This window comes from Anolis sagrei, chromosome 2, assembly GCF_037176765.1.
Source record: "Anolis sagrei isolate rAnoSag1 chromosome 2, rAnoSag1.mat, whole genome shotgun sequence".
In the NCBI taxonomy this organism is placed as follows: Eukaryota; Metazoa; Chordata; class Lepidosauria; order Squamata; family Dactyloidae; genus Anolis; species Anolis sagrei.
The window spans coordinates 161,100,998-162,183,704 of record NC_090022.1 but is presented as its reverse complement, the minus strand read 5'-3'; the positions used below and the strand labels follow the sequence as shown (position 1 = coordinate 162,183,704).

The window sequence follows — 1,082,707 nt, the reverse complement described above, 5'->3', positions numbered from 1 at the left end:
TTTTAACTGGAAAATTGGGGGTTGTCTTATACTCCCAGTCGTCTTATATGCCGGTAAATATGGTGTGTGTGTATGTGTGTGTGTGTGTGTGTGTCTATATATATATATAATATTATTATTAGTATTATATTGCATTATATTATAATATTATAAATATTATATGTATATACAATATATTGTATTACATTACATTACATTATTGGCATAGTACAGGTGACAAGGTGGAACTGTCCCCTGGCCCCCCACTCTCTTCACTATGGCCCAGAGCAGCAGTTGGTGCTGGGGGGAGGAGGGGTCTTTTTGTTATTGAAATCCAGAACCCCCAAAGTCCCCAGAACTCATGGCCAATAACAACTCTCATTCAAACAACCAATTTTAGGAAAGAAATATTAATATTTTAAGATTAAAAAAAAAAAAACCAGAAATGCCATGCCAAATAGTCCTGCATGTAAGCAACAACTCTGGCAGAGAATTGGTGTCCCTCTCAGACACAAATTCTGAGACACAACATCTCAGACACAACATCCAGATTGCCACTAGATGTTGCATTGGCAGTGAAAACAGCAGCAAAAACAGAATATCACAGGCCCCTTCTACACTACCATATAATCCAGATGATGCTCATTATCTACTTTGAACTGGATTATCTGAGTCTACATTGCCATATAATCCAATTCAAAGCAGATAATCTGGGCATTATATGTCAATGTAAAAAGGTCCACATGGTAAAAGTTCCCTCCCCCCTCCCCCTCCCCTCCCTCCTCCCTCCCTACCCCTCCTTCCCTTCCCTTCCCCTCCCATTCAACCCCTCCCCACTTCTGACACACCACACACATCACACAGAACATTTTCAGAACACACACCTCAGATCACACATAATACACAAACCTCATACACCAGACATACCAGACACATCACACACCAAACACATCTCACATCTTGCCCATTTCATATCTCCCATTTCATATCACACACATCACACAGAACACATCCATTGCCCAGAACACATACCACATACACAGTACACGCACCTCACACACTAGACAAATCACACACATTCCAGACCACACACATCACATACACCATGCACATCTCACACACATTGCCCATCTCATATCACCCTTAACATATCACTTTTCTCTTTTCTCTCTTTTTCTTTTTTATACCTTTTTGTCTTTCTATTTTTTCCTATATTTTATCTCTTTGTCATCACACACTATACACATCTCACATACCTCACACATCTCACTCATCTTTCTCCTTTCTCTTATCTCTTTCTCCTTCTTTCTGTCTCTTCTCTCACCTCTCCAATTTCCCTCTTCTCTTTGCCCTTCTCTATTCAGTTTTTCTTTTCTCCTTCTCTTTTGGCCTTCTCATTTATTTTCTCTTACTCTTTCTGTTTCTCTTTTTTTCTCCTCCTCTTTTTCAATATTCTTTGCTTTCTATTTTTCTTTTCAACTTTTCTTTATTCCTTCCTTCCTTCCTTCCTTCCTTCCTTCCTTTCTGTTTCTGCTATCCCTCCTTCCCCCACCCGTCCCTTTCTCCTTCCCTAACCCCTTCCCCTTCCCTTCCCTTTCCCTCCCTTCCCTTCCCCTTCCCCTTCTGGTTCCCCCTCCTTCTTCCTTCTCTCCTCTTCCTTCCCTTTCCCTTTGCCTTTTCCACAGCATCATCCTTCCATTCTTTAGCTGCCGACTTGCAGAGTTCAAGTTATTTATTCTTCTTCAAAAAGACTGAGATGATGAGCAAGCATGCCTTATACAGGAAGTCACCACCTTTAATTTTCAACTATTGCAAAAGAAATTTACAAGCCTCTGAAAAGGAAGAGGCTGAAAACAAAAGAAAATCAGAGTATTTTGCTATTAAGGACTGATGTGGTGTATCCTTAAGTCAAAAGGGAAGCAACCCATGCACAGAAACAGACCTTCCTTCTGAAATGGGGGTTGGTGGTTGAAGTGTGGAGGGATGGGGATGTTGTTTTTGTGATGTGTGTTGGGGAAAGCATTTCCCTTCGTTGTACAGTGTACAGCAGGGGTCCTCAAACTTTTTAAATGGGGGGCCGGATTACTGTCCCCCAGACCGTTGGAGGGCCGGACGATAGTTTTTTTAAAAAAATGATGACCAAATTGCACATGTCCTATTTTGCTACTGTTATGAATTGTAATGTAAATATCTGATATGCATGATGTATTTTTATTGTTACGATCTGAACATAAAGCATGGTTTTAGCATTTCTGGAGATAAAATAGTTCCAATTAAAATGAGGAAAGCATTCTATTTTCTGTCTTTTTGAAAGTGGTTTTTGAAATATGTAAGCATGAGTCCCCTTTCAGGGGGAGAAGGGCAGGGTATAAATATAGGAAATAAATTTATATAAATAAAAATGTAATGTTCGTTTGTGGGATTAACAGAACTCAAAAACCACTGGATACCTAACAACCCAATGTATGTCCTTCACTCAAAAAAAATTGATTTTGTCATTTGGGAGTTGTAGTTGCTGGGATTTATAGTTTACCTATAATCAAAGAACATTCTGAACCCCATCAACGATGGAATTGAACCAAACTTAGCACACAGTTCTCCCATGACCAACAGAAAATACTGGAAGGGTTTGGTGGGCAGTGTCCTTTGGTTTTAGAGTTGTAGTTCACCTATATCCAGAGATCACTGTGGACTCAAACAAGGATGGATCAGGACCAAACTTGGCACTGATACTCAATATGCCCAAATGTGAACACTGGTGGCATTTGGGGGTTGTATTTGCTGGGATTTATAGTTCACCTGCAATCAAAGAGCATTCTAAACTCCACCAATGATGGAACTGAACCAGTCTTGGTACATAGAACTCCCATGAACAACAGAAAATACTGGAAGAGTTTGGTGGGCATTGACCTTGAGTTTTGGAGTTGTAGTTCACCTGCCTCCATAAATCACTGTGGATTCAATGAAAGATCTGGCCCAAACTTGGCACGAATATTCCATATGCCCAAATGTGAACACTAGTGGAGTATGGGAGAAATAGAATATTGACATTTGCGAGTTGTAGTTGCTGGGATTTGTAGTTCACCTACAATCACAGAGCATTCTGAACCTCATCAACAATAGAATTGGGCCAAACCTTTCCAGAGCAGGATGGAGAAGCCTGTGGAGGGAGAAGCACTCTCTGCTCTCCCACGGAGAACAGAGAGCGCAGCAGAGTGGACGCCATTCATTCCTCTGTAACAGACTATCCCTGGTGGCAAGGAAGGCGTGCGCGAATGGTGGAGGCGGTGCCGGGTGGGTGTGGCCAGGCTTCCAGGCCGGGAAGCCAGCATCGCTTGGCCACGCCCACCCGGCGCCGCCTCCACCATTTGCGCACGCCTTCCTTGCCACCAGGGATCGTCTGTTACAGAAGAATGGCGTCCGCTCTGCTGCGCTTCTCCCTCCACAGGCTTCTCCTTCCACATGGGATGGAGAAGCCTGTGGAGGGAGAAGCACAGCAGAGCGGATGCCATTGCTCTACCACAGAAAATCCCTGGTGGCGCGAATGGTGGAGGTGGCGCCGGGTGGGCATGGCCAAGCGATGCTGGCTTCCCTGGCCACGCCCACCCGGCGCCGCCTCCACCATTCGCGCCACCAGGGATTTTCTGTTACAGAGGAATGGCGCCCGCTCTGCTGTGCTCTCTGTTCTCCGCGGGAGAGCAGAGAGCGCTTCTCCCTCCACAGGCTTCTCCATCCCGTGTGGAAGGAGAAGCCTGTGGAGGGAGAAGCGCAGCAGAGCAGACACCATTGGCGGCGGCGGCGGCGAGGGGCTTTGGACAGGCTGCGCGGCGAGGGGCTTTGGACAGGACAGGACAGGCCGCACGGGCTGGATAAAGACCCTTGGCGGGCCGCATACGGCCCGTGGGCCGTAGTTTGGGGACCCCTGGTGTACAGTGACAATAAAGTTATTCTATCTTTCTAAATTCTTTCAGCTATCTATGGTCATTGCACAATTAAGTGAGAGGTAGCTAATAGGTTTCGTTCGTTAATTTCGTAATTCGTTATTAATTCGTATTTAAATTAGCTTACGATCCAATATTGAGCCATGAAGGAATAGTGTGAGGAGTAAATTAGATTTGAAACAATTTTTTCAATTTATTTCGTAATTATTTTGTAATTATTTCATAATTATTTGGTAATTATTTGGTAATTATTTCGTAATTATTTCGTAATTATTTCGTAATTATTTTCGCATGTCTGGTGCAAGTTTTATAGTTGTTGTTTGTTTTATCACACCAACAGTCAACAACAGAGGGAGAGGGAAGCTTCAGAAGTTCCCCCTGTCCCATTTGGAGGTTTTTTTAGCATATTGCGCAATCGTGTCCGCCATTAACAAATCAATTCATAATTATACGAAATTTCGTAAATTTTGAAATTTTTAAAAGGAACATTTCGGAATTCTTTAAAAAAACGAAACGCGATGGACCCCTAAAAACGAAACGAGTTTAGAAACAAATTTTTCCGTTGTTACCCAAGCCTAGTAGCTAATGTTCTTCTGATACCCTGGTGTACATATGTGGGTGAAATGGTCTGAAATGACCCTGTGTCTGGAATGACCGAGGAATTTGTGTCTATGGGTTTGCCTTAACTAATTTTCTGCATATCTATAGTGGTGGAGGGGATAGTAGGGACTGCACATTCCTTTATTTACTTTTACCGTGTGTTCTTATGTCTTCTGTCTTTTCAGTCTAACCGTGTGTTCTTATGGGATATATGTCTGTAATTAGTAATTACTAAAGAAGAGAATATACTCATGAGTACTAGTTATTTCAACATAAAGCATTAACCACATCTTTACTGTGGTACAAAAATGGATGTCTTTGGAAACCAGAGCCACTAATCAATGGAATCATCCTTCCAGGAACATTGAAGTTAAAGCACAAACATTTTCTGCTATGGAAAGAACAGTAGGACACCCATATTTACACATATAAGCAGTAAGGCCACCTAGCCCAACCCCTTTCAGCCAGGAAGGAAGACCAGGGGAAGCCTTCCAAGAAGACAGCCATCCAGTCTGTTTAAATAGCTCCAGGGGATGAGATGCCAGAGTCCTCCAAAGGCCATCTGGCCCAGCCCCCTCCAGCCAGCGGAGAAGCTTAATCACTACAGAAGTGGAGAGGTGGTGTTCTTCAAGTAGAGAAACTGGTTATACATTTTACAACTTGCACAATGTGTTGATTGAGTTGCAATAAGTACCACTAAAATGGATAACTTTCTTATTAAAAAAGGAAATGCGTTTCATCTATATTTTCTAAATCTAAGCATATCAAAATGTGTACACTATTTTGAAAGACTACATTTTTATGTCTAATTTATTTATTTATTTATTTATTTATTTATTTATACGCTTGTATACCGCTAATATCTCAGCCTAAGTCGGCGACTCATTGCGGTTTACAACAATTAAAAACAGTATTCAATGTAAAACATAAAACACATATACAATACAAATTATTGGGCCACCAATAATAATCCCATGCATCTCGTAACTAAAATCAAAATCCAAAATTCGTCGTCCATGATTACCAGTCCTTTAGTCATCAAAATTCGTTGCAACGGATTAACTGAATGCTTGTTTAAACATCCATGTCTTCAATCTCTTCCGAAACACCATCAGCGAGGAGGCTGATCGTACCTCTATAGGGAGGGTGTTCCAAAGCCGAGGGGCCACCACAGAAAAGGCCCTGTCTCTCGTTCCCGCCAGCTGCACTTGTGAAGCCGGCGGGATAGAGAGCAGGGACTCTCCAGAAGATCTTAGGGTCCTGGTGGGCTGATAGGCTGAGATACGTTCGGATAGATAAGTTGGGCCAGAACTGTAATGACATCACATTTTCCTGCATTTACGGAATTTGCAGATTGGATTGCAAAATTCAGAAAACTACAAATATGGTCATGTAATTGTGTTCCTGGGGAACAATTATGCTGGGAAAAATGGAAGGAAAAAGGAAGAGGGGCCGACCAAGGGCAAGATGGATGGATGGTATCCTTGAAATAATCTGCTTGACCTTGAAGGAGCTGGGGGAGGCGACTGCTGACAGGGAGCTCTGGCGTGGGCTGGTCCATGAGGTCACGAAGAGTTGGAAGCGACTCAATGAATGAACAACAATTGTGTTTGTTCTGTCGCGCGCTGGGCCTGTAAAGAATTGTCTTTAATACAGGACGTGCAACCTTTGCCCAGCGGGAAGCCAGGGGGCCCAAAGAGAAGCTCTTAGGAATTTTCCATCACAAACAGTCTTTAGAGGACTTGTGAAATATAACAAAGTCTTTTATTGAGAAACGATCAAACAGAAACTTCTCTTGTCTTCAAAAGGTTAAACAAATGCTTCCAGGCTTTATGCAACTGGTGACTTCCTAATCTTGCCCACGAAGGATAGGCAACTGTCTTCAATAACTTCTTCTTTACTTTAAAGGAAAATCCCCTTTTTACTTCTCCCAGGTTGACTGTAAACTTAAGCCTAACTGATGTGGGCACCACTACCAGATTGAACTGTGTCTCAAAGCACCAAGTGGACCTACCAGCAAGGCCTGTAGTCTCTTCAGCTGGAGTTCTTTAATCTTTAGGGCTGTTCTCCCCCGGAAAGTCTTCAAAGCTTTGGGGATGCTTCCCTGGAAATTCTTAAAAGTTGAAGCTTTTGTACAGGGGAAGCTTGCACATGTCCTGTACATAGCTTTCCTTGCTGAGACTAACTAAAAATGGCTCCCTTCTCTTCCCGATTGCCCTGAGCAAGGGGCGGAACCAAAACTTAACGATGATGGACAGGTGACTTGCCCTATCACTGCAACCAAAGGAAGCCACCTATCTGCAGAATCCCTGACTGCAAGCAAACATTTGATACAAAGCAAATAAAGTGGGAGCTTCTGGTACAGCCATACCAGCACAGTGCTCCATTCTGTGTGCAAGTGGGGCAGTATGAGTTTAATAAGTTTCCATTAAGATGGGGAAAACAAATGATTTTCTCAACCATCCTTATTTAGTAACAAACCAGTTATTTAGTAAGCTTAGCGTCTTGTAGAGCTTATATTTTTGTTTTATGGTTTCTGGGGTTTTGATTGATGTTATTCAATAAGCGGAGGCATTCTTTCACTCTACAGGCCTGCCAATTCTTCTCACACACCTCTCTTTTCCTCTGTTTTTCCTGCCTGCTCTTTCTATGTCAAATTTTACATTGTGCATCCATTGGGGGCCGGCACCTGTCCTCCCTGCAAAGCATTATGCACACTGATGACACCACACCAATCAGTCAAAAAACAGCAGACACGGTAGTAACAATCAATACAGTAGTACAGTAAGTAATTCTGCCTTTATTTTATGCATAAACAATTTGAAAAGGAAAAGGAGAGCAATAAAGGGGGAACGTTAAAACTTCAGGAGAGAATTGACTTCTGAGCACTAACTCAAAAACTAGCCTTCCATGAATAACATACAGCAGGCAACTCCAGCTAGGCCTGGCAGCCCATAACTGTTAATGAAAATGACAACTGGTCAAAGTCATTGCAGAGTGTCTGAAATTCTTCATCTTGGCATTCATCCTCACTTGGCCACCTCTCAATCCAGGTATCTTTGGTTATGAGGTAGTAGATACTGGGGAAAAAGCAAAAGAGTAGAGTTCTGAATCTTTGCACAAAGGTAAATTCATTGACAGGAAATCTGTGGAAGAAGAAAGAGGACTACCAAGACTGGACTGAAGTGAATAAGGACCATTCCTCAGCCACTTCACACACCTTGAAGTGGCCAGTTTTTATTAGAGGTGTATTTTGGGGTGACAAATTTGTTGAGAGGGCTGCTCTTTTTTTGTCCATTTCGGAGGCATTTGTAATTTTAGAAAATTTAAAATGGCTACTGACAAGAAGAGCACATTAAGGTTTTTGTAGGTCCAAGCACTCTGGTATTCGACTACTTCTCTTATGTCACTAGGGATAGACAGACACCATTCCAAAAACTGTTCATGTGAACTCTATAAGATTCAAAACACACATATCCTTTAAAAAACGGAAGTCAAAAAATCTTTCTTTTGATTTTTTTTGTTTTTCTTCTCAATTTCTTTTTAAATTAATTCTGTTTTTGTAGGTCTGACATTTTTTTAGACCTTAGGCACTATATCTGAAGCAGTGGTTCCCAACCAGCGGTCCACAAGAATGAAAATACAGTCCGCGGCCTCACCATTAATACACCGTTGCTTTGAAACCATGCAGCAACGAGAGTGATTGGTTTTGCAAAACTCTCTTATAGTGCTGAGGCAACAGGGATGTCAGGAGGGGAAACTACCCACGAAAGATTACTACTACCACATCTGCTCTAGATTTTCAATACTGTTTTCTGTGGGCGAGCAGATGGCATATGTTCAGTATCAGAAACTAGAGCTGATTTGGTCTATCCAATGAAATGTTCTGAATCAGCACCCCAAATAACTAAATCAAATCTAAAGTTGATCAAAAACTGATCCGTAACTCTTTTGGCACTAATGTTGGAGAGTGGCCCCTGATCAACATGGTCCCTGGTCCCAATAAAAAGAACCTATGCTTCAAAGTCATTCAAAAGTCATTCATGACACATGTCTCCCTCTTAGGGAGACACACACTACTGGAGGAAAGTTCCCATGAAAGCATTTTTTCTAGAGTTCAAGATGGGAGAGATTCACCTAACTGGGAGTAGGTAATTGCCTTCCTAACTGAGAAAATAAATGTTATTTTTGCTCACTGGCTAGAGACAATAATAAATAAATAGAAGCAAAGTATACATCTATAAACCAATGAAATGAAATGCATACTTATTCGTTGTGGGCCACAGATCACTGCCGACACCCCAGATCAGATAGTCATTGTTGACCTTCAGATTCAAAGTTTCCCTGCATTTCATCTTGCTGATAAATCTGCGAGGACTGGCTTCTGGATTTGGATCACTTCCTGGAGGAATCACACAAAACAATACAAATATTTGCATCAAGGCAGTGAGTCAATTAACTGGTTTAACTGACAGATATGTTGAATAGTAGACAACACAGGAGCAGGGAAGGAATAATTGCCCTTCTTGCCCTGATGTCATTGTGTCCATAATTTTTAGTTGGCATGCAAATTTATTGAATAAATGTCACAGTAGATGCTCACTTCACAATGGAGTCAGATATCCCATCTTCCCTCTTCTACTAATTTGTACACATAGTATATATACTATGATACTTCACCTAGTTGATGGGAAGCTTCCCACCGGAGTGGAAATCAGCTATCGGACAGATGGCAAGCTATTCGACCTCAGCAGACTGAAAGCCAAAACCAAGGTTACAACATCTGTTATAGAACTCCAGTATGCTGATGACAATGTCGTCTGTGCGCATTCAGAAGAAGATCTACAAGCCACTCTAAACACCTTTGCAGAAGCATACGAGAAGCTCGGCCTGTCATTGAACATTGAAAAAATGAAGGTGCTGTTCCAGCAGACACCAGCCAACCCCTCTCCAATGCCAGAGATACAGCTTAATGGTGTAGCATTAGAAAATGTTGATCATTTCCGCTACCTTGGCCGCCACCTCTCCACCAAAGTCAACATCGACACCGAAATACAACACCGCCTGAGTTCTGCGAGCGCAGCATTTTTCCGAACGAAGCAGAGAGTGTTTGAGGACTGGGACATCCGTAGGGATACCAAGGTGCTTGTTTATAGAGCTATTGTCCTCCCAACCCTGCTATATGCCTGTGAGACGTGGACTGTCTACAGACGTCACATGCAACTCCTGGAACGATTCCATCAGCGCTGCCTCCGGAAAATCCTACAAATCTCTTGGGAAGACAGGTGGACAAACGTCAGCGTGCTGGAAGAAGCAAAGACCATCAGCATTGAAGCGATGGTCCTCCACCACCAACTCCGCTGGACCGGCCACATTGTCTGTATGCCTGACCACTGTCTCCCAAAGCAGTTGCTCTACTCCGAACTCAAGAATAGAAAACTGAATGTTGGTGGGCAGGAAAAAAGATTTAAAGATGGGCTCAAAGCCAACCTTAAAAACTCTGGCATAGACACTGAGAACTGGGAAGCCCTGGAAGTCAGCTGTGACCAGCAGTGCTGCAGAATTTGAAGAGGCACAAATGGAGGGCGAAAGGGAGAAGCGTGCCAAGAGGAAGGCGCATCAAGCCAACCCCGACCGGGACCGCCTTCCACCTGAAAACCAATGCCCTCACTGCGGAAGAAGATGCAGAGCAAGAATAGGGCTCCACAGCCACATACGGACCCACAAGAATACTGGAAGACAATCCTCCTCGGAAAACGAGGGATCACCTAACATAACACACATAGTATAGATTTGTATAGATTGTATAGATAGCAAGAATTGGTAGTTTGAGAGGAAGTCTCAGATTTCTATTGCATTCTGTACTTAAGATTCCTAAAAATGGAAGAAAAAGGGAGCTCCTGTAGTAAATTGCAACAGCTGCGGAATGTTTGTGTCATTGCTTGAGAATATGGGTAACTATACTTGTAGTAAGTGAAATATAGTGGTTCTTATTGCAAGTATAACTATTTTAAAGTCTTAAAACTCCTAACTCTGATATGCTTGTACAGGACTATGTCCCTCTTCTCTCAAACTGGTCACTGACCATAATAAAGTGAACTTGAACTTGAACTTGAATATAGTGGTTCACTTGTAAAAGAAGGTCCAGCAGCTTAAGGCCCCTCTGTCCACACTACAACATATTAAGGGAGAGGGGAGGTTGTCCTGGATCCAGCAGAACAGACTGTCTTGCATGAGAAACATGCAGAAGTTGTCTCAGAGATGGAGCCCTCTCCCCAGACATAGGAGTTAAGATTAGTCCCCAGGAAGCATCCAGGTGTGTTAAAATATATCACACGTAAACTGCGCCTCAATGGGATTGTACAAGGGTTGAATGAAAAGTAATGCCTCCACCTTCATTACTCCTCAACAGATGGCAGTACTGGTAACTGTAGAGGAGAGTCTACTGAACAAGGTACTGGCTTGTTCAGTAGACTCTCCTCTACAGTTCCATTTTGGTGGGAAACCTTAGTATTGAGCAGTTGTGTTGTTAAAGTGCGAAGTATGGAACCCTGCGCAGATGGTTGGTCAATGCAACTTAAGCAACATGCAGTCGTTGAATTCTTGACAGCTGAAGGTGTCACCCCAAAGGAGATTCATCAGAGAATTCAAGCTGTTTGTGGTGATTGTGTTGATATGAGTACTGTGCATCCTTGGGCAAGTGAAGACCTGCATCTTCGAACAAGCGTTTGGCTAATCAGTGCAATGGAATATAGGAACACGGTGCAATCGAATTTGGAACAAAGGATTACGAGAAAGGATTCTGATTTGTTGTTGAGGCGATATGATTATAATAATGATTGCCTTTTTATATTGATTGTTATGTAGAAGGTATAATGTGTTTTAACCTGCTTTTGATATAGTCTTGTGATTTTGTATTATGTAAACCGCTTTGAGTCGCCTAAGGGCTGAGAAAAGCGGTATAGAAGTAAAGTAAAGTAAAGTAAATAAATAAATAAATAAGTTTAAAGATGTTGAGGTGACACCTTCTGCTGTCAAGAATTCCATGACTGCATGTTGCTTAAGTCATATTGACCAACCGTCTGTGCAGGGTTCCATACTTCGCACTTTAACAACACAACCATTCAATGCTAAAGCTTCCTGCCAAAATGTAACTGTAGAGGAGAGTCTACTGAACAAGCCAGTACCTGCCGCATACCAGTACTGCCATCTGTTGAGGAGTTACGAATGTGAAGGCATTACTTTTCATTCAACCCTTGTATCACTCTGTATATTTCCCATTCAGTTGCCTGCATTTACATAGCCTTCTCATTGTGTCAAAGTCTTTTGTGGACTCTCACAATCTCTTTGCATTGTCTTAGGCCCCTTCCACACAGCTGAATAAAATCCCACGCTATATGCTTTGAACTGGAATATATGGCAGTGTGGACTCAGATAACCCAGTTCAAAACAGATATTGTGGAATTTTCTGACTTGATATTCTGGGTTATATGGCTGTGTGGAAGGGTCCTTAGTCTCAGAGAAAGGCAAAGGCAACCCCCTTTTAAAAAATTGAAAAAAAATCTTCATAGGGTTGCCAAAGTCAAAGTTGACTTGACACCATATAACACCAATGAATATGAGATTACAAAGCTGTAGCTGTTTACAGAAAACATTCCTGCTTCTATATCCAGTAAGCCAATTCCAACAAGATGGGCCGGAGCCCCTGGTGGCGCAGTGGGTTAAACCCCTCTACTGGCAGGACTGAAGACCAACAGGCCGCAGGTTCGAATCCAAGGAGAGGCGGATGAGCTTCCTCTATCAGCTCCAGCTCCTCATGCGGGGACATGAGAGAAGCCTCCCACAAGGATGATAAAAACATCAAATCATCCAGGCATCCTCTGGGCAACGTCCTTGCAGACAGCCAATTCTCTCATACCAGAAGCAACTTGCAGTCACACCTGACACGACAAAAAAAACCCAAAAAAAACAACAGATGGGCCTTTTTACCTTCTTTAATCTTTTCCAGAACTTGCATGAAGTAGTTGTCATAACCACTTTCGTCTTCTATTCGAATCAGCTTGGCTTTGTATACTTCAAAACAGAGAAATGTAAGATGTTTAGTTGTTTTACTTCACAAAAGCCTTAATTTTTTTGACATGATTGCTGGTGCTGATGAAGATACTGGTAAACCCAAAGCCAGATTTAACTCTCCAATACATGATTTGCTTTGTTTCTCATCACAGGAGGCCCAAAATACACCATGCAACTGCAATGGACAAGGCCAACCAGTCTTATCTATATAAATTAAAATGTAATGTTCGTTTGTGCTATTCACAGAACTCGAAAACCACTGGGGGAATTGACACCAAATTTGGACACAAGACACCTAACAACCCGATGTATGTCCTTCACAAAAAAAAATGTTTTTGTCATTTGGGAGTTGTAGTTGCTGGGATTTATAGTTCACCTACAATCAAAGAGCATTCTGAACCCCACCAACGATGGAATTGAACCAAACTTGGCACACAGTTCTCCCATGACCAACAGAAAATACTACAAGGGTTTGGTGGGCAGTGTCCTTTGGTTTTGGAGTTGTAGTTCACCTATACCCAGAGATCACTGTGCATTCAAACAATGATGGATCTGGACCAAACTCTACATGAATACTCAATACGCCCAAATGTGAATACTGGTGGAGTTTAGGGGAAATAGACATTGACATTTGGGAGTTGTAGTTGCTGGGATTTATAGTTCACCTACAATCACAGAGCATTCTGAACCCCACCAACGATAGAATTGGGCCAAACCTCCCACACAGAACCCCCATGTGGGCCACAGCAATGCGTGGCAGGGGACGGCTAGTCAAAAATAAATATGAATCAGCTGTCCCAGTTTGTGAATTTGGGCTGGTGTGTGTTGACTATTTGCATTCTCACTGAGTCACTGCCACATTAATGGGGTTCAGCCATGTAGGATGTGCTCACCGTAATCCACGCCTGGTTGGCATGCCAGTTGACCTCGTCGCAGCAGATTGATATCTGTTTCTATATTGTTGAGCAAAGAGCAGCTTTCTTTGGGAGAAGAACATAAAGAAAGAGAGCAGAAAATAAAACACATGAACAAAGATCCCTAAAGCCTGTCTTTGTGTCTGAGTGTATCTCTAGGTAGCAGGCCTGGTCTAGGTTGTCTCAGAGGGTAGGATTAGGTCTGAAGAGTAAGTATCAATTGAACAGTAGAAGCAATGGAATGAATTGCCTAGAGCCCTGATGGCGAACCTATGACACGCGTGTCAGCACTGACACACGTAGCCATTTTCTACGACACGCGGCCACATGCGGCTGCATACAGAGAAGTATAGGGCAGGCATCCTCAGAGGTTTGTTGGAAACTAGGCAAGTGAGGTTTATATCCCTGTGGAATAACGTCCAGGGTGGGAGAAAGAACTCTTGTCTGTTGGAGGCAAGTGTGAATGTTGCAATTGGCCAGCTTGATTAGCATTGAATGGCCTTGCAGCTTCAAAGTCTGGCTCCTTCCTGCTCAAAGGAATCCTTTGTTGGGAGGTGTTAGCTGGGCCTGACTGATTCTTGTCTGGAATTCCCCTGTTTTTTAGGGTTTATATATCTGTGAAATAACGTCCAGAGTGTGAGAAAGAACTCTTCTTGAGGCAAGTGTGAATGTTGCAGTTGGCCACTTCGATTAGCCTTGAATGGCCTGGCAGCTTCAAAGATTGACAGATGATGTTAGTAGCACTTGCTTGGGCTTGAAGTGTACAAAATACCAACCTTCAATTGAACATTTAGTCAATGAAATTCAGCAACAAAAAAGTCATTCATAGGCAGATTAATTAAAGAATTTCTCCTCCCACTCAGTTATCTTAGCTTACGGCAACCCACACAAGTTAAATAATATCAATACCAACAAAAGAAACTGACTGAAGGATGAACAAAGAAGTCACTAAGCAGGTAAGTATTAGTTTTTGGGTTATTGACTAGTTATATATTGCAATTATGCATTTTTGTTATTTAAACTATAAATATCGCAAAATTGTGGTTTATTTCTCAAAGTGGCACCCCACCTGAATTATGCTCGGGTTTTTTGGCGAATTCTGACACACCAAGCTGAAAAGGTTGCCCATCACTGGCCTAGAGAGATGTGGGATCTCCTTCTCTAGACATCTTCAGAAAGAGGTTGGACAATCACCTTCTGGGGATAATCTATCTAGAGATCCTGTACTGAATGAGGGATTTCACCAGATGGCCCATGAAATCCCTTCCAGCTCCAAGAGGCTATGACATTATTCCCAGAGTGTGTGTAAGTGCCTTTGGAGAGTGACCATATATCCTATTTCTGTCTGTTCCATCTACAGAGTCGTCCTCATGATGCGCTTTCCCCTCGTCCATAATGAAGCCCTAACCCCACTGTTCGTCCCTTTGAGCTCCTCCCTCACAAATACACTTTTCCACTCCTATTTCATCCAAGGTTTTATCTTGTGCATTTGGCCCGCCCATTATGTTCTATTTTTCACTATGTTATTTTGCACTGCTTATTTTATTCTGATACTTTATATATTTTATGGTGATGTAAAATTTTTGTTGCTTTGTATTTTATATTGCTGTATTGTATTTTTGGGCTTGGCCTCATGTTAGCCGCGCCAAGTCCCCTCTGGAGAGATGGTGGTGAGGTATAAATAAAGATTATTATTATTATTATTATTATTATTATTATTATTATTATTATTTGAACAATATGACATAATGGAAGTGTCAGCCCACAAGAACATTTCATTCTTCCTCAACCTTCATCTCTCTATACATTTCCAGCTGAGTACAGTCAAAAGTGCAGGATAACTGCAATGTACTTTAAACCATCTGAAATTGTCAGGTTTGAGAATGCTGACATAGATATGAGGGTTGAATGAAAAGTAATGTCCCCACCTTCATAACTCCTCAACAGATGGCAGTACTGGTATGCGGCAGATACTGGCTTATTCAGTAGACTCTCCTCTACAGTTCCATTTTGGCGGGAAGCCTTAGCATTGAATGGTTGGGTTGCTAAAGTGCGAAGTATGGAACCCTGCGCAGATGGTTGGTCAATGCAACTTAAGAGACATTCAGTCATTGAATTCTTGACAGCAGAAGGTGTCACGCCAAAGGAGATTCATCAGAGAATGCAAGCTGTTTATGGGGATTGTGTTGATGTGAGTACTGTGTGTCGTTGGGCGAGTACGTTTAAACATGTCGAGGTGGGAGCATCTGACTTGCGTGACAAAGAGTTGGACGTCCTGTGACAAGCAAAAGGTTGACAGATTGATTCAGGATGATTGTCGTACCACTCAGAGAGAAATTTCAAGCATAGCCATTTCACAAGAATGTGTGGGTCACATTATTGCTTTGCTTGGCTCTTGGAAGATCTATGAACTATGGGTTGCGGAAACAGAATGTCGACTCCTTCTGTGACAGCTTCAGAAAACCTGTTCATCGTTGACAGAAATGTATCCAATCATCTGGTGATTATGTGGAAAAGTGAATTGTGGTAGTTAAAGAGCATATTGTAAGGATTATTTCTGTGTTTGATTTATTAAAATATTCCCATCCAAATCCAGGTAATGAAGGTGGAGGCATTACTTTTCATTCAACCCTTGTATATCCGGAAAGCACAAACACTACAATTTTACAGTGTTCGTATATTCACTGGTCAAAAACAAATCTTTCTTCTGGGACAGCAGAAGTATCATCTTCCCACCTCATCTTACCTTCTGCACATCGGCAAATATCACCATGGCATATCTTACTAAAGAGACCACTTTCTTTGGGAAGATGGTAGAACTTGATGCACTGCTCATCTGAGAAAGAGAAATGAAACAAGATGCCATTTACTCCATATGGGGACTCCTGCACACTTCAGTTCCCTGAATGAGCAACTTAGGGAATGCACAGAACATGAGTGGGAGGACCTATTGCTCAAAATGGAAATCTTAGTAACACATCACTGTGCTTTATGTAATGGGGATCCAATTTTCAGATTGTGCGTTTTGCATGGTAGTAGGTTGGATTGGTTGGACCTTGTAGTTCCTTCCAACTCTATAATTCAATAAGGGAGCAGGCAGGTTGAACAAGATTCGTTGAGCACATTCTTCAGTGGAGAGATCCATCCCCTTTTCCCTGTTCTCCATACTTTGGTTTGTGGCCCAGAAGTGTATTTTGTAATGGCAACTGGTTAGCTCAATGTTACTGGGTGAACTGGCATCAATGTTTTACTATGAAATTTTGAACAAAACTGAAAGCAAGGTTTTCACCATGCCTTGAATGGTGATATGGCCGGGTGATATGATTTTGAAGACCATACCAAACCCCTCAGAGACCATCAGCTGGCCCTGGTTTTATTTCCTCCCCTCCGATTCACGTTTCCTTATGTTGTGTTTGGGCAACACAGTTTGTGTTATGAAAGCTGTTTGAAGAGTTGAGCTCTTAACCAGAATGGGTCATGGTTTTCTTCACCTTGGCTTTCTTGATTCATATATCAAGGATGAGAGTGGGAGAAGGGACTGTCAGAAACATCTAAAGTAACTGTTTGTGAAATCCCAATTGGCCTTCAAGCTGTCCAGCTGGCCTCCTTGTGCTGAGTCCCCTAGAAGAATTGTGATAGCCATTACCTAGATTATAATAGCTGTACACCTTCACGGATGCTGGCTGAATGAGACCGACTTCAAAAAACTGATGAGCTTTAAACTGCACACATTCATCAGTTAAGTGAGAGACCTGGGAATGTGGGGAAAAAAAGGGAAAACAAGTCTTTGGGTATCAGCCTGCCAATGGAGGCATTTCCCACAATTACAGATTTCCTAAACTAGCTTGAGGAAACCATTCCATCCTATTGTTGTAATTAGTAGGTTAACCCAAGGATTATTGTATTGTCAAAGGCTTTCATGGCCGGAATCACTGGGTTGTTGTAGGTTTTTCCAGGCTATATGGCCATGTTCTAGAGGCATTTTCTCCTGACGTTTCGCCTGCATCTATGGCAAGCATCCTCAGAGGTAGTGAGGTCTGTTGGAAGTAGGAAAATGGGTTTATATATCTGTGGAATGACCAGGGTGGGACAAAGGACCACCAAATGCAGCGCCCAAACATGAATCAAGGAACATGAAAGGCACTGCAGACTACTTCAACCAGAGAAGTCAGCCATAGCAGAGCACCTGATGAACCAACCTGGACACAGCATTTTATTCAAGAACACAGAAATGCTGGGCCACACCAACAACCACCATGTCAGACTACAAAGAGAAGCCATTTAAATCCACAAGCATGTGGACAATTTCAACAGAAAGGAGGAAACCATGAAAATGAACAAAATCTGGCTACCAGTATTAAAAAAAACTCTAAAATTACAACAGCAAAACAACAGAGAGTAAACAATCAGGCACATCAAATCACTCTCAACAAAAGATTCCCCCCAGGCACTTCCAAGCCATTAAATGCTAATCAAGGTGGTCAGTTGAAACATTCACACCTAGCTCCAGCAGACAAGAGTCCTTTGTCCCATCCTGGTCATTCCACAGATATATAAACCCATTTTCCTAGTTCTAACAGACCTCACTACCTCTGAGGATGCTTGCCATAGATGCAGGCGAAACATCAGGAGAAAATGCCTCTAAAACATGGCCATATAGCCCGGAAAAACCTACAACAACCCAAGGATTATTTTTAAAAAATGGAATCCAAGGTTCATGGGATTCAAGCACATAATAAGAACAGCCCACGTGTGAGAAAGACTAGTAGATTAGAATGATCTGCCCATTCAACCTCACCAACAGGAACCTGTCAATCATGGGGAACAGCACTGAACCTGGCACTTTGGCCATATATTGTGTCCCACTTAATGTTTTTGGATAAATATTAGAAAGTTTCCCCAACTCCAAGCAGGCCTCGCCATGAAAGTAGAAGGGTGAATATCACTTTGAGAGAATAATAGGATATAAATTCAAAACATTCAGTACATAAATACATTTACTTAGCACTTGGTGATCCACAATGTCTTGATTGGCATTGCCAAACTTCTTAAAATTCCTTAATGGCAAAGTTAACATGATGAGATAAGTTCAGACATCAGTCTAGGCCAGTGGTTCTCAACCAGGGGTCCCCAGATGTTTTTGGCCTACAACTCCCAGAAATCCTAACAGCTGATAAACTGACTGAGATTTCTGGGAGTTGTAGGCCAAAAACATCTGGGGACCCCAGGTTGAGAACCACTGATCTAGGTGGCCACTAATTACTGATTATGGTAGCACTAGATCCCATCCGATTGTGTAGCTAAGTAAGGTCAGTTCTGGTCATATGGGAGGTCATTAACAAATACCTAGTCCTGTAGGCTCTATTTCAGATGAAGGAAATGAGTATTTCTTGTATAAGAAATCTCTTCCTCACCCTCTGAGGAAGCTTGCCATAGATGCAGGCGAAACGTCAGGAGAAATGCCTCTAGAACATGGCCATATAGCCCGAAAAAACCCACAAGAACTGAGTGATTCCGGCCATGAAAGCCTTCGACAATACATTAATCTCTGTAAAATTAGAGTGATTGTAGTAAGCTAAGAGGCAACTTGAAGGCACAGAACCTTCTCCTACAGAGTTTGATGCAATTAGAGATGCCTTGTGAAGACAAAATCCTTCTCTGAACACCTTGAGAAGAGAAAAATATATTTTAAAATGTAGATATCCACACCAGTGTTTGAAAAAGTAATTTCTTTACACACACACACTCAAATCTTAACAGCTGGAAAGGATAGTGGTGTTGCTGTTCAAAAATGTCACTTTTTCCAGCTCTGACTCATTTCATTGAAATGCCTTCATTCATAATCTTTGCCATAACACACAGCAGCTCCTGCATATTTATATATTAACTATTGAGTGTTACCTTGTCCAAGTAAATGATAAGATTCCCCCTGTCAGAGTAGCCTTTGTCAATTTCAAAATTGGCGATAAATCTGTCAACTCCTCTAGAAAGCTAAATGTTGGGAAAAGTAAAAGAGACATTATTGATACATGGTACATGCCATCCTGTAAGAACAGATTTGACTTTTCTTTCCATTAGAGGCAAACATTCAAAGTAGACTTGTCATTACACAAGCTAATTATCTTGCTTTACTGCTTTGCTTCCACAAAGTTTTGATGGGTGATGCAAAGGTTGAGGTGAAGCTCTCCTAATTTCAGACTGAGGACATTACCACATGCTTGCTGCTATCATGCAGTGTTCCTCTGACTTCAGATAGTAACAACATCACAATGACAGGCAGCATCATTCAAGCGATAGGTTCCTGGACCGTGGTGTGATAGGTGCTTAGGGTAAATTCAAGAACCCTGATGGCTTCTTTGGGGGAAGTTGCAGACCAGCTATCAGTATTACATTTATTGCTTTGGTGCTACTATGCCAGTTTGCCGTTTCCATGTGATAAAGGTTCATTGCTACTTTTAAAAAATTCTCCAAATATATTGGGCTGCAACTTTTTATACATATGTATGGGAAATAAATTTGCCTCTTTGCAAAGCTTAGGTTGTAGTACTAACAGATACCTGACATGTCTATAAGGCAGCTGACTAAGTTTGCTGAATAGCACACTGGATCAATTCTTTAAAGCAGAGATTCCCGTATAGACTACTGCAACGCTCTCTACGTGGGGTTGCCTTTGAAGACTGCTAGGAAGCTTCAAATGGTCCAGCATTCGGCAGCCAGGTTACTAACAGGGGCAGCACTCAGGGAGCAGACGACTCCTCTGTTGCGCCAGCTCCACTGGCTGCCAGTTTGCTACCGGGCACAATTCAAAGTGCTGGCGTTAGCCTATAAAGCCCTAAACGGTTCTGGCCCTACTTACCTCTCCGAACGCATCTCCTCCTATGAACCAACTAGGACACTAAGATCATCTGGGGAGGCCCTGCTCTCTGTCCCGCCTGCATCACAGGCGCGCTTGGCGGGGACGAGAGACAGGGCCTTCTCAGTGGTGGCCCCTCGGCTGTGGAACTCCCTGCCTACAGATATCAGATCGGCCCCCTCCCTGCTGGCGTTTTGGAGGAAAGTGAAGACCTGGCTGTTCGAACAAGCATTTGATTAAACAGTGTAATTGAACATAGGAATACAGAATAATGGATGATGAGACTGGATTCTGATTTTACTGTTGAGGCGCTAATGATTGTTATACTGATGTTTAATTGTTTATGTTACAATTGTTTTTAATTGCCCTATACTTGTCTCGTGATGTTTTGTATTGATGTTGTTAACTGCTTTGAGTCGCCTGAGGGCTGAGAAAAGCGGTATATAAATAAAGTAAATAAATTCCCAAAGTTGGTGTTACCACCCCCTGGTGGGCACTGCAGTAAACGGGGGGGGGGGGGGGTGGCGGTAATGGCCACAAGTGCATTTGGGGGTGATGAATAACTGTAAGGGGGCGGTAAAAGCATAAAAGAAAGAAGAGAAGATTTAGAAAAATTGATTTCCAGGGGTAGGCCAAATAAGTTTGGGAACCACTGCTTTAAAGCATAGACTCAAACCTGGAAAAGATTCACCACCCCACTGGCAAGGAAACCACCAGCTACTACTGTACATGAATTCTCTTACTAACAGGGAGGAAAGGAATGTTTGAAAATGTTACAAAATGAAACCTTGAGAAGAAGAATTCTAGAAGATTAAGACCCTTTGCACTTTAGGACTTATTACATGTTTGTGTGTTTCCTGTACAAAAATCCCCCCCCCACCACCACCACCACCACCACCACTACCGCTAAAAATAGTATTTTGGTGCTGAAAACAAGCATCTTACACATAAAACAGCATTTTGTGTAGTAATGTTGGCTAGCATCCTCTTCAGCAATTATGAAAGTATAGGGGAGACCTATGATACTTCACGTTTCCAGTCTTGAATAACTGAACATCACCCCAAAACTTTATTTTTCCAGCCTTGAAATGCCCTATTTCAGAGGCACTCGAGGGATCTGCAATGCTCCCTTGGTTGTAGACTGGATTTAGACCAGTGGTTCTCAACCTGGGGTCCCCAGATGTTTTTGGCCTACAACTCCCAGAAATCTCAGCCAGTTTACCAGCCAAAAAACATCTGGGCCAAAAACATCTGGGGACCCCAGGTTGAGAACCACTGATTTAGACAAACTGTTCTGGAGGAGGCCAAGTGAGAGCGCTTCAGTCACCCAGTTTTGACATGCTCCGTGACCAGAAGAGCTCTGTAGGCATCATGCCTCAGTGTCCCACTCCCCAATGCTTTGGAAATGCTTAAGTTGGGGTGCTGCTGCACTGGAAGAAGTATTTTGGTGTGAAGAGCAGTCTGGGCAGATGTAACTCCCATATTGGTGACAATTGTAGCTAAAAATCTTATTTTCTGCACAAAAAATACTATATTGTAAGTGCTGCTTTTTGTGTGAAAACTTGTTTTCTGTACAGAAAATACTACATTGTAAAATTTGCACAGAAAATGCCATCTTCTACATAAAACAGATTGAAAAGAATAGTTGCGGCAGTGTGAGTAATCTCTGAGAATTATATCAGTTTTGATTACTTTCTCACAATAATTAGGAGAGTGGTATCATTATTTATTTTTGCCTTGAATAATACAATTTCTGAAAACATACAGGCCAACTACCCATATCAGTTCCCTCTTAAAATGTCATATTTTCCCAACAGTTTCAATCATATTTAATTTCATTTATCCCCATTCAGCCAACCAATTATGCCATTTCTTTACTCCTTCCTCTTTGCCCTCCTCTGATTCAGGATTAGCCTTCCCACTGTATGTTTCCTGTTGGCTGGAAGCCATCTACATTACAATAAAATCAAAATTATATAATAAAGATTATTTTAAAATAAAATCTGTGGGGAAAATTCAACCTGGAGAAATGTTGGTTTTTATATTCTAACTATATCTCTTTGTGCAGATCCAAATTTCATGTTTGAAAGTTTTGATTGACTGCAAAGAAATTCTAGCCCAACAGAATCAAAGGATAAGTTAAGCAGCCATTTCCTGCATATGGCACGTCTTACTTACCCTGTTAAGGTCGTTAATGTCAGGTGCAAAACCAGTGAGCATGGAAACATCAATGATGGACATGGCGGCATCAACTTTACCAAGATATCTAGAATCAGGAGGAGAGAAAATGCCCCAGAAAGATTTTAGCAATGGATTTGCTTTCAGGCTGGTAAGATCAGTTCTTCATATTTTCAAAGTGATTCTGTCTGAGAGGTAAAAAGTGAGATCTAGCACATGCTTATTGACTAATGGAATCACCAAGACCCTTGGTTACCAAAATAATTTTGATATAGATTTATGAGTTGTCTAAATCTATGCACACGTGTTGAGAATCATCATTTCTAGATAGTGAACATGTTGCCTAAATGGACAAGTGGATGAGAAAAAGGGAATGTAACATTTGGCTGTTGTCTATTGCTCATTGCCAATTGGGAATCAAATCTGCAGCACTTTACAATCAATTGTCTGTCTTCTCTTTACCCCTCCACTGTAGGTCAAGGTGAAGAACCCATGCCCTTCCAGATACAGCAAACAGCAGTTTCTCTCAGCCTTAGGCATATAGCCCAATGACAAAAGATGATGACTTCAGTTTGCCAACACCCGGAGGGATAGATACACATTTTTTCTCTATTCAAGGCAAAATGGTGTAATTCTGTGCATAGAAGGCTAAAGTGACAGTTTATCAATGTCAGTGGGAGGAAAAACCAGAGTTCTCCAAATGCAGTCTTTTATTTTCCAAGCTGTTCCTCTCCAATCAGTGCCGTCTGGCAGTAAGATATATTCAATTGCTTTGCAAAGCAGACGCAACAAATCTCAAACATGTAAAAACAGAAAACATTTGGGGAAAAGTTCGCTAAGAGAGTTCCTTGTCAAGCAATAATTTCGGCTTCTTCAATATGAATCTCTCATTATGATTTGGCCCAGCACTCTCACCTGGTACAGATTCTCATCTCGACAACTTGTAGGGATCCCTTTAGCTCCTTCTTACCTAGAAATTGTTAAGACAAAAGGGGAATGGATCACTACTTTAAACTCCAGGCAACATGAATCAACTGATGTGTTATGGTAAATATTCATTTTAAACTTCCACTCTATTTCTAACTTTTTAAAGTGTATTTTAATATGTAATTGATGGAAATATGTTTTAATGTGTATATTCTACAGAGCGTTTTAAAATAATTATGCATTTGATTATGTGTTTTAGCAATGTTGTAACCCACCTCGAGCCAGAAGGGGAGGAGGATAAGAAATAATAATAATAATAATAATAATAATAATAACAACAACATGTCAAACTATTCTGGGACATCCAAATTCAGACTGACAGAGTTTTGGAGCACAATACTCCTGACCTCACGATCGTGTTGATAACGGCTGAGTTTTTCCTGTTGTTTTTCCTCAATACGACTGTCACCCAGTATGGCAACATCAATAATTCAGACTTTTTCCTTTTCCACAATAGTGAAGTCTGGTGTATTGCGTGCAGATCCAAGTAAGGTGGTCTTTTGCAGTTGACAGATCATAATTTTGTCAATGTTTATTGTTTCCAAATGCCAGCTGAGATCTTTTGGCACGGCACCCAGTGCGCCAATGACCACTGGGACCACCTGTACTGGTTTATGTCAGAGCCTTTCCAGTTTGATTTTGAGATCTTGATAACGGCTGAGTTTTTCCTGTTGTTTTTCCTCAATACGACTGTCACCCAGTATGGCATCATCAATAATTCAGACATTTTTCTTTTCCACAATAGTGATGTCTGGTGTATTGTGTTCCAAAACATTGTCAGTCTGGTTTCAGAAGTCCCACAGTATTTTTGCGTGTTCATTTTCCATAACCTTTGCGGGTTTATGATCCCACCAATTCTTTACTGCTGGCAGGTGGTACTTGTGACATGTTCCAGTGAATCATCTGGGCCACAGAGTTGTGTCTTTGTTTGTAGTCCATCTGTGTGATTTCCTTGCAACAGCTGAGGAGATGATCCATGGTTTTATCAGCTTCTTTGCACAGTCTGCATTTTGGGTCATCCGTCCCAAACCATTTAGGACTTTGCAGGTAAGCACCTGCACCTTGAATTGGGACTGGTAAATGAACAGCAGCCAGTGGATTAGTAATGATTAGTAATGGGCGGGACAAGAGGCAACCATTGTCAATCAGTTACTAGGCCTAGGTATATTACTTCCGTTTCTTCATTTTGCAAGTAGGCTGTTGGACTTTCTAACTTAGTTTTTGTGTTTTCATTTTAATCCCTTATTTTTTGGTGTTTTCCGCTATTACCAATAGTATTTTTGCATACCCAACCAGTTCACCACATGCACCCAGTGGTAAGTGTACCCTAGGTTGGGAACTGCTGAACTAGAGGGGGAAAGGTAGACTCCATTATGATCTACAGTTGCTATAAAAATTGAGTTGCCACTCAAACTTACTCAGCCTGAGGGTTTTAACCGTGACATCAAGAGTGAAATTCTTGCATTGAGCTGGGTCGGCTTTCATTTGTGCATTATACAGTGTCACAACAGTCATTGTTGCTTTTCCTTGCCCTGAGGCACGAACAGTGAAGTCTTCATTCAGTTTGGTCTGAAAAACAACCAGAGTTAGCATGCCATTGCGATGGATTTTCTTGATTTGTTTGATTTTATTAAATATTGTTATCATTACTGAGATATTATTTTAGTAACCTTTCTTGAAACAAATCCATTCATTAAAGCTAGGAAATAAATATGCAACTAAATATTTTAGAATATGTGCATTGAATAGCATTATGTTAGAAGGGGATTCATAAGATAACATGAAAGGATGACAAAATCCCTCTTTCTCCTTTTTTTTCTGAAGTTGCGCCAATCAAATGCTTCTCTGTGCAAATTCTGTCAAAATAAACAGAAACACCATTTTCAAAATAATTCCTACTGCAGAAAGACATTTGGTTGAATTATTATCTCTCCCTGGCAGAAATGAATAATTTACAGAAGTACGTCTCCAGCCAAAATAACCTTTTTGTTCATCAAAGATGAGGAAATCTGTCAGGAATCCTTACTTTTTTTGTCAAACACACTTTCTACATCATTGCAGCAAATTCATATCTAAAGGCTGGGATCTACCACTGTCCATCTAGTTCAGCGTTTCTCAACCTGGGGGTCAGGACCACTGGGTGGGTCGCGAGGGGGTGTCAAAGGGGTCGCCAAAGACCATCAGAAAACACAGTATTTTCTGTTGGATATAGGTGTTCTGTTTGGGAAATTTGGCCCAATTCAATTGTTGGCGGGGTTCAGAATCCTCTGTGATTGTAGGTGAACTATAAATTCCAGCAACGATAACTCCCCAATGTCAAGGTCTATTTTCCCCAAACTCTGCCAGTGTTCACATTTGAGCATATTGAGTGTTCATACCAAGTTTGGTCCACATCCATCATTGTTTGATTCCACAGTGCTCTTTGGATCTAGGTGAACTACAACTCCAAAATTCAAGGTCCATGCCCACCAAAACTTTCCAGTATTTTCTGTTGGTCATGGGAGTTCTGTGTGCCAAGTTTGGTTCAATTCCCTCGTTGATGGAATTCAGAATGCTCTTTATTCATAGAATAACTATAAATCCCAGCAACTACAACTCCCAAATAACAAAATCAATCCCCCCAATACCCCACCAGTATTCAAATTTGGGCATATTGGGTATTTGTGCCAAATTTCATGCAGTGAATGAAAACATATCCTGCATATCAGATATTTATATTACGATTCATAACAGTAGCAAAATGACAATTGTAAAGTAGCAACAAAAATAATTTTATGGTTGGGGAGTCACCAAAACATGAGGGACTGTATTAAGGGGTTGTGGCATTAGGAAGGTTGAGAAACACTAATCTAGTTGACCCTGATTTCCAAATCCCATGCATTAGCTAACAAGTAGCTACAAGACTGCCTTTTGAGCATACCTTTTATGTGTCCTGAAAACACACAGCAATATCAGAACGATGCCCCTCTAATATTGTGGGCTATTTACAGCTATGTTGTAAACTCCTTCAAGATAATTTTCCAAAGGCAGAATGTTTCTTGGAAATAAAAGAACTGCATTTTTCATGGGGTGTATAACTCTTTCCAGAACAGAACTAATGTGGAAAACTTGCTCAAATAAATAATAAGTACAATAATAAATTAAACTTGCTCAAGAAGTGCTATACCTCTGCTGTCCTGGCCAGAAGGGCACCATCATAGTCAATTCTGTAACGAATAGGATCTTGACGTTGTGGCAATTGGATAGCAACATCCAGGTTCAAGACCTCTTGGGCTGGTATGTCCATTTTGTACTGGGCAAGAGCTTGGAACACCATAATGGTTGCCTGAAATATTAGGAGAAAAGTGCAGTCAGTTCACCTGGAAGTGAATGGGCAGCCAAAATCTGGTGCTAAGGGTTACCAAGGAATGGGAGAATAAGCAAAACAGTCACACGCTTTTAGACGACATACTTTATTTAATGTATTTAATGTATTTTTGGCCGCAGGATCAAGTGTACAAAGAAGTTAACAGCAGTTATAGAAGGTCATGGTTTGGACTCAGGCTTTAGCATTAAAGAAGGGTTTGAACCCTTGCTATTTTCAGCAAACATTTTTTTTTGTATTTATTATGTGCTTTATATTATGTTTGGCATCAAATTGTTGCCTGTTTGGATCGAGGAGGACTTTAGTCTGCACACCAGGCTCAAATGCCTGTGCTTTTGGGGGAGGATGTCTAGATGTCCTCCCAGAGAATACCCAGACACCCAAACCACCCCCCAATAAACCGTTTTTAAAAAGTAACTTACCTGTCCACCAATTATGTGCTGCCAGAGTGGATTGACTTCCCATAGTCTTCAAAGGTAAGAGTCTTTTGGTATTGTTTTCTTGTGAAGAAATAATACGGCGTGACTTAAGAAAGTTTAGTGTTTCTCTCAGATGCTGGCTAGGTCAATTGACAGCGTTAGTTTCTTGTTCGTTTCGATGTATTCCTTAAAGCCCGTCCAGTTTGTCTTCTTAGATGAGTTGTTTAAACGTTGTGATAGACAGTCCATTTGGATTATTTCAAAGGATTTTAAGATCCAATCTTCCGTTGCGGGTATTTCTTTTTTCTTCCATAGCTTGGCTAGCGTTATTCTGGCTGCCGTGCTTAGTAGAAAAAATACTTTGTCCTGGTTGGTATTGAATTTGGCATAGGGGATACCTAAAAGATACAATTCTGGGAGTTGTGGGAAATTAATGTTTAGTATTTTTTGTATAGCTAGGTGTATTCCTCTCCAGTATTTCCTGACTTTTTTGCACGCCCACCATTGGTGGAAGTACGTTCCTGTCTCTTTTTGGCACTTCCAACATTTATTAGATAAGTTTTTACTGAATTTAGAGATTTTCACTGGTGAGTAATGCCATCTAAAAAACATCTTATGCCAGTTTTCTTTGAGATCGCTTGCTACTGTGTACTTTAATTTGGTGTTCCATATTTCCTCCCATTGTCTTGTTAAAATGTTATGGCCGATATCTTTGGCCCATTTTACTTGGCAATCCTTAATTTGTTCGTCTTCCGTTTCCCAGCCTAGCAGTTGTTTATATACTATTTTAATTAGTTTTTTTCCTTTTTGTAGTATTGTTTCCCAAATTCCTTGTTTCCGGCAGAACCCTATCTTTTCATCTTTTTTAAAATGTTGGAATAATTGGTGGTGCTGTAACCATGTAAATTTGGGATTCAGGTGTTTTATTTCCTCTATGGATTTTAAGTGTAGTTTTTGATCCTCGCCAACTTTCAGGATTTGGTTATAGGTTAACCATTTTTCACCGCCTATCTCTCTCTTATGTAATGCTTCTATTGGTGAGATCCACATGGGGGTTTTATTGTAGAGTCGTGGTTTGTATTTCTCCCATGTTTTAATTAGGGCAGCCCTTATGTAGTGGTTGTTGAAGGATTTTTCTATTTTTCTTTTGTCGTACCAAATATATCCATGCCATCCTAATCTGAGGTCTGAGCCTTCTAATGCTAGTAATTTGGGGTTTTGGAGGGTGCACCATTCTTTGATGGCTACTAAATTGCATGCCTCGTAGTATAGTTTTAAATTTGGTAGTCCTAATCCGCCTCTTTTTTTTTTCATCTGTGAGGATTTTATGACTAATTCTTGCTTTTTTGTTTTTCCAAATGAATTTGATAATATCTGACTTCCATTTTTTGAAGAGGAAGTCATTCCTAATAATTGGTAGCGATTGAAAAAGAAATAGAATTTTGGGAAGAATATTCATTTTTATGGTGGCAATTCTGCCTAGCATGGAGATATTTTGGTGTTTCCATTTTTCCAAATCTGCTTTAATATTTTTCCATAAGGCTTCATAGTTATTCTTTATTAAGTTGATGTTACTTGGCGTTATGGTGACGCCTAAGTATTTTATTTTATTTTCGATTTTTATTCCAGATTTGTCTTGCAATATGTCTTTAGTTTTTTTGTCCATGTTTTTGACTAGCATTTTGGTTTTGTGCATGTTCAATTTGAATCCGGCCAGATTTCCAAAGGTTTCAATTTTCCTTATCCAATCGTTTATACTTACCAGCGGGTCCTCTACGATGCAAACCACGTCGTCAGCATATACTCTGAGTTTGAATTGGTGTTTCTTGATTCTTATTCCCTGTAACTTTGGATCTTCGTTTATATTTTTAATTAAAGTATCCATGATTAATATGAACAACAGTGGCGAGAGTGGGCACCCTTGGCGTGTGCCTTGGCAAATTTGGATGGGAGTATTTGATTCTTGCCCGTTTATAATTAGAGTTGCTTCTTGCTTTGTATATATTGCCTCTATTGCGTTGTAAAAGTTGTAGCCAATGTCAATTTCTTTTAGTAGAAGTTTTAAATAATCCCAATTAATTTTATCGAACGCCTTTTCGGCGTCGATAAATAAAAGGGCGAGCTGTTTCTCATTATGTTTTTCATAGTACTCTATGGTGTCTATAATTATGCAGGTGTTGTCCTTTATTTGTCTATTGGGCAAGAATCCTGTTTGGTCTTCGGAAATCCAGTTTTTAAGTAATTTTTTAAGTCTGTCTGCCATAATACTGGAGAAGATTTTATAGTCAGTATTTAGGAGGGAGATGGGTCGGAAATTTTTTATCTCCGTTGGATCTGTGCCCTCTTTATGAATCAACGTTATGTTGGCTTTTTCCCAGGATCTAGGGATTGTTTTATCTTCTAAGACATTGTTTAATATTTCTTGCAGCAGGGGCCCCAATTCATCCTTGTATTTTTTGTAAAAGATGGCGGTAAAGCCATCAGGGCCAGGAGCCTTATTTTTTTTTTAATTTTTGGATTGCTGTATCGATTTCTGCCATTGTTACGGGTCCATTAATTATTTCTCTTTGTTGTTCAGAGAGCTTTGGCAGATTCGATCGGCTTAAATATTCTGTGATTTGTTCTTTGGGTACATTGGATCTTTTATATAATTCTCTATAGAATTTGGTGAATTTGTCTAAGATATCATTGCCTTCTGTGTAGATTTTCCCTTCTAACTGGATTTTTGTGATCAGTTGTTTTTGTTTTTGTTCTTTGAGTTTCTTAGAGAGCCATTTTCCAATTTTGTTGGCATTTTGGAAGTAGTTTAATTTTAAATATTTCATTTGGCTGTCTAGTTTGTCGGTTTCTAATAGGTCTAATTGTTTCTTAAGTATCTCTATATTTAGTTTTGCTTTCTTATTTTGGGGGTTCTTTTTAAGTTTTTGCTCCTCTTTTTCAAGTCCCTTTGAGATTTTATTAAAATCTTTATTTTTATTTGCCCTTTGGATAGAGTCTTGTTGAATGAGATAACCTCTCATCACTGCTTTCATTGCTTCCCATTGTGTAATCTTAGATGTTTCCTCTCCTTTATTCAGTTGCAAATATTCTTGTAACAGTTTCCTGTTTCTCTCAATATCTTTTTCCTTTCTTAGGAGGTGTTCTTTTAGCCTCCATCTGAAGGAGGGTTCTTTTCCCTTTATGATTAGTTCAAGTGCGCAATGATCTGAGAATAATCTAGCCATAATTTTTATGCTTTTTAATTTTAAATTTAAGGTGTTTGAGGCCCAGGCCATGTCTATACGGGACCAGGATTTATGTCTTCCTGAATAATATGTGTAATCTTTCTCTGGCCCTTTAGTGCATCTCCACATGTCTACTAGATTCAAATTTTCTAAGTGGGATATAACCTTTTTTGGTAGTGTGCCTGATTTGTTTTTGCCTGACTTCTTCCCTATTTCTTCGCGAGTTTTATCTAATTTTGTGTCTACAACCCCATTGAAGTCCCCTATTAATAATAGCTCATCATATTCTTGCTGTTCTATTAGTCTTAAAAGGTCTTTCAGAAATTTGAGTTTCGGACCATTTGGGAAATAAGTATTGCAGAGCAGTATTTTTTGGTTGTATATTTCAATTTTTATTCCCACAAATCTCCCATCATTGTCTTTAAAAAGTAATTTTGGGTTCAGCCATTCTTTGGCATAAGTTACTACTCCTCTTTTCTTTTCGCTCCCGGAGGAGATGAATTCTTGGCCCAGTTTCCTATTTGTTAGGTGTTTCGTGTGTCTGTCCGCGATATGCGTTTCTTGGAGAGCTATGATGTCCAGGTTTCTTTGCTTTAGATAATTAAAGACTTTCTTTCTCTTACTTTGGGAGTTCAGTCCATTGGAGTTATTTGAGTAGATCTTTATTGTCTTATTCATTAGAGTTGTCCTGCATCTCCCATTGTGCCACCTCTTGGGGTAGAAGTAGCTGATAATTCTCAGGTGAGAATTCCCTTAATCTCTTTTGTTCTCTCTCTCTATGTTCCTTGCCTGCGTTGTAGTGTTTGTTGTATTCAATTTCTCCTTCTTCTTCCGTCCCAAATCCTTTCCTTGTCTCTGTTACGTTCTCGTCATTGAGTGACTTTTTCCCAGTGTCTTGGTGTTTCCTTTGGGATGAGTCTTCTGTTTGTCTTTTTATGTGGTTTAGGTAAAAGGCCCTTGCCTTTTCTTCCGTGTTGAGCCAGTATCTGTTGTCGTTATAGATCACAGTTAGTCCCTCAGTTTTCTCCCATCTGAACTTGATTTTCTTTTTGACAAGTTCTTCTGTTAAGAAGGTATATTTCCTGCGTTTCGCTAATGTGTGTTGGGAAACTTCTTTCATAATTATCACTCTTTTGTCCTTGTAGTGAATGGGTTTCTTGGCATTTTCTTTTATTATTTCATCTCGAGTACTTTTCCTACAGAAACTCACTACGATGTCTCTGGGTGTGTTGTTTCGTTTGGCATAACCTGAGGGTACTCGGTATGTTCTGTCTACGTCTTGCCCAATTATTTCTGCGTCTACATTCATTAGTTCTGCTAATAGTTCAATTATTGTCGTTTTCAAGTTTTCCCCTTTTGTTTCTTCTAGATTCCTCAGTCTTAATTGATACTCTAGTTCCCTGTTCTCAAGTGATTCCATTCGTTGTTGAATCTTTAGATTTGAGTCTTCTAGTTTGTTCATTTTGTAGTCCCATTTTCCTTGTGTTTTGATTATTTTTTGGTTTTCTTTTTTCAGGTTGTCCATATCTATTTGCAGCTTGCTTATGTCTTCTTTCAGATCTGTCTTAATCTTCTGGATTTCCTGTTGTAGTTCCTTATGTTGTGTGTCCTGTTTAGTGGACAAGTTTTTAATTTCCGCCAGGATGACTTGGAGAATGGATTCTTCAGACACTGAGTCTTTTTTTGTTTGAGCAGTGGTTTGGGAGAGTAGTTGGTTCTGAGACTTGGCAGATTGAGTTGCCTTCACTTTCACATTAGGGGTCGCCATTTCTGGCTTTTCTCTTCTTTGTGATGCGCTGTCTACTCCCTCCTCCTCTTCTCTCTCCCCTGCACGTGTTTGCTCCCTGCCTCTGGTCAAGGACACCTCTCCTCCGCTCTGTTCCCTGTAAGGGCCTGGCGTGTTCAAGGTCAGTAAGATTTCTTATCTAGTAATTTTAAAGTTTGGGCAGGGCAGCAGACGGCTTTTGTTATCTTTTAGAGAGAATGGAGGGCGAGGAGAGGGGGGAAGTAGTTTTATCCAAACTTTGTCCTTTGGGTCAAGCTTGATCCTTTCTATTAGCCTAATATTAAAGAGAGAGTTCATACATCTATAAGTCTCCTTTCACTTCCTTGATTGAGTCTCCTTCTGGGAGTCTCTGTCCTAGTCGTCACTAGAGGTAATTGGATCCGTTGCTTCTCTCACTTACCGCAGCCCGCTTTACCTATGGGGAGTTAGGGTCCTTCCGGCGCCTCTCTTCAGAGACGTCTTTGGGAGCCCTTAATTGCCCCTATTGGTTATGCTGTCCCTCAAGGAGGGAGGGAGCGTGTGATCTCTGCTCTACCCGACTGCGGCAGTGTAAACACAAATAATCCGGGATATCGTAGGTATCGGACTTTCAGACTAAAAAGTTGCCGAGGTTGAATCGGTCTATAATTACCTTTGTAATAGCTGTTTCCTCGTTGTTTTTATTTCTTTGTTGTCTGTGATCCTTGCTGTCTGTATATTCTGCGGTCCGGCAGCTGCGTGGTGTTCCAAAAGCACTGCAGAAGCGTTTATTGTTTTATTGCTGTTTTATTGCTGTTGTCAGCGTCCGTGGATCCCTTTGAAGATTAATGTCTTTAGTGCCTGAAGGCAATTACCTTCTTCTCTTACCGTCCTCTTGTTTCTGCTCTGAAGCTGAAGCTGGAGGCTGTGGAGGAAAAGTAGGCACCGTAGGTGCCCTGCCTTGGAGATGAGCCGCTCCCTGGGGGTATTGCGTTGCCGGGTGTTTTTGGGATCCTCCTTGAGGGGGGAACCTCTTAAACACCGTCGGCCGTCTCCCCAATGGATCTTTGCCTCTACGGCCTTCGACCACCAGTTAGAGGAGGGCGAATTCCCCTCAAGCTCATCAAACCAGGCGATCTCCCACTGAGAGCTAGAGAGATCTGTCCTCCATCTTTCAGTCCCCAACCGGAAGTCCCCGGGTATTTCATTTTTAAAGGTTATTAAAGGGGTCTGGGGGAGGGCATTAGATTCCTCTCGGTTTTGCGGGCTGATTTAGCCCAGAAAACCCAAGAGGACTGTGTGGACTGCCCCCTCAGTAGTCCCAGGGTTAGACTACTTAGGAAGACCCAAGTCTAATCCAGTACCTAATTAATTTGGGACAAAACAGGGTTTTCCTGCTTTGTCCTTTCCCTCCCTGATATGTAACACCCATTTCCTCTTTCTTTCTTTTCTCAGCATGTCCTTCTCTCCATTTTGTCATCTTGTTGTATAAAAATAACCTCACTCATAAAGACTTTGCTATAATCCCAGACCATCCTAATATTGGCTCCCCTCCCATTTTGACTAATTGTCCTCAAAAATAATTTGAACTGTTTCTTTGTATCCAAAGTTATTATCTCATCATGCAACACTGATTTACCAAGTCTCCAACTGAATGTCCTCTTTTTGTTGAGTAACACCAAAGCAACAGGACTATGGTCCGAAATAATTCTAAGTAGAGCTGTCATGCCCACAATTCTATGACCCAAAGACTTAGACATCAGAAACATGTCAGTCCTGGAAAATAATTCATGTCACACCCAGGAAAAATGTATTCCTTTGGTTGGCCACATACATATCTGCAAGCATAAAGAACTGAAAGGTCATATGTCAATTTAAAAAAGGATCCTGGGAGTCTATCTCATCTCTTTCAATTTTTCCTTTCTGATATTTCAGCCAGTCCAGACAACACCACTCCATTCCAATCTCCTACCACCATCACACCCTTCAAAAATTTCAACTCTGCTCCCAGTGGTCTAGATACATGCCATTGAGGGCTTTACCTCACAACATTGCATTTCAACGCCTACTCACTGTCCACCATTACCCTGGAACATCTCCCTGTCACATATTTCCCATTCACACAAACCACAACTCCTCCTTTCCTCTCACTCATCAAGGCAGAGAAATGTTGCTCCAAATTTACATTAATAACCAAATTGCTCATAGCATATCAGCTCCATATCTTTATGGAAGATGCTTCTGCAGATTGAAATGGAAGGGCCAAAACACAGCTGATTCGTTTTCAAGCACCCTGAAAAGAAATAGAGTTTTTAATAGGACAAGGCCAGTCTCAGAAAAGCAGAAATAAAATGTTTACTTGGGTTTGTCCATATGTTCCCCCGTAAAATCTCTGCTCTGTCAGCCATTTAACAATATTGCCAGTACTCTCAAATTTCTTCATTTTCAGCAAGGCCAGCAAGGCATAGGAGGTGCTTTCGATGTTGTAGGTGTGAGCATTATGTTCTTCCCAGCGGTTCCCATCTAAATATAGAGGAAGAGATATTGGCTAAACAGCTATTGAGGGCATATGAGCTCATTGTCATAAATACCTAATTTTCCCCAGTTTTCCTTAAAATATCATCAGTCTCCATAAGAAAGACTGTCATTTACCTCTGGTTTTAAAGTCCCTTCTTATCACTTACCCAGTCACATCTACAATGCCAATGAAGTTAGAGACATACATCAAAAATACGCATGCACATCTCAGAAGAATTGACAGTGTCTGGGTAGTCCTCATATTACATATAATGGTAATTAAGGGGGAAATCCTTCAATAAACTGTTTCTTGCCTAAGAAAACCATTCATTAATTGAACATGAGTAGATGTTTGTTCTTATTTTCAATTCATCTGACCAGGAGTTTAGCAGGAATAAAATTAATTTTAGTAAAGAATTGAAAACAGAAAAATCCTCTGAAGCAAGGGTGCCAAATGCAACTTTGAATACAGCATTAGAGCAAAAATTAAAACAAGCAAATAAGCTGCACTCTTTCTTCCAGCCCAGCGAGATAGCCAAACGACTAAGAATGTACTCTAGAGCCCACATTATTTGAAGAAGTCTGAAATGGAAATTTCTTGCTTCACGTGGGCAGACTTTGCCTTGGCTGCTGCCTACATAATAGCAAAGACTAGGGTTACTAGCCTTTTATTCTTAACAGAACTGCCTGTTATTTTGATTCTGTTCAATGCCTTGTTCCAAAGGTACCTGTAGATGCTGCCATGAGGACTCTGTCATCATTCAGACTCCCTGCCAGGGTCAAAGCGTAGGCTGTGAGTGCTGTGGTATAAGGCCTTTTCAATGTGTCATATTTCCTCAGTAAATAGTTAGAAGCTTTGTTGATGCTGCTGTGTAGAACCTAAATTGGAAAATTGAGGTGGGGAGAAAAGAAACCATGTATGTGTTTTCAAACATGAAGCATTTGCTGTCAATCAACTGGCCCAGATCATATTGGGGTCAAGCCTGTAATTCCTTCTTGCATGAGCAGTCATACATTCTACTCAATTACACAATGAAGCCGTCTGGACCTACTGGCACAAGATGCTCCTTACTGGTTCGGAAAGGCCAGAGCACCATGGGGGTCAAATGATGTGCTGGCTGGACACTCAGGGTGCTTCAAGACAGCATGAAAATCTGGGTTTTAAATGGGGGTGAAAAAATCCTGGGACCTGACAGCAGGTCCACACACAAACCTGTCAGTCCTGGGATTTGGCCTCCCCCCCCCCCCCCCCCCATCCTCACAGGCTTCCTCTGTAGTGGAACAAGATTTTTTTCAAAAAAAAATTTACACTGTTATCCGTTTAGCCTCATATGAGCACATGCAAATATTTAAATACAAATATAAACAGACTCACATATGCACATATGAGATTTAGCGCATAAAGGAGGGAATTTTAATAAAAAATTCTGCTGGATTTCTCTCTCCCCCCAGTTATTTATTCTCTGGAAGTTCCTGATGTATTCTGTCTCACTGAAAACAGAATATTTTAAGGGTCAAAAAGTATTTTAGAACCATAAAAATGAACATCATGAACATTCTTCCTAATGTTCAGGTGGATTCTTCTTTCCTGTAATCTGAGTCCATTGCTCCGAGACTTAGTCTCCAAAGCAGCAGAAAACAAGCCTGCTCCCCTTTCTTTATGGCATCCTTTCAAATATTTAAACATGGCTATCACATTTCTCCTCAACCTTCTCTTCTGTAGGCGAAACATCCCCAGCTCTTTAAGCCACTTCTCAAAGGCATGGACTTCAGACCTTTGATCACTTTAGTTGTCCTCAATATCCTTCTTGAACTGTAGTGCCCAGAATTGGACACAGTATTTCCAAAGCAGAACAGAGGAGAACCACGATTTCCCTTCATCTTTTAGACACTATCCTCCTTTTGATAAAGTCCAAAATACCATTAACTTTTCATCATACTGTTGGCTCACGTTCATTGTTCACTAAGATTCTGAGATCTTTTTCATATGTACTTTTATCAAGCCAGCCTGTATCTCTGCATTTTCATTTCATCTGTGCATTTCATTTTTTTTTTACCTAATTGTAGTATTCTGCATTTCTCCTCTTTGAAATTCATTTTGTTAATTTTGGCCCAGCTCTCTAATCTGTTCAGGTTGTTTTGAATTCTGATCCTGTTTTCTGGAGCATTAGCTATCCCTCCCAATTTGGTGTCATTTGCTGGAGCACAGCTTCTTTTCCACCTTTCCTTCTCATTGTCCTTTCTCTCTCACACAAGTGATTCATCACCAGGAGCCAACAGTATCTGATGCACTATCCAGATGTTGACCTTTTCCTTATCTGATCAGTTCTTAGCAACATTTAAAACTGGTCACAATCCTCAAAAGGGTGCCAAAATCATTTCCCAACCTCCATGCTCTATGGTTGGGAAATTACATTTTTTTTTTTTGCACTGGGATTATGGCACAGCTGGGTGGGAGTCAGCTGCATTACGATCTCTACTGACCAAAAGGTCATGTGTTTGAAGCCAGCCCAGGTTGGAGTGAGCTTCCGGCCAATTTGTGTAGCTTGTTGTCGACCTTTGCAGCCTGAAAGACAGTTGCATCTTTCAAGTTGGAAAATAAGCTAACACTTATATGGGGAGGCTAAATTAACTAATTTACGAGGCCATAAAAAATCTCCAGCAAGCATACAGGAATGAGGAAGTACTTTATTAGTGTCGCAGATTGATGGTGAAGCGACAGCTCCCCTGGTGGCCAGAAAATGTTGGAATGTTAAATAGCCTCTGTCTGTCTGTCTATATGTGTTGTGTGTCTATGGCATTGAATGTTTGCCTGAATATGTACATTGTAATCCACCCTGAGTCCCCTGCGGGGTGAATAAATAAATAAATTTGACCCACCTCAAATTGCAGATAAATAATACATGGAGAATATGAGTAACACAACAAAAAGCAACAATACACACTAAACTGCAAGATGGGAATCATGTGACCTTCCAGATGTGTTTGGGCTACAAGTTCCAGCGCTTTTCCCATTATAGTAAATGGTGAGGAATACTGGGTGTTATGGTCCAATGATATCTGGAAGGCGACATGAGGTCTGCACGATTCCCTTCCTTCCTTTGAATTGAGAGTGCAATTAGTTAAGTTGTTCATGGTGCTTGAAAAATGATGGTACTCATGTATAGGTTAAAAGGGAACAAACTGAAAGATAATGCTGAATCTAATTATATTATAAGATATTGCTAACTTTTGTAATCTTTCTTGCTACAGATGTACTTACACTGACATGTCTCTCACAGAGGCTTCTGGATTCCAGCAATGCAACCAGGACGAAAGCCGTTAATGACACCTCTGGTTCAGCACCCACATAGCCTCCCTAAAAGGAAGCAGAGGAGGAGGAAAAAGGGGAATCAAATGCAGGAGAAAGACTTTAAAAGATCCTGAATCTTTTCCCTTATATAGATTCAGTTATTTTTTATAGTTTCTTTAGAGTTTAGGTTAGAACCCAGATCAGAATATTTCAAAGACGCAGGAGCCACCAATAGTCACTGCACACAATTGATGGCATTTGAAATTGCAAACTTGGGTATATATCAGACAACTCAAAACCTTAATTTAGAAACCATCATTAGACTCCATTGAAATTGACAATTATCTCCCAATCTCTGATCTCCCCTTTTTGTGCAAGGTTCTGGAGTGGGTGGTGGCCTCACAACACCAGGGCTTTCTGGATGAAATGGATTATCTGGATCCATTACAGTCTTGTTTCCGGCCCAGCCATAGAACGGAGACATCTTTGGTCACCTTGGTAGATGATCTACATAGAGAACTTGACAGGGGGAGTGTATCCATGTTGATTCTCTTGTACCTCTCAGTAGCCTTTGATACCATTGACTATAGTATCCTTCTGGGATAGGTCTTGGAGACACCAATCCTTCCTGGAAAGTCATACCCAGGTGGTGACGTTGGGGGATGCCTGCTCAACCATTGTCTTGTGGGGTCTCACAGGGTTCCATTCTATCCCCCATGTTGTTTAACATCTACATGAAGCCACTGTTTTTGGAGTTTTGGAGTTTGCTGCCATCTGTATGCAGATGATACCCTACTCACTACTCATTTCCACCAAAAGACAAGGAAGCAGCCCAGACCTTGAACCAATGCTTGTCAACTGTTGTGGACTGGATGGGAATAAACAATGGAAATTGAATCCAGACAAGGCAGAGGTCCTTCCTCTTGGTCAGTTGAAAGGCAGATCAGGGTATAGGGTGGCAATTTGTGCTGGATGGGGTCACACTCCCCCTGAAGACACAGGTCTCAAGTCTAGGGGTCCTCTTGGACTGAAGAGTGTCCAGAAACCTGCTCTGGCTGCCAATTCTTTTCCGGGCCTGATTCAAGATGCTGATTTTGACCTTTAAAGCCCTAAATAGTTCAGGTCCTACTTACCTATCTGACCGCATCTCCTCATACCAACCTGCCCGAACATTAAGATCTTCTAGTGAGGCCCTCCTCTCATTGCCACCACCATCGCAAATGCTGTTGGCAGCAATGAGAGAGAGGACCATCTAGGTGACTGCTCCAACTTTTTAGAACTCCCTCTCCAAGGAGGTGAAAACAGCCCCTTCTCTGACATCTTTTTAAAAGCAGCTAAAGTATTTCCTGTTCACACAAGCTTTTGAGGAAGACACTTAGCTGTAATGATAGGAAGGCTAACTTGTATTGAGTTGTGCTAATGTAACAATCTGTCTTGTTGAGTGCCCGCAATAACTGTATTAGACAAATATTTTAAATATGTTTATTTATTTCTTATTGTAAATTTGTTTTATAGGTTATTGTTTTACATATATATATTGTTTTGTATTGTCTTTTATATAATATTGTGAGCCACTTTTGGGTCCCGTTTAGGGAGAAAGAGGAGGTATAAATAAAGAATTATTATTATTATTATTATTATTATTATTATTATTTTAACTAAAAACAAAAAAATAAATATCTTGAAATAATTCAACAATATTTGTAATTGTTGCAGTTCCTCCAGTGGTCCCTCGTAACAATGCCCATTGAAGTTCCATCAGAAAACGAAACTATGGTTTTTCTAATAGAATGGCTTCTAGACCAGTCATTCAAAACTAACATGCATCTATTTTGCTCTTAACTAATTTTTCATGAGAAAAAAGAATGTGGGAGGATCAGTATAAAAACACAGTAAGATTACAAATGGACTATTTTGCCTATCTCACTTGCAAATCCCTTGAATGAAGCCTTGAATGAAACCTGTTTGCACCAGGTTAAACGTTTCCCACTGCTAAAGTTCCCCACTTTTCCACCATTTCATCTCTTCCTACATATTGATATGCTTCCATATCTTCTATAGAACCTCCTCCATGTTATGTTTAATTCCCCTCGGCTTCTCCCCTGCTCTTCTCTTCTTTACACCTGAAGTATCTTACTCTCTAGTGATTGCATTCTTTTTCAAATCCTTTAAAACCTACCTCAGGTTGACTTTGCTTGAATAACTTTTTTTTGCTTCCCTTAACAATGAGATTCTGCTACTATAGCAATCTTCTTGTATCAATTTAAATTTTTTAGTCAACCCAACCCCTCACCTCAAAAAAAAACCTGGGTGCCAAGAGGAAGGCATGTCAAGTCAACCCCGACCGGGACCGCCTTCCACCTGGAAACCAATGGCCTTACTGCAGGAGAAGATGCAGATCAAGAATAGGGCTCCACAGTCGCCTACGGACCCACCAGTACACTGATCTTGGAAGACTATCCTACTCGGACAACGGGGGATCACCTAAGTACTCATAAGCCAAACTCATGTATTGTCAAGGTTAGTTTTTGGTGCCAAATTTATGGAGAGGAAAGCAACAATGTGACCTCAGAGGGCAAGCTACCCCTGGCATTCAAAAAGACCAGAAACAGCACCGTGGAGGAAAGAGTGGTGGTGGTGCCAGTTTTAGTTTCCCCTGGGATGGGTTAAGCTCTTCTCTTTTGCTAATCTACTCAGATAACAGGATGATTCATTTTAAATAAGAGTTAAAGCACAATACTTATATTGAATCAAGGTTGGTTTTGAGCCCATCTTTAAATCTCTTTTCCTGCCCACCAACATTCTGTTTTTCGTTCTTGAGTTCGGTGTAGAGCAACTGCTTTGGGAGACGGTGGTCAGGCATCCAGACAACGTGGCCGGTCCAGCAGAGTTGATGGTGGAGGACCATTGCTTCAATGCTGGTGGTCTTCGCTTCTTCCAGCATGCTGACATTTGTCTGCTTGTCTTCCCAAGAGATTTGCAGTATTTTCCGGAGGCAGCGCTGATGGAATTGTTCCAGGAGTTGCATGTGATGTCTGTAGACAGTCCATGTCTCGCAGGCATATAGCAGGGTTGGGAGGACAATAGCTTTATAATCAAGCACCTTGGTATCCCTACAGATGTCCCAGTCCTCAAACACTCTGCTTCATTCAGAAAAATGCTGTACTCGCAGAGCTCAGACGGTGTTGTATTGCAGTGTCAATGTTGACTTTTGTGGAGAGGTGGCTGCCAAGGTAGCGTAAATGATAAACATTTTCTAATATTACACTATTAAACTGTTACAACAACATGTTATAGAACTCCAGTATGCTGGTGACAATGTCATCTTTGCGCATTCAGAAGAAGACTTACAAGCCACTCTAAACACTTTCACAGAAGCATATGAGAAGCTCAGCCTGTCATTAAACATCAAGAATCCCAAAGTGCTCTTCCAGCAGTCACCAGCCACTCCCTCACCAATGCTTATGAGTATGCAACCGGTAATCAGTTTGCCATTACATTAATCTGGTACAATACAATCAGTCACTTAATTCTGTTTTATTTCCCTCTGAGATTAAAAACTTCTGGACTGCAGCAATAATGCATACCGACATCGATCCAGATATTGTATGAGCCTCATCATGGAAAATCCCATCTGGTTTTTGCCTTTCCAGAATCAGCCATTTCACACCTCCACAGACAATCTGATCACTAATGGTAAATACAAGTTTGGAAGCCATGGCAAAGACCTTCACTATATATGCCGTTAGCCTGCAAGAAATACAGAATGCACCATTTAAAGCTTATCCAAGGGTGGCAATGAGAAATAGAACAGAGACTAGAAAGTATATATTGTTAATTTGCAGAAAAAATGAGAATAGTGTTTGTTCAACTATAGATGACTTGAATTTATTATTTTAAAATCAAAATGCATTTCAACTAATGCATTTGTGTAGAGGCTGAACTATATTGGGCTTTTCAAAGAATAAATTCAGTTCACCAGTTAAAGAAAACTGGACACCTCCTCTTGATTAAACACAAATGAACAGAGATGAATTAAACTCAAATTTATTTTATTTTATTATTTTTACCAATTTCGTAAATCTGAAATGCCACTCAACTCTGAAAAAGCCCAGCCAGCTATATCTCCTCTTGTGTATAAAATCCACTTTTATGAAATTGTATAACTTATATCATAATCAGTCAGGCTTTTAAACAGTGACTGGAACTGCAAATATATAGCATTGTCTTGCTTAATCTCATGCCTTGGGACAGGAAGCAAGCTAAGCTGGGAAACGTATGCAAGCCTGAAGGTACCCAATGTCAATGTCAGGACTGTAACCCCAGTGCAGAGAGCTGGAAGCTACTCTACTCAGCCTCTAAGCACATTCTAAGCACACTTGTGTGAGTGATACTTGCAGGGACAATAGACAGCAGGCACAAAGGGTTTTATATTTGGTTGTAGCAGGCCAGATTTCATAGAATTGCCATTAAAGTGGAATCAAAACACATTATTCGTGCCATGTGGAAGAGCCCAAGAATTCAATTTCTGTATTTGAAAATAATTTTTAATTTGAAAAATAAATAAATAAAACAGACCAAAGGGCTTTCAAGCTATGCAAAAGTGCTACACACAACCCTAGGGAAAATAAAAGAAAACTGGAAATAATTTAGCCAAATCTTTCACTGAGGAATTAATGCGCCCGTACCTTGGGAAGTCTGACTTGGCCATTGTAGTCCACGCTCTGGTTACATCCCATATAGACTACTGCAATGCTCTCTACATGGGGTTGCCTTTGAAGACTGCACAGAAGCTTCAAATGGTCCCGCGTTCGGCAGCCAGGTTGCTAACAGGAGCGGCACTCAGGGAGCATACTACTCCTCTGTTGCGCCAGCTCCACTGGCTGCCAGTTTGCTACCTGGCACAATTCAAAGTGCTGGTGTTAGCCTATAAAGCCCTATACGGTTCTGGCCCTACTTACCTCTCCGAACGCATCTCCTCCTATGAACCGACAAGGACACTAAGATCATCTGGGGAGGCACTACTCTCGGTCCCGCCTGCATCACAGGCGTGCTTGGCAGGGACGAGAGACAGGGCCTTCTCAGTGGTGGCCCCTCGGCTGTGGAACGCCTGCAGATATCAGATCGGCCCCCTCCCTGCTGGCGTTTTGGAGGAAAGTGAAGACCTGGCTGTTCGAACAAGCATTTGATTAAACAGTGTAATTGAACATAGAAATACGGAATAATGGATGATGAGACTGTTTTCTGATTTTACTGTTGAGGCGCCAATGATTTATATACAGATGTTTAATGATTTATGTTACAATTGTTTTTAATTGCCCTATACTTGTCTCGTGATGTTTTGTATTGATGTTGTTCACCGCTTTGAGTCACCTGAGGGCCGAGAAAAGCGGTATATAAATAAAATAAATAAAAAGTAAGTAAATAAATAAATAAATAAATAAAACATTTCATTCAATTTTCCCCTTTTTCTTGAAGTCTGAAATACAGTGCTGGAGAAGTGTTCTACGGATTCCATGGACTGCTATTAAAAAGCAAATGAATTATTCCCAGAGAAAACCAAGCTTGAACTCTCCCTGGAAAGCCAAGATGACCAATATGAAACTGTCAATGTGAAAGGATGCTGCCAAACCCATTCCAGAATTAAATGTATTCCTATAGCAATATTGCTAATACCAAGTGCTAGATTTTCCGCCACTGAAGGAAGCATAGGAGTGATCTGATCTCTTATATGCCAGTTCCTGAGTATATCCTGAGAAAAGAGGGAGATGAGAAAGAGAGGTAAGTTCAGCATGTGTATCTGGAAAGATAGAATAATCAGAGGCATAAATCCAACTCAAACAAGCCCTGCACTTCCCCTCTTTTTTTACACTGCAGTGCCTTTCCTGTACTCCTTTTCTTTTACTCATTCTGGCTTCAGTTTCTTTCCCCCCTTTTCTCTGTCATGCATCTTCCATTCCAGCTAAAGGCTGAAATCTTCACCAGCCCATCCAGAAGACTTTGTTAAGAAGATGTAGAGAGAGGAAAACTTTCCACCACCTGGAGGTTTGATATTTTTTTCCATTAAAAAAAGTGGAGAGTAAGTTTATAACTCAGTATCGCAAAATTGCCTAAAATGCAGTGCTTCAAAAACAGAGCTAACAATTCCCTTCCACATGAAATAGGAGGCATATAATTATTCGTTAATTTCATTCGCAAGGAAAGCAATATCTACAAAGGAAAACGTTTTTGTACAAAAAAATATTTTCAGTATAGAAAATGCTGTTTTCTGGATTGGAAATGTTATTGTTCTGTGTGGGAGGGGGAATCAAATTCTGCACAGTGTAAGGTCTGAGCAGAGCAGGCTCTTGACAATCCAGAATTCTCCTCACTAAGGTTTCCTGAGACATGAGAAACACATTTTAAAATCATTTTTGAAAAAAATTAAATAATTGTGAATAATGTCAAAATTTCTGAAACATTTAAGTTGTCAGTGAGTGAAGTGTTACTGTGGATTACAAGCCCCCCCCCCCCCAAAAAAAGCTTTCCTTTTGCAGACTCCTCAAATTCCTGAATTACCCTCAAACACCAGAAGGTAATCGACCTACATCAGCAATGGTTTTCTATATAAATAGCCTTCAGTACCCTCCAAACCTTGTGGGCCTCAATCCAAAACAAAATCAGAATTAACTTTCCAGAACTTTCCAGTCTGGATTTTTTAAAAAGACATTTATTTCCAGACTGGACATGCTCTCTAGGTAGTCCTGGGTATGTAGGTTGGTGCCAAAATAATCTGATTTAAGTACCAAATGCACAGCGAATCCTCTTACTTAGGTACATCCACCTACCCCCCAAGAAAATAAAACCTGAATGGTCTGAAATTCAGGGCCTGTCCAGATAGTAGCTTTATTGCAGTAACTCCCGCAATAAAGGAGGGGCTATCCAAACAACGTTCTGGACAGTTCTGAATTAATTTGCTACAAACCAGCAAAACCCTGGTTTGTAGCAAATTAATTTGATAGTAGATTTATTCCATGCCTTCTTGGAAGGCACAGGATAAATCCAGTATTTCCACTCCAGACAATAAGCATGGTAAACTGTGAGAATACCCACCCCCTCACTCCTCTGAAGCCCCCAAACCCCTTAGAAAAAGTAAAATAAATTTAACCAGCCTCCAGTGCATTCTCATAGCAGCTCTCCTGGCACGTAGGAATAATGCACCAGGAGAGCGGGGGTTGGGGGAGGAGGAAAATCCCCCCCTCCCGCTCTCCTGGCGCATCATTTCTATGCACTGGGAGAGCTGCTACGAGGGTGCACTGGAGTCCGAGTAAGTTTATTTTACTTTTCTAAGGGGCCTGGGGGCTTTGGAGGAGGGGGTAGGGCCTCCAAATATTCTCACAGGCCAGTTTACTAACTATTAGGATTTCTGGGAGTTGAAAGCCAAAACATCTGGGAATCCACAGGTTGAGAACCACTGCTTTAGATAAATCAATTCACTGTGTTAGATGGAGGAAGGACAAGTCCAGAGATGCTTGCTTGCTTTACCTTTCTGGATCAGTTTGATGGCCTCAGGCCTGCGATTCAGTCCAACCTTCTCCCATTGGTTTGTGGCATCAAGGTAGTGGGTGGCAATAACTGTCGGTGTCAAGCGCATCATGTTCTGTTCCGCACAGCCAGAAGGTATTACGATGAGATGTTTCAGGTTGCTTCCATCAATGGAGTCTTCAACAATATTAGCCACAGGGTCCCCTAACCACAAATACAAAACTCATGTTAATTCCCAAGTACAGAAAAACTTTTGGAAACTGTGTGGAATGTGCCTTGCAGGTCTTTTCCTACCCCAGTACAAAATTACTCCTAGGGCATCAAAAGCTGGTATAATTTTAGCTTGCAGGCCTAATTTAAAAGAATTTTCCCTTGTCATACAGAATACATTCATTGTGTCCATGGGAATCAGTGGGAACCTGTGATTTTTGTGTCAGCAAAATAGTGAAACTGCTCTGGGTTTCAGTCTGAACTTTAAAGAAGCTGTTCAAAATGCTGCGCATAGGTTTAGCACCTTGAATCACTCCAAGTAGAATTATTAACTCGCTTCCCTGGAAACCTGGTAGGAATAGTTTTGCCCATGCTTATGCTTGCTTGCACCCCAGTGGTGCAGCGGGTTAAACTGCTGAGCTGCTGAACTTGCTGACTGAAAGGTTGGTGGTTCAAATCCGGGGAGTGGGGTTAGCCCCAGCTTCTGCCAACCTAGCAGTTCAAAACCATACAAATGTGAATAGATCAATAGGTACTGCTCCAGCAGGAAGGTAACGGTGCTCTATGCAGTCATGTCAGCCACATGACCTTGGAGGCATCTATGGACAATGCCGGCTCTTCAGCTTAGAAATGGAGATGAGCATCAACCCCCAGAATCGGACACAACTAGACTTAATGTCAGGGGAAAACCTTTCCCTTTTTCCTTTATGCTTGTTTACTGCGATCAGCAGACTATGCCCTGCTATATGGATAAAACTACATGGGGTGTATTCTTTGTGCTCGAAGGGATTTGGACTCTGTTCACGCCTAAAGCCTTAGAGTTTTGTATTAAATCAAGCTCTTGCCTTGGACACTAATTTTGGTATCAGTTTCGGTTCCAGGAACAATATCGTCTAAACTTTTAGCTTTCACCAGCACTTCCTGGACTCCACCTAGAGGAAGAAAAAGGCAAGAAAACGGGGAAATTTACAAAAATTACTTCCACAATCTAACTCTTCAATGCTTCTGGCATTGCTTTTCTACAATCAGTTGCAAGTGGAATTAAATATAAGTTACCCACAAATCTGATTTACAAAACACCTCACATTCCATGTACATAACTGTAGCCTGAATCATGTCAGTCATTGAAGCAAAATATAAATTTAAATATAAACCCATTGAAGCAAAATATAAATTTCATTGATTTAATAGGTGGAGCTTAGTTTCCCAGTAATATTGAGCTCTATGTGTACCAAGCACCGGGATTGTGGCACAGTTGGCTGGGAGTGGGCTGCATTAAGATCACTACTGACCGAAAGATCATGAGTTCGAAGCCAGCCCGGGTTGGAGTGAGCTTCCGACCAAAATTGTGTAGCTTGTTGTTGACCTTTGCAGCCCGAAAGAGAGTTGCATCAAGTAGGAAATTTAGGTACTACTTATGTGGCGAGGCTAATTTAACTTATTTATAAGGTCATAAAAATCTCCAGGAAGTATGCAAAGAATTAGGAAGTACTTCATCAGTGTCACAAATGGACAGTGAAGTGACAGCTCCCCTGGTGGCCTGGAGTTGGAATGTTAAATAGCCTCTGCGTGTCTGTCTATATATGTTGTGTTTCTATGGCATTGAATGTTTGCCATGTATATGTACATTGTAATCCGCCCTGAGTTCCCTGTGAGGTGAGAAGGACGGAATATAAATACTGTAAATAAATCTATATAAATAAAAATGTAATGTTAGTTTGTGGGTGTGGTGAAGTGTAAATTTTTAACTTGCAGTTATGTGTAATTATAGATGTTATGTATACTTATAGACAGATGTTTAAAGGGTTAGTAATGGTAAGTATATAGTGTTGCATAACCAAGGGAGATGGCAGCCAGCTCAGCTTATGTTGAGCTGGGTTACCATGGAAACAGGGGTGGTGCAGAAGTTATTAATACTTTGCATTTTTTAAACTGTATATATATATATATATATATATATATATATATATATATATATGTTTGGGTTAGCTACAGTAACACTGGAGCAGCCTATTTCAGAGATCCTCAGTCAGTGTTACCATGGAGACCAAGGCAAGCTGGCAGAAGGAGGAGTGGGAGGATCCAAGTGGAGAGAGTTTTGAAAACAGACGGTTTGAGAGTCAGTTAGGAGTTGATTTTGTATCTGAGAGGAGTAAAAGAGTGGAAGTGAAGAGTAGAGTGGGAGAGTGAAGTGTGAAGCAAAGAATTGTGGCTTTGGGAAGCCTGAATAGCTACTGGAGGTTTCTCAGTCTAAGGAGGCTGAAAGGAGAAACATAGCCAGTTTTCTTTAGTCAAGGGAAAGGCTAAAGGATAAGCTTGTTAATTTATTTGATCAAGGAAAGATCAAATAGGAAAGATATTCCTGTACTAAAATGTTGTTTAGTAATAAGAGCTTCACCTCAGTGAGATACTGTGTAACCTGGAAGAGTGAAATGTTTAACTAACCAAGTATTATTCAAAGTTCTATAAATTAAGTTACAACTTGTAACCACATGCTTTGTACTCAATAAACCAGTTATCTTTTGTTGGAGACAGTCTCATCTCCATCCATTCTGCGTCTATATTGCCATATCTCACAGTAATACCTCATATCTCACGTTGGTGGCAGTTACCATAGATTACATATAACAATTGGCCTCCAACTATACCAGTTGGTGGCAGAATTCAGAGAAATAAACAATAAATCTCCCTCTACTCTCCTGTCACACGACAGCAGCGTGTGCTTTCTCTCCACTCTGATCACCTGATCACCAACTGCCACTTGGCAGGGCAGCCATTTTAAACACTTAGTCTGTAGTTGGAGAGCTACAGGAGAGGACTGATTCTCTAGGAGGAGAATCAGGGAAATAGTCTACAGTCTGTGAACTGTAGGGAGGTTTGGGCTTTTAGCCTGACTAGTTTTAATAAGTCAAGTTGGCTTATTTATATTAATAGTTAGTGTTGAGAGAAAGAGTGAGAGAAACCCAGTGTAACTGAAGTAATCTATTAAATAAAGAAACACAGTTTGAAGAAAAATAAGTTTGAAACCTGTTTAGTGGAAGGAAGAGTCCTTTCCAGAGTTGTTTAAGAAAAGTTATAAATGTAAAAACACAGTGGAAGGGACTTAAAAAGCCAAAAATATTTACAATGCATGCGCAAAATCACATATATACACAAACACACATATATACACAAACACACACACACATATATATATACACACATGTACAGAAATATACACACACACATATACACACACAAAAAATACATATACACAAACTGGGCCACAGCAACGCACCACAGGGGGCATCTAGTAAATAAATAAACAAGAACATTGATATTTAATTTCACATGGAGTAGTGAGTGTGGTGCAGTGGTTTGAAAGTTGGACTATGACTCTGGAGACAATGTCTGAATCCCTGCTCAGCCAAGGAGCCCATTGGGTGACCTTAGGCATGCCACCCTCTCCCAATTGTCAGGGAGAGGCAATCACAAAACCTCTTCTGAACAAATCTTGTGGGTAGTCTTAGGGTTGTCATTGGTTAGAAATGTCTTGAGGACACACAGCAACTATCTTGTAAGTTCAAGTGTGCATACAGTACATGTGCTCTGCAGAGCACATGTGAACACAATACCCTGAATAATAACCAGTATCTTTTTAACCATCAAAGATAGAATCATAGAATCATAGAATCAAAGAGTTGGAAGAGACCTCATGGGCAATCCAGTCCAACCCCCTGCCAAGAAGCAGGAATATTGTATTCAAATCACCCCTGACAGATGGCCATCCAGCCTCTGTTTAAAAGCTTCCAAAGAAGGAGCCTCCACCACACTCCAGGGCAGAGAGTTCCACTGCTGAACGGCTATCACAGTCAGGAAGTTCTTCCTCATGTTCAGATGGAATCTCCTCTCTTGTAGTTTGAAGCCATTGTTCCGCGCCCTAGTCTCTAAGGAAGCAGAAAAAAGCTTGCTCCCTCCTCCCTGTGGCTTCCTCTCACATATTTATACATGGCTATCATATCTCCTCTCAGCCTTCTCTTCTTCAGGCTAAACATGCCCAGCTCCTTAAGCCGCTCCTCATAAGGCTTGTTCTCCAGATCCAAGATCATTTTAGTCGCCCTCCTCTGGACACATTCCAGCTTGTCAATATATCTCTTGAATTGTGGTGCTGAGAATTGGACACAATATTCCAGGTGTGGTCTAACCAAAGTGGAATAGAGGGGTAGAATGACTTCCCTAGATCTAGACACTATGCTCCTATTGATGCAGGCCAAAATCCCATTGGCTTTTTTTGCCGCCACATCACATTGTTGGCTCATGTTTAACTTGTTGTCCACGAGGACTCCAAGATCTTTTTCACACGTACTGCTCTCAAGCCAGGCATTGTCCCCCATTCTGTATCTTTGCATTTCGTTCATTATGTCTCCTAACAAAACTTGTAACCACACACTAATATTTTCACACTTTAAGAAATAATGCTACAATAAATCCACTCCAACACTAGTCCAAGTTTTAAAAGACTATCTGCTCGGTTAGGAAACAAAGACAGATGAACAACTGAAGCAATAAAGAATTTTTTGCAGGACTCAAGAAAGAGTTTCAAAAGAAGACACTGGGGAAGAATGGCTTTCACTCACCTTTCCCATTTTTAGAGGGTTCCAACTCAACGACAGTGACATGCGATCTCCGTATTCCTTCAGGCTGGCAAGAAAGAAGGTGCAAAATCACTGTGAAAGGCTCACCAGAAAGAGAATTAGTCAATCATGGCAGCAAAGAGGAACTCAACATGGAAACAATAACAGACATCTACATCCTGGTTAAAATATAGTTTTGCTTTTCATGGACCTGCCCCCAAATCCTTGAAAACAATTATGAAAATCAGGTCTTTTTAAAAAGGTAAGGTATTTTGTTGTTGATTTTATGACCCACTGGGGATGTGTGAAAAGGACAAATAGGTCAAGCTGTACCCAAAACTGGTGTGTGTTCTGTGCTGTTTTAGACACAGTCTCAACAACCTAAATTCTTCCAATACCAGGTTAAGGCTGCCTGGCTGAGGGAGGCAGAGTGGATGGGCAGAGTTACAAAACCACCCTGGCTGCAACCTTTTTTTTCTGCCAACTTCTTGGGAGGGTCTGGTGTGATGCCTACCACAACTCGGAGCTTCTTGATCACTCCATCAGACACCATCAAGTTCCAGACAGCCCCTTTGACCTCGATGTCATGTAATCCCAGCTCAAGTGGGACCAAGACAAATGGGATTGCCGCAGAGGACTGAGCCCCGATAGTGACATCATGTCTGTAGCGTTGCTTGGCGGTGGCAGCGCTGCAGAAGACAGGATTGTGAATCAGCTCCACTCGCACCTGGGGAGAAAAGACAGAAGGAAGGGCCTTTAAAAGCAATGTAAACAACAAATGACCAAAGGAGAAGAAACTTTCTTTCCTTGGATCCATGCTACATCTTCCGTGCTTTTCCACCTCAAGCAATTACTGAATTTCTATTCTTTTCCAGTCTCCACTTTTAGCTCTGACTATATCCAGTCACCGTCAACCATTGAAGTAAATGAAAACTGAACTTTTTGGTGGAATTCATAAACAGGAACTTTAATAATGAAGTAAAATAATTATAACATGAGTGGCAAGATGAGGTATAAAAGATATGTTGACAAGACCTTTCAGACAGAAGGAAAGTAAATGGAGAAGACTTACAAAGTGTTAAACTGCACTAGTTCAAAACAGATCTGTAAAATCACTTGTAATGTTGAGGCAATATTTTAGGATAAACATTAAAAACAAACCATAATGGAAATTCCTATGAGGCAGAACACATTCAGCTTCACACACACACACACACACACACACACACACACACACACCCCAGTGGCTAGAAGGCTTTCCATTCACATAATTTTATAATTGATGGTAAAGACATTTGTTGTTATTCTTAGGCTGGATCTTTTGTTGTTTATTTGTTCAGTCGCTTCTCATTCTTCGTGACCTCATGGACCAGCCCATGCCAGAGCTCCCTGTCAGCCGTCACCACCCCCAGCTCCTTCAAAGTCAAGCCAGTCTCTTCAAGGATGCCATCCATCCATCTTGCCCTTGGTCGGCCCCTCTTCCTTTTTCCTTCCATTTTCCCCAGCATCACTGTCTTCCTCAAACTTCCCTGTCTTCCCATTTTGTGGTCAAAGTACTTCATCTTTGCCTCTAATATCCTTCCCTCCAGTGAGCCGCTGGGCATTTTTCCTGAAGTATGGACTGCTCCAAGGCAAACTCAGAATTTTCCTCCAACACCATAGTTCAAAAGCCACTATCTTCCTTCGCTCAGCCTTCCTTATGGCCCAGCTCTCACATCCATAGGTTACTATGGGAGTACCATTGCTTTAACTCTGCACTGCCCTATATCCGATGATCTGATCCAAGATCTGTTTAGAACTGGATTATATGAGTCTAACTGCCAGATAATCTGGGATAAGAAGATAATTTGGGATCAGATCCTGGCATATAGGGGAGTGTAGATCCAGTCTTAAATTACTTTAAAGATAGATCTACACTGCCATGTAATCCAGTATTTGATCCCAGATTATCTGCTTTGAACTGGATTATACACTGCTATATTATCTATCTGAAAGTGGATAATCTGAGATCACATACTGGATTAAATGGCAGTATAGAAGAGGCCTTAGTCAACTCAGATTCATGGTGAGCTTCTCAAAGGATTTTTTCCCCTTCTTTAATCAGAAGAGGATTGGTTTTTCCCCCTCCTATTAGCTGAGAGAGAGATAGTTTGTCCACCCAATATCCACCCTGCAGAATTATACCAGTTTGATACTATGTCAAGTGTATTAACTCAATGCTATGGAGTACTGGGATTTGCAGTTTTGTGAGATAATTGCCCCTCTCTGTCAAAGAGTGCTGGTGGCACAACACATTACATCATGTCTGTAGCACTGCGACAGAGAGGGGAGGAACTCATCAGTATGACAAGGTTCCTAGACAAGGGGGCAAGCTTGATTTCTGTTGCTCTAGGACTAGGACATGGAGCAATGGGTTCAAATGATGGGAAAAGATATTCCACTTAAATATTTGGAAGAGCTTCCAGACACTAAGAGCTGTACAACTGTGAAATATTCTGCCTGGGAGTAGGGTGGAGTCTCCTTCTCTGGAGGTTTTTAAATAGATGCTGGGTGATCATCTGCTAGGAGCACTGATTGGGCTTTCCTACAATGATACCTGGGCTGGTTATTGCTGCAGTGACATTTGGAAGGATAACTGGCACATTTCATTACCCGCCTCTGTGTGGTGCATAAGGATTTATGCAATTACAGGATGTGGGTTGACTTTTAAGAAAATGAGGATGACACTAGACACTGCCCATGGTTGGAGGACTCTATAAACCATCCACACACTACAGAGGGGATTATTATCTGCCATTCCCATAGTTTGCCCAGTTGGTATATTGGGCAGGGCCCTGTTTGGACAATGGATGAATCCATTTGTGGATTCCAATCCCTTGCTCCGCACTGTTGGAGACTACAGAGCCCTGACCAAAGCCTACCTTGATAGGTTGTCTTCCAGAGTTGTAGAGAATAGCTCGAATCTCCACCTGCTCATTCCTGACTACCGAGTAAGGCAGCCTTAGGTCAAGGAAGAAATCCTTCATGACGGTTATTTCATAAGGGTCAGCCACACAGATGCCTGTAAGCAAGATTGAGGGAAAAGGAAGCAGATGGAAAATCAAAAGCAGTCATGCATCAAATCTTCCTTCAAAGCAATCTACCATCATCTCCATAGTAGTTTCCTCTCAGGACCATCAAGGATGCTTTACCTTTTGTTTCTGAAATGCTCACAGCCAACACCTCCCAGGTTGTGATGGAATCCTTCAGGTAAAAAGGCACTATCTTGGATGAGATCCTAAGTACAAGAAGGAAGATGTCATGTCATATTTGAAGGCAGAGATTATAATATGCAGACTGAGGTGGGAAATAGATAGGCTTTGTCGAAGGCTTTCATGGCCGGAATCACTGGGTTGTTGTAAGTTTTTCTGGGCTATATGGCCATGTTCTGGAGGCAATTTTTCTTCTGACGTTTCACCTGCATCTATGGCAAGCATCCTCACTACCTCTGAGGATACTTGCCATAGATGCAGGCGAAGCGTCAGGAGAAAAATTGCCTCCAGAACATGGCCATATAGCACGGAAAAACCTACAACAACCCAATAGATAGGCTATTTATTATTTATTTATTATTTATTTATTTACAACTTTCATATCCTGTTCTTCTCTACCTCCACGGAGGGAATGGCTAACAAAAATTCAATGCCACACAATAAATAACATTTTAAAAACAACGTACATAATAAATAAGTTATATAATACATAAAAAAGACAGTTCACTGAGTTAAAAACATCATCCAACTAAATCCAAACATTGTGGTCCAATAACTCTTAGTCTTTACCGATTCAATCCATCAATCTCCGAATGCCTGATTCCAAAGCCAGGATTTCAGTTTCTTCCTGAAGGTCAGGAGGGAGGGGGCAGACCTAACCTCATTGGGGAGAGAGTTCCATAGCCAGGGGGCCACCACAGAGAAGGCCCTGTCTCTCATCCCCACTAAGCGCGACTGCAAAGGTGGTAGGGCTGAGAGCAGGGCCTCTCTGGAAGATCTTAAAGTCCTTGATGGTTTATAGGGGAAGATACATTTGGACAGGTAAACTGGGTTGGAACCTGTAGGGTTTTATAGGTTAAAACCATCACTTTGAATTGCTAATTTATATGTGGTTGCTGCTAGCCACATAATTCCTCACCACTTCTTAAATTCTAGAGCAACTTTTCCATGTCCTTATGTCACAATATTCTTCCCCCCACTTTCTCCAGCTCCTTGTGAAGAAGTCCTTACTTATCTCCTGTAAGTTTGAAATTTCACTGAGTTTTCTGTTTCCAAAATAGGACAAGTGAAAGATCTTAGACTTGGTCCTCCCTATTTCCTGCTATTTCCCTCCCTCCACCCTGGAGATCCATGCATTACTTGGTACCCTTATCCTGCAAATGTGGATTTATTCATACATATTAATGTGTTAATGTTTTAATATATGTTTTTATTTTATGCGAAAATACTGTTTGCCTCCAGACTGCAAAGTAGGCTGCTATTGAGGGAGGAATATAGAAGACATATACCCTCGATCATTAGGAGCATCTGTTAGCACTTTCGTTTCCCACAACCAGCTTTCTGGAAATTGAGTCCTGGATGTAATTCCATCTTCATCCATGATAAAGTCCTCATTTTCACCTAGGAAAACATGACAGAGAAGTGGTTGTGATTATCTTATTTGTCTTGTTTATCTGTATTTCTCGATAATGACTCAAACATTGACTTTTGAGGAGAGGGTTCTTGTTCAAGAAGAATAAATCTTTGGCCTAGTTAAAAATGATGGATCTCATCTTACTGTGCTTTGGTACTTATTGTTTATGTTTTTTTGTGGTGTCCACGTTATCTGCCACCACAAGTCTGTTATAGAGAGACTGTAACAGAAGAACTAAGGCTCATAATGCATTAATTCACTGATGAGTAAGGCCGACCGAACTCTGTACCCAATAATTTTCATCAATGCCTTGAGGCCATTACTGGATGGCTGTGTGCCAGCAGGTTGAGGGTGAACCCAGCAAAAACGGAGATCCTGTGGCTGGGTTGACTGGGCAGTGGGGATATCCAGCTGCCTACCCTGGATGGTGAGGCGTTACGCCCATCATAGTTGGGAAAGAGTCTGGGAGTCCTTTTGGACCCTCTACTGATGATGGAGGCCCAGGTCTCCGCCATTAGCAGAACCGCTTTCTTTCATCTGCGGCAGGCTAGACAGCTGGCCTCTTATCTATCCAGGGACAACCTAGCTACAGTGATTCAGGTCACTGTCATCTCAAGACTGGACTATTGTAACACCCTCTACATTGGCCTTCCTCTACTGGTGATCCGGAAGCTCAAGTTGGTACAAAATGCAGCTGCTCGGCTTCTTGCGAGAGCTCCGATGAGATGCCATATAACACCAATTTTATTGCAACTGCATTGGTTACCAATTGAGCACCGGATCACTTTTAAAGTGATGGTACTTACCTTTAAGAACTTATATGGTCTGGGGTTGATGTACCTGAGGGACCGCCTCACCCCCTACCAACCCCAGAGATCCCTCCACTCTGAGAACCAAGATTTATTGGAAGTCCCCAGTTTTAAAACCTTGCATCTAACAGCAACCAGACACAGAGCCTTCACATTAGTGGCACCATCGCTCTGGAACACTCTGCCACCAGAAGTCCGTGCCTTGCGGGATTTATCGGCTTTCCGCAGGGCTTGTAAGACATATTTGTTTCGACAGGCTTTTGATCTTTGATATGTTGTTTAATTTGTGTTAGATTTTAGTTTGTTCTTGTAAGCCACTCCGAGCCCTAGGGGAGTGGCGGCATATAAATTGAAATATAAATAAAAAATAAAAAAATAAAAAATAAACAGACTTTGCCACCAAAAAGAGGTTTTACTTTTTCACAAGGGCAGATCCATCCTTAGACAACTACTGTTCATGGAGCATAGATAAATCTGTCGAAGGCTTTCATGGCCGGAATCACTGGGTTGTTGTAGGTTTTTCCGGGCTATATGGCCATGTTCTGGAGGCAATTTTTCTCCTGACGTTTCGCCTGCATCTATGGCAAGCATCCTCAGAGGTAGTGACCGTTCTGGAGGCAATTTTTCTCCTGACATTTCGCCTGCATCTATGGCAAGCATCCTCAGAGGTAGTGACCTCACTACCTCTGAGGATGCTTGCCATAGATGCAGGCGAAACGTCAGGAGAAAAATTGCCTCCAGAACATGGCCATATAGCCCGGAAAAACCTACAACAACCCATAGATAAATCATTTCTTATTTTAACTGCATCAGAATGACTACAAACTCATTCTTCTACATGTCTAGATAAGGCCTTAATAAAGATTATATTAAATTCAAATCCCTCTCTGTCACAAATGGAGGATTCCACATATACATAACGGAAAATATATCACCCTTTTCACACATTAAAAACAGTTCACCCTTTAAGTCATTCACATTTTACACACACACATGATATTGCAAGAGAGTTTTGCAAAGAGAAAAGGGAAGTTCTACTTGCTTCTTGCCAGTTGCAGTTCATCCTCCCGTCGATTCTGATCTCGTATGTCTTTGATATAAAGGCAGCATTCAAGGAATACAGTCTTGCACTCATTTTGATCGTCTATGTATTCAGAACGCTTTTCACAGCTGTATCCCATGGGGTTTTCATACATGCCATCTTCACAACACTTCCTTAGCTCCTTGTCAGCATACTGGGTTGCTGAAATATGTAACTTGAATGAAACATCAGAAAATGTCTTCCCTAAACTACTCTTGCTAATGTGTTCAACAGGAAAGGAAACACAGATCAATTCAATACCTGTCCAGGACTTGCTTATCCAAAATATCTGAACATCGTTTGACTTTTTGACTAAATTCTATACACTGCCAATTGCTTCGCTTTCAAATGTCACCATCCTGACTAATGTCAGATTTTACAATGTATTGCAGTGTAATATAGCTGAGTCATGCACTGCTAATAGGCTTCGATTGAAAATGCTGAGTCATGCATTAACTGTATATAGGGAATCATTTGGGGAATGTGTTCTGGTGATTTTGAATGATGTAATCCTGGGTCTGAGTTAAGTTAATGAGTTGGGAACCAATCAGAGATTGCTATGTGTAATTGTATAGAATTGTATATAAGGAAGTTATGTAGAGTGTATACTCTCTCCTTGTGATGTGAAGCTGTTTGCTGAAGGCTCTGTGTAATTTATTAAAGGAACTTGTCTGCTAAGACAAGATATAACCGTGTGCTGTGGTAAGTTTGTAGTGTCATCTAGATTGGAGGGGAAAACAATAGTAAAACTGACAATGGCCGGGCATGTGCTCAAGTGTCTGTAAAAGAGTTCCAGAGTGACTGCAGTTTGTGGGAGCAGTTGACTGAAAATACTGTGTAGGAAGAAGCTACTGGAAAGCGCTGAAGTTGTGCAACTGATCTGCTGCTGAATTGTGAAATTAATCTCAACAGACCTAAACTGTCTCTCAAAAACCAGTCTTGCTATTTACATTTACAAGAGGGATCGTACTATTATATGTGGTAGTCATGTAAAAAAAATCTGAATATTGGAAAATGGTGCACAATGAATGTAGAAAGATATTGAAAATTGACTTTCCAATGAGACCGGAATACTATTTTTAGGCATATATGACTTGGATTTATTTAAAGATTTAAATGCTGATAAATTGTTCATTTTTTTTTTGCGACTGTGGCAAGAATGACTTTTGCCAAGTTTTGGAAAATTCCCTCAAAGACTCAATGGTTGGACAAAATAATGGAAATTAAGGACATGGACAAATTGACATTTTTACTAAAATCAAGCAATGGAAAGGGAATAAAAATGACGGACTGGACGGCTTTTGAAGACTATATTAATAAGGATGGGAAATAAGATTTTTGACAAAGACTGAGGAAAACTATATTTGGGGTAGGCAATAGAAGAAACTTTTCCTTCATTATGGGGTGAAAGGAGGAAGAATGGAAGTCAGCCTTTTTTTTTGTCTTGTTTTGTCCTATTTTCTTTTTAGTATGTGTATTGTGTTGTATTGTGATGTTATGTTACTTTTGTAAAATGAATAAAAATTACTTATAAAAAAACCAGTCTTGCTTTCTAATAAAAGCATAAGTTTATTGAAAAGTCAGTATAGTAAACTGAACGACTGCATTGTCTAGACTAAAGTTGGTCATCAATGACCTGACATCCTTTGGAAACCCCCAGAAGTTTTACTGAACAATGTCCTCATATGCTACCACATACGATAACTGGTCCAACTAGTCCAGTATCACCAGAAGTATTGAGCAATAGCTCTTCAGAGACTCTCCTGCAGCCTTGAGGCCTGAAGGTTTTTTCAACCTGGTGCATAGTTTTCAACATTATTAATTCAAACCCAGACTGGGGTCTTGGTCACTCCTCACATACCTTTGCTTGTTTTAGACTCGATAAGCTGTAAGGAGTTACGACGGCGCCTCCGTTTTGCAACCTGGGGGCATTTCCGATCTGGAAGGTTGTGGGGAAGGTAAAAATTATTGCCCCGTCATGAAATAAAAAGAAAATGCTCAATTCTATGATCACATGCATGCTGCTTGTCATCACATTTATTGGAAGGTGAAGAGGGCTTTCTCCCATGTCAGATCAACAATTCTGACAGACATCCAATTTTTAAGATCATTAGATGCTAATCTTGAATGTCAGATCAACATTTCTGACATTCTTTCAGATATTTCATGATCTGAAAAATATCTAACATTTTTCAGATCATGAAATACTAATCTTGAATGTTATAGACTACCGGCATGGCCTAGACATAAAATGTGTTGTTTCTAAAACTGGAATTTCTTTGCCACATCACACATTTGGAACTTGGAAACAACTGGTTAGTTTTTGAAGGAAGTAATATTTTAAATAATATTTTAAATGGAAATTAATATTTTAAATCAGGAGTGGGGATTTATGTGGCCCCACAATAATGTTTTGTGGCCCTCAGCACCTCTATAATTTTCAGACCAACCAAAAAAGGAGAGGATGAATTGCTGCTTATGGGAGCCTCTATTTACATTAACTATTGGGTTTGTTTCTTTTTTTCAATAGTCCAGAGACTCCCAGGGCAAAAAAGTGGCCCCTCTCACCTCTATGAATCTATGATTACTTAATGTATTCATTTATTCTTTAAATAAATACATTTAAAAAAACCATAGATTCATACAAAGGGACCTTGTGTGTCATCAAGTCCAATCACCTGCTTTTTTTTTTTTTTTTTTGTCGTGTCAGGAGCGACTTGAAACTGCAAGTCGCTTCTGGTGTAAGAGAATTGGCTGTCTGTAAGGATGTTGCCAGGGGACGCCCGGATAATTTGATATTTTTATCATCCTTGTGGGAGGCTTCTCTCATGTCCCTGCATGAGGAACTGGAGTTGATAGAGGGAGCTCATCCGCCTCTCCCTGGATTCGAACCTGCAACCTGTTGGTCTTCAGTCCTGCCGGCACAGGGATTTAACCCACTGTGCCACTGGGGGCTCCATGCTGAATAATCAGGTAAAACATACCCAAGAGAGCAATACAATCTATTTCTGAAGCCATCCAAAAATGATATCTCTAAGCAATTGGTTCCTTTGCTGAACCACTCTTTATGTCAATACTCTCCCTGTAATATTCAACTGAAATATTCTAAAACCATTAGAACTGGTTCTCTCCTCTGCAACAGTAAAGTATAGAGCAGCCACCTCCTCTCTTGACAGAGATATATGAAGTATATGACCATGTCAGCCATCAGTCTTCTCTTCACCAAGCTCAAGATTCTCAGCTACTTAGACTTTTCCTCATATGGGTTGTTCTCCATATCTTTTATAATCTTTGCGGCCTTTCTCTGAACCCATTCCAACTAGTCTATGCTCTTCTATGCACCAGGCCCGATTTCAATCATGAATATGAGTGGCGATGTATTAATTTTCCTGATATCTAACATTTAATATTATCACATTCATTTTCAAAGCTAACATTTCATGCTGTGGACAGGCCCCATTCCTACCTGATCTCTGTTTTGTGGAAAGCTTGTTGCTGGTCTCCAGGGCCAATCCAGCATCTTCAAACACACCCACATTGTCCCTACCACTGCCAGCAGTACAGCCGATGTCACTCTTTTCTACCATATCCCAGATCTGGAACAGAATAGACCCAAATGAAGCAAAGCACAGACTCGGAAAATTCCAAGTCAGGAAAATCCTCAACAACTCGGGTGTCAAACCCCATGGACTTCCGTGCCTTACCTTAGTCTGACTTATCTTATTCTTTTTGTTCAGGACGTAGACACCTTTGTCCACAGCCACAAGGCCAACCCGAGCATTTGCATCCCCCTCTACTTTGATTGCCATTGCAGCTCCTGGCTGATGAATTTGATTGTCAGCCTCAGTTGCTCCTTTCACAGTCAGCTGTTTGGGAGAGGCAACAAAAATTATTTGTTATTATTTATTTAGAACTTTTATATACCGGTCTTCTCACCTCCGATGAAGGACTCAGGCCAGTTTACAACAGAGGAGTCCATACACAATAGTTAAAACATAATATCCTATAAAACTAATATAAAACACATTAAAATACAATCATATAATTACATAAGGTCAGAATAAAATCACAATTCATCACCATCCATCCGTGTGGTCAAGGGTTATTGACTCACTCATCAAATGCCAGGTTCCAGAGCCAGGTTTTCACCAACTTTCTAAAGGTCAGGAGGGAAGGGGCAGTTCTAATCTCCAATAGGAGAGAGTTCCAGAGCTGAGGGGCCACCACCGAGAAGGCCCTGTCCCTCGTCCCCACCAGACGCGATAGCGAGGGTGGTGGGACCGAGAGCAGGGCCCCTCCAGAAGATCTTAACAACCTTGATGGTTCATAGGGGAGAATCTGTTCAGAAAGGTAAACTGGGCAGGAGTCATTTAGGGATTTATAGGTCAACACCAGCACCAGAATTGTGCTCGGAAGCTAATTGGCAGCCAGTGGAGCTGGCGCAACAGAGGAGTAGTATGCTCCCTGTACCTCGCTCCTGTTAGTAATCTGGCTGCGCTCGTTGGACTAATTGTAGCTTCCAGGCAGTCTTCTGAGGCAACCCCATGTAGAGAGCGTTGCAGTAGTCTATATGGGATGTAACCAGAGCGTGGACCACCATGGCCAAGTCAGACTGCACCCAAGGTATGGGTGCAGCTGACGTACAAGTTTTAATTGTGCAAAAGCTCCCCTGACCACCGCCAAGACCTGGGGTTCCAGGCTCCAAATTTCCATGTGGAATTAATTGCAGAGATGGTTTAGAGGTCCCCCGCCCACTTTCTTCTCTCAATACTTAAAAAGGCTACAAAACAGTCTCCTCAGTAAAGACTGTTTAATCTACAACCCACAATGGGGCACAAGGAACCTTCTTAGAAAAGATCAGAGTTTGCAGACTTTTGCTTGAATACCTCTAAGAGAAGACCTTGTGTTCACATTGAGAAATAATATCAGGAGAAAGGGTGACCTACCGTTCCCATGCAGGTATCCTCCACATCCACCCAGACAGAGTCGGCCACAATCTCCCTGTTTCGCACTTGGTAGTAAGCCACAATTCGGAAGGAAGGTATGAGATTGGGGGTGATGGGCAGAGACATAGTCACTAGATTCTGCCCAGCAGATCTGGGTTGCCTCCCAGCCTTGAGTATCCTCCCTTTACTAAAGATCTGATGATGAACAAGACACATGGATTAATCAAGAGGGTTGGGGGATGGTTTAACCAATGGAAGCCTAACATGGATAAGATAATGACATCAGCATCACACATATACCAGAAATGAAATAAAAATATTTCTACTTTCTCATAAAGTCCTGTGACATTCGTGACTTTGCTTATTTCTGTTGGCTTCACAAAAAGGACCATATTGAGAAGCTGTTCTCAAAGAAGATTGGGATGTAGGAAAGACTACCAGAGCCAGCTTTCCCTTGAGAACTAGACACATGACGTTTCCCCTTCCATTGAAAACAAATGCAAAGTCAACAAACAAATAAAAACAAGAGCCCTGGATTTCCATTGTGCCCAGCCATATTTCACTTACTATGTAGGTGAAATATCTTATTTCGTTCATTGTGTTTAGATTATTGCTTTTTATGTTGAAATTGACAGGTAGGGTGTTCCCAGCCTTGAGGTCTGCAGCTGAAACTGCTAAATGAAGATAGTTTCCAGACCCTCCCTGGGTCTGATAAGCTGTAGCCACCATGGTCTTGGTTGCCTGGCGTTCATCTGAGAGTCTCTCCTGGTTGGTTTTTACCTAGAAGGAGTAAAAAGGATTTAAAATATATTTTAAAAATTATAGTAACTTTTAACTTAATCACTCACCAATCCATAATGAGCCAATGAGGGAAACGTATTATTATTATTATTACTACTACTACTACTACTACTACTATTATTATTATTATTATTATTTGTACCCTGCCACCATCTCGCCAACAGGGACTCGGCGTGGCTTACATGGCCAGCCCAACAACACAGCAACAAAATAAAATCGGAACATAAACAACAACATAATCAATTACATAAAACATACACTATAAAAATATTACAAGCAATAAACAATAGAATAAAACCATTCAAGACATAATACAATGAGTGGGCCACATGTACAAATTAAAATACTGGGGATAAAAACAAAAGTGAGATAGCAGTGGAGCAACTTATTTGTGAGGGAGGAACTCTTCCGAAATGGAGTAAAGGCATAGTGGTCAAGGGAGACAAAATTAGCAAATATCTTGTACCTATCGCGATCTGTGGAGTATCTCTATGATGGGACCTGTTATGAGAACAGCAGAGTAAGATGTGACAGTTAATTGGAAGTTCAGGAAATAACTACAGGTTTCCTCTGAATATAGAAATGTTAGTGAGTGAATTTGGAATATTCTCTGCATCAGTAATGGCAACATTTTCTCATCAAAGGTATTCTTTCATTAGTTGTCATCTATTATGGCTGAGGCCTTATAAGGACAAAGCTTCCCTTTTCTCTTTTTCTTCTAATTGCCTCTTTCTACCACTGAGCCATAGATCTTACTATGAAAGTGTGCCAAGAGAGAATGCTTCTAGAACATGGCCATATAGCCTGAAATACCTACAACAGCCCATTGTGCCAACAGTTTCGCCTCTGTGTCTAGATGATGAGGCAACCTGCAACCACAGTGTTATGGAAATAAATAAAAGATAATCTCATGAAGCATAGGTTCAAATATAGTAATATAGTAATATCATGTTAGGCCGGACCCTGATTTCCTGCAGCCTGCCAATGCATATTTCCAAAACTTCCATAATGCCAAAACTTCAAAACGCCAAAATGCCAAAACTTCTTTCCCTAAGAACAATGCCAAGGACCAGATCTCTGTTTTCCATACAGCAAAACCTGACTCCCTGCACAAAATTTAAGACTCCAAAAGCTCACTTCTTCCTCTTCCCTTGAGAAAGAAACCTCAAAGTGACCAGACTGCTCCCATGTAAATCTGCCACTCTCTGAATACACCATCTCTCTCCTTCCCATGGAGCAGAGTATGGCAGATGGACAGCGTCTCTGTCTGTCACACTTTGAGCATTATTAGACTGAGTCTTTTATAGGAATATTCTGTTGATGTAATCCCAAAGTTGTAAATTAATGATAGACAACTTCCAACCTGGCTCCATCTCAGTTTTCTGGCCAGATGTTGATCTTCTTGATTGGTGTTGATCTTATGTTGACTTCCTTCTTAACATAAGGAATGTTGCAAGCATTTCCTTAACTTGAAAGAACCATTATCACTGTTCTGATCAATTCTCATTAGCAGGTTTTGATCAGAGTTCCAGCAAGCAGGTAGTTAGTCATTGCTGGCCTTAATATTATACTGGTGTTTCCAAAATACATCCATCCATCCATTCATTCCACACATCATTATATCAAATCTGCACATTGGATTTTTTATTACAGTTGTCTCTCACAATCTCTCATTGTGAGGGGAAAAAATTCACAGATGAAAAGCCTGCTTGGGAGGTGTGTGTCCAAAATTGGCAGGAATGTGTTTTAAGCATAAAAGACTACACAGGATAATTCACCTGAGATAGGTATGGATAAGACAGAGGCAACAAGAAGTGAGAGGACATCTACTCCTAGGAAGGGAAATTCACTCCTGAAAGAGTTATCATGGGTAAAAAGTGTCCCTACGGAAACATTATAACCAATTCTTCTTTCGATGATGAGCCAATTTTTTCAAAATCCAATTATCAAAGGGACAGAAAGTGAGGTGAAATCTTTTTAATAGGGATACAGACAGCAAAACAAACAACACATGCTGCCAAAAGCGAATATGTATACATTTTTGGCTGAAGTCATACATAAAAACTGTACCTGTTCCAACTTACAAACAAATTCAGAGCCTAGTATATTGTTTGTAACTTGGGGGCTGCCAGTAGATGCAACAGAGAATAATTTATGACATATACTGCCAGAAAAAAATTCTACTATGCAGGAATAAGCTATTTCAACAGCAATTAATTTACTTTTGCTATTAGCTGGAAAGGCTTTAATTAACCCCTTCCTTGCTCAAGATAACACAGATGAAAATTCTGCAAAAAATGGTGAAGTTTAAAGAATAGCGTTTTGAAACAAAATCAAGACTTAAACAGAATCTCAAAGACATAATATCAAAGCTAAACAAATTTTATCAGTTGCAAAATAAATCCCGGGGGTGGGGGGAGTAACAGACCAGACCAGAGATGAGATCATCAGACCAAGTCAATCAAAGATTTCCAGTTCATAAAAAAGCCACCATTTGAACAACCAGATTTCTATAAACAGATTGGCTATATAAATGAGATGGAAGCAGACAAGCGGAGACAAATTCATCTTCAAAATGAGGTTCAAACAATCCCACATAACATTACAGGGAAGAAGCTGCTGAAGTTTTTAAGTTTTGCTGAAAGAGATGAAAGAGACAGAAGAAAAAATCTGGTTTAAGAGGAATAATCTACAAGAAAGCCCATATAGGCCTTTTGAGAGCCTTTTCTGATGGAGTAAATATGTTAAATTTAAATGAACATATTGTTACTTTATGGATGGCTTGACCTACAAGAAAAACATCGAAACAAAAGGAGAACTTCAGGAGGATTAAAGTAACCTAACATCTTCCTTTTTAATGGAATGGAGTGGATTGATGAAATAAATAAATAGAAAAGGATATATAAAGATGAAGAATTGAACTTTTGATAAAATGTTTAAAGCAGTAATATCATCTCTGGGCAGATGGAACATGGAAGATGAAGGAGGGAATATAATAATAAGATATATTGATATTATATTGAAAAAATGTTGAAATACATTACAATTATTTGATGGGGGAAATACAGGGGGGGGAGATAATATAGCATGATATAATTAATCTAAATGTATCTAAATTTTAAGGGAGTAAAAGTGGGTGAAATATTAAGGTCATAATCCAAATATGAAGTTATTACAAGTCAAAAGAATGGGAAATCTAGTCAAAAGTGATAAATTGTTTATATATCAATTTTTAATTTTTTGTCTTACATATATTTAGCAGAAGTTGAAAAGTGGTGAGAAAAGCGGTCTATAAATACTGTAAATAAAATAAATAAATAAACAAGAGGTATATATAATAGTTTGATAGTTGCCTTTGCTTGAGAAGGGAAAAGTAAGTCGTGTTTTTAATATGTGTGTGTGTGTGCTTGTAATTTTTTGCGTGTGTAGTTTTACTATTTTTTGGTTTTAGTTTAGTTTATTGTATATTCAACAAACTAAACTAAACTATCCTAATAAGTAAGGTGGTATTTGGATATTGATTCTTGTTGAGAAGGATAGACTGTGAGAATGGGATACTGTGGCGGTTTTGTTTTGGCATTTGTATTTGTATTTTGTTGTGGTTTTTTGCTTATAAATTACAAGGGGGGACGAAAGATACTCTCACAGTGACTCACAGTGATTCTTAGCTCTTGTGCGTCTGCTGGTGTGTTCAGGATCAGCTTGGCTGTCCCATCGTTCTGGGTAGTTGCCTCAGCCCGAATGGGCTCTGATACCACAGGGATACGGGCAGCTGGGGAACCATCAGGGTTGGTGATGAACACCTGTGAAGCAATTTCAAGAAGGAGAAGGAGAAGGGAAAGGGGAAGGGGAAGGGGAAGAGGAAGAGGAAGAGGAAGAAGAGGAAGGAGAAGGAGAAGAAGTAGTTACCCACCTCTATCCCAGCTTGAGGCAGGGTACAACAAAAGAAAAACATATCAATATAAAACACATACTATAAAATACATATATTAAAATACATGGTACCAAATTAAAATACAGTAGTAATAGGAAGTAAATTTAAATGCATAGTTGAAAGTTGAGTGGATAGGGTTTCCAGAAGAGATGGGTCTCTACTTGTCTTTTGAATCCTGATACTTTATTTAGCTGTTGGAGCTCCTCTGGCAGGTCATTCCACAGTCTAGGGGCAACCAGGTGACCACTGACAGTCAGATTCTGGTTGATTTGAGTAAACGTCCCCTAGAGAACCTAAGTGCCGTAAGGGGTGGATTATACAGGTAACTTCAGATCTTGTAGGTAACCTGGATACATACCATGTAGGGCTATGAAGGTTAGATCCAACACTTTGTAGATTTCCCAGAAACTAATTAGCAATCAGTGGAGTGACTTTAGGATGGGTGTGATACATTCACTACTAGATGTTTCCATAACCAATCTGGCTGCCATATTTTGAAATAATTGACAATTCATAACTTGGAACACAGGTAGCCCAAAGTACAGCACATTGCAAAAGTACAATCTTGAGGTTACCAGCACGTGAAACCACCATCTTTATGTCTTTTGATTCTAGGAAAGGTTGCAGCTGGCATATCAGTAAAATCTGGTAGTAAGCACTCCTGATGGTCACAAATATCTGGGCTGATCTTAGAAAAGACAGATTCAGGAGCACTCCCAAGCTGCAAACACAGACTTTTGTGTGTGTGCATGCATAACCCCAACCAGGAATGGTTGGCATGCTTCTGACCCCAGGTTAAGACTTTTCATGGCAAGCACCTGTCTTATCGGGATTCAGTTTCATTTTTTGTTTTTTTTTTCAAGCAGCAAATTACCTCCTCCAGGCATTCATTCAGAGGAGACATGCTGTCCTTAGCTGTTTCTGAAGGCATATATCTTCTGAGAAATATATTTGGGTGTTATCAGCTACTGATAGTACCTTCCTCCATGCCTCTCTTCCTGTGGTTTCATGTTAATGTTAAAAAGCACTGGTGACAAAATGGCACCTTGTGAGATGCCATACAATAGCTTTTTTGTTTGTTTTTTGAAGAGCAGATATCCACAAGCATCACCACTTGGACAGGGAATTGGAGACAACACAGTGCCTCTGATTCCCAAACTCCCCAGGTGAATGATGATATCAAGAGCTTCTGAAATATCTAAAAGCACCAACAGGGCCACACTGTACCTATCAGAGTTGAGATGGAGATCATTCACCATGGTGACCATAGCAGTCTCAACTCCATATCCTGCTCTTCAGAGTTTGCCAGTTTGATATGGGTCAAGGAAGGGCATGTCATCAAGTACTGCCTTCCCTATTATTATTATAATATTATTATTATTATAACTTTATTTGTATCCCGCTAGCATCTCCCGAAGGACTTGATGTGGCTTACACAGGCCGAAGCCTCAAAACACAATACAACAAAACAATACCTAAAGCAAATTAAAAACAGTTAAGCAAAATAAACAACAACAATAACAATACATCGAGACATTTTAAAACTGGGCCGGCCAGAGTAGTGGGTACAGGATTAAAAGTGCTGAAGTGGCGGGTGAATGTAGGATTATAAAGTAAGTGCAGTGTGCAGTGTGCAGTGATCTTAGTTCTGCTAAAGTGCTTCTAGGACTTGGTATTGGGGTTCCTAATCTGAGAAGGCACATCGGAACAGCCAGGTTTTCAAATTCTTTCTGAAGACTGCCAATGTAGGGGCCTGTCTAAGATCTTTTGGGAGGGCGTTCCAAAGTCGCGGGGCGACCACAGAAAAGGCCCTGTCTCGCGTCCCCACCAAGCGCGTTTGCGACGCAGGCGGGATCACGAGCAGGGCCTCTCCAGATGACCGAAGTGAACATGTGGGTTCGTAGACGGAGATGCGGTCACGCAGGTAGGGTGGTCCCAAACCGTTCAGGGCTTTGTAGGTAAGCACCTGCACCTTAAATTGGGCTCAGAAAATAAACAGCAGCCAGTGGAGCTCCTTAAACAGGAGGGTTGACCTCTCTCTGTAATGAGCCCCGGTTAGCATCCTGGCTGCTGCCCGTTGGACCAGTTGGAATTTCCAAGCCGTTTTCAAGGGCAGCCCTACATAGAGCGCATTGCAATAAACCAATCTAGAGGTGACCAAGGCGTGGACCACCCCGGCCAGATCAGCCTAAGGGATGCATTGATAATTTATTGTATTTGGATTGAATTGAATTTCACTCCAGATGAGCAGCCAAGGAGAGCACGGATCGAGAAAATAGGTTGTCCTTCCTACTTGTCCACATCAGAAGTACTCACTAATTGAAACTGATCAAGTGTAATTCCACTCAAGACTTGCTGGGCACTTCATTATCAACTTTTGCTCCAAGGACAGTATCTAAGTCAGATTTTAGGCAGAAGATTTCAAACTAGATTATAATGTCTGTCTAGAACTGGCCCAAAATCACTTTCCCCAGGATATCAGTAACATCAGAGATTTCCAAGGGCTCCTTGAGTGTCCAGCACCTCTGGAACTGGACCATGAGACGAAAGAGGAATTCGCTTAATATTACCATTAGTTCATAGGGCATTCCTGGCTTGAAGAACTTTGGGGTTTTTGTGAAGAGGATCTGATAGGGAGACGTCACTATATTAATGCCACCCCTCTCAGCCACCACCATGTCACTTCCTGAAGAAAAATGGGTGAGGGGGCGGGATGACAACAAAAAATTAAAATTGTTAGAAGGGAAGAAAATGTTGAGAGAATACACACAGTGCATACAACTGCAGTACATGCCACTTTCAAACCTCTTCTCCTCAGAGAACATTTCCACATAAGCTTATATGTCAAAGGAGGCCTGTGGATTGAACCACGTATAGAAACGTACATATTGTGGAAAAAGATCACAGAAAACTGACATATTAGCCCACAAAAATAAAGGGGTTATACAGAAAAATCAATGTAGCAAATAATTTCATAATATAACAACGGAACGGTTACCAGATAGCCAGTTCACTCAGAGTGCATTGAATTAATTTGAATTAACACGGTAGAATTAATGCATTGAATTAAAGTCCATTGGCAGTTTAAATGCCAATGGATTTTAAATGGAGCCCCTGGTGGCGCAGTGGGTTAAACCGCTGAGCTGCTGAACTTGCTGACTGAAAGGCCAGTGGTTCGAATCCGGGGAGAGGGATGAGCTCCTGCTGTTAACCCCAACTTCTGCCAACCTAGCTGTTCAAAAACATTTAAATGTGAGTAGGTCAATAGGTACCTTGACTGTGCTCCATACAGTCATGCCTGTCACATGACCTTGGTGGTGTCTTCAGACGCCAGCTCTTAGTCTTAAAAATGGAGATGAGCACCACCCCCCAGAGTCAGACACGACTAGACTTAATGTCAACGGGAAACCTTTACCTTTACTTTAAATGCCATGGCTCAATGCTTAGAATTTGTCATTTTCAACATCTTTATCAATGACTTGAACGACGGAATAGAGGGCATGCTTCAAATTGTGGACAACACCAAATTGTAAGTGATAACTAATAACTCAGACCCAGAAGATAGGATCAGAATCCAAAATGACCTTGACAGATTAGAGAGCTGATCCAGAAATAACAAAATGAATTTCAACAGAGAGAAATGTCAAGTACTACACTTTGGCAATAAAAATGAAATGTACAGATACACGATGGGTGACACCTGGCTTGAAAACAGTCCATGTGAAAGGGATCTAGAAATCTTAGTAGACCACAAGCGGAACATGAGTCAATAGTGTCAGTGCTATTCTAGGCTGCATGAATAAGAGTATAGTATCAAAAACTGAGTGAAGCGATAGTCCAACTTTATTCTGTTCAGTCAGAATTCACCTGGAATACTGTACCATTTCTGGCCACCACAATTCAAGAAGGATATTTGCAAGCTGGAACATGTCCAGAGAAGGCTGACTAAAATGATCAAAGGTGGCTGAGTGAGATGGGTATGTTTAGCTTGGAGAAAATAAGTCTGAGAGGGACACGATAGCCATGTTTAAATATTTGAAAGGATGTCACATTGAGGAGGGGGCAAGCTTTTTTTAATCTGTTTTACTGTTATTGATGTTTACTATTGTTTATTATTGTTACTTCTATACACCCCGCCACTTGCTGTCTCTCATTTCCATTATCTGCTTGCTTCTCAAATTGGCAAAACTCAAGACATTCCTTACAATTCAGGTGTTCCATATAGGAATTCCATTTGTTAACACAAAAATGTTTCAGATAAATTCCTAATTTTTATTCTGAAAAAACGATTAAAAATATTTCATTAGTGATAATTTTATACCAAATCAAGTTCCTAAAATAACAAAAATATTTTAAACCATACAATATTGCATTTTTATTTTTTTTCCAAAAATAAAACATTTAATTTGAAAAAATATAACTAAATTTGTTCTAATTTTTTTAGAAATTTCACATGTCTGATCATGTCTGCATTTTATAGGTGAGCACTGGAAAACATTGTGTTTTGTAAGAGCTGAAAATGGTCTTGTCAGTTAACTAAAGATTAGCATTTGAGTCCTCTGGATTGAAGGATGTGTTCTTATCAGTGTGTTTTTTCTCATGGGAGGACTTATGAGAAAAAAAATACATGGTAAGAATACATCCTTCAATCCAGTGGACTCAAATACTAATCTTTATGATTTATACAGGTGGGTTCTGGTGTTCTGTGAAAGTGCCTTTGGCAATTTTAAAGGTGCCACCTTCCCCATTTTTCCTTAAACTCTTGGTTGTGAGCTTTCAGCAAAGACAGAATTTCCCACAAGGCAAAATTTTGCACAAGTGTCTCCATTTTCCCTCCGTTTTGCTGGATTGACTTTTGTAAATTTGACTGTTTGAAGATTTGATCAAAATGTTCTCTCTAGGAATTTCTAAGTCTTCCAGCATGACTCTATGGCCTATTTCTGCTAGAAGCTGACTATAGAGTCGTGATGAAGGACATAGAGATTCCTAGAGAAAGGTTCTCTCAGATTAGTTTTTTAAAGTATTTTTATTTACTTTTAAAAACTTTTACAGGGGTTCTGTACTTTAACAAATGTGGAGATCTCACTATACCTGATCCAGAAATACAGATCAGATACTGATTGATAATAATAATAATAAACCTTTATTTGTACCCCGCTACCATCTCCCGAAGGACTCGGTGCGGCTTACAAGAGGCCGAGCCCACATACAACAATAAAACAACAACAACAACAACACAATAACTCAAAAAACAAAGCAATAGCAAAAAATAACAATACATGAACAACATCCAATAATGCAATTAAAATAATGATCGGACCAGATGTAATAATTAAAATTAAAAATGCTGGGCATGACAAGATGGGGTGTTTGGAGGGGGATGGGCATGCAGATATCCTGGATCTCTAATAAAGTGCGTTGGGACATAATGCTAGAAGTTTCCTTATTCTGGAAAGGCACACTGGAACAACCATGTTTTCAAGCTCCTCCTAAAGATAGCTAGCGATGGGGCCTGCCTGATGTCCTTAGGGAGAGAGTTCCAGAGTCGAGGGGCCACCACCAAGAAGGCCCTATCCCTCATCCCCACCAGTCACGCTTGCGATGCTGGTGGGATCGTCAGCAGGGCCTCTCCAGATGAACGAAGAGATTGTGTGGTTTTGTACACAGAGATGCGATCACGCAGGTAGGCGGGTCACAAACCGTTTAGGGCTTTGTAGGTAAGCACCTGCACCTTGAATTGGGACCGGAAAATGAAAGGCAGCCAGTGGAGCTCCTTAAACAGGAGGGTTGACCTCTCTCTGTAAGGAGCACCAGTTAACAACCTGGCCACCGATCGTTGGACCAATTGAAATTTCCGGGCCATTTTCAAGGGCAGCCCCACATAGAGTGCATTACAGTAGTCCAACCTGGAAGTGACTAAGGCATGGACCACCCTGGCCAGATCCGCCTTCACGAGGTACGGTCGCAGTTGGCACACAAGTCTTAATTGTGTGAAGGCCCTCTCAGCCACCACCGACGCCTGAGCTTCAAGTGACAGTGATGAGTCCAGGAGGACACCCAAACTGCGGACCTGTGACTTCAGGGGGAGTGTAACCCCGTCCAGCACAGGTTGCCACCCTATACCCCAATCCTCTCATGATATGAAAAACACCTACTATGGCAAAGTGCCAAGTTCCCTTTATGAGACTTCTGCCAATACGTGTGACTTCGGAAGCCACGACTCACCTGATTCTGTCATCACTGTTACAGAGATGTAAAGAGAGTGCCCAACAAGCTCATTAAGGTTGCGAAATCGGGTCTGGAACATGTCTCTTGATAGCACTGCATCGGCTCTCCCATTTTGAATCTATAAACAAGATTTTAAAAACATAAAAAGAAAATCAAAGCCATATTTCTAAACTTCTTTCCCTCTCCTCATGCCGAAATATAGGGAGGGATCTTCTTACTGGAATTCTCCTCAGTGAATCTGGAATGCTTTTTTTCTCATCATCAATTTTCACTCCAAAGAGGACAAAGGCGACACCTTCTACATTCTGCTTGTAAAGGTACCTGAAAGAACACCATGAAACAAAGACATTTTTGCTCACATTGATTTTGTTAGCATGGCACATAGAGGCAAGACATTTGCATTTGCTTTCAAATGAGGTTGCATAGAGCAGTGGTTCTCAATCTGTGGGTCCCCAGATTGAGAACCCAGAAGAAGAAGACAATCCCACCCTGATATCACTGGCATAGAAGACCTAGGATCCTTGCACTAGGTAAGCTGCAGCACCATGGTGTCATCACAGACTTCCAATATATTTGGCTGTCAATAACAAGGAAGTGGCAGAACTGCAATGGATATCACACAGTGATTATCCTGTGTCTATGCTGGTTTTCTACTGGTGTAAAATAAAGAAAGACCTCAGCCCCTCTTGCCATAATGCTTTCTTTGGGCCCTTCCACACTGCCATATAACCCAGAATATCAAGGCAGAAAATTCCACGATACCTGCTTTGAACTGGGTTATCTGTGACCGTACCTCGCGAAGGCGGATCTGGCCGGAGTGGTCCATGCCTTGGTCACCTCCAGATTGGACTACTGCAATGCGCTCTACATGGGGCTGCCCTTGAAGACGGCTCGGAAGCTCCAACTGGTCCAACGATCAGCAGCCAGGATGCTAACTGGGGCCCCTTACAGAGAGAGGTCCACCCTCCTGTTCAAGGAGCTCCGCTGGCTGCCATTTATTTTCTGAGCCCAATTCAAGGTGCAGGTGCTTACCTACAAAGCCCTGAACGATTTGGGACCAGCCTACCTGCGTGACCGCATTTCCATCTACGAACCCACACGTTCGCTTCGGTCATCTGGAGAGGCCCTGCTCGTGATCCCACCGGCGTCGCAAGCGTGCTTGGTGGGGACGCGGGACAGGGCCTTTTCCGTGGTGGCCCCCCGACTCTGGAACACCCTCCCCAAAGACCTTAGACAGGCCCCTACATTGGCTGTCTTCAGAAAGAAATTGAAGACCTGGCTTTTCCAATGCGCCTTCCCAGATTAGGAAATCTCCACCACCAAGTCCCACAAGCACTTTATCAGAACCAATGATTGCTGCACATCGCACATCGCACTTGCCCTGGAAGCCCTATATACACCTCCTGTCACATCAACACTTTTAATCTTGTACCCATTGCTCTGGCCCGGCCCAGTTTTATTGTGTTTAGTGTATTGTGCCTGTTGTTTATTTTGCTTTATTCTGTTTTTAATTGTTTGATTTGCTTAGATTGTATTGTTGTGTTGTGTGTTGAGGCCTCGGCCTGTGTAAGCCGCATCGAATCCTTCGGGAGATGCTAGCGGGGTACAAATAAAGTTTAATAATAATAATAATAATAATAATAATAATAATAATAATCTGAGTCCACACTGCCATACATTCCAGTTCAAAGCAGAACATGTGGGATTACTAACACTAACAATACATATATTATATTGAACTAAACATTTGAATTCCAGCTTTCACCTTATTGGCACCTATTAACTATTCAAATTCTTTCCCCTAAATATAAATATAGCACAACCTACTTCAACATGTAACTTTTAAAAGTATTTTGGATAACTAATTGTTTTTGTATGCCTTTAGGCAATTTTGTCTTATTGCAATCCTAAGGCAGTCCTATCAGAAGGTTGCTCTGAAGGAGGCCTGCTTTTGCCATCCTCTGAGGCTGAAAGAGTGTGACCTGTCACAGGTCTTTTAGTAGGTTTCCATGGCTGAGCAAGCATTTAAACCAGAGGTCTTCAAACTTTTTAAACAGAGGGCCAAGTCACAGTCCCTCAAACTGTTGGAGAGCTGGATTATAATTTGAAGGAAAAAAACCATGAATTCCTATGCACACTGCACATATCTTATTTGTGGTGCCAAAACAAAACACCACTTGAAAACAATACAATAATTAAAATGAAGAATAATTTTAACAAATATAAGCTTATTAGTATTTCAATGGGAAGTGTGGACCAGCTTTTGGCTGAGGAGATAGGATTGTTGTGTGCTTTCAAGTCGCTTCAAACTTAGGTTGACCCTGAGCGAGGGCTGAGTAAGTGACCTTGGAGGGCCGTATCCGGTCCCCGGGCCTTAGTTTGAGGAGCCCTGATTTATACTATGGTCTACTGACTCGAATGGTCAACCATTCAAGTCGCTGCATCACATTGAAAATCTCCTATTAACTGTGTTTCACACAAGAGAGCTGTGCATCGAGGATGTGGTTTATCCCTGACCTACGTATCTGCTGAAAAAAATGTGTGAGTGAGGTAGGACTATTGTATGATAACAACTTTCCCTGGAAACATACTTAGTGTAGATCAGTATGCAAATTATATCTTTCCGCAAAGTATTGTGTAATTGGCTTCTTCTCATTTTTTTCTCATTTTTTCCCCACAGCTGCACATACACCCACCTCGCCGTGATGGCCACATTGAAATTTCTGTCAGTGTCAACATAGTAAAACTTCTCTTGTGGTTCAACATTAACTTCAAAGCTTGGCAATACTGGAGAAAACAGGGAGAATAGGAAGAGTCAAACATTTACGAAAGTAAAGAAGATGTATGAGATTTTGGACTTTATTACACAAAGCTGTATAATCAATAATAGCAATTAAATCCCTGCATGAGCACCATCATTATCTCACATCTCAGCATTCACGCAGAGATGTGGACCTGTACTTCTCTTTCATCATTTATTTATTTACCGTATTTTTTTTTTGTCGTGTCAGGGGCGACCTGAGAAACTGCAAGTTGCTTCTGGTGTGAGAGAATTGGCCGTTTGCAAGGACGTTGCCCATGGGACACCCGGATGATTTGATGTTTTATCATCCTTGTGGGAGCTGGAGCTGATAGCTGATAGAGGCAGCTATCAGAGGGAGCTGGAGCTGGAGCTGATAGAGGCAGCTCATCCGCGCTCTCCCCGGATTCAATCCTGCGACCTGTCGGTCTTCAGTCCTGCCAGCACAGGGGTTTAACCCACTGCGCCACCAGGGGTTCCTTATTTATATACCGCCTTTCTCAGCCCAAAGGCGACTCAAGGCGGTTTTCAGTCGGCACAATTCATAACTTCATAGCCCCACCAAGCCACATTTCCACTGCTCTGCCATTCTTTTACAGCAATTTCTTGATGGAGGTAAAATGAATTAAAAAATCAAATACAAGTGAACACTTTAGAAAAACTACTGATTCTGAAATAGTGAGAGAGATGTGTGAAAGCACCGGGATTGTGGCGCAGCTGGCTGAGTGTCAGCTGCATTAAGATCACTCTGACCAAAAGGTCACGAGTTCGAAGCCAGCCCGGGTTGGAGTGGGTTTCCAACCAATTGTGTGTAGCCTGTTGTCAACCTTTGCAACCCAAAAGACAGTTGCATCTATCAAGTAGGAAAATAAGGTACCACCTTAAAGTGTGGGGAGGCTAAATTAACTGATTTATGAGGCCATAAAGAAGACTCCAGCAAAGCATTCCAGCAGGGAAGCATGCGGGGAATGTGGAAGTGCTTCATCAGCGTCGCAGATGGACGATGAAAACAACAGCTCCCCTGGCGGCCAGAAAAAAAGTTAAATAGCCTCTGTGTATGTCTCTATATGTTTGTATGTCAAAAAGTGGCATTGAATGTTTGCCATATATGTGTACACTGTTATCTGCCCTGAGTCTCCTGCAGGGTGAGAAGGGCGGAATATAAAAGCTGTAAATAAATAAATAAATAAATAAAGAGGAAATTGTAGTGGAGTAGAACCGCAATCTGTGACATCACTTCAGAAGTGTAACAGCTCCATCACACTTGGTAGGTGATAGTAAAATAGTGTATCATATAAGCCGACCCAAATATAAGCCAAGGTGCCTATTTTTATCACAAAAAAACAAGGAAAATGTATTGACTTAAGTATAAGCCGAGGGTGGGAAATGCAGCAGCATTTTCAAAAATAAAAAAATAGATACCAATAAAATTACATTAATTGAGATATCAGTAGGTTAAATGTTTTTGAATATTTACACAAAACTGTAATTTAAAATAAGACTGTCCAACTCTGATTAAATCATTATTTTAATTTTCTTCAATGTAAATGTGCTTACGTATCCTTCCAATAATAATAAATAGAGTAAAATAACAAATGTAATAATAACAATAATGAGTAAAATAATAAATGTAATAATGACAGTAATACATAGAACAAAATAATAAATGTAATAATAATAATAAATAGAGTAAAATAATAAATGTAGTAATAACAGAGTAAACTAATCAACGTAATAATAACAATAATAGAGTAAAATAATAAATGTAATAATAACAAAAATAAAGAGTACAATAATAAATGTAATAATAATGATTCAGCTAGTCCAGCGCGCGGCAGCCATGTTACTAACAGGAGCGGGACGCAGGGAGCACACAACGCCCTTGTTGTTCCAGCTCCACTGGCTGCCGATCTGCTACCGGGCCCAATTTAAGGTGCTGGTGTTATCCTACAAAGCCCTAAATGGTTCCGGTCCAAAATACCTTTCAGACCACATCTCGGCCTATGAGCCCACAAGGGCCTTGAGATCGTCTGGGGAGGCCCTTCTCTCGATCCCGCCTGCTTCACAGGCACGTCTGGTGGGGACGAGAGAGAGGGCCTTCTCGGTGGTGGCCCCCCGGCTGTGGAACACCCTCCCTGTTGACATCAGACAGGTGCCCTCCCTTATGTCTTTCCGTAAGAGCCTAAAGACATGGCTATTTGAGAAGGCATTTAACTGAGTGCTACATTAACTGGTAATGACAACTGGAACGGAAGATGGATTACGAGATTGGTTATGATTCTACGATAAGACGGAGCGGATTATTTTAGTGTAATTATATGATTGTGTATTAGTGATATGTTGGTTTTTTCGTATGGCTTTATTGTAAATTGTCTTTTATATGTTGTACACCGCCGTGAGTCGCCCTAGGGCTGAGAACGGCGGTCAACAAATGCAGCAAATAAATAAATAAATAAATAAATAAATAAATAAATTCCCATCTCAAATTTCATCACATTGTGTACTGCAGGCACGTTGTTGAAACCTGACACTGAAAGCCTATATTTTTTCACCATCCTCACAATGTTTCTACACATTTTCTAGCTAGAAAGAACTCCTTTGAAAGACTTCATTAACTGACATATGCGTGTATATGGATCTTAACTTTTATTATATCATTAAAACATCTCTCTGTTTACTAGAAATAGAAGAAACAAATCACACATTATATGCTGAGCCAAATCTAGGTTTGATTCAGAACATGTGAACTGTGACTCCTTATAGCTCCACAACACATCTTTATGATATACACAGTTTGCATATTAAAACAGATGCTCAAATAGTCTCTAATGTGTTCCTTTACACACCAGAAATGAACATGACCTTTCATAGCTTATGGAAAAGAGAAGCAGAGTGTTCAGCTAGAGATGCAGGCTGAGTCTGGGTCACTCTGTCAAAAGAGAAGCAGAGAAAGGTACATGGGGAGCGAGGGAGGAACAGAGAAAGGGGAGCTGGGTTGCTGTGCGGAGAGGTAAGGGTCCTGGCAGGAAGGGGTGGAGCTGAAAAACTCACCTGATATATTGTCGAAGGCTTTCATGGCCGGAATCACTGGGTTGTTGTAGGTTTTTTTCGGGCTGTATGGCCATGGTCTAGAGGCATGCCTCTAGACCCATGATGGCGAACCTATGACATGCATGTCAGCACTGGCATGCATAACCATTTTTGATGACCTTATTCTCAGTGTTAAATAAATAATATCAAAACCATCAAAAGAAACAGATTGACAGATAATGTTAGTAGCACTTGCTTGGGCTTGAAGTGTACAAAATACCAACCTTCAATTGAAGATTTAGTCAATGAAATTCAGCAACAAAAAAGTCACTGATAAGCAGCTTAGTTAAAGAATTTCCCCTCTCCCTCACTTATCTTAGTTTACGGCAACCCACACAAGTTAAATAATATCAAGACCAGCAAAAGAAACTGACTGAAGGATGAACAAAGAAGTCACTAAGCAGGTAAGTTAAATAATTAGTTTTTGGGTTATTAAATACGGTTATATATTACAATTATGCACAGGCCTGTGGCGAGGGGGGGGAGGTTAGGGATTCAACCCCCCTCCCCCTGAAATGTTTCAGATTTTTTAAAAAACCTGGTTTACTCATGAATTTTAACTGGTTAACCAAATTCCCATGCTAAATCTATGAGATGCAAAAAATTAAGAGTCCCTCCAGAACTGGAAGCACTATCTCAGGCAAATATTGACAATTTATTCACACTGTCATTATTCACACTATTGCAGCAATAGCCCATGTAGCGAAGCAACCAAGTTTGGGGGGGGGGGTGTTGAATGCTCTCATTAAGGAGGCCAGACTTGGTGGAGGTGGTTGACAAGGGCGGAGCTGCAGGCTACTGAAGGCTGCTCTGCCCTCTGCTGTGCTCTTTGCTTCAGCGTCAGCAAAATTTTCAACCCCCCCCCCCCCCCCGAAAATTTCAACTCCTCCCAAAAAATTTTTCTGGCTACAGCCCTGATTATGCATTTTTGTTATTTAAACTATACATATCTCAAAATTATGTTTTTTTCTCAAAGTGGCACCCCCACCTGAATTATGCTTGCTTTTTTTGGTCAATTTTGACACACCAAGCTCAAAAGGTTGCCCATCACTGCTCTAGACCATAGCCATACAGTCCAAAAACAACCTACAACAACCCACTCACCTGATACTTTAGTATATATGGTAATCTGCAGCTACTGAAGGGTTTTCCTTTCAGTAGCAGGGAACGCATTTATAAAAGAAAGTCCCATGCAGTCCAAGAGGCACACTGCCATTAAATTTTGTTTCTTGGATTGTATGGGACTTTGTTATATAAGCCACCTTAAGAGGATTGTTGCTGTGAAACATTTTAAATATGACATGTTGAAATAGGAAAAGCAATGACAAAGGACAAAATAACTCAGAAGGCTGAAGAGAAGATGAAGCCATGGCTCAGGCAAGAAGGCTCTGAATAGAGAAGGCTGCTCTTCCTACCGTATTCCTTAACATCAAATGGTGTTCTGAAGGTCTCCTGCGGGGAATCTTGATATCTAGTCACAACATTCCAGGTTCCCAAACTAGAAAAGGGAAATGGAAGGATTTGTCACTGCTCCTGCTTTATCAATCCATGGCAACAAGTGTGAATGACAACCATGCATCCCCTTACCCGTACATACATGGTCACAATGAACATGTATATATTTTATTTTCTTTGATCCCCATTTATGGGGGCAGGAAGAATAAACTCAGTCTTGGAACAGATTGCCTGACAAGGTTTTATGATAAAAATATATGAAGAATCTGAAATTTGCAGGATTAAATGCAATGGACAAGTACAACAATAAAATATATGTGAAACAGCTCAGAGTATTCATAGCTCAATTTGAAAACAAAAAACTTTACCCAGAAATATAAGGTAAAGTTAAAGTTAACTGTTTTCCCCTGACATGAAGTCCAGTCGTGTCTGACTCTGGTGTGTGGTGCTCATCTCCTACGCCAAAGAGCCAGCGTTGTCCGTAGACACCTCCAAGGTCATGTGGCTGGCATGACTGCATGGAGTGCTGTTACCTTCCCACCTGAGCGATGCCTATTGATCTGCTCACATTTGCATGTTTTCGAACTGCTAGGTTGGCAGAAGCTGAGGCTGACAGCAGAAGCTCATGCCGCTCCCAAGATTCGAACCTGTGACCTTTCGGTCAACAAGCTCAGCAGATCAGTGCTTTAACCCACTGCGCCACCAGGGGCTACCCAGCAATATAGGATACCATAAATATTAATACGTTTTTTCACTAACTTCAGCTCACTTTCTGTACATGTTTGGTGCAGGGCAATTTTACCTGACAATTTCCGGTAGATTGAATGACTGGGTCACTGGTGATCCGGGATCTAAAGTATTCTGGCTGACAATAATGCCTTCTGGTGTCTAGGAAGAGGAAACATGTTTATGAGAGTGTTCAAAGGATACAAAATCCCAGAATGTATTAGATATATAGGTTGCATCGCTCTTTTTTGAAAATCTGAAAGATTCCAAAAAGATTCCACTTTTTTCTTTGAAGAAATATATACGTCTATTGGCCACTGAGTTTATCCTCAAGGAGTGCTTTCTTCATATCTGTCAAAATTTTGGTGGACTTGCTCTCTTTCTGTTTAGTCAATGGAGACATGTTACTGGAGGGGTGAGGGGTGCTGTAAATGGGATGTATCAATTGACCAAAGCTTTCTAACATTCCTTAAGCCTGTGGCAGCTGGATGCATTTGGATTTTCCCTTTCCTGAAGGTATTCTTTTTACAGGGGTTAAGTTTAAATCAAGCAGCAAAATCAAATTTTCTCCCACCCTTTTCTCTTTGTAGAGCGTGTTGCAGTAGTCTATACGGGATGTAACCAGAGCGTGGACTACTGTGGTCAAGTCAGACTTCCCAAGGTACGGGTGGAGCTGGAGCACAAGCTTTAACTGTGCAAATGCTCCCCTGGTCACTGCCGAAACCTGGGGTTCCAGGCTCAGCAATGAGTCCAGGATCACACCCAAGAGCTAACAACAACTCCCCCTTAGAAAATGAAATTACGCTTTGATTTTTGTGTGCGTATGTGGGGGAAGGGAGGAGAGAGAAACTTGTTATTTAAAAGACGACTTTATTAATTGCACAACATTTTCTCAACAACTCCAAAGCTAAAATGGAAATGAAATATTCAGAATTATGAAGATTGTAATTCAACAATAATTAAAATGAAGGAAACAAAGAAAAAACCGCCCAATTTCCAAACATAGATAAGAGATAAGCAAGTGGAAAGTAAAACTATATTACCCTTTCAGAGTATTTTGCGGTTTATGAAAAACACTGAAAGATATCACAACTTCGGATATTATGAATATTAGTGCAATTTAAGAAAGAGCTGACTCAAACAGAAATCGGAATTAAGCAAGATCTTAAACATAGAATCCAGGCAAATCTCAAGCATCACAAAACAGGTTGCACGGATTGAAGAACTGATTAAGGAAAAGCAGTCACAGTACATCAGGCTGAGCAAGGAAAACAACTGAAGAAATAAAATAATAATAATAAAATCAGGGCAAAATGCAACAACAAGTAAGTCCCCCCAGTTTGACACACTATAAGTTTTACAAACTGTGCATTCAGACATCCTGAATAAGGAGAATGGATAGAAACATGTATGCCACGAAAATATTATTGCGGATTTGAGAAATGTGGATTTGATATAAAGATGCGTGGGAATGAATGGAAGAATGAAAGCTGTATGGATGGAGTTAATAATTTTGGAAACATCAGGATAATATTAAGGCCTGCAATGACTAACTACCTGCTTGCTGGAATGTGGATAAAACCTGCTAATGAGATCTGAAAAATAATCTCTGATAAGAGCGGGACAGTGTTAAAGGAAATGTTTGCAACCTTCCTTATGTTCAGAAGGAAGTCAACACAAGCCTTGGGTTTGTCAACACCAATCAAGAAGAGTCAACATCTGGCCAGGAAACTGAGATGGAGCCAGGATGGAAGATGTCTATCATTAATTTACAACTTTGAGACTACATCAGCAGAATGTTCCCATAAAAGACTCAGTCTAATAATGCTCAAATTGTGACCGACCTGAGGAGTCTGGTTCACCCGCTATGCTCTGCTCCATGGAAGGAGAGAGATAGTGTACCTATGGATAGTGGTAGATCTTCACGGGAGCAGTCTGGTCACTTTGGGGCTTCTTTCTCAAGGGAAGAGGAAGAAGTGCGCTTTTGGAGTCTTAGATTTTGTGCAGGGAGTCAGGTTCTGCAGTATGGGAAACAGAGATCTGGTTCTTGGCATTGTTCTTAGGGAAGACGTTTTGGCATTTCAGCATTTTGAAGTTATGGCATCATGTAAGTTATGGAACTATACGCTGGCAGGCTGCAGGAAATCAGGGTCTGGCCTAACAGATGCTTCTCCAAGGAGGAAGAAAATGATATGGTAATATTTGGATGCATGTCGATGAATGTGTGTACATGTGTGTGAATGTTGAGTGAAAATGTAATTCCCCTTTGTTTGTTTGTTAACCAATGTAATTGTAAATCCAGTGTAGTTGTATAGAATCTGCATGTCTGTATGTCCAATGTCATTCTTTATCTAAATGTTTTTTCTGTAATCTGATAGGCCTTCTCACACTGGAAATTGCAATAAAAAGAACCTATGCTTCAAAGTCATTGAAAAGTCATTCATGACATATGTTTGGATGGGGGAAAAAACTCCAAAAAGTTGCACATGGAAAAGATGTTTATGCCCTCGGATTCTGTTCAAAGAGACAGACAAAACCTAAGTGAACTGAATGAGAGTCAGTTTCAAAGGGAGGATCATGCTAAAAGCAAATAAACAAAGTGACAACTCCATGTCTAAGAATAATATTGTAAATGGACTGTGATAAATAAATTTAGAACTCTGGAAGAGTAGAAAATAGAAACAAAAACTTTTTGATTTTATGTAGTGGGTTTGATCAATGAAAGGGGAATATCTATATAAATAAAAATGTAATGTTCATTTGTGGGATTAACATAACTCAAAAACCACTTGACGAATTGACACAAAATTTGGACACAAGACACCTCTCAGGCCAACGAGTGACCATCACTCATAAAAACACTGAAAAGCACAGCAGAAGGGACTTAAAAAGCTAAAAAGTAAAAAATACATTACAACCACATATATGCACATATACACATAGTTACACACACAAAACACATATACACAGACTGGACCACAGCAACGCATGGCAGGGGACAGCTAGTTAAGAATAAAGGGGAAATAAGATTATACAGGAAAACTTGCTGAAATGCAGCAAGATTAATTTAAATTAACAGGGAAAATGGGGGTGGTATTGAGGTAATGAATAAAAGTTGAAATTACAGGAATTGAATTGTCAGTTATTTGTGTTAATATTACTCATGATTAAGTCTTAATTCTAAATATATTTGTTTATATTTAGAAGAAGTTGATGAAACTAAATGAAAGTATATTAAAATAGTTTGATAAATGCCTTGGCTTTAGGAGAGAAGACATTGGTTGTGTTTTTAATGCATTTTATTTGCTTATTTTAAAAAATTAATTCATTTTTACTGGATTCGTTGTTTGGACGCCTCTGTTAAAAACTTAGACAGGTCCCAGGATATGGGCCTATCTGGATGGGCCCTTAGGCTGAATTGTTTTAAGGGGAAAATAAGATATGTCACTCTAATCTCCTTGAAGGAAGAGGATCTGTCCTTCTAAATTCATGATATTATGCAAACTTCTAAAGAAGAAGAATGGGCTGCCTACATCCATATCACACACTTGTGCATAAAATTCTCACCTCAAATTCAACAATCACATTTTTGTCCAAACGTCCCAGGCCATGACCCATAGAGAAGATACGATATCGCACTAAGGGAAAAAAGTGTTGAAGGGAGTATTATTTATTTGTGACCACATGTCAGCATCCTACAGAATAGCTGAATAATCCTTGTTCTCTTGTCAACGTTGCTGTTTTGGACTACAGTTCAAAGTTCTCACACTAACATGCACCAATGGAAAAGTGTGACATGTGCAGCACTATAGCTTTCTGTTTGCAAACGTTTGGTTCCTCATACCACAAGGTCTCCACAAACAAGAAATAAGAAGAGATATCAAAAATAATAATAATTTTAAGCTCAAATAAGCCACAAACTCAATAAAAACATTAAATTAGAAATTGATTTTAGCCTTACCTGGGAGTTATTTTTATTGATTTTTTTTGTCCAGTGACCTGTTGTGGCTCATAAAAAATCCCAAGGCAGCAAAATGTATCATTAGGCATTCCAGAGTCATTCATTCCAATTTACAGGAAAGTTCTGAGAGTGCCTTGGACTGCGAGAAGATCCAACCAGTCCATCCTCCAGGAAATAAAGCCCGACTGCTCATTGGAGGGAAGGATACTAGAGACAAAGTTGAAGTACTTTGGCCACATCATGAGGAGACAGCGAAGCCTAGAGAAGACAATGATGCTGGGAAAAGTGGAAGGCAAAAGGAAGAGGGGCCGACCAAGGGCAAGATGGATGGATGGCATCCTTGAAGTGACTGGACTGACCTTGAAGGAGCTGGGGGTGGTGACGGCCGAAAGGGAGCTCTGGTGTGGGCTGGTCCATGAGGTCACGAAAAGTCGGAGATGACTGAACGAATGAACAACAACAACATAAATGGAAATTAACTCTATAACCTGCTCTGAGTAAGGACAGAGCAGATAAGCATCAATATTTCTCCATTCTGTGTAAAAAGCAGCACAGAAAGAATTCAACAGACATTACACATAAGTGGAACCAGCAGAAGGCTTTACCTGAAGATCCAGGTGTGTAGATAGTTTTGTCTGTCTGGGTGAAGATATAGCCACTTTGGAAGGAGACCAGAACCACCTTCTCAAGTGTGAAGTGAGGACAAGAAGCCTGGACAATAACATACTGGTTTTTCTTAGGATCCTTCTTTAGGTCTTTTGCAGGAACCTGTTTGGAAAAATCAGGAGCTAGGGAAAAATATTCTTCTGAACCATTTCTAGCAGAGTAAACGGACAGAGAAGTTATGTTCTGGTAAGTTTACCCTAGTCTACAGTTAGGAAATGCAAGATGTCCCTCTTTTTAAAAAATAATAATAATGTAAGGCTCAATTTGGTAATTTGGATCCTGCCTTGGTTCTCTCTGTATCAATCCAAATGCAGTGTATTTGTGGAAGAATAATGAGAAGTGTAGCAATCAAGCTTCTCATTTCTCACACACAATTATTATTAAGGCAGAAAGGTACAGCTACAGAAAAGGTAAAAGGGTTTGCATGTAGGAAAGAGAACGGATGGACTTGACCATATATGGGAGACAAAGACAGACTAAAGATGAGTTTCTTTTTTTTTGTGAAAGGGTGAAAAATCGGTCATGAGACTTGCCAACTTTGCAAAAGGAAATAGCCAAGGCCGAAGTTAGATTTGCCAAGATCAGCAGATGTTTTCAGCTGTCAGCATCTTGAGATGTTTCCAAGAAGGGGCTTGCTTATTGCGAAGCGAAACTTAAAAATATATGAGTTAATTGCTTAATATTAATTATAATATTGACAGCTTTTTTAACCAATGATTTAATCTTCGGGGCGGCTCTTAAAGCCGAACCCCTTTTTGATGTATAAAAGAACACTACCTTTGATGCTCGGGGGCTTTTCCAGAGACGCCATGTTGTGTCGAAAAAGCCACTAGCAGCTGCTATAAATAAACTATGATATTCTTGTTGAATCCTGTTGGCCGTCTTTCCTGACTCATCTGCGTCCGCAATTTGAACTGATACGGAGCATGTTGGCTGAGCCTTTGAGCAATTGCTCAGGGAAAGAAAAAGCCTGCTTCATTTTTGGAGGTTCCACCGAGATTTGATTCAGACGGGCCAGAGTCGGGGGAGACGGATCTTGTTGGCAAGACGATTTTTGATCAGCATCAGGGGCGCGAGAGGCGATTGCCGTTAGCCGAGACAAAGGGGGCCCCCGACTAATAGCCGGCTGCGACACTCCCCTCTTCTGTCGGTGGTGCTTGATCAAGGTAAATCGCAACTCTTCGGGTTCTCAAGAAATCAACTGGGAGTGGAGGAGTGATAAGAAGGATCCAAAAGGAGGAAAGTCCGGGGGACGAAGGTTGTTCCAACGTCTACAGAGACCCGGCAAGTATAAGTGGTCAAGTAAGACACTAGGTAACACACACCAGCGCTGGGGGAAGGGGGACCACTAAGTATCCCGTGGGGTAGTGGGAGGACGGGGCGAACCTTGCAGTTCCTAAAACGTGCCGTCGAGTGTCCGGGCGTCTAGGTCAAGGTTTGCTCCCCACTAGAGGCCATGGGTGGGAGGAACTCAAAGACAGTGTCTCCGCTTCAGTGTATGCTAGACAACTTTGACAAGTTTGTAGCTGCATCGAGTCAGGGAGATCCAGGAGATTTTAAGGACTACAGATTAAGGAATCTGTGCACAGGAGAATGGCCCACCTTTCCTTTTGGGTGGCCTGCAGAGGGGTCGTGGGACCTAAAGAAGATTAGGCAGGTAGAAAAATTTTGTGCTAACCATCATCCGGATCAATATATTTATATTGATGCCTGGGACAACGTGGTGACCCAAAATCCTGATTGGGTCCGAAAGTGTAAAGAAGTACAGTGTATGATGATAAGAAAAGAGGAAAAGAAAGTCAAGGTTAAAGTCCTTGCCCAGGAAGAAGAGCCGGCGGAGGGATGTAGTTACCGGGGGCCGCGATATGCAACTCCCAACGGGCCCCCGCTAGCAGCGGCTCAAGGCGCCCAGGGGCCCATGGATCAGGGACGGACATTACCATTGCCAGTAATTCCCAATGCGCCCCCACTAGCAGCAGTTCAAGGCGCCCAGAGACCAGTTGACCAGGAACGGGCGATAACACCGCCTCCATCATATGACAGCCCAGTGTCCATAGTTCTACAGCCTCCATACAGTGAAACCAATCCCTTCCGAAACCTCCGGGATGAATTAAGGGTTGCGGACACCACCACACAAACGGTGCGACGTCCCGCCCGAGAACCTAGTGATGCAAGCCCAGCCGTTACTAGAAGCAGGCAAGCTGAGCTCTCCCCTGTGGAAGGTCCGGCAGATAGCACAACGGCGAGGGAATTTCCAATAAGGGAAGTTAGTGTATTGGATCAAAATGACCAGCCTTATCAATTATATCAGGTGGTCCCATTTACCAGCAGTGACTTGCTAAATTGGAAGAGTTCTACACCTCCCTACTCCGAGCAACCCCAAGCAATGGCGACTTTACTAGAAACTATTATAGCTACCCATAATCCAACGTGGCGAGATTGCCAACAGCTCCTCCAGGTCCTGTTTACCACAGAGGAGAGAAGGCAAGTGATCAATCAAGCTACGTTATTGGCCCAAAATCAGCCGCCAGCGGGTCAGGATGCGGTTGCTTGGGGGGCAGAGCGCTTCCCCGTTGGAAAGGATCCGGGTTGGAAGGCCAACGTTGCCAACGATAGGACGACCCTAACGACCTATCAGGGGATCCTGATAGATGCTGTTAAAAGGGGACCACAAAGGCCAGCTAACATCCAAAAGATCCAAGGGGTGAGACAGGAGAAGAGTGAATCTCCCTCAGCATTTTTGGAGAGACTAGAAGAGGCATATAGGAAATACAGCCCATATAATTTAGAAGATGAGAATGGGAGAAGGGCACTGCAGCAGTCTTTCATCAGCCAGGCAGCAGATGACATCCGAAGAAAAATTCAAAAACAACCGGGATTCATAGGGAAAAGTATGAATGAACTCCTAGCCATAGCAGAACAAGTGTATATGGCCAGAGATCAGAAAGAGGAAGAGAAGAAGAAGAGAGATCGTAAAGAAGGATATAAAGTATTGTTGACCATGATGGATGGAGAGACAGAAGGATCGAGAGGGAAAGGAAGGGGAAAAGGAGGAGAGCGAAAGAAGCTAGGATGGAATCAATGTGCCCGATGCAAGAAGTATGGGCACTGGAAGGGGGAATGTACAGAGAAGGTGTCTGGAGAGGAAGGAGGCGAAGGACGAGGCAGAGGAAGAGGTAGAGGACGTGGAAGAGGCCGTGGAGGTTATACTCCACACCAGAAGAGGGAAGCAGTAGTGGCTGCAATAGCAGAGGAAGAATGGGAGGATGCGGAGGAAGAGGAATGAACCGACCAGGCTCTCGTTTTGCTGGACCCCGGGGAGCCGATGGTCACTATGGAAGTAGGGGACCAGCAAGTTGACTTTTTAGTGGACACTGGGGCAGAACGATCAGTGGTGAACAAACTTATTGGTCCTACCAGCACAGAAGTCACCAAAGTGGTGGGGCTGTCAGGAAAAATTCAGAAATGCCCTTTTCTACAGGAACGGACATGTAATCTGGCAGGCCATAGTGTGAGTCATAAATTACTATATCACCCTGATTGCCCAGTGTCATTATTAGGAAGAGACATTTTGTCAAAATTAAGAGCACAAATCCAATTTTTAGACGATGGCCAAATGGAATTGACAATACCCATGGAAGAGGAATGGAGGATATACTTAGTACAACAGGAGAAGTCTACCCCGCGGCCAAAAGTTGAATGGCCCTGGGAGCGAACTCCTTTGGTGTGGGCAGAAGACAATCCTCCAGGACTGGCTAAATATGTGCCCCCAGTGGTAGTAGAGGTGAAGAAAGGAGCAGTCCCAGTCAAAAGACCACAGTACCCAGTGAGTCGGGAAGCTTCTGCAGGGATACAAGTTCACATTGACAGGTTGTTAGAACACGGAATTATTGTGCCCTGTAGTTCACCATGGAACACACCTCTGTTACCGATAAAGAAGCCAGGAACTAAGAATGAGTACCGCCCGGTGCAGGATCTTAGGGCAGTCAACCAAGCCACGGTGCTCCTCACCCCAGTAGTACCAAATCCCTACATCATGATGAGCCTAATCCCTTCGTGGACGGCATGGTTTACAGTTTTGGACTTGAAGGATGCGTTCTTTTGCATCAGGTTAGCTCCAGTCTCTCAACCCATCTTTGCTTTCCAATGGAACACCCAGCAAGCGGGCCAAAAGACTCAGTTTATGTGGAGGCGCCTTCCTCAGGGCTGGCAAAATAGCCCGACCATTTTCGGCCAGGCGCTTGCTAAGGACTTAGAGGAGTTCAAGATCCCTGAATCTGAAGGAATCTGGCTCCAATATGTAGATGATTTACTGATAGCTTGCAAGACGCAAGAGGGATGCAGACATTACACCTTGCAGATGTTAGGAACATTGGAGGAAAAAGGCTACAAGGTATCAAAGAAAAAGGCCCAGCTGTGTCAAAAGACTGTAAAATACCTGGGATTTGAAATAACTGAAGGACATAGGTCTTTGGGAACAGAAAGAAAGGAAGTAATTTGTGCAATTCCTACACCGTCCACTAGGAGACAGGTGAGGGAGTTTTTGGGTGCAACAGGATACTGTAGACATTGGATTCCTGGGTACGCTACGTTGGCTAAACCTCTGTACCGAGCTACCCGAGGAAATAGAGAAGACCCTTTTGAATGGACAAAAGAGTGCCAGGAGGCTTTTGAGGCCCTAAAAGAAGCCTTGATGTCATCTCCGGCGCTCGGGCTCCCAGACTTGGAAAAACCGTTCGACTTGTTCGTGTCTGAAAAAGAAGGAGTGGCTATAGGGGTGCTTACCCAGACATTAGGATCATGGCAGAGACCAGTGGCTTATCTGTCAAAACAGTTAGACACGGTAGCACAGGGAATGCCGCCCTGCCTTCGTGCAGTGGCAGCAGCAGTAGATTTGATAAAAGAAGCAAGTAAATTGACTATAGGACAGCCACTGGCCGTCAAAGTACCACACCATGTAAAGGCGCTGTTAGACACCAAGGGACCGCGCTGGCTCACAAATGAGAGACTGACAAAATATGAGGGGGTGTTGTGTGATAACCCGATGGTGACCCTAGAAACTTGTGCCACCTTAAATCCGGCCACCTTGTTGCCTGCCCCAGGAGAGGAAACAGTCCACCAGTGCATTCAAGTGATGGAACAGGTATATTCCAGCCGACCTGACTTAAAGGACGTACCAATGTCCAAGGCAGACATGACCCTGTTCACGGATGGCAGTAGCTTCATGGAAAACGGTGAGAGGCGTGCAGGATATGCGGTGGTACAGGGGGGGGGAGAGATTCTGGAAGCAGAGTCGCTCCCCCCGGGAACCTCCGCTCAACGGGCTGAATTGATAGCCCTCACCAGAGCACTGCAGTTGGCAAAGGGAAAACGGGTCAATGTCTACACGGACTCAAAGTACGCCTTTACTACGCTCCATGCCCATGGAGCTTTGTACAAGGAGCGGGGACTCCTTACGTCGGCTGGAAAGGGCGTTAAAAATGCAGCTGAGATTGTGGCCCTCCTGGAGGCGGTATGGGACCCGGACAAAGTGGCTGTAATGCATTGCAAAGGACACCAAAGGGGAGAAGACCCAGTGACACAGGGTAATAGACTAGCTGATTTGGCCGCAAGAGAGGCAGCTAAGCACCCCCACAATAAGCAGCACCTGTTGGCTGTGACGGTAATAAGAGATCCCCCGTTAGAAAAGTTTACATACACAAAAGAAGAGGAGAATTGGGCTTTGGGGGAAAAAGGAGAATGGAAGGGAGAGGTCATTGTGATGCCAGATAACCGCGTTTATGTCCCTAAGGATATGGCGTGGCACATAGTCCGACATATGCACTCCAACACACACCTGGGTAAGACAGCCTTAGCTAAGCTGCTAGAACGGCAAATGTACATTGATGGACTCCATAGCCTGACAGCAGCAGCAGCACACCGATGCTGGACATGCGCCAAAAATAATCCTCGAGAAGGACCCTTAAAGCCACCAGGAATTCAACACATAGGCAACGTCCCATTCGAGGCAATTTTGACTGATTTTACTGAGATGCCCCCGCAAAAGGGCTACAAATATTTGCTTGTTTTTGTGGACACCTACACCGGGTGGGTAGAGGCATACCCAACCCGAACTGAAAAGGCAGTAGAAGTTTCAAGAGCACTTTTAAAGGACATAATCCCCAGATTTGGAATACCATTAGAAATAGGGTCTGACAACGGTCCAGCTTATGTACACAAGGTGATTCAAGGACTGTGTCAAATATTGGGCACAAAATGGAAATTGCATTGCGCTTATAGGCCCCAGTCCTCAGCTAAAGTTGAGAGAATGAATCGGACTCTAAAGACTGCTATGTCAAAAATCTGTCAAGAGACAGGGCTGGGTTGGACTGTAATACTGCCCATGGTACTATTGAGAGTAAGGTGTACCCCTCACAAAAGAACAGGTCTGACCCCCTATGAGAGACTATATGGCAGACCACCATTAAATTTGAGGTCGATACTGGACAAAGGGGGAGACCAACATGTGATTGGAGATAAACAAACCATTCAACAAGTGCAAGCCCTGGCTGGACAGATAAAACAAATTGCACAATATACTTCAGAGTTAAATCCACCCTATCCTACCACACCTTTGCATTGTTTCTCGCCAGGTGACGAGGTGCTTGTGAAAGAGTGGAAGATTGACCCACTAGGACCTAAGTGGAGAGGGCCCTATACTGTGCTGATATCAACCCCTACTGCCATTAAAGTGAAGGAAGTTAAACCTTGGATACATTACACCCGTGCCAAGCTGGCACCCCCCATGTGGGAGATAAAAAAGGCAGATCAGAGTGACCTGAGACTCAGGATCGTCCGGCAACTCCCTGAGGGGTCAACAAGGCCATGAAGCTGACCTCTTCGGGAACAACAGATCGTCGCAGGTCAAGTATGACGCAGTGTGGCCCAACGAAAGCCCTATCTTGGAAGTGGTGGATAGAGATTATAATGGGGAGGAGGGAAAGATGCCCTAGAAAACCAATAGGAGTTCGAACGGTTTTTGGATATGTGATGCTTATAAACATGATCACTATGATACAGGGAAATTGGCTAAAAGAGCATGCTAGATTCATGTTTGATCAGCATGGAAAAGATGTGGCACTCCTATATGAACATCCAGAAAAAGTAGGTGACTTCTCTTTCCTCCCTGCCCTAATAGCTGACCCCCAGGTGGTGCTCGGGGGGTTACAAGGAACTATTCAAAATCCCACCATATTTTCTCAGGTCCCCGATGGATTAAAACACATTAAATTTAGACGAATAAGATATACTGCCACCACGAGAGGAATGTGTTTTTGTTGTGCAAACAAGGGTACATGGAATCAAAAATGGAAAGGCTGGGAGCACAGAAAAGCCTTCCTAACAAGGTTGACAAATTATACTCACTGTCAGGACAAGTTTTATTTGTATGGAACCTATAACTCTACATATGTTAACAAACAAAATCTGGCCGACACGGACTGGAAGGAACTGTACCCTGAGTACCCACTGTTTGAGTCAAATTACACATCCCTGAGAAATGGAGGCAGTATTTGTTCAGGATGGCATATTAGAGATCCCAATATGTGGTTTTTCTTTGATAAATGGGCAACCAATTTTCATCCAGGAGGAAACCAGTGTGTTGGGGTAGGATACCTGACATTCCCTGTACGAGTCCTTAAACACCCTAGGAGGCTTCAGAGATCTTTGAAAGCCATAGCACCCTTAGGACCTGAGTGCTCAGACGAAGTGATTATAGACTCACAACTGTCCGAAACTGGAGGCTCAAGGATAGGAGGAGGATTAATAACAGGGCTCCTAACCCTCGGGTCCTATCCTGGAATAATGGCCCAAGAAAACAGAAAGAGTATCATGGGACTCACATGTAGATTAGAAAAAAGCATAAATGCCACAGGAAAAATAGTTAGACAATTACAATCAGAAATTGAAGAACTAAGCCAAATGGCAATGCAACACAAGCTAGCCCTAGATTATTTGTTGGCAACAAAGGGAGGATTCTGTTCTATAATAAGGGGCCGGTGCGTGGTCCAATTTCATAATCTGAACCAAACAATTGAAGATGATTTGGAAAAATTGCAAGACTTAATAAATCATAACGTAAAGGAAGATGGATGGCAACCTTTCTCATGGTTAACGTCTTTGCTTCCTTCAGCATCATGGCTTAGAGAAGTAATACTTGTGATTATGCTATGCGGTTTTGTCCTTTTGTTGCTAATGTGCTGTTTTCCAATTTTGCTTCAAGTTTGCCAGAGATATATGCATCAGGCAGCTTCGGTAGAAAAGATAGCTCTCATTAAAAGGCATAATTGGAGAGATCCATAATATCTAACCCTTGCTGATTTGCTCTCGCTTTTGTAAACCGCTTCGCAAAACAAAAACATGTGGGAATAAGGCAGAAAGGTACAGCTACAGAAAAGGTAAAAGGGTTTGCATGTAGGAAAGAGAACGGATGGACTTGACCATATATGGGAGACAAAGACAGACTAAAGATGAGTTTCTTTTTTTTTGTGAAAGGGTGAAAAATCGGTCATGAGACTTGCCAACTTTGCAAAAGGAAATAGCCAAGGCCGAAGTTAGATTTGCCAAGATCAGCAGATGTTTTCAGCTGTCAGCATCTTGAGATGTTTCCAAGAAGGGGCTTGCTTATTGCGAAGCGAAACTTAAAAATATATGAGTTAATTGCTTAATATTAATTATAATATTGACAGCTTTTTTAACCAATGATTTAATCTTCGGGGCGGCTCTTAAAGCCGAACCCCTTTTTGATGTATAAAAGAACACTACCTTTGATGCTCGGGGGCTTTTCCAGAGACGCCATGTTGTGTCGAAAAAGCCACTAGCAGCTGCTATAAATAAACTATGATATTCTTGTTGAATCCTGTTGGCCGTCTTTCCTGACTCATCTGCGTCCGCAATTTGAACTGATACGGAGCATGTTGGCTGAGCCTTTGAGCAATTGCTCAGGGAAAGAAAAAGCCTGCTTCATTATAATACACCTATATGTATATATATACCATATTTCTTTAAAGGCTACAGTAAACTGTTTTGCATACTGCTGAAGAGCTCTTCTTAAGCCTCTTCCTCTCCTAGGAGCAATTTCTTTTGTCCTGTCTCAGTAAGGGAAAATACTACCACTTTGCCCAAAAATTCAAAGACCCATCAATAACTAAGTCATTAATATAACATTTCCAGGGAGGAATATTTTATAGAGTGTGGATAGGAGAAACTGTAGGTATCTAATCTGTGGATAAATATATTTTCCTTTCCTATAACTAAGCTTGGCAGCACAGGTGATTTCTTCTTTCCTTCCCCATCCAGCTATATCCCAAGAACCATCAACAAACAATTGTTATTGTTATGGTCTTTTTACAGCTAATTGTATTGTTTTAATCTGTTTCTGTAAACCGCTCTGAGTCAAATTGGGAGTAGCAGTATACAAGTTGAATAAATAGATAGATAGATAGATAGATAGATAGATAGATAGATAACTGATATGCATGTCCTACTATTCAATATAATTAAGGAATGAATTTTCAGGAAGAGTCTATACTTGTCAGTCAGGAACCAATTCAGGGGCTATGGGTACTAACCATTTAATGCAATTTCAAACCATTATTGGAAAAAGGGATTTTGATGTGCAGATAATTACTAGGCCTGATGAATGCATGGTTCTAAATGGTTCTAAAGTACTTACAAAAAGTTCTGGTGGTGAAAATATCAGAACTCTAACAAAACTCTCAAAACTTCACTATAAATGACAGTTCCTAATTGGTTTTGTCATAAAAATCGCCAATAATGAAATAATAATTAAATTTTGAAAGAGTTCTGAAATTTTCACAACCAGAACTTTAGTTTTGTAAGTACTTTAGAACTATTTTTTTTTGTCGTGTCAGGAGTGACTTGAGAAATTGCAAGTCGCTTCTGGTGTGAGAGAATTGGCCGTTTGCAAGGACGTTGCCCATGGGACACCCGGATGATTTGATGTTTTTATCATCCCTGTGGGAGGCTTCTCTCATGTTCCCGCATGAGGAGCTGGAGTTGATAGAGGGAGCTCATCCGCCTCTCCCCGGATTCGAACCTGTGACCTGTCGGTCTTCAGTCCTGCCAGCACAGGGGTTTAACCCACTGCACCACCGGGGGCTCCATTTAGCACTATTTAGAATCATACATTGAACAGGCCTAGTAATTACATAGGAAATTCTAGAACCAGTTTGACGTCTGAATGGGAATGACACAAATCACAGAGTACTGATATGCATGAAGGGCGTTCTTTCGCGTTCTTTTGTAGGAGTTTGTTGTCTGGCAGCCAGTTTGAAACTAGTTTTGAACTGCATGAAGTGGTCAGTGTAGATAGTGCCATAGAGTGAGTCCAGGTTTGCATGTTAATTCAGACTTGCCACCAGATAAATTACTGTATATTGGAGTGCACCCTAACTTTTTGAATGCACAGAGTGGCATCTTCTATAAGTAACCCTTTTGGAGGCGGTGCAGGGCTACTTCTTAAGGAGAATAATTAGAATAGATTAAGAAACCCTGGTCTAAGCAGTGGGAACAGAACTTGGAGCCCATTCTATGCAGTGGCAGGTTTTGATAAAAGTTTTTAATTAGTGGCTAAGGATTCATCAAATGGACTCAAGGAGACTCCTAAACTCTGTCTAGAAGAACAGTTAGATCCACAGCGACCTAACCTCTAGGTATTCCAGCTTTACCAACTGACATACCAGCTAGACTTTTGACTTTCCCATCTTTTTTACATTTGGCCCAGGAAACATTCAAACAAAGAGTTCTGGATATCAGGCCAGCTTCAAATCTCTAAACTGGTTAGCCAAAAAGATAACAACATTTGGCACAGAAAAGTACCTTAGGATGAACCTCACACAGGGACAGAAAATAGCTTTTACCAGAACTAGATTTGCGCAACTTAATTCTATGGTAGGAACAGGACAATACCAACAAATACCTTATCACGAAAGAACATGCAACTGTGGTGTACCAGCCATAGAGGACATTGTGCATATTTTGTTTGATTGTGGTTCATATGCCAAGGTGAGAGCCCAGTATTTACAACTGCTTTTGGTTAGAACAACCAACTGGGATCCAACTGTCAAATGGTCTTATTTTCTTTCTGGGGAGAATCTACACTTAGTCCATTGCACAGCCAAATTCATCATAAAAACTGTACCCCTGAGAGATCTCTTTATCTCACATAATGGGGTCTCTTGCCATGGTGATGAACTTATCTAAATTCTCCGACTGATTCTTTACACTCATCACTTTACTTCCCTGGCTTTCATTTTGCAATTTAATCCCAATTTAATCCCATTTTCCCAAATTTATTACTTAATCAAGTTTTGATGTATTTAATTTATTTCAGTTAGCTAACTGACATCCGCCCGGAAGTAGCAGCCAATAGTGAAAGGACCAAGATATCTCCAGCTCATCTCCTGTTTGGGTATCAGCCAGGACGCCAACGACTTAAATCACTAAATAGTTTCCTAAGATCTACAGAGACACTCGCTGGAACACCTCAGCAAGCAAGAGTCCAAAAGTGGCAGGCTCAAACCCAGAACCTCAACCAATGGCTGATACCAAATGAGACACTCCCCCCTGGGCACACAGAAAACTGGGTGATTTGGAAGGTGCTGAACAGACTGCGCTCTGGCACCACGAGAGGCAGAACCAACCTTAAGAAATGGGGTACAAAGTGGAATACACGACATGCGAGTGTGGAGAAGAGCAAACTACAGACCACCTGCTGCAATGCAACCTGAGCCCTGCCACATGCACAATGGAGGACCTTCTTATAGTAACACCAGAGGCACTCCAAGTGGCCAGCTACTGGTCAAAGGACATTTAATCAACTACCAAGCTTGCAAACTTTGTGTTTTGTTTGTTTGTTTGTTAAAAATGCAATACAACTGTTTGGCTTGCTCCTAACACAATAAATAAATAGTTAACTGTATTGTTGAAGGCTTTCATGGCCGGAATCACTGGGTTGTTGTAGGTTTTTTGGGGGGCTATAGAGGCATTCTCTCCTGACGTTTCGCCTGCATCTATGGCAAGCATCCGCAGAGGTAGTTTCGCCTGCATCTACCTCTCAGGATGCTTGCCATAGATGCAGGCGAAACGTCAGGAGAGCGTGCCTCTAGACCATGGCCATATAGCCCGAAAAAACCTACAACAACCCAAATAGTTAACTATTACAGGAAATAGTTTTCTAAGGGTTACTGTCTATTTATCTGTGCATCTTTGTTTTTTATTTTCTTTGCTTATATGGTCAGTGGACTAATCAATAAAAATATCAATAACCTATAATAATGATCTATAAGTATCACTGCATACCTACCTTTATGAGAGGAGTCACCATCATGCCATTGGCTGCGTTCATTGTAGCTTTGATTTGATACAAGACGTTTGACTTATGTGGGAAATCATGGACAGAGATAGTCACTTCTGTAGCAGCATTGAGCCCATGAGCTTCCACCACAATTTGCTCTTCACTCTCCACCCACAGGACACTAGGGACAACCATGGAGGAGCTGCAAAGAAATAAAACATTATCCATTGAATTGTTTGCAGTAGCTCAGTAGCTCATTGATAGAGTACATCACCACACTGCATCTTTAACTTCTGATTTCAATGTAGTCCTAAAGCTACATAAAGAGATTGATCTGCTGGTTACTTCCAACTAATTTCCAGAGTTATCTCCCAAGTTGGCAGGATCACAGGGAATGAACTAGACAAAACACAATCTATAGACTTCAACGGCAGAGCAGGCAGATGACAATATGGTGCATGTTACAACAGCTGTGGTGGCGGACTTGAGGATGAAGGCTGAAGCAGATGAGAGGCCACCATTCATCTGGCTAACCATGCCACAGTGTCTGTGAAGACTGTGTTGATAGGGTGTGTGTGCACTGACTTCCACACATAAAACATGGACCTTGAGTTTGACATATGTGGCTAATCTTAGAAGACAGGATAAAAGTTATAGATGGATCAGGTACTAAGGAGTTCACATATCTATATAAATAAAAATGTAATGTTCGTTTGTGGGATTAACAGAACTCAAAAACCACTGGATGGATTGACACCAAATTTGGACACTATACCTCAACAGACCAACGAGTGACCATTGCTCATACCCTCCCCCCCCCCCCCAAAAAAACCAGCAGAAAGGACTCAAAAATCCAAAAAAGATAAATGACAAAAAAAACTAAATGACGATACAGAAAAAAGGAAGCAAGAGGGAGGGAAGGAAGGAAAGAAAGAAAGAAAGAAAGAAAGAAAGAAAGAAAGAAAGAAAGAAGGAAAGAAGGAAAGAAGGTAAGAGAGAAGGAAGCATGGAAGTAAAGACCAAAGGATGGAAGGAAAGAGGTAGAGAAGGAAGAAAGGAGAGAAAGAGGAAGGAAATGAAAAAGGGAGGAGGAAGGAAAGAGGTAAAGAAGGAAGGAAGGAGAGAAGGAAAGAAAAAAGGGGAGGAAAGAGGGAGAAAAGGAAGAAGAGAAAGAAAGAAAGAAAGAAAGAAAGAAAGAAAGAAAAGAAAAGAAAGAGGGAGGGAGGGAAAGAAAGAAGGAAAGGGAGAAGGAAGGAAGGAGCGAGGTAGAGAAGGAAGAAAGGAGAGAAAGAGGGAGGGAAAGAAAAAGGGAGAAGGAAAGTTAGAGAAGGAAGGAAGGAGAGAAGGAAAGAAAAAAGGAAAGAAGGAAGGAAAGAGGGAATTAAGAAAGGAATGAAAGGAGAGAAAGAGGGAGGGAAGGCTGGCCACAGCAACGCATGGCGGGTACAGCTAGTATCTATATAAATAAAAATGTAATGTTCGTTTGAGGGAATAACAGAACTCAAAAACCACTGGACGAATTGACACCAAATTTGGACACAAGACACCTAACAACCCAATGTATGTCCTTCACTCAAAAAATTGATTTTGTCATTTGGGAGTTGTAGTTTCTGGGATTTATAGTTCACCTACAATCAAAGAACATTCTAAACCCCACCACCGATGGAATTGAACCAAACTTGGCACACAGTTCTCCCATGACCAACAGAAAATACTGGAAGGGTTTGGTGGGCAGTGCCCTTTGGTTTTGGAGTTGTAGGTCACCTACATCCAGAGAGCACTGTGGACTCAAACAATGATGGATCTGGACCAAACTCTACACAAATACTCAATATGCTCAAATGTGAACACTGGTGGAGTTTGGGGAAAATAGAATCTTGACATTGGGGAGTTGTAGTTGCTGGGATTTATAGTTCACCTACAATCAAAAAAGCATTCTGAACCCCACCAACTATAGAATTGGGTCAGACCTCCCACACAGAACCCCCATGTGGGCCACAGCAACGCATGACAGGGGATGGCTAGTTCTCACATATTTTTTGCATACTTCTGTTGTATTGTAAAAATAACACTCCCTGTGTCAGGATGCTGTAGAATTAATGCAGTTTGTCATCACTTTAACTGTCATTGCTCTATGCTATGTAACACTGATATCTGGAGTTTGCTGAGACACCAGAACATTAAGTAAACAAGACTAAAAACTTTCTAAAACTCCAGTGCCCATAATTCCATGGCAACTGAAGTGGTATCAAACTGCATTAATTCTACGGAGTAGATGCACCCTCGGAAATTCCGAGCCCTACCATTGGGCAGTGTAATCACCCACTTCGAGCAACAGATAGTGTGAAAAACAGAAATGTTACATTCAAATGATTTCAGCTTTTTGTTATATTTTAATCACCATAATGGTGTAGCAGTGGGAGAAGTAATGTGATGTGGATTTAAACCCATTATGTCTTAAAGCTGGCCCAAATCACCCCTAAGGTGTAACTTTAGGGAGGAAACAACAAAGGAGAATGCTATCTTGAGCAATGACATTACTTAGCACACAAACTGGAAATGTTGGGAGATGGGAATGCTGAATTGTATCATGTACTTACAGTTGGCTGTGGGAAGAAGTCGGGAAACACACCAGGAGGACGACCACCGTATACAGAATGGACCTCTCCATCATGAACTGGAGGGCCATTTGCAGGGGTAGCTGCAACCCAGTATTTATTATAGGATACAATTATCAAGCCAAACCCTTTGGCAAGAGCTTGATGTTTTATCAGCACATGGGGAGGGGTTTGCACTTCATGGGAATTTCAAAAGTAAACATCAAGCCTATCAAAACACATAAATAATACTATGTCCTTTTAAAAAAATCTCTCCTAATCAGTATTTTGTGCAATCCTTTCTTCAGAAATAGAGATGGAGTAATCAGCAAACATCCCATGAACTGGATCTACTTTAGACTGATGAAACCTATAAAAGTACAAACTGAAAACTGAAAACTTTCTTTCTATCTTTTTGTCACACACAAACACACAATACTTGCCACAGTATTGTGGAAAGAGCGGCAAACATGTGAACCTTCCCTTCCCGCTCTCAAACCCATTTTCTGACTGCTTTATCCCTCCAAGACCACCAAGAAAAAGGCATGGCCCGACTTACCGGCCCAGGGAAGTTGGGGTGCAGGGCGTCCCCCACAATCATTCTGGCCTCAGGGGGGTCTTCTTCCTCCCAGAAGCTCCCTCAGATGGCGGGAAAGTTTCCCGCCAGCAGGTCAAGTGGCCAATGGCCATCTGACCACGCCTCACTGCAGGAGAGGCCTGAGCTGGCCTCTCCCTCTTATTGGGCAGCCTATTTAAGGTTGCCCCAAGCTCCCCAGCAGGCACTGTGATTGCAACACCTGAACCATCCCACCCACCCTGCATGCGGTTTATGTTTTCATCGGTGGTCAACTTTCGTTGCTGTTTTTACCTTGTCCTGGTTACTTGTTAACAGTTAATTGTTTCATGCTTCTTGTCACAACTCCTTGTTGGCGTGGGGCATGGGCCCTGGATCTGGTTTGGTATCCCCCCCTAGCGGAAAGGGGGAACATCTGGTGGTCCCAGGGATGCCGAGTTACATTTGCCCAGTATTGTGCCGGTGGCACCCTGGCTTTTGCGGTATCGGACAGCAGTGGGCTGCCCGATCGTGATCCAGGACCCATGCTTGGCTGCCAGCCCTTGTTCCTGTTGGCAATAAATGAGTTGTAGCCATTGTTCATCGCAACATCATGTGTGAGCGTACTTCTTGGGTTGGCTGTGGGAGGTGTATCACACTTGCACACAAAAATAGTTTTAGATTTCCCTCTTTTTCTGTCAAATATTTGTCTTTATGATGTTGTAAAATACCTCCCCCGCTTGTTTTAGTGGTACCTAATTTCTCTACTTGTATGCTTGTCCACTGTGCCCTGCCTCGTGTACGGAGGAAGAGCTGTTGGAGGCTACGGACAATGCCATTGCTGTTGCCCATTTTGGGTCAAATGATGTTTAGCAGCCTGCACTCTTTCTATTTTTATCAGTTTTATACTAATTTATACAATGCTTTTGATATGAAATAAATAAGTAAATGCCTTTTTTAGAATAGAAGGATACTAATCTGTCAAATTAACAAATGTAGCCGGGGGGGGGGGGGGGGGCATGTAATGGGGGGGGGGGGCTTGACGGGCTTCACCCCCCCCCCTCGAAATTCCCAGGGTGGTCCGCGAGAAGGCCTTACTGGTACATTATTTAAACAGTTATGTTTATTCATATCATGATCTGATCACCATGCCCAATATATCCCATTTTCAGGGGGTATTGGGATAATGATACAAAAGGTTTACTAGTGTAGATCCTCAGCCCCCCCCCCCCCCGAATCAAACTCACCCCCCCCCCCCCGGAATCAAACTCAGCACCCCCTGAATCCAAATCCTACCCCCGTAAAGTGTCATGTAAACAGAGGGCACTGTGGTAATATTACTGGCGGTGACAATAATGATTATGGTGGATGTTTGAGTGAGTCTAAACATTGTCCCTGAATCTGTGCAACCAAACAGGGTGTTGGGACACAGGGTCAAGCCACCCCAGCACTTTTTTTGAAAGCCGCGGAAGAGGGGGAGGGAAGCAAGACTATTCCATGGATTTTGTCTCTTCCATATCACATGTTCAAACCTGAAGGCAGTATTCTGTTGGTTACAGATAAGATACTCAGGGGTGGATTTTTGTCTGGGGGAAAGGCATGGAAAGCAGAGAAAGCAACAATAGCATGAAGATGTATTAAATAAAACACCCCCGGAGAAAAGAAAGCTCTGCAGAGAGTGCACAACCCCCACCCCCCACCCCCACAGCCAAATTGTTATACAGCAGGGGTCCACAAACTTTTTAAACAGAGGGCCAGGTCACAGTCCCTCAAACTGTTGGAGGGCCGGATTATAATTTGAAAAAAGCATGAATGAATTCCTATGCACACTACACATTTCTTATTTGTAGTGCAAAAAACATTAAAAAAAACAATAAAAAATTAAAATGAAGAACAATTTTAACAAATACAAACTTATTAGTCTTTCAAAGGGAAGTGTGGGCCTGCTTTTGGCTGATGAGATAGGATTGTTGTTGTTATTATTGTGTGCTTTCAAGCCGTTTCAGACTTAGGTTGACCCTGAGCGAGGGCCGGGTAAATGACCTTGGAGGGCCGTATTCAGCCCCCGGGCCTTAGTTTGAAGACCCCTGTTATACAGTGAACCCATAGCAGTAACGTGTAAAAGAATACAATAAAAAGGATGTCCTGTGTCTCATCTCCATTTCTAAGCTGAAGAGCCGGTGTTGTCTGTAGACACTTCCAAGGTCATGTGGCCAGCATGACTGCATGGAGCGCCGTTACCTTCCCGCAGAAGCAGTACCTATTGGTCTATTCACATTTGCATGTTTTCGAACTGCTAGGTTGGCAGAAGCTGGGGCTAACAGTGGGAGCTCACGCTGCTCCCCGGATTCGAAAATGTGACCTTTTGATCAGCAAGTTCAGCAGCTCAGTGCTTTAACCCACTAAAAACGGACCTTATTTTTGATGAATCACAAAAAAAACACACACACACACACCATCTTCTGGTATGTTTAAATGCTTCTTTATTTTTATGTGAAGAATAGCTGGCAAGTATAAGTACAATCAGCTCTCCAGGTCCATAGATTCAAACTTAACAATTTTCTAGAAAATAAAATTTCTAAAAGCAAACATTTTATATAAGGGACACCATATTACTATGCCATTTTCTATATCTGGACTTGAGCATCCACAGATTTTGGTATCCACAGGCGATACTGGAACTCTCTGCCCCAGAGTGTGGTGGAGGCTCCTTCTTTGGAAGCTTTTAAACAGAGGCTGGATGGCCATCTGTCAGGGGTGATTTGAATGCAATATTCCTGCTTCTTGGCAGGGGGTTGGACTGGACGGCCCATGAGGTCTCTTCCAACTCTTTGATTCTATGATTCTATGATTCAAACCAAGGGCTCTTGGTAGTATGTATTATGGTTATTCTTGTCAAATACATTGCACAAAGAAGTTTACTAGTTTCATCTACTCCTGAACATATTTAAAGAGTTAATCAGGGAATGCTCATTATCAGATGGTTTTCCGGTAACAGATTTTTTTTCCGGACAACAACTTGGATAGAAAAGGAGCTTGAACCATAACCAAAGATAATAAATTGCAACATATCTAAATATTTACTTGAGGGAAATTACACCACAGAAATGGTGTAATAATATGAGAGTAAGTGGTAAACTATGGCTACCAAGAGGGGCAAAATGTAGGAGACGAGGACAGCGTTGCAAGATAGAGGTCTCCTCCAGGCAGATTACGATTTAGCATCTAGACCCTGGGTGCTCTTTCATTATCTTACACTCTGCATGCCACCATCCATTGCTTGTTTGTACATCTCCCTGCCTAAACCAGCGCTGTATCTGGATTTAAGCGGTGAATCTTTGTCCTGTACAAGAGGTTCTTGTACAGTCTTTCGGACAGAGTCCTCGTATATCTGTAAAAATTATGCATTCTGAGGTCACAACATTAATTAACCAAAAAACATGGGCAAACTTTTTTCCTCCAGGTGTTTTGGACTTACTCCCACAATTCCTAACAGTGTACCGACTGTTAGGAATTGTGGGAGTTGAAGTCCAAGACACCTGGAGGGCCAAAGTTTGCCCATGTCTGGTGTAAACTATGGGAAGAGACCTGTCCTCCCTATAAAGCATTAAGCACTCTGATGACATCACATCAATCAATTAAAAAACAGCAGACACAGTATGCACGATGAACACAACACTACAATAAGAAATCAAACTTTTATTGTATTCATAAACAATTTGAAGGGGGAAAGGGGAGCAAAAATAAGATAAAAGATAAATTTCTATGAATAATACACAGCAAGCAACTTCAGTTAAACCTGACAGCCCAAAAGTGTCAATGAATATGTCAATCAGTCTAAGTCATTGCATAGGTTTCTGAAATTCTTCATCTTGGCATTCATCCTCACTTGGCCACCTCTCAATCCAGGTATCTTTGCTTATAAGGTAGTAGAAACTGGAAAAGAGCAAAAGAGCAGAGTTCTGAATCCTTTCACTCATCGACAATATATAGTCGTATTGATGCAGCCTAGAATCACATTCGCCTTGTTTGCTGCAGCATCACACTCTTGGCTCATCCTCACTTTAACTCCTAAATCCCTTCCCCATTGGTCAAGCCAGGCCTCACTCATCTATAATATATATTTGTATTGATGCCTTCCTAGAATGGCCTTGGCCCTTTTCGCTGCAGCATCTCACTCCTGGTTCAAATCCAGCTTGACTCCTAGATCCCTTTCCCATTGATCAAGCCAGAGCTCGCTTGTCTATCCCAATGTGACTTACTTTATATACCGGGTCCTAGAGAAGTGCACTTGGAAAGGACCAGGCGCCTGCCTTGTGGAATTCCTTGTCGCTCTATATGAGAGCCATGCGTGAGTTGGGGCCTTTTACTCTAGCACTTAAGACCTGGCTTTTTACTAGAGCTTTTGATCTTTGTTAATTTTATCAATATCTGTATGTATGTATTTTTATCCTTTACAATTTTAGCTTGTAAATCGCCTAGAGCATCTTGGATGGGGGGCAATTAATAAGTAATTAGATGATGATGATGATGATGATGATGATGATTAAAGGTAAAGGTAAAGGTTATCCCCTGGCATTAAGTCCAGTCATGTCTGACTCTGGGGTGTGGTGCTCATCTCCATTTCTAAGCCGAAGAGCCAGCGTTGTCCGTAGACACCTCCAAGGTCATGTGGCCGGCATGACTGCATGGAGCGCCGTTACCTTCCCGCCGGAGCGGTACCTATTGATCTACTCACATTTGCATGTTTTCGAACTGCTAGGTTGGCAGAAGCTAGGGCTGACAGCGGAAGCTCACGGAATTGAACCTGCGACCTTTCGATCAACAAGCTCAGCACATCAGCGCTTTAACCCACTGCGCCATCGGGGGCTCCCATGATGATGATATTATTATTCTAAAACCACTGGACGAATTGACACCAAATTTGGACACAATGCACCTATCAGGCCAGCAAGTGACCATCACCCATAAAAACACTGAAAAACACAGTGGAAGAGACTTTAAAAGCCAAAAAACAAAAAATACATTAAAATGCATGTGCAAAATCACATATATACACAAACACACAAATATATACACACACATATACACATTTATATACACACAGAGAACAAATATACACAGACTGGGCCACAGCAACGCGTGGCAGGGGACGGCTAGTCTATATAAATAAAAATGTAACGTTCGTTTGTGGGATTAACAGAACTCAATAAAACAGAAAGAAACTTCTGCCCGTAGTGGAAACTATTGTCCTTTGTGGCCGACAAAAACGGGCTTTAATCGGAAGTAAAATTTCAGGACCTATGACCTGTGAAAAATCTTTGAAGAATGATGGTAATTTCAGGGCCTTGTTGAGATCTCCTGCCAGATCTGGAGACACTGGCCTCCTTTTTCCCCCCAAGTCATCTTGAGAGGAAAAACTTTCAACCCCTCCTGATTTATTTTTTTCTGGCTACAGGCCTGCAACCAGGTGTACAAAAGATGACAACACACAACCATCTTCAGGGCTGCCAGGAAAATGAAGGCCCCAAGTCAGTGCTGGGAGGTCCTCACTCAAGTCCCAAGTAGGCTCCACCCACTCCTCACCAGTGCCTCACTGATTGGATGAGAGGAGTGCTGCTAATCCGCTGATTGGCTGTTCTAAATGTAGGTTTTCTACTCTGCCCCTCCCCCCTTGGGCTGCTGTGAGGGAAGGAAATTCCCCTCAGTGAGAAGCCATTGAATTTGGAAGAGAAAAGTGTGAGAAGAAGAAGAAGAAAGAGGTCAAAGATACTTCCTCTTTTACGCCACTGTTCTTGGCTGTTCTTATTTAATATCACATTTATATTAATTTTTACTATGTATAGCATATTTAAGTTTTTACTGTCTGTTATTAAGTTTAGAGTTAGGTTGCTTTTATGTTGTTTAATATGAATTTGTCCTGAAGTAATTTGCCTGAATGTTTCCCCCCCCCCTTTTTGGCATTGAAAGTTTGCCAGACATGTTGGGAAATGCCCAGAGTCACTCTGGGGAGATAGGGTGGTCTATAAATAATTATAATTATTATAATATAATAATATTATATAATAATATAATATATGGCTAGTAATAATATAATATAATGGCTAGTAATCTCTCTCTATATATAAATGCTCTGTTCATAATGAATACCTTAAAAACAAAAGAACCAATGAATGAAATCACACCAAATATGGCAACAAAATGTCTCACAACACAAGGAGCGACCATCACTCAAAAAAGTATGATTTTGTCATTTGGGAGTTGTAGTTGCTGGGATTTATAGTACACCTACAATCAAAGAGTATTATTAACTCCACCAATGATGGAATTGAATCAAATGTGGCACACAGAACTCCCATGACGAACAGAAAACACTAGAAGCAGGCATGTAGCATGGGGGTATTGGGGTAATGATACAAAAGGTTTGCAAGGGTAGACCCTCTTTCACTCAGACTCAGCCCCCCCCCCCGAAACTCACCCCCCCGAAACCCCCCCTGAAAAAAATTCAGCCCCCCCCCCCCCCGGAACAAAATCCTGCCTACGGGCCTGACTAGAAGGGTTTGGTGGGCAGTGACCTTGAGTTTGGGAGTTGTAGTTCACCTACATCCAGAGACTACCATGGACTCAAACAATGATGATCTGGGCCAAACTTGGCACGAATACACGATATGCCCAAATATGAACACAGATGGAGTTTGGGGGAAATAGACCTTGACATTTGGGAGTTGTAGTTATTGGGATTTATAGTTCACCTACAATCAAAGAGCATTTTGAACCAGACCGACAGAATTGGGCCAAACTTCCCACACAGAACCCCCATGACCAACAGAAAATACTCAAGGCCACCTGGTCCAATTCCCTTCACTAGGGCAAGAACATGTAATCAAAGCCCTCCTGACAAAGAGCCATCCAGCCATAGATATAGATAGATATGATTCACACACACATAGATATAGTATCATTGATTTGAAAGGGGCCCCTGAAGAAGGAAAATTATATGTTGCATGTTCCAGAGTAGGCAAACCAGACAATTCCCACATCAACACTGACAAAGAAACAGCAAGAAATACTGTTTACCCACAAGCATAAATAAATTACATATATTAGAAACCAACACTTTCTCATTAATTTTCCAGATCATCAGACTGGGCGACAGTAACGCGTGGCAGGGGACAGCTAGTATTATATAATAATATAATATATGGCTAGTAATAATATAATATAATGGCTAGTAATAAAATAATAATAATTATTATTATTATTACTAGCCATCCCCTGCCACGCGTTGCTGTGACACAGTCTGTGTTTTGTATGTGTATATATGTGTGTATATATTTTATTTATGTTTATATGTGTACATGTATATTGTGTATATGTGTGTGCTTGTCTATATGCATATTTGTGTGTATATATGTATGTATATGGATATATATATGTGTGCATGTGTATATGTATATATGTATGTATGCATGTATATGTGCATGTGTATATATGTGTGTATGTATATGTATGATGTGTATATTTGTGTGTGTTTGTGCATATATATACGTGTGTGTATAAATGTCTGCATATGTATATGAGTGTATGTGTATATGTATATATGGTGTATTTTGGGGGGGTTTTAAGTCTGTTCCGCTGGGGTTTTGTGTGTGTGTGTTTATGGGTGATGGACACTCGTTGGACTGTTAGATGTATTGTGTCCAAATTTCTTGTCAATTCATCCAGTGGTTTTTGAGTTATGTTAATCCACAAACGAACATTATATTTTCTATATATATAAATTTGTTAGGGGCATCCAACGAGGAAACAAAACTCAAAAAACCCCCAACGAAACTTAACCAAAATTCCCATGCCCATAACACAACCCACAAGGTACAAACATATCTACTCAAAATGAAAAACAACACAACAACACACTCACAAAACGGCAAAACAACAAAACTCAAAAAAACCCAACGAAACTTAACCAAAATTGCCATGCCCATAACACAACCCACAAGGTACAAACATATCTACTCAAAATGAAAAACAACACAACAACACACTCACAAAACGGCAAAAGAACAAAACTCAAAAATCCCCCAACGAAACTTAACCAAAATCCCCGTGCCCATAACACAACCCACAAGGTACAAACATACCTACTCAAAATGAAAAACAACACAACAACACACTCACAAAACGGCAAAACAACAAAACTCAAAAATCCCCCAACGAAACTTAACCAAAATCCCCGTGCCCATAACACAACCCACAAGGTACAAACATATCTACTCAAAATGAAAAACAACACAACAACACACTCACAAAACGGCAAAACAACAAAACTCAAAAATCCCCCAACGAAACTTAACTAAAATCCCCGTGCCCATAACACAACCCACAAGGTACAAACATATCTACTCAACATGAAAAACAACACAGCAACACACTCACAAAACGGCAAAAGAACAAAACTCAAAAAAACCCCAACGAAACTTAACCAAAATTCCCATGCCCATAACACAACCCACAAGGTACAAACATATCTACTCAAAATGAAAAACAACACAACAACACACTCACAAAACAGCAAAACAACTGAGCATGTACATTGGCGCCCAGCCGCAAGTTCCCTGGCGCGCGCACATGGCTTTCCGGCCAACGTTCCCTCTGTGGAAACCATGCCCACTCCAAGCCCCGCCGCGCTGCTTCCCGCACACACACCCCCCCTGCCGCACACACACACGCAACCCCACGCTCCATCACTCCCCCCGCCGCCGCATACACACACGCAACCCCACTCCCCCCACCGCCACACACACACACACAACCCCACGCTCCATCACTCCCCCCACCGCCGCACTCACGCAACCCCACTCCCCCCGCCGCCGCACACACACACGCAACCCCACTCCCTCCGCCGCTGCACACACACACGCAACCCCACGCTCCATCACTCCCCCCGCTGCCGCACACACACATGCAACCCCACGCTCCATCACTCCCCTGCCCCAATCTTACCTCCTTTTACTTCACGCCACCTCCAAACCCCACCCCGCCCCTTCCCGCCCTGTCAAAATCTAGGAAAGACAGGAAGGAAGGAAAGAAGGAAGAAAGAGAAAGGGAGGTAAAGAAAAAGGGGGAAGGAAGGAAAGTTACAGGAAGAAGAAAAGGAAAGAAAAGGAAAGATGGAAGGAAAGAAAAGAGAGACAGCAGAAGAGAAAGAAAAAGGGGGAAGGAAGGAAAGAGATAGAGAAAGAAGATGGGAAGGAAGGAAGGAAGGAAGGAAGGAAGGAAGGAAGGAAGGAGGGAGGGAGGGAGGGAGGGAGGGAGGGAAGGAGGGAGGAAGGGAAAGAAGGAGAGAAAGAGGGAAGATTGGCCACAGCAACACGTGGCGGGTAAAGGTTGTTATTTCTATTATTATTATTATGCTATTGTTCCTCTGAGACCCTTTTAGGGGGAATGGGAGAGGTGTCAGGTCCCGGAGGCAATGCATTGCATTATTGTTATTGTTATGATGGTGGTGAAATAAAAGGAAATAAAAAGTGAAAGAAGGAAGCAAACAGGGAGGGAAGAAAGGCAAAGGAAGAAAGGGGGAGGGAATGAGGGAAAGAGAGAAGGATGAAACCAAGTAGTGAAAGAAGGAAAGAAAGAAAGAGGTAGAGAAGGAAGAAAGGAGAGAAAGGGGGAGGAAAAGGGGGAAGGAATAGGTAGGAACCTCTCTTTCATAATAGTCCAGATATCTACCTCAACTTTAATAAGTTTTACTATAGGCCACAGCAACGCGTGGCAGGGCACAGCTAGTTATTTATATAGATTACAGGCATCTCTCCTCATAGAATCTTAGAGTTGGAAGAGACCTCATGGGCCATCCAGTCCAACCCCCTGCCAAGAAGTAGGAATATTGCATTCAAATCACCCCTGACAGATGGCCATCCAGCCTCTGTTTAAAAGCTTTCAAAGAAGGAGCCTCCACCACACTCCGGGGCAGAGAGTTCCACTGCTGAACGGCTCTCAGTCAGGAAGTTCTTCCTCATGTTCAGGGCCTTCTTCTTCATACAATTTTGTAGGGAGGAGGTTGTGAGCAAGTGGAATTATTAAATTTATCCAGCATTTTTCCCCCTACGATTTAGTATCATTTGCATAGAATATGTCCCAAGTCCCTCAGTGTTGTTCACTCCTAAAAATTAGAAGATGACGCCTCGGTAATAAACCCAGAGTAAGAGTAAGGCGTACCTATGGAGTCCAGCGTTCGAATTCCTGCTTGGGCCCGGAAACCTTGGAGGTCACACTCTCTCAGCCCCAGAGGACCCTTAGGGCTGAATTGAAGGCACACAACAAATCCCGGCCATCCCCCTTCCTATCATTCATAGTCACTGTGTTTTTAAGAAGTATATCCCACCCTTGTTTGATAAATTATTTATTCTGTTGTATCAAATTCATTTTTATTCTTCAAAGCAAACAATAATTCTGAATAAATAATATCTAAAACTACACAAATTGAGTATTTTTATTTTTACCTTTTTATCAACTATAAATTATTGAAGATTTATTCCTCTGCTAGCTGTCCCCTGCCACGCATTGCTGTGGCCTAGTATGTGTATATGTGTTTTGTGTGTATATATATTTGTGTATATATGTGTGTTTGCATGTGTGTGTGTGTGTGTGTGTGGTTTTCCAGTGTTTTTAGGAGTGATGGTCACTTGCTGGCCTGATAGGTGTCTTGTGTCCAAATCTGGTGTCAATTCGTCCAGGTGTTTTTGAGTTATGTCAGTCCCACAAACTAACATTACATTTTTATTTATATAGATTGAAGATATTTCCACCCTGCCTTTCTCCACAGCCAGATCCAAAGCATATGAAACACACAATATCAACAATAAAATCTAAAAGGCAAAAGTTAAAACAGGCTAAAAACACATCTACGATTAAAAAAAAAAACAAATTCCCCCTCCCCCATATCAGCCCTTCAATAAATAGTCATAAACCTTGAAACTCAACTTAAATTATATGTTTAATTTTATTCAAATTCATTTATTTCCTTTGAATAAGCATCTTTGTATTCTATGTGTTGTTGGAGGCTTTCATGGCCAGAATCACCAGGTTGCTGTGAGTTTTCCAGGCTGTTTGGCCATGTTCCAGAAGCATTCTCTCCTGATGTTTCACCCACATCTATGGCAGGCATCCTCAGAGGTAATGAGGTCTGAGGGAAACTAGGCAAGTGGGATTTATATATTGTGGAATTGTGGAATGTCCAGGGTGGCAGCCAGGCTTTGAAGCTGCTGGGCTATTCAATGCTAATCAAGCTGGCCAACTGCAACATTCACACTTGCCTCAAACAGACAAGAGTTCTTTCTCTTGTCAGATATATAAGCCCCACTTGCCTAGTTTCCAACAGACCTCACAACCTCTGAGGATATCTGCCATAGATGTGGGTGAAAGGTAAGGAGAGAATGCTTCCAGAACATGGCTATACAGCCCAGAAAACTCACAACAACCCAGCCTTGTATTCTTTTTCAGTATACATACTAGAACATAATTTGGCATAATTCATTTTATTGAACTTTAATTAGAGTTTACAGAAGGCCTAATATTTATGGTTTTAATTTGGTTTTAAGTTTTAAATTGTATGTTTTATTGGCTGTCAGTCGCCTTGGCCCCTTGAGAGGGGAAAGGTGGGATATAAAGTGCTTAAATAAATAAATAACAGAGCTTTACAACTGGGGCCATTGTGTTTTAAGACCAAGCTATATAACCTGTTTTAATTTGTCCACAACTGGTGCATGTTTCACTGGGATTATTCCTGGATTTTGCATAAACCAGTTACTCAAACAAAAAAATAACAAAGATAAAAAAAGAACTGGATTGTGTTGCCATGCCCTGAAAGTTCTCTCTTTCTCCTTTTAGAGGCTGCAATGTCATCTAATCAGGAATTTCTGTTTGAAGAGGCTGAACAAAAGAAATCAAATAGCCCATTTTTCTCTAATGTACAAAGAAGTGCATTAAGTGATGATCTGTTAAGGTAAGATTTTTTAAATGATCAGAAAATTAATGGACATTTTAATTTTGAATAATTAACAAATGTGGCAATTTGAATGTATTAGTGGTACATCCATTCATAAATGTAAGAGAACCTGTAAGTGAGATTATGGCCCCTACTACACTGCTATATAATCCAGATTGTCAAAGCATATAATCTACATTATTTGCTTTGAACTGGATTATACTAGTCTACACTACCATATAATCCAGTTCAAAGCAGATCATCTGGATTTTATATGGCAGTGTAGATGGTGCCTGTGTGGGAGGTAAATTCTCTGGAAAAGTAGCTAAGAGTGATAGTTGGCTGTTATTTATTTATTTATTTATTTATTTGCTTTACTTCTATACCGCCTTTCTCAGCCGAAATGGCGACTCAAGGCGGTTTACATAGTAAAGGTTAACACAACAACATCAAAAAAGCAGTTAAAAACACATTATACAAAACATATCAAGTCAAAAACAATCATTATCATAGACATGCGCCTCAGCAAACAAATCAGAATCCGTAATCCTAATCCTTTATACCAATTCCTATGTTCAGTTGTACCATCTTACTGTATTTCATTGCAGTATTTAGCCAAACGCTTGTTCGTAAAGCCAAGTCTTGACCTTCCTCCGGAATGCCAGCAGTGAGGGGGCCTGTCTGATGTCCACAGGTAGGGCGTTCCACAGCCGGAGGGCCACCACCGAGAAGGCCCTGTCTCTCGTCCCCGCCAACCGCGCCTGCGATGCGGGCGGGACCGAGAGCAGGGCCTCCCCAGACGATCTTAATGTCCTAGTCGGTTCATAGGAGGAGATGCGTTCGGAGAGGTAAGTAGGGCCAGAACCGTTTAGGGCTTTATAGGCTAAAGCCAGCACCTTGAATTGTGCCCGGTAGCAGATTGGCAGCCAGTGGAGCTGGCGCAACAGAGGAGTAGTATGCTCCCTGAGTGCCGTTCCTGTTAGCAACCTGGCTGCCGAACGTTGGACCATTTGAAGCTTCCGAGCAGTCTTCAAGGGCAACCCCACGTAGAGAGCGTTGCAGTAGTCTAAGCGGGATGTAACCAGAGCGTGGACTACTGTGGCCAAGCCAGACTTCCCAAGGTATTTATTTATTTCACAGTTTTCTATACCGAGCTTCTCAACCTCATTGAGGGACTCAGCCCGGTTTCCAGCCATAAAAAACATATACACTCATTAAAATATCATATATCACAATTCACTTAATACATCTATTTTCCTAGAATCACAGAATCTTAGAGTTGTAAGAGACCACAAAGTCATCCAGTCCAACCCCCTGCTGTGCAGTAAAACACAATCAAAGCACCCCCAACAGATGGTCATCCAGTCTCTGCTTAGAATCCTCCAGAGAAAAGGACTCCACCACACTCCAAGACAGCAGCTTATTCCTCTGCCAGACAGCTCTTACCTCTCTTAGTTCTTCCTAATGTTTAGGTGACATCTCTTTTCCTAAAGTTTTAATCTGTTGCTCCATGTCCTAGTCTCTAGAAGACAAACTTGACCCCTCCTCAAGGGGATACCTTTCAAATATTTAAACACAACTGCCAAGTTCCCTCTCAGTCGTCTTTCCTACAAGCTAAACATACCCAGTTTCCCAAGCTGCTTTGCTTCTAAACGATTCCTTTTAAAATCATTCCTTTGGTTGCAAGTTTTTTCTCATGACAGCATAGAAATGGTTGCAGGGAAATTACATCCTGGATTCTTAATGAAGTATATATAGACCATATTCACATATTTCATTACACTTACAACATACTAGGAAATGACTTTATTTGTTGAGACAGAAATATTTGTTGTTTATTCGTTCAGTCATTTCCGTGACCTCATGGACCAGTCCACATCAGAGCTCCCTGCCGGCTGTCACCACTCCCAGCTCTTTCAAGGTTAAGCCAGTCACTTCAAGGATACCATCCATCCATCTTGCCCTTGGGCGGCCCCTCTTCCTTTTTCCTTTCATTTTCCCCAGCACCATTATCTTTCTCCAAGCTTTCCGGTCTTCTTATTATGTGGCCGAAGTGTTTCATCTTTGCCTTCAGTATCCTTCCCTCCAGTGAGTAGCTGGCCTTTATGTCCTGGAGTTTGGACTAGTTTGATCTTCTTGCGGTCTAAGGCACTCTCAATTTTCCTCCAACACCACAGTTCAAAAGCATCTATCTTCCTTTGCTCAGCCTTCCTTATGGTGAAGCTCTCGCATCTATAGGTTACTACGGGGAATACCATTGCTTTAACTATGCGGATTTTTGTTCCCAGTGTGATGTCTCTGCTCTTCACTATTTTATCGAGATTGGTCATTGCTCTTCTCTCAAGAAGTAAACGTCTTCTGATTTTCTGGCTGCAGTCTGCGAAATCTTAGAATGTTAAAATCTGTCTCTGTTGGGAAATAATGTAATAGGTGTGTTACTTTTGAATGTGCTGTTGCTACAAGAAACAGTTCAAATGCTATTTTTACTTTTTTCCAGCCATAGGAAAGAATCTTCCAACACTCCTCTTTCTAGTCCACTCACAAGCGGAGGGTCAGACAGCAGGTCTACAAGTTTTTTCATGGCCCTGAATTCAGCTATTGAAAATATGGAGCAAAGAACTCAGAAACTGGTTGACAAAATTAATGAGGATCGGAAGAAAGACCACGAGTTCATGAATACGTTCAGAGAAAATCTTTTGCTAAAGGTAAATTTATCTAGTTATAATGCACAAGTTGCATTCTGATTAATCGAGAATAACTACAAGTCCCCTAAATTATTGTATTTTCTTCCCATTTCTTAGTGTTTTGAGTTCGCTTCTTGTACTTAATCAATACTCAAAAATCAATAAAACCAAGTATTGTCGAAGGCTTTCATGGCCGGAATCACTGGGTGTTGTAGGTCTTTTCGGGCTATATGGCCATGTTCCTGAGGCATTTTCTCCTGACGTTTTGCCTGCATCTATGGCAAGCATCCTCAGAGGTAGTGAGGTCTATTGGAACTAGGCAAATGGGTTTATATATCTGTGGAATGACCAGGGTGGGACAAAGAACTCTTGTCTGCTGGAGCTAGGTGTGAATGTTTCAACTGACCACCTTGATTAGCATTTGATGGCCTGGCAGTACCTGGGGCAATCTTTTGTTGAGAGGTGATTAGATGTGCCTAATTGTTTCCCCTCTGTTGTTTTGCTGTTGTAATTTTAGAGTTTTTTAATACTGGTAGCCAGATTTTGTTCATTTTCATGGTTTCCTACTTTCTGTTGAAATTGTCCACATGCTTGTGGATTTCAATGGCTTCTCTGTGTAGCCTGACGTAGTGGTTGTGAGAGTCATCTAGCATTTCTGTGTTCTCAAATAATATGCTGTGTCCAGACTGGTTCATCAGGTGCTCTGCTATGGCTGACTTCTCTGGTTGAAGTAGTCTGCAATGCCTTTCATGTTCCTTGATTCGTGTTTAGGCAATGCTGAGTTTGATGGTCCCTATGTAGACTTGTCCACAGCTGCATGGCATACGGTAGACTCCTGCAGAAGTAAGAGGATCCCTCTTGTCCTTTGCTGAACGTAGCATTTCTTGGATTTTCTTGGTGGGTCTGTAGATAGTTTGTATGTTGTGTTTCTTCATCGAATTTCCTAGAGGGATCCTCTCACCTCTGCAGGACTCTACCGTGTACCATGCAGCTGTGGAAAAGTCTACATAGGGACCACCAAATGCAGCATTGCCCAAACACGAATCAAGGAATATGAAAGGATGCTTGCCATAGATGCAGGCGAAACGTCAGGAGAAAATGCTTCTAGAACATGGCCATATAGCCTGAAAAAAACCTACAACAACCCAATAACACCAAGTATTTTAGAAGAAATTAGTCACTAGAATCTTTTACTTGCTCATAACCTCTTTCTCCCAAAAATTCAGATATGGTTGCATCTTTCCCATTTTCCACACTGAAAATCTTTTCAGCATCCATCCTATTTCCTATTTTCAGTATGTTCTTTAATATAATGTGACTCTTTTCATGTAAAGAAATGTTCAAATGATCTTTCTGGCATTTGTATTACACTATGTAACATGATTTTTGTTCCTGGGTTATAAATGTAATTTCCTAATTGGTTCTAACATTAAAAATATGGAAAAGTTTATTAAACTGCACAAACTTTGTTTTTGCGGGACATCCTGCAACACATTTTGCTATAGTTTTCCAGTGACTATCTTGTAGAGTCCCAACCAATTCAACATTGTGTGTGGCAGCCACAAAAATGAAGTTTCTGGAGTATAACAACTCATTTCAAAGTAAGCATCACACGATTAAAAAGGAAAGAATACTTTCAAACCAGGAATTGAATTTTTCAAATTTAGTTTCATAGTATTACTGCTCCCCCTGCTCTCTGCTCAATTTCCCTTTTATTTCCCTGGTGACTTGAAAATTACACCACAGGAGCTGCTAAGTCTATTAATATCAACCTTTGCGCTGTTTCAAAGGACATTGATTGGTGGTTGGATTCTAACTGCATAGCTGCTCCTTAAATTTCCGATCATTCTACTGATGTATGGTCGTAACTATTCATTGTTGTTATTTGTCCAAAAGTGGATCTCAAGTTATGTATGGGACATCTCCAAGAACCATAGTTCATGACGATGAAAAATCATGGCTGTAAATTACTTGTGTCAAACACTCTGTAATGCAGTCTCCCTCATTTCCTAATATTGCACCATCATCTTTTCTAACAACTCACACTGTTTCGTGTCATTTTATGATATTTACTCAAATTAGCCATTACTAAATTCTCATATGGTTATACATGGATATGTTTGCAAGTGTTGAGAAGTAAAATTTGTCCAAGTCTTTTAACTTAGGACAAGCCCTTCATAAAGGATTAAAAAAAAATCTTTAGCTCTCATTAATTCTTCTCTTTCTTCTGAAAGGTTTCAAGCTTGGCAGAAAAGTTGGAAGAAAGGGCGTTTTATGTTTATGACCATAATAGCAAGCTAATTCAGGACAAACTCCAAGAGTTTTCTGAAATTATGGAGAGGATCAGGCAGATTGAGACCGAGCTTAGACAAGTCTGTAACACTGTTGAAATATTGTATAAAGACCTGTGCGGTCAACCTGAACTGTGATAACATACAGGAAAAAAAAGAAGAAAGATACAAAAAAAAAACATTTGAACCCATGTGTTATTTGGGTTCATGCAATTTGTAATGTATGTTTATTTAGAATGGAAATAAATATTCAGAACTATTTGAAATTAAATAAATATTTCTAATGTTGACTATAAGCTTTCAATTACTTTGTTACTTCAACATCTCAAACGTGTAAATTTGTTGGCGTTCATTGATTCTGGGAAACAACAAATATGAAATAGTTTATCTGTAAACGAACAGGTGCAAGCTCTCATTGCCGAATATTAAAATCATGCAATCACATATTGTATAAAATGCTATAAAACAGTGATCTCACAAACATCAAGTATTCAGAGAACTTCCAAACTTCATTAAGTTAAATTCAGGGAACTTTGATTCAACTTTTAAAAGCTTGTGATAGAATGAGGATGCTATTGGTGTTACAGGAGCCCCCGGTGGCACAGTGGGTTAAACCCCTGTGCCGGCAGGACTGAAGACAGACAGGTCGCAGTTTCGGATCTGGGGAGAGGCGGATGAGCTCCCTCTATCAGCTCCAGCTCCTCATACGGGGACATGAGAGAAGCCTCCCACAAGGATGATAAAAACATCAAAAATCATCTGGGCGTCCCCTGGGCAACATCCTTGCAGTCAGCCAATTCTCTCACACCAGAAGTGACTTGCAGTTTCTCAAGTCGCTCCTGACACGACAAAAAAAATGGTGTTACATTCACAATAGAGTCCTTAGTTATAGATCATCAAGGTCTTGGAAATGTGGTTGCCAACTGATTTTATCAATAATCACAGGTTTGTCCAAAACAACTTCTTCCACATGCATACCAGACAACAGTTTAGTCTTTATTTAGGCTGGCCAACAAGATGACTAGAGCTTAGATAGTATTTTACCATCTAATGCAGCTGAACTGTGGATAAACCATTGTTCTGTAGCTTTGCCATAAAAACGCTGTAACCGTGGGTTGTTGTATGTTTTTTGGGCTGTATGGCCATGTTCTAGAGGTATATATTGTAACAACTCTTCTATAATAGCAGCGATCACTACTAGTGAATGGTCTTATAAATTATCCTGTTTGTTATCTTCAGCTTGCCCTGTCCGTCCTGAAACCTGCTTTATAAAATGTTATTTTAAAAATATGGTCTATCCAAAGGTGCTGATGATACAAATAATCCAATTAAAACAGTAAAACAATGTAAAATCAAACCATACAGCTAAAGAATGCATCTGCTTTAGCAGCCTGTAAACTTTTCATCAAATTCAGATGACCTACATGTCAGCCTATTACATTGTACTACTTCCTTTGCCGTCTCTCTTTTTTCAGATCAGTCTTTCAGATATTTGCTTCCAGTTATAGACTGGTAAAAGGTCTCTTTCTACCATTAATTTGCAACTTTGTTGCTACTCCTGTATCTTTAGCTACTTCTTGCTTAGAGCTGCAGCAGCATAACTGATGAACTCACCTTTTAACTTCTCTTCATTCAGTTCCTTTTCTCATGGTTGGGGGGGTGGATTAATTACTGTCTCCTTCAGTGTTAAGAAACAATTGAAAACCATAGCCTTTAGGACACAGATTTATCTAAGGAGTAATGGGGGATCACTTCTGCAGCAATTTATTTGTCGTGTCAGGGCAACCAGTCAATTGTATTACATTTCTAACAGAACAAAACAAACAAACACAAAATACAAAATTTGTGAGTTTGGTAGTTGATTAAATGTCCTTTGACCAGTATCTGGCCACTTGGAGTGCTTCTGGTGTTGCTGCAAGAAGGTCCTCCATTGTGCATGTGGCGGGCCTCAGGGTGCATTGCAGCAGGTGGTCAGTGGTTTGCTCTTCTCCACACTCGCATGTCGTGGATTCCACTTTGTAGCCCCATTTCTTGAGGTTGGCTCTGCTTCTCATGGTGCCAGAGCGCAGTCTGTTCAGCACCTTCCAAGTCGCCCAGTCTTCTGTGTGCCCAGGGGGGAGTCTCTCATTTGGTTGATGTTCTGGGTTTGAGCCTGCCACTTTTGGACTATCGCTTGCTAAGGTGTTCCAGCGAGTGTCTCTGTAGATCTTAGAAAACTATTTCTAGATTTAAGTCGTTGACGTGCTGGCTGATACCCAAAACAGGGGATGAGCTAGAGATGTCACTGCCTTGGTCCTTTCACTATTGGCTGCTACGTCCCGGCGGATGTCAGGTGGTGCAATACCGGCTAAGCAGTGTAATTTCTCCAGTGGTGTAGGGCGCAGACTCCTCGTGATAATGCAGCATGTCTCATTAAGAGCCACATCTACTGTTTTAGTGTGGTGAGATGTGTTCCACACTGGGCATGCGTACTCAGCAGCAGAGTAGCATAGTGCAAGGGCATATGTCTTCACTGTATCTGGTTGTGATCCCCAGGTTGTGCCAGTCAGCTTTTGTATGATATTGTTTCTAGCACCCACTTTTTGCTTGATGTTCAGGCAGTGCTTCTTGTAGGTAAGAGCAATGCTACTGTACCAAACAGGAAGTACACACAAAAAGTGAGCTTATAGGAGACATTTGCTGAACAGTACATTCTTCTTAGTACAAGGCTTTTAGTTGTGGGGACAGGCACTGTTGGATTATATGCATACAACAAAAATACCACTTATATAAGATAAACAATAATATAATTCAACAAATAGTTATATAAACATGTTGTACTGTTCAATTTCACATTGATGTCATCAATATTGTGTAAATTTTGGTACAGTCGTATCTTCTTATGTTGGGTAGCTTATAGATCAGCCATCCATGACCAGTTTTGGCCTACTTTGGGCCTTCTTCTGGTGGAAACGTTATAACTTGAGAATTTGTTCTCCTCAGGAGATACAGATTTTTGGCTCAGTGGGATAAAGTTATACACTTGAGAATTTGTTCTCAGGAGATACAGATTTTTGGCTTCAAGAACTCAACATAGAGCAGAGTATCATATACCACTGAGCCAAAAATCTGTATCTCCTGAGGAGAACAAACCAGTCAGCACATCTACAAGACCTATTTAAAGTGTCTGTTATCCTATAAGGGAAAGTATGCATTTCCTCATGCCTTGTGAATTAATTTGAGAACACCTTTAAACTACTACTCTTCAGCAATAATTATAGGATCTGTCGAGAGTGAAGGAAAAAGACAAAGAGATCATAAATGTAATGGAAATGGTTTTTCTAGAACAAAACCTTTGGTATGTAAGTTACAGTATTTCCTCTTCTGATCATAGTATGATCGGATCGTATTCTGAACCAATCATGTTGCTAGGTTTGGCCTTTACCTCGTCACATAAATAACTATCAGCTGTGGAAAATTTGTTATGTTCTGTTTATTCTTTCAGAAACAAAAAAAAACATACAGTACATTCAAAAAAGCTTAGATAGGACAGTAACCCCTCAAACATTTTTCCAAAAGGTTCAAATAAGTTGCACAGTCGTTTTTTTTAACAAACAGGGGCAGAAAGGACACTAAAGTGCAGTAGATTGCTCAAGGCTGCATTGGAAGGCTGAAGGCAGAATGGACAGTACATTCTGGTTTCCAACCACAACATTTTAATGTGTTGTAGGTCCCCAGTGAAACAATTCAACCAGTAGTTGAGCCCTGGAATTGTAATCTCATTTAATTTTAATTGTAAAACAACGAACAAATGGTAATTATGTACACAGGTAAGAATCCAACAAAAGCCAAGGCTCTTATTCTGGTTGCATCTTGTAATAACAAGACTTTTCCGTAAGTGTAATCAATTATATATTCTACCAGACTGCCCCATAGCCTATTTGGCAATTTCTGAGCTTTGCATTGCCCTACACCATTGTTTGCTTTGCTTACCATCCCTGCCTCCCCAACCCCATCTTGCCTGCCACCCAAGACAAGGACAGTCCACAGCCATAACAGTGTGCTCTTTTCACATATTGCAGCATTCAGAAAGTTTTTTTTTCCTTTTCTCCATTTCATATGGAAACATCTCATTTTGGTATTGTTTCAAATTAATTACGAACAAGTAAGCTGAGGTGAATTTGATCAGAGCCTGATCAAGAGCAGTCACGCTCCACTTATAAATCAACAGTGACATGTCAAACCATTTCCACTGATCTTCCTACACTGGAGCACCAAAGCTGAATCCCGGAGAAACGTGTTCAGTTGCCAACAGTGAAAGCCTGAAGCCCAGTGATAGCTCTGCCTAAGATGAGCGCATGGATGTCGTGGGTTCCTGAGGGCAAAAGACAACGGAGAGATGGTCAGAGTTTGACATCTTTTATTTATTTAAAACATAGCTAAATACATCTGAAATCACCCACTCAACAGGTACACAATGAGATACACACATAAATTGATAAATCAGGTATTATTTTTGTTAATGCTAAATAATAATAATGCAAGTATAACTAAAATAATGTACCAGATACCAATTACCATATATTCCAGGGTATTAGATGACTTTTAGGCATGTAAAACCTTATAAAATTTGGGGGTCATCTAGTACGCCGGGTATAAAATTAAAATAATAATGAAATTACAAAAATTACTCCACTGCCTCCTCTGCTGCCTTGGCTCATGGCGGCCTTCCGGGCAGGCTCCCCGTCCTTCCTCTCCTCCTGGCTGCCTTCCTTGCTCAGGCCCAGGCCTCTCCCTTGTTGGCACCCGAGCCCCTGGGCTGCTTCCCGCGCTGCTCAGGCCGCTCTCCTTCTTCCCAGCCAGGCCTCGTGAGAAGTACCTCTTCTCCCGTGAGACAATGTCTCGATAGAGAAGAGGTTCTTCTCGCGAGGCCTGGCCAGGAAGAAGGAGAGCGGCCTGAGCAGAAGGGCCTCCTGCACTGGTCAGGCCGCTCTCCTTCTTCCTGGCCAGGCCTCGCGAGAAGTGTCTCTTCCTCGCGAGACAATGTCGTCTTGCTAGAGAAGAGGTTCTTCTCGCGAGGCCTGGCCAGGAAGAAGGAGAGCGGCCTGAGCAGAAGGGCCTCCTGCGCTGGTCAGGCCACTCTCCTTCTTCCTGGCCAGGCCTCGTGAGAAGCACCTCTTCACCCGTGAGACAACTTTGTCTCGCGGGAGAAGAGGTGCTTCTTGCGAGGCTTGGCGGGGCTGGGAGGCAGAGACACCATGGCGGCGGAGTGGGGGCAGGAAGAAAGGGAGCGGCCTGAGCAGCGGAGTCATCTTAAATGGCAAGTATATCCCCAACTCCCTATTTTATGTCTTAAAGTTGGGGGGTCGTCTTATAGCCCTAGTCATGTATGGAAAATCTGGTGGCAAACTGTCAGTTCAGAAGTCCCTGTCCTCATCAACTGGAATCAAAATGGTCAAAAATTAAGACTCATATCTACAAAGACCTCTTAGGGTTATCATTGCCCATTCAAATGCTATTTTCCCCACTGTCCCATCTCACTTTCACCCAAACAACATTTTTTTTTTACAAAACTGAATGTAACCATCATAAAGGGGAACAAAAATGGAGAAGACACTAAGGCTGCAATGGAGACCCACCCCTGCACTGTATCATTGTCAGGCCTCCCGTTAATGTCATTAATGGTTCTGGACCAAACCCAGATAACTACTAATTAAGTATTTCAATAGCATTTTGCCACCAAATGCCATTCAAGGCCTAGACATTAGCATGCTAAGAGAAAGCCGCATGCGAACATTTGTGCCTGTCTATGTTCTCAATCCTCAATCCTATTCTGAGATTTGGAGACAGTTGCTGTTTCTTTTCCATGGTGTTACGAGTATAAGAGATCATGGAAACAGAAATCCACAATATGTCTCCTTCCCACACTGGCAATATCCATCTCCAAATAGGATAACAAACACAAAGAAGAGTCAATGACAGAAGAGCTTTGTCATTGACTCCTACTGTGTGGTCTGCTGAATATATTACCCCAGTGGTAATGGTAAAGGGTCATGTCCCTCCTCCCATACATAATAGTAATAATAATAATAATAATAATAATAATAATAATAATAATAAACTTTATTTATACCCCGCTCCATCTCCCCCAGGGGGACTCGGTGTGGCTTACATCATACACCAATATCACTTCCAGTTTTGGTTCCAGCCAATTTTTGGGCATTTTGGATTGGATTTGTTTTTAGAGGGAGGGTATGGGATTTTTTTTAGAGGGTATGGGATCCATACTTCAGGAAATAAAGCCTGACTACTCATTGGAGGAAAGAATAGTAGAGGCCAAGATGAAGTACTTTGGCCACATCATGAGAAGAAAGGAAAGCTTAGAGAAGACAATGATGTTGAGGAAAATGGAAGGAAAAAGGAAGAGGGGCTGACTAAGGGCAAGATGGATGGATGGTATCCTTGAAGTGACTGGATTGACCTTGAAGGAGCTGGGGGTGGTGACAACTGACAGGGAACTCTGGCGTGGACTGGTCCATGAAGTCACGAAGAGTCAGAAATGACTGAACGAATGAACAACAACATGGGATTTTGGAAGAGTTTGGGAAATGTCGAAACAAGTCCATTATGGTGTATGTTTTGAATCATTTAGACTATTTTGGCTAAATAATTTAATCAAATTGGGGTTTGGGGGAGGGCTGCACTCCACAAGCCAGATGTTATCATATCCAAAAGTCTCCAGTAGAAGCTCCCAGCCACGGAATAATGTTAGAATGATCACATAGCCAACAACCTGTGGCCTCCAGATGTTTTGGGACTTCAGCTCCCAGGATTCCCGACCATTGGACAGACTAGCTAGAGGTTCTGGAAGTTGGAGGCCCAAACACCTGGAAAGCCACATGTTGCGCCGCCCTGCTTTAGATCTACAATGCATATGGATCAGATGATGCTGAAGTATGGACTAAGTATCTTCTGATGCACTGAACAAAGAATGAGTATTTTAGTACTTCAAAGCATATATCCAGAAGAGTAAATGGATGAGTTTGGGTTATAAATCTGTAGCATTTTCTTTCACGCCCACCTCATACTATTTCCTTCCAGGATCCTCACTCGAAGTTACCCAAAAATGAGACTTGCATTTCCCAGGAGCAACTGAGACACCATCTTACCTTCATAGGTGTTGACAGCCTCCAGGTTCATGACATGCCTGATAACATGGTACTCGTCTGCAATTCCATTGCCTCCCAGCATATCACGTGCTTGCCGGGCAATCTCCAGCGCTTTCCCACAGGAATTCCGTTTCAACATGGAGATCATTTCGGGGGTTGCTCTGGGAACACAAAACAGAGGACTTTTTTGTTTATATCTAAACGCAAGGAGAGACAGGCCAATGTTATAGGGTGCAAAATACATTAGTTATCCTATCTAAGCATTCAAAACAAAACAAAGCAGATAGCCAGGGAGGTAGTCAAACTGAGCCATAACACTATGATTTGAGCACCAATCCTTTGATTGCCTGCTGCAGGTTACACACAAAAAATCTGGCCCCAACCTTGTTATTAGCTTTGGGAATGAAGTGTTCATGGGGAATAATGGGCCAATAGCTGTTGCAGTAAAGAGTCAACGCAATAAGATGAGTAAGGGACTCATTGGTAGCATTTCAAAGGTTGAAGATTTGTGATGAAGATTAAAAATATGCAATGTGCAGTTAAGAAACTAGTACACCAAAGAAAAACTTCTAAGACCGTTCTCTCCCAGTTGTGTTTGTACACCAACATTGGATTTTCAAAGTAATTTGAAATTTGCTCTTAGCTCCTTCTCCCTCAGATTGCTAAACTTGATTTCCTGCCCTCACATAATTTTCAGTCCTAGACTGAGGCTTTCACTGATGTTTGGGAAGTGAAAAGTCATTTGCCTTCATTGCAGTTCAAGCCCAATGGACTCTCACTATTGAAGCGACACTGATGTGCAATTATCCTCATGTACAGACACATACTTACTTGTCTTCGTCTTTCAAGCGGCCCAGTTGTAGACAAGCCTGTAATCCAATGGTGATCTCAGTGAGCATGTCAGCCAACTTCTTTTGGATTAGCTGGTTTCTTGCCAGTGGGACTTTAAATTGCATCCTAGAAGATACTATTGGTTGGTGAGATATGCCAGTATACAGCTAAAATGATGGGAAAGCGCAGCCAACTGAATGATATTGTGCAGCTCCTCTGAGTCCACTTCATTATTTATTATTTAATTATTTATGTCCAACCTTTCTACCCCATCCTTCTCAACCCTCAAAGGGGGACTCAGAGTGGCTTACAACAGCAGCAATTCGATAATAATAAAATAAAATAAAATTTTATTTATATACCGCTCCATCTCCCCGAGGGGACTCAGAGCGGTTCCCAGGTAACATCACAAAATATACAAAGTAAAAAACAATTCAATGCCAACAACATACAAACAAATTACATACAACATTACATACATCATCATCTTATCCCCGAATTATAACTGGAGTATTATTTATTTATTTACAGCTTTTGTATTCTGCCCTTCTCACCCCGCAGGGGACTCAGGGAGGATTACAGTGTACACATATATGGCAAACATTCAATGCCAATTTTTGACATACAAACATATACAGACATACACAGAGGCTATTTAACATTTCTGGCCACCGGGGAGCTGTCGCTTTCATCGTCCATCTGCAACGCTGATGAAGCACTTCCGCATTCCCCACATGCTTCCCCACTGGAATGCTTTGCTGGAGTCTTCTTTATGGCCTCATAAATCAGTTAATTTAGCCTCCTCACACTTTAAGGTGGTACCTTATTTTCCTACTTGACAGATGCAACTGTCTTTCGGGTTGCAAAGGTCGACAAAAGGCTACACACAATTGGTTGGAAACCCACTCTAACCTGGGCTGGCTTCGCACTCATGACCTTTTGGTCAGAGTGATCTTAATGCAGCTGACACTCAGCCAGCTGTGCCACAATCCCAGAGTAATGCCTTTCATAGTCATTGTGAGGTTGCATGAATAGGGAATGGCTGGCCCTCCAAATGTTGATGGGCTACTATTCCCACAATTCCATACCACTGACTTGGTAGGCTAGGACTGATGTGGGGTTCAGCAACATCTGGAGGGTGATGTATCCCCTACCTCTGATCAAGAAAGCAATATAAGGAAGAGAGATATCAAAACTCAATACATGAGAGGTGGTGGACCTTGCTAGCTATCTTCATTGGTTATGAGATTCAACAGTACAGTTACAAGAGAAAGAGGGAGTATACTGAGAAACTGGAATCTAGGTTCTTGTGGGGTTTTTCGGGCTATAGGGCCGTGTTCTAGAGGCATTTCTCCTGACATTTCACCTGCATCTATGGCAAGCATCCTCAGAGGTAGTGAGGTCTGTTGGAATTAGGACAATGGGTTTATATATCTGCTGCATCCCCCACCAAGGCCATTCCATAGCTGATGGAGAGCATGTGTGGAGAGGATCAGAAAAGCATCTCACTGGGTCATCATACCCAAATGTGAAATAATTACATCATTTTTGAGACCTTCTATTGGAACAAATTTGTGTAATCATTTTCCACTAGTTACAAGGACACCTACAGACACTTCTTCAATACCCCTACCCATGGCTCCCCATAAAGGAGGGTGGAGCTACAGTAACTCAATAAGCTTGGAGCATAGCAAATGGCCAGTTTTGGTATATTCTTTTTGTGGAACTGCAATGCTATACTGGGCCATACAAGATTTCAGCCAGTGTGTCTATTCCAAGGAGGGTAAATTTTCATACCAGATTACTGCTCTTCATATCCTCAAATAAAAATGTCTAGCATGCCATTCAAGCCTGTCTGTTGGAAGACCCCATTTCAAATCATTATTCAGTCATGAACACTGAGGCTTGACTGATAGATGCTTTAAACCAAAGCACCTGTCTTCAAGAACTTTTTTGATCTACCTGCAAGACAGGAATAGCCATAGTGGCTTAAGTGACAAGGCTGAAGTCAAAATCACCATGACAATACAAGTAAAAGGACGACATCTCAAGAAGTAGAAGAGAGCCAGTGTAGTACTTTTGAGAATTAGACTACGCCTTGGGCAGCCAAAGTTGAAATCCTCAACTTCAGAGAGAAGCAAAGGTAGCTCCTCTTTTAACAAATCTTGCCTCACAAAAAGTGTGATAAGTTAGGTTTGTTTATTTATTTACTATTATTTCAAATACTAGCCATCCTCCGCCACAAGTTGCTGTGGCCCAGTCTGTGTATATGTGTTTTATGTGTATATATATGTGTATATGTGTGTGTATATATTTGTATATATGTGTGTTTGCATGTGTGTGTATATATGTGTGTGTGTGGTTTTGTGCATGCGTTGTAATGTATTTTTTTATTTTTTGGCTTTTTAAGTCCCTTCTGTTGTGTTTTTTGCAATGTTTTTATGAGTGATGGTCACTCGTTGGCTCGACAGGTGTCTTATGTCCAAATTTGGTGTCAATTCGTCCAGTGTTTTGAGTTATATTAATCCCACAAACGAACATTACATTTTTATTTATATAGATTTTTACCCCACTCTTCTCAACCCGGGGGGGGGGGGGGGGGACAGGACTCGGGGAGGCTTCCAGTCAGCACAATTCGATACCTCCATGTGTACATAATAAAATACATAATAAAACCAATAGTTGCATACAATTAAAACATTGACTCAATTTAATTAAAATATACTTAAATATAACAGCCTTATGGCCTAAGTTCCACTTAGGTTCACCATGGGTCAGAAATGACTTAAAGGCATACAACAACAACAACAACAACAACAACAATAGCAGCAGCAGCAGCATATACATGTTTCTTTTTTGTTGTGTATTCACCTCCAAATCCACTCTCATCCCATCCTGTCTGAGACCTTACCTGTCCAGGGTGTACTGCCGGGCCGTCTGCATACAGAATTCAGCAGCTCCCAGGGCTCCCCATGCGATGCCATAGCGAGCATTGTTCAGACAGCCAAAGGGACCCTGGAGGGAAAGGAAAGTACTGAGAATTCAACTAAAATTGTCTGGGACACCCCCGTTGTTCTACAAAATTGGAGCTCTGAAAGTACAATTTCAAGCGGTATCACTTAGAACAGGGGTCCTCAAACTAAGGCCCGGGGGCCGGATGTGGCCCTCCAGAGTCATTTACCCGGCCCTCGCTCAGGATCAACCTAAGTCTATAATGACTCAAAAGCACACACAACAACAACCCTATCTCATCAGCCAAAAGCAGGCCCACACTTCCCATTGAAATACTAATAAATTTATATTTGTTAAGATTGTTCTTTGTTTTAATTATTGTATTGTTTTTAATTTTTTTGCACTACAAATAAGATATGTGCAATGTGTATAGGAATTCATTCATGTCTTTTTCAAATTATAATCCGGTCCTCCAACAGTTTGAAGGACTATGACCTGGCCCTCTGTTTAAAAAGTTTGAGGACCCCTGACTTAGAGTATTGCCCACATGAGAAGAAAGCTATTTTTAAAATATGTGACCAAACAGCTACCATAAATTATACAGATCTCTAACAACAAGGCAGAAGCAAGAATTTATGGATGACTTGCAGAGACAGAGCACCCATACTGAGGTGTGTCTAATTCCAATAGTTTCCATTCCTGTTTAGCTGGAACAATATAGGAAGCCTGATCAGAGCTCATATCCAACAGTTTTGAGATTAGCCAAAGAGAGGAAAAGTTCCCAGTACAAAGGAACACTTGTGGCTGAATAGTGACCCCAGCACATTTTATAGCAGGACAAATAACATCCCAAATAACAAGCCTGCCAACATGAGTTTTACAGGTTGTGGTGAGGCTACCTGTGTTTCCCTAGGCATACTGTTCTTTGGCCAGGTAGACAAAGTTTATAGTCCTGACAATTTTTCTGTGTTAAATTTGTCACATCTACAACAACATGTCCCTTTGCTAAAATGCATAAAAGTAATCCTACTAATTCTTGGAAAGGTTTGCCCAAGTTATTTCAGATCTTTAACCAACAGCAATTTTTATTGATTAGCCAGTTTGCCTTATCGAAAACAGACAGTGCAGACACAACATACAACATACGACATACATCTAGTCCTCTTAAAATAAAATACAAATATACAGGAAGCCATAGATATATGCATCAACTATCCTCGTCTCCCCTACAGTGCACCCCAATCTGACAGATCTTCAACCCTTGAGTATAATGCTATTTTATATCATTCCGTTTCAGATATGTCTTTATCTGCTTTGCTAGAAACACTGTCATTCATACTAGCAAGGCATTTTCCAAGTAACAGTTTTCTGCTAGCTGAATTGTTGCGTGGGCTTTTCGTCATTTTTATTAGAGATCAAATAAACATAAACTTCACTTTTCCAATTTTATTCTCATTGGCCACCTTTGCTCAAATTTTCTGCACTGGACTATCTGGGACCCCTTCTACACTAGCCCTATATTCCAGGATCTGATCCCAGAATATCTGCTTATCCCAGATTATCTGGCAGTGGAGACTCATATAATCCAGATCAGAGCAGATAACCTCGGATCAAATCTTGGGATATAAGGCAGTGCAAAAGGCACCTAAGGTAGTTTGTGGGTTTAGTACAGAATCAGCACTGCTGTTGTGTGCCTTCAAATACTTATAATAATAATTTTTATTTATTACCCAGCTCTCATTTTGGCTTGATATGGGGCTGTAATGTGCCCTTCTTTTTATTTTACAATGTAACCGTGTCATGAGAAGACAGGAAAGCTTAGAGAAGACAATGATGCTGGGGAAAATGGAAGGAAAAAGGAAGAGGGGCCGACCAAGGGCAAGATGGATGGATGGTATTGACCTTGAAGGAGCTGGGGGTGGTGACGGCCGGCAGGGAGCTCTGGTGTGGGCTGGTCCATGAGGTCACGAAGAGTCGGAAACGACTGAACGAATGAACAACAACAAAAGCCATAACAAATATAGGCCATGAAGATTTAGAATTTAGGAAGCCATACTTCTTATTTGAATTTGTTTTCCTGTCCTTTCCAACCACATTGTGTTCTAGCAGTGATTTCAAAATAATTCCTTGTTAACTTAATAAACATATGAGCTACTCATGATAATCTGTATTGAAAGAACTACCAATCAAATAATTTACTACTAAATTGTAAGTTTCATCCCTCCAAACCGATTGAGAGGCAGATGATAGAGCTAGGCATGAGAAAAGTTTAGATTCAGATAACACCACCCTGCTTTCATGATGATGCCCCTTAGTGACCAGACAGTGTCCACCTTCTGACTGCGTGCAGTTGATACAGAACTTACAGCAAGTCCAGACACTTTGGGCAGGAGATTTTCTTCAGGGATTTCCACATCCTCCATAACAATCATCCCAGTGATAGAAGCTCGCAGTGAAAACTTGCCCTCAATCTTGGGAGTGGAGAGACCCTTGGTTCCACGCTCCACAAGGAAACCCCGCACTTTGCCATCTTCACACACAGCCCACACCACACACAGATCAGCCATTGGCGAATTAGTGATCCTGATAGAACAATAAGGAGAAGTCAGATGTTTGACACGCTCAAAATGGTCAAGACGCTGTCCAACTACTAAACATGAGCATGGGAGTGCAAAAGGAGCTGGTCGGTATTATTTTATAAGGGTTGAATGAAAAGTAATGCCTCCACCTTCGTTACTTGGGTTTAGAAGGGAATATTTCAATAAATCAAACAGAAATAATCCTTAGAATGTGCTCTTTAACTACCACTATTCACTTTTCCACATAATCACCAGATAATTGGATACATTTCTGCCAACAATGAACAAGTTTTCTGAGGCCACCACGGAAGAAGTTGACACTCAACAGTTCTCTCAACGTCTTCATCAGAAGCATAATGATGTTCCCACAGATCTTCTTTCATTATTGGGAACAGATGGAAGTCAGATGGTGCTAAATCTGGACTGTATGGAAGATGCCATATGGTGGCAAGATCAAGTCTCTGAAGTTCTGCTGTGGTGGCATGTGAAGTCTGGCATTGTCATGCTGCAGGACATTTCCCTTTTCCTTTTGGATCCTTGTTAGCATCATTACAAAGTTCGCAGTGTTGTAATGCTCTGAATTTATTGTTGTTCTATGTTCAAGAAAATCAACATGGATAACACCTTCTGCATCCAGAACACTGTTGTCATGATTTCTCCAGCTGAGGGCTGTGTCTTGAATTTCTTTTTCTGGGGCGAGTCTTTGTGTCGACATTCCATAGACCAACGCTTTGTCGTAATGGTGTAACCACGTTTCGTCTTCTGTCACAATTCAATGGAGAAAGGAGTCACCTTCATTCTCATAACGTGAGAGGAGTTCCTGGTAAATTTCAAGTCTGTGCACTTTCATTTCAGGCATCATCATCCTAGGTACCCATCATGCACAGATCTTCCGATAGCCAAGCAAAGCAATAATGTGACCCACACGTTCTTGTGAAATGCCAATTATGCTTGAAATTTCTCTCTGAGTAATACGACGATCGTTCTGATTCAATCTGTCAACCTTTTGCTTGTGAAACTCAGGGGTTGCTGTCACAGGACATCCAACTCTTTGTTTGTCATGCAAGATAGATGTTCCCACCTCAACATCTTAAACTTACTTGCCCAATGACGCACAGTACTCACATCAACACAATCCCCATAAACAGCTTGCATTCTCTGATGAATCTCCTTTGGGGTGACACCTTCTGCTGTCAAGATTTCAATGACTGCACGTTGCTTAAGTCGCATTGACCGACTGTCTGTGCAGGGTTCCATACTTCCCACTTTAACAACACAACCATTCAATGCTAAGGCTCCCAGCCAAAATGGAACTGTAGAGGAGAATCTACTGAACAAGCCAGTACCTGCCGCATACCAGTACCGTCATCTGTTGAGGCGTTACGAAGGTGGAGGCATTACTTTTCATTCAACCCTCATATGTGAAGTACTTTTGATGGACAGCTGAGCTAACCCAGGACTGATACTAAGACCGTTCATAAAAGAACCTTAGTAGGGAGACATTTAGTGCTACCAAAAGTAATATCCCCTCAAATCTGTCTTTTCCCATGCCATAAGCACCAGTGTCGTGCTGTTGTATGCAATCTAGTATGTGCCCCTGCCCTTATTCTTGGGCACCAAGAGGGTTCTGCAGATCTCACCAGGTCTTAGTGCCGTTGAGTGTGTAGGTCTTTCTGGAAGGGTTGTACTTGGCTCGGGTCTCCATACCGCCAGGATCACTCCCATGGTTAGGCTCTGTAAGCCCAAAACAGCCCAGCAACTCTCCCTTAGCTATAGGGAGAAAGAATACAGGCTATGAGCTACTGCTGCACCAAAACAACCTTTCTCCCTCTGTGCAATCAATCCTCATCATGTCACTGAAATACTTTTATGATAGCTTTAACTGACCAGAAGCCCCGCAGATTTTATCTTAAAGGCAGCATTTCTGCCTTCTGGGGGTTTTTTTATAGTGTTTCATTTACTGATTCAGAACTGGGAAGTAATTATTTTATTAGGGAAAGAGTTTAACATTTCCAAATGATCAGAAAATTATCCTGGAAAGGGGGCGGGGGGAGATCAAGGCAGAAAGACACCGGAGCTAATTGGAAAGAAAGGTATAAAAACTACCAAACTATAGTACAAGAAGTGGAAAATAACATGAGAATAAGCAATAAAGCGTGTTTGGAAAGGACAAGAAACCAAAAAATTCTCCCAAAAGATATTGGGAGAAACAATAAATAATAGGCTTGGGCAATCCTTTGTTCTAAATGGTTCTAAAGTACTTACAAAACTAAAGTTCTGGTGATGAAAATTTCAAAACTCTAACAAAACTCTCAAAATTTCATTATAAATGGCAGTTCCTAATTGGTTCTGTCATAAAAATCGCCAATAATGAAATAATAATTACATTTTGAAAGTTTTGTTAGAGTTCTGAAATTTTCACCACCAGAACTTTAGTTTTGTAAGTACTTTAGAACCATTTAGAACCATGGATTGCCCAAGCCTAATAAATAAGGGTGCAATTGAACTATAGAACTACTGCACTTTCACACCACTTTAAGTGCTATGGCTCAATGGCATGGAATCATGGGTGCTGTCATTATCCAGGGTACTATCTGCCAAAGAGTGCTGGTATCTCACCAAATTACAAATCCCAAGATCCTATAAGACTGAGCCATGGAAATTAAAGTGATGTCCAACTGTATTAATTCTACAGTATAGATCCACCTTGAGTTCAGACACTGTAGGTTTAAACTAAGAGAGATATAGGAAATTCAAGAAAGGGATTGTTTCACTTGTTTTCAGAACTGTTAGTGAGAGAATGTCCAGCAAATACTCAAAACTGCAAAATGTGCAAATCGCAAATAAGAACTATATTGTATCATTTCAATCTTAGGAGCCCCCGGTGGCGCAGTGGGTTAAACCCCTGTGCCGGCAGGACTGAAGACCAACAGGTCGCAGGTTCGAATCCGGGGAGAGGCGGATGAACTCCCTCTATCAGCTCCAGCTCCTCATGCGGGGACATGAGAGAAGCCTCCCACAAGGATGATAAAAACATCAAAATCATCTGGGCATCCCCTGGGCAACGTCCTTGCAGACAGCCAATTCTCTCACACCAGAAGCAACTTGCAGTTTCTCAAGTCGCTCCTGGCATGACAAAAAAAAATCAATTTTTATTTTCTCCATTACACACTATATGGTTTGAGGGTACATGCTGACAAAATGAAGCAATCTGGATCAACTCAAAGAACAGGTGGCTATTTGGGAACCCCAACTAAAATCCAGGAAATCATAACGTTTTGCCCACAGAGTTCCATATTCTCCCTACTTCCAAGCAGTTATCAAATCCCAGGAATGACTAACAGAAATCCCAGTATAGAGCAGAGGTTCCCAAACTAAGGCCCACAGACTGGATGCAGCCCTCCAAGGTCCTTTCCCCGGCTCCCGCCCGAAATCTTAGAATTAGGGTCACGTTACTTCTGAAATGCCCTTGAAGGCACACAACAAGAAGAGTCCCAATTAACTTGACTCTCTCACCAGCCAAGAGCAGGCCCACACTTCCCACTGAAATATAAGCAAGTTTTAAGGTTTTAAATTCTATGTGTTATTGTTTATATGTAAGTTATATTAATCATACTGTTTTATTTGCTTGCTGTTTTGTTTTTACTGATGTGTTGTTGGGCTTGACCTCATGTAAGCCGCCCCAAGTATTATTATTATTATTATTATTATTATTATTATTATTATGTTGGTTAAAAGTTTTCTTCATTTTAAATATTGTATTGTTCTTTCATTGATTTTTTTTGCATTACAAATAAGATAAGTGCATTGTGCAAAGGGATTTATTCATGTTCTTTTCAAACTATAGCCCAGCCCCCCAACAGTCTCAGAGACAATGAACTAGCCCTTGAATTAAAAAGTTTGAGGACTCTTGAATTTCAGGATAGGCAAAAAATGAGAATATAGATAGAATGTAAGACATTTTATTTTAAAGGAAAAATACATAGCAGTAAAATGAATCTATTCCTGGATCTGATATGACTTAGTTCCACGTGATAAAAGACACACATTAAATACCCTAAACCTATTCACTCACCCAGGCGTGGCAAATATTTCTGCTTTTGCTCCTCTGTCCCATAGGCATATATAGGATGCATGACCAAAGATGACTGGACGCTCATAACTGAGCGGTAACTGCTGTCCACCCTCTCAGTCTCTCTTGCCAGGAGTCCATAAGCCACGTAAGTGGTTCCTGCACAACCATAACCTAAGAGAAATTGAAGCAAAAAATGAGGCATGAGTTCCTCTGGGCTACAAGTACCCACTGAAAAGTAGTGACAAAAGGGAAGAGGACTGCTTATAAATTGATTTCGAGGCTTAATGCCCCAAATTATAAAGCAATTAACATATATTTTAATGCACTTTAAAAATCTGTACATGAACTATGCAGCCATGCAAACAATGTAAAGCAATTGTTATATCGACAGCCAGCTTTAGGGGGGGAAAGTATAGTGCTCTAAATCTATATACCGTATTATACTCGAATATAAGCCGACCCGAATATAAGCCGAAACACCTAATTTTACCATAAAAATACTGGGAAAACGTATTGACTCGAGTATAAGCCGAAGGTGGGAAATGTAGCAGCTACTGATCACTTTCAAAATAAACATAGATACCAATACAATTACATTAATTGAGGCATCAGTAGATTAAATGTTTTTGAATATTTACATAGAATTGTAATATAAGACTGTCAAACTCTGATTAAACCATTATTCTCACCTGCTTCCAATAATAGAGTAAAATAATAAATGCAATAATAACAATAATAGAGTAAAACAATAAATGTAATAATAATAACAACAATAAAGTAAAATAATGTAATAATAATAAAGTAAAATGATAAATATAGTAATAATGAATAGAGTAAAATAATAAATATAATAATAATAATAACAAAAAAAATAATAAATAACCTTGACTCGAGTATAAGCCGAGGGGGACTTTTTCAGCCTAAAAAAAGGGCTGAAAAACTAGGCTTATACTAGAGTATCTATATATATAAATCTGTTAGGTTGGTTCAACCGGACAGCAAAACTCCACAACCCCCCAACGAAACTGTACCAAAACTGCCATGCCCATAACACAACCCACAAGGTACAAACATATCTACTCAAAATGAAAAACAACACAACAACACACTCACAAAACGGCAAAACAACAAAACTCAAAAAACCCCAACGAAACTTAACCAAAATTGCCATGCCCATAACACAACCCACAAGGTACAAACATATCTACTCAAAATGGAAAACAACACAACAACACACTCACAAAACGGCAAAACAACAAAACTCAAAAAACCCCAACGAAACTTAACCAAAATTGCCATGCCCATAACACAACCCACAAGGTACAAACATATCTACTCAAAATGAAAAACAACACAACAACACACTCACAAAACGGCAAAACAACAAAACTCAAAAAACCCAACGAAACTTAACCAAAATTGCCATGCCCATAACACAACCCACAAGGTACAAACATATCTACTCAAAATGAAAAACAACACAACAACACACTCACAAAACGGCAAAACAACAAAACTCACAAACCCCCAATGAAACTTAACCAAAATTCCCATGCCCGTAACACAACCCATAAGGTACAAACATATCTACTCAAAATGAAAAACAACACAACAACACACAAAACGGCAAAACAACTGAGCTTGCGCATTGGTGCCCAGCTGCAAGTTCCCTGGCGCGCGCACACAGTCTTCCGGCCAATGTTCCCTCTGCAGAAGCCATGCCCACTCCAAGCCCTGCCGCGCCGCTTCCCGCACACACACCCCCGCCGCACGCACACACACAACCCCACGCTCCATCACTCCCCCCGCCGCACACACACACACAACCCCACGCTCCATCACTCCCCCCGCCGCACACACACACACAACCCCACACTGCATCACTCCCCTGCCCCAATCTTACCTCCTTTTACTTCACGCCACCTCCAAACCCCACCCCGCCCCTTCCCGCCCTGTCAAAATCCAGGAAAGACAGGAAGGAAGGAAAGAAGGAAGAAAGAGAAAGGGAGATAAAGAAAAGGGGGAAGGAAGGAAAGTTAGAGAAAGAAGGAAGAAGAAAAGGAAAGAAAAGGAAAGATGGAAGGAAAGAAAAGAGAGACAGCAGAAGAGAAAGAAAAAGGGGGAAGGAAGGAAAGAGGTAGAGAAGGAAGAAATGAGAGACAGAGGGAGGGAAAGAAAAAGGGGGAAGGAAGGAAGGAGAGAAGGAAAGGGAAAAGGGAATAAAGGAAGGAAAGAGGGAGTGAAGGAAGGGGGAAGATGTAGAGAAAGAGGGAGGAAAGGAAAGAAGGAAAGAGAGAAGGAAGAAAAGAGACCAGAAGAGAAAGAAAAAGGGGGAAGAAAGGAAAGAGATAGAGAAGGAAAAGGAGAAGGAAAGATGGGAGGGAAGGAAGGAAGGAGGGAAAGAAGGAGAGAAAGAGGGAAGGTTGGCCATAGCAACGCGTGGCGGGTAAAGGTTGTTATTTCTATTATTATTATTATTATTATTATTATTATTATTATTATGCTATTATTCCTATTAGACCCTTTTAGGGGGAATGGGAGAGGTGTCAGGTCCCGGAGGCAATGCATTGCATTATTGTTATTGTTATGATGGTGGTGAAATAAAAGGAAATAAAAAGAAAAAGAAGGAAGCAAACAGGGAGGGAAGAAAGGCAAAGGAAGAAAGGGGGAGGGAATGAAGGAAAGAGAGAAGGATGAAACCAAGTAGTGAAAGAAGGAAAGAAAGAAAGAGGTAGAGAAGGAAGAAAGGAGAGAAAGGGGGAGGAAAAGGGGGAAGGAAGAGGTAGGTACCTCTCTTTCATAATAGTCCAGATATCTACCTCAACTTTGATAAGTTTTACTATAGGCCACAGCAACGCGTGGCATGGCACAGCTAGTATACAATATATATATAAATGCTCTGTTGGTTTTGAGTGACATCATAACTCAAAATCCGCTGGACAAATTGCTGCCAAATTTGGCTACAATACACCTACTAACCCAAGGAGTGACCATCACTCCAAAAAAATTGATGTTGTCATTTGGGTGTTGTAGTAACTGGGATTTATAGTTCATCCACAATCAAAGAGCACTCTGAACTTCATCAGCGATGGAATCAAACCAAACTTAGCACATAGAACTCCCATTACCAACAGAAAATATTGTGTTTTCTGATGGTCTTTGGCAATCCTTCTGACACCCCCTTGCACACCCCCAGGGCCCCGACCCCCAGGTTGGGAAATGCTGCCTTAAGGCCATCCAGTCCAACTTCCTTCAACAGGGCAAGAAAACATAATCAAAGCCCTCCTGACAAAGAGCCATCCAGCCAGAGGTACAGACAGATAGATAGACAGACAGACAGAAATGATTCACACACACATACACATATGTATATGACAGATATAGTATCATAGATTTGAAAGAGACCCCTAAAGAAGGACAATGATATGTTACATGTTCCAGAGCAGGCAAACCAGACAATCTCTACATCAACATTGACAAAGAAACAACAAGAAATAATGTTTACCACAAGCATAAAGACATTACATATATTAGAAACCAACACTTTATTTTCCAGATCACCAGACTAGGCCACAGCAAGGCATGGCAGTGGGTGGCTAGTATATATGAAATAGCTCTGCTCCATAATTCCATAACTGCAAATCCCTTCAAGTAAATCAATCATCTTGTAAAGAGCAAAGTGCTCATCTTGTTCCATGCATTTCCAATTAATGAATCAGTAAACTCACTGTCGATAAAATAGTGAAGAGTAGAGACATCACACTGGCAACCAAGATCCACATAGTTAAAGCAATGGTATTGCCCGCAGTAAGCTACGGATGTGAGAGCTGGACCATAGCGAAGACTGAGCAAAGGAAGATAGATGCTTTTGAACTGTGGTGTTGGAGGAAAGTTCTGAGAGTGCCTTGGACTGCGAGAAGATCCAACCAGTCCATCCTCCAGGAAATAAAGCCCGACTGCTCATTGGAGGGAAGGATACTAGAGACAAAGATGAAGTACTTTGGCCACATCATGAGAAGACAGGAAAGCTCAGAGAAGACAATAATGCTGGGGAAAATGGAAGGAAAAAGGAAGAGGGGCCGACCAAGGGCAAGATGGATGGATGGCATCCTTGAAGTGACTGGAATGACCTTGAAGGAGCTGGGGGTGGTGACGGCCGACAGGAAGCTCTGATGTGGGCTGGTCCATGAGGTCACGAAGAGTCGGAAGTGAGTGAACGAATAAACAACAACAAGCAAACTCACTACTATGGCAATAACAAATAAATACTCTGTTACCTTTGATGGTAGGGCCTAGGACACCCAGTTCCCCCATTTCTGACACAATTTCCCGATGAAAGACTACAATACAGAGAAAAAAGGAAGTGCAATCATGTTAATAACATCATAGACAAAACATGACGTGATTTATGTGTTTAAGCTTCCCTTCTGTTCCATAGCAACATGCAGTTTTTGTTGTTATTTTTAATTTAATTGTATTCAAATGGGCTTTGACGTATGACAGCCCGATAAATGAGGGACCTCTAAGGCCTCTTCTACACTGCCATATAAACCAGATTATCAAATCAGATAATCTGGATGATCTGCTTTGAATTGATTATATGAGTCTGCACTGCCAGATAATCCAGTTCAAAGCAGATAACCTGGATTTTATATGGCAGTGTAGAAGGAGCCTAAGTCACCCCATCAGATCTTGCAGACTCAGGTCATGGATTCCCTAGAATCATAGAGTTGGTAGATAACTCATGGGCCATCCAGTCCAACCCCCTGCCAAGAAGCAGGAATACTGCATTCAAATCACCCCTGACAGATGGCCATCCAGCCTCTCTTTAAAAGCTTCCAAAGAAGGAGCCTCCAAAGAAGGAAAAGCTTTCTTCCTTTTCTCCTACTGCCTTCTACCTTATTATCGTCTTTTCCAGTGCGTCATATCTTCTCATTATATGGCCAAAATGCAATAGGCTCAATTTAGTCATCTTGGCTTCCCAATTTTTTTTGCCAACACTTGAAGGACAGCCAGTGATCCCATAAGTGGGGTCAGTCTCATGTCTATGAAGCAGGGGTCCTCAAACTTTTTAAGCTTATAGTGTATAGTGTCATGGTCCCTCAGACTGTTGGGGGGCCAGGCTGTAGTTTGAACAAACATGGGTCATCATAAGCCAGAAACAACTAGAAGGCACACCACAAAACTGTGAAATAACTATTAATTTAGTTTGGTAGTGGAAATAGAAGGCAACTTTCTTCCTTAACTGTCAGCACAGACAGATCCTTTGCTTTTGATGAGCAGACTCCAAAACAGCAATCAATTAATACAAATTGTGCAAAACTGAATAAACATTCAACTTCTAGGGTCCTTCAGGATGAACTCAGATGGTCAGATTCCTAAACAGTTTGGGACCGGTCTATCTTATATATGTGTGTTATGACGACAATTTTTATGCATATTTTGTTTTGTTAATCTTATGGTTATGTTGTTTTTACTTTGTATGTTCTGTGTTTTTCACCTGGGAGTCCCCTCGGGGAGATAGAGCGGTATATAAATAAAGTTATTATTATTATTATATATTATCTTCGTGATCGCATCCCCTATGAACCAGCATGTACTTTAAGATCATACGGGGAGGCTCTTCTCTCGCTTCCACCGCCCTCACAAGCTCAGTTGGTGGGGACAAGGGAAAGGGTCTTCTCTGTGGTGGCTCCTCGGCTCTGGAACTCCCTCCACAGGGAGATCAGACAGACCCGAACTCTCTCCATTAAAAACTTGGCTGTTCTGGTGTGCCTTTGATTGGGCAGTTCACCACAGAATTTCCCAACCTATCCATCTCCTGCACTTTAATACGGTCCCTTTCTGGCATTTATAACACTTTAATAGCCTAAGGATATTTGCCTCTTAGCCCAGCCTCCCGATAGTCGCACTTTCCCTGGCTCTTCTTAGGACTCACTGCACTTAGTAATTATGAACCGAACCCAGCACTTTATTTGCTCAGCCATAAGCCTTAAGCCGCTCCCTATGAGGAGCGGCTTAAGGAGCTGGGCATGTTTAGCCTGAAGGTTGAGAGGAGAAATGATAGCCATGTATAAATATGTGAGAGGAAGCCACAGGGAGGAGGGAGCAAGCTTGTTTTCTGCTTCCCTGGAGACTAGGACGCGAAACAATGGCTTCAAACTACAAGAAAGGAGATTCCATCTGAACATGAGGAAGAACTTCCTGACTGTGAGAGCCGTTCAGCAGTGGAACTCTCTGCCCCAGAGTGTGGTGGAGGCTCCTTCTTTGGAAGCTTTTAAACAGAGGCTGAATGGCCATCTGTCAGGGGTGATTTGAATGCAACATTCCTGCTTCTTGGCAGGGGGTTGGACTGGATGGCCCATGAGGTCTCTTCCAATTCTTTGATTCTATGATTCTATGATAGCTTTTAATCATTTTATAATTTTGTCTGATTTTATGTTTATTAATGTTTGATATTGCTTGTTTTTCGAGGCTTATTTTAATCAGTTTTGTTAGGCGTGTCCCTCTGTAAGCCGTCCCGAGAGATGGAGGCGAGGGTATACCGATACAGTAGTTATTATTATTATTATTATTATTATTATTGATCCAATAGGCAGAGGGAAAAATTACATATTTGTTCCAATGCTCATAGAATCAGACCAAATAATTATACCACAGAGGAAAGAACGCATCACTCAGGGACTGGCCAACACTTATCACCATACACAGGGCACAAGACAGAATAGTTAGAAAAACTGGTACCTTCATTTCGATTGGCCATAAGGATCCTGGGCATCAGCTTTCCTTGGCAATAGGTACGAAATGAATCCCGAATCATTATTTCCTCCTGCGTAAGGAGACTCTCCAGCTGTAAGGCATCTTGCCAGTCAAACTGGGCTCTGGGGACTGAAAGAACGACAGAACTGGCATGATGAATTTGGTCCAGAGCATCCTCAGAAGCACTTTAACTACCCGTTGGGTTGACCAACCTATATTATCCTTTAAAACCCTCCTGCTGAGATACATCCTACCTCTGTTTGTGCCCAGTGTTTTAATCTATTACATCTGGCCCGGCCATAAGGTTTTACATTTTTGTGTGTTACTGCTTATATGTGAGTTATATTAATTGTACTGTTTTATTTGCTTGCTGCTTTGTTGTTTTACTGATGTGTTATTGGGCTTGGCCTCATGTAAGCCGCCCCGAGTCCCCTTGGGGAGATGGTGGCGGGGTATAAATAAAGTATTATTATTATTATTATTATTATTATTATTATATCTATATCCTGCCCTTCTCCCCGCAAGGGGGACTCAGCGCAGCCTCACATGAGCATCAGAGGATGCTAACAGTATAAATACCATAAAAACTGCAATTCACAATACAATCATTTTAAAACATTGTACATCATCATCACTGAAATGTAACAATAAATTAATACATTAACGTAAAATAAAACCAAGCCAAGCTGGGAGAATCCAAATTTCCTTTTCCTATTGCCGCTGGCCTCTAATTGAACGCCTCCTATATTATTATTATTATTATTATTATTATTATTATTATTATTATGTCTAACCACTGTGCAGGGCACTTCATCATACTGTTTTCAATATTTCGCCTATTTCCAACTCCCTTCAAATTCACAACAAATAAACATTATGATACAGCAATGTTTAACTACACACTAGGAGTCCCCGGTGGCACAGTGGGTTAAACCCCTGTGCCGGCAGGACTGAAGACCAACAGGTCACAAGGTCAAATCTGAGGAGAGCACGGATGAGCTCCCTCTGTCAGCTCCAGCTCCTAATGCGGGGACATGAGAGAAGCCTCCCACATGATGGCAAAACGTCAGAACATCCTGGTGTCTCCTGGGCAACGTTCTTGCAGACAGCCAATTCTCTCACACCAGAAGCGACTTGCAGTTTCTCAAGTCACTCCTGACACACACACACAAAAATCTGCACACTCTCCAACTGCCTTAAACTTTGTTGTGTTGGGCTTGGTGACACTTGTAAGCTGCCATGAGTCCCTTCAAGGAGACGGTGGCAGGATATAAAAATAAAGTTGTTGTTGTTGCTGTTAAATCTAACCTGCAGGTAGGGAGATGCACCACCACAAGTCTGGACTAACTGGCAAAGTATGCCTTCCCATTATATAGAAATCATCTCTCACCATACTGAAAAGTAATAGCCAGTTGGGAATTATATGGAGAGTGGAATCATATTAGGAATATCTTTAAAATAGGAGAGCTAGCCCAATGGCTTGAATGTTTAGTGCTGAACCAAAGCAAAAGGGGAGAATCTTCAGGAGCACCTGGAGCTCCTCTTTGCAGGACATCATCTCTAATTTAATGGCCATGGTTCAATGCTATGAAATCCTGGGATGTGTAGTTTGGTAAGGCTTCAGCATTCTTTGGCAGAGAAGGCTCAAGGCCTTGTCAAACTACAGTCCCCAGGACTCCATAGCATTGAACCAAGGGCAATAAAGTAAAATAAAATAATAAAATTAACAAAAATAATAACATTGAACCAAGGGCAATAAATAAATAAATAAAATAATAAAATAAAATAAAATAAAATAAAAGATAGATAAATAAAATAAAATAATAAAATAAAGTGAATTTATTCTACAGCATTGATGCAATCCATTGCTGGAAAATTTGGTGACTTAACACTTTTATTTTGAAAGAAGGAGTTCTAAGCAGGCAGCCACTATAATGGCCAAACTACAAAGAGTGCACATTTTGCGCATTACGTTCGGCAGTAAATACTTTTTTTTGGTTCCAGGGTTTTGAAAATTGAGGTGCATGTTCAATGGCACCTCAACTAAATACAGTATATTCTAATATTATTTTTGATATAACATTGCTGAGATGATTTGGGTGTTATATACATACACAAATGGGACAGTGAAATTAGTATGCAGATGCTGCAATGCAAGCAGGGAGGATCCAGCACCTCAAATCTTTTATAAAGAAACAGGTCTGTGAAAACAGAGCTCCCTGCAAGTAGCGTGATGGCTGCGAGCCCAAACACAAAGCTCAACAAATCAAAGGTCATATTCCATAAGCAAGAGAAGCCAACCTACCTTTCGCTTCCTTCCTTGAGGGCGATGCTTCTTTTTCTGCAACACAAGTAGAAAACATTATGCCACTTTCCTGTTCAATCACCTCTTCTCCATCTATCCCAGAAATCTCAAACTAAGGCCCACAGGCCAGATGCACCCATCCCCCAATGTCTTTTACTTGGTCCTCACCTTAAACTTTAAGCTTAGGGTTGTCCTAAATCTGAAACAACTTGAAGGCACACAACAACAACAACTATTCTAATTAACTTTACTATCTCATCAGCCCACACTTAGTTTATGTTGGCTAACATTGTTTCTCGTTCTAAATATTGTATTGTTCTTTCATGTGGTTTTTTGCACTACAAATATGTACAGTGTGCATCAGAATTCGCTTTTTCAAACTCTAGTCGAACGGTCTGAGGCCCGTGAACCAGCCCTCTGCTTAAAAAGTTTGAGGACCCCGGTCTATACCATTCCCATGTAAGTTCAGAGCTGGCAAATGCACAAAAACATAGAGCGGCTTAAAGAGCTGAAGAAGAGAAGGCTGAGAGGACACACAATAGCCTATAAATATAAATATGTGAGAGGAAGTCATAGAGAGGAGGGAGCAAGCTTGTTTTCTGCTTCCCTGGAGACTAGGACATGGAACAATGGTTTCAAACTACAAGAAAGGAGATTTCACCAGAACATTAAGAAGAACTTCCTGACTCTGAGGGCCGTTCAGCAGTGGAACTCTCTGCCCTGGAGTGTGGTGGAGGCTCCTTCTTTGGAGGCTTTTAAACAGAGGCTGGATGGCCATCTCAGGGGTGCTTTGAATGCAATTTTCCGGTTTCTTGGCAGGGGGTTGGACTGGATGGCCCATGAGGTCTCTTCCAACTCTATGAGCTGCTGTCAACTAGTGTACTTATTCTCCAAATAGCCCAACCTGGAAAATGCCTAATGTGGTATAAAGCAGGTTTCTACATTCTCCTGATTCAGTAAACCAGTGGCATGGGACACCATTTCATTAACTCCCTATGCTACACAACCAATGCAAATGATACTGTCTTCATAATATGACCATGGGTCCCCCACCACAGCTTCCTTGTCTTGCCAGTTCACCTTTGGAGCAAAACCTTAGGCAGGAAAAGGGCGCTAATATCTTATTTGTGCACAAGGTGAAGCCAAGCAAGAGACTGGACAACATCTTGTATGTCTCCCAAATACAATCTCTTGGCAAAATGCAGGACCTAACACCATCTCTCCCAAAACAGGGGCTCTGTTGGCTACCTCATTAATTTCAACAGGCCTACTCACCCTTTTGTGCTGCGGCGCTCGTCCCCTGGGTTCGGATCTCACAGGGGCCCAATACACAGCGGCTTAACTGCAGGAGCCTCCTGGCAGGTAATCTCAGCGCCATTGGGACAATCCCTGTGGGTCTGGAAGAGGCAAATCAATCAGAAAGCGTTAACAACACACTGTAGAATTAAGGCAACTTGTCAACACTTTCATGGTCATGGCTCCATGCGAGTTGTAGACTGAATCTACGCTACCGTATAATCCAGTTTCAGATCCCAGGTGATCTGCTTTGAACTGGATTATGTGGAGAGTAGAGTCATATAATCCAGTTCAAAACAGATTAACACTTAGGGCCCTTCCACACAGCCCTATATCCCAGAATATCACGGCAGAAAATCCCACATTATCTGATATCCAGCTCAAAGCAGATATTGTGGGATTTTTTGCCTTGATATTCTGGGATATAAGACTGTGTGGAAGGGCCCTAAGTAACATGGTTTTTTGTTCTTGGGTTATAAATGGCATTTCCCAATTGGATCTATCATAAAAACATGGGAAAAGGTTTTTGCAGGACATCCTGTAGCACATTTTACTACGGTTTTTCAACGATGAGAGTCTCAACCAATTCAACACAGGGGAGCTTGAGGAGCAGGCCACGAGGCTTGTCTCAGGCAAAGTTTGGGGCCGGCTCACTCCAAGCAGAAGGAAAACAACCAGAAACCGGAAGTGGATCTCGCACAGCCCACCGCACGCCCTGGATCTCTTCCCCCGGCAACACTCTGCCTGGGAATGCGGCAGGAACAGGGGCCGCACTCACTGCACCCACCGGGACGAGAGCGGGCTTTCCAGCTGGGCTTGCCTTGGAGCTACTGCTGCTGCTGCTTCCGAAAGCCCTTCCGCTGAAGTTGCATAAGCGCCTCCTGGAGGGGGGGGGGAGGAGGAGGAGGCGGTGGCAGAGGCCCTTCTCTCCCATTGGCGGAGCCCAGGTGGGCGGGGCTCCACGGCCCCGCCTCCCACAGCCTTTGCCCGATTGGACAAGAGCAAAGCGGAGGAAGAAAGGGAGGAAGGAAGGAAGGAAGGCAGTGGAGGGAGGAGAGAGGCGGGAAGGGGAAAAGGAAGGGTGAGGACAGGAGGGGAAGAAGGAAAGAAAGGAAAGCAGAAGCAGGGACGGACGGAGGAAGGGAGGAAAGAAAGAAGGAAGGGAAGGGGGGGAGAAGGAAGAAGGGAGGGCAGTGGGGAGGAAGAATTGGGAGGAAGGAAAGAAGAAGAGGGACGGGGAAGAAGTGGGAGGGAGGAAAGAAGGGAGGGAGGGAAGAAGTGGAAGGAAAAGGTAAAGAAGAAGGGAGAGAAGGGGAAAGGAAGAAGTGGGCGGTAGGGAAGGGGGAAGAAGAAGTGGAAGGGAAGAAGGAAAAAGAGGGAGGGGGAAAGGAAGACGGAAGAAGAGAGGGCAGTGGAAGAAGTGGAAGTAAGGAAAGAAGAAGAGGGAAGGGGAAAGGAAGAAGAGGGAAGTAGGAGAGGGGGAAGAAGAAATGGAAGAGAAGAAGGAAAAAGAAGCATGAGGAAAGTAAGGAAGAAGAGAGGGCAGTGGGAGGAAGGAAAAAGGAAAGCAAGAAGAAGGGAGAGAAGAAAAAAGAGGGGAAGGGGAAAAGAAGAAGTGGGAGGGAGGAAAGAAGGGAGGGCAGTGGGGAGGAAGAATTGGGAGGAAGGAAAGAAGAAGAGGGACGGGGAAGAAGTGGGAGGGAGGAAAGAAGGGAGGGAGGGAAGAAGTGGAAAGAAAAGGTAAAGAAGAAGGGAGAGAAGGGGAAAGGAAGAAGTGGGCGGTAGGGAAGGGGGAAGAAGAAGTGGAAGGGAAGAAGGAAAAAGAGGGAGGGGGAAAGGAAGACGGAAGAAGAGAGGGCAGTGGAAGAAGTGGAAGTAAGGAAAGAAGAAGAGGGAAGGGGAAAGGAAGAAGAGGGAAGTAGGAGAGGGGGAAGAAGAAATGGAAGAGAAGAAGGAAAAAGAAGCATGATGAAAGTAAGGAAGAAGAGAGGGCAGTGGGAGGAAGGAAAAAGGAAAGCAAGAAGAAGGGAGAGAAGAAAAAAGAGGGGAAGGGGAAAAGAAGAAGTGGGAGGGAGGAAAGAAGGGAGGGCAGTGGGGAGGAAGAATTGGGAGGAAGGAAAGAAGAAGAGGGACGGGGAAGAAGTGGGAGGGAGGAAAGAAGGGAGGGAGGGAAGAAGTGGAAAGAAAAGGTAAAGAAGAAGGGAGAGAAGGGGAAAGGAAGAAGTGGGCGGTAGGGAAGGGGGAAGAAGAAGTGGAAGGGAAGAAGGAAAAAGAGGGAGGGGGAAAGGAAGACGGAAGAAGAGAGGGCAGTGGAAGAAGTGGAAGTAAGGAAAGAAGAAGAGGGAAGGGGAAAGGAAGAAGAGGGAAGTAGGAGAGGGGGAAGAAGAAATGGAAGAGAAGAAGGAAAAAGAAGCATGATGAAAGTAAGGAAGAAGAGAGGGCAGTGGGAGGAAGGAAAAAGGAAAGCAAGAAGAAGGGAGAGAAGAAAAAAGAGGGGAAGGGGAAAAGAAGAAGTGGGAGGGAGGAAAGAAGGGAGGGCAGTGGGGAGGAAGAACTGGAAGGGAAAAGGAAGGAAAGAAGAGAGAAGGGGAAAGGAAGAAGTGGAAGGGAAGAAGGAAAAAGAGGAAGGGGAAAGAAAGAAGGAAGAAGAGAGGGCAGTGGGGAGGAAGAAGTGGGAGGAAAAAGGAAGGAAAGAAGGGAGAGAAGAAGGAAGGGAAGGGGAAAGGAAGAAGTGGGAGGAAGGAAGAAGAGGGAGCGGGGAAAGAAGAAGAAGGGAGGGAAGAAGGGGGTGTAAGAATGGAAGGAAGGAAGAAGAAGGGAGAGAAGAATGAAGAGGGAAGGAAAGAAGGGCAGAGAGAAAGGAGGGAGGAAAAAATACAGAAGGGAAGAAAAAAAGGAGCGGGAGAGAGCTGGAGGAAATGAAAGATGTGCCCCGACTTCAGGAAACTTCAAAACACTTACCCTCTCAGACTGGAAAGTTTACTTGGTTGAATTACAGCTCCCAGAATCCTGCAGTCAATACTGCTTCTGCCTGCAAATTCATGGCAGCTGGTGTCTAAGTATAATGTCCAACTTCTGTTTCTAAGCATGCCTAACCACGTTCAGTATACTATATTTCAGAGGAGTGTTTTCTGGACTTCTGCTCCCAGAATCCCAAGACAGATGAAGTGTCTGGGTGTTGGAGTCTTGAACAAATCTGGAGGATTGCAATATGGGAATCCTTGGAAACCACCTCTTGAGTGTTCCTTGCCCCCCAAAAGCCCTAGGAAATTGATGGGGCCCTCATAAAGTGACAGGTGACTTGTTTAAAAACAAACTATAACAATATAACAGTAGATAATAGATAAAGAAAATCAAGTAACGTGAACTCTTTAATAGGTGAGCTGTTACTATGGGGCTTCATAAAGACATTAAAATTGGCATATAGGATAACGAGATTCTGTAATTAAAAAACAAAATCCAATATTTTAAATGCAGTGCCTCCTGACAACTGCCCCCTCCCCCAGGCTTAAGAAAGAAATGCCCTTGAGTCTTTGAGCATGTGCAGATATCTTTGGTGAGAGATCTAGATCATTGTTAGATATCCACTTAAAACAGTGTCTCTAATATGCCTGTTTAAATTGTGTCTTCCTTCAACTAAGGCCCATCTACACTTCCATATACAATCCAGATTGTCTGTTTTGAACTAGATTGTGTGGCAGTGTAGACTCATATAATCCAGTTCAGTTCAGTGCAGATAATCTGGATTATGTGGCAAGGTAAATCCAACCCAAGACCTAGTTTTGAATTATTATTTTTTTGTCATGTCAGGAGCGACTTGAAAAACTGCAAGTCACTTCTGGTGTGAGAGAATTGGCCATCTGCAAGGACGTTGCCCAGGGGACACCCAGATGTTTTGATGTTTTATCATCCTTGTGGGAGGCTTCTCTCATGTCCCCGCATGAGGAGCTGGAGCTGATAGAGGGAGCTCATCCGCCTCTCCCTGGATTCGAACCTGCGACCTGTTGGTCTTCAGTCCTGCCGGCACAGGGGTTTAACCCACTGCGCCACCAGGTTTTGAAATGTGACTGTATGAATATTCCTTACTTAAGAAAACCCCATTAAATTAATAGCCATAAATCAATAGGCAATGCAAAGGAACAAAAACACGCACAGTGATACAATTGCATTTGTCTTGGTTAGAGTGCCCTCCTCTGGAAAGTAACATGATTTATGTTTTTTCTAAGAAATAGAGCTTATAGAAAAACAGAAATAAACATTATAAACCCACATTCTTTGCTTTATTTCAAATATATAATTATTATGCATTGGAGAGTGATTCGTCCTTCTCAATGCTGCTATTTCTGTAAACTTCACTATATAGCTGATGGGAATAACAATCTAGCATATGTACTATTGGCCCATATCTGTAGTAATGTGTTTCTATCAAAAATATGAGTGCTGTGTTTTAAATACTGCATACATTGAGACTGCACACATGGCGCAGTGGGTTAAACTGCTGAGCTGCTAAACTTGTTGACCGAAAGGTCGCAGGTTCGAATCCGAGGAGTGGTGTGAGCTTCCACTGTCAGACCCAGCTTCTGCCAACCTAGCAGTTCAAAAACATGGAAATGTGAGTAGATCAATAGGTTCTGCTTTGGTGGGACGGTAACAGCGCTCCATGCAGTCATGAGGGCCACATGACCTTGGAGGTGTTTATGGACAACGCCGGCTCTTCGGCTAAGAAATGGAGATGAGCACCAACCCCAAGAGTTGGGCACGACTGGACTTAATGTCAGGGGGAAACCTTTACCTTACTATTGGCCCATGTCTGTAATTATTATTATTATTATTATTATTATACTTTATTTATACCCCACTACCATCTCCCCAAGGGACTCGGTGCGGCTTACATGAGGCCAAGCCCACAGTACATCAGTAAACAAAAGCAATAACCAAAACCATCAAAACAAACAATTAATATAAATCACATAAACAGAAAATAAACAATAACAGTAACACACAAGCATTAAAAAACCTATGGTTGGGCCAATGTAATACTTTAAAATTTAAAAAATAATGTTTCTAATATGTTTCTATAAAAAAATATGAGTGCTGTGTTTTAAATACTGCATACAATGAGACTGTCCTATCATTCTAGAAGAAATCAATATAAGTGGGGATGGGGGAGACCAGCCAAAGTTTCTGAACACTCTTCAAAGGCAGCCTCACGTTGAGCATGTTATGGTAATCCAGATGGGATCTAACTAAAGCATGTACCACTGTGATCAGAACTAGCTTCTCAAGGAATGGCACAGTTAGTGCACAAGTTTTAAATGTGCAAAGGCACTCCTGACCACCACAGAAACAGGCCCTACAGGTTCAACACTGAGTCCAGGAGGACCACCAAACTGCGAGCCTATATCTTCAGGAGGAGTGTAACCCCTGTACCCTGATCTGCCTCCGAATGAATAGGAGCAACTCTGTCTTGTCTGGATTATTTTTCAATTTCTTTGCTCTCATCCAATCCATTATTAATGATAGACACTGGTTTGGGGTCAGGACACCAAATTTGGAGACAAGACACCTAACAACCCAATGTATGGGTTGTTGTAGGTTTTTCCGGGTTATGTGGCCATGTTCTAGAGGCATTTTCTTCTGACATTTCGCCTGCATCTATGGCAAGCTCACTACCTCTGAGGATGCTTGCCATAGATGCAGGCGAAACGTCAGGAGAAAATGCCTCTAGAACATAGAGGCCATATAACCCGGAAAAACCTACAACAACCCAGTGATTCCGGCCATGAAAGCCTTCGACAATACAAACCCAATGTATGTCCTTCACTCAAAAAAAAAAAGATTTTGTCATTTGGGAGTTGTAGTTGCTGGGATTTATAGTTCACCTACAATCAAAGAGCATTCTGAACCCCACCAATGATGTAGTTGAACCAAACCTGGCACACAGTGGGTTGTTGTAGGTTTTTTCGGGCTATATGGTCATGTTCTAAACCTTTAGAACATGGTCATATAGCCCGAAAAAACCTACAACAACCCAGTGATTCCGGCCATGAAAGCTTTCAACAATACATTGGCACACAGTTCTCCCATGATCAACAGAAAATACTGGAAGGGTTTGGTGGCCAGTGTCCTTTGGTTTTGGAGTTGTAGTTCACCTACATCCGGAGATCACAGTGGACTCAAAAAATGATGGATCTGGACCAAACTCCACACGAATACTCAATATGCCCAAATGTGAACACTGGTGGAGTTTGGGGGAAATGGAATCTTGACATTTGGGAGTTGTAGTTGCTGGGATTTATAGTTCACCTACAATCACAGAGCATTCTGAACCCCACCAACGATAGAATTGGGTCAAACCTCCCACACAGAACCCCCGTGTGGGTCACAGCAGCACATGACCCACATGGCTAGTAAATAATAAATACTCAAATGGGACTTTAAGCTTTGTGTGTTTATGCAAATACACACACCTGCAAGTTGCCTGCCGAACTTATAGCAATCCCAGTTTGGGCTGAATAGGTTCAAGATGAGGTTCAGCTAGGAGGGAACTATTAATGTTAAGCAAATCTTTTATAGAATTCATAGTGAAACGGATTGGCACCTATGTTGGTTACCTTTTCTACTTATGACCTTTGGATGTTGCTCTCCTAAAGCCGAAAGAAGGAAAATCTTCTGTTGTTTCTTCTGGGGCTTTGAATCCTCACATTATAGAAACAATTGCCGCATGCCATAGTGGCATTGGTTTAAAAAGGTCAGATGCAGAGCACTTCTGGCCAACACTGCAGAACCAGAAAGTTCTGCTTTGGTTCCTTGGCTGGGCGTAGTCCATTGTAAAGAGGGCACACACCCATTTCAGTGGAAAACTCCCAACCAATGTGTGATCAGGGCACTTTTCTGCAATGCTTGCTACAACCATTAATGCTACCCTGATCTTTTGCAATGTCCAGCAAAGGGAAAGGCACAAAATTGAACCTTGCTGTGGTCAGAGCAGGAAGGGTGTGGAGCAAGAAAGAAGAAGGCAATATGAAGCCATCGAGATGATTATGTGGAAGGTGAAGCATTCGCTAAGCATTTAAGGGCCCTGAACCAAACTTCGCATTCCTATCCAACTTAAAAGAATTAAGGGGTTTAAATTAAGGGGGGAGGAATGAAGCAGATTGGTTTCCAGCTAGGTGAAGGATTGGCTATTGCTAGGCGAAGTGGCTTCTGTGATGTCACTGTGAAAGAAGGGGAGGGAAGTGGCTTATCTGCTGCAATATGTATGAAGAAAAGGGAGGAAAGAAAAAAAAAGAAAGAGGAGGGGGAAGAGAAAACGAAAGAGAAGAGAAAGGAAGGGAAAGGGGAAAAACATGAGGAGAGGAAAAGATAGATAGATAGATTTATATATTTGGCTAGATAGATAGATAGATAGATAGATAGATAGATAGATAGATGATAGAGAGAGAGAGAGAGAGATAGGGAAGGAAGGAAGGAAGGAAGGAAGGAAGGAAGGAAGGAAGGAAGGAAGGGAAAAGAGAAAGAGAAGGAAAAGGAAAGGAAGGGAAAGAAAAGGAAAAAGGGAAATATGAGGAGAGGAAAAGATAGACAGACAGATATATCTGTATATATTTGTCTGGATAGATAGATAGATAGATAGATAGATAGATAGATAGATAGAGCTCAGCCCCATTCTTAACTATGTTTGTAACTTGGAGGCTGCCTGTATTATATGCCACCAAAATGAAGGAATTTTAAACAAGTACAGTTTTTGTCATCACTTAAATATGGAATGTCACTTGTTGATGTAACAGTCAAAGGGACAGACCTTCCGTCAAGCAGAGGAAAAATGACAACCAAACCATTCTACATCTGTATGTTTCCAGCACCAAAAATCCCTGTCTCGTTATATTAACGAACAAGGGCTCCTAGACAAGATTGTCTTCTTCTCTGAAGGTGTTTCTCTTCAGGATCTCAACAAACCACACATATTTTTGACAGAAGCAACATTATAAAATGACTAGCTGTACCCGCCACACATTGCTGTAGCCAACCTTTGTTCCCTCCCTCTTTCTCTCCTTTCTTTCTCTCCTTCCTTCCCTTTTTTCCTTCTCTCCTTCCTTCCTTCCCTTCCTTCCCTCCTTTTCCTTCCCTTCCTCTTTTCTCCCCCTTCTTCCTTCTCTACCTATTCTTGGATTGCAACTCCCAGCAGTCCTCCTGATCGATCTACCTACCTACCTACCTACCTACCTACCTATCTCTACCTAATCTATTACTTACTTAGGCGATCCTTCCTAGTCCGAGGATGATGGTCCTCCAAAGTCGGTGTTCTGGCGGTGGATACGTAGGTGACTGTGGAGCCCTATTCTTGATCTGCATCTTCTTCCGCAGTGAGGGCATTGGTTTCCAGGTGGGAGGCGGTCCCAGTCGGGGTTGGCTTGACGTGCCTTCCTCTTGGCACATTTCTCTCTTTTGCCCTCCATTTGTGCCTCTTCAAATTGTACAGCACTGCTGGTCACAGCTAACCTCTAGCTGGAGCACTCAAGGGCCAGGGCTTCCCAGTTCTCAGTGTCTATGCCAGAGTTTTTAAGGTTGGCTTTGAGTCCGTCTTTAAATCTCTTTTCCTGTCCTCCAACATTCCGTTTTCTGTTCTTGACTTCAGAGTAGAGCAACTGCTTTGGGAGATGGTGGTCGGGCATCTGGACAACATAGCTGGTCCAGCCGAGTTGATGGTGGAGGACCATTGCTTCAATGCTGGTGGTCTTTGCTTCTTGCAGCACACTGACATTTGTCAGCTTGTCTTCCCAAGAGATTTGCAGGATTTTCCGGAGGCAGCGCTGATGGAATTGTTCCAGGAGTTGCATGTGACGTCTGTAGACTGTCCATGTCTCGCAAGCACATAGCAGGGTTGGGAGGACAATAGGTTTATAAACAAGCACCTTGGTTTCCCTATGGATGTCCCTCAAACACTCTCTGCTTCATTCGGAAAAATGCTGCAATCGCAGAGCTCAGGCGGTGTTGAATTTCAGTGTCAATAATGACTTTGGTGGACAGGTGACTGCCAAGGTAGCGGAAACGGTCTATCTATCTGGATGATTGCTGGGAGTTGCAGTCCAGGAATAGGAAATGGGAAGTATGCCGGGATTGGGATGCTCTCAAATAAATCCAAGGAGAAGAAAGCTTGCAGCTTGAAAGAAGTGCATTTGGATCATCCGCCTCTCCTAAAAGGCCTGGTCTAGGGGATGCTGGGAGCTGTAGTCCAGAAGAGAGAGTGGGTTGTTTTGGTTTATTTTATTTTATTTATTTATTTGCTAGGGGAGTCATTTTTGTGTATGCGCTGTAGCATCATTTTGCTTTTTTTGGCTTTTAAGTCCTTTCAGCAGTGTTTTTCAATGTTTTAATGAGTGATGGTCACTCATTGGCCTGATAGGTGTGTTGTGTCCAAATTTGGTGTCAATTCATCCAGTGGTTTTTGAGTTCTGTTAATCCCATAAACAAACATTACATTGGGTTGTTGTAGGTTTTTCCGGGCTATATGGCCATGTTCTGGAGGCAATTTTTCTCCTGACGTTTCACCAGCATCTATGGCAAGCATCCTCAGAGGTAGTGAGGTCTGTTGGAAGTACCTACTTCCAACAGATCTCACTACCTCTGAGGATGCTTGCCATAGATGCAGGCGAAACGTCAGGAGAAAAATTGCCTCCAGAACATGGCCATATAGCCCAGAAAAACCTACAACAACCCAGTGATCCCGGCCATGAAAGCCTTCGACAATACATTGAACATTACATTTTTATTTATATAGATTCTTATTCTTGGACTGAAAGTCTGGGACAAACAGGAGAAACAAGAGCCATCTTGCTATCCTTCCCAACCCTAATTTTTTAGCTTTAAAAATATTCTTAGTTTTTGAAACTCACACTGCTGAAGCCAGCAGTACTCTGTTTTTAAGGTTTCTCTAAGCATTTCTCAGTCTTGGCAGGAGTATATCACGACAGGCACATTTTACTCAGCTCCTCTGAGGCATCCAGATATAAACTTTAAGCAAGCTGGTAATCTCCATTCTTATCCTCCCCTCTCTCACTTGCCCCCCTCAACTGATCTTAAGATCTCTTTGCAAAATTCAATTCCAACACAAGGCAACCACAAAATGTCAGCTGGAGGTAAATCTCTGACGAAGGGGAAAGGAACAGGGGAAATTTGCGCTGTTACAGCAGAATCCAGGAGTCCAAACAAACAAATCCCTCCTTTGGTTTCTAGAACCAATGTGATCCAGCGAACAGTGTGCTGGAGCTTTTTCAACACCACGAACACTATCTCACTCACCACCACCCATCTGGAAAGCAAGGATTACAACCAACAACCTTATCTTGGCAATTGCTCCTAAAGTCTGAATGAAGTGAAGACAAAAATTAACTTTACATGTTACAAATGATAAACAGGCTTTGTAAATAACTTTGCTCTAAGAAATTGTAATAAAAATGTTGGTAGATGGACCTGATGGCATATTATGTTTTGTCTAGAACAGTGGTTCTTAATCTTCCTAATGCTGCGACTCCTTAATACAGATCCCCATGTTGTGGTGACCCCCCAGCCATAAAATTATTTTATTCCTACATCATAACTGTAATTTTAATCAAGAAATAGTTTTCTAAGATCTACAGAGACACTAGCTGGAACACCCCAGCAAGTGAGAGTCCAAAAGTGGCAAGCTCAAACCCAGAACCTTAATCAATGGCTGATACCAAATGAGAGACTCCCCCCTGGGCACACAGAAAACTGGGTGACTTGGGAGGCGCTGAACAGACTGTGCTCTGGCAGAGCCAACTTTCAGAAATGGGGCTACAAAGTGGAATCCACACCATGCGAGTGGTGAGAGGAGCAAACCACTGACCACCTGCTGCAATGCAACCTGAGCCCTGCCACATGCACAATGGAGGACCTCCTTGCGGCAACACCAGAGGCACTCCAAGTGGCCAGCTACTGGTCAAAGGACATTTAATCAACTACTAAGCTTGCCAACTTTGTGTTTTGTTTGTTTGTTTGTTTAAAAAATGCAACACAACTGTCTGGTTGCTCCTGACATGATAAATAAATAACTGTAATTTTGCTACTGTTATGAATTGTAATGTAAGTATCTAATATGCAGGATAACCAAATTTGGCACAAATACCCAATATGCCCAAATTTGAATACTGGTGGGGTTGGGTGGGGGATTGATTTTGCAATTTGGTAGTTGTAGTTTGCTGAGATTTATAGTTCACCTACACCTACAATCAAAGAGCATTCTGAACTCCACTAATGATGGAATTGAACCAAACTTGGCACACAGAACTCCCATGACCAACAGAAAATACTGGAAGGGTTTGATGGGCATTGACCTTGAATTTTGGAGTTGTAGTTCACCTACATCCAGAGAGCACTATGGACTCAAACAATGATGGATCTGGACCAAACATAGCACAAATACTCACATGTGAACATTGGTGGAGTTTGGGGGAAAATAGACCTTGACATATGGGAATTGTAGTTGCTGGATTTATAGTTCACCTACAATCACAGAGCATTCTCAACCCCACCAATGATAGAATTTGGCCAGACTTACCACACAGAACCCCCATGACCAACAGAAAATACTGTGTTTTCTGATGGTCTTTGGTGACCCCTCTGACACCCACTTGTAACCCCCCCCCCCCCCGGGGTTTCAATCTCCAAGTTGAGAAATGCTGGTCAAGAAACTACCCCATGAGCTGCTTATCCACAGTTTCAATTATCCACACTGCATTTTCCCCCGAATGTATGTAAGATCTTTGGATCTTACAAAGCAATTCAGTGACAGAAGCTGTGATTCTATTAATGCAGGCTGAAATAGTATTTGCCTTGTTTGCTGTAGCATCACAGTGCCTGCTCCTGCTGAACTTATGATCAACAATAAACCCAACACCCTTTTCACATGTATACTACTGAGGCCCCTTCCACACAGGTGAATAAAATCCCACATTATCTGCTTTGAACTGGAATATATGGGAGTGTGGACTCAGATAACCCAGTTAAAAGCAGATATTGTGGATTGTCCTGCCTTGATAATCCGAGTTATATGGCTGTGTGGAAGGGCCTGAGACAGGTTTCCCCTATTCTATGCCTGTGTGTTTTGTTATTGGGACCCAACTGTAGAATTCTGCATTTGTATCTGTTTAATTTAACCCTCCACATTTGCTGAGATTAGAGGAATAGAAACTCTATGAAAGTGTTTTTAAAAAGCAAGTAAAAATATTGCCTTTTTAAAAAAAAATCGAAGAAACCCTCTGTAGGAATTTCAATTTCGCTGGAAGCTGACCACAGAACTGCATTGGAGCATATAGAGATTCCTAAAGAAAAGATTTTAATGAGACACTGAGGATCCATGTTTTTTTTTAATTGATTGCGTGGTTTTGATATGTATGCTAAATGTTTCAATTGTGATTTATGTTGTTGGGGGCATCAAATTGTGCCACTGTGAAAACAGCCTTCGGGCTGAGAAAGGCGGTATATAAATATGATAAATAAATAAATAAATAACAAATTGTAATCAAATCCATAATCAAATCTACAGAAGTCAAAACTGCAAAGAGTTGAAGCTGCAGCTGTATATCAATTTACCTGGGAGTAAACCTCATTTAAATTAATGCATTTTGCTTCTAAGTAGACATGTACAAACTTGCAGCATTAGTCCCTGGGTTTTTTGGATTAGGGCAGTGGTTCTCAACCTGGGGTCCCCAGATGTTTTTGGACTTCAACTCCCAGAAATCCTAACAGCTGGTAAACTGGCTGGGATTTCTGGGAGTTGTAGGCCAAAAGCATCTGGGGACCCACAGGTTGAGAACCACTGGATTAGGGTTTTCCATTCAGAAACACTGAGGCCCCAGATTATCTGGCAGTGGAGACTCATATAATCCAGTTTAAATCACATAATTTGGGATCAGATCCTGGGATATAGGGGCAGTATGGAAGGGGGCTGGGTCACCTTGGGCAAGTAACACTGTCTCAGCTTCTGCGGAAGGCAATTTATTTATTTATCGTGTCAGGAGCAAGTCAAACAGTTGTATTGCATTTTTAACAAATAAAAAAAACACAAAGTTTGTAAGCTTGGTAGTTGATTAAATGTCCTTTGACCAGTAGCTGGCCACTTGGAGTGCTTCTGGTGTTGCTGCAAGAAGGTCCTCCATTGTGAATGTAGCAGGGCTCAGGTTGCATCGCAGCAGGTGGTCTGTGGTTTGCTCTTCTCCACACTCGCATGTCGTGGATTCCACTTTGTGGCCCCATTTCTTAAGGTTGGCTCTGCATCTCGTGGTCTGTTCCGCGCCTTCCAAGTCGCCCAGTTTTCTGTGTGTCCAGTGGGGTGTCTCTCATTTGGTATCAGCCATTGATTGAGGTTCTGGGTTTGAGCCTGCCTCTTTTGGACTCTCGCTTGCTGAGGTGTTCCAGCGAGTGTCTCTGTAGATCTTAGAAAACTATTTCTTGATTTAAGTCATTGACGTGCTGGCTGATACCCAAACGGGATGAGCTGGAGACGTCACTCCCTTGGTCCTTTCACTGTTGGCTGCTACTTCCCAGCGGATGTCAGGTGGTGCAATACCAGTGTAATTTCTCCAGTGGTGTAGGGCACAGACACCACGTGATAATGCGGCATCAGGGGCGGCTCAACCTATTACGCAAAGTAAGCATTTGCAGTATAGTTGATTATGCCCAGGGGCGCTCTTGAGGCGCTCTTGGGGGGAAATAAACTTTGACATATGTGAGTTGTAGTTACTGGGATGTATAGTTCACCTACAATCAAAGAGCATTCTGAACTCCACCAATGATAGAATTAAACCAAATATGGCACACAGAACTCCCACGACGAACAGAAAATATATATCAGTGATTGGTTGAGGGGGGGGGGGCAAAATACTGTTTGCTTACCATTGAAAATTACCTAGGGCCGCCTCTGTGTGGCATGTCTCATTAAGAGCCACATCTACCTGGAACGATTCCATCAGCGCTGCCTCCGGAAAATCCTGCAAATCTCTTGGGAAGATAAGCGGACAAATGTCAGCGTGCTGGAAGAAGCAAAGACCACCAGCATTGAAGCGATGGTCCTCTGCCATCAACTCCGCTGGGCTGGCCACATTGTCCAGATGCCTGACCACCGCCTCCCAAAGCAGTTGCTCTACTCTGAACTTAAGAACGGAAAACAGAACGTTGATGAACAGGAAAAGAGATTTAAAGATGGCCTCAAAGCCAACCTTAAAATCTCTGGCATAGACACTGAGAACTGGGAAGCCCTGGCCCTTGAGCGCTCCAGCTGGAGGTCAGTTGTGACCAGCAGTGCTGCAGAATTCAAGGAGGCACGAGTGAAGGGGGAAAGAGAGAAACGTGCCAGGAGGAAGGCGCGTCAAGCCAACCCCGACCAGGACCGCCTTCCACCTGGACACCAATGCCCTCACTGCGGGAGAAGATGCGGGTCAAGAATAGGGCTCCACAGCCACCTACGGACCCACAAGGAAACACATAATGGAAGACCATCTTACTTGTCCAACGAGGGATTGCCTAAGTAAAAGTAAGTAAGTAAGTACTGTTTTAGTGCGGTGAGATGTGATCCACACTGGGCAATGACAAACCCCTTCTGAACAAATCTTGCCAAGAAAACCCAATGGCAGAATCGCTATAACTTCGAAACAACCTAAAGGCACACAGCAACAACAAAACATTGCATCCAAACATTCTTACTTTGAAGGCTTTCCATTGGGAATTATATGATTCGGAGCATAATCCTCAAGAAAGAAACCCACTTGGAAAGAATCCTATTGACTTCTGAGTGAAAGTGGTTAGGGCTGGGTGCTGATTTTCACCTTTTTCACTTGGATCTTTACCCCAAAAAAAAAAGGCACCAATAAAAGTGTTGCTAAATTGCTCTAAAGTAATTAATCCTAATCCAATTCCACCAAGTGGTTTGGGCAGCCACTCCCTCCCTCCTTCTGATTGGTGCAGTTGGCTCCATTAAGTCTTCTCCACCCCTCCAAACTGGCAAATGAGTGCAAGAGCCAAAAAAGGAAAGTTGTGAACGGTAAGACTTAAAGTACAAAGTTTTGCTTTTTAAGTAGGAGTGGAAAGCATAGGTGAGAGTGAAGAAGCCATTTGTGCCTGTGAACCAAAAAAGGAGAAAAAGTTTGCTCACATTTCAATTAGTTCTGCTGTTATCCTATCACTATCCAATACATGCTTTATTCTCTTTTTTCGTAGTGTGTTTGGTATCTATAGACCATGGCATTTGTGGAAACTGTGTTGCCCTCAGTTGGTATACTGGCGGGGTTTAACCACTTCCAAGAAGTCCAGTCTGAAATCACAGAGGTGAGAAGTGTATGTGTATATGTGATGTTTGCTAAATATGTATGTCATGTGTTTGCTTGGATACAGCCAAGACTTCCCTTTGGGTAGAAGTGTCAATGGGTCTTTTAAGAAATTACACTATGTTATTTCTTGTTTAATTGTTTGGTACTTACTTTGAAAGTAGTTGTTATACTTCAGAAACTTTGTTTTTGTGGCAGTCACAAACTATGTTGAATGGGTTGAGACTCTGTGAGATATTTATTGAAAAACTATAGCAAAATATACGCAGAAAAACAAAGTTTTTGCAATTAAATCAATTTTTTCCATGTTTTTTTATGATAGAACCAATTAGGAAATGACATTTATAACCCAGGAACAAAAAAATCGTGTTACATAGTGTTATTATCTACCTGAGGATAGTACTTAGCACAACAGGGTGTCTTTTCTCAGCAGGTGAAACCTTGCCTAAACTAGTAAACATTGCTGAAAGGAAGGAGACAGCAGATGGGAGGAAGAAAGGCTGATTATTGGGTCTGTTAAGAGGTTTTTTTTTTAAAAAAAAGAATGCATAATATTCTTGCATTTTCTGAAATCATTCTGGCAAAATGAGGCACATGAATTTAAGATCTTTATTCCTGTAACTATACTTGCATCTACACTGTAGAACAGACATGGGCAAACTTTCTAACTTGGGGCTGCATGCTAGCACTCCCTGCTAGGAGGATTGGCTGCTTGGTGATGGAAGGGAGGAAGAGATGAAGGAAGGAAGGATGAAAGGGAGGAAGAGAAGGATAGAAGGAGAAAGGGAGGGAGGAAAGAGGAAAGGAAGGAAAGACAAAGTGAAGGAAGAAGGATGAAACAGTGGAAGGGAGGAAAGAAGGGAGGAAAAAAGATGGGTGGAAGGAAGGGATGACAGGAAGGATAAAGGAAAGAGAAAAAAGAAAGACAAAAGGAAAGGGGGGAAGGAGAAAGAGGGAGAGAGGGAGGAAAGAGAGAAGGATGGAAGGAGAAAGAGGGAAGGAAGGAAGGAGAGAAGGAAGGAAAGGCAAAAGTGAGGGAAGGATGAAAGGGTGGAAGAGAAAAATGGAAGGAAGAAATGAAGGAGGAAGGAAAGAGAGAATGAAAGATGAAAGGGAGGAAGAGATAGAAGGAGAAAGAGGGACAGAGGGAAGGAGGGAGGAAAGAGGAAAGGAAGGAAAGACAAAAGGCAAGGAAGGATGAAACAGTGGAATGAAGGGAGGGAAGGAGGAAGGAAAAAGAGATTGAAGGAAGAAAGGAATGAATGGAAGGATAAAGGAAAGAGAAAAAAGAAAGACAAAAGGGGAGGAAGGAAGGAGAAAGAGGGAGGGAAGGAAGGAAGGAAAGGCAAGGAAGGAAGGAGAAAGAGGGAGGAAAGAGACAAGGAAGGAAAGCAAAAAGTGAGGAAAGGATGGAAGGGTGAAAGAGAAAAATGGAAGGAAGGAATGAAGGAGGGAGGAAAGAGGAAAGGAAGGAAAGACAAATGGCAAGGAAGGATGAAACTGTGGAATGAAGGGAGGGAAGGAGGAAGGAAAAAGAAACAACAAACAATAAAAATGATCTCAAAAGGGTAAAAACATATTAAATGAATTAACAAACTAAACTGATTAAATTAGTTTAAAATAGTTTAAAATTATTTAGACCATGTGTATGGGAAGGTTTGTAGAAAAGAAAGTAACCCCAGAAAACATTAGGGAATTAACATGTTTTCACCCGGTTCCAGAATGATGGCAAAATTGAATTCAGTCAGACTTCAAGACTTGAGTCTCCATCTATGTTTCACTTCCATTTCTGTTCTGTTCACTACCCTGCCTTCCCTGATACATATCAGCAAATTCCAGGAGAGACGTATATTGGTTGTTTAATTAATTTGGTTGTTGTAGGTTTTTTCGGGCTATATGGCCATGTTCTAGAGGCATTTCTTCTGACGTTTCGCCTGCATCTATGGCAAGCATCCTCAGAGGTAGTGAGGTCTGTTGGAACTAGGAAAAAGGGTTTATATATCTGTGGAATGACCAGGGTGGGATGATTGTTTAATTAATTTTTATAGTTTTACTGCCAGGGAATGAAAAAAACATTTGTGGGATTTCTGCCCCAGATACTAAAATTTGCTTTCAGACTTAACAGCTGGAGAAAAGGCATCAACAAAGTGCAGATTTGCTTTGATGATTAAATGTCTTGCCTGTGCTCTCCACACATCCTAAACAACATGAATGCCTATTATAGACTTAGCCTGGAATAGTGATTACATCTGTATCCAGGAATGCAAAAGTCCATGTACACCAGAAAGCAGGAAGGAGCAAAGATGTATTCGAAACAGCACGTGGACAAATTTATTTTGAACTGCAACTCCCAGAATCCCTCAACCAGCACAGTCAGCTATAGCCTGGTTGTCCTAGAGTTGTAGTTTTTGTTCAGGAGATTTGGCATTGTGGTCCAAAATTATAACTTCTCCAAGACTGCTTCAGGAAATACAAATGTCATCAATGAATGGTGTTTCTCCTGCCTCGAAAGACTTTCACACTGTCTGGTGCGATAATAAGGTCCTGCCTATCTCAGATGCAGAATAGAAGCTTATGTAAGGTGCTGATAAGGGGCTCCTTATCTGCACCTTAATGGCAGGCTCTAGGCTAAGTCTTTGGAGCCTCTGGAGTGTGTTTGTGTACAAGTTAGGTGTAACTTTCCTCTGTTTCTTAAGTTCACTGAGAATTTTCAGAAGCAGTGCCGAAGCCAGTTTTGGCTTTTCAGTTTCTAATTGTGATGCACCACATTGGTGCCAACTTTAATACACTCTACTATTTTCATTTATATTCTAGTGGTGGGAAATGAAGGATTCTCCAGACGCTTCACCTCTGGGGGTGACCCAACCTGAAGGAGTTCAGCAAATCAAGCAAGAGTGTGATGACAGCTGTTGGGACCTTGATGTCCTCTTGAGAAGCTTCTGTCCCTCCGAGCAAGATGCCAGTTCTGATCATGGGGATCAAGAAGAACAACCTTCAGTGTCAGAACAATCTTCAATGTCTGCTCTCTGCCCAAAAGCACTTACTCAGGAGAAGAAGGAGGAAATTAAACAGTGGTTCCCAGAGGGCAGCCGGACTCTGGATGCTCCCAGAGCCCCAAACTTGGATAGCAAACATTTACCAGGAGAGAACTCTGTGGACTATATTCCTAACACACATAACTCTGCTCTGGAAATGGTGTATCCGAGTAAATGCTGTAGTCAGATGCAGCAGTTCCTTGCCCAGACTGATTATTGGGCTACTGCTCCCGTGGAACATCAGTATCATGGGGAGCCAAAGTACAGAGCCCATGGGCAATATTACCAGATGACCTACGAAGCTTATGTACATCCTGCTCAGATGGGCAAACAAGCTTCTTACAGTCACCTACCACCTATAGTATCCCAACCACAGAACTATGGCCTATTGAATGGCTACCATCCTTTCTACTATAGCCAGTGCCAAGCCCGAGTCCAACTATACCAAGCTCAGCAGGCACTGCCTCCTTTGCCTGTTTTGGGCCTCTTGACACCTCCCTTGCCTGCCAAGGAATCGGCATCAAAGACTAAGAAGGGGCCCAAGTCTTGGCCACGCAAACGGCTTGTGAGCCACACCTGTAGTTATCCCAGCTGTGGCAAGACATACACCAAGAGCTCCCATCTAAAGGCTCATCTGCGCACTCACACAGGTAAAGAAAAAAACAATAACTCCAACAGAGGTTGGAGAAATTGCTTTTGACCCACAGTTTCCAGAACCCCCGTGCTAATAGCGGGAATGAAAGTTGATATGCAAAATAAATTGACTATCTTGCCATCCCTTTACTACTCCTTAAAGAACATTGTATTCAAGGGGTTGTGCTAGAGTTTATTACCTTTGGTAATGCTTTCCACCAGTGCTTTGGTACATGTCATCAGTCTGCCATGCCCAGTACTAAAATGTGAGATGTTGCATTGTGCAGTGAAAACTTGTAAAAGTTTATTGTCAAAGGCTTTCATGGCCGGAATCACTGGGTTGTTGTAGGGGTTTTTTTTTGGCTATATGGCCATGTTCTAGAGGCATTCTCTCCTGACGTTTAGCCTGCATCTATTGCAAGCATCCTCAGAGGTAGTGAGGTCTGTTTAGAGTATTAAAAAACTCTAAAATTACAACAGCAAAACAACAGAGAGGAAACAAACAAGGACATCTAATCAGCTCTCAACAAAAGATTGCCCCAGGCACTGCCAGGCCATCAAATGCTAATCAAGGTGGTCAGTTGAAATATTCACACCTAGCTCCAGCAGACAAGAGTTCTTTGTCCCACCCTGGTCATTCCACAGATATATAAGCCCTTTTTCCTAGTTCCAACAGACCTCACTACCTCTGAAGATGCTTACCATAGATCCAGGTGAAATGTCAGGAGAGAATGCCTCTAGAACATGGCCATATAGCCCGAAAAAACCTACAACAACCTTGTAAAAGTTTCTTTTTGGGACCAATGATTCTAAGAGCCCACTTAATGTAGTTCCAAGCTACCTTCAAGATAGACTACAAACACAGTGAAACACAAAAGAAAACTCTTAATGCCCATATGTGGTCTGTTGTTTGTGTAATCATCCGGGTTTCAAACTAGTTCCAGGATTTACTGTATAATCATCTACACAGCGAAACCACTTTCTTCAACGCTGATTTGAAACTGACTTAAGTGGTCAGTGTAGATGTGCCTTGGGTTGCCCCAGCCAGCATGATCCTGTCTGAAAGATTCTGGAAATTATAATCCCTCTTAAAAGATAACATATTTTCTCAAGTTGTGATCTGGGCTCATTGGCAAGGCTGGGATTGGAAGAATCCTATATATTGAGTTCTTATTTTGTGGTTCCTTTCAAAGAATCACAACCACGAGCATGGTTCCCTAGGAGACTCCCCACCCTGGTAATTACATGATACAATTATACTTGCTAGGTTTTTGTCTGCTTGTTTTTGCAGGTGAGAAGCCCTATCAGTGCACATGGGAAGGATGTACTTGGAAATTTGCCCGCTCAGATGAGTTGACCCGCCATTATCGCAAACACACTGGGCAGCGCCCATTCAAGTGTCACCTCTGCCAGCGTGCTTTCTCTCGCTCAGACCACCTTTCCTTGCATTTGAAGAGACACACATAAGTGACCTGGAAACTATGAACTGACTATTCTAAGTAAAGAGCAAGCTCCAGAGAGTAGGAAATGGAGGGTGGAGGTGAAAGTAGTGGGAATACAAAGATTCCTTTTCTTGTGGCCTCTTGTATATGGATGAAGGGTGAGTGAAATGGCAGAAATCCGTTCTGTTTTCATTTTGAAGTCTGGGAGGTTAGGTGGGGAGTTGTTTGGATTAGTATTTCAGGAGTTCCGTTTCCATTTTGGGAAGAATCTTCCTGATAACAGAAGGGGGGCAGACAACTGACATTTGAAACAAAAACAAAATGGATTTCTGCCATTTTGCTTCCTCCTAACTTATGAACCAATTTCCCAGACATAAGGCATGGTTTCCACGTCAGCACTGGTATCTGAATTGATATTAGACATGAGATTCCCTTCCTGAAGGATGTTAGCATCCTAAATGTGCATCCATATTCTTTATTGTACCCTTATTTTTTAAAAAAAATCAAAATGCATTATGATGCTTCAAACAAAAAATTGAACATCAGGTCCTTATCTCCTTTATGACTTATTTCTGGTTGATTCGTCGTTCTTAGAGTTCTTTATATTTTTATTTTTCTGTTGATGTCATCTAGGCAGTCCACTTACTTCGGTACCTTCAACACTTTGCTGTAGGTGTAACCTATTAAGACTTTTTTTTTTGTTAGAGTCCAAGGGAAGTGGAGTTTAAAGCAACACTTAAGCCACTAAATCTTTGTTATGGCTATATGTAGATATGGATATTGATGTGACTTTCTATTACAGCTTCCTGTTTTAAACTAAGTTGTCCAACAGAATTTTTGTGTGTATTTCACTATAAAAATACTACAACTGTTCTAAAAATTACCTGTACAGATTGCTGTACTCCGAACTAAAGAACGGAAACCGGAATTTCGTGGACAGGAAAAGAGATTTAAAGATGGGCTCAAAGCCAAGCTTAAAAACTCTGGCATAGACACTGAGAACTGGGAAGCCCTGGCCCTTGAGGGCTCCAGTTGGAGGTCAGCTGTGACCAGAAGTGCTGTAGAATTTGAAGAGGCATGAATGGAGGGCGAAAGAGAGAAATGTGCCAAGAGGAAGGCGCGTCAAGCCAACCCCAACCGAGATTGCCTTCCACCTGGAAACCGATGCCCTCACTGCGGGAGAAGATGCAGATCACGAATAGGGCTCCACAGTCACCTAAGGACCCACCGCCAGTACACCGATCTTGGAAGACAATCCTACTCGGACAATGAGGGATCGCCTAAGGAAGGAGTTAAAGTAGTGTCAGACTTGGTCGATTCTACAGTAGGTACATCCTAACTGTCCTGAAAAATAAACATATGAAAGAAAGTCTATTTGCCAATACAGTATTGGGGGTTAGAACAACAATAAGGTGTTACACGTGTGCCCTGTTGCCTTCGTCAAAACAATGGAGTGTACAGTATTCCACATTTCTCCTCGGTCCTATTGGTTTACTTCTCAAAAACCCATAAGAGATGTTTTGTTCTTTATTTGTTTTTAGGGTAAAAATATAATGGGAAATAATTTCCAACAAATAATTCAAGAAGAACCTTACTTGATGTTCCCAGCCTCAACTTCCACATTCTACTACATTGCCATACATGTAATATATATACTGATGTATCAATCAAAGGCAGGTTTTGGGACCAAATTGATGGACTTTGATCTTGCCCATGAAAGGGTAATTCTGCAGAGAGGAAAAAGCAGCTGCCCCACTCCAGCATGCTAGCCATTTTCCTACTGGTAATGCATAAGGAGCAAGATGCATTTGGAAGAATGCTATCTTGGCTGAACCTATACTATAGTATTAAAGCAGGGCAACACCATTTTAATTGCCATTGCTACATGCTATGGAATTGTGGAAGTTGTACTTTCACAAGGTCTTTAGGCTTTCTCTGCCAAATAGTTCTGGTGCCGCACCAAACTACAACTGCCATGATTCCATAACAATGCATTATAGCAGTTAAAGTGGTGTCCAACTGTATTAACTCTACAGTATGAATACATTTCTTAATGATGTACAGCTTCTGATTCAACGGTAAACTTGACTGCAAGTAGCGGATGGATGGATGGATGGATGGATAGTCAGATAGATAGTCAGTCAGTCAGTCAGTCAGTCAGTCTTCTCATGTGAGGACTCACATACACATGTCCAAACCAAATATGTGCACATTAGGTAGGTACATAAAACCCATGCACACAGAAAGACATTATGTATGTTAGGGAGAATGATAGGCCAGGATGCTTTCTTCTGGCATCGTAGGTTTTTATGCAGAGGGAATATTTTTGTATGGAGAAGCAGTTTGTGTACCATTTGAAGTAGCACACTCTAGGTGTATCATTTTAGTGAACATTAGATTTCTGGAACAACAGTTTTGTCTACACTAGTTCTAAGTTAGGTTAATGTGATGCCCCTCATCTGGGAGTAGAAACTGCCTTAAATCCCCCTCTGGCATTTAAACAAAATTTTAATAATCCTGCAACACACTTTGCTATTGTTTTGCAATGAATATCTCAAGAGTCTCAACCAATTCAACCTAGCTTGTGGCAGCCACAAAAATCAAGTTTCTGAAGGTTAACTTGTTTTCTTGTGGATTTAGCCAATTCAGTACTACTACAGAGACAAATAATATTGGATATAAAAATGCATCAACCCTACCCAACTTCAGCAGGAAGCTCATTTTGTTGTTTGTTTTTTTAAAAAAAACAACCAATAGGACAGTAATAAAGCCACTTTGCACATGATTAAAATAATGTCTAGCCCTGTCTATATTCTCCTTTGTTTAGCACATTGTTTTGTAACAGACCTCAAAATCAAGATTCTAAAATGCCCTATTTCCATCTACATAAAGGATAGAAACTGAAGCCTATTGTACTATGTAACAAAATTTGATTTTTTTTCTATTTCTGGTTTGAAAGGGTTATTTCCTGTTTAATTGTAAAGTACTTATTTTGAAAGTAATTGATATTAATGGTCATGTAGAGAAGAAGACATCATTGTGTAACAAGGTGCATTTGCTGAAATTATATTTTCTCAACTAATATTGGAGGTTTTTTTGTTTTTGTTTTTTGTCATGTCAGGAGCGACTTGAGAAACTGCAAGTCACTTCTGGTGTGAGAGAATTGGCCGTCTGCAAGGACGTTGCCCAGGGGATGCCTGGATGATTTGATTTTTTTTATCATCCTTGTGGGAGGCTTCTCTCATGTCCCTGCATGAGGAGCTGGAGCTGATAGAGGGAGCTCATCCGCCTCTCCCCAGATTTGAACCTGCGACCTGTCGATCTTCAGTCCTGCTGGCACAGGGGTGAAGTGTCCCTTTTTTGCCTCTGGCTCCAATGAATAGCACTTAGCCTACAAAATACTTATTAGCTTTGATGTTGCAAAATTCCTTATTAAGATACAATGGAATAGAAAACCTATCCATCTTCTATACACATAATGAAAATATATGTGTTTGTGTGGCTGGGGTATCCACTTAAAAAGACGAGTTCCTGCCTCCACAAACAGCTATAGCTCCCACTACTCAGGAGACACCAAAGGCCCTCCTTCCAATGACATTGCAGGTTATTGTAAGTGCTGTGAACAGGTACAAGACACCTGCCAATGTCTTCCACAAACACCGTACTGTCCACCACCCAAATGAAGGCTTTCATACAGGGACAAGTTCGTCCTAGATTTTATGTGTTTCCTCCACCACAGTCATCCCAGTGTTTCTTACTCTCTCCATTGGTGTAGAATTTGCATGACCCACCCACTGTCTCTCCCTTAACACTTTTCTGATCTCTTCTATGGCACACAGCAAACAAAGGAATTGATCAGCAACTGAACATACTAGAGAAGTTTGGGGAGAATTCACCATGATTTATAGGAGTTGTAGGTACTGGGATGTATCATTTAACTGCAATCTAGGAGCACTCTGAACTTCATCAATGATGGATCTGGAACTAACTTGGCACACAGAACCCCCATGACGAGCCAAAAATACTGGAGGTCTTTGGAGGGATTTGTGGGAGTTGCAGTTCACCTACATCCAGAGCGCACTATGAACCCAAACAATGATGGATCTGGACCAAACTTGGCATGCATACCCAATATGCTCAAATTTGAATACTGGTGGATTTTGAGGGGAATTCACCTGGACATTTTGGAGTTGTAGGTACTGGGATTTATAGTTCACCTGCAATCAATGAGCACTCTAAACTCCACCAAAGATGGAATTGGACCAAACTTGGCACACAGAGCCCCCATGACCAGCAAAAAATACTGGAGGTATTTGGGGAAAATTCACCTTGATTTGGGGGAGTTGTAGTTCACCTACATCCAGAGAGCACTGTGAACCCAAACACCAATGGATCTGGACCAAACTAGACACATATACCTGATATGCCAAAATTTGATTACTAGAGGGGTTTGGGGGGAACTAATCTTCCTTTCTGGGAGTTGTAGTTCACCCACAACCAGACAAAGAGTGACCTCCAGCGATGATGGACCTGGAGCAAACTTGGCACACAGAACTCCCATGACCAACTGAACCTACTGGAGGGGTTTCAGGGAACTGACTCACCACAGTGTAGTTTACCCTACAGCCAGAGAGCACACTGAACCCCACCAATGATACATCTAGAGCAAACTTGCCCAATACAACAAACTTTAAGTACTGATGGAATTTTTCAGGGTTAACCTGGCATGATGTGAGTTGTAGTTCACCCACAACCTTATGCATTTTATACAATATATAAAATAAAAATGCATTTTATACAATATATAAGAGCCCCCAGTGGCGCAGTGGGTTAAACCCCTGTGCCAGCAGGACTGAAGACCAACAGGTCACAGGTTCGAATCCGGAGAGAGGCGGATGAGCTCCCTCTATCAGCTCCAGCTCCTCATGTGGGGACATGAGAGAAGCCTCCCACAAGGATGATAAAAAAAAACATCAAAAATCATCTAGGCATCCCCTGGGCAATGTCCTTGCAGACGGCCAATTCTCTCACACCAGAAAGGACTTGCAGTTTCTCGAGTCGCTCCTGACACGACAAAAAAAACAAACCAATATATATATAATTGACTTTTTTCAAATAACCTGGGCAATGGGGTACCCAAGCTAGTTAGTTTATAAGAGCAAGCCAACTAAGAGAAATAGATACCTAATAAATTAATATCTCTACAAATTCAGCAATTTTTTTTTTAAAAAATGGGCTACATTCTGGTAAAGCAATACCCTGACCTCTTTCTGTAAAAGCAGAACATGTGGAAATGTTACACAGCTTCCAAACGTTAATTTCCAAGGAGTTCCAGAATTCTGGGATAATTACCAATAATGTATCTGTGTTATTATCTCATTCACATTTGGTCCATAGACAAGAGAAGCAAGATGGAACATTGAGTTCAATTTTCATAAAAGGAAGAGTGATAAGGAGCAAATGTGTGCAAGTTAAACTGGTTGCTAAGTGACTTTTGATTCCGTTGGCAACTAGGCTTAGGTCACAGAAGATCTTGAAGATAGGCTACGTGATGGTCATATATTCCTGCATTACTGGTCTCCAATGGGCTGAAATTGGGTAACTATCTTGTTTTTCTTTCTTTAGCCCTAACCACAAAATAAGCCCTGGCATTTACAAAGTATACCTTTTTTTTGTTCACCTGGACCTATACTCTTCCCCGACATAGTTCTTGACATATACATATGCTACAATTTAATCTTGACTCTCTTCCTTCCCTCAGCTCGTCCTTCTCCTCTGTGCCCAGAACAGGTTAATCTTCAGACTCTTTTGAAGGGTTGCCATAGTCCAGATGGGCAAATATCTTGATTCTGCTCCAGAAGCAGAAGATTTGGCCAATGGAGGAATAGACAAGGAAGTGTCACAACACACCCAACTGAAGCAAGGGAGCCCAGGGTGCGTTTTCCCCTTTAAAAATAGTAGTTTAAAGAAACTAATGTTACTATTGAACAAGCATCTAATCCAGTATGATGAGCTGCACTTTGTCTTTTCTGACTATCCAGCAAAAAATGTCCAGGTGACTCAAAGGCAGGGATTATAATAGAGCGTCTTTCCAAAAATCAGCATGTGAAGAAAGATTTAAAGGGTTTTTATTTGTGTAGTTTATAGGTTTGTACCATAGAATTTCGAGTGACCTTGGTTTTCTCTAGAAGCCCTTATTATTTCATTTACACCTTTGTAAATGAAGGGTTAATATCTCTTGTTTTAATAATGTTGCATCCCAACTCAAGTCACAGGGAGAGACGGGTAATACATTTATTATTCTTGTTGTTATATCTTAATGTGCTTCCAAATACAATCAAATGAGAAAGAGACTCATTTGCATTATAAAAAAAAGAGATAGCCAAGACTCTTGTGATAGAAATTATTTGTGATATAATTTTACAGGACTATTTCTCAAATCTTTATGTTTTCTTTCTTTTTATTATTATTTTTATTGAGAATAAAATATTCCGTAAAAGATTCCAGAAAAAAACACAGGTATATGGTATTTGTTTACATGAAAAGTGGGTGAACAATGTAATTAGGGGAGTAGGAAAATGAAAGAAGTAGGAAAGAAAAAAAGAATAAAAAAGAAGAATACAAATCTTTGTTTTCTGAGAGATGGCTATGAGCAAAGGGTTTTTTCACAATGGGGGAACTGTACTCTAGAAACCAGGTAGTCATTACATTATTGACTAAAGAGTTGTGGGGGTGTTAAACTAAATACGACATTATTTATGCCTTGCTTGGTTTTGTTTTTTTTAAAGTAATAGATGGCAGGGCAAAGAACCAAGTTGGAGCTAGTGCATGTAAATGGCCCTTTTCCACAGCCCAGTTTAAATGGTTTCCTTCCATTTCAAGTCATGAAAAGGGTTTATTTATTTGTCGTGTCAGAGCAACCAGTCCATTATATATTACATTTCTAACAGAACAAAGCAAACAGACAGAAAAATACAGAACTTGTGAGTTTGGTAGTTGGTTAAATGTCCTTTGACCAGTATCTGGCCACTTGGAGTGCTTCCGGTGTTGCTGCAAGAAGGTCCTCCATTGTGCATGTGGCACGGCTCAGGTTGCATTGCAGCAGGTGGTCAGTAGTTTGCTCTTCTCCACACTCGCATGCCGAGGATTCCGCTTTGTAGCCCCATTTCTGAAGGTTGGCTCTGCATCTCGTGGTGCCAGAGCACAGTCTGTTCAGCGCCTTCCAAGTAGCCCAGTCTTCTGTGTGCCCAGGAGGGAGTCTCTCATTTGGTATCAGCCATTGGTTGAGGTGCTGGGTTTGGGCCTGCCACTTTTGGACTCTCGCTTGCTGAGGTGTTCCAGTGAGTGTCTCTGTAGATCTTAGAAAACTATGTCTAGATTTAAGTCGTTGGCGTGCTGGCTGATATCCAAACAGGGGATGAGCTGGAGATGTCTCTGCCTTGGTCCTTTCACTATTGGCTGCTACTTCCTGGTGGATGTCAGGTGGTGCAATGCCGGCTAAGCAGTGTAATTTCTCCAGTGGTGTGGGGCGCAGACACCCTGTGATAATGCGGCATGTCTCATTAAGAGCTACATCCACTGTTTTACTATGGTGAGATGTGTTCCACACTGGGCATGCATACTCAGCAGCAGAGTAGTACAGCGCAAGGGCAGATGTCTTCACTGTATCTGGTTGTGATCCCCAGGTTGTGTCAGTCAGCTTTCGTATGATATTGTTTCTAGCACCCACTTTTTGAAAAGGGTTAATTATCAATAATTACCTAAAAGGAGGCATTAAAGCAACATCAACCCTACTCTTTTCCTCCATGTTCATAGCCTTCCTCCAAGTTATTAATGCCACATTTAGTTTTGCCCAAGGATAAGTCAGGTCTAACATTTTGGAAGAGCCAGGCCCGTAGTCAGGATTTTGATTCGGGGGGGGGGGGGGGGGGGGGAGGGGGAGGCGCTGAGTCTGAGCGAAAGAGGATCTACCCTAGCGAACCTTTTGTATCATTACCCCAATACCCCCATGCTTATGGGATATATTGAGTATGGTGATCAGATCATGATATGAATAAACATAACAGTTTAAATAATGCACCAATAAGGCCTGCTCACAGGCCATCATGAGAATTTCGGGGGGGGGGGGGCTGAAGCCCCCAAGCCCCCCCCCCCCCCGGGCTACATGCCCGGGAAGAGCTATCCATCAAAGCTTTAATTCCCCAATGATCCTTAAAATATTTACATCTAGGAACTTTGAAGAAGAAAATGTCTGGCTGCAGGAGTGGGTCCATGAAGAGCTTGCCCATGGTGAAGTCTGGCAGAAGCAATATGAGGCTCTATTAGGGCATCAGTCCCAGCTCTGCTCCTTGCTTCAGGCCAAGAGGTGAGCCTTTCAGAATTGCTTCAGAGCTGATCCTCCCTTGGAGCTGGAGAGGAATCAGGTATCTAAAGTTGAAAACAGGGCATGGGAAACTAGGCAAGGGCCATCCAGTTGCCACTCTGGATTTGCAGAAGAAAGTGTATACACATTGAGCTTCATTTGTCTGAAATGCTTGGGACGAGAAGTGTTTTGGACTTTTATTTTTATTTTTTTGGATTTTGGAAGACCTGTATTTATATATAAATACATAACGAGGTATCTAGGAGATGCGATCCAAGCCTGAACACAAAATGTATCTATATATAATATATGCTCAATACACATGGACTACACACATATTTATACAATGTTTTAAAAATTATACAATATTTTAAAATAATGTTGTACACGAAACAAAGTTTGTGTACATCGATCCACCAGAAAGCAAAGGTATAACTATCTCAGCTGCCAATGAAGATAGTTTTGGAGGATTTCAGATTTTGGAATTCTGATAAGGGATGCTCAACCTATATATACTTCCAAAAAAGATTTGAGTGGAGTCTGTATATTAGATGGAAGACAGCAGCAGCTACATTTCTAGTTGTTGTATATTGGTTGTTAGATAATCTTAGGCTATTTTCCTATTGTAATTTAAATGTTTTAAAACAAAATGTGTAATACTACAAAGGTTTTGGGATGTATGTCTGAAGGGTTTAGATATATGCCTGGCAAACATGAAATAGAAGGGACCCATCTGTAGTAAGAAGGTCAGGGTCCTTTTAGTAAAGGAATAACTAAGTTGTCGAAGGCTTTCATGGCTGGAATTACTGGGTTGTTGTAGGTTTTTTGGGCTATATGGCCATGTTCTAGAAGCATTCTCTCCTGATGTTTTGCCTGCATCTATGGCAAGTATCCTCAGAGGCTGTGAAGTCAGACCTCACAACCTCTGAGGATGCTTGCCATAGATGCAGGCAAAACAACAGGAGAAAATGCTTCTAGAACATGGCCATATAGCCCGAAAAACCCAATAACGAAGTTGTTGGCAAAGTACGAGATGGGCCATGGCTAACTCTCACCCTCTGTAGTTTGAAGCCTCTGGAGAAGAAGATCCAAGCATTGCAAGAGGAGCTGGAAGAAGTCCAGGAGCTCTTGCGGAAGGGTCAGAATCGAAGCCGTCATCGGCAACAACAAATCCACAAGCAAGTGAGCCCCTTTGGAGATTTCTGAGAATCCTCCATTCTCCACGCACACCATGACTTAACACATTCCAGCTATTTCTTCACACAATGTTCACAAAATCTATAAGACATAAAAGAATGGGGAATCTGGGTCTCTTTGACTAATTTAGTGTGCTGCTTGACTGAATGTAAACAATCCCAGGAGGGACTCATTTCAGGTCTTTGCAGGAGCAAGTGAGAAAAACACTCTGGATGAAGAGAAAGAGGGGGAATCAGAACAGGAAGAAAGCAGTGAGCGGCAGAGAACAAGAGGATGGTGGCAAAAAGAGAGAGAGGAAGAGTGGCAGTTTTGCCTACTTTCGGCTCTGGCCATTTATTTCAGCTCCCTCCTAGCTGTGACATGACCCCAGACAAAAAGATTGTGGCTCTCAACAGGAAAGAAAAGCTTGCAACCCCATGTATAAACACATATCCTTACCCACCTCATTTTGGTAGTATCACTATTAAAATTGTGACTCATCAACATCAAACCCAAAATGTTAGAAACTCACTGACTCATCATTATGGATTTGGGATCAGTGCTGCAGAAAGAACTACCCTGGCACAGCGACCATTAAAATATTAGATATTTACATATTTGTTGTTGCAGTCTGCTATGCTCCAGCTCTATCTTTAAACTATTAGGGTCGGTGTGATTAGCTTTCTGTTGGTTAAAAAGGTAAAGGTTTTCCCCTGACATTAAGTCCAGTCATGTTTGACTCTGGGGTGTGGTGCTCATCTCCAGTGTTGTCCGTAGACATCTCCAAGGTCATGTGGCCAGCATGATTGCATGGAGCCCAGTTACCTTCCCGCCAGAGCGGTACTATTGATCTACTCACATTTGCATGTTTTCAAACTGCTAGGTTGGCAGAAGCTGGGGCTGACAGCGGAAGCTCAGCGGAAGCTCAGATTCAAACCTATGGCCTTTCGACCAACAAGCTCAGCAGCTCAGCGCTTTAACCCAATGCGCCACCGGGGGCTGTTGATTAGCTTTAACCAAAGTAGATCTATTGAATCAACACATAGGTGAACCCAATTGATTCAGTGACCCTACTTTTGTTATGAACAACAAGATTTAGGTCCATGTATCCTATATTTAAGAGACTGCCAGATGATAGTCAATTTTTTAAAAAAGGTGTCATCTGTTTGTAATTATAAGCATTTAAAAAAGGGGGTGGCATAGTGGCCCTGATGTTACCCACCAACCATTTGAATCTGGTTAGTAACATCTGGAAAGCAAGCCTTAGATTTCTTCTTGTCCTTATTCAATTACAGGAAAAGGAAAATCAGAGAATGGCAGAGACAGCTAAGGAACTGGAAAAAAAGGTGAGTGTTACTGACCAAACAAAGTTGCAGCTGATCAACTGAAGGGAAAAACAGATGGGTGAACTGTTTCATTTCAAGAGGGTATTCATTTTAGTGTCCCTGTGCTTTCTAATGTAGAGTTCATGTAACACAAACCTTGTCCTGATCAATCCAGACTATCCCTTCAAATTTATCTGATTTATATTCATTCCAGAATTATATTCATCAACTGGAGCCCTTGGTGGCACAATGGGTTAAATCCTTATGCCAGCAGAACTGAAGACTGACAGGTCGGAGGTCCGAATCCGGGGAGAGCATGGATGAGCTCCCTCTGTCAGTTCCAGCTCCCCATGTAGGGACATGACAGAAGCCTCCCAAAAAGATTGTAAAACATCAAACCATCCAGGGTCCCCTGGGCAACATTCTTGCAGACGGCCAATTCTCTCACACCAGAAGCAACTTGCAGTTTCTCAAGTTGCTCCCAACATAAAAAAAAACCCTCACAATCAACCTGTAAATTAACATATTAATGGTGGGTGTCGTACCCTTTTCTCAGTGTGCTTTCTCAATTGCCAAAGAGTTATTTCACCATGTTGTTCCTGGTGTTGTGTCAATAACGGTCCAAATACAGGGTCTCCTGCTCCTTTTCCTCATATACCCATATGGTTTCTGATCATCTGTAGTGACACTCCTAGTAATGTTTTATACTTTTCCTGCAGTTTTCTCTGTAGTTGTTTGAGCACAGGGTGTTATACTTTTTCTTCAGAAATGTAACATGCTCTCAACTGTGCCTAATTTTAGATTCTTGTTATAAAAGTGTCTATTTTTGCAAGTGTTTCCTGTTTAGTTCAACAAAGCATCTATTTTTATGGACAATGTAAACATTGTATTTTATGTTGGGTAAGGTAAAGGTTTTTCCCTGACATCAAGTCAAGTGTCCGACTCTGGGGGTTGGTGCTCATCTCCATTTCTAAGCCGAAGAACTGCTGTTGTCCATAGAGACCTCCAAGGTCATGTGGCCGGCATGACTGCATGGAGCACCGTTACCTTCTCGCTGGAGCGGTACCTATTGATCTACTCACATTTGCATGTTTTTGAACTGCTAGGTTGGCAGAAGCTGGGGCTAACAGCGGGAGCTCGCACCACTCCTCGGATTTGAACCTGCAACCTTTCGGTCAACAAGTTCAGTAGCTCAGCAGTTTAACTCACTGTGCCATTGAGTTACTGTGTACATTTATTGAACATTTATTATTATTTATTATTAACTTTATTTGTACCCTGCTAACATCTCCCAAAGGACTTGGTGCGGCTTACAAAGGCCAAGGCCCTCAGTAAAACAACAGCATAACAAATACAATAATAAAACTCATAAAGCAAACCAATAAACATTAAAGCAATAACAGTAAAACATCAAAACAATACATCATGACACATTTAAAACTAGGGCCGACGTCTTCTCATTTCTCATTTTGGTGGTGTGCAAACATTGGTAAATAGGTATATAAAAAGTTTCCACTTATTATTGCACACAGGTCTTCAAACAACAGTTGGAAGAGAAGACAAGCAAGGACATTCTGAAGGAGCTAAGATCAGAAGCCAATGAACAGAAGGTGAAAGGAGATCCATACTTTTTCCACATTTGAGTATAAGGAGCCCCATGGGTTTTAGCTGCCAGAGAAACCAAACTATGGTAATCTACAAATAATAATGGAGGCCATTGCAAACATTTTCTTCCCCACTCCACAGAGGCACTTAGCTGAATGGGAGGCCAAGTGGCAAGCAAAGAATGACAGGATCAAACAGGTAAATTCAAATGTATTTATGGTGGCATATTGATGGCAATATAGGCAGTTTTTTGTCCATGGATCACTAGAAAATACAATAATCCTTGTAAGGTAGAAGGCAGTAAGAAAAGAAGGAGATTATATCCCAGATTAGGGAAGTCACTGCAAGGCTGTGAAGGATAGGGTGATTTCGAGGCCTTTCATTCATAGGGTTGCCATAAGTCAACATCAACTTGATAGCAGTTAACAACAGTTTGTCAATATAATTACAGGCTCTGAATGTATAAGCACAAGAAAAACCTTGTAGAAAAAGACCATTAGTCTCTCAAATCCAATATTTTGACACCACACTGACCAATCAGATCCCCATGACAAACCCACAAATCGTACATGCGGATAGTAGGCCTTTCAATCTTACATTCTCCAACAACAAATCTTAACAACCAGATTGCTTCTGATTCTAAATATAACTATTATGTCTAACAGAAAGCATTAATTAAGAGCTGGATGGTTTACCTACTGGTTTACCTACTGGTTGCAACCGACAATGATGATGATGTTGTACACAAAGAAGACTCAAAGTAGCTATAGGAAACATAGACGAAAAGAGCTATTGTTTATTAGTGCTACTAAGCGCTAGACATCTGAACGCTTTCCAGGTTGGAGGGAATCAGCAATGTGACTGATTTATCTCTTAACTGAGAGATTTTGTTCTGTATTGTTTCCAGAAACAGCAGCAAATTGAGAAACTGAACACTACCATCCAAGATTTGTCTCTGATGAGCCAGGTATGTCCTGCCCAACCAGGCAACTTCTCTTCCATGAGTCTCAGTAACCACATGTATCAGACTGATACTATAAGCTACTCATGAGCACAAGGAAGTCACTAATGTGTCCTCTACTAAGACTAACTTTAGCAGCCGCAGGTGCATCTACAATGTAGAATTAATGCAGTTTGACATCACTCCAACTACTATGGTCAAGTTCTATAGAATCCTGGGAGTTGTAGTTTTACAAGGCCTTTAACATTCTCCACCAGTCCCATCAAACTTCAAATTCATAAAATAGAGCCACTGCAGTTAAAATGGTGTCAAACTGCATTAATTCTACACTTAAGGAGCCCCCAGTGGCGCAGTGGGTTAAACCCCTGTGCCGGCAGGACCGAAGAGCGACAGGTCACAGGTTCAAATCTGGGGAGAGGTGGATGAGCTCCCTCTATCATCTCCAGCTTCTCATGCGGGGACATGAGAAAAGCCTCCCACAAGGATGATAAAAACATCAATTCGTCAGGGCGTCCCCTGGGCAACGTCCTTGCAGATGGCCAATTCTCTCACACCAGAAGCAGCTTGCAGTTTCTCAAGTCGCTCCTGACACGACAAAAAAAAAATCCTACACTTGTAGATGCACCCTGAGTTTGAGTGCCAGGCATACCAGCATCTACTGTAATGCAGGGCTATATCACTGAGCAAAATTTAATGGGTATTTTCCCCCAGTCTCCTCCTCAGCTGGTATAGGAGGTCTTGTGGCTACTTTGTCTTCATAAGAAAAATAGTAAACTTAAGGGGAAAAGAAAGGGAAATGACCAAGAGCACTTAGTAGCTCAAGACTTCAAATGGTAATGCAGTTATCTCTAATAAACAATATTTATCATTTTAAGATTAATCAATTTGAAGACTTTTAAAAATACAAATAATGTAATCCGATTTTGAAACTAATCAATTTCAATAAACTTTTTTTTAAGTGTAATAATGTAACTCCCAACATAGGTAATACTCACATATTCATATATGATCCTCTTCTTCATGACAATATTAGGACGGTGTGGGGAGTACATTCTGTTAGTCCTGGGCCTGTGGGATTGCTCCATTCAAGAGACAGCAGAATGTGATGCTTCCAAATAGCAAATTGTGCCTCCCAGCCCAGATTTGAAAGGACAAGGCATACATCTCCTATGAATGTTTTTCAAAGAACTTGCAGCCTGGATGAACTGCTTGTGTGGTATGGGTAGTGGAACATTTCTAAGTCCAGAGTATTCTTCTTCTTCCTCTTCTTTTTCTTCTATGTTTTCAAACATTCATGATGGAGGAGCTGCACAAAAGCATCACTCTCCTGGAAAACCGCGTGGTGGAAGCTCAGCAGGAAGAAGCACTGTACGGGTGACCCAATAAATTCTCCTGGTTGGTTGTGACAAACAAAAGGGACCTCAGAAATGAACAATTTAGTAGTTAGCATGTTAGTCGGAAGTCTGGATTCAAACACTAATTCAGGGCTGGACTGGATAACCCACAGATGACACTTAGAAACTTTGGAATTCAGTTCCTTATTTGTAAAGTGTGTAAAATAGTACACCTGTGCTACAGTGTCTGGGAATTTGTAGTGGTTGCGGTGTACCTTCAAGAGATTTCTGACTTATAATAGCAAAACTATCATGAGTTTCTGTGATGATATTTGTTCAGAAAGGGTCTGCCAAAGCCTTCCTCTAAGGATGGGCAAGTGTGACTTCAAACTGCCCACATGGTTAGTAATATTTGCTACACCTAGCAATATTTTTCAGTAACAAATATATATCTAGTAGCAATATTTTTCCAGTAACAAACAGTGGCTATAATTCTCTGAGTTGGTGGGTGGGTGAGAGGGTATTTTTAAAAGCAAGTCAAGCTTGGGTAAGCCTACAGCTTTGATGACCTGAATGTACCATTTCCTCAAAGTCAACTGAGAAAAGTATTATTAAAATATGCCCCACAATGCATTCTGGTATTGGAGATGGGTCCTTTCTAGTCTCCTTCAGGAAAGATAAAGCGGGGTATTATTATTATTATTATTATTATTATTATTATTATTATTATTATTATTATTTGCTTGTGGCAAAGAAGACAGACTCCCCTTTAGATATTTAATGCTGTGCTCTCTTTCAGTTTCCAAAAAGATGTGCTTTCTGGAGATGCAGGAGCTCCTGACAGTATCCTATGGGAGGAACGAGCATGTGACCAGATGGTATGAAGGGTCTGAAAAACATGGGCAGGGATAGCTGGCTGAGGCCTGGAAAGGTCATGAAATTCATATAAAATGTCTCAGGAAAGGAAACAAAGATCCTTTGGGAGTAAACATAGTGAATATAATGAGAGAGAGCTCTCTGGCATTCCAAACAGCGTGTTTTCAAGATTTAAACAGCTGCATCTGGACTTGAACCCTTTCTTTTGAAATTAAAGAAAGCTAAATCATTTCCATCAGTTGAATATATCACAGTGCACTTTTTCTGTTCTCCCCAGAAAAGACTTTCATACATGGGACAAAAGAGAATCAATTTCAAAAACAAGCTCATCTCTTCAATGTAAGTTACCTAATGCCTAAGGATATTGAAAAGGACAAGATTTCACCTCTCCTCTCCTCTCCCTTCTACTTATTTAACACAAACGATTTTTGCCTTTTGAACTCTGTTTGCTGCCACTGAAATAAGCTGAAAGAGGTAAACCTCACCTAAGAAAGAAAATGTGTAAATTGCTGAGTATTGTTCTAACCCATGCAGCAATCTTTTTACTTGATTATTCCCCCATTCTCATTGTAACTGAGCCTGTGTTTTTCTTCTTGTAGGTGACTTTTTTCTTCTGTTTTGCAGGTGCCTTCCACGTCCAACTCTCTGGGCAGCTTGGAGCCTGCTGTGGGCATTAGCCAAGGCCCTGCTTTTGACCATACTTTTGGCTATGGTCTCCGATTTCATGTATGGCTGGTTCTTCGGCCATCCATGCACACAGATCACTTCAGCTCCATTACTCTATATCCAGCCCATAAAGCGGTTGCCCCCTGTAGTTTCATAATGGTTGTTAAACCCGTCATTCAGCTCCTTTAAATAAAGTTTAATGATAAGCAAGGGGAACGTGTATCCCTGCCTGACAAGGTAATTTGCAAGTAAGCGGTACTGACCATTGCAGTCCATATGGTGTAGGACAACTCTGAAAGGCAAGAGGGCCATTGCCGCAGATCCCCTAAAGCTGCTGGATCTATATAAACCCATCAATCATTGGTTCATGTGTTGTGTTGGCAACAATTGTGCTCACTGTATTTGACCTGACAGCAGCTCCTGTTCCCAGTGTCACTAGAAGATTCAAGCTGGACCCCTAGATTAGCCTGTGACCACCCCAAACACCCCAAGACCAACCTTGGGATTGGACATCACCACCATGTGTAGGAATGTCATCTGAGTGACTGTACGACTCCACAGCTTCATCCTGAGATGACTAGATAGACTATCATCAGAACCACATCATTAGCCCCATGATTTCATCTGTATGCATCTGTCCAGGGCCTCTCCAGTCAACAAAAAACTTTTTATTATAGGATTTCATACCCCCCCCTTGTTGACAAATTTACCTTTATCTTTGGAAACCAAGTGTTTATGCCTCTCAAATCCCTTGTTTTTAGTTAGGAGAGCATTCCTGTCACTACCTCAGATCTATCATCATTTGATGCACTGGTTAAAGGTGACATATGGTACTTTGCAATCATTTATATGGCCCAAGTTCTGTATGTGTATGTAGTTGTGAGGGGGAAGGAGAGTCAGAGAGTGTTGGCCCCCACATCCCATTCTTCCTTCCATAGTTTTACAAGGTCCATGCAGTCATGCTGGCCACATGACCTTGGAGGTGTCTACGGACAACGCCAACTCTTTGGCTTAGAAATGGAGAAGAGCACCACACTGAGTCGGACACGACAGGACTTCATATCAGGGGAAAACCTTTACCTTTTTATCTTAGCCTTCTCTGACGAAGTATTTGTACCTCACATAATTTCATAGCATTGAGCTACAGCAATTAAATTAGTATCAAACTGTATTCATTCTATAGTGTAGGTTCTGCCCCCATGCTATCTTAGCGACTTGGAAGGTGAACTGGCTGTGCAGGGAACAGATTGTAGTAGACTATATATTTGAATCAAACAAGATTTTTAACTGACAAGAATTTTAGACTTTCTCTCCTCCTGGGTCTCACGACAAAGTCTTTTTGGGGAGAAGTAAAGTCTTTAAGAGATAGACACAGTTCTGGCTGAATTGAGGCTCTTGAATCTTTATTTCTTATTGTCTCTTTCTTGTATAGCTTCTTGGCCATCTCTAAGATTGTCTCAATGTTTAACTATGACTGGACTTGAATACAGATCCAAATAAACTTGAATACAACTCACACACCGGGATTGTGGTGCAGCTGGCTGTCAGCTGCATTAAAATCTCTCTGACCAAAAGATCATGAGTTCAAAGCCAGCCCGGGTTGGCTTTCAACCAATTGTGTGTAGCCTGTTGTCGACCTTTGCAACCCAAAAGATAGTTGCATCTGTCAAGCAGGAAAATTAGGTACCACCTTAAAGTGTGGGGAGGCTAAATTAACTGATTTATGAGGCCATAAAGAAGACTCCAGCAAAGCATTCCAGCGGGGAAGTATGCGGGGAATGCGGAAGTGCTTCATCAGCGTCGCAGATGGAAGATGAAAGCGACAGTTCCCCTGGCGGCCAGAAAAGGTTAAATAGCCTCTGTGTATGTCTGTATATGTTTGTATGTCAAAAAATGGCATTGAATGTTTACCATATATGTGTACACTGTAATCCGCCCTGAGTCCCCTGTGGGGTGAGAAGGGCAGAATATAAAAGCTATAAATAAATAAATAAATAAATAAATAAATAAATAAATAAATAAATACAGGTCCGACTGGATGTGCTATTTGTAGACCTTCCAGCCTTCCTCTCCCTTCACCTTCAAATCACACAAAGGCTGACTCTTTCCAGAATCAGAAGTGCTTTGCCAGAGGCTCTGCCCCTGAGGAGATTCTTGAAAAGGGCAGGGCGAAGGAGGCTTCAAATGCAAAGAGACTGGCTCCCCAGAAACTCTACATAAAATATTATTCCCTCTAACTAAAAAGGGCGTAACTAGGGATAAACAGTGAGGGTCTTCATGGGGCACAACAGGGCAGATGCATCCTAAGTGTGACTTCTTTCTGAGTAACCATACAAAATATTAGGCCGGTTTTGCAGTTTGCCTTTCACTGTTAAGACCATATGATCAAAAGAAAGCACTCTGATTTCATCCATAAACGGAGAGGCAATATTTCCTTTCTCTCTTGGCAAGTCACATTACAAGTTGGAAGAAAATAACTACAGAAGTTTGTCCATGGTTTAATTACAAAATAACTGTCAAAAAGCACTCACTTTTACTGAAATCTTGAATTATCCTATTAACTTAAAAAAGTTATAGAAAAAAACAACAAATTGGTTTTTTTAAATTTTAGAACACAGCAGGTATGTTTTTCATTTAATTTATTTTTGGTTATGCTGTGTTAGGGGAGAAAACAGCAACAAAACACATGGAAATATTATTTACAAAAAACCCCACAAAAATAACATTTCAAAAAAAAACTCACAGAGTTTCATATTTCACAATCCCAACTAGAAAGTAGTACCCTTCCAAAATATATTATAGACTTATGGAAATATTTACATTCACGCAATCATATATTTTTGTCCTAGAAAGGGAGGTTTATCAGTATTTTTAAAAAACTTGTCACCAAGTATAAAAAGTCTGTATTTTAAACAATATACTTGGTAAATGAGAAAAGAAATAGATAAATATCACCAGGAGTTTACAAAAGTACTGAGTTGAGGGTGACTAGTTTTGTTCTTTCACTCCTTTTTAAAAGTTTTGTACAGTGAAGGCATAATTTGTTCAAGGCAACCTCCTTTCAGAGATTTTGCTTCAGGAAATAAACTGCATTGCCTTTTTCTCTAGGAAATATTAAGCACATTGCCATCAGTAGGGCAGTGCCACAGAGTTCTCCATACCAGAAGGTGCAAATATTAATTCCAGTGTGCACTAAAGGGCTTTCTATGTGGCTAAAAGGAACAATCCCTTGATAGAGATTGATTCCCTCCATTAAACAACAAGTCTGTTTTCTATCCATCTTAGATGATCAACTGAAGCATCTCTCCTCTTGCAACAACTTCAGGTTGTTGTTTCTCATTCATACACAGACACTACGAACAAACATGCATCATGTGGTGGAGCTACAACCTCAAAACAGAGCAGCATCCAGCATAGAACAAAATAATCAGCCAAAAAAAAAAAACTATGTCCACTGAGTCTTGGTCAGTGTATCCAATGGCTCTCCACCTATCAGTCCATCCAAAACCTTCAGTCAAGCTGGCAAGATTTGTTAGGAGCCATTTTAGTAATCGATTAACAGCAAAGCTTTAGAACACTCCACATCTAGAAAAAATAGGAAAAAGGAAATGGCATAAGTTGTTTTTCATAAGCTGATAAGGGGGGGGGGGGGTCAATATATTTTAGGATGATATTACTCAAATCAGCTTTTGCGGAATAATGTCTGAGACCGGCAATTGACCAAAGTTACTGACCTCAATATATGGACTGAATATACAGTTTTTTTTGTTGTGTCAGGAGCGACCTGAGAAACTGCAAGTCGCTTCTGGTGTGAGAGAATTGAATATACGGATTATGGTGTGAGAGAATTGAATATACGGATTGAGTTGACATGATTTTATCTTGGCAAACGGCTGTTACGTAATTTATCCTATATGTATTGGTTAATTTTAATGTTGATGTATGATATTTTAGATTTTAGTGTTAGCATTGAATTTTTGCTGTCAGCTGGTCTGAGTCCTTCTACGGAGGTAGAGAAGATCAGAATATAAAAGTTTTAAATAAATAAATAAATAAATAACAGTGGTGTCTTTACCAATGCTGGTGTGTGAGCCATTGCATGCCAGTCCTCAACTATCATCTAGGCAAGAAATAGTTGTAGCCAATAACCAAAACTATGGTGCTCCAGAAACACTGATTCAGCTATACAGTCTTTAAATCAATTTCTTTCTTTTTTTCTCATTCCCTGAGGAAACTGGAAATAAAGCTTCCGTGAAGAAAGCTGGGCATTTCCGTAGAAAATTCTCAGCATCATCACCCAACCACTGCAAAGAAGCACTGCAATGTGAGCAGAGGCTCAATGTGGAAGGTGTGTTGACATGAAACATATTGCAAATATAGGATCTCAGCCAAAGTGTCCTGAAACAAATCATTTACCTCTTTCCAGATTTTGATTGTGCAGCAACTACATGCAATCTTCCTCCACAACTGGAACAATGTGAATTAGGTTTCCCACCATGCTTTGGAATATTCCAACACTTAAGACACCGAATTCTGTACTTTTTGTATCTATGGGGAAAATAGCTCCATCTTAGTTGATTGGTCACTTCCATTCTTTAATTCAAGTCTGTTTTGATACTTGTGTGCTACTTCACCTTCCTTCCTCAACTCTAAACTCCAAAAAGATTCCAAATGACATGAAAGGGAAGGCACTTTCTTTGGTATCCTGTGACAGCCAGATATATATGTAAGTCACCCTTTCACTTACTCAATCCTTGTCTGAAGATTACAGAAGTTGATATTTCTTTTTTCCAACTACAACTCTCAAAAGTCCCCTCTCCATTTACTGAATAGTCTGGGGATCTCAGAAGTGTTGTCGAAGACTTTCATGGCCAGAATCATTGGGTTGTTGTGAGTTTTCTGGTTTGTATGACCATGCTCCAATAGCATTATCTCCTGATATTTTGCCCACATCTATGGCAAGCATCATCAGAGGTTGTGAGATTTGTTGAAAAGCTTTTCTAATCAGATGAACCTCTGCCCAGGTGAAATGCCTTTTGAAATTCTAGCTTTTCTCTCTGGGGCGCTATATGTGAAAAATCGAAGAAATAAAATTCCTACACCCACTGAGAACCCGGGGATCAAAAAGTGAGGCTGTTATACAGTGACCTAAACCTATTTAGTTTAAAGTTACAGTACAGAAGAGTCTGTGAATATTTCAAGAAATTTATTGACAGTGAGAGAAGTTCAGAAATAAAATCAATTGCCTAGAGAGGTGATGAAGTCTTTAAAATGAGGCTAGATAGATACCTGCTGAAGATGTCATATTTGGAGATCCTGTACTGAGCAGGAAGTTGGACTCAAAGGCCCATGGGATCTTTTCCAACTGCATGATAATGGGGAAGCTTCAGTGAGCAAAGGGGCAAGGGCTGTAATGACCGGCTTCGTAGTTATTGTGGGGTAGCATACCACAGTTAAACAGCTTACCAAACCCTCCAAAGCAGTCTATGCCAGTGTGAAACAGCTTTTAATGTTGTGGAGTGTGTCTTTGCCACTTGAAAAAATGCTGTGTGGGTATGTATATCCTTAATATTACAAAACATGGATCATGAGTTTTAAAGATTTTAAATTAATTTTGAAATTGTCTATGTATAGTCTATGTAATTAAAAATAACACTTTTGTATCATTTTGGTATGGAGCATGATTCTATGATCCTCCATTAATACCAAAAATCCATTCATAATAGAGTCTATTATATGCAACGGTGTAGTAAATGGCTGCCTTTTATATAAAATGGCAAAATCAAGCCATGGATGAAGGATCTGTGGATGCAGAATCCATGGATAGGGAGGACCAACTGTATATATTGTTTTAGTTGCATTGTTTACTTCGAACAACTTTGAGTCCTGTACTGAAATAATAAATAAACAAAATATATTTCTAGAGTACTAAATATTCCACCCTCTACTTTACACAAAATCTGCAACAGCAGTTAAAATAAATAGGTACCTAATGCCACAGGCATTGCAGAGAGGAGTCCCATCTTCAGCATCTCTCCATAGAGGTGTTTTCCTGGTCTTGCAAGATGCACAACGTTTATTCCCTTGAAGGCAAAAAACACCTTGATCACACAATACTTCTAAACATTTCAAGATAATTAAACTTGCTGAAGCCAATAATGCTCTCCATTACTAGTTTATCCCAGAGTCACACTTGCATCACTAGAAAATTACATAAGGTCTTACTTCTCTCACTGTCTATATAGAGACAGTATCTTAAGTTGTTGAGGTGTGTGTGGGGGGGGGGTGGTGGTGGTGGTGTTAGAAGTCAGTAAGAACCTAGGACGAATATTATCAGGAATATTTAAATTTTGCCATCATTATACAACATTATAGATTTTGATTTCAAAAATAAATTTAAGAATGAGAGTGTCATGGAGGGAGAAACAAACCCCCAAATAAGAGCATAAAACGAATTCTATAATATATCCAGACACAGATAACGAGATATTTACCATTATTTTTCTTCTTTCCAGGAAATTGAAACTTCAGAGAGGTTTAGGTCTGTGTATGGGCTTCCACCAACATCAGTTGATTCAGGTTGAGTATCCCTTAACCAAAATGCTTAGTATCATAAATGTTTTGGATTTCAGACTGTTTTGGATTTGTATATGCTTGCATAATGAGATATTTTGGAGGAGGGATTAGTGTCTAAACAAGAAGTTCATTTATGTTTCATACACACCTTATACCCATAGCCTGAAAGCAACTTCACAGAAAATATTTTAGTAATTTTGTGCATGCCACCCCCTGCTACGTCAGCTCCACTGGCTGCCAGTCCATTTCCGAACACAATTCAAAGTGCTGGTTTTGACCTATAAAGCCCTATATCAGTGGTTCTCAACCTGTGGGTCGCCAGGTGTTTTGGCCTACAACTCCCAGAAATCCCAACCAGTTTACCAGCTGTTAGCATTTCTGGGAGTTGAAGGCCAAAACATCTGGAGACCCACAGGTTGAGAACCACTGCCCTATACGGTTCCGGCCCCGCTTACCTGTCCGAACGTATCACCCTCTATGATCCACTTTGGAGTTTGCAATTGTCAGAGGAGGCCCTGCTCTCAATCCCACCACCCTCGCAGGGCCTTCTCTGTGGTGTCCCCCCAATCTATGCAATACACTCCCCAGTGAGATCAAGGTGACTCCCTCTCTCCTCTCCTTGAGAAAAAAGGTTAAATCCTGACTTTGAGACCAAGCATTCAGGCAGCTGACCGAGCAGCAATTGTAACGACTTATGAGAATTATCAATGAATAGACCTGGACTGGAATTCTGGATTATGATTTGGATTTGAGGATTTAGGCTTGGTTAGTCGTGTCAGGACTGACTTGAGAAACTGCAAGTCATTTCTGGTGTGAGAATTGACCATCTGCAAGGACGTTGCCCAGGGGACACCCGGTTGTTCTGATGTTTTACCATCCTTGTGGGAGGCTTCTCTCATGTCCCCGTATGAGGAGCTGGAGCTCACAGAGGAAGCTCATAAGTGCTCTCTCCAGATTCGAACTGCGACCTGTCGGTCTTCGATCATATTTTAATGGCTAATATTTTAATGTATTTATAATTTCTTGTTGTTTTACTTAAAGTTATACTGTTTTCACTGATTGTATGTTGGCATCTAATAGCTGCCAGTTGTGAGCCGCCCTGAGTCCCCCCTTCAGGAGTTGAGAAGGATGGGATACAAATGTTCAAAATAAATAAATATATGAAACAAAGTCTATTTATATTGAACTAGCTGAAAGCAATGGTTTCCCTATCTCAGCCACCCACATGGACACATTTTGGTTTTGGAGTATTTTGGAATTCCAAGTAAGAGATACTCAACTTGTATTACACTGATCCTTCATACAGCACATCTTTAACACCCAAAAATATCTCCTTTCCTTATTTTTATTTCAACAATCCTTACAAATAGCCTAATAAAGCATACTGCAAATAAGGGAGCTAAGACCGAAAGAACCATGGCTGTTCCTAGAATTGCTTAGCAATGGGTTTATGGCTAAGATTAAACTTGAACTGGGGGTATTTGACTCCGAGCTCACACCATGCAAGTATACTGAAAAGAGGCTGGAATTTCAGCAAACTGAAAGAATAGGATGATTTACTCAATCTATTGTCTGAAGACTCACATTTTGTGTCATCCTACAAAATCAACCCATGCCCACTTCTGGTATCCTTGACATGAACCAGGATTTTACATGGTTCAGCACTGGTTGAATACTGGGGTCAATTAATAAAAATATAACATAATTAGAAAGAAATTCACTAAACCCCTGTGGACCAATTTTGCCCTCAACTGAATCAGGAAACATACATAACTTCCGATCAGCAGGTTCTGCAGCTTAGCAGTTTAAGCCGCTGCACTACCACAGCCCCTTCCCCACTCTTAAAGCAATCAGTAAAGTTCTTTGTTTTGATTGTTATTTTACTTAAGTCAATATCCACCAAAAATATACTGGAAGTTGAACTCTGCTGAAATGGTTTGCTTCCTATCACATTCAGCCTTCATTTTTTCCCCAAAAAGGACTAACACCCTGCAATATGTTAGGATTTAAAAAGAGACGCCATTATGTAATGGGTTAGCTGGAAAGGGATGTGTCAGAAACTGATTGGCTGGACATGCCAGGAGTCAGGGTTCTGATTGGTTGCTGCCTCTGGCTAGCTGCTGAGACCAACGGTTCTAACTGTCATTCTGCCATTTTTCTCACTTTGGACAGTGAAGAGAAAATGCTGGCTGCCAACTATCTTGAAGACTGATCATTTTATGGCATGAGGCATATTTCAAAGACTATTTAAAAGGACTATTTTATTCCTCTGTTATCTACTTATATTCAAAGAGACTGATGTATACATTGTTACCCTGTTTGAACTTTTGAACTGAAGTAAAGATACTGTTACTTGTTCCACATGACTAAGTAACATTTTATTATACTACAAGGTATATCGCGGTTTAAATACTGTGGTAAAGCTTCTGCTTATTTACATTTACCAACCTTCACACGATATACTGCTACACATACCACACGAGTCCCTAAACCAAGGCAGTCACAGGAATCTATTTGTTCCCCAAATATCAGGGAAATATCTCTCTTCACACTTGTTACATCCAATACTAGTGAACTTTGTCCTACAAAGTGGTTTAGGATTATTGAAAAAGGGAAGAACCTACTTCCCTTCTACCCCACCAAGCACATTGTGTTGGCGAATGGGTGTGACCAGAACAATCTGCAAGTGCTTGCTTAAAAAGAAAGGGCAAAAAAATAGGTCAAATGAAACATTTCAACTCCACCAATTCTGAACTGTGGTCAAGTTGCAGGTCACTTTGAGTCCCTGTAAAATGGTAAGATATTAAATAAACAACTAAATTGATCAATATCTAATTATCGCGCATTGCAGCTCTCTAGACATGAAGATGCCTTCAATATACTGTGTGAATAAGCCACCCAAGTCTTACGCCATCCACTTTTGTGCCACAAATGTTTTGCCCAGTGTTGCACCCAGTGATGATTAATTACTGAAGCTATAATCAGATTGATACCTAGCTTCTTCTGTCAAACTCTGCTTATTAAATCAGGCTATGAGATCTTGATTAATATGCAAGTGGTTGATAGCATGGTAAATACTTATTTGCTCAGTCAGATGACTTACAGTGAGATGATGGTCAGGATCCTTTGCCCTGCCAAATATTTTTAGTCCACAAGGCCCACCAGCTCCTAGACAGCAAAGTCTATTGTAAGGACTGATGGAAGCTGTAATCTCAAACACTGAGTGAAGTTTCCCTAACCGTGCACAAGAGGGTCAGATCCTTAGCCTGGGAGTTTCCATACTCTCATCTGGCTTTTGGATGCCTTCTTCCTCTGAAGAGAATGATCTTGGCACCATCCCTCAGAACCACAGCCATTCCCAAGTGACATAAGCATTCAGTGCTTCAAATAAAAAGTGGAACATACTGTGGGTAGAGAGACATCCTTCTTCCTCTTCTGAACTGCCCGCTTGGCCTTCTTCTTTTACTAGAGGGACTCTTCTTTTCCTCAGTTTTTCACTGAACACAAATTAGATGTGTAATATTTTAGTCTTCCTTTTTGTTTTATTTAGCTCTATATTTACTTAGATATAGCATTTTGAACCAGGCTTTCCACATGGTTAAACTGATGAAATGACATTTAGAATTGGGTTGTTGTAGGTTTTTTCGGTCACCTCACTACCTCTGAGGGTGCTTGCCATAGATGCAGGCGAACTGTCAGGAGAGAATGCCTCTAGACCATGGCCATACAGCCCGAAAAAACCTACAAGAACCCAGTGATTCCAGCCATGAAAGCCTTCGACAATACATTGACATTTAGAATTGCTGTCCCAGGAGGGTGGGGGGAATGGGGGGGAGGATATAGGTGATAGGTGATACATATCTTAGGAAAGCATGAAGTGTCATTTAAGGAATATTTACTTTTGGAATAATGTATACTGAAATAAGTCTTGTATGGCAAAAGTTTGTTAATTGTTGGGATGGATCAAATAATATTCCCCCCACCAAAAAAAAAAGCTCTATAGTGTTAACTATTAAACAGGAATAATGCCCCTGCCTTTCTATCAGGTAAAATGAGGCAGTTTGTTATGACAGAAATGCTGTTGAGAGGAAAAGGTTGTGATAGAAAACAGCAAGGGCAGCCCAGTGGCTGCAAATGGAACGCCAGCACAACACCATGAAAAATCAATGGGTGCTGGTGGAAAGACAATACAGCTCAAGATCAAAGAGGCGCTGACACAATTGTATTGACTTCCCTGAAGGATTATCCTCATCAAAATTGGCTCACACCATGTCACCAAGAGCAACAGGGTTAAAAAGTGAACGCTGGCTATTAAGGACTGACTATGCTTTCTGTTGTTTAACGTATTTTTGTAAAAGCTGAACCAAGAAAATAACACAGCATCTCAATCTGCCTAAAAGCCAGAAACATATTCCTTTAACCATCAGGATTCTCTGTTTCTAAACTCTTAGTAGCCCTTAGACAGCTGCTGCAGATCTTTACATACAGAAGCCCACATTGTCCATCATCACTGGCTGTATTGGTGAAAACATCCGACGGTTGCAACCCAACAACAGCTAGTGCTAGACAAAAATGAAGAGAAATCCAGGCTGGCACTTTCAACAGAGCTGTAGCCAGGTTGCTAACTGGGGCTGGCTACAGGGAGAAGACAGTTTCCCTGTTGCAATAGCTCCACTGGCTGCCAGTATGTTTCTGGGCACAACTCAAAGTGCTGGTTATGACCTTTAAAGACCAAGATGGCTCAGGTCCAGGCTCTTTGTCTGACCGCATCCCCTTGTATGAATTGTTATTTTCCAGGTGTGATAAGTTGGGGCCCCATCCAAAGGGGGGCGGGTTGAGTTTCCCAAAGTGCCCCCAGACAGAGGATCCCCTCAACTCCATACTATGGTACCTGCTGTATCGGGGACAAATGTGGAGTCTGCAGCCTTCCTTGCTGCTCAGAGAATGCTGGAGCTGCATCTGAAAAGTAACGCCTTGAAAAGTCGGATCCAGGGGCTCACAGCTCCGCTGGGGCCTGGGCTGCTTGCGGGAAACCCTCCGCGTGCTACTCCTTGGAGGCTCGGGCCTGGAGGGGACATCACACCCTGCCTGGGGCTCTTCCACGTGCACTGACACCCCCCACAATGGGTTATTGTCTTCTGTGGAGTCAATTTCAAGGCTGGAGCAATGGAGGCTGATGAGGCTAAGGGCATCTAAAGGGCCAAAAGAGGAGAGGGTAGCCTCTGGGAAGCAGCACTCCATGTGGGAGGTAGTGGCACAGTGGCTGTTGTGCCAAGGATGCCCCACATGCCGTGAAAACAGCCTCCTGCTGCTATTGCTGGGCTCAGACTGGGAGAGGCCCTGGCCAGCCTCTTGCAGGAAGTCCAGGGCTTTGATCTCCGGGATCTGGAGGCAGCAAGCCATGCCCACGAAGGGGTCAAACCTGAAGAGGGGAGAAAGCAGACAAGGGGATCATGACTTCAGGGACAGGGCAGGATCCATGGGTTGGGGGGGGGGGGGACCTGAACTATAGAATGAATGCAGTTCTACACCGCTTTTACTGTCCTAGCTCAAGGCAATGGGATCCTGGGTGTTATAGTTTGGGGAGGCTTCAGCAGTCTTTGGCAGAGAAGACTGAAGACCTTGTAAAACTATAACTCACATGATTCCATTGCATCGAGTCAAAGCAGTTAAAGCGGAGTTAAACTGCATCCATTCTACAGCATAGAGCACATGTGTTAAACTCAGGGCCCACCATGTCATTTTTGTGGCCCTCCAGATGTTCGACATCAACTCCTGTATTCCTCATCATTAGACATCATGACTTGAGCTGATGGGAATTATGATACATTAACCTCTGGAAGACTGTAGTTTGTTCTGTTTAATAATAACACATTTTATTTATTACCCACCTCTCTTGATGCCTTGAAGCGGGGTACAACAAATTCAAAAACAAATGAACATAAAATACAATAAATTGCTAAATAAATAAGTCAGGATAATGGGATTTAGAATTAGATGCAAAGCTTGTGGGTATGATGTCTGACTTTAAAATGTCCCTTGACCTTTCCCCAACCTCAGAGCTTTTCATTTTCCCAGGTACGTATGGCAGACAGTCAAAGTGATGGGAGTTGTCATCTGGGGGCCTGAACTGGGTTAAAATTAAAGATTAAAGAGCACTAAACACGATGTAAAAACATTACAGCTGGTTCTTACTATCTACAGATTATCCATCCGTGGATTCAGAGGCCCTTTGAATTTATTTATTTATTTACTGTATTTGTATACCACCTTTCTCAGCCTGTCAGCAACTGAAGGCAACCATTAGGCTGATGTGGCCCTTGATGAAAATGAGATTGACATCATAGAATCATAGAATCAAAGAGTTGGAAGAGACCTCATGCCATCCAGTCCAATCCCTGCCAAGAAGCAGGAATATTGCATTCAAATCACCCCTGACAGATGGCCATCCAGCCCCTGTTTAAAAGCTTCCAAAGAAGGAGCCTCCACCACACTCCGGGGCAGAGAGTTCCACTGCTGAACGGCTCTCACAGTCACAATTTTCATCAGAAAGAGATCCCTACTTTGAATCCCTTAGGATCTGTGCAAAACAACTTTTTCCAAATAGCTTTGCAATTTAAAAAAAAACCAATTGAATGCCTTGTTGACAGGGAAAAGTATTCTAAAGAGCCGGGGTGCTTTTCAAGTCAAAATGAATCCCCAAATTCGAAAATGCTCAGTAGGTCTGCAGCAAAGGATTTGTGCCTCTGGTTCAGATCCAAGGACTTTGTCATTAAAAAAAACAACCAAAAGCAATGATTTTGTGGTTCCGTGTCATCTGAAAAGATTACCTATTCGACTCCACTTTAACTGCCATGGCTCAGTGCTATGGAATCCTGGGAGTTGTAGTTAGTGAGGCAAAGGAGGCTCAAGGCCTTGTAATAATACAACTCCCAAGATTCCACAGAACTGAGCCACAGCAGTTAATGTGGCGCCAAACTGCATTCATTGTATAATGCAGATGAACCCATGGCGGCATAATATGGGATATAGGGGGGCAGTGTAGATCCAGCCCAAGTTGTATGGTCACCTTAGGGAGACAAAATGCCACCAAAAACTTCTCTCCAAGCCTGCCGACAAAACTAAACCATCCCAGCATTCTTCATACTTTGGGGCCACTCTCAGGCCATATCTACACTAGTCATTGAAGAAAATGGTTTCGCTGAACAGAGAAAATCCTGGAACCAGTTTGCAGCCTGGATTGCGATTCCATAAACCATAAAAGTGGCTTTCTTTTACACACTTCTATGGGAGTTTGTTGTCTGGCAGTCGCAACTTGAGACTCACTTTGAACCAAATTAAACGGTCCATGTAGACCAATGGTTCCTAACCTTTTTTTGACCAGGAGCCAGTCTCCAACGTTAGTATCAAAAGGGTTACAAATCAGTGTTTGGTCAACTTTAGGTTTGGTTTGGGGTGCCAATTCAGAAAATTGCATTGGATAGACCACATCAGCTCTAGTTTCTGATACAGAACATATGCCATCCAGGAGTTGCCATCTGCTTGCCCACAGAAAACAATCCAGACCTGATGTGGTAGTAGTAATCCTTCGTGGGAAGTCAGCCTCTCTATCCTCTCTACTAATATGGTTGTCTTTTAAGGCTTTTTTTGGGTATGTTTACAAGTACATAGTAATTATTTTAGTTTGGGGGAAAGGATAGGAAAAACTTGGTTTCTGTGTATTGTTGAAGGCTCATGCTGTGGTCAGTGACAGGGAAGGAGTGCCAAGCGGCACAAAAGGTGAGGAAATAAAATAAAATAATGAGGAAGGAGGCTTGTGGAGATTAAGGCCCCCTCTACACGGCTGTATAAAATCCCACATTATTTGCTTTGAACTGGACTATATGGCAGGGTGGACTCAGATAACCCAGGGTCCTTCCACACAGCCCTATATCCCGGAATATCAAGGCAGAAAATCCCACATTATCTTGAGCGTGGACTCACAATAACCCAGTTCAAAGCAGATATTGTGGATTTTCTGCCTTGATCTTCCGGTTGTGTGGAAGGGCCTCAGAGGTGGTGGCCAAAACTGTATATAATTTTCTACCCAATATATGAATGCTAGATAGTAATAGTCAATGCTATTAAATTGTTTTTTAAGCAAGCTTTTTTTACTATCTTCCGCAGATTGTTCCTAAGGTCATAGTTGCTAGGAAACATGACATTTGTTGCACTAAACTGTAAACAGCAGCTGCAATTGGGGGCAAAATAAAGCTTTAAAGCCCTCTGAGGGGAAAACTCATCATCTCACCAACAGTTCTGCACTTTATGACAAGGCAGAACAGTTGGTGACTCTTGGAAAAGTGCACTGGGCGGTCTTCTTCGCCCATTTGATAACAAAGGCGAGCACGCGCCCTTTCCCGCGCTCGCTCCGGCCACGCCACAGTCACGTGCTCGTCCAGGCGCGCGCGCAGCCCGGGCCGATCACCTGTTTTTGCGCGCGCCATTCATTCTCATCCTAATCCCATCCAATCAATCCAGCAGGGAAAATGGGAAAGGAAGGAGCTCAGGTTCTGCGCCTGCGCATACTTCCTGCCTTAGCAATATAAACCCCTTTGATTATGCTGGAAACTCTTCCTGGGGAGCCTCAACCATACACTTCAGAATGAATGCATTTTGACACCGCTTTTACTCTCCTGGTTCAAGGCGATGGGATCCTGGGAGGTCTAGGGCCCTTCCACACAGCCATTATACTTCGAGATATCAAGGCAGATAATCCGCATTATCTGCTTTGAACTGGATTATTTGAGTCCATACCGCCATATAATCCATTTCAATGTAGATTTTATACAGCTGTATGGAAGGGACCTTAGTCTGGATCTACATTGCACTATTTTTATAGCAGTGGAGACTCATATAATGCAGTTTAAATCGGATAATCTTGGATATAGGGCAGTGTAGATCCGGCCTGAGGCCTCTTTCACGCTGCCCCTATATTCCAGGATCTGATCCCAGATTATATAGCAATGTAGACTCATATAATCCAGTTTAAATCAGATAATCTGGGATATAGGGCAGTGCAGATCCACCCTGATGCTCCTTCCACGCTGACTCTATATTCCAGGATCTGATCCCAGATTATTTTCTTATCCCAGATTATCTGAAAGTGGAGACGCATATAATCCAGATTAAATAAAGTAATCTTGGATATAGGGCAGTGTTGATCCAGCCTGAGGCCTCTTCCATGCTGCCCCAATATTCCAGGATCTGATCGCAGATTATTTTCTTGTCCCAGATTATATAGCAGTGGAGACGCATATAATGCAGATTAAATCAAATAATCTTGGATATAGGACAGTGTAGATTCAGCCTGAGGCTCCTTCCACACTGACCCTATATTCCAGGATCTGAACCCAGATTATTTTCTTGTCCCAGATTATCTGGCAGTGGAGACGCATATAATGCAGATTAAATCAAATAATCTTGGATATAGGGCAGTATAGATCCAGCCTGAGGAACCTTACACACTGTCTCTATATTCAAGGTCTGATCCCAGATTATCTTCTTGTCCCAGATTATCTGGCAGTGGAGACACATATAATCCAGTTTAAATCAGATAATCTTTGATATAGGCCAGTGTAGATCCAGCCTGAGGCTCCTTCCACACTGACCCTATATTCAAGGTCTGATCCCAGATTATTTTATTGTCCCAGATTATCTGGAAGTGGAGACGCATATAATCCAAATTAAATCAGATAATCTTTGATATAGGGCAGTGCAGATTGAGCCTGATGCTCCTTCCACGCTGACTCTATATTCCAGGATCTGATCCCAGATTATCTTCTTACCCCAGATTATATAGCAGTGAAGACTCATATAATCCAAATTAAATCAGATAATCTTTGATATAGGGCAGTGCAGATCCAGCCTGAGGCTCTTTCCACGCTGACTCTATATTCAAGGATCTGATCCCAGATTATTTTCTTGTCCCAGGTTATCTGGCAGTGGAGATGCAAATAATCGAGATTAGATCAGATAATCTGGGATATAGGGCAGTGTAGATCCAGCCTGAGGTTGCTTCCACACTGACCCTATATTCCAGGATCTGACCCCAGATTATTTTCTTGTCCCAGATTTTCTGGCAGTGGAGACGCATATAATCCAGATTAAATCAAGTAATTTTGGATATAGGGCAGTGTTGATCCAGCCTGAGGCCTCTTCCATGCTGCCCCAATATTCCAGGATCTGATCGCAGATTATTTTCTTGTCCCAGATTATATAGCAGTGGAGACGCATATAATGCAGATTAAATCAAATAATCTTGGATATAGGACAGTGTAGATTCAGCCTGAGGCTCCTTCCACACTGACCCTATATTCCAGGATCTGAACCCAGATTATTTTCTTGTCCCAGATTATCTGGCAGTGGAGACGCATATAATGCAGATTAAATCAAATAACCTGGATATAGGGCAGTATAGATCCAGCCTGAGGCTCCTTCCACACTGACCCTATATTCAAGGTCTGATCCCAGATTATTTTATTGTCCCAGATTATCTGGAAGTGGAGACACATATAATCCAAATTAAATCAGATAATCTTTGATATAGGGCAGTGCAGATTGAGCCTGATGCTCCTTCCACGCTGACTCTATATTCCAGGATCTGATACCAGATTATCTTCTTACCCCAGATTATATAGCAGTGAAGACTCATATAATCCAAATTAAATCAGATAATCTTTGATATAGGGCAGTGCAGATCCAGCCTGAGGCTCTTTCCACGCTGACTCTATATTCAAGGATCTGATCCCAGATTATTTTCTTGTCCCAGGTTATCTGGCAGTGGAGATGCAAATAATCGAGATTAGATCAGATAATCTGGGATATAGGGCAGTGTAGATCCAGCCTGAGGTTGCTTCCACACTGACCCTATATTCCAGGATCTGACCCCAGATTATTTTCTTGTCCCAGATTTTCTGGCAGTGGAGACGCATATAATCCAGATTAAATCAAATAATATTTGATATAGGGCAGTGCAGATCCAGCCTGAGGCTCCTTCCACACAGACCCTATATTCCAGGATCTGATCCCAGATTATCTTCTTACCCCAGATTATATAGCAGTGGAGACGCATATAATCCAGTTTAAATCAGATAATATTCGATATAGGGCAATGTAGTTCCAGCCTGAGGAACCTTCCACACTGCCCCTATATTCAAGGATCGGATCCCAGATTATATAGAAGTGGAGACTCATGTAATCCAGTTCAAATGAGATAATCTGGGATATATCATAAGTGTAGATACAGCCTGAGGCTCCTTCCACACTGCCCCTATATTCCAGGATCGGATCCCAGATTATATAGAAGTGGAGACTCATGTAATCCAGTTCAAATGAGATAATCTGGGATATATCATAAGTGTAGATACAGCCTGAGGCTCCTTCCACACTGCCCCTATATTCCAGGATCTGATCCCAGATTATTTCCTTGTCCCAGGTTATCTGGCAGTGGAGACTCATGTAATCCAGATTAGATCGAATAATCTGGGATCAGATCCCGGGATATAAAGCAGATTCGAAGGGGTTTGACTTCCATTATTAATTCCAATGGGTTTAACCTGGGGGAGGAGAAACAAACATCAGCTTTTAAAGTATGTATACTCTTTTGGGACAGTGTGGCAAGTTGTCCCCGGTGGCGCAGTGGGTTAAAGCGCTGAGCTTGTTGACCAAAAGGTCGCAGGTTCGAATCTGGGGAGCGGGGTGAGCTCCCGCTGTCAACCCCAAAAAATCCCTTGACCAACTAACCTGGATTCCCGGCTGCCTGGGGCTTCGGGGAGGAGGCTGGGGATGGGTTTGTTGGGCTCGGATTCGAGGCAAGGCGGGCACAGCAGCTCCTGCAAGAGGGAGAAATCGGGAGGCTGGCCCTCCACGAAGAGCTGCCCCTCCGCCGCCATCACTGAGAAGCTCTGGCAACAGAGGTGAGCTCCCAACAAGATAAGAGACATTATATACCGTCTACCCCTGAATTGGAAGCACCTGCGAGGTAAGCCAGGCAGGCCAGGCAGTTGTATGTAGTTAGTTATGTCAAGGCCTCTTGCCCCAAGAGTAGCTGGGGTCACAGCAAACTACAACTCCCAGGGTTCTATAGCTTGGAGCCCTGGTTGTCGAAGTGGGGTGAAACATTACTTCTACAGCCTCTGAGGATGGATGGAAGAGACCCCCAAGGGGTATCCAGTTCAACCACCAGCCCTGCAGGAAAAAAGCACCATCAAAGCACCCCTGGCAGATGGCCATCCAGTCTCTGGTTAAAAGCCCTCCGAGGAAGGAGCCTCCAGCAGACTCTGGGCCCTTCAACGTAGCCATATAACCTAGAACAGCGGTCCTCAAACTAAGCCACAGGGAGGAGGAAGCAAGCAAACAGAGGGAGAACCAGCCCTATGAGGAGCGGCTTAAAGAGCTGGGCATGTTTAGCCTGAAGAGGAGAAGGCTGAGAGGAGATATGATAGCCATGTATAAATGAGAGGAAGCCACAGGGAGGAGGGAGCAAGCTTGTTTTCTGCTTCCCTGGAGACTAGGACGCGGAACAATGGCTTCAAAATACAAGAGAGGAGATTCCATCTGAACATGAGGAAGAACTTCCTGACTGTGAGAGCCGTTCAGCAGTGGAACTCTCTGCCCCGGAGTGTGGTGGAGGCTCCTTCTTTGGAAGCTTTTAAACAGAGGCAGGATGGCCATCTTTCAGGGGTGATTTGAATGCAATATTCCTGCTTCTTGGCAGGGGGTTGGACTGGATGGCCCATGAGGTCTCTTCCAACTCTTTGATTCTATGTATTGTTGAAGGCTTTCATGGCTGGAATCACTAGGTTCTTGTGGGTTTTTTTCGGGCTATATGGCCATGTTCTAGAGGCATTTCTCCTGACGTTTCGCCTGCACCTATGATTCTAAGGCCTGAGGGCCGAATATGGCCCTCCTAGGTCATTTACCCGGCCCTCGCTCAGGGTCAACTTAAGTCTGAAACTACTTGAAAGCACACAACAACAACAATCCTATCTCATCAGCCAAAGCAGGCCCACGCTTCACATTGAAATACGAATAAGTTTATATTTCTTAAAATTGTTCTTCATTTTAATTAGTGCATTGTTTTTATGTGTCTTTTTCACTACAAATAAGATATGTGCAGTGTGCATAGGAATCCATTATTATTTTTTTCAAATTATAATCCGGCCCTCCAACAGTTTGAGGGACTGTGACCTGGCCCTCTGTTTAAAACGTTTGATGACCCCTGATCTATAATATCAAGGCAGAAAATCCCACAATGTCTGGTTTGAACTGGGTGATCTGAGTCCACATTGCCATATAGGTAAAGGTTTTCCCCTGACATGAAGTCCAGTCGTGTCCGACTCTGGGGGTTTGTGCTCATCTCCATTTCTATGCTGAAGAGCCGGCATTGTCCTTAGACACCTCCAAGGTCATGTGGCCGGCATGACTGCATGGAGTCCCGGTACTTTCCTGCCGGAGTGGTACCTATTCATCTATTCACATTTGCATGTTTTCAAACTGCTAGATTGGCAGAAGCTGGGGCTGACCACATGTGTCCGACTCTGGGGTGTGGCGTTCATCTCCATTTCTAAGCCGAAAAGCTGGCGTTGTCCATAGACACCTCCAAGGTCATGTGGCCTGCATGACTGCATGGAGCACCCTTACCTTCCCGCCAGAGCAGTACCTATTGATCTACTCACATCTGCATGTTTTTGAACTGCTAGGTTGGCAGAAGCTGGGGCTGACAGCGGAAGCTCATGCCGCTCCCCGGAATCGAACCTGCAACCTTTTGGTCAACAAGCTCAGCGCTTTAACCCACTGTGCCACCGGGGGCTCCAATGCTACAGTATAAAAGCACAGTGAGGTTTGAGTTAATAATGGAGATTTTGAATCATTTAGGACTCCTGTCAAACTACATTGCTAAACCCCTATTATTCCACATTAACTGCAATGGTGGCAATTCTGTGATGTTCTGCAATGTGTAGATTGGAAAGGCCTAAAATCTCCCTAGCTGGGAATTCTCCCTAAACTGCAAGCCCAATGATTCCCTGAGATATTGCTATGGTAGCTAAAGTGGAATGATACTACTACAATAGGGTAGTGTGATTGAACCCAGCTGGGAGAAAAAAGGCTTGAGTAGTTTGAGAAGGAAGCAAAGAAACAAGGATTGGTGATAAAGCTTCAATGGAGACACCTTTCCCCCATGATAACACTTTTCCAGGTGTACATTTTCCTTCCAAGGAGTAGATTTCTCTCACTTCCTGTTGTCTCAGCCCCATTCTTAACTAGGAGTCTTTTGTAAGTTGGATGTTTGTATCTCAGGGACTGTTTGGACACAGATTCTGCATTCATGGATCAAACCATCCATACCTTGAGGTTTTTTTTTAAATGTGAGAATCAAGCATTGATTTTGCTCTTTTATATAAGGGACATCATTACAGGACCACAATGGTGCAACAAGTTAAACTGCTGAGTTGCTGAACCTGGTGAGCTCCTGAGTTAGCCCCAGCTCCTGCCAACCTAGCAGTTAGAAAATATGCAAATAGGTACCACCTCTGCGGGAAGGTATATGGCGCTCTATGAAGTCATGCCAGCCACATGACCTAGGAGGTGTCTACCGATAACATGACCTCTTTGGCTGAGAAATGGAGATGAGCACCTTCCACAGAGCCAGAAGGGGAAGCCTTTACCTTTATCTGTGTTTTGTTGTTTCTAGACATTGAATGTTTGCCTTTGTGTCTGTATATCCTGGAATTCGCCCTGACCCCCCTCGGAGAGATAGGGTGTAATACAAATAAATTATTATTATTATTTGAAATACAAGATGAATCCACAGCAAACAAGATCACTCTGTTGTATCGGATCACACTTCGGACACTTCCCAGGTGTCTAGGACTGTGTGATGTACCGGCGAATAATGTGTGCAGATCCCAGTAAGGTGGTCTTTTGCAGCTGGCAGATGTCAATTTTGTCAGCTCTGATTGTGTTTAAGTGCAGGCCAAGGTCTTTAGGCAGTGCACCGTGTGCCGATTACCACTGGGACCACCTTTACTGGCTTTTGCCAGAGTCTTTGCAGTTTGATCTTTAAATCCTCATATCGTGTCAGATTTTCCAGTTGTTTCTCTTCAATCCTGCTGTCGCCTGGGATTATTATTATTACTAGCTGTTCCCTGCCACACATTGCTGTGCCCGTCTGTATATATGTTTTGTGTGTGTGTATATGTGTATATATATATATAGATAGAGATAGATATCTATATAAATAAAACTGTAATGTTCATTTGTGAGATTAATATAACTCAAAAACCACTGGACGAATTGACACCAATTTGGACACAATACACCTATCAGGCCAATGAGTGTCCATCACCCCTAAAACACACAAAAAAACCCAGCAGAAATAAACTATATATACATACACACACACGCACACACACACAAATGTATCTATATCTATCTATCTATCTCTATATGTGTGTGTGTGTATATATATATATATATATATATATATATATATATATATGCAAACACACATATATACACAAATATATACACAAATATATAGATAGATGGGTGTATGTGTGTGTGCATGTGTGTATATGTGTATATATATTTGTGTATTTCTGTGTTTATATGAATAATGTGTATATGTGTGTGATTGTGTATATGTGTGTATGTATGTCTATATGTATATGTGTAAATGTAAATATATCTGTATGTGTGCATGTGTATATGTATGTGTATATTTGTGTGTGTCTGTATGTATGTGTGCATGTGTATATGAGTGTATGTGTATATGTATATATAGTTTATTTTGGCGAGTGTTAAGTCGGTTCTGCTGGGTTTTTTGTGTGTGTTTGAAGGGTGATGGACACTCATTGGCCTGATAGGTGTATTGTGTCCAAATTTGGTGTCAATTTGTCCAGTGGTTTTTGAGTTATGTTAATCCCACAAACAAAGATTACATTTTTATTTATATAGACTAGCCGTCCTGTCATGCATTGCTGTGGCCCAGTCTGTGTATATGTGTGTGTATATGTGTATATATGTGGTTTAATGCATGCGTTGTAATGTTGGGTTTTGGTTGTTTTTTTTTGGCGTTTTAAGTCCCTTCCGCTGTGTTTTTCAGTGTTTTTATGAGTAACTAGCGGTTCCCTGCCACGTGTTGCTGTGGCCCAGTCTGGTGATCTGGAAAATAAAGTTATGAGAAAGTGTTAGTTTCTAATATATATAATGTCTTTCTGCTTGTGGGTAAACAGTATTTCTTGCTGTTTCTTTGTCATTGTTGATGTGGAGATTGTCTGGTTTGCCTACTTTGGAACATACAAAATTATGATTGTCCTTCTTTAGGAGTCCCTTTCAAATCTTTGATACTGCATCTGTCATAAGCATGTGTGTGTGTGTGTGAATGGCTGGATGGCCCTTTGTCAGGAGGGCTTTGATTATGTTTTCTTGCCCTGGTGAAGGGAGTTGACTGGATGGCCTTACGGCAGCATTTCCGAACCTAGAAAGTCAAGACCCGGGGGGGGGGGGGTCACCAGAGGGGTATCAGAAGAGTCACCCAAGACCACCAGAAAACACAGTATTTTCTGTTGGTTATGGGGGTTCTGTGTGGGATGTTTGGCCCAATTCCATCGTTGGTGGGGTTCAGAATGCTCTTTTATTGTAGGTGAAGTAACTACAACTTCTAAATGTCAAGGTCTATTTCCCCCCAAACTCCATCTGTGTTCACATTTGGGCATATTGAGTATACATGCCAAGTTTGGTCCAGATCCATCATTGTTTGAGTCCACAATATTCTCTGGATGGAAGTGAACTACAATTCCCAAACTCAAGGTCAATGCCCACCAAACCCTTTCAGTATTTTCTGTTGGTCATGGGAGTTCTGTGTACCAAGTTTGGTTCAATTCCATTGTTGGTGGAGTTCAGAATGCTCTTTGATTATTGGTGAACTATAAATCCCAGCAACTACAACTCCCAAATGACAAAATCATAATTTTTTGAGTGACGGTCACTCCTTGTGTTGTGAGACATTTTGTTGCCAAATTTGGTGTAGTTTCATTGATTGGTTCTTTTGTTTTTAAGGTACTCATTATGCACAGAGCATTTATATACAGGGTTAGTCAAAATGAATAGGCCAATAAGAAAATTAATTGTAGCCGAATGTATGTTTACTGTAACCAAACCACAGCTACGTAGCAACAGATAAACTATCAAAGTTTTTTTTGAGCAACACACATGTACGTTAATGCCGCTAGGCGTCGCTAGGAGTCGCTGTTTTCAAAATGGCGGAATCAGGCAAAGAGAAGGCGTTTTGTGTGATGACATTTGCTAAAACAATGTCAGTAATTACGGTCCAGCGAGAATTTCGAGCCAAGTATGGCAAGGAACCACCTCATCGACATTCCATTGCGAGGTGGGTAAAGCAATTTGAGGAGACGGGCTGCTTATGCAAGGGTAAAACCACAGGACGACCGCGTGTCTCCGAAGACACAGTGGAATCCATTCGTGCATCCTTTCAACAAAGTCCCCAGAAGTCGACAAATCGTGTTGCCATGGAATTGAACGTTCCGCAAAAAACTGTGTGGCGCGTGTTACGCAGACGTTTGCAGTTCAAGCCGTATAAATTGCAAATGGTGCAGGCTTTGAAAAAAGGTGACTATTCGAAACGACACGATTTTTGCGAATCAATGCAGCGAAGACTAGAGGAGGAAGGCTTTGCCAACAGACTGCTCTTCAGTGACGAGGCAACGTTTCACCTGTGCGGGAAGGTCAATAGGCATAATCTCCGCTTTTGGGGATCTGAAAATCCTCATGCCGTATTGGAACATGTAAGGGATTCGCCGAAGGTAAACGTTTTCTGTGCAATAACCAACCGTCACGTGTTTGGCCCATTCTTTTTCGCGGAGAAAACCGTAACAGGCATAGTGTACGCTGACATGTTGTCTGAATGGTTGATGCCACAGTTAGAAGAGAAAGTGCCCGATTTCGTATTCCAACAGGACGGTGCCCCTCCGCATTGGCACAACAGTGTACGCGAGTACCTCAACGAACACCTTCCCAGACGTTGGATTGGCCGTGCTGGAGTGACTGATCTTCCATTCCTCCTGTGGCCCCCCAGGTCCCCTGACCTCACACCATGCGACTTTTCTCTCTGGGGGTATGTGAAAGACACTGTGTTCCGACCTCCATTACCGCTGACCTTGAACGACTTAAAACAGCGCATATGTGCTGCATTCGATGCCATTACGTCGGATGTGCTGCAACGGATGTGGAATGAACTGGACTATCGCTTGGACATCTGCCGTGTCACACGGGGCGCCCATATCGAACATCTCTGAAGGTGAGACAAAACTTTGATAATTTATCTGTCGATACGTAGCTGTAGTTTGGTTACAATAAACATACATTCGTCTAAAATTAATTTTCTTATTGGCCTATTCATTTTGACTAACCCTGTATATATGGATGATCACTCATTGGCCTGATAGGTGTGTTGTGTCTAAATTTGATGTCAATTCATCCAGTGGTTTTTGATTTATGTTAATCCCACAAACGAATGTTACATTTTTATTTATATGGGACTTGAGCATCCAAGAATTTTGGAATCTACAGGGACCATATCTCAGCCAATAACAAGGGCCCAGTGGACTTACACGTCCCTGGTCACTACGAACATTCCCATCTTCAAAATGTATTATCCATGTACTGTACTATTTACAAAAGCAATGACAACAGAGGTTTTATATCTTTAATGATACGAGTCAGAGGGGAACTGAAGTATATAGACCTCCTTCCCCTAATTATTTGGTGATACAAATTTTGTAACAGGAACAAATATTCACTTTTCCGCAGCCAAATGAGGAACAAGAAGGCCCCAGTGAAAATTAAAGCACTGCTTGTACAACTGAAGAAAACAGAACAATGAAGCTAAAAATGATTCCATGTGAGAATAACTCATGTTTTCTCCCTGTACACAGTCAAAACTACCTGCATATAATCAGGAAACCCTGTTCCTCGAAGACGACCGCTACTGTGCAGGAATCCCTCATCTCCCCATGAAACCTCTTCCATTTGATGCCCAAGCATCTTGGGGAGAAATGGATCCAGCTCCCAGCCACCTTCACGTACCACAAATGAGGCGTACACATAACCCAGTGATGGCTTTTGGAAGAAGGCACAGATACAGGCATCAACATTTCACTTGTGGATCCCTCTTCGGCAGCATCTTCTTGCTCATGGAGCAAACTATTTTCTTTTTCTTGAAAGAAAGAAAATAATAATCCCAGTTGCTTCAACTACTCCACCTTGTTCTTTGATACCTGCTTCTTAAACTTGAGTCAACCTCACTTCTGAGACTGGTTCTTCTTTGCGATAAGGTCAATGAGGTTTGGGGACGTGTCCATCCACGTAAAAGTTCCTGGTGATCTTGGGAAGGGTGAACTCAGCGCCTTCCAGTTCTTTGGTGAGGATGATCTGGCAGCCCAGGCGTGAGTTCTCTTGAAGCAGTGGTGCCATGTCCAACATATCCTCCTCCCTAAGAGAGGAAGAGAAGGGTCAAGAAGGGGACAGGCCTTATTTCTCATACTAATGCTGATTGCCAATTTGATCCCATAGCCCATATTTATCTTCACAGCATCTCTCAACCTATAAAAACACAACCACGTTACAACATAAAGACTACAGCAACAGTTAAGGTTGACGTCATATCCATAAATTCTGCTTCCATAGATTCAACCAACCACTGCAAGAAAATGTTTCAGCAAAAATCCTTTCTCTACAACAGTGTTTCTCAACCTGGGGGTCGGGACTCTTGTGGGGGTCGCCAGGGGGTGTCAGGGGGTCGCCGAAGACCATCAGAAAATACAGTATTTACTGTTGATCATGGGGGTTCTGTGTGGGAAGTTTGGCTCAATTCTAGCATTGGTGGGGTTCAGAATGCTCTTTGATTGTAAGTGAACTATAAATCCCAGCAGCTACATCTTCCAAATGTCAAAGTCTATTTTCGCCAAACTCCACCAGTGTTCACATTTGGGCATATTGAGTATTCATGCCAAGTTTAGTCCAGATCCGTCATTGTTTTAGTCCACAGTGCTCTCTGGGTGTAGGTGAACTACAACTCCCAAACATAAGGTCAATGCCCACCAAGCCCTTTCAGTAATTTCTGTTGGTCATGGAAGTTCTGTGCGCCAAGTATGGTTCAGTTCCATCATTGGTGGAGTTCAGAATGTTCTTTGATTGAAGGTGAACTATAAATCCCAGCAACGACAACTCCCAAATGACAAAATCAACCCCTCCCCAAACCCCACCAGTATTCCAATTTGGGTGTATTGGGTATTTGTGCCGAATTCGGTCCAGTGAATGAAAATACATCCTGGATATCTGATATTTACATTACAATTAATAACAGTAGCAAAATTACAGTTATGAAGTAACAACGAAAATAATTTTATGGCTGGGGGTCGCCACAACATGAGGAACTGTACTAAGGGGTCGCAGCATTAGGAAGGTTGAGAACCACTGCTCTACAATGTCTCCTCCTTTCCCTTCACTATATCCATGGGAAACTCATCTCCACAATTCATGGACAACAAGAACTCGAGAGAAAAATTTGGAAATTATGTTATTTCATTATTATTTTTCTTTTATTCATATCAGGAGCAATTTTGGAAACTGCAGGTGGCTTCTGGTGTGAGAGAATTGGCCGTCTGCAAGGATATTGCCCAGGTGACACCTGGATGTTTTATAATCCTGTAGGAGGCTTCTCTCATGTCCCTGCATGAGAAGCTGGAGCTGACAGACAGGAACTCACCCCACTCCCTGGATTTGAACTGCTGACCTTTGGGTCAGCATAAGCATTTAACCCATTGTGCCACCAGGGGCTCCTGTTATTTCAGTGACTGGAGAAATCTGTACTAGCAATGAAATGAAATTCGTACATTAAGTCCATGATATGGAACTTGAGCCAGTGCAGGAAGGGAACAGGTGGCTTAGGAAAAATACTTGGAAAATATTCAGAAATTGCAAGAGAAAAATGAAATGTGAATTTCAAATGTAAATGGGATGCAAAAGGCCAAAACTAGTTTAGGCTTCCTGGGCAAAGGAAAAAATGCATAGAATGTATTGTACTATGGATAGAAATGGAAGTACTATTATCTGTTGTTTTTGACCTTTAAAGTCCTACATGGTTTGGGTCCAGATTGCCTACAGGATCACCTTCTCCTATATAATCACTTCTTAGGAGCCTGAGGTCCTCTGGAGGGTGGAAACTCCAAAAAACCAGAACCCAACTGGTGACTGTTACCCATAGGCCCTTTTCATCAGCCGCTCCAAGACTGTGGAATGACCTGCCACTGTAAGTCTTTATGAAAAGGAAATCCTATGAGCTTCTGCAGCCTTGTACTTAATCAAAAATGTGACTGCCTTTATTTTACTAAATAGATATTAGATGTGACTCCTAGTACTTCATTATCTATGCCACAATGTCACTATCTATATCTAATCCTTATTTGAATAACTCTATAACTATCTAATAATCTCTGCCTGGACTATCTATATTATTTTACTACCAATATATCTCCGATGTGACATGAAATCTGTACTCTTTCTAACCCTCTGTTTTCTTCCGTTCCTAGTCTCTTAACTGATTTTCTAACTGTCAAAACTGCCATTCTGAGGCAGGCAGGAGCTGAGGCTTGAGCTCCTCCCCACTCCCATATCCTTAAAGGCATAGGAAGCAAATTAAAAATTCTGCCTATGGAGGCAGAACACGCCCCAAGACTGTAGAATGAACTGCCGGAAGAGCTCCAACAGCTAAATGAGCTGTCAGAATTTAAAACACAATTTAAATACTTATATTTTCAGGCAGGCCTACTCAGTCAATGTGTAACAATGAATTTTAAATTAATCTTCTACATCTAAAGTACACATATTAAAATACAGGGAACAAAGATAAAATACAATTATTTTAATCTTTGCTCCCTATATTTTAATATGTCTATTTTAGAGAAATATGGTTTAATATATGCATTTTATTAAATGTATTTTATGACGATGATGTATTTGTACTGTGATTTACCCCACCTCAAGCCATAATGTTGTTGTTGTTGTTGTTGTTGTTGTTGTTGTTGTTATATGTGCTCTATTAAGCCTTTTCATCACACCCGAATTTTTTGTGGCTTCATGATGTTTGCTATCATATCTTTAATGTTGAAACCTATCCTATGAGTAATTTGCCATTTGGTTGAGGCTAAAAGCAGCACGGAAGGAACCCTTATAGAGCTGGGCATACTCCCAATATAGAAAGGAAGAGTATCCCTAATAATAATAATAATAATAATAATAATAATAATAATACTTTATTTATACCCCGTCACCATCTCCCCAAGGGGACTCGGAGCAGCTTACATGAGGCCAAGCCCGACAACACATCAATAACACAAAAAACAATAAGCAAAAACAATACAATTAATATAACTCACACAAAAACAGTAACACACAAGGATTTAAAAAAACCTATGGCCGGGCCAAATGTAATAGTTTAAAATTTAAAAAATAAATGCTGGGTGTGAAGTCTCAGCCTGTTTATTTCCCTGTTTGCCTGTTGGACTGTTCCATTTTGCCAAGTTTAGGGGAGAAGCTTAGGTTCCCCCTAGAGGCCGAGCTCGGTTGGTGCAGCCCATTCTGACTCAGAGCCAGAATGGGCTGGTGATAGAACTTCTTATGGCATTCTTTGTTGGTCATAGCTTGAAGTTAGTTAGCCAGATAGTGTCTGGTCTGGCCTAGCAATTTGAACAGGCCATCCTTATCACATATTTGCCATAGAATAGATAATATTTGCCTTATAGATAAATAGTTCAGATATACATGCCCCATAGATTATAGTATATGTAATAAAGAATAGATATAGCCACACATGCATTAAGAGTTTATAGATTGTAGACTATGCCATAGTTAGTAGTTATACTTACCTCATAGAAATTATAGTTTGTTACCTCAGAGTTTATATTTCACTATTCTAACACCATCATAATCAAACTGTACTTTTATACCCTGTTTATTCAGTAAACAATTGTTGAATTTAGTCTTGTCTCTAGGGTTTTATTTTGAGGTATTAAAGTAATTTAGGGCATACCGATGGTCACTGGGAAAATAGCCAGACACATTTAGTTTCTCATTAGATCTTCCTGGTGTGCCATCATACTGGGCATGAACAGAGGTAGGATGTATCTGATAGGAAGATTTTAAAAGAAATGAAGGGAGAGCAACCCAACGAGTAGTTAAAGTGCTTCTGAGGACATTTTGCTGGGGATTATTTCCTCATTTAGGGAAGGCACACTGGAACAGCCACGTTTTCAGACTCCTCCTAAAGACTGCCAATGTGGGGGCTTGCCTGATATCCTTAGAAAGTGAGTTCCAGAGTCGGGGGGCCACTACAGAGAAGGCCCTCTCCCTCATTGTAGGTAAGAACCTGCACCTTGAATTGGCATCGGAAAATGAACCGCAGCCAATGGGAGTATACCTGCCTAATTCTTCACCTCTTGTGGGACAGAGCCCTTTCCAGTCATGCTGCACTGGAAGAACTTGAGAAGCAGCCTTAGAAAAGTGCTTCAGATGATGCTCATAACAAGAGAGCCAATAAGACAATACGGTTCCCTACCGTTCATCAGGGCAGGGAAGCTTATCCACAATGTCATGACTCACATAGACGTGACAGGTAGAGCAGGCCAGGGAAGCTTCACAGGCACCTATTAAGAGAAGCAGGAGTTGTCAGATGTTGGAAGTGAAGGACCATCAACATTTGTTTATAGAGCAGTTGGGGATAGAGGGAACCCTGTAGTGCACACCTGCTGCCTTGTTTTCACATACTTCTCAGATTTATGGAACTCAAGATATTCTTCTTCCTGCCTGCATGCAAATGTCACCTCCCTCCAAAGATTTTACATCTTTATTACCCATTGTTTGAGAAAGAAATATCATGAGGTTTCTGTGCCTCGAGATCCCTTACAAGCAGATAAAAGAATCAGCATAAGGGATTTTTCTACCAAGATAACTTTCTTTTGCCTGTCTATTGTTCTCTGTCAGATATATTCCCTGCAACAATGAATGTATGTTTTTACATTTTAACCTTATCAGAACGTCCTGTGCATTTTATCTCCTGTTTCCTAGCATAAATGTACATATAGCACTGGCTACACTGCACTCTACGCTGGCCTTTAAAAAAGCATATAGACTAGAAGAGCGTTGGGGAATCATGGTCCCCTAAGATGTTATTGTACTGCAATTCTCATTATCCCTTAACACTAGTTATGTCGGCTATGGCTTTTCGGCATTGCAGTACAACAAGATATGGCTGTGTCAATTTCTGACATAGAACTAGAAAATACCATGCAAAAGGACAGACCTCACAACCTCTGAGGATGCTTGCCATAGATGCAGGCGAAACGTCAGGAGAGAATGCCTCTAGAACATGGCCATATAGCCCGAAAAAAATCTACAACAACCCAGTGATTCCTGCCATGAAAGCCTTCGACAATACAATTTTGAGTTCTCACTACCATGAAGTAGTTCTAGAGTGTCAATGTTCTCATACAAACTTAAATATATGTATTCATAATACAGTAAGTCTGCCTTTCCTTACAGCCCCAACTAGGTACTAACCTGTTCATATACTGCAACGCATGAAACATAACCTACATAAATCTCAAAAGAAAAAAACTCCAAATGTCTGGTATATATACATAACACAACCACAAGTATTCCCAGGTACAATGTCCTTGTTTTCGGGATCTTTCCTCAGGTAGTGTTGATTTCCTTGTAGTCTGTAACAGTCTTTTGATATGTGGTTGTTTTTTTCTTAAACCCGTGATTAACAAATCTTCTCATTGTAGACTGCAGTATGTTATTATGGATATATTGCTGTCTCTTAATATGAATTACACTTGCTTGGTCCTGCTCCAATTCAAAGCTTTTCCATGCTACTTGTCTTCTAAATTTATTTATTTATTTATTTATTTATGGCATTTATATGCCGCCCTTCTCACCCTGAAGGGGACTCAGAGCGGCTTACAATATATATTTTCATACAATTTATTATATTATTAGCATAGTACAATATCAGTATTATATATTACTATATTGCACTATACCATTATATTGTAATATTATTAGTAATATTACATGTAATGTAAATATATAATTATAAACATAGACACATACTGATAGTAATTGCAATTGATTTACCAAAATAGATATGCATAAACACCCCATATGTTATATAAAACCTTTAGGGGCTGTAAGGAAAGGCAGACATACCTTATTATGAATACATATATTTAAGTATGTATGAGAACATTGACACTCTAGAACCACTTCAACACGGTAGTGAGAACTAAAATTTGTTTTGGAATTGTTTATTTCTATTGATACCATTTTCATAGCATATTAATTTTGCTCTTTCATATTACCAGCACTCAGGGTCATCTGATGAAAGTGATTGGCAGATGACTGACTGCAGGTCAGATGGAAGAGACTACTCCCCTCGGGGAGATAGGGCAGTCTATACATTATTATTATTATTATTATTATTATTATTATTATTATTTGAAACAGAACAAGATGAGTCCACAGCAAAACAAGATCACTCAGCTGGCTGTTGTATTGGATCACACTTTGGACACTTCCCAAATGTCTAGGACTGTGTGATGTATCGGCGAAAAACGCATGCAGATCCCAGTAAGGTGGCCTTTTGCAGCTGGCAGATGGTAATCTTGTCAGCGCCAATTGTGTTTAAGTGCAGGCAAAGGTCTGTAGGCACTGCACCCAGTGTTGACTGGCTTGTGCCACAGTCTTTGTAGTTCACCTTGACTGGCTTATGCCACAGTCTTTGTAGTTCGATCTCTGTTTGTCTGAATCCGGAAGACTCAGAGTAGCTTGACGTGTACATTCTCTGTAACGTTTTCCAGCTTGTGATCCCACCAGTTCTTTGTCGCAGGCAGATAGTATTTGAGGCACAAGTTCCAATGAATCATCTGAGCAACGGTGTTCTGCCTCTGCTTGTAGTCTGTCTGTGCAATCTTCTTGCAGCAGCTGAGGATGTGATCTATTGTTTCATCTGCTTCCTTACAGAGTCTACATTTGGGATCTGTTGTCGACTTTTCAATTCTGGCTTTAATGGCATTGTTTCTAATGGCTTGTTCTTGTGCTACCAGAATCAGGCCCTCCGTCTCCTATTTCAAAGTTCCACTTCTGATCCACAGCCATTTTGTCAGTTTGGCTCTCAATTTTTGCCAGGAACTGTCCATGGAGAGCCTTGTTTTGCCAGTTTTCGCTTCTGCTCTGGATTGTGTTTTTACGGTATTCACTCTTTGTCTTTTGCACTTTAAGCAATTTACTACTATTGACTTCCCTCAATGTTGGTTCTTTATTATTATTATTATTATTATTATTATTATTATTATTATTATTATGACACCTTAAAAGACCAAATTAGCAACATCTAATATCCACTGTGACAAGCTGTAGAGATTGCCACCAGGTTAGACTAATCCATCATGTATTTGTCATTAGCACTAATATGCAGGGTACCTCTTTGGTCAGAGGCAGTTTGTCTGAGAACACCACTTGCTGCAGAACAAGGAGGGAGGGAGCTATAGTCCTCCTGCCTTGCTTGTAAACTTTCAATAGGTATATAGCTAATCACTGCTGGAAACTGGAAGATGGACTAAAAAGGCACTGAATCTGATCTGGGATGTTCTTATGACTTACCTTCCAAGTCAATGTCATGTCTCTGGGCCAAGCGGAGCACGTCTTCCCCAGCTCTACCTTGAACTGGAATTCTTTGCCCACACCGGTCTATGAACACCACATTCACTCTGTGGCAGAATAAAACAGAAAAACCTATCAATCCACAGACTTCTCATAATAGTCAAATTCTAGAAAGACACAAGCAAGACTGCATAAAGGCATAGACCAGCCATTATCTGCAAAAAAAACTTGAAATAATTTTCAGGTCTTTGCATAAACATTATTATATCCACAGCTCAATCACAATGTCTCAAAGAATCCTTACTCATGAACCAGGAAACCTTGCTTGAGAAACTCTGTCCTAGATAGTTAGTTAACATCTAAAAACTGGCACAGAGGCTGCATACCAAACATTGTTTTTATGTTAGTCAGAGAAGTGTATTAGTTACAGCTCTGAACCAGGACTTATGAAATCCAGGTTCATGTCTCCAGTAGATATGTAACTCCGGAGGTGATATTGGGCCAACATTCACTTGCAGCCTGATCCCCTCCTCCCAGGTTAGTTGGTTGTAAAGATAAGAGTGGAGAGGGGAAAACCTATGTCTGCCCTGAACTAATTGGAAGAATGGTTAGATGCAAAAGTTTAAAAAAGAGAGAAATACATTTTAAAAGAATCAAACTTAGCTCTACCCCACTACATCCCCAACAGATTATAAAGCTAATCTTATACGATTTTGAAATGTTCAAATAACTGACAGATGTGTGTGTATATATACACACACACACTTTTGCTTTAAAATATACGATACATCTACTCCTGGAGATTATTATTATTATTATTATTATTATTATTATTATTATTATTTGAAACACAACAAGATGAGTCCACAGCAGACACTCTGCTGGCTGTTGAATTGGATCACATGTTGGACACTTCCCAAGTTGATTATTATTATTATTATTATTATTATTATTATTATTATTATTTTATTGCTTGCCTCTCCCTGTGAACAGATGAGGCCCAGGTTAAATTTTACTTTCTCTGGCTGGCAATATACAGTGAGATATCTGGTGGTGAAGACAAGGAAGACAAAAAGGTAAACTCTATTTTCTAAACTTTGTAAAATAAATCCTAAAATTACTACATTTTGAAAAAATGCCTGTCTGCCATTTAAAAGGGTAAAACTGTTGTTCAAGTGGGCATACCTGATCAACAACAACTACCCAATGAGATGTAAGATTAGTTCGATCCTAGAAAAAAAAATCCCAATTAAATGTAAGCTTGATTTGCTCCTAGAAAAAAACAAGTTTTCCGATACTCACACTTCTGCAGCACAGTTCTCCTCTTCCACTTGAAAGGCCACTAGAGTGAGATAAAATGAATGTTTATGTTTAAAGACTGTCAGGGCCGGAAGAGACAGGTCTTCACTTGTGCCTTAAATTACGACAGCTGATTTAGCTGTCAGACTTCTTCCAGAAGGTTGTTCCACAGTTGTGTGGTGACCACTGAAAAGGTCCTCTGGGTGGTAGTTGCCAGTCGGGTTCTGGCTGGTTGGAACAGACACCCCCCCACCCCACCCCACCAGAAGACTGAAGTGTGTGGGACAGATTGTATGGGAGAAGGTGATCCTGTAGGTAACCTGGACCCAAACCATGTAGAGCTTTAAAGGTCAAAACCAACACTTTGTCCTTTGCCTGAAAACTAATTGGCAGCCACTGGAGTGACTTTAGGATAGGTGTGATATGCTCACTCCTAGATGTTCCTGTAACCAATCTGGCTGCTGCATTTTGAACCAGCTGGGGTTTCCGAACTTGGTACAAGAGTAATTTATTATTTTATTTATTTAAAACATTTATATTCCGCCCTTCTCACCCCGAAGGGGACTCAGGGCGGAGCACAGCATATATACGGCAAACATTCAATGTCAGGACAAGAATTCATTATAAGCATACATAAACATTAAAAACATTTATCTCAATATTAAAATATACTGTTTAAAACCGTCTTGGTAACCCAATGTAGAGTGCATTGCTTTCGTCCAATCTTGAGGTTACCAGCATACACGCCACCATTTTCAGGTCCTCCAAATCTAGGAAGGGGCGCAGCTGGCAGCTCAGCCAAAGCTGGTAAGCACTCCTGATCAGTGCACTTACTTGGACTGACATTTGGAGAGATAGATCCAGGAGCACTCCCAAGCTGTGAACACTATCTTTTGGGGCGGGGGGTGTAATCCCATCCAGGGCTGGTTGACACACCTCCACCCCCAGATTAGGACTTTTGGTGGCAAACATCTGGACTCAGTTTCAATTTTATTTATTTATTTATTTACAGTATTTATATTCCGCCCTTCTCACCCTGCAAGGGACTCAGGGCGGATTACAATGTACACATATATGGCAAGCATTCAATGCCAATTTGACATACAACATATACAGACATACACAGAGGCTATTTAACTTTTTCTGGCTGCCGCTTTCATCGTCCATCTGCGACACTGATGAAGTACTTCCACATTCCCCGCTTTGCTGGAGTCTTTTTTTATGGCCTCATACATTAGTTAATTTAGCCTCCCCACACTTTTAAGGTGGTACCTAATTTTCCTACTTGACAGATGCAACTGTCTTTCGGGTTGCAAAGGTCGACAACAGGCTACACAATTGGTTGGAAACCCACTCCAACCCGGGCTGGCTTCGAATTCATGACCTTTTGGTCAGAGTGATCTTAATGCAGCTGACACTCAGCCAGCTGCGCCACAATCCTTTTGCAACCCGAAAGACAGTTGCATCTGTCAAGTAGGAAAATTAGGTACCACCTATGTGTGGGGAGGCTAATTTAACAAAAATGTAGAGGCCATAAAAAAGACTCCAGCAAATGCACTCCAGCAAAAGCATGCGGGGAATGCGGAAGTACTTCATCAGCGTCGCAGATGGACAATGAAAGTGACAGCTCCCCTGGCGGCCAGAAAAAGTTAAATAGCCTTTGACTGTCTATATCTGTTGTGTCTTTGGCATTGAATGTTTGCCATATATGTGTACATTGTAATCTACCCTGAGTCCCCTGCGGGGTGAGAAGGGCGGAATATAAATACTGTAAATAAATAAATATAAATAACTGTCTTTCGGGCTGCAAAGGTCGACAGCAAGCTACACAAATTGGTTGGAAGCTCACTCCAACCCGGGCTGGCTTCGAACTCATGATCTTCCGGTCAGTAGTGATCTTAATGCAGCTGACTCCCAGCCCCGGTTGCTTCAATTTGTTTACCTCCTCCAGGTATTCATTCAGAGGTGGGGAAGAGAGGAGTTGAACTCCCAAACCTGCCAGAAAGGGTGCTGGGCGACCTTTGGCCCAAGTCATTCCTTCTGCTGAGAGGCGGCCATGGCGACCCACTGGCTAACCTTGAGCAAGTCCTCCTCCCCGCCTCCTCCTCACACTCACGCCTTTGGGGGATCGGGAAGGAAAGAGAGAGCAGCTGCTTTCCCACCTGCCGTGCGGAAGCTCCGAAGCAGGGCTCGCCAGGGCTTCCAAAAGAGCGGCCGAAGCCCCCTTCCGTGCCTAACGCCGACCGCAGCCATGGAGGCCGCCATGACAGGCGCCACGTGACTCGGAGGCGGGGGGAGTGTGTTTCCATGGTGATGTAAAGGGGCGGGGCGAGGGGGGAGCGCGCGCCAAGCTAGGCAAGATAGGGCCAAGTTCATCAGCCTGGCTTCTGATCACAAACTAGGAAGTTGTGTAACATCAGCCCCAGCCATGCCTGCTTGAGGCTAAGAACGATTTTAAGACAGATCCTGAAGCCTGTTTTAAAAGTAAAATAATAATACAATATTATAATTATATATTTTATATTACATGTAATATTACCAATAATATTACAATATAATGGTAAAGTGCAATATAGTAATCTTGTGATACTAGCCATCCTCTGCCACGCGTTGCTGTGGCCCAGTCTGGTGACCTGGAAAATAAAGTAATGGGAAAGTGTTGGTTTCTAATATATGTGATTTCTTTATGCTTGTGGGTAAACCGTATTTCTTGTGGTTTCTTTGTCAGTGTTGATGTGGAGATTGTTCAATTTGTCTACATGCGACATATAATTGTCCTTCTTTAGGGGTCCCTTTCAAATATATGATACTATGTCTCTCTGTGTGTGAATCATATATATCTATGGCTGGATGGCTCTTTGTCAGGAGGGCTTTGATTATGTTTTCTTGCTCTGGTGAAGGGAGTTGGACTGGATGGCCTTAAGTATTTCCTGTTGGTCATGGGGGGTTCTGTGTGGGAAGTTTGTCCCAATTCTGTTGTTGGTGGGCTCCAGAATGCTCTTTGATTGTAGGTGAACTATAAATCCCAGTAACTACAACTCCCAAATGTCAAGATTCTATTTCTCCCAAACTCCACCAGTGTTCACATTTGGGCATATTGAGTATTTGTGCCAAGTTTGGACTGGATCCATCACTGTTTTGAGTTCACAGTGCTCTCTGGATGCAGATGAACTACAACTCCCAAAGTCAAGGACAATGCCCCCCAAATCCTTCTAGTGTTTCTGTTGGTCATGGGAGTCCTGTGTGCCACGTTTGGTTCAATTCCATCATTGGTGAAGTTCAGAACGCTCTTTGATTGTAGGTGAACTATAAATCCCAGCAACTACAACTCCCAAATGACAAAATCATAATTTTTTGAGTGATGGTCACTCCTTGTGTTGTGAGACGTTTTGTTGCCAAATTTGGTGTGATTTCGTTCATTGGTTCTTTTGTTTTTAAGATATTCATTATGCACAGAGCATTTTTATATATATAGATGTTTTAAAATAGTGTCTTTTCTCTCTAAAAAGGTACAGGCCAACTGTTGATACCTAACCACAGGAATGAAGTCCCTCTTCTCACATCAATCAACCCACTGCCCAAAACACAGTTGTTTCATTGACTCTTGTAAGAGAGGGGGAAGTACAACTTTTGAAGTTTAATTTTAAAAGCCTAGCTATGAATTACAGAAATTAGTGCCTGTATCGAGCCAGTTCTTGAGCTCAACATACCCAATAGGAGAGAATGTTTGAGGGAAGGAAAACCCACTGACAAACATCATTGACCTGTATTTGTTTTTCACTCAACCCTTAGGAGGAATAAGATGAACATACGCTTGGAAAGGCACAAAGATTACTGCAGATGCAGACTGTGGCCAGGAAATCAGAAGATGCTTACTTCTTGGGAGGAGAGCAATGTCCAGTCTCGATAAAATAGTAAAGAGTAGAGACATCAGACTGGCAACGAAGATCCGCCTAGTCAAAGCCATGGTATTCCCTGTAGTAACCTACGGATGTGAGAGCTGGACCTTAGGGAAGGCTGAGCGAAGGAAGATTGATGCTTTTGAGCTGTGGTGTTGGAGGAAAGTGCTGAGAGTGCCTTGGACTGCGAGAAGATCCAACCAGTCCATCCTCCAGGAAATAAAGCCCGGCTGCTCACCTGAGGAAAGGATACTAGAGACAAAGCTGAAGTACTTTGGCCACATCATGAGGAGACAGCAAAGCCTAGAGAAGACAATTACACTGGGGAAAGTGGAAGGCAAAAGGAAGAGGGGCCGACCAAGGGCAAGATGGATGGATGGCATCCTTGAAGTGACTGGACTGACCTTGAAGGAGCTGGGGGTGTTGACTGCCGACAGGGAGCTCTGGCGTGGGCTGGTCCATGAGGTCACGAAGAGTCGGAGACGACTGAATGAATGAACAACAACATGCTTGGAAAAAGACCACAACTCAGCCTCACTTGCTATGAGGCAGAGAAGTTCAGGATTTGAGTGTGGTTTCGGGGCAGCATGGCTGTGCTCTAGCAGCATTTTCTCGAGACATCTGACCTGCATCTGTAGCTGGCATCTTCCGAGAATCTGTGGCTGGCATTTTCAAAGGATCCTCTGAAGATGCCAGCCACAGATGCAGGCCAAACGTCAGGAGAAAATGCTACTAGAGTACTAGTAGCTCGGAAACCACACAACACTCCAGTGATTCCAGCCATGAAAGCCTTCAAAAACACAAGTTCAGGATTCTTGTAGCACAACGTATATATCCAGTTTCCATGTGATGTAACGTGCACCTTTAAAATACGCCACATGATTGAATGGAGCATTTATGCCACACATCCATTTCCCTTCCTGATTATTCTGAAATGTCACATTCCCTTTTTACAGAGTCAGTAGCCGTCCCCTGCCACGCGTTGCTGTGGCCCAGTCTGGTGATCTGGAAAATGAAGTAATGAGAAAGTGTTGGTTTCTAACATACGTAATTTCTTTATGCTTGTGCGTAAACACTATTTCTTGCTGTTTCTTTGTCAGTATTGATGCTAAGAATGTCTGGTTTGCCTAATCTGGAACATGCAACATATCATTGTCCTTCTTTAGGGCTCCCTTTCAAATCTATGGTACTATCTCTCTCTCTCTCTCTCTGTGAATCTTATACATCTATCTATATCTATGGCTGGATGGCTCTTTGTCAGGAGGGCTTTGATTACGTTTTCTTGCCCTGGTGAAGGTAGTTGGACTGAATGGCCTTAAGTATTTTCTGTTGGTCATGGGGATTCTGTGTGGGAAGTTTGTCCCATTTCTGTCGTTTGTGGGTTTCAGAATGGTCTTTAATTGTAGTGAACTATTAATCCCAGTAACTACAAATCCCAAATGTCAAGCTCTATTTCCTCCAAACTCCATCTGTGTTCATATTTAGGCATATGGAATTTTTGTGTCAGGTTTGGTCCAGATCAATCATTGTTTGAGTCCACAGTGCTCTCTGGATGTAGGTGAACTACAGCTCCCAAACTCAAGGTCAATGCCCACCAAACCCTTCCAGTGTGTTGTGTTGGTCATGGAAGTCCTGTATGCCATGTTTGGTTCAATTCCATCATTGGTGGAGTCCAGAGTGCTCTTTGATTGTAGGTTAACTATAAATCCCAGCAACTACATATCCCAAAGGACAAAATCAATTTTTTGAGTGATGGTCACTCCTTGGGTTAGTAGGTGTCTTGTGGCCAAAATTGGCGGCAATTTGTCTAGTGGTTTTTGAGTTATGTTAATCCCACAAACAAACATTACATTGTTGAAGGCTTTCATGGCTGGTAGTGAGACCTCACTACCTCTGAGGATGCTTGCCATAGATGCAGGCGAAATGTCAGGAGAAATGCCTCTAGAACATGGCTCTATAGCCCGAAAAAACCCACAAGAACCTAAACATTACATTTTTAATGTATTGTCGAAGGCTTTCATGGCTGGAATCACTAGGTTCTTGTGGGTTTTTTCAGGCTATAGGGCCATGTTCTAGAGGCATTTCTCCTGATGTTTCACCTGCATCTATGGCAAGCATCCTCAGAGGTAGTGAGGTCACTACCTCTGAGGATGCTTGCCATAGATGCAGGCGAAACGTCAGGAGAAATGCCTATAGAACATGGCCCTATAGCCCGAAAAAATCCACAAGAACCTATTACATTTTTATTTATATAGATAAAGAAGCCAGGCAAAGGTTTGATATAAATATAGCTTTACTTTGGAAAATTGGTATCCAGCTGCCGAGAGGTTTCAAACCCCATGGCAAATACAGCAAACCAGCCAGTATCTACAATAGAAACACCATAGCATGTTTATAAAACAGATAAGGTATCATAAGCAGAAGTAGAAATCCCCCATGCGAAGGCCACAGACCCCAATTCTGTCTCAAGTGAAGCCCACACAAATTTTCACGTGGAATAATGTGACAACAGATTCAAGCAACTGGTTGAGCTATTTCTCTTTGTAATTTACTAAACCTGGGCCACCGAGGTAGCTAAACCTGGGATAAGATTGTGCTTTCCGTTTTCCTCAGCAGCCAGCATAAGAAACAGAAACATTCATAAGTTAAGATTGGAAGTTGAAAGCACCAGTTCAACTGAACCAGCATTAAGTTCTTAGCTTAATGATGACAGCTACAAAACTGGGTGCTGTCAGAAAGTCAAAATCGGGACTTCTGTTGCTATTAAGACGCAGAATTGCTGCACAAGACTCTTAAGTCACTCCAGAAACCAATGCCCAAAGATTGTCCCAGCCATAGAAGTTTGGCTTAAAAGCTATCAGACTACAGGATCAGCATTAAGACAACTGTCAAAAATAGAAACACACCCAAGGAAATAAAATCATTTGCACCCAAAGGAGGAATTGGCCTAGACCAAAAATATGCACATCACACATAGGAAAGCAAGAGATTAAAATAAACCCACACACACGTTATCCAAGATCACATGGATGCATACCAAGATGATCTCATACACCTAAACTAGTTAAAAGGGAAGTAACAAAAAAAGGAAAATTAAAAAGGTAGTTTACATGTTGTAATTACCAAAATAAGTAGAATAGACTTAATGTTTTTAAAAAACAAAAAGAAAAGAAAACTATAGACTGCAAAGAGGCAGAGACTTTAAACTCAGCCTGGGGGTGTCCTGGAGCTTGATAATAACGCTGAGATGCTGCATTGAACTGGACCTTTTTGCCCGTGTGATGCACGGCTCTTCTGGTGCCCCCTCCTTCCTCTTAGCAACACACTCTGCCACACTGCAGCACATCCAGAGGCACCTGGTTAATTCAGATACATTCATTTGCTAGAAGCGGTTTTAAGGCAGGGAACTTGTGTCCTCACAGAAAAGATACGCTGCAATCAGAAACGACAATAGGAAGGAGCTCATGTGGAGAAAATGTATTCGGTTTGGTCCAGCTGATTGAGAGACAGCAGGGGAAGATCTGCAGTTTGGCAATGCTTCTCATGACCGCCCAAATAACCTCCACCAGGAAAGAGGGGCATTTGCTCCAGAAAAGCTCCAAAGATCCATCTTCAGTGTTCCAGGTTGTGCTTGTAGCTGACCCCAAGCCAAGTCCTTTACATAAGAAACGTATTTTTTAAAAAATCACCCTAAAACATAACATTAAAAACATTTTTACAAATAATGTACACATTTGGAAAAGCTGGGGAGAAGAGCTGGAAGAGGGCGTCCCTCGGGGATGGATTAAAATATCCTCTTGCGCTTCAGGTAGGAGTCTGCGTAGTGGCCTCCCAGGCCCTGAGAGTGCTGGCCAACGTAGCTGCCTTCTGGGCTGGGTTCTGGGGATGGGAGCAGGTGAGAAAAGGCCCGCTTCTGGCCACCAATGGGTGTCTGGAAAAAGAAAGGAAGGGTGGGGTGAGGGGAAGAGAGGCAGTACTAAGGGAATGATGGCAAGAATGTGGAAGCGTCGCAGGTTGCAGAAGTCATTTTTTGTTTGCACCATCTCACCTTTGAGAAGGTCCCCTGGGCTGGCCCTAGCCCCAGGATGCTCTCTCCTGAACCTACAGGTGGCATCCCAACTGCCTGGAAGAGAAGGACAGAGCAGAAACAGTGTTATATTTAACAGCAACCTTCTCTGACACACTTCTGTAGTATCTTTTTTAAATAAAACTGTTTATTTTTGTTATGGTACACAACAGAAAAGCAAATCGTAGCAAATATAATCAGGTTAACAATATTTTTGATATGTACATGCCTATCTACATTAGTCAATCAACCATTTAATTTTGACATTAAGTACAAATTATTATCAGTTACTAAACTTAATTAATAATAATAATAATAATAATAATGTGTGCCTTCCCAGAATAATAATGATCCCGTAGCACTTTGTCCTCCAAAGCATTTTACATTTTTAGTTCTGCTCGTATGCCCTTCCACAAACGCCATTTATCACCTTTCGTCCATGTTCCAGCATTATTTTCAATTTTAACTTTACATTTGGCCTTCCCACAGTTTTAATTGTGTGTTGTCTGTCGATAATGTTGTACTGTTGTATTTTTATTGTCTATGTTTTTGTTTTAACTGCGTGTATTGATGTATTATTGCTTGTATTGTTGTGCTTGGGCTCGGCCTCATGTAAGCCGCACCGAGTCCCTTGGAGAGATGGTAGTGGGGTACAAATAATGTTGTTGTTGCTGTTGTTGTTGTTATTATTATTATTATTATTAGTAGTAGTAGTAGTATTAATAATAATCCTTTATTTATACCCCGCTAACATCTCCCGAAGGACTCGGTGCAGTTTACAAGAGGCCGAGGCCAAAAACAACAGTAAAACTATAACATAACAAATACAACAATAAATAAACTCATAAAACAAAGCAATAAATATTAAACCATAGCAATAAAACATTAAACAATAACACCACGGTACAATTAAAATCTAAGGCCGGGCCAAATGTAATGATTAAAATTTGGACATGACCAGGTGAAATGGATAGGTTTTTGGAGATAATACATATAGACTTGCTATTAGCTTTCTAATCAATCCCCCCCCCCCCCCCCAAATAACATACAATGAGCTCAAAGCATATTACACACAGTGGACCATACACTCATCCCAAAACCACTATCCCACACAAAATAAAACCTCTTCCCCACACCCATGCACCCTTCACCATGACTTCCAAGACCAAAACACTATGAAGCCTTTAAGCCTATTTATCTATCCTTATTCATAATAAACCTAAATTCCTAATGGAGCTCCTCTATATTACTGACTCTCTATTCAGATATGCCATGGTCAAGTTCCATTTTTCTAAAAAGTCCACATTGCTTTGATTCCTCTTGTTATAAGTTAGTCTGGCCATTAGCATATATTCTCGCATTCTTTCCCTCCAATCCTTTTTGGTTAGACCTTTTTCCCCTTTCCAATTTTTGGCTATGGTCAATCTTGCCACTGCAAAGCTATATCGCTATATTTCTTGGTCCTTTTAATTATTGTTTTCTCCATGTAAACATAGCAGACACAATCCTGGGCTTTTTTAAAATCTTGTTATGTAACATTTTATTTGTCTCCTTAATTACCTTATCCCAAAATGCCTGTATGGTCACACAGGTCCACCTCAAATGGAGGAATGTCCCTTTCTGTTTCCTGCACCTCCAGCAAATACCTTGTTGTGATTTGTCTATTTTAGCCAATGTTGCTGGAGTGATATAACACCTATAAAACATTTTATATTGGTTCTCCCTAATTGAACTCGATAATGTAAATTTGAATTCTTTATTCCATAGGTATTCCCAGTTGTCCAATTCTATTGGTCTGCCTAGGTCCTTGGCCCAGGATAACATTACAGTCTTGACTCTGTTATCCTCCATGTTATAGCTTAATATGAATTTGTATAATCTAGAGATTAACCCTTTATCCCCCTTTTCCCATATTCTTTCCAATTCTGATTCTTTGGTTGCAAATCCAATCCTCATGTCTTTTTTATATCTTTCATGCAATTGGTGATATCGAAACCAATCATTAATCTCCAATTCTCCCCGCCCTTTTAATTTCCACTTTTTATTTTCTCTTATAAGGTATTCCTTAAATGTTCTTGTTTCTACCCTTAAGGTTGGTCTTGTAACTGCTTCTAGTGGCCTCAACCAAAGGGCGGGGCAAAGGGCGGGGGTTGGTTCCATACCTTTTCTGAATTTTTTCCAAATACTTCTGTAGTATCTGGAGCACTTCTACAAGGTGCTACTCTGAGGCAGAATCTTTACAATCCTACAGGGATACCAAGGGGAATTTCGACTACAAAGAGGAAAAACTACACAAGTGAATTGGAATAGCTGTCAATACTAAGCCCTTGTTATTAGAGCCACTTAAGACTGTGCAGGTGTTAAATCTGTACCTGGATGTCGTAATGGATGAGGGCCAATACAATGAAGGTGCATCTTAATAATAATAATAATAATAATAATAATAATAATAATAATAATTTATTTATTTATACCCCGCTCCATCTCCCCCAGGGGGACTCGGGGCAACTTACATGAGGCCATGTCCATCTGTACAGTAAACACAATATAACGCAAGAGCATAACAGAACTAAATAATAAAAACATAGAATGCAAAACCAATATAATAAACAACATAACAAAAGTTAAGGAAAGCTGGGAACTGTAGTCCAATAAGACTGAGGGTTGTCCTTTGGTCACTCCTAAATTGGATCATCTTGAAATATGCAGAAAAGTATGCATTTGCAACTTTTAACTTGACTTAACTACAAGATTACAACCCATCACCCATTCTTATCTTTTTCCTGGGATCAAAAAAGTCTGTTGGTACCTTTAGGGGATTTAGGCTCTTTGTACAGAACCCATCTTCCTCCACTGCCAGATCAGATTGCTTTTGAAAAATCACATCTGCTTCAAAAGGTATTTGCCATACATGGGGTGGATGTTTTGGTGGTGCAAACAAGGCCAAAGCATTCCATGGAGATAAAGACCTAGTTATATTGTACTTTGAATCCCAATTGTGACATACGGCCTCAGGATAGTCTACTAAGCTCCTTTGTCTTGTTCCTATGAATAAAAGGTCACTCTCTTGAGTGTTCACTTTCCTGGTGTAAGGACTACAATTCATATCACTTGCTGGTTGTATCTGGAAGCACTTTGCAAAATGTCCTATTATCATATTTGCTAACCTTCCTTGTCTTCTGCTGAGTGCAAAAGAAAGCCATCCATTGTAAAAACATAAACATGGCGGTCATAAAACTCAAAACTATGGTATGGAAGATTGCAGTCACAGAGAAGCAATTGAATCTGACAAAATCAGGAAATAATTCTACATGACTGCAGATGATACCATAAAGCAAGGAAGAGGGAGAACCATGAGTGACTACAATAAACATCCAAACATGTATTGAGAGGATTCCTGATATAAGTAACTAGTCAACCTTGCAACAATACCAGCAGGCAAACATACCTTGTTCAGGTGGCTCTGTCTGAGTCCAGCCTGAAGACCACTTGTGAAATAGGAGGTTGGGGATCCTGAGTAAAATGGAGGCACGGGTGCCCCCAAGTTGTTTCGGTCAAACCCAAGTGACGGTACCTGAAAAAGAAGCAGGAGTCGCACCAACTGCTTATAAAGCTATTCTCTTGCACATCTATATAAGCATCTAGGCAGACACCTAATGATGGGGGAGTAAATCCGATCCTACATGCCACGTACATTCTTATATAAGTCGACCTCATGTTTAAGTCAAGGGCAGATTTTGGGCTCCAAACTATGGAATTTGCTAGGACTCAAGAGTAAAACTTAGGAGTATGTAACACATAAATCTTTCCTGTAGAGGGAACATCCTTAGAAAGAGCTAACGAGAAAGAGGGGATCTATTTGAGAGTTACAATTAAGGAGTGTAAATTGTGATGCTGATCTTAAAACATCTACAGACAGAGAAAGGAAAAATAATGAGAACATGGTCTGAAAAAAAGACAGTAAATGGCAGTAAATCTGCTACCTTAACAGGCAAGGGGAAATATTCATGAATTTTTATATTGTAATTTTTGGCACTATCATATGCAAGCAATGTTATATTTAGAAGTATGAAAAAAATGAGACCTGCAATGAAATGTGACAGTGTGGAGTGCTCCTATTCAATGCCCTCCTCCAGGATAAGTCTATTCTCCCTTCCCACCCAGTTCCTCCAATCCTACTACCTCTGTGAATGTGTGAGGATGGAAGAAATGGGGGGCTATTCACAATCCAAACATAAGAAATAGGGAATGATACCAAATTGCAGAAATAAGGAATGTGTACCTTAACAGTTGCTGATGAACTACAATTCCCATCACCACTTACTGATGGGATGTTGACAGAAATAGTCAATATCTGAGGGGCACATCCTGCTTGCCCATCTCTATTGTAGAAACAAGAAACGGGCAACCTTTCTGCAGTACTTTACAGTCCAGCCTATCCTAGCAGGTGAATAAATTGAATAAAATGGGAGTTTACCTTCTGCTTGCTGTGTGCAAATCCACCTAATTGGGGTCCCGTATCTCGGGCCTGGGGATACATGCGCGATCCCAAGTCCTTTGATAGAAAAGAGAAAGATACAATATCTTTGAATTTGGGGCCAAACAAACTGAATTTTTTCCCATACCTCATTTTTCATGTTATTTGAACTTCTATGGCCATCAACAAAAACTAAACATTTATTTATTACTTAATTTATTTACAGTATTTATATTCCGCCCTTCTCACCCCGCAGGAGCCTCAGGGCAGATTACAAAGTACATATACATGGCAAACATTCAATGCCATAGACACACAACACATATAGACAGACACTCAGAGACTATTAACTTTCCAGCTTCTGACCACCAGGGGAGCTGTCGCTTCCTCATTCTTTGCATACTTCCTGGAGATTTTTTATGGCCTTGTAAATCAGTTAATTTAGTTTCCCCACAAAGTGGTACCTAATTTTCCTACTTGACAGATGCAAATGTCTTTCGGGTTGCAAAGGTCGACAATAAGCTACACAATTTTGATCGGGAGCTCACTCCGACCCGGGCTGGCTTTGAATTAATGACCTTTGGTCAGTAGTGATCTTAATGCAGCTGACTCTCAGCCAGTTGCGCCACAGTACACTGTGTGTACAGTGGGCCCTTGATATCCTTTGGTGTTTGGTTCCGATATCACAAGTGGATACCAACATCTGTGGATGTTCAAATCCCATTATATACAATGGAATAGTCAAATTGTGTGTCTTATATAAAATGGAAAATATTTGCTTTGGTGATTTAAAAAAATGTGAATAGTAGAATCTGTGGATATGGACAGCCAACTGTACAGGAATCTTGATACTACTTTCTTGAAAGTAGTATGGCCTTACTCCTAGGATAAACATAAACTGCACCCATGCTTTATTATTTTTATACACATATTCAGAGAGCTGCAGTTGCCAAAAAGTCTACAGTACTCACCGGCTGGTACTCAAATACACAGTTGTCTCCTGTCAGTCCAGGTGAGGACAATGAAGGGTCAGATATGGAGGCCTGAGGAATTCTGGGATTGGAAACATTGCCAAGTACACTGAATGCTTTATTGGCCCCACCTGCAAAGGCAGAGGCGATCATTAATATGCAGATATATACAGTAGTTAAGAATACCAATGGTATGCTAGTTCCAGGGAGACAAAAAACATTATCATTACCTAACCACATGACACATACAGCTGCAAACAAACTGCTTCTCCATTTGAAATTAGATATGATGGTAACAGTCATACATTTGTTCAGGTTTTGTTAACTTTGCCTCTTTAATATCGCCAACTGACTGGGACAGTAGCACAGAAGAGGGGAGAACCAAAACAGAACTGAAGTAACGTCAATGACACCTAGCCAGAATGTCAAGAATATTTAAACAGGTGTCAAATACTACTTACATTCCAATTTAGAAATGCATCTAATAGTACATCCCTGTAAATTCAACAATGTCTGCTTCCTAGTGAACATGTTCAGGCTTGGAGCCTTACAATATTGAACTTGTATTATTGTCAAGCTTTACAGAAAGATAAAAACAATGGAATGGAAAAAGAAACCAGAGTTTCGTGTTCCCTTAAACTGCTGCTTTACACACATCACTGCATGCATATAGTTCTCCTTTGTAATTCACACAATCAAAACTTTTCTTTACAGAGCTGTCAAAACATGGGGGAGTGAGTCACATTAACTCATTAGCAAGAAGCCACCCCCTCCACAGGAAGAAAAAAAACACAGGTGGATATACTCATTTTGTGAAGAACTTGCTTCCAAATAGGCATCCACAGAATAAATACAAATGTTGGAGATGTCTATTACAAAGTAACTAAAGAAGGTACCTCAGTTGGGGCTTTGTTTGAGAGCCATTTACTCCTACTGGTTAAAAATGAATTATCTTTAAGTATTGAGTAGCAATTTATCTTGCTAAAAGAAGGGTATGGAAGTGGCCCTGAAATGCAATCCCTCCTCCCATAGATTCCTGTGTCAGAACATACTGCAAAAAGAAAACAGGAAATTGCCTGTCCCAAAAGCTCCAGAGACAGAAATCATCTTTTAAATTGCATCCCTTCAGTAGAACTGAACTTACTTTTTTTTTTTTTCAAAATCAGTAATGGACTTTTAAAATATATTTTTGGCAGTGTGTGGATCCTGGACAGAAAATTGGCTCTCAAATCCACAAGTTGCCAATGGTTACGCATCTCCTCCTATGAACCATCGTGGAGATTAAGATCCTCCAGGGAGGCCCTGCTTTCCGTCCCGCCATTGTCACAATCATGATTAATGGGGACGAGAGACAAAGCCTTCTCGGTGATTGCTCCCCGGCTATGGAACTCCCTTCCTGGTGAGATCAGGTCGCCCCCCCCTCCTGTCCTTTAGAAGGATGGTAAAAATTTGGCTGTGGGACCAGGCTTTCGGGACAGGGCAATAAAGCAGCAATATGAAAGATTACCAGGCCAATTAGATTTGACGTGGATGACTAGGATGATTTTAAATGGTGTATTTTAATATTTTGATAAATGTTTTTAATGTTTATGTATGTATATAAGAATTTGTGTCCCGGCATTGAATGTTTGCCATATATATGCTGTCCTTCGCCCTGAGTCCCCTTTGGGGTGAGAAGGGCATAATATAAATGTTTTAAATAAAGAAATAAGGAAATAAAGAATATTGTTAAAATAACCCTTAGGGCAGTGGTTCTCAACCTGGAGTCACCAGATGATTTTGGCCTACAACTCCCAGAAATCCCAGCCAGTTTATCAGCTGTTAGGATTTCTGGGAGTTGTAGGCCAAAAACATCTGGGGACCCCAGGTTGAGAACCACTGCCTTAGGGAGTAGTGAAACACTATGTTTTGTGGCCCGCTCATTTTGCCAAAAATATACACCGACAATATATTAGTTACAATTCCAGAAGAGGAAAAAAGGCACAGCAAGTGCTACAAAATACAAAATGTTGTTGAACAGTGTTTACTATTCTAGAATCCACACAATCCAGACATCTAACCCTACCCCTGTTTTCTCTACCCCAAAACCTCACCTCCAAGTTTGCTTGTAGGGAGAAGAGTGTGCAAATTTAAGTAGGGATTCAGTGGAATTTTGAAGTCCTTTGGTGGTTCTCCTAGTAGAGAGACCTGTAAGAGAAGTAAGAGTGAGCAGCAATTTCTAGTGTCCATTTTCAATTAAGGGGCTGTACTCAAAGGCCTAAATACCCCAAATGCACTAGATACTGTACAATCTTTGAAAGTAAGCAGGATCTGCTCTGGTTAGTACTTGGAAGAGACGCCACCAATTAATATTACGTTCTTGGCGGAAAAAAACCCTTGAAATTCATGGTGTCACCATTTATTTATTTTTGGTCGTGTCAGGAGCGATTTGAGAATCTGCAAGTCACTTCTGGTGTGAGAGAATTGGCCGTCTGCAAGGACGTTACCCAGGGAATGCCCGAATGCGTTGATGTTTTTACCATCCTTGTGGGAGGCTTCTCTCATGTCCCCGCATGAGGAGCTGGAGCTGATAGAGGGAGCTCATTCACGCTCTCCCCGGATTCGAACCTGCGACCTATCGGTCTTCAGTCCTGCCAGCACAGGGGTTTAACCCATTGCGCCACCGGGGGCTCCATAAGTCCAGAGGAGACTTGAGGGCATTTGTGCAGGCACCAACTAAGTTATATCATAGCAATTACACCATTTTTAAAAAGAAAAGGCTGCTGAAGAGAGGCAAAAAGAGAAGAAATAATGTAAACACTAAACAAGAACCAAAGAAGTGATTCCATATTGCAAAATGAGATTACAGATGGATGGTGAGATGAGTGATCTTATGGTTTCAAAGAGAGACTAGCATGCTGCAGGAAGTTCTACATATTTCTGGCTCTAATTAGATCAGTTCTTACTAAGGCATGGGATGTGGGGAACTATCATTTTATTTCCAGTGTGATAGGGACTAGTATCATATTTGTGCCTATTATCTAAAATTATTTCTCTCTTTATTGCCTGGAAAATCCCTTCACCCCACCCCAAAAGAAATACACAGATGTATCCCTAACAGTGATAGATTATGGGGTTTGTGTTGTTGTGTGAACAGAGGCTTGGTACTTGGCTTTACACAGAACTTCAGTTGTGTCTCCACACTTACCCCAGACGAGGGAGGTCCATTTTCTGCCTGCTTTGGTTTCTGTAGCCCACTAATTACAGATCCCAGAATAGAGGTGGTGAGGCCTTGCAGGCCAGGTGGGGTCATCTGGGCTGTCTGTGTTCCTACCACAGAGTTCTCCCTCTCCATTCCCAATGATCCCAGATAGGATGGCAAGGGCAAGTTTCCTGAAGGCAAGATGGGAGACTTCACAGGTCCTGTGGCCATATCAGCAGGTAGAGTGCCTCCTGAGGAGAAAACAAGCAAGAAGCACTTCCTAACTCAAGGCTGGCATCTCCAGTTTTTGAACTGAAAAAAAAAAGCCTCTCAGATCCTCTCAGAACAAGAACAATTTTGCTATATCCTTTGCCCCCTCCCAGATGTAGTCTGTTTTGAAAAACAAATCTTCGCCACACCTAAAAGGCCTGAAACACGAAATTGCTTTCATGCTTCCTAGATGTAATCTGAGTCTCAGTAGGGGGAATGGATGCCTCTAGACCACTAAAGGTTGTCCATCCCCTTTTAAACTCATTTTGGATTATGTAGGGGTATTTCTACATAAACCAGAATCAGTTTAAAAGCCAAATATCAACTGACCAATACTTATTTGATTTTGGCTAAAACCAGAGTTCAAGAAAGATATTTTTGGACGTCACCTCCAAAGTCCATCTAAGGTACATATCCATTTGTAGTTCAAAATGTGTAATTTTCCCAAGCTTTGGTCAAAATTTTCCAGAAAGAACACAATGTCTTTTAGGGATGACTAATCTATATAAATAAAAATGTAATGTTCGTTTGTGGGATTCACAGAACTCAAAAACCACTGGGCGAATTGACACCAAATTTGGACAAAAGACACCTAACAACCCAATGTATGTCCTTCACTCAAAAAACCAAACTTGGCACACAGTTCTCCCATGACCAACAGAAAATACTGGAAGGGTTTGGTGGGCCGTGTCCTTTGGTTTTGGTGTTGTAGTTCACCTACATCCAGAGATCACTGTGGACTCAAACAATGATGGATCTGAACCACACTCTACACGAATACTCAATATGCCCAAATGTGAACACTGGTAGAGTTTGTGGAAAATAGAATCTTGACATTTGGGAGTTGTAATTGCTGGGATTTACAGTTCACCTACAATCACAGAGCATTCTGAACCCCTCCAACGATAGAATTGGGCCAAACCTCCCACACAGAACCCCCATGTGGGCCACAAGAACGTGTGACAGGGGACGGCTGGTCTATATAAATAAAAATGTAATGTTCATTTGTGGCATTAACATAACTCACAAACCACTTCAAGAAAGGACACCAAATTTGAACACAATATACCTATCAGGCCAACAAGTGTCTGTCACTCATAAACACACTAAAAAACACAATGGAAGAAACTTAAAAAGGCAAAAAATAAAAAATACATTACAATGCATACAGAAAACCACATATATAAACATATACACAAATATACACACACACGTATATACACACACAAAACATGTATACACAGACGGCCACAGCAACGCGTGGCAGGGGATGGCTAGTTTTAACAATGACATTTGATTAATGGTTGATTTATAAATACATGGTGAAGGAAATTATACTTGTTCAGGCCTTGGTGGTGAGGTTATGTGTTTGTAAAATGTTCACTGTTTTGTGTTTTGTCTATTCTGTAAGTTGTTATTGTATGTAAATAAAATCTTTAAAAAAAACCCAACAATAAACATAGTGATATTCTGCCAACAGAAATGACAAAGACACACTTATTTTTGCCTACTTGCCTTCTGATACAGAGGAAGTTAAACCCCTCCACTAGCCAATTCAAGAACACAACAGGTTGGCCAAAGAAGATCAGAATGATCCTTCCTTTGCCAGTTAGCCATGTGGCTCTGCTACCCACCTAGGAGCTGAAGTTACCCTTCTCTATATCCCACATAGAAATAAAATGGATTGGTTACCAAAGAATGAATTTGCAGGGAACTCCCCATGGTTAGATAAAGCTTCTTCTTGTGCATGCAACACAAACACTAAGTGGGTTGCCAGAGGTCTCCTCTGACAACTTGCTACATGACTAGCCTGCAAAGTGTTTTTACTAAAAAAAAATCTCACATAAAGCGGGCTGGGAAATGGAAAACAGAATAATCTGCCTGTACTTATACCAGTATTTCCTATCAGCAGACATATACAGCTTTATGCAAACTAATAACTCTGGGGGCTTCTAATTGTTTTAAAGCAAGTAGCACTCACATCCTTTTAAAAAGGAAATGACAGGAAAATTACTTCAGGTTCAGATTAAAGGCTATTTTGACCAATAAAAAGGCTCTGCTATCCTCACCGTCTTAAAATTCCCAACTATGTCCCTGAATAAAAACAAGATAAACCATTTATGTACAACACACTTTTTGTCAAAAGTCAGAATACAAAATGTATACAAATCAAAGACAATAAAACTTAGATCAGTATATAGAGTTCCAAACTCCCACCAGTCGTGCCCCATCCCAGGCTTCTGGGCAACATAATTTTTTAGTGCAGAAACATGGTTGGGAGGAGCAATGGGGGCCCTTGTGTGATGCACTTGGCCCACAGGGCACACACTTTACAACATTGTTTTAAATTATCATATTGGAACCTGATCCTTCTGCACTCTGTCATTTCAAGTCCCCGGCAATGTTAGTAGACAGAACGGGGGCATAAGTAATGACACCTCTTATCTGGAGAGCCAGATAAAGGTACTGTTGACAGCTTGAAATCTTCTATACTTGCACTTGGAAATTGAAATAGCTACTTCAGTTCTAACCCCTACAACAGGGCTTCCCAAAGTACTATTTCTTTTTGCAAAGCAGCTCCTACGTCTCCACAAAATAGTTAAGTGACTACAAGTGTGAACCCATTTCTTCACTTGCTCTTGACAACCACTGAAGTTAAAGATTTGGGGAACAGGGGTTAATGCATAGCCTGAAAAATAACCCCTTTTAAGGCTGTATTTAAAAGCTTCTAATGTTGGCAGTAAATGAATATTAATCCATTTAAAACAGTGGTTCCCAACCTTTTTTTGACCAGGGATCATTTGACCAGGGACTACTCTGTCCAGGGACCACTCTCCAACATTAGTACCAATCAGTTTTTGTCAGCTTTAGATTCAGTTTGGTTATTTGGGGTGCTGACTCAGAAAACTGCACTGGATAGACCACATCAGCTCTAGTTTCTGATACAGAGCATATGGTATCCAGTAGTCGCCATCTGCTCGCCCACAGAAACCCATGTTTAATGATCTAGAGCTGATGTGGTAATAGTAATCTTTTGGGGGTTGTCAGCCTCTCCCGTCCCGACATCCCCATTGCCTGGGCACTATACGAGGGTTTCACGAAACCAATCGCTCTGGTTGCCACGTGGTTTTGAGGCAACGGTGTAGTAATGGTGATATTTTCATTCTTGCGAACCACTGGTGGTCCACAGACCACAGGTTGGGAACCACTGATTTAAAATCATTAGGAAAGATCCGCAAACAGGTCAAGATCTTCATCTGCCAGCAGGCATTTAGGGAAGGATAAGGGGCATGCTGCTGGGAAAGTGTGGGATTCTGGAAGGGTGGGATTGTGAGTTTTAAAGGCTATTTTCAGTGTATTCATTATATATATATAATCTGTTTTATCATACTGTACTATTGAATGGGTTTTTAAAACTTTTGTATCACACTTTTTAAACTTGACTAAAGTACAGGACTGTTAGCTGCCTGGAGTCTCCATGGGGAGAAAAGAAGGGTATAAATAAAGTTAGTACTGTACAGATTTATTTCCCCTGATCATACATTTTCACACTTAACAGTTTCTTACCACAATTTACCTACAAAAATCCACATAGGGAAGCTATCAAGTGGAGGTCTCTTCAATTGGATCACTTGTAGTGCCAATTGTATTTAAAACAAGATACTCAAGAAATCCAAAATTTTCTTAAACTGCTGGGGAAAGTGGGGTTAAACCCGCATTCCCCTTTTGTGCAGTATCCCATTTCAATTCCTTTTATGACCTTTGTTTTCTCTAAACATATCCAATCCTATAAACACTTCCATACTAACAAATATGACAATTCATGCAAGTAATAAAATACTGTTCCACAGGCCTCTTTAAACTGTCAAAAAGTGACATTTTGTTGCTCACCTGTAGTGCTTTGTGTGCCTACTTTCTCTACCTTTTTTATCTGTAACAACAATCTACAATTTTATGGAATAAATAATCTGCTCAACTCAATGGATTAAGAATAGGCTGGATCTAATTTAGAAGCCTCTTTTTTACAAATGCAAAAAACAAACAAACTTTTGCATGAAATATTCCCAACAAAATTATTTCAAAGTGCAGCAGCAATTTTGCTAAGGTCTGAAACCAAGGGAAAATACCTCTTTTGGCTCCAAATCCAATCAACCAGACAAAAAATAAATAGCCTACCATACTTCTGCCCATTTTCATCTGAGAAAATGAATCTTCCTAATGAGAAGATTCATTTAGTGATTCGTTTGCCATATCATGTAGGAGTTCTTTCAACTGTTTTCTCCATTTCTCTGTTTCTCCTTCTTAGTGCCACAAATTTCAATGGATATAGAGTCACATGCTATAAAGCACTTACCAGAAGATATATCTCCCATTAATTGATTTCCTGTCTGAGAAGTGGGTGTGTTTGGCATCCCCAAAGCTCCATGTTGCAAGGAACCCAATGGAGATTCTCCCAAAATTCCTGGTTTCTGCAAAGAAGTAACAAGATTCAGCAACTGAAAAATAAATCAAGGCTGTGTGTGGTTTTTTAAAAAATAAAAATAAAAACAGGATTAAACAATAACAAAGCCACAAGTCAACTACAAACATCTAAACTCAAATCAGACAATGCCAAACGCACATTGGGTAGGTACTGACTGGCGTCAATCACTAAGAAGCCATCAAATACTACCACACCATAGAAGTGATCAAAGATGCTTAAGGAACAACTGGGATGTCCTGACAAGCCATGTTTAGACAAAACGTATCTAAGTGGATATACTGTATACACTCGAGTATAAGCCAACCCACCAAATTTTACCACAAAAACTGGGAAAACGTACTGACTCATGTATAAGCCGGGGGTGGGAAATGCAACCGCTACTGGTAAATTTCAAAATAAAAATAGATGCCAATACAGTTACATTAATTGAGCCATCGGCAGGCTAAATGTTTTTGACTATTTACATAAAACTGTAATTTAAGATAAGGCTGCCCAACTCTGATTAAACCATTATTCTAACCTTCAATGTAAATTTGCTTGCATATCCTTCTAATAAAAATAAATAGAGTAAAACAATAAATGTAACAACAACAATAATAGAATAAAATAATGGAAATGTAATAATAACAGTAATAATAGAGGAAAATAATAAATGTAATAATAATAATAGAGTGAAATAATATATATAATAATGACAACAATAAGAAAGTAAAATGATCAATGTAATAATAATAATAATAATAATAATAACAGTGCTATATTTATTATACTCGTGTTAAAGTTATTTATTATTTCTATTATGTATTTCTAACACGGTAAAATAATAAATAACTTTAACTCGAGTATAAGCCTAGGAGGACTTTTTTTAGACTTAAAAAAGGCTGAAAAACTAGGCTTATACTCGAGTATATACAGTATCTTTACAGGAGGAAAGGTAAAGAGGGGAAGATTTTGGATTTGTACACAGAATTGAACTAAAATATTTCTAGGAGAGATTTCAGCAAGCACAAGTGACCTATATACAGCAGAACACAAACAGGATACCACAGCACAAATTGTTAGTTTAAGCACCAGGAAGTTTCCTGCCTTCCTCCACTTTTGGGGTGAACTGCAGCTTCCATTAGTCCTTCTACAGATGTGCTGCATTTTAAAGCTCATGTAAGCCGCCCCGAGTCCCCTTGAGGAGATGGTGGCGGGGTATAAATAAATAAATAATAATAATAATAATAATAATAATTATTATTATTATTATTATTATTATTAAAGCTTGCCCTGAATGCATCCAGAAAGAAAAGTCCATGCTGCCAGTACTTCTTTTGCAGCACAGTTGTTGGAAATACTTTAACCCTATTTGAGACTGATCCAATCCTATCAGATTTTGACTACATCCTGCATAGCACAGGTTTTGCAATTCAACTGCATCACTGACATTTATAGCAAGAGAAACTGCAGCAGTAAAGTCTAGTTAATTTTCATCCAACTTTACCACAACCCTTATATGCTTCACAACCATCTGACCCAGTCTTCCAACAACAGCTGGAGGAAGTGATGAGCAATGAGAACTTAGAAAGCAGTTTCCTAAAACTCAGGGTATTTAGCACACAAGAATGAAGTGGTTTACAAAAAAGCCTGGATACAGTTCGCCAAAGAAAGAAGAGTACACAGGACAGATGGACCAGGGTACTCAAGGAAGTCATAAAAAATGGATTTCCATCCTGCTCAATCAGCAAGCCTCGACCAATCCTGTCAGGCATAACACATCTAGCAATGTTTTGTAAAATTAAAGTGTCAACTGGTTTTTTGACGACTGCAAAGTAACTCTTGCTATTTCTTCTTCTTCCTGCACTGCTCCTAGCCAAACAGTACCAAGTTGTTTTGCAAAGTGTAAGTCCACAAAAATCTATAATGGCCAAGTAGCCCATTTCATTATGTGCAATTTATTTCAGTGTACCATGAGTCACCCACTGATAGCACATAACATGCTTTAAATTCATCATCTTTGGAACCGAGAGATTCTCTATTACACCTTAAAGAAAAGATGACAGCCAAAGACAGGAATGTACTAGCATTGAAGTGGACCTGGATATTAAACAAAAATCTGCTTGCCACACAGTAGTGCACTTAGGGCTACTTTACCTGGCTTTATGTCAGTCAAGCTAAAAGTGATCACAAGGAATTCAGCAAGCATTTTAGTTTTATTATACATATCAAAACACCAAGCTGCTATTCTGAAATCACAAGGATTACAGTTTTTAAAAGAAAGAAGCTCTAAATCTATGTCCATGATCTATACAGCATAAACTCCTGATTAAGACTACAACAGTGATAATGGACACTGGTGCACCTTTCATGTAGCATACGCACAATATACACCCCACACGCCAACAGCATGATTTACACACACAGGCCAGGCCTAGCACTCACATGGAATATGGCCTGGTTTTCTTTGTTCTGCAGAAGCTGTGTCCAGACCTGGTTTTGCACTAAGAGCAAGTTGCCAAGAAATGCCTTCTGGAGCAGAAAGCAAAAAGACACCAGAAACAGGGTCACTAATACCAAACAGGCTAAAAAGGGGAGGTGGCTGATGGGGAGCAAGCAACTATGTCAAGCCCTTGATGTACAGGAGCAGTCCTGTATTGCAAAAATGGGAAATATCTATCTACAAATGCTGAATTCTCCAGTCCATTTGGCTCAATGTTTCAATTTATGTACAGAGAGACTCCAGCAAGAACCTATACAACTAGGTTATCAATAATTATGGTCAACAGTAAGTGTATTCATGAGAAGCCAACATCAGTCTCTACAAAATACGTGGAGTTATGCATAGAAGGAATGGCCTATTTTTCAGATGCTGGGTGTGTATAAGGGGGTACAAACTGAAATAAGATTAAAAGGAGTTTGAGCCATATTATTAACTTATCCTCTGGCGTCAAATACCACCTACACCTCACTAAATGTAGCTCTGTTGGACAATTACCTGTTGTGCTTGTGTTTGATTCTGGAGAGCTAGCTGAAGTAAAGCAGTGGATAGGGCTGGATTCGTTAGGAGAGGCACTGATGGTGGCGCCCCCAGGATTCCTGAAAAGAAACCAGAAAAGAAAGCACATTTTTACTTCTCCTATGTAAAATTGGGGGGGGGGGGGGGGGGGAGGGATAGAGATCCAAGGTACTCTATCAAACAGAGCAGCATTGCAAAAAGAACTAAATCTTCGTACATATATATTTTGGTATCAGAATTATTTAGTTTAACTTTTGAGGACCAGGATCAGATTAATTTTTATTTTATCATACACTGTTAAATCTGATTGTCAAGCATAAGGACTAAAAGTAGAAATCAGCAGTATTTCAGCTTACTTGAAGAACTCTGAGAAGTCTATACTCATACAAAGTGCCATGCTAACTTTTCTCTTTCCAACACAAAGACAGGGCAAAAATTATCACTGGAGGAAAACTTCCTCACAAGTAAATGTTCATCATAATTGTACCAAATATTAACCTATAAAAATTGATAATAGTTTTAATAGATAATAGTTGTTACAGACTAGACATTTTAGCTAGACTATCGTTCCACAAAAATGAATATCTCTGCTATTCTGCAGTTCTAGCCATCAGTATTACCCATTTATGTGTCAAAGAGCAAGGAAACCCAGTTCACAGGCTGAAGAACTAAAACCAAGGCTCAAGTAGTTCAAGTACGATGGGACCTTTGTATTACCCAATTTTAAACTATATATTTTACATTTAAATTCCATTAATATTGTGTTTTAATCTTTGTACTATACATTTTAATATGAGTATTTTATAATATTGTGTTTCATCAGTTTTTTTATTTATTGTATCAGAAAATAATAATAATAATAATAAACTATCTCACCACTATCTCCCTAAAGGGGTCTTGGGGCAGCTTACATGAGGCCAAGCCCAATAATACAATTAGAATAAAATGAATACAAAACAGCAAAAATAACAACACAATAAAATAAGGCAATAATGTAAGTGAACATAAGACCAAAACAGAGCAGTGCAAGATACAATAACAAGCACACACAATGGGCGGGCCAAATGTACACGTAAAGTGATAAAACCCTGGGTGAGATAACAATGAAAAAGATGTATTTGTAAGGGAGGTGCACATGGAGGAAGGAACAGAAGCAAACCGAGGGTAAAGTTGTAATGTATTTAAAAAACACAAAGTTTAAAAATCTTGGCATTATATTAAAAGTTCTTTGAGCGATAGCTGGGCACTTGCCTCTGGTGTTACTATAAGAAGGTTCTCCATTGTGCATGTGGCGGGACTCAAACTGCTTTGTAATAGGTGGTCTGTGGTTTGCTCTTCTTCACACTTGCATGTTGTGGACTCCACTTTGTGGCCCTATTTCTTAAGGTTGGCTCTGCATCTCGTGGTGCCAGAGCGCAGTCTGTTCAGCGCCTTCCAAGTCGCCCAGTTTTCTGTGTGCCCAGAAGGGAGTCTCTCATTTGGTATCAGCCATGGCTTGAGGTTCTGAGTTTTAGCCTGCCACTTTTGGACTCTCGCTTGCGGAGGTGTTCTTGCGATCTATAGATCTTAGAAAACTCTTTCTCGATTTAAGGTGTTGGTGTGCTGGTTGATATCCAAACGGGATGGGCCGGAGATGTCACTGTCTTGGTCCTTTCATTACTGGCTACTATTTCCCAGCGGATATCAGGTGGTGCAATACTGGTTAAACAATATAATTTCACCAGTGGTGTAGGGCGTAGACATCCTGTGATAATGAGGTATTTTTCATTAAGAGCCACATCCACTGTTTTAGCATGGTGAGAAAAACGTATTTAACAGCACAGTAGCAAAGCACAAGGGCAGAAGTCTTCGTTGTATCTGGTTGGTATCCCCAGGTTGGGCCAGTCAGCTTTGTTATGATATTGTTTCTAGCACCCACGTTTTGCTTGATATTCAAGCAGTGCTTCTTGTAGGTCAGAGCATGGTCCAAGGTAACTCCCAGGTATGTGCTGCAATGCTCCAGTGGGATTCCTTCCCAGGTAATCCTCAGGGCTCGAGATGCTTGTCTGTTCTTAAGATGAAAAGTACATGTCTGTGTTTTAGATGGATTGGGAATCAGCTGGTTTCCTCTGTAACAGGCAGTAAGAGCACCTAAAGCTTCAGAGAACCATGTCAAAGCTCAGGGTGTTTTAACTGTGTATCTCACCACAATTCATGAGAAGAGGCAGGTAAAAAACAAAATGTATTAGTATTGTTATTATGGTTTATTCCTTCATACTTACCTTGTTTCCCTCCAATGGCTCCATGAAGAAGGGGGTTGAGTAAAAGCTGGATTGATGTAGGGTTACCCAAACTGTTCAAAATCTGAAGAAAATTTGGCTCAGGTAAAAGCCCTTTCCCACGGTTAAGTGCCTGAAAAAGCAGAAAGAACAAAATCAAAAGTTATCTGCATTTGGTAATAGAGAAATAATCAAATTGCAATCATGCATCATAACAGCCAGAAAGAGAATATTTCTGAAGGGATCTCTACAAAGTTGTAACTGAGGCTTCAATTTATACTGCAGTTTGGGCATCACAAAACAGTGCAAAACCACTGAGAATTAGATAGACTTTCGGTCACTCTGAATCACTGCAGAGTAACTTCTGTATTTTGTTTTCATTCAAGTGCTCCTTCGTGATGAATGATAAACTACATTAAGTTTCAGTTCTTTCCGCTTAAAGAATCTGCCATATTAAATTCACCAAATAAGCAAATAATGGCTACAAGTAAAGTCTTGCTAATAAGTAGATGTTACCATCACCACCTCAAATGAAGGGGGAGAAAGGTGGCATTGTGTCGTTCTGCCATAACACAGTATAAAATAAAAGTCTTAGAAAGGTACAGGCATAGGGGACAAATGACCAAGACAAAGAACTGGTGAAAGAGTAACTATAAACTACACACAATTATCAGGAAGTAATACTAGTTTAAGTCTTACTGTTGCCTGGGCAGCTATCAAAGCAGCTAACATGCTTCGTCCAGGAGGGCCCGGGGCACAGAAGGAGACTCTGATGTGGTTCCCTGCAAGTGGCAAGCCATTGGTAGCCTGTTGGACCATCTCTGCTATTTCAGATGACTCGTACTCCAAGACTGCAAAACCTTTCAGCTGCCCATCCTGACCACATGCCAACTATGAAAAACAAACGAAAAATGTTTCAAAAATATATCTCTGCATTCTTTCATTCGTCTGGAACCAATCAACACTGATAGACTGACAGTTTTTTCCAGGATTCAGCATCATAAATCTTACTGGGCTTAGTGTTAGTTGAGTACATACACATATATCAGGCAGTTCTTCTATCAGGTTCAATTCCATCCACTAGGTTATACTTTAATGGGATGGAATGGTCAGGGCAATCTCAAAGGCCTCCATAACACCTTGTTATCACTCCTGACTCATCTGTGGTTGTAGACAAGTTATGCTTAGTCCTTCACAGCAAGTCTAATGGTGCAGCCCAGGTCTGCACAACTTGGGGCCCTCTAGTTATTTGGACCTCCAACTCCCAAAAGCTTTAGCCCAGTGGTTCTCAACTTGTGGGTCCCCAAATATTTTGGCTTACAACTCCCAGAAATCCCAGCCAGTTCTCCAGCTGCTCTAGCCTGCTGTTCCAATGGCCAGGAATTCTGGGGCCTGAAGTTCAAAATACCTGTTGTGGGCCATGAGTTGTGCAGACATGGTGCAGTCAAAATATCACCTAACCATCACAATTCACTACATTTTGTTAACAGGAATTATACAAGAAAAATAATATTGGGATATAGAATTACATAAATTCCAGGTGTGGCCCCTGCGCTTATACAATCTGTCCTCTTGCCATTAGTGTTGTTGAGAGTGTTGTTGAAAGTGTTGCTGAGAGTTGCTACCTTTCTTCAAGTAATACTTGAATCTCTTTTGCTGTGAACTACTCACATTTCTTGAACATCCCTAAGTAGAGAGACTTTGAAATTTCTTCTAAAGTTAATCTGCCTTTTGGTGTAACAGCCTTTGTCTTACAACACCATTAAGAGATATAAGGACTTAACCCCATAACCTCAACATTTTTCTCTATTAAAACAATTAAAATGCTATTCTAATTTCAGAAACAGGTGGTTGTTAAACTGAGAGAGAGAATAGTACAATTCAGAAAAATTGACAGAAATTTTGAGTAAGGATGCTCATGACATACCAGAGTTTTATACCTGGAGAAAGTCATAAAAAGGATGGAGGATGCGAGAGCTAATAACTCAAAACTATAAGGATACAGCTGAGGCTGTATAGACATGGGATTATGCTTTCATATTCTACATGCTCTACCATAAACCTATTTGTATTCTACTAATAATGCATTCTAAAAGACATCTAGACCACACTGTGTAATAAAATTTTGACTTATAATGTACATGGTTCCAAGCATGGATCTAACTGAGAAAAGCTCTGCTTTTAATATCCAGCAAACAGAAATACTCTGCTTCTCAATTGCCTCTCTGAATGGGAGATGCCATTGTACTAGTTACCAGACCAAACTGTACCTTCTATCAACTCAAGAAAGAATGGTAGCCCACCTTTTCTAATCCATAAATATCCTTGGAAAATGCTTATTTATGTTTTATTTTATAGATGGTTTTATTTGTTGCATATGCTGCTTGATTTGTATGGTTTTAATATGTTGTGAGCCACTTTGGGTCCCATTTAGGAAGAAAAGATTTTATTATTATTATTATTATTATTATTTAAAAAGGATTTTACAGCTGTGAGCCATATATCTGTGGCTGTGGACATAAAGCACATTTAAGGAAATCCATTTGCCATTTCTTCTAGTTCTCACCTGGCAGAATGTTGGAGGACAGATAGCAGAGAAGGTTTGCCTCAGTTCTTCTACATCACTGTAATTGTGGGGAAGTTTATCTACACATAAGCACTTTGAATGAATAAGGTCTAAGGTCAGTTGGTTGACATCTGTCCAGTGAACATAGAGAGTTCGTGTTCCAAGCTGTTTCCCCAGCAGGTCGGATTTTGCCCTGGCTGCTGAATCCTTCTTCATGTACTCCACAAATCCATAACCTTTGGAGTGTCCTGTTTTCTCATTGTACACCAAGAAGCAGCGCTCCAGGTTCCCAAAAGGTCGAACCAGGTCTTCAAATTGCTGTTGTGTGTAAAGCTGGGGGAGATTGGCAATACACAGGAGAGCATCCGTGGGTTGCAGCTGCACTGTGATTTCCTTATCTCGCAGCTTGCTCAAGTGGAATTTCTTAATAGCAGACTCTGCTTGTTCTCCATTCAAAAAGGTGACAAAAGCTGAAAGATATGGAGGGTATAAAAACTATCAAAAAGAAATGCCACAGCAAGCACCAGATCAATATTTGTAGGCCTCTGGGAAGTTCACCACTGTCAAGTCTATTTGTGGACTCATGAACTGAAATGTCTTTCATATTTTCCGTGACTATACCTTCTCTTCCTTTGCATGTCAATATTCTCACAGCTATAACTTATCTGTAATTTCTACTTCTTATCTGTAATTTTTACCTCCTAGGATTTTAGCCATTTTACTGCAATTTTCCATCAAGCAACTTCACTTGAGATGCAACAGACAGAACTTTCAAGAACACCATCTCCATACAAAACATTAAATTTTGAGATTGTATCCCAAGATGAAGTGTAACTGGCTAAACAGGTAGTAGCAGCCATGTGAAACCTCCAAACAGTATCGACTTCAACTATGTTTCCTCTGGATCAGCTAGGAAGTTTATGCACTCAATCCAAAAATCACACAATTTTGTTTGTTCTACAACCAGACAGAACAGTCTTACAGGGAAATGCATGCACTCATGCTTTTTGTGATAGGCTAATGGATGCATTCATGTGGTAGAACACTAGTTTCATAAATGCAGACAGGAATGTACAGTGCTTTCCAAATTTTGTGATATGGTATCATGCAGAGTACAAAATACCTTAGCCTCTGCTATGTTCTCCTCTTTTGACAAGAGAAGGAATACAGACTAATTGATGATTTTCCTCCCTGGCACTGTCCTTAATCCAGTGAAAGATAATTGCCATTGAAGAAGGCAGGAGGGATATTTGTTAAAGAAGTGATAAAATATTCTGATTTAGTATGATGGATCTCCAGTACAAACATTTCTTGATTCTGTGTTAGGACTGATAGAATGAACAACCCAGTGCAGATTAACCAATCCACATGCATGCAAGAAGCTTTTCCTGTTCGTCAAAGTACAATTATACACAAGAATACAGTACAACCCCTGTATCCATGGAAGACACATCCCCAGACTTTGCATGGATACATAAAACCATGTATAATGGCAAAGTCTATTGAAATAACAAACTTATAATAATAAACTTTATTTATACTCCACCACCATCTCCCTGATGGGGACTCGGAGCGGCTTACATGGGGCCAAGCCCGAACAACATATTACATCAAGATAAAATCAAAACATAAACAACATGCAACACCATCAAAATTACATTAAAAATTTCAATAACAAAATAGCATTACAAAAAACAAAAAACACAGACATAGTAAACAGTGGGCGGGCCACATGTACAGGATAAAATGTTAAAAAATATAATGAGATAAAAATAGGAGCAAGTTACTTGCCGGGAGCTCATAAAGATACACAGGGTTGTGAAACAAAACTTCCCATTTGGGGGGGGGGGGGGCATGTATTCCTGTGATAGAAGCATTGAGGGGAGCAATAGTGTCGTGTTGTGCACCTACTCGCCAAAGGCGCAGCAGAAGAGCCAGGTTTTAAGGGTCTTTTTTTCTAGTGTAGGGGCTTTCCTGATCTCTCCAGGTAATGTTCCAGAGTCGGGGAGCCACAGAGGAGAAGGCTCTCTCCCTTGTGCCCACAAGACGAGCCTGTGAGATTGGCAGGGGCGAAAGGAGGGCCTCCCCAGAAGATCGTAGGGCCCGGGTTGGTTCATAGAGAGAGATATGGTCACGAAGAACATAATGCCCAAGAATACCAGAGATGTGCTAGAGGACCTAGAAAACACCCTGAGAGAACATATTTTTGGATCTGGATAAACAAAACCATAGATACTGGTCCCACAGAAACAGAGATTGTACTGTACTGGATGATATATAAATGATGTCGTTGACAGAATGTGCGTACTTGCCCAATCTACAATAGGGAGTTAGGAATATTCAGCAGTGAACAGGAATGACTAATGGATCAATTTCCAACACAAAGACAGACACTCTCATGCTGCACATACAAGACCTCATAGGGCTTTACACCCCTGGCTCCTAACTTTCCAACCTTAGTCACTAGCCATAGTCACTTCAAACCGGGTCCAGTGTGTACAACTGAAGAAAGAGCACACAGAGGACAATAAGACCAAGACACTCCACGACAAACAAAACGATCACAACAGCATGAGCAAGCAGAAAGAATGAAACATTAGAAAAGCCTCTTCCACTAACCTCCATGGGCATCTCTTCACAGTAGCAGTTAAAGGCTATTAGTTACATATGGTATTTGAAAGAAATATTTATTCAGCTAAGTTCATTAACTTGTTTTCCATTCATCAAGAGTTAAACAGAGCCCACCCACATGACAACAAAACGACTTTAATCCAAGTTTACTTACCGGTCCCCTTGTATTTGTCCACAAAGCAGTACTTAAGCTCATAGTCACTCAGCAGATCATGAACCTCCTGCATAAAATCAACAGACAAAATCAAGGTGAGGCAGAGTGTTGAAATATTATCTCTTTCAAAGAAAGAACTCACAGCTACTTCTCGATGTTGACAACCTGCCTGGAGCGCAAAAATCCTACAGTAAGCCTCATAGTGGAATACAAGGACCGCATTTATTTTGAAATAACAACTGCACCCACACATTGGAAACAATTTCAAGAAAGTCTAAAAGTTGCTTTAAAGATTTCCAAGTTCTGGAACTTGTACCAACAGCTTATAGGTTTTTTTTAAAAAAAGGAGTAACTGAATATACCACACACGTATATCAGTGTCATAGGACTGATTTGAAGAGCTACTTCTGAATTTGTTGTCAAGTATTTTTATGTTGAAATGAAATATGGTTCTCTATCATAGGGCTTTCTTAACAAGATTCAAAAGAGGATTGCTACTGCCTTTCTCTGCCCAAAGTAAATATGTTTATTTATTTGAATTTAAACTCCATCTTTCTCCCAGGTTTTCATTGCTGAGAGAGGAGTTTAGTCTTGGCCTCCTGGAGTCCTACTTACACCACTCAAATTCTAGCCATATTCAGAAAGCATGGGCTTACAAAGTGCAGAACACTTCAGCTTTATCATCTGAAGTCATTTAGAGGGATCAACAATGCACAAATAGTACTTATTCTTATCTCCTTAACATTATAACCATCACAAAGAGAGACAGAAGCTGAAGTCCCTTGCCCTTTCACAAAAGCTTCTACTTGTCATCAATTACCTGATTAAATGGGATGAATTTCCACCCAAACATCAGAGGTGGTATAGTGACCTCAACACTACAGATTAGAGTTTGTCCTTGCTGTGTGATATTTGGCATATCATAGTCTCTCGGAGGAGGTAAAAGAGAACCCTCTCTAAACTAATTTTGCCAAGAAAACCCTTTATAGCTTTAGAGTTGCAGGAAGTCAGAAACAGCTTGAAGATACACAATAGCAATCAAATGTAGGCAGCAGAAAGCAGTATACCATCAAATGCATACATTTGCTGACCCAGAAGTTCTTCGCTAAAAGCATTTTATCATGAGAAGCAAAACTATGCCCCCACAGCAAAAACTTTCAGAGCATATCAGTTTAAAAAGCTAAATTAGTATGCCATCAGAATCTCATTTAGTATGCATTATAGATCACATAAGTTGGTAATAATAACAGAAGCAAGAGCATAAACCTTTTATACAAGCATGAAAGCCAAGAGGGGATGAGACACAAAAAGCATCTAAAAGCAGATCACTAAATATTCTTTTCCCCCCTTCTTTTGCTTGCTGAGTAGTGTCCTGCTTCACCAATGGCTTTATGAAGCTATCATTCATACCTAAACATAAATTCTAACTAGTTAATACATTTTTTGAATTTATTTATTTGCGATATTTATATACCGCCTTTCTCAGCCCTCAGGGCGGTTCACAATTGGCAACAATTCAATGCCACAACAATTATAACAGTTAAAAACAACCATAAAATAGATTTAAAACATTTAACATACAATATAAGAATATTACAATATTAAAAATATTTTTAAAAACCGTAAAAACCTTAAAAACATTATTGTGAGCTTCTCCATGTCAAGTCATTATTCAGTTTCATCGTCAGTCATTCTGTAAGTTCGTATAGCTATGCTGTACTTGGAAAAGCCTGCTCAAAAAGCCAGGTTTTCACCTTCCTTCAAAAAGTCAGGAGGGAAAAGGCCGACCTTATATCCCTAGGCAGGGTGTTCCACAGTTGAGGGGCCACTGCTGAGAAGGCCCTGCCTCTCGTCCCCACCAAGCACATCTGTGAGGAAGGCGGGAGCAAGAGCAGGGCCTTCCCAGAAGATCTTAATTTTATTTTTTTAATGTATATTCCTCTTTGGCTCTTCAAAAATATATTGCTTGAGTGGCTTACAAAACATAAAACAAGAAACAATGATTACAACGTATTTACAATGTAAAAGCAGCAAACACAAAAATTGAAAGAAAATAATTTTCAAGAAAAAAACAAATAGCTGAGTCAAATGTTTGTTTAAAAAAGAAAAGTGTGAATTTGCTGGCAGAACAGATTAAAGAGGAAAAGTGTTCCATATAGCATCTGAATGAACATTTTTGTTTAAAGAAAGCAAACGTTTTTGTTTAAAGAAAGCATTTCCATTTTTACTTACTCAATAACCACACAGTGGTGGAGACATATCTACACCTGAGCAGATGGAAGTTAATAACAGACAGCCTTTTACATTGTTTTTATAATTTGTAATTGCATTGAGAACTTAGTTTGTTTTTGTTGATGATAGTTTCTGGTTCATTTTTTTTAATTCCCCAGGGCTGGGATATTTAAATGTATGCAAATAAATAACAGAAATGACAACTCTCCCTTAAAATATGCCTAATCAGTACATTTTGATGTTCTTTAAAGGTACAGATCACAATTCTAGCAATGCCAACTAATTTCAATCTCACATGGTCTACATTTTGGCTCAACTGAAGTCATTTTGCCACCAGAGGCCCTACAGTACTTCCAAACCAAAAGTACATATAAGTCAGTCAACTTATTTTGGAATATTAGGCAGAAAACCCCATAAGCAACTGTCTCCTTTTTGGAAATGAAACTACCATAACAATAAGCAAATGACTAATGATTAACTATTTTTTTCACAGTATCCATAGTCCACTTATTGAGGCACCTTGCTCATTCTATCAAAAGATAAGGCTGGTTGATACTATACTTGACTTTGATTTAAACAAAGACACTCTTGATCCATGACAACATTTAGGTGACATTAACAGTGCAATAACCAGCACCACCAGGAGGAAAGTTGTTTCTTAACCCACTAGTGAACAAGTTTTACAGCAGTGTTTCTCAACCTGGGGGTCGGGACCCTTGGGGGGGTCGCGATGAGGTGTTGGAGGGGTTGCCAAAGACCATCAGGATACACAGTATTTTCTGCTGGTCATGGGAGTTTTGTGTGGGAAGTCTGGCCCAATTCTATTATTGGTGTGGTTCAGAATGCTCTCTGATTGTAGGTGAACTATAAATCCCAGCAATTACAACTCCCAAATGTCAAGGTCTATTTTCCCCAAACTCCCAACAGTGTTCACATTTGGGCATATTGAGTATTCGTGCCAAGTTTAGTCCAGAGCTATCATTGTTTGAGACCACAGTGCTTCCTGGAGATAGGTGAACTACAACTCACAAACTCAAGGCCAATGCTCACCTAACCCTTTCATTATTTTTTGCTGGTCATGGGCGTTCTGTGTGCCAAGTTTGGGTCAATTCCATCTCTGGTGGAGTTCAGAATGTTCTTTGATTGTAGGTGAACTATAAATCCCAGCAACTACAACTCCCAAGGTCCAGAGAATGAAAATACATCCTGCCTATCAGATATTTACATGATGATTCATAACAGTAGCAAAACTCCAGTTATGAAGTAGCAACAAAAATAATTTTAAGGTTGGGGGTCATCACAACATGAGGAACTATATAAAGGGGTCGCGGCATTAGGAAGGTTGAGAACCACTGTTTTACAGAATCAATGCCACAACAGAAGGGGGGGGGGGGAATCATATTCTGTGTACAACTGCTTCCAGTCACAAGATGCTGAACACAAGCATGGAATACGGTTTTCATGAAGAACATAAGAGTTTTCAATTGACAAGGCTCTTCAACAAAAAGCAGCAGAATGGAAGAAGCCTCAATCCGAAGATAATTTATTAATGACTTTATTAATGAATTTATTAATGACTGTTTGTTCACTGATGGGTCTATGGGCCATAATAAATATCGTTGTTGTTATGTTGTACTACACCCTTCATACTAAGTGAAATGCAGAACTGCGGCCCTCCAAGTGTCTTGGACTTCAGCTCCCAGAATTCCTGATCACTGAACAAACTGGCTAGGGCTTCTACGAGATGAAGACCCAAACACCTGGAGAGCCACAGATTGATCAGACCTGTGGTACAGGTAATAAGCAAGGACCAAACTCCTTCTCAAGATGCAGTCTTCGTTCTGATCAGCAGCCCAGTTATTTTGCATGTTTTGCTTTGCTATTGCCAGAGGCAGCATTTTTGCTTGTTACTCAACACAGCTTTCACTTCAAGCAAGGAAACAATTTATTCGCTTTAAGCCATGCAATACACCTCCCTGAAATGAGGTCATTATATTTTCAGACACAAAGAGTCAAGCTTGTTCAGATCACAACCATGTAAGCCAGCTGGCCTCTGTCCATGCTCTGGCCATCAGACCAAATGCTTCTAAAGGAAGCCTCGTGCATAACAGGACAAGCACAATCTTGTTTTGAAATGTACCTCCTAGAAGCAGCCTGAAACACCACACCCTACACTATACTCCTCTAGTATAAACCTGGCCAAACTCTGGGGAGGTAGCTGCTATTTGTGCACTTGAAAAGGCAGATACACTAACCAAAGGCAATTCTAGAAGCTTGCCCGTGATTCTTTAGCAGCTATCAATAGAGCCTGGAAATCAAATGATCCCACCCAAACAATGAGGACAGGTCACAGGGTCAAACTTTATCTGATGGATTGTTGAGCCACTTCCATGCAACAATATTAAACGTACAATACTCAGGATACACTGTGAAGTTCTGCACTTCTTACTGATCTGCATCAATATGTGCAATAGTCATTATTGGAAAGGAACTTAAAATAAGTTATTGATACATAGATTCTGGCGACTGTTGATCAAAAAAGTAATTTTTAAGAATGGTATTCATCTCCTTCAGCATTTCAGCCTAGCTAAAATGTAGTTATGGCAAAAGAAAAATAAACCAATGCTAGGTCTCACCATCAATATTTATCTGTTATTATATGCCTCAAAGGAGTCAAGCTTTACATTTATTTAGCTCAGCTCTAATTTGCAAAAAGTCCTGAATACGTAAGAACAGGAGGTTGCTATATGCTGTATGTTTTTTCCCATCCACTACTTAGTCAAAGGCCTCTGCCACCTCATTAGACTTAGCTTTTGCTCATGCAAATATATCCTACAATAAAACTGAGTATTCAAACAGAAACATCTTTATCTCTTTCATTTTCTGAATGATGTATGATATCACATACATCATTTAAAACAGACTCTATGCCATCATAATAAACTATGGGGGAAAGAGGAAGGAAAATTCAAAAATTTGTACAATGTATGCAAATTATACTTGCAACCCTTTATTTAGTACAATTCATTTCATGTAACATTATCTACACAATTTTAAATCTCTTTCTTTTCTATAGAAATATAAAGTTGTGATACACAAGATGTCAAATTTGGCACTTCATATATCACTTCCATATTCTCTCTCTCTCTGTATTTATCTAACCATAATCATTCCCAAAATGAATGAAGCTGCACATTCTTGCCCTTTCAGCTGTCTCTCTACAGACTAACACCAAGAAGTTCAAAATATTATCATGGCATTCACAAGCACTAATGTAGAGAGACACTTTTCCCACTTTTACTCACATCATTAACTTTGTTACATCCTTGAGCCTTGCTAACTTTGCTTCCTTCCTACTAGAGCTTGTAATAAATGAATTAACTATTAATTGATTTGCAGAGTTATTTAACTTTAAGCCCAAGTTAATCAATGAAGCACATCAAATTTAACAGACAAGCAGTCTGCAAGTTACAAACAAGATAGGTTCTGTAGATTTGTTCTTAGGCTGAATTTGTATGTGTTGGAACAGGTACATTTTAAAGTGTAACTCCAGCCAAACACACACACATATATATTGTACACACACACATACTTTGGAGAGCACGGGGAAGGCTTTACACCCCTGTTGAGTTTCTTTTGCTGTCTGTGCCCCTGTTCAGAAGATTACATTGCACTTTCTGTCCTGGTGATAATTGGATTTTGAAAACTTTGACTTGTTGTGGTAATAAGGATAGGTGATCAAGTTTCAATGGAGACACCTTTTTCCCCTGGTAACTCTTCTAGCAGTAAATTTCCCTCTCTAGTGGGAGATTTTTCTCACTTCCTATTGTCTCGCCCCTATTCTTAACTAGGAGTAATTTGTAGGATGTTTGTAACTCAGGAACTGCCTATACTTTCAAAACCATAATGTACAAAGTATTGTCGAAGGCTTTCATGGCTGGAATCACTGGGTTGTTGTAGGTTGCAGCTGTTGGCAAGTCTAGATAAGGACCACCAAACGCAGTGCCCAAACACGAATCAAGGAACATGAAAGGCACTGCAGACTACTTCAACCAGAGAAGTCAGCCATAGCAGAGCACCTGATGAACCAACCTGGACACAGCATATTATCTGAGAACACAGAAATGCTGGACCACTCTCACAACCACCATGTCAGACTACACAGAGAAGCCATTGAAATCCACAAGCATGTGGACAATTTCAACAGAAAGGAGGAAACCATGAAAATGAACAAAATTTGGCTACCAGTATTTTTAAAAAAGTCTAAAATTATAACAGTATAACAACACTCACACACAGGGGAACTCCAGAGACGAAACAATCAGGGACAGCGAATCATCTCTCAACAAAAGATTCCCCCAGGCACTAGCAAGCCACACCTAAAAACTGCCAGGCCATCAAATGCTAATCAAGGTGGCTAACTGAAACATTAACACCTAGCTCCAACAGACAAGAGTTCTTTCTCCCACCCCGGACATTCCAGATATATAAACCCAAATTTCCTAGTCTCCAACAGACCTCACAACCTCTGAGGATGGCTGCCATAGATGCAGGTGAAATGTCAGGAGAGAATACTTCTAGAACATGGCCATACAGGGAGAGATAGAGAAAGAAGGCTAGTCCATTTTATGGAAATGGAGGTTGGGTTGAAGGAGGAAAACCATCCTCCCCCTTTCCTGTTCCCCTTCGAAAGTGTAGGAGTGTCACAAGGATACATTTTAGGTCTACTTTCTGTTTTTTATTTTTTAGATTTGGGTTTTCAGTACAACCTTTGTGCAGTCTATACACATATTTTCCACAGTTTAAAATCAACTAATGTGACTGTATTGAAGTCCATGATGGACTTCTTGTGGATGATCCCCTTAAATTGGAAACAGAAAAAGATGAATTGGTTGTGTTTTAACCGGATGGTCCAATAGCCTGTTTCATGTCCTCCTTTGTTTTTACAGGGCTGCACAGTGGATCCTATTTCAGTTGCCATGAATCTTTGAGTCCTACTCAATGACCATTTGTGTTTACACTCTTTCACTGGGGCAAGAATGCAATTTCCAGCTTTTAAAATGTGTAGAATTCATAAGTTCCTGACTATCAAGAAACCATCTGCATTTTCTTCTTATGGAAAAAACAGGTTTTGGTTATGTCACACCTGGATTACTGTCACCTGGATTATTGTAACAGCCTACTAACAGGTTTACTTTAATTGAGAACTGCACTATCTTGATTATTCTAAATCCCATTAAATAGTCACATCTTTATTCCCTGCCTCAGGTCCTGCCTGATCCTTTCACTGGCTATCAGTTCCAGCCAGAGACAATTTCAAAGCTTTCATCCTTATATTTAGACCTCTGCACTAATCACTCTCAGTACCACAGGAGCATGGTTGGAATTAAGATCTAGGAATGAAGATCTACAGGTAAAGGATTGCTGTCTGTTCTACCAATAAACATAACCCTGTCAAGGTTATGCACCTTTCAAGCTCTGGCTCTGCATCTGTGGAATGGTCTCTCTTTGGGCCTCTAAGTGGAGAAAGATCTCACCTGTTTTCATAAGGGATGGAAGACCCTCTTTGATTCTCCGTATTAAGTTGCTAAGCTGTGTTTACATATATTTATAGTGTTATGTTTTATTCTCTTTGTCTCTGATTATATATTTGATGTTTCCCTTATCTGGGGCAAAATATATTATAAATGTTGTTGACATGAGGGATACAATAATAACAGCTCCTCAGAATACTCTGGCCAAAGCATTACCTTCTTTTAAAAACACATTAAGGCAGATTAAATAAGCACAGTCTCGAGAGTAAGGATATGAGTGCACTTTACTTTGGGCTCTTTGCTCTTAGATAAGACTATTTTTATATATTGACAAGGCAGATTTTGATGTTTTGATTCAACTTTGTTATTCAGAGTTCCATTCCATTTTCTTCTTATGGAAAAATCTGCAAACTGGTTCATATTTTCTTATAGTTGGTATATCAAAGTTTAGATAGGGCTCTGAAAAATCAAGGATAAGTCAATAGATTCTCTTGCAATTAATTAAATCCCTACTTAAAAAAAAATAAAGTGTTGAAACTGAGTTTAGATGTCACCATAAACTCAAAAGACAGGGAAAGTAGTCTAATCCCTTTCAAACCCACAGCCTTGATCACCTGAGGTAAGGCTAATGCAAGTCTCAGGGATACTTTGTATTTTTCCTTCATGGCAGGCGGTTGGACTAGATGGCCCATATGGTCTTTCTATGATTCCATAAACAGTTCATTTATGCATTTCCTGGTATGAAAATGCAAACTCTTTTTGTTGTTCATTCAGTCGTTTCTGACTCTTTGTGACCTCATGGACCAGCCCACGACAGAGCTTCCTGTCAGCCGTTGCCACCTTCAGCTCCTTCAAAGTTGAGTCAGTCACTTCAAGGATAACATCATCCATCTTGCCCTTGGTCTGACCCTCTTCCTTTTTCCTTCCATTTTCCTCAGCATAATTATCTTCTCCGAGCTATCCTGTGTTCTCATTACGTGGCCAAAGTACTTCATCTTTGCTTTTAATATACTTCAGGCTTTATTTCCTGGAGTATGGACTGGTTTGATTTTCTTCTGGTCCAAGGCACTCGAAGAATTTTCCTCCAACACCACAGCTCAAAAGAATCTTCCTTTGCTCAGCTTTTCTTATGGTTCAGCTCTTTCATCTATAGGTTATTACAGGAGTACCACTGCTTTAACTATGTGGAACTTTGTGGCCAGTGTGATGTCTCTACTCTTGACTCCTTTTTTTCTCCCTCTATTTGCCAGTTATCAATCAGTCTGGTTGCCATAATCTTGGTTTATTTATATTAAACTACAAGCCAGCTTTTGCACTTTCTTCTTTCACCTTGGTGATAAGGCTCCTCAGCTCATCCTCATTTTCAGCCATCAAAATAGTATCAGCTGCATATCTAAGATTGTTAATATTTCTTCCAGCAAGTTTAACTCCAACCTTGGATTAATCAAGCCCCACACATCAGATGATGTGTTCTGCATACAAGCTGAATAGGTAGGGTGCGAGTATACAACCCTGCCATACTCCTTTCCCAATCTTGAACCAGTCTGTTGTTCCGTGGTCTATCCTTACCATTGCTACTTGGCCATTATACAGAGTCCTCAAGAGACAAACAAGGTGACTTGGTATCACCATACCACCAGGAACTTGCCACAATTTATTATGATCCACTCAGTCAAAAACTTTGCACTTTAAAAAAATACAAACTAGTACACTTTAATGTTTCTATGGAAAATAAACTTCACTGCATGTAGCCATCTAGGAGAGATGACAATACTGTACTTCATTTCCTAATAGAAGATACATGTAGGTTAAGAGTTAGGAAAGAGATACGGAAGGAAAAGAATTTTCATAAAGTTTGAGGAAAATTTATCAAGAATGGATTAAAAGAAGTAGATAGGAAATTACCTCCACAAGAAGAAATGGTATTTTGGAAAGAGAATGTAAATTGAAGTGACTCGGAAGGGGGGGAGGGCACAGAGGTGAAGAAGAAAAAAAGTATACAAGATATATATATACTTATTGTTGATGTAATGAATTGAGGATGGAATATAAGAGTATTGAAGGTATTGATGTATTCTAAGAAAACCAATAAAAATATTTTTTTTAAAAAAAGAAGATACATGAAATGAATGGGACCTAGGAGGTAAACACTAATATATGTTCCATTGATTCAGTATATATACTACAGTTGAGCCTAGCTAAATAATGTTGTAAAGGGCAATATCATTCAGCTGGGCCCAACTACATACATACACTGAATCAATGGAAAATATATTAGTGTTTACCTCCTAGGTCTCATTCATTTCATGTATCTACTACAGTGGGAACTACTAACTGGATTTAGCCTTCAATTCCTCATTAATCTTCCCTAATCCAGACAAACAATCCATATTGTTTGAATGGTGAGAGAATAGTGTACATGTTGCCAGAAATGGGGAATGAAAGAAGAGATGCAGATCAGTCATAATACCTAACAACTTGTTTGGATAGCATGCTTCTTCAACCTAACTATTTCCAGACATATTAAATTACAAATCCTACCAACAATTGAACAGTAGAGTTTTTCATCCAAGCCATCTGGAGCTCACAGTCCAACCAGCTTTTAAAAGGCAATTTAAAATACAAAAAGAGTCAAATTTAAACAAGTAAACACAAATGATACCACAAAGGAGGAAAAAGTCAACTACTGTAACACATCCCATTATCTTCTATAATTTCTTTTTAAAATTATGTGGCTACTAAGCTCCACTATTTGGCCTCTCTAACCAAACGCTTAACCAATCAGGCTTTTTGTAGCAACAATCCAATCTCTGCTTCCTCCTTTGTTAGGCTATGACCAAACAACAATTGTTAACCTTTTTATCCACACCTTTCCCAGTAAAATGCTGACCAAGTCTTTTCTCCACTGCACCTCTATGATTGTCTAAGTCAGTGGTTCCCAAACTACAGCCAGATGGTCGGATGCAGGCCTCCAAGGCCATTTACCCACCCACCCCTAAACTTTAGACTTAGGGGTTGCCCTAAGTCTGAAATGACTTGAAAACACAAAACAACAATCCTAATTCACTCAACTCTCTCATCAGCCAAAGGCAGGTCCACATTTCCCACTAAAATTCTGGTAAGTTTATGTTGCTTAATGTGGTTCTTCATTTTAAATATTGTATTGTTCTTTCATGTTTTTTGCACTACAAATCAGATATGTGCGGTGTGCATAGGAAATTGTTCAAGTTTTTTTCAAACTATAGTCTGGCTCCCCAATAGTCTGAGAGATTGGCCATCTGCTTCAAAAATTTGAAAACCCCTGGTTTAAGTTAACACCTCACAATGTTTCTTCTTTATGCAAGCTATTCAAACTATGGGGCCAACCTCAGCCTTGTGTTAGTCAATTTCTGGCTCAACTTATTTACCAAATCGATCCAGTCTCCCAGCTTACACTTTACCTGGCATAAAAGTTAATACAGCAGCCTAGTACAGCCTCAGATATCCATCTATGATAGCCTTTTCTTGGTTCAAATCCCAAATACATGGAAGAAGATTCAGATGGATATCTGAGGTTGTACTAGGCTGCTGTGTAAGTTTGTATGTCAGGCAGTTCAAAAACATACCTGTGTGGCTTCATAGTTACAATGCCAGAAGAAACAATACCATGAGTAGACTTATTAAAGATGGCTGCTCATTTGTTGCCATGCTGAAAACTTGGCTCAACGTAGTTACAAATGTTCTATACAATTTAACAGTAGATATAACATAAGAGAATTGTATCAAATGCAGAAGACATCCAAGGTGGTATAAATGAGGGTGTGTTTATGAATTCACAACACAGTGAAATACACTTCATTAATTCATATGGCGAAGACTTGATGTATTTCACTGTCTTGTGAAAATAACAAAATGAAGACTGCCGTGGAGAGCAGATCAAAAGAAATTACAGAGACAACATGTGGAATCTTTTGAATATGAGAGACAATATAGAGTTGTTCACATGCAGTGCAACTGTTTCTCCTTTAGAAATCAACTTCTATTTTGCCCTTTTGGAGAGAGAGATGGGATGTTTGTGCTAAATGAGCTTTCAATGCATGGATACATACGGAATTCTGTTCAACCCCTTAGTTGCTATACAATAAAGACAAGAATTTGTACATATGTATATCCTGCTTAGTGTTCTATCCGGGAACTGAAAGTGGCTTCTCATCCAGAAACTGACCAAACATGGGCCTGCTTAGCTTCATGTATGCTGCTATATCATCTGCCTATATACAATGTTTTATAATCCATCTGTGCTCAGGGTCCCATTTTGACAGGACATGGTGATCGTGTGTCCTACCATTTTAGCCCACTTCCTTACCTGTTCTTCCTCCGTTGCCCACAATAACCTCTGACTTTCTCACTGCTGTGTTATATGGGAATGGTTTGGAAGCAGTGCATATATCCTGTCAAAATTAAGTTTAATACTGTTCAAGCTGTTGGTTTTGACCTTTAAAGCCCTACATGGTTTGGGTCCAGATTACCCAAAGGATTGCTTTCTCCCATACAATCCACCCCACACACTTCGGTCTTTTGGGGGGCGTCTGTTCCAACCAGCCAGAACCTGACTGGCAACTACCACCCAGAGGACCTTTTCACCAGCCACCAAAAGAATGTGGAACAACCTAAATGAGTTGTCGGAATTTTAAAACCATATAAAGGCCTATCTCTTCTGGCAGACCAACCTAAACAGTATTAAAGCATGAATTTTAAGTGTCCTTCATTCGATCTGTTTTGTGTATTTCAGTATGTATTTTATAGAGATATGTTTCGGTGTGTAACTTTTATGGATGTACGTTTTAGTGTGTATATTTGTAGTGTTTTTGCTGTGTTTTGTGTATTTTGATTGTTCTGCAACCCACCTCAAGCCATGAGGAGAGGTGGCTAAGAAATAAAATTATTATTATTATTATTATTATTATTATTATTATATTTTTAATTGTATTGCAGGGCTTTTAGTTGTGAGCTTTGAGTCTCCATATGGAGAGAAAAAGTGAGATATAAATAAACATTATATATAATATTTATTTATATCCCGTTTTGTCTCTCCATAAGGAGACTCAAAACGGTTCACAACTAAAAGCATTTCAGTACAAGTAAAAATATACAAATATTAAAACAGTATTAAACAATATTGATATTAAAACAATCCAGGTTAAAACCATAAAAGCATATAAAATCACACCACAAAAGCAAAGGAGCACTTGATGATCTTAAACACCTTCATCTTTAAAAGCATGCTTGAACAGAAACGTTTTGGCCTGCCACCTGAAGGACAGCAAGGAAGGGGCCATTCTGGCTTCCCTGGGCAGGGAGTTCCAGAGCCAAGGGGCAGCCACTGAGAAAGAAGGCCTGCTCTCTCATTTCCACCAACTGAGCTTGAGATGGAGGTGGGACAGAGAGAAGGGCTTCTCCTGAGGATCTCAGGGCCCGGGCAGGTCGGCGAAATAGCCTGGAAATGAACCATTTAGTTGACTTTATTTATTTATTTATTTACTACATTTTGCCCCGCTCTATCTCAACCCTGGAGGGGACTTAAGAGTGGCTTCCAAATTGGCAATATTCAATGCCACATCGAACATAAAAGATACAAATACATTATGCATTAAAATAATTAAAATCATAAGACAATAGCATAAATACATTAAATAAGCTGTTAAACATTGCATGTAGACCCAAATCCAGAAGCCATTCCAATTACATTACATTCACTTCATGACTGCATGTTGCCCCGTACTACTCTCCAAACGATTGGGTCTATCTCCAGGTTTCAACTTTCTTTCTAAAGGGCAGGAGGGAGGGAGCTGATCTGATTTTGCTAGGAAGGAAGTTTCACAACCGAGGGGCCACCACTGAGAAGCCCTGTCCCTCGTCCCTACCAGTCGCACCTGCGAAGGAGGTGGGACCGAGAGCAGGGCCTTCCTTGAAGATCTGGAAGAAGTTCACTGGAACTCTCAAACAACCAGCAAAAAGAAAAAAAGAAACAAATATTTCAAAGAAATCTGAACAGAGAACCCATTATTAGGAGAAATGTTCAACTAAGTAAAGTTTGCCGTTATTTATCCTTTTTTTGTTTGTTTATTTATTGTGTCAGGAGTGAACCAAAATAGTTGTACTGCATTAAAAACAAACAAACCACAAAGTTTGCAGAGTTGTTATTGTATTAAATGTCCGTTGACCAGTAGCTGGCCACTTGGAGTGCCTCTGGTGTTGCTACAAGAAGGTCCTCCAATGTGGCAGAGCTCAGGTTGCATTGTAGCAGGTGGTCTGTGAGTAGATGGTCTAGTTATCCTAACTTACTTTTAATTACTATAATTCAGTACAGAGCTTTATTTCATACAGTTTTATGATACCGGGGGGGGGGGGGGGGCACAGTGTTCATTACACCTATTTTTAATAGTAACGCTCAAGTAAACAGAAGTGACACTGAATCGGCCCCTACCATTCCCCATGGCAGCTAGTTAACTGAGGGCCCTTCCAGACTGCCATATAACTCAGAATATCAAGGCAGATAATCCCACAATATCTGATGTGAACTGGGTTATCTGCATCCACACTGCCATATAACCCAGATCAAAGTAGAAATTGTGGAATTTTATCCAGGTGTAGATGGGGCCTGAGAGTCTACTGTAGGTGGACTTTGCACAGGAAGGTCGAAGAACGGTTTCCATTTGGACCTTCTGGACTCTTGTTGACAACCTTCCCTTTTGTTTCCTCCTTCCATATGTGAATACGGGCACAATCATATTATCTGCTTCTCTCTTTTATTTCGTCTGAGTTTTTAATTAGTTTTAATCAGTTTGTCTTTTATACATGTAGCCTGCCCACTGTCACTGTGCCTGTGTCTATTGTAATTGCTGTGGCCCAGTCTGGTGATCTGGAAAATAAAGTAATGAGAAAGTGTTGGATTCTAATATATGTAATGTCTTTATGCTTGTGGGCAAACAGTATTTCTTGCTGTTTCTTTGCCATTGTTGATGTGGAGATTGTCTGGTTTGCCCACTCTGGAACATGCAACATATAATTGTCCTTCTTTAGGGGTCCATTTCAAATCTTTGATACTGCATCTGTCATATATATATGTGTGTGTGTGTGAATGGCTGAATGGCCCTTTGTCAGGAGAGCTTTGATTATGTTTTCTTGCCCTGGTGAAGGGAGTTGGACTGGATGGCCTTAAGGCAGCATTTCTCAACTTGGGGTTTGGGACCCTTGGTGGGGGGTTGCGAGGGGGTGTCAGAAGGGTTGCCAAAGACCATCAGAAAACACAGTATTTTCTGTTGATCAAGAGGATTCTGTGTGGGAAGTTTGCCCCAATTCTGTCGTTGATTATAGGTGAACTATAAATCCAGGTAACTACAATTCCCAAATGTCAAGGTCTATTTCCCCCAAACTCCATCTGTGTTTATATTTGGGCATATTGAGTATTCATGCCAAGTTTGGTCCAGATCCATCTGAGTCCACAGTGCTCTCTGGATGTAGGTGAACTACAACTCCAAAACTCAAGGTCAATGCCCACCAAACCTTTTCTGTTTGTCAGGGGAGTCCTGTGTGCCAAGTTTGGTTCAATTCCATCGTTGGTGGAGTTCAGAATGCTCTTTGATTATAGGTGAATTATAAATCCCAACAAGTACAACTCCCAAATGACAAAATCATAAATTTTTGAGTGATGGTCACTCTTTGTGTTGTGAGACATTTTGTTGTCAAATTTGGTGTGATTCCGTTCATTGGTTCTTTTGTTTTTAGGTTACTCATTATGCACAGAGCATTTTTATATATAAAGAAGAAAGAAGAAGAAGAAGATAGATGTATCCACATGTTTTATGTAATTATGATGTTATTGTTTATTGTTCACGTTTTTGGTTGTGTCTTGGTTTTTCTTTATTGTAATTGTTGTTCAGGCTTGGCCTCATGTAAGCTGCTCTGAGTCCCCATTAGGGAGATGGTGGCGGGGTATAAATAAAGATTATTTATTTGGACGGGGTTACACTCCCCCTGAAGTCACAGGTCCGCAGTTTGCGTGTCCTCCTGGACTCACGACGCTTGAGGCTCAGGCGTCGGCCGGGAGGGCTTTTGCACAATTGAGACTCGTGCGCCAACTGCGACCATACCTCGTAAAGGTTGATCTGGCCAGGGTGGTACATGCCTTGGTCACCTCCAGATTGGACTACTGTAATGCGCTCTACGTGGGGCTGCCCTTGAAAATGGCTCAGAAATTCCAAATGGTTCAACGGTCAGCGGCCAGGTTGTTAACTGACGCTCCTTACAGAGAGAGGTCAACCCTCCTGTTTAAGGAGCTCCATTGGCTGCCATTCATCTTCCAGTCCCAATTCAAGGTGCAGGTGCTCACCTACAAAGCCCTAAACGGTTTGGGACCCGCCTACCTGTGTGACCGCATCTCCATATATGAACCCACATGTTCCCTTCGATCATCTGGAGAGGCCCTGCTCACGATCCCACCTGTGTCGCAAGCGCGTTTGGTGGGGACGAGGGACAGGGCCTTCTCTGTGGTGGCCCCCCGACTCTGGAACTCTCTCCCCAAGGACATCAGACAAGCCCCAACGTTGGCAATCGTTGGCAATATATAACCTACTGATTCCTCAATTAATGTAATTTAATTGGTATCTATTTTGCAATTTACCCGTAGCGGCTGCATTTCCCACCTTCAGCTTATACTCGAGTCAATCCGTTTTCTCAGTTTTTTGTGGTAAAATTAGGTGCCTCGGCTTATATTCAGGTCGGCTTATACTCACGATCCCACCTGCGTCGCAAGCGTGTTTGGTGGGGACGAGGGACAGGGTCTTCTCTGTGGTGGCCTCCTGACTCTGGAACTCTCTCCCCAAGGACATTAGACAAGCCTCAACGTTGGCAGCCTTTAGGAAGAGCTTGAAGACCTGGCTGTTCCAGTGTGCCTTTCCAGAATAGGAAACTCCTGGCATCATGTCCCAAATGCACTTTATTAGAGATTTAAGATTGTCTGCACATTGCACCTACCTCCAAAAAACCTCTACATATCACCTGTCAAGTCCAGCACTTTTTAAATTTTGTCTATTACATTGGGCCCGGCCTTTAGATTTTAAATGCGTCATGGTATCATTGTTTTTAGTGTTTTGTTTGATGTTTTATTGTTTTGTTTGATGTTTTATTTTTTTGCTTATGAGTTTTATTGTTGTATTTGTATGCTGTTTTTTTAAAAAAAATTATTGATTTTATTTACATACAACTTTCCGACCGCATCTCGGCCTATGAACCCACCAGGACTTTGAGATCTTCCGGGGAGGTCCTGCTCTCGATCCCGCCGGGTTCTCAAGCACGGTTGGTGGGGATGAGAGATAGGGCCTTCTCGGTGGTAGCTCCTCGGCTGTGGAACGCCCTTCCTACAGACATCTCTCATGGCATTCCAAAGAAAGTTGAAGACCTGGATGTTTGTGCAGGCGTTTGAGTAATTTAGTGCAATCTGGTAATGGAACATAGGAATGGAACAATGGACGACGAACCTGGACTACACTTGGATGATGAGAAGATTGGGTACAGTTGTTTTTTGTAATAATTGTGCATTGTAATTGCTTATTGATAATTTATGGATAATGTGTTGTTATATGTTGCATGGAACCACTGCTGTTTCTACTGTTTTTACTGTTTGTGAACCGCTGTGAGTCGCCTTCGGGCTTGAGATACAGCGGTATATAAGCACAGCAAATAATCCACTCAGTTCTTGTGGGTTTTTTCGGGCTATATGGCCATGTTCTAGAGACATTTCTCCTGACGTTTCGCCTGCATCTATGGCAAGCATCCTCAGAGGTGAGGATGCTTGCCATAGATGCAGGCGAAACGTCAGGAGAAATGCCTCTAGAACATGGCCATATAGCCCGAAAAAACCCACAAGAACTGAGTGATTCCAGCCATGAAAGCCTTCGACAATACAAAGTAAATAATAATAATAATAATAATATAAAAAACACGAAATGCTGTGGTTAGTTGGTGGCCTTGGCCTTTGTAAGCCGCATCGAGTCCTTTGGGAGATTTTGTGGGGTATAAATAAAGTTAATAAAAAAATTATTATTATTATTATTTATCATCAGGCAGTGAAGATAACAACTCTAGGTAGAAGTAAAAAAGATCACGTTGTGTTGGGGACTCACGGCCTGTTTTCAGCTGTAAACCATAAACAGGGGAAATAAAACAAACAAGCAGAACAGAACAGATAGAAAGATAGAAAGTGAAGCCTTTCAATATAAGAGGGGAGGGATGTTTATGGGAGCAGCGCCCGCTGAAACAGATGCAAGGCTTCGAGGCCTTCCTGGTTCCCCTTCAGCCGCTGTTTACCTGGTTGGCGACGTCGGCGGGGAGCCCCCGAATGAGGACCTTGCGCCGGTTGCGGAACTGCCGTGCGCTCTTCTCCAGGCGGCTCTCCGCCTCCGCCGGCTCCAAGGGAGGCAGCTCCTCCTCCGGGGCGCAGGCCGGGCTCGTCTCCGGGCTCGGGAGGGACGCAGAAGCGGCGGCAGGCGGGCCCGCAGAGAAGCCAGCCACAGCCGCCGCCATCTTGGAAGCCCTCTTCTCTCTCTCTTTCTCTCTCTCTCTAGGCCTCGGCTTAGGCCAGCGAGAGGCGGGAAAGACCACGCCGGCAGCCCATTGGCGGAGAAAGGAGACCACGCCCACTCCCTGGACGGCCGTTAGCCGAACCGTCCAATGAATGGAGGGCTTGGGAGGGAGTCTCTCTGAGGGGAGAGTGCGCGCGGACTCATTCTTGTGCTTGGCCAGTCCGCTGCTCAGTGCGCATGCCCAATGTGGGAGACCGCTTTAATACACTGACACCTCGGTGTCCTTTTGCCCTCATCATTGTTTCAGTGTCGCCTTCATTGTCTTCTTGTTGCTTTCCTTTTTACTTTCACAGCTTACCCCAATTGCTGTGCGGCCCCCAGTCCCAAGAAAGGCTTCTCTCCCCCCCTCTTTTCCTAATTTATTTATTTATTTATTTGTCGTGTCAGAGCAACCAGTCCATTATATTACATTTCTAACAGAACAAAGCAAACAAACAGAAAAATACACATCTTGTGAGTTTGGTAGTTGGTTAAATGTCCTTTGACTAGTATCTGGCCACTTGGAGTGCCTCTGGTGTTACTATAAGAAGGTCCTCCATTGTGCATGTGGCAGGGCTCAGGTTGCATTGCAGCAGGTGGTCAGTGGTTTGCTCTTCTCCGCACTCACATGTCAAGGATTCCACTTTGTAGCCCCATTTCTTAAGGTTGACTCTGCATCTCGTGGTGCCAGAGCGCAGTCTGTTCAATGCCTTCCAAGTCGCCCAGTCTTCTGTGTGCCCAGGAGGGAGTCTCTCATTTGGTATCAGCCATTGGTTGAGGTGCTGGGTTTGAGCCTGCCACTTTTGGACTCTCGCTTGCTGAGGTGTTTCAGCGAGTGTCTCTGTAGATCTTAGAAAACTATGTCTAAATTTAAGTCGTTGACGTGCTGGCTGATACCCAAACGGGATGAGCTGGAGATGTCTCTGCCTTGGTCCCTTCACTATTGGCTGCTACTTCCCGGCGGATGTCAGGTGGTGCAATACCGGCTAAGCAGTGTAATTTCTCCAGTGGTGTAGGGCACAGACACCCCGTGATAATGCGGCATGTCTCATTAAGAGCCACATCCACTGTTTTAGTGTGGTGAGATGTGTTCCACACTGGGCATGCATACTCAGCAGCAGAGTAGCACAGCACAAGGGCAAATGTCTTCACTGTATCTGGTTGTGATCCCCAGGTTGTGCCAGTCAGCTTTCGTATGATATTGTTTCTAGCGCCCACTTTTTGCTTGATGTTCAGGCAGTGCTTCTAGTAGGTAAGAGCACGGTCCAGGGTGACTCCCAGGTATTTGGGTGCGCTGCAATGCTCCAGTGGGATTCCTTCCCAGGTGATCTGGCCATATAAAGGACCTGGACCCTATGACACTTGCCAATTATCGTCTTGTCTCTAATCTTCCATTTTTAGGTAAGGTGATAGAGTGGGCTGTATTGGGACAATTGCAGCAATTTTTGGATGACAACGGCCTGGACCCTTTCCAGTCAGGCTTTTGCCTGGGTCATGGGACGGAGACGGTCCTGGTTGCTATTACAGATGAACTTCGTTGTCAGTCTGATAGCGGTGGATCGGCGCTTCTGGTACTTCTCAATCTTACTGCAGCATTCGACACCGTTGACTACGATTTAATGATCCACCGTCTCGCCATGTCTGGAGTTCGCGGTCAGGCCCTCAATTGGTTCAATTCATTCCTCCGAAATCGGAGTCAGTGTGTGGAATATATGGACCAAGTCTCCGAAAGTTCCCCCGTCCTATGCGGGGTACCCCAAGGTGCAATTCTCTCCCCTCTTCTTTTCAACATCTATGTTAGACCCCTTGCCAGTTTGGTTCGGAGATTCGGCCTGGACTGCTATCAATATGCGGACGACACCCAACTCCTGTTGCGCTTGGAGCCTGGAGTAACGTCAATACTTGACAATTTCACCTTATGCCTGGAGGTTTTGTTGAACTGGCTACGTGCTAGCAGACTGAAGATGAATTCGGCGAAGACTGAGATCCTGTGGCATGGCCGCCCGATAGGTCCGACCCATCCGTTACCTACCTTTGATGGTGCTGCTCTATTTCCATCGCCTACCGTTAAGAGCCTAGGTGTCGTTTTGGATTCGCAGCTGACGATGGAGGCTCAGGTCGCTGCTGCCAGCCAACAGGTCTTTTTCCATCTACGACAAGCGAGGCAACTGGCACCTTACCTGCTCTGGCAACAGTCATCCATGCCACGGTCACATCTAGGCTGGACTATTGTAACGCCTTGTATGTTGGCCTTCCTATTTCTACGACCCAAAAGCTCCGTATTGTCTAGAATGCTGGAGCCAGGTTACTCACAAAAACGCCCATGAAATGCCATATAACACCAGTGCTGCGGCATCTACACTGGCTCCCAATTGAGTATCGTGGTTTGTATAAGATGCTGGTCCTGACCTTTAAAACTTTATATGGCCAGGGTCCATTGTATCTTGGAGACCGTCTCTCCTTCTACCATCATCGGAGGTTGCCACGATCTGCTCTATATACTGGGTCCTAGGGGAGTGCACTTGGAAAGCACCAGATGCAGGGCCTTCTCTATTTCTGCCCCTGCCTTATGGAATTCCTTGCCTCCCTATTTGAGAGCCATGCGCGACTTGGGGCATTTTGTCCTGTCACTTAAGACCTGGCTTTTTACTGGAGCATTTGACTCATGTTAATTTTAATATTTGTATGTATGTGTTTTATCCTGTGTAATTTCTGCAGTGTAAATCGCCTGGAACATCTCGGATGGAGGACGATTAATAAGTAATTAAAGATGAGATAAGATGAGATGAGACTCATCGCTGAGCCTGGAACCCCAGGTTTCGGCGGTGACCAGGGGAGCATTTGCACAGCTAAAGCTTGTGCGCCAGCTGCACCCGTACCTTGGGAAGTCTGACTTGGCCATGGTAGTCCACGCTCTGGTTACATCCCGTTTAGACTACTGCAATGCTCTCTACGTGGGGTTGCCTTTGAAGACAGCTCGGAAGCTCCAACTAGTCCAACGCTCAGCAGCCATGATTTTAACAGGAGCGGAGCGCAGGGAGCATACAACCCCCGTATTGCGCCAACTCCACTGGCTACCGATCTGCTACCGGGCTGAATTCAAAGTGCTGGCGTTGGCCTTTAAAGCCCTAAATGGTTCCGGCCCAAGCTACCTATCTGACCGCATCTCTGCCTATGAACCCACCAGGACTTTGAGATCTTCCGGGGAGACCCTGCTCTCGATCCCGCCTGCTTCTCAAGCTCGGCTGGCGGGGACGAGAGATAGGGCCTTCTCGGTGGTGGCTCCTCGGCTGTGGAATGCCCTTCCTACGGACATTAGACTAGCACCATCTCTAATGGTATTCCGCAAAAAGGTGAAGACCTGGATGTTTGTGCAGGCGTTTGAGTAATTTAGTGCAATCTGGTAATGGAACATAGGAATGGAACAATGGAGGATGAACTTGGACTACGCTTGGATGATGAGAAGATTGGGTATGGTTGTTTTTTGTAATAATTGTGCATTGTAATTGCTTATTGGTAATTTATGGATAATGTGTCAAGTCAATTGTTATATGTTGTATGGAACCACTGCTGTTTCTACTGTTTTTACTGTTTGTGAACCGCTGTGAGTCGCCTTCGGGCTTGAGATACAGTGGTATATAAGCAAAGTAAATAAATAAATAAATAAATAATGAGATGAGATGTATGTGTGCTGTAATATTTTATGTTTTTAATCTATCTATCTTCTATATATAAATGCTCTGTGCATAATGAGTACCTTAAAAACAAAAGAACGAATGAACGAAATCACACCAAATTTGGCAACAAAATGTCTCACAACATAAGGAGTGATCATCATTTGGGAGTTGTAGTTGCTGAGATTTATAGTTCACCTATAATCAAAGAGCATTCTGAGCTCCACCAACAATGGAATTGAACCAATCTTGGCAGATAGGACTCCCCTAACCAACAGAAAATACTTAAAGGGTTTGGTGGGCATTGACCTTGAATTTTGGAGTTCGCCTGCAATCTAAGAGCATTCTGAACCCCACCGATGACAGAATTGGGACAAACTTCCCACACAGAACCCCCATGACCAACAGAAAACTCGGTGTTTTCTGGTGGTCTTTGGTGACCTTTCTGACACCCCACTGGTGACCCCCCCTGGGTCTTGACTTCCCTTAAGGCCATCCAGTCCACCTCCCTTCACCAGGGCAAGAAAACATAATCAAGGCCCTCTTGACAAAGGGTCATCCAGCCATTCACACACACACACACACATGTATATGACAGATGCAGTATCAAAGATTTGAAAGGGACCCCTTAAGAAGGACAATGATATGTTAGATGTTCCAGAGTAAGCAAACCAGACACTCTCCACATCAACACTGGCAAAGAAACAGCAAGAAATACTGTTTACCCACAACCATAAAGACATTACATATATTAGAAATGAACACTTTCTCATTACTTTATTTTCCAGATCACCAGACTGGGCCACAGCAACGGGTAGCAGGGGACCGCTAGTATATAAATAAAAAATTAATGTTTGTTTGTGGGATTAACATAACTCAAAAACCACTGGATGAGTTGGCCGCCAAATTTGGCCTCAAGACACCTACTAACCCAAGGAGTGACCATCACTCAAAAAATTGATTTTGTCATTTGGGAGTTGTAGTTGCTGGGCTTTATAGTTCACCTACAATCAAAGAGCACTCTGGACTCCGCCAGTGATGGAATTTAACCAAACTTGGCACACAGGACTCCCATGACCAACAGAAAACACTAGAAGCGTTTGGTGGGCAATGGCCTTGAGTTTGGGAGTTGTAGTTCACCTACATCCAGAGAACACTGTGGACTCAAACAATGATGGATCTGGACCAAACTGGGCATGAATATTCAATATGCCCAATGTGAACACTGATGGAGTTTGGGGAAAATAGACCTTGACATTTGGGATTTGTAGTTACTGGGATTTATAGTTCGCCTGCAATCAAAGAGCATTCTGAACCCCACCGATGACAGAACTGGGGCAAACTTCCCACACAGAACTCCCATGACCAACAGAAAATACTTAAGGCCACCCAGTCCAACTCCCATAACCAGGGCAAGAACATTTAATCAAAGCCCTTCCGACAAAGAGCCATCCAGCTCTGATAGATAGATAGATAGATAGATAGATAGATAGATAGATATTATTCAAACACAGATAGAGTATAGATTTGAAAGGGACCCCTAAAGAAGGACAATTATATATTGCATGTTGGAGAGTAGGCAAACCAGACAATCTCTACATCAACACTGACAAAGAAATAGCAAGAAATACTGCTTACCCACAAGCATAACTCTAACCCTAACCCAATCTTTTTTTGACTGGGGCTCACTTTGACCAGAGCCCACTTGACCGGGGCCCACTTTGACCAGGGACCACTCTCCAACAGGAATACCAAAAGGGACAGGGCTAGTCAGCTCTGCAGAAAGGAGCGGAAATCAAATAAATAAAGAGGAAGGAGGTTCACGGACCAGATTTTTGTTTTCACGACTCACTGCTGGGCTGTAGACCACAGCTTAAGAACAGGTTTTGCAGGGATCCTACCTTTTTAAGTTCAGGGAATGTGAAGGAATGACTGTAATTGATAGGTGGACGGTGGCAGCACCTTTATGGAAAGGAAAACGTGCCTGTAGCATGCTAATAAGCCGTTAGGTTGACTGGCAAGCATATTGGCAAGTGAGGGCATGTTTTATGGCAGTTATATTTACCCAAAGTATGTAACTTTAATGAGACACACTGGCCTGTTTTCTTTTTGGTGCTTGCTATTTCCTGCTGATCCATAACGCACACTTCCCTCCCCTCTGACCTTTTTTCTTTTTTCTTATTGCAGTGTTCTTATATCCCAGTTGGTGTTGCTTTTGAATATAGTTGTCTAGATGTTAACCATGCTTAACCTTCTACGGGAGACAATTTGTTTTCTTAGTAATGAAGTAATGGTATGAATATTATATAGAGCTCTCTTGGATCAGACTTTAAGCATATTTACTGCAGCACCTCATTTCCTGAATTGGCTCGCCAGCTGATTTTTGTAAACCCAAAAGCGAAACTTTAAGGAAAGAAACAAGCAGCAGGACAACCCTCTCAGTACTTCCCAATGCAGCTGATTTTTCCCTCCTCTGTTCGCTTGACTGTACTTTCTCATCTCAAAAGATGATCCTTGGCCTTCCTGGGATTCTCTTTGGTCTTTTATACATTTTTTTCTGGTATTGTAGTTTGTTTTATGTTATGCCAAGGCCAGTTTTTATTTTCTTCTGCAGCTGTTCAGTGAAAAGGTCACTGGAGCTGAAGGAACAAAACTAGATTATGATTTTTTTAAGAGTTGGAAAGGGTAAATGACTTGGTGTAAATGTCAAAACCTATTGCTACATCACCGTCATAATTTTCTCCCCCTTTTCATACAGAATGGTGCATTTGTAGAATTGCTGCTTTATATGGCTTGGCTATTCTGAATGTTACGAATTCCAGATTTAGTTTATATAGTAGTGGGTATGTAAATTGTTTTCCTAACAGGGAGGCTGTGGCGTGGTATATATGGGCTTTCCTTGTTTCATTTTCACAAGAAGTCTCTGAGGTACATGGTTTCCAAATCAGGACAGTTTCAGTCCCTGAGATTTCAAGTTCAGAGGCTTTGGGACAACTCTTTGTGATGCCATAAAGAGCAGGCCCTGGAGAGATGATTAAAATTATACTTAAACATTAACTACAGACAGTGCTTCTTAAATAAGATACAGATAGCATATCCTTCAATGAACTGGAACGAGCTCTAAGGCCCGTCGCAAACTAGGTTCCTGCTGGAGAAAACCTTGCTAGCAAGTCCCTGACGTCATGAGCCTGCGCCTCTCTCCCCGCCCCTTTCTCCGCCCCTTTCTCTTTGCGAGCGTGGTTTTTCCTTTGCTAGGGCAGCATTGCCCGCATTTTCTCTCAGTTGAATTCTGCCAACTGAGAGAAAATGCGGGCAATGCTGCCCTAGCAAAGGAAAACCACGCTCGCATGGAGAAAGGGGCAGAGAAAGGGGCGGGGAGAGAGGCGGAGTCTCGTGACGTCAGGGACTTGCTAGCAAGGTTTTCTCTCGCAGGAACAGAGTTTGCGACGGGCCTAAGATCTTCCGGGGAGGCCCTCCTCTCGGTCCCACTACCGTCTCAAGTGCGGTTGGTGGGGACCCGAGGGAGGGCCTTCTCGGTGGTGCCCCCCGGCTCTGGAATGCCCTTCCAAGGGAAATAAGACAGGCCCCATCCCTCCCCTCTTTTCGTAAGAGCTTGAAGACCTGGTGATGTCAACAAGCCTTTGAAAATGACCAGTTCTAACTCAGCCCCACACATTGTCGAATACGGCCTTATTCTTCCTACCAGTTACCCAGATTCTTTCCTCTAATCCGCCCCAGAATGAACAGCCACAGACCTGTACCTAATATTATTGTTGCCTGCCATAGCATTGCACTTAATTCCCGGGTCCCCTAGAATTTTTGGGCTTGCACAAATCTTGGCCCGGCCTTTTAAATTTTTAATTGCCTTGAACAGGCAGAATTACTTTTAATATATGTGTGTTATGGCAACAATTGGAGCCCCCAGTGGCACAGTGGGTTAAATCACTGTGCCGGCAGGACTGAAGACCGACAGGTTGCAGGTTCGAATCCAGGGAGAGGCGGATGAGCTCCCTCTATTAACTCCAGCTCCTCATGCGGGGACATGAGAGAAGCCTCCCACAAAGATGATAAAACATCAAAAAATCATCCAGGCATCCCCTGGGCAACGTCCTTGCAGACGGCCAATTCTCTCACAACAGGAGTGGTTGCTCTTGACACGACAAAAAAAAAAAATTGGCGACAATTTTTATGCTTCTATTTTGTTTTGTTAATCTTATGGTTATGTTGGGTTTTTTTTACTTTGTATGTTTTGTGATGTTACCTGGGAACCCCTCAGAGTCCCCTCGGGGAGATGGAGCAGTATATAAATAAAGTTTTTTTTATTATTTTTATTATTATTTTTATTATTAGAAATAAAGTTGAAAATATAGATATACATATTTTTCAGTCCAGCCCTCTCACTTTGATGATCAGAGACTGTCCAGACCCTAAGATCTGGAAATCCTACTGAAGTAGTTAGGAAAGGATAATAATTGGTTTATGCATCCAAGGTTTCTTCCAGACAGGACCTATATCCCAGGATCTGATCCCAGATTTTCTGTTTTAAACTGAGCTATATGAATCCCCATTGACAGATAATCTGGGATAAACAGGAAACCTGGGATATAGGGCCTGTCTGGAAGCCCCCCTAGTTTTTTTTGTTTTTGTTTTTTTTGTCGTGTCAGGAGCGACTTGAGAGACTGCAAATCGCTTCTGGTGTGAGAGAATTGGCCGTCTGCAAGGACGTTGCCCAGGGGACGCCTGGATGATTTTATGATGTTTTTATCATCCTTGTGGGAAGCTTCTCTCATGTCCCCATATGAGGAGCTGGAGCTGATAGAGGGAGCTCATCCGCCTCTCCCCGGATTCGAACCTGCGACCTGTCGGTCTTCAGTCCTGCTGGCACAGGGGTTTAACCCACTGTGCCACCGGGGGCTCCTAGCCCCCCTAGTTCCACGGACCCATTCACACTCTATAACTATATAGCACTATTATTCCACTTTAACCATCCTATGTAACTCTACGATTTGTAGTTTAGTGAAGCACTGGAGTGCCCTGGCTGTGAATGGCCCTGCAAAATTGCTGGTCCCAGGATGCCATAAGATGGAACCATGATAGTTAACGTGGAATAATATAACTTTCATTTTGTAGTGTTAATGTATCCCTGGTTTATCCACTGCACTGTAAAATAAGCTACACATGTATAAGCAGCAGCTGCGGGATTTGCTTTCCATGAGACTGGCCGTACATTCCACGGCTTTTGAATTATAACGCTTACAGTCTCAGATTATTGCCATGCTGCCTGATCTTATGAACATAGTAGTGCAAATATGCTTTGGATATCAGGCTGTCTACATCTAGATAAGAGAGAGGCATCTATTGCTTACTGGTGTAAAAATCCTCTTTAAATGTTTGGTTCCTAGAATTAGGCAACCAAATCTCCTTTTCAGTCCCCACCAGAGTCCCAGTGGTCCTCATTAAGATTCCTGGACCTTAAATAATTTTTATTAATTTTATTTTCCTCCTCTTTCCTCTCAATATTCAAGATAAGTAACAATAAATATATAACCGTATTCATATTTATTTTGTTTATCGTGTCAGGAGCGAACCAAAACAGTTGTATTGCATTAAAAACAAACAAACAAGCAAGCAACAAACAAAATTTGCAGACTTGGTATTCTATTAAATGTCCTTTGACCAGTATCTGGCCACTTGGAGTGCCTCTGGTGTTACTGCAAGAAGGTCCTCCATTGTGCATGTGGCAGGGCTCGGGTTGCATTGCAGTAGGTGGTCTGTGGTTTGCTCTTCTCCACACTCACATGTATTTACAAGCTGTTGAAATGTAACACACCACTTTTGGTTGTACGGCAGGTTTCTTTAGTACCAATATTCAACAGTCCACAAAACATCACAGAGCCATTAAAAGTTACATGTTGTTTAGAAGGTTTAAAAAGCCTTGCTCTAGATTGTGGCCTTGTCTGTCAGTAATGAGAAATTGAAATGCTTCTTACTTTTCTTGTAGGAGACCATTATTAGGTACGACTGATTGGCTTTACTGAGATTTCCAGGGGGTGGGAGTGTCTCACTGGCAATTTCTTTTTTTTTTAAATACGTTTTTATTGAAATATTATAATATTACAAGGAAAGTGGGTGAATATTTTCAAGAAGATAGAAAAGTAGGAAACTTATAGAAAGAGATATAGGAACAAATATAAAAAGCATATAAACATATAAAAATACAAACAATATAAAAATTCAGGTCAAAAATCAAAAAGGAGAAAAAGAAAAAAAAAAGGAAGAAAAATGACTTCCATCTAATTTTGCCCGTATGGTCTCTTTTTGTCTGTATTTATATAAGTCCAATTCGTGTACTTCTTAGTTATAAGCTAAGTCCAGTTACAAGTCTTTGTACCTATTTTCAATATAATCATCAATTATTGGCCAGTTTGTTTGTTTGACCGGGTTGCCTGTGTTCTTTTTTAATAAAAAAGTTAATGTATCCATGTCTTTAATTTCATTTATCTTTTTTATCTCTGGCATTTCCTTCTGCTTCCAGGCTTTCGCAAAGACGATTCTAGCTGCCGTTGTCATATACATAAATAAAATATCGTCATTTGAGTCTAAATTTATATCCCCGTCTGTAATTCCCAATAAGTAATATTCTGCTTTTCTTGGGAATTTTTTATTAAAAATTTGTTGAACTTCTTCATGGATACCTTTCCAATATTTCTGAGTCTCTGCACAACTCCACCAAAGATGGAAAAAACTCCCATCCTGTTCGTTGCATTTCCAGCAGGCTTTTGATACATCTTTGTACATGTGGTTTAATTTAACTGGTGTCATATACCACCTATGGAACATTTTCATCCAATTTTCTTTTAAATCTGTTGCGTAGGTATATTTAATTCCTCCTCCTCCTCCGAGCTCCTTTAGCTCCACGGCCGGCGGCGCTGCCACCTGCACCGACATCGTCGTCGTCCTCTCTGCTCCAGCCCACTCCCACGGCGTCAGCTGCTCCTCGCCTCACACAGGCGGAGGAGGAGGAGGAGGGGGAAGCAGCGGGCCTTGCGTGGCCTCGGCCTCGGGGGCGCCCTCCGCCGAGCCCGCGGTCCCGCTCCCGGCCCCCAAGGCGCCCCAGGCCTTGGCCATGAAGCAGCGCAGCCCCACCGAGGCGCCCGCCGCCGCCTCCTCCTTGCGCCTGGCCGCCGCCGACGGAGGAGACCCCGGGGGGAGGCTGCTCGGAGAGGCCCTGCCCAGCCCCGGAGGCACCGTCACTGAGGCCCCACACACCGTCAAGAAGACCTCACTACCTCTGAGGATGCTTGCCATAGATGCAGGCGAAACGTCAGGAGAAATGCCTCTAGAACATGGCTCTATAGCCCGAAAAAACCCACAAGAACCTAGTGATTCCAGCCATGAAAGCCTTCGACAATACATCTTTTGTATCTGTCCCAAGTTCTGATTAATGAGGAGCGGACGAAATGGTTACCAAAATTTCTTTCATTCTTCTCTCTCCCGTACCAAATTCACAAAAAGAGTCATGACCAATCTCCAGGTTATGGAGAAGAGATGGGTGACAAAGAAAACATGTTAACAAGGCAGGAGACAGTACTGTAAGCAAGTGGGATACTGTTTTTGAGGCACATCACAGAGAGACAAACCCCAGAATTTGCAACAATTAGATTAAGTTAGAAATGTATGCGTGCCATCCGACCCGCAAATCATGACCCTCTAACGTAAGGAGATTTTCTCTTTTTAACACCAATAGTACCAATATTCAACAGTCCACAAAACATCACAGAGCCATTAAAAGTTACATGTTGTTTATTTGAAGAAATATGTACAGATTACCATCATGATATTATATATAGTTTATTCTAGCTTCTACTAAACTAGAACAGGATACATTCACATTACAGTAAGGTTTGCAAGAATGAATTTTCTTGAATGCATTCTCACACATGGATACACACAGAGACATCCTGTCTCTCAAACACACTCATTCTCACTCACAAACTCTATCTCACAGACAGACAGCAGCTTTGGGCACAGATAAAGCAAGAGAGGCTGAGCTGAAGCTTGCCCATGCTTCTGTGGAGGGAGGAGTCCTTGCCTCAAATCTTCAGTGCAGTTCCAGATACAAAAAGGCACAGTGCTATGAAGTTCTCCAGCTTAGCTCTGTAGGCCAGAAGCAGCTTGCCAGCTAAGACAGGTGGCACTGTTCTGCACTCCAGAGACAGGGCTGGTAGTGCAGGCTCGGGATGCAATTCCAAAAATAAAATGTACAGGAGCGGAGGGGAGAAAACTAGTTTTAAAGTCAATTACACAAATATACCAACAAGTGCCTGTGTAGTCCTCCAAAATAATAAACATGATTGACACCTTGACATTTACCAACATGTGTTCATCTTTTATATCCAGCTGTCCAACTGACTTGCAACACTTCCTAGAATTAGTCTATGTGATAACTACTGTTATATGCTGCAGTACCAAAAGAAAGAAATCATCCCAAAAGAAAGAAATCATCCCAAGGTTAACATGGGTTTGTTCCTATTGAGTTTTGCCTTCTTTAAACACTGATCTTCACCAAACCCATTGCAAACTGCTACTTGCTGTTCAACATAAAGAACTCTTAATGCTGCCACTATATGAACACATACTTGAAGAAAGCCTTCTAAAATGAGTCGGATATAATTCCAATCAAGCAGGCCCAGGACTTGCATCGGAGTCCTTAGATTAGGAGTCCTCAAACTAAGCCCCGGGAGCCGGATACGGCCCTCCAAGGTCATTTACCCAGCCCTCACTCAGGGCCAATCTAAGTCTGAAACGACTTGAAAGCACACAACAACAACAACAATCCTATCTCATCAGACAAAAGCAGGCCCACACTTCCCATTAAAATACTAATAAGCTTATATTTTAAAATTGTTTTTCATTTTAATTATTGTATTTTTAAGTGGTTTTGCACTATAAAATATGTTGTTGAAGTTGGCTTCTTTGTAATTGTCTTGTATGTGTATTGTACACCGCCATGAGTCGCCCTGATGGGCTGAGAATGGCGGTTAATAAGTGCATCAAATAAATAAAAATAAATAAATAAATCAGATATGTGCAGTGTGTATAGCAATTCATTTGTTGTTGTTTTTTCAAATTATAATCTGGCCCTTTGAGGGACTGTGACCTGGCCCTCTCTTTAAAAGGCTTGAGGACCCCTGCCTTAGACTAACAAAATTAATTTCACAGTTCTCTAAATCGGTGCTTATTAAACTGTGGGTCCCAACCCCAAATGGAGTCCCCTTAGTTCAGTGGTTCTCAACCTGTGGGTCCCCAAATGTTTTGGCCTACAACTCCAAGAAATCCCAGCCAATTTAGCAGCTGTTAGGATTCCTGGAAGTCGAAGGACAAAACATGTGGGGACCCACAGGTTGAGAACCACTGCCTTAGTTCAATGTTTAAAAAGGCAAAGGTAAAGGTTTTCCCCTGGCATTAAGTTCAGTCATGTCCGACTTTGGGGGGTGGTGCTCATCACCATTTCTAAGCCAAAGAGCTGGCATTGTCTGTAAACACCTCCAAGATCATGTAGACAGCATGACTGCATGAAGCACCATTACCTTTCCGCCAGAGCAGTACCTATTGATCTACTCATATTTGCATGTTTTCAAATTGCTAGGTTAGAAAAAGCTGGAGCTAACAGCTGAAGCTTGTTGGGTTTCATCCCTGACTGCACAAGTCTCCAGCTCTCAAGGAGTAGTTAGACTAGATAGACTCCCCAATTTCCTCTAGCTACGGTAATTGATTTTAAGAAGGGCTTAAGAAGGGGGGATGCCTTACTCATCTTTGCATGGCACTATCTCCTCCCCCTTTGAATACCTAGGAATGTGATCTCTTCCTCTTTTAAAGGTATTTTTATTGTCCTGGACTGGCCATGTGGCCTGTCTCCATTTTTGGCTTCTTCTCCTTTTGTCTTCTCTAGAGTGAGGAAGCATCTTGCCATAGTCTCTAAGATAAGATGTAGTAGATATAGTTACTTTTATTATTTTTCCTTTTCCTTATAAGATAGCTCCAAGAACCTTTCCTATCTAAAATGGGTTTCTTTTATCTTTAATAAACATATTATTTTTGATCCTATGAGTTGTGGATCTGCAATCGTGTTCTATCCTGTTGAATGGAAGTCAATCCTTGCTCACTAAGTTTCTGCTGCTTATGAACTGTGCATCCTGCACTCTGCTTTACTTTTGGTGGAATCACCCCCAGTTATTTTTGAGCCTAACAGCTCCTGATTCCCAACAAAGCTCACTCCGCTCCCCAGATTCGGACCTACGACCTTTCGGTCAACAAGCTCAGCGGTTTAACCCACTGTGCCACCAGGGGCTCCCTTGTTCAATGTTAGGGTCCCAATTTTTTTAATGAACATAACCTAATAGCATAACCTTTAGATATTTTCATGATTCAATTATGCAGTGTTTACAATGGACTCTGCAGAAGATGCTTCAGCTATACTTCATAAAAAAGGAAAATCAGCCTTGTAAGCCTTGCATATTGTTATCAGTTAATGTTTGATTTCATACTTGTTTTATATACCTATATATCTGGGGTCATGGAAAAATTTCTTGGGCCAAGAGGAGTTCCGAGTGGAAAGGTTTAAAGGTTTTTGTGGCCTTGTCTGTCAGTAAGGAGAAATTGGAATGCTTCTTACTTTTCGTGTAGGAAACTATTATTAAGTACAACTGATTGGCTTTACTGAGATTTCCAGGGGGTGGGGTGGGAGTGTCTCACGGCAATTTCTGAACAATTCATATTAGAATTGACCTCAATTAATATCTTGACCTTAAAGCCAAAAAACATTCAAGGATATGCTTATGCAGTCCTCCATGCTACCAGGCCATATTGAGTGAGAAAGAGAGGCATGTCCTGTAACTCTTTCTCGTAGTTTGTATGTATCCAGGTGCCCCTTTGAAAAATCCAAGCCATGTTAAAATTTATGCACATGTCTTATTTTCCTTCCACCTTTACCTTATTTGGTAGACATTTAACTGATTATATCCAGATAATAAATATACAACCCCTCCCCTCAATCCAGTTCTGTAATTTGGTACTCAGACTGCAGCCTCAGAACAGGCACCAAGCAAGAGTTCAAAGTATAAAATAGTTTGAATAAAACTGGGCAATAAGCCCAAGAGCACTCCCAACTTCTCGTGTGCTCCTTTTTTAAAACTGAAGCGGGCCTCAACCAAGTGGCCATGTGGAAAGAACACCATGCCTCTGGAAAATCAAAGCTTTCACAGCACAGTTAATGAAAGAGCAATTTTAACCAACTGCATTCGTCATTCCTTTATATTTGATCCATCTTCCCAAAAGCAGAGATAAAAAGAAAATGAATTTTTACCGTATCCTTTTATGATATACAAAGAGTCATGTTTGTGGCAAAACTATCTTCGCTCCAAGGAGAAACAGCCTGGGACAGGCTCATCAATGTCCAACAGGCTCAAATTCACAAAAAGTAGTCATGACCAATCTCCAGGTTAGGGAGAAGAAATGGGTGACAAAGAAAACATGTTAACAAGGCAGGAGACAGTACTGTAAGCAAGTGGGATACTGTTTTGGGGGCACATAACAGAGAGGCAAAACCTGGAATTTGCAACAATTAGATGAGATTTGAAATGTATGAAAATGGAGCTGGCTATATTCAAAGCTGGTCTGATTTTTTTAAAAAAATAATAAAAATAATAAAGAGCTCCTGAAAGTTAGGGTGCAAGAAAGCATTTTAAAAAGGACAGTTAAGAGATATCACAGTCAATCTGGGTGCATATGGCTCCTAGTTTTCCCTCCAAGGTGATGGCTCACCACCAGGATTATTGGCAAGCCAAAACTTGACTACATTTACAAAACACAAGGGTGATTGGGCAACAGCAACCAAGTCAGTGGCCCCAAGGCACTGTCATTACTTATCTTCAGTTTCAGTATAATTTAAGGCCTGCAGCATCATTTTCTTCCCATCTACTCTCTTCAAATTCAAAAGACACACGTCACAAAAGTTTCTGGCTTACAAGAGCAGGGAATGGGAGGTGCTGAAGAGTTTTGGTATTGGTTGGTGATTCCAAACAAACAACAGGATGCATAATGGTTTGTAGTAAAAGAAGAGGCTCATTTATGTTCTCTAAAAACCCAGTTGGTTCTGAGAAAGTTCATAGAGATGAAGTAAGCTGATGCCTGTGGTGAATTTTCGTAAGTAGAAAAGCATTTCTGAACAAAGTAGAATCTTTTCTTCATCCTTACTGAGTAACAGCATGGAGTCACTTTTCAGCATGAACCTATGTGCCGGTAAAAGTTCATTTTTCTTGTATCCAATCATAGATGTTTAGTGGAAAGAGAAACATCTGCTCCAATATAGAAGTGCAAAGGTAGCTATACCATGGCTAGAAGAATGTAAGAGCTCTGAAATATCCCAAAATTGGGTACATAAGAACAAAAACTAGTTCATATGTCTTTGGGCGTCTGAATTATATCCTTTGAAAAAAGGATTAAAGGCAAGTAAAAAAAAACAACCTTTTTCTAGGAAAACTGTTCCAAGCAAAGGGCCCGCAATAGTCTTATGATTATTAAGCAGATGCAGCACTAAATATTCTGCATGCTACATATCTTGTGCAAGACAGACACTTATCGTAAGCCAGGGTGTTGCCTGTAAAATATCCAGGTCCTTTTCTCACTGACCTTTTAATCCAATTACATTGTCTGCCTGCACCAAACCAGAATAATACAGCGAAGACTCACTCACTTCCCTGCACTTGTGTATTCACACATTTAGACCAAGTTGTGTGGTTTTCAAGACCACTCAGACCATGGCTGAGTACAGAAACAGACATTGCTTCATAAGCACAAGCTGCCTGTATTCAAAAAAGAAAAACTGAGAGGGTCCTCCCATGAATCATATCACATTTGAAAGGGCAGAGGATGAAGCCTGACAAAGCAGGCACATTCTTCACTGGCTCTGGACAGTAAATTGACATTATGTCAGAGTTCCAAGACAGGGTAATACTCAAAAGTAGATTCCCTGCTGACAATGTGGCTTTCTAAGCACATTGAGTGCAGATCAGAGTGGGGTCTTTGGCTTCCTCTTGCTCAACACTCATTGAAAACAGAGGGGGCCTGGGCCTTGTACTTTTCATGAAAGGCTTTCAGGATGGGTACAAGGTTTGCAAAGGATGGGCGGAATGAAGACTCCAGCTCCCAACAGTTCTTCATCAGGCGGTAAATCTGGGGAAGAAGTCACAGGTTTAGAACAGAACAAGCAGATGGAACAAAGAAGAAAAAGCTAGCACCAAATAAGGTTTTGTAGGCCCACATTATAGTTATGCTGCTGAAACAAAGGATCCTGGCCCCATTCAATGCATATGGAAGGTAAATTACAATCCAGTTAAAGCTAGTTGGAGTATGGGACATTTACATATCCGGCTCTGGAACTCCCTTCCCCAGGGAGATTAGATAAGCCCTTACTCTGTCCACCTTCCACAAAGACTTGAAAAGTTGGATGTTCCAGTGTGCCTTTGAATGACAGTTTAAGTCCCCGATCAGGTCTGCCCAGCCCTAAGTTACTGATTTGGTTTTTTAGCACTTTACTCGTAACCTGGCCATATAGTTTGAATTTTGTACAAGTCCTTACCCTGCCTTCTTGGATCTGATCATGCCCACTATTTCCTGGTTACTGATTGTTTGATATCAGTTGATGTACTTTTATGATTTTTTTAATTCTGGTTTTAATTGTTTTAACTATATCTATATAAATAAAAATGTAATGTTCGTTTGTGGGATTTACATAACTCATAAACCACTGGACAAATTGACACCAAATTTGGCCAGCATACACCTAACAACCCAATGGATGTCCTTCACTCAAAAAATTGATTTTGTCATTTGGGAGTTGTAGTTGCTGGGATTTATAGTTCACCTTCAATCAAAGAGCATTCTGAACCCCACCAATGATGCAATTGAACCAAACTTGGCACACAGGTCTCCCATGACCAACAGAAAATACTGGAAAGGTTTGGTGGGCAGTGTCCTTTGGTTTTGGAGTTGTAGTTCACCTATATCCAGAGATCACTGTGGACTCAAACAGTGATGGATCTGGACCAAACTTGCCACAAATACTCCATATGCCCAAATATGAACACAGATGGAGTTTGGGGGTGGGGGGTGGGGTGTGTGTGGGGAATAGACCTTGACATTTGTGAGTTGTAGTTCCTGGGATTTATAGTTCACCTACAATCAAAGAGCATTCTAAACCCCACCAACGTTAGAATTAGGCCAAACTTTCCACACAGAAGCGCCATGACCAACAAAAAATACTGTGTTTTCTGATGGTCTTTGGTGACCCCTCTAACACCCCTTTATGACCTCCACTGGTTGAGAAATGGTGCCTTAAGGCCATCCAGTCCACTCTCTTCACCAAGGCAAGAAAACATAACCAAAACCCTCCTGACAAAGAGCCATCCAGCCATAGGTATAGATAGATACATATGATTCACATACACACACACATACAGAGATATGTATATGACAGATATAGTATCATAGATTGTCCCCTAAAGAAGGACAATTATATGTTGCACGTTCCAGAGTAGACAAACCAGACAATCTCCACATCAACACTGACAAAGAAACAGTAAGAAATACTGTTTACCCACAAGTATCAAGAAATTACATATATTAGAAACCAACACTTTCTCATTACTTTATTTTCCAGATCACCAGACTGGGCCACAGCAATGCATGGCAGGGGACGGCTAGTTGTTTATATGTTATTATGTTTGTAATTGAGTTTTAGTTTGTAATCCTTGTTTATGCTGGGCTTGATTCCCATGTAAGCTGCCCCGAGTCCCTACAGGAAGATGGTGGCAAGATATAAAATTGTTATTGTTATTATTATTATTATTAATACCAATTAAGGTAAAAAAAGTAAGTGATAAAGTAACAATTCCATGGTCTATATTCTAACAGCTAAAATGATTGGCCAGCAATTGGGCAATAATGTAATTCTGTTGTATCTCCATTTCAGGGATTTTACAGAACTAACTGCACCATGACCAGTAAGTAAATGTAATTGTCACATGCCACATATAGATGATCACAATTCATAAGTAAGAGAGAGCAAGCTTGCTTTCTGCTGCTCTGGAGACTAGGGCCCCTTCTACACTGCAATATACAATCCAGATAATCTGCTGTGAACTGGAACATATGGCAGTGTAGACTTATATATTACAGTTCAAAGAAGATAATGTGGATTATCTGCTTTTATAACCTGGAATATATGGCAGTATAGAAGGGGTCTGGGGCTCAATGCAGCAATGGGCTCAAATTCCAGGAAAGGAGATTCCTCCTGAATATTAGGAAGAACTTCCTAACTATAAGAGCTGTTCAGCACTTGGACTCTCTGCCTCAGAATGCAATGGAAGCTTCTTCCTTGGAAACTTAAACAGAGGCTGGATGGCCATCTGTCAGGGGTACTTCGTGCTTTTCCTGCATGGCAGGGGGTTGGACTAGATGGCCCATGGTCTCTTCCAACTCTATTATTCTATGATTCTATGATATACAATATAGAAACCTTAATCCTCAAGAGCTGCCATTTCCAGCACATTTTCTTCATGCCAGAGAAGCGACTTATGACATCTTGGGAACATATTGAGATGTTTGCCTATATTTAAAATCCTGTATTTACCATCTAAAAGTAAACCTCAATGAACCTCACCGAGCTTACTTCTAAGTAGAAATGTACAGTTTTGTACTAGGTGATGTGTCAACGTTTTTTGTTTTAATTCATATGTTTATTTTCTTACTGCATGTATATATCTGCATGGCATCAAATTGCTGCCGTTCTGTAAGACCACTGAGTCTCCCTTTTGGGGTGAGAAGGGTGGAATTTAAATGTAGTAAATAAAGTCTAAACAAATTGCATGTGTGTGTGTGTGTGGGTTCAAATATGCTTCAAATAACATGGGCTCCTTCCTAAAAATGTTTCAGTCCTATTAGACAGTTCACTTCCACTGCAACACAGAAACCTACTGCTACACAGTGAAAATATTTCAAACGAACAGTGAGTTCTATGTTTCAAACAACAAAGACAAAAGACAAAGATCCAGACTCACCTCAAAAGGACAGTCTTTTGGGTTGGGCAACCTTTTTCCTCGGTCCAGCAACTCTATAAGCCTCAGCACTGTCATTTGACCATGGATTGCCCCAATCATCTCAATGAATTTCTAAAACAAGAGAAAGCAATCCATAGTTAAGTGTTTTGGGAAGAAGGCAGAAAAATGCATCATGTTGTGAGTTCCTTACGCTACAATTTTTTTGTTTTTCAAGAGACATCAAAATACATATAACAAAAGCTTTATTTTTTACAGGCGGCGGGATTTTCCAAAGAAAGCACGGCTTACCCTGCAGCTTCTCACTTGTTTTGATTGGACACAAGAACAATGCCAATAAAAAATGCAGGGAACATAACAATGAAAAGGCAGTTTTTTAAAAAAAAACTTAGAGAAATCGGTACATATTGTGAAAAATACACAACACATGTATAGTCTATGTGTCAATAACAGGTGGTTAAACAGGCATAAGCACACTGGGCAACTAAACTGCAACTGAAACAGTGGAACCTTGGGTAAAGCCATCTAAGACACAAAAATATACCAAGATCACTTCACAGCTCTCAGCCTTGTTAAACATTTATCACCTCTTTTTGTATCACTTGTGATTGCACTCACCGCAGGAGGGCTCTGACTAGAATCACAGCGTGTCAAGAGTTCATACAATGTTACACCAAAGGACCAGACATCAGAGGTGTAGTAGAATTTACAGTCTTTCAGGCATTCCACAGCATACCTGCGGTGCACAGAAAACAGAACAGATGAATTGCAAATAAAAAGTCATAAAGGTTTTCTTGCTGGATTAGAGAAAAGTCCATTTGGTCCAGCAATCTATTTCTGAAAACTTCACAAGCAGAGCAGGATGGTGATCTGGATCTTCAATGGAACACACCACAGCAATGCGCCATCTCTTGAAAATGGACATTCCATTTAGTCATCTTCACGAATGAATACATAAACATCGCCTTGCTGAACCAAGACATGTTCTTTGGAATACATCTACTTTTGCTCAATGTAAACAAGAGTCCTTCTTTTTCAAGGCAGAAGTCACAGGAGCATGCAGCTATTGCCACGTCTTAGAACTTTCAATTAAATTAGAGGAAAGGATAAAAAAGATTATTAGAGCATATCAAAACATGTAGTCCTAGAGACCTTATTCCTGGATTTAAGTTATTTATTTATTTATTTACTTTATTTTTATACCGCATTTTTCAGCCTAATTCGGCGACTCAATGCGGTTTCAAAGTATAGAGTGTTTCCTCATTATTCAGAACATCTGGCTGTGCTTCACACTGAACCTTTCCAAAAGCAGAACCCATTCTCAAATTTGTTTCTTTGCTTTCAAGATATTACCATATATACTCGACTATAAGCCGACCCGAATATAAGCCGAGGCACCTAATTTTACCACAAAAAACAGGGAACACATATTGACTCGAGTATAAGCCGAGGGTGGGAAATGCAGCCGCTACAGGTAAATTTCAAAATAAAAATAGATACCAATAAAATTACATTAATTGAGGCACCAGGAGGTGAAATGTTTTTGAATATTTACATAAAACTGTAATTTGAGATAAGACTACCCAACTCTGATTAAATCATTATTTTAACCTTCTTCAATGTAAATATACTTACATATCCTTCCAACAATAATAAAGAGAATAAAATAATAAATGTAATAATAATAATAATAACAATAAAGTAAAATAATGGAAATGCAACAACAACAGTAATAATAATGTAATAATAGAGTAAAATAATAAATGCAATAATAATAAAGTATAACAAATGTAATAATAATAATAATAGGGTAAAATACTGTAAATGTAATAATAATAAAGAAAGTAAAATAATACATGAAATAAAAATAATACTAACAGAATAAAATAATAAATAACCTTGACTCGAGTATAAACCGAGGGGAGCTTTTTCAGCCTAAAAAAGGGGCTGAAAAACTAGGCTTATACTTGAGTATATACAGTACTTTATGTATTTATTTATTTTGGATATTTATATCCTGTCCTATCTCGACCTCTGCAGAGGGACTCAGTGTGGCTACCAAACCGGCACCTCAGGGTGCCCACAACCAAAAACATAAATATACATTTTAAATAACAATATAGCAATAAAACAGTATAAAACAGTATAAACACAATCTAATAGTCAACAGTCGCCGATTTATACATTGTCTGCATAAATGAGTTGTAATTTGGTCACCATTCTCTTCAAATATCTGAAGTCCACATGGTTTTGTGACTGCTTACTTACCAAAAGACAGGACTATCTCCATCTTCACAGACACGATAATATTCATGTCCTTCAGGGATGGCTTTGGCCAGTCCAAAATCTCCTATCTTCACTACATTCTCGTTCTCCAAAAGAACATTTCTGGCTGCAAGATCCCTATGGATGTAGCGCAAAGAGTGGAGGTAAGCCATTCCCTAAGTAAGCAAGGAAAAAATAAAAAAATATATTTTAGAAATAGAATTCCTACTCACGCGTGTAATTAAGAAGCCAACAATCAGAAATTGGGACCAAAATCAGAATCAGGACTCCTGAATCTTAGATGGGTAGGATTACCTCCCAAAGCCAAACCACAATTTTTCTTCATCCCTCAGAACCTTATTCAGTCCCACACCAAGGCCTATGATCTCAAATAATTATATTTTCTGGGTTGGTGTCCACATTAAATTCACCTCCTGAGGCTGGGAGACATTACCTCACAGATCTGCTGTGCAAAGAGGAGAATGTGGGCCAGGCTGACATTGTGCTTGGGTAGGTAGTCTCTCAGGCTCCCCAAAGGCACATATTCCATGATAAGTTGCACAACTTTTTCCCCTAGAAATAAATATTTCAGAAAATTATTTCCATTGCTGTTCTGCAAATAAGCGAAGCCGCATATATTGGTTCTATGGACACAGAGGTCATACCATATTTCATTTTCACTCATTCTACTCCAAGACAAGTTACACTCATATAACACATTCATTCATTTCTAAACCTGACTGACTCTTTCAATCCTCATTCTCGCTCATTCAGTCCATATTCAACCATTTTCAGACCAAGTGCCATAGAATCATAGAATCACAGAGTTGGAAGAGACCTCATCAGCCTTATGCAAATCCCTTCAGATATTCCACCAATCACAACTCACTTTCAGCATTCCATTTTTCAGCTCCTCCCACCAGCTCATTTCCTGATTACACAAAACATACACAACCAAATACCCTTTATAGCAATCATGGGCAAACTTTGGCCCTCCAGGTATTTTGGACTTCAACTCCCACAATTCCTAACAGCCTATCAGCTGTTAGGAATTGTGGGAGTTGAAGCCCAAAGTGCTTGGAGGGCCGAGCTTGCCCATGCCTGCTTTATAAATAAAACAATTATTTTCCATCAAAAGCGCATGACATCACAGCTAACACAAAGATCATTGGGAAGTATGGAAGTGACAGTAGAAGAGACAAGTAATAATAATAAAATAAAACTTTATTTATATACCGCTCTATCTCCCCGAGGGGGAATCAGGGTGGTTTCCAAGTAAGATCACCAAAACATACAGAGTAAACAGCATGTCATAAAATTAACAAAACAACATAAACATAAAATTATCACAGCAACACATATATATGTAAAATAATCCTGCCTGTTCAGAGCAATTAAAAGGCTGGTGGCAGGCTTCCAGGAGAGGAGATGCATAATGGAGCAGATACCATTATGCAAATACATTCAGGGACATATGGAAAAAAGAGGATGAAGGGAAGGGAAAATGGATGGGAGACACATGAAAGAAGGCTGAGTGGTGCTGGTCAATGACCGAAATAAATGATTTGATTTGATTTGATTGAGTGGTAAGAGTGGAGAAGGGCTATTCCTTCTAACTCTTGTTTCTAGCACCCATAACTCATGGGACAGAATGAGTGTCCCTTATCTGGAAATCCGAAATCTTAAATACTCATATTTACTCGAGTCTAATGTGCCATCAAATCTAATACCCACCTCAATTTCCAAAACCCTGAAAACAAAGAAAGTATTTGCTGGCAAATGTAATGTGCAACGGGAAAAAGTACACTCAGTCATTTGGCCAAAAAGGTGCACAATTACAGTTGTTGCCTGCTTAGAAATCTTTCTTTAAAAAAAAAAGCGTTAGAGCACCAAAGCTTCCCGCAATGGAAAAGAAAACCTTGGGTGTATCTATGCTTAGAATGAATCCACTTTAACTGCCCTGGCTCAATGCTGTGGGGTCATGGGGCCTGTAGTTTGGGATCATGGAGGCTGCCAAGGAATGTGAATGCCTCACCCAACTACAAATCCCAGTACTGAGTCATGGTAAAAGGAACTATCTGCTGTTCACCATTCTCTCTAAGAGAAGTGGTGGCAACCTTTAGGGAGTAGTGACGGGCAGATTTAATATTCCTTATCTAAAATGTTTAGGACCACAAATGCCCAGTATTGCAGATTTGGGACTTTCATTTTGGATTTTGGAATACATAATGAGATATCATAGAGATGGGAACCACATCTAAACATGAAATGTACTTATATTTCAAATAAACTTTACGCATCTATTCTGAAGTAAATTTATGCTCAATATCTTTAAAGTTTGTGTACATTGAGCCACCAGAAAGCAAAGGTGTCACAATCTCAGACATTCATATGGGCATTTTTGGATTTTTGGAGTACTGTATTTACTCGAATCTAATGCTCACCTTTTTTGGCTAAGCTATCTCCCCAAAATTAGGGTGTGCATTAGAGTAGCATAAAATGCTAATCTTAGTCCTGAGTCAAAGCAAAAGGGGAAGCTACTTTAGGATCGGAACCTGGAGCTATTTATTTATTTATTTACAGGTTAAACCCCTGTGCCAGCAGGACTGAAGACCGACAGGTCGCAGGTTCGAATCCGGGGAGAGGCGGATGAGCTCCCTCTATCAGCTCCAGCTCCTCATGCGGGGACATGAGAGAAGCCTCCCACAAGGATGATAAAAACATCGAATCATCTGGGTGTCCCCTGGGCAACATCCTTGCAGACGGCCAATTCTCTCATACCAGAAGCAACTAGCAGTTTCTCAAGTTGCTCCTGACAGGATAAAAAAACCAAAAACAAACAAACCACATTTATATACCACCCCACTCAGCCCAGAGGTGACTAAGAGCAGAGGGATGTCACCTCTAATTTAAGATCAAGGCCTCATATTATGCCTATGGCTGAGCTGTTCATAACAATCAACGACTCTTGAGGTTTCAAGTCCAGCTGCGCACAAATGGCAGATGTACTAAGATTCAAGGAATCCTCAAAATGTTTCATGTGGTCATTTCCCTGACCTTGACCACTGAAGTAGAAACACTGGAAAGGTTAGCAGTGCTGTGGAAAAAGTGAGAAGAGATATGTTGCTGCAGCATCTGTTAAAGGTCAACAGGACCCAAAATTTTGGGAAAAATGTGAATGAAGTAGCAATGAAGATAAGTGCTCCTTTTGCAATCTCCCCTGCTTAAAAACACTCCAGTGCCAAGACCCCTTACACCCAGGCCTTAAGGTGCCAACACCAGATCCCATACCTTGTTCACTACAGCAGCCCTTGTACTTGACAATGTTCTCATGGTAGAGGGTTTTCAGGATTTCAATTTCCTTTTTCCAGCTAGTCAGCAGCTGTTGGCTGCAGCCCGATTTCAATGACTTCACTGCCACCATCTCACCCGTGCCATCATTGGTGGGATCATAGCAGTACAAGCTCACTTTGCCAAAGTGACCCTAACCAAAATGAGAGAGAAAAAAACAACAAAAGAGAGAGAGAGATTTGATATCTCAAAAGACAAACATTTCACTGCACCCGAAAAGGTATACACAGTATTACTAGAGAAAGACCTGATCTCCAGAATGTTCCTGGGGCAAACAATCCTATGCGACAAACCAATGCAGGAATTAATCTTATGACAAGCTCCCTTTTTGCTCAGTATCTTAACCAGCATTAATGTCAGCCAAATAATACATATAGCCCGGAAAAACCTACAACAACCCAAATAATACATTTCACAGTCAAGTCTGAAGAAATGTTAGTAGAAGTGACAAAAAAATGTTAGTGACAAAAAACTACTGCATGTTTCTGACCCACTGACAAAAACCTTTGATGAATAATCTAAGTCCTTAATTTTTTATGGTGAGATAAACATGATTAAACAAGCATGGAAGTATTACACAGGTGCTGATTAAACCAACATAGCAGTATTAAATTGATGTAGTCAGTGAGTAACATTTAAAAAGAAACATGTCCCTTAATAATTTGTATAGAAAAAATGGCAATAATACCTACATAATAATAATAATAATAATAATAATAATAATAATCTTTATTTATACCCCGCCACCATCTCCCCAAAGGGGACTCGGAGCAGCTTACATGAGGCCAAGCCCAGCAATACATTACAGCAACATAAAACATAAAAAACAAAATATCACAATAAAAATAAACCAATAAAATAAAATAAATAGTACAAAATAATATAATACTTGCCTTCTTTCTTGTTCTCTCTTTCTACAACTAAAATCAATTTTATTTCTGAGTTTGCTTCACTGCCCATGTAAACTATTGCAATGCCTAGTCCACACCATAAATGGGACTATCAACCTAGTTTACCAAGCAGATGGTTCTAAAGGGCTGGGACTGAAAACAAAGTGTGCAGTACGTAGAAGTCCTAAAGAGCCCAGTTGAGTATCCATTTTCAAACAATCTGATTCACAGACACACATTTAAACCAAATAGCCTGGTATCAGCTAACAAAAGAGAATAATAACATGGAAATAGCAAATCATGGTTCGGCATGATATAAATACAAACTAGTGACAGTTGCTTGTCTTCTGCTTGAGTCTACAGTCACTGATATTTATTTTTTATTTTTCCTCCCTTTCTCCCAATATGGGGACTCAAGTCTTGACCAAAATGTAAAGCATCCAAAGAAATTTTAAACTGTGGTATGTCTGACAAGCCTGGATGATGGCGCTGTTGAGGCGCTAATGATTGTTATTTATTTATTTATTTACTTACTTTATTTGTATACCGCTCTTCTCAGCCCTTAGGCGACTCAGAGCGGTTTACAACAATTTAGGTATACACAATACAAAATCATTAAGCATTTAAAAGCAACAGCACCACAAATCATTAAACATCAATATCAATACATCACTACATCAGTATAACAAATCCATCACGTCTCATCAATGAAATCAGAATCCAAACTCGTTATCCGATATTCCGTGTTCCGATAGTCAGTCATTGTTATACTGATGTTTAATAATTTATGTTATAATTGTTTTTAATTGCCCTATATTTGTCTCGTGATGTTTTGTATTGATGTTGTTCACCGCTTTGAGTTGCCTGAGGGCCGAGAAAAGTGGTATATAAATAAAGTAAATAAATAAATAATAAATAAATAATGATGAAATCAAAGTTTGTTTCTGAGCCAGTTAGGACAAATGGCTTAAAATACGTATTAGTATTGAAAAGTAGCATCTTTTGAAATTCTTTATATAAACCCTGTCCATCCAACAGTTCCAGTGAATAAATGAGGGAGCCATAGAAGTATGCCTGCTAGTCACACCCCAAAGGCCAGCATGATGCTCAGTCAGTGTGAATGTAAAGAGAATACTCAAGTATAGGAATCCCTTTACATACATCTATACTGACACAATGGCCCTTCATATAAACTACAAGTATGCAACTGTTTTGGCCACAACAGCCAGATATGTGACCCCATTAATCATTCATGTATTTATTAAATTTGAGAGCACAAAGAGTACTGAATACCTCTCATAAAAGTAGAAACACCACATCCCCCTGTTATCTATAAAAATGCTGGGCTGCAGGTAGACAGGTTTCGGCCCAGCTTATCTATCCAAACGCATCTCTTCCTAGGAACCCAGTAGGAACTTGAGTTCGTCAAGAGAGGCCCTGCTCTCGATCCCGCCTGCCTCACAAGCACGTTTGGCGGAGACGAGAGACAGGGCCTTCTCTGTGGCAGCCCCTCTGCTGTGGAACTCTCTGCCTAGGAATATTAGATCAGCCCCCTTCCTCCTCACCTTTCAAAAGAGAGTGAAAACATGGCTCTTTGAGCAAGCATTTGGAACCTCAGGATAAATAGACAAATTTGAATTGGAAAATAACCCAGGAACGGCCAAGACAATGGAACGGATGAGGATTTGAACGAGAGGACATAGTTTTTAAATTTGTATTATTTATTGTTTTATGTTTTTAAATGTAATGTAATGTTTCTTTTTTGCTTTTTATCAAAGTATGTATTTATATAAAGCATCGAATTGTGCCAACTTTGTATGCCGCCCTGAGTCACCTTCGGGCTGATATGGGCGGGATAGAAATAATGTAAATAATAAGTAAATAAAATAAATAAATGGTTGAATTCTCTTGCATAAGAATTATCCTCTGTGTATGCAAACCTAGCACCTCAGAAGAATGTTCTGAGTGATTTTCTCTTGTAGACTGTAGTATTTTATATGCTCCAAAATGTGAAAAAAATATTTAGAATGAAATGTCACTGAATGGAAACAGACAAGTCATGAAGGGATTAGATTCAATTCTTGCTTGGTATCAATTATAGAAAGCGATTGAGTGATACTTCAAACAAAACAAAGCCAACCTACCTCACCCAGATCTCTGATCTTCTTCAGGTAGCGCTTCTGAAAGACAGTTGGGTCTGATACAGGAAATTCAGGGTTCACAGAGCTGATATCTAGAGGGTCTGAAAAATAAGAGCATAGAGTTGGGAACCAGAGAGTGAGATGCACAATAGTGAGAAGGAAAAAAACACAAGGAAAACTTAAGAGGTCTGCAAATATGTTGTGGGATTGAAAAAGAAATAGTACCGTACAGTACCATACAATCCATATGCAACCCTTTTATTAAGACACCAGTACTGGAAAAGAACAAGAGTTGGTAGCTTCAACATTTTTCTATTCCTCATTAAAGACACTGCCTCTCAAACTGTGGATCTTGACTCCAAATGGGGTCCCCTTCACTCAAGGTTATTGAATGACACTTAAACATGTGCAGAAGTCTGTTAGAAACAACGTGCAATGTTTACAGTGGATTTTGCAGAAAATGCTACAGCTATACTTCAGGAAAAGGAAAATCAGCTCGATTAACAAGCCCTGCAAATGCTGATTTATAATCAGCAAATACTGAATTTTTATGTCTCTTTTATGTAACTATATACTCGGGGTCACATAAAAGATTTCTTGGACAGAAAGAGGTTGTGAGTAGGAAAAATTTAAGAAGTTCTGATTTAAGCAAATCACTAGCTTACACTAAACAGTGTTTATTTTTATGCTTTCTTTATACTGTTATTTTTCTCCATTTCATTTAATTCTCACCTTTTTCTTTTTCTGAATCTTTTATCTTGCTATTTCACATTCAGCATTGAATTGGGAGGTCTGAACTGATACACTTTTATGTTTTGATCTCCACAATTTCTATTCATTCATAGAATCATAGAGTTGGAAGAGACCTCATGGGCCATCCAGTCCAACCCCCTGCCAGGAAGCAGGAAAGTCCGCTTTAACAAACTGTGACACAACTACAAACTGAGAGACAATATACCCTCAACAAATTATATATAGGCCTGGTTTACCATCTGAAAAACAGATTAACAGAAGCAGAGGGAAAACCCTCCCTTCAGCCTTATGGCAATTGCCCTAGTAGTATCTGTTGGACTTAATTTTCTTCCAACTTGTAATTCCTTTTCCCTTTTGCGTTATGTTTTAGTTAGATTGTGAACCCGAAGTCAGGAAAATTATGTATTCTTTTACTTGTGAAGTGCTATTTATAGTGATTATACTTTATAAATTTGATGATGACAATATAATAAGGGGAACCTTTACAGGCATTAAGTGGCTCGTAATCAGGTTATAAAGGGAGTGCGCACTATTTCGTAGGTTTGAGAAATTGCTGTTATTCTTACTCTGATCCTTACTATGTGGTTGCAGCTGGGTAAGATCTCTCAGGATGGTCCGGAAGGAAGGACGTTCCGCGGGGGCATAGTTCAGGCACTGGCTGATTAAATTAGCTAGTTCTTTAAAGGATGGTTCTGGAAGGCGATGTTTTTTCTCATAGAAGCGCTCTTTCTGCAAGGAGAAAAGTTTTGTGCATTGATGTATATACCTCACACGGAAGTCAAAGTTCACATGGAGAATCTCCAAGCACTCCTTTAGTAAAAAGTTATCTTGCCCCCATCAGTGTTGTATCACGTGTCACAATTGCTCTGCTACAACACTGAGGGTTAATTTCTTATAGTCATTTAACACCCCTGCCAACTGCTCCCAAGATTCATCCCTACCTCCGCATTATTCTAGATCATGAGAAAAATATATTATATTATGAAAAAAAGGGTGTCAAAACCAATTCCAACTAAATTTACAACCAGAAAATAGAATATAAATCAAGGAGTTTAATGCCTCCACTGAAAAAATAAAATAAAAGACTGTATATACTCGAGTATAAGCCTAGTTTTTCAGCCCTTTTTTTAGGCTGAAAAAGCCCCCCCCCCCCCGGCTTATACTTGAGTCAAGGTTATTTATTATTTTACTCTGTTGTTGTTGTTGTTGTTATTATTATTATTTTCATTTCATGTATTATTTTATTCTATTTATTATTATTACATTTATCATTTTACTCTATTATTATACATTTATTATTTTACTGTATAATTGTTGTTATTGCTAAATTCAGTATTTTACTCTTTTTATTATTATTGTTATTATTACATTTGTTATGTTACTCTCTTTATTATAATTGGAAGGATACGTAAGCACATTTACACTGAATAAAGTAAATAATCATTTAATCAGAGTTGGACAGTCTTATCTTAAATTACCATTTTTGTAAATATTCAAAAATATATAATCTACTGATTCCTCAATTAATGTAATTTAGTTGGTATCTATTTTTATTTTGTAATGTACCCGTAGTGGCTGCATTTCCCACCCTTGGCTTATACTCGAGTCAATCCATTTTCTCAGTTTTTTGTGGTAAAATTAGGTGCCTCGGCTTATATTCAGGTGGGCTTATACTCGAGTATATGCAGTAAGTTGAAATCTAGTACCAAGTTACCTGGCAAGAAACTCCATTGAATTCAATGGGATTTATATCTGATTGAATACTTGTAATATTGCACAGTTCATGGATTAATTAAGGTGACGTGCTTTAGCTTTACACTACTATTGATGAGACAGAGACAACAACAGCTTGCCTAAAGCTACCTAGTAAGCTTATATCTGGAGATTTTTCTAACTTACAATATCTAGCTTCATGGATTACTTATTACTATTACTTATTTTAGTCACAAAATATGTTATGTTCTTTGATGTAAACATCTATGTGTGTGTCTTCAAGTCAGCTGCCTACCCATAGCAAATCCAATAATTTTATGGGTTTTCATACACAAGGAATCAGATATGATTTTGCCAGTTCATTCCTTATAGCATCTGGGATTCACTGGTCTCCCATTCAAGTACTCACCAGGACTGACTTGCTTAATTGCAAAATCTAAATAACTTCAATATATAATTATACAATGATCAAACCACACTAGTAGACTAATATCACCATAATTCTCTGCACAATCTTCTCTTCCAGAGGCTAAGCAGAGGAGATAGCTCATCCTACAGTGACAAGAGGAGATGCCATCTCTGCTTGCACCAAAAGTTGACAGCACTTCTTGTCCAGCAAGTATATCATCAAGTATAATAAGGGTATGGAGTAGGACAAGGATATGGAGTAGGGCTAGGATTTAGGGACCTTGTTCTCAATCCTGCAACAAGAAACATACACAAGATATACTTGGTAGGGAAAAACAACACTGGCAAATCCTACCTCAGAAGGAGTGCGTTCTTTTAGTGGTACATCTGCATCAAAGCATATTTCTAGCAATGTGGTACCAAAGCTCCACTTGTCAGCTGCTGTACTCAGGTTGCTCACATCTCTGACACACTCTGGAGCAATCCAGGGGATCCGATCCACTCGCTCTTTGCAAGGAGAGAAAGAAATCAAGGATTAGTGCCATGCAACCAAGAGCATATAAGTGAATGTGCAAAGGATATGTCATACATGACATTTCTATCAAGTAACCACATCATGAAGCTTTTTTTTCTTGCTTTCACTGCTGTTTTAGATGTCACTCATAATGTTTTAATGAAGGCAAATAGAACTTATAAATGTTATAAATACAATGAATAAATCCAAAAGACTATCAAGAAGTGGTTTGCAATATATAGACTGCTGCTTCCCAACTCTGTAAGAAAATAGTTTTTGAGAATCATTGGGAGAGACAAGCAATACATAAATAAATAAATCATCATTATTTTGGCCCCCGGTGGCGCAGTGGGTTAAACCCCTGTGCTGGCAGGACTGAAGACCGACAGGTCGCAGGTTCAAATCCGGGGAGAGGCGGATGAGCTCCCTCTATCAGCTCCAGCTCCCCATGCAGGGACATGAGAGAAGCCTCCCACAAGAATGATAAAAACATCAAAATCATCCGGGCATCCCCTGGGCAACGTCCTTGCAGACGGCCAATTCTCTCACAACAGGACACTCCTGACATGACAAAAAAATATTATTTTGGCTGGAGTTTTTGCCATTGATAGGGTATAAATGTCTTTCCATTTGACATGAAATGATCAAACACTTAAAAATATGTCCTGGGGGCTTAAGGGGGCTTAAGGAGCTGCAAAGAAGAGATTGCAGCCACACATGACCCATAAGCTACCCTTTCCTGACTCCCAAGACTAGAAATATTTTTCCCTGATATCATCTATGGCAAGGAACTGTTTTGTATAACTTAAAATGCACTGTAATAGCCTCCTTGAAATTCTCAAACCTAGCCACAGGTTACCATTTAATTGAGAACAAGCATTACTTTCCTCCCACACCACTTAAGGGTGCCAAAACACGGGCTGACCTGACTCGCAAACCAATAATCCCTGAAAAGTTCTCCTACACAAATTTTGTTGAAATGAGTGGGTTACTGTATAGCAGAAATTCCCAGTCAATCATATGCCTCATGACTAAGCAGCTCAGGCTAGATGAGTTAATCTTCTGCTTGGTCAGCAACTGGACTTGGTATTTAGCAGCACTGGGTAGCCTCCTTTCTGACCATAGGTACATTTGCATTTCCTCTCACAGGAAATGTGGATGTGGTGAGATCAAACCAAGCCCCTTTCTCAGTTTCCACATTTTTTTTGGTCATGTCAGGAGTGACTTGAGAAACTGCAAGTCGCTTCTGATGTGAGAGAATTGGCTGTCTGCAATAACGTTGCCCAGGGGATGCCTGGATGATTTGATGTTTTTTATCATCCTTGTGGGAGGCTTCTCTCATGTCCTCGCATGAGGAGCTGGAGCTGATAGAGGGAGCTCATCCGCCTCTCCCCGGATTCGAACCTGCGACCTGTCAGTCTTCAGTACTGCTAGTACAGGGCTTTAACCCACTGCGCCACCGGGGGCTCCACATAATCTCTCTTTCTGGCTCTCCATTTCAATCTGACATCCCTTTATCGTCTTACTGATTCTCTCACTGATCTAGCTGCTTTGGAACTGGGCTGTTCACTTGTAAAGCTGCTGAAAGCAGAACAAATGCTGCTTGAGATCAGGCCAAAAGCTATAGTTGGCCATCCCACAAAGTTTCAGTTCTGCAGAGGAAGCAGGCATCTCATTCAAAGATTAACTGCATCCAGGGGCATAGAGTGGCAAACAAACACTTTGATCATGTACAAATTGTGAAACTGACCTTTCTAACAAAACCAACTGGCAGTTGAGTTCAGCACAAGGAGAAGAAACTGATGCCTCAGACAGTGTACGATCAGCTTATGGAATTTGCTACCACGAGGTTCTTTTTTATCGTGTCAGGAGTGACTTGAGAAACTGCAAGTCGCTTCTGGTGTAAGAGAATTGGCCGTCTGCAGAGACTTTGCCCAGGGAATGCCCAGATGTGTTACCATCCTGTGGGAGGTTCTCTCATGTCCCTGCATGGGAAGCTGGAGCTGACAGATGGGAACTCATCCCATCTTGCGGATTCGAACTGCCTACCTTCAGGTCAGCAGTTCAGCCAGCAAAAGGGTTTAAACCATTGAGCCACTGCAGCTCCACTACCACAAGGTGTGATGGACACAAATAGTTATTAGAAAGAGTTTGGCAATTTCAAATAGGAGAAATTTATCAATGGCTTGCCCTATTCTCCAAAGAGCTACATGGGCCAAACTAGCTATGAGAGAGTACAAATATAAAGGTTTCAATGCTTGTATTGCTTTGGCAGGTGGTGTGACCAAGGCTGCTTCTGAAATCACACTTGCATCTAGGGAACAAATCAGAATTATAACTGGTACAGGATCATCCATCAAAAACCATTCCACTCCCATGTATTGTCGAAGGCTTTCTTGGCCGGAATCACTGGGTTGTTGTAGGTTTTTTCGGGCTATATGGCCATGGTCTAGAGGCATTCTCTCCTGACGTTTCGCCTGCATCTATGGCAAGCATCCTCAGAGGTAGTGAGGTCTGTTGGAACTAGGAAAAGGGGTTTATATATCTGTGGAATGACCAAGGTGAGACAAAGGACTCTTGTCTGCTGGAGCTAGGTGTGAATGTTTCAACTGACCACCTTGATTAGCATATAATGGCCTGACAGTGCCTGGAGCAAACTTTTGTTGAGAGGTGATTAGATGTCCTTGTTTGTTTCCTCTCTGTTGTGCTGTTGCAATTTTAGAGTTTTTTTTAATACAGGTAGCCAGATTTTGTTCATTTTCATGGTTTCCTCTTTTCTGTTGAAATTGTCCACATGCTTGTGGATTTCAATGGCTTCTCATGGTGGTTGTGAGAGTGGTCCAGCATTTCTGTGTTCTCAAATAAAATGCTGTGTCCAGGTTGGTTCATCAGGTGCACTCACTCCATTTCTGAGGTAGAATTATATGATTCTTGTGGTTTCACCTACTGGTATCTGACAAAATAAAACTCTAGAAGTTTTCCAGATATCTTCAGAGCAATTTTACAGTAGCTCCTGGCAGAAATGGTTTGTTTCAATAAAGTTTGCTATTATTCATGTTTTCCTGTTCCCAATGTAAGTTCAGGAAGCTATACAGGGACACAAGGATCACAATATAAACTACTGGTGAGCTGACTCTTGACACTAACACACAAGACCTCCCCCAGACAATTTGTAATGCTGTGAGTTCAAATTAATCCCTTCAACCTTATCTGCACCAAAAAGTATATTTGAGGAAGAAACATGTTATCTAGTATTGAAAAAGATAGCTTACCTTCCCGGGAGAGCACAGTGAAGCTGACCCCAGGGTCACTGAGTTTAATGAAGGGCAGCAAGCCATCTTCCAAGCCTCTCCTCGCCAACAAGATGTTCTTGGCACATACATTGCCATGTACAAGATTTTTGCCTTCCTGTTAGAAGAACAAATGAAAATGGTCTATGAAAAGCCCCATCTCTGACATGTGTCATGCATATGAAAGAAGGAAGACTTCTGTTCAACCACAAGAAATAGAAAAATATTTCATCTCCAATATTTTGTAAGTAACATGTTTGCTATTCTACTGTGACTCAGCTTCTCCATGGGGATAGTTAAGCACTGAATAGGAAGTTTAACAATTGAGCAATTAAAGGACACACCATGGGAATTCTCTGTGAACTCCCTGGAAGTTAACCAGATTATCGCCTATGATTCAGTTATCTTTCATTACTTCATGTGAAATAAACCTGCCCTATAAAAACTAGAGCACTTCAAGCCAAAAGGCCAATCTGCACTGACCATTTAATCCAGTACGAAGCTAGATTCAAACTGTGGTGGCCAGACAGCAAACTCCCACAAAGGCATACAAAAGGAAGACCTTAATGCACACCAGTGCTCTGTGGTGCATTATTTTGTTGTGGAAACAAGGATTGGTGAGGAAGCATCAGTGGAGACACCTTTTCCCCATGACAACTCTTTCAGCAGTGGGGATACACACCCACACCCACATTAAAAATTACTTGTTCTGACTTACATACAAATTTAACTTAAGAACAAATCTATAGAACCTATTTTGTATATAACTTGGTGACTGCCTGTATACATTTGTGCAAGAATGAGTCCTATCAAAGTCAATAGGTTTATTGCTGAGGACTATTCTCTAAATTGGAAGACTACATTCTTTTGCTGCCAGGTATTCCTTTCATACAGTCTCATGCACATTTAGACTGGAATCTAAGCTCTTTTGAAAAAGTTATTTGCATGAAAAAGATGTAAGGGATGGCAAAGTACAAGTCATATAGAGTGCTGTTATTCTGAAAAGCAATTCTTTTTTCACGAAATGCATTGTAAGGTTATTTTACTTTTGTCTGTTACTGTTGAAGTAAATCTGGCTGCTTTTATTTACTACTAGCCATCCCCTGCCACGCGTTGCTGTGGCCCACATGAGGGTTCTGTGTGGGAGGTTTGGCCCAATTCTGTCGTTGGTGGAGTTCAGAATGTTCTGTGATTGTAGGTGAACTGTAAATCCCAGAAACTACAACTCCCAAATGTCAATATTCTATTTTCCCCAAACTCCACCAGTGTTCACATTTGGGCATATTGAGTATTTGTGTAGAGTTTGGTCCAGATCCATCATTGTTTGAGTCCACAGTGCTCTCTGGATGTAGGTGAAGTACAACTCCAAAACCAAAGGACACTGCCCACCAGACCCTTCCAGTATTTTCTGTTGGTCATGGGAGAACTTGTGCCAAGTTTGGTTCAATTCCATCATTGGTGGGGTTCAGAATGCTGTTTGATTGCAGGTGAACTATAAATCCCAGCAACTACAACTCCCAAATGACAAAATCATTTTTTTAAGTGAAGAACATACATTGGGTTGTTAGGTGTATCGTGTCCAAATTTGGTGCCAATTGCCCCAGTGGTTTTTGAGTTCTGTGAATACCACAAACGAACATTACATTTTTATTTATATAGATTTTAATAAGACAGGACCCAATAAGTTCTACATTATTATACTGAAAATGCACACCATCCCTGTTTTTCTCCATTCCATTGCCCCAAAACAGCAAGCTGCATAGATTCCAACTGAGACTGTCCAAACTGTTTAAAACCAAGAATAGACCTAAATAAAACCACAACAACAGAAATCTATTCCTCCCTGGAGCAAGAAAGTACAGTAGGGAGAGAAAGAGTCAAGATTTTCAAGCAAATGTAGCAGTCTGTTGTAAATGTTAAAAAGAAACAAAACAAACGAAAAAAGAGGGGGTGAAAAGGGAAATTCCTATGGCTCCTTTGACAAAAATTAGTCATTTTCCAACATTTCCAAAATCTGTAAGTTCCCATTTAAATTTGCTTATCCCCTTCAAAAATAGTGGATTTGAATGTAACTAAATCAGCTAGATAAATGTATTCTCTATTTCAGCAAAGATCATGGGGGCCAAGGGAATTATTATAGTCTACGCAGAGTAAACTGGTTTTTTTTCCCTTTGAAGCTTACAGAGTTTTTACAAAAAGCCTTGTTTTGCCATGAATGTATCGGAAAGAAAGCATGATATGCTTCCCACATCAGAATGTCAGAGATTATCTATATCTGAAATCCAGGAGGAAAGAAGCTAATATACAATAACATCATATAAACTCATTTTAAATTAAGAGAGTGGGCTAGCTGGGGCTACTTTGAGTTCTGGCAGAGGATGGGGGATATTCGTGTCCAACTACCATCATGGACCAGCCTCCAAGGCAACAAGACTTACCAAGTAACTCAGGGCACTGGCTAACTGTGCAGCGACTGTGAATTTCCAGCCCACCATTATCCGCCCTTTATTTTTCCTTAGGAAGACATCCAGGGGGCCGTGCTCAACGTACTCCTCCACCATTATATCTGAAAGAAAGAAAAGGAGGTAAAATAAGAATCATGAGACAGAGCAAGCTTTAGTATCTTTATTTCTCAGTAATATGGTACCAAACTGCTTCAAATGATGTTCAGGAATAGGAAAAGGATACTCTGGATATTCTAAGAAGTACAACAAAAGGAGGATGGATCACCAACCAAACAAATAAGGCCAGCAGCACTCAAAGGAACCTAGTAATACAGTGATATATTCGAGTTAAGAGTTTAATTTGTTCCATGACTGAACTCTTAACTCGAATCATTCTCATCTCAAAGCAAATCTTCCCATTGAAATGTCATTAATCTGTTCCAGCCCCCCAACCTTCCCCCCATTTTGTTACATGTTTTTTAAATAAGAAAATGTACTTTATAAATAACAAATAATGTATAACACACATTTACATGGAACAATAAAAAAGAAAGATCAACTTTAAAATGGTAGAAGCAGTAGCACAAAGTTGTGGCAAGGAAGCACAAACTCGAGAGGCAGAAACATCATTTTCTTCATACTGTACTCATTCCAGCCTCCCTCTCTCTCTTGCTCTCCCTCTCTCTCTTCATGAAGCCAAACATACCAGGAATAACAATCAAACAAAATCAACTAACCCAAAGTTCCTCAAAGCAGACAAGAGCAAAGCAGATAGCAATCTCCCAAAACAGACAAGAGCACGAGACATGGAGGCTGTTCCACTGAAGCCCTAAAGACCCATCCTCTCATGCTAGTCCCCGTCCCTCCTTGACACTAGCTCTTAACTCAAAATGCTGCTCTTATGTCAAATAAAACCCAAGCCGAGTGATGGCTCTTAACTCAAAACACAGTTTGGTTGGGATGCTCTTAAGTTGAGGTTCCACTGATATGATTAAACATGGATAAGGCATGTCTGCCTAACACTAATACACTAGAGAAGTGCAGTAGTTCAACACTAAAATGTACAGCAGCTTAGAACGGAAGAACGCTATATCTCACAGGGCCAGAAGTGCAGGAATGAACCATTTGACAGTAGTAGTGAATACTTACTCTCTGAGCCCCACACACAGACTCCATGAACAAAGGCCAAGTGGATGTGGGAGACCTGGCTCATCAAGCTGGCTGTTTCAAAGAATGCCTGCAGAGAAGAGAAGGGAGGCCATCACACAAGAACTGCTATCAAGGGTGAATAATATGAGCAGTCCCCTGCCTTTCCCAACCTCACAGTAATGAAACACAGTGCCATGATATGGCTCTATCTACCTATTCCACTTGTTTTGCATTCATTTATGTTATCTTACTCTTGTGCATAGCCAATAAACGCCATTCCTATCTTTATGGTTTTCATTACATGTACATTTTGAAGATATGATAAATAAGCTTTATGAACATTTTTGAGTAAAGCTATTTAAGTTTTGGTTCATGTGTATATACTGCATTATAGATCACTCTGAATACGGATGAACAAAGTCACTGCCATAAGTGTTTTATTTAGTTCAGCAACAGAAGGGCAGACGTGAGGTCGTGCTCCCAATCCCTCTTCCCTCTGCTCACCAAAGCAATGTCCCTGTGACTGGGGTCCAGCATCTTCAGCACCACGTGCACCTCACGGTTGTTATTGTTCTGTTCAGCGGAGAAGTACTCTGTTTCATCATCACCACTGGCTCCACTACATACATGTAACACACCGTCATAAATGTTGGTACGCGTCCCTTGACCCAAGTGTGCTCTCTGGAGGAAGTGAGTACATTACTCAGTGAATGGAGAAAGGAGAATGGGGGACGTCACCTACCTAATTTGATCTTCAAAACTACGTAAAACAAAACTTTAGGAATGCACCAACATTATAATTTTTTTCTGATTCATACAATGGGTTTTATTAAGTTTTGAAAAAAGGAAGTTATGCTGCCTCACCCTGTATTTATTTATACACCATGTATGGGACTCTGCAATCTGCTTAAAAGGAAAAATTGTCATTCTTAGAAGGCTTCCTAGGGTGGCAGTTCATCTTCCTTTTTTGGCTAGAAAAAGACTTGGGGGAATCTGCAGAAATAGCCCTGGGGATGCTTCATGCTTTACCCACACCAGTTATAAGCCAAGGTATTGGCATTAATAATTGAAATCATTGAGTGGTTGAAACTTAACATTTCTTTGCATTGAAAGAAATCATTAGAGTCTTTCCAAACTTTTATACTCTTATCATAATCTTCCAAGAGGTTCAAATGAATTATATTGACCTGGGTGATCTCATTCTTCCGGATTTGGTGGAAACTCAGCTGAGTCAAATTCAGAATCTGTCGAGTGCTGTCTTTTACTTTTCGTGTGATTAGCAGGTCAGAGACCTCTGTAAAAACAGATCAATCAAATAGATAATTTCTAAGAAGTCACACTATGAAGGTAGTGCAAAAGCAAAATCATTTGTAAGGAAATATTTAGCAACTTTGGTCACAGATAGAAAATGGTATTTGCTACAGTATAATCAACAAGTTATTGAATTCTTTTGCTCAGGCAGGCATATATGGTTTAGGAACTTGTAAACCAATGTGCTTTACAAAGCATTATGCAAACAAGTGCAATCAGCATTCACTCTGGAAGACAACTTCTCTCTTGACATCCTGTTGCTAAATATGGTTTCTTGTAAGACATTGAGATTTTGTCCTCTCTTGCAAGAAAAAAGCCAGACGGCAAAGCTGGCTTGAGACCTAATAAGAAATGCTTAATAGTAATCCCATCAGTACGCCAAGTACCCCAGAAGGAATAATACTAAAATAAACAGTCTGAGATGTGTCATTTTTTCCTGTGAAATACAGGATAGGTATTCACACAACTGAACAGGTGCTTACCTCCATGACACATAAAGGCAAGACTGAACAGGGACAATCCTTGCTGTACAGTGCCTTGATTCAGATGCATCATACCATGGCTTAATCTGAATATGTGAAACTATATTAACATGGCATCCTGGTTTCTTACCTGTGGCTTGTACAAGTCACAGCTTCCCATATTGGGTAAAATGAAGAAGTGCTGGGGGTGAGGGGAATCAAAGTGCAAAACTCTGATTCTTGTATTCTGCTTGTTTTTATAACAACTCATAATTTGGGTTGTTGTAGGTTTTTTCGGGCTATATGGCCATGGTCTAGAGGCATTCTCTCCTGACGTTTCGCCTGCAGCTATGGCAAGCATCCTCAGATGTAGTAAGGTCTGTTGGAACTAGGAAAAAGGGTTTATATGTCTGTGGAATGACCAGGGTGAGACAAAGGACTCTTGTCTGCTGGAGCTAGGTGTGAATGTTTCAACTGATCACCTTGATTAGCATTTGATTGCGTGGCAGTGCCTGGAGCAAACTTTTGTTGAGAGGTGATTAGTTGTCCCTGATTGTTTCTTCTCTGTTGTTGTGCTGTTGTAATTTTAGAGTTTTTAAATACCGGTAGCCAGATTTTGTTCATTTTCATGGTTTCCTCCTTTCTGTTGAAATTGTCCACATGCTTGTGTATTTCAATGGCTTCTCTGTGTAGTCTGACATGGTGGTTGTGAGAGTGGTCCAGCATTTCTGTGTTCTCAAATAAAATGTTGTGTCCAGGTTGGTTCATCAGGTGCTCTGCTATGGCTGATTTCTCTGGTTGAAGTAGTCTGCAGTGCCTTTCATGTTCCTTGATTCGTGTTTGGGCACTGCGTTTGGTGGTCACAAACTCATAATTTGATATTATCACAAGTGAACACAGTAAAAGACACCAAAGGCCCTGATGTATACTTAATGCACAATAAAAATGGCAGATCTTTGCTGCTGTTTCTACTACTGTGATACCTTGACTTAAGAGTTTAATGTGTTCCATGACTGAGCTCTTAACTCAAAACACTTGTATCTCACAGAAAAATTCCCCATTGAAATGATATTAATCCGTTCCTGCCCCACAAAAGCCTCCTTTTTGTTATGTGATTCTAAATAAGAAAATGTACTTTATAAATAATGAAACATGAAACAATAAAAAGAAAGATCCACTTTAAAATGGTAGAAGCACAAAGTGAAGAGGCAGAAGCATCCTTTTTTATACTGTACTCATTCCTGCCTCCCTTCGTCTATGGCTCTCTCTCACTCTCTCTCTTCATGAAGCCAAACATACCAGCAATAAAAACTGCACAAAATCAACTAACCCAAAGTTCTTTAAAGCAGACAAGAGCAAAGCTGACAGCAATCTCCCAAAGCAGATAACAGTAAGGCAGACAGAAATCTCCCAAAGCGGACAGAAGCACGAGGCACAAGGCAGTTACCTTGAAGCCCTGAAGTCCTGTACTCCCACACTAGCGCTCCCTCTGACATAGCTCTTAACTCAAAATGCTGCCCATATGTCAAAGCGAAACCCGGGCCAAGCAACAGCTCTTAACTCAAAATGCTCTTAAGCTGGGATGCTCTTAAGTAGAGATTCCACAGTATTCTCAATGCAGACTTGTTTAATTTCGGCCCCTAAACAAGACACCACCATGTTTACTGCAACCACAACTCTCTTCTGTTCAAGCTACTCCTGACAGTAGTCGGTTCCAGTCCAAGACACTCTGCTGTCCAGAAGAGAGAAGTAAATGGTTCCCACATAAAACCCCACAGTCTCTCTTCCAACTCAACAAGGATACTAACATGACACCAAAACTCTGCTGCACAAGGCTCCTCTTATTCTGCCTGGATAATGGACAAGTAATCTTCTTATGCTAGGATAATGGGCAAGTAATTGCTGGTACCCTCCCTTCTTCACAACACAAATGCTTGGACCTGTCTCCTCAAATGGGTAGATGAAGATCTGCAGATCTCATTTACACATGTACCTGCCTAAACAGGATTCTACAGCATGTTGGGATCTCTAATGACGAATAACAGGCTTCTTGCTGCAGACATCGGCCTCCGAGCACATGGAAAGAAACAGGATCAAATAATAACAATACAGTGGAAGGAATGGGGAGATCAATGAGTATACCCCCATCCAATCCTCATGCACTTAGTAATATTTTGTATGTAATACAGTTTCAAACCCATCCATCTTTCATCAAGTCTTTGAGCTGCACTGCAAAATGTCATATGTTGTATGAGAGACCTATCTCTCTCCAACATATACCGTACTACGTTGCTGTGGTGTCTCTGCTTTCACCTCTGCAGATAATTTCACTATTTAATATACTATATAAAAAGAAAATTTCTTGAACATGGAACATAGTTTGTACCTCCTGGCTTTGGGACACAGCACCTCCGCATAGTAAAGATCTCATTTCCAGATCTTAGAGTACAGCCTTTGAGAGCATTTATCAGTTCTTGGACACTAGAGAATTCCTGCTCCCAGCCTTCAAGTACAAAGGAATTTCCTTTCTTCTGGATACGGAACTGTCTGTAACTTGTGGCATCTTGGGTCTGGGAACTCTGGGGCAAACAAGCAATAAAAGAAAAAGAGATGGGCACAAGTGTATATAGACAATCAACAACATTATTACTCTTGTTGTTGTTGTTGTTGTTGTTGTTGTTGTCATTTGCTGCTTTTTCTCTTTTCCAAGAGACTCAAAGCAGCAGACAGGGCTAAAAACAGTACAATATACAATTTAAAACAATAAACATTAAAATAAATTAAACCTAGGTCTATTTTAAAAGAATAGTTAAAACCATTATAAATAACACTATGTAAAATGATTTTTGTTCCTGGGTCATAGGTAAATGTCATTTCCTAATTGGTTCTATCATAAAAATATGGAAAACATTTATTAAGCTACAAAAACTCTGCTTTTTTGCGGGTCATCCTACGGCACATTTTGCATTATTTTTCTAATGAATATCTCGAGTCTCAACCAATTGAACATAGTTTGTGGCAACCACAAAACAAAGTTTCTGGAGTTTAACAACTACTTTCAAATATGTACTGCACAATTAAGCAGGAGTAATATTTTGAAACCAGAAACAGAGTTTTTTTTTCAAATTTTGTTTCATAGCGTAATCAAAACTATTTATAAATAACTAAAACAATTACATGCAAACTATGGGGCACATCTGACCCCAAAGTAAACTAACCAGAGGCATTCAAAAGTCTTCTCAAGAATTAAGAAGCACATCTTTGGCTTCTGCTGCTTGTGGTCAGTGAGACCACAAGAAACAGAAGACATGAACATGCTTCTTAATTCTTGACAAATATGAATCCTGCTGAGTCAGACAACTATTCCAACTAGATCACCATAGTTCGTCACTGCTTTGGTCCCGAGGGCACCAAAAGCATATTAATCATGCTGATTCTTTTAAAAGTGGCCCACTAGGCAGGGTCATCTTGTAAATGATTACACTATGTAACATTTTTTTTAAAAAAAAAAACTGTTCCTGGTTTGAAAGTGTTATTTCCTGTTTGTTATACTCCAGAAACCTCATTTTTGTGGCTGCCACAAACTATGTTGAATTGGTTGAGACTCAATAAGATATTCATTGAAAATCTATAGCAAAATGTGCTGCAGAGTGTTAAGCAAAAACAACATTTTAATAGTTTAATAAACTTTTGCCATGTTTTAATGATAGAACCAATTAGGAAATAACATTGATAACCCAGGAACAAAAATTGTGTTACATAGTGTTATCAGAAGCTGTACTCTGGCAATACCTTCTGTCATGGTAACATTCAGAAGTAAATCAAGCAAATAGGAATGTCCAGACAAATGCCCCAAGCTCTGCAACTGATTTAAAAAAATCTAATAATTCTGACTACACTGGGGAAAGGGACTGTTCATTACACATGGGGAACATTCACGACGTAATTCGGGATTGCTTTTTTCAGCTATGTGGCTCTTTTAATATGTCTTGAAGACGATCTTGGTGTCAGTAAAAGATCAATAAAAAAAGTATAGCCAAGTAGTTGCCTATCTAAAATAAAAACAATACATTTTATTGGTTTTCAGTTTCTCTGGCATCGGCTATAATAAAGTGCACACTCTAATGTTATTACACAAAAATATGAAAAATAATAATTCATAATAATATAGATTATTATTCTGTATCACTAATGTTCTTAAAGTTTCTTAGAAATGCACTCATGTTAATTTGTGTTAATATATCTAGCTCTGTTTGCCTGAGGCAAATAAAAATTGTCTTACAATGCTGAGATATGGCAATGCCTCAGAATATAGTTTCACTAGCAAATCTAATTTTTCAGACCATGGCTGCCAGATACAGACATGCCGCAAAAGCAGCTTCATAATTTTAGCTGTCCTATTAATCAAACTCCACAGTGACACCAAAACCAAATCATAGTTTGTGCTTCCAGGTGCATAACAGGAAAGTCACCGTTGAGAACTGTCTTGAGAACTTCCACTTCCCATCTGCTTAGCATGCATTTCCAACTCCTCTCTGTGTCACATAAATCTCCAATGGCAGCCTTACCTGGTCTCTCCTCATAACTGACAATATCAATCTACTATAATCGAGAACACTCCAACGTAGAATGTATAGACCATCTTCCTGCTTCTCCCGTTTTAGTTTAGCCAAAATGAATTCCTCACTAGAGAGAAAGAGAGAGAGAATTTCAAAGCATCTGTGGAAATACCTAGTCCCAAATCAGATGTGACAACAGAATGTCTGGCAGCTGAAGTAGATGCCACTTACTGCATGGGTCCATGGATGCCATTCTGTATGCTCATAACCAGCCGTGGTGGGGCTACTTCATGACACAGATAGTGGCTAGAGTCTGCTGTCAATCTGAAGTAACCATCTACCAGTGAAACTAAGGAGAGGGCAACATCATGGGAAAAAAGAGTCAGCTCCTGAATAAAAAGAACAAAAAGAAAAGAAAGCATATTAGTTATGAGTCATAATGATGGGTTAAAAGCCCTAGGGAAAAATTTAAAGTCCCAGGGAAACAATATCTTGAATATTTGAAGTAAAGTGAGTCCTTGGTATCCTCTGGGATACTCAATGGATACCCAAATCTATGAGTGCTGAATTCTTTTTATATATATAGTGACATAGAAAATTAAGCCCCTATATAAAATGGCAATCCAAGTTTGCTTTGGGAATTTTCAAAAAATATTTTCAAGGCATGGATAGGTTGGTTTTTTTTTTTTTTTGCGAGAATGAAGTTTTTTATTTATTTTATTATTTTTACTAGCTGTTCCCTGCCATGCGTCGCTGTGGCCCAGTCTGGTGATCTGGAAAATAAAGTAATAAGAAAGTGTTGGTGTGTAATGTATGTAATTACTTTATGCTTGTGGGTAAACAGTATTTCTTGTTGTTTCTTTGTCAGTATTGATGTGGCGAGTGTCTGGTTTGCCTACTCTGGAATATGCAACATATCATAGTCCTTCTTTAGGGGGTCCCTTTCAAATCTATAATACTATATCTGTGTGTGAATCATATCTATCTATCTATATCTATGGCTGAATGGCTCTTTGTCAGGAGGGCTCTGATTACATTTCTTGCTCTGGTGAAGGGAGTTGGACTGGATGGACTTAAATATTTTCTGTTGGTCATGTGGGTTCTGTGCGAGAAATTTGCCCCAATTCTGTCGTTTGTGGGATTCAGAATGCTCTTTGATTGTAGGTGAACTATAAATCCCAGTAACTACAAATGTCAAGGTCTATTTTCCCCAAACTCCATCTGTGTTCATATTTGGGCATATGGAGTATTCGTGCAAAGTTTGGTCCAGATCCATCATTGTTTGAGTCCACAGTGCTCTCTGGATGTAGGTGAACTACAACTCCCAAACTCAAGGTCAATGCCCACCAAACCCTTCTAGTGTTTTCCGTTGGTCATGGGAGTCTTGTATGCCACGTGTGGTTCAATGCCATAATTGGTGGAGTTCAGAATGCTCTTTGATTGTAGGTGAACTGTAAATCCCAGCAACTACAACTCCCAAATGACAAAAAAAAATTGAGTGAAGGACATACATTGGGTTGTTAGGTGTATGCTGTCCAAATTTGGTGGCAATTGGCCCACCGGTTTTTGAGTTCTGTTAATACCACAAATGAGCATTACATTTTTATTTATATAGATAATGCAACATATCTTGTTATGCTATAAAGACAAATCAGCAAACCATATTACAAGGCATGTATAGTTGCATCTGTAGATACAGAAGGCCAATTGTACATCACCACTGCTTGCCCCCTTTCTTGCATTCCCTAAAAAACCTTGACCTGCTGCCCCATTAACACAAAGTTATTTACCACAGCCATATACCAGTTTTTGCTCAGCTCCTTCCCCGCCCATTTATACTGGTATCACTAGGACAGATAATAATATCTGGTAATTAATACCTGTAGCAGAAGAGCAAGCCACCACCTACCAGGCACTTATTGTCTTGACGATGAATGCTGACTTTGCAGTCTTTCACAACAATGTGTGTGATCTCTTGGAAGTCACAAAAATGTGACCATTTGGGTTCATAGTGTTCCCCTGACTGGTAGGAACCCTTGGATTTATAGTCTTTCATCTTCACCTTCCTGCTCAAATAACCTCTGTGAGGATAGTTTTGCAATCTCTGCAAGACAAAGATATGATGTTAGCACCTCTCAACACTGATTCCAATATTACAGCTGTGAAAAAAGTAAATTTAGGCTAGCTGTCCCACCACAGCACAGAGGAGCATAGACAGAAAAAAAAAACCTGGACAAAGTTTTCAGATATACTTCTTCTAGATATACTCTTTACTTTCGGAATCTTAAAGATACATGTGTCCTATAAATCCATTTCATTTTACTATTGCAATGTGGATGACCAGCTTTTTAAACAAACTAAAGCTTTCCTTTCTGTGTCAACTAGGCCACCATTCTGTGGCTAAGATATACAAATGCTTATCGCTATTTTGGGCCATGAGCAGGTGAAAATATTAAAATATTATTATAGCTCTATAACAACAAATTAAAATAAATACAAGCAAGTGGAATGGCTCATAGAATTCTTAAGGCTGGAAGATAAACAAAAGATAGCAAATGGGGAGTGGAAAGGACATTACTCAGTATAATGAAAACTCCAATTTTGTTTGTCAAAGTCTTCAAATTGAATGGCTATTTCATTCAGGAAGAGATATGTTACAATCTATCATTTAAAATCTACCTTCCTAGATAAAAAAGCCATATTTCTTTATTACATGCTGCAAAGAAATAGAGAGCTAATTATCTTGTATTGTCGAAGGCACCTCACTACCTCTGAGGATGCTTGCCATAGATGCAGGTGAAGCGTCAGGAGAGAATGCCTCTAGAACATGGCCATATAGCCCGAAAAAATCTACAACAACCCAATAATTATCTTGTCTCTAATATCCTCAATAACGTTTTCCCCATATTTGTTTCTCACAGTTAAATATACTCCTTCCCCTCCCTCAAACAGCTAGAAAAACTAAAAGCAATGCAAACAAAAAAGTCAGTAACATAAAAATCAATGTGGTAATGTGATTCAATGGTCTGAGTGTTGAATATGGCCCTTTCTACGCTGTCATATAATCCAGATTATCAAAGCAGATCATCCACATGACCTGCTTTGAACTGGATGATATGAGTCCACACTACTATATAATCCAGATCAAAGCAGACGATCTGGATTCTATATGGCAGTGTAGAAGGGGCCATATAGGAGGCGATGTTTCTAGGAGGCCAGGTTTCAAATCCTTGTCTGGCCATAAAAATTTTGGGTATACACATTATCTCAGCAATAAAGGAAGCCAGTGGCAAACGTAGTTTGTATAAATCTTGTTCAGAAAGCTCTGTACCGTCACCACAAGTTGAAATCAACTCAAAGGCACAAAGCAACAGCAGCAGCCCAGTAATTACCCTCTCCATATCTAGCTAGCTCTGATTATATATTTTTTAAATACCTACATTGAGCAGGAGGCAATAATGTCTTACCCCATTATTATTATTATTATTATTATTATTATTATTATTATTAACCTTGCCTTTCTCTAAGAAGATATCCTACCTCAGGAGAAATGGGTCTCCACTGAATGCCATCGGTGCCTGTGACCAAAACCTCATGGGTGGCAGGCTTGTCACTGGGAAGTGAGGCGTGAGAGTTCTCCAGGTGCATATGGCCACCATTGATGTAAAGTGGCACCTTCTCACCCTCTGAAACTGTCTCCAAGGAGAGGACGGAAAAAACCTCACTCCCAAAACGAGGGGCCAAGTTCTCCAAAGTGGCCAGATACTTGTGCATTATATCCTGCTCCGTCAGCTTGCCGGTGCTCACTGTGTGCCGCTGGAAGCGCTGCAAGAACCTCCTGAAAACATTCCTTATGCGGAACTTTGTCAGATAGTTGTTCTGCTGAATCTGACGGCAAAAGGAACGTGGGATGCACTCCTTGAAGCTAAGAAGGATGCAAAAAGCCAGTTAGCAATTCCCCATTGTACCACATATGCATAACATGCCTCTTTCCAAGATTCCTCTATTGTTGTGCCAATTAACCCAGATGTGTCAACAAATGTGTATACACACACACACACACACACACACACAGACAGAGGCGGCCCTCAGCAATTTTCAACAGTAAGCAAACAGTATTTTGGCGCGCCCCCCCAACCAATCACTGATATATATTTTCTGTTCGTCATGGGAATTCTGTGTGCCAGATTTGGTTCAATTCCATCATTGGTGGAGTTCAGAATGCTCTTTGATTGTAGGTGAACTATACATCCCAGTAACTACAACTCACATATGTCAAGGTCTATTTTCCCCCAAGAGTGCCTCAAGAGTGCCCCTGGGCAAAATCAAGTATACCGCAAATGCTTACTTTGCGTAATGGGTTGAGCCGCCCCTGCATACAGATGTGGTTAACATGATGATAAATCTTATCCAAATTGAGGTCTTTTCAAGCTCTCAAACCCAAAATTCTTTAACTGGGGATGCCAATTTGGGATTTTCTACAAGTGTAAGATGTTCTCTGCATCCCATCTCTCACATGATAAAGCTGAAACTCTGCCTCCCACAGTGAGATACTTAGACACTAAACTTTCTAGTGTTTGGAACAATGCTTCAGACTCCTAATCCAACCATTAAACTGCATTTCTGGAATCTAGACAAATGCTCTACAAAACTAGGCGTTCAAGGTAGTCTGAAGCTGAATATGTTCCAATCAGCTCTTTGAAGGCATCCAATAAATGTGGGGGGAAATAAGAACTACTGTACATAAGGATGAATGCTCTGATGTCCACAACTTCATTTGGTCATATTGGCAATATACAGGCAATAATTTTATCATTAATAGAAAATCAATTCTCTTCTACAATTCTCAAGCTGGGAAGTATGACATTCACTTCACACAACAGTGATGATAAATTAGTGTGCATAAAGGGTGATGGGAAGACACAGGGCCTTTAAACATTCAGGGACTTGCTGTCGTTTCTTGCACTGTATATTGAGAGACCTCCCCACACAGGAATAATTTCAGCAAGATTAGTTTTCCATGACAGCTGAATGAAACCCATCCAATTCAGATGCAGTTTACCTTTAATTACCAGTTGCTGGGAGTCAAATTATAAGAATGACTGCTATTTATCTCATGCACTTTATCTTATGGTTCGTGCAATTTAATCTCTCCTCATCCCGGATCCCCCTTCCCGATAATTTATATTGCCCAATCTCCCAGTATTTTAAAATTTTTATCTTTGAATTTGGCCCTGCCCAGTGTAATTCTTTTGTGTTTAATGCTGATTTTATATTACTGTGTTGTTTATTATATTGGTTTTGTATTTTATGTATTTTATTTTTTGTTCTGTTATGCTTTTGTGTTATATTGTGTTTACTGTACTGATGGGCATGGCCTCATGTAAGCCGCCCCTAGTCCCCCTGGGGGAGATGGAGCGGGGTATAAATGAAGTTATTGTTGTTGTTGTTGTTGTTGTTGTTGTTATTTCAATATTTTGCTTGTGGGCTTTCATTCTAGTCAACCACATTTCTTAGATTAACTCAATATGATCAGTTGGGAGAATTAGATATTCAATCACAAGGCACAATGGGACATCCTAATCTATTCTTTTGAATTGCAACTTAAGGCAGTGCAGAAACATAATCTGATAAATACATGATGAATATGAACAATATCTGCAACCCTATCAATACAAATTTCATTTTATATGGCTGGGGAACACATGTCTTTGACTTTCACCACCCTTGCAATCACCTTGTTCTTTGCGCCACTTCTTCAAGGGAGACGCCAGTCTTGAGGGCAATGTGGCAGAGATGGAGAACAGCCATCCCAAGGCTCTCATTTTTAAACTGGTGAATCTCCTGCTCTGTACGAAGATCTTTTAGGGAGGCAACGTCATTGATGAAGTCATATTTACCCTGAAAAAGAATAACCAAGAGCAAAATTGAGGGAAGCAGATTTGCAAACCAGAAGGTTTCAAAAAGGATTTTGCTTGCAGTGAGGCTTCAAATGAGAATAGAAAGAAATTAGCATGCCTAATAATTTGGAGAAAGCAGCTTTTATTTTTATTTATTATTTATTTATTTATTTATTATTACACTTGTATACCGCTAATATCTCAGCCTAAGTCGGCGACTCATTGCGGTTTACAACATCTAAAACAACAACAATTTAAAAACATAAAAACACATATAAAATACAGAATTATTGGGCCACCAATAACAATCCAAATGCATCTCGTAACTGGAATCACAATCCAAATTCGTCGTCTGTAATTACCAATCCTTAATCGTCAAATTCGTTTCGTCGGATTATCCGAATGCTTGTTCAAACATCCATGTCTTTAGTTTTTTCCGAAACGCCATCAGCGAGGGGGCTGACCTTATCTCTATAGGGAGGGTGTTCCAAAGCCGAGGGGCCACCACAGAAAAGGCTCTGTCTCTCGTTCCCGCCAGCCACACCTGTGAAGCCGGTGGGATAGAGAGCAGGGCCTCCACAGAAGATCTTAGGGTCCTGGCAGGCTGATAGGCTGAGATACGTTCGGATAGATAAGTTGGGCCAGAACCGTTTAGGGCTTTAAAGGCCAACGCCAGCACTTTGAATTGAGCCCAGTAGCAGATCGGCAGCCAGTGGAGCTGGTACAGCAGAGGAGTTGTGTGCTCCCTGTGCCCCGCTCCTGTTAGTATCATGGCTGCCGCCCGTTGGACTAATTGGAGCTTCCGGACCGTCTTCAAAGGCAACCCCACGTAGAGAGCGTTGCAGTAATCAAGGCGGGATGTAACCAGAGCGTGGACTACCGTGGCTAAGTCAGACTTCCCAAGGTACGGTCGCAGTTGGCGCACAAGTTTTAACTGTGCGAATGCTCCCCTGGTCACCGCCGAAACCTGGGGTTCCAGGCTCAGCAATGAGTCCAGGATCACACCCAAACTGCGAACCTGCGTCTTCAGGGGGAGTGCGACCCCGTCCAACACAGGTTGTAACCCTATACCCTGTTCGGCCTTACGACTAACCAGGAGTACCTCTGTCTTGTCTGGATTCAATTTCAATTTGTTCGCCCCCATCCAGATCGTCACAGCGGCCAAGCACCGGTTCAGGACCTCGACAGCCTCCTTAGTAGCAGGTGGAAAGGAGTGACAGAGTTGGACATCATCTGCGTACAGATGGCATCGCACTCCGAAACTCCGGATGATCTCGCCCAGCGGCTTCATGTAGATGTTAAACAGCATGGGAGATAGTATTGAACCCTGAGGAACCCCACAAGACAAAGGTTGTGGAGTTGAGCAGGAGTCTCCCAGTAACACCATCTGAGACCGACCCTCGAGGAATGAGTGGAGCCACTGCAGGACAGTGCCTCCAAGACCCATCCCCGCGAGGCGTATTTTTCTGTAGAAGGTTATCTTACTCGGAACTAGCACAAGATAAAGAATACCGAAATATGGAGGTCAGCTGTGACCAGCAGTGCTGCAGAATTTGAAGAGGGTGAAAGAGAGAAACGTGCCAAAAGGAAGGCGCGTCGAGCCAACCCCAACTGAGACTGCCTTCCACCTGGAAACCAATGACCTCACTGCAGGATAAAATGCAGATCAAGAATAGGGCTCCACAGTCATCTACGGACCCACAAGAATACTGATCCTGGAAATATGGCTACATTTAGTGTTGGGCAACCTGAATAGTGATCTATTGACAACTGATGATCTTCTTCTGGCAACTAGAGTCCTTCAACTCTTTCTTGACATGCCCTGGTTAATTGTATGTTCTGTGCTGGTCTGTGAAACTCACTAAAACTCCCACAGTTAATTTTATCTATTATTGCTCCCTATCACTTCATTCCATCATAGTCTCTGCTTCCTGATTTCATACTCCAGAACTACTGTCTATAATCAAACTTATCTGGTATCTAGGTTCCAGGTATTTGGTGCCTGCAGTTATTTACTTTCTGGGCACTTCATTGCAGCATTATTTGAAGCACTCTGTGGTCTATGGTACCAGGGAGCTGAGATACAAGTAGCACTGTTCTCCAATGTGGGGCTGCGTTCTAATGGCTTCAGAACCCAAAGAGTATTTAAGTCTGCCAGCTTTATTCAGTATATTAAAAAAATCAATTTGCAGTGGCAGAAGAAGGGAAGGGGAGATATTGCCCTTGACTCACAGTAGACTTAACTTCTACAGAATAATATCAACAAAGCTTCATACTTGCTCAAAGAGATACTCAAATGATGATTTATCCAGTATGGCACTGCCTTGTTCACCCCTTTGAGACTTATCCTCTGAGTCATTTGAGCGAGGAGCATTGCGATATACAGCTGGCTCCTTGTCATTTGTCCCATGCCAGTTTCGGAAATAATACCTGAAAGAATTATAATGTTACAGTTAGTACAATGGTCCCAATTCTGCACTTGTCACATTGGTAAACTGTATTCACACTAGGGAAATCAAAAAAGTAAAACAAGTTGACTCCCCAAGGAGATTAGGCAAGCCCCCACACTCAGAGGTGGCCCTAGGTAATTTTCAACGGTAAGCAAACAGTATTTTGCTGCCCCCCCCCCCAACCAATCATTGATATATATTTTCTGTTCGTCATGGGAGTTCTGTGTGCCATATTTGATTCAATTCCATTATTGGTGGAGTTCAGAATGCTCTTTGATTGTAGGTGAACTATACATCCCAGTAACTACAACTCGCATATGTCAAGGTCTAATTTCCCCCAAGAGCGCCTCAAGAGCACCCCTGAGCAAAATCAACTATACTTCAAATGCTTACTTTGCATAATGGTTGAGCCGCCCCTGCCCACACTTCCCTCTTTTCACAGAGATTTGAAAACCTGGATGCTTCACCAAGCATTTGAGAATGACTAGTCCCTAGTTATATATGCCCAGTCCCTAGTTCTCCTGATAGTACTCTGTTCCTGTACTTCATCCAACTCCCTGGCCCTGTGGTACGCTGCTTTGCACTATTCCACACCTGTCCCTTTTTATAGCTGTTCACACCCTTTTTATTTTTTCTGGTTATTGGTTTTAGTCAAGCATTGTTTTGTTGGAGTTTCAATGCCGCTATTTTATATTCTTACATTTTATTTCATTATGTTTTTTATCTGGATTGTTATACATTTTACTTTATTTCTATTTTATTGTGTTTTTGTTTTGCTTTTATGTCTTGTGGACATTCTGTTGCATATGTAAGCCGCCAGAGTCCCTTCAGGGAGATGGTGGCAAGGTATAAGAATAAAGTTGTTGTTGTTGTTGTTGTTATTGTGCACACTTCATCAGTTTCCCATTCCAGTTTTTCAGTTTTGAGTATCTATGTCTGAAAGCAAGAGACCCAGCAGAACAGAACTTCTGATAGCACACAGTCTCTCTTCACAAGTAAGCCAAGATAGTGTCATTAGTCATGCTGAGATTCATTTAGTTAGTTGGAGGTTTTCAACATGAATCCCTAAAATACCAATCTCTAAAATATCTATCCTATTTCACCTGATCATGCCCAGCACTTTTAAAGATTTTAAGTACTACATATGGCCCTGCCACAGGTTTTAATACGCCGCGGTGTTATTGTTAATGTTTTTTGCTTTGTTTATGAGTTTTTTATTATTGTACTGTTGTTGTTGTGTTTTACTGATGTATTTGGGCTCGGCCTCTTGTAAGCTGCACCGAGTCCTTCGGGAGATGGTAGCGGGGTATAAATAAAGATTTATTATTATTATTATTATTATTATTATTATTAATGTTGGAGTTGTCCTTTCGGGAGCATTTTGTCACTCCAGATTTTGTGGCAACTATAGGTTTGTGCCAATTAGTATCTGGGTCCATGCATTAGAAAGACCAACTTCCAAAACAGTTTTCTGTGTTGAGAGGAATGACTATGATCAGTGGGTGTGTGGGGAAACTTCCTATCTGTTTTGTGCATGGGCTGAACAGCAACAAAAAAAATTAGTCTTACTGTGGCTCTGGAACTACCTACCAAGTGTGGCCAGACTGCCTTCCTTTCTGTTTTTCTTCCAGTGGAATTAAAAGGGTTTAGCACGTAAACTATATTGCAGATGAAGTAGAAGAAGGTTTAATTAGTTGGGTGCTGCTGTGCAGCCTTTGCTGCTTTGTGCTTGTTTTTTGTTAGATGTTCTATGTGGAACGGTGGGATATAAATTTAATAAAATAAGCACAGTGTGAAAACTATAGTCCTGCAAGGCGGCCATTAGCTTAGAGCTTGAGGTGGACCATCAAAATAAAATCTGACTAGCCTTTTTAGACATTTTTTCTTAAAAGTGTAGAAAGATGGCAGCATTAAGGATTAAACAGACCAAGCAGACCTTAGCAACTTTAATTAGGTCTAAAATAGCTCAGGAATTGATAACACCACCTTTCTCAACCTGCCTACAAAACACACTTCTCACATTTCTGCTGTTAATAGTTTAAGCTTGATGATCATGAAATAATCTCATGAGAGCTGATTTAACAGAGTGATAAAGTGGATGACTCAGCTGGGTTTAGCTATGAACCCACCAAGGAGCTTTGGACAAATAATTGTTAGACACAGCGCCTCATCTCCAGAACATAAAAGACATACCCCGTAAGGATTGTTGAAATATGAATATGAACTGTTATGAGATGCTACACTCACTACTATTGTGATTATTCACAACAAATAGCATCAAGCCTTTGTCAAATTATTTCAAGCAAACGACTGAAATTCACAGCTGCTATGGACAAAGCTATTCTAACAGTTCATTGAAAGAAAACAAGACCTTAGTTATGTGGCCATGTTTGGGCTTTTCTGTGAGGCATTGCTAAGTGAGACAAACAGGGTGTGGGGTATGTTGTTTGTATGTGAATGTCTATGTAAGTCAGCCAACAAGCAATGGAAAAGCAGCTTTCTTGATTATGCCACCTATTGATTTTTTTTGGAGTTGGCTCACATTCAAGTAAATGATGAAAGACAGTGACTCACTCTGGTATATACCTGATGCTACAACAACAGCTCATGGGTGCTCTTATGGCTGAGCTAAAGTGAACAGATGGACAAGGCTATTCCCATATTCCTTCAAGCTTTGTTTATTTATTTATTTATTTACAGTATTTCTATCCTGCCTTTCTCAGCCCAAAGATGACTCAAGGCGGCATACAAATTTGGCAACAATTCAATGCCACAAACAATCATAAATACCATTAAAGACATTAAGATAACATAATAAAATCCATATAAAAACCATTAAAATTGTAATCACCAATGTCCTCCAGTTAAACTAATTTTCTATTAGCATCGTTTTAAGCCGTTCCATGTTCACTCTTTCATAGTACTGTGTTTATTATCTATTATGTTGCAGTTTTAAACGCTTGTTCAAAGAGCCAAGTTTTTTACTTTTTCCCCGGAAAGTCAGGAGGGATGGGGTTCGATCTAATATCTCTAGGAAGGAATTCCACAGCTGAGGGGCCACCACTGAGAAGGCCCTGTCTCTCGTCCTTGCCAAATGTGCCTGCGAAGAGGGCAGGATCGAGAGCAGGGCCTTCCCAGACGATCTTAAGTTCCTAGATGGTTCATAAGAAGAGATACCTTCGGACAAGTAAGCTGGGCTGGAACCATTTAGGGCTTTATAGGCTAAAGCCAGCACTTTGAATTGTGCCCGTAGCAAACTGGCAGCCAGTAGAGCTGGCGCAATAGAGGAATTGTATGCTCCCTGAGCCCTGCTCCTATTTAGCAACCTGGCAGCCGCCCACTGGACCATTTGAAGCTTACAAAAGATTGCAATAACAATTCAGCTACTAAAAGTTAATAATAATATCATGCGGTGCCAGGCAGTTCTGTTCACAAAGGAGTCTGTTCCTGCATTCTAGAGGCAGGTATTTAACAAAGAAACAATCAATATAAGTACTGTCTGGCATTTGGGGAAGCACTGACCAGCATTCAAGGAAAAAAGGAACTAAACACAAATCACACCTCCTTTCAAAATCAGTGAGCTGATCCCATAGTTGTCATGTCACTATATTTAATACTGTTTAAATGTTTGCATATTTGTATATTTTAAATTGTATGTTAATGCTTTTATGTTAAGCGGCTTTGAGTCTCCTTTGGAAGAGATAAAGGGGGGTAATAATAATAATAAATAATATATTCTTACAGCAAGAAAATTTAACTTCCCATTTGTGGGAAGGGGGAAAGAAACTGATTTTTGGCCTAAAGCCACTTCTCTATGGAACTAAAAGATAATGTGAAATAAGCACTTATTAGCACCTCATTAGTAGCATATACCATCAAACCTGCCTCTTTGAGGAATTTATAGGTATGCAATGGAAAAAGGAGACTAGGACCCACCACGTTTTCTGAGACAGGTACTCAGCAGTAGCTGCCAAGGGCAAGAAGGGTTAATAATGCTAACTGAGCCAACAAGTGCACCATGACAGTACTGCCTGCTGAGTTACTCACTCTCTAGGCTCTGATTTACTAGCAATCTGGGAAGGCCCTGCTATGGTCTGGCTACCCAGCCTTTGCATATGATCCACAGCACTGAAAATGTTAGAAATGCGTATAACTCTATCATCACTTCATGGCAGACATGCAAATTAACTGCTATATAACTCCCCCTGATAGCCAGGCAGTAAGAGGGTAGCACCCAAACTCTTCTCAAGAAAAAAAATGAATGTTTTATTTCAGAAATGGGTATGTTCTTCATCAAAATTTATTAGGACTAGAGCAAAGAAACAAGGTTTTTCAAAACGATGGCCCCAATTTGAAATCACTATATCTCTGCAACCACAAACTGCTCAGGAGTTAAACTCTTAACCCTTGAAAGGATGGGGACTAGCGTTTCAAATTATTACCACTAGTGTAGAGTATGTGCTACAGTCTGGAAACCTGACATGCTTCAGATAAAACTGGATTAAAAGGAAATACCTAGTCAAGAGCATGCTGTATAGCCATTTCAAATATCGGTAATAGAACAATTATTTGTGTTTTGCTGCTAAACCAGTCAATTTGGATAATATTTATTTGGCAACACATGCAAGCTAAGGCAACAGTCCACACTTAACTCAGAATTACTACAAGACACCAAACCAAAGCATATTTTCTCAATAGGCATGCTAAATATCCTATCAGATCTCCTTCATGGATTACACAGGCCAACACACATTTTGATGTCTCAAATGTTGCAGCTCTTTATGGGTGTATTTGACCTGCTGATTTGAAAAATGGCATCCGTTTATCCTATCAGCTCTAGTTTTTGAGATAAAGAACATCTACCAGTTGCCATCTGCTCACCCATAGAAAATCATAACCATATCTAAGTAGCTAGAGTTGATGCAGTCTATGCAATGCTGTTTTCTGAATCTGCGCCCCAAATAACATCAGAAACGGGCCTAAACACCATGACACCAAGAATGTTTTTGTTGGGCTGTTATAGTTGCACATATTCTAAACTGTTTACAGTACTGTTTATATGACAATTTGGACTTAATGTCACTTTATTTGGAGTAAACAGGCCTAGTTTTATGTTATCCCATCTACATGGTATTTTTCTTACATTGTTTCTTCAGCAAAAAGGGTGATCAACATAATAGCTGCTTATGAATATTATGTTTAAGGAACACTAAAACAATGTCTCTTTCTCTCTCTTCTAAGTACCCTAGTTTTGCTTTAGAATAGCAGACAGGATACTATTTTTGGTATTTCTACAAATGGCTTCCGGCAGAAGCCACCAGCTCTAGCAAAACATGTGACCCAACCACACTGACCAGGAGGCACACATACACACTGCTCGAGGAAGGAAGTCTCCTATGAGGCAAAAAGCACACTGCTTCATTTTGACACAGTGCTTCTCTTTGCGCAATCAATAGAAATCCTATAGCAACATATACCATGTTTATGTTTTAAAATAATTATTTTAGAGGCAAACTAACTGCTTAAATTAACAAATCACAGCCAACCAGGATATTTAGATCCACTTCTTAAAGTATATAAGGCTAAGGTTACCCCCATGGTTTTATATGGAACTGAAGTTTAGAGCCTAAACCAGGTACCATTAGAGCAATATCAATTGCAGCACCTGCCAAATTTTCTGGGAGTGGACAAAAGGACCCCAGCTGCTGCAGAAAGAGCAGAACTGGGAGTATATACAGTTGATGGTATACCCAAAATTAGGACAACTACTGGGGAAAAATTGAATGCCATGGCAAATGACAGACTACCAAAACTGTCAGTTAGAGCAGACAAAACCAACATCATGCCTCTTGGATTGTTCAATCGACAAAACACATTAGGAGTTGTGGACTTCTGATTCTACAGGGTGAGGCAGCATAACTTCCTTTTTTTAAATGTGCACCATTCTATCGGTTGAAGACGTAGCGGAGCGCTAGTGGTCTCGTTCGAGAGGTGGGAGTATCAAGTTTTGTCCTGACACAGTTCAGTCACCATCATGCGTTGGAACAGTGAGGAGCGTGCTTTTGCCGTTGAGGCCTACTTTTCGAGTGGATTTGGAGTGGCTGGTCCGCTCTCCAGATTTGTCCCCTTGTGATTTTTTTCTATGGGGTTTTTTGAAATCTCGTGTTTACGTGAACCGTCCAAGGACCCTACAAGATTTGAAGACCAACATTCAGGAAGAAATTGCCAACATAACAGCTGCTATGCTGGCAAGAGTCATGACAAACGCCAGAAATCGGTTTACTCAGTGTATGGAGAATGGGGAACATCACTTACCTAATCTGATCTTCAAAACTACGTAAAACAAAACTTGAGGTATGTGCCTACATTATATAAAAAATATGATTCATACAATGGGTTTTATTAAGTTTTGAAAAAAGGAAGTTATGCTGTCTCACCCTGTATATCCAAATCTCCTAGAAGAACTAGTTTCAAAGATTGTCACACAATGAATACTGGATATAGAAACTCAGAAAGACATTTCTACCCTCAGTAAAACTGGCTCATTGAAATGGCTAAGTCGCTTTACACATACTTTAAACAGCCCAATAGCTCTGCTCCACCAGTATTTTGATGGGTAAACAACAACCTTAATACAGTTGCACAAGAAGGAAATTAGAGACAAAATCTTTGAGATTGATACAATTGACAACTTGCAGACTAGTAAACAGCAGAGTATCACCACTTGGTATCCTCTATTTAAGAATGACCAATATTGTTAACAATATCTTCAAGACTTAACGTCTGTAGCCTTTAGAAAAGCATTTACAGCTCCACACTTTCAAACAATGCCATCAGGCTGGCTAGAGGGAAGATACAGAGGGATGTGTCATACCAACAACTTTGTGAGACTGGGGAAAGAGAGGATCTAATACACTATCTGTTACATTGCCCTTTGTATCTTTTGGGAGCCCTTTTGGAAGAAAGGGCAGCATGGCAACAGTTAGCAGTTATCTGCAACCTGTTAGCAGATCGTTCCAAAAATATAACATTAAAAGTTGCCACATTTGAAGCTGCAGCCCAAAAAATCCGAGTTAAATTAATAAAGTCAATAGTGGAGGCTAGAAATGGAAACAGAGATAATTTGGGATGATACAAGTCAGACATTTGTTATTGCTACCATGTCACTGCTACTATAATTGTAAACAGCCATTATCTATATAAATAAAAATGTAATGTTAGTTTGTGGGATTAACATAACTCAAAAACCCCTGGACGGATTGACACCAAATTTGGACACAAGACACCTATCAGGCCAAAGAGTGACCATCACTCATAAAAACACTGAAAAACACAGTGGAAGAGACTTAAAAGCCAAAAAATTAAAAAAAAAACATTACAATGCATGCATAAAACCACATATATACACACAAACACACATATACACAAATATATACACATAGAAAACACATATACACAGACTGGGCCACAGTAACGCGTGGCAGGGGACAGCTAGTATGTAATAAGTTTTAATATTTATATTGGAAAGTGCTTAATTTTTGTACTTTGAAAGGTTGTATAATATGCCATGTCATGGCCTATGGCTGGTACAATAAACAATTCATATAACAGCCCAATATCTAAAGATGGAAATACTAAAGGGTATTTACCAGAACTAGATTTGAACAGCTGGACACAATGGTCAGACTTGGAAGGTTTAACCAAGTTCCATATAATGAACAAGTTTGTATCTGTGGAGTGGTAGAGGTTGAAGACATCACACATGTACTGTTTAGTTGTAACTTGAATGAGAAAGAGAGAATCCAGTAGCTTGGACCATACATTATACAAAAGACACACTGGGGTCCTTATATTAAAACTACATTTTTATTGGCCAGCCAGAATGCTAAAATAACATACAAGACGGCCCTTTTTCTATTTAAAGCAACTCAGTTGAGAACTGCATATTTGGAGTCGACTGGTGGAAATTGTAGCGGTGGTGTAGATATTGGATCTGGATCAGGATCTTGACCCCTTGTTAACAGCTTGCTTATTTTAACTTTGATTGTAATGTGGGTTGTATGCTGTATGTGTTAAATGTGTTTGTTAAACGCTTTGATATAGCCAATGGATTAATCAATAAAATGTAATACTACAGGCAAACTAAGTAACATGACTGGAGACAAAGGTCATCTATGTATTATGAAATCAAATGTATTACACATTTAATACATATAATATTGCAATCATCTGGCTATAAAATAGGCAGTAAAGCTGTCAAGACCCAGATGCTTGTAAACAACGCCAGACACAAAATAAAGGTTCAAACACAGCTTTATTGAAAACAAAAGGACCAAAAACACACTTAACAGCAGTGCAGAAGGTCCTATGAGTGATTTGGCACCAAAAAGAAGTTGTTTCAATAAACAAAAATATAATCTGGATTATAGCGCTGCTTTATAATCCGCTTTAAACAAAAAGTGAAGCAAACTGCTTAAAAATCGAGATATAGCAAAAATACAGTCACTGGAGCATAAAAAACACAATTTCAAAACTAAGAAATGTTTCAGTCACAAAGATATTAGCAAACAAGTCCAGAAAAGCCAGAGCGTAGTCAAACCGGTCCGTGGTCAATCCGATGTTAAGCAAAGCTTGAACGCTGGAATCGCTGGAGAAACAGAGGTTCAGGAACACACAAGGCTAAAGCCCAGGACCCAAGGGTGAGAGTTGGTAGCACAAAGAATTAAGTCCAATAAAGACACTTTGCTTCCTGCAACTAGATGCGCCAACAGAACCCCCTTATATCTCAAAGATTATCGTCAGAGCTTGATGAGCTCCCCACCCTCTCGTCATCGCTATCACCTGCTCCCAAGTCTGCAGCTGAGTGCCCATCCCTCCACCTCTGCCAATTACTATCAGGGTTCAGATCCTGCCAAGAATCACCTGGCTGCCAGTCCCCAGTGAACCCCTCAAACTCCTCGCTAGAGGTGGGCTGGTTACAGATGTCCCTTATGTTTTGCACACGGGTCCAATCCAATTCCTCCCCCTCCATGTCACTTCCAGACCCAGAACTCCCCTCAAATCCCAGGAAGTTATCTTCATCATTTGGTGCACTAAGTATCTCCCGAATACGCTTCCTTTGTAATTCCCCCTCAGACTCCGGCTCACGAGCAGCCCTTTTTACACCTCTGCTCGCTTCCCTATTCCCCATTTTGTAATCTGAGAAGCCTGGAAACGTATCGGTATCACTTGGAGCCATGATGATTTCTCTAATGCGCTGACGCTGCTGTTCTCCCTCCGACTCCCGAGGAGACCTTTCCCCTCTGCCACTAGGAGTAGCAACTCTGTCAGCACGCTGAACTACAACAAAAGCTGAATACTGGAACTTATACAAAAGACTTCAAAAATATTGCATAAAAATTAGCTAACACTGCATCTGAAGAACTTTCAGAACCAGATTCAGGCAATTTTCTTGAATTAATTATTTCATATATACAATACAGAATTCAAACTGTCACTAAATGAATCAACTCACCACCTAGATAATTACTCTCATAACTAATGTACTAACCTCTATTTAAACAGCCAAGCTTCCTCCTGAAAGAACAGGACTTGAATCCTTTCTGCATGCCACCATGATTTCCTGAACTTTTCCCAGGAAGAGCATTCCACAAACCAGCACCACCATGTTTGCTTGTTTAGTGTCAAAAGCATTACATAAATAAGTATAAAACTGATAAAATAAAGGGATCACAAGCAGCTAAATAATTATAGACCAAAAAATGGGCAACAGTGATCACATTGTCTGCAGCATTAAACAGTTCTTCCTCTGTGCATGAGGCAGGGCATTGTGAGCAAGCATACAGCTACTGATCAGCGACTACCAAGGTGCTCATTCTTGGTTTGTCCCCCTCATAGGGGGGCATTCAGTTGGAACTGCCTGATTTTTCTGCCCACAGGGATATCCTTGCTATTGCTGAAGGAACATTAAAAGGAATGGTGGTTCTCGTGAAACTTTTCCTTGATTTAAGTCTACTGAGAGGAGGCTGATAGACATACAGTGGTTGGCTTTCACAGTGTTCAACCTTATTTCTCTGTTAAAAAGGTTCTCTACTTGCCAATATTGACTTTGAATATGTGGAATCCATGTGGACACTACTTTAACTGCCATGGCTCAATGCTATGGAATCAAGAGAATTGTAGTTTTTTGAGACAAATTCCTTTTGGAAAGACCCCATACAGCTATAACTCCCATGATATTGTAACACTGAGCCATGACAGCTAAAGTGGTTGCAAACTGCATTAATGCTGTAGATGCACCCGTAATCTTGGTAAGAAGATCTTGATTGGTAAAGGAAAGGGTGGAACTAACACTTAAGGGGGAAAGTGTTCCTGTAGAAAGGTCAATGATAGGTTATTCTAAACAGCATAACATTTGCAGGTAAGAGTGTCAACTGTAAATGGTTCTCTCCACATAATTTCAGTTGTGCAATGTCTGAAAAGATAAAATAATTCTAAGTTCTCTGTGAACATTGGGTGAACATTTTCTGTCACTGGTGTTCATACTTTCCTCTATGTGCTTTGTGTCTCACAGTTCCAAATCCAGGAGTACGAGCAAATTGTTACATGCTGTCATTAACCATAGAAGGCAGAACTATCGACATATCTTGCAGCATCCCTCACAATATAATAGAATCCCTTATCCTCCAAGGGCAAAGCATCAACAATGACTCATCCCCACAGGTAATTAGATCATTATCTTCCCATGACAAAACTCTTGACTTCAGATTCCCCCAGATCACCAGAACGATGGCTTCCCCAATATAAATCTTTATGAGATACAGCATTGTACAGTGGTTAAAGTGTGGACTAGGACACTGGGAGAACAGGGTTCCAATTCCTGTCCCACCACATAAAACTATAGTTTAACCTTGTGCAAGTCACACACTCAAAACCAGAGAAAGGCAAGGGCAAAACCCTCTGACCAAATTCTGCCAAGAAATCCCGTGATAGGTTAACTTAGGGTTGCCATAACCCAAAAATTACTTGAAGGAACACAACAACACCACCTTTATCTTTTTTGTGGATGAGCCACTTCACATAATATCACCCACTTGGCTATATAATGCCATGCAAAAACCATTGTCAAATCAAGAGCATGTATATATCGCACTGCAGACATAATGCAGATTGACCCCAGTTTAACTGCCAAGACTCAATGCTATATAATGATGGGATTTGTTGTTTGACAAGATATTTAGCTTTTTCTGTCAAACAATACCGATGCCTCACCAAACTACAAATTCCATAATCGCACAACATTGAAGCCTAGCAGTGAAACTGGTGTCAAACTGCTTCAATTCTACAATGTAGATGCAACCTATGTTATTTTAAACCTTCAAGTTTGTTTGGACTCCAGATTATCATGACTGGATAATAATCTAATCAACATATGTATTGTCAAAGGCTTTCATGGCTGGAATCACTAGGTTCTTGTGGGTTTTTTCGGGCTATAGGGCCATGTTCTAGAGGCATTTCTCCTGACGTTTCGCCTGCATCTATGGCAAGCAGAGGTAGTGAGGTCTGTTGGAATTAGGACAGTTATAATCTAATCAACAGTTATATTCAATCAAATGTTTAAACCTAAATTGTATTAGAGAATATGGAATATGCTGTCTGAACATAGAACAGAATCAAACCACAGTGGGAAAAGTTAGCCTTCTTTTACTCTGTGGTGGTTATTAAGTTTCATCCAATTAATATTAGCTGATTTAATCATTCTGCTTTGTAGTCAACATAAAAACAGTCCAGGAGCAAAGAGATTTCAGTCACACAGGTTCTCCAACATTCTCTACACAGATACAGGCACAGTATTTGAAGAACTAGAGGACATTCCTACCTCATTCGAAAATGCAGGAGCAACTTGATGCCACTGTCAACTTCAAACACATGATTGGGAGGAAACCATATTTTGGCCTGGGGATCACAGAGGGCAAATAAACTGTAGCAGATTGGTGTGATACCTGGGGAAAGCAAGATGGTTACTGAGAAAAGTAGGACAACATCTCCCCTGTGTCTCTCTCCCCCCCCCCCCCCCCGCCCAGGCCTTTGGATTGTAGAAATGGCCCATCCAGGAAAACATCTTGTTTCCCGCATTAGCTAATGAGATGATTAAAAACCCACCATGATGATATAGTCAATTTTACCAATTCAAGCATTTCTCTCACACATATATTTCTAAAGGCCATCTAAGAGAATACCACAATTTAACTATGAACTCTGTGAAGTATTTCCTTTTTGTTTGCCGGAATCTCCCGTCGTTCAGTTTCAGTGAATGACCAATGTAGTATTTTAACTGTTTTTAATATTTTAAGTGATTTTAACCAATTTGTATATTTAATCATATTTTAATATTTATATGCTGAAGATTTTAAATTAATATAGTTTTTTCACTGTTGTGAGTCATTTTGTTTCTCAATTACAGAGACAAAAATGGGATATAACAATAACAATTTTGCAGATGTTATGATGAACACTAGCAAGCCTTGTCATTCTACAGAATTTGTTTTGTACTTTTCTATTTTTATCAACATACACAGGACAATTATTAAGATAAAAAACCCGTAATTCTCTCCATCATGTCTTACATCTCTTTATTAACTAGTTCTCTGTTCTTAAGTGTAGATACTAAACTTAACATTTTTAGTTTAACTCTTTGTCCGCAATGTCAATCTAGGTATAGTTTTTTTGTCTCAATATCTTATCCCACAAAGACAGATAAAGATAATTTATTCAACTTCTCTGAAAGATCCAAATATTCTCTTATGTTTCCTATGTTCTGATGCACGGGTTACTTACAGTACAGCACCCGTATCTGCAGGGGTTACATTCCAATGGCCTAAACCCACTCCCAGTGGATAGTTAAAATGGTGGATAATAACAAACCTTATATTTTAACTATACTTCAACTGGAAGCATACCATAGAATCGTATTAAAAGACTTCGAGAGGCCCACAAACACTTCCAATGGGAATTTTTTAAAGTGTAAGTGAATCTGTGGATATTGAATCCGTGGACAAGCGGAGTCATACTGTATTTGCCACAACTGGATATTTAGATAAGCTAGGATCTGAAAACTGCTTACCAATCTTCTGTGCAATATCAATGCAGATGTCTTCAGCACAAAGAGTCCCTTGCATATAGGTCTGATAGGGTTCCTCCTCCTCACCCTTCCAGTGGAGATACACCCTCAGCCCTCCAGCAAGTGAAAAACGGCATCCCTCCATGTCTGATTCACTATGTTGCACTGCACAATGACACAGTGGCATTCTGTCAGCATTCCCAAATCTTTAGCTGCAGGAAAAACAAAAAATGAATTGAACCGTTTTAGGACTACAACCTAACCTTCAGCAACACATAAAATGCATACAACACTTCCAAGTTTCTTCTTTTTGAGGCATAAGAAGAAAGGTCTTCGAAGAATGTGAAATGATATAAAAGAAAAAGTTCACTGTTTAGCTTGCAAAGGAAGAGAACATAAAGCCAAAAATGCATACATTCTGTCTGGCCTGGTGAGCAAGCAGTGCCACAAGGGGCCTTTGTTTAAACTGCCCATCATATAATCATACCTCCATATCCATATCTCAGCAGACTGTGGTTACCTGAGATAGGACTGAATGCCATTAAATTATCTCACTTATGGTCCTGATATACTATAGATTCACACTTTTTAGAGATTTGCTAGATTCCCCAGACTGACTCTATGATATATTCCAGGGGAAACATACCACCAAATCATCTAGAAGACCTACCAAGAGACCATTTTCATCCAGTATGGGTAAATGAAACTAAGGTTATGGGTTCCACAGTTACAGGGGTCAGAGCAGTAGCTCCACTATTGCTTTTTACAATTAGGAAAGGCAGGAGTGGAGCAGAGTTGGCTCCCTGATTATGCCGATCTATGACAGTAATAAAGAAAGATTGATTTGGTTCTATGACTGAAGGGTCAGCAAGAAGTGCAGTTCTTCAATCAGCATCTCAGTCCCCTTCACTATTTCTGAGGTTTCCTGGGTCAGAGAAGCTGAGAAACAAAGCCATATCTGTGACTTGAGGCACTGACAAGAGAAGCATTTTAACAAAATAGGGAAGACTTTGATAGTAAGACTTCAGTGGTCCCACCCACCCCTTGCAATTTCATGCATGTCCTAGAAGGCATCAAGTAAAGCAACCAAGTCTGGGAAGACTTCCCATTTCCTCACTGTTTTAGAAAAAGGTTGAAAACATTCCCAGTGTTATTGAATGGAATATTCAAGTGAATGCAGTCCTCTACAATGAAGACTTTGTTACAATGCATAATGCAACATGGCACAGACACAGTAGTTCACTTTGCAGCAAAAAAAATACTGTGCTAACAAATCCTGATTTGAGATCAAAACAATTCAACAAATTCTACATTCAGGGCTTCTTATTTATTTTGAATTGGATTTTCCATCTTGCCTTTCCACTCCCTTTTCTAATATGCTCAGGGTGTTTAACCACATAACTAAATGCTAATTTAAAGACAGACTAAGAAATACACACATTAAATAAAATAATGTCTTTTGCATAGCCCAGATCGTCAAATTTCATTGTTTTCTTTTATTATGGAAAGAACAGCCAAACAAGTGATATGGAGGCCCAGAGAAGAGATATAGACTCAAACATAAGACAGAAGGTTCACATGGATAGAATAACTGATTCACAAAACACTGTTACGCAAAAATTATGGTATTAGGTTCATTCCACTTCTATTTTCACAGACTGGCAAAAGTTCAGTTCAGCCTAAAACCTTTGCAATCAGCTCCAACAAACACATCAAAGAGAGTGATGACATTTGATAGAACTTCAGAAACAAGCAACTGCTTTCGACCAAAGACAGGTAATGTGTGGTTCTCCAAATACTGAACCACAATTCCCACCAACTCCAAACAACAAGATCAGTAGTAAGGGATGCTGGAAGTCACTGTCTAGCAACATCTTGAAGCACACGTTGCCTGCCTTAGACAGAAACAATTTCTGTATATACAGGTAGAAACAAAGACTCTGGGCAGTATGATCAAAATTAGGAAATGTTTTTAAAAAAAACACATTTACCGCTAGAATACACAACTTTATTATCATAATTAGATGCATCCAATACTGGCTGGGAGAGAGGCGCTCTCTGTATTTCTATTTTTCTCTCACTGACTCACTCACACACGCAAACCTCTCAGCATGGAAAGGGATGGGAAGTTTAAATTTTCCTCAACTGAAGGGAAATGAAAATCTCTCCCAGCTCTAAGTTTTCTTAGAAGGCATAGAACAATATCTGTCTTCCACAGTGTAGATCATCTGAGCTGTAGGGAAAAAATAATATAGTTTCTAGATTCAGTCATTCTTAATTTCATGGAAGGTTTTGAAAGAAAGCTGAATAGTACCATGCTCAAAGCTTCAAGCACACAATTACTTGTGCACATCAAAGCCACTGAGAAACACTCCTACACAGATCCAGCAGATATTAGCACAAACATCCAGCGCAACAAGCAATTAAAGATTTAAGGCAGGCTCCCAGAAGCCCTAATCAATTTGCCCAATGGTCAGGAATTCTGACAGCAGAAGTCCAAAACTCCTGAAGGGCCATAGGTTGTTCAGGGCTGATTTAAGATATCTTACATAAAACTGATAAAAAAAACCAATGTGCATGAAACCAATATTCATGTTTACCATTACAAGTCATTCAGGATAAGGCCTGAATGTCTTCATCAGAATGATTAGAAACAAACAAGTAATATCACATTCAGCATCCATTACACAGGGAAAAAAAACATTTGTCTAGTCACTTAGGAAAATATCTAAATAAAAAAACAGATCTCCCCCCTCACTGATTCAGACAAATAGCTGGTTAATGACACATAAACAAATCTGTTTCTAGATGCTTTAGGGAGAAAAGGGGAAGAAGCATAAAAGAAGACATTCTTTCAATATAAAACAAACATGGACAGAAAAGCAGGAATCCATCCTATGACTAATTGCTAAAAACAGCACAGTGTGCAATCTTTTTCCCCTCACTATTTTGTTATTTTCATACAAAGGCAAACTTCACCATGACTTTCGACGTGTTTGGAGAGAGGGGTGGGGAAGAGAGGCAGCTGGCATTTCTTCTCTGAGAAATGTTGTAACTGACAGGAATTGGAGTGCAACGCCATCTGAAAGGCTGCAGGCTTTTCACCTGTACTCTATCTTCCCATGCAATCTGATGTGGGGAATTAGAAATTCTATTTTTCTAGTGTGCCAGCAATAAGCATAATATCCATGCCCTTTGGTGACAATCCCCCCCCCCCCCCCCCGGAACAGCTCATGGATTAATGGAAGTCTCTTCCAATAGTTCTCCTCTATTGTGTTGTTGTGTGCTTTCAAGTCATTCAAACCTATGGTGACACTAAGATAGATTTATCACTGTTTTTTTTTTTTTTACAATATTTCTCAGAGGAGGTTTGCCTCAAAGGCTAAGGCAGCATGACTTGTCCAAGGTCACTCCGTGGGTTTCCATGAGTGGGCATTTGAAATCTGGTCTCCAGAGTCACAGTCCTAATCCTAGCCACTACCCAAAGCCGCCTCACGTTCTAATGCATAACCAATATTTTTAGCCACTATTCCAACCTGCCATCTATGAAAAGAGCAAGGGAGGAATATAATTTTGCAACCCACTAAAAGATAATTTTCTGCAGTGAAGAAGCAGTTGCCAACAGGCATGTAGCCGGGGGGGGGGGGGGGCTTGAGGGGTTTCGCCCCCCCCGAAATTCTTATGGTGGTTCACAAAAAGGCCTTACTGGTGCATTATTTAAACTGTTATGTTTATTCATATCATGATCTGATCACCATACTCAATATATCCCATATGCATGGGGGTATTGGGGTAATGATACAAAAGGTTTGCTAGGGTAGACCTTCTTTCACTCAGACTCAGCCCCCCCGAAACTCAGCCCCCCCGAACCCCCCTGAAAAAAACTCAGCCCCCCCCCCCCCCCCGAATCGAAATCCTGGCTACGGGCCTGGTTGCCAACTACACGTTTGTTATGAATTCTGTTTATCTGAAAAAGACAGGGGCACGTCCAGACTGCATAAGGAATGGAAGTTTATGCTCTGGAAACACAAGTTAAGCTTTGGACTACCTGTTTAGGGACTACCCTAAACAGCTCAGGCTATCTAACAAATTGCATCTTATAAACCAACTCAGGCATTGCAATCAATGGAGGAGGCCCTACTCTCGGTCCCACCCCCATCTCAAGTACGGTTGGTGGGAACAACAGAGAGATCCTTCTCCGTGATTGCACCGCACTTCTGGAACACCCTCCCATAAGAAATAAAAATGGCCCCCTCCCTTCTCTCCTTAAAAAACAATTAAAACTCACCTATGCTCTCTATAGTATACGAAGAGAAGGAGGAATAGAGAACCAAAGTGTATTACACTGTCAGCTGGAAATAGTCTTTGTACTTGGCTTGTTGGGTAGTTGGCTCTGTTACAGTACTGCAACATAAGGATTTTTAACACAATTGAAATCAAACAAATCAAGATTTGTGTTTTTAGGCTAAATATAATTTTTTAATTTTAATTTGAGGTTGTATGTTATATTTTGGTTTGTATGTAGTTTTCATTTGGTATTTTGTCAATTTATTTCTGTATATATTAGTTTACTGTGAATTTTGGGGGAGTTAGTATTGTTCTATAATGTGTATTTCTTATTCATGTTGTCCCAGATATTGAATGTTTGCCTTTTTGTTGCTAGAATCCACCCTGAGTCCCTTCGGGGAGAAAGGACGGCATACAAATAAAGTTTTATTATTATGCTTATAAAAATATCTATGAGGCAATGTTACTGTAAGTGAGAGGACCCAAATCTTCTGAAAGGGATTTCCCAGTAATATGGGATTGTAACATTCCTCCCCTGCTGTCCTGCAGTCAGACTGTTATCCCTCCAGCCTTCCATTTCAAGGTGGCTTCTGGCCAGATTAATTGAACAAGCCAGCTAGAAATTACTTAAAGAAATTACCCTGGGAGAGCAGGCATCTGTGAGGAAGGATAGGTAAACTAGACAAGAAAGAGAAGTGGCAACTATAATCCTTTTGAAAATGCACGAACTACTGTTTCTATGTAAGCACGTGCTACTGGCCCATCAGGAACTGATAAGGCAGGTAGAGATGACTAGGAATGGAAACTTTTAGTACAATCCCTGTAACCATAGAACATTTTAATTTATCTGCATCCTACAAAATGTATAATCTCTAGGCATTTTCTAGGTATGTGAAAATGGAATTCTTGGGCCAAAATTCCTTCTTTTCAACAAGGTAATCAATAGGGTACCAAAGGAGTTTTTCTGAATGGATGTAGGGACCGTCATCATTACAATAAGGAGACAGCTTTTGGATACTCAGTAGTTGTTACCCATGGTGGTAGTGTAGTTTTGGACCAAACACATACTCTTCCCTGCTTCAATGATAATCACTGTAAAGTCACTTTCTGTTTGCAATGTTATGTGCCTTTAGCCTTTGACCTATTTCTATTTCTGTTTCAGTATTCCCAGAAAGCCAGGCAATGTTTTATTCCACTCAATCTCCCCATTACCCTACCCTTCACCTACTCAGCTATCAACTACCATACCATTCTATACATACTGCACATTCTCAGTCTTCATTGGGACTTCTTCTTTAGATATTTTGTGATGGGACACATATAACTCAGACATTAGTCCCGCATCATTCAGTGAGACTTACTCATTTTCAGATATACACAGACTTGCATTATTTTCCCCTTTCCTCTTTTTCCTTTTCTTCCAGGGTTGAAAGATGAAGTGGTGGGTATGAAATGTAGCGAAGGCCACACACTATTTTTCCCCAGGAGAGAACCAATTTTGTGACTCAAAATACTCTTCTGTGTGTGTACACTTGCACCCACATGTTCAGAATATCTTTCTGAAAGTGGAGTTTTGTGGAAAACAAAATTTTCATTAACGGAATAAGAGAGTAAATATATACATAAGGAACTGAAGAAACTATACGTTTTTCATCCCAGCCATGTGTGACAACATTTAGTTTTTCTGAGAAGAGACAATTATTCCATTTTAATAATTTTAACACATTGAATGTTATTAAATGTTCCAAGGAAGAAGTTAGGTAATAAATGAGATCAATGCTACATCAAATGGTGGTGCATAGACTGCTGCTGGTTCCTGGCAAGCATGCAAGAAAAAAACAAATAATTGTAGCCAGCGGATACAAATACAGTATTGATCCCTGGCATATTGAGAGGGAAATTGCCAGTTCCTCACATCAAATAACTTGACCACATTAGGATTCACTCCTGTATGTTTCTTCCTATCTATTTACTTTCAGTGAGGTTTAAGTTCTCCAATTATGCCTACTGATAATATGAAAAGTCTTGAAATATTTAATTCTCATCCAGGCAAAATTGTTTTAAAAATCAATTAATGCCTTAATCTGACATATTTGCAGACCCCGATAGTAATCCAATTGCATTCTACACTCAGAAAATATCTACACAGATTTAAGTATGTTTCATCATAGCACCAGACCAAAAACAAACAAACAAACAAAAAACAACCTCATGTTTGCAAAGCCGGAACATTGTTTTTAAGAAAGTTTAAGTGATACAATCTCTCTCTCTCTACTTTTTGCCTGTTAAAAAAACACAGAGAGTGGATACTGTCTGCAACTTTTCATGTAACAATGTCACATAATAGTGGGTTAGTAGGTCTTGCCTGATTTTGGAAGCTAAGCAAGGTCAGTTCTGGTTAGATGGGAAACTGCCAATAAATACCACATGCTGTAGAGCAGTGGTTCTCAACCTGTGGGCCCCCAGATGTTTTGGCCTTTAACTCTCAGAAATCCTAACAGCTGGTAAACTGGCTGGGATTTCTGGACGTTGTGGGCCAAAACACCTGGGGACCCACAGGTTGAGAACAACTGTTGTAGAGGAAGATATTTCAGAGAAAGAGACTGGCAAAACCATCTTAAAGTATTCCTTGCCTAAGAAAATTCTAAACTTCATGGTGTACCGATAAATCAACAAGCACCAAAAGGCACATACACACGGGTGTGTGAATTCTGCAACAAAACATGAATATGCAAGACTGATATCCTATCAGTATAGATAAGACCTTGCACAACTGGACAAAGGCCCCTCATTCAAAAGCTATGCATTGCTTGTGATATCAAGATGTTAAAATAACCAGGCAGTTTAGTCTCTTCCTCTGTTCTATCTTATGATAAAATTTATGATGACAGCTTCTATTTTGTTCAACGGCTTCTTTTGCAGCTACCTATCAAAGGAGCTTCTATTTAGCAAAGTGTCAAAATTCAAAAGCCGCTCTCTGTTAACAAAATACTAGTTCTTGACAAGACTTATGTTTGTATCAAAGAGCATGCAAACCAATGTTTGAACAGACTCAGAAATCTCAGTATGTATAATGAGATTTCAAGAAGACAAGACACATTGCCTTTGAATGGGAAATATATGTATTTTTGCTACTGTTTCATCGTAGCTGTTGGTCCTTGCACAACCTACTGTGGATCAGAGACTGCCATAATCAAGCAAAACTTTAACTAGGAAGATAGTATTAAAATAGAAATAGATAATTAACCTGCCCCCCCCCACTTGAAATTGTGTGCCTTCAAGTCATTTTTTAACTTATGGGGCCATAAGGTGACCATGTCTGGTATTTTTTTCTGGCGTGAGTTGTTCAGAGGGAGTTTCCTGGGTCTCAGAGAGTCTGACTTGTCTAACATCACCCAGTGGACTTCCATGGCTGAGCAGAGACTTGAACCTTGGTCTCCCAGTGTTCTAGCTCAATACTTAAGCCACTGCTACTCTAAAGCCACTGTCTTTCCTACCTCCAGTATAGAATAAGAATGTGTATACATGTCTTACACAATAGGAATTGATCCCTCAGCAGAGTTTCATTGAACAATTGGACAAGTCTACATAGGGACCACCAACCGCAGCGCCCAAACACGAATCAAGGAACATGAAAGGCACTGCAGACTACTTCAACCAGAGAAGTCAGCCATAGCAGAGCAGCTGATGAACCAGCCTGGACACAGCATATTATTTGAGAACACAAAAATGCTGGACCACACCAACAACCACCATGTCAGACTACACAGAGAAGCCAATGAAATCCACAAGCATGTGGACAATTTCAACAGAAAGGAAGAGACCATGAAAATGAACAAAATCTGGCTACCAGTATTAAAAAAACTCTAAAATTACAACAGCAAAACAGCAGAGAGGAAACAACCAGGCACATCTTAACACCTCTCAACAAAACATTTTCCCAGGCTCAGCCAGGCCTTCAAATGCTAATGAAGGTGGTCAGTTGAAACATTCACACCTAGCTCCAGCAGGGAAGAGCTCTTTGCCCCACCCCAGCCATTCCACAGATATATAAACCCATTGTCCTAATTCCAACAGACCTCACTACCTCTGAGGATGCTTGCCATAGATGCAGGCGAAACGTCAGGAGAAATGCCTCTAGAACATGGCCCTATAGCCCGAAAAAACCCCACAAGAACCTAGTGATTCCAGCCATGAAAGCCTTCGACAATACTTTCATTGAACAATTTTAACCAATTTAGTTTCTGCTAAATATTCTATGGTATGAAAGAAGCTACACACAAAAGGAGTTTCCAATGCAATATATGTATTTTCCAAAATGCAGTATACATATTTATCAAAAAATCAGGCCCCCAAACATTCATAAATATTCAATTGCTTTCTAAAAGTTCTAAAGAGCAATTCACCCAAGCACTTAATGGATGGGGGAAGACAGATCTTCCTTATATATTGTTTTTTTCACAGGTATAGATTTTGGTGCTATCAGAAGCTTGACATACTTATACATACATCCTTGTTTATATATTTCTAATATATAATGAGAAGGAGTTTGCATTTGTTATACAGTACGACAAAAGGGTATGGAATCCCATAACACATTCACTATTGTAGTTTTCTCTTTCTTATCCTCATTAAGAGTTCCCTGCATTCAAGACTCTTTGGAGTCCAGTATGTCACAATAATAATTTCTGTCTTTCACTTCTGCATTTATGAAAGCAAAAGAACTCAAACCCTGTATCCTTCTTTCTAGCAAGTTTCACCTGAATTGCCAAAGCATGCAAGATGATAAACTTTTCAACTCTCCCCAGCACATTTTTTTAAAATGTTCATAAACATTTGCCCGATACAGCCATGTTAACCATAGTTTTCATATTATGTTAGTAAAAAATAAAACACTTCCTAACAATACTGTAATTCCACAATTCAGGTGTCCACCGTGGATATATTTGTGAGGAAAATATAGTTGCCAGAAGCAAAACACATACAAACTATAGTGCTGAACATATTTTGTTGGCCAACCCCTTTATAAGCCAATGAAATTATAACCTCGTCTCACCTATGCACACTTCTGGTTGCTTCTGTTCAAGCGGGGAGCTTTGAGATGGTAGAACAGAAGCTCTCCAGCTCTAGGTGCTCTTATTGCCTACTACAGGGAAAACCAGCTGATCCCTAATCCATCTAAAACACAGACATGTGCTTTTCATCTCAAGAACAGAGAAGCATCCCGAGCTCTGAGGATCACTGGGAAGGAATCCCACTGGAGCATTGCAACGCACCCAAATACCTGGGAGTCACTCTGGACCGTGCTCTTACCTACAAGAAGCACTGCCTGAACATCAAGCAAAAAGTGGGTGCTAGAAACAATATCATACGAAAGCTTACTGGCACAACCTGGGGATCACAACCAGACACAGTGAAGACATCGGCCTTGCACTATGCTACTCTGCTGCTGAGTATGCATGCCCAGTGTGGAACACATCTCACCACACTAAAACAATGGATGTGGCTCTTAATGAGACATGCCGCATTATCACGGGGTGTCTGCGCCCTACAACACTGGAGAAATTACACTGCTTAGCCGGTATTGCACCACCTGACATCCACTGGGAAGTAACAGCCAATAGTGAAAGGACCAAGGCAGAGACATCTCCAGCTCATCCCTTGTTTGGGCATCAGCGAGCACGCCAACAACTTAAATCAAGAAATAGTTTTCTAAGATTTACAGAGACACTCGCTGAAACACCTCAGCAAGCGAGAGTAAAAAAGTGGCAGGCTCAAACCCAGAGCCTCAATCAATGGCTGATACCCAATGAGAGACTCCGCCCTGGGCACACAGAAAACTGGGCGACTTGGAAGGCGCTGAACAGACTGCGCTCTGGCACCACGAGATGCAGAGCTAATCTTAAGAAATGGGGTTACAAAGTGGAATCCACAACATGCGAGTGTGGAGAAGAGCAAACTACAGACCACCTGCTGCAATGCAACCTGAGCCCTGCTACATGCACAATTTTCTTGCGGCAACGCCAGAGGCACTTCAAGTGGCCAGCTACTGGTCAAAGGATATTTAATCAACTACCAAGCTTGCAAACTCTGTGTCTTTTTTATGTTTGTTTGTTTGTTCCGTCAAAAATGTAATACAACTGTTCGGTTGCCTGACACGATAAATAACCTATGCACACCATCTTCTTCCATCTCCCTAGATCAGCCCTACAATGTTCCTAACATATCCACCATAACACAAGATGAACCAGAACTTTCCCCAAGTAACATCCTATGGTCTGATATATAAAATACTCCTTATGACATTGTATGTCGCCATTTTTCTTCTATAGTTCTCATCAACTTAGATTGGTCCCAATAATGTTCACAAGTTTTATACTCTTCCTCAAACAGTGATTCTCAATCCTGGATTGCCAGAAATTTAATTCTACTTTAATGTTTGTACATTTTGGGTTTTTAAAAATTGAATTGTATCAGTTAAATTGTAAGCCTATTTGAGTCTCTTTTTTGGAGAGAAAAAACAGGCTATAAATAGTAACAACAATGTTGGACCTTTGGCAGTGTTCTCTAGAGATTCTGGAGGTAGTCCAGCAATACCTGGTGACCAATGTCTGGGAGTCAATATCCTATAGCTAAATGACCAGAATTTCAGTTTGCCACCCCAGAAGACCAACTTTTCCCTGCTGGTAGAAAATGACCTTTTTTCTCATGCTCAGATCTCTACCCGGTGCTGTAATTCCTAGTTTAGCATTTAGACAGTACTTTCATAATGTGCAAAGCTTCTCATTACATCATCTTGTTGCAATCCTTCCAACAATCCTGTGAAGCAAAGCAGAGTGATTGACCTCAGTTTGCTAATGAGGAGTTGAGGCTCATGAGGGGTTGCAGAGGCTTACAAAAGACCACTAAGTAAGTTTATGACACAAATGTCAATTAGACTGAAGTTCTCCTGAATCACAGCCAACCACTATAACATATTAGTACTATCATAGGACAGGTAACCTTTTCTCTTTGACTCAACCTCAGTGAAACCACTGAATTACAAAAATAGGCACAGTCCTGCAGCTCCTCTTTACTGACAATACTGTACTAGACACACAATTATCTCATTACATGGTCTACTGAATTTACCAGCCACAGCTGTTCTAAAATTCCACTTGCTTTCAGGCAGTTCCCTCCATTTCAGCTCATCTATTCTGCAACAAACCCCAGTATCATCTATATTGCCAAACATTTTTGCCACCCTTAGGTGGTTGTGCCACATGTGACTCTCCAGCTAAATGTAGTAAATTAAAAATATGTTGTGGTGTGTTTCCAAAAATGCACAGCTGGTTGCATTCCAAGATCAGGTCTTTAATGCTTTCTCTAACTTTCAAATGATAGAGGGCTATATACAGCCACTCCTCAAGTTACAATCATTCAAATTACCAATGCTTCATTGTTAAGAATGGGGGCAAGTCAACAGGAAGTGAGAGAAATCTATCCCTCTGAAGGGAAATCCACTCCTGAAGGAGTTATCATGGAGTTATCTCTGCTGCTGAGTATGCATGCCCAGTGTGGAACACATCTCACCACGCTAAAACAGTGGATGTGGCTCTTAATGAGACATGCCTCATTATCACGGGGTGTCTGCGCGCTACACCACTGGAGAAACTACACTGTCTAGCCGGTATTGCACCACCTGACATCCGCTGGGAAGTAGCAACCAATAGTGAAAGAACCAAGGCAGTGACATCTCCAGCTCATCCCTTGTTTGGGTATCAGCCAGCACGCCAACAACTTAAATCAAGAAATAGTTTTCTAAGATCTACAGAGACACTCGCTAGAACACCCCAGCAAGCGAGAGTCCAAAAGTGGCAGGCTCATACCCAGAACCTCAATCAATGGCTGATACCAAATGAGAGACTCCCCCCCTGGACACACAGAAAACTGGGCTACTTGGAAGACGCTGAGCAGACTGTGCTCTGGCACCATGAGATGCAGAGCCAATCTTAAGAAATGGGGCTACAAAGTGGAATCCATGACATGCGAGTGTGGAGAAGAGCAAACCACTGACCATCTGCTGCAATGCAGCCTGAGCCCTGCTACATGCACAATGGAGGACCTCCTTGCGGCAACACCAGAGGCACTCCAAGTGGCCAGCTACTGGTCAAAGGACATATAATCAACTACCAAGCTTGCAAACTTTGTGTTTTGTCTGTCTGTTTGTTTGTTTTGTTAAAAATGTAATACAAATATCCGGTTGCTCCTGACATGATAAATAAATAAATAATCATGGAGGGAAAGTGTCTCCACTGAAGCTTTATCACCAATCCTTGTTTCTAAAACAAGCCAATTTTTTTTCAAAATCCAATTATCACAGGGACAGAAAGTAAGATGAAATCTTCTGAACAGACAGCAAAAGAAACACCACAGCGGTCTTGACCATTCCCTATGCTATCCAAGACAGAAAGAGAGAGGCTGGATTACACTTTTAAAATGTACTTGTTCAAACTTACATACAAATTCAACTTATGAACAAGTCTACAGAACCTATCTTATTTATAATTTGGGGACTGTCTGTATATAGTGCCAACTTACAACAGTCCTACTGCATGCTACTAAGTTGGTAAGAAGCATTTCCTGTTTTGCCTGATTTCTGATCAAGAGCAGAAGGGTGGCAACATTTTCCACAGCACTTGTTCTAGGTGACAGCACTAGTTGCCAGTTGCATGCAAGGGATTCTACAGCATATTTATTGATCTGTTTACCAATCTATATAGCCACCTTATGCAATTGTTTATACAGCTGACTTTCCCTGACTAAGTTGTGCCATTTAACCATTCCACCTGAGGCTACTGAAGAAACTGCAGATGGTTCCCTGTTTTTTACTGACACCGAAAGAAGCCAAACACCTCCTCACCTACAGCTGCTGCACATGTACTCATGTGGAATATCCAGAAGGAATGATTTGTCATGAGTTGCTTGTAAATTTGCTTTCCTAAATCAAACAAAATGCAGTAACACCTGCTCTGTTTAATGATCAAATGTACAAGAGAGTAAGCCAAGACATCCCCTGACTTAAATCTTGTCTCAACCACATTCTCAATATTGTTTTCGTCTCTGTATCCAAACCTGAAATACAGAGATAAATGCTATTGGCTACCTTATATGGCTTCTGAAGGAACTATTGACTGTACATATAATGTATTGTGAGACATGCGAAATGTAAAATTAAAATACTACAGTGTTTGTGTTGTGCAACACAAATACACTATTATTCTGTGCTATTGTTGTGCAGCTTCATAAAATGGAAGGCAGAAGGAAAAGAGGAAGCCGGCATTATTAATAGATCTGTTCAATAAAAGAAGCCTTAGTCTTGACTTTGGACAACCTGAGCAGTGCTCCTGATTATCAGAGCTGGGGAGGGTGTGTGTATCTCTCATTCAAAAGATCACCACAAATGAAATCCAACTTAATGAAAAACAACAACAACACAAAAAAAACAAACAAACTCCACAGTAACTTTAGGAGCTTTCTCAAGAAAAACCAGACTTTTGAACCTGATCCTTCTATTTCCTTCACTCTCCACAACCTCTGTCTATACGCTACTCATTTATTTACTTTTTAGTATCACTTCCCCTGCCCCCTCCATCGTCATCCACCTTGCTGTTAACTGCAGTCTCAAGTTAACTTCAACTGATGATGCCCTATGAATCACCTATCGATTACTCATTATAAGAAGCATTCTGTGGAGTTAGGCCAAACATTCAATCTAATATTCCACAGCAACTAGATATTGCTTTTTGGATGCTGGCAGGCAAAACCCTTTTTAAAAAAAGAAAGTCAGCATACAGCAAAAGTCAGGGGCATACAACTTCTGTATTTATATACTCCACTTCACTATCACAAGGAATAGCAACTTCGTTCTCCTCTTTCCTCTCTATCTCTTCACTTTATGTTTCCAATTTTAGAAATTCAAAATCCAAAGTGAATAAAAACAAAAGTTACATTATATGACCAGAAAGAGGCATCAGGGCAAGTTTACAGTAGCGTGAAAATAATTTTCAATGGCCCCCCACACACATGGATTCTGTATCCACAGATTCAACCATCCACAGTTTAATTTTTTTTAAAAAAAAATAAAAAAGCAAATCTTAATTTTAACATTGTATATAAGAACACATCATTTCACTACAGCACTAGGCACACAGAAGACTGGTGACTTGGAAGGTGCTGAACAGACTGTGCTCTGGCACCACGAGATGCAGAGCCAATCTTAAGAAATGGGGACACAAAGTGGAGTCCGCAACATGTGAGTGCAGAGAAGAACAAACCACTTACTACGACGAAGCCTGAGCCCTGAAACATGCACAACGGAGGACCTCCTTACAGCAACACCTGAGGCACTCCAGGTGGCCAGCTACCGTCAAAGGAAATTTAGTATAGTGACAAGTGTTTTAACTTTGTTTGTATTTTCTTAAATACATTATAACTGTAGTATTAATTCACTTCTGACATGATAAATAAATAACTACAGCACTGATATAATGGGACTTAAACATATATTTTGGTGTCAGAAAATCAGGAACCAATCCCAAGCAGATACGGAGGGCCCATTCTATCTGAAAGGACTCCAGATTAGCATCATCAACATCACTGTTATTATACAGATACTCCTCTCACTGGATTGCTGTGAGTTTTCTGGGTTGTATAGCCATGTTCCAGAAGCATGTTCCTGATGTTTTGCCCATATTTATGGCAGGCATCCTCAGAGGTTGTCTTTGAGGGTGCCTGCCACAGATGTAGGTGAAACGTCAGGAGGGAACGCTTCTGGAACATGGCTATACAGCCCAGAAAACTTAGCAACCCAGTGATTCTGGCCATGAAAGCCTTCAACGACTCCTCTTGCTGTTTGCATTACTGCGTCACTATCTCTTCCTCACACAATATCTCCATCTGCTTAGATCAGGGGTCCTCAAACTAAGGCCTGGGGGCCGGATGTGGCCCTTCAAGGTCATTTACCCGGCCCTCGCTCAGGGTCAACAGTCTATAATGACTTGAAAGCACATAATAGCAAGAACAAAGAAGACAGTGCCATCTTGTCTTTAGCGTCATCAGTTGGGAGACTGCTGCTCTGGGACCAGAGTGAAGCGAGGGGCAAAGGAGGCAGTGCCATCTTGTCTTCAGTGTCATCGGTTGGGAACCCCTCCCCCCAACACCAACTGTTGCTCTTGGACCAGAGTAAAGAGAGAGGTCTAGGAAGATGTTGTATTTATTTTATTTATTGTATTGTATATTACTTGTATGCCGCTCTGAGTCCCCTTCCGGGTGAGAATGGTGGCATATAAATGTCATTTATAATCCTATCCCATCAGCCAAAAGCACCAAGGAGCTCCCAGTGGCGCAGTGGGTTAAACTCCTTTGCCGGCAGTACTGAAAACTGACAGGTCGCAGGTTTGAATCTAGGGAGAGCGCGGATGAGCTCCCTCTATCAGCTCCAGCTCCTCATGCAGGGACATGAGAGAAGTCTCCCACAAGGATGATAAAACATCATCCGGGCGTCCCCTGGGCAACGTCCTTGCAGACGGCCAATTCTCTCACACCAGAAGCAACTTGCAGTTTCTCAAGTTTCTCCTGACACGACAAAAAAAGAAGCCAGAAGCAGGTCAGCACTTCCCATTGAAATACTAATAAATTTATATTTGTTAAAATTGTTCTTCATTTTAATTACTGTATTGTTTTAAAGTGGTTTTTGCACTACAAATCAGATATGTGCAGTGTGCGTAGGAATTCATTCCTATTTATTTCAAATTATAATCCGGCCCTCCGACAGTTTGAGGGACTGTGACCTAGCCCTCTATTTAAAAAGTGTGAGGACCCCTGGCTTAGATGATAGGCGCAAGTGTGCAATCTTTTGATGCGCTGAATTTCATTAAACATCTGGTCACATATGACAGCCCTTTTCGGCAGGTTACTACACAACACAGAAATCTTGCATGGCAGTAAATAAAAGTTTACAGCATCACAGTCAACTGTTCTTGAACAGACTGTTCTCTAAGAACAGACAAGCATCCCGAGCTCTGAGGATTACCTGGGAAGGAATCCCACTGGAGCATTGCAACACACCCAAATACCTGGGAGTCACTTTGGACCGTGCTCTGACCTACAAGAAGCACTGCCTGAACATCAAACAAAAAGTGGGCGCTAGAAACAACATCATACGAAAGCTGACTGGCACAACCTGGGGATCACAACCAGACACAGTGAAGACATCTGCCCTTGCACTATGCTACTCTGCTGCTGAGTATGCATGCCCAGTGTGGAACACATCTCACCACACTAAAACAGTAGATGTGGCTCTTAATGAGACATGCCGCATTATCACAGGGTGTCTGCGCCCCACAGCACTGGAGAAATTACACTGCTTAGCCGGTATTGCACCACCTGACATCCGCCAGGAAGTAGCAGCCAATAGTGAAAGGACCAAGGCAGAGACATCTCCAGCTCATCCCCTGTTTGGGTATCAGCCAGCATGTCAACGACTTAAATCAATAAATAGTTTTCTTAGATCTACAGAGACACTCGCTGGAACACCCCAGCAAGCGAGAGTCCAAAAGTGGCAGGCCCAAACCCAGCACCTCAATTCATGGGTGATACCAGATGAGCGAGTCCCCCCTGGGCACACAGAAGACTGGGCGACTTAGAAGGCACTGAACAGACTGCACTCTGGCACCACGAGATGCAGAGCCAACCTTCAGAAATGGGGCTACAAAGTGGAATCCATGACATGCGAGTGTGGAGAAGAGCAAACTACAGACCACCTGCTGTAATGCAACCTGAGCCCTGTTACATGCACAATGGAGGACCTTCTTGCGGCAACACCAGAGGCACTCCAAGTGGCCAGATACTGGTCAGAGGACATTTAACCAAATACCAAGTTTGCAAAATCTGTGTGTTTTTTTCCCCTTTTTCTTTTTAATCTCTGTGTTTGTTTTGCTCTGTTAGAATTGTAATACATAAATAAATCACAATCAACCATCAAATAGTGTTTCTTCTCCAACACACTCTCTTGAGCTACTGCATGGTAGTTGATGCCCCCAAAACAGCAGCACATCCTGTGGAAACATAATTTTCATGACGCCTCGTCCCGTTATCTGCTGAAGCCATTCCCTAGCTGTCTCCCCTCAGGTTACACTGCTCTTGTCTAGGGGGGGCTCTGTGGTTGCCATAGAAACCTGTCCCACTTAAGGCCTAAGCCGGCCTTTTGGAAGCTGCCAAGGCAGGTTAACGTTGCCTCTTCCCCCTCACAGCCATGGCTGACTGTCCCGCTCCACTTTCATCTCCCCCTTCCTAGACTGCCTACAAAACATTTCCCCTCAAGGAAACCCTCCTTCTCCGCTTGCCTTACCTCCGCTTTGGCCGCCAGAACGGCTTCTATGGCCTGAAACCCCCGCCGTCCCCTCTTCCCTGGTCTGTCAGGTTGTCACGGAGATTACAATTGGTCCCATGCAACGCCTTTTCCGATTGGTTCACGCTCCGCCCTCTGGTTACGCCTTTGACCCACCTCCTGCCTCCTTTCCTTCTCTTTCATTGGCTGGAGCAGCTGCAGGAGCGAGCTCGCGCGTGGCCCCTCATTCGCTGTCGACTAAGCCCTTTAAAGAGGATTGGCCACGGCGGGTTGTGCAAGAATCGAATGTATGTGTTCTTGGACCTGGTCCTGTCAGTCGCTCAGACGGTGCTGAGCGCTTCGCGTGGGCGGAAGAGGCGCGTGCTCAGCCTGCATCACGTGCTCTTGGGAGGGGGAGGTGGAGGGGGGGGAAAATAGTTTTGATTGTGGCTCTCTTTCCTGTTTGTGTGTATATAGCATTCCTGTTGTTTTTACTCATCTATATAAATAAAAATGTAATGTTCGTTTGTGGGATTAACAGAACTCAAAAACCACTGGACGAATTGACACCAAATTTGGACATAAGACACCTAACAATCCAATGTATGTTCCTCACTCAAAAAACCTGATTTTGTCATTTGGGATTTGTAGTTGCTGGGATTTATAGTTCATCTACAATCAAAGAGCATTCTGAACCCCACCAACGATGGAATTGAACCAAACTTGGCACAAGTTCTCCCACGACCAACAGAAAACACTAGAAGGGTTTGGTGGGCATTGACCTTGAGTTTGAGAGTTGTAGTTCACCTATATCCAGAGATCACAGTGGACTCAAATAACGGTGGATCTGGACCAAACTCTACACGAATACGCAATATGCCCAAATGTTAACACTGGTGGAGTTTGGGAAAAATACAGTCTTGACATTTGGGAGTTGTAGTTGCTGGGATTTATAGTTCACCTACAATCACAGAGCATTCTGAACCCCACCAACGATAGAATTGGGCCAAACTTCCCACACAGAACCCCCATTTGGGCCACAGCAACGCGTGGCAGGGAAGGGCTAGTCTATATAAATAAAAATGTAATGTTTGTTTGTGGGATTAACAACTCAAAAACCACTTGGTGAATTGAGACCAAATTTGGACACAATACACCTATCAGGTCAACGAGTGTCCATCACTCATAAAAACATTGAAAAACACAGCAAAAGAGTCTTAAAAAGCAAAAAAAAAAACCCCCAATTACAATGCATGCACAAAACCACATATATACACAAACACACATACACAAATATATATACACACATATATGCATATATATACACACAAAACACATATAGACAGAAAGGGGGAAGAAAGGAAGGAGAGAAGAAGGGATAGAAAGAGGGAAAGAAGGAGAGAAGGAAATAAAAAAATGAAAGAAAAAAGGAAAAAGAGGGAAGGAAAGAAGGAACAAAAGAAATAAAGAAGGAAGGAAAGAAAGAAAGAGAGAAGGATGGATCCAAAGAGCAAAGGAAGGGAGGAAAGAAACAGGTAGAGAAGGAAGAAAGAAAAAGGGAAAGTAGAAGGAAAAGAGGGAAGGAAGGAAGGAAGGAAGGAAGGAAGGAAGGAAGGAAGGAAGGAAAGAGGGAGGGAAGGAAAGAAAGAAAGAAAGAAAGAAAGAAAGAAAGAAAGAAAGAAAGAAAGAAAGAGGGAGGGAGGGAGGGAAGGTTTGGCCACAGTCACTCATAAAAAAACTAATTATTTAACTTACCTGCTTAGTGCAAATTAAGATGGCTCCCGCTATTTCTAATGGTGGGAAATGGCACCCACAGCACAAGCCCTCGCCTCTCCCAGCCCCCCTCCCCCACTTATTTCAGTAATTATGGTCAATTAGAAATCCATGACACCCCAGAACAGTAGATTGGATGATGATTGCTGTGGTTATATGGTTGCTGGCAATGGAGAGCTTCTGTTCTACAGTCTCAAGTGTTTGCATTACTTAGCCCTCCTGTGTTGATGCTTATGATGTGGCTGAGTGCATGGACTTTTTTAGTGCCTTTGCCATAGGTGTTGTATTTCACAGCTATCTATATATATATATTAGTTGCACATTCTTTCAAGAGTATCAGGAGGGGAACCTTTGGAGCATTCAAATCTGCACACCCAATTTCCAAGCTGTTGGCTCTTTCTGATGTGTAGTCTCCCACTGTATCTTGCTTTCAGTGGGACTACACTTGCTACGAGGCAGAGATGGTTTTGTTGTTCATTCGTTCAGTCGTTTCCGACTCTTCGTGACTTCATGGACCAGCTCACGCCAGAGCTCTCTGTTGGCCATCACCACCCCCAGCTCCTTCAAGGTCAATCCAGTCACTTCAAGGATGCCATCCATCCATCTTGCCCTTCGTCGGCCCCTCTTCCTTTTTCCTTCCATTTTCTCCAGCATCCTTCCCTCCAACGAGCAGTCGGGCTTTATTTCCTGAAGTATGGACTGGTTGGGTCTTCTTGCAGTCCAAGGCACTCATCTATCTTCCTTTGGCCATCTTCCGACCTAGGTGTCCCGTCTTCCGATGGCATACCGACATATCTCTGGTTCTTCTGGTCCATTTAGTTTTCTTGGCAAGAATATTGGGGTGGTTTGCCATTGCCTTCTCCAAGGATTGTGCTTGGTCTGACCTCTCTGCCACAACCGTCCCGTCTTGGGTGGCCCTTCACGGTTTAGCTCGTGACATCATTGAGGTGCTCAAGCTCCAGCGCCATGACAAGACGGTGATCCTTTGCAGAGATGGTAAGCTAAATAAATTAAAACTTGTGCGCCAGCTGCGCCCGTACCTTGGGAAGTCTGACTTGGCCACGGTGGTCCACGCTCTGGTTACATCTCATTTAGACTACTGCAACGCTCTCTATGTGGGGTTGCCTCTGAAGACTGCCCGGAAGCTCCAACTAGTCCAACGAGCGGCAGCCAGATTACTAACAGGAGCGGAGTACAGGGAGCATACTACTCCTCTGTTGCGCCAGCTCCACTGGCTGCCAATTAGCTTCCGAGCACAATTCAAAGTGCTGGTGTTAACCTATAAATCCCTAAACGACTCTGGCCCAGTTTACCTGTCCGAACGGATTCTCCCCTATGAACCATCAAGATTGTTAAGATCATCGGGAGGGGCCCTGCTCTCGGTCCCACCACCCTCACAAGCGCGCCTGGTGGGGACGAGGGACAGGGCCTTCTCAGTGGTGGCCCCTCGGCTCTGGAACTCTCTCCCACTGGAGATTAGAACTGCCCCTTCTCTCCTGACTTTTAGAAAACAGGTGAAAACCTGGCTCTGGAAACTGGCATTTGACGAGTGAGTCAATAACTTGTGACTACATGGATGGATTGTGATGAACTACGATTTTATTTTGACGACTTGGCCAATGTAATTATATTATTGTATTTTAGTATTTTAATGTTTTAGTGTATTATGGGATGTGATGTTTTTAAATGATTGTCTGTGTTACTGTTGTTGTGAACCGGCCTGAGTCCCTCTGCGGAGGTGAGAAGACCAGTATATAAAAGTTCTAAATAATAATAATAATAATAATAATAATAATAATAATAATAATAATAATAATAATGGAACAACTCTTCTGATATGGCTAAATGGACAAATTTAAAGTTTTATCTTAAAGTATGGGATGTTTGTTGGATGCACCAAGGCCTCGTCATTAGGAATCAGGAGACACGTGTGAAACTAAAGTAATAACATATTTTATGTGATATATCATAAGTCTGTAGAAACACTTTCAAAGTGAAGGATAGGGAAAAGAGACACATTATATCTGCTGTGAATAGATAGCATATAAATAGGTGCTGCCCATGGCAAGCCAGCAAAGTATCAGACTGCTACACCTGAATCAGGGCCAACCCATGACATTTTCTGGCAAAGATGGAATGCCAATTGGTTTCTCCACCCACCTAAGTTAAGGTACACATTAGCTAAAACCAGGCAAGTCATCCTGGTGTATCTTTTCCCATCCTTAGCAGAAAAGCAATTTCAAAGATGAAATAACGATTTCTGGAAACCAATATGACTTTATTCTGGGTAACAGTGAAGCGGTTGCCAGTGGTGTGTATTTTTTGGTGGTCAGGATTTACATACCACCAAAAACATGCAACAGAAAACTGCACCCCCCCCCCTTCCAGGTCCATACACCCCTGGATTATTTAGCTGCATAGACAGTCCTTTTCCAAAATATATGCATGATGCTTATTGGTACATGGCTATTACCATTTACATGTGTGCAGAGTACTTCATTATTGGTACATGGCTATTACCATTTACAGTGTTCAGAGCACTTCATTAATAATCCTGCAAAGGAGGATCTTATTCCTATAATTGCAGATCAGATAAGGCTGGGAAGTAATGACCGTTGGGGCAATTATTGTTGCTGTTCTGCACCTTCAAGTTGTTTCCAATTTATGGCAACACTAATATAGGATTTTCTGTGGCTGTAATCATATGAATCATCCAGTTACCTTCCAAGGCTATGCAGGGAACTGAACCTTGGTCTCCACAGTCATAGTGCAATGCTGAAGCCACTACCTAGCCTTATTCTCCAGGGCAGTGATTCTCAACCTGTAGGTCCCCAGATGTTTTGGCCTTCAACTCTCAGAAATCTGAACAACTGCTAAACTGGCTGGGATTTCTGGGAGTTGTAGGTCAAAACACCTGGGGACCCACAGACTGAGAACCACTGCTCTAGGGGAAAGGACATGTCAGAAATTTTGCTTACTTGCTCCAATAGACTAGCTCAGATATAGTTGGCCAGATTTAAGGAAAGGCCTATTTCATTAGTTACCAATGCTACCTATCTGAAATTTCTTTCTAGATCAAGCGTAATGAAAGAATATTATTAGAGAAAGATCTCAGAGAACATTTTCAAATAACCTTCTCAAAGAATGATCTCTGTCCCTTATCCTTCCCACCTCTTAAGATGACTTTCAGATTGTTCCAAAGCACTTTTGTATTAATTACATATAACGGTTTTCTCTGCTCATTTGTAAGATGGCTCCTGCAGCTTTTACACCACACAATGTGTTTAGATGGGTGTGGATCAACAGGGCAAATGAGGGCACTTGTGTGGGAACATAAGCAGCACTTAGCAGAAAGTACTGCAAGCCAAAAGATGGCACAGAAGTTTCAAAAAGAGTTGTCTTCCCAACTAAATAATCTTGCAAACAGAGTGGGTCTGGAGGGCGGTTCTCTACTCCAGAATCTAAATATACTGCTAAAAATTAGAACAATCTGGAAGTGATGAGAAATCCAATTCTGATTTTGTAAAATAGGAAGGGTTAACAAAGGAAAGGAAAGTTGAGGACTGCAACTATAGCTTTAGTACATGCTCTTCACTCACCCCTGTGCTAGTAAGCTATGTAACATGACCAAAATGAGAAAAACGCACTGTTCCCAAAGTAGGTATTGGATGTAGAAACAAATGTCTGTGAAATTCTGGAACCAAGCAAACAAATTAGAATGCACCGACTGGATGACGGAGAAGTGTGGGCTAGTTCTGACATCTAGTATAAGGAAGTATGACAGAGTTAGTCCATCGGTTACAGCTTGTAGACTTGCACAGGGACCATTTCAGAGAATAAATACATGCTCACGTAACTTTCCTAATAGCAACACTTGAAGTCCAGGGAGAGGTGGAAGACAACAGATAGAAAAGGGCAGGAATTCTAACGGAAATCAAACATAATTGTGTGCAATAATGTATTACTTGCATTCAGAAATATATAAGGACACAGACTAACACTAATTGCTTTCACCAGCACAAAAACCCTGTAAAGAAAAATCCTTTGTTTTTCCATCTATTTGGACTGGAGCTTGCATAAGCCTTTACTGCTAGGACAAAACACCTGGAAGACAAATACGAGTCTACATCTGTTAACAAAGGAGATGCGTTCATGAGACTTAGTTCTTTAACCAAGGAAAAACACAAAATATATGGAAAGACCAACAGAATAGAGAAGGCCAATGTGCGCACCTCTGCTGATTGCAATTCCCATGGTCCTTCACCATTTTATTGGTGGCTACACCTATCAAAAGTTGCAGTCCAAGTTCTGCAGGACCACACATTGCCCATACATGGGGTCCATTCCTACACTTAGAACTTATTGCAACTTTGTGTCTTCAAGTTGATTCTGACTCATAGCTGCCCTATTGTGGGGGTATTCTTAGCAAGATTTGTGTGTGTGTGTGTGGTTTGTTTGTTTTTTTGAGGGGGGGGGGGATGCCATTGCTTTCTTCTAAGGCTGCGAAAGTATAACTTTTCTACTGTCATCCAGTGGATTTCCATGACTGGGTGGGAAATTCAATCTCTGGTTTCCCAGTCCAGTCCAAATATTGAATCACTTCACAACAGTTGCTCTGTAACTACACAATCACAACGCTATATTTCCACTTTAACTGAATCATGGAGTTTGTAGTGCTGTAAAGCATGAGAGCTCTCTGACTGAGAATTTTAAAGGATTCTCATTAAACGGTGTGTCCCAAGATTCCACAGAATGTTACCATGGCGTACTTGAAAGAAGCCAGATGCCACAGCTATTTTTCCTATCAGAAACCAGTTTGTTTCTCCAATACCTCACACTGAAACAACAATAGGCCATACATAATGGAAGACAAGACACAGAAATGCTTGAGAAGCATAACTATCATTACTCTTTAAATGACCTAACAAGTCTAACAAGGACAAATTTGTTTAAATCAATTTTCCTCGCCTTCCCCCAGAATATTCAAGACAGTTTGCAATCTGCTTTGGTTTCCAAAAAAAGAACTATTTAGTTGCTTGCGCCTATTATAACTGGCCAATCCTCTTACTTACAAGCATCTGTAATGGAAACAGACCACAGGGTGCATTAAAATACTACAGACCGTTTTTGTTACTAAAAGACGTATTTGTGCCGGTCACAGAGAAACAGCAAGCTGACTTATAGAGTCCTACCCACTTTTCCATTTAGCCCAGTATGGCAAATAGTTCTCTAACTTTTCAGCCACATATTTTTCCAGTTCTATCTGAAGATTTCAGGGGCTGAACCTTGGATACTTACTACAGTTACTACTGAGCTATAGTCTTCCCAGGACACCTTACAAAACCACAATTTATTCCAGTGTATAACATGGAACAGGAATTTGTTTTCTTAATAAATATTAATGCTAAATCGGAGGAAGAGCAGGCAGAACTCAATTGCTTTCATTGTTTTAGGAAGGTCTTTTTAAATCTCTCCTAGGTAAGACAGCTTAACCTGAGACATTAAGGGAAACAACTGAGACTTTACACCAGCACCTCATGTTCTCTACTACTGGACTATGCACCCTGCCGTTTTTCAGGCAGCCAATTTCAAAAGGAGACACAAAATGAATAATTTGAATCTCAAGTGAAAGAACAGCTTGCACCTATTGACTCCATTCCAATTTAAGCTATTTTATTTGTTCAAAAGCCATAACTGGTTGCCAAACAAAAATACAAAATATAACAGCACATTTGTAACTATCACACCAATTGGCATGCCCCTGACAAGACAGAAGGCCAACCTGCCATGCCAACCTCTTGTGAAATTGCACTCTGATCCCCTAAAATGCTTGTTTTCAACCAGTGGCAATGCTGAAAGGTTTGGGGGAAGGGGGTGTTTGGAGATAGTGAACAAAAACTCCAGTCAAAAAGCTGCTCATACAATTTTGGAAGTGTCTAAGTGTGCAAAGCACATTATTGCAGAACAGTTGGTAGGAAAGAAGGGGAAGACAAAGGTTGGCAGGGGCTATCTGCTTTACAGATAATCTGGCCACAGCTTCAGGGGTTTCCTTTGTCTTCCTCAGAGCTCTCCTTTGGACATTCTTCATAGGCGCCTTCAGGTTTGTCACCATTCTCTCCTCCTTCTGCCCCTCGTGCATTTGGTACCCACAGGCCAGAATCAATGCACCGCTGCATGTGGTATTTCGCTTCCTGCAATGGAACACAGAATGTTAAAGGCCATAAGCTTATTATACTTTCAATCAGTGCTTCTCAAGCTATCTAATGTTGAGAACTGGCATATTTCCCCAATATATTATACATATGCATATAATATTTATAATATTATAATGTAATGCAATATAATAGTAATAATAATAATATGATATTATAATTATATATTTATATTACATGTAATATTACTAATAATATTACAGTATAATTGATATAGTACAATATAACAATACTTAAAACTGATATTGTACTATGCTAATAATATATTGTATGTATATATACCTTGTAAGCCGCTCTGAGTCCCCTTTGGGGTGAGAAGGGCGGCATATAAATGTCTCAAATAAATAAATAAATAATATATTAGGGTCTGGCCCTGTATTTGTTCCCATTGACTACATTTATTTATTTATTTATTTATTTCCTTACTTACTGTATTTGTATACCACCTTTCTCAGCCAACTGGCGACTCAAGGGGGTTTCCAACAAATCAGTATACATAACACATAATATAGATGAAAAACATTAAACAGTATAAGACATCAAAAGCAGTAAAAACACATCATCAGTGTCTCATTATTCTCAAGCACTGTCCAATTCCATTGTCAGGTCATTCAATTTCCTATATTAGCTACTCTGTATTTGTAAATGCTTGCTCGAATTTAGAGAAATAAAATTGACATGGTTCCATTGTATACAATTATAACAATGGTTTAAAAATTGGGGGAAAAAATAATAAAAACGGAAGTAAGCCTAACCAATTCGAACAAATAATACAAAATGGAAGGGTTGTAGAGGAGCATGAAAATTTGAAAGGAAAAGCTCGTAAAATATATAAGATAATAATTGAAATAAAGGAAGGAAAAACAAAATATAGGTGTTAACCTATAAAGCCCTAAACGACTCCGGCCCTGTTTACCTCTCCGAACGTATTCTCCCCTATGAACCATCAAGATTATTAAGATCGTCTGGAGAGGCCCTGCTCTCAGTCCCACCGGCCTCGCAAGCGCGTCTGGTGGGGACGAGGGACAGGGCCTTCTCGGTGGTGGCCCCTCGACTCTGGAACTCTCTCCCACCGGAGATCAGAACTGCCCCTTCTATCCTGACATTCAGGAAGCAGGTGAAGACTTGGGTATGGAGACAGGCATTTGACGAGTGAGCCAACACCCTGAGATATGGAGGATGATGAGCAATGATTTTAATATGACGAATGACCATTAAAGTTATTGATTGTAATTGCTGTTTTAATGTTTTACTGTAATATGTATTATGATGTTTTATTGATTGTATGTGATATTATGGCTGGAAACCAGTCTGAGTCCCTCAAGAGAGGTGAGAAGGTCGGTATACAAAACTTTTAAATAAATAAATAAATAAAAGATAGCGTCCTCAAGGAGGTTTGGGAAGAAGATTTAGGGATAAAAATAAATGAAACAGAGTAGCAACAATTATGGAGACAAAGACATCTAAAAAACTTATCAATACGGATTAAAGAAAATTATTACAAATTAATATGGAAATGGTACTTAACACCAGTAAGAATAGCACATATAAATAAAAACTATTCAAAAAATTGTTGGAGAGGATGTCAAGAATCAGGAACATATATACATATGTGGTAATAATAATAATAATATATGTATATGTGGTGGCAATGTAAATATGTAAATAATTTTTGGGGGAAAGAATTTAGAGAAATAGAAGATATAATGAATATTAAAATAGAAAGAACTAGTATAGCTTTATTATCATTATATAACAATAAACAATTGAAACAAGAGGATTATTATTATTATTATTATTATTATTATTATTATTTATACGCTTGTATACCGCTAATATCTCAGCCTAAGTCGGCGACTCATTGCGGTTTACAACAATTAAAAAACAGTATTCAATTTAAAACATGAAACACATATACACTACAAATTATTGGACCACCAATAATAATCCCAAGCATCTCATAACTAAAATCACACTCCAAAATTCGTCGTCCATGATTACCAGTCCTTTAGTCATCAAAATCCGTTGCAACGGATTAACCGAATGCTTGTTTAAACATCCATGTCTTCAATCTCTTCCGAAACACCATCAGCGTGGAGGCTGATCGTACCTCTATAGGGAGGGTGTTCCAAAGCCGAGGGGCCACCACAGAGAAGGCCCTGTCTCTCGTTCCAGCCAGCTGCACTTGTGAAGCCGGCGGGATAGAGAGCAGGGACTCTCCAGAAGATCTTAGGGTCCTGGTGGGCTGATAGGCTGAGATACGTTCGGATAGATAAGTTGGGCCAGAACCGTTTAGGGCTTTAAAGGCCAGCGCCAGCATTTTGAATTGAGCCCGGTAGCATATCGGCAGCCAGTGGAGCTGGTGCAGCAGAGGAGTTGTGTGCTCCCTGCGCCCCGCTCCTGTTAGTATCATGGCTGCCGCCCGTTGGACTAATTGGAGCTTCCGGGCTGTCTTCAAAGGCAACCCCACGTAGAGAGCGTTGCAGTAGTCGAGGCGGGATGTGACCAGAGCGTGGACTACCGTGGCTAAGTCAGACTTCCCAAGGTACGGTTGCAGTTGGCGCACAAGTTTTAACTGTGCGAATGCTCCCCTGGTCACCGCCGAAACCTGGGGTTCCAGGCTCAGCGATGAGTCCAGGGTCACACCCAAACTGCGAACCTGCGTCTTCAGGGGGAGTGCGACCCCGTCTAACACAGGCTGTAACCCTATACCTTGTTCGGCCTTGCGACTAACCAGGAGTACCTCTGTCTTGTCTGGATTCAATTTCAATTTGTTCTAGGATGCATGTTGTAGCTCTCATTCCTCCAAGCACCTTGTCCACATCCTCGGATTGAACCAATTGAAATGAATCCATCAAAACCGGACAAGCAGATGCTCGTGTTACATCCTCAGATACTGCCGGGTAGGATCCTCAGATACTGCAGGATAAAGATGCAATAACAAATTTATTAACAATAGAAAGACTGCTTATAGCAAGGAACTGGAAAAAGGAAATAAATATACAAATAGAGGAGTGGTACAAGGAAGTATGGAAATTGGCAATAAATGATAGGCTGAAATGTATATTAAAAGTTAAAAGAGGGATATGGAAACAAAGTGATTTTGATGATGTATGGAGAAAATTTATTGAAAAAGGATTAAAAAATAAAGAAGGAAAGTTACCTCCACAAGAAGAATTGAAATTTTGGACAGATGAGATGTAAAAGCTGTGGCTTGAGAGTGGGGAGGGGAACACAGCGGTGAGGGACAGAAAATATGTATAAGCAGAAAAATAACACTAGATGCCAAAAGTATGGCAGGTTGTATCGAATAATATGTATCTGCTGTAAAACAAACAATGTATAACAAATGTATTAAACCATGATAAAATAATTAAAAATATTTTTTTTAAAAAAAGAGGGAGGGAGCAGATCTGATCTCCCTAGGGAGGGCGTTCCATAGCCGAGGGCCACCAATGAGAAGGTCCTGTCTCTCGTTCCCGCCAAACGTGCTTGTGACAAAGGTGGGACCGAGAGCGGGGCCTCCCCAGATGATCTTAAAGTCCTCAGTGGTTCATAGGGAGAGATACGTTTGGACAACTATCTCTTTCAATCCCACAAACTCACCAGACACCAGCAGCCTATGACTAAGGGACTGGCACTCAAATCAATACTGCTTTAGATGACCGAAAAATTCTAAGGATTTTCATGGTCCCACTTTGGACTTCTCAATTACACAAATTCAATTATTGTAATGAATCTAAAAGCTTTGAAGAATACTTGGAACATACTCAGTTGCAATTGATATCCACTTAGTTGGAAGCAAGCCCTAACTGGAATGAATGAGATTCATTCCACTGTTGGAATGTATACAGTTGCTCTGTAAAAGGCTTTCTTGTTTTCAAGACATTAATAGGGTCCATAAAGAAAGACAAGAATTATGGAAGTAGACAAGTGATAGAGCTAAAGTTTGCGATTCCCAAATGACTGTAAGCATTTCCCTAGCTCATAATATTCAGATATATTGGTGACTAGCTATCCCCTGCCACCTGTTGCTTGGCCCAGTCTCTTGAGCTGGAAAATAAGGTAATGAGAAAGTGTTGGTTTCTAATATATGTAATGCTTGTGGGTTGAAAGTATTTCTCGTTGTTTCTATGTCAGTGTTGATGTAGAGATTGTCTAGTTTGCCTACTCTGGAACATACAACATATATTGTCCTTCTTTAGGGGTCCCTTTCAAATCTACAATATTATATCTGTGTGTGTGTGTGAATCATATCTATCTATCTATATCTATGGCTGGATGGCTCTTTATCAGGAGGGCTTTGATTATGTTTTCTTGCCCTGGTGAAGGGAGTTGGACTGGATGGCCTTAAGCATTTTTTGTTGGTCATGGGGGTTGTGTGGGAAGTTTTCCCCAATTCTGTCATTTGTGGGGTTCAGAATGCTCTCTGAGTGTAGGTGAACTATAAATTCCCAGCAACTACAATTCCCAAATGTCAAGGTCTATTTTCCCCAAACTCCATCGTTTTCACCTTTGTGCATATTGAGTATTCATGCCAAGTTTGATCCAGAACCATCATTGTTTGAGTCCATAATGCTCTCTGGATGTAGATAAACTACAACTCCCAAACTCAAGGTCAATCCCCACCAAACCCTTCTAGTGTTTTCTGTTGACCATGAGAATCCTGTGTGCCACGTTTGGTTCAATTCCATCATTGGTGGAGTTCAGAATGCTCTTTGATTGTAGGTGAACTATAAATCCCAGCAACTATAACTCCCAAGTGACAAAATCAATTTTTTTTAGTGATGGTCACTCCTTGAGTTGCAGCAGGGCTGCCATTGGGATAGTTGGTGTCTTGTGGCCAAATTTGGCGGCAACTCGTCCAGTGGTTTTTGAGTTATGTTAATCCCACAAACGAACATTACAATTTTTTTTATATAGACTAGCCGTCCCCTGCCACCCGTTGCTGTGGCCCAGTCTGTGTATATGTGTTTTGTGTGTTTATATATGTGTATATGTGTGTATTTATATATTTGTGTATATGTGTATTTATGTGGTTATGCACATGCATTGTAATGTTTTTTTTTTGCTTTTTAAGTCTCTTTCACTGTGTTTTTCAGTGTTTTTATGAGTGACTGTGGCCAAACCTTCTCTCCCTCTTTCTTTCCTTTCCGTCTCTCCTTCCTTCCTTCCCTCCCTCTTTCCTTCCTCCCCTCTTTTCCTTCTACTTTCCCTTTTTCTTCCTTCTCTACCTGTTTCTCTCCTCCCTTCCTTTGCTCTTTGGTTCCATCCTTCCTTCTCTTTCCTTCCTTTCTTCCCTCTTTTTTTCTTTTGTTCCTTCTTTCCTTCCTTCTTTCACTTTTTTATTTCCTTCTCTCCTTCCCTCTTTCTTTCCCTCTTTCTATCCCTTCTTCTCTCCTTCCTTTCTTCCCCCTTTCTGTTTATATGTGTTTTGTGTGTATATATATTTGTATGTGTGTTTGTGTATATATGTGGTTTTGTGCATGCATTGTAATGGTTTTTGTTTTTTGGCTTTTTAAGTCTCTTCTGCTGTGTTTTTCAATGTTTTTATGAGTGATGGACACTTGTTGGCCTGATAGATGTATTGTGTCCAAATTTGGTGTCAATTCACCAGGTGGTTTTTGAGTTATGTTAAACCCACAAACGAACATTACAATTTTATTTATATAGATTGCACACTATCACAGTGTTTCTGTGCAGAGACTGTCAGGAATAAACTGATCAGAAAACCCAAAGTGGCTCCTTGTTTTATTCCTAATTAAACTTGCTGATAGCTCAAAAACTATGTGAACTAGGAAAAAATCCAAGTTCCTATAACAGAAATGACAAAATACCAATCCTGCATAAGCAGAAACCTAGAAGAGTATTTGAGCTTTACAGCAGTAAATTTGGAAAAAATCCAAGTTCCTATAACAGAAATGACAAAATACCAATCCTGCATAAGCAGAAACCTAGAAGAGTATTTGAGCTTTACAGCAGTAAATTACATTACGAAAATGATAATTCACAGGGACAAGTGTAATTTTGCACGTGTGTATATAGAAAGAATTCCTGGGAAAGGGACCCGTCTTTGTCCTCATGCTCACAGCAAGGCCCATTTCTGATTTCAGTACCTTTGTTTAAAGTAATGTATCATGGGAGAATGGGGGGAGAGAGCATGCACATAACTCAATAAGAAGGAGTGATATATCATGCAGCAGTTTGGACACAATTGGAACAGGGAGGACAGTTCATCACACAGCTCTGAAGATACTCACAGCAGGATCCATGTTCTTAATAGCATCCTGAAGCATCTGCACATCTTTCACATCAAAGCATTTCTGGAGTTCCTGGGAAGAGAAAATTGCAGTGTGGTTAGTAGAGGGGATAATCTGCTTAGATAAACAAAGCCTATTTCATTGCTCTATGTCATGGTACGAAATACTGTTAGGGCGCACTACATGGAGAATGTAAATCAGGGCCCTGTGAGGGCATCTGCCCAATAGCATTTTCTTGCTTCAAACCTGCTGCTTTAGCTGTGAGTCACATTTCACACTGAGAGAGGGAGCAAAGGAAGGAAGTAAAGGGAGGGAATACCCTGTAATAGCATCTTGTACTGAAAGTGCAAGCAGAGGTTTTCAAAGCTCACAGCAAGAGCATATGCTTTCCAAAAATGACATTACAGTGCAAATCCAAGCCGAGAAAAAAATCTCTCCAGGAACTGCCAGTTATTGCAGACACTAGTATGCTGAAACAAACCAAGTCAAATTTGTATTCAGCCATCCGTGGGACCTGTTGCTTCACCAGAGTGCAAAAACAGGAACCAGGCATATTGCAAACTTGACCACAAATGGAATATCTACTTTGACTAGAAATACACACACACACACACACTAGCCGTCCCCTGCCACGCGTTGGCCCACTCTGTGTATATGTGTTTTGTATGTGTATATATGTTTGTATTTATATATTTGTGTATATGTGTATTTATGTGGTTATGTGCATGCGTTGTAATGTATTTTGTTTTTTGGCTTTTTAAGTCTCTTCCGCTGTGTTTTTCAGTGTTTTTATGAGTGACTGTGGCCAAACCTTTCCTCCTTCTTTCTTTCCTTTCTTTCTCTCCTTCCTTCCCTCCCTCTTTCCTTCCCTCTTTTTCTTTTCCTTCTTCTTTCCCTTTTTCTTTCTTCCTTCTCTACCTGTTTCTTTCCTCCCTTCCTTTGCTCTTTGGTTCCATCCTTCCTTCTCTCTTTTCTTCCTTCATCCCTTTCTTCCTTTTATTAATTATTATTATGAACTTTATTTATACCCCGCTAACATTTCCCGAAGGACTCGGTGCAGCTTACAAGAGGCCAAGACCCAACACATCAATAAAACAACAGCATAACAAATACAACAATAAATAAACTCATAAAGCAAAGCAATAAACATTTAAACAATAACAATAAACATTAGACAGTAAGACCACGACGCATTTAAAACTGAGGCTGGGCCAAATGTAATGAATAAAATTTTAAAAATGCTGGACATGACAGGTGAAATGGATAGGTTTTCCTTCCTTCCCTCCCTCCCTCTTTCTTTCCTTCTTATTTATTTAGTACACTTGTATACCGCTAATATCTCAGCCTAAAACGGCGACTCATTGCGGTTTACAACATTTAAAAACAACAATAATTCCGATTAAAAATATAAAACACATACATATACAATACACAGTATTGGGCCACCAATACAGACCAATGCATCTCTTAATTAAAATCATAATCCAATTTCGTTGTCTATGATTGCCAGTCCTTGATCAAAAACTTCATCGCATCGGATTAGCCGAATGCTTGCTCAAACATCCATGTTTTCAGTTTTTTCCGAAATGCCATCAGCGAGGTGGCTGATCTTATCTCTATAGGGAGGGCATTCCAAAGCCGCGGGGCCACCACAGAAAAGGCCCTGTCTCTCGTTCCCACGAGCCGCACCTGTGAAGCAGGCGGGATGGAGAGAAGGGCCTCTCCCGAAGATCTTAGGGTCCTGGTGGGCTGATAGGCCGAGATACGTTCGGATAGATATGTAGGGCCAGAACCGTTTAGGGCTTTAAAGGCCAAAGCCAGCACTTTGAATTGGGCCCAGTAGCTAATCGGTAGCCAGTGGAGCTGGTACAGCAGAGGAGTTGTATGCTCCCTGCGCCCTACTCCTGTTAATACCATGGCTGCCGCCCGTTGGACTAGTTGGAGCTTCCGGGCCGTCTTCAAAGGCAACCCCACGTAGAGAGCGTTGCAGTAGTCAAGGCGGGATGTAACCAGAGCGTGGACTACCGTGGCCAAGTCAGACTTCCCAAGGTACGGTCGCAGTTGGCGCACGAGTCTTAACTGTGCGAATGCTCCCCTGGTCACCGCCGAAACCTGGGGATCCAGGCTCAGCGATGAGTCCAGGATCACACCCAAACTGCGAACCTGTGTCTTCAGGGGGAGTGCGACCCCGTCTAACACAGGCTGTAACCCTATACCCTGTTCGGCCCTGCGACTGACCAGGAGTACCTCTGTCTTGTCTGGATTCAATTTCAATTTGTTCGCCCCCATCCAGACCGTCACAGCAGCCAAGCACCGGTTCAGGACCTCGACAGCCTCCTTAGTAGCAGGTGGGAAGGAGTGACAGAGTTGGACATCATCTGCGTACAGATGACACCGCACCCCGAAACTCCGGATGATCTCGCCCAGCGGTTTCATGTAGATGTTAAACAACATGGGGGACAGTATTGAACCCTGAGGGACCCCACAAAACAAAGGTTGTGGGGTAGAACAGGAGTCCCCCAGTAACACCTTCTGAGACCGGCCCTCGAGGAATGACCGGAGCCACTGCAGAGCAGTACCTCCGAGACCCATTCCCGCGAGGCGTCCCAGAAGGATACCGTGGTCGACGGTATCGAAGGCCGCTGAGAGGTCGAGTAGCACCAACAGGGACACACTCCCCCTGTCGAGCTCCCGACGGAGATCATCCACTAAGGCGACCAAGGCTGTCTCGGTACCATGCCCCGGCCTAAAGCCAGACTGTGCCGGATCCAGATAATCCGTGTCTACCAAGAATGCCTGGAGTTGTGAGGCCACCACACGTTCCATGACTTTGCCCAAAAAGGGGAGATTGGAAACAGGCCGATAGTTAACCAATTGAGTGGGGTCCAGTGATGGTTTCTTCAACAGCGGTTTTATCACAGCTTGCTTTAAGCTGGCTGGAAATATCCCTTCCCGGAGGGAGGCATTAACCACCACCTTAACCCACTCGGCCAATCCCCCTCTGGCCTCCTTTAGAAGCCAGGATGGGCAGGGGTCTAGGATGCATGTGGTAGGTCTCATTCCTCCAAGCACCTTGTCCGCATCCTCGGTTTGAACTAATTGAAATGAATCCATCAAAATTGGACAAACAGATGCTCGTGTTACATCCTCAGAGACTGCCGTTAATATGGTGTCCAGTCCAGAGCGGATCAAAGCGACTTTGTCTGCAAAGAACTGAGCAAAGTCTTCACAGCGAGCTGCCGAATCATCAGGGCACCCATCCTGAGTGGTGGGTTTTAACAGGCCTCTGACAACTCGGAACAGTTCGGCCGGACGGTTCTTTACAGACGCAATAGTGGCCGCAAAGAAAGTTTTCTTTGCGGCTCTTATTGCCGCGGCGTATGACCTTAAAAAGGACACAAACCGTGTTCGATTTGGCTCGCTCGGATCCGAACGCCACACGCCCTCTAGTTCCCTCTTCTTTCGCTTCAACGCCGCCAGCTCCTCAGTAAACCAAGGGGCTGGTTTAGTTCGGCTACTTGAGAGGGGACGTTCTGGAGCGATCGTGTCTATTGCCCTAGTCATCTCCCCATTCCAGAGAGCGACCAGGGCATCAACAGGATCACCAACCGAGGTGGCGGGAAATTCCCCAAGAGCCATCAGGAATCCCTCCGGATCCATAAGCCTCCTGGGGCGGACCAATTTAATAGGTCCTCCACCTCTGCGGAGGTTAGGGGGTGCAGTAAGTCTAAAGCTGACCAGGTGGTGGTTGGTCCATGGCAACAGAGAGATGGATAACTCCTCAACACCGCCGCCTTCCTCCCATCCCTGACAGAAAACCAAGTCCAATGTATGTCCAGCACTGTGGGTGGGGCCAGATACTTGTTGGGACAGCCCCATGGTCGCCATGGTAGACATGAAGTCCTGAGCCGCTCCCGTTAGGGCAGCCTCGGCGTGGACATTGAAGTCCTCCAGCACAAGCAGCCGTTGGGACTCCAATGCCAGGTCCCCTTCCTTCCCTCTTTCACTTTTTCATTTCCTTCTCTCCTTCTTTCCCTCTTTCTATCCCGTCTTCTCTTCTTCCTTTCTTCCTTCCTTCCCCCTTTCTGTGTATATGTGTTTTGTGTGTGTGTGTATGCATATATGTGTGTGTATATATTTGTGTATGTGTGTTTGTGTATATATGTGGTTTTGCGCATGCATTGTAATGGGGGTGTTTTTTGAAGTCTCTTCTGCTGTGTTTTTTAATGTTTTTTATGAGTGATGGACACTCGTTGGCCTGATACGTGTATTGTGTCCAAATTTGGTGTCAATTCGTTCAGTGGTTTTTGAGTTCTGTTAATCCCACAAACGAACATTACATTTTTATTTATATAGATATATATAGGTAGCAAGATCGCAAATATACCTTTCCCAAGAAACTTTTATTCCATATTCCAGCGATATCTTTAGAGTTTAATTCATTCCGTGATCAAGCTCAAAATGCTATTATCTCAAAGCCAATTTTTCCACTGAAATGTACTGAAATGCTATTAATCCATTCCGCCTCCGAGGGCCCCCACCCATTTTTGTTACGTGTTTGTAAGTAAGAAAATGTACCTTGACAAATAACAAATAATGTATAAATGCACATTCACATGGAACAATACAAAAGAAATATCAACTTTAAAATGGTAGAAGCACAAAGGTGTTACACAATGGTAGATGCTCAAAGTTGTGGTAAGAAAGAACAAAGTGAAGAGATAGAAGCATCCTTTTTGTCATACTGTACTCAATCCAGCCTCCCCCCTCTTCCCCCCCCCCACCTCTCTTCATGAAGCTAAACATAGCAGGAATAAAAACCACACAAAATCAACTAACCCTAAGTTCCTCAAAGCAGGTAACAATCTCCCAAAGAAGAAAAGAGCAAAGCAGACAGCAATATCCTAAAGCGGTCAAAAGTACAAAGCTCAAGGCATGGAGGCGGCTCCTTTGAAGTCCTAAAGCCCTGTACTTCTGCACTAGCGCTCCCTTTTAAATCAAAATACTGCCCTTACATGAAAGCAAAACCCAGGTTGAGCGACAGCCCTTAACTCAAAACACTCTTAAGTTGGGGTGGTCTTAAGTAGAGGTTCCACTATTACTTACTAGGCGATCCCTCGTTGGACGAGTAAGATGGTCTTCCATTATGGATTTCCTTGTGGGTCCGTAGGTGGCTGTGGAGCCCTATTCTTGCTCTGCATCTTCTTCCGCAGTGAGGGCATTGGTTTCCAGGTGGAAGGCGTTCCCGGTCGGGGTTGGCTTGATGCGCCTTCCTCCTGGCACGTTTCTCTCTTTCACCCTCCACTCGTGCCTCCTCGAATTCTGCAGCACTGCTGGTCACAGCTGTCCTCCAGCTGGAGCGCTCAAGGGCCAGGGCTTCCCAGTTCTCGGTGTCTATGCCAGAGTTTTTAAGGTTGGCTTTCAGCCCATCTTTAAATCTCTTTTCCTGTCCACCAACGTTCCGTTTTCCGTTCTTAAGTTCGGAGTAGAGCAACTGCTTTGGGAGACGGTGGTCAGGCATCCGGACAATGTGGCCGGCCCAGCGGAGTTGATGTTGGAGGACCATCGCTTCAATGCTGGTGGTCTTTGCTTCTTCCAGCACACTGACGTTTGTCCGCTTGTCTTCCCAGGAGATTTGCAGGATTTTCCGGAGGCAGCGCTGATGGAATCGTTCCAGGAGTTGCATATGACGTCTGTAGACTGTCCACGTCTCACAGGCATATAGCAGGGTTGGGAGGACAATGGCTTTATAGACAAGCACCTTGGTCTCCCTACGGATGTCCCGGTCCTCAAACACTCTCTGCTTCATTCTGGAAAATGCTGCACTTGCAGAGCTCAGGCGGTGTTGTATTTCGGCGTCGATGTTGACTTTGGTGGAGAGGTGGCTGCCAAGGTAGCGGAAATGGTCCACATTTTCTAATGTGACACCATTAAGCTGTATTACTGGCATTGGAGAGGGATTGGCTGGCGACTGCTGGAACAGCACCTTGGTTTTCTCAATGTTCAGTGACAGGCCGAGCTTCTCGTATGCTTCTGCGAAGGTGTTTAGAGTGGCTTGTAGATCTTCTTCTGAATGCGCACAGACGACATTGTCATCAGCATACTGGAGTTCTATAACAGATGTTGTTGTAACCTTGGTTTTGGCTTTCAGTCTGCTGAGGTTGAATAGCTTGCCATCTGTCCGATAGATTATTTCCACTCCGGTGGGAAGCTTCCCATCAACAAGGTGAAGTATCATAGCGATGAAGATGGAGAATAAAGTTGGGGCAATAACACATCCCTGTTTGACACCGGATTCCACTTTAAATGGGTCACTTTGGGAGCCACTGCTGTCCAAGACTGTTGCCATCATGTCATCATGGAGGAGCCGCAGGATGTTCACAAATTTGTTAGGGCACCCGATTTTGTGGAGGATGGTCCAGAGAGCGCTGCGATTCACTGTGTCAAATGCCTTTGCAAGGTCGATGAATGCCATGTACAGGGGTTGGTTTTGTTCCCTGCATTTTTCTTGGAGTTGTCGTGCAGTGAAGATCATGTCCACGGTTCCTCTGGAGGGGCGGAAGCCGTTCTGGGATTCTGGGAGGGTGTCTTCTGAGAGGGGCAGAAGGCGGTTTGCAAGGATTCTTGCGAGGATTTTCCCAGCGGAGGTTAGAAGGGAGATACCTCGATAGTTTCCGCAGTCTGTTCTTTCCCCTTTTTTGAAGAGGGTGATGATGGTGGCGTCCTTGAAATCTGCTGGGATTTTCTCGGTCACCCACACTTTTTCTATGAGCTGGTGGAGTTGGTGTGTTAGCTCAGGTCCTCCCTCTTTAAAGATTTCAGCAGGGATCCCATCTGGTCCACTGGCTTTGTTATTCTTCTGTTGGCTGATGGCATTGCTGACTTCTTCCAAACTAGGCAGTGCTGCAAGCTCATCCCTGGTTTGTTGTTGTGGGATTTGTGAGAGGACCTCGTTGGCCACATTGGAGCTGCGGTTCAGGAGGCTTTGGTAGTGTTCTTTCCAACGTAGTGCAATTGAGTTTTGGTCCTTCAGGAGTTTGGTTCCATCTGATGAGCGTAGAGGCTGTATGCCATGGTTTCTTGGTCCATAGATGACCTTTGTGGCTTTGAAGAATCCCTGAGCATTATGGGTATCTGCCAGGTGTTGGATTTCTTCAGCCTTCTTTGTCCACCAGATGTTCTTGAGTTCTCTTGTCCTTCTTTGGACCTCAGCTTTTGCACTAGCATAGATCTTTTTCTTAGCAGCACAGTTGATGTCTCTCTGCCATGCTTGGAAGGCTTTCCTTTTCTTGTCAATTAGCTGTTGGATCTCGATGTCATTTTCATCAAACCAGTCTTGATGTTTCTTGGCTTGGTATCCAATAGTTTCTTCGCAAGCTTGGATGATGGAGGTCTTCAGTTTGTTCCAATGTTCCTCAACATTTTCGGGGTGTTCTGTGGGTAGATGGTCCTTGAGTGCTGTTTGGAGATGGGCTCGCCTGGAGGGCTCCTGAAGGGCTTGGGTGTTCATTTTGCGCCTTGTCTTCCTTCCTTGGAGTCTGCGCTTGGGGGCGATCTTGATAGCCATCGAGGATCGAATTAGCCTGTGGTCAGTCCAGCAGTCGTCAGCACCTATCATGGCTCTTGTGAGGAGCACGTCACGGCGGTCTCTGGCGCGTGTGATTACATAGTCTAAGAGGTGCCAATGCTTTGACCGGGGGTGCTTCCATGATGTCTTGAACTTGTTTTTCTGGCGGAAGAGCGTGTTGGTGATGACAAGGTTGTGCTCCGCACATTTGGTGAGAAGCAGGATGCCATTTGAGTTGCTGTTTCCAACCCCGTCTTTTCCTATGGTGCCTGGCCACAGGTCGAAGTCTCGCCCGACTCTTGCATTGAAGTCCCCCAGGAGAATGATTTTGTCCTCCTTAGGTATCCCCGATAGGACGGTGTCCAGCTGACAGTAGAATTTCTCCTTGATGTCTTCATCAGCGTCTAGTGTTGGTGCATAGGCACTTATGATGGTTGCCCGTTGGTTTTTGGCAAGATCAACTCGGAGGGTGGAGAGACGTTCGTTGATACCAGTGGGTGCTTCGGACAGATGTTTCATCAGATCATTTCTTATAGCGAAGCCAACTCCGTGCATTCTTTGGTCTTCTTTGGGCAGTCCCTTCCAGAAGAAGGTGTAGCCTCCTTTTTCTTCTTTCAGCTGTCCCTCTCCTGCTCTCCGGGTCTCCTGAAGGGCTGCTATGTCGATGTTGAAGCGTCCCAGCTCCCTTGCAATGATGGCAGTTCTGCGTTCGGGGCGTTCACTGCCACTGTTGTCCATCAGAGTCCGTACGTTCCACGTACCGAAGTTCATTTTTCTTTTTTGGCCGCAGGGTGGTGACCCCACTGGACGCGGCAGTCCAGTCAGGGATGAGTGAGGCAGACTATGTTTGGGGCACCTTTTCTAGCCCCCTCCCCATGTGAGGTGAGCAGAGTGGGTCCTCAATAGGGCTGCTCAGTCGCGGATACAGCTGCCGAACTACTCAACTGCCTCGGACCTTGAGGTAGAACGACTGAGTCCGTACCCACCGCCCATGTGCCAGTCTGTGACTAGGGGCTTCCAGATTTCACAGTCCTGCCCCCGTCGCCACTCGCTGATCGCCATGGGACTTTGGTTGGTTGGTTTTTATTTTCTGTGGAAGACGCCTGTGCGTGGATTTTTTTAATGTGTGGAGGTCAGTGCACAACTGATCAACACACAGACTTCACAGAGTGAGGTTCCACTGGTGATGTAGTTTAACACAATGACCGTGGCTTCTCAGTCTGTTGCAGCCTTCTTCCGCCTTCGCAGCCGTTGTAACATGTGCCATGTTATCCTCCGCCTGCTCCGCCGTTGAGGTCTTTGGGTCTTCGGACTGTGCTTGGTCTGGGACCTCCCCCGCAGCCACTCCTGGGAGTGCACGACTCCAGTTGTTGTGCCTACAGGTTCATCGGAACACGCAAGCCCCCTCACCACGACAAGGTGACAGTCCATCGAGGGGGAGAGGTTCCACTATATGCATATGTGTGTGACTATTTATATGTATGAATATATGTGTGTGTATGTGTTTGTGGTAAAGGTTTCCCCTTGACATTAAGTCTAGTCGTGTCAGACTCTGGGGGGGGGGGGTGCTCATCTCAATTTCTACGCCGAAGAGCCGGCGTTGTCCGTAGACGCCTCCAAAGTCATGTGGCCAGGATGACTGCATGGAGTGCCGTTACCTTCTCGCAGAAGCGGTACGTATTGATCTACTCACATTTGCATGTTTTCAAACTGCTAGGCTGGCAGAAATGTGTGTGTGTGTGTATGTGTGTAATAAAAGCTTCTTGGGGGCTGTTAGATTTGTAATTTTGGTAACTACGCTAGTAAGACAGGTAAGAACACAAATGTTTTTGTCATCTTCAATAGTCCCAGGACTGAGTACTTGTTACAAGACAGCACTGAACAGCCAAAAAACATGAGTTGGCTTGCCATTGTTGCTTTCACATACATTATACTGTCAGCCCTCCATATCCACTGGTTCTTCATGCATGGATTTAACCATTCATGGCTAAGGGAAAAGAAAGGGGGGAGCAAACTTTGATTTTGCCATTTTATATAGGGCACACCATATAATGGCACACTATACCATTATATAGAATGGGACTTGTGCATCCATGGATTCTAGAATCCATAGCGAGTCCTGGAATCAAACCTCAGTGAATACCAAGGACTAGTTATACTTAGAACACAAAAGGGTTGATTTTATGCAGCAAGGATGGAAACCGACTAAATATTGATGGAACTGCAACTTCCAGCAATCCTCACAGGTGTCTACACTAGCTGATAGCTGCACTTCAATATCTGGAGGGCTACAGAGATGCCACCTCCGAGTCTGAAGCTTGAGATCATCAACTGTTTGACACTTGCTAGCAATACTCACAACTGGGAGTGTTTCGTAAACTTCCACTGGATCAAGGCCACCCGGCCCCAGGCGTTTCTGGCGCTCTTCTTCCTCATATTCTTTCATGGCTTTTTCAATACGCGCCTTAGCCCGGCCTCGCACTCTCTCCTTGAATGATTCTAGCTCATCATTAAAGCCTTCCATGTACTGTTGGTCAGCAGTCTGGGTGGAATTTGGAAAGAGAGGAAGAGGGGGAAAAGAAAGTGTGAACACAAAGCTATTGAGATGATTTCCCGTCCTTCGATATAGGATTAAAGTGAGTCACACACACACTCTCTCTATTGAATTAATTATACCTCACTTTGCTTCCAGTATGAGATACAGCAACTCTCTACAAACCATTCTTTTCATATTCTGTTCACAGTGAGCACAAAGTATCTTATATTTTTCACACAGATTGAAAATTTTAATAATAATAAACTTTATTTATACCCCGCCACCATCTCCCTGATGGGGACTCGGAGCGGCCTACATGGGGCCAAGCCCGAACAACATATTACATCAAGATAAAACCAAAACATAAACAACAAGCAACATCATCAAAATTACATTTAAAAAATCAATAACAAAATAGCATTACAATAAACAAAGAACATAGACATAGTAAACAGTGGGCGGGCCACATGTACAGGATAAAATGTTAAAAACTATAATGAGATAAAAATAGGAGCAAGTTATTTGCCAGGAGCTCATAAAGATACACAGGGTTGTGAAACTAAACTTCCCCTTTGGGGGGGGGGGGGGATGTATTCCAGTGATAGAAGCGTTGGGGGAGCAATAGTGTCGTGTTGTGCACCTACTCACCAAAGGCGCAGCGGAAGAGCCAGGTTTTAAGGTTCATTTTAAACGTTTCTAGTGTAGGGGCTTTCCTGATCTCTCCAGGCAATGAGTTCCAGAGTCGGGGAGCCACGGAGGAGAAGGTTCTCTCCCTTGTGCCCACAAGACGAGCCTGTGAGATTGGCAGGGGCGAAAGGAAGGGCCTCCCCCGAGGATCGAAGGGCCCGGGTTTGTTTATGGAGAGAGATACAGTCACGAAGGCAGGTGGGTCCCAAACCATTTAGGGCTTTGTAGGTGATAACCTGCACCTTGAATTAGGCCCGGAAATTTTTACTCAAGATAAAGCCTTGGTGAACTTACACAGCAAGGGGGGGGGAGTCATGTGGTCTTTCAGATGTTGCTTGACAGCATTTCCCAGGATACCTCACCATGACCATATTGGCCAGGGCTACTGGAAGCTGCAGTCCAAACATCTAAAAGGCTGCATTGTGCCAGCCCCCAAACCAGAAAGTGGCCATTTTTTCTACATCAAGCTGCTATCACATTCCTCTATGGCCTCTGTGGCATGAAATGTTATTCATTAAGACACAGTGGTAACAAAACATTTTGGTGGCAGCATTGAGGTCTGCATGGATCTATTAAAACTATATATACACACACCTAATTTTTACTCTCCAAACTTAATCACACAGTTTAACACAATCGTGTTCTGTAATTAACCTTTTTGTAAACTCTGCTTACATTTTCAATTTAAAAACACCCCATGGGTATATGGAGATCTGCATTTCTTGCATCTGAGAAACCATGTGCAAAATGTACTTTCTCTTGGTGGGATATATTTAATAAATGCATACGTGTGTGTATGTGTATATTTTAAGATATACACGATTTTTAAAATTACTCCCAAATGGATGCAGTAACAGGGTAGGAGCCACCGGTGGTGCAGTGGGTTAAACCCTGTGCCGGCAGGACTTAAGGCTGACAGGTCGCAGGTTCGAATCCGGGGAGAGGCGGATGAGCGCCCTCTGTCAGCTCCAGTTCCTCATGCGGGGACATGAGAGAAGCCTCCCACAAGGATGATAAAACATTAAATCATCCGGGCGTCCCCTGGGCAACGTCCTTGCAGACGGCCAATTCTCTCACAACAGAAGCTACGCTCCTGACACGACCAAAAAAAATAGTAACAGGGTAGAACCTATTTAGCTATTAAAATCAAACTGAAAAATTTCGACATATTTGTGCAGTATGTTCTGGCTTACTCAGTAAATCTAAAGAATAATAAGCACTGAGGACTGTGAACTTCGATCCACACACGCCACTAGCTGCAAGACAGGTTCAACAATGAAGCAAGTGAAATTAAGCTTTAGTTTGCTGTCTCTACAGAGGCTGGACTTAATCCCCTCCCACATTGCCATCCCCTTTTCCTTTTGTGTCATATCTTAGTTTCTAAGCCTGAGGGCAGGGAACTGTTTTGTTGTTCTTTTAGTTGTAAAGCATCATGTTAGGGAATCATACTATAATAGTGATAGCTACTACTTTGAAGGAAGTCTCTCCGGCCTTACCCCAGCCCTCCAATTACCTGAGTATAATAATAATAATAATAATAATAATAATAATACTTTATTGTACCCCGCTACCATCTCCCCAAGGGACTTGGTGCAGCTTACATGAGGCCGAGCCCACAATACATCAGCAAAACAACAATAAGAGCAATACAAAACAATAAAATAAAACTTATAAACAAAAACAAGCAGTAAGCATTAACAATAACACAACATCGCTCAAAAACCTATGGCTGGGCCAAATGTAATAATTAAATTTTAAAAAAATAATGCTGAGCATGACCAAGTGAAATATATAACTAGGATAGAATTTCGGAGAGGAAAGGGCGTGCAGACAATCCTAGATCATTGATAAAGTGCATTTAGGGACATATTGCTGGGAGTTTCCTTGAGTAGGAGGCTTACCTTGATTTTAGTGAAGAATTGCCTGAAGCAAGCTCTAGGATCAACCTTCAGGCTCTTGGCCAGCTCCAGAATGAACTGCATCTCTATAGTCTGGTGAGCTACCTGCTCCATCAGGGCATGTTTCTAAATAAATTGACAGAAGAACAGTTGGAATTTTAGATGCATACATACACCTCAGTAACGCATGCATTAAAAACCTACCACAGAAGCAAATTTATTCTCACTTTGGCGGACCAGTAACCTACTTTCTCACCTTTAACCTATAGTGATCACTGTATCTGGCATTACCTGGGTTTGCATTTTGTTTGTGTCTCTTTCTTTTCTTCCTCCCTTTCCCTCATATACTTCTTCTTTCTTTCATTTCTTCTTTCCTTTCCTTCTTTTTTTGTGTGAGACTTCCCCCCCAAACTATTTATTTATTAATTTAAAACTTTTGTATACTGGTCTTCTCACCTCCGTGGAGGGAACTCAGGCCAGTTTCCAACAATAATATCACAAGCAATCGTTTTAAAACATCACATTCTGTAATACACTAACACATTAAAATACCAAAAATACAATCATATAATTACAATGGCCAAGTCGTCACAATAAAATTGTTGTTCATCACCATCCATTCATATAGCCACGAGTTATTGACTCACTCGTCAAATGCCAGTTTCCAGAGCCAGGTTTTCACCTGTTTTCTAAAAGTCAGGAGAGAAGGGGCAGTTCTAATCTCCAGTGGGAGGGAGTCCCAGAGCCGAGGGGCCACCACCGAGAAGGCCCTGTCCCTCGCCCCCACCAGGCGCGCTTGCGAGGGTGGTGGGACCGAGAGCAGGGCCCCTCCAGACGATCTTAACAATCTTGATGGTTCATAGGGGAGAATCCGTTCGGAAAGGTAAACTGGGCCGGAGTCGTTTAGGGATTTATAGGTTAACACCAGCACTTTGAATTGTGCTCGGAAGCTAATTGGCAGCCAGTGGAGCTGGCGCAGCAGAGGAGTTGTATGCTCCCTGTATCCCACTCCTGTTAGTAATCTGGCTGCCACTCGTTGGAGCCTCCGGGCAGTCTTCAGAGGCAACCCCACATAGAGAGAGTTGCAGTAGTCTATACGGGATGTAACCAGAGCGTGGACCACCATGGCCAAGTCAGACTTCCCAAGGTAGGGGCGCAGCTGACACACAAGTTTTAATTGTGCAAAAGCTCCCCTGACCACTGCCAAGACCTGGGGTTCCAGGCTCAGCGATAAGTCCACGATCACTCCCAAGCTGCGAACCTGCGCCTTCAGGGGGAATGTAACCCCGTCGAGCACAGGCTGTAATCCTATGCCCTGTTCGGCCTTTTGATTGACCAGAGTACCTCTGTCTTGTCTGGATTTAGTTTCAAAGCTCAGGAAACTTAACTTTTAAGCACAAAACAACCTGTCCTCCTGTCCATTCTGCCCCTCTCTGCACAGGATGATATCAACCATCACAATCTTTCAACAAATTCAAGAGGCCGCCTTTTAGATCAGTGTCCTTTTGTGGCTGTATAGCTGGCTGCGAGACAGCCATGACCACCTCAGCAAGAATGACTGCAACAACACAGACATGAAATGCCTGCTGAAATGATGCCACTGGCCTGGGGCAACCTATTAAAACAAAACCAAGCAACTTTTTCAGTGTAGAAAAGCCACATTGGTTGTTAATGAGATAGTCAACTATTAAAATTGCCTAAGGTGCAAAACAATATAGTATGCTGATAATTGCTAGGATCCACTTCACTTCAACACATCTAAATGTTCCAAGTCATAACCCGGAGCCTTGAAAGTTAAGTTGAAATAATATCAAAATGAAGAAAGCCTTCAAGAATCTGCCCAGCAGTGCCTCATATTTCCACCACATCCTTTCATCAATCAGATTAATCTATCTAGATAGATCCAGTAGTCTTTTGCATTTTCCACTGCAGCTTTCAGAGAAGTTGCATCAGCCTCACTCACCTCTTCCACTTCCAGATCGATGCACCAGATGACTAAGTAATTGGCTGTCTCCTCACACACAAGATGGGGGTTATCGGATAGATATTTCTGGCTGTCATCCCAGCGCCGCAGCATTCCTTTGAAAAAGAAGTGAGAAACATCAGATCAGATTTTTTTTCATGCAGGTACCAAAAGCTCCATAGGGCTTTCAACTCAGAACTTGACATACTAATGGCAGCAATGTAACGTGTTATGTAGCAGAACAACATTTAACACTTTAACCTGAGGCCAGGAGAAGAAGCAAATAGGATAGCTAGGATTGTGGGGAGGAATGCATTAGGGATAAATATTAAATACTAGCGGTCCCTTGCCACACATTGCTGTGGCCCAGTCTGGTGATCTGGAAAATAAAGTAACAAGAAAGTGTTGGTTTCTAATATATGTAATTTCTTGATGTTTGAGGGTAAACAGTATTCTTGCCGTTTCTTTGTCAGTGTTGATATGGAGAGTGTTTGGGTTGCCTACTCTGGAACATGCAACATATAATTGTCCTTCTTTAGGGATCCCTTTCAAATCTATGATACTATATCTCTGTGTATGTAAATCATATATATCTATCTATATCTATAGCAAGATATATATAGCATCTATAGTGCAAGATGGATGGATGGCATCCTTGAAGGGACTGGACTACCTTGAAGGAGCTGGGGGTGGTGACGGCCAACAGAGAGCTCTGGCATGGGCTAGTCCATGAGGTCACGAAGAGTCGGAGACGACTGAACGAATGAACAACAATATCTATAGCTGGATGACTCTTTGTCAGGAGGGCTTTGATTATGTTTTCTTTCCCTGGTGAAGGGAGTTGGACTGGATGGACTTAAGTATGGGGGTTCTGTGTGGGAAGTTTGCCCCAATTTTGTCTTTGGTGGGGTTCAGCATTCAGATTGTAGGTGAACTATAAATCCCAGCAACTACAACTCCCAAATGTCAAGGTCTATTTCCCCCAAACTCCATCTGTGTTCATATTTGGGCATATTGAACATTCATGCCAAATTTGGTCCAGATCCATCATTGTTTGAGTCCACAGTGCTCTCTGGATGTAGGTGAACTACAACTCCCAAACTCAAGGTCAATGACCAACAAACCCTTCTAGCGTTTTCTGTTGGTGTGCCATGTTTGGTTTAATTCCATCATTGATGGAGTTCAGAATGCTCTTTGATTGTAGGTGAACTATAAACTCAGCAAGTACAACTCCCAAATGACAAAATCAATTTTTTGAGTGAAGGACATACATTGGGTTGTTAGGGGTCTTGTGTCCAAATTTAGTGTCAATTCGTCCAGTGGTTTTTGAGTTCTGTTAATCCCACAAACGAACATTACATTTTTATTTATATAGATTAACTCTGTACACAAAGAGTGCAAGATTCAGAGCAAGATAACTATTAAACAAATTCCTTGCACAGCATACGCTTGGCTCCGGAAGAACTTCACTGAAACAGCTCCTGGAATCTTACACTGTTGTGCCTTTGTATTTTAAGAAACCTTCTCTAATGTATTATTTACTAAAGAGTAGCAAGAAACTAGCAGCCTGCTACAACAAATGTTATCTGAATGCATCAAGTGTAGACACATCACATATACGGTTTGGGACCCGCCTACCTGCGTGACTGCATCTCTGTATATGAACCCACACAATTTCTCCGATCATCTGGAGAGGCCCTGCACACGATCCCACCTGCGTCGCAAGCACGTTTGGTGGGGACGAGGGACAGGGCCTTCTCCGTGGTGCCCTCCCGACTCTGGAACTCTCTCCCCAAGGATATCAGACAAGCCCCAACATTGGTAGTCTTTAAGAAGAGCTTGAAGACGTGGTTGTTCCAGTGTGCCTTCCCAGAATAGGAAACTTCTAGCATCATGTCCCAATTGCACTTTACTAGAGATTAAGATTGTCTGCACACCGCATCTATCTCCAAAAACCTATCTATCTCACCTGTCATTTAAAATTTTAATCATTACATTTGGCCCGGGCTTAGTTTTAAATGTGTCATGGCGTTATTGTCTAATGTTTATTGCTATTGTTTTAATGTTTATTGCTTGTTTTATGAGTTTATTTATTGTTGTATTTGCTATGCTGTTGTTTTATTGATGTGTTGGGCCTCGGCCTCTTGTAAGCCGCACTGAGTCCTTCGGGAGATGTTAGCGGGGTATAAATAAAGGTTTATTATTATTATTATTATTATTATTATTATTAACCCATGAACCCCAGCCTCGACAACTGTACCTGCAATAGCCCACATTGGCCTCGTGCAGTCCTTGTAATAAACACAGAGGCTGTGTGAACTTAGAACCCTTCTCAGTGCATCTTTTTATTTGCAAGTCTCCTCTAGAAGGGAACTCTGATTATGAAAACTGAGATGTCAACACAATCAAGAGACATTCATTCCATTCTAGAGATCCCAGACATGTTTATAGGGAACTAGCTGTCACCTGCCACACGTTACTGTGGCTGAGTGTGTATGTAAGTGTGTGTGTATATATTTGTGTATATATGTGTGTATATGTATATTGTGTATGTGTGCTTGTGTATATGCATATATGTGTTTACATGTGTGTATGTATGTGTATATATATATGTGTGTAGGTGTGTATGTGTATATTTGTGTGAGCTTGCATATATTTATGTGTCTGTCTGTATGTATGTGTGCATGTGTATATATGTATGAATGTATTTGTATATGTCTATATGGTTTATTTTGGGGGGGGGTTAAAGATCGTTCTGCTGGTTTTTTAAAATGTGTTTTTAGGAGTGATGGTCACTCGTTGGCCTTATAGGAGCTGTACTCTGAAAGAGAGTGTGGATATGCTATTGTGTATTTTGTTTGCCGGGGGAGTTGTTTTTACCCATGAGCTGTAGCGGCTTTTTGCTTTTTAAGTCTCTTCTGCTGTGTTTTCGGTGTTTTTATGAGTGATGGTCACTTGTTGTCCTGAGAGGTGTTTTCTGTTCATCAGAGGAGTCCTATGTGCCAAGTTTGGTTCAATTCCATCATTGGCGGAGTTCAGAATGCTCTTTGATTATAGGTGAACTATAAATCCCAGCAACTACAACTCCCAAATGACAAAATTATATATTTTTTGAGTGATGGTCACTCCTTGTGTTGTGAAACATATTGTTGCCAGATTTGGTGTGATTTTCTTCATTGGTTCTTTTGTTTTTAAGGTACTCATTACGCACAGAGCATTTATATATATATAGATAGAAAAACTAGGGATCCACAAGACAATATATGATGACTCACCAAAATGTTTGATTTGCTTCTCATATTTCTCCACGAATGTTTTATGCTTCTTCTCTTTCTGTTCTTCGGACTCTTCCTGCTGCTCAGGCTTGACATTAAAAACACTCTGCAACAGCAAATGAAGCCTGATTAGTGCCACTCCTGTTACCTCCCTGTGGTCAAAGTTGGCAGGACAAAGTTGGCAGGCTGATGAGATATTTCTAAACAAGACAAAGAAGAAAAGGGACAACCCAGAAGAGAATGAAGAAACAAAGCAGAAGAACAGAACAGAACAAATTAAACAGTTACACCAGTTCTGAAAGCTCCAAGCTTATGGCTCACCAAGGCAATTCAGTCGACCCAAACATAAGTCAGCAAGCTCTTAAGTGTCCCAGACTTCAATAAACAGTTTCTCATATTTGCTTCGATTAAGGAAGCAAGACCTGGCATTTGGAATGCTACCTCTGTAGCAGAGATGTAATAAATCCACCATCCACACTTTTGTGCAAGTTGCTTTTCAGCCTTAAGATGCGGACAAGGAGTCACCTTACAGACAGTGTTTGTTCAAAACTCAGGATTCCCTTTTTCTTAAGAAAGGCTTAATACAGTGTTAGGCAACTTGATGCCCTCCAGCTGCTCTGGACTAGAAAAGAATTATGGGAATTGTAGCCCGGGGTTGGAATTGTACATCTTTCAAAGGAAGATGAACTTTAATACTCAGCAGCTGTAGTGTTAATAGGGAATAACAGGGTTTTTGGGGAGTTGCAGTTCAACATTTGGAAGGCACACAATTCTCACCCCTGCTGTAGACGAAAACATCCAGACAGCATAAATTTGTGCACCCCCTAACCTAAAGAGAAGAGCTACAAGATCCTTTCCCAGGATCCCACTATTTCATGTGTTCTTTTTTCTCCTCCCTATCATTCCTTACTGCAGTGTAGGTAGAAGCAATCCTTTATGCCACAGTGTGATTTCCAATGCAGTCTAATCACTTTCGCTTGAAGTGGTCTGTGAACCAAAACAGGACTACAAAAACACAAAGAGGCACTGGGTTGTTGTAGGTTTTTTTCGGGCTATATGGCCATGGTCTAGAGGCATTCTCTCCTGACGTTTCGCCTGCATCTATGGCAAGCATCCTCAGAGGCAGTGAGGTCTGTTGGAACTAGGAAAAAGGGTTTATATATCTGTGGAATGACCAGGGTGGGACAAAGGACTCTTGTCTGCTGGAGCTAGGTGTGAATGTTTCAACCGATCACTTCAACCAGAGACGTCAGCCATAGCACCTGATGAACCAACCTGGACACAGCATTTTGTTTGAGAACACACAACCACCATGTCAGACTACACAGAGAAGCCATTGAAATACACAAGCATGTGGACAATTTCAACAGAAAGGAGGAAACCATGAAAATGAACAAAATCTGGCTACCAGTATTAAAAAAAACTCAAAAATTGCAACAGCACACAACAGAGAGGAAACAAACAAGGACATCTAATCACCTCTCAACAAAAGTTTGTTCCAGGCACTGTCAGGCCATTATATGCTAATCAAGATGATCAGTTGAAACATTCACACCTAGCTCCAGCAGACAAGAGTCCTTTGTCTCACCCTGGTCATTCCACAGATAATGATAAATAAACCATAGATGCAGGCGAAACGTCAGGAGAGAATGCCTCTAGAACATGGCCATATAGCCTGAAAAAACCTACAACAACCCAGTGATTCCGGCCATGAAAGCCTTCGACAATACAAAGAGGCACCCTTTGTAGCAGTCAAAAAGTTGTATCATCCAGCCCTTTCCCCTACAACAGTGGGGAAACTTTAACTCCCAGAAATCCCAGCCATCATACTAGCTGTTAAGAATTGTGGGAGCTGAAGTCCAAAACGCATGGAAGACCAAAGGCTGGGAAGCACCGCCCTACAAACATGTCTAGTATCTCTCAAGAGTACACTCATGATCATCTAGAGAACTAAATTGCGCCATCTGGATATTCTGGCAACAATTCAAACAGCTATTCAGGCACAAGAACTATGCCAACTCAATGAGGTTGGCTTTTTCATTTGATTTCCAAAACACACTGAAAGCCAGAGTTTATACAACTATCATGATTTTTTTATCTGTAAAATATCTGTATCACTCTTTCATGAGACTCTACTGCAGGTATTTTAATTGCTTTAATTAAGGGTCTTCTACCTACTTCTCAAACTATCAAGATATGCTCTGAGTTCTGGGGCTGTGGCCAAATATCTCACTGCAGCAAAGGGACAAAATACTAATCCTAGAAATTATTGAAGTGGAAATATGCATTTCACATAACTACACAGTTTGGGTTTTTTTTGTCGTGTCAGGAGCGACCTGAGAAACTGCAAGAAGCGACTTGCAACTACACAGTTTAGTTCTGAGGACAGACAGAAGGCTTCCCAGCTGCCAACGAACACAAATCCAACAAAGTTGTAAAACAGGACAAGAAAAGAAGAGAGAGAAAGCAGGTCCACCCCAACATGAGTTCAACCCACCTTACTGAAACCATCTTTGCTGAGAGTGTCCACATTCCACGGCATAGTCTTTTCCTTCTTCCTGAGATGATCCACTTTCTCTTCCCAGCTCTTTTCCTCTTTCTTAAGTTGCTGAGCCTCTGTCTGCAGCCGTTGCAGCTCACTTTTTGTACTTTCTGTGCTGGCCAATTCAAGTTCTTTCATCTTCCTCTGACATTCATTGAACTTCCTCTTGCACTCCCTGTATCCTTTGTCCACATCTTCTTTTTCCTTATGGAACTGTTCCATCCTTTCTAACCGGGCCTGGAAAATAGATTCACTTCAATCAACATAATGTAGTCGAATGAGGCATCCAACTATCGAAAAATTCCTTTTTATGGTAGAAATATGCTTTTTCAACACAGAAGATATTTGATACAAAGCTGCTTGATACATCCCTTAATATCTTTTAACAGGATAGAAGCTATGTATTATTCTTTCTAATTTAAAAACCTTGTCTTTCCCAGGTCCCAACCACAAATATTTTTAAACAACAAAGTCTTAAGATTTGACAGCCCCTTTTTTAGGCTGAAAAAGCTCCCCATGGCTTATACTTGAGCCAAGGTATTTATTATTTTACTCTGTTATTAGTATTATTTTTATTATATTTATGTTATTACTCTATTATTTTTATTACATTTATTATTTTACTCTATTATTACATTTATTATTTTATTTCTAATTTTAACTTTACATTTGGCCTACCCACAGTTTTATTACATTTATTATTAAATGTAATAATTTAATGTTATTATTTTACTTCTAATTTTAACTTTACATTTGGCCTACCCACAGTTTTAATTGTGTGTTGTCTTATTGTTAGTTGTTACATTTTTAAAATGTTTTATTGTTTGATGTTTTTATTTTAATTGCTTGTATTGCTGTTATTATTGCTTGTATTGTTGTATTCGGGCTCGGACTCAGCTAAGCCGCACCGAGTCCCTTGGGGAGATGGTAGCGGGGTATAAGTAAAGTGTTATTATTATTATTACTACTACTACTACTACTCTATTAATATTGATATCACATTTACATTATTTTACTCTCTATTATCATTACATTTATTATTTTTACTCTATTTATTATTGTTGTTATTACATTTAGTATTTTGCCCTCTTTATTATTATTGGAAGGATACGTAAACACATTTACATTGAAGGAGGCTAGAATAATGGTTTAATCAGAGTTGGACAATCTTGCGTTACAGTTTTATGTAAATATTCAAAAACATTTAACCTACAGATGCCTCAATTAATGTAATTTTATTGGTATCTATTTTTATTTTGAAGTTGACCAGTAGCTGCTGCATTCCCCACCCCTGGTTTACACTTGAGTCAATACGTTTTCCCAGTTTTTCTGGTAAAATTAGGTGCTTCGGCTTATATTTGGCTCAACTTATACTCGAGTATATACGGTAATGGATATAACATATAATGGCTCCATAATACTTCATATTACAGAAGTATCTGTGCCCTTTATGTCTCATTTTTTTATTTCAAATAATATGTTCTACTTATAGAATTACAGTTCCACTAACAGCAATACAGCAACTAATAAAGCTATAGTATGTCTGTGTAAGGGGTGTTCATTCCAGTATTTAGATCAACATTAAGTCAAATGCACATATGTCACTAAGGCATTTTCATACACTTTTCCCTCATTAACACTTTAAATATTATTTTACTGCTAGACTCGCAGCCTGCAACCTTGGTAGGTTCCCACTCCTTAAGAAACTCTTCCAGTTTCTTCAAAAGAGTAAGGCAATTCTCCCTTGTAAATTATGCAGCAAGGAAAAAAGCACAAAAATTGCAATTCAACTCAGTGAATTAAATATAATGACAAGAACAACATGAAGCAACTGTTCCTGGGGAGCAATTATTCAATAATTCCATTTTGATAACATAGACACTTTTTGCCTTAACCCATCTCTCCTGTTTTCCAAAACTTCTGGTCTTTCATACTGAGTCTATGCCTGCAAGTCTTTAGCAGAGCATCCTGTGTCCAGCAGAAAATAGACTTTAATCCCACAAGGCTCAATTCTCCAGCCTACATACGAGGTCAGAGCATATGACCTGATATCATGAACTAAGAATAGTTTAAGCTAGAGTTAATTAGATTAGTCATGATGTTGTCTCAATCAGTCATTCTTACTGTTTGAACTTGTTTTGCTTAGTTCTCAGAGTAAGTACAGATGAACTTATTCTAACTTACTGTCAAGTACATATGAACTTCAATACAGGCAAGGCTTCTTGCTCTCTGAAGTAACTTCAGGTATGGCTGGAAACTACAGCATTATTTTAACTGTTCAAAAAGCCAGGGATAAATAACAATGCATTTAGCCCTTATGGTGCACACATGTACTTGAAAACATGCAGACCACTGTTCAACCAGGGACACTTCCAGACATGGCATGGATCTATTCATTCCTTCAAAATGGAAAAAAATGCAAGCTAGTCTGCGTCTGCAGTAATCTTTGCACCTAGAAATACAAAGTCTGTCACGGCCTCCAGGTTTTCTCCCTCTATTTGCCAGTTATCAATCAGTCTTGTTGCCCTAATCTTGGTTTTTTTTTTTTATGTTTAGCTGCAACCCAGCTTTTGCACTTTCCTCTTTCACCTTGATTAGAAGTCTCCTCAGCTCCTCCTTGCTTTTGGCCATCAAAGTGGTATCATCTGCATATCTAAAGTTGTTAATGTTTCTTTCAGCAATTTTAACCCAAGCCTTGTATTTGTCAAGCCCTACACATTGCATGATGTGTTCTACATACAAGTTGAATAGGTTGGGTGAGAGTACACAACCCTGCCATACGCCTTGAACCAGTCTGTTGTTCCATGGTCAGTTCTTACTGTTGCTACTTGGTCCTTATACAGATTCCTCAGGAGAGAGATAAGGTGATTTGGTATGCCCGTAACACCAACAACTTGCCACAACTTATTATGATCAACACAGTCGAAGGCTTTAGAATAGTCAATAAAACAGAAATAGATGTTTTTCTGAAACTCCCTGCCTTTCTCCATTATCCAGTGGATATTGGCAATTTGGTCTCTCATTCCTCTGCCTTTTCTAAACCCAGCTTGTACTTCTGGCAACTCTCGCTCCATGTGTTGCTGGAGTCTTCCTTGCATGATATTGAGCATTACCCTTACTGGCATGAGAAATAAGTGCTACTGTACAAAAGTTTGAGCAGTCTTTAGCATTTCCCTTTTTTAGTATGGGGATATAAATTAATTTTTTCCAGACTTTAGTCTATAAAGCCCTAAATGGTTCTGGTCCAGTTTACCTGCCTGAACGTATCTCCCCCTATGAACCAACTTGGACATTAAGATCGTCTGGGGAGGCCCTGTTCTTGGTGCCACCTCCTTCGCAGGTGCGACTGGTAGAGATGAGGGACAGGGCATTCTCAATTGTGGCCCCTTGGCTGTGGAACTCCCTTCCTAGCGAAATCAGATCAACTCCTTCCCTCCTATCCGTTAGAAAGAAAGTTAAAGCCTGGTGATGAAACCAAGTGTTTGGAGAGTAGTACAGGATAGAATGCAGCTATGAAGTGAATGGAATGCAATGTAATTGAAATAGCTTCTGGATTATGATTTCGGGTCTACGTGCAACATTTAACAGCTTATTTAATGTATTTATATAATATTGTTTTTATGATTTTAATGCTTTTAATGCATAATGTATCTGTAAGTTTTTTGTTTAATGCGGCATTGAATATTGCCAATTTGGAAGCCGGTCTGATTCCCCCCCCCTTCCCGGGGTCGAGATACAGTGGGGTAGAAATGCTTTAAATAAATAAATAATAAATAAATCAAAATTATCCGAGTCCACACTATCAAGAGATAATCCAGTTCAATCTGGATTTTATACCTCTGTGTGGAAGGGGCCTCAGGGGTTCTTTTTTTCAACAAGAAGGCGAGGTTAAAAAAGCTCAATTGGCTGCCATTCATCTTCCGGTCCCAATTCAAGGTGCAGGTTATCACCTATAAAGCCCTGAACAGTTTGGGACCTGCCTACCATTGTGACCACATCCCCTACCACAAACCTGCATGATCTCTTCGACCCTCTTTTCCCCCTTCTTCCATCACAGGCACAACTTGTGGGAACAAGGGAGAGAGCCTTCTCGGCTGCGGCCCCCCCGGCTTTAGAACTCGCTACCTGGTGAGATTAGGCATGCCCCCACCCTAGCAGCCTTCAAGATCTGAAAACTTGGCTCTTTTGATGTGTGCTTGGAGAGTAACCATATAACCCATTTCTGTCTGTTCCATCTACAGTGGTCCTCATGATGCACTTTCCCCAGTCCTTAATGAAGGTCTAACCCCACTGTTCCACCTTTTTGGGCTCCTCCCTCACAAATACACTTTTTCTATTCCTATCTCATCCAGGGTTTTATCATTTTATCTTGTGCATTTGGTCTGCCCTTTGTATTCGACTATTATTATGTTACTAGCCATCCCCTGCCACGTGCTGCTGTGGCCCAGTCTGTGTATATGTGTTTTGTGAGTGTATGTGTAAATGTTTATATATGTGGCTTTGCACATGCATTGAAATGTATATATTTTAAATTTTTGGCTTTTTAAGGCTCTTCCACTGTGTTTTTCAGTGTTCTTATGAGTGATGGTCACTCATTGGCATGATAGGTGTTTTGTGTCCAAATTTGGTGTCATTTCATTCTGTGGTTTTTGAGTTATGTTAATCTGACAAACAATCATTACATTATTATTTATATAAAGTAGCCGCCCCCTGCTACACGTTGCTGTGGCCCAGTATGGTGACCTGGAAAATAAAGTAATGAGAAAGTTTTGGTTTCTAATATATGTAATTTCGTTATCCTTGTGGGTAAACAGAATTTCTTGTTGTTTCTTTGTCAGTGTTAATGTGGAGATTGCTTGATTTGTCTACTCTGGAACATGCAAGATGCAAATTGTTCTTCTTTAGGGGTCTCTTTCAAATCTATGATACTATATCTCTCTGTGTGTGAATCATATATATCTATGTCTGGATGGCTCTTTGTCAGGAGGGCTTTGATTACGTCTTCTTGCTTTGGTGAAGGGTGTTGGACTGGATGGTATTTTCTGTTGGTCATGGGGGTTCTGTGTGGAAAGTTTGCCCCGATTCCATCGTTGGTGGGGTTCAGAATGCTCCTTGATTGTAGGTGAACTATAAATCCTAGTAACTACAACTCCCAATTGCCAAAGTCTATTTTCCACAAACTTTATCTGTGTTCATATTTGGGCATATGGAACATTTGTGCCAAGCTTGGTCCAGATCCATCATTGTTTGAGTCCACAGTGCTCCCTGGATGTAGGTGAACTACAACTCCCAAACTCAAGGTCAATGCCCACCAAACCCTTCTAGTGTTTTCTGTTCGTCATGGGAGTCCTGTGTGCTAGGTTTGGCCCAATTCCATCATTGGTGGAGTTCAAAATGCTATTTGATTGTAGGTGACCTATAAATCCCAGCAACTACAACTCCCAAATGACAAAATCAATTTTTTTTTTAGTGATGATCAGTTCTTGGGTTAGTAGGCGTCTTGTGGCCAAATTTGGCGGCAATTTGTCCAGTGGTTTTTGAGTTATGTTAATCCCACAAACGAACATAACATTTTTATTTATATAGATTTTGCACTGTTTATTTCATCTTGTTATTTTATGCATTTTGTTATGATGTAATTTTTCTGTTGTTTTGTATTTTATTTTGCTGTATTGTATTTTTGGGCTTGGCCTCATGTTAGCCGCCCCGTGTCCCCTTTGGGGAGATGGTGCCGGGGTACAAATAAAGATTATTATTATTATTACTAGTCATCACCTGCCATGTGTTGCTGTGGTCCAGCCTAGTGATTTAGAAAATAAAGTAACGAGAAAGTGCTGGTTTCTAATATATCTGTAATGTCTTTATGCTTGTGGGTAAACAGTATTTCTTGTTGTTTCTTTGTCAGTGTTGATGTAGCGATTGTCTGGTTTGCCTACGTTGGAACATATAATTGTCCTTCTTTAGGGCTCCCTTTCAAATCTATGGCACTATATCTGTCATATACATATATCTGTGTCTGTGTGAATCATACATAACTATCTATATCTATGGCTGGATGTCTCTTTGTCAGGAGGGCTTTGGTTATGTTTTCTTGCCCCGGTGAAGGGAGGTGGACTGGATGGCCTTAATGCAGCATTTCTTATTCTGGGGGTCGGGATGCCGGAGGGAGGTCATGAGGGGGTGTCGCAAGGGTCATCAGAGTTGCTGTTGTGGTTCTGTGTGGAAGGTTTTGTCCAATTCTATCGTTGGTGGGGTTCAGAATGCTCTTTGATTGTAGGTGAACTATAAATCCTGACAACCCTATATGATTCCGGCCCAGCGTATCTGTCCGAACGCATCTCCATTTACGTACCATCTCGGAGTTTGAGATCCTCTGGGGAGGCCCTGCTCTCGACCCCGCCTCTTTCACAAGTGAGATTGGCGGGGACGAGGAGCAGGGCCTTCTCAGTGGTGGCCCCTCACCTATGGAATTCACTCCCCGGGGAGATCAGATCAGCAACATCCCTCCTTTCATTCAGAAAGAAATTAAAGACGTGGATGTGGGACCAGGCGTTTGGGCAATCTGGCAGATGAATAAGGGACTGTGACGATAGATAGGAACTGGACAAGGTAGAGCGAAACATGAATTCTGAGTTGGCGAACGCTGTGTCTGAGATTGGCTATTGATTGTGTGATATATTGTTGTTTTTAATTGTTTTAATTGTTGACCATTTAATTGCTGGTTTTATATATTATTGTATTTGTGTAGGCACCAAGATGTGCCTTTTGTAAGCCGCCCTGAGTCCCCCCTCGGGGGTGAGAAGGGCGGGGTATAAGTACACGAAATAAATAAATAAATAAATAAACAACTCCAAATTGCCAAGGTCTATTTCCCCCAAACTCCATCTGTGTTCATACTTGTGGATATGCAGTACTTGTGCCAAATTTTGTCAAGATCCTTCATTTTTGAGTCCACAGTGCTCTTTGGATGTAGGTAAACTAACTATAACTCCAAAACACAAGGTTAGTGCCCGCCCAACCCTTCCAGTATTTTCTGTTCGTCATGGGAGTTCCATGTATAAATATGTGAGAGGAAGCCACAGGGAGGAGGGAGCAAGCTTGTTTTCTGCTTCCCTGGAGACTAGGACGCGGAACAATGGCTTCAAACTACAAGAGAGGAGATTCCATCTGAACATTAGGAAGAACTTCCTGACTGTGAGAGCCGTTCAGCAGTGGAACTCTCTGCCCCGGAGTGTGGTGGAGGCTCCTTCTTTGGAAGCTTTTAAACAGAGGCTGGATGGCCATCTGTCAGGGGTGCTTTGAATGCAATATTCCTGCTTCTTGGCAGGGGGTTGGACTGGATGGCCCATGAGGTCTCTTCCAACTCTTTGATTCTATGATTCTGTGTGCCAAGTTTGGTTCAATTCCATCGTTGATGGAGTTCAGAATGCTCTTTGATTGTAGTTGAGCTATAAATCCCAGCAACTACAACTCCCAAATGGCTAAATCATAACTTTTTGAGTGATGGTCACTCCTTGTGTTGTGAGACATTTTGTTGCCAAATTTGGTGTGATTTCGTTCATTGGTTCTTTTGTTTTTATGGAGTATTTATATAGATAGATAGATAGATAGATAGATTAAAAACAACCACACCCAAGTATGTTCATGAGGGTGGAGTAATGGGCCATGCAGGCCTCCTCAAAGGGCGGCCCTCCAGATCTCTGGGCCTCTAACTTCTACAGGCCCTCGCCAGTTTGTTCAATGGCCAGGAATCCTGGGAGCTGGAGGCCTAAGCAAGGAGAGGGCCGCAGCCTGAGCAGGCCTAGCCCAGAGAGTTCTCTGCGGGGCTCCGAAAGCGAGGCCCTTTCTCTCGCGGGGCGCCTTTCCCTCACCTGGTGTCGCCATCGGAAGAGGCTGGGCGTGTCGATATTGGGGTGAGTCTCGTCCTCATCGTCGGACACCTCGATGTGATCCCACACGCTGTAATCCACCATGGCGCTGCGGCTAGTGCGGCCCCTCCTCGGACTTCCGCTATGCCTCGTGCGTCATTTCCGCCAAACTTAGCGCCGCCGCCCCTTTCTTCCCTCCTGCTCGTCTCTGTGACGCTCACTGGGAAACAACAGAGCTACGATAAAATAGAGTGATGCGCCGCCTTGACTTCTGGGACCCACTCTGTGGAATTTTCCCTTTGCTAGGTTCTTGTAGGTTTTTTCGGGTTTTTTCCTTCCAGTAAATATAGAGATCTATATAAATAAAAATGTAATTTTGGGGGAGGGGGGTTCTAATTGAATGTGAATGTTTTTTAAGGTTTTGTGGGTTTTTTCGGGCTATATGATCATGTTCTAGAGGCATTTCTCCTGACGTTTCGCCTGCATCTATGGCAAGCATACTCAGAGGTAGTGAGGTCTATTGGAAATAGGAAAATGGGTTTATATATCTGTGGAATGGCTGGGGTGGGGCAAAGAGCTCTTCTCTGCTGGAGCTAGGTGTGAATGTTTCAGCTGACCACCTTCATTAGCATTTGAAGGCCTGGCTGAGCCTGGGAAAATTCCCCTGTTGAGAGGTGTTTCCTCTTTGCTGTTTTGCTGTTGTAATTTTAGAGTTTTTTAATACTGGTAGCCAGATTTTGTTCATTTTCATGGTCTCTTCCTTTCAGTTGAAATTGTCCACATGCTTGTGGATTTCAATGGCTTCTCTGTGTAGTCTGACATGGTGGTTGTTGGAGTGGTCCAGCATTTCCGTGCTCGCAAATAAAATGCTGTGTCCAGGCTGGTTCATCAGGTGCTCTGCTATGGCTGATTTCTCTGGTTGAAGGAGTCTGCAGTGCCTTTCATGTTCCTTGATGCGTGTCTGGGCAATGCTGCGTTTGGTGGTCCCTATGTAGACTTGTCCACAGCTGCATGGTATACGGTAGACTCCTGCAGAGGAGAGAGGATCCCTCTTGTTCTTTGCTGAACGTAGCATTTGTTGGATTTTCTTGGTGGGTTTGTAGATTGTTTGTATGTTGTGTTTCCTCATCAGCTTCCCTGTGCGGTCAGTGGTTCCCTTGATGTATGGCAGGAACACTTTTCCTCTGGGTGGATCTTCATCTTTACTCTCGTGGCTTGTTCTTGGTCTTGCAGCTCTTCTGATGTCTGAGGTGGAGTATCCATTGGCCTGGAGAGCCCAGTTGAGGTGGTTCAGTTCATCTTGGAGGAGGTGGGGTTCACAGATTCTCAGAACAGACCTCACTACCTCTAAGGATGCTTGCCATAGATTCAGGCGAAACGTCAGGAGAAATGCCTCTAGAACATGGCCCTATAGCCCGAAAAAACCTACAAGAACCTAGTGATTCCAGCCATGAAAGCCTTCGACAATACATTTCCCTTTGCTCTTTTGGCTGGATCTATATGCATGCAATTTATATAGCAGTGTAGCTCCAGTCTACAGTAGAAATAATGCAGCTCGACCCCACTTTAAACTGTCATGGCTCATAGCATCTAGTCCAGACCGTTAATTTTAAAATCTATAGAAATAAAAATGTAATGTTCGTTTGTGGGATTAACAGAACTCAAAAACGAACGAATTGACAACAAATTTGGACACAAAACACCTAATAACCCAATGTATGTCCTTCACTAAAAAAAATGATTTTGTCATTTGGGAGTTGTAGTTGCTGGGATTTATAGTTCACCTACAATAAAGAGCTTTCTGAACTTCACTAATGATGGAATTGAACCAAATTTAGCACACAGGGCTCCCATGACCAACAGAAAATACTGGAAGGGTTTGGTGGGCAGTGTCCTTTGTTTTTATAGTTGTAGTTCACCTACATCCAGAGATCACTGTGGACTCAAACAATGATGGATCTGGACCAAACTACACGAATACTCAATATGCCCAAATGTGAACACTGGTGGAGTTTGGGGAAAATAGAATCTTGACAATTGGGAGTTGTAGTTCCTGGATTTATAGTTCACCTACAATCAAAGAGCATCCTGAACCCCACCAATGACAGATTTGGGGCAAACTTCCCACACAGAACCCCCATGACCGACAGAAAATACTTAAGGCCATCCAGTCCAACTCCCTTCACCAGGGCAAGAAAACGTAATCAAAGCCCTCCTGATAAAGAGCCATCCAGTCATATAGATAGATATATATAATTCACACACAGTGAGCGATATAATATCATAGATTTGAAAGGGACCCCTAAAGAAGGACAATGATATGTCGCATGTTCCAGAGTAGGCAAACCAGACAATCTCCACATCAACATTGACATAGAAAAAACAAGGAATACTGTTTCTTTCTTCTTCTTTACCTCTTTCTTTCATTCTTTTCTTTGCTGTTTGGTTCCTGACCTCATGATCATGGGGAAAAAAGCAAAGTATGGATCATCAGTGTTGTAATCCCAGGCAACAGCAGAATTGATGAGAAGCAACTGGAAAAGCTGACATGGTATGAGGATTTAAAGATCAAACTGCAAAACTGGTACAAGCCAGTAAAGGTGGTCCCAGTGGTGATCAGCACTCTGAATGCAGTGGTTCCAGGATCCACTGTGGATACCAAAATCTACGCATCCTTACATCCATTGCATAGTAAAATGGAATCCCTTCGACAAAATTTAAGTTTTGCATTTTGGATCTTTTTATATATATTGAAGATGTGGATGGTAGAATCCATGGATGCAGAATTTGTAGATGGGGGGTTGACTGTATTATTATAATGTTTTCTCACCTCAGCAGCATAGGATTCTGTCAAGAAATTACCTATCAGGCCATCCTGCCCTTTAGAGGATGAATATCACTCCCCTGTTGGTTTAGGGCAGAGCTTTCCAACCATTTCATGCTGGCAAAACAGTTTTTAGACATGTATCATTGAGCGACACATTAATTCAGTTTTAAGAATAAACCAGACGTTAAACTGGCCTCTTATAAGACACACAGATATTTACACACATTGCAATAATACCAATATGTATGGGGACACAACATAACTCAGGAAAATCTTTCTTTTTCGAAGGCTTTCATGGCCGGAATCACTGGGTTGATTATATGCAAATCAAGGTGGTCAGTTGAAACATTCACACCTAGCTCCAGCAGACAAAAGTCTGCTGGAGCTAGGTAAATCTATCTACCAAACTATCTATCTCTATCTAATCCATTTATCTGGAGAAATGCTGGGAGTTGCAGTCCAGGAAAAGAAAATTGGAAATATGCAGGCAGAGTCGGCCCTAGGTCATTTTCAATGGTAAGCAAACAGTATTTTGCCCCCCCCCCCCCCCTCCCCAACCAATCACTGATATATACTTTCTGTTCATCCTGGGAGTTCTGTGTGCAATATGGCAATATGGTTCAATTCCATCATTGGTGGAGTTCAGAATGCTCTTTGATTGTAGGTGGACTATACATCCCAGTAACTACAACTCGCAAACGTCAAGGTCTATTTTCCCCCAAGAGCGCCTCAAGAGCGCCCCTTGGCAAAATCAACTATATTGCAAATGCTTACTTTGCGTAATGGGTTGAGCCGCCCCTGTATGCAGGAAATCTAAGGAGAAGAAAACTTGCATCTTGGAAGCAGTTCATTTGGATTGTCCTCCTCTCCTAAAGGGCCTGGTATAGGGGATGCTGGGATCTGTAGTCCGGAAGAGAGTGTGGATATGCTATTGTGTGTTTTGTTTGCCGGGGTAGATGTTTTTGCACATGCACTGTAGTATCTTTTGGGGGGGGGGGTTGACTTTTTAAATCCCTCCCACTGTGTTTTTCAGTGTTCTTGTGAGTGATGGTTACTCGCTGGCCTGATAGGTGTATTGTGTCCAAATTTGGTGTTAATTCATCCAGTGGTTTTTGAATTATGTTAATCCCACAAACAAACATTACATTTTTATTTATATAGATTTGTTACCCATGCAGTTCCAGATGCACAAGCTAGACAACCGCAATGGCCAAAGATAAAAGACTGAAATATAAGGACTTGTTGTTTCTGTAAGGAACAGGGTTGTCCCAAGTCATTAGCTGTCAGGGGAAGAGGAGGAAATTCCTGTCTACCTCCCACACCAAAGCAAGCCGTGTTATTTTGGCATCTGAAGCAGAAAATGTCCCTGTTGAAAACACTCTACAAGTAAACTAAACAGTTGTTTTCAGGACACTCCAAATCAGCTGTTTGAAGTTAATGCCACATATTCCCTTCATGGGAAGGCTCCACTATTAAAGACTAATGAACTCCAGGGTTACCATATATAGTAATCATGTGGGATTTTTCTTCATGGTAGAGACTACATTAGTAATACAAAATGGATTGTAAACTTAATGGAACAAAATTACATTATATCAACAATTACAATTACTTCTACTAATAATAATAAACACTGCTACACTAGTCTTACTCCATTGTCACAGGAGAATTGCAATGCCTATGAAATATATTTCTAACTAGCCGTCCCCTGCCACGCATTGCTGTGGCCCAGTCTGGTGATCTGGAAAATAAAGTAATGAGACAGTGTTGGTTTCTAATATATGTAATTTCTTTCTGCTTGTGGGTAAACAGTATTTCTTGTTTCTTTGTCAGTGTTGATATGGAGATGGTATGGTTTGCCTACTCTGGAACATGCAACATGCAAATTGTTCTTCTTTGGGGGTCCCTTTCAAATCTATGATACTATATCTCTGTGTGAATGATATATATCTATCTATATCTATGGTTGGATGGCTCTTTGTCAGGAGGGATTTGATTACGTATTCTTGCCCTGGTGAAGGGTGTTGGACTGGATGGCCTTAAGTATTTTCTGATGGTCATGGGGGTTCTGTGTGGGAAGTTTGCCCCAAATCTGTTGTTAGTGGAGTTCAGAATGCTCTTTGATTGTAGGTGAACTATAAATCCCAGCAAGTACAACTCCCAAATGTCAAGGTCTATCTTCCCCAAACTCCATCAGTGTTCACATTTGGGCATATTGAGTACTCGTGCCAAATTTGGTCCTGATCCATCATTGTTTGAGTCCACAGTGCTCTCTGGGTGTAGATGAACTACAACTCCCAGACTCAAGGCCAATGCCCACCAAACCCTTCCAGTGTATTCTGTTCGTCATTGGAGTCCTGTGTGCCAAGTTTGGTTCAATTCCATCACTGGTGGAGTTCAGAATGCTCTTTGATTGTAGGTTAACTATAAATCCCAGCAACGACAACTCCAAAATGACAAAATCAATTTTTTGAGTGACGTTCACTCCTTGGGTTAGTAGGTATCTTGTGGCCAAATTTGGCAGCAATTTGTCCAGTGGTTTTTGAGTTAAGTTAATCCCACAAATGAACATTACATTTTAATTTATATACGTTTAGCATGCAGTAACTGAAGATGGCACAAATATAAAATTGTGATTTGAAATAATAAACATTGCAGACAGACCCGTAGCCAGGATTTTGTTTCGGGGGGGAGGGGGGCTGAGTTTGGTTCAGGGGGGGCTGAGTCTGAGTAGAAGAGGGTCTACCCTAGCAAACCTTTTGTATCGTTACCCTAATACCACCATGCATATGGGATATATTGGGCATGGTGATCAGATCATGATATGAATAAACATAACAGTTTAAATAATGTACCAGTAAGGCCTTCTCGCGGACTACCATCAGAATTTGGGGGGGGGGGGGGCTGAAGCCCCCAACAACCCCCCCCCCCCCCCAGCTACATGCCTGATTGGAGACATATCTTTTCTATGTTGCTTTTTGATCCAGCTGGAGGTCAGCTGTGACCAGCAGTGCTGTAGAATTTAAGAGGCAAAAATGGAGGGCAAAAGAGAAAAATGTGCCAAGAGGAAGGCGCATCAAGCTAATCCCAACCAGGACTGCCTTCCACCTGGAAACCAATGTTTTCACTGTGGGAGAAGATACAGATCAAGAATAGGGCTCCACAGTCACCTACAGACCCACCGTCAGTACACTGATCTTGGAAGGCTATCCTACTTTGAGAATGAGGGATTGCCTAACTAACTAAATCCAATGTAGTTGCATATAATCTGTATGTCTGTATATCTAATGTCATTCTTTGTCTAAACGTTTTCTGTAATCTGATATACCCTCTCACATTTGAAATTGCAATAAAAAGAACCTATGCTATAAAGTTATTGAAAAGTCATTCATGACATGGAAACTGCCTTATCTTCTTAAAGCCTGCCATGCATTTGGATGCAAACCTGTCAATTATGCCAAATGCATATTTATAGATTTTCTTGATAATGGGGGAAAAAAACGGGAGGACAATATTTTATTTATTGAAAAAAAAGGGGGTTAAAAGGAAAATCAGTCTCTGGATGCCAGCCTTTTATGTTGTTGAGCAAACAGCATGAACGGTGTATCCTCTAATGCACAACCATTTCATCAAGGTCTGCAATTTCTCAACGTAGCTGTAATTATGTTTCATCCTTCAAATTGCCTGTAAAGAAAAAAGCGTTCTTCAAAAATGTAGGGTGGCAAAGAATTTCAGAAGCAAATCAACGTGATTACAGCATAGCTTTTCATTGTGTCAAGATCATGAGAAAATATGGCTCGCTCTGAAAGGAAGGGGCGTGCCACATCATTTGGTTGTCCTGCTGAGAAGCCACTACTCTGTAGGCTATATTTCAAAGATAGGAATTGGCAAAAACATTGCTGAGAACTCCTTTGTTGTTGTTGTTCATTCGTTCAGTCGTTTCTGACTCTTCGTGACCTCATGGACCAGCCCACGCCAGAGCTCCCTGTCGGCCATCACCACCCCCAGCTCCTTCAGAGTCAAGCCAGTCACTTCAAGGATGCCATCCATCCATCTTGCCCTTGGTCAGACCCTCTTCCTTTTTCCTTCCATTTTCCCCGTCATCATTGTCTTCTCTAAGCTTTCCTATCTTCTCATGATGTGGCCAAAGTACTTCAACTTTGTCTCTACTATCCTTCCCTCCAGTGAGCAGTCAGGCTTTATTTCCTGAAGTATGGACTGGTTGGATTTTCTCGCAGTCCAAGGCACTCTCAGAACTTTCCTCCAACACCACAGTTCAAAAGCATCTATCTTCCTTCGCTCAGCCTTTCCTAAGGTCCAGCTCTCACATTATGCGGATTTTTGTTGCCAGTGTGATGTCTCTACCCTTCACTATTTTGTCGAGATTGGTCATCGCTCTCCTCCTAAGAAGTAAGCGTCTCCTGATTTCCTGGCTGCAGTCTGCATCTGCAGTAATCTTTGCACCTAGAAATACAGTCTGTCACTGCCTCCACGTTTTTGCTTTCTATTTGCCAGCTGTCAATCATTCTTGTTGCCATAATCTTGTTTTTTTATGTTTAGCTGCAACCCAGCTTTTGCGCTTTCTTCTTTCACCTTGATTAGGAGGCTCCTCAGCTCCTCCTCGCTTTCGGCCATCAAAGTGGTGTCATCTGCATATCTAAGGTTGTTAATGTTTCTTCCAGCAATTTTCACCCCAGCCTTGCATTTGTCAAGGCCCACACATCGCATGATGTGTTTTGCATACAAGTTGAATAGGTGGGTGAGAGTATACAACCCCGCCGTCTGCCTTTTCCAATCTTGAACCAGTCTGTTGTTCCATGGTCAGTTCTTACTGTTGCTACTTGGTCATTATACAGATTTTTCAGGAGAGAGACAAGGTGGCTTGGTACCCCCATATCACCAAGAATTTCCCAAAAATTATTATGATCCACACAGTAAAAGGCTTTACTTACAGCTCTACAGATAATTAATTCCACATAGTTGAATAAAATTTCATATTTTCTGCTTTGTAATGGAATATATAGCGGTGTGAATACAGATATCCTAATAAAAAATAACAATAAACTTTATTTATACCCCGCCACCATCTCCCCAAAGGAGACTTGGGCTGGCTAACATGAGGCCAAGCCCAAAGATATAATGCAACAAAATAAAATACAGAATGCAGACAACAAAAAAATACATCAAAATAAAATATGTACAGTAGCAAAATGGGATAAATAAAACAAATTAACACAATATAAAATTGAACAGAATAGGCAGGCCAAATGGAGGGGGTTAACTGGCATGATGTCCATTGTAGTTAATCCACAACCTTATGCATTTTGTCCTATCCTATGCATATCCTAGGACCCTTCCACACAGCCCTATATCTCAGAATATCAAGGCAGAAAATCCCACATTATGTGAGTGTGGACTCAGATAACCCAGATCAAAGCAGATATTGTGGGATTTTCTGCCTTGATATTCTGGGATATAGGGTTGTGTGGAAGGGCCCCCAGATGACCCAAAACAGATATTGTGGGGTTTTCTGCCTTGATATTGTGGGTTATATGGCTGTGTGGAAGGGCCCTAAACCTGAAGCTTCCATTATTCCTCATGCTGGTTAGAAATCACTATTCCACTAATTGCCCAGTTCTACTCTTAAGTTTTATTAAATTCAATAAACTATCTTTTGTTTTGAATTATTAAAGGAGTTCGTCCATTCCAATTTTAACCTCAGAAGATCACTCCGAACCCATTGTCAAAGAACATAGGGTAATGAGTTGGGACCTGAGCCAATTTGTGTTATGAGTCCCACATTGAGCTGAAATTTAAATCAAGGACAGTAAAACTTTAGGCTAGGATGAAAAGGTGCAATACGCAATCTCGGAACCATTATTGTTCCTGTTTTGGACCATTTAGGCTCATTAGTTAACTATATGATTTTGTCATCTTGAATAGGTACAAAAATGTGGTTGATTCAGAAGCCACTGGGGGTCTCACTATTACAACAAAAAGGATAGCCATAAACCCACTTCCATAGTAATTTTATCACAGTAAACTTCAAGTATAGGAAATCATTGATCCAAAATGTATGTATGCTTTCTGGGCTACCGGTGATTTTGCACTGAGGGCCCTTCCACACAGCCATAAAATCCAGAATTATAAGGCAGAAAATCTCACAATATCTGCTTTGAACTGGGTTATCTGAATCCACACTGCCCTATATTCCAGTTCAAATGAGAAAATGTGGATTTTTTTTTTCAGCTGTGTGGAAGGGGCCCCAGATGGGTTTGTTCAGAAATATAGCCATGTTAGCCCAGACTGGAACACAAAGGAATCTTGTAGCACATTTTAAACCAACTGAAGGAAATTGGTAGCATAGCCTTTCATAGATGGAAATTGTTATGTGTCTTTGATTCCAATTTCAGGTGGGGGGGGGTTGGGGGGGGAACAAGATTTGTTCAGAGAGAGTTTGTTATTGCCTTCCTCTAAGACTGAGAGAGGCAAACTTAAATATGCAGATGATACCACTTTGATGGCTGAAAGTGAGGAGGAACTGAGGAGCCTTCTAATCAAGATGAAAGAAGAAAGTGCAAAAGTAGGGTTGCAGTTAAATATAAAAAAACAAGATTATGGCAACAAGACTGATAACTGGCAAAAAGAGGGAGAAAACGTGGAGGCCGTGAGAGACTTTTTATTTCTAGGTGCAAAGATTACTGAAGATGCAGACTGTAGCCAGGAAATCAGGAGACGCTTACTTCTTGGGAGGAGAGCAATGTTCAATATCGATAAAATGGTGAAGAGTAGAGACATCACACCGGCAACGAAGATCTGCATTGTCAAAGCAATGGTATTCCCCGTAGTAACCTATGGATGTGAGAGCTGAACCATAGGGAAGGCTGAGCAAAGGAAGATAGATGCTTTTGAATTGTGGTGTTCTGAGAGTGCCTTGGACTGCGAGAAGATCCAACCAGTCCATACTCCAGGAAATAAATCCCGACTGCTCAATGGAGGGAAGGATATTAGAGGCAAAGATGAAGCATTTTGGACACATCGTGAGAAGACAGAAAAGCTTAGAGAAGACAATTATGCTGGGGGAAATGGAAGGAAAAAGGAAGAGGGGCTGACCAAGGGCAAGATGTATGGATGGCATCCTTGAAGTGACTGGCTTGATCTTGAAGGAGCTGGGGGTGGTGATGGCCGACAGGGAGCTCTGGCGTGGGGTGGTCCATGAAGTCACGAAGAGTTGGAAGTGACCGAATGAATAAACAACAACAAAGACTGAGAGAAGGTGACTTTTGCAAGATATGTTTCCATGGCTCAGCAGGAATTCAAATAGTAGTCTCCCAGAATCATTGTGCTGGTACGGCTGTACCAGGAGCTCCAAATTTATTTGCTTTGTATTAAATGTTTGCTTGCAATCCAAGGTTCCTGGGATTCTGCAGATAGGTGGCTTCCTTTGGTTGCAGTCATAGGGCAAGTCACCTGTCCATCATCGTTAAGTTTTGGTCCCGCCCCTTGCTCAGGGCAGTTGGGAAGGGAAGGGAGCCATTTTTTAGTTAGTCTCAGCAAGGAAAGCTAATGTACAGGACGTGTGCAAGCTTCCCCTTTACGAAAGCTTTAACTCTTAAGAATTTCCAGGGGAGAACAGTCTTAAGAGTCTCCAAAGACTTTCCAGGGAAACCGCCCTAAAGACCAAAGAACTCCAGCTGGAGAACATCTAAGCCTTTACTGGTCGGTCCACTCGGTGTTTCGAGACACAGTTTGACCCGGTAGTGGAGCCCATATCAGTAAGGGTTAGATTACAGTCAGCCTGGGAGAAGTTAAAAAGGGGACTTTCCTTTAAAGTAAAGAATAAGTAATTGAAGACAGTTGCCTGTCCTTCGTGGCCAAGATTAGGAAGCTACCAGTTGCATAAAAGCCTGGAATCATTTGTTTAACTTTCTGATGACAAGAGAAGTGTCTGTTTGATTGTTCATTAATAAAAGACTTTGTTATACTTCACAAGCCATCTAAAGATCATTTGTGTTGGAAAACCTCTGAGAACTTCTCTTTGGGCCCCCTGGCTCCCCGCTGGGCAAAGGTTGCACGTCCTGTTCCAAAGGAAATTCTTTACAGGCCCAGTGCACAACAATCATAGTCCAACACTCAAACCACTATATCATTCTAGCTCTCCCTATTTGATAGAGATGGGGAATTTGTATCCTTCCATATGTAATTGGATGTCACCTCCCATCAGCCTTCCCCACCATAGCAAATGGTGAAGGACAACAGGTGACACACCCCCAGTGACATCTGACAGGCTCCCCTCTGCAGTGGGGCATACTAAAGATTGAGGCCTGAGGTTGCAAACCTATATGGCATTGCTGATGAATTAGACTTCACTGGATCCAATGGGACTTAATTTTGAGTGGACATGTCTAGAGTTATATTATTAGATACACAGGCTTGCAGGTGTGTTTAATTTTTGGTGTTAATTGAATATGTTGCTTGAAAGCTGCTTATACAGATCAGCTTAAGCCTGTAGAAGTTGCTGCAGTCAAAGATTAGGCCAATCAGACAGCCGACAAATTTAATCTGAAGAATCCTGCCTGACATAAAGAGAACTGCTCAGCATGCTTCAACTTTCATCTTCAACAGCTGCTATTTTATAGCCTGCACAATTCAATTCACCATCTGCAGAGTATATTCGCTAAGGAGCATTCAGAGCTTTTTCACTCAGAGAGAGAAATTGGTGTTATTCTCCTGAATGATTACGAATGCTCAACTTTTCAGATTTGGTCCTCTTCACTTAACCTGACAGCTCCAGGACTATAATGATTCGTGGGAATAGCAATTTACCTATTCGTAGAAAAGTAAGAACAAATCCTGTCTTGCCAGACGTTCCAGAATGTCCTAGGATTCTTGAAAGTGGGCAGATGTTATCTATTTGGTGACACAACACCCTGAGGCTCTTTCTGTCTGCACAAAAGCAGTAGAGTCTGGTGTTTTCCATGCAAGTGGAGTGATAGATCACTCTTGGATTGTAGTAAAGATTTTAAAGGAACTACCCAATGTGCTGAACTCTATTCTCCAAAGAAACTCAGTGCTGCACTCCAGGCCAAGAAACACCTCTGTGCTTAACCACCACACTCCAGTCCAAGTTAAATAATCAAAGCAGGTTAAGATTATATGAAAAGCATTTCAGCAAAAATAGTTTAAAAGTCTGTATGTATAAAATAGTCCGCAAGGTTCAAAGTACAAGAGTGATCGAAAATCCCAAGCAACAGGACATCCAGTCCAAAAATACAAGAAAACCAGAAAGTACAAGGCAGCATAAAATCCAATACAAAAATCCAGGAACAATATTTCAAACTTGGAAGCATGAAACAGGAACAAAGACATGAAACCAAAATTCCCTCAGAAAGCTTGACTAGGACTTGGCAAGAGCTGTTGTCTCAATTACCAACGTTGATCAGATTGGCTGGAAAATTCCCCTCCCCCCTTCCTTTGTTGTTCATTCGTTCAGTCGTTTCTGACTCTTTGTGACCTCATGGACCAGCCCACGCCAGAGCTCCCTGTTGACCATCACCTCCCCCAGCTCCTTCAGAGTCAAGCCAGTCACTTCAAGGATGCCATCCATCCATCTTGCCCTTGGTCGGCCCCTCTTCCTTTTTCCTTCCATTTACCCCAGCATCATTGTCTTCTCTAACTTTTCCTGTCTTCTCATGATGTGGCCAAAGTACTTCATCCTGGCCTCTACTATTCTTCCCTCCAATGAGTACTCGGGCTTTATTTCTTTAAGTATGGACTGGTTAGATCTTCTCCCTTTGTCCAAGGCACTCTCAGAACTTTCCTCCAACACCACAGTTAAAAAGCATTTATCTTCCTTCGCTCAAACTTCTCTATGGTCCAGCTCTCATATCCGTAGGTGACTATGAGGAATACCATTGCTTTGACTATGCGGATCTTCATTCCCAATGTGATGTCTCTACTCTTCACTATTTTATCGAGATTGGACATTGCTCTCCTCCCAAGAAGTAAGCGTTTCCTGATTTCCTGGCTGCATTCTGCGTTTGCGGTAATCTTTGCACCTAGAAATACAAAGTCTGTCACGTCCTCCATGTTTACTCCCTCTATTTCCCAGTTGTCAATCATTCTTGTTGCCATATTCTTGTATTTTTTTTAATGTTTAACTGCAACCCAGCTTTTGTGCTTTCTTCTTTCACCTTGATTAAAAGGCTCCTCAGCTCCTTGCTTTCGGTCATCAAAGTGGTATCATCTGCATATCTAAGGTTATTAATGTTTCTTCCAGCAATTTTCACCCCAGCTTTGCATTCTTCAAGCCCTGCACATCGCATGATGTGTTCTGCATACAAGCTGAATAGGTTGGATGAGAGTACACAACCCTGCCGTACGCCTTTCCCAATCTTGAACCAGTCTGTTGTTCCATGGTCAGTTCTTACTGTTGCTACTTGGTCCTTATACAGATTCCTCAGGAGAGAGATGAGGTGATTTGGTATGCCCATACCAAGAACTTTCCACAATTTATTATGATCCACACAGTCAAAGGCTTTAGAATAGTCAATAAAACAGAAATAGATGTTTTCCCGAAACTCCCTGCCTTTCTCCATTATCCCCCCTTCGTGGCCTTTCAATATACATCTGAAACCATGCCTTCTTCCATGACTTACTGATACAGGTTTCTTCTCTAACAAGTGCTTCGGAGATTCTGTTGAGCAGCATGAAGTTTACGAAAATGGAATCTCCTATCAATCAGCTCATTATCTTGCAACTCATTATTCTCTCCACCTAGGATTTCAGCCTCTGAACTCATTTCCCTAGAAAACGACTCCTCTGTACCATCTGGGCACTTCTCTGGAATGTGACCTTCACTAATTGCTGGAGACACAGACAGATTATTTTCAGGACTTAAAATCTCATGTTGGCTTGCAAGCCCAGATTTCCTATAATCCACTTCCCATTTACATCAGTAACCGTGGCTGAACTACAACATTCAGCACCTTGGAAAGTGGCATTAAAGTTAAACTTAAACCCAGAGTGGTTTTCTCTGAGATTGGAATTAGGGCACATAGCACTTCCTTATTTTGTCAGGATGCGTACATTCTCTGTTTGTTGTTGTTGTTGCTGCTGCTGTTGTGCCTTCAAATAATTTCCAACCTGTGGCTAATTAAATAATTTCCAATCTGCCACAGGCTTTTCTTAGCAAGCTTATTCAGAAGGAGCTTGCCCTTGTCCTCTTCTGAGGCTGAGAGAATGTGATTTGCCCAAGGTTACCAATGGGTTTTGTGGATTAATAATAATTCAAACCCTGACACAACTTTTAAGTTGTATACAAAAGACTATGAGGAACAACTTGTCATCTGAGGATATACCGTACCTGGATATACCGTACCCTGGGAATTACAGCTTTTTATGCAATGAAGATGGACCTATAGGGAAAAGGATTTAACCACAAGAATTGCCTGTAAAATAGTTACAGCAGTCAGAAATATAGTGAGGGCTGGTTAGTAGGAGAGGAATGGAGAAGATTTGATGGCCATCCAGCCTCTGTTTAAATGTTTCCAAAGAAGGAGCCTCCACCACACTCTGGGGCAGAGAGTTCCACTGCTGAACGGCTCTCACAGTCAGGAAGTTCTTCCTAATGTTCAGATGGAATTTCCTTTCTTGTAGATTGAAGCCATTGTTCCGTGTCCTGGTCTCCAGGGCAGCGGAAAACAAGCTTGCTCCCTCCTCCCTATGACTTCCTCCCACGTATGGCTATAATGTCTCCTCTCAGCCTTCTCTTCTTCAGGCTAAACATGCCCAGCTCTTTAAGCCACTCCTCATAGGGCTTGTTCTCCAGACCCTTGATAATTTTAGTCGCCCTCCTCTGGACACATTCCAGCTTTTCAACATCTCTCTTCAATTGTCCCACCTCGGAGTTTAAGATCTTCTGGGGAGGCACTGCTCTTGGTCCCACCTCTATCACAAGTGAGATTGGTAGGGGTGAGGAGCAGGGCCTTCTCGGTGGTGACCCCTCACCTGTGGAACTCACTCCCCGGGGAAATTAGGTCATCGACATCCCTCCTCTCCTTTAGAAGGAAATTAAAAACATGGAGTTGGGATGAGGCCTTCGGGTAATCTGGCGAATAGATAAGGGACAAGGGACGACTAGAATTGATGGATTGGACAATGTGGAATTTGAATTTACGGACTATGAGCTGGTAAACATTGAGCACTAGATTGTTTTTAGGGATTGTGATGTATAATGGATTGTTTTAATTGTTTTAATTACTGTTTCTATGTTTTATTTTTTACCTTGTTGTTGTGCCGGCATCAAATTGTGCCTTTTTGTAAGCTGCCCCGATTCCCCCATCGGGGGTTGAGAAGGGCGGGGTAGAAGTGCGAGAAATAAATAAATAAATAAATAAATAAATAATTGTGGTGCCCAGAATTGGACACAATATTCCAGGTATGGTCTAACTGTGGTGTGGCTTTTTTTTTTTTTGCTGCTGCATCATATTGTTGGCTCATGTTTAACTTGTTGAACCTAAAAGGACTCCAAGATCTTTTTCACACATACTGCTCTCGAGCCACTCGTCCTCCATTCTGTATCTTTGCATTTCATAGGGTCACCATAAGTCAACATTGAGGGCAATTCACAACAAATTCTCTATTATTTCACTGCAATGCACAATTTATCCATTTCCCCCCACCATAACACAGGCAAACAAAACTGTGGCATTTGCTGCCAAAGAAAGGAAACCCAGCCTGTGAAGGAGATATGCTTGAGGGCATTTGGACTGATTTCGGCATCCGAATTAAGACCAGGGATTTAAGCTCAGGCTGACTGTCATTTTTGCCTAACTGCTTTTGCTCTTGGAACACATCACAAAACCAAAGCAATGTCAATCAAATCCTTTGTTTTGTTTTTTAAGCAAACAAGCTCAGGAATAAGGAGCCTACTCCATCAGCATCGGCAATCAGGCTGTCAAAGCAACATCAGTGATCTCTGCTTGAAAGAAAGAGACCTGTTATCCGTGGCAGGTTTTGCAGTGACATCAGGCATAATGATCAGACGATACTTCACCTAGCCCAGTTTGTTTATGAGATCCTTAGCAACCATTGCATGCAGGGCTGTAGCCAGAAAAAAAATTCGGGAGGGGTTGAAATTTTGGGGGGGCAGGTTGAAAATTTCGCAGGGGGGGGGGTTTGAAACCTGCCTCCTAGCTCACGCTGAAGCAAAGAGCACAGCAGGGGGCAGAGCAGCCTTCAATAGCCTGCAGCTTCGCCCTTGTCAACCACCTCCACCAAGTCTGGCCTCCTTAATGAGAGCATTCAACACCCCCCCCCCCACAACTTGGTTGCTTCACTGCTGTTCTGTTGCGCGCTGGGCTTGTAAATAATTGTCTTTAGAACAGGATGTGCAACCTTTGCCCAGCGGGAAGCCAGGGGGCCTAAAGAGAAGTTCTCAGAGGTTTCCACCACAAACAGTCTTTAGATGGCTTGAGAAGTACAACAAAGTCTTTTATTAATGAACAATCAAACAGAAACTTCTCTTGTCTTCAGTAAAGTTAAGCAAATGCTTCCAGGCTTTTAGGCAACTGGTGAATTCCTAACCTTGCCCACGAAGGACAGGCAACTGTCTTCAATAACTTCTTCTTTAAAGGAAAATCCCCGTTTTAACTTCTCCCAGGCTGACTGTAATCTAACCCTTACTGATGTGGGCTCCGCTACTGGGTCAAACTGCATCTCGAACGCCGAGTGGACCTACCAGCAAGGCAGTAGATGTTCTCCAGCTGGCCAGTTAGCTAACTTGCAAGGTCTTTAGGGCTGTTTTCCTGTAAATTCTTTGGAGACACTTAAGACCTTTCTCCCCCGGAAGTTCTTAAGGGTTGAAGCTTTTGTTCAGGGGAAGCTTGCACACATCCTATACATAAGCTTACCTTGCTGAGACTAACTAAAAATGGCTCCCTTCCCTTCCCAATTGCCCTGAGCAAGGTGAGGGACCAAAACTTAACAATGATGGACAGGTGACTTGCCCTATGACTGCAACCAAAGAAGCCACCTATCTGCAGAGTCCGTGAAACCTAGGACTGCAAGCAAACATTTAATACAAAGCAAATAAAGTTGGAGCTCCTGGTACAGCTGTACCAGAACAACTACATCAGCTATTGCTGCAAGTAATGACAGTGTGAATAAATTGCTAATATTTGCTTGAGATAGTGCTTGCAGTTCTGGAGGGACTCTTGATTTTTTGCATCTCATAGACTTAGCATGGGGGTTTGGTTAACCAGTTAAAATTCATGAGTAAAACAGGTTTTTTAAAAAAATCTGAAACATTTTGGGGGGGGGGTTGAACCCCTAAACCCCCCCCCCCTCGCTACGGGCCTGATTGCATGTAATATAGTTCACTTTCTGGCCAACATTCAACTGGGTTGCAGGCTGCAAGTGGGGGAAAGATGCTCTTAAAAACATTTTGGTTCCCTTTGCTAGTTACTCAAGCTTTCAAAGATTGCTTTTGCATAACAAATCCCCAAACCCCCCAGACGGCGTGGGAATTTATTGACATCAAAGACCAAAGCAATATTTTTTTAAAGTTCTGGTTTGACTTGTAATTGAGATGCTAGGGAAGAAGCAGGTCTGTCTGGCTCAGAAAACATCTCCTTTCTGTCTCAGTGGAGGACAAGGACTGACCTTCTGACAAAACATTCATCTTGCATTTATTTAATAAATGGCTGCATGCAATGATAAGGCTGGGAAAGATGATTGAAGACTGTGGTGGGGAGAAAGGGCAAAAAGGCTGCATCTTGGGTATCTAATGGTTTAATTTAATACAGCAGCCATTTATAGAGCTGCTTCTAGATGAGACACAAAGAGAAATAAAACTCTGGGAGTGGGTCAGAGGCGAAGACAGCCGTATACCACTGTTTCTTCTACAATGTATATTCTATATTATTAAATACTGATAACCGAAAACCAAACAAAGCTGTCTTACCCAGAAGTATCCGCAACACTAATTGCTTCTGATGTCGGTCTGATTTTTCCCAAAGCAGTTATGAAGTACTAATTAAAACTCACAAATACAAATGCATAAAACATCATTAAAATCTGTTGTAATGGAGGCAGGCGGTCACTGTGTCAAGCCACCAGGGACTCCTAAATTAACAGGAACAATGGCATTGTCTGCTTTCTCTCAGGCTTCACTCTTCTTTGTGAACTCAGCCACAATCTTCGCATTATACATAGTACTAATTTAAAGTTTCCATGGCTGAATGCTTTTCCAAACAAAATGCAAATACGGAGACCTACTAGTTCACACAGAAAGCTGGGACATCAAAGGGAAGGCTGGACTTGGGCTTTTCTCCCTACTGTGTTCATTTTCATGTGCAGTGGACTTTTATAGAAATTATATAAGGCTACCACCATCTCCAGTCTGAAGGAGTGCTATCTCTATACTCTAGACCTCTAGACCATCAGAAAACATAGTATTTTCTGTTGGTCATGGAGGTTTTTGTCACATCCCGCCTAGACTACTGCAACGCTCTCTACGTGGGGCTGCCCTTGAAGACGGCCCGGAAGCTTCAATTAGTCCAACGTGCGGCAGCCATGATTCTAACAGGAGCAGAGTGCAGGGAGCACACAACCCCCCTGTTGCGCCAGCTCCATTGGCTGCCGATTTGCTACCGGGCTCAATTCAAGGTGTTGGCATTGGCCTATAAAGCCCTAAACGGTTCCGACCCAAGATACCTTTCTGACCGCATCTCGGCCTATGAACCCACCAGGACTTTGAGATCTTCCGGGGAGGCCCTGCTCTCGATCCCGCCGGCTTCTCAAGCACGGTTGGCGGGGACGAGAGATAGGGCCTTCTCGGTGGTGGCTCCTTGGCTGTGGAACACCCTTCCTATAGACATTAGGCTGCCGCCATCTCTCATGGCATTCTGAAGAAAGTTAAAGACCTGGATGTTTGTGCAGGCGTTTGAGTAATTTAGTGCAATCTGGAAATGGAACATAGGAATGGAACAATGGACAACGAACCCGGACTACGCTTGGATGATGAGAAGATTGGGTATGGTTGTTTTTTGTAATAATTGTGCATTGTAATTGCTTATTGATAATTTATGGATAATGTGTTGTTATATGTTGTATGGAACCACTGCTGTTTCTACTGTTTTTACTGTTTGTGAACCGCTGTGAGTTGCCTTCGGGCTTGAGATACAGTGGTATATAAGCAAAGTAAATAAATAAATAAATAAAGTTTGGCCCAATTCTATCATTGGTGGAGTTCTGAATGCTCTTTTATTGTGGGTAAACTATAAATCCCAACAACTACAACTCCCAAATGACAAAATCAACCCCCTCACCAGCCCCTCCAGTATTCAAATTTGGGTGTATTGAGTATTTGTACCAAATTTGGTCCAGTGAATGCAAATACATCCTGCATATCAGATATTTACATTATGATTCATAACAAGAGTGAAATTATAGTTATGAAGTAACAATGAAAATAATGTTATGGTTGGGGGTCACCACAACATGAGGAACTGCATTAAGGGGTCATGGCATTGGGAAGGTTGAGGAACACTGCTCTAGGTGGAGAGTGAGGGATCTGCCACTGGGATTGTTGTGACTCTATTCTTAATCCGCCTGCTTGGTCTGGAACCTTCCCTGCGGCCACTCCTGGGAGTGCACAACTCCAGTCGTTATGCCCACAGGTTCATTGGAACATGCAAGTCCCCTCACCATGACAAGGTGACAGTCCATCAAGGGGCTCTCTGGACCATCCTCGAAAAAAATCGGGTGCCCTAACAAATTTGTGAACATCCAGTGGCTCCTTCATGATGGCAACAGTCTTGGACAGTAATGGCTCCCAAAGTGATCCATTTAAGGTGGAATCAGGTGACAAACAGTGATGTGTTATTATCCCAACTTTATTTTCCATCTTCGTCGCTATGATACTTCATCTTGTTGACGGGAAGCTTCCCACAAGAGTGGAAATAATCTATCGTACAGATGACAAGCTATTTAACCTCAGCAGACTGAAAGCCAAAACCAAGGTTACAACAACATCTGTTATAGAACTCCAATATGCTGATGACAACATTGTCTGTGTCCATTCAGAAGAAGATCTACAAGCCACTCTAAACACCTTCGGAGAAGCATATGAGAAGCTTGGCCTCTCATTGAACATTGTGAAAATCAAAGTGCTCTTCCAGCAGTCACCAGCCAATCCCTCTGCAATGCCAGAAATACAGCTTAATGGTGTAACATCGGAAAATGTTGATCATTTACGCTACCTTGGCAGCCACCTCTCCACCAAAGTCAACATTGACACTGAAATACAACACCATCTGAGCTCTGTGAGTGCAGCTTTTTTTTCCAAATGAAGCACAGATCGGGACATCCGTAGGGATACCAAGGTGCTTGTTTATAAAGCTACTGTCCTCCTAACCCTCCCAACGTGGACTGTCTACAGACGTCACATGCAACTCCTGGAACAATTTCATCAGTGTTGCCTCCAGAAAATCCTGCAAATCTCTTGGGAAGACAAGTGGACAAATGTCAGCATGCTGGAAGAAGCAAAGACCAGTGGCACTGAAACAATGGTCCTCCGCCATCAACTCCGCTGGACTGGCCAAGTTGTCCGGATGCCCGACCACTGTCTCCCAAAGCAGTTGCTCTACTCCAAACTCAAGAATGGAAAATAGAATGTTGGAGGACAGGAAAAGAGATTTAAAGATGGGCTCAAAGCCAACCTTAAAAACTCTGGCATAGACAATGAGAACTGGGAAGCCCTGGCCCTTGAGTGCTCCAGCTGGAGGTCAGCTGTGACCAGCAGTGCTGTAGAATTTGAAGAGGCATGAATGGAGGGCAAAAGAGAGAAACATGCCAAGAGGAAGGCGCGTCAAAAGCCAACCCCAACCGGGACTGCCTTCCACCTGGAAACCGATGCCCTCACTGCGGGAGGAGATGCAGATCAAGAATAGGGCTCCACAGTCACTTAAGGTCCCACACCAGTACATTAATCCTGGAAGACTATCCTACTCGGACAATGAGGGATCGCCTAAGTTGAAGTGAACCAATGGTCACTTAAATGATCCTTGTGATCAGCATAGCAGCATCCACCAACTTGGTATGTCTTCTGGATGTTTTGTACTCCTATGATTTAACAACCAAGATGTGGAATTAGGGGAGTTGTAATCTAATCCATCTGGAGGACATTATTCAAGAAAGGTTGTGATATATGGGAATCAATCTATTTTAAGAGCAGCTATTTCCCCTCATGTTTCCTTCATTCCTTCAGTTTGCTGTGATCATAGGAATGCAGATGCAAGGTCAATTGCCCTTAATTTGAGAAAACCCTTCTACAAATTAGTTGTGCCTAATTTTGGGACACTCAAGTAATGAAGTATCTGTTTGGGGAACGTTTTGTATATCCTTTCCACAAGAATGATGTGCACAGCCTGATTTCATCACTATCTATTTGCAGGCTTAATTATCTTATTCCTTTAAGTCTGGAAAAAGCAGTGACCGATCAAGTGGGACAAATGGATGGCCACAGCCTTTATTCCCCTCCGACACGCCCAAAAATAATTTTAACCAGATCAGCTATGGCAACTTCTGTCCCTAAGACAAAAATGCGTTAAGATTGATTATGACAAAAATGTTGTCACTGTAGAGATCACAATACAAACATGACAGATTTGGAAAAAGACATGATATTTGACTAGGTCCATAGGATAGTGTGCTGGTTGTCTTTCAAATGCCATTCCGCAGAAGATTGGGTGCCAGAAGAGGTAGCAAAGTCTACAGCACCTTGGACAGCTCCCTATGCTCTTCCTGTACAGAGCCTTGACATTATTTCACAGAAAAGGACAGGCTGACAGGTCAACATTTCTTTCATCCAATCAATGTTATTACTGTAAAAGATACACCACCACCAACCAAAAAGAATAGTAAATAGTTAAATGAGATGTTGATCTGGAGTAGAGCAACTGCTTTGGGAGACGGTGGTCGGGCATCCAAACAATGTGGCCGGTCCAGTGGAGTTGATGGTGGAGGACCATTGCTTCAATGCTGGTGGTATTTACTTCTTCCAGCACACTGATATTTGTCTGCTTGTTTTCCCAAGAGATTTGCAGGATTTTTCGGAGGCAGCACTGATGGAATCGTTCCAGGAGTTGCATGTGACGTCTGTAGACAGGCATATAGCAGGGTTGGGAGGACAATAGCTTTATAAACAAGCACCTTGGTATCCCTATGGATGTCCCGGTCCTCAAGCACTCTTTGCTTCATTCAGAAAAAAGCTCAGGCGGTGTTGTGTTTCAGTGTCAGTGTTGACTTTTGTGAAGAGGTGGCTGCCAAGGTAGTGAAAATTATCAGGATGAAATAATATATTCTGTCTCCAGGGCATTATGTCTTCATATCTGTTAGCTACTGTGGTAGCAGCTCTTTTGGAAAGCAGTGCTAGGTGGTATGATATACAGTGAAGAAGGGAGTGGTGGACATTTAGCTTTGCCTTGTCCAAACCATTCTTCCTCTGACTTCCCTCCACAATCTCAAATTCCAAATAGAGAGAAATTCCAAGAGAAAAAGCAATGGAAGAGAAGTCATGTAACAGAAAAACATACTGAGTTGTTTGAAACAATGACTTTCCCTATTTTGCCTACATCTACTACCCACGTCTTCCAATAAATATAAATTACAAGAAAAAAGATCCCATCTAAACTTTGGAAATAACCTCTTGGTTCTAAGAGCTGTTTGATAGAAGAATGCCCAGAAAGTTGGGAGCTTCATTATTTAGGGTATTTAAAAACAGAGGATGGATGAGCACCTTTCAGGAATTCTTCAGCAGTGTATTCCTGATTGACAGGAGGTCACTTACAACTCTTGTGATTCAAATATTCTTGAATTAAAATCAATCTCTCTCAACAGAGTGATACACAGCCCTTAAAGGAGGTCTTCATGTCAATGTTGACTTATAGTGAGGCTGTCACTGGGGTTTTTTTACAATATTTTTATGAAGTTATCACATTTTTTATTGGAGGGGGGGAGATTTATGCAGAGGAGGCATGCCATTGCCTTCTTCTGCTTGGAAGAGTTTGATTTATCCAAGGTCACCCAATGGGTATCCATGGTTGATTGGGGATTTGAACCCTGGTTTCCAAGAGTTCTAGTCACTTACATTATTGCACCATGTGGTTCAATCATCATATTGGCTCATAGGGGCATACTTGCCAGCATGGCACACTGGTTTCGATGTTGGGCTAAAACTCTGATTTAAATCCCCACTCAACAACACATCCTCCTTCAGACTCAGGGGACACAAAGCATAACCCTCATCTAAAGAGACTCTGCAAGTTCAAAATAGTCTTGCTTGGAATAAGCCTTCTGGAGAGAATTGAAGGCCTTTTTTCCAAATTTGATCTAGGAATTATTTTTCTTGCATCAAGCCTCCACTTTTCTTATTTTTTTTCATTTTGAGGGACATGCTTCTAAATTATAGAGTGATGCCATAGGTGGCTTCTGTATATCATGCTGGGAGACACATGGCCACAATATGATAGGCTATTGTACAATTCTATTATTTCCCAGCTCAAGTTTTACTGCATTTTTTTACTGCAGACTCACTGCTGCAATACAAAATTCAGTATTTTTCAGTCTTTCTTTGCCATCTGCCAGTGCTTATACGGCTAAGAAACCCTTCAGCCCAGGCCCGTAGCCAGGATTTTGTTTCGGGGGGGGGGGGGGGGGCTGAGTTTGGTTCAAGGGGGGGCTGACTCTGAGTGAAAGAGGTCTATCCTAGCAAACCTTTTGTATCGTTACCCCAATACCCCCATGCATATGGGATATATTGAGCATGGTGATCAGATCATGATATGAATATACATAACAGTTTAAATAATGTACCAGTCAGGCCTTCTTGCGGACCACCATGAGAATTTGGGGGGGGGGGGCTGAAGCCCCTCAAGCCCCCCCCCCCCCCGCCCCTGGCTACATGCCTGAGGATGAGGAAGAAAATGGAGGCTGACAGGTGTAAAAGGGAGCTTTGCTATCAGAGGTGAACGGAGATATATATACATATTTATACTGTTGAAGATGGAAAGTGTTGCTTCCAATTTCCGGTGGCAAACGAAGCTTCCTGATTTAGGCTACTGTGAATTTTGACATGGTTGGGCGAAGAGCACCTTTTGCTACTTTCTCTGCCTCAGGCAGAAATTTAATCTGAATTTTGGAAATCCTGAACAGTAAAGCTTGGCACTGATTTTCCAATCCATTGGCATCAGAGCCACAAGCCTCCCCTAGCTGGAGATGTGCACTGTGATTGGTAGAAATTGTTGACAGAGTCAGCAAATACAGTTTTCTTGGGGGAATTCAGGAGTTGCAAATCATGGAGGTTTCTGTGACTTTTTCCTTGTCTTTATTTTGTTTCCAATTGATGTTGCACCTTGGAAGTCTAACAAGGGCTCTTGAGACAGTTGCTTCTCTTCCACAACAAAAGTGGCTCCTCCTTAGCCCTGCCCAGTCTTTACAGGGCTTGCAACGTGAGCAAGCTCCCCTCCTATGTTTAATTTCCTTTGTTGTTCCCTAGCCTGTTAAATGGCTCCAGTTTTACCTCCTTGCCTTTAGGAAACCATTTATGAGTTTGTTCATCATTAAGCAGAAATGCAATTACTGTGAGTTCCATCTGCTGGGCACTGACTTGATTTTGTTTCAACTGGCAGTAAAGAGAGAGAGAGAGATTTGCAGATATTGTACACACACCACGGAGAACATCGCCCTTCTCCAGCACAGGTCTGAAGCAAGTGCTATTTGTCTCAGCATCCTACTGCGCCTAGACATTCCCCACTCAGCCTCTCCACCACAACTTCATGGCCTGCCTGCAGAGAGACCTGACACTCATGATTCCTGGTGATAATTCCAAATTAATTCTTTTTAACCATGTACACAGAAAGTATCTTTTAGAGCCGCTGCTCTCACAGTAGGTTTAGAGCAGAGATGGGAACCATGTAGCCAGGTTGGAGCACAAATCCCAGCTTCATTTGACTTTGGACTGTTTGGATTACACTTCTGCTTCTTTAGAGACTGGCATCTAAACATTGGGACTTGCCTGGTTTCCCCCTAGTCAGCAACTGTGGGTCAAGGGTATGAGGGTTTAATGAAAAGTAATGCCTCCACCTTCGTAATTTTTCAACAGATGGCAGTTCTGGTATGCGGCAGGTATTGGCTTGTTCAGTAGACTCTCCTCTACAGTTCCAATTTGGTGGGAATCCTTAGCATTGAATGGTTGTGTTGTTAAAGTGTGAAGTATGGAACCCTGCATAGACAGTCGGTCAATGCGACTTAAGCAACATTCAGACATTGAATTCTTGACAGCAGAAGGTGTCACCCCAAAGGAGATTCATCAGAGAATGCAAGCTGTTTATGGTGATTGTGTTGATGTGAGTACTGTGTGTTATTGGATGAGTAAGTTTAAAGATGTTGAGGTGGGAACATCTGACTTGCATGATAAACAAAGAGTTGGACGTCCTGTGGCAGCAACCACTGAGTTTCACAAGCAAAACGTTGACAGATTGATTCAGCATGATTGTCGTATCACTCAGAGAGAAATTTCAAGCATAATCAGCATTTCACAAGAATGTGCGGGTTACATTATTGCTTTGCTTGGCTATCAGAAGATCTGTGCACAATGGGTACACAGCAGAACTTCAAAGACTGGATCTCACCACCATACAGCATCCTCCATACAGTCCAGATTTAGCATCGTCTGACTTCCATCTGTTCCTGATAATGAAAGAAGATCTGTGGGAACATCATTATGCTTCTGATGAAGACGTTGAGAGAACTGTGAGACACTGGTTGCGGAAACAGAGGGTCGACTTCTGCCATGACATTTTGAGAAAACTTGTTAATCATTAGCAGAAATGTATCCAACTGTCTGGTGATTATGTGGGAAAGTGAATAGTAGTAGTTAAAGAGCACACTCTAAGGATTATTTCTGCATTTAATTTTAAAATATTCCCATCCAAACCCAAGTAACTAAGGTGGAAGCATTACTTTTCATTTGACCTCATGTATGTGTGTGTGTGTACACACACACACATGCACATACTCTTGGGTACTTGTATACTTTGATATAAGACACTAGTGATGTCATGGAAGCAGGACTTGCAGGATGAAAACATGGGGACTTTGATTAAGAAGGTCCCTGTCTCTGCCTCATCCTGTTTCAGTTGATGTAAGCTATATTCCTTATAATGAAGAATAGGTTTTCCCAACTGCATTATACACTATGCTGCTCTGAAGACCTTTTGGGTGATTTGGCCTTGAATAAGCAATTACAAGTCAATGGATTTACAAAAGACCTACTCCTCTTAGAGATGACAAGTGTTGGAACTAATCTGTTCATCAAAGCAGCCATGCACAATTTTTTTTACTCTCTGTAAGTTGAAAGGAAGGAGTTATGAAGACTGACGTAATAAATTGCTGATAATCAAATTGCTGCTTGTAGACACAAATGGCTGTATGAAAGGTGATCAGATTATTTTTTTTAGGCTGGAACTTCAGGATCACTATTTGATCTTCTGATGCTGTTCGTTCTGATACAGGAGGCAAGGCACTGGCTTACCTGTCTGATAGAAGTGGAGTCTTTACATCAGCAGATTCTATAAATATATGTGCACAGAAGTGGTAGCAAGGAAAAATATGTGGGAAAGTGAGTCCAAATGTTCTGAGAGGCAGAAAATATTGCCTGCAATAATTCTTGTAATTGAGGATCATCATAATGACCATCCACAATCATAGTAACTGCTGACTCATTATCTCAGTTTTCTATAATTATTTAATGGTAAAAGAAAAAATGGATTCCATCTGAGTTCAGCCACTTTTAAATCAATGGGGAAAGTCAATAGTGATTAAGAAGGCCTGTTGATTTAATTGGATACTTCAGACATTATTATGTCCGACTCCACTGCATCACATTAGACTCTATGTGTTTAAAATGTTTCCCCTATGTATATAGTCAAAACCAGGGGTTCTCAAACTAAGACCCGGGAGCCGGATACGGCCCTCCAAAGTCATTTACCCGGCCCTTGCTCAGGTCAAGCTAAGTCTGTAATGACTTGAAAGCACACAACAACAACAACAACAACAACAATCTTATCCCATCAGCCAAAAGCCGGCCCACACTTTCCTTTGAAATACTAATAAGTTTATATTTGTTTAAATTGTTATTCCTTTTAATTATTGTATTGTTTTAAAGTGTTTTTTGCACTACAAATAAGATATGTGCAGCGTGCATAGGAATTAATGCATTTTTTTCAAATTATAATTTGGCCCTCCAACAGTTTGAGGGACTGCGACCTGGCCCTCTGTTTAAAAAGTTTGAGGATCCCTGGTCTAAACCACTAAACATACACATACAGGTTGAGCATCCCTTGTCTGGAAGTCGACACTATTACAAAATCCAAAATTGTCCACATGGGGTAGCAACACCTTCACATGGAAGCATTCCTCGGTTTCTAAAAATGCCAGGTTCAGAAGAAGACAGGTAGATGTGAATTTGAGCTCAAAATTACATACCGTATATTCCGGAATACAAGGCAACGGGGGGTATAAGACAACCCCCCAACTTTTGATGATAAAATACAGAGTCTGGGAGCACATCCAAGGCACACCATCACCCAGCGCTGCTAGGAGTCGGCGTCCGGAGGCACTTCCTTGGGCCCAGGCAAGCCTTCAGAGGAGGTAAGTGGCGAGGGCAGAGAAGGTCCTTGAATGGAGGGAAAGGAAAAGCTCAGTGGGTGATCACGCCCAGCTGGTCTCCGTGGCAATGCGGCCTACCACTCCTTCTCCCGATGCCCTCCCTCCCTCCACCCTCCTCCCTCCCTCCACAAGCTGTGCAATTTTTTTTTCTTTAACTTATTATTTTAATTTATTCCCAGCGTACTAGACGACCTCCAACTTTTCCAGGTATGAAAAGTCGTCTAGTATCCTGGAATATATGGTATATAGAAATTAATTTGCTATGCAATAGGAAATCATAGAATCATAGTGTTGGAAGAGACCTTGTGGGCCATCCAGTCGAACCCCCTGCCAAGAAGCAGGGAAATCGCATTCAAAGCACCCCCAACAGATGGCCATCCAGCTGCTATTTAAAAGCATCCATAGAAGGAGCCTCCACCACACTCTGGGGTAGAGAGTTCCACTGCTGAAAAGCTCTCTCAGTCAGGAAGTTCTTCCTAATGTTCAGGAGGAATCTCCTTTCTTGTAGTTTGAAGCCATTGTTCCGCTTCCTAGACTCCAGGGCAGCAGAAAGCAAGCTTGCTCCCTCCTCCCTATGACTGGAAAAATGGAATAAATGCCATCTACTTAGATCAAGAAATGTGAACATGTGCAGAGAAGGTATAATTTCTTCCCTCTACCGTTCAAAATTCTTGTTTTAGAAGAACAGATTGGTGCTTCCTTGTGTGGCTTGGATCATATTTTGGTTAGGTTCACAGTCATGTCTGACACTGGAGCACTGCAAATAAGAAAGCTGCATCTGGGTTGGGTGAAACTTTGGTCATCCAGGTGTTTTAGAAAATGGTTTCCCCAGTACCATATTATTGCCTGTGATGTCTGGAACATCTGGGAGGTGAACTTTCAAACATCTGGAGGACTCAAGTTTTCCCCCTCCCCTACCCCAAGCTGCACTGATTTAAAATCCTAATGCCTAATTACTGTGGAAATTAACTGTACTAAAATCTTCTTGGAGAGATGAGGAAGTGCAGGTATGTGTTTGGGAAAAATACATATTTAGAGAGAACTACAGTTATGTAACATTATGCTTTTGTACCTAGGTTGGTTTGCTCATCTTTCTCCCACCTTCTCTTCCCATTTAAAAGAAAACATGTCTCTCACACAGTAAGTTATCTAGCAGAGGCTGTTCTGGGTTTTAATCTCTGTACGGTGCTTATAATATTTTATATATTTTAAGCACTAATCCTGGTTTCAACAGTCCTGCAAAAATCCACAAGGTTTGCAAAAGCACCAGAATTTTTCCGCAGATAAGAAGAATGTGCCTAAATACTCTGAAAGCAACAGATCCTGCCTAATATTGAAATCTAAACTGGGTCAGTTCTTGGAGACCACCAAGGAATAGCAGGTGCTGTAGGCTACATATTTCAGAGGAAGGCAATGGAAAACAACTTGTAAGTATTCCTTGACTAAAAGCCCTTTGAAACTTATGGGGTTGCCATAAGTTGACAGGTGACATCAAGGCATGCGCGCACACACACACACACACACACACACACACAAATGTAACGGCCAAAAACGTTAAGCAGGTACGCTCTTTATTTAAATATTTTTATGAAGATCATCCTTTCCATTGTTACTGTGTACCTTCAAGTCACTTCTAACTTATGGCCACCTTAAAACAAAGCTATCACAGGGCTTTTGTCACAAATTTTGTTCAAAGGGGGTTTTCCCTTGCCTTCCTCTGAAGTTTTTTTTTTGTTGAGAAACTGCAAGTTGCTTCTGGTGTGAGAGAATTGGCCGTCTGCAAGGATGTTGCCCAGGGGATGCCTGGAAGTTTTGATGTTTTATCAACCTTGTGGGAGGCTTCCCTCATGTTCCCGCATGAGGAGCTGGAGCTGAAAGAGGGAGCTCATCCGCGCTCTCCCTGTATTTGAACCTGCGACCTGTGGGTCTTCAGTCCTGCTGGAACAGGGGTTTAACCCACTGCGCCACTGGGAACTCCTCCTCTGAAGCTGAAAGAGTGGGTTTCCATGGCTGAGTAGGTATTCAAATACTAGTCTCCAGAGTCGTAGTCCAATGCTCAAATCATGGTAGCACATTGGCTCTCTCTTTTCAATAACAATAATAGCCCAGAACTGGATTGATTTAAGGTTTACCTGCACTGTAGAATTTATTTATTTAAAACATTTATATTCCGCCCTTCTCACCCCAAAGCGAGCACAGCATATACATGGAAAGCAGGGCCTCCCCGGAGGATCTTAATCTCCGCGATGATTCATAGGAGGAGATGCATTTGGATAGGTAATTTGGGCCGGGGCTGTTTATGGCTTTTAAAGTCAGCGCTTTGAATTGTGCTCGATAGCAAACTGGCAGCCAGTGGAGCTGGAGTAACATGTAAGTTGTATGCTCCCTGTATGCCACCCCAGTTATTAACCTGGCTGCCTCTCACTGGACTATTTGAAGCTTCCGAGCAGTCTTCAAAGGCAACCCCACATAGAGTGCATTGCAGTAGTCTATCCTAGATGTAAGGAGAGCATGGAGCAGTGTGGCCAAGTCTGACTTCCCAAGGTACGGGCGCAGGTGGTGCACAAGTTTTAATTGTGCGAATGCTCCTCTGGCCACCGCTGCAACCTGGGATTCCAGGCACTTTGACACCAGTTTAATTGTCATGGATGAATGGTATGGATTCCTGGGATTTATAGGTTGGTGAAGCGCTGGCACTAATTGGCAGAGAAGACTAAAGACCTAGTAAAACTAAAACTCCCACAAATCTGTAGCATTGTACCATTGCAGTTAAACTGGTGCCAAACTGCATTAATTATTTAGTATAGATTAACAAATAAACATGATTTAAAAAATAAACATGATTTCCTTCTCGTCAGAAATGTAACATTCTGACAGTCTGAAACAAATAGTGAACTGCTAGTTACCCATTCTTTCAACTGGAGTTCTTCCAATTAATCTGAAGCAGGACTTTTCAATCGGGATACCCTGAAACCCCAAGTCACAAGAGGTTCTGTAAATATTGTGATTGAAAGGAGATACAATTTTATGAGACTTGAAATTATTTGAAAGATTTCATACTTAAGAAAGTATTTATTTATTTACCACATTTATATATCACCTTTCTCATCCCAAAGGTGACTCTGGGCAGTTCACAATTGGCAACAGTTTGATGCCTCAACAACTATAAGCAAATAAAACAATCATAAAATACTGTTAAAAACATTTAGCATAAAATATAAAAATATTTTAAAAACTGTACGAAGTCATAAAAACATTGTCGTGAGCGTTTCCTCGTCAAAGTCATTATTCAATTGCATCGACAAGTCATTCCATCTATATAAATAAAAATGTAATGTTCATTTGTGGGATTAACATAACTCAAAAACCACTGGACGAATTGACACCAAATTTGGACACAGTACACCTATCAGGCCAACGAGTGACCGTCACTCATTAAAACACTGAAAGACACAGCAGAAGAGACTTAAAAGGCAAAAAACAAAAAAATACATTACAAAGCATGCACAAAACCACATATATACACGAATGTGCATATATACACATATACACAAATATATACGCATATATACACACAAGCACATATATACAGGCTGGTCCACAGAAATGCATGGCAGGGGATGGCTAGCAATTTCATATAATTATGCTGCATTTGCAAAGGCTTGCTCAAAAAGACAGGTTTTCACCTTCCTTCAAAAAGTCAGGAGGTAGGGGGCCGATCTTATATCCTTAGACAGGTCATTCCACAGTTGAGGGGCCACCGTTGAGAAGGCCCTGTCTCTCGTTCCAGCCACATGCATCTGTGGAGAAGGCAGGACTGAGAGCAGGGCCTCCCCAGAAGATCTTAACATCCTAGATAGTTCATAAGGAGAGATGCGTTCAGATAGGTAAACTGGATCGAAACCATGTAGGGCTTTATAGGCTAAAGCCAGAACTTTGAATTATGCCTGGAAGCAAAATGGCAGCCAGTGGAGCTGGCGTAACAGAGGAGTTGTGTGCTCCCTGAACACCGCTCCTGTTAGCAACCTGGCTGCTGCCCATTGGACCATTTGCAGCTTCCGAACAGTCTTCAAAGGCAACCCCAAGTAGAGCGCGTTGCGGTAGTATACCCTTTTTTCCCTGTCCTCCTTGGGATCTTGCTCTCCTAGCTCCCAATCTGAATCTCTCTTCTAAACTACTGGGCTCTTTTAACTATGCACAGAAACAGATTGTGATACACCTGCTTATAGCTTAAGGAATGGCAGGCAGGCTAAACATTCATCTCATTGAGTCCAAGGAGGCAACTCCAGAATGACTATCCAAAAGTTATGATTATTGCTAGGTTTTTCCCATGCCAGTCTGGCAATGTTCTGCTTTGCTATGAGGAAAATTCTCAGCTATTGCAATGAGCAGCGCTGCTACTAACACATATGTCTGCCAACACTTCAGATAGATTAGAAAGAGTGATAGAGTCCCTTGATGGCCATTTGCTGGGCTAGTTGATACAGTATATGTTTTGTATTGTATTTTATTTTTATTATTTCTTTTTATTTTCTTTTATTACTGTGTTGATTTACTGATGTATGTATTGTCAGGCTTGGCCTTATGTAAGCCACCCCGAGTCCCTTTGCGGAGATAGTGGCGGGGTTTAAATAAAGTTTATTATTATTATTATTATTATTATTAGTAGTAGTAGTAGTAGTAGTAGTAGTAGTATATTGTTGTATAAACCTTCATAGGAAACATTTACCATGCCCACAATGGATATGCTAGGTCTAGACAGGTCTAGACAGCCCTGGCATGGAAATCCAATATTTCAGGTGAAAACTGAAGTATGAGATGTGTATGTGAGTGCGTGTGTATGTGTGTGTGTGAGAGAAAGAAACTCTGGCCCAATAATCCACCTCCATGTGGTTAATTAAAAAGAAGTTGGAAAGAAGATTGCAGAGATCAAATCTCTGAGATATTTGGAGGTTATTTAAAACCACAATAATAGAGCCTTTCCTAAAAATATCTACTATGGAGTAGAGAGGGCACCAAGTATCCAAGAGGATGCCAATATGAATAATGTATAGAAGCAAGGAAGATATTAATGTAATAAGATTTATTTCAGAAAATGAAAGTCAAATGAGGAAAATAAAAAAGCAGCAGAAATTCTGGCAGAACAAAGCTAAGTTTGTTATAATACAAGCAAAGGAGGATTATACTGCTGAAAGCATAAAGGCCAAAGAATATCAAGATCAAAAATGAAAATATATTTAATCTTGCTTGCAGAAGATACTAGGCAGATGCTTATACTTTAATCAATTTTAAATAGAGGACATTGGAAGATCTTAGTTAAGCAGACACAAGAAAGGAAAGCTTAGAGAAGACAATGATGCTGGGGGAAATGGAAGGAAAAAGGAAGAGGGGCCGACCAAGGGCAAGATGGATGGATGGCATCCTTGAAGTGACTGGATTGACCTTGAAGGAGCTGGGGGTGGTGATGGCTGATAGAGAGCTCTGGCGTGACCTAGTCCATGAAGTCACAAAGAGTCGGAAGTGACTGAACGAATGAACAACAATGAAATTTGCTCCTTATGAGAGGAAATTAACAACGTAGCAGTAATTCAGGAAATTACATCCAATTAACAGCCTCTTCCAAATAATGAAAATGTTTATCAAATATAAACGATTAAGTAAATGGGAGAATAAGACTTATGAAAGGTTTCTGGTTTCTGTAAAAGGAATTCAACCATTTTTTAGACTTCTTTTAGAAATGTCAGTGGACATATTGATACTATAGACCAGGGGTCCTCAAACTTTTTAAACAGAGGGCCAGGTCACAGTCCCTCAAACTGTTGTAGGGCTGGATTATAATTTGCAAAAACAACAACAGCATAATTTGAATGCCTATGCACACTGCACATATCTTATTTGTAGTGCAAAAACACTTAAAAACAATACAATAATTAAAATGAAGAACAATTTTAACAAACATAAACTTATTAGTATTTCAATGGGAAGTGTGGGCCTGCTTTTGGCTGATGAGATAGGATTGTTGTTGTTGTTGCTGTTGTTGTTGTTGTTGTTGTGTGCTTTCAAATAATTTCAGACTTAGGTTGACCTTGAGGGAGGGCCAGGTAAATGAGCTTGGAGGGCCGTATCCAGCCCCTGGGCCTTAGTTTGAGGATCCCTGCTTTAGACAAACACTTGTGGTCGAGTATGATTGTCTTCCAAGGGCAGAGCCTTGGTTGTGAGACCATAAGTGACTGTAGAGACCTTTTCTGGATCCATGTGGTCTTTTGCAATGGGGATATATATTTCAAGATGGAAGGTGGTCCCAACAACGGTTTGCTTGATGTGCCTTTCTCTTGGCATGTTTCTCCCTTTTGCCCTTCATTTGTGCCTCTTTTAAATCCACAGCACTGTTGGTAATAGCTGACCCCCAGTTACAATGCATGAGGGCCAGGGCTTCCCAGTTTTCAATTTATTGCACACTAGCTGTACCTGGCCATGCATTGCTGTGGCCCTCAGAAAACAGAAAATTTCCAGACATGAAACAATCTGGGCTAGGGAACTCAGCCCACCAAAGGTTTCCCGCTGGCTAGTAGAAGCCAGGCTTTTAAGGTGCAAGGCTATTCAAAGGTAATCCAGGTGGGCAATTGTAACATTCATACTTGGCTCAAGTAGAAATGGAGGGGGCAGGGTAAGGGAGCCATTTTTTCGCATGCGCTGTAATGTATTTTTGTTTTTTGGGGTTTTAAGTCCTTTCCACTGTGTTTTTTTGTTTTTATGAGTGATGGTCACTTGTTGGCCCGATTAGTGTCTGGTGACCAAATTTGGTGTCAATTCATCCAGTGTTTTTTGGGTTATGTTAGTCCCACAAATGAACATTACATTTTTATTTATATAGATTTAGGCTAGTTTTAAAAACACAAATTAAAGCAAGATTACTGCAGGGAGCAAAGCAAGGGACTAATCAAGAATACTCGGAATGTTTTGCACAAAAAAAATTATTCCAAGGAAGGCATATATTTTGTAATACCTTTGTTCAGACACCCCAAGAATTTGAAAGGCCATCCCTTGCTTTGAATGTTGATGATAGAAAAATTGAGAGCAGTCCTTTAGCACAGAGAATGGAAGCAAGCAGTAGAAATCTACTATTCACTTAGCTACTACTTTTTACATTCCTACCAGTCATCTGGCTCATGACATCCTTTGGCCATCGTACCTACTCTCCATTCCTATATTAAGATTTTCAGGTATTGTAAAAACAGAACTAAAATAGAGGCAAAGGTGGCAGCTACTGCCTGGTCAAGCCATGGAAATAGACACGCCAAGGTGTGTTCATATGAAGACCAGGCAGAAAGGTTTTGTGTGACAATGGCTAATTCCTCCAGTAACATCACTTTTTTCATGTCAGGAGTGACTTCAGAAACTGCAAGTCATTTCTGGTGTGAGAGAATTGGCTTTCTGAAAGGACCTTGCCCAGGGAATGCCTGGATATTTGATGTTTTACCATCCTGTGGGAGGCTTCTCTCATGTCTCCACAGAAGCTGGAGTTGACAGTCAGAAGCTCACTCCACTTCCTGGATTTGAACCACTGACTTTTTGGTCAGCAGTTCAGCCGGTACAAGGGTTTTAACCCATTGTGCCACCAGGGGCTCCTAGTAACATCTTACTAACATCACTGAACAACCTTCATGTTTCCCTAAAATGCATAGGACTCTGTACAATGGGCATACTTCTGCACACTCCTATTTAATGTTATTCTTTCAGGTATCCATTTATTTAGTGGATTTCCCCTCACTGGGGGTGGGTGGGGAACTCAGTGAAAAACCACAATAAGAGCCAAGGGATGAAATCACACTAGCCATTTCCCATCTGTCCTAGCTGGGGGATGTTGGGACTTGTAATGCAGCATCTGGAGAGCTATCTGACAGGCTTTTAGAACTGAAAGAGGTTTGTTTTTTTTAAAAAAGAAAAAGCTTTTTAAATGATTCTGTACTTTTTAAAAATGCTTTTCATTTTCAAAAGCATGTTTCAAATATTGTTGGTAGTATAATAATATTTTATGTCTATCTTTTGTATATACTTTCAACTATGTTTTGATCATTTTGATTTGCCTTGAGTAAAATCTTGCAGGAAAGTGTAGTATAAATAAAACCAGGGAGAAGGAGAGCTATCAACTCAATTTTAAAGCTTATTTCCATAGACTTTACTGGCCCTGGTGTATACTGTACAGTAAGCCCTTGATATTTGCTAAGTTTGGTTCCAGAACCTCTTGAAGATACCAAGAGTTGTGGATGTTTACACCCTAAATTTCTCTTATGTAAATTGGCAAAATCAAGGTTTGCTTTTTGGTTATTTTTGGAGTGGTGATAGTGGAGGAATATTTTTAAGCCATGGATGGTTGAATCTATAGATGGAAGCACCGGAAGCACTACAATCTCATCAGTCTTTGTGTAGAAGCACCAGTGTCCGGCACATTTCAGCCTGATTCAAAGCTCATAGTTCCCACAGTTATTTAGCATGTGCTAAAGTGACAGGCAGAACTCGCAGGCAGTTTTGACAAGTTCAGTGACCCTGGATTGTTTTTAAGGTGAAGAGGGGCTCAGCATGGACAAGTGGATTGTTAACTCAGTTTGCTTGCTTGCAGGGAAATGGCAAAATTCATTATCACTGAAATATCATATGATGACTTTACTAGCACAATGTGAATATTGAAGTGCCCGATTTTTTTTGGCGTACTTACCCCTAAGTAAATGTATAGAGGATTGATTGCAGGCAGCCTTGGTAATCCTGAGAGAGCTCAAAGACAATTAGAGTTTTAGTGCTTAGTCAATTAGAACACTTAGACTAATAATTCCAAAGCCTCAACTACATAGGAGTCTTAGATCGGCTCTACACTGTTGAATTAATGCAGATTGACTTTAATTGCCATGGCAGAACACTGTAGAATTCTCAGACTTGGTATAATTTGGTCCCTGTTAAAAAGTGCTGGTGCCTCACCAAATTATACCAAAACTGAGAATTCTATTATGTTCAGCCATGGCAATTAAAGTAAATCTGCGTTGTTATTATTCTTTTATTTCTTACCCGCCTCTCCTAGTGGCTCGAGGTGGGTCACAGCACAATCAAAGAACACAAACATTGTGAAAATTCTATAAACATATTTAAATGTCATTCTATAAAAGATACATATTAAAACATATTTCTATAAAAACATATTAAATACACAGAACAGAGATTTTATTTATCGTGTCAGGAGCAAACCAAACAGTTGTATTGCATTTTTTAGCAAACAAACAAACAAACAAACCACAAAGTTTGCAAGCTTGGTAGTAGATTAAATGTCCTTTGACAAGTATCTGGCCACTTGGAGTACCTCTGGTGTTACTTTAAGAAGGTCCTCCATTGTGCATGTGGCAGGGCTCAGGTTGCATCGCAGCAGATGGTCTGTAGTTTGTTCTTCTCCACACTCGCATGTTGTGGATTCCACTTTGTGGCCCCATTTCCTAAGGTTGGCTCTGCATCTCGTGGTGCCAGAGTGCAGTCTGTTCAGTGCCTTCCAAGTCGGCCAGTTTTCTGTGTGCCCAGGAGGGAGTCTCTCATTTGGTATCAGCCATAGATTGAGGTTCTGGGTTTGAGCCTGCCACTTTTGGACTCTCACTTGCTGAGGTGTTCCAGCGAGTGTCTCTGTAGATCTTAGAAAACTATTTCTTGATTTAAGTCGTTGACGTGCTGGCTGATACCCAAAAAGGGGATGAGCTGGAGATGTCACTGCCTTGGTCCTTTCACTATCGGCTGCTACTTCCCGGCGGATGTCAGGTGGTACAATACTAGCTAAATAGTGTAATTTCTCCAGAGGTGTAGGGCGCAGACACCCTGTGATAATGCAGCATGTCTCATTAAGAGCCACATCTACTGTTTTAGCGTGGTAAAATGTGTTTCACACTGGACATGTATACTCAGTAGCAGAATAGCATAGCGCAAGGTTTGATGTCTTCACTGTGTCTGGTTGTGATCCCCAGAGATCCCCAGAACAGAGATTAAAACACAGGAGTTTAAAATTCATGCTTAAAACTGGCTGGGTAAAATTTTGTAAAACTACAGCTTCTGCAATTCCAGTACATTTAGCCATGGCAGGTAAAGTGGTGTTAAGTCTACAGTGTAGATGCACCCTGGGTGGTTTATTTTTTGCCAGATTATTGGGGTTGGGCGACTCAGCCCGTTCCAGATTAATTGTGAGAGGTCTTGAACTTTTCTGCTTCTGTCACTTGTGGACCAGTTAAAGTCTGGGCAGCCACAAACTTGATTTCTATTCCCCGTAATGTATTTATTGAGGTGCCTTCCAGAATACCTAATTGGACTAATTCATGTTGCCTTTGTATACACACAGCTGATGTCTTCTAAATGTCTGCTGGTATCTGAGGAAATCCGACATCAGAAATCTGGTCCCAAAAGTGATCAATTTTCAAATAAAATAGCATATCATGTCAAGAGCTTAATTTTATGAGACCTGGGCTGAGCTGAGGCATTTTGGTATTTGAGGTAGTTGAGACAGATACCTTTTTGTTTCCTAGATTCCCAGTCAAATTTCATACACAGAACCAACCTGGACTGGCGCGTGAATCTCATTTCAATACTGGCAATTGGGCAAAACAGTCCATAGATGCAGGTAGACCTGGACAAGTTATGCAACACAGTGCAGTCCTCTTAACACCCTGCTTCTTAAACTGTGGTTCCTGGCCTCAAATGGGATCCTCAATGTTGGGATACCGAAACATTTGGAACAATAAACTGCTATCTAAAACATCTCATTTATGATAGGGAACCATCAATTATTCTTAAGGCTGCTAAGTTTTATGCTGCTGCTATAAAAATAAGGAGGCAAATTGTGGATGACAATGGGTGATTTTAATGGATAAAGTTTTAACCTACACATTTTAGTATCTATACCTGCAGATTTTATAAGAGCTGATCCAGACGACCCCATGTTGGGGACTTTTTATTGTTTTGAATCATTTATCTTAAAGTTAATGTATTATATATATTTTTAAAATCTCAAATTTTCATATTTCAATGCTTTGTATTCCTGGTCTGTGACTGTTACAATAAAATTAATCCATTAATTCATTCTTCTGGAGCATGGGAATCTCTGGGTATGAATGGATGAATGAAGTTTGGCACTGCTTTCACTGCCCTGGCTCAATGCTATGGAAACCTGGCAATTGGGCAGAGAAGGCTAAAGGCCCTTTAAAACTAGCGATGTCCCTCTTTTCTGGCTCAATGACAGTCCATGTAAAAAAGATCTTGGAGTCTTAGTAGACAGCAAGTTGAACATGAGCCAACAATGTGATGCAACAGCTAAAAAAGCCAATGGGGTTTTGGGCTGCATCAAAAGAACATTAGTGTCTAGATCAAGGGAAATAATGATGCCTCTTTATTCTGCTTTGGTCAGACCTCACCTGGAAAAATACAGTGGCCAGTTCTGGGCACCACAATTTAAAAGGGATATTGACAAGCTGGAATGTGTCCATAGGAGGTCAAATGGTCAAAGGTCTGGAGACCATTAATCCCTATGAAGAGCAACTTAAAGGCCTGTGGATGTTTAGTCTGCAAAGAGAAGGTTGACAGGAGACATGATAGCCATGCTTAAATATCTTCTGTTCAACTATTTCAAAGCTCCCTGCTTGAGCTGTGATGGCATGATCATCAGCATAGATGAAACTCTCTGTCCTGTCTGGCAGTTGCTGATCATTTGTGTAAATGTTAAACATTGATGGAGGAAACATGCTCCCCTGAGGCAGACTGTTCTTCTGTTTTTGCAATCTGCTTCTCTGATTCTGGAACTCAACAAAAATCTCTCTTTTTTTTTTTGCAGATTTCCTATGAAGCGGATGAAGTGGTAGTCCTTTCTGATATTATAATTTTTTATCAGGAGGAGGCGATGATTTACAGTATCAAATGCTACTGAGATGTCTATGAAGATAATTCCCGTAACCTGCTGCCTTTCAAAACCATCTTCTATGTGCTGAGTCATGTTCAACACTTGTGATGTGCGGCTTTCACCTTCCTGAAACCAGCTTGCTGTGGAATCATACATGAGTCTGTTTTCCACAATCCTTGCTGTGCCAGAACTTTATAAAGATGGCACAGCAAGGAGATTGGTCTATAGCTTTTGGATCATTATAGTCTTTACCTGGTTTCAAAATGGCTATGACTCTTGCTTTCCAATTTTAGTGACCCGACAGGATGCAGTGCAGTTGTTAATCAGCTTCAGTAGCCAGCACCTTGCTATTGGGTCAAAGTTCTTAATTTGTTCCATCCGTAGTTCATCCAGGTCTGCTGCTTTGCCATTCTAACATTTATTGAGAGCCGTTTCCAATTTGGAATATATAGAAGGTTGTTGTTGCCATTATCTGGTTGTCTGGCTATTGATTTACTTCCTAGTTTGGTGGCAAGATTGGTGTGGGGAATCAGCCTGTGTTTGTGTTTCATGATGCTCACGATCATGATGCTCTTGATGTGGACATGATGAAGGAAATGATGGTGCTGAGGCTGAGGTGCAAGATGGAGATGGTTTGGTCAATGATTTTCATGCAGACAATGACAGAGAGGACCCAGTGCAAAGGGCAGTTTCTCATGAGAATATTCCTGCTGGGCTTAAGGATGATGGTTTACTCCCTTTTTCTGTGAGCTCTCAAGATTTGAGTTTGGAAAATAATCTGATACCTGGAAATTTTAATGAGCAGCCAGAAAGGGAGTTGAAAAATAAGCGTCTAGAGTTCAGCTAGGATCGACAACAAACTGAATGTTTACGTCACTCCGAAAGGCTTCATCAGATAAGAGACAAGAGTGGGTGAAAACAAAACAAATTTTTGGGCTTTGGGATATAAGGTTTGCTTCAAGGGAAAGCCTGTTACATCAGGCATCGTTTGGAAATCATGTTCAAGGGATCTTGTTCTAATAGAGATTTTTAGCATTTTGCTGTGGTCTAGCACCTTCTGGATTATCTTTGCAACCTGTTGATTTCTGTCTGGATACATGCTGCCTTGGATTGTTTATATATCTTTTGTGGACATTGCTTTGAATTACTGCATTTTACTGATCTTTTACATTTTGAAATTTTCCTATTTTTACAAGCATTTCTTTCTACTGGCTATTTTACTCAGCTTCAATAAAAAGGATTGGTTTTTCACTCACCGTGTGGTGTGTTTTAAAGTCAGAGGGTATCGTTTCAGTTGGAGTGCAACAGTTAAGTGTTTTTAAGTGTTTTAATTGTTGACCATTTAATTGCTGGTTTTATATGTTATTGTATTTGTGTAGGCACCAAGATGTGCCTTTTGTAAGCCGCCCTGAGTCCCCCCTCGGGGGTTGAGAAGGGCGGGGTATAAGTACACGAAATAAAAATAATAATAAAGTTGGGTTTCTCATTCTTCAGAAGTTGATGCACTATCTGATCTGCCTTTATGTTGGCATGGGTATTAGTTTGTGAGGGATCATTGTTCAGATGTCTTAACAGCCTTCACACCATTTGACTACTCCTGCCCATATCGACATCTGTTATCAGCTTTATCCATAATTCTTTCTTGGCTTTAGAGATGGAAGACAAAATGCTCTGCGTTGCCTAAAGAATTTGCTCACTGAATGGGTCTTCATTCTGGAGGCTGTAGTTGTCAGGATCTCCGTATCAGCCTGTCACTGGCTGCTTCGGTTCTCTGCCATAAAGAAGGGAGGTGGGGGGAAGGGAGGCTGGGTACAGTTGAGGAAAGTAGTGTAGATATGACATCTGTTTTGTGAGAGAAATTGAAACTGGAGTTAACAGACTGTGGCCACAGTGTTTGGCCACTAGGGGACAGATGGGAGTTGGGGTTGATAAGTATGAAAGGTTTGAGCGGGAAAACTTTAGAACTGTGGAAAGAAGGAATAAACCACTTGTCTTCAGGGTTTTATTGCTATGAGCTTGATTTTAACTCCAAGATCTTCCAGAGTCTGACAGTAGTAGTCTTCCAACAAGGCAGCTGTATTGTTAAAACAGTGAATGTGACACTCAATGAGACATGCTACATTATCATAGGATGCCTACGCCCTACACTACTGGAGGAATTATACTGTTTAGCTGGTATTGCACCACTGATATCTGTCAGGAAGTAGAAGCCAGGAATGAAAGCACCAAGGCATTGACATCTCCGACCCATCCTCTGTTCAGATATCAGCCAGCATGCCAACATCTTAAACCAAGAAATAGCTTCCTAATCTCTACAGAGATACTCACAGGAACACCTCAGCGAGAGTCCAAAAGTGGCAGGCTAAAACCCGGAACCTCAATCAGTGGCTGATACTGAATGAGAAAGTCCCTCCTGACCACACAGAAGACCGGGCGACTTGGAAGCCGCTGAACAGACTGCTTTGGCAGCACAAGATGCAGAGCCAACCTTAAGAAATAGGGCCACAAAGTGGAGTGAACAACATGCAAGTGTAGAGGAGAACAAGCCACAGAACACTTACTACAATGCAGTCTGAGCCCTGCCACATGCACAACGGAGTGGTCGGCAAGAATGAAAATAAGGTCCAAAGCCTCACCATTACTAAACCACGTTGTGAGAGCAACTGGTCTTGCAAAAACCTTTATAGTGCCCAGGCAATGGAGATGTCAGGAAGGGAGAGGCTGACTACCCATGAAAGATTACAACTCCACTGGACCGGCCACATTATCTGAATGCCCGATCACGCCTCCCAGGCTGCAGGAAAGGAAGGTCTGGCCTAACAGGTGCTTCTCCAAGGATGGAGAAAAGGATATGGTAATATTTTGGATGCATGCGGATGAATGCGTGTACATGTGTGTGAATGTAGAATAAAAATGTAGTTTACTTTTTTTTGTTTGTTAACCAAAGTGATTGTAAATCCAAATGTTAGCATGCTGGAAGAAGTAAAGATCACTAGCACTGAAGCGATGGTCCTATGCCATCAACTCCACTGGACCAGCCACGTTGTTTGAATACCTGACCACCGTCTCCCAAAGCAGTTGCTCTACTCTGAACTCAAGAACGGAAAATGGAATGTTGGTGGGCAGGAAAAGAGATTTAAAGATGGGCTCAAAGCCAACCTTAAAAACTCTGGCAGATACTGAGAACTGGGAAGCCCTGGCCCTTGTGTGCTCCAGCTGGAGGTCAGCTGTGACCAGGAATGCTGTAGAATTTGAAGAGGTATGAATGGAGGGCAAAAGAGAGAAATGTGCCAAGAGGAAGGTGCGTCAAGCCAACCCCGACCGGGACTGCCTTCCAACTGGAAACCGATGCCCTCACTGTGGCAGAAGATGCAGATCAAGAATAGGGCTAAACAGTCACCTACGGACCCAGCGCCAGTACACCGATCTTGGAAGACAATCCTACTTGGACAACGAGGAATCGCCTAAATAAGATTATTAAATAGGGTTTTCTGTGGGTGAGCAGATGGCAACTCCTGGATGGCATATGTTCTGTTTCAGAAAGTAGAACTGATGTAGTTTATCCAATGCAATTTTCTGAATCGGCACCCCAAATAACCAAACTGAATCTAAAGTTGACCAAAAATGGATTCGTAACTCTTTGTGTACTGTTAGAGAGTGGTCCCTGGTCAAATAAAGGTTGGCTACCACTGTCTTCGTGAAATACATTTTAATATGGGGATTTGTAGCCCTTGTACAATTGTTGTTGTTCATTTGTTCAGTCGCTTGTGACTCTTGGTGACCTCATGGACCAGCCCACGTCAGAGCTCCCTATCGGCCATGGCCACCCTCAGCTCCTTCAGAGTCAAACCAGTCACTTCAAGGATGCCATCCATCCATCTTGCAATTGGTCAGCCCCTCTTCCTTTTTCCTTCCATTTTCCTCAGCATCATTGTCTTCTCCAAGCTTTCCTGTCTCCTCATGATGTGGCCAAAGGACTTCAACTTTGTCTCTAATATCCTTTCCTCCCTTTTACAATGTGTTTTAATTATTCTGTAACCTGCCTCGAGTCAGGAGAAGAGACGGGTAAGAAAGAAAGAAAATGATTCTTCCTTCTTGTTGTTCTTTGCACTTCCAGGCAGGGGCGGCTCGTCCATTACGCAAAGTAAGCGGTCGCAGAACACTTTTTTTTGCCAGGGGCGCAGAGGCGCCTCTGTAAATGCCTCTCGACCACCACTTGAGGAGCGCCCCCTCAGCTCACAACAGCCCTAGCATTCCGGGGGGAGCCTCGGCTTTCTTGCCTCGCTGCAGGCGATCCTCTTCCCAAAGGGGCTGGGCCCTTGAGCTTCGCCTAGCCCCTCTCGTTCCTGCTCCACCCGGCCACTGGGTGCGCAAACAGAGCCGGCGCACAATCGTTCTCTGCGTTCAATCCCTTCTCCATGACCAGCTCCCTTTCCCGATCACCTGGCGCTCCACCCGCCTCTTCTCCTCTCCCCAATCCGTGGGTGGGCCAAGGGACAGAGCCGCCGCGCCTGGCCTGCTTCGGGTCCGGAGGCGTGTCTGAAGACCCCAGCATACGCACCGAAAGTCGCCTCTTCTCCTGACTTTCTCTTCAGCCCTTGGGACCAAGAGAGAGAGAGAGAGAGAGAGAGAGACCCTCCGGCTGGAGGTATCTCCCACCTCCGCTCCCTCCTTTGTTTTTATGCCTACCTTCAGGAAAGGTGGGCATCTCCACCTCTCTCTCTCGGTCCCAATGGCTGAGGAGAAAGTCAGGAGAAGAGGTGACTTTTGGTGCACACGCAGGGATCTTCAGGCACGCCTCTGGACCCAAAGCGGGCCAGGCAAGGGAGCAAGTGCGGCAAGTGTAGTTACTGGGATGTATAGTTCACCTACAATCAAAGAGCATTCTGAACTCCACCAATGATGGAATTGAACCAAATATGGCACACAGAACTCCCACGACAAACAGAAAATATATATCAATGATTGGTTGGGTGGGGGGCGCCAAAATACTGTTTGCTTACAGTTGAAAATTATCTAGGGCCGCCTCTGCTTCCAGGACTCCTCAGCACTGAGGCTCGCGCGACTCTGCGGGGAGGGGAGTCTCTCTCTCTCTCTGAGTGGGTTTCCCTTTTCTCCCGTTGGCGGGAAAGTGGAGCCCTGGCTTCCCTCAGCCTCGCGACTGCGGCGCGAGAGAGGCGCGCGCACGAGGCGCACGAGGCGCTTGCTCCCCTCAGCCGCCTCTTCCTCCTCCTCCTCTGCTTCCTCCCTCCACTCCTCTCCGTGGACTTTAGGCTCGGAAACCTTCGGCAGGGCTTCCCTCCCTGAGGAGAATATTCCCCCCCCCCTCTGTTTCCTCCTCCTGCTCTGCCTCGCGTAGCGCGTCCACACGGCAGCAGGAAAACAAAAGGCGTCGCCACACCGCTGCTGCTGCTGCTTCCCCGTCCTCTCCTCCCGTGGCCGCGGTCCCAAAGCGCTCTGCCCCATCCCTTGCTTCGGGGAGCCTCGCAAGGTAAGGCACCGCAAGGCGGCAATCTCTCTCCTGTCCTCGCGGGCTTGTTTTTGTGTGTGGTTGGTGCAGCGCCTCTCTCTCTCTCTCTCTCTCTCTCTCCCTCTCTCTCTCTCTGCGATGCTGCCTTTGGGTTTCCCGTCCTTTCCCGCCCGGTGGGGTTTTGCTGCAGGGGCTGCGCGCGGCCTCTGCGGGGGGTGTTGGGGGGGGGGAGTGAGTGAGTTGGCGCGCGCCTAGCCTATCCACAGCTCATGTATAGATTCCAGCTTGGGTACCCGGTGATGCCCGGGTGATTTGAAAAAGGCATGGCTTGCTGGTGGGTGTTGGGTCCTATCACTGAGGTAACACAACAAAAAGACCTCAGGCTTTCCTTTGATTTTGTTACAAAATGCATAATTCATCCCCCATGTCAATCACCACCAAACTCCGCCAGTATTCACAGTTGGCCATGTTGGGTCTGTGCACCAAGTTTGGTCCAGGTCCAACCTCAGTTGGGTTCAGTGCTCTCAGGATGCGGGTGAACTACAACTCTCGTATACCAAAGTAAATCACCCCCAAACCCCAGCTGTATACACAGTTGGCCATGTTTTGTCTGTGCGCCAAGTGTGTTCCAGATCCATCATCTGCAGGGTTCAGTGTTGTCTGAATGTGGGTGAACTATAACTCTCAGATTTCAAGGCCATGACCAACAGATTTCTGTTGGTCATGGGTCACCCCCAAAGTCCACCAGTATTCATAATTGGCTATGTTGGATTTGTGTGCCAAGTTTGGTGCAGATCCAACTTCGGCTGGGTTCTGGATGAGGGTGAACTACAACTCCCATATGCCAAGAGCAATCACGTCCAAATCCTGCCTGTATGCACACTTGGCCATGTTGGGTCTGTGTGCCAAGTTTGGTGCAGATCCAACATCGGCAGGGTTCAGTGCTCTCTGGATGAGGGTGAACTACATCTCCCATATACCAAGAGCAATCACGTCCAAATCCTGCCTGTATGCACTCTTGGCCATGTTGGGTCTGTGTGCCAAGTTTGGTGCAGATCCAACATCGGCAGTGTTCAGTGCTCTCTGGATGAGGGTGAACTACAATTCCCATATACCAAGAGCAATCACGTCCAAATCCTGCCTGTATGCACTCTTGGCCATGTTGGGTCTGTGTGCCAAGTTTGGTGCAGATCCAACATCAGCAGGGTTCAGTGCTCTCTGGATGAGGGTGAACTACAACTCCCATATACCAAGGGCAATCACGTCCAAACCCTGCCTATATATACAGTTGGCCATGTTGGGTCTGTGTGCCAAGTTTGATCCAGACCCATCATTGGTGTGGTTTCAGAATGCTCTCTGGATGCTGGGTGAACTATAACTCTCAGATATCTATCTATCTATCTTATCTATCTATCTATCTATCTTATATATATATATGCTGGTTGGGTCAGTCCTCCCCTCAAACCCCTCCAGTTTGTTCTGTTGGTCATGGGTCTGTTTGCCAAGTTTGATCCAGACCCATCATTGGTGGGGGTTCAGAATGCTCTCTGGATGCTGGGTGAACTATAACTCCCAGCTCGTTGTGTCAGCCCCCCCCCCCCCAACCCTGCCAGTATGTTCTGTTGGTCATGGGTCTGTGTGCCAAGTTTGGGCCAGACCCATCATTGGTGGGGGTTCAGAATGCTCTCTGGATGCTGGGTGAACGATAACTCCCAGCTCGTTGTGTCAGCCCCCCCCCCCAACCCTGCCAGTATGTTCTGTTGGTCATGGGTCTGTGTGCCAAGTTTGGGCCAGACCCATCATTGGTGGGGGTTCTGAATGCTCTCTGGATGCTGGGTGAACTATAACTCCCAGCTCGTTGTGTCAGCCCCCCCCCCCCAACCCTGCCAGTATGTTCTGTTGGTCATGGGTCTGTGTGCCAAGTTTGGGCTAGACCCATCATTGGTGGGGATTCAGAATGTTCTCTGGATGCTGGGTGAACTATAACTCCCAGCTGGTTGGGTCAGTCCCCCCCCCCCAACCCTGCCAGTATGTTCTGTTGGTCATGGGTCTGTGTGCCAAGTTTGGGCCAGACCCATCATTGGTGGGGGTTCAGAATTCTCTCTGGATGTTGGGTGAACTATAACTCCCAGCTGGTTGGGTTAGTTCCCCCCCCCCCAAAAAAAACCCCCGCCAGTATGTTCTGTTGGTCATGGGTCTGTGCACCAAGATTGGTCCAGGTCCGACATTCATGGGAGCTGCAGTGGCCTGTGAAAGTGGTTGCCAATAGATATTAGTTTTTGCACTTCTTCTCCCCACTGTGGTGCCCACATCATCCTGGTCTCTATCTAAACCAGTGATTCCCAACCTTTGATCCTCTAGGCGTTTTGGACGTCAGCTCCCACAATTCCTAGCACCTGATAATCTGATTGGGATTTCTGGGAGTTGAAGTCCAAAATAAATGGAGGACAAAAGGTTGGGAACCACTGATCTAAACGGCACCCTCCCCTCAAATGACACTCCCATGGGATGGAGTGGGCGTGATGGAGAGGGCATGTGGGCATGGTGGCCAATGTCACTTCTCACTTGGTCCTTCCTGGGTGTGTTTCTGTGAGTGAGTGAGGAGATGGGGGCACCTAGAGTGTTTTTGAGATGCTGAAGTATCATCCATTGCCATCAGTACAGACAGTCCCCAAGTTACCAACAAGATTGGTTCTATTGCTTTGTATGTTAAGTCAGAACAGCAGGGACATATTGTAAGTTCAACTGCAGCCACACACACACATATATACGACATTTATATGCCAACCCATCTCACCCCAAAGGGGACTCATATATGTATATGTGTTTGTGTGTGTATGTGTATGAATGCATGTGCATGCATATGTGTGTATATGTGTGTGTGTGTGTGTGTGTGTGTGTGTGTGTGTGTGTGTGTAAATATGCTGTATATATATCTTGTGTGTGTGTAAGCTTTGGATAACATAGGAAAGGGTTAACACCCCCCCCCCCCCTTTCTTTTGCTGTCTGTGTCCCTCTTCAGAAGAGTTCACCTCACTTTCTGCCTCTGTGATAATTGGCTTCAGTGGACACATTTCCCCCCTTAATAACTCTTTCAGGAGTGAATTTCCCTTCCAATGGGATAGATTTCTCTCTTTTCCTGTTGTCTCATCCCTGTTCTTAACTATGAGTCATTTGTAAGTTGGATGTTTGTAACTTGCGGACCGCCGGTATATAATATTTAGACTTGGATACAGATCTTTTGTTTTGCTGATGCTGATATTAGGAGCATTTATATAACCCTAACAGATTTTGTTTTTATTCTTATGGAGGCTGCTGGCTGGTCCCATCAGAAGTGTCTTGTTGAATCAGCCTGTGGGGAAATCCCATTAATGCATGGCTTCTTAAACTGTGAGCCCCAACTCCAAATGCCCCCCCTCCCTTTTGGTTCCATGCTGGGGTCCCCCCAACTTTGGCACCAGTAAAATCTTTTTAACGCGTCACCACATTTACACAAATCTGTTCCAGACAACGTGCAGTGTTTACAGCGGGCACTGAAGAAGATGCTTCAGCTATATTCCACCAAAAGGAATATCAGCCTGTTTAGCAAGCCTTACAAATGTATTATCAGTGAATGTTTAGTTTTTATACTTATTTTGTATATCTGGAGTAACATAAAATTTCTCAGGTAGAAAGGGGCTGTAACTGAAAAAGGTTTAAGAAATCCTGCATCAGTGTAATTTTTTTTGTTCTCAAATTGGGTCTGATGTTCAAGTCCAGGTTTTTGGGTCAGAAGGTAGCTGCATGGATGAAGAAATCCATATAATTTGGAGACTGGCTCAAGGGCCTTTTTCATCAAATAAACCCTCCCAGGTAGTGTTGTGTGAGTGAGTGGGCAGCACAGATTGAGGATATGGGGCACCTGGAGCCTTCCTAGTATTCTTCTGAGGGTCTGCAAAAGCTAAGTGGATTTATGTTTCTTATTTCCACATTCTCGCAAAGAAGAGAGGTTATCTCATCAGTTCCTGGGTTCCTTTGTGGAGTATTATACAGGGTGAGGCAGCATAACTTCCTTTTTTCAAAACTTAATAAAACCCATTGTATGAATCAGAAATTTTAATATATTTTTATAATGTAGGCACATACCTAAAAGTTTGTTTTACATAGTTTTGAAGATCAAATTAGGTAGGTGACATCCCCATTCTTCTCTATACACTAAGTAAACCGATTTCTGGCTTTTGTCATGACTCTTGCCAGCATAACAGGCGTTATGTTGGCAATTTCTTCCTGGATGTTGGTCTTCAAATCTTGTAGGGTCCTTGGATGGTTCACATAAACACGGGATTTCAAAAAAACCCCATAGAAAAAAATCACAAGGGGCCAAATCTGGAGAGCGGGCCGGCCACTACAAATCCGCTCGAAAAGTAGGCCTCAACGGCAAAAGCATGCTCCTCACTGTCCCAACGCATGATGGCGACTGAACTGCATCAAGATAAAACTTTATACTCCCACCTCTCGAACGAGACCACTAGCGCTCCGCTACGTCTTCAACCGACTGAATGGCGCGCATTTTAAAAAAGGAAGTTATGCTGCCTCACCCTGTAGTATATAGCGAATGATTGCTTTCACCCTACTGGCAGGTCCCAGTTAAGAACTGAATGGATGGTTGAGTCAACTGTGGGAAAATCCCACTTTCAATGGATTTATTCTAGTTAGAGCTGACACTCAGATCCAGGTGTTGGGGTCAAAATGTCTTCCAAAATGGAAGGAATCCACTTCAGCTTAAAGATACAGATTAGAGATTGGCATGAGCATTTTTCTTATCAAATAAGCCCTTCTAGGTGGAGTAGGGGAGGCCACATCCTGGCCTAAAGTGTGTTGTGCCCATGGGTACTGACTGCTGGGCTCACCTGCAGAGTTTGGAGAGGTATCAAATCATGTGTGTGCTGTAATGATATCCATCTAAGTCCAATTATAGACCAGAGCTTTCCAAACATTTCTGTTGGTGACACACTTTTCAGACCTGCATCATTTTGCGACACGGTAATTCAGTTTTCCTAGCCAGCTGGAGGCTAAATCAATCCCTTATAAAAGATACAAACACAGACATAAATTGTAATAACAAAGTATATGGGAACACAAAATATTCAATGAAGACCTTTCACTTATATTTTGTAAAATATATGATGTATTGCTTATTTCACACAGACTCGGCAGTTTCTGTTTACATTTCTGCAGAACACCTACACATTGTAGCTGACACACTAATGTGTCGGCCACACCATTTGGAAAGCTCTGTTATAGACAGTTTGTAACAGCTCAGGCTTCTTGCCAGCGGTAAATCACCAAGACTGAGCTCTGTATTGAAATACTGTATATACGTAAGCCATACTCATGTGTAAGTTGATGGCAGGATTAAGGGTCAAATTATACAGTTTTATATGACTCCTGGATAAATTTAAACTCAAATACTTACCCTCATCATAATCCAGCTAAAAACACTTTAGACAAAGTCTGGCTACTCTGACCAGCAGTCCATGTTCCTGACTTGTTGTTGTTCATTCGTTCAGTCGCTTCTGACTCTTCGTGACCTCATGGACCAGCCAGAGCTCCCTGTTGGCCGTCACCACCTCCAGCTCCTTCAAGGATGTTCCTGACTAGGCAGCATTATTTTAGGGTTCTTACATTTGTTGTTGTCTATCTTGAAGTCATTGCTGACCTCTGGGGACCTGAGGCAAGCTATCACAAGGTTTTCTGGGGTTGAGAGTGTGACCCGCCCAAGGTCACCCAGGGTCCTCAACCAACATTCAAATCATTTTGCTTCTTTGACAGTCGGTACATTCAAGTTATGTGGAGGTCATTGATGTGCCCAGTGGACTTCCTCTCCCTGCTATTCTTTCTTACTATGCCCATTTGTTACTTCTTCAACAGCACAGTCTGATTCAGTTCAATGGGCTTGTCTGCATAATTTCTTCTTTCACACTTTTCGTTTAAAAAAAATGACAGTCCAAATGTTGTCATTTTCCAAAATGCAAAGCCTCTTGGCTTCCCCCTCCCCCCCCTCCCCGAGGGTAATTCCTTAAGGTAGGGATTGAGCGCGCATGTTAGCCCTCCAGGTTGCCATTCTCATCAGCCACTGCCGGGGTATGCAATGGAAAGGGCTCACAAGATTTGGTTGTCCAGTAACAGACATCAAAAGAAAAAAAAACTAAATTGATTCATGAGGACATCTTTTGATTGAGTTTCTTGTCTGGAAGGATGCCCAAATCTCTGGGATAAACTGGATACAGGGTTGTATTCCTTTGGACTGGAGTATACCCATTCATCTCCAGAGGACTGTGCAAAAACACTAATAGGTTATGGGTTAGTCCATATTAGAGTTGTTGTATGCCTTCAAGTCATTTCTAATGTATAGTGACTCTATATTGGGCTTTTCTTGGTAAAGGAGTCGCCTTTGCCCTCCTCTGAGGTTGAATGACTTTCCCAATGCCACACAGTGGATTTCCATGGTCCAGTGCGGATTTGATCTCTGGTCTCTAATGTCATAGTCTAACACTGAAACCACTACATCATGCTGGAGTAGATCCATTGAATCAATTATGGTCAATTATAGATAAATCTCATTACCTAGTCTGGGCTAGCAATAGATTTTAGGTATTTTGTATGCTCATTTTCACTGCTGCTGGATCCATTCTTTGCTCATGCCTCCCTGTTCTGGGAGCTTGCTCCAAAATCCTAGAGCTGGTAAATGCTGCAAGGGCCATCTATACCAACCCCATGCCATATGGTAGTACACAGCTAAGGGTTTCCCAAGCAATGCCCATCCAACTTGTGCATGTGCTTTGTCTTTGTTTTTAAATATCCGATTTGCCCCGAGCATCACCAGCTGAACAAGGATATCAAATAGTGTGCGATCAAGCCTTCTACCACATCCACTATCCATAAAAATGCTGAAAAATATAATTTTTACAGAAAAAGAGTGATCCAGGAATCGGGAGAAATCAAGGGTATCTTGAGGGGGCACAGGTGTCCCCAGGGCAACACAGTGTTCGCCCCATGGCAGAAACAGCCTTACAAAAAGGAAGTGTATGACACCTTTGGGGCACTATTATAGCCAATATAGCAGAGGGTAGCAAGATTTAATCTATTGAGACAATCTGGTGAAAAGATTCCCCACTGAAATAAAGGGAGCACACTGATCCCATTGCTACCCTGGGCTAGCTATGCCTCCTTCTTTCCAGGTGCTGGTTGCAGCAAGAGAGCATTGCTTGTCATGCCAGGTAGAGGAAGTCTACTTGTTTTTCTCCCTAGCCATAGAGAATCAGCTGCTGAAGATAGGGAGGAAGATCATCTGCAAAGCAGAGCTCCCGTGCTTTCCAGCATACGAGCAGGAGGAGAGCGTGTGTCGCATGTCAAGCAGTGCAAGCCAAGCAGAGCCTCTTGCACAACAAGTCTGGCAAGGGAACATAGGTTCCTTCAATTACTCCTTTGAGGGGTGCAAGTTGAGGACCAGTCCCTCCCTTTCAGTCTCCCCTTTTGTGTGTGTATGGAGAGGAAGGTGTGTGTGTGTGCACCAGCCTCGAACCATTTCACTGAGCCGCTTGTTTCAGCAGCTGGCTTGGGAATCCTTCTTTACTAAGTAGAAAGTGCATAAAGACCACATATTTCAGTGGGGTGGAAGACTCAATCTATTGCTGGTGTAGCTTGGCATAGTGTCATCAGGCAGCCCATGTAGTGAGCTTTATAACCGGGTGGAGATTTGAGATCAGGAGGCGGTCCTTGGCAGCCTGAACGCCTGCAGAATGGGACCAGACTTTGTTGCTCTATTAGATCACTTTACAGTTGCTCTTTCTGTTCAGATGTCCACTCTGCCCTACTCAGTGGTCAGAGGTCATTTCAATTCAACTGCCAGCAGTGGCAGGTTTGTTTCTTAATCTAAAGAGAAATCTGCCCAGTTTATATTTTGCCTCTAGATATCAAAAGATGTTGCCTTGTGCCATACCTTCTGTTCTAGTTACCTTCCTCAAGACAGTGTGAGGATCCTTTCAGATCAAAGGAAGATTAGTTAATGTTTTTGTTTTGGATGTCTAATATTGTACATTCATAAAACATAACAATTGTCTGCACTGGCGATAGCAAGAAGCCAACCCAAAGGTTGTGTCCTCCCCCTCCCCTCCCCATGTGTCTCTGTTTACTTTCTGACAACTTGTTATTTGAAGTCTGTCTTTTTTGTAGCAAAAGATATATAATCAAAAGTTCACCTCCTAATACTAATGCAGATCTTTTGCACTGAATGTTTACTCAGTACTGTTTGGGAAGGTGAACAAAATTCTTTCTTTCTTCCAAAATATAGTTTCATAGAAAGCAAAGATTGCATCTCCCAGTAGGTATATGTTGAATTGGGAGACTTTTTTCCTTCCTTTTTGTCTAGTAAAAGGTGTCAGAGTTTCGGCTTCAAATATTTCAAACATGGGCAGTGTATAAACAGAACAAGGATTTCATCATTGGAAAGCTATGCTTTGTTTTATTATGTGTTTATGTGTTGAATCTTTTTATGAACATATGTAGCCCCCAGGGAATGTCTTTAAAATCATATACAAGATGAAACGTCTTTGGGTTTTTACCAATATATCATTGACTGCCTTGAGGTATTTCTCTTGTTTTCTGCTGAATATGCAACAGCACAGTTGGATGTGGTGAATGTGGCAAGGTACATATTTTCTCCATTTCTGTCACCAGTGAACAACTTTTGGCTCTACAATCTCTTCTGGTCATGCTGGGTGGAGTGCTAGGGTAGGATAGGGTAGAGTAGGAAGTCGAGTTTTCTGGCAGATTTGTGGCAAACTGTCTTTCAACTGGCAAATGAATAGTGTAGTAGTCATATTTGCTTGGCATGACTTGGATAACATTTGGAAAGCATGTGATGTTTTCGAATTGTACTGCATATTGTTATTCAGCAGTGCATACATACACAGTCTTATGAGTTGTGCATGAAGGAATTAACACCCCCATTTTCTGTCCAATATTTTTCAACACAGCTCATAATAATTGATAAAAACTCACACAACCAACCAGATTAAAACAATGCAAACACAACTGACTAAACAGAACTGCAAACAGCCAGATCTTAGTTGATAGGGCTCATCTTGCACACCTGCTTTGTTTAAAACAAGTCTCAGGCTCCCTTTAAACTGCCATATAATCCAGATTATCAAAGCAGATAATCAGTATTATTTCCTTTGAACTGGATTCTATGTGTCTACACTGCCATATAATCCAGTTCAAAGCAGATAATCTGCTTTGAACTGGATTGTGGTTTTGATACTGGATTGTGGTTTTGACGATGAGACGATATGGAATGGCTTTTGTAGTAATGAGGATGTTTTTGATGAGGATGTTTTTGATAATGATGAATTGTGGATTATTTTATACTGTGTCTTGTATTTTGCACCTTGTTTTTCTATGTTGTACGCCACAGTGAGTCGCTCCTGGGCTGAGAACTGCGGTATATAAGCAAAGTAAGTAAATAAATAAATAAATAATCTGGATTTTATATGGCAATGTAGAAGGGCCCTCAACTGCTTGGGAAAATGTGAGCAGTGAGGGAATCATATATTTCTAGGGAGAGATTCGGTAGCCTTAGGATGGATCTACACTTCCCTACATCCTAGGATCTGATCCCAGATTATCTTCTTATCCTGGATTATTCGGCAGTGTAGACTCATATAATCTAGTTCAAAGCACATACTCGAGGATCAGATCCTGAGATGTAGGGCAGTGCAGATCCAGCCTAAAACTTGGAATGGATTCATTGCCTTGCTGACATGTTACAAAAGTTGATGTACCTACCTACATTATTTGTAGGTAATTACTTCTAAGACATTTGCGTGGAAGATGTGAATTGATGATGTTACCTTTTAATAATGAGTGTAAATACTTGGATTTAAGATAACACAGTAAATTTGTGAATTCTATACTAAAGACATTAAATCCTATCTGATCTTGGATGTTAAGCAAGTTTTGCCTTGGCTAGTTTTCGGATAGGAGACAACAAATTAATACTAAGTGTTATGAAGTGTTAGGAAAGAACTGGCAGAATCACCTTGAAGTATTCTTTGCTTTGTGAAATTCATGAGGTTGCCCTAAATCAGCAATTTGAAACCACATATACCCAGAGATGTGCTTGGGCATTCCCTAGTTATGCTCTGTAAACAAAAGAGGTTCTTCATGGGAATATATTATCATTCTGTCATGTCAGTATGGCAGATGGCTATTGTCTATGTTTTTTAATTGCTTGTATTGTTGTTATTATTGCTTGTATTGTTGTGTTTGGGCTCGGCCTCATGTGGGCCGCACCGAGTCCCTTGGGGAGATGGTAGCGGGGTCAAATAAAGTTAATAAATAAAATAAATAAAAATTATTTCCCCAAATGGGATGAGCTGGAGATGTCACTGCCTTGGTCCTTTCACTATTGGTTGCTACTTCCCGGCGGATGTCAGGTGGTGCGATACCGGCTAAACAGTGTAATTTCTCCAGTCGTGTAGGGCGCAGACACCCCGTGATAATGCGGCATGTTTCATTAAGAGCCACATCTACTGTTCTAGCATGGTGAGATGTGTTCCACACTGGGCATGCATACTCAGCAGCAGAGTAGCATAGCGCAAGGGCAGATGTCTTCACTGTGTCTGGTTGTGATCCCCAGGTTGTGCCAGTCAGCTTTCGTATGATATTATTTCTAGCGCTCACTTTTTGTTTGATATTCAGGCAGTGCTTCTTGTAGGTCAGGGCACAGTCCAGAGTGACTCCCATATATCTGGGTGTGCTGCAATGCTCCAGTGGGATTCCTTCCAGTGCTATACTCTCTGGACTGACATGAGCCATTAACTTGCCTGTGACAATCCTTGACTGCTAAACTTACCATATGATGTGTAGATCAAAAGCAACAGAAATGCTTTGTGAATGATTTGGGAGTCTGTGGAAGACAGTGGTCTGCCTTTTCTCAGGGAGTTTTGGTTAGGACTGCAGTGTGCTTTCTTTGATTTAATTGTTCTATCCCTCCCATAAAAACATCATTTCAGTGACAGTGTCCATGGAGTGGTTATATGTTAGTTTTGAAGTTAATATACAAGAGATGAAAAATGTGAAGCTGTTAGAGTTGCTCTAAAAGCTGCAGCAGGAATATAAATAGGATCTGGTTGTATGGAACATATGGCACCTTTGTTACACCGGCTTCTGTGGCTGTTGGGTAAAATTCACTGTGGTAATGATAACCTAGAGAACCCTATGTGCTACGAGTAAATATCCGTAACACCTGGGAACCATTAGTTGGTACCTACTGGTCTAAAAGGTCTTTGCCAACTTAATAATACAATGGGCTGGCCAGAGTTCAGACCACAGGCCCTTTGAAGTCCAACTGGATCAAGCGTTTTTGCTTTAAAATGCCCCCAAATGATCTTTTCTGTGCGTGTTGAGTATTTCCATAATTTTGGAGATCTAAGCATTGATTTTTCTATAGGCAAGATTTATCGATGTACTTTTTGCACAGGTCTCCTTGTTGTGAACATTCCTGACATATGCCGACTCCAAGGCAACCCTCTCATGGGTTTTTCAGGGGCTGAGAGTGTGTGACTCACTTAAAATCAGCCAGTGGGTTAGCTGAGTAGGGATACAAACCATGATCTCCATAATCATAGTCCAGTGCTCCAACCAGTGTTGTGCAATGTTATGTGTAAAGCTGGTGTTCACCTTTAAAATAATAAAAAGTATATTACGCCAAGCTATCACTAGGGAAATGCAAAACCTTTTTATAATGATGAAGTACATCCTGTGACAGTTTTCATTGTAGAGGGTTCTTTGTGAATGAAGTAAAGGGAACACACACCCTGCTTGTTGACATATGTTTTCTGAAAAAGGGTTGGTTGGGCATTTAGGATTTCCTTGGCATAATTTCTTCTATTTTGTCAATTAAAAGAAAGGCTGATTATTCAGTATTACTGCATTGCTTCTCTTTTGCTGTTTCACAGGGCACCTCTTGTTTTTTTGCCTGTCATTCTTGGCAGTTACATTGCAAGTCTTTTAGGACAGAGGTCTGTCCCTCTTTGCTTATGAAACTCTGGCCACTTCCACAAAGTTGTATAAAATCCACATTGAACTGGATTGTATGGCACTGTGGACTTAGATAACCCAGTTCAAAGCAAATATTGTGGATCATCTGCCTTGGTATCCTGGGTTATACGACTGTGTAGAAGCGCCCTCTGTTTCATAACAAAGATGCTGCTTTGTTAGGATAATTAGGATAGCTTTAACAACACATTTACTTGGAAGGAATTTCTCATGATCTCATGGGACTATTGAATAAACATGAACAGGATTGATCTACAAGCTTATTTAAATGCAATTGTCTGTTTTCTGTGGGTTTTTAAAAAAAGAAACTTTCATGCAGAGTCCTGAAGATTATGTTCTGTGTTGTTCCACTGAGTTTAGAGACTGGATTTTGTCAGAGATCAAGGATTTTTTATCTCTTGAATTTACGTATTGTCAAGAATTTAATCTGCTCTGTTTGTGCAATGTGTACCTTCATCTATAATGGATTTTTAAAGCTTTGAAGTGTATCTTGGGCTGAAGTGAGGAAGACTTAAAACAATGATGAACGAGTGATACTATTCTGATCTCATGCACCTTTACTCGTTCTGCATTCAGCGCCCAAGGCAGCTCAAACTCGTAATGAAAACACAGTGAAATCACCAAAAGTCAATAGCAGCAAGAGATTTTTTTAAACGACTAATTCTGCAGATGCATATGTTGTTCTAGTTAACTTCACTACATCAATAAAGGGAATACATTTCTCACTCGCAGCATGACAGCAGATAACTGCATTTCAAGTGTTCAGTAGGACAACTCCTCCCTCCTGCCCTCTTTCACATCTGAACGAGAGGTTGTTCTGTTAATCCTTGCAGCTCTGCAGCCAAGAATCAAAGCTCCAGAACATCATTCCCTAAGCCAGTTCCTTGCAAGTTGTCCCAAAACGACAGTGCTGCCAAAGACTTTATATGGCAATTACTGTTCGCCTAGTGTCTGCTGGAGGATATTAAGGAGACCAGCCAATAGTTATTGCTATGTTGCATGACAGAGCTGGTTGCACTAAAAGGCTACAGAGCCTTTGGGTATCTCTGTGGTGGATTATGGTTGCTAAAGGGGAATTATCCTCTGCTGGGAAACGCTGAAGTGTATTGTGTGTGACATCGTATGCAAGCTGCAGTTTCCCTCTGGGTTTGTTCATATTCAGCAGAGAAGATTAGAGGCATAAGTTTCATGCCACCTGCAGGAGAGCCATGGTCTGACTGATATCTCCTTTAAGCCCCCTCATCTTTCATTAAGAGACCCCAGACTTGATTGTCAGATAACCTGGCAGAAAGTCTTGCAAAGAGCCAAGAGGTGCCAATTTATTTGCTTAGTAGCCAAACTCTGGTGGAATTTGCATGATGTATAGAAATTTAGTATGTGATGCTTTCTCTGGGGAAAGAGTTAATACAATTTGACACAACTTTGATTGCCATGTCTCTGTGCTATAGTATGTTGGGAGTTGTGGTTTGGTGTGGCACTAGCACTCTTCAGCAGTGAAAGCTCAAGATCTTGTAATACTAAAACTCCTATAGCTCCATAGCATTGAGACATGGCAGTTGAAGTGGTGTCAGACTGCATTTATTCTACAGTGTAGAAGCACCCTTAGAATTTCTGACCTGTCACACAAATTTTCCAGATCAGAAAAAGATTAATCAATGAAGGTCTGTATGCTTGAATCTTAAATGACTTCAGAGTGTCTTTTGCTTTGGCTTTCTTTTTGCTAGCTTTGAGGAGAATAAGAACACACTTAGACGCTCTTCCAGGATGAAGGGAAGGGGCCTGGCGTGTTTGTGTCTGTTGCTAGGCCACCACCAGCAGATTTCTTCTTGCCTGGTCTGTGTGGGGAGTGAAAAAACACAGGGAAAAGAGTGCAAAGTGATCTTCTGGCACCCATTTTTTTAGTCCGGTGAGAGAAGGGTGTGGACTGTGTCTGACCTAAATCTGGGCTTTGAAGGCACCCAGAAAGATGCTTTTCTGAGTACCTCTGAACCAAAGCACAAAGTCAGAAAGAGTCCACACCCATCTGTAAGCTCAAGAGAAGGGCGGAGACACTTGGAAATGGATTGAGAGGCATGTAAAAAACACTACTGTTTCTGAGAGCTTTTCTACACTGATGGGGGAAAATATGTTTTGCACCACATTTTCCCTGTTCATGGCAATTCCATTAACGTCACACACATCACATATCATGATGAGATCATCGTAAACAGCTACATATTTTCTAGTGGTGAACTTGTGTTCTAATCTCTACATTATTTTGAGCTATATGGCCATGGACACTCCATTCCCCCCCCCCCCCCGTCATGTATACGAATATATCTATTTCTGGTTCAGAACTGCTTTGACCATCCTAATGAGTGGAGGTTCGTTCATACTGATACCCCCCCCCCCCAATTCCCCCCAGCCTTGCAACAGTTGCACCTCAGAGGGCTGGCAAAACATCAGATTTTCTGTAAAATTGTGGGTAAAAGACAATCTTTTTTTAATCTGATAAGATCCCAAAGAGTTCAGTTGCAAGCAAACCATTAAGAATATTGCTATCTGGATCTCAGTGGCTACAAGGGTGCGTACAGTCTTTGTCATCAGCATAGACAACCTTTGAGTTTCAGTTTGATCTCATGAAGGAGATCCTGCCTTCTTTTCATTCAGGGCATAGGTGAGGTTGACAGCTGCAAATCTTCCATCTTCCTGGATATTTAGGCTACCCAGAATATATGGGCCTCTTGGAGTGCAGCATGGATTCACAAGTCCCAGTTTGCTTCTTGATTTCACTAAGATTCTCCAGGCAGACACCAGGCCTTTTAACAAGGATATCATGCTGAAGTGGCTTGAACATTGGATTGTGACTTTGGTGACCAGGGTTCAAATCCTTGCTCATCCGTGGAAACCTACTGGGTGATCTTGAGCAAATCACATTCTCGCAGCCTTAGAAGAAAGCAAACGTAAACCCCTTCTATTGCCAAAAAAACACCATGCCTTAGGATTGCCATAAGCTGGGAATGACTGAAAGGCACCCAAAACAATATGCATGAGTATGCATGTGAATGTGTGGACATGTATGCACACACACACACAGCTGGCAGTGGAGTAATGGGAGAAGAGAATGATCAAACAGCAGACACTGCTTATCTGATATCTCGTCTACCTTCTTCCTACAGTGGTTTGTCCTGAAACTATAAAATGACTGTCAGAATTTGGTTAGTTTTACATTACTTCACCACTCATCAGTTTAATGAAGTTTATTTTACCTAGTCTTTATTTGAATTTGCTTGAGGCGCCAAGAGGTCATCCATCGGGGCTTGTTCAAGAGGTGAACTTGGGGGTACACACTTCCTCCTTTTGGAGACAGCTCCTAAGTATCAGCTTGCCAAAAGAATGTCTTTGTTTCATTTGTGTGGTCCTTTTACCAATATATAAGTTGTATATCCTTTATCTGGAATTCCAAAATCCGAAATACTCCAAAATCTAAATTTGTCCATCTGGGTGGGTGAGATAATGACACCTTTGCATTTTGATGATAGAGGACCCTTCCATACAGCCCTATTTCCCAGAATATCAAGACAGAAAATCCCACAATATCTGCTTTGAACTGGGCTATCTGAGTCCACACTCAGATAATGTGGGATTTTCTGCCTTGATATCCTGGGATATAGGGTTGTGTGGAAGGGCCCTCAGTGGACGCAGATTTTGTTTCATGCAAAGAATTATTAAAATGTTGCATATGAAATTACTTTCAGACTATGTGTTGAAGGTGTATATGAAACATAAATGATTTTCATGTTTAGAATTCCAAGATGTCTTATGCTGTATATATATGAAAAATCAGATATTTCAATTCCCAATCGATAGCATGCTTTGATTAATCTCACTCCGTCTGCGTTTTGTCCACATGAATATGCCAAAAGAACCATCCAGCATGTAGGGACTGACATCTTACTGGCCTAGTAGTTTGTAGGGTTAAGCCTGTCACTCTTTAATAGATAGTTATTATTGCCAAGAGAAAGGCTTTTTAAATCCTAAACTGAGAACTTGCTGGACTGGAGGTACTGAGAGAGCCTAAAATTTCTCATATGACCTCCTTTGCCCTGTCAGGTATTTGATCCTACTGTAATACCCTATCTTAGGGATTGGAATTCTTTCTGAGGTGATACTTTTCTTTGGGCTGGACTGTAGGTGACATATATATCTCCACATCATTTAATATACCTTCTTATGAAAACAATATCCTGTACTATTTTAAAAAAATACCTCAATGTGTCAAAGAGAAACCTAGACCAGAATGACAGGCTGTTTTCTGTGGGGAGAAAGGTTTCTTTGTAAGGAAGAGCTTTGTCCCATTGAATTCCTGGCCTCCCCTGGTCTACATTTGGAAAAGGAGAAGCCTAGACATGACTTTCCCACCACGGAAGGAAAACAGGGCCGAATGTTACGTTCACATTCCTGAAGTTGCAGAACTGACGTTTGCTATAGGTAGGAGACCTGAGAACAACTAATTACATGTTATCTTAAATTCCAGAAGTCTCCAGTATCTGAAATTGTCCACATAGGTGACTGAGATGGAAACAACTTTGCTTTGCCTAGTGGTTCAATGTATGCAAACTTTGTTTCATGCACAAAATTATAAAAACAATTGTTTCAGGTTCTGTGTGTCAGGTATATATGAAACATAAATGAATTTCATGATTGGACCTGGGTTTTAGTTGCACAATATTTCATTGTTTACATACGTACAATTATAGAAATTCAAAAATTGGGGAAAAAATCCAAAATTCAAAACTCTTCTGGTCCCAAGCATTTTGGATAAGGGATCTGCAACTTGTTCTTGGTTTAAATGGCCTGAGTATGTTGTGAATTTGCCAGGCCAGGTCTATACTGTAATTAAGCAGAATAACGCATCACTTTATGTAGTAGATCCAAATGAGTGCATTGAAGGATAGAGCTGCATGTGCTGCATAGTCTCTGGGATGCCCTCTAAACCTGCTTGCTGTCAAGGAGTAAATAGTTCTGTCACTGTTGTTGCTGTTAGGTTCAAGGACCTGGCCAGACAGTTTCTGTAGCCAGCATGACAGGCGAGGTACTAACTTATACTCTGACTCAGGTAGCAAAACAGCTTGAGCTGCCCATATTAGTTTTGGTAGGGTGATATTTTAGGCCTGTGAATTGCAGCATGAGGTGGGCATTTGAAGGGGATGGCTTCCTGAGTGTAACTCGGCATAAGTTTGTACAGGCAGTTCACAAGTTATGAGCAAGATAGGTTCTGTAGGTTTGTTCATAAATTGAATTTGTATGTAATTAGAACAGATACATTTTTGAAGCCAAATATAAATAAATATTAGCTTTGGATAGCAAAGGGAAAGGTTAACACTCCTGGGGTATATGTTTTGCTATCTCTGCCCGTATTCAGAAGATTTCGCCTCACTTTCCGTCCCTGTGATAATTGGATTTTGAAAAATTTGGTATGCTGTGGAAACAAGGATTGGTGAAAAATCCTCAGTGGAGATACCTTTCCCCCATGATAATTCTTTCAGGATTTAATTTCCCTTCTGAGAGGTAGATTTCTCTCACTTCCTGTTGTCTCACTCCTGTTCTTAACTATGAGTCATTTGTTAGTCAGATGTTTGTAACTCAGGGGCTGCCTGTATGTCATATTTAGACTTGGAGATAGATCTTTTGTTTTGCTCATGCTGATATTAGGAGCATTTATGTAACCCTAGCAGATTTTGTTTTTATTCTTATGGAGGCCTTTTCTCTGCTGATTTTAGTTTTGCAGAAAAATGCTGGATTTCATTTTGAGTAGAGTACAGAATAACGGTGCTCCATGCAGTCATGCCGGCCACATGACCTTGGAGGTGTCTACGGACAACACTGGCTCTTCGGCTTAGAAATGGAGATGAGCACCACACCCCAGAGTCAGACATGACTGGACTTAATGGCAGGGGACTACCTTTACCTTTACCTTAAAGTACAGAATGCACACACACTCAGAGACACACATAACCTGCATTGCTATTCTGCTTAGTACTTATGCTATCTAATATGAAACAACAGAGTTCCCCTCCTTTCCATATGCCAGGGAGTGGCACCATATTTCTGCCCATTGACTTCAACTGTTTCTTCCTTTCCTGGAAACCAGCCATGAATCTGGAGCCAATAGATTGGAACCAATACAGGTTCACAGATTGGTGAATTCGAGTAGCACTGGAATTTTGTTGTTGTTGGTAGTGATTTTGTTGGGTGCCTTCAAGTCATTTCTGATTTACGGTGACCCTAAGGGTTTATTTATGACTAGCTGTCCCCTGCCAGGCGTTGCTGTGGCGGACTCTGGTGGTCATGGGGGTTCTGTGTGGGAGGTTTGGCCCAATTCTATCATTTGTGGGGTTCAGAATGCTCTGTGTTTGTAGGTGAACTACAAATCCCAGCAACTACAACTCCCAAGTGTCAAGATTCTATTTCCCCCAAACTCTACCAGTGTTCACATTTGGGCATATTGAGTATTTGTGTAGAGTTTGTTCCAGATCCATCATTGTTTGAGTCCACAGTGATCTTTGGATGTAGGTGATCTACAACTCCCAAACCAAAGGACACTGCCCACCAAACCCTTCCAGTATTTTCTGTTGATCATGGGAGTCCTGTGTGCCACGTTTGGTTCAATTCCATCGTTGGTGGGGTTCAGAATGCTCTTTGATTGTAGGTGAAATATAAATCCCAGCAACTACAACTCCCAAATGACAAAATCAAAATTTTTTGTGAAGGACATACATTGGGTTGTTATGTGTCTTGCGTCCACATTTGGTGTTAATTAGTCCAGCAGTTTTTGAGTTCTGTTAATCCCACAAACGAGCATTACATTTTTATTTATATAGATTTATGTTGACCCTATCATGCACATTTCTAAGCTTGACAGTGTGTAATTGTCCCAAGGTCATCCAGTGGTTTTTCATGGCCTAGCTGGGATTCAAACCCTGGTCTGTAAAATTGTACTCCAACACTCAAACCCTTACATCATGCTGGCTTAGGAACTTCAATTTCCTCACACTACTTGACAGTTGCATCCTAGAAACAGTAAGGCGTTTGGCAAATCATTTTTGGATGATGGTGATGATACTTTTTTTTGTTACCCGCCTCTCCTCAGGGCTTGAGGCAGAGTACAGCACAGTTAAACACACAGATAAAACACAATACCATTAAAATACATATATTAAAATGCATAGATAAATATTAAAACACGAATACTACTGAAATGTAAAGTTAAAATTCATGTTGCAGTTCCAACATGTACGCAGTTGCGTATAAATAAAGCAGTCAGGTTTGTCAGGGAAGCTTGCATATCATTGCAGATCTTCACATCTTGAGGATTCACTAATAAACTTCCAAGGCACCCCTGTGGTCTCTAGAACACAATTTGAAAGCTTGACGTAGAGTTCCTTCCCGTTTATGTTCTTGAGATGAAACACCTCCAAACAGTAGAACTTCAGTTTGTTTCTGTTAACTTTGGTGAAGTGCCAACTGTGGTGTTGTTCTTCTTTTGTACTGCAAGCTTTCAAGGATAAATATAATTGGAGAATTAGGAGATGGTGGCAGGCCCAGGGTCTATATATTTGGAGCCACAAGCTCAGACAACCCTGGGCTGGGTTTGTGTGAGGGAATGGAGGACCATGGTGGTACTATTGCATTGGTGAGAATTATAGATGATCAGAGAGTAGTTTGCAAGTATTTTCTCTAGCTGGTGATGGATTTTAAAAACTATTATTAGCTTTTAAAATAAAAAATGCATGTGTTCGAGAGAAAATCAAGTTGGAGCTCTCCCTGTAAACCAAGATGACTAAATTAAGATGGTCGAATTTGGACATATCATGTCCTGCTAGAAAAGACAATAATTTTGATAAGGTGGGAAGGCAGTAGGAAAGGAAGAAGAGTGCACTGCAATGAGATGTAGCTCATCTACACCTGACAGTTTAGCCTGGTGTAAATCAGCTTATGCTGAATTCAAGGCCATTGTCCAGACAGCTTAGGAGCACCTCTGCCCTGGTGGGTTGTCAACTCCTCCGTGTTACTGCAGCCACCACTCCTAGCTGACCATGGAGTTCTCTCCAGGCTCCTTTCTATTATAGGCTTAAGTCAGAATGTAGCCAACCCACATGACCAGCAGAAAGGAAGGGAAAAGATCAGTGCAGAGGAAAGATGATGGTATCAGTGTTCATCTGGACAGGTGATTGTGCTGAATCAGACTGTCTCAAAGCCCTAGGATACTCGAGTTTCTTGCTAATTCCAAATTATTCCCTGACATTGCCAGATGTGGGGCAGAGTGAGAGTACAGTGAAACAACCCTGATACCACTGTGCGTTGTAGGGTGTAGACACATATAATCAAGGCAGTTTTGATTATAGTTTTTAGTTTTGATTACAGTTTGCAAGACCTGTTGATAGGATGACTTGGAGATCTCTCATTTATAAGAATATCTATATAAATAAAAATGTAATGTTCGTTTGTGGGATTAACAGAACTCAAAAACCACTGGGGGAATTGACACCAAATTTGGACACAAGACACCCAACAACCTAATGTATGTCCTTCACTCAAAAAAATTGATTTTATCATTTGGGAGTTGTAGTTGCCAGGATTTATAGTTCACCTACAATCAAAGAACATTCTGAACCCCACCAATGATGGAATTGAATCAAATTTGGCACACAGTTCTCCCATGACCAACAGAAAATACTGGAAGGGTTTGATGGGCAGTGTCCTTTGGTTTTGGAGTTGTAGTTCACCTTCATCCAAAGATCACTGTTGACTCAAACAATGATGGATCTGGACCAAACTCTACACGAATACTCAATATGCCCAAATGTGAACACTGGTGGAGTTGGGGAAAATAGAATCTTAACATTTGGGAGTTGTAGTTGCTGGGATTTATAGTTCACTTACAATCACAGAGCATTCTGAACCACACCAAGGATAGAATTGGGCCACACAGAACCCCCATGTGGGCCACAGCAATGCGTGGCAGGGGACGGCTAGTCATAAATAAAAGTCATCTTGATGGCAGCTAACTAGCTTGCTACAGCAAAAACACTCCCTTGTGGCCCTCCTCTGTGTCCACTCATTATTTATTTGTCTAAAATAAAATAAGAACAAAGACATAGATATATCCGTGAACCTTAGGTGTAAGGTTTTTTAGTACTAAACTGCTTATGACAGGCTCAGGGCCTACAACCTGGTACTAACCTTGCCATAAAGCAGTTTAGCACTGAAAACTTTACACTTAGGTTCACAGATACATCTTCATCTGATGGACCTTGGTCCACCCAAGTACCAACCTCCAAATCAGCGGGTGGTAGTGTCTTCCTTCCCCCATTGAAAATCTGCTAGGAGACCTACTGTATATACATTGAACAAAGTGTTATGCAGACTGTCCAGCAGCAAAAATTGTGCTGTATAACACCCTTGTGTGCTTTGGGATTGATGCAGTCACTATCTATATAAATAAAAATGTAATGTTCATTTGTGGGATTAAAATAACTCAAAACCCACTAGATGAATTGCCACCAAATTTGGACACAAGATACCTACTACCCCAAGGAGTGACCATCACTCATAAAAACACTGAAAAACACAGCAGAAGAGACTTAAAAAGCCAAAGAACCAAAAAATACATTACAACGCATGTGCAAAACCACATATATACACAAACACTCATATAAACAAATATATGCACACACATATACGCGTATATATACACACACAAAACCCATATACACAGACTGGGCCACAGCAACGCGTGGCAGGAGATGGCTAGTAATAAATATGGAGCTGTTGAGTGCTCTGGGGGGTTGGATCTGGCAGGTGTAAAGTTATTTTGTTCTATGATCTGCTTACTGTATATTGATTATATCTGGGCTGGCCTAATGACACATTTCAAAGGCCTGTGGAAAAATAGGTGGCTTTGTCCTCTTCTCACCCCTGTGAAGATTAGCTGCACTTTGCAATCCAGCAGTCATTTACTTCTCTTATATTGTAAATATTTAGATCTCCTGGATTTACATGGAGTCAGATATAGCTATCTACTGCAGTCTATTGTGGAGAGGAGTGGAGGCAGGGGAAGAAGAAGCACTACCATGTTAGATTAAGGGTTGCTCTGTGGATAGTAAATCAGACAGTTTAGTTTGTTGCCATCTTGAGGGTGAATCCTTAAGTCAAAATTTAGGGATGAATGCCAGATACCTATTCTGCTTATTTTATTGCTAATCAGCAAATAGACTCTAAATTTGATCAGCATGTGACAGGCGAAGTAGTTGAATATGATTTTTTTCATCTCTTGTAAGTCTGGTGCACTCTGTTCATACTCTGTAGTAAAAGAGAACCCATTGTGTCTGCTAAACCAAAAGTGAGTAACTTGAGTTCCTTGCCTTCCTTCAGTCTAATTTCATGTGGCATTCATCTTACTTCAGTATTATTCCATGCAGTCCTCTGCAAGTAATCATGTCTTTTCTATGTTTACCAACTTGGGGAGGGGGGCACTCTGTTGTGTGAGCATCTACGGGGGGGGGGGGGGAAGGAAAATGAATTTTGTGAGGGAATGTGGAGAATGCCCCAGGGGCCTATTAGGAGATTAGTCCCCAAGCAGGACTGAAGACTGACAGATCAGAGGTTCGAATCTGGGAAGAGCATGGATGAGCTCCCTCTGTCAGCTCTAGCTCCCCATGCGAGGACATGAGAGAAGCCTCCCACAAGGATAGTAAAGCATCAAAGCATCCTGGCGTCCCCTGGGCAACGTCCTTGCAGACGGCCAATTCTTTCACACCAGAAGCGACTTGCAGTTTCTCAAGTCACTCCTGACACACACACACACACACAAAAGTCCCCAAGCTATGGACAAGATAGGTTTGGTACACTTGTTCTCAAACTGAATTTATATGTAAGTCAGAACAGGTTCATATTTTAGGTGTAACTCCAGCCAAAAATATTTCTTTTAAGTTTTTGATAGCACAGGGGAGGGTTAACATTTCTGTAATGTTTTTCTGTTTGTGCTTCCGTTCGGAAGATTTCACCTCACTTTCTGTCCCTGTGACAATTGAATTTTGAAAATGTTGGATTGTGGAAACAAGGATTGGTGGCAGAGCTTCAGTGGAGATACCTTTTCCCCATGATTTCAGGAGTGAATTTCCTTTCCTAGGTTTAGATTTCCCTTCTCTTCCTGTTCTCTCACTCCCGTTTTTATCAATGAGTTGTATGTAAGTCAGATGTTGTAACTTGGAGACTGCCTATATCTAAAATCATCAGATCTCATCTGGTCATGTAAGCTAAGCAGGGTCAGCCCTGTTTAGTATTTGAATGGGACACTGCCAAGAAGTACCAGGTGCTGTACTTTAGATCAAGGTTGTCAATTTTTTAAAATCTGAGGGCCAGTTCATGGTCCCCCAGACTGTTGAGGGCCAGACTATAGTTGAAAAAAAACCATGAACAAACTCCAATGCAAAGTGCACATATGTTATTTGTTGTATAAAAAAAATATGAAAGAATAAGACAATATTTTAAATGAAGAACAATTTTAACATAAGTTTCCAGTATTTCAGTTGGAAGTGTGGGCCTGCTTTTGGCTGCTGAGATAGTCAAGTTAATTGGGATTGTTGTTGTTGTATGTCTTCAAGTCATTTCAGACTAAGGGTGGCCCTAAGACTAAAGTTTAGGGTGGGAGTTGGGAAAATGTCCTTGGAGGGCTGCATCTGGGTCGCAGGTCTTTGTTTGGGGATTCCTGCTTTAGAGGAACAAACTAGCAAAAAAAGTCTAAGAAATCCTCTTAAATTAATGAGGTCAATATAAATACTTGGAGGCACCCATGCGTATATCTTGAGAAGCCCTGTCCTACCCCCATATCCCACTAATCTTAGGAATGGCTGCCTGGGAGCTGGATCAGGTCACAATTTTAGGGACTGGGAGTGAGGGGAGATTACAGTATCAAAATGAATGAAAACCCTAACTTTATAAATATAACCAGACATACATATGTAGATACATACATATTTTTGTCTTTATTTGGAAATGTTAAAATGTATCATGGTATAACACAGCTTTAAGGCAGAAAAGTGATGTTATTCTTGAGGTATTGGCTAAAACACATAAAAGAGACCAGCATTTTGTCCTGAAGTAGCTTATTCCTAAAGCGTGACGGGTGTCTATTAAACTCTTTTGCATTTAAAAAAAACTTCCAGGAAAAAGGCACAATAACCTCATAAGGCAAATTATTCCACTGCTGAACTGTTACTGTGGTTTGGACATTGCTTGGTATCATTAAACTCAGTCGGCTTCCTTGTAGTTTTAAAGATACTGCTTCATATTTATTTTCCTGGACAAGGAGCCAATTATCATCTTATTTCTGAGACTTCATAAAAAAATATTACAGTTGTCCTGTAAAAAATGAACCCTGTATCATGAGAAATTTCCCAGTTTTTGAATTACAGGGTCACCTCACCCTATTATCTTTTGTGTCATTCCAGGGATAATAATAATAATAATAATAATAATAATAATAATACTTTATTTATATACCGCTCTATCTTTCCGAGGGGACTCAGAGCGGTTCTCAGATAACATCACAAAACATACAAAGTAAAACAACATAACCATAAGATTAACAAAACAATATAAGCATAAAATGTGGCTTGGGGGAGGTCAAGGAAGGGGGCAATAGATGTGTGTGTGTGTGTGTGTGTGTGTGCATAGTTGGAGGGGATAGGATTGGAGCACGCTGTGGGCTCTTTTGTTTACTGGTTTGTTTATAGTGCAACATTTTGCATTGGGGATAACCATGGTTAACAATACTAAGGAAGTTTCCCTTCTGATATGGAACTTTTAAGTGGATTTTCAAACCCCAATTGTGTGTGTATCAGTCTTCAAGCCACCTGTTGACTTATGATGATTCCTGAATTTCATAAGGTTTTTTAAGGCAAGTCATACTCAGAGGTAGTTTTGCCAGTTCCTTCCTATGAAATATAACCTACCAGTTTTATTGGTTGTTTCTCATCCAAGTACTAACCAGGGCTGGCTCTGCTTAGCTTTCAAGATCAAACATGGTTTGGTACCGCATCAAAGCCCTACTTGCAAGTAACTAAATATTGGTGAGCTGCTGGTCTGTAGAATACCTTTGCTCTTCACTGAATAGTATTTCTATTTTAAAACCATGTTAAAGCAACTGTAAGGGGCCATGGTAGCACAGCAGGTTAAACTGCTAAGCTGCAGGACTTGCTGACCAGAAGGTCGGCAGTTCGAATCCACAGACTGGGTGAGCTCCCGTTGTTAGCCCCAGCTTCTGCCAACCTAGGAGTTTCAAAACATTCAAATGTGAGTAGATCAATAGGTACCGCTCTGGCAGGAAGATAACAGCACTCCAAGCAGTTATGCTGGCCACACGACCTTGTCTATGGACAACACTAGCTCTTCGACTTAGAAATGGAGATGAGCATCATCCCACAGAATCAGACTCGACTATACTTAATGTCAGGGGGAAACCTTTACCTTTACTAATTTATTTTCAAGTCTAGGAAAAGTGCATCTCCCCATTTTTACCTACAGCATTCAGTATCCCCCATCTGCCTAGCCGCAAGCATGCTAGCCATGAAGATTGTGAGAGTTGCATTCCAAAAAAGGAGCATTTCCAAACACTTCCTAATTTGAAAAGCCTTCCATAAACATCAGTTCTGGCAAGTGAGATCTATCCATTCCTCAGCAGTTCTCTAAGGAGGAAGTAAGAGGGAGAGGAAAGAAGAATAGTTAGAAAATGAGATAACAGGGACTGTCCATCCCATTTCAGGCTGCACTCTACCTATCACTGACATTTAGGGTCTCCCCAGGGATTGTGTGTGTGCAAATGTCTGTCAACTTATGCCTGTCAACTTATGGCAATACAATTAATTTCATAGAGTTTTTGTAGGCAAGAAATAGCAAGTGACAGCTTACCAGTTCCTTCCTCAAATATACTTTCAAATAAATGTGAAAAAGTGTTTCCAAGAAAGCAATCTGAGATACACTTATATGGCCAGTAAAAAAATTGAATTGCTTCCAGAGTGACATATATGTCTGTGTATAAATTGAGAGCACAGTAGGCCAGTGATTCTTTTAGGTTTATCTGGGTTGACATCTCTGGCCCATTCTCTGTTTGGATATCAGTCACACACCAATGTCTTAAATCAAGAAACAGCTTTCTAAGATTTACAGAGATATTCACAGGGTCACCTCAGCAAACAAGAGTCCAAAGGTGGCAGGCTAAAACCCGGAACCTCAGTCTGTGGCTGAGACTGGAGGCGAGCCTCCCTCCTGGGCACACAGAAGGCTGGGCAACTTGGAAGGCGCTGAACAGACTGCGCTCTGGCACCACGAGATGCATAGCTAATCTTAAGAAATGGGTCTACAAAGTGGAGTCCACAACATGCAAGTGTGGAGAGCAAACCACAGACCACTTACTATAATGCAGTCTGAACCCTGCCACATGCACAATGGAGAACCTTCTCACATCAATACCAGAGGCACTCTAAGTGGCCATTTTCTGGTCAAAGGAAATCTAGTATAATGCCAAGTTTTTAACTTTGTGTTCTTTTAAAAATACATTATAACTGTACCCTAATTTCACTTCTGGCATGATAAATAATAAATCAGGGTTAAGATCTTGCCTTCCCTTACTTTAATCAGAGAACAGAATAGGTCCTTTTATGGAGAAGGGTTAAGGGTACAGTACTTGCATTGCCCCAAGGATATGTCAACCCAGATTTTTGGGTTGATTGTTTCACTGAAAGTTTTAAACTTATATCTGAGTCTATACAATAATATTAAGTATTCATACCCAGGATTGAAGTGGATGCAGCAAAGGTCTCCATCCTCACACACTTTTGTCTTTTGGAAAACAGTATTGTTAAACTGAGTGTGGTTATGCAAACATTGTTTTTTGCTTTCTTCCTGTAGATTAAGTAATCAATTATTCACAAAACAGCTTCTTAATATGCTGCATAATGCATGGGAAATTGATTTGGAGAAAGATGGATCTCTGTCATTTGCTTCCCAAGATATAATCTATAGTTAAAGAGTTCTTGGGTTCATGTATTTGTATATATCTCCATAAAACAGAGACTGGGAAAAATTATCTCAAATATTTGCTTTCTAACATAATACAGGAAGAGAAAACTAGACCCAGAGCAATAAATGACAGATTACTGGCTCAGCAGGGTGATTTTTTTGTTCTTTTCCTGACAAACCGCCATGCTTCACCTTTTTTCCACACAGCTGATAAAGGAAGATGCCTTGAGGATTTCTTACAGCAAGGAAGCCTCTATCCAAGTGTTCCATTTGAGCCAGAAAGTAAAAAATGGCTATTGCAAAAAGGAGGAGCAAATGATCAAGAACAAAGACAGGAAAATTTATATAACAGCATTTGACATTGCATTGTCAAACTGAATTGGAAGAATTTAAGTAGGTGTCTTCTGTTTCTTAGGTGGGTTGACACTGTTTATAGACCAGTTCTATTCTGTGTTGCAGAATGGGTTAGTTTGCCCTGATCTAAGCAGGTTAGGCCCCATCGACGCTGCCCTATAAAGCAGCTTCAGAATGCAGATTAGCTGCATTGACTGGATTATATGGCAGTGTAACCTCATATAATAATAACAGCAGCTACTACTACTACTACTACTTTATTTTTGCACTCTGCCTCCATCTCCCCAAAGGGACTTGGGGTGGCTTGCATGGGGACAAGCCTGAACAGACATAAATTAAAAACACAATACAATAAAATTTAAAAACAACATCAAAAACCTACAACAACCCAACATCATAATAACATAAAACATCCTAAAACAACAGTATGGTTCAGTCTGCTTTATTTGAGTCTACACTGACCATTATAATGCAGTTCAAACTGGATTATATGGCAGTGTAGATAGGGCTATTATTGCAAGGAGGGATGGTGTGAGATGCCACTTAGAGGCGTCCGCATAGGTGGGCGCCCCTGGTGGGTTTTTTTTTTTGCTAGTAAACTTGCCGTGGGCAACAACACAACTCCCTCTCAGGTGGACTGCCATCTTGACTCTCTCACTAACGTCCTCCATCCTATTTCCATTCCCAAAGGGTCTACCTGGAAAACCAAAACAAGTTGTCAGCAACTCCATTGATGTGCTTTTCAGATGTTTGTTTGCATGTAAAGCCTCATCTATTTTGTCCTTGCAGGAGAAGATAAATATGGTAATTGTAATAGTTTTCTCTGTTGTGTGGGAGAGAAATAAATATACCTCTTCATTATTCTCCCCAAATGTAAATCTTGTGAAGTGTGGCAGGTATTATTCTGTAAAGAAAAACACGCATGCTTTTGTAAAAAAAAATAATTAAAGTTATTTTCTATGCGGAAAACAGATTGTGCAAGAACTCCATGTATTTTTTCCACAGTACAATCAGCCCTCCACATTTGCTGAGGCTAAGAGTGCAGGGCCCCTGTGAAAGGAAAAAGCTAAAGAAATCGCTTTTTTAAACTTGAAGGCCCTTCTAGACAGCCTCATAATCTGGAATAAAGAAGTGAGGCAAAAAATCGCGGTACCTGAAAGCAAGTCCAAACACAAAGCCGGGCTGGTAGCACAACTGGTTAATCAGTTGCAATAAATCACTGCAGACTGAAAGGTGGCAAGTTCGAAGCCGGAGTCGGGGTTGAACGCCCAACTGTTAATAGCTGTTTTAAAAAAATCTGTTAAAAAATGCTCAGCTCACTGTCAACCTAAGCAGTTCGAAAACAGCTGTGAGTAGAGAAATTAGGGACCGCTTAAAGTGGGGAGGCTAATTTATGACACTATAAAAATGCCGGAGAGCAAGGAGGAAATACTACGATCAAAAAGGCTCGATGTCATAGTGGACGAAGCGACAGCTCCCTCTGTGGCTGAACTGAGCAACCTCCAGGATCCAAACTGGAAGAACTGCTGAATGGCCTCTGTCTGTATGTCTTGTATGTCAAAAATGCATTGATTTTTTGCCGTGTATATGTACATTGTGATCCACCCTGAGTCCCCTTCAGGGTGAGAAGGGCGGAATATAAATAAACTCTCAGTTAATCTGCATTCTGAAACTGTATTATATTGCAGCGTGGATCCAGTCATTGAGAACTGAAGCATAGCATTTTAATCTTGCTGTTTTGTCCCCCACCCAGAATCATACATGGAAACCTTCAAGTCCCCGCATTCCTGGACACATGTACTTTCCACATGGGAGTGTGACAGTTACCACCATTACCATGCTCCAAGGCAGAAGGGCATGCTAAATGGGTTTCCTTCCGTTTTCAAAGACAAATGTCATTCAGTTTTCAAAGAGGATTGAGGGCTTTTGGTTAGGTTTCAATTGCACAAGGAAAAGTCTTTATGTCCTCACCTGCTGTGACTGACAGGAGGTGTCCAAGGGTTGAAGATCCAGTGCTGAGTGCACTGTACGAACCTGCGTTCTACCCAGTTTTTGGAGTTAGAATTCTCAGAATCCAACCAGCATAACCAATGGCTGAGATTTGTAGTCTGGAAAGGATCTTGCTGCTCCCATTGTAGATTCATGTAGGTCTACAGGAGTGTTGACATCTTAGATTAGGGGATAGGCAACTGAGGGAGGCTATAGAATGGGACCACATTAGCCCCTCAGGATACCCTAAAGGGCTATATTACATCCACCTCCCACCAAAACAATCATTCTTGAAATCTGCAAATGCTTCTCATAGATATTTTAAGCCTGTATTTGGGTGGGGAGGGGGGAGTAGACCACTTCGTTTTTTAACAATAGGAATTTAGGAAAGGTTACATGTTGTTCATTTCCTGTTTCAAAAAAAAGCCTAAATTGGTTGAGGGGGGCCAACAATATACCAAAAAGGCCCTTGTACCCTTTTTGTTTGAGTACCATGACAAGGCCGTTACTTGGCATTTTTTGCCAGAATTCATGGATATAGTGAGCCAACTGTATATTCCATTACTATAATTATTACCAAAGTGTATAATCTTTGGTTGAAGAAGAGAGGCTGGGACAAAAATAGAGACATATCTAGTTAGTAGGGTAGAAATGAGACCTGTTATGATTTGTAGTTAGCACCTTAACCACTATATTGCAGCCAGGAAATGTTACTGTTAGACTACAGATCCCTAAATCTTGGCTGCGCTGGCTGAGGGTTTCTATGATTTGTATTTTCCCCCTATGCATGCCAACACTACAAAGGTAACATGTCCATATTTGGTTGGCAAGACCTCCTAAAATACATGCAGATTTACAAATGCAGGCTCTCCGATTCTGTGGACATGGTGTTTCTGTCTCCTCCTCGGATCTTTAATTCGTGAATCTGGTAGCTGTGGGAAGAATTACCCTGCCTGTCAAGCTCCTGAAGGGCTCCCTAAGCCTTTCCTTGCCTTTCCCTGCCTCTACTTCAACCCACACACAGCCCTGCTCAACTGCCTGCCTCTCTATGTGCGTCATTTGGGGAGTCCCCGTGCTTGGCTGCCTTCCAGGGCTGCATGCCTGATCTGAAGCGCCTGCAGCAGTTCTCACTTTTAGCTGCCAAATTTGTGGTTTGTCTCCCTCCTCCCTGCCCTTCTCGGTCCCATCGCTCCCCTTCTTTGAGCTAGGTGCATTGCACAGAGAAGAAGAAGAAGTGGTGTATGATCTGGGATAGGGATTCCCTGCCCATGAATTCTTATGCTGCCTGGTCTTAGGGAGAGAAATTTTGTATCTACACATGGACACATCTACACTGACCACTTAATGTGAAATGAAGGCAACTCAAAAACACAAATTAAATGATGAATAGTGTGAAAGCACACATGAACACAAATTAGAGGTCTTAAACTGGGATAAGCAAATCTCTATAGAGTGTAGGTGTTAAGGGATGGGGGCTTTGGCAATTCGCACATGGCTATTGAAAAAATCCCTGAATTTTCTGTGATGGTGAAGTTATGAATCCTGCAGATTGTGGAACTGGTTTGAAGCTGACTTTTCTGGTGCATATAAGCACCACCCAGGCATCAACCCAGTACCTGAGCTTGACATGTAATCAGTTCCACAATCAAATTGCTTCCTCTGCTGCAGCTTTCACCACACATTAAGTTGTCAGTGTAGTTGTGCCCCATGTTTTGAAAAATTCAGAGCTGGCCCTCTTTTCTGTCACTCTCATAGATGGGAACATGGGTGAGAGTTTTCTCAGTGGTTGCTTCCAATTGATGGGACTCCCTTTTCAGGGTATCCTCTTTACCATATTTCCAAAGCATATATTCCTTATTTATTTATATTAATTCCTTTTTATTCCTGCAGGCCTCTGAGAATTGACTTTCAGGAAAAGAGTTCTGAATTTTTATTGGTTGTTGTTGCTGTTGCTGTTCTTGTTCTTGTTGCTGCTGTCGCTTTAGTATGGTTGAACTTGTTACAAATTCTGTAATCCTTTGGTTGCTTTGTAACTTTTGTATGCTATTCATTTTTACTGTGTTTGTTTTGCGCCTTGAGTCTCCAACTGGGAAAAGTGGAATGTAAATCAATACACAGTGAGCTCTCTGGTTTATTTCCTAGACCACCCATGGATATAAAAATCTATGGATGCACAAGCCCTCTTATATGCAACGGCACATCAAAATGGCATCCCTTATATCAAAAGGTAAACAAATCAATTGAGTATTAGAGAGAAGCTGAGGATCTGAGATGTGGCAGTAGCCTACACATCAGTGTAGTGCTTGACATGTGACAAACTCATGGTTTGCTTTTTAGATATATTTTCAAGCAATGGTTGGTTGAATCTGTGGATGCAGAATCTGAGGGTATGAAGAGTCTCTTTTAGTAGTTATACTAATAGCAGCACACAATTCTGACACCATCTACTGCTATGTTTGATTACATTATTCCTGACCCATGTTTCAGAAGCCTAGGAGTCTTTGATGAGCAATCATCTGGGAGCAGACACTGAGTGACAGCTCTGCAACTGCTCCTTTGTGTTAGAATTGTGTTCTTCACTTTTTTCAGGGTCAGGGTTCCCGCAGAGAATCCACTGAGCGCTATGGACCCTGCCCTCCAAAGTAACATATTTGAAACACAACTTTCAACATATTTTCTCATTTGATTTATAACCTAGCTTTCAATATGGGAAAGCCGGGCTATAAATAAAATTATCTTTAAGTCAAAGTGGCTTTTTTAAAAAAAAGCGAAAAAAAGTGGTGCAAAGGTTTAAAATGTGTTAAACAACCTTTCCAATTACTACATTAATATAAAACAATTTAAAATACTACACATACCTTACATATTGAAAAACACTACTCATTTTATGCAATCCAGTACAGTCATTCCTCCATGATTGTGGCTGTGACTTTTGCAAATTTGATCACGACATTTGCAGATTTGATCGAAATGTTTTTTTCTTTCTAGGAACCCAGTGTGATTCTATGAGTCAGCTTTGTCCAGACTCTATTGAGGGCCTACATATGTCTAGAGAGAACACTTTTCTAAGAATTTCTACATTTCCTAGGTCAATACTGTGATTAGTTTCCAGTAGAATGCCACTATAGAGTGAGGCTGGAAGATATAGTAGATATTCCTAGAGAGTATTCTCTTAGGTAAAAAAAGCAATTTAATTATTTGCAGTTTTTCGTGTTCTTGGTGGCCCTGTGCCCTTATCCCAAACAAATGGGGAAGGCTGGCAGTAATAGCATGGAAAAGGAAGAGGGGGAGTATTTTTTTGAAGGTGATTCATGACTCTCTTCCAAGACCTTCCATGTCACAGTAGAAATCAATGGATCACAGGTTAAAATTCCTGTGTTAGAGGATTATGCATCCTATTGAGCTTGTTTTCCATCCCCTAACCTTACCTGGTGGCACAATGGATTAAACCCCTGTGCCGGCAGGACTGAAAACGGACAGGTCGCAGGTTCAAATCCGGGGAGAGGCGGATGAGCTCCCTCAATCAGCTCCAGCTCCTCATGCGGGGACATGAAAGAAGCCTCCCACAAGGATGATAAAAACATCAAATCATCTGGGCGTCCCCTGGGCAACATCCTTGCAGATGGCCAATTCTCTCATACCAGAAGTGACTTGCAGTTTCTCAAGTCACTCCTGACACAACAAAAAACAAAACAAAAACAAACACCTGCTACATTCAGTTGTGGTTTTGAACCTGCCTCCTCCCTTGAAGAAAAACAACCCATCCCTCCTGTATATGAAATGATGCAGGAGGTGAAAGGCTGGATCTATATTGCCCTATATCCCGGGATCTGACCCCAGATTATTTTATTATCCCAGATTATCTAGCAGTGTAGATTCATATAATCCAATTCAAAGCAGATAATCTGGGATCAGATCATGGGTTATAGGGTAGTATAGATCCAGCCTTAAAAGCCATACAATGTTTTGTAAATACTCTAGAAACAGAGAGTCACACTTTGCAGCAAACACATCTCCCATCCCCCAGCATGCTCAAGAATATGTGCATAAATGCCAGTTGTTCAAGGGTAAGGATGACATAAGCATGACTTCACCTCTGTACAAGACCCATGGGAATTGAAAGCAGAGCTTACTAGTGTCCCTATTTTAAAATATTGAAACATTTTGGGCAAATCTGTTAAAGTCTCTGAAGGATGAGCTGTCCCCAAGGCTGGCTCTCTGCATACCTGCCGTCATCCTGTTGTAATGGAACGCATGACATACAGACAGGTCAGTCTCGTGGGGGGGGGGGGGGGGGGTGACGGCAAGTGTGGCAAGCGTCCAGCCTTTGGGGCCAAGTGCCAGCAGCTGACATCATATGGCTGATTTAATAACAAGCTGAAACCCAGCATTTATATGAAAATCAATGATGTATCCTTTTCTAAAATAGCACACAGGGATGACTAGACCAGAACCGATTGGCTTTGACAAATTTTCTGAGTCTTTGCCTAGTGGATTCTGATGCTAAATTTCAAAATAATTGCTCAGTATTAACATGGGGCTTGTAATTAATTCTTTTTTGCTTTTGTCATTGTTGTTGCAATAGATAAGATATAACTAAATTATATTAGAGATGCGATTTGCCAAGCAAAAAAAGGTTTGCCCGATAACTGTAACTATATTACTTATTTTTATAGTAACAGGTAGGCGTGGCCACATTACTTAGGTTACACAAGCTAGGGGCTTGTAGCATTCAGATTTTTAAACACGTGGGAGTTGGTTTAGGACTGTTGGTGTGAAACAATAAAGCTTGACTCCTATGTGGAAATTGGTTTTTATCATATACTAGCCATCCCCTGCCCCGCGTTGCTGTGGCCTACATGGGGGTTCTGTGTGGGAGGTTTGGCCTAATTTTATCGTTGGTGGGGTTGAGAATGCTCTTTGACTGTAGGTGAACTATAAATCCCAGCAACTACAGCTCCCAAATGTCAAGATTCTATTTTCCCCAAACTCCACCTGTGTTCACATTTGGGCATATTGAGTATTCTTGTAGAGCTTGGTCCAGATCCATCATTGTTTGAGTCCACAGTCATCTTTGGATGTAGGTGAACTACAACTCCAAAATCAAAGGACACTGCCCACCAAACCTTTCCAGTATTTTCTGTTGGTCATGGGAGAACTGTGTGCCAAGTTTGGTTCAATTCCATCGTTGGTGGGGTTCAGAATGTTCTTTCATTGTAGGTGAACTATAAATCCCAGCAACTACAACTGCCAAATGACAAAATCATTTTTTTAGTGAAGGACATACATTGGTCTGATAGGTGCCTTGTGTCCAAATTTGGTGTCAATTTGTCCAGTGGTTTTTGAGTTCTGTTAATCCCACAAACGAACATTACATTTTTATTTATATAGATGTGTTTTTAGTATGTTTTAACTTGTGCATTCTATGTTTTATAGTTGATATTGTGTGTTTATATGTTGTAAGCTGCTTTGGTCTTGCCGCGAGGAAAGGTGGGGTAGAAATATCTTAAATAATAAATAAATAAATATGTACCCAATGTGTAGTTTGAGTATTGGACCCCAAACTCTGGAGACCAAGGTTCAAATCCCTCCTCAGCCATAGAAACTTACTGGGTAACTTTGGATGAGTCAAACACACACACACACACCCCAGAAAGCTCATGATAAAATAACTTTAGAGTCCCTGTAAATCAGAAATGACTTGAAGGCACACAACAACAGCAACAACTAAAAGTAACTTTTAAATTTAACATTGAATTTAAAAAATCAAAATGCCCTTTAGACAAATTGCAGCATTAACGGGTAACTAGTAACTTTTTTCAGCATTGGCATTATGACTGTAACTTTTTTTAAAAAGTAAATTTCTAAGCTGTGCATCAAGTGGAATCATTCATATCTTTATCTGAAATCTGCTAAACTACACACGAGGAGACCCCTATGCGACAAAGTCATTAGCAGACCATTGAATCATAGAATCATAGAGTTGGAAGAGACTGCATGGCCATCAAGTCCAACTCCTTGCCATGCAGGAAAAGCACATTCAAAGTACCCCTGACAGATGGCCATCCAGCTTCTGAGGCTGAGAGATGGTGGGGAATCCACCATCTCTTAGCCTCAGCTTCCACCGAATGGCAGTGTGGAGATGATAAGGCTTCTTGTGCTACCTTGTAGGTATATTATGAACAGAACATGTATAAAGCATATTTCTCAATCACAAAATGCTTTGTTGCTCCATGCCTTCAAGCTGCTTTTGACTTATGACCTCACTAAGGAAACCCTATTATGGGAGTTACTTGGCATGATTTATTCAGAGGTGCATTTACCTTTGCATTTATCTGAGGCTGAGAGAGTGTGACTTGTCCAAGGTCACGCACTGGATTTCCATGGCTGAGTCCTAGTCCAACAGTTAAGTTATATGCTGGATAATAGGTATTAAAAGAATCTGTGAACCCCACCTCCTCCAAGATGAACTGAACCACCTAAACTGGGCTCTACAGGCCAATAGATACTCCACCTCAGACATCAGAAGTTCTGCAAGACTGAGAACAAGCCATGAGAGTAAAGACAAAGATCCACCCAGAGGAAAAGTGTTCTTGCCATACAGGGGAACCACTGACCGCATAGGGAAGCTGATGAGGAAACACAACATACAAACTATCTACAGACCCACCAAGAAAATCTGACAAATACTACATTCAGCAAAGGACAAGAGGGACCCTCTCACTTCTGCAGGAGTCTACCATGTACCATGCAGCTGTGGACAAGTCTACATAGGGACCACCAAACGCAGCATTGCCCAAACACGAACCAAGGAACATGAAAGGCACTGCAGGCTACTTCAACCAGAGAAGTCAGCCATAGCAGAGCACCTGATGAACCAACCTGGACACAGCATATTATTTGAGAACACAGAAATGCTGGATCACTCCAGCAACCACCATGTCAGACTACACAGAGAAGCCATTGAAATCTACAAGCATGTGGACAATTTCAACAGAAAGGAGGAAACCATGAAAATGTACAAAATCTGGCTACCAGTATTAAAAAACTCTAAAATTAGAACAGCACAACAACAGAGAAGAAACAAACAAGGACATCCGATCACCTCTCAACAAAAGATTGCTCCAGGTACTGCCAGGCCTTCAAATGCTAATGAAGGTGGTCAGTTGAAACATTCACACCTAGCTCCAGCAGACAAGAGTCCTTTGTCTCACCCTGGTCATTCCACAGATATATAAATCCTTTTTCCTCGTTCTAACTGACCTCACAACCTCTGAGGATGCTTGCCATAGATGCAGACGAAACGTCAGGAGAGAATGCCTCTAAAACATGGCCATATAGCCCGAAAAAACCTACAACAACCCAATAGGTATTAATTTTCATTGTTCTTTTCATACCAACATTTGATCTCTCCATTTGGTGTGACAGTATTTTGGAATTTATAGGAATCTGAGATGAGACAAGTTAATCAGAGCAACAGTCAGCTTTCTAGTTCTAATACAGGTTGAGCATCTCTTATATAGAAATGCTAAATACTCCAAAGTCAAAAATTGTCTGCGTGAGTAGTTGAGATGGTGACATCTTTGCTTTCTGGTGATTCAGGGTACACAATCTTTGTTGAATACACACAATTATTAAAATAGTGTGTATAATATTACCTCCAGGCTATGTGTATAAGGTGCATGTAAAATATACATGCATTTCCTTTTTTAGACTTATGCCTAAATCTCTCAGCTTCGGAGGAAGACAAAGGAAAATCCCATTTGAACAAATCTTGATCAGAAAACTCTCTGATAGGGTTGCCCTAAGTCTAAAACTACCTGAAGGCACATAACAACAAGAGCAATCCTAATTAACTTCACTATCTCATCAGCCAAAGCAGGCTATCACTTCCCATTGAAATACTGGTAAGTTTATGTTAGGTTCTTGTGGGTTTTTTTGGGCTATAGAGCCATGTTCTAGAGGCATTTCTCCTGACGTTTCGCCTGCATCTATGGCAAGCATCCTACCTCTGAGGATGCTTGCCATAGATGCAGGCGAAACGTCAGGAGAAATGCCTCTAGAACATGGCTCTATAGCCTGAAAAAACCCACAAGAACCTAGTGATCCCAGCCATGAAAGCCTTCGACAATACAAGTTTATGTTAGTTAAAATTGTTCTTCATTTTAAATACTTTATTATGTTGTTCTTTCATGTTTTTCACCTTGCCAAACAGCATGGTTGAACAATCACTAGGCTGAGTGAGGCAAATCCCTCAGGTTTAAGATGGCACACCAGATCTTTGGGATGTTGCCCCCTGTTGCAGGAAAGAGTCCTGTATTCCCCACAGTATGGCATGGGGCCATAAATTAACCTTCTGCCTTAGGTGAGATGGGGACTGCCGTTATGTGTTGAAATAATCCTAAACTCTCAGTCCAGTCACCTCTTGTACGAATGGACATGGATGAAAGCAGGTGTCATCATCTTGCCTTTCAATTCTGGTAACAAAATGCCTGGGTCAACCCCTAAATATCTACCCTAGTTTCTGAATATGCACCTCGTGTTTCATAGAATCATAGAATCAAAGAGTTGGAAGAGACCTCGTGGGCCATCCAGTCCAACCCCCTGCCAAGAAGCAGGAATATTGCATTCAAAGCACCCCTGACAGATGGCCATCCAGCCTCTGTTTAAAAGCTTCCAAAGAAGGAGCCTCCATCACACTCCGGGGCAGAGAGTTCCACTGCTGAATGGTTCTCACAGTCAGGAGAGACTGTAGTCCTTTCTTGTAGTTTGAAGCCATTGTTGTGCATCCTAGTCTCCAGGGAAGCAGAAAACAAGTTTGCTCCCTCCTCCCTGTGACTTCCTCTCACATATTTATACATGGCAATCATATCTCCTCTCAGCCTTCTCTTCTTCAGGCTAAACACGCCCAGCTCTTTAAGCCGCTCCTCATAGGGCTTGTTCTCCAGACCCTTGATCATTTTAGTCGCCCTCCTCTGGGCACATTTCAGCTTTTCAGTATCTCTCTTCAATTGTGGTGCCCAGAATTGGACACAATATTCCAGGTGTGGTCTAACAAAGGCAGAATAGAGGGGTAGCATGATGTCCCTAGATCTAGACACTATGCTCCTATTGATGCAGGCCAAAATCCCACTCAGTCTTGCTGATTGAGGTCTTTAAGCATTTGCCAGTATGCTTACATTTTTTTTCCATTGAGCAATTAAGAGACACCAACAAAAGGGAAGCCGGTGTGTTTATGCTTCAGACTTTTTCTTTCTGCCTCCTGGAAACAGCCTTCATTGAAATATTCTGTCGGGGGTGCTTTGAATGCAATTTTCCTGCTTCTTGGCAGGGGGTTGGGCTGGATGGCCCATGAGGTCTCTTCCAACTCTATGATTCTGTTTTGAAGGGATATGAAACTGGGAATTTGTAGTTATGAGAACTGCAGCGCAGGGCATTTTTGGCCTTTCAGGCAGACAGTGAGATCCCTCACAAATTTAAACAGAGATTGTTTAGAAATGTGGGCAGCATCATCCAGCTCACATCTAATTAATTTACCACATATGGCAGGAAGACGCAGAGCAAGGATCATCAGGCTTTCAAAGGGAAATTTTCCCAGTAGCACATGTTTCATGTTAATTACCTTGGAGATGTAAACTGAGTTTACATGAAGCAAACAGAATAAAATGCTCTGCCTGTGCAGTTCCATCTCCACCCCCTGTATGTGTCTTTTTTTTCTTATTTCAGTTGTAAGACTAGCTGACTAGCCCTTTGAGCAGTGTCCAGACCTTCTCGCAACAGAAGGGGCTGTTGCTGCTGCTGTTACTAGTGGGAAGGGTCAGACCAGGGAGACAATTTGGAAACTGGTAGTTTCCAACCCCAAATTACATTCCTTTTGTGTCAAACAGATCATGTCCCAAACTACAGAAGGGGTTTGACCTTTTGAAATGCTTTCACAGTGGAATCAGGACCTCATTGTCAATATGTGCTGTTGTGACATTGTGTGCCAAATGGCATTCCCCCATCATTATGGGGGCCCAGCCTTTTGATAACCAGCTTTAAGTAAAATCTGAGCCTGCCTGTGTGCAGGGACCCTTTGAATGTTTTGTTTTTCAGCTGGTCCTGGTACGGAGGATTTCTAAAGGACTTGGATCTGACTGGCTCTGTTACTGCATAGTAAATATTATATAATAGTGTCCATCTTCTCATGAGGTAAAGTGAGCACTCAGACGATAGAGTGCAAAAGATGGTGAATTGCACCTGCCTTTTGGTTGGCTGTCTAGTCAATCTGCAGAATCTCCTTGGTGTGTGAGTCTTTCCAGACTTGATGGGCTCAATGAAGTAATTTATGTCGTTGGAACCATTCTCCACAGATAACATTGTTCAACAGAGAAAAAGTTGCGGGCCTGAAAATAGTTGTTCTTTTATGATTTTGGGGTGCTGAAAACGAAAATAACATTTAAAAATGTATATTGGCTCTAGTTTTTATGATATAAGCAATCACGTGATCACGTATGGTTGAAAAAATGCATGTTGCGACTTACACTATGGAAGATTCTAGAATATTCTAGAAAGTTTGATGATGCAGTATTAGTGCAGTGTGCAAAAGCCAGAAAGCCCTATATAAGGCCAGACTTTTGAACAGTGAGGGTCAGTCAGTTGAAGACTGAGACAGTATCGTTCAACATCGTTTTACATTGTTCTTTTTACTGTAGTTATGCCTCGCACGTGTATAAATAAAGCACTATGGAAAAAAGATATCAAGGTAAATGGACTCCGTCAATGCTGTCAGACTACTGCTGGAGCATTGTAAGAGACAATCCTTTCCTTGAATACAAAAGAAAAGTCAAGAGAAGCAAACAGGATATAAACTAAAGTCACGATTAAAGCAACATTTAAACTTTCAGACTTTTCAACTGCATTAGGCCTACTAATATAGTTTTTTGCTGCACAAACATAAACAATAGACTAATTAAATAAATATTTCTCATGTATAAACTATTGGCAATATAATTTGACTAAAATTTAGTAAATATTCATGGTTTATATACATGCAGTAAGGTTAGGCGCATTATCATAATATTAACGAATTACCTATTGTGGAGAAAATTGAAATGGCTGTTGCATAAAAACCAGGGCCAATTAACACATTTAATTATTATATTTGAATTCAGCATGTTAAATTTATTAAGAAACTGCACATTTCGTTTCTGCAACTGAGAAAAACTGAAAATTTGTAGAACAGTGTAATCAGTGATGGGTTTAGGGAGGCAATGAGAAGCTGAGACTAATGGTACTTTTGCTTGTTTTGATAGCTGAATAATTTGAGATGCTACTACTCCAGGGCCTGATGTTGCCTGGTGCCTTACCACCCCATCCTATCTTCTCTCTCTCTCTCTCTCTCTTCCCCCCTTCCCTCCTCTCCTGTTTCCGAAGCAACTTAAGATAATGTATTCCTACAGGTGATGGTAGGCAGTGTGAATTCAAAGCAACACCTCCTGCTCCCTTCCCACTCCCAGTATGAAGGCTGCAAAAGAGAAAGACAGTCTTTTAAGTGCTATTACGTGAATGGACAGTATGTCTCCTGGCAGCCAGCTCTGAAAATCTGCAGCCTGTACTACTACTAATAGCTTTACTATTCTGAGAAGTCCCCAACAGAGCTGCCTGTTTTGTCCTGGTGCTTCCCTGCCTCCTCTCTTAATGAATAAGGTGGAAGGAAATCCAAGTATGCTCACGCAGAATGCATTCAGAGCCTTGGAGTGTTCTATTATACAGGGCAACAACACTGAACTCTCTCTAACCCCCTGGCCTTGTTTACATGTTTAAAAGAGCTGAATCAACTTGAAGCTAGTGAAAGCTGTTGGGTACCTCAGGCAGGGTCAGGGCTCTTTCTTCACTGCTTTTGTTCCAAGGTAGGAACAGTAGGGATGCTTCCATTGGATGGAGCTGAGCAAGTTGGCCTCTTCTCTCCAGGCAGCGAATGAAAGGGAACCCAAGGGTACATTGGGGAGGAAGTTAATAGATTGCTATATAAAGAAGAGAACTGAAATCACTAATATGTACATGCTTGTGGGGATCTGCAACAATATTGCTGCAATGTATAGTCAGCCCTGTGTATGCATAGATTTTGCATCCACATATTCAACCACCCATGGTTTCAAAATATTCCTCCAAAAAGCAAACCGTGATTTTTCCCTTTATATAAACCATTTTACTATGCCAATTGATATATAATGTTGGTATCCATTGGGTATCCTGGAACCAAACTCAAAAAGATACGGAGTATCCACTGTACTGTCACCTCTTCATACAAGGGTAGGCAATTTTTAGCTGTCCAAAGGTTACCAGACTGCAACTTCCACTGGTACCAGTAAACATACCAATGATGCAAGATGGTGTCATTAGCTAGTGTAGCAAATCGTGAGAGATTATGGAAGTCACAATAAAAAAAAGGAAGGTCATATTGGTTGGCTCATGTTTCAGACTTAACATTCAGTGTTACCCATCACTTATGTACCTCAAAAGGCTGACCTGTAAATGTGTGAGAGGATAAACCATGTCTCAATGGGGAAGCATTGGAGAAAAGAGCTCCAATTCTTGTCCCCTGCATCTCTAGGAAAGGCTGGAAGAAAACTCAGGGATCTCCTACCAGATCAGTATGGTTAACTGGGAGTGAGCATTAGCCTAGCTTGGCATGAGGCCATATTCCTATGTCCCAGTCCTTCGCTTTCTGCATGAGTCACTGTTAGGGGTTGTGTCTTTTCATTAGAAGTAATGGTTTGGTGATTCATGCAGAAGCACAACAGACAGGCCATGCTGGGCCAGTCATTCTAATGCAGCTGTGTGGGGTATGACAAGAGCATTGAACCAAGATGTACTGAGATGTAGCAAAGGCCAAGACCTGCAGAGGTTGGCTGAAAAGAGGCAAAGCTACGTCAGGAAAACATGCCAGGATGCAGAAGGCAATCTCTTGTGTGGGCAGCTATTTCCAGTTCACAGTTGCACTTAACAGATCTTTAGAGTAAAATAGTAAGGCTCCTGTAGCATGGAAGTGTCACTGTCTCAGTTCACAGCTTAGAAATGGCTTCAGGCCATCCCAAGCAATGTTTATTCAATCCTAGTCAGCAACAGCACAAAAGGAATAATAGAAATATAGAGTTGGAAAGGGCTGCAAGGACTATCAAATCCCCCATGCAGGAACATAAAGCTGAAGCACTCAAGTTATTATCACTTTGACTTTGGCATCTTGTTTGAACTGCATGTTTCTGACTCCAGACCTGACCTTTGACTATTCTGCTTCTTTCTAAGGAGCTTTGAGTCCCCCTAGGGGTGAGAAAAGTGGTATATAAATACTGTAAATAATAAATAAATAAATGGTAATTGGCATTTATAACGCTGGACTCTTGACTTTGGCTATTTCAATGAGTTTGTTTGGACTTTGCTTTCATGCAGTGGCTCTGTTTATGACAGAAATTGAGATGGCAGTCCATTTCCCTTCTCAGAGTAAAATGGAAAGTTGAGATAGCAAGATATTTTGGACTGACTCTAGTGTCTGCATTTATAATGAGTCTTTGTGTAAAAGATGTCTTGGTCTTGTAAAACTTACTCTATAGTCCGTCCTCTACATTCTCCAGGGTTAGAGGGTGAAAGACTTCTGCAAAGAGCAAATAAAAAACCTGCTGTTTTCTTAACCTGAAAGAACATATCGCTAGGAATCCCTACATGCTCCAGCATGACTGTTATGGCCAGTTTTCTGTGGAAATTGTCCATAGAGTTGCACTAGAGGACCTAGAGATTTCTATAGAATGTTTTAATCAAATCCATGAATAATCAAATCCATAAAATTCTACAAATGCAGAGAGCTGATTCTGTTTATGGTCAAAAATATCCCATGCTTTGATGTGAACTCACAGCATTATTAAGGGACTCCCAAACTATTTTTAAGATAGACCTGAGCATAACACTGGCAGGCAGGTTGTTAATAATTGTGTCTACTTATTAGTACTTGCGAGGGGAGGAGGCACATTTCTATTGTTATCAATTTTCATTCAAGCATGTTTAGATATAATGACACGTTGCAACTGCAAGGTATACTTAGAAGTGCCTCCCTTGTTTTAATTGGGGCATACTCCTAAGTAAGTGTGCAGAAAGTAGATTGCAGAGTGGGAAGGGGCTCAATGGGAGGGGCTGAATGGCAACAGTTTGATCATTTAATACTGATAATTCCTGATGAATAATTCGTGTGTATGCTCATGCACATAGAAGTCTTGGTGGTCCAAATTGCTATGTCAGTTTTACTTGGCTTCAAGTTCTTCACCCTCTGCCAACTGTTCTGGGGTCCATGGCATCATCAGAAAAGCTCCAGCTGCTTTTCTGGCAAGGAATGATAAAACAGACTTCCATTTCCAATCTCTGGAGAAAATTGAAGTTAATCAAACAAAATAGCACCCTTCAGTCCTTTGAGCAGTATACTGCCTACCTTCCTGTGCCAACTGGACTTGTTTCATTAGTACCAAGAGCTTTTCACCGCTTACCCCCACACACTTTGAAATTACATCTGGCCTTGACCTCTTCTATGCTGTTTTACTTTCAAGCTCTGATTGCTTCTCAATTGTACACCACCTAGCATCCATTTTCTTAACTGCAGTCATCCCAGAAGAATTTTCCAAATAGTACTTTTAAGAATGACTAAGGCACAACACAGACTGCAAATAACTTCAATCCTTCATTCAGTCTTTTTAGAAATCACTTACAAAACCACACAGTTCACAAATCTGAACAGTTACCCTTGTAACAGGACTGTACTCAAATATAGGAACTTGCCTGGTGACCCTCCAGATGTTACTCAACATCTGGAGGGTCACCAGGTCCATTATTTCTCTTGGCCATTATGTCCTGAGATGACAGAAGTTGGAGTATCATATCATCTGGAGGAAATAGCTTTCATCATGGGTGAGTTCTATGCATCCAGTTTTTTGTATGCACTTTCATTTGTAATACAGGCTTTTAAAAAGTTACTGGTCCTGATTGTTCTTTGGCTTCCACCTTGGAAGCTGAAGAGTTAATTGTGGGTCTTTACTTCTGATTCTTTACTGTGTGCTGAGCTGGTTTTGCACAAGGGGATTTTTCTGCAATAGAACATTGACTTCCTTGACAGATGTACAGAAACTCATAAAAACTGCTGCTTGCAAAAATTAAGACCTGACCCTCCTGTCACCCTCAACTTGCCAAAGTTATCTGCTAATTAAATTGCTCATTTGACTCCAGAAAGTAAAGAGTAATGTTCCTTGCAAAAACTAACAGGATGCTCCAGAATAACTGAGGTTCTGGTTACTGATCATTTTTTTTGTTTCAGTGTGAATGACTGTATCTCTTTTGGTGGTGTAACAAGGGTGCTACATTGCACTTCCAGACTGTTTCAGATGTCACACAGCACAAAACCCAAGATAGGAAGACACTTGTTAGGCTCCCAGAATCAAGCCCAGATCCCTGGGAAAATGAGATTTTCATTGACTTCTTAAAATCTCATTGTTTTGGCACATTTTATAACTGGGGTGATAACCAGTTGTTCAGATGTTGTTGAATTGCAATTCCCAGCAGCCCTCACTATTCCAGTCAGTAGTGAGGAATTCTGGGGTTTGCAGGACTCCATATTATTATTAAAAACAAACAAACAAGGAAAAAAACCAAAATGTGTATTTTCATTTGCACTCTGCCTTGATGAAAATGATACCAATATAATTATCTATGGGCATAGCATTTTCTATATTTTCTGCTCTGGTGCAATATAGAACCAAAGAATCACAGTACAGTGGAGATGGAAAGGGATGTAAGGACTATCTGGTCTAATCGTCTCCCATATGGGAATATACTACTAAAGCTCTCCTAAAAATGCTCATTTAACCTCTGTTTAAACACCCTAAGAGATGGAGATTTCAGTTTAGGTGGTCTCTCTTTTATTGTCTTTTGAATCAGTTGGTTCATGCTGGATCATGAGAAAACTGACTCACCCTTATCATCTACATAACATAATAATAATAATAATAATAATAATAATAATAATAATATTAAGAAGAAGAAGGCTCTCCATGGACAGTTCCTGGGAAAAATTGAGAGCAAAATTGACAAAGAAAAAACATGGATGCTGAAAGGAGATCACACAGACAGACTACAAGCAGAGGCATAACACCGTTGCTCAGATGATTAATTGGAACTTGTGCCACAAATACTATCTGCCTGCGACAAAGAACTGGTGGGATCACAAGCCTGGAAGGGTTACAGAAAATGAACACATCAAACTACTCTGGAACTTCTGAATTCAGACTGACAAGAGTTGTAGAGCACAGTACTCCTGATCTTACGATCGTGTTGAAAAACCAAGTATGAATTGTCGATGCTGCAATCCCAGGCGACAGCAGGATTGATGAGAAACAACTGGAAAAGCTGACATGATATGAGGATTTAAAGATTGAACTACAAAGATTCTGACACAAGCCAGTCAAAGTTGTCCCAGTGGTGATCGGCACACTGGGTGCCATGCCTAAAAACCTTGGCCTGCATTTAAACACAATTGGCGCAGACAAAATTACCATCTGTCATCTGCAAAAGGCTCAGATCTGCACACATTATTTGCCGATATATCACACAGTCCTAGACACTTGGTGTCAGACGTGTGATCCAATACAACAGCCAGCATAGTGATCTTGTTTGCTGTGTACTAATTTTATGTTTATAATAATAATAATAATGATGATGATGATGATGATTAGTAATCTGCCCTATCTCCTCGAGGGGACTCAAGGGCAGTTTCCAATGAGTAACAAAAATAGCAAACATTCAAATCCCAAAACAAACAACAAATCCAATAAAAAAGAATGGATAAAATAAACTCAATATGATGTATAAAACTCACTGGAAAATAGCTAAGAATTAAACTTAAATAAGCATAATATAACACATAAACATCCCTTTAGGTGTTTAAATATGTTTTTCATGTCACCCTGAGTCTTCTCTTATCCAAGCTGAACATACCCAGTTCCTTGACCAATTCCTCATAAGGATTGATTCCCAGATCTAGGATTATCCTCATTGCTCTTTTCGGAACATGTTCCCTCACCTTTGCTCTGATTTGGGCTAATCATGCAGTAATATCCCTTCTGCTTCGTGATATGGTTACAAGGATGATCTCTGAAAGTTTTTGATATCATGTGCATTCTCTGTGATTCTTTCTATAGCCACTATTTCCTAACTGTCTTCTTTTGTTCCACTTTCCTACACATGGTATCAAAAAGCCATGAACCTGTTGCCTGGATTAACATTAAAATGACACAGGCTAAGCAGGGGCTGACAAAAGCCAGTTAGGGATCAGTTAATTAAGCTAATCCTTGCTGTGCACGATGAATAAGTTGGTGCATGATGAACATGTTGGTGTTCCTGTATCTATTCAATCTCAAGAGCAGTGGTAACTAATTAATAAGCATCTGAATACAATGGAAGGTAACAGCATGCAGCATTAACTGTGGGCCATATTATGACTTATAAATATGGACAAAAGTGCTGGTCTGGTCTAAGGAAACTTGGGTACAAATTCCCAATCTGCAATGAGTCTCACTGAGATAATGTGCAATCTGATGGCTGACGATTTACAAGTTAATCGCTGGTATTGTGTTGCATTAGAACAGTGTTTCTCAAATTCTGCTCCTCTGGGTTTTTTGGACTTCAGTTCCTAAAAATCCCAGCTGTTTTACCAGCTGTTAGGAATTGTGGAAGCTGAAGTTCAAAACATCTGGAGGAGGAGGAGCAGAGTTTGAGAAACAATGCATTACTCCACAGGCTGGAGTTAATTTCTCTAGCCATGGAAATCTGCTGGCAAGTCACACACTCTCAACCCTAGAAAACCCTATGATAGGATTGCTTTAGAATCGCAGTAAGTCAGAAAGAATGTGAAAGCGCACAAATACAACAATATAGTGTTGCATGGATGAGTTATGGTTGTGCAATAAGATAAAGTCCACGGAGGATTGTATTCTTTAGTTACAATATAGGTCACTGGTTGGAATAATAAATTGAAATTGCAGACATCCAGGTTCAAATTCCAATTCATGAAGTCCTTAGATTGACCTCGGGAGTGTTTAAAAACTATTTACAAACTCTCAACCAAGTATAACAAGAAATGAAGGGAATGAACATGTACATTACCTTTAGTTCCTTGGAGGAAAAATGTGAGCTATATATGGAATAAATTCCAAAGAAATCTGTGCTGGACTCCAGTCTCAATGCTGCAAAATGACTTTCTTTTAGCATTGCTTGCTCATAAATAGGATGTGAAGTTAGCCTGGGATAATTCTTCATTTATTGGATGTAAATGCAGGAATACGATTGTGTCAGTTTATTGTTTTAGCATAATTATTGGGTTCATGGCAACACAGAAACCTATGAGCAAAGTGATCATGGGATGAAATGGTCAAATGCTTATCAGTGGAGATTCCTATTGTTTTCTTTAATTGATGTGTCATATTCTTTTGCTTTTTCTAATTTGCTGGTGACGTTTTGCATTTGTAAGTCCGACAAAGGACACAATGAAATCAGCAATAGAATAGCTGCCATATGTTTTAACTGTTTATTTTATTTGCCCGAGTTCTCTATCTTCTGAACAACCAGAAAATTGCTCAACAACATATTAATATGGACAATTAATACACAGGAGAGTTAATGGGTTTGAAAGTCCTGAGGAGGAAAGAAGGAAAGTGTACACTTTGCTCATAGGTTCCCATGATTGCTAAGTCTCTCAGGTTTCCAAATTCCCTCCAGTGGGGCTTATATTACTCCAATCCATTAGAAGGGTGGGTTCAAGGTCTGTTTTTTTCCCTTTGAGGAGATTCAATTTGTTGTGGTTCACTTGGGGAGCAAAATCTTAGATTCTCATCTTTCCAACGGTTGTTCTCCCATTGCTGAGCAGGAGTATTTGGAGAAAGGCTTGTCACACTTGCAGCTCAGGTAGTGTGGTCCCATGTGTTTGCACTGGATAACCAGTCTTGCTAGAAACAGGAGATGGCAAACTCTAAAGCCGCTGGAAACACTTTGTGGAAGATGTCCCAGTCCCTTCAGAGACAGCCCTGTTTGTGAATCCAGGCTACTATTCTGCATGTTCCCACCTCCTTCAAGATGAACTGAACCACCTCAGCTGGGCTCTCCAGGCCAATGGATACTCTACCTCAGACATCAGAAGAGCTGCAAGACCAAGAACAAGCCACGAGAATAAAGACGAAGATCCACCCAGAGGAAAAGTGTTCTTGCCATACATCAAGGGAACCACTGACCGCTTAGGGAAGCGGATGAGGAAACACAACATACAAACTATCTACAGACCCACCAAGAAAATCCAACAAATGCTACGTTCAGCAAAGGACAAGAGGGATCCTCTCATTTCTGCAGGAGTCTACCGTGTACCATGCAGCTGTGGAGAAGTCTACATAGGGACCACCAAACGCAGCGCCCAAACACGAATCAAGGAACATGAAAGGCACTGCAGACTACTTCAACCAGAGAAATCAGCCATAGCAGAGCACCTGATGAACCAACCTGGACACAGCATTTTATTTGAGAACACAGAAATGCTGGACCACTCTCACAACCACCATGTCAGACTGCACAGAGAAGCAATTGAAATATACAAGCATGTGGACAATTTTAACAGAAAGGAGGAAACCATGAAAATGTACAAAATCTGGCTACCAGTATTAAAAAACTCTAAAATTGCAACAGCACAACAACAGAGAGGAAGCAGGCAGGCACATCTAATTACCTCTCAACAAAAGTTTGCTCCAGGCACAGTCCACCCATTGTATGCTAATCAAGGTGGTCAGTTGAAACGTTCACACCTAGCTCCAGCAGACAAGAGTCCTTTGTCTCACCCTGGTCATTCCACAGATATATAAACCCATTTTCCTAGTTCCAACAGACCTCACTACCTCTGAGGATGCTTGCCATAGATGCAGGCGAAACGTCAGGAGCGAATGCCTCTAGACCATAGCCATATAGCCTGAAAAAACCTACAACAACCCAGTGATTCCGGCCATGAAAGCCTTCAACAATACATATTCTGCATGTTGTTTTGATTCCTCAACTTCTGACTAATGCCCTAGCTCTCAACATCTAGACTGTTGATCTATCACATGGCTTCTAAGTTCCCCCTGAGAATTACACAAATGCTCTCAGCAAGAATACACTCCCAAGGTCCATATTAACAACGAACACTGCCACTCAGTCTCCAGTCAGTGCTCTTCTTTCCACCAAGATCATGGCACAGCATGATCTCTAAAAACTTGTCAGTATCAAAAATGTTGCCAATCTTGAAACTTTTCTCAAGGTTCCTCTGTTTCATGAATCTCACACTGTTATCGTTACGAGTGGCAAGATTGGGATGCTTTCCACTTCTCACCAGTGCTGCTGATGTAACCCTGAGGAGCCAGCTCCTAGTCTGAGATGAAATATATTATGTCTGTCTCCCTATAGGGCTTGGGGGATGTCTGGATCTTTTAGCCATCTAGTAGTTTTAAACATCTCAGACACTTTGACTAACTAGGGATGCTAATGATTACACTATGTAACAAAATTTGAAAAACAACAACACTATTCTTGGTTTGAAAGGGTTATTTCCTTTTTAATTGTGCAGTACTTACTTTGAAAGTAGTGGTTATACTCAAAAACTTTGTTTTTTGTGGCTGCCAAAAACTATGTGTAGTTTGTTGAGACTCTATGAGATATTCATTGAAAAACTATAGCAAATTATCGCTGCAGGATGTGCCACATTTTTTTTGCAGTTTAATAAACGTTTTCGATGTTTTAATGATAGAACCAATTAGGAAATGACATTTATAACCCAGAAACAAAAATCGTGTTACATAGTTATTAAGACCTTCTAAGCATTCAGCCCATTTTTTCAAAACAGACAGTGCAAGTGTCCATCAAGTATTATCTTAACAAGCACAGGGGAACAAATGCTGGATATCACAATGTACTTTTGGAGCTGATTGCATACACAATGAGATCCTTCTCCTGGCAGTATATCTTCCAGGTGAGAATAATGAGAAGGCCAATGCTTCAACGGTGCCCCATGAGTTCTGTAGCAGCTTTTATAATTTGCTACCTGTTTGGCCTCTAAGAAACTTCAGGTAATACATTAACAATGTGCCATTAAAGACAGTTCAAAATGTTCTGTTCCAGGGGCTGGAGGACAGCAAAATTTTTGGGACTTTATGACAGGGAAGGGGGAAAGGTATATGTATCCCCCTACTTTCCTCTGCTAATTAGAGTTCTAGGGGTTGCTTTGATTTGCTTTTCCTGCATGGCAGGTTGGACTAGATGACCCATGTGGTCTCTTCTAGCTAAGTAGTGGGATGATCCCTGCCATTACAGCCTGATAATGGCATAGTGGCTTCAATATTATTTATTTATTATTATTTATTAGATGCACTTATTGACCGCCATTCTCAGCCCTTACGGGCGACTCATGGCGGTGTACAGTACACATAAAAAGACAGTTACAGAGGCCAGTATCAACAACATATGACTATACAACAAATACAAACTACATAAAAATCCGCTTCGTCTCTTAGTAGAATCATAGCCAGTCTCATTTTCCTTATACCATTCCAGTTCTCATTACCGTAATGTTGTTGCTTAGCACTTAATTAAATGCCCTCTCGAACAGCCAGGTCTTAAGGCTTTTTCGAAAGGACATGAGGGAGGGCGCCTGTCTGATGTGTGCCGGGAGAGTGTTCCACAGCCGGGGGGCCACCACCGAGAAGGCCCTCTCCCTCGTCCCCGCCAGCCGTGCCTATTATAGTTCTTTCCATTTGTGTGTTTTGCAAACCGTCACTATCCGTCCCTTCCAGACTGTCCAAACTGCTAACAAAGAAAAGAGATCAGGTGAGATACTTGAATCTTTGAACTCTAATCCTTATAGCTTGGCACAGTCACTCCTGAAAGCTTAAATAATCAAAGCTCACCAACTTACAGGCTTCCAGTTACTTCCTGACACCACAGCCTTCTCACTCAGGTGAGTGAGAAACTCCAGTTGAGGATATGCTGGAGTTTCTCACTCACCTGGCATATAAAAGCCTTGACTGCTCGCCTCTTAAGGTCAGTGGTAGTAGCTCACATTTTTCTCTCTCATTGTGGTTCACACACTCTCAATTGAAGCCCTTCCTCAGGGGCCATGCCAACCTATGTGCCTCCTTGGCCCTTTCTTGTCCCTTTGTGCTGAATATCCTCATTAATAGGCTATTTGAATGTGTGGTCATTTGTGATCTTAGAATCATAGAGTCTTAGTTGGAAGAGACCACATGGGTCATCTAGTCCAACCACTTGCCATGCAGGAAAAGCACAATCAAAGCAACCCCTAGAATGCTAATTAACAGATGGCCATCCTTCAAAACTATCTTTATGATGCAGTCACATTTGTCTAATGAATCGGTGATGTGGCAGCATTCAGTTGTGTGGCTCACTTTTTCTCATCTTCAATAAAAAGATCCTGTTGGTATTGAAGATTCAAAAGGTGAGCTTTTAAAAACAAGATAACCCTATGGTGAATGAGAGAGCTTGGTATTCTCTAGGTTTGTGACACTCCTTGGGCTTCTACTTGGAATATGCCAAGGATTTCTGTTTGTCTATCAAACATTTTGACTACTATCTGGACACCAGTAAAGGACACCCGGCATTTGCATAATCTTTTTGAAGGTGGTGTTAACTACTATCCACCTTACCAATAATATTGCAAATAAACTTCTATCACCGGTCATCTGAAACCACTCTAGCAAGCTGTAGCTACATATTTGGTGTTTGTGGGTAACATCCCTTTGAATTTCATTTGCAAAGCAGTAAACTCGGTAGAGCCCATCACTTTAACCAGGCATTGTAGTTTGGATGTGAGGGCTCACATGGACATGAATTTTGGATGTCTATGTCCATGTGAACACTCCTGTCCAAACTGCAATGCCTGATTAAAGTGATTGGCTCTACTCGGCTCACTGCTTTGCAAATGACATTTGAGTGGATGTTACCTAGGAAGACCAAATATGTAGCTACAGCTTGTGTGCTAGTGATTACCTACTTTTCCTCCAGGCAAGTTGTCTGGTTATTGCTTATAGGAAATTGTGGTTCTCCAGGTTGTCATCTGTAAACTCATACAACTCACCCTCCTCCTGAGTGTAGACTTTTGACAGTTTCCTGTGAACAGAAAATGAGAGGGAATGTGGACATCCCAATGTGTGAACATGGGAAATGCTGGGCTATCACCAGCATTCTCGGTTTAGCTTCAGAAGCTCCCTACCATGCTCTGCACAGGTGCAGAACAATTCATGTGTGTAAATTCCCAGGTGGCCACTTGAAGAACCACATTGACAGTAAGCAATCTGCCTTTTATCTGTTTGTTATTGTTGTGTGTCTCCAAGTTGTTTCTGACTGATGACAATCTTATTACAGGGTTTCCTTGGCAAGACTTTTCCAGAAAAAGTTTGCCATTTCCTTCCTCTGAAGCAGAGTATGACTTACTCAAGGATTCCCAGTGGAGTTCATGGTAGACTGGAGATTCAAACCCTGATCTCCAGAGACTAGAGTACAATAAAACCACTACACCACCGTTTACATACCCTCGATCCCCTCTTCCTTCTATGGTGCTGAAGAGATGGGATCCACGAGGATTGGTGGGAGGACAGAGGACCAGAGAACAGTTTTCTAAATTTAGCATTGGAAGACGATTTCCAATCTATCCTCTTTTTGTGCCCTATCTTGGCATGTCAGGGACTCCAGGACTGCTGTAAAACACAGATAATGACTTGTTTTCATTTTAAAACATGCAATGCAAATGACCTGGCTTTAACCTGTATCTATAAAAAGAGATAGGTTTCAATTTTATAAACACTTGATAGGTTTTGTTTGCCTGCTGACATAGGACTCTTGAAAAGGTTTGTTACATATCACATTCTTTTCCAGCCTCACTCGGGATACATGGCATGGGGAATGCATTTGTACATAGACTGAAGGAGATGATATTCAATGGAAGGTGTGCCTTAAGGCTGTCCCTCTTCTGTTGTGTCCTAAGTGTCAGTCTAACAAGGCAATCTTATTTAGACTGAGAGCTGAATGGACTTTTATTTCAGAAACAGTCCTTATGAATCCAGCTTCATTTTAACTTCCTTTCTAGCTTTTCTGCCTTCCTCATTTACAGTGGTTCTGTGAAATGTAAAATTGCAACAGTATCTGTAAAGAGGCTAAACATTGCAAAAACTCAGAGAGAGGTGAACAACCACTGTGCCTGGATTGTAGGCCAATTTTGTGTCTCTGGATTAAAAAAAACCCCCAATTTTCCATTAGCTGTGTGACTTACTTTAGAAAAAGGTCATGATTCTTTTTCTTTTCTGGACTCACCTTACCTTGCCTTCCTTTGCTGCCCTGCCACTGCTATACTTTGGGTAGACCAGCAAATCTGCCTGTCCCAGAAGGTAAGACAAGGTACAGAGGAGTGGCAACACCTCACGAAAAGATAAGGAACACAAAAGGAGGACACCGGTTTGTATAATATCATATATGGTAGTTTCCATGTGCAGATAATTTCTGTAGATTATCTAGAGAAACAAATAGAATGGTTTCCAGTTGGCAAGGGGTAGAGTTAGGCAAGGATGCATTTTATCACCCATTCTAATTAATCCAGGACATAGTATATGCAAAGTGAGATTTAATTCAGATGAAGGATGTGTGAAAATCAAAAGGAAGGATATCAGCAATTTAACAAAGTAGCAAAGACTTTAGAATGGATATTGAAGAAAATGTAAAGGTATGGTTATAACTGAACATTGAGAAAATAAAAATAACGAGAATAGATGACTAGCATGAAATTAAAGTAAATTATAAAGACAATTACATAGTTAAAGATTTTCCATACCGTGGCTCAATCAGAAATCAGAATGGAGGCTGTATATAAGAAATCAGAAGAAGATTATGACTTGGAAGGACAACTATGAGGGAGTTGGACAAGATAACCAAGTGTAAATATGTATCAAAATATAGATCAAGTCACCTGTGCTGTGCCACTGCAATTCTCATCTCTATGGACAATGAAGAAAATGGACAAGAAGAAAATCTTACATGTCTCAGAGGTGTTCTATGGATAATATAGTGCTAAATAGAGAAATGGGTCCTCAAGCAAACAAGGCCTGAGGTTTTCTTAGAAACTTAGATGAACAGACTTAGCTGTCATACTTTGAATATATGGAAAAACATGACTCTTTGGACAACGATGCTTGGGAAGGTAGAAGGCCATAGAAAAAGATATTATTTATTTATTTATTTATAGTATTTGTATACCACTTTCTCACCCCTGGGGGGACTCAAAGCAGTTTACACATAAATAATGGCAAGATTCAGTGCCTTACATTGGGCACCGATACGATGCCAATACAAACAATTACAATAGTAAAACCACAATTAAACATAAATCACAATTAAAACAATAAAACAGTCTCGTCAGTCAAATCACCATTCCAGTCAGTGTCCCTCTAAAATGCTACTTCTTACTTTCTTAGGTGATCCTTCGTAGTCCGAGGATGATGGTCCTCCAAGTTTAGTGTCCTGGCGGTGGGTTCGTAGGTGACTGTGGATCCCTATTCTTGACCTGCATCTTCTCCTGCAGTCAGGGCATCAGTTACTGGGTGGAAGGTGGTCCCGGTCGGGGTTGGCTTGACGTGCCTTCCTCTTGGCACGTTTCTCTCTTTTGCCCTCCGTTCGTGCCTCTTCAAATTCTACAGCACTGCTGGTTAGAGCTGACCTGCAGCTGGAGCGCTCAAGGGCCAGGGCTTCCCAGTTCTCAGTGTCTATGCCAGAGTTTTTAAGGTTGGTGCCAGGAGGGATGGAGCGGATCTTACTTTATTTGGGAGTGTGTTCCATAGGCAGGGGGCCACAGCCGAGAAGGTCCTGTCTCTCGTCCCCACCAAACGCATTTGTGCTGATGATGGGAGCGAGAGCAGAGCCTCACCGGATGATCTTAGATTACGAGATGAGACGTAGGGGTGTATGCATTCAGACAAGTAAGCTGGGACAGAACCATATAGAGCTTTGTAGGTCAAAACCAGCACTTGAATTGGACTCGGAGATGGACCGGCAGCCAGTTGTGCTGGCATAGCAGGGGGCTGGTATGCTCCCTGTATGTCACCCCAGTTAGTAATCTGGCTGCCGCCCGTTGGACTAGCTGAAATTTCCAAACCATCTTCAAAAGCAGCCCCACGTAGAGCGCGTTGCAGTAATCTATTCGGGATGTAACCAGAGTGTGGAACACCGTGGCCAGATCAGACTTCCCAAGGTACGAGCGCAGCTGGTGCACGAGTTTTAACTGTGCAAATGCTCCCCTGGTCACTGCCGAAACCTGGGATTCCAGGCTCAGTGATGAATCCAGGATCACTCCCAAGCTGCGAGCCTCCGTCTTCAGGGGGAGTGTAACCCCATCCAACACAGGCTGTAACCCTGTGCCCTGTTTGGCCTTTCACCTGACCAGAAGGACATTACAAGTTGATAAACCTAGTGAAGGAAGCCACAGCCCCGAGTCTCCAAGTCCTGAGCACGGCTGTTGATGCCCAGGGACCTCTGGGGTCACTCATCCATAGGGTAGTCATAAGTTGAAGTTAATGTGATGCAGTTAATGACAACAATCTGAAGGTGCAAATGAGAAATGATTCTTGTGATTGAACAAGAATTACAAAATATCTCATTTGTTCATGGAAGATGGCAATCAGGTAACTTTTGTGGGTCCTGAATCTGGTACTCAGGTGCTTAACTATGGGTGAAGGACTACAGGGTCCCTGCTGCCTTTTCGCATTGTTCTTATAACCAGACTTGACCTGCATAGTACTTCAAACAGAGGACATTTTTAGAAAAGGGAATGCCTTTTGGCAACTCATTCAGTAGAGAACTGCCGTTTGTAAAATATACATTGCACTCTATATATGGACGAGGCTGCAGCTCAGGGAGCACTTTGCTGGGGAAGGGGGAAGTGACAACCTGTGGTGTCTGAATCATATTCCTTACTCTTTCCTTGCACACTGACTGGCTATGAATTTTATCACCATCCTGAAAGTCAGCACTTTCTTATTCCCCATAAAGGTCATTACCTGTAAGGGAGAAAGAGTAATGTTGTACACTGGAAAGGATATGATGCAACCCTGGTTTTGTAGATGGGGTCGAATGTCCAGGAATGAAACAGCAGGAGTCTCTGAAGAGACATTTCATTCGCAAACTACATCCATATAAAATTTTAGTACTTTACTGTATCTATGTCAGTAGGCTTTGGTGGAAATGTGCCATGGCCTTCTGGGGCTCCCTAGCTGTAAGATGCTGGGATAATAAGAAGCTAAATACTGCTGCAGAATATACCCAGGTGTGCCTAACAGACTTATTGTAGGGAACATATCTGCCAACGCAAACATCTCCCACTCTCTTCTCAACACCCACTGACAGTTTTTTTTAAGTGCTTCTTTTAATGATAAAAAGAGATGAATTCAAGCAGAAGGTGCTATGAAAAGCTGTGTGTGGAATTTACCTTACTTGAAAGGTGGAGAAGCCTGTAGAGGCAAGAGATATATACAGTGCTTCTGGAAACAGAATATTACAGGATTGTACTTTTTAGAGCTGGGCCTCATCGGGAGGGATAAGGATGTAAAATGAACCCTGTTGGACCAGTTCAGACTTATGTCTTGACCCAACATTTAACTTCCACAGTGACCAACCAGTGCAGTTGTCATTTTCTAACCCTTTAAATGTGGTTACTTATTTTGCATATTAGAATCATAGAATCATAGAGTTGGAAGAGACCTCATGGGCCATCCAGTCCAACCCCATTCTGCCAAGAAGCAGGAATATTACATTCAAAGCACCCCTGACAGATGCCCGTCCAGCCTCTGTTTAAAAGCCTCCAAGGAAGGAGCCTCCACCACACTCCGGGGCAGAGAGTTCCACTGCTGAACAGCTCTCACAGTCAGGAAGTTCTTCCTAAGGTTCAGATGGAATCTTCTTTCTTGTAGTTTGAAGCCATTGTTCCGTGTCATAGTCTCCTGGGAAGCTGAAAACAATCTTGCTTCCTCATCCCTTTGACTTCCTCTCACATACTTATACATGGCTATCATATCTCCTCTCAGCGTTCTCTTCTTCAGGCTAAACATGCCCAGCTCTTTAAGCCGCTTTTCATAGGACTTGTTCTCCAGACCCTTGATCATTTTAGTCGACCTCCTATGGACACATTCCAGTTTGTCAATTACTCTCTTCAATTGTGGTGCCCAGAATTGGACACAATATTCCAGGTGTGGTCTAACCAAGGCAGAATAGAGGGGTAGCATTACTTCCCTATGCTCCTATTAATGCAGGCCAAAATCCCCTTGGCTTTTTTTGCCGCCACATGACATTGTTGGCTTATGTTTAACTTGTTGTCCATGAGGACCCCAAGATCTTTTTCACACGTACTGCTCTCGAGCCAGGCATTGTCTCCCATTCTATATTTTTGCATTTCATTTTTTCTGCCTAAGTGGAGTATCCTGCATTTGTCACTGTTGAACTTCATTTTCTTAGTTTTGGCCCATCTCTCTCTATTATGCACATTGTTGTTAATATACATTCAAATTATGCAAAATTAGCACAATCATTGCATTTATTTCTACCACTTTGCGTCAACTTTGGTATCATTTTGATTTTCCAAGAGAATTTATAAGATTAAGATTATAAGATTTATAATTATAAGATTTATAATTCTGGACTTGGAATAGAGGAAGAGAAGTTAATATATTTGGTCAGTCATGGAATTTATCATACAATCTTGAGCTGTCACTACTACTCAGCAAATTTACCTTCCAAGGTTGTTGTAGAGATTAGTAACAGGACAGGAACCATGTAAAATGATCATATATATTCCTATTATGGTAAATAATATTGACAACCACTACCATATTACTGTATTATCTTTAGATCATTAGAAGGTTTTGTGCCATCAGTTTCTTACGTACAGCAAAAAGTTCATTGAAAAGATAATGTTTGCGTTTCTGCTATTGATCTCTGTTGGTTTTCTGTCTTGGCCCATGGTCTTCAGATTCTTCACTTGTTCTCTGTTCTTTCTGGGTATCTCTTCTAATGTCAGTTACTCTTCACTCCTCATATAGTCAAAGTCTGTAAGCCATACCCCGGCTCTGACATCAGTTATCATGTCCTAGCAACAAAAAACAATACAGATGGTAAGTCATTGTCCTTATGGAATGGCATACGGTATCCCTTGTGTGGGATTTATATCCATCTGTTTTAGATGTGTTTTCGTTCTATTTTGATGTTTGATTTGAATTTTCTTGTTAGCTATTTTGTCATTTTCAACAGAAAGGTCAGATATCAATTTAGTAAATAAATAATTTGTGGATAGATGCAGTGAGATGTTGAATTGCATCATGTTCTGTGATTTGCCGTGGTGAAATAGTACAAACTTTTGCACACTTTTGAGTTCTGTAGCTTGGTGACAGAAAAGATTGGAGAGTGCAGAAAAAGAAAAAAAGGGGACCAATTGAAAGACTAGTTCAGAGGTCTTTTTTTTTTTTGCAAGTGTAACATATTTATATCTGAACATCTGGATACCCAGTTATGCAATTTCTTAGCTCTCTGTGTATGTCATTAATTCCTTGAAAAGGCATTATTTTTCAATATTGTTGCAAAGACAGGCATTATAGATTTCTTTCACATCTAGCTTTGAGTTCATGGTGTTCATGAGGTCACTGCTGCATCTGTAATGGCTATTATCTTAGGCCAGTGGTTCTCAACAGGCCCGTAGCCAGGATTTTGATTCGGGGGGGTGGGGTGGGGGTGGGGGTGAGTTTGATTGGGGGTGCTGAGTTTGATTCAGGGGAGGTTCAGGAACTACCCTAGCAAACCTTTTGTATCATTATCCCAATATGCCCATATATGAGGTCCAACAGACCTCACTACCTCTGAGGATGCTTGCCATAGATGCAGGCGAAACGTCAGGAGAAATGCCTCTAGAACATGGCTCTATAGCCCGAAAAAACCCACAAGAACCTAGTGATTCCAGCCATGAAAGCCTTCGACAATACATATGGGATATATTGAGCATGGTGATCAGATAATGATATCAATAAACATAACAGTTTAAATAATGTACCAGTAAGGCCTTCTCGCGGACCACCCTGAGAATTTCGGGGGGGGGGGGGGGTGAAGCCCCCCTGGGCTACGGGCCTGATTCTCAACCTTCCTAATGCCGCGATCCTTTAATACAGTTCCTCATGTTGTGGTGATCCCCAAGCATTACATTATTTTCGTTGCTACTTCATAATTGTAATTTTTCTACTGTTATGAATCATAATGTAAATATCTGATATGCAGGATGTATTTTCATTCACTGGACCAAATTTGGCACAAATACCTGATACGATCAAATTTGAATATTGGTGGGATTGGAGGGGTGAGGGTGTTGATTTTGTCATTTGGATGCTGTGGTTGCTGTCATTTATAGTTAACCTACAATCAAAGAGAATTCTGAACTCCACCAACAATGGAATTGAACCAAACTTGGCACACAGAACTCCCATGACCTACAGAAAATATTGGAAGGTTTTGGTGGGCATTGACCTTGAATTTTGAAGTTGTAGTTCACCTACATCCAGAGAGCACTGTGGACACAAACAATGATGGATCTGGACCAAACTTGGCATGAATACTCAGTATGCCCAAATGTGAACACTGGTTGCATTTGGAGAAAATAGACTTGACATTTGGGAGTTGTAGTTGCTGGGATTTATAGTTCACCTACAATCAAAGAGCATTCTCAACCCCACCAATGATAGAATTGGGCCAAATATCCCACACAGAATCCACATGACCAACAGAAAATACTGTGTTTCTGATGGTCTTTGAGGTCCCTCTTGACACCTCCTCATGACCCTCCCAGGGGTCTTGACCCCTAGGTTGAGAAACGATGTCTTAGGTTGCCTTACAAAGATGATTTGATATTTTTATGGAGTAAGAAAAATGTTATCCATAAACATTGATGGTATGATGCCCAATGGTATGATGCCCAATAGCTTCTATGTCAGGAGTGGTGGTGAATCCCTTTTAGGTTTTAGTCTGAACTTCAAAGAACCATTGAATATACAGTTTTGAAGGTATGAATCAGCACCTTGAATAGCTTGTTAAGTTCCAACTAAAACCCAAATAGGATTCACAGCACCTTTGAGATGTTAGCAAAATGGAACCTTCATGATCACAGACAATGCAATCCTAAATACCAGTTTGTTGTGTGGCATAATAATTACTATTTTCCATCATGCCTCGTCTTTGGGATTTTTCTAAACTACCTCATTCTGATCCTGGGATTTGAGGCCCCTCTACCGCTCCTGGGATTTGTTGGTGGTCTCTCATCCAAGTACTAAACTAATGCTGACCCTGCTTAGCTTCCAGGACCATCCCTCCCAAAAATGTAAGTCACAGGATTGCACCACAGTGGTTAAAATGGAAGGATTGTACTATTATTATACAATGTGAGAGGGCCCTGGATTAAGGAACCCCAGAAGGCTGGTTTAGCCCTTCTTTCATGTGGTATAAACATAGATACAATGGCATTTCATTCGTTTCTAACTATTGCAGTCTCTTGTGCAGTTAGTTACATTTTTCTTTTTGCTTTAGATCTCCAGGCAGGTGCTAGTTAGCCTTTATCTGCTAATGTTTCACTGACCCTGTCTCTTGCCATGGGATCTGTTGTCCCCTTTGGTTCTTGTGATCTGCTGGTGTTCACCCCGCCCCCAGTCAGCTGGAAAATCTTGACAATTTGTGACTGCCTTTCTTCAGGGAATATAAATGTTGCAACCTGCTGTGAATAAAATTTGACACCCGCTATCCCTCTCTCACTTTTAATATAGCAATGTGCTGATCAAGAGGCAGGCTGGCACTCCACCTCCTGGCCCCTTCCAGCCATGTCCAGCAATGTGTGGAACGAAGACAGTCTGTATGACTTTGCAGCAGTGTATACACACCTAGCCTCTTTTTAGAATCACACTGTTGGAAATTGCAGTCCCCCAGGGTATTAGCCCTTTTGGGAAAAGAATATGAAAACTAAAACCGTTAGGAATCAGCCTTTTTTTTATTAGAGTAGCAAATAATACTTCAGTCTTACATTGCTTGTCTGAACATATACTGACTTTCAATATGTATTTTAATAATTTTATCTCTCTGTTTTAACTCTGCTGTTGCAAGGAAAGCTGGTGAATTATTATTATTATTATTATTATTATTATTATTATTATTATGCTATCACATCTTCCCCTATCAACCAGTGCATACCTTGAGATCTTCTGGGGACACACTGCTCTCTCTCCCCCCGCCGCCACATGCACGGTTGGTGGGGATGAGGGAGAGAGCCTTCTTGGTGGTGGCCCACTGGCTATGGAACTCCCTCCCAAGGGAGATCAGCCAGGTTCCCACCTTGTCCTCATTTCGTAGTCAACTAAAAACCTGGATGTTCCGGTGCGCTTTTGACTAAGCAGCTCACCAGTAACTTTCTTGTCACTACTTGAAGTTCTGCACTTTACACCAACCTGCACTTTACACTGGCATACGTCCTACCTCAATATATGCTTGACAGTATTTCCTGTTCAGTTTACTGTACTGTTGCACTTTCCTGCGCTCCTGTAAACATGTATTGCACTCATTGAATCTGTACCTCAGCTATGTTTCTTTCAGCCGTATTGTTTTTATATTGCTTACAATTGTATTGTTATTTTTTTAATTTGATGTTTTAATTGGTTAAAGTGTTTTACATGTGTGTTTTAATTGTAATCTTGGGCGTGTCCCTTGTAAGCTGCCCCGAGTCCCCTAGGGGAGATGGTTGTTATTACTATTAGTATTAGTAGTAGTAGTTGTACTAGTAGTAGTAAGACAAGCAGCTCCAGATTATAAATTTAGGAAAAAATACTAATGGCTTTTGTATTTATATATTCTTGGCAACTCCACATCCTAACTAGCTAATGAAAGGAATCAAATCATGGCAGGAAGACAGGAGAAGAAGAGGAAAGTGAAGCGATTTCTTCATAAAGGAGAAGTGATCAAGACTGAGAAGACTGTCTTTATATAACCAATGAGCATAGGTTTTGTGGATCATATGGTCTATTTTTTGGATACACAAAAAAGTGAGAAAAACAGAAGAGTTTCATATGCAGGAAATCGCTCTTATCAGCAAGGGGTAGGGAGATTGCTGGAATTTTCCAATATTCACCACATTCATCTTAGAGCTTCTCCACAGGTCTTAATTTAAACAATACAGGAGCCCCTGATGAAAATATGCTAGACCTGAAGGAAGTCCAAGGTTCAATCCTTGGCATCTGTCCTTTAAAAGAACTTAGCTTGGAAACCTGGAGAAGACTTCATCTCAAAACGCCAAAGAAATTGAGAAAGACAGTGCTAAGTTAGATGGATCAATTAAGATCCTTTCAAGGTATATTCCTTTGGTAGTAGCAGGACCATGTGGGGAGCAGAGTTATGAATAATACGTGTATCTTGTGCCTTCAAGAGTTAAATGGAAGGAATTTTAACCTGCGATGCTCTCATGCATTGTTAAAATTACCTATTGCCATGTGAGCTGAACTTGTTGACACTTCCTCCTCCACACAAAAATTAAATATACAAGAACTCTTTTTAGTCTGGCACCCTACCTATGCAGGAGATAATGGTTGGGTAACAGTGGACTGACTCTGGAGACGAGTGTTCAAAATTTCCACTCAGCTACGAAAACCTACTGAGTTTCCCTGGGCAAGTCACACACTCTCAGTCCCAGAAAACTCTGGAAGTGTTGCCTTAGTGTTGCCATAAGTCAGTAACTACTTGAAGGCACACACCAAGGTTTTCCCAAACATGCATCATCGCTGGTAGCTGATCATTCTCAACTGAATGTGTAAATTGATTTTTCTGCGGTATGTTGTTCTAAGGCGAAATGAGATTTCTTTTTGTGATACTTTTTTGAAAATGAGCCATCAGAGTGATGGAATCATCTCTGAATTGGTCCATTGGTTATGTTAGGATCTTTTACTTAAAATATATTGCTGTGTTTAAATTAGAGTACAGTATGATTTTTGTATACAATGCATTATGAGGTAAGGCTCTGTTAGGAGAGGGAGGAGAACATCAAATTTTGGGAGTGACTGGTGATTGGTTGAAAGGATGTGAAACAAAGTGGTAAAAGACTAGCTGTTAGCTAGAGAGAAAGACAGATATTAGTCTGTCGAAGTTAGGAATTAGTTAAGATGTGTGAGAGGGATTAGTTAGCTGCAGAACAGTTAAGTTTTACCTAGGATTATGAGGAGACAGAGAAAAAGCTAGTAGAGTCAGTTAGGATTTTGATGTGTTAAATAAGTGAGTTTTTACTTTATTGTATAACCTGGAGTGTGTGGCACAGAATAGGTGACACCTTTGGGTCAGTAAAAAATGCTGGTCTCTCTGGGTTGTTGTAGGTTTTTTGGGCTATATGGCCATATTCTAGAGGCATTCTTTCCTGGCGTTTCGCCTGCATCTATGGCAAGCATCCTCAGAGGTAGTGAGGTCTGTTGGAACTAGGAAAATGGGTTTATATATCTGTGGAATGACCAGGGCAGACAAAGAACTCTTGTCTGTTGGAGCTAGGTGTGAATGTTTCAACTGACCACCTTGATTAGCATTTGATGGCTTGGCAGTTGTTTGGTCTGGCTTGCTGGTCTCTCAATTTTTTGTGTAGAATTTCAGCAGAACTTTATCATTTCTAATATAAATATCCTTGCAGTTAGCTTTCACCAAAAGCTTTTCATAAATCCAATTTGATTTATACAAGGATAAAACTGTATGGTTCTTTACTTTTTAAACCTTTTAGTGCACATGTGTTCTGGACAGAGCTGTTATTATTACTCAATTACAATGATGCTTTGAATCACATAGTTTTGTTTGCATTTGCTCCATGCACACATGATTGTTTTTGTTACTGCTGGGTTTTCTGTATTTGCTGATTTTGTCAAATCCTCTGGTTTTTAGCTACAAAGTTGTGGCCTTGCCACCATGCTGTACTGTAGCAGGTGACCCTAAGGACGCTACTGGTATTTCTATTTAATTATATTTGTATTGTACATCTGTGCCTCTCAGAATGCTAGAATAGTGCTTTTGGTTAAGTTCAGGCATATGGTGCCTGTGATTTGAGGGTACTGGCATCTATTTGTGAGATTATAAGATGAAAGGAACCCCGAGGACACCTGGAATGTGCCCACAAATGGTACCGGCAAGTAATGGGACAAAAAGAGGTCCCTACATATGGTGTCATAGTGGTGGGATATATAGAGTCCCCACAGGCTTTTCCTTTTTTTAAATTTCCCCCCTCTTTCTGTTCCCCTTCCTTCAGGTCTTTGCTGAATTTGGCACATTACTTTGCCTACTTCCTTGGCCCTACCAAGACGACTAGCAGCTGTAATGGCTGCTGGCTGGTGAACTCAGAAAGTTCCCAAACCCAAAGCCTGCCAAGCCAGAGGGGGACATGAAGAAAAGCCGCAGCGGTCTTGCGGTGACTCCGGATGAGGTAAGAAGAGAACCAGCTGTCCTAAATGGACTTTGTATTTCTTAATATAAGTTACCATGGCTTTGCCATGTCATTCTGTGAGTTTCCTCCTTATAGGTCAGAAGAAGTGGGTAAGGTGGTGTAATGCCCCTGTTAAAGTGCTGGGAAGATGTAGTCTCAGTTCCTGTTTGAAAGATATGTTCTTCCTTGTGAAAAATGAAGTGAGAACAGATGTAAGAGAAATGTACAGCACCTCCCGGTAGTGAAACAAGACTAGTTTCTTGCCAGATTTACAACTATTTTTTATTTATCATGTTCAGTATACAGTAACAAATTGAGTATACAGTTATACTCATGGTAGTCCACGCTCTGGTTACATCCCGTATAGATTACTGCAACGTGCTCTATGTGGGGTTGCCTTTGAAGACGGCCCGAAAGCTTCAAATGATCCAGTGTGCGGCAGTCAGGTTGCTAACAGGAGCGGGGCTCAGGGAGCATACAACTCCCCTGTTGAATCAGCTCCACTGGCTGCCAGTCTGCTACCAGGCTCAATTCAAAGTGCTGGCTTTAGGCTATAAAGCCCTAAACGGTTCTGGCCCAGTCTATCTATCTGAACGCATCTCTCCCTACGAACCCTCCAGGAACTTAAGATTGTCTGGAGAGGCCCTGCTCTCGATCCTGCCTGCTTCGCAGACACGTCTGGCGGGGACAAGAGACAGGGCCTTCTCTGTGGTGGCCCCCCGGCTGTGGAACTCTCTCCCTAGGGATATTAGATCAGCCCCCTCCCTCCTGACTTTCCGAAAAAGAGTAAAAACGTAGCTCTTCGAGCAAGCATTAGGAACAGACAAACTAGAGTTGGAAATTGATCCAGGAACGGCCAAGACAATGTAACGGATGAAGATTTGAACGAGAGGACATAGTTTCTTTTTAAATTGTTTATTATGCACTGTCGTTTATATTTAATTGCACTTGATGTTTTTGCTTTATTAATGCATGTATTTTGTTTCGGCATCAAATTGTGCCGACTCTGTATACCACCCTGAGTTGCCTTCGGGCTGAAATGGGCAGGATAGAAATAATGTAAATAAATAAATAAATAAATAAATAAATAATGCATACAGAAACCACAAACAAAGTTAAAAGCTTGGTATTGTACTAAATTTCCTTTGACAAGAAGCTGGTTACTTGGAGTGGCTCTGGTGTCGCTGTAAGAAGGTCCTCCATTGTGCATGTGATTTGCAACTGAAATGACAGATCAGTGTGGCCCATTTGCACTCATAAAGCTCCAGTCAAGCTTTTCATTTTAAAAATAAAAAATAAAGCATACCTTGGTCATTTATCTGTTTGCCTATTGCTTGTAACTTGACCAATAATAGTGAAATGAAACCGGTTTTGGTATTTTAATTTGTTTTATTTAAAGGACAATGTCATCCTGTGAATTGGGAGTGAAGAAAGTTCATGGTAATGTCTCAGGTCTTATTTCTTAGGCGATACCTTGAGGATGATTGTCTTCCAGATGTGGATCCATAGGTGGCTGTGGAGCCCTATTCTTGATCCGCATGTTCTCCCACAGTGACATCAGTTTCCAGATGGAAGGCGGTCCCAGTCAGAGTTGGCTTGATGTGCCCTCCTCTTGCACATTTCTCCCTTTTGCCCTCCATTCATGCCGCTTCAAATTCTGCAGCACTGCTGGTCACAGCTGACCTCAAGTTAGAGCGCTCAAGGGCCAGGGCTTCCCAGTTCTCGGTTTCTATGCCACAATTCTTAAGGTTGGCTTTAAGCCTATCTTTAAACCTCTTTTCTTGTCCACCAACATTCTGTTTTCCGTTCTTGAGTTTGGATCAGAGTAACTGCTTTGGGAGACGGTGATCAGGCATTCAGACAATGTGGCCTGTCCAGTGGAATTGATGGCGGAGGACCATTGCTTCAGTGCTGCTGGTCTTTGCTTCTTCCAGCACAGTGACATTTGTGCGCTTGTCTTCCCAAGTGATTTGCCAGATTTTTTGGAGGCAGCGCTGATGGAATCGTTCCAGGAGTTGTGTATGATATCTGTAGATAGCCCCATGTTTCACAGGCGTATAGCAGGGTTGGGAGGACAGTGGCTTTATAAACAAGCACCTTGATATCCCTATGGATGTCCCGATCCTCAAACACTCTCTACTTCATTTGGAAGAATGCTGCACTCTCAGAGCTCAGGAGGTGTTGTATTTCAGTGTCAATGTTGACTTTTATTATTATTATTATTATTATTAACTTTATTTGTACCCCGCTAGCATCTCCTGAAGGACTCGATGCGGCTTACACAGGCCGAAGCCACAAAACACAATACAATAGAGAACATAACACAACAATAGCAAAGCAAATCAAACAATAAGCAAAATAACAACAATGGCAGTACATCAGGACATTATTAAAAACTGGTTCGGCCGGCGCACTGGGGTACAAGGGTTAAAAGTGCTGAAATGGCAGGAGGCACGTAGGATTAAAAGTGCGGTGTGCAGCGACGATTAGTTATGCTAAGGTGCTACTAGGACTTGGGGTGGGGATTCCTAGTCTGAGAAGGCACAACGGAACAGCCAAGTTTTTAAATTCCTTCTGAAAACGGCTAGACTAGGGGCCTGTCTGAGATCCTTTGGGAGGGCGTTCCAAAGTCGGGGGGCCGCCACAGAAAAGGCCCTGTCCCGTGTCCCCACCAAGCGCGTTTGCGACGTGGGTGGGATCATGAGCAGGGCCTCTCCAGATGACCGAAGCGAGCGTGTGGGTTCGTAGATGGTAATGCGGTCACGCAGGTAGGGTGGTCCCAAACCGTGTAGGACTTTTGTGGAGAGATGGCTGCCAAGGTAGTGGAAATGGTCAACATTTTCTAATGTTACACCATTAAGCTGTATTTCTGGCATTGCAGAGGGATTGGCTGGTGACTGCTGGAAGAGCACTTTGGTTTTCTTGATGTTCAGTGAGAGGACGAGATTCTCATATAGAATATGAAAGTGCAAGCAGCTAAAAGACATTTATCAGTTAGAAAATATGCAGAAGTATACTTTAAGGAATGGTAAAAATGCAAAGAGAAATACTTATCATTTGGAAAATAGGCATGAATTTCATTGCACAAATACAAAAGCAAAATTTAGATATGTTCAAAGGATGGGATGAAAATCATAGACTCATAGAATCATAGAGTTGGAAGAGACCTCGTGGGCCATCCAGTCCAACCCCCTACCAAAAAGTAGGAAATTCGCATTCAGAAAGGCATTAGCAGAAATGTAGAAACAAGACCTTTCACATTCCTCTTTGAAATCCATGGTCCCTGTAGTTTTCCTTACAGCAAGATAATTCTGTGATAAGCCAATCGGGTCTTTTTCTTTTTCTTGTGACAAGGAATGAGCGAGATGGTACAGGAGTGCCCTCTGCTGTTCCTACTGCAGGAAGATTATACTCACTTTCACTATTTCAAAATTGCCATACTGTGTATTCATTGCACACTTGTTGCACCCAGATATTCCTCACCTGTATTCAGAAAATAAATGACCATACAAGATCATAACCAAGGGCCAGGGTGAGTTAGCCAGTAGTGACAAAGACTGCAGCTCATATGAATATTTTTTAGAGGAAATCCCAATTGAATATATTATTGCCTTCTTCTGAGGCCCTATCTACACTGCCACATAATGCAGTTTTATAATGCAGTGTAACTCCATTATACTGCATTATATGATTCTGTACTGCCATGAAAAGGGGGAATGCCAGTCTAAGAAAAGACTGTAATAGACCCAAGGTTTAAATCCCACCCCCAGCAATGAAGTTTATTGGATGATCTTGGGTCATTAATTCACTGGCCAACATACGTTTTGATGCCTCAAATGTTTGCCCTGTTCCTCAGTATATTTGACCTGTTGATTCCAAAAATAGCATGAGTTTCCCCCTATCAGCTCTTGTATTAGTAACCTGGTACATTTTGCATTCCCTTTGTAGTTTGAAACTGAAAAACATATGATGGCTGGGAAAACACTAGGGAAATCATTTATTTATTTTGGACATTTATATCCCACCCTTCTTACTCCTGAAGGGGGACTCAAAGCAGTTTACAATCAGCATTCATTAGATGCTACACAAACAATAACAATAAAATCACAGTGAAAACATTAACTAAACAATAAATTAAAACATTCATTTAAAAACGAACAAATCCACGACCAAATGCACATCCAAAGTCATAGTCCAAGATCTGTCCATTGTCAATCAAAGAAATAGTATGCATGATTAATGCTGCGCTTGCTGTTCAAATGCTCAGTCCCATAACCATTGTTTAAGCTTTTTTTCTAAAGGATAGTAGGGAAGGGACCAACCTGATTTTAACGGGAAGTATGTTCCACAGATGGGAGGCCACCACAGAGAAGGCCCTGTCTCTTGTCCCCGCAGGTTGCGCTTATGAGGGTGGCAGGACCAAGAGCAGGGCCTCCCCCGACGATCTTAAGCTTCGAGGTGGATCTTAGACGGAGATACATTTGGACAAGTAAGCTGGGCTGGAACCATATAGGGCTTTATAGGCCAAAGCAGCATTTTGAATTGTGCCCAGTAGCAGACTGGCAGCCAGAGGAGCTGACATAACAGGGGGGTTGTATGTTCCCTGTATGCCGCTCCAGTGAGCAATCTCTGTTGGTCAGCTTCCCCCCTTTGGGAGGGGAAGGAGATGACTCATGCTTAAGCATGTTGTTGTTGTTGTTGCTGTTGGCTTTTAGACTATATAACGTTTGAGAGCCCACCTGGAAGGCTTTTCCTTTGAAGTATACCTTAGTTCAAGGTCTCCCAAGTATTCAGTGCTGTGGATTTGATTTGATTACTGACTGGAGAGCAACGCTAGGTGGAATTTGTTTGGATGTACAATCTACCCCTTGAGGGGATGCTGAACCCCATCAGTGAAAGGAATTTAAAGCTTCTCTGCTGCGTATCATCAGCTCTATCATTTACCACCAAAAACATTGATCTTATAGCAGTAACATGTCAGTTTCCCTAGCAGATACTAGAACTATACCCAGCTCTGGGTCTGGACATTATGTCACCAGTTTGAATTCCTTGGAGGAAAGGAAGGATATAAACATTCATTGGTTTGAGCCTCATAGTTTGCAGAATATTATTTAAAACATGTTGTTCGTTTATTGAGTTTTATTAAAAGTAACTTGTTTGTGATTATTGCTCACTTGACATCAGCTCCACAGTCATTTTCAGTACAGATAAAGGCATTCCTTTTCTTTGTTATTAATGGATGCATCTATTCGGGATGCTTTTTGAGAGTCAAAAATTTCTTAAGTTGAATAAAATTTTGGAAAACTGGGCAACCTGAAGGTTAGGCTGACTGTTGAAATGACCAAAGCAAATGTTTGAAGCAGCAAAGCCTGACTTTTTCCCTTTTATTTATAGAAGACTCAGCGAAGCAATGCTCAGCAGAGCATACAGCTTGTGAGCCACCTCTCCCTTTGCAGTGTCATCCAAAGTCTTATACAGGGATGGAAAAAAATAATGTTAAATAGGTCCCAAGTGTGGGCTTGGCCTCATGTAAGCTGCTCCGAGTCCCCATTGGGGAGATGGTGGCGGGGTATAAATAAAGATCATCATCATCATCATCATCATTATTATTATTATTATTATTATTATTATTATTATTATTATTATGGCTCTACTTTCTACAATGTGCATCTTAAGTCCCCTTCTCTGAGTAGAGTGGCAAAGAGCAAGAACTTAATGCATCCTGAAAAACCTAGAAGAACTTCTGACCCCTCTACTGTCTCAATCATGGGACAGCTGCTGGCTTTTTAAAATGCCTAGATGGGGAAATAGTAGCAATGATGGATCCAATCTCTAAGATACCTCATTATATACATATATGGAAATGAGCTGTTCCAAAATCAAAAACACTCCTGGTCCTAAGCACTTTGGATACAGGATACTCAATCCGTCCCTAGTATGCACACATTTTTATGCCTGAACACCTTGTCTAAAGTCTTACAATCCAGTATGAACACGATCAATAAGAAAATTAAGAACTAAGAGACCTCTGCATCCCTACTCTTGGAGCATATATATCGGCAATATACTTTATTTGTATTCCACCCTATCTCCCTGAGGGGATTCAAGGCAGATTACTGTACACATAAACGGCAAACATTCAATGCCATTATACAATTAACAAAGACATATAGTACATGAACAGAGGTAAAGGCTTTCCCATCTTTTTCCATCTCTGGCATTTTCTAGAGGCTGTGTTCGACTCTGGCCATGGGTAGGTGCTGTTGCTCCGTCTAACATGCCGAGGAGCTTTGTTGTCCTTAGATCAGTGTTTCTCAACCTTTCTAATGTTGTGACCCCTTAGTACAGTTCCTCATGTTGTGGTGACCCCCAACCATCATATTATTTTCATTGCTATTTCATAACTGTAATTTTGCTACTGTTATGAATCATCATGTAAAATATCTGATCTGCAGGATGTATTTTCAAATCCCAAATACCCAACATGCCCAAATTTGAATACTGGTGGGGTTGGGAGGGGATTGATTTTTGTCATTTGGGAGTTGTAGTGGCTGGGATTTATAGTTCACCTACAATCAAAGAGCATTCTGAACACCACCGAGAATGAAATTGAACCAAACTTGGCACACAGGACTCCCATGACCAAGAGAAAATACTGGGAGGATCTGGTGGACATTGATCTTAAATTTTTGGAGTTGTAGTTCACTTACATCCAGAGAGCACTGTGGACTCAAACAATGATGGATCTGGACCAAAGTTGGCACCAAAATTCAATATGCTGAAATGTAAACACTGGTGGAGTTTGAAGAAAATAGACCTTGACAGTTGGGAGTTGTAGTTGCTGGGATTTATAGTTCACCTACAATGAAATAACATTCTGAACCCCACCAACGATAGAATTGGACCAAAATTCCCACACAGAACCCGTATGACCACAGAAAATACTGTGTTTCCTGATGGTCTTTGGCGACCCCTCTGACATCCCCTCGTGACCCCCACAGAGGTCCTGACCCCCAGGTTGAGAAACACTGCCTTAGATGTTCTCCCAATCAAATCGTTGGCATGTCCGCATGGGCGCCTTTTATTACCTCCCTGCCAAAGCGATACCAATGTAATCTACTCACATTGCTGTTTTTGAACTGCTAGGTGAGCAGAAGCTGGGCTGATGGTGGGAGTTCACCCCAAAAGGGCATGAACTGTCGACCTTTTGATTGGCAAAATTTTCTACAGCTGGTGGTTTTACTCACTGTGCTAAAGTCCAGCTCATAAGAAATATTCCTTACCACCTTCAAATTTTGATTCTTAGACTTTTTGCTTTCCCTTATGTCATTTCACTACCCCTTTCTACTTGCTTCTGCAAAAAGAAGCAGGATAAAACTGTTAGCAGAACTCTGTTACTTTCTGAATTGGCCCTTTCTAACCATTCTGGAATAACACATCTCTTCTAGCCCCTATCTGGTACATTTACTTCGTGTTTGATTCCTTACCCTTTCATGCACCACCCTACCGAAGCTGCTGCCATATGCATCTCCTTTTTTTTATCATCAGCCAGTCTTCTCTCTGTCATCACATATTCTTGGCCAGAGCTTAAAAACAAAAAATACAAAATTAAAAGAACAAGGAAGTACCATGAAGGTACACCGCATCAGAACTGGGAAACTAAGTAGCATTCTGTCCTAGTTAATACTTGGACAGGGAACCACCAAGGAATACTCGGTGCTGCAGGCAATACTGTATTTCAGAAGAAAACAATGACAAACCACTTCTGAATACTCCTTGTCTAAGAATACAACATTAAATTCATATAATTGTCTTAAATCACCAAGCAACACCAGTAAACAGGCACAAATCTAATACACAGTGCCGTGAGCCACCTGTTTAAAAAATGTAATGAATAAAGTTACTTATTTCTGCTGCCTTTTACATTTGCTTACGGTCTGCCCTTAACAGTTTGAAGAATGTCATCTGTTACTCAGTAAAGCTTTTCATTACCTTTGGCTGTAGGTCATGCCTTTTTGCATTCTTCCTTCACAATGTCTCCGACTTCAGTTTAGAGTTCTTCAATTGAGCTTAAAAGTGCAGATCTATTTTTACGTTTTTGTTTTTTTAAATATGAGGATATTCTTTAGATTGTGTTTAGGCTTGACATCAGTTTACAACTCTTTATTATCTTTACTCTGATTTTTTATATTAGCAGTTCATAGTCATTGTCGCAACTGCTCCTGGTCTTCTTTTTGCAGAAAGAATGGAGGTTCTCCAGCTGTTATGCCCATTATTCAGGCTCTTTCATTTCCATATTGTGGCGCAGCTGGCTGAGTGTCAGCTGCATTAAGATCACTCTGACCAAAAAGGTCATGAGTTTGAAGCCAGCCCGGGTTGGAGTGGGTTTCCAACCAATTGTGTGTGGCCTGTTGTTGACCTTTGCAACCCGAAAGACAGTTGCATCTGTCAAGTAGGAAAATTAGGTACCACCTTAAAGTGTGGGGAGGCTGAATTAACTGATTTATGAGGCCATAAAGAAGACTCCAGCAAAGCATTCCAGTGGGGAAGCATGTGGGGAATGCGGAAGTGCTTCATCAGCGGCGCAGATGGACGATGAAAGCGACAGCTCCCCTGGCGGCCAGAAAAAAAAAGTTAAATAGCCTCTGTGTATGTCTGTATATGTTTGTATGTCAAAAATTGGCATTGAATGTTTGCCATATATGTGTACACTGTAATCCGCCCTGAGTCCCCTGCAGGGTGAGAAGGGTGGAATATAAAAGCTGTAAATAATAAATAAATAAATAAATAAATATTGGCCAGCAGGAGACATCCATTTACTCAGTTGCTTTTTGGTTGCTTAAATAATGTGTTTGAAGTTGATGCCCTGCTTCCTTTCTTCAGCCTAGGCTAAATTTTCCTACAATCATTGATTCTGCTCTGTTCCTACGTTTTCATTTTGATTACCTATGATTATCAACATGGAGCTCCCAGTGGCGCAGTAGGTTAAACTGCTTAGCTGCTAAACTTGTTGATCGAAAGATCGAAAGATCTGGAGAGCGGCGTGAGCTTCCGCTGTCAGCCCCAGCTTCTGCAAACCTAGCAGTTTGAAAATATGCTAATGTGAGTAGATCAATAGGTATCACTCCGGTGGGAAGGTAACAGCGCTCCATGCAGTCGTGCTGGCCACATGAACTTGGATGTGTCTATGGACAACGCCGGCTCTTCAGCTTAGAAATGGAGATGAACACCACTTCCCAGAGTCTGACACGACTGGACTTAATGTCAGGGGAAAACCTTTACCTTTACCTATCAACATATCTTGTTTGGGTATTTGATTGATTTCCCCTTGAACTCCAACACATTGTCTTTCAATTTATCTTTATTTATTTACAGCTTTTATTTACAGCTTTTATATTCCACCCTTCTCACACTGCAGGGGACTCAGGGTGGATTACAGTGTACACATATATGGCAAACATTCAGTGCCAATTTTGACATACAACATATACAGATATAGACAGAGGCTATTTCACTTTTTCTGGCCGCCAGGGGAGCTGTCGCTTTCATCGTCCATCTGCGATGCTGATGAAGCACTTCCGCATTCCCCGCATGCTTTTTGCTGGATAGCTTGCTGGAGTCTTTTTTTTTATGGCCTCATAAATTAGTTAATTCTTTGCTATTCTTTAATAAGGACCATAATCTTGGATTATGTTTATATTGTCCTTGCATTTAAATTTAAAAAAAAAAATCTAAGCTAGTTAGTAGCCCTAATGAATACCTACCATGTTTTGAATCCGGATTTTCCTAGAATCTGGATTTAAACTGACCAATCAATTCACATGGGAGCCCTACAATATAAGCTTTGGATGATCTTCGAAACTCTTGAAATCTCCACTGTCACCTTCATTTTGCAGAAAAAGACAGAATCTGAATTAAGAAAATTGTAACTTTTAGTTCAGATCAAATAAAAAGGATGGGGAAAGGAAGTGGGTGGAAAGGAATCCACAGCCCGCTTAAAACCAACTGATTTATGTTTTAGCATGAGCTTCTTTGGATGCCAACCCACTCCTTCATTCATTGCATTTGAAGAAGTGGATTGATAGCCACATATGTTGTTGTGTATCTTCACATCATTTCCAGCTTACAGTGACCCTAAGGCTATCACAAGGCTTTCTTGGCAATATTTGTTCAGAGGGAGTTTTCCCTTGCCTTCCTCTGAAGCTGAGAGACTGTGACTTTCCTAGGTCACCTAGTGACCTGGGTCACCCTTGACCATGGGGATTTGAGTCCTGGTCTCCAGAGTTGTAGCTTAATGCTCAGACCGCTACACCACTTAGGCTCTTATCCACAAATACTCATGCTAAAATATAAACAAGATAATTTCGTGGGATTGTCTTAGGCAAGGAACATTCAGAGGTTGTTTTTATAGTTCCTTCCTGTGAAATATAGCCTACGGCACCTGGTATTCTTGGGAGTCTCTCATCCAAGTATTGATCATGGCTGACCCTGCTTAGCTTCCAATATCAGATAAGATTTGGTGCCTTTAGGTTAATTAGGCCACCTTACTCAAGGAAACACTAAATGGAAGGAGAGAGAGAGAGTAGCTGGTCCCATTTTGTGGCACCAGCAACTTGGATAGCTCCTCAGAGCAGATTCATCACCTCACCAGAAATCATTATCCTTCAGGTCCCCCGTTCTCCTGGCATGCTCCTCATGCTCTTGGTGTGGAAAGAGAGATTCTCCAAGTCTTGAATCTGAACCCTATTTCACTCATATTTAGATCACTGAAAGGGGAAACAACTTGCCTGAGGAAAAATACCATTTCTGGTATCATGAGCAAAGGACAGGATTTGGAAGTTCCTTCATTACAGGACTCTTCTTTCATCACCCCTTTGAATTGCTGTGTTACTTGTCTATTTTAGCCTTTCCTTCTAGGGATGGGCCTCTAACTTTGGGTACATGGGGTTACATGTCCCCAGCTTTCCATGTAGACATTTGTGTTTGCTGTGAGTACTCCACAATAACCTTTGGTAATGCAATTCCCATTTCCCCGTCCCTTGAATCTGGCCACTATTCAATTAAATGTCGTAGCCAATTTCTTGACTGACACAAGATGCCATTTCTAGGGCAGAGGGAAAAGACTGCTGTGTATTGGTTCTCCAGAATACAAACTGATCATTGGTCCTTTATGACCTTATAAGCTGGGATATCGGGTCCTCCACTGCAAGGAAAATAAGTCCTTCTGTACTTCACACCTCGGTAGAGGATTCAGGAAAAAGGGGTGGGATGGAGTGAGTTTGGCTGTGGCCCTGACCTCTACTCCCACTTCCTTGGCCCAGCCTTTAGGCACAAGCTTCCCTCTTGACAGTGGCAGATTTGCAAGGACAGCTTTGTGGCCATCAGCTATCCTAACAGATGGGCTTCAGCCCACACTGTCTCTCTCTGTTTTTTCCATGCTAGTGATTCTCTAACTTTGTCTCTGTGTGTGTGTGTGTATCATTTAGAGAGAGAGAGACTGTGAGACTGTGATATGAGTGTGATCACACCCTGCTACCTGCTGTTAATTCTATTAAGCCTAGGTAGGAGGGCATTAATAAGACACTATTATCTTTCCCCTGTGGGGTGTCAGGCAGCATATGTATTCATCACGTCAAGAGATAGTAATACTCTCCTGAGAGCTGAAAGGGGCTTTTACATCCTGGGGAATTATAGAAATAATAATCATTAATTTCACATGGCTCTTGGTATGTCTCCAGCTTCTTATAATTGCTTTATTTTTATCCTCTGTGGGAGATGAAAACTGGTCAATGTAGCGTCTTTCACTGCATCAGGCTGCTAATGAAAGAATGATAGAGTGAGAGTGAGTGTGTTCACTGGGGGAGCCCATGTTTTTGGAGCCCATGTGGTCCGTCTCCAATGCGAAAGCGGCACATATGAGCAAGAGGATGGAAATATTGGGAATTTTGAAGTTTGTATAATGTGAGCCTAGAGCAGTGGTTCCCAACTTTTGAGCCTCCAGGCGTTTTGGACTTCAGCTCCCACAGTTCCTGGTAAGTTGGCTGGGATTTATGAGAGTTGAAGTCCAAAACACATGGAGGCCCAAAGAACCACTGGCCTAGAACTAGCATGGTAAAGTAGTTTGAGTGTTGGACTATGACTCTGTAAACTGGGATTTCCTGCTGGGAGTGAAACCCTCTGGTTAATCTTGAACAAATCACATGTTCTCAGCACCAGAAGACCCCATTATAGGATTGCCTTAGGGCAGGGGTCCACAAACTTTTTAAACAGAGGGCCAGGTCACAGTCCCTCAAACTGTTTGAGGGCTGGATTATAATTTGAAAACAAAAAGAAAGAAAGAAAGAAAGAATTCCTATGTACACTGCACATATCTTATTTGTAATGCAAAAAACCCTTTAAAATACAATAATTACAATGAAGAACAATTTTAACAAATATAAACTTATTAGTATTTCAATGGGAAGTGTGGGCCTGCTTTTGGCTGATGAGATAAAATTGTTATTGTTGTTGTGTGCTTTCAAGTCGTTTCAGACATAGGTTGACCCTGAGTGAGGGCTGGGTAAATGACCTTGGAGAGCCGTATCCGGCCCCTGGGCCTTCGTTTGAGGACCCCTGCCTTAGGGTCTGCATAAATTGACTTGAAGGCACACAGCAACAACAGTGATGTAAACCTATAGCCAGCAAGGTGTAGTGGTTTGAGCATTGGACCATGACTCTGGAGACCAGGGTTCAAATCCCATGGCAACCCACTGGGTGACCTTATGCAAGTCATACTCTCTCAGTGTCAGGAAGGCAAGAAAAAAACTCCTCTGGACAATTGCCAAGAAAATCTGTGATAGCCTTAGGGTTGTCATAAGATAGAGACAACTTGAAGATACCGGGTTATTGTAGGTTTTCCGGGCTATATGGCCATGTTCTAGAGGCATTTTCTCCTGACGTTTCGCCTGCATCAAGGCAAGCATCCTCAGAGGTAGTGAGGTCTGTTGGAAGTAGGAAAAAAGGTTTATATATCTGTGGAAAAACCAGGGTGGGACTAAGGACTTTTGTCTGCTGGAGCTAGGTATGAATGTTTCAATTGACCACCTTGATTAGCATTTAATGGCTTGGAAGTGCCTGGGGGAATCTTTCTTTGAGAGGTGATTTGATGTGTCTGATTGTTTCCTCTCTGTTGTTTTGCTGTTGTAATTTTAGAGTTTTTTAATACTGGTAGCCAGATTTTGTTCATTTTCATGGTTTCTTCCTTTCTGTTGAAATTGTCCACATGCTTGTGGATTTCAATGGCTTCTCTGTGTAGTCTGACATGGTGGTTGTGAGAGTGGTCCAGCATTTCTGTGTTCTCAAATAATATGCTGTGTCCAGGTTGGTTCATCAGGTGCTCTGCTATGGGTTGAAGAATTTGAAGATATCCATCAACAACATAATATAAACCTATAGACCAGTGGGGGAAGTTCTGCAACCTTCCAGAAGTTATTTCACTGCCTATCCAGTAGTCTTAGCCAACATGGTCTTTGATAACATGCATTGAATGTTACATTCCAACAATATTGGAGTGCTGCATGAGTGCTACGGCTCAAAACCATGTTTTGCTTACAGAGAATGCTTATAGCATTCTCTGTAAGCTACAGGTAGCACTGCTGTGTGAGCCAGGTTTTGCTTTCTGGCTCCCTTTCCTATTTGGTAAATCTGGGGGGATGAGGCCAGAGAGATTCCCAGCTCAGTTGCTGGCTGGAAGCTCTTGCTACCAGTGCTTTAGCCCTCTGATCTCGTGTGATCTATGGGACTACAGTTCCACCCTACTACCCAGCTGCTTTTCTTCCCCAACGTTCCTCTTAGGTTGCCCAGTGCCCACCATTATCCCACTCACCCAGATATTAGAAACATACTTTTTGAAAGCAGTGAATTTCAATTGTATTTCCAGGGCCAAGAAAAAAGTAACACTTTTTATTGTTGCTCAGCAGCCAATAATTTAATTATATAAAAACAGCAACAATATTTGGATGTTACGAGTACTTAAAACCTTCTCCACCCATCTGCTACATCATTATCTTGGGACCCCCAGGAGAATACCAGGCAGCAGTAAGAGGCATAGCACAAACCAGCACTTGGACTGTCTGATCTTTTGTATCCACCTTTTAATGAGGCCACACACTCCATGAGTATAAAGCTATAACTCTAAAAGTGATTAATGAATTACTGCTACATTGCCTCTTAACTAGGAGGAAATAAAGCTATAACCCTAAAAGTAACTAAAAAATTACTGCCACAATGTCTCCTAAAAAAGGAGAGGAAAATATCCCTTGTTATTCTCCCAGTAAGGAATGAATTTATCTTTTGTCAAATTGCAATACAGTAATAAGATGATTAGTATATTCCTTAGCCAAAAACTTGGGACTAGATGTTTTTTGGATTTTAGATTTTTTAAGAATTTGGAATACCTGTATTTCCATATACATACACATTGAGGTATTCTAGAGATGGGATCCAAGTCTAAATATGGAATTCATTTATGTTTCATATAAAACGTATACACATAGTTCAAAGGCAAGTTATTACAATATTTTTAAATACTTTTGTGTATGTTTGTGTACAACGAAGCATCACAATGCAAAGGTGTTACTATCTCAGCCGTCAGTGCTGATAATTTTGGATTTTAGGATAATTTTTTTGGATTTTAGAATTCTATATAAGAGAGCTACATGTATGTTTATGACAAAACATTTTTTTTACAGATTAAGGACAATCCCATTTTTTTAAGAGGGGGAAGCATCACATTAATGTCATGTTATGTCCTGTAGTGGAGCCCCCGGTGGCGTAGTGGGTTAAACCCCTGTGCCAGCAGGACTGAAGACCCGACAGGTCACAGGTTCGAATCCGGGGAGAGGCGGATGAGCTCCCTCTATCAACTTCAGCTCCTCATGCGGGGACATGAGAGAAGCCTCCCACAAGGATGATAAAACATCAAATCATCCGGGCGTCCCTTGGGCAACGACCTTGCAGACAGCCAATTCTCTCACACCAGAAGCGACTTGCAGTTTCTCAGGTCGCTCCTGACACTGCAAAATAAATAAATAAAAAAAATGTCCTGTAGTATTAGAAAACAAAATGTACAGTTTCTCATTCCCCATTACACATAGTTTCTGGCCCTGTGTTCCAAAATTATCTGTTTTCAGATTTATCACATGAGCGAGTGCATTTTCTGCTCATTCCATTTTTTTAAAAGAAAAGAAAAACCTTGAGATCTTCCAAATTGCTAAAGATTGAAATCTCCCAAGTTTTTGGGTTTTGGAACTTTTGAGGTGTCAAAGCAAAGATCATCGGAAGCAGCGCAATTTCTAACAAATAATGTTTTTTTAAGTGCAAGGCAAGGATCAAATGACTGGATTTTGGGGAAGCTACTGGAGCATCAGTGCTTTGTATGACACCACCCATAGCAAGCCATTTCACCAAATCAATTCAGTGCGAACAAATCTGACAGATCTCACCCCACATGTTTTTCACCATTTTCTCCCATTTCATAGTGATTCCTGATTTCTACCTGTCTTCTCTTCTCCCTGACCCTTAACACTTTCACAACACTTCAGTAATAGAGCATGACGGATGTATGGTGTGTGTGTGTCTACCTGCATCATGTGATAGGTTCCTATTAACTATGTTTCCCAAATGTTTCAGAAGTGTTAAGAAAGGGGGGGGGGGCATACGTGCGTGCATGGGATAATGTCCTAAGGCCCCATCTACACTTACAATGAAGATTGAATTGCATTATATGGTCAGTGTAGACTTATATAATGCTGTTTAATTGCATTGAACTGGATTATATGAGTCCAATGCAGTTTCATCTACATTATAATGGCATTTTGTTGTGTAATCCCTTCTTGGCCTTTTGGCTAAGATCAAGTGTAGTTTGTTTTTTTGTCATGTCAGGAGCAACTTGAGAAACTGCAAGTTGCTTCTGGTGTGAGAGAATTGGCCGTCTGCAAGGACGTTACCCAGGGGACGCCGGGATGATTTGATGTTTTTATCATCCTTGTGGGAGGCTTCTCTCATGTCCCCGCATGAAGAGCTGGAGCTGATAGAGGGAGCTCATCCGCCTCTCCCTGGATTCGAACCTACGACCTGTCGGTCTTCAGTCCTGCCGGCACAGGGGTTTAACCCACTGCGCAACCGGGGGCTCCGGTGTGTGTGTGTGTTATGGTGTTAATATATGCCTTTGAGTATCCAGTTGATTTGTGGCCTGATCAGTTTCATAGGGTTTCTTAGACAAGGAATACTGATAAGTCATTTTCCTGGTTCTGCCTCTGAAAAGTAGTCCTACAGCACCTGAGATTTGTTGGTGGCTTCCCATCCAAGTACTAACCAGGACTGACCCTGCTTAGCTTCCAAGATAAAACAGGATCTGCTGCCTTTGTAACTAACCCCCTCTGCCCCGCCCATCTGTTGTTTCCATACATTTTGGTTCAAAAAAGGCAGCCACAATTGGTCCATGTGTTTTTCATGTATATAAGCTAGAAGGAGGACTTTAAAACAGGCATTAGCCGCAACACTTCTCCTTTTTCCCTTCATCCTGTCTGTGTCCTTCTCCTGGAGGTTCCTGGGTCCTTCCTGGTTCTGCTTTGATGCAGCAGAGGGCAGTGCCTCATTGATTTTGTTCTCTTGGCCTCCTTTGGCAGTTTTTTCCCCAATCGAATGAGATTTCTCCATTTAATTTGCCTCCCTGGATTCCCTTGCCATTTAATTACTTTTTCTAATTAAAAAAATACATGCCTGGGAAAAAACATGAAGTCAAGACCAGGAGTGTTGTGATAATTTTTTTAAAATATCAGGCATTTCAGGGATGGCAGGAACAGCAGCAGCTGCCGGGAGGGAATAATTTTGATTCCATTCTCCCTGCCTTTCCTTGCTAACTACTGCGGGGGATTTTCCACCAGGGAAACTACTGCCCCCACCTCATGGCAGAGAGGAAGAAGGTGGCTGTGTGATTTGGAACAAGATACACAAGCCTACTCCACAGAATAGTGTACATTCTCTGGAACCAGTCAGTTTCCAGTTCTGGATCATTTCAGATATCCTGAGCTTCCAGGGCCCAAACCTGAGACCTAGGGATGGCTCCTGTTGATGTCATAAAGTGTTACCCCCCAGTTTGTCATTTGAACATGCACACACACGTACACACGCAGACTATTTCCTGTTTGTAAATGAAGACAGAAATCTTAGCTAAAGGGCTATTCCCAGATCAAAGTGAAATACATGGGTTATTCCTTCTCGCTTATATAAAGAGATGGACTAAGGAGTATCTGAGTAGCTCTAGCCTCCTTGTCTCTAACAAGCAGTTGGATGTAAAGCAGACTAGAGGGTGAGCCCTGGCACCACTACAGCTGGCAGGGAACGAGAAAGTAAATGCATGAGTCTTGGCAAATTTAATCTAGGTAGATTAAAAAAGAGATAAATTTGCACTGAGTGACTTTATCTGGTGTATGTTTTTCCCTGGATCATTGGGAACGCCAGTATTCCTGGAATATGCATGCTTCATATTTGAAGCATGCCCCAACTCTGGCAGTCTTTAGGAGGAGCCTGAAAACGTGGTTGTTCCAGTGTGCTTTCCCAGAATAAGGAAAACCCTCAGCAATATGCCCTCAAAATGCACTTTACCTTTGATTTATGACTGTCTGCGTTTGCTCATTTCTCTTTGAAAACCCTATCCCAGTTATATTCTACCTCGTTCATGCCCAGCATTATTTTTTAAATTATTACATTTGGCCTGGCCATAGCTTTTTAAACACTGTGTGTTACTGTTTATTGTTTATTGCTTACTTTTATTTATGTGATTTATATTAATTGTATTGTATTGATTGCTTTTGTTAATTGTTTTTTGTTTACTGATGTATTGTGGGCTTGGCCTCATGTAAGCCGCACCGAGTCCCTTGGGGAGATGGTAGCGGGGTATAAATAAAGTATTATTATTATTATCAGAATGTTTATAGTTACATAATAAAGAGTGTTTCACAATACTCAATTATCCAGACTCAGCAAACACATGTTGATATCAGATGCAATGTTTTAGTAGCTGTTGGCCCTTCATTTTACCCAAACAAAACAAAAACCCATTAGCCAGCAGAATTAATTTACAAAATAGTACTTTTGTATTGTTAAAAAAAAAGCTGTACCTAGCAGCTGGCTGAAGCTCAGGGACATTATTTATAACTCTTTAGATGCAACGTTTCCCCTTAGAGGCCTAGGTGTGTGTGAATTTAGGAACAAATTGTGGCTTTGTCAGCAACCCAGAAAAGAAAAATAAAGCCTCTGAAAGTACCAGTTTTGTTTTTGTACAAACTGTTTTTCTTTTGAAGATCCATGACATAGTAGTTTAAGCATTGGGCTATGAACCTGGGGAACAGGATATGAATCCCCGCTTAACCACAAAAACCCACTGGGTGACCCTCTGGGTCACTCTCTCAGCCTCAGAAATCTCTATAATTGGGGTCATCAAAAGTCAGAAATTATTTGAAGACACTCAGTGACAACAATATGAGACATTTCACCTATCCTCTGCTGTTACTTTTACCGCCATTTCCAGTGGGGCTGGTGGTGTTGTGGCTCAGCTGGAGCCTCAGGCAGAAGATGATGGAATTCAGATTCATGAAGATGTTCCTGTTGTTTTTGAAGAAGAATCTGAGGAGACTCAGTTTCCCATGGCAAGGAATGTTTCAGAGGCTTGCTAACAAGAGGGAGGTTAGGGGTCAACGGAATGCGTTCATGCTGGGAAAGTATATTAAATGGGGTGTTTGAAGGCAAATCTTTGTCAGTGCAACTTCTGTGAACAACCTGGTAACTTCTTCGGATTGCCTTGGCTTTTGGGCAATGTTCTTGGCTTCCTGGGACTCTATATTGCTGTCATGGAATCTTTTTTGATCAATGTTCTTTGGATTATGCTTCATGCTGTTTGCTATTGAACTTTTGAAACTTACTTTTGCATTTAAGATTTTTCCTTTCTTCAGTAAACTACAAAATCATCAGTCTTTGTGTGGTTTGGTGTTTGGAGCAAGGTGACTCTACTCTGAGCTGCAACAGGTGGGAACAAGGGAGTGGGTCTTCTCAATGGTGGCCCCTTGGCTCTGCAACTCCCTCCCTAAGGAGATCAGATTGGCACCCACCCTATCCATTTTCCGTAATGACCTTAAAACCTAGATGTTCTGTTGTGCATTTGATTAGACAGCTCACCAGAAGTTGGAGCAATTTCGCCATAGCTCTTTGCACTTTAGTTGGCCCTCTCACCTGTAATTCTGTTATTGTAAATGCCTAAGGATGTTAATCTCCCAGCTGTGACCTTTAATTGAATTTGAAATGAATCTTGCACATTCCCTGGCTCTACCCAGGAACGATTATACATTCCCGAATCCCCTGCACTCAGCACTTAATCTTTCAGCCGTGGTACTGTTTTTAATTTGTGTATTGTGATTTTCATGTTATTTGATGATGTTGTTGTTTTCTTTTATTGTGTGGGTTTTAATCTGTATTTTCGGGCTTCTCCCTTGTAGGCCGCCCCAAGTCCCTTCGGGGAGATGGTGGCGGGGTATAAGAATAAAGTTATTATATTGTTGTTGTTGTTGTTGTTGTTGTTGTTGTTGTTGTTATTATTATTATTATTATTATTATTATTATCCTAAAGCATTTCCAGAAAACTCTTGGCATTGCAAAGGGGTTTTTTCATTCCCATTCCATAGATCCGTTCAAATTAATCCACTATTTCCCAAAATGAAATATGAAATGTACATCTTTTTTTGTGTTATCCCACAACTAATTGACTGCCACCAAGATAGAGCAGCAAATTCAACAGAGATCAAGCAAGAGAAGGAAGAAAATGCTCGCTAGAAAAGAAAATTATCCCAATGCCTAAACAGTGTTATATTGCTAAAGTAGTTTAACACTTTAACTATACATCGATATAAATAAAAATGTAATGTTCATTTGTGGGATTAACATAATTCAAAAACCACTGGACAAATTGACATGAAACTAGGACACTACACCCCTAACAGACCAACGAGTGACCATCACTCATATACCCCTCCCAAAAAACAGCAGAAAGAACTTTAAAACCCAAAAAAGCTAAATGACAATACAGTGCATGCGCAAAAACGATAGTTCCCAGCATTCCCTAGACCAGGTCCTTTAGAAGAGGAGGATGCTCCAAATGCACTGTTTCCAAGCTGCAAGCTTGCTTCTCCTTGGATTTCTTTGAGAGCATCCCAATATGTACATATGTACATTTCCTATTCCTGGACTGCAACTCCCAGCAATCCTCTAGATAGATAAGATATATAGATTAGATAGAGAGAGATAGTAGGTAGATAGATCAATCAATCAATCAGGAGGACTGTTGGGAGTTGCAGTTCAAGAATAGATAGAAAAGCAGAAAGGAGAGAAAGAAAAAGGGAGGGGAAGGAAGGAAAGGGATAGAGAAGGAAGGAAGGAAAGAAGGAAGGAAGGAAGGAGAGAAGGAAAGAAAAAAGGGAAAGACGGAAGGAAACGGAGAGAAAGAAGGAGAGAAAGAGGGAGGGAAGGTTGGCCACAGCAACGCATGGCAGGTACAGCTAGTCCTGAATAACAATTAAAGGGGGTGTTGCACCTCAGAGTAGAATCACCTTGCTTAAGACACCAAACAGCACACAGCAATGGTATTTATTGTTTATTAAAGTAAAAGATAAAAAGTTCAAAAAAAGCAAAAGTATCGTTCCAAAGTTCAATGCAAGGTAACACTTGAAAACAGGATCCACGGAGAGACCAGCAAGGGAAGGCCCATGAGAACATAACAAAGTCTTGAAACCATGAACATGAAAACTGCAAGATAAATCCCAAGCCCCTTGGCTGAAGCGAGAAGTTGCTCTGACACTGGGGTATTTTCAAACAGCTTGTTTAATACTCTTTGGAAAACATGGCGTTCCTCTGGCTCTTGGCCTCCTTCTCTCTCTTGCTAGCGATTCTCACACTCCTTCGGACCTTAAATTCCAAGCGATCAGCCCGATCTAAAGCTCCAGCCTCATCGAGGTCAATCTGTTCATTAGTGCTTTCTTGCTCATTATCTGGCTGAGAACAACTGTCATCCCTTCCTGAATCAGAACGCATCTGGCTCTCAGTGGTTTCATTATCAACAGCGTCATCCTTTGCTGTGGGAAACAACTGAACTTCTGTACCCTGTTCACCCTGTTCTTCCTCGTCTATCACAGGGACATCGCTTTGCACCTGACTGTGAATCTGAATCCCATCATCCTCATCAGAATCATTGGCACTATCACTCTGAGATTCCAGCTGAGTCACAACAGGGGGCTCAGTGGAAATTGGTAAAAGTCAGTTTCTGAAACGTTGCCTGAATTTAGATGGGACAGGAGATCAGTGGAAGGGAGGGAAGGATGAAGAACACAAAGGCTGGAGGGAGGAAAACCTGAATGATTTCAAGAAAGAGTTTGGATGAGAAGCTATGAATATGCAAAGAAATGATAGCAAAATAAAACAGGAAAGTCTCAATAATTATAGGGACTTTCCCCCTTCCTGGTCAGCCCTGACAATTCCATTGATATACAGTTGCTATGGCTAATACTTCACTTGGTAGCCATCCATCTGGTTAGGAACCTCTCCTGACTTAGGCAGGCCAGTCCTTGCATGGAAGGAGAAAGCCTTAGCAGCCTGGCAGGAACCAGGAGAGACTTTATAGAATCATAGAATCAAAGAGTTGGAAGAGACCTCATGGGCCATCCAGTCCAACCCCCTGCCAAGAAGCAGGAATATTGCATTCAAATCACCACTGACAAATGGCCATCCAGCATCTGTTTAAAAGCTTCCAAAGAAGGAGCCTCCACCACACTCCAGGGCAGAGAGTTCCACTGCTGAATGGCTCTCACAATCAGGAAGTTCTTTCTCATGTTCAGATGGAATCTCCTCTCTTGTAGTTTAAAGCCATTGTTTCGCATCCTTGTCTCCAGGGCAGCAGAAAACAAGCTTGCTCCCTTCTCCCTGTGGCTTCCTCTCACATATTTATACATGGCTATCATATCTCCTCTCAACCTTCTCTTCTTCAGGCTAAACATGCCCAGCTCCTTAAGCCACTCCTCATAGGGCTTGTTCTCCAGACCCTTGATCAGTTTAGTCGCCCTCCTCTAGACACATTCCAGCTTGTCAATATCTCTCTTGAATTGTGGTGCCCAGAATTGGACACAATATTCCAGGTGTGGTCTAACCAAAGCGGAATAGAGGGGTAGCATTACTTCCCTAGATCTAGACACTATGCTCCTATTGATGCAGGCCAAAATCCCATTGGCTTTTTTTGCCACCACATCACATTGTTGGCTCATGTTTAACTTGTTGTCCACGAGGACTCCAAGATCTTTTTCACACATACTGCTCTCGAGCCAGGCATCCCCCATTCTGTATCTTTGCATTACGTTTTTTCTGCCAAAGTGGAGTATCTTGCATTTGTCCCTGTTGAACTTCATTTTGTTAGTTTTGGCCCATCTCTCTAATCTGTCAAGATAGTTTTGAATCCTGCTCCTGTCCTCTGGAGTATTGGCTATCCCTCCCATGTCTTACTGGTGCAATGTGTGAGGTTATTTCCACACCATGATGATAGTGTAGGGTGAAACTTTGAAGAGGAACAGTACATTAACATCACAACAAAAACTACTTGATTAAAAAAAGAAGATGAATGTGTTTTATTCATCATCATCTCTACAAATGAGCTTCTGTTTGTTGGGAAGAGCTGTAGTTCAGTGGTAGGAGATCAGCTGATTCCTTCCCCAATCCCTGACACACCATGTGTTTTGTACATGCTATGGGCCTGTGCCCTGCAGGGAGTTTGGGGAAGCTGTTGAGAGGCAGAATTGTTTAATTAAGAAGGATTTCTTAAAGACGAATGTTTCCAATTTTCATTGTAGAGACAATGCTTTCTTTTCTACTGTGCTTGTCTTTTCATTTTCTCATTTTGTACAAATACCCTGAAGGCATCAGATCTTGTCTCATCTTAAAAGCTAAAACAGGGTCAGGCCTGGTTACTGCCTGAATGGGAGATTACCAAGGAATACTAGCTGCTACAGGCTGTATTTCAGAGGGCAGACCTGGCACAACCTCCTTTGAGTATTCCTTGCCTTAGAAAACCCTATGAAATTCTGGGGGTCACCATAAGTCATCAGGAGACCTGAAAGAATATACACATATAACGAACAAAGTCTTGGGGTTCTCTTTCATCTATGGTGGGAAAAAAAACCAATTTGTATCTCTTCTTTCCCTGTTCCTACACCATTTCCATGGCTCCTGGCTATGAACAGAGCTTTGCACACACAACTGATTCTGCTCTGACCATGTAAGTCATGCACTGTTTATTGTGGGTGTTGCTTTCTTCTGACTCCACTGCAATACTAGAGATCAACTGACTACAGCAGATGGATAAATAAATGACACAAGCATGGAAGACACAGCCCCCTCTCTCACGGGATACTTTTCAAAATCCCTTAACTCTTCATATCGATGAGATTACATACAGATACTGTTTATAAACAAACACCATAGGCTAGCCTACAATGCAGAGAATAAGAAAGGGTTGTTTGTTCCCTGGCTCCCTATCTATCTTTTATCAAATAATGAGCTGAGGACAGGACAGGTAGGAATCAAGGTAGCAAGAGAAGTGCAAAGCTGCATGTCCAACAAGTCCAGAAATACTACGTGGTATGTTTAGCTAATTTTTATTCAGAAATAAACCAGAATAAAAGAGCAAAAATAATACAACTCCTGATGTTTTATAATATACTAGCTGTCCCTTGCCACGCGTTGCTGTGGCCCACATGGGGGTTCTGTGTGGGAGGTTTGGCCCAATTCTATCGTTGGTGGGGTTCAGAATGCTCTGTGATTGTAGGGGAACTATAAATCCCAGCAACTACAACTCCCAAATGACAAAATCAATTTTTTTGAGCGAAGGACATAAATTGGGTTGTTAGGTGTCTTGTGTCCAAATTTGGTACCAATTGCCCTAGTGGTTTTTGAGTTCTGTGAATACCACAAACGAACATTACATTTTTATTTATATATACTAGCCGTCCCCTGCCACGCGTTGCTGTGGCCCAGTCTGTGTATATGTGTTTTGTGTGTGTATATATGTGTATATATTTGTGTATATATGTGTGTTGTGTATATATGTGGTCCTGTGTGAACCATCCAAGGACCCTACAAGATTTGAAGACCAACATCCAGGAAGAAATTGCCAACATAATGCCTGCTATGCTGGCAAGAGTCATGACAAACGCCAGAAGTCAGTTTACTCAGTGTATGGAGAATGGAGAATAGGGGACGTCATCTACCTAATTTGATCTTCAAAACTACATAAAACAAAACTTTAGATATGTACCTACATTATATATAGATAAAAATTCTGATTCATACAATGGGTTTTATTAAGTTTTGAAAAAAGGAAGTTATGCTGCCTCACCCTGTACAGTAGAGTCTCGCTTATCCAACCTTTGCTCATCCAACATTCTGTATTATCCAATGCAGTCTGCCTCCCGCCCAGATCCACAGCTGTTTCAATACATTGCTATGTTTTGGTGCTCAGTTCGTAAAGACTTTATTTACTACATAACCTTACTGTGTATTGAACTGCTTTTTCTGTCTATTTGTTGTAAAACATGAAGTTTTGGTTGTTTAATTTGTAAAATCATAACATAATTTGACATTTAATAGGCTTTTCCTTAATCCCTCCTTATTATCCAACATTTTCACTAATCCAACGTTCTCCTGGCCCGTTTATGTTGGATAAGCGAGACTCTAATGTATTGTTACATCTAATTCCATGGTCCATTTGTAAATCTTATCATGGCCTTGGTCAGAATGTGACAGGCATAACTGGCTGAAAACAACAGGGTGGGGAATGTGTAGCCTTCCCAGATTGCAAAGCTCATCTAAGCCAGCTAGTATTGTCAGTGGAGATTACTAAACTATATCTGCTGAAGGTTACACACATTTCCCTTTACCAGTAGTTTCCATTAATATTGTAAATACTGTTAAAATTGCAACCTACTGTCCAACAGGTTGCTAATAGGACACGTTAGAAACAGTGTGTGGAAGAACAAATGAGACTCTTCTGGTCTTCTGCTTGCAAACAAACGGAGGCTTTGCCCTTGGAGGCCCTGCTGACACGCAGCTTCTCACATCACCAGGGAGCTTCTGCAAATCAACTGGCCTCTTCCCAGGATAGGCAATGAGGCTAAGGAGCTTGCCGCCTCTCATGGAACAGATGCCCTGGAGGATGTGGGTGGGTGGCTGTTTCTATGGTACAGCTCTGGAGGGTGGTAGAGCGGGGAGATGATGCCACCAGGGTGTCTCTGCCAGCAGAAGAAAAATCTGTTCTGAACATCTGTCATCATACTCAGGGTGGCTGGCAGCACAAAGATAGAGTTCATGTTCGTTTGGAGTCTCTTAACAAAGAGATCATTTCTCATTTGCAGAAGGAAATGCCGGTGAGCAGTGGTAATGATAAGTCCAGACAATGCAGGCAATCCTAGTTTTCTTCATTTTAAAAATATTGGCATGTTTCTGAGGCCTCTAAAGACTTGTCTTGAAGAGTTACATTCTAAAATCAAGACCTGGGAAAATGCTCTCCTACCATGAACAATGCAAAAGATCAGGGGATATTTGCTACCTATGTTTGGTTTTCTTTCAGAGTTGGAGCTCATGAGAAGCATAATGGCTGGTGGTGTTTCTAATATCGGAGAGTATTTGCTGTACAGTGGTATAGGCTGAGCCAGAGCTCTGCAAAGTGGTTGTGCAAGCTGGAGAATTCTAAGAGGTGATTCTGTTGGAGCGCCAGGCAGCTTAAATGCTCTAGCAACAAATCCATTGCTCCACGGAAGATCTCCAGTCAGCAGCAAGTTTTAACAGCCTCCCCCCACCCCCTGTGGCTGTGCTCCGTGTTGCAGTTGTGGCGGAAATAGGAAAGGAAGTAGCAGAGCAGGACGGTGGGCACTTCCTATACTTTGAGCAATGTAGACTATGGACTAACACAAAAAGAGTACATGTTGAGCACGCCCTATCTGGAATTCTGAAATCTAGAATTCTACAAAATCCAAATTTATCCACATGGGTGACTGAGATAGTAACATCTTTCATAGAATCATAGAATCAAAGAGTTGGAAGAGACCTCATGGGCCATCCAGTCCAACCCCCTGCCAAGAAGCAGGAATATTGCATTCAAATCACCCCTGGCAGATGGCCATCCAGCCTCTGTTTAAAAGCTTCCAAAGAAGGAGCCTCCACCACACTCCGGGACAGAGAGTTCCACTGCTGAACAGCTCTCACTTGGTTCAGTGTACATATACATTTCATGCACAAAATTATTACAAATATTGTAATAACATCACAACATCATAATGGGGAAAAAACATCAAGAACAAAACGAAGATCACCCATCCAAAGTGGCTCTGAGATGGTAAATATAAGAAGAGGATGAAAATGGCTACATGCCACATCCCAACGCAATCTAAATTTTTTTATTTTTGAATCATAGAATCAAAGAGTTGGAAGAGACCTCATGGGCCATCCAGTCCAACCCACTGCCAAGAAGCAGGAAAATTGCATTCAAAGCACCCCCGGCAGATGGCCATCCAGCCTCTGTTTAAAAGCCTCCAAAGGAGGAACCTCCACCACACTTCGAGGCAGAGAGCTCACTGCTGAACGGCTCTTGCAGTCAGGAAGTTCTTTCTCATGTTCAGATGGAATCTCCTTTCTTGTAGTTTGAAGTCATTGTTCCACGTTCTAGTCTCCAAGGCAGCAGAAAACAAGCTTGCTCTCTCCTCCCTGTGACTTCCTCTCACATACTTATACATGGCCCTCATCATGTCTCCATTCAGCTTCTCGTCTTCAGGCTAAACATACCCAGCTCCTTAAGCCGCTCCTCATAGGGCTTGTTCTCCAGACCCTTGATCATTTTAGTCACCCTCCTCTGGACATATTCCAGCTTGTCAACATCTCCCTTCAATTGTGATGCCCAGAATTGGACACAATATTCCAGTTGTGGTCTAACCAAGGCAGAATAGAGGAGTAGCATGACTTTCCTTGTTCTAGACACTATACTCCTATGGATGCAGGCCAAAACCCTCTTATACTGTTAAGATTTTTGTGGCTATTGATTTCACTTAACTTCAGCATCAACATTTGTGGCCATCTGTGCTGTGCCACTATTTTACTTGTCCCAATTTATCATCCATAGTATCAAAACATAATAGCACGGAGAGATACGCCCTGCTGTTCTTTGGCTATAAAAGATGTGACTACTCCTTTAAATGAATGAAGCAAGCTGGAGATCTGTAGCCCTGTGGTTGAATGGAGAGTGTGTGGGATTACAAGTGATTTAAAAAGGGGTCAAACAGTTTGAATTGATACAATAGTGTTGCAGGAATTTGTGAGATGGTAGATTCTTGACTCAAATACCTCACTTCTTAGTGTTCTAAAATGCTATTTTGAAATCCTTGCCTCAGTTCTTAATTTTCTAAAAATGCTGTTTTGAAGAGCTGTCTAAGATCACATACAGGAAGAGAGACACTTGTAAAAGCATATTTTTACTGGTGAAATGCCTTTCACGTTTTCAAGGTTCTTCCTTCGTCATGGCAATTGATCATCTTTCGAATGCTTTTTACAGTCCTCAATAATAACTTCATATAACTTTCTTTTGCAGATGGAACTTGAGAAAGGATGATGTACCTTGTTACAAGTTTGCACCCTTTACATCAGTGATTCTCAACCTTCCTATTGCTGCAACCCATTAATACAGTTCCTCATGTTGTGGTGACCCCAACCATAAAATTATTTTGGTTGCTACTTCATAACTGTAATTCTGCTACTGTTATGAATTGTCATGTAAATATGTGACATTCAGGATGTATTTTCATTCACTGTACCAAATCTGGCACAAATATCTGATATGCCCAAATTTGAATACTAGTGGGGTTGGGAGGGGATTGATTTTGTCATTTGGGACTTGTAGTTTGCTGGGATTTATAGTTAACCTTCCCCGATTAGGAAACCCCCAATACCAAGTCCCAGAAGCACTTTATTAGAATTAAGATTGCCGCACACTGCACACTGCACTTGCCCTATAATCCTTACATATCACCTGTCACATCAGCACTTTTTAATCCTGTACCCTTTCTTCTGGCCCGGCCCAGTTTTATCGTGTTTTGATGTATTGTTTATTGCTTGAGGTTTTGTTGTTTTAATACTGCTTTAATTGTTTTAATTTGCTTTAGGTGTATTGTTATGTTGTGTATTGAGGCCTTGGCCTTTGTAAGCTGCATCGAGTCCTTGGGGAGATGCTAGCGGGGTACAAATAAAGTATAATAATAATAATAATAATAATAATAATAATAATAATAATAACCTGCAATCACAGAGCATTCTGAACTCCACCAAAATGGAATTGAATCAGACTTGGCACACAGAACTACTGGAAGGGTTTGATGGGCATTGACCTTGATTTTTGGAGTTGTAGTTCACCTACATCCGGAGAGCACTTTGGACTCAAACAATGATGGATCTGGACCAAACATAGCACAAATACTCACATGTGAACATTGGTGGAGTTTGGGGAAAATAAACCTTGACATCTAGAAGTTCTAGTTGCTGGGATTTATAGTTCGTCTACAATTGTGAACCTCACCAATGATAGAATTGGGCCAAACTTCCCATAGAGAACCCCCATGACCAACAGAAAACACTGTGTTTTCTGATGATCTTGGGTGACCCCCCCCCCGACACCCCCTTGCAACCCTCCCAAGGGTCCCGATCCCCAGGTTGAGAAACACTGCTTTACATGTTATTGTTAACTGTTTCCAAGCTGACTTTGAATTTTGGTGGTCATATGACTGAAAGACCTCAGAGTCAATTTATCATCAACAGCTGTGCTCAGATCTTGCAGACTCAGGGAGGTGGTTTTCCCCGTTGTAGTCCTCCCATCTGTAATGTAGTCTTCCTGTTTCCCTACTGGCTTCTACCTTTCCAAGCATTTTTTTTCCCTACTGAGTCTTGTCTTCTCATGATATGTTCAGAAGTTTGACATTCTCTTTTTAGTCAGCTTCTGGGGAGAGTTTCAGCTTAATTTGCTCTAGGACCCATCAATCAGTCTTTTTAGCTGCCCATGGCACCCCTAGAACTCTTCTCCAGCAACACATTTCAAATGAGTGGATTTTCTTCCTATCAGGTTTTTCACTAGACAGCTTTTACGAGCATACAGAGAAATGGGAAATATGATTGCATGGACTCTATTAAAGGTAATATTTGATTATATATCTTTGTACTTCAAAATCTTATCTAGTTCCTTTTCAGTCATTGTAGTCTTCTGATTTCTTGGCTGCAGTCTCCATTCTGATTAGTGTCTAGCAAAGATATGGAACATTTTGAATTATTTCAACGTTTTAATTGTCTAAAGCAGTGGTTCTCAACCTGGGGGTCGGGACCCCTGGAGGGGTCGCGAGGGGGTTTTAGAGGGGTTGCCAAAGACCATCAGAAAACACAACATTTTCTGTTGGTCATGGGGGTTTTGTGTGGGAAGTTTCACCCAATTCTATCATTGGTGTGTTTCATAATTCTCTTGATTGTAGGTTAACTATAAATCCCAGCAACTACAACTCCCAAATGTCAAGGACTATTTTCACAAAACTCCACCAGTGTTCATATTTGGGCATATTGAGTATTCATGCCAAGTTTGGTCCAGAGCCATCATTGTTAGAGTCCACAGTGCTCTCTGGATGGAGGTGAACTACAACTCCAAAGCTCAAGGTCAATGTCCCCCAAACCCTTCCAGTATTCCCTGTTGGTCATGGGAGTCCTGCGTGCCAAGTTTGCTTCAATTCCATCGTTGGTGGAGTAAAGCATGCTCTTTGATTGTAGGTGAACTATAAATCCCAGCAACTACAACTCCCAAATGACAAAATTAAACCCCCCAACCCCACCAGTATTCAAATTTGGTCCAGTGATGAAAATACATCCTGCATACCAGATATTTACATAATAACAGTAGCAAAGTTGCAGATATGAAGTAGCAATAGCAATAATTTTTTGCCTGGGGGTCACCACAAAATGAGGAACTGTATTAAGGGGTCGCGGCATTAAGAAGGTTGAGAACCACTGGTCTAAAGTATTGTCTGTGGTCATTATATTTGTTTTCTAAAAGTTGCACTTTCTTCCTTGACTTTTTTCAGTAATCCTTCCACGTTTATTTTATATTCTGCTAGTAGTATGGTGTTGCCTGCATATCTTGTGATGTTCCTTCCTTCAGTTTTTAGACTTACTTCTTTCCACACTTACTGTTTTACATATGATATGTTCAGTATAAGGGTTAAACCCCTGTGCCGGTAGGACTGAAGATTGACAGGTTGCAGGTTCAAATCCGGGGAGAGGCAGATGAGCTCCCTCTATCAGTTCCAGCTCCTCATGTGGAGAAGCCTCCCACAAGGATGATAAAAGAATCAAATCATCCGGGCGTCCCCTGGGCAACGTCCTTGCAGACGGCTAATTTTCTCACACCAGAATCGACTTGCAGTTTCTCAAGTTGCTCCTGACATGACAAAAAAAAAAAAAAGGACAAAATTACAAGAATGAAGGTGTTCCATGTGGGAAATGTCCCACTATAGATCAAGTGATGTTTTATGGTGCAGCAGTTGCTCCCTGCTGGCACAGCAGGTTAAACTGCCGAGCTGCTGAACTTGCTCACTAAAAGGTCGGCAGTTCAAATCTGGGGAGCAGAGTGTGAGCTCCTGCTGTTAGGTCAAACTTCTGCCAATCTAGCAGGTTGAAAACATGTAAATATCAGTAGATAAATAGGGAAGGTAACTGCTCCAAGCAGTCATGCTGTCCACATGACTTTGGAGGCGTCTATGGACAACGCTGGCTCTTTGGCTTAGAAATAAAGATGATAAAAACATCAAATCATCTGGGCGTCCCCTGGGCAACGTCCTTGCAGACGGCCAATTCTCTCACATTTTCTCAAGTCGCTCCTGACACGACAAAAAAGGTATAAGGGTTAAATAGATAGTATTGATAAAAATACAACTAATCTGTCCCAGGTTGTTGTAGGTTTTCTGGGCTATATGGCTACCATCAGCAATCACAAGAGCACAAAATCACAACCAAGAAGTAGTGCTGTTGGTGGACCCTCCAGATGTATTGCAGCAAAAACACCATTGTATCCTAGATACCTGCTATAGATGCAGGCAAAACATCAGGAGAGAATGCTTCTAGAACATGGCCATACAGCCCAAAAAACCTACAACAACCCAGTGGTTCCAGCCATGAAAGCTCTCAACAATATATTCTGTTCCATATTCTTTCCTGACAGTAATTTCTTGTCTTGAATACAGGTTAAGCATTTAGGACAGTACATTTTTGTCATATATATATTTCTTTGTATACCAGTGTTTCCTGCCCTGCTCAATTCATGCTTCTCACATTTCATATTCCTGTAATATAGGCTGTGAAGCTTTGGATTTTCTTTTCACCTCTTTTCACCCCAGATGTATTGCAGCAAACACACCATTATACCCTGTCAGTATTGCTTAGGTGTGATAGAAATGTTGTTGTTGTCTAGCACAGCTATGTTGAAGAAGGTTAAACTCATCTGGTTAGCCCAGGCATGGGCAATCTTCAGTCCGCCAGGTGTTTTGAACATCAATTCCCAGAAATCCCAGCCAGCTTACCAGCTGTTAGAAATTGTGGAAGTTGAAGTTCAAAACACTTGGAGGGCCAAAATTAGCCCATACCTGGATTAGCTAGATAGGTCAGACAGAGAGGTAGTATCCAAGTTGGCCCATACCTGGGTTAGCTAGATAGGTCAGGCAGAGAGGTAGTATCCAAGTTGCCCCATACCTGGGTTAGCTAGATAGGTCATAGATGTAGTATCCAAGTTAGCCCATACCTGGGTTAGCTAGATAGGTCAGGCAGAGAGGTAGTATCCAATTTAGCCAATACCTGGGTTAGCTAGATAGGTCAGACGGAGATGTAGTTTTCCAAGTTAGCCCATACCTGTTTTAGCTAGATAGGTCAGACAGAGCTGTAGTATCCAAGTTAGCCCATACCTGGGTTAGCTAGATAGGTCAGACAGAGATGTAGTTTTCCAAGTTATTCCATACCTGGATTAGCTAGGTAGGTCAGACAGAGATGTAGTATTCAAGTTAGCCCATACCTGGGTTAGCTAGATAGGTCAGGCAGAGAGGTAGTATCCAAAATTACCCAATGAGTTTCATGGCTAAATGTGGATTTTAGTTGTTCTAGTCCTACGTCCCTGACACTCCATCACACTGCTGCTTAGCTAAAAGAAAACTAATGGGACTGTATCTACTTGTTGCCCCTATTGATTCAGTATAGCTACTCCAACTGGGATTAACATCTGGATTTGTCTTATAGGTGGGAATTGTGTGTCTTGGCTACTACACTGTAAATCTCTGAGAAAAATTAATGAGGACTGCTGAGGTCCAGCAGTGTCTGGCAGTCTGCATGGACTGTTGCTTGAAGAGTACTGTTCAATTAGACTTTGACCCCTTCTACACTTCCGTATAATCCAGATTATCGCATCAGATAATCCGCATTATCTGCTTTGAATTGGATAATATGAGTTTACATTGCCATATAATCCAGTTCAAAGCAGATAATCTGTATTGTATATGGCACTATAGAAGGGGCCTGTAGCCTGCAGAAGAGAAAAGGGAACAGGAGAGAAATGCTGCTTAATACTTCTCCCAGCCTTCTTCCTTTCCCAGAAGCCCTAATGTCTTTGTCCTTTTTCGCAGTCCCATGTTGCCTCTCCAGAAGAAGTAAACAAGCCAGGATTGACTGAAATACCAATACCTAAATGTAGTGTTGGAAGCCAGTGCTGAAAGTTAATGGGTCTATAATATCAGCTTCGGATTAATAGCTAATCTGTACATAAAAGGACAACATCTGGGGCAATGGGAGTTATTAATATTTCAGCTCTCAGAAGGCTATGTAAACTGCTTAGCTAAGGAAGAAGGCAGCTTGGTTCTTTGTTATGGGATTTCCACCTTGACCCTAAGCGACTTTTCTCAGAAAACTGCTGATTATTCTGCAGAGGTAATACAAGTCCAATTTTTGAATAAGTGAAAAGAGTCTACTCTTAATTACACCTAAGACCAAGTTCATGACTTTCCTGGTCACAAAGAAGAAATAAAGTAATAAACCTGTCAAAGTAGCAAAGTTTGTATAGCTGCAGAGGGAGGAGATATCGGTGAGAGCTTGCTATGGGAGGGAGAAATGCTTCTGCACCTAAACAAAAACATGGATTCTGCATCCACAGATTAAACCAGGGGTCCTCAAACTAAGGCCCGAGGGCTGGATGCGGCCCTCCAAGGTCATTTATCCAGCCCTCGCTCAGAGTCAACCTAAGTCTGAAGCGACTTGAAAGCACACAACAACAATCCTATCTCATGAGCCAAAAGGAGGCCCAGACTTCCCATTGAAATACTATTAAGTTTATATTTGTTAAAATTGTTCTTCATTTCAATTTTTGTATTGTTTTTAAGTGTTATTTGCATTACAAATAAGATATGTGCAGTTTGCATAGGAATTCATTCATGTTTATTTCAAATTATAATCCGGCCCTCCAACAGTTTGAGGGACTGTGACCTGGCCCTCTGTTTAAAAAGTTTGAGGACCCCTGGATTAAACCATCCAAGGCTTGAAATATTTTTAAAAATCCAAAAAAGCAAGCCTTAATTTTGCCAATAAATATAAGGGATAACATGTTATTAAATCCCTATACAGTTCTGGCCCAGTTTACCTGTCCAAATGTATTCTCCCCTATGAACCATCAAGGACGTTAAGATCTTCCGGAGAGGTCCTGCTCTCGGTCCCACAACCTTCGCAAGCACGTTTGGTGGGAACGAGAGACAGGGCCCTCTCTGTGGAGGCCCCTCGACTATGGAACTCTCTCCTGAGTGAGATTAGATCTGCCCCCTCCCTCTTGTCCTTCAGGAGGCTAGTGAAATCCTGGTTATGGAACGAAGCATTCCCAGAGTAATGCCTGAGACTGGTTACAGATCAAAATGAGTGATCACATATGCGGATTGAATTGAACATGATTGTACCTTGGCAATTTGATATATATGTATTTTATCTTAATGTATTGTAATCTTGTATTGTTGTATGATGTTTTAACTTGTATTAGTAGCACTGAATCCTTGCTGTAAGCTGGTCTGAGTGCCTCTACAGAGGTGAGAAGATCGGGATATAAACGTTTTAAATAAATAAATAAATACTGCATGGCAGATCATGGGGTTTGAGCATCCATGTATTTTGATACCCCTGTGGCCTACCATCTTTCATGGAGCCCCTGGTGGCGCAGTGGGTTAAACCCCTGTGCTGGCAGGACTGAAGACTGACAGGTCGCAGGTTCGAATTCGGGGAGAGCCAGATGAGCTCCCTCTTCCAGCTCCTGAAGCGGGGACATGAGAGAAGCCTCCCACAAGGATGATAAAACATCAAAACATCCGGGCGTCCCCTGGACAACGTCCTTGCAGACGCCCAATTCTCTCACACTAGAAGTGACTTGCAGTTTCTCAAGTCTCTCCTGACACGACAAAAAAAACAACAACTATTTTTCATGTAGCTTGTGATTCTTTTGCCATATTTCAAGTAGCTTGTGAATCAAGAATAGAAGAGCGTTAGATCAAATAAATGTTCAGAATTTAGAAAGGTTACTAATTTGGGGATTCTGGCAGTTGTAGTCCAAAAATGTAACATTTCCAAGCACTATCAGTAGTTCATGTGATCTGGCTGTCCTTTTACCCACATTACCCACATTACCACGTGTTTCTGGGAAGCCCAGGGACAGTACATGAAGGCTCCAGTCTTGTCTGGCTTCCCAGTGGCAGCAGCAGCTGGTATTCAGAGACAAGGGAACCTCTGAACCTGGAGGTGGCATATAGACATCATGACTAATAGCCGTTGATAGGCTTATCCTCCACAAATTTCCCTAATCCCATTTTAAAGCTATCTAAGCTACCCGCCTGGCCAGCAAGCCACTATTACATCTTGCAGTAAGAAATTCCATAAATTAATTACTCTTTGTGTGAAGAAGAACTTCCTTTTCACTGCCATGAATCTCCTGCCAATCAATTTAATTGGATGACCCTGAGTTTTAGTGTTACCGTCAGGGTGGAAAACAATAACTCTATTCACTTCCTCCACACCATGCATAATTTTATGAGCCTATTATCAGGTGCCTCTTTAGTTGTTCCCACACCTGCCTTCAGAGTCTCAAATGTCATATACATTTCTCATCATGGAGTTGCTCTAAAAACAGTTTGGTTGCCTTTTGCCTCTTCCAGCTTCACAATATCGTGTTTGAGCTATGGCAACCAGAACCAGACACTGTCCTAAGAACAATACAAAGCATAACATTATTAGCTATTTCCTTTTGGGTCCTTTCCTTAATTTTTATGATATTGTTATTTATTTATTTATTTTGAGTATTTATATCCTGTTCTTCTCACCCCTGGAGGGGGACTCGGGGTGGCTTGCAAAAAGCAAACATTAGATGCCAGCAATATACAAGTAATAAAATATCACAATGAAAACACTTATGTACATTGAATTTAAGACAGTTCACCAGTTCAAACTCAGGGTCCAGGTCAGTCCATAGTCAGTCATTTAAAACAATCTCTTCCTAGCTGCTACATCTACTGCTGAAATGCTTGATCCCACAGCCAGGTTTTGAGTTTTTACAAAAGTCCAGGAGGCAGGGGAGATCTGATTTCATTAGGGAGGGTGTTCCACAGCCAAGGAGCCACTGCGGAGAAGACCCTGTCTCTTGTCCTCACCAGTCGCACCTGCAAAGAAGGTGGGACCGACAGCAGGGCCTCCCCGGATGATCTCAATGTCCTTGGTGGTTCATAGAGGGAGATACGTTTGGACAGGTAAACTGGGCCGGAACCATTTAGGACTTTATAGGCTAAAGCCAGCGCTCTGAATTGTGATTGGTAGCAGACAGGCAGCCAGTGGAGCTGTCGTAACAGGGAATTGAACGCTCCTTGAACCCCGCTCCAGTAAGCAATCTTGCTGCCGTTATTATTTAATTTATTAAAGAAAATGCTACACTCTGCAATCCACATGCACACATACACATGCAAGAAAGAAAGAACACCAACACAAAATAGATATCATCAATTACTAACTACCCAGCAAAACAGCTAAACAAACAATGCAAGTCTTTTTAAAAGTTGACTTCCCGTCCTCCTAGTCAGTGACATAAATGCAACAATATTTTATACTTTTTTATACCCGATAAAGTTACAAATCTACTTTTTAACAATAAAAACCGTGCTCTGAATTATAAGAAGAACTGCTTGACTATCAAGCAAAAAGTGGGTGCTAGAAATAATATCATACAAAAGCACAACCTGGAAATCACAACCAGACACAGTGAAGACATGTGCCCTTGCGCTTTGCTACTCTGCTGCTGAATATGCTTGCCCAGTGTGGAATACATCTTATCATGTTAAATCAGTGGATGTGGCTCTTAATGAGACATGCAGCATTGTCACAGGATGCCTAAACCCTACACCACTGGAGAAATTATACTGTTTAGCCGGTATTGTACCACCTGACATCCATCGGAAAGGAGCATGAATGAAAGGGTCAAATCATTGACATCTTTGGCCCACCCTCTGTTCAGATATCAGCTAGCAAGCCAATAGCTTCCTAAGATCTACAGAGATAGTCGCAGGAACACCTCAGCAAGTGAGAGTCCAAAAGTGGCAGGTTAAAACTTGGAACCTTAATCCGTGGCTCATACAAGATGAGAAATTCCCACCCTGGGCACACAGAAGATGGGATGACTTGGAAGACGCTGAATAGACAGTGCTCTGGCACCATAGATGCAGAGCCAATCTTAAGAAATGGGGCTAAAAAGTGGAGTCCCATGCGAGTGTGGAGAAGAACTAATCACAGACCACTTACTACAATGCAGCCGGAACCCTGCCACATGCACAACGGAGGACCATCTTATGGCAACACCAGAAGTACTCCAAGTGGCCAACTTCTGGTCAAATGAAATTTAGTATAATGCCAAGTTCTTAACTTTCTGGTTTTTCTATACATTATAACTGTATTCTCAAGTCACTTCTGACATGATAAATAAACGAATAGCATAAAAACTATTATTCCAAATCCATAAGTGTTCTTTCTCTTCTTTTTTCTTTAAAATGTAAAAAAGGATATTTAAAAAAATATCCAAAGGTTTCTGTCTCATTAAAACAGATAACTTATCAATTTCTGACATTTCAAAGATCTTCAATATATCATATTGCATTATTAATATAGGAATATCCCCCATTTCTGTGGATGTTAACAGTCTTGTTGCAATGATCAAATTGGTCATTTTGTTCATTGTTGATCCTTTCCTTAATATTTATTTATCAAGTCATCAGCAACCAGTCAGTTATATTACATTTCTAACAGAACAAAGCAAACAAACAGACAAAATACAAAAATACAAAATACAGAGTACAAAATTTGTGAGTTTGGTAGTTGATTAAACGTCCTTTGACCAGTATCTGGCCACTTGGAGTGCTTCTGGTGTTGCTGCAAGAAGGTCCTCCATGGTGCATGTGGCAGGGCTCAGGTTGCATTGCAGCAGGTGGTCTGTGGTTTGCTCTTCTCCACACTTGCATATCGTGGACTCCACTTTGTGGCCCCATTTCTGAAGGTTGTCTCTGCATCTCGTGGTGCCAGAGCGCAGTCTGTTCAGTGCCTTGCAAGTCACCCAGTTTTCTGTGTGCTCAGGGGGGAGTCTCTCATTGGGTATCAGCCATTGGTTGAGGTTCTGGGTTTGAGCCTGCCACGTTTGGACTCTCGCTTGCTGAGGTGTTCCAGCGAGTGTCTCTGTAGATCTTAGAAAACTATTTCTAGATTTAAGTCATTGGCGTGCTGGCTGATACCCAAACAGGGGATGAGCTGGAGATGTCTCTGCCTTGGTCCTTTCACTATTGGCTGCTATTTCCCGGCGGATGTCAGGTGGTGCAATACCGGCTAAGCTGTGTAATTTCTCACCTTGTGTGGTAGTCTTCCTTTTTCACAGGTTCAGCAACTTCAAAATGTCTTTTCTGCTCAGAGTCCGCTCAGTGTTAATGGAAAGTAGAGCTCAGAAAAGTAACTTTTTGGACTACAGCTCCCAGAAGCCCTCAGAGATGCATATCTGTTTCATAGCTCCAGTGTGCAGCTTTCCATCTGTTTCATTTCTATTGAACTGCACTTGCCATCCCCCCCCCCCCCCCCCAAAGTCTTGAGGGATCATTTGGAGCTCTTAGCAATTAGCTTGGCTTTCTGTGTTTTCCCTCAGTACCTTGTTACTCATATCAGTAATGTTGCTGCAACTGCAGTTGTTCTTGTTAATGTTAATGTACCTCAGCAACATGGCCATCTAAGCACTAAATCACTACACAATATGAGAAGCTGCAGCTTATGCCAGTGACCTGAAATTGCCTAATAGTTCTATATCCTTTCTTTCAATGGACTCAGAAGTACACATAGCTTTCCTTCTCCCTTTGTAATTGTTGAGGCTGAGACAAAATGACTGATCCAGAATCAGTCTTGCTTTTATAACTATACTTAATGAAGTGGGAAAACATGCATGATGTTTATGAATCCCCTGGAAAAACTCTCTCAGTCCCTTTCTGTCGGAATCACAGACGCCTTAAAGGGCCAGACTCAGAGTTAGTTCCAAAACAGAGTGTATTGAAACAAAGGAAAAGGACACAGAGACACTTTAGCTCAATGCCTCTGGCCAAAACTCAAATGTAAAACCAGTCCTGGTTCAAAAGGTAAACAGAAATATAATCCGGATTAACCGGAGAAAAGAACCAAATCAAACACAGTACTCCGAGGTCACGCAAAGAAAGCACAGCATGCAACTGGTAAACAAAAGCAGTGAAGCCGCAGGGAGAGAATCGTAGTCAGACGAAGTCCAGAGCCGTAGCAAGAGAAATCTGAAATAGCGAAGTTCCAGAGTCCACAGAAGCAGCGTCGTAGTCAAGCTGGTCCAAGGTCCAAGAAAGGAGAAATCCACACTCACGAGAATCCAATCTGAGTCGAAAGCACACACGATCAGGAACAAAAACCTGCAGATCCCAAACCCAATGCCGAACACGAAACAGGCAGCAATAAGTCCAGACAGTACCCAATGCACGAATGTTCACCAACACCTTGCCTTCTGCAAAGTTCCCCCATTCCTGAACCCACTTTTATTACACAAGATCATCATCAGAAGATGAACTGTATTGTCGAAGGCTTTCATGGCTGGAATCACTAGGTTCTTGTGGGTTTTTTCGGGCTATAGGGCCATGTTCACGTCAGGAAAAATGCCTCTAGAACATGGCCCTATAGCCCGAAAAAACCCACAAGAACCTAGAAGATGAACTGACCACCGCCCCATGATTATCCCTTGCAGCTGCTCCCAACTCTTCACATGAAGTCCTACACCCATCCCTCCATCTTCTCCATCTCTTGTCAAGACTTAGATCCCCCCAAGACTCAGTTGGATTCCCCGATTGCCAGTCTTCACTCCCAGAGAATCTCATAAATGTTTCTCTAGATGTTGGCTCCGCACAGATAGCTTGCACTTCCTTTACCTTAGTCCAATCCACAGTGGAAGAGACCACAAGGACCATCTGGGCCAACCCCCTTCCCATCCAACCCCTTAAAACACACCATGTAGCCATGCTGCTGCTTGTTGCCCTGCAGTTCCATATTGAGAGGAGCTGGATGCTTCATCTTTCAGTAGCCCACTCACCAGAGTAGCAGCACTCCTTCAAATGTTCTGTCTACTGAGCTTTTATGGTAGGTTTTAGCATGCATTTGTAGTTGTCAGGATTGTAAGTGTGAGTAACAAAACAGAGCACCAGCTTAATCAGTTTTTATTTGGCATAAGCTTTCATAGACTGTGACTCAATTTATCAAATTCATGGAATGTTGCCTCAGTTGGCAGATATGTATACACATACTTGTCAAATTTATTAGGTGTATGTGAAAGAGCGGGTAGACAGTAGGACATCACCACCACAACTACTGATTTGGCTCATTGTTTTAAATCAAGATGAACATTTTGGCTTCCAATGTACTAACAGTGACAAGAGTGCTGGCCTGATCTTGGAAGATCTTGCATCAAGACATGAATTTCGCTGGGTGATCTTGGGCCCCTCTCCTGGCCCCTTCTCCCAGGACTATTATGTGATATCCAGACCATATACAGTACAAGCCTTGTATCCAAAGGGGGGAGAAAGAATGCAGCAAGGTGTGCCTCCTGTGATCATTAGTGGAGAAGTGGGACAGCAGTGTAACACATCAATATCAGAAGGTTTACCACAATACCTGCTGGGAGAATTGACAGCGCTGTTGTCCAAAAGAGGAATTTCCCCTGCCTCTGGCTTTACATAGGTTTCTTTGAAGAACTGACATAACACTTTCCTTGCTGTGTTAATTCCATTGTGCTTGCATTAGCAAAAAAGACACAACAGACAAGACAGCAGTGGGGAGATTAAGATAGTAATGGGTCTATTGCTCATTGATTTTCCTTGCGCATAGTTTATAAGACTAGCGTTGAGCAAGATAAGCCTCCCTTATTGGCAAATTCCATGCTGGACCCACTGTGGTGTTGACTCGTGCTGGTCTGATTGAGGTCTTTTGTCCAAGGCTTCCGGGGTTGCTGTCACTAAGAAGAGAAATCTCTGTTGACAGTCTCCTTTTGATGCGCATCTGCTGGAAGAGAAAGTGACAGTCTGTCAGTAGAGGCATTTAAAACGTCAGGGATTCTAAGTGGGAAAAAGGTGTTTTTGTGACAGGTCTGCTGCCAGAATCTGAGACAAGAGGATTTGGCCAAAATCATAGCACTGACTGAATCTGATTCCTCTCACTTGATGTCATGCAAAGAAGAAGAAAGAGCATTCGCTCTGCAGGGAGCAACAAGGGATGGGTTTGAGACTGCCTTGTTTGTCGGGCTCATTGCTGCCCAGTTCTTGTTTGTTTCATTTGACATTCTCTGGAGGAACGAGCAAAGGCCAAGGATGAAGGGTTGGTGAGAGGTTTAAAGGCAAGGGGTCTAATTTTGAGTAGCGAGATCGAATCTAATTAAGGAAGGATTGAGCCTTGTTGGAGCCATCTCCAAAATTGCATTCTTAAATGCCTTTTTACCACAAAGTTGCCTAATCTGTTGCTCTTTTTCTTTGTGTCTAGTCATAGATATTGGGCTGCAATGCAACCTGAGCCCTGCTACATGCACAATGGAGGACCTTCTTATAGTAACACCAGAGACACTCCAAGTGGCCAGCTACTGGTCAAAGGACACTTAATCAACTACCAATCTTGCAAACTTTGTGTTTTTGTTTGTTAGTTAGTTAGTTAAAAAATGCAATACAACTGTTTGGTTTGCTCCTGACACGATAAATAAAAATAAATAGATATTGGGAGTGCAGGAAGGGTTAGAAAAATCAGAACAATTCTGAACTAGTGTGGAGGAAAATCAGAAAAACCCAGTGGCTAAGACACTTTCTATACTGTGAAATGCAAGGGAAGCCACAAAAGTTCTTTCCGCTGGATCACATTTCCTCTGAGTGTGGGTGGCTAGCAGACAAATTCCTACATATTATTCTCCTGTCTCAAAATTCAAGTGAACTTTGTAAGTGTTGTAAAATATTTGTACTCCCAAACAGGTTTTAAGCTTTCAAAGTGTGCAAAGGATGCCAATACAAAAATATCACATTGTTGGGAGTGTAGAACTTTCACACCCCATTTAGAACATTATTGCCTGTCGGGAGTCCTTTTCAAAAGGAATGGACCAGCTTACCCCAACCTGACACCCTCTAAATATTCTGATCTACAGCTCCCATTTCCTGCTACCAGCATGGATTATGATGATGGGAGCAGTAGTCCAACAGATCTAGATAGTTTAAAATTGAAAAGGGAAGGTATAGATGTTCGGCCATCTGCACGCAGACAGAGAGTAAGAGTTTCAGTGTGCAGATGACCAGATTTCTTCAGGCTTCATATGTGATTTGTTGTTGTGCACCTTCAAGCCATTTCCAAACTATAGCAACCCTTAGACAGGCCTATTGCAGGATTTCTGAGTGTGTGACTCATCCAAAGTTACCTGGAGAAAACTGAACCATGTTTTCTAGAATCAAATTCCAACACTAAAACCACTACCTCTTGCTGACTTGTGGTTCTCACTTGTTCAGCTTAACTTATTTAGCCTGGAGGATGCAAAACGTTAAGCTTTGAATTGGCGCAAACTAATGCTTAATCACAAAACCTCAACAACTTTTCTTTGTTTGGTTCTGGAATGAATGTACTTGATTGAAATGAGTTGATTTTGTTCCCTTGCCTAATCTGGAAGGCTGTCCATATTCAGATGCTGAACTGCTTTAGAAACATGGAGATATGGTTTTTAAAAATATACACTAGAAGAGGATATTTATGCATCTTCACATAAACATGGGTTCTCATATCTCCTGTTTATGAGTTTGTAAGTGTTTAATGAAAGTTGTAGTAACACACAAGCTGTTTTCAAGTTGTAATAAATGGTAGGTGTAGTTCCCCATGTCTCCGAGGTGCTAGAAGATCCCATTGCCCTCACATATTTATACACGGCTATCATGTCTCCCCTCAGCCTTCTCTTCTGCAAGCTAAACATGCACAGCTCTTTAGGCCACTTCTCATAGGGTTTGTTCTCCAGATCCTTGATCATTTTAGTTGTCCTCCTCTGGACACATTCCAGCTTGTCAATATATCTTTTCAATTGTGGTGCCCAGAATTGGACACAGTTTTGCAGGTGTGGTGTAACCAAGGCAGAATAGAGGGGTAGCATGATTTTCTGCTGCCTTGGAGACTAGGACATGTAGCAATGGCTTCAAACTACAAGAAAGGAGATTCCACCTGAACATTAGGAAGAACTTTCTGACTGTGAGAGCTGTTCAGCAGTGGAACTCTCTGCCCCGAAGTGTGGTGGAGGCTCTTCCTATGGAGGCTTTTAAACAGAGGCTGGATGGCGATCTGTTGGGGGTGCTTTGAATGCGATTGTCCTGCTTCTTGGCAGGGGATTGGACTGGATAGCCCACGAGGTCTCTTCCAACTCTATGAATCTATGATTCTATGATATGTCAGACTGACATGGCAATGATTTTGAATTTTGTTATTGATGTAACAAGTTAAATCTCTGGAGGACTGGGATGGAAAGGGAAATATCACCTAGTTATGGATGCCACCTTATAATATAGAGACAGCTCAGTGCATTATAAAACTCAACATTACATGCAAGAGAAGATTTGAAAGAAGATTATTCTGGGGGGAAAAAAACCTGAGAGAGAAAAAAAGTGTGCGTCCACAGTAAGGCAGGAGTCAGATAGACCCCTACTACACTGCCATATATCCCAGGATCTGAGCCCAGATTATCAGCTTTGAACTGGATTGTGTGAGTCTCAACTGCCAAATAATCTGGGATAAGAAGATAATCAGTCGAGGATCCACTCCTGAAATATAGAGGAAGTGTTGAAGGGCCCTTAGTTAAACTAGGTTTACTAGGAGGTTTGATAGAGTTCTATGTCCCTGGTTTCTGCCATGCTATTAGAAAGGGCTATGAAGGATGAGACAGCCATAAAAGAGTGCCCAGCTCTTCCCTCCAACCATGGATTGTTTGGACATTTAACTTACTCCTGTATCACCCAACCAAAACAATGCAATCTTGAACACTTTCCCCAACAATTCCAAGTGAGGATCAATTTGAATTGATGACTCAACAAGCAAAATATTTTATAGCGGGGGTGTTTTGTGAAGTGTAATTATCTGAATTCTTTTTTTTAAAAAAAATTATGCGTTTATAGGCACTTATTCTTCCAGGTATGTAATGGGAATATTGACAGCAAGCATACAGTGAATGGATTGTGTTTACCAATGACTTTAGACTATGTGTGTGATTTGTACTGATCTTATATTTTCTTGTTGCTGCATCCCCCCAAATTGAGCTCTGAATAATTCTAGGACAGCAGAAAAAATATATCCCAGACTGAATGGAATTAATCTGAAAGAAAGTATCAGCTTAGATATGATGCGCATCCCATTGAATTTAAGTGCAGCCTTATAGCCCAAATAACTACTTGTTTTTTCAGAGGTAACTGCCACTAAGATCAACTTAGCTTCCTCCCAAGTAAGATTGCAAAGGATTTCAGCTATCATTCTCCAAGCTTTCAAGATTGGCATTTTAAAGGCAAGCTATGATTTGAGGAGGAAGATAACGATAATGTTTGTGAGGAGAGCTGAAGCACAATGGTTAAAAGTACAGGCAGTCCCCAAGTTACTTGTTTTTAAGTTTAATTTGTATGTAAGTCAGAACAGGTACATTTTTAAAGTGTAACTCCAGTTTAAAAAAATCTTTAGCTTAGGATAGCATAGGGAAGGGTGGTGTTTGTTTTGCTGTCTGTGTCCCTGTTCAGAAGATTTCACCTCCCTTTTTGTCTTTGTGATAATTGGATTTTGAAAAATTGGGTTTGTTGTGGAAACAAGGATTGGTGGAAAAGCTTCAGTGGATACAACTTTCCCCATGATAACTCTTTCAGGAGTGAATTTTCCTTCCAAGAGGTAGTTTTTTCTCACTTCCTATTGTCTCGCCCCAGTTTGTAACTATGAATCATTTGTAAGTTGAATGTTTGTAACTCAGAGACTGGCTATACATGTTTTCCATTCAGTATTTTAAAATTTTCCTTGGCTTCCCCAAGATTGTGTAATGACCTACTGGAAGACAAGCTGTCAGAATTTAAAACAGAATTCAGGACCTATTTCTTCTGGCAGGCCTACCAAGTCAACTCTGAATCATGAGTTTTGGATTTGCATTTTGTCACTTTATGTTGACTTTGTACCCTGTCCTTGTTTTATAATGATATACTTTTATCTATGTATTTTACTGTATGCATTCTATGTCCGTTTTAACTCAGTTATACTCTGCCTCAAGCTGTTGGGAAACACAGGTTACAAATATATCACCACCACCACCATAATCATCATCATCATCATCTTCTTCTTCTTCCTCTTCTTCTTCTTCTTCTTCTTATTATTACTACTATTTACTACATTTTAGTATTACTATCAAGTCTTCTTCTTAGGCGATCCCTCGTAGTCCAAGGATGATGGTCCTCCAAGGTCGTGTTCTGTCGGTGGGTCTGTAGGTGACTGTGGAACCCAGTTCTTGATCTGCATCTTCTCCCGCAGTGAGGGCATTGGTTTCCAGGTGGAAGGTGGTCCCGGTCAGGGTTGGCTTGATGCGCCTTCCTCTTCTCTCTTTCACCCTCCATTCGTGCCTCCTCAAACTCCACAGCACTGCTGGTCACAGCTGACCTCCAACTGGAGCGCTCAAGGGCCAGGGCTTCCCAGTTCTCAGTGTCTATGCCACAGTTTTTAAGGTTGGCTTTGAGCCCATCTTTAAATCTCTTTTCCACCAACATTCTGTTTTCTGTTCTTGAGTTTGGAGTAGAGCAACTGTTTTGGGAGACGGTGGTCGGGCATCCAGACAACGTGGCCGGTCCAGCAGAGTTGATGGCGGAGGACCATCGCTTCAATGCTGGTGGTCTTTGCTTCTTCCAGCTTGCTGACATTTGTCCGCTTGTCTTCCCAAGAGATTTGCAGGATGTTTCGGAGGCAGCACTGATGGAATCATTCTAGGAGTCAATGCAGAGTTGTGTATGATTTTTTATTGAAAGTTTTTGATGGGGTACATCGAGAGGGTGTCAATCGTCGACGTATCATTGATAAAAATAGGTCAATAGGTGGTGGATCAGGATTCAGGGGTGTGAAGGGGGGAGGGGAAAGACGAGGGTGGGAAAGGGGTGTGGATAGGGTTAGGAAAGAGTTGCGGAGAGGGTGGAGGTTGAGGAGAAGGGAAGTTAGTTATGTTATCTACTGATTGCAGCCTGGTTCGCGTGTTAGTTATGGCATGGGTTGATTTTTTCTTCGCAAGTTTCCTCTTTATACTATAGTTAATTGATGTTGAAATAATTTCTGACTGGAGACCAGTCAACTTTGCTAGTCTTCCTTGATTGCTTGTTTTTCAGGTGTTCTGTTAGGCGATCCATATTCATTATATCCAATAATTTGAATGTCCACTCATCAATCGTGGGAGAGTTTATAGTATTTTAGGGCATAGTTATAGTATTAATTAACTCTATTTGGTCATAATAATTCTCAAGCAACCAGAAACTATATTTATTCATCATCTGCCAATCCCCATCTATACTGGTTAACTGAGGCCTCTTTTACACAGCAGTATAATCCAGATTATCAAAGCAAATAATACACATTATCTGCTTTGAACTGGATTATATGAGTCTACACTGCCGAACAATCCAATTCAAAGCAGATCATCTGGATTTTATATGGCAGTGTAGAAAGGGCCAGAGATGCCAATTTGAGTTGTGTTGTTGAGCTCCATACTGTAAGTCCCAAACCAACAGTCTAATAAAGTCAGGAGAAAGAGGGAGAGAAATTTCACTTCCAGGCTGCTGGAGTTATGGTACCTTGAAGTGAAAGAAACCCAGTAGTTCTTTCTGGTCGTTGCCCATAACAACCCGCTGAGCCATCCCACCTTCAACAGAAAGCAGTGACAGGTGTTGTCATGTCATCTTCCAAGATTACTGATTAGTCATATAATGCCTTGCTGCCTCTGTCCCTAAATAAGGGTACTGTGCCGGGGGCTGAGGATCCATGGAGCAGTTATCACAAGTTAGTTTAAAAAAAGCAAAATCTTCATTAAAGTACCAATGGAAAGTAATATTGCATAGTCCGGAGTTGCTTACTTGGTGGTTCATGGGATAAATGTTGCCTTCAATGCAATTTTGTATATAATTTTTATGCTACAACTTTTAATCTTTCCAAAGCTTGTGGTGGACAGATGCACATTGACAAGAAGGTAAATCCTCAATTTTTTTCTGTTTTTTATATTTGATCCTCTCTTTTCTCCAAGGAGCTCAGGGCAGCTTCTCCTTCCACCCTTTTTATAGTCATAGCAACTTGATGAGAAAGGTTAAATCGAGGGGTGATGACTCAGTCAAGTTTTTTGGTCAGCTTTATGTCTAAGGAAAGATTTGAAACTAGTTTCCAATTATGTAGTCACTTCTTCTAAACTTATAAAACATATGTGCATTCATATTCCATACAGTGGATTTATATAAATGTTACTAATTGCCATCAAGTCGACATTGACTTATGGAGATCCTAGGAATGAAAGACCTTCAAGTCACCCTGTCCTTAATCTTCCTGCGCAGGTTGTGCAGACACAGGGCAGCTGTGGCTCCCTGATTGAATCTGTTCACCTGTAATGCAATCTTCCTCTTCTTCTATTGCTTTCCACTTTAGAAAGCATTGTTGTATTTTGGTGTAATCATATTATACCTGCAGTATGATAGCCTCAGTTTAGTCATCTTGGCTTCTAGGAAGAGTTCAAGCTTGATGTGTTCTAGGACCTGTTTATTTGTCTTTTTAGCAGTCCCAAGTATCCACAGAACTATCCTCCTAAACCCCATTTCAAATTAATTTTATTCCCTTAAGTTTTCAAACTGCCCACCTCGCACAACCATCCATAAAATTTGGAAATGCAATGACATGGAAAATTCTAATTTCCTTATTCAGTGGTATAGCTGTATACTTCAGTATCTTGTTTAGGTTCTTCTTAGCTGCCTTTCCAAGTTCTAGTCTTCTTCTGACTTTATGACTGCAGTCTCCATTCTGATTGATTGAGACAATATATGGAAAATATTAAACTATTTCAATGTCTTCATTGACTACTGTAAAGTTATGTAATTTTTTTTGACATGTCAGGAGTGACTTGAGAAACTGCAAGTCGCTTCTGGTGTGAGAGAATTGGCCGTCCGCAAGGACGTTGCCCAGGGGACGCCTGGATGTTTTATCATCCTTGTGGGAGGCTTCTCTCATGTCCCCGCATGAGGAGCTGGAGCTGATAGAGGGAGCTCATCCGCGCTCTCCCTGGATTCGAACCTGCAACCTGTCGGTCTTCAGTCCTGCCAGCACAGGGGTTTAACCCACTGCGCCACCGGGGGCTCCAGTTATATAAATAATATATGGTCATTGTTTTTGTTTTCTTAAAGTCTGGTTGTAAACCTGTCTGTGCACTTTCTTTAGGAATCATTTCAAATCTTTGCTATTTTTTCTGCTAGTAGTATGGTATCATCTGTATATCTTGAAACTTTAGTACCATAAACAAACCAGCAAACTTGGCTTGATGGATCTGGACCAAACTTGGCAAACATGTTTTTCATCATCCAACTAAAAATAGTCAATAGATTTGAACTAACAAAACCTTCCCTTTTTGGAGGAGACCTGAAGGAAAGGGGGGGGGGGGGAATTCCTATCGCTAGGTGAAGTGGTTCTCTTTGATGTCACTGGAAAAGAAAAGGAGTGAAGTGGATTGGCTGCTGCTAGATTACATGTGTATGAAGGGAAACGGGGAAGGAAGGAAGGGAAGAAAGAAAAAAGAGAAAAGGGAAAGGAAGGAAGGAAGGAAGGGGGAGGAAGAAAAAGGAAGAAAGGGATTAAGAAAGGGCGAGAAGAAAGAAAAAGAAGGGAAGAGAAAGGAAAGAAAGAAATAAGTGGGGGAAGGTGTATGAGGGAAAGCAAAAGAAAAAGGAATGAAAGAAATAAGAGAGAGGGAGAAAGAGGAAGGAAAGAAAGAGGCACAAACAAAATGGGTACCTTGGCAATGCCATGTATATATGCTAGTCAACTGATATTCTTTCATAGATTGTAGTGATGCTTTCTTATTAATTATGAGAATAAAATAAAACTAAAGAGATCAGGGAAAACACACAGACCAGTTATATATGATCTCACTAACATTCCTAATTAAGATGCAGTGAAGAACAGATTTAAGGACTAGATTTAGTAAATAGAACTATGGACAGAAGTCCACGACATTGTTCAGGAGGTGGCAACAAAGTACGTCCCAAAGAAAAAGAAAACCAAGAAGGCAAAATGGTTGTCTGCTGAGACACTGGAAGTAGCCCAAGAAAGGAGGAAAGCTAAAGGAAACAGTGATAGTAAGGGGAGATATTCCCAGTTAAATGCACAATTCCAGAGGTTAGCCAGAAGAGATAAGGAACTATTTTTAAATAAGTAATGCATGGAAGTGGAAGAAGACAACAGAATAGGAAGGACAAGAGACCTCTTCCAGAAAATTAGAAACATTGGAGTTAAATTTCAGGGAAAAATTGGCATGATGAAAAACAAAGATGGCAGGGACCTAACAGAAGCTGAAGAAATCAAGAGAAGGTGGCGAGACTATACAGAAGATCTGTATAGGAAGGATAATAATATCGAGGATAGTTTTGATGGTGTGGTGAGTGAATTAGAACCAGACATCCAGCAATACATGGAGAGAGAGTTTCCAGATGTACAAGCTGGGTTTAGAAAAGGCAGAGGAACGAGAGAGCAAATTGCCAATATCCGCTGGATAATGGAGAAAGGCAGGGAGTTCCAGTAAAACATCTATTTCTGTTTTTTTGACTATTCTAAAGCCTTTGACTGTGTGGATCATAATAAATTGTGGCAAGTTCTTGGTGGTATGGGCATACCAAGCCACCTTGTCTCTCTCCTGAGGAATCTGTATAAGGACCAAGTAGCAACAGTAAGAACTGACCATGGAACAACAGACTGGTTCAAGATCAGGAAAGGTGTACAGCAGGGTTGTATACTCTCACCCAGCTATTCAACTTGTATGCAGAACACATCATGCGATGTGCGGGGCTTGACGAGTGCAAGGCTGGGGTAAAAAATTGCTGGAAGAAACATTAATAACCTTAGATATGCAGACGATACCACTTTGATGGCCAAAAGCAAGGAGGAGCTGAGGAGGCTTCTAATCAAGGTGAAAGAAGAAAGGGCAAAAGCTGGGTTGCAGTTAAACATAAAAAAAAAGCCAAGTTTATGGCAACCAGATTGATTGATAACTGGCAAATAGAGGGAGAAAATGTGGAGGCCGTGAAAGACTTTGTATTTCTAGGTGCAAAGATGACTGCAGACACAGACTGTATTCAGGAAATCAGAAGATGCTTACTTCTTGGGAGGAGAGCAATGACCAATCTCAATAAAATAGTGAAAAGTAGAGACACCACAGTGGCAACGAAGATCCGCATAGTCAAAGCAATGGTATTCCCCATAGTCACCTCCAGATGTGAGAGCTGGACCGTAGAGAAGGAAGATCGATGCTTTGGAACTGTGGTGTTGGAGGAAAGTTCTGAGAGTGCCTTGGACCACTAGAAGATCCAACCAGTCCATACTTCAGGAAATAAAGCCCGACTGTTCATTGGAGGGAAGGATAGTAGAGGCAGAGATGAAGTATTTTGGACACATCGTGAGAAGACAGGAAAGCTTAGAGAAGACAATGATTCTTGGGAAAATGGAAGGAAAAAGGAAGAGGGGCCGACCAAGGGCAAGATGGATGGATGGTATCCTTGAAGTGACTAGCTTGACCTTGAAGGAGCTGGGGTTGGTGACGGCCAACAGCGAGCTCTGGCATGGGCTGGTCCATGTAGTCACAAAGAGTGAGAAGTGACTGAACGAATTAACAACAAGTGATGCTTAGTTTATAACGAACTCTACCCATCCGGGACTTGATTCTGTCAGCCTTCAATCTTCCAGTGTCTAGAGGACATAGTAGCGCCCTAAAAACACAACCCACCTGCCTTCATAGAGATACTTGAAGTGTTTAAGAAAACTGCTATCCCAGCTTTCCAATTTGTAAAAAAGAACAATACCAGTTTACCACAAAGGATCATTATTAGTAATGGTCCCATGACTATTTCCCCACTTTCCCAGGCACAGTACCTGTCTGAGGAGTCAGAAGAGATCCTACTGTTAACTTTTTATGGTGTCCTATTGCTTTGTTTTTTTCTCCTTTTCTTTCTTAAACTTCTCCATTTTTCTTTTTCTTCCCCAAAATACATCATTTAAACATAATGGTGATGATATGACTCACAAGGCATGGTGGCCAATTTATTGGTCCCAGCTTACCCGTTGAAGATAAATGAAAAAGAATAGGTTTTTTAAAAAAACAGCTTCAATCTTGGAGCAAAAAAATTATTCTGCAATAGTTTGCCTGTTCCATTAGGAACTGGGCCAAGATCCAAAGCAGCATGTCTGCCAATTACATGAAGCGTTTACAGTGGATTAGCTGTTGTGCATTGATTGTTTTTAATTGGCCTATTAAAATGGAACAGTATTGGGGACGCTTAATAAAGTTAAGGCTTTCACTTTATTCTTTATTGTTTGGAAATAATATTCTGGACCACATGGCTCAGCTGGGGAAGACCCAGCTCCTCGGGCACTTCTTCTCAGCCATAAAGAAAAAGACAATTTTCAGGCTCCAGAGAACGGCAGGCTGGGAGGCAGAGCACTCCAAAATGGCACCTTGCATTGCACACAGCTGTTAGCCTTGGCTGGGAGTGCCTTTTTCAAACAGTACACACACAAAAGGAAGGAGACTTTCTGGAATCTTTTGTCTGAAGATGGATCTTCTTTTCCCCATTGTTTTACAAGCAGATCGTGCTGTTTGATGATGCTTGACTTTGAAATCACCAACCCTTTTTATTCTTTTAAAAGTATGCCTATTAAAAATGTAATTAACATACCCCCCAATATTTCATCAGGACACATGTAGCCAAACAATATCAGTACTGTGGTCAAGGTGGGAAAAGTCATTATTGAGGAAAAACACAGAAACTAGGTGAGTCTGCAACCCTAGGCTTCATGGGAAAGAAAATGTTCTTCTCCATTCTCTCCCTTTCTTGAGCTCCAGGCCAGTAGCCAGATTTTGATTTGGGGGGTGCTGAGTTTGATTCGGGTGTGTGTGTGCTGGGTTTGATTCGGGGGGGCTGAGGATTTACCCTACCAAACTATTTGTATCGTATCCCAATACCCCCATGCCAGGCATGGGGGTATTGGTGGTCCGTAAGAAGGCCTTACTGGTACATTATTTAAATTGTTATGTTTATTAATATCATGATCTGATCACCATTTTCAATATATCCCATATGTATGGGGGTATTGGGATAACGATACAAAAGGTTTGCTAAGGTAGACCCTCTTTCACTCAGACTCAGCCCCCCGAATCAAACTCAGCCCCCCTCCCCCCCCAAATCAAAATCCTGGCTATGGGCTCCCCCATGCATATGGGATATATTGAGCATGGTGATCAGATCATGATATGAATAAACATAACAGTTTAAATAATGTACCAGTAAGGCCTTCTCGCGGGCCACCCTGAGAATTTCGGGGGGGGGGGTGAAGCCCCTCAAGCCCCCCCCCCCAGCTATATGCCTGTTGAGCTCAAACTATTTTTACGCTGTGGACTGAGTTTGCAGGGGTTGAAGTAAGCCTGGACCACTCTGGGTATCCATGAAACCCTCAAAGAGTCTCATTTTCTGTGGCCTTTCTTGTTGTTGTGTGCCTTCAAGTAGTTTCCAACTTTTGGTGATCCTAAGGTGAACCTACCACAGCGTTTTCAGGGGCTAAGAATACTGTGGCATTCTTCGAAGAGAGTGATCAGCAAATGGATGGGCCACTGAGTGAGAGAATGCATGGGTGAGTGAGTGAATGAGACGGTAGAGGGTGGGAGAGGTGTTCCCAAGTTGTTTTGAACATCATTTTATTTAAAAAATTACTCTTTCGGAAGAAAAGGGGGTTTCCTTCTTGTAATAGTCACATCCTCCCTTCAAAAAAAAAGTGGGGAAAGTGACGATTATGCAATGAAATATGACTTGCCCTGGGATCACCTTATGGAGTTTTATGGCCAAGTGGATATTCAAACCCTAGTCTCCAGAGTCGTACGAGCACTTCAATTACATTATGCTGTCTCTTGGAACCCAAAAACCCTCATCATGTTAGGTTTACTTAGAAACAAACAAAAAAAGAGAGATGGATCCTTCTTTATTACTCTGGGATGATAAGAATGTTGTTTTCTTTTTAGAAGTGAGATTTCTTAGTACAAAGTAATAGTTTTGATAGCAGCCCAATGGATGTACCTCTGGATACTGGAAGCTCCACTGAAGTGAACACAGCCCTGCCAAAAACCAAAATAAAGTACGAGACTTTTAAAATTGTCTTTTGTTCTGTGATCAGAGGCAGCCCTAGGTAATTTTCAACGGTAAGCAAACAGTATTTTGCCTCCCCCCCCCAAACCAATCACTGATATATATATTCTGTTCATCATGGGAGTTCTGTGTGCCATATCTGGTTCAATTCCATCACTGGTGGAGTCCTCTTTGATTGCTCTTTGATTGTAAGTGAACTATACATCCCACTACAACTCGCATATGTCAAGGTCTATTTTCCCCCAAGAGCGCCTCAAGAGCGCCCCTGGGCAAAATCAACTATACTGCAAATGCTTACTTTGCGTAATGGGTTGAGCCGCCCCTGTCTGTGATGCTAATACAGTAAGAAAGTAGACCTAAGTTAGAAGTTCAACAGCATCAGACCTTTTTGTAGGATCTATTCATGTCCTGTTAGTTGTTTAAGTTTTGGCTGCTTTTGTAAACCAGGATGGTTTCTCAGTAAGTTCTCAATTCTAATGTGAACTACAAGTGGCATCCCTTCCTCCTGTTCTGAAAATCCCCACCTGCATTTTCTGGGTGGGCAAAGTGCTCATTTGCTCGCTACCTCTATGCAATTTCCGATATGCTTTTTAACCTCCTGTATAGAGGTAGTGAGGAATAGAGCACTTTACCTATTCAGAAAGTTCAGGTGGTGAAAAAGGGACTATTGGAGGATATGTACCTTGCCTTAAGGAAAGGTGCCTCTCTTTGTTTTGAGTATAGATAATCCCTCAGGCAGTTCCGTCTTTGAAAAAAAATGCCTGATAGAATCTAGAAGGCATACAAATCATGTTTGCTCAAACATGCCAGATATTTCCAGTTGTTGAGCTGGAACAAACATATCTTTTCACCAACCCCATTCAAATGTTTCTTTTCTTTTAAGGATTATTCAAGGTAGTATATTCTGGTTTTCTATAATCCGCAGACCAGACAATTGGCATTTGTAATGTTTCATGCCATGCTATTGTTTTGCTCTAAGTACTGCAATTCATCTTTTCACTCTTTCAGAATTAGTTATTTCACTCTTTCATAATTACAAGCATGCTTCATTTCATAAAGTCTCTAACAAAGGAGCTACTTTTGACAAAGACTTTTAAAGCCTTCCCATCCCCATGTTTCCTGCTTTTCCACAGTCTAGCTGAGATATTTTGAAACAATGTTGGCATCGGATTGATGGAGAAGGAGGGCTGGAAAAGAATAGGCTTTTACTGTCAGGTTGTATCAGTGAGTCCACAGCAAATAATGCATTAAAGCTTAAATCTGGGGAAAAATGGGATTCTTCTCTTGCACACCCCCACTATCCAATGTGTGCCTGCCTACTACAGGCAAGGTAAGTAGCAGCTGCCTCCAGAATCCTTAATTGAGAATGACTGACCAACAAAATAGAGAAAAAAAATCAGATAAGCCAGCCTCACCACCTGCCCTCAGCATGTTTTTTTTAAAAAAAACATAGACCTATAAGTTTGACTCTTAGAATGGAAATCATAGAAAAAATGGAGACTGGTAGAAGGAAAATAAAATGGTGTCAAATGCTTCAAAAAGTGTCAGAAAACTGTAACAAATGGTTTAAAATTTGTCATCATCATCATTATCATCATCATTATCTAAGCAATAAGACCCAATTTCAAGTTTAAAAATAAAAAAATCCAAATCGAACTTGCTATAGTTTATTGGGATCTAATGTTATTTCAAAATTTTGCAGATTGTTTTTGGTTGTCTTCAAATATTCAGTGCCCAGTTTCAAGCTGACCTTGTAAATCAGTGATTCTCAACCTATGGGTCCCCAGATGTTTTGGCTTTCAACTCCCAGAAATCTTAAGAGCTGGTAAACTGGCTGGGATTTCTGAGAGTTGTAGGCCAAAACACCTGGGGACCCACAGGCTGAGAACCACTGCTCTAAATGAAGAGCTTCCCAGAAGCTCAAGAGTGATTATGTTTCATAACGCAATAGAACAGAAATCAGGTAGTGTCTGAGCAGGTCTCAAAACAGTTCACTTGAACTAACTAACAAATGTATCATTGGCTTCCTAAATCCACAGATCTATGGCTTGAAAACATTTTTTAAAGAAAATCTAAAGGACAAGCTTTGCAGTTAGGACTCGAGAATCCATGGATTTTGGTACCCACACAGGTCATGGAAACAAATTCCAATATATATCAAAGACCTACTGTATATCAAAGGTTGAATGATAAAGTTCTTCATTAAAATGCAGTGCTTTTGGAATGGCTGCTGCTTATTTTTCATATATTTGAGTTTTAATTAAATGTTATGTCCTGACCTTCTCATTGCCATATCTGAGCTCTGTGTTGTTATATCTTTCTTAGAAGTGACAGTGTGTTTTTCTTCTCTTTCTGACTGTGTGCCAACTGAGGACTTCATGCATCTGAATAAGCAGACTCTACTCCATGAAATTTTATGCCATAATACATTTGCCAGTCTATAAAATACCACAAGACCTCTTAATTGTCTTGCTTCAACAGATAAACAGAACTGCCTTTGTGGAGCCCATTAAGGATTTAGAATTTCAGAATATAGAAGTCTGTTGTTATTGATTATAAAGCTTCATTTCCAGCAGAAATGGGTGAAAATGAAACAAAGAAACAAGAATATATTAATATACCCTCAGTGGTATCCTGCTTTTGATGGTATTTAAATTCTGCTGTTTCATGGCAGAGCCATTTTGCTATTTCTCAATTGAGGAATGAACAGAACTGGATTCAGAGATCAAATTTCCAAACAGGATCAGATCTCAGTTTTCCCTCAGCTGCTGGTAATGTTAATTTTGGACAGATATATGGTTGGTTCTGAGCTATATCTAAATCAGACCTTCAGAAAGTTCCTTTTTTGTAATGTAGGTTTCATAATAAGCCAAAATGCCTTGTAGCAATGCTGAGCCAGAAGATTTGGGGAGTCCAGCATTTCCATGGAGCAGAATATCCGGATTTTCACTCACTCATCTACTCACCCTCCTTCCATATTTTTTACTTGCAGAAACCCAAAGATACTTTGGACCCCAACTGGTGCAGCCGCTCTTGTACATCCTCCAATATGCTGGGTGCCGATCTGCGGCGGGGACGTCGACGTCTCTCCTCCAGCCTGCAGGTCCCACCATGGAAACCTGTAGACAGAGCCCGCTCGCCAGAACCAGACAACGTACAGAGACCGACCACTCTGCCATTACGAATCCCTCCCCGAATTTCCATCACCCATGCTGACCCAGACAGGTAAGGAAAGAGAATGTTACAAGTTAATCTGAGAACAAGCAAAACAGTACCAGGTTGTACTGAGAATTCGGATGTGTGCATCCAAGCAAACAATAGTGGTGGGAGTGGGAGAATATCAGGGTGGTTCCTTGTAGTCTTGTACTGTATTTGTAGGCAGCTGGAGAAAACATTGTGGAAATATACCATCTGTGTATATGATACCATTGTTTACATATATTCAGTGTTCAATTGCTGAATGATAATTTATGAGGAATGGCTGGAAGAGGTGTTAATGAAAATGAAATCACCCATCGTCATAGAAATGCCAATGAATAAGGCTGCTTGACAAGTTGATGGTGTTAGTAGTGGATTAAGATAAATAAAATGATCTTTGCAAATGGCCCCCTGGAGTTCAATAATCAGAATCTGTCTTTGCAAGAGCAGAAAAATACTGAGATTCAGATTTCCTTGACTTTCAATCTGGAAAGGACAAGAGAAAGCCAGTGACTCGCTTTCTCTTTTTCAGGCAGGCTGCCCATGTTGATCAAAGGGGGATTCTCTAAGGATGTTTCTGAGAATGGGGAAGGGTTGTTTTGGCCTCTTTTCATGAGCCTGAGTTGGACACAATCCTAGTCACAAGAGGTGAAAGGGGATGGGAGGAAAGTGGGAAGACTGCTTCTGTTCTTCCTTGCTTCCCCTCGCCCTTCCCTCCCTCCCTCCCTCCCTCCCTCCTCCTCCTCCTCCTCCTCCTCCTCCTCCTCCTCCTCCTCCTCCTCCTCCTCCAAATTGGGACGCTAGCACTGCAGGAAATGTTAGAGAAAGAATAATTGCAATACATCATCAAAATGCATTTGTTTGATTTATTATGAGACAATGAACTTTTTGCCCATTCAGCTGATCCTTGGGAGGCCCCTGCTAGAATGTGAGTCATAATCATACTGAAGCTGTTTTCTTGTTTACTCACGATGCTGTTTGGTCAGTTCCAAGGTCATTTGCAGATGCTGAGAGTCATCCATCTCCCACGTACTCAAGGGGTACTTCCAGATTTCTGTTGCACGTAGTAGTTTTCTGTCTGGAGAAATCGTTGCATTTTATTCTTACTGTTCCCCACCCCCTTGGTTATTATTCAGTACCCATTTTAGATGGTTTTGATCTGCCTGTCACCAACAGTCTAGCGTAAACTGGGATGAGAGGTAACGCATAACAGGCTCATTGTACAGATTTTATATTTCTCCATCCTTGGCATCCCTGGCCATTACTATAAAATCTAAATTACATTTAATCATGCCTTTTTAACCACACATTTTCAATTATTGCCTCCCACCTCCACGCCAAGCTTTAATTCCTAAGCATATGTTGGTTCCCTGTATTCATAGTCTGGTAAGGAATTCACTCGAGAGTTGGGTAAAATGTCTTTCAGTTTCCTTCTTTTGTTCCTTTTGCTAGCGGTATATGTCATCACCCTAAAGCTTTTAGGTGTGTTCAGTCAAAAATGTAATGAGCCATAAACTAACAAGAAAATGCTGCATGCTAACTACTATTTTTTAAATGACATGAACAATCTAATTTACAAGCAAAGTAGTATGCACTCAATAAAGAACAAAAAAGAAGGAAGGGGGAAGAGAAGAAAGAGAAAGAAAAGGCATACAATATATTCACATTAAGATTCAGAGCCTTCCCCAACCTTGACTGTAATGAAAAGAAAGTTTTAAAAGGAAGAAAAATATTATTATACGATTACAGTAACAACTATACACTCCTACTAAAATTACTAATAACCATAACCACACATTATTGCATAGCTAGCCTTCTTGTTGCTTAAAAGGTCCATAAACAGTTTCCAGTCTTTCAGTTGGCTTCGAACCCATGTAAGTTGGGTCATTTGAGTGAACTCAGTGATGTTCATTCTTCCTCTGTTGGTACTTCAGTCTGTTTCCAGGTTTGAACAAAGAGTATTCTTATTGGGTTGTTGTATTCATATTGCTGTTGTCATACATTGGAGAAGTAATCCACATTTATTCTCCAGTTCCTCATTCGTAATGCCAAACAGAAACACTTCTGATATTATAAAATATACATTAAAATATTTTAGAATTAACATGTCAATCTTAGACCAGTAACTTTTCACCTTCTTACAAGTCCACATCGTATGTAAGAAACAGTAATCAGGGCCAAGCCAAGACATATTGCAGCCTGAGGCAGAGCAGTTAATGGCTCACTCCAAATATTCTCACCAGTCAAGGTACAAGTTCACAAATTCAGCCAACATATTTTGACATAGGGGACATCGCGCCCCTCACCACCTTGGCTATACATTCAGCCCTCCATATATCTGGGTTTAACTTTTGAATATTTCATTATTCACAGATTTGATTAATGTGTTTTGTTTAAGTATCTCGAGGAATCTATGCCAGAGGTTGACTAAAGAGTTCCACTGAAGGATCTAGAGATTCCTAGAAAGTACACTTCTCTAGGAATTTCTAAGTCCTTCAGTGCAGTTCTGTGTCCAATTGCTGTCAGACGTAGAGATTCCTATGGAGGTGTTCTCTAAGGTTAAAAAAACCAGAATGTTCATACTTGTAGTTTTTCAAATTTCACAGGATCTTTCACCCTTAACTCCAATATGGAGATCCTACTGTACAAATAAAATAAGGACAGATTGAATAACAATAATTTCCTTCCATAGCTGTTCCTCTACTGCCAAATTGGTAAGCATCTCATTCTTTCTAACAGTGGACTTGGCCTGGCCCTGGTTCTTGAAGACAAGCTGATTTGAAACACAGCTTGACTTTTGCCTTCTCCCTTCAGTGCACTACCATGAAATGGGATGAAGGTTCTGGAATTGTGAGCCAGAGTGAGACTGAAGTAGGGTTGCCGAATTAGGCCTGTTCTGAACCCTGAAGCTTCAAAACCAGAACCTGAGTCCTAGGAATGATCCCTTGTGATGTCACAGGAAGTAGATCCTGGTGATGTTACAAAAGTGCGGCAACAAGGGGCAGCCCCTGATGTCTTAGTAAGCATCAGTCTGAATTGCACAGACTATGCCATTCAGAAAAACACACATCAAATCTAATATACCGGAAAAATGTGTATACACTCAGTTTTTAAGGCAGTGCTCTCATCCTGAGATTCCTCTCTCCTGCATTTAGAATAGGAAGAGGGGTCCATGCCCTGAGATTTGGCATTAAGCCCTGGTGCTATGGACTGACTAGTAGTAGCTTTGGGCTGAGAAGTCAGTGTTCTATTGCGCGCTGGGCCTGTAACAGCTGTACTTTTCTATAGGACGTATGCCTTAAGCCCAGCGGGAAGCCAGGGGCACCTCAAAGAGAGGTTCTCAGGGATTTTTCTGAAGTGATGGTCTTTAGAGTCTTTAATGATACAACAAAGTCTTTATTATGGAACAAACAACAAATCTTCAATGGTTCAAACAACATTTCAAGGCTTTCTCAGTCTAGTCCTCAATGGACTGGTACCTGACTTTGATTAACTAAACTTTCTCTGTAGGAAAAACCCTTTTTAACCTCTCCCAGGCTGCTTTCTATCTATGCCTCATCGGTGTGGGACCTACTACCGACTCCAAATGCGTCTAGGTATCGAGTAGACCTACCAGCCGAGGCTTGAAGATATTTCAGCTGGAGTTCCATAGATCTGTAGTGCTGTTCTCCCTTTGAGAATTCTTAGAAACTTCAGGGCTGTTCCCTCTGATGCTGTGAGGCTGAGAGGCTGTGAGCTCTCAGCCAAAGCTTTTGGGACCTTTATCCTGGAATTTCTGCTTCTGTATCCCCAGATGTTATTTTTCTCTGGATGCTCCTTTTTCCCTGGATGGTTATTGAGAAAGGAAGCTTTTCTATGGGACTAGCTGGTCTATGTCCTACAGTTTAGCTACCTTGTGTGAGACTCTCCAAAAAATGGCTCCTTTCCCTCCCAGAGCCCAGAACAAGGGGTGGAACCAAAGCTTATTTATGATGGACAGGAGGCCTTTCCTATGACTGCAAAACAAATAACAGGAAGAAAATAAAGTTGGAGCTCCTGGTACAGCCATACCAGCACAGTCAGAATAGCCAAGTTCTCTTTTAATCTTTCCTTTGGACAGTCACAGCCCTCCCAAAAAACATTATTGGTGTCTTAGTTTTTAGGTCTGTTCCTGGGGTTATTTGGAGCACTGCTTCAGAAAATTGCCATATCAGTTCCACTTTCTTAGATATGATTATCATGAGTTTTGATGGGCGAGCAGATGGAGACTGGGATATGGCATATATTCTATATCTCAAAGACTAGAGCTGATAGGGGAAAACTGGTACCGTTTTTAGAATCAGCATGTCAGATATACCCAGAAACTGGTCTAACCTTTAAGGCACCAAAATGTGTGTGGGGTAGTGTATTGGAAGCCAATTCTTCTAGCAGAGAAGACTATCTGGACCAACTGTATTCCCTACAACAGTGGTTCTCAACCTGTGGGTCCTCATATGTTTTGGCCTTCAACTCCTAGAAATCCTAACAGCTGGTAAACTGGCTGGGATTTCTGGGAGTTGTAGGCCAAAACACCTGGAGACCCACAGGTTGAGAACCACTGCCCTACAATGTTTCACAGGACCTCAGAGGTCTGTCAAAACAATGGGAGGAATCCTCCCTGTTGTGATAAACAAGCTATAGCCTCAGTTGCCATGTCAGTTTCCCATTCCGACCAGCTCACTGAAGCCATACTTTCCCCAAAGATCTGTGACATCTGGTAGTGTTGTCTGTATCTTTGTTTTTCATTGTTGCTGTCGCATCCGTAGTCCCAGTTCTCAGGTTGCCATACTGAAGGTTGGTCCACTGAGAACATAGAGGAGCAGGTGAGGTGAAAGGTGGTCCTCAAGGAGGCAGTTTTGAGAACCACTGCTTTAAAAATTAACATTACCACATCAGTCCATGACACTACCACCCGAGCCAAATATAGGGAGCACTTTTATTATGATCAGTGAAAATGCTGCTGAAATGTGCAAGTTTTGGAGTTCTCCAGAAGTCTTTATAAGGGGGCGTAAAAATAAGGGGTGGGTGGAAAGAAGGAAGCTGTTTTAGTACAGCTTCTTTCCCTAAAATCAAAACGTAGAGGTTGCGAGCTAGCTGTTAGGTTGTCTAGATCCTAGAAGGGAAAGTGTTGGTTTCTCACCAGGCTATGTGAGTTTGCAGCCTTTTGATAATTGCAACACTTCCTATTTCAGAACACGAAGAGATTTTGATAGCAATCCACATGAGTCAAGTGTAAGACTCTTGTTCTGTAATCTGCACACTTGCAGCATGTTTATGGGAAATCTGAGAGTGTTGATCTAATTATTCCCATGTTAAAAGCAAGCAATGATTAATAAATGGTGTATATTTGCATACAATCAACTGTTGTATTTATTTCTCTCCCTTTCTTTCTGACACATATACAAATGCACACCACTTGGGCAAACCTGGAAATAGTGAAGAGCTGGAAAATACATAGTCCTCCAGATGTTGTTAGACTGCAGCTCTCATCATCCCTTACCGTTTGCTATGCTGTCTAGGCTTGATGGAATCGAGCAATAGTAATTGTTCCCCTATTATAGAGATAAATGATAAAAACAGGTCCATTATCTCTATATCTGATTAACTGGTGACAGCACCACTGTCTGATTAAGTTTAATTGCACAAAAGTGTCGCTCCAATAAATTTGTGTTGTCTCGAAGGTTCTCCAAAGCTTTTCTGTTTTTGCTGCGATTAACTTCTCTCTGATTTGTTATATAAAATTATTACTTCTCTTTGTTGGTAGAATGGATCAAAGAAAGACTAGAAATACTTGAAACAGAAGGATAGCATCCAGATAAGAAGTAGTGATGATATTCCTGCTGCTGGGGTTAGACTATGTTCTGGAAATACATTTTTAAAGAACCTTTAATGTTTCAAGAGGAAGGTGCCAAAATGGTGGGTGTCTCCACTAGTTCTCCATTGTGTCAAGCAGACATGATGCAGTCATTTCCATAAAATAAGATGAGAAAAGGAAACCAGGACCAGGAATTACAGTGATCTGATACTTTTCATACCCTTGCATAAAAGTTTTTTTTGCATACATAGTTTTTAGGAATAGTTCTGGATCAGAAAATTTGGCAGACTTTTGCCTTAACATTTGATTCATTTTTCTAAAATAAACTATTATATGATCCTGCCCCTTGCCCCCAAATTTGCTAAGGAAAAAAAGGCTGGGGAGTGATAATGGAGAAAATGCCCCCCTCCCGGGTCTTTATGTTTCTAGCCCTATTGAGAACAGACTACTTAAAACAATAGAAATGTGGTCATCAAGATATTAAATTGCAGCTTCCATTCTGGCCCCTAGCCAGTATAACCAAAAGTCACTCTCTGGGTTGCAGTTCAGCAACATCTAGAAAGCCACATAATTCTCAGTTCTTCTGCCTATCTATGGGATGTAGTATCGTATAGTGGACCCTCAGTATCCATTGGATTTATTTTGTGGGCCCCTCCCTCCTATGGATGCCAGAATCCAAGGGTATTCGAATCCCATTATGTACAATGGCATAGCAAAATGATGTTTCTTAGATAAAATGACAACATTAAAGTTCTTTTTTAGATTTTTAGGGAGGGAGGATATTTTCAAGTCATGGATGTAGAATACACAAAGATGGAGGGCTGACTGTATATGGTTTTGCATTTGTGTTTGGATTGATGTTTTGTGTGAAGACCAGTTTACAATTTTCTTTTCAAATATCCTCTGCATTTATTTAGTTGTTAACATTTTAATGCCTGGAATTCAAGAGACTGTATCTAGCTTTTCCCATAGAACTTCAGATGTGTGGGTGTGTTTGTGCTTTCAAGCCCCCATCTACATCACCATATAATGTAGTTTCAAATTGTTTTATATGGGCAGTGTATATGTATATGATCAGTTAGACTGCCTTATATGAATATACACTGACCAAGTAATGCAGTTTCAAACTGTATTGTATGCCAGTATAGATAGGGCTCAAGTTGCCTGTCAATCAGGAATGTTTTGATTGTGTTTTCTTTGATGGAAGAATGGGGTTGGACTTGGATGGCCCTAGTGATTTCTTCCATGTCTATGATTCTACTCCCGGAAACATGATTGTACAGAATATTTCTCTCCTCTCCCTCTGCCTTTGTTTATATTACTGCACACTCCAGACTATTATGGTTAATCCAGAGGGATTTGTGATTAAATTGAGCTCTGAACTTCCCAAGCGTACACCATCTGTGTTAAGTGGCTTATTCAGATCAGAGATATATACATTTCCTTGTAGCAGAAACTCCCTTTAAAACCTCCTTCATCTCCTTAACCTCCTTCCCTCTCAAGCCCCTGTGCCAGAGGGCCAGCATAATCCTGAGTGATCATCTAGTTGATAATCTCCACTGGTTTGCCAACCCTTCCGGGAGAGACAAGAATAAATATATTTTTTAAATTTTTTTTTTAGAAATGCAACCAGAAGATGGTGATCAGCTCAAAAGACATCAAATGTTATCTTGACATTATGATTCACATATTAGGATTTAGGGTTTTGTAAAGTTTCCACAGAGAGGGTTGACTTCCATGAGTCACGCTTCTTTCAAAGAGTGTTTTGTGTGCAGTAGAGTGAGTGAGTCTCCCCTGCTCTGTGCACCTTTGAGGATGGCTTGTGTCTGTGGACTTTTAAAGAACGATGCCATTTAATTCAAAAACATTTTTGGAGTAAGATGTTAGGATTAATATGGCATCGTTCTTCTTTCCTCCTGTTATTATGAGAAATTAATGTGGTTGCAGTGAACTTTTTGGTCAGCGTTTGCAAAAGTTGTTTTGGGGAGGGAATTCTAGGAGTACTGCATGGTGCCCATGGAAACAAAAAAATACAAATAATATCATATAGGGATTGCCCAGTATTTTAAAAGAGCCTTTCCAATACAAGCAGTCCTTGAGTTACAAACATCCAACTGGCATACAACTGGCATACAACATTGTTAAGAATGGAGGTGAGACAACAGGAAGTGAGAGAAATATAATAATAATAATAATAATAATAATAATAATAAACAGATGGCCGGCACTTTTTGAGGTCTCTTATGCATAGGATTGCCATGTGTCACTGTTAACTACCGTATTTATTTTATTTGTCGTGTCAGAACAACCAGTCAAATTATATTACATTTCTAACAGAAACGAAGCAAACAAGCAGATTACAGAATTTGTGAGTATGAGAGTTGATTAAATGTCCTTTGACCAGTATCTGGCCACTTGGAGTGCCTCTGGTGTTGCTGCAAGAAGGTCCTCCCTTGTGCATGTGGCAGGGCTCAGGGTGCATTGCAGCAGGTGGTCAGTGGTTTGCTCCTCTCCACACTCGCATGTCGAGGATTCCACTTTGTAGCCCCATTTCTGAAGGTTGGCTCTGCATCTCGTGGTGCCAGAGCGCAGTCTGTTCAGTGCCTTCCAGGTCGCCCAGTCCTCTGTGTGCCCAGGGGGGAGTCTCTCATTGGGTATCAGCCATTGGTTGAGGTTCTGGGTTTGGGCCTGCCACTTTTGGACTCTCGCTTGCTGAGGTGTTCCAGTGAGTGTCTCTGTAGATCTTAGAAAACTATTTCTAGATTTAACTCGTTGACGTGCTGGCTGATACCCAAACAGGGGATGGGCTGGAGATGTCTCTGCCTTGGTCCTTTCACTATTGGCTGCCACTTCCCGGCGGATGTCAGGTGGTGCAATACCGGCTAGACAGTGTAATTTTTCCAGTGGTGTAGGGCGCAGACACCCTGTGATAATGCGGCATGTCTCATTAAGAGCCACATCCACTGCTTTAGTGTGGTGAGATGTGTTCCACACTGGGCATGCATACTCAGCAGCAGAGTAGCACAGCGCAAGGGCAGATGTCTTCACTGTATCTGGTTGTGATCCCCAGGTTGTGCCAGTCAGCTTTCGTATGATATTGTTTCTAGCACCCACTTTTTGCTTGATGTTCAGGCAGTGCTACCGTAAATGGTAGTTAAATACAGAACCACCGAGGAAAGTGGACCATTGTTAGGATGAGGATGGTGTTACATCTAGTTAAACTAGATGTGACCATTGGGTTGTGAACACACTGTAGCATTTGTACATCTCATGTTACTCATACTATAGTAGTACCTCAGCTAAAGCTAAACATTTCAATTAAGAACATGGGTCCAAAAGTGGATCTGAATCTTTTATCACATTTTTGGTGGATTCCCAGTAAACTAGCAAAGATTCTTGAATCTGCTTTCCATCTCTACAGTTCTGTTACTTTTGGCATTCTGTTATTTGACAACAGCAGCAACAAAATAAGTCCCTTTCCAACTAAATTACTTTGCTGATATTAAATAGAAAGCCTTTGATTATCAGGAGTCAAAGTTTGTATGAAAAAAGTTTTTTTTTCCATTGAAAGCAGATTCCTTGAGCTTAAAATGTGTAAATTCATTTCCATCCAGCAGATTGAAGATGGTGGATCTTTTGTCTCTAGTGAAACAAGCAAACAAACCCTGAGCCTAAATAGGTCTCATAAACCAGAAGCCTTCTTCTTCCAGTTGCCTATAAACTTATGGCAGCCCCATGAATCTTAGAGCAGTGTTTCTCAACCTTCTTAATGTTGCGACCCTTTAATACAGTTCCTATGTTGTGGTGACCCCCAACCATAACATTATTTTCGTTGCTACTTCATAACTGTAATTTTGATATTGTTATGAATCATGATGTAAATATCTGATATGCAGGATGTATTTTCATTTACTAGACCAAATTTGGCACAAATACCCCATATGCCCAAATTTGAATACTGGTGGGGTTGGGGGAGGGATTGATTTTGTCATTTGGGAGTTGTAGTGGCTGGGATTTATAGTTCACCTACAATCAAAGAGCATTCCGAACTCCACGAACGGTGGAATTATACCAAACTTGGCACACAGAACTCCCATGACCAACAGAAAATACTGGGAGGGATTGGTGGGTTTTGGAGTTTTGGAGTTGTAGTTCACCGACATACATAGAGCACTGTGGACTCAAACCATGATGAATCTGGACCAAACTTGGCACGGATACTCAATATAGCCAAATGTGAACACTAGTGGAGTTTGGGGAAAATAGACCTTGATATTTGGGATTTGTAGTTGCTGGGATTTATAGTTCACCATCAAAGAGCATTCGGAACCCCACCCCACCACCACCCCATAGAATTGGGTCAAACCTTCCACACAGAACCCCCATGACCAACAGAAAATACTGTGTTTTCTGATGGTCTTTGGCGCCCCTCTGAAATCCCCTCACAACCCCCCCCCCCAGGGGTCCCAACCCCCAGGCTGAGAAACGCTGTCTTAGAGTGTATCTACACTACAGAATTGATGCAGTTTGACACTATTTTAGGTGCCACTGCTCAATGCAGTTGTAGTTTTGCAAACCTTCTCTGCCATAGTGCTGGTGCTTCATTAAACTATAGCTCCTATGATTCCATAGCAGTAAATATGGCAGTTAAAGTGGTGCCAATCTGTGTGAACTCTACAGTGTAAATCTATCCTTATAGGGTTTTCTTAGGTAAGGAATATTCAAAGGTGTTTTTTTCTAGTTCCTTTGTCTGAAATACATCCCACAGTGATTGATCTTCATTGGTGGTCTTCCATCCAAGTATTAATCATGCTTGATGATGCTTAGCCTTCAAGATCAGATATGATCTGGGGCCTTTAAGGTATTTAAGCCACAAGTATACCAAGTAAATCTTAAAATAAAGGACAACTGACATATGAGGACAAAGTAAGGAAATGGTGGTGTGGTGACAGAAGGCAACGGAAAGGCAAGAGTGCTCCTGCACAAGACTTGTGCAGGAGAAGGTTTGGGTAACTTGTAAGTGCTATGCTTCTTACTGAGGAGGAAGGAAACCATATGGTATTTCTTTCTGTTACAAGCACAAAAGTGACTTAAAAGCTGGCCTGCTACCAAAAGTATGCTGTTATTAGTTTACACCTCCCACATCATTGCCTCAGGGTATGCCTTGGATTTGGTGTTATTTTGCTAAAAAGCAATCCTTCTCCTGTAATTGAAAAATATGTGACTTTGTCCAGCGGTTGAAAAGGAAAGCTGGGGGATGAGGGAGCTTGACCCAATGCTTCATACTTCCCTGTCCTGAACATGTGAAGGAATGGTTCTGTGGCCAATATTCAACATTATTTGTCATCTGGGATCCACCTGCACGTTGTAAGAAGAGATATAATGCAAATGTAATCTGAATGAGACCTTGGGAAAGTTATTTTTATAGATTGATGGCCAGGCTCTGTAGAATACTGTACTCTGAAAATTAACTTTCCAATGCATTGCCCTGAAGGAAGATGCATAATCAAGTCCTGTTTCCATGTGGGCTGTGGGATTCTGGGAAATGTAATCTAAAATGTTATAATCTAGTCCAAGGTAGCTTGTCAACTGACTGAGATGGTAGTTGAAGTTTGTATCCGTTCATCATTAAATGTGGTATGCTGATATAAAAATGGAGCATGAATTAAACAGATTAGTGGTTCATCTGACAGAGTATCAGGCACTAAACCTGAGACCTGTCCTAGTCCAGTCTTGTTGCTAGCAGTGTTTTTCTTTTCCCCACTATTTCTGGAACACTCAGCCTGCAACCGATTAGGGGAGCATCTCCATACACAGCACTTGCTTTGCCTGTAAATTATAGACTCTTTCAGTGATTGATATTCTTTTGTTTACAGAAGTTCTATGCCTAGAAGGTCTCTAACCATATGTTCAGTGTTCCTTTTGCCATAGATTCCTGTTCATCTGCAAAGTGGATTTTCCTAGCTGTTCCCTCAGCTTCTTGGACTGACTTGTCAACAAATCTGCTTGAGGTTGTGGTGAACCTATGTATCATTTGCTACTTGGGACGTAGCTTTGGATGAATCTGCATGTGCATCTGTGGCATATATCACATTTATGCCATGCTTTTTTTTTTTTTACAATGAATGCAAGTTAGCATCTTGTTCCTTCCCACTTCTTCCTCACAACAACCTTGTGAGAGACTGACCGGAGCGGCTTAAGGAGCTGGGCATGTTTAGCCTGAAGAAGAGAAGACTGAGAAGAGACATGATAGTCATGTATAAATATGTGAGAGGAAGTCATAGGGAGAAGGAAGCAAGCTTGTTTTCTGCTGCCCTGGAGACTAGGACGTGGAACAATGGCTTCAAACTACAAGAAAGGAGATTCCATCTGAACATTAGGAAAACTTTCTAATTGTGAGAGCCATTCAGCAGTGGGACTCTCTGCCCCGGAGTGTGGTGGAGACTCCGTCTTTGGAGGCTTTTAAACAGAGGCTGGATGGCCATCAGTCGGGGGTGCTTTGAATACAATTTTCCTGCTTCTGGGCAGGGGGTTGGACTGGATGGCCCATGAGGTCTCTTCCATTTGGATGATTCTATGATTCTAATGAGTGTCATGGCTCTGTGGGAACTAGTACCTGAATCTTGCAAGTTCGAATTCATTAATAAAACAATCACACCACACCACACTGCAGTCACTTGATGGTACAGTGAAGGCAACACAGTGCCATCTATTTCCATCGTCCACTTATTAAGGGGAAGAGCTGCCCAGGGCAAGACAGTCTAAACACTGAACAGCACTCACAACATGCCCCTGTGCACAGGTGTGCTAGAAATGGTTGGTAGCATCATACTTTCCTTTAGATACCTTTCGTCACAGATGCACCATTTACAGCAAAAACGATTCTGCTAGAATGGTTTCCGGCTTTGCCTCCTCCGGTGCTGTCAACTCGTCAAGAGGATAAGCTTCTGGTTGAGCCAACTCTCAGCAGGATGGAGGTCCATTGGATCATTTGTTATTCTTGGACTGCCGGGAGGCATAAAGACATTGCAGATAAGAGGGTCGTTGTGAATCGGGGGGGGTGCATTTGGATGCCATCCAGCTGCAATGCAACAGATCTTGTATCTTAATTCTGTGCAATTAAGGCGTGTAACATATGCCATCATTAGCACTCCCCAGTGAGCTGAAGAAGGGGTATTAGCTAAAAGCATGCTTATTTTTAGCAGACCCTCAAATTTTTTTATAACTGCCCCCTGTGCATAAATAGTTCTTTAGTCCCCAGGAGCCCTATTAGTTGAAGCAGCATGATGTGCCCTAAGGAGATTAGTATTAATCATCGACCCTTTTTAAAGACTTATCTGGAGGGGCGAGGGGGATCTTTCTGACACCAGTGGAATATATTCTGAGCATGAGCTTCCCTAACAGTGTAGTCCTCTACATGTCTGCTCAAAAGAATATCTCCATGAATACAGTGAGCCTTACTTTCAGAAAACAGAATGTAGCATTACACTCTAAGCCTGGGCACTCTTCCTTGTATGTAAATGTACCTGAAAATCCCCGGTGACGCAGTGGGTTAGACCCTTGTGCCGACAGGACTGAAGACCGACAGGTCGCAGGTTTGAATCCAGGGAGAGCGCGGATGAGCTCCCTCTGTCAGCTCTGGCTCCCCATGCGGGGGCATGAGAGAAGCCTCCCACAAGGATTGTATTATTATTAATTATTATTAACTTTATTTATACCCCGCTAACATCTCCCGAAGGACTCGGTGTGGCTTACAAGAGGCCAAGGCCAACACATCAATAGAACAACAGTATAACAAATACAACAATAAATAAACTCATAAAGCAAAACAATAACATTAAAACAATAGCAATAAACATTAGACAATAACACCACGACGCATTTAAAACTGAGGCCAGGCCAAATGTAATGGATAAAATTTTAAAAAATTGCTGGATATGACAGGTGAAATAGATAGGTTTTTTGGAGATAGGTGCAGTGTGCAGACCTAAATCTCTAGTAAAGTGCATTTGGGACATGATGCTAGGAGTTTCCTATTCAAGGAAGGCACACCGGAACAGCCACGTCTTCAAGCTCTTCCTAAAGACTGCCAACATTGGGGCTTGTCTGATGTCCTTGGGGAGAGAGTTCCAGAGTCGGGGGGGCCACCACAGAGAGGGCCCTGTCCCTCATCCCCACTAAACGTGCTTGCGACGCAGGTGGGATTGTGAGCGGGGCCTCTCCAGATGATCGGAGAGATCATGTGGGTTCGTATACGGAGATGCGGTCACGCAGGTAGGCGGGTCCCAAACCATTTAGGGCTTTGTCGGTAAGCACCTGCACCTTGAATTGGGACCGGAAGATGAACGGCAGCCAATGGAGCTCCTTAAACAGGAGGGTTGACCTCTCTCTGTAAGGAACACCAATTAACAACCTGGCCGCCGCCTGTAGGACTAGTTGGAATTTCCGGGCCCCATGTAGAGCGCATTACAGTAGTCCAATCTGGAGGTGACCAAGGCATGGACCACCCTGGCACTGTAAAATATCAAAAAATACTTACTGGCATCCCTTGCGCAACGTCCTTGCAGACAGCCAATTCTCTCACATCAGAATCAACTTGCAATTTCTCAAGTTACTCCTGACACAAAAAACCCCCTGAAAACTGTGGGATTTCTTCTGAATTGGGAGCCAGTATGCTCCAGTGGTTTGAGTGTTGCGCTACAACTCAGGAGACCAGAGTTCGCAAATGCACTGGATAAACTTGGGTAAGCCACATTTTCTTAGCTTCAGAGGAAGGCAAGAGCAGACCTCTTCTGAACAAACTTGCCAAGAAAACCTTAGTGTTTCCATAAGTTGGCAATGACTTGAAAGCATACAAGAAAAATGTGTGGTGCTCAGTCTGCATGCCACTTTATGACCACAGGTTATCAGTCTAAGGCTTCTTTGCCCATTATACAATTTTAAATCCTCTTCATATGTGTGCCCAAATATATAGCTTGAAAGTGTATATATTGTAAAACATACCTGCATATGTTTGTTTGTCTGATTATTGCATTTCTATTCCCTTTCCCAGAAAGAGCATTCACAAGGGGATTTTAACAAGTGAAAATGGGTAACTGATTATGTTTAAAACAAGAAAATTGAGAACTGCATAAAAATATTATACTGTATCAAGCCATTAAAATATTTAGTAAAATGCAGAGCAGAACAAAAATATGTCTTAAGACCTGCTAGAACGGAAACACAAGAGGGTTAGATGTATCTCCTGATGTGTAGAAACTTCACAGTTGGAGGACTACTATCAACCATGTCTCCTTGGCAATGGCTGCAATATTGGATGCACCACCACATCCTCTAACCTCCCTGTCTCCCTATATCAAATATTCTTACTATCTATGGTACCTCCCAATCTGATATCTTAATACTGAAGCTGAAAATTTGCATTTTCGAAGACTCACGGATACCGAGGGATGCCTGGTGAGTGAACCGTGAGTGTTTCATATCAGAAATCAAGATTTCACCAAAATGAAGGCAAATGACAGAAGCTTTATTCAATCTGCAGAAGAGATGCTTGCACAGCAATGAGTGCTCAGGAAGGTCATACTTTACAAAAAGGTTATAATCTATTTCCAAAGGGCTTTGGGAATTCTGGTTTTCCAAAAGGTTATGAGCTAAAAGGTAATCCTTTCCCCGAAAGGTTATGGATGCCTTTCCAAAAATTCATGCCTTCCCAAAAGAGCCAAGGTACAGGAAATCTTTATATCGACGTCTAATCATGTAAATCATATCTAATAATTATTTTTTGTCTTCTTAATATTCAACCTTAACTCTATTTTTGCACTTTCATCCTTAACTTTCATCAGTAGGTGTTCAAAGTCCTTGCTATTTACACCAAATACAGTAATGCACATTATATCCATCCTGTGAACTGCCCTGAGTCCCCTTTGGAGTTGAGAAGGGCGATATACAAATACCGCAAATAAATAAATAATAAATATCCAGTGTGGCATAGCAGTTTGAGTATTGGACTGCAACTCTGCAGAGCTGGTTTGAATCTCCATGTGGCCATGGAAACCTATTGGGTGACTCTGGGCAATCACAATCTCTTGGCCTCTGAGGAAGGCAATGGCAAACCTTTTCTAAACAAATTTTGCCAAGAAAGCCCTATGATAGATTTGCCTGAGTGGCTATAAGTCAGAAATACTTACTTAACTTACTTAGGCGATCCTTTGTTGTCCGAGTAGGATAATCCTCCAGGGTGGGTCCGTAGGTGACTGTGGAGCCCTATTCTTGTTCTGCATGTTATCCCGCAGTGAGGGCATTGGTTTCTAGGTGGAAGGCGGTCCCGGTCGGGGTTGACTTGACACGTCTTCCTCTTGGCACATTTCTCTCTTTCGCCCTCCATTTGTGCCTCTTCAAATTCTGCAGCACTGCTGGTCACAGCTGACCTCCAGCTGGAGCGCTCAAGGGCCTGGGTCTATGCCATAGTTTTTAAGGTTGGCTTTGAGCCCATCTTTGAATCTCTTTTCCTGTCCACCAACATTCCGTTTTCCATTCTTGAGTTCGGAATAGAGCAACTGCTTTGGGAGACGGTGGTCAGGCATCCAGACAACGTGGCCGGTCCAGCGGAGTTGCTCGTGAAGGATCATTGCTTCAGTGCTGGTGGTCTTTGCTTCTTCCAGCATGCTGACATTTGTCCACCTGTCTTCCCAAGAGATTTGCAGGATTTTCCGGAGGCAGCACTGATGGAATCGTTCCAGGAGTTGCATGTGACTTCTGTAGACAGTCCACGTTTTGCAGGCATACAGCAGGGTTGGAAGGACAATAGCTTTATAAACAAGCACCTTGGTATTTCCTACGGATGTCCCGGTCCTCAAACACTCTCTGCTTCATTCGGAAAAATGTTGCACTCGCAGAGCTCAGGCAGTGTTGTATTTCGGTGTCGATGTTGACTTTGGTGCAGAGGTGGCTGCCAAGGTAGCGGAAATGGTCAACATTTTCTAATGTTACACTATTAAGCTGTATCTCTGGCATTGGAGAGGGATTGGCTGGTAACTGCTGGAAGAGGACTTTGGTTTTCTCAATATTCAATGACTGGCCGAGCTTCTCATATGCTTCTGCAAGTTTGTTTAGAATGGCTTGTAGGTCGTCTTCTGAATGTGCAAATCAGAAATAATTTGAAGGGACACACAGTGACACCGCTGGTGTTTAATTTTTGGTATGGAAAATAAGTAGCTGTGTCTGCTCTTTAGTGCCATGTTTTGCAGTTCTGTGCCATCCATCCTCAGAACTGGACCAAGAGACTTTCCTCCTCCTTGTAGAGCAGTAAATGTCATCCTTCCATCTCAGTCAAATGAAGATGAATATTATATTCAACCTCAGGCAAGTAATTGTGGCATGCAAGAGGCTGCAAATGCCATAAGAATTCTCCAGTCCTCATGCTTGGTTTTTTTTTTCTTTTTTGTCGTGTCAGGAGTCGCTCCTGTTGTGAGAGAATTGGCCGTCTGCAAGGACGTTGCCCAGGGGACGCCTGGATGATTTGATGTTTTTATCATCCCTGTGGGAGGCTTCTCTCATGTCCCCACATGAGGAGCTGGAGCTGGTAGAGGGAGCTCATCCACCTCTCCCCGGATTCGAACCTGCGACCTGTCGGTCTTCAATCCTGCCGGCACAGGACTTTAACCCACTGCGCCACCGGGGGCTCCTCTCATGCTTGGTATACCAATAGAAACACAAAAACAACAAAATAAATGACTAAATAACAATTTGCTGTCCTTTCAAGTCACATCAAGTTGGATATCCTCCTTTGCCTCACAGCAGGATTGGACCACTGTTTTGCATCTGGCTCCATTAGGCAGGCCGCAGGATTGTAGGCAACATTGATCCATGCACACCTAAAGTCTGCCCACGCATGTGTTGTTGGATAGATTTTTGTTCGGTAATAGACTCTTTGAAGCTAGACTGCAGTCATTTAGTGCATTGTATCTTTTAGAAGTAAGTCAATTCTCAAGGAACATGTGTGGGGTGGTGATGGTGGAGTGTTCTAGGCAAGAAAAGCTGTGTTATCAGCTAACCCATCTTTCAGGCACATTAAGTGCCATCAGCACTGATAGCTTTGTAATCAAGGTGCCTATTCAAAGGGAACCATGGCAGACAAACTCTGCAGGAACTATGTGTGAGCAGCCAACTCTTCCAGGAACCCTGTAATCTTCTGGTCTTAAATTTGAAGCACATTAAATTAAATCTAAATTGCTTTTCCCCTTGTGATGCACTTTCCATCAAGGTATGACTGGCTTAAATAACTTAGTGGGGGAGGCACCATCCAACCATATGAATCTCACTCATACAAATAAGCACCCAAATGAATACCAGAACACCTCTATAGGTAGAGGGCCAATCTACGAAACTAGATTTAGGATCAGACCCCATTATGACCGTTGAGGTTTGCAAAATAAAAATGAACTCCTTTCCCATCATTTCCATCCAGTGCAAAGGGATATAGTTTTCACCAAAGAGAAGCCAAGACAAAAAAATGATGAAAGAATATTATGGCAAGTAGCTTTTAGATTTTACTCGGCAAAAACCTTTTCTCTCTTCAAGGTCAGTTTGGCTTTCAGGCTCTTTCTCTGTGCGCCTATTAAATGTTTGTTTAGAATATACTCTTGTGATCCTCTTGACACAAAATGGGTCAATAACGCAGCTAATACAATGTTAGTGCACTTTAAAACCCAGCAAAATTAAATATGAAGCAAAATGCATAAAAACTGAAAGCAGTGAATAAGCCTTTTTATATCAGTGAACATCAGTCTGTATTTTGAAGGCGAATGATACTAGGACTTGTCAAACCTCACCAGGGAGTCTATTTCATAAAGTTGGTGTCGCCACTGAGAAGACTCTGTTCCTAAGAGAGAAGCACCATTTGATGGAAATACACAGAGCAGGACTCAGATAGTGGAACAGAACATCCATGAGAGCAGGGAGGTTAGGCTCTGGCTTTTAGATTTTATTACACAAATGACAGCTGAATTTGTCAAATGACAATTTGGTACTCAAAATAAATTGCTTGCATGAAAGCCAAGACTAAATTCAATTTTTGTTTCAAAATTGAAAAGAGCATTTTGCTAGAAATGGTTCCAACAGAGTGAACCCTGCAAGAGGGCATTTCAGAAAGTAAGTTGTCCTTCAAGGGGTCTGGTCCCAAGGTATGTATTTTAAGCTTTATGGTTAAATTCATTATTATTGGTTTGCCTCCGAGTTGTTTCTGACTAATGGTGCAACCAGTGCAAATCAACCTATTTATTTATTTATTTATTTTGCATCAAAAAGATTGCATAAAGTTGCAAAGCAATGTTTTTGGATTGGAAAGATTAGCTGTTTACAAGAAACGTTGCCCAGGGGACGCCCGGCTGTATTTGCTCAGTCTTCGAGGAGGCTCTTTCCATGTCTCCCATCAGCCAACTTCAGCCATTAACATAACAGAAGTGTTTTGTATGAGCTGATGTTTCTAGCTGTTTTTTGAGGGAAGCTCTACAGCAGTGGAGATGTTTTTGGCTTTCAACTCCCAGAAACACTAATAACTGGTAAACTGGCTGGGATTTCTGGGAGTTGTAAGCCAAAAACATCTGGGGACCCCAGGTTGAGAACCACTGCTCTACAGTGAACATCGTATTATTGTCAAGTCTGAAGATTACTGAGGCAGGGATGGCCATGGTGATCATCGCAATAAGTTACTGTTTGGCCTCTGCCAAGAGCATCATAGGAAAAAAAGGACCCATTCTTATCCCCTTGTATCAAAGGACATTGTGATGCTTGCAATTTTAAAAAATAGAAATACAGCATATCACTCTTATAAGAGGTCTGAACTGATTTCTTGCAGGGGGCTTTTAGGCTGGGGTGGAAGCTGCCCATCTTTGTATGTCCTGAAGCAATGCAAAGTAAAAGTATAGCCAATCCTCCATACAAGTTTAATTTTGCAGCTTTGATTATTGACAAATTTGATCAGTATATTCTCTCTTGGAATTTCTAGGCCCTGCAGCATGATTCATTGGTCAATTTCAACTAATTGTGCTGGAGGACCTAAATACGAGGGGTATTTTTTAAGTAAGGTCCGTTGGAACATAAGTACACAATGAAAGTTTATTTCAAAAAAGTAAATTTATTTTCAGAAAGTACATACTTCACTCTATTTTTTGACATAGTTGCCAAGTTTGTTCAAACACTTATCATACCTCTGAACCAATTTTAAAATACCCTCTTCATAAAAACTTGCCGCCTGCTCCGATAACCAAGAGTTCACTGCCATTTTCATGTCGTCATCATCATTGTAACGGTTGCCATCAACGGGAGCACAGTTTCCTAAACTTTAGGTGTTCAGAAACAATGTTGTAAAGCACTGATCTCGACATGTCAGGAAATTCGATTGAGAGACCTGTTCTCACGAATCCTCGCTTCAACTGAAGCCACCAAATCGTCTGTAATCAAAGAAGGGTGACCGGAGCGGTCCTCATCATGGACGTTGTCATGGCCATCTTTTAATTGTCGTACCCACTTACGCACTCATAACAGTATCACTGTACACTTCACAAATCTTTCGATGAATTTCTGCAGCTGGCAGGTTCCTTGCTGACAAAAACCGTATCACTGAGCGAACCTCACATGTGGCGGGTGAGTTGATAGTCTTAAACATTTTTAAAGCACAGAACAGAACCGTACAGGTTAGCTACAGAGCGGAAACTGAGCACAGTTGTTCCCAAGGCATGCCGGTACACAACGCATGCACTCGTTGCGGTATGCGCGCAAACTACTAGTGTCTACAACAAAACGGACCTTACTTAAAAAATAACCCTCGTACATGCTCTCTTGAGTTAAAAAAACTCATATTGGCATTTGTTTTTCTTCCACATTTGCGAGGGTCCTGTGTTACTAGGACCCATGAAAAAAGGGCCCACTGTATTTTTAAAAGGGCAGGACATTGGTCCACTCTCTCCCAGAGGCAGAAGGACACAGAACGTTGCCAAATTAAATCAAATGATTGATTATTCTCATACAGTGATCAACAGTGGCTCATATGGCTTTCAGGCATGATTGTTCTCTAATTTTACCTTGAGGTGCTAGAAATGAATCCTGCAATTCTCTACATGTAACGTGAGGGTTTTGCCCGGCCACTGAGCCATGGTCTCCCTACGGCTCGATCTACACTGTCTTATATCCCAGGATCTGATCCCAGTTGCTTTGAAGTAGATTATATGGCAGCGTAGAAGAGGCCTGAGTCTACAGGGCCAGATAATTTGGGATCAGATCCTGGGATATATGGGCAGTGTAGATCCAGCCCATAATGTTTGCAACTGCATGATGAAACCCTGTTTTTTGCCGTCTTTCTCCAAAACTAAATAGCTGTACATCTTTTCCCCTAGCCTAATGGAGAGGATTTTTCTAACTCCTTGGTTATTTCCACCACCCCCTTTAGTGTCTTTCCTGCCTTTATGATATCAAATTTAGAGATGGGATGACTAACTGTAGGTAATATTCTAAATGTTAACTCCTCCTCCCTCCAACAAAGAAGTGACCTTGGATAACCAGCCTTTTTCAGAGTTTGCTATTCAAGTGTCAGAATCCTTTGTTCTGGATATTTTGTCACAAGCTCAAACAACTTCCGTGATCTCTTTAGTGCCATAGCGCTGAAACACGCCATTACTAAAGAGGAAGAAAAAGGAAGATCTTTGTTCCATCCCTCTAAAAACTAAAATGGCCCATTTAGCAATGGAGGAAAGAACCTGTTTTGCAAGCCTGTGGGAGTATTTTTAGCAACAACAGGGCTGCATGCCATTCCCCCAACATCAAGAGCCTGTTTCCTTTAAGCAGTGTGTGTTTAACATCGCCTCTTTTTAAATCTGTTCTGTTCTGTAGACTCTACCAAAACTTTATCTGGAACTTTGAAAAATGTTTGAATCCTTTGATGGTTGAGGCATTCTGGAAGTTGTAGTCCATAAAAATAGCACCCCTGAACTCTCCCTAAGGTAAAACTGCCATCTTCTTTTGTTTGGCATCTGTATTGCCTTTACAAACTCAGTGACAGTTGAGACAATAAAATCTTGGCAGATAAAATCCACCAAGGTTACTTCACTATTTTATACACTATCCACATATACTTTTTTGTCACACACTGGTGGTTTGGAAAATAAAATAGATCTACCTACCATTTCTGAAAATTATTTGGTTGCCACCATGGAGGATTGAGTGAGTTGTGTACAGCTGCTCCTGTACCTTAGGAAGTCTGACTTGGCCACGGTAGTCCACGCTCTGGTTACATCCCATATAGACTACTGCAACACGTTCTATGTGGGGTTGCTTTTGAAGACTGTCTGGAAGCTTCAAATGGTCCAATGAACCACAGCCAGATTGCTAACAGGAGTGGTGCTCAGGGAGCATACTACTCCAGCTTCCTACCCCAATGCTTTCCTGTCTGCCAGCACTGGCAAGCATTAACTTCCATTCCACCTTTATATAGCCACATTTCCAAGCTTCCCACCCTACTGTCTCTGTATTGGAAAAGGGGACAACAAAGTGGTGCTGACCTGGACTAGGGGATGTGGAGAGCAGTATGAATTCAGTGTGAAGTATCACAGGTAGGTGTGACACTAATGGGGTGAATTGAAACAGTTCTGGAGTTGATTGATCTGAATTGCAGTTGAATTATTTTGGTGTTGTAGACAAGCTACCTCTCCAAAGATTTCATGAGATGCTGCTGCTGTGGTAGTTACATGGAATCATAGTGTTGTAATAATTTTTCAGTGAGTTAGGGCCTTTTGTGCTACTCAAGGAAAATTTAAAATGGTGTGTACCACACAGCTATCCACTGTTCCTGTTTCTTTCCATGCCTTACATTGAGAAAACATATGTTCAAAACCATCATTTTCTTACTGGTGCAATGCTAGGCACATTCCTCAGCCAAACTCTGTTCACTTCTCTACTTGAGCCTCAGGCTCATTAATCAACATTAACATTATGCTAAGTGCAATTGTGGTAATGAGGCCCAAGGTGCCGCTCAAAGACTAGATGCAGACAATGAAAATGTCATGCTGATAAGACACATCCAAGTTACATCTTGTCAGCACTTGTTCTGAGCGACAGATTGTTGAAATTGTTGAAGGACACAGCGGATGCTTTCTGTTAACGTCTCCCTGTACCTAGTCACTAGTGCATGCCAGCTCTTCTAATATTAACTTCAACATCTTGGGGACATTATGTATTTCAGGCAGCCCCCAAATTCATTTATTTACAGTTTTGCATGAAGGACTGAATCACACTGGGAGCTGGGTCTCTGCCTTCTGGTAGGCAAATGAAGAAACAGTAGGAATATTTATGCAAAGCAGGCTCATTAATGGTAGTGGGCTGCTAATGGCTGTTAATTAATATGCACTGTTAATTAACCCCAGTTCCCTCTCCTCCTATGTCGATAGGTATACTTTTTGATTACATTAGCAGATCGTGTAGGAGGGTGTGGACAGAATTTCGGAAGTGGAATCACATTGGGGGCCAATGCATGGAAGAACAAATCTACAAGCTGGCAACAGTCCTTCCTTCCATTAGGAAAACCTCCTGATAGGAAAACCTGTTTGGCAATGAAATGTGCTGCCTAGGAGTATGATGAAGTCTCTTTCTCTGGAGGTTTTTAAACAGAGATTGGATAAACCTATGTCAGAAGTGCTTTAAGTGTGTGTTCCTTCATGGCCGAGTGGGGTTGGGCTGGATGGACCTTGTGGTCTCCTTCAACTTTATGGTTCTATGATTCCTTCTTTTCTCTCTCTCTGCCTCTACCATGTAGTCGGCACTGATTTTTTTTCAAAATATGGATAATATAATGCTATTATAACAGAATTGTGCCCATGATGGGATTGCAGCGCCTTAGTGAGGGGTGGGAATTGAGCAAAACTCCCCCCTTCCTTCCGGCAATATGTTGCTGAATTCAAAATTCAATTTCAGTCAATATATCCAGATTAGGGCCATCCTACAATTTCCAGTGACCAATGGGATCCCAAGTCCTGGCCTTCACTACAAAGTTTTAACAGGAATGACACTAGTGTTGGTGTCCTCCTGAGTCCCAGATCAAATCAAGAATCCCCATACTGAACTCCAGAGGTTCCTGGTCCTCCTACTGGATGGGGTTACACTCCCCCTGAAGGCGCAGGTTCTCAGCTTGGGAGTTCTCCTGGATTCATTGCTGAGCTTGGAACCCCAGGTTTAGGCAGTGGTCAAGGGAGCTTTTGCACAAGTAAACCTTGTGCCCCAGTTGCAGCCATATCTTGGGAAATCGGACTTGGCCATGGTGGTCCATGCTCTGGTTACATTCCAAATAGATTACTGCAATGTGCTCTTCTTAGGGTTGCCTTTGAAGACTGTTTGGAAGCTTCTAGTGATCGAATGGGCGGGAGCCAGGTTGCTCATTGGACCAGCGTACAGGGAGCATACAAACCCTCCGTTATGTCACCTCCATTAGCTGCCAGTCTACTACAGAGCACAATTCAAAGTGCTGGCTTTAGCCTATAAAGCCCTAAATGGTTCTGGCCCAGTTTACCTGTCTGAACATAGTTCCCCCTCTGAACCACCTTGGAGATTAAGATCTTCTGGTGAGGCCCTGCTCTTGATCTCACCTTCTTTGCAAGTGTGACTGCTGGGGATGAGAGACAGGGCTTCTCAGTGGTGGCCTCTCAACTGTGGAACTCCCTAGCGACATTAGCTTTCAGAAGGAGAGTAAAAACCTAGCTCTGGGATCAGGCCTTCAGAGAAGCAGTGAAATAATATAATTGGAATATGTGCAATGACCATGGAACGGCCTCAGATTACGATTTTTGGATGGCGTAATTTTTATATTGAATGTAATTTTTAAATTTTAATATGTATTAATTTTAATTCAATGGATTTTAAGCTTAATGTTTTATGAGTTTAACACATTGAATAACTGCCATATGTAAGCTGCCTTGAGTCCCCCTTGGGGTAGAGAAAGGCAGGGTATAAATAGGGCAAATACATAAAGAAATAATACTTCTGGCTCCTGCTCCCTCTCCATCTGCCCTTTCCTAATAGATATGGAGAATACTAAACAAGATTCCCAAAATATGCCCCAGATCCTAGCTGATCTTAAAACTAAGCGGAGTCAACCCTGATTAGTTTCTGGATGGGGGACTGTCAATGAATCCCAGGTGCTATAGGCTATATTTCAGAGGAAGGAATTGGCAAAACTTCCTCTGAGTATTCCTTGCCTGTGAAAACTCTATGAAATGCGTGGAGTTGCCATAAGGTGGTACAACATAAACAAACAAGAGACACACAAACAAAGAAGAGCATGAACAGCAGCAATGTCAGTCTTTCCTACTGGCCAGTTCAACGGAGATTGGGTTTTGAAAAGAAGAGTGTAAATTAGCTGTATGGGCCATGATAAGAGGGCAAGGAGATGAACTCACTCTGATTGTTCTGCCTAAGGCTGATCAAAATTGGGATTAGCTAGCCCCTAATTAGGCTTGGACGTAAACTCAGCCAAAGTGTGTCTGCATGTTGGGTGTGCTTGGCTGGCAGGACATAACAGTTCAGCACAAAACGCTTAAAGCATGGCAAGCTAAGTCACTTTTTGGAAGGGCAAGGATCACGTTTTAGCTATTATTTCGATCTGGGCCTGATGTAATTAGATGCCCACTTCAGAAAGTGTGTGAACACTTGGCCAAGCTGACGCCTGCTCCTTTTCTCTCTCCTTGATATTGGGGTTATGAGTGCAGAACAAAAAACCAGGGCAAGCCATGTGTTGTTTTCCTCAGAGGCTGGTCTGCAGAGCAGTGATTAATAGATATCCTCCAGCAAGCCCTGATAACGAGCTCTCTACTTCTTGACCTTCTTGCATAAATGTGACGAGACTCCTTGAACATGACAAATTGTGCTTTTTTTTTTGGTTTTTTGGCTGAATCTCAAGATGTCAGCCCCTTAGGAATTGTATTGTATTTTTTCCAAAATGACAATAGATGATAATTATATAAATATCCAGATTAATTAAAATAAATCAAAATCAAAATATCAATACAATAATTACACACTCATATGTAATACTTTATTTGTGATTGATCCTTAGTGCAACGTGAGTGAGTGAGTTATCATAAATAACTGGGTAGCTGGAGGTCCCAACTCATAAGTTCTGTGACAAAAGTTCTGTGCTCTGTCTGTTTGGTAGAATGGAAACTGAATTCCTTTGGGTACTTTTACTGTGTAAAATTAATGGTTTGACACACTTTAACAGCCATAGCTCAGTGTTATAGAATCATGAGAGTTGTGGTTTGGTGAGGCAACTGCACTCTTTGACAGTCAACCTGCATTCTTTGGCAAAGAAAGCTGAAGGCCCTGTAAAACTACAACTCACACGATTTCATAGCACAGAGCCATGGTAACTAAAGTGGTATCAAACTGCATTAATTCTCATTAGAGTCTAAGCCAAGGGTCCTCAAACTAAGGCCCGAGGGCCGGATATGGCTCTCCAAAGTAATTTACCCAGCCCTTGCTCAGGCTCAACCTAAGTCTTGAAAGCACACAACAACAACAATCCTATCTCATCAGCCAAAAGCAGGCCCAGACTTTCCATTGAAGTATTAATAAGTTTATATTTGTTAAAATTGTTCTTCATTTTAATTATTGTATTGTTTTAAAGTGTTTTTTGTACTACAAATAAGTTATGTGCAGTGTGCATAGGAATTCATTCATGTCTTTTTCCAATTATAAGCCGGCCCTCCAACAGTTTGAGGGACTGTGGCCTGGCCCTCTGTTTATGAAGTTTGAGGACCCCTGGTCTAAGCCAAGGATGTAGAAACTTGGGACTATGCACTGAATTATGTGGTACATCCTGCTCCAGAATCATCCAGATTAATTACAATATTTAACAATTTGTAAGTAGATCTTTGCATCATTTCTGTGTGAAGCAGGTGAGAAATATTGCCTGCTATTATATTTGGAATAATTGACACATAGTGCATAGAATAAATGGTGTGGATTATTTTTTCATGTTTATGGTCAGCTTTTACATGAAGACAGATCAGAGTCTCTTTTCCAGCTAGAAAGAAATACATTCCTTGCATCTTTCCAATGGCATTTCCTATTTCTAATTGTGCCACTAGGGATGGAAAAGAATCCCATCGCCATTAGCACATTATGTAGCATACATGCATTAGATCCCAAAGACCTGTTGCTGGATCAACTTCAATATTCTGATTCACAATAATGCGCCTTTTTAAAGACATAGCTTGCCAAAATTTGAAAACAAGATTGAGTCTTCACTGAGTATGTGGCCGAATGTGGCCTTGGGGACAGACATGGACCCCTAGAGCTGCCCTTGACCCTTCTGGATCCCCATTTTCATGCTCTTCTTTGAAAGAGGTTGAGATGCCTCTCCTGGAGGCTGCTTGGAACAGCAATTTACCTTTGAAACAGACATAGTGAGAATAGTTAGCCTTTCCCCTGCATGAATTAATTTTAAAAAATGAAATCCCATTTTAAAAACTCAAAAGCAATTCACAGTCAAGCCACAATACCCAGCAGTTTTCTTCAGCTGCTTCAAAGATGCAGTTCATTCACTCAGGAACGTAATGCCTCCTGCCTTTGAAAGTGCATGAAACGTTCACGTTGACTGGGCTTCAGTGAAGGTTTCTGGATCCACATTATATGCTTTATTCAAAATAAAGCATCAAACCAAAGTAGCACAGCATCACATCATTTGCAGGGTGGCAAAGTGGTTTCAGCATTTATCTGAATTTCCCAAGTACAGCCAAAGATCTGTCTGAAAATGGAAAAGCCTAGATCTTGGTTAGATTTCCTTTCTTATCCACACAGAAAGTGTGTTCGGTTTTGGTTTTGGCCAGACTCCCAAACTTCCTTTGGCACCTGAAGGCCTCTCCTTGGTGCTTCTATTCAGCCACCTAAAGAATCGCCTTTGTTTCTTTTGAGATGGGAACAAAGAGGAAGGGAAGTGTTGCTATCGGGCAGAGCTAAATACTTGGTTAGCTAATAGCACAGCCCTAAGCGTGTTAATTAAGAACTTTATCAAGGACTTTCCGCCTCCTACTAAATGGGCCGAGGCTTGCAACTTAATAATGAGTTATTTTCCTCCGTATATAGGGAAGGAAAGCAGGAAAAGGTGGGCTCATATCTGTTGTAGCATTCAGCCCCTCTGGGGTTTAAGCAGAGAGAAGCAAAAGCGTGAGCAGTGGGGCTGAAGGAGGATGCGGTGACCTTTTTGCAATCTCAATTCATGCCTGATGTCTTAGGGGAGAGGATTTGGCTCAGGGCATGGAAAAGGGAGGGAGGAAAGGTGTGCCTGGCACACCTCTTGCAGGAAGATAGCTGCTGTCAGGACCAGAGTCGGCCTGTCAGGACCAGAACTCCCAGCAGGACTTTCCAACTGGGCAACTACAACCGAGCTTTGCCAGGAGTAGGAGCAAGCCAGGCTGTCAAGGAGGATTAGGAACAGTTACAAATTTACGGCAACAACATAACAACCCTAAAACTACAGTCAATAAATTGCAGGAGAATGACCACAACAAAATGTTGCAGAGGTGTGGGAGAACCATTCACCCACTAAAACGTGTGCAGTGACTCCTTGTGGTTTCAATAATTTCCATATGATGTAGTATTCATGTTCACAGTGGGTTGCCATCAACAAACTTTCATGTAAAACCCGCTGCATGCCATAAATACCTCAGATTGATCTATCTGTCTGGCCTGCTCACACATGACATTTGTACATGTGACATATGCAGGCGCGATTGGTGGGGATGAGAGAAAGGGCCTTTTTGGTGGTGGCCCCTCGACTCTGGAACTCACTCCCTAGGGACATCAGGCAGGCCCCAACTCTGGCAGTCTTTAGGAGGAGCTTGAAGACGTGGTTGTTCCAGTCTGCCTTCCCAGAATAATGATCCCATAGCACTTTATCCTCCAAAGTACTTTACATTTTTGGTCTGCTTCTATGCTTCCACAAACGCCACTACCGCCTTTTCGCCCTTGCTCCAGCATTATTTTCTATTTTAATTTTACATTTGGCCTTCCCACAGTTTTAATTGTTTGTTGTCTTATTGTTAATGTTGCATATCTTATTGTCCATGTTTTTTATTTTAATTACTTGTATTGTTGTTATTATTGCGTGTATGTTATTATTGTGTGTATTGTTGTATTTGAGCTTGGCCTCATGTAAGCCGCACCGAGTCCCTTGGGGAGATGGTAGCGGGGTACAAATAAAGCATTATTATTATTATTATTATTATTATTATTATTATTATTAATGGCCCCTCTTAAAATCATAGAGTTGGAAGAGACCTCATGGGCCATCCAGTCCAACCCCCTGCCAAGAAGCAGGAATATTGCATTCAAAGCACCCCTGACAGATGGCCATCCAGCCTCTGTTTAAAAGCTTCCAAAGAGGGAGCCTCCACCACACTCTGAGGCAGAGAGTTCCACTGCTGAACAGCTCTCACAGTCAGGAAGTTCTTCCTCATGTTCAGATGGAATCTCCTTTCTTGTAGTTTGAAGCCATTGTTCCGCGTCCTAGTCTCAAGTGAAGCAGAAAACAAGCTTGCTCCCTCCTCCCTGTGACTTCCTCTCACATATTTATACATGGCTATCATATCTCCCCTCAGCCTTCTCTTCTTCAGGCTAAACATGCCCAGCTCCTTAAGCCACTCTTCATAGGGCTTGTTCTCCAGGCCCTTGATCATTTTAGTTGCCCTCCTCTGGACGCATTTCAGCTTGTCAATATCTCTCTTCAGTTGTGGTGCCCAGAATTGGACACAATATTCCAGGTGTGGTCTAACCAAGGCGGAATAGAGGGGTAGCATTACTTCCCTAGATCTATTATTTATTTATTTATTTATTTAAAAGTTTTGTATACCGACCTTCTCACCTCTCTTGAGGGACTCAGACCGGTTTCCAACCATAATATCACATACAGTCAATAAAACATAATTCATATTATAATAAAACATTAAAACAGCAATTACATTCAATAGATCTAGACAGTAGGCTCCTCTTTGTTATTTGTCCCTGTTATTTGGAAGAATCACTGCTTTACATGCTTGTAATCATGTAAAGCTGAGATTTATCTGATCTTGGAAGTAGTATCAACCATGGTTAGACCACAACAAGGTACTTCCTATTTGAGGGGAAGGAAATGGCAAATCACCTCTTAAGTATTTCTTGCCTCAGAAAAACCTATGAAATGCATTAGGTTATCGTAAGGCGATAACTTGAAGACACACACTGTTCTGATTCTTGCTTTTACTACTGTGGCAATTTCACAAGTCATTTCACTTGTCTGTTTTCCTTGAATGTGTGCAGCCTTTCCTTTCAAAACCATCTCCACATCTAGTGGCAAGAAGTACCTAAGGGCATTGTGCTTATGTGGAGAGGCACATTCTGCCTTTTATGAATCTGCAGCCCATCAGTCTCATCAGTTGTTCGTAGAGCAAGGAAAATATCCCTCCACTTGCTTTGCATGGTTTGTAATTGGATAGATTTCTAACCTCTTCCTTGGCATTACCAGTGGTCTACCTTCTCTTCAGAGCTATCTCTAGTCTCAAGTTTTTATTTTGCTTTCAGGTACAGATTAGCAGTAATTTCTGCTCTGACCTGTCACCAGGAAGATCAGCCTCTATTCTACGTACAGTCAGTGGTATCTAGTGGCTTCCACATCCCCGAAGAGGTGCAGCTTCACAGGAACTGTCCAAGGTGCTGAGGCTATTTCAGGGTTAAGGTTCCCTTTGTTAGAAAGCTTTTTTGAAGCTCACTGTAAATTCTGGAGCAGATTCAGCTCTGGATTAGATTCATCTCACCAACATGGAACCCACTAGCTGCCACTGTCCATAAGTTTATGTCAGTGTTATACTTGCACATAGGTATTAATTTGATTTTCTTGAGTTTGAAGCCAAAGGTAGAGATCAGGATGGCTCACAGTAACCTAGAACAATAAAAGACAATGTCTGTAACATTCAGATTGGCAGACTGACATTTAACTAAATTTCTCCATTTTAGGAGGTATGGCTCCCAAAATTCCCCAAGTGTTTTTTTTAAAGATGGGAGTGGGAGTATTAGGGACAAGCTGTGGCAGCATGGTCTCTATACTTCAAACAGTACTAAGTGCCAAAATAAAACTATAACATAGAAGATGATCAACAATTAAATAAAGATTCAATTTAAATCTTGTGCACCAGTTGCGCCCGTACCTTGGGAAGTCTGATCTGGCCACGGTGGTCCACGCTCTTGTTACATCCTGGATAGACTACTGCAACACGCTCTACGTGGGGTTGCCCTTGAAGACTGTTTGGAAACTCCAACTAGTCCAGCGTGCGGCAGCCAGATTGCTCACCGGAGCGACATACAGGGAGCATACCACCCCCCTGTTGTGCCAGCTCCACTGGCTGCCAGTTCAATTCCGAGCACAATTCAAGGTGCTGGTCTTAACCTACAAAACCCTATACGGTTCTGGTCCAGTGTATCTGTCCGAACGTATCTCCCTTTACATCCCACCTCGGAGCTTGAGATCATCTGGGGAGGCCCTGCTCTCGACCCCACCACTCTCACAAGTGAGGCTGGTGGGGACGAGAAGCAGGGCCTTCTCAGTGGTGGCCCCCCACCTGTGGAATTCACTCCCGGGGGAAATCAGAACAGCACCAACCCTCCTCTCCTTCAGGAGGAGGGTGAAGACATGGCTGTGGAACCAGGCCTTTGGGCAACCAGGCAATTAGATAAGACAACCAAGACAATCAGATGTGTAAGATCAGCAGGATTGTCGAAATGGAACCAAAAACAGATCTTTGAGTTAATGTACACTGATGGGTAGGAGGAAGATCTAGGTTTGTATTGTTTTATTGATTTTATCATTTTATTGATTTTATTGGATAATGCTGAATTGTGGGAATTTGTACTGTTGTACTTTTGTGATGATTGTTTTGTGTGGCAGGCGTCTAAGTGCGCCTTGCAGCTGTAAGCCGCCCTGGGTCCCCTTCAGGGTGAGAAAGATGGGGTACAAGAACCTCAAATAAATAATAAATAAATAAAGGATAAAAAAACAGTTCTACATGCTTCGGCAAGCTTTTGTTCAAAACAAATACTATGCACACGCAAAATGAAACAAGAAAGTCAGGCAGGCCTTGCATACATACATAAACAAAAACATTGAAAATCTTCTAGAGGCCATTTCAAGCCTTCCTCCAAAATATATGATTTTTTTCTTTCTTTCATTACTTTCCACTGTTCTTAAGATGTCTGTTCTGGTAACCAAGCTTACAGGTCTATGTTTTTAAAAACATGCTGGGAGGTACTGGTGAGGATTATCTTCCCTCCCCCTACCTCACTATTTTGCTATTAACGCATGTTTAAGAAGATATTCTTAAGGAAGCTGCTGTTTAACTTCCCTGTTCTGGGCCTAGTTGGATCAAAAAGTGCAGTATATTGCTCTTTCCCTAACCAATATTTATTGAATTGTTTACCTACTAACAGACTACTAAAGAAGGTTAGCTATAGGGAGCACGCCATGCCCCTACTACAGCAGCTCCACTGACTGCCGACAAGTTTCCAGTCCCAATTCAAAGTGCAAAGCCCTACACGGTTTGGGTTCAGCCTATCTTCATGACCACATACACCCCCCCTAAGAACCTGCACAGGCTCTAAGATCTGCTGGGGAGGCCCTCCTCTTGGTCCAACCTCCATCCCCATGCGTCAATATTTCTGGAGGGGGTTGAAAACATGGTTTTTCAAGCAGACCTTTGATAATGTTTAAGACACCAGCTAAATTAGATGATGAAACAAATTGATATTGACTCTGACACTTTAACACTACTTTTAACTTGTTTTATGGCTGAGAGGTTCAACATGGTTGTACTGCCCATTTTAATTAGTAGCTATTGCTGTGTTTTTTTTTAGTATTTCATTTAGTATTTTTTTCTATTTTTTGTAAATGTTGTTTTATGTTAATTGATATTGTTATTGTTACAAATGTTGATGTATTTTATGTATTTTTATGGCACTATTATGTACTGTTCTGTAAGTCGCCCCAAGTCCTTTTTAGGAGATGCTGATTATGCTTTTAATAATGAGATGCTGAGGACTTGTGTTTTAATTGTTTTTATTGTTTCTACTGTTCTTATATGTTAATGTTTTAAATCAGGGGTCCTCAAACTTTTTAAACAGAGGGCCAGGTCACAGTCCCTCAAACTATTGGAAGGCCGGATTATAATTTGAATAAAACATGAATAAATTTCTATGCACACTGCACATATCTTATTTGTAGTGCAAAAACCATTTTAAAACAATACAATAATTAAAATGAAGAACAATTTAAAAATATATATAAATTTATTAGCATTTCAATGGGAAGCGTGGGCCTGCTTTTGGCTCATGAGATAGGATTGTTGTTGTTGTGTGCTTTCAAGTCGTTTTCGACTTAGGTTGGCCCTGAGTGAGGGCCGGGTAAATGACCTTGGAGGGTCGCATCCGGCCCCCGGGCTTTAGTTTGAGGACCCCTGTTTTCAAATTATATTTTATGTTGTTGGGTGCTTTGATTGCCAACTGTAAACCGCCTTGAGTCACCGTCAGGCTGAGAAAGGTGGTATATAAATATGGTAAATAAATAAATAACTAAATATTATTATTGCCATAGACATGCTCCTGCAATCCAAAACTGAAAGTCTGTGTATCTCCAGCCCACCTTCACCATCCCCCTGATCCCAATACTGCTAAAAGAAAATCTCACGCTAGACAGAAGACAAGGAGGAAAAACAAGTCTGCACAGGCATAATAAGACTTTTAAAAAAGAACCCTCTTTCTTTTTATCCCACCCCTTTTTTTCTTTTGTTTTGCTTAGTGCCATCATCTTGATTTCAAAATTCAAGAGAGCAATCAGTGTAGTCTAGTGGAGAGCACTGGGCTAAAAATATGTAAATAACTGAACAAGCAAATGCAACACTATGGTAGTTATTTACTACTATAAACAAAACCAAGAAGAGCTGGTGGGTGATGCTTTGCAGAAACAAATCTCAGAAATCTCCAAGGGACACACATACTGGGACACACATATCCTAATTTAAGGCTGGGCCAGAGCACACATGCTCTTAGCTGACCCTGGATATCACACAACTGTTCAGATGCTCCACTCCCAACTCACAGCAGGAGTAGAGTTCAAACTGCCTGGTTGAGCCGAATCTGCTTTAGTCCCACTTGGTCTGACGTTCCTACTGCCACAGCAGCCAGCGGAAAGCTCTGGAAAGCTCCTGACCTTTGCTGATGGCAGGAAAGACAGTTGTCGATGGTTGGGAGTTATCTCGAGCTCCGTAGTGAGATGCTACAGCGACAGTCACACAGGCCTGATCCGTCCCTTTTCCCCAGGCCCACTCTTCAACAAAGATGATAAAATCTTAACAACTCACAGTAAAATGGCAAAACTACTCAATATTTTGCTTCCTCGTTCTCCCAAAACGAAATAATTATGCTTCCTTGCAGCAGCAGAGACCTTGGTAAAGGATCTGAATTGCAAATCAAGATTGATAGGAAGATAGTTAGTATCACCAATCTAATACAAATGAGTTGAAATCTGTGAGGCCAGACAAATTGCATCCCAAAGTACCAAAGGAACTTCCTGGTGTACTTTCCGAATCTGCCATCATATCTGAGAAATTTTCAATAACAAGTGATGTGCCAAAGGACTAGAGATGAGCAAATATGATTCCTCTCCTCAAAAAAGGTAAAAGAAGATCTAAGAAACTGCAGACCAGCCAGCCTGACCTTAATACGAGGAAAAATAATAGAATAGATTATACAGAAGTCCATTTGCAAGTATTTGGATGGCACTGTAACTATCAGTCAGAGCCAACATTGGTTTCTCGAGAACAAATCCTGCCAAGCTAATCTTATATCTTGTTTAAATTAAGTCACTGTGTTAGTAGATAATGGGAATGCTGGGGATGTCATATATTTGGGTTTTGGCAGATCATTTGATAATGTTTTCCATAATATTTTGATAAGCAAATTGATTAAATTGGATTTTTTTGAGGAAACTGTCAGATGGATCCATAATTGGTTGGAAAACTGTGCTCAAACACTCATCATCAGTGGCTTTGCTTCAAACTGGAAGGAGGTCTTGAGTGGAGTGACTAAGGATCTGTGCTAGGGCCAACACTCTTAGACATTTTTCTTAGTGCTTTAGATGATGGAATGAAGAGAATACTTACCAAGTATTCAGGTGACACAAAACTGGAGTGTATGTAGATAACATGTTGGAAGATAAAACCAGAATTCAAAAGAACATTGGACAGAAATTAATCTAATGGCATTCTTTAGAAACAAATGCAAAATTCTCCATTTAGGCCACATAAAGCAAGTGCATCACTATAGGATGGCTCAGCAGTACTAAATCTGAAAGGGCCTTGACATTATTGTTGATCATAAGCTGACTATGAGTCAGCAATGTGATTCTGTAGCAAAGGAGACAAATGTTGTTTTAGCCTCCAATAACAGAAGTGGCATTTCCAAGCTGAGAAAAGTAATTCCCACTATTATTGTGCTGACCAGGCCTCATCTGAAGTACTGCATTCAGTTCTGGGCAATCCTAGCATATAGTGAACTTGAAGCATATAGTGAACTTGAAGCAAGTTCATAGTGAACTTGAAGCGAGTTCACAGACGTGCATGGTAAGTGGAAAGGAACAGTAAATACAGTGGAACCTCTAATTAAGAGTGTCTCAACTTAAGAATGTTAGATATTTTAGATATCACTTGGTCTGGGTTTTGCTTTGACATACAAGCAGTGTTTGAGTTAAGGACTAGTGTGAGTGCTAGCACAAGAGAGAACACTAGCGTGAGAGTACAGGGCTTTATGGCTTCAAGGGAACAGCCTTGTGCCTCTTTCTCTTGTCCGCTTTGGGAGATTGCTGTCTGTTTTGCTCTTGTCTGCTTTGAGGAACTTTGGGTTAGTTGATTTTGTGTGGTTTGTATTCCTGGTATGTTTGGCTTCATGAAGAGAGAGGGAGAGATATAGCAAGAGAGGGAAGGAAGCTGGAATGAGTACAGTATGAAGAAAATTGTGCTTCTGCCTCTTCACTTTGTGATTTGTGCTTCTACCATTTTCAAGTTGATCTTTTTCATTGTTCCATGTGAATGTTCATTTATACATTATCTGCTATCGCTAAAGTACGTTTTCTTATTTAAAAACACATAACAAAAAAAGTTGGGGTGGTGGTGGTGTTTTGGGGGACTTGCATGGATTAATTGCATTTCAATGTATTTCAATTGAACACTAGAAGGAATGTCTTGATAGTAAGAGCAGTGGTTCCCAACCTCTTTTTGACCAGGGACTACTTGACCAGGGACCACTCTCCAACATTAGTACCAAAAGAGTTATGAATCAATTTTTGGTCAACTTTAGATTTGGTTTGGTTATTTGGGGTGCTGATTCAGAAAATTGTATTGGATAGACCATATCAGCTCTAGATTCTGAAACAGAACATATGCCATCCAGTAGTCACCATCTGCTCACCCACTGAAAACCATATTTAATAAGCCTCGACACTATAAGAGGGTTTCGCAAGATCAGCCACTCTTGTTGCAATGGTGTAGTAACGGTGAAGCCATGGACCATATTTTAGTTCTTGTGGACCACTGGTGGTCCATGGACCACAGGTTGGGAATCACTGTCCTAGAGAAATGGTGAGGTCTCTTGCTCTGGGCATCTTGAAAAAAGACCCGAGAGCTACCTGCAATGAGTAAGTGATTGGCCTCAACCCACGAGGCCCTTTCCAACTTGATGATTGTATTGTTACTAAGTAAATCCAATGAAGCAAACACATTCGAAGCGCTAACTCATAAACTACTGTGAGATTTCCATTGTCAAGTTCTAATATGAAAACCTTCGCATCTCCTTCTATGAACTGGCACGAACTTTAACATCTTCCAGGGAAGCCCTCCTCTCGGTCCCACCTCTGTCACAAGCATGGTTGGTGAGGACGATAGAGAGGGCCTTCTCGGTGGTGGCCCCCGCCTCTGGAACACCTGGTTTCTAGGTAGATGAGGCTAAGTGCACAGAGCTGGGCAAAGATTCCCCATTGAACTTAATAGCATGAATGGGGACAGGAAATGAAGCATCTCCCTAAACTGGACTATGCATCACTGTTTTTAAATCTGCACTCAGTGTTAATTTATTTCTTCTCTTCCATTTTTATTATTGGTATGTATTAATCTCTTGGAATAATTCTCACAAAGCTTGAGCCACCCAAATATGATTCACTTCTTCAGGCAGCTAATTCCTACAACCAATTTTCTGAATTTTATGCTTTTGCCATTAAAGGCGTTATTCTGCCCAGCAGCACAGCTATGAGCTGTCACTCTGGCTTGCTGCGAGTGTTTGGTACCATGCTGGATCTGTGGTGATAAAATAAAAACCATATTGGAACAGGAATAATGTATTGAGTGTACCAGATGTATGCTGTGACTCATTTCATCTGGGCTTTTCAGAGAGTAATTTTAATTATTGATAATACCAATAATTCTTCTGAGCGAGCCTAGAGAAACATTTGTTGGCTATTTTGTAAAATGTATAATAAAATCTTAGTAATATGACGGCTTTGGTCTGGAGATTTGTGTTAAATCTTTACTAAAACCAGAGAAAGTTGTGTCTTTAGTTCTGGTGACTGTTTCATTTCATTCCCTCCCATGGACTGGAGATCTGAGGTCATGCAACCCTGTTGATTCAAGAACGGATAATCTCCTGGGCCAGATGAGAAACACACTCTAAAACATTGGCAAGGACAAGAGGTAAACAGCCAAGGCAGCATCCTCATCTTTCTCAATCTTTCTGACAAAAATGTTATTCTCCCAGGACAGCGTAGCTTGTCAACCAGAATTCTTGCCCTATGATCTCATTTGGATATTAAACTGCTTTATACTGAGTCATCGGCCAAAAACCCAAACAAGAGGCAACAAAGCAAAACAATGTTCTGTTTATGAGTTATACTTATATTCAGCCTTTCGTCTAATGGGCTCAAGGCAGTCTATGTGACTCTGCTATCCTCCGTCCTCATAACAACAACCTTGTGACATAGGCCAGATTGAGATTGTGTAAGTGGAAACCCAATGAATTTTACAGCTGATGAGGAACTTGTATCTAGATCTCTCACATGTGGATTGTTGTATTAGTATATTGTAATGTTTATATATGCAGCGTGATTTTATACATTCATTTTTGCATTTCAGTTGGTTTACATAGGTTTAAGGAGTGGGTGTTATTTTTCGTACATGTAGGGTGTGTCAACATTATAGAATGAATGCAGTTTGACATCACTTTAACTATGATGATGTGGGTGTTGGCAGTTTTACAGGGTCCTCAACCTCAGTAAAAGAGTACTGGTGCCTCACCAAACTACAACTCCCATGGTCCCATAGCGTTGACCCATGGCAGTTAAAATGGTGCCAAACTGCATTCATTCAACAGTGTAAAGCCAGACTGAATGTCAAAGTGTGATCTATGCCAGGAGTTGGACTGTGTTCCCTTCCCAATGACAGATAACTGTAGCTCTCAGCATTCTTGTCATTGGGTACGTATCTAGGGATACAGTGTCTTGCGGTCTAACAACTTCTACCTGTTTCCTACTCACGTTGTTCTTTTCTGTCAAGTCAACTTGAACCTGTGACAACCCTTGGAATGAAAACTCCAAAATTTCTGGTCACCAGGAGAGCAGGGTTCAAATTCCCATTCAATCATGCAAACCCACTGAGCGACCTTGGGCATGTCACATACTCTCAGCTGCAGAGGATGACAAAGATAAACCTCTTCTGAAGAAATCTTGCCAAGAGAACACTTGGCATTGCTATCTTAGGGTCACAAATCGACATTAGTTGGAAATGACTTGAAGGAACCCAACAACAACAACCAATACCATGATCTAAGTGTTATATCACTAACAAAAGGTGAGGTAGCTCTGGAAACTATGAATTTCTGAAAGGAGCTGAAGAATTGCAATAGATAAATACATAGTTTTTTATGCCCACGTTCTAGTCTAATATCACTAGTAAAAAGTGAGGTAACTGTGGAAACTGCTATTAATTTCTGAAAGGAGCAACAGATTTCATTTTTATAATGGATTAAATTAGATTGGGCAAAAAGGATAATGACAACGAAAGCTTGCCATTTAATTTCCAATATATTCCAGGGGAAGCCTTTGAGTTTTCCATCTCCACAAACCTGGAATATTTTCCTTTTGGCAGAAGCAAATATTCTTCACACCAAAACTGCGAAAACAAAATGGAAATGGACCTCTAAAACTAATAAAAAATAAGAGTTAGAACAACATGTATCTCTAACTGAAGAGAACCTTTATCAATTAAGTAAATGAGCAAAGCAAACTTTGTAAGAGATTGGGTGTAATGTAATTATAATATAGCCATCATCATAATAACAAAGGTATTGTCTGGTCTTATCAGGCTGTATTATAATTCCTGCCTTCCTCTGCCTCCCCCTGTGCTTTTTTATCACTTTCTTGCATTTAGTGTTATGGAAAATGTTTGTGGTGAATGCCGATGTAGAAACACAATGGCTACGTTTTTTGGCTGAAAGGGGATAAGAAAAGAGCTTGAGATACTACTTTGAAAGTAACGTTGCTTTTTGGTAATCCAAATGTAATTAAACAGCATCCCTTTTCCTTGTTTAAAAAGACATATTTCAGAATGTTATAAGCTGGTCTATGGTACAAAACACCCTTAAGTAGTAAAACCACATCCTATAACTATAGAAGTCTTTGAAGGCTATTTTGTTGCATCACAGCAACAAGGAAATTATTCCTTACATTGGAAATTTGCTGTTCCAATGTAACCTCATTCTGCCTTTGTTTTTGCAAAAAGTAATTAAGAACAAATTGACTACATTTATCAAGATACTTTCAAGTATTGGATAAGAATATTAAAACAAGAGAGAAATGCAGTTGTTCCATTTATGTAATATTATCAGTCAACATGGTGTAGTGGTTTCAGTGTCGGACTATGACTCTAGAGACCAGGTTTCAAATCCTGGTTTGGTCATGGAAAGTCTCTGAGTGACTTTGGGCAAGTCACACTCTCTCAGCCCAAGAAAACTTATTATAGATTCTGGTCACCAGGAGAGCAGGGTTCAAATTCCCATTCAATCATGCAAACCCACTGAGCGACCTTGGGCATGTCACATTAGGACTGCCATTAGTTGGAAACAATTCAGGAAGGATACTGACAAGCTAGAACATGTCCAGAGAAGTGTAACCAAAATGATTAAAGTTTTAGAAACTAAGCCCTATGAGGAACGGTTTAGGGAACTGGGTATGTTTAGGTTGGAGAAAAGAAGGCTGAGAGGGGCCATTATACTGTAGTTGTGTTTAAATTTTGAAAGAATGTCACACTGGGGAGGAGGCAAGATTGTTTTCTGCTGCTCTGGAAAATGGGGGCCTTTCCAGACAGACCCTATATCCCAGGACTGATCCCAGGTTTTCTGCTTTAAACTGGATTATATGAGTCCGCATTCCCAGATTATCTGGAATAAACAGAAAACCTGGGATCAGATCCTGGGATATAGGGCTTGTCTGGAAGGGTTCTAGGACATGGAACAATGGATTCAAATTGCAAGAAAGAGATTGTCTTTTTAAAGAAAAACTTTCTGGCGATAAAAATTGTTTGACCGGAATATGCTTGTTGGGAGCTCAGTGGAGTCTTCTTCTCTGGGGTTTTTTAAGCAGACATTGGATGGCCATCTCTCAAGAGTGCTTTGATTGCGTTTTCCTGCATAGCAGAATGGGGTTGGCCCGGCCGGCCCTTGGAGTCTCTTTCAACTCTATGATTCTATGATGGCACAAAACAATAACAACATTAACCTCTGGAAAAATTCACAATGTTTCCAATTGAGAGAAGAGCCTTGTAAGCATGCAGCTATAGGCATGTATTGCTTCCATTTATGCTGATACTAAATGGATAGATGCCAGGAGTTTATAAGCCTCTGGACGTCCTAGGCTGACTTCTAACGTGAGCATCGGCAAAATGCTGAGGACAGCTAGACAATCCTGCGAAATATGTGTGTATGCGGCTATTGTGAAATATGCAAACAAAAGGAGAACATTTCAAGGTTGGGGGGGAGAGAAATTTGGATGGGTACTGTATATGGGTTGACTTTTGTATAGGCGAAGACAGTGGAGCTATAAACTGTTCCGCCCACACATGACAGTTGTAATAGCAGTCCTGGGCTTCTGGTGCAATTTTTGTCCCCACCCCTTTTGTCACAGCGTAAATTGCAGTGACAGAGTGAAAGGTGTCTTAAATCCAAGAGGACATTTTAATGTGGCAGTAATTCCCCCAGCGATGTGGTTTATGTTATGTCAATGTTTCAAATGAACATTGTAATTCTTGTTCAAAAATAATATTATATAGTGATGTTCCAAGTGAATGACGGTAGGAGGGAATGCACGTTTCTTTTGAGACGTGCTTCTAGGGGAAAGAGTCTGGACTGTCCAGCAGGGTATCTTTCTGCACAGATAAGATGGAAACCTAGACTGAAGGAAAGCATTTGTGCGAGAGGGGCTTTGGCAGTTCTTGTATATACTTCTTCCCCTACCATTGCTGGATGTGCTTGTAATTTCCCCTCCTTTGGGTCATACTAGTAAAAAGGACTTAATACAGAGGAGGGTCATAGAAAAGCACTGCATTTTAGAAGGAAGAAAATTGGATTTCTGAATGATCACTGGAATGGATATATGTCCAGAGTTTAATAGCTTCCTTGAAAGGACCTGGCTAAAAAGAGAAAAAGCAGTGTGCTTTTGACAAAAGGTGAGACAGGCACTTTTTGTAGGCCTTCACGTCTTTTGTTGCTCCTGCCTCAGCTTATTCACTAGTAGCAAGTTGGACCCAGGGACAAAGGACTATAGGAATTTAGCCCTGTCCTGTTTACTCATCTATTTAGATTCCCCATCCTATTTCCTGGAGGATATCTGATTAGGACAAACATTGCTAATGCTTTTGCTTCTGTTGGTCCTGAAGGAGTTTCAGGATTGGGATATTTGGCTGTGCCTCCAAGGCCAGCTCAAGACATTTCGTTGCCTGTGGCTAAGTGGCATCAGACTCCTAGTACCTAAGAGCAACCAGATGGTTCTAGTCCTTGAGAGAAAATATTGCATCTGTATCTCTCTTCATCTTCCTGACAAATTAAGAACTAATGGTTTCCTTTCATGATATCTTGAAATTGCTGCTTGAGGTGTCTCTTTCCGTCTGCCTAATAGTACTCCCAAATATGGATTGGGTTTAAAATGGGACAAGAGTAGTGATATCCCCCGTTTCTCTGCAAACAGTCCTTCTTCCTTTTCACTCTTATCCTTGGAAATGGAAAGGTATTATTCACTCCATTTTTCTTTCAAACTCATCTGCTCGTGTTCGCAACCAGCCTCTGCCTTCATCTCTGAGAGCCATTTTATGTATGCCTCTCAAATCATCCCAAATGATGATGTAGGGAAACAATTGGCAGCATTCAGCAAATGGGTCTAAACGGCGATCCTCATTCACTATCTCCGGTAGATTGGTAAATAGATCTATACATTCATCTAGCACTCTCACAATGCCATTACCTTACAGAGTAGGTATTGATTTTACTCATACTATTTTCTGGCTCTCTTGTTTGACTAATGGTTTGTATGGGAGAGAACAGAGTGCTTAAACAATTCAGTAAGGCTGAATACCTGAATCAGGAGATGACCCTGCTCTTAGTGAGAACTTGACCCTTGCTGGATCTGGGGCAGCTTCTAAGGTTTCAGTGAATGCATGGATTTTTGCCTGTTTTTTCCCCTTTCTCTTGTTTTTACTGGGAGAGATACCTGGTCAAACTGGAGGCAGAAGAGAAGGCATAACAGAAAACCAGGCTTTGAGATCGATGCTAGCTTGTGGAAATTAGAGCATGAATTATCTTCCTGTGCAATATGCACTGGTGGTCAAGCACAGTCCCATGTTTATTTATTATTTATTTATTTGCTTTATTTCTATACCGCATTTTTCAGCCTAGATTAGGCGACTCAATGCGGTTTACACAGTGCAAGTTATACAGTAATATACAGTTAAAAACACATCACACATTACAACAAAATCAACAATTATTATCAATTCCTTATCAATTCATGACGCCTCAACAGAACAAGAGCCATTCTCATAATCCTTGTGCCATTCCTATGTTCAATTTTACCGACTTCCTGTGTTCAGTTGTTCAGTTGCACTGATTAGCCAAACGCTTGCTCGTAGAGCCAAGTCTTGACCTTCCTCCGAAACGCCAGCAACGAGGGGGCCTGTCTGATGTCAACCGGTAGGGCATTCCATAGCCATGTTCAGCTGGCACAGGGGATGTCTAATTCTTACTGTGTGCTGCCTCAACTCTTGAGGTCTCTCAAGAAAGAGAATTTTGTGTTGTCTTTCATCAACCTTGCGACATGTATACCCTATGACATGTACACCCTGCTTCCTACATTGACAGTAGCTTTCACATAAGAAGTGGTTGCGACCAACAAAATGACCCCTGGGCTCTCATGTGCTAGCTGCAGAAATGGATTTCTAAAATATCACAATCCTAGCAGTTTGGGTGGGAAAGAAATATACCTGGGACACAGAAGCATATCATTTAGATTCAGGAAAGGTTTAACCTTCCCAATAACAGAACCTGGAAAAGTTAAATATTTGGCTTGCAACTGCCAGAATTCCCTATATGTAGACAACTGGAAATTGCAATACCAAAAAAGGAAGACATTGCTAAACTCTTACCAAAATTGCTTAGCTCTGCTTCTCCTTCCCGAATTAGTTCTTCCCCTCCATATCTGCTGAATACCCTGATTTGGCAGAGACTGGTCCAAAACTTTCATCCCAGTTTTTCAGCTGCTTTTAAAATGTCCTACTTTTTTCCATCCTTCCACATTCCCTCTTTGTAGACAGTTTACCTCGGTTGCTGCAGCATATCTTTAAAGTGCAAAAGTGATTTGTAGTCAATTAATTCTGTAGGGGGAATGAATAGAGCCTCGCCCTTCACAGAAGGCTCAGGCAAAAGGAAACGATTGTGGTAATTCCAAGTATTACTATTATTGTTACTTTTTTGCCATCTTGACCGTAGTCAGATGTTGCTTGGTCATTCGTTTTTTGGTCTTCATTTGTGAAAAGTTGTCACTCTTAACTTTATCATCCTCGATTCTTTGAAAGTTCTTCAGAACCTGTCCAAAACAAATAAGTAACCTTTGCTTTCAGGTTTTTGAGTTCTATGTTTCATAAATACATTTCTGTCATAAATATGATATTGTGAATGTTTGATTTCCCTCATGGTTTTCTGAACCATTTCTACCACCTGAAGCTCTCCTCTGAATTCAGGGCATCTGATTTTCACAAATTGAGCAGCACCCAAAGATGATATTATTATTATTATTATTATTATTATTATTATTAGAAACACAACAAGATGAGTCCACAGCAAACAAGATCACTCTGCTGGCTGTTGTATCGGATCACATGTCGGAAACTTATTTATTTTATTTATTACATACATTTCTATCCTGATCTTTTCCCCACAAGGGGACTGCCAAGTGATGTATCAGTGAATAATGCATGCAGATCCCAGTAAGGTGGCCTTTTGCAGCTGGCAGATGGTAATCCTGTCAGCGCCGATTGTGTTTAAGTGCAGGCCAAGGTCTTTAGGCACTGCAGCCAGTGTGCCGATCACCACTGGAACCACCTTTACTGGTTTGTGCCAGAGTCTTTGCAGTTCGATATTTAAATCCTCATTATCATGTCAGCTTTTCTTCAATCTTGATGTTGCCTGGGATTGCAACATCGATGATCCATACTTTGTTTTTGAACATGAGGAGTATTGTGCTCCAAAACTCTGTCAGTCATCATCATCATTATTATTATTATTATTATTATTAATACTGAAATACTTTTTTTTTCTCTCTTTTTTTTTCTCCCCTTTTTTTCACCTCAGTGCTCCCCTCCACCCGTCTCAAGCCACATTTCTTACATTTCATCTGTCCAAAATTTCATTTCTTCTTGTGACGGTAATTTTCCTTCCTTATTTTTTAATCCATTTACCACAAATTTTCCCCAAATAGCATCAAAATCACTTTGTTTCCATATACCTTTTTTAACCTTTAATATACATGTCAGTTTATCATTTAATGCTATTTTCCATGCTTCCTTATACCACTCCTCTATTTGTATATTCATTTCTTTTTTCCAATTCCTTGCTATGAGCAGTCTTGCTATAGTTAGTAAGTTTGTTATCGCTTCTTTATCCTCCTTTTTCAGTTGCTTATCGGTATATAATGATAATAAGGCTATACTAGGACTTTTGTCTATTTTCATATTCATTATAATTTCTATTTCTCTAAATACTTTCTCCCAAAAATTATTTACATATTTACATTGCCACCACATATGTATGTATGTTCCTGGTTCTTTACACCCTCTCCAACAATTTGTTGAATTGTTTTTATTCATATATGCTATTCTTACCAGTGTTAAGTACCACTTCCATATTAACTTGTAATAATTTTCTTTAACTCGTATCGATAAATTTTTTAAATGTCTTTGTCCCCATAACTGTTGCCACTCTATTTCACTTATTTTTATCCCTAAATCCTCTTCCCAAATCTCCTTAAGAGTACTCTTTTTTATTTTCCCATCCTTCATTTCAATTAGTATCTTATAGATTTTGCTAATTATACCTCTCAAGTTTTCATGTTCTTCTACTGCCCTTCCCTTCTGTATTATTTGTTCGAATTGATTGAGTTGGCTTCCATTTCTATTATTTTTTTTCCAGTTTATTAACCATTGTTCTAGTTGTATACAATGAAACCATGATAATTTTATTTCTTTAAACTCTTCCAACATCCTTTCCCTCTTCATTTCCACTTTCATCCAATCCCCTATTCTATCTAAATTTATTTCCCTTACCTTTTTATCCATTGCTTTTTTAAAAAATTTTGGGAATTTCTTTTCCATCACTATTGGGGTTATAATTGATCCTTCCTTTATTAACCTCCCCTTGTATTTATTCCATACTTTCAGTATGTTGCTCAGCATTGGGTTTCTAATTTCCCTCAGTTCTTTTCTAGTAAGCTGTTTAAAAAATATATTCCAAGTTTCATCTTCCACTTTTCCTGATTCATTACTAAGCCAATCTATTCCCTCTTTTTTAACCATTCCTTCTATAACCAAATTTAATCTACTTGCTTCATAATATTTTTTTATATTAGGTAGTGCTAGTCCACTGCTTTTTTCTCCACAAGGAAACTCAAAGCAGCTTACATTAAAGGTATTTCAGTACAATTTAAAATCTACAAATATTCAAACATTAAAACAGGATTAAACATTAAAACAGGATTAAATATCATTGGTATTAAAAAAAATTCCGTTAAAATCCATAAAGACATTACTCTCCATTGCTCCCTCTTCTAGTCCCCGGAGCAGCAGAAAATAAACTTGCTCCATCTTCAATGCAATATGTTTTCAAATATTTAAACATGACTGCCATGTTATCTTTTTTAACCTTCCTTTCTCCAGGCTAAGCATGCCCAGCTTTCAAAGCTCTTCCTCAGAGGGTTTGGTTTCCAGACCTTTTACCTTTTTGGTTGGCCCTTTCTGGACATTTTCCAGCTTGTCAATAATCTTCTTGAATTCTGGGCACCACGGTTCAGAGCATGTTTATCCTGGAGAAGAACAGGTTAGGAGGTGACAGGATAAACATCTTTAAATATTTCAAAGGCTGTTATGTTGGAGCAAGCTGTTTTTCTGCTGTCCCAAGGACATGGAGCAATGCAATCAAACTACAGGAAAAGAGATTATGTGTAAACATTAGGATGAACTTGCTGATGGTAAGAGCTCTTTGACAGTGGAATATAGTGCTTCAGTGTGTGTGGTGGAATTGATTTTAAACAGAGGCTAGGAGTGCTTTGATTGTGTGTTCCTGCATGGCAGAATGCTGTTGGACTGGATGGCCCTTGCTATGTTTCTAAGATTACTATGATCCTGTTTCCACTTTCATGGAGGAATTGAGGATTGACCACAAGAGCAATTTGCTCCTCGAAATCTAGTTACACATCTTACTGCATAGTTATTATCTCTGGAAAGCTCTTCTTCGTTGCCTCTGTGACTCACACTAGAGAGTCTGAACCATGCCTGCGCAGAATAGAATTGCACCAGGAACATTTCTAGGAAGGTTTTCTATGACCTTGCATTAAGGAGACTTAATGGGATTACATGCACATTCATATTTTTCCAAATTCAGTGATGCTAAAAACTTTCTCCCTAATACTGATTGAAATATGGGTTGCCAAGCCCCTTTTGATCCATAATCTTATTTTATCAGCATTTCGGATTACTTTGTATTGTTACTTCAGCCAGTGTTCAGTGCCATCATCCAACACATATATAGGGGTGGGGAAGCTTTATTGTGTTTTATTGCCCTGAAAAACAAACTAACTACACTCCAATAAAGAAAGGGAAAAGGGGGGGGGGGGTCTATATAAAGACATACACAAAAAGCAACCACTAAAGTACCCCTTCATCATCAACATCCTCACAGAAATGTTGTTCATTCATTCAGTCGTTTCCGACTCTTCGTGACCTCATGGACCAGCCCACGCCAGTGCTCCCTGTCAGCCGTCACCTCCCCCAGCTCCTTCAGAGTCAAGCCAGTCACTTCAAGGATGCCATCCATCCATCTTGCCTTTGGTCAGCCCCTCTTTCTTTTTCCTTCCATTTTCCCCAGCATCATTGTCTTCTCTAAGTTTTCTTGTCTCCTCATGATGTGGCCAAAGTACTTCATCTTTGCCTCTACTATCCTTCCCTCCAATGAGCAGTCGGGCTTTATTTCCTGAAGTATGGACTGGTTGGATCTTTTGGTGGTCCAATGCACTCTTTCCTCCAAAACCACAGTTAAAAAGCATCTATCTTCCTTCGATCAGCCTTCCTTATGGTCCAGCTCTCACATCTGTAGGTGACTGTGGGGAATACCATTGCTTTAACTATGTGGATCTTGGTTGCCAGTGTGATGTCTCTACTCTTCACTATTTTATCGAGATTGGACATTGCTCTCCTCCCAAGAAGTAAGCATCTCTTGATTTCCTGGCTACAGCCTGCGTCTGCAGTCATCTTTGCACCTAGAAATACAAAGTCTGTCACTGCCTCCAAGTTTTCTCCCTCTATTTTCCAGTTGTCAATCATTCTTGTTGCCATAATCTTGGTTTTTTTGATGTTTAGCTGCAACCCAGCTTTTGCGCTTTCTTCTTTCACTTTAATTAGAAGGCTCCTCAGCTCCTCCTCGCTTTCGGCCATCAAAGTGGTGTCATCTGCATATCTAAGGTTGTTAATGTTTCTTCCAGCAATTTTCACCCCAGCTTTGCATTCGTCAAGCCCCGCACATCGCATGATTTATTCTACATACAAGTTGAATAAACAGATTAAAATTGATTGCCCACCCCTCAATATAAGATGGCAATACACTTCTCATTACTACATAGCTACAGTTTAAACTTGTGCCTAAAAGTCAATCAATAAAACTGAATGTTCAAATTCTGCAAGTGTTGTCATTAATAAGTGCCTTATTAAGTATTCCTAGCTTTTAAAAAATTACCTTAAAGTGTCTAGCTGATCAAAATAGGCAGTTCTTTCATTTCCGCCATTTCGAAAACCTTTAGAATCCCATCTTTTATTGGAATATCAATAATCTTTCATTTTTGGCCACGCCACAGTCTTTCTGCCAAAATAATGTAATGCAGCACCTTATAGTTTGCTCATTTGTAAGTCCCAGTAAAAATAGTTCTAGTTCCAGATTAATTCTAATTTTGAAAATATCTTGCATCAACATTTATGTTGGCTTCCAGATTTCTTTCTTTTTTTCATAATTCACCACAAATGATATAAAGCACCTTTTTCAGTTTTCACATTTGCAATGCACATTACATGGCTTTTTAACAAGGTACCTGGGCATCTATCATTTATTTCCTAGACAAAAGAAATCAGCTTTGAAAAGATACTGTTTTTACTATCGTTCCTAGAATCCAGCAGTTAGCATGGAAGTTGCTGCCCAAAAAGTAGCTTTTCCATCTTGTGTAAAAGAGTGAGATTTAATTTAAGGGGGAAAATATGTCAGATAAATTAGGGTAGAGATTTAGAATACATTTGAAAGACCGTCTTTTCCTCGTCATTCTTTTCTAATATCTTTGTATGATTGCGTTGCAGAAATTTTTAATAAAAAGATATGTTCTGGAGTTCAATTTATTTTTATCCACTTTGAGCTAAGAAATGTGGAGGGTGGTTGTGGTTGTATAGAAATGTAGAGACAGCAGTCGACACCTGCTCTATGAATTTTTATCACTCTACCTGTTTTAGAGATGGCATTTAAAAAAAAAACAGATGTGGCATCTGATTTGAGCCATGCTGAAGTCATCATCATCATCATCATCATCATCATGGGTGATCACTCGTGACTGAGTATGATTGCCTTCCAGAAGTAGAGTCTTGGTGATGGGTCCATAAATGACTGTAGAGACTTGTTCTGGATCTGCATGGTCTTTACCAATGAGAATATACATTTCCAGATGGAAGGAAGTCCTGATAAGAGTTTGCATGAAATACCTTCCTCTTGGCACATTTCTCTCTTTTGCCCTTTATTCATGCCTCTTCAAAATCAATAGCAATCATGGTAATGGCTGACTCCAGTTACAACTCTCGAGGACCAGAGTTCCCAGTTCTTGGTCTTTATTCCACATTTTTAAAGGTTAGTTTTAAGCCAGTTCTAAATTGTCTTTTGCTATCCACTGACATTCAGTTTCCTGTTCTTGAGCTGAGAGTAAAGTAACTGTTTTGGGAGACAATGATTGGGCATTCAAACAATGTGGCCAATCCAGCAAAGTTGATGGTGGAGGATCATTGCTTAAATGCTGGTGGTCTTTGCTTCTTCCAGAACTCTGGTGTTTTCTCTGCCTGTCTTCTTTCCAAGATATTTGTGAGATTTTTCGAAGGCAACGCTGATAGCATCGTTCCAGAAGTTGAAAGTTCTGTTTCTAGACTGTCCATGTTTTGCAGGTGTACAACAGAGTTAGAAGGACAATAGCTTTATAAACAAGCATCTTGGTGTCCCTACAAATGTCCCAATCCTCAAACACTCTTTGCTTCATTCAAGAAAATTCTGCACTTGCAGAGTTCAGATGGTGTTATATTTTGGCATCAATGTATTTTCTTTTGTGGATAGGTGGCTACCTAGGCTACAGAAATGGTCAACATTTTCTAGCGTTACACCAGTAAACTTTATTTCTGGCATTGCAGAGGGATTGGTTGGTGCCTGCTGGTAGAGCACTTTGGTGTTTTCAATATTCAGTGAGAGTCCAAGCTTTTTGTATTCTTCTGTGAAGGTGTGTAAAGTGGTTTGTAGTCTTCCTCTGGATGAGCACAGGCTATGTTATCATCAGCATATTGTAGCTCTATAACAGAAGTTGTTGTGATCTTACTTTTGGCTATTAGCCTACTGAAGTTAAATAGCTTGCCATCTGTTTGCTATGTGATTTCCACACCTGTGGAAAGCCTCTTATCAACAAAGTGTAGAATCATAGCTATGAATATAAAAATAGGGTTGGAGCACATGATGAAATACACCCAATCAACTAAGTCCATGCATCAATTCCAAGCTACCTGCCCCGTTTTGTTACAAGAGCAATAATACACATAGTAATACAACCAGTGTGATGTACTGATTTGAGCGTTGAACTACATTTTAGGGGACCAGGGGTTGATTTCCTGCTCAGCTGTGGAAATGCACTGGATGGCATTGGGAGTCACATATTCCAACGATGGGGTCTCTGTAAGTCAGAAACAGTTTGAAGGCACAAAACAACAATAACAACAAAAATTAATATCACTGTTACTATTTATTTATTCACATACAGTAAAGTGATTTCTGAACTGCAAGCCACTTGAGCAACTCATTCGTAAGAAAGGAAATTCTATTACAATGCACAGTTATAGGAATGGCCTTTTCCAACATGTTGAAGCATCGACTTTTCTGCTACATTGCTGATTGCTCTTTTGTACTACCCACTCTTCTGCCATGATTACGCTGCCTGAACCAAATGGCCACCACGTTTTTGGTTTTTTAAAATTTCCTGCAAATCAGCCTCTCACGACTGGACTCTCACAGCAGCATATGAAGGCCAGATTGGACAGGAGAGGCGAGTGAGGGAGCATGAGCAAAACCCTCGGGGCTGTGATATGTGCATCAAGCTGCCAGTGCTATATTGGGAGTCGTGTGCTCTTTGCTTGCTCTTTTAGAAAGCTGTCATTTTCTGCCATATTTTCAGGATGAGCAGATTAATTCATAACGCTTATAATGAAGGTATTTTTTTGATCACAAGAAGTTGTTCTTTTCTTTTAAAGGCAAGTAAGATCACCCCAGATCTTAGAAGCTTGCTTTGAGGATTATGAGTACCAGAACCCCCAGTGGGCCAGGTTGGCTGAGATTTGAGGACTTGTAGTCTTAAAAGGTCACTTTCCCAAGCTCTGAGTCTTTTGGTTCCAAATGGCAAAATAGGGTGTCCTATAGCACCCCCTTCCTGACCAGTGTACCAAATATGTAAACAACAACTCAGCCATGCTTCCTCCAGCAAAGATGTGGGTACAGAAGGGTCCATACATACTGAGCTGAGAAGGGGTTCCAAAAGAGAAGTGTGTTTGGATTATGTGTGTGAAGGTGTAAGGGACCTAAAAATAGCAGATGGATTATAGACCATACATGTTACCTGTGCATATCTCATGAGTCATCGCTGAGTATGATTGCCTTTCAAGTGTAGAGTCTCGGCGGTGTGTCTATAGGTGACAGTAGAGACCTATTCTTGATCCACATGTTCTTTCACAATGAGGACATTGATTTCCAGATGGAAGGTGGTCCCGACAAGGGTTGGTTTGACGTGCCTTCCTCTTGACACTTTTCTTCCTTTTGCCCTCCATTCGTGCCTCTTCGAATTCCCACAGACAGTACAGTTGGTTTCAACTGACCTCCAATTAGTATGGTATGGTAATATAGTATAGTATGGATGAGAGTCTGGAGAATGGCATATGTATGCTTGAGCAAAATCTGTAACATGTTGTAATAGAATTTATAAAATATTTGGACGGCTCAAAGCACAGCACATGCATTATCTCAGACATAATCCTTGCAACTCCAGAATCTTATTTAATTTATACTCTACCTTCGATCCAAAAAAGGTGCCGAAACTATCAAACATTAAGAAAAGGCAGCTAAAGAGCAACATAATAGTCAGACACCAAGGTTTGAATGACAGCTCAACCATGGAAAACCTCTGGATGACCATAGACAGTCACATTCTCTTAGTCTCAGAAGAAGGCAATATCAAACTTCCTCTGAATAAACCTTGCCAAGAAAACCTTATGGAAAGGTCCTATATGTTGGAGTCTACTTGAGAGTACAGAGCAGCAAATCAGCAACCATGAAACAATAAATGCGGCTATTCACTAGGGTTTGGTTCCAGGACTCCCCATGGATCTCAGAATCTGTGGATGCTCAGGTACCACTATATAATGGGACTTATATATATTTGCAAAATCAAAGTTTGAAATTAAAACAAACATTTTCAAGCCATGGATAGTTGAATCCATTGATGTATAAAATCTGTGGATGTAGAGAGTAGATTGTACAAAATAGATTTAAAAGCACCACAATCAAACATGTCCACAACATCCATGATATTTGTTCCTGTATCATAGTTGGGAGAGGGGGGTTGAAATAAAGGCCACCCCAAAATCTTATGGCCAATATGATCTGTGAACCAGGGATTTGATCAGTATGTTACAACAGCAATGACTAGCACTAGTCCCAGTAACAATTGATGTAGTAACTATTGAAGGAACTAAATTCACACAAAATGTTGCTCAAAGGGAGCTCTCACAATTTCCTTCAACATTACAAACACCCTGGGAATGAATCTTCTTGATGTAGCAGAAAGAATATATAAAGTGTAAGGTTGATGAGAGAAGTAAAATTAAGACCTTTTGTATGGAATGAGATCAGAGCTTAGAAATAATTCATTAAAGATTTATTTGGTACCCTTTAGCTAACAAAATTTGAGACTAACAAATTGAGATTTGTTATTATTATAGTTAGGCACTGTCAACCTGCAATGTTGTTGCAGGTTGAGCATCCTTTATTTGAAATGCTTGGGATGTGATGCATTTTGGATTGTGGATGTTTTTGGATTTAGAATACCTAATGTAGTATCTTGGAGCTGGAACTCAAGTCTAAACACAAAATTAATTGATGTTTCAGATATACTTTATACTTCTATTCTGAAGGTAAATTCATATTCAATGTTTTAATAATTCTATTTGTCTCACAAACAAAGTTTTTGTACATTGAACCATCAGAAAGTAAAGGTGTCAATATTTCAGCCAGCTATGTGGACAATTTTGGGTTTTGAAGCATTCTGGATTTCTAAGTAAATAATGTTCATCCTATACTAATGAACATTTGTTCTTCCTTGTTACTGACCATTTTAAAATTAATTTGGCAAAACACTTGAGCAGAACAATTGATAAATTAATTTTATTGAAATTACACAATGTTAGGAGAAACATTTATGTTTCCAAAGCTCTGGGCTGTTCTCTTGTTTGAGTCTCAGTTGAAAACTGGAAATCTTACAGTAATCAGTCCACATACCTTTTACATAACAGGTTGCAGCCACACTGTAGAATTAATGCAGTTTGACATATTTTATGAAAGCTGAATGGTACAACCTGGGGATCACAACTGGACACAGTGAAGACATCTGCCGTTATGCTTTGCTACTCTGCTGCTGAATATGCACGCTCAGTGTGGAATACATCTCACCATGTTAAAACAGTGGATGTGAGTCATAATGAGACATGCTGCATTATCACAGGATGTCTACGCCTTACGCCGTTGGAGAAATTGTACTGTTTAGCCGGTATTGCACCACCTGACATTTGTTGGGAAGTAGCAGCCAATAATGAAAGGACCAAGGCAGTGACATCTCTGACCCATCCTCTGTCCAGATATCATCCAGCAAGTTAACACCTTAAATCAAGAAATAGCTTTCTAAGAGCTACAGAGATACTTGCAGGAACACTTCAGCAGGCGAGAGTCCAAAAGTGGCAGGCTAAAACCCAGCATCTCAATCAGTGGCTGAAACTGGATGAGAAATTCCTGGGCACACATAAGACTGGGAAACTTGGAAGACACTGAACCGACTGTGCTTTGGCACCATGAAATGCAGAACTAACCTTAAGAAATGGGGCTACAAAGTGGAGTCCATGACATGAGAGTGTGGAGAAGAACAAACCACTGACCACTTACTACAATGCGATGTGAGCCCTGCCACATGCGCAATGGAGGGCCTTCTCACAGTGACACCAGAGGCACTGCAAGTGGCCAGCTACTGGTCAAAGGACATCATGTAGCTTCTCACATGATACATGAATAACACCATTTTAACTGCTATGGCTCAATGCTATGCAATCCATTTTAACAAGGTCATTAACTTCCTTTGCTAAAGAGTGCTGATGCCTCAACAAACTACAACTCCCAGAGTCCCATGTCATTGAGCCATCTGCATTAATTCTACAGTGTAGATGCTTACATAGCTATGGAACAATGCCAGGCTGCAGCCTAACCTAAGGTGTATGTATGAAATGGGTCCCAGGATAGAAAATTTGAGCAATATTGTGTTACAGAAAGTAGGGGAGCAGTTGTGAAGTTCAGGATTTTTGTTAGGCTCTTCCGCGTGTAACATAAAAGACTTAAGTGCCCAGAATGTTCTATAGCAAAGGCTATCCGTTAACATAAACAGAAGAACACACTCTTTTTTGGTGCAAAGGTATCATGCAGTGGAGTTTACCTTTTAAAATTACAGTTTCAGAAAAGCATATAAATCAGCCAAGGATGACAGGATCAGCAGTTAAAACCAAAGCATGAAAAAATGATCTGCCACATCTAGCCAAAGCCTAGTAGAATAAAACCTTCAAAAGGTAGTGAAGAATAGCAATAGGGAGCAAACCATTACTCACACTACATTCCATAAATCAGGGTATATTCACTGGGAATGTCCTCTCTCCTTCTCCCTTCCCTACAGGAGACACAAAGGTCCCCTAAAATCTCCTGATTTTAGGGGATTAAGGGCCATATGGATTTATATTTCACAGTTACAATAAATTTCTGTACATAAGATCTAAATACCTTAGAGGCACCTGTCTGAAGCTAATCAGTGTCAGCCTTGGTTAGTACTACGTTGCAGACCACTATAGAAGACCAGCTCCTGTAGGCCATATTTCACTCAATGAAATTCATAAGGTTTCCATACGTCGACAGGCAACTTACACATGCACATAAGAAAGCTTCTGACCAATTTGTGTAGCTTGTTGTCAACCTTTGCAGCCCGAAAGACAGTTGCATCTGTCAAGTAGGAAATTTAGGCACCGCTTATGCTGGGAGGCTGATTTATGACGCCATAAAAATCTCCAGCAAGCATGCAAAGAATGAGTAAGTACTTCATCAGTGTCACAGATGGACGGTGAGCCGACAGCTCCCCTGGTGGCCAGAATACCCTCATGAAAAAGCTGGAATGTTAAATAGCCTCTGTGTCTGTCTATATATGTTGTGTGTCTATGGCATTGAATGTTTGCCATTATATGTACATTGTAATTTGCCCTGAGTCCCCTGCAGGGTGAGACAGGCAGAATATAAATACTGTAAATAAATAACTAAATAAATAAATATGGTCTGTTACCCTATATTTGGCTTTGTGGATTAAGACAAAGGCCTTACATCCTACAATATATCTAATTCAATATTTCTAAATTTGTTCCAACTCAGTGGTCAGAACTGCACATTGTGGCAGTTTATTGCTTTATCTCAACAGTAGCATGCCTTTATCCCTGCAGTTTAAAAGACCGTTTACATATACTCAGTTGTTTATATTTTTCAACATTGATTTTAAACATGTATTGTGCCTACAACAGTGTCTTAAAGGGTGCATCTCCACTGTACAATTAATGCAGTTTGACCTCACTTTAACTCCAAATCCTGGCTGGTTGTTTCCTGGGGAAATTCTTTGTTGGGAGGTGTTAGCTGGCCCTGATTGTTTCTTGTCTGGAATTCTCCTGTTTTCTGAAAATTCTATTTTCTGAGAAGGCTTGGCTTCACATAATTAACTTGGTGATTTGTAGCTATAAGATGCCATGGTTCTGCATTGGCTTGATGGGTAACAATTTATTTTTAGCGCAATGATGGGATCTGAGTATAAAAGATCTAACATTTGTTGTAGTATTATTCTATTAGACGCAGTGTGTTTGCAAGGCTTCTCTTCCCCTTAGATCAGTGGTTCTCAATCTTCCAAATGCTGTGACCCCTTAATACAGTTCCTCATGTTGTGGTGACCCCCAACCATAACATTATTTTCGTTGCTACTTCATAACTGTCATTTTCCTATTATTATGGATCATAATGTAAATATCTGACATGCAGGATGTACTTTCATTCACTGGACCAAATTCGGCACAAATACCTGATATGCCCAAATTTGAATACTGAAGAAGTTTGTGGGGATTGATTTTGTTATTTGGGAGTTGTAGTTGCTGGGATTTATAGCTCACCTACAATCAAAGAACATTCTGAACTCCACCAACAATAGAATTGAAACAAACTTGGCACACAGAACTCCCATGACCAACAGAAAATACTGGGTCTGGTGGGAACTGACCTTAATTTTTGGAGTTGTAGTTCACCTACATCTAGAGAGTACTGTGGATTCAAACAATGATGGATCTTGACCAAACTTGGCATGGATACTCAATATGTCCAAATGTGAACACTGATGGAGTTTGGGGAAAATAGACCTTGACATTTGGGAGTTGTAGTTGCTGGGATTTATAGTTCTCCTACAATCAAATAGCATTCTGAGTCCCACCAATGAGAGAATTGGGCCAAACTTCTCACTCAGAACCCCTGTGACTAACAGAAAATATTGTGTTTTCTGATGGTCTTTGGCGACCCCTCTGACACCCCCTCGCAACCCTCCCAGGGGTCCCGACCCCCAGGTTGAGAAACACTGCCTTAGATACATAAACTTAGTTTTGAGCAAAGATATCCTTTTGCAAATCTTCCCTTCTGTGAGCGTACCATGCATTGAATATGGATCAGTGTATCACCGCTTTGTAATCCAGCAGGATACAATCACGGTATCATTGACAATTTACCAGATGTACTGTTGGCCTGGTGTGCTATTCCCATGATGCTTTTGCCCTTCAAAACTAGCAAAGGACTCACTGTTGGAAGGCTTATCTGGAAAGTGATCCAGCTACAGGTATAAGCATTGCCTCAAAAGGACAAACCTGGAACATGTCGAAGATTGGCAAATGTAATTTTTTTGTTTTTGGAGAGTAGCTCTGATGACTAATTCCTTGAAAACAAACACACGTTGTTTGTGCTGCTTTTCCACTCCTGCCTTGGCTTTGGTCCCTCACCAGCTGCAACTTATTCCATCATCTGTGATGTGTCAAAGAAACCTCCCTCTGCTTTTTTGTAGGAAAAGCACTAAGCAAGCTATTTACCTTAAGCCTCTCTGTTGCCATCATTTGCTTTTGCTCTAACCACTGTACTATGGGGCTGGTTATTGAAAATAATCCTTGCAGATGGCTTAATAGCATCCTCCAGGCATGAAAGCTTTGATACGGATTAGTTTGAGAGTCACATTTTACCAAAGAAAAACTAAAGCAAAGGGGCAGCAACGTGCCTGAGCCTTTGGAGTGAAGCCAAGAAAGACTTGAGAATAAAGCTTTTTAAACTGGGTCTCTCTGGGAAGGCTTGGCATTTGTGGAAAAAGCTCCCAATCAGATGTATGTGTATATACATTCATTTGTTGTGGTTTAGCAGAAGTATATGGAAGAGGCATTGGTGGCAGGATGTCAATGAGGATGGCATAGAAGATATAGCTCTTCAACAAATAGAATTCTAATTTCAACAAAAATGCAGGAACCCTGTCGATTTGGTGTCTCACTGTCCTAATGAGAGGCGATATGGAGGGGAGGATTCATCTTCCTCAAAATCAAAACTTCTCTTTTTTCTTAAAGCAATTTTCACCTCTCCTGTAGCTGTGGCCATACATTTGAAATTGAAGAGCTGGAAGCTGTTAGGATGTCAGAATATTGGCTAAACAAGATTACAATTTTTTGGAGATGGGTCTACAACATGAATGGGGACCCTGTTGTTGTAGAGTCTGGTAGCAACACTGCAACTGGTAGTAGGGGTGTTAGAAGAGAGAAAAGGAGTGCTCAAGAGTTAGTTGAGGAGCAACAGAGGAAGAGGATCCGGGAGATACTTATGTTACCCACTGATGAAGATTCCTTCTAAGGGTTTTCTGAGAGTGAAATGAGTGAGGAGGAGGAAGGTTATGCAGTGGATGTGAATAGGAGAACTAAGAGGATTACTCGGGAGCAGGAATCGGATGAGGAGCGTCGAGGAAGAAGATTCGGGATATACTTACTGCTCCCACAGAAGAGGAGGATTTCATGGGTTTCTCTGGGAATGATGGGTCTGGGAGTGATGGGGATGAGGACGAATCATTGGATTGGACCAAGGTGCAGGAGGTTCGGGATGTGTGTACTCAACCAACGTCTAGTGACATGTTTGCGGGGTTTTCTGGTGGTGGGGATTGGCAGTCGGGAGATACTGTGGAGTCTTGGGGAGAGCTGTCTTGACAAGAGGTGGAAGAGTTGGAGGGATGGGTGTCAGCGTTCAGGTGCAGAAGTAAGGTCAGCTGTAAGGGATAACAATGGGGTGGAGGTCAGCTCATCATTGGATGATGAGGTGTAAGATAAAAGTAGGCACTGAAATGGTAGAACTTTGCAGTAGGCAAAGTGTTGATTTTGTGCCTTGGGTCTTGTCACTGCCGCTTTCGTATTGGGCTTGGGTCCTGGATCTGCAGGTTGATGTTTACCTTTGTGTTACAACTCGGCTTGGATTCTCGTGAGTGCGGACTTCCCCTTTCCTTGACTTCGGACTTCTTTTGACGCCGCCGCCTCTTGGACTTTGGAACCTCGTAACTTTGGACTTGGCTTTCTTCGGACTTCATTCGACCACGGCTCTTTCTTCATGGCTCTTTGTTTGATCATCCTTTGTTTGCTGTGTGACCTTGCCGTATTTTGTAAATGCTTCAGTTTAATCCGGATTTTTTGCCTGGATAATCCGGTTTATTGCTTTAGTTTGCTTTTCAAGCTATAAAGTACTGTTACTTTTGAGTTTTGACCAAGAGACACTGAAGCAAGTGTCTCTGAGTCTCTTTTGTTTTGTATTAATAAACTATTCTTTTGGACATACTCCTGAGTCTGGCTCTTTAAGGCGTCTGGGTTCCGACAGACCCTGTGCCCCCCACATCAGTTGTGAGGATTCTTGTCAGCCTCAAATTTCCAAGAAGTTTGGTTTAGAGAGAAAGAGCTGCAATGGCAGAGCAGTGGAAAACTCGCCGACATATAGATAAAAGCACAGGTAAAGATACCAGTGAAACTGAGCTTAAAGTACCAGTAAAGTTAAGCCTTAATGAAACCATTTCAGCCATGTAGAAAGTGTCAGGAAGTAAACAGGAGTTGGGAAAATACAGCACAGTGGCATTAGGACTGATTTCCAGTAGTTCAGCTACAAATCTGGCAGCTGCTAAAATAATAATAACTTTAATAATAACTTTATTTTTCTACCCCGCCTCCATCTCCCCGAAAGGACTCAGGGTGGCTTACACAGGGCCATGCCCAGACAACAAACAGTTAAAAACAGAACAGCAAAAAATAAAGCAACATCATCATAAACAATAAAAGCAGGCATCATAAGCAACAACATAGGTACCTCTAATCTCATTTTTTGGGGGAGGGGATCAATATGCAAAAAGCAAAATGATGTGCATAGACTCCCTGAATTGCATGCTGGTCATCCCTGCTCTGTCCACTTACCTGGGAACACGTTTTACATACATCAGTAAGACATCTTAACAGCAGACACACAATAGGATTGTCCTGTAAAAAATATTACAGGGATTATTATATAATCAGAACATAAATCAATGACAATGTATGTACAATGATTAATGACAATTAGATAGCATTTTCCACAAGAAGGGAGCATGCTGTCATGCAGGGAAGTTGAATATATGGACTTTTAGCACTTATCTAACAGAATAAACCCCCGGTGTTCCGGGGGTTAAACCACTGAGCTGCTGAACTTGATGACTGAAAGGTTGGCGATTCGAATCCGGGGAGCAGGGTGAGCTCCTGCTGTTAGCCTTGGCTTCTGCCAACTTAGCAGTCTGAAAACAAGAAAATGTGAGTAGATCAATATGTACCGCTCCAGCGGGAAGGTAATGGTGCTCCATGCAGTCATGCTGGCCACATGACCTTGGAGGCGTCTATGGACAACACAGGCTCTTCGGCTTAGAAATGGAGATGAGCACCACCCCCCAGAATCGGACTCGACTAGACTTAATGTCAAGGGGAAACCTTTACCCTTAACAGAATGAGATATATTCCTCCCATGATCTTCATTCATTGTATCAATGATATTGGCTCTCTGTAGCCAAAGGCACCTGGTTTGACTGAGTTTGGGCATTTGCTTCCCCTCTTCCTTTCTAGCTTTAGAACTGCCCCTATTTTGGATGGGCTGGAAAGTTTTTCTCCTTCCAAACGTTGCTACCCTTTCTTTCCCACTCTCCAGGCACATTCCCTGTCTGCAGCAGATAAGTACTGTGAAAGGGAGAGCATTTGGAAAACACAATTACTTTTGAGCCTTAGCCAAAGCACCTCATCAAAGGGAGGGGATTGTGTTTCTCTTCATTTGAGGAGAAATCACCCTGTTAAAATTAGCCTCCTGCAGAGTGGTAAACAGAGGCTTCCCAGGTTGGCAAGTAGCCGGTGCTGATTTTTTGTGAGATTGTACAACAGGTTGCCTTCAGATCCATCTGCCAGCTTAGTCCAGGCATGGAGTCGTACCCATTTCCTATCACCAGCTGTAGACCTATTGCCAGTTGCACTTTCCCTCCTCGGCCCTGAAGGTGAAAACCCTGGCAGCGCTTTCTGTCGCTAAAGAAGGATTACCATTATTCAAGACTGGCAGACAGTGACTCATGGAGGAATCTATGCTGTATTCCAAATGAGAAAGGGGGGGGGGGGGCACTGCTTCCAAGTGGTCCTGCTTATTCTGATATGACCACATATTAAAAGACAGAAGAAGAAGTCTTCTAAGTTGACACCTGCCACCTTATTATCCAGTTGCTCTCATCTAGAATAGCTAGTTACCTGGGTGCAGGTAGGTGAAGCTTCTGGCTGCTTAAAACATATGCAGGAACAGTCAGCCCTCTATATTTGTATATTTTAATTTGCATTGTAATGCTTTTAGTTGTGAGCTGCTTTGAGTCTCCATATGGAAAGAAAAAGTGGGATGTAAATAAACATAATAATAATAATAATAATAATAATAAATCTACAGATTCTGCTTCCATGTAGTCAATCATACATGTCTTGAAAATATTCCACCGCTGAATCCAAAAACCAAACCTTGCTTTGGCCATTTTATAAAAGGGGCAGTTTTTAAAAACAACGCTATTGTATATAATTGAATTTGAGCATTGAATTTTGGTGTCCATGCAGGGTCCCTGGACATTGGGCCCATTGTGTAGTTTCATAATGGGTGATTTGTAATAAGGATGGCAAGTTTTTGTGAAACCCTGCCTGTAATTTGAGTTTCTCAGCAGAGTTCTTGTTGCATGTCTACAACCCTGTAAGGCAGGTTGGTGAGGACACAAGACAGGGCTTTCTCTGTAGGGTCACTTTGTTTGTGTTGCTCCTTTCCAATTCCATCCCAATTCCATCCCTTTTGATCTTCTGGCAGGCAGCTAAGACTACATTGTTTCCAGAATCAAGATTACCATTACCTTTTGAACTGTTGTCTGTGTGCGCACATTATTGTTTTGATTTGTTTTTCAAGAATATTTTCATCTCATCTTTTTCTATTTTGTGTTGCCGTGGGGATACTGGCAGGTTGAGAAGTAATAAATTATTTGGGTACTAAATAAAAATAAGCGAGAGGGTCCTTAAACACAGGAGGGATAACTTCCCATCTTTTCAAGTAATACACACTGCTATCTAAAGGGAGCTTTAAAATATTGGAAAATGTGAGAGATGGTACCCTATCACACAAGCAGAGTAATCCGTACTTTTGATGGGGAGATATTGGAAAAATAGATATTTATTTATGTATAAATTGTATGTACTTTACAAGCACTGAAATGTATAGAAAAATCAGGTTCTCTCTCTGTATTAGAAAGAATGCTGAAGGAGATCTGTGTCCAAGGCACAGCAAGAGGGGGTGAACATTCAAGGAAGAGGGTATGTTATCTATACAGAGACTGGTACAACAAAGCCCAGTGTCTAACTTCTAAGTAAGGAGCCTATACACCTCCCTCTCTGACAGGTCAAAGTAGGTCCCTTGATTGATGAATGTAAGCTGTATGCTGCTCTTTAGAGAGAAATACAGAGACATACCTTTTGTATGTTGGAAGATAGAATTTGATATTCCTATGATGCTAAAGTGAAACATAAAATGATGTCAATGTATGTAGAAGCATGTTTCTTTGTTTGCCTGCAGTTGAAGTGTATAAAAGGCAGTCGACGCCTTTATCAGGCATTCTGGTTGCTTTTGGACACAGTTCCACTCCAGGGTCCCAGCTGGAAATAAATGTACTTTTCTATCTCCTGGAAGGATCTCTCTTGATATAATCTCTCCTATAATGTTGCAACATTTCCAATCAGGAGATGAATAACAACCAGTCTCACACTAACTCCCCCTCCTGAGGTGCAAGGGAAAAATAATTGAGGCCTAATCTTCCTTGGTTAAAAACATATGAAGGATTTATACATATGAAGGGTTTCATAACACCTTTTCAAACATGGAGGAGACAGAGTAGCAGACAGCAGACTAATTTGGGAAGACTAAAAGCACCTAACGACAAATGACGTGAATATATACTGTGTCTAACTAGCAACTACTGAATACCTGTACAGGCAAAGTAAGGTTGCAACCTTTACCAGCAAAGATACTGAGTTCCAAACTTATATAACAGTATTTAATGGCACCATTGTTCAAAGATAATGGACAGGAGGGTTCATAGGCTGTTCATGACCTCTTTTATCCTCTGAAACATTCATTCTTTTGTTGATTCACTTTTCACAGCACTCTCATTATGCGTACACCTGAAAGTAATGTGTTGTATGACTGTTCCTGGAACTAGCATATTTTTTGAGAATCGGTTTCCAGTTGGGCTCCATTGCTCAGACATTACTTCTTTAGGGCAAAGATGGACAACTGTGAATATGCTTGTGGCAATTCTCTGCTCCCACAGTGATGACATGTTTCTTCCATTTCTAGGATTTGGTCTAACAATTGTAGGGGTTTTCTGATTTTCCAGTGTTTTGAAATGGAGGAAGACCCAGGCTACTACATTTCTGTGGCAATTTGGGAGGAGGACATTTTATTTATTTATTTATTTATTTATTTATTTATTTACGACATTTATATGCCGCCCTTCTCGCCCCGAAGGGGACTCAGAGCAGCTTACAAGGTATATGTATATACACACAATATATTATATTATTAGCATAGTGCAATAACAGTTTTAAATATGCTATATTGTACTATACCAATTATATTGTACATGTAATATAAATATATCATTATAATATATCATTATTAGTATTATCATATTGCATTACATTCTAATATTATAAATATTATATGTATATATTATATTATATATAATATAATATTATTATATAATATAATTATATATTATATTCTATTAAATATTATTTTATCCAAATATTTCAGATTAATTTTAAAAATATGTGAAGGGGGATCCTATATTCATGGGAAGGCTTTGGCAAACCACCATTGGGTATTCCTTGCTTAAGAAAACCCTGTGGAATTCATGGACTTGCCATAAATATATAGGTGAGTTGTACTACTACTTGCAGTAGTAGTACATGTAGTATTGGCGATTTGGAGTAAACTCTGAAGGCTTCAAAATTGTGTCAAAGGGACTGTATGCAAGCTGTGGGCGGCATTTTCCCTACCCCTGTTTTCATGTCATTTCAAAGAAATGCTAAAGGAATTTTGATTTTTCACCTGGAGAAGGTGTCAAGTCTCATCCTCCACTCAAAGTTCCCTACATTGGAATTGTGTAGTGAGATAACAAACAACTAAGTAGCTGAGGAATTAATAAAAGTAGTTGCTTTGGAGTGCCATTGATAAAGGAACAAATCTTGGGGGGAAATGCAAGAAAGAGATCAATATTCTGTATGTACAATTAACCTCAATAGCCTGAAGGTACCAGATCCTGATTGATCTTAGAAGCTATGCAAGGTAAGCCTGGTTAGCACTTGGATGGGAGACCACTGAGGAATACTGGCTGCTACAGGCTATATTTCAAAGGAAGGAACTGGCAAAACCACCTCTGGGTATTCCTTGTCTTTAAAAACCCCTTAAGAAATGTATGCAGTCTCCTAAAGTCAGGAGCAGATCCAAGATATTGTACCTGTCCTATACCTGTTCTATATGTGCACCGAGATATTTTTACTTCCTGCACTGCTTTTGTGCTTCCAAGGCTTTATGCAGTGCGATGTCTTACAGGTTACTTGTTATTAAGTTCCTCCTTCTCATCTCTCATTTTATACATCTTTACTACATTTTCCCACCCCTTTAATTCTCTTCCTTACTCAATTATTAGCATATTCCTTATTCTGGATCTATTAAACATGCAAAGTCTCAAAGCATGTGTACTATCGTCATGTAACACATGAGCAGATTGTCATGAAATATGTAGAACAAAATTATACACTAGATACCTATTTTTATCTGGGAGGACAGAAATATCTAAATCACATCCTGGAACCATGCATGCCGTCACCTTAGCATTCAGTGTTGATGCCCTGCGTGGGAACTTCCTGAATGAAAACGGATTGAGAGCACAGCTATGTGTGTGTGTGCAAGTGCATGTAAATGTATATGTGTGAGAGAGGGAGGACAGAGTAAGAGAATAGCTGCCTTCCAAAGTGCGACATTTGGGGGAGTGTCAGCCATGAATCTGCAACTGTAGGAATGTATGTTTTACTTCCAAATCTCTGAAAAAGACAGAGCTAGGCTTAGGAATGTTGCCATGAGGCATCCATACTGCATAATTCAACAGATGTATATGTTCTTTCCTTCTTGGATTATATGTCTATGACTTGCAGCTGACTGTATAATTTAGGGGGCATCTGGTGACTGCTTAAGATTGTGTACACTTTAGGCATTTTAAAGACGAAATTGAGTGAGAAAACCTCCATATTCAGAAGCACTTTCTTTTCCAAACATCAGAAGGTGGGAACAAACAGGATAGGGAGTGAACCTGGGGCTTTCCTCATGTCAGACTCTGGGTCTCATCCAGAGGCGGCCCTAGGTAATTTTCAACGGTAAGCAAACAGTATTTTGCCCCCCCCCCCAACCAATCATTGATATATATTTTCTGTTTGTTGTGGGAGTTCTGTGTGCCATATTTGGTTCAATTCCATCATTGGTGGAGTTCAGAATGCTCTTTGATTGTAGGTGAACTATACATCCCAGTAACTACACTTGCTGCACTTGCTCCCTTGCCTGGCCCGCTTTGGGTCCGGAGGCATGCCTGAAGACCCCGGCATGTGCACCAAAAGTCACCTCTTCTCCTGACTTTCTCCTCAGCCCTTGGGACCGAGAGAGAGAGAGAGACAGAGGTGGAGATGTCCACCTTTCCTGAAGGTAGGCGCAAAAACAAAGGAGGGAGCGGAGGTGGGAGATACCTCCAGCCGGAGGGGCTCTCTCTCTCTCTCTCTCTCTCTTGGTCCCAATGGCTGAAGAGAAAGTCAGGAGAAGAGGCAACTTTTGGTGCGCACGCTGGGGTCTTCAGACACGCCTCCAGACCCGAAGTGGGCCAGGCGCGGCAGCTCCACCCCTTGGCCCACCCGCAGATTGGGGAGAGGAGACGGGTGGAGCACTGGAGGATCGGGAAAGGGAGTCGGTCATGGGGAAGGGATCGAACGTGAACGATTGAGCGCCGGCTCTGCTCACGCACCCGGTGGCCGGGTGGAGCAGGAACGAGAGGGGCTAGGCGAGGCTCAAGGCCCGGCCTCTTTGGGAAGAGGATCGCCCAGTAGTGAGGCAAGAAAGCCCCCCGGACTGCTAGGGCTGTTGTGAGCTCCCCCCGGACTGCTAGGGCTGTTGTGAGCTGACAGGGCGCTCCTCAAGTGGCAGTCGGGCATTTACAGAGGAGCCTCTGCTCCCCTGGCAAAAAAAGTGTTCTGCGACCGCTTACTTCGCGTAATGGACGAGCTGTCCCCGGTCTCATCAGCCCCAGCCAGCCTGGTCACTGGCTATGGGTGATGGAAGCTGTAATGTCAATACTGTTTGGATGCCCATAACTGCTGCCCACTTCTACTGTCTTCTTGGTAGCTTTCCAGCAGGAGTGTAAGACTAGCAGCTGTTGGAATCAGAATGGGAAATCTGGTGCTTCCTATGACCTGGGAGGCAGAGTTTGGGAAACTTACAGTTTGGATTATTGCTCCCAGAATCCCATGCCTGCTGGGAAATTCAAGGGATGTGTTGTCCAAGAACTAGAACTTTCCCATCTAGCCAGTTCTTAACACAGAAAGTGGACTGTCACACTCCCTGGAGAGCATTTGTTTGGGGTGCGAGGCCAGCATTGCTTTTGGAATAGCTCCCATTCACTTCCCCAAGGAGAAGGGGAAAGACGTTTCCAGTGGGGCTGAGTGTTCTGTATTAACTGATGTGCGGGCGGCGGGGAGAGAACAACCTTTGCTTTTTAGCCTCAGGAGAGCTGGGCTGGAGATTGCTTGTAACAAACATAAACATTTTACAAGGCTAGATGGAAGGAGATGCTGTTATGCCATTAAGAGCCATTTTATTGTTCTGTTAATGACATCCTTTATGGATTGGATTGTTTCTGTGCCAAATGCTGTCTCCGGCCATTCCTGGCTGCCCTACTTCGCGGCTGGCAGGACTTCTTTTTCCCAAGCTTGAAGGCTCTGAAAGCACACGAGGAAGCAGGCATCGACACCGCAGCCTAACACGTGGGGGCCACAAATAATTTTGGTGGTATGGTTAGCAAAAAGCATTCTAAGTGATCATTGTGGCAGACTTTAAAGATGGCAAGGACCACTTATCCCTAAATGCATGTGTTTGCAGTCAGTTTGTGGCACTGTCTGTAGACTAAAGTACACTGGACTCTCTGTTAACTAGCACCCATGGGGTTTGGTAGGTGCCAGATAAATCTAGTTTCTGGTTACTTGGGAGTTGGGCTGTTCTAAGTTTTTCAGGCTGTATTCCAGAAGCATTCTCTCCTGATGTTTCACCTGCATCTATGGTAGGCATCCTTAGAGGTTCTGAGGTCTGTTGGAAACAAGGAAAATTGGGTTTATATACATGTGGAATGTCCAGGGTGGGAGAAAGAACTTTTGTCTCCTTGGGGCAAGTGTGAATGTTTCAATTGGCCACTTTCATTAGCATTTAATGGCCTAGTAGTCTCAAGGTATAGCTTCTTACTGCCTGGAGAAATCCTTTGTTGAGAGGTGAATGGCTGTCCCTAATTGTTTCTGTCAGGAGTTCCGTTGTTTTGAGTGTTGTTCTTTATTTGCTGTTTAGAATTTTTTTAATACTGTTAGCCAGATTTTGTTCATTTTCATGGTTTCCTCCTTTTTGTTGAAGTTGTCCACATGCTTGTGGATTTCAATGGCTTCTCTGTGTACTCTGACCAGATGCGGCCCTAGGTAATTTTCAGCGGTAAGCAAACAGTATTTTGCCCCCCCCCCCCCCCCAACCAATCATTGATATATATTTTCTGTTCGTCATGGGAGTTCTGTGTGCCATATTTAGTTCAATTCCATCATTGGTGGAGTTCAGAATGCTTTTCAGAATGGAGTTCAGAATGCTTTGACAATTCGCATATGTCAAGGTCCATTTCCCCCCAAGAGTGCTTCAAGAGCGCCCCTGGACAAAATCAACTATACTGTGAATGCTTACTTTGCGTAATGTGTTGAGCCGCCCCTGAGTCTGACATGGTGGTTGTGAGAGTGGTCCAGCATTTCTGTGTTCTCAAATAATATGCTGTGTCCAGGTTGGTTCATCAGGTGCTCTGCTATGGCTGACTTCTCTGGTTGAAGTAGTCTGCAGTGCCTTTCATGTTCCTTGATTCGTGTTTGGGCATTGCTGCATTTGGTATTCCCTATGTAGACTTGTCCTGCATGGTATATGGTAGACTCCTGCAGAAGTGAGAGTATCCCTCTTGTCCTTTGCTGAACGTAGCATTTGTTGGATTTTTTTAGTGGGTCTGTAGATAGTTTGTAGGTTGTGTTTCCTCATCAGCTTCCCTATGTGATCAGTTATTCCCTTGACGTATGGCAAGAACATTTTACCTCTGGGTGGATCTTTGTCTTTACTCTCATGGCTTGTTCTCGGTCTTGCAGCTCTTCTGATGTCTTTAGTGGTGTATCCATTGGCCTGTAAAGCCCAGTTTAGTGGTTCAGTTCATCTTGGAGGAGCTGGGGTTCACAGATTCTTTTTGCACGCTATGCCAGGGCTACTTGGGAGTTGCTATTAAAAATAGGCTTAATACTATACCCCATACTATAAACTCTCTATTGACTATATTGAGATTAAAATACAGTAATTGAAAGCAAATACAGTAAATTGTGATGGAAGCTCCTTCTTTGGAAGCTTTTAAATAGAGGCTGGATGGTCATCTGTCAGGAGTACATGTTTTTCCTGCATGGCAGGGGGTTTGAGTAGATTACCCATGTGGTCTCTTCCAACTCTATGAGTCTATGAAATGACAAGCTTAATATTTTAATTAATTAATTAATTAACTTCATTTATATACCGCTTTTCTCAGCCCTCAGGTGACTCAAAGTGGTTAACAACAGCAAAATTCAATGCAAAAACATCACAAAATGAATATGGGACAGTTAAAAATAACTGGGTTTATTATTATTTCTTGGATTTGTTGCCAGTTGCTTGAAAATTCTGGTTTGCTAAGAGTGTTTTGTAGTTTTCTTTTCCTGCTGGATGCAACTATTGCAAGTGGGGGAGTAGGGATGTAATACCCACCCAAGAAATGTGACTGCCTGGGTCTCTTCCAAACTTTCCCAAGTCAAGAGGCACTGTAGTACACAAAGTTTTGGCACCGTGAGGCAGAAAATCCCACAAGAGCTCCTGCCTGGCAGTTAAAACATAATAATAAGAAAGCAAATTTTAAAAAGATGCTCTTTCGTGACACCCACAATCTGCTGAGGCAACTGCCTAATCACAGGGACAATGTTAGTACTGAATATTCTCCTGTTAAAAGACAAAACCGCTTCCCACACACAAAAAAGCAGGCTGAAGTATTCAGCCTAACCCTCTGTCTATTCTGCTCCTCTTCTGTCTGCAAGGTTTCCCTCAAGGGAAGCAGCATTCATGTGTGCAGCTCCACACCCCACTTCCTAATCCATTAGGAATTGTATCATGGATAATACTGATGGTATAAATAAGGCAAGATGCTGTGCAGCCCAGTGGTTTGAGTGCAGCGCTAGAACTCTGGGACACTGGGGTTCAAATTTCCACTCAGTCATTGAAACCCACTGGGAGACATTGGGCAAGTTGCACTATCTCAGCCTCAGAGGAAGGAAAGGGCCAACTCCCCATGAACAAATCTTGCTAAGAAAACCTACATAACAAATAAATAAGGCATGAAATAGCAAAGTGTTACACACTCTATGATGCCTCCTACTGACTATCCTTGGTAAAGCATTGGCAATCTTAGTTCTATTTGAAGTGAGGGTTATGGGCATATTTCACTGGGATGTAGCTTCTTGGTGAAATGAGGAGCACAGGTGTCTTTAAATTCATTGTATTGCAGACATTGCCAGATTTCATAAGTGAGGGAGTATTACGGTATATTAGGCCTGGGTAACAACGGAAAAATTTGTTTCTAAAATCGATTCATTTTTTGGGGTTTTTTGCGTTTCGATATTTAAAAGAATTCCGATTTTTTTTTAAAAAAGTTCAATATTTACGAAATTTCGTAAATGGTAAAAAAAATTACAAAACAATAACGAAACGATAACGAATCGATTCGTTAATGGCGGACGCGACCGCGCAATACGCTAAAAAACCTCCAAATGGGACAGGGGGAACTTCTGAAGCTTCCCTCTCCCTCTGTTGTTGACTGTTGGTGTGATATTATAATTTTTTTTCACTAATTAAACAAAAAACAACTATAAAACTTGCCCCAGACATGCGGAAATAATAACGAAACGACTTCAAACCAATAACGAAACGAATACATAACAAAATACGAAGCATTTACGAAACGAATTGAAAAATTCGTTTCATTTTTAAGTTGCTCCAGAATGGTTCGTTATCGCTTCGTTAACAAAAAATAATAACGAATTTTTAACGAATTACGAATTAACGAAACGAAACTGCCCAGCCCTATGGTATATTTCACTGGGATGTAGCTTCTTGGTGAAATTTGGAGCACAGGTGTCATTAAAGTAGTTGTATTGCAGACATTGCCAGATTTCATATTATTGATGGCTGTGCTTAAGATTGGCAGGCAAATATGTGCCCCTTCAGATTTTGGACGCACAATCAATTGGGGAGCCCTAGCCAGTATAGTGAGGAATTATGGATATCATGATTCAACAATTTATTAATTTATTTACCACACTTTTAGCCCACCTTTTTCAGCCTGAAGGCGACGCAGGGCGGCGTACAGACTGGCAACAATTAGATGCCGAACACACATAATACATCGTTTAAAACAGGTGAAATCACATAATAAAAATTCATATAAAAACAATTTAAAACTATTAAAATCCATGAATTCTGGATTTAAATCTATATCCATTTGCATCGTTAAGCCATTCCATATTCGTTCACAATACTGGGTTTATCTGGTTACAATGAGGTTCCAAAAGCTTGCTCAAAGAGCCAGGTTTTTCTCTTTTCCTAAAGGTCAGGAGGGAGGGGGCCAATCTAATATCAGGAAGGGAGTTCCACAGCTGAAGGGCCACCACTGAGAAGGCCCTGTCCCTCGTCCTCACCAAGCATGCCTGTGAGGCAGGCGGGATCAAGAGCAGGGACTCCCTAGATGATCTTAAATTCCTGAAAGGTTCATAAGGGGAGACACATTTGGATAGGTAAGTTGGGCCCGGAACTATTTAGGGCTTTATAGGCTAAAGCCAGCACTTTGCCTAATCACAGGGACATCTGGAGAGGTAGCACGTTACTGCTGTGTGCGTTAAACCTCTCAGGAGGATTTGGAGCATTGATCTAAATGAAAGAAAGACCAGTTTACTTCATCAGATGCAATATATTCGAATTCTAGAATTATGTTCTGATCAAAGCAAAGCCAGTCAGGTGCCTCCTAGAAATCCACAAGGAAGGCACAAATCAATCTGTACTGAGGAAGGGCAATGGTGGCCCTCCCAAAGCAATGGTTGTGCAGGCGAGGAATGATGGAAGCTACAGCATATAGACTGGACAATCTCGTTACCTTTGCTTTCCACACACACACAGATTTTAGCCCAGGATATTGACAGACTTAAGGTGCATCTCCACTGTACAACTGATGCAATTGGAAACCACTTTATACCAAAGCACAATGCGATGGAATCATGGGGGTTGTAGTTTGACAAGCTATTTAGCCTTCTCTGCTAAAGAGTGCTGGTGCCTCACTAAAGTACTCCACAATACATATTAAGCCCTGGTAGTGGAAGTGGAGTCAAACTGCATTCATTCTGCAGTGGTGCACTAGTCACTGAACAAACTGGGATTGGAGGGCCACAGCTTGAAGACGCCTGCTGCAAGGTATTTGATTACTTTAACAGATTTAATTGTTTTAAGGGATTTTAATTGTATTTTAATACTTGTATGTTGGGGACTTTAAACTGTTTTTTTAGTGTGACCCACTTTGTGTCTGTCTCAAGGAAAACGTGGGATCTAAATAAATATAATAATAGTCTCTCCACTTCTAGGACTGAAACCCACATCTGCCCTTCTCTCTGTGTGTGTTTGTCTGTCACATTGAGGAGGGGATGCGCTTGTTTTCTGTTGCTCTAGAGCAGTAGTTTTCACCCTCTGGCTTTTGTAGCTGCTGCATCACGTTAAGTGTTGCCATATTTTTGTTACCCCCAACATCGAGCCAAGGGCGCCCCATTTTGGGGTCAGGACCCACCGTTGATGAAGCCCTGCTTCTAGAGTAGAATCATAGAGTTGGAAGAGACCGCATGGGTCGTTTAGCCCAACCCATTTTGCCACGCAGGAAAAGCACAATCAAAGCACCCCTGACAGATGACCATCCAGCCTCTGTTTCAAAGCCTCCAAAGCAGGCGCTTCCACCACACTCCAAAGCAGAGAGTTCTGCTGTTGAACAGCTCGTATGGTCAGGAAGTTCTTCCTAATGTTCAGGTGAAATCTCTTTTCCTGTCATTTGAACCCATTGAGTAGTCATGGAGCAATGGATTCAAATGGGAAGAAAAAGAATCCATGTAAATATGAGGAAGAACTGTGAAGAGCTGTTCCTCAGTGGCATATGCTGGTGTGGGGGTCTCCTTCTCTGGAGGTTTTTAGGCAGAGTCTAGATGGCCCCTGATGGTGTGTTCTTGCCCTGCAGAATGTGGTTGGATTGGATAGCCCTTGTGGTTCCACCTGAACATGAGGAAGAACTTCCTAACTGTAAGAGCTGTTCAACAGTGGAACTCTCTGGCCTGGAGTGTGGTGGAGGCTTTTAAGCAGAGGCTGGATGGCCATCTGTTGGGAGTGCTTTGAGTGTGCTTTTCCTAAATGGCAGGGGTTTGACTAGATGGCCGATGAGGTCTGTAACGAACCTGACTCATTTTGGCAGAGGGTTGGACTGGATGGCCCATGAGGTCTTTTCCAGCTCTATGATTCTATGATTCTATAAAGCAATCTAGCTGTCCCCTACCACGCGTTGCTGTGGCCCAGTCTGGTGATCTGGAAAATAAAGTAATGAGAAAGTGTCGGTTTCTATTATATGTAATGTCTTTATGCTTGTGGGTAAACAGTATTTGTTGTTGTTTCTTTGTCAGTGTTGATGTGGAGATTATCTGGTTTGCCTACTTTGGAACATACAACTTATCATTGTCCTTCTTTTGGGTCCCTTTCAAATCTATGATACTATATCTGTGTGTGTGTGTGAATCATATCTATCTATCCATCTACCTATATATATGGCTGGATGGCTCTTTGTCAGGAGGACTTTGTTTACGTTTTCTTGCCCTGATGAAGGGAGTTGGACTGGATGGCCTTAAGTATTTTCTGTTGGTCGTGGGAGTTCAGTGTGGGAAGTTTGCCCCGATTCTGTCGTTCGTGGGGTTCAGAATGCCCTTTGATTGTAGAGGAACTGTGAATCCCAGTGACTACAACTCCCAAATGTCAAGGTCTATTTCCCCCAAACTCCATCTGTGTTTATATTTGGGCGTATTGAGTGCTTGTGCCAAGTTTGCTCCAGATCCATCATTGTTTGAGTCCACAGTGCTCTCTGGATGTAGGTGAACTACAACTCCCAAACTCAAGGTCAATGCCCACCAGACCCTTCCAGTATTTTCTGTTGGTCATGGGAGAACTGTGTGTCAAGTTTGGTTCAATTCCATCATTGGTGTAGTCCATAATGCTCTTTGACTGTAGGTCAGTAGTTCTCAACCTTACTAATGCCGTGACCCCTTAGTACAGTTCTTCATATTGTAGTGACCCCCAACCATAACATTATTTTCGTTGCTACTTCATAACTGTAATTTTGCTACGGTTATGAATGGCATGTAAATATCTGATATGCAGGATGCACAAATGCCCAATACACCCAAATTTGATTACTGGTGGGGTTGGGCGGAATTGATTTTGTCATTTGGGAGTGTTGGAGTTGCTGGGATTTATAGTCCACCTAAAATAAAAGAGGCTTCTGAACTCCACCAGTGATGGAATTGAATAAAACTTGGCACACAGAATTCCCATGACCAACAGAAAACACCAGAAGGGTTTGGTAGGCATTGACCTTGAGTTTTGGAGTTGTAGTTCACCTATATCCAGAGAAAACTGTGGACTCAAACAATGATGGATCTGGATCAAACTTGGCACGAATACTCAATATTCCCGAATGTGAACACTGGAGGAGTTTGGGGAAAATAGACCTTGCCATTTGGGAGTTGCAGTTGTTGGGATTTATAGTTCACCCACAATGAAATAGCATTCTGATCCCCACCAACGATAGAATTGGACCAAACTTCCCACACAGAACCCCCATGACCAACAGAAAACACTGTGTTTTCTGATGGTCAATGGCGACCCCTCTGACATCCCCTTGCAACCCCCACAGGGGTCCCGACCCCCAGGTTGAGAAACACTGCTGTAGGTGAACTTTAAATCCCAGGAACTACAACTCCCAAATGACAAAAGCATAATTTTTTGAGTGATGGTCACTCCTTGTGTTGTGAGATGTTTTGTTGCCGAATATGGTGTGATTTCATTCATTGGTTCTTTTGTTTTTAAGGAACTCATTTATAGATAGATAGATAGATAGATAGATAGATAGATTGATTGATTGTGGGATTTTATACAACTGTGTAGAAGAGAGAGAAAAGGCAGGACATAATGAAACATCATAAAAATAAATTTGATTCTGTAAAAAAAAATGGGGTAAGCCATAGAATTGGGAGAGACTCCCCAAGACTCCATGCAGGAAGCAAAGAAGGAGGCTTCCTTCCCTCAGGATTCAGCATCCCACTATTGAACAGCTCCCAGTCTCAGGAAGTTGTCCGTCTGAGGTGGAATCTGCTCTGTTTCTTTGGACGGAGGGAGGGGGGAGAGTACGCCTCTATATCCCAGATTATTTTATTTGAACTGGATTATACGAGTCTATAGAATCAGGCATAAACAGACACACAGAAGAGAGAGAGAGGGAGAGGGAGAGAGAGAGGCGAAGCTGAGACTGAGAGAGACGCGGATCGCGCGCCGGTCTGGGCGCACCAAGGCGGGGCTCCTCCTCCTCCTCCTCCTCCTTCTCCGTCGTCGTCTCTTTCTCCGTCTCTTTCTCCTTCTTCTCCGCCGGAGCCTCGGAGGCGGAGGAGGGTCTTTCCCGCCGCGGAGGCAGAAGGAGGGAGGGAGGGAGAGAGGGAAGACCCTTCGCCTCCGCCGCGATCCAGGACGCTCCGTCGTAGCAGTCGCAAGAGCGGCGGGGCGCGGACCATGAGGGGCGAAGAAGGGGCTCCGGCTGCTTCTGCTGCTCTTTCCTCCTCCATGCAAAGGGCGCCTCGGTGAACGCCGCCGCCCGAGGGAGAGGAGAAGAGAGGAGCGGAGGAAGGAAGAGGGCGCGATGGAGGCTCCGGCGCCGTCGCCCTGCTCCAAGAAGAGCCTGTCGCTGTCTTTCCCGGCGCCGCCGCGGGAGGCGGGCCCGGCGACCACCCTGCTGAAGCCCCCGCAGCACCTCTGGCGCCAGCCCCGCACCCCCATCAAGATCCAGCACCGCGGCTACTCCGACACCGAGCGGCCCGCGCACCGCCCCATCGAGCGCGCCGACGCCGTGGACACCAGCGACCGGCCGGGCCTCCGGAAGACCCGCATGTCCTGGCCCTCCTCCTTCCACGGGACCACCGCCGCCGGGAACAACAGCCACAACAACAAGCGGTAGGCGGGCCATCGGCCAGCAGGGCCGTCGGGGGGCGGGGAGCAGGAAGATGGCGCCCGGTTGGAAGCGGGGCCCTCATCCCGGGGGCTTCCGACCCCGAGCTGCCGCCGCCTACTCTTCTTCTTCATCTTCCTCTTCCTCCTCTTCTCTTTCTCCTCCTCCTCTTCCACTTCTTCTTATTCATCTTTTTCCTCCTCCTCCTCTTCCGCTTCTTTTTCCTCTTCTTCTCCTCTACTTCCTCTTCTGTCTCCTCCTCCTCTTCCCCTTCTTCATCTTCCTCCTCTTCTCTTTTTTCTTATCCTCTTCCCCTTCCTACACCTCCTCCTTCTCTTCCTCCTCACCTTCCACTTCTTTTTCCTCTTCTTCTCCTCTACTTCTTCTTCTTTCTCCTACTCCTCTTCTTCATCTTCATCCTCTTCTTTCGTCTCATCCTCTTCCACTTCTTATTCTTCTTTTTCCTCCTCCTCCTCTTCCGCTTCTTTTTCCTCTCCTCCTCCTCTACTTCCTCTTCTTTCTCCTCCTCCTCTTCCCCTTCTTCATCTTCCTCCTCTTTTTCTTATCTTCTTCCACTTCCTACACATCCTCCTACTCTTCCTCCTCACCTTCCACTTCTTTTTCCTCCTCCTCCTCCTCCAACTCCTCCTCCTCTACTTCTCTTTCTCCTCCTCTACTTCCTCTTCTTTTTCTGCCTCTACTTTCTCCCCTCCTCTTCTTCCTCTTCTTTCTCCTCCTCCTCTTCATCTTCCTCCTCTTCTTTTTCTCCTTCTTCTTTCTCCACTTCCCCTTCTTCCCCTTCTTTTCCTTCCTCTACTTTCTCCTCTTCATCTTCTTCCTCCTCCCCCTCTTCCCCTTCTTCATCTTCCTCCTCCTCTTCATCTTCTTTCCCCCTTCTTCTTCTCCACTTCCCCTTCTGCCTCTTCTTTTTCCCTCTTCTTTCTCCTCGTCCTCTTCTTTATCTTCCTCCTCTTCTCTTTCTCCTCTTCCTCTTCCACTTCTTCTTATTCGTCTTTTTCCTCCTCTTCCTACACCTTCTCCTCTTCCTCCTCCTCTTCTGCTTCTTTTTCCTCTTCCTCCTCTTCTCTTCCTCCTCTACTTCCTCTTCTTTTTCTGCCTCTTCTTTCTCCCCTTCTTCCTTTTATTTCTCCTCCTCTTCACCTTCTTCATCTTCCTCCTCTTCTTCCTCTTCTTTTCCCCTTCTTTTTTCTCCACTTCCCCTTCTTCCCCTTCTTTTTCTTCCTCTTCTTTCTCCTCTTCATCTTCCTCCCCCCCTCTTCCCCTCCTTCATCTTCCTCCTCTTCTTCCTCTTCTTTTCCCCTTCTTCCTCTACTTTTTCTTCCTCTTCTTTCTCCTCTTCCTCCTCCCCTTCTTCATCTTCCTCTTCTTTTCCCCTTCTTCTTTCTCCACTTCCCCTTCTTCCTCTACTTTTTCTTCCTCTTCTTTCTCCTCTTCCTCCTCCCCTTCTTCATCTTCTTCCTCCTCTTTTTCCCCTTCTTCTTTCTCCACTTCCCCTTCTTCCTCTTCTTTCTCCTCTTCCCCTTCTTCATCTTCCTCTTCTTCTCCCTCCTCCTCCTCCTCCTTTCTCATCCTCGTCTTCCCAACAACAACAACTTTATTTATATCCCGCCACCATCTCCCAAAAGGGACTCAGGGCGGTTTACAGAGCAGCACATAATAGTGCCACATAAACACATTAACTACATCAGTATTTATAAACATCAGAACAACACCAATTAACATGAAGCAACACATTACAGAAATAACAAAACCCTTCCCCTTCTTGTTCCTTGTCCTCTTCTTCTCTTTTGCCTCCTCTTCCTCTTCTTTTTCCTCCTTTTTCTCCTTTCCTTCTTCTTTTTCCTCCTCACTCAGTGTTAGAAGGCCACCTCCTTTTCTCTTAGCGGACTCAAATTGAGGAGGAGAAACTTTGTGGCCTCCAGGGAAACACTCAGGACACTTGTCCTTCAGTCTACACTTTAGAATGAATGCAGTTTGACACCACTTTCCACTGCTATGGCCGGAGCCCCTGGTAGCACAATGGGTTAAATCCTTGTGCCAGCAGGACTGCTAACCAAAAGGTCGCATTTTGAATCTGAGGAGTGTGGTGAGCTCCCATCTGTCAGCTCCAGCTTCCCATTCAGGGACATGAGAGAAGCCTCTCACAGGATGGTAAAACATCCAGACGTCCCCCGAGCAACTTCTTTGCAGACAGCCAATTCTATCACACCAGAAGCGATTTGCAGTTTCTCAAGTTGCTCCTGATAAAACAAAAAACTTGCTGTGACCAAGTCTTTAATGTTGATGCGGTCAATAGACTATTCAATAAACTTTGCTTGCTATGGCCAAATGCTTTGGGAGGATAGGAGTTGGAAGTTTGATGCACTCTTTGGTAGTGAAGGTGAAAGACTGCGTAACACTACAACTCCCACAGCATTCAGCCATGGCAGTGATGTCAAAACTGCATTTGTTTTAATGGCGTAGGTGCACCCTGAGTTGATAAATTGTGGCTGTGTGGGTTGCACGTCAGTTTGCGGAGGTGGTCACACAGCGAATAGAAGCCTCAATGCTGAAGAAAAATGTATTATTGTTGTAATATTATAATAATAATTATTATGTGCCTCTTTTTCTCTCTTCAAAGAGCCTCAAAACAGCAAAGAAATTCAGATGTAGCCTTTGGCTCCTTTACCAGTTTGAGCCTCATAAAGTCAGCCCTTTGTGGGTCTAGTGCAGAACTTTTCAAACATTTCATGTCAGTAACATGCCATTTTTAGACATGCATCATTTCACAACACAGTCATTCAGTTTTATTAGCAAACCGGAGTTTAAGCCAACCCCTTATAAAAGATACGAACACATACTTGAATTGCAATAGCAAAATGTCTGGACGCACATAAAATCTCAGGAAAATCATGTATATATTTTAAAAGATATTATTTATAGTTTATTTCACATAGACTCAGAGATTTCGCATTACATTTACACAACACACCTCCACACTGCAGCCAACACACTAATGTGTCACGTCACACAGTTTGAATAGAGTAACGGTGTAGTTTCACCTCCTGAATGACTTTGCCTCTTCTGCCTTCAGGGAATTAGAAAAAGCAGAAAAGTCCACACTCACATCGACACAAGTGAGGTGTTAGTTTCCCCACTGTCAAAATCTGTATTGAGGCCTGCAGGCAAATAACTCTGTGTTCTTTTATTTTATTAACCTTTGAAAAATAATGCATTGCTGAATATGTAATGTGTGTACGCAACACTGCGTTCGTAGATGAAAAGTCATTTGTAACTCATGAGGGGTGTGTGTGTGTGTGTGTGGAAAGGAGAAAATATTGATAACTGGTCTAGAGAGAGAGAGTTGGGGACCAGCTGTGGTTTGTCAACTATAACTATAGCATTATTATTATTATTATTATTATTATTATTATTAAGCTGTACCTGCCACGCGTTGCTATGGCCAACCTTCTCTCCCTCTTTTTCTTCTTTCTTCCTTCCCTTTTTTCTTTCTTTCTCTCCTTCCTTCTTTCTATTCTTCTTCCTTTCCCCCACCTTTTCTTTCCCTTCCTCTTTCTCCCCTTTCTTCTTTCTCTACTTATTCTTGGACTGCAACTCCCAGCACTCCTCCTGACTGATCGATCTACCTATCTCTATCTAATCTATTTATCTGGAGAATCGCTGGGATTTGCAGTCCAGGAATAGGAAATTGGAAATATGCAGGGATTGGGATGCTCTCAAAGAAATCCAAGGAGAAGAAAGCTTGAATCTTGGAAGCAGTGCATTTGGATCATCCACCTCTCCTAAAGGGCCCAGTCTAGGGGATGCTGGGAGATGTAGTCTGGAAGAGAGTTTGGATATGCTATTGTGTGTTTTGTTTTCCAGGAGAGTCATTTTTGCACATGCATTGTAGCATCTTTTTGCTTTTTTGGCTTTTAAACCCCCTCTGCTGTGTTTTTCAGTGTTTTTATGAGTGATGGTCACTCATTGGCCTGTTAGGTGTGTTGTGTCCGAATTTGGTGTCAGTTCATCCAGTGGTTTTTGAGTTATGCTAATCCCACTGACTAACATTACATTTTTATTTATAAAGATAATATTTATTTATACCCAGCTTTTCTCTCCATAAGGAGAGAAATCACTGGTAGTGATGTTTTCCTCCTTCTCCTCCTTGGTACTGGAATGGTTATGGCTTGTGAACAGGCATCAAGCTGTTGTCTTCTCACCCCAGTTCTTTCGAGTTTCTTGCCTTTCTAGAAGGCAAAATAATGAATCGTGTCTTTTTCATGTATATATAGATAGAGAGAGAGTCAAAATATCTGCCTCTCCGGTTCAGCAACTGCCCTTTCCCACATTGTGTGGCTTCCTTTAAAATCCAATTAACATTTTGTAACAACGAACAGGAAGGTGGGGAGAAAAGAAGACTCTTGGGGATTTCAAATTTAGTAGAAGAAATTGCTTTTTACGTTTATTTTGCATCTCTTTTTGCTGCACACAAGTAAATTCAGTATCAAAGTCTGCCTTGAGTCATGTTATCATTTGGGGCAAGGGTCCGTAGCATAACTTACTCACATCTCTGTCGTTGGGTGAACCTACTAAGTGAGTACGGAGGTGGTCATTCCCACTTCTCCAAGGCTTGCACTTGAAGGCACTGTAAAGAGCATAGTTAAAATGGATGATTGATATGTTGACAACCTCCAAATCTGCTTCCTTCTCTCATAACGGCCTTGTCACCCCCATCTGTGTGTCTCTGTGTTCCTTTAAGTCACCTGTGGACACATGGTGTGCCCATGAATTTCATAAGATTTTCTTATGCAAGGAATACTCAGATGTAGTTTTGCCAGTTCCTTCCTCTGAAATATTCTGTACAGCATGTGATGTTTGTTGGCAGTCTCCCATTTAATTACTGAACAGGACTGACCCCTGCTTAGCTTCCAAGTTCAGATACTTAGGCCAGTGGTTCCCAGCCTTTCATTCATCAGGGACTACTTGACCAGGGACCACTTTGTCCAAGGACCACTCTCCAACATTAGTACCAAAAGGTTGTTGTTGTTCATTCGTTCAGTCGTCTCCGACTCTTCGTGACCTCATGGACCAGCCCACGCCAGAGCTCCCTGTCGGCTGTCACCACCAAAAAGTTACAAATCAGTTTTTGGTCAACTTTAGGTTCAGTTTGGTTATTTGGGGTGCTGATTCAGAAAATTCCACTGGATAGGCCACATTACGGATGTGATAGCTGGACCATAGGGAAGGCTGAGTGAAGGAAGATAGATGCTTTTGAACTGTGGTGTTGGAGGAAAGTTCTGAGAGTGCTTTGGACCGCAAGAAGATCCAAGCAGTCCATACTTCAAGAAGTAAAGCCCAACTGCTCATTGGAGGGAAGAATAGTAGAGGCCAAGATGGAGTACTTTGGCCACATCATGAGAAGAAAGGAAAGCTTAGAGAAGACAATGATGCTGGGGAAAATGGAAGGAAGAAGGAAGAGGATCTGACCAAGGGTAAGATGGATGGATGGCATCCTTGAAGTGACTGGACTGACCTTGAAGGAGCTGGGGGTGGTGACGGCTGACAGGGAGCTCTGGCGTGGGCTGGTCCATGAGGTCACAAAGAGTCGGAAACGACTGAACGAATGAACAACAACAAATGCCACATTAGTTCTAGTTCCTGATACAGAACATATACTATCCAGTTGTCGCCATCGGCCTGCCCACAGAAAACCATATTTAATAATTTAGAGCTGATGTGATCTATCCAATGCAATTTTCTGAATGAGCACTCCAGATAACCCTGGGAACAGGCCTAAAAACGAAGACACCAAGGTGCCCCTACTTCCAGGCATCACATGGAACAGCTCCACTCAGGGGGAGGGATGGAGGAGGAAAAGCAACACTCAGGTGGCTTGTCATGTTTTTGTGGTTAGTCAACCTCTCCCCTCCCAACATCCCTGTTGCCTCGGGACTATAAGAGGGTTTCGCAAAACCATCTGCTCTTGTTGTAACGGTGTAATAACTGTGAGGTCGCGGACCATATTTGAGTTTTTGGGGACCACTGGTGGTCCATGGACCACAGGCTGGGAACCACTGACTTAAGCACACAGAAGTATCTTTCATACCTTAAAATATGTTCTGCAGTTTTCGTTAGTTACTCTAAAATACATTGAGGTGCTTCTTCTCAAGGTTTCTGCACTTTTCTCTGAAGGTTCATCTGCAAAGAAATAATTCCCTGGAAGGAAGGGAATTATGTTAGCACACAAGGAAGGTCCCATGTTAGCCTTGCTGCAGATCACATTGATGAAGCCATTGAAACAGGATGCCTGAAATAATACATCCTTTAACTGATTCAGAGTAGTTCTTTCAGTCTGAAAACAGATAATTTGTACTGCCCTCCTAATGATGTTGTGCTACAGTTCCCATCAGCCAGCATCGAGAGTACTGAGAGTTGGTGGAAGTTGCAATATAGCAACAGTTAGATGACCACAGATTCCCTATCCTTGTTTGTTAAGTTTTGCAAACAGACCTCACAACCTCTGAGGATGCCTGTCATAGATACAGACAAAATATCAGGAGAGAATGCTTCTGGAACATGGCCATACAGCCCGAAAAACTTACAGCAACCCAGTAATTCTGGAAAACCTTTGAAACACATCAGACATCTGGCTGCTTGATAGCTAGCTGTGGCATGTTCTTGCCTTTAAGAGGGAGAGAACTGTCACTGATGGACAGGCTGCTATCAACTTGTCAGGTGTCTCTAGATGGCCCCTCCTTTCTACGATTGGGGGGATCTTGTCTCCATGTGAGCGTGAAAATGCTAGTTGCTCTCTGCCTTCAAGTCATTGCCAATAGATGCTGACCCTCTCACTAGCTTTTTCTGACCAAATTTGTTCAGAGGAGGTCTCCATGGCCAAGCTAAGATTTAAACTCTGATCTCCAGCATTTTAGTCCAGCCCTAAACTTGTTTTTTATCGAATGTTCTGTACTGTCTATTTAATTTTTTTAGTTTATTGTTGTATATTACTTCATTGAATGTTTGCCTTTTGTGTGAGCCACCCTGAGTCCCCACAGGGAGATAGGGTAGGACAGAAATAAAGTTTTACTCACTTAGGTACTTACTCAAGCTATTGTGAGGGTACTAATGGTCAAATCAAAGGCAAGGGAGAAATAATAACAAAAGATTTTCCCAGGCTCAGCCAGGCCTTCAAATGCTAATGAAGGTGGTCAGTTGAAACATTCACACCTAGCTCCAGCAGAGAAGAGCTCTTTGCCCCACCCCAGCCTTTCCACAGATATATAAACCCATTGTCCTAATTTCAACAAGCCTCACTACCTCTGAGGATGCTTGCCATAGATGCAGGCGAAATGTCAGGAGAAATGCCTCTAGAACATGGCCCTATAGCCCGAAAAAACCCACAAGAACCTAGTGATTCCAGCCATCGACAATACAGAGAAATAATTTGTTTTCAAGAAAGCCTTCCTTTGACTTGTTTTCTCATAGTCTCTGAAGACTTTGCTCACACGTTTCCATAATACAAAAGGAGCAGAATTCAATGGCTTGGGGAAATACCTGGCATGAAGCCTCAGGGCTCATCAGTCCCAGCTCTGTCCACTGAAGCAGGTTTACGCTGTGTCAGCTATCTCTGTGAGATGATGATTAATCTGGCCTTTTAAGTTCCCTAAAGCTTGAAGCGATTGCATGCGGGCAGTGGGGTTGGAGGGATAGAGAGGTTGCCTATCCACTTTTTGAAATGTCGAAACTTAGCCTGCCTTATTACGGAAGGGAAGCCCTTTGCCTTGTGCCTGGTGAAATGATTCTCTCAGAAGGAACTTCTATAATTGTGTGTCAGTTGGGTGAAAGGCACCATTCTGCATAACTTGCTCACTCACTAATGGCTTCCTAGGCTGGAAGTGCTTGCTCACACCTGTCTTTCCCTTTCATTAGCTGTAACATGATGGGTTAATTCATGCAGAAAACCATTCTGCTTTCCTTTGAAATTGCAAAGCTTGGGGAAAAGTTACTAGTTTGGACTGCAATTGCAGGATGTATGCTGGCTGGAGTATTCTACGACTGTGGTCCAAAGCTGTAATTTCTCCTTGAGTCCCGTGAAGGTGGCTTTTGATGCACACCCTGCACTCTAATCCTTCTTGCCAAGCCCCTTCTTTTCTTTTCTAATGGACAGCTCCATCTAGCAGAGGATATTGACATAGCCATTATGTCTAAATCAGGAGTCCTCAAAGTAAGGCCCAGGGGCCAGATACGGCCCTCCAAGGTCATTTTCCCGGCCTTTGCTCAGGGTCAACCTAAGTCTGAAATGCACACAACAATAACAACAACCAGGCATGTAGCCAGGGAGAGGGACTTGAGGGGCTTCACCCCCCCCCCCCGAAATTCTCATGGTGGTTTGCAAAAAGGCCTTACTGGTGCATTATTTAAACTGTTATGTTTATTCATATCATGATCTGATCACCATACTCAATATATCCCATATGCATGGGGGTATTGGGGTAACGATAAAAAAGGTTTGCTAGGGTAGACCCTCTTTCACTCAGACTCACCCCCCGCCCGAAACAAACAGCCCCCCTCCCCGAATCGAAATCCTAGCTATGGGCCCGACAACAACAATCCTATCTCATCAGCCAAAAGCAGGCCCACACTTCCCATTGAAATACTAATAAGTTTATATTTGTTAAAATTGTTCTTCATTTAAATTATTGTATTGTTTTAAGTTTTTTCCCACTACAAATAAGATATGTGCAGTGTGCATAGGAATTCATTCATGCTTTCTTCAAATTATAATCCTACACTCCAACAGTTTGAGGGACTGGGACCTGGCCCTCTGTTTAAAAAGTTTGAGGATCTAGATGTTACTGACAGAAGAATTGGGAGCAGAAGACATGTCTAGATGTTACTGACAGAAGAATTGGGAGCAGAAGACAAGGGAGGAAAAGGAAGAACTAAGAAAATTGCCACATGACCAATGAAAAAATAATATCCAAGTATTGTTTTTGATTGATTCCTGGGAGGTGACCCCCCAGCCAACTTATCCTGGACACTCTGAGTATAATGACACATTGAGGACAGCATCCTGTTGCTCTTAGCTGATATATTTTCTGTTGGGACTGGAAAAAGTATGTAGGGTCTTGTCCTGTTCCAGATATGGGCATTGTGTGGCCATCCAAAAAGACTCCTAATAGTCTTATGGTAAGAATACTACAAGTTGCGATCCAACAACTCTTGGGAGGGCCACAGAAAACCCGCTTGGTGTTTTCCTGGTCCCAGTACTAAACATATCCACAGTGGTTCAGTAGATTTGCCTGTGCATATGTCTTCAAGTCGCCTGTCGACTTATGGCAATCCCATATGATTTTTCATAGAATTATTGTGTGGCCATCCAAAACAACTCCTAATAGTCTTATGGCGAGAATACTACAAGTTGCAATCCAACAACTCTTGGGAGGGCCACAGAAAACTCACTTGGTGTTTTCCTGGTCCCGGTACTAAATATATCCACAGTGGTTCAGCAGATTTGCCTGTGCATATGTCTTCAAGTCGCCTGTCGACTTATGGCAATCCCATATGATTTTTCATAGAATTTTTGTAGGCAAGGAATACTCAAAGATGTTTTTTCCAGTTCTTTCCTCTGGAATATACCTGTAGCACCTGATATTCACTGGTGATCTCCCATCCAACTACTAGTGAGGCCTCACCCTGCATAGGTTTCAAGATCATACAATATTTGGTGCCTTAAGGGTATGTCTTCCCTAAAAAGTATGAGTCCACAACTCCAGATGTTGGACAGTAAATACTGACAGCCCTAAACAACAGACAATATCTGGTGGTCTGCATGGTTCCTATTATCTGTCCTACATAGAAATCAGAAAAAAAGGATGCTTGCAGACTAGGAATATCCATTCATAGGTAATTGTGTTTTCCTATCAGTTCAAATAGTTGTTGTTTATTTGATGCAAGGGAGTATAGATGTAGACATATATAGGCCAGTCATTGCAACATGACATATTGCTCTGTATAAGCATGAGCTCATTTTTCTATCTAATCTTCAAGGTCAAGCCAAGTCACGAAGGTCTTCCAACTAGTAGGTTGATGGGGGACAATCAGCGTTCCACTTTATGAAGCTCTAAGCCTTCCTGCTGGATTTCATTCCGTTGTTTTACTGTATTTTTGTTGTGTTTCTCAGACAGTTATTGCCTCCCAAAGCAGCTTGCATCAATAAAAAGAAAGAGACAGAGACAAGCTCTGCCATTAGACTTGCAAACTAAAAAGACAAGATGCCTGAGGAGAGAGGAGTGGAAGGGAAAGGAGGGAAATTGAAGTCATAATAAAGTTGCAACGTATAAGCGAGAACTTGAATGTGGTTCAGGCCAGGACGATCTTCCCTTGTTAGTGTTCTGGCTTGAATAGCAATACTCGGCTCTTGTTGCTTTAGTCAAATAGAAGGAGTCCTGCAAGTTCTCTCTTTAGTTTATTTGTTCTTTCCACATTGTTTTTGCAGTCCCTCAGCAACAGCTGGTAGGACCTGACCTGTTTCTACCAAAGAGAGGGAAGCAAGCTGTTCTTTTTCTCAGCCCAATGGATAGGATGTGTGGATATCCACCTTGCTATGATGACACTCCTGAGAAATGAGTTTGTAGATCTGTGTGCAGCTTCACTGTGGTCCTTGTTCTGCCAACTAATGGCAGAACCCCCAAGGTGGTTCCCAGTTGCTCTTACATGCTAGGGCAACAAGAAGGGAGTGTATAGAGTTTAGGTATATGCTGCAGGTTTGTAGGACTGCAAAGAATAACTCAGATAGCAATGCCAGCATGGTTTCTAAGCATCTTAGTTGTCCTTTAGATCATAGAATCATTGAGTAGAAAGACGTCATAGGATATCTAGTCCAACCCCCTGCCAAGAAACAGGAAAATCACATTCAAAGCACCCTTGACAGATGGCCATCCAGCCTTGACCACACTCTGGCGCAGAGAGTTCTACTGCTGAACAGCTCTCACAGTTAGGAGGTTCTTCCTCATGTTCAAGTGGAATCTCCTTTCTTGTAGTTTGAAGCCATTGTTCCGCATCCTAGTCTCCAGGGCAGCAGAAAACAAGCTTGCACCCTCCTCCCTATGACTTTTCCTCATATATTTATACATGGTCATCATGTCTCATCTCAGCCTTCTCTTCTTCAGGCTGAACATGCCCAGCTCTTTAAGTCGCTCCTCATAGGGCTTGTTCTCCTTGAGCATTTTAGTGGCGCATCCTCTGGACACATTCCAGCTTAGAGTCAACATCTCCCTTCAATTGTAGTACCCAGACTTGGACACAGTATGCTAGGTGTAGTCTGACCAAGGCAGAATAGAGGGGTAGCATGAGTTCCCTGAATCTAGACACTATACTCCTATTTATGCAGGCCAAAATCCCGTTGACTTTTTTAGCTGCCACATGACATTGTTGGCTCATGTTTAATTTGTTGTCCACGAGGACTTCAAGATCTTTTTCACATGTACTACTGTCGAGCCAGGCATCCCCCATTCTGTATGTTTGTATTTCATTTTTAAAATCCTTGTAGTCCTCATGGTTGCAAATTGATGCTTGAAAGTCTGTACACAGGCATGTACACAGGCTTCAGCCCTCCCCCCCCCCCCCAAATTTTCATGGTGGTTTGCAAAAAGGCCTTACTGGTGCATTATTTAAACTGTTATGTTTATTCATATCATGATCTGATCACCATACTCAATATATCCCACATGCATGGGGGTATTGGGGTAATGATACAAAAGGTTTGCTAGGGTAGACCCTCTTTCACTCAGACTCAGCCCCCCTCCCCCGAAACAAACTCAGCCCCCCTCCCCTGCCCCCCAAATCAAAATCCTGGCTACGGGCCTGTCTGTACACAAAGTCTGCTAAAACAAAAGAAATTATGCAAATTGTATATAGATTAAAAGAATTCAGTTTCACCCCTGCTCAGTTAGTGCAGAACCTATATTGCCTAAGAACCTTCTTTTTTGAAGCTTGTTTACCTGGAGTTCCGGTATAACTTTATAGTAGTGTCTGCAATGGATTAGAATATTACCTTATCTTCGCTGTTAGGATTTTCAATACTGAATGTATCTTTCCAGTGTCTTTTAAAACTATTCAACCCCACTGCTGCGTCTTTCATTTACCTGAGGGAGAGAGAAGAGAGAGCAAAAGCAGGCTTGCTCTTGTCTCTTGGTATAAAGAAGAAGAAGAAAGAAATAATTCCCTTGAAATAGGCTGCCTTTGGGCTGGCTGATATCAGACATCTACTGCCCACAGACAGTCATTAGCTTTAATAGAATGCCACTGGCATTTCAAGTGTGGGGATGCCAATGAATAAAAGGAAATTAAAAGATCCTCAAAAGTTTCTTTTCAGATAAAGTTCATCTAAGATTCTGGCAGCCAACCAAAGAGTTATTGGAATTGTATGTGGGAACTTACCTCTACTGTCACTTTATTTATTATTATTTTAGTGATTAATGTCTTGTGGCTTCTGTGTCTACTCCAACACTGTAAAATAAATTTAGAGAGAACATAATGCACCCAAATTGTGTTCAATGTGGGACTTTTTATATGTTAAAGTTCAGATGCAAATTTTTGAAAAATGGTGCAGTATGGTAATTTTTTTCTTAATGGTGTGATCACTGAACACTGGAATGAGACACACTTATGAGGACCATGTGTTCAAACTGAATGATAAAATGTGTGCAGAGTTCTATCTGCACACAGCAATCTCCTAGCTGTTGTGTTGTACAACAAAATATTACTTCAGGAGTCCCAAATCCATTTCTTAAAAAATTCAATTTAAGTTGTCTGTTTGTATGTGAATGGCCGGGGGTCCTCAAACTTTTCAAACAGAGAGCTAGGTCAAATTGTTGGAGGGCCGAATTATAATTTGAAAAAAAACATGAATGAATTTCTATGCACACTGCACATATCGTATTTGTAGTGCAAAACAAAAAAAAAACCCACTGAAAAACAATACAATAATTAACATGAAGAATCATTTTAACAAATATAAAGTTATATTCAATGGGAAGTGTGGGCCTGCTTTTGGCCGATGAGATAGGGTTGTTGTTGTGTGCTTTCAAGTCATTTCAGACTCAGGTTGACCCTGAGCGAGGGCCAGGTAAATGACCTTGGAGGACCATATCCAGCTCTCGGGCCTTAGTTTGGGGACCCTTGGCCTATGCTCTAGATTACAGGTCCTCAAACTAAGGTCCGAGTCCTGGATACGGCCCTCCAAGGTGATTTACCCGGTCCTTGCTCAGGATCAACCCAAGTCTGAAATGACTTGAAACCACACAACAACAACAACAACAATCCTATCTCATCAGCCAAAAGCAGGCCCACACTTCCCATTGAAATACTAATAAGTTTATATTTGTTAAAATTGTTCTTCATTTCAATTATTGCATTGTTTTAAAGTGTTTTTTGCTCTACAAATAAGTTATGTGCATTGTGCATAGGAATTCATTCATGTTTTTTTTTCAAATTATAATCTGGCCCTCCAGCAGTTTGAGGGACTGTGACCTGGCCCCGTTTAAAAAGTTTGAGGACCCCTGCTCTAGACAATAATAAACAATTAACTAATTTAAGCTGTCAAAGCTGCATATGTACAAGGGTGAGAAAAACTATGCAGACATTAAAGATAGTTATGGAAATTCCATTGTTTTGGTATGATAGCTTTTGTGAATCAAAGCCAGTCCATTTCTATATAACCAGTAGCTAACAAGCAATTCCATGTCTCGTGAAATAAAACACTGCATAAATTAGGCAAATTATGAATAGTTAATGAGTACTACAATCCAAAGATGCCTCTGGGGACCTCAGAAAAGCAGAGTTTGCTATTCATCATTCCAGAAAGAGTTTTAAAACCACTTCTAAGGATTTTGAGCTCCGCCAATCCACAGTCAGGCTAATACTGTATGATTTGAGGAGATTCAGTATCACATTTTTACCCAGAAACAGTAATCCCACCAAAAATTCTCCAAGAATAAAACTGGTGCTTCATTGAAGAAATTGCAGAGAATCCCAGAGTAACATCCAGAATAGAATCATAGAGTTGGAAGAGACCTCCTGGACCATCCAATCCAACCCGCTGCCAAGAAGCAGGAAAATTGCATTCAAAGCACCCCGACAGATAGCCATCTAGCCTCTTTTTAAAAGCTTCCAAAGAAGGAGCCTCCACCACACATTGGGGCAGAGAGTTCCACTGCTGAACAGCTCAGAGTCAGGAAGTTCTTCCTCATGTTCAGGTGGAATCTCCTTTCTTGTAGTTTGAAGCCGTTGTTCCTCGTCCTAGTCTCCAAGGAAGCAGAAAACAAGCTTGCTCCCTCCTCCCTATGACTTCCTCTCACATATTTAGACATGGCTATCATGTCTCCTCTCAGCCTTCTCTTCTTCAGGCTAAACATGCCCAGCTCCTTAAGCCACTCCTCATAGGGCTTGTTCTCCAGACCCTTGATCATTTTAGTCATCCTCCTCTGGACACATTCCAACTTGTCAATATCTCTCTTCAATTGTGGTGCCCAGAATTGGACACACTATTCCAGGTGTGGTCTAACCAAGGCAGAATAGAGGGGTAGCATGACTTCCCTGGATCTAGACACTACACTCCTATTGATGCAGGCCAAAATCCCATTGGCATCTTTGGGCCACTCTCCCATTGGTTAATATTAATCTCATGGGATGCGAATAACTCAGTGATCATAAACAGTACCGTAGTTGTGTTGTCGAAGGCTCTCATGGTCAGAATCACAGGGTTGCTGTGAGTTTTCCAGGCTATATGACCATGTTCCAGAAGCATTCACTCCTGATGTTTAACCCACATTTATGGTAGGCATCCTCAGAGGTTGTGACCTCACATCCTTTGAGGATGCCTGCCATAGATGTTGGAAAAATGTCAGAAGAGAATGCTTCTGGAACATGGCTATACAGCCCGGAAAACTCACAGCAACTCAGTAGTTGTGCTCTTGGGAGAATTGCCATTGCTTCCTCAAAAGAACATTCCTGTCCATTTAAAGTTCACTAAAGATCCCAAAGCTGTTCCCCAAGACTTCAGCAACAGTGTTCTTCGGACAGACAAATCAAAAGCAGAACTTCTCAAGCTCAGTGAAAAATGTTATTTGGCAAAACCCCCCCCCCCCCCCCCCCAAAATACCCAATTACTTTCCCATCTGTCAAGTGCTGTATGTTGCTGGGAGCATGACGGTTTGGACCTGTTTTGCCACTTTAAAGATGTGGACAGCTAGCAATTATTGGCACAATAAACAACATTGCCTTGAGTCACAAGAGCCTCGATGATAATAATATTAGGCTGTCTGAATTGAAGCTGAACCAGAAGTGGCTCATGCAACATGACAATAATCTTAAATATCCATGCAGATCGAGCAAAGAAGGGCTGAGGGAGAAGAAATTCTCCATTTAATAATGGCCTAGTCAGAGTCATATTGAAATGTTGTGGCAGGATGTAGAGTGATCAATTCAATACAAGGAAGCCTTGAAAGGTCACCAAATTGATGCAGTCCTGTGAGGAACAAAGGGCTGAAATTCCCAATGTGAGGAACTTACCTGCAATTGCAAATCATTGCTACTTAAAGTCATGCCACTCAGTGCTAAATTTAAAGATTCACGTGCTTTCTCGCATGAGGATATTGGTTTTTGAACCTGTCATAGATAAATACATTTTGAAAGCACATCATGTGTATGTGCCTTATGCTTCAATCAGGTTATCTGTTCTTTATCTAGGATTATAGGATTAAGATCTAATAGAATTTCAAGTGGGAAACATTTTATAATCCAGAGATGTTCACAAACCTTCTCTCCCTGCTGTAGCTGGGGAAATAACATATGGTAGAGTCTTCCTTCTAGGTGAGAGATAAGTGGATGCAAATAGGGAAATTACATGATGGTATGGTTGTTGTTGCCCTCAGTGAGACAAATGGAGATTATGTTAGAAGAAGGAGAATATACGAAGATTGAATGAAAAATAATGCCTCATCAGAGGGCAGTACTGGTGTGCGGCAGGTACTGGTTTGTTCAGTAGCCTCTCCTCTACAGTTCCATTTTGGAGGGAAGCTTTAGCATTGAACGGTTGTGTTGTTAAAGTGCAAAGTATGAAACCCTGTGCAGACGGTTGGTCAATGCGACTTAAGCAACGTGCAGTCATTGAATTCTTGACAGCGGAATGTGCCACCTCAACATCTTTAAACTTACTTGCCCAACAACGCACAGTACTCACATCAACACAATCACCATAAACAGTTTGCATTCTTTGATGAATTGCCTTTGGGGTGATACTTTCTGCTGTCAAGAATTCAATGACTGCATGTTGCTTAAGTCCAGAGGTGGCCCTAGGTAATTTTCAATGGTAAGCAAACAGTATTTTGACACCCCCTCCCCCCAAACAATCACTGATATATGTTTTTTGTTCGTCGTGGGAGTTCTGTGTGCCATATTTGGTTCAATTCCATCACTGGTGGAGTTCAGAATGCTCTTTGATTGTAGGTGAACTATACATCCCAGTAACTACAACTCACATATGTCAAGGTCTATTTTCCCCCAAGAGCGCCTCAAGAGTGCCCCTGGGCAAAATCAACTATACTGGGATGAGAGACAGGGCCTTCTCAGTGGGGGCCCCTTGGCTATGGAATGCCCTACCCATTGACATCAGACAGGCCCCTTCGCTGCTGGCGTTTCGGAAGAAGGTTAAGACCTGGCTCTACGAGCAAGCATTTGGCTAATCAGTGCAATTGAACATAGGAAGATGGTAAAATTGAACATAGGAATGGCACAAGGATTACGAGAATGGATTTTGCTCTGCTATCGAGGCGTCATGAATTGATAATAATTGTGTATTTTGTTATTGTGTATGATGTGTTTTAACTGCTATTGTTGTGATAATTTACATTGTGTAAACCGCATTGAGTCGCCTAATTAGGCTGAAAAACACGGTATAGAAATAAAGCAAATAAATAAAATAAATAAATACTGCAAATGCTTACTTTGTGTAATGAGTTGAGCTGCCCCTGCTTAAATTGCATTGACCGACCGTCTGCGCGGGGTTCCATACTTTACACTTTAACAACACAACCATTCAATGTTAAGGCTTCCCGCCAAAATGGAAAAGTAAAGGAGAGTCTACTGAACAAGCCAGTACCTGCCACATACCATTACTGCCATCTGTTGAGGAGTTATGAAGGTGGAGGCATTACTTTTCATTCAACCCTCGTAGGAGATCATTTTTTCATGAGTTGGACCACTGCTTTATTGAACTTGATATGGTCAACTGACTGTCAGAAGCTTTTTGAGGTTTCAGACAATATTATTTCCTAGTCCTATCTGGAAATACTAGAGACCGAACTGGAAACTTTTGTACTTAGACCAGGCCCAGTGCCACTGAACTGCCAGGCACCTGGCAAGATCTACCATTTACATATCAGACTTGAAGTATTCTGATCTGCCTGATTACATTGGCCTTCCTAATATGAATAATTACAGTTGCCTTGGTCAGTGTTGCTCCCTGTATTTTCATCCAAAGAGCAATAGCATATGTCAGCTAGCCTAAGGCAAACTACTGAATTAATGGCTGAGGGGAGATTTTAACTAGGGACTTCATAGCACTGCTAACTGTAAATTAACTATACAAGTTCTGAAGCCTTGAGAGCGGCAGGGACCATTCCAATTTCAGTTGCTTGGTGGGATGTCTGATGATGATCGTGATGCTTATGATAATGATGATATGTTTGTGCCATCACTGTGCACAATCCTGGGTTGTTACTATTGAGTCCTGGGAGGCAATGGCTTCTCTTTTGCTTTGTTATGTAAAGTATGATTCATTCACAAGTGAAGGCTATTTTAATACACTTGGCCTATGGGGAATGGAGAGATATCTTGTAGGCTTAGCTGATGATTGCCAGTGGTGAAACATTCTTTATGACACTCCAAGGACTTTGCATGGCCTGTAATTCTGCTTGGGAAAAAATGAAGGATGTACTAGATACTTGACTAGTCACTAATATTGCTGCATTGGGATTCAGGTACTGGTGTTTTGACTCAAAGCTGGTATTCATGAAAACTCTGCATTTATGGATGGGCTAGAGCTGTCATCTTGAAGTGACTGGCTTGACTCTGAAGGAGCTGGGGGAGGTGACGGCCGACAGGGAGCTCTGGTGTGGGCTGGTCCATGAGGTCACAAAGAGTCGGAAATGACTGAACGAATGAGCAACAAAAGAACTGTCATAAGACAGTTTGGGTTGGAAACTCAAACTTTGTATTGAATCAGATTTGGAAGGTCCATCCAATCTGACCTCATTCTGCCATGCAGGAACACCCAATCCAAGCACTCCCAACAGATTGCTATTCGGTCTCTACTTTAAAATCTCCAGAGAAGGAGTTGTTGTTTATTTGTTCAGTCTCTTCCGACTCTTCGTGACCTCATGGACCAGCTGATGCCAGAGCTCCCTGTTGGCCATCACCACCCCCAGCTCCTTCAGAGTCAATCCAGTCACTTCAAGGATCCCATCCATCCATCTTGCCCTTGGTTGACCCCTCTTCCTTTTTCCTTCCATTTTCCCCAGCATTATTGTCTTCTCTAAGCTTTCCTTTCTTCTCATGATGTGGCCAATGAACTTCATCTTTGCCTCTAATATCCTTCCCTCCCATGAGCATTTGGGCTTGATTTCCTGAAGTATGGACTGGTTGGATCTTCTTGCAGACTCCACCACAATCCGAGGAAGCATATTTCGTGGTCAAACAGCTTTTGCCACACTGAAGTTCTTCCTAATGTTTAGGTGGAATCCCTTTTCTTGTAATTCGAAAATGTCCAAAGCTCTTGTGGAGGTCCAGAGGAGGGCGACTAAAATGATCAAGGGTCTGGAGAACAAGCCCTATGAAGAGCAGCTTAAAGAGCTGGGCATGTTTAGCCTAAAGAAGAGAAGGCTGAGAGGAGATATGATAGCCATGTATAAATATGTGAGATGAAGTCACAGGGAGGAGGGAGGAAGCTTGTTGTCTGCTGCCCTGGAGACTAGGACGAGGAACAATGGCTTCAAACTCCAAGAAAGGAGATTCCACCTGAACATTAGGAAGAACTTCCTGACTGTGAGAGCCGTTCAGCAGTGGAACTCTCTGTCCCAGAGTGTGGTGGAAGCTCCTTCTTTGGAAGCTTTTAAACAGAGGCTGGATGGCCATCTGTCAGGGGTGCTTTGAATTCAGTATTCCTGCTTCTTGGCAGGGGTTTGGACTGGATGGCCCATGAGGTCTCTTCCAACTCTGTGATTATATGAATCAACTATGAATGAGAGAAATGAAAGAAAGATGGACATGGGTAAAGAACTATATTATGAATCATTCTGGAGATCAAGTCATAAGAAATAAGATACACATGTTGTACAGGATGAAAATGTATAAAGATAAAGATATAATGATTGTCTCAAAAAGAAATGAATATGTAAAAGAAAACATTCTTCGTGTTGGTGGTGGGAATTGTAAATGTTTTGTGTGTGCACGATATGTATTTTTTTCTGTATTGTAAAAATAAAATCTTTTTACAAAGCTCTTGTGGAGGGGATCTCTGCAATGAAGCTATAACTTGCTGAAAGTGGGAGTTAGAGTTGTAATGTCTAGAATAATAGAGTCTGAGTGATTCATAAAACTATGACCCTAGAAAAGTCACTTCCCCAGTCTTGTGTGCCGGGCTAATTGCAAGTCCATTCAGAGGTCCACAGGAAGAAAAGAAAGCCTTTCCCTGGAAAGATGCATTGCTCCAATTGCAGAAGACAGCCTTGCTCTTGCTGCTCCATTTTCAATCCTCAGGTCAAAAAAGATATAATGCAAGAAGCATATATAGAGAGGCTGGTGGAGGCTCCTTCTTTGGAGGCTTTTAAACAGAGGCTGGATGTCCATCTGTCGGGGTGCTTTGAATGCAGTTTTTCTGCTTCTGGGCAGGGGGTTGGACTGGATGGCCCATGAGGTCTCTTCCAACTCTATGATTCTAAGGCCACGTATGTATTATTTATTTATTTACTGTATTTGTATACCAACTTTCTCAGCCATATCGGCGACTCAAGGCGGTTTCCAACAAAACAGTATACATAGTACCACAACACAATAAAAAACATTACAATTACATAAACCGCAACAGCAATAAAAATAACATCATTGGCGTCTCCTTATTGTAAAACATTGTCCAATTCCATCGTCAATCATCGAATTCCTATATCATTTATCCATATCCATTACACTGTGTTTGTGAACGCTTGCTCAAACAGCCACGTTTTGACTTGCTTCTGAAACATTAAAAGGAAAGGAGCAGATCTGATCTCTCTAGGGAGGGTGTTCCATAGCTGGGGGGCCACTGCTGAGAAGGCCCTGTCTCTCGTCCCCGCCAAACGTACCTGTGACGAAGGCGGGACCGAGAGCAGAACCTCTCTGGATGATCTCAAAGTTCTAGATGGTTCGGAAGGGGAGATACGTTTGGACAGGTAAGTTGGGCCAGAACCATTTAGGGCTTTAAAGGTTAAAACCAGCACTTTGAATTGTGCCCGGTAGCAAACTGGTAGCCAGTGGAGCTGGCGCAACGGGGGGGTTGTATGTTCCCTGAGAGCCGCTCCAGTTAGCAATCTGGCTGCTATCCCTTGGACCAGTTGGAGCTTCCGGACAGTCTTCAAAGGCAACCCCACGTAGAGAGCGTTGCAGTAGTCTATATGGAATGTAACGAGAGCGTGGACTACCGTGGCCAAATCAGACTTCCCAAGGTACACAGCATCCTCACAGCCTGGCCACATTCATTTGATTGGATTAAACCTACACCGGCCATGGCAATGTGTAGTTATGTACCTTCCCATTTGAATCAATAGAAGTGGATTTTTTTTTAAAAAAAGAAAGAAAATCAAGAAAGAAAAAAGGTAGAGAGGAATATCTTCGCTTTCCCATTTGCCTCTGTCCTGGGTTAGAAAAGTGTGGTTCTCTCCTCACACGATCTTTCTTTTGTCTCCTATAAGGATTGCTTTCCCACATCTTGCCTAAAAGCTTTTGAGCAGCTCAGGCAAAAGAGATGAAAACCTAGGGTTACCACATATTGTCCTCTTCCCAGAAAATGTTTTAACGAAAATGTTTATACTCCAAAGTAAATATGCAATGATCATGGTGAGAGATGGTTTGCAGTAATGACTAAATATGTCTTCTTTTTTGCTTTTCAAAAAATAGCATTTTATGAAAACTGTAAAAGCAAGGGATTAGAAAGAAGGAATAGCTAATATTCCACTTTCCTCTTAGTGCACAATAAAAGATGACATACAACGCAGCTAAAATCAATAAATTATTACATTAAAGAACAAGAGTAGTATAAACCTCTCATCTTAAAACAAAGAATTTGGTTGTCTGAAGTACTTCTATCCCTCCTTCTATTCTGAAATCGCAAGGCGACATACAATTTAAAACATTTAAAACAGTTTCAGATAAAAACAATGAAATTATTTAAATGGGATAAAAGCATATTAAACTGATCGCCAAGTTAAACAGTAGAAAAGCACAATAAAAAATCATGTACATTAATAGTTTTTGGAACAAGGGATTACCAGTAGGTCCCAAAGGCTTTAACAAAAAGCAGTGTTTTTACTTCATACCTAAGAGAAAACAACATTGATGCCAGTGGGGCCTCCAAAGAGAGGGCATTACTTAAGTGGGGGGCCACATCAGAACAGCCCTGTTTAAAGAAAGTGAAGGAAGTGCAACACTTACACACCCATTAAAAATATTCCAGTGTCTGCCTCCTGGCAGGTGGAAAGAAATGAGGATGACCAATCTAGCTTCTGGTGGAGGGAAATTTTTACAATGTATTTATTTTTATTTATTTACTGTATTTATATCCCACCCTTCTCACCCCAAAGGGGGCTCAGAATGGCCTTACAATCGGCAGTGATTTGATGCCTTATCAACAGACAATAAAAAATAAACATATACATTAAAACAAAAATTGAAAAGCAATATAAACATTAAAACACATTATTAAAATCACACAATCTGAAGACATAGTCAAAAGTGGTTCCGGTTGCTATTATATCTGGAGAGGCCCTGCTCTCGATCCCACCAGCATCGCAGGCGCGATTGGTGGAGACGAGAGAGAGGGCTTTTTCGGTGGTGGCCCCTCGGCTATGGAACTCACTCCCTAAAGACATCAGACAGCGCCCAACTCTGGCAGTCTTCAGGAGGAGCTTGAAGACGTGGCTGTTCCAGTGTGCCTTCCCGGAATAATAGCACTTTGTCCTCCAAAGCACTTTACATTTCTTTAGGTCTGCTCGTATGCCCTTCCTTTTTGTCCATGTCCCTGCATTACTTCCAATTTTAATTCTACATTTGGCCTTCCCACTGCTTTTAATTGTGTGCTGTCTTATTGATAATGTTGTATATTTTATTGTCTACGTTTTTATTTTAATTATTTGTATTGTTGTTTTATTGCTTGTATTGTTATATTTGGGCTCGGCCTCATGTAAGCCGCACTGAGTCCCTTGGGGAGATAACAAATAATAATAACAAATAAAGTGTTATTATTATTATTATTATTAGTATTATTCAACTTCACTTATTGCACAGCAATATTGGCAGAAGACTTAGTCCCAGAGCCATGTTTTGACTTTATTTCTGAAGGTCAGGAGGGAAGGGGCTGACCTGATTTCACTGGGGAGGGAGTTCCTTAGCTGAGGGGCCACCACTGAGAAGGCCCTGTCCCTCGTCCCCACCAACCGCAGCTGTGAAGGAGGTGGGGTCAAGAGCAGGGCCTCCCCACACAATCTTAATCTCAATATATGAACAATCATTGAGAATATTCCTTTCTAAACTTGTAAAACAAATTAGAACTGATAATGTGAGGTGGGGAATGAAAACTCCTGAACTAAGTTGACTGCAGAAAATAACACGGGATTTGAAATCCATTGACAATGCTTATAATATCTATATTAAAAATACAGTGTAAAGAGAAAATCCTCCAGGCTTTTCCACACAATAGATAGCGTCCAAGAGGTCAAAGTCTAGCAGCGCTGCTCTGGAGGAAGCTGAATATCCGATCTAAAGAGCTTTTTCTGACTCAGTAATGAGATATTTTGTTCGCCTGGGAAGCAGCTTCAGGACAGTAGATACTTGATACCACTGTGTGTGAGAATAAAAGACAGAGAGGTCTGGCCCCTGAGACACAATTCATGAGGAAATTCTCCTTCACAAGCCATCAGAAGGCCTTGAGTCCCATTTGGGGAGAAAGGTAGGGTATTAATCAAACTAACAATAAATGCATCACATATTTTGTATCCCATGTGCCTTTCAGCAGTCATTCCACCAGAAGGAGAAGCTAGTAACATTAACAACTATCACGCCTTGATTGTCTTGCTTTCCTTTCCCCTCCCCACCTACTTTTCCTTGTGTAGCTTAATCTGAAAAGATTGTAAGTCCAAGGACAGACTTGTTTTGTTTCTGGTGATCGATATGTGAATCATTCCAGGTCTAAAGAATTTAAATATAGTATTTTTCATAGCATCTGTTCATTTCAGTGAAGCTTTATGTCAGATAACTTTCTTGTGAACTATGTCTAGGACTAATTAATTTGGAAGCCCTTTGGATTTCCTCCTTGGATACTAAAACATTTTGTCCCATCCCTGAGTGATGCTGTTTTTGATGGGAATTCAGATGTTTCAGATACTGTGGAGGTAGTAGTATTTGTAACCGCTAGAGAATTCTGGGCAATTATTAAATATACTTTAAAACCACCAAAATAATCTGAAAGCTCAAGAAAAGGAACAGGAAGCTCATTTTGGGCAATGCCTTATTCTTTGTGGTTATTACTGAGCGAACTAGAAATATAACACTATGTAACATGATTTTTGTTGCTGGCTTATAAATTTCATTTCTTAATTGGTTCTTGTCATGTATCATGTTCTACAGCTGATGGTGGCTGCTGGTGGTAGGCCTAGCAGTTGGTGATGGAAGGGTTAATGTAAGTCTTAGTTCTAAAGGGTTGAGTAATCTGTAAGTAAGAGTTCATGGGTGAAAGCAGTTAAGGGTGGAGGTATGCAAGAGATGGGTTGCATCTAGGTGTTTCTGGATATAAGGAGCTAGCCTTGGGACTGACCTTTGAGAGAAAAGTATTTGTTTTATCTTGGTGGTGGATGCTGCTGGTTTCCCCCCAGGTTTGTGGATTTTTGGTGTCCTGCCCTGTCTCCTGAACCTTTGGAATCCTGGAACCTTGAATCTTGGACTGGCTTTTGACTACGGTATAGACCAGGGGTCCTCAAACTTTTTAAACAGAGGGCCAGGTCACAGTCCTTCAAACTGTAGGAGGGCCGGATTATAATTTGAAAAAAGTATGAATGAATTCCTATGCACACTGCACATATCTTATTTGTAGTGCAAAAAAAAAAACCCACTGAAAAACAATACAATAATTAAAATGAAGAACAATTTAACAAATATAAACTTGTTAGTATTTCAATGGGAAGTGTGGGCCTGCTTTTGGCTGATGAGATAGGATTGTTGTTGTTGTTGTTGTTGTTGTTGTTGTTGTGTGCTTTCAAGCCATTTCAAACTTAGGTTGACCCTGAGCAAGGGCCGGGTAAATGACCTTGGAGGGCCGCATCTGGCCCTCGGGCCTTAGTTTGAGGACCCCTGGTATAGACTCTTGATCCCTGGACTTTGCTCATTGAATTCTTGGCGTTTGACGATTGGACTAGACCTTTTGACTATGGAGTTATCTTGAACCTGCAACAGTGTTTGCTGTTTTTGTTTTGTATTCTGTGGCAGAGTGCAATCTTTATGTTTTATATTTTGGACTATTAAAACAGTCAGAAAGTAAGTGCTGTTTTAATTAAATTGTCTAATACAAACTGGGTTTTTGTTTGGTTCATCTCTGCCTCTGTAAAGCCCTGGCAACGTGACAGTTCTATCATAAAAACATTGGGAAAAGTTTATTTAACTGCAAAACCTTTGTTTTTGAGGGAAATCCTGCAGCACATTTTGTTATAGTTTTCCAACAAACATCAATCAATTCAACATAGTTTGTGGCAGCCACAAAAGTGAAGCTTCTGAAGTATAATAACTACTTTCAAAGTAAGTACTGCACAATTAAACAGGAAATAACATTTTCAGACCAAGAACAGCATTTTTTTTCCAAATAGTGTAATTTCTGCATTTAATTGTTTGGCAGTATTGCAGCACAAAATTGTTTGTGCTGCAATATTCAGAAATTTGACACTTTTTAATAACATGTAGAAGACTTACAGAGATGAATAGTTGCAAGTGCACATCTTATTTCTAGCGCTTCCTTTTCCCCCTGCTACATCTTGGTTTGAAGGTGTTGAACATGATTAATATAGAGGGCATGTCCCTTCCTGTAGAAAGAACACTCATTATAGCTTTGGGCCTGACCTCCAAGACACGTCACTATGTTAGAAAGGTACTTAAGGGCAGGCCTTTGAAAACTGTGGACAGGGCATGGAAAGTGTGGTCAGCTGAGTAGCAGTATATGGACATCTTTCAGGTTCAGTGGCAGGGAACATAACCACATCTTAATTAAAAGAGGAAAAACACAACATACCAAAGATCAGGCTGCAAAGTGCAGGGCAAATGTGGAACTATATTTTTAAAGAACTGTTTTACCTGCTGGTGGAGGTTGAGATATATGTGTCTGGAAGGACATGTACTTAGGACCTATTTGGAGACTTTTCTTCAGTGAATAATGCCATTGTGAGTTTGGACATCACATCAAGCTTGCAAACGGCACCAAATTGGGAGGGATAACCAATACTCCAGAGGACAGGAGCAGAATTAAAAACGATCTTGACAAATTAGAGAGATGGGCCAAAACTAACAAAATGAAGTTCAACAGGGACAAATGCAAGATACTCCACTTAGGTAGAAAAAAACAAAATGCAAAGATACAGAATGGGGGACAATGCCTAGCTCAAGAGCAGTACGTGTGAAAAAGATCTTGGAGTCCTCGTGGACAACAAGTTAAACATGAGCCAACAATGTGATGCGGCGGCAAAAAAAAAAAAAACAATGGGATTTTGGCCTGCATCAATAGGAGCATAGTGTCTAGATCTAGGGAAGTAATGTTACCCCTCTATTCCGCCTTGGTTAGATCACACCTGGAATACTGTGTCCAATTCTGGGCACCACAATTGAAGGAAGATATTGACAAACTAGAATGTGTCCAGAGGAGGGCGACTAAAATGATCAAGGGTCTAGAGAACAAGCCCTATGAGGAGCGGTTGAAAGAGCTGGGCATGTTTAGCCTGAAAAAGAGAAGGCCGAGAGGAGATATGATAGCCATGTATAAATATGCGAAAGGAAATCACAGGGAGGAGGGAGCAAGCTTGTTTTTTGCTTCCCTGGAGACTAGGACACAGAACAATGGCTTCAAACTACAAGAAAGGAGATTCCATCTGAACATGAGGAAGAACTTCCTGACTGTGAGAGCTGTTCAGCAGTGGAACTCTCTGCCCCGGAGTGTGGTGGAGGCTCCTTCTTTGGAAGCTTTTAAAAAGAGGCTGGATGGCCATCTGTCAGAGGTGCTTTGAATGCAATATTCCTGCTTCTTGGCAGCGGGTTGGACTGGATGGCCTATGAGGTCTCTTCCAACTCTATGATTCTATGATTCTTGTCACTTTCATTTGTATTTACATTGTATATTGACTCTTAATAAAAAGAAAATAAATCCATTTGAAATGTGGTGCTAGAGAAGAGTTCTATGAATCCTGTGGACTGCTAGAAAGACAGCTATACAGGTCCTAGAACAAATCAAGGCAGAGCTCTCCTTAGAAGGCAAGATAACTAAACTGAAGCTGTTTTATTTTGGCTGTATCACAAGAAGAGATAACTGAGTTAAGGAAGCCATAACCAGGAGTCTGCAAGACTTAAGAAAGACTAGGTTCTTGTGGGTTTTTTCGGGCTATAGGGCCATGTTCTAGAGGCATTTCTCCTGACGTTTTGCCTGCATCTATGGCAAGCTTCCTCAGAGGTTGTGAGATCTGTTGGAAGCTTCCTCTGAGGAAGCTTGCCATAGATGCAGGCGAAACGTCAGGAGAAATACCTCTAGAACATGGCTCTATAGCCCGAAAAAACCCACAAGAACCTAGTGATTCCGGCCATGAAAGCCTTCAACAATATATTAAGAAAGACTGTTGATGATGGAGCACCTTGGGGTCTTTCATTCAGGTGATTACCTAAGTCGAAGCTGACTTGTTGGCAGCTAAAAACAATCACAATAAAGGACTAAATTAACATTGGGATTCATTGGTAAGCAGGCATGAAACAAGGGCCTCTTCCAACTCGGTGATCCTACGCTAACATTTCCAGATAATAGCTAAGTGTATCATAACAAGGAAAAGGAAATACTGAAGAAGAATATGGGAAGATGTGCCTCCGATCCAGAGTCTTTTACAAATTTGAGCCCCTCAGCCAGTTTTGGCACAAGATAAGAGTCAAGGAAATTTCTCATTATGTTACAGGTTTATTATGTGTCTATTGCCAAAGGCATTTGGAAACCTCGTATCCATCAATTCTTGTCACTAATTAGGAACTTACAAAATAAAGCACACACCGACAGCATACGTAAAAGCCTGACATAATTAAAAACCCTCTTTAAAAAATTAACATGATTCATTAAAAAGCATGCACATAATTTTCCTGGCTGCTGTGGCAAATTATACTGCTTTGTAAGTAATTTAGAACTAGTTAATAGCTGTTCTGTCATAACATCCTCAAGTGTTTATAGGTACTGTTAAATTTCTCATGCAGATTGATAGATAGTTAGCACATAGTGGACAGAATAATAAATAGGGAATTATGTTGTATCAGTGCATCCAAAGACTTTTTAAAAACACACAATCTGCTATACAAAAGCTTCTGAGATTGGGAGACAGTAGTACTTGCCAGCTAGGTTTTAGAAAGACTATAAATACTTGGATGTGATTCAGATATTTTGAATTACAGTGGAGTTTCCTTGGAGGATCTAGCATATTCTTCGATAGGTTATCTCTCTATCTAGGTCCTCCAATACAATTCAGTTGTATGCTTGGGCCAGACATGAGGTTGTTTAATGATAAACAGTCATATCTACAAGAACCTAGTCATATCTACAGTTTCACAGAACGGTGGACCAACTGGAAACATATCTCTGTGAATATGGAGTCTTACTATACTTTAGAAGTATACCAATACCTTTACAACAACAACAACAACAACAACAACAATAATAATAATAATAAACTTTATTTATACCCCGCCACCATCTCCCCCAACGGGGACTTGGGGCGGCTCACATGAGGCCAAGCCCAAAAAACAAGTACAATAAAATAAAATACAGCTAAATAAAACCGAAACACAAACAAGCAAAAAAAATTAAGGTTCATTATTTGTGGTTCTTTATTGCATTTTTGTGTGTTTGTGAGGGAAACTGGCATAAATTCTGACAGCTGATGTCACAATAGTAAAAAGGTGAAGTTTACAAGACAGGACAATTTTTTCTCCAGAATAAATCCCAAATTTCGTCCAATATAATAGGTTTCTCTCAACTAAATGGCCATATTGAAATATGACTATCATGCTTTAAAAGCATAGCTACAAAGGTATTGAGAGTCTGGACTGCCCAAACTTTTGCCTGGTTTACAGGCATTCAGTATACCTCCCTCTTTTTCCCTTTTTGTGAGGATCATTAGGATAATGTAGATGTTGTGAAGCTATCAGCAAAAGGGTTTCAGTATTTCCTTCTCAAGCTTTCAGTATTTCCTTCTCAATTGCAACCCAATCAAACATAAGGAACATTTTTGTTGTTCATTCGTTCAGTCGCTTCCAACTCTTCATGACCTCATGGACCAGCCCACACCAGAGCTCCCTGTCGGCCGTCACCACCCCAGCTCCTTCAAGGTCAAGCCAGTCACTTCAAGGATACCATCCATCCATTTTGCCCTTGGTAGACCCCTCTTCCTTTTGCCTTCCATTTTCCCCAGCATCATTGTCTTCTTTAAGCTTTCCCCTCTTCTCATTATGTGGCCAAAATACTTCATCTTGGCCTCTAATATCCTTCCCTCCAATGAGCAGTTGGGCTTTATTTCCTGAAGTATGGACTGGCATGGACCTGCCACAGAGTTTCCATGCTAAATTAAGACCTAATTTTTGAGATGTCCACCTGAAAGTTTAGCATTACAAAGCCCACTGGATACGCAGATCTGCAACCGACCCTCAGGAACTTCTGCATGTGGTGACCCTTGAATCTGAGTTTGCAGCCAGGCCAAACACTTACTCTGAAGCAGGCACACAGCAGTCACTCACTTCTTGCAGCATCTTTGATGTGGTCCGGTTATTGTGGCAGCTTATCTCCCTCACTCCATCAATCATCGTAGATTAGGTGCAGTGGAAGCGTGCTGGGCCCATAACCCAACTGTCAGTGACATCGACAGAACAGCAAGGCAGGAACAGATCAATCACAGCCACCTTAGGCTATAAACTATTTTACAGCTTTATACATTAGAAGCTGCTTAACACTCAGCATATCGTGAACTTGCTTCTTCACCGTCCAATTGTAACATTGCAAACACACTAACTGTTATCAGTACGAGTCCACACCTCTTGCATTTCAGAGTGACGTATGACTGTGTCTATTTATTCTATACACTTGATTTATGACCTCTGTAGGAATGCCGTTCCCTCCATGGTTCAGTTAACTCTTTCCACCCAGGAATACGTTACACTTGGCACATAGTTGCTGCATTTTAAACATACATACATACTTTGAAATCTACATTATAAATTGCAAACAGCTTCAACATCACAGCCTTTCAAAATAACTTGGATAAGATAAACTCGGTGCACTTATCCTTTGGAAAACCTGGATCATAGACCACAAAGGCCATCCAGTCCAACTAATTTTGTCATGCAGGAATGCACAATCATAGCATGTTTGGAGGAATATGCCAGTATACATATAATAGTCCTTCCTCCCTTGATGCCAGTAGTTCAGAATGCGTCCAAGAGAAATGAGAAATAACAGAACCCTTAAGAGCTCATTGAAGGCCTCCCTCATACAGGTTAAATATAGAGCTGAAAGTCTTCACCGAGATACCTCTGAAACTCTGTTCCTCTGAATGCTATATACTGCTGGCCCGTGGTTCAAAATACCCCACTTCATTTACTCCATCATTGTCTCTGTACTCAGACCAGAGCATGAGGAGGCTGCATCGGCAAACCCTTGGATTAGTGACATTCATCCTCCACCATTTAGGGAACACCCTCCCCACTCTACAGCACTTTCGGAAAGAGCTAACAACTTGGTTCTTTCAGCAGGCCTTTGGTAACATTTAAGATAGCAGCCAGACTACTATCTTTAGCCAGGGAAGAACGCATCCACCCCTGTGTCCCACCTCGAAACCTAAGATCATCCGGGGAGGCCCTGCTCTCGCTCCTGTCAACCACACAAATGCGCCTGGCGGGGATGAGAGACAGGGCCTTCTCGGCGGTGGCCCCCTGCCTATGGAACACACTCCCAACTGAGGTAAGATCGGCCACCTCCCTCCTCGTTTTTTGAAAGAAACTGAAGGCATGGTTTTGGGGCCAGGCTTTTGGACAATAGATGCAAGCAGCACTTTAAGGGAATGTGACTGGAACGACGATATGGCTGATGAGACTGTTTTACTGTTTTAATGGTGGCTTATGTATTATTAATTATGCTTTTATGTTTAATTGTAGTTTTAATTTTGTAATTTGTTATGTAATGGCTTCGGAATGGGACCCATTGTAAACTGCCCTTGAGAAGGATGGGATAGAAATGCGAGAAATAAAATAATAAATAATAACTAAATTGATTGTATAGATCTTTTAATCAATGGGCATTGCCATGTTTTATTGATTTTGTTGCTTTTGTTGATTTGTATATATCTGGTTTTTAATGTGTTATTGGTTTTAATGTTGATATATCGTATTTTACATGCTGTATGGCACCATTGTGTGCTGTTTGTAAGCCGCCCCAAGTTCCTATGGGAGATGGTAGTGGGATATAAAGTTTATTATTGTTGTTATTATTTAGCTGTACCATTGTTATTGTAAAAAAAAAATCATATCTGCAAAGGGAGTGTAGTCATCCCACTTTAATTTACACTTGTACCAAATTCTGCCTTGCAAGTAAATTGTTATATATAAGTAGTTCCTTCCAGCTGTTTGGCTTGGGAGGTGGTTGACTTACTCAGCGGTATGCTACTTTTCAGCATGTCCAGTCCAGCGGACTACTTCAGCCAACTAAAGAAGACAAACTATGTAGTTGTCAGTGTTCCCATTGAGCGAAGATAGCAGTTAAGTTTTCCTCAGGGTCAAGTCTGCATGACTACAAAAATAGTATTTCAGGGTGTATTAGCTCCTGGTTCTGTCCATGTCACCAGTTTTTGTCCTTTGGCATAAATAAGACTTATCTCTGTATGAGTGGAGGATACCTGTGCAAAGGAGCTGGGTCAGGCAGTGCCGTCTCTCTTCTCCAATATAATTTCATTCCCCCACTGCTTCAAGAAACTTCTAGCAGTATTGAAAAAGCTTGTGGCTGTAACTATGTGGTTTTTGTTTCTGTTTATAGATTGATCAATCACTGGTAATTCTTGGTGCTGCAGTTACAGTTTTTCTCAGATCAAATCAGTGAATGAAACAATTGATTGACATTAGTATAGATGTCTCAGATGTGTGTGTCTTGCAATCCCATTTAATCAAGGGTGCTTTAGAGATTAGTTTGTGAAGATGTTTATACCATCTACTAGCTGTTTGCTCAGTTGTCTGTTTGTATATTAATGCATTTTCCTAACTTGTGTTTTGCTACGGAATGAAAAAGGTTTCTGATGAAGAAGCTAATGGACCTTAATGAAAACTAGCTCATTGCCTTCAAACATTTGTTTGTTTTAGTGAGCGGGGGAGAGCAGGGAACACTGGTAACGACTGCTACTATCCTTCATTTCTCCTGATGTTTGTGTGCCTTTGAAATGTTCTCTTCCATTTCTTTGCTGAGGCACTGCATCATTCACCCTCAGACAGGGTGATTTTGTGCTTGAACAAGAATCAGACAGTTCATAAAGTTTCAGTCCAAAATCACTTTAGGGAGTCCGAGGCTTGTTTTTCTGGAACAGTTTGAACACATCTGCAATTATTTTTAAATATTCCGTTCTCCTTCCTATTCTCTAGATTTACTTTCAAGTGTCTTGGGGAAAAAAACATGGGAATGTTGAACGAAGGGAGTTTGAGAGCTGCAACTGGTTATTCAGAGCTGTGGATCCTTCCTGACACACTCCAGGATCCTTTGACTCCTTCTACATTGCCATATAATCCAGATAATCAAAGCAGATGATCCACATTATCTGCTTGATTGATTGATTGATTGATTGATTTACATCTTTTATATTCCTCCCTTCTCACCCCGCAGGGGACTCAGGGCGGATTACAGTGTACACATATATGGCAAACATTCAAAGCCAGTTTTTGACATACAAACATGTACAGACATACACAGAGGCTATTTAACTTTTTTTCTGGCCGCCAGGGAGCTGTCGCTTTCATCGTCCATCTGCGACGCTGATGAAGCACTTCCGCATTCCCCGCATGCTTCCCCGCTGGAATGCTTTGCTGGAGTCTTCTTTATGGCCTCATAAATCAGTTAATTTAGCCTCCCTACACTTTTTAAGGTAGTACCTAATTTTCCTACTTGACAGATGCAACTTTCTTTCGGGTTGAGTCTATAATCCAGTTCAAAGCACATAATCTGGATTTTATTTGGCAGTGTAAAGGGAGCCTTAGTGGACATAAATCAAGTGAGTGGGTTAGAGTGTGTGAGCAAGGGCGCTCCTGGCAGCTTCTGACAGGTAGAGACATCCGTTCAAGAGAAGATTTCTGTTGCAGTTAAGTCACTTCAGGGTTGCGTGGGGTAAATAAAAGGAAGAAAGGAGACATGCATTTGTGATCTCCGGTTGCCAAGGTCAACAGAAGATGTGGTTTGGTATAAAAAGCATTCTAGCTACTGAATATACAAACTCTTAGTAGTTAATGGCTGCATTTATTGCTTCCTAATTGCTCCATACCTCTCTGTGTGTGCATGCATGTTCCTGTACTTTCAAGTCACCTGTCAACTATAAATGGCCCCATCAAAAGGTTTTCTTTGCCTAGGAGAACTCAGAGTATATCTATACTGTAGCATTAATGAGGTCCGAAACCACTTTAACTGCCATGGTTCAATGCTATGGAATCCTAGGAGTTTTATAAAATTAAAGTGTCAAACTACAACGTAGAATTGCACTTAGAGGTGATTTTGCCAATTCCTTCTTCTGAAATACAGCCCATAGCATCTTGTATCTGTTGGTACTCTCCTATCCAAGTGCTAACCAGAGATGACCCTGCTTTAATTCAGATGGAATCTGTTACACTTTCATGTATGGGTTTTCTTCATTTTCCTGATGTATCTGTTGTTTACTAGTAATAGCTAACTATGTTTTGGGCCAAAGCTCAGATACACTGAGCTAGTATTGACATTAAAAAATTCTAACATATTAGGAAGTAAACAGATTTGGTTTCAATCCAATTCGTTGCCCACTGTTAGTTGGAAAGAAACTGAAAAGTGTTAGCTGATGAACACAAAGGAGACATATGAAGCATCTAGTCCACAGTGTACTTCTGACATGTATTATTTGATATAACTTCTCTTTCTAAAGCTGTTTCTATATCAGTTTGTGTTTTTAAAAAATCCTGATTTCTGTGCAACTAATTTGCAATGTGAAGTGTTTTGACACATTTCTTCTTCTTATGTTTATTTATACCCCACATTTTCTCTCCACACGTCTCCTTTAGAGTGTTGAAAAACAGGAATTCCTTGTGTATGAAAAGTACACCTTGTAGGAATCACAATCCCTTTCAGATGTTGTAAGACTGCAAATCCAGTAAACCTATCTGTGGCCAGACATGTTAAGATGGTTTATTTATTTATTTAGTATCAAAGTAAAGGTAAAGGTTTTCCCCTGACATGAAGTCCAGTCGTGTCTGACTCTGTGGTGTGGTGCTCATCTCCATTTCTAAGCAAAAGAGCTGGCGCTGTCCGTAGACACCTCCAAGGTCATGTGGCCAGCATGACTGCATGAAGCGCCGTTACCTTCCTGCCGGATCGGTACCTATTGATCTACTCACATTTGCATGTTTTCAAACTGCTAGGTTGGCAGAAGCTGGGGCTGACAGGGAAGCTCACGCCGCTCCCCCGATTCGAATCTGTGACCTTTCGGTCAACAAGCTTAGCAGCTCAGCGCTTTAAGCCACTGCAGCATGCATAAATTAGTATAAAACTGATAAATATAGAAGGAGCACAAGCAGCGAAATACCTTTTGATCAGAAATAGGCAACAGTGACCACATTGTCTGTAACCTCAAGCAATTCTTCCTCTGTACATGAGGCAGGACATTTTGGACAAGCATACAGATGTGGAGTTGTGTATTCTGCTCCACAGTTACACAAGGTGGAGGATTCTTTTAGGTAGTGCCATTTTGCCAGGTGTTCCTTTGATCTGTTAAGATACAGTTGAAGTCCTGACATTTGGAGGGCTCCCTCCTTCTGACTCTGACCTATAGCGCAAGTGTGATGAGGGGTGTTAACAATAAAATTAATACAATATCATTGAAGAGAAGAATGCATAGAAGGAGAAGGTGCAGATAAAATAAATGTTATATAATTTTGAGGACCCCTGTACTAAATCCTTCATAACTTCTAACTCAAATTAGCCTTCTCATAATTCTTGACAACAATCTCCATTTTGGTTAAAGATTGAACCAAAGTATAGAAAATCTTCAGCTCTTTTTATGTCTTTATTACCCATGTTTCTCTCTCTTTCTCTCTCTCTTTTGACATCAGGTCTGTCTCTGTCCTCTCCAAAGCTAAAAAAACCCCCATGTCACTAGAGTTCAGTGATCTCTGAAGAATCTGTGCTGTCAGATCTAGAGGTACATTTATTTTATGAGAAGCAAATATTAAGAGGAGCAAATATTCTAATAGAAGCCAACTTAAGCCACTTAATCTTGTTCTTGAAAATCAAATTCCAATATTAGATAATCAACAACTCTTTCTCTCTCTCTTCAAGATGCGAGAACTTTTCCAACATAAGGACCATTGGTTTCATAGGAGGACAGGGCAGACAACAGAATTATATTGCTGTTGTATCACTTCAACTGCTGTGGCAGCAGCATCCTATGGAATCCTGGGATTCGCCTTAGTCCATGCCTTAGTCACCTCCAGATTGGATTACTGTAATGCACTCTATGTGGGGCTGCCCTTGAAAACGGCCCAGAAATTTCCATTGGTATAATGTGCGGCAGCCAGGTTACTAACTGTTGCGACTTACAGGGAGCGGTCAACCCCCTTGTTTAAGGAGCTCCATTGGCTGCCATTCATTTTCCGGTCCCAATTCAAGGTGCAGGTTTTGACCTACAAACCCCTGAACGGTTTGGGACCCGCCTACCTGCGTGACCGCATTTCTGTGTACAAACCCACACGATCTCTTCAATCATCTGGAGAGGCCCTGCTCGCGCTCCCGCCTCCTTCGCAGGCATGATTGGTGGGGACGAGGGAGAGGGCCTTCTCGGTGGTGGCCTCCCGACTCTGGAACTCACTTCCCAAAGACATCAGGCATGCCCCAACACTGGCAGTCTTTAGGAGGAGCCTCAAAACGTGGCTGTTCCAGTGTGCCTTCCCGGAATAAGGAAAAATTCCTAGCAATATGTCCTCAGAATGCACTTTACTATTGAATTAGTTTGGACTGCGCTCCCTCATTTCTTTTAAAACCCTATACCAGTTATATCCTACCTTCATGCCCAGCGTTTATTTTTTAAATTTTAAATTATTACATTTGGCTCGGCCATAGGTTTTTAAATCCTTGTGTGTTATTGTTTATTGTTTATATGTGATTTATATTAATTGTATTGTATTTATTGTTTTGGTTTATTGCTTTTTTTGTTTATTGATCTGTTGTTGGGCTTGGCCTCAAGTAAGCCGCTGTGAGTCCCTTGGGGAGATGGTGGCGGGGTATAAATAAAGTTTTTTAAAATTATTATTATTATTATTATTATTATTATTTGTAGTTTGGACAGAAACATCAGAAGAGGTATCTGGCTGAGGATTTTGAAGGGCCCTCCATAAAGTACAGCATCCCACAACCCACATGCCAGATCAATACCCAAATTTTCAGCTATTTGCATCCAACAAAATATGTCCTCTACAGGAATATAATAATTTCTCCAGCTGATTCTATGGTCTGATTTCTCCAGACGTTTCCTCTCTTGAAATTTTCTCAGTCCTCCAGGGCAACTGCATATGGGAACTTCCAGTGAAAATTGTTAATTTCATTTTTTAAATTTTCTGTAGTTTTCTGCTACTATGGTAAATTCAGGAACATACTCCCCATGGATATAGGGGTCTTACTGTAATACTGTTTGTGTCAGTTGGTTATAGTTGCGTTATTTCATTCCTGGAAACTTTCCAGTGTCCAGTGCTAGTCCAGGAATAACCATGTTGAGTATCACTGATGTAAGCAATGGCTGTTGCTATAATATTGCTTCTTTCATCCAAGGGGAGTAAATGGAAACTGTGTTCATGGTAGCTATCTTTATGATAAGCCATTGTAAATATTAGACTGGTGGAGCAGAATTCAAAAAGACACGATGTAATGATGGGCACTAATTTAAATAACTTTTTAAAAGATTAGAGTGAATCATGGATGGCTGCATCTATGACTGTGAGTTGTTAGTCATGAAATCTAAATAAAAGCTCCCATTTTGTACAGAGGTCATGTAATTTGGAGGAACAGATGCTGAGGCCATGTTTATAAGCTTGAAGAGGCCTCTGGCTTTCACTGGGTGAGGACAGAGGAAGTAGACCAGCTCGGTCTTTCATTCAGGGTTTCTTTTCAGTTCTTGATATGTTTAGTTATACTTTATTTTTTGATTTTTTGGAAGAGGGAACCATTAGAATATGGGAGAAGGAGGTGAAATACATATAACACATCAGAATGCCAAATCTTAGCTGTAAAACAAGCAGAATTGATTGCAAATGCCAGGAGGGACGTGATACACATAAGAAAAAGATTGGTTGGCTTGTTGCCTGAAAAGACTGTATTTAGTTCTGTGTTGATTTTTGTTCTGTATGATCCTAAGATCTCTCTAAAATACTACTTTTGTTTCCAAAAATAAAATGGAAAGCATACACCTTTGAGTGCCTCAATTGTGTTTTATAGAGCTGGATTAGATGAAGTATGAGGCTTTAGATTTCAACACTCCCAAGTGACAAAGCTTAGGAGGATTTCATGCTCGTGAGCTTCATAGTTGGTTGCTTTGGGAAAACAAAGCGGCCGTTGGTCCAATACAGCAAAGAGATCTTATTCTAGCATAGCTTTTTTATGTTTTTAATTGCAGCTTTATCCTTTTAAATGAGTTTTGAATGGTTTCAGTGGCATAACTAGCATGTTCTCGTTTTGTATGCATTTGGTATATTGTTATTTTTAATTGTAAGAGCCTTCCTTTGTTTGAGGACAAAGCAGAATACAAATACATGTAGTAGTAGTAGTAGTAGTAGTAGTAATAATAATAATAATAATAATAATCCATCCCATCTTTGTTGCCCCATCTATAGTGTTTCCCCTATGATGCACTTTCCCCCATTCTAAACTGAAAGCCTTACCCCACTGTTTTATTTTTTGGGCTCACGTCAATTACATATTTTCTATTCCTACCTCACCCAGGGTTTTATCACTTTATCTTGTCATTTTGGCCTGCCCATCCTGTTCGATTTTATATTGTGTGAATTTGCCTTATTATTTCATTTGTTATTGTAATTTATTTTCTGATGCATTTTGTTTTTTGTATTCTGTATTTTACTGCGTTGTATTGCATTTTTAAAAGGGCTTGGCCTCATGTTAACCGTCCTGAGTCCCCATTGGGGAGATGGTGGTGGGGTATAAATAAAGATTATCATCATCATCACCATCATCATTATTTGTAACCCACCCTATTTCCCCAAGGGGACTCAGGGAAGTTTCCAGAACAAAAGTGGTAAACATTCAATGCCACAATGAACAACCAAAACAGATCAAAACAATAAATAAATGGTGTGCCGTCCACCCAGACGCTATAAAAAATAAAACTGCGACGTGCTTCTCTCTATGTCTGAGCGAACTACGGGTGTCTTTCTTGAGAAGCTTGATATGATCAGCAACTGAGGCTATTACTGGTTTTAAACATCAAAAAAGGATATTTATTTATACAAAATCCTTGCAGTCCTGGCACAGTTCGTCAAAGTTACAAACAGTCACTTGGTAAATCATAGAGATGAGTTTTCCCTTCCTCCAAAATGTAAAAGGAATTCTGGAATCCCTTACCCTAACCCTGAGCTCCAATGGTCAGAGAAAAGCAGGTTTTTTCCCTATCTATTGCTCAAAGTTAGCTTTGGAGGCAAATGCTCAGTACTATCTATCTAACTCAATAGTTCTTTCTCAATAAACTCAATTCTCAATACTTTCTCAATAGCTTTTCTATTAATCTATCTATAATTTCTCTATATAGCTCAATACACAATATACTATCTATATTAACTTAATATAGCTTAATATACAATACACAATATATAATTATAACTTAACACACAATATATAATGTATATTTTTTGCAATGCTTTTCCCAGAGCTACCTGCCTAACCATCAGCACGTCTGAAGTCTTTCCTCTAAACTGAAAAGGCAGGGGAGATTCCAAAATGGAGATCTCTTCCCTGGGAGAAAAGGCGGTCCCTAGACCCAAAAAGATACCTTTCTGAACCAATAGCTGCAAAGGAGGCCTGCAGACTGGCTTTGCAGACTCTGATACTATTAACTTTCAGGGCTCTTGCAAAGCTGCAGCAGTCCTAGGAGAAAATGCAAGAGGGAGCAACCTCAAGCAACTGTAAAGTAAGGCAAATCAGGTTCCTGGGAGACGGAACAAATGGCATCAATATAAACTTATAAACTTAAATGACTAACCATAGAATACTTAAAAACAGATAAGCCTTATCATATGCATCTCCATCATGACAAAATCCAAATAATTAAAGTGCATTAAAGGTATAAAATGATAATGAGTGATCCTCAGTTCTTGTGGGTTTTTTCGGGCTATAAGGCCATGTTCTAGAGGCATTTCTCCTGACGTTTCGCCTGCATCTATGGCAAGCATCCTCAGAGGTGAGGTCACCTCTGAGGATGCTTGCCATAGATGCAGGCGAAATGTCAGGAGAAATGCCTCTAGAACATGGCCATATAGCCCGAAAAAACCCACAAGAACTGAGTGATTTCAGCCATGAAAGCCTTCGACAATACATTGATAATGAGTGATGTTGTATAAAATCATGTAATGATGATCAACAACAGCCAGACAATAGTAAAAAGAGCTTCTAACTCTTAAGCGAGCTTAGAAGTTGAAATGATTAAATCTCATTAGTGAGTGGCTGAAAACTTGATTCTGATGATACACTAGAGCAGGGCTTCTTAAACATCTTCCACTCATGACCCTTTACCTCCCAAGAAATGTTTATGTGGCCCTGGGTATATAGGTATATAAAATAGATATAAAAATCAAACATCTACTGATAAAACAAATCTGCATTTACAAAGCTCACTAAGCAGGCCAATTTTTTTTTTATGAAGCACAGCTGAAGCATCTTCTGCAGAGTCTACTATAAACACTGTTCAACGAATGTGTGCAAATGTCTAAAATGGCCACTAGATGATGTTCATAAACCTTTTATGGTTGCCCCACATTGAGCAAAGTGGACCTAATTTGAGGTCGAAACCCACAGTTTTAAGGTGCAGTGACCTAGGGCATGTGGCATCTTGCAATGTAGTCTAAGGAATTTAATAATAATAATAATAATAATAATCTTTATTTATACCCCCCACCATCTTCCCCAATGGGAATTGGGGCGGTTTACATGAGGCCAAGCCCAAACAAATTACAATAAGTTGGAAAAACAACAATTTCACTCTTTGGAATATATCCAAAGAGTGAAGCAAGATCTATCTTTAGGCAAAATAGGCAAATGCCCCAGGTGGCAGGTATATGGGCAGGAGGTTTTCCTTCTGGTTGAGTTGGCTGCTTCCTCTTTCAAAGACCAGAGGGATGTGTGCCAACTATCTTGGGATCACTTGGTTAAGAGCTCTGACCCAAAGTCTGTAACGTCACATGCGTAACTTGTTAAGGCTGAACCAGAGGCATTTAAGAGCATCCTATTTGTATAACCCTGAGGATGAGCTTTTTTCTACACCATCTTATGTGCCCAAGGCAGTGTACTGAAAACTGATGAAATGATTGGCTAACCTGTGCCTTTTGTTATCAGGCTTTCATATGTATCATTTCTTTCTGCAATTATGTCCTCTTATTGCAGCCCACTTTCCTCACAGACTTGCAGACTCTATCATATTAGGAAGGGAGGCAAGACACTTGGTTCCCATTTAATCTGAATACCATTCAGGATGTGACAGAATGAAGTGCAAACAGATCTGAACACTGCATCATCGTCTAGAAAAACAGCTTACTGAACAGCAGCAACATATGGAAATGTAGAGCATTTGATTATCCAAATTCTCTTACACAAAATAATGTCTCATACTCTATTGCAGGGCTCCTCAAACTTTTTAAACAGAGGGCCAGGTCACAGTCTCTCAAACTGTTGGAGGGCCGGATTATAATTTTAAAAAAAACATGAATGATTTCTTATGCACACTGCACATATCTTATTTATAGTGCAAAAACATACAAAACAATACAATAATTAAAATGAAGAACAATTTTAACAAATATAAACTTATTAATATTTCAATGAGAACTGTGGGCCTGCTTTTGGCTGATGAGATACGGTTGTTGTTGTTGTTGTGTGATTTCAAGTCATTTCAGACTTAGGTTGACTCTGAGCGAGGGCCGGGTAAATGACCAAGGAGGGCCGTATCCGGCCCTTGGGCCTTAGTTTGAGGACCCCTGCTCTATTCTGTTACAGGATGTGTTCTTGGAGGGATGGGCATACCAAGCCACCTTGTCTCTCTCCTGAGGAATCTGTACAAGGACCAAGTAGCAACAGTCAGAACTGACCACGGAACAACAGACTGGTTCGAGATTGGGAAAGGCGTACGGCAAGGCTGCATACTCTCACCTGTATGCAGAACACATCATGCGATGTGCGGGGCTTGATGAATGCAAAGCTGGGGTGAAAATTGCTGGAAGAAACATTAACAACCCTAGATATGCAGATGATAGCACTTTGATGGCCGAAAGCGAGGAGGAGCTGAGGAGCCTTCTAATCAAGGTGAAAGAAGAAAGCGCAAAAGCTGGGTTGCAGCTAAACATAAAAAAAACCAAGATTATGGCAACAAGAATGATTGACAACTGGAAAATAGAGGAAGAAAATGTGGAGGCTGTGACAGACTTTGTATTTCTAGGTGCAAAGGTTACTGCAGATGCGGACTGTGGCCAGGAAGTCAGAAGGCGCTTACTTCTTGGGAGGAGAGCAATGTCCAATCTCGATAAAATAGTAAAGAGTAGAGACATCAGACTAGCAACAAAGATCCGCATAGTCAAAGCCATGGTATTCCCTGTAGTAACCTACGGATGTGAGAGCTGGACCTTAGGGAAGGCTGAGCGAAGGAAGATCGATGCTTTTGAGCTGTGGTATTGGAGGAAAGTTCTGAGAGTGCCTTGGACTGCGAGAAGATCCAACCAGTCGATCCTCCAGGAAATAAAGCCCGACTGCTCATTGGAGGGAAGGATACTAGAGACAAAGTTGAAGTACTTCAGGCACATCATGAGGAGACAGCAAAGCCTAGAGAAGACAATTATGCTGGGGAAAGTGGAAGGTAAAAGGAAGAGGGGCTGACCAAGGGCAAAATTGATGGATAGCATCCTTGAAGTGACTGGACTGACCTTGAAGGAGCTGGGGGTGGTGACGGCCGACAGGGAGCTCTGGCGTGGGCTGGTCCATGAGGTCACGAAGAGTCGGAGACGACTGAATGAATGAACAACAAGAACATAGACCATAAAGGGCAGGTTTCACCACTTTAGGTTTTCTACCTAAGCCCAAGCATCAGTATCTCAATCCACCCCTGACCCATAGCCGGATTTTCAAAGATGCAGGCAGGGTTCATTCCTCACACTCAGAAACTTGGTCCCATGAAAACAAAGCTGTCATAGGCAGCACTGGCATTAACTGAACCACTGCTGGTTTGTTTGTAGGTGTGCTGTTAAACTTTATGTGTCTCTCCACAGCTGGATATATTTTTCCCAAAAACATTTAGGGTCCCCCAGAGTCCATCACTTGTTAATAGAAAGTGTGGGGGAATACAAGCAACAAAGCTGTGTGCCTATGCACCTTTCCTTGCTAAGCCTTCTGCTCTCCCAAATGCCAAGGTGATTAGCTTTCTGCTATGATGTACCCATGACAAAAAAAAAATGCCAAGCATGAATGTGTGTGTGTTTTGCTGTTTTTTCAAGAAATGGAAAAGCTTAAATACTTTGGAAAATACTTCTGAACCATGAAGAATGGTCAGCAAAAGAAGATACCTTAATCTTACTTTTCTTTTCAGTTGCAATGCCTTTTCTGTCTGTATTTCTGTAAACAGCTTGAAAACAAATGCGTTGTTTTAGCGTCTCCCTCCCCTCCTCTTCCCATACCTCCATGCCCTGGTCACCCAATTGTATAAAAGCCGAGGGAGAATATATGGACTTTTCTGCTTCTGTGATCAGCAAGCATAGAGAGAAAATCCTGGGGATAAAAGATTCTTTGGGGGATTGATTTAGTTATTCATGAATATTGATAAACCGCTTAGATCTGAAGTTCTCAGAGTGACGCACAATAGTAATATAATGTACTGTCCATACAATGCACAAAATCAAAATGTGGCATATATGTTTTCTGTGAAATAAATGGTAGTGTGGACTGCTCAGGGAAGGCTTTCAAAAACCAGTATGCTCGTGACATCTGTTGAAACTAAAAATTACTGGAGCATGTTGGTGGTCAGATAAAAGAGAATTGCAAATAGTAGATGGTGTCAAACTAAATGCCTTGCTCTGAATGATCATCACTTAGTGAGATGCTCTGCAGGATCTCAAAGATTGAATGGGGCTCTAAGGTATTGATCACCTAATTCAGGGGTCCTCAAACTTTTTAAACAGAGGGCCAGGTCACAGTCCTTCAAACTGTTGGAAGGCCGGATTATAATTTGAAAAAAAAACAGGAATTATTTCCTATGCACACTGCACATATCTTATTTGTAGTGCAAAAAAACACTTTAAAACAATACAGTAATTAAAATGAAGAACAATTTTAACAAATATAAACTTATTAGTATTTCAATGGGAAGTGTAGGCCTGCTTTTGACTGATGAGATAGGATTGTTGTTGTTGTTGTTGTGTGGTTTCAAGTAGTTTCAGACTTAGGTTGACACTGAGCGAGGATCAGGTAAATAACCTTGGAGGACCGTATCTGGCCCCTGGGCCTTAGTTTGAGGACCCCTGGTCTAATGTCTTAACTATTGGGAGAGCATTTTGTAAAAGTAGGTTTCTTTAACTAAATGCAACCAAGTCTTAACAAATTTTCGGTGGCAAGGAATTATTTCCATATCTGTTGGTTTGCCAGCAAATTGCTTCACGTTGCCTGTCCCTTTTCAATGATAGATGGGCAGAAAGTGAGTCTTCTTCTAGGGGAGCTGTAGAATGAATATAGTTTGATGCCACTTTGACTGAAGTGGCTCAATGCAATGAAGTCCTGAAATTTGTAGTTTGGCGAGGCACTCGCATTCTTTAGCAGAGGAAGTGAAAGAGCTTGTAAAACTACAACTCCCATGAATCTATACCATTGAGCCATGATAGTTTAAAGTGATGTCAAACTGCTTTAATTCTATGTATCATAGAAGACTTTCATGGCCGGAATCACTGGGTTGTTGTAGGTTTTTTCAGGCTATATAGCCATGGTCTTGAGGCATTCTATCCTGACATTCACCTACATCTATGGCAAGCATCCTGCTTGCCATAGATGCAGGCGAACGTCAGGAGAGAATGCCTCCAGACCATGGCCATATAGCCCGAAAAAACCTACAACAACCCAGTGCTTTAATTCGATTGAGATGTTGATGCATCTCAGTCACTAGTTCAATACTAACTACAACTGATTTATTTTTCAAAAGAGAAGCTCTGTTATAGCTAGCTTTTTGCTAATTGGTTTTCTTTTTATCTTGTTCCTGGCATGTAAAATAAGTGTTAATTGGCAACCTGGTCTGTACACTTATGCCAACTAGTTTTAGAGCTTTACATTCATATCCCTTATCTGTAGTTAACAGGCAGGTATGTTGGAATTGATACGTGCACATTTTCTCAGTATGTGGCTCATGTGGTTCTGCTATGAACAGATCTGGGAAAAGTTAATTTTTGGAGTGCATTTCCCAGAATCTTCCTGCCGGTATAAGCCCTCAAAATTGTGAGAGCTGTAGTCAAAACAACATTTCTCAGCAATGGGCTGATGTTTCTATTTTGTACCTGGCACACCGTTGTGCAGCACTGTTTCAGACATGACAGAGTGGTGGAGGTGACAAATAAGATCTCTCAAGGGTTTTGTTTTTCATGGCTCGCAGAACACTGGCCAGTGCATATTGTCCTCTCATCGATGCCCTATGAATGTGCTGGATTACAATTCCCACTCCCCAGTAGCCCAAGCACGATGCCCATTAGGCTAATATTGAAAATCAAAGAAGGCAAGTTGTTTTTAAGGAAAGCTTGTCTATCAATATTAATTTTACTAAGAAGCTTTCTGAGAACCCTAGAATTCTTCAAATACAGTTTGGAAAGTATTTATTGGACACTTTGCATATTACATCCGAAAGGTTCACTGAAAACCCCCACATCAGATGAGAGTCATAATCTAGGGGTCTTGAATTAGGATTCTGTGATCAGGAAGTAGAGGGTTTTTCTAAGGCAGACACTTTCTTTTAGGCTTCATGGAAATGTATGTGCAAAGATTTGATCTGAGAGCTAATATTCTTTAGTTTAAAGCAAAGATGGAAAGCTTTTCTGGCTTGTAGAATTTCCTTGTTAAGGAATTGATGTTGCATCCCTCTCAGATTATTTTTGAAGACTCCTCTTTCTATCCTTAATGAATGGCAAGGCCAATTAGAACACCAAAAATAAATAAGACTCATTACAAGACAGCACCATCTTGTGGTGTCTGTTGTAGCACCAAAGTAAAGGTAAAGGTTGACATTATGTCTGGTAGAGTCTGACTCTGGGGGGTAGTGCTCGCCTCAATTTCTAAACTGAAGAGCAGGCGTTGTCCGGAGATGCCTCCTAGGTCATGTGGCTGGCACCTGTTACCTTCTTGTCAAAGCAGAACCTATTGATCTACTCACATTTGTATGTTTTCGAACTGCTAGGTTGGCAGAAGCTGGGGCTAGCAACAGGAGCTTACCCCATTTCGTAGAGTCAAACTACTGACCGTCCTGTCTGCAAGTTCTGTAGCTTAGAGGTTTAACTCACTGTGCCATCATGGCCCCTATTTCTAATATGAGTGGTAAAGACTTCATTGTATACATGTGACAAGCCTGTCTTGAGCTGTGTTCCTGTCTTGGTCTGCGTTCCTTGGTTGAGAAAGATGTGGTGTCAAGCAACAGAGACCCCTTCTACTCTGCCATATAATCCAGATTAGCAAAGCAGATAATCCACATGATCTGCTTTGAACTGGATTATGTGAGTCTGCACTGCCATATAATCCAGTTCAAAGCAGATAATCAAAATTTTATATGGAAGTATAGAAGAGGCCAGAGTTAACTCTAACTTTGATATAATTTGAAAGAGTTTAACATCAGTTGCTTTAATTGAAAACAAACCACAGCACGCCTTCTTGGAAGACAAATTACCTCATCTTCATGGATGTATGGGATACTTCTAGATGAAGCTTTTATCCAGAGGTATCGGAGATGGAAGTAGTCTTAAATGCAGTTATCTTCCATTTCTAATTTATGTAATATATGAACAACCTTTCATCTAGTATGGGACCAAAAACAGTTTGCAATAATGCTCCTTCATTTTCCCATTACAGGCAATCTCCGAGTTACAAACATCCAACTTAGAAATGATTCAGAGTTAATAACAGGTTTTTTTGTTTTTGTTTTTGTTTTTGGTCGTGTCAGGAGCATCCTGTTGTGAGAGAATTGGCTGTCTGCAAGGATGTTGCCCAGGGGACGCCCAAATGATTTTGATGTTTTTATCATCCTTGTGGGAGGCTTCTCTCATGTCCCCGCATGAGGAGCTGGAGCTGATAGAGGGAGCTCATCCGCCTCTCCCCGGATTTGAACCTGTGACCTGTCGGTCTTCAGTCCTGCCAGCACAGGGGTTTAACCCACTGCGCCACCAGGGGCTCCAATAACAGGGCGAGACAATAGGAAATGAGAGAAATCTACCTCTCGGAAGGGAAATTCACTCCTGGAAGAGTTCTTATCATGGGGAAAAGGGGTCTTCACCGAAGTTTCATCATCAATCCTTGTTTCCACAACAAGCCAATTTTTTCAAAATCAAATTATCACAGGGACAGAAAGTGTAGTCAAATCTTCTGAACAGGGACACAGACAGCAAAGGAAGCACCTGTGGCTCAGGGATTTTAACACTTCCCTATGCTATGCAAAGCTAACAAATACATATTTTCAGCTGGAGTTACACTTTAAAAATGTACCTGTTCTGACTTACATATAAATTCAACTTAAGAACAAACCTTCATAACCTATCTTGTTTTTAACTTGGGACTGCCTATACTTTGTTGTTGCTGTTGTTATGTGCTTTCAAGTGATGTCTGACTTACAGTGACCTTATTATTGGGTTTTCTGAGACGGAGGGTATAACTCCCCCAAGGTCACATAATGGATTTCACCTGTCACTATCTTTTTCATCTTATCAGAAATAAACACATTACAATTGCGGGTGGGGGAGAGAATGCTAGTGCCATGTCTATCCTATTTTTTGCTGCTGCTGCTGCTAAAAATCCCCCAACATTATACTTAAGTAACCTAAAGGTATCAGATCCTGATTTTGGGAAGTTAAGCAGATTAGTAGTTGGATAGGAGACCACCAATGGATACCAGAAGAAAGAACTGGGAAAACAATTTCTGAGTATTCCTTGTCTAAGAAAACTCTATGAAGTTTATAGGGTTGCCATAAATCAACTGCAAAAGTGCATGGTACCCATTTACTGCCAACTCTATTGGCAGCATAGCCACAAGACAGGGGATACTGAGAGTTCTAGTTTTTAGATATTTCCCAGTTTTTGCAGCTGAAATATCACTTGCATTTTTGTTGCTCCGGTTAAAAATATTTCCATGAGGGAAAGACATGTGGCCAAGTGGCATCAAATTATGGTCACAATGGCTAAAGTTATCGATGAGGAGAATAGATGCCCTGGAGACTAGGACGCGGAACAATGGCTTCAAACTACAAGAAAGGAGATTCCATCTGAACATTAAGAAGAACTTTCTAACTGTGGGAGCTGTTCAGCAGTGGAACTCTCTGCCCTTGAGTGTGGTGGAGGCTCCTTCTGTGGAGGCCTTTAAACAGAGGTTGGATGGACATCAGTCGGGGGTGCTTTGAAAGCGATTTTCCTGCTTCTTTGCAGGGGGTTGGACTAGATGGCCCACAAGGTTTCTTCCAACTCTATAGGGTGGCTTAAATCAACTGCAAAGGTGCATGGTACCTATTTATTGCCAACTCTATGGGCAGCATAGCCACGAGTCAGGGGATTCTGGGAGTTCTAGTTTTTAGATATTTCCCAGCTTTTGCAGCTGAAATAACACTTGCATTTCTTGTTGATCCTGTTAAAAATATTTCATGACCATGAGGGAAACGCAAGGAATGAAAGATGATATACTTGTAAGATAAAATTCTGGAATATTTCATCTTTAAAAAGAGAGAGAAGCAGATGTAATTTAAAGATATGAAATCCTGAATAAATTGAGAAATTGGTTGTAGAGATGGTATAAGAATATGAGCAAGGAAAGTCTATGCAGCCATTTATCTGAAATCCCATGAGTTCTCCCTCTCTAAAACATGGTGCTCCTGAGAGATGGCATACATTTATGGGAGCTGAGTGCATTTTATGAAGCCTGACCTATGAAAGTTTGTATTGTGATAGGCATACACTAAGCAAATTGGCAATGTGCGACATAGTGCTGAATATAAATAGCATGACAGATACCAGAGTAATTCATTTACTAGTTTGTCATGCATCTTACTTGATATTCCTAAATCTACATTGATAGATCTCTCTGTTCTAAAAGTTGTTATGTGAAGAAAATGTATTTGCCCTTTGGGTAAACTGTCAGTATTTTGATAAAAAAATAATAATCTATTTTATTGCCTAAACAATCTTTGAATGGTAGTGACATAAATATACTTCTCTCTGTTTTGCATTTTTCATGCCACGAGAACTTCTGCACTGGATGTTTTCAGTTAAGTCTGAGACGGAAACCTAGCCTAGATTTCCAGGGAAGTCTTTGTTCTTGCTTTGCCTGGCGCATGCAAATTGCTGCTACTTCAAAGGTCTTCCAGGATGAGATTCTCTTCACACCTAAGCGATTCTTCCTGACTGATTGCCTAATTAAGCCACCAGGAACGGAGCCATCAAAGCAGGTTCTCTGATCTGTGGAGTCAGACAGCCATATCCTTTTGGTAGAAACTGTTTGCTCAAGCACATTAGATACACCCCACTGTTAAAACTGATTTCCTTCCCCCCTCCTTTTCAATCAGACTTTTCCCCACTACTGTTGGAAGAAGTGGGATGAATACGATATGTTTTGCTGTCATCTTTACAAAACAGATGTACTGAAGAAGTCTTTAGCTTAAGATCATAGGAATGATGCAAGATCAGCCCAAATGCCAACTGATCCAGCCTGGTGTTTCCAGTGTGACCAATGTATGAATACCTATAAAGTACCCCTTGCTTTGCCCCAAAGTATCTGTCTTTATAGTTGTGCACTTTAAATTCTCAACATAAGATAGCCTTCTCAATATCCCAATGGCACCAGACCTTGTCTGATCTTGGAAGCTAAGCAGGACTAACCCTGGTTAGTACTTGGATAGGAACTACCAAGCAATACTAGGGGCTTCTAGACTATATTTCAGGCAAAGGAATTCATCAGAGGGTTTTGAAGGCAGATATACACACAAGGTGACTCCATCATAGGAGTTTCTTAATAATTATTATTATTAAGGAGGGCCTGATTCTGGCAGCCCAAGAACAAGCCATTAGAACCAATGCCACCAAAGCCAGAATTGAAAAGTCGACAACAGATCCCAAATGTAGACTCTGCAAGGAAGCAGATTAAACAATAGATCACATCCTGAGCTGCTGCAAGAAGATCGCGCAGAGAAACTACAAGCAGAGGCACAACACAGTTGCTCAGATGATTCATTGGAACTTGTACCACAAATACCATCTGCCTGCGACAAAGTACTGGTGGGATCACACGCCAAACTCCTCTGGGACTTCCGAATTCAGACAGAGTTTTGGAGCACAATACTCCTGACCTCCCAATCGTGTTAAAAAACAAAGTATGGATCGTTGATGTTGCAATCCCAGGTGACAACAGGATTGCAGAGAAACAACTGGAAAAGCTGACATGATCTAAGGATTTAAAGACTGAACTGCAAAGACTCTGGCACAAACCAGTCAAGGTGGTCCCAGTGGTGATCAGCACACTGGGTGCAGTGTCTAAAGACCTTGGCCTGCACTTAAACATAATTGGCGCTGACAAAATTACCATCTGCCAGCTGCAGAAGGCCACCTTACAGGGATCTGCATGCATTATTTGCCGATACATCACACAGTCCTAGACACTTGGGAAGTGTCCGACGTGTGATCCAATCCAACAGCCAGCAGAGTGTATGCTGTGGACTCATCTTGTTGTGTTTCAAATAATAATAATAATAATCTTTATTTATACCCCGCCACCATTTCCCCAAAGGGGACTCGGGGCGGCTTACATGGGACCACACCCAGTAGTGCATTATAACAGAATAAATCCATAAACACAGAAACATCACAATAAAAATAAATAAAACATAAGAATACAATAAAAGAGTGCAAAAATACAGTGAGAGATAAATGACAATCACAATGAACGGGCCACATGTACAAGATAAAATGATTTTAAAAAACTCAGAATGAGATAGAAATGAAACTGAAATATTTGTGAGGGAGAATGATTTCTTTTTCAGGGCAGGCCGGGGGACGGGATGGGTAGGAGAACAGGGTTGCCATTGCCTTTCTCTCTGACTGAGAGAGAGTGACTTCTTTGGTTGAACAGAGATTTGGATCCTGGTTTCCAAGAGTTGCTATTCTCGACCACTACATCATGCTGGTTCTCCACTTTCTCTTATACTAGAAAGAATAAGAGAAGCCCCCAGTGGCACAGCGGGTTAAACTGCTGAGCTGCTGAACTTGCTGACCAAAAGGTTGGTGGTTTGAATCCAGGAGCGGGGGTGAATTACTGCTGTTAGCCTCAGCTTCTGCCAACCTAGCAGTTCGAAAACATGCAAATGGCAGGAAGGTAAACGGCACTCCATGCAGTCATGCCGGCCATGTGACCTAGGATGTGTCTATGGACAACGCTGGCTCTTCAACTTAGAAATGGAGATGAGCCCCACCCCCAGAGTCGAACACGACTAGACTTAATCTCAGGGGAAACCTTTACCTTTTTTAGAAATAATAGATGGTCTTTATAATGAGAAGCAATTGAAGCTTTGTTCTCTATGAATTTGTTTTAATCTCTTATCTGTCCTCAGTCTCCTACCTTCAGTTTCAGTGAGTTTTTAGTATTATAAGAGGTAAGCTATTCAGTTACTCCACATCTAGACTAAATGTTTAACTCATTTTAGCATGTCTTACTTCACTTTTTAAAAGATAAACATCTTTTTCAGCTAGCTGCTGTTGATACTGGCAATATAGCTTCTGATATTTATGGAGGAAGGATTAAGGGCATCACCTCCCCCCGCCAACATAAGAATTCTGTCTCTCCAATGAAATTTTCCTTCCATCACCAAATCTTAGATTTCCTGGGCATTTATATAGAGTTTTATTTCGAAAGAAAAGAGGTAGGCAAATTTACCAGCTATTAAGGCTTCTAGATTGGAATGATTTTCAGCATCTCACTCTCTGCAGTGCTAGCACTTAGGGACTAAAAGAAAATTTAATAGTGTATGGAAGAATTTTTATTTGGAGAGACAGTGCTCACTTACCTCTCTCCTCCTGAGAATTTCTGGGACACTTGTCACCACAATTCTAGATGTAATCAATTTCTGTGTATTTCATTCGAACATAACTTACTTGGCTAAACCAAAGTTTAGTCTGTGCAAAGGCACATCCTATAATTGTTTGTATTACAAGCAATTGCTTGAATGCCAAGCAATTGCCAACTTACCCAGAGATGTAAAGATATAAATATTTCATTGCTTTGTCCTCACATTTGTTGTTCCAGCAAATAATGCTCGGTTTTCTCCCCACCGTGAGAGAAAACAAATACTTCTGCATGATTCTCATCTAGAATTCTAGTTTTTCAAAGTGCTTTAAAATATATATTACGTGCAAAAGTACAATGAGTTTTTGAGGAAGAAATATTACTTCTTTGTATGCGAAGACTATTTATTTATTTATTTCCAGCATTTCTACCCCGTCCTTCTCAACCCCTGAAGGGAGACGGAGGGCGGCTTACAACCGGCAAAAATTTAATGCCGCAATGTACAAACAAATATATATATAAAAAAACTATAACAACAATTTAAAACCATAAATAAAACATTGTGTTAAAAACAATAACTCAACATTATTATCAGACCATATAGCCATTTCCAGTCCGATTCATCATCCAAAGTGCTGTCATGCCTACTGTCCAAAAGCCTGGTCCCAAAATCGTGACTCAAGCTTCTTCCTAAAAGAAAGGAGGGACGAACTCAACTTAATCTCACTGGGAAGCGGGTTCCACAGGCGTGGGGCCACCGCCGAGAAGGTCCTGTCTCTCATCCCCACCAAACACGCTTGTGAAGCTGGCGGGACCAAGAGCAGGGCCTCCCTGGATGATCTTAGACTACGAGGTGGGACATAGAGGGAGATATATTCAGACAGGTAAGCTGGGCTGGAACCATATAGGGCTTTATAGGTGAAGACCAGCATTTTGAATTGTTCTCAGAAGTGGACCAGTAGCTAGTGGAGCTGGCACAGCCAGTGGAGCTGGGGGTGGTATGCTCCCTGTATGTTGCTCCGGTGAGTAATCTGGCTACTGCCCGTTGGACTAGTTGAAGTTTCCGAACAGTCTTCAAAGGCAAACCCACGTAGAGTGCATTGCAGTAATCTATTTGGGATGTAACAAAATTATCATGTTTCTACATAGAAAGCCATTCCAGGAAACCCATAGGTTTTTGTGTTAAAATCATACTTTTAATAGGAAAAACTTTTTATCTCACAAAACACATAATTTCTGACAGCCATGAGTTTGGTGGATTATTTTGCAACTCTACTAGAATTTTGCATATAAGACAGTAATATTGCATTTAAAAAGTGGATTCTTTTTGAACAAATAAGCATGTTCAGCCCCCTCCTTTCACCCTGTCTGAAAGTCAGCTACATTAAGATCACTACTGACCAAAAGGTCATGAGTTCGAAGCCAGCCCGAGTCATAGTGAGCTTCCGACCAATTTGTGTAGCTTGCTGTCGACCTTTGCAGCCTGAAAGACAGTTGCATCTGTCAAGTAGGAAATTTAGGTACCGCTTATGCGGGGAGGCTAATTTATGACGCAATAAAAATCTCCAGCAAGCATGCAAACAATGAGGAAGTACTTCATCAGTGTCACAAATGGATGGTGAAGCAACAGAATACCCTCATGAAAAAGCTGGAATTTTAAGTAGCCTCTGTGTCTATATATGTTGTGTGTCTATGGCATTAATTGTTTGCCAAGTATATGTACATTGCAATTTGCCCTTAGTCCCCTGCGGGGTGAGAAGGGAGGAATATATATATATATATATATATATAAATACTATAAATAAATAAATCCTGAAATAAAAAAAAGTATTTTCTGCTCAATCTCATGCTCAGTGGCAAAAAATGCACTTTTTGTAATTTGGCCAATCCAGTTTCTACATGCTTACATCCTTCTTTGAAAACAAATGTGTTAGAAACCAAAACTTTAAGTAATGGTGTGAAGAAGCCATGCAATTATCAATATCAACTTAGGAGCTGAATGCCAAGGGACCACTAATTAAGGAGGGTTTACTTGTTTGCTAGCGTAGCTTACGTTTAATAACCCTAATTTGGTCTCTCTTCTTATGCAGGGCTGTTTGACTTAGAAGAAATTGTGTCAGAGGCAAGGCTTGAGAAAAACAGTAACAAGCTTATTGGAATATAACAGGAATAGAATAGATTCAATATTACTTCACTCTAGAGGTCACAGTCCCTCAAACTGTTGGAGGACCGGATTATAATTTAAAAAATATATATGAATGAATTCCTATGCACACATCTTATTTGTAATGCAAAAAACACTTAAAAGCAATACAATAATTAAAATGAATAACAATTTTGACAAATATAACCTTATTGGTATTTCCATGTGAAATGTGGGCCTGCTTTTGGCTGATGAGATAGGATTGTTGTTGTTGTGTGCTTTCAAATAATTTCAGACTTAAGTTGACCCTGAGCAAGGGCTGGGTAAATGAGCTTGGAGGGCCACATCCGGCCCCCGGGCCTTAGTTTGAAGACCCCTGCTCTAGACACTAAACAGATTTCAAAAGGTTTCTTTAGGCAGATGTTTCTTTATTTAACAACCATTCTGGTAATACGAATAAGCCACTTGACTTATTTAACTGTATTGGCTCCAAGCCAAATCTTGATTCTTAATCAAAGAATCAGTCCTCCCTGTGGTTCTATCACTACAGGATTCCTGTTGAATTTCTACTTCCACACAGGATCAACTACCTCTGTAGTTCACAACTACAGATCAGTTCCTTGATCCCCTCACTGGAGAATCCTCTCCTGTAACTCTCTGGTTACAGACTGCTGATTCACAGATCAGTCCTCTTCTGTAACTCTCTGGCTACAGACTGATAACTTTCAAAAAGCTGTGCTGCCAAGTGGCAGTTGGCAGTTGGCTCCACCCCCGTTGCTATGGCAACTCAGCTCAAGGCAAGCCAAGCCAGTTACCATCCCTAATAAAATACAATTCTACATATTTACCATTACTAACTATTGTCTAAACCAGGGGTCCACAAACTTTTTAAACAGAAGGCCAGGTCACAGTCCCTCAGACCGTTGGGGGGCCGGATTATAATTTGAAAAAAAACCCCATGAATTTATTTACTTTATTTATTTACTTTACTTATATACCGCTGTTCTCAGCCTGCAGGCGACTCACAGTGGTTCACAGGACACAAGACACAGCAAGGTTTAATACACCAATATAAAACAGTTAATAAACAATCTAATACACAGTTAGTATACAATTGCTATAATAACCATTCAATAGCGTCTCTTCACTAAAAACATGATCCATGCATGCTACACATATCCTATTTGTAGTGTAAGAAACACTTAAAAACAATACAATAATTAAAATGAGGAACAATGTTAACAAATATAAACTTATTAGTATTTCAATGGGAAATGTGGGCCTGCTTTTGGCTGATGAGATAGGATTGTTGTGGTTGTTATGTGCTTTCAAGTCATTTCAGACTTAGGTTGACCCTGAGTGAGGGCCGGGTAAATGACCTTGGAGGGCCGCATCCGGCCCGTGGACCTTAGTTTGAGGACCCCTGGTCTAAACAATACATGACTATAGGAATAAAAATACACATCATCACAAAACCTTGGCATGCATCTATGCTGCAGAACGAATCCACTTTTACTGCCCTGAGTCAATGCTATGGAGCCATGGGAGCTGTAGTTTTACAAGGTCTTGAGCTTTCTCTGCCAAAGGATGTGCATGCCTCACCAAACTACAAATCCCATGGTCGTAAATTAGAGATGACATCCCTCAAATTGGAGCACCAGGGGCTCCTGAACCAGCTTCCTCTTTTTCTTTGACTCAGCATTAAAAGTACCATATTACACAAATCAAATGTGCAGCCTAATTTTGGCAAGGTAATTTAGCCAAAAAAAGGTGAGCATTAGATTAGAGTAATAGGGTATTCTTTCCTTAGGAGAAAACAGTGCACAATAGTGGCAAGAGGACAGAAGATAACGTATCCTAGGAACTAGTTTTGCAGCTCCCTTTTGAACTGAAGCTTACTTTATTTAATCCCTCCTGACAATGGGATCCAAAGCGGTTTAACAGCACCAGGGACAGCTCCCTGTGCCAACTCCTCATGGCTGGAATGCTTGCAGCTATTTTCGCCTGACATAGCACCTTCACCGCTTCCTCTTCCAACAGTTATTCCAACCAGTAGTATATCCTGGCCACAATTCCAGGGCCGGAGATAGTTGAGAGAAGATATTAGAGCTCTTATCTGAGTCTTTGGTGTGGGAGGAACCTTGGTGTAGTCAAAGCAACAAAACTGGGGAGGATTGTGTGATGCACAGAATGCCAGTGAGTCGGCCAAGCATGGCAGATATTCAGCAGCCCGTTAATCTTTGCATTGTGTTCCTTTAAGCCATGGGATGTCAATTCAGTAATGTATTATTGGTATTCTATATCTAGCTGTCATGCTTTGCTTGTTGTTTGGTGCTTATATATTTTTCTCTCTTTGGGAGAGCAAATTGCAGCTGCCTTTAATAGGTGAAGTAAAGAATCATTGACCTTGGTGTGAGTTGGAATGTCACGCCCTAAATATTTTATTTCCAGCTAGTGCGGCAGCAGCAGACTAATACAACTACTACTCCCTTTGGAACCTGACAGAAACCATCCAATCTTGTTCCCCTTTAATGATTTTCTCTGAGGAAGTTCCTCCAGGGAATAATCATCATTTCTTTGATTTCTCTGCTAAAATATTTATATTCTACCCTGTAGCCAAGAATCTCAGGGCACTGTCTCATAAAATAAGTTTAACCAGATTAAAACCATTTGAAACAGCAAGATTATTAATTATGCTCTGTCTTGAGTATTTGTTTTGAATCCCATTTTGGTATTTCCTCTGTATCTGCTGGGGTTTTGTTCTAGTCCCCATGTGAATACCATAATCTGTGGATGAAGAAGTCTCATGATATACAGTGTATTAGTAAAATGGTGTCCCTTATCTAAAACTAGCTGTCCCCTGCCACTCATTGCTGTGGCCCAGTCTGGTGATCTGGAAAAATAAAGTAATGAGAAAGTATTGGTAATTTCTTTATGCTTGTGTTGATGTAGAGATTGTCTGGTTGGCCTACTCTGGAGCATGCAACATAGAATTGTCTTTGTTTAGGGGTCCCTTTCACATCTATGATACTATATCTGTGTGTGAGAGAGTCATATATATATATCTATCTCTATGGCTGGATGGCTCTTTGTCAGGAGGGCTTTGATTATTTTTTCTTGCCCTTGTGAAGGGAGTTGGACTGGATGGCCTTGAGTATTTTCTGTTGGTCATGGGGGTTCTGTGTGGGAAGTTTGGCCCAATTATGTCGTTGGTGGGGTTCAGAACGCTCTTTGATTGTAGGGGAACTATAAATCCCAGTAACTACAACTCCCAAATGTCAAGGTCTATTTTCCCCCAAACTCCATCTGTGTTCATATTTGGGCGTATTGAGTTCTTGTGGTAAGTTTGCTCAAGATCCTTCATTGTTTGAGTCCACAGTGCTCTCTGGATGTAGGTGAACTACAACTCCAAAACTCAAGGTCAATGCCTACCAAACCCTTCTGGTGTTTTCTGTTAGTCATGGGAGTTATGTGTGCCAAATTTGGTTCAATTCCATCGTTGATGGAGTTCAGAATGCTCTTTGATTATAGGCGAACTATAAATCCCAGCAACTACAACTCCCAAATGACAAAATCATAAATTTTTGAGTGATGGTCACTCCTTGTGTTGGGAGACGTTTTGTTGCCAAATTTGGTGTGATTTCGTTCATTGGTTCTTTTGGTTTTAAGGTACTCATTATGCACAGAGCATTTATATATAGATAGTAAAATCAAGATTGGGTTTAAAATAATTTTTTGGGAGGGGACCATTTTCAAGCCATGGATGGTTGAGTCCATGCATACAGACTCCATGGATGTGGAGGCCTGGTTGTAAATTCAGTAAATAATAAAGTAAAGGCTTCACGTGGAATACTACAGTAGATGGCTAGCCTTTTGTAGGATGGAGATTCACATAAGATATGGAGGGATTGAAAGTATCTGACTGTATATACAATGACTTACTAGTGAGCCAACTAACTTTTTGAGATACGAGCCATTGCTTGGTCATTTTTTTTGCTTTGAAATGCAAGCTGAGATTTGAGTTAAGAGCTAGTGTGAGAGCTAATGTGAGAATACGCTACCTACCATTTTAAGCAGGGCTTTAGGGGAGCAGCCAGGAAAGCTCCTTGCTGTTGTCCTTGCTGTTATTTCTGCAGGGCTTTGGAGATTGTAGGAAGGTTGAGGGGCCAGGAGTCTAGCATCAGTAACTTTCTATCCTGATTAAAATAGCCACATTACACAGATACTTGTGGTTCTGATTGATCACTGCAGAAGAATTTTACTGAAGCTTCCCACTCATAGCAGGAAAAGGAAACATGTTACTGGCTTATAACCTTCCAATCCGGCCCCCTCCTCCAATCTCTAGAGAGCTTCCCTTCCCTTCGAATAAATCATGAAGTCAAGGCATTGAACCAAGTGCCTGTTGGGATTTCAGGCACATCCCTTGAAGCTTATTAAAGAAGCACACAGGTGGCACTAAATCAACTGATACTAGAATTTACTTTGGAGCATTTGAAGCAGAGAGGAACAGCTAGTCAAAATAATGTTGATAAGGAGATATTTCTTTACATTCTCTTTTATTATGTACGAGCCGTCTCCTGTCATGCGTTGCTGTGGCACAGACTATGTATAGATGTTTTGTGTGTGTATGTGTGTATATATTTGTGTATATATTTGTGTTTGTGTATATGTGGTTTTGTGCATGCGTTGTAATGTATTTTTTGTTTTTTGGCTTTTAAAGTCTCTTCTGCTGTGTTTTTCAGTGTTTTTATGAGTGATGGTCACTTGTTGGCCTGATAGGTGTATTGTGTCCAAATTTGGTGTCAATTCATCCAGTGGTTTTTGAGTTATGTTAATCCCACAAACAAACATTACATTTTTCTTTATATAGATTATTATTTTTATACATTACTAGCCATCCCCTGCCATGCGTTGCTGTGGCCCAGTCTGTGTATATGTGCTTTGTGTGTGTATATGTGTGTGTATATATATTTGTGTATATGTCTATATATGTGTGTTTGTGTATATCTGTGGTTTTGCGCATGTGTTGTATATTTTTTTTGGCTTTTAAAGTCTGTTCTGCTGTGTTTTTCATTGTTTGTATGAGTGATGGTCTCTTGTTGGTATGATATGTATATTGTGTCCAAATTTGGTGTCAATTCGTCCAGTGGTTTTCGAGTTATATTAATCCCACAAACGAACATTACATTTTTATTTATACAGATTTGTTATATATAAAGTACATTTTTTCATTTTTAAAAACCTATGTGGTTTTTTGGGGGGCGGGAATCGATTAATAGCATTTCAGTTCATTTCAAAGGGGAAATTCTATTAGACAAGAGTAATTTGAGTTAAGAGCCAAGTCACAGAACAAATTAAATTCATAAGTCAAGGTATCATGGTATATGTTTGACCCAACCTGCATCAGTCCATCCTCATCATTGGCAATGCTAATTATGAATAATGAATGTGGGTTAAGATAGATTCTCACAATAACCACTTCTCTTCCCACACCCCATGGCATCAGCTGCTGTGGGGTCAGAGTTTGGGTGGGATGTGCCTTCAAAATTGTAGTGGAAACATTGAAGGTAGGATTGGCTACAAGAGACAGTTGAAATTAGAGGCTTGATTTAAGGTAGGACTTCAAGTGTCTGAGGATAGGGCTCAACATTCAAATTACTGGGTATTAGGACCATCTGTGGTTGCTTGCATAACAATTGAGATATTGGCATACTTCTGGTTTGCTCTTTTCATATATCAAAATAGTAATACAATATGAAGGCACCAGTGTTAAAGCTAAAGAGATAATGCAATGTAGTACTGTGAAATTTCCTCTGTTATATTGTATTATATGAAATTTTGTTTGTTCATTGGAGGGAGGGGGGGCAACACTTTGGACCTTGAGAGCCACTTCTTGAAAAAAGCATTTTCTGTAATGAAACCAATGATTTTTCTGGGCATACAAGATGATCTCGTATTATTTGCGTAAACAACTTAAGTGGCATTGCAGCAACCATTGCTTCTGTTGAAACTGTTGTACTGCAGACACAACTATGCAGAGGTGGGTATGGGTTTTATTAAAATTGCGCCTACAGGGCTCAAGCCATAGCCTGTTTCTCTGTCCCTCGAATGTCCTCTCACTCCCATCTCCTCCTGCAATCGTTGGCATCTTGTACCACCCACTCACTTCTTCAGTTTCGGGATTCCGCACCATTGATTATGTTTTAATTTAATCTATAGCCATAATCATGCCTGAATGGAGGGGCATGATTAACTCAAGGGAAGCAGATGGCATTTTGGAGCAGGGAAATTTTAGAAATTAATTCAGAGGTGTTCATCTGATTTGCCCTTAGCCAGTGTTTTAATTAATATCCTGTCATTTTTTGATTGAAAATGTGCCATCTTTATGGGTTTGTGTGCATAGGTTTAAGAAGAACACAGACCCACTTTTTTGTTCATTTTTGATACCTGTTTCAAAGCCATTGTAAAAAAAATACTTTTTGAAGATACACTCATTTGAGATGACTTGGAAGATGGATGAAAATTAATTAAACGAGTTATTGTATTTTGGAGTGTTTTGTACTGCAAAAGAATTGGGTATCTTTTCTTTAAGTGAAATAATGGCCAAGTCATTCTTTCTAAATTATCGCAGACTGTATGATCCCCATACCTGTATGGAATAAAGATTTTGTGTAGATAGGCAACACTGTGGAAAATAGGAAATCCTATTGAAATGAATGACATCTGGACCAAGAATACGACACAGTTCTGGAGGACCTAAAAATGCCTATAGAGGACACATTGATAAATGAAATAATGAATACCAGTCTCATGGATATGGGGATTACCGGTATATAGTACAAACATGAAAAAAGTATATATAAAGGTAATGCAGATGTATGTCCTATGTGACTGTGGAACTTTAGTAGGAATCCCACAGCCCCGAAAAGCAGGAACACAGACACCTTTGTTCTGGCTCTTTGAAATAGCAAACTGTATTGCAGCTATTTAATGGAAACAGCTCATCCGAATGTAATATGGCATGAGCTCACTTTTTTCTGTTATGCCCAGACTTACTTACTTTACTTACTTAGGCGATCCCTCGTTGGACGAGTAAGATGGTCTTCCATTATGGGTTTCCTTGTGGGTCCGCATGTGGCTGTGGAGCCCTATTCTTGCTCTGCATCTTCTTCCGCAGTGAGGGCATTGGTTTCCAGGTGGAAGGCGGTCCCGGTCGGGGTTGGCTTGACGCGCCTTCCTCCTGGCACGTTTCTCTCTTTCACCCTCCACTCGTGCCTCCTCAAATTCTGCAGCACTGCTGGTCACAGCTGACCTCCAGCTGGAGCGCTCAAGGGCCAGGGGAAAGAACAGACTGCGGAAACTATCAAGGTATCTCCCTTCTAACCTCCGCTGGGAAAATCCTCACAAGAATCCTTGCAAACAGCCCAGACTTACTCCTAGGTAATATGCAATTTTGAATTTCTAACGTAAAATAAAGTAATACATGAAAATGAGTGAATACATCTGGAGATGTTGTTGGTAGGTCTTGAGTATATAAGAGTTACCTGGGAGATGCAGCTGTGTATTGGAAGTCCAGAGGCAGAGGAAGGACTTCTGGAGGTGATTTCAGAGTATAACTGTGATGTTTTCCCAATGATGGAGGTGCTGGGAGGGTGTTGCTTCTGAGTGCAGCCACTCAGTTGAATTAGAAAAAAGGAAATCAGACTTGATCTCCTTTGCTTTTATATCCTGTAGACACCTCTGCTTTTTCAAACATAACAATACGCAAGGAGGAGCAGGTGTGTTGCCTAATAAGATTAAATCAACCAGCCCTAGGACCTGCAGAAGTTGTGTTTGGCCTTCTGGAAAGAAGGGAGCTGTCAGGGAGTATCCAGCTCGCTCTCTCTTTTTCACGCACACATATACAAACAAACACATTCTGTGTATGTCTGAAGGGGATTATGAAGACAGAGACATCTTCAATTAGATTTGGGGTTTGTTGCGATTATTTTTGTGCTGGACCCCAGAAAATTCACTGAACAAGCTATCTTACCTTCCTATCAAGCGCAACAGCTACACCAGTCTTGCATAAAGCACAAAAGATCAAATGTAATATAATTATTCTGAGTTGAGAAGTTGTCATTACAAATTTGTCTTAAGATCCAACCTTGTTCAGATGAACCATTTTTATCTTTGCCCCATCTCATCTCAGCCTACTATGCCTGAAATATAGGTTGCTCTTGGTCAACCTTACTGACTTCTTTGGAAGGATATCTTGACAGAATGACCTTTTGATCACTTAGGCTTACGGATAAAGTGCAGCCTTAAGCAAGCTACCTGTAACTTACTTAATGCTTGATTAAAAGCTTGTCTGTAATCTATATGGGGAGAACGATACACATGGTGGTCCTTAGCATATGGTTGGATGCTGGTAGCGCAATTGGGGATTTGGGATAGAATGGGACCCCCTATTCATTCATGTCCATATTCATTTTGAATTTTTAGCCCAGATTTCTTTGGGTTGTTGTAGGATTTTTCGGGCTATATGACCATGTTCTAGAGGCATTTTCTCCTGACGTTTCGCCTGCATCTTTGGCAAGCATCCTCAGAGGTAGTGAGGTCTGATTTCTTTGTTTGCTCTTCAGTCTATTGCAATACACTGTCATAAATATTTTATGTATCTAAGGCTGGATCTATGCTGTCATGTACTCTAGATTATTTGCTTTGAATTGGATTATATGAGTCTACATTACCATATAATCCAGTTCAAAGCGTAAATGGGGCCTAAGATAGTGGTTCCCAGCCTTTGCTCCTCCAGGTGTTTTGGACTTCAGCTCCTATAATTCCTAACTCTTTCTTTCTCTGCTTCTTGTTCTCAGCTGCAGTATTAAAGTTTTAATCTCATTTGAGCTATTCATTTTACTTAATATTTTTATTACATAGTTAGGATGTAAGTACCGCAAATGTACATTGGGCCCTAGTGGTATTCAGTTCTTTGAGCCCCATGCATATAAATATTTACGAATGCTCAAGTCCTATTGTATATAGAGGTATAGTAAAATAGTATTCCTTATATAAAATCGCAAACTCAATGTTTGTATTTTGGACATTTATTTCAAAAATTTCAAGCTGTGGATGGTTGTATCTATGGATCTGGAGGACCGACTACATTCTAAAAGCAATTTGAAAAAATATTTAGGATGTTACTCAATGATTATCATGTTTATGTTTATTTCTTTATTTATACCCTACTTTCTCTCCCAACATAAGAGACTCAAAGTGGCTTGATGCTGCCTGCTTGATCCTTTTTTTAATTCATTCTCAGCCCAGGATGTCATGAAGACTGAGGCACATTACTTCTGTAAAACTCTGCTGCTGGCTGCGATTTCCTAACAGATCTAGTCTTATTTTTCCACAAAGGGCTAACACCTTGGATATACTTCTTTTTCTCACAGAATTCTCCCCCATTTTTTTCTGTCTCTCTCCTTTCTAAAACCATCACTACCACCCTTTCTTCCTTCCACCTCTTAGGAGTCGTTCAACAGCTTTCCTTCCCAGTCTTCAAGTTCCTTCATTCTGATCACACTTCTCAATCATTTTTCTAACTTCACAGCTTTGCATGACTGTATCTGATCTCATGATGGTAGTGAGTTCTGTCAGAATATTATCTAACTTCTGAAAGCACAGGCTGGAATTAAATTAAATCTGTAACCTGCGGGGTGGGCATGTGGAGGGAAGACGAGAGGCAACACCAGGGAAAAAGAACTGTATGCCATTCATGCATCACTTTCTCTCTCTTTTTCTTATATTAATAGCTGCTGCAGAAGTTCATAGACACAAGAGACTCAGTCCTGTTCAAAGCTACTTGTACTGTAACAATAGGGGAAATTGTTATGGACCTCTGGGTTAAATTGTAGGTCTTCTGATTTGTGTGCCATCTGTTTCACTCATACAGAGTATGACATATTTACATATTTTCTTTGTTGCACATGGAAGCTAATGGATATCCTGCCCCATACTTGGCATGGTCGTGTTGTAATCTCTTGCAAGTGTGTCACAATGTCTCCTCCATTTGACAGAGGTGAACCCGCCATTGCAGTGTACTTGGGAAGCAATTGTAGCCCCATCTACACAGGAATATAATGCAGTGTAGATTCATATAATGCAGTTCAGTTTGAAAGTGGATTATATGGTTGTGTAGATGAGGCATTAGACACATACCTGAAAGCACTGTAATACATTGGCATTCACTTCATCTAAGTCAGCCTCATAGACTGCAAAAGAAAGAACCAGTTAAGAAATCATGGAAAGAAGTGACAAGCGGAGTGCCGCAGGGTTCTGTCCTGGGCCTGGTCCTGTTCAACATCTTTATTAATGACTTAGATCAGGGGGTCTTCAAACTTTTTAAACAAAGGGCCTGGTCACAGTCCCTCAAACTGTTGGACGGCCGGATTATAATTTGAAAAAAACACAAATGAATTCCTATGCACACTGCACATATCTTATTTGTAGTGCAAAAAGCACGTAAAAACAATACAATAATTAAAATAAGGACAATTTTAACAAATATAAACTTATTAGCATTTCAGTGGGAAGTGTGTGCCTGCTTTTGGCTAATGAGATAGGATTGTTGTTGTTGTTGTTGTTGTTGTTGTTGTTGTTGTTGTGTGCTTCCAAGTCATTTCAGACTTAGGTTGACCCTGAGCAAGGGCCGGGTAAATGATCTTGGAGGGCCGCATCCGGCCCTCGGGCCTTAGTTTGAGGACCCCTGACTTAGATGAAGGGTTAGAAGGCATGATCATCAAATTTGTAGATGACATGAAATTGGGAGGGATAGCCAATACTCCAGAAGACAGGAGCAGAATTCAATATGCTCTTAACACATTAGAGAGATGGGCCAAAACTAACAAAATGAAGTTCAACAGTGACAAATGCAAGATACTCCACTTAGGCAGAAAAAATGAAATGCAAAGATACAGAATGGGGAACGCCTGGCTCAACAGCAGTATGTGTGAAAATGATCTTGGAGTCATTGTGGACAAGTTAAACATGAGCCGACAATGTGATGCGGCAGCAAAAAAAGCCAATGGGATTTTGGCCTGCATCAATAGGAGTCTAGTGTCTAGATCCAGGGAAGTCATGCTACACCTGGAATACTGTGTCCAATTCTGGGCACCACAATTGAAGAAAGATATTGACAAACTAGAATGTGTCCAGAGGAGGGCAACTAAAATGATCAAGGGTCTGGAGAACAAGCCCTGTGAGGAGCGGCTTAAAGAGCTGGGCATGTTTAGATTGAAGAAGAGAAGGCTGAGAGGAGACATGATAGCCATGTATAAATATATGAGGAGAAATCATAGGGAGAAGGGAGCAAGCTTGTTTTCTGCTGCCCTGGAGACTAGGACGTGGAACAATGGCTTCAAACTACAAGAAAGGAGATTCCATCTGAACATTAGGAAGAACTTCCTGACTGTGAGAGCTGTTCAGCAGTGGAACTCTCTGCCCTGGAGTGTGGTGGAGGCTCCTTCTTTTGAACAGAGGTTGGATTGCCATCTGTCAGGGGTGCTTTGAATGTGATTTTCCTGCTTCTTGGCAGGGGGCTGGACTGGAAGGCCCATGAGGTCTCTTCCAACTCTATGATTCTATGATTCTATATTTTCCTTTGCCACAGCTAAACAAAAGAATGGCATGATACCTGAGGAAGTGTGTCCCTTTTGCCCCTTCACCTGGCAACCTATAGCAGGAGTTTCCTACTTTGGAACAAGTGTGCTCTTTGGTCTGGTGTCTCTCAGTGTTTATTGAAGTAACAAAACCCAATGAAAGTTGCAATATTGGCCACAGAGCAATAGCTTTTCCATACTGTGTTTCTGATGTAGTAGGTGTTTTGCCCATATGTTTGTCCTTCTGTGAAGTTGGTCTCCTGCTGCATTTTTGGGGTCAAATATATGACATATGTTGGGCTCAGATTTCATATCTGTTCTATATTTGACCAAATTGTTTGGCTTTGAGTCTTGATTGTTTGCCTTATGAAATGGCTGCTGGAGCAGAAAATGATGGTTCAAAGGAGTGGTTCTGCCTTTTGAAACTCAGACCTTACACTCATGTAACATGTGTAACGCACTCCCCCCCCCCTTAGCATGATCATATTTACTTCTACAAAATAAGCCATATCCTCAGGGCCCCTAGATTGCTGTATAATCCAGGGGCCCTTCCACACAGCCCTATATCTTAGAATATCAAAGGCAGAAAATCCCACATCTGCTTTGAAGTAGGGTTATCTGAGTCCACACTCGGATAATGTGGGATTTTCTGCCTTGATATTTGGGATATAGGGTTAAATGGAGGGCTCCCAGAAGATAATTTGGATTTTATATTTTATATGGGCTGGTCCATGAGGTCACGAAGAGTCGGAGACGACTGAACGAATGAACAACAACAACAACATGGCAGTGTAGAAGGGGCCATAGTCTTGCTCCTACATTATATTGGGCCTCACTTTCTGCATTCTGCTACGTGCCTTTCTCTGTGCTTGACTCTGACTTGGTTGCTTCTCCTCTGCAGTACCAACTTTCTCTTTGGATTGAAATTCCTCAACCAAACACAAGTTTCACTCATCGGCAGTTTGTGGTTGCAGAGATATAGCGATTTCAAATCAGGTTTATCTTTTTGAAACACCCTGTATTTTGTCATTATAAAATTTTTTTCTGTTACGGAAGAAAAGCTTCATGCTTTTTTTCTGCTACGCATACTATCTCTCTCCCTCTTCCCTCATCAGGCCCTCAATCCCTCCTTTATTAAAACTTGAAATTACTGTATCTTTATGTCTGTTTGGATTTTGAGAGCCTCATGTGAAGGGTAGTCTATATATGCCAGAGTGAGGGCCATGTTTTACACCCACTTTCATATCTCCCAGATTTGAAATTAGAAGTGATATGTCACTTCTGATTAAGCAGATGTTTGGGATTTAGATATGTTCTCCAGTGATTTGGGAATCAAAACAACTGGTAAGGAGGGCACTTAGGGAAAGAGGAGCAAAGATGCAGAGAGATACTGAATAGTTCCTCTTCCACTAATTATTTTTAACAGAAAATATGATTCTGTGAATCTAATGGCTTTTTAAAAAACAGTAAGAGACAATTGAAATTCACAAAAAATGTCAAAATAATATATGCTTCACCTCATTTGGCCTCATTGTACACCTATAATCATTGAATAGTCTAGACATGCTTGCAAGATAAAAATGTAGTACTAGATAGATGATGTATGCCCTCCAGTCTGCACTGAATGTAACAGGCACTTAACATCGAGAAAACCATAATGCTCTGCCAGCAGGCACAAACCAAGCCCTCTGCAATGCCAGCACTACAGTTAAATTGTGTCATGCTAGAAAATGTTGACCATTTCCACTACCTAGGCAGCCACCTCTCTCCAAAAGCTGACACATAAAATACAACCCCATCTGAGCTCTGTGAGTGCTGTGTTTTTTCGATTGAAGCAGAGAGTTTTTGAGGATCGAGACATTTGTAGGGATACCAGGATGCTTGTTTATTAAACTATTGTCCTTCCAACTCTATTGTGCATTTGCGAAACATGTAAGCCATCTACAAGCATCACTCTTTACTTCTGGAACAATTCCATCAGCATTGCCTTTGAAAAATCCTACAGATCTCTTGGGAAGATAGGCAGATAAATGTCAGCATTCTGGAATAAGCAAGACCACCAGTGTTGAAGTAATGATTCTCTGCCATCACCATTTCCCAAAGCAGTTACTTTATTCTCAGTTCACAAATGGAATACAGAATGTCAGTGAACAACAAAAGAGATTTAAAGATGGGCTTTATGCTAACCTTAAAAAATGTGGAATAAATACTGAGAACTGGGAAGCCCTGGCACTCAAACTTTATTACTGGAGGGCAGCTGTTACCAATAGTGCTGTGTATTTTGAAGAAGCACAAATAGAGGGCGAAAGGGAGAAATCTGCCAAGCAAGCCCTTGTCATGACCACCTTTTACTTGGAAATCTATATCCTCAGTGCAAAAGAGCATGTGGATCCAGAATAGGTCTTCACAGTCACTTACGGACCCACTGCTGAGACTTATTATTATTATTATTATTATTATTATTATTATTATTATTATTCTTGACTTGGAAGACAATCATACTTGGCCATGAGTGATCACCTCTGATGATGATAAACAGGCAATTCTTGCAGAATATGGGACATGTTTATATCATTTGAACATTTATGCGCATGCTCTTGTCTCTTTCATGTGTGTTTTGTGGTATATGCCTTCAAGTTGCCTGAATTTCATAGTATTTTATTGGTGACAACGAATATGCTAGAGTGGTTTGACCAATTCTTTCCTCTGAAATATAGCCAGCAGCACTTGGTATTCTTTGGCGGTCTTCCACAAAACCAATTAAATAATGGGTTTACAGTGGCTTTGAGCTTCCATGTTGGATAGCATGATTGATATCTTAGTTACCATATTTCATCACATAATAGTAACTTTTTAATCCCTTTTTTAGAAAAAGGGGGTGTGACTTTTATGAAGGGAAGTATGGGTATGTGCAGGCGAATGACACCTATGGGGCCTCTTTCTGCTACCGGAAGCCTCCCAGGGAAGCCTCTCATCTCTCCCACCTTTATGTCATCCACATGTCTTCCCTTTGTAACTACAGGGACTGCTTCAAGAGGCAGGCACACAGGCAGAGGTGCAACTATTACGTGATGAATACATAAACCCCAAAACCAGGACTCCCAAAAAGGGAGTGTGACTTTTATGTGATGGCGATATGCAATGAAATACTGAATTTAACAATGTATACATTTTTCACCAAGTTTGGGCAATTCTGTGCTCAAAGGATGGCAAAAACAAAACAAAAAACAAAAAGAAGGCAAAATTAATTTTGTTCTTATAGTAACATACAGGTAAAGTGAGCCATTTATTCTGTCTATTAGGCATGATCTGTTGCAGTGCAAGTGAGTCATTCAGACCAAACAAGAAAAAAACAGAATGTGATTGCGGCAGTTTCCCTCTGTATAAATGAAGGCTGGCAATGACTGATGAAATAACCTATTTGTAAGAAAAATATTTATCTGATTCAAGTAGTAACTTGGGTGAGAATAAGCAGAAGGGAAAAGGAGAGCAGAATCCAGAGCTTCTATTTGTGTGTATGCAAATTGAAAAATGTTTACTTCTTATTTGCAAGATGTATTTCCCTTTCTGCCTTCAGCTACTGGCCGAGTTGCTCTGATGTCACAGAATGCCAGCAAGTGTTCTTCCTTGACAGTGAAAAGGTCTAGTTATACTGTTTCACATTGCTGACTGATCCAAATCCTCATGCAAGGATTGTCTTGGGAAAGCACGGGCTGTTTACTACTGCAAGCCAAAAATGGTTGGGTGATGGGAAGGGGTTTGTGTATTGGTTTCCAGAACAGTGAGAAGGCATCTCATATCCTGCTTTTCTTTCCCTTATCCTTAACCATCTGAAAGCCAATGTAATGCAGCAGTTTGAGCTTTGGATTACAATTCTGGAGAACCATGATTTGAATCCTCGTTCAGCCATGGAAGCTCAGTGGGTGAGATTGGGCAAGTTCCATACTCTCAGCCTCAGAAGACAGCAAAGGCAAACAGCCTCTGAACAAATCTTGCCGAAAACATCTTACAGCAGGTTCATCTTAAAGTTGGTAGAAGTCAGAAATGGCTTAAAACCACACAACCATAACCTGTTATTCCAGTGGTTCTTAACCTTTCTGATGCCGCAACCCCTTAATACAGTTCTATATGTTGTGCTGACCCCCAACCATGAAATTATTTTCGTTGCTACTTCATAACTGCAATTTTGCTACTTTTAGGAATCATAATGTAAATAAGTGATATGTAAGATGTATTTTAATTCAATGGACTAAATTTGGCACAAATACCCGATACGCCCACATTTGAATACTGGTGGGGTGTGGTGGGGGGATTGATTTTGTCATTTGGGAGTTGTAGTTGCTGGGATTTATAGTTCACCTACAATCAAAGAGCATTCTGAACTCCACCAGGAATGGAATTGAACCAAATTTGGCACGCAGAACTCCCATGACCAACAGAAAATATTGGAAGTGTTTGGTGGACATTGGCCTTGAGTTTTGGAGTTGTAGTTCACCTACATCCAGAGAGCATTCTGGACTCAAACAATGATAAATCTGGACCAAACTTGGCATGAATAGACAATATGCCCAAATGTGAACACTGGTGGAGTCTGGGGAAAATAGAGCTTTGCATTTGGGAGTTGTAGTTGCTGGGTTTTATAGTTCACCTATAGTCCCTTGAACCCCACCAACGATAGAATTGGGCCAAACTTCCAACACAGAACCCCTATGACCCTGTGACCAACAGAACTTACTGGAGGGATTTGGGATGGATTGACAGTGATTTAGGGGAGATGTAGTTCACTTTCCACCTTTCTGATGGGTCTTTGGCGACCCCTCTGACACCCCCTCGTGACCCCCCCTCCCCGGGGTCCCGACCCCCAGATTGGGAAATGCTGTGTTAGTCAATCAGAGCTCAAGGATGGGTTGATCTTTCGATTATTCTCTTGATCTTTTCAGCCAGAAGTAAGGAAGCTGTAGCTACATTCAAGCCCCCAAACTGGTTTTTTTTTTGGGGGGAGGAGGGGGATGTCCTGATTTTCTCTGCCTGGGTGGAAAATGAATAAAATATACTTATCTGTTCCAAGAGCAAGCTCTTTTTGCACGGAAGCAGGCTGCTGCAATCTTCATATTCGAAATTGATCCTGGACCTTTTGAAGTTGCCCATTCCTTCTTTCAGTTGTAGAAAAGGGTGCACTACCAGTTCCTGATGAATTATTGAGATCAGTGCGTCATGAATTCTTCTCACTCTGATTGAGAATAGAGGAGTCGATTGACTGATACAGTGCTGGAATTCCCCTGGGCATGATTTGACAGCCACACTTACCTGTCCCTGTATGTAATTGAGAATCAATGAGTTAATGAAATCCTGGCTTACATTTCTTGCCACCTTGTTGATTTTTGCAGTGGCAGATCTGTGACTAAACGTTTTCATTCTGCATTATGGGTTGGCACAAATATTGTGTGGAAAACAACAGAGTGTTCGGAGTAGTTGTCAGTGCTGTTCATTTCTTGGGAGGCTGCTCCTGATTGAAACTGTTCGGGAGCATTTCAACCAGTCTCTGCTCTTGCCCTCGGAGAGGAGACGTTCCTACTCTGGAAGAATACAACTCAGGCTTGCCTTTTATACCTTTTACTAGGAGCAGTGAAACGTTAAAAGTGGCATAGAGGGCAATCAAGAGTGAAGAATTCCTTTTTCTTTTGAAGGGAAATGTTGGTCGGAAGGATGTGATCTCCTGAGAGTCTTGGATGTTGGAATCCTTTTTCACAATCCTTTTGTGCTGTCACTTGCTGCCTTTGTCTAAAATCGTGCCATCCTTAAGTTACAACTGGTAGGCAGTTGGAGCCAGTCTCTTGTTGAATTTTGGAACTATATTACACAAAAACAAAAGCCCTTATAAAAAGTTAGCCTTGACAGAGGATGACAAATCAAGCATTCTTCTGCTAGACTGTTGCGCTCTTGTTTTCACAGCAGCAGTAGCCGTCGGCAGCATTATTTCTATTGTAATTTCATATCCTCCTTGCAGGAGCATCATGTCTTCCTCAGAAGGCAGCTACATATTAAATACCTGATTAGGCATTAATTGAAGGGTCTGATGAAAGATGGGCATTAAGGAGCCCTGACAATTAGTTTTTCTGTTAGCAATTGAATAAAGGCTTCCTTCCAGTTTCCCATTAATAACAGCAGGCATGAAAATAAACATGACACAAACGATCTCTGCTGATTAACTGATTGCATCGAGGCTCATGGCTGTTTTGCTGTGTGGCTACAAGGGAAATAGGTATGTACTCCTTAGAAGTGTCAACTTGGATCATGTTTGAGCCACTCTGCACCACTGCTAGTACAAGACGATGCCAATGCTTCCGTATGTCTGCCTGGTTGGGTTTCTTGGTGGGAACGTCACTCTCTCAGATTATTCAGGTTCTGTCAATTCTTCAGCTGTCCTGGGGTTACAGATATTATTGACTGGAAGATAAGGCTGGCAGAACATGGGAAGTCCTTTTTCAAAAGCAACTGATAATGTAACTTACTCCCCAACATTTTAAAAAACCCATCAATTTAATCATCATATTGATGTTAATTTTATTATTTTTATCTTCATCCTATGGAGGAGGGAGAAAACTTGTTTTCTGCTTCCCTAGGACACTTCAAATTACAGGAGAGGAAATTCCACCTGAACATTAGGAAGAAGTCATGCTACCCCTCTATTCTGCCTTGGTCAGACCACACCTGGGCACTGCAATTGAAGGGAGATGTTGACTAAGCTGGAATGTGTCCAGAGGACGTGCCACTAAAATTTATTTATTTATTTATTTATTTATTTATTTATTTATTCTTTGTTGTGTCAGGGCAACCAGTCAATTATGTTACATTTCTAACAGAACAAAGCAAACAAACAGACAAAATACAAAATTTGTGAGTTTGGTCGTTGATTAAATGTCCTTTGACCAGTAGCTGGCCACTTGGAGTGCTTCTGGTGTTACTGCAAGAAGGTCCTCCATTGTGCATGTGGCAGGGCTCAGGTTGCATTGCAGCAGGTGGTCTGTGGTTTGCTCTTCTCCACACTCGCGTGTCGTGGATTCCACTTTGTGGCCCCATTTCTTAAGATTGGCTCTGCATCTCGTGGTGCCAGAGCGCAGTCTGTTCAGCGCCTTCCAAGTCGCCCAGTCTTCTGTGTGCCCGGGGGGGGGGGGGGAGTCTCTCACTTGGTATCAGCCATTGGTTGAGGTTCTGGGTTTGAGCCTGCCACTTTTGGACTCTCGCTTGCTGAGGTGTTCCACTAAAATGATCAATGAGAACAAGCCCTACGTGGAGCAGCTTAAAGAGCTGGGCATGTTTAGCCTGCAGATGAGAAGGCTGAGAGGAGACAGGATGAAAGCCATATATAAATATGTGAGGAGAAGTCATAGGGAGGAGGGAGCAAGCTTGTTTTCTGCTGCCCTGGAGACTAGGATGCGGAGTAATGGCTTCAAACTACAGGAAAAGAGATTCCACTTGAACATGAGGAATAACTTCCTAACTGTGAGAGTAGTTCAGCAGTGGAAGTCTCTGCCCTGGAATGTGGTGGAGGCTCCTTCTTTGGAGGCTTTTAAACAGAGTCTGGATGGCCATCTGTTGGGGGTACTTTGAATGTGATTTTCCTGCTTCTTGGCAGGGTTGGACTGGATGGCCCATGAGGCCTCTTCCAGCTCTGTGATTCTATGATTCTATGATTTTGCCTTTTCCCCATCTGGGACTCAAGACATCTTAACACCAGTTGAAGAATTAACTTCGAAGCATACCAAATGTAGTTAAAATATCATTCAGTAATACATACAACAAAAACCAGTTAAAAATATTGCTTGTCTGAATAACATATGAACGAAATATAGATAGACTGTAAGTCCTTTCTCCCTTGAGCATTCCTCTTTATTTTTCAGTTACTTGACAAAGAGCTACCTTTGTCAAGTTTCTAAAAAGAATGGCATAAAACTGGGGGATATGCTTTTAAAAGTAACTAATACAACGCTAGGCAATTGTAGTGAGGTTGCAGGGGCAGTTTTCTTTTTGCTTCTGGGACTCTCAAAAACTTGTACTCAGAAATTGACTTGTGATTTTGAAAAGCAAGTGTTTTCTATGTTAAAGGCTGTAGGGAGGGATGGGATGAGATGCTTAAAAATCACTTTGAAGGTTGCATTCTGTGAGCCCAAAGTTTGAACCACATTTTGCTCATTCTTCCATTGGGTGTAACATTATTTCCATTTGTCATACTACTTTTAAATCTTAACTGCTTTTTTAAAAAGGAGGACGTAGGACTTCACTTGCCATTTGTTGCTTCCAAGCTCTGTCGTTGGTCCTAACTGGTGCCAGATAAGCACACATGTTTTTCACTCCTTGTATTTAAATCCAGAACAACTGCTATTTGAGTTTATCAACCTTAATGCAGATTATACTCCTATTTCTGTTCTGTCCATTAACATATGTTAAAATGTTATAATCCTCTGGATTATCAAAAGGGGCAAGCCCACAAGCTTCTGCAAGCAAAAAAAGAAGTAAGGCTGTGTTTTGTTGTGGGGAAAAAACTCCTTTAGATTTTCTATCATCTCATTTACTAAACTTGATAGTAGTAACATTTAGATGAGTTTTTCCACCCACAAGATTTAACGTCTTCCTATCTGTGCTGTTACTTTGTTTGATAAGAAGTACAGGCAGTCCCTGAGTTACAAATATCCAACTCACAGTTAAGGACAGGGTTGAGACAACAGAAAGTGAGAGAAATCTGCTCTTTGGAAGGGAAATTCACTCCTGGAAGAGTTAGTCATGTATAAATATGTCAGAGGAAGCCACAGGGAGGAGGGAGCAAGCTTGTTTTCAGCTGCCCTGGAGACTAGGACGCAATGGAGCAATGGCTTCAAACTACAAGAAAGGAGATTCCATCTGAACATTAGGAAGAACTTCCTGTGAGAGCCGTTCAACTCTCTGCCCCAGAGTGTGATGGAGGCTCCTTCTTTGGAAGCTTTTAAACAGAGGCTGGATGGCCATCTGTCAGGGGTGATTTGAATGCAATATTCCTGCTTCTTGGCAGGGGGTTGGACTAGATGGCCCATGAGGTCTCTTCCAACTCTTTGATTCTATGATTCTATGATTCTATCATGGAACAAAGGTGTCTCCACTGAAGCTTTATCACTCATCCTTGTTTCCACAAGAAGACAAATCTTTCAAAATCTAATTCTCACAGGGGCAAAAAGTGAAATCTTCTGAACAGGGGCACAGATAGCAAAACAAACACCACAGGGGTGTTAACCCTCATTTATGCTACCCAAAGCTTGTGTGTGTGTGTGTGTGGAGTTATGTTTAAATAAGGGGTCCTCAAACTTTTCAAACAGAGGGCCAGGTCACAGTCCCTCAAACTGTTGGAGGGCTGGATTATAAATTGAAAAAAAAACATGAATTCCTATGCACACTACGCATAACTTATTTGTAGTGCAAAAACACTTAAAAACAATACAATAATTAAAATGAAGAACAATTTTAACAAATATAAACTTAGTATTTCAATTGGGAGTGTGGGCCTGCTTTTGGCTGATAGGATATGATTGTTGTTGTTGTTGTTGTTGTTGTTGTTGTTGTTGTGTGCTTTCAAGTCATTTCAGACTTAGGTTGACCCTGAACGAGGGCTGGGTAAATGATCTTGGAGAGCCCGTATCCAGCCCCCCGGGCCTTAATTTGAGGACCCCTGCTTTAAATATAACTGCTCCAACTTACAAACAAATCCAACTGAAGAAGAAACCTACAAAACCTTTCTTCTTCATAAGTTGGGAACTGCCTGTACTTTGTTACTTTCTATCTGTTTTGTTACTTTTACAGATTTCAGTGTTAAATGAAGATCCGGGGATGTGGAAAACTTGATTCACACACACACACATATTCAGCATGTCATTTCTGTCATAGTTCATGTGAAGCTTTTATTTGTCCACTGCTTACACTTTATGTGACAAAGTCATTTGTTTATGTCAGTTTTCTGACACCACATACCAGGCTGTGTGTTATGGGAGGATGAGAAGGAACACAGCTAAAGATTTGGCATCCACAATTGAAATGAAAAGCAATGGATAACAGAATGTGTGTGAATTCACTCTGAATCAATAGCAATGTATCTGAAGTAGGACTTTTCTCTCATTAACTCTGCAGACTGTAATTGGTGTATACACACAATAAAATTGATTGGCATATCGAGATGCAAGTGCTTCCTCCATTGACCAGAGGAGGCAGCTAATGTTCTGGAAACTGCAAAGCCTCACCAATAAATAATCTGTTTTATTTAAAGTCTTTATCCCCTCTCTCATCCTTTACAGCTAGAAAGGCTCCCAAAACAATGCTTAAAAACAAAACAAGACACTCCTTGTCTTCAGGCATAGAGTCTAACAACAACAAAGAGAACAGAAAACAAAAAAAGCACAGAAAAAAAGCATTTAAAGCATAGGAAATTAACTGCTTTCTTCATTGTGGCTGATGGGATGGAGATAGCCAAATGTTGGAAATCAGAAGAACTTGCACTGAACAGCCGGTGAACACCTGGAACTTTCCTACACAACTAAACGATGTAATAGACAAGTGACAAACAACATGTTTCATAGGAGTGGTTTGTCTTTATTTAATTTGTAAATGAACAAATGAAAATTCGCAACACCATCAACGTCCACCTGACCAGAAAGTGTTGTGGAAGGACTTCTTCTTCATTAAAAGTCTCCTATAAGAGAACTCCGAGTTTGATCAAAATAAAGATTGAATACAAAACAATCCATCCTCCTAGCCCAGGGGTCCTCAAACTAAGGCCTGGGGGCCGGATATGGCCCTCCAAGTTCATTTAGCCGGCCCTTGCTCAGGGTCAACCTAAGTCTGAAACTATCTGAAAGCACACAACAACAACAACAATCCTATCTCATCAGCCAAAAGCAGGCCCACACTTCCCATTGAAATACTAATAAGTTTATATGTGTTAAAAATTGTTCTTCATTTTAATTATTGTATTGTTTGTAAATGTTTTTTGCATTACAAATTAGATATATGCAGTGTGTATAGGAATTCATTCATGTTTTTTTCAAATTATAATCTGGCCCTCCAACAGTTTGAGGGACTGTGACCTGGCCCTCTGTTTAAAATGTTTGAGGACCCCTGTCCTGGCCCAATGTTGGAGTCCCAGTGGCTAGCAGGACTGCTGACCGAAAGGTCGAGGGTTCGAATCCAGGGAGTGGGATGAGCTCCTGTCTGTCAGCTCCAGCTCCCCATGTAGGGACATGAGAGAAGCCTCCCACAGGATGGAAGCACACCAAACAGGGCAACGTCCTTACAGATGGCCAATTCTCTCACACCAGAAGTGACTTGAAGTTTCTCAAGTCGCTCCTGACACACACAAAAAACCCAATGTTTACTATTAATCTATTAATCGTTGGTGTTTCTTCCCTTTCCTTGTTATCTTGTTATTTACTGGACTGCTTGTACATTAATACTGCAAACATCCGATATACCAGTACAACTTGTTCACAAGGTTTAAAAATGTGCAATAAAAAGAAAAAGAAAAAAGTGCAGGGTGGGCTTATTGACCCAAACCCCACACCCTACATGGGATCCTACCTCCAGGGTGTGTATATGCCTTTCAGTCACTTCTGGATATATGGCAACCCCATAGATTTCATAAAAGTTTTAAAGATAAGGAACACTCAGAGGTGGTTTTACCACCCTCTTCCTCTGTAACCTGCAGCACTTGGTATTTGTTGGTGATCTTTCATCCACTGCTAACTATAATTGACCCTGGTAATCTATCTAGATCCGTTGAGTGCTTGTGTGTTTATGTATTTTGACTCTTGCTGCCTTAATGAGGTTGTTTGCCATGAAAGCTTTTCAGAGGGATTTTGTAGCACATTTTAAACCAGTGGAAGCTGGGAGTTGCAGTCCAACAACATGGAATGTGTTATTCCTACCCCTTGCTGTAGACCAGTGATTCTCACCCTGTGAGTCCCCATATGTTTTTGCCTTCAACTCCCAGAAATCCTAACTGGGTAACTGGCTGGGATTTCTGGGAGTTGTAGGCCAAAACACCTGGGGACACACAGGTTGAGAACCAGTTTTAGACTGAGAGCAAGAGATTTGTCGCATAAGCTTTGATAGCCAGAGCTCATCATATATATGGAGATAAAAGTAACAGTGTTGGTGTCACAGCATCTGCATTCTTTCCAATTTGTTATTTTACCATCTTTGCTTTATGATAACATCTATAAGCCACGGAAGCTAGTACATTGATTTTTTTTTAACTTTGCAATTGTTTGAATGATAAAGAGATCACTACCAAATGGATTAGAGTTAAAAATAGCTATGTCTTTCTCCATTGACGATGGAATTGGAAAGAAATTGGATCTATAATCCACCTAATAGGGATTTAAAGTTCTAAGCCCCATTTGAAATACAATTTGGTAATAATTAATTTGCAAGATTGCCTGGAAACCTCAGGATATGTTCCTAAAATATCATTGTTGAATTCTGTTTCCTGTTTGCCACTGCCTAGCTCATACAATGCATAGATTGGGAGCAGCTCAGCACATAATTCAATACTGGAGGGAAGAAGAAGAGCTGTCTTTCATTCAACAAATGATTGTGCACTGCTGGTCTTTATTTCAGTCAAGCAGGTATAGAGATGAGCACAAAGAAGATAAGAATGGAGAACGCTTGGCAAACTTTCCCTGAAACCTGGGCATTGTAGCTGGCAGTATAGCCTTTCCAGGTTTTTTTTTAAAAAATACCAACTGTTCTTTATCATAGGTTCCTGTTATAGCCCATCTTTTTTATTGTTTACTAGCCGTCCCCTGCCACACATTGCTGTGGCCCAGTCTGTGTATATGTGTTTTGTGTGTACATACAGTGGTGGGAGGGAGATTTAGTAAGATACCAATTGTACAAGTTCTCCCACTTAAAAAATATGAGAGGCCTGTAATTGACGTCATAGGTAGACCTCAACTATGAGATACAACATGAGAAAACACATTCAGAAAATCACATTGTCTGATCTTTAATGAATGTATTTGCAAATTATGGTGGAAAATAAATATTTGGTCCATAACAAAAGTTTATCTCAATACTTTGTTATATATCCTTTATTGGCAATGACAGAGGTCAAACATTTTCTGTAAATCCTCAAAAGGTTGGCACACACTGTTGCTGTTATGTTGTCCCATTCCTCCATGCAGATCTCCTCAAGAGCAGTGATGTTTTCAGGGTGTTGCTGGGCAACACATCCAAATTTGGTATCTTGATAGGTGTATTGTGTCCAAATTTGGTGTCAATTCATCCAGTGGTTTTTGAGCTGTATTAATCCTACAAACAAGCATTACATATTTATTTATATAGATGTAGGAAAACCAGCATATTGTTGTGGTTTGAACATTGGATTATGACTTTGGATACTTAGGTTAAATGCCTACTGAGCCATAGAAACAGACAAGGTAAGGAAAATGCCAGAAAATGCATGCCAAGAAAACTCCACAATTGTTTCTTCTTATGGTCACTATAAGTTAGAAGCAACTTGAAGGCATACAACAACAACAACAACAACAAAATTAACACACACACACCACAAAATTATATGGTGGAGTTGATCCCCTAGGTTGAGAGGAAGGTTCCTAAGAGTGATATAAACCTAATTGAATAATTACCTTATATTGAGTTAGAAAATAGGTCCATTTAGCTGAGGTTTCTTTATTGATTGGTGGAAGCTTTCCAGACTATCCTTGAAATATGTAGGATTGAAGTTAGAACCGTGCAAACAATATGCCTTATGCAGAACTTAGAAAGGATTTCCTCCTCCCTGCTTTTATTTTAATGACAGCTCACAGACTTTCCAGTAACAATGCTAGGTGATGGATTGTGGGACTGTAGTCCAAAAAGTAACCTTTTCAGGCTCTGATTTTATCATATACCTGTGACCTTCTCCTACTTTTAATTGTGATTTTTGTTGTTCTGTTTCTCTTGCACTGTTGATCATTTGGAAACTTATTAGGTGTCTGGCAATTTTTGTGCACATGCTGAGCTCATATCTGCAGGGCTTTATCTTGTTGAAATTGCTTTTTAAAGGTTATCAGATATTCTGTTGGTCCACTCCATTGACCTGTGTATTCGGTGTGTGTAAGCAGTGCTAGTCATGGGCTGTTGTGTAACTTTTAGCAGACTTTCTGTATCTTGAATTGCAAATCTACGGGTGCCTCATTAGGGTTCCCAGCATGGATTGTGGTTACAGTAATTCTTTTCTCCTTATCTCTGCTATCATAGCACTTGAAACAGCATTGGAGATCTCTCTCACCACTCCACTTTTTGCATCATAATTCTACATACATGAATCTTATAGTTTAACCTGCAGTATGTGCGGCCGGTGAAGGCTGATCTGCGATGGAAAAGCTACTAGTAAGGCAAAGCTAAATTTTGTAGTAGATTGTTTCTTTTTAAAGAACTGTCCTTGTCTATTTTAACTTCTTTGAAGACTGGCATATGTATTAGTTTTTAGTATCATTAAACTGCCCCAAGTAATAATTCTGAGGAACATTGCTCATGTAAGTGGGTTTCTTTCTGAATTTGTGAAGATGCCTTGAGCCAAAGTCTGTGAGATTGAAATAATCATGACTTCTCTCTACTTACTTACCTGTAACTTTATTTGCTTCCCTTCCTTATGCTGTTTTAGAACATTAAATCCCTTGAAGTAAGAAGACTTGTCAGTCATACCTTTTCTTCGTGAAACTCCATCTATGTACATCTGTGTTTCTCAAAACATGGTGGCTGGGAGAGCTCTTGCGCAGTTAAAACTTGTGCGCCAGCTGCGCCCGTACCTTGAGAAGCCTAACTTGGCCACTCCTGCTACGATCCACCTAGGGCCCTAAGATAATCTGAGGAGACCCTGCTCATTGTCCTCCCATTGTCGCAATCGCGTCTGGCAGGGACAAGGGACAGGGCCTTTTCTGTGGTGCCCCCCCCCCCCCCCCCAGCTATGGAACTCCCGAGTGAAATTAGATCTGCTGCATCCCTCTTGACCTTCCGGAAACAAGTAAAATCGTAGCTATGAGATCAGGCCTTTGGAGAGTAGGCTGACCTACTGACGTGTTGACTTATTTAGAACTGATGGACTGCCCTTGAATAATGATTTAAATCTGCGACCGCTGACTATTTGTTGTCTGTTTTTATATTGTTTATATGGTTTTATACTGTTTATACTATTTTATATTGTTGTTATGTTCACATTGCTGTTATTGTATATTTATGTTTTGATGTGGGCACCATGGGGTGCCGCTTTGTTAGCCCTCTCTGCGGAGGTTGAGATAGGATGGGATATAAAAGCCATAAATAAACAAACAAACAAATAAATAAATAAGTGATCCTCCAGGTGTTTTGACTTCAACTCCCAGAAATCCCAGCCAGTTTATCAGCTGTTAGGAGCTAACACCCAAAACATCTGGAGGAGCACAGTTTGGGGAACTCTGATGTAGAGGATCCTGAACACATGTAAATGGAGTAGTCATAATAGTGCCATGAAGACCTCTACTATTTGATATAACTACAGTTTGTCTAGCTCAGTCATTCCCAACCTTTGGGTCCCCAAATGTTTTGGCATTCAACTCCTATAAATCCTAACAGCTGGTAAACTGGCTGGGATTTCTGAGAGTTGTAGGCCAAAACACCTGGGGACCCACAGGTTGAGAACCACTGGCTAGCTTGTGTTCCTCTTCGTGGGACAAATGGTATGTGGCAGAAGTAGAAAACATTTGGTCTCTTCAGGTGTTTTAGACTACAGTTCCCATAGTCTCCTGTGATTGTCCATACAGGATATGGTTGATGAGAGTTGAGGACAAAATCATCTTCAGGAGCAAAAGCCTCCTGACCTAGAGATATGTATGACATGCTGGGCAGTTTGAAGAAGATGAAGGTGCTTGGACTCCAGGGCAGGTTTGAACTTTTGAAAGATGAAGGGCAGAATCTTAGGATAATTCAGAATTCATGTAACAAAGGCAACAATAATAATTTATTTCCTACTTTTTTCCTGAATGAGATTCAAAGCACTTTACAATATTAATTAAAACAGAACATCTACAACAGTATGCAGGACAAAATGTTGAAAACAAAAACCATACCTTGTGACCTTCCAAATGTTTTAGGAATACAGTTGCCGAGATCCCCTTTTCCAGCCAGAGCTGATGTGAGCAACATTTCATGGGTTGTAAGTGCCAGATCCTGGTGTCTCAGCCACTTTTGTTCTAACGAATTTGAATTTTATTTATTGGATTTCTATCTCTTTCCCCCCCTCAGAACGGGATTTATCATGGCTTACAGTGGGACTGAATAAAAATACAAAACAAGTTCATTTATGAAAATACAATTAAAAGCAAATCATTAAAAGCAGCTGTTGGATAAAAAAAAAAGCTCCATCTTCTGTACTTGGTTGTTTGCCAGAGACAATAATAAAGTCTTTGCCTGCCAGCAAAAAGGCAACAATGAGAGGACCAGCCTAGTTTCTTTCGAGGGATGTTTAACATCCTAGGAATGTCCCTCGTGCCTCCGACCTGCCCGACATGGTCCCGCTGATGGCATGACTGCGAGAAGGATCTTGCTCAAAGATTTCAAAGTCCAGAAGGGCTTGTGGGATAATACGATAAGTCATAAACCCTGGAGCCAATCTAAATAGGTTTGCATTTGTATTGTCCCTGGAACAGATGAATAGCCAGCGATAAGAAATGAGCAACAGTAATTTAAATAAATTTTCAAGCAAGTAATACTTCATTGGGACCAGATTGGACATTTCTTTGTGCTGTCACTCTGCCTTTAACTTTATTAACTGACATCTTGGCCATTGCTAAACTCTGAATTTTCAGGCTCAAGGCTAAGGCCAGTGGTACATCCAAAATTGCAAGCTTGAGTCTTTCATGGCTGGAATCACTGAGTTGTTGTAGGTTTTTCGGGCTATATTGCCATGTTCTGGAGGCATTCTCTCCTGAGGACCTCACTACCTCTGAGGATGCTTGCCATAGATGCAGGCGAAACGTCAGGAGAGAATGCCTCTAGAACATGGCCATATAGCCTGAAAAAACCTACAACAACCTAATGAGGGAATAAGCTGAATTCCTATTGTATCATTGTTCTGTGACTTACTCGGAGCACTTCTGTTTTGTCTGCATTAAGGTTCTGTTTGCCAACCCTCTTCTAGTCCATTAGTGAGATTAGGTACTGGTTTAAGACTAAAATCTTTACTTGGATTTGGATGAAAAGGAAACATGAGTGTCTGCATTCTTGTGGCATTGAATTCCACCATTCTAGACAACCTTCCCAACATTTTCTTGCATTTGTTTAACAGTAAGGGAGAAAAGAGATATTATTGAGAATGCTTCCAGAGCAGTGGGCATGGGCATTGCTTTTAATTTGTATTTTGTTCTAGAAAGAAATGAAACTTTATAAAACAGTGCCTCCATGTCCCCAAGTTAAGAGTTTTTGGAAGGATATATTTATGGAAATAAACAAGGACTAAATATTACTCTGGATGCTAGGTTAGCATTATTAATGGACACCACAATGTTGAATTTAGAAATGGAAACAAAAGAATTGGTGATTATTTTAGTTACAGTGACAAGAATTATAATAACAAGGAACTGGAAAATAGTCAGTAATCTAACACCAGAAGAATAGTATAGGGAGGTATGGAACGTAGCCTTAAATGATAAACTAACAATGGAAATAGGGGTATTCAGAGGGGAAACTAACAGATAAGATTTTGAGGCATACTGGTCAGTCTTTATTAAATATGCTTTAGAGAGTGAAAATGGAAAACAATATAACCTTGTTGGTCAGGAATTTTGGATATGACTTTGGATTAATGGTTGATTTATAAATATATGGCGAAGGAAAGGATACTTGTTCAGGCCTTGGTGGTGGGGCTATGTGTTTGTAAAATGTTCACTGTTTTGTGTTTGGTTTACAATGTAACTTGTTATTGTATGTAAATAATTTTTTTATACATATAAAGATTTTATATATATACTGGCAAAAAAAGCCAATGGGATTTTGGCCTGCATCAATAGGAGCATAGTGTCTAGATCTAGGGAAGTAATGCTACCCCTCTATTCTGCTTTGGTTAGACCACACCTGGAATATTGTGTCCAATTCTGGGCACCACAATTCAAGAGAGATATTGACAAGCTGGAATGTGTCCAGAGGAGAGCAACTAAAATGATAAAAGATCTGGAGAACAAGCCCTATGAGGAGCGGCTTAAGGAGCTGGGCATGTTTAGCCTGAAGAAGAGAAGGCTGAGAGGGGATATGATAGCCATGTATAAATATGTGAGAGGAAGCCACAGGGAGGAGGGAGCAAGCTTGTTTTCTGCTTCCCTGGAGACTAGAACAATGGCTTCAAACTACAAGAGAGGAGATTCCATCTGAACATGAGGAAGAACTTCCTGACTGTGAGAGCTGTTCAGCAGTGGAACTCTCTGCCCCGGAGTGTGGTGGAGGCTCCTTCTTTGGAAGCTTTTAAACAGAGGCTGGATGGCCATCTGTCAGGAGTGATTTGAATGCAATATTCCTGCTTCTTGGCAGGGGGTTGGACTGGATGGCCCATGAGGTCTCTTCCAACTCTTTGATTCTATGATTCTATGATTCTATGTAATGTTCGTTTGTAGGATTAACAGAATCCAGTGGGCGAATTGACACCAAATTTGGACAGCATACACCTAACAACCCAACGTATGTCCTTCACTAAAAAAACAAAAACAAAACTGATTTCGTCATTTGGGAGATGTAGTTCTTGGGATTTATATTTCACCTAAAATCAAAGAGCATTCTGAACTCCATCAACTCCATCAGCCTCTGGGGAAATGAGATGCCCCTACTGGATGTAACACTTTGCACAAGGAGTGATAGCTTATGCTTGAATTTACAATGCACGCTAGCTCTGCTCAAAACTAGGAGCTTTTCCCATGGGTAGGGATGGGTTCCTTTCAATTATTGGTATAAAACAGTACATGTCAGGCAAGACCGTGGGTGAAGTTTCATTGGTTGCAAGGATTACCACCAGATTCCTTGCCTGGGAAATACATGACAGGAAACCTCTTGATCATTGCCAAAGTGATTTCTTGACAGATTAAAGGGAAAGCATTGTTAAGGCTTTACCAGCCTCGCCTCCCACAGATGTTAGCTATGGCTTTTAAGCCGGTAGGATAAAAACCTAAATATAGCAGGGATCAAACCCAAGCTGGGAGAAGGAGAGCTTCATGGCCCCTCTGCATTGAACAAGAGCACCATGTTCTTGTGAATTATCTTTGGGCTTCTGACTGCATTTGCTTGTCTTTCTTTTCAGCAGGAGGAGTCCTGCTGGGAAGCTAGGTTGAGGAGACGGCCTGAGATTACTGATTCTGCAGCGATCATTAAGAGAGCAGGAGAATGAGAAATGAATAGTTAGGAGCTTAAAGTGTAGCCCGTAGAGATGTTCCCTTGCACCAAGCGGTGAGCCCCATGGTGTTCCAGATTTATTTATTTATTGTATCAGAAGCGAATTGAAAATAAAGTTGTAATGCATAAAAAAACCACAAACAAAGTTAAAAACTTGGCATTATACTAAATTTATTTTCTAGATGACCATTCCAAACTACTTAATTAAATCAACACCATTGCTCTATCAATGTTGCTTGGGCTGATAACTGACACCCAACAGGATCTGGAAGGATACATGAACGGTATTAATCTTTGTCATGCTGGGGGGAAAAAAACCCTGCTACTCTGAGAAGCACTGCCCTAGAAGCACAGTTTAAAATACAATACAGTAGAAGCACCACACTTAACTGGTAACCTCATAAAGGAACCAGGAAATGTTTCTGCTGCTCTGGAGACTAGGACATGGAGCAATAGATTCAAACCACAAGAAAAGAAATTGCATTTGAATATTTGGAAGAATTTGTTCCAATTGTTTTAAACCATAACTGATTTTTTGACATGTAGGTCGACTTGGAGTAAAAAGCAGAAATACATTTCTCTTCCTTGTAATAGATTACAAGGTGGTACATCTATTGGCTAAACACCTAGAACAGGGGTTCCCAAACTCAGGCCCACAGGCCAGATGCAACCTCAAGGGAAATATATGCCACTTTAAAGGGACCAATGGGTGAAGACTGTGCCAGACTACCTACTTGTATCCACATCTTTGTGCTGTAAGTCAAAGGTGACTTTTTAAAACACATATTTTCCAATGGATGTGGTGCAGTCATAATCTCTAGCACTCTTAGGAATATCTGCTTGCATTAAAAGTCTATTGCTTAAAAGTAATTCATCTGTTTTCTTTTATTATCTCCTTGCCTTGCTGCTTTGTAGTGTTTGTAAGTGAATAAATGCCCTCTTTGCTTCCGGGCACATACCTCTACATCTTATAACTGCTGTTCAAACAGTAGCTAATTAGTTTTGTGTTTTGTTAGATGCAAGGAGATTATGGGAAATAAGAGACACTTGCTGAGCGTCAACACTTGTGCATGTCATGTTGGACCTCACACCGGTTTCATCCTCTACAAGCACTGCCCTGTGATCTGTGTCTTAATTAATGTTTATCTCCCAAGCTCTGGAAAAATAATTTAATACTAAGAATTAATGGGTAAGTGCGAAGCAGCATTGATATCTGTTGAATTTTTCATCAATGTGAGCTAGTGATACTATCAACACCATTAAGACAGTTCCTTTAATGCACTGTGAGCTACTATGATTACCTCCACATTTTGCATTTGTAGTTGCTGTTTGAGAGTGAACCTTATGTTGCAGGAATTAAGCATCTTTGATCCTCCAGAGATCAAAGATTTTGATTAGCTCAAATGTTCAGTTCTGTGCCAAAGATATGGAGTCCAAGAGACAAAGGTGATGATCTTGGGTAGTCAAGGGCTTGGCTTTCAATCAAGGAATTAATGAAATAATAATAATAATAACAACAACAACATCAACATTTATTTAGATTCCATTTTTTTCTCTCCACTAAGGCAAATGCACATACTCTAATCCAGTGGTTCTCAACCTGGGCTCCCCAGATGTTTTTGGCCTTCAACTCCGAGAAATCCTAACAGCTAGTAAATTGGCTAGGATTTCTGGAAGTTGTAGGCCAAAAACATCTGGGGACCCCAGGTTGAGAACCACTGTATCATCTATTTCCATAAAGGTGAGGTAGACTTTCAGCTTCATATGAATTGCACAAACATTTTGGGCTTATTGTAGGTTTTTTCGGGCTATATGGCCATGTTCTAGAGGCATTCGGGCCATATAGCCGAAAAAAACTACATGAAAGCCTTGGACAATATTTTGGGCTTCTCTGGCTATCTTTCCATACACACAATGAATCTGATTATTACCTGGCTTGGGAAATAGCCAGAGGGATTTGCCCAACCTTTTCCATTCCCAGGAGATTATTAGAACAGGGTCACAGAGGAGTGGCTGTCTATAGGTTACATTTTTATAAATTTCTATTTTTATAAATTTCTACATTTCATATAAGAAGTGGATACAGAATACAGTTTGAAAGATACAAGTTACACAAAAATCATAAATTGGTACAATTTCTTAAAAGGATTAGTTAAGCACAATATAGTTAATGGGGGTACAGCTGCTGCAATCTTCTAAAGCACTGGTTCTCAAACTGTGGATCTCCAGGTGTTTTGGCCTACAACTCCCAGAAATCCCAGCCAGTTTACCAGCTGTTAGGTGCTCCTCCCACTCAAGACAGGCAATTCTAATTTAAATGGACGGCTACCATAATATGAACCAGGCAATTTGTTTTACAGACTGCATGTGTAAACCTGTTTTGTAGAAAGGGGGTAGTTGTCCTGTTTTGACACACTAGCAGCAGCCTGTGGAGAGATACTCTCTCATGAGCAACTGTGTACATCTCACAATAAAGAGCTATGCGTTTCTGTCATGTAAAAGATGATTGCTCATCTTTAATCTGTCCAGCATGGGAAAGGTATGGATATCTGGCAGTTCCTGATAACATAGCACAGTTTTTAGTTTGCTGTTACTTGATCAGTGCCAAATGCTTTGGAACTGTGCATCCATCCGGTTAGAGAAAACCAGAGATTTGTGGCTCACAAGGGGCTAAAGACAGGTGGATTGACACCCCCCCCCCCACACACACACACACACAATAATAAAGGGGTAGATTACTTTGCATTTTCATGGAAGGAGCTCAAAAGCCTGAAATGATTGATTTTCCAGAATTCCTTGTTCCTAAGAGCAAAGGCCTTTGCACTTAGTTTGTATAGGTGCATTTTTCTTTTTGTAATTACTTTAATTAGCCATGGTAATTGTTGTATTATGTAATAATGGGGTAAAAGCAAAGAGTAGAATCTATTTATACTTGCCATTGTTCTTGTGAACTCTGATAAGAAACATCAGACTAATTTATTCTCAAATATAATGACTTTGTAGTGGATATTGTCTTGTCTTCCACCGACTTTTTCTCTCCCTTCTCTCTCTTTTAATTACAAATGTGCTGCTCTTTGAAGTGGTTTTACAGGAGGAGTATTTTTCGTCTAATCTTCCTAACATGTTCCTTTCCAGCCCTGTGATTAACCCCTGCCGGCTTCTTATCATCTTACAGCAGGACTAGAGCTTGCAAAATTGAGTTTCCATTGTTCTGTGGTCTCTTAAAACAGTAGCTAAATGCAGACTGGACCTGAAATTGGTTTTCAATTGAGAAGACACCTTCCAGTTGAACAGAAAAGGGAAACTGACAATTGAACATAATGACTGGGTTGTTGTAGGCTTTTTCGGGCTATATGGCCATGGTCTAGAGGCATTTTCTCCTGAAGTTTCACCTGCGTCTATGGCAAGCATCCTCAGAGGGAGTGAGGTCTGTTGGAAGTAGGAAAATGGGTTTATATATCTGTGGAATGATCAGGGTGGGACAAAGGACTTTTGTCTGCTGGAGCTAGGTGTGAATGTTTCAACTGACCACCTTGATTAGCATTTAATGGCTTGGAAGTGCCTGGGGTGCCCATTTTCCTACTTCCAACAGACCTCACTACCTCTGAGGATGCTTGCCATCTGGCGAAACGCCAGGAGAAAATGCCTCTAGACCATGGCCATGTAGCCTGAAAAAACCTACAACAACCCAGTGATTCCGGCCATGAAAGCCTTCGACAATACATTGAACATAATGACCTTTTGATCTCTCCCTCTTTGTGTGATGAGTGTTCTAGATAAACAGAATGGATATTATATGTGGGTAAGGATTGAAATGTTACCAATACCCAATATTGCTTATAATCTCCCAAAGATGATTTCTCAGTCAGAGTTTTGCAGTTTGTGTTTGTATGTGTGTGTGTGTGTGGGGGGGGGGGGGGGGGGAATATTAGAATCATTTTGCTTCTGACCAAACTACAAATTCTATGGCATTTAGAAGGGAATCATAGTATGTAGTATATTATTTATTTATTTACCATATATATATATACCGCCTTTCTCAGCCCGAAGGCGACTCAAGATGGTTTATAGTCAACAATCGGTGCCCCCAACAACATAAAATATAATTAAAAACATTAACATATAATATAAGCCTTATAAAAACAGTAGAAACAATAAAAACACAAGTCCTCAGCATCTCATTATTAAAATCATTTTCCAGTCGCATCGTCCAATCGTTCCGTGGATCTAAATTAGCCTGTTACACAGCATCTGCAAATGCTTGCTTAAAAAGCCAGGTTTTATCTCTTTTTCAAAATGTTAGGGGGGAGGGGGCCGATCTGATATCCCTAGGGAGGGCGTTCCATAGCCTAGGGGCCACTGCTGAGAAGGCCCTGACTCTTGTTCCCACCAATCGCATCTGCGAAGGAGGCAGGACCAAGAGCAGGGCCTCCCCAGACGATCTTAGGCTCCTGGCTGGTTCATAGGGAGGTATATGTTCGGACAGTTAAGCTGTATGAAAAAACCCAAAGAACAAGAAGGACTTCAGGGAAAAGAATCTGTCCAGGCAACAAACACACACAATACTGTTTATCCCATCAATTTTTTTTTATTGGGACATTCAACTGTTGTTGACTTTTGTTGGGCATGGACCTGACTAAGGACCTCATCACATGAGAGAATGAATCCACTTTAAATCCAGTCGCTGCCTCCTGCCGAATTCTGGGGTTTGTAGTTTAGGGAGGAACCTTTAACAGCCTCACTAAACTGCAAACCCCAGAATTGTGTAGGAAGCAGAAATGGATTTAAAGTGGATTCATTCTCTAGTGTGATGAGATAATTAGTATTCTTAAATGTGCGTGAAATATTATCTGGAGAAGATATGTGTTTCTAAATAGCATGATTAGCAGTTGTTGGTTAGTAATACAAAATGGAGGGACTTCTGAAGCAGTGCTGTTAGTGGTTGCCTCTAACCACACAAAAGTGTGGAGGCTTGGGGCCCTGGCACTAGTTCTGGATTTTGTGAGATCCTTTTGTTTCTTCTGCTGTGTTAAGGCAAGTGTGCGGTAGAGCCAGGACAGGTTGTTCTTTGCTTCTGTTTAGTGTTGGCTCGCATCCTAGGAGATGCCGAGACTTTTGAACACTGAGTCATCCAAGCTACAGCTCTGAATGCTTTCGTAGCAGATGTTGCAATGTGGCGCTCATCCAAGCCTTGACCGTACAGCAAATGGGCATGTTATTATTTAAATTCCGAAACACAATGGAGAGATTGAGTTCAAGGGCTGCCCCCATGATTAAATAATTGAATAACCTTCATGCTAAGGGCATGCTCTCCATTTTGTTCAACACGGATTTTGTGCAGGCGGAGAAGACAAGCAGTTCTTAAGTATGTTCTGTGAGAAAGCTAAGAGCTCATCCAATGATTATTGAACTTATTGCCTCCCGAATCATATGCATTAAGAATGAAATATAGCCCACAAGGGGTAGATGAGGAGTGCGGCCTTATCGCAGTTTGCCTCTTAAAGAAGATACGTGTAAGGTGCAGCCTTATTGCTGTTTGTCTCTCAAAGAAGATACATATATTCCATAACTTTGCAAATGATTGATATTTGGACTTCAGAGAACTGAAAAATTAATGAAATAATGGGGAGTGGATGAATTGGCCTTGTATCCCCATCTTCCTATCCTCACTTTAAGAAGAGGCGCAGCAAAGCTGTAAGAAAGACATGACATCAAGTATAATATGATCTATAAAAATGTATGGCTGTTTCCTCTTTATCAAAATTTCAGGACAGCTTGCATCAGCATTATTGAGAGAGAATGAGAGAGAGTTTTAAAAATACTTTAAAGTTCAACATCAGGAAGGAGATACCATATTTTCTGGCATATAAGACAACTGGGCGTATAAGATGACCCCCAACCTTTCCAGTTAAAATGTAGAGTTTGGGATATACTCGCCATATAAGACTACCCCTCTACCAATACACACCAAATAAAATTTTTAAAAGCATCAGATTTGATTTCAATATGACAATTTTCCTATTACTGTACCTCCTTCTCTGCCTCTCAGATCTCGCACATGCGCACCTGCACCGCTTCACTGCAGTCTTCAGGAGCGAGGTCTGAGAGGCAGAGGAGGAGGTACGGTAATAGGATACAAGGGCGGGCCAGACAGGTAAAATAGTTGTGTTTTTCTGGACCCAGTGCCACTCTATCTCTTTTTTTTCATACCCCGGGTGCCCTGGACGTCTGCCGCTTGCTCCGCCCTTCACTTACACCTTCCCGGTGAGGTGCCCCTTCACCTCACCACTAGGACCGCATTAAGTCCACGAATCCTGATGAATGGATTTTCTTCTACCATACTTTTACAGCGTCATCCTTAATGCTTCCATACAGTCGCTGCATACGACAGGGATGCAGCCACTGCAATTTTTGAGCTCCCCTCACCATATGCGGCAACCACAGGTTCTCCAATCCGGATTGGAAGTTTCAGCACTATATAAGTTTCACCACTCTATAAGACTACTCCCGGCGTATAAGACTACTTTCGCGCATAAGACCACTCCCGCGCATAAGACCACTCCCGTGTATAAGTCTACTCCCGCATATAAGACGACTCCCACGTATAAGACGACTCCCGCATATAATATGACCCCTGACTTTTGAGAAGATTTTCTTGGGTTAAAAAGCATCGCTCCACCACACTGTGAAAGAAGACAAAACTGTTTTTATGGAGTCCTTAAGAAGACTTTTTTTGTAGTATTACATACTGCTTTTTTTAAAAAAAGCTTGTCTGTATCCAGGGTCTTAAAAAGCCCTGTTATGTAAGTTACAGGGTATAATCCTTCTAAGATGGATTATTATTGTTGACCAGCAGGGGTTTGTGCATCTCTATTAGATATTAGCAGTTTCATAAATTTAGAGGAAGCTAGCAGAGCGGTCTTCTAGAGCCACTCATATCTCGAGCCTTTCTCCATAGATTAAAAAAAACCATGGGCAGGTAGGTTTTATCTTACCAGTACCCTCAAGGTCGCCTTAAGATGCATTTGAGGACCTATTTACACTGCCATATAATTGAGTGTCTGGATGCAGATTACCTACATTGAACTGGGTTATATGGCAGTGTAGACCCATATTATTCAGTTCAAAGCAGTTAATCTGCATTCTAAAACTTGATTATATAGCAGTTTAGATGGGACCTGAGAGAGACAACATGTAAGTGGCAGGTATGTGTGTGTAGATTGATTGATTGACAGAAAGTCTGTGAGTGATAAGGCAGATTCAGAGAAGGCAGAAAAAAACTGGTCCAGATCACATTTGATGCAAATTCAAATGTGAGCTTACACTGGAAGCAACAATTGGTAGTTAAGCTCATTTCCTTCTGTCTGCTTGTGGACAATACCACCATGCCAGGTAATAGTTGCCTGTCTAGTCTTCACCACAGCTGTGTTTTCCTGGTTTACTTTGTGAAGAGTGCATGTTTCTGTGTTCGTCTGGGCATAGAGATACACTCAGCCTTACTGTATTTGATTCTTTTATTCATATATTTGATATATATCATGCTCTTCATGCCAAACTAGGACTCAAGAGAGTTCACGACAGCAGAGTCTCTTTATAAAAGGTACAAATAAAATCCCAAAGACATATACTGTTAAATTGGACAACATATAATATTACAATATGAATTAAAGGAGTACCTATGTGCAAGGAGTACTTATGGCAACCCTGTGAAGCAAAGATTACATAAAGATAGTTTTGCTAGTTCCTTCCTCTGAAATATAGTCTACAATACCTGCTGTTCGTTGGCAGTCTCCCAACCAAGTACTAATCAGGGCTGAACCTGCTTAGCTTCCAGGATCTAGTACAGGGGTCCTTAAATTAAGGCCCGGGGGCCAGATACGGCCCTCCAAAGTCATTTACCCAGCCCTCACTCAGGGTCAACCTAATTCTGAAACTACTCGAAAGCACACAACAACAATAACAATCCTATCTCATCAGGCAAAAAACAGGTCCACATTTCCCATTAAAGTACTAATAAGTTTATATTTGTTAACATGGTTCTTTATATTAAGTATTGCATTGTTTTAAAGTGTTTTTTGCACTTTCTTTTGTTGTGTCAGGAGTGACTTGAGAAACTGCAAGTCGCTTCTGGTGTGAGAGAATTGGCTGTCTGCAAGGACGTTGCCCAGGGGACGCCTGGATGATTTGATGTTTTATCATCCTTGTGGGAGGCTTCTCTCATGTCCCCCATGAGGAGCTGGAGCTGATAGAGGGAGCTCATCTGCCTCTCCCCTGATTCGAACATGCGACCTGTCGGTCTTCCGTCCTGCCGCCACAGGGGTTTAACCCACTGCGCCACTGGGGGCTCCTTTTTTGCATAATTTGTATTTGCAGTGTGCATAGGAATTCATTTATGTTTTTTTCAAATTATAATCCTGTCCTCCAACAGTTTGTGGGACTGTGACTTGGCCCTCCGTTTAAAAAGTTTGAGGGCCCCTGATCTAGTATCTATAGGGCACTTGGTCCTTACCTGCCCATTAAAAAACCCCTCGCTTTTTATCTAGGCCTGCCTAGATAAAAAAAGGTATTTGCAACCCAATGGAAGGCAGAGAGAGAGAGAGAGAGAGAGAGAGAGAGAGACAGAGAGACAGAGAGACAGAGAGAGAGCAATTCTAGACTAATTTGGAAACTTTTCAGCCTTCTTGGGTGGTGTCATCCAAACACTTGCATTTCAACAATACAGTTTATCTCAATGAGGCAAAAGATAGAATTGCAAAAACAGTCCCAAAATATGGAATTAGCAGTTTGAAATATCTACAAACTTCCCATTTCATTCTGAATGCTCTTAAGTTTTTCTTCAGGGGATAATATGAACACAAAAAACATTTTTTCTACAATATGAAATCCAGTTTCTAAAATCCATCATTACACTACTGTCGCTTCCCATTGTTGAGAAAGGGTGTGAACGTCATATTATGCATTACTTCCAATGCTTGAAGCCTTGTTAATGCAGCAACAATAACAAAATCATTACCCAAATCATGTCTATTACCGCGAGATAATTATACATTTGAGAAAGACATTCCATAACAGTGCTACTGTTTTCATATTCTTGTACACTTCTAAATCTTCATGAGAGATAATTGGCACATTGTTCTGTGCTTTTTGTTTTCAAATATAAATATTCTTTAGCACAATGGAGAACCTGTGTAATGTTGTGATTGCCACACTAGACGGAATTTGAGGAGATTTCGGTTCATGCCATCCCTAGCCAAGAAAGTGACCTGGTGATTTAGCAATAGTTTCACTCAATTTCTCTCTCTCGTTTTCTATCTATTTATCTCAGCTTGATTTGCATTTTTTGCTGTTGTGAAGATAAAGCTGGATAGAATATATATCTATATAAATAAAAATGTAATGTTCGTTTGTGGGATTAACAGAACTCAAAAACCGCTGGGAAAATTGACACCCAATTTGGACACAAGACACCTAACAACCCAGTGTATGTCTTTCACTCCAAAATTTGATTTTGTCATTTGAGAGTTGTAGTTGCTGGTGAGCAAGAAGAAGATTACCTCAGGGAACCATTCTTTAATATTCCCAAATTATTTTGGGTGGTGGCAGCAACTCTACCAGAGTATACACGTTACCTCAACATACATCTAAACTCTCCATGCCAGAATCATATTGGTGTCCAGTTGGGGGATTAGTAATCAAGATTTATACTGATTCTTTTATAGTGGTGCCAGCAGGTGAGATATATTAGAAAATATAATCCCCAGGATCTTGACTTTGTTAAATTGGTGGCAGCGGCGTGATTTGTATTCTAGAGTTATAATAATACACCCTGTCTACGTTATAATGTCCTTTCAATTCCTGTTGTCTCACTCCCGTTCTTAAGTATAAGTTATTTGTAAGTCAGATGTTTGTAACTTTGGGACTGCCTGTATCAGATGTATATGAAATACAAATGAATAAATTTAGGTTCCATCTCAAAAATCCATCATTATGTATATGCACATATGTATATTAAAAATGTATATTAAAAAAACAATGCAGAACACTTCTGGTCCTAAACATTTCAAATAATATATCTTCCTCCAATGATGATGATCATGATAAGAAAGATTTTATGATTTACTAATTTTTTGGGGGGAGGGGGCGATGTTCTAATTTTAATTGTGAGACAGCTTGGGTCCCATATATGGAACATAAAAGTAAAGGTAAAGGTTGTCCCCTGACATAAAGTCCAGTCGTGTCCGACTCTGGGGTGTGGTGCTCATCTCCATTTCTAAACCAAAGAGCCAGCATTGTCCATAGACACCTCTGAGGTCATGTGGCCAGCACGACTGCATGGAGCGCCGTTACCTTCCCGCCGAAGTGGTACCTATTGATCTACTCACATTTGCATGTTTTCAAACTGCTAGGTTGGCAGAAGCTGGGACTGACAGTGGAAGCTTACACCGCTCCCTGGATTCGAACCTGCGACCTTTCGGTCAACAAGTTTAGCAGTTCAGTGCTTTAACCCACTGTGCCACTGGAACATGTAGAATAGTAAATAACGTAGCAAATCAATCAATAAGTAAAGCTGCAGAGTCCTGACATTTAGTGGGTGATGTCTGGGCATTTCATCCTCAGCTGCCTTATAAGATTTGGGAGAGAACAAAATGTAGTCATAGGAAGATCATAGTGTAGTTACTTCAGTTCCTGGGGGAAAAGCAGTGTATCCATCAAATAGAAATGAAAGCACCTCTGAAACAACTTAAAAGGAAAGATTTGATTGTACTTTATCTATGGCCTGTTTTTCAGTAGTGACAGCAGTCTGTATTGGGAAAGAGATGAAGAACTAAAAATCTGTGTGATGGGAGGAAGAAAGGAGAAAAGAGAAGGGGGTTTTCCAACCCCCTCCCCCCGCCTTTGCTTCCCAGATATATTGTTTCTTGGTAAGCATAAATCCTCTGTAACTGGTGTTTTGTTGACACCCCCTCAATAATATTAACCTATCATTGAGTATGATTAAATTTACATGTCTGATCATTTTACTTTACATTTAGAAAAAGTTGCAATCTTTTGTCTTCCGATATATCTGGATGCAAGAGGGTGCCACAAATTCCCTTAATCCCTTTATAAAGATTAACTTTTCTTTTGATGGCGGGAGGAGAGATAATTTTGGTGCAACAAAGTTCCTTAATCGTTCTCTCTCGCTCCCCTTTCTTCTTTCCTTCTAAATGCTGGATGAGTCACCTGCCTCCATTAAAAATGATTCACTTTGTTTTAAAAACGCCCAGATAATATTCAGTTTACTAGAAAATCCCACGCCAGCCAGCATGATGCACACTCTCTGCCTTCTAAAAATAGCAGCCAAGGAGGAGGCCAGGCGCTGATATTTCCCCTCACGCCCCCAGCTTTTTTTGCCTGCATGTCAAAAATGCCGGAAGCAAAAGGTGCTGCTTTCCAACACTTCTATTTTTAAAAACGTTGGCTCTCCCAAATTGCAGCGTGTGTTGAAGCAATGGTAGGATGACATGGTGGTCAAATACATTTTTGTGTTACAAGCACTGAGTGGAGACTTCTACCTACAAAAGAAAAAGTCTTTTCCTCTCATTAGCTGCTAAACGCAATCTTAGCCTGTATAGGAATAAGCGAAATCAAAGTGCTGGAAAGAAGGAAAGAAGGAAGGAAGGAAGGAAGGAAGGAAGGAAGGAAACAAGACAACAAACATGAGGCACTACTGTACATATGTTTTGTCTGTGTAATGCTTCTTTCTTGCAAAGAATTTATTTAATTGCTGGTTCCCCAAGTATCTTTCCTAGAAAAATGACAAGAAAAATTAACTCATCATAGTTTACAGTATTACAGTAGGACTTCTTAAGTGGGACAGTGGTGGTGGTGGTGGGGGGGGGGGGGGGGTTCTGTGGAAAGATTTCAGGGGATCCATGAGCTTGGAGACACACACACATATATAGTAGAGTCTCACTTATCCGACATAAATGGGCCAGCAGAACGTTGGATAAGTGAAAATGCTGGCTAATAAGGAGAGATTAAGGAAAAGCCTATTAAACATCAAATTATGTTATGATTTCACAAATTACTCAACACGGCATGTTTTACAACAAATCGACAGAATAAGCAGTTCAATACACGGTAACATTATGTAGTAATTACTGTATTTATGAATTTAGCACCAAAACATTGCAATGTATTGAAACAGCTGTGGATCCGGGTGGGAGGCAGACTGCGTTGGATAATACAGTGCTACTTATTTCTCATGCCAGTAAGGTAATGCTCAAGATCCTGCAAGGTAGACTCCAGCAATACATGGAGTGAGAGTTGCCAGATGTACAAGCTGGGTTTAGAAAAGGCAGAGGAATGAGAGACCAAATTGCCAATATCTGCTGGATAATGGAGAAAGGCAGGGAGTTTCAGAAAAACATCTACTTCTGCTTCGTTGACTATTCTAAAGCCTTTGACTGTGTGGATGTTAATAAATTTTGGCATGTTCTTGGTGATACCAAACCACCTTGTCTCTCTCCAGAGGAATCTGTATAAGGACCAAGTAAGAACAAATCACGGAACAACAGACTGGTTCAAGATTGGGAACGGAGTACGGCAGGGTTGTATACTCTCACCTGACCTATTCAATTTGTATGCAGAACACATCGTGTGATGTGCGAGGCTTGACAAATCCAAGGCTGGAGTTAAAATTGCTGGAAGGAAGATGAACAACCTTAGATATGCAAATGATACCACTTTGATGGCTGAAGGCGAGGAGGAGCTGAGGAGCCTTCTAACCAAGGTGAAAGAAGAAAGTACAGTTAAATATAAAAAAACCAAGATTATGGCAACAAGAATGATTGACAACTGGGAAATAGAGGGAGAAAACATGGAAGCGGTGACAGACTTTGTATTTCTAGGTGCAATAATCTAGGTGCAGCCAGGAAATCAGAAGACATTTACTTTTTGGGAGGAGAGCAATGACCATCGCTATAAAATAGTGAAGAGTAGAGACATCACACTGGCAACAAAGATCCGCATAGTTAAGGCAATGGTATTCCCTGTTGCAACCTACGGATATGAGAGCTGGACTATAGGGAAGGCTGAGTGAAGGAAGATAGATGCTTTTGAATTGTGTTGGAGGAAAATTCTGAGAGTGCCTTGGACCAGAAGAAGAGCCAACCAGTCCATACTTCAGGAAATAAAGCCCGACTGCTCATTGGAGGGAAGGATATTAGAGGCAAAGATGAAGTACTTTGGCCATATCATGAGAAGAAAGGAAAGCTTAGAGAAAAGAATGATGCTGGGGGGAAAGGAAGGAAAAAAGAAGAGGGGCCGACCAAGGGCAAGATGGATGGATGGTATCCTTGAAGTGCCTGGATTGACCTTGAAGGAGCTGGGGGTGGCCACGGCCAACAGGGAGCTCTGGCGTGGGATGGTCCATGAGGTAATCAAGAGTCAGAAGTGACTGAATGAATAAATAACAATAAAGGTATCACTCTTGTGGGTTTTGTATTTTGCATCATTTTGTTGTATGGCTAACGTGACTACCCTGAATGTGTTTCCCTCTGTGGTGTTTGGTTTGAACTGCGATGGTGTCTCCATGCAGGTAGGCCAGAGATGTCCGTTGCTATAGCAGCCTGTAGATTGCTGAAGCCTATAATGTGAGAGCCTATAATGAAGACAAATGGGGGAAAGTATCTATTCAATTAAACTAATTGGTGTTTGGCCCTATTAACCTCCAGGGTCAGCTGAACTGTGAATGAAGCATAGGAGAAAATCAGTGGTAGCTTCCATGGACTGTAGGAATCCCTGTTCAGATGGCACTGTGTTAAGCATAGGAAATCAGATGGCTTCAGAGGTTTGTATCTGTATCTCTGTGCAGAGAATGGAGTAAAGAGTCAAGAACTTTAGGGTGGAAGACAAATGTAGTGACGATAGAGAAAAGGCAGTGAGTGTTTTTTTTATACCTGGTTTGAGACTGACATATAATATTAATATTAATATTAATAATAATAATAACTTTATTTGTACCCCGCTACCATCTCGATGCAGCTTACATATATAGTTCTTTTTCTTGTAAAGTGCTACATACTGTGATGTTGCTAATTAAATGAATACAATCATCACCATCATTTCACATTTTGTATGTCAGGTGGACACAGAATCACAGGTGAAGTGGGCGTTAGAATATTAAATATGTTTAATTGTTAGCAAGTGTAAATACCATGGATTTGCTCGTGGTTGTCTGAAATTTCAGTGACTAATCAGGAAAGGGATTTGAAGTTGCAATGAATATCATAATGAGCAGTTCTGATTATATGTTGATGATCATTCAGAAAGAAAATAGAAATAAACCTCTATGTTTTATGTGTTTTTAAGTTACCAGTTGACTTACTGAATTTCATTGGGTTTTCTAAGGTAAGGAATACTTGGAGATATTTGCAAATCGTAATGCCTTTTGACAAGTTCTCTCGTCCCCACCAAGCACGGTTAGTGGGGACAAGAGAGAGGGCCTTCTCATGCTGGCCCCCTGCCTCTGGAACGGCCTTCCTAGAAAAATAAGACAGGCCCCATCCCTCCCCTCGTTTTGTAAGAGCCTGAAGACCCAGTGGTTTAATCAACCCTTTGAGAACAACTAGTTCTAGCTCAGCCCCAGACATTGCTGAATATGGCCATATATTTTTCTACCAATTACCAGGTTACTTCCTCCTATCAGGCCCTGGAAATGAACAGCCATAGACTCTACCTAATTTCCCAGGCCCTCTACAAATTGCACTAGCCTTGGCCTGGCCTTTTAAATTGCCTTGAACAGGCAGGATTATTTTAACTATATATGTGCTATTGAGATTTTTTTAATGTTTATATTGTCTTGAATGTTTATGTTGTTTACTTTGTATGTATTGATGATGTTACTTAGAAACCGCTCTGAGTCCCCTCGGGGAGATAGAGCGGTATATAAACAAAGTTTTGTTGTTGTTGTTGTTGATGATGATGATGATGCCATATCCTGTGATGTTGTGGTCACCTTATCTCAAAATGGGTATTGTAGAAATGGAGAATACCAAAATAATGTACTCTCCTGGGTGGAAGGCTGGAAAGGGGCTAGTAAAAGGAGATATGGTTGTTGTTTTTTTTGTCATGTCAGGAGCGACTTGAGAAACTGCAAGTCACTTCTGGTGTGAGAGAATTGGCCATCTGCAAGGATGTTGCCCAGGATGATTTGATGTTTTTATCATCCTTGTGGGAGGCTTCTCTCATGTCCCCGCATGAGGAGCTGGAGTTGATAGAGGGAGCTCATCCGCATCTCCCCGGACATGGTATGATATGGTAGAGGTGTATAAAATTGCACAAGGCATGGAGTTTTATAATTATACTATGTAACAAAATTTGAAAAAAAGCGATCCTATTTAATTGTATGATACTTACTTTGAAAGTAGTTTTTATACTCCAGAAACTTTGTTTTTATGTTTGAGAGGAGTACTATTATTTCCTTCAGTCTAGGCACTTTGTAATTTTCCTTAATGAAAATATGTCATTTTTAATATTTCAGTGTTTAGACCCCAACACAAAATTTTGTAGTTTAATAAATCTTTCCCATGGTTTTTATGATAGAAGCATAAAACAAGGAACAAATCATGTTGCAAAGTATTATTTTTATCTTATAAATAATGTATAACCCGGCATTATTCAGTGAATCTAAATTATGAGAGATTTCAGGACCAACAAAATGGTGCTCTTGTTCATACAGTACATTGTTGAATGGTGGGATTTTCCAACACAAAATGACGTGCTGGCCACCTAGACGGCTTTGAAAGGAAAACAGCTAGACGGCTTTGAAAGGGAAACAGTCTGTAAGCAGCTAGAAGTCTTTATTGCTACATATTGTTTCAGGGTTTGTTCAGATAGGGGGAAAGACTTTGTTTTGTCTTCCTGCATATTTATGGTTTTGTATTCACCCTCTTTCTTGAACGATTATATGTTTTCCTCCCTGCTTCTCTGAGGCTAGATATAAATGTCTTAGAGACACACAGGTAGTGCTGACTGCAGCAAATTTGGTCTCTTATTCCCTGGAACTATCAGAACTAGAAACCTGCCGTGAGAGGAGCATGCAGTTGCATGCAGAAGATAACAGATTTATCTCTAGTGAAAAGGATTTTGAGTTGGCAGCTGTTGCTGGAATGGAGAGCAGTAGTCAGTCTGAATAGATACAACTGGACTTAGATGTGCTGGCTAGATAAAGTTTCATAGATAGATGTGGATATATGGTTTTGTGTTCTTTAAACATTGTGACATAGTTTCTCACCTTTTCATCCAAACTACTTGTGTTAGAGGTTGCTGTGATTAAGTAACTTGTTTTAGTTCTTGATTCTAAATACCTAGATGAATCATAGAATCATAGATTTGGAAGAGACCAATGAGGCATCTAGTCCAACCCCCTGCCATGCAGGAAAAGCACAATCAAAGGAATAGATGCTATTGATGTCAGTAGACCTTTTCTGGCAAAATTACAGGGATGGCACTGAGGTTTTCTACTTATCTCCTGCCAGCAGATATGACAACCTCATCCTGTCCACTGTTATGGCATCAAATGTAAGGATCTTCTAGATGCCCCTGTGGATTTTGTGTGAGAATTTATTCTTCCGATCTCCCACCTCTCAAGAATACTGCTATCATCCCAGGCACTGTGTGCCTGAACTCAAATTAGTTTTTGTGGCATTATCAGAGACAAAACAGTACAACTTCTTATCGGTGGAGCCAGTATCTGCAATGTAATTAATCTATGTCTGACAAAATATGTATTCTCTAGATATTTTCTAGGTCCTCCTGTAGGAATCTGTGGTATTCGTGGTCCTTCATTTCAGTAAGATTTGTTTTTATTGTTGGCTTCATGTATCCCCCACAGATACGGAATTGTTTTGTTGCTGTTGTTCATTTGTTCAGTTATTTCTGACTCTTCGTGACCTCCTGGACCAGCCCACACCAGAGCTCCCTGTCAGACGTCACCAGCCCCAGCTCCTTCAAGGTCAATCCAGTCACTTCAAGGATGCCATCCATCCATCTTGCCCTTGATCGGCCCCTCTTCCTTTTTCCTTCCATTTTCCCCAGCATAATTGTCTTCTCTAAGCTTTCCTTTCTTCTCATGATGTGGCCAAAATACTTCATCTTGGCCTCTACTATCCTTCCTTCCAATGAGCAGTTGGGCTTTATTTCCTGAAGTATGGACTGGTTGGATCTTCTCGCTGTCCAAGGCACTCTCAGCACTTTCCTCCAACACCACAGTTCAAAAGCATCTAAAGTGACTACGGGGAATACCACTGCTTTGACTATGCGGATCTTTGTTGCCAGTGTGATGTCTCTACTCTTCACTATTTTATCAAGATTGGTCATGGTTCTCCTCCCAAGAAGTAAGCGTCTACTGATTTCCTTGCCACAGTCTGCATCTGCAGTCATCTTTGCACCTAGAAATACAAAGTCTGTCACTGCCTCCACGTTTTCTCTCTCTGTTTCCCAGTTGTCAATCCTTCTTTTTGCCATAATCTTGGTCTTTTTGATGTTTAGTTGCAACCCAGCTTTTGTGCTTTCTTCTTTCACCTTGATTAGAAGGCTCCTCGGCTCCTCCTTGCTTTATGGCCATCAAAGTGGTATCATCTGTATATCTAAGGTTGTTAATGTTTCTTTGAGCAATTTTTACCCCAGTCTTGCATTTGCCAAGGCCTGCACATCGCATGATGTGTTCTGCATACAAATTGAATAGGTTGGGTGAGAGTATACAACTCTGCCGTATGCCTTTCCCAATCTTAAACCAGTCTGTTGTTCCATGGTTAGTTCTTACTGTTGCTACTTGGTCCTTATACAGATTCCTCAGGAGACAGACAAGGTGGCATACCGCCCATACCACCAAGAACTTGCCACACAGTAAAAGGTTTTAGAATAGTCAATAAAACAGAAATAGTTGGAATTGTACCATAACACAAAAAATATCTATTCAGATTGAAGTTTACAGTTACTTGTCTAAAACATCTAAAACCTCCCTGACTCTATGACAAACTCTCACTCACATTTCTCAGAGTAACACACATCTCACTCTCTCCGTGCCTCATTCTGACTCTCACCCACGCCAGCCTTTTTAAAATCCATCAACTACTCAGCCAATCACCAGTCATCTCCAGCCTTTTGCCCTCTCCCAAAAGATAACGTACCTTATAACATTTATTAAAGACCGCATGCATATTTTCTGTTCATTTCTCTAATGAACAATGTTTTTTTAAAAAGTCCATAAAATCACAATGACAGTGTAAGTTGTAATGCAGCCACTTGATGGTTTGTTTTCTTTATATAGAAAAGCATGTGTCCTTGGCCTTCTTACGTCTGTGCACTCAGGATGATTGACAACCATTAAAACTGTAGCATAGTGTGAAATTGTATATTCAGTTAAAACATGTCACACACAATACACATTCCTAATGCTCCTTTAAAATCGCAGCTTGTATAGTTTGAAAGGGAAGTCGATCAATTTTTTTTCCAATTTGGATGGCACTAATTCCATCATATCCCCTGACTTGTAAGTGCTTCTACAATTCCTGTAGTTGTGGAAAACAGCTTCAGTAGTGATGTCACCCAAGCTTGTAAGCAACCTGATTCAACTGTATGGATTCATTTGACTTGTAATGATCAGCTATGTTATTAACAAAGCGGTATTTGTTGTTATCTTCATTCAAAATGTTTCTGATTTCTGGCAACCTAAAGGTGAACCCATCACTGGGTTTTCTAGTCAATATGAAGACTTGGTGGTTTCATTAGGTCTTTGATAATGACTAGTCTCAAGTCTCAAGCCCTTGGTCCAACAGTTAGAACTTGGCTTTGTACCCTATCCATTCCCCAGTTTCCTGTCATCTGAAGGCACCTTTTCTTCCGGCCCAGACCTTTTTTATAGTCCTTTAATTGGCCCTGGAATTGAGTGGCCTCGGTCCCCTAGTATGGCCATTGCTGAGACCGATCCTTGCACTGTAGCATTCAGCCAGACCCATTTTTCCCTTGTACTAGCCTTGGCCCAGCCCGTTCCAAATAGTCCAGGCCCCTTATTGAAATCTTTGCCCCAGGCAGCTTACCTTGCATGAAGAAGGGAGCAGAACTGGTTTGAAATTGATTTCAATGTATATGTGTTAACAGTTTATGCCTATGTATTTGTTTTATATTGTATTTTTTTGTATTATTTTGCATATGTGGCGACCGCTCTGAGTCCCCTAGGGGAGATAGGGCAGTATATAAATAAAGTTATTATTATTATTATTATTATTATTATTATTATTATTCTGACACAAAAGCACAGTATGTCACAGCAATCGAGATCTATATGCTGGATTTCGTATCACAAAATCACAAGTCGAACACTTCCCAAGCGTCTAGGACTGTGTGATGTATTTTCGAATGATGCGTGCAGACCCGATGGGTGCCACCTTGTCGTGGTGGGGGCTTAACTGCTCCAAGGACGCTGAGAGCTGTGCTGACAGTAGTGTAAGTACCAGCAGGTCCGACCAAGCCACAGAGATCTCAGCTGAGGAGTGGAACCAAGAGCACCTAACCCATTAGCATTATGGAGAAGCAAACCAAAACGAAGTCTATACTGGCTTGGTCGATGCCCAGGATAAAAAGGACTGCGGTGGATGCTGATGATTCTGGACATCCATCGACAAGTGGGTTGCAGAATCAAAATACAAATGAACAATCACAGAAGCGACAGAAATATTATTATTATTATTATTATTATTATTATTATTATTTCATCCATTTCCTAACATGCTAAATTGCCGAGTCAAGCCAAAATCAAGCCTAGAAAAGTTTAGTTGTTATTTATTTTAAGTAGAGAACCTCTTTTTTTAGCAGTGGGACCTGTTTTAGGAAAATAGGAATGCTCCTGTTTTCATAAAGGACTTAATGCAGTCTTCACTCGGCGCCAGTACTGATAAACTCTGAACATGACCTTATCATGCTTCTGATGTGTCTCTTGAGAACTAAAGGTTGTAAATTGGTTTGGCTCTCTTAAGGATTTGCCATTCATGAGATCAGTACCTGTGGGAAGGCTTGGATGAAATGGTGAAGGATGCTTAAGTGCCTTGAATGTGAGTCTTAGGTAAGGCGGGCCTGCTTCCCTTTACTCTTCATATACAGGTGAAGGAATTAATTAGCCTTCAGTGTCACAATGTTTGATTCCTGACTTCTTGATACAGTAGTTTAATTCTGCCTAGTTGCCGTACAAGCTAACAACGGGCCCTTCCACACAGCCCTATATCCCAGGATATCAAGGCAGAAAATCCCACGATACCTGCTTTGAACTGAGTTATCTGAGCTCACACTCAGGTAATATGAGATTTTCTGCCTCGATATTCTGGGATAGGGCTGTTTGGAAGGGCCCTACAAGGCATGGATAATTCAGTCGTCTTGTTAAAGAAACACAGATTTTTTTTACAAAAAAATCATGATTTTAATCCAGGTATTAAATTAATGGGGTCGCCAAGGGTTGACAAACAACGTGAAGGTACTCACACTCACTCGCATACATACATGTGTGTGCACACACCGACCAGGAGCGTTTCAGAAGTACTCCTTTTCAGTTCATGAACATATTGCTTCGCTGTGATTTACTATTGCGTGTGAATTCAGCGCAGTTGCTTGCATGGTTTTCTTACCCACTCAATATCTTTTGCTTGGGTGCCCACATTTCTTACTCTTTTGCAAACTCCTTTGGGAATCCAGTTGCCTGATTTGCAACTTGTAGACGTCACTTTGTTTCATAGTGAATACATTAAACTATACAGTCTTTGTATTTTTTTTAAAGATGCTGGCCTAGTTTTTTTTGCCTCTGAAGACCTTGGAAGAATTAATGAGACCTGATGTTCTGCAGGAATGACCAAAACATACAGCCTCACCAGACAGAACTAAACCCAGAATGCCGGTGGCTGCCAGCTGGCGGGGAGAAATACATCTGATCGCTATCACTCCCACACATTTAAGTCATTGCAAAAGCTTTGCTCTGAACTACATTTACTAAGGAGTATGTTAAGGAATCCGTCTGGGGACAGCCAGTTAATAATAGGATGGGAAACCATCAATGAATACCAGGCTATATTTCGGAGGAAAGAACTGCCAAACCATCTCTGAGTATTTTTTTGCCTAATAAACTCTTATAATATTTATTGTTTACCATAAGTTGGCAGGCAACTTAAAGGCACACACACGCCCCATTGAATACAATAGGGCTTGTGATATGATCATGTAAGGTAGTCCCCATCAGCATTTTTGCTGCTGCTTTTTGGAGCGTCTTCAGAGCTAGCCATAAGCACAGCACATTGCCCCAAGTTATATAGATGCCACTATGACTAGATTGGTCCTTATCAGGAATAGACCCTATTTGCAACAACCTAAAATTGGCAACAGTTCTCCTAGCTGCAATCACTACCTAAGCATGTAGGTGGAAGGACAGAAAAACAGCAAACTTCTCTTTGACTTGAGCAGTCATGGGGTGGAAGGGGAGTGTGATCGAGCTGTCCTATTTTCTGGGGTTACAAGATGCACTGTAGGCCTTTGCCTACCCCCCCCCCCTTTTTTTTTTTTTGCAGAGGATTGCAAATAAGTATACTTTTCTTGCCTGGCTCTGATAAATTGCTTGTGACAGCCAGACATGTGCTGTGGTCTCCTTATTGATTATGCACTTTTTCTGCATGCACGACTTTTTCATCTGTGATGAGGTGAGAGAGCTCGGGTTGTGACGGGTGTTGGCATCCTGTCAGTTCTGTTGAAGGTGCCCTGAAATCCAGTGCTGCTTTTCTTTGCCTCCTACCCTAGACCCTGTTTTTCATGGTACGGCTGGTCAGTTAAGTCTTCTTCCACAGTGCCCTTATATCCCAGGATCTGATCCCAGATTATTTGCTTATCCCATATTGTCTGGCAGTGGAGACTCATATAATCCAGTTCAGAACAGATAATCTGGGATCAGATCTTGAGAAATGGGGCAGTGTGGAAGGGCCCATAAGCAAAATTCACCTGAGCACTGAGGCATTGGAACCTTTAGATGACAATGGACTAAAATCCTTCAAGCCTTGTTAGGGCCAGCAAGGACCAGAGCTTGGCAATATTTCACTTTAGGGGCTTTTTTGTCATGTCAGGAGTGACTTGAGAAACTGCAAGTGGCTTCTGGTGTGAGAGAATTGGCCATCTGCAAGGACGTTGCCCAGGGGACGCCCGGATGTTACTGATGTGTTACCATGCTTGTGGGAGGCTTCTCTCATGTCCCCACATGGGGAGCTAGGGGCTACAATCCCCAGATTCCAGTAGCCAAATTACCATATTTCCAGTGGGATTCCGGGAATCTCAATATAAGAGAGAGGAGCAAACCACCTGCTGCAATGCAACCTGAGCCCTGCCACATGCACAAGGGAGGACCTTCTTGCAGCAACACCAGAAGCACTCCAAGTGGCCAGATACTGGTCAAAGGCCATTTAATCAACTACCAAACTCACAAATTTTGTATTTTGTCTGTTTGTTTGTTTGTTTTGTTCTGTTAGAAATGTAATATAATTGACTGGTTGCCCTGACATGACAAATAAAATAAATCTAAGAGAAGGAATTTTTCCTAGTCTCTGCTGAATGCCCACTATTTCCATAAAAGTTGTGGTTCTGTTTTTTAATACCCAAATTCTCCTGCTACTGTATCAGTGTTTCTCAACCTGGAGGTCGGGACCCCTGGGGGGGGGGGGGTGTCATGAAGGTGTGTCAGAGGGGTCACCAAAGACTATCAGAAAACACGGTATTTTCTGTTGCTCTTGAGTGTTCTGTGTGGAAAGTGTGGCACAATTCTATCGTTTCTGGGGTTCAGAATGCTCTCTGATTGTAGGTGAACTAGAAATTCCAGCAACTACAACTCCCAAATGTCAAGGTCTAGTTTCCCCAAACTCCACCAGTGTTCACATTTCAGCATATTGAGTTTTCCTGCCTAGTTTGGTCTAGATCTATCATTGTTTGACTCTCTGGATGTAGGTGAACTACAACTCCCAAACTCAAGGTTAATGCCCACCAACATCTTCCAATATTTTCTGTTGGTCATGGGAGTTCTGTGTGCCAAGTTTGGTTCAATCCCATTGTTGGTGGAGTTCAGAATGCACTTTTATTTTAGGTCAGCTGTAAATCCCAGCAAATACAACTCCCAAATGACAAAAATCAACTCCCCCACCAAGCCCAACAGCATTCAAATTTGGGCATATTGGGTATTTGTGCCAAATTTGGTCCAATGAATGAACACACCTTTTGCATTCAGATATTTACATGACGATTCATAACAATAGCAAAACTACAGTTGTGAAGTAGTAACAAAAATAATTTTATGGTTGGGGATCATAACAACATGAGGAAATGTATTAAGGGGTCATGGCATTAGCGGGGTTCAGAACTACTGGAATATATAATCAAGCCTAGGCCATTTAAATCAAACAATCATATATACCTTTCCAAAACTGATATTATCAATTGAAATTTATTTATTTTATTTTTAGGCTTCGGTTATGCTTTGGAATCTTGTCTGTATTTTTATGCCCAGTTGCACCGAGTCCTATTTTTAGAGGAAACCTAGCATTTGTGTTATTTTTATACTGATTTCTATAAAAATATAGGCTCATATACAAGAGTATTTATATCTGTGCTCATTCACTCAGTTATCTTCCGTACCTTCTTCCTGTATTTTTCCACTAGGTTGATTTTCAGATAGTAATGTGTTTGGGACAGAATCATTGCACACTCGGTTGTCCCGTCAATAACCTTAAGTGTTCAATTTTAAGTTTCTTTCAGGCAAATACTGTCTCACTCTGCTGTAACCCAGCCAGCTGCTGAAGTTTATTTACTAATTGCCAGTTTGCTGACAGCTTCTTGATTTGACTGGCAGCACCAAAAGAATGTGGGTCTGTAAGACCCTGTCCCTTGGAGATAGCACTGGCCAAGAAGACATGAGCAATAATAAGACTAGCGCCATCATCCAGACTGCCTGCTTATGGCTTTTGCCCTGGAGGATCCAAAACATGTCAGCAACTTGGCATGTGGGGAACATGCCTGTGGCAGTCAGGGGGCTTCTTCCTGTGCACAGCTTGCATTTCAACCCACACATATTGCTTTGGATAGCCCTTCAGGCATTATAGTGCCTTTTTTCCCTAGTGAAACCTCACGGCCTGTGAGAAGCTACTGTCTTGAGTGTTTGGTGTACATGAACAGAGAAAAAGATGATCATAAATTGTCAAAATGAACACTGCCCCATTTTCCCCTGCCTGCTTCTATCAGCTTTTTGTCATCACAGGCAGGGCAGAAGGGTAGGTGATATAGGTCTCAATCAGAATTTTGAAAAGTTACTGTTTTGGGCCGTAGTGTCCATGATTAGTTGCCATGCTGTCTGAAAAAAATTGGGAATTGTCATTCAGAAGTAATAATAATAATAATAATCATCATCTTTATTTGTACCCCGCTACCGTCTCCCCAAGGGACTCGGTGCGGCTTACATGATCGTGCCATTACCACTCAAGCAGGGAGCTTTGAGATGGTTGAAAAGAAGCTCTCCGAAGCTCTAGGTGCTCTTACTGCCTATTATAGGGAAAACCAGCTGATCCCCAACCCATCTAAAACATAGACATGCGCCTTTCACCTTAAGAACAGACAAGCATCCCGAGCTCTGAGGATTATCTGGGAAGGAATCCCACTGGAGCATTGCAACACACCCAAATACCTGGGGGTCACTTTGGACTGTGCTCTGACCTACAAGAAGCACTGCCTGAACATCAAGCAAAAAGTGGGCGCTAGAAACAACATCATACGAAAGCTGACTGGCACAACCTGGGGATCACAACCAGACACAGTGAAGACATCTTCCCTTACGCTATGCTACTCTGCTGCTGAGTATGCATGCCCAGTGTGGAACACATCTCACCACACTAAAACAGTAGATGTGGCTCTTAATGAGACATGCTGCATTATCACAGGTTGTCTGCGCCCCACACCACTGGAGAAATTACACTGCTTACTTAGCCGGTATTGCACCACCTGACATCTGCCGGGAAGTAGCAGCCAATAGTGAAAGGACCAGGGCAGAGACATCTCCAGCTCATCCCCTGTTTGGGTATCAGCCAGCACGTCAACGACTTAAATCAAGACATAGTTTTCTTAGATCTACAGAGACACTTGCTGGAACACCTCAGCAAGCGAGAGTCCAAAAGTGGCAGGCCCAAACCCAGCACCTCAATCCGTGGGTGATACCAGATGAGAGACTCCCCTCTGGGCACACAGAAGACTGGGCGACTTGGAAGGCACTGAACAGACTGCGCTCTGGCATCATGAGATGCAGAGCCAATCTCAAGAAATGGGGCTACAAAGTGGAATCCACGGCATGCAAGTTCGGAGAAGAACAAACCACTGACCACCTGCTGCAATGCACCCTGAGCCCTGCCACATGCACAATGGAGGACCTTCTTGCGGCAACACCAGAGGCACTCCAAGTGGCCAGATACTGGTCAAATGACATTTAACCAACTACCAAGTTTGCAAAATCTGTGTTTTTTTTTAATCTGTGTGTTTGTTTTGTTCTGTTAGAAATGTAATACAATGGTATGGTTGCTGATGACACGATAAATAAACATGAAGCCAAGCCCACAGCACATACAATAAACAAAAGCAATAACAATAATAAATACAAAACAGTTAAACATATCACAACATACAGCATTTAAAAACCTATGGCCGCGCCAAATGTAATAATTCAAATTTAAAATGAAAAAACCTTTCCAAACTCTGTTCTCTTAATTGCCATTTCTGAGACCCTTCTACACTGCCATGTAATTCAGATTATCAAAGCAGGCAATCCACATTATCTGATTTGAACTATGAGTCTACACTGCCATATAATCCAGTTCAAAGCAGATAACCTGGATTTTATCTGGCAATGTATTGAGTATTCCTTGTCTGAGAAGACCCCTTTGAAATTTATGTGGTCACCAGAAGTCAGTGGGCAATTTGAAGGCACATATCTTGTAATACCTACAAGAGGCATTAAAGACAGCCAAAGTCTTCAGTCACAGTAGTCATCTCACTTTATGTTCATTGTCTGGAGAATGTCCAAACTATTCCCAACTTCCTGTCCCCCAATTTGAATTCAGAGCATTAACTAATTAATGAATGTATTGGATTGTTAATTTGTATATATTTGTAGTGATTTCCATATTAACTCCAAAGTTTAAAAAATGCTGTATTTGGATTTCATTAAAATTCATTAGAGTGGGCGCCTAGCCCTATGGCAAATTGAGTAAATTAAGAGTTATACTACTGCTTCAGGAGAAGCTGTGTAAGGATTGGAGGAAATGCATCATATATCTCTCTTGTTGAGTAGGCTAGAGAGAAAAGGATCGGAAGGAACAAAATCAAAGGAAGAAAAATAAAAACAGTGATTATTGAAATGGAATCAGGTAGTGTGGGAGAGCAATTTGTTTGGAAGGTAAGGCCATCAAGCAACCCTTCCAAAATGTCAGGCTTTTTTCAGACCTAAAAGATAGGCGCCCTTCTCTTCACAAGAGATTGCAAAGAGGGAAAATAGAGTTCTTGCTATGGGTGATTTTGCATTATAACTCTCTTCATTCATTTCTGCGTTTCTGTTCTTGACTGGTTTCTATTATGTTCTGTAGAACATAATCTTGTAGAACATTAGTTGGAGTGAACTACAATGAATCCTTTTCTAATCCTATTTTGCTCTCGCAGTGCTGTGCATTGGATAATTAAGTGAAAAGTTCCTTTTCCCGCACCCATCTCTTCTCACTCCCAGCCTACTTTTTAATCCTCCCTCTTCTTTTTACTCACTTTTTGGAATATAATGAAAAAATATTTTAATGGTTTTGTTATATAAAGTGGAGTCAGATGGTTACTCGAATCAGAATGGTCTTCTGATTTAGGACACAGCCACTTTCCGAAGTGTCAAATTAAAGGCTTTTAAAAATTAGTTTACAATACTCAGATAGTAAGGAACGCCTTTACAGCAAATTTGTTGCTCAGCAGTAACTAACTGCATATTCTTCTGTGTTATTCTGGACCTCCCCTATGAATGTATTCCATCTCTTCAACTGACAATGGTTTCTGTCAATATTTTTGAGGTAATTTTTTAGGGGTGTCACCATGGGCAGCAAGATGGCGGCCGCCAGTAGGGTCATTTAGGTGGTCAAGCCACATACGCCATTAAGTTTCCAGACAGAAAAGGTACTCACAGACCTAAAATGCAAGATCCTCTACGATCAAGAGTGCCACCACTTCATGTGCCATCTGCACAAATCTCTGCAGGAGATGGACCGCCTTCCCATCAACATATTTCATTTAGTGGCAGAACACAAGGCACACCTGACACAGTAGAATTAGTAAGAACATTACCTTTTTACTCACTTCTGATTGTACAATTCAGTTAAGATGGAGACAGAAAATAGTGAGCTTGTTGGATACATGATTTTTTTTAATATGAAAAAGACTGAATTTGGGATTCTTTGCTTCTGCATGCAAAAAATGTGTTCTGCTACCAATCTTTGCAGACCACACTTCTACAGTTGGAGATTCCACCTGGACATTAGGAAGAACTTCCTAACTGTGAGAGCTGTTCAGCAGTGGAACTTTCTTCCCCAGAGTGTGGTGGAGGCTCCTTCTTTGTGGGCTTTCAAGTGGAGGCTGAATGGCCATCTGCCGGGGGTGCGTTGAATGCGATTTTCCTGCTTCTTGGCAGGGGGTTGAACTAGTTGGTCCACAAGATCTCTCCCAACTGTATGATTCTATTATTCTACTAGCTATCCCCTGCCATGCGTTGCTGTGGCCCAGTCTGTTGATCTGGAAAATAAAGTAATGAGAAAGTCTTGGTTTCTAATATAAGTAATGTCTCGGTGCTTGTGGGTTAAAAGTATTTCTTGTTGTTTCTTTGTCAGTGTTGATGTGGAGATTGTCTGGTTTGCCTACTCTGAAACATGCAACATATAATTGTCCTTCTTTAGAGGTCCCTTTCAAATCTATGATACTATATTTGTGTGTGTGTGTGAATCATATATATTAAGCTATATCTATGGCTAGATGGCTCTTTGTCAGGAGGAATTTGATTACATTTTCTTGCCCTGGTGAAAGGAGTTGGACTGGATGACCTTAAGTATGGGGGTTCTGTGTGGGAAATTTGCCCCAATTCTGTCGTTTGTGGGGTTCAGCATGCTCCTTTACTCCCACAAGGATGATAAAACATCAAAATCATCCGGGCGTCCCCTGGGCAAGTCCTTGCAGACGGCCAATTCTCTCACAACAGGACACTCCTGACACGACAAAAAAAAGTATGTTGTATGATTGTAGGTGACCTATAAAGCCCAGTAACCACAGCTTCCAAATGTCAAAGTCTATTTCCCCCAAACTCCATCTGTGTTCCTAGTTGGGCATATGGAATATTCGTGCCAAGTTTGGTCCAGATCCATCGTTGTTTGAGTCCACAGTGGTCTCTGGATGTAGGTGAACTACAACTCCAAAACTCAAGGTCAATGCCCACCAAACCCTTCTAGTGTTTTCTGTTGGTCATGGGAGTCCTGTGTGCCACGTTTGGTTCAATTCCATCATTGGTGGAGTTCAGAATGCTAATGTAAATAAACTAAAAATCCCAGCAACTACAATTCTCAAATGACAAAATCATTTTTTTGAGTGATAGTCACTCCTTGGGTTATTAGATGTCCTTTGGCCAAATTTGGCAGCAGTTCATCCAGTGTTTTTTACATTATGTTAATCCACAAACGAACATTACATTTTTATTTATATAGATGAATCTATGAAGAAGAAAGGATGTAGTGATTCAGTTAGATAGCCAAGAGGAAGGCATATAAAACAAACACTTGTCTGGACCCACTTCTATTTGGAAGTCTATGTCCTTGTTGTGAAAGACCATGCGCATCCAAAAGAGGTCTCCACAGTCCCTTATGGAACCAATACCAAGGGGTGCTTTGAATGCAATATTCCTGCTTCTTGGCAGGGGGTTGGACTGGATGGCCCATGAGGTCTCTTCCAACTCTATAATTCTAAGACTTTACCCTTGGAAGGCAATTATACTCGACCATGAGTGATCATCTATGAAAGCTGTTCTTCATATACTCTGAGGCTTTCTAGACATTCCTAACTGTGAATTCTGCAACCCATATTGACTGGCCGATCCATGTAGATAACATACCATACTTGGAGTAAACAGGGCTTTCTAACTGAAATAAATAATTCCTTATTAACCTTTAACAAACAAGGCATTTGAAGAGTGGGAGAAGTGTTAGTGTGGGTGGAAGAAAAGAGAAGGTCAAATGTGTAGCAGATTAAATTAGAGAGGTGGTAAGATGCAATCCATGGTTTTAAATTTTCTTTAATCTGACCTATTTCACCAGTCTCACCAATCCTGTTACACATTTTGTAGTCTACCTGAGGAAAAAATTCTAGGCAGGAAAAAGACAACACCAAAGGGACAATGACAGCTGTTTTGTAGGAGCCAATAATGAAATGTATCCCTGGTGTCGACAATGACAGTCTCCCTGCTATTCCATGTTACTCTCATGGAGTAAGCCTTTTTCATTGCATATAATCAAACAAGCCTTCTAGTCACATTCTCCTTCTGTAGAGCAGTGCTGAGCAGATTCTTCTTATCCTTGGGTTATACATGTAAGAAGAACTTCCACAGATGTAATGCAACATCACTAGAGCTACCTAGAGAATTTGCATGATAGACAATAAAAACAAGGCTGTCAAATTCAATGCAGGTTGAGTATTCATTGTGTGATATGCTTGGGACCTGAAATGTTTTAGAATCATAGAATCATAGAGTTGGAAGAGACCTCATGGGCCATCCAGTCCAACCCCCTGCCAAGAAGCAGGAATATGGCATTCAAATCACCCCTGACAGATGGCCATCCATTTAGTTTTTGGTTTCTTTCAGATTTAACTTTATTACGGTCCATGGACCCACAACTGTTAAATAGATAACACGCAGCAGTTTACAGATCATTCATAACCAGAGAAATATGCTATATAACCATATACATTACCATGTCAAGTAATACCCTGATCGGAGACTAGGCTCTTTCTCAGCCCTGCTGCCACTGCAAGAAACTTTGTCACCATGAGGGTCTCCCTGTGGCAGGTATGTAGCCGAAGGGGGGAGGGCTTTGGGGGCTTCAGACCCCCCCCCCGAAATTCTCATGGTGGTCCGCGAGAAGGCCTTACTGGTACATTATTTAGACTGTTATGTTTATTCATATGATCTGATCACCATGCTCAATATATCTCATACGCATGGGGGTATTGGGGTAACGATACAAAAGGTTTGCTAGGGTAGACCCTCTATCACTCAGACTCAGCCCCCTCCCCCCCGAATCAAACTCAGCCTCCCCCGAATCAAAATCCTGGCTACGGGCCTGCCCTGTGATACTTTTCCTCCATAAGATATTGACACCTTTGCATTCCAAGCAAAGGTGTCACTATCTCAGCCACCCATGATGTTGACTTTGGAGTATTTTGGAATTCCAGATAAGGGATGCTCACCTTCTCCTTCCTAGAACACACTGCATTGGGATGGGTGGGTTGCTATGTTTTGGCAGTTTTGCTTATGATTCAGTTCCACACTGAACGGAGTGGAAGGGAAAACCATTTCTGCACTGAAGCCTGGGCAGCATGAGAAATGTTTAGCCATTTGCTGTGGCTGCTCTATCCATGTAATTTGCACTGTGCACTGTGCTGGTTTTTCTATTTATATTGCACATTATCAAATCCATTTTGCTTTTCAGTTTGCCGCTCAAGACAGAGCAAAGCAAATTAACCCTCAAAAAGGCTGTTTAGTTGTCTGCAATTTCCTCCCCCCAGCCATTTATCAAAGGCAAGCCTACTTAGGTCTTTCTCATTCTGTAGTTGCGTTACAATTGCACTCACAATATCCCATTTAGCTGCACAGAATCATCTCAGGACTGTCCCTGATTACAAGGAATAAACAATAAAAGCAGGAAGCAGAGAGGCAGGGAAAATGACTGTGGATGGGGAGGCAAATTGGTAACCATGGTAAGAATTGGAAAAAGGTAAAGGGCAGTCTTATTCAGCTTGTACCTCCAAAAGAGGAACAACCCTCTCCAGCCATACAGATACAGTTGCCAGGAAATGTACTTTTTGTACTGTAAGTTGTATGATCCTTCAATTATGACAAACCAGCTTACTAGACTTTTCCAAGGAATCATTTTTCAGGGTCCTTTCATTGACATCACACTGTCACTTGAATCTGGATAGACCTGGTTTACTGGAAGAAAGCTACGGGTAGCTCAAATGGCCAATGTGCTTTACTATTACCAGAAGACTCTAAGGGCTCATCTATATTGGATAGGTTAGCCCAGGGGTCCTCAAACTTTTTAAAGAGAGGGCCAGGTCACAGTCCCTCAAACTGTTGGAGGGCCAGATTATAATTTGGAAAAAAAAATGAATGAATTCTTATGCACACTACGCATATTTTATTTGTAGTGCAAAAAAAATCACTTAAAAACAACACAATTATTAAAATGAAGAACAATTTTAACAAATATAAACTTATTAATATTTCAATGGGAAGTGTGGGCCTGCTTTTGGCTGATGAGATAGGATTGTTGTTGTTGTTGTTGTTGTTGTTGTTGTTGTTGTGTGTTTTCAAGTTGTTTCAGACTTAGCTTGACCCTGAGCGAGGGCCGGGTAAATGACTTTGGAGGGACATATCTGGTCCCCGGGCCTTAGTTTGAGGACCCCTGGGTTAGCCTGTTACAAATCTGACCAGGAACAACCCCATAATGGGTGTAATGGACATAATGGGTACGTTTCACCTCCATTCCCAACACTAAAGGGTGATGGTGGTGGTGTACATCTGGACAGGGGATTGGGCCAAATTGGATCTGGTCTTATTGTCCAGACTGCCCCAAAGCCCTGGGATCCAGTCTGGAGTATGCCTAAAGTGGAGTAAAAATTATTTAAAGCAAAAGAAAAAAATACTTACTATAAGTTGCCGTGGCTTGTAAAAATTACTAGCAATGCATATATAGTAAGTTTTTTGGGCCATGTAGACAATCCCAAAGATTGGAGAGAGACATATTTTACATCTGTATATATACATTTATGTACGGTCAATGACCAGCACCAAGTAATGTACAATCGTCAGAGTAAGAACATATACATTTAAGCATTAAGAAACAATGTCAAAAACAAAGTTAGAACCCAGTATTGAATATGATAATTAAAACAGTATTAAACATTTATATGCTAAAATGACAATGGTAAAAACTGGAGTAAATATTAAAACCTTTTAAGAGTGTGACAGCATCTTGTGATGAAAAGCTATTGCTGATGCACAAAAGCTAGCAACTTTAGCAGTAATTTTGGGGTGTTGGTCAGCCAAATGATAACATAAAACCTTATAGATCTCCCTGGTAAACTTTCTAAAATAGGATTTATTAAATGTTTATGAAGGTCTCGGTAAAAAGAGCAGTGCAACAAAACGTGGTTCATGGTTTCCATTGCCTCAGCCTCACAGGGGCATAGGTGTTCATCGTACATCTATAGTTCAATGGTCATATCTTACATTATAGTTCAATGGTCAGACAATCTTGTTGTTTTGCCTATACTTGAGCTGGCATTTTTTAAGACTTTCAACTACATGATTATCTGCACCATGTCTTTTGTCTTTCTGTCTTGTGTGCACACTGGCTCACGTATGGGAATAATACCTTTGAGTAGCAATCAGTCTGCAAAAGGAACGCATCTCAGTCTTATAATCCACTAGCTGTCCCCTGCCACGCGTTGCTGTGGCCCAGTCTGTCGATCTGGAAAATCAAGTAATGAGAAAGTGTTGGTTTCTAATATATGTAATTTCTTTATGCTTGTGGTTAAACAGCATTTCTTGCTGTTTCTTTGTCAGTGTTGATGTGGAGAGTGTCTGGTTTGCCCACCCTGTAACATGCAACATATTATTGTCCTTCTTTAAGGGTCCCTTTCAAATCTATAATACTATATATCTCTGTGTGTGTGTGAATCATATCTATCTATCTATCTATCTATCTATCTATATTGATGGCTGGATGGCTCTTTGTCAGGAGTACTTTGATTACATTTTCTTGCCCTGATGAAGGGAGTTAGGTTGTATGGCCTTAAGTGTTTTCTGTTGGTCATGGGGGTTCTGTGTGGGAAGTTTGCCCCAATTCTGTCGTTCGTGGGGTTCAGAATGCCCATTGATTGTAGGTGAACTGTGAATCCCAGTGACTACAACTCCCAAATGTCAAGGTGTATTTCCCCCAAACTCCAACTGTGTTGATATTTGGGTGTATTGGGTGCTTATGCCAAGTTTGGTCCAGATCCATCATTGTTTGAGTCCATTGTTTGAGTCTGGATGTAGGTGAACTACAACTCCAAAACTCAAAGTCAGTGCCCACCAAACCCTTCCAATATTTTCTCTTGGTCATGGGAGTTTTGTGTGCCAAGTTTGGTTCAATTCCATTGTTGATGGAGTTCAGAATGCTCTTTGATTGTAGGTTAACTATAAATCCCAGCAACTACAACTCCCAAATGACAAAATCATAATTTTTTGAGTGATGGTCACTCCTTGTGTTGTGAGATGTTTTGTTGCCAAATTTGGTGTGATTTCGTTCATTGGTTCTCTTGTTTTTAAGGCACTCATTATGCACAGAGCATTTATATATAGATAGATAGGCAAGTCAAGAGTGACTCCATTCAGGTTAAAATGGCAAAAACATTCATCTTTTAAAATCCAATTCTTGAATATGGATGTGAAGTTAAATGTCAAAGATTGAAACAGCCTTTGAATATGACCTCTCCTAATTTCATGGCGGTAGCTAGAACACTGAATATAAGCAAAACCTAGCTCAGGACTTCATTAAAAAAAAACACTTTGTTCTCATATTTCCTGTTACTTCTTCTAATGCCCACTCTGTTACTTTAATATGGCAATAGAGTTCCCAGGAAAACCAGATACTAAGATGGTAGTTCCCAGTTTGTTGGCCAACCCCATTCTATCTAGGAATCATAGCAGTTATTGTTCTGTTGCACGCTGGACCTGTAACAGCTGTCTTTTCTATAGGACGTATACTTTAAGCCCAGCGGGAAGCCAGGGGGCCTGAAAGAGAGATTCTCAGGGATTTTTCTGAAGTGATGGTCTTTAGAGTCTTTAATGATACAACAAGGTCTTTATTATGGAACAAACAACAAGTCTTCGGTGATTCAAACAACACTTCAAGGCTTTCTTAGTCTAGTCCTCAATGGACTGGTACCTGACTTTCTCTGTAAGAAAAAAAACCCTATTTAATCTCTCCCAGACTGTTTACTACCTATGCCTCATTGGTGTGGGTCCTACTACCGATTCCAAATGCGTCTGGGTATCGAGTAGACCTACCAGCCGAGGCTTGTAGATATTTCAGCTGGAGTTCAGTGGATCTGTAATGCTGTCCTCCCTCCGAGAATTCTTTGAAAACTTCAGGGCTGTTTTCCCTCTGATTGCTGTGAGGCTGAGAGGCTGTGAGCTCTCAGCCAGAGCCTTGGGACCTTTCCCCTGGAATTTCTGTTTCTGTTTCCCCGGATGTTCTTGAGAAAAGAAGCTTTTCTACGAGACGAGCTGGTCTACGTCCTATAGTTTAGCTTCCTTATGTGAGACTGACCAAAAAATGGCTCCTTTCCCTCCCAGAGCCCAGAACAAGGGGTGGAACCAAAGCTTAATTATGATGGACAGGTGGCCTGCCCTATAACTGCAAACAAATACCAGAAGGAAAATAAAGTTGGAGCTCCTGGTACAGCCGTACCAGCACAGTTATAGTCCAACATCTGAAAGGCACTGGATGGGAGAAGGTGTTTGTAAGCTCTTGCTTGTTATTTCCAATAGGCTGCCAAGCTTCCTCTTGTGTCTGCTATTACCAGAACCACCCACTCAGCAGGGACAGTTGCCTTGCTGCCTGAGTGGTTCTGGAATTTGGTGTCAAAAAAAGGGAAATGGCACTGAGCTCTGATAATACCTTAGCCTAAGATGTTTTGCTGACACATGGATATTTCAATATATCTGCTCCTGGCCTTTATAGGGAGTAGCTGTGTGCTTGCCAGTGAGTGGAAGAAATTCTGAATGATAAATACCATGGGGTGGAGGTAGGGGAAAAGGGAAAAATTAGCCTTTGATGAAGCTGCGGAGTTTCCTCGAACCTGATTGATTTCTCCGCAGAGCAGGGTTGTACACTTGGCATCCATCACCATGATCAATGGGGCACAGTTGAGGGAGATTGCTTGTGCTGCAGAACTCCTGCAAGATGAATGTCTAGGAATCACAGGGCAACAGCTTCCAATGCTCCTATGCTGTTGTGAGCAACCTGGTTTGTCCCAAAGGAAACCTGGCATGTTTTCTTCCTCAAGCCCTGTATGAAAGGCACTCTCCTGCCCCCTCTTTTTTATAGAAAAAGATAGCCAAGCATGTAATATACCTAATGACAGGCAGGATCTCCATGTCTGTTTCAGGATGTGGGACCTTTTCTCCCTCACTTTGACTCTTCAGACTAAAGCTCTACTTATTCCTGGTTCTCAGTTCTTAATTCAGCAAAGAGGCAATATAAACAGCCGGAATGGGATTTGGTCTTTGTTGTTGTAGGTTTTTCCGGGCTATATAGCCATGTTCTGGAGGCAATTTTTCTCCTGATGTTTTGCCTGCATCTATGGCAAGCATCCTCAGAGGTAGTGAGGTCTGGTCTTTGTGAGATTTGGTCTTTGTTTCTACACTTCCCACATCTGGAGAATAACTGCTAGGTATCCCTGAAATAGTTTGTATGTTTCAGCACCAAAAGCCCGCCTTTTTAAGCTTCAAAATCTGCATCTTTATGTTTGAATCTTGGTGCTTAACTAAAATGCCGTATTTGCCTTTAGAAAACCATGCCTGTGGTTCTTCTCTATTAGGAGACCGTTTTAGGAAGGTAAGGAGCCCGTTCAGGTTGGCAAAAAGGTTTCAGTGTGTTTTTCAAGCTGAAGGATAAATTGTCAACAAACTGTCTAAGAAAGATTGAGATTTCCTATAGGTTGTTCCATATGGTGCTGATGATCAACACCTCAAGCACAAATGGGAAGAGAAAATGTGACCTTGATGTCACTTTTCCTAAAATGTCCCATTCAGATATTACATCAAACCATGTTTACCACAAACCACACTTAGAATTTTTCTGCAAACCAAAATTTCTGCTTTTTGTTTAAGAGTTGCAAAATGTGGCTTCTCAATTCAGACATTGCATGTTAACTTGAATTGACGTTTCCTTAACCATGATTTAGAATGAAGTCTTACTTGAGCTGAGTCTCTGATCAATAAATAGATCTTATTTATTTATTATATTTTATATATTATTTATATATTATTTATTATAATCCTTACAACAGCACAACAACAGGGCGGTAACAAACAAGGACATCTAATCACCTCTCAACAAAAGTTTGTTCCAGGCACTATCAGGCCATTATATGCTAATCAAGGTGATCAGTTGAAAGATTCACACCTAGCTCCAGCAGACAAGAGTCCTTTGTCCCACCCCGGTCATTCCACAGATATATAAACCCTTTTTCCTAGTTCCAACAGACTTCACTACCTCTGAGGATGCTTGCCATAGATGCAGGCGAAACGTCAGGAGAGAATGCCTCTAGACCATGGCCATATAGCCGGAAAAAACCTACAACAACCCTATTATAATCCTTCTTGAGAGAAATATGCCATGGTGAGGTAGCTTCTGTGGGTATCTGGTCTCAATTCTATTATAGATACCTCTAGTCTGCTGTTTTCAAAATGGAATCAGCATTGATCTGCTGCAAATTTGCAACATAGCCAAGGCCTGAGATGATACAGTACAACCCCGATGCCTGCAGGACTGTTTCATTTTTTCTCATCCAACAACATGTTATTTTTAGGCATTTTCTAGATCCTCCAACACCATGAATTGGTGTTATTTTTCCATAAGTTCTTCATTTCAATAGAGTTTGATATTATATTGCGTATTAACACAAAATCTGGAGACGTATCCTCCATGGATACAGGGGTCGCACTATACCCAGAAATTGGACTAAACTTTCAACCAGAAGCCACAAGCTGGTTTATGACAGATACTGCTGAACTATAAGTCTCTGTATCAGAACAAGCTGTTCCCTGCTGGGGACATCCCAGACTTCCTTTGAGACTAATTGTCAATTAAACAGATGGGAAATTGGGCATGATGCAGGGAGGCACCTGGGAGGAGCAATAATTGCTGTTTAGACTGAGAAGGAAATTGAGTCCTTTGTCAGCTGCTGTGTAGGATGAGACCCACAGGAGAGAAGAAGACTATGTCTTCCTTTCTCAGAAGTTTCTGACATGGTTGGGTAGACCAGAAAACAGAAAAATATGACAAAGGTGGGAGGAGGTAGTGGTTACATGACTCCCAGCCTTCCAAACAACTTCAGGATATTAGGTGGCACCACTGGAGCAAGCCATGAAAAACATCAAAGCTGGCTGTTTTCTTTGTATTTTAAATTAATTTTAAATTAAAGCAGTTATTATTGGGGTTTTATTTAAAAAAAGAATAACTTGGGCTTCTAATGGTGATGGTAGAAGAGTGATTTAATTCAAACAGTGGTAGGGGAAGATTTGGTTATTCCCTTCTGCTACCTCCAGGCCAACAACCTAGAAGTACCTAGAAGTACCAACCATTGGTGTTTTCATGCTGCTATTGGAAAGAGAATCCACATTCAACCATTGTATGTTGTCAGAGAAGAGGCATTGGCCTCAGCAATCCCTAGAGTTACAGTGATCTTGTCCATTTAGATCAGTGGTTCTCAACTTGTGGGTCCCCAGATGTTTTGGCCTACAACTCCCAGAAATCCTAACAGCTGGCAAACTGGCTGGGATTTCTGGGAGTTGTAACCCAAAACACCTGGGGACCCACAGGCTGAGAACCACTGATTTAGACAGAAATAAATAACTCATCCCTCATAGTGTATGTGTGTATAGCATGTACATAGGCACATGCAACACCAAATGTGGCCTCACTTGGGCATACCACTCAATGTACACATGCTAAAGTTGGCAGCGATATTCTAGCTTCCATTCTAACAATCCAATAACTCTGTAAAAGTCTCTCTGAGGGTGAGTGACTGTCCTAAAGAGACCTAGTAAGGCTCTTAGATATCTTTAGTCCTACAGTTTAATCACAGTATAGAATTCTGCAGTCCTGCCAATTTCTAGGCAGTGATTCATTGTTATAGCTGCTTTTAGTGGCTGATCTCTTGTCTCACGCCCAATTCTAAAATGATATCTAGAACCCTTAAAACAGCAATATGAGCATAGCATTATTCTTCCTATCTACTACTCCATTTCTCCTCCTCCTTCCATGTTCACTGATACAGACCCCAAGGAAAGATTTGCATCCTTGAATATTTAATTTTCCTGGTTGGGCCTATTTTTCCAGATATTCCTATATAGCCTCACTAGGTTGTTGCTCCATCAGTGAAAATACAACTCTGCTGTACTCTTAAAGCATTATGATCTGGAAACACTGGAGTCCTTGGTTGCAGATACTCTTGTGTACATACACACATACATAGGCATATTTTCCCTTTAAGTTGGAACAATGTGTTCATCTAGAGCAGTGTTTCTAGCCAATCCAGCTCCCTGCCATGCAGATGTTTTGGACTTGTTCCCAGAATTCCTGACTGTTGGCCAAGCTGACTTGAATTTCTGAGTGCTAAAGTCCCAAAACAAAGATTGAGAAAAACTGTTCTAGACTATCATTTTTTAAACTTATATTTATTTAAGTTATTAAACTTGCATTTAATTATTCTGACCCAGCTTACTTGTCCGAACGTATCTCCTCCTATGAACCATCTAGGAGCTTAAGATCGTCTGGGAAGGTGCTGCTCTTGATGCCACCTGCCTCGCACATGCGATTGGCAGAGACAAAGGACAGGGCTTTCTCAGGGTGACCCCCCGGCTATGGAACTCCCTCCCCAGGATATTAGATCGGTCCCCTCCTTCCTGACTTTCCAAAAAAAAGTAAAGATCTGGCTCTTTGAGCAAGCTTTTGAGAATGCAGTGGAATAGATAACACGGAACTATGAATGATGAACATGGAATGGCCAGACAATGTTACTGGATAACATTTTTAACAGGATGACACCAATCAGGCCTGTAGCGAGGGGGGGGGGGTTTAGGGGTTCAACCCCCCCCCCCCCATTTTTCAAGTTAAAGAAAAAACTGGTTTACTCATGAATTTTAACTGGTTAACCAAATCCCCATGCTAAGTCTATGAGACGCAAAAAATTAAGAGTCCCTCCAGAACTGCAAGCACTATCTCAAGCAAATATTGACAATTTATTCACTTGCAGCAATAGCCGATGTAGTGAAGCAACCAAGTTGGGGGGGGGGGTGTTGAATGCTCTCATTAAGGAGGCCAGACTTGGTGGAGGTGGTTGACAGGGGTGGAGCTGCAGACTATGGAAGACTGCTCTGCCCCCTGCTGTGCTCTTTGCTTCAGAGTGACCCTAACCCCCCCCCCCCGAAATTTTCATAACACCCCCCGAAATTTTCAAACCTCCCTGAAATTTTTTCTGGCTGCGGCCCTGACACCAATGATTATATGATTTCATGGTTTTTATATATGTTTTATATTGTAATGTTGATTGTGTTTAATGGCACTTTTATGAATGTCTGACATTGAATTGTGCCAATCTGTAACTTGCTTTGAATCACCATAAGGCTGAGAAAGGTGGGCTATAAATATTGTAAATAAATAAATAAAATTCTATTTTGGTCTTTGCACACAGGTCACTCAATTAATGGCTCAGTTGTAATGGCCTTTTGCGGGATGATTGAAGGGATGGATGAGCAGGCAGACAGACAGATGGATGACTGGGTAGACAGATAGACAAGCAGGCAATTATATTGACTGACTACGTGAGACTACTGTGTAACACTACCTAAAATATCTGTAAGTACCTCTAGAAACACAGCTCCCAGTAGTCCTAATCAAATAATGCATCAGATAACCTTCTGCAGCTAATCTGTCTTTCCCTCTTAGCAGTGTGTGGAAGGAGTGGTAGGAAAATCTAGGAGGCTATATAAATACAAAACATGATGGTATTGGACCACCAGCCCCCTCGTTCAGGGCAATTACTTAATAAAACACTCACCGCCACTTATTGTGCCTTTTAACAAATGTTAATTAAAGTTGCTTGAAGTCAAGATCCATGTTCAATTTCAGCACTTCCGTTTCTCTCCCACTCTTAAGCTTCTGGGGACAAAATCAATACATCATTAGTTAGCGTCTGGAGCAGGCAGGATGAGTGGGTGCAAAGCAAGATCTGGCTGCGAATAGGCTTGTTGAAAATACACTCTCTCTCCCTGCTTTCCCATTTTCAAAACTTGGTGTGCTATGATGGAGAAAATGTCTGAAGATTTTAGGGAGATGCCAGCCACAGATGCAGGTGAAACGTCAGGAGAAAATACTGTAAGGACATGACTACACAGCCTGGAACCAGACTACACTCCAATTTAGGGATTGATTGTAGCTGCTCCATTTCTAGCTTTTATGTGTGCACAGAAGTGAAATCACAGGGAGGTCACATGGAGACACAGATGCATAAAACAGAACTGTAGATCGTGTGATCCTCCGGACTTTGCTCAATTATAACTCCCATCTCCTCTAAATATAGCAACCAGAAAGAGATAATGGGAGTTGCAGTCCAACATGTAAAGAACCACACAGTCTCCATTTTGATACAAAGACCAAAGTAGATGGCAACAGCAACAGATCTTCATCCTTTTAGTGCAGAAGTAAGAGATGCCTGGAATTTTTTTTAGAGCCAAGGAGATGGGGAAATGAAGGGAATTGATTTCTCTTTTATTCAGTTCTTATTTCACTATTGTATCTTTCTTTCCTCCCTAATGCTGAATGTATGTCACTCTAAGGCTATATCTACACTGCCCTTTATCCTAGAATCTAATCCCAAATTATGTTATTACAGATTGGCAGTGTAGACTCATATAATCCATCTGAAAGCAGATAATCTGGGATCAGATACTGGATTATATGGCATTGTAGATCCAGCCAGAGATGCACTACTGGCTGGGGGAGGGGGGAGTGTACAAGCAGTCCTTGAGTTACAAACATACAACACTTAATTAAGAACAGGAGTGAAACAACAAGAAGTGAGAGAAATTTACCCCTAGGAAGGGAAATCAACTCCTGGAAGAGTTACCATGGGAAATAAGTGTCTCCACTGAAACTTTATCACCAATCTTTGATTCCATAACAAGCCATTTTTTTCAAAATCCAATTATCACAGGGATGGAAAGTGAAGTGAAATCTTCTGAACAGGGGCACAGACAGCAAAAGAAACATCATAGAGGGGCTAACCCTTTCCTATGCTATCCAAAGCTAATACAGTGGTCCCTCACTACTTTGCGGTTCGCTTATCGCAAACTTGCTGTTGTATGGGTTTCTAAAAAAAAAAAATTAAGTAGTGAGGATTGAGGAGGCGTTGCGGGGCCCAAGTTGTGGCAAGAGGCCCAGGCAGTGATGATGAGGAGGAAGAGGGGTTGCCTTTAAAGACTGCTCGGAAGCTTCAAATAGTCCAACGAGAGGCAGCCAGGTTAATAACTGGGGCGGCATACAGGGAGCGTACAACTCCCATGTTACGCCAGCTCCACTGGCTGCCCGTTTTCTACCGGGCACAATTCAAAGTGCTGACTTTGGCCTATAAAGCCCTAAACGGCCCTGGCCCAAATTACCTGTCCAAACGCATCTCCCCCTATGAACCATCGTGGAGATTAAGATCCTCCAGGGAGGCCCTGCTTTCAGTCCTGCCGTTGTCACAGGCGCGATTGGTAGGGATGAGAGACAGGGCCTTCTCGGTGATTGCTCCCCAGCTATGGAACTCCCTTCCTGGTGAGATCAGGTCAGCCCCCTCCTTCCTGTCCTTTAGAAGGATGGTAAAAACTTGGCTGTGGGACCAAGCTTTTGAGACAGGGCAATGAAGCGGCAGTGGGAAAAATGACAGGGCCAATTGGATTTGATGCGGATGGCTAGGATGGTTTTAAATGGTGTATTTTAGTATTTTGATAAATGTTTTTTAATGTTTATGTATGTGTATGCGAATTTGTGTCCCTGCATTGAATGTTTGCCATGTATATGCTGTGCTCCGCCCTGAGTCCCCTTTGGGGTGAGAAGGGCGGGATAAAAATGTTTTAAATAAATAAATGGAAGGTAAGGAGGGCGAGGAGGGAAGAAAAGCTGCCCATTCGCCCTCTTTACCTTCCAATTCCTCCTCCTCAATGCCACCTGGGCCTCTTGTTGCCACTTGGGCCCCGCGATTGAAGAGGCGTCGCGGGACCCAAGTGATAGCAAGAGGTTCAGGCAGCGACAAGGAGGAGGAAGAGGAAGGTAAGGAGGGCGAGGAGGGAAGAAGAGCCGCTCCCTCACCCTCTTTACCTTCCTCCTCCTCCTCGTTGCTGCCTGGGCCTCTTGCCGCCACTTGGGGCCCGTGATTGAGGAGGCATGGTGGGGCACAAGTGGCGGCAAGAGGTCCAGGCAATGACAAGGAGGAGGAAGAGAAAGGTAAGGAGGGCAAGGAGGGAAGGTGAGGGGGTGTCCCTACTTCACGGAATTTCACTTATTGCGGGTGGTCCTGGAACGTAACACCCACAATAAGTGAGGGACCCTTGTATATAGATTTGTCTGTAGTTACATTTTTTAAAGTACCTGTTCCAACTTACATACAAATTCAACAAAATAAGCATACAGAACCTATTTTGTCCATAACTTGAGGACTGCCTATACATGCATTCTTGTTGCCTTCAAACACAGACACACGTTAACTAAGTGAAGCCAAAACTGATAGCAAGAAAATGTTTCTCCAGCCTAATTCCATTGTTTTAGGGTAAGAAATTGGAAACGGTTGGACCTTTCAGAAGGTTGTATAACCAAAAGAGAAACTTTTCCAAGTTGTGATGAGGGGTGATGATTAACAGTGCCAGAGCAGGAGTTTGGCTGCAAGGAAGACATTCCGGGTTAGTCACCTGAGTGATGAAGTGTGTAATTTTGGACTCTTTACTTTGAAAAAGAATGCTTTAAAAATGTCATTTGTACTGTGTATTAGGCAGAAACCTCCCAGCATTCCTGAATCTTTGCCAGGCTGGTGGGAGGACAAATGAGAGGGAAGGCAAGGCTGACTGTTTCAAAAGCTAACCACCGAGAAACAGCCTGTTTAATTCAAATCAATGTGTATAATTCATATTGTGAGCTCTCAATATATCATTCTCTTATATCTTAATAAAGTGCATAACAGGCATTTCTGCAGCTTTTAAAAGAATCAACAGCTTCATCATTGTCTGCACTCTTTTGATTTCTTGACCATCAATCAAAGACTGTTGGCCCCTCCTTTCCCTTTGCAAACCTACTTCCTCTAAGGGTAAGGACATTTTCATAGAATCGTAGAGTGAGAAGAGACCACATGGACCATCCAGTCCAACCTCCTGCCAAGAAGTAGGAAAATCACATTCAAAGCACCCATGACAGATGGCCATCCAGCCTCTGTTTAAAAGCCTCCAAAGAAGGAGCCTCCACTACACTCCAGGGCAGAGAGTTCCACTGCTAAACAACTCTCACTGTTAGGAAGTTCTTCCTAATGTTCAGGTGGAATCTCCTTTCCTTCTAGCTGGCAACCCACCCCACAAATTGTTCCAAATATGGCTTTGAGGTTCCAATGGCCTCAGTACCCACAAAAACATTACAGTTGTCCCGAAACATTTCATTATTCTCAGATTTGATTAATATGTTCTCCTTGTGACTCTTTTGGTCCTCCAGCACAACTCTATGGATTACTTCTATGGACAAGGGAACCTAGAGATTCATAGCAAGAATACTTCTATAGACATTCATTGGTCCTGTGGTGTGCTTTTCATGGTCAACTTCTAGTAGAGTTAGAAGAGACCATATGGACCATAGTAGAAGTTGACCACAGATTTGTTCTAGAGCAGTGGTTCTCAACCTGGGCCCCCCAGATGTTTTTGGCCTTCAACTCCCAGAAATCCTAACAGCTGGTAAACTGGCTGGGATTTCTGGGAGTTGTAGGCCAAAATCATCTGGGGGGCCCAGGTTGAGAACCACTGTTCTGGAGGATAGAGTTATGCTGGAGAGATTTCTAGAGATGTGCTTTCTCATGTTAAAAAACAGTGTTTCTGTTTATCCTGAAGAAGAGAGGGCTGAGAGGAGATATGATAGCCATGTATAAATATGTGAGAGGAAGCCACAGGGAGGAGGGAGCAAGCTTGTTTTCTACTTCCCTGGAGACTAGGATGCAGAACAATGGCTTCAAACTACAAGAGAGGAGATTCCATCTGAACATTAGGAAGAACTTCCTGACTGTGAGAGCCGTTCAGCAGTGGAACTCTCTGCCCCGGAGAGTAGTAGAGGCTCCTTCTTTGGAAGCTTTTAAACAGAGGCTGGATGGCCATCAGTTGGGGGTGCTTTGAATGCAATATTCCTGCTTCTTGGCAGGAGGTTGGACTGGATGGCCCACGAGGTCTCTTCCATCTCTATTATTCTATGAGTCTATGATTCTATGTTTTTAATTTTTTCATTTTTCCATATTCTGGGGAGTCCTTTACCCCTAACTGTTGAAGGATCTACTGTATTTCTTTGTGTATGCATGCTAAAAATGCACACCCTCCTGTCTGCAATTTCACCCAAGCTTTTGATTTATTTATTTATTATTTATTTACCTCATATGTATACCGCTCTTCTCAGCCCTTAGGCGACTCAGAGCGGTTCACAGCAACAGTTTCAGTATACACAGTACAAAATCATTGGGCATTTAAAAGCAATAACACATCTATCTTTGACTTTTTTTTGATCAGGGGAACTCTTTTTCTAACTTCAATTCCACCACCAAAAACAAACAAAAAACACCAGTGTAAAATTACCCTACAGAAGATGTCAGTGAGGATGCAGACACCAAATCAATGGCAGTGGCCCACTCCTTCTGTGAGTCAATGATCAGCAAAATATTTACTCTCTGAGAGACTTAGTTCTCTTCTACGCTGCCCTATATCCCAGGATCCGATCTCAGATTACCTGCTTATCCCATATTATCTGGCAGTGGAGACTCACATAATCTAGTTCAAAGCAGATAATCTGGGATCAGATCCTGGGATACAGAGCAGTGTAGGTCCAGCCTTTGCTACCTTCTCCTTGTCTTCCTGCTTTCCTAAGCCCCACATGTCTGCCAGCCAATGTTCCTTCACATTTTCCTCTTATTTTCCACCCTGATGACTTCTTGACCAATCTTCCTTAGCATCCTACCTCTTCCTCCCTGGCCATATTATGAAGTAGAATTGAGGAATGTGTGGCCCTCCAGATATTGTTACATTGGCTAGACGTAATGCAAATTGAATTCCACCATCTGAATGGCCTCATATTCCCAACGGTGATACACAGGAACACTGTGAAGTTTCTCCAAAAGCCTCCTTCTTGTCACATCCTTCCCCTGCCTCCTGTATTATTTTCCTTAATTCTTTGTCACCTTGATCTCTTCTCTCAGACTGTTCTTTCCTGTGTGTAAACTACACAGAAGCCAGCTTAGCTCCTAGCTTTCCGATCACTCCCATATTCCACAAACGTTTGCATGTCTCTCCAGCTGTGTGTGATTTTAATCACAGTTGACAAGATCCATTTCCCTCCAAGAAGAGCTGAATTGCAGATAATCTGTCTCCTTTGTTTCCTTTTAAAAATATTTTTATTCAGAAAAACAAAAGAAAGAAAATATATAGTTACACAAAAATAATAGAATATACAAACAAGTTTTTAAAGCTGTATATTAAAACTACACATTTACATTTAACCTACCACAACTACAAACAGTACAAAGAAGTACCTGCTAAAAACAAAATACACAAATAAGCACATTTGCGCAAAATAAACAGACAAAAAACCCCACTGATCTATACAATTTTTAGACTACAGGCTTTACATTCTCTGCCTAACAATTTTATTTCCTCAATTTTTCACACTCATTAAAAGAAGAAAACCCATTAATATCTCCTTTTCTCAAAAAGTGATACTCTTCTAATTCAAAAAAATGTTGCCTGAGTTTTTGTGAACCATTGTCAGAGGTACGACTGCCACAAGCCCAAGACAATATATAAGAAAATATAAAGATTGGAAATACTAGTCAAAAAAGAAACTGTTCTTAAACCAGTGGTTCTCAACCTTTCTAATGCCGCGACCCCTAAATACAGTTCCTCATGTTGTGGTGACCCCCGACCATACAATTATTTTTGTTGCTATTTCATAACTGTAATTTTACTACTGCTATGAATTGTCATGTAAATATCCAATATGCAGGATGTCATAAATTTCATTGTCATAAATTGAACATAATTAATGCATAGTGATTAATCACAAAATCAATATGTTTGGGGGAGTATGGACAACAGATAATGGACAACAGAATTGAGCAATTTTAATCACCCCTCACCTGCCTCTCGCCCTTGCCGTATGGTGAGAGTGTGCGGCAGGCGAGGCAGGCCGCACGCGAAGGAGCCCTCGCCTGGCCTACGCCCTTGGGGCGGGGCCAACGGAAGCGTCTGAGATGCATCTATCATTCATTTACAACTTTGGAACAACACCAGCAAGAAATATTGCTATATAAGAGACCTTGTTACAATCCAAAAATTGTTGCAGACCAGATGAGTGCCACAATTTCGGAGGGTCCAACAGAGGCGGCCTCGCAACCCCTCCGAAATGGCCAGGTGACCCCCCTGGGGGTCGCAACCCCCAGGTTGAGAACCGCTGTCTTAAATAGAAAGAAAGAAAAGTTGCATGCAGTACTTTGTGTTGCAGATTTGTTGTTGTTTTGTGCCTTCTAGACATTTTCGAGTTGTGTTGACTCTAAGGTGACCATATCTTACGGTTATCAGGTACCTAAAGTGTATGACTCACCCAAGGTCATCCAATGACTTTCTATGGCTGAGTGGGAAATTGGTCTCAAGAGTGATAGGCTGGATCTACACTGCCATATAATCCAGATTATCTAATCAGACAATCCACATTATCTGCTCTGAACTGGATTTATGAGTCTACACTGCCATGTAATCCAGATTATCTAATCAGACAATCCTCATTATCTGCTCTGAACTGGATTTATGAGTCTACACTGCCATATAATCCAGATTATCTAATCAGACAATCCACATTATCTGCTCTGAACTGGATTTATGAGTCTACACTGCCATATAATCCAGATTATCTAATCAGACAATCCACATTATCTGCCCTGAACTGGATTTATGAGTCTACACTGCCATATAATCCAGATTATCTAATCAGACAATCCACATTATCTGCTCTGAACTGGATTTATGAGTATACACTGCCATATAATCCAAATTATCTAATCAGGCAATCCATATTATCTGCTCTGAACTGGATTTATGAGTCTACACTGCCATATAATCCAGTTCAAAGCAGATAATCTGGATTCTCTATGCCAGTGTAGATCCAACCATAGTCCATTATTGAAACCATTACATCATATTTACCACTGTTCACTCACATTTTATCTTGTTTTGTATCAGTTTGAATTACAATAACTATCCCCCATTAGGAGCCCCCAATGGCGCAGCGGGTTAAACCACTGAGCTGCTGAACTTGCTGACTGAAAGGTCAGCAGTTCAAATTTGGGGAGCAGGGTGAGCTCCCGTTGTTAACCCCAGCTTCTGCCAACCTAGCAGTTCAAAGACATGCCAATGTGAGTAGATCAATAGGTACTGCTTTTGTAGGAAAGTAACAGCACTCCATACAGTCATGCTGGCCACATGACGTTGGAGGTGTCTACGAAGAAGGCCGGGTCTTCAATTTAGAAATGGAGATAAGCACCACCCCCCAGAGTCGGACACAACTAGACTTAATGTTAGGGGAAACCTTTCTCTTTACCTATCCATCATCGTAAAATGCTGAGAACAGTATTCTGATATGCATGTCTTCAAATAAGTACTGTATATGTTCATGCATAAATCTAGAAATTGAGAAAAAGAACTCAACCCCAAAAAACAGACTCAACTTATTTTTGGGAAAATATGGGTCCTGTACTTTAACTTTTATCAAAAATAGAACCACCCCCTTGTCTGGGTAGAATGGCAAAAGACAAGAGCGAAGTCCATCCCTCTCGAGGCTGTGATGCCGCTTTCTCCGCTCTGTGGAATGACCCTCGACTTATGTATGAGTCATCTCAATGCAAAAATTTGGCCCCATAACCTTCCCTTGACTTATACATAAATATATACCTAACTGAAATTCAGCATTAAAATTGCCTGGCTGTAATACTTCTAAATATGGATGGATGGCATCCTTGGGGCAGTCTTTTGTTGAGAGGTGATTAGATGTCCTTGTTTGTTTCCTCTTTGTTGTTTTGCTATTGTAATTTTAGAGTTTTTAATACTGGTAGCCAGATTTTGTTCATTTTCATGGTTTCCTCCTTTCTGTTGAAATTGTCCACATGCTGTGGATTTCAATGGCTTCTCTGTGTAGTCTGAAATGGTGGTTGTGAGAGTGGTCCAGCATTTCTGTGTTCTCAAGTAATATACTCAAAACAACAGAGAGGAGACAAACAAGGACATCTAATCACCTCTCAACAAAAGACTGCCCCAGGCACTGCCAGGCCATCAAATGCTAATCAAGGTGGTCAGTTGAAACATTCACACTTAGCTCCAGTAAACAAGAGTTCTTTGTCCCACCCTGGTCATTCCACAGATATATAAACCCATTTTCCTAGTTCCAAGAGACCGCACAACCTCTGAGGATGCTTGCCGTAGATGCAGGCGAAACGTCAGGAGAGAATGCCTCTAGAACATGGCCATATTGCCCAAAAAAACCTACAACAACCCAGTGATTCCGGCCATGAAAGCCTTCGACAATACAAAGGGGGAAGGGTTTTGGCAATAGTCCTTCCCTGCTATGCTAGCTTTTTACTTGCAAGGAAGTTGAGGCTTCAAATTGGTTTTTCCACAGAGAAGCATGTACAAAATTGGTTCACCCACTACTCACACATCTGCAATGGTACAATCCATTTTACACTTAGGACCCTGTCATCTCATCCCACTGCATTTGCAGATTCATGCTCTCATCCATTTCCCTTTTTCTCTGATTGATATGAATGTTAATGAGAGAAGGATAGTAAAAGCAAAGTGAAAAGGAGAGACTGACTGCATAGGTGAGCAACCTGCAAACACTCTCCTTTGTCTGCACTGAGTAATCCCCCTTTAACTCAGAGATGCTTCATAGAAAGGCAGAATAAGTGAAGGCTGGTTGTCATCCTCGGCTCTGTTCCTGCCCCCATGCTGGCTAACTGGCTGACTAACTGTCAGTCTGAGTCAGAGAAAAGAAACACTTTGGGAACTTCCAATTCAAGGCTATTGCTATTTTGTGGACAGTTGGAAACAATACTTAAAACTCTCAAAACCTGCTGGAACAGGCTTTGAGGAGAAACATCATAACTGAAGATGTTTCTATTGTGAAGGAAACTCTTCAAACTCAAGTCTAGCAACTTTTGCCAGTTGGATTTACTTTGCCTGCATCTGCCTTTAGCAATCCTGGAAATTTGGCTTGGAAGTGGTATAAGCAGAGTTCTATGCTTAGTGCAAAGAGGTTTTTCTTTCCGGCCAGAGGTGGCTCAACACGGTACGCAAATTATGCTTTTGCATATAGTGCGCGTCTTGGGGGGGGGGTCTTGCCTTTAATATCCTTCCTTCCAGTGAGCACTCGGGCTTTATTTCCTGGGGTATGGACTGGTTGGATCTATGTGTAGATTTTAAATTGGATTGAAATAGTTTGGATGTAAGTCTCCTTGTGGGGAGAAATCTCCCTCCCCAGTGAAAATAGATCAGTGCTGTCCCTCATGACCTTCAGAAAAAAACGTAAAGACATGGCTAGGGGACCAAACCTTCAGGCAGTAAGGTACAGCAGTACAAGAAATGAATAGGAATAAGTGAAGTTGACAATAGGAATGGCTTCAGATTACGATTCTGGATTATATGATTTTAATGTTATATTGAGACATTTTTATTTCTATGTTTTAATTGTTTTAAATGTCTGTTTATGTTCTATGTTTAATATTATTTCAATGGTTTAATTTATACAAGGGGTATTTTTTAAGTAAGGTCCGTTTTGTTGTAGACACTAGTAGTTCATGCACATACCGCAACGAGCACGGGCGTCGTGTACTGGCATGCCTCGGGAACAACTGTGCTCAGTTTCCGCTCTGTAGCTAACTTGTACAGTTCTGTTCTGTGCTTTAGAAATGTTTAAGACTATCAGCTCATCCTCCGCATGTGAGGTTCACTCAGTGATACGGTTTTTGTCAGCAAGGAACCTGCCTGCTGCAGAAATTCATCGACAGATTTGTGAAGTGTACCGTGATACTGTTATGAGTGAAAGCAAAGTGCGTAAGTGAGTACGACAATTCAAAGATGGCCGTGACAACGTCCATGATGAGGACCGCTCCGGTCGCCCTTCTTTGATTACAGACTATTTGGTTATCGGAGCAGGCGGCAAGTTTTTATGAAAAGAGTATTTTAAAATTGGTTCAGAGGTATGATAAGTGTTTGAACAAACTTGGCAACTATGTCAAAAAATAGAGTGAGGTATGTACTTTCTGAAAATAAATTTACTTTTTTGAAATAAACTTTCGTTGTGTACTTATGTTCTAACGGACCTTACTTAAAAAATACCCCTCGTAGTTATGTTATCATTTTACTTATTATGCTTTGGTTTTGTATATATGTTGGCACTGAATCTCGCCATTACTTAGAATTCCCCCCAGGGATGGGAAAAGCGGTATATAAATTCAATAAATAAATAAATATCAGGATATAAATAAACATTATCATCATGGTCTTGTACTACAGTCCTGAGAGCGTGAGGTCAAAGTAGTTGCAAGTATGGAAGACCAAGGGAAGCAACTTCATGCTCTCAAAAGGTAAATACATGCACATTCAAAGGTTTTCCAAGAAATATGTATTCCTTCGTGCCAGTTTCAAATCCCAGCTCTGAAATGATCACATGCTGACTGTAACCCTAATTTTTACTCTTTTCATAGTTCTGTCATTTGATTCCTTTTCAAGCTGTGACAGGCTTAAGGAGGGATCACCACCTGCCAAGCTTTTGTTGAAATGAAAGGCGCAACAGAAATGGAAAACTTCATTCCTATGAGCACCTCTGAAATGTCAGCTGCTGCTCGCTGTCGCTCAGAGGACAGAGCCATTGCACACACTTCTCTCTGTCAGCGTAATGCTTCGGCTTGCCTCCTGTGTAACATTTATCAGGGGCATAGCCAACTGCCTGCAGCTGTATAGTTGTTTCCTTCAATTAGTGTTAGAATTGATCTTAGTATACTACGATGCAGTTCAGTCTAAGTGGGTGTGTAATGTGCAATCTTCTGCTTGATGTTTATTTTTCCAAATTGGGCCAAGGACTTCTGCATTGAAAACCTCGAACCTTGGTTTTGGCTAGATGGGGATCTAGGACAAGAATTTAGTTTGTGACAAAACGGAATTAAGATTAATCTTTCAGTAAGGCAATGATGAGCAATATGGGTCCTTCCAGATGTTGTCAAGCTTCAACTTGCAACATTCTTCATGATTGGTTATTTATTTATTTCGGGCTTTTATATCCCATCCTATCTCAACCTCCGCAGAGGGACTCAGGCCAGCTAACAAATCGGCACCCCATGGCACCCACATCAAAAACATAGATACACAATTTAATGGCAATATCATAATAACAATATAAAACAGTATAAAAACAGTATAAAAACAATCAATCAGTCAACAGTCACTGGTTTAAATCATCATCCAAGGGCAGTCCATCACTTCTATATAAGTCAACATGTCAGCAAGTTAGCCTAATCTACAAAGGCCTAATCCCATAGCCAGGATTTTACTTGTTTCCGGAAGGTCAAGAGAGATGCAGCAGATCTAAATTCAGTCGGGAGGGAGTTCCATAGCCAGGGAGCCACTACAGAAAAGGCCCTGTCCCTTGTCCTCACCAGACGTGATTGCAACAATGGGGGAACAATGAACAGGGTCTCCCCAAATGATGTTAGGGCCCTAGGTGGATCGTAGCAGGAGATACGTTCAGACAAGTAAACTGGGCCAGAACTGTTCAGGGCTTTATAGGCCAAAGCCAGCACTTATGCTGAAAGGTACCAATGAGAGCTGGCTTCCCCAAAATATCTGGTCCATTTGTTACATTAAGCTTCTGCATTTGACCCATTAATGCATTAAGTTGATGTTCCAAATATCATCTTGGGTAATTTTTGTATAGGATTGAGGCTAGACCTCCATACCAGCAGGATGAAGCGTAAGTTCTAATTTCCTATATATGGGTTGTTGTATGTTTTTTGGGCTATATGGCCATGTTCTAGGGGCATTCTCTCCTGACATTTTGCCTGCATCTATGGCAAGCATCCTCAGAGGTTGTGAGGTAGAGAATGCCTCTAGTACATGGCCATATAGCCCGAAAAAACCTACAACAACCCAGTGAATCCGACCATGAAAGCCTTCGACAATACATTCCTATATATGGTTATTGTGGTTTTCTATGGGTGAGCAGATGGTGACTGGTAGATGGCATATGTTCCATATCTCAAAAACTAGAGCTAATAGGGATAAACTGATGCCACTTTTGGAATTGACAGGTCCAATATACCCAGAAACAGGACCAACATTTGAGGCATCAAAATGTGTATTGCTCAGTGTAATAAAGCCATAGAGTTTGAACAGACCCCAAGGCACATCAAGTCCGGTTCCATTCTGCCATGCAAGAATCCACAATTAAAGCACTCCTGAAAGGTGGTCATCCAGCCTCTGTTTACAAATCCTCAAAGAGAGAAGCTCTAGCACACTCCAAGGGGAGATGGTGGCTCCTCCGAGACTTCTTGAGTTAGAGCTGACATGGGCAAATTTCGGCCCTCCACATGTTTAGATCTTCAATTCCCACAATAGCTGGTAGGCTGTTAGGAATTGTGAGAGTTGGAGCCCAAAACACCCGGAGGGTCGAAGTTTTCCCATGCCTCAGAGACTCCAAAAATACCACTGGTGCCTTTTCAGACTGGGAAGACGGTAAAGGAGATCTCCTGTGGGAAGGAGTTTTTGATGAGTTTTTCCAACATTGGAACTGAGGGCAGTTCCTCTCTGCTCTGAACCTTCTTCTGAACCCCCTGAAACTGGCAATTGAAGGCTCTGTCTCTCATAAACAAACAGGCATACATAAGTTAGTGGTGGCTGAAGAAATTATGACATATCTGCAATAATATGGAACACTTCCCAGATAAAAATTCAATTCTGTCTGTTTATCTTTTAGTTCTAAAACTGTCACTATTTAAAGGCCTTTAATTTTCTTTTCTTTTTAACAAAATGATGTGTCTATTTCTGTAATCTAGTTCACATACTTCCCTTTCTTCTTTTCACATTTATCGGAGTGAGAGCTACAATTCCATTACACATTGTACCTCTGTTTTTCATTTCATAAAGGAATTGGGCTTTCTACCCATGAGTAACTGTGCACAATCATGCACCCCACTGCTTGTTGAATTGATCGAGACAGTGAGATACAAAAAGAAGTTGAGACGAGACATTTGGGCAAGCTTCTGACAGTAGAAGGTTCTTTGTATCAAGTTGCTGTCTGGATTCTTCCGGTGGTAATAAACTCACAGTGGCATGTCATATTTCAGATGGTGGGCTTGCATGATGACATCTCCTCCATATAGGTGACATATAAACAAAGCTATCATGCTTGGAAGAATGACTTTAGCCTAGATTTCATGCTAGATGTTTTCCAGTGCGTATGGAAGGTGTCATTTTTCTACAGTACCATCTGAGCGTGAATAAAACAAGATGGTTTACCTCCACTCATTACAAAAGTGTGGATTCAGGTAACAGAAAAAGGAGACGCTTGAGGAATAAATATTTCAAACTGAGAGCTTTCTTTTCTAGGTGGAGAGTGGGCAGGTCTCAAAAGCAGTGGGATATCTTGAAAAGGCAGCCTTCAAGAGTATACAGTCCCTGCCCTGTCTCCAGTACTTTGGTTAAGAGTAGAAATAAGGGAGTCACCTGCTGGCTATCAAGCTGTGTTATGGTGATTGACAGGGAACTGCTGCAATTCTGGTTTTCTCTTCTAGTCTGTGGCTGAACTCTTTCTGTTTTGTAGCCCTTCTGCTGGTGCTGTTTTGTTTCTGCTAATTTTGTGGTTCCCAACCTTTGGTCCTCCAGGGGTTTGGGACTTCAACTCCCAGAAGGCTCAGCTATTTTAGACAACTGTCGGGGATTCTGGAAGCTGAAGCCCAAAATACCTGAGGACCAAAGATTGGAAACCACTGTACTGCTGTTGTTTATTTGTTCAGTCGCTTCCCACTCTTTGTGACCTCATGGACCAGCCCACGCCAGAACTCCCTGTCAGCCGTCACCACCCTCAGCTCCTTCAGACTCAAGCTAGTCACTTCAAAGATACCATCCATCCACCTTGCCCTTGTTCGGCCCCTCTTCCTTTTTCCTTCCATTTTCCCCAGCATCATTGTCTTCTCTAAGCTTTCCTGTCTTCTCATGATGTGGCCAAAGTACTTCAACATTGCCTCTAATATCTTTTTCCATGTTTTTATGATAGAACCAATTAGGAAATGACATTTATAACCCAGGAAAAACATGTTACATAGTTTTATTTATGACCATACATTACAACAAATAGATGAACAAATGAGGAAATCAGAATTTAGAAAGGCATGCATGAATTTAGAAAGGCAAGCTAAACTCAAACTAATTAGTAATTATTTATATATTTGGCTCATTACAGAACTCCTCTCCCTACAGAGCCTAAGCTATTCACAGGAATTGGACCCAAACATTACAGATAAAGACAGGCATTCACAACAGAGCCCTTAGCTACTAACAAGAATTGTATTCAATCACCATAGATAAGAATAACACCTGAAGAAGATAATACGAAACAAGGGAAACAACCTGGGAGACCTTGTTGTGTTGTGTTATTGTTCCTGACAGGAGCCCCCAGTGGCGCAGTGGGTTAAACCCCTGTGCCGGCAGGACTGAAGACCGATTGGTCACAGGTTCGAATCCTGGGAGAGGCGGATGAGCTACCTCTATCAGCTCTTGCTCCTCGTGCGGGGACATGAGAGAAGCCTCCCACAAGGATGATAAAAACATCAAATCATCCAGGCGTCCCCTGGGCAATGTCCTTGCAGATGGCAAATTTTCTCACACCAGAAGCGACTTGCAGTTTCTCAAGTCGCTCCTGACACGACCAAAAAAATAAATTGTTCCTGACATTATGTATTGACGAAAAATCTCCTGCAACATATAAACTGTCATTTTGAAAGCTGTATTGACAAACTTTTCATTTCACAATAATTGTGTTACTATTCCTGATGTCATGAACTAATGAAGAATCTCCTGTAATATAGAAATGGTCACCCTGGAAGCTCAAATCTCTTGGTGCCTTTAATATATTGATAAGCATCCTTTAATATATAAATAATTACTAATATATAATATTAAATATATAAATAATTTTCCTACGTAAAATTTCCTGTAACATAGATATTGTGAATTGCAATGTACAGTTGTATGTGTTTGTTGCTATAGATATCTGTGCAAGTTACACAGGCAAGCTAAACTCCCCAATTGCTGTAACAGCAATGAAAATGAAGTGAAAGGGAATGAATCTTTTCCTAGAGGTATGAGCAACCTTCCAAAGGGGCTCATAGGAGAAGAGCCACTCCACCTTGACATAAAATCTCATGAAAACGTATACAAAGCAAAATCCTTCTTCCTCCCTATGCCTGTTTTAGGCAGTTCCTGTCATTTTCCTCAGGTGGCTTCAGTGTTCTATGGATGTAATATCTGCAGAGCAGCCTGTAATTGCACATCGATACAAAGAAAAGTAAAATTTTCAATGAAAAAAATGGCTGTAGCATCCAGTCTATGAAGCAACATTTTTTTTTAAAAAAAAACTTGGATCATAGGGTGAATGAGATGCTGCTATAAAAAGATTTGTCAGAGGAATCAAACTTGGGAGAAACAGGAATGGCAGGGAGGGAGGCAGTGGAGAGAAGGAGTAGCAAATGCTCAAAGCCCAAAACAGCAGTGACTCATGCTGCGCCATACTGAGAATGAGGAGACGAAGAGCTTTTTTGTTTTTTATGGTTAGCTAAATAGCATCCAGTGGCTTATAGCAAAATGGACTGTCAAAGAATGAAAACTGCTAAAAACTTTCACATTTTGGGGGCTCAGGTATTTTTTGGCATGCTGCGTTGAAACGTAGGGAAGTGAATCTGTTCTCATCTGAAATCAAATATGCACCCAGTCATCTCTTGTCTTGCTTCCCAAATTCATCCCTTGGTGAGGGAAGCTAATATTGGGGAATCATTTGTCCATCTCAACCTGGTGGACAATGTCATACCTGCAGATGACCTACGCTTCCTAAGACGACTCCTCCAGTTCTGGCATCTCTTCTCTGTTTAGTGACAACAATACCTGTTTGGCATTGTGAAGATCATGAAAGTACAGGATAGCCTTGAATGGTTAAGACAACCGTTCTAAAAATGTCCAAAAAGTATATTAAAATTTTCTGGCCAAAAGTTTTGAAAATGTTTTGAAAATCAATAAAAAAACCAGCTTTCTTTAAAAATACAAATGTGTATTGGTCTTTAAGAAAAGTTGAAGTAAAGGAAAAGAAAATATGGAGAGAGGGGAGACTTAAAGTTTGCTATTGAAACAGTATTGAAAACCTAAAAAAAGAGATTCCTGAAACATTCTGCAACCTCCTCTTTTGGCACCAATCAAAACCTTTATTTATTTATTTACTTACTTTGCTTATATACCGCTGTTCTCAGCCCAGGGGCGACTCACAGCGGTGTACAACATAGAAAGAACAAGGTTCAAAATACAAGACACAATATAAAAATAATCCACAATCCATCATTAACAAAAAAAAAATCATCATCAAAAAACGTCATCATTCCTACTAAAGCCATTCCGCGTCGTCTCATCGTCAAAACCACAATCCAGTATCATTTTCCGTTGTTCCATTCCTATAGTCAATTACCAATCATTGCACTACTTGTTCGAACGTCTTCTTGAACAGCCAAGTCTTTAATTTCCTGCGGAATATCATCAGGGAAGGGGCCAGTCTGATGTCCACGGGAAGGGTGTTCCACAGCCGAGGAGCCATCACCGAGAAGGCCCTATCTCTCGTCCCCGCCAGCCGTGCCCGAGAGCAGGGCCTCCCCGGACGATCTCAAAGCCCTGGTGGGCTCATAGGTCAAGATGCGGTCAGATAGGTATCTTGGGCCGGAACTGTTTAGGGCTTTATAGGCCAATGCCAGCACCTTGAATTGAGCCCGGTAGCAAATCGGCAGCCAGTGGAGTTGGTACAACAAGGGGGTTGTATGCTCCCTGCGTCCCGCTCCTGTTAGTATCATGGCTGCCGCACGTTGGACCAGAGCTTCCGGACCGTCTTCAAAGGCAACCCCACGTAGAGAGCGTTGCAGTAGTCTAAACGGGATGTAACCAGAGCGTGGACTACCGTGGCCAAGGGTTTGGGATATCTGCATATCCCAAATGAGTATTCAATCTCTCTTACTAAAACTATCTCTATATTGAGCCTTGAAAGGTGTTTTTGATATCCCTTGTTTAATTGCAAAGTGTCTAGCTTTCACTATCAAAACTCAAAAGACATAAATTAATACACTTTCAAATCGGCACTGAAAAAAGTGGTTTCGTCCATGTATAATCTGACGAATAGAGGGCCAGATCATAGTCCCTCAAACCGTTGGAGGGCCGGATTATAATTTGAAAAAACATGAATGAATTCCTATGCACACTGCATGTATCTTATTTGTAATGCAAGAAAACACAAATGAGCAATAATTTTGACAAATATAAACTTATTGGTATTTCAATGGGAAATGTGGGCCTGCTTTTGGCTGATGAGATAGGATTGTTGTTGTTGTGTGCTTTCAAATAATTTCAGACTTAGGTTGACCCTGAGCAAGGGCCAGGTAAATGAGCTTGGAGGGCCGCATCCGGCCCATGGGCCTTAGTTTGAGGACCCCTGCTCTATCCTACTGTAACAATTTTAAGTGTGAATGTATTTTTTTCTAAGTTGCTTGAAGTTAAAAAAAAATGTGTAAGTGAAATTCATTAAGTTGAAATGTTTATTGACTGCCATTTAATAAAAAATAAATGTAAAATTGTGTCACATTAACTTACATTTGGTATGATATAGTATAAGATCTAGTATTAGGCCTATTTTAATAGTAGCTCTTAAGCAACCAGAAACTACATTTATTGGGCATCTCCCAATCCGATGAGTTAATTGAGAGTCTACTATATCAATGTATATCTATAGAGACCATATCTCATTTGAAATGAAAGCTCAAGGAATACCAGATGCTGTAGACTCTGTTTCAGAGGACGGAACTAGCAAAACCACTGCTTTGTATTCCCTGCCTATGTAAACCCTCTGAAAATCATTGACTGGTTAGTTGAAGGCACACACATAACGATATAGAATACTTTCCCTGACGTTTTCAGAGGTGATGATTATTTATATGCATGATTTGTTCAATTCTGAACATGCTGGCTTTGCCCCAGCTGTGCCTTGGTTTGTTGTTCATTCGTTTAGTCGTCTCCGACTCTTCGTGACCTCATGGACCAGCCTACGCCAGAGCTCCCTGTCGGCCGTTACCACCCCCAGCTCCTTCAAGGTCAGTCCAGTCACTTCAAGGATGCCATCCATCCATCTTGTCCTTGGTCGGCCCCTCTTCCTTTTGCCTTCCACTTTCCCCAGCATGATTGTCTTCTCTAGGCTTTCCTGTCTCCTCATGATGTGGCCAAAGTACTTCAACTTTGTCTCTAGTATCTTTCCCTCCAGTGAGCAGTCGGGCTTTATTTCCTGGAGGATGGACTGGTTGGATCTTCTCGCAGTCCAAGGCACTCTCAGCACTTTCCTCCAACACCACAGCTCAAAAGCATCTATCTTCCTTCGCTCAGCCTTCCCTAAGGTCCAGCTCTCACATCCGTAGGTGACTACAGGGAATACCATGGCTTTGACTAGGCGGATCTTTGTTGCCAGTCTGATGTCTCTACTCTTCACTATTTTATCGAGACTGGACATTGCTCTCCTCCCAAGAAGTAAGCGTCTTCTGATTTCCTGGCTACAGTCTGCATCTGCAGTAATCTTTGCACCTAGAAATACAAAGTCTGTCACGGCCTCCACGGTTTCTCCCTCTATTTTCCAGTTGTCAATCATTCTTGTTGCCATAATCTTGGTTTTTTTGACGTTTAGCTGCAACCCGGCTTTTGCGCTTTCTTCTTTCACCTTGATTAGAAGGCTCCTCAGCTCCTCCTCGCTTTCGGCCATCAGAGTGGTGTCATCTGCATATCTGAGGTTGTTAATGTTTCTTCCAGCAATTTTCACCCCAGCTTTGCATTCATCCAGCCCCGCACATCGCATGATGTGTTCTGCATACAAGTTAAAAAGGTTGGGTGAGAGTATGCAGCCTTGCCGTACGCCTTTCCCAATCTTGAACCAGTCTGTTGTTCCGTGGTCAGTTCTGACTGTTGCTACTTGGTCCTTGTACAGATTCCTCAGGAGAGAGACAAGGTGGCTTGGTATGCCCATCCCACTAAGAACTTGCCACAATTTATTATGATCCACACAGTCAAAGGCTTTAGAATAGTCAATGAAGCAGAAGTAGATGTTTTTCTGAAACTCCCTGCCTTTCTCCATTATCCAGCGGATATTGGCAATCTGGTCTCTCGTTCCTCTGCCTTTTCTAAACCCAGCTTGAACATCTGGCAACTCTCGCTCCATGTATTGCTGGAGTCTTCCTTGCAGGATCTTGAGCATTACCTTACTGGCATGAGAAATAAGGGCCACTGTACGGAAGTTTGAGCAGTCTTTCGCATTTCCCTTTTTTGGTATGGGGATATAAGTTGATTTTTTCCAGTCTGATGGCCATTCTTGTGTTTTCCATATTTGCTGGCAAATGGCATGCATCACCTTGACAGCATCATCTTTTAAGATTTTAAACAGTTCAGCTGGGATCCCATCATCTCCTGCTGCCTTGTTGTTAGCAATGCTTCTTAAGGCCCATTCAACCTCACTCCTCAGGATGTCTGGTTCTAATTCATTCACCACACCGTCAAAGCTATCCTCGATATTATTATCCTTCCTATACAGATCTTCTGTATAGTCTCGCCACCTTCTCTTGATCTCTTCAGCTTCTGTTAGGTCCCTGCCATCTTTGTTTCTTATCATACCATTTTTTGCCTGAAATTTACCTCCAATGTTTCTAATTTTCTGGAAGAGGTCTCTTGTCCTTCCTATTCTGTTGTCTTCTTCCACTTCCATGCATTGCTTATTTAAAAATAGTTCCTTATCTCTTCTGGCTAACCTCTGGAATTGCGCATTTAACTGGGCATATCTCCCCTTTTCACTGTTTCCTTTTGCTTTCCTCCTTTCTTGGGCTACTTCCAGTGTCTCAGCAGACAACCATTTTGCCTTCTTGGTTTTCTTTTTCTTTGGAACGCACTTTGTTGCCGCCTCCTGAACAATGTCGCGGACTTCTGTCCATAGTTCTTCTGGGACTCTGTTTACTAAATCTAGTCCTTCAAATCTGTTCTTCACTTCCACTGTATATTCGCTAGGAATGTTAGTGAGATCATATCTAACTGGTCTGTGTATTTTCCCTGATCTCTTTAGTTTTATTCTAAATTGGGCAATAAGAAGTTCGTGATCTGAGCTACAGTCAGCCCCAGGTCTTGTTTTCACCGACTGGATGGATGTCCGCCACCTCTGGCTGCAAAGGATGTAGTCAATCTGATTTCGGTGCTGACCGTCTGGTGAGGTCCATGTATAAAGCCGTCTTTTAGGTTGTTGGAAGAGAGTATTCGTTATACACAGCGAGTTTTCCTGGCAGAATTCTATCAGCCTGCGTCCCGCTTCATTTTGTTCTCCCAGACCATGCTTGCCTGTGATCCCAGTTGTCACTTGACTTCCCACCTTGGCATTCCAGTCTCCTGTAATGAAAATAATGTCTCTTTTTGGTGTATTATCCAGTAGGTCCTGCAGATCCTCATAGAACTGATCTACTTCTGCTTCTTCAGCAGCTGTGGTTGGGGCGTATATTTGGATCACTGTGATGTTGAAAGGCTTTCCTTGCACTCGAATTGAGATCATTCTGTCATTTTGTGCCTTGGTTACTAAGGTAATATATGTCTTGAACATCTGTGCTCCATGTCTGCATGTCAGGTCCCAGTCAGTTTCGAACTCAAGAGAATACACAGCACAGCAGGGATGTGCAAAGTCCCTTGGGGAAAGGAAAAGGATGATATCGGAGATGGGAAGATCCAAATGTCAGCCATCCACTAATTAGCAACCTTGTTGAAACGAATGTGCTCATTTCAAAGTGACATATGCAGAAGTTCATCCTAGTAGTTGCTTGTACCTGGTACATTTAGCATTCTGTCTCCTTCAAAGTTTATTTCTTGATATGTGGCTTAGCCTTTTGTGGCCTGACCAGTGTCCAGTCTAATGGCATAAAATAAACTGAAGGATTTTTTTTTTTGTCGTGTCAGGAGTGACTGCAAGTCGCTCCTGGTGTGAGAGAATTGGGGGTCTGCAAGGACGTTGCCCAGGGGACGCCTGGATGATTTGATATTTTTATCATCCTTGAGGAAGGCTTCTCTCATGTCCCCGCATGAGGAGCTGGAGCTGATAGAGGGAACTCATCCGCCTCTCCCCAGAAAACTGAAGGATGAGAGCCCTGAAGAAGAAAAAATAAGGGAACTAACCCCCTTCCATTTCTCTTTTGTGTTGTAGGAAAGGAAAGCCCCCCTTTCCTAGAAACATTGCATGTTGAATGAGAAACAACTGTTTTTGTTGTTATTCTTTTATTTATTTATTTATTTATTTATTTATTTATGTATTATGACATTTATATGCTACCTTCTCACCCTGAAGGGGACTCAGAGCGGCTTAGAAGATACATATACATACAATACAATCTATCTATCTCTATATATTAAAATGATATGTGCATAATGAGTACCTTAAAAACAAAAGAATCAATGAACGAAATCACACCAAATTTGGCAACAAAATGTCGCACAACACAAGGAGTGACCATCACTCCAAAAATTATGATTTTCTCATTTGGGAGCTGTAGTTGCTGGGATTTATAGTTCACCTACAATCAAAGAGCACTCTGAACGCCATCAATGATGGAATTGAACTTGGCACACAGAACTCCCATGACCAATAGAAAATATTGGAAGGGTTCGGTGGGCATTGACCTTGAGTTTGGGAGTTGTAGTTCACCTACATCGAGAGAGCACTGTGGACTCAAACAATGATGGATCTGGACCAAACTTGGCACAAGCACTCAATACTCCCAAATATGAACACAGATGGAGTGTGGGGTAAATAGACCTTGACATTTGGGGATTGTAGTTACTGGAATTTATAGTTCACCAATTATCAAAGAGCATGCTGAACCCTACTAACGACAGAATTGGGGCAAACTTCCCACACAGAACCCTCATGACCAACAGAAAATCCTTAAGTCTATTCGGTCCAACTCCCTTCACAAGGGCAAGAAAACGTAACCAAAGCCTTCCTGACAAAGAGCCATCCAGCCATAGATAGATATAGATATATATGATTCACACACACACACATATGTATATGACAGATATAGTATCATAGACTTGAAAGGGTCTACTTTTGGAGTAATAGAGGTCCTACAGGTGCTTACTGCATAATCTCAAGTTTTGTTGTGTTACATTCTGCATTATTTGTGATGGTTCATTATATACACACACACACATATATAGATGGAACAAGTTAAAATATTTATTTATGTGACAAGATTTAGTTCTTCAAATTATGACACACAAAGCTGGTTCCAGGTAAGCCACATGATGCTACTATACCCACCTGAAGTTTAGTCCTCTGAATCCCACCTCTCCTAAGGGAAGCATCCCTGTCTGATAGGTGTGTGTCCTGACAGAATATTCATTGAGACCAAAGACCAGCACTACAGGGAGAATGCTAGGCAGCTGTTCATTTCCATGTCTTGAAGGGTTCAGTTTGGGAGGGGGTTGTTTTGTGTAAGTAGCCTCCACCTTCAGTCTGAAGTATACCATGCCAGTAGAAACTGGATTCACATTTCCTTGCTTTGGTTCCATTTTTTTTACTCAGGCTGGACCCTTAGTCATTTTTAATGATTTTTAGATGTCTCTTTTCTTTTTCCATCTTGCTGTTTGAGCCACAGACATCTCACAGGAGCTGTGAGTATATGTCACACAGCTGATGCCACACAGCTGAAACAGCACGTTGAGTCTATTTTGTGGTCCCTTAATAAGTGACATTTCCACATGCCTAACAACTGTTCCCCTGAGTCAAGAAATTCCCATGTGTGGTTAGAAATAGAGAGTACATACACAATCTGAAGGAAAATCTCTACTGTGCTTCAGGAGAGAAACAAGATTAGCTGTATCTAAACATAGGGAATCTATTAATTATTTGAAAGGGACTCAATGTCTTGAGCCATTTGGAAGAGCGTAGCTGATTCTAAATAATTTTATGTTGAAGAAAAATATTGACAAGCTGGAATGTGTCCAGAGGAGGGCGACTAAAATGATCAAGGGTCTGGAGAACGAGCCCTATGAGGAGCGGCTTAAAGAGCTGGGCATGTTTAGCCTGAAGAAGAGAAGGCTGAGAGGAGACATAATAGCCATGTATAAGTATGTGAGAGGAAGTCATAGGGAGGCGGGAGCAAGCTTGTTTTTTGCTGCCCTGGAGACTAGGATGTGGAACAATGACTTCAAACTACAAGAAAGGAGATTCCATCTGAATATTAGGAAGAACTTCCTGGCTGTGAGAGCTGTTCAGCAGTCGAACTCTCTGCCCCAGAGTGTGGTGGAGGCTCCTTCTTTGGAGGCTTTTAAACAGAGGCTGGATGGCCATCTGTCGGGGGTTCTTTGAATGCAATTTTCCTGCTTGGCAGAATGGAGTTGGACTGGATGGCCCATGAGGTCTCTTCCAGCTCTATGATTCTATGAATGCCCTAAAGCAGTGGTTCTCGACCTGGGGTCCCCAGATGTTTTTGGCCTACAACTCCCAGAAATTTCAGTCAGTTTATCAGCTGTTAGGATTTCTGGGAGTTGTAGGCCAAAACCATCTGGGGACCCCAGGTTGAGAACCACTGCCCTAAAGGTCACACAAAGCTCAAAATCAGAGTTTAGGGGGCAAGATTGGACCACTTTTGTATCCTGTTTGGGTTTTTTGAACCCTTTCTATCATCGCAACCACCTCCTATTGCAAACTGTAAAAAAAAAAACAGAATTAATAATACTGCATTTAGTTATCAAACCACAAGCTGAATTCTCAGCCCAAATGATGTGTGGCAAATGAAGTTTTCCAGTGGCTGGTACAGAGATCCTCATATGGAAATGGCATGGTTTCTAGGAGCTCTTCCACTTGCCAGCTGCTCAAAACCCATAGACATCTGGCATATCTCAAAAATGCCCTTCCTCCTTGATTTCTTCAATTGCCTTCTGGGTCAGTGAACTGAAGTTCCGGTGTAAGCAATCTGCCTTTCCTAGACTGGACCACTTAGGGCACTTTAAAACGGCTTGGCAACTATGACAACACTGTCTTTGAGAATTTAGTATGTTTTGATTTTTGTACAGCGTTTGTAATAGAAACCTGGGTAGGGGAAGTGTAGTAGGTGGAGAAGAGAGAAGATATTGTTACTAGTCTGCCACTCTTTCCGGGGGGGTTATTCTCTTTTATCATCAGCCTGTTATCAGATGTCCAACAGGGAACTGAAGGTGATAAGCCTCTCTCGGGTTTAGTAAAGATACAATGGTGTAACTAGACCCAGATTCCTGGTTTACAGTTTATCTCCGTGTCTTATTCCTCCTGGTTCAATACTGTTGCCTACTTAATCCTTTACATGGTGAATGGATTCTTTTTAGCACCTTCACAAGGAAATTGTTACTGTACTTAGACACATGCTTTTATGATATGCCCCTTCTTCAAAATTTAAGCATTTTGGCCATGTTCAATGTGGATCCCAGCTGTGTTGCATTTGTGAGCGCTGGAGAGCAGGTGTTTGTACAGATGGCACTGAAATATATGGCTGGTTCCTGTTTCATGGCAAATGACAGTGAGCATAAATGTCTCTCTACTCATAAATGGGCAAAGCATTATATGGTCTGAAGGCACTTGATCTTAGCACTCTGGCTGAAAGGAATTGCCCTGCAGATATTATTGAACTGCAGCTGACATCAGTTATAGCCAGTGAAGCTGATGGTGAGGGACAATGGGAATTGTAGTGCAATAACATCTGGAGGGGCAGCTAGAAATTCCTCATTCCTCAAATTTCTAGCTGTTACCTGCAGGACATTTGCAGTGGTGGTGGATGTCACTCTCCCTTCCAATCTTCATGGAGGAAAGAGAACGAAAATGAGCTAAGCGAGACCTTAAAATAAATGAGAGCTTCTAAGAAAACCCATACACGTCAATTTCACCTTTTAAAATAAAACAAGCAGAGCTTCCTGTAGAATGGGGTGTGTGTTTAAATGTATTGCTCCATTCCCTTACTTCCATGTCAAATATTGAGAGTGATATTCAGTGTTGTGGTGTGTGTGAGAATAAATAGACTACAATTCAGCATGAAAAGCAGGACTCTTACCTTTTAATGCTCTATGTTTGAAATTGTCACTGTTAGATCACTTGATTTAAAACAATATATTTTTAAGACTAGCTGTACCTGCCACACGTTGTTGTGGCCAACCTTCCCTCCCTCTATTCCCCTTTCTTTCTCTCCTTCTTTTCTTCCCTTTATTTCTTCCATTCTCTCCTTCCTTCCTTCCTTCCTTCCTTCCTTCCTTCCTTCCTTCCTTCTCTTCCTCTTCCCTCCCCCCTTTCTTTCCCTTCCTCTTTCTCCCCTTTCTTCCTTCTCTACCTATTCATGGACTGCAACTCCCAGCAGTCCTCTTGATCAATCTACCTCCCTACCAATCTAACTCTACCTAATCTATCTAATCTATCTGGAGGATTGCTGGGAGTTGCAGTCCAGGAAAAGGAAACAGGAAATATGTAGGGATTGGGATGCTCTCAAAGAAATCCAAGGAAGAGAAAGCTTGCATATTGGAAGCAGTGCATTTGGATCATCCTCCTCTACTAAAGGGTCTAGGGGATGTTGGGAGCTGTAGTCCTGAAGAGAGTGTGGATATGCTATTGTGTGTTTTGTTTGCCAGAGGGAATCATGTTGCATATGTGCTGTAGTGTCTTTTTGCTTTTTTTGCTTTTGAAGTCCCTTCCGCTGTGTTTTTCAGTGTTTTTATGAGTGATGGTCACTCGTTTGTCTGATAGGTGTATTGTGTCCAAATTTCATGTCAATTCGTCTAGTGGTTTTTGAGTTATGTTAATCCCACAAACGAACATTACATTTTTATTTATATAAATATGCTGAAACAGAAGCATGTGGTTATCACTTTTCTTTGCATTAACTAGTCACGAATTTGGAGAGCAGGTTTAGTACTGTTTATTGAGGATTTGGGTAGAAATATTGTCCATATTTTTCCCTTACATTTTTATAAAAAGGAGTTTATCGTACCTTCTTAGAAGAATACATGGTTCTTTGTTTAATCTGTTTTTACATTTATATGGTTGATATAGTTAATACATACTTATCTGTAGTAATAAAAGAGAGAGTTTGCCTGGCTGTTATTCAAGTGGCAGTTCCTAGTTTTGGGTCAAAGTGTCCAAGTTCTATAATGGGGCCCACCATTATAGAGAGGGACTGCTGCATCTTATCACAACATTGGGATAAATGCTTTATATTTTGACACAGTTGTCATTAAAGGTCTTGTGGCCAATTTCAACTTGAAAGTAAGCAAGAGGCAGTCTTCCTGTAATGGAGGTGGTTATAACTCACCTGCATTATAAAATAATATGATTGTAGAAGGACTACAAGACAGGAGGAGGCACTCTAAAGATTCCCGAAAATTCAGGGAAAAAGGCGAACAAACAAACCAGAAGAGGGCTAAAATAACACTATGTAACAAAATTTGAAAAATCTTCTGTTCCTGGTTTGAAAGTGTTATTTCCTGTTCAATCATGTGGTCCCTATTTTGAAAGTAGTTGTTGTACTCGAGAAACTTTGTTTTTGTGGCTGCCACAAACTATGCTGAATTGGTTGAGACTCCATGAGATATTCATTTAAAAACTATAGCAAAATGTGCTGGAGGATGTCCCACAAAAACAAAGTTTGCAGTTAATAAACTTTTCCCATGTTTTTATGATATAACCAATTAGGAAATGACATTTATAATCCAAGAACAAAAATCGTGTTACACAGTATAATCGCTACTTAGGTTGCTTAGGTCTTTTTAAAAGCCAGTAAACAGTACAGGGTTTGCCACTGATGAGTTTCTTGACATTTTAAAAGAGAGAGAGATGGAAAGGAAGTCCTTTTGGGGTATTGGAGAAATTGGTATAGACCTGGAGTACAACAACAGCAAGAACACTTTATTATGGTCCACGATCAGCACAAAGATAGACCTGGAGTACGTCAGGTGTACTTCAGCTTGTGCTACAGTATAATTGTTGTTGAGAAATTTAGAATGGCTGTGGGTAGTGAAATCCAAGCCATTGTGGGCTTAGCCTGGTGAGAAAAAGAAGCCAGTATTCCAGAATAAATCTCACCAAGTTGAAGAGAAGGCCACCAAGGTTTTATTTCATTCCAGCTGAAAAGGATGATGATTGCAGTTATCTGTCAACAAATTAACATGTCTGCTAGGCAGGTAAATACAGAATATATAGCTTTCAGATTCAAAAGTTTCCATGCCCACCCCCCTGAGCCAGCTTTATTGTGATTGGCTGTGACGTCAGCAAGCCAGGAGGAGATCCAATAAGGGCTCTGGCCCTGCTTTGGCCACTCAGCCAATGAGGTGGAAGGGAGGCGGGCAACAGGGAAACAATGAAGAAATGTCTAGGGGACTGGATTAATTATGGCTGGAGTTTGCCAAGCGGCCAAGCGATAGCTTTAGGTTCTCAAGCCTGGCCAGAGATATTGTTTTTGTCTCTTGAATTAACATTTTGTCTGGCCCCAAGAGGCCAGGTCCTTTGTCTTACTGTCCTGCTATATGGAGTTCATTGATGAAGTAGAGATAGGTTTCGGAGGACAGGATGTGGCACAGCAGGGAGGCAGTGACAAATCCCCGGTTCCACGCAGATGGGGAAATATCCTTTGTATTGAGTGATTCAATATGTCCATAAACTCCATTATTCTGGATGGCCTGGCTATCAGCCCTCCGAGGTCCAGGCAAAGAGAGTCATTTACTTATTGTCCGTGCAAATTGATCTGGTTGAGTCCTTTGTTAGAGGATTATTGGCTCAGGAAGTTTGGAAACTCCAAGAGCCATGAATTACTGGTATATGAAAAGGTGGCTTTTGCTTTATATTTTCTTATATAGACATACATACATATAGGGAATGATGAATGAGGCATGGGAGCATACACAGAAGGGAAGGGGGGCAGTCATGCAGGGTTGAAGGGGAACTCATTCCAGCCTCCCAAAGTCCATAAAAGTCCCTATAAAGTTCATGAAAGTTCATGAAAATTCATAAAAGTTATACGGGATTATGGGATCATTTCAGCCTGGTGTCCTTGGCAAAACTATGAATTCCCTGATTCTGAACTATCTTTTACAGAGCCCGGGGGGGGGGGGGGGCAGGGGGAGGTCACCTCCGATTACATAATGAATGAGTTAGTCTTTGGCCTATTCATTCTTTGGTGTTTTGACTGAAACAGACTAGTATAGCTGTTCCTTGAAGCAAATGTGTTAAGATCAAGTTTTCCAAAGGATGTAGAAAGGCCTGCATAATCTGTGGCCCTTCTGATGTTTTGGACTTCAGTTTCCAGAATTCCTGTACATTGGACAAGTTGAAAGGGCTAGTGGGATTTGGAGTCCCAAATATCTGGAGGACCACTGGTTGCGCAGACCTGATCCAAACAATTTTGCTCAAGATGGACCAATAGTTTGTTATAATGCAGAGTAACCCCTTCCCTCTTTCTTTAAACATACCTTGGAATATATTTTTATTTCATCCCAGCTCCTAGAATCCTTGATCTAGCTCTTAATGTTTTGAACGGATAAGTTAGGAGAGAGAGCATTACCCCATAGGGCATTTTCCCTATGACTTCACCGTGTATAACTTCTCTGTGTGACTGTCTCACTTTGTGGTCTTAATCTGTACAGAATTATCTATAATATCCTCCGGCCTGTTCAAAAGTTATATGGGGCTGATGAGCATAGATAAGCAAAGTAATAAAAACAACTGTCCTTTCAGCCATACATAACACAAAGGGGGGACAAGGGCTAAGTGAACTTCCAGCAACTCCTTGGCAGTAAAATGGAGAAGCTAGAATGGAGTGCTGCTGTTTTCTATTGACATTAAAGGTCACAGAACCTGAATTAGCTGACTATTTGCCGCCCAGCAGCTAATGGCTTCTCTATGCAAATGACACAGACATTTGACATTTCAAGAGGACCTTCACCTTTGCATGCTAGTGACTGACAGTTGTCTGCTTTGTCTGACAAAAACAGCATTCCACTTAAATGTTAAGATGATGGCTGAAAGGGCAGTGTGGGAGGCAAGGATGCATTAGGGGAAGTGTATGTCAGTTCATCAGGACCTATTATCTTCATAACCTCTCCTTTCAGTTAATTCCCTTAATTTATGGCACTGCTTCTTAAACCGTGGGTCCCAACCCCAAGTTGGGTCCCCTTAGCCCAATGTTGAGGTCCAGAAAAAAATGGCAACAGTAACCTAATCGTTATTGTAGATATTCCTTTACATGAATATGTTGAGCAGTGTTTTAAGTGGACTTTGCTGAAAATGCTTCAGCTGTACTCCACAAAAGGATTATCTGAGTCCACACTGCCATATCATCCAGTTCAATGTGGATTTTATCCTGTTGTGTGGAAGGAGCCACAGTTGCCCAATGGAGATACTTTCAAGATGAGAAGCTATTAAAAACACAGTGCTACAAGACACAAGGAACATTTTGAGACTAATTGAGAGGTAGAGATTCTTCATGCCTCACCATCTGTAATGAATCCCTTACCTTGGTAAGCTAGCTTAGGCCTAAGAGAGTGGGCCTGGCGAAGCCACGGCATCTATTTTAGAGAAGGGAAACATGGAAATGCCATCTTAGGTTAGGTTTGCCTTAAGGGGGCGTGTTCTAGTCTTGGAGGGAAAGCTAGAAGACTAGGATTGGTTTAGGAAGATGGCGCCTAAGTGATCTGAAGGAAAAAAGTGACTTTTAAACTGAGGCTTGAGTTTGCCAGTTTGCCAGTGGAGAGTTGGGAGTTGGAGCTTGGAAAGGGTGTTAGGGAGAGCAGTTTGAGGTTTTGAAGAAGAACTTTGGGTCAGTCTTTTGATTAGTATTCAAGGTAGCTATAGAGAAGTATAGCTAGAATACTGTGGGGAGCAGAACCCCGTTACGGGTCTGTTCTTTTCCTAAGTAAGGCTAGTTCCGGTTTTGGCTAGATTCCTAAGGGGCTTTTTGTGGGAGTTACTTTCAGAGAATAATTTCCTGAAGTAATTTTCTGTGTTGTAACTTTTAAGATTTGAAACCCAGAAGTTTTTAAGATCTCTTCTCAAACGTAACCACAAGCTTTGTATGTCAGATTTTTACTGAAACCATCAAGCATTTGTACCTGAAATATTCAAGTCTGTTCAATAAAAGTTCTTGTTATTTTTTATCAACTTACATCAGCCTCAGTGTGAATACCTTTGTGGTCAAAGTGTTGTTCAAGACATCTTTTAACAGCCTCTAAGAAACCTATAGTGACACAGGCTGTGTAGCTGAATAATTTCTCAACATAAACTCAGCCTATTAGTAATATGGTGGCAGTGGATATCTTTTAAAGAATTATTTGAAGTCTCTCAGTTCCAGTGGTTCCCAGGACCTAGCTTTTAAATATTCAGTTGGTTTATCAACAACCATACTCCCTCTCCCTTTTCTGCCCTCTACCTTTTGTGAGCTCTATATTTTGGGGAGCTAGCCAGTAGTGGAAGTGTGACTCGTTATAATTTGGTGGTACAGCGGTTGTGATCTTTATACCATCCCTAGGTAAGCTTGGTTGTAGACTGGACAAAGAGGTCCATGAATATCCAAAGACAGAGAACAGTAACTGTATCATGAGTAGAATAGGAACATTCAGAATGTTGTGTTAGAACTTACATTTCTTTTTAAACTTTGCTGAATATGACTTAAACTGTTTTGTAAGTTTGTAAATACTCATAAGGTAATGCCTGAAGGGAGGTGCCTTCATGTATGAGATACTATTTTGCTAATGCAGGATTGCTTTCTCAGAATAAAACCTTTCCTTGAAAGAACTCCTCTTTTGTACACTTAGAGAGTCAGAGGAGCAGAAAGTCCCAAGTTAAACCCCTCAGTTACTTACCATAGTGACGTGGGATACATTCCCACTAAGTTATTTACGATAGTGATGTGGGATATATTCATAAGTGGTGGTTAGAATTTGAGAATTCCCTCTTCTACTCAATAGCAGGAGAGAGGGCCAGAGCCCATTATATTACTGTAAAAGGGAAATGTTGCAGGACTACAGCTCCCAGCAGGCTGAGTATGGGCTGGGTATGCTGGCTGTGTTTTTCTGGGAGTTGTAGTCCAACAACACAAGGTATATGTCATTATTCCCACCCCATCTTAGAGTTTTAGTGGAGCAAAGTGGGAGGTGTTAGGAGGAGTGGTTCACAAAACCTACCCAATGTAACTTGACTCACAAGGATTCTTCCTGCCATAGTTGCAGATAGTAGAGAGATTTGGATAAAGTTTCTCGACATTCATGCTAAATGAGTCAGCAGTAAAGTGGGGCGGGGGAAGACATCCTCAAAGAAAGAAATGGAATAAAACACTCTCATAGCTGAATGGATGAAGAATTTCACTCGTTTGTGCATGAGTGTGTTGATCCATTGTCCTGGTACTGCATATTGAGTGTTTATTGAGTGAGAAGCCAGTGGGAAAAAGTTAGAGATTGTGCGTGCGTGCATGAGTGTGGGTGTCATAAAAGAAGTATCCAAATGTGTGCAACCACTAGAGAAGAGTAACTGGGTGGGTGTTGGTGAAAAGGCATGTCTCTGAAGGATCACTGTGAAGTGCAGCGAAAACATGGTGTTAGTAGTAATCCATGCTTATGTAGTCAGGAGTTCAATATGCCTGTAAACTCTTACTAATATATCTCTTTGTGTTCTAAAAGTTACAGCACAAAATCTTGAAAATTTGGGGACACACAGACATCTCCCTGCTAGGCCAAAATATATTGGGTCATTACACCATCCCATGGATTTCCAAGATGAATAGATTTGCAGCCTGAGACTGAGTTTGTTCCCGGCTAATGAAAATTTCATTGAATGGAGATGCAAGTCGGTGGAAAAATCACTCTCATGCCCCATATAGTGGATCCTAACTTCCAAACCTCTTTCTTAGAGCCTATTGCACTCCAGAACAGGAAATATCCCCTTTGGCTACAAACACACCACGCGTTGAGTGAAGGAACAATGCTTTTTATTAAAGGATAAAAAAGCCAGTAGAAATAAACGTTTGTAAAGATAAATGAGTTTCCAGAAAGCAATAAGGCATTCAAAGGCAGCAAGATAAAACAGTGTCCAAACGTAGCAATTAAAAGCTATGTCCAAAAAGCATGAAAATACAATCCAAGGCAATGATTAACCAGGCAGGAATCAAATATGAAGCAAGAACAGACCAGACGCTGCTAGTCAACTTGAAAGGCTAGAAAAATCCATGAAGACGAGACCACTTGAACAGGAATTCCATGAGGTTTGTACTTGGTTTCCAAACGATGCCTGATCTGACAAGATTCTCTAAAGGCAAACCTTAAATCCCCAAAACTGGTTTCATTTTCCTCCAGTCTTTGACTTTAACCGACGAATTCTTTCAGATCTATGTAAACACTGGGCCTCTTGTCGATTCTGGCTAATCTCCAGCCTCCGACTCTGCTTATCTGACTCCTCATTAACTTGACCAGGTGTCAGACTGTTTTCCAAACTAGAATCTGGAGAGCTCACAGGCGCAGGGAGTAAACCTTTCTCCCAAGGCCTGACAGAAACATTCTCATGAGAATCTGCCCTTTGCACCAAAGCCTCTCTGTCAGTGTTTGCATGAAACTTATTGACCAAAGTGTCTCCATCTTGTGGATTGAATCTTATTTTATTGCTGGATAGGCTTTCCTCAAGATATCAGGGTAATTGATGTGGCCCAGAATAGTTTGTGAGAAGGAAACATCCAAGGAATTGAGAGGAACAACTGGGGAGAATGACCCAAATGATTTACCGTATATACTCTAGTATAAGCCGACCCGAATATAAGTCGAGGCACCTAATTTTACCACAAAAAACTGGAAAAATATATTGACTTGAGTATAAGCCGAGGGTGGGAAATGCAGCAGCTACTAGTAAATTTCAAAATAAAAATAGATACCAATAAAATTATATTAATTTAGGCATTAGTAGGTTAAATGTTTTTGAATATTGACATAAAACTGTAATTCAAGATAAGACTGTCCAACTCTGATTAAACCATTATTCTAACCTTCTTCAATGTAAATATGCTTACATGTCCTCCAATAATAATAAATAGAGTATAATAATAATGGAGTATAATAATAAATGTAAGAATAACAATAATAAATAGAGTAAAATAATAAATATAATAACAACAATAATAAAATAATTAATGTAATAATAATAACCTTCTTCAATGTAAATATGTTTACATGTCCTCCAATAATAATAAATAGAGTAAAATAATAATAATAATAATAATAATAATAGAGTAAAATAATAAATGTAACAATAACAATAATAAATAGAGTAAAATAATAAATGTAATAACTGTTAACTGTTTTATATCTAGCATTGAATTTCTGCTGTTTTTGTTGGTTGTGAACCGCTGTGAGTCGCCTTCGGGCTGAGAGCAGCGGTATAGAAGTAAAGTAAAGTAAAGTAAATAAATAAATAATAACAACAATAATAAAATAATAATAGTAATAATAACGACAACAACAAAGTAAAATAATAAATAACACTGACTCGAGTATAAGCCGGGGGAGACTTTTTCAGCCTAAAAAAAGGACTGAAAAACTAGGCTTATACTCGAGTATACAGTACCTTGCCTTTGAAGAAGTATAGCCTTGTATACACACACACACCCCCTTTAGTTTTCCCAGATACCCAGTGGTTACCCCATAACTCTCTTTTTTTAAACCACCTCTCTGTTGTTTACAGAAAAGGTCTTCACCTGTAATCCTCAACTGCTAGGGGATTGTGAATGCAGTGTTACCGGTTGTTGTGCAGGAGTACAAATGTACACCGAGGGGAATTTGTGCTTCCATCACTGCTTCTACTGCCGCTGCTTCTTTGCCTGGCAGCTCCTTGGAGCAGATGGTTAGAAGGAATTTGGAATGAGCGATTACCAGGCAACTTTTGAAATCCAGCTAAGCAATCAGTGACAAATGGGTGCAGAATTGTTAATGAACGTTCCCAGTGTATGAGCCTGCATGTAAGCGGGGGGGGGGGGGGGGGGGGGGAGAGAAACACACTATGGTTAATAAGCCTCATCATTTTTGTTCATCTCAATCTGTTTCTTTTGAGGTTGCAGGATAAATAGATGCCAAAGTAAACAAACAAAGTCCCAGGCTGCTGCACCAACCTGTTTTTCTGGGAACATGTCATAATTTTTCTTGACTGTCTTCTGATGTAAAATGATCCATACAGCACTGGTATTTATTTATCGTGTCATCAGCAACCATACCATTGTATTACATTTCTAACAGAACAAAACAAACACACAGATTAAAAAAACAAAACACAGATTTTGCAAACTTGGTAGTTGGTTAAATGTCCTTTGACCAGTATCTGGCCACTTGGAGTGCCTCTGGTGTTGCCGCAAGAAGGTCCTCCATCGTGCATGTGGCAGGGCTCAGGGTGCATTGCAGCAGGTGGTCAGTGGTTTGTTCTTCTCCGCACTCTCATGCCGTGGATTCCACCCTGTAGCCCCATTTCTTAAGATTGGCTCTGCATCTCGTGGTGCCAGAGCGCAGTCTGTTCAGCGCCTTCCAAGTTGCCCAGTCTTCTGTGTGCCCAGGGGGGAGTCTCTCATTTGCTATCACCCATGGATTGAGGTGCTGGGTTTGGGCCTGCCACTTTTGGACTCTCGCTTGCTGAGGTGTTCCAGCGAGTGTCTCTGTAGATCTAAGAAAACTATGTCTTGATTTAAGTTGTTGATGTGCTGGCTGATACCCAAACAGGGAATGAGCTGGAGATGTCTCTGCCTTGGTCCTTTCACTATTGGCTGCTACTTCCCGGCGGATGTCAGGTGGTGCAATACCCGCTAAGCAGTGTAATTTCTCCAGTGGTGTAGGGCGCAGACACCCTGTGATAATGCGGCATGTCTCATTAAGAGCCACATCCACTGTTTTAGTGTGGTGAGATGTGTTCCACACTGGACATGCATGTGTGCACATTTGTGTAGGGTGGGGAATGCTATAAAAATACAGAAATTTCAGGAAAAAGTGGAACGTCCGTAATTTTGGCCTCTAAACCTGCCCTTGACTCATACATGGGTTTATACAGTATAGATGATCATAAAAATGATTTGAGATGGAGTCCATGGGGGGAAAAAAGACCAATTGTTTCTGGACAAAAAATCATGGAAGAAACTTTCATGACAGTATCTAGAGCCCGGTTCCCCAGATGCAAAAGCTATTTCCTCAGCTGGAAGATATTCTGTGTATGTATAAAAAGAAAGTGGTTTGGAGACTGTGAATCACTATGAGGAGCAGCTTAAAGAGCTGGATCTGTTTAGCCTGCAAAAAAGAAAGTTGAGAGGAGACATGAGTAGCATGTTTAAATATTTGAAAGGATGTCATAAAGAAGAGGGAGCTGCCCTGTGGACTAGGACTCCAGGAGCAATGGGTTTAAATGGCAGGAAAAGAGATTCCACCTGAACATTAGGAAGGACTTCCTGACCATAAGAACTGTCCAGCCGTAGAACTCTCTGCCTTAGATTGTGATGGAAGCTCCTTCCTTGGAGGCTTTTAAACAGAGGCTGGATGACCATCTGTCGGATTGCTTTGATGGTCCTTTTCTGCATGGCAGAATGGGGTTGTACTAGATGTCCCATGAGGTCTTCTAACTCTGTTATTTTGCGGTAGTGGCCCTGGAGAATCCTGTGGGAGCCTGAGTTATATACTTCAGCCTGCTGATGTTGTTGTATTCTTTCATGTCATGGGGTTTTCTCAGCAAAATTTCTACTGAGGGGGTCAGCTTTCTCTGATGCTAAGATAGTGTAAATTACTCAAAGTGGGTTTTCATGGCCAAAAGGGAATTTGAAACCTAGCCTCATAGAGTCCTAATCCAACTTTATTTATTTATCATGTCAGGGGCAACCAGACAATTGTATTACATTTCTAACAGAACAAAACAGACAAACAAACAGACAAAACACAAAGTTTGCAAGTTTGGTAATTGATTAAATGTCCTTTGACCAGTATCTGGCCACTTGGAGTGCCTCTGGTGTTGCCGCAAGAAGGTCCTCCATTGTGCATGTAGCAGAGCTCAGGTTGCATTGCAGCAGGTGGTCAGTGGTGGTCCAACTTTAACTGCTACACCATACTGGCTATCTGTTGATATAATAGTTTGATGAATAATAGCCGGAGGTTTAGCACAGCTGGTAAATCATCAGCAATTATAAGATCTATCAACCAAAAGGTTGTAAGTTTGAATCTCCGAGTTGGCGTGACCTGCCAGCTGTCAGCCTAGCTCATTGTTTACCTAAGCAATTTGAAAACAGCTTCAGCTGTGATTAGATAAATTAGGTACCGCTAAATAGTGGGGGAGGTGTTTTACAACACCATAAAGAAAGAAGATCAGAAAATGCTGGGCGACCAAAAGGAAGAAGGAAGTCCTGACGACTCTTCGTCATAGAGGAAAGAGCAACAGCACCCCCTGGACTCGATCTCAACCTTCCATGGCACCTCCTTCTGTTCTTTCTGTTTGTGTATTGTCTATACAAAGCGGCATTGAATGTTTGCCATGTATGTGAAGTGTGATCTGCTCTGAGTCCTCTTTGGGGTGAGAAGGGCAAAATATAAATAAAGTTATTATTATTATTATTATTATTATTAGTAGTAGTAGTAGTAGTAGTAATAGTGATGAATAAGTAATCAAATGAAAAGGAGAGAGGATGAAGGATTAACATGCTCAGAGACACTTTGTCGTCATTATCAAAAAGATAATCTGCCCAAACTTTACGGCACCCAGACTTTAATCAGCAACATTTTGAAAGCAACCTCTGGCAGCTCTAGAGTAGACTGAAGCTGATTGGTGAATGCTGATTATTATTAAGCTTGGCTCCCAAGGTGAGTGGCCAAACTGTGTGTTTAGGCAAAGCCTTTTGTTTTCCTGTAGCCTTTCCATTAGTATGACAAAATGGCCATGCAATTAGCTGAGCAGGCTGGCTGAATCCATTTAAAATGAGAACTTTCCCCAGATGTCCCATTGTTATTATTGAGATGGTTCCAGAGCTTTGTTTGTGGGGAAAACATAAAAACAAAAGAATCCTGAGTAGTTTCATCTCTTTAAAAATGATCTTTTAGCTATACTCCCTATGGACTAAAGTAGGAATTTCTCTTCTACTACAGGTGTTAAATTAGCATAGCAAAAGCTAGGGAGATAATGCTGTTGGCAACTACTTTTGTTGGCAGCTTTCAGAAGGGTAGTCATGTTTAATAACAACAACAGAGTCTTGTTGAAGACTGACAGATTTATTGTGTTGTCCGAATTCAGGGACTAGGCCCCTTCAAATGTTCTTTATTGTGCCTTCCTTACACTTTGTATGGAAATGTCAAGGATCTCTTGTCTTGGCTGTGTTGAGCCACCTATGAGTCCCACTATTTATACTCCCTTGCTCCATTTTATGCACAAATGCAAATACAGAACATTTTCCAGCTGAGAAAAAACATCCTCCTGCATAGAATCAAAAGGGACTGCAAGGGGCATCTTACCCCAAACCATTCTACCTCACAGGGATGCACAATCAAAACATTCCCAGTGGATGGCCATTCAATCTCTGATAAAAAAATCCCCAGTGAAGAAGACCTAACCACACTCCCAGGCAGCATATTCTATTATCAAACAGCTCTTATCCTAAGGAGTATTTCCCCCCTAATCTTTCGGTTTAATATCCTTTCTTATCATTTGGATCCATTGCTCTTTGCCTTAATCTCTGGAGCAGGAGAAAACTAGCTTGTTCTCTCTTTGATATGATTTCCTTTCAAATATTTAAATATGACTATCATATCACCTCTTAATCCTTCCTTCTTGTAAACATGCCCAGTTCTCTAAACTACTCCTCATAGGGTAGGGCTTCCAAAAGTTAATAGACCCTAATGAACTGGGTTCTGGCCCACAGACACATCAACACTGGCCACTTATCATAAATGGTGGGCGATTCAACTCTGTGGTGGTTAAATGATGCACAGAGCTGATTTGGGTTAATGCAGGCCAAAGTTACCTTAACATGGCCTTGAATTGTGTTAAATTCGTGGGTTGCTCTGAATTCTCACTGAGAATCTGGAGCAAACATAAACGTTGGGCCCATATAAGCATTTGGGCCAGTTCTGGGATTGAATGGTCCATCACTGGTCCATAACATACTCATCCTGTATTCCCTAGGCCCAGGGAGTCATCTGTTGCCAACCCTGTTCACCCGCAGGGGAATCAGGGCAGAATACAATGCACATACACATGGCAAACATTCAGTGCCATTAGACATACAACATATATCGATAGACACAGAGGCAATTTAACATTCCAGCTTCATTAGAGTATGCTTGATTCCTGTCATAGGGAGAGCAGCTGCTTCACTGTCCATTTGTTATACCGAGTCCTTGATGGAGTACTTCCTCATTCTTACGCACACTGCTGGAAGGTTTTATGGTGTTATACATTTGTTAAATTAGTCTCCCTGCATAAAGCGGTACCTAAATTTCCTACTTGACAGATGCATCTGTCCTTCAGGCTGCATAGGTCAACAGCAAGCTAGACTATTAACGGTTGGGAGCTCACTCCGACCAGGGCTGGCTTCAAACTCATGACCTCTCAGTCAGTAGTGATTTAATGCAGCTGGCTACTAACTAGCTGTACCACAGCCTGGTCCATCAGAACCCACTCCCTTTTCCTATCCCAGGAAGAAAGGAAAGCATAGAAGTAGTCAACAGGATGGTGTGATTGACAGTAAAACAGACTGCCCACTCCATTTTGACAGTTATTTACTAACTATGGCTGTATTTGCCTCTAGTTTTTGAAGTGGAAAGCCAGGTTATAAGACTTAGATCTGGGCTTGATGCCTGCTAATTGCCTGATTGTCAGAATTAGGTGGAGATCTGACTGAAAATCAATAAAGGCAGACAACTTATTTCAAAGATTGCCTGAGTATTTTGTGAGCGTATTTCCAATGGAGTATTTTTGTTTTCTTCCTTTATACAGAGAAAAGGACCTGGAAGCCCGACTAATGTTATATGATTATTTAAATGTTGACATCCGACCTCATTCCAAAATCTTGAGGACATGGAAGAGGGGACAATATTTAAGATAATAGTGTGCATATGTGCCTCTTGACTTATAAAAACAAGGCCAATTTAAAGTTGTGTGAAACAATGGAAAACCAGTGTAAAACACCACCCTCTCTAGCCAGTATAACAAGTGGCAATCTTGGCTGTAGATGATGGGATTGTAGTTCAATCTCTAGAGACAATTTCAAGATGGGTGAGACTGCACTCAATGCTTCAGAACATCAAAGCTTCCATGATCAGGACATATCCTCTCAGACTCTCTAGATTGCTTTGGCATACATCAAGTCATCTTCAGGCTTTTGGACAACCCAGTATGTGATCTGGTTTGTGTTGATATGAAGGGTGCTTGTGCTGGAAAATGGGGCCTCTTTCCCACTCCAGTCTCTAGAAACTATTTTGCAATCCACCCTTACAGATTAATACTCCTTGAGGTGGTTTCCCTAGAGTCAGACAAATTTGCTGCCGTCATGGAGCAAAGTATTCAAACAAAAGGAAAAGTGATCCCATCTAAGTACTAGGAAAAATATGATGGTTACAGCTGTTTGGGGATGGAATGTGTTGCCTGAGAATGTGGTGGAATCTCCTTCTCTGGGAATTTTTAAGCAGAGGTTGAGCATCTATCTGTCAGGAGTGTTTGGATTGTGTCTTCCTGTTTGGAAAAAGTCTGGATGGCCATCGGGATCTTTCAACTATGATACTGTGATCTTGTATGAGGGTTGAATGAAAAGTAATGCCTCCACCTTTGTAACTCCTCAACAGATGACAGTACTGGTATGCAGTAATTATTGGCTTGTTCAGTAGACACTCCTCTGCAGTTCCATTTTGCGGTAAGCCTTAGCATTGTGCAATTGTGTTGTTAAATACGAAGTAAGAAACCCTGCATAGACTGTTGGTCAATGTGACTTAAGCAACATGCAGTCATTGAATTCTTGACAGCAGAAGGTGTCACCCCAAAGGAGATTAATCAGAGAATGCAAGCTGTTTATGGTGATTGTGTTGATGTGAGTACTGTGCACCATTGAGCGAGCAAGTTTAAAGATGTTGAGGTGGGAACATCTGACTTGCATGACAAACAAAGATTTGGACATCGTGTGACAGCAACCATCAAGTTTCACAAGCAAAAGTTTGACAGATTAATACAGGATGATTGTTGTATCACTCAGAGAAATTTCAAGCATAATCGGCATTTCACAAGAACGTGTGGGTCACATTATTGCTTTGCTTGGCTATCGGAAGATCTGTGAACGATGGGTTGCGGAAACAGTGTTGACTTCTTCCATGACGGCTTCAGAAAACTTGTTCATTGTTGGCAGAAATGTATTCAATTGTCTGGTGATTATGTGGGAAAGTGAATAGGTGTAGTTAAAGATCACATTATAAGGATCATTTCTGCATTTGATTTATTAAAATAATCCCATTCAAACCCAAGTAACGAAGGTGGAGGCACTACTTTTCATTCAACTCCCATAGGTGTCTTTTGGAATTTGATAGTCATCTTTTATTGTAAACTATGTATTATTGATGCTCTTATCAAAAACAGAAAATCAGGCTTTACTGTTCCAGTTCCTGCTTTGGGATCCTACAAGAGGGTGTGTTTAGTAGCAATGGCTCCATATCAAGTCTCCTGGATCTTTGCTGTGAGTTTTGCAGAATTATCAAGGAGCTTTTTGGATCATGCCTTGCTATTTCTTGAGGCATGAGGATAGCGTAAACTAGCTGGTTGGTTTGGTGGCCATAAAAGAAGTCTGGGAGCCAAGATTCCCAGTGGAAGGGAGGTTGTTGAAAATAGTTTAGAAAGCTGAAGTGGACAAAACAGTGTGAGGTTAAGCTAAGGGCAGCATCATTAGTACCTGTGGCAAATGCCTATTTCTTCTGAAGGTTGTAATATCTGGCAAGATTGTGTCCACCCCATAGATAATTGGCTCCTGGGAAGGCAATGGGTCTCCACCACGATTAAATGGTGGTTCCTCACCAGCACTTACCACATCCTTTACTTCACTTGAGTATTAAAGCCATACATCAGGCTGCCAGACAGCCCCATTAATAATGGATCTGCAGCACGAGTTGTTTGTCTGAAAAGGATGTTCTGGAGTGACAGAAGGAAAAGCAAACACAGCCGGAGCATTGGCAGAAGGGGTTGATGGTTTTAAATGTGCACCCAGGAGCCAAACTGGATGTGAAGGGAGCAGCCATGCTAGTTTATTCATGAGTTTGCCCCATTCATGTATAAAGTAAGGGGTGGCAGTCAGAGCTAAGCTTTTAACATCCAGCCATGTATTTATTTATGAACATTTACTGCTGTTTTTATTTGGCTGCTACTCTGCTGCTCTTGAGTTTTCAGCCCTTTTATAAAGCTGTCTTTTGGATTATTTCTTAACACATAATGGTGGTTTTGTTAGTACTAAATATTGTGATTTGAGCGTGAAGTGATGGAAACTGTCTAAGGAGGGCTTGCTGTTAAAATACGGCATAAAAGTGCTGTAAATAAGTAAACGAAGTGCATAAACCCATGTTCCATTAACTCTGGCACTTTTCTTCACAGCCCAGTTCCCTTTTATTAACGGAACCAGGCTGAGAATAAAGTGCTTAGGGTCATGAATCATAGGAAACTAACGAAACGAAAAAGGCAGAGTCTTTTAAAATTATTATTTATTAGTCGAAGTTGTGGCCTAGCTTTCTTCCAATCACCGGAAAGTGATGTCTATGCTCCTTTTCCTCCTCAGGTTGTCTTCACAACAACCCTAAGGTGTAGAATAGACTGGGAAGGAATGACCAATGGATTTCCTACCTCAGTAGACACTTAAATTAAGACTCAGTTCCACACTCTGTAACCAATATACCACATTGGCTGTCCATTTTTTGTTGTTGTAAAAATTAGATTTCCTGCAGTTCCACTCCATACATCTTATGGAGGTGATTAGACACATGAGTAAACAATAAATACGGGTGCGTATAGTACAGGGGTCCTCAAACCTTTTAAACAGAGGGCCAGGTCACAGACCATCAAACTGTTGGAGGGCCGGATTATAATTTGAAAAAAAAAAACATGAATGAATTCCTATGCACACTGCACATATCTCATTTGTCATGCAAAAAAAACCCACTTAAAAACAATACAATAATTAAAATGAAGAACAATTTTAACAAATATAAACTTATTAGTATTTCAATGGGAAGTGTGGGCCTGCTTTTGGTTGATGAGATGGGATTGTTGTTGTTGTTGTTGTTGTTGTTGTTGTTGTTGTGTGCTTTCAAGTCATTTCAGACTTAGGTTGACCTTGAGTGAAGGCCGGGTAAATGACCTTGAAGGGCCATATTCAGCCCCCGGTCCTTAGTTTGAGGATCCCTGGTCTAGTACATCCGGCATAGTCAGTAGACTGGTGGAAGTGAGGAAAGAATGGTATTTATTTTCCTCAATTCTGTCTAGACAAGGTGGGTGTTTTCTTTTGTTGTAGGTGGTGTCGCAGATATTTTGAGACTTTTATCTGTGTCACATTTAAAATATGCGTAGCATCATCCAAACTGTAGATTATAATAAAAAATATGTAAAACTTGATATTTGTGCAGAAACATATGTAGAGATCACTAATAGGTTCAGGCCACTTGTATTTCACTAGTTTAGAAGTAGAAAACAGCCCACTTCAGATCATAGAATTGTGATTCCATTGTTATGATGCCCCTGAAACTGTCTTGGTACCATCTTGTATGGGGATCCTGGGATTTGTACTTTGGACACAGGCACTAGTGTAGCTCTGTGACTGTGGAACAGACGTACCCCCACCAAACTGCAAATCCCAAGAATCCATAGGATGATGTTATGTAGTTAAAGTGGAATCATGCTGCTGTGACTGTATAGTTATTAGGAAGAACTTCCTGACTGTGAGAGCCGTTCAGCAGTGGTACTCTCTGCCCCTTCAGAGGTTGGATGGCCATCTGTCAGGGATGCTTTGAATGCAATATTCCTGCTTCTTGGCAGGGGGTTGGACTGGATGGCTCGGTCTCTTCCAAATCTATGATTCTATGATTCTAGTGTCAAATTTGCCCTTGGTTTTAGAGACGGCATGAACAAATGCTATTAGTTGGACAGGGTTGTTGTTGTTTTTACCCTCCAAATGACCATTAACATTCCCAAATCCCCAGGGCAGAGATGCTGCATGCCATGTTGCTGTGCTTTGTGCTTTCATTCTTACATTTTTGAAATGTGTACTATGCTGTTTTTAATTAATTTATTCATTCATTCATTCCATATTTTAAAACTTTCCCATCTGTGCTGTGAACTGCTGTGGTCCCATGCTGGGAGAAAGGGTGGTTACAAATTAAATAAGTACATAAATATATTTACCTCTTCACATATCTTCCACTTTTTTATATCTAACTCATATTTTCACACACACAAACACACTTCAAGTTTGGACAGAATGTATTCCTAAACAGGATGCAACTGTTTGATCACAGTTTGGCCAAACAGGAAGTGACTGCATGGCCAGTTGGCCACTGACTGTTTTGAACGGGGATGAAGTCCAGGCTTTTTTTAAAAAAAGGATGAGAAGTTTTGGGCATATAATTGGCTGCCCTAATAGTGTAAGGCCAAGGTGGGGGTGCCATGCTTTCTGCTGTGGGGTTCCTAAGAGGTTGTGCCCATGACAAACTGTCTCCCTCTCTGTAATTCTTTTGAAAGAGAGAATTCTGGACCTTCTTTTGATTTGTGTAAGAGTTTGCTGCCTGTTATTTTTCTTGGATCCCTCCCTCTCCACGTTTATTCTTTGTTTGAGAGTTGCAGTTCACGAGATGAATCTGTTTATGAGTCATGTCTTAGATTTAGTGCCGAGTTTGGGAAGGGGTAACCACATTTCATTTCCATCTATGAGCTATAAATTGTGTACACACTGAAGTGTGTGGGTGAATTAGAACTGAGGCTGTCACAACCAATATAGGTGGTATTACTTTCGAGTAAATTTGCATCCCTGCAAAGTAAAAGAGCCATTAAAACCTGAACTATACAATATATATCTCATCTCCCTCTGAAATTCCTCACTGCATTGGCTAGACAGATCCCATCAATTGTTTCTCACTCCTGTGAGCTGTTGGATGCGGGAGGGTTGTAAATATATTAAGGTGAAATTGCAGCTGCCTCTTTGATTTGTGGGCCATTAAGGGCCTCAGCCAAGAGCAATGTGTCACAATTTCCACTCAAAAGCTAAAGTAGTTGGACATACATTCTCTGTCATGCTGTCCTTATACATCAGACTTCATGTCTATCCTTTCTATTAAATCTCAATAATAACGCTATTGCTGTAATCTTGCCCATTTCGCTACTTATCAGCAACACTGCATACACTTTGCAAGGCGCTTCAACAAGAGATGTGTACACTTACTATTGGTCCAAATATAACTGCTAGTCCTAACTGGAATAGATGCATTGAATCAATAGTTATTTAGTACTTCGGCACTTGAGTAACTTCCAATTAGTTGGAACTCACCGTTTGGTTTAGGCTACCACTTCAAACTCTGTCCTATCACAGACTGAATTTACGAGTCTTCTCCTATTCCCTTTCTTTTGATTTGTTTCTTTTTTTCAGATTTTTGTTCTTAATCTTATTTCTCTCCAAAAATCTGAGCAATTTGCACTGTAAAATCAGCAAGAGAAAGGGTATTTCCTCCATGTCTCCCAGAACCTCCACCTGACTTGCCTAAACTGCTTTGTTTTTGGGTTGCTGCAAGTTTTCCAAGCTGTATGGCCATGTTCCAGAAGCATTCTCTCCTGATATTTTGCCCGCATCTATGGCAGGCATCCTCAGAGGTTGTGAGCTCTGTTGGAAACTAGGCAAATGATGTTTATATCACTGGAATGTCCAAGATGGGAGAAAGAACTCTTGTCTGCTTGAGGAAGGTGCAAATGTTGCAATTTGCCACCTTGATTAGCATTGAATAGCCTGGAAGCTTCAAAGCCTGGCTGCTTCTTGCCTGGGGGAATCCTTTGTTGGGGGGTGTTAGTTGTCCCTGATTGTTTCTTGTCGGGAATGCTCCTGTTTTTTTAAGTGTTATTATTTCTTTACTGTTCTGATTCTAGAGTTTTTTAAAATACTGGTAGTCAGATTTTGTTCATTGTCATGGTTTTCTCCTTTCTGTTAAAATTGTCCACATGCTTGTGGATTTCAATGGCTTCTCTGTGTAGTCTGGCATGATGGTTGTTCGTGCGGTCCAGCATTTCTGTGTTCTCAGATAATATGCTGTGCCCAGATTGGTTCAAATTGTCCAACTTGAACATGGGGCTAGGAGCCATGTACTACTCTCTTTAGACTGTGAACATGCTGTTGGCATGTGCATTCAGAACCTGAGGTGCAGGGTCAGCATCAAGGATTGTGCTTGCTAGAGGTACATCTCCATTGCAGAATGAATGCAGTTTGATGCCACTTTAACTGCCATGCCTCAATGCTATGGAATTCTGGGAGGTACCAGCAATCTTTGGCAGAGAATAATACTCATCATCATCATCATCATCATCTATATAAATAAAAATGTAATGTTCGTTTGTGGGATTAACAGAACTCAAAAACCACTGGGGGAATTGACACCAAATTTGGACACAATACACCTAACAACCCAATGTATGTCCTTCACTTATCAAAAACACTGAAAAACACAACAGAAGTGACTTAAAAAGCCCCAAAAGCCTAAATGACGAAAAGCTAAATGTCAATACAGAAAAAGGGAAGAAAAGGAAGGGGAGAAAAGAAAAGAAAGAGGGAGGGAGGGAAAGAAAGAAGGAAAGGGAGAAGGAAACATGGAAGTAAAGAGAGAAGGAAGGAAAGAGATAGAGAAGGAAGAGAGAAAGAGGGAGTGAAATAAAAAGGGGGAAGGAAGGAGAGAAGGAAAGGAAATGAAGGAAGGAAAGAGGGAGCGAAGGAAGGGGGAAAGATGTAGAGAAAGAGGGAGGGAAGGAATGAGAAGGAAGAAAAGAGAGACAGCAGAAGATAAAGAAAAGGGGGGAAAGAAGGAAAGAGATAGAGAAGGAAGAAAGAAGAGAAGGAAAGATAGGAAGGAAGGAAGGAAGGAAGGAAGGAAGGAAGGAAGGAAGGAAGGAAGGAAGGAAAGAAAGGGGGAGTGAAGGAAGGAGTGAAAGAAGGAGTGAAAGAGGGAAGGTTGGCCACAGCAACGCGTGGCGGGTACAGCTAGTAATAATAATAATCTTTATTTATACCTCGCCACCATCTCCCCAACGGGGACTCGGGGCGGCTTACATGAGGCCAAGCCCAAACAACATATTACAGCAAGATAGAACCAAAACATAAGCAACAAGCAACAGCATCAAAATTACATTTTAAAAAACATATGAATAGAGTAACAAAATAACATTACAATAAACATAGAAGAAGGGGAAGGAGAAGAAGAATCATCATCATCACCATCACTTTTTTATATTCCACTCTTCTCCCTGTGGGGACTCAGAGTGGATTACAGTGTAAACAGATACAAGCAAACATTAAATGCCTTCTTACAATACAATGACACACACAAATACAAATAAAGATAGAGGCTTCTCCTTCTATTCTGTTCATCTCTGACTCCGAGGAGGTGCTGTTCTCCATGTCTCTAATGCACTCTCTTTTTTGGCATTTTTATTGGAGTCAATAACTTCATAGGATCATTGGGAGAACTCTGCAATCCAAAGATACTAAAAGACATCAGTTGTCCCGGTAAGATGGCGGGAGTTCCGGTAAGATGGCGGCGTGGTAGGAGCAGCGAACCTTAGCTCCTGCAGAGGAAAAGAAGTTTACCATCCAAATTCGGCCGCCTGGGTCACAGAAAACCGCTCCTATAGTTGTCAATCCAGGGTCACGAAGGTGGCCTTGGGGAAACAACTGAAGGAGCGTTGCAGGAGCGCCGACAGAGACAGAGGCAGAACTGGAAAGAAGAAGGAGGTAGAGCGGCCAGCCACCATTGCAGCCCGTGGCTTGCAAACTTGCAAACTTGCTCCCTCCCTACTCCTCACTCCCCTTGACCGCACGCCGTCCCCTGCTCACCTTTTCTGGCGTTCGGGCGGAATTGAGGCTGCTCGGGCGAAGGGCGAGTACCATCCCTCCGTGCCTGCTCGGGGACACGCTTCGCCGCTTCAGCCCGGGCTCCAGGACGTGCCGGACCGAAGACGCGCTGACGCCGGACCGAAGACTCCGTGGCCTTGCTCTGCTCTGCGGCCTTTGCGGCCTTTGCGGCCTCCGTTTTTGGCCCTGCGGCCTTCCGTTGGCGGCTTGCCGGGTCATTCTGCCGCTACTGCTGTTTCCTGTGGCTGCTGGGAGGAGGCCTATCCGGAGCCGGCTGCCGACTGCGGAGCGACCCCTGCGGCCTTTGCTGACTGCTTTGCGGCCTTTGCGGCCTTGCTTTTCGACCTTGGCGGCCTTCCTGGCGGCTCGCCAGGCTGTTGCGCCGCTACTGTTGGTTCTCCGCGGCTGCGGGGAGGAGGACTGTCCGGAGCCGAGAGGGAACGTTGCTGCTCCAGTTGACTGGCCCCTTGGGTTTCTGGGCCTCCATTGTCCTGGCTGCCTTCGCTCTGGCTTTCGGTCAGCTCACAATTTGTTCCCTCCCTATTCCTTGATCAGCCTTCCAACGCACCATCTTGAGGGCTGGCTGTTGGCCAGCTTTCCAACGCGCTGGCCTCATCGCCCTCCAACGTGCTACCGCCATCTTGAGGCTTGGTCTGCTTGTCCAGGACTTGGTCAGCCCTCTTAACATCTAAGTATATGACCTTTAGCAGGCCTGGAAGTGTTTTACCCTGCAGGACAATTAGAAAACAGAACCAACACTAGCCGCTGGCTACGACTATCTTTCCACCACCTTATTGAAAACTGCCGCCATCGCATGTGATCTCTAACATCTCACTTGCCAACCATCAATTTCCGGAGTACTGTGTTGACCATCTTCTGGCCCCAGCATTTTGGCATTGGGCATCTCGTTGCTTCCAATTTCAGATAGAATCTTAGATAGACTGTGTTGACCATCGTTTTTAATTCCGTCTGTTTGACTTTTGATTGTGTGGACCATCCTTGTTTATTGCTAATTGCTAATTAATTCAACTCCATGACCAGTTGGTTACCTTGTGCACTTTACTAATTGTTGATCTTGCACTTTATGCCACTAGCACTTTAAATGACTTTTCGGTGCATTTAGCCAACTACAGCACTTTAATCTTGATTGTATAGCTAGTACCGATGCAGGCCTCCATGACGCATTTTAATTAACACCTTGGGTTATTAAGCCATCACATTTATATTGTTGTTCTATTATATTGTGTTAAAACACCATCAGTAATTTAACAGCGTAATCCCTGCTCTAACTGTGTGTAACTTCTACCACCCATGTTTCCATCTGCTCCTTGGCAGCTGTTGACTTGGTTGCTAATTTTATATGTGGGTAAGGATAAATGGAATAGTGCGAGGGATCTTGAATATAGCTTAACGGGACTGAAGTACACCTGGAAGGATAAGCTATGGCAAAATGCAATTATAACATCGTATGTAAACCATAACGATCCCTGGTTTATTAGTATAAGCACCAAATGCGTCATGGAGGAGGGAGAGGCTTCCGTTAACCGAGGAGCCCCCATAGAAGTCGTGGTGGGGAAGGGGAGATACGGGAAAAGGAGACCTTTAATTCGGCCTAGGGAATGTGGAACAACTTTAGTAATCCCAAATCGATCTCCTGATACGGTAAGCAGGTGTAACCAGGATGGCGGTCCCTCGGGATTGAAAGTGGTGCTGTTGAACGCCAGATCTGTCAACGGCAAAACAACTGTCATCCAGGATTTAATCTTGGATGAGCGGGCAGATCTGGCGTGCATCACGGAAACCTGGCTGGACGAAGCTGGAGGTGTAAATCTGACCCAGCTTTGTCCACCCGGGTTCTCTGTGCAGCATCAACCGAGATCCGGAGGGCGGGGAGGCGGGGTTGCAGTAGTCTATAGAGATTCTATTTCTCTGACCAGGACCCCCATCCCGCAGTCAACAAATTTTGAATGCGTCCACCTGAGGGTGGGTGACCGGGACAGATTAGGGATTCTGTTAGTGTACCGTCCACCTCGCTGCACTACAGTCTCCCTACCTGAGCTAGCGGGGGTAGTCTCGGACCTGGCATTGGAGTCCCAGCGGCTGCTTGTGCTGGGGGACTTCAATGTCCATGCTGAGGCTGCCCTAACGGGAGCGGCTCAGGACTTCATGTCTACCATGGCGACCATGGGTCTGTCCCAACAAGTATCTGGCCCCACCCACAGTGCTGGACATACATTGGACTTGGTTTTCTGTCAGGGATGGGAGGAAGGTGGCGGTGTTGAGGAGTTATCCATCTCTCCGTTGCCATGGACCGACCACTTCCTGGTCAGCTTTAGACTTACTGCGCCCCTTAACCTCCGCAGAGGTGGAGGACCTATTAAATTGGTCCGCCCCAGGAGGCTTATGGATCCGGAAGGATTCCTGATGGCTCTTGGGGATTTTCCCGCCACCGCGGTTGGTGATCCTGTTGATGCCCTGGTCGCTCTCTGGAATGGGGAGATGACCAGGGCAATAGACACGATCGCTCCAGAACGTCCCCTCTCAAGTAGCCGATCTAAACCGGCCCCTTGGTTCACTGAGGAGCTGGCGGTGTTGAAGCGAAAGAAGAGGGAACTAGAGAGCGTGTGGCGTTCGGATCCGAGCGAGTCAAACCGAACACGGTTTGTGGCCTTTTTAAGGTCATATGCCGCGGCAATAAGAGCCGCTAAGAAAACTTTCTTCGCGGCCACTATTGCGTCTGCAAAGAACCGTCCGGCTGAACTGTTCCGAGTTGTCAGAGGCCTTTTAAAACCCACCATTCAGGATGGGTGCCCTGATGACTCGGCTGCTCGCTGTGAAGCTTTTGCTCGGTTCTTTGCAGACAAAGTCGCTTTGATCCGCTCTGGACTGGACGCCGCATTAACGGCAGTCTCTGAGGATGTAACACGAGCATCTGCTTGTCCGATTTTGATGGATTCATTTCAATTGGTTCAAACCGAGGATGTGGACAAGGTGCTTGGAGGGATGAGAGCCACCACATGCATCCTAGACCCCTGCCCATCCTGGCTTCTAAAGGAGGCCAGAGGGGGATTGGCCGAGTGGGTTAAGGTGGTGGTTAATGCCTCCCTTCGGGAAGGCATTTTTCCAGCCAGCTTAAAGCAAGCTGTGATAAAACCGCTGTTGAAGAAGCCATCACTGGACCCCACTCAATTGGTAAACTATCGGCCTGTTTCCAATCTTCCCTTTTTGGGCAAAGTCATGGAACGTGTGGTGGCCTCACAACTCCAGGCATTCTTGGTAGACACGGATTATCTAGATCCGGCACAGTCTGGCTTTAGGCCGGGACATGGTACCGAGACAGCCTTGGTCGCCTTAGTGGATGATCTCCGTCGGGAGCTCGACAGGGGGAGTGTGTCCCTGTTGGTGCTACTCGACCTCTCAGCGGCCTTCGATACCGTCGACCACGGTATCCTTCTGGGACGCCTCGCGGGAATGGGTCTCGGAGGTACTGTTTTGCAGTGGCTCCGGTCATTCCTCGAGGGTCGGTCTCAGAAGGTGTCACTGGGGGACTCCTGCTCTACCCCACAACCTTTGTCTTGTGGGGTTCCTTAGGGTTCAATACTGTCCCCCATGTTGTTTAACATCTACATGAAGCCGCTGGGTGAGATCATCCGGAGTTTCGGAGTGCGGTGTCATCTGTACGCAGATGATGTCCAACTCTGTCACTCCTTCCCACCTGCTACTAAGGAGGCTGTCGAAGTCCTGAACCGGTGCTTGGCCGCTGTGACGGTCTGGATGGGGGCGAACAAATTGAAATTGAATCCAGACAAGACAGAGGTGCTCCTGGTCAGTCGCAAGGCCGAACAGGGTATAGGGTTACAGCCTGTGTTAGACGGGGTCGCACTCCCCCTGAAGACACAGGTTCGCAGTTTGGGTGTGATCCTGGACTCATCGCTGAGCCTGGAGCCCCAGGTTTCGGCGGTGACCAGGGGAGCATTCGCACAGTTAAGACTCGTGCGCCAACTGCGACCGTACCTTGGGAAGTCTGACTTGGCCACGGTAGTCCACGCTCTGGTTACATCCCGTCTTGATTACTGCAACGCTCTCTACGTGGGGTTGCCTTTGAAGACGGCCCGGAAGCTCCAACTAGTCCAACGGGCGGCAGCCATGGTATTAACAGGGGCTGGACGCAGGGAGCACACAACTCCTCTGCTGTACCAGCTTCACTGGCTACCGATTAGCTACCGAGCCCAATTCAAAGTGCTGGTTTTGACCTTTAAAGCCCTAAACGGTTCTGGCCCTACATACCTATCCGAACGTATCTCGGCCTATCAGCCCACCAGGACCCTTAGATCTTCAGGAGAAGCCCTTCTCTCTATCCCACCTGCTTCACAGGTGCGGCTCGTGGGAACGAGAGATAGGGCCTTTTCTGTGGTGGCCCCCCGGCTTTGGAATGCCCTCCCTACTGAATTAAGATCAGCCACCTCGCTAATGGCATTTAGGAAAAAACTAAAAACCTGGATGTTTGAGCAAGTCTTCAATTGACCTTCGATGTGATGTTTTATCTGACCATGGATTAGCAATCAAGATAACGAATTGGATGATGATTTTAACTATGAGATGTCCCGATCTGTATTGGTGGCCCAATACTGTGTATGTTTTTTGTATGTATTTTTATTCTAATTTTATATGCTTAAATGAATTGTATATTTTAACATGTTGTAAACCGCAATGAGTCGCCGCACAGGCTGAGATATTAGCGGTATACAAGCATACCAAATAAATAAATAAATAAATAAATAAATGTCTAAGCTGAGGAGCCTGCACTGTCATCTCCTGGTCATGACTGCTTGGCACATTTTATGCCTTTCCCACAGAAGCAATACTTTTTTATCTGTTCACATTTGCATGTTTTTGAACTGCTAGGTTGGCAGGAGCTAGGCTAGTAGCAGGAGCTCACACCATCCCACGGATTCGAACTGCCGACCTTCAGGTCAGCAGTTCAGCAACACAAGGGTTTAATCCATTACACCACTGTGGCCCATCCAAGAAGGGTAAAGACCTTGTAAAACTACAACTGCTATGCTTCCATTTATCGTGTTAGGAGCAAACCAAACAGTTGTATTGCATTTTAAACAAACAAACAAACAAAACATAAAGTTTGCAAGCTTGGTAGTTGATTAAATGTCCTTTGACCAGGGTGGCTCTACCCATTACGCAAAGTAAGCATTTGCAGTATAGTTGATTTTGCCCAGGGGCACTCTTGAGGCGCTTTTGGGGGAAAATAGACCTTGACATGTGCGAGTTGTAGTTACTGGGATGTATAGTTTACCTACAATCAAAGAGCATTCTGAACTCCACCAATGATGGGATTGAACCAAATATGGCACACAGAACTCCCACGAGGAACAGAAAATATATGTCAGTGATTGGTTGGGGGCATCAAAATACTGTCTGCTTACCTTTGAAAATTACCTAGGGCTGCCTCTGCCTTTGACCAGTAGCTGGCCACTTGGAGTGCCTCTGGTGTTGCTGCAAGAAGGTCCTCCATTGTGCATGTGGCAGGGCTCAGGTTGCATTGCAGCAGATGGTCTGTAGTTTGCTCTTCTCCACACTCGCATGTCGTGGATTCCACTTTGTAGCCCCATTTCTTAAGGTTGGCTCTGCATCTTGTGGTATCAGAGCGCAGTCTGTTCAGTGCCTTCCAAGTCACCCAGTTTTCTGTGTGCTCAGGAGGAAGTCTCTCATTTGGTATCAGCCATTGATTGAGGTTCTGGGTTTGAGCCTGCCACTTTTGAACTCTCGCTTGCTGAGGTGTTCCAGCTTCCATGAAAGGGCTGGGATGCTTGCTGCATCATTTACCACCAATTAAGTTCATTTTTGAGAGCTTTGAAAATGCAGCCGGTTCCAACTTGGAGCAGTCCCTGTAATCACCCCCATTGAAAGATCTGACTGCAGATCTTTCCACAATTGAGTTTTCAAAGGCTGCCCCTTTTTCCGTGCTTGGTGAGAACTGATGGAATCACAGCCACGTCTTCTTCCACCCCCTCCTCTGTTTGTCCCAGGAACAATCTCTCCCCTTACATTGTTCTTCTCTTATTGACACTGCAGAAATTGCTTTTCTCGCAAAGGCATCGGAGGCCTCCCGCGCCCACAGTGGTACAGGTCGAGAGACTTTCCTCATTCTCTCCCACGCACTGCAGAGTCCCCATATTTGCTTGCTTGTTTTCCCACATGCCGCGAGGCAGCCAAGCATGCCCAAAAACATTTTTTAATCCTGTTGCCCAAGCAGCTGTGAGTTTTGCATACAGCAGTAGAATGAGAGATATGGAAAATAACATCCCAGGTGGGAGGCAGAAGCCTCAGGATGGTAAAAGATTAGAAGGAAGGGAAGGAAGAAGTTAAGTGGTGGCAGCCTGGAAACCCATCTTTAGCTGCATGTGGCATGAGTTTAGTAATAAACCTGCCTTACAATATGAATCATATTGTTATGTATTTATTTAAAAATTGAGTCACATTCCCAATTCACTCCCAAGATCTCTTCAGACAACGTGTTTATCTCTCATCTAAACTGGCAGGTGGGCAATATGTAGCTGGATTATAACTTCATGCTCCATCCTTATTGGCTGTGGCTGATGGGCCACCCCAGTTTAAGCCTAACTTTTGAAGCAAGAGTTCGGCTTGCCATCCCCTGATGACTAATCAGCAACAAGCTCAGTAGAGATGAAAATTACTTTCAAGTACACAACTAGTAATTGTCATTTTCAAAGAGTCTGTCCATAAAGTGACCCTTTGGATTTTTCTTCCAAATAATAATAATAATAATAATAATAATAATAATAATAATGTGATATAATCTATATCAGTGGTTCTCAACCTGGGGTCCCCAGATGTTTTTGGCCTTCAACACCCAGAAATCCTAACAGCTGGTAAACTGGCTGGGATTTCTGGGAGTTGTAGGCCAAAAACATCTGGGGACCCCAGGTTGAGAACCACTGATCTATATAAATAAAAATGTAATGTTCGTTTGTGGGATTAACAGAACTAAAAACCACTGGACGAATTGACACCTAATTTGGATACATGACACCTTCTCACCCAAGGAGTAACCACCACTCAAAAATTGATTTAGTCATTTGGGAGTTGTAGTTACTGGGATTTATAGTTAACCTACAATCAAAGAGCATTCTGAACTCCACCAATAATGGAATTGAACCAAACTTGGCACACAGGACTCCCATGATGAACAGAAAATACTGGAAGGGTTTGGTGGGCACTGACCTTGAGTTTGGGAGTTGTAGTTTACCTACATCCAGAGAGCATTGTGGGCTCAAACAATGATGGATATGGACAAAACTTGCCATGGATATTTCATAGCGTAAATATGAATACAGAGTTTGGGGAAAATAGGCCGTGACATTTGGGATTTGTAGTTACTGGGATTAATAGTCGCCTACAATCAAAGAGCATTCTGAACCCCACCAATGACAGAATTCAGGCAAACGTCCCACACAAAACCTCCAGTCCAATTCCCTTCACCAGGGCAAGAAAATGTAATCAAAGCCCTCCTGACAAAGAGCTATCCAGCCATAGATATAGATAGATAGATAGATAGATAGATAGATATGATTCACTCACACACAGATATCGTATCATAGATTTGAAAGGGACCTAAAGAAGGACAATGATATGTTGCATGTTGCAGAGTAGGCAAACCAGACAATGTCCACATCAACACTGACAAAGAAACAGCAAGAAACACTGTTTACCCACAAGATAAAGAAATTACATATATTTGTAACCAAAACTCTCTCAGTACTTTATTTTCCAAATCACAAGACTGGGCCACAGCAATGCCTGGCAGGGGACGGCTAGTAATCTATATAAATAAAAATGTAATGTTCATTTGTGGGATTGACATAACTCAAAAACCACTGGACGAACTGACACCAAATTTGGACACAAGACACCTATCAAGCGAATGAGTGACCATCATCATAAACACAGCAGAAGAGACTTAGAAAGCAAAAAAACCCCATTACAATGCATATGCAAAACCACATATGTACATATATATACAAATATATGCACACATATCTACACGCACAAAACACATATAAACAGACTGGGCCACAGCAACGCGTGGCAGGGGACAACTAGTAATTATATATTTATATTACATGTAATATTACTAATAATATTACAATATAATGATATAGTACAATATTAGTATTTAATACTGAGATTGTACTATGCTAATAATATAATATATTGTATGTATATATATATATATCTCTTGTAAGCTGCCCTGAGTCCCCTTCGGGGTGAGAAGCGTGACATATAAATGTCATAAATAAATAAATATCGGAAATGTCCAAAACCCTGTTTTACTCCGATTAATATCATAGTCCATTTCCCTTCTCAGCATGAATTTTGTCATGGAGCTGATATAGAAAAAATTGTGGGAAGGGCCTGGTGGATGAGATGCAGTGGAATAGCCTGGAAAGAGAATGGCAGGATATATGACAGTGATAACTTAGGAGTAAAGCTCACTTCTCTCCAATCTCTCCAAAACATTGACAGCTCTTGTACGGGGAAAATGCATAAGATTAACAGAATCATAAAGCGGGAAGAGAACCTAAAGGTCATCCAGTCCAACTCCCAATCTGCATCATAAGTCTACACTGATGAAGATAATGCAATTCAAACTGCTTTATATGGCAGTGTAAATGTGGCCTGAGATTGCATATACTGGGAAGGGATAGGACCAGTAAGGACTTGATAAATTCCTTCAAGAAAACTCCATGGTAAGTTAGCCATAGGTTTGCTATGTGATGGCCATAAGCCAGAAATTACATCAAGATATGCAACAATGATACAGAGAACGCAAAACAATATGCTATGGATGTCCACAGTAAAGATTTATTTATTTATTTATTTACAGTATTTATATTCCGCCCTTCTCACCCCACAGGGGACTCAGGGCAGATTACAATGTACATATACTTGGCAAACATTCAATGCCATAGACACGCAACATATATAGACAGACACAAAGAGGCTACTTAACATTCCAGCTTTTTGATGAGGACATTCTGGCCACCAGGGAAGCTGTCGCTTCACCATCCATTTGTGACACTGATGAAGTACTTCCTCATTCTTTGCATACTTGCTGGAGATTTTTATGGCATCGTAAATTAGTTAAATTAGCCTCCCTGCATACGGGGTACCTAAATTTCCTACTTGACAGATGCAACTGTCTTTCGGACTGCAAAGGTCATCAGCAAGCTACACAAATTGGTCTGAAGCTCACTTTGACCCGGGCTGGCTTCGAACTCATGACCTTCTGGTCAGTAGTTATCTTAATGCAGTTGGCTCCCAGCCAGCTGTGCCACACCCTAACCCTCACCCTCACCCTTAAAGATGTGAAGTAAGAGGCCTGCCAACCTATAGTCATGCTCCACAGTAACTGAAAATGTTGTGAGTGTCCACACAGTTCCTATGATGCTTGACCTGTGCCACCTTCAGACACACTGGAGTAAGATTCATTGAGACACTGGTTGGCTTCTGAATGTAGGATTGTACGTGTGCTTTGGCTCAAACCACAAAATGTCTAGGGCTGCCCTTGTGTATACCGTAAATGGAGAACTTCTATAGAATCATGCCAGTAAGCCTATTAATAATAGTGCACAAAAGACCTGGCGTGTTGTGCTGGCCAAGAATAGCAAGCCAGGAGGTTCCCCTATCAACTCTAGGCTTTGTACACAGTAAATATGCACTCAGACTACACAATGGAGAGAAAAGTAACACAGGCAAACCTTCTTGGAGTCTTTTGTGAGCATGAATAGATAAAACCGCCTTCCTCTGGTTCCATCTAGACAGATAGTTTATTTGATCCTTACCTTTGTTTAGCTGAGTTCTCACAAAACACTTCACTGGAGGAGTGGGAGGTAAGTTCTGCCAATTTTAACTCCCCCTCACTTCCCAGTGCCCTCATAGAAGATGCTCTAAAGCAGGGGTCCTCAAACTTTTTAAACAGAGGGCCGGCCAGGTCACAGTCAGTCAAACTGTAGGAGGGCCGAATTATAATTTGAAAAAAAAAATGAATTAATTCCTGTGTACACTGCACATATCTTATTTGCAGTGCAAAAAACACTTAAGATAATACAATAATTAAAATGAAGAACAATTTTAACAAATATAAACTTATTAGTATTTCAATGGGAAGTGTGGGCCGGATGAGATAGGATTGTTGTTGTTGTGTGCTTTCAAGTTGATCCAGACTTAGGTTGACCTTAAATGAGGGACAGGTAAATGACCTTGGAGGGCCGCATCTGGCCTGCGGGCCTTAGTTTGAGGATCCCTGCTCTAAAGAGTTTGGGGACCTTCCAGAACAGCTGGCAACAATAATTCCACCTTTTATTACAGTTTATTGCATTTATATGAATAGGCATTGAAAAAAATATTCTCTAGGTAGGTTGCTGATCTAGACAAAAATGAAACAAGATGCTCAAACCATTCTTAAAATGCAATACGGTTAGCCCCCCACATTTGCAGGTTTGATTTCAGCCAATTTGCTTGTTCACTGGTTTCACTGAAATATTTTCTCTTGAAATCTCTAAGTCCTTATGATCATAATGTCATGCTAGGGGATCTGGAGATTCCTAGAGAGATTTTTTTTTTTGTCGTGTCAGGAGCGACTTGAGAAACTGCAAGTCGCGTCCGGTGTGAGAGAATTGGCCGTCTGCAAGGACGTTGCCCAGGGGACGCCTGGATGATTTGATGTTTTTATCATCCTTGTGGGAGGCTTCTCTCATGTCCCCGCATGAGGAGCTGGAGCTGATAGAGGGAGCTCATCCGCCTCTCCCTGGATTCGAACCTGCGACCTGTCGGTCTTCAGTCCTGCCGGCACGGGTTTAACCCACTGGGCCACCGGGGGCTCCCAGTGAGATTAATCTCTAGGAATCTCGTTGTCCTCCAGTGCGATTCTATGGTCAACGTCCAGCATAAACTGATATAGAAATTTCTAGAGAAGTGTACTCTCTGGTAAAGAAGTGGCTCTGTAGCAGGAGTGCCACCACTGAGAAGGCCCGAAGAGCTTGGCAGAAGCCTCAGCTACCTCTGAGTCACCCCATAAGGAGGAGTATATTTCCATTTATGAAATTACATCCCTAGATCCAGTTTGTAGCTTCTTTGAATTAGCAGCATCTGTGCAATGTTTTGATAGGAGGGACTTTTTCAGACCTGACTGCTCGAGATTGAGCCAGAGAAGGCCAACAGTGAATTCTGGGGACCTTGTACATATAGCATACATTCTACCACTTAGCTGTGGCCTGTTATCGTACCACTTAAAATCATGACCTGTTATTGTAATGTGGGGGATTGGTCTTCTGACTAAGAAGGATTCTGGGCATTGTAGTCCAGACTCCATGGCTGATTACAACAATTATTGTTACACTTCAAAGTTAACACTAATTATATTGGCATAATTTCTAATGCTGGTCTTGGTTGCTCATGCTTAAAGTTTATGAGTCTTAAATGCACATTATTATTATTTATTATTAACTTTATTTATACCCCGCAAAATCTCCTGAAGGACTCGATGCGGCTTACAAAGGCCGAGGCCACAACAACAACAGCATACAATACAACAATAAAACTCAAAAGCAAATAATAAACATAAAGCATAACAATAGAACAGTAAAAACAATGACACCGTGATGCATTTAAAACCTAAAGAACAGCAGGCATCCTTAAACAAAATTTGAAGAAATACCTATTCTTGATTTGAAAGTGTTATTTCATGTTTAATTGGAAAGTAGGTGTTATACTCCAGAAGCTTGGTTTTTGAGGCTGCCAGAAATTATGTTGAATTGGTTGAGATTCTATCAGATATTCATTGAAACGCTATAGCAAAAAGTAATGCTGGATGACCCGCAAAAATAAAGCTTTTGCAGTTTCATACACTTTTTCCATGTTTTTATGATAGAATCAATTAGGTAATGACATTTATAACCCAGGAAGAAAAATCGTGTTACATAGAGACAGGAAAGCTTAGAGAAGACAATTATGCTGGGGAAAGTGGAAGGAAAAAGGAAGAGGGGCCGACCAAGGGCAAGATGGATGGATGGCATCCTTGAAGTGATTGGCTTGACCTTAAAGGAGCTGGGGGTGGTGACAGCAGACAGGGCGTTCTGGTGTGGGCTGGTCCATGAGGTCACGAAGAGTCAGAGACGACTGAACGAATGAACAACAACAGCACATAGTGTAATAAATGTTTTCATAGATACAGTACCTTAAACAATGATGCATAAATAAATGGGAATTATTCTAATTTCTGTGACTTTTTTACAGTTACATAACAAGAAACTGTGTGTTTCTTGAGGATTAACCAGAAAGCCTGGCTCTCTGTGTATGAACCTTACAAAAATACAAGGTTTGTTTCCCTGACTGAGTGTGTGGCACCTGTGTTTAAACTTCAGACAAACAGAGTGGAAGTTTTGTTTGTCTTTGACCAAAGTTAGCATTTTTCCTCTTCCATTTGCATGCATGCTGAGCCACCAAAGCAATTTGTGGACTTAATTTCTGTAATAGCCCCTTGTTCATAGTTTCCTTCAGACAAGTGATAGTCCCACATTAAAGCAACTTTAGCTGATGGATTATATTCAGCCAGGCCTTTCTTTCCATCTATCCACTTCTGCTTGAGGCTTTGTTGTTTAGGCAGATGGCTGCATTTAAAGCTTTAAAGTCTTGCTTCCAGTCACAGACACAAACACGCACATGCACATCTAGAGGTTTGCTAATCCAATAGTCAGCTGAGCCAACATCAATGTCTCTCCAGAAAAATCCAGAAACCGGATAGTGTGGATTAAAAATTGTCACATTTTGTGACTTGTGCTCATGCTCACACATGACCTGACCTTTTGCTGTTCATAATAATAATAATAATAATAATAATAATAATAATGAGGAGGAGGAGGAGAACTTCATTTTTCTACCCCGTCTCCATCTCCCCAAAGGGACTCAGGGCGGCTTACATGGGGCCAAGCCCATGCAACATACAATTAAAAGCAAAACAACAGCAAGTTACAAATTAAAATGACACAAAACAGCATAACAGTAATAGACATGCATCAAGCAACAGCAATCCAATTTTGGAGAGGAAAGAGGGAAGGAGATCAACATACGAATTGATTAAAAGGTAAATTTCAATAAGGTGGATAGGAACATAAGTGGCACAGGAGATATCATCGAAACAGAGCAATTAAACAGGATCAGGATCAACTCAGTTTAACTTACATATATGAATAATGATGTAATATAGGAATTCAAGTTAAATAGTGAAAATAGATCACGGTACAATCGTTTGTCATAGGGATCTCATCAGTTGAAGGCACAAAGAAACATCAACGGAATGTGGGAAGGGAGGGTGCCTGCCTAATCTCCCTGGGGAGGGAGTTCCAGAGACAGGGGGCCACCACTGAGAATGCCCTCTACCTTGTCCCCACCAGTCACACCTGAGACGGGGGTGGGAGCGAGAGAAGGGCATTCCCGGAAGTTTCCCCTTGTGGTCACTGTGATTTGCACATATGGTATATTCCTGCACTCGCGCAGGCAGCAACGGAAAGATCTCGAAACCAGTTTGACAGTTAGCGTAGCCCCGCCCACCTTTCCCCCCTCTATAAAAAGGACTGCGTGGGCTTGTAGTGGAGGAGGCGGTCGCACAGATAGGCAGGTCCTGATCTGTTTAGAGCTTTATAGGTGATGACCTATATGGATATGGGACCAGGCCTTTGGGTAATCTAGCAGACTGACAAGGTAATGACGACCAGAATCTGGAAAGGACTACGGTAATGCTGAATGGACTTACGGATTTTAGAACTCGGTGAACGTTGGCCACTAGATTGGCTTTTGGTTGTTATTGTATTAATTGAATGTTTTAACTATTGTGGTTATTGCTGTTATGTATTTTAACTGTTGAATTGTTGACATCGAATTATGCCGGTTGTAAGCTGCCCTGAGTCCCCCTTAGGGGGTTGAGAAGGGCAGGGTAGAAGTGCCTGAAATAAATGACCTACACCTTGAATTGGGACTGCAAACTTATAGGCAGCCAGTGGAGCTGTTTAAACAGGAGGGTTGACTGCTCCCTGTAACTTGTTCCAGTTAACAATCTGAGTCCATTTTAATAGCCAAGGGTAAATGAAGCAAAGAAGACACTGACAATGGATTGGCACCGAAAGTCTGAAAATCCAGCATTCTTCAGATTGACATCTTCAGAACATGAAAACAAGCCTATGGTTTACTCTGCCTCACCCAGAAGTATTCCCAAGTTCCAACTGATGGAAATATTCCTTTATTCCCCTTACTAAAGTTTTATTAATAGGGGAATGCCATTAATTTCTTGGACGCATTCAGAGAGTCTCTAAACATTTTAATCATTACAGAATTTAGCTAAAAAGAACAAGAGACTCCTGCCGAATGACTTTGTCCAGGATCTGATATATTCAGCAGAAGTCCTCTTATATATCCTTTGAACCCAAGAGGTCAAGTGATGCTGAGTTTGTCAAGATGTTTTTTTCTCTGTAGCTTCTCTTTGATTGCAGAACTTCATTCCCAAAGAGGTCAAGTTGGCTGCATCCCTGTTGACCCTACCGAGGGCAGTCAGAATAATATCATCCTGTATGGCCTCTGGTTTTTAAAGCCAGCTCTTAAATTGGGTTTAATCCATTATTTTTTTGTACTTCATTTCAGAAGCCCTGGTGGCAGGAAGGCGATTAATAAATACTTTAATAAAAGATTCCCAGAACAACTTACAAAGATAAGTAGCATGACAGTTCCTTGCCCTCAGGCTTGCAGCCTAAATTGAAGGCATAGCACACTAGTGACAGGGGACAAAGAGACAGAAAGAAACATATTTGGGCCATGTGCAAATATTTAAGCACATGTATCTCTTTTACCGCATACTGTGTCACCACTTTTTAGCACAGACATCAACTGGGAAATCATGATTTCATGCTCCACACTCTTGCCCGATGTTTGAACATGAAATGCCTGGTTTCAAGGAAGAATGGCTCAACCCCACTCCCCCCCCCCCCCCGATGCAAAATGAATGAAAGGTTGTGATGTTCTCTTTTTTGGGTACCATGAGACTGTCATTAGAGTCACTGTATCATGAGAAGACATGACTCACTAGAAAAGACAATAATGTTTAGTAAGGTAGAAGGCAGTAGGAATAAAAGAAGACCATATGACAGATGGATTGACTCAATCAAGGAAGCCATGGTACTGAATCTGCAAGGCCTGAGAAAGCCTGATGATGATAGGACAGCATTTCTCAACCTGGGGGTTGGGACCCCTGGAGGGGTCACAAGAGGGTGTCAGAGGGGTCACCAAAGGCCATCAAAAAACACAGTATTTTCTGTTGGTCATAGGGGTTCTCTTTGGGAAGTTTGGCCCAATTCTATCATTGGTGAGGTTCAGAATGCTCTTTGATTGTAGGTGAACTATAAATCCCAGTAACTACAAGTCTGTATATATCAGTGTTTCTCAACCTGGGGGTCGGGACCCCTGGGGGGGTCATGAAGGTGTGCCAGAGGGGTCACCAAAGACTATCAGAAAACACAGTATTTTCTGTTGCTCATGAGTGTTCTGTGTGGGAAGTTTGGCACAATTCTATCGTTTCTAGGGTTCAGAATGCTCTCTGATTGTAGGTGAACTATAAATCCCAGTAACTACAAGTCTATAATGTAAAGGTCTATTTTCCCCAAACTCCACCAGGGTTCACATTTGGGCATATTGAGTATTCGTGCCAAGTTTGGTCCAGATCCATAATTGTTTGAGTCCACAGTACCCTCTGGATGTAGGTGATCTACAACTCCAAAACTCAAGATCAATGCCCACCAAACCCTTCCAGTATTTTCTGTTGATCATGGGAGTTCTGTGTGCCCAGATTGGTTCAATTCCATTGTAGGTGGAGTTCAGAATGCTCTTTGATTGTAGGTGAACTATAAATCCCAGCAACTACAACTTCCAAATGACAAAATAAATCCCCCCTCAACCCCACCAGTATTAAAATTTGGGCATATTGGGTATTTGTGCCAAATTTGGTCCAGTAAATGAAAATGCATCCTGCATATCAAATATTACAATTTGTAACAGTAGCAAAATTACAGTTATGAAGTAGCAACAAAAATAATGTTATGGTTGGGGGTCACCACAAGATGAGGAACTGTATTAAGGGGTTGCGGCATTAGGAAGGTTGAGAAAAACTGTGATAGGGTAAGTTGGAGGCCTCTTATTAATGGGGTCACCGTAAGTCGATGGTGACTTAGGACTTCATCACATTACAGAAATTATCCATCCTACTATACTTCACCGATGCAGTCACCACAGAGCCCTCTGGATATAATCACATGATGCACATCTCCTTCTGGCTCTGTGCTGGCTGAACTGGCAAAGTGTGGTCAGAGGGGGAAATCTGAACATGGGAGACTACCCTGTTCAGATTGGAAATCATGGGAACAGCATGGGAACATGCCGGAAAGATACACTTTCCAGCATGTGATGGACATCGGGTGGTACCGGTGATTCGGGCGGCTGGGTGATGGATTCACCCCGCTTTTTTTTGTCGTGTCAGGAGCAAGTCGCTTCTGGTGTGAGAGAATTAGCCGTCTGCAAGGACGTTGCCCAGGGGACGCCTGGATGATTTGATGTTTTTATCATCCTTGTGGGAGGCTTCTCTCATGTCCCCGCATGAAGAGCTGGAGCTGCTCTTCATGCGGGGACATGAAGAGCAGCTCCAGCAGCTCCCCGGATTCGAACCTGCGACCTGTCAGTCTTCAGTCCTGCCGGCACAGGAATTTAACCCACTGCGCCATCGGGGGCTCCTTCACCCCGCTGACCCATAGTTTGCCTCTCTTCTCTATGGGTCCCTCTTCTATCCCCCACTTCAAGGACCTCAATGTGATGAGGTCCGTAATGGCAGTTATCAATAACCATTGATCATTTGTGAGTGGTTGAACTATGGTTTTGGAACTATTATCTCCCATCAGCCCTGGTCAGCAGTGCCAATAGAGAGGGATTATAGGACTTTGAGGGTGTAAATATCTGCAGGGGCACAGCTCTGCTTCTATCCCCCACCCCCAGTGTATATCCTGACCAGTAGTTAAGATTATGTTGTGACAATATTATTGCTCTAAAGCAGGGATGGTGTGTGGGGACTTCTAAATATTGCTGGATCGCCACACTTCAGTCCTAGCCAATGACCCAAGATGTCATACTTAAAGGAAATCTGGAGGGCTCCCCACATTTGAAGTATCCTACAGTCGGCTTTCTCACACTATCAATGCATATGACACTTGCAGCACTATACTACAGGGACTTGTTTTTCCAGTTCAAAATCCAGTTGCTTTTTAAGAAGTAAATCAATTTATTTGAAAAGTTTCAGACTTCTAAAAAGATGGTCTGGATTTAAATAAGTCACTATGCACCCTGACGACAGCACACTAAGCATATTTATTTTGTGAGATCAGTGTATACTTCAGTTTATTGTATGTGATTCCAAGGAGCCTAGTGTAATTTAGGAAGGAAATGGATTTCTATAAAACAATACAATTGAACAGCAATAACCAAAAGAAAAAGAGCTGCAAATAAAAGAGCATATGCATTCTATTAACCTTGTGAACACAGTCCCCCATGGCACATACACATACCCATTTTAAAAAATAATAAAAATGGTAGCAAAAGTGGGAGGCAGAAGGGGATGTGTGGGAGATGGAAAGTTAATTGTGTCTGTTATAACTAGTTTCTACACAACAGTACAGAGAATGACGAACAGTGTTTTTCCCCCTCACATTTATGCTGCTTGTTTCACATCTCCAAAGCATTGTGACAAGTAAAGAAGCCATATGTGCTCTTTAAAACAGAAGGAAGAGACTGGAAAGCTGTTTTAGAAAGCTACACATATACATGGCAATCGTCTTACTTGTCAAAAAAGTAATATAATCCTTCTTACTCTAAGAGTATTGTCTTAACAAAAATGACTTTTTAATTATCTTCAAATCATTCTAAACATTTAAAAACAACTCCAAATTCCAGGAAATTACTCCCACCCAAACCCAATATTTTTGGAGTAGGACGTAAACTTATTAGTTGCACACGTGGCCCCAAAATTCAACCAAATGTGACATTATTTCCCATAATGAAAATCTTTATGTATTTGTTATCCTCCAAAGTAAAATACTTCCAGTGACATCTGGCAGAATTTTTATAGAAAGTACATTAAGCACAGATTTATTTTCTGTGTTTAATTGGGATTTTATAGTGTTTGATGCATACCTTCGCACAATTAAAACTTGTGCGCCAACTGCGACCATATCTCATGAAGTCTGACTTGACCATGGTGGTCCATGCCTCTAGACTGGACTATTGCAATGCTCTCTACGTGGGGCTACCCTTGAAGACGGCCCAGAAATTACAACTTGTCCAACGGTCAGCAGCCAGATTAATAACTGGGACCTCTTACAGGGAGCGGTCAACCCCCCTGTTTAAGGAGCTCCATTGGCTTCCGTTTATCTTCTGGTCCCAATTCAAGGTACAGGTTCTTACCTAGAAAGCCATAAACAGTTTGGGACCCGCCTACCTTTGTGACCATATCTCCCTCTATGAACCAGCCCGAACCCTTTGATCTTCGGGCAAGGCCCTCCTTTCGCCCTTGCCAGTCTCTCAGACTCGCCTTGTGGATATAAAGGAGAGAGCCTTCTCCTCTGTGGCCCCCCGACTCTGGAATTCATTGCCTGGAGAGATTAGGGAAGCCCTAACGTTAGAAACCTTTAAAAAGAATCTCAAGACCTGGCTCTGCCGTTGCGCTTTCGGAGAGTAGTCACATAACTTTATGCTATTGCTCCTTCAACGTTCTTGTCCCAGGAGTCCCATCCCACCCATGTACGTAGATTTGTTTATTCTCCTATCTGTCTATGAGTTCTCCCTTACAATTAGTTCTACCCCCTTATCTCACCCAGAGTTTTTAAATCATTTTATGTACATGCGGACCGCTTTCTGTCATTATGTTTGGTTCCTATGTTCTGTGTATTGTTTTATATGTGTTGATGCTTTTACATTTTAATGTTAGGTTGTTTATTATACTGCAATTTGTATTGTTATATTGTAGTTTGTTATTTGGGCTTGGCTCCATGTAAGCTGCTCCGAGTCCCCGTTGGGGAGATGGTGGCGGGGTATAAATAAATAAATAATAATAATAATAATAATAATAATTATTATTATTATTATTATTATTATTATTATTATATGTAAGCCTCCCCGAGTCCCCCTGGGGAGATGGTGGCAGGGTATAAATATTATATTATACTTATTATAATAAGTATTATTATTATTACCCCTTTTCTGAAAAATAATACAAAGTATGTGAGAATGGAACTCCACAACCTCTAATACATGAATTTCTGTTTATATGCATGTGTGGAATGTAAACAGCTGTGGGGAAGACGGCACCAAATTGACTTGTCTGATCATCCAATAATTTATTTTGAACGGAGACAATAAGAAATCAAAACAGTTACCACAATTAAGTTCACATGACCTCTGTATGTATACATTATTCTTTCATTTTCCCAAAACTGTGTTTTATTAGCTGTTGACATTTTTTCCAGACAATAGATGGATGTTTCTCAGGAGCATATTAAGTTTAGATGGAACGGAGCTTTAGAGACCACCAAGGAGCTTCTGGATCCAGCCTGTAGCAGTCATCCTTAAACTTAGTTGCCAGTTCAGAATATTTTTTCTGGCATATCTCATATGGACTATTACTGTATGGTCTTGTTTTATGTGGGAGGCAAGTTAAGAGGTTTTGGGATAGGCGTTTAGATTAAAAAGCGTATGTTGCCCAGCTTTCTGATCTCATATTGGCCAGCCAGATGAATACCAGTAGATGAATATACTATAATAGCCCCCTTTGCATCATATATTCAGGTAATTGGTATTTAGAGTCATATTGCTGGAGGAAAAAGCATCCATATAAACAAAAGAAGATATGTATGACTCAGACTATTTCATCTACTATTCTGCTTGCATATCCTCTTCCCTTCTGCCTTATTTATTTTCTCAGGTATTATATGATTGTGTAGATAAGAGGATTGGCCTCTATATATGCTAGGAGTCCTCAAACTAAGGTCTGGGGGCCAGATACGGCCCTCCAAGGTCATTTACCCAGCCCTCTCTCAGGGTCAACCTAAGTCTGAAATGACTTGAAAGCACACAACAACAACAACAACAACAACAATCCTATCTCATCAGCCAAAAGCAGGCCCACACTTCCCATTGAAATACTAATAAGTTTATATTTGTTAAAATTGTTCTTCATTTTAATTATTGTATTGTATTTTCACTACAAATAAGATATTTGCAATGTGCATAGGCATTCATTCCTGGTTTTTGAAAATTATAACTTATTATAACGGTTTGAGGGACTGTGACCTGGCCCTCTGTTTAAAAAGTTTGAGGACCCCTGATATGGCCTCTTTACACCATTTCTCAACTAAGGCCCCTTCCTCACTGCTCCTATATCCCAGGATTTGATTCCAGATTATTTTATTATTCCAGATAATCTGGCAGAGAAGACTCATATAATCCAGTTGAAAGCAGAAAATCTGGGATCAGATCCTGGGATATAGGACAGTGTAGAAAGGCCTAAGACAGGGGTCCTCAGACTTTTTAAACAGAGGGCCAGGTCACAGTATCTCAAACTATTGGAGGGCCGGATTATAATTTGAAAATGAATGAATTCCTATGCACACTGCACATATCTTTTTTGTAGTGCAAAAAACACTTAAAAACAATACAATGATTGAAACGAAAAACAATTTCAACAAATATAAAATTATTAGTATTTCAATGGGAAGTGTGGGCCTACTTTTGACTGATGAGATAGGATTGCTGTTGTGTGCTTTCAAGTCGTTTCAGACTTAGGTTGACCCTGAGCGAGGGCCGGGTAAATGACCTTGGAGGGCCGCATCCGGCCCCCGGACCATAGTTTGAGGGCCCCTGGCCTAAGATGTAGCACCAAAATATTTAGCAACAGTAGCTCAGTGTGATAAATGTATCATGGTTCTTGGTCAGTCAACAAAGTAGTATCTATAACTATGTATTGATTTGCCAATAGGATGTTTGCTAATTGTGGTTTGGCTGTGATGTATTGTTGTTGTCATTATTTATTTATTGTGAACACAAGTGGAATGATACAAATCTCAATAACAATCCCTCAAGATCTGGTTTGAATTGATAAACAGTATTTTTGGCACTGGGTTCACCCTTGTGAGCTAGATAAGGTTGCAGAGCAGACGGGAAATGAAAACAAGCTGTTTTAATTTGGAGAGTCATCCCTGTGGAATGTGTTTTAACATTCTGGTTCCTATAACCATCGTTTGGCCAAATGATCTGGATTAAGTTCCATGTCTTTATGTGCGTCATTCACACATTTGCAGATGATTGTTCTCCTCCAATAACAGATTAGGTACCAAATGTTTATCCTTTTTGCAACTCTGGCTGCTTGACCTTTTGTTTAAGCTAATTTCCTCCACTTTGACAAGTGCCAGAATTTCATGTTTTCTTATATTTGGGAAGCCAGGTGAATGTGATGGCCTAGCTGTAGACAGTTAAATGTGCATTGCAACAAAGCTCTTCTGCTTCCCCAGGTCACCTTTGCATTGATTTCTTTATTGGGAGCTAAGAGCCAAGCTGTCTCCAGCCAAGTCCATTTTTGTGGTTGACTTAGGAACTGTTAGTAATGGGGTCGCCATGGCTGTGTCTGTGTATAGCTTCCTTCACAGCAGTGTTTCTCCATACAAGCTATGTTCTGAATATGGATCTCTGCTGCTTTTCCAGAGTAACAGGAGACATAGTAACTTTCTTATACTGGAACTTTCTTAAAATGTGTACTCCTCACAGAGACACACAGGTTTGGGCCTCCCTTTGCTCCAAGCAGAATCAGCAAGACGGCTAAATAGGGCTTTATGATGCATAGCTGCTCAGCCAGTTACAGATGCAGCAGCAACAGCAAGAATCAGTGACGACTGGTGGTGTCCATGTTAGGAATGAGTGAATGGTGAATCTGTTCTACATTCTAAGATGAATCTTTAAGGAGTTACAGGGTCCTCAGCCTTCTCACCAAATTAGATTCAGTACCAGATGGCTTTCTATATTATCTCAACGTAGCTTTAGGACCTTGGGTGGCTCACAGGGAGAGCAGGACACAGAGGAAGGAGGTGTGAAAATTGGAGAAAAGAAAATAGATACGCAGATGACACTGTATCACTTGCAGAAAATTACAGAGGCTTGGAATCACCATAGAAAAGAAGGGGAAAGAAAGTTTGCAGCTGAGTGTTTAGAAAATTTAAATAACAGTCATAGAAGATTTACATAATTTAAATGTACATATAGTTAAAGATTATCTATACCCTTGCTCAACCATTTGTTAAAAATTGAGAGTGCAATTAAGAAATCAAATCAAGGTAGTAATGAAGGAAATGAATAAGATCCTCACATATAAAGATATTAGTAGTAATTTTTATTGATTAGCCCTTAGGCCATATCACAATAAGAAACAGAATAACAAGGCCTGACAAGACTTGATCACACTCCAAGTAGTAAGTTAAAATAAGACACTTATAAAAATACAGTAAATAAATATGATAAGACATGATAAAACTGATAAACTGATCAAGCTGAGTATATACATCATATTTCATTATCACCCCTACAATTTACCCCAATCAGCCCTACATATGTGGTTCTCAGACGTATTGTTTTGCTTAAGTACAGAGCTGTTTTATATGTTATTTTTGGGTCTTGGCTACACATAAAACAGTGGTTTTATTATAGCTTGTTTTAAGCTCACTGGAATATTGCCTTCCCGAAGGGAGGCGTTCACCACCACCTTCACCCATATACTATGGGATATGTGACTCTGATAAATGTAATGACACATATAAAGATATATTTATCAGAGTCATATATGCTATAGTATATGGGTGAAGGTGGTGGTGAACGCCTCCCTTCGGGAAGGCAATATTCCAGTGAGCTTAAAATAAGCTATAATAAAACCGCTGTTGAAAAACCATCACTGGACCCCACCCAATTCATCAACTATCACCCTGTTTCCAATCTCCCCTTTTTGGGCAAAGTCCTGGAACATGTGGTGGCCTCACAATTCCAGGTATCCTTGGAAGACATGGATTATCTGGATCTGGCAGTCTGGCTTCAGGCCGGGACATGGTACAGAGACAGCCTTGGTCACCTTAGTGGGTGATCTACGGTGGGAGCTAGACAGGGGGAGTGTGTCCCTGTTGGTTCTGCAGGACCTCTCAGCAGCCTTCAATACTATCGACCATTGTAACCTTCTGGGATGCCTTGTGGGAATTGGCCTTGGAGGTACTGCTTTGCAGTGGCTCTGCTCCTTCCTAGAGGACCGTTCCCAGAAGGTGTTATTGGGGGACTCCTGTTCAACCCCACAACCATTGTCTTGTGGGGTTCCTCGGGGCTCAATACTGTCCACCATGTTGTTTAACATCTACATGAAACCACTGAGGGAGATCATCCGGAGTTTCGGGGTGCGGCGTCATCTGTACACAGATGATGTCCAACTCTGTCACTCCTTTCCACCTGCTACTAAGGAGGCTGTCCAGGTCCTGAACCGGCGCTTGGCCACTGTGACGGTCTGGATGAGGGTGAACAAATTGAAATTGAATCCAGACAAGACAGGGGTACTCCTGCTCAGTCGCAAGGCTGAACAGGGCATAGGGTTACAGCCTGTGCTTAATTGGGTTACAGTCCCCCTGAAGGCGCAGGTTCGCAGCTTGGGTGTGATCCTGGATTAATCGCTGAACCTGGAGCCCCAGGTTTCAGCAGTGACCGGGAGAGCATTTGCACAGTTAAAACTTGTGCACCAGCTACTATTCAGGCTATTGTATTTTGGACACAGTAGGCTGTTGTATTTCAGATACATCATGAGACAGTGCATCTCATTGGAAAACAAGATAATGCTTGATTCAGTTGAATAGAGTAAAAAAGAAGAAGGCTTTATTGTAGATGCTCATGGAAGCCACCAGCCACACCTAGTGCAGGCATGGGCAAACTTTGGCCATCCATGTGGACTTCAACTCCCACAATCAGCCGGTAAGCTGGCTGGGATTTCTGGGAGATGAAATCCAAAACACCTGGAGGGCTGAAATTTGCCCATGCCTAATCTAGTAGAATGAAAAGAGTAATCTGCATAACACTTTCCCCCTCTTGTACCTCAGACTCTCACTTTGCACCATGACTTTTAAGAGGACCCAAAGAAGGAGTTGTATGATATACCTGAAAGCACTTGGTATACAGCACTAGCACTGAAGCAATGCTCCTATGCCATCAACGCTGGACTGGCCACTTTATCCAAATGCCCGACCACCATCTCTCAAAGCAGTTACTATACTCAAAACTCAAGTACGGAAAATGGAATATTGGTGGATAGGAAAACAGATTTGAAGATGAGCTTAAAGCTAACCTTAAAAACTGTGGCAGAGACAGTGAGAACTATGGAAGCCATGGCCCTTGAGTGCTCTAACTGGAGGTCAGCTGTGACTAGTAGTGCTGCAGCATTTGAAGTGGCACGAATGAAGGGCGAAAGAGAGAAACGTGCCAAGAGGAAGGTGTGCCAAGCCAACCCTGACCGGGACCACCTTCCACCTAGAAACGATGCCTTCACTGTGGAAGAACATGTGGATCAAGTATAGGGCTCTACAGTCACCTATGTATTTACCGCCAAGACACTACCCTTGGAAGGCCATCATATTTGGATAACAAGGAATTGTTGAAGGAGGAGGAGAAGGAGGAGGAGGAGGTGGAGGAAGACAGGAGCTATCATTTTAAAATTAATATGCTGGATTTGTGAAATCAATTAGCATTGAATCCTCGTGCAGGAGTTCTTACATTTTTCCCAAATTCTGTGCCAAGAGGAAAAGGGGCAAACTTGGCACTCAGAATAATTTAAAATCTGGCAATGTTTGCATGTCTTATTCTAAACCCATGTCGCTTTCCTCTTCTGTTTGGATTCTTTTTAAATTTATTCTTTATAAAAATCCCCCAAAGTGACAGTATATACATGTTGTTTTAAGTGATTGTATTTGTCACGATAAGTGGATAGATAAATACTGAGATTTAATCATTTTCTCTGGGGTTATAGGGTGGAGGAGAAGAAAAAGTAACTTAAGTATTGTGATTATCTACATAAACAGTTGCTCACAGCCCTTGCTGGCTTCCTTGCTTACAACAAAGCTTTCATTATATCCCCAGGATACTTCTGAAGATGAGCTAGATTTTGTTCCGAGTTGAAAGAGAAATCATTTCAAAGCAGAAGCATACTACTAAAACAGCAATGAAGAATTTTGCTAATTGGCCATTTTGTTCTCTCACAGCCTCCCCAGCCTTTCCTAAGTCAATATAAAGGCAGTGTTGTTTTGTAGCATTTTTGCATTTTCTCACTTTCTTCTGTTGTGCATACTGCAGTAGCTTCCAAATGTTATAGATTGGGTTCAGAATTCATACAAAACCCTATTAGTTAGCATTATGAAAGCAATCTTTGCTTCCTCCCTGAGGCTTACTGTGAGTTTTGTTTCTGTTCTGATTAACTGCAGCTTGTCGTTTTGTCCAAATGCTGGTTAATTGTTGATGAAGCTGCCCACACTAATAACATTTAAGAATAGTCACAGCCTCATGTACAAGTTATGATTGATCTAAACTGGAATTAAAAGCTGCCAGTCTTTTCCTTGTGGCAACTATGGGTTAACATGATGCCTCAATGCAACATGTTGCCTGATCCCAATTGTTAGTCACATAATGAATAAAGCTACTTCATGAATTGGGTTTACAGTCACTCAGTGGATAGTTTTAGTTACAACTAACATTGGATTTTGCTTGTATCGTACTAAAAGAGGGAATTGAGGTGTCCATATACACAACCAAATTCCACTGGTTGATAAGTCTTCTGCCCAATTGGTATTATTTATTTATTTATTTATTTCCTATATTTATACCATGCCCTAGCATCATAAAAACAACCACAGTACAATCAAAAAATTAAAAATTAAAACAACAATTAAAACAATTAATTAAGACCCATCCATTAAAATTGAAATCCAATAACCAGTCCGGGTCAATTCATTGCCATAAGTTGTGTGATCTTCTTCCACTTGCTGCTCACTGATCAAACACTTGGTCCCATAACCAGGTCTTGATTTTCCTTCTAAAAGACAAGAGGGAGGTGGCCAATCTGATATCTCTAGGGAGGGCGTTCCATAGGCGGGGGGGCACTGCTGAGAAGGCCCTGTCTCTCGTCCCCTTCAACCCATGTGGTGGGATCAAGAGCTGGGCCTCTCCTGAAGATCTTAAAGTTCATGAGGGCTTGTGACAGGAGATACGTTCGGACAGGTAGTCTGGGCCAGAACTGTTTAGGGCTTTAAAGGTTAAAACCAGCACTTTGAATTGTGCTCGGAAGCTGATCGGTAGCCAGTGGAGTTGGCGTAACAAAGGAGTTGTATGTTCCCTGTACATCGCTCCGGTGAGCAACCTGGCTGCCGATCGTTTGACTGGGTTGTTGTAGGTTTTTCCAGGCTATATGGCCATGTTCTAGAGGCATTTTCGCCTGACGTTTCGCCTGCATCTATGGCAAGCATCCTCCTGAGGCGAAACGTCAGGAGAAAATGCCTCTAGAACATGGTCATATAGCCTGGAAAAACCTACAACAACCCAGTGATTCTGGCCATGAAAGCCTTCGAAAATAGATCGTTTGACTAGTTGAAGCTTCCGGGCAGTCTTCAAAGGCGAGCCCCACATAGAGTGTGTTGCAGTAGTCTATTCAGGATGTAACAAGAGCATGGACTACCATGGCCAAGTCAGACTTCTCAGGGAACGGGTGCAGTTGGTGCACAAGTTTTAATTGTGCAAAAGCTCTCCCGGCTACTGCTGAGACCTGGGGTTCTCAGCGGTGAGTCCAAGATCACTCCCAAGCTGCGAACCTGTGTCTTCAGGGAGAGTGTAACCCCATCTAACACAGACTGTAATCCTATCCCCTGTTCAGCCTTTTGATTGACCAGGGGTACCTCTGTCTTGTCTGGATTTAGTTTCAATCTGTTCGCCCTCATCCAGACCGACACAGCGGCCAAGCACCGATTCAGGTCCTGCCCAGCCTTTCCTCAGAGCATCAAATGGGTTCCATAACTGAGGAGGAATCAGGCTATGTGTCACCTCATCCCAGCCAAATAGTCTGGTCACTAGTCCAAATTAAATAATCTTCTCCATATTAAATAAGATCACGTTAATATTTTCCTGGGATTCACACTAGAAGCAACTGTGTATAATTGGGTTTAAGGAGTTAAATCACAAACACAACCCTATGATTGAATGAGTGACATTTTGATATTGGGTTTTATTGTAGAAGTACACACCAGAAATAACACAATAAAGGCATAGAATGACACAATATTATTTTATTTCAGAAATTTCCCAAAGGCCTTAGACATTTTGTTTCAATGCTGCCAACAGCAAGGTACATTTCCTATGTTCACTGTAAAAGGGAAACGTTATGTCAGTGTTGTCAAAGCTTTCGTGGCTGGAATTGCTGTGAGTTTTCCAGGCTGTATGGCCATGTCCCAGAAGTATTCTCTCCTGATGTTTCACCCACATTTATGGCAGGCATCCTCAGAGGTTGAGAGGTCTGTTGGAAACTAGGCAAGCAAGGTTATATATCTGTGGAATGTGCAGGGTTGGAGAAATAACTCTTGTCTGAGGCAAGTATGAGTATTGCAGTTGGCCACCTTGATTAGCATTGAATGGCCTTGCAGCTTCAAAGCCTGGCTGGTTGCTGCCTGGGGGAATCCTTTGATGGGATGTGTTAGCTGGCCCTGATTATTTCTTATCTGGAATTCCCCTACTTTTTTAGGGTTGCTCTTTATTTACTGTCCTGCTTTTAATACTGGTATCCAGATTTTGTTCATTTTCATGGTGTCTTCCTTTTTGTTGAAATTGTCCACATGCCTGTGGATTTCAACGGCTTCCCTATGTAGTCTGACATGATGGTGGTTGTTAGAGTGAGCCAGCATTTCTGTGTTCTCAAATAATATGCTGTGTCCAGGTTGGTTCATCGGGTGCTCTGCTATGGCTGACTTCTCTTGTTGAAGTAGTCAGCAGTGCCTTTCATGTTCCTTGATTCATGATTGGGCACTGCGTTTGGTAGTCCCCATGTACAGTAGACTTGTCCACAGTTACATGGTTTATTTAACCTCACTTGCCTAGTTTCCAGCAGAGCCCTCAACCTCTGAGGATGCCTGTGGGTGAAATGTCAGGAGAGAATGCTTCTGGAACCTGGCCATACAGCCCGGAAAACTCACAGCAACCCGTTATGTCAGTGTTTCCCATAGTTGGAGTTCACTATGGGAAACACTGACATAACGGGTTGCTGTGAGTTTTCCGGGCTCATTGATAGCACTCATTGACAGAGTACAGCACTCATTGACAGAGAAGTCTGAAGAGCTTGTAAAACAGTGGTTCTCAACCTTCCTAATGCCGCAACCCCTTAGTACAGGTCCTCATGTTGTGGTGACCCCCAACCATAACGTTATTTTCGTTGCTACTTCATAACTGTAATTTTGCTACTGTTAAGAGTCATAATGTAAATATGCAGGATGTATTTTCATTCACTGGACCAAATTTAGCACAAATACCTGATACGCCCAAAATTTGAATACTGGTGGAATTGGGGGTGATCGATTTTGTTGTTTGGTAATGTTGGAGTTGCTGGGATTTATAGTTCACCTTAAATCAAAGAGCCTTCTGAACTCCATCAATGATGGAATTGAATCAAACATGGCACACAGAATTCCCATGACCAAGAGAAAATACTGGGAAGGTCTGGTGGACATTGACCTTGAGTTTTTGGAGTTGTAGTTCACCTACATCCAGAGAATACTGTGGACTCAAACAATGGTGGATCTGGACCAAACTGGGCACAAATACTCAATATGCCCAAATGTGAACACTGGTGGAGTTTGGGGAAAATAGACCTTGCCATTTGGGAGTTGTAGTTGTTGGGATTTATAGTTCACCCACAATGAAATAGCATTCTGAACCCCACCAACGATAGAATTGGACCAAACTTTCCACACAGAACCCCCATGACTAACAGAAAATACTATGTTTTCTGATGGTCCTTGGCGACCCCCTCGCACCCCCTCGCGACCCCCACAGGGGTCCCGACCCCCAGGTTGAGAAACACTGTTGTAAAACTACAACTCTCATGATCCGTTACATTGAGCCACAGCAATGAAAGTGGTATTAAACTCCATTAATTCTACAGTATAGTAGATGCACCCTAATACAGAGAGAAAGAGAGAGACAGAACTTCTTAACGGCATGAACTGATAACAAACAAAAGGTCTCAACCTGCCATATTTTAATTTGTTATTTTGTCTTTTTAGGAACTGTACTATGAGATTTCTCAGAAAGATGTTTGATCTTTTTGTTCAGATATATTTCGGACAAAATCTTGGGAGTGTAGCAGAGATCATTAAAGTAAACAGTGGATGATTTTCTTCAGTATCCAGTCCCAGACCTTATTATATACATGCCAGTACCAGGCCAAAACGCAGCATAATGGTGCCATGTTGTTAAGAGGGAGATTACAAGCAATGGCATTGAGAGGTCAATTCGGGCCCAGTGAGTTAATAATTTATTTAAGAGCAAAATTCCCCAGCATCTCTCTTTCCGTTTCATTAGCATCCTCTCAGCTGCTGTTTGTAGCTTGGTAATGGGCCGGAGGGATCCATTGCACAAGCAAATTGGACGTTCAGAGCTGGGATGGGCAAAAACCTTTTAGACGTCTCATGCTGTTTAATAGGCCGTTAGTTCTGCAAGGTAGCAATTTTCTCTTTTAAATGCACGGGAAGATGGGGAAATAAGAAGAGGAACAGCTGACGGAGAAACAGCACTGTCTTTCTACCTTTTGATATTTACAAAGCTTTTTTCCCCTAATCACTCTGCTCCTCACAATTAAGGAGATGGGGTAGGTGACAAAGCTGACTCGAAGGCAAATGAATTGCTATGAACATGGATGGAAAAAAGTAGAGTTATGGTACCTTTAAAGGGAAGCAATTTACTGCACCATGAGCTTTCATGGGCTGCAATTTACTTCTTCAGATGCATTGTTCTTCGAATGACATGTTGCCTCACATGCAGCATTTTTCAAGTTTAAGAAGGACAGAAGGATCTTTTGTTTTAAAGCGGTGGTTCCCAACCTCTTTTTGACCAGGGAGGAGTTGACCAGGGACCACTCTCCAGCATTAGTACCAAAAGAGTTACTAATCAGTATTTGGTCAACTTTAGATTTGGTGTGGTTATTTGGGGTGCTGATTCAGAAAATGCACTGGATAGACCACATCAGCTCTAGTTTCTGATGCAGAACATATGCCATCCAGCAGCTGCCATCTGTTTACTCACAGAAAAAATATATTTAATAATCTAGAGTTGATGTAGTCTATCCAAGGGGGCAGGGATGGTCAGTAATAGGGAAGGATCTTCTGGAGAGGCCCTTCTCTCGCTCCTGCCCACATCACAAGTGCGACTTGTGGGGACGAGAGAGAGAGAGGGCCTTCTCTGTAGTGGCCCCCCGGCTCTGGAATTCACTCCCAGAGATATAAGGCAAGTCCCCAAGCTGGCAATCTTCAGGAGGAACCTGAAAACTCGGTTATTCCAATGTGCCTTCCATGATTGAATGCAAGACATTCCCTAACCAAACTCTGCATAAAATGACCTCAGAAGCACTTTATTTTATGGTTCATGCAATTGAATTCTTCCTCATCCCCGGATCCCTCTTCCCGACAATTTTACATTGCCCTATCTCCCAGTGTTTTAAATTTTAAATTGGAGCGGGGTATAAATAAATTATTATTATTATTATTATTATTATTATTATTATTATGGAGTGTCAGGCGGCATCAAAGTTGTGGAAATAAAATTACTTAAATAAATAAATAAAGAGGAAGGAGGTGTTACAATAGGTTGTAATAGGATCAAGTGTGTGTATGTTAAAGAAAACCTTATGCTATTAATTATTATGTGCAGCTGCTAATGTAGGTCAACTAGTAAGTTTGGATCACACCCCGTGGGGTATTACTGTATGGTTTTTAGAATACAGTTCAGCTTTTGCTCTGAGGAGCCTTTGCTCAGGCACAAAATGTCACAAAAATGTCACAAAAAAATTGGAAATGTATTTTATTATCTCGGTGCCACAATGACTTAAACCAGGGGTCCTCAAACTAAGGCCCGGGGGCCGAATGCGGCCCTCCAAGATCATTTACCCGGCCCTCGCTTAGGGTCAACCTAAGTCTGTAATGACTTAGTTTGCTCACAACAACAACAACAATCCTATCTCATCAGCCAAAAGCAGGCCCACACTTCCCATTTAAATACTAATAAATTTATATTTGTTAAAATTGTTCTTAATTTTAATTACTGTATTGTTTTAAGTGGTTTTTGCACTACAAATAAGATATGTGCAGTGTACATAGGAATTCATTCATGTTTTTTTCAAATTATAATCCGGCCCTCCAACAGTTTCAGGGACTGTGACCTGGCCCTCTCTTTAAAAAGTTTGTGGATCCCTGACTTAAACCCTTGTGCCAGCAGGACTGAAAACCGACAGGTCAGGAGGTTCAAATCCAGGGAGAGTGCAGATAAGCTCCCTCTGTCAGCTCCACCTTTCCATGTAAGAACTTGAGAGGAGCCTCCCACAAGGATGGTAAAACATCAGAAACATCCGGGCATCCTCTGGGCTATGTCCTTGCAGACGGCCCATTCTCTCACGCCAGAAGCAACTTGCAGTTTCTCAAGTCGCTCCTGACATGAAAAAAAAATCTAACAAATCATATATTTTTAAATATATAAATGGAAGGTTTTCATGAAATTTGTTGTGTTCCCATACATTTTATTATTACAATGTATGTATGTGTCCATATCTCTTACAAGGGGTTGGCTTCACCACAGGTTTGCTAGTAAAACTTAATTACTGTTTCATGAAATGATGCTTGTCTAAAAACCTTCACAAGCATATAATGTCTGGAAAACTCTGCTCTATGATATCCAGCACAATTCTATGATATACATGGACCAGTAAGTTAATTTAATGCCATTTCATCATATCCATGGTTTCACATAACTGCATTCCGGCTAGGAATATATCCCCTGCAGATACGAGGATCTTACTGTACTCCATATGTCAGCAGTTTGTCTCAGGGATTTCAAGCCATGAATCACAGTGAAATCATATTTCTACTATTTGGATCAAAAGGGTTTTGATTGTTTTGTGGTTTGGTATGCAGCCATGAGCCTGATTTGCTGCATGTCTTTTGATACTTGCTGTATAGCATGGATGGCATTTTTCAAAACTGTAACCCCATCAATAGAAGAGAGATTGTATATATAGCAAGTTGATTGTCAGGTTCACTGCAGGAGTTGCTACCTCTGAGAAGACAACCCTTTGTAGACTTTGTGCATTCTTTTGCCTCTTTTGCAGAAGGCACAATGGTGTTAGCAGCAACATGTACAGTTTTGAGGCAATTGTGTGATGCCCACTCTACATTTTTATGAGTCTGATGAATACAGCCTTTGAGGACCTAGTGCTAAAGTTTTTACCTTTGTCCTAGTATAGATGCACTGTAAATTTGATAAATGTTATGTCAGTTCAGCTGTCATGTCTCCCTATGGGAAGTGAGGCTTCTTGAGGGTGTTAAACTGATTAAAGTTAGGATCGTCCAATATCTGATGATAGCATTGTGCTCTTGTCTATATAAGCAATCCACCAAAGGCCTCTCTGACCATTTCCTTCTCTTTTATCTCTGCTTGTAATTCTTGCTCTCAAAAAGCTTCCATTAAAGAGAAAAGATGTGACATGAAACTAGAACTAATGGGAAAAGAGGAAATTTTGTATATTTAAGACTGTAAAACTGGACATAAATCAATATTTGTGTTGACCAGGCCAAACCAACTTCTTAGCATCACATACTGGTGGAGCCCCTGGTGGCGCAGTGGGTTAAACCTCTGTGCGGGCAGGATTGAAGACCGACAGGTTGCAGGTTCGAATCCAGGAGAGCGTGGATGAGCTCCCTCTATCAGCTCCACCTCCGGTCCCAATACAAGGTGCAGGTTATCACCTATAAAGCTCAAAACAGTTCAGGACCTGCCTATCTGTGTGACCGCCTCCTCCCTTACAAGCCCACACGGTCCTTAAGATCTTCTGGGGATGCCCTTCTCTCGCTCCTGCCCCTGTCTCAGGCACGGTTAGTGGGGACGAGAGAGAGGGCATTCTCGGTGGTGGCCCCCCGTCTCTGGAACTCCCTCCCCAGGGAGATTAGGCTGGCACCCTCCCTAGCCACATTCCGTAAGGAATTAAAGATGTGGATGTTTCGTCGTGCTTTCGATTGACGACTCCTATGGCAAATGGCCTGTTTCATGACTTGAATTGTCATTCAATCTGATGTCCTATATTATATTAACTGATCCTGTTAATTTGCTCTGTTTCCATGATTTTTCCTATGCCATTATACATTGTCATCTACCTTACTAAACCACTTTATCCTTTAACTAGTTGACGTAGTAGTTTCCCCTCCCCTCCAAAATTAGTCTGCTATTATTGTTGTTGCATTTTTGTTATGTTGTTTTACGATGTTTTTATGCTGTTTTAATTGTTATTGCTTTATTTTAATTGTATTCTGCCTGGGCTTGGACCCCATATAAGACGCCCTGAGTCTCTTCGGGGAGATGGAGGCGAGAGAAAAATAAAGTTCTTCTTCTTTTTCTTCTTCTTCTTCTTCTTCTTCCTCTTCTCCTCCTCCTCCTCATGCGGGGACATGAGAGAAGCCTCCCACAAGAGTGGTAAAAACATCAAAACATCCAGGCGTCCACTGGGCAACGTCCTTGCAGATGGCCAATTCTCTCACACCAGAAGTAACTTGCAGTTTCTCAAGTTGCTCCTGGCACACCAAAAAAAAAAAAAGCATCACATACTTTCCATGGTTCTTGATCTCCCAAGGACCACCCCAAATTTATACTCTGTTGTCCCACTTTTTCAGTTCCCTCCTCCTACTTTCCTCCTTTGTTATCAGCCTACTTGATGGAGAGGAGCCCCCGGTGGCGCAGTGGGTTAAATCCCTGTGCCAGCAGGACTGAAGACTGACAGGTCGCAGGTTCGAATCCGGGGAGAGGCGGATGAGCTCCCTCTATCAGCTCCAGCTCCTCATGCGGGGACATGAGAGAAGCCTCCCACAAGGATGATAAAACATCAAATCATCCGGGCATCCCCTGGGCAACATCCTTGCAGACGGCCAATTCTCTCACACCAGAAGTGACTTGCAATTTCTCAGGTCGGTCCTGACACAACAAAAAAAAAACTTGATGGAGACATGATGGCCATATATACATATGTGAGGGGAAGTCATAGGGCAGAGGGGACAAGCCTGTTTTCTGCTGCCCTGGAGACCAGGATGCAGAACAATGGCTTCAAACTACAGGATAGGAGATTCCACCTGAACATTAGGAAGACCTTCCTGGCTCTAAGGAAAGCTATTCATCAGTGGAACTATCTGCAACGAAGTGTGGCAGAGGCTCTTTCTTTGGAGGCTTTTAAGCAGAGGCTGGATGGCCATCTGTAGGGGGTGCTTGGAATGTGATTTTCTTACTTCTTGGCAGGAGGTTGGACTGGATGGCTCACAAGGTCTCTTCCAACTCTATGAGTCTATGGTTCTACTTCAGTTACTGTAAACTGAATTAAAAGTGAAAAAACAGTTTGCACTAAATTCACTCAGCCAGACAGGGGGAGGATAAGAGTAGGTGACATCTTGGATTAAATGTATCCTAGGCCCCTTCTACACTACCATATCAAATTCAGATTATCTGCTTTGAACTGGATTATATGGTAGTGTAGATTCATATAATCCAGTTCAAAGCAGACACTGTGGATTGTTTGCTTTGATAATCTGGATTATATGACAGTGTAGAAGGGACCTTGGATTTCATTTGAAGTGAGAATTGAAAGGTTCATTGAACCACAGATGTGAAGCAATCTGAAGAAAGAGCATGGTCACTTGAGTACTATGGATTGGCAGTCCCAGTGCAAATTGGCAGTTCTTGGAGACCATGTTGACATCCATGTCTCCTTTGTTTTTCATGAGCCTCTTGGCTATTGCCTATTTTACAGAACAGAACTATGTATGCCCCATAGACCGTCCTGGGGCCCTTCCACACAGCCCTATATCCCAGAATATCAAGGCAGAAGATCCCACGATGTCTGCTTTGAACTGGGTTATCTGAGTCCACACTCAGCTTACTTATCCGAACGTATCGCCCTCTACGTTCCACTTCAGAGTTTAAGATCTACTGGGGAAGCCCTGCTCTCGGTTTCCTATTCTGGGACGGCACACTGGAACAACCATGTCTTCAAGTTCTTCCTAAAGATTGCCAATGTTGGGGCTTGTCTGATGTCCTTGGGGAGAGAGTTCCAGAGTCGGGGGGCCACCACGGAGAAGGCCCTGTCTCTCGTCCCCACCAATTGCGCTTGCGACGCAGGTGGGATCGTGAGCAGAGCCTCTCCAGATGATCGGAGAGATCGTGTGGGTTCATATACGGAGATGCGGTCATGACGTCCTCCCTCCTTTCCTTTAGGACTAAAATCGTGGTTTTGGAACCAGGCTTTCTGCTAGCGGGCACAACAGCACTTTGGATATTGAACTGGACCATACAACTGTTATGATAATTGGAAGCGGCTACATGATTATGTGATTATATAATTAATGTTATTGTTTTTAATTTATTATGTATTTATGATTTTAATATTGTTGTTTTGATATTGTGGCATCGAATTGTTGCCTGTGTTAGCCGTTCTGAGTCCCATCCCCCCAGGGGTTGAGAAAGGCAGGGTAGAAATGTTGTAAATAAAATAATAATAATAATAATAATAATAATAATAATAATAATAATGTGGGGTTTTCTGCCTTGATATTCTGGGATATAGGGCTGTGTGGAAGGCCCCCAGGGTACAGATAAACTAGTCTGCTGCTCTAATGAATTTGTTGCTGTGTGCCTTCAGGTTGTTTTTAACCTATAAGAACTATAGGGTGAGCCTCTCACAGGACATTCTTGGCCAGATTTGTTCAGAGCGGGGTTGTATTTCCCCTGCTCTGAGGCTGAGAGGGTGTGACTTGTCCAAGGTCATGATCGATCAGGGATTCAAACCGTGGTCTCCAGAGCCATTGTCCAAAATGCAAAAACACACCAGACCATGGAGACTTCGTCCTAATGAATATAATGCGTATGTGCTGCCAGTACAGGAATAGTCAGATTCAGTCATCACTTCTGGCCCCAGAATGGAGGACACGATCTTGCCCTTTGCCTTAGGCAGCAAAATGCCTAAGGCTATCACTGTTCTTAATGTCTGATTGGATGCTCTATCAGCACAAGCAGAAGGTCTTTTGCTTTCCCAGACATCCAGGATTTTTTCTAGCTGGATTTAGATTATTTGTACTGATTTCACCAGCTTCCATCTCCGTGTATTATTCTTTCTACTAGTCAATTTTTCTATTGTTTTGTTTCTTTCTTGGCAGTGCTTTGCTTTGTTCTGAACCACCCATTGGAGTCGGAAGGACAGCATATAAATAAAAAGCTTCAAACAGTCACATGAAATAGATCAAAGAAAAGGAATCGGCATCTAGTCCAGCTAGGGTGGTAGAACTGGACCAATCTATATTTTTAACAAGCTGTGAGCCACCTCAAGTCCCATTATTGAGGAAATGAAGCTGTGGAATATAAATGAACAAAATTGAAAATGTGGAAAGAACAAATATATCACAAGGTACTAGCCCATTTGGGAGAAAATATGAAGACAGGGTCTGCTAGGAAACAGCCTCTCTCAACAGAGTTTAGCAGAAGGCGTGTGCTTCAATCTTCATTAGATCCCTGGCTGATGCCCCATCTACACTGCTATATAATTCAGTTTCTGAATCCAGATTATATGCTTTGAACTGGATTATATGGCAATGTTGACTCATATGACCCAGATCAAAGCAGATCATCTGGATCCAGAAACTGGATAGCCAATACTCCAGAGGACAGGAGCAGAATTCAAAACGATCTTGACAGATTAGAGAGATGGGCCAAAACTAACAAAATGAAGTTCAACAGTGACAAATGCAAGATACTCCACTTTGGCAGAAAAAATGAAATGCAAAGATACAGAATGGGTGACGCCTGGCTCGAGAGCAGTACGTGTGAAAAAGATCTTGGAGTCCTCATGGACAACAAGTTAAACATGAGCCAACAATGTGATGTGGCGGCAAAAAAAGCCAATGGGATTTTGGCCTGCATCAATAGGAGCATAGTGTCTAGATCTAAGGAAGCAATGCTACCCCTCTATTCTGCTTTTGTTAGACCACATCTGGAATATTATGTCCAATTCTGGGCACCACAATTCAAGAGAGATATTGACAAGCTGGAATGTGTCCAGAGGAGGGCGACTAAAATGATCAAGGGTCTGGAGAACAAGCCCTATGAGGAGCGGCTTAGGGAACTGGGCATGTTTAGCCTGAAGAAGAGAAGGCTGAGAGGAGATATGATAGCCATGTATAAGTATGTGAGAGGAAGCCACAGGGAGGAGGGAGCAAGCTTATTTTCTGCTTCCTTGGAGACTAGGACGCGGAACAATGGCTTCAAACTACAAGAGAGGAGATTCCATCTGAACATTAGGAAGAACTTCCTGACTGTGAGAGCCGTTCAGCAGTGGAACTCTCTGCCCCGGAGTGTGGTGGAGGCTCCTTCTTTGGAAGCTTTTAAGCAGAGGCTGGATGGCCATTTGTCAGGGGTGGTTTGAATGCAATATTCCTGCTTCTTGGCAGGGGGTTGGACTGGATGGCCCATGAGGTCTCTTCCAACTCTTTGATTCTATGGTTCTATGATTGTATGGCAGTGTAGATTCAGCCTGAGATTGATTTAAGGAAACAGGGACCGCCGTGATAAACATTGTTATTCTTGGATTCTATGATGCCATTGAATGTAAGTTGCACACTAATTTCAGTACCACCAACAGAAAAAGCTTTATATATTAAAAGCACCCGTGGTTCTTTTTAAAAAACATATATTTTATTGGTTTTCTTAGAATACATCAATACCTTCAATACTCTTATATTCCGTACTCAATTCATTACATCAACTATAAGTGTATATATATATATATCTTGTATACTTTTTTTGTTCACCTCTGTGCCCCCCCCCCCCCCCTTTCTGAGCCACTTCAATTTACATTCTCTTTCCAAAATACCATTTCTTCTTGTGGAGGTCATTTCCCATCTACTTCTTTTAAGCCGTTCTCAATAAATTTTCCCCAAACTTCATCAAAGTCGTTTGCCTTCCATACCCCTTTCCTGACCCTTAACCTACATGTCAGTTTATCATTTATTGCTATTTTCCATAGTTTTTTATACTATTCTTCAATTGGTATATTTATTTTACCTTTCCAATTCTTCGCTATCAGTAAACTTGCTGCAGTTAACATGTTATCTATTGCATCTTTCTCTGTTTCTCCCCAAATTTCTTAATGTTATATAGTGACAACAGTGCAATGTTTGCACTTTTTCCTATCTTCATATCCATTATAGCTTCTATTTCTCCAAATACTTTCCCCCAAAATCCATTTACATATTTACATTGCCACCACATATGTATATATGTACCCACCTCCTGGCAACCTTTCCAACAGTTTTTTGTGGCATTCCTATTAATATTTGCAATATTTACTGGTGTTAAGTACCATAGCACCCGTGTTTCTAAGATGCATCTCATTTTTAGAGAGTTTATATGGAAGGAAAAACAACTCAGAATTGAAGAAATATAGTACTTGCATTTAAAAGGGCATACACTTGGAGTACCTACATCCTAATTAATAAAAAGGGACAGGAATAATGCCATGGGTATGGTTTATTTGCATCTACTGTCTGTTGTAGCATAATACTATGTACCAAAATTTGATTTTTAATTTTTTAAAATATTCGTAGTTTGGAAGTGTTATTTCTTGTTTGTGCGGTACTTACTTTGAAAATAGTTGTTATGTTCCAGAAACTTGATTATTGTTGCTGCCATAAACTATGTTGAATTGGTTCAGACTCCCTGAGATATTCATTGAAAAACTATAGCAAAGTGTGTTGCATGATGTCCTGCTGGTTCTCAACCTGGGGTCCCCAGATGTTTTTGGCCTACAGCTCCCAGAAATCACAGCCAGCTTTCCTGCTGTTAGGATTTCTGGGAGTTGAAGGCCAAAAACATTTGGGGACCCCAGGTTGAGAACCACAAAACAAAGTTTTTGTAGTTTAATCAACTTCTTCCATTTGTTTATGATACAGCTAATTAGGAAATTACGTTTATAACCCAGGAACAAAAATTGTGTTGCATAGTGCAATTCTTCTGCTTTGCGTTTCTGTGTGTCTCTTTTCCTTTTTGGAATTAAATTTTTATTAAAAGTATATAGTTCCATAAAAAGTGGGGGAACAATGTGCTTTGGATAGAAAAGTAGGAAAAGAAGAAAGAAAGAAGTGTGTCTGTGTGTCTCTTAAACAGGTACACTCCTACACATGCAATTTTAAAGTAATCACCTTGTAGTTAGGCTTGGGTAACCACGGAAAAATTTGGTTCTAAACTCGTTTTGTTTTTAGGGGGGCCTTGCGATTCGTTTTTTTTAATAATTCTGAAATTTTCCTTTTAAAAATTTCGAAATATACAAAATTTCGTATAATTACGAATCGATTCGTTAATGGCGGACGCGATTGCGCAGTATGCTAAAAAAACCTCCAAATGGGACAGGGGGAACTTCTGAAGCTTCCCTCTCCCTCTGTTGTTGACTGTTGGTGTGATAAAACAAACAACAACTATAAAACTTGCACCAGACATGCGAAAATAATTACAAAATAATTACGAAATAATTACAAAATAATTACAAAATAATTACGAAAAAAATTGAAAAAATGTTTCAAATCTAATTTACTCCTCACACTATTGCTGCATGACTCAATATTGGATCGTAAGCTAATTTAAATACGAATTAATAACGAATTACGAAATTAACGAACGAAACCGCCCAAGCCTACTTGTAGTTTACAAATTTGTAGTTGTATTATTTGTTTGTTTGTTTGTTTGTTTGTTTTACCCCGCCCTTCTCAACCCCTAGGACTCAGGGCGGCTTCCAGTTGGCAACAATTCGATGCCACATCATAAAATGCAAAACAGCAATTATAACAGTTAAAAAATATAAACATTTTAAGACAACATAAAAATTAAAACAGTATACTTACAGTCCATTGATCTATTACCAGTCTGGTGGCTATTTAACTAGCCATATACTATTGAGTACTCTGCTTAACTTATCCAAATCCACTTCCAAGCCATAGTCAAACATCATCAGTTGTCCTATTTCCAATAAACCCTTTTCATATACAGTAAATAAATCCTCTTCATATGCCAAAATTACTAAAAGGAGCCGAGAGTCGTCTCTCTAGGCTCAGTGGACTTCCTCAGGCTCCACAAAACCAATGATCTATGGACACAGCTCCAGCCTTGAGGTCTCTCCCATCCATTCAGGCATCAATAAAGCACATCGATTGCCTGCTATTATGTACAAGTACAAAACCACTTTTTAAAGCTATTAAGGGGGAAGCAATGCTGCTGTTAATCATCCTATGCGCTTATCATGCCCATATATTCCTCCCATGTGAGTTAAGGAGCAGGGCTCCTGTACCTTTTAGTCGTTGTGATGAAGGTGTTGCTTATCTCACAAGCTTCACTTGTTGAAATCCCCTTTTCTATTACAGACACAGGAGCCCTGTCCTGTATTGTATTTGACAGCTGTAGTACAACAGAAGGATATTTTTCTCTCCTTGACACTGTAGTAACTACACAATGCGAAGATTGTATATCTCACTGGTGGTGATAAGAGACAGGATTTCCTTATTGCTCTGTGAACACCCAGGCCTCGCTGCTAATAAGTCACACGAGGTGTCATCGTTAGTTATTATATCTCAAGTGCTTGAAATGACAAAACTGCAATGTGTGAGAAACACTTCATCCTCTATAACACATTAGTCATTTTTTCTGAAGTTAATAGTTTCTCTGCAGTATCTGCCTCTCCTGAAGCTTGTGTCTCCTAAGGATTACTTGGTGCATCTGCTGTCGGTGTCTCTCTGACCCCTAAACGATCATTGTTCATTTTCCTTTCATCAAGTGGCAGAAAGATCAGGGAAGAAGGGATGAAGAGTGCTAGAAAAATCTTCGTCATAAACTATAAATGTTCAGGTAACGAGGAAGTGGAACAGGATTGCAGATCACAGGCTGTATCCACAGTGTAAGTAAGCATCACAGCTCTGAATGCAACACCAGCAAAATCTTAGTGGCTTTTGTTGTTGTTCATTCAATCAGTCGCTTCCGACTCTTCATGACCATCCCACACCAGAGCTTCCTGTCAGTTGTCACCACCCCCAGCTCCTTCAAGGTCAAGCCAGTTACTTCTGATCCATCTTGCCCTTGGTCGGCCCCTCTACCTTTTTCCTTCCATTTTCCCCAGCATTATTGTCTTCTCTAAGATTTCCTGACTTCTCATGATGTGGCCAAAGTACTTCATCTTTGCCTCTACTATTTTTCCATCCAATGAGCAGTCAGGCTTTATTTCCTGAACTCTGGACTGGTTGGATCTTCTGGCGGTCCAAGGCACTCTCAGAACTTTCCTCCAGCACCAGAGTTCAAAGCATCTATCTTCCTTCGCTCAGCCTTCCCTATGGTCCAGCTCTCACATCCGTAGGTTACTACAGGGAATACCATTGCTTTTACTATGTGGATCTTTGTTGCCAGTGTGATGTCACTAGTCTTCACTATTTTATCGAGATTTGTCATTGCTCTCCTCCCAAGAAGTAAGCATCTCCTGATTTCCTGGCTGCAGTCTGCATCTGCAGTAATCTTTGCACCTAGAAATACAAAGTCTGTCACTGCCTCCACATTTTCTCCCTCTATTTGCTAGTTATCAGTCAGTCTGGTTGCCATAATCTTGTTTTTTTTTATGTTTAACTGTAACCTAGCTTTTGCACTTTCTTCTTTCACCTTGATTAGAAGGCTCCTCAGCTCCTCCTCGCTTTCGGCCATCAAAGTGGTGTCATCTGCATATCTAAGGTTGTTCATGTTTCTTCCAGCAATTTTAACCCCAGCCTTGCATTCATCAAGTCCCGCACATCGCATGATGTGTTCTGCATACAAGTTGAATAGGCTGAGGGAGAGTATACAACCCTGCTGTACGCCTTTCCCAATCTTGAACCAGTCTGTTGTTCCATGGTCAGTTCTTACTGTTGCTACTTGGTCCTTATACAGATTCCTCAGGAGAGAGATAAGGTGATTTGGTATGCCCATACCACCAAGAACTTGCCACAGTTTATTAAGATCCACACAGTCAAAGGCTTTAGAATAGTCAATAAAACAGAAATAGATGTTTTTCTGAAACTCCCTCCCTTTCTCTGTTATCCAGTGGATATTGGCAATTTGGTCTCTCGACCTCTGCCTTTTCTAAACCCAGCTTGTACATCTGGTAACTCTCTCTCCATGTATTGTTAGAGTCTTCCTTAGTGGCTATGTGTTCAGAAACCCAGAAACCCACCAGGCTCAGTTGATTGTAGTCTGTATTGTCGAAAGTTTTCACGGCCGAAAGCACTGGAGTGTGGTTTCCAGGGTGGATGGCCTTTTTCTAGCAATGTTTTTTCCTGGTGTTTTGTGCATCTGTAGCTGGCATCTTCGGGGGATCCTCCTTCCTCCTGCGCCCAACCATTTCTTTCTCTTGAAAAATAAAGTACTCCATGTCTTTCATCCCATCTACTTCTCTGCTTTCATCAAATTTTTCATTTCAGCACAGCCCTGTTACTCAGTAGCTTCTAAGTGGGCCTTTGGGTTAATGATAACCACCATTGTTTCCCTGAGACTGTAATCGATTGTCCCCCATCAACAATAAGATCTGTCTTTGTATTTCTTTCCATTGCATAACAAAAAAACACAGGGAAACCCCAAACCTAAGCTTTAAACTTAGAATAGACTGGGCAAAAGAAATTGGCCAAAGCATACCCGTAGTGGCCAATATGGTTGACTTAGAAGTATGCTGTTCAAGTATAATTTCCATAATGTTACCACTAACTTGTGTCATTTTATTGGGTGTGTATGTGTGTGGAATTTCAGGCTTTTCTGTTCAGTTTTGCTTCTGTCTATAACAGGGGTCCTCAAACGTTTTAAACCGCAGGCAGTTCACGGTCCATCAGACTGTTGGGAGGTCAAACTATAGTTTGGAAAAGACACAAATGAATTCCTATGCACACTGCACATACTTTATTTGTAGTGCAAAAAAAACATAAAAGAACAATTCTGTATTTAAAATGAAGAACAATTTTAACCAACATTAACTTACCAGTATTTCAGTGGGAAGTGTGGGCCTTCTTTTGACTGATAAGATCATCAAGCTAAACAGGATTGTTGTTGTTGGGTGCCTTCAAGATGTTTCAGATGTAGGGCAATCCTAGGTCTGAAGTTTAGGGCAGGGGCTGGGGAAATGACTTTGGAGGACTGCATCCGGCCCGCGGGCCTTAGTTAGGGGAGCCCTGTTCTATACATGAAGCTATTTTAGGCTTCTTTTCAAAATATTTGTCTTCTGATTCTTTAAATACCCTCCTCTCTAAGGATCTGACCTCCAGCCCAGTACTTACATACACCACCTTTTTGGACTAGGGGAGATTTTGAGAGCTGTGGTCTAAAAAGTTAACTTTTCCAAGCTGTGCTTTTGTTTGTTTATTGTGGCTTGTGAAAGTATTGACTCTGCTTAGCTCCCAAGATCAAATGGGATCTCATGCCTTTAGGGTATTTTATCCCTCTGGCTATTGAATTGGGAATTGGATGACCCAGGTTCAAATCCTTATAGAACTGTGAAATTGATTGCGTGACCTTTGGTTGTGCACTCACGGAATTGTTGTTGTGAAGATAAAGTGGAGGCTGTGTTGGAATATAAGTAATACATTTTTAAAAGAAATACATTTCTTTCAGCAGTTCATGTGGCCCAAGCCACAAAAATACAATTCCAACACCAATAATAATGATAGCACTGGGTTGCTGTGAGTTTTTGGGCTATATGGCCATGTTCCAGTGGCCTTCTCTCCTGAAGTTTGCCTTCATCCGTGGTTGGCATGCTTCAATGATAGTACTTCTTATCATGTGTTGATAGTCCTCTCTCGAGTCTGGGAGAGTAGTCGGTGATTGATGATGGCCATGAAGTTGTATTAATAACCTGTCAGTGCATACATTTCCTTTTTTTCATCCTGTCACCTAGTTGTGGTCCTCATCTGCATGTGAAAACATTTGCATAATGGGAAGTCATTCAAATGGGCTGTCTCTAAAATGCATGTGTGGGTGGGCATCGTGCCCTGAATGAAGATTGGAAGGGTTTGTTTTCAGATCACAACTGACTGGGAGATTCTGGAATTGGTAGCCTTCAGAAGTACCACAACTCTTCCAAGTTCTCTCTCTAAGTGTCCTAAGGAACTGTAGCTGTATTTACCTGTGAATACTCCCTTTTGTGGTCCTTTAGGCTCTATAATGAGTGTCCAGTTAGTGGTGGACCAAATTTTAGTATGATTCTATAGTCCTTTCTGGAAATGTGAATATTTTTCACCTATGCATCTTTTCTAGAAGCCTCTGGCTTGTGTATTTTCATGGATACTACTGAGTATTCATGTCCAAAAAATCCATCTTGTTGAAAATGATGCCGTGAATAAGAAATGGAAGCTGCATTCAGGTGTGCATTGAAAGGTGAGAGTGAATGAGTACTGTTTTCTTGGCAGTGTTTTTTTCTCTTTTCTCCTTGAATCCCCACCGTGAAATAAGAGATCAGACACAAGAAGTGGAGAAATAAACAGGCCATTTATTGACCTAATTAGAAACTGGTAAGTGAACTAATTGACTAGTTGTGGGGGGAGCACTGCGACATGGGTAATGGTGTGAGGCCAGGTATCTTTCTGGGACCACCTGCCAAACCAACCACTGGACGAAACATCTGACCCTGGGGGCAGTCCACATAGATGGCTTGCTGTCCCGACCGGTCATTACTGGAAGGCCATTGTAGGGGACCTCCCCCCCCCCCGAACCATAAAGCCCCATAGGGGAGAGGTGACCCCCCCCCCGAAAGCCCTAAGAAACAGAGTTGGAAGATACCAAATGGGCCATCTAGTCCAATCCCCTGCCATGCAGGAAAAGCCCAATCAAAGCACCCCTGAGAAATGGCCATCCAGCCTCTGTTTAAAAGCCTCCAAGGAAGGAGCTTCCACCACACTCTGTGGCAGAGAGTTCCACTGCTGAATAACTCTCACGGTCAGGAAGTTCTTCCTAATGTTCAGATGGAAACTCCTTTCCTGTTATTTAAACTCATTGCTCCAAATCCTAGTTTCCAGAGCAGTGGAAAACAACTCTTCCCCCTCTTTGTTATGATATCCTTTCACATATTTATACACATGGATGTCATATGTCTCTTCTCAACCTTCTCTTCTGCAGCCTAAACATACCTAATTCTTTAAGAAGCTCCTTATAGAGAGTCATGGTCTTCAGATGTTTGATCATTTTAGCCGCCCTCTTCTGGACACCTTCCAGATTGTAAATATCTCTTTTGAACTGTGGTGTCCAGAATTGGACACAATATTCCAGGTGAGGTCTAACCAGAGCAGAAGAATAAAGAAGCACCATTGCTTCCCTTGATTTATTTATTTATTTCATTATTTATTTATTTACCTCCATTTATTTATTTATTTACTCACCTGGGGGACTCAAGTGTCAGTCTAGACCAGGGGTCCTCAAACTAAGGCCCGGGGGCCGGATACGGCCCTCATTCAGGGTCAACCTAAGTCTGAAACGACTTGAAAGCACACAACAACAACAACAATCCTATCACATCAGCCAAAAGCAGGCCCACACTTCCCACTGAAATACTAATAAGTTTATATTTGTTAACATTGTTCTTCGTTTTATTGTTTTAAGTGTTTTTTTGCATTACAAATAAGATATGTGTAGTGTGCATAGGAATTTTTTCATGCTTTGTTCAAATTATAATCTGGCCCTCCAACAGTTTGCGGGATTGTGACCTGGCCCTCCGTTTAAAAAGTTTGAGGACCCCTGGTCTAGACACTACACTTCTTTTGATGCAGCCCAAAATCCCATTCGCTTGTTTAGCTGCTGCATCCCACTGTTACCTCATGTTCATCTTGTTGTCCATGAAGATTCCAATATCTTTTCCACACGGACTGCTGTCGAGCCAGCATCACCCATCATGTATCTTTGCATTTAATTTTTTTCTGCCTAAGTAGAATCTTAACATTTTTGCTTGTTGAAATTCATTTTGTTTGTTTTGGCCCAGTTCTCTAATCTGTTAAGTTTAATTAATTTTAAAATATAGATTAAAAGCAGTGCAACACTAAAGGAGAAACCTAATTACAGTATATAAATAGTTTCCAAACAGAAAAAAATAATTTGGTGACAAAAGCATGGCAGGAGGAAACTGGCCCAACCCCCTGGGACGGAGATTCCAGAGTATAGGAGCAACTATGAAAAAGGCCTTATCCTATGTTCCCATTGAAGATGATGGTAAGATCCTCTGACAATCTTAGGATGGGACGAAGTTTCAAAGATTCTTCAGAGAACAGTTGTCTGGCATAGATCTGGCATATCCTATCCACATTCCTAAAAGCTATGAAATATCATAAACAAAGTATGGCCCTTCAAAGGCTATTGGAGTACAACTTTGAGCATTCATCACAATTGAGTTGGAGTCCACGATATCTGCAGAGCGATACTCCATCCAGCCTTTTGCAACCTCGTGTTCTGGAGATGTGTTGGGCCATAATTCCCATCATCCCAACCCCCAGGTGTCAGGCTGGGCATGATGGGAGACATATTTGGAACATACCAGTAGGGCAAGGAGTTGCATAGGGCATGCCACCCTGGGATGCAGTTTTTTTCGCTAGCGAACCCCCTTGGCTCCCCCAATTTACAGGTGTGAATTCTTTTGTGCATTTTTGGCCTCAAAATAATTGAGCTCTCATGCATAAACACACATGAAAATGTATTGTCAAAGACTTTCATGGCTGGAATCACTGGGTTGTTGTAGGTTTTTTGGGCTATATGGCCATGTTCTAGAACCATTCTCTCCTGACGTTTCGCCTGCATCTATGGCAAGCATCCTCAGAGGTTGTGAGGTGACCTCACAACCTCTGAGGAAGTTGTTTCCATTGGTAAACACAAGCGTGCTTGTGTATTTTCAATGTTCTGGCTTGGCTTGATCCATTATTCAAAGCACACTAGCTCTGCCCTATACCAAAATATAAGTAGAGAGTTAAGCAATTTGGATGTACGGCCTATCGTAATTCACCTTTCAGCTCCTGAATAGATGCCTATTGGGAAATACACCAACAGGGCAGGAGGGCAACAGTTTTTTTTTTAGCCTTCTCTAGCAATTGATTTCCAGATGTTTGAAACAACTCCCACTACCCCATGACAATTCAAAACATCTGGAATTGACTTGATTGGGGAAAGCGGGTCTATCCTGACTCTCCAAGGTTTCTGGAAAGGACCTTTTCCAGCCGATAGTGAAAATGCAAAGATTGAATCTGGGGCTTTTAAACCACTAAACTATAGTCCTTTCCCAAAATCTCCCATGTTTTGTTAAAATCCAACTGCTGTTTATCCCACAAGTACTTGACCAAACAGAAAATGCAACACTGAAAGGGTATTTCACAAGTTATCCTTCAAACCACATTCTGACCACAATCTCTTCTCCCGCACTACACACGTTATGTAACAGGACAGTTTTGCTGGCATATAACCTACAGTGGGGCCTTTGGTATCTTCTGAGGTTTGGTTCCAGGGCCCCCTGTGGATATCAAAACCTATGGATGGATCAAGTCCCGTGATATACAGTGGCATAATAAAATGGTATCTCTCATATGAATGGCAAAAATAAAGGTTTGCTTTTGGCATTTTGGGGTATGTGTATGGGATATTTTCAAACCACGGCCAATGGAATCCATGGATGCAGAATCTGTCGATACCGAGGCCAACTGTATGTCATTTCATTTGCCAAATGTACCCCAGTTGCAAAATTTGGTTCTAGGTCTGGCTGTTGTATAATTTGTGGTCTTCAGTAAGCAAATGATACAGCTTGCAGAGCTCTGAGTCAATATGTGTCACTTGCTGCATGTCGCAGCATGCTTTTAGGATCCATAGTGCAGCTGTTTTGCCCATCCCTCCCCTTTGAATGCAATCCCCTTCATAGCGATCATAGAATCAAAGAGTTGGAAGAGACCTCATGGGCCATCCAGTCCAACTCCCTGCCAAGAAGCAGGAATATTGCATTCAAATCACCCCTGACAGATGGCCATCCAGCTTCTGTTTAAAAGCTTCCAAAGAAGGAGCCTCCACCACACTCCGGGGCAGAGAGTTCCACTGCTGAACGGCTCTCACAGTCAGGAAGTTCTTCCTCATGTTCAGATGGAATCTCCTCTCTTGTAGTTTGAAGCCATTGTTCCGCGTCCTAGTCTCCAGGGAAGCAGAAAACAAGCTTGCTCCCTCCTCCCTGTGGCTTCCTCTCACATATTTATACATGGCTATCATATCTCCTCTCAGCCTTCTTCAGGCTAAACATGCCCAGCTCCTTAAGCCGCTCCTCATAGGTCTTGTTCTCCAGGCCCTTGATCATTTTAGTCTCCCTTCTCTGGACACATTCCAGCTTGTCAATATCTCTCTTGAATTGTGGTGCCCAGAATTGAACACAATATTCCAGGTGTGGTCTAACCAAAGCAGAATAGAGGGGTAGCATTACTTCCCTAGATCTAGACACTATGCTCCTATTGATGCAGGCCAAAATCTCATTGGCTTTTTTTGCCGCCACATCACATTGTTGGCTCATGTTTAACTTGTTGTCCACGAGGACTCCAAGATCTTTTTCACACATACTGCTCTTGAGCGAGGCATCCCCCATTTTGTATCTTTGCATTTCGTTTTTCCTGCCAAAGTGGAGTATCTTGCATTTGTCACTGTTGAACTTCATTTTGTTAGTTTTGGCCCCTCTCTCTAATCTGTCAAGATCATTCTAGGTCCCTAATTTGGACAATTATAATACTTTGTCATTCTGTCTGGGCATTGAACAAGCAAGCAAACAAAGGGACCTGAACATTAGGATTCACACTTTTGGTATTCGAAAATTCTTGTTAATAACTGCATGCCTCTTAACATGATCAGAGTGTGTTTCCCATGAGTTGAGAAAAAAAATCCTCCATATTTCACAGGCTTAGAAATACAAATAGAATAAGTTTCCCCCTAATTTGTAAAGGGATTTTTAAAAAGAAGAATAAATGTAAAAGTAAAGAACAAGTGCTCACTTATGAGAGGAGCCATTTTCTTTTCAAAATGCATCCATTTTTTAAAACATTTTACGGAAACCCTAACATGCATACACATCTGCTCTCTTTTGTACAACCTTTTGTTTGGGCAAATGAAATGCTGGCCATGTTGCGCAAGAGAAGATGAAGTCTAAGGATGGAATCCATCAATGGTTTCCTTCCGCTCTCAATTAATCAGTATTAAGTCTGATTCACTGAAAACTTCAGGCAGTTTATACCCGCAAAGTCCACTCCAAACTTAAGAGCGAGTTTTTTTAACTGCACAAGAACATTTATTCACTTTTTTTCTTTTGGTGGGGATGATTTCTGTACAGTTATGCGCGAACCAATTGTACAGGTGTGGATTATTATGGAGGGAATTAATCTCAGGCCTCAATTGTGTATAAGAATATATTATAGAGGAGGCCAATTATTACTTGTAAATTAAGGTAACTGCAACCAACGTGAGGTATTTGAGGTACCACCGATGTTGATCTGGCTTTACAGACGCAGATTAATTGAGATGAGACGGTCTTCAACAAAAGATAACAAGTTTATTGTGTACAAAGCATATGGTTGCAGGCTGTTAAATAACTTATAGAACTTTTAATATCACTTGGTTTGTAATACAGTCCACTCCTCCAAATAACACAGCTCGTGGCTAACTTTTACTGAGGTGAAGCTCTTTAGTGAACAATGTTTCCTTCTATGAATAGCCTTCCAATTTAATCTTTCCTTGATCAAATCTCTAGTCCTTCCTTGACTAGAGATCCTAACAAGCTTTCTTTAGTCTTCCTTGACTAAAGAAACTGGCCAGGTTTTTCTCTTCAGCCCTTCTAGACTGAAAAACCTCCGGCTGCTCTCACACACCTCTCTCCCAGGCTTTTCAAGCCTCCACACTCACTCACACATACACACACACTCTGCCCCTTTTCCAAAGACGCACATGACTTTTTCTGCTTGGCTCCACCCACTTCTCACTCTCCTGAGCTAGCCTGCCCGGTCTCCTTGGCAACGCTCACTGTGGATTCAAACCAGATAACTCTAGTTTTAGCTACTGTTACAAACACAAATATATACTCTAACAGTTAAACACATACATAGTATCAATGACTTCTGCACAATTTCTAAGACATACATTTTTGCATGTCATGTTACTGAATATACACATTTGTTGCAAGCCATGTTTGTAATGTAACACAATATATTTTAGAAAGTTTGCAATGGCAAGAATAGTGGATTTTGGGGGAGAACTGAAAATTGGTTGACACAGTGCTTTGAAGGTGAGAGGTTTGTATCAAACTGCAACAGGAACAAATTTCTCTCCCACCTCCAGTCTTTCTGTATATATTTCAGATTTCAATATTAATGTCAAAAATACGTAGTATGATTTTACATAGGATTTGTGCTACATTAGAACAGTAAAGACAAATATCACTGTTCCTGTTCCATCCCCACTGCAATCTAAACTTACGAGTGTTCGCACAAACGCACCCATCCTCCACTGGAGTTGAGAGCTGGACTTGTCACCCCCTTGAGGTGGATCCATACTGACAGGTTGAACTGGGGCTGCTGTTGTCTTGTCACCACAAAGGTCATAGCATCGCCTTGGAAGGGTACAACTTGCTGCCATAATTTATTGAACAGACCCTAGGGCTGATTCCGAGGCTCCCAGCAGGCAGGCAGTGGATGACTCATCTCTCTCCCCTTTTCAGGCAGCTTGAGCAAGGAATCCAAGCTGATCCTTCAAGGCAGCCCCCTTGCCCCTCCTTTTACCACAAGAAATTCCAGGCACAGAAAATCTTGGGTTACTCTCAAGAGGCTTGGCATAATTTTGCTCATGAACAAGAGGAAAAAGTCTTGTGTCAGTGACTTCACAACTGCAGGTTGAAGAGCATTTGGGGATTCTTGGTCTCAGAAGCTGAGAGTAAGACACATACGTCTTGTCTATGCAAAAGACATTTATTTATTTATTTTGTTGTGTCAGGAGTGACTCCTGGTATGAAAGAATTGGCCGTCTGCAAGGACGTTGCCCAGGGGACGCCTGGGTGATTTTGATGTTTTTATCATCCTTGTGGGAGGATTCTCTCATGTCCCCGCATGAGGAGCTGGAGCTGATAGAGGGAGCTCATCCGCCTCTCCCCGGATTCGAACCTGCGACCTGTCGGTCTTCAGTCCTGCTGGCACAGGGGTTTAACCCACTGCACCACCGGGGGCTCCGACATGCCAGCATGTGCGCCAGCTGCGCCCGTACCTTGGGAAGTCTGACTTGGCCACGGTAGTCCACGCTCTGGTTACATCCCGTTTAGACTACTGCAACGCTCTCTACGTGGGGTTGCCTTTGAAGACGGCTCGGAAGCTTCAACTAGTCCAACGCTCGGCAGCCATGATACTAACAGGAGCAGAGCGCAGGGAGCATACAACTCCCCTGCTGCGCCAACTCCACTGGCTACCGATTTGCTACCGGGCTCAATTCAAAGTGCTGGCATTGGCCTTTAAAGCCCTAAATGGTTCTGGCCCAAGCTACGTATCCGACCGCATCTCTGCCTAGGAACCCACTAGGACTTTGAGATCTTCCAGGGAGGCCCTGCTCTCGATCCCGCCTGCCTCACAGGCACGGCTGGCGGGGACGAGAGATAGGGCCTTCTCGGTGGTGGCCCCGCGGCTGTGGAACGCCCTTCCCACGGACATTAGACTAGCACCATCATTAATAGTATTCCGCAAAAAAGTGAAAACCTGGTTGTTTGAGCAGGCGTTCGAATAGTCAGTGCAATGAATGTAATGAACATAGGAATGGAACAATGGATGACGGATCTGGATCATGTTTTTAGTGATGAGACGCTAGTGAATGGCTATTGGTGTTAATTGTATATTGTTGTTAATTGTATACTTTTCTATAATATGTTATGATGTTTAACTGTTTTTTATACTGTGTTATGGTAGCATTGAATTTTTGCTGTTCTTGTTAACCGCTGTGAGTCGCCTAAGGGCTGAGAACAGCGGTATACAAATAAAGTAAATAATAAATAAATTAAATAATAATGACGGGCAATCTAGTTGCAATTTGACTAGTGGCAGGGAGAAATTGCAACTAGATTGCCCATCATCTTTTTTTGCACGAGAGAAGAACTGTTTTCACCCAACTTGATGGCAGGCAAACTTTTAGGGTCAATTTCTGCACCCTCAGATAATCCTACAGGACACACACTCACACTTCTGTAGCAAATCCAAATATTTATGGTTATCTTTGCACTTCCCATTCCCATTTTGAGAAGTACTTCAGAATAAAACAGAGAAGTTTAGCAGGAGAAAGCCTGGTCTTGATCCTGCTAAACTGTAAGGAATGGGGTGCCAACTTATTCTCCTAGATGCCCAAGGATCAGTGCTTAATTTTCAAAGCACAGCTTAGAAAGAGGACGTTTTGGGACCAGCTCCCAGAATCCCTTCGCAAGAATGGTTCCTATGAGATTCATAGTCCAAAATAGCATATTTTTGCCTGATCTCTCTTCTAGAGTATGATGTAGAGACATGCCTGGATGATAGATGGAAGAAATATGGAGGCAGCAGGAATCAAAAAGGTGCTGTTAGGTTGTCCACTGTCGTTGATAGGCTGGTCATAATCACCTTGCTTTGGCTTCCCTGATTCTCATCTCCTTTAGAGACTTCCCTAGACTTTTATGGTTTAAACTTCTTTCTTAATGCTGGCAACCCTCCAACCATGTTGAGGGGTTAGATGCTGGGAATGGAAAATTGATGTGTTTGTTAATGAAGAGACAGAAATCTCCTTTGGAGTTGGCAGCAGCTGCCAATTTGACATCTAAATTAAAAGGCTCTTGAAATGGTTCAGTGCAGTTCTCCTCTCCTTGGGCTCCTCCTGGGCCGGCTGTCAAGTAACAGCACAGACAAGCTGTCCCCAAGTTACGAGCAAAATAGGTTCTGTAGGTTTGTTCTTAAGCTGAATTTATTTGTAAGTCAGAGCAGGTACATTTTTAAGTGCAACTCCAGCCACACACATGCATGTATGCACATGAACACACACACACACACATACACACACAGAGGCTGCCCTAGGTAATTTTCAATGGTAAGCAAACAGTATTTTGCCCCCCCCCCCCAACCAATCATTGATATATAATTTCTGTTCGCCGTGGGAGTTCTGTGTGCCATATTTGGTTCAATTCCATCATTTGTAGAGTTCAGAATGCTCTTTGATTGTAGGTGAACTATACATCCCAGTAACTACAACTCACATATGTCAAGGTCTATTTTTCCCCAAGAGCGCCTCAAGAGCGCCCCTGGGCAAAATCAACTATACTGCAAATGCTTACTTTGCGTAATGGGTTGAGCTGCCCCTGCACATACATAACACATGCACACACACATACACATATATAGATATATGAGCTTTGGACAGCATAGGGAAGGGTTAATACCCCTGTGGTGTGTTTGTTTTTCTCCCTGTGCCCCAGTTCAGAAGATTTCATTGCACTTTCTGTTCCTGTGATTGATGGGTTTTGAAAAAAAAAATGTTGTGTTGTGGAAACAAGGACTGGTGATAAAGCTTCAGTAGAGACACCTTTTCCCCATGATAACACTCTTCCAGGAGTGAATTTCCCTTTCTAGGGATAGATTTCTCTCACTTCCTGTTGTCTCACCCATGTTCTTAACTATGAGTTGGGTGTTTGTAATTTGAGGACTGCCTGTACATGCAACCATGAACAGCTAGCAGGTGCTTGCAGGTCAGGAATCATCCGCACTGGGATTATTGTTTGGGAAATGCAATGTGCTTTTATCCCCTGGTGGAAGCGCAGCCATTAAAAGGCAGCTCTTTGTGTCTTGGTCCGTGATTGCTGCTTGAGAAAAAAAAAACATAGAACTAAATCTGGGTTTGAGAAGAGAAAAAAAGAAATGAGAGGGGGTGAGGCTTTTCTTTTTATGTCTGGATTAAATGCAGGTCACTTAAACAGGAGTGTGTAGCCCATGTGGTACAGTCATTTGAATGCTGGCTTAGGACTCCTGTACATGCAACCATGAGTGCTGGCAGGAGACTGGATTTTGAATCCCCACTCAGCCATGGAAATCCAATGGGTGACCTTAGGTAGGTCACACACTTCAACCCCATAAGAGAGCAAAGGCATATCCCCCAACAAATCTTTAACAAAAAATCCCAATGAGAGGTTTGACATACATCAAAGTTGATTTAAAGGTACACCACAGCAGGGCAGAGGAACAAGAGGTACAGTGGGCTATCTAGTGAATTCCTCCTTGCCCATGGGGTGAATTCTTTCACCAGAATGAAGATCATAGAGTAACAGAGTTGAAAGATACCAAATAGGCTATCTAGTCCAATCCCCCGCCATGTGGGAAAGCACAAGTACCTCCTACAGATGAACATCCAGCTTCTGTTTAAAAGCCTCCAAAGAAGGAGCTTCCACCACACTCCGAGGCAGAGAGTTTCACTGTTGAACAGCACTTATGATCAAGAAGTTATTCCTAATGTTCAGGTTGAATTTCTTGTCCTGTAATTTGAACCCATTGCTTCAAGTCCTAGTTGCCTTTTTCCCTTAGAGCCTTCCCCCTCAGTGCAGTTTTCCAAATCTGCTGTTGGGAGAGGGGAAGTGGCAAATCCCTCTCCAATGCCAGAAATACAGCTTTATGGTGTAACATTAGAAAATGTTGACCATTTCCGCTACCTTGGCAGCCACCTCTCCACAAAAATCAACATGGACATTGAAATTCAACACCGCCTGAGCTCTGCGAGTGCAGCTTTTTTCTGAATCAAGCAGAGAGTGTTTGAGGACCGGGACATCCGTAGGGATACCAAGGTGCTTGTTTATAAAGCTATTGTCCTCCCAACCCTGCTATACGCCTGCTTGACGTGGACAGTTTACAGACGTCACATGCAACTCCTGGAACGATTCCATCAGCACTGTCTCCAAAAATTCCTGCAAATCTCTTGGAAGACAAGTGGACAAATGTCAGCGTGCTGGAAGAAGCAAAGACCACCAGCAATGAAGCAATGGTCCTCCGCCATCAACTCCGCTGGACCAACCACATTGCCCAGATACCTGACCACCGTCTCCCAAAACAGCTGCTCTACTCCGAACTCAAGAACGGAAAACGGAATATTGGTGGACAGGAAAAGAGATTTAAAGATGGGCTCAAAGTCAACCTTAAAAACTCTGGCATAGACACTGAGAACTGGGAAGCCCTGGCCCTTGAGTGCTCCAGCTGGAGGTCAGCTGTGACCAGCAGTGCTGTAGAATTTGAAGAGGCACGAATAGAGGGCGAAAGAGAGAAACGTGCCAAGAAGAAGGTGTGTCAAGCAAACCCCGACCAGGACCGCCTTCCACCTGGAAACTAATGCCCTCACTGCAGGAGAAGATGCAGATCAAGAATAGGGCTCCACAGTGACCTGTGGACTCACTGACAGAACACTGACCTTGGAGGACCATCATCCTTGGACTACGAGGGATCGTCTAAGTAAGTAAGTGAGCACCAAATGCTGGATGGTTGTTGAGGTTTTTTTTTTAAAGGGTCGTTAGCGAAATGGAGTATCCTGGGGCTGGTCCAAATTGAACAATTGCCTTGAAAAGAGATATAAACACGGCGTACTTTCATTGTGCTTTTTCTGCATGGCAGGGGGTTGGACTAGAAAATGTTTCGTGTGGTGTCTTCCAGCTCTGTGATTCTAAAGCTGGATCTACACTGCTCTATATCCCAAGATCTGACCCCAGATTATTGTGTTATTCCAGATTATCTGGCAGTGTAGACTCATGTAGTCCAGTTCTGGAGCACATTTACAAGTACAGAGGGCTCCAGAACTGGACTATATTAGTCTACATAGAGTACAGAGACAGCTATCCATTATTGGAAACTAAAGACTGGTCTAGCTTGGTCCAATCGAACACAGAATTTTTGCTATCTTTTGTTGGACTTGCTGTTCTCTAAGTAGCTGAAGGGTAGAAGGAAACTGTTGCCTTTCGTACATCACTCATCTGTCCCCCGGTACTCAGCTGTATAAAGAGGAAAACTGATTAAGCATGCCACCAATGTTGCTAGATAAATACTAAGGGGACAGATTAATGTGTAGCTTGGAGATGCCTGTCATTAATTTTTCATGGAAAGAAAGGGATCTCTTAAGTGATACCATTTACAAGTCAAACTGCGATATATATTTTTTAAAAAACTTAACACATTTACATGTCTTTGCGGGGCTTCTTGGCAAGATGCAAAGCATCGTGTTGACCTCTTTATTCATGACTTGGTCACTCAGTTTAAATTATCAACTTTGGAATAGCTGAGCCTTGTTCTACACATTACTGAAGTAACAGGAAAATACAGCTTGCTTGGAGAGGCAGCCTTCTTCCCAAAGCCAGTCCAGATGGCATGCATTCAGCTTCAGGCCAGGCAACAGAATGGAAGAAACAGGCATTGGATGCCCAGACCCCCATCACACAAACCTCTCCTGGCAAATCCAGTGGAAATAACCAGGAGTTTGGGAAGATCATCCTAGCATTCATTAATCTTACATTTGAGGGGGCAGGGATCTGTGCAAAAGACATACTTACTTAGGCAATCCCTCGTTGTCTGAGTAAGATTGTCCCCCAAGGTCGGTGTACTGGCGATGGGTACATAGGTGACTGTGGAGCCCTATTCTTGACCTGCTTGTTCTCCCGCAGTGAGGGCATCTGTTTCCAGGTGGAAGGCGGATCCCGGTTGGGGTTGGCTTGACATGCCTTCCTCTTTGCATGTTTCCTTTGCTCTCCATTCATGCCTTTTCAAATTCTACAGCACTGCTGGTCACAGCTGACCTCCAGTTGGAGTGCTCAAGGGCCAGGGCTTCCCATTTCTCGGTGTCTATGCCACTATTTTAAAGGTTGGCTTTGAGCCCATCTTTAAATCTCTTTTCCTGCCCACCAACATTCTGTTTTCCGTTCTTGAGTATGGAGTAGAGCAACTGCTTTGGGACACAATGCTCGGGCATTTGGACAACATGGCCGATCCAGCGGAGTTGATGGCGGAGGAACATTGCTTCAGTGCTGGTGATCTTTGCTTCTTGCAGCATGCTGACATTTGTCCACCTGTCTTCCCAAGAGATTTGCGGGATTTTTTGGAGGCAGCGCTGATGGAATCATTCCAGGAGTTGCATGTGATGTCTGTAGACAGTCCACGTTTCACAGGTATCTAGCAGAGTTTGGAGGACAATAGCTTTGTAAACAAGAACCTTGGTCTCCCTATGGATGTCCCGGTCCTCAGACACTGTTCTTCATTTAGGAAAATGCTGCACTCGCAGAGCTCAGGCACTGTTGTATTTCAGTGTCAATGCTGACTTTGGTGGAGAGGGTGCTGCCAGATTATATGTATCTATGCTGCCAGATAGTCTGGGAGAAGCAGATAATCTGACATATAGGGCAGTGGAGGTTCAACCCCAGTGTGGGGAGACAAGTAACATTTACAATTTAATTCTGGGATTTTATTTTAAAGTGGCAAGGGAGACTTGAGAATGCGTGAATTTATCACACTTCTCTTGCCCCTCCCTTTGGCAGCAGATTTTGATAGTGAGCTGTGTTACTGTGTTGCCCTGAGCGTCAGTCATTTTTCTTTGCTGCCAGCTCATCCAGGCTTCGGCAAGATCTCTTGGTTTTAGAGGCAGACCAAGAATTTTGGCTTTAGTTGGAAGCAGTACTTCGGCTTCAAGTTTTACACCAGTTGCATGCTGGTAGTAGCATGCAGAGCTTGGGAGAGTTCCTTCGTCAGACTACAATCTTCTGAATCTTCTAGCCAGAATAGCCAGTGGATAAAATTATATATTACATCATTTCATTGAATGTATAAGTCAAATATCCAGTTAGGTTTTTGGAGTGGCTAAAAATGATCAGAGTGCTTCAGGCCTGAAAGAGGAAGCAAGTGGTCTTCCAGAGGAGCTTTCCTTGAATATGCCAAGACAAAAGAGAAACAGTCCACTCGGTCACTGTTCAACAGTGGGTTCATAATGCCATATTGAGTGTCCCAAAGGAAAACATGGCAATGTTCTTGGGTTTTTTCCCCTCTCAGGTAAGCCTCAGCTGGAACAAATCCATAAAAAGTTCCTCTCAGAATGTCTTGGAGTCCTACCTTGTCTTGGAGGGCAGCGGGGGTGATAGAAGAAGCTGTTTAATTGGCAATTTTAATTGGCATTGGTCCTTTCAACCATCTTCCTACTGCTGTCTGGCTAGTGAAAAAAAAAAACCCAAACAAAACACCTAGCTCCAACAGATCTAGCTCCATAACTAGCTCCAACAGACAAGAGTTCTTTGTCCCACCCTGGTCATTCCACAGATATATAAACCCATTTTCCCAGTTCCAACAAACCTCACTACCTCTGAGGATGCTTGCCATAGATGCAGGCGAAATGTCAGGAGAGAATGCGTCTAGAACATGGCCATATAGCCCGGAAAAAACTACAGCAACCCAGTAAAATCATATTATTTTATAATGCAGGTGAGTTATAACCACCTCCTTTATTGGAAGACTGCCCCTTGCTAACTTTCAATTTAAAATTGGCCGCAAGACCTTTAATGACAACTGTGTCAAAATTTAAAGCATTTCTCCCAATGTTGTGATAAGATGCAGCACTCCCTCTCTATAATGTTGGGCCCAAAAAAAACCCTGCAACAACCCAAAACAAAAACAGTTTACATTTTTTTTGATTGAGCAAATGTTCTTGAAATTTGCTATGGAAAAAAATTAGGGAAAAAAAAGGAATTTTGAGTCTCTCTTTATCATATACATACTGATTCTGATGCATACATACCAGCTGCTAAAGTACATCCTCCCCTCTGTCGTCCACTTAAGACTGCCTTGCCTCTTCCTTGGCATGCTGTTATTCACCTGTTGATTGATTTTCCTAAAAAAATAAAAGATAATTTAAGAAGTTGGAAAGGGTTGTAATAAAGATCCTTTGGACTTGCATCTCAAACTTCAGGTGGGGTGATGTTGGACAGGCCCACAGTGGGATGTTTACCTGAATGTATTAGATCAAGTGTTAAATGCACATAACAACAGCACCATCTGCTGGATGGTAGTGCTAACTTTTAGAATTGTTAATCTATTCCAGCATTTCAGAATCTGTTTCAAAGTTTGTGTACAGAACACCCCTCTCATTCCCATTAAAATATTGGGGGGGGGGGGGGGGAGAATATTGGGAATTCCAAAAATTAGATACTGTGCATTGCTTTTACAGAGTCTTCCTGATATATGTATTGTCGAAGGCTTTCATGGCCGGAATCACTGGGTTGTTGTAGGTTTTTTTGGGCTATATGGCCATGTTCTAGAGGCATTTCTCCTGACGTTTCGCCTGCATCTATGGAAAGCATCCTCAGAGGTAGTGAGGTCTGTTGGAACTAGGAAAAAGGGTTTATATATCTGTGGAATGACCAGGGTGAGACAAAGGACTCTTGTCTGCTGGAGCTAGGTGTGAATGTTTCAACTGACCACTTTGATTAGCATTTGATTGCCTGGCAGTGCCTGGAGCAATCTTTTGATACAAGCAGAAGTAGTTGGCAACAGATTCAGGATAAGTATCTAAAGGAGTGTTTCTCAACCTGGGGGTCGGGACCCCTGTGGGGGTCGCAAGGGGGTGTCAGAGGGGTCGCCAAAGACCATCAGAAAACATAGTAATTTCTGTTGGTCGTGGGTGTTCTGTGTGGGAAGTTTGGTCCAATTCTATCATTGGTGGGGTTCAGAATGCTATTTCATTGTGGGTGAACTATAAATCCCTACAACTACAACTCCCAAATGTCAAGGTCTATTTTCCCCAAACTCCACCAGTGTTCACATTTGGGCATATTGAGTATTTGTGCCCAGTTTGGTCCAGATCCACCATTGTTTGAGTCCACAGTATTCTCTGGGTGTAGGTGAACTACAACTCCAAAAACTCAACATCAATGTCCCCCAGACCCTCCCAGTATTTTCTCTTGATCATGAAAATTCTGTGTGCCAAGTTTGATTCAATTCCATCATTGGTGGAGTTCAGAAGGCTCTTTGATTTTTGGTGAACTATAAATCCCAGCAACTCCAACATTCCCAAATGACAAAATCAATCATTCCCAACCCCACCAGTATTCAGATTTCGGTATATCGGGTATTTGGGATTTGAAAATACATCCTGCATATCAGATATTTACATGACGATTCGTAACAGTAGCAAAATGACAGTTATGAAGTAGCAAAAAAAAAATGTTATGGTTGGGGCTCACCACAACATGAGAAACTGTATTAAGGGGTTGCGGCATTGGGGAGGTTGAGAAACACTGATCTAAAATATGCAAATAGTTGGTGGGCAGATTGCCATTTTTATCACATTTTAGAAAGCTTTTTTGTGGGTGGGTGGGTGGGTCATAACTGTTGTAGCAGGAAGCCTTTGGACCCATCCAAAGCCTTTGGACTCATCCAGAGCAAACCTTTGCCCTCAATCAGATCTCCTTTTTTTCAGCTCCCTTGATTTCCTTGGGTGGCATACTTTGGGGGCTGTCATAGTGTCCCCCAGCTCACTTTTTCCCCACACAGTGCCTTCTGGCTGCAACCATGGTCCATCTTTGGAAGCATTTTGGGTGCCTCTGTGCCTTCTTGCTCACAAGGCCTGCTGCTCCTTGAGTCACCAGGAAGGGTGAGTAAATGGAAACAAAGGAGGCACCTGATTCACATACAGACACATCTGCAAGAGAATAATTGGAGGGAGCCTAGGAGATTAATTGTGGAGTGCAATGGCTTGTCAGCTTGGCAGGAAGCACTCCCTTTCTTTGTTTCAGCACCCCCAAATTAGGTTCCTCTGCAGGATTTTGACAGGGTCTTTTTGGTTATTATTCCTAATGGAAGCCATCTCTAGTTACTCACTTTCCTTCATCCCAAATATTGGCCAGGGGGACTAAAAGTTCAGTAACAATATTTCCTAATGTAGAATTATTGTGCTAGCTATTAAACAATGTGACAAGGGGAGACTGTCCAAATCTAAAGCAGAACCTCCTCATCCCATGAGATGGTTAGGAACGGCAAAGAGATGGGTTTGAAAAAACATTGCATGTTGCGATCTAGAGCCAGAGAGGAGAGCTTGTGAAGGCGGAAGATAAAGAAGATAATGAGACCGGAATTTAATTATTTTTTTTGCTGCAAAATGTCAAGGCCAAATTGCTATGGGGAAGTAGAGAGAAGGAGTAAACATTGTCAACAAGGAACTGTGTTGTTTCTATCTGAGTAGACACACTCATTTTATTTATTTATTTATTTATTTATTTACAACATTTATATGCTGCCCTTCTCACCCCGAAGGGGACTCAGTGGCTTACAAGATATATATACAGAGAATATATTATATTATTAGCGTAGTACAGTATCAGTATTATATATTACTACATTGTACTACACTATTATATTGTCGAAGGCTTTCATGGCAGGAATCACTGGGTTGTTGTAGGTTTTTCGGGCTATATGGCCATAGTCTAGAGGCATTATCTCCTGATGTTTCGCCTGCATCTATGGCAAGCATCCTCAGAGGTTGTGAGGTCTGTTGGAACTAGGAAAAAGGGTTTATATATCTGTGGAATGACCAGGGTGAGACAAAGGACTCTTGTCTGCTGGAGCTAGGTGTGACTGTTTCAACTGATCGCCTTGATTAGCATATAATGGCCTGACAGTGCCTGGAGCAAACTTTTGTTGAGAGGTGATTAGATGTCCTTGTTTGTTTCCTCTCTGTTGTTGTGCTGTTGTAATTTTAGACCTTTTTAATACTGGTAGCCAGATTTTGTTCATTTTCATAGTTTCCTCCTTTCTGTTGAAATTGTCCACATGCTTGTGTATTTCAATGGCTTCTCTGTGTAGTCTGACATGATTGTGGTTGTGAGAGTGGTCCAGCATTTATGTGTTCTCAAATAATATACTGTGTCCAGGTTGGTTCATTGGGTGCTCTGCTATGGCTAATTTCTCTAGTTGAAGTAGCTATGATTGCTGAGACTAAGGATGCTTCTACACAATGAAATTAATGCAATTTGGCATCATGTTAACTGCTATGGGTCAATGCTATGGAATCGTGGAAGCTGTAGTTTTACCAGGTGTTTAGCCTTTGCTGTCAAACTGTAGGCATTCCCAAGTAAGGAGGGGGATGTCAGCAGTAGCAACTTCCGATTAAATGGGGACAGCAATGCTAGGGGATGACGTGGGGAAGAATGCCCCAACTGGCATGAGTCAAGATTATTATTTGTTTGTCTATTTAAGGCCTGTAGCAACATATCTTGAAACAGTTTGGTTGCCTCTTGGAATAGAAAGTAATTTCAGTGTACATGACAGTCTCAAGAAAAGTAGCATTATTTTTCACTTCCATTTGTGGAAAATGCTCTCCTTGCCTCAGACACTTGCATATGTGCAAGCTGTTGCTGAAAAATAAAGAGTGCACCAAACAATCTTATGGAATATATGGGTTTTAAAAATGCTTGCCCTTAAAAATAATATATAGAAACATGCTCTAGTCAAAGAGGAAAAGATGCCTAAGCTGGCTGAAATATACAAGGGTTGAATGAAAAGTAATGCCTCCACCTTCGTAACTCCTCAACAGATGGCAGTACTTGTATGTGGCAGGTACTGGCTTATTCCGTAGACTCTCCCCTACAGTTCCATTTTGGCGGGAAGCCTTAGCATTGAACAGTTGTGTTGTTAAAATGTAAAGTATGGAACTCTGTGCAGACGTTCAGTCAGTGTGACTTAAGCAACGTGCAGTTATTGAATTCTTGACAGCAGAAGGTGTCAACCCAAAGGAGATTAATCAGAGCATGCAAGCTGTTTATGGCGATTGTGTTGATTTGAGTACTGTGCATTGTTGGGCAAGTAAGTTTAAAGATATTGAGGTGGGAACATCTGACTTGCATGACAAACAAAGAGTTGGACGTCCTGTGACAGCAATCACTGAGTTTCACAAGCAAAACGTTGACAGGTTGATTCAGGATGATTGTCGTATCACTCAGAGAGAAATTTCAAGCATAATAGGCATTTCACAAGAACGTATGGGTCACATTATTGCTTTGCTTGGCTACCGGAAGATCTGTGCATGATGGGTACCCAAAACAGAGTGTCGACTTCTTCTGTGACGGCTGCAGAAAACTTGTTCATCGTTGACAGAAATGTATCCAGTTGTCTAGTGGATTATGTGGAAAAACAAACAGTGGTCATTAAAGAGCACATTATAAGGATTATTTTGCGTTTGATTCAATAAAATATTCCCATCCAAACCCAAGTAATGAAGGTGGAGGCATTAGTTTTCATTCAACCCTCATACAAACAAATTTGTGAAAAGCAAAATGTGGAGGAAGACTTAGCACAACTTTCAATTATGGAAGAAAACATAATGCACTATGATATGAAGCAATGACAGTGGAAAATACCACTGAGATTCAGTGTAACTCAGGACAATCAAGACTGTGAAATTTTAAATGTCAGCAGTGTTCCTTTTCTCAACATGAAAGTATTGTTTTGTCTGTTTTTTTTATCAGCCTAGCTAAATATGATCAAGTAGAAACTGAAATGGATAGGAGTTTGGAAATCTTTGCAGGGAAAGAAGTTGATGACTGTCAAGCAGGAGTGGGAACTGTACAGCTTCCTGGAAGTTGTACATCAACTCCCAGCATTCCTCACCATTGGTTATGTTAAGATCACTGGGTGTTGTAGTCTAGCTATGCCTGGAGGGATGCAAGAATCCTACTGTTGACTTAGTGGCTAGGCTTAGCCTTGTTTTATTTAACATCTCCATGAACATTAAAGACATGGATATTAGCTAGGCTTTCCACATCTCACACAAGCAGCATTCTGTGACAGTAACTCATAGAGACACCCCTAATGAGCAAGATTAGTCACAGATGATTTGACTACATGTGAGGCTCTGAGGTCAGTGATTTCTTTCCTCCTTTGAAAACTCCTTTCTTAAGGAATGAATTACTCCTGGTCCTCTTGGGAGTATGCTGTAAGAATATTGTGGACACTGAGATCTTTATTTGCCCTCCGACAGCCATTTTCACTTGACACTCTTTGCTCTCTAGCTACTCATTAGGTTTCTTCAAAAGATTTCTGTTCTAAAGAAAAGATAAGGGGATAGATATGGTCCTGATGCACTACGTCAGCTATCTACAAGTGGAAATAAAGGAAAACCTTGTACAGTACAACCTCTGTATCTATGGGTGATACGTTCCTATACTTAATGTGGAATCAGGGAATTTTGGATAATACAGAACCCTGTTGAAATACGCAACTTCACCAGACACTACCATAGAGTCATCCTGAAGGATCTAAACGTTCCAAGAGAGGTGTTTTTGCCAGGAGTTGATAGGAGTTTTATTCCAATGTGCCAGGTTGGGAGAGACTATTCCTTCATGCCTGCAAATTTTATATAAAACTTGAGAGAGCTCCTTTTTTGGCCTACTAACTTACATACCCAGTGATATCTGGGTTATGGATTTTGAAAAGCTAAGCATAAGAATTGGTCGTTGTAAGGTTTTGAATTAGGGGTAAATTAGTGGTGAATTAGTGTATTAGAGGTGTATTAGGGTGCTGGATTAATGGTGTATTTGTATATTGGGGTGTATTGGTGGTATGTTAGATGTATATTAGTAGTGTATTAGTGTATTGGGGTGTATTAATGCTGTATTAGGGGTTTATTCGGGGTATATTTATGTGTTAGTGGTGTATATTAGTGATGTATTGAGTTATTTTAGTGGTGCATCAGTGGTGTATTAGATGGATATAAGGAATGTATTAGGGGTGTATTTGAGATGTATTAGGGTGTACCAGTTGTGTATTAGAGATGTATTAGTGTATTAGAGGTGTATTTGTAATGGTTTAGTGGTATTATTAGTAGTGCATTAGAAATGTATTAGGGGTGTATTAGAGATGTATCAGTGGTGCATTAGAGGTGTTTTAGGATGTATTGGGATGTATATTAGAGGTGTATCAGTGACCCCAGACCTTTTGACCTTTGATACTCTGGCAATGATGGGTATGTGTGCCAAGTGCTATTCAGATCCATTGCCAGTAGAGTTCACAGTGTTCTTTGATTGCGGATGAACTACAATTCCCAAAATTGTGGGTCAATTTCTCCCCCACCTCCAAAATCCCTCCAGTATTTAAAGTTGGCCATGTTGGATATGTGTACCAAGTTTGGCCCAGATCCATCATCCTTTGGGTTCACAGTGTTCTTTGATTGTGGATGAACTACAATTCCCATCATGGTGACCGAATTCTCCCCAAACTCTACAAATATTTAAAGTTGGCCATGTTATGCATGTGTGCCATGTTTGGTCCAGATCCATTGCTAGTGGCTTTCATGCTGCACTTTGATTATGGTCAACCCCCCTCCCCACCCCACCAGTATTTAAAGTTGGTCATGTTGGCTATGTGCGATGTTTGGTCCAGATCCATTGTTGGTGAGGGTTCATGTTGCTCCTTGATTGTGGGTGAACTACAATTCCCAAAATCGCAGGCCAATTCCCCCCAAATTATGTTGGCTGTTGTTTATTTGTTCAGTTACTTCTGTCTCTTCGTGACCTCATGGACCAAACCATGCCAGAGCTCCCTGTCGGCCGTTGCCACCCTCAGCTCCTTCAGAGTCAAGCCAGTCACTTCAAAGATACCATCCATCCATCTTGCTCTTGCTCGGCCCCTCTTCCTTTTTCCTTCTATTTTCCCTAGCATCATTCTCTTCTCCAAGCTTTCCTGTCTTCTCATGATGTGGCCAAAGTAATTCAACTTTGACTCTAATATCATTCCCTCCAGTGAGCAGTGGGGCTTTATTACCCGAAGTATGGACTGGTTAGATCTTCTTGTGGTCCAAGGCACTCTCCAAATTTTCCTCCTGCACCACAGTTCAAAAGCGTCTATTTTCCTTTGCTCAGCCTTCCTTATGTTGGGTATGTGTACCACATTTGGTCCAGGTCTATCATCGGCTGATTTTTAGGTCGTTGCCCTATTAAGTTGATTTCTGTTTGTCCATCTGTCTGACTGTATCTCCCTCACACACACACATACACATACTCCACAAGCTCTTATACACAGCATCTTGGCAACTCAACTGCCCTTGGAGGGGAAGACCTAGCACCCACTTCAGTGTTGACACCACTTTCAGCTACCCATGGCTCTCAACCTGTGGGTCCCCAGGTGTTTTGACCTACAAACTCCCAGAAATCCCAGCTAGTTTGCCAGATGTTAGGATTTCTGGTAGTTGAAGACCAAAACATCTGGGGACCCACAGGTTGAGAACCACTGACTAAGCCATGGAAATAACAAACTGGCCCATTACTTCCTGATCTTGTTCATTTTGACAAAAGATTCAGTTAAGATTTAACTAGGAAGTGAGGAGGAAGTGATTGGCTGAAAAACATGTTCATGGATCTCATTAGTATGTTCATTTAAAGTCGAAAAGAAACTCATGTATGATTTGTATCCATACATGGCTCCTTGTTTCCCTCTCTTCTTCCCTCTCTCATTTGTAGCTAAATCTCAGCGCATGGATGAGTTCCATTCTTTCAGACTACTCCTCTGTGAATTTCCCCAACCAGCCTGACCACTGTAGGCTAATCCTTAGCCCTGTGTTCATCCAAAATCAATGATAATCCTGACTTGCCAGGTCAGACTATGAGGTCACTTAGTCAGAGGCATACCAGGTTTTATCCCATACTTTTAATGAGCTGTCCAAGTGCTGAATCAAATCCATGAATAATCAAGTCCATGGAAATTAAACTCACAAATATGTAGTCTGTAGGCATGTGCAATCCATGGTTCTGAATGGTTCTAAAGTACTTACAAAACTAGGGGGAGCTGGTGCTTTGTTTCTAAAGTGTTTCTAAAGTTTTGGTGGTGAAAATTTCAGAACTCTAACAAAACTTTCAAAGTTTCATCACTGTTAGCTCACCATATTTCACAACATTTGACTTATCCACTAATTTTTGGTGAATTTTCAAAGTTTTTATTAAACATATTAGTTTGAAAGGGTCATTTCCTGTTTCATTGTGTGGTCTTTACTCCAGAAACTTTATTTTTGAAGCAGAAACTTTGGTAGAGACTCAACAAACCAAAATGTGCTATATCCCTTGCACAAAGACAATTTTTTTGCAGTGTAATAAACTTTTCCCATGTTCTTGTGACAGAACAAATTAAGAACTGCTATTTATAATGAAATTTTGAAAGTTCTGAAATTTTCACCACCAAAACTTTAGAAACACTTTAGAAACAAAGCAGCAGCACCTCCTAGTTTTGTAAGTACTTTAGAACTATTTTGAACCATGGATTGCACATACCTAGTAGTCAGTTCAGACCCTGTAGTTACACCCTAAAAAAGAGAGGTGTTTTTCTTCTTCTCTAAGTTACCATAAACTGGACAGGATGGCAGTCATCATTGATAGAACTGGGATGGGGAAAAGAAGGATTAAATCTCCTCTCGCTATATCTCAAGGTCCCAATAAAAATTATATTTTTTAAAAAAATAGAAAACTAGAAAAACAAGCAGATTTGCATCATTGGAGCAAAGGCATGTTTATGCTTTATGAACCATCTAGGACTTTAAGATCATCCGGGGAGGCCCTGCTCTCGATCCCACCTTTATCACAAGTACTTCTGGTGGGGACGAGAGACAGGGCCTTCTTTGTGGTGGCCCCTCAGCTATGGAACGCCCTCCCTAAGGAGATTAGATTGGCTCCCTCACTTTAACGTTTCGGGACAAGTTAAGACATGGTTATATGAGCAAGCGTTTACAAATGCAGAGTAACTGACATAGGAAATGGAATCACTTGACAATGGAATTTGGACAATGTTTTTAACTAGGCGACGCTGATGATAATGATGTTGATTTTATTGTTTCTATTGCGGTTTTATATTGTTTTAATGCTTAACCTGTATTTTGCTATTATGTGTACTGACTTGTAAACTGCCTTGAGTCGCTGATAGGCTGAGAAAGGTGGTGTACAAGTATTAATAATAATAATAATAATAATAATAATAATAATAATAAATAACCCAGCATTGTGCTTATGCAGTAGCCAGGTGTGAAGCACATGAGGAGCCCAGAAACAAAACATGGATACAACTTGTCCCTCATATTTAGTTTCTGGTGATTCTGTAGTATGCTGGAACCAAAAGTGAGATAATTTAATAGTATTTGGTCATATTCCCAGACAAGTCAGTAACATATTCCTTGCTGATAGGAGGTCTAATCTCCTTTTAAAAGTACCCAAATTGGTAGTCATTGCTGCATCCTATGACAGTGAGTTCCACAGCTTATAATATGTGAGGAAGTGCTTCCTTTAATCTGTCCTGAATTCTGCACTGCTCAGCTTCAGGTGAATGATGTTGATTTGTAGTATTGTGAGAGAGAAGAGGAAACAGGGTCCTTCTCCCTGTCAGTTCCTTCCTCAACATGCATAATTTTATATGTCCCTGTAATGCCCCTCTCCAGCTTTTTTTCCGCAAGCCAAACAGCGCCATATATTTCAAACCTTTCCTAATAAGGGAAATTTGTTGCAGCTCTTTTTTGTGTGTGTTAAAGGTTTAGGAGTTTTAGACAAGGTGAATCATTCATTCCTTTTCTTCCCCTGACAGCTCACAGTGTAAAAATAAGTTAAACTTTGGGATGTCAAGAGAAACAGAGGGAGGAGTTGATGTTAAAATACCTTTAGGAAGAAAATGAGGGTGGTTGTTAGACCTAGTCATCATTTGGCTTGCAATTTTCTCTCAGTTAAAAAGTTACGAGGGGTATTTTTTAAGTAAGGTCCATTTTGTTGTAGACACTAGTAGTTCGTGCACATATTGCAACGAGCGCGTGCGTCGTGTACTGGCATGCCTCGGGACAACTGTGCTCACTTTCCGCTCTGTAGTTAACCTGTACGGTTCTGTTCTGTGCTTTTAAAATGTTTAAGACTATCAACTCACCCTCCGCATGTGAGGTTCGCTCAGTGATACGTTTTTTGTCAGCAAGGAACCTGCCTGCTGCAGAAATTCATCAACAGATTTGTGAAGTGTACGGCGATACTGTTATGAGTGAAAGCAAAGTGCGTAAGTGGGTACGACAATTCAAAGACGGCCGTGACAACGTCCATGATGAGGACTGCTCCGGTCACCCTTCTTTGATTACAGATGATTTGGTGGCTTCAGTTGAAGCGAGGATTTATGAAGAGGGTATTTTAAAATTGGTTCAGAGGTATGATAAGTATTTGAACAAACTTGGCAACTATGTCATAAAATAGAGTGAAGTATGTACTTTCTGAAAATAAATTTACTTTTTTGAAATAAACTTTCGTTGTGTACTTATGTTCAAATGGACCTTACTTTAAAAATACCCCCTCATACATCATCATCATCATCATCATCATCATCATCATCATTATTATTATTATTTGTACTACCAGTTTCTCTCAATGTAGGACTCAAGTCCTCTCAGAAATTTGAATTACAACAAAATATACTAGGCCTTCCACTTTCACAGGGGTTAGAGGCACAGGATCCCACTTTAAAAAGTGGGGAAAATGCAAATGTTTTCTGCTAGACAAAGAGCTGCTTTGATCCTTGTTGAAATGCAAAGCATGCTAAAGTCAAGACTAGGTAATATGTTTCCCATACTGGTTTGAAAATGGTGTGTAAGTTGGCTTTCTTGCCTTTTCCTTCTTGTATACACACACACACACATACACACACACACTTCTCTCACTGTCATGCACAGAGCTACAGAGTTATGGTCTGCATAAACCATACTGGTTTGAAAATGGTATGTAAGTTGGCTTTCTGGCCTTTTCCTTCATATATATATACACACACACACACACACACACATACACACACACACTTATCTCATTGTCATGCACAGAGCTACAGAGTTATGGTTCAGTGGTTCTCGGCCTCTGCTCCGTGGACCACCAGTGGTCCGTAAGAATGAAAATATAGTCTGTGGCCTCACCATTACTACACCGTTGCCTCAAAACCACACAGCAATGAGAGCGATTGGTCTTGTGCTATCCTCTAATCGTGCCGAGGCAACTGGGATGTCAGAAGGGGAGAGGCTGACTACCCATGAAAGAGTACTACTAACACATCAAGTCTAGATTATTAAATATGGTTTTCTGTGGGTGAGCAGATGGTGACTACTGGATGGCATATGTTCTATATCAGAAACTAGAGCTGTTGTGGTCTATCCAATGCAATTTTCTGTTGGAGGGCCAGAATACCAAACCAAATCTAAAGTTGACCAAAAAACGATTTGTAACCCTTTTGGTACTAGTGTTGGAGAGTGGTCCCTGGTCAAAGTGGTCCCTGATAAACAAAAAGTTGAGAAGCACTGGATTGTCGAAGGCTTTCATGGCTGGAATCACTGGATTGTTGTAGGTTTTTTCAGGCTATATGGCCATGTTCTAGAGTAGTGTTTCTCAACATGGGGGTTGAGACTCCTGGGGGGTTGCGAGGGGGCGTCAGAGGGTCCACCAAAGACCATCAGAAAACACAGTATTTTCTGTTGGTCATGGCAGTTTTGTGCGGGAAGTTTGGCCCAATTCTATCATTAGTGAGTGGGGTTCATAATGCAATTTGATTGTAAGTGAACTATAAATCCCAGCAACTACAACTCCCAAATGTCAAGTCTCATTTCCCCAAACTCCACCAGTGTTCACATTTGGGCATATTGAGGATCTGTGCCAAGTTTCGTCCAGATCCATCATTGTTTGAGTCCACAGTGCTCTCTAGATGTAGGTGAACTATAACTCCCAAACTCAAGGTCAATGCCCACCAAACTCTTCCAGTATTTTCTATTCGACATGGGAGTTCTGTGTGCCAGGTTTGGTTCAATTCCATAGCTGGTGGAGTTCAGAATGATCTTTGATTGTAGGTGAACTATAAATCCCAGCAACTATAACTCCCAAATGACAAAATCAATCCCATCAGTATTCAAATTTTGGGCATATTAGGTATGTGTGCCAAATTTGGTCCAGTGAATGAAAACACATCCTGCATACTGGATATTTACATTCCGATTCATAACAGGAGCAAAATTACAGCTATGAAGTAGCAACGAAATTAATGTTATGGTTGGAGGTCACCGCAACATTAGGAACTGTATTTAGGGGTCACGGCATTAGGAAGGTTGAGAAACACTGTTCTAGAGGCATTTTCTCCTGATGTTCCGCCTACATCTATGGCAAGCATCCTCAGAGATAGATGCAGGCAAAACGTCAGGAGAGAATGCCTCTAGAATATGGCCATATAGCCCGAAAAAAACCTACAACAACCCATTGAGAAGCACTGTTTCAGTTTGTTCTTTTCTTGTAATGCTTTGTGCCTTTCACCAGAGGGCAGCTTAGTCCCACAATGATATTATTCTCTATTTATACAGCCGCTCTGAAATGCTGAAAATCACCTCTTTCCATGCATATTTTCTTTGTTGTGAATTTGATGCCTTCACAATAGCCAAGCTGAAGACAAGGGTCATATCCTCTCTAACTTTAATCAACTCTATCCCCAGAACAACCCAAGAGGAAGTAGTAACCCCAGTCAGAAATTTTGCAGGAAAAGATTGCAATGATATACAGAGACAGAATGCTTCACTTGCTGAATTTCTGAATATCAGGCAAGATCCTGTCACTCTAAAAAGGTGGCAACCCAAGTCTTTGGGCTTGAGACTGAACACAGCAGTTCCTACTACTAGTTTCTTGCCTTCATTTACGTACCAATTTTTTGGATCTTAGTTGTGAAATTGTGCTTGGTTGTGTTGGACTATGCATTATCTTGTAACAGGTAGACACTATCTCTGTATTTGAAAATTTTATGTGGTTTTTATATAAACAGTCCACGTAATATGCTTTGGAATATCAGGGGCAAAAAGGGGAGATTTAATTTTAATTTTAAAACGTTTTGTAGAAAGAAAATGGGGGTGGTTGCTAAGCCTACGCACTTCCTTTATATCTCTCTTTGCTTATCAACCTTCAGACAAATAATAGAACTGCAATCAGCAAGATCTGCAGCCAGTACTTTGCCATTCTTCCTACACATGACTTTATGCAACCCCCAAAGGAAGCAGTCGTTGTTATGCTAGTCTCAAAAATGTCAGGTTATTAAATTGGTAAGCGGGTGGGAAATTATTAGGTGAAACTCCCAAATAAATTAAGAACGTATAGACTTCAAAGGGTTTTTGTTTTGTTTTTTTGTCGTGTCAGGAGCTACCTGAGAAACTGCAAGTTGCTTCTGGTGTTAGAGAATTGGCCGTCTGCAAGGACGTTGCCCAGGGGACGCCCGGATGATTTTGATGTTTTATCATCCTTGTGGGAGGCTTCTCTCATGTCCCCGCATGAGAAGCTAGAGCTGATAGAGGGAGCTCATCCGCCTCTCCCCGGATTCGAACCTGCGACCGGTCGGTCTTCAGTCCTGCCGGCACAGGGGTTTAACCCACTGCGCCACTGGGGGCTCCATGACTTCAGAGGTGCACAAAACTCTTAATAGGGCCAGCTGAAGATCCATGTGTAGCCCAGAAACATACAGAGTGGTTGCAAAAGTCAGAGTTGCCAGTAGAATCCAGCCAGCCCAAGCCCAACCATCTTACCTGGTGCCACCCAGGGTTCAGTTCTAATGCGTATTTCCTCTTATTTGTAAGCAGAGTCTAGAAAACATGGGACAGTTTTATTCTGACATAGACCCAACATGTCTCTGGCCTTGATCCATGGATTTTTTTCCCCTTTCTCAGGCTCCGTTTTGCACTGAGATTGTTTAGACAGCTGCCTGCTTCTCAGCAGCTTCTTGTGAAACTGGAGTGACAGAACAATAGACTCACAATAGCCAAGTGTGATGTCACAAGGAATGGGAGGGCAGGTCAACATCATGGCATATATGTTATGTGTTCCATTCTGGAAGTTATGAGGGACTTTCATATTCGTTGTGGTGGTGGGGAACCACTTGTGAGGATGACTTAACACTAGAACCTTGGGGAGGGGAAGAGACCCAGGTGAGTGGACTAGGGAATGGGTGGCAATCCTTTCCCATTTCATGTAAACCAGGGTGGAGGACATCAAGGTCCTGGGCCTGAATCCATCAGTCCTAAAGCCTCAATTTGACTATCCCAAGATGTCCAGTCTGACTGTCATCTGAGGTGTAAAAGATGAACACCTTGAATTAAATAAATTAAATAAATTCCAATTAAATAAATTTTGATAACCAGATCTGAGTGGTATCCACAGTCCTCTTAACCCACCAGCTCCCATATGTCTGCAGTAAGAGTCCTACCTTAAAGGATTACTATAAGGATTTCCATGAGGTGATGTAGAGCAGTACTTCCTAAACTTTGTGGCAGGCCCGTAGCCAGGATTTCGATTCGGGGGGGGGGGGTGAGTTTTTTTCAGGGGGGGCTGAGTTTCGGGGGGGGGGGCTGAGTCTGAGTGAAAGAGGGTCTACCCTAGCAAACCTTTTGTATCATTACCCCAGTACCCCCATGCATATGGGATTATTGAGTATGGTGCTCAGATCATGATATGAATAAACATAACAGTTTAAATAATGCATCAGTAAGGCCTTTTCGCGAACCACCATGAGAATTTCGGGGGGGGGGGGGCTGAAGCCCCTCAAGCCCCCCCCCCCCCCCCCCCCCAGCAGGCAGAAATTATTACGTGTTATTACTATAACTATGTTTCCTTCCCATGTTATAATGCAGGGGTCCTCAAACTTTTTAAACAGAGGGCCAGATCACTGTCCCTCAAACTGTTGGAGGGCCGGATTATAATTTGAAAAAAACATGAATGAATTCCTATGCACACTGCACATATATTATTTGTAGTGCAAAAACACTTAAAATAATACAATAATTAAAATGAAGAACAATTTTAACAAATATAAACTTATTAGTATTTCAATGGGAAGTGCGGATCTGCTTTTATGGCAGATGAGATATGATTGTTGTGTGCTTTCAGGTTGTTTCAGACTTAGGTTGACCCTGAACGAGGGCCGGGTAAATCACATTGGAGGGCCATGTCCGGCCCCTGGGCCTTAGTTTGAGGACCCCTGTTATAATGTCTGGGGATAAAGCCTGGAGAAGTTACATGGACTAACTGAAACGCTCAGCTACTCCATTTGCATGAAACTCAAGCATGAAAAAGAACAAAAAAAACAACAACCCAGTATTTGATAAAACTTATTGTCATGATTCTAGTATCTTCATTCCACAGTTTCTTGCAGTTTCTCAAGTTGCTCCTGACATGCACACAAAACCCCCACTGTCTTCCTTCCTGTGTGCCTTAGCCCCAAGTTGCCCACCCTATAAAAAGCAGAAATAAAGCCCTCCCCAACTCTCAGTCAAAACTCATTGATTTGGTTGTGGTTCCTCTCATCTGTGGTCCCCTTTGGCCTGAGTGCCTGCTTGCAGGAAGGAAGGGGAAGACTCTCCACCTGGCCTGTTCCTGCCCACAAATTGCCTGACTGGCTCTTCTGGCTGGGAGGGCCAAGAGATCGAGATAAGCGTTTACAATTAGCAGTAAGCAACATAGCTGCAAGAGGAAGTCTGGCACAAAACCTACACGACTGGCTCTTTCTGTCCCTGATTTTTCTAGGCTCCTGCTGTTGTTGCTGCCCATCGCCGCTGCCGCCGGTGAGACATTTGTCAGCTAGAGTTCATTAAAGTGTGGACTGGCTCTCTGCTTTCAGAGGGAGGCCCCTTTTACTCCCTTTTGGATGGACGCGGTGGTATTGCCATAAAGAACTGGGCAGGGACGTGGTGTTGTGGATACTTGAGCAGGAAGAAGCAGGACTGGGTTGTGGGCAGTCTGGATCGAGGACAAGACAAAGAAAGGAGTCAGCGAAAGGAGGAGACAAGACGCAAGAGAGAGGTCAGGGCTGCCCTTGGCACCCAAGGTCTCCCATCCTCTTTAGAACTTTTACAACAATTTTCCATCTTTCCTTCCCTGAGGAAGAAGAAAAATACATCCCTGCCCTCTACATCAGAGGCATCAGTGTGGCTAAAATGCCGCTTCCTGCTGTTGCGGCTTTGGCAGACTGGGTGGGAGTCTGACCCTTGTCTGCAGGGAAATAAGACTGAGCAAGAGAGGCAGGCAAGGGCCCTCTCCACACCCTTGTGTTGATTCTGTTTGGATCCCTTAAAAAACCTCCCTCCTGCCTGCATACACTATGTGCTGCTTTTGGAGCTCTTACTGCTATCAGCCTGTTTGAAGTACTGGCCTTTTCTGTTGCCCTATCCGTTTTCCCCAGAAACCTTGCAAAAGGCACACGAGTCCTGTCATGTCTGCAGGCAGGCGCCTCAAACTCCCTAGCATTCCTGAGACCGCCCTCCAAGACAGTTCAGATGATGATGCCTTCCTGCCCAATGATGCCAGTACCTCTCAAGTCCCAGCTCCCCGAGATTCCCCCTCAAAGTCTCCACAGTCTCCGCTCTTCTTCCCTGTGCGTTCTCCCACCTACATCATGAAACTAAGGATGAACAGGCGCCTCCAGGATTTCTCACGGAGAACAAGAGGTTATTCGTGGTAAGAAGTCATTTTAAATCTCAGCAGGGACTTAGAAATTCCCAGGTAGGCTTGTGTTTCAACAGTGGGGCAAATGAGCATGGCAGAAGCTCATTTGAACCCTTGAACACGTTTCTGACAACCCCTCCCTAATAATCCACCCAGTTCTTGTGGGTTTTTTCGGGCTATATGGCCATGTTCTAGAGGCATTTCTCCTGACGTTTCGCCTGCATCTATGGCAGGCATCCTCAGAGGGTGAGGTCTGGAGCTGGGAAAAAGGGGGTTTATATATCTGTGGAAAGACCAGGGTGAGACAAAAGGCTACTGTAAGATGGGCTAGGTGTGAATCTTTTCAATTGACCACCTTGATTAGCATACAATGGGCTGACTGTGCCTGGAGCAAACTCTTAATGAAAGGTGATTAGATGTCCCTGCCTGTTTTTCTCTAATCTAATCACCTTTCATTAAGAGTTTGCTCCAGGCACAGTCAGCCCATTGTATGCTAATCAAGGTGGTCAATTGAAAAGATTCACACCTAGCCCATCTTACAGTAGCCTTTTGTCTCACCCTGGTCTTTCCACAGATATATAAACCCCCTTTTTCCCAGCTCCAGACCTCACCCTCTGAGGATGCCTGCCATAGATGCAGGCGAAACGTCAGGAGAAATGCCTCTAGAACATGGCCATATAGCCCGAAAAAACCCACAAGAACTGAGTGATTCCGGCCATGAAAGCTTTCGACAATACCTCCCTAATAATGCCTATCCATGAATGGCTCAGGCCTGCATGGTTCTGTATTTAAAAAGATTTGCTGCTTTCACTCAGTTTACCAGCCTTGTGTTAGATTCTTTTGAATATTTATTTAATGGGAAGACATCATTTCATACTTTACAATGGTCTGTATTTGGCAGAAACAATATTGATTGATCCTCCATCTTCTCAGCTTTTCTCTCTCCTCAGCTTACTTCAGTTGTTGAAACTGAGTTCAAACTACAAATGTAGTTTGCACTAAATCAACTCAGCACAGAAGGGAGGCAGAATCTGTTCCTTCCCAGTAGTCTCAGGCAAAAGCAGACTGCTGCAGTCTCTTCTACCTTGCACATTCTTCCTCATGTGTTCTTTCTCAACTTTTGCTATCATGGCTATTTGTGTCCTGGTTTTCATCTGTGAAAGACTGGACAGAATGTGGTTTCAGGAAAGGCAGTGGAGACATTTGAATAGAGGCACGTGATGCAAGTTTGGAGAGAGTGGGTACCCTGGGCAATAGGACACACACACACACACACACACACACATATATAATAAGCTGTACCCACCATGCGTTGCTGGGTCCAACCTTCCCTCCCTCTTTCTCTCCTTCTTTCTTTCCTTCTTTTTTTCTTTTCTTCTCTCCTTCCTTCTCTTCCTCTTCCCTTCCTCCCCCCCCCTTTTCTTTCCCTTCTTCTTTCTCCCCTTTCTTCCTTTTCTACCTATTCTTGGACTGCAACTCCCAGGAGTCCCCCGGATATATTTATCTCTGTCTAATCTATCTATCTGGATGATTGCTGGGAGTTGCAGTCCAGGAATAGGAAATTGGAAATATGCCGGGATCGGGATACTCTCAAAGAAATCCAAAGAGAAGAAAGCTTGCATCTTGGAAGCAGTGCATTTGGATCATCCTCCTCTCCTAAAGGGCCTAGTCTAGGGGATGCTGGGAGCTGTAGTCTGGAAGAGAGTGTGGATATGCTTTTGTGTGTTTTGTTTGCCAGGGGGAGTCGTTTTGCGCATGCGCTGTAGCATCTTTTTGGGGTTGGTTTTTTTTTTTTTTGGCTTTTTAAGTCCCTTCCGTTGTGTTTTTCAGTGTTTTTATGAGTGATGGTCACTTGTTGGCCTGATAGGTGTGTTGTGTCCAAATTTTGTGTCAATTCATCCAGTGGTTTTATATATATATATATATATATATATATATATATATATATATATATATATATAAACATTATGTTTATATATATATATAGAGAGAGAGAGAGAGCTGCTGTGTGCCTTCAGATCTTTTAAGCTGATCTCTAGCAAAATGTACCCTAAGTAACTGCACTCTATGATCAGAAAGTGATCTCAGTGTTATTTGCAATGCCACTAAGGATACAAGGAACATCTGTCAGATCATGTACATGTGTATGTGATCTGCAACATCCCCTTTTTCTGTAATATTGTAAAAGATAAATCTGTTTTCTGTCATCCATGGCTAGTACATTGCTTTAGTACCACTGACTGGCCTGACCTGCCTTGGCTAGGATCCTGGAGAAGTAAATTCTAATTGAGAAAAAAATGACAATCCCAAGGCCACCCAGTAAGTTTCTGTAGGACTTGAACCCACACCACCCAAGTTTTAGCCCAACATATTAACCTCTGCCCCACCTTGGTTAGTGACCAGAGGGACATTGTATAAACCTTTGGCATGCCCCTTCCTGACCATCAGAAAGCTTTTTGGTTGTAGCCCAATATTTTTCTAACCATGGATACTGGGAACATTTTATGTTTGAGAGATAAAAGCAAAAATTTAAAATTCCACAGCCTGTTCAGCATGTTGGATGTTGCGTTTGAACAGTGATGTGGTTGACCCGAGGAATGTACTCAGTCCTGGAAGACCCGGAAACAGCAGGGAGAGCGGGTGCTGGGGAAGTGGTAAAAAGGACATTCTGTATTTGCTGACCCAGCCTGCGACTTGACTCTCCTGCAAGCTTACAATTATAATGGTTTTTCTGTACAAAAGTGTGCCCTCCTTTTGTAGTATATTGTTCCTAATCTTTCTGTGAGCCCCTAAGTACATTAGAAAATCTCCAAGGGTTAGGGATTTCCTTTGAAACATCCTACTAAAGAGGAAGGATTTTAGTGGAAATTCAGAAGGACCTCTTTCAGAAAGGAGCCAGAGATCTTTACGCAGATTTTTTTTCTCTGGGTCAGAGTGTCCTGAAAAATATCCTTGAGCAATCACATGGCCTAACACAGTATTCCTTGGAGGGCGGGAATGCCAGATTAAGAGCAAGGAACAGAACCCGTTGGGAGGAAATGACAGAGGTTTACACTAATACAAATCAATCTAATAATGTCTCTTTAGGATGGTCTGCTGACAACAATGAATGGACTTCTAGAAACCGTAAAATATGGGTGGATATACAGTTTTGGGGAGTCGGGTTGCTGTTAGTTTTCCAGGCTGTATGGCCATGTTGCAGAAGCATTCTCTCCTGACCTTTCACTCGCATTTATGGCAGGCATCCTCAGAGGTTGTGAGGTCTGTCTTTGGGTGTTGCTTTTGGAGGCTGTAGAATCCAGAATCCCCTAACAGTTAAGACTATGCATTGTTTCTTATGTATGGGCTTGAAGGAACTGGAATGGTGCTTCCATAGAGAGATTCTGGAGAATATAGTCCATCCACCCAAATAACAAAATAATCCAAATAAGCTCTTAATGTACATAATATGAATGTACATATAACATATAACCAACATTAAAGGGTTTCTCCACCTCCCTGTCAATGACTGTGCTTAGTTATGCCTTAGACCAGCCTTACGCAATTTCCTAATAGACTACAACTCCCATAATCTCTCCATTGACCTAGTTATGCATCAGTTTGGGAAACCTGGGTTAACGCATAATTTCATTCAGCCTCTCCTCCACATCAATGGGTTCTGTGTCCATAGAGTCAGTCAACCACAGCTTATAAATATTTGGGCAGCAGGAGGGGGGAGACAAAAAAAGCAAAGCTTGCTTTTTGTGTGTGTGTGCTGCTGTGTAGACATACCTTGTTGTAACCTCATACTATTTAACAGTTTCATCAGACTCTCTTTGGCATTCATTTGAGTTGTTGATCTTTTAATATAAGGGACGTAATTTTACTATGCCATTGTTTATAATGGGATTTGAGCATCTACAGATTTTGGTATGCAAGGGGCAGGCCCGTAGCCAGGATTTTGATTTTGGGGGGGGGGGGGGGACTGAGTTTGTTTCGGGGGGGGGGGGGGTTGAGTCTGAGTGAAAGAGGGTCTACCCTAGCAAACCTTTTGTATTTTTACCCCAATACCTCCATGCATATGAGATATATTGAGCATGGTGATCAGATCATGATATGAATAAACATAACAGTCTAAATAATGTACCAGTAAGGCCTTTTCGCAGACCACCATGAGAATTTCGAGGGCGGGGGGGCTGAAGCCAACCCCCCCCCCCTTGCCAGGCTACATGCCTGGCAAGGGGGGGTCCTGGGATAAAACCCCGCAGATTCCAAAAATCAAGTGTAATTCTGCTGGCAAGGAGGTGGGAAAATGTGAAAACCTTGATAGTTTCTTAAGAGGAAGTGACCTGTTATATGGCTTGGTGATGACTTGAACCGAACTCTCCCAATATCCCATCTAACACTCTTGTCTGTTTTCCCTAATCAAGGTGGCCAATTGAAACAGTCACACCTACCCCCAACAGACAAGAGTTCTTTCTCCCACCCTGGACATTCCACAGATATATAAACCCCATTTTCCTAGTTTCCAACAGACCTCACCACCCCTGAGAATGCCTGCCATAGATGCAGGCGAAACAACAGGAGAGAATACTTCTGGAACATAGTCATACAGCCCAAAAAAACTTACAACAACCCAGTGATTCCGGCCATGAAAGCCTTCAACAATATATTATTCCTTGTTCCTATATCCATGGTCTGTGCCTTTTCATTCTCTTTCATCCTTTGTCAGGAATGGCCTTTGCTTTTCCATGAACTAAATCATTTCCCTCATCTTCTTAACCTCTTCTTCCTCTTTTCCATTTAAAGAAAACTTTTGACTTTTTCAGTCCCCTGTTCTCTGCTGACATCTGACTCTGCTCTTCTCTGTTAATTTCCCAGTTCCCCTTCGTTCCCAAAGTCCACCTAATGGAAAACAGAAGCTGTTCTGTTCTCAAGATCATATTTTGAGTGTTGGCCTAGGACCAAGATAAGAGTTTTGGTCGTTATCAGTAAACAGCCTCTAGGAATCTCTGAGCCCTCTTCATTGCTGTAACGGAGACCACGTGACATGTTTCGCAGGTTTAGGAGTCCAGACGTTAGCTATGAGAACCAGTGTGGTGAACTAGCTCGAGTGTTAGACTAAAACTCTGGAAAACAGAGGTTGATTCCCAACCCTTTCACAGAAACCCAGTGTGTGATTGTAGGCAAGTCACACACTTTCAGCCCCACAAACCCTTGTGGTAGGTTCACTTTAGGGTCTGCATAAGTCAAAATAACTTGAAGGCACACAACAACAATTACCTGTCAACAGCTTGCTCCTGTTTTCTGTAAATGCATCTGATTGAGATCCTCTGTATTTCTAAATTTGTGTATCGGACACTATTGTGGTTGAAAAAAGATTGGTAGAAAATGAAGGGAGGGAACTTATTGCTGGCTCCTTAAATTTAGTGTGTAATTTCTGATACGGCCAGTGTCACAAATTGCATCTTTTTGTGTCTTATTCCTTTCTGATCCCACCCCATGACTATGTAACTGCTCATGTACCTGTGGTTTAATGTCAATTCCATCAGTTCATATGAAAAAATCAAATTAAAATCTATGAAAACTGGTGTTAAATCGATCTGAAATGTGTTCCCTCAAACATACACTTTTCTCAGTAGTGGCCATTGTTGACTTTGTCTTCCTTGGGCCAGCCTGTTATCTGAGAAGTCTTCAGATAGATAGATAAGTCGATAGAAAGGCAGCCAGCCAGGCTTTCTAGTTAGGATCCTGTGATTTCTACAATAGAAAAATTCCTTCTTTGGACTGTTCACCCCCAAATTCTCTACCCAGTAAACCCAATAGAAATTGTCCAGTCAAGGAGAAGACCAATGTATTGTCGAAGGCTTTCATGGCTGGAATCACTAGGTTCTTGTGGGTTTTTTCGGGCTATAGGGCCGAGGAGAAATGCCTCTAGAACATGGCCCTATAGCCCGAAAAAACCCACAAGAACCTAAGGAGATGACATTCAGGAGGTTAGACACCATGTACAGTTTTGCACTGTCTGACTGGCAATACAAGATGGTTTTCTTTCCTTGTACAAAAAGCCAACTGAGTTTGCAGCTCAAGCTTCATTTCACACTGGCCTTGGATCAGGCCAGCATCCTCTACTTCCCCTGAAAGCAACAGGCTTAGTCTGGATCTACACTGCCCTATATCCCAGGATCTGATCTCAGATTATCTGCTTTGAATTGGATTATATGAGTCTACACTGCCAGATGATCAGGGATAAGCAGATAATCTGGAATCGGATCCTGAGATAAAGGGCAGTTTAGATCCAGCCTTAGTTTGAGGGGTGCAAGGCAGCCTGTCTGGCAGAAATGGCTTTATTCTTCAGCAACCATTTCCATCTACCTGCTTCTTAGGATTTGACACCTGAGACAACTGCCTCACTATGCCAAATATTTATTTATTTATTTACAGTATTTATATTCTGCCCTTCTCACTCAGGGCAATAGGAGCCCCCGGTGGCGCAGTGAGTTAAACCCCTGTGCTGGCAGGACTGAAGACCGACAGTTCGCAGGTTCAAATCTGGGGAGAGGCATATGAGCTCCCTCTATCATCTCCAGCTCCTCATGCGGGGACATGAGAGAAGCCTCCCACAAGGATGATAAAACATCAAATCATCCAGGCGTCCCGTGGGCAATGTCCTTGCAGACGGCCAATTCTCTCACACCAGAAGCGACCTGCAGTTTCTCAGGCTGCTGCTGACATGACAAAAAAAAATCTCAGGGCAATGTACAAACATTCAATGCCATAGACACACAACATATATAGACAGACGCAGATAGGCTATTTAACATTTCAGCTTTTTCATGAGGGTATTCTGGCCACCAGGGAAGCTGTCACTTTGTGACGCTGATGGAGTACTTCCTCATTCTTTGCATGCTTGCTGGAGATTTTTATGGCGTTGTAAATTAGCCTCCCCGCATAAACGGTACCTAAATTTCCTACTTGACAGATGCAACTGTCTTTCGGGCTGCAAAGGTCAACAGCAAGCTACACAAATTGGTTGGAAGCTCACTCCGACCCGGGCTGTCTTCGAACTCATGACCTTTCGATGAGTAGTGATCTTAATGCAGTTGATTCCCAGTCAGCTGTGCCACAGAAGGACCATTCCAAGTTGGAGACCCTTCTCTTGAACCACAAGGATGTACAAACAGGGATGTTTTATGATGTTTATATTAATTGTTATTACTTTGTGTTATTGTCTTTCTACTTTTTGTATTTTGCATGTTTGCACCTTGAGTGCTTGTTAGCCACCCCGAGCCCTTCTAAGAGATGATGATCGGGTACAAATAAAGTTGTTGTTGCTACTGCTACTATTATCATTCAAGATAAACCATTTTAGATGTAAGGGGCTCTTCTCAGAACAACCCTCACTACCAATACTTTGAGCTGAGTATTGTAATGCCAGTAATGTAATATCCCAGTGTGGAGATTGTGTTGCATGTGCCTTATCTTTCATCTTTATCTAGTGAACTTTGCCTGCTTACAGATTTGTTTGCTTGATATCAAATTCAGTGGCAGGCAGATGATAGCATTCGTCCCCCACCCACTCTCTCCAGGGTGAAAAATACTATAATAAAAGGGCATTGTTTCTTCAGATCACGAGTGGCCCTACCCTTCAGCAAAGGTGGGGCTGCCACCTTGGAGTGCTGGTTTTCAATGTCAATTGTTAAGCTCTTTAATTTGTTACAATTGCATCCTGCCTGCCTGGGAAGGGAAGAGGAGCTTAGGAAGATTTTCTGTCACATGCACCAAAATAACTAGATTGGCATTGAGAGCTGGGCACCATTGACTTGTGGAGACTGGTAGGAACATGCTCTGTTTGTTACTGTGCTTTAGGCAGCAAAATATCTTGGTCCATCCCCATTCAAATGCTTCTGTTGACTTTGGTCAAACGGAAAATGGCTGTACAGCTATGCTTTTAAAGGAGCATCCCATATGGAGATTAGCAAAAAATAACTACGTATATGGGCTCTTTGGTGGCACACTGGGTTAAACTGCTGAACTTGCTGACCGAAAGGTTGGTGGTTCGAATCTGAGGAGCAGGGTGAACTCCCGCTGTTAGGCCCAGCTTCTGCCAACCTAGCAGTTCAAAAACATGCAAATGTGAGTAAATCAATATATACCACTTTGGCAGGAAGGTAGCAGCACTTCATGCAGTTATGCTGGCCACATGACCTTGGAGGCATCTATGGACAACGCTGACTTTTTGGCTTAGAAATGGAAATGTGCACCACCACCCCAGAGTCAGACACGACTAGACTTAATGTCAAGGGAAAACCTTTTAAAAATACTAACAAAACCTATCTCCGAAGATTCCTTTCCTAATAAAATCCAATGAAATGCATGAGTCTGCCATAAGTCGATTGGCAACTTGAAGTCACCACACGTACATACCTTTTGCTTGAAGAGGCTACAGCGACTAGTTTCTGAACATGAGATTCCTATTTAAGGTACAGGAACAGGCCTGTCAAGGCTTAAAGTTTCAGAATTGAGAAGAAGAGGAAGCTATTCTGTGTGTTTCCCAAAAAGAAATGTTTTTCAAGGCATCTCTTTTTCTGGTCATCCGCCACATCTAAATATGAGTCCCAGGACATGCCATGTTTCTCCCCAAAGAGGATTGAGTTGAAGAAAGGGGAAGCTGTGGCCAAAAAGATGACATTGGAATTAAAATATGGGTGCTTCCCCTTCTTGTGTCAGTTGCTAGCCTCAGTCCCTGCCCTTTGGACACCAAATGAGTGCACAAAATCCTTGCAGATAAAGTTTCTCCTCCTGAGTATTGGAGTACTCTGAAATGCTTAATTTGATGCATTTCTCAGAGTCTGGAAAAATATATATGCTTAAAGCTCTCAGAATTTTCTAGCCATCCAGGCTACTCATTACTCTCATAATACTTACTTAGGCAATCTCTCATTGGCCAAGTAGGATAATCTTCCAGGATCAATGTTCTGGTGGGTCCATAGGTGACTGTGGAGCCCTATTCATAATCTGCATCTTCTCCCGCAGTGAGGGCATCAGTTTCCAGGTGGAAGGCGATCTCGGTTGGGGTTGGCTTGATGCGCCTTCCTCTTGGCACTTTTCTCTCGTTCGCCCTCTATTCATGCCTCTTCAAATTCTGCAGCACTGCTGGTCACGGCTGACCTCCAGCTGGAGCGCTCAAGGGCCAGGGCTTCACAGTTCTCAGTGTCTATGCCAGAGTTTTTAAGGTTGGCTTTGAGCCCATCTTTAAATCTCTTTTCCTGTCCACCAACATTCCTTTTTCCGTTCTTGAGTTCGGAGTAGAGCAACTGCTTTGGGAGGCGGTGGTCAGGCATCCGGACAACGTGGCCGGTTCAGTGGAGCTGATGGCAGAGGACCATCACTTCAGTGCTGGTGGTCATTGCTTCTTCCAGCACGCTGCCGTTTGTTCGCTTGTCTTCCCAAGAGATTTGCAGGATTTTCCGGAGGGAGCGCTGATGGAATCGTTCCAGGAGTTGCATGTGACGTCTGTAGACAGTCTTTGTCTCGCAAGCGTATAGCAGGGTTGGGAAGATAATAGCTTTATAAACAAGCACCTTGGTATCCCTACAGATGTCCCGGTCCTCAAACACTCTCTGCTTCATTCCGAAAAATGCTGCACTCGCAGAGCTCAGGCAGTGTTGCATTTCTGTGTCGATGTTGACTTTGGTGGAGAGGTGGCTGCCAAGGTAGCGGAAATAATAACCCCCATTCAGCATGGTGGTTTAAAGGCATTTTCGTTTGGTTCTGGTTAGTGGGAGTGCTGGAAACTATATTCCCATGTTATTTGGGAAGTTGTCATCCTAAAAAGTAATTTTCCTGGTTTCTGCATATGTACAGCATAAGGAAACAGACCTAGCAGACAAGATGCAGAAAGCCCAGTTTAGCTCCTTGATAATAAACTGTAGCAGACTTGAATGGTTTAATTGCTTATGCGAATCTTGCTAGTGAAATGCCCCAGAAAACTGGGAAGAGAGAAGACTCTCAAGGGCCAATGTGAGGAATTCTCTACAGAGACAGACACGGCACAGAAAATGTTCAAGGAGTGGGGAAGCTTCTTTATCTCCAGGATTTATATCCCAGCTCCCGCATAAGGGCTGGGATATAAATCAGGAATTCCCTAGTAAGGGATGCTATTTATTTATCATGTTAGAAGCAAATTGAAGTTAAAGTTATAATGTATTTAAAAACATAAAGTTTACAACTTGGCATTATGTCCTAAATGTCCTTTGATCATAAAGATGGCCACTTGGAGTGCCTCTGGTGTCGCTGTGAGATGGTCCTCCATTGTCCATGTGGCAGGGCTCAGGCTGCATTGTAGTAAGTGGTCTGTGGTATGCTCTTCTCCACACTCGCATGTCGCCGACTCCACTTTGAAACACCATTTTTTAAGATTGGCTCTGCATCTCATGGTCCCAGAGCACAGTCTGTTCAGTGCCTTCCAAGTCACCCAGTCTTCTGTGTGCCCAGGAGGGAGTTTCTCATCCGGTATCAGCCATGGATTGAGCCATGAGACATGCAGCATGTAGGGGGTGCTATCTGAGCATGATTCGTGGCTCGGACTAAAGACAAAAGAAAGAATTAGAAGCAACCTTAGCTGGATTAGAAGCAACCTTAGAATTAGAAGCAACCTTAGGCTGCCTTAGCTGGACTGAGACACTCACATTTTCCTTAATGTGGACATGTCAGTGTGCTGCCACACTCACATGATTTATCTACTCCTTTGTTTTCTTTCCATCTCTTTACAACAGTGGTTCTTAACCTGTGGGTTGTGGGCCACCTGTGGGCCATGAGGATGAAAATATGTTACTTAATTTATTGTATTTATGCTCCTTTCGCGCTGCCTGCCACTTCTTCCCTGTCGCTGACCATGGCATATGTTCTGTATCAGAAATTAGAGCTGTTGTGGTCTATCCAGTGCAATTTTCTGAATCAGTACCCCAAACCAAATCTAAAGTTGACCAAAAACTGATTTCTAACCCTTTTGGTACTAATGTTCGAGAGTGGTCCCTGGTCAAAATGGTCCCAGGCTAAGTGCATCTGTGGCAAGCATCCTCAGAGATTGTGAGGTTTATTGGAAACTAGGAAAATTTCTCCTACCCTGGAAGGTCCAGAGTAGGAAAAAGGACTCTTGTCTGTTGGACCTAGGTGTGAATGTTTCAATTAGCCACCTTGATTAGCATTTGATGGTCTGACTTTCTCGCTTTCAGAATTTCAGGTCCCAAAAAAGATTTGGGACCAGTGCTTTACAGAAACCAGTGGCTGCTTTTGTGTCTCCTTTCTCTCATTTTTGTTCTTTGAGTATTCCCCACCCAATTGTGCCAAAATCTTTCCAGGACTCAACATACTAGTCTATTTTTGGTATCTTTATTCATTTTATTTATCTGAAGTATTTCCCCTCCCTTTTACCCTTAAATCTCTGGGCAGCAAACAGATAAAACAATATAAACAATGTCAATAATTCCAGATTGAAACCAATGAATAATGTAAACAAATGTAATCTAGAAGCAAGATTGAATCCTGGAATATAGGGATAGCAGGGCCTCTGAGCATGTGTGCAGCATCTTCAGCGTTGAATAACTGCAGACTTGAACATTCTTCATATTCAGCATCAGGTTTCCTCCCAGCATTAGCTTGAGAAGGATGCCAGTTGTAAGAGTCCGTCCTACTTACAGGGTGGCTTCAGCATTTGTGGGACTGAGGTTATGGTAGAAAAGTAGCTGGAGGGCTCATGTTGAATTAGAGGATGTGTACAATGCATGCGTGTGTGTGTCCTTCAGATTGACTTATGGTGATCCCATGAATGTAATAGAGTTCTTAGGCAAGGAATTCTCAGATGTGGTTTTGTCATGTATTTCCTCTGAAATATAGCTAGCAGCATCAAATACTAACCAGAGATGACCCTGCTTATCTTCCAAGATCAGACAGGATTATTGTTGTTGTTATGTTGTTTATTATATATATTTATACCCCACTTTTTCTCTTCACAAATGACTCTCAATCGGCTGGTGCCTCTATAGTAATTAAACTCTAATGTGTGTGCACATAGCACTTCCTTTGCCTGCATTCCCCCTACTTTCTGTTTTCCTCCACCTTCATACTTTTATTGACACTGTCAATGTCACCCTTGGGAGAAATCAAGAGAGGGATAATAAATGCATCAGATATGCATATAGCACTGTTGCTTTGGGGAGGAAAATTCAAGTTATGCCTTCAAAGCTATACACTTTATAGCAGTCAGTGCTTTCGGTTATGTGCAATTTTATTTTCATCAGATATAAATCATTCCCATTGCCAGATTAAAGTTAAAAATTCAAAAGACTGCACAAATCTTCTGACAGTCAAATAATTTGTTGTATTTCTCCAGGGCTTTTCTTTTCCAGTTCAATGCCATGCAGTGGGGAGAAACCTTAGCACCCTTTGGAGGTGGGTGTATTTGTTTTTTCTGGACTTTTCCACAGAATGTGGGACTTTATTGAGTGTATAGGGTGATACTAGGAGCCCCCAGTGGCGCAGTGGGTTAAAGTGCTGAGCTGCTGAGCTTGTTGACCGAAAGATCGCAGGTTCAATTCCGGGGAGCGGCATGAGTTTCCGTTGTCAGCCCTGGCTTCTGCCAACCTAGCAGTTCGAAAACATGCAAATGTGAGAAGATCAATAGGTACCGCTCTGGCGGGAAGGTAACAGCGCTCCATGCAGTCATGCTGGCCACATGACCTTGGAGGTGTCTATGGACAATGCTGGCTCTTCGGCTTAGAAATGGAGATGCACACCACCCCAGAGTCAGACATGATTGGACTTAATGTCAGGGGACAACCTTTGCCTTTACCTTTTATAGAATGATACATGGGTGACGTGATTTGGACTTGGAGTGAGGGACTGTATCTGTCCCCCAGTATATGTCTGTTCTTTCTACATTTGAGTCGAAGTTTGAGTTGCATTCTGTGGACAAACTGGTTCCTCATTAACCAACTACTTATCAAAACTATAGCAAGACTGGGTTGTTGTAGGTTTTTTCGGGCTATATGGCCATGTTCTAGAGGCATTCTCTCCTGACGTTTCGCCTACATCTATGGCAAGCATCCTCAGAGGTAGTGAGGTATCGCAAGACTGATGACAGCTCTGTAGCAGAAAACAGCAATTACAAATAATTCAGTATTTAAACCCTGTTTTTTCACCAGAACTCAGACTCAAGGTGGCCTGTTTGTGTATGTACTTTCAAGTTGTCTGTCAACTTAGGGAAACCCAAGGTGTTTTGGGTTTTTTTTTTACACACAAAATACTATACAGCCCCAATATTCATACAGAATAAGTTTCTAAAGTTTGTGTGGGTACACGAAACTGTGAATAATAGTGAACACTTATAATAGTGAACCCTAAAAGATTTCTGGTTCAAGAATACCACCGAGTCCTACTGAATGATCTAGGAAATAACTAGAGAAGACATACAGGCTGTCCCGAAGATATGAACAAGATAGGTTCTATAGATTTGTTCTTAAGTTGCATTGTATGTAAGTCAAAATAGGTACTTTTTTAAGTGTACCTCCAACCATTTTTTTAAGCTTTGGATAGCATAGGGACATGTTAACACCCTTGTGGTGATTGTTTTGCTGTCTGTGCCCCTGTTCAAACAATTTCATCACACTTTCTATCCTTGTGATTATTGGATTTTGAAAAATTTGGCTGGATTGGTGGTACAGCAGCAGTGGAGACCCCTTTCCCCATGATAACTCTTTCAGGAGTGGATTTCCCTTCCTAGAGATGGATTTCTCTCATTTCCTGTTGTCTCATCCTCGTTCTTAACTATGAGTCATGTGTAAGTTGGACATTTGTAGCTTGGGGACTGCTTGTATTTTGTTTTGTGGATGAATGAAAGTGCAGATACCAGTTCCATAGTTGGTTTTGCCAGTTCTTTCCTATGAAATATAGCTTACAGCACCTGGTAGTCATTGGTAGTCTCCCATCCAAGTACTAACCAGGGCAGATCCTGTTTGGTTCCCAAAATCAGACAAGCAGTTTAAAAGATTTTTAAAAGTCATACAAAAATATGTCTCTAGAAATGCACCAAAAATTAAGATTAAGATCAAATTAAGATCAAATTACAGGAAAGGAGATTCTACCTGAACATTAGGAAGAACTTTCTGATTGCAAGAGCTGTTCAACAGTTGAACTCTCTGCCTCAGCATGTGATGGAAGTTCCTTCTTTGGAGGCTTTTAAACAGAGGCTGGATGGCCATCTGTCGGAGGTACTTTGATTGTGCTTTTCCTATATGGCAGGGGGTCGGACTGGATGACCCATGTGCTCTCTCTAACTGTATGATTATATGATTCTTGGAAATGGAACCCAAGTCTAAATAGGAAATAAATTTGTGTTTCATATATATTTTGTATACATAGCCTGAAGGTAATTTTATACAATATCTTAAATAATGTTCTTTGCATTGAAACATCAGAAAGCAAAGGTGTCACTTTCTCATGTGGATGATTTCTCCCATGTGGATGATTCTGAATTTTGGACTATTTTGCATTTCAGAATTCCAGCTAAGAGATGCTCAACTTGTAATCACAACTCCAAAGGTTTTGTGTACTGTGCTATTTTAAAAGCCGGTGGCCTTTGTGCTAAGAAATAAGGCCTAAATAATCCTAAATATATTGTATGTCCCCTCCAAATGTTGTTGGACTGTAACTCCCTCCAGCCCTCATCAGCACAGACAGTAGTCAGAAACCCCACATCTGGAGGGTGAACAGTTTCCCACTCTGTCTTACGCACTGTCTGGGAGTAAGTCCCATTGAGCTCAGTGGGACTCACTTCTCAGTCCAGTTCATGAAGGAGATGTATTCCTGAACATCACTTCTTTAATAAAAATAATTGATAGCAGAGGCAGAAAAATGATATGGAAAGGGATAGGTTCCTAGCCCACAAAAAAGTAGAGCATGCACACTTGTATTTGCATAAACTTTGCATAAGAAGACAAAAATATTTGTGAGCTTCTCTGGAGACCACTAGAAGGCTTCTTCCAAAATTAATCTGGTGATGACTTTTTCTTTTCCCAGTTTCCAGTTTTCTGAAATGGCAATTTCAATGTGGGAGCCAACCTTATACATCTTTTTAAAACATGCTCACAATAACTGGTGAAGCAGCCTCATCCATTCTCCTCTTTTATCGTTCACAAAGGCTCACTATGGGATTTGGGAAGGCAGCTGCTGTTTACCTTGCCTGTTTTAGCCAGGCACACGATAGGATCAAAGACAGCAGAATCCCATGCTTTCCCACCTTAAGCTTTATTACACTGCTTACTACTGCAGGCAAACTGCTGCAACCTGACACAGAAAGTGTTTATTTCCCTAGCTCTCCACCACCATCCTCTCAGTGGCAACGGTGCCAAAATTGCCCAGCTGAATAGAAGACAAAAAAGAAAAAGGGATGGACAGGCACAAAAGACATGTTCAAAACAGCTTCTTTGTCAAAGGTTTTATGTGCTGATGTATGCTTCTAATCAAGCATTAGATTGTGCTTCAATTTCCTTGGACGTTGCAACTGATGTAATCTGTGATGTGATACCACCGTACATCCTGGCTTACGATCCGTTGCTATAAATAGGAGCTCGGTTGCCACAATTACAGTTTTGTTTAGATTAAAACAGTCCCTTTGTATGTATGAGCATTTTCAGATAGTAATAATAATTTATTTATTTGACCAGTCATGTGACCATTTAAAAAATAACAAGGCAAAAAGAAGAGGACAGCAGCTGACCTTCTATTTACAGTCAGAGTCTTATTTTCCTGGTTCTTCTTTCAGGAAATGTGGTCTTTTCTTGATAGCTTTCAGAATAAAAAGGCTTGCTCTGATTATGGTGGATCTTTCCTGTCCTAGCAAGAGGGATGTCAGAAGATCATTTCTGTTGGGAGACCTGCAGTTGGATAATATTAGATGTAAATATCTGTCTCGCAATTCAGTATATGCTGGACAGTCATTAAGAGATGTTAAATATCTTCTACAGTTTTTTCTCCCCATACACAGAATCTCTCACTTCTTGGGATGCTACAGTAGTGCCCGATTTGCATCACAATACCGAGTTGTTCAAACCTAGCCCTAGTATATATTCTTCTTAAGGGTAGTGGAAGTGTATTCAGCATTTCCGGATAATAATAAAATGGGGGTATTGAACTTACTAATACTAGAATAGTTGTATTGCGCAGTCCAGGGATGAAACAACCCAACAATCTACGCCCAACACCTCCCTCCAGCTTCTGCTAGAAAGATATCAACAGAGCCTATCAGCACTGGTGTTTGCCTTGCTCAGATATGCCCCAATATTATTATTATATTATACCACCGGTCCCCTGCCATGTGTTGCTGTGGCCCAGTCTGGTGATCTGGAAAATAAAGTAATGAGAAAGTGTTGGTTTCTCATATATGTAATGTCTTTATGCTTGTGGGTGAACAGTATTTCTTGCTGTTTCTTTGTTAGTGTTGATGTGGAGATGCAACGTATCCTTGTCCTTCTTTAGGGGTCCCTTTCAAATTTTTGATACTGCAACTGTCATATACATATATATGTGTGTGTGAATGGCTGAATGGCCCTCTGTCAGGAGGGCTTTGGTTATGCTTTCTTGCCCTGGTGAAGGGAGTTGGACTGGGTGGCATTAAGGCAGCATTTCTCAACCTGGGAAGTCAAGACCCTGGGGAGGGGGGGGGGTCAGAAGGGTTACCAAAAACCACCAGAAAACACAGTATTTTCTATTGGTTATGGGGGTTCTGTGTGGGAAGTTTGCCCCAATTCTGTCGTTGGTGGGGTTCAGAATGTTAAAGTCTATTTTCCCCAAACTCCATCTGTGTTTGAGTATTTGTGCCAAGTTTGGTCCAGATCCATCATTGTTTGAGTCCACAGTGCTCTCTGGATGTAGGTGAACTACAACTTCAAAACTCAAGGTCAATGCCCACCAAACCCTTCTAGTGTTTTCTGTTGGTCAGGGGAGTCCTGTGTGCCAAGTTTGGTTCAATTCCATCATTGGTGGAGTTCAGAATGCTCTTTGATTACAGGTGAACTATAAATCCCAGCAACTACAACTACCAAATGACAAAATCATAATTTTTTGAGTGATGGTCACTCCTTGTGTTGTGAGACATTTTGTTGGCAAATTTGGTGTGATTTCGTTCATTGTTTCTTTGGTTTTTAAGGTACTCATTATGCACAGAGCATATATATATATATATATATATATATATATATATATATATAATATTATATTTATTATATTATTAGCATAGCACAGGAGACAAAGTGGAACTGTCCCATGCCCCCCCCCCCTTTCACTCTGGCCCAGAGCAGCAGTTGGTGCTGGAGGGAGGGGTCCCCAACTGATGACATATGTAGGAGACAAGATGGACATTTTACATTGTCTTCTGGGTTGAAATGGAACTGGTGAAATTCTTGTGAACCCTCAAATATGCCCAGAGTTTTAACAACATGCGGAGACAGTGGAATAATTCATTTGAAATCAATTGGTGGGAAGTTAACTGAAGAACATTTGGAGTAATTTGGAGTGGGTGCAAATTAATTGTCCAGAACAATTTGGATGAAAAGGGACTTGGCTTGCCTTTTGCAAAGTCTGAATTGGAGAAATTATTTCTCAGTAAGCATTTTTTTGCTTATAAATTAGCATGGATATGTTCTCTTTTCCAGCAATGTATATCTGGCAATGCACATGTAGTCACCCTAATCAGATCCCAACCATGGCAACATACCCTGCAAATTTCCCCAAGAAAGGCAAACAAAACATTGAACAGATAAATCACCTGTAAATCTAAAAGGGCGGCCACCAGTATATCAAGAACATTATAGACATCAGGAGAGGCTTTGCTACTTAAACCATGCGTAAACTAGATAGATGACATTTTCAACCACAGTCCGTCCCCTTTTTTAAGGTGCTGTCCAGCTTCCACATTTGCCCATTAAAATTCTGGGATATTGGGAAGATGCCTAACCTACAGTTCTTTTGGGGGTTTCAGTTACCTGCTTGTCATTTTCAGGAAGCATGAAGCCAGAGTCAATCTTGCTGGGCTACCTTTAGGAAAATATGGTGCCGTTGTAGCAACTATGGCCCCTTTTTGCAGGAGGCTGATTATAGAGAGAATTCGAGGGGATTCAAGTTTTTTCCTAGAGGTATATATATTTGAAACATCAGTTCTGGCAGGAGCCCCCAGGTGGCACAGTGGGTTAAACCCCTGTGCCGGCCAAACTGAAGACCAACAGGTTGCAGGTTCGAATCTGGGGAGAGCGCGGATGAACTCCCTCCATCAGCTCCAGCTCCTCATGCAGGGACATGAGAGAAGCCTCCCACAAGGATGATAAAACATCAAAACATCCGGACATCCCCTGGGCAACGTCCTTGCAGACAACCAATTCTCTCACACCAGAAGCGACTTGCAGGTTCTCAAGTCACTCCTGACACGACAAAAAAAAATCAGTTCTGGCAACACACAAGTAGCAGGATCTGGATTGCCAACTGGATTGCCAAAAGGAGAGAGTATCTATAATGGGGCCTTGCTACATGCTGGGGCTTGGTTCCAGGGCACACGCACCAAATGAGTACCAAAATCTATGGATGCTCAAGTCCTATGATATAAAATGGCACAGTAAAATGGCAATCCTTATATAATAATAATAATAATAATAATAATAATAATCCTTTATTTATACCCCGCTAACATCTCCCGAAGGACTTGGTGCGGCTTACAAGAGGCCGAGGCCCAACACATCAATAAAACAACAGCATAACAAATGCAACAATAAATAAACTCATAAAACAAAACAATAAACATTAAAAGACTAGCAGTAAACATTAGACAATAACACCACGACGCATTTAAAACTAAGACCGGGTCAAATGTAATGATTAAAAATTTTAAAAATGCTGGATATGACAGGTGAAATGGATAGGTTTTTGGAGATCGGTGCAGTGTGCAGACAATCTTAAATCTCTAGTAAAGTGCATTTGGGACATGATGCTTGGAGTTTCCTATTCTGGGAAGGCACACTGGAACAGCCAGGTCTTCAAGCTCTTCCTAAAATGGCAATTTCACTGTTTGCTTTTTGGAATTTCTTTTTTTTAAATATTGTCAAGCTTTAGATGGTTAAATCTGCAGATATGGAACTTGCAAATACATAGAGTCAACTGTACTCCTAACTACAACCACCATATTTCATAGTAAAACAAACAGACAAACTCTACTAATCTCTGCTTGTCTCTCTGTTTGAGGGATACGTCTTGGGTCACGAAGGTGTTGGAAATCCTGATCTTCTCCTCCTGGCAATGTTTCCCTATTTACTCTTTACGCTGAGGTTGCAGTCCTGAAGGAGTAGATTTTGCAGAAGAGAGACAGGAGAGCTTACGTCAGAGAAGTACAAAGCCCTGCTTGCCACATGAGAGAGGTTTCTTTCTAGGCACAATGACCGCCTGAAGGAACATGCGGCTTTCAGGGTTTGTTTGTTAAGGGCAGGGTTTACTCCACTGGAGGAAGGGTTGGACCAAGATTTTACGTTGCTTTAGGCATAATAAGAAGTGTCCAGCTCTTCACTTACCTCAATTGAGTTATATGGTACCTAAAATCGATTGGTTCAGGAGGAGAAATGAGAAAGATTTATTTATTTATTTATTTATGATATTTATATGCCGATCTTCTCACCCCAAAAGGGACTTACAAGATATATATACATACAATATATTATATTATTAGCATAGTACAATATCAGTATTATATATCACTATATTGTACTACAACATTATATTGTAATATTATTAGTAATATTACATGTAACATAAACTATATAATTATAGTATTGTATTATTAGTATTATATTGCATTATATTATAATATTATAGATATTATATGTATATACAGTATACTACATTGCATTATATTATATTATTAGCATAGCATAGGAGACAAGGTGGAAGTGTCCCCTTGTCCCCTGCCCCCCCCCTTCACTCTGGCCCAGCAGTTGGTTCTGTGGGGAGGGGTCCCCAACTGATGACATTTGTAGGAGACAAGATGGACATTTTACATTGTCTTCTGGGTTTAAATGGAACTGGGGAACTCCTTGGGAACCCTCAAACATGCCCAGAGCTTTTACAACATGCGGAGGCAGAGGAATAATTCATTTGAAATCAATTGGAAGGAAGTTAACTGAAGAACATTTGGAGTAATTTGGAGTGGGTGCAAATTAATTGTCCAGAGCCATTTAGATGAAAAGGGACTTGGCTTGCCTTTTGCAAAGTCTGAATTGGATAAATTATTTCTCAGTAAGCATCTTTTGCTTATAAATTAGCAAGGTTAGATTTAGGTTCCCTTTTCCAGCAATGGATATGTGGCAATGCACATATAGTCACCCTAACCAGATCCCAACCATGGCAACATACCCTGCAAATTTCCCCAAGAAAAGCAAAGAAAACATTGAACAGACAGATCACTTGTAAAACAACAATTATGTTTCTTGGATTAACCTACTTTTAACTATGGAGGAAGGCTTAGCGTGCATCTATACTGTAGAATGAATTTCAAGGTCTTTAAACTTTCTCTGCCAAAGAGTGCTAGTGCCTCATGAAACTGAAACTGAAAGCCCTACAGCCAAGGAAGGGGGAAAGGGGAAGGGGGAAGGGAAGGCTTGCTCACATAGAATCATAAAGTTGGAAGATACCTCATGGGTCCTCCAGTTCAACCCCTGGCCAAGAAACAGGAAAATTGCATTCAAAGCACCCCCAACAGATGGCCATCCAGCCTCTGCTTAAAAGCTTCCATAGAAGGAGCCTCTACCACACTCCAGGGCAGAGAGTTCCACTGGTGAATAGCTCTCCTTACAGTCAGGAAGTTCTTCCTAATGTTCAGATGGAATCTCCTTCCCTGTAGTTTGAAGCCATTGTTTTGTGTCCTAGTCTCCAGGGAAGCAGAAAACAAGCTTTCTCCCTCCTCCTTATGACTTCCTCTCACATACTTATACATGGCTATCATGTCTCCTCTCGGCCTTCTCTTCTTCAGGCAACACATGCCCAGCTCTTTAAGTTGCTCCTCATAGGGCTTGTTCTCCAGAGCCTTGATCATTTTAGTTGCCCTCCTCTGGACACATTCCAGCTTGTCAATATCTCTCTTCAATTGTGGTGCCCAGAATTGGACACAATATTCCAGGTGTGGTCTAACCAAAGCAGAATAGAGGGGTAGCATGGCTTCCTTGGATCTAGATACTCATATTGATGCAGGCCAAAATCCCATTGGCTTTTTTTGCTGCCACATCCCATGTTTAACTTGTTGTCCATGAGAACCCCAAGATCTTTTCCACAGGTACTGCTCTCGAGCCATGCGTCCCCCATTCTGTATCTTTGCATTTCATTTTTTTCGGCCTAAGTGGAGTATTTTGCATTTATCACTGTTGAACTTCATTTTGTTCGTTTTGGGCATCTCGCTAATCTGTTAAGATCGTTTTGAATTCTGCTCCTGTCTTCTGGAGTATTGGCTATCCCTCCAAATTTGGTGTCATCTGTAAACTTGATGATCATGCCTTCTAACCCTTCATCTAAGTCAGGGGTCCTCAAACTTTTTAAACATAGGGCCAGGTCACAGTCTCTCAAACTGTTGGAGGGTCAGATTATAATTTGAAAAAAACATGAATGAATTCCTATGCACTCTGGACATACCTTATTTGTAGTGCAAAAAACACTTAGAAACATTACAATAATTAAAATGAAGAACAATTTCAACAAATATAAAATTATTAGTATTTCAATGGGAAGTGTGGGCCTGCTTTTGGCTGATGAGATAGGATTGTTGTTGTTGTTGTGTGCTTTCAAGTCGTTTCAGACTTAGGTTGACCCTGAGCGAGGGCCAGGTAAATGAACTTGAAGGGCCGCATCCGGCCCACGGGCCTTAATTTGAGGACCCATCGTCTAAGTCATTAATAAAGATGTTGAACAGGACTGGGCCCAGAAGGAAACCCTGCGCTTGAGCAAATGTGTGGCTCAAAAAGACAAACCCACACAGGAGTATTGTAGGGCCGGTAGTTCCTTGAACTTCACCACCATTTGCGATGCCGCCCGAAGGTTCCTGTTTGGACACTCCATCATAAATAGCTGCAGAGAGCAAAGGGCCTGACCTGTCTTTTATATCTCCTCCTAGCCTCAGCTGACCCATATTTTGCCCAGGAAGGACCTGCCCAAGAGTATGGAGGTTGAGTATAGATGGTCATTTGTTGGGAGTTCTTTGATAGTGTGTTCCAGCATTGTGGAATCGCTTTGGACTGGAAGGCTCTTGTGTCCTTCTAGTCCTATGCTTCTATGATTCTACATGGGAGCAGGAGAGAGAGCATCATGTAAGAACTACCAGCGGAGGGAGTTGGTTTTCTATCCTGCCGTCCCTTACCACAAGCCGAACCATGCCCCCTTCCTGGTTGGGAGCCTGCAGGATCCTGTGCCTAACTCTCCTTTCCCCCCAGTGTTTCTTTGCTGGTGGATTTTCTTTCAGTCTTTCCTGACAGCCTGGGAAAGAGTTGTATTTCCTGCAGTGTGGGATATTGGAACCAGGCCTGTTCCCATCATTGCAGGGTGACGGAAGATGTTGAGTTGGAATGTAATCCTGCATTCCCAAAGAGTCTGTGGATCCCATGCCTATCTGCCTGATCATTGAAGTGGCAGAGTATAACCTTGACAGCTGATGGCAGCCATTCATGCTTGGGTTCAGCACATGAAATAATCATTCCTCCCCTAAAATATGAAGATAGGAGAGATAATACCAAGAGAGATCCTTTCTGGGAGATAGAAAAATATGTTTTTATTTTCAGCTGAGACTCTGGTGTGGAATTGCGTCCAAAAGCAAACCAGAGTAAGGATAAAGGTGTTGTCTTTCCCTTTTATGCATCTTCAAATGCAGGCAGACAAAGAAACATGCTTCTACATACGTTAACATCATCACTACGTCATCTTTAGCATCATAGAAATATCAAATTCTATCTTCCAATATGCAAGAGGCATGTCTCTATATTTTTTCTAAGAGCAGTTTACAGCTTACATCGATCCATCAAGGGGCCTACTTTGACCTGTCAGGAGGGAGGAAGATTCCTTACTTTTCAGAAGCAAGAAGAAGCACCCTACACCACTGGAGAAATTACACTGTTTAGCCGGTATTGCACCACCTGATTTCCGCCGGGAAGTATCAGCCAATAGTGAAACGACCAAGACAGTGACATCTCTGGCCCACTCCCTGTTTGGGTATCAGCCAGCACGTCAACAACTTAAATCAAGAAATAGTTTTCTAAGATCTACAGAGACACTCACTGGAACACCTCAGCAAGCGAGAGTCCAAAAGTGGCAGGCTCAAACTCAGAACCTCAATCAATGGCTGATACCAAATGAGAGACTCCCCCCTGGGCACAAAGAAAACTGGGTGACTTGGAAGACACTGAACAGACTGCGCTCTGGCACCACAAGATGCAGAGCCAACCTTAAGAAATGGGGCTACAAAGTGGAATCCATGACATGCGAGTGCGAAGAAGAGCAAAGTACAGACTATCTGCTGCAATGCAACCTGCACAATGGAGGACCTTCTTATAGTAACACCAGAGGCACTCCCAAGTGGCCAGCTACTGGTCAAAGGACATTTAATCAACTACCAAGCTTACAAACTTTGTATTTTGTTTGTTAAAAATCTTGTACAACTGTTTGGTTTGCTCCTGACATGATAAATAAGAAGCAAGAAGGTATGGCCTGAGCTAAGCTGTACCAGTCTCTGTATAGATAACATACCCCCCTTCTCCTCCCCTTTCAACACAGATCTCCTTCAGCATTCTTACTGGCCTGTCAGCTTGGCTTTCTAATACAGAGAGAACTTGATTTTTCTATATTTTAGTGTTTGTAATGCACATACAATATATGTATAAATATCTATATTTCCAATATGTCCACATCAGTTGAGGATAGAGCATCCTTCTGACATCTTGCCTGAAACACACCTGCTATGCAAACAAATACAGCACTCAAAATCTCAGCTGGCCATTACTCATTGTGACCACTGGGTGGCAGAAGTTCCTTTCCTTTCAAGTGCTTGGGTAGATAATAGATATGGTATATGGCCACTTTGATGGTGCTGGATTCCCATTTTCACCCAGTGCAAATGTAAGGGATGCCATTTGTCTTCTAGTTTTGATTTCAATTTTTGGGGTGTGCTTTGATGCAGAGGGGAATGGGCAGTGGTTTTCAATTATTTGCAGAGTAAGGCTTCCTGAAAAATACTTATATTTGGGTTGCTGTGAGTTTTCCAGGCTGTATGGCCGTATTCCAGAAGCATTCTCTCCTGACATTTTGCCAAGCATTCTCAGGGATTGTTCATACCTCACAGCCTCTGAGGATGCCTGCCATAGACATGGGTGAAATGTCAGGAAGAATGCTTCTGAAACATAGCCACGCGGCCCAGAAAACTCACAGCAACCCAGTGATTCTGGCCATTAAAGACAATATTTATTCTAATCTAATGAGCCATTGAATCTAATGCACACCTCAAATTTCAGAACCCTGAAACCAAAACACAGACCTTACTCCCTCTGAGGATGCTTGCCATAGATGCAGTCGAAACTTCAGGAGAGAATGCTTCTAGAACATGGTCATATAGCCTGAAAAACCTACAACAACCCAGTGATTCCAGCCATGAAAGCCTTTGACGATACACAAAACACGTTTTGTTCTGTTTGTAGGGAAGGCTCTGTGAATGTTTATGTGAGTGGAGAGGAGATTCCATCTGAACATTAGGAAGAACTTCCTGACTGTGAGAGCCGTTCAGCAGTGGAACTCTCTGCCCCGGAGTGTGGTGGAGGCTCCTTCTTTGGAAGCTTTTAAGCAGAGGCTGGATGGCCATTTGTCAGGGGTGATTTGAATGCAATATTCCTGCTTCTTGGCAGGGGGTTGGACTGGATGGCCCATGAGGTCTCTTCCAACTCTTTGATTCTATGATTCTATGATTCTATGAGTGTTTGTGAGAGACGAGGGGGAAAAAAACTTGGATGTATCTACACTGTAAATGAATATTGTTTGGCACCACTTTACTGCCATGGCTCAATGCTATGGTATCCTAGAAGCTTTAGTTTTATTGGGTGTTGAGAGTGTTGGTGCAAACCTACAAACTTCAGAATTCTATTGCACTGGGCCTTGGCAGTGAAGTGGTGTCAAACTGCATTAATTTTACAGTGTAGATGCATTCCTTCCTCCACAGTATGAAATTCACATTGAATGCACATTTGATGTCCAGTGCCAAAAATGCAAATATAATTGTCTTTACAGAGTTTTGCATCCTGTTTCAGTCATGCTTGAAGTGGGTTGATAGCATTTACTAATTAATTCAGAATTGTGTGGCCCTCCAGATGTTGGTGTATAGGGGAAAGAACCTGGGAGAGGGTTGTGGAAACATCTGGGAAGCTGCATTTTCTCCAGTCCTATATATATTATATAGATAGATAGAGATATATAATATAACATATATATATATATATATATATATATATATATATATATATATATAGCTTTTGAGAGAGTCCTAGAGAGATCTCAGAAGTAAACATCAATGGGTTCAGTGGAATTGTCAAGTAACTATTTTAGACCCTTTAAGTTAAGTGGCATAGCAGGTTAAACCACTGAGCGGCTGAACATTACATGTTTATTTATATAGATGTTATTATTGCTATTGTTGTTATTATTATTACTTGGCCCCCCTTGTGGTGCAGCAGGTTAAACCACTGAGCTGCTGAACTTGCTGACCGAAAGGTTGGTGGTTCGAATCCGGGGAGCGGGGTGAGCTCCTGCTGTTAGGCCCAGCTTCTGCTAACCTAGCAATTCAAAAACATGCAAATGTGAGTAGGTCAATTGTTACCTTCTGCGGGAAGGTAACGATGCTCCATGCAGTCATGCCAGCCACATGATCTTGGAGGTGTCTACGGACAACGCCAGCTCTTTGGCTTAGAAATGGAGACGAGCACAACCCCCCAGAGTTGGATACAACTAGACTTAATGTCAGGAGAAACCTTTACCCTGACCCTGGCTACCAGTATTAAAAAAACTCTAAAATTACAACAGCACAACAACAGAGAGGAAACAAACAAGGACATCTAATCACCTTTCAACAAAAGTTTCCTCCAGGCACTGTCAAGCCATTATATGCTAATCAAGGTGGTCAGTTGAAACATTCACACCTAGCTCCAGCAGACAAGAGTCCTATGTCCCACCCTGGCCATTCCACAGATATATAAACCATTTTTCCTAGTTCCAACAGACCTCACTACCTCTGAGGATGCTTGCCATAGATGCAGGCAAAACGTCAGGAGAGAATGCCTCTAGACCATGGCCATATAGCCCGAAAAAACCTACAACAACCCAGAAACCTTTACCTTTAAGTTAAGTAAAACACAGAGATCCACAAAGTTTCAAGAAATCCTCTTGTGGATACAAAAAAAGAAAGAAAGAAATCCTCTTGAGCCTGCACATTCTGGGGAAGATTGACACAAATATGCCCATTGTTTTTCCAGAGAAGCTTCTCCAACCATTACAGATCTTCTCATTAAGGAACCCTGTGGAGTTTCTGAGCAATTTCAGGATTCCCTGGAACTTAATTAACATTGGTGTAGTAACAGGAATGGCCCACTAGAGGGCAGTACAATATATTTTTAAAAGCAATTTTCACCAGCAGTCTTTGGCAGAGAAGGCCAAAGGCCTTGTGAAACTACAGCTCCCATAAATTCCAAAGCACAGAGCAATCAGTGGTATCGAATTATATTATTTCTACAGCATAGATGCATGTTTGGCCCCTTCCACACAGCTGTATAAAATCCACACTGAACTGGATTATATGGCAGTGTAGACTCAGATAACCCAGTTCAAAGCAGATATTGTGGATTATTATCTGCCTTGATATTCTGTGTTATATGGCTGCACAGAAGAGCTCTTTAATGTAACAAGCAGAAATGCTCTATTGCTTATTTTACACTAGCGGTCCCCTGCCACGCGCTGCTGTGGCACCGTCTGGTGATCTGGAAAATAAAGTAATGAGAAAGTGTTGGTTTCTAATATATGTAATTTTTTTATGCTTGTGGTTAAACAATATTTTTGTTGATTTTTTTGTCAGTGTTGATGTGGAGATTTTCTGGTTTGCCTACTCTAGAACAATTGTCCTTCTTTAGGGGTCCCTTTCAAATCTGTGATACTATGTGTGGGTGTGTGTGTGTGTGTGTGTGAATTATATATATCTATCTATATCTGTGAATGGATGGCTCTTTGTCAGGAGGGCTTTGATTACGTTTCCTTGCTCCGGTGATGGACTGGATGGCCTTAAGTATTTTCTATTGGTCACGGAGGTTCTGTGTGGGAAATTTGCCCCAATTTTGTCGTTGGTGAGCTTCAGAATGCTTTTTGATTGTAGGTGAACTATAAATCCCAGTAACTACAACTCCCAAATGTCAAGGTCTATTTCCCCCAAACTCCACCTGTGTTCATATTTGGGCATTTTGAGTATCAGTGCCAAGTTTGGTCCAGATCCATCACTGTTTGAGTCCACAGTGCTCTCTGGATGTAGGTGAACTACAACTCCCAAACTCAAGGTCATTGCCCACTAAACCCTTCTAGTGTTTCTGTTGGTCATGGGAGTCCTGTGTGCCAAGTTTGGTTCAATTCCATCGTTGGTGGAGTTCAGAATGCTTTTTGATTGTAAGTAAACTATAAATCACAGCAACTACAACTCCCAAATGACAAAATCAAAATTGTTAGTCACTCCTTGGGTGAGTAGGTGTCTTGTGGCCAAATTTGGCGGCAATTCGTCCAGTGGTTTTTGAGTTATGTTAATCCCACAAACGAACATTACATTTTATTTATATAGATTAGTTGGTTGGGTACTGGGTAGCAATAAGATTGTCCCAAGATCTCCAAATCTACACATTTCTGTTCCTCTGAACTATCTGTTTCTAAGATTTAGGCCTCTTCTACATTGCCATATAAAATCCAGATAATCTGATTTGAACTGGATTACATGGCAGTGTAGACTCATATTATCAAGTTTAAAGAAGATAATCTGGATTATAATCTGGATGCTATGGCAGTATTAATCCAGCCTAAGACATAGAGTGAACATTAGGAAGAACTTCCTGACTGTGAGAGCCGTTCAGCAGTGGAACTCTCTGCCTCGGGGTGTGGTGGAGGCTTCTTCTTTGGAAGCTTTTAAACAGAGGCTGTATGGCCATCTGTCAGGGGTGCTTTGAATGCAATATTCCTGCTTCTTGGCAGGGGGTTGGACTGGATGGCCCATGGGGTCTCTTCCAACTCTATGATTCTATGATGGCAGGAAATTACCCTCCACCTTGTTGTTTCTTCCCTCATTTCTGTTTTTCCAGCTATCTCTCCTCCAAGTAACTTATCACAAGGGAGGGGAGTGGAGAAATGTGACTCATGAGAGCAATAAATAAACAACGGTGCTAAATACACATTATAGAACTTGAGTTTACATTGTGTGGAAAAGAACACAAGTGTTACTACAGTTTGAATCCTAGACTAGACTGGGATCTCAGGCTTCAAATCCTCACTCAGCCACTGGGCAACTGTGGACAAGTCACACACTCTCAGTCTCAGAGGAATGGTAAATTCCCATTTATTAAATCTTACCACCACCCCCACCACCCCAAGATCTATTACACTATGTAGCAGGATTTTTGTTCCTTGGTTATAAATGTCATTTCCTAATTGGTTCTATCATAAAAACATGGGAAAAGTTGATTAAACTGCATTTTTTATTGTTTTTGCAGGACATCCTGCAGCACATTTTGCTATAGTTTTTCAATGAATATCTCAGAGAGTCTCAACCAATTCAACATACTTTGTGGCAGCCACAAAAACAAAGTTTCTAGAGTATAACAACTACTTTCAAATAATTTTTATTGAATTCTGATACATAGTGTTGCTTTTGGAAGGTAGGGAAGGGAGCTATCTGCTTCATGGTCCATCCCAAAGGTTCACCTGTGTGTGTTTCTTAAAGTAAATCAATTCCAGACGACCACTCCCTCCAAGACATTCTGGAAAACAGAGTTTGGCCTAGTTAGAGCCAGCCTGAGTTGGAGAGGAAAGGCAAGGAGTGTGGGTTTTGGATTTGGCCCAGTTGCCTGCACATGCAGAAGGGATAAGCAGGTCCAGCCTGAAAAAGCAGAGGCACAGAATAGCGGTTGCAGGAGAAGACAAGATCATGACTTAATATACACATGCTCCTCATCTTCCTCTCAGTCTGGATCTACACTGCCCTATATTCCAGTTTCAGGATGTAGATTAATTACATTGATCTGGATTATAGGGCACTGTAGACCGATATAATCTAGTGTAATGCAGTCAATCAACATTCCAAAAATGGATTATAGAGCAGTGTAGATTCATCTTTAGGCCCCTTCTACACTGTCATATAAAATGCAGATTATCTGCTTTGAACTGGATTATACACCCAATTCAAGGTGCAGGTTCTTACCTACAAAGCCCTGAACGGTTTGGAACCCGCCTATCTGCGTGACCACATTTCTGTGTACGAACCCACATGATCTCTTCAATCATCTGAAGAGGCCCTGCTCGTGCTCCCGCCTCCTTCACAGGCGTGATTGGTGGGGATGAGGGAGAGGACCTTCTTGGTGGTGGCCCCCTGACTCTGGAACTCACTTCGCAAGGACATCAGGCATGTCCCAACATTGGCAGTCTTTAGGAAGAGCTTGAAAACGTGGCTGTTCCAGTGTGCCTTCCCAGAATAAGAAAAATTCCCAGCAATATGTCCTCAGAATGCACTTTACTACTGGTTTAGGATTGACTGCGTTCCCTCATCTCTTTTAAAACCCTATACAAGATATATCCTACCTTGTTCATGCCCAGCGTTTATTTTTTATAATTTTAAACTATTACATTTCGCCCGGCCATAGGTTTTAAATCCTTCTGTTTACTGTTTATTGGTTATTGTTTATATGTGATTTGTATTAATTGTATTGTATTAATTGTTTTGTTTATTGCTTTTGTTTCTATTAATGTGTTGTTGGGCTTGGCCTCGTGTAAGCCACTCCGAGTCCCTTGGGGAGATGGTGGCGGGGTATAAATAAAATTATTATTATTATTATTATTATTATTATTATTATTATTATTATATGTCAGTGTAGACTCAAATAAGAAAAGGATTGGGCAGATCAAAAGACAGCCTGGCAATATGGCACTACCTAGAAGATTTCTCCATCTTGTGCGACTGTGAAGAAGAACAAACAACTCAGCATGTGTATGCTTGTCCGTAATGTCCTGGCACATGCGCAGAGGAAGAACTGTTTAAAGCTACAGACAATGCAGTCACTGTTGCCCGTTTTTAGTCTAAAATTATTTAGCCACTTGTGCTCCCTCTATTTTATCGGTTTTATTCTTATTTATGCAACGCTTTTGACATGAAATAAATCCAGTTCAAATCAGATAATATGGATTATCTTTGATAATCTGGATTCTATGGCAGTGTAGAAGTGGCCTCAGTCAGGATCATTTTTTACTCCTTTTGCTTATCAGAGGGAAGACATTTATATTACTCATCCATTACAGCAGTGGTTCTCAACCTTCCTAATGCCGTGACCCCTTAATACAGTCCCTCATGTTGTGGAGACCCCCAACAATAATATTGTTTTTGTTGCTACTCCATAACAGTCATTTTACTACTGTTATAAATCATAATGTAAATATCAGATATGCAAGATGTATTTTCATTCACTGGACCAAACTGGGCACAAATACCCAATGCAACCACATGTAAATGCTAGTGGTTTTGTGGGAGGATTGATTTTGTAATTTGAAAGTTGTAGTTGCTGGGATTTATAGTTCACCTATAATCAAAGAGCATTCTGAACTCCACCAGCGATTGATTTGAACCTAATTTGCCACACAGAACTCCCATGGCCAACGGAAACACTGGAAGGGTTTGGTGGGTATTGACCTTGAGTTTGGTAGTTGTAGTTCACCTATATCCAGAGAGCACTGTGGACTCACGCAATGGTGGATTTGGACCAAATTTGGCACAAATACTCAATATGTGCAAATGTGAACACTGGTGGAGCTTGGGGAAAATAGACCTTGATTTTTGGGAGTTGTCGTTGCTGGGATTTATAGTTCATTACAATCAAATAACATTCTGAACTCCACCAACGATAGAATTGGCTCAAACTTCCCACATGGACTCCCCATGACCATCAGAAATACTGTGTTTTCTGATGGTCTTTGGCGACCCCTCTGACGCCCCTTCGCGACCCCCTCAGGGGTCCCGACCCCCAGGTTGAGAAACACTGCATAACAGTATAAGTAGACTCAGACATCTTGGAGGGCAAAAACTTGTACGGCAAACAACTTTGTCAATCTGCAGCATTGGTTGGTTTGGTAACTTTATTCCAGGTTCTGGAGTTATTTCAGGCTGATCGGCATTTAATTTTCCCGATTCAGCTGAAAGGGAAAGACTGTGCATTTCCAAGCTCCCTGAACATATTGGCAGACTTTTATTTTTGGGACTGCGATTCCCAAAATCACTCCATGACTGTGACAGATAGTGGAAATTATACTACCAAAAAAAAATAACCTCTCAAAGTTAAATGTCGTGAAGGATTGCACTGGCACTTACCTTAACTACAGTGATTATCTTTTAGGCAGCATGTAAAATCACTATGAGACTCATGACAAATTGTGGTTAAAACTAAACTTTGGTTCACGTTAACTGTGGTGAGGTCAGCTGTGATGTGAGATTTAGCAGTGGCCAGAAGACGGCCGGTTGTCCAACTGTGACGTGGCTGCCCTGTGGATTTTGTGCTTGTGCAAACAAGGGAGCAGCCAAACGAAATAGAAGGAGATGTGATTCGGTCTTCCACAGTAACCGGATTTCAGTTGAAAGGAAGTAGAGGTAGGCTGCACTGTCGCTGGAAAGGGGGGTTGGGGGACTTCTAACTTACGTCTCACAACCTCCACATTTGATTTGTCATACTATTTGCCCCACTGATGAAATATACAACACATTTAGGAGCAGGGAACAGATTTTGATGAACAGGAAATATTTTTTCTTAAAGAAACAAAACACCCTCCCATAGTTCCTTGACCTTGCTCCAGTTCCCACATTTCCCAGGGTTGTTTTTAACTTTCCGAAGAAAAGAGGGGTACATTAGTATTCTCCGTGCCATCATATTTCCCATCTCTATCTATGGCTGCAAATGCTGCACAGCAAAAAAAAAAAAAAAAAAAAAAAAAGATTATAGGAAGGGAGAAGTAGGGGAATGATTAGTATTTTTATGTTGTTATTTTATTCTAGGGCCTGTGTTTTTTGTTGGTTGGATTTAAATTGCATTTACATCCAACCAATTTTATTTATTTATTAATCTGTTTTTTTAAATGAGTAACAATTGTGTTTTTTAAAAGCTGATAAAAATCCACTCATTTGAGATATTGTGCTGGATACGAGTTCTGCAGATACCGGGGACTGCTGAAAAGACCAATAAATGGGTCCAAAAGCAAATCAAGATTGAACTCTCTCTAGTAGTAAAGATGACTTAACTGGGGGCACTTCCAGACAGGCCCTATATCCCAAGATCTGATCCCAGGTTTTCTGTTTATCCTGGATTATCTGTCAGTGTGGACTCATATAATTCAGTTTAAAGTAGGAAACCTGGGATCAGATCCTGGGATATAGGGCCCGTCTGGAAGGGCCCTGAGACTATTGTAGTTGGGACATCTCATAGAAAGACAGGACTCATTAGAAAGGACAATAATGGGTGGTAATTTAGACGTTAGGAGGAAAAAAGGAAGACCACATTCCTGATTGATGGAGTCAAGCAAGAAAGCAGTGGCCTTGAGTCTGCAAGATTTGAGCAGGGCTGTTGATAGATTCAACAGAAGTCAAAGTCAACTTGATGAAATCAAGGACTCATGGCCTAAGAGCCATCGAGTCCAGTCCCCTGCCATACAGGAAAATACAATCAAATCACGCCCGACAGATGGCCATCTAACCTCTGATTAAAAACTTCCAGGGAAGGAGACTCCACAACGCTCCCTAACAGATCTTATTACCAGGAAGTCCTTCCTAATATTTGGGTGAAATCTCTTCTAACAATTTGAATCCATTGCACTGTGATCTAGTCTCTTCACAAGGTCTCACAAAATACAAGCCATTCTATTTCAGTTGCCATACTTGACATCATTTGTATTATCACGTAGATCACATAGTTACCTAGTTACAGTCTATCCAAAATGTGGAATAGTTAAAAACCTTTAAGACTACAAATCCCAGAATCCCCAACCAATGGGAAATCTATGAATACTAGCCCAGAAAGTAACTTTTCTGGGCTGTGTTTCAAGAGATGTCTCATGTCCTGTGGGGTCCCGCAGGGCTCAGTATTGTCCCCCATGTTGTTTAACCACTACATGAAGCTGCTGGGTGAGATCAGAGTTTTATACGCAGATGACATCCAATTCTATCACTCATTTCCACCAGATGCTAAGGAGGCTGTCCAAGTCCTGAAGTGGTGCCTGGCTGCTGTGATGGTCTGGATGAGGGCAAGCAAATTGAAGTCGAATCCAGGCAAGACAGAGGTCCTCCTGGTCAGTCGCAAGGCCGAACAGGGCATAGGGTCACAACCTGTGCTGGATGGGGTTATACTCCCCTTGAAGGCACAGGTTCGCAGCTTGGGAGTTCTGGATTCATCACTGAGCCTGAAATCCCAGGTTGCAGCGGTGGCCAGGGGAACGTTCGCACAGTTAAAACTAGTGCACCAGCTGCGCCCGCTACCTTGGGAAGTCAGACTTGGCCATGCTCTCGCTACATCTAGGATAGACTACTGCAATGCATTCTATGTGGGGTTGCCTTTGAAGACTGTTCGGAAGCTTCAAATAGTCCAACGAGAGGCAACCAGGTTAATAACTGGGGCGGCATACAGGAAGCATACAACAAATGTTACGCCAGCTCCACTGACTGCCAGTTTGCTACTGGGCACAATTCAAAGTGCTTGCTTTGGCCTATAAAACCCTAAATGGCCCCAGCCCAAATTACCTGCCCAAACACATCTCCCCCTATGAACCATTGCAAAGGTTAAGATCCTCCGGGGAGGCCTTGCTTTCCGTCCCGCCATTGTCCCAGGCATGATTGGTGGAGACGAGAGACAGGGCCTTCTCGGTGTTTGCTCCCCGGCTACGGAACTCCCTTCCTGGTGAGATCAGGTCGGCCCCCTCCCTCCTGTCCTTTAGAAGGATGGTAAAAACTTGGCTGTGGGAAAAAGCTTTCAGGACAGGGCAATGAAGCGGCAATAGGAAAGATGATCCGGCCAATTAGATTTGACACGGATGACTAGGACGGTTTTAAATGGTGTATTTTAATATTTTGATAAATGTTTTTTAATATTTATGTATTGTATGTGAATCTGTGTCCCGGCATTGAACGGTTGCCCTGTATATGCTGTGCTCCACCCTGAGTCCCCTTTGGGGTGAGAAGGGCGGAATATAAATGTTTTAAATAAATAAATAAATGTTCCCAGCGGTTTAACAATGTTCCAACCAGTATTGTCTCTTATGTTACTTTTCTCCAAGTTTGTTGTGGAGAATTTCAGTTTTGCATTACTCATGCCTGCAGTGTCATTTTGAGATTCCTCCCTTTTCCACAGCCATGTTAGAAAACCTGTTGCAATAGTAAGATCCATGTGGCCTGTGGGTAAATGAGATTTGTAGCATAGATTAGGGAGAGCTTGCTGTAACATCCCTGAAGATGAGCAATGCAGTTACTGAAATGGCCCTCCCTTGAGGGCAAAATAAAATCATGCTTCCAAAAGTCACTATTTAAAAACTACATCAGTCAGAACACCCATGCTAACCCATGCAACCCAAAAGGGAACTTCTCTGAAAGCTGAAAAAGATTATTGATGTTTGGAGGAGATTAAGGATGCTGTAGTAAACTGGCCCGGAAAAATCCAACAGAAAGCTCTCATGAGTCTTGCTGGATCTGCAACACTAGTAGATATATACTGTGGTTGAGGAGGAAGGGACAAGGAGGGAGGATGGGAAAATATAATTTACACCAGTGTAAATCAGCATAATGCCATTAATATTTGCTGGATTACTTGGGATTTATGCTTGTAACACTTGGACTATGGCTTGTTGTTTTGCGTTTATATCATAATACAAAATGTTATTTTAGAGAAAGAAAGCTCTCATTAGTATTTCTTCCTGAAATTAATTTACTTACTTGTTTACTTTTGGATGGCCATCTGTTGGGAGTGCTTTGAATGCAATTTTCCTGCTTCTTGTCAGCGGGGTGGACTGGATAGCCCATGAGGTCTCTTCCAACGCTGTGATTCTGTTATTCTGGCCTATATTGATTAGCGGGATGTGGGGTGTGGTAGAGTTAAAGGAATATAGGAAAGGGCCCTTCAGATTTTTGTCTGAAAGCACAAAAGTGTTGCCTGTTGCAAGCCCTGGGCTTGTGTTCCTTTGGATGTATGGCATCTTGCGTAGGTATATTCCAGAGGAAGGGACTAGCAAAAACCCCTGCCTAAGAAAACCATGTGAAATTAAAAGACTCCACCCAATGTCAACAGGTGACTTAAATGCACACATATCTGCCAGAAATGGCGTATGTCAGCTGTCAGCTTGTGGTGATCCCATGAATTTCATAGGGTTTCTTTAGGCAAAGAATACTCAAAAGTGGTTTTGTTAATTGGTGATCTCATATCTAAGGATTTAACTAGGGCTGACTCTGCTTAGGCTTCCCAAGATTAAATGGTGTCTGGTGCCTTTAAGGTGTTTAGGCCCTTCTCTCCCTACAAATACAAATCTATATAAATAAAAATGTAATGTTCGTTTGTGGGATTAACATAACTCAGAAACCACTGGACAAATTGACACGAAATTATGACACAATACACCTAATAGTCGGAGTGTTCATCAACCCTAAAAATACAAAAAAACCCAAAATAACCCAGCAGATCGGACTTAAAACCCCCCAAAATACACCATGCATACACACACACACACACTCATATACATATACACACGTGTGTGTGTGTGTGTGTGTGTATACACACCCAAGCACACACAAATATACACACACATACATCTACATACATACACATATACATATATACACATGCACACACAAATATACACATATACACATACACACATACATACATACATACATACATACATACACACATATATACAATACACAGATACACATATAAACACACAAATATATACACACACAAATATATACACACACATATATGTACCTATACACACACACACAAACATACATATATACACAGATACACAAATATACACACACACACAAAACACATATATACAGACTGGGCCACAGCAACATGTGGCAGGGGATGGCTAGTGGTGTTATAAAGTCGTAACAAAACCCTATAAAACCCATGGGGTCACCACAAGTCAACAGGCACGCATGTCCTGCTTCTCTGCTTAGATGCTAAGTAAACTATGACCACATTTCTCAGATTATGCACTGAGATAACCAGCCTCCCTTCACTCAATTTACCAGGACAGAAAGTCTTGCATCCCTTCTCCTTGAATGACCCCATAAGGTCTATTGTCAAACCATTGTGACTTTTCTTTTCCTTGTCTCAGTTTTGCATGCAGTTGGATAACTATCTAAAGCTAATCATCCAAACTGTGTGTGTGTGTATGTTACATTTTGCCTTTTCTGGGATAGTGGAAATAAGAGGTGTTTAAGAGGGATATTGTACTGAGATACACTCTGTGCGTTTATCTGCATGGGATCATGAGCAGGATTGCATGTCTGCTCGGAAAAGTGGTGTTCTCAGAAACTCCTTTTATCTTTAAACAACTGTACCCGCCACACATTGCTGTGGCCAACTTCCCTCCCTCTTTCTCTCCTCCTTTTCCTCCTTCCTTCGCTTCTTCTTTCCTTCCTTCCCTTTTTTTCTTTCCTTCTCATCTTCCTTCTTTCTCTACCTCTTTCCTTCCTCCTTTTTCTTTTCCTTCCCCTTCTCTCCTTTCTTCCTTCTTTCTTTCCTTCCTTTTCTTTTTGCTTCCATCCTTCCTTCTGTCTTTCCTTCTTTTCCTTCCCTCCCTCTTTCTCTCCTTTCTTCCTTCAAGACTACTATAACTGCATGGTGTATGTATATGTTGTCACTTTTCTACAAAGTTCAGTAGATTAGAGCTTCCTAACAGAGAAGCCACTTGGAGAACTAGAGCTCTCCGTGAACTACAGATCACAGAATTCTACAGGATGGAGCCATGGCAATAGTTAGCAATACTGGCTGTGTAATGAAAATGATTACTCAGAATGCTCTTTGATTGTAGGTGAACTGTAAATCCCAGGAACTACAGCTCCCAAATGACAAAATCATTTTTTTGGAGTGAAGGGCATACATTGGCTTGTTAGGTGTCTTGTGTCCAAATTTGGCGTCAATTCGTCCCGTGGTTTTTGAGTTCTGTTAATCCCACAAACGAACATTACATTTTTATTTATATAGCTGAATGTCATAAGATTTTCCTACTACTTCTTATTTGTGGTTGGCTTTAGCATGCCATTCTTTTAATTTATCTTAAAAGTAGCTTTCCAAAGTCTCCAAAAATGAAGCAAGTTGTTTTTAGGGTGACTTTACAAAATGTGGGAGGAGGGAGAGGAGAAATATTTTATACACCCACATTTTTCACAAATAGTTTTAATAAGTGGATGTCTCCATTGTGTGGAGAGATGTCCAATAAGGGCTTTATCACACGAGGGTGGGAGATTGCCACTACAACAGGCTAAAACCTAGTGATAAGTTCTCGCTAAGTGTGCTGTAAGTTGCAAGTGACTTGAAGGCACAATGCAATGACAGCAGTACTTTCTTTGGCCAGGACTTATCGCACGACATTGTGTCTCCTCCATTGTTGTATTGCATTTCTATTGTTATTGGATCACATCTTTTTATTGACAGGAAAAACTTGCTAATAGTTTCCAATGTTGTAGCTTCTCACCTATTGTTTCTGATGTGACTGTATCACTCCACCTCTTTTCTAATATTGCGACAGTCATATTGTGTGAGTGGACATAGTTCTCCTCTTCTCACATCCCATCCCCAAGCAGCATGACATCACTCTACTTCTGGTGTCCAAAACAAAGAGGACATGATGCTAAATAGAAATGGTGGTTTTATTCCTGTTTCCTGCCTTTAATTATTGTTGTTTATCTGTTTTGCCATCATTGCGGTCCCGTGGTGGATTGCAATTCTGCGATTATAGCAGCACCCTCCATTTGCAAGAAGCATTGAAACTGTGCAATGTGCAATTGCAGCATAAGAAAAAAAATATAAACAACATGCATGAACTATGTAGGGTGGATATGGGTAGGAAACGAAGCAGTGCAGGGGACTTATTGTGGAAATGTGCTTCACTGAAGCAGCATCATAACACTATCGGAGATAAGATTTGAAAGTGATTGTTTCCATACTGGTATATTTCAGCTTGCTTGAACAATATGATTGCTGTGAAACAACAGACTGGTTTGCTAAAAATGCAGATTTCTTTCCTCATTATTTTCCTAGAGATTATAAGAAATGTTTCAGTGGTTTTTACACATTTGCACTTTTAATCTGCTACTGATTGTCTCTTGGTTTTATATTCTGCTTATTCTGCTGTTGTAATACATAATATTCTGGTAATAAATACCATAAAGGTGCCAGATCCAGGCTGAGCAGGGTCAGCCATGGTTAATACTTGAATAGGTGCCCAGCAATGCATTCTAGGTGTTTTAGGCCATATTTCAGAAGACACGATGACATGATGGCAACAGTCTTGGACAGCAATGGCTCCCAAAGTGAGCCATTTCAGGTGGAATTAGGTGTCAAGCAGGGATGTGTTATTGCCCCAACCTTATTTTCCATCTTCATCACTATGATACTTCATCTTGTTGATGGGAAGCTTCCCACCGGAGTGGAAATCACCTTTTGGACAGATGGCAAGCTATTTAATCTGAAAGCCAAAACCAAGGTTACAACAACATCTGTTATAGAACTCCAATATGCTGATGAGAATGTCATCTGTGCACATTCAGAAAACCTACAAGTCACTCTAAACACTTTCGCAGAAGCATACAAGAAGCTCAGCCTGTCATTAAACATTGAGAAAACCAAAGTGCTCTTCCAGCAGTCACCAGCCAATTCCTCTCCAATGCCAGAAATACAGTTTAATGGTGTAACTTTAGAAAATGATGACCATTTCCGCTACCTTGCCAGCCACCGCTCCACAAAAGTCAATATTGACACTGAAATATAACACCACCTGAGCTCTGCGAGTGCAGCATTTTTCCAAATGAAGCAGAGTGTGTTTGAGGACCAGGACATCCGTAGGGATACCAAGGTGCTTGTTTATAAAGCTATTGTCCTCCCAATGCTGCTCTATGCCTGCGAGACGTGGACTATCTACAGACGTCACATGCAACTCCTGGAACGATTCCATCAGCGCTGCCTCCAAAAAATCCTGCAAATCTCTTGGAAAGACAGGCAGACAAATGTCAGCATGCTGGAAGAAGCAAAGACCATCAGCAATGAAGTGATGGTCCTCCACCATCAACTCCGCTGGACCGGCCACGTTGTCTGGATGCCCGACCACCACTTCCCAAAGCAGTTGCTCTACTCCAAACTCAAGAATGGAAAACAGAATGTTGGAGGACAAGAAAAGAGATTTAAATATGGGTTTAAAGTCAACCTTTACACAGAGAACTGGGAAGCCCTGGCCCTTGAGTGCTGCAGCTGGAGGTCAGCTGTGACCAGCAGTGCTGTAGAATTTGAAGAGGCACGAATGGAGGGTAAAAGACAGAAGCGTGCCAAGAGGAAGGGGCATCAAGCCAACCCCGACCAGGACCAATGGAAACCAATGCCCTTACTGCAAGAGAAGATGCAGATCAAGAATAGGGCTCCACAGCCACCTACGTACCCACCGCCAGTACACCGATCTTGGAGGACAATTCTACTCAGACAACGAGGGATCACCAAAGTAAGTCAGAAGAAGGAAATGACACAACAACCTCTGCGTTTTCTTTGCCTATGAAGATACAGTGAAATTTATGGAGTTGCCATAAGTTGGCAGGTGACTTGAATGCACATATTTGGCTATACAGCTTTTGGTTAGATGGATGATTCAGAGTACAGTTAATCAGTTCACACATTTGCACCTTTATCATGCTGCTGTTTTCATTTGGTTTTCCATTCTGCTTCTTCAAATTGTTGTCTTGTTCCATTTTTTTAAAATCAATTTTAACAAATTATACCTAGACCAAAGGACTTTGGTTGGTTAGAGGTTTGAAAGTGCAGTTGGTCTGTTTCAACGAGTTCATTCCAAGCCAAATGCAAGAGTACGATCCCTGCATCACCCCGTTGCTCTGACGCAGGAAGGGGCTGGTGTCCGGGAGCAGCAGTTCCAGAGGAGGTTGAGCAATTGGACAGAACTCACAGCCCGAGACTTGCCTGATTGTATCTGCCTTGATGAATAGCCCAGCAAACAAAGAAACTGAATGTTTCAGGTCTGCTACCTAGCAGTTTCCCTACTCTGGCTGTTGACTACTAGGGAGCTGAGAGAATCATTCATAAAAGAACAGGAAGAACAGGGTGGGGGTGAGCTGAGGAGACCGAAGGGGCAACCGTTGTGTTTGCTTTGTAGGGCAAAACAGTGATGCACAATGAAAGGAAGTGACTCTCTAAGGCTCACACCGTGACTCAGTGGCAGAGCTGGGGAATTCGTCTGGAAGTTAAGCCTTCAAGCAATACCCATTCTCTTCCTTCCATGTTTGTTCTCAGAAACAAGGAATAGCCTGACCACCCATCATACTCGGTGCCCAAAGATTTCACCAATAAACCCTTAAAATCTTGGGAGGTTCAGTATTTATTCAACAAAAGCTGCTCTGGGCCAGAGTGAAGAGAGAGGAGGCCAGGGGACAGTTCCATCTTGTCTCCTGTGCTATGCTAATAATATAATGTAATGTAATATATTGTACGAGCTGTCCCCTGCCACGCATTGCTGTGGCCCAGTCTGTTGATCTAGAAAATAAAGTAATGAGAAAGTGTTGGTTTCTAATATATGTAATTTATTTATGCTTGTGGGTAAACAGTATTTCTTGCTGTTTCTTTGTCAGTATTGATGCGGAGAGTGTCTGGTTTGCCTACTCGGGAACATGCAACATATAATTGTCCTTCTTCAGGGGTCCCTTTCAAATCTATGATACTATATCTGTGTGTGTGTGAATCATATCTATCTATCTATCTATGGCTGGATGGCTCATTGTCTGGAGAACTTTGATTATGTTTTCTTGCCCTGGTAAATGGAGTTGGACTGGATGGCCTTAAGTATGTTCTGTTGGTCATGGGGGTTCAGTGTGGGAAGTTTACCCCGATTCTGTTGTTCGTGGGGTTCAGAATGCTCTTTGATTGTAGGTGAACTGTGAATCCCAGTGACTACAACTCCCAAATGTCAAGGTCTATTTCCCCCAAACTCCATCTGTGTTCATATTCGAGCATACTGAGTGCTTGTGCCAAGTTTGGTCCAGATCCATCATTGTTTGAGTCCACAATGCTCTCTGGATGTAGGTGAACTACAACTCCCAAACTCAAGGTCAATGCCCACCAAACTCTTCCAGTATATTCTGTTGGTCATGGGAGTTCTGTGTGCCAGGTTTGGTTCAGTTCCATCATTGGTGGAATTCAGAATGCTCTTTGATTATAGATGAACTATAAATCCCAGCAACTACAACTCTCAAATGACAAAATCATAATTTTTGAGTGATGGTCACTCCTTGTGTTGTGAGACGTTTTGTTGCCAAATTTGGTGTGATTTTGTTCCTAGGTTCTTTTGTTTTTAAGGTATTCATTATGCACAGAGCATATATATATATATATATATATATATATATATATATATATATATAATATTATAATGCAATACAATATAAGTATGGAAATATATATAAATAAAAATGTAATGTTCGTTTGTAGGATTAACAGAACTCAAAAAACCACTGGACTGATTGACACCAAATTTGGACACAATACACCTAACAACCCAATGTATGCCCTTCACTCAAAAAATGATTTTGTCATTTGGGAGTTGTAGTTGCTGGGATTTATAGTTTACTTACAATCAAAGAGCATTCTCAACTTCACCAATGAGGGAATTGAATCAAACTTGGCATACAGGACTCTCATGACCAACAGAAAATACTGGAAGGGTTTGGTGGGCAGTGTCCTTTGGTTTTGGAGTTGTAGTTCACCTACATCACTGTGCACTCAAACAATGATGGATCTGGACCAAACTCTACACGAATACTCAATATGCCTAAATGTGAACACTGGTGGAGTTTGGGGAAAATAGAATCTTGACATTTGGGAATTGTAGTTGCTGGGATTTATAGTTCACCTACAATTACAGAGCATTCTGAACCCCACCAACAATAGAATTGGGCCAAACCTCCCACACAGAACCCCCAGTGTGCCTTCCCAGAATAAGGAATCCCAAGCAATAGGTCCCAAATGCACTTTACGAGAGATTTCGAATTGTCTGCATGCCCACCTATCCCTAAAATATCCATCCTATTTCTCTTGAACATGCCCAGCATTTTAATATTTTAATCATTACATTTGACCCTGCCACAGGTTTTAAATGCGTCATGATATTATTGTTATTGCTTTGCTTTGTTATGAGTTATTTATTGTTGTATTGTTGTTGTTGTGTTTTATTGATGTATTTGGGCTCGGCCTCTTGTAAGCCACACCCATCGTCCTACGGGAGATGGGAGTGGGTATAAATTAAGGATTATTATTATTATTATTATTATTATTATTATTATGTGGGCCACAGCAATGCATGGCAGGGGACGGCTAGTTGGCAATAAATGATAGGCTGACATGTATATTAAAAGTTAACAGAGGTATATGGAAACAAAGTGATTTTGATGATGTATGGAGAAAAATTATTGAAAAAGGATTAAAAAATAAAGAAGGAAAGTTACCTCCACAAGAAGAATTGAAATTTTGGACAGATATTATGTAAAAGCTGTGGCTTGGGAGGGGGGAGGGAGCACAGCGGTGAAGGATAGATAATATGTATAAGCAGAAAAATAACACTAGATGCCAAAAGTATGGCAGGTTGTATTGAATAAAATTTATCTGCTGTAAAACAAGCAATGTATAACAAATGTATTAAACCATGATAAAATGATTAAAATATTTTTTAAATAATGTAATACAATATGATACTACTACTACTACTACTACTACTAATAATAATAATAATATGATATTATAATTAAATATGTTATATTACATGTAATATTACTATTAATATTACAATATAATGGCATAGTACAATATAGTAATATATAATACTGATAATGTACTATGCTAATAATATAATACATTGTATGTCTTGTAAGCCGCTCTGCGTCCCCTTCAGGATGAGAAGGGCGGCATGTAAATGTTGTAAATAAATAAATTTATGCAACAAGATGAGTATGGATGCTAGTAACCACTAATTGTTCCCACCAAATCCTTCCAGTAAACGTGACACCAACTGGTTTAAGACACAGCATCCTTTTCCTTCCGATTTCTTTCTTTATATTGTGTTTTACATCTGGAATGTAAGTAATCAGTTATAAGAGGGGCCTCTCTTCAGTAACTCTGGCTCACACTGTTTGGAAATTGTGTAAAGCTGGCTTTCGGGGTCTAAAAAAGAATTTGCAACTTCCAAGTGGCATAGAATTTGAGCGTCTCTAGTGCGTAATCGCCCCCCGATTCTGTCAGCAGCCTTCAGAGAAGTGCTGAGACAATGAACAGGGTGCTCCTGCAGCTCAAGGAGCTTCTTTCATGGGTGCCAAATCAAATGAGGGATGTGGAGACTGGAAACTAGGGAACCGGCAACACACAAAAACACTGGTACTTGCCTTGCTCTAGTTGCCTCTCCCTGGCCACCCGCAACAAGCGGAGGAGCAACCCCCCACTATAGGGGCTCTTGGATTGTGTCCCTTGGCTGGGAAGTGGTTACAACTTTTATTTCAGTACAATATTTACTCGCCACCTCCGTAGAAATCTATGTGTGTTGTCCTCACCACCACCTTGAGACTGCTAAGGGCACAGCATTTAGAAACAGAAAGTAACACAAGGAAGCATGAAAAACCTGCAAGAACCCATTCAAATAGAGTATAGAATCGAGGAGTTGGAAGAGACCACATGGGCCTTCTAGTCCAACCCCTTGCCATGCAGGAAAAGCACAATCAAAGCACCCCCAACAGATGGCCATCCAGTCTCTGTTTAAAAGCTTCCAAGGAAAGAGCCTGCACAACACTTCAGGGCAGAGGGTTCCACTGCTGAACAGCTCTTATTATCAGAATGTTCAGGTGGCATTTCCGTTCCTGTAATTTGAAACCATTATTTCAAATCAAAATGTTTACTCCTGTAAAATGCTATTATTTATTTATTTCCAGTATTTCTACCCCGTTCTTTCTCAACCCCCGAAGGAGGACTCAGGACGGCTGACATTTGGCAGCAATTCGATGCCACTACATATAACAAAGCAATATAATAACAATTAAACAATAAATAGAACATTAATTAAAAGTAATAAAACAGATAAAACAGTAAAAAAAACCTGTATTAACAGCCATTCATAATTCCAGTTGAATTCCATATCCAAAGTGCTATTTATGCCTGCTGTCCAAAAGCCTAGTCCTAGAACCACAACTTCAATTTCTTCCGAAAAGACAGGAGGGATGATGCCAATCTTACCACTATTGGAAGTGAGTTCCATAGGCGGGGGGCCACAGCCAAGAAGGCCCTGTCTTTCGTCCCCATCAGTCGCATTTGCGACACTGGCAGGAGAGAGAAGCAGGGCCTCCCTGGACAATCTTAAACTGCGAGGCGGGACGTAGAGGGAGATGCGTTTGGGACAAGTATGCTGGGCCAGAACCATATAGGGCTTTATAGGTTAAAACCAGCACTTTGAATTGAGCTCGGAAGTGGACCAGCAGCCAGTGGAGCTGGAACAAGAAGGGGGTGGTATGCTCCCTGTATGTCACTCCAGTTAGTAATCTGGCTGCAGCTCGTTGGACTAGTTGTAGTTTCATAGCAATTCTTGAGAAACCTGGGATGTTGGGGAGATTTTCCTTTCACCTTGTTTATTTCAACAGCATCTAAATTGTTCATTCTGCTTGCCACTGACCTGGCCAGAACTATATGGGGTATTAAAATAGGGTCAAGATGTGTTTGGATGGGAAACTTCTTTGAAGCAGGGGACTTGACAGCCCACTTTTCAGACTACAGTGTCCATAATCCCCAGGCAGGTATACAGATGCCTTTAGGGAGTTCACAGTGTAGGTATCAGCCCCTGGTGTTTGCTTGAGAATCCGATGTACAGAATTAGCTCCCAGTCCATGGAGATGCTGCGAAGCTCTTGTGCATGACAGATGGATTGGATTATTAGATCAGTCTCATCACTGTAGTTCCCCTAGAGCTGTCAGTCTCACAGAAAAGGGCAGAGCACCTCCTTTATAGAAAGGATTTGGAGTTTATACATTTGTGTAATGGAAAAGCCAGCACTTTGAAGCTCAAGGTTCAGTTTTGGAGAGCATTGCCGTGTATTTGTGGCGTGAAGAGTCTTCTAAGCATGTTTCACATGAGAGTGGCAATGCAAAGGGCATTTCCCATTCATCTGCTCAGGGAAGCAGAGGCAGGCAGCCTTGTGAGTTTAGATTCCCCTCTGAGGGGAAAAAGCCTTATCCTCACTCTTTAGTAAATAAGTGGGTTGGACCTTAAAGAGGTCTCTTTGAAAACCTGAACTAGAGAGTTTGGATCTGGACTCCAGATGGATAGAAGAGCGTAGTCTTCCCCCCACCTCCGCCCGCCTTGTTTTGTCTCAATTGCCCTCCCAATGGTCCCTCCTCATTTGCTTGATGTCCTGCAAATTATTTCTATCTTCTGCTTTGTCCAGAAAAGGTTGCAAGAATTAAACATGCTCATCAGAGAGAACAGTTTCTGTACAAGAGCTGGTGGAAGTGTTGCCTTTAGTTTAGTTTAGTTTAGTTTAGTTGTTGTTCATTCGTTCAGTCGTTTCCGACTCTTCGTGACCTCATGGACCAGTCCACGCCAGAGCTCCCTGTCGGTCGTCACCACCGCCAGCTCCTTCAAGGAGACTCCTTTAGAGAGACTCCTAATTGCCATGGTGGATGAGGTTTCCCAGAATCTGTAATCCAAAACAGTAACTTTTCCAAGTTGTGCTCTGAATATCAGATTCTTCCACCACACATCGACCCCATCTACACAGCCATATAATATCTGCTTTGAAATGGATTATATTAGTCTACACCAGGGGTCCACAAACTAAGGCCTGGGGGCCAGATACAGCCCTCCAAGGGCATTTACCTGGCCCTCACACAGGGTCAACCTAAGTCCGAAACGACTTGAAAGCACACAACAACAACAACAATCCTATCTCATCAGCCAAAAGCAGGTTCACACTTTCCATTGAAATACCAATAAGTTTATATTTGCTAAAATTATTCTTCACTTTAATTATTGTATTGTTTTAAGTGTTTTGTTTTGTTTTTTGCACTACAAATAAGACATGTGCAGTGCGCATAGGAATTCATTCATTATTTGTTTGTTTTTTCAAATTATAATCTGGGCCTCCAACTGTGACCTGGCCCTCTGTTTAAAAAGTTTGAGGACCCCTGGTCTACACTGTCATATAATCCAGTTCAAAGCAGATAATCTGGATTTTATACGGCAGTGTAGATGGGCCATCATGGTACAAAATACAACAGAACTCCCATATTGTGGGACTGGTGTCTGCATTTTCATTTATATATGTCTGACAACATATATCCACGCTAGATATTTTCTAGGTCCTCTAGTGTGGGTTCTAGGGTATTCCTGGGCCAGAAGTCCTTCATGTCAGTAAAGTTTGCTATTATCCACCGTTTTACATATCCACAGAGTCCAGGACCATATCCCCCATGGATATAGGCATAGGTTGTACTCCATAATATGCACAGAAGAACATATTATTTTTCATGTAAGAGCAAACATCATCCACATGTTGATGACATCATTCCCCATGCAATAGAACAGAACAAGACATCATCAGAGATGCCAGGCCCTCTCTGCCTGTCCTACCTCATAGGGGGTGTTAAGAGCACAGTGCTCTCTGGATGTAGGTGAACTAAAATTCCAAAACTCAAGGTCTCAGCCATATTGTTTGATATTGTTTACAATTGTGTTTGTTTTTATATTTTACTTGATGTTTTAACTGTGTGTTCTATTTGTAATTCTTGGGCTTGTCCCTTGTAAGCTGCCTGGGTCCCCTTGGGGAGATGGTTGGCCGGGTATAAAAATAAAATTATTATTATTATTATTATTATTATTATTTGAGTCTATACTGCCAGATAATCTAAAATAAACTGGATTATATGAGTCAACATGAAATCCCATTCAAAGCAGATAATCTGGATTTTATATGGCAGTGGATATCCAGTCTCAGGACCTTGATATTCTGGGATATAGGGCTGTGTGGAAGGGTCCTTAGTTTCAAAGCAAGCCCTGCTTTAAACAGCTAGATCTGGAGTGAACTGAATGGTAAACTGGCTGGCAAGGAATATATGAAGGGATTACGTAGCCTTATTACACTACATTGTTACTGCGTGATTGTTTTAACTGATTTTTTTGAGAAACTGCAAGTCGCTTCTGGTGTGAGAGAATTGGCCGTCTGCAAGGAAGTTGCCCAGGGGACGCCTGGATGTTTAGATGTTTTATCATCCTTGTGGGAGGCTTCTCTCATGTCCCCGCAAGGGGAGCCGGAGCTGACAGAGGGAGCTCATCCACACTTTCCCCAGATTTGAATCTGCTACCTATCGGTCTTCAGTCCAGCACAGGACTGGAGAACTGGAAAGCCCTGACCCTTGAGCGCTCCAGTTGGAGGTCTGCTGTGACCAGCAGCGCTGCAGATTTTGAAGAGGCACAAATGGAGGGTGACAGAGAGAAATGTGCCAAGAGGAAGGCGCATCTAGCCCACCCTGACTGGGGCCACCTTCCACCTGGAAAGCGATGCCCTCACTGCGGGAGAAGATGCAGATCAAGAATATTATTTATTTATTTACTTTATTTCTATACCGCTTTTCTCAGCCCTCAGGCGACTCAAAGCGGTGAACAACATCAGTACAAAATATCACAAAACAAGTATAGGGCTATTAAAAACAATTATCACATAAATCATTAACATCCGCATAACAATCATTAGCACTTCAACAGTAAAATCAGAATTCAGACTCATCATCCATTATTCCGTATTCCTATGTTCAATTACACTGTTTAATCAAATGCTTGTTCGAACAGCCAGGTCTTCACTTTCCTCCGAAACGCCAGCAGGGAGGAGGCCAATCTGATATCTGCAGGCAGGGCGTTCCACAGCCAAGGGGCCACCACTGAGAAGGCCCTGTCTCTCGTCCCCGCCAAGTGCGCTTGTGATGCAGGCGGGACAAAGAGCAGGGCGTCCTCAGATGATCTTAGTGTCCTGGTCGGTTCATAGGAGGAGATGCGTTCCGAGAGGTAAGTAGGGCCAGAACCGTTTAGGGTTTTATAGGCTAACGCCAGCACTTTGAATTGTGCCCGGTAGCAAACTGGTAGCCAGTGGAGCTGGCGCAACAGAGGAGTTGTATGCTCCCTGAGTGCCGCTCCTGTTAGCAACCTGGCTGCTGAGCGCTGGACCATTTGAAGCTTCCGAGCAGTCTTAAAAGGCAATCCCACGTAGAGAGCGTTGCAGTAGTCTATGCGGGATGTAACCAGAGCGTGGACTACCGTGGCCAAGTCAGACTTCCCAAGGTAGGGCTCCACAGTCACCTACAGACTGACCACCAGGACACTGACCCTGGAAGACTATCCTACTTGGACACTTACTTACTTAGGTGATCCCTTGTTGTTCGTGTAGGATAATCCTCCAGGGTGGGTCCGTAGGTTCTGCTTGCCGCTGAAAGACATGGCCAGAACTATGTGGGGTCAAGACATGTTTGGATGGGAAACTTCTTTGAAGCAGGGGACTTGACAGCTCACTTTTCAGACTACAGTGTTCATAATCCCCAGGCAGGTATCCAGATGCCTCCAGAGAGTTCACAGTCTAGGTATCAGCCCCTGGTGTTTGCTTGAGAGTCCGGACTATGGAGCCCTATTTTTGATCTGCATCGTCTCCCACAGTGAGGGCATTGGTTTCCAGGTGGAAGGCGGTCCCAGTCAGTGTTGGCTTGACACACCTTCCTCTTGTCACATTTCTCTCTTTCACCCTCCATTCGTGCCTCTTCAAATTCTGCAGCACTGCTGGTCGCAGCTGACCTCCAGCTAGAGTGCTCACAGGCTACTGGGACACCAAGGGATTGCCTAAGTATTCAGGGATATAGCTGTGTGGAAGGGCCCCCAGAATATCAAGACAGGAAATCCCACAAGAAACTATTTTGAAGTGGGTTATCTGAGTCTCACACAGCCATATATTCCAGTTCAAAGCAGATAATGTGGTGTGTAGAAGGGGCCTGGGTCTCTCGCCTTCTCTGCCTTGGTATCAGCTCCAACTCCTGATCCCTGGCAGTTCAGGCGTGGAAGGAGGCGCCCTCTGTTGTGGGACTGCCCTCCCGCTGCTTGGGCGACCCGCTCCCAAAACTCCAGCGCCGGGTTTTGCCTCTGGCCGCTCTTCTTCCTCTGGCGGCGGCGGCGGCGTGGTGTTGGGACTCCAGCGCTGGCTGCTTGGCGAGACAGGCTCGGGCGGGCAGTGCTTCGTGGGCTCGTCTCCCGCGGGGTCTTCTTTCCCTGCTCTTCCACCCCACCCGGCCTCTTTGATGCCCGCCCAGGCCTTCGCGGCGCCCCGCTTCCTTGCCGCCGCCGAGGGGAGCATGCATTTCTCCTTCAGCGAGGAGGACATCAAGCGGCACCGGCTGCTGGGCAAGACAGTCAGGTGGGTGATATTGCCGGGTGGGGGGGGGGGGGGTGTCTCTTTGCCCGCGTGGGAGTGGAGGGAAGGGGCTTGGCCACTAGCTGGGTGAAGCTCCCTCCCTTCCTAAAATGTGCTTTTCTGGCTAACAAAGTCAGCAACCCTTTGGGTCAAACTAGTGGCATCTTACACTATGTAACAAAATTTGGGAAAAATATCTGTTCCTGGTTTGAAAGTGTTGTTTCCTATTTAATTGTATAGTACTTACTTTGACTGTACTTGCCATCCTCCAGAAACTTCTTTTTTGTGGCCGCCACAAACTATGTTGAACTCTAAAATTACAACAGCAAAACAACAGAAGGGAAACAATTAGGGATATCTAATCACCTCTCAACCAAAGATTGCCCCAAGCACTGCCAGGCCATCAAATGCTAATCAAGGTGGTCAGTTGAGACATTCACACCTAGCTCCAGCAGACAAGAGTCCTTTGACCCACCCTGGTCATTCCACAGGTATATAAACCCAATTTTCCTAGTTCCAACAGACCTCAGTACCTCCGAGGATGCTTGCCATAGATGCAGGCGAAACGTCAGGAGAAACAGTCAGTTCTTGTGGGTTTTTTCAGGCTATATGGCCATGTTCTAGAGGCATTTCTCCTGACGTTTCGCCTGCATCTATGGCAAGCATCCTCAGAGGGACCTCACAACCTCTGAGGATGCTTGCCATAGATGCAGGCGAAACGTCAGGAGAAATGCCTCTAGAACATGGCCATATAGCCCGAAAAAAACCCACAAGAACTGAGTGATTCCAGCCATGAAAGCCTTCGACAATACAGGAGAAACAGTGTTTCTCAACCTGGGGGTCGGGACCCCTGGAGGGGTCGCGAGGAATTATCAGAGGGGTCTCCAAAGACCATAAGAAAACACAGTATTTTGTGTTGGTCATGGGGGTTCTGTGTGGGAAGTTTGCCCAAATTCTATCATTGGTGGGGTTCAAAGGGCTCTTTGACTGTAGGTGAACTATAAATCCCAGCAACGACAACTCCCAAATGTGAAGGTCTTTTTCCCCCAAACTTCACTAGTGTTCACATTTGGCCATATTGAGAATTCGTGCCAAGTTTGGTCCAGATCCCTCATTCTTTGAGTCCACAGTGCTCTCTGGATGTGAGTGAACTACAACTCCAAAAATCAAGGTCAATGCCCACCAAACCCTTCCAGTGTTTTCTGTTGGCCATGGGAGTTCAGTGTGCCAAGTTTGGTTCAATTCCATCGTTGGTGGAGTTCAGAATGCTCTTTGATTGTAGGTGAACTTTAAATCCCAGCAACTACAACTTCCAAATGACAAAATCAATTCCCCCAATCCGAACAGTATTCAAATTGGTGCGTATTGGGTTTATGTGCCAAGTTTGGTCCAGTGAATGAAAATAGAGAGCGGGCCTTCTCGGTGGTGGCCCCCCGGCTGTGGAACGCCCTCCCTGCTGAAGTTAGACAGGCGCCCTCCCTTATGGCCTTTCGTAAGAGCCTGAAAACATGGCTCTTCGAGTTGGCCTTTAACTGAGTGCTATATCTTGGCAATGATGACCGGAATGGACCACGACTATGAGACTGACTATGACCCATGATATGACGAAGCGGATTTTTAGTATAAGTATATGTCAAGTAGTAGTAGCATGTTATGTATTGTTCTGATTACTGTAAATTGTCTTTTCTATGTTGTTGTTCACCGCCACGAGTCGCCCCCTGGGCTGAGAGTGGCGGTAAATAAGTGCAAGTAATAAATAAATAAATAAATTCATAACAGTAGTAATATTACAGTTATGAAGTTGCAACAAAAAAAAATTCTATGTTTGGGGGTCAACACAACATGAGGAACTGTATTAAGGGGTCATGGCATTATGAAAGCTGAGAAATACTGCTCTAGAACATGGCCATATAGCCGGAAAAAACCTACAACAACCCAGTTTCTTTCTCCTTTCTCTTTCCTACTCATTAAACTTTCCTGTCCCATTTTATCCCCCCCCCTTTTTTTTCTCTTTCCCTCTTTTTTCCCTTTTCCCCTAAAAATTCAATAAAAATACTTTTAAAAAACTATAGCAAAATGTGCGGCAGGATGTCCCACAAAAACAAAAGTTTTTGCAGTTTAATTAACTTTTTCCACGTGTTTGTGTGGCTGCCACAAATTATGTTGAATTGGTTGAGACTCAGTGACATTTGCATGGGAAAAACTATAGCATAATGTATTGTCGAAGGCTTTCATGGCTAGAATCACTGGGTTCTGTGAGTTTTCCGGACTGTATAGAGAGCTTAGAGAAGACAATGATGCTAGGGAAAATGGAAGGAAAAAGGAAGAGGGGCCGATCAAAGGAAAGATAAATGGATGGTATCCTTGAAGTGACTGGCTTGACTCTGAAGGAGCTGGGGGTGGTGACGGCCAACAGAGACCTCTAGTGTAGGCTGGTCCATGAGGTCACAAAGAGTCGGAAGCGACTGAACGAATGAACAACAACAAATGGCCATGTTTCAGAAGCATTGTCTCCTGACTGTTTGCCCACATCTATTTAGTGCGTGCGTGTCAGAAGCAACTTGAGAAACTACAAGTTGCTTATGGTATGAGAGAATTTGTCATCTGCAAGGGGATGCCTGGATGTTTTGATGTTTTACCATCCTTGTGGGAGGCTTCTCTCATGTGGGGAGCTGGAGCTGACGGAGGGAGCTCATTCACACTCCCCGGATTCAAACCTCCGACCTGTTCGTCTTCAGTCCTGCCAACACAAGGGTTTAACCCATTGTGCCACCAGGGGTGCATCTATGGCAGGCATCCTCAGAGGTTGAGGGGTCTGTTGGAAACTAGCCAAGTGGGGTTTATATATCTGTGAACTGTCCAGGGTGGGAAAAAGAACTCTTGTCTGCTTGAGGCAAGTGTGAATGTTGCAGTTAGCCAGCTTGATCAACATTGAATGGCCTTGTAGCTTCAAAGCCTGGCTGGTTGCTGCCTGGGGGGAATCTTTTGTTGAGAGGTGTTCACTGGCCTTGATTATTTCTTGTCTGGGCTTCCCCTGTTTTCAGAGTGTTGCTCTTTATTTACTGTCCTGATTTTAGAGATTTTTAAAATACTGGTAGCCAGATTTTGTGCATTTTCATAGTTTCATCCTTTCTGTTGAAATTGTCCACGTACCTATTGATCTACTCACATTTGAATATTTTCGAACTGCACCAGGACTGTGGCGCAGCTGGCTGGGTGTCAACTGCATTAAGATCACTACTGACCAAAAGGTCATAAGATCGAAGCCAGCCCGGGTCGGAGTGAGCTTCCGGCCAATTTGTGTAGCTTGTTGTCGACCTTTGCAACACGAAAGACAGTTGCATCTGTCAAGTAGGAAATTTAGGTACCACCTATGTGTGGGGAGGCTAATTTAACAAATTTACGAGGCCATAAAAAAATCTCCAGCAAAAGCATGCGGGGAATGCGGAAAGTACTTTATCAGTGTTGCAGATGGACAGTGAAGTGAGAGCTCCCAGAAAATTGGAATGTTAAATAGCCTCTGATTGTCTGAATATATGTGTTGTGTGTCTATGGCATTGAATGTTTGCCATGTATGTGTACATTTTAATCCGCCCTGAGTCCCCTGCGGGGTGAGAAGGGCAGAATATAAATACTGCAAATAAATAAATAATAGGTTGGCAGAAGCTGTAGCTAATAGCAGGAGCTCACCTCACTCCCTGTATTCAAACCACCAACCTTTCGGTCAGCAAGTTCAGCAGCTCAGCGGTTTAACAAAGTAATGATAATAATAACAATAGCAATAATAACATCTATATAAATAAAAATGTAGTGTTCGTTTGTAGGATTAACATAACTCAAAAACCACTGGATTAATTGACAATAAATTTGGCTCCAATACGCCTATCAGGCAAATGAGTGACCATCACTAATAAAAACACTGGAAAACACAGTGGAAGAGACTTAAAAAGCAAAACGATGCTATAGCACACGTGCAAAAACGACTTCCCCGCCAAACAAAACACACAATAGCATATCCGCACTCTCTTCCGGACTACAGCTCCCAGCATCCCCTAGACTGGGCCCTTTAGGAGAAGAGGATGATCCAAATACACTGCAAGCTTTCTTCCCCTTGGATTTTTTTGAGAGCATCCCAATTCCTTCATATTTCCTATTCTTGGACTGCAACTCCCAGCAATCCTCCAGATAGATAGATTAGATGGAGGTAGGTAGGTAGATCGATCTGGAGGACTGCTGGGAGTTGCAGTCCAAGAATAGGTAGAGAAGGAAGAAAGGGGAGAAAGAGGACGGGAAAGAAAAGGGGGGAGGGAAGGGAAGAGGGAGAGAAGGAAGGAAGGAAAGAGAGAAGGAAAGAAAAAAGGGAAAGAAGGAAGGACAGAGGGAGGGAGGGAAGGAGAGAAAGAGAGGAAGGGGAGAAGGTTGGCCACAGCAATGCGTGGCGGGTACAGCTAGTCAACAATAATAATATCCCTAAGCATCATCACCATCTTCATATCAAACTGTGGGTTGTTTATTGTGTGTTGTCAGCTGTCAATGCATTGTGTTTCAAGGGCATTGAACTAAAAGCAATCAATCCATTCCGTCCCGGGGCCTTTTCACGCTGTACAGTTATCTCATTGTTGTTCCGCTTTACTTACCATAGCAACACACTGTAGAATCTTGGGATTTGCAGTTTGAGGGGAGAGTGGGTCTTAGGATCCTAGTGCCTCTGAGCAAACTACAAGCCTCCGGGTGCTGCAGTTATAAAGTGGCATCGTGGTGCCATGTGAAATGGCCCCAAGTTGGAAGTTTTGCATGCTCTGTGGTGTCCCACTCCCCTATACACATATTTTGGAGTTGCCACCCCATGGTGTCTTCATGCTCCCTATCCAGGGTGTGTTTCTTTGGAATCAGCCCCGTTTTGTGATTTTGGGCTCCTCTGCAAGAGTGCTTTCCTTGTGGTGAAGGAGGGAGAGAGGGAGGGGGACATCTGGCGGTGCTTGCGTCTGTTTCTAGTTTTGATCTTGCTCTGAGAGGCGCCACCCTTTTCCTGCATGCGTGTCGGGCAGGAAATCTATAGGCCAAGTGCCAAATTTAAAAAAGGAGGAGGGGTGTCTGCTTGGCACCGTCTTTCTTGAGATCTGCCCACTTCTGAGTGCCATGAGGCACATTCCAAAATCGCATCTGCTCAGCCCTGGAGGCAGCCAGCGTGATTCCTATTACCTCCCTCTCCATATGGCATTTGGGATATTATGCCAGAAAAGACTCGCTACCATTGTCATTCCCTATTGGAGACCCATCTTGGGCTGCCTTGGTAGGGCATCGTAGCTGATGTGATTTTTGCATAAGGGCTGCTGCATGATCCAGAGCATGACGATAAACAGCCTTTCTGGTGGGGTCAGGCGAGGGCAAAGGACAGGAGCGGAGTGACTGCAGCTGTCTTTTTCTAGGCAGCGCCACAAACCACGCTCCGAGTGAAACAACCGGGAAGGTCGTGGTGACAATGCCGAGTCCTCATTGTGGTCCAGTGGAGGAGAGAGCAGCATTTTAACTCGCACCACAGCCAGGGGCGGTTTGGGTGGTCCCTGTGACCAAATCAGCCTTGCTTGTCCTTAGTTTTCAATCCACAGATGCCCAGCATTAGGGGTCTGCCTTCTGAAATACACAGAAATGAATGTGTCGGACATTTTGGCTATAGGTTTTACGTATGAATGGGAACACCCACATTATGCGTGGATTATCGATTTTTTTTAAGGCAGGCTTTGCTCCATGTTGATGAGGAACGACAAACATGCGCCCTTCCAGATGTTATTGTTAGATTATGTATTTATATCCTACATTTCCCTCAATTCTGGGATTCAAGGTGGATTACAAAATACTGAAACCAATGGAGATTTATTTATTTATCGTGTCAGGAGCAAACCAAACAGTTGTATTGCATTTTTTAACAAACAAAGCACAAAGCTTGCAAGCTTGGTAGTTGATTAAATGTCCTTTGACCAGTTGCTGGTCAACACCAGAAGCACTCCAAGTGGCCAGATACTGGTCAAAGGACATTTAATCAACTACCAAACTCAAAAACTTTGTATTTTGTCTGTTTGTTTGTTTGCTTGCTTTGTTCTGTTAGAAATGTAATATAATTGACTGGTTGCCCTGACATGACAAATAAATAAAAATAACCAGTACCTGGCCACTTGGAGTGCCTCTGGTGTTGCTGCAAGAAGGTCCTCCATTGTACATGTGGCAGGGGCTCAGGTTGCATTGCAGGAGGTGATCAGTGGTTTGCTCTTCTCCACACTCACATGTTGTGGATTCCACTTTGTAGCCCCATTTCTGAAGGTTGGCTTGGCATCTCGTGGTGCCAGAGCGCAGTCTGTTCAGCGCCTTCCAAGTCGCCCAGTTTTCTGTGTGCCCAGGAGGGAGTCTCTCATTTGGTATCAGCCATGGATTAAGGTTCTGGGTTTGAGCCTGCCACTTTTGGACTCTCGCTTGCTGAAGTGTTCCAGCGAGTGTCTCTTAGAAAATTATTTCTTGATTTATATTCAGGGTTGAAAGGTGGTAGTAAGGTCTGAGAAGAGTACAGCTATGGCTGCAATTAAGTTGAGGAAAATGGGTGACAAATCCCATACTACTCCAGCTAACATGCCCACTAGCCGTGACAGCTCCTCCAGACTAGATAACAACCTCCATACCGCCCCAGCTGGCATGCCCAGATTTCTGTGTGCCCAGATTTTTGCATGCCCAGTTTTCTGTGTGCTCAGGGAGGAGTTTTTCATTTGGTATCAGCCATGGATTGAGGTTCTGGGTTTGAGCCTGCCACTTTTGGACTCTCGCTTGCTGAGGTGTTCCTGTAGATCTTAGAAAACTATTTCTTGATTTAAGCCATTGGTGTGCTGGCTGATATCCAAACAGGGGATGAGCTGGAGATGTCACTGCCGTGGTCCTTCCACTATTGGCTGCTACTTCCCGGCAGATGTCAGGTGGTGCAATACCAGCTCAACAGTGTCATTTCTCAATTTTTCCAGTGGTGTAGGGCGCAGACACCCCGTGATAAGGCATGGAGACATCTAAAAGATTGGTAAACATAATATGTTTTTGTTATGTGCCTCCAGGTTGTTTTTATGATCTTAAGAAAAATTATCACAAGATTATTATTTTTCTAGATTACATTTTCGATTACTTTCCTCAGAGGCTGAGATAGTAGGCCTTGCTCAACATGCCCCAGTATGTTTCCATGTCCAAACCCTTTTCTCCTACATTCCTAGTCCAATTTAGAGCAATCTGCGGATTTTACAGTTTTCTTCGCCAAGGAATACACAAGTCTGGTTTTGTCAGGACCTTCTTCCGAAATCCAGACCACGGCACCTGGTATTCATTGGCAATTTCCTATTACTAACCAGGATTGACCCTGGAATTGGATGCCTTGTTAGGCCCTGTGTATATCTGTACGATATATTTAGTATTATATACAGTTACACTGTGGGATTAAATATAGAAACTGTCTAAATTTTCTTAAAAGACAGAAGATAAAAATCAATACGACAACAACCATTGCAGTCAATATTTAAAAGCCTGCCAAATAGAAAAGTTTTTCCTTGCTGGCAGAAATACAGCAAAGAGAGAGCCATCGTAGCCTCTAGGGGTGGGTGGTAGGGGCAGTCACTGAGAAGGGATCTCTCCTTGTCCTCACCACCACGTTGATGGTCTACAATTCCCAAGAACTCCTAAATCCTGATAGGAAAGATAAGTGCTCAGGGTTGTTGTAGTTTTTTTTCGGGCTATATGGCTATGGTCTAGAGGCATTCTCTCCTGACGTTTTGCCTGCATCTATGGCAAGCATCCTCAGAGGTAGTGAGGTCTGTTGGAACTAGGAAAAAGGGTTTATATATCTGTGGAATGACCAGGGTGGGACAAAGGACATCTTGTCTGCTGGAGCTAGGTGTGAATGTTTCAACTGACCACCTTGATTAGCATATAATGGCCTGACAGAGCCTGGAACAATCTTTTGTTGAAAGGTGATTAGATGTCCTTGTTTGTTTCCTCTCTGTTGTTGTGCTGTTGTAATTTTAGAGTTTTTTAATACTGGTAGCCAGATTTTGTTCATTTTCATGGTTTCCTCCTTTCTGTTGAAATTGTCCACAGGCTTGTGATAAGTGCTCAGTTTCACAGTACAGTGTTCCCTCACTTATAGTGGGTGTTACATTCGCAATAAGTGAAAATACGCAAAGTAGGGACACTATATTTATTTTAATACTAGCTTGGGAACCCAGCGCTGCCCGGGTTATTTGAGAAAGGAATTGTGTATCAAGGTTGGTCTTTATCAGTTATTTATATGGCTCACAGTGGTCTCAGGAAATTAGTGAGGGTACTGCGAGTCCCATCATCTGGGGTCCATCCTCCTCCAAACTGCACCAGGATGGAGAGTGGGTCATGGGGGCTCTGTGTGCCAAGTTTGGTGTTGATCAGTTATTGGATGAGGGTCACAGTGGTCTCAGAAAGTGAGTTAAGGTACTGCAAGTCCCATCATCCAAAGTCTGCAGCCACTGCACTGACAGGGATGCATAGTCTGCATCTTGTCAGTGCAATGGCTGCAAAGGAAAGGAAGGAAAGGCCCTTCAGGGCTAGAGGGAGGGAGGACTGAGGAGAGAAAGCTCCTCGGAGAGCGGCAGCAATATATATATATTAAATTAATATTTATTGGAAAACGGCAAAAACAGCGAGAACCGCGAAGTAGCGAGGAAACACTGTAACTAGAAGGTCTTAACTGGAGAAAAGGCTACCCTCTCCTCCCAAGCACTCTTGAAATACTTAATGCCTTTGAATTAACCCTTTCTCTTTCTAAATTACAACGGTCAACTATTTCAGACTTGGCAAGTGATACACAAAATGACAAAATAAATAAAAGTAAAATAATATGCCTTTCAAAAACCCCAATTTTTCAAACTGAGCAGGAACCTAACTAGGCAGGTACTCCTCCACTTTTATTTATTTATTTATTTATTTATTTATTTACCTTACTTTAATACCGCTGTTCTCAGCCCGAAGGCGACTCACAGCGGTTCACAACAAATACGAACAGCAAAAATTCAATGCAACAGTGTAAAAACAGTTAACAACCTAACACATTACACAATTAATAAACAGTTACTACAATACCCATTCACTGTCGTCTCGTCATCAAAAAATGTTCCAGATTCGTCATCCATTGTTCCATTCCAGTGTTCATTAACCAATCATTGCACTAATTATTCGAACGCCTGCTCAAACAGCCAGGTCTTCACTTTTTTGCGGAATACCATTAGAGATGGTGCTAGTCTAATGTACATAGGAAGGACGTTCCACAGCCGAGGAGCCACCACCGAGAAGGCCCTATCTCACGTCCCCGCCAGCCGTGCTTGAGAAGCAGGCGGGATCGAGAGCAGGGTCTCCCCGGAAGATCTCAAAGTCCTGGTGGGTTCATAGGCAGAGATGCGGTCGGATAGGTAGCTTGGGCCGGAACCGTTAGGGCTTTAAAGGCCAACGCCAGCACTTTGAATTGAGCCCGGTAGCAGATCGGTAGCCAGTGGAGTTGGCGCAACAGGGGGGTTGTATGCTCTCTGCGCTCCGCTCCTGTTAAAATCATGGCTGCCGAGCGTTGGACTAGTTGGAGCTTCTGAGCTGTCTTCAAAGGCAACCCCACGTAGAGAGCGTTGCAGTAGTCTAAACTTTTGAGATTTTTAACTTTTAGAGATGTGGTTGTGCACAGATTTGCTTCATATATTCCCTCTGAAAATCTCTTAAGTCCTCCAGTGTGACTCTATGGCCAATTTACATCAGAAATTGACTATACAGTTATAATGGAGGACTTAGAGACTCCTAGAGAGTCTCTTGTTGCAATAATAGGGAAAGATTATTAACCAATTATTGGATTCTTCCTGTCTGGCTTCCTTTCCGGCACGACACAAACTGTCCATTCAGAGTAATGACAGACTGATGACTTTAGTTTTCTTTTCTTTCCTTTCTTTCTTTCTTTCTTTCTTTCTTTCTCTCCAGCCTCTCTCTCTCTTGCACTGTACAGAATATATTATTGCCTCACCCACCCTGTTCTGAACACCAAATAAAATAGCTTAGCTGTATGGCTACAATCCTAGAAGATAGGCTGACTTAGGAGTCCGTTTTCTTAAACTCCGTAGGATTTTAGTCCGAGTAAATGCGCTTTGGATTGAGTTGTACAAAGCAGTGATGAAACACTGGGGCCGCCGGGGGGGGGGGGGGGGGGGAGTCCATGTCAAATATTTTCCCCTTGGAAAATGAATCCTACTCTAGATTAAGTTGTTTAAATGAGTCTCTTGTCACCTCCCTCCCCCATTTCCAGTGGTTTTCCTTGGCAGCCACCAGCCCATTCAAAGGGAGTTGTCACTAGCACACTGCCTGCTTAGTCTGGCAGGAGAGAGAAATGTCAACTGAGAAACCAGAGAAAGAGGAGCTATATTTAAGTTCCTGGGGAAATAGCCTTGTGCCCCAGTCTTTGGCGCTCCCATTTTCTTGAGCTGGCTGGGTCGTCTGAGCCAGAGTACCTATGCGGCTTCTTATTTCCCAGGATTTCTTTACTGTCTGTGCTCATCCTCGAGTTGTCTGAGGATCCTTCCTAAGTCCAAGCATATGGAACCGACTTGGAGGCTGGTCGGGTGCCGAGCTGCAGATGTGGGAACAGGCTGCAGGGTAGCTGTCCCCATTTGCTCCTGCCTGACCCCTGATGTAGGCAAGGGAGTGGGCCCTTGACGTCCCAGCCGGCCGTGAATGGAGCTGAGATCCCACTTGGACGATGCCCAAGAGAACTCATGACGCACTCGGCTGGGGCTGCTGAATTCTCTACAGTATCCCATTAATAGGCAGGCCTGTATCCAGGAACCTTGCAAAGGTCAGGCGTACGCGTATATTGCATGGGACGGGGCATTGTAAGCCAGTGTGAAAATCTAAAAACAGGTCATTGAAGCACTGAGTGATTTTGCAGGGGTTGAGAGCAGCACGTGAGAGAGGCATCATTTTCCATAGAGATTCAAGCACGCCTGTATTTTGGGGTGTTGTATCGTTTCCAGGCTGTATGGCCATGTTCTAGCAGCATTTTCTCCTGATGTTTCTCCTACATCTGTGGCTCACATCTTCAGAGAATGCTCTGAAGATACCAGCCACAGATGCAGGTGAAACATCAGGAGAAAATGCTACAAGAGCACGGCCATGCAGCCTGGAAACCACACAACATTCCAGTAATTCCAGTTGTGAAAGCCTTCAACAATTCACACCTTTATTTTAATTTTTTTTTATTTTGGAGGCATGCTTTTGCCACCAGTCAAATTAGTGTCAAAAACAACACAGCCAGATTTAAAACAACGAAACAAAACTAGGGATGATGGTGGGATGACTTCCCTTCAAATCATCTTTTATTAGGTTGTTGTAGGTTTTTTCAGGCTATATGGCCATGTTCTAGAGGCATGGCCATATAGCCCGAAAAAACCTACAACAACCCAGTGATTCCAGCCATAAAAGCCTTCGGCAATACATCTTTTATTATCTCCAGCTGTTTATTACCCTATAATCCAGTGTTTTTCAACCTGTGGGTCTCCAGATGTTTTGGCCTTCAGCACCTAGAAATCCTAACAGCCGGTAAGCTGGCTGGGATTTCTGGGAGTTGTAGGCCAAAACACCTGGGGACCCACTAGTTAAGAACCACTTCATAACCTCATATGTAAGAGTAGACATTTTAGTCAGATAATAAATCCAAAAAACCTGGGTTGATTTATCCATGGATCAATGGTAAGTGTTGTACCTCAACTCTTATCCCCTCGAAAAGGAATTGTCTCCTTCTCTTGAGTAGAGTACTGAAAGATAAGAACTTAGGCCCTTTCTACACTGCCATATAATCCAGATTATCAACACAGATAATCCACATTATCTGCTTTGAACTGGATTATATGAGTCTACAGTGCCATATAATCCAGCTCAAATCAGATAATTTGGATTTTATATGGCAGTGTAGAAGAAGCCTTAGTCCTGGGAGAATCTAAAAGAAGAGGGAAACTCCTGTGTTGGCAGGACTGCTGACCGAAAGGTCGGCGGTTCCAATCTGGGGAGTAGGGTGAGCTCCCATCTATCAGCTCCAGCTTCTCATACAGAGACGTGAGAGAAGCCTCCCACAGGATGGTAAAGCAGTCTAGGACTGTGTGATGTATCGGCGAATAATGCATGCAGATCCCAGTAAGGTGGTCTTCTGCAGCTGGCAGACGGTAATTTTGTCAGCGGCAATTGTGTTTAAGTGCAGGCCAAGGTCTTTAGGCACTGCACTGAGTGTGCCGATCACCACTGGGACCACCTTTACTGGCTTGTGCCAGAGTCTTTGCAGTTCAATCTTTAAATCCTCATATGGTGTCAGCTTTTTCAGTTGTTTCTCTTCAATCCTGCTATCACCTGGGATTGCAACATCGATGATCCATACTTCGTTTTTAATACAATCGTGAGGTCAGGAATATTGTACTCCAAAACTCTGTCTGTCTGAATTTGGAAGTCCCAGAGTAGTTTGATGTGTTCATTCTCTATAACTTTTTCCGGCTTATGATCCCATCTTTTCTTGGTCGCAGGAAGATGGTATTTGTGGCACAAGTTCCAATGAATCATCTGAGCAATGGTGTTATGCCTCTGCTTATAGTCTATATGTGCAATCTTCTTGCATTATTATAATACTATAATATTATATATTATTACATTTATATAATAATAATAATTAATAATAATAATAATGTTTATTTATACCCCATTTTTTCTCCGCAAGGAGACTTATCTATGAATTCTATCAAAATCCATCACTGTGGCCATAAAACCTATCCTTATATACAATTATGTACAGTAAATAATGTTGAGATTTCTCTGTGTTTTTGGTAAAAAGAACCCCTTTCTTCAGTAATTACCAGTCAGTCCCCAAGTATCATTGCTTTAGTCATCTACACTGGAGGGTAGGCTCACTGAGCAATTGGGCCAAGTCTTTTGATTTTGTGTCTATTTTCATAAATAAGAGGACTCAAGAGTTTATATATATTTTTAAAATTAAAAATGATCGTTCAAGAGAAAAGGACTGAAATATTTCTCACAGTGGCAGCTCTCTGTTCCCTCGAGCTCTGCTGTGATGACAGCCGTGGATCATTTTGCAAGCTACAATTACTCTTTTTGAGCCAGGATTATTTTTATATGCTGCCCAAAAGGAGCCATAGATTTGCTCGCAGAGGAAGGCTCGCTCCCAAGAAGCAGTGAGGGGAGGCACAGCTGCAGAGAACTTTGCTTCGCAGTGCCATTTGGATTGCATTGTAATCATTCTACAGGAGTGGAGTTGGTGGACCAGTGGTCTGACCTTTCATAGACCAGATGCTCTCCTGTCTTGCTGCAGTCTGTAGCAATGCATTTTAGGAAGACATGTCACACAGCTCAGCGACCAGACACGTGCTTTGCCTTCCAACGAACCTGGTTTAATCTGTTGTATCTCTGCCTGGCAGCAGAGCTGGAAAAGACTCCCTTTTGTACACAAGACAGCATCAACACATCAAAAGGCTGCAAGCTTTTCAGGTCCCGAATGAGCGGTCTATAGTGGCTGGTGCTTTTGGAGTGTTTCTCAACCTGGGGGTTGGGACCCCTGGGGGGGTTGCAATGGGGTGTTAGAGGGGTCACCAGTGACCATCAGAAAACACAGTTGAGATTAACTTCACAATTCAGCAGCAGATCAGTTGCACAACTTCAGCGCTTTCGAGTAGCTTTTTCTTGCACAGTATTTTCAGTCAACTGCTCCCACAGCCTGCAGTCACTCTGGAACCTTTTACAGACACTTGAGCACATGCCCGGCCATTGTCAGTTTTACCATTGTCTTTCACCCAGTCTAGATGACATTACAAACTTACCATAGCATACAGTTATATCTTGTCTTAGCAGACAGGTTCTTTTAATTACATATAGCCTTTGACGAACAACATCACAGCACAAGGAGAGAGAATACACTGTACATGACTTCCTTATATACAATTCTATACAATTACACATAGCAATCTCTGATTGGTTCCCAACTCATTAACTTAACTCAGACCCAGGATTACATCATTCACAATCACCTGGACTAGGCCAGAACACATTCCCCAAATGATTCTCTATATACAATTAATGCATGACTCAGCATTTCCAATAGAAGCCTATTAGCAGTGCATGACTCAGCTATATTACATTATAATACATTGTAAAACCTGTCATGGGGGTTCTGTGTGGGAATTTTGGTCCAATTTTATCATTGGTGGGGTTCAGAATGACCTTTGATTGTAGGTGAACTATACATCCCAGCAACCACAACTCCCAAATGTCAAGGTCTATTTTCCCCCAAACTCCACCAGTGTTCACATTTGAGTATGTTGAGTATTCATGCCAGATTTGGTCCAGATCCTTCATTGTTTGAGTCCAAAGTGCTCTCTGAATGTAGGTGAACTATAATTCCCAAACTCAAGGTCAATGCCCACCAGACCCTTCCAGTATTTTCTGCTGCTCGTGGGAGTTCTGTATGTCAAGTTTGGTCCAATTCCATCATTGGTCAAGTTCAGAATGCTCTTTGATTGTAGGTGAACTATAAATCCCAGCAATTACAACTCCCAAATGACAAAATCGATCCCCCCTCCCAACCCCATCATTATTCAAATTTGGGTGTATCGGATATTTGTGCCAAAAATGTTCCAGTGAATGAAAATACATCCTGCATATCAGATATTTACATTACAATGTATAACAGTAGTAAAATCACAGTTATAAACAGTAGTATAATCACAGTAGTAAAACAGTAGTAAAATCACATTTATGAAGTAGCAACGAACATAATGTTATGGTTGGGGGTCACCACAACATGAGGAACTGTATTAAGGGGTCATGTCATTAGGAAGTTTGAGATCCACTGTCATAGACTAACAGAAAGCAACATTTTCAGGCTCTCTCTGAAAATTTATAGATGCAGTTTGACATCATGTTGTAGTTTTACAAGGTCTTTAATGTTCTTTGCTAAAGAGTCTTGGTGTCTCCCCAAACTACAAATCCCAGGATTTCATATTATTGAGCCATGGCAATTAAAGTGAAATCAGATTCTGGAACTCATTGCCCGGTGAGATTAGGCGAGCGCCCACCTTAGAAAGCTTCAAAAAGGATCTCAAAACCTGGCTTTTGCACTTTTGGAGAGTAACCATACAACCATGCACAGTTGCTCCCTCTCAACATTTGCTCCTTTAGTACACTTCCCCCCTCCTGTATGAAGTTCTTTTTTTACGAACCCGTTTTGATGAGGTCCTGCCCCATAAATAATCTACTCCATCCCTATCTCACCCTGAGTTTTTAGCATTTTAGTTTTTAGCATTTTACATGCGGCCCACTCACTGTCACTGTACTCTTATGTTTTAGGTATTTTATTATGCTGTTTTTTGTGCTTTGGTTTTGTTTTATTTTACTGTAATGCACTGTTGGGCTTAGCCTCATGTAAGCCGCCCCGAGTCCCTGTTGGGGAGATGGTGGCGGGGTATAAAGAAAATTTATTATTATTATTATTATTATTATTATTATTATTATTAATTCTACACTGTAGCTCCTCCCTATGTATGTGTGTGCGTGTTTCTTGCTTGTGTGCTTTCAAGTCACCTGTCCATTTATTGAGCCGACTTAGAAATTTCACAGACATTTTTAAGGCAAGGAATATTCAAAGGTGGTTAGCCCAGTTCCTTCTATATAAATAAAAATGTAATGTTCGTTTTTGGGATTAACATAACTCAAAAACCACTGGGCGAATTGACACCGAATTTGGAGACAATACACCTATCAGGCCAATGAGTAACCATCACTCAGAAAAACACAGAAAAACACAGTGGAAGAGACCTTAAAAACAAAAAAAAAATAAAGAATACATTATAATGTATATTCAAAACCACATATATATACACATAAACACAAATATATACACACACACAAAACACATATACACAGACTAGGCCACAGCAATGCATGGCAGGGGACAGCTAGTTTGAAATTTAGCCTACAGCAGCTAGTCTTCATTGATGGTCCTCCATCCAAGACCTAACTAAGCCTGGCCCCATTTACCTTCCAAAGTCAGGTGGGATCTGGTGCCTGAACCGATCTGGAGAAAGAATATACAAGCAGTTGGGAGCCCACTTCTTAATTTTTTGCTATTTTTTTTTGTGTTGTCAGAGGCTTTCATGGCCATAATCACTGGGTTGCTGTGAGTTTTCCGTGCTGTATGGTCATGTTCCAGAAGCATTCTCTCCTGACGTTTCATCCACATCTATGGCAGGCATCCTCAGAGGTTGTGAAGAAATTTTTTTGTTTAACCATACATTTCTAGTGGTATTAGTGCTTCTGAGCTCAATCATCTATAGCGGACTCATCTCAACCTCAGGCCCCTTCTACACTGCTATTTAAAGCAGATTAATTTATTTATCGTGTCAGGAGCGAACCAAAACAGTTGTATTTCATTAGAAACAAACAAATAAACAGAACACAAAGTTTGCAGACTAAGTTTGCTGAAAGGAGATATGATAGCCATGTATAAATATGTGAGAGGAAGTCACAGGGAGGAGGGAGCAAGCTTGTTTTCTGCTTCCCTGGAGAATAGGACGTGGAGCAATGGCTTCAAATTACAAGAAAGGAGATTCCATCTGAACATTAGGAAGAACTTCCTGACTGTGAGAGCCGTTCAGCAGTGGAACTCTCTGTGTGGTGGAGGCTCCTTCTTTGGAAGCTTTTAAACAGAGGCTGGATGGCCATCTGTCAGGGGTGCTCTGAATGTAATATTCCTGCTTCTTGGCAGGGGGTTGGACTGGATGGCCCATGAGGTCTCTTCCAATTCTATGATTTTATGATTCTATCTAATCACCTCTCAACCAAAGATTGCCCCAGGCACTGCCAGGCCATCAAATGCTAATCAAGGTGGTCAGTTGAGACATTCACACCTAGCTCCAGCAGATAAGAGTCCTTTGTCCCACCCTGGTCATTCCACAGATATATAAATCCAATTTTCCTAGTTCCAACAAACCTCTATGACTAGGTATTCTATTAAATGTCCTTTGACCAGTAGCTGGCCACTTGGAGTACCTCTGGTGTTGCTGCAAGAAGGTCCTCCATTGTGCATGTGGTAGGGCTCAGGTTGCATTGCAGCAGGTGGTCAGTGGTTTGCTCTTCTCCACCCTCGCATGTCGTGGATACCAAAGCAGATAATCCACTATCTGTTTTGAACTCGAGTATTTGAGTCCACACTACCATATAATCCAGTTCAAAGCAGATAATCTGGATTTTATATGTCAGTGTAGAAGGGGCTTTAGAAACCTGTCCTTTCTAAGTGGCGTTAAGTGAAAGGTTCTTCTTTCCTGGTTTATTCCATTAGCTTGTAGTAGTCCTTGTTTAGCATTGCAAGGCAAACTTAGACATGTGGCTGAAAAGAGACGGAAATAAACTTCCCTGGGCCTCTCCCATCCCTTGCCCTAAGGCGTAGAGTTTGCCTTGGTAGCTATCTTCCCTGTCTAACCTGTACCACTACCTCTGCTTGCGTGGGCTGCAGCATTGGCAGATAGATAAAGAGACCTCTGTCTCCCTTGCTCTTAAAAGTTTTGGTCCAGCATGAATTGCTTGCCACAACATATATACCCTACACATACACACATTTCCTATGTTGCACTAACAGCATGTGTGGGCAGTTGTTTACAGTAGCACCAAGGCAGTTGCTTGCAGTAGCACCAGGATTTCAGCTCTGATGGGCCATTTTTGGAGCTATAGTTGTAAACAGGCTTTCTCCTTGTCTAATACTTGAAGCACCAAGAAGTCGTTGCTTCTTTTTAATGAACCACTGGGGTATTAATCAAGAAGGCTCCCTTGATGGACTGTCACCTTGTCATGGTGAGGAGGCTTGCGTGTTCCAGTGAACCTGCGGCAATTCTACTCGAACAATAAGGGATCGCCTAAGTTAGTAAAGTAATCAAAAAGGGCAATCACAATGGCAAAAAATCTGGAGATCAAGCCTTATCTCCCGCTTTGGGAGCTAGGTTTGTTTAGCCTGGAGAAGATTAAGAGGGGAAATGATTACCATATTTATATATTTGGAAGGATGTCATATTGAAGGTGGAGGAAGCAGTTTTTTCTGCTGCTCCGGAGACACAATGCAACATTGCTGCTTGGGAGTATGGCGGAGTCTATTTTCTCTGGAGGTTTTTAAACACAGGGTGGGTGGCCATCTGTCAAGTGTGTTTTAATTGTGGATTCATGAATAGTAAAATAGGGTTAGACTGGATGGTCCTTGGGGTCATTTCCAGCCTTGTGATTGAAACAATAGGACGAGCAAAAATCGGTCTTGGATTGTGGAATGTTACAGTCCATATAGGGTAGATCTCTGTTTGTCCCATAATATTACTGGGTTAGTTTGCTTTCAAGCAATGGCCAGCATGTTCAAATATTGCCAGAATCCAATAGTAGTAGTAGTAGTAGTAGTAGTAATATACTTTATTTATATTCCGTTCTTTCTCCCCAAGGAGACTCAGAGCAGATTACAGGTACATATATGGCAAACATTCATTGCTGTTACACATATGATAGAAACAGGCAGTACATAAACAGAGGCAAGGCTTCCCTCTTTTCATCTTTATCATCTGGCTGTGCTCAACTTGGCCGTGGGGAGGTGTTTCAAGAGGCCTGTCATCCATGGAAACTGGTTGGATTTTTGCCAGCATGATTTTCAGGGTGTGTTTTACTCCCCCCCCCCCCCAAAAAAGTGGTACTTATTTATCTGCTTACATTACTGTTTACTAACTGCTAGATGAGCAAACCTGAGCTGATGGTGGGAGCTCACCCCAACCAGGGCTTGAACTGCCAACTTTCCAATCGGCATGATCTTCTATAGCAGGTGGTTTAACCGCTATGCTAGCCCAGCTATGAATTGGATTATAAACAATTCTGGCCCAGCTTACCTGCCCGAACGTTTCTCCTCCTATGAACCATCTAGGACAGTGGTTCTCGACCTGGGGTCCCCAGATGTTTTTGGCCTTCAACTCCCAGAAATCCTAACAGCTGGTAAACTGGCTGGGATTTCTGTGAGTTGTAGGCCAAAAACATCTGGGGACCCCAGGTTGAGAAGCACTGATCTAGGAGCTTAAGATCGTCTGGGGAGGCCCGGCTCTTGATCCCACCTGCCTTGCAAGTGCGATTGGTAGAGACGAAGGACAGGTGGCCCCCTGGCTATGGAACTCCTTCCCCAGGGATATTAGATCGGCCCCCTCCCTCTTGACTTTCCAAAAAAAAATAAAGACTTGGCTCTTTGAGCAAGCTTTTGAGAATGCAGCGGAATAGATAACACGGAATTATGAATGATGAACATGGAATGGCTAGATGATGTTACTGGATAAAGTTTTTAACAAGATGACACCAGTGAATATATGCTTTAACAATTTTTATGTTTTATTTATGTAACTTTGATTGCTTTTAATGGCACTTTTATGAATGCCTGACATCGAATTGTGCCAATCTGTAACCCACCTTGAGTCGCCGTGTGGCGACTACAAGACTACAAGAAACGAGATTCCATCTGAACATGAGGAAGAACTTCCTGACCGTGAGAGCCGTTCAGCAGTGGAACTCTCTGCCCCGGAGTGTGGTGGAGGCTCCTTTTTTGGAGGCTTTTAAACAGAGGCTGGATGGCCATCTGTTGGGGGTGATTTGAATGCAATATTCCTGCTTCTTGGCAGAATGGGGTTGGACTGGATGGCCCATGAGGTCTCTTCCAACTCTTTGATTCTATGATTCTATGGCTGAGAAAGGCGGGCTATAAATATCTTAAATAAATAAAATAAATGAATACATAAATTATATGGCGATGTAGACTGATATAATCCAGTTCAAAACAGATCATGTGGATTATCTACTTTGATTATCTGGATTTATGGCAATGTAGACGGGGTCTCTGATATCTTTTCCTTAATGGATGGTTTTCTTCCGGTAAACTTTCATTGCTTGCTAAAGTTACTCCCACCATCCTTGGCAACAGTAGTCTTAAAAAGGACCTCTGCCAAACACTTAGTGATATTTTTTTTTTTGCTCTGTTGTTACGGCTTAAACGTTGGAGATCTGTTGTTTGTTTGCTACAGGAGCGACAGTTGCTCCACCTCATTTTTCATAAGGGAGACACTAACTGTTGAGCCATCAGCTCTCATTAGTAAGTTCAGAGACTCTGAACAGAGTGAGAAAGTAGATCCTGGCTCTCACTTGCTCACATCAAGAAGGTCTTCGGGGAGTCAAAAGTGGCACCATAGTCAAGGGAACTACTTGGAGTACTAAACATTTCTTCTCTGGAGAGACACCAAATATCAGAGACCTGTTTACTGGACCTCTGCTTTCCTCTTATGATATCTCTTCCAGTATTTTCCACATATGCATGTTGAGTATCCTGTATCCCGTATTCTCGGGATCAGAAGTGTTTTGTACTTTGGATACCTCCCCCTCACCACCACCCCATTTTGAAATGTATTAGTCTTCTTTGTCTTAGGCGATCCCTCGTTGGCCGAGTAGGATAGTCTTCCAGGATCTCCACAGTCACCTACAGATCCACCAGAATACTGATCTCTAGACTCTCTCTCTTTCTCTCCTTAAGATCTGCTAGCACAGCGTTGAGTTTATTTGTCATTTCTTGTTGGCTAAGATCCCAAGAGCCCTGGCTCTAGGTCTTTTTCATCCACTACCACCCCATCCCATGACTTTTTGGCAAGGCTCTGGAAAAAACATCAATTTCTCCAATTTGCTCACATGATACTGCAGGACAATTTTATAGTGTTTTTAGACATACGCCTAACAACGCAAATGTGGAAAATGCATGCTTTCCAATGCTTGTGTCTCTTCAGAAACCTTTAAAAAATTAAAACCTATCCTTCCCTCTGGTTATGCTGGCTGAAGGATGCTGGGAGCTATAGTACCAAACAGTAATTTTTCCAGTCTGTTATCACCATTCAGGCATGTTTTTTTTTCATGTCAGAAGCGACTTGAGAAACTTCAAGTCGCTTCTGGTGTTGAGAGAATTGGCCATCTGTAAGGACATTGCCCAGGGGATGCCCAAATATTTGATGTTTTACCATCCTTGTAGGAGGCTTCTCTCATGTCCTCGCATGGGAAGCTGGAGCTGACAGAGGTAGCTCAACTCTCTCTTCCCAGATTTGAACCACTGACCTGTCAGTCAGCAGACCTGCCGGCACAGTGTTTCTCAACCTTCCTAACGCCGCCATCCCTTAATACAGTTCCTCATGTTGTGGTGACCCCCAACATAACATTATTTTCATTGCTACTTCATAACTGTATTTTTGCTGCTGTTATGAATTGTAATGTAAATATCTGACATGCAGGACGTATTTTTATTCACTGGACCAAATTTGGCACAAATGATATGCCCAAATTTCAATACTGGTGGGGTTGGGGGAATTATTTTGTCATTTGGGAGTTGTAGTTGCTGGGATTTATAGTTAAACTACAACCAAAGAGCATTCTGAACTCCACCAAATTGAACCAAATTTGGCACACAGAACTCCTATGACCAAGAGAAAATATTGGAAGGGTTTGGTGGGCATTGATTTCAGTTTTAGAGTTGTAGTTCATCTACCTCCAGAGAGCACTGTGGACCCAAACATTAATGGATCTGGACCAAACTTGCCATGAATACTCAATATGCCCAAACTTTGGGAAAAATAGACCTTGACGTTTGGGAGTTGTAGTTGCTGGGATTTATAGTTAAACTACAATCAAGGACATTCTGAACTCCACCAACTATGGAACTGAACCAAATTTAGCACACAGAACTCCTATGACCAAGAGAAAATATTGGAAGAGTTTGTGGGCATTGATTTCAGTTTTAGAGTTGTAGTTCACCTACCTCCAGAGAGCACGGTGGACTCAAACATTAATGGATCTGGACCAAACTTGGCATGAATATGCCCAAAGTTTGGGGAAAATAGACCTTGACATTTGGGAGTTGAAGTTGCTGGGATTTATAGTTTATCTACAATCAAAGAGCATTCTGAACTCAGCCCATAAGGGATCTGCACTAAACTCAACATGCTACCTACCTGGCCAACATTGTTTACTAGTGGGGTCTGGGGGGGTCTGTTTTTGAATTCTGGGAGTTGTAGTTTACCAACACCAAAAAGAAGAGAAGGACAGGCAGAGAGATATTCAGCTTTCTCTGCCAGAAGGGTTCCTAAGACCATTAGAAATATGTGTTTTCTGATGGTCTTTGACGACCCCCCTGAAACCCTCTCGCGACCCCCTCAGTGGTCCGGATTCCCAGGTTGAGAAATTGTGCCACCAAGCTCCAGGCACGCTATATACCCACCATATACATATATATGCCTACCAAGCTTGCTGCCCTGTAATGATATGAAGCCACTGAGATTTCTTCTTGCTGAGTTCTTGATCTGCCAATGTCCCTGTCTCATTACATCCCATTCATCCTCAGCAAGGAACATTTTATTAGGGGAAGGAGCCAGTCTGGTATGTAAACACAAGGCCAACGATTCAAGAAAATATGTTTTCTACAGGATTACACAATTAAATAATCACACATTCCCCCCACCCCTTAGTTGCATTCCCAAGCCTCTGTCTTTGCAGTCTATTTACTTAGAGGTTTTGTGACGCTTCATCGTTGGCAACGTCTTTGCACTTGCAGTGTCCTTCCCACCCTTTGGCTCCATGTTTTCTCCCTTTTTTTGATCTCCTCTGGATCCACCCGTCTTGTACTGCCCAGCTGCCATGGGGACGTCCGGCCCTTGGCGCCCTAACCTTAAATGAACTCTGTGGGTAAAGAGCCTCTTGCACACCACAGGCCTTCCAGAGGAGTAGCCACACCCGGCCCTAATTGGAAACAGAGAGGCAACTGTGGATTTTACCAGCATGAGTCTTGACTTCACATTTCCAGAGAGCCAAAACACATGTGTGCATGCCTGCATTCATATACTCCTTACATTGCCGCTACTAATGGTCCATGGACTAGTGTCAATCCGTGCACTCTTGGCTGCCAGTATAATGTAAGTTTCCAGGAAGGAAAGAAACAGTTGTTAGTGGGCGCAAACATGCCGTGGTGGAGAATCCAACTGATCTCCCACATCAGATAGCTTCAGATGCACCACTCCACACCACTATTATTATAATTATTCATTTTTGTGTTGTTCTTGAATTTAAGGCAACACTATCTTGGCTTTTTTTTGGCAAAGTTTGGTCCAGTCGGTTTGTTTTTGCCTTCTTTTGACACTGAGAGTGTGACTTCATGGCTGAACAGGGATTTAAACACTGATCTCCCAGATTCCTAGTCCATCACTCAAACCATGCTGGTTCCTCATTACTTACACTACCTCCAACTCTTCTCCCCAGAATCAAGACTCAGGTGGCTTTCAAGATGCTGCAGGCATGCAAACTTGTTTGTTTGTACATTTGTATGTAGGTTTTGTATTAATGTGTCTAAATAAAAATTAATTATGAAAAAAGGAACCAACCCCATAGGTAATATGGCTGGGGAAAATCTAACCCTGATACCAAGTCTGTGAACAAGTTAATGTGCAATCATGTAGTACTTGCCTCATGCATCTCTGGCTTATATTTGCTATACTTTTGTTTGCTGCTTCCAAACAGCCGTGAAATACGGAGGAGGCTACATTGCTGTAATGGGAAGTCAGTGGGTGGAATTGTTAAAGCAGAACGGAGACCGAGTCCCTCAGTAGCAAATATATAGTTTCACATTTCCCAGATGAAAAGAAGTATTTGTAACTGCTGCCCTCAGTTCCACATGACGATCTTAAAATTCCTTTTATTTATTTTTACCCAGACATCATGGAAGGTTTTTTTCTGCTTTGCCAAATGCTTCATTCCTTTCTTGTGTAATAATCTCCCATATGGGAGACCACCAAAGAATACCAGGTGCAGTAGGCTATATTTCGGAGGAAGGAACTAGCCAAGCCACCTCTGAGTATTCTTTGCTGAAGAAAACTCTGAGAAATTCATAGGTTGTCATTGCTCAACATGCAACTTGAAGGCATGCCTACACAAAAACTGGTGTGGTGGTCTGAGTGATGTACTAGGACTGTGGGAAAGCTAGGCTAAAATTCCTACTTGGCCTTGAAACTTTAGGGAAGCCCCACTCTTTCAGCCTTAGAAGAAAGTAAGGTCAAGCATCTTCTGAACAAATCGCCCCAGGAAAACCCTGTGATTGATTCATCTTAGATTTACTACCAGTAGGAAACAACTTGGAGATGCACAGCAAGTACCCCTCACTTGAAGCAGGGCATGTTAGTAAAATTACTGTAATTTTTTTTGTTAAATGGAAGTCATGCTTGCAGCATGTGTATGTGTTTACTCAAAAACACATACATTGTATGTTGTTGTTGTTCATACGTTCAGTCATTTCCGACTCTTTGTGACCTCATGGACCAGCCCACGCCAGAATTCCATGTTAGCCATCACCCCCCCCCCCCAGCTCCTTCAAGGTCAAGCCAGTCACTTCAAGGATACCATCCATCCATCATGCCCTTGGTTGGCCCCTCTTCCTTTTTCCTTCCACTTTCCCCAACATCATTGTCTTCTCTAAGCTTTCCTTTCTTCTCATGATGTGGCCAAATACTTTATCTTTATCTCTAATATCCTTCCCTCCAATGAGCAGTCGGGCTTTTTTTTCCTGGAGTATGGGCTACATACATTGTATACATACATTGTATGTGTGTTTACTCAAAAGTTAGGCTATACAGCATTTGCAGTGCCCAGTGAAAATGGTATGGCTTCGGATTTCTTTTATCCTAAGTTCATTTTGCTTCAGTCACATGAAATAAGGATTGCTAAATTTTTTCCAAAATGACAAAGTAGAGAAATTATTTTACTACCTGGAATGAGAGGATATAGCTCTTTTTAAATTGTTATTGCACTGTCTTTTTTGTCTAAATGCACTTAATTGTTTTTGCTTTTTGAATGTATGTATTGGTGGCATCGAATTGTGCTGATATGTAGACCACCCTGAGTCGCCTCCGGGCTGATTTGGGCGGGATATAAATAATGTAAATAAATAAATACCTATGGATATTGGAAAACCAGGACTGTATTCAGGAAAACAGAAATGACCCCCATGAACATATCTTGCCAAGAAAAAAAAATGTTAATAGGTTCACCTTACGGTAACCATATGTTGGAAGCAAATTTAAGTCACACAAACTGTTCTCAGGAACAGTTGGAGTATATATGGGCTGCCACCAGTCATGTAACTCACATCAGGAGTCTCTAGCCTTCATCTTTTTATGAAATTCACCTATATTCCTAGAGAACAGAATACATCATTTCAGTTGGTACTCCACATTTGCAGGCTTAACTTTTGAAGATAGGACCAATACGATCTCCAGGAATCTGTGGGTCCTCAAGTGCAGTTCTGTGGTCATTTTTTTTTGTTAGAAGTTGATTCAAGAATTATACTAGAAGACTTCTAGATAGGCGTTCTCTCAAGTAAAAGTAAAGGTCGAGTCAGTTGCAAGTTTGCGTTGTATTTTGAATTGCGAATCCTACGTATATTTACAGCCCAATGTGGTTGGTGGTTGTATTACTGTTGTTGCTGTGTGCCTTCAGATCATATCTGTGTGCCTTCAAATCATCTACGACAACTCGAAAGCAAACTTATTACTCCTTTTTATGGCGCCAATACTGTATGACCTATCCAGGGTCACCCGGTGGATTTTGCATATTCAAGCGGAGATTCGAGCTCTGATCTCTAATGTGTTTTTTTTGACTAGCAAGCTCAATTTTGTGCCAGGTCTGTGTGTGAATTATTAGCGGACTGTCTCAAGTTGATGAATGTTTATTCCAGTGAGATGTCTAGGCTAGTGGTGTGATTATTTTAAACCTTGACACATAATTTGTATTGAATTACGTAGTATTGAAATGCTGCTGGTTTAAAATACGTATGTAAAATTGCCAGAAGTTGTAAGCTATCTTGAGTAAGGCTTTTTACCATGGAAAAATGAAATAAACAGAGGCTGATTTAGCACACTGAACTGAGTCACTGACTATCACAATCTATTATCCAGTGTTTGTTCAGAAATCAGATCAATGTTAGTTACTCACAAACAAGTATAGTTGTGCACTGCAGATTTATATATGTTTACTGAAAGGTTAGTCGTGCTCTGTTGCATGGGGCTTATTCTTCAGATAAGGAGAGCCAACGTGGTATACTGATTTGAATGTTGGACTTGGACAGGTATCCTCAAACTGTGGCCCAAGAATTGCAGACCATTGAGCAATCTGGCTGGGGCTTCTGAGAGTTGGAGGCCCAAACAGCTGGAGGGCCACAGTTTGAGGATACCTGGACTAGGATATTGAGAGATCAGGATTTGAATCCCCACTTAGCCATGGAAACCCACTGAGTAACCTTGGGCAAGTCAAACACTCTACACACTGATTCTAGGTGTGTCCTAAACACCCATATATTTACACCTGCCTTCTTTTCATTGAGGATTTTAATATGTGCTATCTAGATGGTATACCTATCATTTTTCTGAATTATCCATTTTGTTTTGTGGGAAGTTTTTTTTTAATGTTCTGAGTTTTGTTTGTGATTAATGTTGGTGCGGATTCTAGAACAGCTTTGGAGCAGAGGCTCAATTGGACTCTAGTAAAATACAGTATTTTATTCAAACTGCTTCACAGAGAGAGGGATTTGAAATACACCATGTAATAACACTGTGTAACAAAATTAGATTTTTTTTCTGTTCCTTGTTTGAAAGTGTTATTTCCTGTTTAATTGTGTGGTACTTACTTTGAAAGTAGTTGTTATACTCCAGAAACGTTGTTTTTATGGCTGCCACAAACTATGTTTAATTGGTTGAGACTCTATGAGATATGCATTGAAAAACTATAGCTAGAGATCATGAGTATGGACAAACTAACATCACTTGTCTCCAAATCGCAAGGCAGATATAGCAAAACCACAGACTGGACTCCTTTTATAGAATGGCTGAAGAAAAATAAAACTATTAATTTAAAAGAAAATGGTAGATAGAAGGTATCATCACTAGGAAAGCAGAAATTAGATGTAAAACAAAGGGCCATAATGAACTTTATAGCACCACTATAGAGAAGGATGGAAGTACAAATTCCCTTTCCCAACCCCATTACCTTACTCTTACCCTTTACCTTCCCTACCACATTCAAAGCTTTTTAGTTTTGCCCTCACTCCCTTCTCTTCCTATCACTCTCTAACCACCCCTTTCCCTCTTTCCCTATCTTTTCCCTATAATTCTCCTTAATTGTTCTACCCCTATTTTATGTAAACTTGCCCATTTGAAAATTGCAATATAAATTATCTTTTAAAAGCTATAGGAAAATGTGCTGCAGGATGCCCTGAAAAAAGAAGTTTTTGCAGTTTAATAAACCTTTTCCATGTTTTTTTTAATTATAGAACCAATTAGGAAATGAAATTTATAACCCAGGAACAAAAATTGTGTGACATAGTGTAATGTGTCTTTTTGGTGTCTTTGTGGGGCTAATGTGGGAAAAATGCAATTGGATTTAAATAGTTATTTTTTCAGCAATACACCCCCCCCCCTTTTTTTTTGAAAGACTGTAACACTTGGCAGTCCAGAAGATCAAAACAAGATAAAAGTTTTGCAACATTTTTAAAAATGTGTGAACACCATTGAGCTTGTGCCTATTAGGTTTTGTCCCAAGATATTGTTCAGTAAATATGGTTGGCTCTTGTTCTTTGCTTTCTCGATGGCATTTCCTGATTTTTAAATTAATTATTGGCAACATCTTGTATTTTGAAATGATGGGAAACTGCCTTGGGAAGGCTGATACCTACCTAAAAGGTGACTTGCAAGTATTTGAAATAAGTTTTCTGCAAATCACATTGGATAGTTTCATATCACGTTGTACTGCATGAACTGTAATGAAAAATACAACTGTCCACGCCAGGTAGTGGATGCTTTAGACAGGCCTCTTTTTCAGCTCTGAAGCAACCAAAGGGCAGCTAAGATGTGAAAATAAGCAAGGAAATGAGGGCAATATAAATAATTACTTCCCAGTTGCCTGACACATCAGATGTGGTGTTGAACTTGGATGTCCTTCTCAGCCCTGAAAGTTAAACCTCCCTCATTTGGAGCAAGCACTGACTTTGCCACTTGCTTGCCAATGTAAATCATTCATTCCCCTCTTTCCTGGTCTGCCTGAGAAGTGATAAGGCATCCTCCCCTCCCCATCACCTTCCTTGCCTCTGCATTTGGTCTCCTTAATCTTATCGGCTTCCCTCCCCTCCCAGCTGGGGAATGACGTGAGCAGCTCTCGACATCTGCACTCCAGCGCTGTCAGAGAGGGATTTTCCAACTAAGTCAGCAACAAACACACACACATGCCTGTCAGATACGAAGAGACTCTTGTGCAGAAATGGCCAAGATGAGCTGGAAACACAAAACATTACACTAAAATCCTCTGCAGGTTGCAAACAAATGGCGTGAGGGATAACCTTGCAGCTCAGCTGCTGTCTAATTCGGGGGGGGGGGGGGGGTGAACCCAAGAACCTTGTTTGTGGACAGAAGAAAACAGCCCGCAGCATTAGGGGTTGGCATTGCTGGGCACTTGCCAGGGTGGGGAGGGGCACTTCCAATCCCTGGGGGCCCCATATCTCTCATTTCTTGCCACTGTGACCTGTTTTATCTCTTGATTTCCTTTGGAAAGCTATGGAGAGAGGCCAACGGGTGAACAGGGGTCAAGATGGTAATGAAGATCAGAACTCACTGCAAGCATCTTACTCAAGGCACCCTTTCTCGCCCTCTAAAATTTGCCATCCCTCACCCCAAAAGCAAAATCTGAAGCATGAGGCACAGGGATTAACTATCCTGTGTTCGTACTATGTTACTTCAGCAAGTATGTGGGCAACAGGGATGCTAACTGAAGAAAATCCCATCAAAACTGATAGAGAAAAACTCATTCCCCAGACACTGTCCTCGTTCCTCAGGAAGCAGGCACAAAAGGCTTCTTTACTGATAATTTCTTGAAGTCACCTCTTATCTTCCTCCACCAGACATTTAGAACCACAGGCCGCATCCATAGACTTAGGATCCTTGATACTTAAAGGAGGACCCCTTAGAATCATAGAGTTGGAAGAGACCTCATGGGCCATCCAGTCCAACCCCCTGCCAAGAAGCAGGAATATTGCATTCAAAGCACCCCTGACAGATGGCCATCCAGCTTCTGTTTAAAAGCTTCCAAAGAAGGAGCCTCCCACCACACCTGAGAGTTCCACTGCTGAACAGCTCTCACAGTCAGGAAGTTCTTCCTCATGTTCAGATGGAATCTCCTCTCTTGAAGTTTGAAGCCATTGTTCTGCGTCCTAGTCTCCAGGGAAGCAGAAATCAAGCTTGCTCCCTCCTCCCTGTGACTTCCTCTCACATATTTATACATAGCTATCATATCTCCTCTTAGCCTTCTCTTCTTCAGGCTAAACATGCCCAACTCTTTAAGCCACTCCTCATAGGGCTTGTTCTCCAGACCCTTTCTCACCATAGATCTATATATGTATATCTCTGCCCCAAACCTGAGATAGTTTGGAGAGGTCTTCCTCTGCCCCATCAGTAGGAGAAATACATTGTGGGAGGGCATGCAAGAGGGCCTTCTCTGTGGTGGCACCCCAGTTGTGGCATTACCTTCTTCTGGAGGCATGGTTGGCACCAGCATTGGGGTAATTTCTATGCCAAGTTATAACCTCCTTTTTATGAAAGTTTTTGGGCCTAATTTTCTCTAGGATGCACATGTTTTATGGTTGAACAAATTGGTTTGAATTGGTTTTAAATCATGTTACTTTGAATGACGAACCAGATTTGTTGGGTTTTTTACCTTTGGGGAAAATGATGGTGATTTGATGGCTGTTAAATTAAAAATTAGTGTGAGTTAATTAAATAGAGGAAGTGTAATTTCAGTGTTAACTGGAGAGATAGGATCATAGATGGGATTGTAGGATTTAGGTAGTTGGAAGTCTTCCCCCCACTTTTTTGAATTAGTTTTTGATTCCGTTTTATATTTAGATACTTCAGTTTGTAAACAGTTTCAGTGGTAAGTCTTTGTTACTTTTCATCCATTTGGTGAGAGCCACCATGGTGTAGTCAACATATGCTTTGAGCATTGAACTAAGACTGGAGGTCATGGTTATATTTCCCACTTTACTGTGGAAACGAAGGGGATGACCTTGGCAAGTCATAGCCTCAGCCCCAGAAAACTCCATGGTAGGGTCACCTTTGGATTGCTATAAGTCAGAAATGACATTGTTGTAAGCAGAGTTAACAGCTATAAAGTATTAAGTATTTTACTAAATCTATATAAATAAAAATGTAATGTTTGTTTGTGGGATTAACAGAACTCAAAAGCAATGGACGAATTGACACCAAATTTGGACACAATACACCTCTCAGGCCAACAAGTGACCATCACTCATAAAAACACAGCGGAAGGGACTTAAAAAGCCAAAACACCCAAAAATACATTACAACGCATGCGCAAAACCACATATATATACACAAACACACATATATGCACACACATATATGCATATATACACACAAAACATACAAAGGAAGGAGAGAAGGAAGGAAAGAAAGAAGGGTAGAGAAGGAAGGAAGGAGGGAGAGAAGGGAAAGAAGGAGGGAAGGAGAGAAAGAAGGAAAGAAAGAAAGGTAGAGAAGGAAGGAGGGAGAGAAAGAGAGAAGGAAGGAAAGAAAGAAAGAAAGAAAGAAAGGTAGAGAAGGAAGGAGAGAAGGATGGAAAGAAGGAGGGAAGGAGATAAAGAAGGAAAGAAAGAAGGGTAGAGAAGGAAGGAAGGAAGGAGAGAAGGAGGGAGAGAATGAAATAAAGTGAAAGAGAGAAGGAAGGAGAGAAGGAATGAAAGAGAGAAAGAGGGAGGGAGGGAGGGAGGGAGGGAAGGAAAGAGACAAGGAAGGATGGAACCAAAGAGCAAAGGAAGCGAGAAAAGAAACGGGAAGAGAAGGAAGAAAGAAGAAGGGAAAGGAAAAGAGGGAAGGCAGGAGAGAAAGAAAGAAGGAGAGAAAGAGGGAGGCAAGGTTGGCCACAGCAACGTGTGGCGAGTACAGCTAGTTATAAATTTCCTGTACTGGGCAGGAGGGGATTGGACTCAACTCCATGGCCCATGAGGCTTCTTCTAATTTTATGAGACTTCCTTGCTTTTCCTGGGAGACAGTCTACACCAGGAGTTCTCATACCTTTAAAGCAGAGGGCTGGTTCACAGTCCCCCAGACTGCTTGGGGGCCAGACTATTGTTCAAAAAAGACATGAACGAATCCCTATGTACACTGCACATACTTTATTTGTAGTGCAAAAAAACTCCATGAAAGAGCAATATAATATTTAAAATGAAGAACAATTTTAACCAACATAAATTTTCACGGGAAGTGTGGGCCTGCTTTTGGCTGAAAAGTTAGTCAAGTTAATTAGGATTGTTGTTGTGTGCCTTCAAGTCATTTCAGATTTAGGGCAATTCTAAGTCTAAAGTTTAGGGCGGGGGGCAGGTAAACGACCTTGAAGGGCCACATCTGGCGCGCGGGAATGGGTTTGCCGATCCCTGGTCTAAACTCTTGGCTGATTTTGGACTTCTCTGCACTTCTCTTCCCATTTGTGGTGTTTTCTTTTTGTGTGTGTGTGTGAAAGTAAGTTAATTTCATACCAGCACGGCTATAGCAGGGGAAGCACAAGGGGAGCGATCTGTTAGCAATATGTGCAATCCACCCCAGCTTTAAGCGCGCACATACACGCTCTCTGCTGAGCCCCTCCTTCTCTGGCTGGAGCCTCTGCCAGCTCTGGGGGAGACCCAAATCCGCTTAGGCACAAATGTTGCATAATATGTTTTGGTCCTACAGGTCATCTCCATCGCCCCAGCAAAAGCCACTCCATGTTGATGGAAATAGCAGCAGGAGCCTGTGGTGCATAGCAATGGGATGGGGTAGGACAGTTGCGTGGAGAAATTGGACAAGGAGAGTAGCGGTGGCTGGCCCTCTAGGCATTTTGCATTGGAGTCAATAAATCAGGAAAATTATTTGTATTTTTTATTTATTTGTTTGTTTATTTAATTACGACATTTATATGCCACCCTTCTCACCCCAAAGGGGACTCAGAGCAGCTTACAAGACATACATACATATATATATATATATATATATATACACACACACATACATACAATATATTATATTATTAGCATAGTACAATATCAGTATTAAATATAACTATATCGTACTATACCATTATATTGTAATATTATTAGTAATATTACATGTAATATAAATATATAATTATAATATCTTAGTAGTAATACTATATTGCATTGCATTATAATATTATAAATATTATATGTATATACAATATATTATATTATATTATATTATATTATATTATATTATATTACCGTATATTCCGGCATATAAGACGACTGGGCGTATAAGACAACCCCCAACTTTTCTAGTTAAAATATAGGGTTAAGATGACTCCCATGCATAAGACTACACCCGCATATAAGACGACCCCTGACTTTTGAGAAGATTTTCTTGGGTTAAAAAGTAGTCTTATACGCCAGAATATACTGTATATTATATTATATTATATTATATTATATTATATTATATTATATTATATTATTAGCATAGCACAGGAGACAAGGTGGAACTGCCCTCTGCCCTCCTCTGTCTTCACTCTGGCCCAGAGCAGCAGTTGGTGCTGAGGGAGGGGTTCCCAAGTGATGACATAATTTACCCCCATTTATGAAATGTTCAGATTTTTTTTGGTGCAGCAATGTTAGTAGTTTCACTCTCACACTAAGATCCACTTTGGATCACAATATTGGACAATATTGGACAATCTGGGTTCATTTGGGGCCCGTCCTGGTCCATCAGTGTGACCTCCCCCGTGGGGTTGTTTTGAAGATAAGGTGAAGTGGAGGAGAGCCATGAATACTGCCTTTGGTTCATTAAAGCAAAGCTGGAATATACATGCACATAGTGGTGGCAATGAGGATAATTGTGATAATTGTGTTCTGCCTTTGAGTTGACTCTGACGTATGGCAACCCTATTCTGAGGTGTTCTTACCTGATTTTATTCAGAGGAGGTTTGCCTTTGTCTTCCTCTGAGGCTTGCCTAAGGTCACCCAATATTTTTGATCAAGATGACCTATCTAGGAATCTTTAAATCCTACAGTCATACTGATAGGTAAAGGTTTTCCCCTGACATTAAGTCCAGTCGTGTCCGACTCTGAGGTGTGGTGCTCATCTCAATTTCTAAGCTGAAGAGCCGGCATTGTCCATAGACATCTCCAAGGTCACGTGGCCAGCATGACTGCATGGAACGCCGTTACCTTCCCGCCAGAGCGGTACCTATTGATCTACTCACATTTGCATGTTTTCGAACTGCTAGGTTGGCAGAAGCTGGGGCTGACAGCGGAAGCTCACGCCGCTCTCCGGAATTGAACCTGCAAACTTTCAGTCAACAAGCTTAGCAGCTCAGCGCTTTAACCCACTGCACCACCAGGGGCTCCCTGTCATACTGATAAGACTAGAGAAAATACTTATCAAGGCATTTGTAAGTCCTCTAGAGCGATTCTGTGGTCAGCATCAGACAGACGGAGGACCTAGCAATTCCTCGAAAAGTGTACTCTTTGGGTTAAAAAATGAGTGGGTTTTTTTAAAAATGCAGATTTCCCCCACTTTTGCATGGTTCCTATACCCCTAATATCTTCAAAACTGCAGCACCCTACTGTGATAACACTATGTAACAATATTAGAAAAAAAAATCTGTTCCTGGTTTGAAAGTGTTGTTTCCTGTTTAATTGTGCAGTACTTACTTTGAAAGTAGTTGTTATACTCCAAAAACTTTGTTTTTGTGGCTGCCACAAGCTAAGTTGAATTGGTTGAAACTCAATGAGATATTGGGTTGTTGTAGGTTTTTTCGGGCTATATGGCCATGTTCTAGAGGCATTTTCTCCTGACGTTTCGCCTGCCTCTATGGCAAGCATCCTCAGAGGTAGTGAGGTCTGTTGGAACTAGGAAAAAGGGTTTATATATCTGTGGAATGACCAGGGTGGGACAAAGGACTCTTTGTCTGCTGGAGCTAGGTGTGAATGTTTCAACTGACTACCTTGATTAGCATTTGATGGCCTGCCAGTGCTTGGGGCAATCTTTTGTTGAGAAGTGATTAGATGTCCTTATTTGCTTCCATTGAAATCCACAAGCATGTGGACAAATTCAACAGAAAGGAGGAAACCATGAAAATGAACAAAATCTGCCTACCAGTATTAAAAGAACTCTAAAATTACAATAGCACAACAACTGAGAGGTTTTCAAGGTGAAGGGGAAAGTGAGGGTGATACAGCAATGCTCCCAATCCCTCCTCTTTCCCTGGAGTTCACTACCAGTGCCGTTCCTGGAAAAATTGGTTGCCGAAGCTCCCAGCTCTTGAGCTACTGCTGCTGTCCCTGTCGAAGAGGCCAGTGAGAGACCTCCTGTGGCTGGCCCAGCTGTTGACAACAGAGCCACCCCCTGGCAAAAATCAAAGTGTCTCGCTGGAGAAAGAAGCGCATGACAAGGCAGCCTATGTGAGCTCAGGCACTGAAGCCAAGGGACACAGCACACCTCTGAACTCCTTTCCTCCTGTCCCATTTGTGGCCTGTGCTTTGTTTTAAGGGTTTCTTAGCTTGGCATTGGTTCAGCAGAATGAATCATATGCCAGAAGGAAATACAATAGAACTATTAACATCGTAGAGTTGGAAGAGACCCCAAGAGCTATCCATCCAACCCCTTTTCGACATGCAGGAACATGTCATCAAAGCACTTCCAAAAGATGGCCATCCAGCTACAGTTTAAAATCCTCCAGAAAGGAGTCTCGAGCACACTGCAAGGCAGTGTATGCTGCTGCTTTTTTTTTTTTTTTTTGGTCATGTCAAGAGCGACCTGAGAAACTGCAAGTCGCTTCTGGTATGAGAGAATTGGCCGTCTGCAAGGACGTTGCCCAGGGGACGCACGGATGATTTGATGTTTTATCATCCTTGTGGGAGGCTTCTCTCATGTTCCTGCATGAGGAGCTGGAGCTGATAGAGGGAGCTCATTCGCCTCTCCCTATCGGTCTTCCGTCCTACGGGCACAAGGGTTTAACCCGCTGCACCACCGGGGGCTTCTTATGCTACTGCTGAATATTAAGAAAGGACGTTCTTCCTGATTTTTACATAGGATCTCTTTTCCTGCCATTTGAATAACAACAACAACAATAACCTTTATTTATACCCTGGACATTTAACCAACTATCAAACTCACAAATGCTGTATTTTATCTGTTTGTTTGCTTTGTTCTGTTAGAAATGTAATATAATTGACTGGTTGATCTGACACGACAAATATAAAAATATACCCCACCACCATCTCTCCAAAAGGGACTTACATGAGGCCAAGCCCCAGCAATACATTACAGCAACATAAAATATAAACAACAAAATTACATCACAATAAAATAAATAAACCAATCAAGTAAAATAAATAGTACAAAAGAACACAATGGAAAATGAAACACAGTGGGCGAGCCAAATGATAAAACACTGGATGAGATAGCAATGAAAAGGTACATTTGTGGGGGAGGAGATCATAGGGGACTGAACAGTGGAATTAGACTTTCAATAAGGTGGAGGAAAGTGCAATATGAGGAAAACAATGTAGGTGAATCAACAGGACCGGAATATATGGTCACTCTCCAAAGTCACATTGAAAAATCTTGGAGTCCTCATGGACAGCAAGTTAAGCATGAGCCAACAATGTGATGTGGCGGCAAAAAAAGCCAATGGGATTTTGGCCTGCATCAATAGGAGCATAGTGTCTAGATCTAGGGAAGTAATGCTACCCCTCTATTCCGCCTTGGTTAGACCACACCTGGAATATTGTGTCCAATTCTGGGCACCACAATTGAAGACAGATATTGACAATCTGGAATGTGTCCAGAGGAGGGCGACTAAAATGATCAAGGGTCTGGGGAACAAGCCCTATGAAGAGTGCCTTAAAGAGCTGGGCATGTTTAGCCTGAAAAAGAGAAGACTGAGAGGAGGTATGATAGTTATGTATAAATATGTGAGAAGAAGTCACAGGGAGGAGGGAGCAAGTTTGTTTTCTGCTTCCCTGGAGACTAGGACGTGGAACAGTGGCTTCAAACTACAAGAAAGGAGATTCCATCTGAACATTAGGAAGCACTTCCTGACTGTAAGGAGAGCCGTTCAGCAGTGGAACTCTCTGCCCCAGAGTGTGGTGGAGGCTCCTTCTTTGGAAGCTTTTAAACAGAGGCTGGATGGCCATCTGCCAGGGGTGCTTTGAATGCAATATTCCTGCTTCTTGGCAGGGGATTGGACTGGATGGCCCATGTCTCTTCCAACTCTATGATTCAATGATTCCATGAAATCCAAGTCTTTAGATCTTTCTTAAAGGCTGCTAGGATGGGGGCTTGCCTAATCTCACCAGGTAGTGAGTTCCATAGCCGGGGGGCCACAGCGGAGAAGGCTCTCTCCCTCGTTCCCACAAGTCGTGCCTGTGATAAAGGAAGAGGTGAGAGGAGGGCTTTCCCCGAGGATCGGAGGGAACGTGAAGGTTTGTGGAAGGAGATGTGGTCACGAAGGTAGGCAGGTCCCAAACGATTTAGGGCTTTATAGGTGATAACCTGCACCTTGAATTGGGACCGGAAAATGAATCCATTTCTCTTTGTCTCCAGAGCGGCAATAAAAACAAGATTCCCCCTTCTTCCATGCGACATCCTTTCAAATATTTAAACCTGGCTATCGTGTCCGCTCTGAGCCTTCTTGTCTCTAAACTAAATATACTCAGCTTACTAAGCCACACCTCATAGGGCTTGGCTTCCGGACCTTTTACCATTTTGGTCGCTTTTCATACTTACAGTTGCGAGGACACTTGGATTTTGAAATTCACACACACACACGGCTCTTTTGTTTATTTTTTGGAATTGGCAGTTTTGCACCAATGTACAAAACCTCCATTTCAGGGTCCATTTAGAATGGGGGGGGGGGCAACTGTCCCTCAAATCCTAATTGCCGTGAAACTGGTTTTTGTTATTGCTGACACCAGTGGTCTCTTGAATTTCTCTTGTCTCTGTGTCTTAGGTTATGGGCACTTCTCTGTTTGCGTGTTCTAAAAATGAATTCTGTGGTCAGATGAGCAGTGCATTTTGGGGGTTGGTTTTTGGCACTCCCTCTGCCTCAGAAGTGGACATCGTATTGCAGAGGCCTGCCTCTTCCTCTGTGTGTGCGTGCGTGTGTGTGTGTGTGTGTGTGTAGGGAATTGCAGTTCTCTGCTTCAACCGAAACCAAAAGAAAATATGAAACCACAATAATGGGGAAATTCAGTTTCTCTTCTTTGGAGCAAGTCTGCTTTGCACCCACTCAGAGACCTCAATGTATACCCTCCTTTGTGGGTATGGTTATCCAGCCCTCATCCCCCCACTCCGAGTCCCAGTTGCTGAGTGGTGAGTCAGCCCCCATACTCTGGATGGCGTTACTCAACGCGGTTGCACCAACATCCCCTTGGCACGACGCTAGGCGGGACAAAGTGCTTGGAGTGGGAGGCTGCTTGACGTCTGCAGGTGCCCTGGACCGAACAGCTTGAAGCCCAGGCCTTCTAATCCATAGCGGCTTGAAAGACCTTGGCCCATGTCCACATAGCATGCAATGCACCCCATGTCGGACCGCCTCATGGCCCTGCCTGGCCTCCACCTGTCCACCCGAAGGTTAGTTGAGCAGAGGCTTCTCCTTGGTTTTTTTCTTGTGGTAAGCTGATCATCTTGGGCTGAGAAAACAGGAAGCTGGCCACCGCTTTGCAGAGAAATACATTGGAAGGGCTAAGGGGGTATGGGTTTCCTTAAAAGGCAGGAGATCAGAATTAAGGAGAGGCTGCCATTGGGAGGGACTGCAATCTTAGGCATGAGGGACATTAACAGGTCTGCCAGTGGCTTTATATTCAGGGTATTTATTTATTTATTGTGTCAGGAGCAAACCAAACAGTTGTATTGCATTTTTTAAACAAACAAACAAAACACAAAGTTTGCAAGCTTGGTAGTTGATTAAATGCCCTTTGACCAATAGCTGGCCACTTGGAGTGCCTCTAGTGTTGCTATAAGAAGGTCCTCCATTGTGCATGTAGCAGGGCTCAGGTTGCATTGCAGCAGGGGGTCAGTGGTTTTCTCTTCTCCACACTCGCATGTTATGGATTCCACTTTGTAGCCCCATTTCTTAAGGTTGGCTGTGCATCTCATGGTGCCAGAGCTCAGTCTGTTCAGTGCCTTCCAAGTCACCCAGTTTTCTGCATGCCCAGGAGGGAGTCTCTCATTTGGTATCAGCCATTGATTGAGGTTCTGGGTTTGAGCCTGCCACTTTTGGACTCTTGCTTGCTGAGGTGTTTCAGCGAGTGTCTCTTAGAAAACTATTTCTTAATTTATATTCAGGGTTGAAAGGTGGTAGTAAGGTCTGAGAAGAGTACAGCTATGGCTGCAATGGGTGACAAATCCCATACTAACATGCCCACTAGCCATGACAGCTCCCCCAGACTAGATAACAGCCTCCATACTGCCCCAGCTGGCATGCCCAGATTCTCAAAAACAAAAAAGAAATAAACTTCAGCCATGGATAGCATTGTTGCTTTCTGGTCTGTCTATAAAATATGGGATTCTGTTTTACCATGCTCTTTCCAAAATATCTTTCCGATTGCATGAATTTTCAGTGTTAAGCAAGATGGGGTTGTTAGTATTTTGGTCTCATTGATTTTGTAGCCATGGTATCTGCATAGTCTTAGGCTCTTTTCACTCTATACTAGTGGTGTCCAATCTTTTGACTTCCATGGGCCACATTAGAAGATGAATTGCCATGAGCCATAAAATATGCTGATAATAACAAACAACAAAAAAGATTTGTGCATACTTTTCATGATATCCTCCACCACAGATAAACAAAAAAACTGGGTTGTTGTAGGGTTTTTTTGGGCTATATGGCCATGGTCTAGAGACATTCTCTCCTGACTTTTTGCCTGCATCTATGGCAAGCATCCTCAGAGGTAGTGACTACCTCTGAGGATCCTTGCCATAGATGCAGGCGAAACGTCAGGAGAGAATGCCTCTAGAACATGGCCATATAGCCCAAAAAACCTACAACAACCCAGTGATTCCAGCTATGAAAGCCTTCGACGATACATTAAACAAAAAAAGTCCACATGTTGATCAAATGGGCTGAAAATATAAGAAGGCCCATTAACTTCGGTGAATGGGAAATGATGTGGAACAAAAAATTAAAATATACATATGCCATGGATTTAAAAGAAAATTGGTATAAAATGTTTTATAGGTGGTATTTAACACCGAGTAAACTCAGTCATATGTATCAAAATGTATCAGATAAATGTTGGAAATGTAGTGAGCAAGTAGGCACTTTTTACCATATGTGGTGGACATGTAAAGAGACATGTAAGTTCTGGTCTATTATCCACGAGGAGTTGCAAAAAATATTAAAGAAAAGATTTAAAAAGAAACCCGAATATTATCTTCTTGGATTTACAGACTCCGATCTCAAACTGGAGGAGAATGAAGATAAATTATTTACTTATTGTACAACGGCGGCAAGGATGGTTTTTGCCAAATTTTGGAAGAATGAAGAAGTACCAAATATTGAAGACTGGTGGAAGAAAATTAAAGAAATAAGAGATATGGATGAACTGACTTTTTTGTTGAGAAGGAACAATGGAAAAACTTTAAGAAGGACGGATTGGTCCCCAATTTATGACTATGAGAAAAAAAATTGAAAAAATATTGGGATGAGAATAGATACTAAGGAGAAGAAATATATGGAGAAGATCCTGAGGCTGGAGTGGAAGTCATTTTAGAATAGTTTAAGTAGTTTTATTGTTTGTTTTGAGTTGGTTATGTATTGGTTATTTTGTTTGTATTGTATTGTTTTTTTTTTGTTTGTTTGTTTTTTCTTTTTCTCCTTTCCTACTGTTCTGTCTTCTTGTTATTGTTCTCCCTCTTTCCTTGTGTGGATTTGTTGAAACTTTAATAAAAATTATTTTAAAAAAAAAAAAAAGTCCACATGTAATAAGCCTAATTATACGCTATCCCGTTCAGTGGGGTTTTTTGAAATCATCAAGCCGGTCTTCTTGCTGAACTGTTTGCAATTATTAGGGATAATATTCCAATATTTGTGGATGTAACATACTCTAATTATTGCATTTTGTTCCCATCTGCAAAGTTGACACTCAAGAATCACACAACTGAGTTACCAAAAAAATCATTAAAAAATCTAATAATGTATTGTCGAAGACTTTCATGGCCGGAATCACTGGGTTGTTGTAGGTTTTCCGGGCTATATGGCCATGTTCTAGAGGCATTTTCTCCCGACGTTTCACCTGCATCTATGGCAAGGATCCTCATAATAATGCTTTTAAGGACATTTATGATTTTGTGTTAATAGCTATCCTGGGCCACATGTGACCCACAAGCCTCTCTATATAATTTTAGTGCTGTGATTTCCCCTTAGCTGCCATGGTTACATCCCTAGAATTCTGGGAGTGGTAGTTTACTGAGGCGTTAAACTGGAGTTTCTACAACTTTAGTTCTCCAAGTGTTTAAGGATTTCCCAGAAACTCATCCTAGCCAGTGGTTAGATATTCTGGTGGCTAAAATTAAAAATATTTGGAAAATCAGAGGTTGAGAACCAGTGCACTGGACTCTCTGGTAGAGCCTAAAGTACCTCTCCCTGAACTGCAAATCCCAGTATTCCATAGGAAGTTGCCATGGCAGGTAAAGGGGAAGCAAAGCTCTATTTTGTCACGTGAGAGGGGCCTCATTCTTGAGTTGAAATGTAGAAAGAAATTCAGATGAGGCTCTAGATCAGGGGTCCTCAAACTTTTTAAACAGAGGGCCAGGTCACAGTCCCTCAAACTGTTGGAGGGCCAGATTATAATTTGGAAAAAAAAATGAATGAATTCCTATGCACACTGTACATATCTTATTTGTAGTGGAAAAAACACTTAAAAACAATATAATAATTAAAATGGAGAACAGTTTTAACAAATATAAACTTATTAGTATTTCAATGGGAAGTGTGGGCCTGCTTTTGACTAATGAGATAGGATTGTTGTTGTTGTTGTGTGCTTTCAAGTCGTTTCAGACTTAGGTTGACCCTGAGCGAGGGCCGGGTAAATGACCTTGGGAGGCCGTATCCTGGCCCTGGGCCTTAGTTTGAGGACCCCTGCTCTAGCACTTAGACGTGGTAAATGTTTGTCCCTATGGCACTCTGTTTCAGATGCAAGCCCTGAATTTTGAAATGGTTTTAGCTGTCTTGAAGGTGGATGAGAATCAGTGGAACTGCTTCAAGTGTCATTTGAGAACATTAATAAGGTTTTTTTCCCCCATAGCCAGAGCCTTAGCCCTTTGCAGGAGATCAGAAGGGACTATTCTTGCTGTAACAAGTAAAGTGACAACTGTTTTTGGGGGGGGTTTTTTTTGGGGGGGGGGGTACATACCTATAGAAATATCAGCATGCTGCCCAGTAGGGAGCGCTGGAGGCATGACTAAGAATGAGAGAGAGATAGACAGAAAGGGATCTTGCCAAGGCGGTGTTTATGCTGTGTACCGAGTAGCCCTGTTTTTTTCATCAGGGAAATCCAGACTCTGCATCGAGAAGTCTTAATGTTCTGTTCCTAAAATAAATAAAGCAGGTCAATAAAATTGGTGCAGATGTGCTTGTCTTGTATAAACAAGCTCCATTTGCAGGTCGTCGGTGTTTGTTATGCCAGACTAAATGCTTAAGTTCTCCTAGATTTTGAAAGTTAGGCCATGAAGTTGTGCAATGGCAAAAGAACAATCATACCCTAAATGCAGCTAAGTAAGGTCAACCCTGGTTAGTACTTGGATGGGAGGCCACCAAGGGATACCAGGTGCTGTCGGCTAAATTTTGGAGGAAGGAACTGGCAGAGCCACATCTGAGTATTCTTTGTCTAAGAAAACTCTGTGGGATTGCCATAACTTGAAGGCACAACGATATACAAGATAATGAAAGTGTCCAGCATGACAGCAAACAACATAGAGATCTAGAGTAGAGCTCTTCAGAGTGATCTTCTTAAACTATCAACTCCCAGTTCCTGGGGAGTTTTTCCAGAAATAAATAAATTACTGTTGCTGATGGAAAAATTGCCATTGCACCACATCTAATAGGGGAAGCATCTTAAAAGTAGTAAGGCAATCCAAGATAAAGGCATGTTGGGGAAGGACAGCGCTATCTAGGAGACTACAGTTTAATTTGATGAACGCTTGAGTTAGAAACAACTTCCAGCAGGTTTTGCAAAATAGATAGATGAGATTCCGAGGACTTTAAGAGTGGCATTGAGACCAAAACATTGCCATCAGTTGCTACTTCCTTTGAAGGATAAAGTAAGCCAAAAGATAAGTTAGGAACGGGTTTTTGATTCGTTAGTTGGGCTAGTAATAAATTCAATGCAAAACTTATTTGACTTGTTTAGTTTCAGCTTGCCCTTTCAGTGGAAGTGACCACAGTAGTGTAGCAAGGCTTACACAATAAAAGGTTGCAAAATGAAATAATTGTGGTGTCATGGTTTGAGTATTTATTGGATTGGGACTCTGAAAATCCTGGGTTCAAATGCTCGTGAAGACCCACTGACTGAATTTAGTAAGATAATTGGAAGGAAATTGAAAACCTTCTCTGAATAAATCTGGGATAGCATTCCCCTAAGTCAGACTAGACTTGAAGGCACCCTTCGCTCATCCAACGTTCTGTATTATCCAACACCGTCTGCTTCCTACCCAGATCCACAGCTGTTTTGGTGCTGAATTTGTTAAATACAGTAATTACTACATAACGTTACCTTGTATTGAACTTCTTTTTCTCTCGATCTGTTGTAAAACATGATGTTTTGGTGCTAACTTTGTAAAATCATAACGTAATTTGACATTTAATAGGCTTTTCCGTAACACAGTTTTTGTTCCTGGGTTATAAATGTCATTTCCTAATAAGCTCTATCTTAAAAACATGGAAAAAGTATATTAAACTTTATAAGTATATTATTTTGGGTCATCCTGCAGCACATTTTGCTATAGTTTGTCAGTGGCCACAAAAATGAAGTTTCTGGAGTAGAACAACTTGCAAAGTAAGCACTGCGCAATTAAACAGGGAATTACACTTTCAAGCCAGGAACAGAAAATGTTTGAAATCTTGTTACATGGTGTGATTCACAGATCAGTCAAAATAATCACAGCCAAATCAGGCCCATTTTCAAAGCTTTATCATCCAATGTTATGTCCAGGAGCGGCTCAACCATTACGCAAAGTAAGCATTTGTGATATAGTTGATTTTGCCCAGGGGCGCTCTTGAGGCACTCTTGGTGGAAAATAGACCTTGACATATGCGAGTTGTAGTTACTGGGATGTATAGTTCACCTACAATCAAAGAGCATTCTGAACTCCACCAATGATGGAACTGAACCAAATATGGCACACAGAACTCCCACAACAAACAGAAAATATATATATCAATGATTGGTTGGGGGGGGGGGGGCGCCAAAATACGGTTTGCTTACCGTTGAAAATTACCTAGGACCGCCTCTGGTTATGTCAAGTTTTATCCTGCATACATATGTATGACAGAGTCAGTAAAGATGCTTATTGGTGTTCTGTGAGTTGGCAGCCCGATAAAATGGGCAAACAAGTAGAAATCCTTTTGTACAGCTGAGTCCTCAGAGTGCAATAAGTGGGTTCAGTGAGAACTATATATTCTCATCCTTTTGGATGCTACTTGAAATTGTTTGACTCTTATATAAAATATCCTTTGTTTTTATTCTTTCTTCTTGTGCAGTTTCGAGGTCGAGAATGGCCCGTCACCAGGACGTAGCCCGCTGGATTCCCAGGCCAGCCCAGGCCTGGTGCTTCACCCCAGCTTCCCACAGAGCCAGAGGCGCGAGTCCTTCCTGTACCGTTCGGACAGTGACTATGACATGTCGCCAAAGACGATGTCTCGCAACTCCTCTGTGGCCAGCGAAGCGTGAGTTTCCTCCTTTCCCACACTCACCCTCATCACATATACATAAATGGGATACACTTCAAGGATTTTCTATAAAACTCATTTCAAAGACACACTATGCCTTTGGGGCAAGTATGTGGTGCAGTGTGGGCAAATTCTTTATATCAGTGGTGGGTATAATTTGTGTGGAGCTTGGGAAAGTTACAGTTGGACTAAAAATCCCATTGTCAACTGGGCAGATTGGACATTATCATCCAAAAAAGGCAACTCTTCCAAGCTCTGGTCTTGATTGATAGCTAAGCTGAAGGCCAGTTGTATCATGGCAGACACAGTGAGGTGTGTTATCTTAGTCAGGAGGATTGTGGGTTAGCATGCAGTGCAAAGAGGTCAATGAATAAATCATCCTTTTCCCTAAATGGCGGACAGGAACTGGCTAAACATAATTCATCTACCAGAGGCAAAAGACAAGATGGCTCCCCTTCTTCCAACTCCATTAATAGATTGGTCATATTGATTGTTGAATCTTGAGTTCATCATTGGGGACATATATGAGGCTACGTAATGAGGCTCATGGGGGGAGAGCCAAAGAGGGGAGGGCAGCTGCTGCTGCCTAAGGCTGCTGCCAAACACTGCTTTATAGTAGGATTGGAAGAATAAACACAAAGCCATCTATGTAAGGAGAAGGTATGATATCCAAAGAGCATACAGTATATAATTTTATAAAAATTCCCAATATACAGCTCAATACAGTGGCATAAAGCAAAGTGAAAAGGAGCAACCGCTCTCAAACATAACAGTTCTAAGACTGATCGATTCCAATATATATAGGCTTCAGGGATATGTGTTCAATGAAGAAACCTTTCAAAGTAAACAGACAATGAGCCATGAAGCCCAAAGGAAAGTCCAAATAGCATCAAAAGCCAAGTAAAGTCCAGTTACGAGGGGTATTTTTTAAGTAAGGTCCGTTTGAACATAAGTACACAATGAAAGTTTATTTCAAAAAAGTAAATTTATTTTCAGAAAGTACATAGTTCACTCTATTTTTCGACATAGTTGCCAAGTTTGTTCAAACACTTATCATACCTCTGAACCAATTTTAAAATACCTTCTTCATAAAAACTTGGCGCCTGCTCCGATAACCAAGAGTTCACTGTAATCAAAGAAGGGCGACCGGAGCGGTCCTCATCATGGACGTTGTCACGGCCACCTTTGAATTGTCGTACCCACTTACGCACTTTGCTTTCACTCATAACAGTATCACCGTACACTTTACAAATCTGTCGATGAATTTCTGCAGCAGGCAGGTTCCTTGCTGACAAAAACCATATCACTGAGCAAAGCACAGAACAGTAATCCATGCGAATAATTGTTTGAGTTCTAATCTATAAAGTGTTTTAGATATTGAAATTTGCAAAAGAAATACCTAAAGTAACTATTTCATGTCTAGCATGCTTACAGTTAGCATTACTAGTAAATGAGACCTTGTTCCTTCCTGAACATCTGAAGAAAGTTACCAAAGGTCTGACAGTTGATCTGTTTTGCAACATAGGGAAACTTTATACAGAGTTTGGAAATTCAGGTTGAGCCTCTCTTACGTAGAATTCCAAAATACTCCCAAGATCCGAAATGCACACATGGGTAGCTGATATAGTGACACTTTTGCTTTCTGATGTTTCAAAGTACACGTACTTGTTTGATGCACAAAATAGTTAAAGCATATTGTGTATATATGCTGTATATGAAGCATCAATGAATTTCAAGTTTAGACTTGGATCCCATTCCTAAGACATTTCATTAAGTGTAAGCAGATATTACAAAATCTTAAAAAATCTGAACTTCTGGTTCTGAAGTGTATTTTGGATAAGGGATATTCAACCTGTAATACTTTTCTGTACTGCATCTGCTGTAAAACTCCAGCCACCATACCACTAGGTAACAAGATGGGGAAAAAATGTTCCTGGTTTGAAAGTATTATTTCCCAAGTAATTGTGCAGTACTTACTTTGAAAGTAGTTGTTATATTCCAGAACCTTCGTTTTTGTGGCTGCCACAAACTATGTTGAATTAGTTGAGACTCTATGACAGTGTTTCTCAACCTTCCTAATGCCACGACCCCTTAATACAAGTTCCTTATGTTGTGGTGACCCCCCCCCCCCCAAATAAACTTATTTTTGTTGCTACTTCATAACTGTATGTTTTGCTACCGTTATCAATTGTAATGTAAATATCTGGTGTATTTTCATTGACGGAACCAAATTTGGCACAAATTCCCAATACAACCAAGTTTGAATACTATTGGGGTTGGGGGGGGATTGATTTTGTCATTTGGAAGTTGTAATTGCTGGGATTTATAGTTCACCTACAATCAAAGAACATTCTGAACTGCACCAATGATGGAATTGAACCAAACTTAGCACTCAGAACTTCAATGACCAACAGAAAAAAACTGTAATGGTTTGGTGGACATTGACCTTGAGTTTTGGAGTTGTAGTTCACCTACATCCAGAGAGCACTGTGGACTCGAACAATGATGGATCAGGACCAAACTTGGCACAAATACTCAATATGCCCAAATGTGAATACTGGTGGAGTTTGGGGGAAATAGATCTTGACATTTGGGAGTTGTAGTTGACCTACAATCAAAGAATTGTGCCAAACGTTCAGCGACCCCTCTGACACTCCCTCGCGACCCCACCAGGGATCCCGACCCCCAGGTTGAGAAACACTGCTCTATGAGATACTCATTGAAAAGCTATAGCAAAATGTGCTGCAGGATGTCCCGCAAGTTTAATAAACTTTTCCCGTGTTTTTACGATAGAACCAATTAGGAAATGACATTATAAAAATCATGTTTTCTTTACCTGAAAGAAAACCTCCCTAGGGATCTCTTAAGTCTTCTATTGTAGTTTTGTGACCAACTTCTGTTGAACACTTGCCATAAAATGACACACTTACAAATGCCTGGAGAAATGTTCTATCTAGGAATCTCCAGGTCCTCCAGCGCAGTTTTCTCAAACTATGTTCCAAGTGTTTCAGACTTCATCTCCCAGAAACCCAAGCCAGCTTACCAGCTTTTAGGAATTCTGGGGACTGAAGTCCAAAACATCTGGAGGAGCACCGTTTGAGAAACTCTGCTCCAATGCAATCCTATGGTGGAAGTTAACCAAAAAGTTATTCTGGAGGACCTAGAGATTTCTAGTCAAATCCATGAATAATGAAAGTTGTAGAAGTGAAATCCTCAAGAACCTGAGAGCTGACTGTCCTTGCATTATGGTTTTTGAATGTTGGTTCTGAGAGCTGACCCTTGGAAGCAACCCCCCTGCCCCATGTCCACTTTGGTGGTAGCAGGATAGCTAAAGCAAGCAGGCTTCTTAGAACAAAAAGAAGAGCTTGGTGTGTTGCCAGTGGAAAACCCAGTACTCTGGATGGCATTGTCTGTATGGTGGGAATACAGGCAAGGTGGCATTTTTTCATCTGGGCAGGCAGATTCAGGACTTGAAAAGAATGGCCATTTACCAGGACTTGTGGTAAAAGAAAATGTATAACTTTTCTAAGTTTTGTATTAGATGTGGCAGTTTAGGCAAACACATGGTAGTCATGCCTTTCCATGATTTCCAGTCATTTAATGCTGGGTCCTAGTGGCAAATCGCTCTAACTTTTAAGTTTATAGAATCACAAAATTGGGAGAAACCACAAAGGCGTCAGGTCCAACTCCATGTCATGCAGGAACACACAATCTAAGCACTCTCAGCAGATGGCTATCCATGCTTGAAAACCTCCAGAGAAGGAGACAACACATCCCACCGTCGAATGATTCCAATAATCAGGAAGTTCTTCCTGATGTTTAGGTGGAACCTCTTTTACTGCAATTTGACTCTGTTGTTCCATGTTCTAGTTTTTAGAGCAGTGGAAAACAAACTTATTTCCTCCTCAATGGTACATCCTTTCAAATACTTATGCAAAATCCCCTCACAGCCTTGTCTTCTCCAAGCTAAACATCTCAGCTTCCTCCGCCACTCCTTATTCCACACCTTTTACCATTTTGGTTACTTTTTGGACACATTCCAACTTGGAAATAGCCTTTTCTTGAATTGCAGTGCCCAGAACTGGACAGAGTACTTCCAAATGAGAACTGACCAAAGCAGAATAACGTGGGACTGTGACTTCTCTCAATCTAGAATAGATAGTACGCTCCTTCTTAGGCAGTCTAGAATCACTTCGGCTTTTTTAGCAGCTGAATCACACTGATGACTGATATTCAGCTTGTAGTCTACCAAGACTCATCAGTTTTTGCAGTTTAATAAACCTTTTTCATGTTTTTATGATAGAACCATTTAGGAAATTTGTAACTAGGAACAAAAATCATCTTACATAGTGTCATCACTGTCCATGTTGCCTGATGATTGGAGTTATAATCCAAAAATATATAATTTCCCCCAAATTCTGGGTGTTTTCCCATACTGCAACTCACTAGCTCTCACCACCATAACCTAAAAGTGGTAAACATAGGAGTTGCAGTCCAGCAGGGATCACATTTTTGCCCATCCTTGGTCATGTGTCCTGGAGACTAGGTCGCAGAACAATGGCTTCGAACTACAGGAAAGGAGATTCCACCTGAATATTAGGAAGATCTTCCTAACTGTGAGAACTGTTCAGCAGTGGAACTCTCTGCACCAGAGTGTGGTGGAGGTTCCTTCTTTGGAAGCTTTTAAGCAGAGGCAGGATGGCCATCTGTCGATGGTGCTTTGCATACGATTTTCCTGCTTCTTGACAGGGGGATGGACTGAATGGCCCATTAGGTTTACTCCGACTCTGTGATTCTGTGTAAGAGGCTCCTGCGTTTCTGGATATTTTGAAGAAAATCTGTAAACATGTATTCAAAAGGAAAATCACCAACTACCAACAGTAGTAAAAAGCTGAGAGAACATTTGTATAAATTGGTACCACATTAGAAGGCTTCTCGATCTATCTTCATTAGTTGTACATGGTTTGAGAGCTGGAACAATTGATTCCTCTGCTCAGCGAAACAAACTCTTGGGCTCAAATCTTCATTTCATATGTGGTTGCTAGTCATGTCAGGATAGATGTGCAGAGTGGGGTTTAGAAGCGGACAAAGAGGGAGGCAAAACCTGGTTGTTCTTTATGTGCTACCTTCTCCCTTTAATATGTATGCTGTCATTATTATTGTCCTTCACAGACATACGGAAGACCTGATAGTGACACCTTTTGCCCAGGTATGTCCCAGATTTTTGCGTATTCATGTATGAGGTAAAAACTCAATTAAATCTTCTGAGAGTTCCCAATCCACAATACTCTCTTTGGTATCATTTTTAATGGTATAGGAGTTTTAGGCTTTTCAGTTCTAAACAACTCTTATACAAGTTTGATATTAAGCAAGAAGCAAAGCAACAGGGAAGGGAATGTGAGCAATGATACATCTTCAACTTACCTATTTTTATTTATATATTATATATGGTTATATCTTTGAATATCGTATTTATGTTGGGCAAGTGGACTTATCAACAAAATACCCTCTCCCTGAATGTATAGCAGAGTAACTTATTGGCAGCACAGTTTTGTTTTGGTTTGTTTTGTTTTGTCATGTCAGGAGTGACCTGAGAAACAGCAAGTCGCTTCTAGTATGAGAGAATTGGCCGTCTGCAAGGACGTTGCCCAGAGGACACCTGGAGGATTTGATGTTTTATCATCCTTGTGGGAGGCTTCTCTCATGTCCCCGCATGAGGAGCTGGAGCTGATAGAGGGAGCTCATCCGCCTCTCCCCAGATTCAAACCTGCAACCTGTCGGTCTTCAGTCCTGCTGGCACAGGGGTTTAACCCACTGCACCACCGGGGGCTCCCAGTACCAGTAGCCCAAAATGATAAAAAGAACAAACACACACAGACTAATGTTATCTCTTCCATAGGAGAGTTTTCTTTATAGCAAAATAATATGGTTGCACTATGGAAATAATAAGGTTTCATAATACAAATAAAATTCTTTATACTTTCTTCTTTGCTTCCACACTGGGCTTCTTTCTCATGCAGATAAAAGCTTCGCTCTTACATAGCCTCTTCTCACACCAAACTTATACAGGAGCTTCACACAGTATTTACAAGAGTAAGCTTTCCATAATACAAATAAAATTCTTTAGACTTCCTTCTTTGCTTCCACGCTGGGCTTCTTTCTCATGCAGATAAAAGCTTCGCTCTTACATAGCCTCTTTTCACACCAAACTTATACAGGACCTTCTCACAGTAGCTTTACACATGAGGCCTTCAACCTGGGGCTTCCTCTCGCCAGAGCTTCTCACACCAGACCTTCTCAAACTGAGGCTTACCTCACACTGAGGCCTACTAACACTGAGGCCTTTTCTCCCACTAAGGTGTTCTTTCAGATTGAGGCCTCTTACATACTGAGGCAACACTGATGCCTTCTCATACTGAGGCCTACGAACACACTGAGGCCCTTCTCCCACAGAGACCTCTCACAGACTGAGGCTACTAAGCTACAGACACACCTGCTTATATTGAACTGCAGCTTTTGCTGAGACACTGCATCCATTTAACCCTTTCAGTGCTTGATTCACATTTTTGTAATTAAAAATATCTAGTTAATTTTTAATATTTCTGACAATTTATATATGGCTATATCTTTGTACTTCTAAGTTACTACGTGTGCAAAGGTTTCATGAGAGACATTTTTCAATCTGAATGCTAGTATTTCTATACTTCAATCTGAATGTGTGTGTGTGTGTGTAGATATAGAGATATAAATGTCGCAACTCAGGATAGATTCACCTTGCTCAAAACAACACCACACACCAACGCTGTAGGTTTTGTAGTTTATTGAAGAAAAAGCAAAATCATGAACATAGAAATAAGGTTGCAAAAGTTCAAAAGCCAAAACAGAGTCTTAAATTCAAAGGCAGATTTCCCAAGGTCCAGAGGCAAATAACATGAAGTATAATCCACAAGCATTGGTCAAACAAGCATTGGTCAAACAAGATTCCATGGCAGCATGACAAAGTCCCCAGAAACCAAGATCAAAACCAAAGTCCCAAAGAGCCGAAAGCTTTCCCCAAAAGCTGAGGCAATTCCAGCGAAGTTAACAGGGTGTAAGCAAAGTTGCACTGACAAAGGGTTGACTTCAATCAGATCATTAAATATGCTTTCCTAGCATGAAAGCATTACGTTGACCTCGAACTTCCCATTTGTTAGCAAGCCGAGCACTTCGACGTACCCTTAATTGCAAACGGTCCTCCCTAACTAAATCCCCATCACCTTCAAGGCCGAATAACTCATTATCCTGGGACTGGCCAGCCTGGGAATCGACAGGCACTGAGCTCACAGATGGAGCGGTCGACTCCTCCACCTGCAGCTGTGAAGTTTCATCCAAATCATGCCCATCTTCCAAAACAACATTCGTTTCCCTGGGAAGCTGCAACACCGGCTCGTCTTCAGTATCAACACTGTCTGCTTCAACAACAGGGACATGTTCAGAAATCTGTAACCCATCATCCTCCTCGTCCTGAGGAAACTCAAGCTCAGAAAACTCAGGCTCAGACTGAGCCACAACAATAAAACAGCTCTGGTGAAACCCTTTCCCACTTTGTAGCTTAGAGGTCAAATTCAAAGAAATAGCCATATTAGTCTGTAAATCTTTTAGCACCTTCGAAACTAACTATGAGAGTGAAGGTGGTCAACTTCTGCCTGAAGCTAGAAACTCCTAGAAAGAACATATTAATCAATGTGTGAATAATTGTGGTTTACAGCAAACCTATAGTATGTTATATGCTCCAGCCACTTGTATGATGTTCTTACCACTCTTACAAAAATAAGGAGAAATTTCTGAGCAAACTGCTGCCCTTTATGGCTATGGGATCATGGAAGTTACTAACCTAAAAGGGAACCTTTTTCAACTTTTGAGCCAGGATGTGTGCTAGGATATTATTCTGGAGTATGTGTCTCTATAGTCCATCTAAAGACGAAAATGATCAAGGGCATGTTTTCATTTCTGCTTCTTGCTTTTTGATGCAGATTGTTTTTTAAAGAAACGTTTACTTTATTGCAGAAATATTGGTCACAGTATTTCTTCACTGGGAGACTGGGAAAGAAATGACTAGTACTCATTTCTCTCTCTGGACCTTTCTGTAATTCAAAGGGCTTATTCTGCAGTACAGATGTCCAACTTTTATTTTATGGCCTCTGGTTCATATTGTGGTAGAGATTGACCTCATTTTTGTATGCATTTTGTTATCCTTAAGATTTTCTTATGGTCGCCAAGAGCTTTTCTGTTACCCTAATGCTTCATGTCCATTCACTTCCTGCAGGTCCTTGCCAGCCTGAGGAGCGTACGTAATAATTTCTCCATCCTGGCAAATGTGCCTACGCCAACATCTAATAAGTAAGTGTGTTGGCCTGTTTCAAAACATACCTAAATGTGACTCTTTGGAGAATTTCTGTTGCCTGTTCTTCACCAGTAGTAGGAACAGTTGTTATTCTACTGTGTCTTCAAGGTAGTTGGGTTTTAAAAATCGGGAAGGAAGAGAAATGAGATGCTCTCATTCCATTTCTTAAGGTCTCACAGGTTGCATGAGACACCAAACTTGGGGAATATTACTTTTTTTATACTATGGTTCCCAAACAGAATCCTCTTGCCCAACAGCAGCCACTGAGGAATCCCCAAAACGTTTCCTACATCTTTTGCTAGATTCTGTTTAAGCTCTTTACTCCCCATCCCTTTCAGTTAGGCAAAAGAGGAGTGAAGTCTGTAAATCACATGTGTCAAACCCAAGTCCCACATGTTGAATCCGGCCCTCCATGTCATTTTATGTGGCCCTCCAGATGCTGGGCTACAATTCCTGTATTCTTCATTCTTAGACATCAGGACTAGAGCTGATGGGAGTTGGATACAGGAACATCTGGAAGGCTGCAGTTTGTTTGGTCGGGAGGGTTTGGATTTAGATATAATAATAATAATAATAATAATAATAATAAGGATTGAAGAGAAACAACTGGAAAAGCTGACACGATATGAGGATTTAAAAATCGAACTGCAAAGACTGGCACAAACCAGTCAAGGTGGTCCCAGTGGTGATCGGCACACTGGGTGCAGCGCCTAAAGACCTTGGCCTGCACTTAAACACATATCTATACACATATACACAAATATATATACACACAAAACACATATCCACAGACTGGGCCACAGCAACGCAAGGCAGGGACAGCTAGTGGTCTATAAAAATATTTTAAAACAGTAAAGATGGGATGAGCCCTGGTTTTTTTCTCCTGTCTTTAGTGGGGATGCCCTATTTTTTAATGACATATCAATTATTGTTGTCACTTGATTACTAATTATCTACAGCAGGGAGAAGCCACTGCTCCCTCATAAATACATCGCCCTTGTCCCTTCCTTGCTTGCACTCAATTACACCTGATGGGAAGGGTTAGGGTTTAAGGTGAGTAGGGGCTCTGGTAGGTCACTAAAGGGCAGTTGATACCTGGAAACCTTCCGTGTGGTGAGTCATTCAAAGCAACTTGGGTGGGATGGGCATTTGACCACAGACCTTTCATGACATATGTTCCAAGGGAGGTGCCAAATTTTCTGATCTTGTATTTTTTCCCTCTTTTCTGCCCACTTAGGCGGTCACCCATGGGTAGCCAGCCAACTGTTTGTAAAGCCACGCTCTCAGGTAATAGAAATTTGGTATTTGGGAAACTGGACAGGCCCGGGGGAGTAGAAGTGTCGGGTGGAATGGAGAATAGTCAACCTTACAGGCCTTGGAATAGATCTCAGGTTCAAAGGAAATCTAACATTGCAGTTGATCTTGTATTCAATTTGCTGAATGTCTTTGTTGTTATGTATGTTCAGTTACCTTAAGTTGAATTTATTGGGGGAGGAGCATGTTCCTGGGAAGTTTTTTCTTCAGAGAGGATTTGACTTCACCTCCCTCTGGACTGAGAGTGTATCATGCCTAAAGTCACCGGATGGTTTTCCATGGCTGATGCATGGGCATTTTGCATTAAATTTTTCCAAGATATTTTGCATCAACATTTGGAAACGTCATACAATCTTAGGAAGGACTTTCATTGGTTTGGAGAGAAAAGGAAGAGTAGCATTCCAGCTTTTCCAAAGTTAACTTGTCCTGCCTAGAGACTAAAGGTGTTGTAGCCCAATACATCTGATGAAGGAGGTTTGGGAATCATGTTGCCTTCCAGATACGGTTGGATGAAACTCACCACATTCTTAACCATTAGTTACCTTAGGTGTGGTTGCTGGGAGTTGCCGTCCAGCATCATCTGGAGCAGTGGTTCTCAACCTGGGGTCCCCAGATGTTTTTGGCCTTCATCTCCCAGAAATCCTAGCCAGTTTACCAGCTGTTAGGATTTCTGGGAGTTGAAGGCCAAAAACATCTGGGGACCCCAGGTTGAGAACCACTGAGAGGGTCACACGATTTCTACCCTTGCACTTTACCCATATCTTTTACTTGTTACACCTTTTCCTGCATTTGACTACTACTTCTATTACACTATGTAACACATTTTTTGTTCCTGGGTTATAAATGTCATTTCCTAATTGGTTCTATCATAAAAACATGGGAAAGTTGATTAAACTGCCAAAACTTTGTTTTTGTGGGGCAACCTGCAGCAGATTTTGGTATAGATTTTCAATGAATATATCGAGTCTCAACCAATTCAATGTAATTTGTGGCAACCACAAAAATGAAGTTAGTAGAATATAACAACTAATAATAATAATAATAATAGTTACTGGAATATAACAACTAATAGTAGTAGTGGTACTTACTGGAATATAACAACTAATAGTAGTAGTAGTAGTTACTGGAAAAATAACAACTACTACTACTAGTAGTAGTAGTAGTAGTTACTGGAATATAACAACTAATTATAATAGCAATAGTTACTGGAATATAACAACTAATGATAGTAGTACCCCCGGTGGCGCAGTGGGTTAAAGCACTGAGCTGCTGAGCTTGTTGATCGAAAGGTCACAGGTTCGATTGCGGGGAGCAGCGTGAGCTTCCGCTGTCAGCCCTAGCTTCTGCCAACTAGCAGTTCAAAAACATGCAAATGTGAGTAGATCAATAGATACCGCTCCAGCGGGAAGGTAATGATGCTCCATGCAGTCATGCCGGCCACATGACCTTAGAGGTGTCTACGGACAACGCTGGCTCTTCAGCTTAGAAATGGAGATGAGCACCACACCCCAGAGTCAGACATGACTGGACTTAATGTCAGGGGACTACCTTTACCTTTTTTAGTAGTAGTAGTAGTAGTAGTAGTAGTAGTAGTAGTGGTAGTTACTGGAATATAATAACAACAACAACAACAACAACAACTAATAATAATAATAATAATAACCCCACAATCATGTTAAAAAACAAAGTATGGATTGTCGATGTCGCAATCCCAGGTGACATGCAGAGAAACAACTGGAAAAGCTGACACGATATGAGGATTGAAAGATTGAACTGCAAAGACTGACACAAACCAGTCAAGGTGGTCTCAGTGGTGATCGGCACACTGGGTGCAGTGCCTAAAGACCTTGGCCTGCACTTAAACACAATAGGCGCTGACAAAATTACTATCTGCCAGCTGCAGAAGGCCACCTTACTGGGATCTGCACACATTATTCGTCGATACATCACACAGTCCTAGGCACTTGGGAAGTGTCCGACGTGTGATCCAATTCAACAGCCAGCAGAGTGTCTGCTGTGGACTCATCTTGTTGTGTTTCAAATATTTATTTATTTATTTATTTATTTGACCATTTCAGAATAGAACATGAGTAAAAAAAGGAATATAAAAACTACTTTCAAAGTAAGTACCACACAATTAAATAGGAAATAACACTTTCAAACCAGGAACATAAAATTTTAAAAATTTTGTTACATAGTGTTACCCATTTGAATCTGTTTCTTCATCTCTCCCACTTAAATCTAAGGTTGAGTATGAATGGGATTGAAGGCATTTCCCTCTGTCTCCTGTAATACCTCTGTTGGAACTCCACTGTTCCCTATGACTTGCTTGCTTTGAAGAGCGTTTAGCATCATTTTTTGGGCTACAACTCACAGAAACCCTCAGCTAGCACTCCTGGACTGAAGTTGATGAGAGTTTTGAGGCTTCTGTCCAGATTGTGCATGCACCTTTCACTCTTTACAAACCCCACTTGATTCCCCTTGACAGCTTGTGAGATGACCTGACCTTTGTACCCCTTTAGCAAGGTAGTTACTATGCTGTATGGAAAAGGCAAGGACAGAGGAACATAGCTGGTTTGGTTGAAGAGCCTTGGGTCATTACAGATGCTCAGAATGCCAGTTGGAGCTAATGTGTTGACTTCTTCTATTTCTACTTTTGCAGAAGAAACATACCAGCAGATGGCCATAGAAACTTTGGAAGAACTGGACTGGTGCCTTGACCAGCTGGAAACCATTCAGACCTACCGCTCTGTCAGTGAGATGGCTTCCAACAAGGTAGGGGCCAGCTTTTGCCATAGCCACTTTGGGTCTCCTCTGGGAGAGATAAAGCGGAGCATAAATAAATATAAGAAACTAGCCGTCCCCTGCTACGCGTTGCTGTGGCCCAGTCTGGAGATCTGCAAAATAATGTGAAAGTGTTGGTTTCTAATGTATGTAATTTCTTTCTGCTTGTGGGTAAGCAGTTTTTCTTGCTGTTTCTTTGTCAGTGTTGATGTGGAGATTGTCTGGTTTGCCTATTTTGGTACATGCCATGTAGAATTGTCCTTCTGTAGGGGTCTCTTTCAAATCTATAACACTATATCTGTGTGTGTGAATCATATCTATCTATCTATATCTATTGCTGGATGGCTCTTTGTCAGGAGGGCTTTGATTACGTTTTCTTGCCCTGGTGAAGGGAGTTGGACTGGATGGCCTTACGTATTTTCTGTTGGTCATGGGGGTTCTGTGTGGGAGGTTTGTCCCAATTCTGTCATTGGTGTGGTTCAGAATACTCTGATTGAAGGTGAACTACAAATCCTAGCAACTACAAATCTCAAATGTCAAGGTCTATTTCCCCCAAATTCCATCTGTGTTCATATTTGGGCATATTGAATATTCATTGCAAGTTTGGTCCCAATCCATCATTATTTGAGTCCACTGTGCTCTCTGGATGTAGGTGAACTACAACTCCCAAACTCAAGGTCAATACCCATCAATGCCCATGTTGGTCATGGGAGTTCTGTGTGCCAAGTTTGATTCAATTCCATCGTTGGTGGAGTTCAGAATGTTCTTTGATTGTAGGTTAATTATAAATCCCAGCAACTATAACTCCCAAATGACAAAATCATTTTTGTGATGGTCACTCCTTGGGTTAGTAGGTGTTTTGTGGCCAAATTTGATGTCAATTCGTCCAGTGGTTTTTGAGTTCTGTGGTTTTTGAGTTCTGTTAATCCCACAAATGAACATTACATTTTTATTTATATAGATTTACCATATTTATATCCCGCCTTTCTCACCCTGGAGCCTGAACATTGGGAATGCGGGGAATGGGGCGGGATGATCCATCTTGCTCATCTTTGTAGGTATCACATTGGTGTCACTTTTCACCTTTGTTGTTGTCTCATGTAGCTGCTCAAGATCTGAGATACAGATGATTTTTGTGATGGATCCTTCATTATTTTTGGATTCGGTTTAGGGCCAAGGTGGGTGCAACTCTTATGTGAAATTGGCAGCCAGTTGGTGGAGCTCACCACTCCCATTGCCTGATAATGGCTTTATAGCAGGCTGCTTCTCTGAGAATTGATGAGAAAGAGACTTGAAAGACAGAAATATTTTTGTGAATTTAGCCCTTCAATTGCAGGATGATGCAATTCATTCTTACTTATGAAAACACAACACAGTGTGGCCCTTTGGTATCCGCCGCGGCTTTGTCCCAGGACTCTGGAGGATACCAAAATTGGTGGGTGCTCAAGTCCCATTATATACAAGGGCATAGTAAAATGGTAACTTTATATAAAATGGCAAAATCAAGGTTTGCTTCTTGGGATTTTAAAATATATTTTCAAGCTCTCAATGGTGGAGTATGGACGCAGAATCCATGGCTACAGAAGGCTGGCTGTACATCCTGCTTTTGATGCTATATTTGTAAAGAGTGTCTGTCTCCATGAAATTGTCCATGACACGATTGCCCAGGAGCGTGAGATTTCTTTTGAAGTTCCTGCTGATTGCTTCATTGCTGAGTGGTCAATTCTGGTTTAAAACAATATGGAACGGTGCCTTGTGGCAGGAGATGGGCTAAAGCTTTAGAAGAGAACTAATGGGGCCTGGAGTGGAAAGCATTATCACATGGGATACATTCTGCAAGCAGCTGCAGGTGGGGCCTCCTATATCATTTGACGGCAGTGAATCCATTCTGGGTTTTAGTCAGAACTGTAACGGAGCATTCAGGTGCTGATCCCGTTATGAGGATATGGTTCAGCTCCTACTAAGTGTTGTGGCTCAGTCTGAGCCGTAGCTTTCTGAGCCTGAGTTTCCTCAGGACGACGAGGATGATGGGTAACAGATTTCTGAACATGTCGCTGTTGTTGATGCAGACAGTGTTGATACTAAAGACAAGACGGCATTTCTGTTTCCCAGAGAAAGGAATGTTGTTTTGGAAGATGGCCGTGATTTGAGTGAAACTTCACAGCTACAGGTGGAAGAGTCAACCGTTCCATCTGTGAGCTCAGTGCCTGTCGATTCCCAGGCTGGCCAGTCCCAAGATAATGAGTTATTCGGCCTTGAAGGTGATGGGGATTTGGTTAGGGAGGACCGTTTGCAATTAAGGGTACGCCGAAGTGCTCGGCTTGCTAACAAACGGGAAGTTCAAGGTCAACGTAATGCTTTCATGCTAGAAAAACATATTTAACGATCTGATTGAAGTCAACCCTTTGTCAGTGCAACTTTGCTTACACCCTGTTAACTTCTCTGGAATTGCCTCGGCTTTTGGTTGAATTGCATCGTTGGTGGAGTTCAGAATGCTCTTTGATTGTAGGTGGACTATAAATCCCAGCAACTACAACTCGCAAGTGACAAAATCAATTTAATTTGCTTTTCATTCCTGTATTGCGGTCTTAATGTCAAGTCAATAAGAGTTCATGGTATGATATAATATGAGGTATAGCATTTGTTAGGCATATTTTTATTGGTGAGGTTCAGAATGCTCACTGATTGGAGGTGAACTATAAATCCCAGCAACTACAACTCCCAAATCCCAACATCAATTCCCTCCCCCCAAGCCCACCAGTATTCAAATTTGGGTGCATTTGGGTACAAATTTGGTCCAGTGAATTAAAATACATCCTGCATATCAGATATTTGTATTACTATTCAGAACAATAGCAAAATGACAGTTCTGAAGTAGCAACGAAAATAATGTTATGGTTGGGGGTCACCACAACATGAAGAACTGTATTAAGGAGTCATGGCATTAGGAAGGTTGAGAAACACTGCCTTAGAGCCAGAGATTGGGGAAAGATATTTTTGGACTACAGCTCCCAGCATAGCCAGTGAGGTGGTGGGCGAATCTGGGAGTGGAATCCACAAGACATTTCCAAGCTCACTTGTAAACCATTTCCTGTAGCATCACTTTGATGATCTTTGATGATGATAATACGGGCTAATATTTGCACGATGGTTGTAAGAATAGCTGAGTCCATGTGTTCTGAAGTGCTTTGAATTCTGCTAAGTGCACTACAGTTCCTAAGCTTTATTATAACCATCAGGTAAGCCCTTCAGCCTGCTGTTTTTCAAGTGGCAGTTTTGCTGAGACACGGCTCCTCATAATGTCTCCCTGAACATGGGCTGCAGTCTGTTGGGAAGATCTATTGCGTGGCTCTCGTTCAAGGAGTTTCCCTATAGGGCAGTCATTCATGCAAGAAAGAACTTCCTTGTGACAGCCATATCTATCACTCAATACAGCTGCCTTCAGGATATCCAGGTTCTGCTCTTCTGACAGGCACCCCAGGGTTCATCCACCTTCAATCCCTCCAGATAGGTGGAATTTCAACTCCCAGAAGCCCCCAAAATAAGGGATTGTGGGCACTGTAGTCCAGAGGGCCTGAGAGCTCTTCCAGACAGGTCCTATATGCCAAGATCTGATCCCAGCTCTTCCAGACAGGCCCTATATGCCAGGACCTGATCCCAGGTTTTCTGTTTATCCCAGATTATCTGGCAGCGAGGACTCATATAATCCAGTTCCAAGCAGAAAACCTGGGCTTGAGAGTAGTACATGGGGTCCTCGTGGACAACAACTTAAACATGAGCCAACAATGTGATGCGGCGGGAAAAAAGACAATGGGATTTTGGCCTGCATCAATAGGAGCATAGTATCTAGATCCAGGGAAGTCATTCTACCCCTCTATTCTGCCTTGGGTAGACCACACCTGGAATATTGTGTCTAATTCTGGGCACCACAGTTGAAGAGAGAAATTGACAAGCTGGAATGTGTCCAGAGGAGGGCGACTGAAATGATCAAGGTTCTGGAGAACAAGCCCTATGAGGAGCGGCTGAAAGAGCTGGGCATATTTAGCCTGAAGAAGAGAAGGCTGAGAGGAGACATGATGAGGGCCATGTATAAAATATGTGAGAGGAAGTCATAGGGAGGAGGGAGCAAGCTTGTTTTCTGCTTCCCTGGAGACTAGGACGCGGAACAATGTCTTCCAACTACAAGAAAAGAGATTCCATGTGAACATGAGGAAGAACTTCCTGACTGTGAGAGCCGTTCAGCAGTGCAACTCTCTGCCCCGGAATGTGGTGGAGGCTCCTTCTTTGGAAGCTTTTAAGCAGAGGCGGGATGGCCATCTGTCAGGGCTGCTTTGAATGCAATTTTCCTACTTCTTGGCAAGGGGTTGGACTGGATGGCCCATGTGGTCTCTTCCAACTCTATGATTCTATTATTCTTTACTGATCAAGAATAAAATTAACATTATATTAGGAAGAACTTCCTGACTGTGAGAGCTGTTCAGCAGTGGAACTCTCTGCCCTGGAGTGTGGTGGAGGCTCCTTCTTTGGAAGCTTTTAAGCAGAGGCTGGATGGCTATCTGCCAGGGGTGCTTTGAATGCAATTTTCCTGCTTCTTGACAGGGGGTTGGACTGGATGGCCCATGAGGTCTCTTCCAACTCTAGGATTCTATGATTTTTTTTTCGTGTCAGGAGAGACTTGAGAATCTGCAAGTCACTTCTGGTGTGAGAGAATTGGCTGTCTGCAAGGACGTTGCCCAGGGGACGCCCAGATGATTTGATGTTTTACCATGCTTGTGGGAGGCTTCTCTCATGTCCCCGCATGAGGAGCTGGAGCTGGTAGAGGGAGCTCATCCGCCTCTCCCCGGATTCGAACCTGCAACCTGTTGGTCTTCAGTCCTGCCGGCACAGGGGTTTAACCCACTGCGCCACCGGGGGCTCCTTTTCTATGATCAGATCCTGGGATATAGGGCCTGTCTGGAAGGGCCCTGAGAGGCCAGAGTTTTTCCCATTCTAGGTTTAAGCAAAAAGTTTCCTCTTATATAGCTTTAGCCATCTTCTTGCCCCTTCATCTCATTTTTTCTCTTTCTGTCCATCCTGACTTTGGGAATATAGGTCCTGAGGAAAATGCTCCCCTGTGTCTAAAAGCAGATAGGGAAAGGCCCTTTCTTGGGAAGGAGTACCTTAAGATGAGAAATATCCCAATGGAGGGAGTATTGCAGATGCAGGGTTGTGTCCCGGGGTTCCTTGCTGCCTACCCGTGGATGCCAATGCAAAGTGACTTTCCCTGAGGATGACTTTCAGGCATCCTTTAGGAAATTGCAATGGATCCCTTCGTTTCCCCTGCCCTCTCTGCGCACAGGCTGCAATTGCTGGAGTGGCACAATGATCCAGGCTGCCTGTATTTAAGGACGTTCAATCTCTCTGTTGATTTCTTTTCCTGGCTCCCCGTGTACAGATTCATGCCTGCGTTTCACAGAGCCAGACATTTATTTCATGTTACTGCTGAAGTAGGTCATGCTGCTCACCTTGAGTTCCGGATGTTGTTCGAAAAAAGAGGTTGTTTTTCCTTGAAGGCCGTGAGCAAGAGAGCTGGCAAACGGGAATGCAAGGGAACAGATGGGCAACCTTTCTACCAGTCTCTTGTGAAGGGAAGGGAGGGAGCCCAGATTTGGATCTGCTGTAAAGCCTTTGGTGTAAGGAGTGTGTGTTTGTGCAATGTTGTCAATGGGTGTGTGCAACCCTGTTCAAGTGTGTCATGTGGTGGAAAGTGAATGGCTGGCTCTGTGTGGGCCAGGCAGGGATGTTTTGATCCAGTGTTCCCTATGTCCTGTTTGAGCAAAGTGATGGCAGAACAAAATGCTCCTCTGGAGAACCTCTTGTTCCTACTTCTGTGGCATTTGGTTTTTATGTAAGCACAGAACCCTTTCAAGTTGTGTTTATTTTGAAAATCCAATAAAAAGCCATTGCAGTTAAAGTGATATGAAGCTGCCCTAACTGTGTGTTGTGAGAAAGTCCACAGCAGTTTTGACGCATATTACCAGAATCTTAGATTTTGATCCCGGCGTGATAGGATATTTTTTTTGTCGTGTCAGGAGAGACTTGAGAATCTGCAAGTCACTTCTGGTGTGAGAGAATTGACCGTCTGCAAGGACGTTGCCCAGGAGACAACCGGATGATTTGATGTTTTATCATCCTTGCGGGAGGCTTCTCTCATGTCCCCGCATGAGGAGCTGGAGCTGGTAGAGGGAGCTCATCTGCCTCTCCCCGAATTCGAACCTGTGACCTGTCAGTCTTCAGTCCTGCCGGCACAGGGGTTTAACCCACTGCGCCACTGGGGACTCCGGCGTGCTAGGATGAACATGGCACACACAAACAGCCTAGCAAAGTAGGCCATTGCTACAACAGACACAACAGCTGCCTTGTCTAGCACATGACCCTGGGAATCTTGACTTTATCTTGCCACTCCCCAGTATCTCTCCAATATCCATCTTACCAAAGTACAATTCAAAGCTGTAAAGCCTTTGGTGTAAGGAGTGTGTGTTTGTGCAGTTTTGTCAATGGGTATGTGCAACCCTGTTAAAGTGTGGTTTTAACCAACATTTTATCAAAGCACAATTCAAAGTGTTGGTTTTAACCTACAAAACCGTTTAGTTTACCTCTCTGAACGTATTTTCCCCTACAAACCATCAAGAGCGTTAAGATCTTCCGGAGAGGCCCTGCTCTCGGTCCCGCCACTTTCACAGTCGCGTTTGGTGGGGACGAGAGACAGGGCCTTTTCTGTGGTGGCCCCCCGGCTATGGAACTCTCTCCCGAATGAAATTAGATCTGCCGCCTTCCTCCTGGCCTTTAGGAAGTCCTGACTGTGGAACAAGGCATTTGCAGAGTGATGGCTGAGACCGGTAATTGACTAAAGTTATTGACCACAATGTGCAGACTGAGTTGGACGTTGTTTTTGTCTTGGCGAATGTTTTATATGCATTTTATCTTATATGTATTTTTAACTTATTGTCTATGTATGATGTTTTAAAAGGTTATGATTGGTAGCATTGAATTCTTGCTGTTAGCCAGTCGGAGTCCCTCTACGGAGGTAGAGAAGATCGGGATATAAAAGTTTTAAATAATAAATAAATACCTTTCTCAGTGCTAGAAATGAGCTCCCTGTGTCAGCTCCAGCTCCCCATGGAGAGACATGAGAGAAGCATCCTACAAGGATGGTAAAACATCAAAACCATCCGGACGTCCCCTGGGCAACATCCTTGCAGATGGCCAATTCTCTCACACCAGAAACAACTTGCAGTTTCTCAAGTTGCTCCTGACATGAAAAAAAGTGCTAGAAATGATATTAATAACAAGCCACGAAGGCCACTGTAGGGTCATTATTGATCATCAAACAGAATGATGGGTCATTAGCATCTCCTTCTGCCCCATTCCAGTTGCTTACTTAGGCGATCCCTCGTTTTCTGAGAAGGATTGTCTTCCAATATTTTTGTGGGTCCGTATGTGGCTGTGGAGCCCTGTTCTTGCTCTGCATCTTCTTCCGCGGTGAGGGCATTGGTTTCCAGGTGGAAGGCGGTCTCGGTTGGGGTTGGCTTGACGCGCCTTCCTATTGGCACGCCTCTCCCTTTCACCCTCCATTCGTGCCTCTTCAAATTCTGCAGCACTGCTGGTCACAGCTGACCTCCAGCTGGAGCGGTCAAGGGCCAGGGCTTCCCAGTTCTCAGTGTCTATGCCAGAGTTTTTAAGGTTGGCTTTGAGCCCATTCCAGTTGAAAGACATGCCTTCCTCACTCCCAGCACCGAGCATGTCTTAGGGATAGAGACAGAGAGTGAGGGATATTCTGATTTGTAACATTTTGTTCTCTCTTCTCAGCCCCAGCCTGGGATTTGGAGTCAGATGAATGTAAAGGCAGTGAATAGCTAGTCATGAAGCAGCTCTGCCAATCTCTAAATTTGTTTCTTTTTGCCACATTTCCCCTTCTCTGTACAAAATAGATTGGGGCTAGCTGGTCACCATCTGTGCATAGAGTCTTCAGCAACCCAGCCATGCTTTACAGTCCTTCCTTCAGAGGTCTCCAGATTAATGTGGACCCTTTGGCCCTCCCTCCCTCCCTTCCTTCCCCCACCCCCTGCCGTTTGCCTAAATTGTTCAGCCTTCGCTCTCCTTTCTGTGTACCTTTAGCCACCTCCTCTCTCCCGCCCCTTCGCACTCCTCCCTTCCACTCCCTCTCTTGCTCACTGATCGCCACCTGACATCATATCCCATCCACCCGGCACTGCAGTGGGAGAAACGCACACAGCACACACACACACACACACACACAACACACTTGGAGCCGGCAAGCTGTGGATGCAGCTGCAGCTGAGGCCATCCAAGGAGGTGCCATCTCCGTGGTGACCGCTGCCCTCAAACACACGAGAGAGAATGAGGACGTGCCTCTGAGCAATGCAGGTTCCGCCTTGATAGCTGGATTGCCGCCATGTGGTACCCAGAAATGGCTGGGGATCTCCCGACTGCTCCACCTGGATGAAGAGCCTGCTTCTGTGCAGGGAATCTGCTTGTGACTGCCTCCTTCTTCTCCTTCTTCTCCTTCTCTCGTCTTCCTTGCCCGCTGGACTTTTTCCTCTCGCTCTCCCATCCACTGAAGATATGACCAGAGAAGGAGGGGAAGAGGCACATACAAGGAACTGAGGCGGCAGTGGGGGGGTGACGGTGGCAGCGGTGGCTGTGTTGTGCTCGTAACCGGAGCAGCGCTGCACTGTGGGTACTTCTCTCATCATCTGCAATACAGCCAGAGACGTGGGACTTTCTCAGGCTTTGGCCTATCTTGTCCATCTCCCCAACAAGCAGCAGAGATGTGAGCGTCCTCGTGCAAGGGCTGGTTGGCCAGCAAGAGCCATGCCAGGCCCAAACCTGCTCATGGAAGGAACGACTTTGAGATATTAACCCATTCCTGACCTGCCAATACCAAGGAAACCGGGGCACCTCACAGCTGCCCCTGGCTTGGGAGAGAAGGAATACCACGTTGGTGGATAGATTTGAGAGCCTCTGCTGTCCACTGGCAGAGAACAGAAGATGCCCTTAGTGGATTTTTTCTGTGAGACCTGTGCGAAACCATGGCTGGTTGGCTGGTGGGACCAGGTAATTGAGATATACTCGTGGTGGGTGTGTTGGTGTGTAAAGATGCGGGGAGGGATGTATGAGCTTATTAATGGGCAATACATGGCCTCCCCGACTACCTCCTTGGAGGCTTCTCTGATGACTTCTTAAGGCTGCTTAAGAGACTGTATAGAAGGAATCATGAAGTCAGCTGCATGCTAGGAGTAGCTGGGGGTACTTAGTTTGGTGACCCGATGCAAGAGAAGGGAGCATTTTTGCCTTTTATTGTTGTTTACAAGAGGGCATTTCATCTGGTATACTTTCCAGGGAAAGCCACCATTGCTGTGCAATTAAAGTACAGAAGGACTCTACTTGCCTTGTGGCTTTCCTAAATACTGGTCGATGTAAGCATCCCAGTGTAGCATGGCGTCCTGGCAAGGTCAGAAGCAGGCGTGACTGGTTTGGAAGCATTGTTTGCAATGATCCAATGCCAGGAGTGTGGGCTGCTTTTCTTGCTGGAAAGACCGGAGAAGGCCCGTGTCCTTCCTGGCCGCCTGCAATGTCACATTGGAGCAGCTTCCACTTCTGTATTGCCCATTCTCCCTGTGGCTAGATAGGCTTGCAGCCTCATTAACCCTCTCTGTCCCCAATCCACTCCTGATTCGCAAGGATCAGTGGACAGGGTTCGCTTATCATTAGTTCTCCCTATATCCTAGTTATGTGTATGTGATGCATGGTCCAAATTTGCTGAAATTGTACATATTAAGCTGCTTGAAGAACGAACGTTGTGCAGCTGGAATGTGGGTTCTGGGCTCTCCCTCATTGTGATCATGAGGAACAATTTGCATTTTGTGATGTGGGGGTCATGATGGTGCTTATCTAGATTCATGTAGGACTCAATAGCTGTGTGTATCAAAACCGATCTACTGTTGAAACTATTGACACAAAGCCATTAAGCACTACACATATCCTAGATCAGTGTTTCTCAACCTGGAGGTCAGGACCTCTGAGAGGGTCGTGAGGGGGTGTCAAAGGGGTTGCCAAAGACCAACAGAAAACACAGTATTTTCTGTTGGTCATTGGGATTCTGTGTGGGAAGTTTGACCCAATTCTATTGTTGGTCGAGTTCAGAAGGCTCTTTGATTGTAGGTGAACTATAAATCCCAACAACTACAACTCCCAAATGTCAAGGTCTATTTTCCCCAGACTCTACCAGTGTTCACAATTTGGCTTATTGAGTATTTGTGCCAAGTTTGGACCAGATCCATAACTGCATGAATCCACAGCACTCCTCTGGATATAGGTAAACTACAACTCCCAAACTCAAGGTCAATGCCCACCAAACCCTTCCAGTGTTTTCTAATAGTCATGGGAGTTCTGTGTGCCAAGTTCGGTTTAAATCCATCACTGGTGGAGTTTAGAATGCTCTTTGATTATAGGTGAACTATAAATCACAGCAAGTACAACTCCCAAATTACAAAATCAATCCTCCCCCCAACCCCACTAGCATTCACATTTGGGCATATTGGGTATTTGTGCTCAATTTAAAAAAATACATTCTGCGTATCGGATATTTACATGACGATTTATAACAGTAGTAAAATGACAGGTATCAAGTAGCAACGAAAACAATATTATGGTTGGGGGTCACCACAACATATAGAACTGCATTAAGGGGTCACGGCATTAGCAAGGTTGAGAACCACTGTCCTAGATAAACACCATCATGGCCCTCACATGATTGGGTTGTTGTATGTTTTTTCGGGCTATATGGCCATGTTCTAAAGGCATTCTCTCCTGACGTTTCGCCTGCATCTATGGCAAGCATCCTCAGAGGTAGTGAGGTCACATGATTGTTTGTGGGTGTGCAGCTTTCGTGGACACAGTCTGTCCCGAAAGATTGTATGTTTTCAGAGTTGTGTACCAACTGTGCTTATAGAGGTCACAACCAATGCATTGCCTCTTATTCTATTAGCTTGATTAACTTAATTTTGTCACTGGGTTGTTGTAGGTTTTTCAGGCTAATATGACCATATTCTTAATTTTGTCAATTGATATAAATTCCCTCTCACTCCAAAGATTCCTGTGCTAAGTTTGTGTCTTTGATATATGTGATCTGTGTGTGTGCTGTTAACCTACACTTTGTGTAGGCTTTCACAGGCTTCCGACTACCTGACATAACCATGGACCTTGCAGAGTTGAATCTCATTGTGTAGAGGTCAACATGGGAGTGGTGTTTTCTGTTCTAGGATGTCTGTATGCAGCACGTGTGCCTCAGAAGAACTGTGTGGGTGTCAAGGGTTATCTGTGGAGTTGTGTACACTTGTGTGGCTGTGGGGACTGTACAAAGAGATTAGCTGGAAGGGTCCATCTGCAGGAGAGGGCTGTGCACCAAAAAATATGTGGGTGTGTATTGCTATTATTGAGTGTGATAGAAGTGTTTACTAAACTGTGTTTCTCCAAGGTGTGAGAGTTAGTGGACATTACTCTTAGTATAACACTTTGTTTATCTTTGCCAAAAGCTTACAAGAGAGGTCACATTGGTTGGCCACAAGGCACTTAGATCTAAGAAGAAAGAATTGCCAAAACCTTCCAAATGCCTAATCTAAAACTGGGATTCAAGCCCAACTGTCCAGCAATTTATCCGTACCTTCACTGGGTGTTGTATATTCTCTTTTCCCTTTTTTCCATCACTCTGTCTCAATATGTAAACTGGAGAAAAGGATAGAGGAAAGGGGGGGATCTTTGGTAGAACCAAGGTCATGAAGTAGGGGATAACTCCCAATACTATTAGATAAGTGGCATCCATTCTGCTTTTGCCTAGGACAAATATGGCTGGTTTGACTTACTCACTCATTGCATTCCTCTTAAGCCACAATCATTAGGGGTTTGGGCCTTTCAGAAGAAACAGATCCTCCACTCAGATCTTGTGTATCAAATTTATTTCCTTTCAGAAAACATCTGGATTTGGGGAGGTGGGGGAGATGTTGCCCCAGTAGCACTTCATCTTGTGTTCCTGTAACAATCATGCTCAAATCATCCCCGTTGTGGTCCAAACGTACAGCAAAATCTGACAAAATAGCACTTCCCATCATTCCTTGCTTCTCGGAGCTTTTCATAAACAAGGCAGGTTGAGCTGTTTGGAGGTGATGGTGTTGTCAGCGTCGTCTGTGGAAATCCTGATTTCTTGTCTGGTGTTCTACTTTCTCAGCTCTGTATCAGAGCATGCATTTGGGCATGTGCCAGCCTTTTCCACCCACCTTCAAGTCTCAGCAATCCAATTTTTTAGAAATTAACTACTGAATGCTGGACACCAAGAGGGGTACAGCTGGTTGAAAACAAGATCTGGGTCATATATGTGATTTTAGGGCAGGAATGAGAAAAGGGCAATTCATTGACTACATGAAATTTGTGAGACCCCAGTCTGCATCTCTCGAAGTCTGCAGATCATGAATATATTTTTCAGGCAGTTTCCCGCCCCCCAGAACCTCCCAAATTGATCCCGAAACACAATGATGTGGACCTCACAATCCTCCCACAAATGTCTTATTTACTAAAGGACAGAAATATAGGTATGGACCTTGTTGCCACATGCAGGATAAAAAAAACCTCTAAGAAATCAACCCAAGACAAAACAAAAAATTGGGTGACATCACTTCTGGTGGCTCTGAATGTCCCTCACAAATGGGGACACTCATTTGTCCTTTCGCCTATCTTCCTGGGACTCCAGAGCTTGTCGGTTTTGCCCTCCAAATCCCCTTCCTCCGGACTCAGCAGCATCCCATCAGTTACTACCCTCTTTATGCCAGCTTCTTTTTATGAAACTGGGCTTTCAAGTCTGTTCTTGGCAGGTGATTTGTGGCTTTTCACTTCTGCCCAATCCTGTCTTTTTCTTCCCTTAATACAATGCATTACTTTTACTGAACTTCATCTTACATTTGGACCTTTTTTGCAAACATGCAAACTTCCTTAATATTCCACATGCAAATTCAAACACAGTGAAGGCTTTGTTTTGTCTCATGCTTTTGGGTAACTCTACTTCCTTTCTGCTATTTACGCCTGTCAGTAGGTCAGGGTATCCATCTTTCTATGTGTGAGTCTTGGCTACTTGATTCCTTCCATATTGAACTGGGTGCATTTGCTGGGCTCCAGGTAGTAATGGATTTTTACAGCAGGGGTCCTCAAACTATGGCCCAGGGGCCAGATACGGCCCTCCAAGGTCATTTATCCGTCCCTCGCTCAGGGTCAACCTAAGTCTGAAACTACTTGAAAGCACACAACGACAACAATCCTATCTCATCAACCAAAAGCAGGGCCACACTTCCCATTGAAATACTACTAAGTTTATATTTGTTAAAATTGTTCTACATTTTAATTATTGTATTGCTTTTAAGTGTTTTTTGCATTACAAATAATATATGTGCAGTATGCATAGGAATTCATTCATGTTTTTTTCAAATTATAATCTGGCCCTCCAACAGTTTGAGGGACTGTGACCTGGACCTCTGTTTAAAAAGTTTGAGGACCCTTGCTTTACAGCAGTGGTTCTCAACCTTTCTAATGCCGTGACCCCTAAATAAAGTTCCTCATGTTGTGGTGACCCCCAACCATATTTTCGTTGCTACTTCATAACGGAAATTTTGCTACTCTTATGAAGCATAATGGAAATATCTGATATGCAGTATGTATTTTCATTGTTATAAATTGAACATAGTTAAAGCATAGTGACTGATCACAAAACAGTATGGACAATGGATGATGGGATTTGCAGTACCTTCAACCAATTCACCTCTGAGTTCCACAGACCACTGAGACCCCCACAAATTATAGACCTGGAACAAACTTAGCACAAAGAGCCCCAATGACCAACAGAAAATACTGGAGGGGGCTGGGAGGAATTGACAATGATTTATGGGAGATGTAGTTCACCTACATATGGAGAGTGCTGTGAACACAAACGACTGTACATTTGGACCCAACTTGGCACAAATATTCAATATGCCCAAATTTGAACATTTTGCGACCCCCCAAAAATGGCCCAATGACCCCCCCTGGGGGTCGCAACAGCATGGGTGGGCAAGATGTCACCCAGAGCCACGTACAGAAACCAAGGCTCTTTTCGAAGCTGCCTTTTTTTCTTGCCATAAAAGTCAAGTTGTCTCTCTTAGAACCCTCTAGAAACAGCAATTCCTTTTTAAATAGGTCGCAGCCACTGTTTAACACAACAATACCCATTTTTCAAAATGAAACCTGGACTTACATCTCCTTCCAGTTCGGGGGAGGTTTTATGGAGGGCATTTTTGGCAGCCTATTCAGGCACCAGAGTGTCCCAGGAGCAGAAAAACAGCTTCCAGAACTGCTGAAGTTGCCTCATCTCCCACTTTACAGAAAGCAGATCCACTTTATTAGTGTTCTGGAAGAGTTCTCTGTTTGAAGGGTGTGTTCATCCTGTGTGTCTGTGTGTGTTTTAGAGAGAGAAAGAGAGAAGGATAGTGAAAGGACAAAGCTGTTTTTCAAAAAATCAGTCAGAACATGACCCAACCAGTCTTGCATTTTAACAGTTTAGAGTTGGGGGGTGATATATGGGAAGAGAGCCGCGTGTTTACAGGGAAAATTGCTGTACTCCTCTTGACTTCTTATGACATCCAAAGCTACTGTACTTGAGCAGGGGTGGATGAAGGCTTCGGAGAATTAAAATGTGGGTACCTAGTTCACTGGACTGGCATCATCAGACAATCCCGTTATGTAGGGTTTTGTTTTTGTTTTTCCCCAGATTATTTTTATTGAGAACTAGCCATCCCCTGTCACGCATTGCTGTGGCCCACATGGGGTTTCTATGTGGGAGGTTTGGCCCAGTTTTATCATTGGTGAGGTTCAGAATGCTCTGTGGTTGTAGGTGAACTATAAATCCCAGCAACTACAACTCCCAAATGTCAAGATTCTATTTTCCCCAAACTCAACCAGTGTTCACATTTGGGCATATTGAGTCTTTGTGTAGAGTTTGGTCCAGATCTATCATTGTTTGAGTCCACAGTGATCTCTGGATGTAGGTGAACTACAACTCTAAAACCAAAGGACACTGCCCACCAAACCCTTACAGTATTTTCTGTTGGTCATGGGAGAACTGTGTGCCAAGTTTGGTTCAATTCCATCGTTGGTGGTGTTCAGAATGCTCTTTGATTTTAGGTGAACTATAAATCCAAGCAACTACAACTCCCAAATGACAAACTCAAATTTTTTGAGTGGAGAACATACATTGGGTTGTTAGGGGTATCGTGTCCAAATTTGGTGTCAATTCATCCAGTGGTTTTTGAGTTCTGTGAATACCACAAATGAACATTACATTTTTATGACAAAATCTTTTTTTTTTAGTGTAGGACATATATTGGGTTGTTAGGTGTCTTGTGTCCAAATTTGGTGTCAATTCGTCCAGTGGTTTTTGAGTTCTGTTAATCCCACAAATGAACATTACATTTTTATTTATATAGATAAATTGTCACCGATAGATTGGAGCGTGAGAGAAATTTTTAAAGTCAAGATAAGTTTACAACAAAAGTGTGAGATGAAACTAACCAAAAAGATCTATCAATAACTACTAACATGGTCAACAGAAGAAGAATGGGTAAAAGAGGTTACGACAAAGTGGGCCAGAGACCTAAGTAGAACAATAAGTATGTCAGAGTAGGAAGAAATGTGGATGAAAAAATTAAACTAACATACTGCATGGAATTCAAAGAAAACTGGTATAAATTGTTTGACAGATGGTACCTCACGCCAGTAAATTAGCAAAAATTAACAAAGGTAGAAACAGTGACAAATGCTCTAAGTGTAGGCATCTCCATACACCTATGGTGGAAGTGCAAGAAAATCATATCCTTCTGGCAGCTGATACACAAAAAGTTAGAATTAATTTTACAAATAAGATTTAAGTTTAAAGCAGAATACTTCCTACTAGGGATAACACATTTTGAAAAGGAAAATAACACAAACAGAATCTTTATTTACCTAATAACGGCAGCTATTATGGAAATTGTGGAAAACCAACGAAACACCCACAATTGAAAATTGGCTACTGAAAGTTTGGGACTTAATGAATATGGGTCTGCTCACGCAAAAATTAACGGACAATAATATACAAAGACAAAAAAACAAATTGGGAAAAATATTGAATTTATTAGAAAAGATAACATAGACATTTATGTCCAAGAGGCATACATCTCAATCTCAAGATTCTCAAGGCTAAAGGACAAATATTTATTTATTATGTATTTAGCAGTTTTGTATACCGGTCTTCTCACCTCCGTTCGAGGGACTCAGGCCGGTTTCCAACATCAATATTACAGACAGTCATTAAAACATCATATTTCTAAATCACACTAAAACATTAAAATAGCAAAATACAATCATATAATTACAGTGGTCAGTTGTCATCAAAAATAATTATTCGTCGTCATCCATCCATATCACAGGATCATGGCTCATTCATCGAACGCCAATCCCCAAAGCCAAGTTTTCACCTGTTTCCTGAACGTTAAGATAGAAGGGGCAGACCTGATCTCCAGTGGAAGGGAGTTCCAGAGTCGAGGGGCCACCACCGAGAAGGCCCTGTCTCTCGTCCCCACCAGCCGCGCCTGTGAGGCCGGTGGGATTGAGAGCAGGGCCCCTCCAGATGATCTTAGCAATCTTGATGGGGAGGATACGTTCGGACAGGTAAATTGGGCCGGAGTCGTTTAGGGTTTTATAGGTTAAGACCAGCACTTTGAATTGTGCTCGGAATAGAATCCAGATGGCAGATTGACAGAAAGCCTATTGAAAAGATTGTTAACACAACCTAAAGCAGGGGTCCTCAAACATTTTAAACAGAGGGCCAGGTCACAGTCCCTCAAATTGTTTGAGGGCCGGATTATAATTGGAAAAAAAGCATGAATGAATTCCTATGCACACTGCACATATCTTATTTGTAGTGCAGAAAAACACTTTAAAACAATAGAATAATTAAAATAAAGAACAATTTTAACAAATATAAAATTATTAGTATTTCAATGGGAAGTGTGGGCCTGCTTTTGGCTGATGTGATAGGATTGTTGTTGTTGTTGTTGCTGTTGTTGTGTGGTTTCAAGTCATTTCAGACTTAGGTTAACCCTGAGCGAGGGCTGGGTAAATGACCTTGGAGGGCCGTATCCGGCCCCCGGGACTTAGTTTGAGGACCCCTGACCTAGAAGAACCTGAAAGTTACATATATATAAAACTCTTTTTTCTCTTTTTTCCTCCCCCCCCCCTTTTTTCTTTTTTTATGCTTTGTTTTGTTATGTTTCGTTTTGTTTAGTCCCCTTAATTTTCTTTTTTTTTTCCTCCCCCCCCCCCCTCTTTTCTTTATTCATTCCCTAGCCTCCCTTCTCTATCCCTTCCTACTTTCTTTTCACAAATTGTTCTCACACTTTTGTTGTAGGGTTTTGGCTCTGAGAAGGATATAATTCCTGCATTCACATGCACTTCTCCATCTACAACTCAACATGATGGAGACTTGGCAAAAGCTGAGCCTAGAGCACTCCTTTTTTTCCCTGATGGCTACTTGAGACCATGCCAGGAGCACATATTGTTTCTTTTATCTGACACATCAGGGATATAGAATCTATGAGACCTTTGCATCTCTTTCACACCACAGGCCAGTAAAAGCTAACGGTACAATTAATGCCTTTCAAATTAGGAGCTCTTGTGCGTAAAGAACAAATTCCAAGGTGGCTGACCTATGACCACAGCTCATCGTATTGGCAAATAAATCCAAGCTGATTATCTAATCTAACACCTTTGCCTTCAAACCGGACTCTCTCCACTGAAAGCACTCCCAGGAAATGGAGAGTGGTTTTTAAGAGGTACATCTTTGGCAGCAAACTGTCTTGGTCGAGCTGCCCACCTCCAGATGGCTTTTATTTTGAGAATGGAAGGTGGAAACACATTTTCCTCCTGAATCATCCTCAATCCAGGCAGAATGCAGCCTTTCCCTTTCCATGTGTTTAGGAATTTCAGCTACCAGATGCACCAGAGACAGTACTTAGAAGAATAAAGGATTGTGAGAGATGTAGTTTAAAGGAGGAAGGCTATCCTGATCTAGCCCTTAAAGGCCCTGCTGCAAGTCCAGGTGGTGATGGTGTGCTTTCCCTAGATGGTTTTCTGTGGGAAAAGAGGGAAAATATTATGTGACTTTAGTTCAGTGTTAAGAATCATCCTGTATGTAGAGTCAACAGTTACAGGGAAGCTGGGAGTTGCAGTCCAACAACATGGACTGCATTATTCCTACCCTTTGCTTTAGACCAGTGGTTCTCAGCCTGTGGGTCCCCAGATGTTTTGGCCTTCAACTCCCAGAAATACTAACAGCTGGTAAACTGGTTGGAGTTTCTGGGAGTTGTAGGCCAAAACAACTGGGGACCCACAGGCTGAGAACCACTGTAGACTCTTTTAAGGTGGCGCAGTAATTTTTTTTTTTTCAGAATGAATGTAATGCACATGCATCTGCATAGCCAGTGTCTTCTGTTGTTGAACCATTGGTATGCCCTAAGGTCCCACCTCGGAGTTTAAGATCTTCTGGGGAGGCCCTGCTCTCAGCCCTGCCTCTATCACAAGCGAGATTGGCGGGGACGAGGAGCAGGGTCCTCTCGGTGGTGGCCCCTCACCTGTGGAATTCACTCCCCGGAGGAATTAGGTCATCAACATCCCTCCTTTCCTTTAGAAGGAAATTAAAAACATGGATTTGGGACCAGGCGTTTGGGTAATCTGGCAGACAGATAAAGGACAATGACAACTAGAACTGATAGGAATTGACGATGTGGAATGAATTTATGGATTCTGAGCTTGCAAACGTTGAGCATGAGATTGGTTTTATTGATTGTGATATATAACTGATTGTTTTAACTGTTTATAACTGTTTTAATTGCAGTTTATATATGTTTATTTGTACTATTGTGTAGGCATCGAATTGTGCCTTTTGTAAGCTGCCCTGAGTCCCCCCTCGGGGGTTGAGAAGGGCGGGGTAGAAGTACGCGAAATAAATAAATAAATAATGAGCCAAAACACTTGGGGAGTCACACATTGAGAACCACTGTAGACTCTTTTAAGTTGACGCAGTATTTTTTAAATAATGTAATTATGCACATGCATGTGCATACCCAGTGTCTTCTTTTGCTGAACCATTGATATGTCCTAATGTCTAACTTCTAGACCTTGTGTAAGGCCGGAGATACATAATTCTTGCTTGTTTGATGTGTCAGACCCCTAGAAATACTAATAGCTGGTAGACTGGCTGGGACTTCTGGGAGTTGTAGGCATCTCCCTCTATGTCCCGCCTCGGAGTTTAAGATCTTCTGGGGAGATCTTACATCTGAAAGGAGAGTTTCTGTCTCAGAGATACCTCATTTGACCAACCTGGAGTACCGTATATTGGGCATCTGGACATTGTGATTCATGCTCTAGCTGTTGTTGTCTTTAGAAATACTGTCTGGACTGTGATGCCGTAAGTGTTAGGGTCACCTGTTGTGGCGCAGTGCTAGTGGCATCATGAATAGCATAACTCCCCCGCTACACACACACATACACACACACACACACACACACACACACACAAGTGTTGTGATCATAAGTGACACTCCACCTCCAAAGAGATGCTTGCATCTAAAGTATTAGGCAAAACAGACGAGTGCGGAAATGCCTCTTCAAATTTATGACTATATTATACAGCCATTCAAGAAGGCGACTAGTGTTTACGGAAGGCTTGGATTTGAGACTTCAAGGGACTTTCTGAGATGAAACTGAATCCCTTTCTTATTCTTTGCTCTTCCTGAGACTTCTTGATATATAAGCATCATTACAAATTCCTTCTGTGCAGGCTAAATGCTTCCCCTTCTTGTGCATTGGAGCACCCATAACATAACCTTAAAATGGGGAAGGTAGTAGTCATTAGTCAGAGATAACATATTAGTAATTGCTCCATTAATAGGAGATAAAACACATTTGTTCATTGTCTTTTAGTCAGGAGTATTTCTCCCTCCACAGCTTGACATGAGAAGTATATGCTTTGAATTTTTTATTTGCTTAGCTCTGTAAGGACTCAGGTCCAAGTGTGTTTACTCAGAAATCTCATTTATTTCAGTACTCCTTGGAAAATGTGTTTTTAGGTTGTCAGCTGGTTTGTCTTCCTGTAGTTTGCCGTTGTTGTGGTTTATGCCCCTAGTTGATGGGGTGCACTATCCATGCTCAAACGTTTGTACAGTGGCCCTTATTTTTCATGCCAGTAAGGTAATGCTCAAGATCCTGCAAGGAAGACTACAGCAATATTTATTTAAAATTATTTATTTAAAACTTTTATATCCCGATCTTCTCAACCTCCGTAGAGGGACTCAACCTCTGTAGAGGGACTAAGACATGGAGCGAGAGTTGCCAGATGTACAACTGGATTTAGAAAAGGCAGAGGAACCAGAGACCAAATTGCCAATATCCGCTGGATAATGGAGAAAAGCAGGGAGTTTCAGAAAAACATCTATTTCTGTTTTATTGACTATTCTAAAGCCCTTGACTGTGTGGATGATAATAAATTGTGGCTATTTCTTGGTGGGATGGGCATCCCAAGCCACCTTTCTCTCCTGAGGAATCTGTACAAGGACCAAGTAGCAACAGTAAGAACTGACCACGGAACAACAGACTGGTTCAAGATTGGGAAAGGCGTACGGCAGGGTTGTGTACTCTCACCCAACCTATTCAACTTGTATGCAGAACACATCATGCGATGTGCGGGACTTGATGAATGCAAGGCTGGGGTTAAAATTGCTGGAAGAAACATTAACAACTCTAGATATGCAGATGATACCACTTTGGTGGCTGAAAGCTAGGAGGAACTGAGGAGCCTTCTCATTAAGGTGAAAGAAGAATGCAAAAGCTGGGTTGCAGCTAAACATAAAAAAAAACCAAGATTATCGCAACAAGAATTATTGATAACTGGGAAATAGGGGGAGAAAACGTGGAGTCAGTGACAGACTTTGTATTTCTAGATGCAAAGATTACTGCAGACACAAACTGCAGCCAGAAAATCAGGAGACACTTACTTCTTGGGAGGAGAGCAATGTCCAATCTCGATAAAATAGTGAAGAGTAGAGACATCACACTGACAACGAAGATCTGCATAGTTAAAGCAATAGTATTCCCCATAGTCACCTACGGATGAGAGAGCTGGACCATAGGGAAGGCTAAGCGAAGGAAGGTAGATGCTTTTGAACTGTGGTGCTGGAGGAAAGTTCTGAGAGTGCCTTGGACCGCGAGAAGATCCAACCAGTCCATACTTCAGGAAATAAAGCCCTACTGCTCATTGGAAGGAAGGATATTAGAGGCAAAGATGAAGTACTTTGGCCACATCATGAGAAGAAAGGAAAGCTTAGAGAAGACAATGATGATGGGGGAACTGGAAGGAAAAAGGAAGAGGGGCCGACCAAGGGCAAGATGGATGGATGGCCTCCTTGAAGTGACTGGCTTGACCTTGAAGGAGCTGGGGGTGGTGATGGCTGACAGGGAGCTCTGGTGTGGGCTAGTCCATGAGGTCATGAAGAGTAGGAAACAACTGAACGAATGAACAACAGCAACTATCCATGCTCATCTGTCTTTTCCCCGTGTTTGTGAAACAGTTGCTGAAATCATTTTATTGTATTTTTATTTTTGTGGTAAACATATGTGGTTCTTTAAACCTTTCCTGGTAGGAATTGCCTTTTGAGTCCATTCCAGGTTGTCCATAATCTTCCAGAATTGTTTGCCCACTGAGTTACTGTGGGCAGGTCACTTTCTCTCAACCTCAAAAGAAGGCAAGGCATACCTCCTCTGAATCAATTTTCCCTAGAAAACTCTGAAAAACTCTTTGGGTTCCTGTAGATCAGAAACTACTTGAATGCACACAACAGCAGTAAGAAAACACTATGGGGCTTTCCTTAGAGGTTGATTCAGATAATGCCAAGCGGAAGGAATAGTTATTTAAAATTCTCTTCCGCAAAAGAAATGTATGTAATTCAGGGCTGGAGAAACTTCTACCCATGAGCCATGGCATGCACGCAAACAGTGTGGGAACAAAATTTGCCTACAATGATAGAGGCCCCAACTACACTGCCATGTAATGCAATTTGAACTGCATTATCATGGTCAGTGCAGACTCACATAATACAAATGCATTGAATTGTATTAAATGAGTCTATACTACCCTATAATCCAATTCAGTGGCGCCCCCGGTGGCGCAGTGGGTTAAACCCCTGTTCCGGCAGGACTGAAGACCGACAGGTCGCAGGTTCGAATCCAGGGAGAGGCGGATGAGCTCCCTCTATCAGCTCCAGCTCTTCATGCGGGGACATGAGAGAAGCCTCCCACAAGGATGATAAAACATCAAATCATCCAGGCGTCCCCTGGGCAATGTCCTTGCAGACAGCCAATTCTCTCACACCAGAAGCGACTTGCAGTTTCTCAGGTCGCTCCTGACATGACAAAAAAATGATAATCAAATTCAGTGCTGTTAATCTACATTCTGAAACTGCATTATACGGCAGTGTAGATGGGGCCTAAGATCTTGGGATCTTGCAGAAGAGTCAGGTAGTTAAACTAATTCCCTGGACATGGGTAAACAACCAAAATACCAGAAGAAAATGAACAATGGACAACACTTCTAGCTTTGCTTTTTCAGCTGATATTTGACTATGTTGGAGAGCAGTGATGCCTTCCCAAAGGGCAGACACTTTCCTCCGTCCTTTTTACACCTCCCCAACCTTGATGTGGTGGGAAAGGCATGGGCGAACCCTGTTCTCTGTATTGAGATTTGTGTGTGTTCAGGAAGCTTTCACATTCAGTTCTGATGAATACATAAACCAGCCCCAGCTGCCTTGTGATCAGTTTGTTATCAACTTGCTCTTAAAACCTTATCAGAAGTGTTGCTCCCTCACCCGTTCTTAAGATGGGAACATGTTGTTTTTCATTCTTATGTGAAACACTTTATGGTGTCCTTGGATAAGTTGGCTTGTTACTACAGTGTGCCCTTCTCTCCAGTTCTTGAGATCTCCTTTAGCTGTTAGCCTGGCTTCTAGGCTGCTTGGACTCCCTCGTTGTTTTGCATCTTCCATGATTTTGGTAGTTCTACTGCCAAATATACGAAACCTTGTTCCATTTTGACTCAGATCCATGTGCCATTTTTTGCACTTTCACTCTGACCTTTCTTCCAGTCCTTATCTCCAAAATGTTCTGGCCATGCTACCAGATTATGTTCCAAAACCATTGCTAAAATATATGGCATCATTGGAGTTCCTCTTGTGTGGAATCAGTACATTTTGCAAAGGTGGAAATCTAGGTCAGTTCGGCATTTGTTCTTTTTCAAAAAAACATTGATTGCTAATACCGGTACTTCATTTTCAGATACAGGAAAGTTAATAGAAAGGTAATGCATTTAGTTAAATCATTAATAACTTAAAACAAGTTTATGTTCAATTGCCATGTCAATTTAGGTATTTATTTATTTATTGTGTCAGAAGCTAATTGAGAATACTGTTATAATGTACCGTATATACTTGAGTATAAGATGACCTGAATATAAGCCCAGGCACCTAATTTTACCACAAGAAACTTGGAAAAGGGTCTGGAGAACAAGCCCCATGAGGAGCGGCTTAAGGAGCTGGGCATGTTTAGCCTGAAGAAGAGAAGGCTGAGAGGAGAAAGCTGAGAAGAGATATGATAGCCATGTATAAATATGTGAGAGGAAGCCACAGGGAGGAGGGAGCAAGCTTGTTTTCTGCATCCCTGGAGATTAGGCTGCGAAACAATGGCTTCAAACTACAAGAAAGGAGATTCTATCTGAATACGAGGAAGAACTTCCTGACTGTGAGAGCCGTTCAGCAGTGGAACTCTCTGCCCCCGAGTGTGGTGCAGGCTCCTTCTTTGGAAGCTTTTAAACAGAGGCTGGATGGCCATCTGTCAGGGGTGATTTGAATGCAATATTCCTGCTTCTTGGCAGGGGGTTGGACTGGATGGCCCATGAGGTCTCTTCCAACTCTTTGATTCTATGAATCTATGATTCTATGATAAGCCGAGGGTGAAAAATGCAACTGCTACTGAATATCATCAGTAGGTTAAATGTTTTTGTGTATTTACATAAAACTGCAATTTAAGATAAGAGTATCCAACTCTGATTAAACCATTATTCTAATCTTCTTCAATGTCAATGTGCTTACGTATCCTTCCAATAATAATAAATAGAGTAAAATAATAAATGTAATAATAATATAATAATAGAGTAAATAATGGAAATTTAATAACAGTAATAGAATAAAATAATAAATGTCATAATAATATATAGAGTAAAATAATAAACATAATAAAATAATAGTACAGTAAAATAATGTAAAGGTAACAATAATAATAAATAGAGTAAAATAATAAATGTAATAAAAAATAATACTAATAACAGAGTAAAATAATAAATAACCTTGACTCGAGTATAAGCCTAGGAGAACTTTTTTAGCCTAAAAAAGGGGCTGAAAAACTAGGCTTATATTCGAGTATATACAGTATTTAAAAACCACAAACAAAGTTTAAAACTTGGCATTATACTTAATTTCCTTTGTCCAGAAGCTGGCCACTTGGAGTGCCTCTGATGTGGCTGTAAAGAGGTCCTCTGTTGTGCATGTAGCAGGGCTCGGACTACATTAGGTGGTCTGTGGTTTGCTCTTCTCCACACTCGCATGTTGTGGACTCCACCTGGTAGTCCCATTTCTTAAGATTGACTCTGTATCTTGTGGTGCCAGAGCGCAGCCTTCCAAGTCGCCTCATCTTCTGTGTGCCCAGGGGGGAGCTTCTCATCAGCCATGGATTGAGGTTCTGGGTTTTTGCCTGCCACTTTTGGACTCTCACTTGCTGAGGTGTTCCTGCAAGTATCTCTGTAGATCTTAGCAAGCTATTTCTTGAAACGTCTTAAATCAAGAAATTTAGGTTAAATGGCTACATTTAAAGACTTGCCAAGAAGGACGCTGAAAAATACAGGCCATATTTTTGTAGTCCAACCTGCCTCCCAACGTCATGGTTTTGAACATTGGAGAAAAGGAAACAGATGCCTGAATGTTTGAAAATCCCATTTCTCAACAACCCCATCGAAATCTTGCTCTTCTTTTCTCCCTCTTTTATATTCTAATTTCCTTACCCTCTTTTCACATGCTTCTTCTCACATGCATTTTAGCCAACTCCAAGGGGTAAGAGCATTATAATGATGAACTAACTGCCTTGACATGTTTGATCTATAACCCAGGATGCAACGAAGTTTCCCTTCCCACACACTGCCTTTGCAACTTGCTGATCTAAATCCTTTGGATCTTGAAAACAACTACACTTTCGTACGCTAATATGAACTAAAATAAGTGGTTTGTTTCTTATAACCCAAACATTGTAATTCTTCAACCCTTGGGGACTAATAAAAAGCAAGACATTTTGCAAAGAACCAGCTGGGAAATGAAAAAAAAAAGTTAGCTTCTTAGAACCATCTCTCATTTAATTAACAACATAGTTAATAAGATATAACACTAAAAATTCCCACTGAAGTCAATCACTTTTGCTCCATAGTACATGGCACTTAACATTACAAAAAAATCAACTTAATTGATAAATGAATTGAATTTAACTAGTTAGCTCCTATCATTCTTCGTTTTCTTCTAAATGCAGTATTTCTAGCATTGAAACTTGAGTTGTTCCCTCATTGCTATATTTCCTTTTCTACAGAAAAGCAGTTAATTAGTCCTGAAGGTTGTAAATATTCTTTAGGTAAAGGTTTTCCCCTGACCTTAAGTCCAGTCGTGTCTGACTCTAGGGGTTGATGCTCATCTCCATTTCTAAGCCAAAGAGTCGGCATTGTACGTACACGTTCAAGGTCATGTGGCCAGCATGACTGCATGGAGCGCCGTTACCTTCCCGCCAGAGCAGTATCTTTTGATCTACTCACATTTGCATGTTTTCAAACTGCTGGGTTGGCAGAAGCTGGGCCTGACAGTGGGAGCTCATGCCGCTCCCTGGATTCAAACCTGGAACCTTTCGGTCAACATGTTCAGCAGCTCAGTGCTTTAACGCACTGCGCCACTGGGGGCTCCTAAATATTCTTTATATAGGTATATGTTTATATATGTTCATATTTTTATACATGACAGTTATTATTTAAGTTAACTTTGCTCCCAATAAGAGATATATTGATACCTGCAGTGGAAAATCCAAATTCTACCTTCCTCAAAAGTAAAGGTTTCCCCTTGACATTAAGTCTAGCCAAGTCTGATTCTGGGTGGTAGTGCTCATCTCCATTTCTAAACCTAAGAGCTGGCGTTGTCCATAGACACCTCCAAGGTCATGTGTCTGGCCTGACTGCATGGAGCACTGTTACCTATTGATCTACTCACATTTGCATGTTTTCTTTTTTTATATATATATAATTTTTATTGAATACATTTTCTCTTTAATTGTACATAAAAACAGTCTATAACACATTTGCATGTTTTCATACTGCTAGGTTGGCAGAAGCAGGGCCTTACAGCGGGAGCTCACCCCACCCTGTGGACTGGAACTGCCAACCTTCTGATCAACAAGTTCAGCAGTTTAACCCGCTGTGCCACCATGGCCCTTACCCACTCTATATTTATTAATATGAATACCTTGAGAAATATGGTATTGTTCGGTAAAGTTGAAGGCGGCAGCAGGAGGAGAAAGCCATACTATAGGGCAGCGTTTTTCAATCTGGGATTCGGGACCCCTGGGTGGGTCGCGAGGGGGTGTCAGAGGGTTTGCCAAAGATCTCCAGAAAACACAGTATTTTCTGTTGGTCATGGGGGTTCTGTGTGGGAAGTTTGCCCCAATTCTGTCATTGATAGGCTTCAGAATGCTCTTTGATTGTAGGTGAACTATAAATCCCAGCAACGACAACTCCCAAATGTCAAGGTCTATTTTCCCCAAACTCCATCAGGGTTCACATTTGGGCATATTGAGTATTCATGCCAAGTTTGGTCGAGATCCATCATTGTTTGAACCACAGTTCTCTCTGGAGGTGGGTAAACTACAACTCCAAAACTCAAGTCCAATGCCCAAAACCTCCAGTATTTTCTGTTGGTCATGGGAGTTCTGTGTGCCAAGTTTGGGGCACCACAACATGAGGCACTGTATTAAGGGGTTGCGGCATTAGGAAGGTCAAGAAACACTGCTATAGGGAGATTGTTTCAATAAAGGAAGCCACAGCCCACGGTTTGCAAGACTGGGGCTTTTGAAAGTCTCTCATTCATAAGGCCACTCATAAATTGACTCGACGGCAAATAACAACAGCAATCTACTGGGTTGTTGAGATGAGCAGGCATCATTGGGAGAAGGAAGGTGTGTCATTAGCAAGGTTGCACAGCTGTACCATTCCTGTTCATTTCAAAGGTGGATTGTTGTTGGGAGGTTGTGTCCCGTGCTTTAGACCTATCTCCCGCTGCTCTTAACAGTGTGCCCCTGAACATCTATGGATGAAATGCTACTGGATGGATGTTGAGGTTTCGTTCCAGAAGCCCCATGGAGACCAAAATCCCATTTGTTGTAAGAAGCAGCGTTCTCTTTTCTAAACAAGAATTATGGGTAGAAGAGAGCTACTATTATAACTTTTGCTCACTCTTTCTCTCTTCCTCCCCCCCCCCCCTCTCCACTTCCTTACACACACACACACACATCCACACACACACCCCTACTGCTGCTCTGGAGACTAGAACGCAATGGATTCAAATTTCAGGAATAGAGATTCCATTTAATCATTACGAAAAAAGACCAGGTAGTAAGAACTGTTCAACAGTAGCATATTCTGCCTTGGGGCATAATAATAATAATAATAATAATAATAATAATAATAATAATACTTTATTTATACCCCGCTACCATCTCCCCAAGGGACTCGGAGCGACTTACATGAGGCCAAGCCCAAAAACACATCAAAACAACAAGCAATAATAAAACAACAATAACCAAAATAAACAGTACAATCAATATAAATCACAAGTAGACAATAACACAGAAGAATTGTACAAACCTATGTAGGGTCTCTTTTCTCTAGGGCAGTGTTTCTCAACTAGTGGGTCCCCAGGTGTTTTGGCCTACAATCCCAGAAATCTGAGCCAGTTTACCAGCTGTTAGGATTTCTGGGAGTTGAAGGCCAAAGCATCTAGGGACCCACAGGTTTAGAACTACTGCTCCAGAGGTTATTCAGGAAAGGCTGGATGGCCATCTTTTGGGAGTGCTTTGATTGTGTGTTGCTGTATGCAAAAGGGTTGGACTATATGTCTTTTGTGGTCTCATCCAACTTTATGATTCTGCGAAGGACTAAATTGAATTTACCAGTTGACTCCTTCTCAGCTAGTCTAGTAAAAGAAGAGACGGTCCTATTTATGGCATTCAAGTAAGGTTCAGTGGTCAATTTCAGTCACCTTCTTTACACAAAATCTAAGTCCTCACTTACACTGCCATCTAAAATCCACATTATTTGCTTTAAACTAGATTATATGGAAGTGTAGACCAGGGGTTCCCAAACTAAGACCTGGGGGCCGGATATGGCCCTCCAAAGTCATTTACCCGGCCCTCACTCAGGGTCAGTCTAAGTCTGAAACTACTTGAAAGCACACTTAAAATGCAACAGCTTGTATTTCAGTGTCAATGTTGACTTTTGTGTAGAGGTGGCTGCCAAGGTAGCAGACATGATCATCATTTTCTAATGTTACACCATTAAGCTGTATTTCTGGCATTGGCTGGTGACTGCTGGAAGAGCACTGATTTTCTCGATGTTCAATAGCAGGTCGAGCTTCTCGTATGCTTTAGCTGCTGTGTCTCCATAACATGGAGACACGGCAGCTAAAGTGGTGTCCAAGTGCATTAATTCTGCAGTGTAGATGCACCCTTAGTGGCATTGGAAGATATTCTCCCTTCCCCTCTGATCTTGCTGAACTTTGGGCTGGGAGGATACCAATGTGCATCTGGCATTGGAAGAGAATGGGTTAAATCCAAGGGACTCTTGTCCTCTTATGGAGGGTTTCCCAGAGCCCCAGTCTCTGCTCCTGAAAGGGGGGGGGCAGTTGCTAAGGAGACTCTTGTTGCTATGGAGATAGCTGTGAGGCATAGCTGATTGGCTGCCAGGGATGACGAGGATGCCACTTCAATTCCCTACTTTTCCACGTCTCTTCTTCCCTCCCCTCCACCACATGCAGCTTATCAGGAAATGGGCCACAGAAGGCGGGAGGTGGGATGCGGGGGCAGGCAGCTTGGCTTTTAGGTGGGAAAGGAAAACAGGTGAAATCAGAGATGAGGAGGATGCTTGGGACAGAAAAGAAATGGGCCAGTAGGCTGGATCCGGAGGATCGGGATGGGAGGAACCCCTGGCGGCACCCATTCCCGGTGGCAAATGGACTCAACTTGCTCCGTCGCCCCACTAGAAGAAATGCTAGTCTTTTTCGATTCCCCTCTCCTTGTGACAATTCCATATTTAATTGTTTTTTTAAAATGCAGTCACACTGGAAATATGCCCACTCGTCCCCCACCAGGATCTGCATTGCTGCCCACTCACTTTGGGAGAGGAACTGTGTTCATTTCCGGACACTTGAGACGCCAGCTGTATTCTCAGGACCCCAAGAGCCACTTGGGCTGTGCTTCTTCCGACTGCAAGGAAGGGCATCTGGAATGAAATACTTCCTCATATAGTTAGATCTCTGCATATGGAAAGTTAGCTCGGAAGAGAGTACAAACTCTTCCCTCTTCTGTGCTTGTTTTGTGTGTGTGTGTGTATGTGTGCATGGATTTTTATTTTGTGCTCTAGGGAACCATTCCGTCATGTGTCATCTGAAGCAGCGTGGCTGTAACATAGGGCCCATCTACACAGCAGAATTAATGCAATTTCATTTCGTTTCAAACATTTGCATCCCGTCCTTCTCAACTCCCGAGGGAAGACTCACATTATTATTATTACTATTATTATTATTATTATTATTAAACTTTATTTGTACCTCGCTAGCATCTCCCGAAGGACTTGTGTCCAGAGGAGGGCGACTAAAATGATCAAGGGTCTGGAGAACAAGCCCTATGAGGAGCGGCTTAGGGAACTGGGCATGTTTAGCCTGAAGAAGAGAAGGCTGAGAGGAGATATGATAGCCATGTATAAATATGTGAGAGGAAGCCACAGGGAGGAGGGAGCAAGCTTGTTTTCTGCTTCCTTGGAGACTAGGACGCGGAACAATGGCTTCAAACTACAAGAGAGGAGATTCCATCTGAACATGAGGAAGAACTTCCTGACTGTGAGAGCCGTTCAGCAGTGGAACTCTCTGCCCCGGAGTGTGGTGGAGGCTCCTTCTTTGGAAGCTTTTAAGCAGAGGCTGGATGGCCATTTGTCAGGGGTGATTTGAATGCAATATTCCTGCTTCTTAGCAGGGGGTTGGACTGGATGGCCCATGAGGTCTCTTCCAACTCTTTGATTCTATGATTCTATGACTCGATGCGGCTTACGAAGGCCTAGACCTCAACACAACAACAGCATAACAAATACAACTCAAAGCAAATCAAAAACATAAAGCAATAACAACAAAACATTACACCATAACACAGTAAAAACTCACATCCAGCAGCAATTCGATGCCAATACAACACAACACAAATAGACATTAATTAAAAGGATAAGTTACAAAATATCCAATTAAAAACATTTCTAACAGCAATATAACCACATCCAAGTCCAGTTCAGCATCCAGAGTTCGAATCCAAAGCCTTATCAGTTCTCACAAATCATTGTGATTACTTGTTAAGCCTGCTACCCAAATGCCTTGTCCCAGAACCATGATTTGAGCTTCTTCCTAAAGGAAAGGATAGATGGAGCTGACCTAATTTCGCTGGGGAATGTGTTCCACAGATGGGGGGGCCACCACCAAGAAGGCCCTGTTTCTCTTCCCCACCAGTCGCACTTACGAAGGAGGTGGGATCAAGAGCAGGGCCTCCCCAAACAACCTTAGACTCCAAGGTGGGAGTTTGACGCGATATGAACAGCCATGGTTTAGTGCTGTGAAATCTTAAGAGTTGTAGTTTTGCAAGTCTTTAGCCTTCTCTGCCAAAGAGTGCTGGTGCCTCCCCAAACTACAACTTGGAAGGATTTCATAGCTTTGAGCCATGGCGGTAAAAGTGGTGTCAAACTGTATTAATTCAACAATATAGATGCTTCCATACTCTTAGAATAATAGAATCATAGAGATGGAAGAGTCCTCATGGGCTATCCAGTCCAACCCCTTGCCAAGTAGCAGGAAAATTGCTTTCAAAGCAGCCCTGACAGGTGGCCATCCAGCCTCTGTTTAAAAGTGTCCAAAGAAGGCGCCTCCAGCACACTCTGGGCAGAGAGTTCCACTGCTGAACAGCTCTCACAGTCAGAAGTTCTTCCTTACGTTCAGATGGAATCTCCTTTCTTGTAGTTTTCTTGACTGCCTATCTCTTACCATTTATGGTGATAGCCTCTCAGTATATGCAATCACCAAAGTGGGAAATTCCTTTTCTATAGTTACTTTGGCAAAAACAAAGCATACTCTTCTGCCCCTTCCTGCTCTGTCATTTCCTAATCAGGCTCTATTTAAGGGAGGCCATGCTCCTTAGGGATCATGCCCAGATAATTGAACATTATAAGAAATGCAAGGAATTGCATTTGAAGAGCAATGAGGGTATCGTGTCATTGCCTTCAAGTCCTTTCTACCGTAGGACTTCTCTAAGACGAACCTACTGCAGGGAATTCATGTTAGGATTTGTTCAGAGGGGTGCCGTCTTTTAAGGCTGAGAGAGTGTAAACTTCCCAAGGTCATCCAGTGGGTTTCCAAGGCCGAGTGGGAAGTCAGAGCCTGGTCTCGTGGAATCCTTGTCCTGCTTGCAGATCAGCATATTGTGTTACTTTTGCAAAATAACAAGGCATTGTTAGCTTTTTAAAGTAATACATTTACTTGATACTTGTAACACATTATTGCTAGGGATGTCATTTTGAGAGGTTTGTTTTGCTTTTCCCCCCATTGTTCTAGTATATTTCTGAGTCTCAAAAAAGTGCTTTTTGAGTCATCTTTTAAAAAATAGCAACAACTAATGCAAATATGTTTCCTTTTCGAAAAAGAGCTTTGGTTATGTCAGGATTTGAAACAGATTTGGTGTTAGGGTCAATGTAGTAAAGGAGTCAGGGTTAAGAGAGTTTCCTAGAAACTTTGTCTGAAGAGAGGAGGGAGCAAGCTTGTTTTCTGGGCACCACGATTGAAGAGAGATATTGACAAGCTAGAATGTGTCCAGAGGAGGGTGACTAAAATGATCAAGGGTCTGGAGAACAAGCCCTATGAGGAGCGGCTTAAAGAGCTGGGCATGATTAGCCTGCAGAAGAGAAGGATGAGAGGAGATATGATAACCATGTATAAATATGTGAAAGGAAGTCATAGGGAGGAGGGAGCAAGCTTGTTTTACGCTGCCCTGGAGACTAGGATGCGGAACAATGGCTTCAGACTACAAGAAAAGGGATTCCATCTGAACATGAGGAAGAACTTCCTGATTGTGAGAGCTGTTCAGCAGTGGAACTCTCTGCCCTGGAATATGGTGGAGGCTCCTTCTTTGGAGGTTTTTAATCAGAGGCTGGATGGCTATCTGTCGGGAGTGCTTTGAATGCAATTTTCCTGCTTCTTGGCAGGGGTTTGGACTGGATGGCCCATGAGGTAGGTCTCTTCCAACTCTACGATTCTATAATAGATGGGCCTTCTTGTTATAGAGAAGATATTCCTGCTCAAAGCATGCATATACACACACACAATGCTTTGGATAGCATAGGGAAGGGTTATCACCCCTGTGGAGTATGTTCTGCGGTCTGTGCCCCTGTTCAGAAGATTTCACCTCACTTTCTGTCCCTCCCTGTAATCATTGGATTTTGAAAAATGTGGCTTATTGTGTGAACAAGGATTGGTGAGAAAGCTTCAGTGGAAGCACCTTCTCCCCATAATGTTTTTAGGAGTTAATTTCCCTTCCAAGGGTATAAATCTTGGTCCGGCCTTTTGATTTTTTTAATTGCCTTGATCAGGAAGAATTACTTTTAATATATGTGTGCTATGGCGACAATTTTTATGCTTACACTAGCTGTCCCCTGCCACACGTTGCTGTGGCCCACATAGGGGCTCTTTGTGGGAGGTTTGGCCCAATTCTATCGTTGGTGGGGTTCAGAATGCTCTGTGATTGTAGGACCAAATCCTCTGTGTCACTCTGTTTGTATCAACTACAAATCCCAGCAACTAAAACTCCCAAATGTCAGGATTCTATTTTCCTCAAGCTCCAGTATTCACATTTGGGCATATTGAGTATTTGTGTAGAGTTTGGTCCAGATCCATCATTGCTTGAGTCCACAGTGATCTCTGGATGTATGTGAACTACAACTCCAAAACCAAAGGACACTGCCCACCAAACCCTTCCAGTATTTTCTGTTGGTCATGGGAGAACCATGTCCCAAGTTTGGTTCAATTCCATCATTGGTGGGGTTCAGAATGCTCTTGGATTGTAGGTGAACTATAAATGCCAGCAACTCCAACTCCCAAATGACAAAATGATTTTTTTTTTTTAGTGAAGGACATACATTGGGTTGTTAGGTGTCTTGTGTCCAAATTTGATGTCAATTTGTCCAGTGGTTTTTGAGTTCTGTTAATCCCACAAACGAACATTACATTTTTATTTATATAGATTGTTTTGTTAATCTTATGGTTGTGTTGTTTTACTTTGTATGTTTTGTGATGTTACCTGGGAACCACTCTGAGTCCCCTTGGGGTGATAGAGCGGTATATAAATAAATTATTATTATTATTATTATTATTATTATTATTATTATATGTCTCTCACCCCATTCTTAACTATGAGTCATGTGTAAGTCAGATGTTTGTAACTCGAGGATTGCCTGTATTCCTCTTTTTTGTACCATGCATGATGGCCCTGTAACAACCTGTAACACACGGCCTAGTTTCAGAAGGCTTCTACAATACATTAGTACAGCCTTTTGACAAAAGGGACCACTTCCTCCCATAGCAAGTTGCAAGAAAAGAGTGAAGGAAAGGGATAGCAGAAGGGAAGGAGACACGAGAGAGCAATGAGTCTCCTTTGTGGAGAGAAAAAGCAGGATATAAATAAACATCATGATGATATTGATTATTGTGGTGGTGGTGGTGGTGGTGGTGGTGATGATGATGATGATGTTTTGGCTCTGGCCCTGACCATTTCCAAGGAGGAGCATCTGACAGATGAATCCCAAAGGAAGGACACCCTCAACTGCAGAAAAACCCTCCACTTCCCATCCCGCTAACCTAAATTATTCTGACAGCAGGCAGTCACTTGTCAAAAATGATGTAATCGTGGCCCTTTGTTTTCATGCTGCAGAACAGTCATGTTGTCTGGGAGGCGAAAGAGAAAATCACACATGTAATTTTTAAACTCTGCTATCGCTTGGGAATCTTCCCTCATTTTGGCTACTATCCATTTCACACTGTTTACTCACCCTGGAAATACCGGCATACAGGCAATATGGAGCATAAACAAGCAAGAACCCGAAAACAACAGAGGACTTCTTTTCACTGTAGGGCCAGAGCTTTCAGTCCATTTTTCTGTGCATCTTTCTTTCACTTTTTCTAAAAAAGATAACCTTGCATTTAAAGTCACATGTTTATCTATCACACCATAAACCTGAAAGAGGCCACTATGCGGAATCAGCTTCTTGAGATGTTCTCCATTCCCTATATTGCTATATGTGGGCCAAGGGAATACGAGAAATACATTCTGGCTTACAGAAGGATCTTATAGTTCAAATCCTCGCTCAGCCTTCGATCGCATCTGATGATCCCATTGAGTCTCTTTACTCATAGCCTGAAAAAAAAAAGAATCATGTTTAGCAGGGCTGGTAAAACTGATACCTTGGGGGAAGAGGTATTAGCAGGCCAAATTTGGTGAGATTTTGTCCGGTGGTTTCTCCGTTTTTGAGCACCTAAGGACGCCCTTAAGCTTTATATATATATAGATATACAAAGTCAGTTGATAGACCTGTATCTCCCCACTCAGCTCTTTGAAGATCAGTGACCAAGGACATGTCCCCCACAGCCAGTTGGTATTGAAGGCCATCTCTACACAAAGAAGGCAAGCAGAGAGTAAAGCTAGGCAATTCTGTAAACACAAGCTTTCTTTCACCACTTTCCATCTCAGCTGGAAGGCTGAACTGGACAAAGAATCATAGAAGAGACCTCATCGGCCATCCAGTCCACCCCATTCTGCCAAGAAGCAGGAAAATTGCATTCAAAGCACCCCCAACAGATGGCCATCCAGCCTCTGTTTAAAAGCCTCCAAAGAAGGAGCTTCCACCACTCTCTGGGGCAGAGAGTTCCACTGCTGAACGGCTCTCACAGTCAGGAAGTTCTTCCTAATGTTCAGATGGAATCTCCTTTCTTGTAGTTTGAAGCCATTGTTCCGCGTCCTAGTCTCCAAGGCATCTGTTCTCCTCATCAATAACTTTAGAGCCCCCGGTGGTGCAGCGGGTTAAACCCCTGTGCCGGCAGGACTGAAGACCGACAGGTCGCAGGTTCGAATCCGGGGAGAGGCGGATGAGCTCCCTCTATCAGCTCCAGCTCTTCATGCGGGGACATAAGAGAAGCCTCCCACAAGGATGATAAAAAGATCAAATCATCCAGGCGTCCCCTGGGCAACGTCCTTGCAGACGGCCAATTCTCTCACACCAGAAGCGACTTGCTCCTGACACAACAAAAAAAATATCGATAACTTTAGCCATTGTGACCATAATTTGATGCCACTTGGCTACATGTATCCTTAGTTTAATCTGGGAAATATTGGAGGGTGTGTCATTATTTGAACTGGTCTAGTTCTAAACTCATCTCTTTGCTGTTTCCATTGGTGAAATGTAGGAGTGAGTATCATGGGGAAGCCATGATATAAAATGTACACCATGTTTCTATGTGGACTGTAACTGTGTTCATGTGGGATCGGGAAGGATGGTGCAGGAGCCAGGACTGCGATGTCCTTGGTGGAGCCCAGGGGCAAAGGAAGGAACCTGTTTTTGTCCTGGAACAAGAGAGAAAGAAGTGTGGGTTTTGGAAGATTGTTTTTCCCCTAATAGCCCATTATCCCCCATAACCAAGAACAGATGAAGCAGCACCGTGGAAGCCCTCCTTCTTCCCTGGAAGACGGCTTTCCCTCCAGTTTCTCCCCAAGGCTGCTGAGATGAAGCAGTTTCTGTAGCATTGCCAGTTTCTCTCTCTCTTGGCTGTCGAGCCGATGAGTCACCTCCTCAACCCCTCTGCCGGGGAACAGCATCCGGGAGTTTTTTCAAGGACAGAGTGGGTTTTAGAAGGAGAACAATGTCAGACACAGAACAGAGACAGCAAACCAGTGGTACCTTCACCAGCTAACATCCCTCCCCCCAAACGCCATCAGCATAGGGGTTGTGGGTTTTTTTCCATCCAAAAAATTCCAGGTGTTAAGCAAGACAAGACCTGGTGTAAAGATATTACTCCGATACGGGATTACCAGATATTGATCTCCCCAACCCATGTCAAAAAGCACTTCAGCAGCTTATTTGCCTGGTGACCGTGCAGCATGTTCTGCTGACCCACTGGAAGAAACCTCATCATTGCATCTTCTGCCCCAGAGGCAACAGATCACCTGTGTTGGTGTGAGAAGGGCAGATTTCCTCAAAATTGACACTTCCTGTGCTCCATCAGGGGCACTACCACCCTCTTGCTTCCCCTGTGGAAATATTAGGTGAAGCTCTTCTACTCCATGCTCCAGGTGGGAAATTGGGTTGATTCTCCTCCACTTTCACCTTGTTCCTGTTTCCTTTTCGATCCTCTGTACTGCCATTATCCAATTCCACCTCAATCAACATCCCTGTTTGTTCTACTTGTATAGGAGGGCCTTACAGAGAGGATTTGTATTTGATTCCAGGAGTTCTTTCACACTACAGAATTATAGTGCTACTAGCTGTCCCCTGCCACGCGTTGCTGTGGCCCAGTCTGGTGATCTGGAAAATAAAGTAATGGTTTCTAATATATGTAATTTCTTTATGCTTATGGGTAAACAGTATTTCTTGTTGTTTCTATGTCAGTTTTGATGTGGAGATTGTTTGGTTTGCATACACTGAAACATGCAACGTATTGTCCTTCTTTAGGGGTCCCTTTCAAATCTAATACTGTATCTTTGTGTGTGTGAATCATATATATCTATCTATATCTATGGCTGGATGGCTCTTTGTCAGGAGGGCTTTGATTACGTTTTCTTGCCCTGGTGAAGAGAGTTGGACTGGGTGGCCTCTGTTGGTCATGGGGTATTCTGTGTGGGACTGTAAAGGAGCGTAAAACTACTGCCACCAAATTTGTGAGGAAAGCCCAGTAATTCTCAGCATCAACTTAGGAACTGTTTTACAAAGAAGGATTTGATAGTGTAGCGTTTACTGTCCCTGGTTTGGTTTTACTTCTTATGCAGGCTGTTTGACTTAGGAGAAACCGTATCAGGCAAGGCTTGAGGAAAACAGTAACAAGTTTATTGGAATAAGCAAGGTATAACAGATTCGATGTTTCTTCTCGAGAGGCACAAATCTTGATAGGTTACATTAGTAAGGTTTCATGAGTAACTTTAGGTACAGACTTTAAGAGGTTTCTGTAAGCAGATGTATCTTTCCTGGACAACTGTCCTAATAAAACAAATAAGCTAAAAGGCTTATTTAACAGAATTTGCTCCCAGCCAAACTTTGATTCTTAACCCAGAATCAATAACCCCCTGTAGCTTTATCACTACCTGGTCCTTTCATGTAACCCTTTTGGTCACAAATTAGTTCCCTAAATCTCCTACCCAGAGATTTCAGTGTTCTCTGTAGCTCACCGGCTTATAGAATCTTCCCTGATTCTCCCACTAGAGAAATCAGTCCTTCCTGCAACTCTAATGGTCACAGACTGCCTATTTCAAACAGATGTGCAGCTGCGTGACAGTTGGCTCCACCCCCGTTGCTATGACAACTCAGGCCAAGCCAGCCACCATCTCTAACAAATATAATTCTACATACTTACCATTTATTACCTACTGTTTAAACAACACATAACCATAAGAATAAAAATTACACATCGTCACAGGGACGTTTCCCCAATTCTGTTGTTGGTGGGATTAAGAATGCTCTTTGATTGTAGGTGAACTATAAATCCCAAATGTCGAGATCTATTTCCCCCAAACTCCATCTGTGTTCATATTTGGGCAAATGGAATATTCGTGCCAAGTTTGGTCCAGATCCATCATAGTTTGAGTCCACAGTGCTCTCTGGATGTAAGTGAACTACAACTTCCAAACTCAAGGTCAATGCCCATCAAACCCTTCTAGTGTTTTCTGTTGGTCATGGGAGTCCTGTGTGCCAAGTTTGGTTCAATACCATCATTGGTGGAGTTGAGAATGCTCTTTGATTGTAGGTTAACTATAAATCTCAGCAACTACAACTCCCAAATGACACAATCATTTTTTGTCAAAGGCTTTCATGGCTGGAATCACTGGGTTGTTGTAGGTTTTTCCGGGCTATATGGCCATGTTCTGGAGGCATTTTCTCCTGACGTTTCGCCTGCATCTATGGCATTTTCTCCTGACGTTTCGCCTGCACCTATGGCAAGCATCGTCTGAGGATGCTTGCCATAGATGCAGGTGAAACGTCAGGAGAAAATGCCTCCAGAACATGGCCATATAGCCCAGAAAAACCTACAACAACCCAAAATCATTTTTTTTAAGTGACGTTCACTCCTTGGGTTAGTAGGTGTCTTGTGGTCACATTTTCCGGCAATTCGTCCAGTGGTTTTTGAGTTATGTTAATCTCACAAACGGACATTACATTTTTATTTATATAGATGATTCCCCTTTAGTTATTAGTGTATCCACAGTGTGACTGTGCCATAAAGAAGGTGAATGCTCTTTTAACTTTCATTAGCCAAGGAGCCCTATGGGTGACACCTTTCCAGCCCCAGAGGAAGGCAATGGCAATCCTCTTCTGAAGAAATCTTGCCAAGAAATCCCTGTGATAGGTTCCTCTTATCATTGGTGTAAGTTAGAATCGTAGAATCATAAGAGTTGGAAGAGATCACAAGAGCCATCCAGTCCAACCCCCTTCTTCCATGCAGGAATACAGACTCATAGGAACCCCAGCAGATGGCCATCCAACCTCTTCTTAAAAACCTCTCTTGAAACAGCTTGGAAGGTGCACAACAAGTAGAAGCATTGTCAAGAGAAGTAGTAATTTCTACTATCTTCTATGCTGATCACATCTCATCTGGAGTATTGTGTTCAGCTCTGGGTACCTCACTTTAAGAAGAGTATAGACAAATTGGAGAAGGTTTAGAGAAGAGCAACAAGGATGATAAGAGTTATGGAGAAAAACATCTATAAGAAGAAGTTGAAGGGGTGAGCTTGTTCAGCTTGGTGAAGGGAAGAGTGAGGGGTGCCATGACTGGGAGACGAACTGGAAATGAATATACTGGAAGAGAATATACCAGCCTTGGCAAGAACGGGAGGCTTAGTCATGAAAGGGATTGTCAAATAACCACTTTCGTAAGATTTGAGTGGTGGCTATAAACTATTTGCAGGCTGCAGAGAGGAAACAAAACGTTGCTGGAGTCCCTGAAGAAGAAAAGGCCCCAGTACCATAGGCAGCCTGTTCTTTGCCGAGATCTGCACAGTGGGGTTTGAGAAGAATTGGATGGAAGGCAGAGCTGGCAGTTTGTTAAGAAAGATCTTCCTGACGTCACACACAGTGTTCTTCCTGAAGGATGGATCTGTAAACCACCTGGGCTTTTTGGACAAATCTGTGGGAAACATTCGAAATGAACTCTGCATCAGAAATACATTTTCAGGACAAAGAAACAACAGTCAAGGTGTTTCTTTGCTCACATGGCACAGCCAGGTGCTGCGGAGCAGATTGATGAGCAACGATAAATTGGGAATATAAGAAAACTACTTGAAATATTTTGCATGTTCTACCCATCATTTCACCAACTGTACATCGAGCTCAGAGTTATCCATTCACAACGTATCAGGTTCTGATGAGATCGTGGTTGTATCAAATTGCCTCTGTAGAAAAGGATAACCCACTTTTGTTCGTGAACAAAGCAATAATGGGTTGCTGTAGGTTTTTCGGGCTATATGGCCATGTTAGAAGCATTCTCTCCTGGCGTTTCGCCTGCATCTATGGCAGGCATCCTCAGAGGTTGCGAAGTCTTGGTCTACAGCTTAGGTGAACATCTTGTCACACCTTCCTTTGTGTTTACTCAAAGGTCCCACTGCACTGTTTGTTATGGCTTGTTGTTATATGCCCTTAAGTCATTTCCCTCAAGTAATTTCTGAGGATAAGAGTATGTGATCCTCCCAGAGTTAACCATTGGGTTTTAGATGCTTTAAACCAGTGTTTCTCAACCTGGGGGTCGGGACCCCTGGGGGGGGTCATGAAGGGGTATCAGATGGGTCGCCAAAGACCATCAGAAAACACAGTATTTTCTATTGGTCATGGGGGTTCTATGTAGGAAGTTTAGCCCAATTCTCTCATTGTTGGAGTTCAGAATGCTCTTTGATTGTAGGTGAACTATAGATCCCAGCAACTACAACTCCCAAATGTCAAGATCTATTTTCTCTAACCTCCTCCAATGTTCACATTTGGGCATGTTGAGTATTCGTGCCAAGCCTGGTCCAGATCCATCACTGTTTGAGTCCACAGCGCTCTCTGGATGTAGGTGAACCACAACTCCAAAATTCAAGGTCAATGCCTATCAAACCCTTCGAGTATTTTCTGTTGGTCACAGGAGTTCTGTGTGCTAAGGCTGGTTCAATTCAGTCGTTGGTGGAGTTCAGAATGCTCTTTGATTGTATGTGAACTATAAATCTCAGCAATTAGAGCTCCCAAATGACAGCATCAATCTCCCCTTCAACCCCACTAGAATTCACATTTGGGCCAAATTTGGTCCAGTGAATGAAAATACATCCTGCATATCAGATACTTACACGATTCACGACAGCAACAAAATTACAGTTGTGAAGTAGCAACAAAAATAATGTTATGGTTGGGGGTCACCACAACAATGGAGAACTGTATTAAGGGGTCGCGGCATTAGGGAGGTTGAGAACCACTGCTTTAAACTGTGGTGTTGAAGAAAAATTCTGAGAGTGTCTTGGACCGCAAGAAGATCCAACCAGCCCATACTTCAAGAAATAAAGCCTGACTACTAATTGGAGGGAAGGATATTAGAAGCAAAGATGAAGTATTTTGACCACATAATGAGAAGACAGGAAAGCTTAGAGAAGACAATGATGCTGGGGAAAATGGAAGGAAAGAGGAAGAGGAGCCAACCAAGGGCAAGATGGATGAATGGCATCCTTGAAGTGACTGGATTGACTTTGAAGGAGCTGGGGGTGGTGACGGCCGACAGGGAGCTCTGGCGTGGGCTGGTCCATGAGGTCACAAAGAGTCGGAAGCGACTGAACGAATAAACAACAACAAAGGATTTGAACCCAGTTCTCCAAGAGATGGTTCAAATCATGATGTTGCTCTGGCTCTGATGACCTTTTCTTTGGCAGCTCCGATAATTGGACCTATATAGGCTTCTGTTTTCTGGATCACAATATGCCTTTTGACTCACTCTGATCTACTGGTGTGAAGAAGGTTTTATGCACAAACAGCTGCTTTTCCTGCCCTCTCCTTCCTTTTGGCCAAAAACTCCTTGTGTAATCACAGCCACAATATGTCATAAATATGTCACTGTCAATATGACATAAGGAGACTAACAAACTCATGGTAGTGGCAGTGAAGAGGCTCAAGGTATGTGATAGGGCATTGTTCGTAAGAGAAAGCCTGTTCTGGTGGGTAACCTTGCCAAGAAATGGTCTCAGAACACACACATTTCAGTTTTACGGAAATGACATTGGCATTGACCTGATCTGGCATGGATTTAGATAGCAGCATTCAGAAACAGGGAGTGTGTGGGCGGATGTGTGTAAACTATTAAAAAATGAAAAACTGGATTTGTTCTTCAAACAGCATAACTAGTTCTCAGAAGTATTTTAACAATTTGTTGTTCATTCGTTCAGTCGTTTCCGACTCTTCGTGACTTCATGGACGAATCCATGCCAGAGCTCCCTGTCGGTCATCCCCACCCCCTGCTCCTTCAAGGTCAATCAAGTCACTTCAAGGATCCCATCCATCCATCTTGCCCTTGGTCGGCCCCTCTTCCTTTTTCCTTCCATTTCCCCCAGCATCATACTCTTCTCTAAGCTTTCCTTTCTTCTCATGATGTGGCCAAAGTACTTATTTTAACAGTACTTATTTATAAAGCCAGAGAGCCAGCCCGATGTAGTGGTTTGAGTATTGGACTCAGACACAGGAAAACCAGGGTTCAAATCCCTGCTTGGCCATGGAAGCCGGCTGAGTGCTTCTGGATACTCTCAGCCTCCGAGAACGGCAAAGGCAACACCTTTTTGAACCAAAGAAAAGCCCACGATATCATATGTCAGAAATTACTTGAAGGCACACAACAATAATAGAAGCATAATTTCCAAGTCAAGAAATCTTCATATGATCTTCTGGTGGGTGGACTGGGCTCTCTCTTCAGGGTGAGAGAATAAGATATTGTAGTATGGAGATGGAAACACTCCTTGTTCTAGAAAATTCACTTAATTTACTCCCCTTATTTCTGCCAAAGGCCACCAACAGTACACTTGTGCCCCTACTGACCCCACAGTTGCAACATGGGGCCCACCAAGAAGGTTGAAAGTGCAGTTGTGTACTAGCCGAGCCTGTCTCAGAATCATATTGTCTTTTGGGTATTCTGGGTTCCTTTTGCTGAAGATTTCAAACTTATAGAACCAATAAGTTGGCCAGAGGTTTTCTTGAGATGGAATCATGGAAGACGCATGTAATGATGGATGAAATGTTCTCTTTAATTGGACCTCAACAGTGAAACTTTCTTGTAGCAGCAGTGGTTGAAGATAGTCAATACTTGCTCACGTTTCCGTATTTTGTGTTGCAATCAAATTCATTTATTTATTGTGTCAGAAGCAAATTGAGGGTACAGTTATAATGTATTTAAAAACACAAACAAAGTTAAACTTGGCATTAGACTAAATGTCCTTTGACCAGAAGCTGGCTACTTGGACTGCCTCTGGTGTCGCTGTGAGAAGGTCCTCTATTGTGCATGTGGCAGGGCTCAGACTGCATTGTAGCAAGTGGTCTGTGGTTTGCTCTTCTCCGCACTCGCATTTCATGGACTCCACTTGTGGCCCCATTTCTTAAGGTAAGCTCTGCATCTCGTGGTGCCAGAGCTCAGCCTGTTCAGCGCCTTCCAAGTCGCCCGGTCTTCTGTGTGCCCAGGGGGGAGTCTCTCATCTGGTATCAGCCACTGATTGAGTTTCTGGGTTTTTACCTGCCATTTTTGGACTCTTGCTTGCTGAGGTGTTCCTGCAAGTACCTCTGTAGATCTTAGGAAGCTATTTCTTAATTTAAGATGTTGACTTGCTGGGTGATATCTGAACAGAGAATGGGCTGGAGAGGTCAATGCCCTGGTTCTTTCATTACAGGGTGCTATTTTCTGGCAGATGTCAAGTGGTACAATACCGGCTAAACAGTATAATTTCTCCAGTGGTGATACAAGTTGGGCATAGACATCCTGAGATAATGCGGCATGTCTTATTAAGAGCTATATCCACTGTTTTAACATGGTAAGATGCATTCCATACTGAACATGGGTACTCAGCAGCAGAGTAGCAAAGTGCAAGGGCAGATGTCTTCACTGTGTTTGGTTGTGATCCCCAGGTTGTGCAAGTCAGCCTTTGTATGATATTATTTCTAGCACCCACTTTTTGCTTGATAGTCAAGCTGTACTTTTTATAAGTCAGAACACAGTCCAGAGTAACCCTCAGGTATTCATATCTGTACTAATTGTCTGGTTAAAGAAAGTACATACATTCTTTTGGCCTTTGTAGCACAGCACTAGATGCACTCTGAAACAGGCATGCACAACTGTAATGCTTTGTATTTATACTGACGTAAGTTTCATCATGCAGGAGAAGTCTGCATCCCATCATGCTGCTATGAGCACTTAAAAAGAATACACATATGTTAAAGAGATACATGCCAATAAAGCTTTGGCTTTCAAGTTTCTTATGTCCTTCTAGATCAGTGCTTCACAGCCTGTGGGTCCCCAGATGTTTTGACCTCTAACACCCAGAAGTCCCAGCCAGTTTATCAGCTGTTGGGATTTCTGGGAGTTGAAGGCCACACATCTGGGGACCCACAGATTGATAACCACTGTCTTGGATGTTTCTGTTGAAAAACTCTTGCCTGTCAGTTATGGGAGGGGGTGATAATTTCAGTGTGTACTTTTCTGGGCTACACCTTCCAGAACCTCCCAGCACGAAGAGCCAGTAGGGCTATAATCCAGAAAATATAGTCTGGATCTACATTTCCCTATATCCCAGGATCTGATCCTATATTATCCGCTTTGAGCTAGATTATAGAGCAGGGGTCCCCAAACTAAGGTCTGAGGGCCAAATACGGCCCTCCAAGGTCATTTACCCAGCCCTCGCTCTGGGTCAACCTAAATCTGAAACGACTTGAAAGCTCACAACAACCATAACAATCCTATCTCATCAACCAAAAGCACTTCCCATCGAAATACTGATAAGTGTATATTTGTTAAAATTGTTCTTCATTTTAATTATTGTATTGTTTTAAAGTGGTTTTTTGCACTACAAATAATATATGGGCAGTGTTCACAGGAATTCATTCATGTTTTTTTCACATTATAATCTGGCCCTCCCAACAGTTTGAGGGACAATGTATTGTCAAAGGCTTTCATGGCTGGAATCACTAGGTTCTTGTGGGGTTTTTCGGGCTATAGGGCCATGTTCTAGAGGCATTTCTCCTGACGTTTCATCCACATCTATGGCAGGCATCCTCAGAGTTGTGAAGTCTGTTGGTAACTAGGCAAGTGAGGTTTATATATCTGTGGAACAATGCCCAAGGTGGGAGAAAGAACTCCTGCCCGCCCGAGGCAAGTGCGAATGCCGCAACCGGCCACCCCGACCAGCACCAAACGGTCCCGCAGCCCAAAAGCCTGGCTGATTCCTGGCTGAGGGAATCCTGCCTGAGGGAATCCTTTGTTTCCAACAAATCCAACAAATGCCACGTTCAGCAAAGGACAAGAGGGACCACCCCATCCCCGCAGGAGTCCACCCTATTCCATGCAGCTGTGGACAGGTCCACACAAGTACCACCAAACACAGCAGCCCAAACACAAATCAAGGAACATGAAAGGCACCGCAGACCAACCCAACCAGAGAAGTCAGCCACAGCAGAGCACCATATGAAAAAAGTTTGAGGACCCCTGTTATAGAGTCTACATTGCAAGATAATCTAGGATAAGAAGATAATCTGGGATCAGATCCTGGGGTATACAGCAGTATAGATCCAGCCTAAGTCTTCCCAAGTGTGTCCTATGGATGCCTACTTGGTTCACAAAGCATGTTGGTTTGGAGAGTTGATCTTGGCGCCATTGCAATGTGACAGAGAAGGAAAAGGCTGTGTAACAGTAAACATACTTATTTGCCACTGCTGATCTTATGAGAACAGGGGTCATCAAACTTTTTAAACAGAGGGCCAGGTCACAGTCCCTCAAACTGTTGGAGGGCTGGATTATAATTTGAAAAAACATGAATGAATTGCTATGCACACTGCACATATCTTATTTGTAGTGCAAGAAACACTTAAAACAATACAATAATTAAAATGAAGAACAATTTTAACAGATATAAACTTATTAGTATTTCAATGGGAAGTGTGGGTCTGCTTTTGGCTGATGAGATAGGATTGTTGTTATTGTTGTTGTGTGCTTTCAGGTCGTTTCAGACTTAGGTTGACCCTGAGCGAGGGCTGGGTAAATGACCTTGGAGGGTCATATCTGGCCCCCGGGCCTTAGTTTGAGGACCCCTGCCTTAGAACATGGGAGACGTGCACCCAGATTCAAAATGTAGCACATGTGGTTATTGACCTACTTCTAACAAATGCCAGCTTGAAGTCCGTTCCTGTCCCTTGAGTGTATGTTTTACATGCACATCCAAAATAAGGTTGTACATGTGTTCTGTCCTTACGTTTTTTCTAATTCTTGTACAGCCACATACAATTGTCTGTTCTGTGAGAGGTGTGTACTCATGCACATTTTGGACACAAGCAGTGTATGTGAGAAATGCATGCTAACTCCTTTGTTGCCTCTTTCTCTCTCCCCAACAGTTCAAAAGAATGCTGAACCGTGAACTAACCCATCTTTCTGAAATGAGCCGTTCAGGAAACCAAGTCTCTGAATACATTTCCAACACTTTCCTAGGTGAGTACAAAAGACCCATGCCTTTGATTATCAAATCTCTGTTCCTGGAGCTACGTACACTCTTTTGCAAAATCTCTATGTCTATCCAGTATTGTAGAATAGAATTGGTTCCTGACTGGGGGAAAATAATCAGATATCGCCATCCTCAAACAATGCTTCCCAATCAAGTTTAATCAGGCAAACTAGTAATTAAAAAGAGAACTATCTACTTATCTATTAGTACCTGGCATAATTCACTTTCATGCAGCACGATATACATAATTGGTGTCATTTCTTCTCGATGCTCATAATTTGGCTTGGACGCTTATTAGATTTCCTAAACTACCCTCCCCTCCCGAAGGCGCAATTAAAGTTGCTTCTTCTGGTTTGCAGACATACATTACATGGATTGCAGGGGAAATTAATCAGTTTAAAAGGGAAATGCCACCAGTTCCTGAGTTTATCTTGTCAAAAAACTTGAAATCTCAAAATATCTGAGAGTGCTTGAATCTTTGCCTGGTAAATAAATTGTCAAGTGTTTCTCTAGTATCTGTCAAATCAATGTCTTCATTCCAATTTCATAAATTTGATTGAAATGCCTCTGAGTCTTTCATCTTCACCTGCATATCTTGTCATTTTAAAGTCTTCATTCTCATGCCTTCCTCTCAAAATAATAATTAACCAATCAAGATTTTTTTTTCTGTCTTGTGTTCAGGAATACTATGTAATGTTGCATTATATTTTTCTCTGAGTTGAATTGAAAGGGGGAAATCCAGAGGTGAATGTTCCCTACGGTTATGCCATCCTGCTCTCCTGAACAAGTCTTTCCTTCTCGGTTTCCAGTTTTCCTTCTCGGTTGTGACAGGACTTCCTTAGGCGATCCCTCGTAGTCCGAGGATGATGGTCCTCCAAGTGTAGTATCCTGGGGGTGGGTCCATAGGTGGCTGTGGATCCCTATTCTTGATCTGCATCTTCTCCCACAGAGAGGGCATCAGTTTCCAGGTGGAAGGCGGTCCCGGTCAGGGTTGGCTTGACGCGCCTTCCTCTTGGCACGTTTCTCTCTTTCGCCTTCCATTCATGCCTCTTCAAATTCTACAGCACTGCTGGTCACAGCTGACCTTCAACTGGAGCGCTCAAGGGCCAGAGCTTCCCAGTTCTCAGTGTCTATGTCAGAGTTTTTAAGGTTGGCTTTGAGCCCATCTTTAAATCTCTTTTCCTGCCCACCAACATTTCGTTTTCCAGTCTTGAGTTCGGAGTAGAGCAACTGCTTTGGGGGAGACGGTGGTCGGGCATCCGGACAAAGTGGCCTGTCCAGCAGAGTTGATGACGGAGGACCATCGCTTCAATGCTGGTGGTCTTTGCTTCTTCCAGCACACTGACGTTTGTCCGCTTGTCTTCCCAAGAGATTTGCAGGATTTTCCGGAGGCAACGCTGATGGAATTGTTTCAGGAGTTGCATGTGACATCTGTAGACTGTCCACGTTTCGCAGGCATACAGCAGGGTTGGGAGGACAATAGCTTTATAAACATGCACCTTGATATCCCTACGGATGTCCCGTTCCTCAAACACTCTGTGCTTCATTCGGAAGAATGTTGCACTTGCAGAGCTCAGGTGGTGTTGTATTTCGGTGTCAATGTTGACTTTTGTGGAGAGGTCGCTGCCAAGGTAGAGGAAATGGTCAACATTTTCTAATGTTACACCATTAAGTTGTATTTCTGGCATTGGAGAGGGATTGGCTGGTGCCATTACTAATCATCTTAACCTTAGTGCGACAGCCAATGTAATAGGATTTGGTGAAAAGTTTGGGACAAATTACCCTTTTGAATTACAAGTCACAGACGTGTGGCAAATGCTGAGCAATACCTAGCTGTAAGGACAGCAAGTTCAAGTGTTGATCTGTATACACCTGAACTCCACTTGTACTTGGAAGGCTATGTATTAAAAGCAATCCCGCAGTACTCAACGATGTAACCTGTGGATGTTGTAATATGTCAAACTGTTAATCTACTTTTTATTTGCTTTGCATTAATTTTAAGGAGGGGTTAATTAAAACTAGTAACACAACAGCAATAGACTGAAAATAATCTCCACCACATTGCCTTAAATACTCTTTTAAGATGTAACTTTTGAAAGTAACTAGAAATCTATCGTTCCTTACACCAGTATGGTAACCTTTCCCTGAGTTATGTTGCTTTTGAAATGTGGTATTGTTCTACTTTCATTGCTTGAGTAGTTCCAGGTAGCATAGTACTTGTAACTTGTTACTCTCACACTTCAAAACCCAGCAAAATATAATCTGACTTTGCTAGTGCTTTGCAGATAATTCAGATAATTCTGGCTGTGAGTTCTGGAACCTTAGCATTCTGTTTCCTGTTTGATGTGGGTCTTATTTATTTATTTACAGTATTTATATTCCACCCTTCTCACCCCGCAGGGGACTCAGGGCGGATTACAGTGTACATATATATGGGAAACATTCAATGCCAAAGACACACAACAAATCTAGACAGACAGTCAGAGGCTGTTTAACTTTTTTTGGCCACTAGGGGAGTTGTTGCTTTCATCGTCCATCTGTGACACTGATGAAGTACTTCCGCATTCCCCGCATGCTTTGCTGGAGTGCTACCAGCTATTGCCACATAACGTTCCTGGGTTTCACAGTTCAGACGCACCACATGGGGCCAGGCAAGCGAATTACACACTTTTCCCATTTACCACATAACACTGTGATCCTCTGCATGTGAAGAGCTTTTTCTCCAGTACAGATTGCAACCTATAACTTCAATCAGCAGAACCTATTATCCAAGCAAACATGAGTTGGATGAATCTGCCAGGTGCATCACCCTCATGCCACCCGATTCAAATACCTCTCTCTATTCCCCACATGATCATGTGCATAGACACATGCTGTGAAAATATATTCTTCATACTCCATTGTGTGGGAGCCCCCAGTGGCGCGTGGGTTAAACCCCTGTGCCAGCAGGACTGAAGACCGACAGGTTGCAGGTTCGAATCCGGGGAGAGGCGGATGAGCTCCCTCTATCAGCTCCAGCTCCTCATGTGGGGACATGAGAGAAGCCTCCCACAAAGATGATAAAAACATCAAATCATCCGGGAGTCCCCTGGGCAAACGTCCTTGCAGACAGCCAATTCTCTCATACCAGAAGCGACTTGCAGTTTCTCAAGTCGTTCCTGACACGACAAAAAAAAAACTCCATTGTGTGCACTGTCACAACATGAAAACCCACCTGTGGAAATTACATTTGTGAATAGAGATATAAATGGTCATCACATGGATCCTGGCTGAGTTGGAGGCCCCTCCAGGTATGTCTCACACACACACACACACACACACACGTAGACCTACACACTCTCCCCAGCCAGAGAAATGAGCCAGTAGCTGAGGACATCCAAAGCAAAACCTTGCCTGCCCACACACCCGCCTGTGTTCTCCAAAAGCCAGGCCTCCATTGACGTCAGCAGATGCAAATACCCAGCCTTAAGCAAATGTTGATGCAAAACGGCTTCTTCAATAGAAGCCTTGTGTCTGAGCAAGCCGGAACATGGACTGCGGATTCAGGCCAAGTGTATGTTGGTGCAAGGGCCAGAATTCACACTCCCTACTCAGCAGCTATGGCATGTCCTACCAAGGTCAGGTGGCAGAGCAAGGTGGAACAGACGAAACATAAGAGAAAGGGGAGGGAGATTATTTCCCCTGTGCTATTTGCTCTTTGACAACATGGCTTTCAGCCAAGCCAAAGAAGTCGAGCCAACTCCGCTGCTGCTGCTACAGAAAAGGGGTTTATCAGATCATGTGTGCAGGTGGGCCGTCTGGTGTTAACCACCACTGTTAAGCAGCAGCTGGGACCCTTGGATGGTTTCTGGTAGTCAACAGAGAATGTTGTGTCTAGTAGGCTGTCATGAGACAAAGGCTGAGAATCTACCTGGACATCTGGATTCCATTTTAGGTCGTGGGGCAGGAGCAAATTGCAGGAAATGGGGGGGACCCACTGGGTTGTATCTGGCTCAGAAAGGGGTAGGGAGGTCTGTTCATTGGGGTGAGGAAGGAAAGAGAACAGAGGTCTTGGTTCTGCTCTCACCTCAGCTGGAGCATCTCTAATGCTCTGGCATTTCTCTTGGGCCTTCAAGAAATGGTAGCTCTCTTTTCAATTCATCTTCTTGCAGTTGGGTGGTACCACCTCAATTGTGTGAAAGGATGCCCTTGCTTTCTGTCTAGCTTGGATGAAAACCAGTTTTACACATTCACGTTTTGGAATGCAGGCAATCTTGGTTCTTGGGGATTAATAGGAAACACAAAAGGGCTCTGGCGGAGGAGGAATATCAGATAATAATAATAATAATAATAACCTTTATTTATACCCCGCTACCATCTCCCAAGGGATTCGGTGTGGCTTACAAGAGGCTGAGCCCAAATGCATCAATAAAAAAGCAACAACAACAATACAGACAATACATAAACTCACAAACAAAGCAATAAACAGTAAAATAACACCACAACGCATTAAAAACCTATGGCTAGCCAATTGTAATAATTAAAATTTTAAAAATACTGGGCATGACAAGGTGACATATAACTAGGGTAGGTATTTGGAGAGAGATGGAACGAGCAGACAGTCCAAGATCCTCTATAAGACAGTACAGGTTGAGCATCCCTTATCCGGAATTCCAAAATCCTCCAAAATTCTAAATTATCCACATGGATAGTTGAGGTAATGGCATATTTTCTTTCTGATAGTTCAGTGTGTTTTGTTTCATATGCAAAATAATTAAGAATATGTTGAATAAAATGAGCTTCAGAATATATGCATCAGGTCAATATGAAGCAGGACTGACTGTCATGTTTAGACTTGGTGTCAATCCCTAAGATATCTTACAATATATTTCGAAATCCAAAATACTTCTGTCACTAACATTTTGGATAAGGGATACTCAACCTGTAGTACTCAAAGTGCCTGTCCTTTAGCTATTGGCTGCCAGATACAGAGATTCCAGGAAGGGAAAAAAGTGGTAGCTCATGGGTACAAATAGGATGCCATTTTGTGGCACAGTGGTGGAAAAAAAAACAACCCTGCTTCTTATTAGATAACCTTGGAATTATTGTTCTAAGAAGGGTAGCCCTTCCACTGGGAATTGCTGAAATGCATCCTGATTGGTTTGTTTGTTCTGTGATATCACAGTTCTGTTTCCTGGTTGCCCAGGGGCCCCACACTCTAGAATGGAGCCATACGTTGGCCCTGCTTTCTTCCAGGGCCACTTGGCCACCCCCCTCCCCTCGGCCATGAGGCCCCCCTGCCGCTGCTTTTCCCGCAGGTACCATTGGGGCATAGCTCTGCCCTGCCACGATGCCACCCACTTCCCTGTCAATCTGCGCCCGCCCCACTTCCTGCCCCCACTAGGCACTGCCAACATCCACAACTTGCCCCTGAACCGGTCCCCTCCACCCTCTCTCTTTCCCCAATGGGTGGGCCCTGCCCGTGACTTCTTGCCCCTGGAGACAGTGCTAGAAGAAGGAGGGGCAACAAGGCCCCCCACTCCTGAGGGTGAGTCTGTCCGCTCCCAACAAATGGTTGGTATTGTGCACACAGCCCTCCTGCGTAGAAGCATAAGTCACACTCCCCTTCCTCAACATGGATTTCAGCTCACACTTTCCCTCCTTTATCATTCCACCCCAAACAAGCTTGGGCTCCATCTCATGACGATTATGTACAGTTGCATGATAGATCCATAGATAACCTGTGACCTAAACCCAATTGTTAGTCCAGGCTTGAGAAGACCTACTGGATTGATGGCATTGACTTAGCCATTAGCATCCTTCTCTATGTAGGATGGAAGATTAGGTACCAATTATATTTTTTAACTACATTAATTTTTGTCATATCTGAGTCGACAGGATGTTTGTGTTTTTTGTTGACCTATGGTGACCCCATGAATTTCAGGCTTTTCTTAGTCAAGAAATCTTCAGAGGTGGTTTGGATGGTTCCTTCCTCTGAAAAAAAGCCTACAGCTCCAGTTATTTGTTGATGGCCTCCTAACCAGGGCTGACCCCATTTATCTTCCAAGATCATGTGGGATCTGGAGCTTTTAGGGTATTTAGGCTCTTTTACTGGGTTATCTCATGACTTTTTCAAACTGTTCTGCATTTTCTGTGCCCCAAACTCACTACTGGTTGTTCTCCTATTCATCCCTAAGCCTACTGTTTGAAATAAAGCCACATGAAGGACAAGACTTACTTCTCCAAACTTTTCCCTCTTTATACACTTCAAAGTGACCACAACTTCCACTTATGATCCTTCCTCACCTTCTTCCCTTCTCCCAAAGGCTCATTCCAGACTCTTAATTCTGCTAGTGAAAATAAAGTGGTTTTGAGTGAGTGGGTTTTTGGGTGAGTGAGATGCACCTTTAGATGTCCTGCACTATTCAGATGATGAGGAATTACTACTTATTATGCAATGGTATAATAAAATCTTGATGTGAAAGCACCCGAAGTCTCTCTATTAAGCCAATATCTGTCCACAGCTGTTGCCATCCATTCTCAAACTACCTTGAGCCCTTTCCCCAGATGTTGTGGATTGAAAGAAGGAGTTTGAGGGTCCTTCTTACTCATTAAATGCAGCACTTCCATTCAGAAGAATGAGGCTGAACTGTTGAGTGAAGATGCAACACGCTCACAGGAGAAGACGAGGCAGGTCCTGCACTTCTGTCGTTGTCAGCCCTAGAGGTTTGCCCAGAGAGTTTCTTGCACAAGCTTCGAGGTGGTAGCACTTTCAGTCTTTCGCCCTTGTCCCCTCTCTCTCTCAGATGCAGTTTCTTTTCATCCTCAGACAAGCAGAACGATGTGGAGATCCCATCCCCAACACAGAAAGAACGGGAGAAGAAGAAGCGGCAGCAACCCATGTGCCAGATCAGCGGGGTCAAGAAACTTATGCACAGTTCCAGCCTGACCAATTCCAGCATCCCCCGCTTTGGGGTCAAAACTGACCAAGAAGATCTACTCAACAAGGTGAGGTGTGCAGCAGAGAGAAGCTGTCCACTATGGGAGCCAGCTAGGCAAAGACTGTCTTTGACTCTGAAGGCTGGGTGAGCTGGGAGTTGTGGGTTAAAATGAGGAGACCTCTGATATGACTCTTAAGAAATATAAGAGGCCATACTTTGGCTCCACATCTTGCTCAGTTCATGTTGCAGAGGAAATTTGATCTGGACAGTTTGAAGGGCTTTGTGGCATGGAGCACAGGAGCAGGCACCTCCCAGAATATATCTATATCTATTAGGCCTGGGCAGTGCATGGTTCTAAATGGTTCTAAAGTACTTACAAAACTAAAGTTCTGGTGGTGAAAATTTCAAAACTCTAACAAAACTCTCAAAATTTCATTATAAATTTGTATTTATTTATTTCGAGTACTTCTACCCCGCCCTTCTCAACCCCATTGGGGGGGGGGGGGGACTCAGAGCGGCTTACAACCGGCACAATTCGGTGCCAACAATTCAACAAGTAAAATACATAACAGCAGTAATCACAAATAGTTAAAAACAATAAATTAATACAGTAACAACTAAAAAGAAAAGCCAATCTAGTGGTTAATGTTCACCAAGTTCTAAAATCCATAAGTCCATTCAGCATTATCATAATCTTTTCCAAACTCTGGTCGTCATTACTTTGTCAGTCTGCCAGATTACCCAAAGGCCTGGTCCCATATCCATTGTTTTCAACTTCCTTCTGAAGGAGAGGAGGGATGAGGATGACCTAATTTCCACAGGGAGTGAATTCCACAGGCGAGGGACCACCACTGAGAAGGCCCTGTCCCTCGTCTCCACCAGCCTCACTTGTGATAAAGGTGGGGCCGAGAGCAGGGCCTCCCCAGAAGATCTTAAGCTCCGAGGTGGGACATAGAAGGAGATACGTTCGGACAGGTACGCTGGGCCAAAGCCGTATAGGGTTTTATAGGTCAAGACCAGCACTTTGAATTGTGCTCGGAACTGGATCGGAAATGGCAGTTCTTAATTGGTTATGTCATAAAAATAGTCAATAATGAAATAAAAATTAATTTTTAAGGTTTTGTTAGAGTTCTGAAATTTTCACCACCAGAACTTTAGTTTTGTAACTACTTTAGAACCATTTAAAACCATGGATTGCCCAGGCCTAATATCTATATATATTAGTGTTGTTGTTGTGTGTCTTCAAGTTGTTTCTAACTCCATGGTTAGCAAATCATGGGGCTATCTTGGCAAGACCTCTTTGCCTTCTTCTGAAGCTAAGAGAGTATGATTTGCCCACCCAGTGGGTTTCCATGGCCAAGTGGGGATTTGAACCTTGGTACATAGAAATACACAATAACCCCCCACCCCCTTTCACTATGGAACCAAACCATAGTTTCAGTTACCCATGTATGGGAAATGATCTCTTTAGGAATTTGCTAGGTCTTCTAGCATGGTTCTGTGTTAGGTTTCCCTTAGAAGGAGGCTCTCTCTCTAAGAATCCCTAGGTCCTCCAGCAGAACTGGGACCAGGAGTTAAGTAATTTAATGGTGTTCAGTCGTACCTGGTTTCAGGTAAGCTTTGTCTGGCTGGGAATATATCCTCCACAGATATGAGGGTCTTGCTGTATTTGTGTGTGGATGTGTTTGTCTATTTATTTATTTATTTATTCATCCATCCATCCATCCATCCGTCCATCCGTCCATCTGTCCATGTATGTATTATCTTTTCCCATACCTAAGTAGTCAAAGTGTTCATTTATATAATTTTTTAAAATTTCTTCACGATGACATGTATCCAGCTTCTGGGTTCATTTCCAGTGCTAATTGCCATCTCACCCTGGCAATTAGTAACATAGTGGTTATTCTATAACACAGGAGCCCAAGCCAGGATTCAAAGTTGCTCCCAGCTCATAGGCTGTAAACCAGTGCTTCTCAACCTTGGGTCCCCAGATGTTTTTGGCCTACAATTCCCAGAAATCCTAACAGCTGGTAAACTGGTAAAATAGTCTGGGAGTTGTAGGCCAAAAACATCTGGGGACCCAAGGTTGAGAACCACTGCTGTAAACAAAACCCAGGGATTGTTCTTCAGGGATAGCTAGAGGATCCCTTATTCATGTTTGGACTCAGTTTTGTGGGATAATGGGCCAAAAAGGGAATCTGCCACTAAGGCAACATATTCCTAACCCAGTTTTTACTGGTTGGATATCAGGTTACAATTCATCAACCCAATTAAGATCTTGCTCTGTTTGACCTGAAATGGCAAGAAGGGAGGATTGGAAACTTAATTTTTTGGCTTATGTTTCCAGAGGGGAAGAGTGTTGTATGTGTTGCTATGTTAGTCTATTGCTGCAACAACCAAGCGTTTTGTGGCACATTAAAAGGCCAATAAATGTATCATAGCACAAGCTATCATTAAATCTGATCCCACACAGTGCAATCTCATTTCACAAAATTGGGTGGACACAAGAATAGAAACACACAAAAAAGGACACATCTTGACTATTTTCATTGCCAGTGTTATCACTACTACATAAAAAAGAAAGTCGTCATGGAAGTAAAAGCAAAAGGCAGAGTTGACCTTTCATTAGACCAATAAAATATACAAAACATTGCCTGATTATCTGAATATGTAAACATAGAGGTGGGTAAAATGCCACCCAGGCAATGTGCTCCCTTAGGCCTTTTAAAAACATTCTGATTTTTAAAAGGCCAAAGACAACCTATGGAGGAAGGGAATGTACTGAAATTGCCCGAAAGGGTGCTGGGTGGCATTCTGAGATTTTTTAAAAGAAAAAGATAGAGTTGGGTTGTTGTAGGTTTTTTTGGGCTGTATGGCCATGGTCTAGAGGCATTCTCTTCTGACATTTCGCCTGCATCTGTGGCAAGCATCCTCAGAGGTAGTGAAGTCCTCACTACCTCTGAGGATGCTTGCCATAGATGCAGGCGAAACGTCAGGAGAGAATGCCTCTAGACCATAGCCATATAGCCCGAAAAAACCTACAACAACCCAGTGAATTCCGGCCATGAAAGCCTTCGACAAAAGATAGAGTTGCAATCCTCCAAGGACTGATAGGAATCCAACTTTCCAAAGTAGCTCTGTACTATTTCTATCCACAAAAGCTCATGCTAAAATAAAAGCCAGTTAATCTTAAAGGTGCTTCAGACAATCTTAAAGGTACATTCCTTTTTGTCTCTTTCCTCCAATTCTGCTTTAATGCTTTCCCAGTCATCTGAGCCATGCATTTACACATGGAACCCAGTCTACCAGGCCAGATAGTTTCTTTCTACCCTTTGTCCCTGAATTCTTGTACTATTGCGCTTGAGGAAGAGTTCCAGAGAACTCAGATGTTCATATCACCTTTACGCCACATTGATTAATTTTTAGCGGTCTAATAAAACTCACTGCCCAACTCTTTTATATTTTGTTTGTTTATGCAGAAGGACATTTCTTCTTATCTCAGCTTAGGAAAAAAAGATTCATTCAGTGGGTTGCTAGGACAAGAGGAAGGATGTGGAGCTGTAGGACCAGAAGTAAAGACAGCTTATCTAAAAGAGTTCTGTAATGACCCCCATCTGAAGCATGTGTTAAAATGTAAAAACAGTCAATATACTGGGTTGTTGTAGGTTTTTTCGGGCTGTATGGCCATGGTCTAGAGGCATTCTCTCCTGACGTTTGGCCTGCATCTATGGCAAGCATCCTCAGAGGTAATGAGGTCTGTTGGAACTAGGAAAAAGGGTTTATTTATTTATTTATTTATTTATTTATTTATTGCATTTATTGACCGCCCCTCTCAGCCCGGGGGCGACTCGGGGCGGTGAACAACAACAAAAAGAGACAGTGTACAGTGATAATGACAATACAAACCAGACAAATACAACACAACATATACTTATGCTAAAAATCCGCTTCGTCAGGTCCTGGGGTCATAGCCAAAATTCATAATCCTAGTTCATTCCTATGTCGTTTCGAGAACACTCAATTGAAGGCCTGCTCGAAGAGCCATGTCTTCAAGCCCCTTCGAAAGGCCATCAAGGAGGGCGCCTGTCTAACTTCAGCAGGGAGGGTGTTCCACAGCCGGGGGGCCACCACCGAGAAGGCCCGCTCTCTCGTCCCCGCCAGACGCGCCTGTGAGGCAGGCGGGACCGAGAGAAGGGCCTCTCCGGATGATCTCAAGGCCCTCGTGGGCTCATAGGCCGAGATGCGGTTTGCAAGGTATTTTGGGCCGGAACCGTTTAGGGCTTTGTAGGATAACACCAGCACCTTAAATTGGGCCCGGTAGCAAATCGGCAGCCAGTGGAGCTGGGACAACAGGGGCGTTGTACGCTCTCTGTGTCCTGCTCCCGTTAACAACATGGCTGCCGCGCGTTGGACTAGCTGAAGCTTCCGGGCCGTCTTCAAGGGCAGCCCCACGTAGAGAGCGTTACAGTAGTCGAGGCGGGATGTGACCAAAGCGTGTACCACCGTGGCCAAGTCAGACTTCCCAAGATACGGGCGCAGCTGGCGCACGAGCCGAAGCTGTGCAAATGCTCCCCTGGTCACCGCTGAAACCTGAGGCTCCAGGCTCAGCGATGAGTCCAGGGTCACACCCAAGCTGCGAACCTGCGCCTTCAAGGGGAGTGCGACCCCGTCCAGCGCAGGCTGTAACCCTATACCCTGTTCGGCCTTGCGACTGACCAGGAGTACCTCTGTCTTGTCTGGATTTAGTTTCAGTTTGTTCACCCTCATCCAGACCATTACAGCGGCCAGGCACCGGTTCAGGACTTCGACGGCCTCCTTAGTAGCAGGTGGGAAGGAGTGACAGAGTTGGACGTCATCTGCGTACAGGTGACACCGCACCCCGAAACTCCGGATGATCTCACCCAGCGGCTTCATGTAGATGTTAAACAGCAAGGGGGACAAGATGGAGCCCTGAGGAACGCCGCAAGTCAACGGCTGTGGCGTTGAACAGGAGTCCCCCAGTAACACCTTCTGAGTGCGACCCTCCAGAAATGACCGGAGCCACTGCAGAGCAGTGCCCCCGAGACCCATCTCTGCAAGGCGCCCCAGAAGAATACCGTGGTCGACGGTATCGAAGGCCGCTGAGAGGTCCAGGAGCACCAACAGGGACACACTCCCCCTGTCTAGCTCCCGGCGCAGATCATCCACTAAGGCGACCAAGACCGTCTCGGTACCATGTCCCGGTCTGAAGCCAGACTGTGCCGGATCCAGATAATCCGTGTCTCTCAAGAATACCTGGAGTTGTGAGGCCACCACGCTTTCCATGACTTTGCCCAAGAAGGGAAGATTGGAAACAGGCCGAAAGTTGTCCAATTTAGTGGGGTCAAGTGATGGTTTCTTCAACAGCGGCTTTATAACAGCCTGTTTTAGGCTCGCTGGAATCTTGCCTTCCCGAAGGGAGGCATTAACCACCACCGTTACCCACTCGGCCAATCCCCCTCTGGCCTCCTTTAGAAGCCAGGATGGGCAGGGGTCTAGGATGGACGTGGTGGGTCTCATTCCTCCAAGTATCTTGTCCACATCCTCGGGTTTCACAAGCTGAAAAGAATCCAACAAAATCGGACAAGCAGGTGCTTGTGTCACATCCACAGAGACTGTATCTAATGTGGCATCCAGCCCAGAGCGGATCAAAGCGACTTTGTCTGCGAAGAACCGAGCAAATGCTTCACAGCGCGCTGCCGAGTTGTCAGGGCTCCCACCTGAGATAGGGGGAGTTAAAAGACCTCTGACAACCCGGAACAACTCCGCCGGACGGTTTTTTGCAGACGCAATAGTGGCTGCAAAGAAAGTTTTCTTTGCAGCCTTTATTGCCGCGGCATATGCCCTCAAAAAGGACACAAACCGTGTTCGGTTTGACTCGTTTGGGTCCGAGCGCCACACGCTCTCTAGAACCCTCTTCCTTCGCTTCATCGCTGCCAGCTCCTCAGTAAACCAAGGGGCTGGTTTAGCTCGGTTACTTGAGAGGGGACGTTCCGGAGCGATCATGTCAATAGCCCTGGTCATCTCCCCATTCCAGAGAGCGACCAAGGCCTCGACATGATCACCTACCGCGGTGGCGGGAAACTCCCCAAGAGCCGTCAGGAATCCAGCCGGATCCATTAGCCTCCTGGGGCGGACCATCTTAATGGGTCCTCCACCCTTGCGGAGGTTAGGGGGCGCAGTGAGCCTAAATCTAATCAGGAAGTGGTCGGTCCATGGCAACGGAGAGATGGACAACTCCTCCACACCGCCACCCTGCTCCCATCCCTGGCAGAAAACCAAGTCCAATGTGTGTCCAGCACTGTGGGTGGGGCCAGTTATTTGTTGGGACAGCCCCATGGTTGCCATGGCGGACATGAAGTCCTGAGCCGCACCTGTGAGGGTTGCCTCGGCGTGGATGTTGAAGTCCCCCAGCACAAGGAGCCGTTGGGACTCCACCGCCAGGCTCGAGACCACCCCCGCTAGCTCAGGTAGGGAGACTGTAGTGCAGCGAGGTGGACGGTACACTAACAGAATCCCTATTCTGTCCCGGTCTCCCACCCTCAGGTAGACCGATTCAAAGTTTGTGGTCTGCGGGATGGGGCTCCTGGTTAGATGGATGGTCTCTCTATAGACCACTGCGACCCCACCTCCCCGTCCTCCGGCTCTTGGTTGGTGTTGCACGGAGAAACCTGGAGGACAAAGCTGGGAGAGATTTACGCCCCCCGCTTCATCCAACCAGGTCTCCGTGATGCACGCCAGGTCTGCCCGCTCCTCCAGGATTAAATCCTGGATCCAAGATGTCTTTCCGTTGACAGACCTGGCGTTCAACAACACCACCTTCAAGCCGGAGGGCCCGCTCACCTGGTTACACCAAGGTACCTTAGGAGACCTATTGGGAATGGTTAATTTGGAAAAACGGTCCGAATTAGGCCGAATTCGGGGTCTCCTTCTCCCGCATCTCCTCCTTCCCACCACGACCTCTATGGGGGCCCCTCGGCTAGTGGGACACCTCCCCCCCTCCATGCCGCAATCTACGTTTGTTATTAGATTTATTGGTTCTTGCCAGCCACCCCCCTCCCCCCCCCTCCCCCCTCCCCACCACACCCTCAATCACCGGCTCCAGGCCACCTTCTCTTCTGCCCCCTCCGCTACACCAAAGCAATAGAAACAGTACACAAAGGGGGGCAGGGGACCACATGGGTAGCAGCAATACAGAATGATAGTCGATGTTCCGACTGCTTCCACAAATCAGTTCTTAAAGTGCTTTGTTTTCAGGAGCAGACTGTTGGAGAGTATAAATGAACGTAAATTACTTAACAGCAACACACATTCAAGGCACATTAATAAGTGCTAGGTCTAAAGTGCTCTACTAGTGATATAAAGTGCGGCACAGAGGGACAGGGAAGGGGCGAAAGTGCTGGTGCAGTCTAGCAGCGGCTGGCAGGCGCCTAAGTGCTCTAATATGTTCTTATCACAATAATAGCAGATGGCAGTGATAGCTACCAGGAAAGTGCTAGTTGATGATCTATGACTAACCCCTTGTGGGGCGATAGAGATGGTTTATATATCTTTGGAATGACTAGGGTGAGACAAAGGACTCTTGTCTGCTGGAATTAGGTGTGAATGTTTCAACTGACCACCTTGATAGCTCCAGCAGAAGTAAAACTCTTATTGCAATTCCTTGTCACTGATGGGAAGGAGTTAGAAACAGCATCCTCCTCCTTGTGCCCCAGTTGGCTGCTAAACAGACCTTCTTCATTCAGTCTGGCAGGAGACATTATATGGCTACACATAAGTAGACAATGTAGAGTATTGGTATTTATCATTTTATTTTTTAAAAATCTGCATTGCTTTCCAGAAAATCTCACTTGTGTAACTAGCGTCTTCCCTTGCCTTTGAAACTCAGTATTATAAGCAACCCTCGTCAAACAGAAAATATACATGACCTGTGTTTCATGCCCCTAAATACTCACATTTATTCAGTTATTATCTTACAGAATATCTACGAAGATAATGTCCTCAGACTTCGATAATTCCTTATTTACATTCATTACAATTTTCAACAATGTTTTTAATGTGTGTTGTTTTAATCACTGAACACCAAATATGTTATTTCTCAATAATTATAACAGGCCCACGTTGCTCTTTGTGACTTTCTTAGCCATTTGTAATCATTTTAAACCATATTTTTGTTGAAGAATCTAAAATGCTATGAAATCTTTTAAAAATGAATCTCACAAGAGCCCTTTGCCAATTTAACATTATTATATTAATACCCAAATTTCTTAAGTTGTAGGTACCCCCAGTCCCTTTGGTTACATGGGTTTCCTTCAGTCCTGGCACTGGTAGGACTTTGCCTGGAATGCCAACTCAAACTCCTGTTTCAATACCGAAAAGATCATGTTGCGAGTTTGTTTTCTTCATTTAGTTTATCTTCACACCCTGGAATCACCTTCTTTCAGCTTGAATCTCATTGCCCGAAAAATGCATCAATGTTTTGTCCTTAAAATCTCTTCCAGGAACTGGACTACCTGAACAAATGGGGCCTTAACATTTTCCGAGTTGCCGAATACTCCAACAATCGGTCACTCAGCTGCATCATGTATACAATATTCCAGGTACGTGGACTCACGTTACACATCGCTGTACCTCCTGGCTTTGATAGGAGACCCTCCTGAAATATGGTATCGATTGACACAATGTTAATATATTAATTTGAAGCTTCCAGTATCCTTTCTCAGATAACTTTGGATTTATGTGTTTTAATCACTGAACACTATTTTTTCTGCATTCAGACTCTGTAACTCCAAACATCAAATAATGTATTTAATGTATTGTCGAAGGCTTTCATAGCCGAAATCACTGGGTTGTTGTAGGTTTTTTCGGGCTAGACAATGGCCATACAGCCTGAAAAGACCTACAACAACCCAATGTATTTAATGTTCAGAATTATGGAGTCTAAACATAGGGAAAAAATTAAAGCCAGATAAGCACCATAATGGCTGAGAGTTACTCTTTCATAAGATTTTTTTTTCTCTAGAAGACATAGACCACACTTCCTTTTCCTAGATGGTGTAGGGCATGTCTTCCTGGGCATTTTAGTGCTTTTAGGGATGGGAACACTGGAGGATGCGACTGTTTTCTGATCTACTGGTAGATTACACTTCCAGGTCCTCGGTGAGAAACCTGGCTGAATTGCAGGCCAGCATTCTTGGGCCGGGAAGTGGGACATCAAAACAAAACAGAGTCTGATGGAGCCTTAAAAGATGAATAATACACACCAGATTCTGAAGTTTGTTCTATATTACCAAACGGTGAGGTGTTTTAAGTCTGCTGGGAGTTTGTGTCAAAAGATAAGCATAGCTTCCCTGTGGAACTTGAATCTCATGGGCAGCCTGAGATAAACAATCGCATTTCTCTTTCTGACTAAAACTCCTGTGTGATTGTGCACTAGAATGGGCATGGATCTTTTACATAAAAATAACTAAATATGGAAAGTAATGAGGCTCCTACACTGAGAACTTTAATAAACCGTAAATGAATATGATGTCTGGGAAGGGACTCCAGCAGACAAAAGAAACCACTTGAGATCATGGAAGAGAGTGTGGCTCTCTTGCTCATCCTCTTTCGTTGAATAGTAATTACTGCTTCGAAGATCTCTGTGCCTCCGTTTTCCCAAATGAGGCTGCCATCCCTCTGATAGTGATAATGGAGAGGGAAAGGACAGTTTGTGCTAACATTTCAAGAGCCAGCTCCCCTTGATATAGCCATGCTTCTTCTTTAGCGATCTTGCATGGTAGCTTTCCCAACAAGTGCTTCTTTTCTCTTCCACCTGCCACCTCTTTCTTAGGAAAGAGACTTGCTAAAAACCTTCAAGATCCCTGTGGACACATTAGTCACGTACATCATGACGCTAGAAGACCACTACCATGCTGACGTGGCCTACCACAACAGCCTCCATGCGGCTGACGTCACACAGTCCACGCACGTCCTCCTGTCTACACCGGCCTTGGATGTAAGTCTTTGCCCTTGCTATGTTTCTTCATGAGGTGGTGGAGGAGGAATGGCAGAGGGAACAGACCTAACTTCCCATCCACCCCTCTGCGGGAATGGTTCCCCCAGCCCTTGTGGACATTCAGCTGCCAAATTGCAGTTTTGGCCTGGGACTAGATCTAGGGCAGAGACAGCCTAGCGCTCTCCAAGGGGACTATCAAATTACTGTTGATGTGATTTCCTGAATTTTATTGACTTGAGACCTTCCACCGCCAAGATGGGGAAAGGAGGCTCTTGCCTACATCAACCCTCCTTCAATACTACTTTGAACATGACCTTAAGGCAGTGGTTCTCAACCTGTGAGTCCCCAGATGTTTTGGCCCTGAACTCCCAGAAATCCAGACAGCTCATAAACTGACTGGGATTTCTGGGAGTTGTAGGCCAAAACACCTAGGGACCTATAGATTGAGAACCACTACCTTAAGTAAACATGTAAAACCAGCTGCTGGTCCATGATTGTAATCCCATCATTTCTCCTCTCCTATATGATTTTGTTAAAATATTTGCCTCCTGAGAAGCCAGTGAACTTCTAAATCTAGTGTATTTTCTACCTTGCCATTAGCTTAATGGCAATACTGTGATGTATATTTTGGGTTTTGTTGGCTTTTTGGACTGCAACTCCCAAGTGGCAGGCATGTGGGCTGGAGGATTCTAGGATTTATAGTCCAGAACAGTAATTTTTGCAAGCTTGGGAAATCTCTCCACGATATTTGCTGGGGCTATAAATCAAAGTGTGGCCTTAGCAGACCTGGCTGTTGAATCCATGCTCAGGCCTAAATGCTGTTTCATTCCTTTCTTCCATTTTCACCCTGCTTTTTCTTTAGGTGGTTTCAGAGAGTATATCTTAATTTTTAACCACTGTGACCACCTTCTAGGGACCACAGCAGTGGAGTGCTGGCTGCTTCCCTTTTAGGCTCTTCCGTGGAGCCTTCTGTGGAGCCTGGCCTCTTTTATATATATGTATGTATGTATAATATGAGACCCCTTCGGGGTGAGAAGGGCGGCATATAAATATACGGCATTTATATGCCGCTCTTCTCACCCCAAAGGGGTCTCAGAGCGGCTTACAATATATATTTTCAGACAATATATTATATTATTAGCATAGTCTTCAGTATTCAATATCAGTATTATATATTACTATATTGCACCATACCATTATATTGTAATATTATTAGTAATATTACATGTAATGTAAATATATAATTATAATATTGTATTATTATTACTAGTATTATATTGTATTACATTATAGTATTATAGTATTATATTATAGTATAGTATTATATAGTATATTGTATATACATATAATATTATATTATTAGTAATATAATACTATAATATAATACAGAGGAGGAGGGGCCTTCCAATTGATGATATAGGCAGAAGACAAGATGGAAATGTAACAATGACAATACTATCTTGAGAGAGGTTAGAGCAAGGACCTATGATTTCTTTTGCTCCCACCCAAGAAATGGTGAGGCATGCAGGGAGTTGTAATCCAAACCAGAATACTACCAGGTTGTAGAGTTGGGCTAGAGCAGATGGACCTTTCTCGTTTTCTTTTTGCCCCATTATCATCATTGCTATTTTCATTTCCAAACCCGTGTCCTATTTACTGTGCCTGTCCAACTTGAGGGTGGGAAAAGGATTAATCTGAACGAGAATGTCTTTGTTAAAGAGAATGGGAATGAGAGGCAAACTGATCTCTTTGTAGCCCCCAAAAATTGTATATTTCTTCTTGTGAGGGTTGTGTGTGCTTCTTAGGGAAATCTCTGGCCTGCAGTGGTTCACCAGTCAGAGCAGCAAAAGAGAGACGCAGAGGTTCTGGTCTTAGGAGTTCCTTGTCAACATATATCCCTTTTACAAGGGACCTCTCTAACCTTCCCTGAAGCCCCATTATACCTGGCTCCAAACATGTAACAGGCTCCTTCATGCCCTTATGCCTTTTCAGGCTGTCTTCACTGACCTGGAGATCTTAGCTGCAATATTTGCTGCTGCCATTCATGATGTGGACCATCCTGGCGTGTCTAACCAGTTCCTGATCAACACTAGTAAGTGGCTCGTTGAAACTGGGGGAAAGGACCATGAGTGTGTTATGTTGAGGTATGCACATCTTGTCAGACAAGGAAGAAAAGGGATTTTCATGCCAACCAAATTTCTCTCATGCTTTGTGGTGCAACCTCCCCAACTGGTATCATCTAGATGCACTGGCTTACAAATCCCATTATTTCTAGGCATTATTGATTCTTCTTGGAGGTCACAGAAGTTGTATGGCAACATACCTGAAGGGTCTGTAATACACTCACCCTACAATATGGCCTTAAACATTTGATTTTGCTATTCTTTCCATGTTCCTTGCTGTATTGCTTGGGGCTGATGGGAGTTCTGGCTCAAACACACACACATGCCTCCTCTCTCCAACATATATACACACTAGAATGACTACATCCGGGTTGTTTTGCTACAGACAAGTTGTTGTCACTAAGATTCTGTGACCATCTGAGGGCTGGGGTTCTAAACTATTCGAGAATAGAAACTGGGTCAAGATGTAGTCCTGGTTGCAGCCTATTCCAAACGGTGTGAATAAGATGTTGTTCATCCCTTCTTGTAACTGTAGATATTATTACAGCTCTTTCTCTCTGAAAAGGTGATTGAGGTTGTCTTGTGTTGTGGTCTAAACCACATCCTCTGTAGTGGGAAGAAGATGAAGTGTGTGTGGTTCCCTGTGAGGTAAAAAGCTACCATTAGACCCCTTATGTTGGTGGAGATGGGCCATCACCATTGGGATAATGACAATAATAATAATAATAATAATAATAATAATAATAATAATAATACATCACACAGTCCTAGACACTTGGGAAGTGTTCGACTTGTGATTTTTTAATACGAAATCCAGCATATAGATCTCGTTTGCTGTGACATACTGTGCTTTATGTCAGAACAAAATAATAATAATAATAATAATAATAATAATAATAATAATAATAGTACTTTATTTATATTCCACTCTGTCTCCCCAAAGGGACTCAGGGTGGATTCCAAACATGAAAGGAAACATTCAGTGCCCAATTACAACAACAATACATCCATGCTAACAAAATTTATACAACCCAACATATAAATATGAGTTATAACTTAACAAACTAAAATTAAATAAAAAGCACAGCCTGTTATAACAGACATAAGACAAATGGGATTGTTCTTCTAGCAAACAAGGTATTTGATACTTTTCACTAGGGTTTTTGTGCCTCTCTGAGGCTGGATCTATACTGCTCTATATGCAAGGATCTGATCCCAGATTATCTGCTTCGAACTGGATTATATGAGGCTACACTGCCATATAATCCAGTTCAAAACAGATAATGCGGATTTTAGATGGCAGTGTAGATGGGGCCTGAGAAAACAGAACCCTATTGGAGAAGAAGGTAAGACTGACACCAACATCTCCAGGACCGTGATCTAGAACAGGCTTGACATCTACAAATATGCTTAAAAAGATGTGTAACATACCTCCGAACTTACTCTCCTAAAGCTCAAGGCAGCTTATGTTGTAACCCGCCTCGAGGAGAGGCAGGCAAGAAATAAAACTAGCATCATTATCATCACAACAGAGTGGCTTTATATGAACCAAAAACAAACTGCATACAGAATGTCAATTTCCAACTCTTTAATTATAACAACCCAATATGAAGTGCTCATAGCCACATAGCAGCCCACAAATAAACATCCACCTTCCCTAACCTTCAGAAATACACAAATTACTCAGATGCTTTAAATCAAAGAAGGAGATGTGTGAAGAAGCTCTATTACAGTATTGGGGCAGCCACTGAGTAGGCCTCTCTCCACTCAAGTAAATGCTCTTCCTGAATCTATATAAATAAAAATGTAATGTTCATTTGTGGGATTAATAACTCAAAAACCACTGGATGAATTGACACCAAATTTGGACACAATACACCTGTCTGGCCAACGAGTGACGGTCACTCATAAAAACACTGAAAAGCACAGCAGAAGAGACTTAAAAATTATAAATAAATAAATAAAAATACATTGCAACACGTGTGCAAAACCATATATATATATATATATATATATATATACACACACACACATACATACACACACACGCAAACACACATATATACACAAATATATACACACATACACAAACACATATACATAGTCTGGGCCACAGCAACGCGTGGCGGGGGTAGGTAGTTTGTAATAAGCAGTGAATGTATCTGGTGAGGAAAAGCATTTTCCTGGATCCTTGTTTTGCATATAGTACATGCATAGCCTCTTTTTTGGGCCTGACCAGACTAGCTTTAATCGGTTTTCGACAGGTGGCTATCATGCTCTTTAGACATTCTTGTCTCTTGAGGCTGGGGACAAACAGACCCACTGGAGTCCCTGGTAACCATTAGTTGTGTGTCTAACTCAAAAGAGGCATTAACACGTTGAAAAGGATTCAGAGAAATGCTACCAGGATGGCAAAGACAAGACAAAGTACAGAAGTGTCATGAACCCCCTCCCCCCCTTTCCATGCTCTACTAAACCAGTTGCCTCTACAAAGTCTGGATCTATTCTGCCCTATATTCCAGGATCCCGGATTGCTTTGAACTGGATTATATGAGTCCACACTGCCAGATAATCTGGGATAAGAAAATAATCTGGGATCAGATCCTGGGATATAGGCCAGTGTAGATCCAGCCTTAGACATATCTATGATGTGGCACTAAAGAGGAATTTGCTTGTCAGATTAAAATGCTGATAGTACTTCTCCTATAAACTTAATTGTGTCACTTGACCAAAACAGTGTTATTGTGCATCTTGATAAGAATAACAGCGAGAAAGTAATGCATGTCATGACACTTAAATACAACCCACCACCCGATATTGTAGTGTGTAAGCAGATAGCTTTTTTATTATTATGTGCCTTAAAGTCTTATCAGCTTATGACGACACTTCTGGTGAACCTATCACTGGGTTTTCTCTTCAAGGCTCGTTTGGAGGGGGTTGCCTTTGCCTTACTCTGAGGCTGAGAGTATGTGCTTTGCCCAAGGTCATCCAATTGATTTCTGGGGCAAAGCCTCTAGAGATTTAAAGCGTGGTTTGCAGAGCTGCCCAGTAATTCAACCACTACACCATTCTGTCTACAGACAACGTAGTGCAGTACAAACCCAGAGTAACAATTACACAAAGGGAAGCATAAAACAAGTCATTACAGTGAAAATGTATATTACTGACGCTAAACAAAGGTAGAGAGAATGAGTATCCATACTAAACCAGTTTGAGTGCTGGACTATGATTCTAGAGGCCAGAGTCTGAATTCTTACTCAGCCGTGGAAATCTACTGAGTGACGTGGGGGAAGTCACAAACCCTGAGACGAAGGCAAAGAGAAACCTCCTCTGAACACTTTTTTCCATGATTGATTTTCATTGGGGCTGTTGTAAGTCAGAAATTAACTGAAAACACAAAACAAGAAATTGTTGTAAATGCTTTTTACCTCCAGAAATGCTAATGGAGAATGAACCAAAGAAGATCAGCTGACAGGGAACAAGAACAGGCCATACCAGGCTATAGCTTGGTGCATGTTATACAGGGTTAGTCAAAATGCATAGGCCAATAAGCCATTCAATTGAATGGCTTATTGGCCTATGCATTTTGACTAACCCTGTATATCTATGCCTGTTTCCTCACATACACACAACCAGACCATCAATATTGATGCATGTCAGGAGCGACCTGAGAAACTGCAAGTCACTTCTGGTGTGAGAGAATTGGCCGTCTGCAAGGACGTTGCCCAGGGGACGCCTGGATGATTTGATGTTTTATCATCCTTGTGGGAGGTTTCTCTCATGTCCCCAGCATGAGGAGCTGGAGCTGATAGAGGGAGCTCATCCACCTCTCCCCGGATTCGAACCTGCGACCTGTCAGTCTTCAGTCCTGCCGGCACAGGGGTTAACCCACTGCGCCACCGGGGGCTCCTGGCCAATGACTGGAATAGGAAGATACCCTGGCAGGGTTGCTTGGGCTGCACTTCTTCAGCCAGAAGCACAAAGACCACCTCAGCATCCCACCCACCTCCACCATCATTGGCTGTGCAGACATCTACTCTTTCACATGTGCAACCACATATGTGGGCATGCAAGGAGTTCATACCTGTCTGAGAATGTAACACTTTACTCATGCAATTCTAGGCCCTTCCCTCCAAGCCCTAAGAGAGGCAGCAATAGCTGTTTACTGTAGAGTAGAAAAGGCAGAGGAAGCAAATGGGACACTGAAGAATGAAGAAGATTGCACTCAGGGATGGAGTGTGTCCTCTTTCCTTTCCCCACAGAATCCAGATGACCCACTTTTCATTGTGGGTCATCTGGATTCTGATAGGTCAGAGAATAGCCCCTTGCTATCCAAAAGGTGGGCCTGTTCAAAATGTCACCCTTAAACGTGACCAGAATGCTGGTCATCACCAAGAGCACTACAGCTCTCAAAGAGCAAAAAAAAACTGAAGGAGGAGAAGTAAAAATCCACTGGCATTCGGACAGGGATTCTTAAACTATAGGGAAGTCTCCTCCTCAGTTAAAACCTTCTTGAGAGCATCCTGTTTCAGAAAGCACCACCTTCATCCCTTTTAAGGTGTTGAAAGTGTAAAAATTCATACAGAACAAGACATAAGCAATACCTTAATATACATATCATTTTGTTAAATGCACTAAACCTGGGTGGTTTCATTTTTGTTTTTTCTGGGTGCTTGCAAGTAAGCTCTGACTTTCAGTATCATAAGGTTTTCTTGGCAAGTTTTCTTTAGAAGAGATCTGCAATTGCTTCCACTGTGGCTTACCCAAGGCCATCCAGAAGGCTCCCGTGGCAGAGGGTGTCCCAGACTCCTAGGATACACCTACACTGTGGAATTAATGCAGTCTGACACCTCTTCAACTGCCATGGCTCAGTGCTGAGGAATCCTGTGAGCTATAGTTCAACAAGGCACCCACAAGTTTTGGCAGACCTTGTAAAACTATAGCCCCCATGATTCCATAGCATTGAGTCATGGCAGTTACATTAAACAACAGTGCAAATGCACCCCTAGTCCCACACCCATACCGTGATACCACACTGACTCCTTTTATTTTGTCTTTTAAAGGCCACTTTCCCACCAAAAAACATTCCATATTACATTTGAAAATTTAAGAGATTTCAGGAGCCACGAACAGTATCCACCCATCAGAGCTTTTTGTGATCTATGGTCTGCACTTTATACGCACTGGTTATAAATAATTCTCTTATATAAATAGATGGCTTTACAATTGTATATTGGTGTTTAGATCACATAACGGCCAATGTGCCTAACGTAATCTGATTATATTTCTGATATAATCAGCCAAACCAATCTTTAATGTATTTAGCTGCAAGCCATTCTAATGTGGTAGACAACATAAAATCATCCCAAATAAAAAAATTACAGTACTGTGGAACTGCAACAGACGATCTGTATAGCAGACATATTAACCACCCCTTAAAGTTAGTTATTATAAATGTTTAAAGTCACCAATAAAATTGCCAATTTTCCAATGGCCACAGTATATACTTACTTAGGCAATCCCTCGTTGTCCGAGTAGGATAATCCTCCTGGGTGGGTCTGTAGGTGACTATGGAGCCCTATTCCTGATCCGCATGTTCTCCCGCAGTGGTTTCCAGGTAGAAGGCGGTCCCGGTCGGGGTTGGCTTGACGGGCCTTCCTCTTGGCACATTTCTCTTTTTCGTCCTCTCATTGTGTCTCTTCAAATTCTACAGCACTGCTGGTCACAGCTGACCTCCAGCTGGAGTGCTCACAGGCCAGGGTTTCCCAGTTTTCAGTGTCTATGCCAGAGTTTTTAAGGTTGGCTTTGAGCCCATCTTTGAATCTCTTTTCCTGTCCGCCAGCATTCTGTTTTCCGTTCTTGAGTTCAGAGTAGAGCAACTGCTTTGGGAGATGGTGGTTGGGCATCCAGACAACATGGCCAGTCCAGCGGAGTTGATGGCGGAGGACCATTGCTTCAGTGCTGGTGGTCTTTGCTTCTTCCAGCACGCTGACATTTGTCCGCCTGTCTTCCCAAGAGATTTGCAGGATTTTCCGGAGGCAGCACTGATGGAATCGTTCTAGGAGTTGCATGTGACTTCTGTAGACAGTCCACATTTTGCAGGCATATAGCAGGGTTGGGAGGACAACAGCTTTGTAAACAAGCATCTTGGTATCCCTATGGATGTCCTGGTCCTCAAACACTCTCTGCTTCATTCGGAAAAATGCTGCACTCGCAGAGCTCAGGCAGTATTGTATATAATGCCATCATAGAGATGAATACTCAGGTTGGAGGTCTTCAAATGGTTGTGTCACTCTGACCTAAGAAAATAAATACTTCCCCATTCTCTGTTCATTTTGTTCTCTCTAACCTGGACCTTTCTGCCTGGCAGATTCAGAACTGGCACTGATGTACAACGACGAGTCTGTGCTGGAGAACCACCACCTGGCTGTGGGTTTCAAGCTGTTGCAAGAGGAGAACTGTGACATCTTCCAGAACCTGACAAAGCGACAGCGGCAAACGTTGCGGAAAATGGTCATAGACATGGTGAGCCTCAGAGTACCTTCCAGGGGATGAATCTGCCCAACACCTTCGACAGAGACTCCCCTCCTGGTCATTGTTTTAGGAAACTAAAAGCACAAGCGTAGCCATCTTGTTTTTCATGTTTGTTGAAATCATGCTTCAAAAATTGTCTTTTTGAGATTGTGGCTCCCTAGAATCCCTGTGCAGGCAGAGAAGCAGCTCCCCTAAAAGCAGGAGTCCCCTTCCAGATGCTCTTTACACTTTCACCATGGTCTGAAGACTGGACTACTGAGAGTTTTAGTCAGTGGCATCACTAGAGGTGTGCAGGAAGTGCAGACCAGTGGCATCATCAGAATGGGTGACACCAAAAAATTTGTGCAGTGTTGAAGCAAATGCATCATTTATATATAAAAAATATCCCTGCGGTGGCTTTTGGAAGCCCATCTTGCATGTACTGAATCAATATAGCTACAAACTATAGTAATTTGCTTTTTGAACTTTCTAATGTGTATGCACTCTGATCAAAGCTGGCATTATTACGCAGTTACAATGATGAGGCAATATAAGCACATGCTGTCATTTTAATTCCTAATGATTTTGTATAGTCACTGATTTTATCATTGCATTCAGTGGTATATTGGAATTACAATTTACGAATTACATTAATACAAAGCAAAAGCGAAGGATTCTGTATGGTTTGGTATGGGAGGAAGTCTATGGGGGTGACACTAACCCTAGAGATGCCAGCAGTTGCAGTCTCACATTTGAAGGTGTGCTTGGCCAACCCTTGCCAAAAGGAGTGATACTCCCACATCCTCTGGTTTGTATGAAGTTTGTGGATTTTAAAAAAATTACACCAGTGTGCCTGGGACAGGGAAAGAAATGCAACCTGGGAGGAGCTGCATGTACTAAGACTGAGAAGCACCCTTACTCCGTCCTTAATATTCTAATTTGTGATTCTTCAGGTCCTGGCCACCGACATGTCCAAACATATGAGCCTCTTGGCTGATCTGAAGACCATGGTGGAAACCAAAAAAGTGACCAGCTCTGGAGTCCTACTATTAGATAACTACACTGACAGAATACAGGTAAGCAAGGCATAGGCAACGTTGTTGTTGTTGTTGTTTTGGAATCTAGGCCAGACAGCCATAGTCAGAAAGTGGACAGAAGGTGATTTCTGGTTTCAAACCAAAGACTATTTAATGCTCAGAAAAGTAGTAGTCAAGGAGAAAGATAAGCAGTATTATTCCCACTCATCATAGACCTCCTAATTCACATTATTTCCAACTTTCAAAGATGATCTAGGAATTTTCCTCTTGTTTATTGTACACATACCTTACGGCCAGGGCTGACTCGTAACAACAGGGCTGTCTGAAGCAGAGCTTCAATAAACACAAGTAGCAGATGAGTCTTAGTTCAACTCTTGACAATAGGGCAGTATCTTCCATCACATCCAGTGATAGCCGTCTATAGTTTAGATGATACAGAGCTCTCTTCCAGCATCATCTTCTGAAGTTTCTTTCTGAACAGTGGTAGGATTGACTCAATTCTCCTTTCCAAAGGGTTTGCTTGCAGCTTTGACAGCCTTACCTGTGGTGCAAGGAGAACAGCTTGGAATTGCTTTCCTTTTTCTCCCCAATGCAACCAGGTCCTACGGAACATGGTCCACTGCGCAGACTTGAGCAACCCCACGAAGCCTCTAGAGCTGTATCGCCAATGGACAGACCGGATCATGGAGGAGTTCTTCAGGCAGGGAGACAAAGAACGGGAACGAGGCATGGAGATCAGCCCCATGTGCGACAAGCATACTGCCTCCGTAGAAAAGTCCCAGGTTGGTGTGCGATGACTGTCTAGAACCATGCATCATTGTCAAAGAGAGGGAAACAGAGAGATAAATCATTACTCATCACTACTGCCTGATTACTCTTACAATTGCACAGCTTTTCAGGTGGACAGATGTCTCATGTCAGACCTGAGTCAACCGATGCTGTGAAAATCCATTTTATCTTTAAGAAACAACATTTCATCTATCCCAGAATTCTGGCAGAGAAGAAAGTGTAGCAAGGAGGCAGTAAGAAGATTGGACAGTCTTCTCCACCCTAAATACCTTCCAGATAAGAGCTGGAATACAGTTCCCGTTATCCATAACAGTCCATAGCAATCTAGCTGTGGGCTTGGGAATTTAATCCATCACCTCTGGAAAGGGCTATAGTGGGGCAGAAGATGGCTGGCTGGGGTAAATTGACACACACCCCACATGTCCTCTCGTGGCATGGCCACGAGAGGACGTGGAACCTGGAAGTGGATGGGCAACAAAAATTGTCTAGAGAGATTGGTTAATGTCAAGGATCAGACCAATCTGTTGTCTGTGGACACAGATTTGTCTGTCAGAAGAGTGGTGCGTGAATCTTTGGATGCTATGTTGATGGCATTATCAATAAGATGACCTGGGTAGCCCTTGGCTATGAATTAATTTTTTACTGATGTTAAATTATATTCAAAATCTTGCTGCAGTGTGCAGTTGTGTTTAATTCTCAGTATTTGAGAATAAGGTAAATTATTCCTTAAAGATGGCGAATGGAAGCTGGAATGATGAAGAGTAGAGTTTCGATCTGTTGGTTTTCGGTAATTATTACCACTAGTCTACTGTTCAGTTTAACAACCAAAACATCTAAGTACAGAATGCTATTTGGGTCAATATGTCCAGTAAATTTAATGTCCGGGTGAATGGTGTAGGCCCATTCAATAAGTCTTGTGCAGATTGTAGATCATATGGCACTTGATCATATGGCAAAAGATTTCAAAATAGATTTCATTTCCAAATCGTCCATGAATAAATTGGCAATGGAAGGAGCAATTGGGCTACCCATGGCTACACCTTGAATTTGAAGGTAAAATTATTGATAATGCCACCATCAGAGCATTCAAAGTTTCATGCACCAACAAAAATAGTCTCCATGATAGCAATGGAGTCAGTGATGGTACAAACTACTGATTATTGGGCCTTCTGCAGCACTGGTTTTGCCATAGAAGGAATTTGCTAGCAGTTGTTACAAAGGATTTGTTGCCCTATAAAATGCCTTTTCCCAGCAAAAAGCAACAGTTGGTTTTTAAACAAAAGATACTTCCTGACACCAGTGAGACTATTGTTGGATCACCAGGCCCGTTTATGCTCCATAGGAGAGCAGAAAAGGCTTTTACACCCCCTTTTAGCATGCAAACCAAATACTTTGGTGCCCCCCCCCCCCACCACCACCACCACCACCACCACCATCATCACCAGTGTCTACTGAAGGGAAAAGTGTGTTCTTTTCACGCTAGCTGCCAAGCCAGTCATGGTTGTGAGAGCAGGGAGTACTGTGATGGTACAAGAGTCATAGCTGGGAACTCTGACATCGCACCAGTCTCCTGTGTGCACACCATTTTTTGGAACAAAAACTTATACTAAATCAGACCATTGGACCCTTTAGTCCAAGACTGTCAATGCCAACTGGAAACAATAGCTTCAGGCAGGATTCTAAATGCACCCGGAGATCCCAAGTTGTCTCCAACTCAACAAAACGAACACTTAGCTTCCAAAATGAAACTATTTTGTTAGCTTAAAGTAGTATGATCATCTGTTTCTGAGAACCCAGTGCCAGAGTGTGGAGTGGTTGTGCACAAGAGAAATGAAGAGGTGGCCAGAGGTAAAGGAGAGGTAGGACTTCATAAGCACCAGCAAGTCCACTCTCCCCCCTCTAAGTTTCACCATTTAATGAATCATATCTCACTGCCACCCCACTTTTAACACAGATTTTTTAATCTAATTCTTAAGTGCTGGAAAGCACAGGTATTCTGTAGTTGGAAGCATAATGTGTAAATGATATTTCAGTGTTAACTGTTGCACTTTTTTCAGGTATATTGGATACAGGAAAATGCTCTTAGATTCCCAGCAGCAGCCCATGTTTCTAGCAATCTGGAGATTCATAAATAGAGCAGTCAAAAACTATAGGTCAAGTGAAATCTATTGATTTTGCTCTTCTTCCCCATCTAATTTATACCTTTCTCATTTCTTGAGCCAAAAAAAGCCCCCTGTGTCATTAAACACTAGTTTGCCAGTCATAACACAAGACTTCTAACCACTGTCCCCCTTTCCATGGAACAGCCTAATTCTATTGTCCACTGATCCAAAAGTGAAGCGTAGGCGAGATGCTCCACTTTGTTCCTTTGGGGGTGGATTGTAGCCAAAGAAATCCCCCTTAACATCCTGGTAACTCAAGAAAGATGAACATATGTTCCACCAGGATGGAAGATTCAGCAATCACAGGCCAACCACTGAGATCCCCTTTGGACCATAACTGTTGCACAAGACTCGATTTTAAAAATGCAAGATTGTTGTATACAATCATTTTGTGGCATTATCCATGAATCTCTTGAACTGCACCTGGAAACCAAGGCTAGGATTTAAAGAAGCTGGGAACAGAACTTGCCCAATCTTTCCTCCCATTTCCAGATGATGTTTCAATCCTCCGCTCGGGTTGACCTATCCACTCCTGTCCTGTGGTACCCTCTTAGGTTTATAAGACATTATAGGATAAAGAAACGCATCAGCCCATGACATTTTACTGCCTGAGGTGAAGAACAGAATAGTGCCTTCCCTGCCCTACTGTGTGCAATTTGGCACTTAGATCTTTCTTCAGCCCTGGCTGTGAGAGAACAACCTGCATCACACATGATGTCAGTCGCAAGCTAGATGGGTTACAAACCTCCTCCTGCTGCTTCTCAACCTTTGCCTTTGCTGCTCTGTACCTTCTTGTAGAGCTGCCCCTGGCAAAGTCTTGAGCGAAACACATGTCTCTACAGGAGCCAGCAGCTGCCTTCATAAATATCACTTAGCTGAGTCTTCTGAAACTAATTTTTTGGTTTGCCTCGCTGTCCTTTTTTTTGCTAACTGTCTTCTTCCCACCCACAACTGTGCTTTAGGTGGGATTCATTGACTACATCGTGCACCCACTGTGGGAGACCTGGGCGGACCTGGTTCATCCCGACGCACAAGACATTTTGGACACCCTTGAGGACAACAGGGACTGGTACCACAGTATGATCCCCCAGAGCCCTTCCCCGCCTCCGGACGACGCAGAAAAAGACGATGAGACCTGCCTTGAGAAATTCCAGTTTGAACTGACCCTTGAAGAGGAGGGCGAGGACTCAGAGCAGTCCGACAAGGACTGCAGTAGTCCTGGCGATGAGGACAACAGCTATTACACCGCTGCCGAGGAACACCCACACGAGTCCCTAGAGGGGCAGGACAGACTGACGGATGACACATCTCCCGGTGCATCATGACTGTAGGGAAGGGACAGTGGAAAGGGAGGGAAAAAAACAAACAAAACCACATACATACACACAGCCACACACAGAGAGAAAGTTTTCACAGGGAGGGGCGGGGATAAAAAAAACAACAAAAAAAGCATTTTTTTATTTTTATTGTATTTTTTATAAAAAGAAAATCAACAATAAAAAAGCAGGGTGGGGAGTGGGGGAAATACACACAGCAACTGTAGAACCAGGTTGGCCCAGCAGGGAGCAGCAGCCTTCTGCTGCAGCGACCGGCCCAAGCACTCCAGAGGAAACCGTACCTTTCTTTTGCTTTTTGTTTGTTCCTTAAGTACTGGTTCTTAGTGTTTTTTTAAATTATTGTTTTATTTTGCTAACTTCTGTTTTTAAACGGCCTCCACAGAAAAAACTGGTAAAGTTGAGAACTGAAGGAGGAAGGTGCTGTTGATACGTGGCATGTATGTAGCAGTGGCAGAGGCAAAGCAGGTGGATTTTTTTTTAAGTATTTAAAGTCATTTGTAGTAAAGCAAAGTCACTGCTGGACTTTGACTCCAAACACTAGGTAACGCTATGTAAATCCCACTGGTCCTATGGGGTCCCTGACTCCAGACAAGCCCTCTTGATTTGGTTCATTGATTGGTGCCTTTATTCCAAAGGTGACAAAGCCTTAGTTCTGCAGAGGTTGCTAGGCTACAACTCCCATCTTTCTCAAACACTAGCAGTGCTAACGAGAGGGATGGAATTGAAGTCCAACGGCCTTTGGAAGACGTCAAATACATCAACTTATTTTTCTTTGCCCATTACAGCATAATCTTCTTAGATGGAAAACAGGGTGTTCAATAACTAGGAAGAATTGGAGAGAGACTGAATAATTTTTGACTTTTGTGTTATTTTTAAAGCCAGTAGTAATTTATTTTCATGAGTTTATATAAGTTTGATTTTACTATGGACTGATGAGAAGAAACAACCTTGCCTTTTTCCAGTTTTGTTCTGGGGTTTGTTTGTTTTTTGTGTGAAGGGGAAGCAGATTTTTTAAAAAAATATATAGTTTGCAGGCAGGGAGATTTTTTTTCTCTCCTTTTTTGTCTGTGATGCCATAAAATTCTTCCAGCAGCAAATGGGAGAATATATTTACTTTTAAACAAAATGAAAAAGGGAACAAATCATCAGATAAGCAAAACATTCTATCCTAATAGCTAATAAGTCTTCCTCTGCTCATCCTTTGCACATGGACATAGACATGCACCACACACACACACACACCAAGGCAATACAGCCAGGGCTGAATAATTGAAACTGGCCATTTTGCTCATACAGCTCTATTGGGGACCTCAAGTGCAGGTGTTCCTCTCCCAGTGGGGGAAGTGGATCAGCAGACAGAGAGAATAGTTTTGGCGCCTTCCTAAACCAAGTGGGGATTAGAGGAGTCATTGTTTTAGCACTCATCGACTATCCAGGTATGGTGGTCAAAAAAGTTAACTAGCAAATTTACTAATTGATAAATCCCCAAGGTGTAGTAGTCCATCAATTTCCTCATGCTCTTTACAGATTTGTCAACTAGGTAAAGCAGATGTATTCAATCCCTCAGACACACAGACCTTTTTGCACGTGCCACCAGACACAGGAACATTTCAAGAGGATCTGAAAAAAGCAGGTTCTACGCAAAGGAGGCCTGAGTCTTTATTTCTGTGCAATGTAATGTAATGTGGCTGGAACACACAGATATTTTTTATTTGTGACGTTAACTGTGGGTGGGTCTTTTTTCTTAGTTCAAGAGTTTGGATGCTTTTGGTTTCAGGGCCCACCTTGGATGGTCTACTCCCTAGAAATTATGACAACCAGCCATGGGGATGGGGGATGTTTTTCGTGAGCCCAGAACACCCTAAAATCAATGCCCTATTATTATGGCATAAGCCAGTTACTGATTTTAACCCCTTAAAATTGGTTTGGGAAGAAACCAAAATATTCAGGAAGTCAAGTAATGATAGGGAAGGTCACAATCACATTTCCTGAAGTCAACTACAGGAAGCTTAGCAAAGGGGAACTGAAGAACAGAGTGCTAGATCTTGCCTGCCCAGGTCTCCAGGCTGAATGCTATTCTCCTGAGCAGCTCCCTCCCCTCTCTCACCTTAGGCACCTCACCCGAGCTGTCTGCTCCTATAACGCATGTATCCACCCACCAAAGCAGGGCCTGTCACTCTGCTGCAATCCAGCACCTTCGCCAGAGAGCAATGGCTATGGTGGGAGGAGAAAATACATGTTTTTTCTCTCCCATCACCCCCAACCTGTTCTGTGGGATTTTGACTGATATTTTCAGGCTGCTTCTATTCTTTGCCTTAATCAGCTAGTGGAGCTTGATTTGCTACTAACCCTCTTATCATTGTCCTCCTGGCATCAAAGTTGGGAGGAGGAAGGGAGATCATCTTTCCATCCAAAATGCCTTGGCCCAACTCCTGGATGGAATTACTCCTTTGGTGTCTGGAGACAGGAGGTTTTTTTCCCCCTATGGAGAAGTAGTGCTTGGAAACCCAGTCTGAAGGACTACTGGAGACAAGTGGCCAAGGCAACTCCTTCATCCTGTGCCTCTATCCCATTGGGATGGGCAGGAGGCTATGGAATCATATTTGGCTGGCTTGCTCATTAATCTCTCATCCATGTCCTCACATTGCTTGGAGGGCCTGTCCTCATTGTATTGTTGGTTTGCTACAAGGGAGGAGAAGGGACCTTCAAAGCAAGTGGGTGTTGAAAGTGTCTGGTGTATTGAACTATGTGAGTCAAGACAAATGGCTAAGGACACAACTTCTCTCCCCTGCAAAAGGGCAAAAAGGCCAAGCCTGAGGCCTCTCTCCCATCCTGTATTACAGAGACCGTCCGAATTCCTCCCCTCTTCATGCATAAGGTGAAGCAATAACAAGGGAGGTCTCCTTGCCATCCCCATTAATGATGCTGAGCTTTTGAACCAAAGCCAACTAATCCTCTTTTGCAAAGTTTCCATTCCACACACAACCACCCCACTTTACATTGGCTTCTGCTTGGCCGGCAGTCTCCCCAGCACATAAGTCCAGAGAGGCAACTGCACAGCTTTTCGGGACTTTTTTCCAAGCCCAAAGCTTGGTAGGGGTGATTGTAGCCAGGCGGCAGGGAAAACAGGTCAATGGGGGTTGTACTGCAGCCACTTTTGCCACCACCGCCACCTGTTAGGGTGAACTTGAACACTACTGGCTCAGGTTCGTGGTCTCACTAGAGATCCAGCTGTGCGGAGTAGCTATGTTTGTTAGCTAAACCCCGTGGTGGCCTATTTGCGACTGCTGCTACTCTTCCTACCTTGCCAGTCTCTGCCGGAAAGCCAATATAAGGTTATCTCCTTCTCCAACCCGAGGAGAACATGGCCATTTCTGAACACAGTACTGTAGCCATTTCCTTTGTATTTTTCCACTTTTCTTTCTTGGAGCCTCAACTGAAGAGAAAAAAACATACAAAAAAAGAAAAAAATATGAAAGAGAACCTCTTTCTTCCTTGATTTCTGTATAGCTTTTATTTTTGTATGCATTTCTGTTCCATGAGTTTATTGGGTCGGGTTTGGACTGTACATAATTGTGAATAAGAAGATTGTAAATTATTCTAAAGAGCAAAACAATCTTACAAACAATACCCTCCCTCTCCCCCAATCCTTCCTCTGCCCCAACACTTGCTGGGGAGCAGGTAATGGGGTGTCACTGTGTTGGGGAGCATCAATGGAGAGCCATGAGGTCTCTGGGAGATCCTCTAGCTGCATTCTCTCCTCGAGAGCTCTGCCACACATACACACACACGCACCCTACCCTAACCCAGTTTCTCCTGTCTGTGTATTTATGGTGTAATATAGACACACATTGGAAATTGTAGAGTTGTCATTTCTTTTCCTTGCGGTGTTGTTGATCAGCTGTTCCGGTGTTCTCTCTCAAATGTTACCAAAACCTTTCAGCAGCCAAGCTCACAATAAACCAGGAGGAAGGGCTTCTCTGTGCCTGTGACATTGGCCTGGCTTGTCTGAAAACCTGGGTAATGTGGGGTGATGGGGAGGATCGGGGGGGGGGGGGGGCTGGAGGCCAAGGCTTTCCCTTTTTCACAGATGGCAAACAGAAAACCAAAGTGCAGTGATCTAATGTGACCAGAGCACCAAAGTGTTTCATTTCCAGATGTAATAACATCACCTCCACTGCCCACTTAAGCTTCCCTGTACTCTCCATGGTAAATAAAGCGGGGGACAAGAATTTTCCGAAAAACAGCTGTTGTGAGCTGTCCCCATTGTAATGTAAAAAATCTGGTATGGCCTGATATGAACAAAAAAACTAAGAGTCATTAGCTCTATACAAAATTTAGTGCTGGTAGAAATGGGAAGTGCTAGAGCTGGATTGTTGCTCTAGGTCAGCACAGCTGCTGCCTATTTAACCTTTGCTTAGGAGCATTACTATGGGGACGCTTCAAAATGTCACTGCTACATCTCTTCCTGAGAGCCAAAGAGGATCCCAGGAACCCTCAAGAATTCTTTCCAAGCCAAGGAAGACCAAGGATTCGTGGAGTAACTTTAACTTGTCCATGCTGTTTCCATTCTCCTCCTGACTAGCAAAATAACCCCTATCTTTGTGAGCACACATTGCACTTCCCTTTAGGATGCCCTCACTACACACTTATCTTATATTCTGCCTTTTTCGCAGCATGGGACCCAACATTTTGGAGATCATGGCTCAGTATTTGGGAAGACTCATTTGCACTAAAACCTAAAGTAGTTTTGCCACCAGCATCCTGCATTACATGGGTGTAAAGAATTTATTGCATGTATTCCCATCCCCACCTCTCCTAGCTACAAACATCACAGCCACCAGCCAGAATGTAAACAAAGTTAGTGTTCTAATCCTAATGATAAACGCATTAATCACAATTATTAATCATACAAGTAGTAGAGAAAGCAAAAAGTAATCAGATGCTTCACCTCTTCCTTGGAGGCAACCGCAGTCAAGCTTGCATGTGTGTGTCTTCAGCTCATCTGTTAACTTCTGGCAAACTCTTAAATTCCATAGGGTTTTCTTAGACAATACTCAAAGGTGGTTTTGCCAGTTCCTTCCTCTGAAATATAGTCTACAGTGTCTGGTATTCCCCTAATGGTCTTCTATGCAAGCAGATTTACTACCTACCAGGCTTGAACCTGCCTAGCTTCTAAGATCTGATGCTTTTAGGGTATTTAGGCCACTCAGAGGGGCCAACCAAGGGCAAAATGGATGGATGGTATCCTTGAAGTGACTGGATTGACCTTGAAGGAGCTGGGGGTGGTGACGACCGACGGGGAGGTCTCGCGTGGACTGGTCCATGAAGTCACGAAGAGTCAGAAACAACTGAACGAATGAACAACAACAACAACGCCACTCATGGGGCTTGTACCTTTTGATAAATCACCTTTCTTCACAGTAAAGGAACCTGCAGCAGAACTCGGTCTCCAGAAGTCTGGTTCTGAAAGATCTAAGTTTGGGACAGTCAGAGATATCAAGATGCAACAGCTTGACTTCTCATGCCTGGATGCTAACCTACAACTATAGAGCTGGCTGCAAAGTGAGTCACATGCCAGCTCATCCAGTGTCCCCTCAGGAGATGACTAGAGGACATTCTGTGACTGTTTGAAGGCTCTGTGTCTCTTTCAAAGGCAGTGCCATACTGTTGTGGTTCAGCATAGTAGCGGACGGATAATTTGAAAGCAAGAAGTTTCTTTCCAAAAGGGTAGAGCTCTGTGATACACTGGTAGCTGAAGGCTTCCATGCCAGTGGGTAGTGAATCTGCTTGGAGATTTACTCTACATTTTAAGGGAAATATCCAGAGTGCTGAAACTATTTGAGAGCCTAAGATTCAGTACTTTGAAGATCTGTAAAATCTACCCTTGCAGAGGACACCAAATTGGAAGGGATAACAGGATCAGAACCCAAAATCACCTTAAAAGTGTACACAACGGCCCAGAAGTGCATTTCAACAGAGAGAAATGTAAAGCACTTCACTAAGGTAGCAAAAAAAGGAATTGATGGGTAACACCTGCTTTGAAAACCATATATCCAAAAGGAAAATATGAGTCTTGGTAGACTACAAGCTGAATATCAGTCAACAGTGTGATTCAGCTGCTAAAAAGGCCAATGTGGTTCTAGACTGCCTAAGGAGCATACTATCTACTCTAGATTGAAGGAAGTCACAGTCCCACTCTATTCTGCTTTGGTCAGACCTCATTTGGAAGTACTGTGTCTGCTTCTGGGCACTGCAATTCAAGAAAACTACTTGCAAGTTGGAATGTGTCCAAAAAGTGATCAAAATGGTAAAAGGTGTGGAATAAGGAGTGGCTGAGGGAGCTTGGATGGTTAGCTTGGCTGCGAGGGGATTGTGCATAAATATTTGAAAGGTTGTCCCATTGAGGAGGAAATAAGCTTGTTTTCTGCTGCTCTAAAGACTAGGACATGGAACAACACAGTCAAATTGCAGTAGACGTTCCACCTAAATATTAGGAAGAACTTCCTGATTATTGGAATCATTCGACAGTGGGATGAGCTGTTTCCTTCTCTGGAGGTTTTCAAACATAGACTGAATGGCCATCTGCTGAGAGTGCTTTGACTGTGTGTTCCTACATGACAGGGAGTTGGACCTGACGGCCCTTGTGGCTTCTCCCAATTCCATGATTATATAATCCTAAAACCTAGAGCAATTTGCCACCAGGGCCCAACATTAGAGGACTGGAAATTGTGCAAGGGCATGACTACCATATGTTTGCCTAAATGGCCACATCTAATACAAAACTTAGGAAATTTATAAGGGATTTATTTGGACCACAAGTCCTGAAATGCCACAGCCAGCATGCCCATTTTTTTTCAAGTCCCAAATCTGCCTGCTCGGATGAGAAGATGCCAATTTGCCTGTATTCCCACTACACAGACACTGCCATCCAGGGTATTGGGTTTCCCACTGGCACTACACCAAGCTCTTCATTTTGTTCTAATAAACCTGCTTGCTTTAGCTATCCTGCTACCACCAAGGTAGACATTGGGGGGGGGGGGGGTGCTCTCAGGGGTCATCTCTCAGAACCAACAATCGAAAGTCATACTGCAAGAACAGTCCTCAGGTTCTTGAGGATTTCACTTCTAAAACTTTCATTATTCATTGATTTGAGTAATACCTTCTGCCTAGAAATCTTTAGGTCCTCCAGCATAACTTTATGGTTGACTTCCACCACAGGACTGCACTGGAGCAGAGTTTCTCAAACTGTACTCCTCCAGATGTTTTGGACTTCAGCTCCCAGAATTCCTAAAAGCTGGTAAGTTGGCTTTGATTTCTTGGAGCTGAAGTCCGAAACACTTGGAACATAGTTTGAAAAACACTGCACTGGAGGACTTGGAGATCCCTAGGCAGAACATTTCTCCAGGCATTTGTCTATGGCAAGTGTTCAACAGAAGTTGGCCACAGAATTACAATGGAGGCCTTAAGCGATCTCTAGGGAGGTGTTTTCTCAGGTAAAAAAATAACACTTTGTAACATGATTTTTATAATGTCATTTCCTAATTGGTTCTATCATAAAATGGAAAAGATTTATTAAACACTGAAAAGGTTTATTAAACTGCAAAAACTTTATTTTTGTTGGACATCCTGCAGCATATTTTGCTATAGTTTTTCAATGAATATCTCATAGAGTCTCAACCAATTCAACATAGTTTGTGGCTGCCACAAAAATGAAATCGTGCAGCACTTACTTTCAAAATAAGTACCGCACAATTAAACAGGAATGATATTTTCAAACAAGGAAAATTACATAGTGTAATGATGTGTTTTTGTTTTTTGCGGGTTTTCAATTTCTGTGCCCCAAAGCCAGCAAACATGAAGGGCAGGCTGTATTCCAACATTTCCTGCCCTTCTGATAAGGAAAAATACAAAAGACTGGGCCAGCAATGCAGAAAGACAGGAGGGCAATATATCAAGGGCATCACTATCTGGATCCCCTACCCATAAAATTGTGAATGAGGCAGGATAATTACATGATTTTAAAAACTCACCTGGAAGAATTTCGATCACAACAGCTAAACAGCAATCTCCCAGTGCTGCCAGTTTTGGGGGCTTGGGCCCAGACTTTACTCTGAGCATCTGGGGGAGTGGAGAAGCTGTTAAAAACCCATCTGTTAGAAAAGCATGCAACATAGATCCTTAATCACTTCCTTTTCATGCTGTCCTTGGCAGCAGTATCTATATTGCCACCTCCTGGTCATATGCAAAACCCCAGCTACTGAAGAAGGACGTGGTTCCTGATAATGCTGAATTGAAAATGCTGTGTTGAACTAGTTCCATGAAACCTCAATCTCGTTTTCAAAGAATCATAGAGCTGTAAGAGACCACAAGAGTCATCCAGTCCAACCTACTGCCATGCAGGAACACAAGATCAAGGCACTCCCAACAGACAGCCAATAAATTTCCCCACCTGCTGTACTGTCTTTGTAACTAAAGCCTTTCAAATGAGGGTTGTTGTAGGTTTTTTCGGGCTATATGGCCATGTTCTAGAGGCATTCTCTCCTGACGTTTCGCCTGCATCTATGGCAAGCATCCTCACAGGTAGTGACCTCACTACCTCTGAGGATGCTTGCTATAGATGCAGGCGAAACGTCAGGAGAGAATGCCTCTAGAACATGGCCATATAGCCCGGAAAAAAACCTTTCAAATTAGTCAGTTTATTATCTGGGTAGCAATCATGATGCCTTCTGATTGTTATTGGACTGCAGCTCCCATCAGTACTTAAAGATTGTAGCCAGTGGTAGGTAAGGAATGATGGGACATGAAATTCAACAACATCTGCAAGGTTGCAGCCTTCTCATCCCTGCCTTATTAATTGACACTGAAACTCAAAATTAATGGGAATGTCACTGTGGGGGCTCCCATATATAGATGGTCTTATAGTACAAGTTGAGTCTCCCTTATCGGAAATGCCTGCGAACAAAAGTGTTTTTGATTTTGGAATACCTGTATTTGCATATAAATGCATCTTGAGATATCTGGGAAATGGGAGCCATGGTTAACACTGAATGCATTTACATTTTGTATATACCTTATACCAGGGGTCCTCAAACTAAGGCCTGAGGGCCGGATACGGCCCCCCCAGCTCATTTACCCGGCCCTCGCTCAGAGTCAACCTAAGTCTGAAATGACTTGAAAGCACACAACAACAACAACAACAACAATCCTATCTCATCAGCCAAAAGCGGCCCCACACTTCCCATTGAAATACTAATAAGTTTATATTTGTTAAAATTGTTCTTCATTTTAATTATTGTATTGTTTTTAAGAGTTTATAGCACTACAAATAAGATATGTGCAGTGTGCATAGGAATTCATTCATGTTTTTTTTCCTCAAATTATAATCCAGCCCTCCAACAGTTTGAGGGACTGTGATCTGGCATTCTGTTTAAAAAGTTTGAGGACCCCTGCCTTATACACTTAGCTTGAAGGTCATCTCATATAATATTTTCAATAATGCCTTGTATAAAATAAAGTTTGGATACACTGAACCTCTAAAAAGCAGAGGTGTCACTATCTCAGCCACCCACATGGACAATTTTAGATTTTAAAGGGTCTTGGGAAAGGGATGCTCAACTTGCATCACGATGCCACATTCAAAGGATGTTATTGTTCAGGGGGCAATCAATGTTTTCTGATATGAACTCGCTATGTCTCCATATTTTCTGTGTAAATCCATTTGGAAGAGAAAGGTAGAATATTTCCACCATATCTTTTCACTGGAAGTACTATGCCCTATCCATCCCCAGGGCTCTCTATGCTAGGATAACAAAGAATCCAATGGATCCCTAAAGTCTCACACTTGTTTCCCCAATACATTGAAAGTTGGAGAGTCTAATAAGATTTGAGAAGAACAGGTATAGGCAATGTGGCCTCCTTCCCTGGTTTTGGACTACAACTTTCACCAGTCAAGCAACTGTGGGCAATGGTCGGGATTCATGGGAGATGTGGGAATAAACAGTTTGAGGTCCCTGTGTTGTCTATCCTAGCCATACAAACTAAATCTTTTCTCCTATCTCCTGTATTGTGAAGAGAGTAACATCCGGTTCCCCTGAACTGAGCCTCTACTGCCATCTGTTGGATGTTTAAACAATTCATTACAGTCAGCACTCCACATTTGCAGGTTTCACTTTTGCGGATTTGATTATGTTCTCTCTAGGCAACTCTAGGTTCTCCAGGATGACTCTATAATAAACCTCCGCTATAGAGTTTGGCTGGAGGACCTAGACATTCCTAGAGCGAACACTTCTCTGTGTCAGAAATACTAAAGATTAACTAGGTGTTTTTAATTACAAAAATGTGAGTCAAGCACTGAAAGGATTAAATTGATGCAATGACTCAGGAAAAAAACTGCATTTCAATATATGCAGATGTGCCTGTAGCTTAGTTGCCATGAGTGTGAGAAATCTCTGTGGGAGAAGAGCCTCAGTGCGTTAGTAGGCCTCAGTATGAAAAGGCCTGTGTTAGTTCACCTCGGTGTGAGAGAGGCGTCAGTCTGAGAGGGCCCTCAGTGTGAGAAGGCCTCAGTGGGAGAAACGCCTCAGTATAACATTTCTAGGCCATTCAGTGTGCTGCAGCAGTTTTCTCAGGTTAAAAAAATCATGTTTTTATTCAGTTTTTTGCAGTGGTTTTGCACCCCAATCACTGCAATGTAATTGTATTTTCTTACAGCGTATTACACGTTGAGTTATACAAATGAGACCGTAATCCTATAAGCATTCAGGAAGTACAGCCTATTTAAACTCAATGGGACTGACTTCTAGCTAAATACTGTATGCACGTGTTAGCACTGTTAATGCACTCTGTAGATGTTTAAAAAACATGAGTCTGTAACCCCAGGTCTCAGTAGTGGCCAGGAGAGCTTTTGCACAATTAAAATTTGTGCGTGAGAAGCAAGACTTGGCCATGGTAGTCCATGCTCTTGTTACATAGAATCATAGAGTTGGAAGAGACCTCATGGGCCATCCAGTTCAACCCCCTGCCAAGAAGCAGGAATATTGCATTCAAAGCACCCCTGACAGATGGCCATCCAGCCTCTGTTTAAAAGCTTCCAAAGAAGGAGCCTCCACCACAATCCGGGGCAGAGAGTTCCACTACTGAACAGCTCTCACAGTCAGGAAGTTCTTCCTCATGTTCAGATGGAATCTCCTCTCTTGTAGTTTGAAGCCGTTGTTTCTGACTTTTTCATTGAGCAAAGGAGACTGTGACCTGGACCTCTGTTTAAAAAGTTTGATGACCCTTGGTTTACATAGTCTTAGCCGTTACATATTCGTATTACAATTTTGTGTTAACTGGTCACGCTGCAGCTTCAAACACTTGCTCAAAGAACCAGGTTTTAACTCGTTTTCGAACGGTCAGAAGGGAGGGGGCCGAGCTAATATCCCTGGGAAAGGAGTTCAACAGCAAATGGGCCACCACTGAGAAGGCCGTCTCTCATCCCCACCAAGCGCACCTGTGAGGCAGGAGGGATCAAGAGCAGGGCCTCCCCAGGCGATCTCAACTTCCTAGAACAGTGGTTCTCAACCTTCCTAATGCCGTGACCGCTTAATACAGTTCCTCATGTCTGGTGACCCCCAACCATAACATTATTTTGGTTGCTACTTCATAACTGTAGTTTTGCTACTGTTACGAATCGTAATGGAAATATCTGATATGCATGATGCATTTTCATCCACTGAACCAAATTTGGCAGAGATACCTGACACGTCCAAATTTGAATACTGGTGAGATTGCGGGGCAGGGACTGATTTTGTAATTTGGGAGTTGGAGTTGCTGGGATTTATAGTTAACCTACAATCAAAGAGCATTCTGAACTCCACCAACAATAGAATTGAACCAAACTTGGCGCACGGAATTCCAATGCCCAACAGAAAATCCTGGAAGGGTTTGATGGCATTGACCTTGAGTCCACTGTGGACTCAAGCAATGATAGATCTGGACCAAACTTGGTATAAATAGTCAATATGCCCAAATGTAAACACTGATGGAGTTTCGGGAAAATATACCTTGACATTTGGGAGTTGTAGTTGCTGGGATTTTTTGGTTCACATACAATCAAAGAGCATTCTGAACCTCACTAACAATAGAATTGGGCCAAACTTCTCGTATAGAACCCCCATGACCAAGAGAAAATACTGTGTTTTCTGGTGGTTCTTGGTGACCCCTCTGACACCCCCCTTGTGACCCCCAGGTTGAGAAACTCTGACCTAGAAGGTTCATAGGAAAAGATACATCCGGATAGATAAGCTGGGCTGGAACCGTGCAGTGGTTCTCAACCTGGGGTTCCCAGATGTTTTTGGCCTACAACTCCCAGAAATCCCAGCCAGTTTACCAGCTGTTAGGATTTCTGGGAATTGTAGGCCAAAACATCTGGGGACCCACAGGTTGAGAACCAAACTTTAGGGCTTTATAGGCCAAAGCCAGCACTTTGAATTGTGCTTTGAATTATAGGCCAAAGCCAGCACTTTCAATTGACCCATGGGTCTCTTCCAGCTCTAAGAGTCTGGGAAACAATTACTGTTTTGTTGAATTTGATACATCCTAATAGCCTTTTGGAATGGTGTCTCTTTTCTCTTTTTCCACCAATAAGAAAACAAGAAATAGCTGCCTGCCCTCCCCTCCTCTTTTGATTGGTTGCTAAGGGACATATTTCTCCCCGGAGACTCTGTCGGGCAGAAAAAAGCCAAAGATGCAAGCTGACCTTTCACGGACATATGAGGCCTTTCCCTCAGAAAAAAAAACAAACAAACACGCACGACATCTCTTGTGTGCACACACTCCTCAGAAAGATGTTTTGTACACACTCTCACCTTTCACACAAATATCCACAAAGACACGTACTGTATTACCTCACGTGTCTCTCTGAAACGCCTCAGTACTTTAAGACGCATGCGCGGAGAATAAAACAAAAATGGAGGCCGCTCCTTCCCTGCAATGCTTTTGTTGCTTCTCTTCGCTCATTTTCGGCCAATAAGAAAACAAGAAGTAGAAACTGCCTCCCACCCCAACTCTTGATTGGTTGCTAAGGCACACCTTTCTCCCCGGAGACTGCTCCATGTCCTCTTTTTTGATTGACACATGGTGCTGCCCTGAGGAAAATGTTTGTGAGTTGTTGTAGGTTTTTTCGGGCTGTATGGCCATGTTCTAGAGCAGGGGTCAGGAACCTTCGGCTCTCCAGGTGTGGTGGACTTCAACTCCCACAATTCCTTGAGGCTCAGCATTCACCCCAAAGGCTTACCTTGGCCTCAAGGAATTGTGGGAGTTGAAGTCCACCACACCTGGAGAGCCGAAGGTTCCCCATGCCTGTTCTAGAGGCATTCTCTCCTGTCGTTTTGCCTGCATCTATGGCAAGCATCCTCGGAGGTAGTGAGGTCTGTTGGAACTAGGAAAAAAGGTTTATATATCTGTGGAAGGATCAGGGTGGGACAAAGGACTCTTGTCTGCTGGAGCTAGGTGTGAATGTTTCAACTGAAAATGTTTGTGT

At 41.8% G+C, this 1,082,707-nt stretch overlaps 10 protein-coding genes, 1 long non-coding RNA gene and 1 pseudogene across 20 annotated transcripts; 3 read left to right on the top strand and 9 right to left on the bottom strand.

Moving 5' to 3' along the window:
- Nucleotides 1-7,300: 7,300 nt before the first annotated feature.
- Nucleotides 7,301-100,658, bottom strand: LOC132768040 (venom factor-like). The gene is made up of 40 exons (XM_067464017.1): nucleotides 100,550-100,658; nucleotides 97,959-98,151; nucleotides 85,534-85,696; nucleotides 84,535-84,605; nucleotides 81,044-81,129; nucleotides 80,202-80,284; nucleotides 75,593-75,683; nucleotides 73,115-73,217; nucleotides 72,894-73,014; nucleotides 69,239-69,354; nucleotides 66,391-66,537; nucleotides 62,501-62,713; nucleotides 61,934-62,128; nucleotides 60,692-60,853; nucleotides 60,454-60,583; nucleotides 58,849-58,926; nucleotides 56,949-57,149; nucleotides 54,973-55,084; nucleotides 53,624-53,709; nucleotides 53,354-53,493; nucleotides 50,947-51,159; nucleotides 50,436-50,499; nucleotides 46,665-46,751; nucleotides 45,610-45,813; nucleotides 43,762-43,837; nucleotides 41,673-41,835; nucleotides 38,056-38,151; nucleotides 35,522-35,672; nucleotides 34,636-34,799; nucleotides 26,692-26,850; nucleotides 24,944-25,094; nucleotides 23,454-23,508; nucleotides 22,539-22,626; nucleotides 19,409-19,498; nucleotides 17,154-17,259; nucleotides 16,254-16,343; nucleotides 13,487-13,573; nucleotides 12,510-12,593; nucleotides 8,787-8,922; nucleotides 7,301-7,600 (listed from the first exon to the last, which is right to left on the bottom strand). Exons 1-40 carry the CDS (start codon nucleotides 100,636-100,638, stop codon nucleotides 7,459-7,461), a joined length of 4,986 nt encoding a protein of 1,661 aa, XP_067320118.1. The 5' UTR covers nucleotides 100,639-100,658; the 3' UTR covers nucleotides 7,301-7,458.
- A 12,337-nt stretch (nucleotides 100,659-112,995) lies between these two features.
- Nucleotides 112,996-118,228, top strand: SYCE2 (synaptonemal complex central element protein 2). Its single transcript, XM_067465560.1, has 3 exons — nucleotides 112,996-113,103; nucleotides 115,583-115,790; nucleotides 118,004-118,228. Exons 1-3 carry the CDS (start codon nucleotides 112,997-112,999, stop codon nucleotides 118,196-118,198), a joined length of 510 nt encoding a protein of 169 aa, XP_067321661.1. The 5' UTR covers nucleotide 112,996; the 3' UTR covers nucleotides 118,199-118,228.
- Nucleotides 118,229-121,514: 3,286 nt separating this feature from the next.
- Nucleotides 121,515-146,886, bottom strand: GCDH (glutaryl-CoA dehydrogenase). 3 transcript variants are annotated; one of them, XM_067464012.1, is made up of 12 exons: nucleotides 146,826-146,886; nucleotides 145,985-146,106; nucleotides 144,710-144,745; nucleotides 142,390-142,533; nucleotides 139,923-139,985; nucleotides 135,646-135,816; nucleotides 133,211-133,340; nucleotides 131,358-131,574; nucleotides 128,951-129,054; nucleotides 126,040-126,165; nucleotides 125,209-125,369; nucleotides 121,515-122,414 (listed from the first exon to the last, which is right to left on the bottom strand). In XM_067464012.1, exons 2-12 carry the CDS (start codon nucleotides 146,085-146,087, stop codon nucleotides 122,341-122,343), a joined length of 1,329 nt encoding a protein of 442 aa, XP_067320113.1. In that variant the 5' UTR covers nucleotides 146,088-146,106; nucleotides 146,826-146,886; the 3' UTR covers nucleotides 121,515-122,340. The 3 variants fall into 3 exon arrangements, with proteins under 3 accessions (XP_067320113.1, XP_067320112.1, XP_067320114.1); XM_067464011.1 differs by having other exon boundaries at nucleotides 146,793-146,876; XM_067464013.1 differs by lacking the exon at nucleotides 146,826-146,886 and adding an exon at nucleotides 146,713-146,734.
- A 14,151-nt stretch (nucleotides 146,887-161,037) lies between these two features.
- KLF1 (KLF transcription factor 1) lies at nucleotides 161,038-167,275 on the top strand. Its single transcript, XM_060760900.2, has 4 exons — nucleotides 161,038-161,066; nucleotides 161,243-161,350; nucleotides 164,164-165,034; nucleotides 166,309-167,275. Exons 2-4 carry the CDS (start codon nucleotides 161,264-161,266, stop codon nucleotides 166,482-166,484), a joined length of 1,134 nt encoding a protein of 377 aa, XP_060616883.2. The 5' UTR covers nucleotides 161,038-161,066; nucleotides 161,243-161,263; the 3' UTR covers nucleotides 166,485-167,275.
- Nucleotides 167,276-186,333: 19,058 nt separating this feature from the next.
- Nucleotides 186,334-201,273, bottom strand: ZGLP1 (zinc finger GATA like protein 1). The gene is made up of 6 exons (XM_060759780.2): nucleotides 201,125-201,273; nucleotides 194,232-194,762; nucleotides 192,746-192,837; nucleotides 188,754-188,847; nucleotides 187,181-187,312; nucleotides 186,334-186,349 (listed from the first exon to the last, which is right to left on the bottom strand). Exons 1-6 carry the CDS (start codon nucleotides 201,271-201,273, stop codon nucleotides 186,334-186,336), a joined length of 1,014 nt encoding a protein of 337 aa, XP_060615763.2.
- Nucleotides 201,274-208,095: 6,822 nt separating this feature from the next.
- On the bottom strand, nucleotides 208,096-219,705 carry FDX2 (ferredoxin 2). 2 transcript variants are annotated; one of them, XM_060763604.2, is made up of 5 exons: nucleotides 219,586-219,705; nucleotides 217,427-217,466; nucleotides 216,125-216,231; nucleotides 213,018-213,105; nucleotides 208,096-208,895 (listed from the first exon to the last, which is right to left on the bottom strand). In XM_060763604.2, exons 1-5 carry the CDS (start codon nucleotides 219,686-219,688, stop codon nucleotides 208,739-208,741), a joined length of 495 nt encoding a protein of 164 aa, XP_060619587.2. In that variant the 5' UTR covers nucleotides 219,689-219,705; the 3' UTR covers nucleotides 208,096-208,738. The 2 variants fall into 2 exon arrangements, with proteins under 2 accessions (XP_060619587.2, XP_067320111.1); XM_067464010.1 differs by having other exon boundaries at nucleotides 213,062-213,105.
- Nucleotides 219,706-223,597: 3,892 nt separating this feature from the next.
- Nucleotides 223,598-267,757, bottom strand: RAVER1 (ribonucleoprotein, PTB binding 1). Its single transcript, XM_060763609.2, has 14 exons — nucleotides 267,491-267,757; nucleotides 249,378-249,444; nucleotides 246,593-247,062; nucleotides 244,726-244,917; nucleotides 244,030-244,159; nucleotides 241,748-241,848; nucleotides 238,642-238,756; nucleotides 234,024-234,268; nucleotides 232,930-233,023; nucleotides 230,837-230,967; nucleotides 229,866-229,943; nucleotides 228,837-228,962; nucleotides 225,371-225,445; nucleotides 223,598-225,253 (listed from the first exon to the last, which is right to left on the bottom strand). The coding sequence occupies exons 1-14, from the start codon at nucleotides 267,704-267,706 to the stop codon at nucleotides 225,107-225,109; spliced, it is 2,187 nt and encodes a 728-aa protein (XP_060619592.2). The 5' UTR covers nucleotides 267,707-267,757; the 3' UTR covers nucleotides 223,598-225,106.
- A 15,010-nt stretch (nucleotides 267,758-282,767) lies between these two features.
- Nucleotides 282,768-352,041, bottom strand: TYK2 (tyrosine kinase 2). 2 transcript variants are annotated; one of them, XM_060763611.2, is made up of 24 exons: nucleotides 351,930-352,041; nucleotides 334,256-334,464; nucleotides 333,011-333,134; nucleotides 320,959-321,112; nucleotides 318,520-318,683; nucleotides 316,323-316,707; nucleotides 314,692-314,886; nucleotides 313,014-313,171; nucleotides 312,792-312,909; nucleotides 310,610-310,802; nucleotides 307,639-307,745; nucleotides 306,956-307,132; nucleotides 306,452-306,539; nucleotides 305,297-305,424; nucleotides 302,841-302,976; nucleotides 299,410-299,561; nucleotides 297,500-297,662; nucleotides 296,184-296,281; nucleotides 293,090-293,282; nucleotides 290,253-290,371; nucleotides 289,802-289,974; nucleotides 288,152-288,269; nucleotides 287,537-287,647; nucleotides 282,768-284,651 (listed from the first exon to the last, which is right to left on the bottom strand). In XM_060763611.2, the coding sequence occupies exons 2-24, from the start codon at nucleotides 334,437-334,439 to the stop codon at nucleotides 284,517-284,519; spliced, it is 3,573 nt and encodes a 1,190-aa protein (XP_060619594.2). In that variant the 5' UTR covers nucleotides 334,440-334,464; nucleotides 351,930-352,041; the 3' UTR covers nucleotides 282,768-284,516. The 2 variants fall into 2 exon arrangements, with proteins under 2 accessions (XP_060619594.2, XP_060619595.2); XM_060763612.2 differs by having other exon boundaries at nucleotides 297,512-297,662.
- Nucleotides 352,042-359,333: 7,292 nt separating this feature from the next.
- Nucleotides 359,334-394,651, bottom strand: CDC37 (cell division cycle 37, HSP90 cochaperone). The gene is made up of 8 exons (XM_060763613.2): nucleotides 394,493-394,651; nucleotides 386,577-386,858; nucleotides 384,080-384,185; nucleotides 380,805-380,920; nucleotides 378,845-378,967; nucleotides 376,080-376,262; nucleotides 366,154-366,225; nucleotides 359,334-359,872 (listed from the first exon to the last, which is right to left on the bottom strand). Exons 1-8 carry the CDS (start codon nucleotides 394,592-394,594, stop codon nucleotides 359,720-359,722), a joined length of 1,137 nt encoding a protein of 378 aa, XP_060619596.1. The 5' UTR covers nucleotides 394,595-394,651; the 3' UTR covers nucleotides 359,334-359,719.
- A 44,653-nt stretch (nucleotides 394,652-439,304) lies between these two features.
- Nucleotides 439,305-1,073,174, top strand: PDE4A (phosphodiesterase 4A). 5 transcript variants are annotated; one of them, XM_060763616.2, is made up of 17 exons: nucleotides 439,305-439,453; nucleotides 504,363-504,536; nucleotides 560,703-560,935; nucleotides 979,063-979,248; nucleotides 984,424-984,460; nucleotides 987,557-987,630; nucleotides 988,872-988,921; nucleotides 991,611-991,723; nucleotides 1,038,180-1,038,273; nucleotides 1,045,095-1,045,273; nucleotides 1,053,726-1,053,824; nucleotides 1,055,057-1,055,221; nucleotides 1,057,214-1,057,313; nucleotides 1,063,715-1,063,869; nucleotides 1,064,811-1,064,933; nucleotides 1,065,494-1,065,676; nucleotides 1,068,808-1,073,174. In XM_060763616.2, exons 2-17 carry the CDS (start codon nucleotides 504,495-504,497, stop codon nucleotides 1,069,168-1,069,170), a joined length of 2,196 nt encoding a protein of 731 aa, XP_060619599.1. In that variant the 5' UTR covers nucleotides 439,305-439,453; nucleotides 504,363-504,494; the 3' UTR covers nucleotides 1,069,171-1,073,174. The 5 variants fall into 5 exon arrangements, with proteins under 5 accessions (XP_060619599.1, XP_060619598.1, XP_067320110.1 ...); XM_060763615.2 differs by lacking the exons at nucleotides 439,305-439,453; nucleotides 504,363-504,536; nucleotides 560,703-560,935 and adding an exon at nucleotides 635,843-636,581; XM_067464009.1 differs by lacking the exons at nucleotides 439,305-439,453; nucleotides 504,363-504,536; nucleotides 560,703-560,935 and adding an exon at nucleotides 884,810-885,069.
- Nucleotides 637,545-763,701, bottom strand: LOC137096458 (cilia- and flagella-associated protein 251-like; annotated as a pseudogene).
- LOC132768048 (uncharacterized) lies at nucleotides 1,065,020-1,082,156 on the bottom strand. Of its 2 annotated transcripts, none has more exons than XR_009630686.2 (3): nucleotides 1,082,073-1,082,156; nucleotides 1,077,216-1,077,303; nucleotides 1,065,020-1,065,695 (listed from the first exon to the last, which is right to left on the bottom strand). It is a non-coding gene; the product is annotated as an uncharacterized lncRNA (long non-coding RNA). The 2 variants fall into 2 exon arrangements; XR_010909254.1 differs by having other exon boundaries at nucleotides 1,082,065-1,082,088.
- Nucleotides 1,082,157-1,082,707: the final 551 nt, after the last annotated feature.

Bases quoted from the DNA above. Each gene is read 5' to 3' on its own strand.
- LOC132768040 (XM_067464017.1), bottom strand. From the start codon at position 100,638: ATGGCCCTCCAGTTCATGATGGAGAGGTCCATTCTGTATACGGTGGTC. The intron at 73,218-75,592 runs GTGGGTGTATGT...GTGTTCTTTCAG, and splicing joins AATGTGGCCATCACGGCGAG to GTACCTTTACAAGCAGAATG. The intron at 60,584-60,691 runs GTAAGGCACGGA...ATTCTGTTCCAG, and splicing joins ATAAGATAAGTCAGACTAAG to ATCTGGGATATGGTAGAAAA.
- SYCE2 (XM_067465560.1), top strand. From the start codon at position 112,997: ATGTCATCTAATCAGGAATTTCTGTTTGAAGAGGCTGAACAAAAGAAA. The intron at 113,104-115,582 runs GTAAGATTTTTT...ACTTTTTTCCAG, and splicing joins TTAAGTGATGATCTGTTAAG to CCATAGGAAAGAATCTTCCA. The intron at 115,791-118,003 runs GTAAATTTATCT...TTCTTCTGAAAG, and splicing joins GAGAAAATCTTTTGCTAAAG to GTTTCAAGCTTGGCAGAAAA.
- GCDH (XM_067464012.1), bottom strand. From the start codon at position 146,087: ATGGCGCTGAGATTACCTGCCAGGAGGCTCCTGCAGTTAAGCCGCTGT. The intron at 133,341-135,645 runs GTGAGTGAATAG...TTCTCCCTATAG, and splicing joins GAAATATTTGCCACGCCTGG to CTAAGGGAGAGTTGCTGGGC. The intron at 122,415-125,208 runs GTAAGATGGTGT...TTTTGCCCTCAG, and splicing joins GGCTGTCAACACCTATGAAG to GAACCCACGACATCCATGCG.
- KLF1 (XM_060760900.2), top strand. From the start codon at position 161,264: ATGGCATTTGTGGAAACTGTGTTGCCCTCAGTTGGTATACTGGCGGGG. The intron at 161,351-164,163 runs GTGAGAAGTGTA...TTTATATTCTAG, and splicing joins TCCAGTCTGAAATCACAGAG to TGGTGGGAAATGAAGGATTC. The intron at 165,035-166,308 runs GTAAAGAAAAAA...TTGTTTTTGCAG, and splicing joins TCATCTGCGCACTCACACAG to GTGAGAAGCCCTATCAGTGC.
- ZGLP1 (XM_060759780.2), bottom strand. From the start codon at position 201,273: ATGGCGGCGGAGGGGCAGCTCTTCGTGGAGGGCCAGCCTCCCGATTTC. The intron at 188,848-192,745 runs GTATGTTCCACT...TTTGCCTTCAAG, and splicing joins AGGATGTCTCTCTACCCACA to GGAATAAACGTTGTGCATCT. The intron at 187,313-188,753 runs GTACCTATTTAT...TTTTCCCCATAG, and splicing joins TGCAATGCCTGTGGCATTAG to ATACAAAAAGTACAGAATTC.
- FDX2 (XM_060763604.2), bottom strand. From the start codon at position 219,688: ATGGCGGCCTCCATGGCTGCGGTCGGCGTTAGGCACGGAAGGGGGCTT. The intron at 217,467-219,585 runs GTGGGAAAGCAG...ATCTCACTCTAG, and splicing joins TCGGAGCTTCCGCACGGCAG to TGGCCTTTCAAGTGGAAGAG. The intron at 208,896-213,017 runs GTAGGGAACCGT...TTCCTCTCTTAG, and splicing joins CTTCCCTGCCCTGATGAACG to GGAGGAGGATATGTTGGACA.
- RAVER1 (XM_060763609.2), bottom strand. From the start codon at position 267,706: ATGGCGGCGGCTGTGGCTGGCTTCTCTGCGGGCCCGCCTGCCGCCGCT. The intron at 249,445-267,490 runs GTAAACAGCGGC...GATTTTATGCAG, and splicing joins CCGCCGACGTCGCCAACCAG to GAGGTTCATGATCTGCTGAG. The intron at 238,757-241,747 runs GTAATTGTCCAA...ACTTCTTTGCAG, and splicing joins ATCAAACACAAGCACAACAG to AAACCAGGAATTTTGGGAGA.
- TYK2 (XM_060763611.2), bottom strand. From the start codon at position 334,439: ATGCCACTGTGTCATTGTGCAGTGCAACATAGTGAATCAGACATGGAG. The intron at 307,746-310,609 runs GTACAAACTATG...CTGTTTTTACAG, and splicing joins CTGTGTCCCAAAGCCAGGAG to AGGTCTCTGACCTGCTAATC. The intron at 299,562-302,840 runs GTAAGCTATCTT...CTCCTTGCAAAG, and splicing joins CACTGTGCTCTCCCGGGAAG to AGCGAGTGGATCGGATCCCC.
- CDC37 (XM_060763613.2), bottom strand. From the start codon at position 394,594: ATGGTGGATTACAGCGTGTGGGATCACATCGAGGTGTCCGACGATGAG. The intron at 386,859-394,492 runs GTGAGGGAAAGG...TCTATTTTCCAG, and splicing joins TCTTCCGATGGCGACACCAG to GCCCGGTTAGAAAGGATGGA. The intron at 378,968-380,804 runs GTGAGTGAGGCT...CAATTTATTTAG, and splicing joins TCGATCTGGAAGTGGAAGAG to AAACATGCCCTGATGGAGCA.
- PDE4A (XM_060763615.2), top strand. From the start codon at position 636,271: ATGGAGGCTCCGGCGCCGTCGCCCTGCTCCAAGAAGAGCCTGTCGCTG. The intron at 636,582-979,062 runs GTAGGCGGGCCA...CTTCTTGTGCAG, and splicing joins AACAGCCACAACAACAAGCG to TTTCGAGGTCGAGAATGGCC. The intron at 1,055,222-1,057,213 runs GTAAGTCTTTGC...ATGCCTTTTCAG, and splicing joins TGTCTACACCGGCCTTGGAT to GCTGTCTTCACTGACCTGGA.